General features: G+C 52.9%; 402 protein-coding genes across 402 annotated transcripts in view; 195 read left to right on the top strand and 207 right to left on the bottom strand.

Moving 5' to 3' along the window:
- A1O1_03865 (uncharacterized protein) overlaps positions 1-1113 on the bottom strand; it is a gene marked incomplete at both ends in the record, with an annotated part of 2311 nt that extends 1198 nt beyond the window's left edge. The window contains 2 exons of the mRNA XM_007724765.1: positions 1-605; positions 682-1113. The exon at positions 1-605 is cut by the window's left edge and continues 1198 nt beyond it. Of these exons, the coding sequence (XP_007722955.1) occupies positions 1-605; positions 682-1113 (1037 nt within the window). The remainder of the gene's footprint in view (positions 606-681) is intronic.
- Positions 1114-1888: 775 nt separating this feature from the next.
- A1O1_03864 (uncharacterized protein) lies at positions 1889-2918 on the bottom strand (the record flags this gene model as incomplete). Its single annotated transcript, XM_007724764.1, has 3 exons — positions 1889-2154; positions 2193-2424; positions 2487-2918. 3 exons carry the CDS (start codon positions 2916-2918, stop codon positions 1889-1891), a joined length of 930 nt encoding a protein of 309 aa, XP_007722954.1.
- Positions 2919-3904: 986 nt separating this feature from the next.
- Positions 3905-5698, top strand: A1O1_03863 (uncharacterized protein; the record flags this gene model as incomplete). The annotated part of the gene is made up of 2 exons (XM_007724763.1): positions 3905-4081; positions 4145-5698. The coding sequence occupies 2 exons, from the start codon at positions 3905-3907 to the stop codon at positions 5696-5698; spliced, it is 1731 nt and encodes a 576-aa protein (XP_007722953.1).
- Positions 5699-6056: 358 nt separating this feature from the next.
- Positions 6057-6950, bottom strand: A1O1_03862 (gluconate 5-dehydrogenase; the record flags this gene model as incomplete). Its single annotated transcript, XM_007724762.1, has 1 exon — positions 6057-6950. The coding sequence occupies one exon, from the start codon at positions 6948-6950 to the stop codon at positions 6057-6059; it is 894 nt and encodes a 297-aa protein (XP_007722952.1).
- Positions 6951-7792: 842 nt separating this feature from the next.
- Positions 7793-8305, top strand: A1O1_03861 (uncharacterized protein; the record flags this gene model as incomplete). The annotated part of the gene is made up of 1 exon (XM_007724761.1): positions 7793-8305. The coding sequence occupies one exon, from the start codon at positions 7793-7795 to the stop codon at positions 8303-8305; it is 513 nt and encodes a 170-aa protein (XP_007722951.1).
- A 692-nt stretch (positions 8306-8997) lies between these two features.
- A1O1_03860 (uncharacterized protein) lies at positions 8998-9941 on the bottom strand (the record flags this gene model as incomplete). The annotated part of the gene is made up of 2 exons (XM_007724760.1): positions 8998-9083; positions 9146-9941. 2 exons carry the CDS (start codon positions 9939-9941, stop codon positions 8998-9000), a joined length of 882 nt encoding a protein of 293 aa, XP_007722950.1.
- Positions 9942-11879: 1938 nt separating this feature from the next.
- On the top strand, positions 11880-13848 carry A1O1_03859 (fungal AP-1-like factor; the record flags this gene model as incomplete). Its single annotated transcript, XM_007724759.1, has 3 exons — positions 11880-12299; positions 12346-13643; positions 13698-13848. 3 exons carry the CDS (start codon positions 11880-11882, stop codon positions 13846-13848), a joined length of 1869 nt encoding a protein of 622 aa, XP_007722949.1.
- Positions 13849-14769: 921 nt separating this feature from the next.
- Positions 14770-17135, top strand: A1O1_03858 (uncharacterized protein; the record flags this gene model as incomplete). The annotated part of the gene is made up of 3 exons (XM_007724758.1): positions 14770-14965; positions 15022-15133; positions 15188-17135. 3 exons carry the CDS (start codon positions 14770-14772, stop codon positions 17133-17135), a joined length of 2256 nt encoding a protein of 751 aa, XP_007722948.1.
- A 1313-nt stretch (positions 17136-18448) lies between these two features.
- A1O1_03857 (uncharacterized protein) lies at positions 18449-22319 on the top strand (the record flags this gene model as incomplete). Its single annotated transcript, XM_007724757.1, has 2 exons — positions 18449-22154; positions 22219-22319. The coding sequence occupies 2 exons, from the start codon at positions 18449-18451 to the stop codon at positions 22317-22319; spliced, it is 3807 nt and encodes a 1268-aa protein (XP_007722947.1).
- A 245-nt stretch (positions 22320-22564) lies between these two features.
- A1O1_03856 (uncharacterized protein) lies at positions 22565-24250 on the bottom strand (the record flags this gene model as incomplete). Its single annotated transcript, XM_007724756.1, has 1 exon — positions 22565-24250. One exon carries the CDS (start codon positions 24248-24250, stop codon positions 22565-22567), a length of 1686 nt encoding a protein of 561 aa, XP_007722946.1.
- A 2434-nt stretch (positions 24251-26684) lies between these two features.
- Positions 26685-30954, top strand: A1O1_03855 (uncharacterized protein; the record flags this gene model as incomplete). Its single annotated transcript, XM_007724755.1, has 2 exons — positions 26685-27730; positions 27804-30954. 2 exons carry the CDS (start codon positions 26685-26687, stop codon positions 30952-30954), a joined length of 4197 nt encoding a protein of 1398 aa, XP_007722945.1.
- A 9260-nt stretch (positions 30955-40214) lies between these two features.
- On the top strand, positions 40215-42236 carry A1O1_03854 (uncharacterized protein; the record flags this gene model as incomplete). Its single annotated transcript, XM_007724754.1, has 1 exon — positions 40215-42236. The coding sequence occupies one exon, from the start codon at positions 40215-40217 to the stop codon at positions 42234-42236; it is 2022 nt and encodes a 673-aa protein (XP_007722944.1).
- Positions 42237-47579: 5343 nt separating this feature from the next.
- Positions 47580-50399, top strand: A1O1_03853 (minichromosome maintenance protein 4 (cell division control protein 54); the record flags this gene model as incomplete). The annotated part of the gene is made up of 2 exons (XM_007724753.1): positions 47580-49721; positions 49812-50399. 2 exons carry the CDS (start codon positions 47580-47582, stop codon positions 50397-50399), a joined length of 2730 nt encoding a protein of 909 aa, XP_007722943.1.
- A 643-nt stretch (positions 50400-51042) lies between these two features.
- A1O1_03852 (E3 ubiquitin ligase complex SCF subunit sconB) lies at positions 51043-53106 on the bottom strand (the record flags this gene model as incomplete). Its single annotated transcript, XM_007724752.1, has 1 exon — positions 51043-53106. The coding sequence occupies one exon, from the start codon at positions 53104-53106 to the stop codon at positions 51043-51045; it is 2064 nt and encodes a 687-aa protein (XP_007722942.1).
- A 1147-nt stretch (positions 53107-54253) lies between these two features.
- On the top strand, positions 54254-55744 carry A1O1_03851 (uncharacterized protein; the record flags this gene model as incomplete). The annotated part of the gene is made up of 1 exon (XM_007724751.1): positions 54254-55744. The coding sequence occupies one exon, from the start codon at positions 54254-54256 to the stop codon at positions 55742-55744; it is 1491 nt and encodes a 496-aa protein (XP_007722941.1).
- A 629-nt stretch (positions 55745-56373) lies between these two features.
- On the bottom strand, positions 56374-58182 carry A1O1_03850 (Atypical/RIO/RIO1 protein kinase; the record flags this gene model as incomplete). Its single annotated transcript, XM_007724750.1, has 1 exon — positions 56374-58182. The coding sequence occupies one exon, from the start codon at positions 58180-58182 to the stop codon at positions 56374-56376; it is 1809 nt and encodes a 602-aa protein (XP_007722940.1).
- A 2132-nt stretch (positions 58183-60314) lies between these two features.
- A1O1_03849 (uncharacterized protein) lies at positions 60315-61702 on the bottom strand (the record flags this gene model as incomplete). The annotated part of the gene is made up of 3 exons (XM_007724749.1): positions 60315-60479; positions 60543-60839; positions 60893-61702. The coding sequence occupies 3 exons, from the start codon at positions 61700-61702 to the stop codon at positions 60315-60317; spliced, it is 1272 nt and encodes a 423-aa protein (XP_007722939.1).
- A 594-nt stretch (positions 61703-62296) lies between these two features.
- A1O1_03848 (structural maintenance-chromosome 3 (chondroitin sulfate proteoglycan 6)) lies at positions 62297-66323 on the top strand (the record flags this gene model as incomplete). Its single annotated transcript, XM_007724748.1, has 4 exons — positions 62297-62493; positions 62612-62771; positions 62820-65916; positions 65995-66323. The coding sequence occupies 4 exons, from the start codon at positions 62297-62299 to the stop codon at positions 66321-66323; spliced, it is 3783 nt and encodes a 1260-aa protein (XP_007722938.1).
- Positions 66324-66705: 382 nt separating this feature from the next.
- A1O1_03847 (alkanesulfonate monooxygenase) lies at positions 66706-68034 on the bottom strand (the record flags this gene model as incomplete). The annotated part of the gene is made up of 1 exon (XM_007724747.1): positions 66706-68034. One exon carries the CDS (start codon positions 68032-68034, stop codon positions 66706-66708), a length of 1329 nt encoding a protein of 442 aa, XP_007722937.1.
- A 1339-nt stretch (positions 68035-69373) lies between these two features.
- On the top strand, positions 69374-71139 carry A1O1_03846 (CTP synthase; the record flags this gene model as incomplete). The annotated part of the gene is made up of 3 exons (XM_007724746.1): positions 69374-69387; positions 69438-69909; positions 69961-71139. 3 exons carry the CDS (start codon positions 69374-69376, stop codon positions 71137-71139), a joined length of 1665 nt encoding a protein of 554 aa, XP_007722936.1.
- Positions 71140-71582: 443 nt separating this feature from the next.
- A1O1_03845 (uncharacterized protein) lies at positions 71583-73370 on the bottom strand (the record flags this gene model as incomplete). The annotated part of the gene is made up of 1 exon (XM_007724745.1): positions 71583-73370. The coding sequence occupies one exon, from the start codon at positions 73368-73370 to the stop codon at positions 71583-71585; it is 1788 nt and encodes a 595-aa protein (XP_007722935.1).
- Positions 73371-74109: 739 nt separating this feature from the next.
- On the bottom strand, positions 74110-75897 carry A1O1_03844 (uncharacterized protein; the record flags this gene model as incomplete). The annotated part of the gene is made up of 2 exons (XM_007724744.1): positions 74110-75754; positions 75857-75897. 2 exons carry the CDS (start codon positions 75895-75897, stop codon positions 74110-74112), a joined length of 1686 nt encoding a protein of 561 aa, XP_007722934.1.
- Positions 75898-76685: 788 nt separating this feature from the next.
- A1O1_03843 (uncharacterized protein) lies at positions 76686-77146 on the top strand (the record flags this gene model as incomplete). Its single annotated transcript, XM_007724743.1, has 1 exon — positions 76686-77146. The coding sequence occupies exon 1, from the start codon at positions 76829-76831 to the stop codon at positions 77144-77146; it is 318 nt and encodes a 105-aa protein (XP_007722933.1). The 5' UTR covers positions 76686-76828.
- Positions 77147-77473: 327 nt separating this feature from the next.
- Positions 77474-78841, bottom strand: A1O1_03842 (uncharacterized protein; the record flags this gene model as incomplete). Its single annotated transcript, XM_007724742.1, has 3 exons — positions 77474-77871; positions 78086-78525; positions 78660-78841. The coding sequence occupies 3 exons, from the start codon at positions 78839-78841 to the stop codon at positions 77474-77476; spliced, it is 1020 nt and encodes a 339-aa protein (XP_007722932.1).
- A 2574-nt stretch (positions 78842-81415) lies between these two features.
- Positions 81416-81745, top strand: A1O1_03841 (uncharacterized protein; the record flags this gene model as incomplete). Its single annotated transcript, XM_007724741.1, has 1 exon — positions 81416-81745. The coding sequence occupies one exon, from the start codon at positions 81416-81418 to the stop codon at positions 81743-81745; it is 330 nt and encodes a 109-aa protein (XP_007722931.1).
- Positions 81746-81969: 224 nt separating this feature from the next.
- Positions 81970-83796, bottom strand: A1O1_03840 (uncharacterized protein; the record flags this gene model as incomplete). The annotated part of the gene is made up of 3 exons (XM_007724740.1): positions 81970-82590; positions 82772-83045; positions 83246-83796. The coding sequence occupies 3 exons, from the start codon at positions 83794-83796 to the stop codon at positions 81970-81972; spliced, it is 1446 nt and encodes a 481-aa protein (XP_007722930.1).
- A 1713-nt stretch (positions 83797-85509) lies between these two features.
- Positions 85510-87616, bottom strand: A1O1_03839 (uncharacterized protein; the record flags this gene model as incomplete). Its single annotated transcript, XM_007724739.1, has 3 exons — positions 85510-87177; positions 87229-87288; positions 87599-87616. 3 exons carry the CDS (start codon positions 87614-87616, stop codon positions 85510-85512), a joined length of 1746 nt encoding a protein of 581 aa, XP_007722929.1.
- Positions 87617-87685: 69 nt separating this feature from the next.
- On the bottom strand, positions 87686-89156 carry A1O1_03838 (uncharacterized protein; the record flags this gene model as incomplete). The annotated part of the gene is made up of 4 exons (XM_007724738.1): positions 87686-88487; positions 88535-88643; positions 88696-88834; positions 88887-89156. 4 exons carry the CDS (start codon positions 89154-89156, stop codon positions 87686-87688), a joined length of 1320 nt encoding a protein of 439 aa, XP_007722928.1.
- An 878-nt stretch (positions 89157-90034) lies between these two features.
- Positions 90035-90407, top strand: A1O1_03837 (poly(A) polymerase; the record flags this gene model as incomplete). Its single annotated transcript, XM_007724737.1, has 2 exons — positions 90035-90050; positions 90106-90407. The coding sequence occupies 2 exons, from the start codon at positions 90035-90037 to the stop codon at positions 90405-90407; spliced, it is 318 nt and encodes a 105-aa protein (XP_007722927.1).
- A 1561-nt stretch (positions 90408-91968) lies between these two features.
- A1O1_03836 (tRNA-dihydrouridine synthase 1) lies at positions 91969-93724 on the top strand (the record flags this gene model as incomplete). The annotated part of the gene is made up of 2 exons (XM_007724736.1): positions 91969-92100; positions 92168-93724. 2 exons carry the CDS (start codon positions 91969-91971, stop codon positions 93722-93724), a joined length of 1689 nt encoding a protein of 562 aa, XP_007722926.1.
- A 441-nt stretch (positions 93725-94165) lies between these two features.
- On the bottom strand, positions 94166-96058 carry A1O1_03835 (uncharacterized protein; the record flags this gene model as incomplete). Its single annotated transcript, XM_007724735.1, has 1 exon — positions 94166-96058. The coding sequence occupies one exon, from the start codon at positions 96056-96058 to the stop codon at positions 94166-94168; it is 1893 nt and encodes a 630-aa protein (XP_007722925.1).
- A 1121-nt stretch (positions 96059-97179) lies between these two features.
- On the bottom strand, positions 97180-99399 carry A1O1_03834 (uncharacterized protein; the record flags this gene model as incomplete). Its single annotated transcript, XM_007724734.1, has 1 exon — positions 97180-99399. One exon carries the CDS (start codon positions 99397-99399, stop codon positions 97180-97182), a length of 2220 nt encoding a protein of 739 aa, XP_007722924.1.
- Positions 99400-100748: 1349 nt separating this feature from the next.
- A1O1_03833 (uncharacterized protein) lies at positions 100749-102035 on the bottom strand (the record flags this gene model as incomplete). The annotated part of the gene is made up of 1 exon (XM_007724733.1): positions 100749-102035. One exon carries the CDS (start codon positions 102033-102035, stop codon positions 100749-100751), a length of 1287 nt encoding a protein of 428 aa, XP_007722923.1.
- A 3493-nt stretch (positions 102036-105528) lies between these two features.
- Positions 105529-106149, top strand: A1O1_03832 (uncharacterized protein; the record flags this gene model as incomplete). The annotated part of the gene is made up of 2 exons (XM_007724732.1): positions 105529-105705; positions 105829-106149. 2 exons carry the CDS (start codon positions 105529-105531, stop codon positions 106147-106149), a joined length of 498 nt encoding a protein of 165 aa, XP_007722922.1.
- A 182-nt stretch (positions 106150-106331) lies between these two features.
- A1O1_03831 (uncharacterized protein) lies at positions 106332-106985 on the bottom strand (the record flags this gene model as incomplete). Its single annotated transcript, XM_007724731.1, has 1 exon — positions 106332-106985. The coding sequence occupies one exon, from the start codon at positions 106983-106985 to the stop codon at positions 106332-106334; it is 654 nt and encodes a 217-aa protein (XP_007722921.1).
- Positions 106986-107642: 657 nt separating this feature from the next.
- Positions 107643-109205, bottom strand: A1O1_03830 (uncharacterized protein; the record flags this gene model as incomplete). Its single annotated transcript, XM_007724730.1, has 2 exons — positions 107643-108170; positions 108237-109205. 2 exons carry the CDS (start codon positions 109203-109205, stop codon positions 107643-107645), a joined length of 1497 nt encoding a protein of 498 aa, XP_007722920.1.
- Positions 109206-109734: 529 nt separating this feature from the next.
- On the top strand, positions 109735-110523 carry A1O1_03829 (3-octaprenyl-4-hydroxybenzoate carboxy-lyase UbiX; the record flags this gene model as incomplete). Its single annotated transcript, XM_007724729.1, has 1 exon — positions 109735-110523. One exon carries the CDS (start codon positions 109735-109737, stop codon positions 110521-110523), a length of 789 nt encoding a protein of 262 aa, XP_007722919.1.
- A 176-nt stretch (positions 110524-110699) lies between these two features.
- A1O1_03828 (uncharacterized protein) lies at positions 110700-112992 on the bottom strand (the record flags this gene model as incomplete). The annotated part of the gene is made up of 4 exons (XM_007724728.1): positions 110700-111702; positions 111757-111988; positions 112049-112293; positions 112451-112992. 4 exons carry the CDS (start codon positions 112990-112992, stop codon positions 110700-110702), a joined length of 2022 nt encoding a protein of 673 aa, XP_007722918.1.
- A 749-nt stretch (positions 112993-113741) lies between these two features.
- A1O1_03827 (gluconate 5-dehydrogenase) lies at positions 113742-114683 on the top strand (the record flags this gene model as incomplete). The annotated part of the gene is made up of 1 exon (XM_007724727.1): positions 113742-114683. The coding sequence occupies one exon, from the start codon at positions 113742-113744 to the stop codon at positions 114681-114683; it is 942 nt and encodes a 313-aa protein (XP_007722917.1).
- A 981-nt stretch (positions 114684-115664) lies between these two features.
- On the bottom strand, positions 115665-115847 carry A1O1_03826 (50S ribosomal protein L33; the record flags this gene model as incomplete). The annotated part of the gene is made up of 1 exon (XM_007724726.1): positions 115665-115847. The coding sequence occupies one exon, from the start codon at positions 115845-115847 to the stop codon at positions 115665-115667; it is 183 nt and encodes a 60-aa protein (XP_007722916.1).
- A 1410-nt stretch (positions 115848-117257) lies between these two features.
- On the bottom strand, positions 117258-118865 carry A1O1_03825 (uncharacterized protein; the record flags this gene model as incomplete). Its single annotated transcript, XM_007724725.1, has 2 exons — positions 117258-117275; positions 117333-118865. 2 exons carry the CDS (start codon positions 118863-118865, stop codon positions 117258-117260), a joined length of 1551 nt encoding a protein of 516 aa, XP_007722915.1.
- A 1277-nt stretch (positions 118866-120142) lies between these two features.
- Positions 120143-121337, bottom strand: A1O1_03824 (uncharacterized protein; the record flags this gene model as incomplete). The annotated part of the gene is made up of 3 exons (XM_007724724.1): positions 120143-120207; positions 120265-121179; positions 121232-121337. 3 exons carry the CDS (start codon positions 121335-121337, stop codon positions 120143-120145), a joined length of 1086 nt encoding a protein of 361 aa, XP_007722914.1.
- Positions 121338-122305: 968 nt separating this feature from the next.
- A1O1_03823 (2-oxoisovalerate dehydrogenase E1 component, alpha subunit) lies at positions 122306-123493 on the bottom strand (the record flags this gene model as incomplete). The annotated part of the gene is made up of 1 exon (XM_007724723.1): positions 122306-123493. One exon carries the CDS (start codon positions 123491-123493, stop codon positions 122306-122308), a length of 1188 nt encoding a protein of 395 aa, XP_007722913.1.
- A 525-nt stretch (positions 123494-124018) lies between these two features.
- A1O1_03822 (ubiquinone biosynthesis methyltransferase) lies at positions 124019-124976 on the top strand (the record flags this gene model as incomplete). Its single annotated transcript, XM_007724722.1, has 2 exons — positions 124019-124196; positions 124246-124976. The coding sequence occupies 2 exons, from the start codon at positions 124019-124021 to the stop codon at positions 124974-124976; spliced, it is 909 nt and encodes a 302-aa protein (XP_007722912.1).
- A 1374-nt stretch (positions 124977-126350) lies between these two features.
- Positions 126351-127190, top strand: A1O1_03821 (uncharacterized protein; the record flags this gene model as incomplete). The annotated part of the gene is made up of 1 exon (XM_007724721.1): positions 126351-127190. The coding sequence occupies one exon, from the start codon at positions 126351-126353 to the stop codon at positions 127188-127190; it is 840 nt and encodes a 279-aa protein (XP_007722911.1).
- An 876-nt stretch (positions 127191-128066) lies between these two features.
- Positions 128067-128929, bottom strand: A1O1_03820 (nicotinate (nicotinamide) nucleotide adenylyltransferase; the record flags this gene model as incomplete). Its single annotated transcript, XM_007724720.1, has 2 exons — positions 128067-128634; positions 128691-128929. The coding sequence occupies 2 exons, from the start codon at positions 128927-128929 to the stop codon at positions 128067-128069; spliced, it is 807 nt and encodes a 268-aa protein (XP_007722910.1).
- A 646-nt stretch (positions 128930-129575) lies between these two features.
- On the top strand, positions 129576-131251 carry A1O1_03819 (uncharacterized protein; the record flags this gene model as incomplete). The annotated part of the gene is made up of 2 exons (XM_007724719.1): positions 129576-129581; positions 129659-131251. The coding sequence occupies 2 exons, from the start codon at positions 129576-129578 to the stop codon at positions 131249-131251; spliced, it is 1599 nt and encodes a 532-aa protein (XP_007722909.1).
- Positions 131252-132482: 1231 nt separating this feature from the next.
- A1O1_03818 (uncharacterized protein) lies at positions 132483-133088 on the bottom strand (the record flags this gene model as incomplete). Its single annotated transcript, XM_007724718.1, has 1 exon — positions 132483-133088. The coding sequence occupies one exon, from the start codon at positions 133086-133088 to the stop codon at positions 132483-132485; it is 606 nt and encodes a 201-aa protein (XP_007722908.1).
- Positions 133089-134626: 1538 nt separating this feature from the next.
- Positions 134627-135455, top strand: A1O1_03817 (uncharacterized protein; the record flags this gene model as incomplete). The annotated part of the gene is made up of 2 exons (XM_007724717.1): positions 134627-134785; positions 134841-135455. 2 exons carry the CDS (start codon positions 134627-134629, stop codon positions 135453-135455), a joined length of 774 nt encoding a protein of 257 aa, XP_007722907.1.
- Positions 135456-136321: 866 nt separating this feature from the next.
- A1O1_03816 (uncharacterized protein) lies at positions 136322-137122 on the top strand (the record flags this gene model as incomplete). Its single annotated transcript, XM_007724716.1, has 3 exons — positions 136322-136544; positions 136598-136915; positions 136974-137122. The coding sequence occupies 3 exons, from the start codon at positions 136322-136324 to the stop codon at positions 137120-137122; spliced, it is 690 nt and encodes a 229-aa protein (XP_007722906.1).
- Positions 137123-139766: 2644 nt separating this feature from the next.
- A1O1_03815 (uncharacterized protein) lies at positions 139767-140240 on the top strand (the record flags this gene model as incomplete). The annotated part of the gene is made up of 1 exon (XM_007724715.1): positions 139767-140240. The coding sequence occupies one exon, from the start codon at positions 139767-139769 to the stop codon at positions 140238-140240; it is 474 nt and encodes a 157-aa protein (XP_007722905.1).
- A 567-nt stretch (positions 140241-140807) lies between these two features.
- A1O1_03814 (palmitoyl-protein thioesterase) lies at positions 140808-142085 on the top strand (the record flags this gene model as incomplete). The annotated part of the gene is made up of 1 exon (XM_007724714.1): positions 140808-142085. The coding sequence occupies one exon, from the start codon at positions 140808-140810 to the stop codon at positions 142083-142085; it is 1278 nt and encodes a 425-aa protein (XP_007722904.1).
- A 478-nt stretch (positions 142086-142563) lies between these two features.
- A1O1_03813 (uncharacterized protein) lies at positions 142564-143262 on the top strand (the record flags this gene model as incomplete). The annotated part of the gene is made up of 1 exon (XM_007724713.1): positions 142564-143262. The coding sequence occupies one exon, from the start codon at positions 142564-142566 to the stop codon at positions 143260-143262; it is 699 nt and encodes a 232-aa protein (XP_007722903.1).
- Positions 143263-143565: 303 nt separating this feature from the next.
- A1O1_03812 (uncharacterized protein) lies at positions 143566-143979 on the bottom strand (the record flags this gene model as incomplete). The annotated part of the gene is made up of 1 exon (XM_007724712.1): positions 143566-143979. The coding sequence occupies one exon, from the start codon at positions 143977-143979 to the stop codon at positions 143566-143568; it is 414 nt and encodes a 137-aa protein (XP_007722902.1).
- An 80-nt stretch (positions 143980-144059) lies between these two features.
- On the bottom strand, positions 144060-145005 carry A1O1_03811 (uncharacterized protein; the record flags this gene model as incomplete). The annotated part of the gene is made up of 2 exons (XM_007724711.1): positions 144060-144682; positions 144933-145005. The coding sequence occupies 2 exons, from the start codon at positions 145003-145005 to the stop codon at positions 144060-144062; spliced, it is 696 nt and encodes a 231-aa protein (XP_007722901.1).
- A 2039-nt stretch (positions 145006-147044) lies between these two features.
- A1O1_03810 (uncharacterized protein) lies at positions 147045-148060 on the top strand (the record flags this gene model as incomplete). The annotated part of the gene is made up of 2 exons (XM_007724710.1): positions 147045-147189; positions 147258-148060. 2 exons carry the CDS (start codon positions 147045-147047, stop codon positions 148058-148060), a joined length of 948 nt encoding a protein of 315 aa, XP_007722900.1.
- A 2016-nt stretch (positions 148061-150076) lies between these two features.
- On the bottom strand, positions 150077-150868 carry A1O1_03809 (trans-aconitate 2-methyltransferase; the record flags this gene model as incomplete). The annotated part of the gene is made up of 1 exon (XM_007724709.1): positions 150077-150868. One exon carries the CDS (start codon positions 150866-150868, stop codon positions 150077-150079), a length of 792 nt encoding a protein of 263 aa, XP_007722899.1.
- Positions 150869-152014: 1146 nt separating this feature from the next.
- On the top strand, positions 152015-153567 carry A1O1_03808 (uncharacterized protein; the record flags this gene model as incomplete). Its single annotated transcript, XM_007724708.1, has 3 exons — positions 152015-152280; positions 152383-153001; positions 153052-153567. The coding sequence occupies 3 exons, from the start codon at positions 152015-152017 to the stop codon at positions 153565-153567; spliced, it is 1401 nt and encodes a 466-aa protein (XP_007722898.1).
- A 2301-nt stretch (positions 153568-155868) lies between these two features.
- Positions 155869-156468, top strand: A1O1_03807 (carbonic anhydrase; the record flags this gene model as incomplete). The annotated part of the gene is made up of 2 exons (XM_007724707.1): positions 155869-155893; positions 155933-156468. The coding sequence occupies 2 exons, from the start codon at positions 155869-155871 to the stop codon at positions 156466-156468; spliced, it is 561 nt and encodes a 186-aa protein (XP_007722897.1).
- Positions 156469-157137: 669 nt separating this feature from the next.
- A1O1_03806 (uncharacterized protein) lies at positions 157138-158610 on the bottom strand (the record flags this gene model as incomplete). Its single annotated transcript, XM_007724706.1, has 1 exon — positions 157138-158610. The coding sequence occupies one exon, from the start codon at positions 158608-158610 to the stop codon at positions 157138-157140; it is 1473 nt and encodes a 490-aa protein (XP_007722896.1).
- A 587-nt stretch (positions 158611-159197) lies between these two features.
- Positions 159198-160193, bottom strand: A1O1_03805 (uncharacterized protein; the record flags this gene model as incomplete). Its single annotated transcript, XM_007724705.1, has 5 exons — positions 159198-159368; positions 159439-159537; positions 159632-159945; positions 159996-160071; positions 160119-160193. 5 exons carry the CDS (start codon positions 160191-160193, stop codon positions 159198-159200), a joined length of 735 nt encoding a protein of 244 aa, XP_007722895.1.
- A 765-nt stretch (positions 160194-160958) lies between these two features.
- A1O1_03804 (uncharacterized protein) lies at positions 160959-161421 on the bottom strand (the record flags this gene model as incomplete). The annotated part of the gene is made up of 5 exons (XM_007724704.1): positions 160959-160979; positions 161033-161049; positions 161102-161179; positions 161229-161310; positions 161359-161421. 5 exons carry the CDS (start codon positions 161419-161421, stop codon positions 160959-160961), a joined length of 261 nt encoding a protein of 86 aa, XP_007722894.1.
- Positions 161422-162687: 1266 nt separating this feature from the next.
- A1O1_03803 (uncharacterized protein) lies at positions 162688-165099 on the top strand (the record flags this gene model as incomplete). Its single annotated transcript, XM_007724703.1, has 1 exon — positions 162688-165099. The coding sequence occupies one exon, from the start codon at positions 162688-162690 to the stop codon at positions 165097-165099; it is 2412 nt and encodes an 803-aa protein (XP_007722893.1).
- A 350-nt stretch (positions 165100-165449) lies between these two features.
- Positions 165450-167501, top strand: A1O1_03802 (vanillyl-alcohol oxidase; the record flags this gene model as incomplete). The annotated part of the gene is made up of 4 exons (XM_007724702.1): positions 165450-166109; positions 166193-166400; positions 166493-166677; positions 166776-167501. The coding sequence occupies 4 exons, from the start codon at positions 165450-165452 to the stop codon at positions 167499-167501; spliced, it is 1779 nt and encodes a 592-aa protein (XP_007722892.1).
- A 1254-nt stretch (positions 167502-168755) lies between these two features.
- On the top strand, positions 168756-172400 carry A1O1_03801 (uncharacterized protein; the record flags this gene model as incomplete). Its single annotated transcript, XM_007724701.1, has 1 exon — positions 168756-172400. The coding sequence occupies one exon, from the start codon at positions 168756-168758 to the stop codon at positions 172398-172400; it is 3645 nt and encodes a 1214-aa protein (XP_007722891.1).
- A 1496-nt stretch (positions 172401-173896) lies between these two features.
- On the bottom strand, positions 173897-174859 carry A1O1_03800 (uncharacterized protein; the record flags this gene model as incomplete). Its single annotated transcript, XM_007724700.1, has 3 exons — positions 173897-174444; positions 174500-174738; positions 174789-174859. The coding sequence occupies 3 exons, from the start codon at positions 174857-174859 to the stop codon at positions 173897-173899; spliced, it is 858 nt and encodes a 285-aa protein (XP_007722890.1).
- A 1426-nt stretch (positions 174860-176285) lies between these two features.
- A1O1_03799 (peanut-like protein 1 (cell division control like protein 1)) lies at positions 176286-177794 on the bottom strand (the record flags this gene model as incomplete). The annotated part of the gene is made up of 3 exons (XM_007724699.1): positions 176286-176921; positions 176973-177439; positions 177491-177794. The coding sequence occupies 3 exons, from the start codon at positions 177792-177794 to the stop codon at positions 176286-176288; spliced, it is 1407 nt and encodes a 468-aa protein (XP_007722889.1).
- A 1529-nt stretch (positions 177795-179323) lies between these two features.
- A1O1_03798 (uncharacterized protein) lies at positions 179324-180393 on the bottom strand (the record flags this gene model as incomplete). Its single annotated transcript, XM_007724698.1, has 2 exons — positions 179324-180039; positions 180099-180393. The coding sequence occupies 2 exons, from the start codon at positions 180391-180393 to the stop codon at positions 179324-179326; spliced, it is 1011 nt and encodes a 336-aa protein (XP_007722888.1).
- A 931-nt stretch (positions 180394-181324) lies between these two features.
- Positions 181325-182978, bottom strand: A1O1_03797 (pyruvate dehydrogenase E2 component (dihydrolipoamide acetyltransferase); the record flags this gene model as incomplete). The annotated part of the gene is made up of 4 exons (XM_007724697.1): positions 181325-182428; positions 182476-182699; positions 182757-182809; positions 182869-182978. The coding sequence occupies 4 exons, from the start codon at positions 182976-182978 to the stop codon at positions 181325-181327; spliced, it is 1491 nt and encodes a 496-aa protein (XP_007722887.1).
- Positions 182979-183706: 728 nt separating this feature from the next.
- A1O1_03796 (uncharacterized protein) lies at positions 183707-189922 on the top strand (the record flags this gene model as incomplete). The annotated part of the gene is made up of 2 exons (XM_007724696.1): positions 183707-189384; positions 189496-189922. The coding sequence occupies 2 exons, from the start codon at positions 183707-183709 to the stop codon at positions 189920-189922; spliced, it is 6105 nt and encodes a 2034-aa protein (XP_007722886.1).
- Positions 189923-190924: 1002 nt separating this feature from the next.
- A1O1_03795 (uncharacterized protein) lies at positions 190925-193633 on the bottom strand (the record flags this gene model as incomplete). Its single annotated transcript, XM_007724695.1, has 4 exons — positions 190925-190939; positions 191038-192787; positions 192839-193556; positions 193606-193633. The coding sequence occupies 4 exons, from the start codon at positions 193631-193633 to the stop codon at positions 190925-190927; spliced, it is 2511 nt and encodes an 836-aa protein (XP_007722885.1).
- A 1077-nt stretch (positions 193634-194710) lies between these two features.
- On the bottom strand, positions 194711-195532 carry A1O1_03794 (uncharacterized protein; the record flags this gene model as incomplete). The annotated part of the gene is made up of 2 exons (XM_007724694.1): positions 194711-195385; positions 195437-195532. 2 exons carry the CDS (start codon positions 195530-195532, stop codon positions 194711-194713), a joined length of 771 nt encoding a protein of 256 aa, XP_007722884.1.
- A 340-nt stretch (positions 195533-195872) lies between these two features.
- On the top strand, positions 195873-197486 carry A1O1_03793 (ribose-phosphate pyrophosphokinase; the record flags this gene model as incomplete). The annotated part of the gene is made up of 1 exon (XM_007724693.1): positions 195873-197486. The coding sequence occupies one exon, from the start codon at positions 195873-195875 to the stop codon at positions 197484-197486; it is 1614 nt and encodes a 537-aa protein (XP_007722883.1).
- A 3782-nt stretch (positions 197487-201268) lies between these two features.
- Positions 201269-202714, bottom strand: A1O1_03792 (uncharacterized protein; the record flags this gene model as incomplete). The annotated part of the gene is made up of 1 exon (XM_007724692.1): positions 201269-202714. One exon carries the CDS (start codon positions 202712-202714, stop codon positions 201269-201271), a length of 1446 nt encoding a protein of 481 aa, XP_007722882.1.
- Positions 202715-203305: 591 nt separating this feature from the next.
- A1O1_03791 (uncharacterized protein) lies at positions 203306-205176 on the top strand (the record flags this gene model as incomplete). The annotated part of the gene is made up of 6 exons (XM_007724691.1): positions 203306-203392; positions 203445-203516; positions 203585-203717; positions 203775-203879; positions 203927-204494; positions 204543-205176. 6 exons carry the CDS (start codon positions 203306-203308, stop codon positions 205174-205176), a joined length of 1599 nt encoding a protein of 532 aa, XP_007722881.1.
- Positions 205177-205894: 718 nt separating this feature from the next.
- Positions 205895-206968, bottom strand: A1O1_03790 (uncharacterized protein; the record flags this gene model as incomplete). Its single annotated transcript, XM_007724690.1, has 1 exon — positions 205895-206968. One exon carries the CDS (start codon positions 206966-206968, stop codon positions 205895-205897), a length of 1074 nt encoding a protein of 357 aa, XP_007722880.1.
- Positions 206969-208498: 1530 nt separating this feature from the next.
- Positions 208499-209712, top strand: A1O1_03789 (uncharacterized protein; the record flags this gene model as incomplete). The annotated part of the gene is made up of 3 exons (XM_007724689.1): positions 208499-208575; positions 208667-208903; positions 208974-209712. The coding sequence occupies 3 exons, from the start codon at positions 208499-208501 to the stop codon at positions 209710-209712; spliced, it is 1053 nt and encodes a 350-aa protein (XP_007722879.1).
- Positions 209713-212461: 2749 nt separating this feature from the next.
- On the top strand, positions 212462-213478 carry A1O1_03788 (uncharacterized protein; the record flags this gene model as incomplete). Its single annotated transcript, XM_007724688.1, has 1 exon — positions 212462-213478. One exon carries the CDS (start codon positions 212462-212464, stop codon positions 213476-213478), a length of 1017 nt encoding a protein of 338 aa, XP_007722878.1.
- A 774-nt stretch (positions 213479-214252) lies between these two features.
- A1O1_03787 (uncharacterized protein) lies at positions 214253-217597 on the bottom strand (the record flags this gene model as incomplete). The annotated part of the gene is made up of 4 exons (XM_007724687.1): positions 214253-214815; positions 214993-215231; positions 215382-216711; positions 216802-217597. 4 exons carry the CDS (start codon positions 217595-217597, stop codon positions 214253-214255), a joined length of 2928 nt encoding a protein of 975 aa, XP_007722877.1.
- Positions 217598-218312: 715 nt separating this feature from the next.
- On the bottom strand, positions 218313-219236 carry A1O1_03786 (uncharacterized protein; the record flags this gene model as incomplete). Its single annotated transcript, XM_007724686.1, has 1 exon — positions 218313-219236. The coding sequence occupies one exon, from the start codon at positions 219234-219236 to the stop codon at positions 218313-218315; it is 924 nt and encodes a 307-aa protein (XP_007722876.1).
- Positions 219237-221222: 1986 nt separating this feature from the next.
- Positions 221223-224108, bottom strand: A1O1_03785 (uncharacterized protein; the record flags this gene model as incomplete). Its single annotated transcript, XM_007724685.1, has 3 exons — positions 221223-221905; positions 221959-223663; positions 223719-224108. 3 exons carry the CDS (start codon positions 224106-224108, stop codon positions 221223-221225), a joined length of 2778 nt encoding a protein of 925 aa, XP_007722875.1.
- Positions 224109-225070: 962 nt separating this feature from the next.
- Positions 225071-226108, top strand: A1O1_03784 (uncharacterized protein; the record flags this gene model as incomplete). The annotated part of the gene is made up of 1 exon (XM_007724684.1): positions 225071-226108. The coding sequence occupies one exon, from the start codon at positions 225071-225073 to the stop codon at positions 226106-226108; it is 1038 nt and encodes a 345-aa protein (XP_007722874.1).
- A 311-nt stretch (positions 226109-226419) lies between these two features.
- On the bottom strand, positions 226420-228565 carry A1O1_03783 (endo-1,3(4)-beta-glucanase; the record flags this gene model as incomplete). The annotated part of the gene is made up of 4 exons (XM_007724683.1): positions 226420-226568; positions 226620-226703; positions 226759-226805; positions 226854-228565. The coding sequence occupies 4 exons, from the start codon at positions 228563-228565 to the stop codon at positions 226420-226422; spliced, it is 1992 nt and encodes a 663-aa protein (XP_007722873.1).
- A 2858-nt stretch (positions 228566-231423) lies between these two features.
- A1O1_03782 (uncharacterized protein) lies at positions 231424-234225 on the bottom strand (the record flags this gene model as incomplete). The annotated part of the gene is made up of 1 exon (XM_007724682.1): positions 231424-234225. The coding sequence occupies one exon, from the start codon at positions 234223-234225 to the stop codon at positions 231424-231426; it is 2802 nt and encodes a 933-aa protein (XP_007722872.1).
- Positions 234226-234963: 738 nt separating this feature from the next.
- A1O1_03781 (uncharacterized protein) lies at positions 234964-236805 on the bottom strand (the record flags this gene model as incomplete). The annotated part of the gene is made up of 1 exon (XM_007724681.1): positions 234964-236805. One exon carries the CDS (start codon positions 236803-236805, stop codon positions 234964-234966), a length of 1842 nt encoding a protein of 613 aa, XP_007722871.1.
- A 1681-nt stretch (positions 236806-238486) lies between these two features.
- Positions 238487-239520, top strand: A1O1_03780 (uncharacterized protein; the record flags this gene model as incomplete). The annotated part of the gene is made up of 4 exons (XM_007724680.1): positions 238487-238515; positions 238566-238661; positions 238711-239333; positions 239384-239520. The coding sequence occupies 4 exons, from the start codon at positions 238487-238489 to the stop codon at positions 239518-239520; spliced, it is 885 nt and encodes a 294-aa protein (XP_007722870.1).
- A 1389-nt stretch (positions 239521-240909) lies between these two features.
- A1O1_03779 (uncharacterized protein) lies at positions 240910-242537 on the top strand (the record flags this gene model as incomplete). The annotated part of the gene is made up of 2 exons (XM_007724679.1): positions 240910-241090; positions 241147-242537. The coding sequence occupies 2 exons, from the start codon at positions 240910-240912 to the stop codon at positions 242535-242537; spliced, it is 1572 nt and encodes a 523-aa protein (XP_007722869.1).
- A 347-nt stretch (positions 242538-242884) lies between these two features.
- Positions 242885-244383, bottom strand: A1O1_03778 (26S protease regulatory subunit 4; the record flags this gene model as incomplete). The annotated part of the gene is made up of 3 exons (XM_007724678.1): positions 242885-244207; positions 244260-244328; positions 244381-244383. 3 exons carry the CDS (start codon positions 244381-244383, stop codon positions 242885-242887), a joined length of 1395 nt encoding a protein of 464 aa, XP_007722868.1.
- An 854-nt stretch (positions 244384-245237) lies between these two features.
- On the top strand, positions 245238-246024 carry A1O1_03777 (ubiquitin-conjugating enzyme (huntingtin interacting protein 2); the record flags this gene model as incomplete). The annotated part of the gene is made up of 2 exons (XM_007724677.1): positions 245238-245492; positions 245545-246024. 2 exons carry the CDS (start codon positions 245238-245240, stop codon positions 246022-246024), a joined length of 735 nt encoding a protein of 244 aa, XP_007722867.1.
- Positions 246025-246524: 500 nt separating this feature from the next.
- A1O1_03776 (uncharacterized protein) lies at positions 246525-247763 on the top strand (the record flags this gene model as incomplete). Its single annotated transcript, XM_007724676.1, has 2 exons — positions 246525-246857; positions 246939-247763. The coding sequence occupies 2 exons, from the start codon at positions 246525-246527 to the stop codon at positions 247761-247763; spliced, it is 1158 nt and encodes a 385-aa protein (XP_007722866.1).
- Positions 247764-248382: 619 nt separating this feature from the next.
- On the top strand, positions 248383-249517 carry A1O1_03775 (uncharacterized protein; the record flags this gene model as incomplete). Its single annotated transcript, XM_007724675.1, has 2 exons — positions 248383-248676; positions 248732-249517. 2 exons carry the CDS (start codon positions 248383-248385, stop codon positions 249515-249517), a joined length of 1080 nt encoding a protein of 359 aa, XP_007722865.1.
- A 768-nt stretch (positions 249518-250285) lies between these two features.
- A1O1_03774 (uncharacterized protein) lies at positions 250286-253548 on the top strand (the record flags this gene model as incomplete). The annotated part of the gene is made up of 2 exons (XM_007724674.1): positions 250286-252389; positions 252449-253548. 2 exons carry the CDS (start codon positions 250286-250288, stop codon positions 253546-253548), a joined length of 3204 nt encoding a protein of 1067 aa, XP_007722864.1.
- A 615-nt stretch (positions 253549-254163) lies between these two features.
- Positions 254164-256029, bottom strand: A1O1_03773 (uncharacterized protein; the record flags this gene model as incomplete). Its single annotated transcript, XM_007724673.1, has 1 exon — positions 254164-256029. The coding sequence occupies one exon, from the start codon at positions 256027-256029 to the stop codon at positions 254164-254166; it is 1866 nt and encodes a 621-aa protein (XP_007722863.1).
- A 1619-nt stretch (positions 256030-257648) lies between these two features.
- A1O1_03772 (uncharacterized protein) lies at positions 257649-258437 on the top strand (the record flags this gene model as incomplete). Its single annotated transcript, XM_007724672.1, has 1 exon — positions 257649-258437. One exon carries the CDS (start codon positions 257649-257651, stop codon positions 258435-258437), a length of 789 nt encoding a protein of 262 aa, XP_007722862.1.
- A 1113-nt stretch (positions 258438-259550) lies between these two features.
- On the top strand, positions 259551-260486 carry A1O1_03771 (uncharacterized protein; the record flags this gene model as incomplete). Its single annotated transcript, XM_007724671.1, has 1 exon — positions 259551-260486. The coding sequence occupies one exon, from the start codon at positions 259551-259553 to the stop codon at positions 260484-260486; it is 936 nt and encodes a 311-aa protein (XP_007722861.1).
- A 229-nt stretch (positions 260487-260715) lies between these two features.
- On the bottom strand, positions 260716-262614 carry A1O1_03770 (uncharacterized protein; the record flags this gene model as incomplete). The annotated part of the gene is made up of 4 exons (XM_007724670.1): positions 260716-261057; positions 261120-261841; positions 261912-262481; positions 262539-262614. The coding sequence occupies 4 exons, from the start codon at positions 262612-262614 to the stop codon at positions 260716-260718; spliced, it is 1710 nt and encodes a 569-aa protein (XP_007722860.1).
- Positions 262615-263135: 521 nt separating this feature from the next.
- On the bottom strand, positions 263136-265209 carry A1O1_03769 (uncharacterized protein; the record flags this gene model as incomplete). Its single annotated transcript, XM_007724669.1, has 2 exons — positions 263136-265095; positions 265154-265209. The coding sequence occupies 2 exons, from the start codon at positions 265207-265209 to the stop codon at positions 263136-263138; spliced, it is 2016 nt and encodes a 671-aa protein (XP_007722859.1).
- An 883-nt stretch (positions 265210-266092) lies between these two features.
- On the top strand, positions 266093-267145 carry A1O1_03768 (uncharacterized protein; the record flags this gene model as incomplete). Its single annotated transcript, XM_007724668.1, has 1 exon — positions 266093-267145. One exon carries the CDS (start codon positions 266093-266095, stop codon positions 267143-267145), a length of 1053 nt encoding a protein of 350 aa, XP_007722858.1.
- A 643-nt stretch (positions 267146-267788) lies between these two features.
- On the top strand, positions 267789-268591 carry A1O1_03767 (uncharacterized protein; the record flags this gene model as incomplete). Its single annotated transcript, XM_007724667.1, has 2 exons — positions 267789-267794; positions 267851-268591. 2 exons carry the CDS (start codon positions 267789-267791, stop codon positions 268589-268591), a joined length of 747 nt encoding a protein of 248 aa, XP_007722857.1.
- A 3187-nt stretch (positions 268592-271778) lies between these two features.
- A1O1_03766 (uncharacterized protein) lies at positions 271779-273157 on the top strand (the record flags this gene model as incomplete). Its single annotated transcript, XM_007724666.1, has 2 exons — positions 271779-271850; positions 271913-273157. 2 exons carry the CDS (start codon positions 271779-271781, stop codon positions 273155-273157), a joined length of 1317 nt encoding a protein of 438 aa, XP_007722856.1.
- A 2714-nt stretch (positions 273158-275871) lies between these two features.
- Positions 275872-277200, bottom strand: A1O1_03765 (myo-inositol 2-dehydrogenase; the record flags this gene model as incomplete). The annotated part of the gene is made up of 3 exons (XM_007724665.1): positions 275872-276600; positions 276666-276950; positions 277120-277200. The coding sequence occupies 3 exons, from the start codon at positions 277198-277200 to the stop codon at positions 275872-275874; spliced, it is 1095 nt and encodes a 364-aa protein (XP_007722855.1).
- Positions 277201-278362: 1162 nt separating this feature from the next.
- A1O1_03764 (alcohol dehydrogenase) lies at positions 278363-279332 on the bottom strand (the record flags this gene model as incomplete). The annotated part of the gene is made up of 2 exons (XM_007724664.1): positions 278363-279222; positions 279275-279332. The coding sequence occupies 2 exons, from the start codon at positions 279330-279332 to the stop codon at positions 278363-278365; spliced, it is 918 nt and encodes a 305-aa protein (XP_007722854.1).
- A 1865-nt stretch (positions 279333-281197) lies between these two features.
- A1O1_03763 (inositol oxygenase) lies at positions 281198-282223 on the top strand (the record flags this gene model as incomplete). Its single annotated transcript, XM_007724663.1, has 2 exons — positions 281198-282109; positions 282167-282223. The coding sequence occupies 2 exons, from the start codon at positions 281198-281200 to the stop codon at positions 282221-282223; spliced, it is 969 nt and encodes a 322-aa protein (XP_007722853.1).
- A 3310-nt stretch (positions 282224-285533) lies between these two features.
- On the bottom strand, positions 285534-286100 carry A1O1_03762 (uncharacterized protein; the record flags this gene model as incomplete). Its single annotated transcript, XM_007724662.1, has 1 exon — positions 285534-286100. A coding segment is annotated over one exon (567 nt), but the record flags the coding sequence as incomplete, so codon positions are not given.
- A 1289-nt stretch (positions 286101-287389) lies between these two features.
- A1O1_03761 (vesicle transporter SEC22) lies at positions 287390-288040 on the top strand (the record flags this gene model as incomplete). The annotated part of the gene is made up of 3 exons (XM_007724661.1): positions 287390-287460; positions 287522-287927; positions 287978-288040. The coding sequence occupies 3 exons, from the start codon at positions 287390-287392 to the stop codon at positions 288038-288040; spliced, it is 540 nt and encodes a 179-aa protein (XP_007722851.1).
- A 163-nt stretch (positions 288041-288203) lies between these two features.
- Positions 288204-289343, bottom strand: A1O1_03760 (uncharacterized protein; the record flags this gene model as incomplete). Its single annotated transcript, XM_007724660.1, has 2 exons — positions 288204-288976; positions 289034-289343. 2 exons carry the CDS (start codon positions 289341-289343, stop codon positions 288204-288206), a joined length of 1083 nt encoding a protein of 360 aa, XP_007722850.1.
- A 1077-nt stretch (positions 289344-290420) lies between these two features.
- Positions 290421-291286, bottom strand: A1O1_03759 (uncharacterized protein; the record flags this gene model as incomplete). Its single annotated transcript, XM_007724659.1, has 3 exons — positions 290421-290589; positions 290692-290974; positions 291049-291286. The coding sequence occupies 3 exons, from the start codon at positions 291284-291286 to the stop codon at positions 290421-290423; spliced, it is 690 nt and encodes a 229-aa protein (XP_007722849.1).
- A 1278-nt stretch (positions 291287-292564) lies between these two features.
- Positions 292565-293596, top strand: A1O1_03758 (uncharacterized protein; the record flags this gene model as incomplete). The annotated part of the gene is made up of 1 exon (XM_007724658.1): positions 292565-293596. One exon carries the CDS (start codon positions 292565-292567, stop codon positions 293594-293596), a length of 1032 nt encoding a protein of 343 aa, XP_007722848.1.
- Positions 293597-295187: 1591 nt separating this feature from the next.
- A1O1_03757 (uncharacterized protein) lies at positions 295188-295775 on the bottom strand (the record flags this gene model as incomplete). Its single annotated transcript, XM_007724657.1, has 1 exon — positions 295188-295775. One exon carries the CDS (start codon positions 295773-295775, stop codon positions 295188-295190), a length of 588 nt encoding a protein of 195 aa, XP_007722847.1.
- Positions 295776-297258: 1483 nt separating this feature from the next.
- Positions 297259-297940, top strand: A1O1_03756 (uncharacterized protein; the record flags this gene model as incomplete). The annotated part of the gene is made up of 2 exons (XM_007724656.1): positions 297259-297279; positions 297377-297940. The coding sequence occupies 2 exons, from the start codon at positions 297259-297261 to the stop codon at positions 297938-297940; spliced, it is 585 nt and encodes a 194-aa protein (XP_007722846.1).
- Positions 297941-298791: 851 nt separating this feature from the next.
- A1O1_03755 (uncharacterized protein) lies at positions 298792-299424 on the bottom strand (the record flags this gene model as incomplete). Its single annotated transcript, XM_007724655.1, has 1 exon — positions 298792-299424. The coding sequence occupies one exon, from the start codon at positions 299422-299424 to the stop codon at positions 298792-298794; it is 633 nt and encodes a 210-aa protein (XP_007722845.1).
- Positions 299425-300517: 1093 nt separating this feature from the next.
- Positions 300518-300974, top strand: A1O1_03754 (uncharacterized protein; the record flags this gene model as incomplete). The annotated part of the gene is made up of 3 exons (XM_007724654.1): positions 300518-300654; positions 300716-300781; positions 300848-300974. 3 exons carry the CDS (start codon positions 300518-300520, stop codon positions 300972-300974), a joined length of 330 nt encoding a protein of 109 aa, XP_007722844.1.
- Positions 300975-302544: 1570 nt separating this feature from the next.
- Positions 302545-303249, top strand: A1O1_03753 (uncharacterized protein; the record flags this gene model as incomplete). Its single annotated transcript, XM_007724653.1, has 1 exon — positions 302545-303249. One exon carries the CDS (start codon positions 302545-302547, stop codon positions 303247-303249), a length of 705 nt encoding a protein of 234 aa, XP_007722843.1.
- A 1140-nt stretch (positions 303250-304389) lies between these two features.
- Positions 304390-305494, top strand: A1O1_03752 (uncharacterized protein; the record flags this gene model as incomplete). The annotated part of the gene is made up of 3 exons (XM_007724652.1): positions 304390-304634; positions 304737-304978; positions 305163-305494. 3 exons carry the CDS (start codon positions 304390-304392, stop codon positions 305492-305494), a joined length of 819 nt encoding a protein of 272 aa, XP_007722842.1.
- Positions 305495-306401: 907 nt separating this feature from the next.
- On the bottom strand, positions 306402-308400 carry A1O1_03751 (uncharacterized protein; the record flags this gene model as incomplete). The annotated part of the gene is made up of 3 exons (XM_007724651.1): positions 306402-307454; positions 307506-308075; positions 308164-308400. The coding sequence occupies 3 exons, from the start codon at positions 308398-308400 to the stop codon at positions 306402-306404; spliced, it is 1860 nt and encodes a 619-aa protein (XP_007722841.1).
- A 1051-nt stretch (positions 308401-309451) lies between these two features.
- On the bottom strand, positions 309452-312397 carry A1O1_03750 (uncharacterized protein; the record flags this gene model as incomplete). Its single annotated transcript, XM_007724650.1, has 1 exon — positions 309452-312397. The coding sequence occupies one exon, from the start codon at positions 312395-312397 to the stop codon at positions 309452-309454; it is 2946 nt and encodes a 981-aa protein (XP_007722840.1).
- Positions 312398-315736: 3339 nt separating this feature from the next.
- On the top strand, positions 315737-317694 carry A1O1_03749 (uncharacterized protein; the record flags this gene model as incomplete). The annotated part of the gene is made up of 5 exons (XM_007724649.1): positions 315737-315918; positions 315979-316368; positions 316417-316839; positions 316887-317128; positions 317174-317694. The coding sequence occupies 5 exons, from the start codon at positions 315737-315739 to the stop codon at positions 317692-317694; spliced, it is 1758 nt and encodes a 585-aa protein (XP_007722839.1).
- Positions 317695-317840: 146 nt separating this feature from the next.
- Positions 317841-319007, bottom strand: A1O1_03748 (uncharacterized protein; the record flags this gene model as incomplete). The annotated part of the gene is made up of 2 exons (XM_007724648.1): positions 317841-317965; positions 318023-319007. 2 exons carry the CDS (start codon positions 319005-319007, stop codon positions 317841-317843), a joined length of 1110 nt encoding a protein of 369 aa, XP_007722838.1.
- Positions 319008-319551: 544 nt separating this feature from the next.
- A1O1_03747 (uncharacterized protein) lies at positions 319552-321635 on the top strand (the record flags this gene model as incomplete). The annotated part of the gene is made up of 7 exons (XM_007724647.1): positions 319552-319819; positions 319872-320160; positions 320211-320465; positions 320565-320685; positions 320740-321026; positions 321131-321268; positions 321320-321635. 7 exons carry the CDS (start codon positions 319552-319554, stop codon positions 321633-321635), a joined length of 1674 nt encoding a protein of 557 aa, XP_007722837.1.
- Positions 321636-322479: 844 nt separating this feature from the next.
- Positions 322480-324513, bottom strand: A1O1_03746 (acetyl-CoA hydrolase; the record flags this gene model as incomplete). The annotated part of the gene is made up of 7 exons (XM_007724646.1): positions 322480-322707; positions 322805-323134; positions 323192-323341; positions 323413-323676; positions 323776-323859; positions 323935-324313; positions 324371-324513. The coding sequence occupies 7 exons, from the start codon at positions 324511-324513 to the stop codon at positions 322480-322482; spliced, it is 1578 nt and encodes a 525-aa protein (XP_007722836.1).
- A 1032-nt stretch (positions 324514-325545) lies between these two features.
- On the bottom strand, positions 325546-327321 carry A1O1_03745 (uncharacterized protein; the record flags this gene model as incomplete). Its single annotated transcript, XM_007724645.1, has 1 exon — positions 325546-327321. The coding sequence occupies one exon, from the start codon at positions 327319-327321 to the stop codon at positions 325546-325548; it is 1776 nt and encodes a 591-aa protein (XP_007722835.1).
- Positions 327322-328560: 1239 nt separating this feature from the next.
- A1O1_03743 (uncharacterized protein) lies at positions 328561-329241 on the bottom strand (the record flags this gene model as incomplete). Its single annotated transcript, XM_007724644.1, has 2 exons — positions 328561-328664; positions 328770-329241. 2 exons carry the CDS (start codon positions 329239-329241, stop codon positions 328561-328563), a joined length of 576 nt encoding a protein of 191 aa, XP_007722834.1.
- A 1161-nt stretch (positions 329242-330402) lies between these two features.
- Positions 330403-332331, bottom strand: A1O1_03742 (methylenetetrahydrofolate reductase (NADPH); the record flags this gene model as incomplete). The annotated part of the gene is made up of 1 exon (XM_007724643.1): positions 330403-332331. One exon carries the CDS (start codon positions 332329-332331, stop codon positions 330403-330405), a length of 1929 nt encoding a protein of 642 aa, XP_007722833.1.
- Positions 332332-333137: 806 nt separating this feature from the next.
- On the top strand, positions 333138-333875 carry A1O1_03741 (orotate phosphoribosyltransferase; the record flags this gene model as incomplete). Its single annotated transcript, XM_007724642.1, has 1 exon — positions 333138-333875. The coding sequence occupies one exon, from the start codon at positions 333138-333140 to the stop codon at positions 333873-333875; it is 738 nt and encodes a 245-aa protein (XP_007722832.1).
- A 1537-nt stretch (positions 333876-335412) lies between these two features.
- On the bottom strand, positions 335413-337509 carry A1O1_03740 (uncharacterized protein; the record flags this gene model as incomplete). Its single annotated transcript, XM_007724641.1, has 1 exon — positions 335413-337509. One exon carries the CDS (start codon positions 337507-337509, stop codon positions 335413-335415), a length of 2097 nt encoding a protein of 698 aa, XP_007722831.1.
- A 3941-nt stretch (positions 337510-341450) lies between these two features.
- Positions 341451-343025, top strand: A1O1_03739 (uncharacterized protein; the record flags this gene model as incomplete). Its single annotated transcript, XM_007724640.1, has 1 exon — positions 341451-343025. One exon carries the CDS (start codon positions 341451-341453, stop codon positions 343023-343025), a length of 1575 nt encoding a protein of 524 aa, XP_007722830.1.
- A 1240-nt stretch (positions 343026-344265) lies between these two features.
- On the bottom strand, positions 344266-345927 carry A1O1_03738 (uncharacterized protein; the record flags this gene model as incomplete). The annotated part of the gene is made up of 1 exon (XM_007724639.1): positions 344266-345927. One exon carries the CDS (start codon positions 345925-345927, stop codon positions 344266-344268), a length of 1662 nt encoding a protein of 553 aa, XP_007722829.1.
- A 1561-nt stretch (positions 345928-347488) lies between these two features.
- On the top strand, positions 347489-348279 carry A1O1_03737 (acylpyruvate hydrolase; the record flags this gene model as incomplete). The annotated part of the gene is made up of 2 exons (XM_007724638.1): positions 347489-347544; positions 347628-348279. 2 exons carry the CDS (start codon positions 347489-347491, stop codon positions 348277-348279), a joined length of 708 nt encoding a protein of 235 aa, XP_007722828.1.
- A 205-nt stretch (positions 348280-348484) lies between these two features.
- A1O1_03736 (uncharacterized protein) lies at positions 348485-350431 on the bottom strand (the record flags this gene model as incomplete). The annotated part of the gene is made up of 2 exons (XM_007724637.1): positions 348485-349779; positions 349834-350431. The coding sequence occupies 2 exons, from the start codon at positions 350429-350431 to the stop codon at positions 348485-348487; spliced, it is 1893 nt and encodes a 630-aa protein (XP_007722827.1).
- Positions 350432-351089: 658 nt separating this feature from the next.
- On the bottom strand, positions 351090-352556 carry A1O1_03735 (ATP-dependent RNA helicase eIF4A; the record flags this gene model as incomplete). The annotated part of the gene is made up of 5 exons (XM_007724636.1): positions 351090-351100; positions 351156-352157; positions 352213-352281; positions 352338-352412; positions 352523-352556. The coding sequence occupies 5 exons, from the start codon at positions 352554-352556 to the stop codon at positions 351090-351092; spliced, it is 1191 nt and encodes a 396-aa protein (XP_007722826.1).
- Positions 352557-353224: 668 nt separating this feature from the next.
- On the top strand, positions 353225-354706 carry A1O1_03734 (uncharacterized protein; the record flags this gene model as incomplete). Its single annotated transcript, XM_007724635.1, has 1 exon — positions 353225-354706. One exon carries the CDS (start codon positions 353225-353227, stop codon positions 354704-354706), a length of 1482 nt encoding a protein of 493 aa, XP_007722825.1.
- Positions 354707-354736: 30 nt separating this feature from the next.
- On the bottom strand, positions 354737-355398 carry A1O1_03733 (uncharacterized protein; the record flags this gene model as incomplete). The annotated part of the gene is made up of 4 exons (XM_007724634.1): positions 355332-355398; positions 355088-355283; positions 354901-355036; positions 354737-354854 (listed from the first exon to the last, which is right to left on the bottom strand). The coding sequence occupies exons 2-4, from the start codon at positions 355281-355283 to the stop codon at positions 354737-354739; spliced, it is 450 nt and encodes a 149-aa protein (XP_007722824.1). The 5' UTR covers positions 355332-355398.
- A 285-nt stretch (positions 355399-355683) lies between these two features.
- A1O1_03732 (uncharacterized protein) lies at positions 355684-356311 on the top strand (the record flags this gene model as incomplete). The annotated part of the gene is made up of 2 exons (XM_007724633.1): positions 355684-355821; positions 355871-356311. 2 exons carry the CDS (start codon positions 355684-355686, stop codon positions 356309-356311), a joined length of 579 nt encoding a protein of 192 aa, XP_007722823.1.
- Positions 356312-357414: 1103 nt separating this feature from the next.
- On the top strand, positions 357415-358323 carry A1O1_03731 (uncharacterized protein; the record flags this gene model as incomplete). Its single annotated transcript, XM_007724632.1, has 1 exon — positions 357415-358323. The coding sequence occupies one exon, from the start codon at positions 357415-357417 to the stop codon at positions 358321-358323; it is 909 nt and encodes a 302-aa protein (XP_007722822.1).
- Positions 358324-358730: 407 nt separating this feature from the next.
- A1O1_03730 (uncharacterized protein) lies at positions 358731-360218 on the top strand (the record flags this gene model as incomplete). Its single annotated transcript, XM_007724631.1, has 1 exon — positions 358731-360218. The coding sequence occupies one exon, from the start codon at positions 358731-358733 to the stop codon at positions 360216-360218; it is 1488 nt and encodes a 495-aa protein (XP_007722821.1).
- Positions 360219-360811: 593 nt separating this feature from the next.
- Positions 360812-364186, top strand: A1O1_03729 (alpha-mannosidase; the record flags this gene model as incomplete). Its single annotated transcript, XM_007724630.1, has 3 exons — positions 360812-360960; positions 361018-363516; positions 363568-364186. The coding sequence occupies 3 exons, from the start codon at positions 360812-360814 to the stop codon at positions 364184-364186; spliced, it is 3267 nt and encodes a 1088-aa protein (XP_007722820.1).
- An 819-nt stretch (positions 364187-365005) lies between these two features.
- A1O1_03728 (uncharacterized protein) lies at positions 365006-367621 on the top strand (the record flags this gene model as incomplete). Its single annotated transcript, XM_007724629.1, has 1 exon — positions 365006-367621. One exon carries the CDS (start codon positions 365006-365008, stop codon positions 367619-367621), a length of 2616 nt encoding a protein of 871 aa, XP_007722819.1.
- Positions 367622-369187: 1566 nt separating this feature from the next.
- On the bottom strand, positions 369188-371129 carry A1O1_03727 (uncharacterized protein; the record flags this gene model as incomplete). The annotated part of the gene is made up of 4 exons (XM_007724628.1): positions 369188-369536; positions 369671-370231; positions 370293-370839; positions 370916-371129. The coding sequence occupies 4 exons, from the start codon at positions 371127-371129 to the stop codon at positions 369188-369190; spliced, it is 1671 nt and encodes a 556-aa protein (XP_007722818.1).
- Positions 371130-372765: 1636 nt separating this feature from the next.
- On the bottom strand, positions 372766-373728 carry A1O1_03726 (uncharacterized protein; the record flags this gene model as incomplete). The annotated part of the gene is made up of 1 exon (XM_007724627.1): positions 372766-373728. One exon carries the CDS (start codon positions 373726-373728, stop codon positions 372766-372768), a length of 963 nt encoding a protein of 320 aa, XP_007722817.1.
- A 1535-nt stretch (positions 373729-375263) lies between these two features.
- Positions 375264-376841, top strand: A1O1_03725 (L-lactate dehydrogenase (cytochrome); the record flags this gene model as incomplete). Its single annotated transcript, XM_007724626.1, has 2 exons — positions 375264-375396; positions 375451-376841. 2 exons carry the CDS (start codon positions 375264-375266, stop codon positions 376839-376841), a joined length of 1524 nt encoding a protein of 507 aa, XP_007722816.1.
- A 367-nt stretch (positions 376842-377208) lies between these two features.
- A1O1_03724 (uncharacterized protein) lies at positions 377209-378585 on the top strand (the record flags this gene model as incomplete). The annotated part of the gene is made up of 2 exons (XM_007724625.1): positions 377209-378025; positions 378152-378585. 2 exons carry the CDS (start codon positions 377209-377211, stop codon positions 378583-378585), a joined length of 1251 nt encoding a protein of 416 aa, XP_007722815.1.
- A 709-nt stretch (positions 378586-379294) lies between these two features.
- A1O1_03723 (uncharacterized protein) lies at positions 379295-383166 on the top strand (the record flags this gene model as incomplete). Its single annotated transcript, XM_007724624.1, has 2 exons — positions 379295-379344; positions 379404-383166. 2 exons carry the CDS (start codon positions 379295-379297, stop codon positions 383164-383166), a joined length of 3813 nt encoding a protein of 1270 aa, XP_007722814.1.
- Positions 383167-385072: 1906 nt separating this feature from the next.
- A1O1_03722 (uncharacterized protein) lies at positions 385073-386439 on the top strand (the record flags this gene model as incomplete). Its single annotated transcript, XM_007724623.1, has 2 exons — positions 385073-385134; positions 385335-386439. The coding sequence occupies 2 exons, from the start codon at positions 385073-385075 to the stop codon at positions 386437-386439; spliced, it is 1167 nt and encodes a 388-aa protein (XP_007722813.1).
- A 999-nt stretch (positions 386440-387438) lies between these two features.
- A1O1_03721 (uncharacterized protein) lies at positions 387439-389502 on the bottom strand (the record flags this gene model as incomplete). Its single annotated transcript, XM_007724622.1, has 3 exons — positions 387439-388670; positions 388723-389209; positions 389260-389502. 3 exons carry the CDS (start codon positions 389500-389502, stop codon positions 387439-387441), a joined length of 1962 nt encoding a protein of 653 aa, XP_007722812.1.
- Positions 389503-391146: 1644 nt separating this feature from the next.
- Positions 391147-392163, top strand: A1O1_03720 (uncharacterized protein; the record flags this gene model as incomplete). The annotated part of the gene is made up of 1 exon (XM_007724621.1): positions 391147-392163. One exon carries the CDS (start codon positions 391147-391149, stop codon positions 392161-392163), a length of 1017 nt encoding a protein of 338 aa, XP_007722811.1.
- A 2124-nt stretch (positions 392164-394287) lies between these two features.
- Positions 394288-395892, bottom strand: A1O1_03719 (uncharacterized protein; the record flags this gene model as incomplete). The annotated part of the gene is made up of 2 exons (XM_007724620.1): positions 394288-394618; positions 394676-395892. The coding sequence occupies 2 exons, from the start codon at positions 395890-395892 to the stop codon at positions 394288-394290; spliced, it is 1548 nt and encodes a 515-aa protein (XP_007722810.1).
- A 1739-nt stretch (positions 395893-397631) lies between these two features.
- Positions 397632-399005, top strand: A1O1_03718 (N-acetylglucosamine-6-phosphate deacetylase; the record flags this gene model as incomplete). The annotated part of the gene is made up of 1 exon (XM_007724619.1): positions 397632-399005. The coding sequence occupies one exon, from the start codon at positions 397632-397634 to the stop codon at positions 399003-399005; it is 1374 nt and encodes a 457-aa protein (XP_007722809.1).
- A 768-nt stretch (positions 399006-399773) lies between these two features.
- Positions 399774-402022, top strand: A1O1_03717 (uncharacterized protein; the record flags this gene model as incomplete). Its single annotated transcript, XM_007724618.1, has 2 exons — positions 399774-399802; positions 399853-402022. The coding sequence occupies 2 exons, from the start codon at positions 399774-399776 to the stop codon at positions 402020-402022; spliced, it is 2199 nt and encodes a 732-aa protein (XP_007722808.1).
- Positions 402023-402215: 193 nt separating this feature from the next.
- On the bottom strand, positions 402216-402885 carry A1O1_03716 (uncharacterized protein; the record flags this gene model as incomplete). Its single annotated transcript, XM_007724617.1, has 2 exons — positions 402216-402636; positions 402701-402885. The coding sequence occupies 2 exons, from the start codon at positions 402883-402885 to the stop codon at positions 402216-402218; spliced, it is 606 nt and encodes a 201-aa protein (XP_007722807.1).
- A 555-nt stretch (positions 402886-403440) lies between these two features.
- On the top strand, positions 403441-407535 carry A1O1_03715 (uncharacterized protein; the record flags this gene model as incomplete). Its single annotated transcript, XM_007724616.1, has 1 exon — positions 403441-407535. The coding sequence occupies one exon, from the start codon at positions 403441-403443 to the stop codon at positions 407533-407535; it is 4095 nt and encodes a 1364-aa protein (XP_007722806.1).
- Positions 407536-410633: 3098 nt separating this feature from the next.
- Positions 410634-410786, top strand: A1O1_03714 (uncharacterized protein; the record flags this gene model as incomplete). The annotated part of the gene is made up of 1 exon (XM_007724615.1): positions 410634-410786. A coding segment is annotated over one exon (153 nt), but the record flags the coding sequence as incomplete, so codon positions are not given.
- An 872-nt stretch (positions 410787-411658) lies between these two features.
- A1O1_03713 (uncharacterized protein) lies at positions 411659-412860 on the bottom strand (the record flags this gene model as incomplete). Its single annotated transcript, XM_007724614.1, has 2 exons — positions 411659-412560; positions 412614-412860. 2 exons carry the CDS (start codon positions 412858-412860, stop codon positions 411659-411661), a joined length of 1149 nt encoding a protein of 382 aa, XP_007722804.1.
- Positions 412861-414212: 1352 nt separating this feature from the next.
- A1O1_03712 (uncharacterized protein) lies at positions 414213-416208 on the bottom strand (the record flags this gene model as incomplete). Its single annotated transcript, XM_007724613.1, has 5 exons — positions 414213-414311; positions 414367-415196; positions 415248-415733; positions 415810-416037; positions 416112-416208. The coding sequence occupies 5 exons, from the start codon at positions 416206-416208 to the stop codon at positions 414213-414215; spliced, it is 1740 nt and encodes a 579-aa protein (XP_007722803.1).
- Positions 416209-416679: 471 nt separating this feature from the next.
- A1O1_03711 (uncharacterized protein) lies at positions 416680-417499 on the bottom strand (the record flags this gene model as incomplete). Its single annotated transcript, XM_007724612.1, has 2 exons — positions 416680-417336; positions 417392-417499. 2 exons carry the CDS (start codon positions 417497-417499, stop codon positions 416680-416682), a joined length of 765 nt encoding a protein of 254 aa, XP_007722802.1.
- Positions 417500-418406: 907 nt separating this feature from the next.
- A1O1_03710 (uncharacterized protein) lies at positions 418407-419635 on the top strand (the record flags this gene model as incomplete). Its single annotated transcript, XM_007724611.1, has 5 exons — positions 418407-418449; positions 418503-418843; positions 418921-418985; positions 419049-419229; positions 419288-419635. The coding sequence occupies 5 exons, from the start codon at positions 418407-418409 to the stop codon at positions 419633-419635; spliced, it is 978 nt and encodes a 325-aa protein (XP_007722801.1).
- A 1141-nt stretch (positions 419636-420776) lies between these two features.
- On the top strand, positions 420777-422976 carry A1O1_03709 (uncharacterized protein; the record flags this gene model as incomplete). Its single annotated transcript, XM_007724610.1, has 4 exons — positions 420777-420956; positions 421141-421575; positions 421752-422368; positions 422490-422976. The coding sequence occupies 4 exons, from the start codon at positions 420777-420779 to the stop codon at positions 422974-422976; spliced, it is 1719 nt and encodes a 572-aa protein (XP_007722800.1).
- Positions 422977-423282: 306 nt separating this feature from the next.
- Positions 423283-424244, bottom strand: A1O1_03708 (uncharacterized protein; the record flags this gene model as incomplete). Its single annotated transcript, XM_007724609.1, has 3 exons — positions 423283-423489; positions 423651-423817; positions 423881-424244. The coding sequence occupies 3 exons, from the start codon at positions 424242-424244 to the stop codon at positions 423283-423285; spliced, it is 738 nt and encodes a 245-aa protein (XP_007722799.1).
- Positions 424245-424577: 333 nt separating this feature from the next.
- On the top strand, positions 424578-428292 carry A1O1_03707 (structural maintenance-chromosome 2; the record flags this gene model as incomplete). Its single annotated transcript, XM_007724608.1, has 3 exons — positions 424578-424606; positions 424661-427915; positions 428025-428292. 3 exons carry the CDS (start codon positions 424578-424580, stop codon positions 428290-428292), a joined length of 3552 nt encoding a protein of 1183 aa, XP_007722798.1.
- A 402-nt stretch (positions 428293-428694) lies between these two features.
- A1O1_03706 (triosephosphate isomerase) lies at positions 428695-429726 on the bottom strand (the record flags this gene model as incomplete). Its single annotated transcript, XM_007724607.1, has 2 exons — positions 428695-429370; positions 429500-429726. The coding sequence occupies 2 exons, from the start codon at positions 429724-429726 to the stop codon at positions 428695-428697; spliced, it is 903 nt and encodes a 300-aa protein (XP_007722797.1).
- Positions 429727-430514: 788 nt separating this feature from the next.
- Positions 430515-431358, top strand: A1O1_03705 (ribose 5-phosphate isomerase B; the record flags this gene model as incomplete). The annotated part of the gene is made up of 2 exons (XM_007724606.1): positions 430515-430724; positions 431074-431358. The coding sequence occupies 2 exons, from the start codon at positions 430515-430517 to the stop codon at positions 431356-431358; spliced, it is 495 nt and encodes a 164-aa protein (XP_007722796.1).
- Positions 431359-432146: 788 nt separating this feature from the next.
- A1O1_03704 (uncharacterized protein) lies at positions 432147-434039 on the bottom strand (the record flags this gene model as incomplete). Its single annotated transcript, XM_007724605.1, has 1 exon — positions 432147-434039. The coding sequence occupies one exon, from the start codon at positions 434037-434039 to the stop codon at positions 432147-432149; it is 1893 nt and encodes a 630-aa protein (XP_007722795.1).
- A 343-nt stretch (positions 434040-434382) lies between these two features.
- A1O1_03703 (uncharacterized protein) lies at positions 434383-437821 on the bottom strand (the record flags this gene model as incomplete). The annotated part of the gene is made up of 4 exons (XM_007724604.1): positions 434383-436832; positions 436895-437525; positions 437587-437627; positions 437692-437821. 4 exons carry the CDS (start codon positions 437819-437821, stop codon positions 434383-434385), a joined length of 3252 nt encoding a protein of 1083 aa, XP_007722794.1.
- A 2894-nt stretch (positions 437822-440715) lies between these two features.
- On the top strand, positions 440716-442290 carry A1O1_03702 (uncharacterized protein; the record flags this gene model as incomplete). The annotated part of the gene is made up of 1 exon (XM_007724603.1): positions 440716-442290. The coding sequence occupies one exon, from the start codon at positions 440716-440718 to the stop codon at positions 442288-442290; it is 1575 nt and encodes a 524-aa protein (XP_007722793.1).
- A 400-nt stretch (positions 442291-442690) lies between these two features.
- Positions 442691-445489, bottom strand: A1O1_03701 (uncharacterized protein; the record flags this gene model as incomplete). Its single annotated transcript, XM_007724602.1, has 2 exons — positions 442691-445059; positions 445111-445489. 2 exons carry the CDS (start codon positions 445487-445489, stop codon positions 442691-442693), a joined length of 2748 nt encoding a protein of 915 aa, XP_007722792.1.
- A 684-nt stretch (positions 445490-446173) lies between these two features.
- A1O1_03700 (proteasome component PUP2) lies at positions 446174-447066 on the top strand (the record flags this gene model as incomplete). Its single annotated transcript, XM_007724601.1, has 4 exons — positions 446174-446211; positions 446265-446343; positions 446397-446743; positions 446790-447066. The coding sequence occupies 4 exons, from the start codon at positions 446174-446176 to the stop codon at positions 447064-447066; spliced, it is 741 nt and encodes a 246-aa protein (XP_007722791.1).
- Positions 447067-447364: 298 nt separating this feature from the next.
- On the bottom strand, positions 447365-448804 carry A1O1_03699 (taurine dioxygenase; the record flags this gene model as incomplete). The annotated part of the gene is made up of 6 exons (XM_007724600.1): positions 447365-447450; positions 447503-447717; positions 447774-448106; positions 448160-448453; positions 448565-448600; positions 448653-448804. 6 exons carry the CDS (start codon positions 448802-448804, stop codon positions 447365-447367), a joined length of 1116 nt encoding a protein of 371 aa, XP_007722790.1.
- Positions 448805-449848: 1044 nt separating this feature from the next.
- A1O1_03698 (uncharacterized protein) lies at positions 449849-452063 on the top strand (the record flags this gene model as incomplete). Its single annotated transcript, XM_007724599.1, has 4 exons — positions 449849-450442; positions 450575-451414; positions 451602-451720; positions 451955-452063. The coding sequence occupies 4 exons, from the start codon at positions 449849-449851 to the stop codon at positions 452061-452063; spliced, it is 1662 nt and encodes a 553-aa protein (XP_007722789.1).
- An 801-nt stretch (positions 452064-452864) lies between these two features.
- A1O1_03697 (thimet oligopeptidase) lies at positions 452865-455136 on the bottom strand (the record flags this gene model as incomplete). Its single annotated transcript, XM_007724598.1, has 2 exons — positions 452865-453088; positions 453210-455136. The coding sequence occupies 2 exons, from the start codon at positions 455134-455136 to the stop codon at positions 452865-452867; spliced, it is 2151 nt and encodes a 716-aa protein (XP_007722788.1).
- A 1354-nt stretch (positions 455137-456490) lies between these two features.
- Positions 456491-457222, bottom strand: A1O1_03696 (ADP-ribosylation factor-like protein 1; the record flags this gene model as incomplete). The annotated part of the gene is made up of 5 exons (XM_007724597.1): positions 456491-456625; positions 456678-456906; positions 456958-457004; positions 457052-457090; positions 457145-457222. 5 exons carry the CDS (start codon positions 457220-457222, stop codon positions 456491-456493), a joined length of 528 nt encoding a protein of 175 aa, XP_007722787.1.
- Positions 457223-457731: 509 nt separating this feature from the next.
- A1O1_03695 (uncharacterized protein) lies at positions 457732-459972 on the top strand (the record flags this gene model as incomplete). The annotated part of the gene is made up of 2 exons (XM_007724596.1): positions 457732-457855; positions 457904-459972. 2 exons carry the CDS (start codon positions 457732-457734, stop codon positions 459970-459972), a joined length of 2193 nt encoding a protein of 730 aa, XP_007722786.1.
- A 509-nt stretch (positions 459973-460481) lies between these two features.
- A1O1_03694 (uncharacterized protein) lies at positions 460482-464020 on the top strand (the record flags this gene model as incomplete). Its single annotated transcript, XM_007724595.1, has 2 exons — positions 460482-460505; positions 460601-464020. 2 exons carry the CDS (start codon positions 460482-460484, stop codon positions 464018-464020), a joined length of 3444 nt encoding a protein of 1147 aa, XP_007722785.1.
- A 1058-nt stretch (positions 464021-465078) lies between these two features.
- On the bottom strand, positions 465079-466032 carry A1O1_03693 (uncharacterized protein; the record flags this gene model as incomplete). The annotated part of the gene is made up of 2 exons (XM_007724594.1): positions 465079-465719; positions 465777-466032. The coding sequence occupies 2 exons, from the start codon at positions 466030-466032 to the stop codon at positions 465079-465081; spliced, it is 897 nt and encodes a 298-aa protein (XP_007722784.1).
- Positions 466033-466905: 873 nt separating this feature from the next.
- On the top strand, positions 466906-467697 carry A1O1_03692 (uncharacterized protein; the record flags this gene model as incomplete). The annotated part of the gene is made up of 1 exon (XM_007724593.1): positions 466906-467697. The coding sequence occupies one exon, from the start codon at positions 466906-466908 to the stop codon at positions 467695-467697; it is 792 nt and encodes a 263-aa protein (XP_007722783.1).
- A 102-nt stretch (positions 467698-467799) lies between these two features.
- A1O1_03691 (uncharacterized protein) lies at positions 467800-469620 on the bottom strand (the record flags this gene model as incomplete). Its single annotated transcript, XM_007724592.1, has 1 exon — positions 467800-469620. One exon carries the CDS (start codon positions 469618-469620, stop codon positions 467800-467802), a length of 1821 nt encoding a protein of 606 aa, XP_007722782.1.
- A 529-nt stretch (positions 469621-470149) lies between these two features.
- A1O1_03690 (pyruvate dehydrogenase E1 component subunit beta) lies at positions 470150-471467 on the top strand (the record flags this gene model as incomplete). The annotated part of the gene is made up of 4 exons (XM_007724591.1): positions 470150-470393; positions 470451-470583; positions 470667-470948; positions 470996-471467. The coding sequence occupies 4 exons, from the start codon at positions 470150-470152 to the stop codon at positions 471465-471467; spliced, it is 1131 nt and encodes a 376-aa protein (XP_007722781.1).
- A 501-nt stretch (positions 471468-471968) lies between these two features.
- A1O1_03689 (uncharacterized protein) lies at positions 471969-473009 on the bottom strand (the record flags this gene model as incomplete). The annotated part of the gene is made up of 1 exon (XM_007724590.1): positions 471969-473009. One exon carries the CDS (start codon positions 473007-473009, stop codon positions 471969-471971), a length of 1041 nt encoding a protein of 346 aa, XP_007722780.1.
- A 486-nt stretch (positions 473010-473495) lies between these two features.
- A1O1_03688 (uncharacterized protein) lies at positions 473496-475367 on the bottom strand (the record flags this gene model as incomplete). The annotated part of the gene is made up of 1 exon (XM_007724589.1): positions 473496-475367. The coding sequence occupies one exon, from the start codon at positions 475365-475367 to the stop codon at positions 473496-473498; it is 1872 nt and encodes a 623-aa protein (XP_007722779.1).
- Positions 475368-476056: 689 nt separating this feature from the next.
- A1O1_03687 (uncharacterized protein) lies at positions 476057-476590 on the top strand (the record flags this gene model as incomplete). Its single annotated transcript, XM_007724588.1, has 1 exon — positions 476057-476590. The coding sequence occupies one exon, from the start codon at positions 476057-476059 to the stop codon at positions 476588-476590; it is 534 nt and encodes a 177-aa protein (XP_007722778.1).
- A 516-nt stretch (positions 476591-477106) lies between these two features.
- On the bottom strand, positions 477107-478494 carry A1O1_03686 (uncharacterized protein; the record flags this gene model as incomplete). The annotated part of the gene is made up of 2 exons (XM_007724587.1): positions 477107-478018; positions 478156-478494. 2 exons carry the CDS (start codon positions 478492-478494, stop codon positions 477107-477109), a joined length of 1251 nt encoding a protein of 416 aa, XP_007722777.1.
- Positions 478495-479178: 684 nt separating this feature from the next.
- On the top strand, positions 479179-481596 carry A1O1_03685 (uncharacterized protein; the record flags this gene model as incomplete). The annotated part of the gene is made up of 1 exon (XM_007724586.1): positions 479179-481596. One exon carries the CDS (start codon positions 479179-479181, stop codon positions 481594-481596), a length of 2418 nt encoding a protein of 805 aa, XP_007722776.1.
- Positions 481597-482270: 674 nt separating this feature from the next.
- On the bottom strand, positions 482271-483126 carry A1O1_03684 (uncharacterized protein; the record flags this gene model as incomplete). Its single annotated transcript, XM_007724585.1, has 2 exons — positions 482271-482666; positions 482833-483126. The coding sequence occupies 2 exons, from the start codon at positions 483124-483126 to the stop codon at positions 482271-482273; spliced, it is 690 nt and encodes a 229-aa protein (XP_007722775.1).
- Positions 483127-483728: 602 nt separating this feature from the next.
- Positions 483729-485273, top strand: A1O1_03683 (kynureninase 1; the record flags this gene model as incomplete). The annotated part of the gene is made up of 3 exons (XM_007724584.1): positions 483729-484253; positions 484315-484789; positions 484837-485273. The coding sequence occupies 3 exons, from the start codon at positions 483729-483731 to the stop codon at positions 485271-485273; spliced, it is 1437 nt and encodes a 478-aa protein (XP_007722774.1).
- Positions 485274-485299: 26 nt separating this feature from the next.
- On the bottom strand, positions 485300-487023 carry A1O1_03682 (uncharacterized protein; the record flags this gene model as incomplete). Its single annotated transcript, XM_007724583.1, has 2 exons — positions 485300-486815; positions 486872-487023. The coding sequence occupies 2 exons, from the start codon at positions 487021-487023 to the stop codon at positions 485300-485302; spliced, it is 1668 nt and encodes a 555-aa protein (XP_007722773.1).
- A 473-nt stretch (positions 487024-487496) lies between these two features.
- On the top strand, positions 487497-489099 carry A1O1_03681 (uncharacterized protein; the record flags this gene model as incomplete). Its single annotated transcript, XM_007724582.1, has 4 exons — positions 487497-487610; positions 487662-487823; positions 487904-488258; positions 488330-489099. The coding sequence occupies 4 exons, from the start codon at positions 487497-487499 to the stop codon at positions 489097-489099; spliced, it is 1401 nt and encodes a 466-aa protein (XP_007722772.1).
- A 33-nt stretch (positions 489100-489132) lies between these two features.
- A1O1_03680 (uncharacterized protein) lies at positions 489133-490539 on the bottom strand (the record flags this gene model as incomplete). Its single annotated transcript, XM_007724581.1, has 1 exon — positions 489133-490539. One exon carries the CDS (start codon positions 490537-490539, stop codon positions 489133-489135), a length of 1407 nt encoding a protein of 468 aa, XP_007722771.1.
- Positions 490540-492147: 1608 nt separating this feature from the next.
- On the bottom strand, positions 492148-494770 carry A1O1_03679 (beta-glucosidase; the record flags this gene model as incomplete). Its single annotated transcript, XM_007724580.1, has 3 exons — positions 492148-493963; positions 494011-494488; positions 494548-494770. The coding sequence occupies 3 exons, from the start codon at positions 494768-494770 to the stop codon at positions 492148-492150; spliced, it is 2517 nt and encodes an 838-aa protein (XP_007722770.1).
- Positions 494771-495670: 900 nt separating this feature from the next.
- A1O1_03678 (uncharacterized protein) lies at positions 495671-496759 on the bottom strand (the record flags this gene model as incomplete). Its single annotated transcript, XM_007724579.1, has 2 exons — positions 495671-496459; positions 496628-496759. 2 exons carry the CDS (start codon positions 496757-496759, stop codon positions 495671-495673), a joined length of 921 nt encoding a protein of 306 aa, XP_007722769.1.
- Positions 496760-497648: 889 nt separating this feature from the next.
- A1O1_03677 (uncharacterized protein) lies at positions 497649-498711 on the bottom strand (the record flags this gene model as incomplete). Its single annotated transcript, XM_007724578.1, has 2 exons — positions 497649-498233; positions 498364-498711. The coding sequence occupies 2 exons, from the start codon at positions 498709-498711 to the stop codon at positions 497649-497651; spliced, it is 933 nt and encodes a 310-aa protein (XP_007722768.1).
- A 527-nt stretch (positions 498712-499238) lies between these two features.
- On the bottom strand, positions 499239-500837 carry A1O1_03676 (uncharacterized protein; the record flags this gene model as incomplete). The annotated part of the gene is made up of 2 exons (XM_007724577.1): positions 499239-500452; positions 500504-500837. 2 exons carry the CDS (start codon positions 500835-500837, stop codon positions 499239-499241), a joined length of 1548 nt encoding a protein of 515 aa, XP_007722767.1.
- A 536-nt stretch (positions 500838-501373) lies between these two features.
- On the bottom strand, positions 501374-503279 carry A1O1_03675 (uncharacterized protein; the record flags this gene model as incomplete). Its single annotated transcript, XM_007724576.1, has 2 exons — positions 501374-502467; positions 502556-503279. The coding sequence occupies 2 exons, from the start codon at positions 503277-503279 to the stop codon at positions 501374-501376; spliced, it is 1818 nt and encodes a 605-aa protein (XP_007722766.1).
- A 1578-nt stretch (positions 503280-504857) lies between these two features.
- Positions 504858-505694, top strand: A1O1_03674 (ubiquitin-conjugating enzyme E2 J2; the record flags this gene model as incomplete). The annotated part of the gene is made up of 1 exon (XM_007724575.1): positions 504858-505694. One exon carries the CDS (start codon positions 504858-504860, stop codon positions 505692-505694), a length of 837 nt encoding a protein of 278 aa, XP_007722765.1.
- A 1440-nt stretch (positions 505695-507134) lies between these two features.
- Positions 507135-508933, top strand: A1O1_03673 (uncharacterized protein; the record flags this gene model as incomplete). The annotated part of the gene is made up of 2 exons (XM_007724574.1): positions 507135-507690; positions 507741-508933. The coding sequence occupies 2 exons, from the start codon at positions 507135-507137 to the stop codon at positions 508931-508933; spliced, it is 1749 nt and encodes a 582-aa protein (XP_007722764.1).
- A 395-nt stretch (positions 508934-509328) lies between these two features.
- Positions 509329-510462, bottom strand: A1O1_03672 (cytochrome c heme-lyase; the record flags this gene model as incomplete). Its single annotated transcript, XM_007724573.1, has 2 exons — positions 509329-510312; positions 510376-510462. 2 exons carry the CDS (start codon positions 510460-510462, stop codon positions 509329-509331), a joined length of 1071 nt encoding a protein of 356 aa, XP_007722763.1.
- Positions 510463-511017: 555 nt separating this feature from the next.
- On the top strand, positions 511018-512682 carry A1O1_03671 (uncharacterized protein; the record flags this gene model as incomplete). The annotated part of the gene is made up of 1 exon (XM_007724572.1): positions 511018-512682. One exon carries the CDS (start codon positions 511018-511020, stop codon positions 512680-512682), a length of 1665 nt encoding a protein of 554 aa, XP_007722762.1.
- Positions 512683-513137: 455 nt separating this feature from the next.
- Positions 513138-514511, bottom strand: A1O1_03670 (eukaryotic translation initiation factor 3 subunit L; the record flags this gene model as incomplete). The annotated part of the gene is made up of 1 exon (XM_007724571.1): positions 513138-514511. The coding sequence occupies one exon, from the start codon at positions 514509-514511 to the stop codon at positions 513138-513140; it is 1374 nt and encodes a 457-aa protein (XP_007722761.1).
- Positions 514512-515432: 921 nt separating this feature from the next.
- On the top strand, positions 515433-516374 carry A1O1_03669 (uncharacterized protein; the record flags this gene model as incomplete). Its single annotated transcript, XM_007724570.1, has 1 exon — positions 515433-516374. One exon carries the CDS (start codon positions 515433-515435, stop codon positions 516372-516374), a length of 942 nt encoding a protein of 313 aa, XP_007722760.1.
- A 570-nt stretch (positions 516375-516944) lies between these two features.
- Positions 516945-517754, bottom strand: A1O1_03668 (uncharacterized protein; the record flags this gene model as incomplete). The annotated part of the gene is made up of 2 exons (XM_007724569.1): positions 516945-517226; positions 517287-517754. 2 exons carry the CDS (start codon positions 517752-517754, stop codon positions 516945-516947), a joined length of 750 nt encoding a protein of 249 aa, XP_007722759.1.
- A 1352-nt stretch (positions 517755-519106) lies between these two features.
- Positions 519107-519833, bottom strand: A1O1_03667 (uncharacterized protein; the record flags this gene model as incomplete). Its single annotated transcript, XM_007724568.1, has 2 exons — positions 519107-519507; positions 519590-519833. 2 exons carry the CDS (start codon positions 519831-519833, stop codon positions 519107-519109), a joined length of 645 nt encoding a protein of 214 aa, XP_007722758.1.
- Positions 519834-520987: 1154 nt separating this feature from the next.
- On the bottom strand, positions 520988-521467 carry A1O1_03666 (uncharacterized protein; the record flags this gene model as incomplete). The annotated part of the gene is made up of 1 exon (XM_007724567.1): positions 520988-521467. The coding sequence occupies one exon, from the start codon at positions 521465-521467 to the stop codon at positions 520988-520990; it is 480 nt and encodes a 159-aa protein (XP_007722757.1).
- A 538-nt stretch (positions 521468-522005) lies between these two features.
- On the top strand, positions 522006-522761 carry A1O1_03665 (uncharacterized protein; the record flags this gene model as incomplete). Its single annotated transcript, XM_007724566.1, has 1 exon — positions 522006-522761. One exon carries the CDS (start codon positions 522006-522008, stop codon positions 522759-522761), a length of 756 nt encoding a protein of 251 aa, XP_007722756.1.
- Positions 522762-523722: 961 nt separating this feature from the next.
- Positions 523723-525493, bottom strand: A1O1_03664 (uncharacterized protein; the record flags this gene model as incomplete). The annotated part of the gene is made up of 2 exons (XM_007724565.1): positions 523723-524225; positions 524425-525493. 2 exons carry the CDS (start codon positions 525491-525493, stop codon positions 523723-523725), a joined length of 1572 nt encoding a protein of 523 aa, XP_007722755.1.
- Positions 525494-526519: 1026 nt separating this feature from the next.
- On the bottom strand, positions 526520-528157 carry A1O1_03663 (uncharacterized protein; the record flags this gene model as incomplete). The annotated part of the gene is made up of 1 exon (XM_007724564.1): positions 526520-528157. The coding sequence occupies one exon, from the start codon at positions 528155-528157 to the stop codon at positions 526520-526522; it is 1638 nt and encodes a 545-aa protein (XP_007722754.1).
- A 6914-nt stretch (positions 528158-535071) lies between these two features.
- Positions 535072-538102, top strand: A1O1_03662 (uncharacterized protein; the record flags this gene model as incomplete). The annotated part of the gene is made up of 2 exons (XM_007724563.1): positions 535072-535846; positions 535896-538102. 2 exons carry the CDS (start codon positions 535072-535074, stop codon positions 538100-538102), a joined length of 2982 nt encoding a protein of 993 aa, XP_007722753.1.
- Positions 538103-539345: 1243 nt separating this feature from the next.
- A1O1_03661 (uncharacterized protein) lies at positions 539346-541244 on the bottom strand (the record flags this gene model as incomplete). Its single annotated transcript, XM_007724562.1, has 2 exons — positions 539346-540492; positions 540547-541244. 2 exons carry the CDS (start codon positions 541242-541244, stop codon positions 539346-539348), a joined length of 1845 nt encoding a protein of 614 aa, XP_007722752.1.
- Positions 541245-542878: 1634 nt separating this feature from the next.
- On the bottom strand, positions 542879-543250 carry A1O1_03660 (uncharacterized protein; the record flags this gene model as incomplete). Its single annotated transcript, XM_007724561.1, has 1 exon — positions 542879-543250. The coding sequence occupies one exon, from the start codon at positions 543248-543250 to the stop codon at positions 542879-542881; it is 372 nt and encodes a 123-aa protein (XP_007722751.1).
- Positions 543251-543582: 332 nt separating this feature from the next.
- On the top strand, positions 543583-546319 carry A1O1_03659 (uncharacterized protein; the record flags this gene model as incomplete). The annotated part of the gene is made up of 2 exons (XM_007724560.1): positions 543583-545562; positions 545645-546319. The coding sequence occupies 2 exons, from the start codon at positions 543583-543585 to the stop codon at positions 546317-546319; spliced, it is 2655 nt and encodes an 884-aa protein (XP_007722750.1).
- Positions 546320-551970: 5651 nt separating this feature from the next.
- A1O1_03658 (uncharacterized protein) lies at positions 551971-553677 on the top strand (the record flags this gene model as incomplete). The annotated part of the gene is made up of 1 exon (XM_007724559.1): positions 551971-553677. One exon carries the CDS (start codon positions 551971-551973, stop codon positions 553675-553677), a length of 1707 nt encoding a protein of 568 aa, XP_007722749.1.
- Positions 553678-554237: 560 nt separating this feature from the next.
- A1O1_03657 (uncharacterized protein) lies at positions 554238-555826 on the bottom strand (the record flags this gene model as incomplete). The annotated part of the gene is made up of 2 exons (XM_007724558.1): positions 554238-555275; positions 555371-555826. 2 exons carry the CDS (start codon positions 555824-555826, stop codon positions 554238-554240), a joined length of 1494 nt encoding a protein of 497 aa, XP_007722748.1.
- Positions 555827-556306: 480 nt separating this feature from the next.
- On the bottom strand, positions 556307-557726 carry A1O1_03656 (dihydropteroate synthase; the record flags this gene model as incomplete). The annotated part of the gene is made up of 2 exons (XM_007724557.1): positions 556307-557318; positions 557374-557726. The coding sequence occupies 2 exons, from the start codon at positions 557724-557726 to the stop codon at positions 556307-556309; spliced, it is 1365 nt and encodes a 454-aa protein (XP_007722747.1).
- A 1084-nt stretch (positions 557727-558810) lies between these two features.
- On the top strand, positions 558811-560348 carry A1O1_03655 (uncharacterized protein; the record flags this gene model as incomplete). The annotated part of the gene is made up of 7 exons (XM_007724556.1): positions 558811-558957; positions 559014-559141; positions 559198-559268; positions 559329-559396; positions 559558-559650; positions 559707-560078; positions 560148-560348. 7 exons carry the CDS (start codon positions 558811-558813, stop codon positions 560346-560348), a joined length of 1080 nt encoding a protein of 359 aa, XP_007722746.1.
- A 508-nt stretch (positions 560349-560856) lies between these two features.
- A1O1_03654 (eukaryotic translation initiation factor 3 subunit G) lies at positions 560857-561962 on the top strand (the record flags this gene model as incomplete). Its single annotated transcript, XM_007724555.1, has 3 exons — positions 560857-560873; positions 560967-561627; positions 561741-561962. The coding sequence occupies 3 exons, from the start codon at positions 560857-560859 to the stop codon at positions 561960-561962; spliced, it is 900 nt and encodes a 299-aa protein (XP_007722745.1).
- Positions 561963-568106: 6144 nt separating this feature from the next.
- Positions 568107-569707, top strand: A1O1_03653 (uncharacterized protein; the record flags this gene model as incomplete). Its single annotated transcript, XM_007724554.1, has 2 exons — positions 568107-568132; positions 568207-569707. The coding sequence occupies 2 exons, from the start codon at positions 568107-568109 to the stop codon at positions 569705-569707; spliced, it is 1527 nt and encodes a 508-aa protein (XP_007722744.1).
- Positions 569708-573146: 3439 nt separating this feature from the next.
- On the bottom strand, positions 573147-574646 carry A1O1_03652 (glycine cleavage system T protein; the record flags this gene model as incomplete). Its single annotated transcript, XM_007724553.1, has 1 exon — positions 573147-574646. The coding sequence occupies one exon, from the start codon at positions 574644-574646 to the stop codon at positions 573147-573149; it is 1500 nt and encodes a 499-aa protein (XP_007722743.1).
- A 1605-nt stretch (positions 574647-576251) lies between these two features.
- Positions 576252-577142, bottom strand: A1O1_03651 (uncharacterized protein; the record flags this gene model as incomplete). Its single annotated transcript, XM_007724552.1, has 3 exons — positions 576252-576610; positions 576734-576920; positions 577056-577142. 3 exons carry the CDS (start codon positions 577140-577142, stop codon positions 576252-576254), a joined length of 633 nt encoding a protein of 210 aa, XP_007722742.1.
- A 691-nt stretch (positions 577143-577833) lies between these two features.
- On the bottom strand, positions 577834-580294 carry A1O1_03650 (uncharacterized protein; the record flags this gene model as incomplete). Its single annotated transcript, XM_007724551.1, has 3 exons — positions 577834-579642; positions 579690-579765; positions 579816-580294. 3 exons carry the CDS (start codon positions 580292-580294, stop codon positions 577834-577836), a joined length of 2364 nt encoding a protein of 787 aa, XP_007722741.1.
- A 489-nt stretch (positions 580295-580783) lies between these two features.
- Positions 580784-581432, top strand: A1O1_03649 (uncharacterized protein; the record flags this gene model as incomplete). The annotated part of the gene is made up of 2 exons (XM_007724550.1): positions 580784-581133; positions 581186-581432. The coding sequence occupies 2 exons, from the start codon at positions 580784-580786 to the stop codon at positions 581430-581432; spliced, it is 597 nt and encodes a 198-aa protein (XP_007722740.1).
- A 180-nt stretch (positions 581433-581612) lies between these two features.
- On the bottom strand, positions 581613-582498 carry A1O1_03648 (uncharacterized protein; the record flags this gene model as incomplete). The annotated part of the gene is made up of 2 exons (XM_007724549.1): positions 581613-581861; positions 581974-582498. 2 exons carry the CDS (start codon positions 582496-582498, stop codon positions 581613-581615), a joined length of 774 nt encoding a protein of 257 aa, XP_007722739.1.
- Positions 582499-583016: 518 nt separating this feature from the next.
- Positions 583017-586749, top strand: A1O1_03647 (uncharacterized protein; the record flags this gene model as incomplete). The annotated part of the gene is made up of 3 exons (XM_007724548.1): positions 583017-584715; positions 584768-584869; positions 584918-586749. The coding sequence occupies 3 exons, from the start codon at positions 583017-583019 to the stop codon at positions 586747-586749; spliced, it is 3633 nt and encodes a 1210-aa protein (XP_007722738.1).
- A 734-nt stretch (positions 586750-587483) lies between these two features.
- A1O1_03646 (uncharacterized protein) lies at positions 587484-588196 on the top strand (the record flags this gene model as incomplete). Its single annotated transcript, XM_007724547.1, has 2 exons — positions 587484-587783; positions 587879-588196. 2 exons carry the CDS (start codon positions 587484-587486, stop codon positions 588194-588196), a joined length of 618 nt encoding a protein of 205 aa, XP_007722737.1.
- A 134-nt stretch (positions 588197-588330) lies between these two features.
- Positions 588331-589241, bottom strand: A1O1_03645 (GINS complex subunit 2; the record flags this gene model as incomplete). Its single annotated transcript, XM_007724546.1, has 2 exons — positions 588331-588966; positions 589128-589241. 2 exons carry the CDS (start codon positions 589239-589241, stop codon positions 588331-588333), a joined length of 750 nt encoding a protein of 249 aa, XP_007722736.1.
- A 560-nt stretch (positions 589242-589801) lies between these two features.
- A1O1_03644 (uncharacterized protein) lies at positions 589802-591493 on the top strand (the record flags this gene model as incomplete). The annotated part of the gene is made up of 2 exons (XM_007724545.1): positions 589802-590492; positions 590583-591493. The coding sequence occupies 2 exons, from the start codon at positions 589802-589804 to the stop codon at positions 591491-591493; spliced, it is 1602 nt and encodes a 533-aa protein (XP_007722735.1).
- A 280-nt stretch (positions 591494-591773) lies between these two features.
- Positions 591774-593671, bottom strand: A1O1_03643 (uncharacterized protein; the record flags this gene model as incomplete). Its single annotated transcript, XM_007724544.1, has 3 exons — positions 591774-592597; positions 592694-592909; positions 592978-593671. 3 exons carry the CDS (start codon positions 593669-593671, stop codon positions 591774-591776), a joined length of 1734 nt encoding a protein of 577 aa, XP_007722734.1.
- Positions 593672-595279: 1608 nt separating this feature from the next.
- Positions 595280-596388, top strand: A1O1_03642 (uncharacterized protein; the record flags this gene model as incomplete). Its single annotated transcript, XM_007724543.1, has 3 exons — positions 595280-595356; positions 595416-595502; positions 595563-596388. 3 exons carry the CDS (start codon positions 595280-595282, stop codon positions 596386-596388), a joined length of 990 nt encoding a protein of 329 aa, XP_007722733.1.
- A 256-nt stretch (positions 596389-596644) lies between these two features.
- Positions 596645-599409, bottom strand: A1O1_03641 (uncharacterized protein; the record flags this gene model as incomplete). Its single annotated transcript, XM_007724542.1, has 2 exons — positions 596645-598966; positions 599032-599409. 2 exons carry the CDS (start codon positions 599407-599409, stop codon positions 596645-596647), a joined length of 2700 nt encoding a protein of 899 aa, XP_007722732.1.
- A 910-nt stretch (positions 599410-600319) lies between these two features.
- On the top strand, positions 600320-602554 carry A1O1_03640 (uncharacterized protein; the record flags this gene model as incomplete). The annotated part of the gene is made up of 1 exon (XM_007724541.1): positions 600320-602554. One exon carries the CDS (start codon positions 600320-600322, stop codon positions 602552-602554), a length of 2235 nt encoding a protein of 744 aa, XP_007722731.1.
- Positions 602555-603812: 1258 nt separating this feature from the next.
- A1O1_03639 (uncharacterized protein) lies at positions 603813-604079 on the top strand (the record flags this gene model as incomplete). Its single annotated transcript, XM_007724540.1, has 1 exon — positions 603813-604079. The coding sequence occupies one exon, from the start codon at positions 603813-603815 to the stop codon at positions 604077-604079; it is 267 nt and encodes an 88-aa protein (XP_007722730.1).
- A 777-nt stretch (positions 604080-604856) lies between these two features.
- Positions 604857-605201, top strand: A1O1_03638 (uncharacterized protein; the record flags this gene model as incomplete). Its single annotated transcript, XM_007724539.1, has 2 exons — positions 604857-604946; positions 605085-605201. The coding sequence occupies 2 exons, from the start codon at positions 604857-604859 to the stop codon at positions 605199-605201; spliced, it is 207 nt and encodes a 68-aa protein (XP_007722729.1).
- Positions 605202-606016: 815 nt separating this feature from the next.
- Positions 606017-607165, top strand: A1O1_03637 (uncharacterized protein; the record flags this gene model as incomplete). Its single annotated transcript, XM_007724538.1, has 3 exons — positions 606017-606186; positions 606238-606253; positions 606383-607165. 3 exons carry the CDS (start codon positions 606017-606019, stop codon positions 607163-607165), a joined length of 969 nt encoding a protein of 322 aa, XP_007722728.1.
- A 1120-nt stretch (positions 607166-608285) lies between these two features.
- On the bottom strand, positions 608286-609669 carry A1O1_03636 (uncharacterized protein; the record flags this gene model as incomplete). Its single annotated transcript, XM_007724537.1, has 2 exons — positions 608286-609171; positions 609224-609669. The coding sequence occupies 2 exons, from the start codon at positions 609667-609669 to the stop codon at positions 608286-608288; spliced, it is 1332 nt and encodes a 443-aa protein (XP_007722727.1).
- Positions 609670-610107: 438 nt separating this feature from the next.
- Positions 610108-611561, bottom strand: A1O1_03635 (uncharacterized protein; the record flags this gene model as incomplete). The annotated part of the gene is made up of 2 exons (XM_007724536.1): positions 610108-611367; positions 611421-611561. The coding sequence occupies 2 exons, from the start codon at positions 611559-611561 to the stop codon at positions 610108-610110; spliced, it is 1401 nt and encodes a 466-aa protein (XP_007722726.1).
- Positions 611562-611896: 335 nt separating this feature from the next.
- Positions 611897-612703, bottom strand: A1O1_03634 (uncharacterized protein; the record flags this gene model as incomplete). The annotated part of the gene is made up of 1 exon (XM_007724535.1): positions 611897-612703. One exon carries the CDS (start codon positions 612701-612703, stop codon positions 611897-611899), a length of 807 nt encoding a protein of 268 aa, XP_007722725.1.
- A 3286-nt stretch (positions 612704-615989) lies between these two features.
- Positions 615990-616991, top strand: A1O1_03633 (uncharacterized protein; the record flags this gene model as incomplete). Its single annotated transcript, XM_007724534.1, has 1 exon — positions 615990-616991. One exon carries the CDS (start codon positions 615990-615992, stop codon positions 616989-616991), a length of 1002 nt encoding a protein of 333 aa, XP_007722724.1.
- Positions 616992-617305: 314 nt separating this feature from the next.
- Positions 617306-618181, bottom strand: A1O1_03632 (uncharacterized protein; the record flags this gene model as incomplete). Its single annotated transcript, XM_007724533.1, has 1 exon — positions 617306-618181. One exon carries the CDS (start codon positions 618179-618181, stop codon positions 617306-617308), a length of 876 nt encoding a protein of 291 aa, XP_007722723.1.
- Positions 618182-619149: 968 nt separating this feature from the next.
- A1O1_03631 (phospho-2-dehydro-3-deoxyheptonate aldolase, tyrosine-inhibited) lies at positions 619150-620286 on the top strand (the record flags this gene model as incomplete). Its single annotated transcript, XM_007724532.1, has 1 exon — positions 619150-620286. The coding sequence occupies one exon, from the start codon at positions 619150-619152 to the stop codon at positions 620284-620286; it is 1137 nt and encodes a 378-aa protein (XP_007722722.1).
- Positions 620287-620819: 533 nt separating this feature from the next.
- A1O1_03630 (FKBP12-rapamycin complex-associated protein) lies at positions 620820-628339 on the bottom strand (the record flags this gene model as incomplete). Its single annotated transcript, XM_007724531.1, has 2 exons — positions 620820-628156; positions 628213-628339. 2 exons carry the CDS (start codon positions 628337-628339, stop codon positions 620820-620822), a joined length of 7464 nt encoding a protein of 2487 aa, XP_007722721.1.
- Positions 628340-628818: 479 nt separating this feature from the next.
- A1O1_03629 (alcohol dehydrogenase) lies at positions 628819-630221 on the bottom strand (the record flags this gene model as incomplete). Its single annotated transcript, XM_007724530.1, has 4 exons — positions 628819-628933; positions 629018-629432; positions 629567-629754; positions 629836-630221. The coding sequence occupies 4 exons, from the start codon at positions 630219-630221 to the stop codon at positions 628819-628821; spliced, it is 1104 nt and encodes a 367-aa protein (XP_007722720.1).
- A 2089-nt stretch (positions 630222-632310) lies between these two features.
- On the bottom strand, positions 632311-634607 carry A1O1_03628 (uncharacterized protein; the record flags this gene model as incomplete). Its single annotated transcript, XM_007724529.1, has 4 exons — positions 632311-632550; positions 632601-633023; positions 633071-633758; positions 633808-634607. The coding sequence occupies 4 exons, from the start codon at positions 634605-634607 to the stop codon at positions 632311-632313; spliced, it is 2151 nt and encodes a 716-aa protein (XP_007722719.1).
- A 655-nt stretch (positions 634608-635262) lies between these two features.
- Positions 635263-636120, bottom strand: A1O1_03627 (uncharacterized protein; the record flags this gene model as incomplete). The annotated part of the gene is made up of 1 exon (XM_007724528.1): positions 635263-636120. The coding sequence occupies one exon, from the start codon at positions 636118-636120 to the stop codon at positions 635263-635265; it is 858 nt and encodes a 285-aa protein (XP_007722718.1).
- A 1859-nt stretch (positions 636121-637979) lies between these two features.
- On the top strand, positions 637980-639017 carry A1O1_03626 (uncharacterized protein; the record flags this gene model as incomplete). The annotated part of the gene is made up of 1 exon (XM_007724527.1): positions 637980-639017. One exon carries the CDS (start codon positions 637980-637982, stop codon positions 639015-639017), a length of 1038 nt encoding a protein of 345 aa, XP_007722717.1.
- Positions 639018-639353: 336 nt separating this feature from the next.
- On the top strand, positions 639354-639875 carry A1O1_03625 (uncharacterized protein; the record flags this gene model as incomplete). The annotated part of the gene is made up of 1 exon (XM_007724526.1): positions 639354-639875. One exon carries the CDS (start codon positions 639354-639356, stop codon positions 639873-639875), a length of 522 nt encoding a protein of 173 aa, XP_007722716.1.
- A 407-nt stretch (positions 639876-640282) lies between these two features.
- A1O1_03624 (uncharacterized protein) lies at positions 640283-643141 on the bottom strand (the record flags this gene model as incomplete). Its single annotated transcript, XM_007724525.1, has 6 exons — positions 640283-640397; positions 640480-640682; positions 640760-640898; positions 640976-642031; positions 642202-642842; positions 642887-643141. The coding sequence occupies 6 exons, from the start codon at positions 643139-643141 to the stop codon at positions 640283-640285; spliced, it is 2409 nt and encodes an 802-aa protein (XP_007722715.1).
- A 562-nt stretch (positions 643142-643703) lies between these two features.
- Positions 643704-644855, bottom strand: A1O1_03623 (uncharacterized protein; the record flags this gene model as incomplete). Its single annotated transcript, XM_007724524.1, has 1 exon — positions 643704-644855. The coding sequence occupies one exon, from the start codon at positions 644853-644855 to the stop codon at positions 643704-643706; it is 1152 nt and encodes a 383-aa protein (XP_007722714.1).
- A 1230-nt stretch (positions 644856-646085) lies between these two features.
- A1O1_03622 (uncharacterized protein) lies at positions 646086-648297 on the top strand (the record flags this gene model as incomplete). Its single annotated transcript, XM_007724523.1, has 2 exons — positions 646086-648137; positions 648187-648297. The coding sequence occupies 2 exons, from the start codon at positions 646086-646088 to the stop codon at positions 648295-648297; spliced, it is 2163 nt and encodes a 720-aa protein (XP_007722713.1).
- Positions 648298-653205: 4908 nt separating this feature from the next.
- A1O1_03621 (uncharacterized protein) lies at positions 653206-655588 on the top strand (the record flags this gene model as incomplete). The annotated part of the gene is made up of 3 exons (XM_007724522.1): positions 653206-653460; positions 653514-653541; positions 653595-655588. 3 exons carry the CDS (start codon positions 653206-653208, stop codon positions 655586-655588), a joined length of 2277 nt encoding a protein of 758 aa, XP_007722712.1.
- A 1615-nt stretch (positions 655589-657203) lies between these two features.
- Positions 657204-658694, bottom strand: A1O1_03620 (uncharacterized protein; the record flags this gene model as incomplete). Its single annotated transcript, XM_007724521.1, has 1 exon — positions 657204-658694. The coding sequence occupies one exon, from the start codon at positions 658692-658694 to the stop codon at positions 657204-657206; it is 1491 nt and encodes a 496-aa protein (XP_007722711.1).
- Positions 658695-659338: 644 nt separating this feature from the next.
- A1O1_03619 (uncharacterized protein) lies at positions 659339-660390 on the top strand (the record flags this gene model as incomplete). Its single annotated transcript, XM_007724520.1, has 4 exons — positions 659339-659411; positions 659474-659873; positions 659928-660080; positions 660141-660390. 4 exons carry the CDS (start codon positions 659339-659341, stop codon positions 660388-660390), a joined length of 876 nt encoding a protein of 291 aa, XP_007722710.1.
- An 869-nt stretch (positions 660391-661259) lies between these two features.
- Positions 661260-663126, top strand: A1O1_03618 (uncharacterized protein; the record flags this gene model as incomplete). Its single annotated transcript, XM_007724519.1, has 3 exons — positions 661260-662505; positions 662569-662978; positions 663061-663126. The coding sequence occupies 3 exons, from the start codon at positions 661260-661262 to the stop codon at positions 663124-663126; spliced, it is 1722 nt and encodes a 573-aa protein (XP_007722709.1).
- Positions 663127-663894: 768 nt separating this feature from the next.
- A1O1_03617 (uncharacterized protein) lies at positions 663895-665307 on the top strand (the record flags this gene model as incomplete). Its single annotated transcript, XM_007724518.1, has 1 exon — positions 663895-665307. One exon carries the CDS (start codon positions 663895-663897, stop codon positions 665305-665307), a length of 1413 nt encoding a protein of 470 aa, XP_007722708.1.
- Positions 665308-665335: 28 nt separating this feature from the next.
- Positions 665336-667400, bottom strand: A1O1_03616 (uncharacterized protein; the record flags this gene model as incomplete). Its single annotated transcript, XM_007724517.1, has 2 exons — positions 665336-666729; positions 666815-667400. The coding sequence occupies 2 exons, from the start codon at positions 667398-667400 to the stop codon at positions 665336-665338; spliced, it is 1980 nt and encodes a 659-aa protein (XP_007722707.1).
- A 1279-nt stretch (positions 667401-668679) lies between these two features.
- On the bottom strand, positions 668680-670658 carry A1O1_03615 (bud emergence protein 1; the record flags this gene model as incomplete). Its single annotated transcript, XM_007724516.1, has 3 exons — positions 668680-669627; positions 669687-670544; positions 670653-670658. The coding sequence occupies 3 exons, from the start codon at positions 670656-670658 to the stop codon at positions 668680-668682; spliced, it is 1812 nt and encodes a 603-aa protein (XP_007722706.1).
- Positions 670659-672421: 1763 nt separating this feature from the next.
- Positions 672422-674075, bottom strand: A1O1_03614 (uncharacterized protein; the record flags this gene model as incomplete). Its single annotated transcript, XM_007724515.1, has 2 exons — positions 672422-672644; positions 672697-674075. The coding sequence occupies 2 exons, from the start codon at positions 674073-674075 to the stop codon at positions 672422-672424; spliced, it is 1602 nt and encodes a 533-aa protein (XP_007722705.1).
- Positions 674076-674670: 595 nt separating this feature from the next.
- A1O1_03613 (uncharacterized protein) lies at positions 674671-676602 on the top strand (the record flags this gene model as incomplete). The annotated part of the gene is made up of 3 exons (XM_007724514.1): positions 674671-674771; positions 674823-674958; positions 675010-676602. 3 exons carry the CDS (start codon positions 674671-674673, stop codon positions 676600-676602), a joined length of 1830 nt encoding a protein of 609 aa, XP_007722704.1.
- Positions 676603-676885: 283 nt separating this feature from the next.
- On the top strand, positions 676886-680018 carry A1O1_03612 (phosphatidylinositol glycan, class N; the record flags this gene model as incomplete). The annotated part of the gene is made up of 2 exons (XM_007724513.1): positions 676886-678619; positions 678672-680018. The coding sequence occupies 2 exons, from the start codon at positions 676886-676888 to the stop codon at positions 680016-680018; spliced, it is 3081 nt and encodes a 1026-aa protein (XP_007722703.1).
- Positions 680019-680514: 496 nt separating this feature from the next.
- A1O1_03611 (uncharacterized protein) lies at positions 680515-681228 on the bottom strand (the record flags this gene model as incomplete). Its single annotated transcript, XM_007724512.1, has 2 exons — positions 680515-681021; positions 681139-681228. The coding sequence occupies 2 exons, from the start codon at positions 681226-681228 to the stop codon at positions 680515-680517; spliced, it is 597 nt and encodes a 198-aa protein (XP_007722702.1).
- Positions 681229-682353: 1125 nt separating this feature from the next.
- Positions 682354-682743, top strand: A1O1_03610 (uncharacterized protein; the record flags this gene model as incomplete). The annotated part of the gene is made up of 2 exons (XM_007724511.1): positions 682354-682416; positions 682570-682743. The coding sequence occupies 2 exons, from the start codon at positions 682354-682356 to the stop codon at positions 682741-682743; spliced, it is 237 nt and encodes a 78-aa protein (XP_007722701.1).
- A 798-nt stretch (positions 682744-683541) lies between these two features.
- On the bottom strand, positions 683542-684273 carry A1O1_03609 (uncharacterized protein; the record flags this gene model as incomplete). The annotated part of the gene is made up of 1 exon (XM_007724510.1): positions 683542-684273. The coding sequence occupies one exon, from the start codon at positions 684271-684273 to the stop codon at positions 683542-683544; it is 732 nt and encodes a 243-aa protein (XP_007722700.1).
- A 117-nt stretch (positions 684274-684390) lies between these two features.
- Positions 684391-684918, bottom strand: A1O1_03608 (uncharacterized protein; the record flags this gene model as incomplete). The annotated part of the gene is made up of 1 exon (XM_007724509.1): positions 684391-684918. The coding sequence occupies one exon, from the start codon at positions 684916-684918 to the stop codon at positions 684391-684393; it is 528 nt and encodes a 175-aa protein (XP_007722699.1).
- Positions 684919-685517: 599 nt separating this feature from the next.
- On the top strand, positions 685518-686590 carry A1O1_03607 (uncharacterized protein; the record flags this gene model as incomplete). The annotated part of the gene is made up of 2 exons (XM_007724508.1): positions 685518-685553; positions 685604-686590. The coding sequence occupies 2 exons, from the start codon at positions 685518-685520 to the stop codon at positions 686588-686590; spliced, it is 1023 nt and encodes a 340-aa protein (XP_007722698.1).
- A 160-nt stretch (positions 686591-686750) lies between these two features.
- A1O1_03606 (uncharacterized protein) lies at positions 686751-687128 on the bottom strand (the record flags this gene model as incomplete). Its single annotated transcript, XM_007724507.1, has 3 exons — positions 686751-686817; positions 686878-687002; positions 687081-687128. The coding sequence occupies 3 exons, from the start codon at positions 687126-687128 to the stop codon at positions 686751-686753; spliced, it is 240 nt and encodes a 79-aa protein (XP_007722697.1).
- Positions 687129-687585: 457 nt separating this feature from the next.
- Positions 687586-688454, top strand: A1O1_03605 (uncharacterized protein; the record flags this gene model as incomplete). The annotated part of the gene is made up of 2 exons (XM_007724506.1): positions 687586-688209; positions 688263-688454. The coding sequence occupies 2 exons, from the start codon at positions 687586-687588 to the stop codon at positions 688452-688454; spliced, it is 816 nt and encodes a 271-aa protein (XP_007722696.1).
- Positions 688455-689207: 753 nt separating this feature from the next.
- On the top strand, positions 689208-690446 carry A1O1_03604 (uncharacterized protein; the record flags this gene model as incomplete). Its single annotated transcript, XM_007724505.1, has 3 exons — positions 689208-689428; positions 689626-690307; positions 690375-690446. The coding sequence occupies 3 exons, from the start codon at positions 689208-689210 to the stop codon at positions 690444-690446; spliced, it is 975 nt and encodes a 324-aa protein (XP_007722695.1).
- Positions 690447-691153: 707 nt separating this feature from the next.
- Positions 691154-692324, top strand: A1O1_03603 (uncharacterized protein; the record flags this gene model as incomplete). The annotated part of the gene is made up of 2 exons (XM_007724504.1): positions 691154-691508; positions 691669-692324. The coding sequence occupies 2 exons, from the start codon at positions 691154-691156 to the stop codon at positions 692322-692324; spliced, it is 1011 nt and encodes a 336-aa protein (XP_007722694.1).
- Positions 692325-692663: 339 nt separating this feature from the next.
- Positions 692664-695942, bottom strand: A1O1_03602 (uncharacterized protein; the record flags this gene model as incomplete). The annotated part of the gene is made up of 1 exon (XM_007724503.1): positions 692664-695942. One exon carries the CDS (start codon positions 695940-695942, stop codon positions 692664-692666), a length of 3279 nt encoding a protein of 1092 aa, XP_007722693.1.
- Positions 695943-696960: 1018 nt separating this feature from the next.
- Positions 696961-698997, top strand: A1O1_03601 (amino-acid N-acetyltransferase; the record flags this gene model as incomplete). The annotated part of the gene is made up of 1 exon (XM_007724502.1): positions 696961-698997. One exon carries the CDS (start codon positions 696961-696963, stop codon positions 698995-698997), a length of 2037 nt encoding a protein of 678 aa, XP_007722692.1.
- Positions 698998-699115: 118 nt separating this feature from the next.
- Positions 699116-701309, bottom strand: A1O1_03600 (uncharacterized protein; the record flags this gene model as incomplete). The annotated part of the gene is made up of 3 exons (XM_007724501.1): positions 699116-700590; positions 700644-700961; positions 701015-701309. 3 exons carry the CDS (start codon positions 701307-701309, stop codon positions 699116-699118), a joined length of 2088 nt encoding a protein of 695 aa, XP_007722691.1.
- An 860-nt stretch (positions 701310-702169) lies between these two features.
- Positions 702170-703148, top strand: A1O1_03599 (uncharacterized protein; the record flags this gene model as incomplete). Its single annotated transcript, XM_007724500.1, has 2 exons — positions 702170-702358; positions 702420-703148. The coding sequence occupies 2 exons, from the start codon at positions 702170-702172 to the stop codon at positions 703146-703148; spliced, it is 918 nt and encodes a 305-aa protein (XP_007722690.1).
- Positions 703149-703429: 281 nt separating this feature from the next.
- On the top strand, positions 703430-705120 carry A1O1_03598 (uncharacterized protein; the record flags this gene model as incomplete). The annotated part of the gene is made up of 2 exons (XM_007724499.1): positions 703430-703665; positions 703713-705120. 2 exons carry the CDS (start codon positions 703430-703432, stop codon positions 705118-705120), a joined length of 1644 nt encoding a protein of 547 aa, XP_007722689.1.
- Positions 705121-706324: 1204 nt separating this feature from the next.
- On the top strand, positions 706325-707698 carry A1O1_03597 (uncharacterized protein; the record flags this gene model as incomplete). Its single annotated transcript, XM_007724498.1, has 1 exon — positions 706325-707698. The coding sequence occupies one exon, from the start codon at positions 706325-706327 to the stop codon at positions 707696-707698; it is 1374 nt and encodes a 457-aa protein (XP_007722688.1).
- Positions 707699-708097: 399 nt separating this feature from the next.
- Positions 708098-710349, top strand: A1O1_03596 (uncharacterized protein; the record flags this gene model as incomplete). The annotated part of the gene is made up of 3 exons (XM_007724497.1): positions 708098-708127; positions 708193-709777; positions 709835-710349. The coding sequence occupies 3 exons, from the start codon at positions 708098-708100 to the stop codon at positions 710347-710349; spliced, it is 2130 nt and encodes a 709-aa protein (XP_007722687.1).
- A 665-nt stretch (positions 710350-711014) lies between these two features.
- Positions 711015-712355, top strand: A1O1_03595 (uncharacterized protein; the record flags this gene model as incomplete). The annotated part of the gene is made up of 2 exons (XM_007724496.1): positions 711015-711657; positions 711781-712355. The coding sequence occupies 2 exons, from the start codon at positions 711015-711017 to the stop codon at positions 712353-712355; spliced, it is 1218 nt and encodes a 405-aa protein (XP_007722686.1).
- A 384-nt stretch (positions 712356-712739) lies between these two features.
- On the top strand, positions 712740-714554 carry A1O1_03594 (succinyl-CoA:3-ketoacid-coenzyme A transferase; the record flags this gene model as incomplete). Its single annotated transcript, XM_007724495.1, has 2 exons — positions 712740-713025; positions 713173-714554. 2 exons carry the CDS (start codon positions 712740-712742, stop codon positions 714552-714554), a joined length of 1668 nt encoding a protein of 555 aa, XP_007722685.1.
- A 186-nt stretch (positions 714555-714740) lies between these two features.
- A1O1_03593 (carboxypeptidase D) lies at positions 714741-716756 on the bottom strand (the record flags this gene model as incomplete). The annotated part of the gene is made up of 6 exons (XM_007724494.1): positions 714741-715068; positions 715207-715765; positions 715843-715966; positions 716030-716247; positions 716315-716485; positions 716564-716756. The coding sequence occupies 6 exons, from the start codon at positions 716754-716756 to the stop codon at positions 714741-714743; spliced, it is 1593 nt and encodes a 530-aa protein (XP_007722684.1).
- Positions 716757-718421: 1665 nt separating this feature from the next.
- On the bottom strand, positions 718422-720293 carry A1O1_03592 (uncharacterized protein; the record flags this gene model as incomplete). Its single annotated transcript, XM_007724493.1, has 1 exon — positions 718422-720293. The coding sequence occupies one exon, from the start codon at positions 720291-720293 to the stop codon at positions 718422-718424; it is 1872 nt and encodes a 623-aa protein (XP_007722683.1).
- A 1090-nt stretch (positions 720294-721383) lies between these two features.
- On the bottom strand, positions 721384-724123 carry A1O1_03591 (uncharacterized protein; the record flags this gene model as incomplete). The annotated part of the gene is made up of 8 exons (XM_007724492.1): positions 721384-721716; positions 721775-721960; positions 722011-722142; positions 722199-722537; positions 722593-722809; positions 722944-723685; positions 723748-723890; positions 723960-724123. The coding sequence occupies 8 exons, from the start codon at positions 724121-724123 to the stop codon at positions 721384-721386; spliced, it is 2256 nt and encodes a 751-aa protein (XP_007722682.1).
- A 769-nt stretch (positions 724124-724892) lies between these two features.
- A1O1_03590 (uncharacterized protein) lies at positions 724893-726667 on the bottom strand (the record flags this gene model as incomplete). The annotated part of the gene is made up of 6 exons (XM_007724491.1): positions 724893-724967; positions 725022-725491; positions 725546-725903; positions 725961-726232; positions 726284-726367; positions 726424-726667. 6 exons carry the CDS (start codon positions 726665-726667, stop codon positions 724893-724895), a joined length of 1503 nt encoding a protein of 500 aa, XP_007722681.1.
- Positions 726668-727723: 1056 nt separating this feature from the next.
- A1O1_03589 (uncharacterized protein) lies at positions 727724-731679 on the top strand (the record flags this gene model as incomplete). The annotated part of the gene is made up of 3 exons (XM_007724490.1): positions 727724-729845; positions 729895-730068; positions 730121-731679. The coding sequence occupies 3 exons, from the start codon at positions 727724-727726 to the stop codon at positions 731677-731679; spliced, it is 3855 nt and encodes a 1284-aa protein (XP_007722680.1).
- Positions 731680-732328: 649 nt separating this feature from the next.
- Positions 732329-733796, top strand: A1O1_03588 (branched-chain amino acid aminotransferase; the record flags this gene model as incomplete). The annotated part of the gene is made up of 4 exons (XM_007724489.1): positions 732329-732613; positions 732677-733060; positions 733132-733512; positions 733605-733796. The coding sequence occupies 4 exons, from the start codon at positions 732329-732331 to the stop codon at positions 733794-733796; spliced, it is 1242 nt and encodes a 413-aa protein (XP_007722679.1).
- A 563-nt stretch (positions 733797-734359) lies between these two features.
- On the bottom strand, positions 734360-735229 carry A1O1_03587 (uncharacterized protein; the record flags this gene model as incomplete). The annotated part of the gene is made up of 1 exon (XM_007724488.1): positions 734360-735229. The coding sequence occupies one exon, from the start codon at positions 735227-735229 to the stop codon at positions 734360-734362; it is 870 nt and encodes a 289-aa protein (XP_007722678.1).
- Positions 735230-736331: 1102 nt separating this feature from the next.
- A1O1_03586 (uncharacterized protein) lies at positions 736332-737396 on the bottom strand (the record flags this gene model as incomplete). The annotated part of the gene is made up of 2 exons (XM_007724487.1): positions 736332-737271; positions 737326-737396. The coding sequence occupies 2 exons, from the start codon at positions 737394-737396 to the stop codon at positions 736332-736334; spliced, it is 1011 nt and encodes a 336-aa protein (XP_007722677.1).
- Positions 737397-741169: 3773 nt separating this feature from the next.
- Positions 741170-742195, bottom strand: A1O1_03585 (uracil phosphoribosyltransferase; the record flags this gene model as incomplete). The annotated part of the gene is made up of 5 exons (XM_007724486.1): positions 741170-741227; positions 741300-741504; positions 741598-741698; positions 741797-741944; positions 742018-742195. The coding sequence occupies 5 exons, from the start codon at positions 742193-742195 to the stop codon at positions 741170-741172; spliced, it is 690 nt and encodes a 229-aa protein (XP_007722676.1).
- A 914-nt stretch (positions 742196-743109) lies between these two features.
- A1O1_03584 (ribose-phosphate pyrophosphokinase) lies at positions 743110-744438 on the top strand (the record flags this gene model as incomplete). The annotated part of the gene is made up of 6 exons (XM_007724485.1): positions 743110-743131; positions 743182-743221; positions 743279-743594; positions 743659-743714; positions 743826-743948; positions 744042-744438. The coding sequence occupies 6 exons, from the start codon at positions 743110-743112 to the stop codon at positions 744436-744438; spliced, it is 954 nt and encodes a 317-aa protein (XP_007722675.1).
- A 1162-nt stretch (positions 744439-745600) lies between these two features.
- On the top strand, positions 745601-747359 carry A1O1_03583 (methylmalonate-semialdehyde dehydrogenase (acylating); the record flags this gene model as incomplete). Its single annotated transcript, XM_007724484.1, has 6 exons — positions 745601-745708; positions 745777-745947; positions 746002-746166; positions 746238-747036; positions 747098-747199; positions 747259-747359. The coding sequence occupies 6 exons, from the start codon at positions 745601-745603 to the stop codon at positions 747357-747359; spliced, it is 1446 nt and encodes a 481-aa protein (XP_007722674.1).
- Positions 747360-747872: 513 nt separating this feature from the next.
- On the bottom strand, positions 747873-748574 carry A1O1_03582 (uracil phosphoribosyltransferase; the record flags this gene model as incomplete). Its single annotated transcript, XM_007724483.1, has 2 exons — positions 747873-748065; positions 748144-748574. The coding sequence occupies 2 exons, from the start codon at positions 748572-748574 to the stop codon at positions 747873-747875; spliced, it is 624 nt and encodes a 207-aa protein (XP_007722673.1).
- A 903-nt stretch (positions 748575-749477) lies between these two features.
- A1O1_03581 (uncharacterized protein) lies at positions 749478-751088 on the top strand (the record flags this gene model as incomplete). Its single annotated transcript, XM_007724482.1, has 4 exons — positions 749478-749639; positions 749757-750084; positions 750193-750366; positions 750445-751088. 4 exons carry the CDS (start codon positions 749478-749480, stop codon positions 751086-751088), a joined length of 1308 nt encoding a protein of 435 aa, XP_007722672.1.
- A 1010-nt stretch (positions 751089-752098) lies between these two features.
- Positions 752099-753985, top strand: A1O1_03580 (GTP cyclohydrolase II; the record flags this gene model as incomplete). The annotated part of the gene is made up of 4 exons (XM_007724481.1): positions 752099-752260; positions 752533-753489; positions 753567-753711; positions 753843-753985. 4 exons carry the CDS (start codon positions 752099-752101, stop codon positions 753983-753985), a joined length of 1407 nt encoding a protein of 468 aa, XP_007722671.1.
- A 916-nt stretch (positions 753986-754901) lies between these two features.
- A1O1_03579 (uncharacterized protein) lies at positions 754902-755676 on the top strand (the record flags this gene model as incomplete). The annotated part of the gene is made up of 2 exons (XM_007724480.1): positions 754902-754937; positions 755092-755676. The coding sequence occupies 2 exons, from the start codon at positions 754902-754904 to the stop codon at positions 755674-755676; spliced, it is 621 nt and encodes a 206-aa protein (XP_007722670.1).
- A 585-nt stretch (positions 755677-756261) lies between these two features.
- Positions 756262-757374, bottom strand: A1O1_03578 (uncharacterized protein; the record flags this gene model as incomplete). The annotated part of the gene is made up of 1 exon (XM_007724479.1): positions 756262-757374. One exon carries the CDS (start codon positions 757372-757374, stop codon positions 756262-756264), a length of 1113 nt encoding a protein of 370 aa, XP_007722669.1.
- Positions 757375-758183: 809 nt separating this feature from the next.
- On the top strand, positions 758184-759569 carry A1O1_03577 (uncharacterized protein; the record flags this gene model as incomplete). Its single annotated transcript, XM_007724478.1, has 1 exon — positions 758184-759569. One exon carries the CDS (start codon positions 758184-758186, stop codon positions 759567-759569), a length of 1386 nt encoding a protein of 461 aa, XP_007722668.1.
- Positions 759570-759873: 304 nt separating this feature from the next.
- A1O1_03576 (uncharacterized protein) lies at positions 759874-761672 on the top strand (the record flags this gene model as incomplete). The annotated part of the gene is made up of 3 exons (XM_007724477.1): positions 759874-760081; positions 760136-760633; positions 760681-761672. 3 exons carry the CDS (start codon positions 759874-759876, stop codon positions 761670-761672), a joined length of 1698 nt encoding a protein of 565 aa, XP_007722667.1.
- Positions 761673-763158: 1486 nt separating this feature from the next.
- A1O1_03575 (uncharacterized protein) lies at positions 763159-765056 on the bottom strand (the record flags this gene model as incomplete). Its single annotated transcript, XM_007724476.1, has 2 exons — positions 763159-763585; positions 763645-765056. The coding sequence occupies 2 exons, from the start codon at positions 765054-765056 to the stop codon at positions 763159-763161; spliced, it is 1839 nt and encodes a 612-aa protein (XP_007722666.1).
- A 1884-nt stretch (positions 765057-766940) lies between these two features.
- A1O1_03574 (amidophosphoribosyltransferase) lies at positions 766941-768734 on the top strand (the record flags this gene model as incomplete). Its single annotated transcript, XM_007724475.1, has 1 exon — positions 766941-768734. One exon carries the CDS (start codon positions 766941-766943, stop codon positions 768732-768734), a length of 1794 nt encoding a protein of 597 aa, XP_007722665.1.
- Positions 768735-769219: 485 nt separating this feature from the next.
- A1O1_03573 (uncharacterized protein) lies at positions 769220-769840 on the top strand (the record flags this gene model as incomplete). Its single annotated transcript, XM_007724474.1, has 1 exon — positions 769220-769840. The coding sequence occupies one exon, from the start codon at positions 769220-769222 to the stop codon at positions 769838-769840; it is 621 nt and encodes a 206-aa protein (XP_007722664.1).
- A 727-nt stretch (positions 769841-770567) lies between these two features.
- Positions 770568-772442, top strand: A1O1_03572 (uncharacterized protein; the record flags this gene model as incomplete). The annotated part of the gene is made up of 1 exon (XM_007724473.1): positions 770568-772442. The coding sequence occupies one exon, from the start codon at positions 770568-770570 to the stop codon at positions 772440-772442; it is 1875 nt and encodes a 624-aa protein (XP_007722663.1).
- A 1533-nt stretch (positions 772443-773975) lies between these two features.
- A1O1_03571 (uncharacterized protein) lies at positions 773976-775409 on the bottom strand (the record flags this gene model as incomplete). The annotated part of the gene is made up of 2 exons (XM_007724472.1): positions 773976-775049; positions 775104-775409. 2 exons carry the CDS (start codon positions 775407-775409, stop codon positions 773976-773978), a joined length of 1380 nt encoding a protein of 459 aa, XP_007722662.1.
- Positions 775410-776678: 1269 nt separating this feature from the next.
- Positions 776679-778334, top strand: A1O1_03570 (uncharacterized protein; the record flags this gene model as incomplete). The annotated part of the gene is made up of 1 exon (XM_007724471.1): positions 776679-778334. The coding sequence occupies one exon, from the start codon at positions 776679-776681 to the stop codon at positions 778332-778334; it is 1656 nt and encodes a 551-aa protein (XP_007722661.1).
- A 1249-nt stretch (positions 778335-779583) lies between these two features.
- Positions 779584-781119, top strand: A1O1_03569 (glucokinase; the record flags this gene model as incomplete). Its single annotated transcript, XM_007724470.1, has 2 exons — positions 779584-779760; positions 779809-781119. 2 exons carry the CDS (start codon positions 779584-779586, stop codon positions 781117-781119), a joined length of 1488 nt encoding a protein of 495 aa, XP_007722660.1.
- Positions 781120-781621: 502 nt separating this feature from the next.
- Positions 781622-783307, top strand: A1O1_03568 (uncharacterized protein; the record flags this gene model as incomplete). The annotated part of the gene is made up of 1 exon (XM_007724469.1): positions 781622-783307. The coding sequence occupies one exon, from the start codon at positions 781622-781624 to the stop codon at positions 783305-783307; it is 1686 nt and encodes a 561-aa protein (XP_007722659.1).
- A 1050-nt stretch (positions 783308-784357) lies between these two features.
- A1O1_03567 (uncharacterized protein) lies at positions 784358-787636 on the top strand (the record flags this gene model as incomplete). Its single annotated transcript, XM_007724468.1, has 1 exon — positions 784358-787636. One exon carries the CDS (start codon positions 784358-784360, stop codon positions 787634-787636), a length of 3279 nt encoding a protein of 1092 aa, XP_007722658.1.
- A 2119-nt stretch (positions 787637-789755) lies between these two features.
- Positions 789756-791824, top strand: A1O1_03566 (uncharacterized protein; the record flags this gene model as incomplete). Its single annotated transcript, XM_007724467.1, has 3 exons — positions 789756-790844; positions 790997-791373; positions 791467-791824. 3 exons carry the CDS (start codon positions 789756-789758, stop codon positions 791822-791824), a joined length of 1824 nt encoding a protein of 607 aa, XP_007722657.1.
- Positions 791825-791913: 89 nt separating this feature from the next.
- On the bottom strand, positions 791914-793276 carry A1O1_03565 (uncharacterized protein; the record flags this gene model as incomplete). Its single annotated transcript, XM_007724466.1, has 2 exons — positions 791914-793186; positions 793248-793276. The coding sequence occupies 2 exons, from the start codon at positions 793274-793276 to the stop codon at positions 791914-791916; spliced, it is 1302 nt and encodes a 433-aa protein (XP_007722656.1).
- Positions 793277-794425: 1149 nt separating this feature from the next.
- A1O1_03563 (uncharacterized protein) lies at positions 794426-795295 on the top strand (the record flags this gene model as incomplete). The annotated part of the gene is made up of 1 exon (XM_007724465.1): positions 794426-795295. The coding sequence occupies one exon, from the start codon at positions 794426-794428 to the stop codon at positions 795293-795295; it is 870 nt and encodes a 289-aa protein (XP_007722655.1).
- Positions 795296-795352: 57 nt separating this feature from the next.
- On the bottom strand, positions 795353-797111 carry A1O1_03562 (uncharacterized protein; the record flags this gene model as incomplete). Its single annotated transcript, XM_007724464.1, has 2 exons — positions 795353-795853; positions 795909-797111. 2 exons carry the CDS (start codon positions 797109-797111, stop codon positions 795353-795355), a joined length of 1704 nt encoding a protein of 567 aa, XP_007722654.1.
- Positions 797112-798681: 1570 nt separating this feature from the next.
- A1O1_03561 (uncharacterized protein) lies at positions 798682-799449 on the bottom strand (the record flags this gene model as incomplete). The annotated part of the gene is made up of 1 exon (XM_007724463.1): positions 798682-799449. One exon carries the CDS (start codon positions 799447-799449, stop codon positions 798682-798684), a length of 768 nt encoding a protein of 255 aa, XP_007722653.1.
- Positions 799450-800451: 1002 nt separating this feature from the next.
- On the top strand, positions 800452-801212 carry A1O1_03560 (uncharacterized protein; the record flags this gene model as incomplete). Its single annotated transcript, XM_007724462.1, has 2 exons — positions 800452-800729; positions 800777-801212. 2 exons carry the CDS (start codon positions 800452-800454, stop codon positions 801210-801212), a joined length of 714 nt encoding a protein of 237 aa, XP_007722652.1.
- A 718-nt stretch (positions 801213-801930) lies between these two features.
- On the top strand, positions 801931-803117 carry A1O1_03559 (uncharacterized protein; the record flags this gene model as incomplete). Its single annotated transcript, XM_007724461.1, has 2 exons — positions 801931-802469; positions 802535-803117. 2 exons carry the CDS (start codon positions 801931-801933, stop codon positions 803115-803117), a joined length of 1122 nt encoding a protein of 373 aa, XP_007722651.1.
- Positions 803118-803615: 498 nt separating this feature from the next.
- Positions 803616-804503, bottom strand: A1O1_03558 (uncharacterized protein; the record flags this gene model as incomplete). Its single annotated transcript, XM_007724460.1, has 1 exon — positions 803616-804503. One exon carries the CDS (start codon positions 804501-804503, stop codon positions 803616-803618), a length of 888 nt encoding a protein of 295 aa, XP_007722650.1.
- Positions 804504-805816: 1313 nt separating this feature from the next.
- On the bottom strand, positions 805817-806644 carry A1O1_03557 (uncharacterized protein; the record flags this gene model as incomplete). The annotated part of the gene is made up of 1 exon (XM_007724459.1): positions 805817-806644. The coding sequence occupies one exon, from the start codon at positions 806642-806644 to the stop codon at positions 805817-805819; it is 828 nt and encodes a 275-aa protein (XP_007722649.1).
- Positions 806645-807316: 672 nt separating this feature from the next.
- Positions 807317-809017, bottom strand: A1O1_03556 (uncharacterized protein; the record flags this gene model as incomplete). Its single annotated transcript, XM_007724458.1, has 1 exon — positions 807317-809017. One exon carries the CDS (start codon positions 809015-809017, stop codon positions 807317-807319), a length of 1701 nt encoding a protein of 566 aa, XP_007722648.1.
- Positions 809018-810570: 1553 nt separating this feature from the next.
- A1O1_03555 (uncharacterized protein) lies at positions 810571-811128 on the bottom strand (the record flags this gene model as incomplete). Its single annotated transcript, XM_007724457.1, has 1 exon — positions 810571-811128. A coding segment is annotated over one exon (558 nt), but the record flags the coding sequence as incomplete, so codon positions are not given.
- Positions 811129-811544: 416 nt separating this feature from the next.
- On the bottom strand, positions 811545-812213 carry A1O1_03554 (uncharacterized protein; the record flags this gene model as incomplete). The annotated part of the gene is made up of 1 exon (XM_007724456.1): positions 811545-812213. The coding sequence occupies one exon, from the start codon at positions 812211-812213 to the stop codon at positions 811545-811547; it is 669 nt and encodes a 222-aa protein (XP_007722646.1).
- A 194-nt stretch (positions 812214-812407) lies between these two features.
- A1O1_03553 (uncharacterized protein) lies at positions 812408-813148 on the top strand (the record flags this gene model as incomplete). Its single annotated transcript, XM_007724455.1, has 1 exon — positions 812408-813148. The coding sequence occupies one exon, from the start codon at positions 812408-812410 to the stop codon at positions 813146-813148; it is 741 nt and encodes a 246-aa protein (XP_007722645.1).
- A 1057-nt stretch (positions 813149-814205) lies between these two features.
- On the bottom strand, positions 814206-817022 carry A1O1_03552 (OPT family small oligopeptide transporter; the record flags this gene model as incomplete). The annotated part of the gene is made up of 3 exons (XM_007724454.1): positions 814206-815578; positions 815632-815785; positions 815832-817022. The coding sequence occupies 3 exons, from the start codon at positions 817020-817022 to the stop codon at positions 814206-814208; spliced, it is 2718 nt and encodes a 905-aa protein (XP_007722644.1).
- A 1011-nt stretch (positions 817023-818033) lies between these two features.
- A1O1_03551 (uncharacterized protein) lies at positions 818034-821440 on the bottom strand (the record flags this gene model as incomplete). The annotated part of the gene is made up of 2 exons (XM_007724453.1): positions 818034-819127; positions 819181-821440. 2 exons carry the CDS (start codon positions 821438-821440, stop codon positions 818034-818036), a joined length of 3354 nt encoding a protein of 1117 aa, XP_007722643.1.
- A 262-nt stretch (positions 821441-821702) lies between these two features.
- Positions 821703-822122, top strand: A1O1_03550 (uncharacterized protein; the record flags this gene model as incomplete). Its single annotated transcript, XM_007724452.1, has 1 exon — positions 821703-822122. The coding sequence occupies one exon, from the start codon at positions 821703-821705 to the stop codon at positions 822120-822122; it is 420 nt and encodes a 139-aa protein (XP_007722642.1).
- A 2519-nt stretch (positions 822123-824641) lies between these two features.
- Positions 824642-827230, top strand: A1O1_03549 (uncharacterized protein; the record flags this gene model as incomplete). The annotated part of the gene is made up of 1 exon (XM_007724451.1): positions 824642-827230. The coding sequence occupies one exon, from the start codon at positions 824642-824644 to the stop codon at positions 827228-827230; it is 2589 nt and encodes an 862-aa protein (XP_007722641.1).
- Positions 827231-829244: 2014 nt separating this feature from the next.
- A1O1_03548 (uncharacterized protein) lies at positions 829245-830286 on the top strand (the record flags this gene model as incomplete). The annotated part of the gene is made up of 2 exons (XM_007724450.1): positions 829245-829523; positions 829840-830286. The coding sequence occupies 2 exons, from the start codon at positions 829245-829247 to the stop codon at positions 830284-830286; spliced, it is 726 nt and encodes a 241-aa protein (XP_007722640.1).
- Positions 830287-830558: 272 nt separating this feature from the next.
- Positions 830559-832049, bottom strand: A1O1_03547 (uncharacterized protein; the record flags this gene model as incomplete). Its single annotated transcript, XM_007724449.1, has 1 exon — positions 830559-832049. The coding sequence occupies one exon, from the start codon at positions 832047-832049 to the stop codon at positions 830559-830561; it is 1491 nt and encodes a 496-aa protein (XP_007722639.1).
- Positions 832050-832404: 355 nt separating this feature from the next.
- A1O1_03546 (uncharacterized protein) lies at positions 832405-833209 on the bottom strand (the record flags this gene model as incomplete). Its single annotated transcript, XM_007724448.1, has 3 exons — positions 832405-832671; positions 832730-832863; positions 832924-833209. 3 exons carry the CDS (start codon positions 833207-833209, stop codon positions 832405-832407), a joined length of 687 nt encoding a protein of 228 aa, XP_007722638.1.
- Positions 833210-836171: 2962 nt separating this feature from the next.
- On the top strand, positions 836172-837095 carry A1O1_03545 (uncharacterized protein; the record flags this gene model as incomplete). The annotated part of the gene is made up of 3 exons (XM_007724447.1): positions 836172-836436; positions 836544-836847; positions 836909-837095. The coding sequence occupies 3 exons, from the start codon at positions 836172-836174 to the stop codon at positions 837093-837095; spliced, it is 756 nt and encodes a 251-aa protein (XP_007722637.1).
- A 585-nt stretch (positions 837096-837680) lies between these two features.
- On the bottom strand, positions 837681-839664 carry A1O1_03544 (uncharacterized protein; the record flags this gene model as incomplete). Its single annotated transcript, XM_007724446.1, has 4 exons — positions 837681-838024; positions 838147-838520; positions 838591-839360; positions 839431-839664. The coding sequence occupies 4 exons, from the start codon at positions 839662-839664 to the stop codon at positions 837681-837683; spliced, it is 1722 nt and encodes a 573-aa protein (XP_007722636.1).
- A 650-nt stretch (positions 839665-840314) lies between these two features.
- A1O1_03543 (uncharacterized protein) lies at positions 840315-842821 on the top strand (the record flags this gene model as incomplete). Its single annotated transcript, XM_007724445.1, has 2 exons — positions 840315-840737; positions 840812-842821. The coding sequence occupies 2 exons, from the start codon at positions 840315-840317 to the stop codon at positions 842819-842821; spliced, it is 2433 nt and encodes an 810-aa protein (XP_007722635.1).
- Positions 842822-843107: 286 nt separating this feature from the next.
- A1O1_03542 (uncharacterized protein) lies at positions 843108-843443 on the bottom strand (the record flags this gene model as incomplete). The annotated part of the gene is made up of 1 exon (XM_007724444.1): positions 843108-843443. A coding segment is annotated over one exon (336 nt), but the record flags the coding sequence as incomplete, so codon positions are not given.
- Positions 843444-843965: 522 nt separating this feature from the next.
- A1O1_03541 (uncharacterized protein) lies at positions 843966-846302 on the top strand (the record flags this gene model as incomplete). The annotated part of the gene is made up of 1 exon (XM_007724443.1): positions 843966-846302. One exon carries the CDS (start codon positions 843966-843968, stop codon positions 846300-846302), a length of 2337 nt encoding a protein of 778 aa, XP_007722633.1.
- An 867-nt stretch (positions 846303-847169) lies between these two features.
- On the top strand, positions 847170-848426 carry A1O1_03540 (uncharacterized protein; the record flags this gene model as incomplete). Its single annotated transcript, XM_007724442.1, has 1 exon — positions 847170-848426. One exon carries the CDS (start codon positions 847170-847172, stop codon positions 848424-848426), a length of 1257 nt encoding a protein of 418 aa, XP_007722632.1.
- A 949-nt stretch (positions 848427-849375) lies between these two features.
- On the bottom strand, positions 849376-850782 carry A1O1_03538 (uncharacterized protein; the record flags this gene model as incomplete). The annotated part of the gene is made up of 3 exons (XM_007724441.1): positions 849376-850164; positions 850236-850473; positions 850601-850782. The coding sequence occupies 3 exons, from the start codon at positions 850780-850782 to the stop codon at positions 849376-849378; spliced, it is 1209 nt and encodes a 402-aa protein (XP_007722631.1).
- Positions 850783-852042: 1260 nt separating this feature from the next.
- On the bottom strand, positions 852043-854148 carry A1O1_03537 (uncharacterized protein; the record flags this gene model as incomplete). Its single annotated transcript, XM_007724440.1, has 1 exon — positions 852043-854148. One exon carries the CDS (start codon positions 854146-854148, stop codon positions 852043-852045), a length of 2106 nt encoding a protein of 701 aa, XP_007722630.1.
- A 1028-nt stretch (positions 854149-855176) lies between these two features.
- Positions 855177-856154, bottom strand: A1O1_03536 (uncharacterized protein; the record flags this gene model as incomplete). The annotated part of the gene is made up of 3 exons (XM_007724439.1): positions 855177-855316; positions 855393-855689; positions 855737-856154. 3 exons carry the CDS (start codon positions 856152-856154, stop codon positions 855177-855179), a joined length of 855 nt encoding a protein of 284 aa, XP_007722629.1.
- A 1952-nt stretch (positions 856155-858106) lies between these two features.
- Positions 858107-859072, top strand: A1O1_03535 (uncharacterized protein; the record flags this gene model as incomplete). Its single annotated transcript, XM_007724438.1, has 1 exon — positions 858107-859072. One exon carries the CDS (start codon positions 858107-858109, stop codon positions 859070-859072), a length of 966 nt encoding a protein of 321 aa, XP_007722628.1.
- A 316-nt stretch (positions 859073-859388) lies between these two features.
- Positions 859389-860068, bottom strand: A1O1_03534 (alcohol dehydrogenase; the record flags this gene model as incomplete). The annotated part of the gene is made up of 1 exon (XM_007724437.1): positions 859389-860068. A coding segment is annotated over one exon (405 nt), but the record flags the coding sequence as incomplete, so codon positions are not given.
- Positions 860069-860491: 423 nt separating this feature from the next.
- Positions 860492-862825, top strand: A1O1_03533 (uncharacterized protein; the record flags this gene model as incomplete). Its single annotated transcript, XM_007724436.1, has 2 exons — positions 860492-860607; positions 860746-862825. The coding sequence occupies 2 exons, from the start codon at positions 860492-860494 to the stop codon at positions 862823-862825; spliced, it is 2196 nt and encodes a 731-aa protein (XP_007722626.1).
- Positions 862826-863319: 494 nt separating this feature from the next.
- A1O1_03532 (uncharacterized protein) lies at positions 863320-863649 on the top strand (the record flags this gene model as incomplete). Its single annotated transcript, XM_007724435.1, has 1 exon — positions 863320-863649. The coding sequence occupies one exon, from the start codon at positions 863320-863322 to the stop codon at positions 863647-863649; it is 330 nt and encodes a 109-aa protein (XP_007722625.1).
- Positions 863650-863860: 211 nt separating this feature from the next.
- A1O1_03531 (uncharacterized protein) lies at positions 863861-865876 on the bottom strand (the record flags this gene model as incomplete). Its single annotated transcript, XM_007724434.1, has 1 exon — positions 863861-865876. The coding sequence occupies one exon, from the start codon at positions 865874-865876 to the stop codon at positions 863861-863863; it is 2016 nt and encodes a 671-aa protein (XP_007722624.1).
- Positions 865877-866663: 787 nt separating this feature from the next.
- A1O1_03530 (alkanesulfonate monooxygenase) lies at positions 866664-868254 on the bottom strand (the record flags this gene model as incomplete). The annotated part of the gene is made up of 3 exons (XM_007724433.1): positions 866664-867187; positions 867373-867986; positions 868172-868254. The coding sequence occupies 3 exons, from the start codon at positions 868252-868254 to the stop codon at positions 866664-866666; spliced, it is 1221 nt and encodes a 406-aa protein (XP_007722623.1).
- A 1625-nt stretch (positions 868255-869879) lies between these two features.
- Positions 869880-871169, top strand: A1O1_03529 (uncharacterized protein; the record flags this gene model as incomplete). The annotated part of the gene is made up of 1 exon (XM_007724432.1): positions 869880-871169. One exon carries the CDS (start codon positions 869880-869882, stop codon positions 871167-871169), a length of 1290 nt encoding a protein of 429 aa, XP_007722622.1.
- Positions 871170-871617: 448 nt separating this feature from the next.
- Positions 871618-873024, bottom strand: A1O1_03528 (3-carboxy-cis,cis-muconate cycloisomerase; the record flags this gene model as incomplete). The annotated part of the gene is made up of 1 exon (XM_007724431.1): positions 871618-873024. The coding sequence occupies one exon, from the start codon at positions 873022-873024 to the stop codon at positions 871618-871620; it is 1407 nt and encodes a 468-aa protein (XP_007722621.1).
- Positions 873025-874091: 1067 nt separating this feature from the next.
- On the top strand, positions 874092-874901 carry A1O1_03527 (glutathione S-transferase; the record flags this gene model as incomplete). The annotated part of the gene is made up of 1 exon (XM_007724430.1): positions 874092-874901. The coding sequence occupies one exon, from the start codon at positions 874092-874094 to the stop codon at positions 874899-874901; it is 810 nt and encodes a 269-aa protein (XP_007722620.1).
- Positions 874902-875765: 864 nt separating this feature from the next.
- Positions 875766-877064, bottom strand: A1O1_03526 (uncharacterized protein; the record flags this gene model as incomplete). Its single annotated transcript, XM_007724429.1, has 2 exons — positions 875766-875896; positions 875969-877064. The coding sequence occupies 2 exons, from the start codon at positions 877062-877064 to the stop codon at positions 875766-875768; spliced, it is 1227 nt and encodes a 408-aa protein (XP_007722619.1).
- Positions 877065-878254: 1190 nt separating this feature from the next.
- Positions 878255-880645, bottom strand: A1O1_03525 (uncharacterized protein; the record flags this gene model as incomplete). Its single annotated transcript, XM_007724428.1, has 1 exon — positions 878255-880645. The coding sequence occupies one exon, from the start codon at positions 880643-880645 to the stop codon at positions 878255-878257; it is 2391 nt and encodes a 796-aa protein (XP_007722618.1).
- A 797-nt stretch (positions 880646-881442) lies between these two features.
- Positions 881443-882423, bottom strand: A1O1_03524 (uncharacterized protein; the record flags this gene model as incomplete). The annotated part of the gene is made up of 1 exon (XM_007724427.1): positions 881443-882423. One exon carries the CDS (start codon positions 882421-882423, stop codon positions 881443-881445), a length of 981 nt encoding a protein of 326 aa, XP_007722617.1.
- Positions 882424-883305: 882 nt separating this feature from the next.
- A1O1_03523 (uncharacterized protein) lies at positions 883306-885187 on the bottom strand (the record flags this gene model as incomplete). The annotated part of the gene is made up of 2 exons (XM_007724426.1): positions 883306-884966; positions 885076-885187. 2 exons carry the CDS (start codon positions 885185-885187, stop codon positions 883306-883308), a joined length of 1773 nt encoding a protein of 590 aa, XP_007722616.1.
- A 1917-nt stretch (positions 885188-887104) lies between these two features.
- On the bottom strand, positions 887105-887932 carry A1O1_03522 (uncharacterized protein; the record flags this gene model as incomplete). The annotated part of the gene is made up of 1 exon (XM_007724425.1): positions 887105-887932. One exon carries the CDS (start codon positions 887930-887932, stop codon positions 887105-887107), a length of 828 nt encoding a protein of 275 aa, XP_007722615.1.
- A 929-nt stretch (positions 887933-888861) lies between these two features.
- A1O1_03521 (NADH dehydrogenase) lies at positions 888862-889688 on the bottom strand (the record flags this gene model as incomplete). The annotated part of the gene is made up of 5 exons (XM_007724424.1): positions 888862-888939; positions 888998-889200; positions 889282-889487; positions 889558-889574; positions 889632-889688. 5 exons carry the CDS (start codon positions 889686-889688, stop codon positions 888862-888864), a joined length of 561 nt encoding a protein of 186 aa, XP_007722614.1.
- Positions 889689-890021: 333 nt separating this feature from the next.
- On the top strand, positions 890022-891743 carry A1O1_03520 (uncharacterized protein; the record flags this gene model as incomplete). Its single annotated transcript, XM_007724423.1, has 2 exons — positions 890022-890266; positions 890324-891743. The coding sequence occupies 2 exons, from the start codon at positions 890022-890024 to the stop codon at positions 891741-891743; spliced, it is 1665 nt and encodes a 554-aa protein (XP_007722613.1).
- A 437-nt stretch (positions 891744-892180) lies between these two features.
- On the bottom strand, positions 892181-899194 carry A1O1_03519 (uncharacterized protein; the record flags this gene model as incomplete). Its single annotated transcript, XM_007724422.1, has 3 exons — positions 892181-898222; positions 898271-898569; positions 898624-899194. 3 exons carry the CDS (start codon positions 899192-899194, stop codon positions 892181-892183), a joined length of 6912 nt encoding a protein of 2303 aa, XP_007722612.1.
- A 292-nt stretch (positions 899195-899486) lies between these two features.
- A1O1_03518 (uncharacterized protein) lies at positions 899487-900815 on the bottom strand (the record flags this gene model as incomplete). The annotated part of the gene is made up of 4 exons (XM_007724421.1): positions 899487-900287; positions 900368-900481; positions 900540-900640; positions 900749-900815. 4 exons carry the CDS (start codon positions 900813-900815, stop codon positions 899487-899489), a joined length of 1083 nt encoding a protein of 360 aa, XP_007722611.1.
- Positions 900816-901831: 1016 nt separating this feature from the next.
- Positions 901832-902959, top strand: A1O1_03517 (uncharacterized protein; the record flags this gene model as incomplete). Its single annotated transcript, XM_007724420.1, has 1 exon — positions 901832-902959. One exon carries the CDS (start codon positions 901832-901834, stop codon positions 902957-902959), a length of 1128 nt encoding a protein of 375 aa, XP_007722610.1.
- Positions 902960-904058: 1099 nt separating this feature from the next.
- On the bottom strand, positions 904059-907175 carry A1O1_03516 (uncharacterized protein; the record flags this gene model as incomplete). Its single annotated transcript, XM_007724419.1, has 1 exon — positions 904059-907175. One exon carries the CDS (start codon positions 907173-907175, stop codon positions 904059-904061), a length of 3117 nt encoding a protein of 1038 aa, XP_007722609.1.
- Positions 907176-908996: 1821 nt separating this feature from the next.
- Positions 908997-915125, bottom strand: A1O1_03515 (uncharacterized protein; the record flags this gene model as incomplete). Its single annotated transcript, XM_007724418.1, has 1 exon — positions 908997-915125. One exon carries the CDS (start codon positions 915123-915125, stop codon positions 908997-908999), a length of 6129 nt encoding a protein of 2042 aa, XP_007722608.1.
- A 683-nt stretch (positions 915126-915808) lies between these two features.
- A1O1_03514 (synaptobrevin like YKT6) lies at positions 915809-916468 on the top strand (the record flags this gene model as incomplete). The annotated part of the gene is made up of 2 exons (XM_007724417.1): positions 915809-915921; positions 915976-916468. The coding sequence occupies 2 exons, from the start codon at positions 915809-915811 to the stop codon at positions 916466-916468; spliced, it is 606 nt and encodes a 201-aa protein (XP_007722607.1).
- An 801-nt stretch (positions 916469-917269) lies between these two features.
- On the bottom strand, positions 917270-917860 carry A1O1_03513 (uncharacterized protein; the record flags this gene model as incomplete). Its single annotated transcript, XM_007724416.1, has 1 exon — positions 917270-917860. One exon carries the CDS (start codon positions 917858-917860, stop codon positions 917270-917272), a length of 591 nt encoding a protein of 196 aa, XP_007722606.1.
- Positions 917861-918831: 971 nt separating this feature from the next.
- Positions 918832-920260, bottom strand: A1O1_03512 (uncharacterized protein; the record flags this gene model as incomplete). The annotated part of the gene is made up of 3 exons (XM_007724415.1): positions 918832-919144; positions 919194-920094; positions 920149-920260. The coding sequence occupies 3 exons, from the start codon at positions 920258-920260 to the stop codon at positions 918832-918834; spliced, it is 1326 nt and encodes a 441-aa protein (XP_007722605.1).
- A 362-nt stretch (positions 920261-920622) lies between these two features.
- On the top strand, positions 920623-921069 carry A1O1_03511 (methylated-DNA-protein-cysteine methyltransferase like protein; the record flags this gene model as incomplete). The annotated part of the gene is made up of 1 exon (XM_007724414.1): positions 920623-921069. One exon carries the CDS (start codon positions 920623-920625, stop codon positions 921067-921069), a length of 447 nt encoding a protein of 148 aa, XP_007722604.1.
- Positions 921070-922717: 1648 nt separating this feature from the next.
- On the top strand, positions 922718-923308 carry A1O1_03510 (uncharacterized protein; the record flags this gene model as incomplete). The annotated part of the gene is made up of 1 exon (XM_007724413.1): positions 922718-923308. The coding sequence occupies one exon, from the start codon at positions 922718-922720 to the stop codon at positions 923306-923308; it is 591 nt and encodes a 196-aa protein (XP_007722603.1).
- Positions 923309-924138: 830 nt separating this feature from the next.
- Positions 924139-925491, top strand: A1O1_03509 (uncharacterized protein; the record flags this gene model as incomplete). The annotated part of the gene is made up of 3 exons (XM_007724412.1): positions 924139-924468; positions 924517-925228; positions 925331-925491. 3 exons carry the CDS (start codon positions 924139-924141, stop codon positions 925489-925491), a joined length of 1203 nt encoding a protein of 400 aa, XP_007722602.1.
- A 239-nt stretch (positions 925492-925730) lies between these two features.
- On the bottom strand, positions 925731-928115 carry A1O1_03508 (uncharacterized protein; the record flags this gene model as incomplete). The annotated part of the gene is made up of 2 exons (XM_007724411.1): positions 925731-928036; positions 928088-928115. 2 exons carry the CDS (start codon positions 928113-928115, stop codon positions 925731-925733), a joined length of 2334 nt encoding a protein of 777 aa, XP_007722601.1.
- A 1261-nt stretch (positions 928116-929376) lies between these two features.
- A1O1_03507 (fatty acid synthase subunit beta) lies at positions 929377-935643 on the bottom strand (the record flags this gene model as incomplete). Its single annotated transcript, XM_007724410.1, has 1 exon — positions 929377-935643. The coding sequence occupies one exon, from the start codon at positions 935641-935643 to the stop codon at positions 929377-929379; it is 6267 nt and encodes a 2088-aa protein (XP_007722600.1).
- A 1524-nt stretch (positions 935644-937167) lies between these two features.
- A1O1_03506 (fatty acid synthase subunit alpha) lies at positions 937168-942771 on the top strand (the record flags this gene model as incomplete). Its single annotated transcript, XM_007724409.1, has 1 exon — positions 937168-942771. One exon carries the CDS (start codon positions 937168-937170, stop codon positions 942769-942771), a length of 5604 nt encoding a protein of 1867 aa, XP_007722599.1.
- Positions 942772-943683: 912 nt separating this feature from the next.
- Positions 943684-944694, bottom strand: A1O1_03505 (uncharacterized protein; the record flags this gene model as incomplete). Its single annotated transcript, XM_007724408.1, has 1 exon — positions 943684-944694. One exon carries the CDS (start codon positions 944692-944694, stop codon positions 943684-943686), a length of 1011 nt encoding a protein of 336 aa, XP_007722598.1.
- Positions 944695-946046: 1352 nt separating this feature from the next.
- On the bottom strand, positions 946047-946814 carry A1O1_03504 (uncharacterized protein; the record flags this gene model as incomplete). The annotated part of the gene is made up of 1 exon (XM_007724407.1): positions 946047-946814. The coding sequence occupies one exon, from the start codon at positions 946812-946814 to the stop codon at positions 946047-946049; it is 768 nt and encodes a 255-aa protein (XP_007722597.1).
- A 686-nt stretch (positions 946815-947500) lies between these two features.
- On the bottom strand, positions 947501-948695 carry A1O1_03503 (uncharacterized protein; the record flags this gene model as incomplete). Its single annotated transcript, XM_007724406.1, has 2 exons — positions 947501-948588; positions 948620-948695. The coding sequence occupies 2 exons, from the start codon at positions 948693-948695 to the stop codon at positions 947501-947503; spliced, it is 1164 nt and encodes a 387-aa protein (XP_007722596.1).
- A 2406-nt stretch (positions 948696-951101) lies between these two features.
- A1O1_03502 (uncharacterized protein) lies at positions 951102-951686 on the top strand (the record flags this gene model as incomplete). Its single annotated transcript, XM_007724405.1, has 1 exon — positions 951102-951686. The coding sequence occupies one exon, from the start codon at positions 951102-951104 to the stop codon at positions 951684-951686; it is 585 nt and encodes a 194-aa protein (XP_007722595.1).
- A 512-nt stretch (positions 951687-952198) lies between these two features.
- On the bottom strand, positions 952199-953079 carry A1O1_03501 (hydrolase-HD superfamily protein; the record flags this gene model as incomplete). The annotated part of the gene is made up of 2 exons (XM_007724404.1): positions 952199-953004; positions 953058-953079. 2 exons carry the CDS (start codon positions 953077-953079, stop codon positions 952199-952201), a joined length of 828 nt encoding a protein of 275 aa, XP_007722594.1.
- Positions 953080-953567: 488 nt separating this feature from the next.
- On the top strand, positions 953568-954755 carry A1O1_03500 (uncharacterized protein; the record flags this gene model as incomplete). Its single annotated transcript, XM_007724403.1, has 1 exon — positions 953568-954755. One exon carries the CDS (start codon positions 953568-953570, stop codon positions 954753-954755), a length of 1188 nt encoding a protein of 395 aa, XP_007722593.1.
- A 1399-nt stretch (positions 954756-956154) lies between these two features.
- A1O1_03499 (uncharacterized protein) lies at positions 956155-957873 on the bottom strand (the record flags this gene model as incomplete). The annotated part of the gene is made up of 1 exon (XM_007724402.1): positions 956155-957873. One exon carries the CDS (start codon positions 957871-957873, stop codon positions 956155-956157), a length of 1719 nt encoding a protein of 572 aa, XP_007722592.1.
- Positions 957874-958416: 543 nt separating this feature from the next.
- Positions 958417-960324, bottom strand: A1O1_03498 (uncharacterized protein; the record flags this gene model as incomplete). The annotated part of the gene is made up of 1 exon (XM_007724401.1): positions 958417-960324. One exon carries the CDS (start codon positions 960322-960324, stop codon positions 958417-958419), a length of 1908 nt encoding a protein of 635 aa, XP_007722591.1.
- An 873-nt stretch (positions 960325-961197) lies between these two features.
- Positions 961198-963945, bottom strand: A1O1_03497 (uncharacterized protein; the record flags this gene model as incomplete). The annotated part of the gene is made up of 1 exon (XM_007724400.1): positions 961198-963945. The coding sequence occupies one exon, from the start codon at positions 963943-963945 to the stop codon at positions 961198-961200; it is 2748 nt and encodes a 915-aa protein (XP_007722590.1).
- An 818-nt stretch (positions 963946-964763) lies between these two features.
- A1O1_03496 (uncharacterized protein) lies at positions 964764-965678 on the bottom strand (the record flags this gene model as incomplete). Its single annotated transcript, XM_007724399.1, has 1 exon — positions 964764-965678. The coding sequence occupies one exon, from the start codon at positions 965676-965678 to the stop codon at positions 964764-964766; it is 915 nt and encodes a 304-aa protein (XP_007722589.1).
- Positions 965679-967766: 2088 nt separating this feature from the next.
- Positions 967767-968940, top strand: A1O1_03495 (uncharacterized protein; the record flags this gene model as incomplete). The annotated part of the gene is made up of 4 exons (XM_007724398.1): positions 967767-967864; positions 967923-968130; positions 968189-968746; positions 968809-968940. The coding sequence occupies 4 exons, from the start codon at positions 967767-967769 to the stop codon at positions 968938-968940; spliced, it is 996 nt and encodes a 331-aa protein (XP_007722588.1).
- A 1184-nt stretch (positions 968941-970124) lies between these two features.
- A1O1_03494 (uncharacterized protein) lies at positions 970125-970657 on the top strand (the record flags this gene model as incomplete). The annotated part of the gene is made up of 2 exons (XM_007724397.1): positions 970125-970377; positions 970518-970657. 2 exons carry the CDS (start codon positions 970125-970127, stop codon positions 970655-970657), a joined length of 393 nt encoding a protein of 130 aa, XP_007722587.1.
- An 833-nt stretch (positions 970658-971490) lies between these two features.
- A1O1_03493 (uncharacterized protein) lies at positions 971491-972388 on the bottom strand (the record flags this gene model as incomplete). The annotated part of the gene is made up of 2 exons (XM_007724396.1): positions 971491-971910; positions 972284-972388. 2 exons carry the CDS (start codon positions 972386-972388, stop codon positions 971491-971493), a joined length of 525 nt encoding a protein of 174 aa, XP_007722586.1.
- Positions 972389-973112: 724 nt separating this feature from the next.
- On the bottom strand, positions 973113-975392 carry A1O1_03492 (uncharacterized protein; the record flags this gene model as incomplete). The annotated part of the gene is made up of 1 exon (XM_007724395.1): positions 973113-975392. The coding sequence occupies one exon, from the start codon at positions 975390-975392 to the stop codon at positions 973113-973115; it is 2280 nt and encodes a 759-aa protein (XP_007722585.1).
- A 938-nt stretch (positions 975393-976330) lies between these two features.
- Positions 976331-977860, bottom strand: A1O1_03491 (uncharacterized protein; the record flags this gene model as incomplete). Its single annotated transcript, XM_007724394.1, has 1 exon — positions 976331-977860. One exon carries the CDS (start codon positions 977858-977860, stop codon positions 976331-976333), a length of 1530 nt encoding a protein of 509 aa, XP_007722584.1.
- A 4625-nt stretch (positions 977861-982485) lies between these two features.
- Positions 982486-983269, bottom strand: A1O1_03490 (40S ribosomal protein S5; the record flags this gene model as incomplete). The annotated part of the gene is made up of 3 exons (XM_007724393.1): positions 982486-982803; positions 982880-983063; positions 983124-983269. 3 exons carry the CDS (start codon positions 983267-983269, stop codon positions 982486-982488), a joined length of 648 nt encoding a protein of 215 aa, XP_007722583.1.
- Positions 983270-983598: 329 nt separating this feature from the next.
- A1O1_03489 (uncharacterized protein) lies at positions 983599-985661 on the bottom strand (the record flags this gene model as incomplete). The annotated part of the gene is made up of 9 exons (XM_007724392.1): positions 983599-983935; positions 983996-984064; positions 984114-984512; positions 984574-984636; positions 984697-984789; positions 984841-984956; positions 985038-985117; positions 985165-985232; positions 985291-985661. 9 exons carry the CDS (start codon positions 985659-985661, stop codon positions 983599-983601), a joined length of 1596 nt encoding a protein of 531 aa, XP_007722582.1.
- A 1006-nt stretch (positions 985662-986667) lies between these two features.
- On the bottom strand, positions 986668-987832 carry A1O1_03488 (uncharacterized protein; the record flags this gene model as incomplete). Its single annotated transcript, XM_007724391.1, has 2 exons — positions 986668-987357; positions 987452-987832. The coding sequence occupies 2 exons, from the start codon at positions 987830-987832 to the stop codon at positions 986668-986670; spliced, it is 1071 nt and encodes a 356-aa protein (XP_007722581.1).
- A 1152-nt stretch (positions 987833-988984) lies between these two features.
- On the top strand, positions 988985-991180 carry A1O1_03487 (glucose 1-dehydrogenase; the record flags this gene model as incomplete). The annotated part of the gene is made up of 6 exons (XM_007724390.1): positions 988985-989087; positions 989152-989402; positions 989457-989614; positions 989679-990744; positions 990800-990948; positions 991021-991180. The coding sequence occupies 6 exons, from the start codon at positions 988985-988987 to the stop codon at positions 991178-991180; spliced, it is 1887 nt and encodes a 628-aa protein (XP_007722580.1).
- A 731-nt stretch (positions 991181-991911) lies between these two features.
- On the top strand, positions 991912-996075 carry A1O1_03486 (uncharacterized protein; the record flags this gene model as incomplete). The annotated part of the gene is made up of 1 exon (XM_007724389.1): positions 991912-996075. One exon carries the CDS (start codon positions 991912-991914, stop codon positions 996073-996075), a length of 4164 nt encoding a protein of 1387 aa, XP_007722579.1.
- A 497-nt stretch (positions 996076-996572) lies between these two features.
- A1O1_03485 (uncharacterized protein) lies at positions 996573-998231 on the bottom strand (the record flags this gene model as incomplete). Its single annotated transcript, XM_007724388.1, has 1 exon — positions 996573-998231. The coding sequence occupies one exon, from the start codon at positions 998229-998231 to the stop codon at positions 996573-996575; it is 1659 nt and encodes a 552-aa protein (XP_007722578.1).
- Positions 998232-999545: 1314 nt separating this feature from the next.
- A1O1_03484 (alpha-glucosidase) lies at positions 999546-1002607 on the top strand (the record flags this gene model as incomplete). Its single annotated transcript, XM_007724387.1, has 5 exons — positions 999546-999744; positions 999795-1000866; positions 1000919-1001439; positions 1001490-1001583; positions 1001638-1002607. 5 exons carry the CDS (start codon positions 999546-999548, stop codon positions 1002605-1002607), a joined length of 2856 nt encoding a protein of 951 aa, XP_007722577.1.
- A 1467-nt stretch (positions 1002608-1004074) lies between these two features.
- A1O1_03483 (uncharacterized protein) lies at positions 1004075-1005209 on the top strand (the record flags this gene model as incomplete). Its single annotated transcript, XM_007724386.1, has 4 exons — positions 1004075-1004269; positions 1004329-1004379; positions 1004438-1004495; positions 1004551-1005209. 4 exons carry the CDS (start codon positions 1004075-1004077, stop codon positions 1005207-1005209), a joined length of 963 nt encoding a protein of 320 aa, XP_007722576.1.
- A 1751-nt stretch (positions 1005210-1006960) lies between these two features.
- Positions 1006961-1009531, top strand: A1O1_03482 (uncharacterized protein; the record flags this gene model as incomplete). Its single annotated transcript, XM_007724385.1, has 2 exons — positions 1006961-1007166; positions 1007293-1009531. The coding sequence occupies 2 exons, from the start codon at positions 1006961-1006963 to the stop codon at positions 1009529-1009531; spliced, it is 2445 nt and encodes an 814-aa protein (XP_007722575.1).
- Positions 1009532-1010236: 705 nt separating this feature from the next.
- A1O1_03481 (alcohol dehydrogenase) lies at positions 1010237-1011280 on the bottom strand (the record flags this gene model as incomplete). The annotated part of the gene is made up of 2 exons (XM_007724384.1): positions 1010237-1011118; positions 1011236-1011280. 2 exons carry the CDS (start codon positions 1011278-1011280, stop codon positions 1010237-1010239), a joined length of 927 nt encoding a protein of 308 aa, XP_007722574.1.
- Positions 1011281-1012388: 1108 nt separating this feature from the next.
- A1O1_03480 (uncharacterized protein) lies at positions 1012389-1014340 on the top strand (the record flags this gene model as incomplete). The annotated part of the gene is made up of 3 exons (XM_007724383.1): positions 1012389-1012690; positions 1012768-1013199; positions 1013290-1014340. 3 exons carry the CDS (start codon positions 1012389-1012391, stop codon positions 1014338-1014340), a joined length of 1785 nt encoding a protein of 594 aa, XP_007722573.1.
- A 442-nt stretch (positions 1014341-1014782) lies between these two features.
- On the bottom strand, positions 1014783-1016347 carry A1O1_03479 (uncharacterized protein; the record flags this gene model as incomplete). Its single annotated transcript, XM_007724382.1, has 2 exons — positions 1014783-1015006; positions 1015063-1016347. The coding sequence occupies 2 exons, from the start codon at positions 1016345-1016347 to the stop codon at positions 1014783-1014785; spliced, it is 1509 nt and encodes a 502-aa protein (XP_007722572.1).
- A 384-nt stretch (positions 1016348-1016731) lies between these two features.
- A1O1_03478 (uncharacterized protein) lies at positions 1016732-1018007 on the top strand (the record flags this gene model as incomplete). Its single annotated transcript, XM_007724381.1, has 2 exons — positions 1016732-1016800; positions 1016856-1018007. 2 exons carry the CDS (start codon positions 1016732-1016734, stop codon positions 1018005-1018007), a joined length of 1221 nt encoding a protein of 406 aa, XP_007722571.1.
- Positions 1018008-1018922: 915 nt separating this feature from the next.
- Positions 1018923-1022553, top strand: A1O1_03477 (uncharacterized protein; the record flags this gene model as incomplete). Its single annotated transcript, XM_007724380.1, has 10 exons — positions 1018923-1019053; positions 1019113-1019135; positions 1019472-1019491; positions 1019568-1019593; positions 1019647-1019745; positions 1019839-1020557; positions 1020615-1020687; positions 1020744-1021172; positions 1021224-1021406; positions 1021458-1022553. 10 exons carry the CDS (start codon positions 1018923-1018925, stop codon positions 1022551-1022553), a joined length of 2799 nt encoding a protein of 932 aa, XP_007722570.1.
- Positions 1022554-1023532: 979 nt separating this feature from the next.
- A1O1_03476 (uncharacterized protein) lies at positions 1023533-1025446 on the top strand (the record flags this gene model as incomplete). Its single annotated transcript, XM_007724379.1, has 1 exon — positions 1023533-1025446. One exon carries the CDS (start codon positions 1023533-1023535, stop codon positions 1025444-1025446), a length of 1914 nt encoding a protein of 637 aa, XP_007722569.1.
- A 1018-nt stretch (positions 1025447-1026464) lies between these two features.
- A1O1_03475 (uncharacterized protein) lies at positions 1026465-1028840 on the bottom strand (the record flags this gene model as incomplete). The annotated part of the gene is made up of 1 exon (XM_007724378.1): positions 1026465-1028840. The coding sequence occupies one exon, from the start codon at positions 1028838-1028840 to the stop codon at positions 1026465-1026467; it is 2376 nt and encodes a 791-aa protein (XP_007722568.1).
- A 3300-nt stretch (positions 1028841-1032140) lies between these two features.
- Positions 1032141-1033591, top strand: A1O1_03474 (cystathionine beta-lyase; the record flags this gene model as incomplete). The annotated part of the gene is made up of 2 exons (XM_007724377.1): positions 1032141-1032359; positions 1032416-1033591. The coding sequence occupies 2 exons, from the start codon at positions 1032141-1032143 to the stop codon at positions 1033589-1033591; spliced, it is 1395 nt and encodes a 464-aa protein (XP_007722567.1).
- A 3508-nt stretch (positions 1033592-1037099) lies between these two features.
- On the top strand, positions 1037100-1038101 carry A1O1_03472 (histidinol-phosphatase (PHP family); the record flags this gene model as incomplete). Its single annotated transcript, XM_007724376.1, has 2 exons — positions 1037100-1037795; positions 1037850-1038101. The coding sequence occupies 2 exons, from the start codon at positions 1037100-1037102 to the stop codon at positions 1038099-1038101; spliced, it is 948 nt and encodes a 315-aa protein (XP_007722566.1).
- Positions 1038102-1042098: 3997 nt separating this feature from the next.
- A1O1_03471 (peptidylprolyl isomerase) lies at positions 1042099-1042496 on the top strand (the record flags this gene model as incomplete). The annotated part of the gene is made up of 3 exons (XM_007724375.1): positions 1042099-1042238; positions 1042303-1042367; positions 1042429-1042496. 3 exons carry the CDS (start codon positions 1042099-1042101, stop codon positions 1042494-1042496), a joined length of 273 nt encoding a protein of 90 aa, XP_007722565.1.
- A 4317-nt stretch (positions 1042497-1046813) lies between these two features.
- Positions 1046814-1047764, bottom strand: A1O1_03470 (uncharacterized protein; the record flags this gene model as incomplete). The annotated part of the gene is made up of 1 exon (XM_007724374.1): positions 1046814-1047764. The coding sequence occupies one exon, from the start codon at positions 1047762-1047764 to the stop codon at positions 1046814-1046816; it is 951 nt and encodes a 316-aa protein (XP_007722564.1).
- A 1349-nt stretch (positions 1047765-1049113) lies between these two features.
- On the top strand, positions 1049114-1051982 carry A1O1_03469 (peroxisomal hydratase-dehydrogenase-epimerase; the record flags this gene model as incomplete). The annotated part of the gene is made up of 4 exons (XM_007724373.1): positions 1049114-1049272; positions 1049338-1050152; positions 1050200-1050608; positions 1050657-1051982. The coding sequence occupies 4 exons, from the start codon at positions 1049114-1049116 to the stop codon at positions 1051980-1051982; spliced, it is 2709 nt and encodes a 902-aa protein (XP_007722563.1).
- Positions 1051983-1052816: 834 nt separating this feature from the next.
- A1O1_03467 (uncharacterized protein) lies at positions 1052817-1054778 on the top strand (the record flags this gene model as incomplete). Its single annotated transcript, XM_007724372.1, has 1 exon — positions 1052817-1054778. The coding sequence occupies one exon, from the start codon at positions 1052817-1052819 to the stop codon at positions 1054776-1054778; it is 1962 nt and encodes a 653-aa protein (XP_007722562.1).
- Positions 1054779-1055521: 743 nt separating this feature from the next.
- A1O1_03466 (uncharacterized protein) lies at positions 1055522-1056292 on the bottom strand (the record flags this gene model as incomplete). Its single annotated transcript, XM_007724371.1, has 2 exons — positions 1055522-1056082; positions 1056134-1056292. Coding segments are annotated over 2 exons (282 nt in total), but the record flags the coding sequence as incomplete, so codon positions are not given.
- A 152-nt stretch (positions 1056293-1056444) lies between these two features.
- On the bottom strand, positions 1056445-1057814 carry A1O1_03465 (alcohol dehydrogenase; the record flags this gene model as incomplete). The annotated part of the gene is made up of 2 exons (XM_007724370.1): positions 1056445-1057686; positions 1057740-1057814. 2 exons carry the CDS (start codon positions 1057812-1057814, stop codon positions 1056445-1056447), a joined length of 1317 nt encoding a protein of 438 aa, XP_007722560.1.
- A 1497-nt stretch (positions 1057815-1059311) lies between these two features.
- On the bottom strand, positions 1059312-1059799 carry A1O1_03464 (uncharacterized protein; the record flags this gene model as incomplete). Its single annotated transcript, XM_007724369.1, has 2 exons — positions 1059312-1059731; positions 1059797-1059799. 2 exons carry the CDS (start codon positions 1059797-1059799, stop codon positions 1059312-1059314), a joined length of 423 nt encoding a protein of 140 aa, XP_007722559.1.
- A 598-nt stretch (positions 1059800-1060397) lies between these two features.
- On the top strand, positions 1060398-1062179 carry A1O1_03463 (uncharacterized protein; the record flags this gene model as incomplete). Its single annotated transcript, XM_007724368.1, has 1 exon — positions 1060398-1062179. The coding sequence occupies one exon, from the start codon at positions 1060398-1060400 to the stop codon at positions 1062177-1062179; it is 1782 nt and encodes a 593-aa protein (XP_007722558.1).
- A 1388-nt stretch (positions 1062180-1063567) lies between these two features.
- Positions 1063568-1063858, top strand: A1O1_03462 (uncharacterized protein; the record flags this gene model as incomplete). The annotated part of the gene is made up of 2 exons (XM_007724367.1): positions 1063568-1063639; positions 1063760-1063858. Coding segments are annotated over 2 exons (171 nt in total), but the record flags the coding sequence as incomplete, so codon positions are not given.
- A 1058-nt stretch (positions 1063859-1064916) lies between these two features.
- On the bottom strand, positions 1064917-1066932 carry A1O1_03461 (uncharacterized protein; the record flags this gene model as incomplete). Its single annotated transcript, XM_007724366.1, has 1 exon — positions 1064917-1066932. One exon carries the CDS (start codon positions 1066930-1066932, stop codon positions 1064917-1064919), a length of 2016 nt encoding a protein of 671 aa, XP_007722556.1.
- Positions 1066933-1067490: 558 nt separating this feature from the next.
- A1O1_03460 (uncharacterized protein) lies at positions 1067491-1069860 on the top strand (the record flags this gene model as incomplete). The annotated part of the gene is made up of 1 exon (XM_007724365.1): positions 1067491-1069860. One exon carries the CDS (start codon positions 1067491-1067493, stop codon positions 1069858-1069860), a length of 2370 nt encoding a protein of 789 aa, XP_007722555.1.
- Positions 1069861-1070758: 898 nt separating this feature from the next.
- A1O1_03459 (uncharacterized protein) overlaps positions 1070759-1071215 on the bottom strand; it is a gene marked incomplete at both ends in the record, with an annotated part of 1627 nt that continues 1170 nt past the window's right edge. The window contains one exon of the mRNA XM_007724364.1: positions 1070759-1071215. This exon is cut by the window's right edge and continues 779 nt beyond it. Within this exon, the coding sequence (XP_007722554.1) occupies positions 1070759-1071215 (457 nt within the window).

Raw genomic sequence — 1071215 nt, 5'->3', positions numbered from 1 at the left:
CACAGGCGTCGCCGCATCTCGGTGTCGAACGGCGATACTCCGAGGCGGGTGCCGTCTCGATGAATGCCCATGCCCTGTGCGACACGGCTCGCCACGCCCGCCAGCGTCCAGGTCGTCCTCGAGTCATAGACTTCGCGCATGCTCAGGATGTAGAGCACAAACGCCTGCAGCACCATGATGTCCGACGTGCCCATGAATCTGGCTCTGGCCAGCGCTTTCCGCGTGGCATGTCGGTATCTTGCGAGTAGCGTCTTTCGAGTTTCGCCGAATTTCATTTCGCATTCATCGTCCTCCATGGAGAAGACAGCAGCATTGTAGATGGAGAACAATAGCGCCTCCAGGCCTCGGGGCAGATTGTCTAGGTTGCTGGTTGCTTGAAGGAGCGTCTCCTGAAGCGTGGGCTGATGTACGAACTTGGTCAATGGGTTGATGTTATCCAGGAAGATCTGCCACAGCGAAAAGATCTGATCCGACGACGGATGCAGTTGTTGGATCGAGTTGCCAGACGGGGTGTAGCCGAGCATGAACTCGGACGTCTCTTCGAGAGGAGAGCCAACCTCATCGTCATCCTCCGAGTACTCGGTGATGGCTTCCTTCGGTTGGAACTGTAGGTTGCTCAGGAATTAGCTATATGTGTTCCAGAAGGACAAATAGGCGATCCAGAGAGGGCGCGTCTCTCACCTCAGTAGACACGCTTGTCCACAGATTGTTTTCGATGAAACGCGACTTGCCACGGTCTACGATCAACTGGCCGGAATTGCTGCCTGGCGCCGTAAAGAGCCCGTGACGCGAGTACGTGGGTTCTGCACCAAGTTGAGAAGCGCTCGTCTGGGCGTCATTGGTGGTAGCGGGCGATATGGTTGGAGTGCTGCTGCTGTCGACATCGACGCCCATGGTCTGGAGGAGCTCTTCGCACTTCTTTAGCCGGGCCAGCAGTATCTCTTCTGGAGGGCGTCTCTTCCTCCGACGAGGGGCCGGTGGTACGCGGAAGACACATTCGACCTTGGATTTGACACAGTTGGAGCACGGATTCTGCTTGTCGCATTTCACCTTGCGCTCGAAACATCTGATGCAGGAGAAAGCCTTGGGAGGCCGGTCCCCGGCCACACTCATCGTTGCCGCGCTAGGAGGTTCTCTTGAAGTCTTTCATTGATCATCACTTTCTGTTGGTTGTCATGAGATGCGACGCCGACATCTAGGAAGTCTGCGGCTGGTCGTCCTCCGCTGGTCGTCCCCGGCTATTCTGCAATGGTTCGCAGGCGCGTTCGGTGATTCTTTATGAAGACAGCCCGGGCTTTCGGCTCAAGAATGAAAAGAATGAAAGAAATGGTGATACTTCCTCGGGCTTACCTGGGAGCAACCATCAACAGCAACACACAAGAGCAGAGCCGATTCATTTGCAGTCGTGGGGGACTTTCAGAGTCACTCCCTGAATTTCAGGCAGCAGTCGATCCAGGTCTTGGCACTGTTCGATGGTCTGAAAACAACAACTTTGAACAATACAGTTGACGACTCAAGAGACTGTCCGTTAAAAATGCATTTCTATGGTCATAGTATACATCTCCGACGGTTCGAGGAGAGTTATCAGTTGCTGGACTCAACACTGATCTGCGGACGAGGCTGCAACACAATGATATGCATACTAGGCAGGATGTGATATTATTACTGGAGAGGTGCTCAGGCTCAGGCTGGACGTCAGCAAGGCTGCAGCTTGGCAGATTGATTTGATAATGGATCCGTTATTTGAGACAACTACCAGGTATCATTTGTGAGACCCGATGGGTTTCCACTTATGCATCTGAATCACGTAAATTGACATCAGAGCCTTTCGCCTTTTGGGAAATCATTGAGTCGTTGAAAATCGTCGACCAGGTTCATCCACTTAAGTCTAGCCGTTGACAACAACTCCTCCGTTGGGATGGAGACTCTGCCCACTGATCATGCTGCTGTCTGCACTCGCCAGGAACACAAAGCATGTGGCGATCTCACTTGGCTGTGCAGGTCGTCCGAGAGGAGAGGTGAATTGCTTTTGCGCATCCTCCGTCATGGTAGCAGGGATGAGCGGAGTCCAGACAGGGCCGGGGCAGACTGCGTTGACACGGATGCCTTTGCTCATTTGTTGGTTCGCTAAGCCTCGAGTGAAAGAGACGATGGCTGTTCATCAGGTCAGTAAAAGGTACAGACATGTGGACTGCAAAGAGACTTGCCTCCTTTGGTAGATGTGTAGTCCAAGAGGTCGGGTCGGCCGATGTATGCGTTGATGGAGGCACAGTTGATGATCGTGTCGCCTCTCTTCATGTGCGGGATCGCGAACTTCGACAGGTAGAAGAAGGAATAGATGTTGGTCTCGAATGTCTTCTGCCATTGATCGATCGAGATGTCGGTGATGTCCTGCTGCATCATCTGATAACCGGCATTGTTCACCTGGAGTCCACCTGTCAGTCTTTTTGCCCTGGTCAATGAATACCACGTTCGTGTTCGCGTACCAGGATGTTGATTTTGCCCATCTTCTGCAGAGCTTCATCAATGACCTTCTGACAGTTGTCCGGCTTCCGCAGGTCGGTGCTCAGGAGATAGCACTTTCTGCCATTCTTCTCCACCAACCGCTTCGTCTCTTGCGCATCCTCTTCTTCTTCAGGTAGGTATGCAATCAAGCTGTCGGCGCCCTCCATGGAATAAAGGACTGCTATGGCTCGTCCAATCCCACTATCACCACCCGTAATCAGGGCCTTCTTGCCTTCGAGCTTGCCAGCCGCTTTGTACGTCTGCCATCCACCATCTTCCGTGGGCAGCTTATCATTGAGAGGTTCGAAGGGTAGGTCACCTTGTTTGCCAGGAGGATCCTGGTGGGTTGGCGGCACTTGGAAGCCCTGTTGAAAAGGCGAGTCGTAGTCGGTGGCTTTCTTGACGTCTTCCATGATGGAGGGATCTGTCAGGAAACGGGTTCTCTATGGTCAGTGATAACAAGAGAAGACGAGAGGTAGCAAAGATGAATCTAGGTGAAGAATCAACGCAGCAGTAGGCGACCGAATGCAGAGCGCAGCTTAATATCTTTGGAATTGTTGACGAGCGAACGTCATAACTTCTCGACACTGATGTCACTTGTGCTTTTCGATACAATTGGCGACGGGGCACCTCTCCGGTCGATGGACGGCAAAGCTATTATGGTCCAGCATCATTCATGTAAGGCTAGCTGGCGAGCGTGTGTTGTGTATCACCTCTAGCGTCGTCATGAGGCGGAGCTCGACAACAGCAGAGGACCATGGCTTCATTAAGCATGGTATACGAAATCCTCTACAAGATTGATATTCGCTATGAAGAACAATGCGCAGGCGTGGAGGATACCAGGACCAACCGTAATAGGAAAGGTACATTCATGACGTAAATTGTACGGAGGTGCAGAAGTATCTCCATGGCTACAGCTGCGACAATACTGGTCCCCCGTAATACTGGCGGTGGCTGCCAAGACACTTAGGCCCCGGTCTCCGAGTCCAGGGCGGACTGGATGCGCTGACTTCGGGCCCGAGCCTTACTGCTGCCAACTACAACCTCATTTGATCCCAACTTGAACCTCCCCAACGACCGTCCCTCGTTCACCGCGAAGCCAGTCATGTCTGGAGCCTTGAACATGTTGATTGCGGCTGGTCTTAAGAGAGTGCCCCTTATATCAATCTCGCGCCCGAGGTCTGAGTCCACCCATTGCGACTCGGAGCCCGGTTGAGAATGATGTCGCGTTAAAATGTAGGACTGACTACACAAGTGTACCATTTGAAACCTCCTAGAAAAAGCCCATCGCTGCCCTCCCTCGCTTCAGTCTTTCATGTTGTTCCTTGTTGTCCAAATCTGAGCTTGTTGAAAGAAGTATTCCGCTGCTCTTCAGCCCCAAAATATGCCCATAACAATAATGGCAGGCAAAAACACAGATCCGCCTGCTGACCACAGCGCCTCCTCCGCCCATGATGCAGAAGAAACAGTTGCTAAGCCAGCCCGCCCTGTGGACGACGCAGATGAATATCCTCCACCTGCAAAGGTCTACATTACAATGATGGCACTGATATTGGCGTCCTTTCTTGTTGCTTTGGTACGTCTCCTTTCAACTCTTCCCCTTTATATCAGGAGGATCCCTTACCAACACCACTCCTAGGACCGAACCATCATCGCCACAGCCATTCCAGCCATCACGAACCATTTCAACTCCCTCGATGATGTAGGCTGGTACGCGTCAGCCTACCTCTTGACAATATCCGCCTTCCAGCTCCTCATGGGCCGAATATACACTTTTTACAACCCGAAATGGGTGTATATCGGATGCGTGGGCCTCTTCGAGCTCGGCTCACTAGTCTGCGGCGTGGCACCGAACTCGACGATGCTGATCATCGGCCGGGCTATTGCCGGCATGGGCAGCGCCGGCATTTTCTCTGGGGCCATCACCATGATCGTCTTCCTGGTGCCGCTGCGACAACGACCTGCGTGGACCGGCATGATTGGAGCAGTATTTGCTGTGGCATCCGTGGCAGGCCCGCTCCTAGGCGGTGCTTTCACCGACAAGGTCAGCTGGAGATGGTGTTTCTACATCAATCTTCCAGTCGGCGGGGTGACTATAATCATTCTCACATTTGTGCTCAAACTGCCTGATCGCAAGAGAGAAAAAGTGCCGCTGAAGCAGCAGTTCCTCCAGCTCGACCCGCTGGGCACCGCCATCTTCGTGCCGGCAGTCATCTGTCTCCTGCTCGCCCTGCAATGGGCCGGCACCGAATACGCCTGGTCGAGCGCGCGCATCATCGTGCTGCTCGTGCTGGCGGGTGTCCTGTTCATGGGCTTTGTTGCCATCCAGATCTGGCGGCAGGAAATGGCTACCATTCCGCCGCGAATCATCATGAACCGCTGCGTAGCCGCCGGCGTGACTTACGCGTTCATGTCCGGCGCAGGCATGATGACGCTGGTCTATTTCCTGCCCATCTGGTTCCAGGCCATCAAGGGCGCCTCGGCCGTGCATTCGGGCATCATGAACCTCCCTGCCATCCTGGGCATCACGCTGGCAGGCATGGCCGCCGGCTTTGGCACGCGCAAGTTTGGATACTTCACTTTGTGGATGTACACTTCGTCCGTTCTCACGCCCATCGGCACGGGCCTCATATCCACGTTTTCCACCACCACCGCTCATCCGAAGTGGATCGGCTATCAGGTTGTATGGGGCATTGGTCTCGGACTGGGCATCCAGCAGCCCAGTGTGGCCGCGCAGACGGTGCTCGCAAGGGAAGATGTCCCCATCGGCGCTTCGATGATGTTCTTCGCCCAGACGCTGGGTGGGTCGATCTTCGTCAGCGTCGCCAACAACATCTTCGACAACAAGCTGGCTCAAGGCTTGAAGTCCATTCCTGGCATCGACCCCGATGTCGTGGGTAATGTCGGCGCCACGGACCTGCGAAGCGTCGTCCCGGAACAGTATCTGCACAGTGTGTTGGTGGTGTACAATGAGGCGTTGCGCAATGCATTCTACGTCGGCGTGGCTGTCAGTGCCGCCACTGTCATTGGAAGTCTGGCTATGGAATGGAAGAACCTGAGGAAGATCGCTGCCGAGCAGGAAGCCGCTGCAAAGGCTGCAGCGCTACAGGGAGACAACTCTGGGCAGTCTGCCGGCGTTGAGGGTCCGGTACGACATTCGACGACGGAGGGAAAGAGGGTCGAGGATGTTTGATCTCATCTTGCTCGTCGTTTTCTTCCACTTCTGTTGGCCTCGACACAGATTGCATTTCGATGGTTTGATGTACAGTAGCTATCAAATCCTTGGCTAGATTTCTGATGGCGCGTCCAGATCAACGGATATGGGCAAATTTTTCGAAAATGGGTTGAAGCGAGCTATTCCTCGCGTGTCTGTATTTTTTGAACTACTCAACTACTTTGGTCGTGTGACAAGCTCCACTGACATTGCCATGGCCAGTGCTTTCTGATGGAGCATAAACACCCGGTGTTCATCGTCATCGCCCATCTATGCATGCATCACGTTCATTACACCTGGCAAGACTATCAGGTCATGATCCCTGTCAGGCTATTATTTATGGACCGCTCCCTGCACTCAGGATATAACCACCATCGACAGCCACGGTAGCGCCGTTAAGGTACATGTTCGAGGCTGCGAAGAGAATCGCGTTCGCCATGTCTCGATCCTCACCCGGGCGCTTGGCCGGAACCTTGGACTCGTACTTCTCTCGCGGAATGTGCGACTTTTGCTTGTCGTCACTCTCCGAAGCTGTCATTTCACTCGGGAAAACACCGGGCGCGATGCTGTTGATACGGATCCTCAAGTCATTCTGAGTCACTTCGTTGGCGAGCATCGTGGTCAGATGAATCGCCGCGGCCTTGGAGGCGTTGTAGGCGAAATGGTGCTGGGACGTCTTGACGATACCGCTGATGCTCGAGATGTTGATCACCGTGCCGGAGAAGTTGTCGTTGTGTTTGTGAGCGGCATGCAGCAAGGGCAAGAAAGCCGTGGTCATAAAGTACAGCTGCGGGACGTTGGTGCGGTAGGTGTCGGTCCACATTTCGAAAGTCTCATTAGGGTCATCGAATAGATTCTTCTTCATTTCTTCCGCAGACTTGGCCTCCACCTGCTGGGTGTTCAATGCGATACCGGCGTTGTTGATCAGGATGCACAGGCATTGCTCGCGTTCGGAGATATAATCGACGAGTTTCTTGATGTCCTCCTTCTTGCTCACATCGGCCGTGATGGGAATAATGGAGCCTGGAATGTCCTTGCCGTAGACCTCGGCGACACGCTCGAGTTTTTCTTCGGTACGGCCGCAGATGTAGACTTTGGCACCGTTCGTTGCCAGTGCTTGTGTGGCCATCAGACCAATACCGCTACCGCCACCGGTAATTAGGGCCACTTTGCCCGAGACATCGAACAGCTTGTCAATCTTGAAGGCTTCGTTGTGCGGATTGGCAGACATGGTGTGTGTGAGAGAGAAGTGCTTTTGGAGACCAGAGAGACGAGCCTGAGCCGTGATTGGGGGCACTTGCGGCCGAGAGAAGGGATGGGTTGAGGCTGTTGTGATTAATGTACGCGGATGGACGCGAGTAGGTTTAGTTATTCGAACTTGACTGGGAAGCTTCGGTGGCATTTGGAGGCACGGCTAAGAGGGAGACGAGAGAAGTGAAGGGTACTTAATATACTCCTGAGCTGAAACTCTCCCTCGTCACCTTGAACACGGGAACTCACAGCTCTCAAACTTGATGATGTGAACTGCGGTCGCGCAGTCCTTACGTCAATGGAAGTCACCAACCACAAACCACATCGCATATGACGCTGCGATGATGAAATGAGGCACCGCGACCGGGTTTCCTCTCCGTCACACTGTAAGGGATATACCCATCCTGCAAGAAGACATCAACATTCGAAGCCAGCGAATGGCCATCGGCGAGTTTATATGCCATCAAATGCGACAGCCCTCTGCCTCCGGAGTGTGTTGTATGTGTGGTAAGAAGAACGTGTGTTGAGCTTTGAAGTAAAATCTGGGGAAACACGACCGACCAATCATGAATACCAACCATTCAGATAGTACGTACCTTACTTATCACATGTACTACTACGTTATTAGTAGGTACTACTAGCTAAAGAGAGATTTAGACTGCGGTCAATACAACATCTTGTCGAAACCCTCCACGAGCCTCTTTTTCTCGCTTCCTCATCACTCTCGCGATTCTCTATCCGCCGATGATGTGAACTCCTCTGCTGAAGGATTCCAGTTGGACTCCGAATAGCTCTCAATCGACCTTACAGAGTCCCCCCACGATGTCAACCTACGGCGCCGGCGTTCCTCGCTCCTACCGCACTCCGAAATTCCCTGCCCTATATTGGCCAGTTCGCGCCAAACCAGGCGAGGCACAGTACCTCTATTATCTGTCCGACATCTACCGATACACACTGTACTGGACACTGCTCACTATCGTGGCTGCGCACGCCTGTGTCGCGGCATGGGCCGTTCTCATGCAATTCAACTCGGCCTCACAGCGACGGAAGTATCTTTCCACACCCGCAGGCAAGCGCCTGAGTGCCAAAAATAGAAAACTGCTGGGAGAAAATCCATTCGGCGAGACTTTGAGCTGGGTTTGGCTGGTTCCCGTGACATATATTGTGATTGGAGGCTTGGAGGCATTGCTTGCAGGGAGTATGGTGGGACTGGTTCTAGGGGCAGTCTACAATGCTGGGTATTTCAGAATGAGCACTTGGACGCCGCTGCTCTGGGGCGTCATCAATATGCTGGTATTGGTGGTGAGTAGTTTCAGGATACAAGGCGGTCTTTGAATGAAAGATCAGCGTCGCAAAATTAAAGCGCCTCGCAAAGGCTCCTGTGGTCGAATCTCAATGCCCTGACTTCCCATACGCCGGAGTGGAAAGAGAAACTGGCTTGACAAGGCCAGCTCGAAATGACTCGGTATGTTGCCCAATGAGCAAGCACTCCGTCGACCCTTATTTAGATGAGAGCTACTAGGCGTCTCCCCTGATGGAGATCACATCATGGTGTTCGGAAAGCAAGCTTGCTCGGCTGTACGCCTCGGGCCAAACGCTCGGTCGCATTTCTGACACGCGCCGAACGCTGCTGCGAAGTTGGATGCTTGCGCCAAAAAGCTATAGCGAGCAGTAGGATTACAGCTTCGTTTGAAGCGCATAACTCATTCGCCAGGGATGCGCTCCCATAGCGGTGCGGTCAGAATGGTAGTGAGACATATCGGATGCAGACTTTGCAAGTCCAGTTCTAGAAACAAACCCTGCAGACGAGATTGCAATGTGTCAGAGAGCGCCATCACTAGTTTAGGAAGATACTTGTCTGAACAAAATTCTAGCTTCTTGCGCTGCTGCACACGTTCTTTGATGTGTTGCGGGATCTGCAATGCCCAGGCGGTCAGCGTTGCCTTGTGGTTCCATCAAACTCCAATGCAAAAGGAAAAGCACATGCAAAAAGAAAAGAAGATGAATGGTGGCTTGGTCCCTGGACCTTAGTCGTCCTGACCATCCTGCTGGTAAATATGTCGGGTTCTGTGGGGATCCTTGCGCATCTCATGACCGCTCCCTGTGAAGCCAACTAAAAGACGAATCAGTATACGACCGCCTGCATCAGATACGAGTGATCCAAGAAATGCTTACCTCTCGCCTTGACACCCTCGCCTGTCCTGAACATGCTGTCCTTTTTGGTCATCTTTGCAACCTTCGATTTAGATGCGAAGTCTTGCCATTTCGCTTTGCCCGCTTCCAGCTCTTTGTTGGCCTTCACTTTCCGCGGAATCTTGGCGGGTCGAACGGGGCCATCGCTGACCTTGCTCGGCTCTCGCCGGGCTTGCTGCGCCAAAGTCGGATCGACACTGGCGGCAGCAGAGATCACACTAGGATTTGACGGAGGCGCAACGGGTGTGGACGACCCAGACATGCCATCGGCCTTACGCTTCCTGGCATCATTGGACAAAGGTTTGATATCTTTCGCTTTCAACGTCTCGGTGTTTCCATAATTTTTGAATGTGACAATGTAGACCGGGTCACTGGACGAACCCGTAATAGAAGTGATGCGTGCAGTGTAGAACCCGCCATCTCCCGACTTCCATCTGGCGGATACGGTATCGTTAACCGAGAAGGTTGCTGGAGTGTGGGTTTCTTCTGCGTCGACTTCAGGCTTCCGATAGCCCGCTTGATAGGCGGGATGGTTCTCTTTCGACCATTTCGCTCTTTCCGGCGGTGAGGATGGCGTTGCAGTCGATGCTGTTACTGACGCAGGCTTTAGTTCTGCAATGGCAGCTTCGGTGAGGGAAATAACTTCTTCAACTTCTGATTTGAGACTCTGTAGTTCGCTGTTGTCAGGATCGTTTTGTAGGCTCAGCTGAACAGCCTCGAGTTGTAGCCTGTATTCCTTGATTTCATTTTGCAAAGAAGTCAATTCGGCAGCGCTCATCGCGAAGAGAAGGAGAGCGGCAGAGGATAGCGGGAAGTTCGTGGAGATGAGAACGGGTCAATCACCAGAACGCAGAGTCTAGCAGGAACACCTAGTAATCAGGATGGATGTTAGGTATGTTGTCCAAGTTGTCAATACAGACAATCGTCTTATCGGGAACTGCCTGTAGGTTACCTCAGTTATTATTGCCAGTGGAAGTCAAGCCCTCCGAGTCCGCCTCCGCATGCACCCATGGATGCCAAGGACTGTAACCTGAAGTGCAGCCTGAGTGCTTCAATTTCCAGAAGGCGTCACGTGCACTGAGGAATTACAATGGCATAGTACTAGTACGTAGTACAAAAGGTGAACAAGTTCTACATCCAGTAACCCAGCTGTGCCTGGACGAGAACTCGACCAAGTGCCTTATTGCCCCGCGAGCTTTGAAACACAGCTCTCGCTACGGTCAGCGGTGTCCCGCCTGGGCCGCGCTCTTTTTTGCTGATTAAAAATACTTGGGTAAGTTGCAGGTGAGAATGCGGTGACGTCGTCATGAAAAGTCAACGCTACCAAGCACCTTTGAGTCAGAAGCTGAGGGCGAAAGGTACCTCCGTAACTGGCAAAATCCGTCTCTCCGTCAGCGTCTGGGTCCTGCAAGTGAGATCTTCATTGGAGGCACAGTAGATGACGGCGGGATGGGTGCCTGATTGAGGTTAGACACCTCAGGTCCCATTGGGTGTCCGCCGAGACGATGGACGGGCATGGACCAGTCGCGCCTCCAAATCGCTTAGAAATCAGATTGAAAGAACCTGAAAGCTAGAAGAGCTCAGCGCACCCAGTGCGGGAGCGTCTGCCACAATCTTCCCCTGGGCGCGAGCGGTTTTCCTCCACTCACATCGCGAGATGGTCGCCAGGCTATAGGGCAAAAGCAGTCGCAGGACGTCCTTCGATTTCCTTCGGCGAAAGGATTTCAGGTCCGGCAGAGGCCCGGATGATCTAGCGCCTGGAACTCCAGAATAGGGCATCAAGGGGTCCTTCGATCAGAGGTCAACTTTTCGAGTAAGAGTCATTGAGATTGCGCGGGCACGAAGGCGGGACTGTGCTAGAATGATATTGGTACTACTGCGTAAAGCTAAGGTACATGTAGCCATCAATGTCGAATTGTCAGGCTGCCTGGAGGTGCGTGGCCTCTCTTGAAGTGCTCACCAACTTGAAAGATACTGTGGTCGAAAGATGCCAGCTGGGCTCATGGGCATGGGCGTCACTACCTATAATGTAGGGGCCACGGGCTCCAAAGTTTAAGGTTGCCAACCTCAGTAAGGGTGCTTTTTTCACCTGGAACTTGGACCTTTAAGCGTGACGCTTGGCGGGCAGTGCACCTGCAGACAATAATCCTGAACAGTAAAGTGGTGCCGCCCTACAGTAGCACCACCACTACTACCGCGCCCGTAGGAGCATCCCCTTCTTCCGTGATTTCACCACATTGATTTCATCTTTACTCGTCTCAACTCAATTACTACTACTCCTTCCATCAATTCTGACCGCATCGAGACCTGTTGACTTCCATCCACCTATTGTGCCGACGATTTGTCTGTCCGATCACGCTCTTGATTCCGCTCGCACGGCATCTTCGTCCAGACTGTGTCTCCTTCAGGGTGCGCTCTTTGGAGTCCACCTGTGACCGCTCCGCCTCGCCGAATCCGCATCATTCCAACCATCAAAACTCTGTCATCTTCAATCCCATATCTCTCTCACAGAAATTCATCACCAGCGGTCGACCAGACGCTCCCTTTACTTGCCTCTTGACACTGCTTTAATTCGCAGTAGCAGGGGGCATTGACTGAGACCCCTCACATCAAGCCCCGCCTGGGCGCTGATACAACTCCGATCGGTCAATTTGTTGCTGACTTGATCATTCTCTGATCGCACACCGATCTCCTGACGCTTGAGATATTCCCTTCCATGTCGCATCGTCCCACCGAAGGTCTATTACTCTCCCCTGATCAAGAAGAACTCCTCATGGCGGCGCTCAATTCCAATCAATCTCCCGCTCGGCGATCGGGGTCAGCCACCCGAAAATCAAACCTTCACAATCCCGAATCCACGCCGGCTATGTCAAGTGCACCCGGCTCGGGCAATTTTGATTTTAGTGATGACAGCCCGTTCCTCGACTTCGACCCTGATGTTGATCTTGGCGACGATACTTTTGACTACGATGAGGACAGCCGCATGATCGGCGACATCCCTGGCGAACTACACGAGAAGCGGAAGTCCGTTGAGGGAAAAGAAGAAGACTATGAAGGAGGAGGGAAGCGACGAGAAGGCGAAGATAAGACAGCAAAGAAGCCAGGCAGGAAGCCGTTGACTTCCGAACCCACTTCTGTAAGAGTGTCCAGCACCCTGCATGTATCATTCTAACCCAAATCAGAAACGCAAGGCTCAGAATCGTGCCGCACAGCGGGCATTCCGTGAGCGCAAGGAAAAACATCTTCGAGATCTTGAAACGAAGGTGGAAGACTTGGAGAAGGCCTCGGAGTCAGCCACTCATGAAAATGGTCTTCTAAGAGCGCAGGTCGAGCGCCTGCAAGTCGAACTGAAAGAGTACAGAAAGCGACTCTCCTGGATCAGTAGCAACGGCCTGAAAGGACCACAGCCGACTCTTCCCCAGCAGCCACGAAACTCGGCTGTCAACAACCACAGTGACTTCCAATTTGAATTTCCCAAGTTTGGTGATCTGCAACCCATGTCCGCGACAACCCCGATCAGCACCTCCGCCTCACAGACACAACCGGGCGCCAATGTGAACAGGGCAGCAAGCCTTCCAGGTGCCAAATCCGCTGCTGCAACTCCAAACGGTCCCGCCCGCAGTTCTACCTCTAGCTCGCAAAACCAGCCTGCTCGACTCGGGTCCTTGAGTCAGTCGCCAGTGACTAACACGTTGTCGACATCTCCTCAGCCTCAAAGTCAGCCGAAGAGCCAACAGGGGAGCGTGGATAGTTTGTCTGCGTTGTTCAGTCCTTCTATCCTGGAGGCCAGTCGGCACGCATCATTGGGCGGATATTTTCCGCCAGGCACTCAGAACGCCCCTGTCCCAATCAGTGCGGGCAATCTCGACAAGGGTGCTCACAGCCAGGCGCCCGCTGCTTACTCGAACTCTAGCTTCTCGAATTCCGACTCTCCAAGTTCGTCGACAGAGTCACATAATGCTATTTCATCAATCGGCACATCCCCTGAGCCAAGCCTGAACTCTCCAGCTAATAAGCACCTCGACTACAGCCTCAATCCTATCAGCGAGGAAAGCCAGCTTCCCTTTGGCGGTAAGGACTACCTTTGCAAACAAATTGGGCAGGCCTGTGGCTGCGCGGAGGACCCAATACCTCCGATTCTGAACATATCTAACGTCAAATCGTTAGACTATGCTGCCGACCCAGGCTTTGACGTCAACGGAATCAACTGGTTGGCGCAACAAAACAACGGCAATTTTGATCCGATTCTGTTTGGAGATTATCGCGAAACCCAAGACAATGTCTTGTCGCAGGACTTCGGCTCATTCTTTAATGATGCATACCCTCTTCCGGACTTGGGCAGTCCATTGCACAACTACAATGATCTCTCGGTTGATCAAGTGCCCAAGCATGATCTGATGCAACAGGTCGAGAACAGCATGAATGGCACGGATGAGGTCGTGCCCAATAACGACCAACCCATGACTTGCAATAAGATTTGGTTGGTGGCGACACTTGCAGACAACTTGACACCGGCTAACACTGCTTCCTTTAGGGATCGTCTCCAATCGATGGAGAAATTCCGGAATGGCGAGATTGACATCGACAACCTGTGTAGCGAGTTGCGTGCGAAGGCGAAGTGTTCTGAGGGCGGCGCCGTGGTCGACAAGAAAGATGTTGACTCAATCCTGGGGGTTGCAGTGTGAACGGATTGCCCACGGCCAGGGTCATGCATGGCTCGAAATGCGTTCTCAGTTGGCCTACAGACCGGGCCATTCCAAGATTTTATGATACCACCAAAATGGATTGGACGGGCAAAAGTCTAGGCGATACGTGCCACGAGACTACGAAGGCGGTCACATGGAGTTGAGAGGCTTGCTGGGGCGTCTGAATCTTCTGTCTTTTTCCTTCCCATGTACCAATTTACTGCGCTCACACTCCGTATGTGCGTGAGTGGCGACGCTCATTAAGGATCTCCGGGCAGGGGCTGGTGTAAAAGAGCCACCATGGATGCCAATTAGCATATATCAGATAACTCGAAACTCACCAGATCATTTGGACAGATGCTCTTTGACTGACTTCGAGTTCATCACCACCCGCGAAGTAGTAGTAGAGTAGACGAGTAGCAGCAGCTGAGGCTCAGCCGTTGCCGTTGATTGAGCTCTCAGCCAAATAGAGGGCAGCGAAAGGGGCAAACACGCTAGTCCCAAAAGGGAAAGGCGGTGGCCGGCGCAGCGAGCAGGTTGCTTTCACCTCTCAAGTTCCCCCAGTGAAAGGTGTATGAAATTCACGTACTACTGTGTAGACAATTCATCCCGTCCATTTCGACTTTTGTACGTTCTCAACTTCCTGCCCTATCGCCAGAGTTTCTCTGCGCTTCACACTGCTCTTCAGAGTCGCCGCCAGATCGTCCACTCTGACTGAAGCCGTCCCTAATACTAATACGACCCGGATTGCTGTGTCTTTTGCCTGCGCCTGCCAACCGAGTATTTGCCTGCGCCTTTGTCCACAAGATCAGTCCCGTCACCCGCGCGGAAGTTCTCTCTCACTCATGGCTTCAGTAAGTCTCAGCGTACATGATGCTCATCAGAAAGCCTGTTACCCGTGAGCCGTGGCAGCTCGCACAAATGGCCTCTGTACCCATGAGACAGATCACTCTCCCGCTAACGTACCAGCAGCCACGACCTCAGTTTCCCAGTCAAGGTTACCTACCCAACGGAACAGCCCCTGCACCGGCTCCTGGAGCCCAAGCCCTTCTTCCCAACAATGGCCGCATCATTCAGTCAGGCCCTGTTCGGGTTCTCTGTATTGCTGATGTTCGAGGTGAGTCCGACGGCGCCTGGTCAAATGAACCACAAACCTAACGCATGAACCCAAAGGCAATCTGAAATCTCTGAATGAGCTCGCCAAAACTGCAAAGGCCGATTACATCCTACACACCGGCGACTTCGGTTTCTACGACAACACTTCGTTGGAAAGAATAGCTGAGAAGTAAGGAAATATCCAGTACAAATTCACCCGACACATGGCTTACCTCTGCTTCAGGACTTTGAAACACGTCGCCCAGTATTCTCCTCTCCTCAACGAAAATGTCAAGCGCCAGATTACCCAGCCCGCTCCACCGCGACCGATCAAACAGATGTTCTCCCCCGATCAACTTCCTCTGTCAGAGCTGCCTCTCCTCTTGAACAAGCAGATCACCCTGGACGTCCCAGTCTACACTGTGTGGGGAGCTTGTGAAGATGTCAGAGTCTTGGAGCGTTTCAGATCAGGCGAATACAAAGTCGACAATCTGCACATCATCGACGAAGTCAACTCGCGGTTACTTGACATTGGCGGAGTGAAGCTGCGACTACTGGGATTGGGTGGTGCGGTCGTCATTCACAAGCTCTTCGACAACGGCGAGGGCAAGACGTACATCGCGGGAGGTCAAGGGACGATGTGGACCACATTGCTGCAGATCGGTGCTCTGATTGACACAGCAAATCGCGTTTACGACCCTTCCGAAACACGAATCTTCTTGACGCACGCTTCACCGGCACGGGACGGCATACTGAACCAGCTGTCAGTGACACTGAAAGCGGATTTCTCCATCTCTGCGGGTCTACATTTCCGATACGGCAGTTCGTACAACGAGTTCTCGGTCAATCCATCGTTGGACCACTATCGAGGCAAGCTAGCCGCCTCCAAGGCGTCTTTCCAAGATGTTTGGGAGACGGTCAAGATGGATGTTGAGCAGGCGATTGAATCCAACGCAAGCCACAAGGCTCTGCTCCACAGTGCCCTCGAGATTGTCGACAAGATGCCCAGTACTGCCAACGGAGGAAATCCCTTTGGCGGTCCTGTTGGCGGCGGGCCGGCTGCTGGTCAAGTGGACGAGAGCGCATTCAAGAACATGTGGAACTTCAATCTTGCGGATGCCGCTTTTGGATATCTCGTTCTCGAAATCGAGGGTGGCCGCATCGGGACCGAAATGCGTGCACAAGGCTTCAACTTCGCCCATCGTGGCAAGCCCGGTCCGTCACCGTCGCATCCTCAGCCTTCGGCCGCTCCAGCAGCTGTTGCGCCCGCGTCTGTACCGACTGGGCCCGCTCAGAGCCGCACTCCAGCTTTTGCAGCACCTAATCAGCCATTCCCACAACAGCAAAAGGCTCCGCAACAACCGCCCAGATCTGGATATCCAGCACAAGCTGGACCAGCTTCTACTTCCAAGTCTGCAACTCCCCCTACTGCCAACTCACCGGCGCCCTCGGCAACGCAAGGGAAGCCAATCACCTCACTACCACCCTCTGCCGCTGTCCCGACGACATCCTCCGGATCGGCCAAGGCAGCCGCTCCTGCCACGAATGGAACCGGCGCAGACAAGGTGAGTGATAACGAGGCAGCCAAAGCCAAGGCCGGAACTCCGCCAGTCGACCGCAAACCCCCCAATGCCCTGTACGTCTCCTTCGCGGACAACGAACAGCATGTCAAGGAATGTCTCGCCGAGGAAGATCGAGACAAGGTCAAGTCGGTCTCGAGAATGGGCAACAAATTCCTCAACTGGAAGGTGCAATTCGACAGCCACGACATTGCCCAAGCTGCCTTGAACCGAGCTCAGACCGAAATCCAGAAGTTCAAGGGTCCTGGCAACAAGGGCCCCAAGATCACATGGTTCGAAGATCGCAGCCCAGCATTCCACCATCGCGACAATCACAGCCATGGTGGTGCAGGGACGTGGCAGGCGAGCGGACGTGGTGCATCAGCTACAAGCACCGGTGCGTCTCGCGGAGGATACCAAAGTGGAGGAGCCAGTGACAGCGAAGGTGGACGAGGTCGAGGAGGATTCCGCGGGCGTGGTCGAGGTCGGGGTGATGACCGTGGTGGTCGTGGTGGACGCGGTGGCGGACGAGGCGGTCTTTCAAACAAGGCCGCTGAAGCAGCTTCGGAGGCGAAACCCAGTGAGCCCAAGCCCGCCGAGTCGACACCGGCAGCCACGTCTGGCGACAGTTGAAAAGCTTGCTATTGAGCTCATCATTTTGCGGAGAGCAATTGAACCTTGACAGCGAAGATTTCAGCGACAGGAAATGGTTTGTGCATTATGGGAGGCGCCATAGGATGTCAAAATAGGCTATCTTCGCTGGAGTTGAACAGGCCGAGGCCCAACTGCGACATGGGCGACAGTTGGAGCTTCCGGGATCGAAGGCTTTTTTCCCTTCGACCTTGTTGTATTTTATCCTTTGCTAGAAAAGAAAAAACATGCCTGCTGGTGGACAGAGGAAAGAATGATATGTTGAAGTAAAAACTGTAACAAGATATGCTTCCCCACGTCTTTTCCTGCGCCCGTGATCTCTATACGACAAGCCTGAGTGACCTTGGGGGCTGAATGCTTGTTGCTATACGCGTTCAAGTGTTGTTCCCGTCCGCTCACTGGCCTGCACCCTTGCGCCGGCCTCTGGAATACCGTCAGGCGTTCATATGCGAGTGTGAGACAGATACAATAGATACAGTGCCCAAGGTACCTACTCTTCTGCTTAAGGTACGTAGATAGACTCTACGGATCAGCACAGCTGAGTACGTCCTAGGTAGGTAGGTAGGTAGGTAGGTCGGGGTATGGGGAACCTTAGTAGTAGGATGTTGACGGGGATGAATATGGAGATGAACATGGAGATGAGCAGATGGAGATGTGGGAACGCCATCAAGGTCGTTGGGCAGACGGCTAGGCACTAGGAGCTTGTTATTACAGGGTATCAGGTAGGTTAGGCTCTCTGCTAGCTCCCTAGGTTAGGTGCCTTAGGTACATACATGTGAGTAGTTTAGGCGCCTACCTTAGGTGCCTAGTACTTACTGTGTTATGGTAACACAATGGTAGGCGTGATAGCGTGATAGTGTAGTACTAGTACGTACTAGGGGTAAAGATGGTGACGTGGGAGGATCGATGAACCTCATCCATCCATCTTCCATCATCCATCAACCGCCTCCAGCCACTTGCTTCGCTTTTGCCTGCTTGGGCATTTTGCAAACAAACCCATCGACCACCTACCTCCCTACTAATCTGATTTACTCACTTTCCCACTGAAATTATCCTCTCTTCTCAATCTGTCGGTCTTTTAAAGCTCGTTGTTCTCTGCGCTACCGCTCGCCACCCTCCCCCTCCATCTCTCGACCTGCACCGGTAGCAGTCCGCACCTGGAACCGGTCTTTTGCCGTCTGAAATCATCGCGCATCATGCAACAGATGCAATAAACGACTTGCAGCGTACGGCTAGACACACTCACGACAGGATTCTTCCTTACCGCCGTCGCTCTTCAATCACCGACAAGGTCGATGCGGTTCTCTGTGACAGCCCTTGCGGCCTTGGCTGCTGTCTCCTCCATTCCCCTTGCATCCTCGTCCGGTGCCACTCCTCTCCACGAAGCCGGTCGATGCGCGCTCCGAGGTCATTGCGGCAAACAAGGGTTCTTTGGCTCCGATTTGCCCTGTCCTAACAATGGAAAAGCCACCACTCCCTCGGACGTCGTTCGCGAGAAGTTGGTTGGCCTTTGCGGAGCAAAATGGGCGGACATTGATGTGTGCTGCGAAGAGGAACAAGTCGATGCCTTGAACAAGAACCTGAAGCTTGCCGAGAGGATCATCGCCTCCTGCCCAGCTTGCAAGGAGAACTTCTTCGACATATTCTGTACCTTTACCTGCTCCCCAGACCAGTCCTTGTTCGTCAATGTTACCGCAACCGGCAAGGCTTCCAACGGCAACGAGGTGGTCACGGAACTGGACAATCTATGGTCGCAGAACTACCAAAGCGGCTTCTATGATAGCTGCAAAGAAGTCAAGAACGGAGCCAGTGGAGGCAAGGCAATGGCCTTCATTGGGGGTGGTGCCAAAAATTATACCGAGTTCCTCAAGTTTCTGGGTGATAAGAAGCTCCTGGGGAGTCCATTCCAGATCAATTTCTTGGAACGGCCCAGGTACGATGACAGCCAGGGCATGAAGGCGAGTGATCTTCGAGTCTACGCCTGCAACGACACCGATCCCCAGTTCCGCTGCAGCTGCGTTGATTGTCCAGAAGTTTGTCCTACTCTGGAGCCGGTCAGCTCCGCCCAATACTGCCATGTCGGGAAATTGCCGTGTTTGTCGTTCTCCATAATCATCATCTACTCGATATGCTTATTGCTTCTCATCACGGCGATATCAGGGCATGTGGCATATCGCAGGCACAAACAACGGAAGACCGAAAGACTCCAGCTACTGCAGGATGCGGCACCGAGCGATAGCGAGGACGAGGGGGATCTAGTTCACGATGCTGGACTGTTGGAAAGACCACAAAGAAACTACTACTTGAATCAGATCCTTGATCGGGCATTCAACAAATTGGGCGGGTTCTGCGCTCGCTATCCAGCGTTAACAATTGGCACGAATCTCGTGTTCATCGGCCTGCTCAGTCTCGGCTGGCTCCGGTTCGAGGTCGAAAGGGACCCGGTACGCCTGTGGGTGAGCCCGACCTCAGATGCAGCTCAGGAGAAGGCTTTCTTTGATGCAAACTTTGGTCCTTTCTACAGAACCGAGCAGGCTTTCTTGGTCAATGACTCCGCTGGGACGAACAGTACCGTATTGAGCTATGAGACCCTCGACTGGTGGTTCGACGTTGAGGATCGCATCTCACGAATGATGACACCTGAAAATGGGATCACACTAAAAGACGTATGTTTCGAACCTACCGGGACTGCATGTGTGGTCCAATCCGTCAGTGGTTGGTTCGGAGCCGGATTGACCAGCGACTGGAAAGAGCAGATTGAGCTTTGCGCTGGCCACCCGGGAGATCAGAGATGCCTGCCAGAATTCATGGATCCGCTGCCGCCTGGCCGCATTCTGGGCGGTTACGACAGCGTCAACAACATCGCCAACTCACGAGCATTGATCACAACGTGGGTTATCAACAATGATCAGCCCGGTACACAGGCGGAGGCCAGAGCTGAGGAGTGGGAGCGCTCTCTCAAGCATGATCTACTAATCTATCAAGAAGCTGCCCAAGCTCGAGGTCTGCGGTTGTCCTTCAACACAGAAATCAGTTTGGAAGAGGAGCTGAACAAATCGACGAACACAGACGCTAAGATCGTGGCGATCAGCTACGTCGTCATGTTCATCTATGCGTCGCTGGCATTAGGTTCCGCGAGCCTCTCCATTTCGTCTTTCCTGAGCAACTCTGCGAATGCTTTTGTGCAATCCAAGTTCACCCTGGGCGTGGCTGGCATCCTGATCGTTTTGATGTCCGTCTCTGGCTCCGTTGGGCTTTTCTCGGCCGCTGGAGTCAAAGTCACTTTGATTATTGCCGAAGTCATTCCTTTCTTGGTCCTCGCCGTCGGCGTCGACAACATCTTTCTGATCGTTCATGAATTCGAACGCGTCAACGTCAGCCATCCTGACGAGGAGATCGACGAGCGTGTGGCGAAAGCTCTTGGACGAATGGGCCCCAGCATTCTCTTGTCGGCATCGACCGAGACGATTGCTTTCGCCATGGGAGCATTTGTTGGAATGCCTGCGGTCAAGAATTTTGCAGCATATGCTGCAGGTGCAGTGCTCATTAATGCAATATTGCAGGTGACAATGTTTGTCTCAGTCCTGGCGCTCAACCAACGCCGCGTCGAGAGTCTTCGAGCCGATTGTTTCCCATTTGTCACAGTCAGGGGAGCCAATTCGGTCAGTATGCCTGGCGGTCATTTCTTCGGCAGCGATGAGGAGGGCTGGCTGCAGCGGTTCATTCGCAAGACGTATGCGCCCGGCTTGCTCGACAAGAAGGTCAAGACCTTCGTCATGACTTTCTTCGTCACTCTCCTCGCCGCAGGCATTGCCTTGATGCCCAAGGTTCAGCTTGGCCTTGACCAAAGAATTGCAATCCCGTCCGACTCGTACATGATTCAATATTTCGATGACCTGTACGACTACTTTGGATCCGGTCCGCCAGTCTATTTTGTCACACGCGATGTCAACGTGACCGGAAGAGAGCATCAGCAGCAACTCTGTGGCAGGTTCACCACTTGTGACGAGTATTCGCTGTCCTACATCTTGGAACAAGAATCGAAGCGACCCGACGTGAGCTACATCGATGCAGCGACTGCCAGTTGGCTTGACGACTTCTTCTATTGGCTAAACCCCATCTCCGATTGCTGTCAAAACGAGAACGGAGAGACATGCTTTGGCGAGGGCGAATGGAACATCACCCTCAACGGGATGCCGGAAGGAGAAGAATTCGTCTACTATGCCACAAAGTGGCTCCATGCTCCAACGGACGAGGATTGTCCCAATGGTGGACAAGCCGCATACTCCAACGCTTTGGTTATTGACAAAAACAATACGAACACACCGGCCAGCCATTTCCGGACCTTCCACACGCCTCTACAGGGCCAGGACGACTTCATCCAGTCATATGCTGCGGCCAGAAGAATATCGCACGATATTTCCAAACGCCACAACATCGATGTGTTCCCGTATAGCAAGCACTACATCTTCTTCGATCAGTATAGCAGCATCATTCGCTTGACTGCGACTCTTCTATGTGTCGCCGTCGCAATCATCTTCATTCTCGGCTCATTGCTACTCGGCTCATTGATGACAGGAGCTGTCGTCGCGGTGACAGTTATCATGATTGTGGTGGACATCATTGGCGTTATGGCGGTGGCCAATGTATCTCTCAACGCAGTGTCTCTGGTCAATCTGGTGATATGCGTGGGTATTGGGGTGGAGTTCTGCGCCCACATTGCTCGCGCCTTCATGTTTCCTAGCAAGTCGGTCATGGAGCGAGCGAGGCATAAGTTCCGGGGCAAGGATCTTCGCGCATGGACTGCACTGGTCAACGTCGGGGGGAGTGTCTTCAGCGGCATCACAATTACCAAGCTCCTGGGTGTGGCAGTACTGGCGTTCACCCGGAGCAGAATCTTTGAGATTTACTACTTCCGCATCTGGTTGGCGTTGGTGATCCTCGCAAGCACACATGCGTTGATCTTCCTTCCGGTGGCATTGAGTTTCTTTGGTGGAGACGGTAAGTTTTTGACCTGTCCTTCATGGTGATTGATGATGACGGTTGACTGACTTTGGAGCGACAGGCTACATTGACCCCGAAAGCGAAGGCGGTCTCGAGGAAGACCTGGCCAGTCGGCGGTACCGAAGTCTCTTGCCAGACGATGACTACGATTCGGACGAGTGACAAAAGGGAAGAGCTTGCTCGTTCCTTGATCCAAAAGCAGGAAGTTTGCCTTATAGCTAGCATTCCACAGAGAAAACAGTGTTCTTTCCTCGAACTCTACTTGTTGTCAATTCACCACTCAAACCAGCCCGTAATTGCGATCTCTATTGGTGACTCGCCACAGAGACGCTTTTGAATTTGCCTGGCTGTACTTAATCTCCTAGCCGTACAGACACACATGATATCCGCTATGAGACCCATGATGTTCAACTAAGATCATCCTCTTCCACATCGAGGATATCAGAACGCGATCTCGAGCTTGCTGCTGCCGCCGACAAAGCATTACCCGCTCCCCGTCGAGTCCGTGACGGCGTAGCGCTCTGCGCCATGCCGGAGGTAGACAACTGAGTCTGCGGAATCACGGAAGCAGTCCGCTCACGCTTCAAGGGCCTCAGATTCTTCCTCGCAGTAGCGGCGCCCGCAGAGCCTGCGTCAAGGTCCTCAGCATCATGGTCTTCCTCCACGTCCACCTCCACGTTCACCTCATCATCCTGATCATCCTGATCATCATCCATATCAACATCGCTAGTCGTGGCAATGTCGCCATCCCGTTTCCGTCGTTGCGCCTTCGCCAGAAGTCGCTGGACGCGTCTCTTCAGCGCCGGATTGGGTTTCAAATCCGCCGCCGTCAAGGAGACGTCACACTCGGGACATTTGACCTGTGGAACACGTATTTCGCGCTCCCGCCGGGCCCGGTCGCTGCGTCGATCGATCCGGTCCAACTCGGCCAGCTGGTCGGGGGTGTACGGGGCGTGGTCGTGTGCTGTGCTGAGCATGGACAGGATGGCGGATTTCTCGTACGAGTGGTTGCATTTCAGCGATGTCACGGGGTCGACGTAGGGAAGGAATGTGATGGGGCATTTGATGCGGACGCTTTCCGAGGCGATTTCGATCTCGTCGTCGTCATCGTCTTCTTCCTCGTCATTGTCGGTGTTTTGGCTGTTTCCGTTTCCAATATGTCGTCGTTGCGCATGGCTGGTACTGTTGGAGGTGTGGTGCCGTTGGGGGCGTGCCGCCCGTTGAGTCGAGATCAGTTCGCGTCCTTCTTCGGCTGCGAACCATAGGCGCTCGTCGGGCATCGGGGGCGCAGATTCGCCGGGGTGTTTGGCGTCGTACAGCACGCGGTAGAAGCCCTTGTAGTCGTTGTGGTGGGCGTACCTTTCAGTCAGGGTCCTGGATGTCCATGTCCGGCTCTGCTCTTGTAATGCGGCGGCGAGGAGTATATGTGGTGTTTCGACATCTTGCATGGCGTCCGCTTGGGTGGCTGGTTTCTGTTCTCGTTCTTCGTTGTCGTTGTCGTTGTCGTCATCCTCGCCATCGCCATCGCCATCAACGTTGTCGCCGCTGCTCCGCCGCGCCGATTGCATGGGCGTCGGACCGAGCGTTTGCTGCGTTTGTGTTTGTTGGGTCTGGGACGACGAGTTGCGCGCTGCAGTCACTGTTTGCTGAATCGTTGCTGGAAGATCGTCTAGCCAGGTCTGATCGTCGATGACCGCGCGGATGCTCAGGTCCATTCTTTTAGTCAGGGTGTCGGCTTTCTGCTGGAATTGTTGATGTGCCTGGTCCGCCTCGGCGTTGGCCTCTGCATCGTCGGCCACATTCGACTCTGTTTTCGTGGCGCTTCCATCTCTTCGATCCTGCTGCTGTTCTTGTCGTTGTTGTCGCCGCCGCGCCTGTTCCCGTTCGTGCCGGACTCTGCGTTCGTATGCTCGGTCGTTGAGTCGCCCCGTGAGTTCGGTCAATTGGTCCACGGCCGCGAGGAGATGGTCACGCAGTTTCTTGTCGTGAGTGCCTAGCGTGCTGTCCCCGCTGGCGAGGTTCTCGAGGGCAGCCAAGGCGCGGTCGTTGAGCGGTGCGATGAGAGGTTGTGGCTCGAAAGTGGTGGAGGACATGGTTCTGTAATGGACTGGAAGGTCCAGGAGAACCACTTATTAGAAGTGTTATTGGAAGGTAAAGTACTCCAGGCTCCAAGCTGAGACTATTTGCGAGGCATGGATGGATCGAGCGATGGGTGTTTAACGCTGTGCTTCTCAACTGAAAGGACGACGCGCTTTCTCAACTTAACGCGTCGTGCAGATTGACCGTTATCTTATCAGGTACTAAGAAATATTGGAAGGTCTGCCGAGCCATATTCCTCCCTCGTCAACTTCAACTTCAACGACATACAAGGAGTTAGTATTATTTACTTACCTCCTAGCAATCCATACATCTATACTTGACTTTCATGGGTACTTGATATCGATCTGGTGACTCTAGTGGTACCCAATCAGCTCTTCTGTCCTCGTGGTGTTGGGTGTATTCGTATTAATGGGTTTGTGCGATGCCTCCTTAGCCCATTCTCGACGTCTACTCTGTACACCTCTTGGCCGCGAGATTGTCATCAGGTTGAATGCTGGTGTGCACCTAGGCAGATCTCATCTTCACGATGCCTCCGTCTTCCTAACGACCCCTACCTCCTGCGAGCTATCTCATTCTATGGAGGGGCTTAATCATCGTCTAACAGGCTTCCTCTCGAAATGGCCAGGTTCCTTTTTGCGATCCCGTGCTGTTCGATCGTGTTCGGGCTCGCAACCATGTTCACTTGTGGTTTGGGTTGCCAAGGCCAGTGTTCTGGGATATATATTAGTAGGGAAGTATATGTGGCTTAAGATATCTTGTTTTCGCTGCTTGCAAAGTTGCTTAGGCACTACCGTACTGGCCTCGACAGGACTCACCACTTGAGGACTGGATATCTGACAGACAAGAAGTCTACCTCACTTCCCAACCGGATTTATCTGCCACCTCATGTGAATCGAACGATGACCAACTACTCGAGATCAAAGAAACGAAAGATCTAGGGAACGTCCTTCTGCAACCGCTGTGTGAGAGAGGACATTGTCTACAGCCCATAAACGACCGTTCCCTGACGTTCAAGAGAGACATGACTCGGTCTCCAGTGGTTGGGTGTGGCTCTCTGTAGGAGTTTCAGCGAACGGTCTCTCACTCGATACGTCCATCCAGACCCGTGAATCCACCCCAAGAGTCCGCCATGGAGATGTGCTCAGTTGGGGCTCACGTATTGGCCCCTTTTCGTCCTCAGCCTTGCTTCATTATGTTGACTTTGATGCCCATGCAATATACTTTGTCACTACCACAACCCATTGGCAGCTTCCATATTTCCAACCCTGTGGCACGGAAATCCAATTGAGATATATCACACAAGCAATGTGTCTGGAAACATCGTTGCTGATGTCCAATATACAGCATCGAAAGTCAGGCATGCTACCCCTATTGGGGCTATTGGACCGAAGTTCGCTTTGTCTTCTGGCTCAGAAGACACTGTTTTCATCTTGATATCCTGCAACTTGGCCCTTCCGGGAACAAGACGGACATCATATGGAGGTGGACTGCGGCTGGTACATTCAAGCAAAGCCATCGATTGTGGTTTTCATGGTTGAACATGGTGACTGACAAACAGAAACTGTACTCAAGGATCTTTATCACTTCACCTACTTACCTCAACTCTGCTCCTGTCTCCCCTCAAACCACCCGACTAAAGTATCGTTGCTCGATAAGTTGACTCTGTGCCACTGACAAACCCTCGTTCGAAGCTATCGCAGCCCACCACCGGCCTAGAAGTGGTATCAACTATGTGAGCATAAGCTGTAAGTGGCATTCATTTCTTTCACATCTCATTCTTGCTGTCCAAATGATCACTTTTGCGTCGATGGCAGTTGAAGATCGTTACACTTCACTAGCATGACTCTTGGGTGACAATTCACTGCACTCTTAGCGGCATATCCCCTGCTTATATGTTGACTCTTTTTGTCGCAGTTCACTTTCCGATCAACAACTCCGTCTTCTCCAATATCTCTTCGCTGATGGCCAACCACTTTGGCACAACCTAAGACATCATCCTTTCAAATATCAAGACCGTCAGCTGGTATTGCCTCTCGCCATCACCTCGCCGCCTTGTTGCTCTCGAAATAAGATCATCGGTCTGATCTGAAGCCCGCAGATTCTCAAAACTTTACGGTTACAAAATTTCATAGTCGCGAGACTTTATTATCACGAAACCTCACCGTCGCGTCACCTCCCCGTCTCTCTCCACACTACATCACGCTCTGCTGGGACTTTCTCTTTCTGGGTTCTTCAGTTTTGAGAATACCCCTTGTCTCTCAGGCAACCGATCTTATTACCACACTTCACGTCGCACTCTCCTGAGCTGTTACATTCTGCTCGAAGAAACCCCTTGGCTGCATGCCAACCGTTTGATCACCACGCCTCTTGCCTCACTCTTCCGGATCGGGTTCACAGACTATGAGCTACATTTTCAAGAATACAAATATGGGTGCAAACGTGTCCAAGCCTGACGCTCATGGCGTCGGCATTTCTCAACAAGCAGGGCTGAGGCAGCAAGGTCTACGTCGACCTCCTGGGCCCTCCATTGGATATCAACGCCTTCCACCTGTAGAAAGCAGAGAGACAGTGCGCTTTCAGGTGGCCAACGTCCAAGCCTGGCGACTTGTAGACTCAACTGACAGTCTCTACGAGTCTACCACGGTTCGAAAGTCTTTCGGTTCTGCCCAGATTGTTCCTCGACCTGTTGCAAAGCGTGCTCCTTCTCCAGCTCGGGCATCAGTGAACAAAAAGCGGCGATTAGTTCCAACTCCTCGAGCTCTCCAGATCGCCGAAGAAGTCAGCTCGGCGACAGAGACTGATGACGAACAGAAAGTGAACATGGGAGAACAACCCGCACTTGAAGCTTCTACATCGACGCAAACAGATGCCAGGTTTGCCCGCCCACAACCAAATAATCTCAGCTTTTTCCAGGATGACGAAGACTCATCATGCCTTTTTTTCGATGAAGGCTATGCCTCCTATGTCGTCAGTCCCCCATCCAATGGCAGTGATCTCACAGAAGACCAGAAGGAAGAACAAATGGTCAAAACATTGGCCACACTCCAGCGATCAAACATCGTTCTGGCAAAACCTCTTGCGACAATCGAGGAGTCAATCAGCTCTGCCCAGGTCTCTGATGATGAGAACGATGATCTTCAGGAGGCCAGGGAATGGATGCTTAGAGATCAACAAGAAGCAGCCGAGAGAAGTAAGAAGCTTCGGGAACGAAACCTGGCACGAAGACAGTATGAAGATCACTCAGGCAGCTCTGTGACAGCCAATACAGACAAGCGTCAGGAGGAGCAGCAACAAGAGCAGCAGTTGGCCCCACCGGCATTGAATGGCAACGTTGGTGTTCATGAGAAATTGTCCGACGTGTACTCCGAAGGTGAACAACATGGATCCAACATGGAAAAGCTATTGGATATTGCGAAGCAACACGTCTTCCAGAACTCGCAGTCCTCCAGGGTCAAAGAGAGAGACACATTGAAGTATGTTGTCCATCAGTCAAGTCAGAACGTGAATTCAGCTAACACCGGCCTGTAACAGAATGCACCGTCACAGGTCCGATCCAAATGCCATCAACCCAGCCTCCCAAATTGCGGCTGAACAGTATCGGACACAAAGCCGCCATGTGAACACTCAGCCCCAGCAGGAGCAGCCATTGCACAATCCTCATGGTGTTCCGCAGGAGAACAGAGAAGCGCGACTTCGTGAATTGACAAACACGGATCACGGTGTGAAAAGAGGGATGTATAACAGCGTGAGATCCCCAAGATTGGACAACCAGTTCACTGGGGATGACTTGAGGTCTAGAGAGCCGACTGGTATACAGACAACACCAACAACAATGCCTGATACCACATGTCGCGTCAATTTAGCGCCAAAACCGAGAGTACCCCAGACTGTGAATCAATCAGGCGTCAATGAACACCCATCTGGTAATCGTGCCTCAGGGCTTGAGATGCTATCTGCGAAGCGAAGAGAGAATACCGAACCAGACAAAGACAAGACCATGACCATCTCATGTCCGCGGCCAAATCCACACGCACCAACACCATCCGTCCCCCCTATCAACCGTTTGTCCGAGCTTGACATGCCCCTCGCTCAACAGAAGGTCGATGTCGAACCAGACAAAGACAACGAGACGACTACAGCAGCACCGCAACCATGTCTAAACGCGACAACAATATCGTCCGCCCCTGCAAGACGCATTTCCGGCCTTGAGATGCTCTCTGCGAAACAGAGAGACAACGTTGAGTCGCGCGATGATATGAAGACAGCTGTAACCTCACCACAGCCATCTTCAAGCGAGACACCAATATCATCTGTCGCGGGAAGACATGCGCCAGGGCTCACTACGCTCTCTGCGAAACAGAGACTACAAATTGCCGCTGAAAACAACAAAGTCAGAACTGTCAGATCAGCCCAACGATCTTCAAGCGCGACAACAGCACCGTCAACCCAGAAAAGCGGGCTGACACTCCCAATCAAGTTTGACACATACGATGAAGAGGAGAAAAAAGCCATTGTCGAGCATGAAATCGCAAAGGAAAGAAAGCGAGACTTGGAGATGATCGAGCGAGTCACTCTAGCCATTGCCCAGTTACGATGTCTTGGAGAATTCTCCGATCTCGACCATAAAGAGCTGGATGAAGTCCAGAAGTATCTCTCTGTCGTGATCGAGCAGGGCATGTGCGGCAAGATGAAAAGACCTCGGATCCAACACATCAGAGACAACATGCGAAGAAGAGCTGTCGGATACGAAGAACCGAGCGAGGCTGACGTGGCAGCTTGGACGAACAGAGTCTTCAAAAAGTCTGACCTGGACTTTGTGAAGGAAGAGCTCGTCAAAGTCGAAGAACGGATCAATGAACTTGGCTCATTGCGCACCTCATACTCCACCAAACGGCACAATTCACGAACAAAGAAGGACAAGAGGAGGAACAGAGCCGACAAGCAAACCCGGTCTGTGGTGGGAGATCAATATGCAGACGACACCAGCACGTCCATCAGACAGGTCAGACATTCTCAACGGAGTGTGAATCCCACACAGAATCGACGGCAGGCTCAGCATGCCCACCAAGACCGGCTTCAAGACATGCTCGAGGCCAAGCTGCAACTTTTTGATGATGCCGCTGCCCCTCGGCAGGCAGAGGACAGCCAGGTCATCGATTTGCCCGGCGGGCATGATGCACCACGTTGTTCACAGCCTCAACAGCGCTATCATAGTGATAGCGAGAGCGAGGAAGATGACGGTGCGCAGTATGTCTTTGGCGCTGGAATGGCTGCACCAAAAATGGCAACAGCAAGTACATCGGGGTTCACGGCACCTTCGTCGTTTCCTGTATCGACTCAAGAAGTCCAAATCGACCAGGACATGGAAGAGATCAACCGCCTTGAAGATTCAAGACAGCTTGAGAGCAGAACACATGCGTTGCAGCGCTCCGAACAGAGGCAGCCTCCGCCCGAGCCAACAACTCCATCGGCCAGCACCCAGCGTTTCGACCCGGAACTGTTGAAAAGAATGCAGAACAAGCATGCACAAGCGTCGCAGAAGCCAGCCTCAGCTCCGGGTCTAGAGCAGTCAAGCAACACTGGTACAGTCGGTGTCGAAGACATGGCAGACCACGAAGCCTCTGCCACGGACTCATCAGAAGTATCCTCGTCAGGAGATGAGGCAGATGACGACTCCGAAGACGACGAAACCAGTCGCCAGGTCTTCAAATACACAGTCATGGGCGCGTTCGCTGGCATCGAGATCTACAAAGATGCCGACACATATATCTTCAAAACGACATATAAACCAGCCAGCGCCAAAGCCATGGTAGCCAAGATCATTGAAAGCGTCCTCCGACAATTCCCTCCGGCCGGCGGCATCGATGCCGGCCACTGGTCTTTGGACGTGGCATACCGTGATGGCCTGATCGAGCAGCACCTGATGGTCGGCGAGGATGTGACGGTCGAGGCGAGGGTGTGGATCGAAAAGGAACTTGTCGAACTAGACAAGAAGGCCTATCGATCTGCCAAAGCACGAACGATAGCTCAGCACAAGTTTCTCTATGCCGTCTATTGGGAGAAGACTATCACACCTGTCGGGGCAGTGGGTGATGGATCTGAACATGACAACCACGACGAGCAGCAGCGCTCTGGTGTCCCTTCTCTACCACTACCAGGACTCGGGAACCACCACCAACATCAACAGGACGAAACTGACATCGACTTGTTCGGCGAAGATCCTCCTTCTCCTCGATCTTCTTCTCCGATGAGAGATGTTGTTGTCTCCGATTCTCACGATCATTCTCGCTCTCAAGCTCGTCCTACTACTACCATCAGTACGATCTCACCCCATGAAGTCCAGCACTTCACAACCCCAGTCCTAGCCAACCGCCACGCAAAGGACATCTACATGGCATGGCACGCGACCTTTCTCCCTGGCTTCCGCAACGAAGGCTACCGTCGTCTCGAAGAAGATGCGGTCGAACAGATTTTGAAGATGCTTGGATCTTGGGGTCTCTGGAGCCGTGAGGAGAGCTTCGAACGAGTTGTCACGAAGGAAGACAATCTGGCAGGCCAAGGTGGAGGTGGATGTGGAGGACAAGGCCGAAATGGAAATGGAAATGGAGCTGCACATTCGACGAACGCGCACATCAAAGTCGAAGAGAAATTCAAGGTCTGGGTTCGGAGGATCGAGGTTTATGGGCCGGGAAACTGAATTGTGGTGCTTTTTCTTTGCTTTTTCTTTGCTTTTAGTGTCTCTTTTCTAGCCTCTATTGCCAGGGGTTCGGCTACATCGTCTCGCACGTTTGCACGCACGCACGCACGCACGCATGAATGTATACACACTTGGATGGGGCGTTTCTCTTCAATATGCGGAAGGATGGGAAGGTCCCGGTCTGCTCGGATCAAGAGATCCAAGGCAGGCATCGCGCACGTTCACAGGGGTAGTCTGAGACATAGATAGAATAAAGGAATATGCTCGAAAGCTGACCGCCATGCTCAAAGAAGACATCACAGGCTAGAGACAATATAGTGCGGGCGGGCTACCATACAATATAGGTGGCACCGCCAGATCTTGATAGAGGTGCCCTTCACAACTTCAATAGACATTAGGTATACCTATATTGAAGGGGAACGCCTCTTATATTAACCTTATATGTCACGAATCGTTCCTCGGGGTCACGATATCGATCAGGGTTTCCTGATATGTGGGAAGGCAGGAGGACAGTATTCCAGGGCACAAGGGTAAGTCAGAACGAAAGCTATCAACGCGATGGTAACGTCTAGCTTGTGAACGAAGTTGACTACGAGAGACTATAAACTGCTATAGAATGGAAGACTATATAGATATAAGAGACTCGTAGTACTTAGTCGTACTTAGTACGCTCAGCGTGCTTAGTCACTAATCACGACTAATGAAGGCTAATTATACTAATTATATTACGTAACCTAGCCTTGCCTTGCAAGGTTCTCACGTGCTTCCTCGGCAACCCTGCCTTTCCTGGCCCTTAGCTCCTGTTGGATCTCATGCCCTGCTTGCTTCTGCATGAACCCTAACACTTATCTCCTAGTGTGCCGCCCTCTAGAAGAAGTAGTACTATTAGATCTTAATAGAGGTGCCCTCTATAGCTTTACTCGGCGGTAGGTATACTTATATTATAGGAGGACGTCTATTATATCGTCCTTATTAACTACCTACCTCCTAGGAAGCCACCCTATAGAAGAAGAAGTACTATTAGATCTTGATAGGGGCGTCCTTCACAACTTTAATAGGCGGTAAGTACACTTACGTCGAACGCGAACGCCTGTTGCACCACGTCACGGACTGCTTACCTCCCAGGTATGCACCTATCACTTTTGCGGTGCCACTGTTGTAAGGGATGATGGACGTTGGGTTAAAGATTGGAGCATTAGGTTGCTGGAGGTGTGAACGATTGCAGATCACCGCATTGACGAGCCATGAGAACGGTCCATGTTTCTTGACGGCAACTGTGCCCGATGTGGCCACACGCGGCTTCTAAGGCGTATGATGCATCGAGAATCTTCTTGTTGATCGAGTGCCTGAACCCTGTTCTTTGACGACCAAGGGCGAGCACGATTTGACGGCGCTATGTGCACCCCAAACGCTGAGCCCTATGGGCCACGGGAAGGGCGCCGATCACCTCAAACGGGATGAACCAGTCCGTACCCCCTGAACGAGTCAAGGGTAAGTATCACGCGGGGTTGGGACCTGGAGGGAGGGAAGGGTGTTCTGGGTTCAAGGATACTCTGAAACATACTGTGTACCGTTGGGAGGGTCCCAGCATGGGGTTCTGTAGCGTCTTGAGGAGTCTGCAGTGGTCAATTGGGGTCCAAATATACCCCGAACTTCCATAATGTTTCCTGCTGCGGTTAAGGGTTGTGCTTGGGAGCTGCGCGTCGTGGTGTAGGGAGGACGTTGTTGTTCTGGCTGAACAGCAGAGAACACTTTCACATGTCAAACCCTGACATGCCATATACGCGTGTCCAGTCATCGAACCGGACACGAGTCTCGAGTGCGACCAGGAGCCCAGCGGCGTGGGGCAACGTCTGCACCCCGCCATCTTGAACGCAGCGGTCAGCAAGGAATCCTGTCCCAACACTTTTGTGAGGGACAAGGCGCCTTTAACCGGTCGTTTGTCTCGTCTTACCCCTCTTGTCGTACAGTATGCAAGAGTAGCAGCATGAAGGAAGCTGCGGCCACGGCCAGCTGAGGTCGGCGACAAGCGGCATATTTTCGGATTTTGAACTTACGGGGCTCTCCGGCTCCCAGGGAGGCATGTTCGGCGGTAGTTATGTGGTCGGATCAATTAGTATCAGCGAGCGAGCGATGGTGCGAGTGTGGCGTGCAAGGAGCCCTGCTATCAAGCAAGGAGCACGCGGTGCTTGCATTTGCAGAAGCCCTGGAAGTGGAGTAAAACCAGGGGCCAACTCTTTCCAGCGTTCAAACACTTGGCCTCAAGACCAGGTTGTTTTAGTGAGTCTCGTAAACGAGACACTGTAATGTGCATCTGTTGGGGCCTGCCATTTCCCATCACATCCTCGCACTTTGCGGAGTATTACACCGCCTCTTTGGACTTCATCATGGCTGCATCGGGCACAGAGGTCGAGACTCGCCTCAGTGGAGACATCGCGGTGAGGGTTGCAGCAGAGTTCGCGGTCCGTACAAGATTCTGGAGACTGGAGACTGGAGTAGGGAGGAAGGAGGAAGATGGAGTGCAGGGCAAAAGAACGTTGGGAATGTCTCCAGGGATTGAAAATTGGATATGCCGTAATAGAATGCAATTCGCCACGCAGGACTTGAGATTGTCCTCAGCGCGTGTCTCAGAGTTTGAAGCCACAAGCGACAAGACTCTTCCGTATCGGGCTATTGCTGGAAGAACATACCAGGATTCAAGTGTGCAGTGAGGAAGACTTGATGCCGTTGAAATACAGAGAGTGGATGATTTGGCTGCCTGCGCAGTTTCTTCCTGCGGAGCTCGGAGTTTTAGTTACTCCGCAAGTCATATGACACGGTGCTTTAATGACTAAGATTACATAATGTGGATTGCAGTGCGACATGATTCATCCAGAAACGTTCTCGACATGCGTGAGCGATCTACTTGCGATAGTAACTCCTCGATACCAATTACATCTGCAGTCTGTTACTGCGAGGTGGTTCTATGTCAGGATTGCTGATGATAACGATGTAGCATTGCTATGTTGGCCAGCTTAAGCCAGAAGTCACAATCAGTACCTATGGTGTTTCAATCAAGCGGCGATCGTGTGTATCCTCACCCTTGATTTGCAGGCGAAAAGTATCGACACCTGCAGCCGCAACATGGATGGACAAGCTCTAAATGATTAGGCGAGCAGAACGGACGGCCAACGCCTGCACGCAAGGTTGAACCCTGAACCCTGGGGGGAAAGCGTATAACGACCACGGTTGTCACACCATCTTCAGTCTCCCGGCGCAGGGTCTGCGATAACCTTTCCAATGGCGCAAGGGATTTGCCCCAGGTACAGTCGATCAGTAGACCCTGAACAGGCAAGAATCAATTGCGTAGCTACCAGGCATGGATGACCAATTTTGAAGGTAACTTGCGCAAGGCAAATTACAGGAGTCGGTTTGTGAGTGTGCTTCAGATCGCATGAGAACGATGTTGTGGCGGCTAAAAGGTCAGGCTTGCAGCTGGTCTACGTTCACTCAGCTAGGCCCAGGACCCTAGGCTCCAAATGCAGCTGCAAGACTTCTTGCGGCGCGCGGGGACGTCCACATGTTCGACATGACAGTCGCCATGACTCACTTCTCACTGGGAAGGTCATCGATGCACGCTTCCTGTTGAAGCATGAGAAGGCGTCAGGCCGATGTCGTGCATAATGTTGCATAAACACACAAAGTGTTGTCTTTCACGGCTCCGATAGGAGAGTTACCCAGTCAGCGGCCCTTCGAAGGCCCAAGACCAGGGCCATCCAAGATAGATGCGGTCGAGAACATATCGACCGGCGGTAGTACGTACGTAGTGTCAAAACGTGGGTAGCCAGGCAGTGATTACTCCTAGACATCTTATGACCGACCCATCGGAGTGGTGCCTGCTATTCCAGCGTGGGAGTAGTTAAGTCTCCTCTTTCAAAGCCGGCCCATGCGCTTGGTCACTGATCACCGAGATGAAGGAACTTCCCAGCTCCGGCACAAGCTCTAAAAGGCATAGAGTCTTGCATCAGCCTGGAAACCATCTGATGGCATGCGCCCACACCGGGAGGAGGACGAAACAATGTAATGTTGACTTTCGTCAGAAGAATCTTTCTCAGCAACAACATCGTTCAGGGTAAAGGTACCCGCCAAAAAGGGATAGCCAAGCCCCTGGTTTTCAAGCGAGAACCACCGGACTTGACGCGACGAGGAGATGGGTCAAACGTCAAAGATCATCCACCCTTCAACTATGGCGAAAGAAGGTTTAGCAGCAATTGTGGTCGAACTCCGATTGTGGTCTGAGGATTTACACCTCTATGGATCGGAATGGGTTGCCGGATTAGGTCAGAATCAGACCACTTTCGCAGTAGCTACCGACTCTTGGTGTTTTGAAGATTTTCATATTTTCACCTGCCGGGACGTTGATCAGGCATAATGTCGGCAAATATAGGAACGAATACGCCCTTGTAGTAGGTAGGCAAAGACATTCAACGATTTAGGTACGTATAGGTAGGCTGTCGAAGCGAGCGCCCCAGTAGACCGGTCGCACTGAATTGTGATTCGGAGCGTGCTGGTTCGGGATGTGCAAGACGTGAACTTTGCCACAGTCTTACTAAGAAGTAGTCAGCCATTGCCACGCGTCGGATTGATTAGATTCTGCTGCTATCCTGACCGCTCTCTCGCCGTGGGGGTTGCTGCATACCGATCAGGTCCCTCAACAGCGCAACTCTCTATCAACAGTCAACACTTGAATGACTCACGGGGAGCGTGCTGCCAGCGAAGAAAGTGCTCGGGCAGCAGGGAGAAGGGCAGCAGCTTTTCTACGCCATGTTGGTTGACCATGGCAGAATTGAAAGCGATATTTGCAACGGCTCTATTCTCGTCGTGACAATATACGTGCCACGAGAACCGATCGCCGATGGGCCGCGATAAGGACTGCGACAAGCGGAGTGATCCTTTGGGGGAGACTTGGGACCAAAGAAAAGCATGCCGACAAATTCCAGGAGTGGACAACCTGATAAATTAATCGCGCCGTCCGATGTTGGTGTATGCAGAGAGGGTTCCGATAAGCTACAAGCCCGAGTCGTGATTGGAGCCATGCGTCCTCACCGCCCTAATAGATTGACAGCAGGACGGTCCGCAGGAAGCCGGGGCAATCACTGGTTTGATAGCCAGACCTGGATCTTGTAGAGAGCTGTCATGACTGGGAAAGACGGAGAACCGTGTTTTCGTTGCACCCAGTCCGCATAAAAGTCGACCTGCGGCGTTGCCCATCGTGGCCGCTGAACAAGCCATTGGTTATGCAATTCAACCCACTCCCATGTGGGCCATTGCCCACCATAGTGATTTACAGCTGAGAGGTACGGAGAGCTGCTCTCGATGAATACACTAGCTCTGACGATATCCTGGATGTTGGTAGCGTATAAGTTATATGCTTGACGTATACTTGTTGAGCTGGTCATCGATTGGGAAGTTGTGTACTATGCTGTAATTCATTAGCTGAAACTGACCATCTCCCACTGGTAGTTCGAGAAACCTCCGCAGAAGCAAGCGCGGCCTCTCCTTCGCGATTCGTCACTGGCCTTCGTAGAAGGATCAGCGTTCAAGCGCGTTTTCATACAAACCTAGCCCGATGGCGCAAGCGGTGTTTCACCAGCCATTAGACCATTAAAGTCTCTGACCGACGCGCACCAAACAGCCTGCTGGAGAGAGGGCGAAACAGTTTGTTGTGCTAATTGCAATATAGGGTTGGGTCTTGTAGTGGCGCTCCATCTCACATACGAATAGACTTTCATGGTCCTTTTGTGTTGCCTTTCTTCTTAAACCCAGTTAGATCATCGCTTCCCCCACAGAATGATTGCCAGGAGTCTTGTAGCAGGCCATAGTCGTAATGGTTTCCCAGAGATGCGGTGGATATCCCCTCGGTTTGCGGGGGAACGAGGACGTCAGTGCGTTGTCAGAGACTGAGACTGCGGAGTGGTACAGGCGTCCAGGCATCCGGCTCGTCCGTCCGAGGAAAAGTACGCGTAGATACAGAAAAATCCCTATACGCAGTGTTATTGTTGGGAGGATACGCGCCCAGTGCCAGCTTGCCTTGAGAGGGAGTTCTCTTGTGCTGAGAGATTGGTTACAGGGGGCCGCAGGCGGGGAAGGGCTAAGTACTGGATGACACCTAGTGTGTGGGGGGACTTGACTTTGTGTCGCAGCACTGGCAGGATGATTCAAACGGTGGAAAGCTTACCTCAGGTACGTACCTCAGGCAGGGGGAAAGGAGAAGCGGCAAATGGGGAATATGGGGAAGTTCCTGTCTGCTTGTAGCTTGAAGGAAAGAGCACGGACGGATCGAGGAATCGGGGGGGGCCAGGATGGAAATCTATGACGATGACTTATTGGAATGCACGCTGTGCACGGAGGCCGCAAAGCCACAGATAGAAAACTATAACCAGGACCACCGATGTAAGATACCTATCATAGAATGGGGGCTGAAATAACGGCATTATTGCTGACTGTGCCTGGGGTTTAATGTTTAATTACTGTTGCCAGGACAGGATCCCAGATGGCAGTGTATTTTGGGCAAAAAACACGAGGGCCTGGGATGTAACAGCAGGAACGGTGTTGGTGTTGGTCATTCGACGGGAGCACGGCAGCTCCTGTTGACTCCTGAGCGTCCTTGTCTTTACTCCTTCTGCACCGGACACCAACTACTGTTATTGGACAGTGGACTCCATGCAGCTACAGGACAGGTCCACAGCCTTGCTGATGTTGTGGTACTGGGGTGCCAGTGGGCGGCACATGGGGGTGGCGACCTGCCAGTTGTCTGTCTGTTACGTAGACATACGTATTTACCCAGATATCCAGTAGAACAATGATAATGATCTTCTTCTTCTTCTGCTGTGCAGTGTGATGGTAGAGGCGGAGGGAAGCGATAACAGTAGAACGTACTACGTACTACTATAGTAGTAGTACCTTAGCAAGCAACCTCTGCCTTGGTACCTACCTGGTCGGTAAGATAGGCAGGCACATTAGGGGCTGACCTAGGTAGTACATGTACTAGCGGTGCGTTTAAGCCACGCCCAGTTATATGGCACCTACGAAGGCACCTAAAGGACTAGTACCTGGCACCGAGGAAATCTTGTCCGCACCCAGCAACCGCTGGCACGAAACCTGGAATCGTGCTTTCGTCTTCCAACCACTGCAGCCCGAAGTCGCTCGCTCGCTCGCTCGCTGGCTCCCAGTGTCCTCGCACGCACGCACCAACATTCCCGCGAGCTGCCGCAACCGGCATCCCGTTTCCGGCAAGGATGACTACAGGTACCTAGCCTTACCCAAGATACCTTGTGCTCGCACACAGCTGAGTTCTGACGAAAATCTCAATCAGCGCCAATTCCTAGCTACCTGATGATTGCTGAAATTGACTGCAAGCGGAAACTCATCCAAGTTCAAGTTCCTCCCGATGCGGCCATCTCCAGTGGAGCCAATTCAGTAGGTAGTATCTGCTACTATACTAGTCCTAGTCCTAGTATTGAGCTGCCACTGCCATCATCGATCCCCCAGCACTAATCAGTCCCATCACCGTGCGATACCAATTTCTCCGACTCCCCGCCACATGAATTCCATCCACCTGCTTATGGCATATGCACATTTTGTGTCTGTTCGCTTGCGACAATTCCAACTGCAACTCCCAACTCGAGACATACCCTTTAAGATACAGAACACAAAAGTGGTGTTGTTGGCACTCTGTCTTGTTAATTTGGATTCTCTCTCAGTCTACCTCTCTCTTCACTACTACAGGAGGTACCTCCACGCCTGGGGACCAAGTCTGGGACCAGAACAAACCCCAACAACCTACGCATGAGGATTTCTCTTGTCGAGATAACTCCTGATATCTCCACCCACGCGCCCTCTTCAGGTTGCACAACTCCGCCTCCCGGCTTGACTTCTTTGATCCCATACCTGCCTGCCCGCTGCCCGCCTACCTCGAGGTACCCGCTATCATGCCATTGGCATGAACCCTCTGCCCCAAGTTCACCCGCCATTGCTAGTGCCCGCACCAATTTTTCTAGGTGCAGCATTGGCTTGGACAAGTCCTTGTCCTGTTGCATGCTTCGACGCTTGATCCTTGCGCCACCGACCTGCCCACTTTTCAGGTGCGCTACACCACGACTGCGTGCAGACTGCAGCTTAGCATCCCGCATCCCTGCTCGCTTCTTGTCACTCCTCGCCTCTACGCTCGAGCCGCGCCCTCGCCATCTTTTGCCCACTGGCCATCGATCCCTCCCTCACCCATTTTCCTCGGGTGCCCGTCGTTCACCGTAGATCCGGAGCGGATTGCTCCCTGGGCCACTCGAGACTAGTACTCAACACCTTTGGCGCCCGGCACGCCTGCTCTTCATCTGCCCACCCTCATCTACCCGCCAAACCCGTCCTTCCTCCTTTACACCATCTAGAAATTCACCACCTCTTCTCCCATCGCCTCTACCCATAGGCCGGTGCGAGCCTACATCCACGAAACCGACGACCTCCGGATATACATACGAGTTGGGAACACTCGAAAAGCAGGAAATCATTGGGATATCATCTTGTTGCCTGGTGGTGTGGTTGGTCGCCGATAAGCGAAACAGCCCGGATCTGCCTGGAAATCCCTCACACTTGAACAAAGAAACCACGAGAAGGATTACAACAAGTGCATTGTCATCCCTGTGCACTCTTGTCCCTGTCGACTTTTACGCATACTGTCACGGTTGGCAGTGCGAAAGGAATATCGAAGTTCACGCTGTACGGTTGATCTCTGGTCCCGTGGTGTGATTTGATCTCCTGTGTCCATATCGCGACGGACAGCTTGACGTCCTAGAACTTCGAGCTCGAACGAAGCCTTGTCCGCACTCGCGATCTATACTCGCTCCTGCTTTGATTACTGCATTGGTAAGTGCCTTCCTGTACAGGTCTTTGTCAGCTCACGCAAGGCCGTTGTCCAATTTCGTCCCGCCTGGAGAGGTGCTGGTAGCGTTATCGAACGTGGCTGCGCTCTGACGAAAGTCTGCCAACTTTCCGCCCTCACAATGCACTGCATCCTACACCTGTTCCTCCGTCTACAACGCTCCTACCACTACACTTATTTTTATTGTCACCATGCTTTGACCTTCATACTGACCTTGTTCTTCTATATCAGACTGTCCTCGCCCCGCAATCTTCTTCAGCCCTCCTTGGGCTGCTCTTGATGAGCCTCGTAGCGTGCTCTACCCTGCAGCTCCCGGTTGTGGTGTTTGGACCTCACAACTGACCGAATGCCTTACACACCTCCAGCTCAGCTTTCCCCTGCAGCTTCGAAACAACCTAGTCCTACCCCGAGCCGGTCTCATTCCTACATCAAGGGCCAATTCCTCTCTCCAGAGCTGCTGGCTTCGTCTGGTCGACCAAGTCTCCCCCGTTCAAGCGGGTCATCGTCTTACCTTACCAAACACCGTCGGAGTCCCTCGTTAAACGAGGTCAAGAATGACATCGTTTATAACGGAGAGGCCTTTCAAGAAAACGGGACCTTTGACCCTCACGGTAGCCTCCGCAAGTCGCCTCCGCCTGTGAGCAATGCGTTGATACCCGCAGGAATGACCATCTCTCCTCCCGAATCCTCCCACAACTCCAGCGACGATGAAGAACCAGAACGAGGGCGGCCGAGGAATCTGGAACTGGAAAACCTCGAAGCGTTACATGCAGCCATCCGATCAATAGAACAACGAAAGGAAGGCTCGCCTAATCGAGGCCACAACGACGATCGTACACCTGTGAAGGCCGACTCGGTAACCTTTGCAAGCGAACAGCAAGCTCAGCCGCAAGCTTCGGATATGCAGCGGCCTCCTCTGTCGCAGGAGGCCAGGAAGATCTCACACTCTCGATCATCCACCGAATCCAGCATCGTCTTCGAACCACCCGCTGCCCCGACACTCGCTCCTCTTGAAGCACAACCCGTCCTTGATGAAAGTGACAGTGATGGTCCTCCTACCGATCGCCCTCCAATGGTTCGAAAGAAATCCGGCGAACTGGTTCGCCCAGCTCTACGACCATCTTCCCGGAGGCGCCCGTCGAGCATGCCAGGGACGCCCACGTACTCCAAGGCTGTCCACTTCGACTCACACCTGGAGCACGTCAGACATTTTCTCCAGGTCGATAGACCGCTGGCCGTCAGCGCCGGTTCCTCGCCTGTGGAGAATTATGAAAGTGAAAACGAGTTTCCGTTTGGATCCGATGAGGGCAGTGCCCGGCCACGTGGTTCTCCGTTCGAATGGGAGCTGCGACTCGCAAACTTCCCTGCAGACTTGGAAGCCAGAAAATCACGACCTGTCTTCGTGGAGAGGGTGTTCCTCTCCTCTGACCACAAGAACCTTGTCGGCACTGTTGCCGTGCAGAACTTGGCGTTCAATAAACTCGTCATTGCTCGATTCACCTTTGACTACTGGAAGACCACGTCGGAGGTCGTAGCCGATTACAACAACGATGTGCGGCGCAAGAACAACCCTGACGGCCTTGATCGGTTCAACTTCACCATCAGACTTGCCGATCAAGCCAACCTTGAAAACAAGACCCTTTTCTTTTGTGTCCGCTACACGGTCAATGGTCAGGATTATTGGGACAATAACGACAGCTTCAATTACCAAGTGGACTTTGCAAAGAAGCCAAAGGTTCAACCCAGCAAAAAGAGTATGCCGGGACTTGGCGAGCGGCCCGTTAGTGCCTTGCCGCGTAGTCGACCATCGCCACCTACCTCTTCTGGCCGGCCAAAGTCATTGCCTACCTCGTTTGACGACTTCTCAACTGGGTTTGAGAGCTTTTCAAGTTCTGGCCAGTCCGTCGGCTTCCTGATGGGCGAGCCAAAGCTCAAACTCAGGAGCCCGAGGTCACAGGCCGAACTCGTGTCAGATTCTCCATCTCGCCGCAAACAAGGTGGAGGCAATGCGTTTGGCAACAGATATGACTTCAATTCGTCACTGACGGCTGCCAAGAACAACGCCTTCGCTGTCTTGGGCGATCAATCTGGCTTCCCTTCCAGGGCAGATACAAAGCAGTCTTCCCACGAAGTTCCTGCGGCCACTCCTGCGAAGAGCGTAGCCATTGCTCCTCCCAAACATGACGTTGGCGTCAATGGTTCGGCAGCCGGGGCTTCTTCTGTCGCTCCCGCTGCTCCCATGACATTCATGCCCGCTGCTTTGGTGTCAGAAAAGCCACCCCTCACCTCTCAGTCCTACCAGGAACTAGTGGACAAGTACTGCTTTGTAGGTGCCCAAGGAAGTAGCGAGGAAGTCAAGACACATTGAGTGCTAATTTTTGTTGCAGTTTGGAACGGTCAGGTCGCCTGAGCCTTTGACGAAAACTGCTCTGGGCATGGTGGATGGTGCCGCGGACAATACTTACCCGTCGGATTTGAGTACTGGCGGCAGTCCTCGTTCCACGAACTCGTCTGGTTCCTCCACTCCAACCCCTCTTGGAAGTGTGTCTCCAACCCCGGCCTCTTCATCGGCGAATGCGTCGGTCCCCTATCATGCTCGCTCCTCTTCGCCGACTTCACGGTCGTCCTCATATTTTGGGTCCCGGTCTCCGTCGCCTTCATCCTTCGGATATCCCTATCATTCGTCAGCACAACATACCTTAATGTCCGAATCGCCGACGCCGACAGCCATTCGAGGCTGAAAATCCCTCTCGTCCGTCAACCAAGGCTTGCATCAGCTTAGTTAACAGCCCTAGATGTTGGCCACGATCATGAAGGCAGTCTCACATTCTGACAGTGCTCTCAACACTCCTATTGCACCACTCCGGAAGATGGTACACAGGAGACATTCCGAATTGCGACGAATCCGACGACATTTTCGCCTGCAGGTTTCGTTGAAATCGTGGTTTTTTGCTGTTCTTTGGTAAAGCGTTGCGACAAGTTAGTATGCTGTTCACCCACCTCTTTCAGCATTGTGAGGTTTCGACGGGTCATTTGGGCGGTGTTCTGGAAGATTTTGTTTTTTGCTTCGTTTCCTTACGTATTGTTAATAGACGCGCCTCTTCGCTTTTCGAGGGCGGTCATTTGACCGCTCTGTCCATGCGAGGGACCTTGGTCAACGCCAATCCCAGGAGAACGACTTTGAATGGTTATGATCGGGGAATGCGAGCCACGATCCGTCATGGAGGTGTCATGCGAATGGGACCTACCAAAAAAAGTTTTTGACAGGCATGGAGGTTCTTCTTGTGACTTGGTTTTGCGAAGACTGATGGCTGTTTGAGTCGGACAACTTACGCAGCTGAGTCATGTTGCAATCTGGGACCTTTCGAGTTGTTTCGACGGAGAAGTCGGAGTTGACAAACACTCAACCCTCGCTTCGGTTTGGGGAGACTTGTTCGAGTGGTGGTTTCAGAGACTTCAATAAGCCAAGTGGTTTGAACAGGTATGGACATCGGGCTCTGGCTGAGTTCGGGGGTCACGGGTGTAAGGTCTGAAGATTGATCGGGTACCTTACATGTCCGCCATCCACTTCTTATTCTTTTCACCTTACATTATTCCGTCGGTGTGTGAATGATGGAATGAGACCAGTACATAGATAGCAATTGAAGACTGATGATAGATCGACTGCTGGTACTCTTTTCGTTGACTTGGTCTTGTAGTTGGCCCCGTAGCTTTGTTGCAATGGGCGGTTGTCCTTGAGAGGGCCGAGACGGTATTGAAGTCTGTTGTTGCTTCGAATATGGGCCGCTCGAAGGTCGTATTCCCGGATGTATGCAAAAGCGTAATCTGTGGAGATGATGTTGCGTGACTTTCTCTTGAAAATTGACAAAGTGGTGCCCCTGTGTAAGGCATATCATGCGCGGCGATATGGGAGACCCTGCACTCGGGCACGCTGGAAGGTTTGGAGGCAGACGACAGCGGGCAATGGTTGCGCGAGCGAAGAGTCGTTGAGAGTAGTCGAAGGTCTAATGTTGGCAAGATCTCGCTCACCATAGTGAGATGGATTGTCGCGCATAGGTAGGTAGTTAGGTATGTTTATATCGATCGACCGAAATAGGTCGACAGGTCAACGCTGATGCAGATGTTGTTATCTTGTACTGGCAGTGCGAGAGGCCAGTCGCCAATGGCCCGATTGAGGAAAGCCGCAGTGCGGTACGGAGCGATGCGGGTGGCAGCCTTGTCAAGTCCAAGCGCAGCTCAGTGCGCAGCGGACCGCGGGCACAACATCCTAGTAAGAAGGGAGGTATCATCATCGCCTCGAAGCGCAGAGTGATGGGACGTAAACGCCGTGAATGCGGAAGGTCGAGGATGATGTGCGGTCGTCGTGGAGGTTATATACCTTGGCCCCCTGAAAGGGGCGGCGCGACGCAGTGAGGGAGGCTGGACGAGACAAGGCAGCGCCCCAGCTTGGATCGTGCTGCTACTTGCCGAGCCACATGCTGCTGCATTTTTGTCATCGGGGTCAGACCAAGCCACTGCGCATGTCGTATGGGCTGGATACGAGGTGGTGAAGGTAAGAAAAAAGAGAGAGAGAAAAAGAGATCGGTCGGTTTAAGGGGTTGGTGCTCGAGGCCATGATGAAGAGTACTGAGAGGGAACTCTCGATTGTAGACCCTGGATCGCGAAAAGTAGGCCCAACCTGAGACCCTCTCTCTGTCTCTCTCTCTGCCTCCATCCCTCTCACGGACCCACTGTAAGGGCTGAGAATCTTGCGTTGGCAGATGCCAGCAGCCCAACATTCAAGATGCCAGATGCCAGATGCCAGATGCCAGAGAATGGGAATGGGAATGCCCGATGGATTCCAAAAAGGAGGACGGTGAGTTCGGCTCGGATATGCCCTGGCGGCGGGCGGATCGCGGATGATGGTCGAGGGTCGGATACGACTGAAGGGCATGTCAGTGGCCGGGGAAGTCAGGAAGAGAGCCATTAGTCTCAAAGGAGGATCCTTGAAAGGGATTTTGAGTCCTCATGCGTCCAGAGTGCGATCAAACACAGGGAGGCTAGCTAGCTGTGCGACTTCAGGACTGGCGCCAGACACAGGGGCTGAAGCTGAGTTGGATCAGGTACCTCAGTCACTCATCTGGTAGCTGGTAGTCTGGTAGTAGTGTCCACTGCCCAACTTGAACGTGGCAGACGGGAACGTGCAGGGGTGAGCAGGGGTTTGGGGATGCTCGGAGATGGAGATAGACCCAATTCGCTGGATTGCATGGATGGTGAGCCCCTTGCTGCCCAGCCGGATGGGAGGTTTAGTGCTGAATCCTAATAGCGGCAAAAGGAGAGGAGTTGGCGGACTCACACAGTAAGGGATGGATTGAGATTGGGTGCCTTGTAAATATAGTGGTGGTGGCGGTGGTGAGGGTAGTGGTGTTGAGAGACGTGGACGACTTGAACTTGGGGGGCGCACCCTGGCTTATATTACTATAGCATTCTCTACTATTAGCGACCAGCAACCGCATCTGCGCGTGACCAGAGTATTTGAGGATCCTTTGGACTGGTGGCTGTTCTATGCTACTTACCTTCTTCTACTTTCACCGGCAAATTAAACAAATAACACACCATCTCTGAGCCGAGGGAGTGTGCCTGACGATCTGGAGCTTCTCCGGCATCGCCAATTTTATTAGGCGGCCAAAGCCCTGAATGCCCCAGTCAGGCACCGACCGCACCCCGAAGAGCCTGTGAAATGCGGGTATCGTCCCCGTATCTCCCCGCCTAAACTACGCCCAGATGGTACTTGCAGGTACTTGGAGCCGCCGTCAGCCAATAATCTCTCCCAGCTTTCTACCCGCAAGTCTTCTCCGGTCTCTCCTCCTGCTCCGCCTTTTCAATTGCCCGCGTGATCATCCAGAAAGCAATTTCTCGTCCGGCTGCTACCCACTAGCTATACCATCTCTATCTTGATGAACCCGACCTTGCCGAAACCTTGACCATCGGCCGCCTTTCCGGTCCCCAGTGTCCCGAGGAGACCTCCGGACTGGACTCATCTTGTTCAACTGCCTCTACCGTGCTCTATGCTCCTGGGCAAATGGCCTACAGAATAAGAGAGTCCATATCATGTCTTCACTGTCCCAGAGACACACTGGTTCTGTGCAGACATTTGACCTGGCGCTCAACAGCAAAAAGACACGTGGCTTTATGGTTGAAAGAGTTGTCAGTCAAGACCCGTGAATGAACACAGTAAGCTGGCACCTGCGAAGATGGAAGATGAAAGAAGAGACCGTTGGCAACTCCTGCTTGATCCTCCGATTTGACCAATCTGCTGGAGCAACAACGCAGATGTCGGCATGATGTGGACACCAAGAAGGAGATACAGGCGTGGGAGTGGGCTCTGGTGCTGCCAAATCTCAAGTCCACACCGCTTAGGGTTCGCTGTCAACCTCGCCCAGAGTTGGGCCAGACCGCCCTCAAGGCGGACGCGTGACCTCTCCATCGTTGCTAACCGGCGCCCTTCAATTCGATACCTCCATGGACATGGTGTGTTCGAGGATACTGCAACCGTATTGCGTCCGGAAAGACAACAGAGCAACGGTGGAGGGTGGCCGCACCGTCCTTGGAGGGGAGACGTCGACTTCGTTCGTTTTGCTGCCATTGGCCTACTACAGGGGTACGTACTTCGAGTTGGGTTAGGGTTTTGCTTACCCTCAATCGTTGTTGGCGCGGAGAGATTGTTGAATTGGAAACTGAGGTTACGGCGTATGAAGATGAGGATGCCATCCGTTTCTCGTCACCAGCAGCCGCTATACGACAAGGACTGGCCTTTTTCTGGTCGAAAGGTAAGGAAATAGTCAATTTCGCCGCCCACTCTCAGAGATGTTCTTTGATTCGTGGCATTTGTTGTGCTTGTAGCATCCACGACGGAGACGCCTGATATAAATCATACAGAATCTGACTATAAACTGGACAACGGAGAATAGACAATGAAGGGGTTATGTGCTGCATCTTGGACCTCTCCACGGATGAGTATACCTCGTCGGGAGAGGGCTGACGAGGTGAGGGATGCTGAGTATTCCACAAACAAGGTAATATTTATGAGCATGCCTCCATAATTGAGGTGCTCTGATGATGTCGGTAGTCTTCATGCAGGGCGGCATTTTCCTATCACGAAGTCGACTCCTGGTGGACGCTGTATAGAAAGACCTACAAGTTGATAGACAAAGCCTAAGGAGCCTTTTGTAGCGGCAAGAGATCGTGGCGTCGAAGGTCAAAACAGCGTGGGCTTTACATGCCAAGAAACCACTTTACGCGGTCGTGTTAGGGACGCGTTGACGCGTCGGACACGAAAGTTCTCCCCTCCTTTCTCCTGAATTGAGATGCAGTTCAAGTTGTAGACAACCGCAGTCATATTCACCCTCCAACAATATGTCGTCGACACCTTCTTCACGTCGACGAGGTCATTCCTCACGTAATTCAGAATCCTCAACACCTGCACGGCAGTCTCAAGCCACTCCTCGAAGTTCCAGGCAGGCGCCGAATGGAGGAGCCGCAGCGGCATCTTCATCACCACTCTTTTTCCAATCCTCGCCAGTTCGGTCGACTCCTGCACCTCCTTCACAGCTAGCAAGCGATGGCTTGATCATCAGCTCCCCTCCAAGACATTCGTCAAATGCTGGAGACAGGGAAACTACTCCTCGTGCATCTGCTCGTCCCATTGCAGGTTTGTCCCCCTTTCGCAATCATGTGGCACTCTTCTCACCAGCGGCTAGCAGACTCTTCCCCCGTCAGATACGACCCAAGCTCCAGTCCCGGGAGAACATCCGGCCGTGTCCAGTCTGATTTCCCAAGCAGCAGCAGCGGCCTGTTTGTTCGTCAGGATCGGCATCCTCGCATTTCTACTCGAAGAGGCGACATTCATTCTGACGCGTTCGCTTCCTCGCCTGCTCAACGACGACGCATCTATGTGGGCGAAGATGGCATGCCAGTCCGAGATGGTCAAGATCCGGCCTCAGAAGCTACCTTTTCAAACCTCAATCCGGACACCTCCGAAGCAGATGCCATGGGGGGTGACTCCACAAGAGTCATCTGGGGCACAAACATCTCCATCCAAGACTCTATGTCATCCTTCAAGAACTTTCTCTATAATTTTACGAGGAAGTATCGCATGTGGGCCGATGGTGCGAGCGAGGAGGAGACGCGAGAGCTAGGTCTTGCTGCCGACGAGAAGGAATATCTGGAGATGTTGCAGAACATGCGTAAGCTTGGTGTCCATGGGCTCAATCTGGATGCGCGTAACCTCAAGGCATACCCTGCAACCTTGAAGTTGTGGCATCAACTGCAAGCATACCCCCAAGAAATCATACCGTTGATGGATCAGACGGTGAAGGAGGTGATGGTTGAATTGGCAACGAAAGAAATGCAGGAATTACAGCGATCTCACAATGCCGCAGTCGCCTCGCGAGCGAGAAATGAAGGAAGCGCAGCGACGCCAGTTGCTACACCTGCACCGGCAGCCGACGAGCTCCCCGATCTTGTTGAAGAGGCGCAAGTTCGCCCATGGAAGATCTTGCCTTTCGGACTTGATCAAACAGTCAACCTGCGTGATCTTGATCCGAAGGACATCGACAAGCTGATTGCAGTAAAAGGCCTCGTCATTCGAGCCACCCCCGTCATTCCAGATATGAAGGAAGCATTCTTCAAATGTGCGGTGTGCAATCATACCACCTATGTGTCAATTGACCGTGGCAAGATTGCGGAACCGACACAATGCCCACGCAACGCCTGCAAATCCAAAGACAGTATGCAGATTGTCCACAATCGATGCGTCTTCGCGGATAAACAGGTCATCAAGCTGCAAGAAATGCCGGACTCGGTGCCAGACGGACAAACACCGCACAACGTGTCTCTCTGTGTATACGATGAGCTTGTTGACGTTTGCAAAGCTGGTGATCGGGTTGAAGTGACAGGCATTTTTAGAAGCAATCCTGTCCGAGTCAATCCTCGTCAACGCACCATTAAATCTCTCTTCAAGACCTACGTCGATGTCCTCCACGTTCAGAAGATCGACAAGCGAAAGATGGGCATCGATGTGTCTACCATCGAGCAAGAACTGTCCGAACAGGTAACTGGCGACGTCGAGCAGACGAGAAAAGTCTCAGCCGAGGAGGAAGCCAAGATCAAAGAGACGGCCGCTCGCGATGACATCTACGAACTTCTGGCCAGAAGTTTGGCCCCGAGTATCTACGAGCTAGAAGATGTCAAGAAGGGGATTCTTCTGCAGCTCTTTGGCGGGACGAACAAGTCTTTTGAGAAAGGTGGCAGTCCCAAATACAGAGGCGACATCAACGTCTTACTCTGCGGTGACCCTTCCACCTCCAAGTCTCAGTTGCTGCAATATGTGCACAAGATCGCACCAAGAGGTGTCTATACGTCAGGAAAGGGTTCCTCGGCAGTCGGTCTGACAGCGTACGTGACCCGTGATCCAGAGTCGAAACAACTGGTGCTCGAGTCGGGAGCATTGGTCCTCTCGGACGGCGGCGTATGTTGCATTGACGAGTTCGACAAGATGAACGAATCCACCCGCTCCGTGCTGCACGAAGTCATGGAGCAGCAGACGGTCTCGATCGCCAAAGCAGGCATCATAACCACCCTGAACGCCCGAACAAGCATCCTCGCCTCTGCAAATCCCATCGGGAGCAAATACAACCCCAACCTGCCGGTACCGCAAAACATCGACCTTCCTCCTACCTTATTGTCGAGATTCGACCTCGTCTATCTCGTACTGGACCGCATCGACGAAGTCAACGACAGACGTCTCGCGAAGCACTTGGTCGGGATGTACCTCGAAGATACCCCGGAGAACGCATCTCGTGAAGAAATCTTGGTACGTCTTCCCCCCCTCGGCTCTTCCCCCTCTACTTACATTTCCTGCCATTCTGGATCACAATACTAACAATCCTGACCACGCCTCTAGCCCATCGAGTTCTTGACCGCCTACATCTCGTACGCCCGCTCAAACATCCACCCAGCCTTGACGCCACCGGCCGCGGCAGCCCTAACGGAGGCCTACGTGGCCATGCGGTCGCTAGGCTCGTCGATCCAGGCCTCCGACCGACGCATCACGGCGACAACCCGTCAACTCGAGTCGATGATCCGCCTCGCCGAAGCGCACGCCAAAATGCGTCTATCTACGACTGTCACTGAAGCCGATGTCGCCGAAGCCGTACGGCTCATTAAATCCGCCATCAAGGCATCCGCGACAGACACACGCACCGGGCTCATCGATATGGGGCTCCTTTCCGAAGGAGGCAGTGCCAGCGACAGGCGGAGGAAAGATGATCTCAAGCGCGCCGTGCTGGCTGCCATTGACGAAGACGGTGCGGTCAGGTCCGGCAACGCTGTTCGATATGCAGACCTGTACCGCCGCGTGGCTGAAGGAAGTTCTGTCGAGATCGATGGCGCCGAGGTCCAGGACGCTCTGCGCGCTCTGGAGCAGGAAGGCAAAGTCCAGGTCACGGGTGAGGGTGGTCGGCGTAGCGTGAGACGCATCTCTGGTGTTTGAAGACGTGTACGATATATAGACACAGAACCGGAGATTGTCATGCTGGCTCTGGCTCTGGTTACTATGCGGTGTCACGATTGTTTCGATATGAGGCGTTTTGAGGATGGGTAACTGCGTGTGCGTGTCCTCAGGGTCAACCGCCCTACTACTACTTAGTAGTCTGAAGTGGGTGGATGGATGGATGGATGGATGGATGGATGATATATGGTCAGGATAGCAATGAGATGAATATGATCGAGTCGAACGCAATCATAGAAATAACGATGTAGAGGTGGATCACGTCGATCCATGTCATCGCAAAGTGGTAGGTATTATGGTTGTTTCAGATACAACGGAATGGTATTTTGGCGATCTTGGAACGACAGGTAGGTAGGAAAACAATTCTGACCGAGATTCATTCCACTCGGATCTCCAAACACCGTCCAACAAGCATCAAGAGATCTCTCCGTACAGTGACAAATTTTGACAGGGCCCCAAACACCCGGCGCCACGCTTTTGCATACTAGTTAAACCAACGTCGCGAATCATCACGACGCAAACCCCAAAGATGGTACGCCAGGTCATCATTTCCCGAGTTTTGCGAGTACATTGACGCAGGGGGAAGCCGAAAAGCAAAGAGAAGAATCATACAGAAACAAGAAAATCAGGCCGTGAAGTTGTAAACTCGGACCTCGCCGTCCTCGCCACCACTGCACATGCGGCTATCGCTCAGCCCAATGCAGGTGACAGGGCCGGCATGGCCGGTGAAGGTACGTTCGCACTTTCCAGACCGGGGGTCCCACACTTTGACCATGCGATCTTCGGCGCCGGAGACGATGCGGAGAGTGTCGGCGGCAATGGCCCAGACTCCTTCGACATGGCCGAAGAACTTCCTAATACAGCGGCCGGAATGGACGTCCCACAAGCGTATGGTGGAGTCGAGCGCCGAGGTAAGCATGTATCGAGGCGGCTGGGGCCGGTCGGGTTGCGAACAGAACAGGCCAGAGTGGTCGGTATGGAAGGAGGTGGGAAACGCGCCATTCTCGGAGTCGACCGTCAGGTGACTGTTGGGGCTGCCCGGGTCGGACTCTTCCTGGTCTTCTTCCTCCTCCGCTTCGAATTCCGCGGGCAGTGGGAGGACCTGTTGGACTTGGCCGACATGGCCTTCGAAGGTGTGGATGCACTTCTTGGTGTCAAGATCCCAGAGCTTGACGGTGCAGTCGTCAGAGGCGGTGAAGATGGTGCGAGAAGCAGTGTCGATCTTAACCGAATTGACCCAGTCCGTGTGTCCGCGGAGGGTAAAGACTGAGCGGTCTTGGAAATTCCAGACTCGCGCCGTGTGGTCGATGGAGCCTGACACTAGAATGCTCGAGTCAAAATGGAGGGCGATCACGCCTTCGGTGTGCCCATTGTATGTCGCAATGCATTCGCCAGTCCTCCAGTTCCAGACTTTGAGGGTCTTGTCAAGACTTCCGCTGATGAGCTTGTTGTCGTCGAATTGTAGACAACGAATGCCCATGGCGTGGCCTCTTAGCGTCCTCAGCTCTTCGCCGGTGTCGAGATTCCAGATCTTGATGGTGGCATCGTACGAGCCGGTCGCAAGGATGTTGTCGTAGAACTGTAGCGACATGACGCCATTCGAATGGCCTCTGAGGATCTTGATGCTGCACCGCCCGTACTTCCAGTTGGTGCCGACCCTGAATCTGTCTTTGTACACGTCCTTCCAGGGTCGAGTTTTCCTGCAGAATTCACTGTCGCCAGCAACAGAGGGTGACTTCCTGGCAGCTACCGGTGATAGTCGGCCGTCGGATGACTTCTCAATGTCGGATTGTTCTTGTTGACTGTCATTCTTTGCGGATGCGTAGTCGCCTCGTTCGTCGACTGCATCGAGTAGGGGGAGGACGTCGCGGTTGAGTTGACCGGCGGCTCGAAGTTCGATTTGCCTTTTCGAGGCGCGCAGCATCTTCCTTTCGAGCAGTGGCAAGCCCCATCCACATTTGGTGCACTTGCGGTCGATGTGTTGCTCGCACATTCGATGCCACACGACATCGTCGTCTGCCAGCTGTCTCCATCGGCGCGACACTTGAGCAGCCTTGCACAGTGAGGTTGTGTCCAAAAAGCAGAGAATTCGGAAAGCCACTTCTGGCGGCAGAGCAGAGATGAAGTCGATCCGTATGAGCTCTCGCACGTTCGCGGAAAGGAACGATAGCTGGGGAAAGCAACATTGTGCGAGGATGCCTTGCAGCATGAGGTTTCGGTGTTTGGAGGGAGCCGCTGAAAACAGGGACCACACCTGGACGATGCCTTGTCGGTCTTCTTGCGACAGGGCTTCCAGGCCCTTTTGAAGCTTGTCCATGGACGGTTCGTCTGCTTGTCGGCGACACAGCAAGTCCGGTCTGTGGCGGTAGCAGAATTTCGAGTTGGGATCTTTGGTCTCGTCGAAGGTACCAGCAGATAGGCCCGCCTTACCAAGGGGGGCGTACTGAGAGGGGATGTGTTTGGCCAGGAAAGGGGCTACTGTTCGATGGGCGTGTTTTGCGGTTGAAGCAATCGTAATGCTCTTGTCCTTGGAGGCGTCGGAAGCGTGCTGGGAACGCTGTGGTTGTTCGCAATGATCATGCTCTCCTGCTTCCTGTGGATCGAGACGCAGTCTCTTCCGGACATGTTCTTCCCAGTCTCTTGCAGCCATGTCACCTCTCTGGTGCTTCTCGTGTAGGGTAAAGGACATTGTGAGGTTCAGGAAGGACAGAGGAAGTTTTACATGTCGTGCTCGTCCAGTCGAGTGGTGCTTTTCTGTTCGGCTGTCGGGCTTCGGCTGTCGGGATTGGGGTCTCGACGAGGTCTTTCGTCCCTTTTGCGAGGTTTGGCGAGCGCTGGAAGTGGCCGAAGGAAGACAAGGTGCTAGAAGAAGAGATCGAGGACTGAGATGAGGTAGTACGAGTTATGCAGGCAGGGAGAGTTGAGAAAAGGGAGGATGGCAACAGGATAGAAGAGTAGTCAGAGCGGCGATGGTATGGCGCAAGATGGCAAAATTGCAGTCACTTTCAAGTTTAGTAGAGAGCAACGTATGTAACTAACGAGCCACCCAGTAATTTGGGTCACGGGGAAGAAAGTAGCCAGACCGTGAGAGGAGCACGAGTGGGGATTGGGTCCAACTAGGATGCTGCTAGCAATCTACGTCTGACGCTAGGACTTACTTCCGGATTGCCTAGCGGCTGATTAAATGGGTCAATGTGCAAAGGCAGCCTTACGGTTGGCTTGATCCCTGCTAAGCATGTTTTAGCCACGGCATAGCCCGTGACCGCTGATTGGATTTAGTGGCCCGGCCTCGTTGACTCTTTATTGCGCGATGGCGTGCGAAATGATGCCATTTCCATCATCTCTTCGATCATTCTCCTCTTGTACCAAACACAAACATACGGCCACCAGCAGCCAACAACGCAGACTACTATCACCACTATCACTACTATCACCACTAACGTCGTCAGCTTCACCCTGGTTCCTGCATCTGCCTCCATTTATCATCATTGCAAATACTCCTCTCGTTTGCATTCCCGGCCTGGAGCCCATCACAGCTCACCGGCCTCCGGCTGTCGCTTCCAACCCCGCGTTGTGGTGGGTCGAACCTTGATACTTTGACACCTGGACTGCCGACTATCATTAATACCCTTGACAGGACGGGATGTCTTGGGGACACAACGCGCAAGGCTGACCAATTCCAGCACACGGCACACATACTAGTCTTTCCAATGATTGCGGCGATCTAGGTTGTCGTCCGCGTCAAAGAAGATGGCCGGATGAGCCTGACGCGTCCTGCTTGATTGAACCTGAACTACGACCATTATTGATATCCATCCTCCTCATCCGTCTCCGCCATGGCGCAATCTCCTTATCTACCTCAGCAGACTTCCACTCGCTCCTCTCCCTCGCACTCCCTCCACGTTACTGGCCCTCCTGCTTCGGTCGATACGCTGGTGTCATACTTGGTCGCATCCAAGCGTTCCTTGGGCAGCATCCATCTTGTTCATCGAGCCACAACGATCCTCTCCGAGGCCCGTGCATCTGTCGAAGCCACCACCGCTCTCCTCGCAAAGACAACCTATCTCCGTCGCTCCTTGATCTCGCAGCTGAAACTGTTACGCACTATTCAATTTGAATTGGAGACGGCCGCCCAAGGAATACAACAGGAATTCCAAGCCGTGATCAAAGAGCTGGACGAGACCGGTGCAAGACTTCTGCAGTCAATCGACTTGCTGAGGCAGACCAAGGTTGAGGATGCATTCAAGTCCACTGCCGACTCAGCGAATGCTGACAGCAAGGAGACGCTGCACGACTTTGTCGACGACACGGGTGTGGAAAATATCCGACAGGCGATGGAGGTGGCCATAGATAACGTGCAAAACTCCCAACATGAAATGAACCAGTCCATCCAGACTCTCGAGGAAGATCTACAGTCGATTAACGAAGTGCTCAACAACAGAGTAGAACCGTCCGAGACCGAGAGCGAACTGCGACTGCCAACTATCCCTGACTTGCTACCATTGTTAGAGATCCACGCGCGAGAAATGGCCCAAGGGCTCGAAAGTCTCGTCAGACATTTCGACCTCTGCGTCACAGCGATCAAACACACCGAGGGTGGCGGCGAAGCAGTCGTCCAAAACATGAAAGCAGATGCCGAAGACCTCCCTGAAGCAGTCGGCATGGAAATGGATGAACTCCAAGCCCCGGCACAGCCAATGAACGAAGAGGAACGTGTAGAGATGCTACAAGTACTTGAAAACGATGCCGCCGAGGTGGACGAAGTCGTGATGGAACTCCAGGACCGCCATGCCGAAATGGAAGCGCACCTGGACAAAGTCGTGCAGTGGCGAGAGCGGCAGGAAAATGCACACGCAGATGTCACCACTGCCTTCAAGCTACTGGACAAGATCTCCGGACGCCTGTCGGGCTATGTGGCCGAGATGGCACGACATGCTGCAAGGTGGAACGAGGAAAAGGCCAAAATCGAAGACGGGATCGGTGGCATGGAGGAATTGTGCGATTACTACGCCAACTTCTTGCATGCCTACGACGGACTGATAGTCGAGGTGGCCCGGCGCAGAACCGTCAAGAAGCAGATGGAGCGCGTCGTCGCCGATGCCCATGCTCAGCTTGAGCAACTCTACGAACAGGACTGCAAGTTGAGGTCGGACTTCAAGAGCGACTTGGGAGAATACCTTCCCAGCGACATCTGGGATGGAGTCAATGCTCTGCCGCCCCGGTTCGCCATCAACAGGGCCGATGAGGAAGGGTTTGTGGCTAGCGTGCCCGACCTGCCGAGGAAGACTGTTGAGGATGCCTTGCGAAGACTGAAAGGCGGGAGGTGATCTTGCACCAGATTAATCATGATCTACATACAATAGAATGCGTGTTAGCGAGAATATCTGCTCTGCGAACCTGTGAGAGTAAGATTGCAGCTCTAACGCAGCGTATGTTCAGTGTACTAGTTGGATATCATTGCGACCCATATCGACATGCTAGTGCATAACGACGGCGCATACACCCGGTAGAAGCGAAGAGGTTGTGTTACCACGACCATCATTCCCGTGTCATGCCAGATTGTCTCATCTCAAGTGTATTGTGGTGATTGTCTTCATATTAAGGAAACGCAGTGGTGCAGGAATGGATTGGAGGAAACCAGGTGGTAGGTTGGGCTGCTTACCTGGTACATCTCCCTCTGCGACACCAGGATCGCGTAGATCAGAATGTAAGACTGCCGGAACTTGAGAATCGAAATGTGGAATCTGGAATGGAGCTCGGTCTCGGAAGATGCTTCAATGCAACGCCAATGTCGATTGATATGGTCAAGCAACCCGCTCAGTAAAAGAGCTACAGCGTGATCCCGTTCCCATTAGCTCATGTCGGATTCCGGTCCTCTCCCTGGGGCATCAATGCACTTCCATCATGATGGACCTTGTATTATTGTATAACCACCATAGTCATCATTGATGGCTGTCTACCGTTTCGTCCGGCTCGAATCCTTGACCAGCTTCTTCTTGACGTTCTTGGGGATCTTTGTCGCACGCTTCTCGCGCTTCTCTTCCTTGACCTTGCGTTTGTGGTCGCGTTTCTCGTCTTTGTCCTGGAACCTTTTGCCGCGTGGTGGGCCGTCGTCGCTGGAGAAATAGTCGCTCTCGTCGTCAGACCCATCCTCCGACGCAACAGAGTCATCCTGCGGTAATGGCACACCTTCGTTTCCATCGGGGTCTTGGTCTGAAGTCTGGTTCTGCTTCCGTTCCTCGTCGTTGGCAGAAGGCGTCGCGTCGTTTGCGGTTGAGATTTGTTCGGTGCTTTGCTGTTCGCCTTTCAGTGGTGCCAGAAGGTCTTTGTACACCAGCGCCTGGCGTCCAGTGACTTTGAGATTCTCGGCATCCAGCTCGGCGTCGTACACTTCATCCAATGTCTGTGGAATGTATTGTTTGCGAAAGACCTCTGTCTCGACCTCGTCTTCTTCCTCGTCTGTCCGCTCGGCCAACATCCTCTCGATCTCCACACGTAACGTGTCCAGACGCGCCTCCTCGGCCTCCTCTGCATGTCTGGTGATAAACTGAAACACCTTCTTGTCTGAAAGAACAGCAACGCCCTGTCTCTTGAAGAAGTCGTTCACGTTCTTGATATCCATGCGCAGGAAATCCAGACTTCGCGGGTGATCGGCTTCCACACTCTGACTGACGTCGATGATGTACGGCCGGTCCCTGTGCCAGAGGATGTTGTACTCGCTCAAATCTGCATGAACGAGCTTACAGATCTGAAGCATCATGCGCATGTAGGCCAGTAGTTCGGCGTAGACACTGCGCCATCTCGAGACGGGATCTTCGTCCGTGAACTCGACGTCTTTCAGGCGAGGCGCGGCCTTGCCTTTACTATCGCCGATGAAACTCATGGCGAGAACATGGCGTTTGAGGTAGATCGGTTCCGGAGACGGGATGTCGGCGGCGTGAATGCGTTTGAGATTGCGCATCTCCTTTTCCGCCCACAGCTTCACCATCGACCGGTTGTCGCCTTTGTTGAAGCCCTTCCGGAACCGGAATTCTCCTGTGACGTACTTCTCGCGGTCCTTGAAGACGAGGATGCTGGTCTTGTACACTTTGATGGCCACGTGCTTGTCCGGTGTGTCCGGCTCCTCGGATGCAAGGAGCGCGTGGTACACGTTGGCTTCTTTCCCCGTGGAGATGGTGCCGTTGATCTCGGACACGATCCCGCCGTTGATCATCTGGAACAGGATCCGTCGCGTCTTGGGATCAAGCACCTGCTCGGTAGTCGCTCGGTCGCTCTTGTCCTTGTGCCGCTCGTCGCCGTCGTCGCCGCGTCCGGATCTCTGGTATTCGTCGTAATCTGATATGTTGAGCTTGGCCAGCTTGTGGTGGGCCAATGCGTCGGAGACCGGTTCTGGTGTCCGTTGAGGGTTGGCTTTGGGATACTGCCATGTCGGCACGCCGGGGTCGGCGCGGACTTGGTTGAGTCGTTTTTGTCGGTTGTACGATTTGGTCAGGTCTGCTGGGTTGGATGAGGCGAGGTAGTCTGGGTCGAAGAGGCTGTCGTCTTCTCCCATGTCGTCCAACGAAGATGATGACGAATATTCTTCGTCTTCTTCGTCTTCTGCGTCTTTGTCTTTGTCCATGTCTTCTTGCAACAGATGTCCACCGTCCGGCCTTCGCTGGTTGCTAGGCTGATCCTCTCCCAGGTATCCCCGGTTGGGAACATATGTATGTGAGGGAGCCAGTCCGTCTGCAATGCCTCTCGATGTGGAGGTGCCTTCTGCCATATTTGTGGTTTGTGATATGTGTGGACGGACAGATTACCTAGACTATCCAACGCCACAAATTCAGATTGTTACCGTGTAAATTGGCTTGAGGGACAAATTGAAGACGTTGAGGTCGCCACAGAAAAGTTTCGATGGAACGATATTGAATTATGTAAGATGCCAGGCGTTTCCACATTTCCTGGTGGGAGACTCGTGATTGGTTGCGATTTTCTATTTGATATTATGTCATCTCAGCTGCCAAGCTGTGCAAGGCTGACTTTGACTACGGTGGATCTGAATGCCCTTGATGTACTTTTATTATATGACGGATCACAGCCACGGAAGCGCAACTTCTGCCTCTAATCTGAAAGTCAGCGACTCCTCAATCAGTTGATGGCCACTACATTTCCAGTACTGAGATCAGTCATTCACTCCGCTCTCTGCCTCGGTCACCTGAGGCGGATGAACGCGCTCAGACCTTGGAGTGAAGCAGCCAGCTCTTTGTTCACTCGAGGATCGGTGGAATGTTGGCAGTCATGCTGGTCACCGAGAAACCGCTCTCCATGGACTTCGGCTTCACTCACCATGGCGTTGTGTGTGCGTCTGTTGGTGGTACATGTTCGGTCATACTCCCCACAGGATGACCGTCGAAACGCCTGGGATACATCAAGGTCGGTAGAGGACGTCCTCCACTAATCGGAAGATCAGTTGTCTGCTGGTTGAGGAGTAGGGGGTTCCCCCAAGACTCACCGGCACATGAACCAGTCCAGTATGTGCTCCGATGACCATACGCTTATGCATTAATGCAGAGAAGGAATGAGGCCATGTGGGGAAGGGGTTGGATGGGGTACAGACCTCGACTGCAAGCTGGCCCCGGCCAGATCTCGGTAGGGACGCCCTTCAAAAGCTCAATAGGCGGTAGGTACACCTACGTTGAAGGAGAAACGCCTCTTCAATCAACCTTACGGACTGCTTACCTACCAGGTACGGTGTACATACCGCCTATTGAAATTTTGTAAGGCGGCTCGACCGAGGCATTCATTACCGGGTCATATTCTATGCGCCTTTGAATCACTAACTAAACAAGTATCAAGATGAGCTTCACTTCCACCCTGACGACCTAGATATCCAAATGGGCTCGTTAACCACAGAGCATTGCGAAGTGATCGTGGTTGGAGTTGGTCCAGGAGGGTTGACAACAGCCACCAATCTGGCAATGCTTGGAATCACTCTCTGTTCTAGTGCTCGAAAGATGCCATGAAGTCGACTAATCTCCCCGTGCTGCATAGTGCTGCATAATACCAGCCTTGTGCCCAGGCCGAGCTTCTCGAGACGGGTACCCTCGACGATGTCAAAAGGGCATCCATATCAATGACGTGCTTTCATTCTGGATCAAGGGCAGAAAGTTGCCCACGTTGAGAAAGGAGACATGGAAAATCGGTGACGTTGCCAAAGAGCACCAGGTGGAGCAATGGCTTTCTATGGCAATCCCTGAGAAGAAAGAAGCATATTTCCAGTTCTAGAAGCCCTCGAAGACCCTCAGGCCCACTTGGTCAGTCATACGAAGCAATATGAGATCACCATGGATCCGATGTTGATGGCTCAGTATGAAGACCCGGAGGTCGTTAGGCACCGAATCTCCCTAAGGTCAACGATACTCTCTGTGTCATGATCGGGTGGGCGCCCAATTATCAACAAGATATTAAACAAAGGCCCAGTATTCCTAGGGCATAAAGGGCCTGGAATCCAAGTCTTTTTTTTACCAGGGCGGACCCCTGGGTGACGTGGGCCTGTTCGTGACACTCTGCGCCCAACCTATGATTGCGCTAGGGGAAACCAGGTCGTCACGGATAGAAGGCTGGTCATGAGGAGTGTTCCTTCTTCGCGCCGGCCCAAATTACAGGCCTGGCAGACTAGCAAGGGGCCCTGATTGCTATGGATCCAGCAAGGCCTTGTCCAAGTACCGGGTGGAAGCGCATTCAGGTTTGGTTGGCGCTCGGAAAGACTTGTCTGAACTCTGAGCGGTTGATGGTAGTGATCGAGAGCGGCATCACCGAATTCTTGCAGTGCCGAACCCGGCTCCTCCCTCGACCATCTGGCCGCTCGGCATCATCCATGGTGGTGACCAAAGTGAATGTAGCTCCACCTACTCGTCAAGCACTGGGCTTCAGGGCCGCCGCCTCCTCCTCCGCTGGATCATGGTACGGTTTCATGCCCATGACTTCCCAAGCTCTGGCCGCATGCAGCTCTTCGGTTGTCTTCGAATTGAACGACGTGTCCCTTCTACCGAAGTCGTCAATATACATGACATTCTTTCCCTATTGCGCCGCAACAGGTCGTCAGCACAGCACCTTTGGCGAGTTTGGAGAAGTTCAACTTACCAACCCCAAGGTCAAATCGATGGAGGTGTCTATGAGCGTGGGCTTGTATTCTTTCAAGGGCTTATGCTTGATTGAGCGCACAATATTGTCTGCAACGTGGAATCCCTGGACAGAGGCAGCACGGCCCATCTTTGGCCCAGGCACATCAATAACGTCCCCAAGGGCGAAGACTCTAGGAGACGGAGCGTTCTTCATCTGCAACGTTTTCTCAATCAGGATTGCGCCAGATGGAGCGACGGAGGCCGGCGAGAATTGCTTGATGAGGCTGGACTGTGCTGACTGTCCTGTGCATTTGATCTGATGAAGTGCCACTGTCAGTTCTGAGCCTCAGCCAGCATGGTCTTGCTCACCAAGTGGTCACACTGCAGGGCTTTGCCGCTGCGTAGAGTGACCTGGGTGGGTGGCTCGGAATCTAAGCCTGACACCACCCGTTCACCCAGGTAAAGATGCACACCCATCTCCTCCAGAGCTTTCTTAGCAATATCGTGGAGCCCTTGGCCAAAATTGTTCAGCAGATGATCCCGAGAATGGACCAATGTGACATTCTTGTCGGGGTATTTGGTCTTGATGTCGCCGGCGACCTCGACCCCTGCTGCTCCACCCCCGACGACCACAATGTCCTTGGCGGCTGCAACTCGTCGTTGTTGGTCCTGGAAGAAATGGATACATTCGCCCTTCTCATTCGCATCGAGCTTCGCCGGATATCTAGCCTGCGAACCAGTCGCGATAGCTAGGTACTCGTAGTCGATGGTTGCTCCGTCTGCCAGAGTCACCTTCTGCAGATCAATCGCGATGACATTGGCCTGCCGGAACTGATAGACGCCATCTGGAGCTGTTGAAAGTTGTCTCGGGTAGGGGACAAAGGCTTTGGTATCGTGACCAGGCACAACAGAGATCCGAGGGAAATTCCAGGTGAAATGGTAGTGCGATTTCTTCTCTATCAAAATCACTCTCCAGCCTGTGGGCAGCGACTCAGCAAGGTGCTTGGCAAGGAAGAAGCCCGCAAAGGACCCTCCGACCACGACCACATTCTTGGGGTGGTCAACGGCTTTGTATGTGAGGCGATGGATTTTGGCAGCGATTATGTGTGTTAGTTGTTGACACCTCAGAGAAAGCACGAGGCCGGCGAGTTTGAGGGCGAGATATACTCGTTGGAGCATTTTGTACGGAATGGGTGATGGGCGGGAAAAAAGGCGGACTATGTGACACAAGACGAAGACGGAAAGGGGGCCGCAGGAAGGAAGGGGGAATCAGGACATCTTATCAGATCAGATCTTCCGCGGAGCCTCCGGTTCCGGTGCGCTAAATCGCGCTCTTGGGGGCGGAAAATCCAAGAAGCGACTGTTGCCTGGTCTGCTCGGCCGAGACTGCCATCAATAAAGTGCATGTTCGGAGAAGAACAGTGGTCTGGAGGACGCCTCGACAATCAAGCAATTGCTGGTTTCATGAGTAGTGTCGTGGCGGACCCATACTGTGTTATCGGGCCAGCTTCACAGGCGATCTATAGGTCCCTATACTGCAGCCGCTGGATACCTAATTATTAAGTCAGTCGCCTTGGCCCGTCCTGTGGGCGGCGGCGGATTGAGACCTTCAAGGCGCATATCCTGTCGATTTCATTTCCAGTGCCACGATATCAAGGGAGTAGTAGGTATTGCAAGTAATGCTGGACATGCCCTGTAATCGGCCGCCTTCCACGATTTCTAAAAAGCACCACGTTCAGAGTAGACAAAAAGTCAAGGGTTTCTCATTTCTCCATGACCTGCCGCTTTAAGCATCCTGATAAATCACGTGAAGTCCCCGCCAAGACCCATAAATCCGACGCGAGCGCGTCTCGGGCGGAATCTGCATCTAATGACGATTCGCGTGTTTTGGACGAGAGTCTCAATACCACCACCGCACTGCCGCTCCACCAACTCCATGAGTTGATGCACACGTCTTACTCAGTCCGTGGGTGAGTGATCGCCCGAATCACTGCAAGATGCATATCAAGCAGATAAGCATTCAAGGCTTTAAAAGGTGAGGGCGCGGAACTTCCGAAACTACTGTACCGGCCGTTAATTTGGTGGCAGCTACAAAAACCTGACCGTGGTCAATCCCTTTTCCCCTAAACTCAACGTCATTGTCGGTCGCAATGGATCAGGGAAGAGTAACTTCTTCGCGGCGATTCGCTTCGTCCTCAGCGATGCCTATTCACAGATGGGCCGCGAGGACAGACAGCAACTCATCCACGTGGGTCACATTGGCGAACTGGGACCAGCATAAATTGACAGTAACTAGGAAGGCACTGGGTCGGCGGTGATGTCTGCATATGTCGAGATCGTGTTCGACAACTCAGACGGTCGATTCCCGACTGGGAACGATGAGCTGGTCTTGCGCCGGACCATTGGCCTCAAGAAGGACGAATACTCTCTGGACCGGAAGAATGCCACGAAGCAAGACGTCATGCAACTGCTCGAGAACGCCGGTTTCTCGCGTGCAAACCCATACTACATCGTGCCTCAAGGTCGCATTACCCGCCTGACGAACATGAAGGACGCTGAACGTCTGGACGTGTTGAAGAGCGTGGCTGGGACTCAACAGTTTGTTGCGAAGAAAGAGGAGTCGCTCAAGATTATGAGTGATACCAACAACAAGCTCGCTGCCATTGACCAGACCTTCGAGCAGATCAATGATCGTCTTGCCGAACTGGAAGAAGAACAAGAGGAACTGCGGGATTTCCAAGAAAAGGACCGTGAGAAACGAGCATTGGAATATACCCTTTTTCAGCGGGAACAAGAGGAGATCAACAAGGCCCTTGCAGACCTGGAGGATAGGAGAGCAGGTGGCATTGACGATGCGGACGAAAACCGCGAGCGCTACGCCGAGGTTGAGGACGAGATGGCCCGGATCACTCAGCAAATTCAGTTACTCAACCAACAGATCCACGCTGCACGGCTTGAAAAGAAACAACTTGAGGACGAAAAGCGCGACAAGGCCAAAGCACGAGCGCAGGTCGAATTGGAGGAGAGAGACCTGGCGCACGGGCAAGCGGCCGCAAACCGGGCCAAGGAGACTCATGACCGAGAGCTGAAACAGGTCCGATCACAAATTGAAGAGATCGAAAAGGAGTTGAGCACCATTGTACCACAATTCGAAGCAGAGCGAGCGAAAGAGCAATCAGTCAAAGCTCGACTGGACGAAGCGGTCGCCACACAGCAACGTATCTATGGAAAGCAAGGGAGAAGTGCGCGGTTCAAATCGAAGAAAGACCGAGACAACTGGCTCCAGGCGCAGATCGGTGAAGCGTTTGAAGCCTTATCTCGTTTCAAAGCCACGCGTATGCAGACGACGGAAGGCATCCAGGAAGACCAGAAATTGATTGCCAGTCTCGAAAAAGAGATTGAGAGCCTGCACCAGCAAATGACTGCTTCGGATGAGTCCCTGGACAAGCAAATACGAGCAGCCAATGAACAAAAGGAGACTCTGATGGATGAGCGAAAATTGCTGTGGCGTAGAGAGGCTCAACTGGATTCGGAATACACAACGGCACAAGACGATCTGCGAAGGGCGGAGCGGAGTCTGTCGCATATGATGGATGGAAACACCAGTCGGGGCTTGGATGCAGTACGCCGCATAAAGCAGCAGCACAACCTTGACGGATGCTACGGTACTCTGGCCGAACTAATTGATGTCCCACAACATCATACCGCTGTGGAGGTTACCGCTGGCAATTCTCTATTCCATTATGTTGTGGACAACGATGACACAGCCACCAGAGTGATGGAGATCCTAAACCGAGAACGAGCTGGTCGCATAACCTTTATGCCGCTGAATCGCCTCAGACCCAAGAATGCCAATTTCCCCAACGCTCAAGATGCACGGCCACTGATGTCGCTGATCAAATATGACGCCAAGTTTGAGAAAGCAGTGCAACAGGTATTTGGCAAAGCCATCATTGCTCAGAATCTCAGTATTGCGGCTCAATACGCTAGAACTCATGGCCTGACAGCAGTTACGCCTGAAGGTGATCGATCCGACAAGAAGGGCGCATTGACGGGAGGGTATCATGATGTGCGTGCTTCCAGACTCAAGGCCACCAAAGCGGTACTCGTCGCTCGAGAGAAGTTTGAAGCGGTCAAAGCCGAGAGCAACGAGATCAAAAAGAAGATTGAGAAAATGGACCAGACTATCACAAAAGCCATGGGCGAGGTCCAGAAGCTCGAGCAACGGAAGAACCAATTCCAAGGCAATCAGAGACTGCTCAGACAGGAGATCAAGAACAAGATGGACATGCTTCAACGGACGAGAGAGGACCTGGAGTCCAAGCAGAAACAAGAAGCGGCCATTGCTTCCAACGTCAAGATCCTGACTGATCAGCAAAAGGCCTACGAGGTCGAACTGGCGTCAGACTTTAAGAAAGCACTGACACCAGCCGAAGAGGCGCAACTGGAAACCCTGTCAGCAACTATCCAAAGCTTAAGACGCGAATATAATGATCTCTCTGCGTCTAGAGCGGAGATTGAGACGAGAAAAGCGGATCTAGAGGTGCGACTGAACGCCAGTCTCAAACCTCAACTCGTCGCTCTGGAAGCCGATGAAGTAGAGACTGAAGCAAGTGTCTCTGCCACATTACGCGCCAAGCGAGCCGAATTGAGTCGATTGACTAAAGAATTAAACGCAATCCAAGAGAACCTAAATGACCTCGAGGATCGACTGGAAACCTCTGCCACGCAGGTCGCGGAGCTCGAGGCACAAGCGGCCGAGACGAAGCGGCAACAGGAAGAGCTGGCCAAAGCGATCGAACGGCACCAACGGCGGCTCGAGAAGTCAGTCCAGAAAAAGGCCGCACTGCTCGCTTCCAAACAGGAGACGATAGAGAATATTCGCGAGCTGGGTGCTATCCCGGAAGATTTGCGCAAGAAGTACCAGTCAATGGATTCGAACGCAATTGTGAAGCGGCTTCAAAAAGCGAAGGAAACCTTGAAGAAATACACGTCGGTCAACAAGCACGCCTTTGAACATTATCGGAAATCGGCAAAACAGCGAGAAGAACTAGAGGGGAGGCGGAAAGATCTCGAAGCCGCCCGGGGTTCTATCCAGAATCTGATTGAAGTGCTCGACCAGAGAAAAGATGAAGCAATTGAACGGACTTTCAAGCAAGTCAGCAAAGCGTTTGCCGAGATATTCCAGAAACTCGTTCCCGCCGGGCGAGGCAGATTGGTCATTCAACGCAAAACCGACAAACGGTCCGCCGAGGATGCTGAATCCGAGGACGAGCATGAACCGGCCAACAAGCGCGGCGTGGAGAACTATACCGGCGTCGGGATCAGTGTCAGCTTCAACAGCAAGCACGACGACCAGCAGCGCATCCAGCAACTGAGTGGTGGGCAAAAGAGTAAGTCGAGAGACACCAGCCGTCATAGCAATGGTTGGAAATAAAGAGTGTTTGACTAATCTGTTGATGTGTTTACAGGTCTTTGCAGTCTTGCCCTGATTTTCGCCATCCAAGCCACCGACCCGGCTCCCTTCTACATCTTTGACGAAATCGATGCAAACCTCGACGCTCAGTACCGAACCGCCGTCGCAGATCATCTCCTCTATCTTGCCAACAGGGCGGATGAGGATCCTGGGGATGACGAGGATCGGCCGCAGGGAGGACAGTTCATCTGCACCACGTTCAGACCGGAGATGCTGAGGGTCGCGGATAAATGCTTTGGCGTGCGCTTCGCGAACAATGTCAGCACGATTCGGGAGGAGAGTAAGGAGAATGCGCTTGATTTTGTGGAATCCCAGACTCAATGAGCAGGCGGCGTCAGTTTGCTACGGGTTGCTGTATTATTTTCATCCACTGTGTGCGGCATCTGATGCTCATGACCATTCCAGAGGCGATGGGTTGGGGGCTGTATACGTTCAGGATCTTCAACACAGTAAGGAGCCGAGAGCTTTTATGATGATGCGTAACGTCAATCAATGTTGGACAACATTCCTATTTATTCTGTTCCCATGCACTGCAGTGTCCCTCTTTTTCCAGTGTACAAAAGCCTGCGTGTAGCATTATACCCGGATGGACATCTGCGCAACTACAGAGGCAGGTTGAGGCAGGTTGCAAGCAAGTTCAGAAGGAGAGAAAGCAAGGTGGAATGTTTTGGATGACAAGTATTTCAACAACCCAAGTACCAATCTGTCACGAGAAGAACTGGTTCTTCGGCCGCGGAAGACCAAGATGTTCCCGCAACGTGGTGCCCTCATAGTCGCGCCGGAAGATGCCACGCCGCTGCAATTCCGGCACCAGCTTGTCAACGACATCATTCAAGCCTTGCGGCAGGAAGGGAAACACGACCGTGAAGCCATCCGCGCCCTCCTCCTTGAGCCAAGTACCCATTTCATCCGCGATGGACTCAGGCGTGCCGACAAACGCTAGGCCGGAATACCCACCATACCGCCCTGCCAACTGGCGCACAGTCAACCCTTCCTCCTCGGCGAGCCTGATGACTGAATCGCGACTCGTCTTGCTGGCATTAGTGTCGGGGATGTCTTTCGGCAGTGGACCGTCCGGGTCGAATTGAGACGCATCAGTGCCCAGCGCGACCGACAGCGAAGCAATAGCGCTATCATAGTGGACCAGACTATCCAGCTTCAGTCGTTTGGCTTTCGCCTGCTCGACCGAGTCACCGACGATGATGAGCGCAGCGGGTAGGATCTTGAGATGATCGCGATTGCGCCCAGCAGCAACGGCGCGGCCCTTGATATCGGCGTACAACTGTTTCGCCGCTTCGAGGTTGCGCGGCGAGCAGAAGACCGCCTCGGCCGTCTCGGCGGCCAACTGTCTCCCGGGCTCCGACTGGCCGGCTTGCACGATGACGGGCCACCCTTGGACAGGCCGCGCGATGTTCAAGGGGCCCTTGACCTTGAGCTCGTCGCCGACGTGGTTCAATACGTGCATTTTCTCCGGGTCGAAGAAAATCCCGCTCTCCTGGTCGCGCACGAATGCGTCGTCGGCGAAACTGTCCCACAGGCCCGTCACCACGTCGTAGAACTCGCGCGCCCGCTTATACCGCTCGGCATGCTCGACGTGTTCGTCGCGGTTGAAGTTCTTGGACGACTCCGGGTTCCCCGTCGTCACGATGTTCCATGCCGCCCGGCCGTTGCTGAGATGGTCCAGCGACGCGAAGCGGCGGGCGATGTGGTATGCTTCGTCGTACGTCGTCGACGCCGTCGCCGCGAGCCCGATCTTCTCCGTCACCTGCGACAAAGCTGATAGAAGGGTGAACGGCTCGAACGACGTGATTGTCTGGCTGCGCTTCAGGGCTTCCACCGGCATGTTCAGCACCGCCAGGTGGTCCGCCATGAAGAAGGCGTCGAATTTGCCCTGCTCCAGCTTCTGGATGAATGATTTCAGGTGCGCCAGGTTGAAGTTCGCGTCGGGATATGACCCCGGGTACCGCCATGCTCCGGTGTGCAGACTGACTGGCCGCATGAAGGCCGTCAGGTGCATTTGCTTTGAGTCCGACATGGTTTTGGGGTTGTCACTCTCGGTTGATATGACAATGTTGATTGAGATCAAGGAGAGGGAGGGGGGCCAGAGGGGAATGGCTAGGGATGGGCAGAGATGTCACCGTTGGAGTGTATATATCTTGGGATGGTCATCGGCGTGATTACATTGGAGAGGTCGTCTCAATGCTATGATGACAAATATAATCAATCCGGCACTCCCTCAATTGTACCACTAATGTAGAATGAGATGAGGCGACGCGGCGATCGATGCCTTGGGTCCGGCCCGCGATCACGACATCGAGACATGGCGGGGCAGTTCGGCCTCCATGGCTAGTCGGTTTGTGCTTAATCTGTATAGTAGTGTTTCATAGAGTCAGTTCACTTACCAACAGTTAGGTACCTCAGGCAGGTGTCCGAGTTCTTACCCGACTTTCCTCTCATAACGACAACGGTCCTGTAATCCAGCATAGATACATACAAGGTCATGGCAAGAAGCCAGGCACTCAGCGATTCAACCGTAGGTGGGTTTAAGATTCAAGGTCATACACGTGACTTCACGTGACCATGATATCCTATTCGAGTTGGACCTGTGGTCACCATACAGTGTTTTTTGAATGGATCACGTCAGTTTCACAACACGAGAGATGTAAGAGCTCACCGTCTTCGACAAGTATGAAGTGAACCAGGAGACGGCACTAGTGGACTTCAGCAGACGCGGCCCCTGAATGTCCAACTCCGAGCAGCAAAAGAGAAGCGAGACTATTATGTATCGTGAACGAACAGTGTCATTGTAACAAGGATAAATGAGAGTAACATCAATGCTTTGATTTCGTTGAGGCAAGGCTGCCATCACTCAAAAGCATCCTTTGATACCAGTATCTCTGTCACTTGCAATCAGGTATTTTAGTTGTTTAGTTGTTAGACACTAATTCGCGAACGCGTTCCACTTTACGCGTCTTGCAATAACAAACATGCCAAGCCTGACGTCTGGCGGCGCGAAACTTTTTTTCTGGGGGGCAAAGACTGCAAACTGCAAACTGCGGTGACAGCAGAAAACAGTGCAAACATCGCGCCCCTCGACTTTCTCTTCCTTCCCGCCTGGCGACAGCCAGCGACGGCAACCTACATTTTCCTTGTGCTCCATTCTTCCCGGCTGCAAACATGAAGTACGTTCTTGTGTCAGGAGGTGTCATTTCAGGCATCGGGAAGGGCATCACCGCATCCTCCACTGGGTTGTTGCTGAAGAGTCTGGGGTTGAAGATATGTCAACTGCACCAAATTTTTTACTGCCTGACTGACTCGCCCAGCACATCACCGCCATAAAAATAGATCCCTATCTCAATATCGATGCCGGATTGATGAACCCGACCGAGTATGTCAGGACGTCTGTTTCCGCGGGGATTGTTGTCTAATCTATTCCAGACATGGCGAGTGCTTTGTTCTTAACGATGGCGGAGAAGTCGATCTGGACTTGGGCAATTACGAACGATATCTCAACATCACTTTGACCCGAGAGAACAGCATCACAACGGGGAAAGTGTATCAACACGTCATCGAACGGGAAAGAAGAGGAGACTATCTCGGGAAGACCGTCCAGGTGGTTCCCCATCTCACAAACGCAATCCAGGACTGGATTGAGAGGGTTGCGAGGATTCCCGTCGACGATTCCAATGAAGAGCCGGACGTGTGCATCATTGAGCTTGGTGGCACGGTTGGCGACATCGAGAGCGGGCCTTTCATTGAAGCCATGCGGCAACTTCGAAGGAGAGCGGGTCGAGACAACTTCTGTCAAATCCATGTCTCCCTCGTGCCCGTGATAGGTGGTGAACAGAAGACGAAGCCTACGCAGGCAGCAATCCGAGATGCTCGCTCAGCTGGTCTGGCGCCTGATCTGGTATTGTCTCTGCCCAGCCTTGCCTGCGCATAGCAACTAACAGATATTCAGATTGCCTGCCGTTGCAAGGACCGGCTTATTGATGCAACCATCAACAAGATTGCCATGTTTTGCCAGGTCGAGCCCGCTCAGGTCATCGGCGTCCATGATCTTGAGTCGACATATCACGTTCCGATCCTTCTTGAACAAGAAGGCCTGCTCACGCAGCTTCGAGAGTTCTTCCGTCTTGACGCGTATCCGATCCACCCAACGCTAGTTTCGAAAGGCCAACAGCTATGGCACGATTGGAAAGCCCTTACCACATCTCAGAACCGATTCCTGGAGTCGGAAACAGTCACCATCGCTCTCGTGGGCAAATATACAAATCTTCACGACTCATATTTGTCGGTCATCAAATCCCTGGAACACAGTGCCATGGCTTGCCACCGCAAGCTTGATCTCGTGTGGGTGGAAGCCAGTGATCTGGAGAAGGCGACCATGGAGTCGTCGCCAGAATCTTATCACAAGGCGTGGCACCAACTTTGCACAGCTGACGGCGTTCTGGTTCCCGGTGGTTTCGGCCACCGTGGTACTGAAGGCATGGTTGCTGCTGCGAATTGGGCCCGTACAAAACCCAAACCGTATCTCGGTATTTGCCTGGGCATGCAAATCGCCGTGATCGAATACGCTCGCAATGTGTGCGGACTTGAAGAGGCACATTCAGTCGAGCTAGATGCGCGTACCGCGGACCCTGTGGTCATCTTCATGCCTGAAATCGACAAGACGACTATGGGTGGCAACATGCGATTGGGTCTCCGACCTACACTTTTCCAAGAAGACACCGAATGGTCACGGCTGAGGAAATTATACAACAACGCACCGAGTGTCAACGAGCGACACCGTCACCGATATGAAGTCAACCCCCAGTACATTGAGCGCCTCTCTGAAGCCGGGATGACGTTTATCGGCAAAGACGACAAGGGAGAACGGATGGAGATTGTCGAGCTCAAAGACCATCCGTTCTTCGTGGGTGTCCAGTTCCATCCGGAGTACTTGAGTCGGGTGCTCCAACCGAGTCCTCCTTATTTGGGTTTCGTGGCGGCGAGTGCAGGTCTCCTGGAGCATGCTACTGCCGCTGTGGCTCGGAAAGGTCAACAGGTCAACGGGACTGGCGCTCATGCCGAGATCAACGGTGTTCTGAGCAATGGCATGCGTAAGGTCTCTATTTCTGGATCGGGCTCTGGATTTTAGGACTGGCTGCACGGATGTTGGGTCCTTTTGGGGAATTAGGCTTGGATTGATCGGATGCTAGAATACGTTCTAGCGGGTGATTGCAAGTAGCTTTCAGCCCTGTGCCATGTTTATTCGGTGTACAGAGGTGTTAGCCATATTTCTGATATATCATGATGTTGTGTAACGGTCAATTTGGGTCGAAGGACAACCATCAACTCTCGAACGCATAGACAACGGAGTTCCCTGAGCGCAGTACGCACGGGTGTCTTAAACACTAAGACCGGGTGTCTGGGCTCCGGATATGTATCATATCTAACATATTTCCGCAATCATAAAGATGGTCCAGGAGCTGGGCCTTGTATCTTTCCTTTTGACATCGTTCACCCTCCTCTGAATCTGCGACCAGAAAAGGCTTACACATCATAGCTGGGCCATCAAAATCATGCATGACAAGGCTGTCTTTATGCCTGACCACCAGACCGACTCCCACCAGCTCTAGCCGTCCCACTCTCACCCACATCGTCGTACGCCTTGATGCTGATTCTCTGTACGGTCGACTTCCCGTCAAAGTCAATGAGTTCTGCATCTCCATGGCGCGGGCCAACATCGCCGTCCCTGTCATCACCATCATCATCGTCGTCATCATCATCTTCCACATCATGTTTTCTTCTCGAAGAGCGAGAAACACCCGGCCCAGAGCTCGCGAGTGTGTAAGGGCACGGGTCGTCATCCAACTCGCTTCCGCCGCGCTCTTCTTCCGTCATTCTCAGCCTCTGTCTTTCCTTGTCGACCCATCTCCTCCACGGCTTGTAGCACAACACACTGAGACCGCCGAAGACGAGGAAGCTGGCGCAGATCGACCCGCCAATGACCTCGTAGTAGTCGCCGGCGGTCTCGACGCCGTCCCAGAACCTGCCTGTCGGGGTGGCCACGTTGAGGATCAATGTCAGGAGTTGAATGACGCCGATGACGATGGCGCAGGCCACAGTCAAGGTCGTCAGCACGATGGAATAGTATAGGAAAGTCAATGGGTCCTTGACTGGAGCCGTGGCGACAGGAGGTGTCGTCGAGTGCATGGAATGAGTCTGTCCTTCGATATCGTCGAGAACTGATGGTTCGGTAGTAGTGGTAACAGGGTTAGTAGTAGCGGCGAGACCTTGCTCGCGGTTGGTCTGGTTGGAATGTTGTTGGTTGTCGTTGTCATACCGGTCGAACAATTGTCGGTCCTCGTCACGATGCATGTCCTGGCCTTGGCCATGTTCACCGTCTTCATCTCGATGCTGTATCTGCCTCTGATCAATACCCTCCTCGTCAACACCATCCTCTTTCTTATCATCATCATCATCGCGTCCCCCACCCAATCCCATAGGCGCGACATACAAACTCATCATCAACGCCCCATCGGTCGTGTCAACCAGACACATGCCGGCGGTGAACAAGACGGGGAAAATCAAAATCAGCCACATACTGGTCCCACTCGCACCCTGGATACTACTGATTCCCAGCAGGGCGATCTCGGAACTGGTATCGAAGCCCAACCCGAACATGACGCCCAGGGGATACATTTTCCAGGGCCGGTCGATCAGACGAAACATCTTCTTTAGCGCACGAAACAGACATCCGCCGCCCTCGATCTTCCACGCCTCCGCGGCCTCCTGGTGCGGCTGCAGGCGGATGATCTTGCGGATCTGCACGACCAGTTTATACAAAATGTACGCGTTCATCAGGCCCAGCAGGATCAGGAACGCCGCGGACACGGACGTGCCGATGATGCCGCCGACGGTGCCGAAGCTGTCGAAGCGGCTGGAGATGCCGGCTGCCGTGGCGGCGACCACGATCGACGTCACCACCACGATCGTGCTATGGCCCAGGCTGAAGAAGGTGCCGACCGTGACGGGCCGCTGGCCGGTCGCGATCAGCCGCCGTGTCATCAGGTCGATCGCAGAGATGTGGTCCGCGTCCAGCGCGTGCCGGAGCCCCAGCGTGTACGCCAGCGCCGCCGTCGTCAGGAGGTGCGTGTCCGCCTCGCCCGCCAGGATGAGCCCGCAGATCGCCCACACTACCAGGTTGACCAGGATGAGCAGCGCGATGATCAGGATCGCGGATAACGGTACTTTGCGCAGATACGGGATCCGTGCGTGGACCCGCGATAGATGGCCGTAGGTGCGGCCCCAGAGACGTTTGAGGCGGTCAGACTGGAGGTGAAGACGGAGCTGATGCTGCCATTTCGAAGACGGCCGCTCTGCCATCTCTGTTGTGTCTGTTGCAAAATGTGCCGTTTGATCCATAATCTTGGATGATTGATTACTGGAGCTGGTTGGCGCAGATATTCTCGTGCTGGTCTGTTCCTCACGCGCTTGATCTCTCTTCCTTTTTTGCTCAATCTTCAGCTACATCGACGGTTCTCCTCTCGGTATTCGGTAGCTAGAGCCGAGTAACCCCTCGTTCTCCTTCGGTGATTCCTTTGCGCGCTCTTGCTTTCACTCCCTCCAGTCTCTGACAACTGACTACCTAGTAGCAGAGAGAAATGCTGAGACGCGGAGAGCAAGAAAAGAATCACCTGCCTCTGGAGCTCCACGGGCCGTTGCTGGGCTGGCACTTGGCGGAGATTCCGTGATTTGTGATTTCGTGATTTCACCATCATCGGGCGACTCCGAATTCGTCCAAGAGGGGGACGTCGAAAGCTGGCCAATCACAGCCGCGGGGATTGCGCAGTCAGAAACTAGTTTCGCTAATTGTTTAGTGCGGGCCTGGAAGGCGGGGCGATAAGAGATAAGAGATAAGATAAGAGATGGTGATAAAGCATCAGGGGTCAAAGAGGCGTACCAGAGGCGTACCGCCCAGGAGGACTGTGTATAGTTTGATATGATGCGCGCCTCTTCCAGATCACGCGAGGACAAGACCCTCAAGCTCGCTGTGTAAGAGACTAACCAATAAGCAAGGCCAGTACTTGCCATAGAACCCTTCCAGGCCCGGTCTGGTTCAGGTTCACCATTGGACCCAATCTGACATAAAATCCACCCATACTCGGTCCAAACTCGCAGTCCTTTCGCGAGGCTGGTAATCATCATCATCCGTATATGAATTGACTAGCTCATAGGCCGAACCTCCCCCATCCACCGCTGTGCTTTGCGAAATCTGCAAAGAGGGCGCACCGTTCTGCAAGGCCATCGGAATCGCACGTCGTTCCACCGCAGGCAAGATCTGGTCTAAGACTGCGAAAAACCTGTGCGCGTTCAACATTGTATCAGTCTCAGCGTGGGCCTTGAGTTTAGCAAGCTGAGAACGGAACTGTTCAACCATCTTTAGGGCACAGGACGTTCGATTGTGGCTCCCGTACCGATCTGCTGATGGGGTGACGCCTGATGCTGCTGATGCTGCTGATGCTGTTGTTGTCGTTGAGCCAATCGCGGCCTCCAGTCGAGGCAGGATGAACAGATATGTCATGACAGGCGCCCACTCAAGGACACTGAACTCGACGAGATAGGAGGGATCTTGCTGAGATATATTCGATAGCTGCGCTTGACAGATTGCAATGCAAGTCGCAATATCTTCCAGTGACGCAGGAGTCAACCTACCACCGACACCAATATTGGCCGGTTTGAGAATCCTGTAAGTCGAAATGTAATTGTAGCTTGATCTCAACACACAAGGCGTCCCCTCATGCAAGTACTTTTCTGCCCATGATTTCAGAGCGGTTTCTGAGTCCCAGCAGACTTGCATCTGGGATATAGGTATTTCGCTGTTCTCGAGATTGTTGATTGAAACACGGTGCTGTGCCGCGACGTATAACAATTCCACGAGTGCCGGCGACTCAACGTCGTGTGGTTCGGTTGGTGACTGGGCAAGCAACTGTGCTGCTTGTCTCAAGCTGCGTATGCAATGCATGTTCTCTGGTCTGTCGTAGCCCAGAACAGCAGCTCCACAGTTGAGGTAGTAGCAGAGTAAGAATGCTCGGAGTTCGTTGCGAATCGGATCTTCCACTGTTTGGATTGGGGGGGTCTGGAGAGCATTATTGTCATCTCCGGCGAACTTCTTCGGAAGACCCAGATCTGCAGCCATCGCAGTGGCCAGTTGCAGCAGTTGATAGAACTGCTGGGTCTCCGGGTCGAAGTGGTGGTGGTACCATGTCAGGTACGTGAGGAGACCTTGGAGCAGGTCCAGACTGCGTTGACCCTTGATTATGACTTGGTCAGCGAGGACATGGCGGAAGACTTCGTCTGCCTGATACTGGAAGTCTCGGAAAGAGCTACTTGCCGTGAGAAGGATCGACAGTAGAAGAATTGGATTCTTATCGCCAGGCTGTATGTCCGGTGGAAGCAATGCAAATGGAACCGCTTGCATGAGCCGCCACTTGTAGTGGTCTAGGATTATAAGGTATTGCTGCTCGGTCAACTCCTCGAAGGCGGGCCATCTGGTGGGAGAAGGGTTCTCGACATGCAGCGTATCGAGCAATATCTGACCAAAGGTGCGAATCGGATCGGCCGAGTTGCCAGCTCTATGTCGTGTATCCGGTCCACGGGGGTCAATGATGCTCGCTTCACCTGGCTGAGGCGTCAAGAGATGTTGGCCATTCGTTGAGTTCGGGTCTGCGCCTCCAACAACGTCGTCGACAAACCGGTATCCTTTGCTCCTGTAACAAGGCTTAGTTTGTGGGCTCTCTCGGTAATACTTGTGTGGTGTTTCTGTCCTACCTTTTAGTCGGTGCCTTTCTTTTCAGGGCCTGATGCGGTACGCAATTGAGACCTGATTTTTCACATCTTGCCCCGTCAGCATGGCAGTGTGTAGGAGGAAAGTGGTGGCTGTATACCGTCTGCAGATATCGGATGTTGTGCCTTGCAGGCAGCGCAACTTCCTGGCGCGACAAGCCTCACATGCCTGCCTACATCGACCCCTCATCCCAGACCCATCTGCCTAGGAGCAGATTTAAGGAGCTGGGGCGCAACTTGTGCCGATAGTACCGGTAGCAACGGTAGTAAACAGATCAACAGTGATATATCATATCAGGGGGGAAACATTGCTCGGAACTTCGGAAGATGAAGATATCCAAATGCAGTAATCGTGGCTCCACAAGCACATGTCTCTGATTGGCTGAAGCAGAACGAATGCACTATTCAACCACCTCGGGGGGAGGTATTTCTTGCTCTCCCAGTCTCCATCTTCTGTATCCCAATGATATCGGACATTCTGAGTGAATAAAGGTATACTTGACTCTGCTCAGCCCTCCTGGTTAGGTATAACAGAAGCGTTGCAACCATGGCATCAAAGATATCAAGTCAACCCATCCGAGGAGGAAGTACGTTCTCCATTGTGTAGACAGTCACCGCATGAGATCTCTACATCAGACCAGCTTCGTCTTTGTATGTCTCGCTATTTAACTTCTGGTCTGGCAGTCTGCACACGCCAATTCAGACGGTACCTCTTCAGCCATCATACTTTCAAGCCGATCATGTCTCCTCAAGTAGCAGCACCCATCCAACTCTCCAGGCCAGTTCCTCCTCCTCCTCCTCCTCCTCCGCCTCCGCCCCGAGTCCACCATTGAGATCTAGGGCTAACAAAAAAGCAGACCATCCACGACATCCTCAGTCCCCAGGCCGAAACCACAAATCGAACCCATCACCTCAGCTCAGCATACCGAACTTCTTGCCTCACGACGCCATGATCGACCCGTCAGTCCCCATCTCTCGATCTACGAGCCACAAATCACATGGTACTCGGGCGCGCTGATGCGCAATTGCTCCATGCTGATCGCGGCGCCGGTGTATATCTTCGGGGCGGCGTACCTAGTTTCGCCGCTCATGGGGTGGCATCTGGTATGGTGGAGTGGTTCGGCGCACTGCCTGCTGGCGCAAGGTTCGCGGTCAAGGCGGTGTTCGGGTGGTCGTTTATGTTCCATGTCATCCATGGAAGTAGGCATTTGATTTGGGACACGGGCGCCATGCTTACCAATAGACAAGTGCAGGTGTCGGGATGGGTAGAGTTGGGGCTCAGTGTGGTGGCGACAATGGGGTTGATGTATTTGTGAAAAAGAGTGATGGATATGGGACTTTAGATTGGATGGTTTGCTGCCACACATCCGCCTCAGGAGAAGTTTGAAGAAAGGACAATACCTAATGTACACAAGTCCATAAGCCTCGGCAGAATCAGGCATTGGTGGAAAGCAGAACTGAATGTCTGCCACTGATTTGAAACCATCTGTAAGAGTCAGTCGGGATAGCGAAGTAAGGTGATGACCAGTTTGCAGTCGATGAGAACTCCAAGGCTTGATCTGGTAGACGAAGGGGATGAAAGGGGAGAATCAGTATTCTTGCTTGGATAAATTGCTTTTATCAGCTCGCTGTGGTTGACGGCCCTAGTCGCTGGCCTCCTCTGCACTTGCTTCTTTCTCTTTATCCCCCTGCGCAGCACCCGCCGTGTTGATCTTGTGTTTACGCTCCCTGGCATCACAGCCCAGCCACAGTAGATCTGGCCGGCTGTAGTGACCACAGATATCTAGGAAACTGCGCGCCATGATGGCCATGTCGAAATCGACGTCTGCAATGACCAGACCTTCTGTCGTGGGATCGAGGGGCTTCGAAAGCCGGCGGCCATCAGGGCCAATGATGGCCGAATAACCTCCGTCGGGTTTGTTCATGAGCAGCGACTGGCCGGTCGACATCGCGTCGACTCCTTTCTGGGTGATGATTGTGGTGGCGTGGATCACGAATGTTTGGGTCTCGATGGCGTATGTTTGGGACAGGCTGAGGCAACCTGAAAGAAAACGGATACAGGGATATCCAGTCAGTCAAATTGCCGAAAGAGGGCGATCAACGAAGAAGAGTGCTTCGCATGATTATGACCATGACATGGGGGTTCATCGCCCACGATGAAACGCACCGCACAGCCAAACCACGGCAGTATCATGACATTGACAGTAGCCAGGGGCGTAAGGAGATTTGGGTATAGACAAGACTTGACCACTCACCTTCCGCTGACAGGGACCAAAGCTCCGGCCCAGCATGAGGGGACAGCGGAGGCCATCCGGCGCAATGGATGTCCTCTCTCTGAGTGGCTGTGTGGTACTTGAGCAGTGGTTGGCAATGCTCCCAGCACGCCAGGGACCCCACACGCTTCCCTACGCGGGTTGGCGCCACATTCATCAGACTGTTGCCCGAGGCGTCGCCGAAGATGGTGCGTTCCATGTGCGTCGGCTTGAGCTTGCGCCGCGTCATCAGCAGCTTGCCGTCGGAGTCGATCAGGGCCTGGGCGATGTAAACCGAGTTGTTGTCGTTCTCCGCGAAACCTAGAGACACGACGACGCCGTTCTGGGCGGCGCATTTCTGAATCGTGCGCATCTCATCCGAATCGACGGCGAGTGAGTTTTTGATGTACTGAGTGGACAAGATGGGGTCAAGCGGACGCTGCCTGTGTGGCGGACGCGGATTCGTTAGTTGGGTGGTTGTCCAACCCTCTATAGACAGCGGTAGCCTCTGTCTTTGTCTTTCGTCTCGAGACCATCATGGCCGCTCCGCCGTTGCTTTAAAGGACATTGCACTCACCATATCCAGGCCGGATAGCCTGGAATGAAGGCCTCTGAAAACCCCAAGACCTTCACGCCCTTCTTGCCCGCTTCGTCAATGATGGCACATGCCTTCGCGACTGATGCCTGTAGATCCAGCCATTCGGGCTCGTACTGTGCCGCGGCGATACGCAATGTTGATGGCGGTGCGGTGCTTCCCATGATGCCAGCCGAAAAGCACGGTTGAAGGTGATTCGAGCTCTAGCTTTTGGCCTTGGTGGTGTCTAGAGGACCAACGTCCAGTAGTCCTTATCAGATATCGTAGGGCCACTTGGTGTATTGATTGCTCACGGCTCAACTGAAGCCCTGGATATCTGTAAAGCTAGCCACGGTCCCTAGAAGGGTAGTAAGATGAGGAGATCCAGTGGACGTTGTCGAAGTGATCAGGAGAATATCGGTTGTTCAATCGCCCACCTCATATAACATGTCAAGGCTATATATAGTACCCGTGATATATCAGCCTGGTGATACGGGCTTCAAGCTCAACTCCATGCTTATCATGCCAAGAGCATCGGCGGACGGTCCGAGTCTGCTTATCTCCTGCTCCCTGGTAACGGAGAAAGACTTCTACTTCAAGTCTTTGTCTCCGCCTCGGCGGTACGACTAATCTCCTGTTCTCACAGACTGACTCCCTCGGTGCCATCTATCTTACCCATATTTACTCTGTACTGCGATGTTCAACCGGCTCTACCCGGGGTCCTCGATGACTTGGTGGTGACCTTGGCAGACATCCTAGACGTCCCCGTGTACGTACATGAGGAGATAAGAAGATCCCCTCTATAACGACAGCTAATATTATTACCACAAATTCAGAGATATCCTTACTGGACCGCGGATGATTTCCGCTGTCGCCGTACCGATGGCCTGCGACATGGATATCATGGTGGATAGTGGATCACTGTAATCGACCTCCCGTTGCCGGTGATGTGGTTCCCTATTTCTCTTACCTACCAGTGCTGCGCCGAGAGTCTCCGCTCCGAAGGTGGGTGGGCGGGCCTCGAACAACCAGACAGCGGAATTCGAACGGAAACAGTCCGCCCCCGACTTCAATCCGCCTTCTGCTACGCCTCGCCCGACAAGGGATCTGGAATTGAGTCAGTAGAGGGAAGCCTGATTTTGTTGAGACCGGGTTCGGAGGGGACGATGGGAGGATTCGCTGTAGGGCGGTCGAACAGCCATGTACCGCCAGATCCCCGGAGGAAACCAGAAAGACCACTCCTATTGTTTAGATAACGACCAGCGTGGTATCCAAGTCGCCGAGGCTACGGGTTGCAGTCGCCAAGGAATCTGTAGAAGAGCCGGAGCGGCGAGGGGGCTGATGTGTTCTGCAACTGTACCTTGTGGGCCGAGATATGCATGGTGGAGCAGGCTCCATTGACATTGTCACTGGGACGGGGTTCTTCCTGCATTGGCGTTGATCAGCTCCAGCATCTCCGGTGGTGCTCGAGTAGACCAGTCTGACTCGGTGACATGAGGCATCAAGCCGAGACCCAGTTTCTGACTGACCCGTGCCCACCTATTGGGAGTCGTATCAAGCTGGACAGTACTCTGTAGCCCAGTCGTCGGGAATTCCATGCGTTCCTTTTTCATAGGGCCGTAGCATTCATTAATGGGAGTGGAAACATGTGTCATCACTGGGGTTTGAAGCCGTCAAAATCCGTGTTCATCAAGCCATATAGCGTGCTCCCGAAGGCGAACAAATCAGCTTGGAGGTTGTTGGGCTGGTCCGGACCTCTGAGCATGTAGTGGCTAGATCTCTCCTTCCGAAAGCATCTTGTTCCCCATAGATTGATGCTGCCAAATCTGAGAGTCTCGCGTCATGGTCTTCGTAGAGGAGGAAACGACGAAGAGCTAGATAGGAATGCATGACACCTCGACGGCTGACGAGCCGGCCTGCGTGGTTGATTCGATGCGAGCTGTGCGAAGGCGAAAGCCGCCGGTACTCTTGTGTGTATGTCTCTTCATACAGTCTTCAAGAGTTCCACGGACGGCCCCTTTCAGATCGATAGCTTGGAGGTAATGATCAGACAGGTTGATGGGGTTTAAAGGCTTTAGAGATGCAGGCATAATTTAGTATGATGTCTCCTTAATAGCCGGTGAGTGTAGGTGCGTTGCCTACCTTAGGTTAAGGCCTTATAAGGCACCGAGGTCCCCTTAGGTATTTGCTGAGACTACTAGTCGCCTAAAGAACCCCTAGACCCAGCACCGGCAAGATCATCCGCTCGCTACTAGTACCCCAGTCATGGACCATTTTACCCCAAACCACCGAGTCTGGAGAAAATGGACGACGTCAGTACAATGGATGACTCCCTTCACCTCATGTCATACTGGGTAGTACCATGGTAGTAGGATCTTGAATATCATTGTCGAACCATAACTGCACGGTTGCAGCATGATGAACACCTCGGCTGTCATGGGAATCGACATCACCATTATAGGTACGTACGTGAGCCATGCATAGTATGCTACAAAGATTGCTCCGTATTCTCTAAGCATCCCACATCCTGGATTCCTGGATGCAGATTCAGATTCATAACCTGCTCTGCAAGGACTCGCTCTAGTTCATCTGCTCTGGTCAGCTTGCTACCATACCTGTCACACTGTCAAGTCCACACCTGCATCTCATCCAAAGATCTGAACGGCCCGTCAACGTTGAGAGCATTAGTTATACATTATTCGCCGCAGCGTCCTTGACCTCACAACCGCGTGTTCTACCGTTCAAACCCATCCTTTGCAATGGCCAACGACAAAAAGTCTCTCACAAGCGCAGCCAAATCAAACCCGACAGCCTTAGGCGATCCTGTGTCCCTCAAGGCCGAGCAGTCCGATACATCGCCCACCCAGGACGATCAACCCAACAAGAAAGAAACCAGGGACCAGAACGATTCAGGAAAGAAGAGCCTGAAAGACGTCGCAAATGAGGACCTCAATGAAGCCAAGAAAGGCAACCGGTCGATGCTCGGCGATCCGGTAAGCCTCAAGGCTGAAACGACTGACGAGGACCCGGTCGAGGATGACAAGATGGGTAATATCACGGGGAACAAGGGACGGGATTCAAAGCTGTGAAGAGCAAGAAGACAGGAGGAGGGGATACAATAGCATATGTAGCGGAAACGCGAGAAAGTTGTCTATCCGGTTGGGGAGCAGAGATGATACTTGAGCTGTAACAGAACTGAGCAGTCCATTCAGCAGTCCATTCCTCGATGTTTGCATGTCATGACATGGATTTTTCAGATACTCACTCTCCCGACCAAAGGCTTCCCGTCCTCTTCTCCTTTACACTCTTAAGTTCAAACATCCTTGAAAGTCGTGATGGCCTTGACATTAGCATAAGCCAGAACGCCCATCGTCCCAAACTCGGTGCCAATGCCCGACTCTTTGACGCCGCCAAACTGCGCCTGCGGTCCCGCCGCCGGATAGCTATTGACCCAAACACTCCCAGCCTCCAGCCTGTCCGCCACATACTGCAGCATTTTGGGGTCCTTTCCAAACACAGTCGCCCCGAGCCCGGCCTTGCTATTGTTCGCGCGGCGAATGACCTCCTCGACATCCTCGTATTTCTGCACCGGCACGATCGGCCCAAACGGCTCCTCGGTCACGACCATACTGTCGTCCGGCGGGTTGTCAATGATGGTCGGGTTGATAAAGAAGCCTTGAGACTCCGGCACGTCGCTGGACCCGAGGGCGAATTTGTATCCCTGGGATTTCGCGTCGCGGAAGAACGACTTCACTTTTTCGTATTGCATGCTGTTCTGGATCGGGCCGAGCATCACGCCGTCTTCGTTGGGCGTGCCGACTTTCAGCGATTTGGCCACGTTGGTCAAGGCCTCGAGGAAGGCGTCGTATTGCGAACTGTGGACGTAGATCCGTTTCGAGGCGATACAGACTTGGGAGGTGTTGAAGAAGGCACCCTAGAGAGCAAAAGTAAAGCCGATATTAGCCATGGCCCTTCTACCTCTCGCGAGTTTCGGCCTCTCATTTATAACGACTGGCAAAAGGGAAGGGAATGTTGTGCTTCACACCAACAAACGAACAAACACAAAACTCAAGAAGTCTGAAGACTGAAGGGATGGGTGTAACGTAGTAACGTACCATGGCAACCATCGGCGCCGCTTTGGCAATGTCAGCATCAGGCAGCACAATGGCCGGATCATTGCCGCCCATCTCCAGCGTGACACGCTTGACCGTCTTCGCAGCCGCCGCCATGACTCTCTTGCCTGTGGCGATTGACCCTGTAAAACTGATCTTGTGGATTTCTGGATGATCGACCAGCGCTGGACCCAGCTTGTCGTCGCCGCCCAGCGCCTGCACCAATCCAGGCGGGAAGACTGTGTTGGCAATCTCGACCATTTTCAACGCCGTGTATCTGTTCACGAGACAGTCAGATCAGTCTTCTTCCCACAAACAACAAAGCTTCGATTCTTTTCACTCTCAGAAAGGACTTCTGACAATCAACACTGACAAATTGCAAATTGCAATTTTTTCAGGACACTCCAACGGGTCGGGAAGGGAGGATGCTAAGGTGTTGGATGCTGGGTGTTTGCCACAACCTCACATCTCACTTACGGGGTAAAAGGACTCGGTTTCACAATGATGGCATTCCCCATCTGCACTGCCGGCAACACCTTCCCCAGGCTCAACAACAGCGGAAAGTTCCAGGGACAGATGGCGGCGGCGACGCCCAACGGCACGAACTTGTTGACGATGGACTTGTCTGGGAAATCGTACGATTCGCCCTGCGGCTCCTTCATTCCTAGATGCCAGTCCAGGAAATGCGCGCACGACTTGACTTCCTGGGCGCCGAACTGGCGGGGCTTCCCCGTCTCCTTGAGCAACAGCTCGATCATTTCGTCCTCGTACGCCTCAAGCGCCTCTTTGAACCGCCCGATCCGCTCGGTGCGGTACGCCCAGCTGGTCGTCTTCCAGTCGGCGAAGGCTTTGTTGGCCGCGGCCACGGCGGCTTCGACGTCGTCGGGGCTCGCGACGGGGACGTCCCAGTTGGGTTGTTTGGTCGTGGGGTCGATGCCATGGTATTTGGTCTTGGAGGTGCGAGGCTGGCCGTCGATGATGTTGGAGAAGGTGGTGAACGAGATGGTTTCGAGCTTGGAGGGGGCCATTGTTGGGTTACTTTGCTTTGCTTTGATTGATTGATTGATTGGTCTCTTGTCTCACGCTTGAAACAGGATAGATACACAGTATACTCTTAGGGCCAAAAGTCCAAGTCTTGAAGCTGCAAGTGGAGGGAGCACAGCAGTGAGAAGTGAGAAGGATGAGAAAGACAGAGAGAAACCGATCGAGAGGAGTATTTGCTTCACCTTTTTATCTACCCGACAGACTTGAATCAAATCGACCACTGCTGCTGCTGCTGGGCTTACCTACCGCTTCGGCTCCTTTCTGGCCTCTTAGAGGAAGACAACCATCCTCAACCAGGGGTCAGAGTCGTACCAAATGCACCACTCCATGGTCCAGTCTCCATCCTGGTAACAATACCTGATATCAAGGTCCAACATAGTACATGGAACAACTATCCACCCTGCATTGTCCTGGTCAGCGTGGTCCGTAGGAGATGATGATGAGCGAATCAACGAATCGACCCCTAATCCCCGAGATGTGGGATGTGACACGAACCCACTCGCCGCTTACTTGCCTCGCAGATCCCCGTACATTTAAGGAAATCCTTGCGACAATTTGAATATAACGATCGAGATGGGTGGCCGTAAGTTGTAAGCTCTACGTCGACAATTGAACAACTGCCGGCTATAAGGCGTGATATCGGTGCGGTTGCTGAGCCGGCTGATATGTGACTGGCAGCGTTCCCGGGAGACGCCTTCGTTAACTCCGCCTCCGATTCCATGACCGTTGTTAGGAGGCGACTCCCGCCTCCCTTATCGCCTCCTCGATGTATTTAGTCATCCTAGTTGAACCAATAGGAAAACTACATTTGCTTACTAATAGGAGCGACTATCCTCTTACATACTAGTACGACGAAACAGGAACTTACTCTGAACGCTTCCTTACCAAATCTAGGAGGCGTCTCCCGGGAACGCTGGCACTGACTGGCGGCGTGTAGGGATCGAGACAGTCAGTACACGTGGAGAAGAAACGAGACTTCCACGTTCAAGTTCCTGATGATTTGGAACATGTGAGGATCCGGATGCTGCCTCTGCAAATTGGGGTATTGTTAGGTACCTACCTAAGATAAGATAGGTACTTGTTGCGACCTTCGATACGAGTCGACGAGTGAGAGCAGACACGCGTCAAGTCAGACACCCCCTGTCAGCGCAAATTCGGTAACATATCTAGATAAGACAATGTGGTGTTCTTGGTATGTAGAAAAGGTGGACTTGTCGTCAGCCCGGCGGAAGCCACTGGTGTCAGCACTGTACATACTTAGGTACATTCTTGATCAGCCATCAGCTCCGTGACAAGAGTAACGTTCCAAAGCCGACACCATGTGGAGAGGGAAACGTAGACTCGGCAAGGCTCTGTCTGCCGAAATCGGGTTGTCTCTTGTCCATGACAACTTCTTCGGGGCTGGCGCTTACACGTAGTTGTTTGCAAGGGAGCGGATGTCGGATAGCGATATTTGTCAATACAGATACTCCGCCGCGTGGCGGCAGATACTAACATCAGTAAGAAAGAAACCAGCGTGGTGAGAGCGCACCATCAATGACGTGTTCACGTTTCTGAAGGGTATCTTATTCCGGAAGCAAAGCTACTAGCTGATGACTGCCACACCGAAACTCCACAAGACTGAAGCATAAGAAACCCCGGACGCGTCGTCATCGAATGAAAAGTTCACCTCGGCTCAGACGGCCAATGTCGCAGTATCACTCCTTGGTCAGCAGGACAACAAATGTGGCCTTGCGTCCCTGGACATGTTCGAGGTAGGCATCAAGCTCGTCGTCCTCCTCGATCAGATATGAGATGTCATTCCCTCCAGCATCCTTCTCAACGCCGTCAATGCGAGCCACCTTGGCATCTGGATACTTAATCGAGAGCATTGCATGTAGCTCTTGCACAGTTCGGCCGGACAATGACCCCAGCCACATCTTGGTATTGTTGTACATGGTCGACTTGGCATGCGGTCGAACATACACCGGCGTCATGGTCGACACTGGGTGAGATCCGAGATTGTCCGCCACCTGCAGCAGATTGGGGTCGATCTGAAGATCTGACAAATCATTGTTCTGGATTGCAGCTGAGACGTCGCCGAATGGATTGGCTGGCAGCGACGGCTCGTAGGCATTGCTGGGAGGTGCTTGCGGAGCCGCCTCGACGGCCTGAGCTGCCTGAACTGCCTCAGCCGCCTGGATGGTGTCGACTGCCTCCAATGTCCGAGCAGGACTCTCCGTGGCCTTCTTGCGAAAGGTGCCCTTCTTTTTGGCCCGATCATCCCTGACACGTTTCATGACATCGCGGCAGAGAAGCTCCAGCGCCGCCTTTTTCTTCTCATGGTCAGGATCTGCACTGCCCGGAGCTAAGATCTGCTGCAGAAGAGGTGTTTCTGTAATCCAACGGTCCTTGAACTCCTGCCACTTGTCAGGTCCCATCTCCAACTTGCTAGTGTAGTGTTCTGAATCAAGGATGTTGTAGAAGCCACTGCGGATCTGGCGGCTCTGTTCGGGATTCAGACCAAGGATATTCTTGGACTCCAAGATGGTGAGCCGACGACCCATGGTACGAATGCGCTTGGTGACATCAGTGCAAATAACGTCCAATGCAAGCTCTTTGGACTGCCGGTTCGATGGATCAGTGTAGAAGGCGGCTTGTAGCAAAGGGTTTTCCTGAACAAGTCGATCCTTGACGGCTTGCCACTTTTCTGCACCGGCGACAGTCTTCTGCATGATCTGCTCTTCTTGACAGATGGCTTGGAATTGATCTCGGAGCGCACGATACTGTTTCGTGCTGAGAGATAAAATCTCTCGGCTCTCCTCAAGCGTGGTCTCGGATGGAAAGCGAGGCGGAAGTCCAGCAGGGTCAGCCGGGAGTCCAGCATAACCCTTGGTCCGACGACGACGCTTCTTGGCTCGCCATCTCTCGTCACTGATAGCCTGAAGTCGTTCGAGTCTCTCTCGTTGTTGTTGCACAAACTCTTCTGGGGGCTCTTCGACAGCCGGTGGTGGTGCCTGTTCCTCGAGACTTTCCTCATTCTGCGCGGCGGCCAGTAACTGGGCCTCGAATCGAGCCTCTTCTTCTTCGGCTGGGGTTTGTTTCGCACCATTTGGGATACGCATCAACCATCGATTCTTGGCCCGTAGTCTCATGAGTTCGCGTTCTTTGATGTCATGGCCTTCTTCATGAAGTATTGCAAGCATGTTACGCTGACTGTAGTTGGCTTCCCAGAGCTCTTTCACGCGATCCACCAAGTCTTCATCCCGGAATGCCGGTTTGCGCTTCGACGGGAATCCCCAGCGCTTAAACTGGGTCTGGAAGGCACGTTTCGAGGGGGTGAAGTTGGCAGTGTCTCGCATATACTGCATGATCTCCTCGAGCGACTGGTCGATGTTAGCAGAAGCGCGACTGAGATGACGGGGAGAGATACATACCTTGCGCTCCTCGATGTAGAGTTTGTAGCAGACATCTTTGTGCGGGTCCCAGTTGTAAACCTGTCCAAGTCAGTAACCATGATCATGCCATCCATCGAGGAACCATACCATGATGCCTGTGATGCCTTGACGCGTTGCTCGACCGTACACAAAACGCGCTTCGAGGATGCTGTGACGGAGTTTTGTAAAGCCACGCAGATTGATGGCGAGGTGCAACCTTGGCACGGCTATTACTACTTCGGGTTAGTCCGGTTACTAATTGTTGTTTTGGGAGGGAAGGCGCGCAGTCCGGACCGGAGGAAATTTATTCCGGATATGCCACTACTACTAGTAGTATCATTACGACGAGGCTGAGAACTGCCATTATTACATCCACCTTCTCAGTCATCGGTCACGTCTCATCAGATATCGACGTAGTGATGACTTTGCTATTATAAGGCATACAATCCATGTCACTCTACCGTCTGGGCTGTCTAGGTCCAATCTTGTCCCTCCACTCATCATCTATCCCGACTCTCTCTTGTCGAGGTCTTTCTAACCAGCGCCGTTGCCACTCTCGAGTCTTCTCTTCCCAACGAGCTATCTGCGACACAGTAAACCCGGCCGCAGCATCTGCACACTCCTTCACCTTTTCCATGGGTACCAGGTGACCACAGTCAAGGACAATCTCTTTCACTTGTCCTGCCTGTTGTCCACCATTACCTCCAACTCCACTACCCGTAAATTCCATCTTTTTTCGTCTTAGCTCCGGTGTTGCAAGTTCAGACTTGTTCCCAAATATATACAAGACCGGCGGCTTCAACTCAGGAAGTCTCCGAAACATTTGTGCCGGCTCCGGTCGATAGAATGGATAGTCTTCAACATCGTCCTTATGTATGTCCCCGTATACGGTCCGACCCTTTTCAGGCGGATTAACCGAGGTTCCATAGTATTTCGGCCTCAGGTATGAAAACACTTCTTGCGCCTTTGGAGTACTCAATGTGACCGGCGGGTCTGCGTTGCTCCCTCTTTCGGGATAGAGTGCTGTCGGTAAGTCTCTCAGACCATACTCGATCCACTTTCTAAGCACTCGCGGATCCCAGGCTTGATAGAACTTATTGCCAGCAAAACGTTTGGTAGCGTCTTGCCTTGATGGCCAAAGGTCACGCCGGTACGTTGCGGCTGGGGCGTACGTCCTGCTGGGGTTCTCGATTTGAATGACTGGATCAATCAGGATAAGAGCCTGCAGCAATCGAGGATGAAGGAGTGAAAGTTGCGTCCTACCGAGGATCAGTTGCAAAGTCTCCTCGTTTGTCGTAGACTGTACAGTTGTGTTCCACCCATACTGTGGCCGATGCCCACAAGAGGCTGAGGCATGTCACTTTGCTTCTGGTTGATCAGGTAGAGGAGATCCCTAGCATGGTCCCACCAACTTGCTGTTGTGGTAAGTAAGCTGGGCACGAGAATCCCGGGTATCGGTATCCCTACGGTCATTTCCCACGACAGCTTCATTGAGAACGAAACTTTGACCTTGATGAGCCATGTCGGCGATCCAGATGGCACGGATCCTCCGCCCAAGACCGTGCATCTTCTCCTCGAGGTCATCAAACAAGGGTTCGTACATCTCCTATGCACTTTGAGGATCTGACAAAGCAATCATGGGCAGAAATGGTACCGACCTTGGGAAAGCCATTGCCGTGGGCGGCAATAAAGGTGATGTCTCCAGACCGCGGTTCAGTGTTGGTCTTGGGTATATACTGCTTTACAGCTAGCCTCAAGCTATTCTCACAGCCCACTTCCGTGCCCCTTGGCCAATGCCGAGTATGTTGGGCGGGTATGACATGATCGACAACTCGAAAACCAGATAGGCCTCTGCGCAGGTGGCTCAGTATTGATCCATTGTTGCTTGGTAGCACAGATCGTCTTCTCGAGGGTTGAAACAGCAACATTCTCAGTCAAGGTGGCTACACTCATCGACGCGGAGACGACTTCCCTAGGTCGTCTTAGAAGAGTTGTTGCTTTTCCGCGACACTAATCCCTGACCGAAAGACGGCGGACGAAGCTCGGAGACGGAGTGCTACTTGTTGTAGGTTAAAGATACGGTTCCGCAGAGACCTTCTTCGGGCAGACCGACTGCCCCCAATCCTGTGACTTACTGTATACAAGCAGCACATGCTCAGAAGATCAAGAGTAGGGTGTCATTGTCAACAAGCAATATGCCACTGTCGTCATGTTGGGTCTGCCCATGATGCAAGAAGGCTCTCGATGCACGGAACCCCTGCAAGTCCAAGTCCAGACCTGTTCCGAAGGATGGTGACTCAACCCGGCGGCGCTAACTGCGAAGCAAACAATGCGACGAGATCTCACATGCCTGACTGTCAGGCTTCCGGCGGTGCTATAGTATGATACGACCTTCCAGTCGACACGCGGTGATGCATATATGCGCATCTTGCTCACCCTGTGGGTCATTGCGGCCCAAAGGAGCTGCGCCACGATGTATTTCATGGCATGGTGAATACATATACAGATGTTGTCAAGCCACATCTGGACAGTCTTTCAATATCGCCAGGAAAATCTGTTCAGACTTTGGAGACTGGCAATGGCTAAACCCTGTGACAGGCCAGATCAAGGTCTAAATTCCTCGTCGAACGTTCTTAGTCACTTGAGGAGCGTTGCAGAGAGTCATCTCAGGGAGATCGAGGCACAAAGACAGCAAGAAGAGGTGGAGGTGTCCAGAAGATTGCAGGAAGTAGCGCGCTACACAAAACAACGCCGACAAGTAAAAGGAAGCAGGTTGTTGCCATCATCGGCAACCCCGACAACTAAGATGAGGTCAGCTCAAGGTATGTATGCCGGGGATCCTGCGGCAGCTCGCTTAGGCTCATGTCAGTCGCTCAGATGTTTTGAGTCGTCTGCAATGGGATAGCGACCACGACATGACGAGATACACGATAGGATATCTTGAAAGATTTGACGGCATCAAGGAAATGCCTGCCAGCAGCTGGATCGCCGAATCTACCGAAGAAGACTGGATCCCTCAACATCGCATCAAATACTTCAAACGTACTCTCGACAACGGTGAAAGGGAGATGGTTTGGGATCGCGAAAAGCGGATAGACAAGATATTTGGCAGCGGATTGGGCAGCGCTGACGAGGCTGATGTCCGATCTGAGGATGGCGGAGTGCGCTTGACTTCATGATCTCATGCATAGACAACAGCATCCATCTCATTCTGATGGTGTTCCAGGACACGATTAGTCCGATCACACTTTCAATGCTGCCCAACGTGTTTGCACATTGAGATCTTTGCTGGCAGTAAGACCTAACGTCGGCTTTTGCTGAACTGAACGCCAACAACAGAATTTGTCAGGGGAGCCGACAAGTCCCACTTCCGACAGTCGAGGTTGTCGATGGGTTAGCATCGGACTTTCTAGAGGGGATTCACAAACTGAGAAGGACAAACAGACCTTCTGATCAGGCGTACAAATATCTCTCCCCATTGACCAGCATGATATCTGGGGCAACGAATGATATTCAGAGAATGGTGAAAATCCAGGCATTGCTTACCCTTGTCATCACAACTCCTCTGATCACTGGCAGTCCTTTCTACCCTACTAAGCTTCCTAGAGACATATGCACCGTGGGTGTCTGCCCAGGATATCTCCAAATAGTTGCGATGAAGGCTGACATTGACTGCAGATGTTCTATTGCATGGGTAGAAACTGGCAAGGGCCCTGTGCTCACGACTTTTCACCGGCAGATATGTGTGTCACATTCGCAGGGATATGGGTAAGTGTTCTCAACGCACGAGACAGTGCTGGAACTCAGTTTCCAGTACTCTGGCATATTCCCATCTGACGATCATGGCATGACAGAATCATTCAATCAGTTCGGTTGGCCCAGATCCCGGGACGTACTGCACTTTTTTCAGGTATGCTAGCATCTCACAAATTCGGATAAGCCGGTGCTTCGGACCCAACACTGAAGGTGCATTAGTGATGATGGATGCCGGTTTGCGGTCCGGGAAGCGGGAGATGGCAAACAAGTTGAGCTTTCGTATCCTGGAAAGACCGACTTGTCCATATTGGGGATCGACAATTTGTTTGGAAGCTATGTTTGTAGTAGAACGGCCAACTGTTGAGGCTGATATGCATGTCCCTTGCCTCTTTGACTTGGTCACAGATACTCCATAACAGGAAAGTCGACAGTAGGAAATGAGGAGGATTGACACCAACAATCTTGGAATGCTGATAGCAGGCCACCGTTTCGTGATTTTAGCGGCCGATTTGTCCATATATATCCAGGCACAGACTCATGATTGAAGGTCTCAAAGCGGTGCACGGCCTTGACAGCCACTTACCAGAGTTGTTGGAGCTGTAACAAACAAGCAAGCTGCGCGACAACACGACAGGTTTCAAGATATTTATAAGCCGAGGTCGAATGTCGATGATGACTAAGACTGCGATAAAACAGCATCACGTGCGATAAGACATTTCCAGCGGAGCATACATTCCCCGATGCGAAATCTCAAGAAATATTTCCATCTCGTCGCATTTCGCATATGTCGTTTCACGACCTTGACGCAGTCTACGAATATCCTATCCCCATACCCTCGTTGCACGGTAGCAGTAAAAAGGAATGGAAGTCCAATAAAAAAGTCCCAATCACCCTAGTTCTACTGCACGTATGTCCAGGCATATCGTCAATTGGCTAGGGACAACACTCGAACGACTCCAACGACAGATACTTCCCACGAGAATCATGGCCGAGGCCGCCTCCGCCGTCAATGGCACAAGCCAACCTGTACGGCCCAAGCTGACAGGCAGAGCCTTCTACGAAATTATAGGCAGTCCCAAAATGATCGTCGCCCCCATGGTCGATCGCTCAGAATTCGTCCGTCCCACCCCCCCTCCTCCTCCACGACTTTTTCCCACAATATATATGTTGACTCGTTCTCCAGGCATGGAGGCTCCTGACCCGGTCTTACCTGGATGAAGAGCGGTCGAAATCTCTGCTAGCATATACCCCGATGTTCCATGCCAGACTGTTCGGCGAGTCTGCACGAGTACGCGACGACCACTTCCAGCCTACGAAGAGCAGTTTGGTGTCGACGGAGAAATCCTCCTCGCCACCCTGGTTAGATGGGAACCCGGCCATCGACAGGCCGCTGTTCGTGCAATTCTGCGCCAATAAGCCCGAAGAGCTGCTCGAAGCAGCCCGGTACGTTGCTCCATACTGCGACGCGGTGGACTTGAATCTCGGATGTCCTCAAGGGATCGCTAGGGCAGGACACTACGGTGCATTCCTGCAAGAAGACTGGGACACCATCTACAAGCTGATAAGCACACTACACAAGGAGCTGTCGGTTCCGGTGACGGCGAAGATGAGGATTCTGGAGACTCGAGAGAAGACGCTCGAATATGCAAAGATGATTCTCTCGGCCGGCGCGAGCATTTTGACTGTTCATGGGCGACGGCGCGAGCAGAAGGGCCATAATACAGGCTTGGCCGATTGGTCGACGATCCGCTATCTACGGGACAACCTGCCGCCCGAAACCGTCCTTTTCGCGAACGGCAATATCCTCAACTACGGCGATATTGACGCCTGTCTAGCCGCCACCGGTGCGGACGGTGTCATGAGTGCCGAAGGGAACCTCTCGGATCCCACCATCTTCGCTAAGCCGCCCAAAGAGTACAGTCCGCGGGAGTATTGGTACGGGCGTGACGGCAGAAGCGGATACCGGCTGGACGCAGTGTTCCGACGTTATTTGGACATCATCTACAAATACTGTCTGGAGAGGGACCCACCGGTCCGGACTCCATTGTACATCCCTGGCGATCCCAAGCCCGACGATGATGCCCTTCTCGAATCAGCCACCCTCGACGAGCAGGAGCAGGAAGACGAAGGTCCGAAAAAGAAGAAGAGAAAGTTGAACAGCCAAGACAGGAAAGATCCGAATATCAAATCCTTGCAAGGCCATTTATTCCAGCTTCTCCGGCCCATGCTGGCCGAACATACTCATATTAGAGACGCCCTTGCGCGGACCAGGGTCGGGGACATGGACAGGTTCGAGAAGGTCCTCAGTATGGTAGAAGCAGCGGTGAGGGAAGGTCTTGACGAAGATGCAGCGGCAACCACAACCGTAGCCGCAGCCGCAGCCGCAGACCAGACAACGGTCGAGTCTACACAGATAGCTCCGCCGTCGACGAAAGAAGATATACCCGAGGCCACTTTAACGCCCAAACAGAAAACGGAAGCCAAGTACAAGAGGCCCTGGTGGGTATGTCAGCCACATATCCGGCCGCTGCCCGAGGAAGCCATCCAGAAAGGGTCTTTGCAATTAAGCAGGAAAGAATTGGCTAGGAGAGCTGCCAAAGAGGCCGCCGAGACGAAGAGTGATCCGATCCAAAGGACTGATGAGGTGGCCTCCAATCGAATACCAGAGACCGGGACAAATGCCCCAGAATCTGCTTCTGGTGCCAGTGATCTGCCCAAAGCTGCTCTTGTATGTGGCTGATCATACTGTATTGACACAGAAGGATAAGTATAATGTGCAACGAGAAAACCAGTCGAACACATCCTTTCTTGCTGAAACATATCTATTATTACGATACTGTACAATCTACGCCTTACCTGTATGCATACCTAGATATTTCCATGAGACCCAACCGGGCCCTGCCAGAGTATCCGTTTCTGAATGGCGTCCAGCGCCAATCGCCCTGTTGGAATCTTTCTTCGGCCACAACACTGACTGGACGAGTCTGACGTCTTGAACAAACAATAGTTGCCGAATGACTGCAACCAACCTCCTTGCGAACATAACCGTTTGTGGGGGCCCTTCGGTTCAAAGATCGTGCTCGTCAGATGCGTTGATGGGCACGGCATAGTCGGACTCGTCTTCGCCTTCATCTTGAGCACCATCGGTCCGTACAGCAGAGCCTCCCGCATTAGAACCTTCTTACTCCTCCTCCTCCTCCTCCTCTTCCTCATCATCACCATCAGCGGCGACCCCGGCAGCGGCAGCGGCCTTGGCGGCGGCCCGTCTATTCTGGTCAGCCTTCGCTTTCTTAGCGAAGAACGTCTTGTCCCGCTTGCAAGCGAAATCCTGGATCATCGATTCCAGGCGGCACCTCTGGGTCATCAGGGCGGGCGCCGTGCGGTCCGTTCGTGGGTCCTTTGCGCCCCCGGGCTTGGTGCCGGTGAATTTCTTGTTTAGAGCATCCGCCCATTTCTTCTTGAGGTCGTCTGATACAACCAGAGGGACCACTTCCTTTTGAGTCTTGCCCGTCTCCTTCATCAACCTGTCCACCTCTTTCCTTGTCAGGTCGTACACGAACTTGTTTTCTTCGTCCGACCACGGCTGACTGGCCGCGACTTTGGTTTGCTTGCTGAGCCTATTAATTGCCTGCCGCCGCCATCTAGACAGCATACCAATATGCTTCTTGTTAAACCAGTCAAACTCCTCGTTGCGCTTTTTTGTACTTTTCCTTCCCTTGACGGACTTGTTCAAGCCCGGCCACTTGAAGGGGCCGAGATAGCGTCTGTATAGGTATCGACCGTTCGAGATGCCCTGGAGGACCAATTTGTGCCGCTCCTTCTGACCCACTCTCAGCCGGCTGCGGTCTTCATTGATCACGGGGACAGGGGCGTGGACTGGGGGGTTGCTGATCAGATGTTCGTCATCTGAGCCATAATCAGGCTCCGAGTCGTTCGGATCCGGTTCGAATGTTTGGCTGTCCTTGCCCCATCCTCTCTCCGGCTTTGGCGCCTTCCAAGCTGTCTGCGAAGGCGCTGGGACCTCATCGGCATTCACATTTCTTCTCAGAACTGGAGCTATGGCTATGGCTTTGGCCTTGCCCTTGCCCTTGGTTTGAGTAGTGGTGGTTTGAGTAGTGTCAAGGGGCTTGAGTCCCGCATGAAACCAAGCGGAGATTGCATCAACAAGATCCCATGCGCTGGTCTTAAGGATGTGCCTCAGCGAATGTACATCCGAGCGACCAGTAGCTTCAATCAACAACGCGAGACGCTCGTCCTGTTCCCTGACTTTCAATTTTTTCACGTCCTCTGTGTCGGTCGAGTTGATAACAATGGGCGCTCTCATACGATCATACCGGTGAAAGAGGCGCCATTGCATGTGATAAATCTTGTCGTTTACGTCCACAACCATCTTCCTATCCCATTGGTAGTAGACAAGGAGAAGGATTGCTTCTGTTGGGGTTATAGTCTCCCCGTCGAAGCTTTTCCGTACATCATTCATCAGCTGGGTGGCAACTCTCCGCCGCTGTTTTTCGTTGTTGTATCTGTGACGGATGTGATCCGGCTTATCATCGTCGCTCTCGCTGTCGCTGTCGTCTTCGCTACCACTCCCGTCTGGGTCTTTGTCTTCGTCACTGTTATTGCCGTCTATGGCGCCGCCATCATTGTCCTTGGCGCCGCCATCGACGCCTCCTGAACTGGAAGCTTTCTTGCTGTTGGTGGGGGAGGGGCTCTTGCTCTTTCTTTGGCCATTGCCCTTGGCCTTGTCACCACCAGAAGTAGCTGGCGGTGGCGCAAAGATCGTCTGTCGATGAGCACGGAAGCTGGCAATCGCAGCGGTGACGTCCAGAGTCGCACAATTGAGAAAGTGACTCAACATATGGTCCGGCGCCGCCTCGGGAAGCAGGGCTTGAACCATGGCGGTCCTGGCCGTTGCAAGGTCAGCTGGGGGAGCAGAAGCTGCTGCAGAGTTAGTGGGAACGGCAGCCAAGGTAGCAGGGGCGCTAGGCCCAATATTGCCACCAGGACGTGGGCGGCGACCGTTGTCTTCATCGTCAGATGAAGATCGATGGCGTTTTGTTCCTCTGCCGCTCATGGTGTGTAGATGTATGTATATATAGGGGACCACTCAGAGTACCGAGAAGGGTATACCTATCCTTCGTTTGGTCAGTAGTAGTGTGCCAGACACTGCTAATGGTTGTGAGGGAGTGAGAGATGGGATGCTGGAACCAAAAACTCAGTATATCTGTGCTCGTAGCCAGAAGAGAATAGCGTCTTCTCCAGGAAGATCTGAGTCGAGAGGAGAGAGTCGAGTTGAAGGGCGGCCATGCGCAGAACTATATACACCCTACTGTTTGAGTGCCGCATGTGTGTGCATAATGGAATTCCCTTCAACAATGAATACCCGACCAACAGGCCGTGGCCTTGGACCGACCTGTTTCCGGAGGAGACAATGAGAGCGCCAATCCAGGACGCTTTGGGACAGTCATTGTGCCAGTGCAAGATGGTCATTTTCCAAGTGATTGGCTGTGTTGCAGCGGCCGACCCTCGTTGCGTCCCCTCGAATGTTCTCATTGTTGAAGTCTCGCCAAAGCCCTCGTTTTCCTTTCGCTCTTGGGTTGAGATACCAGAAATCCATCTTCAGTATTTCGGTAGCCGCCATCTATTATCTGTGGTAGCAGCTTTGAAGATCATCCCGGTCGAAACTAGCCAACCGGTCAAGAATGGCGGATGTGTCCTGCGAGTGGATGCCCCAGGGGCTCCCATCTGCAGCGGCGTGGATTTCTTTGTAACGCGCCGGAGAGGGTATCATGGCTAGATTCGCCGGATTTGGCTTCGATCGCGATCGTACTATACCGTACAGGTGAGATCGAACATAGGTAGGCAAGCCGATTGATACGTCGACTGGAGATTGTAAAGTGCAGTGAGGAATGCCAGGGAACTTGAAGGTCAATCAAGGTCCAAATATACTACATGTCTTGGCAAGGCTGCGGGTCTTGGCAGTGAAGCCCCTGGCCCCTTTTTCGACAGCCCCGTCTACGCAGTCACCCATTTACCCATCTACACGAGACATGATAGGCATCAGGATACCAGAGACCAGCAATTTATAAGATTACTCAAAGATATACTATATGCTGACTATGGACTAAAGCGACTGCCTTTGATACCCGAAGGCGCCAGAATCTGGCCAACATGATCATGTTTTCTGTTCTTTTGTCAAGTCGCACGTCCTTTCCCCTTGCCTGAGCTGCCTTTTCCACCTCTTCCACGTCCGCCGTCATCGCCGTCATCGCCATCATCAGGGCTATCGTCATCCGAATCCTGGTCTTTCTCTTCAAAATCCGAGTCCGAATCGCTTTCCAAATCATCCTGGTTCTCGTCAGTCCCGACCATAAGATGCTTGGCGATACCCTTAATCCGACGGCGCTGGGCCTGGATCGCATAGGGAGTGCGCCAGGGCCGAGGCGCCCCCATATACTTAAACTTGTATTTGGTCTTCTGGATCCTGAGTGCGTCAGGCCCGGGCCAGGGCTCCATTCGCAGGTTCCGCTTCATATACCTGCTGGTGCCCGCAAACGTGTAATTGAAGTCTCTAGTCAAGTCATGCAATTCCTGCTGAGTGAGAGGCGTTGGAAGCCTGTGGGTTTCTGGAGCCCAATTGCGGGCGGCGGCATCGAACGCCGCACGCTCTTGTTGGGTAAGTGGGCCCGTATGTCCTGGACTGAGGCCTGCGGCTTCATAGAATCTCCGTTCGTTACGCATGATCTCTTGTTCCAGGAGCCACAGGTTCTCGTATTTGTTGAATGGCGTGTTCGTCCCTCGCAGGTCCTCTCCGGTGATGGTGCGGAAGGCGTCCACCCGCCACTTGTTCAGTTTGGAAACGTGCGCAGAATCATACCAGTCGAACTCGACCGTGCTGGTGTTGAGGCTCGGGTCGCTTGTATCGTCCCATCGGAAGGGAACGCTCCTACTGCCGATGCGGAAGGAGCCCGTGAAATGTCGATGGTGGTATTCGCCCTTCCTGATAAACTCGAAGCGAAGCTTGCTTTCGTCGGGCACGCCCACGTACGCTTGCTCGTAGGTTGGGCCATCAATGAGAAAGCCTCGGCGGACGCCTGTCCTTGGTGGTGCGGCGGGTGTTGAGGGTAGACTTCGGCTTGTATCAGTCTTGTCGGCCGCGGCCTTCTTGTTCCCAAGTGGTGCAGATTTAGGTGCTGCTGTCATCGACCTCAGAGTGCGCGTTGAGGTTCCGGCGCCGCTTGTTTGAGTTGTGTCGGCCGCTGTCCCGCTGGTATTGATAGGCTCGGGCCTGACGCCCGTTCTCGCTGAAGCTGTTGTTGGACTCCCGCGACGAACGCTACTTCTTGCTGATCTCAGCGTGCGTGCCGGGGAGATACTCCGGCTTGTTTCAGTCAGATTGGCTGCTTGGCCCCTGGCGTTGCCGAGCGGTTGAGACCTGGCGTCAGTTCTCGTTGAAGATGATGTCAAACCTCCTCGACGAGGACCGCTTCCCGCTGGATTTGAAGCGCGCGAGCTATTTCGCAATGCGGCAGTCTGATCAGTCACTGGACTCCTATGGCTAAATGGCGGTGACGTTGCGGCACGAGTGAAGTCTCTTGGTCTAGGAAGGGTCGGCCGTGGTTCGAATTCGAACCGACCTCCGAGAACTCGTCGCGGCATGTCAGGGTTGCCGATTCTCATACCATGGTCTTCATATCGGGGAACCTGCTGGCCTGTTCGCTTTCTTTTCTTCGGGACATCAACATAGGCCACATCGCCCAGCCTCATCCACTCATCAATGGCGGCCTCCAGATCCCACTCATGCCTTTCGAGGAGCGCCCGGGCAGAGTACCAGCTGTCAGTTGATGTTATTGTGATCAACAACGCCAGTCGCTCATCTTGTACTTCGGTCCGATTGTCTGGTGTCCGGTACGCCGTGGCGCGCTCCCTCAGGTCAGTGTAATCTCCGTTGCGTCTAGCAATGTCGGCGGCGACCTGTTCAGAACCCCAGCGATGGTCGTTGTGCAGTATGGCCATTTCAATGTATTCCGCTGGCAATGCGCCTGTTCTATGGGTCTCGGCGGTCAATCTGTCTTGCACCATGTTGCGACGCTCGCGCCCAACTGTGGGCGCCCGACGCACGCCATTACGCGGTGGTTGATTTGCTGGAAGGGCATTCGGGTTTTGTTGATCCTCCCAGAACGAACGTGCAGCTAAGTTGACGTTCCAGTCTGTGCGATTGAGATGCCATCGCAAAGTCGAGTCAGCCAGGGCATGTGGATACCGTAGCTGCCGGCGAAGGGCTTCCATGCGCTGTTGTCGCTCTTCTAAGCCTTGAGGAGGGGCCTGCACTTGTTGATTCGGCTGGTAAGCAGCAGACCTTTCTACCGGCAAAGGTCGGTTGGTCCATGGATTCTTGTTCGGATTGTTCGACATGATGCCAAACCTCAAAATCACCAGTGTACTCTGGTACGGAGAGAACACAACAAGTAGCACTCAAGGTTTTGAAAGGATACCGGGCTAGGCCTGGTTGTCGACCGTTGAAGAAGATATACAAAGCGAATCGCAGTGAAGCACCGCAAGAATATTTTGTATCACGGCACCCGCAACGACAGGTTGATTCCTGCCAGACTGCTTTCGGAGATTGAAAATTTGAAATTCCGCTTGCGGTACATTCCCAAAGACGTGGATGATGTTGCTGGGGTCACAACGGCTCATTGTGCCCGTCCCACTTCCGCATTCCTCGAGCATAGGGAATTCCGTTTGCGGCGAAAAGCATAGACAGTTTGAAAGTGGCCAGAGCATTCTCGCCAATGTCGGGTACTCAACCGTCGCCCTCATCGAGACGAAAAGAGCGCAACCTTGTCTTCAGCTTTTTCATGTTACATGTATATTTAGAAAATCTCCTCACCCAGACACCGGGATTTCTGCCGGCTTGAGGTACAGTAGACACTCAGGAAGCCTCTGTACCGGCCTTTGAGGCTAGAAGATAGGTGTAGCAGTCACATTCGACCGTGCTATACAAGCGATCCTGCTCACAACTGCAAACAAAGTCAGATTGGCAAACCATGTTGACTACTAGGAAGCACTACACCTAGACCCTTGGTGTACCATAGCTTCAAAGCGGCCATTCGGCTGCAAACAGCAAAACAAAACATGCTGCTCACAGACTCGATTGACTTCTACCTATTGACTTTTGTCTGTCTTCAGGTTCAAGTTGGGAATGAATGGAATTGAATGGAATGTCAAGCACGGTCTCTACGCCGGGCTTGGCGCCAGCCTTGCCCCTGAAAATGCAGCCGTTCCTCTTCGGGAATTGAGGCCATCGTCACAACAGGTAGGTAACAAGAGACTAGACGCAGAACACAATTCTAAGTATGTGTGTTCATTGAGTCAATCAATGACTTGGACATCGTGTTTTTTTGAGGTGTCGAATATCGGATGCTACCAATTGTGAAATAGTAGATTGGCGGAGATAGGTTATAACGGACCATAGCACAAAGTACAATAAAAGCTTCAGAGGTCAAGCGATGATGATCAGCAGTGGAAATTACGGCATCCCACAGCTTGATAGACCTGAATACGGTAAGGCAGCTCTACAAAGTGTTTGAAAAGTATTTAATGCAATTTCAGCTCCCTAGGAGAGCTTCTGCTGTTCGTCGGTATCCTAGTGGAAAGGATCTCTTCTCTCTGCGAGGCAGGAGACAAGGAACAAGACGAAAATGGAACAACCAGCTCTGCAGGCCTCTTGATGTGACCTTTTTAAGGGCTCACTCTTCAGCCTATCACTCCTTCCTCTGGCGCTTCCGGATCGGTTGTCCATCGGACAGATCCTCCTCCTCCTCCTCCTCCTCCTCACCAGGACCAGGCTCTTCGCTGCTCATGGCCAGCCCATAGGCCTGCTCCGCCATCCGCTGTAGATCGGTAATGTCAAAATCCGAAAAGTCGGGGCGATCTTCGGCCTCGGCAGTTCCTCCCGGTGCAGTCTGCTCAGAGTGTTGCTGCACAAACAGGTCCGACGCGAACTGAAAGTCGTCGGCGGAGGCGAGGGCGGGGGCGACAGTAAGGGGAGGAGCCGGCGCGGCGCGGGAGGCACGTAGTCTGTCGTACGCCTGCTGCTCTTGCAAGCGAGTTTGTCTGATAGTCTCCGCTGCTCGCCGGTTCGAGTCGTTGGTTCGACGACCAGGGGTCTTGTCCAGCCGCCACCTACGGTCGACGAGGTTGGTGATGCTGCCTGACTGCCGAGAGCCACATGGAGTGTGCGCGCCTGGTAGATACCGACCCTGAAAGATCGCGTTGAACTCTGCCACGATCTGAGGGAATCCGGGAGTCTCGCCGTTCGCGTAGTCACGGTCGGCGAAGATGCTGCGGACAAAGTTCTCTTCAAAGACCGTGTACTCTGCGCTTTCGGCCGGGGGTGCGTATGGTGGGCCGTTAAACCGTCGCACAAGGTCTCCTAACCACTGGTTGAGCGCGCGCAGGTGGTCGGGGTTGTTTGGGCTGAATCCATCGCTCCGGGGGAATTGAAATTCCACATCATGACTGCGGCGGCCAACGGTTTCTGTGCCTCGGAATGTAAGATTGCCATGATGGTAGGTCAATCTTGTGACGGCATTCGCATTCTGATTCATGGCACGATGTTGAGCGCTGTTCACTTGCATGCGTGCAGCTTCGTCTTGATGGTATTGCGCCACAGCTGTCCCAACATCCCAGTCAAAATGTTCGAGGTACCACAATGCCTCTTGTATGCTTCCGCGGGCAGTCATCGCCGCTAGAACTTGTTCAACCATATGGATCGCTTCGCCATCAAGAGTGGTCGTGCATAGGTTGAATTCCACGAAGCGTTGTAGCGTTGGGGTCTGTAGAAGTTCGCCTACCCAACCATTTGGCTGCGGGTTACTCGGCAAGGCAGAGCCAGTCTGTGCCGTGGCTGGCGGCTGTCTTTGGCCATGTGGAGGCAGGAAAGAGGAGGCAGTGGGAACAGGAACAGCAGACGAAGAAGAAGGTTGGCTGGTGCCAGTAGGAGGTGCGACAGAAGACGCAGGCGGCTGTCTGGCCCCGGTAGGAGGCATGGCTCGCTGGTCGTTGTCGTTTTGCTCCTCGTTGGTTGATCTGAACAGGTTAGCAACGTTATGATAGCAGGAGACTTGTTGGGTTCTGCGTACCTCTGCATTTTGACTGCCCTGATGCCGATCTGTACTGTCAAGGTACAACAAGCACAAGATTCGGAGAGGAAGGCGAAGGCGAAGACGAGGACGATGACAACGACAAGGACGAGGGCTCGAAAAGACGATCGATCAATGCTTTGGCTTTGCTCTTTCTCTCTTCTCTCCAGTTGCTGAATGATGAAGTTTGTTAGACGGAAGAAGTTCAGGAAAGGTCCAAGCGAGTTTGATTTAATGAAGATATAGATTCAAACGTGCTGTTTGCCAAGCATGAGGCGCGAGAAACAGTGTCGACGACTAAGCAAGTGATGTAGGGTGGTGCGGTGGGTAGAATGATGCGATGGAGAGTTCAGGGGGGCGTACTAACATTACCGCATTCATGGTTGCAGAAAGTAACCATGATGGAGGAGGTCAAGAGACATCGAGCCAGAGGACTGTACCACAGCCACTCTGGATACATTGGCATGCGACAGCACACGCGAGGGCGATGTTGAAGGTCTTTTGTCCGTTTGTATTAGTTAACAATGCCAATTTCAGGGTATGAATTGAGGGACGTGGCAGGGGGTGGTCTCATGAACATACCTTTGTCGGGGGGAGCCTAAATTTATTTATATATAACGATGAACGTTTCTGGGCGGCAGCATCGTGAGGGAAGTCTGTTGGCGAAAGAGAGGACACAGAGCATTTCCTCGAAGAAGGATTGTGTCTATTCTCTTTAACGGGAGCGGTAGAGGTGTTTGATATGTTGTGAGTGGGGAACTTGTTGCTCGAGCTCCAGTGTTGACGAGGCTGTAGAAGATGTTTCCAGCAGAAGAGTATTGTTTCGGGATTGTGCATGCAAGTACCATGTTGAGTGTCGCAATGAATGTTGTCACCCATTCTTTTGTCCTTTTCGCTCGACACAGGATCCCTGTTCTTCAGTGGTTCGGTGGTGCATCGCACCTTGATAATAGCAAGTGTTGTCGCTCTTTTGGCTCATCAGACCGATCATACAAAGGCAGTCTCACTGAAGGTTGAACCAGAGAGGTCTCCGGCTTGGAGTGTCTGGTGTCAATTTCGGCTTGTGTCTTTTTCGCAAGGTTGGATTTCGTTGTAAACGATCTGAGGCGAGGATACGCGACATCATGGTAGCCGGTGCTGCTCATCAATGATATTGGAAGCAGTCTGAACAGGTACGGCGTAGGGTCTTTTGTAAGACAAGAACTTGTCTTCATGGACGTGATAACAGTGGCTCAAAAATCGGTCAGATGGAGGTCGAGGACAGAGCTGTGGCCGACCAGAAGTATGACAAGGATGTCTTGCCTGGACTTCCAACAAGAGTAGGCTCTCATTGTATGAGCCAGATTCGATGACAACGTTCGATCTGCTGACTGTCTTGCGAAGCCGTAACCTGCAGTGTTGCCTCAGATGCTCCCGAGTGCCCAGACATTTTGGACCAGATTAATCTCTTGCCGGATCAAGAGAGCACTCCCAATGTGATTCTGCTCGCCACCTCGGGCTGTCGGTTCAGATAATCTTGGTCGAATAGCGGTCCGACATTTTGAACAATGGAAAGAGCCATTCGTATTGATCAAGGCAACGCGACTCATCGAGCTGGTGTAGAGTCAAAAGTAGCCGTAGCCGAATAATGAATAATGCGTACCCCAGGATGAATCCTGCAGTCTCCTAAGCTGCATCAATTGTGGTGCAAGATGTCGCGACAAAGATGCCGATACAGTCATCAACAAGAATGTTGTATAATGCAGTGCACAGCTGCCGAATTCGTTTTCTTCCTGGGTGGGGATGTCTCTCATCCTTCTCCGAAGCTTCGTTCCAGGTTGGGGAATCACTGCAGTCAGTGCTTGCGACCGCTCTGCGATCATATGGCGTCTGGACAAAGGCATGGCAGTCGTCCCTCCCAGCTCTGGTCTCCGTCGTCCATGGTGATTAAAGAGAATACCATACCACCAGCAAACAGGCTGATTTGATTTCATCAAAGAAGAAACATCTCTTGACCACTTGAAGTTGGTAATGCACTGTCTGATATGCTCCGAGGGATAGGACTGGACATTGTATTGACAGATCGGCAGGCACTCTGTTGTCAGCTCACACCCATGGTTGATGAAGAGTATCTAGAGGACAAGGATTTTTCAAGGAGGACAGAGGGGGTATATATAGCTTTAGTTCAGCATGTGAAGTACTGTCGGGGTGAAGATGGGGAGCTTTCACCCTTGGTGTTGTCGTTCTCTTCACACCCGAAGTGATGATGTTGTTGGTAGTTACTCACCACAGCTCAAAGAGAGAGCACTTCATATTTTGTCGGCCCAGTGACAGGTAGGCTGCACTATACGGAGAGAAGTCATTCAAAGTCATCAACAACGTGAAGTAATAGTGGTATGAATCGTGACATAGAGAGTAGAGACACTATAAAGAGGGATGGGGCATGTGCACACGCGACGCAGTCACGGTGTTGACAAAGGTTACTACGTACTAATAAGTTAGTAACTACCTTTCTAGTACTACTACTACTACTACTACTACTAGTACGTGAAGACAAATGAAGTATAAAGCGGCAAGTTATGATTACCTCACGCGCCCCTGCACTCCCTTTTAGTAATAATATTAGTAACTTATGGAGATAGTATAGACTACCGCTACCGCGCCATGTTGCTGCTATAAGATACTACCACAACGCATATCATATTATGGATAGACCATCTGCGGACTCGAAGTCATTGGATTCAAGGGGAAACGTTTGTGCGCTCCGTGTCCCTGGCGCCAAGTCAAAATCACACATGCACTCTGATGACGCTGATGGCGGCTGCAGCAATCATGCTCATCGCAGACTCCGAGTCTTCGGGGACATACTAGTACTAGTATTGCTCACCATGACGTTTTGAAAACTCTCTGACAAGTCCATCGAGGGCAATTCAATGTTGTAGCCACCACTGCACCACCCATTGCCACGCCATTCCGGCGCGGACATCATGATTGTCATAGCTTCATCAGGACTGGAACAGTTGTCCGAACAGTCAATCCCCGTACTAGTAGTCGTATGAGCCTCCCCTCCTTCGCGAAGTGGCTTGCTAACAGGACCAACCACCACTGCGGGAGTAGCCAAGTCATCACTGCATATAAGAACCGAGGACAAACACCACTTTCGGCACTGCACTGCACTGCATTTCGTCACAAGTACAGCGCGGGTCCCATTTGACCATACCTAGACTTTATTCTTAAGCCGGCTTCACCCTCTCCCATGTCTACCCAGACACTACATCACCGAGCTCATTGCATTTTACATTCGCAGACACGACAGCTTCGACCGAGTACGCGTCTCTTCGCCCGACCACTGCAAGCGTCTGCAGTGAGAGTGTCGTCCAAAGCATCCCTACTTGGCGTGCGGCAGTTCACCGTTTCCAAAATGAACAAGTTCACCCCTCCTTCGCTCGACCCGCCCAAGCATGAGATGGCCTATTTCCCACAGATGACCACTTCGCTACCAAGTGAGTCGGGCGACTTCCGCCGGGTCCTCTGGACGGGGTTGTACAGCCAGCTGGTTCTGATGACGGTACCGGTTGATGGTGAGATTGGTGACGAGGTATGTGGGTGACCGTACTCCCTGACCGAAAAAAGAAAACACCCACTTCCAAGGCGTTCGCCCGCCTACGGGGCTGCCACTTCTCTGGGTTTGCTGCTGACCAGTTTTTGTCGGCATGCGTAGAAGCACACTGTCGATCAGATCCTGACCTTCACATCCGGCCAAGGTAAAGCGACCATCGCAGGCATCGACCAGGATGTCAAGGCAGGCGACCTCATTATCGTCCCGGCTGGCACGCAGCATCAGTTCATCAACACCGGGCCCACGCCGCTCATCTTGTATACCGTCTACTCCCCAGCCGAACACAAGCCCACAAGCGTGCATAAGGACAAGGCGCAGGGCGACCGTGAAGAGGAGGAGGATATCGATGTTCCGCCGGAATGGAGCCAACGAAGCAAGGCAGAGAATGAGAAGCTGGGCCTTGTTGATCCTGAGGGACACTGAGGATCTCCGTCGGTTGAGGCTGGGATCCGGATCGCATCGCACACTAAGAGTGCCGCAAAGCCGTCACCGAGTTGGGCTGCGCACCGTATCTCGTACAGAAAGAATCCTGTAGACTTTGCATGGGGTTGTCATATGGGCTTTGTTTCTCTCAACCGAGCAAGACTTGTCTCCCAAAATTGTCTTCACCTCTTTTTCTTGCTTACAACCTTTGTAAACCCATCTTCGTCGACTTCAGGCTCAGTCTTCTGCCTAGGTCTGCCAGAATCGACAAGCGGCGGTGCTTCGTCCATATCGACGTCCGAGCGGCGGTCTGGTAGTCCATTCCATTCTTCCTCTTCCTCATCGTCTTCATCCCAATCGGTGTCCTCTGCCTCTTTGTCCTCGCCTCTGACGATCATCACGACTTCTTTGCCTCCTTTCTTCTGCTTCTCCTGCCACTTGACGTACATCTCTTGGAGCTCAGTCACATCGCCGCTCTTCAACTTCGGAAGGCCGCTCCAGATGTTCCGCGCCGTCTCTTCGGCGCTGCCGTCGTCCACCACCACCTCGAATTCATCCAGCATCACTTGTAGCAGAACTTCTTCTAGATCGGCCACATCTGCGAGCTGCGGAGGACTCGACGTCAAAAGGTCAGACACGGCGCCGGCGAACCAGTCGCGCTTGTCCTTCGAAATTTCCGCCGAGCCACCCCAGGCGTTCTGGATCGCGAGGGTCAAGGCCGGCCAAGACCACATGTGCAGCGACACGAGTAGGTCGATCTGTGAGGAAAGTTGGGTCGGGATCGGCTGGGGTGGTTGTGCGGCGCCTTGAGCGCCGAACCCAGTGACTTGGGCCATGTCGAGTCACGAGACTCTCTCTCTCTCTCTCACTGACACACACAAGGAGCGTGTGGTACGGTAACAGAGGAGAACGTCTGGACCAGTGTAAGGTAGTCTGTAGATGATTGTTTGCAGAAGTACGGTGGTGTACAGAAGACAGTGTTAAAAAAAAGTCAAGGCCGCCCCGCATCGGGCCACATTTCGCCGACTGGAGAATTATCGCGTCAGACGGAACAATCCACATCTCGATATGAGGAGACGACTAGAACCCCCTTAGCAAATTCCGTAGAACACCTTCGTCGGACACCAGGCAAGGTCATGCTTTCGCTAGTAGTCCTTTAGGAGTGTTGGTCAATTATCAGGAATCCACAAAGATAAGCAGAGTATGGATGCCAATAACACCCAGAAACAAAGTAAGATCATTTAGATCCCTGGGAAAATGCATATTGGGCTTGGTGTGCACGATATAAAGTGGCTTAGGTATGTGACTAGCTAATCATATGGCGGAAGTTTACATGTCGGCTTCGCATCCAAAATAACAACAGTCTTCACCATATGTCGCCAGCGAGGAGGTACTTAAGAATCCGGATGCAATGTCTCGAGCTTCTCACCAGCTCTTCCTCCAAAGTTGAGAGAGAGAGTTGCTAGCGTGCAGTGTGACATCTGACACGAATTCTAGAATCCGTACGCCTGCCACTTCCCCAGAACCTTCTCCTGTAAAGCCTCAGGGTACGAGTGCTTGAAATCGGCAAGCTCCCAATTACGGCCCTCAGTATACTCTACGGGGAGTAGAGCGTCTGACACGACCTTTCCACCTTTCACAGGCGATGCCGATCCATGCGACATGTACGGGATCAAGGGAAAGCCACGACATTCCTGGAAGAAGGTCTCATCAGTGTCGGGGCGGCACCTGGTGCTGAATGCAAAGATGACATCTTTGAAATTGTAAACGTCAAGGTCATCCCCGATGAGGACCAGGCGATGGATGGTGTATCCGACTTTGTGGTTGAAGACCAAGTCGCCGACGGTCTTCCTGAACTGAGCAGGAGTCCACTTTCCGCGTCGCAGGGCGACGGTGTCAACTTGAAGCGCCACCCAGGTCACCTGCGTCTCGAAAGGTGCGAAGGCTTCTTTGATCGGTAGGCCGTTTTCCTGGCAAAGTTGACGGATCTCGGCCGCTGCCAAAGTTCCTATCATCGTGTGCTGGATTCACACGGCGTTAGTGGGCTGACATCTGATGATAATATCTCGGCGGGGCTCAAAACTCACTGTTTCGTCGGTGATTCTCCCACAGTTCGACACTGGCATGATGGCATCGGTGCGATGCGTGATCTTGTTGACCGTGTACACGGGCCACGGGTGTGTGTCTCCTGGAAACACATATCCGTGCATTTCCCCGAAAGGTCCCTCCGGCGCAGTCTCGGTGATAGACAATGTCCCTTCGAAAACGATCTCCGAGGTGGCCGGAACGTACAGATCGTTCGTCTCGCATTTGACGACGTCCAGGGCTGTTCCGGTCATGGCGCCCACGTAGCCACCTTCAGAAACGCCATCGGGGAGCGGCATGCTGGACGCCATGATGGCCGCCGGTGGGACGCCAAAGCACAATGCCCAGGGCACATCCTTGCCTTCTTTCTTCCACATCTGGTGAATCTGCCAGATGTGTTGGGGCTCGATGACCAGACCGACGAGGTGGTTGCCGTCTTTCACCATCGCCCGTGCGATGGACCAGTTGGTCCATTTTCCATCCGGGGACTGCACAATGTGCATGCCATACGTCTGGATGTACTTGCCGCCGTCAGACTGGTGCAGAAATGGCGCCGGGAGTTTGGTCAAATCGAATTCGCCTGGGGACAAGATGTGCTCCTTGCATGGCCCAGTCTTGACAATTCGAGGGGGGATGGCCGACTTCGTTTTGGCAGATAAGACCTTGTCCACCACGTCTTTCATGCTTGCAGTCACCGGGAGCCCAAGGTGCCGAGCGATTCTACCATACGTCTGCTTCGGATCGCTCCGAAGCGAGGCTGGAGCACCGAGGATTCTCCAGAAGCCATTGACGTTGCCTTTGAGGTTGTTGAACAATGGTGCTTTGTCGTTGGTCTCGCAGACCCTCCTGATGATGGCACCAACTTCCAAGTTTGGATCAATCTCCTCGTTTATTTCGACCAGGTCATTGTCCTCCTTGAGGGCTTGCACAAATGTGCGGAACTCCAACGCAATCTGGTCTGGGCTGGGCATGGTTGTAGAAGTGTGCAATATCGATGTCTGAGATTCTGGCTTTCCAAGTTGACTCTCATGCAACAATGAGATCAGCACCATCTGAGTGACCGAGCTGCTTATATATGTATCAAGCGCGCATACCTCAACCCATCGTCACCAAAGGAAATACCTCAGCATATGAAACCGAACTTCCCGATTCGGCCTGCTCGGACCTAGCTGATTGGACAATCCACCATTGAGCCCGCCAAAAAAAGGAGACTGGCGAATTTCCGAGAACGCCGAGATTTGCGAGATTCCCGTAGCAGCCTTTGTCTGGAAGTGAGATTATGCCTCAAACGAGCAATGTTATATACGAGTACATTCCGTCGTTTGCTCCAAGGTCAGTTGCGACCTGTATCTTCAAGTGTTTACAAATCATTGACTTCCAAGATCTTTCATTGTCCCGCAGACGGATTCCCTCCCATTACTCTCAACAAGTATGATTGTTGTGTACTGTGTCACAGCCTCATTATGCGGTTATCTGATCGCGATGCTCGGCTCGTCCGTCATGAACAAATGGTTGCAGTTCCTACCCACAGTCTCACATGCGCAGAAACGTCCGGGGAGAGCACCTTCGTTAAATGAGGGTGCAAACGATTACTCCGAGAAGGAAGGCTCCCAAAGCAACAGCTCGAAAATAGACGAGCAAACAACGAATTCTGCTTCCGAAAGGACTGCTGAGGCAATTCCCGTCACTCCGCGACCTCGCAGGAAACGCGTCATTGTGGCGATGACCGGAGCCACAGGTGCAATCCTCGGCATCCGGCTGCTTGAACAACTGCGACAGCTCGACGTCGAGACACATCTGGTCATGAGCAAATGGGCCGAAGCGACCATCACGTACGAGACAGACTTCAAAATTCCGCAGGTGCGGGCGCTCGCCACCAAGGCGTACTCCAGCCAAGATGTCAGCGCCCCTATCTCGAGCGGATCCTTCCGTATCGACGGAATGTTCGTCGTCCCTTGCAGCATGAAGACGCTCAGCAGTATTGCCTCGGGGTACGGGGACGACCTTATCTCTCGCGCCTGTGACGTGACGCTCAAAGAAAGGCGGAGGCTGATCGTGGTGGCGCGGGAGACACCTTTGACTGGGATTCACCTGGAAAATATGCTAAGAGTGACGAATAACGGTGGCATTATCTTTCCCCCTGTTCCGGCTTTCTACATCAGGCCCAGCTCGGTCGATGACCTCGTCAACCAGAGCGTTGGCCGAATGCTGGACCTCATAGGGATCGATGCCGGCAACTTCGAGAGATGGGATGGTTTCAGAAAGCCCACCCATTCAAAACACATGTAGACCATTACAGCCTTTATAGCCTATTGTACGATTTTACGGTCGAAAGAAGGGAAAGTTGAAGAAAAAGTTCTTGATTCTTTCATCTGCGCATTGATCTCTGAAAAGGAGCCTCTGAATCCCGATGCTGGTCTCAGATGGTGCATGGCAACTGCTGCCTGACCGAGACTAGTCTCTCGTTACAAGCTGGCGTAATCGCCCCAAAGCACAGAGTCAAAAATATCATCGAGAACGAGGTCATTCCCGGGCTCGGAGGCAGGGAGATAGGCGGACAGATCGTTGAAAATTTCCGGGTCAAATGCATAGTTGTCATACCCCTGGTCTTGCGGAGAAATTCCAGAGGTAGAACCAGCCATGGGGCCAGGTAGATTAGTTTCTTGTCTTTCCAAATCCAAGTGTTGGCCAGATTTCAAGGAGGTCGGTACCACATTTGAAATATCATCAGCCGGACGGTATTCCTGTGTTGTTTCTGCGTTGCGACGCAAATCGATCTTTTTCAGGGCGCTTATAGCCCGAGAGTGAGGTCCCCAAAAATGACCTCCTTGCTCATCCTCCGCAGAATAGCGGGTCAGGGTCTCAAACAATCGTGAGTTCAGTCTTGCCACAGATGGCCTTCGCCTTGTTTGCCCGGTGATGGCGAGGACAAGTGCCGATGTCAGGCCGTTGTGGAGCATGGCCCATGATCGACTGGCAGCAATACTCACAGCATGGAGGTCTAGAAACGCCTCCAGAGAGCTGATGTATGACTCAATACATTGCGAGGCAAATACTTGCTTTTGATCTGCGGCAAGGTGCCCCCATCTGCGTGGGCTCAATGAAGGGCGTAATAGAGTCCCAATCGTAAAGGATGAATGCAGCTTGAAGCAGTGATGTTGCACTAGGTGTTGCAACGTGTCACATTTTTCTCGAACCCGTATATTCTCGCAAAGATTGGAGATAATATGTTGTGCTTCGTTCAAATCCGATAAGATGCCTTCCTGTGTTGGCGTCTGTGGCTCTATGGTGTGGTTGCGAGCACAAAGTTTTAGTAAGAGATGGCCGAGTGCGTACATGGCTTCTTCATATTTGAAGCTTTTGTTATCGGCACCAAGAATTGAAAGAGGAGCCACTGACTTGATGGCGGTGACGGGTGCTCTGTCGAAACAAGCAGACAGCAGTGAGTCCTGCCACACAATTGTCCACCTATTGAACATCAAGGTCAGAATCCTTTCGCAAGCAGAAACCGTCTTCACGTACCATAAACGACATTTGGAAAGTTGTAGGTTGCCAGATTGGGAAGAATTATCGGAGGCTCTGTGGAGGCCCAAAGCTTGAGCCTGGCGGCTCAACAGCCCAAGAAGTGTCCACGCCGCCTCCGTTAGTAGCTCATTTTGCAAGACATTGACAATGATTATAAGTGTTTGAATGCTCTGTAAGCTTGGTCTAATGAATCCTTGTGTCAGATTCAGAAACCACAGTGATGCTGAAACTGATAGAGTGGTCAGCGGAAGCCACGGAAGACATATTGTGACGACCGGGGTGGACGTACTGTATTGCCTGCAACATCGTCGCCGTTCGCTTGCAGGTTTCCCGGAAAATTGAGTCCCAGAGGCCAGAATTGCAAGTAACAAAGACCGCCAAGCAAGGTCCTTGACTAATCCTGGCTCTGCGCTCACAGGAGTCGCCAGAGGTGGCTCACTCTGTAAGAAACTGCACAGCTGCATCTCAAAATCATCGATGTATGTCAGATGTGGGTACAACGGATAGACTATGTGCCGGTAATCAGAGAAAATCCTAGAAGCTTGTCAGTCCAGGAAACCACATGGCCACTACGTTCAGCCTGCTCTCATCACGATGAGACTAGCTCCCTTCAAAGCAGCAGCCCATGTTGCTTCTGAGGATTGAACGCAGTGCCATAGACAGAGGAAACAGGAAAGGGTGCAGAACTAACGATAGGATCTCATCCCTTCCTGGAAGTATGTCAAACTGTCCCAATGTGGGCTGGCCACCTGACTGAGATTGCCAGTCCGGAAGGAGCTCCTGGGGTGACGCCTGCAATCCAAGCATGGGCAATACATCACTCCCCAAATCAGCGGTCCGAGGATCTGCTGCATGGCTTTCATCCTGTACTTGCTCTTGGACAAATGAAGGGATTGATTGTTCTCCGAGATAGACCCTGGCTTCTTCATCCTCGGTGGCCCCTTCAGATGCTAGTGTAGGGGAGGGTCGGTGTTTATCCTCGGATTCAATACTCTGAACATTTGATTTTGGTCTGGGTTTTGAGTCTGTCTCAGCGTGTCGGGGAGGCTCGTATAAGCAGAGATCTTCATGCGAACGCTCGATGCATTTTTTGCAAGGTCGTGAGTCGTCACATTTGACCTTCCGTTGACGACACGGGAAGCAGGGTCGTAATTTCCTGCCTTTACGTTTCTCCCTCAAAGTCTGTCGGATGGCTTGCGGCGACAAGTTCGGCTGGCAATCTTGGTTGCTCATGGCTCACAAACAGAGGCAATTCAGGTGAACTGTTGGGAAGATGGTTCACGAGAAAAGCGAGGAAACCCTTCGAGAAGGCGTAGTGAGACGCTGAGACGCCAGAGCCACCTGACTCAACGGTGTAACAATTGGATGTTATGGGCCACTGCACCTCCGGTCGGACGCCCAGACTTCTGCAGACTTCTGCGATCTCGCCATTGGTAGTACAGTCCCTGCCGGAATAGGTTCAGGTACAACTACCTACATAGAGAACAATCAGGATAACACCTTGGTAAATTGGTAAATTGGTAAATTGGTAAATTGGCAAAGAGATGGTGTAATTGGAAAAAGAATACCACTTCAAGTTGTTTGGTGGCAGGACGCGGAAGGTAAAATCACCGCGATCCATGCAGTGAGTGGCCTGGTACTCTATGTACGCTAGAGTCATGACAAGGGGCGACTCGAGCCCGCAGTGACAACTTGAACCTTGAACGTTCCCGTCGTCTTTGGCTTCGACATGGCCCGATCGACTCTTGAGCGTCGGCCAGCCTCCCACGTCCCCCGTTGCTCAAGGTTGTTCGGGTGCTGATCACATTCATTCCAAGTTCCACTTTTCTTCCGTTGATAAAAGACTGTCATGGCATCACCCCCGAGTGAGTCTTCCTGTAACAGGAGTAAACTCACCAGATAAAGACAAGGAAGGATAGAAGAGGACGCCGGCGGCACTTCTCAGACATAAAACCAACGTTGATCAGACCGCATCCACCACAATGGGCGACGCGACCTCTCTCCCAGCGGCTCCTATGGCCTCTGAGGACGAACGAGCAGCGCTCGCATCAAGAACAATTCCTACAATGAGTCTCTCTACAGCCGAGAATCCTCTCACGGCGCCGCTCCCGCCTGTATCATCGACATCCCCGGCCGAACGCGCCGCTGCTCGATTTCGCACGGAAGGAAGTGCCATCCTAACCGGCGGCGCAGGGACTTTGGCACTAGCATCAGCCCGCGCATTACTTGAACACGGCATCTCAGGTCTAACTCTCATGGATCTACCGTCTACCATTGAGAGTTCGAAATCCGAGATTGCCACTCTACGAGCCGAGTTCCCTCAAGTGGGCATCCACACAGTCCCTGTGGACGTCACTTCAGAGAGCGAGGTGGACGTCGCCTTCAACCAGGCCCGGGACCTGATGGGTAGCATCGACATCCTATGCTGTTTCGCCGGCATTGTCGGCTGTGTGCATTCTCTGTCCGCAACGGCGAACCAGTTCCGCAGAGTCGTCGACGTGAATTTGACCGGTTCGTTTCTCTGCGCCCAAGCCGCTGCAAGGCACATGGCCGAAGCGAAGAGCGGCGGCTCTATCCTGTTCACGGCCTCCATCTCCGCTCATTCGACAAACTACCCGCAACCGCAGGCTGCATACAATGTGAGCAAGGCGGGCGTGGCGCATCTGACACGCAACTTGGCTGCGGAATGGGCTGTCCATGGTATCCGTGTGAACTCTGTCTCGCCGGGATATATGGATACGGTGCTCAATGCGGGAGATAATCTGAAGCCTGTCCGCGATATTTGGGCGAGTCGGTGTCCGATGGGGCGAATGGGACATATTGAAGAGATCACAGGGCCGGTAGTGCTCTTGAGCAGTAAGAGGGCGGGGAGGTATATTACCGGAGCTGATTTGATGGTCGATGGCGGTGCATTGTGTTTCTAGAGCGTAGAATAGAACCAGACCTCGCGGTTTTCTAGATTGAACAAGAGCCCAAAAGCAGTTTGCGGCTTCAGAGAGAAGCACCCTTCCTGAAGAACACGATTAGAGGCCCATTAAACGGAAGATCCTCGGCCTGAGGATGCCTAGCATCAGCATCGGCCTGAAGCGGGATCCCGGGTCGGACTGCCTTTGGTTTCACGCAACGGCAGACCGTCACGAACCGATTGTGCGCAGTGATCCGGGCCCCGACCTCTTTGCTTCAGGCCCCGTTACCGATGATCTTTGGATGTCAAGTCAAAGAAGAGAACGTCCAGCTCCCTTCCACAGGAAAGATTAAATTGGATTCGTCCATCCGATAGACAATCATTCGCACGGTCCACTTCAACAGCACGTATATTTCAAATGAACATTTCAAGGCCTGCTGAATTCATAGGAATTGTAATCCATACAAATGGTACCCTGCTGTCCAACAGCTATATCTCAGACCATTCCCGCCATCTTATGTCGATAGCAACGTAGTATAAACTGACTCACGCTCTGGTAACTTTGCCAGCAGTCAAACAATCGAACCAGCTCACGCTCCGCTGGTTTGGTTTGACTTGGGCGGTGCACTTCCAGAATTCGGTAGTTCGATTGCCAGAGGCCGGAACACCAGTACGATATTGCGCATGATCCCGTGCTGGCGTATTGTCTCGTCCAACCAGAATATTCGTGTGGGCTGTCTCCTAGAGAATGGTTCTTGCGTCCAGTGCAGTTCAAGTCTCCTGCTCGCACTCCTCTTCTTTCTGCTCCCGGACGCGTGAATCTGGATGGTTTTCGACCATATATCCGTAGACTTGCGGGACGGCGGAATGCGACTCGTTCCCAAACCCATATTGGTGAATATGCATTCGCGCGCACCATCGAGTTACCGGGGGCTTCCTAACTTGTCGTGGGCTGTCCTTGGTGCGCTTTGCGCTGTTGTTCTTTTGTTCACCTGGAATTTTATTTTCCACCCCTCTTCTGTTCCAGGAACAAGACCTGTCTCTTGACGACGGGATCATACTTCATCATGCTCAAGGGTCGTGATGCGCGAGGGCGTACCAGCGTGCGGTAGTAGCCCGTCATTGCCATGCTGAGGAGCCGGACGGCGATGGTTCGTGATTTTGCTGCAACGAAGATAACCATGTTAGTTGGCTGTCAATCATTTTCCAAACAGAAAGAAATGAAATATAGATGAAAGTGAAGAGAAGCGGACTTTGAAGCAAGTTTCAGATGCATGTTCACGCTCGGGCTCAGTCGTGAATCTGGACGATATGGATGCGGGTTTTATAATGAGGACGTAGGTGAAGAGGTCTGTGTGATCGTCGACACTGGGTGTCTACTGCGCTGTCTTGTATGAGGTGTTCTGCGTACCTTTTTTCGCCATGGGAATGGTAGCCCAAGAAAGAAATGAAACGGACAGGATATCAAGCCAACTCAATCCTCCGAACGCTTGCAGGGCCACTCGCCTGACCGGATAGACTGAGCACCCAAAGCCGTGAGTATCTTTTCGCTTGTGCTCGATGCTTGATGGCAACTCGGCAGAATACAACTAGACTCGAGGCCGGGGGCCTTTGAAGAGAACGCGAAGGTTTGAGCTGGAGGTGTTAAGACCGACGTCGGTAGGGAGGGAACAGAAGCTGTGAGTGCTGGCCCAGGAAGTCCTTGCTGGGTGTACAGATGACAAGCAGGATAGCTGCAGCTTTTTAGCAACGATCAGCGAAGGAACTGGATTGTCGCAGTCCGCTCGTCGGAAGCCGAAGCTCTGCAGTGCAGTCGAGGAAAGGAGCTTGGCGCCAAGAATTGATATCGGGGTCATCGCAGCTGAGTCCGCTGTACTGGGTACGTGGTTACCCCCTTGCGATGCGTCCTTGAGGTAGATACTTTACTCAATTCTGATTTACATTTTGTACCTCTTACCTATTGTTATTGTAGTCTAACCCTTGACCATAAATCGAACGGGAATATCAACTCAAGAGGCACACAGCAACACGTCAAGCGCATGAGTCTTAAGGTAGTTACTGCTCCGTAGGGACGCCGTCGAGCCTGGTTCAGTACGACATACTACATGTAGTAATCAATCACCGTTGGGAGATGGCCATCCGGTTCAAGTTTCGGTCAACCCTATCGATCTCGGAGACATGATGAAGACGGAAGGAGGAAGGAAAATGATGCAGCCAGACATCAGGTGGTCGGGTCAGTCTGAACCAAGTGAACATATCGTTATTGATAAGCCTATGATAACGGTCCTCACCGACTCAACCGTAGGAAGGTAGGTACAAACCAGTGCTGCAGCCCCGACCCATGAAATCGGCTTGCTGACTCGACTAATTGCCGTCTGTGCCGTGCCCTGTAGCAGCCCGCACGCCAGTCAATCTGTTCCTCCTGGCCAACTGCCTATCGTTTTTTGTCTAATAAGCCTCAGGATGCACGCTATGCAGCAAGTCAGACGCCAATACAAAGATGGCTTCGAAGAGCGCGAACGATAGTGTACCCGTGCAAAACGCCAGGGTTGCCCACCCGGTGCGAAGGAGAAAGCGAGCTTGCTCAACGCAATCACTGCAGCAAGGGATCCTGGAATAAAGTCAGCAAAAAGTGGTCAGACACCACATCTGTTTGTTGGGGACTTACCCTGAAATGCTTCTGGAAATTGTTTTGCTTCTCCAACTTGGCTTGATAGCGGTTTTGAGCGCGTTGGGCTTGCGTTCGACCTCGGACCTCCTGGGACCGCACATCTTTGCGCTGTTGGCTGGTCGCACCGAGCATTCCAGCCTCGCTGCGTCTCATCAGACTATTTCGAGGCGGCGTCGCCGGAGGAACTTCCACGTCTTCCATCTCTGCATCCGAACTTCCCTCCTCGATCAATCTTTGAGCCCGTTCCATTCTCTGTGCTGCGCTGGGATATGAATGCAAGTTCTGTCTGTAATACTTCCGTAGACTGCGGTGGCCAGCCACACGACCACTGGGTAGATATATTTCGTGCTCGTCGTAGAAGACTGCGTGGTTGTGCTGATGCGCGTGAGAATGAAAGCCGTCAGTGTTTCGGTGTGGTCTAGGATCGGTGTTTGAATGGTGTCGGTTCATCGGCAGACGCTGGTATGATGATGTGCGGTCATCGTTCGGAACAGAGGCGAGGTCCTCGGTGTCAAGTGACGAAAATGATGAATCGGTCTCCCATCCATCTTCCGCCCCGCCCTCTATGTCACCATTCAGTTGAACACCGCCGTTTCGTGTCGGCTTGGATCTTTCGTCCGACTCGTCTGCGCCATCATCGGAATATGTGCTTGAAAAGTCGTAAAACTGGCCAACTTCGATCATCTCCTCTTCGGCTTCAAAGGCAATCTTGCAATGGCCTTTGTCTCGCATGTGAGTTTGCACGCCTTCGGCACTCCCTCGCAGTTTGTGGCAATACAGACACTCGAAGTTTTCATGAATTTTTGCTTGCATATATCTCAACAGACCCTCCGCATCGACTAGGTAATTCTGCTCCGGAATAAAAAGGCCATGGATTTTTGTCATGTGTGCGACGCTGAGTTTCACGCTAGGGGAGTCGTAGTTGCAGAAAAGACATCTTGACAAAGGCAAAGCGACCTCGACAGGCTTTTCGGGGGACATAGGATGATCTTCTCGTGGTTCTACATCTGGCGGAGGTGCAGACGGTCTTCGCGGAATCGCAGGGTATTCTTGGATCGACGCCTCCTTCATTCCGGCAACCACCTGGTCGAATTCGGCTTCGGCTTCTGGATCTCGTGATTGTAAACCTGCACCGGTCTCAACACCAGACGCTGTCGAGCCGACCGTTGAGTGTGCGTCCCCTCTTGAGCTTCTGTTGCCCGCCGATTCTTTTGCTCTGTGCGATTTGCTAGCAAGATGGTTCTGATACGCATTTTCGCTATAGTACGTCTTCTGGCAAGTCGAACATGATTTGGCAAAGGCTGCCTGAGCGGCGGCGGCTTTGTTTGTTGCTTGTGCGGCAAGGACCTTCTCGTTGTAGTCTTCTGAGGATACTGCAGGTAGTTCGGCCAGTCTTCGTTTCAAATTGTATCTATGCCAATCACTTCGCATATGAGCCCGTTGGGCATCGCTGTTGCGGAAGGCGACTGCGCAAGAATTGCAGGTGTAAGGATGAGTCTGCGCGATGTCATCGGAAGCAACGGTCGCCATGGTGAGGTCTCTCAGTAGGAGACGGTGTAGAGAGACGGAGGATGGAGAGTGAGAAGGGGAACAAAGGAGAGGAACGAGCAGTCGTAGTCGGTGATTTTGGTGGGCACAACTGCACAACTCTGGGAGTGGGATGGACAGTGTTTGAAGGTGCGGGTGTGGCGCTATTCACGGGTAACGAAGGCCGGAGCACACACTTTTTGCGAAGGCTTAAAGGCTTAAAGGCTCGCAAAGTGACAGAGCGTACTAAGTAGGTACGTAGTGGTAGTACTTTACTAGTAGGTAGTGACGTTGAATCGTCTGTCGACTTTTTCAAGCTCCACCAAGCTGCCAGGCGGCCAATCTGTGCAAGGATCAAGCCTGGGATGATCAGCAGGGTCCGAATCTCGTATCGGATCGGATTCAGGGCCTAGTCCTAATAATAAGTTCCAATAGGAGGCATTCAGTTTACAAGTCCTTTCTTCTGGGCTCACAATGAAAATGCTTGATCTGCTACCATGGCCTTCAAATGAAGTAGTAAAACACAATTCCATTCAACGGAGCTCAACAGACAGAAATGGTCGGAACAGGCGCATGTGCAACGCTTTATTAAGTGTAAGAAATTGTCATTCCGAGACTAGGTATACAAAGGCCTCTCACTCTATTGGGGTATCACGGTCATCAATAATCATTATCGGCTTGTCACAGCCTCGTCCCCAGACTCAACCTGAGCCTCTGCCATTTAAATGCCACTCAACGCCACCCGTTCCGCCTGAAAACAATGCTGACAAATGCTATCGGTCGAATCGGGTCAAATAAAGAGCAGCCCGACCACTATTCCCAGAGTAACCCCCAAAAGGCTGAAGCCGCGGTCCCCGTTCGCACGATTCACCGCTGGCGGTGTTCCCCCTGATGCAGAAGGCAACTGGCTTTGCACTCTGCTAGGGCTGCTCGAAATCCTCAGAGTTGTGCTCTGTCCGGAGAACAACACAGTATTAGTGCTTCTGGTCAAGGTGGTTGATGTACCTGAGGCTGAACCCTGTGAAGTTAATGGAGTCGTCAGGGTTGGACTTGCATATCCCCCGGTTGAGTTCGTATGTGAGATCAGTGTCATGTTGGCAGATCCGCCACCTGCAGAACCAATGGACGTTGCGGACTGCGTAATTGATGGTGAAACAAGAGACGCTGCAGACTGTGTGCTGGTGATGGGGAAGCCTTGGCTATCATAGCTTCCTGAAGTCGCTGCCGGGCTAATCGTGACAAGCGTTGGAGAGCCTCGGCCATCGTAAGAGGTGACCACATCAAGAGAAGTCGAGTCCGAGAGCGACGATGACACTTGCGCAGATGACAAGAAAGGGGGTTGGGACTGTGAAAAAGTTAGTCAAGGACAAGACATGACTGAGCTGGAGCAGAGAGAACTGACTTGTCAGCTCAGAGATTGAGGCGCTTACCACAGTAGAAGCCGTGGCACTCGCCGTTCCCGACCATGGCCAACCTGTTCGAGTTGCAGTAACGGACTCGGTGTTGTCATCGTTGCCAAAGGCCAGTGGAGCGCTGCTGGAGACGTGCGAGGTCACTGCCGGTGCTTGGACAGACGACACAGGTGTACCGTTACCATTCGAATTGATGTGACCGCCATCGGATACGATCGACTCCCATGTGCCACTTGTACCCGAGTACGAATACTGGGATCCGGTCGAGTAGTCGGTGGCGTGGACCGATTTGACGTACATGGTGAAGGGGCCAGCTGAATAGTCCGTCACACCGCCGGCCCACTCAATCGTACCTTGAGCGTTGGAGGGGTCTCCCCCAGCCCAAGCACCTAGCTTGACATACATCGGGGTCTGAGGATACTGGCCGGATGCTGCTTGATCCTGGGTCAAGACTCGCACAGTGGTTCCATCAATCGACCATACAATCTGATCAGCGGTCCAGTCAATGCTGTATGTGCGGAAAACATCGTGGTTGTTTTCTGCGCCGTGGAAACCTCCTCGATTGTAGCCGGTCACCGTGATCCCTTTTCCAAAGTAATTGCTCTGAGCTTGGGTATCGTCACCACCCAACCATTCCCAGTCGATTTCATCCAAGCAGTCTGACTGGAGAGTAGCCGCGCTGACAATGCCGGTGCCGGGAGCAGCCTTTACCACGTAATCGACATGGCCGAACATTATGTACCACTTGGAGGAGATGGAGGGAGAGTCGCCCGGCTTAGCGACAGTGAACGCTGCGCCGTTGGAGTCGTAGGTTGGAGCACCGTATGCTGAAAAATCACTTGAAGGACCAGATGTAAAATCAACGGCCACACTTTTGCTCAAAGCAGGGTCCGCCGGACAACCACCTAGGGAAGGTCAGTGAACTATACATCGTAAGTCATGGGCGCAGAGGCTTACTTTGGAGTAGTGGGTTGCATGTTGAGTAAGTCTGTGCCGTAGCCGTACCCAGGAGTGATGAGAGGATCACTACTTTCAATAGTGATTCTGCGAAGAGGGAATACATGTTTGATACAGGACGAAAGGCTTCAAACTCCGGAAAATGCAGGACTGCGGACGGCAAGAATCGATGATAAATACCAGCTGGCAGAAGACCAATTGTGCATCAACCGCAATAACACAACGACCGAGACTGATATTGACGAGTTCGACGAGCAGGTATGGAGGAGTGATGCAACAGACAACTCGAGCGTCACGGCTGAAAAGTACATGTAGTCGTGGTGAGTACGGTACGGAGGAGGCTGGTAAACAAACGCAACGTCAGCGCATGGGCACAAAGCCATGGATCGCAAGATCCCAAAATGAACGAGCAAGGAATAGTTTAGGTGATGAAACAGGGGCTATTGGTGATGAAGACCAGGAGATCACCCTCTTCAAACAAAGTCTTTCAATTCTAGAAGGATATTGGATGAAATGCCGGAGGCTGGACGTCAGTTGTGAGTTGGACTCAGTACAGAGCTGGAAGTCACTGACTTGATCTGGGTGGCTGGTACGGCGCTAGGAGCACTAAGCCACAGCTGCTGATCCATTCAGAGCGATCCAGAGCCCTGCAGTGGCTCTGGATCCATGCAGTGGCTGGGCAACAGTCTAGCCCTAGTACTAGTAGGTACTAGTAGTAGAAGTTATGGCTGTTTGTGGCTGTGGCTACTATGGCTACTGTGGCTGTTACTAGTTGACGATCAGTCAGTCAACTGTCCGCTTTCGAACTACACCTCTCGTGTCTTCAGCGTCTTCATTCAAACAACTGCCAGACGGGCTCTGTCTATAAGGCCCTTACACATGTTACTGTCTCAAAGAGCTAGTGCTGTGGCATTCCCGCAGTGGCAGCTGAATTCAACCATGGAGTAGGTCCACTAGTGTAGGGATCCAATGGGAGCATTTGGTCTCATATTAGTACATCAGGTCTCCTTGCCTGATTCAGGCTTCTGCTTGATATGCAAAGGAACGTCATGGCACAGTACGGCCATCTGCATCTCATTCCAAGCTCTTTACGCCGCCCTCAAATTGGGACACGTCGTACTCGTTCGGGTACTTCTCAATCAGCTCCTTCAACTGCCTCATGTGTGCACGAGCTTCAGGCGTAATATCTTCATAAACGTCTTCGAAGAGAGACCGCAGAGGCGGCTTCTTGACCTTCTCGGCGGCAGAGAACTCTCGGAGAACTTCTTTTCGGATGGATGCTCTGGCTTCCTTCTCCTTGTCGTCGTCCCAGATTCCTTTCTTCTCCATCCACTTCCGTAGACGTGTAATAGGATTATCTCTTCGTTTCCATTCTTCCACCTCCCGTTTAGCTCGATAGGCAAAGCTGTCATCGCTGGTGCTATGGTGACTGACTCGATAGCTCATGGCTTCAACGAGGATGGGCTTGCAGTCTCCCTCCAGAGCTCGTCTCTTTGCCTCTTGCATGACCGCACGAACAGCAAAGATGTCGTTTCCATCTACTCGGATGGTATCAATACCATACCCCAAGCCGCGACTGGCAATCCCGTCGCCTTTGTACTGTTCAATACTTGCCGTGGAAATGGCAAAGCCATTGTTGCGACATACGAACACAATTGGACACGACTTTGTTGCCGCCATGTTCAATGCCGCATGGAAGTCTCCCTCACTTGCGGCCCCTTCGCCGAAATAGCAGGCCACGATCCTGGGTGGCACGTTAGGATTGATCAACCGTTGCATCTTCAAGGCGTATGCAGCTCCAGACGCTTGGGGAATTTGCGTCGCCAGAGGGCTTGAAATGGTGTGCACATTGAGCTTGCCACTGCCGTAATGCACCGGCATGTTGCGTCCCTTGCCGTAGTCGTCTCTATTTGCGAAAAGCTGGCTCATCATTTGCTTCAAAGTAAATCCTCGTTGCACCAGAACACCTTGCTCCCGATATTGTAGAAAACACACATCATCCAGGGATAAGGCGGACGCGGATCCCACAGCAATCCCTTCCTCGCCTGCAGATACCATGTAGAAGCTGGTCCGACCCTGCCGTTGAGCATCAAACATGATCAGATCCATAATGCTGACGGTCAGCATGTTTCGGTACCACTGAATGATTTCTGCGTCAGGAATTGATTCAACGTCTCTCGTTTGATCCACGACATTTCCATCGGCATCCATAATCCTGTACGTAGGCATAGCATTCTCCTCGGCTGGATTCTGAAACTTCATCGTAGCGGTGAATCTACTTTTCAGTGCGCCTGGGAAGTGAACGCTAACGGGGTTGATATCAGCATCAAAAGACCTTTGACAAGATCAGTGGAACTCACGAGTCTGATCCAGCCTTTTGTGCAGGTCCAGAGGCCCAAATATCGCTTGCCCATCGTATCCCAGTCCTCCGTAACGGCACCCCGGGTGTATATCTGCATGTTGCTACCAACGGCCTGAACGCCCTTCGACTGTTCATAATGGGAGCAAAAGAAGCAGTCTAGCCTTGAAACCAGCGGGCTTCACAAAACATGCATTCTAATGAAGGAATGAGAGATGAGGGAAGGCAGAGAGGCGCGAGTTAAGAGCAGTACTAGTATCCCTTCTACAGGAGGCGCGGTTATCCTCGGCCACAATGAAGCCGGGATCTTCAAGAGCTAAACTCTTTAGGGACATCGCCGTGGAGGTGCAAAATGTCCATCGGCGCCGCATTGTTCGACATCGTGCAGTGGGCGACGAGTGTTGCTCTTCAGTTCGTCCGTGACAACTATGCTTCGATCGCTAGTATGGCGTCCGTTGGCCTTGCGCCATTGCAAGGGCGCCACGAAAACCGCACAGAAAGCATTTACAACGAGCACCTTGAGACCACAGCAACTACCTGGCGAAGATGAGCAGACCACGCATTTTGGGTTCTCGACGGTCCCAGCTGCACAAAAGGAGGCCAAGGGTAAACATGGATGTCTCTGCCTGTCCTTCAGAAGCTAACAAAGCTATAGTTGGCGCGGTGTTTTCATCAGTAGCCTCATCCTATGATACCATGAACGATTTGATGTCCCTAGGGATTCACCGGCTTTGGAAGGACTATTTCGTCCGCAGTCTGAACCCGGGCAGCCGTAATAGTGAAAAAGGCTGGAATATCCTAGATGTGGCCGGAGGCACTGGGGACATCGCTTTCGGGATGCTCGACCACGCCACGAATGTCAACTTGGATCTGAAAACGAAAGTCACCATCGCCGACATCAACCCGGACATGCTGGCAGAGGGCCGGAGGAGGGCGCTCGAAACGCCGTATGGAAACTCCAAAAGACTTTCATTCATGCAAGCCAATGCAGAGTCCATGCCCTCGATCGAGTCGAACTCTCTTGACCTCTATACCGTGGCATTCGGCATCCGCAACTTTACGAACAAAGACGCAGCCATTCGCGAGGCATTTCGCGTTCTGAAGCCCGGTGGCGTGTTTGCCTGCCTCGAATTTAGCCATGTTGACAGTGCCTTGTTCAACGCAGTTTACAAAAGGTGGAGCTTCGGTGCCATTCCGTTGATCGGCCAGCTTGTTACAGGAGATCGAGACAGCTATCAGTACCTCGTTGAAAGCATTGAACGATTTCCAACGCAGGAAGAGTTCAAAGCAATGATTGAAGATGCCGGATTCGTCACTCCAGGAGCAGGATACGAGAACCTTACCGGTGGCATCGCCAGCATTCATCGAGGTATTAAGCCCATATAGACTAATCCGCATCCAGCATGGCGGCTACCGAAGGTGGCCGTACAATGATCACTTCAAGTTTCAGTTCTGCCAGCGTGGAGGCGGCCAGTGATTGCAGTGTCGGCGCCCGAAATATCCAGAGCGGCATCACTCAACAGGTATACGGCAGCGCCGGTTGAGCCGTTGCAGTTTCCAGACCTTTTCGAGAGAGGTGCACTGTGCATCAGTCTCACCAGATGTGGGTGTTGGTTCCGGCAAGGATGTGTTCATGTCCGTCTCTGCAATCTGGCGAAATTCTGTTACACCGGATACCCTGGGGTGCTAATCAACACTCAGGGCTGCGCTGAGCATTTCGACACCACTACCGAATGCGTTATATGCCGCAAGGTGGTGGACGGCAATGGCGCAGTGCCCACAGACTGAAGCGTTCGGGACAAGGCTCCCATGGGTGCCGTGAGGTTCATTTGCACGGCCAATTTAGCAGCCATAAAATGTACCAGTAACTTGTACAATACTATCCCCAACCTCACATCAGAATCTTTCATTCCGAGTTTGCTCCACGAATGGGCAGTTCAGCACGATATCCGCCGCCGTGAAAGTCCATATCATGGTCAGCAAAATCCCAAGAAAAGTGAGCATCGCCCTACCAGCCAACGGGAAATCCAAGCTCTTCAACAGGCTGTCCAAGGGCCTGGGTCAAGAAGTGCTCGTCAGTCACATCGGCTTAATCGTATCGGGTCTTGACATCTGACTACATCTCCAGACTGCCACAGTCTTTGACTGGTGGGTCGAGGACATCGAGAACAGTGACGTCTTCTCCCATACGCCGGGTGACCTGCGATGCTTCAGGATTCTTATGAACCCCAGAGCATGCCTCGGCGTAACAGTGCTACCAGCCCCAACTCCACACCCACTACGCGGAGTCGTGGACACCCACCTCAGCTGTCATCATTTGGCCCCCAGAGCCCATCACCAATGCGACCATCGTCCGTTGCACTACGTACCCCCATATCGTGCCCGGCTAACGACTCGGGAGAGTCTATTCTTGGAGGACTATACGGTAGGAGGCTCCCTACGAACCGAGACCACTTTCTTCGTTGGATTTCAATCTCTGCTCACAACGATTTACTAACCATTCCACCGAGAGAGAGAATCCTCATTGGAGTCAGCAATTACGGCCGAGCAGCTTCCGGGAGCAAAGTGGCTCGTAACATCTCATCCAAAGATCCCGATGAACGACAGCTGTCTCGTGACTGCATGGTTTCCTTGCTTGGTACAGACATTTCAAATCCACGGGTTTGAGAGCGAGGTGTCCAAGGACGATTTGACTGGATAAAACCCTAATATCATCATCCTCCTCCTCCTCCTCCTCCTCCTCCTCCTCCTCATCAAACTATGGGCTGTGGATGTTCCAGTCTAAAGGGCGAAGATGTGGCCAGCGTGAACAATGCGCCGGTCGACCCGGCACTCGAGCCCGCGAAGAGGGTGAACACCAATTTTTCCACCATCGACTACGAACAAGATTCGCACGACAGGCGGATGACAGAGTATGCGCCTCACGAAACATTAAAACCAAAAAATAGCCACGACTCAACAGCAGGGCGACATAAGTCACCTCTGGAACCAGGACCTGCGGATGGAGACGGACTTCTACCTGCAGACTCAGCCGCGAGCGACAGCAACACCGTTGTCAATGCTACAAATGGCGATCAGCAAGGCCGGCCCGGGGGCTCTCCTCATGAGGCGACAAGGGCCCATGCGGATGGCGACCTCACATTGAAGCCATACCAGACGTTCGACGGCGGTGACTGGGACACGGGCGCGACCAGGCCCGCACAAACACGCCCACGTGTTGTCGATGATAAGCAGCCCACTACTCAGGATCCTACATCCTCGCTTGCGAAAGATGAGTTCGCAATGTCCAATGATCCTGCGGACCCGTCGAATCAGGAATCTAAGCATCAGGGCCACGGAAAGCATCACTCCAATAACGGCGATGCCGCGGAGCAGCGCAAGAAGTCCTGGCTGGGCCAAAAATATGCCTCGTTCCAGCAGGCCAAGCAGGGCCCCGGTGTCCAGCTCTCGGACGAGGAGCTAAAGAAGTACACTGGCAAAGATGGTGCCGAGCTCCAGGAATGGGCAAGGAACCGTCCTGGTGTCGCTGGTAACCAAAGTGCCGGTAGGATCGGAACGGATTGGGCGATGGCGGGTAGTGCATCGTATGCTGCTGGTTAGGTATCTCGATGATCGCGAGTCAACTTGTGCCACTGCTTCTAGATGCCAGGAAGCTTTCCTGGATGCAATGTTCCTTCCAGGGCGATAAGGGACCAGAAAACAACGTTGACGGAGATACTGGTCACTCTCAGTTTGCGTATCATGCGGAACCGCTATCTCCTGAGTCCATCGCTGGTTTATATGTCACCGCATTTCTTATCAGCATGTATGTAAGAGATTGATTCAATTCTCGCAAGGATGACTCGTGCATTGAAAGCAAACGAGTTGCGGCCGGAATAAATGAGCCGCACGAAGGATGTATTCCATAGTCACCCTGGAACCACGGCTCGGCTTCTGCGTTATCCAACGTCTTGATACAGCGGTACAGCCCAACCTCTGTCTAGTCGCATATGGGCTGTTTTTCCATCCATTCGAGACGTCTCGGGTCTCGATCCTCGCATAATTTCCATCTCGTGAACCTTCTCTTGTCTATTTTCGAGACGCGATTCAAGCACAGTTCGCCTCTCCTTTCATATCTTCCAAGCGCCAAACGAGGCTGCGCAGGGCGCAAACCAAGATAATATCCCACAACTCCGACCACTGTCAAACTGACCTTGCTTCAGGGACAAGGCAGTCTCGAAGTGGTTTACAAGTCCGCCAGAACAGAAGCGTCATGGTGTCACTCGTAGCGCGGCCCCGCACCCGAGAAGAACAGCAGTGCTGATGTTGGTTTTCAGGCAAGTCATTCCAATGCCTCTGACTGGAAACGACGGATGAATCTCGGCAGCTGGGAAGGGGCCTCTTCATCGCCAGCTGCCTGTGACAACATTGTGGGCTACCAAGAAATAGCCAAACAAGGTACAATATGAATTTGTCTCGGTGGCGCAACACGGCAGCTCAAGCGGGTGTTGCAACTTCTTTTTCTTTGCCCTTATCGCTGTCGCGGTGGACAGACGGAGTGATGGACGAGCGACGTTCATCTCGATATAGATGGTTCTGCTCGATATACTCCACCACTGGCGCCGGGATGAGATATTGCACGCTCATGCCCCTTCGTAAAAACAACCTGATCTTGGTGCTGCTGACGTCGTTCTGGATTAATTGCTGAATGACATGAATGTTTTCACGATAGTTATGTAGGCTGGCCAGAGCCTCATCGATATCGGTTCCGGATCGTTCAATAATAAAAACACCGTAGCGTCCAAGGATGTGGTCCAAGTCTTTCTCACTCCACACACCGGGCGTTGACATCGTTTGGATCAAATCCGCTCCGGCCAGCAGAGATATCTTGACCGGCTTTCGCGTCCCGTCGCCAGCATCGATGCCTTTCCTCACGGTGTTTATTTCGTTATCAAAGTGGTCAAGCACTTTGGCCGTGGGCTGATAGTCTTTCTTCTCGGCTTCCCAGCTGTCGACCATCAACCAGTTGGATGCTTTGTCGATTGCCAATTGACACATCGCGACTCTGAATAGCAGGGTTAGCATTGCGAAATGCGCACGATGCAAAGTTCTGGCGCTCACCTGTGTTCCGCTGGGGCCAACCCTTGCTTTTTATACGCGTCAGATACAGGCGATAGATAACCTCCGATGATCTCGAAGTTTGTATTGTGTTTGACATAGTCGGCCGCCATGACGAACATGCGCAGATGTAAGAAAGTGATGGGAGAGAAGGAACCGCAGGCTACAAGGAGAAGCGGCGTCTTGGACGGATCGTCCATCTTCTTCTTGAGCCGGTTATCCGGAAAGCGGTATTCGTCCATCGCGCTGGCGTCGCCGGTTATTGCTTGTAACACGGTCGATCTTTGCTGAGAGAATGTGCTCCCTGCGGTTCGGAGAAGGCGACGTGATAGCGACAACGATAAAAGGATGATCGAGGGGATTGTTGATTTGTGTTTGTCACAAGCGGAGCTGAGGGTCGAGAAAGTGGTTGCGTCGGGGGGCGGGGCTGGCGAATCTCTCAGCAGATGATGTCTTTTCACGACAGAGGGCAGCGCAGCCAGATGCTTTCGAAGAGAGCTGACCCTTATTGAATGATGAAACGGAAGGATAGGAAGCAGAGAAGAGCGACTGAGCATCTCACGGCTTCATCGCCCGAATTGAGTGGATTCTGGTTGACAGTGGACAGTGGACAGGATAGCCGGGTCGGTTGTGTGGAGCGTCGACGAAGCGGCGCAAGCTGGAGTTTTGTTAGCGACCACTGCAGTTGACTAGTTGACCACCCCGTCTTGGAGAGAAATAGAGCTTCTCCGAACGTCGGAACGTGGGAGCCAGCGCAGGCTTTTCCTACATACCTTTTCGTGATGATTAGTTAGCATTAATGACATGATATAGAATTCCCCGCAACAAATTTCCCCCTCAACAGTGGCTGCAGTGTCTTGTATTTCACCTGCCCAACTTGAACCCGTGATGCCAGTAAGTCAGACCAGCCCTTCCGAGAACCCCAAGAACATTTTATTACAGATATTGACCTTGTCCTTTTGTCACTGTAGCTCATCATCATCACGGGCCTCCCCAGCTCAGGCAAGACATTCCGAGCGCAGCAGATCGCCGCCGACCTGAACTCCCTCATCGCATCAGACCCAGCAGCAGCCCGTTCGAAAAGAAGCGTTCAGATCGTGCCCTCGCACCACGCCTCCTCGGACGACGAACCCTACAACAACGACAACCGCGATCCCGACTCCGTCAGACGTTCAACCTCAGAGAATCTCCGCGACCAGATCTACAGCAGCGCCGCGCAGGAAAAGACCGCGCGGGCCGAAGAATTCTCCGCCATCAAGAGAGCGTTGTCGAAGGATACCATCGTGATCGCCGATGGCCTGAACTATATCAAGGGCTACCGGTATCAGCTATGGTGTGAAGCCAAGGCCGCGGGGACGAGGTGTTGCGTCGTCCACGTCGCCGCGCTGGAGGAGCAATGTAAGCAGTGGAACAGAGAGCGGTTGAAAGCCTGTGGACGGCTGAGAGGTGACGACAGTGACAGTGACGAAAAGATTGCGGGGGCCATCGAGAAGCAAGAGCCGGGGAAACAGGGTAAAGATGTGCTCGGCGAGTTGGTCCCGGAGAGTCATACGGCCATATATGGAGATCGGGTGGTTCGATCGCGGTCTTCGTCTCTCGATGTAGGAGAAGAGGGAGTCGGACCAGGATCACAAATAGACGAGCCGTCGAAACCAAAGCTCGACGACACTATGACGCTGAAGTCGCTGTATATCACCGACAAGCAGGGCGTCGACACTCCTGTTTCGGCCAGATCAAGGATCCAGACTTCTTCTGGACAATTATCACCATCACCACCACCATCATCACCAGCCACAGAAACAGAAGCAATACCACCACTACCTTCTGCTCATCTAACCCCACCCCCTCCGACCTCATCACCGCCCTATTCTCCAGCAACGCTCCTCTCTCTAGCCATGCGATATGAGCCCCCTTCGCCCTTTTCGCGCTGGGACACACCGCTGTTCACCATCCCCTCGAGCGACCCGACTCCGCCGACACGGGAGATCTGGACAGCCCTCTTCCCACCGCCCGCCCGACCGACAAGCAAGAAAGCGTTGTCTCAAATTCCAAAATCTCAGATACAATCTCAGACTCAATCTCCATCCAATTCTTCCAAGGCTGTCGGTCGGAACGACCAAACAGACAACCTCAGATCTGACGCCGCCACTGCCTACGTGGTCAAACCCCACGCCGCAACAGTCCTCCCCAAAGCAACGGCTTCAGACGCGCTGCAGATCCTCGAGAGCGCAACCATGGACGTCGCGAGACATGTGCTCGCCCGAGCGCGCGAACAGGGCGAGGCCCTTGCCCAAGGCGACGGCGGAGACATCTCGCTGTCCATCCCGACCGCGACGGCGGGGGATGCGGATACGGATGCCGATCCTGACGCCACGTTCGACACCATGCTGCATGTCCCTGCGGGACTGGTGCTGTCGCAGCCGCTGTTGCAGCGGTTGAGGAGGAAATATACCCAGATCCAGCGCGGAGGGATCGCCCATGGCCAGGGATACGTTCATGGGCGGAGGGCCGTGGTTGAAGGCTTCATTGAGTTCTTGGACAGCGAGTGGAATGATTCGGAGTGATCCGGGCAATGCAAGTGTTATGTTTGACGGACTAACTATATTGCTTGATTGCTTGAATGCCTAATGAAATACGAAAGGGGTCAGCCGGCAAAGAGTGCTTGCAGGTACGGACAGTCTCTTTCGAGATCCTGGCTTGTCGATCAACCAAGACCCTTGAAGGATATAGACAGTGTACCACAAGCTGGAGGTGGAAAGGTGATCCCGCCATCATTCTGAGACCTTGTCATCTGTTCGGAGCAAAACGGGGGAATCATACTGGTTGAGATACACTACCTGAACCCGATACGGATCGAAGAAGCCCTACGAACAAGGCTGCGGCGAATACTCGAGCGCAAGAACGAAATATCATATCTTGTTAGACCTCAGGATTCAATTCATATAATTCATTCAGACCCGTTACAGGTCATGGACTCAAGAACACTATATGCCAAATAGTGTCGGATGTAGGCCCATTCCAACAATTAAGCTCTGGTTCGTTGATGTTAAATCCTCCGTGTCGTGATGTGGAAATCAAGAGAGACAACGCAATGCATTCGCCTTGACAACCCAGTTTTGAAGCCCGCGCAGTTCCACAACAAAATGCTTCATCATCTTCAACCCAAGTCAACACCTGCAATGCTCCAACGAATTATCCTCAGAAACATAGTTCAATCAATGACAACGGCTTTCACCCTGCGAATTTTAAATCCAACCTAGGTCTTTCCAAGTCTAGACAATGAGTCCAACCATGTTCTAGATAAACAGACAAACGGATCATGGCATCTCAACCAAGCAAAAGATCAAAAGCAGCAAGTATCAGCGACGGGGCGAGCCCCAACAACGACAAAAACGCTGAATTGAGCGGGAAAGCGACGTGGAAAACAGTCGCCGGAGAAGGAAATATTAAGTAGAGATGGAGTCGTTAAGAGGCGTTGAGGTGAAGGACCTCTGGTGTGTTCTCGGTACGGTGTGGAGCGATGTGATCGGGCCTTCTCGGCGACTGCCTTGGCAAAGGACATCGTGGATGAGCTAGAGGTACTCCAGATATGTTCGTTGATGGATGATAGCCTTCGACGGATGATTCTGGCATAATAAAGTCTGGTAAAGGTTGCCGTGCTCGATCACATGTCAACGCATTTCTCCTCGGCTGATTCATCCAGGTACACCCGCAGACAGGTTGCTGAGAAGATATAGGAAAGGCATGATTGCTCGCATTCGAATGGTCCTTGCCAATTCCGACCTTGTCATTTTATCATAAAGACACATCCCCCAGATCTCGCATCAGGCAGGCCATCTGGGCACGTTTTGCAGCCTCGGCTAGAAAATTTGGTGGCAATTGGCCCGGATTCATACCAGAGTGGCCGTGAGCAGGATGCTCCTGCGACATGGAGTTTGTATGAGGATGTAACTGATGTTGTTGTGCCATTTGAGGCTGCTGCTGGTTCCCGAAGGGCTGCTGCGGCTGCTGGCGTTGCTGGTTGGCGTAGTTGAAATTCATTTGTTGCGAAAGGTATGGATTAGGTTGGGAGAGAGGACGACCGAAGAAGGGCTCTGTTTCTGCTGCTGAAGGTGAAGGTAACGGTGCGTGGATTTGTGTCTGCTGCTGCTGCTGCTGTTGGTGGTAATAAGGCATAAGGTGCGGTGGTAGTTGAAGGTGAGGATGCGCTGGCTGGGGGGTCGGCGGTGGCGGAGGAGGATGAAGACCGTCGGCAACGGGACTCGGATGAGAACTTGTTGACGCACTCGAGGATTGAGATAAGTTGCTTGCAAACATAGGCGAATGAGTCGCAGTGCTATGCTGGACTTGTTCTTGTTGAAGATGTGATATCCGGGCGCTCCTGCGAGGATAGCTGCTCATTTTGTAACCCGTGCTCTGCGACTGGGATTTGTATGATGAAAGAGGCAGCCGCTGAGCAAGGCGGCTCCTCTAAACGTTTCTTTTCACTGCGTGAGGGTGGCGGCGAGTGATGGCTGCGTTGGGTGCAACGAAGATGGTCGGTAGGAGGGCGATGGCACGGTGAGGCTGGCGGAGAGGATGATTGTGGGCGCCCGCTGCCTGGGGAATGACTGCGTAGTAGTAGGAGATACGAGCTGTCGGAAACAAAGGGAAGGATGACTTCAGATCTCGCCGCAAGCAAGGCCGGGGCGCAGATGGTGCAAAAGTTGGAGAGTATTGACCACTTGCCGGCTTGGGGAAATCCAAGCACCTGTGGGTTGTTGTTTTGAATTCCGAGCAGTGTCTGACCACCCAAGCAGGAAGCCGAGGTGCTTGCAAGAGCAGAAGCGCTTTTACGTTTCGGAAGAGGTGGGCGATGCAAAGCAGGACTGGATCAGTGGCTGCAAGATTCGTGGGGGAGTCCCTGGGCCTGCGAGAGGGAGATGTGGTATGGAAGCCTGGAGGCGCGTGCGGGGCGCATTCGATTGGGTCGAGGGGACGGGATGAGATGAGGCGGTCGGCGGGGTCCCCGTATTCTACGTCTGGGGCTTTTGCTGCACAAAAGAGAGGAAGGATGGATGGATGAAGGTGGTTTGATGGTGAGTATCTCTTGGTGTATAGACGAGGTAGAAGCAGTGTAGTAGTAGTGGAAGAAAGGATGAAGAAATTGGAAACTTCGCAGCAGATGGCGAGGCGCGGCGAAAGCGAGGAAAATGGAGGCACAAAGGAAGGTAAGGTATCATGGCGATACCACAGTACAGAGGTCGGCTGGGAGGTGTTGGCAGTTGATCGGTATGGACATGTACCGCTCGGTATTTGGTACCCACGAAACACGGGTGAAAGCGGAGAGATTTTACCTGCAAAGCCGGTGGTACGCCGACATTATACCGAGTTGGCCCACTCTACTCTGTACACAGGGCTTAGAAGGCCTAGTGGTACCTTTAGATTAGTAACAATCTGGAACTTCTCAAGCCTGACCCGGATGATGCAGGTGGTATTTGTTACACGGAAATACCCCGGCCTACTGGGATAAAATCTGCTAACAACAATCTGCAAACAACAATCTGCACTGCGGCAGAAAAAGTATCGAGACAGCAGACATGGGCTATGACGATGCTGACGATCGCCTCAACCACACCAGCATTAGAGTGTCTGAAGTCATGCGCAATGGGGATGATCTGATGTTCAGGTAATGGCCTAACGATACCAGAAACATCTCCCACCTGTGGCTGGCCGGTAATAACCATCTTCAAAAGTTTGAACAGCGCCTCATCACGTGAGACAATATTTCCTTGTGCCAAGCAATTCAACTCGCCGTGCACACCGTGACCGCGTCTTTGAGTCAGGTCAAAGTGCGCAGAGCTTCCATCTTCACGGTCAGCCAGGAAGATATCGAAGCCAGCAGAGATAGACTGCGTGGTGGACGGCTGATCGGACCTGGTGGGCAAGTTGAGAACATGATGGACCACAGTGATGAGGATGACACACCTCTTTCGCTAGATCTCTTTCAGGAGCCCGCCGATTTCTATCAGCCAGAGAAGCCGGCCACCTTTACCAAGTACACCCTTCAAAGTGGTCAAGTGCTTTCTCTCCGGCTCGTAGGCCATAGTCCTCTTTGGGTGTGCTATAACTGTGGATCGCCGGAATGTCTGCACGATGCTAACAAGTCCCAAGGGCCACCTGCTGTGGAATGCTGGTCAAGTCATCGCGCAATATCTGGAGGACAATGCGCAACTCGTCCAAGGCAAGACTGCTCTTGAATTAGGCGCTGGTGCTGGGCTTCCCAGCCTTGTCGCCGCCATCCTTGGAGCAAAGAAAGTGGTGGTGACTGACTATCCTGATCCGGATTTGATCTTGAACCTCCGCCACAACATCGAGCACTGCTCGGCGCTTGCAGACAAATCCAACATTGTTGCAGCCGGTTTTCTTTGGGGCAGCGCTGCGCAGCCGCTCAAAACCTATCTCAGCCCGGAGGCGGATGGCTTTGACCTTCTGATTCTCGCCGACATCCTCTTCAACCATTCCGAGCACCAGAAACTTCTGGCCACCCTTCGTGATTGCCTGAGGAAGTCTGCGGAGGCTGTCGCACTCGTATTCTTCACACCATATCGGCCTTGGCTGTTCGAAAAGGACTTGAACTTTTTTGAGATTGCTCGTGCTGATGGCTTTGTGGTGAATAAAATCCTTGAACGCACAATGGACAAGGTCATGTTTGAGAACGACCCTGGGGACGAAAGACTTCGAAAGACAGTCTTTGGATATGAGGTGAAATGGCAAATAAATCAGTGAGAGCTGCAGTGTTGTGTGTTAGTGCCTGCAGTGGTATGTTGCTCCTCGGCGCCGATGCCCAGCATGGCACTTTCCGTTACAACTGCCTGTACCTGGTAAGTTGCCAGCGAAGACCAACTCGATTGCGACTCGGACAGTGTGCCAATGTGCACTTTGAAGGCCCCCAAACTCGAGGCTTAAGGGAAACTGCTGGCTTTCTCTTTCGGACGGAAGCCGCCACCAAGTCTCCTGCCCGGATTTCCAGGCTATTTGTCCCACAATCGTCAAATTTACGCTCCTGCGCACCACACCTTGAAGTGGTGCAAGACGCATGGAACAGTGGTCAGCATTGTTACCGAACGCATTTGGGCTTCGGCTGTGCGTATGGCTTATTTCGTTCTTGCCCTCACACTACATCACGACGACTTCATCTCATACTCATCCAACCACCGTCTACCCTAGTATGACAGTAGTTCCAACTGCCGAAATCTATGCCCTTGATGCACTCGGAACATTGTATGCGGGCAATTGTGGGTAAGAATCTCGACCAACTCTTTTTTGACCCTACCTCGCATCAAGCAGTGCACTAGTACATGCTCTGGTGACAAGAACGCCACAGTCTGAACTGATATAGTACAGAGCACCAGCCCTTCGAGTCGAGTCAAGACATGTCATCTCATGAAAACCACCTTCACCTGTGTCGCGAAGTAGCCACTCCACCCGTCCTGTATGCAGCGAAGGTGGGAGCAAGAGATGTGCGGGAAGTTGACGACAGATGGGTAGTAGAAGGAGTTGGCAGCTTTAATAATCGAGCAATATACACCTTTGATCAGGACGATGTACCTGCCGGCTTGGTGAAGAGCAACTACATCTGCAGACATCGAGAGATGAGTGGGCCTGCACCAGTCCCGTACAATGTGCGCTACGACCCCAACAATGTTGCTATCAGGGACGGGGTCCTTACCTTGACGGTTCCGGGACAGCAAGACCCTGATCACGATCCTGACAATGCGGTGAATTGCGCCGAAGTCACCACGGTTGAACAAAACATCCTCTATGCCAGTGTGCGGACCAATGCCATCTTCAGCCAAGTGCCGGGAACATGTCACGGTACGACATCGATCTGGAACCCCCCTTCTGCTGTTGGTGTGTTAAATGGTCAGGTCTTTTCTTTTACAAATCCGACTGTCAGGAGATCGACATCGAATACCTGACCGACCCGAATGCCCTATCGAACAATGGCAAGCTGAACCCGTTGTGGTACTCGAACCAGGCTGCCGACCCAAGCACGGCGCCTACAACGCGAGGAACAGGCCCAGCTCCGTCGAATTGTACGGGTGAGGTGCATGAATATCGCATTGATTGGACCTCGGCCTACACCGCATTCTATGTTGACGGCGAGTTGCAACAGAACTACTCCACGAACGTTCCCAACCAGCCGGGACCTTGGGTATGGAACAACTGGGCAAATGGAGACAGAGGTGCATTTCTATTCACCTATCTGAGCCGATCAAATGAAGCTGATACCGGTGTCACTAGGTTGGTCGGTCGGCCCTCCTCACCAGGACAGCGTCCTCCAGATTCAAAGCATCACCATGTACTACAACATGGGTGACAAACCCGATGACACCAAGAAGGGCGCCAACCAAGATGGCCACGATGGTTGCAATAGTGGCAGAAGACCATAGCAGGGCCTGCCGGTTAGTCAAGCTCCTTGGTCGAATCCGTCGCCGGAGTCTTTGAGGCGACATTCTTGTCGATGTCTAGCACAGTGAATTGAAGAGTCGGTCCTGATAGACGAGACTACCCTTATCAATTATTTGCTCATCGCCGGGTATCATGAGGCTTCCAGAAGGATCGCCAGAAACCGTTGGAGCGGTGCTTGCTTATCAGTTATCAGACTGCAGAAACTACAGAGAAGCGCACCGTCTTGCGAGGCTAGAACCATGCTCGGCGAGATGGAGCACCATCCAGGCTACTCAACTCTCGTATCTGTGTGCGACTGTGAGTAAGACTGGCGACGGAAACATGCCGGATCTTATCTCGGCGAGACCGGCTATACGTATTCGTGAACATGCCGTCATTTCTAATTGGTCATCAGAGCCAAACTGGCGGGTTGTGCTGATGATATCCACCCGAAAGCATGTGGCGGTGGTGGAGATGGCCGTGTTATGCTGCCGACTTGTCCGGGCAAGGTGTCAAGTCGTTTCTTTGCGCATCCAGCTTGCGAGATATGGCCGCTTGTGCCGGCCAAAGCCATCCTCGGTCGTAGGCTTCGTTTCCGTCATGCTGTAGTCCGGCGGCACTCCAGACATGGCAATTCTGGGGTTTAATGCATTCTCTGCAGCAATCGGGAATTAGCGGCGCCCGTTCGAGTAGTGATCAGAGAGTCCGCAGTTTCTGGAAGAGCCAAGATGTGGAAATAATGTTACTATGAGATGACAAGCACACAATCTCTACCCTCGGAGTGGATTGCGTGCAAAGTCGTGGAAATTAACAGTGCCGCAGGGTACTAGTAGTTTGAACGGGTAACGAGTTCGACCGACTGATTGATTGATTGGATCGAGGTCGACAGGGCTACTCTGTAGTAGTAGAGGGACTTTGTTCGGCGGTGTTCGCATCGCATCGCATCGTTCGCTCGCACGGTTCGCAATGCTCTCGGCTCCGTTCTGCTGCTGCGCTTGCCAGCCACCCACGATTGCAGACTCCAGGAGAAGCGGAGTGAAATGACGGAGGGGCAACAGTCAGTCGGAGGAAGGATGTGGATATGACACCGGTAAATGGGAGATCCTCTGAGCTTCCAGTGGAGCGCAGCACGAAGCGAGCTTATCGGCGAAGGGCTCGTTCGCAGCAACCACTACATCGGGGCGGCTGCAAGGATGAGGAGGGCGACGAACTCGTGGGAGGCTCAATAATCATGATGCAGAATGAAAAAAAATATATTGAGGTACTTTATCAAGGGACGAACGGCACTGCAGGTTGCAGGTTGCAGATTGCAGGTGCAGGCCTCAGGCTCCAAACTGCCGTGGATACTAGCGACTTGTACTCTGTACCACTACCGTCCTAGTAGTCGTAGGACGTGCTCTGCTACTGGCCGACAACCACATCCCACTCTTGTCAAGTCCTTCCCTTTTTTAACTCTGCCATACTAGTACAGTGCGTACTTCTCTCCTCCGCCAAACTCAACGCCCTCACTAAGGTAGGTACTACTACGCGCACCTACTACTTGGTACTTAAGTTACTAAGATAGGTTAGTACTAAACTAAAAAATGCGTCGTATCGTGGTACGCAGTATGGCTTTTGTCCTTTGATCATGCCCACTCTCCATCGTCACCCGCATTGCTTGTTTCTGCGCTTTTCCGTCTCTTTGCCCTGGGGTATACATTCGAGCCGAGTTCCTTCGTGTCCTTGTTTCGAGTGATGATACATTGTCCTCCTGGTTCAGCGGCCCTCAACTTGCCACTCTACAGAGTAGTCGCTGCTCAGAATTAATATCCGCCCGATCATTCACGTTGGAGAGCGATGGACCACTCGCTCTCTCCGTGCATCATTTTAGTTCCTGACCAGTGTTCGTCGATGTGGACCCCTTAATCAATCACCGGTCGATAACTGGATGTCCTAAGTACTCGATCCTCCTCCGTCGATGCCTGAACGCCGACTTTCTTGTCCTTCCCTCCTCCAACAGCCACGGTACAACGTCTGTACACGACAGCCTGCGCCGGCACCTGTCCTACGAATCTTGCATCCTCCGCTACTCTGAAGCCTGGGGAACGGCAACCGCTCGCTTCTTCCTTTGCCAGAACACGGCGCCTTGGCTCGCTACCCCGGGCGCACAATCCTCCTCCGTGCCCCACCTCCAGTTTCACGTCGGCCAGTATCACGCGAAAGGGACCTTTGAAGCATTATAGCTGTCTCGCTATACTTCACCGAAAATGGCGCAATAGTCATATGGATTCCGAATCATATTTGTTCTATCCTCGGTCTTACGGTCATCGCGCACGGCAATAGCACTGCTACCCACACCTTTGTCGCAGGGACGGTTGGGAACCCAGTGTACACGTCAAAATGTGCAAGGCTCACGTTCTTCGATTTTGCTGCGGACATGGCGTGCTCATGGGCTTCGACATCTGCAAATCCACCCCGTGCCCGCTAATAAAGACCACTGGAGTGAGATTGCCGCAACAACCATATAAATGCTACAACTGCCAGAGCCGGGTCAGCTCGTCGACAAGACCGGTCCCTCCCAGAGGACCATCATGTTCATCCGCTGGAAGTTTAGATTCCAACTCTTCGACTTCGTCGGTCATCACGCCTCCTTCTCCTGTCTCCAGGATGGAGAAGGTGGCCATGGCCCCTCTCCCTGGCGTTGCGCGCCAACCTCCCGAGTGCGGCGACTTTGGTCGAAATTTCAACCGGACACAGACATCGATGTCAAAGGGATTCTCGTTCTCATGCTCGTCGTCGTCGCACTATCCTACACCCCACTACATGAATCTGCCGAGTTTTCTGCCCCACCAAGATCACCCCTGTCCTCCCTGTCAGCTTGAGGAAGCGCGCGTGAAGGCCGACAAGGCAGCCATGGCGGCCGCTGTCGCCGAATACCCTCACCTGACCGAAGAGATGTTGGTCAAAGATGGAAGGACTTGGGAGGATTGTCAAACGAAGCCAACGCTCGAAGAGTACGTGGAAGAGAAACGGTCCGATGAAAGACAAATGTGGCTCCATGTGACGAGGAAATGGACGCAGGATTTGAAGAAGGCGCGCGTCCTGGTCGCGGAAGAAGATGGTCTAGGCCTGCTGGGGTAGGGATGGTGTTCTGCTGGATTTTTGGTATACCCATCATGAGACATGAGGCGTTTATAAGAAAAACTGGGAGGCAGATGGTCGATTCAAGCGATACCCATGACCGTTGGGGAAGAGAATTCCGGTAGTATTGTTTATAATATGTTTTATGAGAAAGAACAGATTCTTCTTGTCTACTTGCACCCTTCCTATACTGCTAGCGACAGTATCCTTCCCCTGATATGAGGGCCATACTAGTAGTTGGACTCTACCTCGCAGCAATACTAATGAACACTGCAATTAATGACTGGCAATGACGAAATCGAGGGTCTCGTCCCTGCCAAGATCCGGGGACTGCAGCCTTGGCGTTCGGAGTTCGGTTCGACTTTCTCCGGTGGCCTCGGGGGCCTAGGGGCCCTCCTTACTTGTCCAACTCACTCCAGCCGGCGGCATCCGATCGCATCACGTCGCCTTCCAGTTCCAGTTCTAAGCGTGTATCTGATTCGCAGCGAAGCTGGCCTTCGATCAACCGGGATTATATCTAATTGTTGTGTACTCGCAGAAAGTACTCACATTTCCAAATCCACGACCATGCAGCTGAACCAACTTGTGCTGCTGTTGTCGCTTCCAGCCACCATCCTCTCCTTTGTCATCCTTCCCGAAGCCGACGTCTTCGCGAGTCCCCCACAATCTCCAGATTCTTCTATCATTTGCCCCAAACGGATCGACGAAGCCGTTGGAGATGGAGTAACGGGTCCGTCCACATCAGCGGGCTCAAGGCCCTGCATCTGCCACGAGGCTGCGCTGGGGGAAATCGAAGTCTTGGCTGAAGTCGCTGCGGAACATATACCATTCGCAGATCTTGTCGAAGAGGTGGTGGAGGGTCCAACGGTCCAAGTTACAAGGTTGGCCCCCAAGCATGCCAATGCAGCACAGCCGGATGGGGAAGACGCCGATGATCAGCCTCTACCAGTCGTGATCTGGCATGGCCTTGGAGACTCCGCCGACGCGGCGGGACTGCAGGAGATTGCGGAACTGGTGGACATGGTCCATCCTGGTACATATACCTACATTATCTCGGTGACTGGTACGCGCGGGTCGGCGGATCGACAAGCGTCCTTCTTCGGCAATGTCAGCCAGCAGATCGAGACCGTCTGCCACTTGCTGGCCGAGGACAACATCCTGCGCACGGCGCCGGCGATCGACGCCATCGGATTCAGTCAAGGCGGGCAGTTCTTGAGAGGGTATGTGCAGAGATGTGGCAGCTGGGCGCCCAAGATCCGATCTCTGCTCACCTTCGGAAGTCAGCACAACGGCATCGCCGAGTTCCAGAAGTGTAGCGGGACCTCGGATTGGCTCTGTCAGGGGGCCAATGCCCTGTTGAAGAGCAGCACCGTGTGGTCGGATTTCATCCAGTCGAGACTCGTGCCCGCTCAGTACTATCGCGACCTGAACGAATACGACAAGTATCTGGAGCATTCCAATTTCCTCGCCGACATCAACAACGAGCGCAAGGTCAAGAATGCGACATATGCCGAGAACCTGGCGAAACTGGACAAGTTTGTCATGATTGTGTTTGGTGACGACCGGACCGTCATCCCGAAGGACAGTGGCTGGTTCGATGAAGTCAACATGACATCGAACTCGGTCACCAAGCTGAGGGACCGGCCCATCTACAAGGAAGACTGGATTGGATTGAAGAAGTTGGATGAGAAGGGTGCTCTGGACTTCTTGACCCTGGCGGGCGAGCATATGCAATTGGTGGACAAGGATCTGATGAAGTTGTTCAAGTCCTACTTCGGCCCTGCTGGCAAGAAGTTTGGAGGGACGGCGCCACTGGCCCCTGATTCAGGGAAACTTGATTTGTAAATGCCAGCGAGCTGGAGATTGCTTGTTTATTATATAAATTATATAAATTATACCTTGATAGACGCTCGGGTGGATTAATAGGTGGTGTATGAATGTACGATGGTTTAGTAACTGCCACTCCGGGATGGGTCCATCCACGCACTCCGAGTCCTCCAACGGGCTCAATATGGCTTCCGGTATATTGTAACGGTGGTGGGGGGGCGGCGGTGTCCGGTTAGATGCCGTATCGAATGGAATAGGTCTTTATACCAGACAGAGTCAAGGTATCCTCTGTATCTTGACACATATCTTAGGTAGGTAGTTTGTGACTCACAGACGCATGACGTAGGGCGTATCTCGCGGCTGTCTGTCTTCCATATAACCAAACAAGAGGTATCCTACAATTGTGCCTGTGTCCGGTTACTAGAGATCATCTACAAGACAGCTACGCGTCTTACAGGCCAGCGCGATTGATAGTCAATTCATCTACAGCCTTGCAATGTCACAGGGTGCATCTACCACGGCACAGTCCAGAACATGGACCTGGACCCGCGACGGCTTCCTGATCTCCACGGACCCATCACTCATCCCCATCCCGGCTCTGAACAAAGCATTCGCCTCGAAGGAGATGTACTGGGCAAGCCCGCTACCCGAACAAGCCATGGGAGAAATGCTGGCCAACTCGTTAAGCTTTGGCCTGTATTCGCCGACGCCATTGCCGCCTCGGAGTCGCACGACGGACACCGAAGCAGGAGAAGAGGGCGTCTTCTCCACCTCAGGCATCGTCGACCCGGCCGAGACGCTGCATGAGATCGCCACGTCTGTGAGAACAGAATCTTCTGCTCGCCAAAACCAAGGGCCCGATGACAGGCCGTCGTCTTCGAGATCGGATCCGGATCCAGACCCAGAGTCCTCTCTGATAGGCTTTGCACGCGGAGTCACCGACCGCGTCACCTTCTTCTACTTGACCGATGTCTACATCCAGCCTGAATGGCAGGGTCAGGGGCTGGGGAAATGGCTCATCAGCTGCGTCCAGGAATGTGTCGAGGATAGCATGCCGTATCTGCGCAGGACTATGTGTATTATCGGCCACGCGAGGGACAGCGGAGTCCAGTTCTACGGGAAGTTGATGAAGATGGAGCCTCTGCAAGGTGAGGCCATGGTGTTGGCATGGAAAGGGCCGGGATGTTCGTTCTAGATACTAGTACATGGTACACTAGGTAGAGCGAATATTCAAGAGTCGATCAAGGCGTTCGGGTGTCTCTCCTCGTTCAACTTTGAAGATGAGACCATGCGATCGATGCCATAGCATCAAGGGGAAGTGCGTCCGGCCTTCGCAAGATGTTGATAGCTGTGAGAGATGTTCACGCTTGGGTTTCGCGTGTCGAACGAATCGCCTGGTGATCAAAGCTGGCAGGAAACCCAGGCTGGCAACGGGCAACCGGCTGTCGTTGCGAAGAACCGAGATTGCATCCTCTTCTAGGATTGGATGGCAACACGATCAAAGTCTGTCCTCGACGACCGGTGATGAACCTCTCGCTGCGTTCTCACCTAGCCAATTCTCATCTTTATCGTCAATGTCATCCCCTAAACACCCACCGTTACGGCTGGCCAACCACATGATTGATTTGTCGTCCAGATATCCTGCGAAGAAGGTTACGGGAATGGTGCCGACAAAGGGAGCAACGTTCATCAAGCCGACGCCGGCAGCGGAGAAGTTGTAGGGCGGATAGAAGAGATACGTTGCTTGGACCGAAGTCATCAGGGCAAACCCCGCGAGAAGACTGCCATACGTTATGGCGGCATAAGTGATGGCCGGGAAGCTGAACAGGAGGATCACAGGCTGGTAGAAGTCGCGCAGAATGGAGCCTCTTGTTGTGGTGACGAGGGCCAGACGCTCACGGTATGTCTTCATTTTGATGGTGGCGTCAACATGGATCTCAGACCGCTGCTCGACCGAATGGGCACTTTCTGCTTGTTTGGCATCTATGGGCTTCAGTTTTGCCGGTCTTCCGTCAGGCTGTCTTCTGTTGCTTTGTCATCTTCTTTTAGGATATGTTGTGTCGATGCCAGCTGGGTAGAGTGATCTGTCGTTGCATGCCCTTGCAGAACGGCGACGTATTTGGACTCCTCGAAGAAGAAGATGACCAGGACCAGAGTGACGGCGAAGAAGATGACACACCACCAAAACATCCATCGCCATCCTTGGCTGTCGACCACGTATCCGGCAGCCACGGGTCCGAGGAAGGCGCCGATGGAGGTGACGAGCACATACAAGGCGTTCATTGCGGCGTGGTGATGCACGAAGAATAGGTCGGCAATCGTGATCTGCACGATCGTCTCGCTGACGGCGCCGCCGATGCCGGAGATCAAATTGCTCCCGATCAGGTCGCCGCGGGTTTCGGTCTTTGCTGACCAGATGCAGGCGGCAAGGTAAGTTGGAAGGCCGTGCTGAACAGGTACAGCGGCCGCCGGCCGTACTTGTGGACCAGCGGAATCAGGAAGATACAGCCGACGCCCAGAGCCGCATAGTTGACTGCTGCCGCGTCGTTGAGGATGTCGACCGAGAAGCCCAACTCGGTCTCGTAGGCCTCCTAGGCCGTGAAGCCAACGTCCAGCTGGACGAACGTCATCAGCACATAGAACGACACAGCGTGAAGTTGAGGCTCTTCCGCCACGTCGACCAGTTCAGCGGATCGTTGGGATCGCTCGTCGGAACCGGGTGCAGGATAACCGTGTTCCGCGACCGCTGTACTTTGTGAGACAGCCCAGAGGTTAGCCGAAACATCTGTGATACATATATCCTCACAAAACAAAGAACCATGGAGGGGGAATAGGATGGAATGGCTGTCATGTATGGGTTCTTACAGTCTTCCAAGGTGATGGTGCCGGGAGCATAGACGATGTCATCTCCATCGTGGTCGCTGGTGAACTGAGCCATTATGGCAATGTTTGGCCTTGTTTCGTCGTCGTCGTCGTCGCCGTCTTGGCTGTTTGCTTGCTATCCGATCAGGAGTCAGGACGGTCCCGATGACAGACAGACTGACTGGCTGGAAAAGAAGAAGGAAAAGACACGCCTCCAGTCAAATCAGGCCAGACTTTGATTGAAATTGGTAAAGGTCAGGAGAGAAAGGGAGAGAGTGCAAGATCTTCGGCGTGGCTCTCGACCAGTCTTTCTATACTGGCATGACATCTATTATGCAGTATACTAGGAGGGTGCTGCTGTTGAGGTGACCTTTATCGATTTCCACTTTGGAGATAAGCAACCCTTTGACGTGACGGGGATGGACTCACGAGGCTTATCAGGCGACGGGACGACGCCAGACACCAGATAAGAAGGATTGATTGGCCACACAACACCCGCTCCCCTTCTTTATGGACATCTGGCACAATTCCTGATATCGAGGCATCCACGACGTTTAGTGCTATCTGGCCGCTGCAAATCGCGAAAAGCCCAAGGAGTCAGGTGGGACCGTTGAAAACAACTACGGATGTGCGCAAGGCTGGCCAATGAGACACTCCCGCATCGACCGTCTTGGCGAGTCTAATGTGGGGTCATTGCTGGGTATTGCACCTAATCAGGTCAAGCTGCATCGCATCGGGAGATAGCACCTCAAGTACGTAGATCCACTCACCTTTTCCCGGGGGGCCATGGGCTGAGATTCATCACCACAATTCTGAAGGATCACTGTTTCGCACGCCAGTAAAACCTTTTCATTCAATCAAATCGCTTTGCACTCGGAGAGGACAAGATATGAGATATGAGATACAAGATATGAGGTGAGATGAGCGGACGACCATCTATTGCCACACTACGCGACATTGATGACTTGATGTAACTTCAGTCTCTGGGGCCACCCACCACCGGGACCGTGGTCCTATCTCATGATGCCTGAGCGAAGCCTGGGCCAGGTTTCAACAATACCTTCTATATCAAGCGCTTGACCAATCAGCTGCGGAATTTCAGGCCCGTCTGAAGCCTCACTGATTGACGACTCGTTGCCATATCTACAGACTACTTCATCGCAGGAGGTTGCATGTTGGCTGGCTGGGGCGATGGGGAGATGGGGAGATATGGTAGGAGACACATCGGCCTCACCCTGAAGCCTGATGGCAGAGCTACAGCCTACTTACTACAGGTATCGGATGATCCCCAAGTTGCCGTGACCTGGATCCGCGATAATTGAAATCGATGGCTCCTGGTACTACGATGTTAACCGTTGGAATGGGGATTGCTTATAGTGACAGTCAAGTCTCATCCACTCATGCTACGGGGTCCGTAAGCCTCGGGGGAAAAGAGACGTTCAAGTTTTGCCCTGCAGCACATCGAAGAAGATTTTGTGGTACCTGAAACGATGTTCCTACAGGCTTGGATTCCTTTTGGTCTGTGGCCTTGAATCCCTTTGGTTTGTGGCCTTGAATCAAGTACAGCAATGCCTCCTCACAATGGCGATTACGTTGACAACTTGACGCTCGTTGAACCAGATCGTTATTCGGACTTTGGATGGTATCATGTTACGAGATTACTGAATACGTGACTGGCAACGACTATCGTCGTCAGGTGTAATTGTCCAAGAGTACAAACATTGGCTCATAGGTGATGAAAGCATTACCGCAGCATTCTTGTAAGTAGACGGAAATGCAATGTGCAGTGGGACCATCCATGAACATCGGTGATGTTTAGCATGTTCTTCAAGGTCTCGTTGAAATGTATCAAGGGCCAAGGCTGACACTACTATTTGTCTGAAGTTGTTCACGCGGCAGCCGCCATGGGTCGGTCACCTTCTGTTTGTGGTAGATTCATGTCACAATGCCTTGAATGTGGTGCTCACCAATGTTTTACAGTCGTCTCGCCACAAAAGTCTGCTCATAGTATGATAGAATGGCCAGCTCACTCCAAAAGGATTGTGATGACTGACTACCTCGTTCAGAAGACCAACCTCGTCAGAAGACCTACCATTGTGAATCGTCATTTCCACCATGCCGTCTTTCGCAAAGGCCGTTTTTCTGCTCCAGTTACTCTTCTACCTGGGTGAGACTGCTCAAGTGCGGCGGTCCAAGAGCGAATCCATACAAGACGACCATGGAGAACCGTTTGCCACCCATCGTCACAATGGCCAGTACGGTAGGACACACTATCGATCTAAAGATGTGATTGAACCACACCACTGCTGACGCTTTACTTATGAACAGAGAACAATGACCGGAGATTCTTCCTAACGTCTTCTACGCCTGCCTATTCAACAGAAGCGCCAAACACCAGCCTCATATCGTCAATATACACAGCCCAGCGCACTACCATCCCAGAGTCCTCGTCCCCGGCAGAACAGTCAGGCAACCCGAACTCTACGGTCCGATTACAGCGACGCCAATGTGTCTGGGACATCCATACCTTTCAGTGGGACTGCGACCACCGCCTTCCCAGCCTGTACGACCTGGTCGATCGGTACCATGACTCCCTGGACGGAGGAAGAGCCACGGCACAGAACTCGGTGTGGTTCTACAACAACATGCCTGTGGCCACCGTAGCAGAGCGCGACTACACCGCGGGTCTGATCCTGGGCATGTTAGCAGCCAGCGGTGTGAGCGGCTACTCCATCTTCGACGGTGTCAACACATACTGGCGTCTCGCGCAGGATCAGCACATCCTCGAAAACGCCGACCAGGTCAGAGCCGCGAATCCCGCACTCCGACCTACAGACGACCCGATCACAATCCTCCACCTGTGTTACTGCCAGGCCGCTGCCGTCGCGGCCGTCAACCCCGATGCGTATGTTTTCATGCCCGGCGGGACCATTTGGCGGCCGGAGAGCGTGTGGGCAACCACCGAGTTTCCTGCCTTGACGAGGAATCCCAATATCATGAGGATCTGGAGGGTCGATCCTCGTCCGGAGTCGCCCCTTTGCGGCTTCAGGGACTTGATCTGGAGTAGGGACCACGGAGACCCGCCCTGGGCGCTGGGATATCTCTGTCCCCTCCTTTCCCCGTCACCCTAGGGAGCATTCAAGGATCGTTTTAGTCTTTTACGGAGATTGTGCTGCACGGCTGGAAAATATTGTCATGGTGGGACAAGTTCTTTGGGGGGAGGGTGACAGAGCAGAAGAAGGCTGCTACGGAAGCGACAACGCTTCTCTTGAACATGACGCTGAAATCGTCGCCAAACTTCGCTTTGCTGCAGTTCGTCTTCGGCATCCCACCAGCTAAGAGCTATGCTATCAACCAAAAAGCGTGGAGAGAGAAACACGGCTATAATAGGGACGGCAAGGGGAGCATCATCTTAAGTTCAGTCCATTAGTGGCAGACACTTTTCATGGGCGCCGCTCGGTTCGTGAAACTAGCACATGAACTCACTTCACACAAGAAAATGCCCTAGGCTTGATTGTGCCCGTTTCCCAGCAGTCTGTTGATTATCCTCATAGTACTCGCGTTCTCGTTCATGCCCCTGCACACCCCAGGTCGAGAGTTGCGAAGGAATGTCTTCACAACCCGTGTATCGTCCAACCCGAGGACGATGGAGACTGAATAAAGACGGTCACAGAGCCGGATAGTAGTCAGCCTCGTTGACGGGCCGGACCGAATCCCCCGGTTGCCATGCTAAGGACACTATAGTCCCCACAAGTGGATTACTGTAGATACAATTTCCTCTTCAAGTTGCCCGCAACACCCCGGTACTGGTTCTCTTTTGCTCTTTCAAAAGTGGTCAACTTGGACACCTGAAGGTGGGAGGGGGGAGCGGGCGGGGACGAGTGTAGTTTTCGTTTCCCGTGAAGAGAGGGTCGCAATCTCCTGCTTTTACTAAGTCAACAGGTAGTTGTCAGCCTCGAATCACTTCCGTCCAGGGAAGAATCCTGAAACAAATCTATCGGAATTCAGGAAATGTGTTGCGGTGGTCCAGGTATGATCGGTTGTTTCGAAGTAAAAGCAGTATATCGTATAGGAGAAGATGTCCCGTGCGGTATATGATGGAAATGCCCAAGAGCGCAGCGAAACATAAGATCCCAAACGTTACTCTGTTGCATTCTAACCTGTATCCTATCCTGCAACTTTGTCAGGATATGGAAGGGTTTCTTCACTCCTAGTTCCTACGCCTGAGACGAGTGCAGGAAGGTAGTACTAGGACACTCTTATAATTAGTATCTAGGTAGAGTCTGAGAACAGTCGCAAACCGATAGACGGTCATGGTCGAGCAGTCGGCAAGTTCCAAAGAGGTCGTCTCTCAGCAATAGGTGCGGGTATATGTCTCCAACTTGGTCTAAAGCTATCTTCCTTCGATTTCCATCCATCACCAATATCATTTTCGACTGACGGCGCGCAGCCACGGTGGAATTCAGCCGGGAAAAGGCTCCTTGAAGACAGTCGCCCTCGTAGATTCGATTCTCTCTGCTGGCACCCTCCAGCAACAGTGAATGAACGGCTGATGCCAAGGCATGCCGCACCATGACTCCCACATTGAGAGTCGCACAAGACTCAGGCACCCAATATTCGGGATAGGCAAACAACAAAAAGGCAAAAACTTATCCTTAAAGCCCAGCAGTTGATCAGGCTACTGAGGTCCAAGGGAGCGAAACCTCACCCTGTACAGAGATGTTACCCTCCATGGTCTGTGGCTAAGGTTCTTCCGAGCACCCGTTTTCGAGTCCAACCGCTCTCTGATGAGGCATGGACACCAGTTGTGCAGAGCTTATACTAACCACTCCACCCCGGTGGTGGTGTCGACTTGTGGTTAGTTAGAGGCCGAGGCTGGTCAATGCTGACAGGAATTCGGTCTTATAATCAATAACCCTTTAAGGTACCGCATAGTAACACAGTGAATTCACAGCCTCGCCAAGGAACGTATGGTCATGTGATATTGCTGTGTTGGGACTGTGGACGCGCTTTCCTTTCTCTTGGTCACAGTACACGTATCTCTTGAAATCACCGAGGGTCTCTCGCCTGCTAACATTGCTGCTGAAGGTCCAGATTCGATTGGCGACTCCCAGACATTGGGGTTTTGAGATGAAATTTGAATGGCTTCACGCTCGAACAGCGACGACGAAAAGACGCGGAAATCGCAAGCAGACCTTCCCATCATGCAGCGGAGGATACACTTCCTGGATGCGCTTGAGGTAGGCTGCAAGAAACTCCTCCCTTTCGGAGGCCGAGAGAGGGTCAAGGAAGGGTCTCAGACCGGTCGCCTTGACCCATTCCACGATCGCTTCGTGCCCGTCGAGGATATGGTAGTAGGAGGTATGCCAGATATTGACGTCCGAGCAGAGGGGCTTTAGACGGTCATAGATTTCTTGGGGGGATTGAAACGGCTTGCGTGCTGGTGGATGTCGCTTGAACATCTCCGACCAAGGACCTTCCTCAGCGACCGACCGCATGGCAACGTGCGAAGGCTCCAACATGTTATCTGGGACCTGGAAAGCAAAGACACCGCCTGTCTTTTGGCTTTTGATCAGATCGCTGAAGATCTGGAGCCGTTTCTCATACGGCAGCCATTGGTACACCGCGTTTGAAAAGAGCAGGTCCGCGTCCTCGGTGTCTTTGACCGAAGTCAGATCCTCCAGTCGGAATTCAATCCCGGGAAGTGTCTTCTTCGCTTTTCCGATCATATCCGGTGATGAATCTATGCCCGTGATCTGGGCATTTGGGAACCGGCGGAGGAGCACCGCCGTCGAGTTGCCAGGTCCACAGCCCAGGTCGAGAACACGTTTCGGATTCGCGAGCGGCACTTGCGATAGAAGGTCTAATGAGGGCCGTGTACGCTCGCGCTCGAACTTCAGGTACTGCGCCGCGTCCCAGTCTTTGCCGCTAGCGGCCATGGAGGAGGGGACAGAAGTGCAAAAGCTTCGGCGAGACCAGGGACGTCGCTCGAGTGGTTGTTGGTGGTTTCTCGGCAGGCGTTTCATGGGCCCTTTCGGAATGCTTCGCGAATGGATGAGCCTAGGCATGATGTTCATGCCCATGCTCATGCTCGTGGGTTCGATGTCATCTGGCGCCCAAGGAACACATCAGGGATTCGTCAAAGATTGATCCGGAGCAAAAATTGACAATGGGGTATATCGGATTAGTAATCTATCTGTCGCACCTCGTCCGCTATCGGCTGCGCAAGGCTGAAATCTATCTTCACGTGATGATATGCGACCCAGCACGAAGCTGAAGAGCGACGTCGACCGAACGAGCTTTGTCCTTTGTTCGATGCGCCCAGCGAGGCAAGTCGTCACGAGAACGCTCCCTTGGACATGTCTACCAGAAATACACAGGGTGCATGGACTCCAACCCAACCAGCCAGTTCGTCTTGCAGCAGCCTTAAGACTTCCAGTATTGCAAAATAATTAAGCAGAATGAGATGGTGTTCCATATGCCGTAACATCTCTGGGAGCAGGGCGGCAACAATGTGTCTCTTCACTTGGACCTCGGTAACCGTGGTTTGGACGGCAGAGAAAGAGCGTGTTCAGTGAGAGATCTATGGCAGATGGGCGTCAGATTGTTGCTCCAATGTCCATTCCAACTCCGCGGCCATACCAGAAGACGTGGAAGACTGATATCATGACTGAGCGCGCAGAATACGGTCCAACAAGTATCCGGCTACTAAGTAGCCCAACCTACCTAGATTGGACGTCCGCATCTCGACCGGCGCGAGTCAGCCGAGGCTTTTGTCTTCAGCCTTTGTGGATGTCCCAGGCGATCACCATTTCCCCGCATTCGACATTCTTCCCGGGGACGCCGTGCAGAGAAATCATTGGAAGGAGAAGCCGATCATCCATCATCTGGGTGGTTCAAAGATGAGTTGTCAGTCTGGGTCAGACAGAGAGTCTGTTACAGCGAACGCAAGAGGGCTACAAGGTCTTCTTGTTTGTCTGGGTGCATTCTGGTCAAAAAGGCCCTCTTCATCGCCACTTATAGCAGAACCGATTCAAGGCATGAAGGGGCCTCCAAAATTGCACGTCGGGATATGCGGAGGAGGAATGGGTGGCCTGGCTGCGGCCATCGCAATTGTCCGAGCAGGAGCAAGAGTCACCTTGCTGGAGGCTGCCAAAGAGTTGGGTGAGATTGGAGCTGGAATCCAAGTCTTTCCGAACGTCTCTCGTCTCCTTATCCGGTGGGGAGTGGACGAGCTCATTGGGAGGAACCTCGTCCTGGTCGATGAGATCAATACCTGGAGCGCCGACAACCAGTTGATAGCGCGTTTCGATCCAAAAGTGGGCGCAAGACAGGCAGGATTCCCCCACTGGTAGGTCTGAACTCTGGGCTTTCTGGCAACACGTCCAAAAGATATGGGGCTTGGGAAACGCAAGGAGCTTGGGGCAGAAATCTCGCTCACGCCTCGTAACAGGCTCGTCCGAAGAGACCATTTGCATGCAGGACTCACCGAATGCGCCCGCCGCCACGGTGTCGAGTTGATTGTCGGGTCGCGGGTTGAGATACTTAAGCACTCCAATGACTCTGTCACAGTCACAACAACCCAAGGTGTCGAGCATACATTTGACCTGCTAGTTGGATCTGATGGTATCAAGTCCACCATTCGGCATGCATTGTTCCCAGGTGTGGTTCCGCAAGCTGCATCGACAGTTGCTGCATTCCGTGGAATCCTCTCCTACGAAGAAGTCTTTGCCAAGGTACCAGAGGCAAGGCAACTCCTGAGAAACAGCATGGACGGTTGGATCGGTCCGAACGGTTACATCTTGCTGTACCCATTGACGGCAGGCACCGAGTTAAATGTCGTAACACTTTTCCAGATGGACCATATTGTGAAAGTCCCCGAAGTCATGGAGCTCGGCGAATTTCGCAAGCTATACAGGGACTGGAACCCTATCGCTCGTGAGATCCTCGAGCTGGTCAATTACACACAAAAATGGCCGTTGCTTGTGTTACCTCCGATGAAGACATGGTCGAATGAACACAAAAATGTCGTCCTACTTGGCGATGCAGCTCACTGTATGCAGAACCACATGGTATGATCCAGTGAGCCACTTGGATGAACATCATTGACACGTCTCTCTAGGCGCAAGGGGCGGCAACCGCTATGGAAGACGGCGCTTTCCTCGGCACCGTCATCGGCGAAGTCGTTCGTGGTATGATCAGCCTGCCTGAAGCGACTGACCTGTACGAGAAAAAAAGGATTCCACGGGCCTGGGTGAAGCAACAAGCCTCATTCGTGTCCGGCACCATCAATATGGCTGTGAATGAGGCTGCAGAGAGGAGAAACAAGGCCTCTGCTCCGGAGGTCAAATGCTGGGACAGAAACGTCGTCCACCCAAGCGACCTGTTGCCTCCCACTTACCGGTCGTGGCAGATGTATTGTGCTCCTGCAAGTGTGCCAGGAATACTATATTATGACCCGGAGGGGGATGCTGACAATGCGGTCTGTGAGTACTTGCAAAGTAAGACGGAAATGGACCCAACCACTCTAGTTACCAAAGGCCTCTGGGAGAAATGGTGGGGAGTCATTGACAATAACGGGATCGGGGCAGACGAAGAGAGGTCGGCGGAGGCTGATCGGGAGTTGACTCAGATCTGAGTGCCTGCCAGCAGTATTACCAGGATCGAAGAATCTCACGAGCCTACCTCCTTCGGCATGGCTCTTCGAACATGTTTCTGCGCTTTGCCCTCATGTACGACCTTACTCTAGTCTCACCATGGACTAGAGTATCGGTGGGGCAGTGCATCACTGCTCTCCTAGGTCATGGAGCTGTAGGTCATGCGTGTTGTTCTGGACCGTGGGCACGTACTTAAGTACCCTCGGTCATAAAGCCAATACTGGGATGTGGACTGATAATCGCATGCACACTTTCTTTGGCAGATACCACAAGCGCAGGGTGTATCATGCACTCGACCTCGTGGCGACATGGCTTTTGAAGACGATAACGCGTCGTGTGCGCGTGCAGCACTGACCGCAGACATTTCGATCGGTATGAGCTATTGCTAAGAAGGGCCCTTCCCATATTCCTTGATGGGAGCGTGGTACTGGCCAAGGAAGAAGCTTGCTTTCATTGCAGCCGTTGAGCCACAGGCCAGGTCCGTAGTCATCGAGTACTCGGGATAGGAGGGTATGACAGGTCGCCTATAGTACCTACTCTTGTATCGGTAGACTCTTGGAGATGAGATATGTGACCACGAGGTGACCCACAGGTCTCTGCCCTTGCCTGCCATCCTGTTGCCAGACTGCGTTTGGAGTAACATCGAAGCTGGTTGAATATGCACGATCCGAAGGACGGACGCATATTCCACACAGGAGCCAGAAAGCAGAGGCATAAATCCTTGCAGCAGCAGCAGGCTTACAAGCAGTCGTATTAGACTGGAGTGAGAAGGAGGTGGAGGCGTCCGCGAACCGAGGCTTCAGGAGCCATTTGTAGAGTAGGATCAATCGTAGTAGCTAGGACCGTCGTCTTGACTTCAAATTCGTCGCCATGTTCTGTCTGGTCAAGAATAAAGAAGACAACGAGATCGCAATCAAGGGCGATGTTCCTGATGTTCCGCAGGACCCGTAAGGACCGGCAGAAGAAGATCCCACGTCTGCATGATACAGTAGACGTGGACAGAGATGAGGTTGACGAGGACCAATGAACGGTGCCAACGGGATGAAATTTTAGGTGTTTGTCTTGCAATGAGTCGAAGAAGAATGGAGAGCAACGGGGGCTCCCTAGGCTTAGAAGAGCCTAAGGAGGTCCCCAAAAAAGAAACGACGGTGATGGATACCTGGGACCCAGGTAGTAAAGGGTGCCCACCGGTGACGTCTCTGGCGCCCCATGGGCCACCTTCCAAGTCTCCCAAGGCCTAGGGAGCCTACGGAGCCCAGCAATCCAACACTTTCCGGGCGGGGTGCTATGCCTAACACGGTTAAACGTTACCCACAAGACCGACTAGCTCTTAGCCTGCGCCGCGGAAATCTGTGAATCCTGCGCTATCATCTCTCTCTGTGCTCCAATCCCGGATCTTGCATCACCAAAAAAACAACCATGCCGAAAAAAATGTTGTTGAGTCGACACCACGGCCACACGCAGCCATCCTGGCTTCCTCATACATAGAGGCTGTGATGCTCTTTCCCTTCCCCTCGAGGGACATAAGCACGTCATGCCGCCGCCGTTACACATGCGCTGTCCATCCTCGTTGCTGCGACGTCTGAATCTGAATCTCACTCCGACTCCTTCAAGCCTCATCTGTTCGAAACAAACTCTCCTTCAAACTCGAAGCTCATCATCCTCATCTCTACGACTTGGGCGGCCAGGGATCCGGATCTCCCGCCTGCACCACCAAAGATCGTCCCCAGCCAGGATCCTCGTCCCACCACAACCACCTTTATCGTTAGCAATCTCACCTTCTGCTGCCTTCTTAAGCTGTCGACCTTATTGCTCCAAGCACTCCTTGACCTCGCAACGTGAACCTGCCGAAGACGAGTCCTCGAGTCCAGCCGACATAGAAAACAATAGACAGTCAGCAGACATAGACACGATGCCATCAGGTTCGTTCACCGCCATGCAACAGAGCTCTCTTCACTTCCACTGGGGCCACGTGACAGCCACCCAGCCTTGAACCGAGATCTTGGATGGCCACTGGTTGAGATCAGCTCCCACCTGTCGCCCATTTTTCTCCTGGGACGTTGACCGATTATTCGAAAGGGCCCAGGCTAACCAGCGGATCTGACAACTAGCAGCGAATCTACCTCCCGACGATGCTTACGCGCGAGCGTTCAACAACAACAGCTTATGGCGGCGCTCGCTGGCCGAGACGGACCCGGCACTCTTCGAGTCCATGAGCAGAGGTTAGTAGTAGTTTAGTACCTTCTGAAAGGACTTGAACGCCTGAGGACGGATGGATCATGATGCCCTCCTCCGAAACCATTCGAGGTCACTCTCACTGACACCATACTTGTGGTACTCAATTAGGCCAGTCTCCACAGATCCTTTGGGTCGGATGCGCTGATTCGCGATGCCCGGAGACCACCATCCTCGGCCTCAAGCCCGGTGAGATCTTCTGCCACCGCAACATTGCCAACATTCTCGTCAACACCGACATCAACTCGCTGTCCGTCATCCAGTATGCCGTCCAATACTTGCAGGTCAAGCACATCATCATCTGCGGCCATACCATGTGCGGTGGTATTGCCGCCGCTCTCGACAACAAGAGGCTCGGCTTGATCGACACTTGGCTGATGCCGCTGCGGGCCATTCGCCAGGAGAATTTGCAGCTACTGAACAGCCTCGACGAGTTTAACCAGGGCCTGAAAATGGTCGAATTGAATGTCCGTCAGGGCGTCAAACAGCTGCTCGCTAATCCGGTCGTCCTCGACGCCATGCATGAGCGAGGTCTGCAAGTTCACGGGCTGATTTATGATGTCCGCTCCGGCGAACTGAGAGAGTTGGATATCGAGGAAGACGAGGAGGTTGTCAAGAGTCGCGTCGTTGCGTTCAAGACTGTCTAGGGTTATACTGTTGCGCGCGGGCATGCTGTCAGAGCCCCAGGTCATACATAATACATATCTCGGCACACCGTGGTCGGTGGTACGATAGAGCGAGTCGATTCTGCTTATCTCTAGGGTTTGCAAGCGTCGGGAGTTCTATGTTGAAGCCATCGGTGTAAGGCAGAGGTTGTTGGCTGGTATAGATTAGAGCTTATATTGTTAGGGGAACAAGGCAAGCACGCAAGCGTGATGTTGTAGACGACTTGAAGGCTTATGGTCAGCGCTGAGATTTGAGACTCGAATGTCAACTTCAATGACACCAAAGTTTTGGCTGTGAAGGTCTTGAATTGTGACTACTTGTATCACTAGTTCACCGAAGCGCAGCTGGTAGCGAGCATGGCATCTCTTTGCTTCAGCACCTCCACGGAGACCGCCTGCGCGGCCTGCTTCTCGCAAGCTTGCCGTCTACACGGTGGTCGAGATCCAACAACATCTCCACTTTCAGCAATCCAGCCGCACCGTTATCCTCACACCGGCCTTGCGTAACGTCCATAGAGTTGAACCGAGCAGTTATCGCCTGAACGCATCGTTTCGAACACGACCCGACCATTCATTCGAGAAAGGCTGGCATTGGGTCTAAACCCCTTTCCTTGCCGTGCGGTGTTGAGGGTAAGCCTGAAGACAGGGAACTCAGTCGAGCATCGCATTAGGATCGCGATCTGCCCGCTTTCCCTGGTTCGCGTTCTTGCCCGTTGGCGCCGCGCCATCGGAACGACCAAAGTCCCAGATCGAGGCGGAGTCGGAGTCACTCTTTGCAGGCATCTGCGTGGCCGGAGAGAGTGCAGCGGCAGGAATGAATGGCGGAGGTGGCGGAGGAGGAGGTGGTGGTGGTGGTGGAGGAGGAGGCGGGCCGGATAGCTGAGAGCCCCGAGCTGTGGTATTGGAGTTTGAATTCATATTCAAGCGCACAGTGGTCGGTGCTGAGCCGTCCTCGGACTTCTGCCGCTTGTTGGTCTCTACCATCTCCTTTTCGTTCAAGCGGCGCTTGCGAAATTGTTCGGTTCTGTTTCGGTTGCGCTGGCGGCGTTGCTCAAACCCCGGCTTTCGTCGCTCCTCTTCCTGCTGCGCCACTTCTTCCTCGACCGACAGGATCCCAGCTGCGCTGTCCCGCTCGTAGTCGAGACGTACGAGCGCCAGGACTTCGGACAGCGGCAAGATGCGTTGGGTGGGAAGATCTGGGAGTGTGTCTCTTCCTTGCATCATGAGGCCGGCTAGATCATCAGATTCTTTCGAGGACAGTTGGACCCCGACCTGGTCTGTGACAATGGCGTATTGCAGTCCGCGTAGCTGGGAGAACGTGTCCAGTAACTTGCGGCGGTATTGCAAGATCTCTGCTTTCTCCGCCGTCTGCAGTTCCAATTCTTTGCCGGCCCGGCCTCGCTTGGCACGAATATCGTGAATATCGACCCAGCCGGTCAACTCAATGCGGATCGTATTCAGCTGATGTCGAGTTTTCAACCAGCCGAAGAAGCCGTACCACTCTTCCTCGTATGTCAGATCGGTGGCATTGCGCTCGTCGAGGAATGTCTTGAAGCCCGATTTGATGACAACTGTGAGGGAGAGTATGTTGGAGAAGTTCACTGCTCCGATGTATTTGGTCCACCAGGTGCAGAGTACTGGATCATCGAAGAAGAACGTGCGGTCTCGCTTTCCGTAGTACGCCTGACTGCCGACGGCTCGGAAGGCTTTGCTCACTCGTAGGACCTGGAGATTGACGTTGTCGAACAGAGCCTCATTGCCCATGCCAACTCGTATGCTTCCGGCAAGCATTCCCTGGCGGTAGAATGGCAACACGCACGGTGCATCAACCCCTTCGTTGACGAAGACATACTCCAAGATCTTTCGCAGGGCACCACTCTCTTCCAGCTCTTTCCAGGGGATGGCTTTGTTGCTAGATGGACTTGCCGCACCAGTATTCACCACCTGTCTAGTTCCGGTCACACTGCCCATCGCGTTGACAGAAGACGAAAGAGCAGTCATGGACGTAGCACCTCTGTGGCCGCTTCTTGAGCCAATGAAGCCCACCTGCGTTGCGCTAGGACCTTCCGATGCTGGCGTGGGCGGGATACGTGCCGGTGGTGGCGCGCAGCCTTGCGCTGCCATTCTGGATTGTTCTGCACCCATCCAATTGAATAGATCAGCATGATATATGACAGTTTTTTGCACGCGAATGCACAAATGATGGCCTGAAAAAGGGAAATAGAAGTTCGGGATCTATAACTGGCTGCGCTGTTTTCTGAAATGAGGTGGAGGTGAGGGCATCAAGCAATATAGATATAAACATACCTTCAAGCAGTAATAGGAGTCGCGTAGACAGCTAGACTGTGATCCTCTTAAACGCACCTTTGGGGATCACCCTGTTGTCGAAGACCTAACAATGTCAGGCTCAGTATGGCTTTCTTCGCGCTGATCTGGTGCTGTCGTACCTATGATCAGAGGCAAGGAGGGCGCGCTATATCTAATATGTACGTTGCTAGTACCACGCGGAGTAGCGCGAGTGATGATGAGCACGTATTCTGATAGATAGAAGGAGACGCAGAGAAGGCGTTGAAGAGTCAAGCGTTGCTCCTCAAATGGCAGATTGTGCGAGGTCGTGAGGTTGTCGTGAGGTTGTCGCAGGCAGTGGACTGGATTCCCAACTCCCGCACTATGTGTTGTGAGGGTGCGGCATAAAGAAGAGTGCGGACTGGTCAACCTCTGAAAGTCTTGAATGCCTCTGCCACAGACACACCTTTTGCCACAGCTTCTTTGACCTTTTCGTCGGCTGAGACAAGCTTTGGCATCAACGCCAGCGTTTGGTCAAGCAGGTCTTGTGGGATGACTACCACTCCTTCAAGAGGATCGCAGAACACAATATCACCCTGGAAAGTGTCAACGACTCTTCCATCAATCTGTTGCTTCACAGCAGACTAAACCGCAGGCATAACCTACTGGAGATACGCTCACACCAGTAATGGATACTGGCACGTTGCGAGCATACACCATCGACTCTGCATTCGTTCCAACAGTGGATTTGCCCAAAGCAAATATCTGGCAAGTCAGCATGTCATCCAACCATGACTAGTGCGCAAAAGAAAGCATGAATCAGAGAACCTGAGGAACTGGTACACATGGGACGACATACTGGCAGTTCAGAGCTCCTGAGCTCAGTCATGTCTCTTACTCGTCCTCCGACGACGCAGCCTGCGACTCCCCGGACCTTCATTCTCTGGGCCATGATGCCTCCAATCGCTGCACACTTCTGCGCTTCAGGTTGGTCGATGACCACGACAGTGTCAGGCTCAGTCAGATCAACCCAGTGACTCCCCTTTGGCACCGTGTTCTCGGCTGCTGGGGCTGCCTCGACCCGAGAATATTTTGACACCAGTTTCAAGGTGCAGGCCGGAGCGACGATTTTATGGTCTGTCTCCGCGTGCTGCTGTGGTAGAGGGACCGGTCCTTTCCTCATCTCAATGACCCGTTTGGAGAGCAGCTAAATGCAGGCTCACCGATATCTACGAGGAACCCAGCCCGAGGAACCTCTCCTGGCTCCGTCTTCTGCAATTTCAGCAGAGCGTCTGACACCTGATTCTATAAGCAGACTGACAGAGCCGGCGGACAGGAAGCCTCACATCACAAGCAGAATAGTCCTGCAGTTGCCGGAGCTTCTCCTTGAAGGTCTCTGAATGAGGGGAGTCTGTGGCCATGACGGAGAGGCCTTGACCCAGGATGGATGACAGGAGACAACGGGGCCACTGGAACGATGGAGCATCAGACACCAGAAGAGTTTGGTCTATGGACGGTGGTACTGTCTGCTGCACTTCTCGGAGTATTTGGCTGAACTTGAAGGGGAGGATAACAGAGTGTATCACTGCAGTCCATGTTGAGATGCAGTCAGTGGGATGTGGTCATTCTTGGCCTGGTCTCCGAATCCGGAACTTACGCCGGACCCGAGACTGGAAGGCGGCCGTCAAGAGTTGCAGAACTTGAACAAGGTATTCAACGCCAACCAGAGCGTTTTTAACCGCTTCAAATACAGGATCTACTCCTCATGTTATAAACGTCAAATACAACAGACCTTGGGAAGACTATTTGCGATGACTGTTTTGACTTTGGGTTTGATTCAAATGCAGGCAAACCCATCACATTCCCGAGTCTACGACACCAAGGGATGGGCCAATTACTCAGGATAACGCGGTTGTATCCTTCAAGTTTCACAGCACGCATCATTTAGTGATGAACAAATGGAATGCAAGAGGTTGGGTGGCTGCACATCGTTCGGTCTCAAGGGAACGCTGCGTTGCTTCATGGTTGTGATGGTTTGTATTTGTGACTGCTCTGTTGCTTCTGTTTCGATATGACAACCCCGGCTCAGTATGGATTCCAGCTCCTGTTCTGTGGTTCTTGTTTGTCGTTTCACATATATACAAGTTTGTCCTTCAAGAGGTGTGTGGTACGATAGCGGAGCCAATTTAACTGATCCGTGGTTCAGCCTAGAGCATTTGTTAGAGAAATCACATATTTGCCGCATCGCAAAGAGACCAACCTTCCATCTGCTGTTCACTGAGCAAAAGTTAGCATCCGGCAAGTCATGACAAGAACGTAGCGAGCGAACCTTCAAACCCAATGGGGGCTGCCACAGCATCTGACTGTCCTCTCATGCTTCCCGTCAACCGATAGTCTCTGTCCATCACTGCGACTGTAAGCAGATTTCTTCCTTCATCCCAAAGACTCCCACTGACTTTGTCTATCCCAAACATCTGTTTGTCTTCTTGGTCGCTTGTAGTCGTTTGTGTAGTATCGAAGGGATGCAAGGCCGGCACCCTGACAAGACCGATTAGCTACGAGAGTACAAGAGCCTGGCGTACTTACTGTGACTCCAAACAATCCGGTCATGATCACATAAGGGATCAAGGCCTCGAAAGGGACCCCCATAGTGAGAAGTGGTCACAGGTCAACTTGGATTGATAGATCGATCGGAACGTCGAAGTTTCGGGAAATGATGAATGGTAGAGTGAAAGTCAGTGTGGGATAGCAGGAGGGTGGCCTCCGTGTCCTTCCCCCGTTGGTCCTGGCTTGCAATTGTCTGCTGCGATTCACGGGCAGTTGGGAGTATGCCGGCGCAGTCGAGCTTGCAGAAGTTCCAGGTGAAGCTCGCTGCGATCGCGCCAAGGGTAAGTCCCGCCGCTCTATGATTGCCTTTTAGATCGCCCCAGTCACGTGCGGATGTCCGAGAATCACGTGCTAGGATGAATGTCACGTGAAGCTATGTGCCGAATAATGATTTGCTCAAGTGTTACACGTATCCTGCGCTGTATCCAGATCAGAGAAGGACGCCTCCTTGCTTCTCGACTGCCTGATACCTGAGTTATTGATGAGATACTAGGTATACAGGAGAGGTAAAGTATTTCCCGAGTCGGAGTATGAGACTCTATATCTACACAATGTATAAATAATATCACGACTTTTATTGGAGGTTCCTAGTGAGCAAACAGGTCTCTGCTTTTCCTTCTACTCCTCCTATTCCTATTCCTCTCCTGCTTTCTTCAGCCAATGGGCCGAACTATCCAGTTTTACACGACAAATGGCACACGGATCTTATCCAGCTTCAATACCTGTTTGGAAGTCGAGCCTGCTCTTTTGAAGGCCACGCTCGCGGGTCTTAGAGTTGCCAACGTTGACCCTCATTCCAGATTGACGGCCTAGGACGTACTCTTCATGCAGTGTATTGGAGGCTCTTCAGTGAGATGGGAATGTATCTCTGTGACTATGGAGCAATCTGTCTACTGACATCCAGAACCTATTTGTATCTCACCTTTCCCAGGCTTTATCTGTCCGCATTCTCTCAGATTATGGCGCTGGTCCAATCTTGCACGTCACAGGAAATGCGGCCATGCCTACACCACTCAATAAGAAAACAAATCCCATATTTGACCATCGGGCTACGCCCCTCCTGACAACGGAAGTCCCCCACAAACGACAAGAATGGTCCTTTTCCGATGGGCTACGCATGGGCAGTCCTTTGCGGGGAGACTTGACAGGCAGCAATTAGCTCTTGGGGAGTAACGCGTCACTAGTCTGGGGAACGAGGGGTCCCCATGCCCGTGCTGTCTAAACGAACCGGGCATCTGCCCACCCTCACACTTGGCCACTCGTCACTTTCTGCTTGTCATCCGTTCAAAGCCGTTGCCGTATATCAACATGTCGTCCGGGGCGCGAGTCCAGTGTCCGATTTGTCCAAAGACGTACGGTCGCCTGGATCATTTACATCGACACCTGGCAAACCATGTGCCATGGCGTACCTTCGTCTGCGACACCTGCAATAAAGCATTCAAGCGCAAGGATGTCCTGCGTCGACATTCGATCATGTGTCATGCTCACGCTGGCAACGACGACGACCAGACAAGTGCTCCGGCGAGGGCGAGGACTAATCGGACCGCTTGCGACCGGTGTGCCAGGTTGAAGCGAGCTTGCGATTCGAGGCAGCCCTGCAGCAATTGCACTGCGAAAAAGGAACTTTGCTCTTACGCCTGGTTCTGGGGTGGCCTGCCCAAAAGTGGCCCTCAACATGCGCTGGAAGCAGGAAACGGAAGTGAATGTAGCACACCGGCGATTTCGGTTCCTTCTCCCCACACGGGCACACTACAAACCACCTGGTCTGAGAGACGAACACAACCACACTCTTTTCCAAAGAACTGCAGAAAGGAAACTCACCTGTCTCCGGACTCGCTCAATCTTACGCCCGACGGATTGGACCTGTGGTGGGCGGCCACGGATGTATCATTCCAAGACAACGACTTCACAACTCTTGCTGTGGGAAGCGATTGTGTTGGAATCGACTATGGCTATGTGGAGTCCTTCAGCTTCTTCATCCGGGCTACGAGGAATGGCGAAGGCCTGGGCCGGACTTTTGTAGCCGACACCGAGTCATTGAGAGAGACTCTCTCAGAGCCCTCTTTGTCTGGAAAGGATTCGGATGGCTTGAGCGAAATGGAAGAATACGGTGGTTCATTGCCTTACAAAACCCCGTACCGGCCTCAAGGAATGCAAATATTCTCAGAGACATATTGGGATGATTCAGCGGACTCTGCCTCCCCCATCAACCCTGGCTGGTCAGCCGAACTTCCTCCCAAGTTCATTCCCACTCCTCAATGTGTTGTGGATGGTTCCGAATTTCAAGATTCTTCCATTCAGGGAATGCGACCCACAGCTGCCGAAGCTGCACATTCGGGGCGATTCGGCACAGACTGCGAACAGAATCATCGCCACCTGGCAATCAAGTCACACCAGATTTTCACAGCGATCAGAAGGAAGTCACTGAGTGGCGAGGGTGCGGGATGCTTCGAGGGAACCGGAGCGGACGATTGGTCACCATTCGTCGAGCGTGAATGCGTGGACTTCTTCCGTCCGGCGAATCTGCACCGCTTCCTTCAGTATTTCTGGACTCTCTGGTATCCGAACTGTCCAACGATCCACAAGCCAACCTTTGATGCCACAACCGCCCCTCATCAGTTACTCGCTGCAATGGCCCTGATTGGCGCAACCCTGTCGCCACATGCCAATGACAACTTCCGGGCCAAGATGTGGTTCGATATCGTGGAGAAAATCGTCTTTTCCGACGAAACAACCTACAACCTCGAGGAGGGGAGTTGCACTCCCTGTCCCCCGCACAGGCTAGAGGCCAGGCTCCGTGCCCTCCAGGCCTCTTATGCAGTGTGCCTGTATCAGAATTGGGACGGTCGGAATGCCGCCAAAGGGAGGATCCGGAGGCAGAGATACAGCATGGTAATCTCAGTTGCACGCGATTTGATGTGTTATGCCAATCATGCCGAACTGGATCGCTTGGATCTGCACGGCTTCTCCTGGGAGCAATTCCTGTTGAGAGAGGAGGTGATTCGGTCGATTATGTATGTCTTCCTACTCGACACAGCTTTCATCATCTTCAACAACTCCCCCCCAAGGATGGTGCTCCGAGAAATGACGAATGACCTGGCTTGCCCCGAACCTTGCTTTCAAGCGTCAGCCGCAGTTGACTGCTTCCATAAAATTCAGCAATGGATTTCTCATCCGCTATATAAGAAGGGCGTTCCCTTCCATGCGGCCGTCCGCAGTTTGCGGCAAGAGACTCTTGACGAAGGCACCAAAGCGTACCTTTGCCAATGCGGTGTCCTCAATCTTTGGACGATTGTGTCGTCCTTTCACAGTCTTCTTTTCAACATTGACCCAGGCTTTGGCTCGGAAGCACAGTTCGAGACGCTGAGAATCGCCATAAACAACTGGAGGACCGTGTGGAATCTACGCTCTGAAGCTGGCTTCTCGGACTGCTATGGCACCCACGACTCCTGGACCCCTCATTGTATGACAGAACCTGAAATCCCATGGAAGAGGATCGGATTTTACAGGAACGCTTTCGAGTATTGGTTGCTCGCGCGAGTGAAACTGGAAAAGCTGGAGTCCTCTCGACCAAGCACCGAGGCCGAGGAAAGCCTGTTGGGACGTGAAAATTACCTGGGGACAGAGGTCGCTGCGATTCTGTCCAAGTTCGATGAGACTAGCATGGATCAGGTGAACGACTTGGTTACCAGCTTCCAATCGCTAAGAATGCATGAATAAGGTACTCTCGATTGGACCAAAGAGCTCCGCAATCTCGGTTAAGGAGCGTTGGAGGAAGCTCGGGGTGTGTACCAGACAGCGCCGTCCACAACCTCGGGGAGCCGCGAAGACTTGGATTGAGTGGAACTCCCCGCCCCCACAACTAAACTCCGCCGCCACTTTCGACGTTGGCTTGACATGTAAGGGGCGGGGGTTCGGGGTCATGCAAGGATGCTGGACCCTGGATATATAGGAGCCCAGTCCGTACGAGTTGCCTCGTATAATCATGAATATCAGGGTGTCCTGCCCTTTTCCCCCAAGTCACGATTGAATCATCCTTATCACGTCTTCTCGTTTAACACACTTTCAAGATGAGCGAAGCATTCAAGGCCTCAACCAGGCTATCACTGCTCGGAGGCCACGTCGGCGACAAGGTGGCCCCGGACACACTCCGACGACCCAACGTACAGGCCTCAAGGAGTGCTGGAGATCCTCTCATATTGCCTCCAGGTATCAACTCACAGTCATTCAAGGATTTCATTGGAAAGGCTATCGACATCGTTGGCGAAGACAACGTCACCGTGATCAATGATGCGCAACAACTGGGCAAGCAGAGCTACCTTGATCCCAGCAAGGTGCACGACATGTTCTACATCGCCGACGAGGACTATTTCGTCAGCTCAGCCGTTGTCTGTCCTCGAAACGTCCAGGATGTCCAAACCATCTTACGGCTTTCCAACGAATTCGAGGTACCCTTGTGGCCCTTCTCGGTTGGGCGGAATGTCGGCTACGGTGGTGCTGCGCCTCGGGTGCCTGGCAGCGTCGGGCTGGACATGGGCAAGAACATGAACAAGATCCTCGAGGTCAACGTCGACGGTGCCTATGCTCTGGTCGAACCTGGAGTCACCTTCGCCGGCTTGCATGACTATCTGGTCCAGAACAATCTCCGGGACAAGCTGTGGGTCGACGTCCCCGACCTGGGAGGCGGATCAGTCCTGGGAAATACGATTGAAAGGGGTGTTGGATATACGGTACGTGGAGTCTTTCTTCTCTCCTTTCCACGAAATCTGCCAGACCGTTCAGCATTGCTGATGTGTCTCGATTTGCGAATCAGCCCTATGGTGATCACTGGATGATGCACTGTGGTCTGGAAGTCGTCCTCCCAGACGGCACTCTGCTTCGAACCGGCATGGGTGCCTTGCCGGATCCGTCAGCGGACCCCAGCTTACCCGCTGACCAACAACCGGCGAACAAATGTTGGCAGCATTTCAACTATGGGTTTGGTCCTTACAACGATGGAATCTTCACTCAGTCATCGCTAGGTAAGTTCTTTGCCAGTGACTGCCCCTGCTCGATCACCCATCAGCAGAACTCACCATCACTAAGAGTGTTCCTCATTGCTAAACGTACCTAGGCATCGTGGTCAAGATGGGCATCTGGCTGATGCCCAATCCCGGCGGGTATCAATCATACCTTATCACCATCCCACGCGACGAGGACCTCCATCAAGCGGTCGAAATCATCCGACCACTAAGGGCCGCCATGGTGCTACAGAATGTTCCTACTATTCGGCATATCCTACTTGACGCGGCAGTCGTGGTACGTAAACTTGGATGAGGCCCCCCATCTCTCTCTCCGTGTCTCTGTCTTCTCTCACCACCAAATGGCTAACGGAGAACCGTTGTTGTTGTGTTCAGGGAGACAAAAAAGCGTACAGCAACTCCGACAAGCCACTGACCGACGTCGAACTGGACGCCATTGCCAAGAAGCTCAATCTGGGCCGGTGGAACTTCTATGGCGCTCTATACGGACCGCCGCCCGTCCGGGATGCGTTGTGGCAGGTGGTCAAGGCCTCGTTTTCCGCCATCCCCGGAGCCAAATTCTACTTCCCGGAAGACATCCCGGAAAGCAAGGTGCTCCAGATCCGGCACGACACCATGCAGGGCATCCCAAGCATGGACGAGCTCAAATGGGTAGACTGGCTCCCGAACGGGGCGCACCTGTTCTTCAGCCCGATCGCCAAAGTCACGGGCGACGACGCCATGGCCCAGTATAAGGTCACGCGGCAGCGATGCGAGGAGTATGGGTTCGACTTCATTGGCGACTTTGTGGTGGGTATGCGTGAGATTCACCACATCGTCTGTATCGTCTTCGACCGGAAAGACCCAAAGCAGCGCCGTAACGCCCACGAAATGATACGCACGCTCATTGACGACGCCGCGAAGCGCGGCTGGGGCGAGTACCGCACCCATCTGGCGCTGATGGACCAGATCGCCGACACGTACAACTTCAACAATAACGCACAGATGAAGTTGAACGAGACCATCAAGAATGCCCTAGATCCCAAGGGCGTTTTGGCTCCGGGCAAAAATGGCATTTGGCCCAAGACTTACGATGGCAAGGCTTGGAAGGTGCCTTTGTAAGTGTGGTGTAGTGAGAGGAAGAGCATGTTCTGAGACACGAACCACGCACTCGCAGAATACATTCTACTTGCACAGTGAGGTCTCCTGGTATGATTGTGTGGGGCCTGTTTCGCTGCTCTCTTAATACTTTGAACAGCTGTGCTTCTCCTCCCTCGACATGTGGATAAGCGAGGAATTAGTACTGTCCGTACACAAGAAGAAAGGATTGTTCATGAACGCCAAAAGGAGCTGCTAGTTGGATACTCCAAGGTAATGATGCGCATGTACGTCTGGAATTTGGATTTCATAAACAGTCTAGTCATTGAGTTGAGTTGAGTGGCACAGACCTGTATCTCAGTACGCTGTATCTGAGGCCAAGGGGGTAGAGGCTTGAGGCTTGTCTACAGGGCGACATCGTCTTCTGTACCTCCGTGGAAATTGTCTAGTAAGTAATGTGTCCTATCTATTACCGACATATCGGTCGCCTTCGTAGCTGCGACGACTCCGCAAGTAAAAGACATTGAGACAAGTCGCCCGCATCTCCACACGACCGAGGCGGACAAACAGTGGAGGTGGAGGCGGGCGGCGGACCTGGCATGTGGGGGAAGACCGGCTGAAACCCCAGGAGCAGGGGTATTTGCTGATAGTAACACCCCTGTCTGTCATCCAAACATCCATCTTCCCGAATTTTTTGAAGATGAAAGGCCTCATGACTGGGCGTGGTAGAAACGCTCTGTAAAGAGACCTCAGGAGCCCCTTGAGCGAAGGAAGCCTTGTTGATTTAGCCCCTTTTCGGAGTGAAGGCGGAAGGTGCGGCGAGCTTTTCATCACGTGACGTGATATCACGTGGCGACAACCTCAACGTCGATGCTGGTGGGCTTCGAATCTGGGGTGCGACTATTCACATGCAGTAGAAACGTCTTGTACTGGCGCAACATAGTTGTAGATACAATCCTCACGTGTAATCGCGGTATACACGCCCAGATCACGACCGAATTTACGGTTGCCAACGCTGTTGCGCACATCCTCACGCGTCGAATCTACCTACACCCTCCTCCCGAACCGAACGTGTTTCCTTCTGTCGCGAAATAGGCTGCTGTTGTTGTTGTCGACGACGAGATGTCTAGAGATATCGGGATGTCAGTCGCATGAGAAAGGCATACGGCGACTTTCTGGACAACACGCACCGGCATGACCAACCCAACAACGACAATCACGCCTTTACAGTCGAATATCCCAGCATAGCGCCAGAGATTACGATTCGAACCGACCTCCATGCCGCGTCTTGTCTCGGGGAACGTGGACGAACTGTCCGATATTGATGATTTGGGCCCTAAGGGTCAAGCGGTCGCCACAGAAGGAGACGCAGAGGGTTCTAGCGACAGGCCTGCAGATACAGAAACCGCAACGAAACCCGACGAGACGATGACGGATGCGAGTGAATCACCCCCAAATGCGCAGAATCCGGAAGACAGTGCTTTAGGAGAACAACTACAGAGATCAGCTGAGGAAAGCCTGAGCGACCCGGAAGGAGAAACCGTTTCGGTCGCGCACCCCGATGCGACGGAAGACGTCTCTATGATTGATGCGACTTCTGGAGTGGAGAAAGAAGATGGCCACACCGAACAAGAAGCAGAACATGGAGATGTAGGCGCGGAAGAGTCCGAACAAGAGGGCGGGTCCGAAGAGGATACCTCAAACAGCTCAGGAGACGCAGATGCAGATGCAGATGCAGACGATGATGCAGAATCTGATGCTAAGTCGTCAGCATCAGAATCCAGCGAAGCAGATGAAGATGAGGCAAAGGGGCCATGCGTATTCTGCAAACGAGCAGGAACTGCGGCTGAAGGAGACGACAAGCCCGGTCTGACTTGCTCTGAATGCAACAACCGAGCGCATCTGCATTGTGCCCGAGAAAACAAGGCGGTGAAAGAAGAAACTGCCACGCAATGGCAATGTCCGGATTGCCTGAAGAAAGCGACGGCGTCAGAATCCCCAAAGGAGCAGTCTGCGCGGTCCAAGAACTCCGCACCTCGACTGGTTAGAGACCTGTTACCTGTGACGCGGGGCGTGCAGAAGCCGAATTCTCACTCGATCTTCGCCCAACCGTTGATCTCAGAGACTGAAGACGGAGGACGTGCGCTGAGGAAGAGAAAATCACCCACCCAGGAGCCCGCGACTGTCGAGAAAAGACGCCGAAGAGCTACTCCTCGAGTGTCCGGAAGCGCAGCAAGCACCATAGAAGTGGACAGCAAAGTGGAAGCTGAGAGAGCGATTGCGCATTCGACCAGAAGATCGAGCCAGAAGATCTCACGGCCTGTGGCGCGGACGTTGCAACACCGGCCCTTCGAAAAAGCGCCTCCCCATAAGTTCATCCTTGCGTTTCGGCTCGAACAGGCGAAGATTGCAGAGATCCTCAGCAAACCTCCTCGGCCTGGGCGGCGGAAAGAGAAAAGGGAGAGAAAACGACCTCCGAAGATCCCTCCGCCCATTTACCATACTCCGGCCCCCAAGTTCCCTGCGCTGCCGACGCAACATCTCATTTTCCCATCGGCGTTCACTGACCGCGAGGCTGAACTGAATGCCAAACCGTACGGTGGCATTCTCTCGGAAGCAGACGCGGACACGAGTCGGTCGCTCCCGCAACTCAAGGACCGCGAGATTTTCGAGATCGCCAGAAAGGAGGCCGAAGAAGAACGACGGAGAACCTCAGCCGCCGCCGAGGCGGAGATCAACGGAGACACGGCTGCAACGAAGCCCAACCGGACAGTGTCAGGCCCACCTAGCAAGATCAAATGCATCCAGTTCGGAAAGCATGTCATCGACACCTTCTACGCGGCTCCATATCCGGAAGAATACTCGCATGAATCACGGCTGTTCATCTGTGAATTCTGCCTCAAGTACCTCCCTTCGGAGTTCGTCGCGTACCGGCACAAACTGAAATGCCCGGCCAAACACCCTCCCGGCGACGAGATCTATCGGGACGGGACCATTTCGGTGTGGGAGGTCGACGGTCGCAAGAAGACCGAGTACTGCCAGTGTCTATGTCTGATGGCCAAGATGTTCCTCGGGTCCAAAACCCTGTACTACGATGTCGAGCCATTCCTCTTCTACATCCTGACCGAGTACGACGAGTTCGGGTATCATTTTGTGGGATACTTCAGCAAAGAAAAGCGCCCGGCGAGCCAAAACAACGTCAGCTGCATCTTGGTCATGCCCATCCACCAGCGCAAGGGCTACGCGACTTTCTTGATCGACTTCTCGTACTTGTTGACCAGAATAGAGGGCAAAGAAGGATCGCCAGAAAAGCCTCTTTCCGACATGGGCCTGACGGCATATCGGTCGTACTGGGATCTCACGATATCGAAGCATTTGCTCGACCTGGGCCTGAAGCCTTTCAGTACCAAGACTCTGATGGCTAGAACGGGCATGACGGCAGACGATGTGATACATTCACTCGAGCGACTTTATGCGTTCACTCGGGATCCAGTGACCAAAACATACGCCGTCAGATACGACAAGAGGCTGTATGAGCGAATCGTGGAGGATTATGAATCCAAAAAGCACCGAGTCCTGAAACCAGAATTCCTCATCTGGACCCCGTACGTCATGGGAAGAAGCGATCAAGCAGCCCTGGATGGTCAACCGCTCCACTCTCTTGCCCCACGAGATGACGAGGTCGAAAAGGAGGAAGAAGAGCGGCGGCAGGAGGGCGAAGAAGAAGAAGAGGACGAGGCGACCCGTCAAGCGGAAGCGGCCTTGTCCAAAGCAGGAAACTCGAACTCGAACTCGAACTCGAACTCTCTCGACGAAGCTCCAGACATCGAAGGCGAACAGCCCGCTCTCTCCCCGCGGTCACGCTCCAAAGCCCCACCGCGACAAGACTCCCTGGCGCAGAACGACACTACCGTCCAAGACGCGTCTCTCGTAGATGAACATGGCCACATCGCTCCTGGACCTCCACCGACGGATGCCCTTAACGGTACTGTTTCAAGTCATGTCGCGCACCCGGAGATCCAAACCAACGGACTGGTCAATGGCGAGAGCAAAGACGACGAAGAGACTCCAAAACCAACAGCAGTCACGACATCCAACAAACACGACGGCCCTGCCCAAGAGTCCGAGTCGGAACCGCTGACCGGGTACGCACTTGCATATCGCACGCATGCGATCCCTCCCGCACGGTTCCAGATCGACCCGCCCATCCCCCCAGCCATGCTCCGCCGGCAGAACACCAAGAAACGGAACCAATCCGCTGCGTTTGGAAGCCAGAAACCCAACGGCCTAGCCGGTCCCTCCGCGGCACCGGTCGCGGTGCGCAGCTCGCCGCGCAACGCTGCCTTACTGAATGGCGGTGCGCCAAACGGTCGGTCGAGTCCTTTCGCTTGGCCCGACACGGTCCCAGACACGCCTGTCAGGCGTAGCGGACGAGGGCGGAGAAGTGCCCTGGCGACCGTCGAGACCGCTGGGCTGGACGGCACAACTGATGACAAGGATCGTCGGGAAGACCAAGCCCAAATCGGAGTGGGAGCAGGAGCTGAAGCCGGAGCAGATGCCGAGGTTGACGAAAATGAAGATGCAGATGGAAACGAAGATGACAATGGAGTAGAGGAAGGAGAAGGAGAAGAGTCCGACGCCTCATCGTCCAGCCAAGAAGACGCCGACAATGATGATGAAGAGGCTTCTGTCGCCGAAGAAGAAGAAGACGACGACGACGACGATGATGACGATGACCCGGATGTCGAGATTCCGGATGATGACGATGAAGACGACGAAAGTGAGGATGAAGAGGACGCAGATGCTGACGAGGATGAGGTCGAGGCCGAAGTCGAGCTTGACAATGCTGATGCTGACGCTGATGCCGATGCCGACGCCGACGAGGATGAAGACAATGACGAAGACGAAGATGAAGACGGGTGAAACCGATCTGTCTGTCTGTCTACCTCATCGCCGCTCATTGAATAAATGTCTGTCTCTGTGTGAGCCTGCATCACCTCTGCTCTGGTCCCCTCGTCTCGAGGCAAGCATCACTCGGTATGCTTTCCTCTACATAGTAGTGGGTTGTCTCTATCTTCAACGCCTTACGACAAGACAGCCACCGTTGGAAAAAGGGGGACAAACAGAAACCGGCCCTCTCTAGGAATTCATGCCCCTCCTTGGCCGTGCCGTCGTCGTCATTGGCATCGTCGTCGTCGTCGTCGCCTTCTTCCTCCCTCCATCGCAGACAGACCATCTTGTATCTAAACAAATGATACCTAGCTACCTACCTAGTATAGCTAGCTAGTCATAGCTCTTCATAGCTACAGCTTGGTCTCTTTGGCACAAGTCATAGCTAGAACTTGGTTTCTTTTGGCACACCACACCACACCACACCACACCACACCACCCACCCCCTCGTTACCATCCAGGGAGTCCGACTGACTTACCGGTGGTGTTCGATTTCCGGAATCATGAGAGAAGAATATAAAGGTCCCAAGTCTGTTTTGCGTGGGCCCGTCGGACGATACCTACCTACATACCTGTAGCTGTCTTAAGTCGAGCGATATCCGTATCCCATATCACATATCACACACTCCAAAGTCAGTCAGCTGGTAGGTATGTACCTATGAATAAGCCATTCACCTACTGCACTGCATTCCTGAAGAATAGCGATGCTTCTGTTTCGTTCAAGGGCGGATGCAAAAAAAAAAAACCTGTGCTGTTCAATCCCACTCTGCACATTGATGTCTCGGTCCAGGGACACTGGCACCTGGATATCATCTGGATCATATTTACCATCTAGCAGTCTTTGTATATCCTGCTACGTCCCTACGCAAGACATATTTCAATGTCCGCCGCCGTTGACATGGGATTTACTGATGAAGAATGGCCAGTCGAAAGCCATGCCCAAGTGCAATATTACACGGACAGTGAGGAAATCAAATGTCAAGCCAAAGCCATCAATTGCAGTTAAAGTCTCTAATAATCAATCAGGAGAACGCCATCTCGACATCGGCTGTTCTCTTGCCTATCGTGGTTCCTTGCCTTAGCAGAGAATCCAGTCTCACAGCCCACGATCGCGCCCAAGAACATCGCCGCGAGGAAACGACGGGGTGATCTGGTCTCCTCGACTCTCCCTCACTCACCTTTTCCCACGTCCCCTTCAACCGCTCATCCTATCTCTCACCCCAAGATGCACCACGGCCCCGCAACATGGGTTTGTAAAAAGCTGGCTCATTACGTCACACAGATGTGACCCTGGAGCCTTCGTTGGACAACTCATCCGTAGATGCCAGTCTCCTCAGACCATCCCTTGCGGCGCATGTGAAATAGTTCCGATCCAGGGCATTGCTGTCACTGTTTGGCCCAATCCTTTCCAGGCCAAGTAGAGCCCCTCTCGCCAACACCCGTTCGACATTTTGGGAAAACTCCAGTGTCTACTGTGGTTTCTTATGGGCATTGACGCCTCCCATGTACTTGCGCACATCCGTAACCTCCACCAGCTGGCGACCGAGGCCCTTTGTGGTCTCCCACCCTTGTCTGACAACCGGGGGAACATTGGGGTTCTGGATCCGCTGGTCCATGTGTGCAGCGCCCTGGCTAAAGGCATTCTGCACGAATTGGCTTTGATGGAAACGAGCTCTCAGGAAGATGGTGTAGATGCCGAGAAGGATCCAGGAGTTCTTGCTGAACGTCAAGGCGGACAAAAGGAGGCGGAACCACAAGGTGATCTCAAGCCCAGCCACCAAGAACATCGAAGTGTCATAGTACTCTTTGACGAATTTGCCGATCGAGTTGGCCAGAGCAGACTGCGATTTGGCAGCTCCAGGAGATGTGGGGGTGCTTCCCGGAGCGGCTGGGGCAGGCTGAATTGTGGGAATAATGTTGGTACGTGTGTAGGTAGCAACATGGAACACGGAGTAGACGGTGAACGGCAAGAGGGCCAAGGGCACCTGTCTTGAGTATAGCCAGACCAGGGATATGACTGCCTCCACGATTAGTTTCTTGCAGTCTAGAAGGAAATTAACCATGGTACGTACGCAGATATTGGACATTTTCATCTGAGAGCAGGGTGTAGGCTGTTTGGCCGATGGGGGCACCTGGCCTCACGCGGGCTCGATAGGCCTTGAAGACGACAATGCCGTAAGTTGCAACAGCGGAGAGGAAGGCCAGTCGGTAGGTGAATGCGGCCCATTTCGAGTAATAGTTGAATGTCAAGTAGGAGAGAGCGTAGCGAAAGACGGCGAGGAGGAGGGTGAAATGGCCACAGAACCACGCACTGCTCACCAATTAGCCATGGCCACGAGAAAGATTGGAGCTCAACCTCACAATTGTAGGGTAGTGACAAGCTTCGTGAGACGTTCGCCCAAAGGCGCAGTGCCTGGAGGTGGGGGTGCCATTGCTTGAAGCTGGTCGACGAGGCCGGGAAGGGAGGGGCGGTCAAGGACTGAAGCTGGGGTGAGCAGCTTCCTGTAACCGTTGAGGTCGAGAAATAGAGGGAGGACGTGAAAGAGTGTCTGATAGAGGAGGGATTGATGTGTGAGGGAGAGAAGTAGAGGAAAAAGTGAGCAGGGTGGTGCAGCTAGATAAGTAGCGGTAGCGGTAGCAGGAGCAGAGGGCAGAGTGATGGTGGTGGTGGTGATGAGGGAAGACTGAGTAGCTCAGCTGTTGGCTGCCGCTACTAGTAAAATAGGTTGACAAGTAAGAGGAGAGCAGAAGCCTGAAAAGTGGCTTGAACTGGCAGTGTTGGCGATGATGATTGATTGCTGTGAGAGCGATGATGTCAACTCCTCTTCCACCTTTTCCCCCCCTTTGCCAGTGCCACAGTGGCAGCTGCTGTAACCTGCTGCAACCTGTTGTGGCCTGCGCTCTCTCAATGACACTCACTACGACGTACTACCACCTACTTACCACCTACTACTCTCATTCAAGCCACATCTTTCTTCCTGGTGACAGCCGCGTTTACACTTACTGCACACCATGACCCTGATCATCTCAACTTCAAAGTCCAAATGGTTAAAAGTGTCACTCGCCATCTGAATCCCTACTGACCACCTACTGATCATGCATGACGGCGGCCGTCTCAGTGACTGACGAGCTACCAGTACCGCATGCCACTTTCACTTATTACTAGGCTGCCGGGCTTTCTTGCGCGTTTGACATTCCCGTCGACCCCTCATATTACCTCCTTGGCTCCTTGGGCATCTACCTCTTGGGACGATATTGATAGCAAATGGAGATTGGTCAAGTACGGGTTTGTTCGTGGTCAACTCCTTCAATTCCCGCTTTTAGACGATCGTTTAAGTACACAAGGCAGCCGAGACGCGCTCAAGGATGCCAGCTGAGGATCCGTGTTCGGACTGAGTGAAGAGAAGAGCCGTATGGGACAATATCTCCGGTCCATAACTTCCGCCACACCACAACCCACGGCTGCTACTCACAGCTCCCCCCGCCAGAGCAGACACAGCAGTCCAGAAAGGGTTGCAGCTTACTGAGGATCGTCCACCATCCGGTGCCTCACAACGTGAATCGTAGGTTGGAATTGCTGAAAACCCCAGCCTCATTCGGCTTTATGCACAATCCAAGGCTTCCTCGTTTCAACGCCCTTCTCTCCCGCGACAAACGTGTGTGATGTAATTAGGTAGCGACCGGGGCAACAGTGCCAGTCTGTCGCTTGCTCGGTCGATAGCAACAGCAAGGGTCAGGAAATGTAAGGAGGGTGGGTGAAGTAGAAATCGCCTTCGTCGTCTCGTCGCTGAGTGAAACTGGAAACAGTAGATAAGGAAGGAAACAGACCGACAAGGAAGGTCAGGCCGCCGTCGACATTTATCGGAGTGAGAAGCCCTTTCTCTTGCCCTCCTTCTCGACCGGCCTGCCTTGTTCAATGCGTATCTTCTTCTCCTCCAGCTCTGCTCGCTGTCGTTCCAGTTGTTCTTTCATTTCGCGATGACGGGCGAAGAGTTCCTCCTCACTCTGTTGCAGTTTGCTCTCCTTCTCCTGGACCTTCTGCTGGAACACCATCTTCATTTCCGCCTCCATCTTGGCGAGTTTCTGCTCGTGGAGGGTGCGCTCTTCTTCTTGCTTCACGGCCGGGTTCACCTCCTTGAACACGCTGGGGTCCTGTGAAACTCCCATTTGAATGAGCTTGTCGGAGCGGTAGTTCTCATACAGTATGTTGTTTGTATGCTCCTTCAGCTCTTCCATATGTGTTCGAATCAGCATTTGTCGCAATTTCACGAAATCACAGTGTTCCTCGTTGTCCACTTCGATGATACCCCACGGATAGCGGCGACCGCGGACCTTGCGGCCTTCAGGGTTGGTCACCTCGTAGTTGGCACCGACCACGGCAAATGGCACCTTTGACATGATCTCTTGGTTCTCGGCGATGGTTTCTTCGTCGTCCAATTCGTACCGAGGGCCTTCGAAGATTTGGATGGAGTGATGCGCAATGTCGGCAAGAATCTAGGATGATTAGCATATGAAGGTGGGGATAATGGTGAGGTACTCTCTTACCCTCTGTTTGAAAGAGGCCACTTCCTCATCTGTCAACGTGTCGGCCTTCGCGATGACAGGGATCAGGTTGACCTTGGTGTGAAGACGGCGCATGACTTCTATGTCCAACGGCTTCAGAGAGTGGCCGGTGGGTTGAATGAAATAGACGCAAGCGTGCACTCTATTGTCAACAATGTTCATGCGGTTAACCTTGTTCTCCGCCTCTAGATATGCATCATATCGTTGTTCGATGTTCTCCACGATTGGGCGCCATGAGTCGTCGTTGTTGACGAAATCTCCGAATCCGGGGGTATCAACCACGGTCAAACGCAGGCGGACACCATTCTCTTCAATGTCGGCGCTGATCGACTGGATGGCGACCGTCTTTGGGATGATATCCAGACTCGGGCCTTTACGTTCGCGTGGTGGGTAGAGCGATGTGTTGAACAGGGTGTTAACCAGTGTAGACTTGCCCAGCCCAGACTCTCCTGCGTCTTGTGAGCAAATGATCAAATGACAGGAGATCCGTTTTGACATACCGACAATCATTACGTTGAAGTTGAAGCCTTTTCTGACACTCTTTCGGTGCCATTGGTTCGGTAGATTGGCAAAGCCAACATAGCCCGTCAACTTTCGTCTCACCACATTGCGCATGTCATTTGCTGCAGCGGCGGCGGCCTTGGGGTCTTTTGAGCTGACAGTCTGTGCAGGACTTGGGCTTGTTCCGACGGGTGTGGCTTCTTTGAGATAAGGAGACGCAGGTTTTCCATTGGGGATGTTAGGAGAAGGAGAGGACCGAACGCCGTTAGCAACAGCCGCTGCAGTTTGATTCGTGTTAGTCATGTTTAATGAGGCTGAGGATTGAGCTGCGAATAGGCCAGGGCGAGAGGACTGTTCATCTTGAGGAGTAAAACTCCCTGGAATGTGCAAGTCTGCGCTCATGTCAATGTCGCATCTTGAGTCCATCTTCTACCCTTGCTCAATGGTAACGCGGTGAAACCCAAACGTAAAGTCAATAAGAGGGATATGATAAGTGTGAAGGAGAGGAAGGCGTGGCCTGGTGATTGCGCGTTGCAGTGTAGAGGCAGGAACATGGCTGGCTGTAGGTTCAAGGCTCACCCATTTTGTCAGGAGACACGGATCGTGGAGGAAGCACTAAGGATGATGGAAGTGCGGCAACTCGGTTAAGTCTGTCAGTATCAGTATGTCAGCACCATGCGCGACAAGATAGAAGACAACATTCATAGAAAGATAGGGACATGAACTGCCTGCGACAGTTGAGATAGAAGTTGGCAGAGACAGGTGCAGCCAGAGGGGAACATGGTGCATGAGGGATAGGAGGTACGTACTAAGGTGAAACGTCCGGACTCTCGCAAGACGTCCAGAGACTGGTCTGTAGCGAGCGTACAAAGGGAAGTAAAGGCGCTCTCTGTCGACAAGAAATGAAGTGAAGACTGAGCTGAACAACGAATTCAGGGCAACGCGTAGAAAGATACAACGTTCGTGGAGGTGGACGTCGGGGACAGTTTGGGCGGCCAGCACTGCAAGCCCATGCACTGCAGTGGCAGACGGGATGGAAAAAAGGAGACACGCCAAGTCCGTTTAGGCCGACGAGGGAAGGAATCGTGATTGGGTGTGGGATCAACGTTGACTAACCTACTCTAGGGAACACAACGGTGCCTGGGACGCACCTAACCCACCTAGAAAGGCGCCTAAACCACTTGAACCACCGACCCTTAGGCACTACCAGGCAAAGTGCTAGGTACAATTAGCACCAGGAGCCAACTAACGGGGAATTGACCAGGGCTTGGGCTTCCTCTGTAGAAGGTGTTGGTCCTAGCGACGCTCGCTGCTCCACGCTCCATCCGCCCAGAAGATCTTCCAACCCCTACCGACATCTTTACCCCTGATCCTTTCCCCGGCCGGGCTCTAATATTATCGTGAACCTAAAACACTAAACTGATTGATGTGCTGGCTTTCGGCGTTCAATTTTCCACGTGCAGTTATTTATCCTTGCAGTGTCATCGACTAATATGAGAGCAAGCCAAAGAATACCTACTGCCCTATTAGGGGCCATGCGCCCATCTTTGATGTAGACAAGTGCGACTCATAGAGGAATATCAGTCTTCGATAAACTGCTATGCCCTCGTCACCTACGCATGTACTTCACCAATATGATGAGCAGGAATTGTTCTTTACAAATATAGTACAATCTATGGTCCTTCGCCACAGTCACCAACACTGATGCTGTACATCTATCCAGGGTATGCTGATCATGGCACCGCCTGTCATGATGATACATGTCAACGCCGAAAATGCCAATCCATCATCTAGCGTCACCGATTTGGGTGGGATTGTACAAAGAAATTCTTTCAAAACACAGTCGATCCTTCGTCTGCCTCAAGTCTTTCCATCTGCTTCAGCAGATATTGGTACAGCACAAGCATCGTGCCGCTTTGAACGCTTGTCCATACAAAACGAGGGCCCACTCCGCGGAACATGCCGGCAACACCCTCGGTCTTGTAAATGAGCTTCAATGCTGTCAAGACGGAGGAGGTGTCAAGAGTCGGGGTAGAGGGTAGCACAGTTCGGGGCCCTGAATGTATCAACCGCGAATGGGTCTGCGCCGAAGGATGGTGGCTTCTTGCAGCCGGATCCGAGTGTGACGCTTGATTCTGTTTCGCCGACATACTAGGAGTGATCTGAGTCTGTGTCCTCGTCTTGACAACATCCAATGGGCAAGTCATGACTCCAGCGAGACCACCCGCGGACACGGCCGTGAATACTTCCAACCCAAAGCCGATGTCTTGAGTACCGCGCCATTTCTGGGCGAACTTCCTCTCTTGTTCATAGAAGGCGAACTGTAGCGCAGAAAATGGCAAGTCTCGGACGATGGTGGCTTTATATCCAGAGTAGAGAGCGCCGAAGCCTTCCGTGCGGACTATGGTCCGGGCGGCATCCCACGTTGACCGATAGTTGTAACCCGAGTTGAAGAAGGGATTGTTGTATCGACCTTGTAACTGCAGGCGGGTCTTGAGGACCTCGGAGGGCACGTACACGAAGGATGCTGTGAAATCGGCAACGAAACCTGCATGGAGCAATTAGCCACGATTCAGACTCCTGCTCGAAGGCTGGAGGGGTTCGTACCGCTTGCAAGGTATGCCAAGGAAGGGTTGATTCCTCGATCGAGCATGTGTCGCTTGGAGTATTCATATGATCCAAAGAAGATGACAGTCCCGGGAAATGATCCCAGCATGGCCGCAGTAAAGCCTCCATAGAGTCCCCGTCTAATCCCCTCTTGGCGGAAGATCTTCACATAAGAGTCCATTAGGCTGGTATACTTGGGCGGAACGTGAGGATCTCCTTGCTGTCGTGTCTTGACCGTGTCTAGGGAATGCATAAGGATGTCACCGGTCGTTCCACCAATCCCTCCAGCAAGCATTGACTGCGTCTTGTTAGCGAAACTGCAACATGATGGACAAGGGAGTCGACTCTGCACGCACATGGATGTAGGGAGGCCTTTTCAGCTCAATGTCGGTCTCCTCCGACGCCAATCCCTCCATTGTGCGCAGCCGCTGACTCTGTCGTGCGGTCTCAGGTTCGAGGCTAGGCTCCGAACCTCCATTGCGTTGTGCCTCTGAAGAGCCTCTGCCGGAACCGTCCTGGGAAAATAAAGCGGCCAGGCGTGAAGTTAGGCTCATGGCAGGGCCTCTAGCCCTTGACAGCCGAGGCGAAGGACAGACGTGTCCGGGAAGGCGAGGTAGACTGTGGAAAACAAAGGTTTAAATGTCTATCACGCCTCATGCTGCGCCGCAGGCGGAACAATCTACTATATGTACTGTATCGCAGTTCGTACTATCGTCCTACCGTAGAAAAGTTCAGAAGGCTCGGTCTCGGACCTTACATCGGGCGATTCGGGCCTTGGCGTTCCCCAAACCCGGTGCGAGCTCACGTGGGACGTACGTTGTCCTCCTTCACGTTGTACGTACCGTCTCAGCGCCTCAGCCTCGCATGCAGTCCCCAGTATCCGTGTACGATTTTCATGCCTGACTCAAACGTCGCGGAAATCTACAGGTATGTCATCCAGCATCTGCAGCTGTAATACCTACGAGCTTTAGGTCTTCTGGTGTTATAAGGCTGACAGGGCCATGGGATGGTAGGACTGCTCCCGCGGCCATGTTCTTCATGCAGTTTCTTTGATGATCTGAGCCTAAGGCAGAATTCACAAGGCTAGAAGTGCGTGTGTACTCAATTACCAGAAGTTGGAAGACAGCTTGGAGCAGGCAAAACTTTTGCCTCAGAAGCGAGATCTTTTATACATACAACAACCCCTTGCAACCGCCTCGCTAAAGCCAGCCAGACCTGATAAGAACCTACAACATCATCTCCAGAGGATTCTCGATCACTTTCTTCAGCTCCCGGATCCATTCGGCGCCGACTGCTCCATCCACCACTTTGTGGTCGAAGCTGCCGGTGACGACAATCTGGTCGTCCCATTCAGTGACGATGCCCTCTTCCGTCTCGACTGGCACGGCGACCTTGCGGGTCGTACCCACGGCCAGAATAGCTGCTTGAGGAGGATTGATGACTGCGGTGAACCTCTCAACGGCCGCGTTCATGCCCATGTTGCTGATGGTAAATGTGCCACCCTGGTACTCTTCAGGCTTGAGCTTGCCATCTCGCGCCCGCTTGCCAAGGTCCTTGACTGCGGATGAAATCGATGAGAGCCCAATGCTGTCAGCATTCTTGACGATGGGGGTCATTAGACCGACCGGAGTAGCGACGGCGACACTGACGTCGACAGTGTTGTGTTGACGGATGAATACCTGACCACCGTTTTCTCTCCAGCTTGAATTCACAGTGGGAACCTTCTTGCAAGCAATCGCACATGCTTTAATCAAGAAGTCATTGACCGAGAGTTTGTACTTGCCGTCAGCAGCCGCATTGAGCGCTTCTCTGAGCTTGAGCAATTTCGTCACCGAGAGGGTGGCTGAGACATAGTAGTGCGGGTTCTGATTCATCGATTCTTGCAGTCGTGTCGCGATCACCTTTCTCATCGAGCTTGCTGGGATGTCTTCATAGGCCGGGCCGGTCGTGGCTGCAGCGCTAGATGCGGGATTGAATTTCTCGACATCGGAGACCGTGATACGTCCGCCTGGACCAGTGCCTTTAATATCCTTGATCGGGACACCCTTTTCGAGAGCAAGCTTCTTCGCCGCGAAACTGATGTTAGGTTCTCTGTCGAGCACAGGTTGCAGGCGTCCGCCACTAGAGTCGGATTCCACGGCGTCTGATGCCGGTTCCTTTGCTTCGCTTGGAGGCGCTGTTGCAGAACCGGAATCTGGCGCTTCGGAGGCCTCGGATGCCTCCTCTTTGGGCTGCTCTTTGGGAGGTCCTTTGTCACCACCAGCGTCCTCGAGGGTGAACTCTTCGAAAGCTGCGATGTCTGTGCCCTCTTCGACCATCACACCAATTGGCTGATAATGTGTCAGTTTGTTAGACGGGAGGAAGGAGCAAATCTTACATTTCCAACTGGGATATCCTTTTCTCCCGCTTCCTTCAGAATCTTGGCCAGCACACCTTCTTCCTGGTACTCAAAGTCCATCTGAGCTTTGTCCGTTTCGATCTCGACCAACACATCACCCGGCTCCACCTTGTCTCCGACCTTCTTCTGCCATGTTCCAACGTTGCCAGCGGTCATCGTAGGTGAAAGGGCGGGCATCGTAATCACAGTATGGGGAGGGAATGCTAGCACTTCATGTCAGTCTTGATAGGCTTGATTGCGCAGGCTTTGGAGGCGCGCACGTTTGGATGCATAGTAGCGACTGAGGACCGACAAGCAGGGCAGACGTTGAGACCTTTACCACGCTGTTAGCTTTGATCACCATTGCCAATTCCCGGAGTGATGCGAACGTACGCTGCCACATTTTGTAGTCTTTGCAGCGCGTTCCGACTAGTTTTGGAGCTGGGTGCGGCTTGTAGAAACAGACGAGACCCAGAACGGCAGAGAAGGGTTGAGGTCGCCATGGTGAAGACCAGGGGCCACCGGAAGGGAGATGAGAGTCGCAGTCAAGACCTGATACAGGGCAAGGGAGCGACAAAGAGGTATGTGACAGGCCCTGATGGCGAGATTTCCCTTGAACCAAAGCTGTATGGTTTGTTGGACTGTTGGCTACAGCTAAGAAAATGAGTTGAGGGAGCGATGCTGCACACTTGCAGTGCCAGTGGACGACAGACCTGGTCTCCACTCCGGCTTCCGAAATCGAGAGACTGTCCTGTAAGAGGCTGCGAGCGCAAGTTTGGGTCCGGCAAGCTCGGTGCCATTGAGGGACAATCACCGAGCGCACAGAACTCCGCTATACACCTTGTACTAGTAGTGTGCTGCCTATAGGGCGCCTTACTGCCTATTAGATACTTACCTATGCAGGCTGCTTTTAGGTACCTACGGGTATCACCGCAACATACACCACTGTGGAGCATTTGAACATGGTGTACACATCGCTCGGCCGGCATATGCTCCAACCTACTATCGGTCAGCAGCGGCTGGAGTGTCTACACCTCACCCAACAAAACTTATGCCCTCCGCGGTAATGCGCACAGGGACCCTTACGGGAGATCTGTACTATTCATCGGGCTGTCAAGACCTCCTGAACTTCGCGATTGCGACCTACTGCGATGAGTCCGCCTGTCCCACTCCTGCTCAGATGATGCTTGTGCCTTGAACCTCCCGCTCGAATCTCTCATTTGCCAGCCAAATGTCTGGCGTCGAAGGCGAATCGCCGGAGACTCAGTCAAGTCCGCACCCCGAGTTGCATTCGCGGAATGCCTCAGCAGAAGACATCCGCGAAGAAGGCCAGCAAGATCACTCTGAGGAGCTATCTGTCCCCGCCGACCCTACAAGTCATGGAGTAACAATCACAATTGAGGATGCCGATGCGGACGCCGCACGCGAGGGGACACCTACAGACGAGGACGCTGCTGATGCTGCTGATGCTGCCTCCCAAGATGGCACTTCAGTCGTGACCGAGTCACAGGTGGACTCTCGCCAACCTCCCATGCCACAGGGAGATGCAGAAGACACTTCTTTGAACACAGCTCCCCCACAAGGGTCGGAAGAGGCTTCCCAAAATGGGGCTGGGGTCGAGGGAGACCTGCCTCATCAGCAACAGGATGAGGGTATTACAGCTTCAACATCGCATGAAGGCGCGCCTCCAACGCGTCCAGCACGATCCGATTCACGATCTACAACCATGTCGAGACCTTCGCCAGTCAATTCCACGGTTTTCGTGGTGAATGCATTGGAAACTATTGCGGCGGCCAAGGAGGTCCGAAAGAACAAGGAATTCGCAGACGCTGTTCAGGCAGCTTTATCGAATGTCAAGAGCTCGGAGCAGGCAGTCAATCCTGAGATAATATTCCGACCGTTACAGATGGCAACCAGGTCCTTCCACGTTCCGCTGCAGGTGACGGCTTTGGACTGTATCGGGAAGCTCATAAGCTATTCATACTTTGCATTTCCAGTCGTTGCTACCAACCAGCCGGCTGTGGCGGACACTCCTCCTCTGATCGAGCGGGCCATCGAAGCCATCTGTGACTGCTTCGAAAATGAAGCTACTCCGGTCGAGGTTCAACAACAGATAATCAAGTCATTGCTAGCAGCTGTCCTAGATGATAAAATCGTCGTGCATGGTGCTGGTCTTCTCAAAGCGGTCCGACAGATCTACAATATTTTCATCTATTCCAAGTCAAGTCAGAACCAACAAGTCGCACAGGGGTCTCTTCTCCAGATGGTTGCAACGGTATTCGAACGAGTCAGGGTTCGTTTGGACATGAAGGAGGCTCGCCTACGGGAGCATACTGGAGCCAAATCAGACGATGCACTGTCTGGCGAAGCTTCGATGCTTGAGCATGGCGAGCTGAACGGACTCAACGAACAGGCTGAGACACCAGACCAGGAAACTCCTCCTCAGCTATCGGAGGGCTCTCCGAAGACGCAGGAAAAGTTGACTCTGCAGAGCTTCGAGAACAACAAACATCTCGATGATGCTGTCGTAGCTGACAGTGCACCAACGACGGTGACGCGGGCAAGAAGAGAGCGCAAGAACACTCGCTCTTCATCCGGACCCGTGTCTCGCCATGAAGACCATGAAGATAGCGAACTCTCCCCTGAAGATGAGGATGACATCTACATCAAAGACGCCTTCCTAGTCTTTCGCTCCTTATGCAAACTCAGCCAAAAAGTCCTAAACCACGACCAGCAGGACCTGCGGGGCCAAAACATGCGCTCGAAGCTACTCTCTCTCCATCTCATTTATCATGTACTCAACAATTATACCACTGTGTTCACGTCTTCATTCTCCATAATCAAAAGCAGCAACAATGATGAAGGTACACCCTTCTTACAAGTCGCGAAACCACATCTGTGTCTCAGCCTGTCCCGCAACGCCGCCAGTGCGGTGTCACGAGTTTATGAAGTCTGCTGCGAGATTTTCTGGCTCTGTCTGAAGAATTTGCGGGTACTCTTGAAGAAAGAACTCGAGGTTTTCTTAAAGGAGATCTACCTTGCCGTGTTGGAGCGGCGCAGTGCTCCTCCGTTCCAGAAACAAATGTTTCTAGACGTCCTGGAACGACTGGCAGGGGATCCTCGCGCTCTCGTTGAGGTTTACCTCAATTACGACTGCGATCGGACCGCTCTGGATAACATGTATCAAGAAATCATTGAGCACCTTTCCCGCATTTGCAGCACGCCAGTGGTTGTCACTCCGCAGCAACAGCACCAGTATCAAGAGCAACAGGCGAAACAGGCAACGCAAACAGCAGACTGGCATTCCAGGGGTTCATTACTGCCTGCACTCTCCACGACCAGTTTGAGCCACCCGAGCCCCCCTCCATCCCCCGTGCCAATCGAGTACACTTTGAAGCAGCAGGCGCTGCGTTGTTTAGTAGAGACTCTGAGTTCTCTAGACAACTGGTCGAGTCATCCTGTTCCCGATCATAATGATGGGTCACGGTACCCGACCTCAAGAGCATCATTTGAAGACTCCCGAGAATCCCTTGATGACAGCGAAAGACCTCCACCTTCGCCGCGAGTTCATGGGGGAAGTGAATCAGGGTTCTCGACACCGGTGGCGGAAGACGATCCAAACGAGATCGAGAAAGTGAGAAAACGCAAATCGGCGTTGAATGAGGCCATCAGGCAATTCAACTTCAAACCCAAACGAGGCATCAAGACTCTCATAGCCGAGGGATTTATACGCAGCAACGCTCCGCAGGATATTGCTAAATTTCTCTACGGCAATGAACGGCTGGATAAAACAACTCTTGGGGAGTATCTTGGAGAAGGCGACGAACATAATATCGCCGTTATGCATGCCTTTGTCGACATGATGGACTTCAGAAAACGACGGTTCGTTGACGCCCTGAGGCAATTTCTGCAAAGTTTTCGATTACCTGGAGAAGCTCAAAAGATTGATCGCTTTATGCTCAAGTTCGCGGAGCGCTATCTGAGCGGCAATCCTAATGCTTTCGCCAACGCCGACACTGCATACGTCTTGGCATACTCGGCTGTCATGTTGAACACCGACCAGCACAGTACGAAGATGAAAGGGCGAAGAATGACCGTTGACGACTTCATCAAGAACAATCGGGGAATTAATGACGGTCACGACCTGCCTGCAGAGTATCTGGCCAGCATTTACGAGGATATCGCTTCCAATGAGATCGTCCTAGCATCTGAACGCGAGCACGCTGCCGAGCTGGGTATTATTCCCGCAACGCCTTCTGCTGGATTAGCTTCAAGGGCTGGCCAAGTATTTGCCAACGTTGGGAGAGATCTGCAAAAGGAAAAATACGCACAAGCTTCTGAGGAAATGGCAAACAAGACCGAGCAATTATATCGGAGTCTCATCAGGGCGCAGAAACGCTCTGCGGTCCGCGAAGCTCTGTCACGGTTCATTCCAGCCACTTCCGTCAAGCACGTGGGCCCCATGTTCAATGTCACCTGGATGTCATTCCTCTCAGCATTCTCGAGTCAGATGCAAGATGCACAGAACCTGGAACTTATCAAGCAGTGCTTGGAAGGCTTCAGGCTAGCCATCAGAATTGCCTGTAGGTTTGACCTCGAGACGCCTAGAGTTGCCTTCGTGACGGCTCTGGCCAAGTTTACAAATCTAAGCAATCTCAAAGAGATGATGGCCAAGAACTTGGAAGCGCTGAAAGTGCTTATCGAAGTGGCCTTGACTGAGGGCGACGGGCTGAAGAGCTCGTGGCGGGAGGTGCTAATGTGCATCAGCCAGCTCGATCGATTACAGCTGCTGTCCACGGGCATCGATGAGGAGGCAATTCCTGATGTGACCCGGGCAAGTATACCCACGCCTTCTAACCTCAAAGACACACGCCGAAGTCGGCGGTCAATGCAAGCTGTCAAACGTCCTAGGCCCCGGTCTTCTCACAGCTTTCGACCAGAAGTGGCGGACGAGACGAAATCCACGGACATGATCCGTGGAGTCGATCGTATCTTCACCAACTCCTCGAAACTGTCATCCGAAGCAATTATCGACTTTGTGCGGGCCTTGAGCGAGGTCAGCTGGCAAGAGATCCAGTCTTCGGGCAACAGTGATTCTCCACGGACCTACAGTCTTCAGAAACTCGTTGAGATCAGCTACTACAATATGACGAGGGTGAGGATAGAGTGGACGCGTATATGGGAAGTGCTCGGCGAACATTTCAATCAAGTTGGCTGTCACAACAACACGGCCGTGGTCTTCTTTGCCCTCGATTCATTGCGGCAGCTATCAATGAGGTTCATGGAGATTGAGGAACTGCCCGGGTTCAAATTCCAGAAAGACTTCCTCAAGCCTTTCGAACACGTCATGGCGAACAGCAACGCCGTGTCGGTGAAGGACATGATCTTGAGATGCCTGATCCAGATGATCCAAGCTCGTGGGGACAATATCCGATCCGGGTGGAAAACGATGTTTGGGGTCTTCTCTGTTGCTGCCCGCGAACAATACGAGTCGATTGTCAATATTGCATTTGACTACACGACTCAGATCTACAACACCCGGTTTGGCGTTGTGATATCCCAGGGCTCTTTTCCAGACATGATCGTTTGTCTCACTGAGTTCTCGAAGAACCTCAAATTCCAGAAGAAATCACTTCAAGCGATCGAGCTCCTCAAGTCGACGGTTCCAAAGATGCTGAAGACACCCGAATGTCCTCTGTCAAGGCGGCATATTAAAGGGGTCCAGGCAGGAGATTCGGACATTGTCGCTGGGGTCAAACAGCCAACTTCTCAGACCGAGGAGGAACAGTTCTGGTACCCGGTTCTCATAGCCTACCAGGACGTTTTGATGACTGGGGAAGATCTCGAAGTGCGTTCCCGAGCTCTCACCTACCTGTTCGAGACACTGATCCGATACGGCGGCGACTTTCCCATCGATTTTTGGGATGTCCTTTGGCGCCAACTCCTCTATCCGATCTTTGTTGTTCTGCAGTCCAAGTCGGAAATGTCCAAGGCTCCTAACCACGAGGAACTGTCCGTCTGGCTGTCGACGACGATGATCCAAGCCCTTCGAAACATGATTACCCTATTCACGCACTACTTCGAGTCCCTAGAGCACATGCTCGATCGCTTCCTGGATCTTCTTACCCTGTGCATCTGCCAGGAAAATGACACGATTGCCCGGATCGGCAGCAACTGTCTTCAACAGCTCATTCTGCAGAACGTCACGAAATTCACGCCTGAGCACTGGTCAAGGATTGTGATGGCGTTTGTGGAGCTGTTCAACCGAACGACTGCTTATGAGCTGTTTTCCGCCGCCGCAACCATGTCCGATGCGCGACCTACGCCAACCCACGATGGATCCGATGGTCTGTCCATCTCAGGGACAACCATCGTGAACACTGCAACAACGAACGGCGGCGCAAGTGAAGGGCATGCGCTCGCTTCTCCTCCAGAGTCACGCGCAGACCCGATGGCTGCCGCGCCCGAAATCCTCCCAGCTCAGACGACGCCCGAGCTCGAAGACTACCGCCCACATTCGGACATGCAAGTGACGGCACCGGTGGTGACAGCAGCACGCCGTCGGTTCTTCAACAAGATCATCACCAACTGCGTCCTACAGCTCCTTATGATCGAGACTGTGGCCGAACTCTTCTCCAACGACTCGGTGTATGCCCAGATCCCTTCTTCGGAGCTCCTCCGGCTGATGGCGCTCCTGAAGAAATCGTACCAATTCGCCAAAAAATTCAACGGCGACAAGGACCTCCGCATGGCGTTGTGGAGACAAGGCTTTATGCGACAGCCGCCGAACCTGCTGAAGCAAGAATCCGGCTCGGCCAACACCTATGTTAGTATCTTGTTACGCATGTATCACGATGAAGGAGAGGAGCGAAGAGCGAGCCGAGAGCAGACCGAGGGTGCACTGATTCCGTAAGTTTTTTCCTCTCTTCCCTCTGGCGAACTGCCCATCAAGCTGTTGCCATCTTTCGTGTTTGTGGGTCTATGAGAAGGAATGCTAATATGACAATTTCCTTGGTTTAGGCTGTGCGCCGACATCATCCGGTCTTTCGTCCTGCTCGACGAGGAGACGCAACAGCGCAACATCATCGCGTGGCGGCCCGTCGTCATCGACGTGCTGGAAGGCCTCACCAACTTCCCCAAGGACAGCTTCGAGAAGCACGTCGACATCTTCTACCCGCTGGCCGTCGGCCTGCTGGAGAAGGAAGTCAACGCCGACCTGCGCTCGGCGCTGTGGGGCATGTTCCGCCGCGTCGGCGAGGTCAAGTTCAACATGCCCGAGTTGATCATGGCGCGTGGTCGGGACGATAGTGTCAGCTCCACCACGCGGAACGGCAGCATCGGCGGTGCCACTCCGACGAGCCCCGGCACGTCTCAGTCTGGTCGTGGATTCGAGTACGCGGCGAGCAGCAGGAGGGGTAGCAGGGTCAGCAGAACCGGTGCGGTATAGGCGATATCCATGCCTTTGCTCCTGACTATTCAGCCCAACCGGTTTCAAGCGCCAAGATCCTCCCTAACTAGCGGAGACGGATCGAGGACGGAGACAGTAAGACTTGACTGTTCAACCCTGCTCTCAAAGGGAAATCCGACAGCCCGGCCTCCAGAGTTGGCTGACACGCATCGAAGACCGTTGCGTGGTACCGGCGAGTTCCTCTTCAACTGTTCAACTGTTCAACTGTTCATCCGTATTGAGGACTCATCAGACATGGCAATAGTGTCTGGATCGTGGGGCGATGAAACCTGTGTGTGTATGTGTGTGTGTGTGTCTGGCTCAGACAGCCAAAATGACATTCATACCAGCCCACCTCGACTCCCTTACGCCTATTGTATTTACTACAAATCTACTTTGCTCGACATGGGGTACACTGGGCAGCAACAGGGTTATGTTGCGGTTCTCTGGGCCATGAGAGGCGCCATGCCCGAGAATGTGGTTGATTGTAGCGACTTCTGTTGTCCTTGTTCATCAGAGGCGTCAACTCCTGGAGATTGTTGGTGAAGCACAGCTACGTATTTGCTTCTTCACCACAACGCTGCTACTACTCCTCCCTCGCAAGGAGACTGGCTCAGTATATATATGGAAGTGGTTGTTGAGGTTGTCATTAAAACTGCTATGATCGATCACTGCACTGCTTCCTTTTCATTTGTTTCTTTTTGTTTCCCCCTTGAATTCGATCGACCGCATGAGATTCAGCAGCGGCGCGAAAAGACTGAAACGACCGTATCACAAACCCATGATTAAAGCGAATTGTCCATGACCTGTGCAAATCCCAACATGACTCCTCGCAGACCAGAGTCTGCAGCTGCGTGCCCTTCGTGACCTGTGCTATCCACTTCAAAAGGGGGCGCCGACTGCCGTCCAGAAAACAAACCACTCTTCCTGGACAATAACGATCAAGACCTGACTCATGACCACAACCTTCTCCTAATATTGCATGACTTCTGGATGGAAAGATCAGGTGTAGATGCTCTGTAAAAAGGAGATGTTAGTCAAGAAGGACAAGACTGGAAACCAGAAGCGCAAGCGGAAGAATCAGGGCGCGGGTGTGCTAAGCAGTTAAAACTCACCTCGGTATACGCGTTGATCTGGAGACCTTTCTCCGCCATCTCTTCCTCAGACAAGAAGTCCAAGGGCATCCAGACCAAGTGGCCCCGAATCTTGTCAAGTTCCTTCCGAACCGTCTCGACAGGCATGTGCGGGTCGTGGAGGTGGCCCTGCTTGATGGTCTTGCGTGGAGCGAACGCGTCGTAGTCCTCCCAGGTCTTGATGTGGTTGTCCGGGTCGGCGCGGAACAGATATCGGTAGACATCGGTGTTGATGGTCGCCTGGGAGGTCCATTTCTCCCAGACGGCGTCGCCCAGCGGGTCAGCGACGGACTCCCACTCCTCGCCACTATATTCTTCATTCATGCAGACGGTCGGTGGTTGCGCGTTAGGATCTTTCGACGCGTCAACGGGTTGCGCTTCTATGATGCCAAGGTGCTCGCGCCACAGGTGCCGGCGTAGTGTCGCGGCATGGTAGCCCGCCTGATAGGGCTTGCCGTCCATGGTGGATTCGAGTGTCCGAGTGTCGGTCATGACAATGGAGAGTTCCGAGTCGTGCAAGCCCAGCTGCGAACGGTCGTTGAGGTTGCTGGAGCCACAGATGGCAGTCTTGTCGTCCACAATGAGCAGCTTCGCGTGAATGTAAAGCTCCTCTTGCACGAAATTCTCTTTCTCACTTTCTGGATCGCCTTCCCAGACTTCTTCACTGACAAGACCCCCGCGGGCCATGGCGTCTTCTGCAATGGACTCGGCCGAGGTGATTGGGTCCTGCACATCGAGCTCTTTACGTGCAGCCTCGAATTTGCGCTTGCGGTCAATGATGCGGTGCTGTTCGTCTTCGTTAACCGAGTGGCCTCCGCCGCGAGATTCCTCCTCGGTTCTTTCGCCTTTGTAGCCGTGGATACCTGTCCCCATGATTTCTTCCGCCTCGGCGCGTTGCAGCTGCTGATAGGACACGCCGGATTCTTTTTCTTGCTGAATCAACCCCGGAGTCTTGCTGATGCGATCATAGGCGCGGAGGTTGAACACAAAGATGTACTCGTTCGGGTCCAAGCCGGCTGCCTTGATCTGACCCATGATCGAGTGCTCACCCCGGTTGATGCTCTTGTACTGGTAATCCATGATCGCTCTGGTGCCGATGGCGGCATCCTGACGCAAGTCGCCTGCGAACCCAGGGATCGCGGGGATTACAATAATGACTCTGAATTTCCGGCCTTCCTTCCCGGCACGGACGCAGGCATTGACAATGGCTCGGCCGATGGTATTGTGGATTGGCGCCTGTTGATCGCCGGTCGCAGTGATAAAGAACTGGTTCTCAATGTAAACGTAGTGCTGAGCATTTTCGATGACTTCAATGTAGGCATTCTGAATACTATGGTCGGTTAGAATCCCGCTACTCCAGTCATCACTGCTTCGGACAACCTGGGCATGCACGGAGCCGGCGTTCTGTAAGCCCTTGTTTTCGAGAGGACTGAGAGGGTGCTCAAGGTACTCGCCGACGGGATGCGTGGGCCGCTGGATTGCGAGCAAGTCTTCGTCGGGATTGGACCCATCCGCCCGGGCCTTCGTAGTCAGACATAGGTAGTCGATCTTGGGGTCACGTTTGTATTTGTCCCGTTTGATGAAATTCCATCTCAGCACAAAGTGTTCGGCAATGTCTATCACAGACTCTCCGACCAGCGCCATGGCTACATCATGCCAGGGCATCCTACCGTAGTCGGTTTTGTTCAATTCGTTGTTCGACCAATCTTGCACGGTTTGGAAGTCCATGATCCTGGAGGTCGGTCAGCACATTCTCAACGTCCACTGAGGCCAGCTATCATACCTGTTGTTGTTGAAGTCCTGGCCGGGAAAGACTTCGTTGACGACGCCCGACGGATGGACGTCGGCAAGAAGATGCTGACGGACATCCCATCGTCCGTAGCACAGGTCTATGCCTCCAATATAAGCAAGCTCATAATCAACAACGATGAACTTCTCATGATGAGCCCAATAGAAGGTCATGTCGCCAAAGTTTTCGAAAACGTTATGGTCTGGGTGGCGCATTACATGGATATTGCCATGGCCAGGACTTCCGGGCGGACACAAGGCCCTCAAGGCATGCTTGGTGTGAGCGGAGTTGCAGGTCAGGGCTTGCTGGACTTCCTTGTAGACGATCACATAGACTTGTACTCCACGTTCAGCGGCGCGTTTAATGACCTGGTCCAGACGCCATTCCTGGTTGAAGAAGGGTGGGCGGCGCAAGAACAATTCGGGAGAAAGCCACCAGTCCTCGATGTAGATGGTCTCTTTGGCATTCTCCAGGCCAACCGACACAGCCCACATGTAGTCGCGGCCGTCGACATACCATTTAATCTTGTTGTTGTCACGCTCCGGGAAATAGGATTGAAAACGATGCGATTCACAGATGTTAGATCTCTTTTGGTCGGTAGCCTTCTCGTGCTCCTCGTCATGGCGATGATTTCGGTTGACCAGGTTCTTGAGCTTGCCTAACTTACTCTTGAAGTGAAGAGCTTCGATTTTGGCATCGTGCAGCTTGGTATCTGTCGGGTATCATTTATCTGGTCAAATGACTTGGATGGCAAGGCAAACCTCTGAGTTTGTCGCGAAGTGCATGCATCCTGACTTAGATCAGCCACCTGGCTCGTTGACTCCCGCCTAGATTGGCCTCTTCCGACCCCGAGCTCACTCTGAACAGCAGCGTCGATGGACAGGCAAACAAACAGAATTATGGCGAGAGGCCGAGCGCTGAAGATTCGCCTTTAGTTTAAGGTAAGTGAGATGATGGTCTTGCGTATGATAAAATACCAGGCCAGCACCTGGATTTCCCGCGGGGGATGAGGGACAGATACTACGTAGTAGGGCCGAGTAGCGGTAGCGGTTCTCAAGTGTCAAGAGAAGACGGCAGGGAGCTGGATCACGTAGTAGTGCGGGAGGTGATTGCTGTGATTGCTGTGATTGTGCTGCCTTGGTTTCGTGGTGGAACTCGTGGTGGAACTATGGACAACGGACGATCGAGGAGAACGAATGCGACGATAGCAACGGTGGTTGGGTTGATTGGCATGCTGGATGGGATGGTACGACTAATTTAAGAATAAATAACTTGAATCCAGTATTGAATCCAGTTCAAGTTGGTGTTGGGCATCTAAACCTGGTTGGTGATAGAACGAAACTCAGCATCGGGGGCGTTGACAGCAGATTGATGAATCAAAGGCGCAGTTCAGTTCAGCCGCAGGCACTGCACGCACCTACTTACTACAGTACACTACTACTACTCTGTACATCATACTACTACCGGCAGTAGGTGGTTAGGTAGTAGGTGGGTAGTGGGTGGTAGTGGGTAGTACTATACGTCATTTCAGCTCTCGAGGCATCTGGGCATCCAGGCACGAGACACCAGAGACCAAAGACACCAGCCATAATGAATAGTATCACACTCTGGAAACCAAGAGACTCCATTAGTTATTGCTATATCGTGGTCTTCAGCGCAGCCTGGATACGTTGGATTTATCCCTGGGATGCTACAGAGAGCCTGGCCAGATATGTATACACCCCACAATCAAACTGCGCTCACATATCTCGAGTCCTAGTTGAACCATCATTCAATTCCTTGTTGACCATCATGAAACATCTATGCCACAACCACCCCTTGATAGCACAGCAAAATAGCCACTCCTTTCCATTCCCCATGATAGTGTTACATCCATCCAAATGAACCGTCAAACTCCCAGACCACGTCTCCGCGGTTCCCAAGCCGTACCTCCTCAAAACTGGGGACCTTGCCCGACTCATAATAGTCCACCAATGTCTCCATATCTTCGTCGTCCATGGCATTGAAATCCTCCGTACTCCATCGGTCACACACGGCGCTCATCCATCCCATTCTCTTGCTGATGTCCCGCGTGCTCTTACCCGGGGCTGCCCTGCGAAGTCGGCGCCGAAGCTGGCCCACCTTCTCGATGCTGTCTCCTGTTCCCTTGGGCAGCATCCTCCCAATCTGCCGTCGGATCGCCGCCGCCAACCTGGGCCCGTTGCCGTTTGTAGACACCATGATCTGTAGCGGCCCGTCTCGGTGCACACTGCCAAAGTAGAAGTCGCACTCTGAGGGCACGTCCGCGATGTTGGCAGGAATCTTCATTTCCTTGCAGTACTTCCATATCCGAGTGGACGCCTCCGGGTCGTCGACGGCGGTCAAGACCATGGCAACCTTCCGTTCGGGTTCGAGGTCCAGTGGAAGGAAAATTCGGTCGATGTGTCGAACCTGCCCGTGGTCTACTCGATACGCCACCTCTTCATTGAGCCCCTCCCGCGGGCAAACCACTGTCACCTTCGCATCGGCATTGAGAAGATTGACAATCCGGCCGGCGGCAACCTAACACAACCGTCAGAGCGAACATGGTCGAAGGGTGGGCAAAAAACCTACCTCGCCCCCGCCAACCACCAGAACTTCTTTGTTCTTGATCTGCCAGGCGAGAATCAGGGAGCCTCCGCCTTGAATCTCGGGGAATTTTGTAGACATGGTAGGCGCATAACGCCAGGAAAATCCATGAGGCAGACAACGGAAGGAAGAAGAATGGGCAGTGACAAAATGATGATCAGAAGGGATTCAAATATCTTTATTTAGAGGCGGCGGTTTAGCCAGAGCGCGATAAGATAACGGCCAAAACTGCGCCCTCACGTGATGCCATCCGCAGTTGATCAATCAAAGCCTCAACAGTAAAAAAATATCATTTCCCACTTTAAGCCCATTTCAAGACGACAATGACCTGAATACGACTTCTTCCCTGCACAGTGCGTTCCCGTCCTCTGACTTTCCTGTCCTCTGTTTTTTAGCAAGCTCTTTTGTCCAACGCTTCGAAATGAGAGGCGTCCAAGTCTTCTCTGGCCGGTCTCATCCGAGCCTCGTCGAATCCATCTGTCAACGGCTGGGTGCCTCGCCCGCCAAATGTGACTTGGGAAACTTCGCCAATGGCGAGATCAGTGTTCAGATTGGGACGTCGGTCAGGAACGAGGATGTCTTCATCGTCCAGAGCGGCAGTCCTCACATCAACGACAGCGTAATGGAAATGCTCATCATGATCGCGGCGTGCAAAGGAGGCTCGGCCAAGTCAATTACCGCGGTGATGCCCTACTTCCCTTACTCTCGCCAGTCTAAGAAGAAGAGCCACCGAGGCGCCATCACCGCCAAAATGATAGCCAACCTCATGGTCGTCGCGGGTGTGGACCACATCATCACCGTCGATCTACATGCCTCCCAAATGGTAGGCTTCTTTGGCAAGCCGGTAGACAATCTGTACGCCGAGCCGATCATTGCCCGGTGGATCAAGAACAATGTCCCCTGCTGGCAGGAGGCGGTTGTGGTGAGCAAGAATGTCGGCGGCACCAAACGAGTCACCTCTCTTGCCGATGCGCTCAAGTTGAGCTTTGCACTTGTCTCGACGGACAAAGATCGATCCCGAACGTCCCATCATCCAAACAACATGATGGACAGCGTCATCTTCTTCGACGCCATTGAGCCCCAGTCCATCCGCATCCGGGAGCGCCTCGCCGACGCCGAGGTCGATGACGGTCATGACGCTGATACTGAATCCGATAAGCTACAGGAGTTCGAGCGCCGGAGTGAATTTGTTCACCGCGGCCGAAATTCCACCGCGAACGGCGCCAACCGTCCTGGCAGACCCAAGGCGGTCACCATCGTGTCCAGCCCCCTGGTCCAAACCACGAGAGTCGAGTCATCATCCCCTCCTGCGTCTCCAACTCGGTTGAGTCGTATTGACACCACACCGAGCGCACGTCGTCCTTCTGAATATGAAGCTAGCGAAGCACATAATGATGAACGAGCTCGTGAAGTCATTATAGGTCGCCTGGTCCAAGGGCATCTGGTCAACGATGATCATCCGTCTCCAGCACTATCCGGTATATCTGCTTCGAATTCAGGGCTCCCCAGCGATCGAAACTTGCAGGATGACAACCATGCCTACGACCCAATGACCTCTTCGTTTATCTCCAACGCATCGTCGTATCAACCCGAGCATGCCCTTGGCGGAACCTTCGACGCCGTTGCCACGTCTGACGAGGAGGAGGATGGTATCAAGAACCCGGACCTTGAACACACCATTACTCTAGTCGGCAACGTGAGAGGTCGGACCGTCTTGTTGATGGATGACATCTTAGATAGAGCTGGGTCCTGGATTGCAGCTGCAGAAACATGCGTCAAGATTGGACGGGCCAAGAAGGTGTACTGCATTGCCATCCATGCGTTGTTCGGCGACGATTCCCTCGAAGAGCTGGAGGCTTGTGATAGCATCGACCATATCGTCGTGACAAATACCTTCCCAATAAATCCGGAGCGACTCAGGGCGTCCAAGAAGCTGATTGTCATCGATCTGTCGAATCTCCTAGCTGAAGCTATCCGTCGCAATCATCATGGAGGTAAGTGCAAGCCACTGGCCTGCGCCGTGCATTCCACCTAACGTCTATCTTACAGAGGATATGTCGCCATTGTTTTATCTGAATGATTAAGCACTGCCGATGGCAAGCAGTGTTGAATCATCAGCAATGTTTGCTTCACCGCCTGTACGATCCCCCCTGCGACTCCATGGATACTCTCAAAACATCACTTGCTGTGGTCAGTTTGTTGTGGTCATCGACTCCAATCTTGGTGTAGCCCGTGCCGGGATACGAAAATCTTGCTGGATTCTCTTTGGACCGCAGTAGCACTCTGGGAGGCTGCAAACATCTCTTGCTGATCGAAGGGAACTCCAGCAGGCTATTGGTCTGCCCATGCACCTGCCAATCGCCGGTACCCCTGCAGATGTGCATAGCATATCCAGCCTTGTCCCGAAAAGCCGGGGACTCGATCTTCGGGCGACCCAGAAACGGTGTCCTTGTTTTCCGGGTTTGGTACTACCTTGATGCGACACAAGATGCACAATGTCGTCGTTGAGGGTTCGTTCGGACAATATAGGACCTTGACGTGTTTGTGAATGAAGCTATGCATCAGCCGCCGACTGCATGCAATGACCACCTCGACTCGATCACCGTCAGATCTACCATATTCTGTGCCGAGTCCCGACCGGTTGTCGTCGACGCAGGCAACAGGTGAAGATAATTGGCCCTAGTCCCGAACAGCAGCTTTGTACCTCGAGATGGAAAAGGAAGGCCGGCCGCGATCAACGGTCTTATCAGCCATTTTCTCAAAAGGAATGGCCATACGGGAATGCAGGCGGTGTCGATACGCGAGGCAGAAGTCGCATACATCCTATCATGGCCAACCCCTGCAACACTGTACGCTCTAGGGCTAGTAGGCTTCAGCTGACGCCTTGGAAGGCCTTGCATGCGGCCGCGCCTGATGCGAAGAAGCCTCCTGACTCTAGTGGTCCCCGGCTGCCGGATCAGCTTCCTGCGACGACCAGCCTCGCTAAGATGTCTGCCCATGTCGACCATTTTGGGAACTCCCAGGGTATCGTTCTGGCTTTCAGTAGGCTCGATCCGCAACCCAGCGCGCCTCGTCCGGCGATCGGCCGGGGTCGGTTTTCCTGGGATGCATCGACACACGGAATTTGTCTCGCCTCACGATCACGCGTAGTTCAGACTTGGTTCTGCAAATGCTGCCAGGCCCCTGTCCTTCTCGGCATAGGGTCCAGCATCGATGAAAGATGTCTCAACCTTCTCTGGCAATCACTTGCACATACTTGAGGTCTCTCACGCCGCTAGGGCGAGTGATGACCCCACCATATTATCTATCAACGTCTTGTTAGTCGTCTATCACGATCTCCCTTACCCTTCAGCTCCGGCTCTGGCCCCACGCCAGATGGGCTGGCCGGAACTTTTTTGCGCACGACATGAGACGAGACGCACCTCGATACCTTGCTAAGAGGACCCTTAATTAGCAAGCGATGCGCGGTCTTGATCCGAGGATTCCATCAATCACGACGCGCGGGAGGTACATATGTGCAAGACCAAGAGCAAAGTTTGAGCGTCTTAGAGTGCCGGGTGGAACAGGCTTCCGCACGGTCCCTGAACTTCTAAACCGCTTTCTGTAAAGAATTGCGGTTGGCATCTGCCACCGAGACTCGTCTTCCGGCATCCCTTTCGAGCCATCGATGCTTATCCGGCACGGCTTCTCAGCAAAGATGCGCAACGACGGCCCGAGATCCTACAGGATCCCCCACGCAAGATGTCACTAGGGCCTCCTCTCCTCACCAGGAAAAGGTTGTTTGTTTCTTCCTCATCAGACATGTCAATAATACACACTGTGCTTGCAAGGATGACAGCCTTTCGACGACAGTCATAGATGCTGCAGCCTTGACGGGTTCGTTTGGCTTCGTGACAAGAGATCATGGGGAGCGGTGACACTTACATTTCCGTTCCGTTTGCGCCTCTGCCCTTTATATACCGCGGATTTGCGACTGTTTCGGCCTCAAATGACCATCGACATTGCACATCATCTCAAGCGAATCCAGATCTCGGCCTGCACGATCGAAGCGAAACTCAAAAACAACGCACCCGGAAACCCAGACATATCCGGATACTTTCATACCAATACCTACAAATCCATTCAGTATGGCTGGTGTACGTTTTGACCTCAGTGCTGCTTTGCCTTACTCTGTTATGCCTTGCTTGAGACGAAGATGCTCATCTATCTCCCTTCCAGCCGGCCAACAGTGCCCCCAACTACCGATACAACTACCAGAACTGTCCCGGCCATGAATACCAAGGCAAATATAACGAAGGGCACTGTTCGTTGATCTGGAAGTGCGGCAAATGCGGCAACAACACCACCAAGATCTGGCAGTGCAAGAACTGCGGCTTTCTCATGTGCAACATGTGCAAGCAGTACAGTGGCAACGCCACTGGGACCGTCTCCAAGGACCAGCCTCGCTATTACGGTCGCTGATGCCATGCCCACTACACGGCCGGTGCGGAGACCGAGGGAAACAACCTTGGGTCTACGTCTGAGACAGACGCCGGGTTAAGATGTCGGCGGACCAGAAGGTAGTACTCCTTCACGCCAACCCGCGACACCTTCCTGGGCTAACTTCCCGACAGTGCCTCTTTGTCTCAGCCTTGCGCTTCCGTGGCAATCTGCAAGACCCTGAGCTTGCAGTTAACTGCCTTACGCTCCATAATGATATTGCTGATACTGGTCCCCATGCCATGATGCTCTTAACTGTTGCTGCCCACTAGACCTCAGAGTCTAGGTATTCACAGACAGCTTTACGGCATCCTGCATCTTTAGTATCGATTGTTCACTCTCGGCCTTGCTGTGGTGGTTGAATGGGTTATGACAACATACGAGTCTTCTTTCGGATCTGATTTCGGGCGTCTGCGATGTCCTCTTGTGGCGCGGGTTAGACCGATCTTTTCGGGATAGACGGCAAAAGGGGCGGCTTGTTCAACGTGCTACGCTGTCTCTGTTGATGCGTGAACAACAAAGGCACAGGACACCACATCACGCGGAGTCTGGACGGGCTGTATTCCATGGGCATTAGACTACATAGATACATGGACACTTTCGGTTTGACTGGCTGGCTGGCTGGCTTGAGAATCGTTAGGATTATCAGGTAGATCTGAGCCAGCTTCTTTCCTCTATCATCCCCTTGCTGAAGGCAGAGAAGAAACCATAATAGCCATCAACATGCCAACATGCAAACCTTCGTTCTCTATCTCGAAGCGAACCTTCGTCGAAGACACTTGTTCTTTCTCTCTTTGCTCCTTTCCTTCTTCCGACCAATCCGTTCCCCAATTCATGGAATTGCCCATGTGCGGGGACATTGAAGAGAGATAGAAAGAGCAGGTTAGGATAGACATCTGTCCGTGCTGCGATGTTACAATGACAGGTACCTAGTAGGTGTAGACTTCATGATATCGAGTTTATTTGAGTCGACGGTGAAATATAGTGGGCAGTCACGTGCACAGCATCAGGGATCTGGTACTGGTACATAGCAGTGAGTAATTAATGATCGAGTGGTAGGTAATGGGCAGTAGGATAGGGGTCGGAGCCTTGTTGGTCTTCGTTCGGAAGGAGCACAAGTTGACAAACCATGATCCCTCCTCACGCGTCCAGCGGTCATGACGGACAAAGCTATCAGTGGCAAGGGTGCTGATGTAGAACGGAACTCTTTGGATGAGGAGGATGGAAGAGTTGATAGAAGACATCAAGTTCATTCTTTTGCTTTGTAATACTTCTTGAGAGCGTATGTTGAATAGTTGTTATGAAGAGGACCCCATCCTCGGTGGCCGGCGCCTTGCCTCAGGAGAAATCCCTGCCTTCAAGCACCACCGGCGCAACAAGACTCCAACTGTAAATCCCATAGCACACCCAAGCGCTCACAATCTTAATCCAACTTGCCCAGTACGTCCGTCCGACCGGCGTAAAGTCACTCGAATTCTCAGGGTCCATCTTCTGTGTCAAAAGGGTGGCTACCCAGCAAGTTGCCATCAAGAAGATCACGTGGAACAGGCTGTAGTTATACTGGGTGCCCTGCCGTTCGTCGTCCTTGGAACTCACAACCACCTCGTCCTCATCCTCTGAATCTTCATCCAAGGCGGACGCCGGCAGCGCACCACTTTCTACAGCCGCTCTCATAATCTCCCGACGAGATGCGGGTTGTTGAGTGACCAAGCCGTGTTCATACTCGTCCTGGGTGAGTTGTGCATATTTGTTCTTGCCGGCATTCGCTCCAAGTGCGAAGCCTTGCGTGGCTGCTCGAGTCGTGGTGTATGCGATTGTTAGCATGGTGACAACGGCGCCAAGGATGACCGTGGTTGTTCGTGCGCCTCGAGCCCGGATGAGGGGGTTGCAATGTTTGTCGTCGGGCTCCATACAGACGGCTGAAAGCGTGAGGTAGGTGCAATAAGCCGCGACCATGGCCGACTGCGCCAGTCCTGCCTTGGGGTTCGCATCTTGAATCGTGGGGTTGACACTGAGCAGAGTGATGATAAAGATGAACACCAGATTGATGGTGATAGCCGAGATGTTCATGCTGCATCCAGTGCTCGCGAAGAAGATGTACATGACTATTGTCATGGCAAGGGCGGCCAGATACATGCCTAGACTCGACCCCATAAGCAGAGCTTGCCAAAGCCTGTAATGGGGACCATCTCCTTCGTCAATCTTATCCTGACACAGTTCAGCCCAACTATGGGCAAGGTCGACAAGGAGAATAAGTCCCAGAAGAACAAAAAGCATGGCTCCCACATAGGCAACATAATTTCCCCAAAAGAGGAAGAACCCCTCGGGAATGAAGAATGAGAGCACTATGAAGGCGATCCAAGCCAGAATCTTTGGACCCCAAAACCCGTTTTGCAGGCCTGCCCGAGTATCTCTTGTGCTCCTGACGCCAATGAGGAGGATGGCAAGCAGGAGGTGGAATAAAGCAAGGGCGAAATTGATGCGCTGAACTGCGAAATAACCGTAACATCGAGAAGAACCGCATTTGAAGGTCATATAGTCGAGAGTGAGATGTTCAAGCTTCCGGATGGCCCATGGTGTAAGCATGATCCAGGCCAGGATACTGTTCACCAGCAGAATCATCGCATATGCAATTCTCGTAGCGATTGACGACCTGAACTTGGACATGCCGCATGTTCCACATAGCATGGAACATGACGCCGCTCCGCAGCATGATGCACCCACCGACCAGAGAGTCGCGACGGAGGGAACAAGGAGACTGGGGATCGCGAGGACCGCTCCCATGGTGGAGGATCAGGCTTGTCGGAATCGGGTGAGGCGGCAGGACAATGGAGATATCGGACGTAATCGAAAGGCTTGAAGTATGGTGATTGATTGTTGACTCACGTCTCGATCGATGGTTGAGATGTTTCGCTAACGGGTGCTTGATACAACGTTGCAGAATGAGGATTGATGGTGACGAACGTGGTGGAAGCGCAGGCGGCAGTGAGGAGGTTGAGGCTTGAGGCGTCGCTGCAGGCTGCGGAAGGAACATTCCTGATAAGCCGGCTGAACCAATTAAGGCAGGAGGGCAACGGCGGTGGCGGGTTAAGCTGATCATACTAACGCTATATGGTTAGCGGAGGCTCGCGGGAGGAAGCTTATCCGAGAAGAGATGGGCAGCTCCCCCATTGGTCGAGTGTCTCCCCATTCAACTCCCTTCAATCCACCACAGAGGGACCGAGCAGCGACAACTCGGACACGATGCCGACTGACGCTTGTAGCCGTTCCATGCGTTTATCTCTCACGTTTCCCATCCATCTGATCCGGCAGGGCGGCCTCCTATACTTCTGATGATGAGCGAATGACCATAGAACTATTCTGGAGTGTGAAGACATGGCGCTGCTCACCTCTGATCCCCGGAGGACAAGGATCATTACTGTGATCGCTTGTACCGTCACCTCGCTGGCATGCGGCACAAATGTACGCGGGTTTCCCGGAGCATGAGTTCAATCGCTGACCACCGCATTCACAGTACGGATACTCAGTATGGGGACCCAGCTTCGCCGCACGTCTCAGGTTGTCCGCGACAGACAGCAATCTCATCGTACGAAGCCCTGCATCGACCCCTCGAACGACCACGAATGTCAGTCCACTGATACATGAGATACCTAGGGGACTATGGGCAACCTGGGAATGTATGCCTTTGGCATTCCGTTGGGCATTATGGTTGACGCCAGAGGTCCAAGATGGGGGGTTGTCTTGGCCATCATGCTGTTTGCAGCAGGTTACTACCCGATCGCCAAAGGTACCGGCGGATTGTCCTGAGATATCAAATTGAGGAAGGTCGCTGACAAGGTTACAGCATATGAGGCCGGGCCCGGGGTTTACAGTGTGGCGTTGATATGTGTCTTCTCTTTCTTCACTGGCGCGGGAAGTTGTTCAGCATTCACCGCGTCAATCAAGGCTGGTGAGTACCTCGTTCCGGTCAAAGACATGTCGATTGACCCTGGGCAGCCGCCTTGAACTTCCCCGAAACGCGAGGGACGGCAACAGCCTTTCCACTGGCGGCGTACGGTCTGAGTGCACTGTTGTGGGCAGCCATCGCATTGCTACTGCCACCTGGGACATACAATTTCCTCATCCTCCTGGCCACCGGCACTGTTGTATTACCGCTGATCTCTCTCCCTTTCCTCCGGATCTCACCGCCGCAGACCTATCACCATCTTCCGCAACACGAACAGCAAGTCCTCCACAGGACCAGGTCTCCAAATAGCCCAAATCCTCTTCATCCACAAGGACCAGGTGCGCCAAGCCATACCCGCAAGAACCCCTACTCAAGCAGCATCGAATCTCACGAATCCGAAGCAATGCCCGAGTCATCCGACGAAAACTCTTCCCTTCTATCCAAATCCTCTGCTGAAGACGTCCAAGGCTCGGAGAGTTCGAAGCACCATGAATCTGACAGAAATCATGAATCGCCGCATCTAGATATCAGGGGCTTTGCTCTCTTGCGACTGGCCGAATTCTGGCAGCTGTTCTGCATGCTTGGACTCTTGACCGGGATTGGCTTGATGACCATCAAGTACGCTTGTCTCCTCTAACCCACAAAGCAGTCTACTGACGTTGGCAGCAACATTGGCAACGACGCCCAAGCTCTCTGGAAACACTACGATCCATCAGTCACGTCGGCCTTCATCGAAAAGCGCCAAGCGGTGCATGTGTCCATCCTCTCGTTCTGCAGTTTCACAGGCCGTCTCCTTTCTGGCATCGGCTCTGACGTTCTAGTGGCGAAGTTCGACCGTTCCCGCTTTTGGTGTCTGTTTGCATCCGCCGTCACGTTTTGCGTCGCCCAAATCCTTGCCACCGCCATCTCCAACCCGCACCTGTTGGTCCTCCTGTCCGGCTCGACAGGGCTCGCCTATGGCGTTCTGTTCGGCGTCTACCCCAGTCTTGTGGCGCATTGCTTTGGCGTCCACGGGATGAGTCAGAACTGGGGAACGATGACCCTGGCGCCGGTCGTCTCGGGGAACATCTTCAACCTCCTGTACGGCCGCATCTACGATGCCCACTCGGTGAAAAACGACGACGGCAACGTGGAATGCTTGGCTGGCAAGCGCTGTTACAGTTCGGCATACTGGGTTACCTTTGGCGCTGGCGTGCTCGGGGTCGGCTGTTGTCTCTGGAGCATCTGGCACGAGTTCAAGGTGCACCAGATCAAGACGGGTAAGGAGAGACAGAGGAGTGACCATGAAAGAATTGCCTAGGGTGGCTAGTTGGTCTCAGGCGGCATGAACGATTGCAACATTATGGTTGAGCCATGACACGGTATTTCGGCATTTGGCATGGATGAGCACATGGAAGCGAATTTAGAACTTGAATTTAGCCTTTTGGACGCATGGGATAGAGATATACACCAGACATGGTCATTGCAGAGCAGCAACCACTGTCATGAATAGAACATCTACACTGCCACATTTTGAAGAAAAGGAAGGGTTGAGCAAGGATCTCATGTTTCCAGCTGCTGTTCGATGGTATGATGTGGCCCAGGAACCTGCAGCTAGCCCTTGAGCACGTTGGCATCTGTCTGATGAAAACGTTGTATCCAGCTAAACCATTCGTCGCTCGGTTTTCCTGTCGGCAATGACAAGACTCTGGCATAGTCTGAACGCCCCGAAAATGTCCGCTCATTTCGTGGAACGGTATTATATGAACAAGACACACGAGACGCGATCCAGGTCCTTCGAGCGCCAGTCCATGCTCCGATATGCCATCGCTTTTTCCGGTCCGAACCCTGATGAAACTCCGCCGCTCAATACCTTCTGCCCGCTTCCATGGCCTATGAGACCGGATTGTGGCTAGAATTTTAACAACCAAACAATAACACCGATGTCGAAACCGATGTTGAACGCCGCCTCAATGCTTTCGTATCAATTACAGGGGTGCCGAACCCACGGATGGGCCCAGTATCAGGTCTCTTTGGCCTCAAGCCTTATCCGTCTCCGTTGTCATCCTGGCGACTTCCGCTGCAGCAGATGCCTCTCCTTGAGCTTCCACAGACGGGCTTGAGACCAGATTGCTCGGGGTTGAGGGGGTGTTGGCCGGAACAGAGCTCAATTCACTGAGTTGCTTCTCCAACTCTCGGATTCTCATTCGGAGCATTTGGTTCTCGCGGGTGAGGTTGGCGGTTTCGGCTTGGTAGAAGGCACTCTCGTCACGGAAACTGTTTCTTCTCGCAGCCGTTTCGACCGGAGATGGTGGCCATTCACCGCTGGCTCCAAGGCTAGAATCATGGCCTCCTTGCATAGGTCGCAGGGCTGGAGAGCGACTCGCGCTGGACGGACCGCGAGAGAAGCGTCTGGGTTGTGGAATCGAAGGGATCGAGGCAGGGACTGGTGGGAAGGAAATCGAGCGTTCAGATGCAGGAGTGCCGTGCGGAGTGTCGTCGTCAACGACAGCGGTGCCATTGTTACCAGCGGCGGTGGCGGTGGGTTGTGGTGTGCGGTTCGACTGCTGTTCCGACTGACTGTTCCGCAGGGCTTCCAGTTGCAGCTGTTGTTCTCGTATCATTTGCAGCATTCTATTCACCTGGGCTTCCTGCTCTTGCTCCAATTCGTTATGGATGTCGCCGAGGCTGGGTTGTCGCTGGTGATGGGGATCGCCTGTGGCAATTGCAGACCGCCCACCAATGGTGGCAGGACTCGCAGACACAAAGCTGTGACCCAGGTTGATTCGAGGATCGCTGTTGGAGAGTTCGCCAGGACTCGGAAGGGTCGGGTCATTCAGATTGAGGCCCATAGCAACTTGTGAACGACGGCGGTCGGAAGGCATTCGTCCCAGTCTCGGGGAGCCGCGATTACTCAGGGAAGATCTTCTGGATTCGTTCGCCGCATTTGTCATTGCAGCAGTGGCCAGAGATATGGAGGAAGTGCGCGGTGAGGGAGTCTGAGTGTCTTGTCGAACGGGCGGCGAGGCCGCGGTCTGTATCGAACGGGTTTGCATCGGTGAGGACGACATGGATCTTGATGGAGGAAGAGAGTTGAGATCTGGCGGAGCCATCAATGAGAGAAGGTAGAAGAGGTCAGGAGCGGGATTTACAAGCAATGACTTCTGAAAGCGCGATGGTTGTGAGAATGAATACGTGGTGGTGAGGCTACAGTCAGAAAATGCGGCGTACAGTCAGTGAGAGCACTTGATAGTGGGGAAAATGGGCGGCGAGCTGTGGCTAAGGAGGCTTGACGTCGACGCGTCTGGTAAGCACTCAATTGGGGGGATACAATAATTATTAGGTACCATACTACGTAGTGTAGGCCTTATAGTGCCGGAGGACATTATACCTCCGGTACGTACCTCATACGCTCTAGACCTAATGGTAGAGGGCAAAAAATTGAAGGCCAGGTGATCACGCTGACGCTTGGCATAGACGAGGAACGACTCCGGATCATCGATAAAGACACTGACGGGCAACGAGGGTCAGGAGGCATTTATCAGCATTATTGAGTGATATACAAGATGCCTGTTGTTGGTGTCCGAGTCGCTTTCATTAAGTGGTATCCGGCATGCCTGGGAGGAAATAATACAATTCTCTGGTCAAGAGGGAGTTCTGCGTACTACTAGTAGTACTTTATTACACCTTAGAACATTGTGTACAGGATAGGATATGTGATAAGGTGTGGCATGGGCGGCGTCATAGGCGTGGAGGTGCCAGGAGAGCGGGATTTCCTACTGGAGTTATTGGTGAATCAATACCTAAGGAACCCCAACTGCCACTATTCTAGGTACCTAAACAAGCCTAGCAAGTAGGTAGACAGAGGACGCCGAACAGCCACACACGTGAATCTACAGACAGTCAACACCATCATCATCACGACCTGAACAAGACCTTTCCGCAAATCCACACGATAGTAGAGACACTTTGACAGCCCTGGCGTAATTGTTCTATTGTTATTATTTCATTTCCTCCATGTTCCTCAACACGCGTGGATTGTCGACCAATCAACAGGTCAACCCGCTCATCAATCGGTATAGCGAAGACAGCACCTACTAGTACTGGGCAACACTATAGGCGGTCACAGCTCCTCGCACAGGCACCCGTTCGATATTTAGGGCAGCCTCATTAGCATCATAAGCCCATAAGCCCATAAGCCCCCACTGTACCCTCTCTACCCTCTGATCAGGGACTGACTCAAAGCTCCCTGTAGCTGTAGTGACGGACGGGGCAACTTGTTTACTTGTTGGCTTCTCGTAGGGCTCAAGCTTCCCCCTCCAACTGCCACGGGCGCCTAACTAGTCAACAAGCCAACGAGTAACGAGTAACGAGTCTCCCTTTGACTGTTCTCGACTCCCCAGCCACGGCTTTTCTACTCGACCGTTGCATCCCCCACTGGACTGGCAGTAACAACAACAACATCATCATCATCCCCCGTGATCGCTCGCTCTCTCATTCAAGTTGTTGCTTCTCCATCCACACCACTCCGCCGTCGCAGTCCCTCCATTCTCCATCTTTCTCTTCCATTCACCGACATCGCCATTGAGGTGGTCGCCTATTGCAACGATCAAGACAAACACATTCTCTCATTCGCAACCACCATGTCTGGCCTGCCGTACCTACAGAAATTGCGTAAGAGCGATCTTACCGACTTCGCCGAAGCCACCAAGTTGCCAGAGTGAGTCTCCTCCTTCGCGGTGGCGCTCCAGACGCGTGAAGCACGAGTTGCATTTGTCGCCGCATCCGTACTGACACGCGCGCGACCACAGTTATGTTGGTCTGAAAAAGGCCGAACTCGAAGTCGCGTTGGACGAACATCTGCGCGCGAACTCGACCCGATACGGCAAAGAACCTGTTCTGGGCGAATACTACAAGCGCATCGCCAGTAGCACCCGGTCACCAGTCAAGAAACTCGCACAGAAGGTCTCGGACATAGTGAAATCAGATGAAGATGCTGCGCCCGTCAAGAAGAGCAGGCGCAAGACGACCTCTCCTACGGAAGACACGTAAGGATCCCTTTTGCTCTCCTACAAAAACAACAACAACGGGCGTGACCCGCTAACATTCATCATGCAGAACCGACAACGAGTCACCCACTGTTTCCGCCTTGGTCAAGGCTCCTGCAAAAGAGATCGCACGTCGCTCGTCTATCTTGACATCTCAAATACCCATGCCGCCGTCGCCAGCGGTGGTGACAGACGCTATTGATCAACAAACGCGTCGCATTCGCAGCTCAATCGCAGACGCGTATGATCGCACTCAGATCCATGAATTTGCCGATGCCACACGCGATCTTCTCTCGTCGCCTCTGACCATCACTGCCCTGGCCATCCTGCTCGAAGCGTATGGTTTGCGCGCGCAGATCTTACCCAACAAGCTGTTGACGGAAATCCCACCGGTGCCATACATCAAGTCAACCAAGACCCCGATCAATGTCCCTGATCTGTTCTTGCTCCTTGATTCCAAGTTTTGGGCTCCCTTCTCTCTCTGGACGCTTACGTCGTTCATCCTTCCGGCCTTGATCTCATACTTCATCAATCTACCACTCAAGGCTCATCCCATCCACTCGCACGCGACGCGCCGAGCCACTGCTGAAGCCAGCAGTCAGTTGCAGTTTGATCCCTTCATCTTCAGTCTGGCCAAGGGCTTGATTGCCTACTTGGTGTATGCCCAACACTTCAACTTCGGTGGCTTGTATCAACACTTCACTATCGCCACCATTAACGAGAGCATACTGGGTGGATGGTTTGCCCTTCTCATCAGCTCTGGTCTTGGTGCGGCTGTTAGCTTGTATGAAGCTGTGTTGAGAAAATAGATGGTCTTGGTAGGGAGAAGAGGGAGGGACCACGAAGTTGACTTGGTTGCAAGCGTCATACTGCTTTGGGAAGTTGTGCGCATCATGATGCACAATGCTTCGGAAGTTGACACGTTGTGGGACAAACGGGTTGAACGAGTTACGAGTATTTCCGTTGACATCGAAGGCGTTGGGAATGGTATTGCTTGTCATTCGAATTCACTTCCAGAGGGTTGTATTCCGATCGAGTTATACCCAATGCGCGATCTGCTGGAGCGCCTACCGGCTGGCGCCTGCATGGGATTGATGGAGGTTGGGTGGCGGGTGGATGGATAGGTCAGGTCCTTGTCCAGGTACAAATGAAGTTAGTGTTCAAGCTCTTGATCTTTTGTCTCATCTCTGCTCCGATTGTTGTGCCTCTCTTTAACCTCCTTATTGCAATCTCTGCCGCCGGTCATGCCAGTTCTTACAGAGCAACGGCTTGCATTACTAGTCTCACCACCGGGAGAGCGTCATGCAGCTTGAACACAGAGATTCTAGAGCTCTAAGGCCGCCGCATCCACCATGAACCTATTCCAATCAATCCTCAGTCAACATGGCTGCTGGATAGGCACCGATGCGTCTCTTCGATAAAGCCTGGGACTGTCCATTGCGCTGGCCACAGGCTGATTCGCGCCGGCCATTGGAAAGAGATAGTCGGGATGTTGGGCAGAAGTGGCGGTCGTTTGTTCGTGGGTGCGGCAAGTCGACAATGCCTGCAATTTAGTAGGTAACCTACCAACGCTCATGTCCTGCTCGACCTCAGCCTTGTCACACCAGCAGGCTTTTCAGGAGACACGTCGTCGTATCAACTCTTTGCTTCTTCGCCCGCCGAGTCTAGGCGAGTACCAAACTGGAGTGGAGTGTAAAAGCATCTCAACCAACCTACCTATGTAATATATCCTCCACCGATGTCTCGTTGTATACTGCGTACTATAACGGGGTCGAACTTCTAAAGCGGCAGCCATATGTCCCGATACGGAAAGGTGCCCTTGTTTATGCTCATCTCATTGGTCGCCTCACAACCTCGTCCTTTCTCCTCAGCTTGTCGAGACTCACTCTCCAGCGTCGACCACTGCAGTACAGGATCATTTATTGCCGCTTGGCCTGCTGGGAGAGGGAGGTCGGGAATCCAGGGCTTATGCTCGCTTGCGAGACCACTGACCTTGTTTCTCGCCACTTCCTGCTTCTTCAACCCATCCTACAAAATGGACAACATCTATCAAAACGATGTCGACTTCACAACGCTGGCGCTGCAGTATCCCGACTTCGCTAAAAGGTGTGTGCCGTGTACGAGTCGTTCTCTGTCTTTGTGGTGTCGAAGTTGTTGTTTAGCGCCGATTAAGGTACCGAAACGCGAATAGACCCTTTCTCTGGAACGTCTGACTTACAAATGGGATTCATGGATTGAACTTCATATCCCTTACCCCGTTAATCTCGAATCCATTCGGCCAGAGTGTTGTATCAATGCCGGCAAGACTATTAGATGGAGTCAGACTAATTGAAGGTCGTGCAAACAGATTAAAACCTAATGGTCAACTCGACTTCTCAGACCCGGAGAGCGTCAGGTACGAAACGATTGGACCTCTTCACCATACCCACATGATCAATCCTATCGTGTGCTCGAGGAGCCAGACTTCTTCTTTCAGCTCAGTACACGGTTTGATCTATGATGCGTCGCTAATGCTATGGCGCTGATCTGAACAGGCAGGTGACAAAGTCGTTGTTACACCGAGACTTTGATTTGAGAATCGAGTTGCCAGAGGACAGACTGTGTCCGCCTGTAAGTGGCCTTCCTTACTATTAGATCGTTGTCCACTATCTTCAGTCTGTTTGCTTTCACATATGCTTCTAAATTCTCGGAGGGCAAGCCGGCCTTTGGTCGGTTCCGTGGATTTTCATTTGGTCTGATCTTTCTCACTACAGGTTCCGAATCGGTAAGATATTCTCTCTCTGTGACGGACGACGGCCCCTGGATCAATGGTCCCGTGGCGATTGCATCTCTCGGCGCATCAACTACAACAAGAGACCTTGCTTACTTGCTATCTTCCCACAACTTCTAGATTCAACTACATCCTCTTCATACAACGTCTACTTGATGACTCATCTTCTGATTGGCATGAGGGCTACGATCACGATCGTCAAGTAATTGGCCTCGATATGTATGTACAAGTCCCTATTGTGAGGCCGTCACACCCTTTCATCCACACCTTGAGTTTGAGCGTTTGTTTTCTTCGACACCCATACCCAAAACCTGTTGGTATTCCCTCATCAGGCAACACATTGACTGAAATCTATTCGCAAACAGCGGCACAGGGTCGTCAGCAATCTATCCTCTTCTTGCGTGCCGGCAACGACCTTCGTGGCGTTTCCTCGCAACCGAAATCGACCAGAAGAATCGCAGCTATGCACACAAGAACATCGAGGCCAATGATCTCCAGTCGCGGATAAAGATCGTCGACACAGACCTAACAGGCGAAACATTGATTCCCATTCAAGAAATTGCTGAACTCGGTGTGGATCGGTAGGTACCAGATCAGCCCGCAAAGAAACACTTGTTCTCACGCGTTCCCTGTCTGGGTTCGTCAGGAACATTTGCATGCTACTTGTTTCCAAAGCGGTTATCAAGGTGGCAATGCTTCCATAGTGCTGCTGGAATTTCCATCAATCAATTCTTCAGAGTCCTCAGACTGGTAACTAATGTGGCGGTGAACCTAGAGTCGACATCGTCATGACAAACCCTCCATTCTACCCTTCAGAGGCGTCGCTACTTGAATCGGCTCGTCAGAAATCGCGCCCACCCAACTCTTCCTGTACCGGCGCACCCGTGGAGATGATCACCCCGGGCGGCGAAGTATCGTTCGTGTCACGTCTTATCGACGAATCTTCACGCCCTGAGACGAAACCACGAATTCAATGGTTCAGCTCTATGCTCGGCAAGCTCTCCAGCGTCAGCGCCGTGGTGGACAAGCTCAAAGCTGACGGATGCACCAACTTCGCAGTGGCCGAGTTCGTCCAGGGCCAGAAGGCCAAGACGCGCAGGTGGTGTGTCGCCTGGAGCTGGATGGGATACAGACCCGGCGTGCGTGTGGCGAGGGGAGTATCTACCAGTAGTGGCGTAGAGAAGCGATTGTTGCCTGCGCCGTCAGAGTATGATTTCGAGGTCGAGACTGGAGCTGACACAGAAACTAAGAATGTCGTCGGTCGAATCGAGAACAAGTTAAACCAGGAAATGACCAGGCTAGATGTCCTTTGGAAATACCTTCCCCAGAGACATATCGGAATGGTCGTCAGCCGGCATGGTGATGTCTGGAGTCGCAAGGCCAGACGGAAGAAACTGCATCAGGAAGGGCAGCAGAACACATCAAAACAGACTCACACTCGGGAATCAGGAAACAAACGTACAGGAGGAGTGAAGGACTTTGCGAAAAATCGACTCGAGGACCATGACGAAGAAGTGCACGACAGTGTTTCCCAGCGCCCCTCTGGCGGAGTTGATGGTGCCTCAGAAGACGAAGACGAAGACAAGGATGACCAGGAAGAAGAGCCAGCCCTCGTCGCGCGCATCAGCCTCGTAGCTGTCACGGTGACGTCTACACCAGGAACCCAACCACAGGTCCAATCGCCACCGGCTGTCTCGAACAAGCTGACAACGAACATACATATCCGCCATCTCCAAGGCGGTGACTCTGTCTTGTTCGAAAGTTTCTGCGGATGGGTGAAGAGAAAGATGACTACAACAACATGACTATTAACCGCCCTTACGATCGCCCACGGGAGTGAGAGTCTCACATCCAACTGGGAACTGCAATTGCAAGTATCTCAAGAAACCAGACCACAGCCTCGAATTGAGTCAACATAAACAGCATACAAGAGCATCTCCACACCATGTTGACTTTTGAAAGGCCGTATCCCTGGAAATTTCAACTCCTGGAGGCTGGCTCGACTCTCGAGAGAAAAGGATACCGTATCCACGTCGAGAACGACACCGGTTCAACAATGTCGGCAGAATCCATACCCAGCAGACAATGGAAAACAGCATCACAATCTTCGTCTTGATCTTGATGTTGGTCCTCCAGCCCCTCAACTATCCAGCTTCCGGCAACAGTGCAGCGACTCCGCGAATTGAGAAACGAAGCCTGAGAAGGCTCATATTGGGGAGGAATATTGGAGGTTCGAATGCCGAAATTCGAATTACAGTCAACATTTCAATCTCTGAGCGCGAGAAAATCGGTGTTCCGTCTTGATCAACGTTCATCAAGAGTCTTTGCATGATGACCTTCGAGACAGAGAAAGACATGTCCTGATCATCAACAACAATAGAAACCAAAGGAACATGGCACTTCAGGGTACCAAGTTCCAGCCGGGATCCTGTCGCCGGGATTTCGGATGATATTCTATTTCAATGCAAGTAGATATATCATATCCTCAATGCAAGTACGTACGTAGTATCATATCCCTGTGACGAACAACAAGCCCTGACAGAGACAGAGGCAGGAGATCTCTCTGTTGATTTGTTGCTTCATGCATCAATCCCATCCATCTCCTCCTTCAACCTCCCCCAAGCATCCGTCCCCTCCCACTGCCCCTTCCCGCGGCCCAACACCCTCCTCGCCGCACTCTTCGCCTTGAACCTCCACTTCGCCTCGACCGCTCCACCGGTCCTCTCTCTCTCTTGCGGCCCGAGATCGCGATACCGCCGGACCAGCCAGACCGTCTTGTCGACGACACTGGCCCACTGCGCCTCGCTGACCTGGTCGAACGTCTCCGCCGGGGAGATGGACGTCAGGTGCACGCGCCAAGCTTTTTCCGCGTACGTCAGGGCTTGCGCCGGGCGGTGTCGCCATAGGGAGATGGTGCTTAATTGGTCGTAGAGGGCGGGGGAGGAGGTCGCGAGAGGGGTGATTTGGGTGTCGACGAGAGTGAGGAATGAGCGGACGAGATATGGGAGTTTGGGGTTGTTGGCGGTAGAAGATTGAGATGTTGGATTTGGATCGGAAGAGGACGATGTTGTGATTGTGATTGTGGTTGGAGGTGTGAGTGTTGATGTTGATGTCGATGTCGATGTCGATGTGCCATTGTCGACTTCTCCTTTTCCTTTTCCTTTTCCTTTTCCTTTTCCTTTTCCTTTTCCTTTTCCTTTTCCTTCTCCTTTTCCTTCTCCTTCTCCTTCTCCTTCTCCTTCTTCTTCATTCCCAGAGGAGGAAGACGTCGGATAAGTCCACGTCCGAGTAATGTACTCGGTCAACACCCTCAGAATACCCACGTCCACTGCACCTTCACCCTCCTTCTTACTTCGCAAATCAATCACCCGGCCCATGGCTTGGATCACCTCGTTCCACGGCGTGCCTGCGCTCGGAGGGATACTGGCCGCGACGGTGAGATAGTTGTCCCAGACGCGGGCGTCGTCGCGTTTCAGCGTGGCCGCGCGGCGAAGGGCGCGCAGAGCCTCACGCACATGTCTGTAGGGGTCGACGACGTTGGCGCGAGATGACGGCGGACTGGCGATATGTCCTTGCCGATCGCCATCTGGTAGTGCATCATTCTGGTCTTTTGTTTCTGCTGAAGTCGTAGCCGTCGTAGTCGAAGCTGAAGTTGTTGTAGTCGCAGACCTAGCCGTATCAACACTCTTTCCGTTCTCTTGGTCAGACCCTCCCTTCGGTTCTGTCCCTGGTTCAGATTGAATTTGAGAGATATCATCTCCTGCCACCGGCTTAGGCAGTTTCAACAGCGCCACCGCCAGATTCGACCACGCTTCGCCATCCTGGTCTTCGAGCTGGACACAACGCGTAAAGGTCTCGGTGGCGTTCTGGTATTCCTGCATCTCGAGCTGCAGGCAGCCCAGCGCGAACCAGCTGGACCGGTCGAGGCGGGAGATGCCCAGCGCCAGCGTATATGCCTGGGCAGCGGCCTTGTAGTCGCGCTGTTTGGCGAAATGGCGCCCGAGCGAGCGTTGCGCCCGGCCGTATCTGTTCGACGAGGCTTTCCATGCTAGAGCGTAATACGCCGGTACGCCGGTGATGTCGCCCAGAATGCACAGCAGTCGAGGTGTATCGGCGGGTGGCGGAGAGCGGAGATTCAATGTCGTCGAGGAGGAGGACGAGGCAGTTTTTTCTTTTGTCTCTTTTGTCTCTTTTGTCTCTTCTTTTGTCTCTGCCTTCTCAGCCGTGGTTTCATCGTCGAATAACAGCCCTCTGAGTAATTTGATGGCCTCCTGTTCCCGATCCGTCGCTGCAAGACATAACGCAACTTCCGCGTGCATCTGCAGCCGCTCGTAGATCTCCAGAGCGGTTTTCAGTCCGCCCATGTGCGTCCAGCGAGCTGCGAGCTCGGCCTCGAGTTCCCATCGCAGAGGAGGAGATAGTTGGTAGATATATCTCAAGCGTTCGGCGACCGAGGCCGACTCTGAGGCTTTGGGTTTGGGGAGGAATGTGGTTGGAGGCGTGGCTTGTGAGGAAGATGACTCTGGTTGGGAAGTCGATCCTTGAGGCGAAGCATGTGTTTGAAGTGCCGCTTCCGGGTCTGTTGTCTCAGCAATGACTTGGTCGACGAGGGCTTGGAGTTGCAACAGTCCTCGCTCGGCCGTGCGGGCTCGGTAGCCTTCGATGCGGCTCCTGACCAGTAGCGCCTGAGTGTAGACCTGCCAGTTCGACGAGCCGCCACCCAGTACTCGAGTCGCATACGGGAGAGTCTCTTCTCTCACGAGGCCGTCGTCGGGGGATGTGTTGGTGATACTGCTTGCGGTGGCAAGCAAAATGATGCTATCCATTGGCGAGAGTAATGGTTGGTCGGATGGGTCGAGTGACGATAGTTCATGAGACAATGCAGACTCGGTGGCCACATGGGTCATGGTATCTTCGGATACCGATGTCGATACAGAAGCTGATGCTGATGCTGATGCTGATGTGAACTGGATTTGTTCGAGCAGGGTATCGTCGTTGAGAGGGACGTTCGCGGGCCTGCTTGGGACGTTCGAGCCGTCTGAAGGCTTACTAGGCTGACTCGAGGCACCTACAGCTCTGTCGTGGGACTGACTCGAGCCGTTCTCGTGTCCGGCTTCAATGCCAGCACTGTCGTGATCGCTAGACGAGTCTCGTTCTCGTTCTTGCTGTTCACTGCTCCTCGCCAAAACCACCAGCTGACTGGTATCACGGTCCTGGAATTTCGTTCTCTTGCCCAGCACACCCGTCACAGCGAACTGGAACCGGCGCATGGTAGCCGCTCTGGCGAGATCTGCTCTAGCGAGAGCATCGTCTCCGTAATATGTGCGGATGGAGGCGCGTTCGACCAGAAACTCGACAAAGTGGTCCTCGGCCTCTGCACTGTTCGCGGCGACACGCGACGCGAGCAGGCGCTCGAGCATGTCGGCGTCGGAGTAGATCGTGTCACGCAGCGACGGCGACGGCTCGGCCAGCAGTTTCTGGTGCCAGAAGTTGACTCGCATCCGGGCTCGGTAGCCATTGAACCCGGCCTCGGCGAGGGTCGAGTTCGACAGCATGACCTTGGCGAGCCAGAACAGTTCGATGTGCGGAGTCAAGAGATACGGTCGGCTGCCATCGACGGACAGATATGTGAGGAATTCGTCTTTGAGGGAAGAGAGGTCTTCATTGCGATAGGACTCGGGGATGATGGCCTCATTCGGATCGAAGTTCAGTGGAGGACCGGTCACATTCGCCTGGAGGAAGGCTTCGAGGGCGGTATATCCGATCTTGAGAAAGGAGAGATGATTCGCGGCGTCATTGAGCAGGAATTTCAGCCTGGATGTGACGCCGCTGACGAAGGCGGTCTTTTCGGCGTGGACAGCCTCGAACCCAAGGACCTTTCGCGTCAGCGGGTCATGGAGGACCTCGAGGAAGGACGTTCCCATTTTGGGATATGGGAAGAGATGTTCCATTGCCGCGATATATGGCGGGTTCGGGTCTTGGTCGCGGTGGTGGGTGTAGACACTCGAGGATGAATACTCGACGATGAATGTGTAGATTCTCTCGTGCAATAGACAGCAACCAGGAGACACCTAGACTCACCGACAACAGACCTGGATCGAGGGATACTCGCACCCACAGGTCATTGAACGGTATTGTACAAACCTGGCAGACAGAGACACTCAGGGCGCATCACCAGCCACGACATGAACATAAAATGCCCTGCACCTGAGATCAAGATGAGTCAATCAGCATCACAATCATATACCAGGGCCCGGCGGATACAAGTGTGAGTCTGTAATATACAAATTCTCTCTTTACTCAACGTCGTTTTCCCACTCCAAAAATTTCTCTACTGGTCACGTGACTCGAGAATATCTGGTTTGTACAACGGTGATACTGTGGGAAAAGGAGGCAGACAACAGACAACAGACACCTTCAACACAATATATCCAGTATAAGGTATTCAATCGAATTCGGTATTCAGGTCACAAACACCCGCTGATGCCGCTCGCTATACATACATAAGCATCATAACCCAAAATCCAACACTCCAACGATTCAAGCGAGGGTATCGTGCAATGCGTTCAGGGCTCATATTCCAATCCATCAATCCTCCAGATATCTTTATTTTGTTCTTTTCGTGTTGTCGTGCTGGATTCATATTCTCTTCCCAGTTCGACCAGCCTGAGCCGCCTTTCTCTTTCTATAGGCATCTCTATACTTGATGCGACCGAGAGTGCCAAAGCCATACGCCAGAAAGAACAACAGAGTCCAGGCACAAGTGACGATCAATCCAGTGGGGAAAATCCCCAGCGTCACTCCCGGCAGCACAAATGGTGCAGCGGCGGCGATGGCGGCCGTTGCAATGGTCGGACTGACCTGGGCGGCCTTGAACTCGCCGGTGAACTGGCCTACCACGAACCAAGCTCCGTCGGCGGCGGTCACGTTGGCAGTGATCGGGGCTTGCGTCGCATTGACCGCATTCAGCTTGACGTCAGGAAGCATCAATGACATGAGTTGAGTGTCGTTGAGTTTACTGATATCCAGGTTTTTCTGGAACGTGCCGAACAGAGTATACTGCTGCACCTCAGTCGCGGTGGATTGTCGTTCCCCCACGTCTCTCTTCTTCCGCTTGGTCAGTGATTGGAACATGGTGCTCGCGGGATAGGTGACGCTGAGCATGATGTCGTTCACCGCGACTCCCTGGAAATCTCCCGACGGGTCGAACATTTGGTAGAGGCGGAGGTCGGCCTCGAATGCGCCTTGCTGGGAATCGAACTGCAGGATATTGTAGCATGCTGCCAGGCCGGCATCGTTGTCGACCGAGGTGACTTTACTCAGAGAGTCGATGCAGGCGGCAGAAATGGTTTGGTTGGTGGTGTTGGTGGGCGGCGCCACCGACAGGAGCGAGTTGGATTGTGGTTCTCGACGGAGGATCCGACCAGCGCTCTTCCCAAAGTTTTCTAGATGATGATGTCTCCTCCTCAATGCGCCGGGCATATGTGAGATGGCTTTGGCCGAGACGACCGGGACTTCGGCCAACAAAACCAAAGTCGAGGCGATGATGGCGGCTAGCAGCATTTTGTTCGATAGTGACGGTCTGATCTCTTGGGGCTCATATGTTCGACGGAGGTCGTCAAGACCGGCGGTGAGACCAACAAGCACAGCTTGCGCACACAAAGGAATGTCGGCACGGCCAGCGATTGCCTAAGATCGTGAAGCTCGACGAGGAGAGGAGAGAAGGTGACGAAAAAGCTGCCAGCGAGCACGGAAAAGACCGAGTATGATAGTACTCGGTACGTAGGAAAGAAGAGAAGGGGGCAGAGAGAGGCCTGTGCAAGCAAAAGAACGTGGTCTGAGTGTTGCTCGAGGCTCGTGGTCCATAAAGCACGACCCAGGCCGGGTATAAAACACTTACTGTAGCAGAGCTCCGTAGCCAAGGAACGTTTCGACACCGACACCAGACGTGTTTTGTAGGATTGACGGACCAACCGAGACCGCGGAGACTGGACTCGGAGAGACTTCAGTTCAAGGGATGGACTGTGTATGAAACATTCCACCCAGACCCGACGAAACAGCCAAGTGGGATGTCTGCAAGCCGACAAGGTCGCAGGTTTGTCGGACCCAGCAAGCAAAAGGAGATCGAGGGGTGGAGAGGGAGCGAATCGCCGACCGTGGCTGAGGTGGATAGAAAGGAGACTGGGATGGTGTCGCGACTTCAGAGCTCGACAGGTGTCGATCAAGGTGGCTGGGTTGGTTGAATGATGAACACTCAGGACCATCCAGCAGGGTTCTTCTCATCTCTTGGTCATCTCTTCTATGCATCTATCTACCTCTTTCTTCCGCTCTCTTCGTACAGGCCCGTCGTATGATCGATCAGACCGAAGCAGGAGAGGAAGTCGTATTGGAAACGGATTCGCGACACTTGGCGTGCATGTGGCACAACTTCCACACGAACCGGCAGCCAAGGGGAAGAGGAGAGAGACTTGTCCGACTGGTTTACAGAGTATCGAGAGCTCCGCCGACGTAGATGGCTTTGCTTTGGACTCGGTGGCTTGACGCGCTGGGAGGGGGAGGGGGAGAGGGAGGAAACATGACACGGAAAAAAGGAGGCGTCGAGAAATGGCTGGATGTGGATGAAGGTGTCAATTGTGTCAAACTTGATGGGTCAAAGGCAACCAGCCAGCCAGTCATCGGACGTTATTCTCTCTAGGCTGTAGGCTCTAAGCTCTAGGCTCTAGGCTTTAGGGATGCCGCTTAGGGGCATCTCTCGCAGTCAGTCGCAGCGAGTTGGTTGAACCTTTCGCCTATCGTGGCCTAGAACGTGACACCTAAGGAACCCCCAAGCATCGTCCTTTACCTATCCCAGCCAACTCCCCTTATCCCCCAATGCCCCTATGGATTATGCCCTACAGTGATGTCCACGATCCCCCCGGCCGAAGAAGCTGAAACGCCTAGATGCAGGCATTCCTGGTCTACAACTAGCACATGTAGTATTTGTCCAACCGCCCGGCCCGCGGCGCTTTGTCGAACAATCAATGAAGCACTCCTATCCAACCATGCATCAATCGCAATCTGCTCAGGAGATTATTTCTATATCGACTCGGTAGATATCAGCTATATCCCTAGGCGCCGGTCGGTATATCGGCCGAGTCTCGTTAGAGTACTTGGTAGTACTTAGTAGATATCTGTCTCCTGACGAGGCTGAAGGAACTGCAGCGGACCGGAAGACATGCTCACCAATGTTACCGGAGGCAAGCCACAACCATTTCGCATTAGTATGGAATTGAATGCTAGACATACAATCATAAGGATGGACTCTGCATCCCGCTATGCCAGTGAATCCACCCCTTATTCCCGCTCCCTTGGAGGTCGAGAGGGACCAGTCGGCGTCCCGTCCTTCGTAGAAGTCATCAGCTCAGCCGGCAAATAGACAACAGCTCTCTCCCAGATCGCCATCAGTCGTCGACGACCACGTCCCGCGATTACTCCATCACTAACCAGCCAGTTGAGTGAACTGATTCCCCCGACCTCCTAGCCCTCCTAGACCTCCCTCGGGGAGTCAGCTCAATTGCCAGTCCCCTGCACCATTCGTAGGAACTCGCGCACTCGCACTAGCTGTGTGTTGTCATTCATCTCCTTCTGCTCACTGATCACCGCTTGCACCAGGTTGTCCATCAACCCATCCACCTTCTCTTCGTCCGCCCCAGTACACAGGCTCACAATCTTCTTGTACCGCTCCTCCAGTTCCGCGCTCCGCCCCTTGAGCGTCTTGGCCATCTGCTCCAGCTGGCCATTGTGTCGTTGGTAGACTTGCGCTCGCCCGGACAGCACTTCGGCTCGTTCGAGACTGCCCAGGAAATTCAGTTGCTCCTGTGTCAACAACGCCATGTTGCCCGGGTCGATCTCGCCGTCAGGGAACAGCTCTCCCACCAGGGATAGTTGTCCGTCGAGGTCAATTCCTTTGTCGGCTTCTCCCACCATCACGTTATCCCGAACCGTCGTCGACGGATTAGTCGCGCTGAGTTCGGTACGGTATTGGGCCACGGTTTGACGAAGATTCTTAATCTTCTGTTCCAGTTCTTCTTTGGTTCGGACTTTGTCGCGCGCATCTTCGAGTTTCCGTCGCTCTTCCGCCAATGAGTTTCCAGATTCCTTCAAAGCTGCGTTGGTCTTGTCGAGAGTCTCGTTCTTCTCTTTCATCTCCGCCGCAAAGTCGGCCTCGGATTGCGATAAGATTTCACGTATCGCTACCTCACAGTTAGCATTCTCGATCCCAGACCAGCCCGTAGTGTATACTTACATGTCAGCAGTCCTTCCTGGGCCTCTTCAAATGATTTTTGAGGCGACCCGTTCGCCGTCACATTGGAATCGAACATCTGCATGCTTTGATCTGCCACCTGACCGTTGACATTGGTGACCCCGACTCCAAAATCCACGGGCGCCAGACCACCGCGGTTCGTGATGTTAGGGTCGGCGCCGACCTCGATCAGTTGATCGATAATGGTAGTCGTGCTGGTTCGTGCCGCGAGATTGAGGGCCGTATCACCGGCCTTGTCCTGGGCATTGACAATGTTGTCCATGAAACTTCCCAAAGTCAAGGCATAGTTTTGTGCCTGGCTGTGGACCCCGTTCACCCCATCAAACGACATGGATGCCGCATGAGACGGCGTGGGCCCCTGTTGGATGACATATTCGAGCAGTGATTCCAGGTAGTACTTGCCCACGGCTGCTCTTCCTTTCATGGCCGACGACACGGCGATGTGGTGCAGCAGCGTCCGACCGCGTCGGTCTCTGACCTCGATACTGGGCCCGAGAAGCTGCAGAAGAGCCGGGAAGCTGTTGTGGTCGAGGTTGTTTCGTGCTTGACAGGCCGCGATCAATGCCGTCTCTCCGCCACTGTTGGCCCGTCGCATGTTGAAGCCTTTCTCCAGCAATTTGCGCACCAGAGGGATCCGTGCCAGCGTGGCGGCCCAGTGCAACGCCGTGTTGCAGGAGCCGTCAATGGGTAGCTCGAACTCGTCTCCGCTGAGGCGAAGGAATGCTGGGTGGTCATCAAAGTCGGTTCGGCTGGGGTCGATGAAGAGATCGAGCAAGAGTTCCTTCTTCTGTTCCTCCAGTGGTCCTGAAGGGTGGGGAAGAGGTTCGAGTCCATAAAAGAGTGTATCTGGCGGCGCGATCGATTGGCTTGCCTGGGAGAAGAACGAAGCGTTCGGTTCGGTGGAAGTGCCATCGGGAAGTGCCATCTCCATAGGGGCATCGTAAGGACCACCGAGGAAGGACGACTGCGGCGATGGTCGAATGCGTTTTCGTGGAGGTTCCTGAACATCGGTGTTTCCGAAGTCCGCAAAGCTTGCTCCCTGGCTCATGATCCCACCGTTCGTCCCGAAACTATCTTGCGAGGTCATGCTGTGCATACTCTGTTGGCTGGCTCCTTGTCCATACATGGGATCCTGGCTATAGTTGAAGGACTGAGATTGTCGCCGTGGTCCCATGGACCGTCGCCCGTCCATCTGACTGGGTGAATCTAGGCGCGTTCTGTTCAAGGCGTGGATGGCATTGGCGGCTGTGCTGGACATGTTCTTGAAGAACGTGCCTCCCGACGACTGTGCAACTGGCCGACCATCACCGCCGTACAGTCTCTTGCGTTGGGCGGCCATGGCCTGTTCTTTGGTGGGCGTTTCCATCCCTTGGCTCATACCGGTCATTCCATCAGAGCCGATATCGTACTCAAACAGTGGCAGTAGAAGATGCTCTACCCCGTACTGTCTGGCAAACTCGCGGCCACGCTGATAGTTGACCCAGGTACCTTGGTACTTGCCATAACCACCCTGAACCTTTTCATGTTCTCCGGTGATTTCTTTCTCCAGCACTTTTGTTCTCTTGCCCTTGTCTACCCCAGCGACCTTCAATATCTGTGTCGCATTCAACCACGAGTCGGCCCGGCGTCGCATGACGGCAACTCCGTTGACCTCCATTTCAAAGACAGACACATTAGAGTAGACGGCCTATGACTCTATTAGCAAGCTTGTTTCTGTTAGATGCACAGACAGAGGAACTCACAGTGTATATCTGCGGTTTTGCCCCATTTCCGTAAAAGTTTGGCAAGTTCGGCTGTGCATAGGCATTCGGATCTTGATACCCAACAAAGCCGCTGGGAGCAGCCATCATGCCTCCGTTAGCCATGGGTGGGCCACCGTTCATATTGTACGCCATGGATTGCTGCTGCGACTGCGACTGGTGCTGCTGGTGTTGTTGTTGTTGCTGCTCCGCAACATGTCGAGTAGGTGGTGGGGTCGGCGCAGGAGTTGAAGCTACTGAGTGAGCATCGTAAGTGTTTAGTGACGAAGGTACTTGAGAGAACGAGGCGTTTATCGAGTTTGAGTGGCCATGTCGTGGAAATGCCGGGGGTGCTTGTGTATAGACTCCGGTCTCTATGCCGCCCGACGCCATGATGGTTTCTGAATATTTGTCCACGGAAAGGAAAGTAGAGACGACCAGTTTGTGCGATTAAGGAAAGTGTATCCCGAGCCAGGACATGGTCAGGCGCAATGGCGCGGATCGGTGTGGAAGAGGATCAGGGGAAAGAAACCATGTAGTTTCTCCCGATATTTCAACAGGCCCGAAGCTCTTTAGCGGCGACAATCTTCCAGGATAAGACCACTGTGAAAGCGACACGGAATGAATGCGGCCAGAGGTGAATGCCGTCAAGTGTTGTCTGTTAGGAGAGGGAGGTGCACGGCCGAGGATGGTTTGTTCGATATCGCCAAAACTGATTAGGGAAGTTGAACGGCAGAGGTGAGGATGGACAATGATAGGGCTGGCCGGGGTTCTGGCGCGGATTTGGCTCGATCTTGACAAAGACACTGTCGGTGCGATGCGATCAGACGTTGTATTGTTTGGTAAAGGATAATGGCCTGCAGGTGTTCAACAATAGTAGTAGCCCTCCTCGACCAGAGTGTTTGTAGGGTACCTTAGGGGTGTGGAACAGTGCAAATTGATTCGATGGTTAGTTGATCACGTCGTGTCGTGCCGTGGGAAAGCGAGGAACGTGCCAGTTGAGCCAGAGAGCGAGAGCGAGAAGCGGGGACGCAGGCGCAGGCGCAGGCAGGACACGCAGGACAGACACGCCGCAGCGCAGTCACTCACTAACTTCTGTCCTTGTCGCGTCTTTGCCTCTTAACTAGTAATTCTCGTCACTAGCGCGTTTCCCGCCCGGATTTAGGCGACTAGAAACGTTCAACCACTAAACTGAATTAATTGTTCTTCAAGTGACTGCGAACCTGTGAATCTCAACCCTTGGTGCAATCCCCATACACCAGCACACTGCAAGTGTACACTAGGTATCAGGTATACCACACACTGCAACATCCTACTGCACCGTCTCTTCTGCAACTCACGGCGCTGGACATGGAATGACCACAAACCCTATCCATTTGTATCGCGCCCTCCTCAGGGAATGCACCTACCTTCCCCTCCCACGATGTCGCTCGTTCATGAAGTCCTATGTCACCGAGTCCTTCCGACGATGGCTGCCCAAGTACACGGTCGGTCGAACGAACACAGGCAGGGAGATTGACTTCCCGAAGCAAGTCCAGCTCCTGCATCGCGGGCGAAAGGCGCTCTCCACTCTGCACCGGGCCAACGAAGGACACCTGGGACCACTGGAGAAGGTCTTGCGTCTGACCTACGGCCGCACCGGTCCACGGCGGCATCAATTGCTCAACAAGTTCCTGGCTGCCCCTCCTCCGCTGAAGGGTGTAAATGAGGCATCCTGCGTGGACTTATCACCGTCCACCACCGACGGCGACGGCGACGGCGACAATGTCACCAAGTACTCAAGAGCATGGGAACCGCCGCTTCAGATGCAAGCCCTGCTTGCCAGCCAAGCCGAACAGCAACATCAGTTTGGGCGGGCGGGTACAAACCTGAAGGTCAAGGTGCGCTTCTCACCGCCCGAAAAGACGACCTGGGGCAATCCACTGCCTGAGAGGAGATACAAGAATCTGAAGCACGAGTGGTATCTGCAGAACCTCAAGGCTGTGCTGCCCCCTCTTCCCGAACCGGAGTACAGGGAGGTGTACAATCTGACGACGGGCGCCTCCAAATTCCCGGCTCTCAAACCCCGACGGCCCAGAGCTTCGGTGGCCCCGGACGTGGAACAGCGACAGGCGGCCGAGAAACAATCGACGTTGATTCTCAGCGGCCCTCAACCGGGGCCTCGGGCCAAGGATGCCGTCAACGGCCGCCCGCATAAGTTGAGGATTCGCTTACTGCGCCGCATCCTAGCACGCTCCGTGCTGAAGCAAACACCTTTGGCGAGGATCGCCCAATTGGAGAAGGTAAAGAGAGGAATTGTCTTCAAGTGGGATGATGGGCATTGGCAGGATCAAGTCTCGCGCAACATGCCCAAGGAGTCAAGCCAAAAACAAATTGACATGCTGTTTGGCTAACTCTCCACGGTACCGGACCACAACGTTCAGCTACAGAATATGACCGACAAGCTATGCGTCTTGATTGTGAAATTGAGAGTCTCTGCTCATCTTGATGGTGAACGCTATAGGGGTATTGTCATTGATCCAATCCACGCCCAAACTCCTTCCTCTTTCTTCAACGAGCCTTGATCCCGTGATCTTGAGCCCGTAAATGCCCATAACCAGGCGCCAGGCCACGCCGTCAAATACCGGCCAATCCTAACCGTCCGTCGCCATGCTGAAATCAAAACAAAGGTCGTCAGTCGTCAGTCGTCACATTCGTTGGCTGATCACGAAGCCCCTCCAAGCATGGCACTCAGTGCAATGTACCATGTTCGAGTAGCTCCTCCATCAATCCAACTCATGTCGAAGTCTGACTGGGTGAAGAAGTTGTATGCTGCTGTCGGGTTAACTATCGCCAGATTTGCATATACAATACCTGAGAGTTGTCAGTGCCTATCCCACAATCGTTCCCAGGCAGGGGAGTTACCTTTCCAGCCTCCTGTAATGTCAGACGCTTGTCTCACCGCACCATCTGCAAAGTAGGTCGCCCACTCTTCCTCCACGAATTGCTCTGTTCATGTGTTAGCCGAACCCATCCTTAGTAGACGGCGGTGCAATCAACTTACGTGTCCGGGTCAACGTCGAGAAAGGCATGATAGGGATCATGTGAATGCTGCAAAAGTCAGTAGTTGAAGAGAGATCCAATGTGCTGTCAACGAACCCTTGAATGTAGCTGAAATCGGTGCCAAAGTAAGTGGTATGATCGGCCTTGTTTTCAAACAGAATCCCCGTCACTTTGTTGCCAATGAAACCGGCTGGTTGATTGACATTGTCCGAGGTCATCAGGAAATAACTCTGCAAACTGCGTGCAAGAACAGACAGCATCAGATTGCCCCGGGCTTCCATCGAGGCATCGCCAATGGTTTTGCCCCACATCTTGAGACCATAAGCGAACATGGCATCTTCAGATGACGATTCTTCATCCTTGCCGTCGCCGGACTCGAAAAGACCTTTCGCCCAGGAATGACCATGATACCAATCAAAGGACCGAAACACCGGGAAGTATTGATCAAGCGAGCTGGGATTGGACACATCCCGGGCCAGGGCATTGACATAATCCTTGTGCGCATCGAGCCAGGTAGGATCGAGATAACCGATGATGGCGGCCGCGTGCAGGAAGTAGCCATAGTGGAAATGATGGTCGTTGTAGTACGAGTTTCCAAAGTCCACGCCCGAGTCTCCCGTAACGTAGCTTGCTGACGACACCATGCCTTTCCAGTCGGTATCGTAGACCAGAGGATATTCTTGCTGGTTGGCAGAGAAGACTTCAAAGCAACTCTCGAGTTCAAGCAGAGCCGATTTGGCCAGGTCCTGCTGGCCGGCGAGGTCGTGCATGGTATACACAAGCGTCGCGAACTTGCTGAGAGCCTTTCCGCTGTAGTACATACTGTCGAGATTGGTCTGGGCAGACATGTTTTGAGAGGCTTCTGTGGCAGCCACGCTCTGGATGGCCGAAATGGCTGCTGAAGACAACGCGACCAAATTCTCGGTGGAAGTGCCAGGTCTCCAAGGGGCAAAGTCGAGAGTGGTTGGCAGTTCTGCCTCTTCCAATACCCAGTAATCCGCGACCACTGCAGTGGCATTGCCTTTGGTGGTGGTACTCAGTCGCAGGTCTGTGATGGCTGCCTGGGTGATGGCGTCGAATGAGTCAACATGATGAGGCAGAGCGAACATCAAGAGGGTGGCATTGCTGGAGTATGCGCCGCCCTTGCTCCACGACAGACTATATTGAGCTGCAGCTCCGTGTGCGTACCCGGCGATATGTCCCGCTGTCGGATAGGCGCCAACCGCACTGTCGTAAATTGATTCCAGGCTTGCATCAGGGAGCTTTGCGATTTGAATGTCACCATACCAGTTCGAAATCCCCTGGAGCAGGGTGCTGGACACGAGCTGGAAGTTTGGAGAGCCGCCCGTCGTTGGGATTGCATATATGAGCCAAACCTTCCCGTCTTCCAGGGTGGCCCTGTATTTGTAAATGCCAGGCTTGGGTTCCCCAGCGGCCGCGACATTCCGGAAGAAGACACTGCTCTGCAACGCGGGTTGCAGATTGGTGTATCGACCAGTAACAAAGCCCATTCCCTGAACCACGGGCATAGTGAGCATGGAAGAGGAGCCTGCCGAGGGTTGAAGATGGATATTGGCAGAGAATTCCAGTAAGGAATCGGACGTCATCACGGTGCTTGATCCAAACTCGCTCGCAGACATGATAAGTGATTGAATGCCCAGCGGGTTGATATAGTACGAGTAGGGCGAATTGGGAATGGCGCTATTTGCTGGACCAAAAACCTTCTGACTGTCGTCAATGTGAGCGATAGCCATTCCCCAGCTCTGAGCATTGCCACTGCCCTTGCTCCAAGTTAGGGAATAGGGCATGACGAAGCTGGGGTTCCCTTGTGTGCCCAAAACGAAATTCTGGTAGAATTTATTGGTCTCCAAGGGTTCCGTGGTGTTGCTGATACCTAGCCGGGGCACTGGATGGCCGCTTCGTTGCTCAATATTGGACGGAGGTTGCCCAAGTGCGATAGGCTGAAACATGTCTTGACCATAACAACCCATACTCAGCAGGCAAGTGGAGGTGGCAGTGGGCAGATTCGTCAGAGAACCGTCGGTAGTGATTGTTGTTGCCGCAGTGGAGGTGACGGTTAAAGACCCGGAGAGAGTGGTTTCGACCAACGCACTTCCCGTGGTTGTCATAACCGTGGTCCCGGCAGACGAAGTAGTGAAGACCGTTCCATTCGATGAAATGGTCGTGTTGACCACCGTGACAGCCGTGACCACAGCGGTCGTCGCGACAGGTACCGTGGTGATAGTGTGTGTTACGAGCACCGTCTCCCAGGTGGTCAGTGGCAGTGTTATAGTTTCAGTCACAGTACTCCGGGAGCTCGTCGCCGTTGCGTTACCAAAGGGAACAGTACTACCAAGAGGCAGCAAAGTCGCCGAGGATACAGTCGGCACGCTCGTTGGGAATGGCTGGACGGGAGGATTTCCACCGGTCTCCAACGAAGTGATGAGTGACTGAATCTATCAGTAATTGGCTTCCCAATTAGCGGAGGATGACTTACCCCGGTTGTGTCTGGCTCGCTTTGGCTCGCAGAGGTCACCGTCGGGTCCTGCGAGGATGACCAACGCGTCACAGTGACCGTCTGAATACTCAGATGGGGGTCCACGAAAGTGATAGTAGAAATGTATGTTGGGGAGTCTGTACTGTCCGTAGCCACTCCATTGCTTGCGTCCGAAGTGCTCGTGGGAGTTTCGCTGGGTGTTGCAATGCTCTCATAAGACAAGGACGAGGAGGCTCCTGCAGTCGGGGCCGTCGACCTCGGCACCCAGTTCCATTTGATCAGAGTGTTGGTGAAAGGATCTCCATCAGGATACGATGTTGACCAGGGAGGTCCGTCCGTGAAGACGGAACCATGAGCGCCTAGAGTGAGGAACACTGAGGTTAGTGACTAGCCGTGAGAAGGACCACCTTGGTTGTGCCCTCAGCAATCCGGATAGATGGGGTTTAAACTTACTGTATTTCAGAGGGGCTGGTAAAGCTCCGACGAGGAATGCCTGTGAAGCTGTTAGCAAGATCGGTGTCCATCGTGTCTGCATGATAGTAAGTATGAGAAAGGAATTGTAGATTGGCACTTAGCCAATCAGACGAGAGAAGGGGATTGGAGAATGTTTCAAGGGATGAGATTGAAAAGATCCCTTTGGGCTGGGCCCCTTGCAGTTGATTCTTGAATGGGTTGTGGTTTTCACAGGATCAAGGTATCGAGAGTATGAGGAGCAGGATAGAGAGACGGAGGATAGAGAGACGGAGATGTTTTTGGAGTAGCAATCCTGAGGAGCTTCCGCGATGCTTGAAGGTTGCTGATGGCAGATTTTGAATCAAACTTCATGGAGACTGATGATGATACTGGAGAGTATCAAGCGACAACAGACTTCCAAATCGAGATAGCGTGCAGGGCAGAGAGGAGCCTGCAACAGGGCCATCATCAAGCATAGTACCATACCAGAGCGAGACCAGCGGGCTTTGGCGCGAACATGCACGGCGAGTAGCGTGATCCGTGTGTCTGTCGGCCGGAGGCTCGAGCTTGAAGAAAGCAGCGTGGCAGAGGGACGATGGGAGAAACACGAGGAGCGCGGCTATGAATATGAATCCAAAAGGATAGCTCAGGGGCTTAGGGATGATGCTGATGGCATTCAGGAGGAATAACGATAGCGAGAGGAGAAGACGATGAAGGATATTCGGTGTCGAGATCGAGCAAGGAGAATGAACCAGGAGAGTCGAAGGCATTCACATTGTGGTCGATGTGCCCGAACATGTCGTCCATCGCGCCTCCCTGTGATGCGCTTTCTTCTCTCTTGATGACGAGTTCCCTACCTCTTCCTCCCTGAGCATTTTCGCCGCTTCCATCTTCTGTGGTTGCATTGAAGGAACAGCCAGGTACAATTGGCATAGTAGGCAGGTCCGACAATTGGCGAGAAAGAAGATGTGGTGTAGCGCCTGGAACTGCCGGCGATGGCGATGGCGAGGGCAGTGGCAGTGGCAGCAAGTGTCCCCTGCGCCTGTCACCCGGTCCACGTCAATCCGTCGCATTGGCAACGTGAAGAACCAGACTTCGTCGACGAAAGGGCCCTTGAGGCCACGCAGGCGATTGTGCCGGTCGTTGCGTGACGGAAAAGAGTGAAGAGAATTAACTACTCTGTTCTGGAGGAAGATGGATCTGATGATGAGTTCGTTGGATGAGGTGAGAGGTATCTATAATCTTGGAGTGTGGTTGGTGGCTGTTTGCTACCAACTACTACTACGTACTAATGTTGTTTACGAGACCAATCCTATCGTCGATTCAACACGTCAACTTCATCTCATCTCTTCTCTATACTCTTTCCTCGATACCTCTCGCCACGCGAGTTTGACGTACCATCTGCTCCCGTCGTTCACGCAAAACCTCCTGCTTGTATCGCCGTCGTTGAATATGCGGCATCCAGCAATAGTAAAAAACAATGCGAGATTCGGATCGTTACGCAAGAAGAGGGATAGTTTGGGGCTTGAGAGATCTAGAACTGAGGAGAAACAATTCACAAGCTCAGCTCAGCTTGCTCATGAGTAATAACATTGGTCAACCGGCAAGGCTGTGAGTTGACCAAACCACCACTGGCACACATATCACTCCATCGACGCCCAGACCATCACTCTGCATGCTCAGTGGTGCTCGGTGAAGCACAGGAATACTGTCATTCTACACCAACGGTCGGGCCATGGGCCGGATGATGCCCTGTTTCATCAGGACGCGTGGCTTGGTTCCATCCTGGAACGTGCTCTTCGTGGTCCATTCCGGGCCGAGAGGAAGGCGGAGCGACCTCTCGTACTGCTGCCGTGTCTCGAAGGGATGAGGCAGCTCGCTGGCCAGATACTTGCTGTTCTTCTTTACCTTCTTCTCGTTGATGATGACGCGCTCCAACCTGGCATCTTGTCGCTTGTCTTCTGCCACTCCTTTGATCGTGGTCAAGAAGCGGCCCTTGGCCCTCTTCTGAGCCTTTTTACTGACACCCTCGCCGGCCCAACTTCCCCAACCGGGAAGACTGTTGTCAACAACGTGGTCACCCTCTTCCTCCACAGTCTCCTTTTTCTCCTTGGCAAAGTCCTTCTCAACTTCGTCGGGACCGGCGAAGATGGCCCGAGCAAGGGCAGACTTGGTGTCTTGCTCGTCTTCAGACTCTGACGGGCTGGTATAATCATGAAGCTCATGTTCGACCACCCTAGGGCCCCTTTTCGGCAGCTTGCCCGGGGCAGTGGTAGCGGTCGTTTCTGAGGTTGTCTTGTTGGGACCCTTCAACTGAGGTTTCTTATTCTGTGCCTGCGTGTCAGTGCTCGGCCTTGGTGGTTGTGTCGGTTCATTGTTGGCAAATGTCGCCTTGGGAGGTGCGTGGTCGACACCTGAGCGTTGGGCTCCAGCAGGCTCATCCACCATGTCGAGCTCAGTATCCGACTCGCGCTCTTCGAACTCGCTTTTCTGAATGGGTACTTGATGCGCCGGCTCTCCCTTTGTTGCTTGCAGACCAAACTTTTGACGCCCCGCGGGTTCGTCATCCTCAGATTCCCCTTCTTCCAGGTAGTCGCCCTGTTCGTCTCGCAGACTGCGCCTGAGGCTCTTGACTTCTTCGTCATTGGCAGCCTTCCTGGCCGCCTCTGCCTTCTTCATGAAAGCCATTGAGTTGAGGCGTGTCTCGGTGGTGTCAGGCTCATCACGGTCAACGTTGTCAAGCTTGTTCTGTACCCACTCCCTTTCATCGTCCGTCCCTGAGAATTGATCGGAATCCTCTGACTCCGACTCTGACTCATCGGGATCACCGTTGACTTTGCCCTCGATTCGCCTGCGAAGTTCTTCGTCTCGCCGGGCAAGATCGGTCACCCCGTGTCTGGCACCCTCGTCCCATGCAGCCCTTCCTGTAGCCTTGATGCTTTTGGCCCATTTGCTCTCTCTGTGCCGTGCCCCCATGCGCTCTTCCGCTCGACGACGATCGTTCCGCTCTCGTTCTTCGTCCGAGTCGATCATACCCTGTGCTTCCAGCAGAGTCCTGTTCTCAAGGGTTGCCTTTTCACGTTCCTTACGGTGAACGCGACGATATGCCTTGCTCTTGATCTTCTTGATCCGTCGTGCTCGTATCTCCTCCCGGAACATTAGCTCGCGGGCTCGGCGAAGTTCTGCCCTCCTTGCCTGAACTTCTTCCAATGGAATTTGTTTCTCCTGAAGCTCTTCGTAAGCTTGCTCTTGGTCATCGAGAGAACGATTCTCCTTGGACAGCATTCCACTTTCGACCATGATGGACTGAATCGTGGACTCTAGAGAAGTCATCGGCTGTGCCTGAGTTGTTGGACCGAGTTTTTTACGGCCCGGTGCGGCGGCCGCAGCAGGGTCCACAAGTGGAAAAGAGAGGTGTTCTGCTCGTCGATTTTGCTTCACCGTTTCGATCCATTTACCTAGCTCCTTTTTGCTCTCTTCGTACGCAGCCTCTCGGTCAAGACGATCTTGTTGTCTCTTGGCCAAAGGAGGCGCAAGTTTCCCTGGTACGCCGCCTTTGTAAGCCTCGTGCCCTTTCTCTTCATTGTTCTGTAGGACCTTGAGAGATTGTCGCTGACGGGGATCTTTGATGTACTGAAGCAGGTCGGACGCTGAGATTTTGGTCGAGTTCAGACCGAACTGAGACGGCTTGTCAGGCAAGCTCTTGTAGTCCTGTCGCCTGCGCGTTTTCGCCTCCCGGCTATTGGAAAGCCCTTCGACAAAATTCTGTAGTCTCGAATGATCACCCTCATCGTCGGAGATCGACAATTCCGATTCTGCATCATCTTCGATTTCAGAGATATCCTCCTCACCGGAGGTGGGATTCGAGCCTTCATCAGCCTCATCCTCGTCGGTATCGCTTCCTCCTGGTCTTCGACGTTTCTGCTGCTTCTTCTTTGTCTTCTTCTTGGCAGCCTCCTGTTCATCCTCGTCGTCCATGTCCCACGCCGTAGCCAAGTCAACACCTTCCTCCCCGAAATCATCGTCAAGTTCATCTTCATCATCATCTGTACGCCCCTCGGCGGAGCTCTCATCCAGATCAAGGTCCTTTGAAGCTCGATGCTTCTTCGTCACGACGGGGATATCGGCGCTTCCACGGAACGTGAAATCTGCAAACCGCTCTTCGTCACTTTCGCCAAAGGCCTCCTCGCTGTCAATGTCGCTGTCGTCGTCATCGTCGTCCACCCCCACGTGCCACCGTTCCCCATCTGGGTCTGAACCCTCTTCTGCAGAATCATCTTCCTCGATCTTTCTTCTCTTCGACGACCGTTCATCATCAGCGTCCTCATGGCCTCGTGGGTGGTCATCGTCATCGTCATCGATCGTTCCGAGACGGTGTTGCGGAATCTTGAACTCGTCTGGATTTTCCTGCTCCGCAATTTCCAGGGCGTTGAGCCTGCGGTTGTTGGAGGCTCTTTTCTTCGACGGCTTCTTTGGCTTGACGACCTGCACTGGCCTTCCATGAGCCTGACGCGGCATCGTGACTTTGCGCAATATGGCAATGTCTGGATGGCAATGGATGTACGACCGCAGTGACTGTCTAACAGTAGAGAGGCACAAGCGGACGCAGGAAAATGTCTCTCGGAGATAATAAATTTCGTTCACGGAGATAAATATCTTGGCGCTCTAGTCTGTTTTTCCACTTGTAGATTAACTCAGCCTTGTATGCCCCTTGAACCAGCCGAGGCTCTGCAACTACCTACACATATATTTCTTCGCCATATTTACATATCCTGATAATACTGGCATCTCTCCACTTGGGGACTAGCTCTTGATTGTATTACGCTGCTTTCATAGTAGCTGAAACACTTATCTACATGGTCAAGACAGGAGATGCTACTCGACAGTATTCGCCAACGCATGACGGTGAGACCTATAGTTGAAAGGATGAAGCTCCTCAGCGGGCAAGCCCATCTGTGCGATCTACAAGATTCATGGTGTCATCGATATCAATAGAGCTGGTAAACAGTCGGTGTGAGCCAGACACAAGAAGTTCATCACTGGTGAAGGATCCAACACGCAATTGCAGCAAGGCTCTGTGAGCAGGTTCATCAAATAGCATTTTCCAGAGTACAAAAATACATAGTGCTGTATCCCTAACCAAGGCAGTCAAACCCACTTAACAAGACTCACTTGATATCTCATTGAAGAGGCAAACATGTTGCCAGTAGAGAGTGTGCCGCTCCAGTCAGCTAACACTCCTCTTCACACATCCCCCTAAGAGCTGTACATATCATCCGTCTCGGACTCGGAAGTATATCCGGATTCAGTCTCGGCAGTTGTGTCATACTCGAGCTGGGGCTCACCGTAGATCTGTCTCGGCGGGGTCCGTACAGCTTGATGATTTGGGGAACTCTGCGAGGATGGTAGATTAGTATTGGCGGCTGAGGCAGCAGCTGTGGCATGGTAGTGATGGTGGCCTTGATAGGCGAACTCGGCAGGCGCCAATAACAACGAGTTCGAGGAATGAGACTCACCGTTTGCGTCTGCAGCAGTATTGTTCTCCAGGGCCTGAACGCCCTGAATTGAGACAACGATGCTTCGTAACCGAGCAATCTCCGCGTCGCGCTCACGCAGCGCTTCCCATGCTCTCAACAGCTCCGGCTCCAGAACCTGAGTTGTCTTGAATTGGTACTCTGCCGCGATCCGTTCCAAGGCCTTGTTCTCCAGGGTCAAAGCCTGCAAGTCCGTGGCCGCACGGTCGACAGCGTAGCGCAACCCGCGGATCGCTGGGAGTGCGTTTTGGGCGGCGAACAAGCCACGCTCCGTATGCCGTAGGTGTTGCTCACTGGTCATGCTGCTGGGCAGAGACCAGTTGCCGGCCAATGCGCCCGGTTGCACCGGTTGATAGCCCTCAGGGTCATTGATGTTGAAGGCTTCAGGCTGCTGAAGCTCTGTCATGATGGTCTCTGGCTGAAGTTGTGACGGTGTTGCTTGCTGTACTTCAGGCAGTCGATTGTCAGCCTGAAGCTCCCATTGCTGCGGGCCAACCTGGACCAGATGTTTGCCGTCACTGCTCGAAAATTCGTCAGACTCGAAGTCGGACCAACGACGCTGAGACTCATGTCGGAGCTCCCATTGCTTCGAGGTAGCGCGCACGAGACGCTTGCTACCCATGCTAGAAAATTCGTCCGAGTCAAAGTCGGACCAGCGGCCCGCTGGTGACGGCTTCGCGCTAGCAACAACAGGAGCGTCTTGTTGTGGGCTCCCTGCTGCACGTGCTGGAGCTGGTCGCTCGACGAAGGGATCAGGTAGGATGCTCGAATCTCCAACCACGAAACTGTCCCCCGGAGTTGAGGGTGTACGATGGCTCCACGAGGCTGAAGATCTACCACCGGCGCTGGAAAAAGACAGCTTTGGTGCAGATGCAACGTCTGGGTTAGGAGTCGCTGGTGGATCCGAGTCGTCATTGCCTGTCTGTACTGGTCCAAAGATCTGGGCATTGACATCGTCTGATACACTGGGTTTGGATTCATGCTTGGAGACCTGCCGAAGGGAAGAACCAATGTGAATAGACCGACATCGGAGAGTGCGTGCTGATTGACCGACCACCGACGTGGCGGGCTCAGCGTCGGGAAGGCGAGGTTGACTCATCGCCGTCAGTGGGGAGTCGATGGGCCATAGCGCAAAGTTGTCTGCAGCCCGTCGTTCTCCAAGCACCGTGTATTCTCTATAGTATAGACCTGGTCCTGAAGTGGCGCCACCCTCGTTCCCGTTAGGAGCAAAGGGAGAAGAAGCACCCGAGTCAGTCGAAGAAACGTCGGCAATGCTTGAGCCGTCGCTGTAGTTTGTGCTGACGTATCGCAAGATCGACTGTCTCAAAGGTTGGACGGCGGTGGGGTGAGGACCAGTTGTGCGAGGCTCGGGCATTGGAATGGCGGCGTCAGCACCTGAGTTGTCTATTGATGCGGTGTCCTGCACCACACCTGGGCGAGGGGTAGCAGTGCGAGCTCGCGCGTTCTGGCGGTGGAGTAAGTGCGAGGCTGTGGCGCTGACCTTTCTGAAAGCAGAGGTCACCTTCGCCCTGGAACGACTGAGGAGATTCTTAGACACGTCCATCTCGAGAGTCAGTCTGCTTACCTGATGAAGAAAGCGAGGCTGAAGAGTTGTTCAATGGATTGAAGTTGCAGTTGGCTCTTTAGAGTTTGTCTGACTCGTTGCTCTCCTGGATTGCTGATTGAATTGTTTGCTGGTCAATGTACTAGAAGGACGGCAGGACACTGTATATGATGAGAAAGAAAAGAGAAGAGCAAATCTAGCAGAGTAACTGCAGATATTTCAAGTCATCAGATCCCCGCCGGTGAAGCAGTTCAGACTTCGGTCGCCGTGGCAGTCGCCCCAACGATACCTTCACAAGATACACCAGGCAGAAGCGCAGTGTGCAAACTGCCTTCAGGTGTTGTCAAGCCATGTCTCGGGCAGATTGAGCATACCGCCCAGGGGATGAGAATATATACCGTAGCTGTGCAGCAGTCTTGTTTGAAGCAATGGCTTTTGGGGTTGATACAGGACCGGCCAAACAGGGAAAACCCCTCCGTTTCCTCCTTATACGTGAACCTACCATCATGATAAGCTCCAAAGACGTGCGATAGCAGATGTACCAGGTGCGACGCCGGAGCAAGGCATCTGCGGAAGATACCTAAACTGTACCAAACTCTGAGACAAGGCTACAGCGATCAAAGAGGTTGTGAAGAGCAACAAGGGTTGGCAGCGTAGTGCTCTCTTTGTCCCCTAACGCACCCACCGAGACTGTGGAGAGAGTTGGAAACAAAGGAAACAAAGCAACGTCTTAGCAGGTGCCTGTGCTCCTGGACTGGTGTCGACAAGAGTAGAGAAGTACGGCATTAGTGCATGCTTTCTGACTGGCCGCCTGACCAAAGGCAGTGCATGTGGCAGCATTGAGGCGGTAGCAACAATGGTAGCAGGAAGACAAGTCACAGCGAAGCACAAGACAATGAAGATAGGAGAAGAGAGGAGAGTATGAAGAGCTATTCTATTTAGGGCTTAGCCCAGCCTTCTACTGACGGCCATATGGCCTCCAGCCAAATTTTGGCACGTGATCTCGCCAGAGTTTCCAAATTCGTTCCCACCCGCATTTACCTGCTTGTCTGGGACGTGCTCCACCGTATACTGCTTAGTCATGTTCGAGACCTGCTGTGCTGATTGAAGATGAAGTGAAGAGTGAGACAATGGAGTTCAATCACTGAACGTCGCGACACCGATCTTTGCAGAGTTTCAGTCCAAGTCCGCTTCACCTTCTCAACCTTTCCTTGTACCTCGTTTACCCTGGCAGACCCTGGCAGACAGTTTATATTCTTTCACCTAAATCATCAAACCGACTGCCATCACCAACGTTTCTGGCCTGGCTCTAATCACAACGGACATAATTCTCTGCTTCCTCAACGTGTTAACGAAGTGGTCCCACAGCGCATTACGCTGGTGTATTCGATCTAACCTCTCGCGTGACTCTGATCATGTCTGGAGGTAAGGCTAAACCTTCTTCGCGATACTGGTGTTCAGCTGGTTGCGTTCGACATTCGTTTATGTCTCTAACGGGGAATAGATACTCCACGAATTGTACCTCTGACTTGTCATGGTCACTCACGGCCCATAACTCACCTAAGTTTCTCTTCTATGGTGGATGGTGACCAATATTACCTTATCTCCGCCAGCAAAGGTACAATCTTTGTAAGAATTTGGTGGTACCATATGGGTCTGATTCATTTTAGACAACAATCCTATGCTGAGAGATGGCATTACAGGTGACTGGTATGTACGTTGGCTTGCAAACATGAAAACGCAGTTGAAAATTGTCCCAGGATAGGAACCTTCATTGGGCACAAGGGTGCAGTGTGGTCGGCCAGGCTATCTTCAGATGCCAAAATTGCAGCCACTGGCTCAGCAGACTTCTCGGCGTACGATCAATTTCTTGTGTGAGCATGACTAGATGTTAATGGCGAACAGGAGAATCTGGGATCCTCAGACGGGAGAATGTCTACACATCCTCAACCACGACCATATTGTGCGAGCTGTCGCCTTTCCCATCCAGGATAACCCACAATGTGTAGCGACCGGTGGTCAGGACAAGAAGCTGAAGATATTTGACCTTACCCGGGGAGGTAGTGCTGCTTCTCCTGCTCAGGCAAATGGCGGGTCACTCGTCACCCCATCCACCACTTCCGACGGACTCGAGATCGGACCAGGCCAACACGGCGGAAGTGTCAAGTCAATCGTCTGGAATGTTGACTACAACATTCTTACTACTGCGTGCGAGGACAAGACCATACGCTGGTGGGATTTGAGAACTCAAAGCGTTGTTGCCAGCTTCAGAACGGATCGAGATATTGGTTCATGCGAACTCTCCACCAATAGATCGGAGGACAGTGATCCAGGCATCCTCAGTGTGGCCGCTGGACATTCGTGCTTCTTTTTCGACGCTGGAAGACCTGGGGAACTGATCAAGCAGGTCAACTTTGATCATGATGTTGCAAGCGTAGCCATCAACCCTGCCAGTGGCAGATTTGTGACTGGTGGAATCAAAGACACGTGGGTGCGAGTGTGGGATTTCGTCCAGGAGAAGGAATTGGGTAGGGCAATCCCTTCTACGAGCCATGAAATGTGCTAATGCAACCGACAGAGGTTCTCAAGGGTCACCATGGCCCTATCTGGACGACTGCATTCTCCCCTGACGGCAAGCTTTATGCCACTGGAAGCGAAGACGGAACCATCAAACTCTGGAAAGCGTGCAAAGAGGCTTACGGATTGTGGCGCTGAACTTGCAGTGAAGGGCATCACTTTACTACTTCGGCACCCATCACCAGTGTCGAGAGGGGCTTCAAAAGTTCAAACTCAAGCGTAAGCGAGCCGTTGCAGCGGAACTCTGACGCAGTAGACGACGGAAGTCTAGTCGCACGCATCGGCATCGACGACACAAATAAGGCAGGACGGTTAGAGACGACGTGCTCGCCGGACCGAAGTCTGGATGACATAAAGGGGCGCCGCTCATAGGTGGATATGTGCAAGTCCTGCTATTGGTGCTGCAACTCCCTCCTTCTCGCGTACCTGGATCTGAGCGTGCAATCAGCATCCACGAGACAAAATGTCTGATGCAGGGATGAGGAAGCTTGGGGCAGCGGAAGCTGTTGAGCGGCAGCCTGATCAACCCTAGGAGGGATACGGAACAGGCCTGGCACATGCACAAGCACTCGTTGATGAGGCCACACTGACCCCTTTTAAGTACCTAAGCAGTCAAGCCACATCAGGGTCCAAGGAACAAGGCGAGTTCGCAAGGACAACCCGATTGAAGGGAAAAAATAGACCTGACTCCTTGACATGTGTGTAGCAGCTGGGGGGAGAACGGAAGAGTAGAACCAGTCAAGTCCTTCTGCAATAATGTTTCCACCTGCAATTGAGAACCGCCGTCGCCCTTGAACTGCGGTGCTAGTAGTAAAGTTCTTTCTGTACCTGCAGTGCCTAAGGAAATAAATACGTAGTACGTATCTTGCTACGTTGGAGTTTCTGACACGTACACAGCAAATAAAATAGTAAACAGTAAATACATGTATGTACCAGGTAGTTTGTTGAACTTGGCAACTTCCCACACCGCCTTTCAATCTCAAGTCTTTACCTTGTCCACTATCTTCATTTATCTGTGATCTGATTGAAGCGACGCGGATCGACTCGACTCGTTTCCTATCTCAGCCCCGGACGACAGATTCCGCATTTACTACCACTACTACTACTTACTACTACTCGCTAAACGAGCTCCCCCGGACGAACACTCACCCCCTCCTCCTCGTCCTCTTTCCTGCTCCGTACTCACTACCTCTTGACTTTCTGCATCGCTCCACTACTGAATCCCAAACTCCGTTCGATTGCTATGATCATGGTCTAGCAACAAGGCCTGCTGTCAACTGGATCTGTCATTCGCTTGTCCTCTCCTTCCGACTTTCACTTGTCACAAGTCGCTACCGCAACACACATTGGCTGCGCTGGGCGCCCACACAACATCGCCTACATTACAACACGCAGAAGCTCGCCCTTAGACCTTCTCCCTCCTCGACGGCATAGACTTTCCTTTTCGCGTGCGATCAGTCTTGAGGTCCACTACTCTTGCGAATCGCCTCGACATTCTTTCGAACGTTTGAGGGACGTTGCTGTAAAATGGACGGCAGGAATTTGGCGGATCAGGAGAAACTAGAAAGAATATCTCAACCGGCGACCAACCGACGTCCACACAATGATACACCCTCACAAAAGACCGCTTGGCCTAGATGGCAGAAAAGGGGGAAAGAGAAGAGCAGCCTGGCACTCGCTGGCACATGGATCGTGGACCATCAAATCAGTAAGTCATGACAAGAGAGAGGATGACCCCAAATACCGTGCTGAACAGGACCTCAGGTATATCTCTGAATCTCATCTCGATGCTGTTCTTCATACACACATTCTTCCCTCCCGCGCGCCACCATACCCAGAAATTCTTCCGCATTTCCTACTACAACCCGGCCACTGGCACGTTTGCCCTTGGCTGGGACGACATTTTCTTCGTCTTCTACTGGATTGTCGTCTTTAGCGGCCTTCGCTGTGCGGTCATGGACTATTTGCTCGGACCCCTGGCATCCTCCCTGGGCATCAAGAAGAAAAAGCCAAAGGTTCGATTCGCAGAACAAGCGTGGCTTTTGCTCTACTACAGCATTTCCTGGAGTGTTGGCATGTACACCATGTATACCTCGGATTACTGGTTGGACGTGCGGGCATTATGGCGAAATTGGCCGATTCGAGAGATGGAAGGACTGGCGAAATGGTACTACCTGGTCCAATTCGGCTTTTACCTGCAGCAAATCGTGGTGGTCAACATCGAGGAGCGCCGCAAGGACTACATGCAGATGTTTGTGCACCACATCATCACCTGTTGCCTCATATTCACCTCCTATGGCTATCACCAATATCGGGTCGGGACTCTGATCCTCTCCCTGATGGATATTGTGGACGTGATCTTGCCGACGGCCAAGATCCTCAAGTACCTCCACTTCAACACTGCATGCGACGTCGCTTTTGGCGTGTTCATGGTCACCTGGTTTGTCACAAGGCATGTACTGTACACCTGGGTCTTGTACAGCATTTATGCCCACATCCCCCAAGAGATCAGATACGGTTGTTACCAAGGAAGCGTGCTTGACCTGAAGGGGCCGTCACCGACGCCCAATGACTGGAGTCACCTGATACAGCCATTCCGGGATCCTGTGGGGCTCGTGTGTTGGAACAACAGCATCAAATGGGCTTTCCTCCTGTCGCTTGTCGCACTGCAGGTAGTTCTGCTCATCTGGTTTGCCGCAATCATCAGAGTCGCCTACAGAGTCCTGACCGGGCAAGGGGCGGATGATGTCCGCTCGGATGATGAGGATGACGAGGAGGAAGATATCTCGACGGAAAGAATGCATCTGGCGGGCCCTGAAAACAAAGGAAGTAATTACATCGACACCGTCCAACTCTGCGTCGAGCCACAGTCACATCACGAGACCGAGGTCCTAAGCACAGACGCCAACTTCTCTCTGTCCAACTCGTCGAAATCGACGATGAGGTCAAAACCCAAGCACAAGCCAGCTTCCTTTGGATCGGCCCCAGAACGGAGCGCCGGGTCGGACATTACACGTTCTACTTCGAACGGCAGCCGGAGGAAGCACAAGCACGAATCAGCCCACTCGTCGAGCGTCAATCTGCTCGCGGCTAGCAGCGATCGCAAGGAGCTCCTCGGCCGCATTGGCTGTGACAAGGGTACCGCTTCCGAATAGCCTGCGTTGGCCTGTCTCGGAAGCTGGCGCTTCGTGGGGAGGGACATGCGCAGGCGCAGGCGCACGAGCGATCGTGCAGCTTCGGATCCATTTTGGATTGATCGATATAACAAGAATAGACACGAGTTGCCTGCCATGGCAGATGCATAATGGAAGAGTCAAAGACACGTACGTTCGCTCTACAGGCCGAGAGGTCTCTTATGCATTTGGACCAACCTCTGCTCTCAGTATTCTCCATTGCATCCTCGTCTGCTGAAAGTACGTAGTCCGTTCTATGTAAAAGTACACCGGCAAGGTTTGGATACCAGGACCACCAGCTCAGACCCCTCCGTCCCCGCTAGGAATGCCTACAAGTACAGACCTTCGGGCTCGCCTTCGTTCTTGGTCTTCATCACGCTCTCCTTTGCGCTGCGGAAATCCGCCATGTTGACCCGCATTCTTCTCTCCCGAAGCGCTCTCAGTCCAGCCTCGGAGCAGATGGCCTTGATGTCTGCGCCGCTGAGATCGTCCTTCTGAGCAATGAACTCGTCCAGATCCACGTCCTCGGCCAAACTCATCTTGCTCGTATGGAGGGTGAAGATCTTCTTCTTGGTGTTGGTGTCGGGGTTTTCGAACAGGATCTTGCGGTCGATCCGGCCGGGTCGGATCAAGGCCGGATCCAAGGTCTCAATCTTGTTTGTAGCCATGATGACCTTGACATCTCCTCTGTCGTCGAACCCATCCAGCTGGTTCAGCAGTTCAAGCATGGTTCGCTGGATTTCTCGCTCGCCGCCCGACGTCGACTCGTACCGTTTCGTTCCGATGGCATCGATCTCGTCGATGAAGACAATGCTAGGAGCATTCTCGGCAGCAACCTGGAAGAGTTGGCGCACCAGCCGTGGACCATCACCAAGGTATTTCTGGATGAGCTCGGATCCAACAATGCGCAAGAAGGTTGCGGACGTTTGGTTGGCAACAGCCTTGGCCAAAAGAGTCTTTCCTGTTCCTGGAGCACCATATAGAATGACACCCTTCGGAGGCTTGATGCCCATCTCTTCATACAACTCAGGATGCAGCAATGGCAGCTCTACCGCTTCACGGACTTCTTGTATCTGTTGTTCCAACCCTCCGATATCAGCGTAGCTTTCGGTAGGTGCTTTGTCCAATTTCATGACCGACACCAACGGATCGGCATCGTCCGTCAAGACGCCGACGACGGAGACTGACTTGTGATGCAAAAGAATCGAAGCACCCGGTTCGAGGAGATCTTTGTCAACGAAAGACATGATGGAGACGTAATATTCGGGGCCGGTGGCGCTCGAAACGATGGCATGGTCGTCGTCGATGAGTTCCTCCAGGTTCCCGACACCCATGGGACTGCCTCTCATGTCGTCGACCCGACTTCTCTCGTCGGCATTGCGATCCGCAGCGTCACCCTCGGCGGCAGCGGCGCCGGCAGCCGGGGTCTGGGCGGCTTTCGCCTTTCGTAGGCGTTCCTGGTTCTCGACAAATTCTTCCTCCAGGAGTAAATGGTCATGCACTCTTTGCATTCTCAGGTACCTCAATTTGCATCGCGCGGTTGGGTAGATTGTAGGTAGCTTCGCAGCAGCATTCGGTCCGGCTTGCTTACGTTTCCTGCGTCCGATTCGGGTGGTCGGTTGTGGAGGAGGTTCGTACTTGGGCTTATCCTTCTGGAGAGGCTGTCAGTAGATATCAGGATGATATCGTGATGATGACGCGCACCTTCTTGTCTTTATCATCTTTGCCCCCTTGACCTGGAGGGCCGCCTCCCAATTGTGATTGTTGATTCCCCTGTGAAGTTGTCAGTAGAGTATACAGAGAAGAGGATGCGGTTCCATCATACCATGATCAGAAACTCGAAGAGATCGAAGGGGATAGATCAATCAAGGGAGATGTTTGTGGTGAGAAAAGACGAATTGATGTCAGTGAAGATGAATGAAAGCGTGATGGTAACGGTGATTGCGAGGCTTTGGGGTGACGCTGCCCGGTCACGCCTAGTGCTATACTACCTCTAGTACGAGTAGTACAACTAGTACAGCTCGCCTCTGTTGCCTTGGCGCAGGCTCATCGCCCGCAGTGCCAGTGGTGCTAGTCCAGCTTACCTGTATCCTTAGTAAGATCCGCATAGGCATCCTTAAGATACCTCCCACTCCCTAGAACGGCTGAGGACTTCACCCCCACTGGCATCGTGACTGACGCTGGTGAACCCTGCCAGTGCCGCTCCTCCAACTCCGCAGAATACCTGGTAGTGAGGCTGCGCAGAAACAAGCACTCTGCCTTTCGTGAGCCATAGAGTAGGCAACACGTCCACAGGGGCTGTGTGACACGCACGACAAAGCTATCAATTGTAGCATATCACATACTCTACTACTTACCGTTCATCTATTAGTTGACCATCTGGTTGCCTATTGGCACCAATAAACCTCACCCGACTGCGGACTGCGCATCATCCTCCTTCGACGTGATTCTGCTGCGAAGCATACACCTTGGGGTCTTTGACTGCTGACTTCAACCGCTCTTTGACTCCTTAGACACCATCTCTGTTGTTATCATATTCCCTGACACTTACCTACACCTTGGTCGACATCAGCAACCCTGGTGACGTTTCCTGATCCCATTCTGCGCGAGGACCATCTACCTTCCTCTGTCAAAGTGCCGTTGGACAGCGTCCGCAATTGTCGACCACACACCACACACACTATGGCAGGACACAAAGCCCGGCGCATAGCCAAGGACCTTGCAGACATTCGTTCCGATTCCGCGTCTCAAATATTTGCGGAAACAGTCGGCGACAGCATTACCAACCTCCGTGGTTCTTTCAAAGGTCCAGAGGGCACACCATATGAGGGAGGAACCTACGAGGTCTCTATCAACATCCCGAATGAATATCCCTTCAAACCTCCGGTGATGAAGTTCATTACCAAGATCTGGCACCCCAATATCTCCAGTCAGACAGTAAGCTTGGCGAATTCTTCACTGCAAGTCGTGGAAAGCTAACTGTGTCAAGGGTGCGATCTGTCTTGATACCCTGAGCACGGGGTGGTCACCTGTGTTGACCATCAAATCTGCCATGATTTCACTGCAGTCATTGCTCAGTTCCCCCGAGCCCAAAGACCCGCAGGATGCTGTGGTGGCCCAACAACTGATCAAGAACCCGAAGGAGTTTGAAAGACAAGCGAGAGAGTGGGCAGTCAAATATGCTGGAGCGCCCAAAACGAACGTCGGAGAGAGTAGTGGTGGTTCGACCGACCAAACCATTGAGCAGGCCGAGAAGGAGAGTGAAGAGAGAGAAGAGGCTGCCAATCTTGCAGTCTATGATGGATACAACAAGGACTTGATAGACCGCTTTGTCCTGATGGGGTTCGACGTCGAAAGAGTGGTGGAAGCGTTCAATTATGTTGGCATCGACCGGAATGGTGGGCAAGACTACGAGCTTGAGGAGGCGTATATGGGCGATATCACCGCCAGGCTACTGGGCGAGCCGTGAAGAAGATTGCTTTCAAGGATCATCTATGCATAGAAGCGCTGAGTGACGAGCGATATGATTACAAGCAGTGCATAATCTGGCGTTGGAATGTAAATCATGAGAACCACGACCATAGAGGGGAGACTCAACCCATCTAACCTGCAAAAGCCACTTCGACATTTCATGCGGATGAATGTGTGCTGGCTTGTTTCTCGTATGAAGACTACGAGCATCAGAGAGACTAGGTAGAACAGAGATCATAGGTCCATTCTGGACGTCGTAAATCTAGCGATGCTGTGCACCTGTGAATTTGCATACAACCAGAAGTTCACTTTGTGAGATCGGGAGTGACGGCGTCCACCACATCTCAGAGAACTTTGACAATCAACACATCAACAATCAGCCGCCCTGTCTCCTTTGATCCCTTCTAATACCACCGGAGACAACCACATCGTTGCAGCTCTTACTGTACATGCCATGCCGATTAGTGCATATGGTAAAGCTACCGAATGACAACGACCATGGTTGAAGACGACGTCTACAGAGCATCATCGCAGTATCGATATTGGTCATATACAAAAGAGAGCCTTGCCAGGATTCGGCAAAATACCAACGACCTCGCCTCTGAGCGAGTGAGAGCAGCATTCCATCGAGCACACGCTGCGCACTCTGCACAGAATGGAGGTTCTCACGATGGTGCGAGTGGGGGAGATGTCGATGCCATGGACATCGATGTCGAAGTCAATGTTGAAACTCTCACAGTTGCCGAAGAGCTGAAGATTGTGGAATGGGGCTGCTCCAAAATCATGGCCATGGGCGAGGCAATGAACCCCAGGATACCTTCGCATATTGTGGTAGGCATGACTCCCTTCTACCGTTCAGTGAACGATGATTGTTTGCGCGGTCTACTACCAGGTTCTCACTCTACATTCCAGGCTACCGCGATACAATATCTCCGTCGGTTCTACCTCACCAACTCGCCCATGACATATCATCCCAAGCAGATCATGATGTGTGCTCTTTACCTCGCCACGAAAGCAGATCATTTCTACATCTCTCTCTCCAAGTTCGTTGCCGAACTCAACAACGTGAGCGAGGACGATGTCAAAGCCCCTGAGTTCCTGCTTCTACAAGGGCTTCGGTTCACACTCGATGTACGACATCCCATGAAAGGTCTCGCCGGCGGGCACGTTGAGATGAATGTCATGGCAGATGAAGGCCGACTGGGAGGCATCTCGAAGTCTACAGGGTCGGCGAAGAGAATCGGCATTGCCGCGGACCAGGCGAAACGACTACTTGCTACGGCAGCGCAAATGACTGATGCCTACTTCCTCTACACGCCCAGCCAGATCTGGCTGGCGGCAATAATGGTGGCAGATAAAGAACTGGTCCAGGTCTATCTCGACCGTAAACTCGCCGAGTTGCCGTCTAACGAAACCACGCTCCCACTCAAGCAAAAGCTTCTCTCCACCATCTCGGCCTGCGCCTCGCTGCTCGAGTCTTACCGCGCGCCGGAGGACGACGCCACTCAACGTAAGGAGATGGGGCGCATCGGCAAGAAGCTGATTAAATGCCAGAATCCGGAAAAGACAGACATTGTCGCGGTTGCTAAGGCGAAGGTTGCAGAGAAGCGAGGGGGAGAAGGCAGTGATGCGGAAAAGGCACTGAAGAAACGCAAGCTGGAGAAAGAGAGGTTCGAAAAGGATGGAGATGTCTTTGGTCCTGACCTGAGAAGTATTCCCGGTTCAGGGACAGACTGAGGAAGGGGTCTCTGAGTACAAGCGATGCGCCAGAGAGTGGGCGGGTAGAGAGAGATGGTGATGCAGTGGTGTTCATTCATGAAGCTGCCATAACAGCAACCATCCGCTCTGGCCACAATGCAATAGGGAGTGTTCTCTGCATGACCGACTCTCTATCCAATACTCTGTATTACTGTATCCGAACGGTGATCGGCGACTAAGTTACTAGTGCCGACTAATCACACGGTCTTTCTGGATATTTCCACCACCGACATAACAAGGAAGGAGGCTGCGATGCTATTTGCTGGCAATGCTGCAAAAAGAGGAAACGCTCCCGATAGAGTTGTCGATTCCCCACTCTTGTTCGATGCTTGTCTCGTGTGCGTGCAGTTTTAGTACCTCGTGATATTGGTACTACGGTGACAGTAACAACTTCAAATACTGCAGGGGCATACAAAATAGTAGGTAATAATAAACCCTCATAGAACTCGGGCCATATCTCGAGTCATATAAAGGCCTTCTACACATCCATTTGTGCCCAGGACTCCAGTCCGGTTGGTTATTCCGTCCAGAAACTCTTATTGAACATACACCTTAACAAAGAACTACTATATCATACTACTATATCATATATTCCACCATGGCCGGAGGCAAGTACAACGTCGGCATCATCGGATATGGCTTGAGCGCAAAGACATTCCATATCCCCTTCATCACCGCTGTTCCGGAGTTCAACCTGTACGCCATTGTGCAGCGGCATCCAAAACCAGGGGACGATGCAAGCAAAGATCACCCCTCAATCAAGCTATACCATTCCGCGGAGGATCTTGTCAAGGATGACCAGGTCCATGTCGTGGTCATCTCAACGGCTCCAGAATCTCATCTACACCTAGCCAAACTAGCGCTGAACGCGAAGAAAAATGGCACGTTCCTTGTTTCAACTGCCGACGGACGCTTTACTGACTGATTCTATAGTTGTTGTTGAAAAGCCTTTCACGCCGACCGCTGCCGAAGCAAAAGAGCTGACGGATCTGGCAAAAGCCCAAGGCGTTCTTCTCACCGTCTACCAGAATCGGCGGTGGGACTCTGACTTCTTGACTGTCAAGAAGTACATCGAAGACGGTACCCTGGGCAGAATCGCCGAGTTCGAGACTCATTTCGACCGTCACCGGCCTGAGCCGCCCGCGGAAAACTGGAAGGCGTACAACAGCCCTGGCAATGGCGCTGTGTACGATCTAGGCACCCATCTGATCGATCAAGTTGTGTACCTTTTTGGCATGCCTCAGCGTATCACCGGGTTCGTTGGATCGCAAAGGGAGGTCAATCCTCACGGGTTGGAGGATTCTTGCACCGTTCTACTCCACTACGACAATATCAAGATGCTGGCCACCGTCAAGGCAGGCGTCGTCAGTCCTGAAGTCAATCAATTACGATTCTGGGTCCGTGGAGTCAAAGGGTCATTCAAGAAGTTCCACCTTGATCCTCAAGAGGATCAGTTGAGGAAGCTGGGACTGAAGCCGGGAGACAAGGGCTACGGTCTCGAGCCGGAAGAGCACTACGGCACATTGAACCTCGTCAAGGGTGGCGAGATTGTGAGCGAGGTCGCCCCGACCATCACGCCGCCAACATACATAGAGTACTACCGGCGTCTGGCGGCAGCTCTGGCTGGCGATGCCTCGCAAATTCCGGTTCCTCCTGAGCAATCCGTCGGAGTAATTCGGCTTGTAGAACTGGCTCGGGAGAGCTCAAAGCTGGGAAAGACTTTGACTGTATAGAGCGATTAGTTGTCAGATACAACAATGTGCATTACTATTTCACCTGTATAATAGTCATGTGTCAAGCTCGCTGTTCAACTTCAATAATAATGATTGGCAATTGAGCGAGAAGGGGTCCGGGGTTCGCAAGGCAAGGCTGCCATGCACAAGGCTGCCATGCACAAGGCTGCCATGCACAAGGCTGAGTGAAAATACTGCGGAGCACAGATCGGGACATGAAATTGCACCTCGCCTTTCGAAGGCATTTCCTCGGTAGTTCATCGATGGCTTTGAATTCTACAACTCATTCCAGACGGCCATAGAAAGCCTTTCCGCTGCGGCAGTGACCCTTTGTTTCTGTTGCGTGCGATAGTGTCCATGTCAAATGGACACAGCCGGATTCTGCATGGCTCGATTGGCTCTCAGACCATTCCTCGTGCCCTGACCTTCCGCACGACATGTTGCCAGAACGAACTCACGGTTAGCCAACTTCTACGCATCGAACGGAGCCGGGAGCCCATCTCGACATGTTGCAGTACACGAAAGACTCACACAGGGGGAAGGCAACTCCGGGAGTTGTCCTGCATATCTTCCTCTAGGCCGTTGTACACCACTTCACAGCGAACCCTTTTGCCTTCTTCGAATGGAGACCTCGAAACATACCGCCGAAATGGACGTGTGGTCGTGGCCAAACGTTCGTTCCACACGTTCTCGAGGACACCTTTTCACGCAACTCCGACTTGTTGCGGTCCTGCTCCTCATCTCCCAAAGAAACCGCCGGGGTTGACGATGCCCTCGGATCCACCCCGGCTCTCGCAGCCAGGCTTGCCTCTGAAGTTGGGTCATGCCGCTGGTCTGAAGCCTGCACCGCCGTCAGGCAACAAGAGACGTGTGGACAACTCGCGAGATGCAGAACAAGAGCTCCCAAGAAGTCCAGTTGAGGAGTTAAACCGCCAGAAGATGCTAGCTGCGTTGGAGGAGGCAAGACGACAGGAATTTGCCCTGCAGGAGATTGCCAGGCAGGAAGAATACGCACGACAGGAACTCTCAAGGCAACAAGAAATAGTACGCAGAGAGGAGGCAAGAAAAGCGGCGCGTGTGAAGAAGTTTCAACACGCATGGCATATACTCAACAATCTTGAGCGTCATGACAAGCAGACAGTGGCATTGGAGTTGTCGCGAGCCCGGATGGCGGCACGGCAAGAGTACCTGGAACAGTGGACCAAGGATCATTTGCGGGAGCTTGTCGCTCCCATCATGCGAAGATTGAATCAGGTGGCCACCAGGCTGTCTGCTGTGGACAACGGCCTGACGCAGCTTCTTGGTGGAATGCAAGAATTCCGACACAACTTGTTGCAACGAGCCCAGTCGACGGCGCGACAGTTCGAGTTTATCAAGAACGCTGGCAGTGTGGATCCCATTCTGAGAGAAACCGGCTACAAGATGAATGATGTCGCCACTATAGTGCTTCCCATGTCAACTCTACGATCTATCGCGCTGGACCTGAAGCAGCGAGGACTATGGAATACCGACGCTGCTATACCTACAGATACTACTATACCAGACTTCTTCAGGGGATCGAAGACTCCCCGTGTCCGACGTGCGATGATCGGGATCCTGTGGGTGCGTCACGAACTTATTCAGAATGCAGCAGTCATAGCACAGGAACTACATCTGCTTCGCAAAGTCAGAACAACCTACCTTCTGAACTCCGGTGTCCCCGAGGTGTTCGACTTTAACGCTCGCCACACCAGGTTATACATGCTTTCGGTCGAGATAGTTAACAACTCGACCCGGATCAACACCCACTATCACCATTTGCGATTGATGATTTCTCAGGCGTCTCCCTTCTCAAGACGGACTAACTTGGTACACCACCCGAGACATCAGTTCCTCCCGCTCAAAGCGCAAGTGGTCTCTCAAGATGCTCACCAACTCTTCAAAGACACGTTTTCTGCTCCGATGGCGACCGGAATGAGAACGAACCTTGCCTTACAAGAGGCTCAGCTGTCGAATTTCAGACCTGTCACCATCTTCATCAGCAGGATGTCGACAATCGCCGAATTGGCGCATGAGCTCAGCTCTTCCGGCCTTCTGGACCAGTCATCACCTGCTTCTCAAGCTCTCGCGACATTGGCCAACGAGCTGTTTGCTGCCCGACGCGAGCTCTACAATCTACTTGACCTCGCGATGTTGTGGCGCGGGACTGCCGACATGTATCTGGGGATCCTTCACCGTCCACGAGAGAAGAGCCATCTGATGCTGTTTGCTGACCCTCCTCCAGACGCTTCGGCTTTGCCTCGACCCAGCGGTAAATGTCCGCCGGCGGCTCTCGGCTATAGCCCGCCATGGCAGAGGAACGCTCAGCTCTATTCTAAGCCGGAGTCATCGATACCCGTCCACTTTGTGACCGCTCCGGAGGCAGCATATTTAGTCCTGCAACGCTTTGCCCGGTGCAAAGTCCTTGGCGTTGATACCATCACCATGGCAGGGGCGAAGGGTATTCCCACTGGGTCATCGCCAGTCGAGTATCTGATAGTGTCAAGTGATCGCGAAGTGGCTATATTTGCGTTAGGTCTGATGAACCCAGCCGTTGTTCTGCATTCTCGGTGTTTCAGACAGACACTTGGTAACCCTGCTATATTGAAGGTTGGAGTCAACATCGGCTTCCAGAAAAATATCCTGGCGGAACACTTCGGCATTGAGTTAATCGAGACTCACGGCATCAATAAAAGCTACGACCGAATGCATCGCCGTGGCGATCTGAATGATCCCAGCTTCGCTATCCTCTCGTTCATGGCGGCCCAGAGCTTTGGCAGTGCTCTCCCACATCTCGACGTGGCCCGTGCCATCCGCGAACTGGGTACCAAGGATCCCTGTATTTTCTTCACCCGTAAGTATTCAGAGACACTTTTTAACATTTGGAGCCGGAACACTGACGACGAGCCTTAGATCTTGCTTCGCGTGCCTATGCAGCATTGCAAATGTATCATCTTTCCTGCGCCGAGATGCTATCGAGCGATCCTTCGGCGGTAACCCAGACGTCGCCTCCCTCCGCCGAATTTGGCCCGGTTGACTTTCACATGCTAGGACAAGAGAAGAGCTCTAGAGACAGGGTCCTTTTGGCGCGATCCCCGCCTCTGAGACATTCAGGTGCCGCCTATGTGGCACAGCTTGCTCACGCCATGGCTCGGAAGGCCTTTGAGACCAATCCAAACTTCCACGAGCTGAAGCGCATGCCGAGACGGAAGAGACCAGCGCTTGTTGAAGATGTGATATCAAGCCTCCAGGCTTACTTCCTCTTCACATCCTTCCGCCAGGATCTCCGGACCCTCAACAGCTTCGGCATCCGCCACCCGGCCTCAACCATACTCCGGATCGCCGAGAAAGCCGAACTGCCGCTCCATCGGGAAGATCGCATCACTCTGGACATGCTCAGGCGTCGGGAGCCGGTAGGCCCACTCCCTACTGAGTCGGCCTTGCAGTCTGAATCTGAGCCGCAGCCTGAGGATCAGGCTGTGGTGCTCACCGACGGAAAGCTTGTGACGGCCACGTACCCTGCCCCCAGGAGCTCTACGAGTCGTCTTCGGATCCGAGCTACAGAGATCGGCAAAGTGGGAAGCAGAGCGGCTAGGAAGACTCCTCAGGCCACTCCTCGAAAATCCAAAGAGCTCCTTTCTCCTGCAGATCAACCCTCTGTCTCACCCGGTGCTACCACCAGCACGCCCGTGTCCAAGGAACCTGCCACAGCGGCCGAGCATGAGCATGAGCATAACCCCAGATTTGACAAGGTGGAGACCTTCTACCGTAGCCTCAACTCGACCACACCGGCCCCGTCCGATCAGGGCACCTTGGTGATCGACGGAGCCTCTAGTGGTATCGGGGATGTCGTTACCCAGCGAGAGAGTCGCGATGCCGATATAGACGTGCCGAAGGATCCGAAACAGAGATCGGAGACACTCACTGGATCCGGCGGATCGAACACTCCGACCTTGAACGAATCCCGGTCTGCTCGGCCTGCCCGGCGCAGCAGAGGTTGGTGGGCGGGTTGAGCTGCCGGAGACTACTGGGAACGGACTGCTTTTCCACGCAGTTAGTCGGCTGTCTTGTGCTGTTGCTTGATGGGGCGCCCAGATCCTTTCAACGACGAAATGATAGAATGATAGCCTGTACCATACCTGGCCTGCGTTTGGGGTTCTTCTATATACTGGGCCACCCGCGAATGCTACAGGGACGCGTTTTGCGATCTCGCATACCTATTGCGTGTCTATGCAACACAGCCATGCACGCTGTACGAGCATTCGCGTGGCATGGCGGGTTGAAACAGAACACAAGAGGGGAACAACAGCCCAGGCGACTTTGCCCACCTTTCCTTGTTCTTAAGGAACATGGACGATGTCCCCAAACATGGGATTGGGGCGTGATGATCTTTACAGACGGACCATGCACTGGATTTACACTATACCCTGTGTTCGATCCAACTCTGGATAGGTAATCCGGTCCGGTCAACTTGGGGCGTACCCAAGAGATGTAGGGAGATGCCATAAATAAATCTCTGTTTCTGCCCTATTGCTGGCGATACGCAATACGTGAAAACAACGTCAACATACATATATGATTCCTCTATCGTAGTAAGGGTGAAGCCTCGCCCTTGAGCAAGTATCTCATCAAGTCCGCCCCCAGCGTCTCCAGAACTTTCTTTCCCTCCTGCCCGAGCCGGTCGACTGATCCCGGCCGGCCACGCGCCAGAAATAGACGGGGATTCCGCTCACGGCAAAGGCGATGACGATGACAGTCTGCAAGGGCTGGGCGACGACGGCGCGACTGACGAGAAACAGGCTGACGCAGCAGAAGATGATGGGGGTGGTGATCCAGGTGCGGTAAGGGCGCTCGAGATGGGGCTCGCGGATGCGCAGGACAATCAGGCCCAAGACGGTGAGGAAGTAGAACGAGTAGCCTGCGACGCCGTAGAAGGTGATCAAGGTCTTGAACTCGCCCAGGCAGATGTAGATCATGCACATGACCATGTTCAGCAACATGGCGTTGACCGGCGTGCAGCCGAAGCCGATGGACTCGTCGCCGAATATGCGGCCCAGCATCTTGGACAGCCAGGACCGACGGCGCAGCTTGTTCAGCGGCATGCTGCTCAGAGACGTCTCCTGTGGACCCGACGAGTATCCGAACCCGATCTTGCCGAAGACTTCGGGGATATAGCCCTCGCGGCCGGCAACGTAGACGAGGCGGCCGGACGTGAAAGTCGTGGCGTTCAAGGCGCCAAAGCATGACGCCGACACGATCAGCGCCAGCACCAGCCCGCCGATGGGGCCGAATACTTTGCTGCCGAACTGCACGGCCACGGTGTTAGACTTGTCGATCGTCTCCTGCGGCAGGACGAAAATGTACGACACGTTGGCCAGCAGGTAGCACACGATCACTGCGGGCATGCCGGTGTGGATGACGCGGGGGAGATCACGGCTCGGGTTCTTGAACTCGCCTGTCACGTAGTTCGTGTTGTCCCAGCCGTCGTAAGCCCAGAGCCCGGCATACAACGCGACAGCCCAGCTGGAGATGTCGGTCGACGTGCCTTCGAACCAATGGTGATCTCGCCAGTCTCGGTTGGCCGGGCTGTTGTACGAGAGACCCGTGGCCGCGACGATGACGCCGATGACGGTGACGGCAATCAGCGCGATGAATTTGAAGAACATGAACAGATCGCCCAGTCGGGCTGCGAAACGCGTCGACACGCAATTGAACAGCGTGACGAGCATCAGCGCGAGGAGCGCCGGGACCTTGTTGATCCACGGATTGACATCCTCGACCTCGGCGCCAATCGCCGCCCGCACGACATATTCTCCAAAGATGATGGCAATGATGGCTGCGGACCCGGGTTTCATGACAAGAATGGCGCACCAGGTGAAGAGGAAGCCGGCCATTTCGCCGAAGATTTTGGCCAAGTACACCTGAGCACCCCCGTTCAGGGGGATTGCACCGCCCAACTCGGCGTACGATGCCGCACCAGTCCATGCCAGTACTCCTGATATTGTCCATACGATCAATGACGCTCCAGGGGATCCGACCTGGGAGTTTACTTGTGCTGGAGATGAGAAGATCCCCGATCCGATAATCAGTCCCACCACCAACGACAGGCCGTTCATGTATGTCAATGTCTTGTTCTTCTCCAGACTCTGCAGCGCCGCACGTCTATCCAGGGAGACAGTGGACGGGTTTCCAAGCGCAGTGTATCCCCCGCCGGTCGAGGAGAGGGGGAAGAGGGTTGGCGTGAAATCAAAGGCGGACGACACTGAGTAGGACCTGCCATGGAGACGGTCGCGGGATGCTGGGTTGGCGGCGTCTAGGGGGTCCTCGTTCTCAAAGGAGATGCGGCGAGACGACGAGATCCCGGAGCGGGAAGACACCTCGGAATCAGGGAGTTCATCGGGCTCGGAGTCAGCGAGCGACGCCAATTCGAGGGAATCCCGCCCGGAAAGGTGTGAAGGCCTCTGGATTTCCGTGAAGCCAGACGGAGGCGGCATGGTTGTTCAGGAGGAGGAAGAGGGGAGCCGTCGAGATTTAGGAGACGACTGTCATTCCGCGGGTTATCACACGAGATGGCATTCTCAGTCACTGGCAGACATAGCTGCAAGGATCGAAGCCGTGTTTTGGAACATTGACAATTCAAAACTTTGGCCAGCTGTTCTCACGCACTGTATGCGATTGACGGGGCGCGATTGAATAGTCGAACATGGAGACATTGACAGTTGCCAAGGGGCTACAGATGTTAGATGTTTAGAGAAGTTGCGCTAGTACAGCAATCAAGATAGACGACCTGTGATTGGCAGTGAAAGCAGTCGCCGCTTTGCTTCTAGCCATTCTGCTGACTACGTTCTTAGTCATTATTGGCTTCTCCTTTTCGACCCCAGATCTTCATCGGAATCTTGATATACAAAGTCTCAGGATGTCAGATTGGAAGACCATTGGCACTATCGCTTGTGACGTGACTTCTCGGGACCTGGTATCACGGCTCACAATGAACCAATGGCGATTGCCCGCAGACTCTTCCTGCCAGCGAATGATTCTCCTGGGTGGTTGGTTTGAGACGCATCACAGTACACGCAAGGCCAACCAAGAGTATCATCTCAGCTCCTATAGTATAATGGTCGCCTGGGCGGTCTTCCCGTTATGATTTCTGCGGAGAGGATGGTTGATGTGGCAGAAACATTAGCACCAAAGTGGATCATCCGATAGTGAAGGTTTGTCCTCGAATATCAGCGGTACCTTATCCTTTTCCGCGATGGACCTCTGGAGGCAAGGCTGGTCCCGTCCTGGACATTCAGAAGCGATGTTGAGTAGTGGTTTGACTGTGACCATACCTTTGACTGGAACCACCGAGGGCGAGTATCAGGGCAATTGTGCGGCTGCCGCAATCATTTCCAGAGCCAGGGTGGCTACATTGCCTCCTCCCAACCTTGGAGCAAGCTCACAGCCACAGCCGACAGTGGAGCCAATTCTCAGGTCGTGGTAAATAACCCGCACGTGGCTACAGTTGGGTTCACTCTGGCTGAAGCAAGACGACGGGGTATCAAAGCGGAAGTGGGGACTGTCAATTTCGCTTTCCCAGGAGCGTGAGAGGATGTTAAGCTGGATGATGATGGTTTGGCTCAATGGGTCGTCGATACTGAGAAAGACTTTTTCGTAGGAGCGAGCTCTGAGGGACGAGAAACCGGCGCCCTCCTGCATGGAAGCATCCTCGCAATCGTAGGCCAGATTCTATTTAAATGCTTGCGCCACGCTGTGGCGAGCTTTCCTACCAGAAGTGAAGTGTACACATTGATGTCCGAGAAGTGAAGCAGATGCAGAAGTGAACGGCTCACATTGCAGCCTGCTCGAACCCCGACCATACCGCCACTATTTACCATGGAGTTGGGTACTGCCTCGTGTTTGATGCTGTGAATGGCAACACTTAGTCATGTCAGTGGGAGTGAAGTACAACCAGCACATAGTGACACTCAGATTAGCTGCAGTCGGATCTTTCGAAATCAATCATTTCTGCTTTCAGGAGTGCTGAAATCCACCACATTGAGATTGCACGCCGCCGTTGTTGAGATCGTTAGCGCCATACTTCAGCATTGATATCACATACCGGCAACACAACATGGGATCCCTATCACTAAGTCAATCGCTGTTCTTCCTGCTTGTCTTTTTCCTGGGCAGTAATCTCTGCAACGCCAGTCTCCCTGAATTCTCCATCGCAGAGGACGTCACTCTGGAACAGGCGGATCAAAAGTTGCAAGAATCATTCATGGACGCCTTAATACTGGCTAGAGTAACAGCAACAACATTCAGCGCTTGTGATGCAAGTTTCCTTCGATATTTCAGAGCTCTAGAGGCAACATTTGTCCAAGATGTGTTCGAAACAATTGCCAACTTCCCTCTGGATCATCAGATAGACGAAGAGACGGTCATTGAGATCCTTTCCAGCGCCAGTGTGGCCTCGGAGTTGCAGCCAAAATTCGCAAAGCTGGAAATCGCCATTGGAAATCATCCCGCACTGCCCGAGGAAAAGAATCTTTGCGGAACACAGTCGGAGGGAGGAACAGTCTTTGCTTTCACATACCTCGATCCAAGTGCACTTGGTGATGTAGCATTGATCTCCTTGTGCGAGGAGACATTCCAGTACCCTTCGCTACAAGAGATAGAGAATCCACCTGACCATGTACGCGACGCGGAAGGACGCCCCTTACCAGGATACACCTGCGATGGTCTCGGTGATCATGATACCGACTGGATGTCGAGCCCTGGTGGCGTACTTCTGCACGAGCTGCTGCATTGGATCTATCTCCTGGAAGATATCCCCAACTACCATGACCTGATAGAGATGAATGAAATGGGAGATCACCAAATCGGGGATTTTGACGGGCCAAACCCTTCCGACGGATCGTGAGTTGATTTCTTTCATTTTTTATTCAAGGTCACAACGTGCGCTTTCCTCTTTCACTCTCCGGAGTGTCCAAGTGAAATCCCGGAAGCTTTGAAGGGTGGGTAGGCACGCAGCCCCCATGTGCAGATACTATAGTCTTCAAGTCCTATGTAGCGGATGCGCTGACCTGAAGTATCTCTAGGGGGCCATTGAACACCAGACTGGTAAAGAATTTGGGCGTCTATCAGGCCATCCAAAATGCCGAAAATTATCGGTGGTACGCCCAATCGAAGTACTGGTCGTGGAAGTGTCAAAGGTCTTTTGGTGAAGCAACAGATGAGCAGGACGATGCCAGAAGAATGGGAGTGAGATCCTCGCAAGCGCCCCCAAAATTCGGCGAATAATGGGATTCCAGAACCTTGAAGCGCGTGGTTCGTGAGAGTTTGCTGCGTTATGACGCTATCAATCAGGGGCTACCTTGGAAAAGCACGTTGCTAGGTGCCCCTGAAAAGTACGTCTGCATAGAGAATAACAAAGAGATTTTTGGGCTTCCGCCGGAAACGTTACCTAGGATCAGAGAAGCGGCATAATACAATGTCTCCTTGCACATCCCTCCCCGTTTCTGCTTGTTGAAAAGATCGGGTGCGGGCAGGCAATGCTGCAATTCTAAAGAAGTTGAGGTCAAGATGAAGCATCACAATCAAAGCCTGACGTTGAGTTGAGGCAGTTAAAGAAGCAAGATTTATTTCCATATTAGGTAACATGCGTAGCCTCGCTCAAAGCGGCGAGTTGTCTCCTACTCTAACCTCTTCCCCAATTTCAACTGCAATATTCGGATTTTGGCGGCAACTGCAACACATCTGTCCGGCGATTACTTTGAGGGAGCGTTCGATGTTTGCGAGGTGCTCAATTGGAGCATCGCGCAACGTGAAGCGTGTCCCGAAATGGCCTCGTCCAGGGTACCCTACTCGCCACAATTCCTCCGCCTCTGAGGGGACCCGGGAGTCTCCCGATGCTAAACCCTCCTCTCGATCGAAGGCCACCTCGCGTCGGCTCGTCCTAGCAATATGTTCTGGCGCCGGGGTCATAGCAGCCTGGCAGCTGTATAATCTGTACAGCAAGGACAAGTCTTTCGCCATGTATTCCCTAGCCTCCAGAGAACGAGTATCGTCGACGGCCAGCATCTTCCATCTGAAGCCTAAAGGAGATTTGCAAGGCCTCGAGCGGTACACAGACGCCTGGAAGAGGGGTATATGGAACGTCCATTTCATACAACCGCAACTGCAGATTGTGAGAGCCTACACCCCTCTGCCACCTGTGGGCGTCGATAACAACGAGGGCGAGCGGGAGTTGAGGTTCTTGATCAGGAATGACCCTCATGGCGAAGTCTCGAGTTACCTGCACAGACTGCCTATCGGTGCGGAGATCGAACTGAGGGGTCCCAACATCGAGTACAAGTTGACCCCAGATGTTCGCCAGATTGTGTTCCTTGCCGGAGGGACTGGGATTGCTCCGGCTCTCCAGGCCGCTTACGCTCTCTTCGAAGGCAACAAGGGCACAGGCGAGGAGCAGGCAAACAAGAACAAGAAGATACACATTCTCTGGGCCAACAGACTTCGGGAAGACTGCATGGGCGGCGTCAGTGATGCTCCGCCCGCCGAAGCTGTGCCCCCGAAGCCGACCTGGTCCGGATTCTTCACGAAACCCAAGGTCAAGCCTCCGCCTGCGGTGTCCCAGGAACAGGGTCTCATGGTGAAGGAACTGGAAGCGCTCAAGAAGAAGTATCCAGGCCAAGTCACCGTCGAATACTTTGTCAATGCGGAAGATACATGGATTGACGAAGACGCTGTTTTCCGAGCTCTGTCGCGGTTCGACGACAAGGACTTTTTTACCGGGTTCGCCACCTCTCCAGAGCAGCGTCAGATTCTTATCTCAGGGCCCCCAGGCTTTATTGCATACCTTGCTGGTCCTAAAGAATGGAGGAATGGTCGGGAGGAGCAAGGCACCGTCAGCAGGATTATTGCTCATGCGATCTCGCAAAATCCGCACAATGTCAAGGTCTGGAAGATATAATAATTCGAGGGCATTTCATTGGACCCTGTCTCTGGCCCTGGCTTGACTACCAGCACCGCCCTCTTCAAAACTATATTGTCGCCGGAATAGGGCTGAAAGGAAGCCTTGTTTGTAAGATAATGTATGGTATTCTGCTATGTAACAAGCGCTCCACAAGCAAATAGTGAACGTACGAGCTCTCATTCAGTCGGTCTTTCCAAGTCCGCGTGCTAAGATTCAGCCTGTAGCTTCACAGCCTGGCCCCCTGCCTTGCGTGTCTCTCTTTGCTGGCCAGCTCCCTGAGTTCTCTCCTCAAGATCTTGCCTGACGGCGACTTGGGAATGGCGTCAAGAAACACGACACCGCCACGCAACTGTTTATGCTGCGCCAAGTTTTGCTTGACATGGTCTTTGATCTGCTCGGCCGATATCTTGGAGCGGTCGGCCACGACATAGGCACGGGGTAATTCATTGCCGGACCCGGACGGGTCAGAGACGCCGATGACGGCCGCGTCGAGGATCAGATCGTGGGAGAGTAGCAGAGCCTCGAGCTCTGCGGGAGCCACTTGTAGGCCTTTGTATTTTATGAGTTCCTAGAGAAGCCGGCACGAATCAGTAACGGTTAGCGGTAGAATGGAAGACCAATCTTGTTTACCTTCTTCCGATCGACGACGTAGAACATGCCGTCTCTGACAACGCCGACATCGCCTGCCTTGAACCACAACCCGTCCCTGGTGAAACTGTCACGGGTCGCCATCTCATTGTCCCAATACCCCTTGGTGACCATAGGTCCTTGCATGATGAACTCGCCTTCCGTGCCTTCCTCGACGTCCACCTCATCGTCATCGACGACACGCATCCTCGTGTTCGGCAACAGGGGCGACACCGATCCCGTCTTGTCGTGCCGGTCCCACGGCATCGCCGTCACACTGCCCGTCGTCTCGCTCAGGCCCCATGTCTGGCTGATGCTGCAGCCGAGCTTCTGTTCAGCGAGTGCCATCAGCTCCGGCCCCATCGGTGCCGCGCCCGTGATCGCGTGGGTCAGTGTGCGGAATTGGTCGGTCACGAGCGGACTCTTTGCGATCAGCAGGTAGATCGGCGGCACGGTGAAGAATGTCGTGATCTGGAACGTTTTGTTGTACTCGAGGAACTTGGCGAAGTCGAATCGGGGCATCCAGTACACCGTCCCGCCCGCGATGGCTGGATTGACAAGATAGCCCTGGCAGCCTGCGATATGCGCGGCAGGGAGATGGGCCAGGGTTCGGTACTCGAATTGGTATGTTGGGTCACGACGGCGTTGGCGATTGAAGAATTCTCGCACCATATATTGCGGGATCAGGCCTTCAGACACAAGATTCTGGTGTGACAGATTGACTCCTATGATTGTTCCACGGGTCAGTAGCCCACCTCCAAGACCCTTTCGGAGCTGGACTGACAATACACATACCTTTCGGGGCACCGGTGGTGCCACTGCTGTAGAGTAGACAGATCACCCTGTTCGACAAGACTTCCTTGTCCGTGATGACTTCCCAATCCAACCTTTCGTTCAGCTTGCCGTCGCCTTCGATGAGATTCTGGCCCTTGCCCAGGACATCCTGGATGCTCCTGTTACCGCCCATGCTATCCAGCACCAGGACTCTATCTAGAGGAACTCCGCACTTCTGTGCCGCCTTGACCGCGACATTTGTGCAGTCCGGACTGGCCACGATCAATAGACTTTTGCCCTGCTTGATTTGTCTCGCCAGCTCCAGGGGAGTGAAGCTCGAGCTTGCTGCCGAGTAGACGCCTCCAGCTGCAATGACGCCATAGAAGATGTCGGAGAGGAGGATCTGACCTGACGAGATGCAAACCACCACATCCTTACCGGGTCCGTCGGCGCCTATTCCGTACGTATGTCTGAAGTGATAGGCGATTCTCTTGGTATAGTCCCGTGCCTGGGCTTTCGTAACATTGTTGGAGGGCAGAGCCGCTTCAGCGTGGACAATAGTCGACTCTTTGCTCCAAGCCTCTGGAGACTCTATATGACACGTCAGTCCGATTCGCCTCGATGAGACAACCCCATTCTCCTCCTCACCATAGATCAGCGTCAGCAGGTCGAGGCTTGGAAGTTCATAGTCCTTCGTGGGCAGATAAACAGTCTTTCGCGGCATCGTGGCGTCCACTTATGGAAGCAATTCAGGAGAATCAGTGGCCAGGGATACGTGCCATTTCACAGTCAAACTTTGAATCATGTTGCTGCTTTCAGGGGCCGTTGCTTTCTTGTACCACCTCATCCCACCTTGGGACGTCGAATGTCCAATGAAGAGGAGAAGCGCGAAGATACAACCGAAAGGCGGCGCTGCTACCGAGGCGAAAGAGTGATTGGTGTAACTGGTCAAGCCTTGCCTCGGTTCAGATGTCAGCGTCAGTAGACAACTCCAGGATGCAATATGCCGGCATTGCAGGGTTAGATGGCAGATTAGATAGTCGGTGGCCATTAATGTATGTGTATTCAGCCGTTCGCTATTTTCATTGTAGCCGGCGGGCCACAAATGCTGGAATGACAACTGCTCCATACAGTAAGTAGCATACCCAATCGACCGAAGCTCGCTCAATCCAACACCCGCTGCAGTGCAATGTACAAATCCAAACGGTATTCTGCAAAAGCAAAAACGAGGCTGAAAGGAATACCCTACCGTCGGGGAGTAGTGGGCGTCTTATCGCCATTCACCCGACCTCTCTCGTCTCTTTTCACGCTTGAGTCGTCGTCATCATCGTCGCCACCGTCTCCAACCATGCCCTGCATGAAGGAAATATAATCATATTTAGGGACATCTCTGTCCACCTCGAGATCCGGCCCCTTATGCTCCGGCATACTGCTCAGCAGATCTTCAATCAGGTCGTCGGGTATCAAGGAGTGTCTCAGGTCCATCTCTGTGACGTACGGCTTCCCATCTGCCACCTCTCGGAAGGACTGGAATACCTGTTCAGCGCTGTTTTGGTCTTCAGTGACAGATACCATAAACCGGATGAACTGCTCGAAGCCAACTCCACGGCTCTCCCTCTGACGCCGGGAGACAGGTGACATGGTCGGATCGAGCCCACTATGGCAGACCTCCAGGAACCTCTCGTGCATTTCTTGTTCATCGTAGACCAAACCAAGACTGGCCAATGCTGCACTGAACTCCAATTCGTGAAGGGTGTTGGTGCCGTCCCGATCAAAGTGTCGGAAGACTGACTCGAACTCTTCGAGTTGGATCGGAGTGAGGTTGGTCATACTTCTCGCCACCATTTGGTTCTCGAGAAAGGTCAACTTTTTCTGCACGCTGGCCTTGACCAAGCTCAGCTCATACATTAGTTCGTCATATGTGTAAGTGGTGAAATCATTCTCATCGATGTTCGCCTCCTGGCACTTCTCATCGAGGAAAGCTATTCCTTCCAAATATTGTTCGAGGGGGGCCAAGTTGGCGGATAGTCTCTGAGCGTGTTGTAGTTGATCTTCCACATCTCCTTCCAGTCCTGACACTGCTAGAGAAAGCGTGTTGAGAGTCAAGGCAAAGTCATTGGCTTTGTCGGCAAAACTTCGTCTCAGCGCATTCTTGATGTCCCGGATGGTTTCATTAATGAGTCTGCTTCGTGCGTGCTCATCGGTACCCAAAGCGGCCCATTCTTGATCCAGCACTTCGAGTCGAAGCTCTGCCGGGGGCTCATAGGGTCGCAACCGGTAGGTTGACAGTTTGGTCTTGATGTTGCCGAGAAGAGCTGCGAGATCTGATTTCTCTGCCACCCACTTCCTCTTCTGATTTCGTTTATAGCTGGAAAGTTCATTGGCCTGCGCCTTTGCATCGGCATATGTCCCTTCAAACGTAGAGTTATGCCATGTTTGTCGTTGTTGGCGAATTTGTTGGAGCAGAGCACGCATGCGCTTCTCGTAAGCCGACTCCATCTCCCATGCACCTTGCATGTTGCTCACGAACTTTTCTACTCGCCTCCCAGCATTCTCCACTCTCTCCATTGCACTAAATGCGTGGAACCAGTAAGCGATGTATGTCATAAGCGACCGCTCGTCAGGTCTGGGGACGTCGGCTACATCTTCAACGTCGAGCAGATCGGGTATCCCAATCTCTTTGCTGGCAATGTCAAATGCAAGTTGCATATTCCCTTTGTGGTCTGATTTATCCAAAGTGTCGAAGTCAATGAGGTCAGGCCGGTGGATGTCCAGGAGAGCGCAGAAAGCCAGGCCGTCGTTCCAAGAAGTAGAAAAGTCACGCACTTCGACACCTTCGTAGCAAGCAGTCTTTCGCTGGCACCATAGGAGAAGACCCTCCTTGGCCGTCATGCCCTCCTCGTTGATGTCGGAGATTGTAAACCTGAGAATGAGTGTCCATATCAGACCCAGAATGATCTTTCTGTTCCCGTCGACTACATCTTCGGCGCCAATATTCGTCATCTGAATACCCCGGCTCTTGATGAACTCCAGTGACTTGTTAACATTCTCGAACCTCTGCACCCGCAGCCTGGGATTTGACGCATATCGTCCGAGTGATTCATTGCTAAGAACCTCGAGAAGGTGGATGAGAATGATTCCATCGGAGAGGTCGGTCACAAGAGACTTAACCGAGACTTCGCGAGGGGCGATCTTATTGTTCAACCTGCGAATAGTCTGTCAGAGGGCTGGCAGCGCAGAAGCAGGCCGTGATGGTGCATTACCATTTTGTAAATGTTTTCTCTTGAACATTCACCCATTGCTTCTCCAACAGTACCATGTCTGCATGTCAGACAAAGCCTTGGATGGACAGTTGTCGCTTGTTGCAGGAATCGGATGTGGGTAAACAGAGCTATCAATACCGAGTGGACCAAATGCTGGATACAATTGGGGTGCAAAACAGACCCCAGTCTAGCAGTTGACACGTGTAGGAGGATAGAGAGGCCCGAGTGTCAGTCTGATGCGGTAGAAGAGGAAGCCGAGGGAGTGTCCGTGAGATAACGATTAATTCCAGCTTGAGTGTGATGTCTGAGGGGGGTTGATTGTCGTGCACAGATGGTGGTCTTGAAATCGGGGACTACGAGGGAGCACAGCAGCATGTTCGGCTAACATTCCCCGTGGAACGGACATTAGTACCGCAACGACCAATCACAGTAGGGCGGGCAGATTATATCAACAGTCGGACCCCGGCCCGCCGTCGGCAGAGAAACCGGGCTACTCGGCCAATGGGAAGGCTCGTTTGGGTCAAGGGCTGTGAGCACCTACGATTGGTTCGCTCCTCACATCCTTCGTCCAAGAGAGCATCTCAACTCCCCCCCTTTCAACTTTCTCGAAGTTGTTAGCTGGAACAGGTTACAGGGCTACTGTTCTTCCTTCTAGCGCCGTGCATACATAAATCTCCATTGTTCCTCCTCAAGAACCCTGCTATTAGGGGAACCTGGCAGCTGCTGTGGCACTGAGCAGCGCCGTCGATGCGGTTTCATCGGCAATGACGCCATGACTTTGATTTAACTACATGCAGCTATCTGTAGGTTTACGAACCCAACAACGTTGACGGATGGAGAGGTAGGTAGGAAATACTTTATACACTCTCTATGGCTCCATCGCCTTGTGTGCCACACGCACCAAAGCGTTGACATTAGCCCATCTGACTTCGAAGGGATATGGAGGCTACAGTGGGCTGTCCAGAAAGTTCTTGCTGGGTGACCTTGGTCACTAAACCGTCCTATGTGCCTGGCGCCATAATCCTCGCTCACACTTTAGACCAGCACGAATCCAACTATCCACTTCTTGTACAGTACACCGCCTCGCTAGGACACGAAGCTGTGCATGCCTTGGAACAGGAAGGGCGAAACTATCGTCGTATCCAACTACAGCAGCTCGACCTTCTGTTGCCACGGAAGGATCAGGAAAACACTGCCAGTGTTGCCCAGCGTTTCAGGGATACCTTCACCAAGCTACGTGCATTCGAGGTATACAAATTGGGCTACACTAAGGCCGTCTTTCTTGATGCCGACATGGCAGCCTTCCAGAATCCGGACGAGATATTTGACTGCAAGCTCCCCAGCCGCGACTGGCTTGGTGCCAATCATGCCTGCGTATGTAACCTCGATCATGATAGCTGGGCACCTCCAGATTGGATCAAGGGCAACTGTGCGTACACACCGTTGAAGGGTCCAGACGATGTGGCGCCAGAAATCACACCACAATCGCGACCGACCTACCGACTTCTCAATGGTGGGATGCTCTTGTTCCACCCCAGTGAAAGCCTTTGGAACAGCATGCTCGACTACTTCAACACTTCCGATCGGTTAAAGACCTATCAATTCCCCGATCAAGACTTTTTGGCTGACTTCTTCCGCGACAAATGGAAGCCTTTATCGTGGAAATACAACGCTTTGAAAACAATGAGATACTGGCATCCCCAAATCTGGTCGGATGAGAAGCTGGTTGTGTTGCATTACATTGTGGACAAACCTTGGGAGCGAAAAATTGGTCCAAGAGGCATAGCCGGGCATCTGGGAAGGGACGGTGAGACTCACCAATGGTGGTGGAATATCTACTGGTCATGGAGGAAAGAGCGAGCAGACAATCAAGCGAGTAATATGGTCATCGATCTGATGGAGAAGCTCATCAATACCCAACAGCCTTACACTGAGAAGGTGCCTCTTCCACAAGAAATTGGAAAGCCTGAAGATGTCCAACCATACACCTGAGGCCAACTCTGAGAATCTGAGATGAACCAAACAGTGGTTCTTGGTCAGGCTCGTTATCATTGTCTTGGGGCTGAGATGTCTGGACATAAGCAAACTGTTCAAAAACAAGCGGGTCTGTGGCTGACAGATCTGATTTGGAGCTTTGACACTGCCGGATACATGGATGAGTCTTTAAACCTTGGATGAGTTGCTGTCCAGCCTTGTCCAGCCTTGTCCACTCAATTCACAACACTCCTATACTGCACCATCCCAAAGATAACACAAGCCTGTTGGTCCTGCACTGCCTTCTCCAGTGCTGATACAGTAACGTGACTGACCGAGACGCTGTTCTATTGCTGGCTTGGCACCTCCAGGGACTCGTTCATTCCAGCAGTGCACCAGAGGCTACCAAACTCCCGCCTTACTGCTGACTGCCTGCGCTCCTCACCGATCTGTGCAAAGAAGAATCTTCTCTTTTGTGGTTCTCTTTTCCTTTCTCACATCCTACCAAGTCTTCCTTCCAAAGAGTTACTCTAGTCCCTCAATCCCAGACTCTTTTCTTCTCCCAGTCTCTCACTCCAACTCGCTCTATCTCGCCACCGGTTTGGAGAGCCCGTGTCTCTGCCACAACAGACATAGCCGATCTAGTAAGACAAAAGACAAGATGGTGGTATGTCTCCCAGGTTTTTATCCCTGACATTCTATGCTGACTGACGCTCTCTGTAGATCAAATGGATCTTGTTCGACTGCGACAACACTCTTGTTCAATCAGAGAATGTGATCCTCAAAGCCATAGCAACTACTCTCAATGCACAACTGGCATTGAATGGGATCGACCACCGCTACACGCCTGAGGAGCTGAAAGAGCAGCATCGAGACTTGACAGCACGAGGCATGGCTGTGAAGATGATGATGCGTTTTCGCTTTCGACTGAGAAAGTATGAGCTGCGAGACGTGGCTGCCGATGTGGAGGACCAGGTGATCGCCAAGTTGAAGGAGGGTGCAGAGCCTTGCCCGGGTGTCTTGGAAGTCCTGGCCAAGCTCCACGAGGAAGACGAGTACACACTCGCGGCCGTCTCGTGTTCGTCTTCAAAGGCCTGCCTTGAAGCCGCTCTGTCAAACTCTGGCCTCGACCAATTCTTCCTTGCGAAAGACCGATTCTCGGCATTGTCTATCGCAACAACCACCCCAGTGACCAAGCCGGACTCGGCGATCTACCGTCACATCCTGGATAAGTACGACGCAAAGCCCCATGAATGCATGGTCATACAAGACACTGTTGTTGGTGCCTCCGCTGCGGTTCGAGCAAGAATTCCCGTCATGGGCTACGTTGGCGGTTGTGCAACCGATGAAGAAAAGCACGCGGCGATACTAGAGCTCGCTATGGCCGGCTGTAAAAGTGTCATGTGGGATTGGAGTGACTTCGACAAGGAGTTTGAACGCCTGCAGGAGCAGATCAAGAAATAAGCCAATGATTTCTTGAGACTGCCTGCTGAAGCACTCTGCTAGTGACTTGCAAACATTGGGATGGGTATCAGAGAGAGAGGTGTCACAAGGGAATGTGATTGCTGCAAAGGAAGGACAGAGAGAATAGGACCGATAAGGGTTTTCTGGAGGCACCGGTCTGCTATGCCTTCGGGCATGACATGAACTGCTTCCCTTTCTTGCTGTGTCTTTGAGAGATGAGAGACAACATACCCCAATAAAGCTGCTTCAGAACATGGTCTGCTTCCTTAACGTTGATCAGACGACAAGGTCTAGCTGGTCGACATCCTTCCATGCCGTAGCCAAACTGTGTTATGCCTTTGTAGTCTTGACGTAGACCTCGTGAATGCTCTCTGCAGACTTCTCACTGCCTTCCTTTGTTATGCTGCGTAGTCGTAACTGCCAAAGTTGGGTGAAGACTTTTCCTTCACTTGACTGCGACACAGCATTCAAGCCCAACTCGAGGCAAAGCAACCACTCTACAGTTCGCATCCTGAGCCTTGACATTTTATCACTTTATCATTCATTTAAAAGACGTTCCGCTGCCATTTCACATTCCTGTGCTGATCTGTGAAATCAGTCTACTACTAGCAGACGTTGTACTGTTCTCGGCGACTTCCTCTCATCAGCTGAACCTCTCCGGCCCACCTCTTCCCTAGCCCTCACGATGAGAATTTCCAACGCTCCTCCAACCGGAGTACTCGAGCAACATGCCCTCCGACAGTATATTCTAGCAGCAGAGACCATATCAAGCTCTGGCAAAAACACCCAAGCTAGAAAGCCGCTTGACATCAAAATGCCTGTCCCCATTCGTCCTCGGCCAGCCAGCATACTCATTTCATCGTCCTCATTCATTTCAAGGGACTTTTTGGATGATCATGATCGAGGTAATCACAACAACACACCTCCTCTGTCCCAAACGACCAGCTCATCGTCAACATCGTCGTTCCAGGCTACAGTCACACTTGACCCAGCAGAGCTCTCAGCTACACCAGATCCAGTTGCTGTTGCACAGATACAGAACGCAATACCATACTTGCCCTTCCACAATCCTGCGGATGGTGTCATACACAGCAGCCTACCAATATTGATCGAGGCACTCAGTGGAAATGGAATACAATGGTCCGACATGATCGAAAGAGAACGCCATATTCACTCCGCAGACGAAGCAAACCACATATGCTTTGTTAACATTGAGCCCGAGCAATGGGACGCAGCAGCAGAGCCTGATCTAGGTCAGGTTGGTGAGCATCTGCAGACCTGGTCTCTGAACAGTTATGGAACCAAGGAGGAGCCTGGATTGGGTAATTTCTGGTCATCATCTTCAGATTATTGGACAGGAGTTGATTGGCATGGTGCTGAGCATGACCACGGTTGGGAAGGGAGACTTGAGGCACAAAATGGCCTTCCTCTCATTCAGCGATCAAGGGAACTGTACACAGTCTCTCAAATCTGTACATGATTTTCAAGCCAGCCTTCAGAAGATAAAGCATCCATCAGTGCTTAGCAAGTGACCATTCTAGACTTGTACATCCTTCCGCAGGCGAGGAAGATATGTTTCCATGCCATGTCTAGCAGCAAAAGCCAATGATATCTTACTCCACTGTTAGCGGAGACTGCGTGGATATATCTCCGCCTGACTAGTATAAGCCCAGATCACTATAGATAGCGCAAGGCTGAGTTCCTCGGCGTTTTCTCCAGAGTCTGTCTTAGCTTGAAGAGAATCAGTCTCTATAAGATTCACAGAGTCTGGCCCTGTAAACTGTTGATGTAGAGGTCAAGGAAGCGTGAACCGCTATTCCTTGGTTACCGTCCTGTCAGCTAGCTGTGGACACCCTAGGTCAGGCTCGACGGTGAGGCTGAAAAATATGGGTATCACAGTTTTAAAGCCTTGCAGTGTCTGTCAGTGGTTCGGACCGGGCCGACAGACAGGGATTGAGACGGGCCTGTGCTCAATATCTGGACATGATGCATGACTTCTTGAGGGTGGTAGGAAACGCCTGGCTTTAGACCGTCTTGCCTTTCTTGTTTCCTTTCTTTCCTGCATTATCTGGTCAGATATAGGGAGCATAAGAAACCCTTCTGGGTCTTCTCTGGCAGGAGAATAGACGTATATTACAGTCAACAAGGCCAAGGACCTTGCAAGACAAGGATTGCACTGGTCACGTATGATGAGGGTTGTGAAGCAGTTGTCTCTGAACAATTCTTTCCCATAGTCATTCTTGCCACTGCTTCTAGCTTGTAGAGAGATTACCAAAGGTTTCTCTGGAGGTCATAGCATTTCTAGGCGTCGGAAACCCACAGCATTGACAGTGTTGACATGATAAGCTGTCTCTGGGCTGCACCATTTGTTCTTTTGTCATGAATCCACCTCTTTCTGAATATCTCTTGGTGGAAGGACAGGACTTGCTGGCAACGCTGATATACCTGGATGTGTGTAGAGACATTCCCTCTTCGTGATAGGACAAGGCTGAGTAACTCAGTACAGAAGCTGGAGTGATGGAGGTTCTTTTGCTAGATATTCATTCAATTCTTTTAGTCTCGCTCGCTATCAAAGAGATTCTGGGCTGGATCTCCTACCAAAGGCTTGAGGCACAGATGGCCATTGCAGTTCTGTCGATCTAGAGGTCTGCAGCCAGCTTTTCAGCCATGAATGTAAGAGATCTCCCATAGCTGCTTACCACAGTCCAAGATCGGCATTGCTCATCAAGGGCTCTATTGAAGCCAGCACTTGATCAGAGTCAACAATGCAGGCCAGTAGCAGTGTGAATTGTCGTAGAAAGACAATGGAATCGAATGGTGCAGTTGACCACTGCCTCACAACACGTCGCCTCGCCTAGCGTGTAGTCCTGCACAGTTAATAGCATCAACACAGCAGACACCTGCACCCTTCTCCCCGTCCTGCACCCTTCCCACAAATACAATTCTCAAATTATCACTCACAATCAATAGTATCGTCCCGTATCGTCTTGAACGCTTCTTTCCAACATAGTTGAAGGCTCTGATACCGTTCTCATCAACCACGACAAGGCTGAACCCACCACCTCGTTGTCGCCGAGCTGCACTGCCCCGTTCAAAAGCGGATCTCAACTTCGAAAGCGGAACTTTCTTCATCCAGCCTTGTCAAAGAGACCCTCTTCTTTCATCCATCCAGAATCATTCAGACAAGATGGCTTCCAATGGCACCATTGACCCTGCTCTTCTCGCCCTGAACTATGCTGATGACGCCAATCAAACTCAGGTAAGTGGCCAACCTGCGATACTGTCCCAGTTCCTCTGTTTCAAGCCACTAATATCTTCCAGACTGTCAATGCTGCCACCACTGTCGAGGCTGAGCCTTCTGATACCACACCTGCCGTCTCTGGATCTGTTCAACCTGACAATGAAGAGCCTGTTCTTCCAGCTTCCACTGGCAATGATCCTGCTATGCCTGTCAATACCCAGTCTCCGCCTTCTCTGTCCAACAATGCAGCAACGAGCATGGAGGACCAGATTTATGAAATTCTGAGAAGAGAAGATAACAACATGGCTGCTCGTCTCATGGCGAGCGATGAATACCAAGAATACATGTATGGAAGAGTGGATGGAGGAGCAACAAACACTTCAGCCTCGAACACTTACACCTATGCCAATCCGACTGGCTTCGTCGCTGGTGCTTCTTCTCTTGCTGGCCAAGACAGTGTTCCATTCTCTGCGCCTGTGGGTCAAAGTGGGCTTGCCGGTGTTCTCGCTCCCGTTGCCGCCAATCCTGGCACTTACGCTGTCCCTGCTGCCGTTCCTGCTGCTGGTTCTTCCGCTTCTGGTGTCGGTTCCGCTTCCGGTATCCCACGATACCCAAGTGGGCTGGCAATTCCTGCCGGCGCGTTCCCGTCTCCTGCTGTGGGTCCCGGCTCTGTCGCCGCTGGTTCTGTCGCTTCCGGTCCTGTCGCTCCCGGTCCTGGTCCTGGTCCTGGTCTTTTCGCTCCTGGCTCTGGTCCTGTTGTTGCTCGTCGTTCGGGCACTCGTGGCCCTGGCGCTCGTGGTGCCGGCTCTTCTCGCGGTTCTGGTGCTCCTCGGCGCCAAAATGCCCCAATCCCTCCAGCACCGGCCGCTGCGGGTTTCCAGCGACGGATCCCCAGTATCCTGGACCACCCAGACCCGTTCGCCTGCCCGGTCTGCTACCACTGCTGCTGCGCCCCGGGGTCTGTCAAGACGCATCTCTTGGAGAAGCATCCGGAGCTGCGGCTCACCAAGAAGACCCTGGAGGACGATCCGCGGTACGCAGTGGTGCGGCCGCTCTCCTACTACCGCAACCAGGGCCTCGACGTCGCCTATCATGGCAATGATAGGAAACAGGTGAATGCTCGCCGTCGAATGGACGCGGGCATGAAGACAAACGACGCCGGGTACATGGACAACGTGTACAAGGAGACGCCGAACGAGAGGCGGCTGAAGAGGGAGCAGGAGGCTCGAGATGCGGAGGAGGAAGAGGAAGACGACGATGTCGTGGAGGAGGAAGATGGTGGAGAGGAGGAGGGAGACGACGATGTCGTGGCGGAAGAGGAGTAGATGTGGTGGTGTGGTTGCCGTTTTGGGCGGTGGGGCGATGGGGCGGTGGGGCGGCCTGATTGGGCAGTTTGTTTAGATTAGGCAGCAAGGCTGCATGACTCGTGTATACCCCACAATAACAATTGTATGACTCAGCCTCGTTCTCATAAACCTAGGATGTCCTCCCTGCTTGCTTCAGAGCATACCATGAATTGCAATAGTGACCTCCCCGACACTGAAATTATGGCTTTTATGGCTTGGTCTATAGCGTCCTCCCTACGTGGATCAATGTATATTATGAACTGCAATAGTGACCTCCCCGATACTGAAATTGTGGCATTTATAGCTTGGTCTATGATGTCCTCCCTGCTTATATCAGAGTATACTATATACTGTAATGGTGACCTCCCCGTTACTGAAATTATAGCTTTTATAGCTTGGTCTATAGCGTCCTCCCTACTTGTATTAAAGTAGAAAGTAGACTATACTGGTTGCCTCCCCGAGACGAGGATTCTATACTTTATAAGTTGTGATATGGTGTCTTCCCTACGTCTATTAGGGTGAAACCCAGACTAGAATGGTAGTCGCTTAAGTTTCAAACTGATACCCTTAATATATTGATATATGGTGTCTTCCCCACCTCTAGCAAAATATACACTGCAGATTATAACCACGACCTCTCAAATACTATATCCCCACCTACTTTGTATTGACTTATGGCGTCCTCCATATCTGGGACTCCGCCTTGTTGTGGCTTCTGTCGTTCCTGCCTCGAGTGGACAAAACATAACAAGCATCTCCCGGTCCATGATTACGATCCATTCCTACCTACTTCGATGGTAATGGATGCCGGTCGGTGGACCTTTCTCAAGCGGCGACCGATACTCCTAAAATCTTCGGGGATCGATCTCTGGCATACACGATTTGGCCAACCGTCCGAAAAGACCCCGGTTCTTATATTGCACGGCGGAACGGGGAACAGCATTCAAATTTACCGGTAACCAGGCAAACCGCGTCGCTTTGAGCAGAGAGGTCATTCTCCAAGAGTGAAAGTTGTTATTTCCCGGAGAGATACTAGAAAAGTCCCCGTTCCTGACCCGCACTCATAGTACCTGCGGTCAAGGTCGGATCCGATCCTTACCAAGGATCCGAAGAATTCCACTACGACGACTTCGCCTGCGACGCCATCGCGCTTCTCGAGCTATGCCGGGTCGCCGTGCTGGGCTGGAGCGACGGTGCCATGACGGCCTGAACATGGTCGTCGCGGGTGGAGCGCGTCTTTTCCCACGGCGCCCAGGCCAATTTCAACATGAGCATCCCGGCATGGACGCCCCGACCCAATCATCAATTTCGAAATTGGCTCATTCGACGCGGGCTTCACGACGAACGTCCCTAACTTCAAGGTTACTCGGTGCACACCACTGGGCAGTAATGACTCGGTTTGGAGAAGAGGCAAAGTGAGGACGATGACCCCCATATTAGGCCCCTAAGTTACCTAGTAGTACCAACCTAGCATGGTTGAAGCCGTCTACAGGTAAGGTTCCTTCCCATATACAGTCGCGTATAAGTACTTCCTAGGTACCTACCTGGTGGTACCTAAGTACCAGCAGGATACTAGGTATCCTGAATTTGTTGCTGTGAGATTGGCGACCTGTTTGAGCATTTGCTTCAGCAATGACTGAATAAGCGCGGATGATGTTCTCCATGGGAGTCAGACCGATATCCCCAACGCACGAATCGCATACGAAACCAACCTGGACTGGCATAGCATCGGAGCACTAAGGGGTGCCCTCAGTGCTAGTGTTCTGTAGACAACAATCACTCGCTTACTTGTCCTTGCCTCCTTCCTGTTGTTTCATACCTTGTGGGTGGGCTTACCTACCTACTTACTTACTTATTAGTATCTAACATTTTAATGTCTCCCTCCCATCTTCTCTCTCCTCTATCCGTCCCTTGAAATAGCTCCCAGGTCCTCCTAAAGTACGGCCGGGTCTCTCCTCTTCCTCCCAGAAAACCTCCCAGTCCTCTTGCTCTCAAGGGAAACGAAAGCGTACTATCCACATCTTTCCCAGCTCTCGCGATGAGTTGGCTCGGACCTCATAGTAGTAGTAGGTACTAGTACTTAACTGACCTACTAGGTACCTAGTAGTAGGCGTTATAAAAACTGTGTCGAAACTCTATCGAACCCGTATCGAACCCGTATCGAACCTGTATCGAAACAGTGTCGAAACCGTGTCGAAACCGTGTCGAAACCGTACTAAAGCCGTATCAAAGCTATATCGAAACTACCAGGTACTATATAAAAATTAAGGTATAAGTAGTATGAAAACTACGATACCTACTAAATATCTATATTAGAACTACCAGTATTACCTACTACTAAGTAAGTAAGCTTAATTTACTAGCCCCTTTATAAGTACTAGCATAAAGCTACTACTAGTAAGTAGTACTACTACCTACCTAGTAGTAGGTACCTAGTACTAATGTACACACCTAGCTCTACCTAATAATTACTAGTACGCGTGCTAAGTCGGTAAGGTACCTAGATACCTAGGTACTAGGTAGTACTTACTTCCAGCTCTAATAATCTAGGTACCTATATCTAATCTAGCTCTAATCTAGTTCTCATACATGCTCAAGAATCACTACGAGGATGGCTTCAGAAAAGCTACTACCTACTAGTAGTAGTATGCCCTATAATAGGAGTCTCTAACTTCAGTTCTCTCTTGAGACATTCAATCCGTCATCTGGTTTCCTTGTTCATCAAATTTCACGACGCGCCCCATGGTTAGACTTTCCTGCAACGCGCGTCCAATTTTCATGACCATGAAGCCAGCATCCAGTGGTACGGGAACAGGCTTGTCATAGAGCACACTATCGACAAACTCGTTGGCCTCCGTCACAAAGGCTTCCTCGAATCTTTGCCAGTACTCAGGCTGGACTTCGTGGCGCATACCCATCTTGTCAGCAAGGACGACGTTGTTAACTCTGGGGATGACATTGACCATGACCTTCCCCTGAGTACCGGTAACCTCGGTGCAAACGTCGTGGCCATGAGACTGGGTACGACTGGCATAGAAGTAGCCGATCTTGCCGCCGTAGAACTCCACCACAGCCACGCCATTGTCGACGTCCTGTGACTCGGCCAGTTCAGGATGGTGTCTCAACGTGCCGACGGCAAAGCATGATTTGGGCTTGGGATTGCCTAGGAACCACAAAGCCAGGTCGATGTCGTGGATTGTGCAGTCGACGAAGATGCCGCCGTTGCGCTTCGCATACTGGACGAAGAACCCCGTGTCATCCAGCAGGTCGCATGTGTTGCTGCGGATCAAGAACGGTTCACCAATGGCCTTGTCCATGACCTTCTTGTGGGCGTCGCGATATGAGGCATCGAAACGTCGTGAGAATCCGGCCATCACTTTCAGATCCGGACGGGATTCAGCTGCTTGGATCGCCGCCGAGACCTGTGCAGCAACAGGTGGTCAACAGGGTTTACCCTGGACATGAAACTCGCCAACGACTGACTCACCTCATCCAGGTTGATGCTTAACGGCTTCTCGCAAAGAACATGCAGCCCTTTCTCAATAGCCTTGATGGTCTGGACAGCATGGACGTCTGTGCTGGTGGAGATCCAAACCGCTTGCAGACCTGGGTGGTCTAACATGTTTTCATAGTTGTCGTAGACTGATACGTTGAAGTCGATATAGTCCGGATTCTTGCGAGCCCTTTCGACTTCGTGCGGCGCAACACTGCATACTGCGACGACATTGGCTCTGAGGACTCGACCTAGGAGTATGGAGACATGTCGTTTTCCCTGTCATCACCCTTTGTCAGTCTGGCGGACTCTGAGCGGTGCTCATCTGGTAAGGCGAGCACGAGTTCTGGCTTCAAAGTCCTCCGATCTTGCACTGGCATGGCTGACATATCATGCAACCGTTGCTGTCTTGCTATCTGACTGAGTAAGATATGAAGACTTCACGTACCATGCGGCCCAGGCCAGCAACTGCTATATTGAGGACCTTGGTGCCTGTTCCCACATTTTCACCGATGTTGGTATCGCCCATCGTGCTACAATCCTGGATGCAGTGAAGACCCGGTAGTAGACTGATTACCGGGAGAGACTCCGACTGGACAAGGATGAAGTTGGTTGAGACCGATGTACGGCCAAGCGGGATGACTGTGCCACCAGTACTTCGTGGACTCGGAGCTACCTTGAAGGCCCTGTCATTGATAGCAGACGGAGACGAAGCTTGGTACGCTTCAAACTCTCTCTCAAGGGAGCTGCGATGGATCTGTATGGAGATAGATGCGGTACTGTAGCTTGCGAGAGGACTGGTCTCAAGACGACATGTACAGTAAGTAGGTGTCCCTCTGATATATCATGACTGGAGTGTAGAGACGGTCGCGGAGTAGTAGGCATGGACATAATCGCGCATCTTTACCCTCTCCTCGCCATTGGTGATCACAGCATAGGTGCTGCGGACATGGGGCAGGGCCCCCAACTGTTGAGCCCGGTGTAGCACAGCTTTTTCTTTGGAGTTCTCCGTTGGGGTCGGTGTGAATAAACATCTCTTGAAGGCAGATCATCGGTCAGTGTAGAGGTGGGTTTGCGTCTCGCACGTGGGTTGCATCTCCGCATTGCTCGAGGTGTCCGACTCGCTGACATTTCTCAGCGGTGGTAGGCTAAGAAGGACACTGGAGGTCGCGGTGGATGTTGAAGCACCAAAACAGCCGTTCATTGCCGGTGGATCGAGATCAGCAGCGACCGACGGAGTCAGACGGACGTGGAAGATGAATGGCAAGCTCTTTTTTCCGAGGCCGAAGTCAGAAATAGCAAGTATCATATTTCTCGGCTTTGGCAGCAACCAGGTCATTGATTGATGGAAAGGTGCATGATGGTCTCAAAGGTTCTAGAAATCCGAGGTGCAGAAAGAACTTATGGATTTCTCAAGGTTTGATGGGACAGCAGGAGCCTGTGCACTAACCCAGGGTCGTCATTGCCCATTTACGGCTGTCCGACTAGGCAGCTGCAGAACAGGATGGGAATGCAAGAAGTCCTTGTCATCGTGTTTCATGTTATTTACTGTGGTATCATGTCTACGTCTCATGCATCGTGTACCGTCTACCAATCTAGAACTTTTCCTAACCATAATTGGGCCAACACCTGACGATTAGTCAACTGTAGATGCTGAGGGACTTTCTTTGCTCGGTGAAACAGGTCAAATATCATGACCTGTCCGGGAACCCAAAATCGAACCCAAACTCGGGATAGACAAATCGTTTGACACCCTTCTTGGAGATTTCCGCGAGTGAAGCCAAGTCATCCGAGGACAGAGAAACGATCTTCTTGTTTTCATCGATGCGAGAAGGAGTGACAGATTTGGCGAGCACCGAATTGCCTCGGGCGATGTGGTAGCTTAGCAAGATCGAACCTGGACTCACCCCCTTCTGTTCGGCCAGCTTGACGACATGGGGATCCTGCATCAAGGGCGAACCTGTGCTGCCGAGTGGACTGTATGCGGTAACGTGTATTCCCTTCTCTTTGCACAAATCGACGATCTCTTGTTGTGGGAGTAGCGGGTGGTTCTCGATCTGATTGACCGCGGGGACGATGTCGACATGAGGCAACAGCTCTTCAAGGAATTTCTTGGAGTAATTGCACACGCCAATGGCCTTGACCTTGCCGGTCTTGAGCAGCTTCTGCATGTCCTTGTATGTGTCGATGTGGGATCTGTCTCGTAGCAAATCTCTCGATCCATCGGGCAGTTTAGGAAATTTTTCGTGGTTGCCATTTGGATTCATTGCCACGGGCCAGTGCATGAGGTAGAGGTCAACATGATCGAGACCCAACAGGCCCAAGCTGATGTCGAGGTTCTGTTCGACGCGGGTGTGATAGCTGCACCATAATTTGGTGGTGATGAAGAGATCGCTTCGGGATATTCCCGCAGCCGCCAGACCTTCTTTGATTCCTTCTCCGACTTCTTTCTCGTTACCGTAAACATAGGCGCAGTCGATGTGCCGGTAGCCAGATTTAATGGCATGCGCAACGGCGGCGCGGACTTGACCTTCTGGACTCTGCCAGGTTCCTAACGAACAGTCAGACAGGTGGTCGACTGAATAGAATGTATTAGAACCTACCCAAGCCCAAGGCGGGGATGCTTGCGCCGGTGTTAAGCTTGAAAAGGATATCCGTCATCGTCAAGCGAGATTCGCAGAGCAGTGCCGCAGTGTAGGAGTATGGAGGGCTTTCTTGCCTGTGTATCTTTGCTGGAATGGGATCTCTACGAATAAATTCCGAGCAAGAATTGGAACGGGCAAAGAAACTTCGATGAGTGTCTTTGGAAGCGGGTAGTGAGGTCACTGCTACTAGTAGCAATACTAAGGTCGAGTGCGGGGGGCTCAGGGCTAATAAAGTGGTACGGAAAGACACTCTAGGGGATTAGGGCTCCCTAGGTCTATCGTCACAATAACTGTAGTGTTGCTCTAACCCCTATAACGATCACGATGACTGGACTGTGTTAGTAGAGGGCGATAGGTCCTTAAAGGCACCTAAGGCTGTTTCAATCCCCTGGGGCACATTATTATTGGTACCTACAGTATAGCATCTGTGGCAGCTGCTGGCTGCTGGCAGACCCCACGGTCATGGCTCCCTAGGCTTTCTCGCCTTTTCTTCGGGTGAACAGTGCCCGAGATGGGAATATCTGCCAGCCACAGTGGCACCCGTTGTGCCTGTGTTCCGTTAGTGTGACATTTCTCCCCTTCCAAATTCTAAGCTCCATTTCCTCCTCCACCGGCGCCCCATCTCGACTCTCTGATTTTTTCCCTTTTCCTCTTCTCTTATCCTCTCTTTCCCCAGTTTTTCCAGCTCTGCCCTTCCATACTGGCTCTAAAGGGTAATTCTCGCCGGTGCCACTCGAATCTCTATTGCCTTGCGAGTCCGAAATCTCCATCTCGAGCATCGGTCTCTGCTCCATACTTTGTGTTCTCGAAAACCACCGCAACCGCAGGCCACACAGTCTCGAGGTCGCCACGCAAATCAGCTGCAAGCCCGAATGCATGGTGGGATCGATCCCTGTACACTTCGTTCTGTCGAGAAGACCCTTGTTTCGTAATGCGTTCGTCTGTTACACAGCATGGAAAACTACTGCCGCTTCAACAACCCCCGGGGTTGTCACAGGGATTCTAGTTCTCCGTCTTGCATCAGGCCTTGTGTGACCTCAATTCAAGACATAAAAGCAATAGCAATGGGACATTCCTTAGGATCCTTTTTCTCTCACCGACTTTGCTGACCAACCACCGTTCAAGCTGCGGCGCATAATCCCCCTATTCGCTCGAAGCCTGACCGCCGACGGGGCCGCGGTGATGATGGAGGGAGGCTACACAAAAATGGGCGCACAATATCGCACAGTTGATACCACAGTAGCAGGATCTGGCCCTGGGTGCCGCAGGGACAAAACAACAATCAATGCTGTCGATGCGCGGGCCGGTGTCGAAGATCAGCTTAGCGTCCCATCATGGTTCCAGCAAGACTCTTGTCCCTCCACAAGACCAATTCCGAATCCAGTAACTTTTCATCCATCGCGGCTTTCTAGGGTCCCATCTATTCAGGGAACGAGGTGACGTTGAAAGGACACCAGCGGTGCAGGGTCCAGCGAGTTGTGGAGAGTGTCCCATGCTTCAAGATCCATCGGTTTGATTTTTGCGGACCTCAGGACTTTCCTAGTAAGTTGTGAACAGAAAGCAGGTATGTACAAGGGCAGTGCCAAACGACAGTGTTTGCATCCACAGACAATGAATGTAGTGGGAGTGCCTGTATATTAACCCCTGCCCTGCGACGCAGTGGGCTCCTTCATTATTGTCACTGCCTTCACCAAACTCAACTTCACACGCCTGTTGCAATATATTAAATATCACTTGTTTACTTGAGCTTTCAATTACATCTACCCGGCCCTTGACATCCAGAGCAGACGACGTTCTGCTATTCCCAAGCAAGCTCTTCCTCACTCCATTCGCTTGACAACACCCAGTACTATCGGAGCAATTGTCCACATTCTCCTCAAGATGGTTGGCATTCTGCTCGAACAACCCTCCCACGGCCCTGCATTCCGCACTGACCGGGACGGTCTGGCCTTTGAAGAGCTGTGTGACGAGATCGAACGCGCAGATATTATTGCCGACCAAGCTGTGAAACAAAAGAAGATTGAACGGGAAGATGACGACGGCCCATCCAAGTTTGACGCAGACAAAGACAAATCGCAGTTTCGCCAATACGAGACAGCCAGCGATAGAGTCAAGAACTTCTACCTCGAGCAACACACCAAACAGACTGTAGCCTACAACTTGAAAGCTCGCAATGATTTCAAGTCCAAAACACGAGCCGAAATGACCATCTGGGAGGCCATGGAACGTCTCAATACACTTATCGACGAATCGGATCCGGACACCGAGCTCAGCCAGATCGAGCATCTGTTGCAGTCTGCCGAAGCCATGCGTCGTGACGGTCGTCCTCGGTGGATGCAACTGACCGGTTTGATCCACGACCTCGGAAAGCTCCTGTTCTTCTTTGACGCCGAGGGTCAGTGGGATGTCGTCGGTGACACCTTTCCCGTGGGCTGTGCCTTTGACGACCGTATTATTTACGGCAACAAGTCTTTCGCGGCCAACCCGGACTTCAACGATCCGATCTACAGCACCAAGTTCGGTATCTACACCCCCGGGTGCGGTCTGGAAAATGTCATGCTCTCCTGGGGTCACGACGAGTATCTCTACCACGTGGTAAAGCGGCAGAGCACTCTGCCTGATGAAGCGCTGGCCATGATTCGATACCACAGCTTCTACCCCTGGCATCAACAAGGCGCCTATCGTGAGCTGATGAACGAGCACGACGAGAAGATGCTCCAAGCTGTCAAGAAATTCAACCCATATGATCTCTACAGCAAGAGCGATGAGAAGCCATCTGTCGAGAAACTCAAGGTATGTGACCCCTAACTACACTCCTCTTGTTGATCTGCATTGCTGACGTGTTCACAGCCCTACTACATGGACTTGATCGATGAATATTTCCCACAAAAAGTGATCAGATGGTAGCTTCAACTCGAGCTACCCTGGGCGCGCGTACTGGGCGCCCGGTTACGATCCCAAAGAAAGAGACGTGGAACATTGAATTTGAGCGACGGAAGCCCCTTTTGGGTTTGGCCACTACTATGGGACTCTAGACATGATCAAACTGTTATGACGACCTTTTATGTCAATCGGAGAGTGGCATATAGTGATGAATTTTCCTTTATACGATGCGAGCCCGACCTCATACCGTGGCAAAACCATACAGGCGATGGTCGCTGGTGCCGAGATATATACCCCTAATCATACAATCGGCTTCTGAACACCTGCTGTTCTCTGGCAAATGCTGCTGTCGCCGACTTGGACTTGACCTTGACGTTTGGAGATGGAACCTCGACTTGTCATGAATATAATGTTCGTGAATGACGACTTTGCTCTAACGATGGACAGAGAGATGGAATTTTGAAGGCCGCGAGCATTTCACGTCACTCGTAGTCGATGGCCGGTGTGATTTGAGTTCCCATCACGGCAATGTACTTGCTATCAGTTCTAGCATCGCGGGTAGACAGAAATGACAGGACAGGGATCCAGGGCCATGGATTGTGAGGCCAATTGCAGTATAGGATTCCTGGATCCTTGATACCTGCAGTGCTCAGCTACAGCCTAGTGTCAATGCTGTGTGACGGGTGTGATGACAAGGAATCAAGGCAATAGTGCAACAACCCGTCGAGACCAGAGGCGTGTATGCGTATGTGTACCTAGTATGTGTATGCATCTTATGCATACGAAAGAACCATGCATGCATGTAAGTACCGTCGCCATGCTCTTGATCTTCTTCTTTTTCTCCGATTGTCCATTCAACACATGTCAAGACTCAATTCTGACCCGGCCTGGCCGTTGCCAGTCTTCACCATCCGCCCAATTCTGAGGTTGCATGCTCTCCCGAACTCGAAGCTGGTGGACTCGGTGAGTTCGAACTTCTTTGTCTAACGAGCAGATAAAAGTGAACTTGACTCCAATCCAGCACATCCCGAGCACTTGGTACTTGGTACAAGGTAGCTGAGGATTCCTAACGTCCAATCTTTTCATCTTGTCATCTTCTTTCTATCCAACACCCGTCCAGATTGCCTTAGTGTGTAGGTCTATCACGTATGCACCTCCTCGATCCTCGATCTCTCTCATACCCGCCATCGACCCCGGGCACAGTTGGCGTCGCGCTCGACTACGGTACTCTTCGTCCCGTCCGCTCCGGTTACACGAGGGTTCCAACTAGGCATGCAGTCTGCGAGTTGCTAGCCAAGGCAGGGGGTGTCAGTGGCTCATGGCTGCTCAGTGGTCACACCACGGGAACACTGAGTTGTCTGCCAGAAAAAAAGGATGATGCTGGATGCTGGATGCTGGATGCTGCCGAGAACCCATGCCACTGGCACTAGTGATTGTGTCTCCGGTTTCGCTTGCCTTTGATACGAACCTTGCAGATGGCAGGTAGCAGGCCTGTTCAGGAAGGGTCTGTATGGTGCCAGCGAAATGATGGAACAAGAAAGGCAGGCATGCATACATAAGAATCGCCCCCTTCGCAGCAATGCATGGATGGATGGATGTGGGTGCATGTGTGTCTGTGAGAGGTAAGAAGAATCCGAGATAGCTTGTATTCTCCTGCCGGAGGCGCCAGTATGTTCAGAATCACACAACATCCTACGCACGATGTTATACCACTGCTCCATAGGTATTCATACAGCTGTCATTCTTTCTTTGCTCGGAATTCGATGCGGAATAGACCACCACTCTTGCCTGCGCCTTTGACACCGTTTCGTTGCACAGCATATTCCCCTCGAGCATCAATCATCATGCTCATAAGCCGCGACACGAGCGAGCTGCGAGCCTATCCGGGTCCGGTGCCGGAGCCTGTCAAGCATCATCTGCATCTGTAAGCGCTGTGGTTCGGCTACCGCGAGGCTAGGCGATGCATGGTTCTGTCCTCCCCTGCTTCACCCTGTCCTGTCCTGTAGCAAACCCTTGCTGGTGTCCCTATCTGGTGTGAGATAGCGAGCAGACCGGGGTCGAGAAATTGACAGGTCATATTTCAAAGAAGAACGGAGAATTGACTTGATAGCGACGCTCCTGCATATGGCCGTGTTCGGTTCGGCGAGGAGATAGCTTATGCTCTGGTCGTAAGCTTGAGATGATTCCTCGAAGGTGGAAATCCATGCCATGCCATGTCGTGCCATGCCTTTCCAATGTTGACAACCATCTCTGTAGTCTTCCTAGTCAGTCTGCGGCTTGTACTCCTCCTGGTTCAAAACTGACTGCAGGTAATTAAGTTGATGGCCGCAATAAGCTTGTGGCAAGTTCGCGACACCCAAGAGAGCAATTCCGTGTCATCCCATAGTCTGTAATGCCTGTAAAGCAGTTTGGTTGGTGTTAAGGTGCCAGTTGCGACAGCTTTGTAAACGAGAGCAGTTCGATATCGTCTCGTCTGGTGCTCGCTTTTGCTCTTTGCACTCGTCTTTGTAGTATATTGTGAGATACACGAGGATGACGAACCACGGCCCAACTAGGTTGGCTCTCGTGGGTGCCAATGCGCGAGGAAAGGAGAAACGGAAGGGAGAAGAAAAGAGAGAAAGAGAGAGAGTGTGTGTGCGATGATCATCGAGAAAAAACTAAACTAAGCAGACCAGGCCGCAAGGGCAAGCCCAGGAGAAGAGACGACCACAAACCAGCCGAGATGAGAGACACAGCCCGAACCAGCGGAAGAGAAGACACAGCCCAAACCAGCCGAAGAGAGAAACCAGCCCACCGAAGAGACGAAAAGCCCGAACCAGCCGAAGAGAAGAGAAACCCAGCCGACCGAAGAGAGAAACACCACCCAAGCCCGAGAAAACCCAGCAAGACCCAACCCGAGAAAACCGACAACACCCTTCTCCATGCTCGATGTCGTATTGTCACGGCCGTGGCCGGACGCCCATTGGGCTCTTGACACGAGGAAATGAGACCCCGAGGCCCCAGACTCTCCGTCGTTTCAAGGATTGTTTGTCGGAGCCGGAGGAGCCGGATTGGCAGCAGCGGCAGGAGCTGGCGCAGGCGCTGGAGCTGGAGCTGGAGGCGGAGGCGGAGGCGGGACAGCAGCCGGAGCAGCAGCGGCAGGAGGAGGCGGCAGAGGAGCAACGACGACAGGAGCCAGGACAGGAGGCGGCAGAGGAGCAACGACAGCAGGAGCCGGGACAGGCGCCGGAGGCGGACCAGCAGCGGCAGGAGGCGGGCCAAGAGGAGCCAGAGCAGGACCACCAAGAACAAGACCAGCGCCGGGAGGGACCACAGCACCCGGGGCAGCCAGAAGAGGAGCGGGGGGAGCGGCAGGGAGCAAGGCAGGAGGCGGTGGGTTGGCCAGGCGGTAGGCGACTGCGTACTGGTCCCTCATGGCGTTGAGGGAGCTCAGACGCAGCCCGTTGCGCCACACCTCAAATCTACTCCAGCAGTCACGCTGGGATAGCTGAGGCTGGGGGGCCCGACGAGCTCGAAGCAATTGTTCGAGCTGGCCGGGCCCTGTGGCGGCCCCCAGCCGAACCCAACCGGTCGGATCGAGAACATCCCAAAGGAATGACTCCCGAGCAGGGCCTCGAGAAGGCTCGCCACCGACGTAGACGAGCCTGAGCCTCTCCTGCCCCGCTCCGAGCCAGTACCTCAACTCGTCCCCTGGCTGCCAGAGGGAGAGTGGCCCCTGCACCAGCACGTAGAACTTGAACTTGTTCGGGTTGCTGTGAGCCCAAGTTGTTAGCGTTTGATTCGAAAATGAACAACAGTGGCAAGAGGGTTGTGGAAGACAGCGAACGAACAATTCAGTGATTTGGAAAAGGATGATGCATTGGAGCGCAGCTGCGCTTGTTTTGGGAGGCAGAGGAGATGCAGCACATGGCTGAGTGGATGACAATATCGTCTGAGGTTTGAAGGAAGCATTCTTGCGAGAAATCAATAGATCAGTTGACGGGAGAAGATGTAGAAAAAGATGTAGAAAGGGAGAAAAGTAGGGATGTGAGGTGCAAGAAAAGGGCGTCACATGTGGCATGGATCTGAAAATGAAGCGTGCACCGTATCAGTCGAAGGCAGGTGTTGGAGATGCTGATGCACGTCAAGGACCAATCCTGTCAGACACTCATGGTCTTGGAGCGTCCATCCGTCACATCGACAGCAAAATATGAACACCTGTTGTTGACTCGTGGTCGTTCTCCGCTTCAATCAAAGCAACAATAAGGAAGGAAGTGGAACGTTCCGTGAGCCATACACGTCGTCTCTACCATGGTAGAGATCAAGTGCGAACCAGGTATAATAGAGATAGGGTGCTTTGCTTTTTGAACGTTCGTAGTTCAAAGAAGTTGGTAGTATGCCATAGAGACAGCGTACTCCGCCTCCTAGATATGCAGAATCAAAAGATGGGTAACGATGAAAGGGGAGTACGATCAAGACATGTCGGAGGTGAAACAACAATGAAACAACAGTGAACGTCCAAGGTACAACAACGGTAATGACAACGATATCACATAAAAGGGGATGCTGTCGATGTGCAGTGCGGAACGCTTCAGAGACATCGTGATGGATGATGGACGATGGATGAATGAAGTGGTAAAGGGACAAATCACAAGAGAGGGACACTTACGGGGCGGGGCCGGCCATCTCACGTGACTTGGCTGTTGTTGTTGGTGGAAGTGGAGGATGTGGCGGTGCTGAGGAGAAAAGTGAAGCAGCGCTTGTGGCGTCAATTTTTCGCTTAAGTAGCCTGTCAGAAGCCAAGCTTTGCCGCGTCTGTCGCGTGCCCAAAGTAGCTTAGCTCCACCACTATTGGACACCGTATAGACCACGAAGTGCGGGAATCTAGACACGCGACAAGACACGCTCCTCAGTACAGACGCTGGGATGGGACACGCTCCTCAGTAGAGGCACTGAGACAATGGTGAAATCAACCCAAATAGCCAGGCTGGACGGTATGGAATCAGTTAATTGTGCCTTACGAGACAATGGACCAGATCCGCTAATCACTACGGTACTGGACAGGCCTGATGCTGGCGGCTTCGGTGGACGATGAACAGGTATGACCCGAGGCTCTCTCAGACTTGGTGAGATCGATACGAGGGATCAGGGACTGACTTGGGGCTCGCCTAGGTAGAGACAGAGCTCGCCGAGGTCAAATCGCAAGCCAAAATGATCTTTCGACGATTGAACCGCAATTCAGAGCAGCAAGCAAGCATCGAGTCCGGCCAATACACCTTACAGTGAGCGAGATCTTACACCGTTGTTGACCACTTGGAGTAGGTCCTGACTCTGGATCTATAGCTACATCATCAAAGACTCGGTATGCTTTCTCTGCATATGCGATCGATCCTATCCTCGGAAATTGGCCTTTACCTACCTCTCCGACCTGGCCCAGGAGTTTACTACAGTCTACCCCTCGCAGCAGTACCTGTCTGCAACTCTACGACCCTACGCATTTGTCGAGTTTGACACGTTCATTCAGCGGACGAAGAAGACCTACCAGGATAGCCGGGCGAGCGCCAACCTGGATAAATTGAATGATGAGTTGAAAGATGTCACGAAAGTCATGACCAAAAACATTGAGGATCTTCTGTACCGCGGAGACAGCTTGGAGCGCATGGGCGAGATGAGCGGCCGACTGCGAGAAGACAGCAAGAAATACAGAAGAGCTGCTGTACGGATAAACTGGGAGTTGATGTTGAAGCAGGTACGTGAGATTACATTCTGGACGGATCGCAGATCTAACAGTGGTCACAGTATGGACCCTTTGCAGGTCTGGGGTTGATTATGATCTTCTTCCTGTGGTGGAGGTTCTTTTAATGTGTCGATTGCAGCATTTCCAAATGGGTGATGATGGCCTAAAAGCGCACTCGGCTTGCGTATGATACCCCTCTACCTTGGGCCGGGTCTAGAGGCCGATAATACTTTGCTAGGGACGAGACTCGAATCAGTCTGGCTAAAATGACTGATTACAAAAGCATGTTCATATCTCGTCTTCCTCCTCGTCGAAATCGTCCTCGACCCCCATATCGTACAAAATCCTCCCACCTTCTCCGCCGCCTGCTTTTTGGGCGTCGAAGTACGGCAGCACGACTCCCTCACGCTCTAGTCTCTGTCGATCTGTCAAGCCCAGCTCGAACGTCATGCCCGACAAGGCCTGCTCCGGGGTTTCCTCCTCCTTGGATTTGCGGAACAGAGGATGGTCGTCCAGCAAAGTGGCGATCTCCCGGACCGCCTGCGCGCCACTCTGGTGCCTATCCACTGCCGTGGGCAAGAAAATCCATTCGAGCACGCCTCTTCCACTTTTGCGCCGATGCTCCAACTCTAGGACTATGCCTTGCTCTTCAGGCTTCACGGCAACTCCTTTCGGCTTCAGTCCGATGACGACCCCCTCGATTTCTTCGCCCAGGCCGAATACAGGCGCCACCCGCGACTTTGCTTGAGCCAACGTTTCCGAATACAGGACGTATAGCGAGTGCACTGTAATGATGGTGGTGGCGAGGTATGAGAGTAGCGCGAAAGGCGAAGGAGAGTATGGGTATGCAGAACCAGGCGATGCTGATGGGGCGGGGAGTGGGATATCAGTGTGGTAGACTGCAACCACCGAGATTTGAGGTGTCTGTCCTTGTTCAGCCTGTCCGGCCTGTGGTGGCGGCTGGAGTAGTGATGAGAGAAACGCCGTCAGGTTCAGATTCGACGTTGGACTCGTCGACATCGACACCAACGTCGCTAGTGAGTCAATCAAAATCAAACACCCTGTGATCAGGGTTAGTAAAGGGTCTGGCCTCCCTGAAGCATAAGCTCAACACGTACTCTTGTTTCCACTTTTCCGCATCACTTCTGACACTTTCCTTGCAACCGTATCCAGGACTTTGGTTGAGTCGTGGCACTCAAGGAAGAAATCGACATCCCGCGGCTTCACAAAGGTCTCGAAGGCCAAGAGTATCGTTGTCGTTCGTGAAAGCCGGGCTCTGCGCAAATACTCGCGCAACAGAGGCTTTGCGGGCTGCTCGAGCGTGTCGAGGACCAGCGTCAGTGGTGAGGCATGGTCCCGCTGGTTTAACAGCTTGGAGATCAGAAGGAGATTATGGGTCCGGCGATGGGACAGGTTGGCATGTGCCATCCCACCAGCCTCTCCAGAGGAATTCGAATAGGCGTACAAGAGTATTTGTGGTTCCCTTTGACTGGGTTGGATATTTTTCGTTCAGGCTTGTCAACCAGTATACTCCGTCCGGCGTTATCGCATAGTCTTTGAATCTGCAAGCCTGAAAAGTGCGCTCCTGATAACAGAGTTGTATCCGGGCTGTAACATTCGAGCTTTCTTGTCTATGGGCTCCTGTTATGCCTGTTGTCTATAAACAGCAAGAATTGTCGTTATGGCTTCCATTTTCTGCCCTTTTGGGCGCTGTGGTCCTCGGTTGTGGTGTGAAATGGGCTTTGGCGGCCCACCTCGAACATTTTATCTTCTTTACTTCCGCACAGCCTCTCAACGGTACCAGCCCGCATGCAGTATGCTCTGTTACCTGACTACTGGGGCCTTGTGTACCTATCTTCCAACCCGAAACTGTCCATGATCAAGCAGGACGTCAGGGGCGAAATGCGTATCCATGAGAATTGCTCGACCGTACAATATTCCGGGGAGTGTTAATTCCCATGACGTCGTTTCTCCAGACGGCCAAGACATGTTAAATTTGCCCCGATCATTCTTCGAGGACGAAGCGCTACAGATTGACGTTCATTGAAATCCCACGCTATCGGGCACGGAAGCCAGGCCAGAGTCATTCCTCGAGTCCTGCTTCTACAGCTCTCACACTGCAGATTGATATTGCATAAAGATCCTCCGAAGCCTCCAGATGCCAGACCAATCCGAACTGCGGAGTTCACATACCTGAACATGAAGAATGACACAGAGCCGTGAGTAACGCACTTTGTCCTAGCCTGTCCAGTCGTCTTCATCTTTCGAGGCTCAAGAAGCATCGCTCTCGAATGCTTTCTCGGTCAAGGATTACTGGCCCACGAGAGGCCCAAGCAAAGTTGATGTATATGTAAGTAGGGGGGGCCAGAAGCTGGAGGAGACACATGCGACTTCTGCCGAGCCGTTGCAGCAGGCGAGAGATATCCTACACTATGCTGCTGTTGCACATGCCCTAGTATCGACAAGCTGCCTGGCCACAGCACATTGTCAAGTTGCTCATGTGCCTTACAAGCTGGAAGCAAACTTCTGGTATCCCTTACCCGCCACAAACGTCTGATGCCACGGCCCCTGCGTCTTCTCCTCGGCAAGACCCTTGAACAGCTTCGCATGCGCATCTCCATCGACCATGAACTTGGCCGAGCCGTTCGCCTTGCGCTCATCCGCATAGTAAAACCTATCAATCACACAAACCGGTTAGTCTTCCCATTCATTCATCTATTCATTAACTCACTCCACTCCACTGATCATCAACATGCATGGTTTGGCCTTGACTCACTTGTATCCCTTGGATTTATACGCATCCGCAGCAGCCCACATCATGTGTGCGCCCGCGGATTTGCCCGCGCCCTGCGAGATAAAGCCCGGGATGATGTCCACGTTCAGGATATTGCCCGTCATGATGAACGTCCGGGCCGCGCCCGCAGGCAGCTGCGCGAAGCCGGCGACAGCCTGTTGCGCGGCGACGTACAGACTCGTGACATTGATGCTGAGATCTTTGCTGAAATCGGCCAAGGGGAGGGAGAACGGGTCGTCGGGGGGCGGCCGCGTCGAGGCGCTGACTGCGGGAATTGATTAGTACTGGTACTGGGAACGAAGGTAGGGCTGGGCAGGGCAGAGCTGCACGGGGGCTTACCGTTGTAAACGACTACACTAGGGATGCCGAAGACTTTGTTGACTTTGGAGAAGGCGTTGACCACGTCGTCGGATTTGGTGAAGTCGCTGGGGATGTTCAACTGGCTGTCGGTGCTCTCTGCCTCCTTTACTGATCGCGCGGCGACGGCCACTTTGTAGCCGGCCGCGGCGAACGTCTTCGCGACATGGTGGCCGATGTTTGGGCCTGCGCCGAGGATGAGGATGACGGGAGAAGGCATATGATGTTTCTTTTCTTTCCGAGTTTGAGTGTGGGGTGGTAGGTACAGGTTACTAGTAGTGCGGGGGATCGTCTGGGGAGAAAGAAGGGTTAGGTACTTAGTAGTAGATACTAATAACACGTTCGGTCGCGAGCAAGAAATGCTTGCTCGTTATATACCTTATTAGTAGGTACTAGGTAGGCGTATAACTGCTTATCAATGCGGCTAAGCTACAATGACGGGCCATTGATGGCTTATACTTACGGACGCAAACTTTTGGTATATACCGTGGTAAGCCAGATAGGGGTAAGCCACGATAACAGGCCGTAACGGGCCAATACTTACGGACAAAGACTTTTGGCATATACAGTCGTAAGCCAGATCGTGAGCCATAATAACGGGCTATCAAGGGCTAGTATGAGGGCAAGTGTTTCTGGCAGCAGGTCTTGCTTTGTTATCATTATCTGTAGACTCAACAGCCATGGTATATAGAAATAAAGGTATCGAATTCCGTGTTGGGGTAGAGTTAGAGAGGTAATCCTACCGCCGTCTGAAAATTAGGCCTAGAGTTGTAGGATAGGAAGTATGTGCGCGAGGGTGAGTAAGGGTGAGTGCGAAGGCAGGTATAAAGATGAGAGGGATAAGTGCAGAGATGCGATCACGATCACAGCAGGCACAAGTAACGATAATTGATCAGAATGTAGTGAATCACGATGCTGGAGAGAGGGAACAATCGAAGACTCCATCGATTCCCTTGTCGTCCGGCATTCCTTTACTGTCTCCCGTCTCCCGTCGGCTGATTCCGTGGGACTCGGCGACCACAGCGACATCGATATCGACTACCCAGGAAATCCCCGCTCATCATCATTTTGGAGATACGCAATGTTGTTATGCGATACCGATCGTCTGCCCCTCGGCACAGGAGCCGAGCTCTTATCCTACAACCAGGTACGTAGTATGATATGTCCCTGACTCTAGGTTGCTAGATGTACCGTTCAGACGACGACTAGTCAAATATCATGTCCAACTTGAACGTTCCGAGGTAGGTTCCTTGTCTTCTTCCTCTTGCAGCGTCCGAGTCGCGTCCTTGTCTGTCTACCTCTCTCTGCGCACTTGGTTGCTGACAACAGCAACCCCTTTGGTCTCTACAAGGACTTCAACGGCTCAGAGAACTACTCTGGATTCCGACCTCGACCTCTGACCTGCTGCTCCTCCCTCCTTAGCAGCATCTAGACCAGCTATTATCTATACGAGCCTCAGAAGTACCTTTACAAACCCTCCAGAGTGACTACCCCGAAAATGTCAGGTCCTCCCGTCTCATTCAGCTCCCTCCCTCTCAGCAAATCGCCCACCTCAGCCCGCCTCAACGCCTGGGGCGCCTACGGCCCGACGGACGAACTCGGCTTCCTCAACCGGCAAACCCCAACGACGATCGCGGCGGCGGCGGCGTCCGAGATCCGCACCGGGGTGCGAGTGGCCCTGGACGCACCGCTCGACTTCCAGGGCCAGAAGCCGCTGTTCGGCCGCCAGGTGTTCGAGAAACAAGTGTACCAGAAGGCCCCGCGGATCGTGCACGACGACACATGGAGTTTCAACACGCAGAGCGCCACGCAGTGGGACGGGCTGCGGCACTTCGGCTACCAGGCGGCCCAGCGGTTCTACAATGACACCACTTTGGAAGATATCGCGGGCACGAGCGACAAGGGCCAGAAAGAGCCGAATATGTTGGGGATCCACAATGCCGTGAAGCATGGCGGGATTATGGGGAGGGGGATCTTGGTTGATTTCCGCCGGTGGATGGATGAAGGGCCTGGTAGGGAAATTGTGAACAAACACATCGGTGACGATACCTTCTTCGACAATTTCCACACCTCGGCCATCAAATTCGACTGGATCCTCCAAACTCTGGCCTGGCAGGGCAACACGACCCCGCGGTTCGGCGATATCTTGATCGTCCGCTCCGGCTGGTTCAAGTCGTACCGCGACTTGGTCGACTCCAATCCGGCCGAACTGGAGCGGCTGGCCAAACAACAACCCCCTGGTCTGGGCGGCGTCGAACAGTCCGACGAGGTGCTCGCTTGGATCTGGGACCACTTCAGCGCCGTCGCCGCCGATCATCCTTCGTTCGAGCGCTGGCCGAGCCCGCTCGACTGGAGTATGCACGAGGTCCTGCTGGCCGGCTGGGGCTGCAACATTGGCGAGTTGTTGGACCTCGAGGCCTTGAGCAACGAGTGTGTTCGCCAGAATCGCTGGTCGTTCTTCGTCGCTAGTGTGCCGTGTTATGTCCCTGGCGGCGTCGCGAGTCCGGTTAATGGAGTGGCTATCTTTTGAAGAGAAGAGAGAACACAAGGGAGGGTGGCAGAGAAAAGAGAACACACGGGAAATGGCAGGGAAATGGCAGGGAGAGGAGAAGATGTGGGAGGAAGAAGATGCCAGTTGTGGCACAGCACTGGAACGGGCTCGGGGTGGGGGTGGGAATGAGATCTAAAAAAAAAAGAAATGGGAGTAGAAGAAGAGAGCTGGCCTGTCTGTCTGCCATTCAACCAAGCTCAAGCTCAAGCTCACCCAAGGTTTCTATGGCTAGGGTCGTACAACTTCTCGCCCAGCTCAGGGACAGTGATATCTGGACGAACAGAAGGTCTCGAACCCTACCAGTGATTGAAAGCGTCAGTATTCGCCGAGGTCGAAATTGAAAGTCATGCAAGCCTTCATCGGCATATACTAGTATTATACATATGCAGAATACATTCTGAAGACCTCCCCAGGTGAACAAACAAATGGCAAGGCTGACGAGGTAACTGCAGGTGGTTATTTTTTGACGCATTTCGTACGAATACCCGCCAAGTCAGTATAGAACCGATACAGGCCTCAAATTCAAGGGAAAGACCAAGTAACCATACCCGGCACGCCCCAACCAGACCACGTCTGTATTGGATGATACCTATTACTACACAGTGTTTTGTGATTGTATCGAATTGATTCTACGGCGTCATATGCGGCAGCTCTTCAAGGCCTTGGAAATAGGGAATCAGCCTCCGGAAGGAAGAATAAATGGACCATCATTGCATTGCATTGCATTGTATTGCATTTCATGTCACTTTATAAAGAACCCAAATGAGCAATGGCAAGCCATGCCAATGTCATTCTGATGTCGGATGTTCAAACGTCTCAGGTTAACACTTCCCTTGCAACCGGTATCGATAGAGAAGATTTGAAAGTGGAATATAATAGTCGTGGTCGCGCCCTTGGAAATTGCGATAATGAAATAGCTGACCGACGTGGATATCGAGGTATTATGATTGCATACTAGGTATGCATGTGCAAGGAAAGACAAGACTTGCATAAGGTAGGTGGCGCTGTCTGATTAGGTGGGTATGATACCACTTGGGATTTGGTCAGACGATCTATCTGCCCACTGCAGACCACTCCAGGCGATCGAGACAGACAGATGGTGGTAGGACAGGTAGGCGAATAAGGTGACATGACCCTTCAAAGCCTGATGCAAGGTGAAAGAAACCAGGAGGACTCGTTCCAGCGTCCCTTCAGAGTCTCTCGATTAAATCGCAATGGCCAATTTGGGACTCAAAACTGCTTCTGCAGTGAGTGTTAAGTGACATATCGACACGATATATTTGTTTGTTTGTTTGTTTGTGGTTTGTTCATGGGCTTTGCGTTTCTTCGCCCGTCGTAGATGAAATCCAAGGAATATGGAAAGAGTAAGAAAAACGCCTCGCCTTCCAAGGCTATTCATCAACGCCAATTGATTACCCAAGATCATTTCTGCCCCCGGGTGTCGCCGCCGGTCCTTCGCTTCTGCGCCAAAAGTGTGAGTTAGACGCCTACGAATACGCATACAAGGCATCTTGAGCGATTGACTTTGAGTGGTTTTGTGCAAACAACATGATAGTGGTTCTAGTCAGTCCTATCTTCTCCTCTCCACCCAATCCATCAACATGCGGTGTTTCTGATCTTCATAACTGTACGCGCATGTCTGGGGCTTGGACGCCTTCAGGAAATGGTTGACCGAGTGGTGATGATCGAATGTCATTCCGAAATTCGACTCGTCTTGGCCTTTGTAGAGGTCTGCCGCTGGGGTGGTGGACCGTAGAACCGGCTCATTTCCTGGAGAAAGCAAAGTCCGACCTGACGCGTCCACCGACACAGGAGAGTGGAAATGCGAGTGAGGGCTTGCTAGGCGTTGGCGGATGGCTTCGGCCCAGGTGCGAGGTGATGTCCGGGCGCGCGACTGGGACCGGGAATGAGCCGGCGATTGTCGTTTGGGGGAAGTGTGTCTTGAACCCTCCTCTTCCGGGTTCGTCTGGGTGGTGTCGGAAACCATTGCTGGTGAGGTCGCTTCTGCTGCAACAAACACGTTTGTTGCGACAGACGGTTGTTGATCTGCTTGCTGGCCTGTGGTCTGTGATGACTGCGCGAAGGGATATTCGGCTGGCTGAGCTAGTTCGACGGTGTGTTGCCCTGGGGTGCTCACTAAGATTGGAATTTCGACCATGGATGGGTTGTAGTTGTAGTGTTTTGTGTGATTTTGTAGTGTAGTGTTTCCTGTTACTGGTATTGTAGGGTAGTAAAGTAGGATGTAGCTTTGTAGATGTGACTTGTGTCTGTCAATCCGGGGAATGGGAAAGCTTAGTGGCTGCCACCCATGAGCATATGTATTATTTATACGGTTGAGAGATGGGTCATACACCTCATAAGAGGCTGTGTAGAAGGTGGAGATGTTGCTCGATTCTCGGTAATGGGCCCGCCTCCAAACGGAAGGATATGGATACTGCTAGGCTGGTCGGGCCGATGGGGGAAACAGGATTGAGGCACACACAAAGAGAGAGAGAGACATGTGCACGCGACCGACCTCGAAAGTTTTATGTAAGACGTACCTTGTGGCATAATGGACTGGGGGACACAGCATGTCTTCAATCAACAATGCATAATTCATCCAGTCCATGGCTCACGAGGATCCGGCACCTATGAGAGAAGAGCACCCGGGACGGCGGACATCGAGACAGGCCGGAATTCGAACGGATTCGTCACCCATAGAGACCCAATCTCATTTCTGAGAGATGGCCAGACTAGATAACAGTGGGAACTATCATCTGTGCATCAGATGATGGGTGAATCGAGGCGAGCACGAATCGGCCTGCTGGACTGCGCCGGTGGAACGAAGGAGGGACCTGGCTCATGTTCCACCGCAAAACCTGGGGTAACCAGGGACCCTGTGGATGATGGATCAGTGAACAGTGACAGGGAAAATAGCGCAAGACACGAAGAATGATTGGAGTGCGGGTGTGGAAAAGGGAAAAGGGACGGTCGAGATGCAAAGGTGAAGTGGATTCAAAGTTTGGAGAAATGCAAGTGTGGCATGACTGCGGATGACAATACCGTACGGTGAACCCAAGCGAATATCACTCAATACGGGTGAATACGCCTGTCTGACAGTCACCCGGTCCGATATTGGCGGCCAGGCTGGTCTGTCAAGTGGTCAAAAGACAAGTGGCACTGCAGCAGCACTGCAGCAAGCGCGAAATTTCATCGAGAGAATCATGCCACCTGCGACTCTGAGTCTACGACAACACCCGAGACACACACATGCCATACTAGTACACCGAGAAGACACCTCCCTCATGGCTTGGTTGTTGTCGATGCGTGATCTGGGCGTATCGTGCGCATCCCACCAGCCCAGCCACAGGGGTCAGTGGTGAGCTCAAAACCATAACGATCACGAAAACGAAAACGAGAAGGAGAACGAGAACGGAACGAAAACGGAGGAGACCATGACACATACACACACATGTCCTAGGGGTCGTGGCCTTACCTTTCACGACCTACATAAAAAGGGATGAAGGAAACACCAGATGGAGGTTCTCCCATTACACTCCATTGTAAAGGACAACGTCCAACAACCCAACCCACTATATCTACGTGCGATCCAACATCCAATCAAACACATCTAGCACTACAGAGTACTAGCTACAGTCAAGATGATGTCCCAAACAGCACCTGTAAGTTCCCCGAGTCTTGCCTCCATCCCCCCCTCTTAAGGGCGTTCTCCGTTCTGTTCCCATTTGCTGACAATTGTTGCTTCCCGCGCACTGGCAGACTGCGACCCACCCGACAAGCCAGCAAGCCCCGTCCAGCATCAAAGACAACGCGTTCGTGGCCTTCTACAACGACTACGACATCAGCGAATTGCTGTACAAACAACCCGCGTTCGAGTCGGGCTTTTTGCCCCTCGAGCCCGAGGATGACCGACAGGCTCACTCGCACGCCAGAGTCCGGCCTTCAGAACAGACATCCAACACCGCAAGCACAACGCCTCCTCCAGCGGCCGGTGCAGTGGGAGACAGATCCGCCGCCTTGAAGAAGACCGCTCCACAACAGCAACAAGGAGCCGCCAGCAAGGCTAGAGCTGTCGAGCGGAGACCCAGTTTCATCGAAGTGTCGACGCCCAAGCTGTATGACGAGCATGAAGCCGCGCAGAAGAACGGTGGTCGTCAGATGCGCCGGCGACATTCTTCCGAGTCGCATGTGCCGATGAGCTGGTGGCCCGAGGATGAAACCACGGCCCAGCTTCGATGGGAGGAGCGAGATTGCGGCTCGGCCGACGAGGAGGAGGAGATTATGGAAATGGAAATGTGGACCGACTCTTTCTACGATTTATAATGACTTGTCGACAATTACCCAGAAGGGGGGGGGGGGGGGGAAATCTTTCATGGTTTTGAGGACGGCTTTAACGAATTTACGACGACCCTTATAATATCCACGACGACTGGTCCTGTTCGACCAGCACATTTGGATATTGGGAGGGATGGATCGGCAATGGGAATCCGCCGGCGTTGCAAACCTGTGGTGTATCATATATTCCCATCAGCCTTGATTGGAGGCTCAGCCTTGTCAGGGGCTACGATCTGAAAAATAAAAATGCTCACCAAAGACAAAGGTCTTGACCCATTCTTTGCCACCTGAAATTCTAACTCGTACCTTGACGATCCCGACGTACCTGTCTTAGGACTACGATATTCGTCTTGTGAGCAGTTCCATCCTTAGACCGACGAAATATGTTAGAATACACTTCTTGACGTCGGTCTGGAGCCTCGGAAGGGGGTTTACACCTGAGCACGAGATCACCCACGAAGACATTGCATTGCTGGGAGCTGCTTTTATTCAATGGCTGGTGGTCACGGCACGGCCAACAGCATGGTTTTGTGTGTTCTGCTCGGTTTTCCGACAGATGGCTATATTCCCAGAGAAATGATTAATTTTGATGATCCTCCATCACCTAATACCGTTAAATGAGATCGCGGCATTCAGGGCGAGCAAACAATGGTCCAGGCCCTGGTCACGCAAATGAAATGCGTATCATAATGAGATGCGTATCATAATGAGATGTCCCATCTCCTAACCGTTCCGTTCAACCATATCATAAGACTGCTCGACCTCGGCCCGCCGAGTAAAGTGACCTACTACTCAATCCGTAGTCCTGCTTCCTTCCAAAGCCTAGCGTCATTTTCGCTTCAATCCTTGACGTTGACATGCAGGGGCTCGGCGTGATCATGCTTGAGCTTGGGCACCACGATCCTCAACAAGCCGGCCTCGAGTTTGGCATGGGTGTTGTCTCGATCCACGTCAACAGGGAAGTTGAACGCGCGCATCATTTCGCCGATTAGTCTTTCGTGCACGGTGAGATGAGGCTCTTTCTTCATCGTCGTCGCAGTCGCGGTCACACCCGTTTCAGTCGACGTCGCCAACGGCTCTTGTTGTTGCTGCTGGTCGGCGTCTTCTTTCGGTGGTTCAGGCGCGGCAGCGACGACGGGGACATCAAACAGCTCCGACTCTGGGATGTCGGGCCGGCCGATCTTGCTGGTGACGAGCAGAGTGCGCATGGACGTCCAGCGCAGATGGAGCTGCGACTTGTCCGAGATACCCGGCAACTCGACCTCGATGTAGAAGTTGGACATGGTCTCTCTCAGGTCGGCCTTGGGGATGTGGACCTCATGTTCTCTGTCGTGCAGCAGCCGGTGCGCCGCCTTGTGTGCCAGAAAGGGCAGAGGGATGTGGTGCAAATGCTGCCCCTTTTCGGGGTATGTGTGCGTCACATAGGTTGTGGGGTATGGCTCGACCTCTGGGTATGAGTAGAGGAATGCCATTGGTACCGATGTATGGTACTGTAGTGCTTGCCGAGTGTTTTGAATGTTGCTATTGTCTTTCAGTGTGGTGGTTTTGCTTTGAGAAGCTCAATCGCAGACTCGAAGAGAGACCTTCATATTTGTCTTGCACCTTTTCTCTGCTTCCAAGACAATGTCGACTCGAGGCGAGCAGCTGAGTCGGGCAGCCATGGCCGCCATGGCTATTGTCGCCAAAACGAGGTCTGTCGCGTGGCCCTGGTCGTGTTTGTTGACGCCAGAAGCGGCGAGACTCGTCAGAACATATGGTCACGGGGTCGTTTGGTCATCTGCAAATCATGCCATCTCGATACTTTGGTAATGGCGTGGACATGACGCTCGGCAGGCGCCGTGGAGCGGGAGCGGTCGCGGTGGTGGACTAGAGGGTCTCGAGGGTGTGTGAGAGGAGAGGAGAGGTAGGTTGATCGTGGAGTGATATTTGAACGGGTAATTTTCAATACCGTGCAGTGTGGATTGTCACAGACAAGGCTAGCCCGACAGGGGCTAAAGGGCTGGGCTCCCTAGGCGACCTCGGCTGGCTGGGGCATCGCCTAACGCTCTCTCTGTTCAGAGGATGTTCCGGATATCAAGTGCCGGCTCCAGGCTCTGAATGACCTAGAGGACTTACCTGAGCCACATTTTACGGGGCCTCCCGAGTCTCGTTGCTCTACTCTGTACTATTCCCACGCCCTTAAGCGAAGCTTTCCTAGGCCTCGGCCCCTGGAAGCCCCCAGCAATAGTCGCTCAATAATGGGGCTGCGTATCTAGTAGGTCGACGTTCGGGGCGTCATTCCACTGGCAGATCAGGTACCACTGTAGCAGTACTAGGGAACCTCGGGGGAGCCGGTGCCAGCCTCGTTTGCAGCTATAGCAGAGCTTCCTCTTGCTATGTTCCTATCCAGTATAAATGTAGTTGTGATACACCCTCAACAGACGACACTTTTCTTTCCCTCCTCCAGGCAACCAAAGACATAATTGACAAACACATCGAAGAGCTCTTCAAGAGACTCAATCCACCTCATCAACCGCTACATCTACCACTACATTTGTAGTATCTTCACCACCACCACCGCCAAAAATGATGCGAACCACAATCCCAAGAGTCTGCATGAGCAGAATCCGAACCCCAGCATTCTGTCAATCCTTCGTCACTTCACGACCAATGTGGGGTGAAGGAGATACAGGCGCCATCCGGCCAGGCGGTGCTGCCACCAGGTAAGGAATCAGAGCCGTACCCCAGTGATCAAAATACAAATGGCTGACCAGTGTTTTCTAGTGACACATTCAATCGCCGCGAGCAAGCCTTGGAGAACATGTACTTCAAGCAACACGAGATTGAAAAGTAAGCTGATTTCGACAAACGCCATTCAATCCGAATCCAATACTGACTCCTGTGACCTTTTTCTAGCCTCAAGAAAATGAGAGAAAAGCTGGCCATTCAGCGGAAACAGCTTGACGAGGTCGAAAGCCATCTCAACGACTTGGAGCAAGCGGCTTCCCAGAGAGCAGCTGCTGAGACACAGCAATCAAAGTGACTCTCCGCAAGCAAGTTGTGACACGACCTCATGATTCAGCCTTTTTTTGCATCTGCATATGAGCTTTTGGGGGAAATGGGCAGGCATATATTAGACAACAAGCCCGACCCGGATTTTGGGAAGATTGTACACAACAACACCCGCTAATAGTGGGACGTCCGATGGTAGATGGTCTATGGACCTCCCAGGGGTGTTATCCCGACCCTTCTATAGAAGGATACAGCTGCTGGAAGCTGTTTGTTTGTCTGTCTTAGTGAATATCTGGACACATTTGATGTACCGATTCTCGACACCTGCCGCCCGATAGACGGCAGAATAAATGGATACATCCGTTAACAACGTTTATACCCTGGAACTTGTTCCTGCATATTTGATGTACTCACTCTCCTCAAGGCTCGACTGTCTTTTGCCTAGAAGATGTAAGAGGTAAACAAAGACTCCTCCTACCCTGGTCAGGATGCTCCAATGCTTCAATGCTTCAACCAGCCAATCCCAGAGCCTCCTAACAATACTTGATTCAGCACTCCATTTTCCCAGCACCGGCAGAAAAGGGTTGGTTGACAAGAGCTGCTTCGGTTACGTGGAGAGACAACGTTACGCCTACTTCATCGTACCACCCCCCCTTCTTCTGCCCAGAAATGTCAAGCTGTCCAGGCCCAAATTGAAACCCGGAGGACAAGCACCTTCGAACCGAAGGAGGCGAATTTGCGTGGACTGAGAAGAATCCGGGGAAGACAGAGCATGCAGCATGTAGCATCCCTGAACCCGGCCAATTCTGAATATCCATGATCTTGATGGCTCGCTTATGTAAAGATCACACCATGCCGTCTGTGAGGTACTCTGTAAGATACTACTTTGTAAAACGCTCAGAACATCATTACTGTGTTACCACATTACGGTATCTGCCGGGTTATGTCAGCCGTTGGCAGCCGGTCACGCTCTCAATACCGGTTTTCAGACTGTCATTTGACCCACAGCACTGCACGATCTTGTTCTCTTTCCCCATAGAAGCTCCCTCTGACCTCTCCTGTCCCCGGTTAGTGACTTCAAGCCTCTTCACGAACCTCCATCTCCATGCTCGGCCAGCCCTCGTACTAAATGGCGCATTCACGACGCCAAATGAGCCATTTGTCCAGTCCTTCTACTTCATGTCTCTCGATGCTTCCTTCTCTCCGGCGAGCAGGATATGTCTGGTTTGTTCTGGTCTCTAGGTAGGCATGTTAGTCCTGTAAATCCCCCATTCCATATCCTTCCGTGGTCTGGCCGGACCGTATGCTGGCTCGGTTGATGCTCTCCACCCCATCATACGACAGACTAGACCGCCTTTGGCGAGCTTGGGCAAGATGCTTGAAGATCCCGGGCGAGCAGGAAAGATCAATCTCGTAACGTCTGTGCGGATGCGTCGGGTCCAGCTCCCACAGTTGCAGACTCATAAGAAGCAGGCTGTGTCCTACAATTGACCGTCCAAGTCACGAGTAGACAAAACATACCAAACTAAAAGACAACGATCACAGCTAGCTGCTTCTAAGCACAACATCCAATAATCAATCATCACCACCAACATACAGCAATGTCGGCACTAAGCGGTAACGGCCTGCCCGAGGGCGAAAACCTCTACCACGTCGTCTTCACCACATCGCATATCTCCAAAGATGTCAACGGCGAGGTCGAAAGGGTCCGAGTCTGCGGCACATACACGACCCTGCCGGCTGCCAAAGCAGCAGCCCACCGAACGCTGTTCGAAGCCGGCTACGAGAAGGAAATGTTCGACGAATATGAAACCAGCCAGGAACAATTCATCCGCCACCACGTCAAGAGACGGACCGGCCTTTGCGTGCTGGCCAAGTCAGCCGACGGTACCGTCTTCCGCGTCAGTGTGGCCACAACCCCGAACTCCCTGAACCTGAAGGGCGGCAAGGATGACCACAAGATCCACCAGGACCTGTACCATGTGGTCCAGACGAATGTGCTGTATACGGAAGACGACACCGGTGCAGCTCGGGAGACGAACGTCGAGGGCACCTTCACCACGTACGAAGAGGCCAGGAAATACGCGTCTCAAGTTCTCTTGGCCCCGGAGGACGGCGTGACAAAAGAATCTTTCGAAGAATATGACGAAGCCGGTCCAGATGAGAAAGATTGCGGATTTGGCGAGAACGTCGTGGTGCATGCCGTCGGTCAAAATGGCGAGAACTATCTGGTCAGTGTGCTGAGAGGACAGGAGATGGAGTCGGTGAGGTTGGCAGAGGCGGCCGTGAGGATTCGGGCTGCTTAAGCTCATACCGAAACGCATTACCAACCTTGTACCATTATAATGGGCGTCATGAAATGCATAGTTCAGCAGTCCACCAGAGGTAGTTCCATCTGGGCCTCTTGAAAAGGGCGAAAGCAAAACAATATCACGATTCAAAGCATGTCTCTTGAGAGTTCCTCATCGTTCACGTTTCTCGCTGGCTGTATACCCAGAAAACCACTCGCCCAGAATCCAGTCTGACACCCGGTGAATGGCAACAAACCCCAAAAGGCATCTTTCTTGATGCAGTCTGTAGAAGACACTTCTCAGTAGTAGGAGGTGACAGAACCGTGGTAAGTACGGACGTACATACGTAGTTGGAAGAAAGTGTTTCGGAACCGGCGAAACATTCTTCCTGCCGACCGTCAGAAACTCGGTGCCGGTAAATTCCGGAGACGTCCATCATGATTGGTCCTACGTAACTACCTAATCAGTACTCTGTATGACTTCTTCCCTGTTCTTGTTCTCTCTCTCTCTCACTCTTCTTCCTGCACGCCTCACACCACTGAACCACTCAACCACTCACTCCTCTTCTCGATGAGAGTCTAGGCGACTAGGCATGCAGTCCACCCGTTAGACTTAGACGTCTGCGGTCATCATACCCTCTCCTCTGTAGGTCATCCTGTTTGCTCTTTCTCCTTGCTCGTTCCATGCCCATCCGTGCCGGGGTGCCCCGTCTATCACATGGCACGCCTCGTATCCCATTTCGTGATCCGAACCGAAATATCATGTCAATTGCTGGTGATCCGGTGTCTTCCAAGACCTGGTACCACGGCCCTTTTTCTAGACCACCTCTTGGAAGACATGGTCTCTGTAGTGTACCGAAATGCACAGTACACTATGCTTGTGACCAAGAAAGATGCACCGCCGGCCTGGTCAAGGCAATGAAATATACATCCATGTCTCCTATCGTGGAAGTTCCAGTTGTGGATGTGGAGGCTCTCTCCAGCATTGAACGTCCAAATCAGACCAAGTGCAGACTTCTCCCTCTCTCTCCAACTCCAAACATCCAAAAATGATCTCCATGTTCTAGCAGGGGGATGTTACTGCCTCTCATTCACATTGATACACATCTATCTATACACCTTGACCTTGTCATCCATCATTCTTCCCATCGGCACCATGTACATCCCAAAAGAACAAATATCCTTACAGACGCCTTCGCCGGCGAGGTCGTCTCCTCTTCCTCCTCCTCCGGCTGACAGCTTCCCAGGCATCGCGGCGTCAGCACTGTATCGCCATTTCAGCCGTGCAGCGGTGCCCACAAATGAAACTGTCACCACCCACGATTCAGGCCCGGTGATTGCGTCGACAACATTCATCTCCGTGACTGTGACGTGTCTGTGCCTTTTCGTTTTGATTTTCGGGTAAGCATGCACCAAGTACCCTAATTAACCCAGGGCCTGCCCGAATGCAATACATGAAGAACCACGTCGTCAACCACGTCCAATACTGACGAGGCCAAAAAGTTTTTCACTATACAAAAGATGCATTGGCAGAGTCGACCAGTCCGAAACATCGTCCATATCATCCGCTTCAGCACCGTCGGCATGGCACGTCGACGGGACCGATTTTGTGACCGGCGAGGACGTGGCCAAACGACACCGCAAGCGACTGAGGAAACTCGACCACGTCGCCCCCTCCAAGTCACTGCACGACTGGCGCTCCGAGAAGACCACCATGCATGTACAGACGTTTGCCAGCGTGTCGAGTAAACTGATTTGATAAGTCCAACCCAGCCCAACCCAGCCCAACCCTTCCATTGATTTTTTCGATCAACCCCCCGACACGACGACTGAACCCACCCCCATAAAAAGAGAAAAAGAGAAAAAGAAAAAAGAAAAAAAGAACCCAAACTAACATCCACAGCACTGCTATTTGTCTCGACTTGATAGAAGAGAAAGACCTGGTCCGCGAATTACAGTGCGGCCACGTCTACCACACCAATTGTTTAAACTTGTGGGTCGAGAGAGGCCATCACGACTGTCCGCTCTGCAAATTCGACATATTGGGCTTGAAGAAGAACCCGGTGAAGGTTCAGGATGCTGATCTGGAACGGGGCGAGGCTGCCGAGCTGGAACAGGGATCTGAACCAGAACAAGGCCAGAGAACTATACTAGTGCAAGGATCTGTCAGTACGGCCGGCCCCGACGAAGCCACGCCACAACCTGCCCTCCAGCCTGTCAGTTCCCATGATGCTAGTGACGAACCTCCAAGAAACGGGTGATTTATGGGCATTTTAATCATTGAATTGAGCCTCAGGGTACCAGGTACTACACTTGGCGCGATTTGCGGCCAAGGTTGAAGAATCACCCGTTTTGCATACGAAAGACTCACACGCCCGAGGATATTATCATCCGCCTGTGCAGTGCACAGAGAAAAGGGGCATGGCTCTCGATATCACATGCATGGACCCTAGCCTGGCGAACAGGCACGCACCGCGCAGAGACTACAATTGATCCCAACCCCCATTGGTATCGTCTCGCCCGCGAGTTCATGCTCGAGGACGAACTTCCGCTTGAGCCTGCGCTGGAACTTGAGCTTGAGCTTGAGCTTGAGCTTGATCTTGCCTGGATGGACCTCGATTCCTCCACACTAGACTGCAGATATCATGCTCTCATACCCGTTCGAAATGGCCGATCGGTGCAATGCCCAGAGGAGCTCCGGCATATGGCAACGTCAGGCATGGAGACCGTTCGACAGAGTTGATAAGCCTGCCCGACGACAATTTTCGAATTTTCGAATTCTTCCATTCTTCCATTATATGGACTTGGTACCCAAACTAAGAGGGTTCCTACTATCAAGTCTATCACTAGTGCCTCAGAGGTAGACATGACTCCAGTGCAAGGTTCCACTACCTTTTCAGAGTTGGAAATATACCAGCTTACCAGATTGATTGACCACTGTCGAGCGATCAGTCTCTTTTCCTGGTGTGCCTAGTCTGTACCTCCACCGGGCCACAGCTGCACGAGGCTAACGTCACATAAATCGGTTCCAAGGGACGCTCGTGGTCCGAACTCCATTGTTTGTGATTCCCTCAGCGGTGTAAACAAGGCTGTGTGCAATGAACTTTTGGGCCTGTCAAACTCCTACTAGTACGTAGCCAGGCGACTGCTGTTCCAAAAGGATAGACCTCACGAGGAGGCATCAACGACCTCGTCGACCATCCTTCTAAACACCCTTTGCCGTTCACACTGCTCGAGGAAGACTTTGTACTTCACATCCAAAAGTGCCTTGACAGCTTTGTTCTTTGTCGGCCGGACGAGCTTGCCCGGCTTGCTCATGCGGTCCATGATGCTCCACAGATCCTCGGTCTTGCCGGATGGATCGGCGCTGGCGGCTTTGGCGCCCAACATGGCGGCGCCATGACAGACGGCAGCGTGAACGTACCGCGGGATCAGGACCGGCATGTCGCACGCAGTGGCAATCAGGGACATCAAAATCTCATTCTGGCACTGCGAGCCGGACATGAAGATGGATGAGATCTTGTGTCCGGCGTTGTTCATCGTCGTGATGATCTGGTGCGTTTGCAATGCAATGAACTCCATGGTGCCGTAGTAGTAGATCGCCATGCCATCAAGCGACTTGTCGGACGACAGCCCCACGACTGAGCCAGACATGGTCGGGTCGGCAATCGGCGAACGGTTACCGAACAGGTCGCCATAGAAGAAGAAGTGGCGCGCCAGATGGCTGATGCTGGGCGCATTGGCCTTGTACTTCATATCCTCCAAATGCTGATTCAGAAAGTCGTAGATGTTGCTCGAACTCGACTGTGACATGGACAAGGCTTGGTTGTACGCAGGGTGAGTTTCGAGTACGTGTTTCAAAAGCTCGCCGGTCGCGGACTGGCCTCCCTCAGTCATCCAATAACCAGGGATAATGCTATCCCGGTAAGGGCCCCAAACTCCGGGGACGAAGACCGGGTCCTTGGACATGACCAGATGACATGTTGATGTACCTGCCACGGCGGCCAAACGGGTGAAAGCCTGAGACTGGTCATTGGCGGCCATGGACGAGTCAAGCTCGTCCGCCGACAGATTCACTTTGGCTCCTACTGTGCCAATCCAACCGGCATATGCATCAATCACACCACTGCCCACAGCAATGCCAGGCGGCAGGCCGAGCTCCGCCGCCGCTCGCTCGCAGAGGTAGCCTGCCAATTCACCGGCGGACAGGTACTCGCCATTCTGTAAGGGGAAGGTCAGTCACTGTCAACCTAGGCAGGGAATCAGGCTCACCACCCCGTTGACGCCGCCCATGCGCTTGAAATTGTCCTCGGCGAGGTCTTCGAGTCCAATCTCGGCGAGAAAGTCCTCCTGCCAGCCTTTGACGCTGCCATCCACACCCACGGGGACGTAGCCCTGCTTGCAGACGACCGAGCAGAAACTCCTCTTTTCATTGCCCGTGGCCAAGTGTTCAAGGGCATCCGTTAGATCATAAAATTTGCAGCGATCAAAGAGCTCCTTCGGCATGTTGTTCTTGAGCCATAGCACCTTTGGGATTTCCATTTCAATGCTCATCGTACCGCCGACATAGCGGAGCAGATTGTGTTTTGTGTCATTGACCTTCTTCGTCTCCTCCACGGGCCGATGGTCCAGCCACAGAACGACGTTGTGATCGTTCCCGGATCCATCGAAACTTGGGCCTGTCACAGACACTGGTTCGTCGGTATCATGGGTGAAGACTGCCAGAGAACAGGTAGCATCAAAGCCAATGCCGCGGATCGAATGAGGATCTATATTGTTCTGGGTAATGGCGCGCTGGACGGATATACAGATGCACCGCCAGATGTCGGTTGTAGATTGTTCCTGGCGCAAACGAGGCGAAGTCGTTAGTGAAGAGTTCAACCGCCGCGGATGTCTGGTCTCGCAGGAATAGACGGCATGTTCAACATACATAGTATCCTGTCTGAGGCTGCCACAGACCAATGTTTTCCGAGGCCAGGCCAACAATGTCACCAGCCTGGTTAATGATACATGCTCGTGCACTACCGGTGCCTACATCAATTCCAATGTAGTGGTCCATCATTACGTGGACTTCATTTCGGGAGTCCACCGAGTTCTGGCGGACAGGCGTGCGCACGCCGCTGCGCACGCCGCTGGCAGGACCGGGTCGAAAGGGCATGGAAGCCATTGTGATAGGGAACGAGAGATTATACGGATGCACCAGGTCAAAGCCACGCCCGAGTTCAGAAGTCAGACTAATAAAGAGAAGGGTAGATAGAGGTTGGGAAAGACTGAGAGATCACCTCCATGCGACGGACGACAAGTGATGAGAAAGGAGAATACCGTCACGTCTCCGGCGCAGGGACACGGCGGAAGAAAGTCGAGCTACACGGCTATGTCATCTGAGACTTGTAGATCGACGTGGAGCAACAGTAATGGATGTTGAACTTTGGTGTTGAAGTTGTCCCTTTATTGGATGTATGGAACATCTGGGTGGATGGAAATATGGGAACTGCGGTGGGAGAAGAAACCATAGAGCCACTGCAAATTCGCTGCCCGGCGAACAGCATGCGGTGGTGGGGGAAAAGGCGCAGTTGGACTGTGTGAGGGCGAAGTTGGAGGGGCAAAGGGCAAAGGGCAAATCTCACACATTCTACAGGCTACGCGGGCAGCTCTGATCGTCACGTGGCCACCTATTACGACCATGCCAATGGGTGCAAGTGAATATTGTTGAAGTGCAGTCTTTGTTCAGCTCACTAATCGTCGTCGTCGTCGTCGTCGACAGTACGACTGCTGCTTCAACCCTGGCGTAGTTGCCGAACGGTGACTCAGGACCGGCTTGATATCCTCAGCATAGCCATATCCGCGATCAACCCACTCCTCCCTCCACACCACTCTTCGTCAGCATAGCATAATGCCATCTGGGGGCGGTGAGATAGCCATTGCGGCTCAAAGCTAATATTTACACATAGAAAACCTGTCCCGTAAAACCTGTTCGCCAGGCTGCAATACCTCACAAGTCCATCCTGTAACGCCGCGCCGCCCTTTTCCCTCCCAGATTTTGTCCCATCGTGATTCCGCCCATCGAGAGAAGCCTCGTCATCACTGCATGTCCAAGACCCGCGAAAGGTCCAAAACAGTCCTCTATTGTTGTGAGAAAAGCAAAGCCGCAACAGCTCCGTCGATTCGATCATCATGCACGTCCAGTTTCGAATTGGCTCGTCTATTAGATGCTGCTTTCATTTGCCTTGTAATTGCGCAAGCTGCGCAAGAACATTGGACACTGCAGAGGGTACGCTGGATGCCCCATCTGTTGATGATGCAACGTTCTCGCTTGATGAGACAGGCGGCGGATCGGCTTGCCCATCATTTGATATTGCAGGAGGGGGCTGGTACTCGGGTTCTGCATCCTGAGCGGCAGGGTCCTCAACTGCGGCACCGGTGGGTTCTCCTGGACTCGATGCCTGCCGGTCCACATCTTCATGTCGCACGTCCTGGACAGGAGCTTCGAGAGGTACAATAGGCGAAGATTGGCCCTCTTCTGAGTCTTTCGCCCGATCTGAGTCTCCGCTGTCCATCCCAAGTTGCGTTTGAGTCTTCTCGATTGAAGGTGTGGACGCGGCACGTCGACTCATATAGTCGCCCAAGCTGAGTTTCTTTCTCGCTGGACTTGGCGTCACTACGGAAGGCGTAGGTAGCGGGAAGGAGCTGGACGCTGCACTGGTCGGCACAGGCGAGTGTGTGGTAGTCGAAGCGGCTGGACCGGGAGTTGTCACAGCGCCGGCCGACGATGACCCAGGGAATGCAGGTACGGGCGGCAAGGTCGACAATTGCAGACGAGGTGCAGCCGGCGGCGTAAAGGATGGCAGTGTATGGGCTGCTTGCGAAGGCAAAGGATAGGTCGTTGAGCCGACATTGAGTGGACTGCTGCCAGTTGCAACAGCCCCTGTGGATGAACCCAGAGGCTGTCGCTCGGATGTCTCCGAGTCCACATCTTTCATCTTAACATCATCAACGGCCGCGGCTGAGCCTGTCACATCTCCCGCATGATCCTGCGCAGACGACTGGTTTTGGCGCTCTTGTTCATGTCTTGCCCTATCTTCCAACAGCCTTCTGAGCAATCTCTGGGTTGGTGTACAGAACTTCCTCCTCTTGACTGGTGGCATAGGCAACTCGGACTCTTCTGGCTCCGTCTGAACCGCGACGCTGACATAGACAGGCCGTCTACTTCGAGCATCAGACTGGTTCGGCGCGTCTGTAGACTTGGCTCGACTCAAGGATCCTCTCGGCGGAGGTGGAGGAGACTCCAAGGACGGATCAGCCGACTTGGTCTGCCTCGCACTCGGTGTGGTCGGCTGTGAAGGGACTGGGTGGCCCAATTGCTTCGATGCACTCGCGCTCGGAGTGTTCAATGCCGACCCGCCGCTTGTGCGTTTCTTCTTCCTTGGAGGGCCTGGGTCCTTGTGATCTTTCTTTTCTTGTTCTCGCTGCGCAAAAGCCCTCTCAGCCATCTGTATTTTGCGCAATTCGCGGGCGGTAAGGCCAGCACCCAGTACTGGATCAGCGTCTAGAGCCGCCACATTGACTGGAGTGATGTCTCGGCTCTGTCCACCGCTGCGAGAGGACCCAGAAGTGGATCGTCGGTCGAAGTGATCGTCGTCTTCAAGCAACTTCGGTTCGCTTCCTGCTCGACTGTTGGTGGCGTGTCCTGTGCTCAGGGGCGAGATGGCAGGTTTGTTCTTACTTTTCTTCTTTTTCACTGCTTTCTCCTTTTGTAGTGCCTCCACAGATCTGGGCGAAAATCTTCGATCAAACCCAGCAAGCAGACAAGCCGACCCAGCATCGCAGGCACAATCTCCAAAATTGGCGAGAACTCGACTGACCCAGTCCAGGCGTCGATTCTGGGCTTGTTCGGAATCATCCCGCACAGCGTCCACGGAAAACATTCCTGAATCCAGAAACCATGTGGTCGTGAGTTCAGATCCGGCTGGGATGTCTTTGCTGGCAACAAAGCAGTGGTGAGTTTCGTCGTCGTCCGAAACAAAAGTCTTGAGGGTCACGTTGGGTCGGCATGACCTTCGCAGGTAACGAAACCGTGTGCCAGATTTTCTGCTGTCAATGTAGATGTCCATGTGTGGGTGAAAGAACACGAAAGGGTCCGGATGCCTAAGCTCTTGCCACCTGTTTGAGGAAGATTTTTGCTGACAGTATTCCTCCAGCATGCCTACCTGGCCTCGAACTTCGCCCACGATCTCGTCCTTCTTGACAGGAGACTGTAGTCGCAGGAAGCGCCAGGTAGGGAATTTCCCGTCATATTCGATGTCTGTCTTGGTCAGAGTCTCAATCGAGACATCCGGCCAGGTATTCGGGTCAAGCGGCTGATCAGAGTGCACAAAGGGCGATTTGGCTGTGGGTTGTTGCCCAGAGCCAGCAACGACCAAAGTCGGATCGGTTCTCCAGGCAGACAACGCATTGGCAGCTTGAATCGTTTGTTCGTTGTCCTTGGCATTCGTGTTGCCTTGATCGCGATCGTACAGCTCGAGGAATTCGGGGGTGTAGGTAGGAATGGCCGGGAAACGGAAAAGGTCTTGAGGTGATTTGGAAGGGCTAGGGTAGGACTGAGCGGTAGAAGGTGCCCGTTTCCTCGAGTCCCCATTCATCGACACGATAGACCCAGACGCGCGATGATTGGTTTTGGGTTTCTTTGCAGGAGGTCCATCTCTTGCGCTGGCCACAGACTCGGGACGATCAAATGGATGCCAGCCGTTGACCTGGTCGACGGTTGCGCCATTCTCTTTGTGCTTCTTCTTCTGACTCTTCGAACTTGGTCTCTTGACCTTCCGGTCACCGCCATCGAGAGCCTCTCGATGCCTCCTCTGCCGATCAGTCGCTTTCTTCGCATCAAGATCTCGGGGGAAACAATCTGCACAGAAATGCTCCTCGGGCACTTTTTTCCCATGATAGTAGCATTCAATGTGCTGCCAAGTATCACACTTTGGACAGTACACGGTGTTGCCATCATCGTCTGTGTAGATGCATATGCATTTGATGGTGTATTCCTCCTCTTCTTGAAGATTTGTATCTGAAAGCGAACCGTTCGGTAGGGGAGAGGCCAAAGAGGGAGCCGCGGTAACCGGATAGTGGTTCGGTAAGGGATACGTGGTTAAGAGGGAGGACTCTGTCATAATCTGACAGAGTACCTCCTCATCGACCGAGTTAGAGGGATATTGTGTCCAGTAAGCTCATTGAAGTGTCGGTCGCATGTCGCGCATCGCTGGAGCAGAGAAGTCTGCAGTGGCGGTGAGAACGTTCCAAGCACGTCCACTAGGATCGCGTGAGACTAGGAATGAGATGTATGGTCTCGACGACTCTTCGAAGGCGTATCAAGGATTCTTCCCAGCACGTAAAGGGTCGGGTTAAGGAGGTGACGTGGAAGGTCGATAAGACGGCCCTTCGAGCGTCAAGGCCAAAGAGGTGTCGCAAAGAGACAGCAACACCCTCGGAGGTCTGTAGAAAATGCCACGCGCCTTTTGAGACCAATTACAGCCTTCTTGAGGGGATTCAAAGGAGGTTTTTCGATCTCGAGATTCGTTGTCTGGATATGTAGAAGGAGGCGCCGGCGAAAGTTTTCGATGGAGGATCGAGGACAGGCGGCGCGAAATGGATCACGGGAGATAACGAGTAACAGAAAGTAACCGCCAGGCGCAGGTGTAGGAGTTCGAAGCCGGAACGGCAAGAGATGTAATCGTTGAAGAGCAAAACGGATGCGAATGACAATGGCAAGAAAGAGACACAAAGATGGAGGGACGCAGACGATGGATGGACAAGAGGAATCGACAGATTTCGAGCACCCAAGCGGTGCAGTGGCAGTTGCTGCCACCCTAAGCCCCCGAAAGACAGAACGCACCCAAGCAGCAAAGACGCAACAACAGCGCAGGACTGGACAGGACAGGACAGGGACTGGCTCTGTGAACAGGTGAACGGGGACTGCAGCACTGGCAGCCAACCGCAGAATGGCGGCTGCTGGCCAGTGGGCGGCCTGGCAGAAGGGGTGAACAGAGCACGGACAAAGGACGAATAAGCAACAGGCTGGGGGGCAAAAGAGCGAGGTTTTAGCTGCGTACTAGTGAACAGGCCGGAAAAAGAGCATTTTGACATCGACTGCTGCTGAGAGGGAAATGGGCAATCCGGGTCGCTAGGCTGGGAAGAGAAAGGTTTCTGTCACTAGTAGGAGCCTAAGGCCACTCGAGTCCTTGAACAGCCAGTAAGGGGCCATTGTTCCTCCATCAAAAGTGCCACTACCAGCCCCGAGCGCCAGGATGCCCGTTCGCAGGCTTTGCCAGTGAGTGCGTTACCTAGTCCTCTGCAGTGTAGAGACTGATATACCTCCCTAGCCTTCTGAGGTGCCTCATACCAGCATAGCCGTGGGCCCTAAACTTCGATCCTGGGTATGCCTGTACTCTGTCATATAGCGTGCTACTACTGGTGGTTTATTGCTCTCCCCCCAAGTCTAATCAAGCCCGCCACAAATCCATCATCATTTCCCTCGCCGCTGTTGCCTGCGCACAGGCCACGCCCATCGTCTTCTTCCGCATTCCTTTCTCTCTTGCTCGTACAAACAAACCTTCTCTCCTTCTCATCATGCTGATGTACTTTCGTCTTTTATGGTGGTCAATCATACGACAGTCTCTCGAACATGAAGGTCGCCTCGAACCGGTGGGTTCTTGAAGATGGGATCCGATGCCCACCCGCAGGCACCGGCGGCGGCTGCCTGGATCTCGTGTGAACGGGATGAGATTAGAGAGCTGTCGCACCGAGCGGGGTTGAGACATGCAAGAACCTCAACAATTCACTCTTCGGTTTGGCATGCAGGCTCTTCATCGCCTTCACTTCAACTTCCTCTCGTCTGTCTTTGATCTTAATTCGATACGATACGATATACGAAGAAGGCCTACGTAGGCCTCCTACGTGGATTCTACGCCGCTAGTCCTGACTCAATCTTCCCACTTCCTATGTTCACTTGGTCCTATTACTCCCAAACCAGTGCCAGCAATCCATGCCTTACAGTTGAAACTGGGAGGACTGCCCAGGGTGTCATCCCTTTCGCTGCCTCTGATGCTGACCATTTCCAGTTCTTTCACTCAACTATCGAGCAATCCCGCTGCCTCCGAACCATCCCTTCGACGGTCTTATCCCTCGCGTTGAGCCTCCTTCCTCTCCATAACGTCCAGCCTCGATGCTCTAGTTGAACCTGTACCTTTCCTTCAGATACTGTTGTCATTCCGATACTGCAGTGCGTAGAGGCAGACCGGAATGCGTTGAGCGCACTAGTGTTCTCGGTCGTGAACTCCCTCGCATTGTTGTTGGACTGGCCCTTCTAGGAGCGGAATGTTAGACCCAATCCTCTTGATGCAGAACACAAAACTGTTGAAAATGATGCTACGGATCACAAGATGTCGACCGGCGCTTTGGCCAGAAATGGAGACCTCATGGTAAGAGATGTGCATATGTATATTCCAGTGATGCACGCCAAGCGTCGAAATTGGCAACGGCCGGTTGGACTCAGTGCAAGAGCCCGTTCACCCCGGCTTTCCTCGTGCTGTCCAAGCAAGATGTGGGATGATTGCGTTGACCCCATCTGACAATGTTGGTCCTAACCGCGCTTGCAGTTATGAATGTCGGGATCCATGTTTTGGGCTGGTACACGAAATGTTCGCACTTTCGAGTGCTGCCTTCCGCCCGGGCCAGTGAGACCTTATGTGACAATGGGATATATACGTGGTCTCGAAAAGAACGGCGTTGGAGCGAAGGAATATACCCTGGTTCCTTCCGCACGGGATGGTCGCCTTGGATCCCCCAGTATTGGCAGATGGCTGAATAATGAATGCATTTCCCCCGAAGATCCTAGACCATCACTTTTGAGTCTGCGCAATTTGCCAGCTTAACCGTGGGCGCGTTGCAATGGGACTTGAACATGTCTGCAGAACTTTTAAGAGTTGTTGACTACAGTCAATCCCACCATTCAGTGGATCCGACCACCAGGCGAAGGGTTTGATTGGCTGAGTGAGGAACAAAGGAAGCATGTTTAGGACGGAGTCGTAGAGTTGCAAGACAAACCCATATAGCTGAGTATCAAGTGAACTCAACGCCCGTCCTTGGTAGAGCTACCTTACAAAAGAGACTTGGCGAAAGACAATTGGTGCAGTTATGTCTAGCTCTACTTTCCAATAAATGCAATACAGAATGCTAACGCTGTAATCGTTCATGAAGACATAGCGATACTCCAAGGAAAGAAAAGGTGGGACACTATCAAACAGGGAAAACGGGCAAATATGTCTGTGAGCTTAATTGCACCGGTGGTCCGTCGGAGGCCGGCGAACCCTAGATTATAATTAGGTGGGTGATAAGGTAGCCGCCGTTGTTACGCCAGGTATACTTCTTACGTCGGTGAAGTTTACGGTTTTGATTTCTCATGGCCTGGCCCTAGCAATCTTCAAAGTCGAGGCTCTGCCCTGAAGCTACTCATGGACTCGAGTCGAGAGGCTTCTCTGGAGGCCGACACGCCTTATGATGGGGAGGTTGAGCAGAGGCAACCCAAAAGAAAGCGATTGAACCGGCCGTTTACTGCTTGTACCACGTGTCGAAGGCTGAAAACGAAATGTGAGATCGCTTCTCGAGATAGCTGCAGACGGTGTGCAGCCTTGCGGTATGTGATCCAACCCACTGGCATTTGTTGTGCAACGATTTATATTAAATGACGAGATAGGCTTAGATGCGACCTGCCGACACTGGAACAGGATGCTCTACTCTCGGACTCCTCTTCGTCCCTGAGTATCGGGGCTCGTTTGGAGCGTATCGAAGATAGCATCCAAGGGATTTCGACACTTCTAAGGACCCTAACTTCATCGGCCAAGTATGATGACAGCCGGCGCAGGTCGGGGTTTTCGAGTATACCTGACACCAACCCGACATTGCAGCCTTTACGGCCTACATCATCATATCACAATGGGGTTACAAGGCCTGTACCGTTGCTCAAAAATCTACAATTACAACTCTTCGGACCCAAGCGCGAGTTTGGGGATGAAGTCCTGGCAATAGGGAACGTGGTCTCGGCGGGTATTATAGGGGCGTCTCTGGCCAACTATCTCACAAAGGTGTAAGTGTATGCGAACAAGGCCTGGGAGGAGAAAGCTGAGCTTTCCAGATTCGTTCAACGACTGGGAAAATGGATCGCCGTCTACTCGGAAGCCGACCTACCAGATGACCTTGAGCAAAACCATCCCTTGCTGTTCAGTACCGCCTGTCTTCTCGCATCGCCACACGTCCCTAACGTGAGCAAGGACACTATACAGCAAGTGGATGTTCTGGTCCGGCGCCTGACTGCAAGTACTGTTCTCAAGACTCCTAGTTTGAGCCATGAGTCTATCCAAGCTCTCCTGCTGCTCAGCATGTTCAGCCCGACAATTCAAACCGCCATGCCCATGGATAGCTGGATGTTGAGCGGAACAAGTGTTAACCATGCCGTACTATCGTTCAACTTGGCAAATCCGACTCCAGAGGAAGAGGATGAAGACACGCGACTTCGACAACTTCGCATCTGGAATGTCTTGTGTTTGACACACATCCAGTAAGCCTCCTCACATGATTGTGCGAGCTGTATGTTGACATATGTAGATTTTCTGTGGGGAATGCTCGACCAAGCGTGATCTCTCAGCGATTTGTGGACTATTGCGCCGGCATATTGGACTTCCAGTCATCCACCATGGACGACGCAGCTTTATTCGCAGGGGTGTTACTGTATAGCGAGACGGAGAAAATGCTCAATGATTCTCCGATCCCGAGTCAGAAGGACGGCATTCCCGTATACAGAGAGCTTGAAGATTGGCACGCATCCTGGAATCACGTTCTCGGGACTTGTATGTGATTCTTTTGGGCTTGAGAAACTTGGCTGACCATGACAGCCTCATCGCGGAACTCGACGCTAGATTTTAGTTACGACTTCTGCTACCTCCTTCTATATCGGACGGCGTTAAAAGCTCAGTCTGACGCCGCTGCTGTTGAATCAGCCATTACCCGGACGGCTAGTGAAATCCTGAAACGATTTCTCGTTGTGGATTTTTCAACCGCGTTGGAAATGCCCGACTTTTTCTTCTTCATCGTGATATATGCCACTCTCAACTTGTGCAAATTTGCAGTCGGCCATCATCTGATTGCTTCCACACAAGAATATCTCACAGAGCTTGCTCCCAATGACGAACATATTGCTCACCGGTTTGGTGCCATTATTGGTGAGCTCCGGCGGGCAGCGGCCAAAGCAGGCGTGTCGCTGTCGAACAGTGCCGAAAACGAGCAAGCATTCATGGCAGCACAGCTCCCTGCCACCGAAGACGGGTTAACCTGGCAGATGTTGACAACGGTGGATTGGACAAACCTTGATCTCACTCATCTGGAAGACATGAATTTCCCTATGGATGGTCCTTGAACATTGACGCACGACTTCATGAGACACCCGGAGTACGATTCCCTAGCTCTCCCTACTTTTGAAGTTTCCGAATCTAGGATTATTGCTATACGGACCCGGGACAACATGACAAACAGCTTTTAATGCATAATGGCCGTCTGAGACTATTATATATTGGTTGCCTTAAACCGCAAGTGAACCCATTCCTGACACGAGACCGGCTCATACTTTGCAGGATGATCTTCATCGATGCAACTTGGAAGTACTCCACAGGTTTCGTTGAAATTGAAGCCTATCACAACACATTAGTGCCCGGGCTGCGGGAAAAAAGTGTTCTTTAGGTGCTTACCGAAGAAGAATGGCATCGAAAAGCGCTCATTGGTGTTGAAGTTCTTTGCACGATGGACAGTTGATACAAAACGGTCGTTGGTAATGCGCATCAGATAGTCACCGATGTTAACCACGAACGTGCCCTCGATGGGAGTCGCGTTGAGCCATTGACCATCGCGGTTGAGGACCTGGAGTCCACCATTCTGGTCCTGCCAGAGCATGGTGAAGAACTGAAGATCGGTATGCGATCCAATGCTCACTGCCTCTTCCTTCTCCTTCAAGGCCGTCGCTGGGATTGGAGGGTAATAGTTGAGTGCGACCGCAGCATCTGGGTGTGAGGTCATGTTGTCAAAGTGGTCCTCGGGCAAGTCAAGGGCAAGGGCAAAAGCTCTCACAAGCTTTCGGGCTGTGGCAAGGCATGCACGCCAGTATCGGAGCACGTCATCCTTGAAACCGGGCACGTTGGTGGTCTCAGCCCAGCAGTACTCTTCTGCGCGGAAGCCATCCTTGATATTTTGAGGAATTGCTTCGACATCTTCGACGGATGGATCGTACTGGGGATCGTATCGCATACCGAAACTCTCCCGGTAATCGATGCTTTCGACATGGTTGGCACGGTGTGACTTGGGACCGTTCCATCCATTGTGCCACTTGGACCCCGAGACGCTGACCCGTTCCTTGACCTGCTGTGGCTGATGGAAAAAGCGTTTCGAAGACTTCAGTGCCGAAGCGATCGTGTCTTCGGGGATGCCATGGTTCTTCATGTAGAAAAACCCAATGGTGGTGGCGGCCTCGCGAATCTGAGCCGCAACAGCTTTTCGGTCCTCAAGCTTGTCGCTGAAGATTCCGCCAACGTCGATGACAGGAATCTCTTCTCGAGTTGCATCGCGAGGAGGCGCGGTCTTGACCGGACGGAATACCGGGCCATGGGCACTCGTGAGCTGGAGGGTCGTCCAGCCTTCGGGTTCGGCCGGTGAAATCTCCTGCAGTGTAGTAGAGGACATGGCTGAAATATGGGCAGCTGTTGCTTTTGGCGAGACACGGTCGAGTAAGAGTCGGCAAGAGAGATATAAGTTCCTGGCCTAACGCTCCCATTCAAACTGGCAAGCCGAGCATATATCAAGAAAGGCAAAAAAGTGAGCGAACGAGGCGGGCCTCGCCGGGCAGGGGTTCCAGATCGCTCAGAAAGGAGATATCCATCTAGAGACCGTCGGAAATCCGTCCCACCCTGCTGCTGCTCAACACCGTGCTTGCTGTTATCATGTCGACGATGATTTTGAGATACGGTATCACAAAAATGTATCCACTCACAGCCTTGTGGTCGGCTGAACCGTCCGGAAAACCGCCGGACAGCCGATTGAGGTAGGACTCCACCATCAAGATAAGGCATGGCTCGACCGGTCGAAGTTTCTTCTCCCTCAGAAACACCTCGAACGAGAGGCATGGTATACCGTTGTATAAGGGGGTCGGTTGCCACCTGCATCTCATGATGCTCTTCAGAACCGGGAAGTACACAGGTCGGCCTGCTTTCGAAACCACACTCCCAGCATGGGCTCGACATCACTCCTCCATCGGCTCGTAAAACGCATCGAGACCAAGGAGTATCGCACTGCAGGATCGGAGGAGCGTCACCAGTGGCTTGACAACAATGACTTGCGACCAGTCCCTTACGCAGACCGTACGTTTGGTTGGAAATCGTACTTCTGGTTCTGGTTGTCCGCCAATGCAACGCCAGCATCATTCTACGGTGTCTCGGCCGCCCTCACGGCAGGATTGAGCGTCTGGGAAGCGCTTGCCTGTCAGCTAGGCGGGCAAAGTGAGTCTCATGTCCATTTGTGATGTATCACTGCCCTGATCAATATTCGCAGTCATGATTGCAGTGGTGTTTGTCTTCAACGGAAGAGCTGGCGCGGTATACCATATCCCATATCCGACCATTGTGCGAGCCTCATTCGGCATTTGGGGCTCCTACTGGCCTATTGTCAACCGGGTGGTCATGACGCTGGTTTGGACGGGCGTGAATGCAGTCCAAGGAGGTGAATGCGCCTATGTGTTACTACACTCCATCTTCCCTTCGATTGCTAGGATTCCGGACGTCTTCCCATCGGGCGCGTCGGCCTTGAACTCAGGTGGTATGATTGGCTTCTTCGTTTTCTGGTGAGTAGGGATTCCATCTGATGTAGACCGCACTGACTGACCTGATGCAGGGTTTTGACCACGAGTCTTCTACATATCAAAATCCCCAGCCTGAGGCCCTATATGTACACGAAGCTGATCATTTTCTTCATCTGCTCGATATGTCTACTCGGCTGGGCTCTTGCCGAGGCTGGAGGAATTGGACCCGTGGCCCGACAAGGCTCGACAATCCATGGTTCGACCAAATCTTGGACAGTCGCTAGATATGTCTTCATCTACTGTGCCAACGGAGCGACATACGCAACCAATGCCGCCGACTTTCTGAGGTAAGTGACGAGTAATCTTCAGGGAGAGTCCGGTGGCTGTTCATATTCAAACACCGTGTTCCCTATTTCTTATTCCAACTTGCTGACACAACTTGCCAGATATGCAAAGAAGCCCAAGGACGCGTTCTGGCCACAACTGATAGGCTATCCCCTTTCGACCTTCGTGGTGGGCATCATCGGGAACCTGATCGTTTCGAGCTCTACCATTACTTTCGGAGAGGTGAGCATCAAATGCTCATACATTAACTACTATTCTAACGCCCTTGTCAATTAGTTGATCTGGAATCCCATTAATTTCATGGACGCACTACTACAAAGGCACTACAACTCGGCCACCCGGGCCGGCATTTTCTTCCTCTCTCTCGGCTTCCTCTACGCCTCCGTCATCTCGTCTATATTCGAAAACTTCATTCCTGCCGGCAATGACCTTGCCGCGCTGTGGCCTAGGTTCATCACCGTCCGACGGGGCTTCTACATTGCCTCATTGATCTCCTATGCAATGTGCCCCTGGTATATTCTAGGGTCTGCGTCGAGCTTTGTTTCTTGGCTGTCCTCATATCAGTACGCACGAGCCCTCTTTCCCCTCTGCTCAGTTTCCCCTGGGTTCGCGCTTCAACTTGAACTTGGGAGTTGGGGCTAGTCACTAACACGCCTTCTACTACTAGGATATTTCTGTCCTCGATCACCGGTGTCATGCTGTGCCACTACTTTGTCGTGTCCCGTGGGTATTTCAAGGTCTCGGATCTGTTCATCCCCAGCCACGACAGTCTATACTACTACAGTCGTGGCTGGAACTATCGAGCGTATGTCTTCTCTCCTTTCTCGTTTTTCTGATCTTTTCTGATCTTTCGCAGCTATATTGCTTACGTGGTCGGCATTGCGCCCAACTTCTACGGTTTCCTGGGTGTCTTTGGAGTTTCCATCACTCTACCCGCCACAAGGATGTACTACTTTGCCTACCCGATGGGTCTGGCATTGAGTTTTGGCACGTACTGGGCGCTGAACAAGCTCCATCCGCCCGTCTGCTCGAAAATGGGAGAGCACTTTCACGAGGTCCAGGCGGAGGCGGATAGCACAATCATTGGATCGGAGCCGGAAGTCATTGATATCAATCTGCGTGCGGACAAGGGGATGATGGAGTCGAGTGAGAAGGATGCCTCGTTGGTGTAGACAGTAGGAGAATCCTGAGAACCAGGAAACCCTCGAGATGGCAGCACAGTGCACTCGTCACTCTAGATACATCATACAGCAAATGGAGAAAGGATGCTAGATTATAAACCGAGATCATAGTTTCTCGATCTTCAGGAGACGGCTCTCCCATCTGATTGAGAAGGGTTTGGCCGACTAGGATCTTCCCAAAGACACCCTACTCGGTGGAGACGTGGTATTGTTAGTAGATGCCCGCATATTATTGTTTCCTTTCTTGGAAAGCACAACTAGGCGTGAGCACCCCTACCCTGGTGTGTAGATACCGTTGATATTGCGTGACATGGGTTTGCAAGGCGGGAGACAGCATGTAAGGCAGGGTCAGAAATCTTTCTGTGGAATGGGAAGTCGTCAGGAGGACCTTGAAGATCTTCGGGCCCAATCGTCGACAGGATCAATTTCGTTGATGGAGACTTTAGTCTTTGATACTCCAACATTGTGGGACGTGGAGGCGGAGAAGAGAGGAGATGGAGATTGAGGGAAAGGGGATACAAAAAGGCTCTTATGGTAAGTAAAGTACCTTATCTAACTTGGACGTCTGCCCGAAGAGAGACTCTTCGTCACGCATATCGAGAATCGAGAGAACAAGGGATGCTCCGTATTCGAGAACTTGAAGCGGAGGGTGACAGACGATGTTGATACAGCCTTGCCTGTCGACTCGAGCAGACGGACGGACGTCGTGGCAGCAGTCTGGTCTCTTCCCAAGGTGACTGAGGCCTTTCGATCGCAGCGTACCTCTGGAGCTTCAATATAGCAATCGACATGATATATTTTCAAAGGATAAGATACAATCTACGGGCGTAAGGATCTATTTCCAGCCCTTGATCTTCATCGTTCCGTTCTCAGCCAGGTTCCTGTGCATGTCGAAGGCCTGGAACAGCAAATGCGGCTCATGGCCCATACCCTTCTTCAGACACTCATACTCGGCCTTGTCGAAGTATTCCTGCAGAATGGGTCTGTAGTCTGGGTGGGCGCATTTCTTGATGATCTCGCGCGCCCGTTCGCGCGGACACATTCCACGAACATCAGCAAGACCCTGTTCTTGTCAGTTTTTGTTTTGAGACAGACATATTTCGCGGAATTTGAAGGCCAAAGGGGAGAAAAGAAACGACAAGAAAAAGAAAGCCACATACAATCTCAGTCACCACAACATCCAAATCATGTTCGGTCTGGTCGACGTGCGTGCACATGGGCACGATGCAGCTCACGCCCGTAGGGTCGGTCTTGGACGGTCGCGTGCTGGGGGTATGCATGATCGAGTACTTGGCATTACGGAGGAAGTCGGCCGAGCCGCCGAGACCGTTGAGCATGCGCGAGCCCATGACACAGGTGCTGTTGGCGTGGGCGTAGATGTCGACTTCGACGGGCGTGTTCATGCCAATCACGCCCAGCCGGCGGATGATCTCGGGCGAGTTGGAGACTTGTTGCGACCGCAGTAGCAGCTTGGAGTGGTAGTTCTCCCACTAGACACAGAGATGGATCAGTTGGGAGGCCATTTTGAAACGAGTGGCCAGACTTACCCCGTCGTAGAAACGCTGGAACCCGCCGGGCGAGAATCTGATGGACGTGGCGGTCGCGAAGTCCAGGTTGCCGCTGTCGAACAGGTCGAGGAACGAGTCTTGTAACACTTCAGTCCAGACTTTCAGGTTCTTGAAGTCGGCGCCGCCTTTCTGATGTGTGCCACAGGTTGGTTAGACCGATCCGGGACAACCCAAAGTAAAGGGGTCTCTCAGATGCTTACAGCTAGACCGCCGATGACGGCGTTGGCAATGTTTCCAATCCCCGACTGGATCGGTAGCAGGTTCTTAGGCAGGCGGTCGTGCTTGACTTCGTGCTGCAAGAACTCGATCAGGTTGCTGGCGATCGCTTGCGACTTCTCATCTTCGGGCGCGTTCTCGGTCGTCTGGTCGGGATAGTCGGACTCGACAATCGCCACCACCCGTTCTGGGTCGACGGGGATGTGTGGTGTACCGATACGGTCCTCGGGCGCCATGATCAGGTATGGCTTGGACAGAAAGAGTCAGTCAAGCAGAAAGAGTCAAGAGTGTGTCAAGAAGAGGATATCTCGACACCGGAGCGGACCACAGGGAAATCAAACACTCACCTTTCTTCGTGGGGGTAGTTCTGTCATGGTGATATCGTGCAGACCCTCGAAGCTCGGGGCGGCAGTGTTCACCTCGATGATGATCTAGGGAAGGCGGTCAGATCGGTCCAGGCAGCTTTGTAGAAGAAGAAAAGAGTCTGTGGGGTCTGTCAAGCACACCTTGTCGGCCATCTGGATGATTTCCGGCGAGGCTCCCACACTGGCACCGGGGATGATGCCTCCGTCTTCAGTAATGGCGGAGGCCTCGACGATGGCCACGTCCAGCCGGTTGTTGGCCTTGTGCATGGTGTAGAAGCCGTACATCAGGTCGACGGGGAACATGCTGAGATGCTTGTCGAAGAACTTGATGTTGCCATTGTTGATGCCCTTTGCGATCTCCTTGCCGACCTGGTGAGGCGCCCGGCGCTCGATCATGTTCAGTCGAGCCCATCGGTTCTCGGTTTCGGCGCCCGACGACGCTCCCACGAAGAGATTGTACTTGAGCTTCCCCTGTAGCCCGTTCTTCTCGACGTGGTCAGCCAGAGCGGTCGGCACTTTCCTGCCAGCCGATCAGCCATCGGTTGTCTGTGTCCAAGATAGAAGGTGGTTTGGTTACTTTGGATATCCTACACCCGTAAAGCCCGACCAGCCAATGTACGAGCCGTGAGGGAACAGATCGATGAGATCCTCGGCCTTGGCGAGCTTGTTGAGATAGCTGGGTCGCCGGCACCGGCTCTTGAGCAGCGCGGACGCAGCCATCGTTGCAATTCAGTTCAAGGGACGACGGGAAAACAAGAACAAGTCAGGAGAGGCGAGCGACAGCGACACTGCAGCGGCTGAGAGACAACTAACTGCCAGGTAACTATCACAGCTTGCAGCCAGCGCTCAGAAGGTCTCGCAACAGACAGACTTCAGACTTGACCTGCCTGTGAGAAAGCAAAGCTATCCACCTGATTTGGTTTATCTACCACAGAACGGGTTGGTAGACTTGGATGATTGGAATTGACGACAACCAGAAACGAGTCTAGCTCATCCTTCACCCTCCGGGGAGCTCAGACCGGCCACCCAAAGCCTAGGCTGATGAGACGTTGGCTGCTGTCTGTCATTCACAAGGTAATTGGCTGTACAAGGGGCATCCTGAGCCTAAAGAGCCCCTCTCTACCCTCCTCGGACGCGTCGGGAGAAGCAAGGAAGCCTTAGGGCCTCCTAAGCTGACCAGCTCGAATCAACGCCCACCAGCATAACCAGGACCACTGACTGTGGCATCTCAATGGTCGCTTAGTGAGCTTTTGGGGTGGATAAGATGGGCTTCAAGTCCCTATGGGGGCCAATGGTGAGCACTTCGCAGGTCCAGTTCCCCCCAGTATATTATATCTCCAGCTCTCCTGACCTTGGAGCCCCGAGTCATCTCCGGGTCCCCCGGCTATGTGCTACTAGTATGTTGTTCCAATTGTCACTGACGGAGGTTACGGAGTGTGGGTGTCTGTCGTTGGTTTCGACGCTCTACAGAGTACAGAAGAGGTTCACAGCCTGCCCTTGACACGCAGCTCCACGATCGGAGTTTTCTCGATCGTTCCCTTGCCTGGAGACCCCGACTTGTGGTCTGGAGAGACCGTGCTCAGGATCAAGTCAAAGCAAGTGGCCTGATGTAACACACCAGAGCCACAATGGCAGCTTCCGCGATATCCATCAGTTCCCGCGCTGCGCTCCCGATGTCATAGGACTCCCCGGGATAGCTCGTTAAAATCTTGAAGGCCGAGGGCCGGCCTGAACCCCCCGAGAGCTTCCCTATCATTTACAATACAATGTTGTCGCTAAGTGTTCATATGAAATCTCCTCCCATGGATCATCCGGGTCGGCGTCCTCCACAGGTCCAAGACACGCACGATCAAACACCTTCTCGTGGACGTTCATGGCTCCGCTCACGACTCGAATCAGCTGGACCTGCTGCTGCTCTGGGCCTGGCTTGGACGACTTTTCCAGCGCCACGAAGTAAGCACAAGTCCCCTCATGGGAAAGACCGACCAGGTTGTCAGGCACGTCTCGGTCCGGCCTTGAGCCTGCGAATATTTGCACAGCATTGAGCAGCCGACGAGCATCCAGAGCGTTCCACTCGTTGCCATACACGATCTTGAAGTGCTCGTTCCAATGCAAGCCCCGGGCTTCTAGCCTCTTCGACACTTGGCTCACATAGAAACTCAGGATCCCCGATCGTGCTGGATATAACTGTGCTGAGACGGTCATTCTCGAGAGGCACAACCCCAGTGAGATGATGGTTTCCACCAGAACGGCAAGACAGTAGCCGTGAGGCGGCGGGATGCCCTCTTGGTCTTTCTCGAGCTCCTCCCGCGACGTACAGATACCACAGTGGCATGCCTTTCTGATCTGACCCAGATGCTCCACGTACGAGGCTGCAGCATCTTGGTAGGACATCTTCAATGGTCTTTCCATTCGCCCTTGGAAGCGCCTCAGCTCTGGCAACCAGTTAGTGATTGTTTCGACCAGTCCAGCGCCATATGATGCCGTATTGCTTCGATTTTGGGTGGAAACCAAGGCGTTGTGCTCTTCGTCGCCCTTACCAAGAGCCAAGCCCTCAAACATTCTCGCCGCACTTCCGATCATGAGCCCGAAGGCCTTGGATTCCTCGTGATCTAGGTAATGGAAGCTTTTACCGAAAACTCGGGGTAAGAGCGATTGCCATGCGACACGGCCTCCAAACGGTGTTGCGTGAACAGCAGAAGAGTATGTTTGATCAACCAGGGTCAACTTGGCCACGGTCACTTCATGCGGCGCAAAGGGCTTAAAGGAAAATTGTATTCCTGGCTCTTGGACGTACACAAGTGTCAGTTGAGCGTCCTGTTCAGGGTGAGTGATGTGAAGCTGTACTCCGTTAGCTTGGTAGACGGCGATGCGAAGCCCGCACAGCCATTCTGCCACTGCCCCAAACCAGGAGATGACGGCGCTTCCGGTCAAGGTGACGGCCCTTTCGTGCCCTGCTGTGACACGCATCAAAGCCTGGAGTGCGTCGGCAACCAGTTTTGGCGGCAGCAGGGACTCCACGCTCTGCACGTTGCGAATAGGGTAGGGATCAATTCGGAGGTACTCTTCTACTAGCAGCCCAAAGTCTGTCGTAGCAAACCCTCCATTGCACGCGTGAATCGCGGCCTTCCATTGCGAGAAGTGAGGAGTGACATCCTCCGGACTTGCGGCAGCAGAAGCCAATTCGGTCAGAACCTTTGCTCCATAGCTCTCGCGAAAACTCTCCCCAAGCGCGATCATCATGGCGAGATGCTCGTACGACCCTTCGTGGACAGCCTTGTCTCGGATGACACTCGTCAACCCCCACCCAAACGATAATCTGTTGTCCGGTGCGGTCGACTGATAGACCGGTAGGTTGCTCAGGGCATTGTTGATGTTTCTTTGGCCATGGACTGAAATGTTGAGGTCGCGAAACAGAACATAAGCCACGTAGCGGGTGTAGGGATCTACTCGTGCGCCCGTGAACTTCCGCAGAGTAGCAGAAGGTATCGTGATGGACTCGGGGAAATCTTCAGCGACAATGGGCATCTTGACAATCGTCTTTTCCTCGATTAGGGTCTTCGGTCATTACTTCTCCGGCGAAACACTGTAAAAACACTGTAAACAGGGACAGCAAATGTACAAAATGGGAGAAGAAGATGAAGACTCTTTGGCCAGCAGCCAAAGACAAAGTCATCTCGTATCTCACTCTCCTCGTTGAGCTCGACGCAAAGGGTAAGGGGGCTTGCCGTGGACTGACTCAGCGAAACTAGATGGTCTGCATCTGCGTCAACGGCGTATCGAATCCCTGCGATAAAGAGCAAGGACATGACTGGATGTCGTGGCTGATGAGCTGAGGGAGCGGCGCGGGGCAGACTTGTCTTCTGTATCTTTGGGAACTCATAAACAGCCACCAGCGGCAGCGGACGATACCTTCCTTCCTTATACCTTCAACATGAGCAGGACCAAAGCGACACATCAAGCTCAAACGTCTTGCCTATCTGGCAACAGCGAGAGCCGATATTCTCCATCCCGCGGCTTTGTGTAGGTAGGTATCTCGCGAGAAGCCCGAGGCGAATATCCGAGACGCTTAAAAGGTAAAAGGCGGCCACCTGGTCGCAGAGCGCCACGATCGGCCACACCAATGAAACGAACATGCTCGACAGGGATCCAGAGCCTAGTGAATTCCCTCAAAAGGACAATTTGATATATGAACCGGTTGTATACACAGGTAAAGCTCGGATGCAAAAATGCAAAAATGCAAAAACGCAAAAACAATCAACAGTCAGGATTCCCAGATGGTCACCCACTCTAGTACTAACTAACCGGTATCAAGCTTAAGTACCGCTGAGCGAACGGGAAGCGCTGCTTTCTTGATCCTATGGTCGATTGCGAAAGGAATTGTGTGGGACAAATATATCATCTTTAAAAACCATCAACTGCTCACTTGCATGGATTGATTTCTTTGATCATAGGGCTATCAGCAGACTATGAGATACATGGTTCAATTGTTCTAGCTACGGTGCTGAGAATCCGGTGGCCAGTAAGGCGACCTCAAGCACGAGGTTCAAGTTGACTTTTTCCAGTCTTCAAAGAGTGTCCGATCTTCTTGTTCCACAGGCTTCCACTCAACAACGAGGACTGCTCAACTCTTCACCATTTCCTTCCAGTTGAACGGAACAGTCAAACCGAGCGCAGTATAAGTTGCGCTCAGCCGCATCACCACCTGTCCGATCCCGCCGATCGATAGCCAACGCCAGCTGTCCTGCAACGATCATACCAGCCAACCTACAATTCGAACCCCTGCACTTCGAAGCGGTGAGACGACTCACGAGCACCATAAGTGTGGCTAGTCCCACAAGCACCCGTGCCAGGATCATACAATGCGGCGGCTATACGCAGAGTCAGACTTCAATTGCTCGACTGTTTTGTCGGTGTACAGGAACATCTCTCGCAAGCGCAAACTCCAGAAAGGGGGGTTCATCTCAAGCACTCACCATCGACTTCAAGATTGGGATCCGGGTCCCTGATGATCGTCTGCGCCTTGTCCGGCGTCAATGCATTCTCGCACTCGATCTGCTGCTGCCCGCCGTTCTGCGTGCTGCTACCGGTCCACATGTCGATATGTCCTTTCCCGGATTTCCAGTCGTCGATGCACTGCGCACACGTGTCTTCCAAGCGCACGTACTTCTTCAGGTAAGGCACGTAGATGACTTCGCACAGGTTGAACTCGCCCGGCGCGCTGGCCATGGAGAGCGGGCTGTCGTGGGTGCCCTTGCCGCCGGCGATGAAGTTGCGTCCGCCGCAATTGTATGCTGTCGCTGCCCCGGGAGGGTCGTTGTCCGGGAAGCCGTAGAAGGTATGTTCTACCGACGTGACTGATGAAGATGCGGGATTCATGACAATTCCAGCACTGCCTAATCTGGCCAGAGTGAAGGAGGGAAGAAGAGTGGAAATTTGCAGCTTCATCCTCGCCGGGCTTCTTCAACCAAACCGAGAGTACGTATTCCGATCAAGTGGTGGGATGTTGTCTTGTGTGAATGCTGTCCTTGACTGGTAGACCCTGTTGGATGGCTTCTAGATGAATTGAGAAGGCCAGGAGCACGCGACCTGATCCTCGCAATGCTGTTGGAATCATAGCCGCATATATAATTTCTTCTTGCTGCTCCTGATTTGCCTCATCTTGATGTAGTTACCTGCAGTCGTCACAGATTGGAGCAGACCAAAGCCAGCTGAATGCAACACCCAGAAGCTGAACGCTGCGGCTCTGCTGACCAGACTCTGCAGTCTCCGTCATGGTTTCACCGCTTCTCTGACCGGTTTCCTAGGTCAGCATATCCATGGTTATACCAAGTTCAGCTCCTAAGCATGTTCAGCTCCTCACATAACAGGATCGACAGAATAGATCTGCTTCACCTCCACGAATTGTATATGTATAGCTCCGGTCGAGTCTATGCTTTCATAGCCCGCAGAGCCAGACGAGTAAGCAAGGTCTTTGGAACCCACATCGTAGAGTAAGGCTGCAGGGAAGGGGTGAACACGTGACGAGGAAAAGGGGCCCTGACGGCGGCTAAATGAACAAGGCACAGCCATAACCCACTGGGTCGAGGCCTCTCTAAGGACTGGGTTCGTTGCAGCAAGTCCCCCAAGCATGTCTATATGGTTAGCAGGGAGAATGCAGGAGGCCGTTTAGGATAGCTGATGACTGTGTGACCGTGAAAACGGGCAGGTTAAAGCACGCACAAGAATGACTGGCGAAGCCTCCCTTCAAACCATTGAATGCTCAATCATCAATCACCGAGAACAACATCATTTGGTAGACTTGTTGCATTGAGAAAGCGAAGAGTGAAGGTTGTCTTCTCATTCCCGTCTAACATATCACCAGGTGACAAAATCATTGATGGCAGATATGCGTAGGTAGCCAAAACTTGACATTGACCATGTTGAAAGGTTCATAAACGTCATTTCTCATAATTCCTTTTTCCATGCCAGGGGGTATCATGTTGAAGTAAGATACTTTTTCTCCAATGCCATTCCGATCCTCACCCATTACTTTTCTGAATGGAGTATTTGTTGAAAGAGGAACTCCAAACACCTAACTTATTTTGTTGAAAATAGCAGCACCGCTCCTCAGTTTGACAGGACATGCCCGTTCGTCTGGAAGGGCACTTTCTGTTGATTCTCGCTCACGATACTCTTCTCGACTTCAGTGACAGGGGCATCACCTTTGAGAACATCTCGGGTGCCATTTGTCTGATGCTCAGCTGGTGTGTCCTCGAACGTCATGTCGAGATCTTGGACCTCGAGACCATCAAACACCCGGAAGATTTCATGCGTCTGGTGGAAATCATTGTTGACGATGTTGACCAGATAGCATTCGTCCATCATCTTTTCAATCAACTTTCGAGGTCCAGATCCGGCCGGATAGCATTTGGCCCAGTCCTGTCCAAGTCTGAAGGCTTCATCTTTCCAAGCCAAGAATGAGACCGTCTCGACGATGGTGGGCTGCACAATTTCTCGGTTCGGGAAGATGCCCCAAGTGACGGCATTTGGGCCTTCATCCTTGGTATTTGTGTGAAGTTCGCCTTTTCGGTTGACAGCATAGTAGGTTAGGTTCTCGTTTGCATTGAGTCTTTCCAAGACCGTGTTGAAGATGGATGGAAAGACGAGCAACTCGAGATATGCTTTTTGGTAAACCCAGCCACCAGGAGGACCCCATCCGTAGATCGGGTGGGACGATGGCGCACCATCAATTGCTGGCTGCGAGTTGATGGTCAGCAGGCCCCGTTGATTCAGGGCCACGAGGTCCGATTTGATGCTGTCAGCCTCTGCCGAGATACTGCCTTCACTCCATGGCAATCTGTCCAGATCCCCGTGGAGGAAGTGCACAAAGAGAGTTGTAATCTCACGAAGAGATTTTGGCTTTCCCCACAGCTTGATGTTGGCCTCATTTGTTCCTTTGAGCCCGATACCATAGGCGTCAAGCTCGCCGAAAGCAGGACTCCTGCTGTCTCCCCACCGGCCATTGGGAAATTCATCCCAATCGGCGGTCCTTGCAACGTAAGAAGTGTTGCGGTTGCGCCAGAAAATAGGCCGGACTGTTTCGTCTCTTCTGTTGAATCCAAGAGACTGTCGCCATGGCAAAGGTTTCTCCAAGCGCCTTCCAGAGGTTTCTGGGGTCAAAGCGAGTTCGTCCAGTATCATACGAGTGGCTTGTGCCAGGTTCATGGTATAGAAGTGCAGGTGGAGAATGCCAGCATCGAGGATGCGTCGACACATCTGCGCAATGAGGTCTTTGCCAATGTCTCGAACAGCAGCATCGTCGTTCTTCACGGGCTCCAGAGCCTCATACCATTCGGGAGGGACATGGCACTTGGTCCAACTTGCTCTCCTCATGAAGGCCGCGTAGGTCGAGATTGGCATGATCCCCGGGATAATCGGAACCTTGATTCCACGATCCCGACATTTCTGCACCCAATCCAAGAAGATGTCCACATCATAAAACATCTGCGTGACCACAAAGGTTGCTCCGGCATCGACTTTCTCCTTGAGATGCTCGATCAGTAAGTCAACATCCCGGTGATCGTCACAACCTTCTGGATAACCAGCGACGCCGATGTCAAAGTGATCACCATACCTGGCCTTGATATATCTGACCAGGTCTTTTGCATAACGAAACCCGGCGTCTTTGGCCTCCCATTTCTCTTGATCCCGAGGTGGATCACCACGAAGAGCCAAAATATTCGTGCACCCTGCCTTGTAGGCCAGCCGAAGAGCTTCATCCACTTGTGTCCGTTCCATGTCTGTGCAAGTCAAATGCATGCAAGTCTCCAAGCCATAATGACTCTGCGCCGCGTTGACCATTTCGCAGGTGAGTTGTGAATGTCTCCCTCCTGCGCCCCAAGTGATGTCGATGAATGCTGGCCCCAGGTCATGCATGCGGTCCATGCGATCGTAAAGGTTTTGAACGCCCTGGGCAGTCTTGGGCGGGAAGAACTCGAACGAGAAGGTCGGCTTCTTGTTCTCGTGCGCCAGGGCAAGTTTTTGTGAGATATGCATCTTGGATGCGTCGAAGACGAAGCGGGTACAGAGTAATAGTGGTTATTAGGTAGGTAGCGATCGATTCGGATATAGAAGAGAGCGGAGGAGGTAAGACGCGCGACTGTTCACCCCAGCCTCTGTTTGCCTATAGAAACACCCCTGCTGCGTCTCGGTGTAACTATTTGGTTTGGCTTGTGTTGGCCTCCTTCAAATCAACCAAAGTATCGCTTGCGAGCCCACCGATCGGCCTGCTCTCGCTGCATTGGGTAGGGAAGGTTGAGGCAGATCAGGTAGATTCTGGGCAACACTGTAAGCACAATTTAGAAAGAGAACATGGCGAGAACCGAACCTCTCCCAGGTATGTTGTTGATATCCGGTCCTTCTCTACCTCGCGGTACCTTCAGGGAAGATTTTTGGACGAGTCGGTCAAGGGAAACAAATATAGATGAGGACAGCAACTAGCACTTTAGGCGCATCTGGAAGCGATCAATTGCAAAATGCATGACGCACGGACAACACGCTTCTTTTCTCGCTTCAACTTTCACATTGGTGGGATTTTTCGATTTTGGGGTTGAAGTTGGAGGCCGATTTTGGCTGCGGCTTGGCAGGAACAATTGATTGATTGATTTTCCCTCTGCTACCAAAATGCTTCTGGAGGCTTCAATTCTCTGCCACTACAGCCGCGGATTCATTCTCTTCTAGACGACGCTCGCTGCGAGGTTGCGATTGTAGTAGGAAACAGTCAACCGTTATCCTCTTCCTCGGGCCAGAGCAGAGCAGAGCAGAGCAGAGCAGAGCAGAGCAGAGCAGTCCACTTCACGAACATGGCGCCCGTCGATTCACCCAAACAGACTCTTCTCCAGTCGCTCTTGAAGAGTTCTGTATTGTCCTTTGGCTCATACACGCTGAAGTCTGGACGGACCTCGCCCTACTTTGTCACCTCTTCTCTTCTGCACACCTCAAAACTCCTGGGCGCAGTGGCGCGCGCCTATGCCTCAGTCTTGACCGCTCCTCCCTTCTCGCTGCCTCTAGGGACAGAGGAAGCTGGCTCAGAAGCCGATGGCTCCCTTTCTCCTCACTTCGACATCCTCTTTGGGCCGGCATACAAGGGCATTCCCCTGAGCGCAATTGTGGTTAGAGAATTGGAGTTCAGCGGGAAAAACTTCGAAAATGTATCCTATGCATTCAATCGGAAAGAAGCCAAGGACCATGGAGAGGGTGGCATCATAGTGGGTGCACCGCTCAAAGGCAAGCGTGTTGTAGTCATCGACGATGTCATGACTGCCGGGACTGCTCTGCGAGAGGCAATTGCGATTATCAAGGCGCAAGGCGGGATTGTGGTTGGTGTGGTACTCCTGCTGACCCGACAAGAGAGAGTGAGCGACACTGAACCCAGAAGTGCAATGAAGGTCGCGGAAGACGACCTTGGCATCCCAGTCAGGGCCGTACTGAAGTTCGATGACTTGGTCAAAGCCATCGAGGACGGTCAAGTCGAGGGAGCTGGCCCGGAACAGTTGGAGCAGATGAAGGTGTACCGTGACAAGTACGGATCCAAAGATTGAGCCCAATATCTGCCTCAACTTCTGGATTGAAGTTTGCAGTCTAGGACAATATCACGGCACACGCCCGCCGCTCGGGCACCCCTGAACTGTCGTCAGTATCCAATCCCCTGGACCAGGATTGAGCTGTCCGACTTTCGTACGGTGTGAGAATACGACACCGGTGAAATGTATTCCACCAATACTCTACACGATCGACACTTTGCAATATTGCGAAAGTCTCCTTTCTGCAGTTACCTGTACTGTTAAAAGCGGCAGTCCATGATCTTTTTACTACGGCTCTGCAACGATCCTCACCACACGAGCACTGTTGTTTTTCCTCTTATTGACCTACATCCATACCCTCCTCTGCTTGCGCTGCAGAAGGATGTGTCTGACCCACTGGAGGCCATCAACCAACCATGTGAAGTCAGCCTTGCCTGATGGCATGATACAGGGCATCTGTGAAGACGCCAAATTCCTCGACTTCAGGCAATAAAAGCATGAGTCTGAGCAGAACAGTCTACAAGCTGATACATTGAATCCAGAAGCCGCGTGGTTTACTGTTGTCCATCTCGAGCTTACGAGAGCCCAGTGTCGTCAACCTGAAAAAGACTAATTCCCGGGGTCCCTGACGGATTTCAAAATGCAACAGGTGGATAAAGATCTCCTTTGAACAGTCTATGGCGAACTTCATCGTGAACAAGCAATGTTCAGCATTGGTTACTTCCAACCGCGCTGGTCCCTGCGACTTTGTTCAGCTGACGCCGAGTATTCAGCCAGTCCAACCTCCTTGCAATGTCTGACAGCGTCTCTTCAAAAAGTGCGATTCTTTTGCATGTACAGAAATGGTGGTATCATGATGCCAATCTTGACCTCCCAGAGCCCTTGTGGGCAGGCCATAGGGTAGAACAAGGGCTTTCTAGAACGTGTTTGCCTCAAATCACGGCGAGGAGCATATAACAAGCCGCATGTTATCAAAAGGTCAGATTCATCTTATGTTTCTAAATTCCCTCGAGCCGATGCTTCTTGACTTGCCGCCTGTAACACCATCCGCAGATCGTCACCGGAAGCAAACACATAACATCATCATGAATTCGGCACGGCATAGTAGTTGCTTGGTGGAACGACATAAATATATAAACCCGAGAAGGGTCAAAACAGTAAACGTGACATCGTTATAGCCATCGCCGCTGACATGACAAAATCCACGAAAAGTCATTTCGCATCCGCGTGGATGGCTCGTTCCCGAGACCGATGGGGGGTCCAGCATTCCCTTTTCTTTCACCGTTTCTTTTTGGTCGCCATTCTTGAAGACGATGCCATGTTCCGAGGAGACATCAAGTTCGTGACAATGAATAGCGTAACACAATATGAACGTAGCACATTAGACATAAGAAGCAGTCAACTAGACACATGACAAAATGGCACCAGTAGGAGATTGAAGACCGGTGTAATGACAAGTGACAAGCGTGCTTCGGGAGGTGGAAGCAGACGTCGTCGTCGGTGGTGATCGGGTAATAGTGACAATTGACGGCGCGAGGACCAAAGGTCATATTGATCATGGATTTCCAAGACGGCCTGGGTCTGACTGTAGCACCACACGCTCGTTCCTAGTCGGCCGAGAGGGACTGCCCGTGGATATGCTTTCGGGGTTTGCCTTGCCGCTATATGCACGACCTTCGTCGGCGTCCCATGCTCGAAGTATGCCAGGCGATTGCCTTCCGAGACCAGGCGTGTTGAAGAGATCGTCACATAGACTTTCGAAGTCCTCAATCTCTAATGAGAGATCGAGCTCCGACTCGGCGAATAGACGATCGGCCTCCTCCTGCCATGAAGATTTCCGGTCTGCTGTATCATGAGAATGTGCAGATGGTTTGTGGTTCGCAGGAGTACTAGTATGTTGGACCGAAGTGGGAGGTGTTTGGACGGGAGATGGTCTGGAAGATGGAGACAGAGAAAAAGAAGGAGTGTGTGCAGATGTGTCAGGCCCGGACTCAGACTCCGATTCCGAGGAGTTGTAGAATGTCGGCGAAGAGGTCGAGATGTTTTTGGGAGACGGAGACGGGGTCAATCTTTCATCGTCGACTATCGTGAGATTGGCCGCCATTGAGCCCAAAGTCGTGGAGTCGGCTCGTTTCAAGCCGATATCATGATGATGCTCGTCGTTCTCAGCATCGGCTTCAGGCTGTTTCAGCCCCGGTCCGGCTCGGGCTGGACTCGCTTGGATGGCAGGCAGACTCGGCACTAAGAGGTTGGACGTCCGTCGACCTGGCGCCGAACTTGTCCGCCAGTTCGAAGACTTGAGCGATGAAGGATTGACGGATGTCTGTGGCGATGATGACGACGATTGCCATGATTTGGAACGAGAGTTTTTGGACCGTCGGCTGGAAGATCCGAGCCCGCTTTCGACCGAGGCCGGAGAAGTCAGCGAACGAGTCTGCTTTTTCGACCGAGGCTTTCGGACTGCAGGTTCACTCAGAGACGGAGGCGGGGGAGTCTGGGCCTCGATGGCTTGAAGATAGGTCAGTCGCATGTCGTCCACGATTTTGCGGATGTCGTCTCTGCTTGTGACGGGTTCCTCTGCCATACTCGTACGCGTCGTGGTGAATGAGGACGAAGTACCACTGGACGAAAGAAGGGAGTGTCTTTGATTGGAAGATTGTTCGGAATGGTCATCACGGTACGCCAGCTCGAGGTGGGGCACCGGTGTGATGTTTCTGATTTCTAGGCCTCGCCGAGCAGGTTCAACTGGAGGCGGGAGAGAATGCGTCGAAGATAAATGACCGGGGTGACGGGTTGAAGCGATTCTGGGATCAATGTCGGGCAATGGCTTGTTCAGATACTCTTGGTTGAGCTGGTTGATGTTTTGATCTACCCCTGCTTGTCCGTAGATAGAAACGAGGCGGCTATATTCGGCCTTCCATAGAGCCTGGATCGTAGGGGATTTCTCTTCGTGTGGCTCGAGAAGAGAACTTATGGAAGCCGCGTGCCGAGGATATAATTGCTGAGCTGGCGTCGTGATCCCGAGCCCGGTTGTGGAAGATCTTGAACCGGAGTAGTACACGTGGTCGCCGGAGTCTCCGAAGTAATGTCCTTCCGCAGAAGCCCCGAAAACGGCATCATCGCTCATAGAAGAAGGAGGCGCCCACAGGGGGCTTGAGAAGGTTGGTTGTGTTCGCGAAGCATTTGGGCTATTGGACCACACCCTTGAATCCGAAGGTTGATGAGCCGGTTTTGATTGAGTTGTAGCTTGAGATGTCCTCCGATCTTTGCCCCCCAGAATATAGTCGCCCTGGCGGATATCATCCAAAGTGCGATCATAGTCCTGTTGGGTCACAAGCAGTTCCCCCGAACTCAGGCGGCGACTGGTTTGAAGCTTGACAGGGCCATTGCCACGTTGTGGTCTATCACCGAGCTGAGGCGGCCTGCCTGGCACTGTAGATTCATAAGAAAGAGAGTGAAGATCAGGCGCCTCAACAGGTTGGACCTGGATGGTAGAAGGCTTCCCCAGCGGATGTTTGACGAACACAGGCAGCCGGCCTTGGGACGGGGCTGTAGTATATGGCACACTGTGCAAATCCAGCTCGGCGACGTCGTTCGCCTGCTGAGCATGAGCCCTTCGAGGCGAAAGGAGCTTGCGTAGTCGAGATTCCATCTTGGGACCTCAGCTGCACATGTACAAAGAGTTCCTTGCGCATTGACTCCAACAATCCAGCGCGTGCACGGGCGGGATTCCCGTGGCAAGCGGGAACGTCAACGGGAGTCTGACGTGCTTATAAGGAGCGTGCTATGGTGGTACTGAAAGCTGGCATAGGTGAGCTCAGATGTGGTTGGTATAACGAGTGTGGTATGTCAAGTTCACAATCTTCTGGTCGAGAATATGAGAAACAGGCCACAGACGCGAAGAGAGTGAAGGGGTCGGTTTCGCAGAGAAGAAGAAGCTGCACGAACGGTAGCAAATCTCTTGTGATATGACTGAGGGCAAGGATGATGCTGGAAGTTGCGCAAAAAGAGGCGTTTTTCGTTGAACAAAAGCCAGGGAATAGACTGTGAGATGGAGCAGGGATCTGGGGCCCAATAAAGTATAATGAAAAGGGCCAAAGATGCATGAAAGCCGGTGGTTGGTTCTGGAGGTCGACCCACGATAGCCCTGGGGCAAGCGGAAGTGTCATTACTTCACCTCCGCAGTCAATGGGCTGACTTCTTGACTGGAGGAGAGCTTCAGAGGTTCCATGAAGCTGCCGGTAAACACACGGCTCGCAGATGGGACGACTGTGGCACCCTGGACGACCAGATGTCTCTACTACTCCCCTCGTCCACAACAAACAACAACAGCTTGCAGGGATAGCGAGCCTCGAGCGCGTTTGAACTTCTCTGAGCCGAAGGCTGAATGAAGTATATGATCAGCCTGCTGCTTCCCCACGTTGTGTGTGAATGACAGGCATATATGGAGTTTGCAATATGGATGTTATCACTGTCAGGCCAAAGCACAACAGCTGGTCTGCGACACACAAGAAACAGCAATGAAAAATTCCCGGCAGCAGGAACACTGCCTGAGACAAAGCACGTTGTCCGGTGTCCACAAGCCCATGTGGGTTTGGTCGCTCTTTCTGAAGATCCGGTTCCAGGATCCAGGAAACTGACGTGATGCTCAGTAGTGTCATGGCCTGTCCACATCAGCCGAGACAGGAACCGTCTAATTTTAGGCGAATAGAGAAAGCGAATGGAGGCGTTGCTAACGGGACAATCGCTGAAGCCATGGTCTGAAGAGTGCCTGGTTTTCCTTCTCGAGGAGCGGCTGACGAAGCATCTCCAGCCCAAGATCCCGGAAGTACAGGGATCACGCTCAACTGCCGAAACGCCCCAGGCCCATCAGGGCGGGCTGAAGGATCCGTTCTCATTTGTGTACATGCAGCTGAACCACAGTCTTGTCTCACTGTTTGTCAGAGAGTTTTTGGAGCCTTGTACAGCCGTAATGCCATAACCAGAGCAGCAAGGCTAAAGGTTTTGGCTGCATGTATTTCTGTTATTTGTTGTGTGTACGAGTCTCACATACCTTCTGGTTGACCAGATCTCTCAGCATCGACGAACTGTCGCCGAGTATTCCAAAATAGCATTCTGCACGCAGCCTTGATAGAAGCTTGAAGAGATGGTAATCGTCAAATCCAACAGGTCAACAGACTGGCGGTCAGGCTTCATTGTGCAACGGGTTGCGGGCCTTGTCGCTTCCCTACATCTCGACGTTGGACTACATCTGGTCTTGTTCATAACCAACCCGTGTCAGGGCCCAGCCACCGATTGTGGTCTCAGGAGCGCCCAGGGGATCCCAGAACATCAGTAGCCTAAAGATAACGAGATCAGCACAACTTTGATATACAGGGTGCGTTTTGTTTGCTGTGCAAGTGAGACGGCATCAATTCTCGCTCATCAGTAATGAAATGAGTCCAAGCCACATGTCGTAGCTGAAGCCACTGTTCGGCACGGCCCATTGTGTCACGTTGCAATTGACACGGGAGCCGCTGTTGTTTCTGCAGACACCTTGTGTATCTCGTACCTTCGAACACCATGCTTTATCAAAACGAGACCGACTTCCATCCCCGGTTAACTCGAAAGGAGTCGGCTCTGTCATCGTCGAGCGTGACAGTATTCCAAAAGGTTGGATCCTCAACTTACCAGTAGTGACGACTTTTGAGGGCCTCGAGATGTGCGTACCCGTGTGAGATTATCATCGACCTCCCAGCTCGCGGTGTTCTCTAGGAGCAGTATAGTTTTGTCGTCAGCGGAAGATTTTCACTCGCAAACTTCTTCTTAGGATACGAAGTATTTTCAGTTGATACACAGAGTGGTCGCGTCTCTCTACACAACAGGGATCTTACTGCGGCCACTGTCCCTACACCTTTCCACCAACCCAAGTGCCCGACTACTTTGCGACTGACCCTGGCTGCTGCTCTTTAAAGGATGTTTAGGGCAGGATCGGATCTGCATGTGCTTGGCTGCATGCTAGACATCCGCGGGTGTCAGAAAATCGAGCATCTGAAAACGGATCAGTCAGTTCACACCAAAAGAACATGTCTGATGTTTTCATCCGCTACGTGGATAAGCGGAATGATGGTGGCGGCCAGGGGATAGATCTCCTGTCATTGCAACGCCCGATTCTACTGGAGCATGTACAACCACAGTCTCGTGAAGCCCAGGCCAAACGCTCAACGTTCGGTTAAGAATGGGCGTAGCCGACTCTTCTCAGCACCTACATCAGCAGATCAACTGGTGTCAAAGTGCCACATTTTCCCATAGGAGAGTGACTTGCAGGCTGTACCTATATGGTATCTCCTATCTTGAAACTTGCCCAGGCACCAGATCTGTCTTATGAGGTTCGGTTGGAGGGTGGCAGGGCGCAGCGCGCAGGAATCGAGCTGACGATGGGGGAAGACCAAGCAGGTGACCTGGTCACAATCTCGGATCTGTGGGATGGATCTGAAGAGTGGCATCAACTGCGATATGGCAACAGCATACAGGTATCTTGTAAGTACCATAGGTAGTAAGTATGGGTTGAGTGGTGAGAGGGTGAGAGGGTGAGCAATTGGTTCGGTTGAGCAAAGAGAGGATGTAACTCTGGACGGCGCAGAGAATGTTACCACGCCTGTGACTTGGGCGATGGAGGGATGGACGCCTGGATGGCGTACTAGCAGGAGGCAACTCTACAGTGACACTCACCACCGGCAACACACCATCATGTTACATACCTACCTTGGTATTACTACCTACCCACCTAAGGTAGTAGGTCTGTAGGTACCTAATAAAGGTACCTTACTTGCTACTCCAGCAAATGCGTGGCAATGATAGTAACGGTGCAGTGGTGATACCTAGTAGTAGTTGTACCTGCGGTCCTCAGTCGTCGTCTTCCCCTCCCCGCCTGCGCCTGCGCCCTGTCTTCCGACAGATGATTGACTGACTGACTGACTGACTGCCCATCAAACACCCTCGAACCCTCACATCTTGCTGCAATCACCCTTCCACTCCATCAATCATCTTTGTTGTTTATCGGCTGTCACCATAGTCCACCATTTGTACCCATCCATCCATCCATCCATCCATCCATCCATCCATCCATCAGTCATCCACTACTACGTACTGCCATCCTCAAACCGAACCCCTACCGCTATCCCCCTCGGCGAATCCAGAACAATTCCCCCCGGACCACTCTCGTTGTTGCCTGCCATCTCCAAGTTGCACTCACTTCAAAGATCCAATGTCCCACGGCCTCAGATGCCCACAGCAGGATTTCTGTGGTTGAGGAATTCTCCATGAGGAATGCTATGCTGCTACTACAACCTCTTCAACATCTGTTACTCCTCCTTCCGCTACTCACCACTCTGGCTGACTGAGTGACTGACTGCCATGTCACCACGATCCTTTCATTCCATTTTCTGCCCATGACATTTCATGTTCCTCATGGGCACTGGCACAAACAAAACATTCCTCTAGCCCATGATGCTACTGAGACATGCCCTCCTTGTCCTCCTCGACTGAATCATCTACACGAACCTCGAGCCGGGCGACCCTATTAACACCGAGAGCAAGCATCGGCCAACAGCCATGACCCTGCTCGACTTCTTTCGCAGCATCCTGCGCCATTTGGCCGCAATGCTCATCTTCCCTTCCACTCTCAAGCACTTGGGCGTCTCGCCTAAGACCTCCAATGCCGAGGTCACGGTGGTGAAGACGACGGATGACATGGCTTCGTTGGACACTCTCAAGGAGGAGGTCATGCGACTGTTCAGATATCCTTGCACCATGCGTCGAATGCTATCCATGTCTTCAGCCCTCCGTATTCAATACAAAGCGAAACTTCAAGAAAGCGAGGCGTGTATGTTGCCTTCCTATTGTCACACCATGCCTACTGGTCAAGAGAAAGGAACATACATCTCGCTGGATGTTGGTGGTTCTACATTCAGAGTCGCGTTGGTAGAACTTCTCGGGAGAGATACACGACCACATCCCATGGTCATCAAACGGATGACTTCCTCCAAAATTGATGAAAGGATACGCAAGTTGCCTTCAGCACAGTTTTTCGATTGGATGGCTGGTAGGATACAGGATATGCTGGAGCAGGAGGAGACGCCATTGATATCCAACGAACCTCTCCCACTGGGGCTGGCGTGGAGCTTTCCCATTGAGCAGACGAGCCGTCGTGGAGGTAGAATGCAAGGGATGGGAAAAGGGTTCTCATGTCATCAAGACACTATCGGCATGGACTTGGGTACTTTGGTCGAAAAAGCCTGTGCCGGGAGACAATTGAACATTCGGGTCGAAGCCATTGTGAACGATTCTTCTGCCACCCTTCTTTCTCAGGCTTACCTCGATCCCGCCACTTCGATGGGCTTGATCCTCGGGACCGGAACGAACGTCGCTGCATATCTACCAACTTCCTGCATGGGAAAGTCCAAATTTGGAACGCGAGACCCTGCATGGTTTGAAGGCGCGGAGAAAGTCATCACCAACACCGAATTATCCATGTTTGGGAAATCGATACTACCTGAGACGCGATGGGACGAGTTACTGAACTTGCAACATCAACTACCGGACTTCCAACCACTTGAATATATGACCACTGGACGTTATCTCGGCGAGTTGCTAAGACTGATCATTGTCGAGGCAGTGGAGATGGGAGAGTTGTTTCACGGTGTCATGCCTGAACCTCTATTGGAACGCTACTCGCTTGACACCGAAATATTAGCCAGACTCGAAGAGGACAAGTCTAGGAATATGACAGACTCTGTGTCTGTGTCTGTGATTCAACAAGCCTTTGCACTTAAAGTGCCACCTACGCTCCGGGAGATCTCGTTCCTCCGAACTGCAGCCGAATCCATCTCTTACCGCGCCTCAGCGTACATTGCCGTGGCTGTTCATGCACTCTGGGCGCTTCAACGCGATGCCGATATCAACCCAGCGGCGTCAAGGGGCAAATCAAAAACGTCTATTGCATGCAACGGAAGCGTCATTCTCAAATATCCCGGCTTCAAAGATAGGTGTGAAGGATTCCTCCAGCGTATGAGCAAGACTGGCTCTCTGACCCGAGTCTTTGCTTCACCAAAGATTGTCCTACAGGCAACTGATGAGGCAGCCATCCTCGGTGCTGCTGTTGCTGTGGCCCTAGCAGATGTTCCTTGAGCCAAAAGTTATGAAAATGGAGAATCGCCATATTTCACATTCGGAAGGGCTTAGAGCAGCCTTTACTGGTTGGACGCAGCCAAATCTGGTACCACCGTTCAGAGGCAGGATGCCTGTTGTTGATGAAACATGGCCCTACTCCGCATCACGAAAGCTTCTTCAAGCGGTAGTGCTTACCATTTCGTCATACATGCGTATGCAAGACAGTCGATCCTAATCGACCCTGCTCAACCCTGCGGCGAACAGCTTGCCGCACATCTTTCGCCATGGGCAAGATTGCCAGAGATGATACTCAGCCATTGTCTCGATATATGCCGGGATCAGGTCAATGGGTATATCTGTTGGGAGATTCATACTCCTTTCAGGCAACACTTCACCGTCCATTCCCTTCACTGAAGGTGTCCCGATATACAAGTCAGATACAGGCCTAGTCGTGAGCATAGTACTCACCACACTAGCGCTCTATTGACAGACAAACAAAGGTTGAGAACAATCTTTCTCTTCTTCGAGGGCCGCGACCTCTTTGTGACCGGCGACCACAATCCAATGATCCAACGTGACTTTCAAGACCATACCAACAAATAGTCATAACCTGAATCCGGAATTCCCTGTCCTTGGGACGGGAAGCAACTTAACTCAATCAGCAACATTGTGTGCTACACAACGTACTCCAATGATTGGAACTATCTCTTGCACATGGTCTCACAGTCACCACTACAAACCAGCCTCGAACTCGAACTGGGGCGGAGTTTGAGACCTAGCTGACTGGGGAGAAGCTTATCGAAGGGACAAGTAGATACCATGGTTACCCAAGGAATAAACATCTGTGCTGGGTGATCCGTCACACGCCCTTTCTCTACCTCCTGCATAACCTGTGTACCTATTCCTTCCTATACTACCGCCTGGTTCATGATCTAGCCATGATGCAAGTCCCCATATGCACATACAGGTCGTCTCTCGCTCTTCCCTCTCTATTTCTTCAAAGGTTGGCACATTTTGAGGCGAATCAAATCCGGATTTACAAAACATTGGTCCAACCGAAACCAATACAGTCTAGACTTTACGTAGCTTCCTAGGATATCTGGGTAGATCCTAAGGGGAACAGGCGTGAAACAAACAAAGAAACCGACAGTCGGATATTGATGCATTCGATATGTCTCATGACTCGTGTCTTCGTCATCCCTGCCTAGCTCCCAAAAGTCGAATCGTTCGTTGTTCGATGTCTAGTATGTATAATCGATCATGTCTCCAGAATGATTTCTAGTTCCCTTCTATCAGGTCGTCCCGTAGAGTCGCACCGATGCAGGTACCGAACCAGAAATTGGAGCAACTCGTCTGTGGTCGTGACATGTTGTCTCTGTGCTAGGCGAGCGGCGAGACTCGCGAACCAATCTCGGTCGGGATCTCGGTCTCGGCCACGGTCGTGTTGGGTCTCTATTTCTTCTGGTAGTGTGGCTTGCTGTAGACCCAAGCATGTCATCCACAGGACCAGTTCCTCATACTGTTCGGCTTCTGCCATTGTTGGATGGTGATTGGCGATCCGCATCAGTTGGGATCGAAGCCGTGAGACAGTTGACCATGCATGCATTGTTGGATCTCGCAAAGGTTCTGGATTCGCCGTGGCAATACGATTCGTCTTCTGAAAGATGTCGGAGACCACAAGCAGAATAGCTTGTTTGATACCCTCTGAAAGAAGCCGTTGTAGGATCTCATGCTCTGTCGTGGCGCGCGTGTCTGCTGACCAAGACAGGAGACGATGAACTAGGATATAGGCTTGTCGTGTCGCCCATGTTTGCATCGCTGGTTGAGTATAGTTGTGTAGATGTAAGTGCTGCTGGACGTGGAACCATTGAACTGTATCGACGATGAGTCGGGAGAGTGTCGGATGAACCATGCTCGCGTAATGAAGCAAGGCTGAGCCCCCTGGGATGCATCCGCCTCGTTGCAAATCCGAGAGGATTTCATCCGTCATCTGCTCGCGCGGGAGGGTGCCTGGATCTGATTCCCATATCAGAGGCAGCAGAGGAGATTCTCCGAGACCGCCGGCCACAGCCAGGTCTGCTAGCCAGCACAGCGGGCGCATGGGTGGACGGAGCATGGACAGACCGCCCATCGATTCTACCAGATGCTGGACCATGACGAGATGGGCCCGTGCTCCTTCGAAGTTATGCACGTATCTCTCGAACGTTGCAAGTGCTTCAAGGTCGAAGACGAGATGTTCGTCCACTTGGGGGTTGCTCGCCAAGTGATATCGTAGAGATTGGAGAGCCTTGCCCATACAGTATTCCGGGATGCCGTGTTCATCAAGTTGGAGTCGTATGACATATTTCTGGAAAGCCATGCTTGCTGCAAGTAGCGAATACATGTGCATGCGGTCCGCCATGCAGCCTTGGATAATGTAGTCCATCGTGGCCTGTGTAGACCCGGACACTCCGAGTGTTTCGTCCAGGACGTCCACATGGTCAAACACAAAAGGAAGCCAGACCTGCGTAGCATACCGGAAAGCAGTCCGGGACCACCTGGCGTCAGCCGGCGTTTCCAAGTACGCGACCGAAATCGATTCTGGCCGGTCGCCTGTCGTCTGGGCTGTTGGCATTATCGGGGATGGGGAGGCCGATGTTTCGACGGAACTGCTGTCTGAGACAACGATGCTGTGTCTGGGTCGGCCCCAGCCCACGAGGCTTTGGACATGACTAGCTTCGGTCTGCGCGGTGTATAGCCTCTGCTGACGTCTCAAGGAGGCACGCCAATTTCTGGCATGGCTGGTGATGGTTCGTAGCTCGTCTCGCTGGTCTCGACTGGGGTGTAGTCTCTCCGAGTCGGCAGTGCGGTTGATCCAGAGAAAGTCTGGGTTGCTGCTGTCAGCTCTTCTTCCTCTTCCACTTCCACGCCGGGATGACATTGTATGGTGATTATCGCGGTTCGTTTTTTACCGAGGAAACACCATGCTACTCACTCACCTATATATCAACAGACATGAGGACATACATATTCACTCTCCTCTCGCTTTCGAGACACCACCGAACGAACACCGCAAGCCAGGGCTGTGACCATTGTAGATGGAAGGCCAAGGACCGGCCCATGATGGGCTATGTGGACTTCCGATCGGATTCGTGAGAGAGAGAGAATTGTCCTCGACCGTTAGTGCCAGCTACTGCTTACTCAGGGGTAAGGCTCGAAGCTTCATCGTAGGAGATGCTGCAGCGCATGAGGCTAATCTGGTCGATTGGGATGATTTGAGACCGCGACGACATTGATCCAAGTAGTCTGCCCTAGGAGATATTGAGCCAAGTGAAAGGCGTCTTCTTTCATCTTCTTGATACCTAATCATTCAGCCGAAGAGCTCCAACAGTGACTCTCTGTCGGTCTTGCTCGCATATCTGCGGCGTAAGCTCGCTTTATGACGTATCGACGGGAAGCGTCACGATTGCCGATTTGATATCTTCCGTGTTTGGCAACGCGATCGCTCCTTAGGTCCTGAAAATGCCAACATGGATTGCAAATTCGAGAATCGTGGCCAACCAATGATGCCAATCATGGAATCACTAATGCCCCTTGCCTGGACTGAAATCATGTTTGGAAGCCACCAATCGCCTCGTAGATTGGTCGAGATCAGTGCTTGCCGCTGGCTTCTGGCAAGATCGAAGAGGGGCAGCGTTCATATCGTCAACCCAAGAAATGCCGGCATTGATGATACTTGTGCCTTACACATGACACGCCATAGATATTGATTGATCAGAGAACTAGTATTCATTAGCATCGAGTTTGTGCTTCACTTCTAGATTGAGGCAATCGGAGAGTATCCGAACGCTCGCCGAAGACAAATCTATCGAAATATAGACTAGGAGTCTGCTCTTGTCTGTGTTCCTCACTTGCGTCTCCATTCGGGACGTCCAGCCATGAATCTGTTCTTAGACTGCTTCAAGTGCTTGCTCTGGCTTGAGGGGAAGCCGGCGTGTGCAAGTGTCTATGCACCGAAGCCGACAGACGGTGGGCGGAAAAGGGTTACGAGTTGATGCGGTGCTGCTGTTCTCGAGTATTAGCGCAGTGAATTTGAAATACATCATGGCAGCTGTCTAGTTTGCTGCAACGACACTGCATTGTTCTCATATGAGACGAATATAGAACAGGGCGACGGTGAACGGCGGCACATCGTAGTACTGGGCGGGTGAACGTTTGAAGAGAGCAACGAGGAATCGTCGGTGTCGTTCATGTTGGATGGAACGAACGTTGTTGCTGCTCTCACGATATTCCGAACATGCGCCGAACTTGAGAGGGCGAACGACAGAACGGAACGACCCACCAGTTTGAACGATCCCCAGCTGCCAACGAACATCGCCATCCACACCAAAACTTGGTGTCATCCTTCGCCAGCGAGCACCCCAGACGTAGGCCGCCGTTGACTAATTACCAGCAAAAGCGCCGCACGCGGGAAAAAGGGAAAGAGGTCTCTCCTCGCAGTCATGGCAGCCATCAAGTCGAAATGTCGCAAGGTCGTTTGCATTGGGCGGAACTATGCGTGTGCCTCCCTCTCCCTTCCACCCGAAGAATGGGCGCAAAAGGACAAGGACACCTTGACTGACTGACCTTGTGACGATGTAGTGACCACATAGCTGAGCTGTCTTCCGCCCGGCCAGCCCAACCTTTCTTCTTCCTGAAGCCTCCTTCCTCCATCCTGCTACCGAAGGACGGCCCAATCGTCCGACCGAAAGGCGTGACTATGCACCATGAGGTCGAGCTCGGACTGATCATTGGCGAGACCCCAAAGCCGTTGAAGAACCTGCAAGAGTCCGACCCCAAGATGCTCGACTATATCCGGAGCTACTTTCTGGGCATTGACCTGACGGCGCGGAATGTCCAAGACGAGGCAAAGAAGAAAGGTCTCCCATGGTCGATTGCAAAGGGCTTTGATACGTTCTTGCCCATCAGCCATGAGATCCCCTTCGACCGTCTTCCGGATCCTCACAACGTTTTGTTATGGTTGAGCGTCAATGGCCAGATCAAACAGAAAGATAACACAAATCTGATGCTGTTCAGAATACCCAGGATCCTGAGTGATATCAGCAAGGTCATGACTCTGGAAGAGGGAGATATCATCCTGACGGGCACCCCCAAGGGCGTGGGACCGCTGAAGGGCGGAGACCTCGTCGAATGCGGTCTGGAGGCCGATGGTAGGGAAGTGGTCGAGGCTAGAATTGAAGTGGAAGTCGTGGACGATCAGACAGAAGGCGCTTATGAATTCAAAGAGACATGAGCAGTCCAGAGCCGAAAAGAGAAAAGAAAAACTAGACCTCTCGTGGAAGAGTTGTCATATTCTATCTACGGGGCTATGGCCAGGCGGTGCCATCGACAGCACGCACATACTAGACTATTGGAAATGAAAAATGTCCAGCGGTCTTTCGCCAAAACCCGCGAATCGCCTTGTTCCTCATGTGGTCTTGACCTGCGGTATGTGCTCTCTATTCTTCGCTTGTGGTAGAAAGAATAGGAATCTCAGGAGGCGGCGGTAGTGGAAGACGACGTCGTTTGTGCTTCTTCTGCTTCCCATCGCTGGTTCTGTGGACAGGGTGTTTGGATCTCCGGGGTTCAAGTTCCCGAAGGAAGCCTTCATCGTTGCTGCTGTCTTCCGTGGCCTCGACAATACGCCTTTTATGTGGCACCATCTGTGGTATCGGTGGCACAGAAGTTTCCATCCGTGGCCGCAGCTCGGAGGCTACTGGCTTCAATGGTATCCCTCTGACAATGATGGGCGATGGAGGTACCTCTTCGCGGGTATCGCAATCTGCCTCTGGAGTCATGTTCAGCCTTTGTGCGAGCTCCCGGTTCGTGACCTGCCTGGCGCCAGCGAGGCCTCCCTCGAGCCGACCTTCTGCACATCTGGGTGCCAGCTGCAGCGGATCAGGAAGGCCCGATGGACTATCTTGCTGCACTATGCGTTGGTCTTGGACAAGCTCAGATCCTATCTCTGGCTTCGCTGCAGACGTTGCCCCCCTAGGTTTGCGAATTCTTGGTCCAGGAGCCACTGGAGGCCCAGGGTCAGCCGGGAGTTGCGTCGGTTGTGTCTGACTCGGGTTCTCCTCTTCAACCTGACGCTGACTGCGACGTAATGGTCCGGCGCAAGTCCTAGCCTTACTTCCTGAAGCCTTGGTCTTCTGGGACTTCGTTGCCTTCGACTGTGCTTTCAGCCTCCCGACAGCACATAGAGTCTCTTTCAGCTTTTTCGAGGCCCTGATCGCATCATCGAGGTCCAGCATCTCCGCTGTTTCAGTACTGGTGGCTAGTTGGGAACACAACTCCCCGAACAGTGCTATGTTGTCCCATGTCCACCCCTTTTCATCCAGCCAGTGTTGACATTGCCTTCTCTGCACATCGTGGAATATCCCATTGGCAAAGTTTCGTACGATCGTCTCCTCGAAGGCATGCGGGAGAGCCTTGACAAGCGCCAGACCCTCAGAGTAATAGCTCTGCCAATCATCATTTTTTCTTTGTCGAAGCAGATTGACCCGGGCAAGCTGAGAGGCCTGCACATCCGGTGGTCTCAGCAATCGCAGCGTTTCAGTCTCTTCAGGCACAGTTACTCGGTGGCCAGCATAGCTGAAGCTGTTGGCGTTCTCGTCGAGATCGAGGTCATCCGGCAAGGTCTCTTCTCTTCCCTGCTGCTGAGGCGGTCGCTGGTGTTGCTCTCGAGGTACTTCTTCCCGTTGTGGACGTTGGCGGTTTTGGGAATCTCGGACTTGGACTGCAATGTCTCCTGCTGGATGATGTCAGCTATGTCGGATATCCTGAGACCCCTTTCTGGACAAGGTACCTTCCGCACATTGCCTATGTTCAAAGCTATCCTGCACACGACTGACAGAAGGTAAGGAGTGTCCTGTTGCTGGTGGCAGAACAGAAAGCTCGTCGATTCGAACTGCCAGGGCATCAACAGTGGAGACGTCTGCTTTGCCATCGACATTGCGTTGCAATTTCCCAAGAGCAGCTAGGACTTCTTCTTCCTGTTTCTGTTGGATGTCGGCGAGTCGAACACAATCAGCCCTTGCAGCATCAATATCCCTATTCAGGAGCTCCAATCGTGCCTGCGTCTCTTCGCGTGTTTGATCATACACGGCTTGAAAGCGTGAGACTTCGCTTTGAGCTATCCTGCATGCTTGCTGGAGAGTCTCGACGGTACGCCCTTGATCGCTCAATCGTGTATTGTGATCTTCAACAATACAGCGTGTCTGCTCAGAGGCGTCATGGCTGGCTTGGACAGCCGCTGTGGCGCCCTTGACCTCCTCCCGCAGGCCAGCAATCTCTTTACAACATCGCTTCAACTCTTCATGCAGGAATAGGTTCTCGCGGCGTAGCTGGTGGGCCCGAAGCAGGTCAATCGCGTAGTTGACCGTGCCTTTCCGCTCGGAAAGCATTGGGGGGCGAACGGTAGGAAGCAAAGTGCCTGAGGAAAATGGTCAGGCAAAAACGAAGACTAGCAGCCTATCACCTAGGACTGAACCAGATGCCACAATAGTTGCCAGGTATGAAAGAGACGCCTGTACCGCGAGGGACAAGTGGAAACACATCTACACTGAGCACACCGACAAGCGCTGAACAACTTAAGAACTCTTTCAAGAAACCCCAGCGAAAACAAAACATCAAAACGTGGAAACCGGATTCTCAGTCTGAATCAATTTTCTACCTGTCTATTGCAAGAAGCAAATGGTCCTCATCCTTCATATCACGTGAGAATGCTTTGTGATTCCTTTGTGCAGTCTGAGAGAATGATAGCCAACAATTGCTAGCTAGCATGAATGCGCAATGACGCCCGCAAACTCTGCCACACGATGACGATCAATAGGTCGCCCAGTGTAGAATCACCGCGCTCGTATCCTCGTGGAAGAGACAATAGTAACAAGAGTGAAACTTGAAATACATGACTTTTTGTGCGGCGGCGGTTCTGAGCCAAGCAGTCGGAGACGAGCTTCATCCCACTTTTCTCAGGCAGCCACGTACAAGTTGTGCAACCAACGCCATCCACATGCCGAATTTGGAAAAGGACTGGGTTCGTTGCTGAAGTGGGCTGATCGTTTAGATGAGATCTAGCAATTTGTTAGCAAAAGTTTCCTGGAGTTCAAGGGAGATGGGAGGGCTTACCAGCAACGTTCATTGGCATCTCCTCGATTTGAGTGCTGTAGAATTGTTCGATTTCTCTCATCATACGGACGTCGTCAGCGGTGACGAAGTTGATGGCAACACCCTTTCGTCCGAAACGACCACCACGACCGATACGATGAATGTAGTTCTCGCGGTTGGCAGGCAGATCGTAGTTGATAACCAGCGAGACTTGCTGGACATCAATACCACGGGCCAACAGGTCGGTGGCGATGAGCACACGAGAAGATCCAGATCGGAACTCCTTCATGATAACATCGCGCTGAGCCTGCTCCATATCACCGTGCATGGCCGAAACAGTGAAGTCACGCGCAGTGAGTTTGTCAGTGAGCCAGTCAACCTTTCTCCGGGTGTTGCAGAAGATGACAGCCTGTGTAATGGTGACGGTCTCGTAGAGATCCGAGAGAGTGTCCAATTTCCATTCCTCCTTCTCGACGGCAATGTAGAACTGCTTGATACCTTCAAGGGTCAACTCAGCCTTCTTGACGAGAATGCGGACAGGGTCACGCATGAATTTGGTGGTGACTTCGAGGACGTCTTGAGGCATGGTGGCGGAGAGAAGGACGACTTGAGTCGATTGCGGGAGGAGTTGGAAAATGTCGTAGATTTGTTCGGTGAAACCGCGCGAGAGCATCTCATCGGCCTCATCCAGAATGAACATCTTGATGTTGTCGGTCTTCAAAACGCGGCGCTGGATCATGTCCTGAACTCGTCCTGGAGTGCCAACGACGACTTGTGGTCCTTCCTGGAGTGCCTTCATGTCATCCCGAACGTTGGTGCCACCAATACAAGCGTGGCATTCGACGTTCATGAAGTCGCCGATGGCAACAACGACCTTCTGGATCTGTTGAGCAAGCTCACGAGTAGGGGCGAGGATAAGGGCCTGGCACGCCTTGAGGTTGGGGTCGATCTTCTGGAGGGCAGAGATGGAGAAGGTGGCGGTCTTTCCGGTACCAGACTGGGCTTGAGCGATAACATCGTTTCCTTCGAGATATTAGCGATTGTTGCGAAATTTTTTCTTCGAGACTGAAAAACATACCTTTGATGACCGGCATGATAGCGCGCTGCTGAATTGCAGATGGTCGTTCGAAACCATAGGCATAGACACCTACAAAAATGTCAGAAAATGTCTTGCATTTGGCGATTTTTTATTTTTGTACATACCTCGCAGAAGCTCAGGCTTCAGGTTCATCGCATCGAAGGAGTCAATGACTTCATCGTAGTTTGACTCGATTTGGCCTGTTGATTCGAAAGTCAGCAAATTTCATGGTGTTTGGTCAGGCTGCGGTCCGATCTGTCTGCGCAGTCGACAGGATCGAGGCAGCAGCGCCGTGGGAGTTTCAACATACCTTCAGGGACCTCTTCAAGACCTTTGTCCGCCATGATTGCGAAAGAAGAACTGGGTATCACTGGCGATCTCGCCGGTGATTTGAGAGCGGGGGGTGAAAGTGGCGTGTATGTGACCTAGGCGCGTTGCGTGCGTCTAAGTCTGCTGAAGTCGCGGTTGTTGTGTGAAGTCTAGACAAAGGATCCTCTGCAGTGAGAATCCAAGTGATCTAGAGAAGTTGATGTGGTATTCTTGTTGTTTGTAGGTGGTAAGAATGAAGGATCAAAAATTTTGGGATGCTTTGAACTGGCGGCGACGACTACAAGTACTTGACTTTCGCAGAAGTCTTGGCGGAGGCGCTAGAGAAGTTTTGCCTTCACTCCATGTTTTTGCCTTGTTTGGCCTGTTTGGCCCTTTTCTCGCTTCCCTTTTCCAGGCTTTGTAATAATAGTCCCCTACAAAATTACAAAATCCCATCTTGAATCGTCCTTTTGCCAGTCCAGCCTTGTCCATTCTTTTCCATGGTGGCGCAATCCTCATCAAAAGTCCTCTTCCTCACTCGTTTTGCTCGTAAATCAAGCCTATTTTGTTCTAGATATCTCTCGGATGATCTCCTCAGTTCAAAATCAGATCCCGAGACCTGGTCACGTGCCAGCATTTCTTTGCCTTTGGTGTTGTTCTAGGCTTGTTCTCTCTTGATGATACAGAGGTCCTTGTCGGACAAATGAGCTCAATCACTGCCACACACACTGGTCGACTGCCCGAGATACCGATCTATGTGGACCAGGGTTCCCCAGATCTCCTGACCGAAGGCCAAAGGGTTGGTGAAGGGCAGAACGCCACCGAGACTCAGACAGACCAACATCCTTTAGGTGTCCGACCCGCTGGGAATGCTCTCACCTCGCAGGAAAATGCGCAGGATTCTATGGGACTTTTCGCCAATTTGCCAGACGCGCTGTTGCTGACACTGTTGGAATTCCTCGAGCAGCCGAGCCTGGCCAGCTTGGGAAGCACCTGTCGAGGTCTGTACGCCTATTGTTCGTTCGATCAATTATGGAGGGATATTGCGGTCAATCACATGACCAAAGACTTCTCATGGCGTGGGAGTTGGCGCGCTTCCATGAGACGATTACCCTCCGCTAGCCCCGCGACAGTGGATTGCAGGTATCTCTTCTCTGATGCCCTGCATCGGCCCTTCCTATGTTCTCAGGTCTCCCTCTCACCGTATGTCTCCAACATCCCTGTGCAGAATGAAATTCCGCGCTTGGAAGACTTGTCACCTACCGAGTTCGACGAAGCCTGGGTCGACAGACCGTTCATCCTGACAAATCCTGTGAAAAGATGGGAAGTCTTCAACAAATGGAGTGTCAAAGATCTCTTGAGCAGCTATGGAGACGTTTTATTCCGCGCTGAATCGGTCGATTGGCCGCTCACGACGTACATTGAGTACATGAACAACACAAACGATGAGAGCCCGCTGTATCTTTTCGACAGCGGTTTTGTGGAAAAGATGCATCTGGAAGTCGGTAAGCTCGGCGCATACGAGCCACCACAAGCATTCCAAGAGGACATGTTTGCGCTTTTGGGCGATCAGAGACCAGATCATAGGTGGTTGATCATTGGTCCAGAACGGAGTGGAAGTACATTCCACAAGGATCCGAACGCAACAAGTGCTTGGAACGCCGTCATTCGAGGATCGAAATATTGGATCATGTTTCCTGCTTCTATCATACCACCTGGCGTTTACATGAGTGAGGACCAGAGTGAAGTGACGTCCCCCTTGAGCATTGCGGAGTGGCTGATATCCTTTCATGCCGAAGCAAGGCGGACCCCTGGTTGTCTAGAAGGCATCTGTCATGAGGGCGAGGTCTTGCACGTGCCCTCTGGCTGGTGGCATCTGGTCGTAAATCTCGACCCTGCGATCGCAATAACCCAAAACTTTGTGCCCAGATCACATATTGGAGCGACGTACAGATTTCTCAAACACAAGGCCGACCAGGTCTCCGGCTTCAGGGACAGTGTCAAAGATCCTTGTGCGCTGTTTACGGAACGGCTACAGCAGGTGGATCCAGATCTAGCGGCGTCCCTTGATGACTGTAACAACAAGAAGAGGAAATGGGAGGAGGTGGTCTCTAATCGAGAGACTGGTGGAAACCAGCAAGGTTTCAGCTTCGGGTTTGACAGTGATATTGATGTTGAAGTCTGAGCAGTGAGGATTGCCCTCTTCTGGAAGATCTCAATGACAAGCTACCGATTTGCTTGATGAGAGGTCGCGGCCAAAAGCAAGGTAACCCGCGAATGCGCCTACTGCCACCGCCAACATGACCCAGCCGTTATAGGTCATGAACAAAAGCCTGTATAACATCAGTCGCAACCTCACATCCGTTCGAGTCATCATACATGATAAAGAAGCTGTAGAAGACTTGTACAGCATATAACGCAGCTCTTATGATTGTCCCTTGTCGTTCAGCCGCCGCCTTTGAATCTCTCCCTACGACTAGCGATGAGCTTGATTCGTTCAGTTGTGCAGGTTCGCCTTGACAGTCTCAGTGACAACTGCGAGGGGGATTTGACATGGGAAACATACTCGAAGCGCCGGTGCTATAAGCAGCCATGCGCGCGCTCTGACTCTGCTCATATCTCCTGCTGAGTTCACGTATGCCTTCATAGCCTGCGGTCAGGAGGACGATGGCGATCAAGGACAATATGAGCGAGAAGGTGCCTGTGACTCTCCACTGGCGGAAAACAATGCATAGGTTCTTGGACGACCAAGTGAAGAGCATCTGCTGCCATTAGTCAACCAGCATCAATCGAGCGCGCTTATCATAGACTTGCGTTCATGGAGCATTGCCCTTCCCCCATATCCATGTCACCGTGATTCATGCCGCCGTGATCCATGTGTGAATGATCCATCTTGTGCACGAGGCTTAAAGCACAGAAGACAACTTGAAATGCGACGAATCCAAGGAGATGGTCAGTCGTGTTGCGTGACTCGAGACTTGACCGCAGTTCGGAAACGCAGTCTGGATCTCACGCTCACGCTCTCGCGTCATTAGAAGGTGCAAACGCAGCAAACAATCTCCGCGATCCCCGCCGCCAGTCCCCAAGTCTGCAAACTGGACCAATTCCATCTTCCTTCGTCTGCTCAAGGCATCAACCACTGTTGCGAGCACGTCGCTCACTATGGCCGAAAATGTCCCACCGGGCACTGCGCCCAAGGGGTCAGCGATTGCCGACCGACCCGGACTTCCATACTATGAGAAGCTGAGGCGGGACCTGCGCGATACAATCCAGAAGAAGCGTCTGCTTGATCGCAACCTGGTAAGCCAAGCAAGATTTTGAAGCAACGCGTTTTGCTCATGATTTCCAGGCTGCTATAGAAGATCAGATCTACCGGCAGGAGACTGCATACCTTGAAGAAACCTCCATCGCAGGAAATATTGTAAAGGGGTTCGACAACTACATCAAAGCGTCCGCGGTTTCGGCCTCAGCAAGTTCCGCAGGAGGCACAGTTTCTGGAAGCGCGGTTGGTGGCGGGGCTGGAGCAGGGCGGCGAAAAGCTGTTGTCAACGATTCCGATCGCATATTCTCCCGGAGTTCAGTATCCTATCTGAGAGACTCCGATTCACCAAGCAGTGCCACCAGTACGCCTAATCATGCGGGAACGCCAACCGGCAGTTTCACAACCGAGCGAGGAGCGGACAAGAAGAAAAAGAAGAGCACTACAGCCCATGATGACGAAACCGAAGGAAGAGCAAACAAGCGCCAAAAAATCTCTTTTGGAAGCGCGAGGAAAGCTCACGATGGTTGAAGACGACTCATCGGTTAGACGTCACGGTTTGCCTTAAGCCCATATCTGGGCTGGTCTTGAAAGACCTTATCTACAGGGCCGCACTGGATTTGGCTGCTCCAGGATGAGATCCCTCCTCAAAACGGGAAGACGGCTGCTCCTCTCCTCGTGGCGCGTCCGGCCATACTTCGTCCGTCCATGTCAGAAAGGAGATGCGCCATATACTGGAGGGCGAACACTGCATTGTGAGTTGTTACCACCATGAACATCACTATTGAGTAGATGGCTCAAAGCATCTGGACATGTCGGGGCCGTGCAGCTGTGATTTGGGAGTCTGGCTTTCTCCCCAATACATGCTGGAGAACACTCGCCGCTTGAAGGCTGCGACTGGGTCTCTTTGAAAGAAACACGGGTCTTCCGGGTCCGAAATCCTATGTGAACTCGGGCACAACCTAGCTAGGAGTATTCCTCTGTCGAAGACCTATCACCATTTCCCCCCAGAGGTCGCGAATTGGCCAGCCAACAGTGTCCCATGTCCCCATGCCCCCTTGCCATTTGTGTCCATCCAGACTCTGAAGGTGGAAAGGACAAGTCTCTTCGACATGGTCCTAAGTGCCAGGAAATCGAGACCCTAGTGGCGGCGAGGAGCGCTAGGGACTGTACTGAAAACGAGAGACGTTCGAAGCAGTCCACCTGCCAGGTAGAGGCAGGTTGATAGATTCCATTACAAGCTTCAGTGTTAGAAGGTCAACCTTCAACCCTATAACGTATTTCATATTCGTAGGAGCAAGTCTATCCGGTGTGATAAACTGTTCGCCGTTGGTGCTTATTACTATGTACTTACTACCATGGAACCTGTTGCCGAGGCTGTTTTCCACTTTTGTAGCCTGGGGTCATCACGCTCTCCGGGTCAAATGAACAACCATTCCTCCCGTCATCGCCATCTCTCGCAGAACCCAATCTCTATTCTGTCTACGGATCAATGCTTCGCAGGACTCTTCCAGTTTGGAGCCGGCGCGCATCGCACTCTGTAGTTCCGACCTGTCGAAGCATCGCGTCGCGGAGTAACGGGGACAAGATGGCACCTCTATCCGCGGAGTCGCTGGTAGGTGCTAGTACCACTCATGGACATATCGATCCTGAACCTCGAGCAGAAAGCGATCGAGAGATTAAGGGCATATCGTCCGCCAGAGAGCGCATGGGCATCGATGCCGCTGTCACGAAAAGCCGCCGTTTTGATTGTACTGTTTGCGGGTGAACAGGGCGACTTGAGAGTGGTGATTACCATGCGTGCGAGCACACTGAGTTCTTATTCAGGCCACGCAGCGCTGCCAGGAGGCAAAGCCGAGCCCGGCGAGACCGCGTTTGAAGCTGCGAGACGAGAAGCATCTGAAGAGATTGGCCTCCCACGACGCGAGGGGGCTTTGCCACCGCCCTTCAGAGTCGAACACTTGTGTGAGATGCCTACGAATCTGGCGAAAACTGAACTCGTTGTCCGCCCTTGCATTGCTCTGTTACACTCGTATGACCCCAAGACAGGATTGGATGCCAGTGTAGCAGAAAAACTGCTGCCCAGGCTGGATGCAAACGAAGTTGCGGCTGTCTTTTCGGCACCTTTTAAGAACTTCTTGTACCGAGAAGATCTACCTGGACAGGCCAATCTCCCAGGGATACCAAGCGATTGGTACAAAGGAGCTTGGACAGACTGGCACCAGAGCCGATGGCGAATGCACAATTTCTTTGTCCCAGTCACCAATCAGATCGTTTCTAAGCCGAAGAAGAGCGAGGGACAGAAGGCCGCCGCAAGCCATCTGGATCAGTACGAAAGGTACCGAGTCTTTGGTATGACCGCTAGAATCCTTGTCGATGCCGCTCGCTACGCCTACGACCAGGAACCCGAGTTCGAGCATAATAGCCACTTTGGGGATGAGGACATGATCGTCCGCTTGCGCAAGGCTGGACGACTGGGGGAAATACGCCGCCCTGGTGATGAGCTGACTAAAGAAGACTTGATGAGGGCTGCGAAGCTCTGATGAGATGCAGGTTTCAGGGGGCAATGAGACCTTTTTGGCCTGGAATGTCTGTGGAATGCGGGCTTTATTTGCTTCACACTGCTACCACCCAGCCCCTTCGGACGGATGCCATCCTTGAATGACCCCTGTTCCGTCTTCGGCTTTGTCGACACCTTCGATGATAACTTACTGTTGGCGGCGGTCAGCGACAATGGGTCTCAATGAAATGGTCAATGTCAGGTACCTGGTGCCCGAATACGGCATCCTTTGTTCATTGTCGAACATGCTGCCTCCGGGAGTGTATGTTGTGCCTTACAGGACGCTCAGTGGGAGATGTGTTCGTTTGGACTTGGCTTATCTGCTGTTTAGCATGTCCCAAGGCTGCGGTTCGAGTCACTCGATGTCAAGTGGAGGATGTTTGCTGAAAAATGAGCTCTCGTCCCAGCTCTTCTCACCGGATGCGAATGACATCGCCCCCACCCTCGAGAGCTCTTCTGAACCTTCAAAAACAAGGATTGGAACTCGGCCTTTCGCCATCACGGAATACACAGCAAGTCACCAGGAGCCATGCCTCTCCGAGCCCTACCCCATCGGACCGAGACAAGCCATTGCCCCTGGAGCCTTTCGAAAAGAGACGGAGTTCCAGTGTGTATAGCACAGATACCACTATAAGCAACATCATCTACATGTATGGCGGCTACCAGGAGCTGGATGATTCTCCGCCAGTTACTGCGCTTCACCATCCACAGGCCTACCGGGATACAGTGGTCCCGTTGCTCATCAAGCGTCTCAGTATCGGTCCGTCTTCTTCACCGCAGGCAATCCAGATTCTCGATGCCCGAGAGACAGTGTCCAGCATCTCCCTCAACTCTGCAACTCTTCAGACCAGTACACCCACACTCGGCAACAAGGCAGCCCCCAGCTTTCTCGAATTCTCCCGCGCTCTTCAGGACCGCCGGAACGAGCTCTTGTCGCCATCGTCGAGTGCACCGTCTGACTACCATCGACAGGCAGCATACGACCAGTTGGCGCCCCCTTCTCCACAAATCTCTTCTGTCGAACAATCGATATCTGTCTCGCAGACTCCGCCACTTCCCGATGCCATGTCCGGGACCATATCAGACATTGATGACTCAGACCTTCTTCCACCTCCATTGAGGCTAGGCTGTTCAAGCCCACCGAGCCCGCTGGTGAATGACTGGGAAAGTAGCTCCAGTATGCACTGTCCGTCCAGTATCGCCGATCAGAGTCAAGAGCAGATCTCGCACCCTGCTGTTGGTGGAAGCTGGTCCGAGAATTGGTTGCATGTCGACTTTGTGAACCACGGTCCTATATCAGAGCCAAGTAGACATGATGCAAGGAGCAGCTCCAAGATTGGGGATCCCTTGACGGAAAAGGAGCAAGAGCGCATCCTCTCCTATGCAGAAGCGAAGTATCCAGGCATGAGGAAGAGTTCTTACGACATGATAAGATCGCAGCGCAGCAGCACCAGATCCAGTTTCCAACAGGGAGTCAGCAATTTGCTGAGAACTCTCTCCCATTCTAACCGTGCCGACGGCAAACAAGGAAACAATCAAGAAGCGCCACCTCGTGAGAGGCAACTGGCCGTTCCAGCAACCCCGTATCAGGTCTATGGTGCCGAGATATGGTCTAAAAAGATCAAGAAGAAGCAACGGGAGGCACAACGCGACCACGAGCGGGGGAAACCTCTTGACCTTCTGTCCGCTTACCAGAGCGGCCAAAGCCAGTTTGTCGGGGTGTTGGAGGGAGCCAAGCGGAAGCTCGGCCGGAAAACGTCACAAAAAAGACGAAGGAAGCTCAAGCAGAGTATCATCTTTGTTGGTCCGCCAGCTGCACAGGCGAGCGCGAACGCATTGGAACGCTCGGCACAAGACAATGACACTCCTTGGATTTGACGGCGATGCTGGGCACAAAGAGTACGTTGCTGTTGGATTGGAGCATATGGGCACACGATAAGAGATGATATTGGACTCAGAAACTGGGGAACCATTCTATTTATGCCTAGTATACCTGATAAGTTAATGATATGGACATTGGATGTCCCCTTCAAGTTGGGGTTCACCTCTTTCTCTTCTTTTACTCTTTGCAGTGGATGCAGCTCAGCCTTGTCACACGTGACTACAGATGATGACGAGGCTGAGTACGGAGTACTCCGCAGGTGTAAAGACAACCTTCACGTTCCCCAAATTGCGGGTAAATGACGGAGGCTGGAAGGTTACGAGCAGGTAAAGTACAAGTACCAGGTACCTGAGGAGGGCAGTGTAAACTCACCCCGCACCCCCTTATGGATGATTCCAACGTTCGAGCGGCTGTTGTATGAAACATCCGTCGTCTACTACTACCTAGGTATATTACGTCCAACCTCCGCAGTCTTCCATACTCTCTCGAGCTAGGCTTCATCACCCCCTAGGACACCTTGGACTGCCCCCATTGCTAATCTTCAAACTGCTCAACGTATCGGTGGTTCGCTACGCATTGAGCCGCAATCATGGGGGGCGAGACATCCTCTCGCATCATGTCGTCCTATCCCAAATTGGTCTCTACTGGACCCGTTGGAAAGCAAATTGAGAGCATCTATACCGATCGGCTACGCCAGTTCACCTCAGGTGGGCAGTACGAGAAGCAGAACCTCCTCGCGTAAGCCGACCGTCTTTGTTCGGAGTTGTTTGGGCTTCGTTGACCTGATTCATCTAGTAAGCTCTACCACAATATCTGCGACGATGAGGAGCATGTGAAGCTCTCGGTCTACTCCCCACCAAATCTCACCCGGCCGACCTTTGACGACGCGACCTCGCATAGCTTCAGACCAACTCATCGCGGCGAGTCCTTCGGTCCCTCATGGTCTACTCATTGGTTCAAGATACAGCTTACGATCCCCGAGTCCATGCGGGATGGCGAGCACCTGGAGTTCCACTGGGATGCCAACAACGAGGGTATGGTGTGGACACAAGATGGAAATCCTCTGCAGGGCTTGACCGGCGGCGGCGATCGTACAGAATGGATCCTCCCCACGGCCTGGCGTGACGGAAAAGAGCACACTTTCTATATCGAGATGGCTTGCAACGGGATGTTTGGCAATGCTCCTGGAGGTGACAGCATTCAGCCTCCAGATCCAAATAAATACTTTACCCTGTGGAAGGCACAGATTGTGGATGTCAATCTCGCTGCCCGGCAGCTGTATGTTGATTTTTGGATCATCGGAGACGCAGCCAGAGAGTTCCCAGGGGACAGCTGGCAGAGACATGAAGCCCTACAGGTCTGCAATCAAATCATGGACACATTCATCGCGGAGAATGGATCCCTTGACTCCATCAAAAAGGGCCGCGAGATCGCACAGAAATACATTGGTAAAAATGTTGACTCTTCAAAGGTCTATGACTCCGAGGGAAAGAGTATAGTATACGCCATCGGGCACTGCCACATCGATACCTGCTGGCTTTGGCCTTGGGCCGAAACAAAACGCAAAGTGGCAAGGAGCTGGTCAAACCAGTGTGACCTGATGGACCGATATCCGGAACATCGGTTTGCATGCAGTCAAGCACAACAGTACAAATGGCTGAAGATGTACTATCCCTACGTTTTTGACCGGGTCAAGTCGAAGATCAAGGAAGGCAGATTTCAACCAATCGGCGGAAGCTGGGTCGAGCACGACACCAACATGCCGAGTGGCGAATCTCTAGTCAGACAGTTCCTCTATGGCCAACGGTTCTTTGAAAGCAATTTTGGGGAGAGGTGCCAGACCTTTTGGCTTCCGGATACTTTTGGATACTCCGGTCAGCTGCCGCAAATCTGTCGGTTGGCTGGAATGACTCGTTTCTTCACCCAGAAACTCAGTTGGAACAACATCAATAATTTCCCACATACCACGTTCAATTGGGTCAGCCTGGACGGAAGTCAAGTCATCTGCCATATGGCCCCGAGCGAGACATACACGGCGGATGCCCATTTTGGAGATGTCCGGAGGAGCGTGTCCCAACATAAGAGCATGGACCAGGACAACACCTCTCTGCTTGTATTCGGCAAAGGCGACGGTGGTGGAGGCCCCACAAGAGATATGCTGGAAAAGCTGAGGAGATGCCGTGGGCTGGCTGATACTGTCGGGTTACTGCCACGAGTCAAGATGGGCAACTCGGTGGACGATTTCTTCGCCAACCTGGAGAAAAAGGCCGCCGAAGGCACCAAATTCGTCACCTGGTACGGAGAACTCTACTTCGAGCTCCACCGAGGCACATACACGACCCAAGCAAACAACAAGCTCAACAACCGGAAGCAGGAGGTTATGCTGCATGATATCGAGTATCTGGCCACATTGGCCAGCTTGAAAAGCAAGAGCTACAAGTACCCCAAGAAGGAAATCGATGAGATTTGGGAGAACGTGCTGCTATGTCAATTCCATGATTGCCTTCCCGGCAGCTCGATTGAGATGTGCTACGATGACTCCGGTGCTCTCTATGCACACAATGCGAAATTGGGAGAAAAGGTGAAAGAGGAGGCACTCAACGTGCTTGGCGTCTCGGGACACATCAAGGTCAACGCCGAACTTGTGGCCGTGAATACGGCTCCTTGGAAGCGATCCGAGCTGGTTCCGATCCCGAAGGTTCAGGCGAAGTCACAGCAACAAAAGTACACCTTTGTCTCCGGAGGTCCAGGCGTGGTGAAGACCCACGCAGCTTCAGCAGTTCAATCGACAGCCTCCGTGGAGGAGACCAGCAAGGGCGTGTTTGTGCTCAAGAACAGCCTGTACCACGTCGAAGTCGAGGCAGGTTGCATTACGTCGCTGATTGACTTGAAGGCCAACCGTGAAGTCATCGCCAACGGTGGCAAAGGCAACCAGCTGGTTATATTCGACGACAAGCCCCTTTACTGGCAAGCTTGGGATGTGGAAGTCTTCCATCTGGAATCGAGAAAGGAGCTGAGATCGGAACCCTCTGAAATCGTCGAAGATGGGCCGTACCGGGTGAGTGTGGCAACAAAGACCCAAATCAGCCAGGACAGCTGGGTGAAAACGACAATTAGTCTCGAGGCCTCGGCCGGCCAGAATGACTTTGGTTATGTGACAGTCGAAGCCGAAGTCGAATGGCGAGAGAGCATGAAATTCTTGAAGGTGGAATTTCCCGTCGACGTGGTCAACACTGAGGCAAGCTATGAGACGCAATACGGGGTGATTCGACGTCCCACTCATTACAATACCAGGTAAGTGTTGTCTTTCCACTTCCCCAAAGGTCTCGAGGCTGACATTTCTAGCTGGGACATGGCGAAATTCGAAGTGTGCTGCCACAAGTTTGCTGATCTGTCCGAGGCTGACTACGGCGTTTCCATCCTGAATGACTCCAAGTACGGATTCGCGACATGTGGCAACCTGATGCGGTTGTCCTTGTTGCGCGCTCCCAAGGCTCCAGACGCACATGCCGACATGGGACGACATCGCATCAAATGGGCGATCATGCCACATCAGGGCGCGCTGAGCAGCAGTACAGTTCGAGCTGCATACAATTTCAACCACCCGCTCCAACTGGCGTCGTTGGTGGACGACAAACCTGCTAAAGAGCTCTTGAATGCCGTATACCTCACCGGAGCCAAATCACTTGTACTGGATTGTGTCAAGCGTGGAGAAGACGATGAGGATGTTTCCCGTGGAGAATTGACACCACGGCCTGGCCAAAGCGTGATCCTGAGAATCTATGAATCTTTGGGAGGGAAGAGTAGGGGCACAATTGAGACCAGCTTGCCGGTCAAAAAGGTCTTCAAGACCAACATATTGGAGGATGATCTCGAAGAGTTGGCCATGTCTGGAAAGAACAAGATCACTATCGACATTGAGCTGCGACCATTTGAGGTCGCCACGTATCGGTTGCAGTTGTGATCGGGGGAGGAACCGGGGATTTGGATACATAATGAACTGGAATATAGAAACGGCACAAAGCCTGGAAAGGATAAATAAAAGCTGTGTCGCATCCTTGGATGATATCTGAAGTGGAAGTAATGTAGATATAGATATAGATATAGACTCACTCCTGATGCATTCCTAGGGCCGACCATCACCAGCGAGGCTGGATACCCCTGGACATTCTGTAACGACGAAGCGAGTGTAATCAGATGGATTGACAGAGATACTCTGTAGACGTCTCTTGAACTGCAATATAGCCTGATCTCATCTTAAGAGTAGGATCAGACCCCTGTCGACACCCTCCATACTGCACTGATTGTTTCATTCGAGCATCAACTGAGTTGCTCATCCACAGCTCATCGACCCTTCAACCGCTGACGGCCTCGTGGGTTGCGGCTTTCCGAACGCCTCCAATAATAAGCCATGATCGAGTTACGTCTTTTGTTTACCTCTTCTCTCTTGTGCAACCAGCAACCAGGCCACCTTCATCACACACGCACACGCACACGCACACGGCTGATGCCCCTATCTCGCTCGACGTGACCCTGCGGCTGGTTCAACGACGGCCGCCCACTACAAATCCTCCTCCATCCCGTTTGCGCCAGCCGGCTGTGCGCATCAGCGAGCGCAATCCATCGAAGACTCGCCAACAAGCCAGATCCTTTCTTCTGGCTGTTTGTGCCCTCTGCGTAATTGTCGCACCCTTACTCCTCTACATCGTCCACCTCTGATCGAGCGCATCCTCGAATACAAACCGAGTTATAAGAAGTACCGCGACAAAACCCTGCGGACATCATGACCACGATACATATTGGGGACACCGTCACGGTCCCCGGGGATATGCACGGTGTCGTGAAATTTATTGGACCCGTCGCAGGAAAGAAAGGAACATTTGCAGGTGTGCAGCTTGCGCCCGAGTATGCTCCGAGAGGGAAAAACTCTGGCGAAGTCGATGGGAGACACTATTTCAGAACGACTATACCAGGCTCCGGCATTTTCCTCCCACTGGAAAAGGCGGTCAAGAGGTCCGGATTGGGCGTCAGAGCAAGCCCTGGCCCAGGCACGCCGACGAGGTTGAGCAGTTTCAATCAAGGAGGCAGAACGCCAGGCATCGCGAAACCCAATTTCAGTCAGTCCATCGGGCCAGGCGTGAGGTCAGGCGCAGCGAGCCCGGCCCTCAAACCATCTATGAGACGAGAATCTCTCCCTCGACCTTCGAGCCCGCTGCGCAAGGTCCATACACCTACTCCGAAGACATTGGCAACGCCTAAAACCCGAGCCAGTGGTATCGGCTTCGCGAAAAGTACAAATGGAGCCACAGGGCCATATAGGCCAGGACAACGGCCGACCAACAACTTCAGCCGGAGTCTGCGACAGAGCTCATCTACACCGAGCAATTCGGGCGCAAGTCCCTCGTTAGGGCCGGATTCGAGTTTCGACGAAACTCAAGAGCACGAGGCTGACTCTACGCCGACACCGACACCTAGTGTCAATCGACATGCGGAGAATCATGTCACCAAGTACGAGGCCAAGATACGAGAACTGAATGAAGAGCTCAACGAGGCGAGACGCCAAATACGTGAACAGAATGGAAACATCGGAGAAATGGAACGCAACTTCAACGAGCTTCAAAAACTACTGCCAGCATTGGAGGAGGGCCAAGCTGGAACACGAGCTCGCGAAGAGGACGAGGAAGATCTTCCACGAGACGTCGCCTCTCTTCGCGACATTGTGCGGGAAAAGAATGAGAAGATCAAGCTCCTGACTGCCGAGTTCGACGCGCATCGAGCGGATTTCCGCTCCACAATCGACACGCTGGAAATGGCGAGCACGGAAACCGAAAGAGTGTATGAGAAGAGGGTGGACGAGCTGCTGGAAGAGCTTCGGACGCTGCAAGATCGCAGCGAAGACGTCGAGAGCGTCGCCCAACAACTTAAGCAGTTGGAAGACCTGGTCCAAGAGCTTGAAGAAGGCTTGGAAGACGCTCGACGAGGCGAGGCTGAAGCGCGCAGTGAAGTTGAGTTTCTGAGGGGCGAAGTGGAGAGGTCCAGGTCCGAGCTGCGTAGGGAAAAGGAACGCCTGAGGACAGAGGAACAGTTGAACGGCTTTTCGCCGGCGACTCTGCAAGATCTCGAAGCCCAATTGAGCGCCAAAGACGATGAGATCCGAGGCCTGAAAGCGATCATCCAAAGCCTCAGCGAGTCACACGACAAGGACGATTCCAAGAGGAACGGCCCTGGCAGTGCACAGGCAAACGGCAATGGACACATTCGAAACAAAAGCACTGTGTCTGCAGCCGCCGGCAATGACGACGATGGCCGATATACCCTAGAACAGCAGATCCGCAACCTGGAAGCCCTCCTGCAACAAAAGAACGCGCATGAGGAAGAGTTGTCGAACGAAGTCAAACAGCTGCGGAACAGTGTCGCGCTGTCCAAATTTCCTCTGCCCGGATCTGCTTTTGGCATCCACACCGGCATCAGGTCGTCCGGGGGACACTCGCGCGGGAACAGCGAGGAATTGGACCGCAAGCATTTGAGCACAGGCACGACGGGCAGCCAAAGGACCGTTGTTGTCGGGGCTGGTGGTATGTCAAAGGGAGGCGTTCCCGCTGCTAAGCACGAGAGAAAGCAAAGCCACCCAGCACTTCCCCAAACACAACCGCAGGAGTGGCACAACCACCACCACCACAACTCTACCGTGCCCCCGGTCAAACACCACCAATACATCGACACGGACGGCGACCGGGCGCGATCTGACGACGGGGTCACTGACGTTTCTTCCGCCAGCGCGAACGCCGCTCTGTGGTGCGAGATCTGCGAAGAAGGCGGCCACGACATTTTGAGTTGCACCAATATGTTCGGCACCGAAGGTAAAGTGCAAGGACACACACAGCAACATCCAGCCAATGCCAGTTTGGGATCGAGATCGGGGAAAAGAAGCGGCAAGGAAGTCGTCCGCGAAGGTCTCAAACGTAGTGGCGACTACGATGAACAACAGATCCACGACATAGCTGGATCTGGCGCCCGGTCAGCAGGCAGAGTCGAGGAGTTCGACAGACCAGCTTCCCTGATGAGTCGCAAAAACACCGCCAACAGCGCCGTTTCTGCCGTTTCTGCTGTCTCCACACCCTCGCATCCGCCGCCTACCTCGGACCTTCCATCACCTCCTGTCCTCGAGGATACGGCTTCACCGTTATCGCCGTCGCCCAAGAAAATAAATGCGGGGGCAGCGCCTCCTCGACCCCCACCGCCTTCTGCACCGGTGACGACATTGATCGAAGGCACAGGCGCCCAAGCAGGCATGCTGGCAGGCCGCACTTCGGGCGTGATCGATCCGGAGAAATGGTGTGCCTTGTGCGAGCGGGACGGGCATGACTCGGTCGATTGTCCGCTCGAAGACGCTTTCTAGTGACAAAGCACGAGTGCGAGAGCGAGTGTGAGTGAGAGTGCCAGGAAGGTGCTGCGGGTGAGAGTACGAGTGCGAGCACGGCCATGAAGACGTATACAAACACAAACACAAATACGAAGAACAAGGCAACAAGGAACAAATACAGTCAACAGAGATGCAAAACCGCCTGAGCCTGGAGTGTCATTGTCATGGACCTTCAGTCGAATCGAGCCAAGCGAAGCAAGACATGTCTACGGATCCACCTTCTTCGACGACACTGTTGTGTCCCAATCCAGATCGCCGGAAGAGAGGAGAGAAGCCAATGTCCAGTTGTCCATCTGTCTATGATATTGTGACTTGTGACTTGTGACTTTTGGCTGGTCTCTTCACCTCCACTCTTTCCCGTCATCTCTTCTCTTCACTTCTGGTTCTGGTTGTTCTCACCCCCAAGCCTCCCCAAGCCTCCACAATCCACTGGCACTCAACCCACTCAACCCACTCAACCCACTCATGAAGGAAAGGATACGAAGTCGAACCGAATGAAAATTTTGTAGGGATGGATGAAAATTATAATATTTCTAATATGAAGCGCCCTCCTTGGGTTATTTGGAAACTCGGTTGGCTTGGTTCCAGGCTTCGTGTTTTGGGTCTGGGCTCCAAGGTTCGGGTCTGGACTTGGGCAGGAGACCTGGTTAAGATGGCCTTAGGCCGTTCTGTTCTGTTCCGTTCGAATTGGATTGGATTGATTGGATTGATGGGGATGGGCAGGGAGATGGATTGGGACCGACCCCTTTTTTGTGTTCCTTCTGGCTTGGCTGGCTGGCCGACTACTTGGGGAGGAAGGGAGGAAGGGAGGGAGCGAGGGATTGGAGTGGAAAATCGAGTCGGGGATTGGATTGGATTTATATTGAGTCGTCCAGGTCTGGGGTTGGGATTGAGGTTGGGGTTGTGTATATATATATATATATATATATGGGATAATAATTCTCCTAAGCTGAGACTGAGCAGAAGAAAAACAGCACGGCCTTTGGTTCTTTTCCTTCCTCTTGGTTTGTTCTCGTTCTTGATTACTGGTATATATCATAGTACATACCTTACCTTATCACCTATGAGTATACATATACACCTTGCAGTGGATACAAAAACATAATTGTTTCTTCTGGTCAGGGTATATATATATATATATATTTATGTATTAGGAACTCATTGATCATCAACCACAATTGCTTGGAGTCAATAGCCACTTGAGGTTTGATTAACAGATAATGGAAGCTTGACGGGCATTTGCTATTTGGTCACTAGTATCTTGACAAAAAGGCAAGGGAGAGTAAATACAGGTAACTAATGATCTGTGACTGTAAGGTATTTATGCGTTCTCAGCCTCTTCACCTATACTTCTTAAGGCTTACATGTACCAGCTCCCATCACTTCATAGCAAGGAGGGCTGACCCCCTGGATCCTTGTCGAAGTACCTAGATGCCTGATATCAGCTGTATTGCCTGACTCGGTCGACCAGGAAGCCAGAAACCCCAGCAGTCGGACCTTGGCCTATATCAGGTACACTGCCCCATCCGGAACGAAATGTTCTTAGAAGAACACTCGGAGTGCCTTCTTCCATCCGTCACGACCTCTCTCCGCGGCAATCTCCAGACTTCCCCTCCTGACACCAGTAGTCACGTCCATCTCACTGGCGCGGACGAACAGCTTCCAATCCCGAGAGTAGAGTTTCCAGAAGATATACAGGGCTATGACGATAGGAGCGGCCAGAAAGTTCTCGAAGAAGACTTCTGCATCTGGATCCGAACCGACGGGGTACAATGAAGTATAAAACGTGGCGATGATCGCGAGAGCATTCAGCGTGACTCCTATGTAGGAACCCCAGATGCCGAAGGCCGCTCGGTAAGGGAGCTGCTGCTTCGTGAATCCATGGGCGTACCTGAAACAAAATTAGCGATGGAATCTGACGGGCCAGAGCCAGGGAAATCGGGATTGTACCAGCCATGACGAAATCCTTGGGAGTACAGTCAGTCAATCTGGTTCAGTATCAGATGGAAGAGCTAACCCTAAGACTTACGGATATGTGAGAGGTTGATGCTGAGCCATAAGAAGAAGAAGCTCAGACCTGACAAGGCCAACAACCAGGTGAAAATGGTGCCGGAAGCGTGAGCTTCGCCGATGTACGCGAGGCAGCCAAACAGAAGTTGCACCAGGATACACCATAGCGGGCGTCCTTTCTTGTCGACATACATCAAGAACTTGGGGCCCATGCCGCGCGCCGCGAGAGCTTGCATCGTTCGAGACGAACCATACGTGCAGCTGTTGGCGACAGAGATGACCGAAATGGTGATGACTGCGTTGAAGACAGATGGCAGACCCTTGACTCCGGCATACCGGATGGCCAGGACGAAAGGCGAGGCTTTGGTGTTGGCGCCGCTCGCACCGAGCAGGTCTGGGCTATCTGATGGAACGATCAGACCGACAATGAACAGCGACAGCACGTAGAAGGTGGCAATCCGCCAGAACACTTGGCGAGTAGCTTTGGGCAGCGAACGGTGCGGGTCTTCTGCCTCTGCGGCTGCGAGCCCGACAAGCTCAGTCCCGCCAAAAGCGAATGCAGCTGTGACGAAGACACTTTAGAAAACAGGTGTTCATTAGCATGCTTGAACGGGAGACATGTGGTGTTTCAACGTACCTGCAGAAGCCGTGAAATCCGTTCTGGAAGGCTCCCGGGTCATGCCAGTATCGGGCCCCGATATAACCACGATTGTCGGATGACACACCACCACAGTCCACGACAATGCCGAAGATGATGAAGCCAGCGCAGGCCACAATCTTGATCATGGCTAGCACGAACTCCACCTCGCCATATCCTAGAACACCGAATATCTGAACGATGCAGAGGAAGACCAGGAAAATGGTGATCCAGACACTGACGTGAATGTCTGTTCGCCAATATTCAATCGTGATGGAGGCAGCTGTAAGTTCGAACGGCAGGACCGTCAGCCAGCCGATTGCGTAGTCCCAGCCCACGGCGAATCCGAGGGCCGGATCGACGAAACGGACGATGTAGGTATAGAAGGCGCCGTTCACCGGAAACAGGACCGTGAGTTCACCCAGGGCCTGCATAGTGCACAGCAACATGAAGCCAACGATCATGAAGCCGAGCAAAACGCTGGCCGGTCCACCAGTTCGCAAGGCACCGCCTGAACCGACAAATAGACCTGCGCCGATGGAGCCGCCTGTAGGAAATGTGAGCAAATGCTGTAGAGACACGGTCCATCTTTTACAGCTCTCCCGCAAGCCAGAAATGCTTACCGATCGCTATCATTTGCATATGACGGGATCGCAGCTTTTGCGCCAGCGGGTTATGTTGCCTGTTGATCGGATCTTCCTCATCTGTGTACGTGATCTCGCCCGCCAGCTTCTGCATCTTCGGGTCTTGGAGCTTCTCAGGATCGACATCTCGAGAGACTCCATGCGGAGAGCCTTCGTCAGGCGTGATGTTCTTTCCCTCGTCTGGATGCGCCATGTTGGGCGGGACAACGAGAATGGAAAATGGAGGAATGAAAGCGTAGAAGCCAAAGGGTGGCAGGGACGAGCAAGGGCAAGTACCTGTCTACTTATCTGAGGCCAGTCCTAAGGCTGTCCTGTACTCGAAATAGAAAGGTCGCACAGAAGTAGAAAGCACACAGGGGTCGGACAGCGGGGTGGAGAGACAGACGATACTTGTAGACACAGCGTTCGTCCACACTGGCAGAGGGAATGCAAGAGGCACCTGCGCCAACAGAACCCAGATCATGAGATTCCTCCATCGTTAGCGAGGCGTTCTTGGAAGATGGAGGGAGGGAACCTTGTTTGGTTATCATGATCCTGGAGAACTTGAACCCCAAGCCAATTCCCCCGGGGTTGCAGTCTGTGGGGGAGGAGGAGGAGAAGAAGAAGAAGAAGAAGAAGAAGGAGAGCTTGGAGGGAACACGAGGGCGACTTGGCAGAGAGCGGCCAAGGTCGTCGTCCTCAAAAGCCAACCATCATCTCAGGATAACACATTTCAGACATCGTCCCCCCAGTGGTGGATGCGTGGATCTTTCAAATGCATTGCGCCATCACCCTCCCTCCAAGACTTGGCTTGATGGTGGCGACATGCTTGTCAGGTCTTCGCTGTCCCCAGGTTACGTAAATGGACTTGTCAACGTTCGTAAGCTCTAGAGAAGCATTTCAGACTTCTTCTCGGCATTCAGTCCAGCTGGCTAATGAGATGGCAGATAGCAGGTCGGACGGTCCAGAGAGGCCCGGGGACGTCTCTTACTGTCGACATGGTGTATGCCGTCGACCGACCTCCTTATCACTCCTCCGAACCCACCTTGTACTTCCCTTGCGTCCGAGCCTTCGAAGCGAGACCATGCCTTCTGCGCAGCACTGGAAAGAGACAGCGGCTTCAATACACAGGGTACATCATGAGTGGTAGAGACGAATGTACGTCGAGGTGGATCGACTGGAGCGTGCTTCAGCTTTATCAAGATTCTCCAGTCAATAGTACTAGCGGAGATCACAATCAAGATCAAGCTGAGCTACGATAAGATGTGTGGACCTGCTCCAGACCCTTGTCTCCTACCTACATAGGTATACTAGACGAAGCTGGCCATGGCATCAATAACCCCGACGATGCCGTGTACTTCCATGATCTTGATGCTATAGCAGAAGAAAGGAAAGGAGAGAGATATGCACCAGATACCAGACTTCAAGACGACAAATCTAAGCACCAGGTCGAAAACATCCGTACGATTGAAAGACGTTATTGCCCACCAGCTAAACGCCGTCATGTTGAAATTGATACCAAACGCACGCAGTATTAAGAGTTGCACCCGCCCAATCGTCACATACCGAGCATCATATCAAACAAGCCGCTTCAAATCCATCGATGCATGCATGCCCATTCCCAGTCGCAAAAGCAAACCTGAACACCGATCACAGCAATCATAAAGTCTGATGAGGAGCTAGACACTCATTTCCTCCCATGTACCCGGCAAATTCGGGCAGTCAAGGAAACCAGACGCCTGCCCTGATGCTTCTTGTGTGGAATGCCTGCTTTCATCAATGCCATGCCAAATCGTCATTCCTCATTCCAACCCAGACGCCTAACAAAACCAAATCATCACACTTGCAAATCAGCAACATCTTCCTTTCCGTCGTGCCTCTTCAGGGTCTCGCGTTCCAATGCCTGATCCTCCGCCTTCCGACTCGCCAAGTCCAACACTTGGTAACCCGAGCCAGCTTCGTCGTTTGTCACCGTATCCAACTCTGAAACTTCCGGAATGGCCATGGTTGGCGGCGAAATAGTCCTCACCGTGCTCGTTGCGATAGCCTGATGTCTGTTGTAACCGTGACAACTCGGCGGCGTCCCTCTGATGCTTCTGCTCGATTAATTTCCGGGCAATAACCCGGAACACCTCCTCGATTCCTTCTCCGTCCTTAGCACTCACTTCATGGCAGCTGTCCCAGCCAACATCCTGGTTCCAAAACCCCGAGCTGCGCTTTGAGTCTGGGCTCTGAATGGTGAGACTGCCATGCTTCATGGTCAGAGGAGGCGTTGAGGCCGTACTCTGGGCAGCAGTGACGCCTCCGAGTTGTTCGGCCATGTAGGCAATCGTCCTCTCAAAGGTGACCTCTCTGCTGGAGGGATCATCCGCCACGATGTCGCTCTTAGTCCCCACCACATGGATGATGGGCATTGCCTCGCCATCTTCACAGTTTTCTTTCATTTCGGCCAGCCATGTCTTCATTTCTTCCCAGCTCCTCTCGTTCGTGATGTCGTAACAGAGGAGGCCCGCATTTGCCCCTCGATAATACAGCCGAGATATGCTGCGAAACCTCTCTTGTCCCGCAGTGTCCCAAATTTGCAATCGGACGGTGGTTGAGGAATCGGGGTCGGTGATTCGTTTGGTTACAAAGGATGCTCCAATGGTCGACTGTACATTCTTGGCCAACTGTGCACCCGGGTTTATGAAACGTGAAACGAGCGAAGTTTTGCCCACGCCCTGTGCCCCAAGCACAACGAGTTTGGCCTCGATCGAGGTTGCAGGAACGGGCTGTGGACCAGTGGTTGTGATCAACGGAGGAGCGGCGTTCATTGTGTCTAATCTCGAAGGGAACCAAATGAAGAAGCGATCAAAAAGGTTGGAATATGTTCGGAATGCAAACCACTACTTCATGCTGGCAGAAATGCGGCGCAGCATGAGCGGCAGAGTCAGGTTCTGGTCTGTGATGCCCGCGGCTTCCTAATAGAAGTAGTGTTGAGTCACGTCGAGCAAGTACTAGTAGTAGTAGGAAAGATCAGCAGGCGCGGAAGGAGTCTGTCTGCCAACGACTTGAAAGTGAGTCAATCCTTAAGGACAAAATGACAACAGCGAGAACGAAATGAAAATAAAATAAAAAGAAACGACGAAACAAGACACTGGGAAAGCGTCCCGAATTAACGACGGGCTCGACGAGAAGGTAAAGTTAGGTAGGTTTGCAAATGTCTGGATGGAAAGGTGCAGCGGTTTGGTCTCGAAGTCAAGTGCCAGTGGTTTCCTTCTCCTGCGCCCGTGAAGGAGAAATCTTGTACCCCGCCGTCCGTGCAATTTCCACACCTAGAGTGATTGATCACAAAAGGAAACATACACAACAAATGCATATCACGAGGACACTCCCCCGTGTATGTTGTCAGGGGCGCGCCTGGAGAGGACGCGATCCCGAGAGTCACCGAGCAGCGAGTTGCAGGTTGCAGGCTGCAGGCTGACCTTAATCTTTATTGCCTCTCTTTGTACGGATGATTTCTCTGTGAGCGGATCACCTGAAGCGAGGCTGTTTATTCTATGCATCGACGACTTGGAGACTCGTACCCGTCAGCAGGGATCGGAATGAGATGCACTAAAAGGATAGGGGACTTTTGATCGTGCTATTGTGTTCCTTTAAGGTACATGTATCTTAGGCACCGGCATCTCTCCGCCTGTGTGCCCCAGAAGCTGCACCACTGGCACTGGCATGAGTGGGATCCTGCGGTCTGCACTGGACAGTCCAAGACCTGCCTGGTCTGCCTTTAATGCAGTATCTACCTACCTGACCTATTGAACCAAATCCTTGACCAGAGACCCTCCTTCAGACTCTAGGATTCAACGCCGCCGTCGGCCTGAAAGACCGATTGGTGGCACCCCAGTCTACGATACCCCCGTACAAGCGGAGATGGTGTTTGGAGTCTTGGGGATCTCATTCCTTGAAGTCCAACCATATAAGACTCTGGTAGTAGTTTCATCGTGCCGAGGGACGGCAAAGCACCAGCAGTGGGTGCCGGTGCGAACTCCATCGATCTTGTCCCCGCGCCTCCAGAGTCCAAATCGACCGCCTCCAACTTGAACATCGGGTTCTCGGCGAATCCAATCGGCAGCCTATGGATCTACATTACTACACACCCCATATAGTTGCCGTCCCTGGGGATGCTCTGTTTAATAGAGTCGGCCTTGCCCTGCTCATTCTCTTCTGTGTCCTCATAGTCCTCGCCTTTTACCTCGCATTCTTCGCCTCTCCTTTGCCCCGAACGAGGACCGCAGAGCCAGAGCCAGAGCCAGATCCCGAGAGACAAGCCCTTCTGCCCCACAATTGAGTGAGGTCAACTACTATCGTCAAGATGAATAGAGATGAAGGTGAACGACCAGACGTTGGCACTCTTACGGGCGACGATGTCGCGAAACACAACTCCCGAGAGTCTTGCTGGGTGATTGTACACGGCAAAGCATATGATGTGACGGAATTCTTGCCAGGTGCGTATCGTGTGCGAACCAGCTATCTGTATCTTCGTTGACCAGCATGGACAGAGCACCCAGGAGGACCCAAGATTATCCTCAAGTATGCCGGCAAAGATGCGACTGAAGAGTTCGACCCGATCCATCCGCCTGACACTTTGGACAAATTCCTGCCCAAGGAAAAACATCTCGGACCGGTGAACATGGAAACGGTCGCGACGGAAGTGAAAGAAGAGTCTCCGGAAGAAAAGGCCAGACAAGAGCGTATCAAGAACATGCCGCCACTGGAGGCTTGCTATAATCTGATGGATTTTGAATCCGTGGCCAGGGAGGTCATGAAGAAACCCGCCTGGGCGTACTACAGCTCCGGAGCCGACGATGAGATTACCATGAGAGAAAACCATTCTGCCTTTCACAAGATATGGTTCCGACCGAGAATACTCGTCGATGTGGAACATGTCGACATCAGTACCACCATGCTGGGGACGAAGTGCGATATTCCTTTCTACGTTACCGCCACCGCGCTGGGCAAGTTAGGCCATCCGGAGGGAGAAGTGGTATTAACAAGAGGTGCAAAGAAGCACAATGTCATCCAGATGATTCCGACATTGGCCTCATGCAGCTTCGACGAAATCTGTGATGCGAAAGAAGGCGATCAATGCCAGTGGTTGCAGCTCTACGTCAACAAAGACCGGGCGATTACCAAGAAAATTGTTCAGCACGCCGAAGCCCGAGGCTGCAAGGGTCTCTTCATCACGGTGGATGCTCCTCAGCTAGGCCGACGAGAGAAGGATATGCGGAGTAAATTCGAAGATGTCGGTTCCAACGTACAAAACACCAGCGGGTCGAACGTCGACCGGTCACAGGGCGCCGCAAGAGCCATCTCCAGCTTCATCGACCCCAGCCTCAGCTGGAAGGATATCCCATGGTTCTTGAGTATTACAAAAATGCCCATCATCCTCAAGGGCGTGCAACGAGTTGAGGATGTCCTGAAGGCCATCGAAGTAGGAGCTCACGGTGTCGTGCTCTCCAATCACGGAGGCCGCCAGTTGGATTTTGCTCGATCCGGTATTGAGGTTCTGGCCGAGGTGATGCCTATCCTCCGCGAACGCGGCCTTCAAGACAAGATTGAGGTATTCATCGATGGCGGCGTGCGACGGGCGACAGATATCATCAAAGCTCTATGTTTGGGGGCCAAGGGCGTGGGCATCGGGCGGCCTTTCTTGTTCGCTATGTCTGCGTACGGCCTTCCTGGGGTGGATAGGGCAATGCAGCTTCTGAAGGACGAAATGGTCATGAATATGCGACTCATTGGAGCTTCCAAAGTGGAGGATTTGACACCCGATATGGTCGACACCGCGGGACTGAAAGCCCACACTGCAACCGTGCCTCAAGACACGCTCGGGATTCGAGCATACGACCCGCTGATTACGCCACACGACATGTTGAAATCGCGTTTATGATTGAAGAATGAGGAGGAGGGTTTCCCACAATGTGGCGTTGGACTTGGAGTTCACTGGCTCAGACTGCAGACTATGTACCTAGATACATACAGGATTACTACCGATACATGTATAAATGTGAAGGTCGTGTTCTCTGCAGGCTCGTTAGGCGAAACGGTTATACAAAGACTGATGTTGTACCTTTGGGAGGACACTCTGAGGACTCATGGAAGGAGTCTTCCTGCGTCCTGCGTCGCTGAGGTAACCACCGAACTCTACTCAACCCTCAGCCTTTGTCCGTATACCAAGTCCTCGAGACCTACCCGCTCACACAGCAGATGTTCAAGCCAACATTCTAGGCCTTCAACGATGCCGGTGCCTCATGAAGATGTCGGCTATCCTGAATACCAACCCAAACACCCCACGTAGATCTCCAGACATTGACCGAAGCACTCCCACCGCGACCACCAGCAGCACTGCGACCCTGACCACGTTCAGTCTGTCCTCCTTCAGCCTCAACACCACTACATTGACGAAAAAATACCAGTCCGTCGTCCAGGGCGAAGAAGAGTATCACCTGAAGCACCTGACACTGGCTTTGAAGCTCGGTGCTCCGCTGGTCGAGTGCTGTGGAGATGATTTCACAATTCACCAGTGCGAGGCTGCGCAAGAAGGAATCGAGTTCGACAAGATGCAGGACATAGACGACATCCACCGCGATGTGACGGAAGGGCGAATGGGACACGACCTTGGCCTCCATCGTTTGAGGGCCGTGGAGGCGAGGAAGGAGCTCTACTCGACGCCGACTCGAATCATAGCATACGGGATCGCCTGCGTTGCGATCGGCTTATACGCCTTCGACGCTCAACCCAAAGACCTCTTCCCTATCTTTGTCCTCGGCTGCCTCCTGGCATGGATGCAGCTGTTCCTCACTCCCAGGTCGAGGGGTTTCTCCGACCTGTTCCCTTTCCTGGCGGCAGCTCTGCTGACCGTCGTCTCTCTTGGGTTGGGCTCCATTCATCATCATGGAGTTCCGCTCTTTTGCTGGACTGCTATCGCCGAAGGGACAGTCGCCATCATCTTGCCGGCGTACACCATGCTTGTCGCAACCTCAGAGGTTCTGTCCAACCGATCCGTTTGCGGAACCGCTCGGCTTGCTAAGACAATCTTCTATACCATGATGTTGAGCTTGGGGATGGGTTGTGGTAGATTGATATACGACATCCTCGCCTCGTATCCTCCACCTCCGCCCCTGAGCTGCTCCGATGGATAGAGCCCGTTGTTCCAGCTCACCGAAACACGCACTGGGCTCCTGAATGCTCTGGCCATAGCCATCTTCACTCTCAGCAACGCAATCGTCCTCCAAGCTCGTTGGAAGCAGATTCCCGGCATGGTGCTGGTGGCTGTCGCTTTCGTCCTGATTTCGTTCTGGCTCAATCTCAAGGTTGGGCTGAGCAGCCCGGCACTGTTGATGGTCGCCTCTTTCTTTGCAGGCCTCCTCGCACAGAATTACGGGTCTTGGACGAATAACCGGGTCATCATCGTGCTGACGCCCACACTGTTCTTCTCCATTCCGGGGGGCCTGTTGGCCAGGGAGAGCGGTGGGGTGCATCTGTCGGTCGGCAAAGGTCTCTTGATTGACCTGGCGACAGTCCTGGCCGTTCTTGAATCCTCGGTGGGGGTGTGGGTTGGGTTGAAGTTGGCAGCGCTTGTGCACAGCCCTCGGGAAAAGCAAAGGCACTGCATATGTGGGAAAGTCGTCTGATTGTCTCTGCACCTCCCGCGGGTTGTTTTAGTGGCGGGCTTCTTGAGGACTGGATAGCAATTCCTGGAGGATATGTGCTGGATGGACTAATGTATACTTGGGTTTTCACGTCACTACAACGACCAAGAACGAGATTAGCTTGCGATCTAGAGCCCTCGGTAGACTACAAGTCTCAAGCCTTTGTGCCAGGCATAATCTTGTGTGAATTGAGGAATTGAGCGTGGCCGCTGAGTCGTCATTAACCTCTCTCTAAGTCTCTAGTACTCAGTTTGAGTCAACTTGTAGAGACACAACCAAGGAAACCCATAATTCGAAAGAGAAATGGCTGGCTAGCATAAAGGGTGCGTGGGCCATATTTCCGGGTGCCCAACATCCGACGGTTGGTCTGACGAGGCTGAGTGAGTGAGTAAGTGAGTGAGTTGTGACATGCACCGGAAGTTACTGCTGGTAGTATGTCATACTCTCACGACTCATGAACTCGGCCTCTCCACAATATCAATCAATGGTGATCGCCCTACTCCTCGCTCGTTCTTGTCTGTCTTCCATGTGAGAAGCCCTCGACGGCCATTTACTGTTTGCATAGAGGTCTGCTGGACACAATGGGCTGTTTTGTCACCACTTCTCTGCCCTTCTCTAGAATTGCGGTCGCTACCGGTGCGAGGAGCATGTCAGTGGGCTGTTAGCCTGTTCACGCGCGAAGATCAACACAATGCTCCTCCTGCACCAAACAGGATCTGTCAAGGTCGGCGAAGTCGTCAGGTAGGAAGCGATAGACGCGCTTATAACCTGGACTTTCTTGCTGATGAGACTTGCGCTAGATATACATTGACCTACACTCCTAGCCATGACCGCATCCTTCCCCCTCCGGCACATCTGTATGTCAAGATCAAGAACACGGCTGCGATCCCCCTGCGCGCCGCATACCTCCATGGCCCTTATACTCTCTACGTTGCCTGCTATCCTTCGACGTTCAATCCTTACAAAAAGCATGACAGAGTCAAGGAAGAGGGGGCTCCGGACTTCGAACCACAGTTGAAAGCCGGGGGGCATTGGTATGCAAGATTAACCGTCCCGGAGGAAGTACGGAATGACGTCCATCCTCCTGGCGCCGGCCGGAGCGAGGCAAGCAGGTCAGAGCGAAAGAGCTTCACATGGATTATCGAAGTGACTTCGCAAATCATCTTCTCCCGAACAGCCTCAGTGCCGTTTGAAGTCCTGGTCGGGCGTGACGAGAAGTCGATCGAACTCGGCTTCCAGGGAGTCATCGCATCGGGTCAGGGGTCACCAGGAATACTAAAAGATCACCGACAAGGCAAACCCACGCATGCTGCGCAACCTAAGGGCGTGTTCTCCAAAGCAGTTAGGTTGGCGGTTGACGACACCGAGAGTCTTTGGAATACCCCGCCGTTCCCGGAGTGGGAAGACAATGGCGATGTCAGAGTAGAGGAAGGCCCTCAGCATGGAGATAAGCGGGACGCGGCGGCCAAGAGCGGGAACAAGCAGCGGAAACAGAAGAAGATCCATCTCGTTCTGCTCACGCACGGCCTTCACAGCAACCTGGGCGCGGATATGCTCTACTTGAAAGAAAGCATCGATACAGCAGCCAAGCAGGCTAGAGAGGATAGCAAGCATCGACGGGCGGAAAGGAGGAGGATGCGAGCGACTGATTCAAGTCAACTCAAACAACACCAACGCGATGAAAGTGCAAGATCACCACCACAAAATGCGGAGACATCGGCTGACGATGATGCGGAAGTGACCACAGATGACGAGGAGGATGAGGAACAAGTGCTCGTCCGTGGCTTCAACGGCAATACAGTCAGGACGGAACGTGGAATCCAATATCTCGGCAAACGCCTTGCAAAATACGTGCTTTCAGTCACGTATCCAGATCAACCTTACCTACCAGCTAAGAGCGCGAAGGGGAAGGATCTGACAAAGTCTTGGACAGGATCGAAGCTGACACCACAGAGTGGAACAGAACCAGCACACAAGCACAGCAGTATCATCAAGGACGAGAACCACCGTGACCACCATCTACCGTACCGAATCACCAGCATCAGCTTCGTTGCTCACTCACTGGGCGGACTTGTACAGACATATGCCGTTGCGTACATTCAAAAGCATTCGCCGGATTTCTTTGACCTGATCAAACCCATCAGCTTCATTGCACTGGCCACTCCTTTCCTGGGGTTGAGCAACGAGAATCCGGTCTATGTCAAGTTTGCACTCGATTTTGGACTTGTCGGGAGGACTGGGCAAGATCTGGGTCTGACATGGCGCGCACCCACCCTGGCGAAAAGTGGTTGGGGCGCCGTGATAAGTGGCTTGACCAGTGAAGCACAAAAGGCGCATAAAGAGCCCGACCCTGGAGCGAAGCCTTTGCTGCGCGTGCTTCCGACGGGTCCGGCACACGTGGCTCTCAAGAAATTCCGAAATCGAACAGTCTATTCGAATGTCGTCAATGATGGGATAGTGCCCCTAAGGACGTCTTGCCTTCTTTTCCTCGACTGGAGAGGGCTAGGACGAGTCGAGAAAGCCAGACGAGAGAATGGCTTGGTGGGCACGATGGTCAGCTGGGGTTGGGCAGAAATGACCGGCCAAAATGCCGCATCTCCTCGGAAGGCATCAACTTGGAATGATTTGTACAGTGACAGTGGCGACGAGAGCAATCATGACAAATCCCCATCAGATCCGGAGTCAAGTGTTCCCCAAGCAGAGGCAAGTCAAGGGCTTGACGACGATCAGAGAGCTGAACCGAAACCGAGCCAATTTCTGGGAAAGCAGTCTGGGCAGGATACCGCTCAGGAAGGAAATGGGAGTGCTACGGCGACCTCAGGGCCGAACTTGTGGACTGGTTTGTTGAATTTGTTCAAGCCTCAAGCCGGTCATCAGAAGCCTGAGCCAAAAGGTCCTCGAAAGGTGCAAAAGATCTATCGACGCGGCCAGACAACGCATCACGATGATGACGCCTACGAGCAAAGCTCGGGTGACCCTTCTCAAGAAACTCAGGAGGAGGGCTCGGGCAATGAAGGGAATGGCGACAGGAAAGGCTTGGTCCGAGGATCGTCTGTGTACACCGACAATTCGGAGAATGGCGAAGTCGAAGCTCCCCCAAGAACATCTTTCTTTGAATCCGCCGGGGATCTTCTCAACCCGCCATTGCCGACGCGAGAGTTCATCCTTGATCCGGGCGCCCGGCCTAGGACGATCTGGCATGACCGTGTCTACCATCCTGACGACATTCCACCTCCACCAGCCAAACGTCAGCGAACATTTATGATGATACGAACGGGTTCGCGGGATGACACGAACAAATCCTCCGAGTCTTCTAGCGACTCTGTTATACCAGATTCAAATCAGTCAACCGGGTCGAACCAGGCGGTTGGAGCAATGAAAATCGAAGAGAAGATAGCACGGGCATACCACAAGGATCTCTCATGGCGCAAAGTCCTTGTGCGACTGGAGCCGGATGCTCACAACAACATCATCGTGCGCCGTATGTTTGCCAATGCCTACGGATGGCCCGTTGTCAAGCATGTGTGTGATACCCACTTTGCGTATACTGCGGCGGCGAAGACCCGCGATGAAGACGAGCCAAACGTGGAACGAGCGAAGTCGACAGGCTCAGCAATGAAAGAGGATGGAGAGCAGGTTGAAGGGCAAACGGATTTGCCGGCCGAGGAAGACGGAGGGACCCATCGCAAGGAGGGAAGCAAAGAACAAGATGCGAACCGACGGCGAGGTTCCGAGGAGGTCATTGTGACAGCTGCCAGCCCAAGGGAACATGAGCATGGTGCTCAAGATTTGCAAAGGCTACACACCAAATGGGAGGTGCGCCAGCGCTTGGTTCGCACTGAGTCTGAGACACGCGAATCTCGTGATGACATATCCGAGCTTGTGTCCAAAATCAGTGTTGGCGGCGAGAGCAGCTACGACGGCATGAACTCGGGCAAAGCTGCTCTATCGCGGCTGGCTAGGCAGGACAGCGCCAGATGGAGCGATCGCTTTTTCGAGGGTAGTGATGATGGTGAAGATGATGGAGACGACGATTCCGTTCTTGTCAATGAGATAAGGAAAGCTCGAGGCCGGGCCGAGCGGGACAAATTGAACGATGACTATGACGCGGGCGAAGAGTTGGAGCCGAAAGTGGCGTCCGCCTTGACCTCCAGCCCTCAGAGTACGGGGCTCGTCCCGGCCAAGGAGGCAGCCGAAAACCCGCAGCACAATGATCAAGAAGGAAACCTGGTTGTGGAGCCGGACGCGCCGCTGACAGATGAGCCGGCTGAACTGGAGGCTCTGTCGCATTCGTCGGAGAGCAGTACGCCACACCAGGTACAGCGATCCGAGGAAGACTTGCAGCCGGGATCGGCCGCGTCAAGCAGTACGCCAGGGAAGGGAATTGGCTTGGCATTGGCCGACAAGGTGGAAGACAGGATGCACCGTGAGACGGCTGGAGGCAGTACGAATCATGGAAGTGTTGGGAGTGAAGGACGTGGCAGTGTAGGCATCGTTGAACAAGTTGCGTTGGCGCAAAGCAAGGACCACCAAAGGGATGATCAGCAGGAAGGGTCTGGATAGGATAGAGACACGAGGTCGATGCCACCGAGGTGAACATTACATACTATCGCCTTTCAGTACAGTATGGAGGGAGTTTGGAACTCTGAGCCCTTGGCTTCAATTGGACATTGTGATATGTGATATACAACCTTGGAATGCATATCTAGATGCCAGGGTGGACTAAGGTAATAGAGATAATGTTGCTTCGCATGGTTGTAAAGTGCAAATACCAAAGCTTGTCAGGCCTACTCTTCTAGTTCTATTGTGCTGGCTGTTTTGTTATTATCACGGAGCAAGCGACGAGAAACTCTGTATAGACGTAACGTGCTGATATGGAATATCCTGCGCGCGCGCCTCCTCTCTCTTGTTGATAAATCCTATGTCTTAGAATTCATATCATATTTGCACGCTACGTTTGTACAGCTCACGTCGTTTGCTCCGTGATAGTTATACACTAATAGAGTACAACAGATACTAAGGTATGCTATATCTGTAGATGGCAAGGCTGAATCCCCTTTTCCCAAGACGTACCTTACCTTATAATAAGGCACTTGGCATTGTTTTGCTTGGCCGTACACGACTCGATTTCTTAATCGAACAACAACATCTGAAGTGTTTCCCTCATTATATTTATTCAAATTGTTGATAAAAGGACACAGTCTCTGACGAATACTTACAGCCCGATGATACGCTGGAGGGCATCGCTGTCAGATTCATGGCCCTCTATATCAACTGTGAAGCCTTCCCGAATCCTACCTTGACCTGGTGCCATCTTGAAACGACAAGTGACAGTGGCACTAGCACCAGCGTCAGCGTCGCCGATATCGTGTTTCGAGACCGGTGAACATCCGTCACGGATGACACCGCATTATACATGATTCACCAAGAGAACTGCATTGGCTTGGGCACTTCCTCAAACGAAAAAAAAACCGGACAACAAAGCCAACAGGATAATGGGTGAACAGACAGCAAGACAGCAAGACTAGCAAGACTAGCAAGACAGCAAGGACAGCAAGATAGCACGGACACAATCACTACGGTGCTAATAGGTAGGTCGATACCTGAGGTGAGGGAAAGCCTGGAGTATGAGTCTTCTGCCTTCCGCCAACTGTGAACTGCAAACTGCCAACTGCGATACTGCGCTCTGCACATTAACGCTATGGCAACGAGAGTTCTGCCGCACTTTTACTTCACGCACAATCGCACAAGACTGTAACCACTGCCTACTGCCTACTGCCCACCGAGCACAGCCTGCAGCCTCCTCTCTTCCATGGTCACAATCACAGTCAAAGCCTTAACACAGCACTCGCAAAGTTACATTACCTCATCCAAGTCAATACTACTTCACTTCCTTACCTACCTAGACTGTACTGCGCGCGCGTCTCTCTCTTCCTTCATCGTCATCCTTTCCCTTCGCCAAACAGAAAAAAAAACATACGACTGTTTCTTTTTCGACGGCTTCATCCTCATCTGATCCCGCCATATCATCTTCTGCTCTTCTTCTTGACGACTACGACTACGTTGTCTTGACCTACATTCGCAAAGACTGAGGTGATCTGATTGTCTGCAAACTAGGAGCCAGACTCATACAAAGAATAGCAGGGTGCGACGCGACTAGTTTTTATTGACTTGGATATTGCTGACTTGTCTTCTCATCCAGAATTCAACAAGTCTGCACCAGAACAGGCTCTCATAGCTGCTTGATCCTCGAATTTTCAGGTTCAGTTCTCCAGACTCCACTCGTCATCGAATCTTCCCTTGGCTTGCCTTGTCTAGCACCCTCATTCTTTCTATTCTGACCGTCCACGAAGACAAGGCCTGCGACATCGAACGCAGAGACAATTCAAGTTTGGACGTCGCGCAAAAGTGACATCAGGATCGACACTGAACCAAACAAAAGACAATTCCGACATTACCAAGTGTCAAGATGGCGAGCGCGAATAACAACATGTTCATACGCAAGGATAACAAGGCGAACGAGGTCAAGAGGTCAGTCTTTCCGTTTGATTGTTTTGCTCACCGCAGTTGGTGGCTTACCTATTGTCGTCAACCTCTACCACTTCCATTTATTTGTCGACACACCCACCTCGCCTACTGAATGCCTCCACCCTTTCTACATCACCCTGCTTACTTCGTCATTCTACTCTACATCCTTGCCTGGCTTACAGCTAACCCGTGTCGAGCAACAGATCCCGCGACTCACGCAGCCTCACAGTGTCCAACGCAAGCCCCAACGCAAACCCAACCACGAATTTCACCAACAACGAACGAATTCTTCAAGATACCCCCAATGAGCTGGTCGAGAACCTCTTTGGAGCTCTACTGTCCGAAACTCACCCATGGAACGACCCGGAAACCCGTGACACAGTCAACACCTTGCTCAGCGACATCTCCGAGATTCTCAAAGCTACCGTCACAGCTCCTGATGTAGAGAGATTAATTCGCTCCAACGCTGTAGCAGTCCACATTGTTATTGGCCACCCCAGCCTCGTCACTGCCCGTGAAGAACATGAAGCAAAGATGACTCGGTTACACCGCCAACGAGAGCGCAAGCTACAGCTCGAGGAGATGAAGCGGGCGATCACCAAAGCGTTGGTCAATCTCGAAGCAGTTGAAGAGGCAGAAGACGTGCTCAAGGAAGCAGAAGACGCCGAGGAAGCGGAGGTCTTAGGCAACGATCATGACTTCGACCCTGAACGATCTTTTCATCTTCCCCATCATAATCATGGTGTCTATATCGATACCGATGCTGATGTCATGGCTGGAGGACCTGCCGGCGGACTCGGATATGCTGATGCTGTATTGACGCGAAAACGTCTGGCTAGTCATGCCTTCTGCGAGCAGGTTGAGGTTGTCGAGAGACTGAGCAAGCGCTTCAAAGCTACGGCAGACGATACTACTGGTAGTGCTGGAAACGACCATGTACGGGCCTGGGGCCAGGGACACGGACAACACAAGATCGAGAGCGACACGGACAACAAGACGAACCTTGCGACCAACACTGCCAATGCCACTGCCCATGCCAATGCTCATGTCAATGCTCATCCCGGCGCGACTATATCAGGTTATCGTATAGGTCGAGTCAAGAACGAACGCGCCAATTTAAACTCATGGGTTGATTACTGGGCCCCCGTACCCGTCGAAGACGACTTGGAAACCCAGGGTCCTCAGAATCTGAAGAAGACTTATCAAAAGCTTCTGGAGGATGATAAGGCCTACGCAGCTGCTGTGACAAAGCAAGCCAAGGAAGCCGCGAAGTGCGAGTGCATCGACTCATTCCGTTCGAGATTTTGATGAAACGAAGGGTCCGACCAGTAATTGAATTGCACCGCACCACAACCAGGACTTCAAGATGAACAGACACGAAGCTTGGGTGCGGCGGTTCGATGTTCGAGAAGATGCTCATTTTCAGATGTGGGATTCGAGACAGGGCTTTCAAGCATGGTCAGTGCTGATAGGGGATACGTGCATGCGCTGGAGCAGTGAACACCGGACACCGACCACCGAATACTGCAACCGGTGGCATGGCGAACTGAAATTTTTCGTTGATGGAGTTTTGAGCTGGCTGATGGAGTCTTGATTGATATGAAGAAGTACTGGTTTTGTCTTGTTTTTCTCACTAGTGACCACACTGGAAGTTGCATCCTTGCGCGTTAGCAAAGCCAGAGACAGAATCGGTGACCAGCAACTGGCACTCTCAATGTCATGCGTGTGGACACATTACCTGGGCAGAGGGAGAATTGTATGGACTCTGGAGAAATGTATGACTTGCCCGCCTTGCTTGACACAGCCTTGAGTCCTTGACTACTGATGGATGATGGGCTTATTGCTTGAAGCGACCAAACTGGGAACCCCAGGCAAGCATTCTAGCTGACTTCCTGATCCCCTCTTGAGAGATAGGAATCTGAAACTGCTCTGTAGTCTTGACCCAATCCCTACCTGCATTGCTCCCGAGTCCCTTTGTCGGTGTCTACGACCACTAGCCGTGTGCTGACCGACCTATACTACTATGTAGTATCTCCCGAACATGTTTCACTCTTGTTCAACGCCTACCAGGACGTCATATAGTTTCCTTACTCAGCCAAATGGGTGGAAGGTGTTTGTCTTGTTTTGTATGATACGACACCTGAGAAGTTCGGCTTCTGGTGGAGAACACACCAGTCTGCAGGTATTTCGCAGGCAGAGGCATCATCTCAGCCTTATTATCAGGCGTCAATCGCACGGGAGGGAGTTGAGCACACTCCCAATCAGGCCTTCAACCAGTTTTCCAAGGAGCCTCGATAGACAGACTGGCTAATTGTCCAGTTTCTGCCGCACCAAAATCTGGCTGAAATACTGGGTGACCTGCTCAATCTCCTCAAGTTCGCAGAGGTAAGAGACGTGCTGATCTGGTCTGACGACAACGATGCACCCTCTGTTTTTATCCACACCCCATTCTTCATATGCGTCACTGAACCGTCCTTCCTCACCGTGATTGTTGTTGGCAAAACACTTCCAATAGTCATACCCGAGCTTGGGATCAAAAGGCCTCAGGATCTCGGGTAGGCTTGAGAACTCGACCTCCGGACGAGACGCGGCGTGGATGGTCAATACTTCAATAACAGAATCAATCTTCCCGCCGTCGGGTGTGTAGATGTGCACAAAAGACGACGGACTGGCCAGATAATCACAGACGGTTTTCAAGCGAGCCATTTGGTGCGGCTGGCCGATATCTCCCGCCAGAAGCAGGACCCGCCAACGGCCGTCGGACTTGAGCACAGAATGCACGTGCACAATGTTGGCTTCGGCATGATTCATCACCTGGTGCGATGGCAGACGCTGGCCGACAATGATCTTGGTGGCTAGTGACTGTTCCGAGTACAGCTTGGACTGGTCTGTCTCGTAGGAGCCATTTCTCGGTTCGGCGATCGCACCCTCCTTGTCATCACGGACTGGCGGAACCAAGATGTTGGGACCGTATTCCACACCAACACCGCTGAGAAAGGTGCGGAATTCATCGCGGAATTTGCTGTAGTCGTGTGCATCTGATGTCGGTCCTTCACAGTAGAACTTGCTCATCCTCTGATCCATCTCCATCAATTCAGCCGCCACGGCGCGTCTTTCGGCAGTATATGTGCCCAGGATGTGTGGTTGTGCAATGCCCTTAATGACTTGACCCAGTTTCCATCCCAGGTTGTATGTGTCTTGCATCGACACGTTCATGCCGGCGCCCATTGAAGGCGAATGCGTATGGACAGCGTCTCCCGCCAGGAAGATTCGGTTATGTTTGTCGAAGGTGGACGCGTATTGCTGCCCGACCATGTATACCGACCACCAGTCGCAGTAGTCGTAATCAAGCTTGTATGGGCTGAGGATTTGTGACGCTCTTTGCACAATCATGTCGGGAGTGATCTTCGTCTTGTCGAACTCTTCTCCTTCGGTTTCGGCTAGTTGGACGTAGAATCTCACGAGTCGACCTTCTCTAGGGAATGTCATGACGCTGCCATGGTTCGCTGAATGTATAGAACATGAAATTCGTATATCAGCTGTCAGTCGTCAGCATCTCTGCACCGCGACAGATGGTGGTCTCAGCCTTACGGAAGTCTGAAAGGGGAATGATGTCAATGACTCCGAAATGCTTCTCAGTTCTGTCGCCGGTCATGCTCAGTCCAACCTGTCGTCTGGTCCAGCTGTGAGCGCCGTCCGTACCGAGAAGGTACTTGGCTTTGATGATTTCTTCGTGCCAGATGTTGGCTGATCCTTTTAGCTGAGATTCAAGCGAGTTGGAAAGATTCGTACCATTCCCATTTGGTGTTTCTCTATTGCAAGCCTCGTCTGGACGGCGAATGCGAAGAGTGGCTGGATATGCATTCTGGTTGGTCGAGCTGGCCTTGTCTAGATCCAGGGATACTGTCTTTATGTTCCGCTCGACGGAAAGCCGACCTTCAGCTTCCAGTAAGTCGTTGAACTTCTGCTCTATAAACCCTTGATGTATCCCTAGTTGATGGTAACGACCTAGTTCTTCTTCTCGGGATAAGACACGCTGAGTGCGTCGAATCCTATCATCATTTTCAGCGTCAGGGTTCTCGCAAATTGTCAGTTGAAGACTCCTGCTAGGCGAGGAGATGTCATTACCCAGGCACAAATCTCTCGCAGGGTATAGGCTTTCTCCTCGATCGAAGTTGCCAAACCAAAGCTGTCCAGGATTTCCATTGTCCGAACATGCAACCCGTCAGCCCGGCCTTTTTGGACCCTCTCAGCATTGTCGTCTATGATTCGTGCGTTGATACCTTGCCGACTCGCCCAGGCGGCTGCCATCAGGCCGGCAGGACCAGCCCCAATAATGACCAAGTCACTATAGGATGTTTTGCCTTCCATAATTGTCCTGAGGAATACCTTTGAATGTACTCAGAGTCTTGTCTCTGGGCAGACTAGGATAGGGCGTGATCGGTGTCGAGTACTGCAGAGTTTCGACGGTCTTCCTGGAATGGTGCATGTAGCTTGAACTACGCCTTTTGAGCTTCTGAGTTATTGGTGACTGGGGATTTGAGGCTTGTGCACGTCACTAGATTGATGAAGAGACTCGCATATCTGGTGTCAGCAAGTGAAACCGGGCGTCTCTCCACCAACCGGCGGCTTAATAATAAGGCTTGTACTTATGATAGTTCTTAACCCTCGGACAGATGGTTTGTGGTGAAGACCCTGGGCATCTAGATCAATAATAAGGATTGGGATCTGAAGGCACCACGATCTGTTGTGGGTTTAACTTGTCTGAGCTAGAATGTACCTGGGTTCGTGCCCGGATTGAGTCCAATGCCAGGTCGCTTGCCATTTTCGGGGGTCATGATCTTTGTGATGATGTCTCTGGATGACAGGGTCACCAAAATGCATGATCTCATCTCTGTTATGCAAACAGCCGTCGGGTCCTTGCTCCGTGGACGGGCCCATTTCTTGATGCTGTGGCTGTCCGCTAGATACGGCCAGTCCCAATGGCTCGTGGACAAACAGTCGTACAGCTTGAAGTCGTGAACTCACCTCGGTATATCAAACATATGCTGCATCACTAGGTAGCGTGCTGTAGTCGTGACACGTCAATATCCAGTTCCTGACTAGAAGCATTGGACTAGGATCTCACTCAAGTAGATGGTGGTTGGTGGTAGGCGAGAGAGAAGAGCACAACTTGAAATGTCTGGGGTGGACAGGCGTTCAAGTTGAGACTGCACGTCATCGATCTTGGCAGGCGCTGGTGCCTGGCGCCCACGTGACCTCACCTCCGGCCCCACTTCCCCGTTTGCACTCAATTTCCCCTGACTGCCGCTTTTCCCCAGACGTGCCATCTCTTCCACGTTATTTGTCGCCCTCGTCCTTCTCGTCTTCATCCCTGTTTAATAGTTGAAGCGGCTTCATAAGGCTCAGGCACCTATCGGGGCACAATATCCTTCGTTTTCACTGATGATTCACATAAGAAGCTGATCCCGCCCTGCCCTACTACATTATTGATCAATTACAGCTAAAAACACCGTAATCCGAATTGAAACCATGTCGTCATGTCAGCGCCTACTTCAGGTAGGTAGCCGTGCCCCTGACATTGGAAGCATTATTGTCCGGCAGATGTGAAGCCTTGCGGGAGGAATTTCCGCGCCCGGGCCAGCCTGGCCTGCAAATATGAAGAATCCAGGGTCACATTGTGCTGTGGTTGGACGGACCGACTTCCCTTGCACCGACTGGTCGTCCCGGAAGGTCGTGATCGCAAGCCACTTGCCTATAGGTAGGTGGCTAGGGCAATATGGTTACACAGGAACCACGACAAGTATGGCGTCTTCCACAGTCGCCCGAACCTGGGTTGTACAAATCTTCCCTGAAGTTCTTCCAGAAGTATATCATCTTCATTTCCCCAATCGCAGCGTAAGTATCAGATACCTCGGATTGATAGATATTAGCTTACGAGTCGCATCCATTCACGTGCCCTCGCAACATCTTCTCACAACATCGCTCCCCCTCTCACCTACTCTTCTAGATATCATGGGCTCATATGACGAAAGGGGCGAGCTGCCAGCGGTCGATGTTATTGACATCCAATCAGACGCCGAGAAGACATCATTGTCCAAAGACACGGAGGAGTCGTTGAAAGCACAGCCCCCCAGCTTCTCCTCCCTCCTGCTCTGGGATGAACAGGGATTGAAACGCTTCGAAGCCATCACATATATAGACGAGTACTACCCTACCAATTGCGAAATCGAGCTTCTTCAGCAGCACAGTCACGAAATAGCACAGAAGATCGAAGCCAACTCTGTCATTGTTGAATTGGGCAGTGGATGTCTTCGAAAGATCAAGATCCTGCTCCAGGCGCTGGACGACCTCAACAAGCCTGTTGACTATTACGCCCTGGATCTTTCCCGTTCAGAACTGGAGCGAACACTTCAATCTGTATGTCCAGGCACTTTCAAACATGTAAAATGGCACGGCCTCCTCGGCACATATGACGACGGATTGAAGTGGTTACAGAGGCCAGAAAACGCTTCCAGGCCCAGAGCTGTCCTCTCATTGGGCTCGACTCTTGGAAGCTTTACCCGCCCCGAAGCCGCCGACTTCCTGACCGGTTTTGTCGATGCTCTGAACCATGGGACATCCAGAAGCGAGCCTGTGCTCATCATCGGCTTGGATGGTTGTAAGAATGGCGACAAGGTATGGCATGCATACAACGACTCAGGAAATCGAAACGACCAATTCATCAGAAATGTACTAGATTCTGCAAATCGCATTCTCGGCAAGGATATATTTCGTCAGGAGGAATGGGAGAGGCGTGGAGAGTGGAACGACAACTTCGGCAGACACGAACAGTATCTTGTCCCAAGGAGAGATGTTGAGTTCCAAGGTCGTTACTTGAAGGCAGGGGAGAAGATCTTTGTGGTTTCCAGCCATAAATACGACAGCGAAGAGCGACGACAGTTGTGGCAAGGTGCAGACCTCGCCGAACTCAAGGGATGGAGGACACCCGAGCAAGACTATGGTGAGTTCGGTTCCATAATAGATGTCTGATTTGGTGGCCGAGAGCTTACTTCGACTACAGGGCTGTACGTTCTATCTACACGACCTGCGAATTGAGCCATGAGAGCAATGGACAAGCCTGGTGCAGCCTCATAAAACGATGTATGCGGTGAAACGACAAGGGCCTGTTCGTTATGTTCGTTCCTGAGCCCTTGTTGACCTGGGACCTGGAGCATTCGAGGAGTGACGGGCGATGACACCGTCGCCCGTGTAAGACTCCTATCATACATCATCATTGCCACATGGATTGTGAGATGCCAAACAACAGGTTCCCCTAGGTACCTGGTCCTACGACTGTCTGTCCACAGGTTCTGGTGTTTGTCAACGGCAAGGGTCATTTGAGAGATGTTTGTCCGTTACTTCCCGAGGCATCTATACCATCCCTATAAGGATTCTTTCCCTCCACCGATCCGCGTTATGCATGAGGCGTCTTTTTCAAATCCACTTCATCATATTCCCGTGTTTCGCAACAATTTGGTTGCCCCTTGGTGATCTTGCTTACAGCTTTTCGTCTCCTTCCATGATAGTTTCTACCACTACATTGTGGGCTTTGCGTTGTGTCTTCTGCGCCAGCCTAGCCAGCCTAGCCTCTACCCAGATTCAGTGTGACCAGTCCGTCTTATTGCTGGTCAGTGGGGGAGTAGCTTTCGCATGCTGAGCGGCTTTCAAGTACGGTCAGAGTATCAGTGGGAGGATACAACTTCAAGGCTTTGGCCACGGCCCTTGTTGTCAAGCTGGGCGAAGCGAAGAAAGATTTCGATGATTGACAAACGTCCAAGAGGTGACGACCATGCCAATGAAGTATGTAAAAGCATGGAGGACTCTGTACATGTCCAATGTTGTCGCTGCTGCCAGGGCGGTCTCCAGGTGAGAACAAGCTTGATACTGTCCAAGTTCACGTTATAAATAACAACCCATCCACCTAGGAGTGCTTCAATAACACTTCAGTCATTCTGCCTGACCTTTGTGTTAATAGTCGCACATGAAAGTGCGGCAGATCATCACTTAACGAAGTCCGTTGTTTTCACCACTTACTTTCACCTCAGCCTCAACGCGAAGATTCGTATCAAGTTCCTCCTTACCTTCCCTACCTATCAGGCTATTCTTCATCGTGTATTCTACTTCTCCTAAGAAGGATCCATCACTGAAAGCCACAAGATCCTTTGCCGTGAAGACCCGTCGTGCAACAAGTAAGTCCTTCATCGCCTGCACCTTCGATCTCTATTTGCTGATAGACAAAAGGCTCTAAGAAGCGCAATTCAACAACCACTCACCGTCACAATGTCTCTTCAATCCGACGAAGATCTCATCATCACCACTGATCACGAGACACTCTTCCAAATCGTGGAAACCGCCAAAATCGCCGTTCCCAAGCCCGAAGACACAAACAATGCGCCACTCAGAGTCCTTGGCCAGGTGTGATAGGACCCAGGAGTCGATATCGTGGAGCAGGCAAAGCTTCCAGAAGAACAACTCATTTTCATCATGAATCGAAAAAATCCCTCGGTCATTTCTGTGCAGTCACTTTTCCGTCCCTAGAAAAATGCGGAGAGTCATAGTAGTAAGTGGTGGTTGAAGTACTACTTTGAGTCCCCACACCGCGTCGTATACTTTCCACCCCCTGATATGTCAGCCTTGTGCCGTCTTATAAGGGGGCTAGGCCAGGCACGTGACACCCTTCAACTTCAACTTTGTGGTGGACTCGGAGTGCACCGCTCATTCCCTGAAAGACAGGTGTGCCTGTGGAAACGAGGCTCAAGCTTTACGGGGATTGGCGGGATGTCGACCCTATCACAACGTAGCCTGATTATCTAGGGCGGATGGAAGACGGAGCCTGAAGGGTGATCGGGACAGGGAGAGATAGATTCGGATCTGGTCAAGGAGAGAAACAGCATCAATTCTATCCACATCGCACGCTCGAGACGGCAGACAAGTGTCGTATCTCGCAATGCGCCTGCCACCGATATCCCGGCTCCATCGGTCAAGACCTGATCAACCCATCACCGTTCCCGGCGTCCGAGCAGTGCCGGAAATGGAAACGGGCGACAGCAACTCCCACACAAGACCAAGTTTATGTCCACAAGCCATCGTGTTCCCGACTGTTCTCCACCACATCTAGCGAACGACCCCGGCCTCGACCTTCTCGCTCATCATTCCTTCGGCACCGACAATTGCACCTTGAGGGGCAATATCGGCCAAGGTCTCGTCACTGAATTTCAAGTCGTGCTCGACATCAGTCGTGTCTTTCACCTTGAGCCAAATGACAGGTGAAGCGATGACAAGAGAGCCCGCAAGCAGGCCCCAGTTAACAGCAAATTGGGTCATGTAGGCGACGTGGTTCGAGTCCAGGACCGGGGCGATGGCGCCACCAGCAGATTGGATACTTTTGTAGAAGCCGCTGAAGTTGGCGAGTTTGCGCCCGTTGTTCGTCAAGGAGCCCATGAGCCTAAGTAGGAGTTAGTAGGGGTCCGAAAGCACGGTGGTCAAAGACACGGCTGCTTACCAATAAGAAGTGGTCTGCCAGACCGAATCATACATTCCGTAGAACATGTAGAGGAACATCGGTCCAATATAACCCGAATCGGTCCAGTCCATCTTGACATAGTCGGGAGCGGAAACCATCTCACGGGTGTACTGTGTCTGGAAGTCGTAACCACCGCCCCAGATGACAAAGGTGAGCACAAACAAGGCCCCCACCGCCATCTTGGCGCGTGTGCTTCGACGGAAGTACGTAGTATCCAGAGCATAGCCGAAAATCCAGGCTCCGACGATCTGGCAAAGGTAGTACAACACACTGTTGAGGGCACGGGTGCGGATGTTGAACCTGGCCAGGTTGACGTCTTGAAAGTGGTAGGTGTAGAACCAATTGCTGGCGAAGAACATGGGGAACAGGAACACAATGTACCAGTCGGTAATGAAGGTCTGAAAAAGACCCGTAAGCTCAGACTTCCAAGTTGGGTTTTTCATCAAGATGATGCGGGATCCATCTGATCGCTTGACAAGGAGCGGGTTGCACAAGAACCCTGCCAGGACAAATCCAACAGCCATGAGGACGATGAAGGCAATGTAAGTACCATCAGTGACCGAATTGCTCGTGGAGTGGATGTTCTGTCCGAGAGGCACCAAGCCGCCAATAACGGCTCCGAGGTTGAAGATCATCCAGAAGACGGCGATGTATCGACCCTTGGACCTTTCCGGAGGGTAAGACAACATAATGGCGCCTTGCGCGGTCCACAGCAGACCGGCGCAAACACCGAGCAGAGCACCTGCGAAGATGAGAAAGCCGGCATTTTGATTGTGGTTGTATGACAGGATCGAGGCAATGTAGAGACAGTATCCAAACCCTCCGAAACCTAGAGTCAGGCGGAGACCGATTCTGTTGGCGATACTGCCAGCGAAGAACCCGACTCCTGCGAAGGTCGAGTAGAGAGCAGTGTTGGCGTTATTGATATCATGGGCGTCGACCAATCCACCGGCTCCGAGACCATTGACCGCGTTGAACATACCCGGGCATAAGAAGCACACCAGCGCGACGAAGACGATCTGGAACTCGGGGCTGGCATATGGAGGAATCTTGATGAAGCCAAGTTTGAACGACTTGTACATCCAAGGTTTGCCCAGAGGCATGACATCTTCTCGAGCCACCTCTCCTGGCGCTGTGTCGGTATGTGCCGAGCCAGCAGATGTAGCCGCCATCTTCTCGTCTATGCCCTCAGACATCTTGCAAGGCCAAAGTGGGAGGGAGAAAAGGAGTTAAGCTGTGAAGAAGATGAAGGTGAACAGGAAACAGTGAGTCCAGTCTCCGGCGAGAGGTTGGAGTCGCAGTAAGGCTCGGGGTTTGTTTGGTGAAGCGGTGACGGGTGGAGATACTTTGGAGCCCGGGGGTCTACCTCGGGGCAAAGTCCTAGTAGGGTTTGGTGTGACTGTGGTCGCGGAGCCTCGAATGTCGTGTGCGCTCTGGAGCAACTGGAGGATGAAGGACGGGGAGGGAAGATATTGAAGTACTTTGTGGTCACGCAGAAGGTAGGATGGACTCAGAGGCCTGGTGATAGACAACTCAAGTCGCGTCGTGTCGGGCTAGTCAATGGTTACCATCAGTATCAGCAGATGGTTGCGAGACAAGAGATACAGCAGTGACATCGTAGCATACCGATACAGCGACAGCAGCATTTGATTGAGAAGGGGGTTTGATAGCGGCGACACACTTGACAATCCAACCACTATGTTACAGCCCTGTTTGGTCGGCTGCACGGCTGATACTCCAAAGCCTCTGGACCAGACGTTGATTAGAGAGTAGTACTCTGGGCGGTGGTGGAGGGAGTCGAGAGAGAGAGAGTGACTGTGGTTCAAGGACAGAAGTTGATGTCCCCTTTGGGTTCGTTCAGGGATCCGGATAGGATCTCGCTGTATGTTTGGCCATGTCCGGAGGTTGACTGCAGGGCCGGGGACAAGAAGACAGGGTGGAAGTGTCCAGTGTGGAGTGAGAGGGTGGTTGGATGAAGTGAAGCATGGTACTATTGAAGATAGCAAGTGTGCAACCATACAAACGGTGATTCGCATCTTGCATTCGGCGTTGGAGTTGGCAGATGGAGCGCAGGCAGCGACACGTGACCTGATAAGAGAGTAGTATTTTCTCCGCCTCAGGGTTACATGCGATTCTCACACTGGAGGCTTCATCACTGCGACCCTACAACCAGCTACAGACAGAGTACAATCTCTGCCACCACACAAACTGCCACCTGCGCCTTGCATACTATACAGAGTACCACCTCAACTTCTCATCTGCAACTTGAACAACGTCTCATCTCATCTCACTCACTCACTGCATTGACCGAACAAGCAATCATCTACGACGACTAGGAATGACACCCAGTCCTGATCTTTCTGTCTGCTATCGTTGCATCCACATCCACCGACATCCACATCCTCGGCCGCCATCACTGAACCTCTCGAGCTCTGTACGTGCCTCTCGCCTCGGTGAGTGCTTCGACTTAACGTGGACATCTGGTCCAGGAAGCTCTTGAGTAGCAGCATCTCATCATGTCCTGAGAAAGATGCCTGAAACCTCCACAAACCCACCTCATGTTATCGCGGTCGAAGGCAGAACGTGCTGCCACCGTGCAACATGAGTGTGTCGCGCTATTATCCGATTCGCAGCTGTCATTCAACGTTGCCTCAGCCCTCAGCCAGGCCTTCATCTCTACTACCGCGCCCAATTCCGTCAAGAGCCTTTTTCGGACCTCGATGGCCAGTAGAATCTGTGAAAGCGCCCTACAATCCCAAAGCAAATGACGTGACAATCTTGTTGGTCTACAACTTTCTCTTATCATATCATTCATAGCTTCTCTCTTTATCGGATCATTTCCTCCATTCTTGTAGGGCTAACCTACAAGCAGTCGTTCTTCATATTTCCTTCAGGTCTTATTATCATCCAGCCTGGTTGATAAGCTCGGGTCAACATGGCTTCGCCAGGAAAGTTGGTGACCAAATTTACCAACGGTTACCTGCTGAAGAATGGTCAAATCGTCCCCGGAGATCTTTGGATCTCCTCCGAAACAGGACAAATCATCAGTCCACAGTCGGCTTTTTACTCCTCTCACCTAACTCCAGACAAGGTTGTTGATCTCGACGGAAGGATAATATCTCCAGGGTTCATCGATGTGCAGATAAATGGCTGTTACAACTTCGACTTCTCTATGCCTGACGCAGAATACGCACCAAAGTTGGCACATACACATCGGCAAATGATAAAGACCGGACTTACCTCTTATGTTGCCACCGTGATCAGCACCAGGCCAGAATCATATCATTCTGTATTGCCTCATCTGGGTCCCTCTGGGAAGGATCGAGATCCTGGCAAAGGATGCGAGAGTCTGGGTGCGCATGTTGAAGGACCTTTCCTCTCGCCAGTACGGAATGGAATTCACAACCCTGACGTTTTACGTGAGGCTCATTCATGGTCCGATATTGAAGAGTGCTACGGTGCCTCGAATCTCCGGAACATCCGCTACATCACAGCTGCACCCGAGGTTGGCAAAATGATGTCTCTAATTCCCGAATTTGTGTCCCGAGGCATAGTTGTGTCCATAGGTCACTCGGATGCCACATTTGAGCAGGCACAATCTGCTATCGCTGCCGGAGCCTCGATGGTTACACATTTGTTCAATGCCATGCGTCCCTTTGGGCACAGAGAGCCCGGTATCTTTGGGCTGCTAGGTCAATCGGCTCCATCTACGCCTGTCGCGACACCGAAGCATAGTCGCCCGGGCAGCGCATCGACCTCCCCTCGGGGCTCGCCCAGGTCTTCGAGACGGTCCACACCCCGCTCTAGCTTGAGCATCAGCACATCTGCCGCAGACCTGGAGAAGGAGGCTCGATGTGTGCAGCCTTTCTACGGGCTCATTGCTGATGGCGTACATCTATCTCCACAAGCGTTGAAAATTGCTTACTCGGCTCATCCGCAGGGCGCTATCCTGGTGACAGATGCCCAAAAGTTTGCCGGATGCCCCGACGGGGTGTATGATTGGCGGGGAGAGGACCGTTTCGTCAAAGAGGGCAAGGTTCTGAAGCTGGAAAGCAACGGACGCATTGCCGGCAGTGTCGTCGATCTGATCGACTGCGTCAACAACTTCATGCGGTTCACAGGCTGTGGGTTGGCCAAGGCACTGGAATGCGTGACGAGCACGCCAGCGAAGATGTTGGGCAAGGATGTCGAAAAGAGCAAAGGAAGACTTGAGGTCGGCATGGATGCGGATCTTGTGATCCTTGATGAAGCGCCGGATGGAGACTTGTCGGTGCATCAAGTTTGGAAGTTTGGAGTTCAAGTGGTATGATCCGAGACGGCACAAGGAAAAGTGGCTTTGGTTGCGGGCGTTGTGACATTGACGGGGGCTGTTATATTGTCAAGCGGGTGTTTGGGATGGTCAGTGATGATACCTCATAGAGTTATACCTGATGAGCTCAGTCTCATGGATGATATGGTTGCATGACAAGGAGACCTTGAGACCAATGTATGATGTACGATATGATGATACTACGCTGGATGTTGTACTCATGTCTTTTCGAGTGTGTCTGTAGTGTTTGTGTTTGTGTTTGTATTCTCCCTATACATCGAGTACATGTTCGTCAGTCCCGTGACCCTCGAATATGCCGGACGAACACATTTTCGGATCTGCTGGGATTCAGACCCGAAGATTCCTATTTCACCCGCTGTGTCTCTTCTGCCACAATTCGCTCTCCCGTGAACATTTCGCGATCAGAGCCTTGTGAGTCGAGTTGCTTGCCACCTGGCTTTCAACAATTTTCCAGATTCTCGTCGACAAAGCAGAGCTCTGGCAGTGTTCTACAAAGGCATATCACGTGCCAGAGCACGAGCTCATAATTGGTCTAGACGCCTGTAGGTATTTTCCCCCGCGTCCTTATTGAATGTAGCCTTCGCCCCCCGGAGCCTTGAGTCAGACTCAATCACATTCTGCTGGCTCTTTGATGATCATAAAACCAGGTGGGACTTCTTCACTGGCATTCTGGGTGTGCAGCAGAGGAGCGTCGATACTTGCGCGCTGAATCTCACTCAGCTCGAAGTCGTCTCTCCCATTCCAGTCATGACCGTTCGGAAGAATTATGCCCCAGAGTAAGCCCACCGCTCATCTTGTTGATATTGACACGAGTTCACCCTGGCAGGGTCCTCTTAAGTGCTCCGAGGAGGTCTGCAGCTCTTCCCAGTCCTGATGGAAAGCTCGCGCTATACACGCAGTCGTCCTATTCTTTCGACACACACTCCCGAGCCAGTGAAATATGTGTCATAGATCTGGCTACGGGCCAGTCAGTCACAATCAGCAAAGACGCCAAAGCCACGGAGCCGCGATGGACTGGTTCCGGTCATGAGGTAGTCTGGCTGAAGGAATGTGAAAATGGAAACACGAGCTTCGTCATTAGCGATGCCACTCTTCCAGGGAAGTGCTACACCGCCGGCACCGTGGCAGGCACAGTCTCAAACCTCAAGCTCTTCGTCATCGAACCTGGCAAGGTGGCGATTGCTGTTGCCGGACGGGTCAATCCAGATGGAAGCCTTTATAATCCCAAAGACGTCCAGAAGCCGCACAGCTCCGCGCGCCTATACGATTCCCTCTTCGTTCGACATTGGGACACGTATGTCACTGACCAGCGCAACAGCGTGTTCACAGCATTGTTGCAAAAAGCTCAGCCTATGGTCACTTCGCGACAGGGGCGATATAGTCTGCTTGGCTTCAAGAATGCTCTACGAGAGACCAAGCTGGAGTGCCCGATCCCACCTTTTGGAGGGACCGACCACTTCGATATTGGACCGACTGGACTGACTATTGTGGCCAAGGATCCAGACCTCGATCCTGCCACGCATACCAGATGTCACTGCTATTTCATCCCCCAAAAAGACATTTTGGACATGAGCCCACCCATCTTCCGCAGGATCCGCATCCCGGGACTCCTCGGCGCTGCCTCATCCCCCGTTTTCTCCCCCGGTGGCGAATCTTTGGCATATCTTCATATGATGACCGACGGCTATGAAAGCGACAAGAATCGGATTGTCCTTGTTCATGCTCTTGATCAGGCCGAGCCCTCAGCAAGGGAGCTGATGCGGTCCAGTGATACCAAAGGTGGCTGGGACAGATCCCCTTCCGCTTTGAAGTGGTCTGCCGATGGAACGGTTCTGCTTATCGAAGCCGAAGATGTGGGGAGGGGATGCCTCTTCGCCCTCGATCTAGAACTGGAGGCTCCTGGACCAGACTGGCGCCCTCGCCAGTTGACCAAGAGTGGATATATCATCGATGTGGCGCCATTGCCGACCAAGCCCAACCTTCTCCTTGTCTCGAGCAACAGTCTTGTCGACAACAGTGTCTATACAATCGTCGATCCTTCGGGTGTGGCGGAGACTGCGGTGATCTCATCCCTCAGCCGTAATGGCTCGATGTTTGGTCTTTCACCAGAGCAGGTTTCGACAGTGTGGTGGGAAGGGGCCAATGAGCACCCGGTCCATGCTTGGATGATGAAGCCCTCATTCTTTCGAGCCGATCACAAATATCCTCTCGCTTATCTGATCCATGGAGGTCCTCAGGGCGCCTGGAATGACCAGTGGTCGACTCGTTGGAATCCTGCCGTCTTCGCCGAGCAAGGATACGTGGTGATTTGCCCCAATCCGACTGGGTCGACTGGATATGGGCAAAGCTTCACTGACGGAATCCGCAACCAGTGGGGTGGTCTGCCGTACGAGGACCTCGTCAAAGGGTTCGCCTTCATCGAATCGCAGCTCGAGTTCGTGGATACGTCTCGGGCTGTTGCCCTGGGTGCGAGCTACGGCGGCTACATGATGAACTGGTTCCAAGGACATGAGTTAGGCCGCAAGTTCAAAGCCCTTGTCTGCCATGATGGCGTCTTCAGCATGACCGGGCAACTGGCCTCGGAAGAACAATACTTTCCGGTTCATGACCTAGGCGGACCACTCTGGGAGAGACAGGAAATCTACGACAAGTGGGATCCAAGTCGCTTCACCAAGTACTGGGAGACTCCTATGCTGGTGATCCACAATGAACTCGACTACCGACTGACCATTGCCGAGGGCTTGTCCGCGTTCAATGTCCTGCAGATGAAGAACATAGAAAGTCGCTTCCTCAGCTTCCCGGACGAGAACCATTGGGTGTTGAAACCTGAAAACAGTCTTGTCTGGCATCTCGTCGTCATCAACTGGATCAACAAGTTCGTCGGGTTACCGAAGCTGGTCGATCGTCAAGGCCGAGATGGATCTGCGTTCTGTCGGCAGGAGAGGCGTAGAAGGCCGAGCGCGTTGCGCATGGGCTCGGCGCACCTCGAACAGTGAAGCGACAGTGGCAGTAAAGTCGGTTTGAATACCACAGGAACCATAATGGCCCAGCGCAAGACACTTTTATCATGTTGGAGTGGACCAGACCCCTTTTATACACCCATCTCAACCCATGTTGATACAAAATAATAAAACAGCAAGACCCAGGGATCGTGAGCTGTCCATATGAAGGCATGATCGAATCCAAGGGTCAAGGACGGTCCTGTTTGCTTGTGAGTTCTTCTTTTACCAGTTCCGCCAGGACTTTCTTGTCTAGCAGCTGGTCCGCCAATTGCCCGTCCGGCTTCAGCAATTCCTTGAGGACCACGCCGAGCTTCAACTCCCCTGGTGCTGTCCCCTTTAGCGCCTGGATGGTAGATCTCACGATAGTCCTCATCTCCGAGGCGCCCATTATATTCACCGCGCCCACCAGCTCATCAACCACCGCCACTTCCTTCTCTTGTTTCTCCACCAACTCAGGTCTGCCAGCTTCCTGTGCCTCTTTGGCGGCTGCCTCTGACGCCGCTTTACGCTTCCGTAGCAGAGCGAGGATTTGCATGTCGGTCTTTATAGGGTTGGTACCACTGGCCGCTTGATTGATCTCGGATATCGTGCCGCGCAGGACGCTCAAACTGCCCATCACTCAGCACCGTTATGCCCGGGAGAGTTCCGCGCTGTAACTGATCTGTCACTTACCGAGCAGTGTCTTTTGCGCGCATGGCGGCTTTAAGGTCCCCCTTTATTTTCGAAAAGAGAGCAGAGGGAGCCGTAGATGAGGATGAATTCCACCTTAAGCCTTGAGCTGCACCTCTACGCAGACATCGGGCGCAGATGTTTCGCTCGCCGACGAAAAGTGTCCTGGCCATTGGTGCTGTTGCCATCTTACCGTGACAACGAGTGGAGAACCCGGCGAGCAAAAGACAGTCAAACAAGCAAAAGAAGACAAAAAGTTTGGTATTCAGGATTCACGGGGTTCAAGTTGGAGATCTTTTGAGTCTATAATGCGAGATGTTCCTGGTCTAAAATGGCTGCGCTCATCATAGTACTTACTAGTACTTGATGCCGCTTTAGATCGTGGTCAAGCTCTGACCAATAATAGCACAACTTGGCGCGTAGTGCATTGCAACTAACGTAAATGGTAGTAGTACATACCTCACTAGGTACTAACTGCAGTGGTTAGTAGTAACTTGAATTGTAGAGCGCGTTGTGCGGAGCTCGTTGCATTTACTTCACTTTGGTGTTGAAGAACAGACCAGTTCATTTGCACGCTCAAAAACAAAAAGGACGCCCTCTACCCTCAATTCAGATTGTCTGCCAATCAATACTTGTCCTCTCTCACCCACCGGTAGACTGCAAGATCCTCCTGTCGCCGCTTTCAGCGGTTACCGTCGTTGATGTGGTTTTCCTACTAGTTTCACCCGGCGCTGCAACGCGACATGGCCTCCTCTGCTGTTCAACAGACGCCAGCACGGCCTGTACCGGGAATATGGCCTCAAACTCCTGCGACACGGCCTGGGATACCAGCTCCTTCGTTTCAATCTCCAAGAACTCCATTACACAGGGCTGCCTTGGTCCCTCAATCCTCCCTTTCGAATAGCATGACTACCCCCAGACCAAACGACACTCAGGCACAAACCTCTGTTCGAAGGCCTGAATCTCTGGAACCTTTGGAAAGAGCATCGCGCACAATAAACGAGGCTCTGGTGAACGAGACTCGATTCCCAGATGTCGACGGTTATCTCTCGCAGGGCTATTCGGCCGACTACGACATACAGTCCTCTGCAACATGGGCACCTTTTCAGAAGGCAGGGGTTCACAAGATTCCAGACGAGATATTCGAGCAGTACAACAACGCGCAGCTTTCCACGAGCATGGGACTGTTTGCAGAACTGAGGCATGCTTGGATAGCGATTGACAACGCATTGTATATGTGGGATTACACTTCGTCAAAACCTGAGCTACTTGGATTCGAAGGACAGCCTCACTGTATCCTTGCGGTCAAATTGGGAGTGCCACGGCCAGGTGTCTTCCTTCCCAACATCAAGCACATAATTGTTCTGGCGACGACTACGGACATCTCTCTTCTGGGCTTGGGGATAGACCCCAGTCCGGGCGCGTCTGGTGCCTTGTGTCTGTTTCAGACCGGCATGTCTGTTTCGGTCAAGGGTCTTGATATCAGTGTCATAGCCTGCTCAGAAAAGACGGGGAGGATCTTCTTCGGTGGGCGGACAGAGAACGAAATCTATGAACTCACTTACCAGCAAGAAGATCGATGGTTCTCAAGTCGCTGTTCGAAGATCTGCCACACCAGTGGACCGGCAAAATCGTTGGCTCTGACTTTCAGCAGCTTGGCTGGTGGCCCCAAAGAGTACGTGGAGCAGATTGTAGTGGACGACAGCCGAGATCTGTTATACACGCTGTCATCTTCTTCCAACATCCGTGTCTTCCACGTCAAGCCAGGTGGTGGATTGCCGCTACTTATTACCAAGCCAGCAACTGAGATCTATGCCAACATTGGCCATATCATCACACAAAGTGAGTCCCTCAATGTTCGGGTCAAGATTGTATCCATATCAGCCATACCCGCCTCAGAGGCGTCAAGGTATCATCTTATGGCAACGACGGCCACGGGATATCGAATATATCTCAGTGCAACCAGCTCTGGTTACTGGTCGACGACCAAGTCGGGTGCCCCGATCAGCATGCAGGCTCAACACGTCAAGGTTCCTCCGATGAACGCGACCGGCGGCACGTCTTCCATATCCCAGGGGTCGGAGCCGACCTCCAACGTTCATCAACCTATCCGAACCCTAACGATGACTCGGCTCGCCGCAAGATATCCGCCGGGTTTCTTCCTTTGCTTCACCGCGCGAGATGCCAGTTTGCCTACGGATCAGCTGTTCATCTCGGCGCCTGATGCTGGAAGACTGTCGAGACCTGCCGAGCCCGGCCAACCCAGTCGTACCAGCGAATCCGCCATGTGGTTATCATTGGGCAGTCGCGCCGAAGATATTGGTCTGGCTGTTCCTTACTCTGGCCCAACTTCAACACCCGCTGGCTTTGGTAACGACCTGGCTGTGCAATTTGACAAGCCGATTCCAGAAATCGCAATCCTGACGAATACCGGGGTCCATATCCTGAAGCGGCGTCGGTTGGTTGACATTTTCGCCGCGCTCAGTCGTCAAGGTGGTGGCACGGAAGGCTTTCAGACCGAAGTAAACAACCTGATCCGCGCTTATGGAAGAACCGAGACTCTTGCAACCGCGTTGGCGGTTGCCTGCGGCCAGGGGGTTGAGGTGACCAAAGATGCGCATGCAATGCGGGTGAATGATCCCGAGGTTCTCGAGCTTGCTCGAAAGACATTCATCGAATATGGTGGAAAACCAAGCATCAACCAGAATTCCATTACGGATAAATCTGTGCCCTTGATTGACGCAGTGCGTCCATCTCCTCGACATGCAGCCATTGCGCTGTACCTCTCACGTCTGCTGAGATCGACGTGGAGGAATGTGATCGCCGTTGGGTTAACCACTCCTACGGGATACCAGATCAGTCCTGCGGTACCGATACAGAAATTGAGGGACGTCCAAGAGTCTTTGTCCGCACTGCAACGGTTTTTCAAGACCAACAAAAGTTTCATCAAGGGGCTCAGTGGTCCCGATGACCTGTCAAGCACCAGCACCAAGGATGATGAGATTGCCCTTAAGGGGGAGCACCGAGCTCTTCACTCCCTGGTCAAGTTTACCTCAGACACGATCGAAGGTCTCTCTTTCATCCTGGTGCTTTTCGAGGAAAAGGTGGCTGAGATCATCCCGCTTCTTCCAGAGGCATCTCGGCCTCAGATGTTGCAGCTGACTTTTGAGGAACTCTTCACCACGAGAAAAGGTTATGAACTCGCCAAGGAGCTGGTCAAGGCCATTGTTAATCGCAATATTGCTAAGGGCTCCAATGTCGAGACGGTGGCCGAGGCTCTGCGACGGAAATGCGGCAGCTTCTGCAGTGCTGAAGATGTGGTCATCTTCAAAGCACAAGAGCAATTGAAGCGAGCCGCAGAAGCTGGAGCCAATGCTGAGTTGTCGCGCAACTTGCTGAATGAGAGTTTAAGGTTGTTTGAGCAAGTGGCCGACAATCTCCCGAGTGACTACCTGGAGTCAGCGGTGAAGCAATACACAGAGCTGCAGTTCTTTGCTGGCGCCATTCAACTGGCTCTCAAGGTGGCTCACGAGAAAGACAAGGCTAACGAGGCTCTGTCTTGGATGGCCGACGGACGACCTGAACCAGATGCCCGAAAAAGAAAATTCGACGTTCGGAGTCAATGCTACGATCTCATCCATGGCGTGATCGCTGCCGTCGATCGAAGCACCGAACAGAGTCCTGGTTTCATTGACGGTCGCCCTACCGTTGCTGTCACGCGAAGGAATGAAGCTTACGACGTGATTAGCCGGTCAAAAGACGAGGCATTCCTGACAAATCTGTATGACTGGTATGTCCAGCAAGGATGGTATGACCGGCTTCTGGCGACCGAGTCTGCATTCATCGTGACTTATCTGCAACGAAAATCATCCGAGGACATCACGTATGCGGACCTGTTGTGGAAGTATTATGGGCAGACAAGCCAATTCTCCGAGGCAGCCAAGATCCAGCTGCAACTTGCTCGCAGTCCGTTTCCCTTGACATTGGAGAAGAGAATCGAGTACCTGAGCAGAGCTAGAGCCAACGCATCGACATATAGCCAAGGGGGCAACCGCAAGACCAAGCAGCAGTTGCTGCAGGAGATTTCGGATCTGCTGGATATTGCCACCATCCAAGACGAGATCCTCCAACGTCTCCGAGACGACCCGCGACTGGGAGCGGAACGCCGGAAAGAGGTGCTTGACCAGGTCAACGGGGCAATTCTGGACATCAACACTCTATTCAACAACTACGCCGATAACGCCGGCTACTACGATCTCTGCTTGATGATCTATCAGGTCGCCGACCATCGGGATGCCTCGCAAATCAAACAGACGTGGCAACAGCTGCTGCAATCGGTGCATGACAAGACGACGGAGGACGGCCAGATCCAACCGTTCGAAGCTATCGCCGAAGAGGTCAGAAGTTTGGGAAGTAAGCTCCGCACTTCGGAGACCACGTTTCCCGTGCATATCCTGCTCCCGATCCTTGAGAAATATTCGTTCGAGCATCAACGCACCGTCGCCCCCGACCATTGGGTGGTGGACATCTTCCTGGACCTGGAGGTTTCTTATGAGCGGCTTTTTGAGGTTTTGGAGACGATGTTTTTCTCTGGCGACGCGCCGTTCATCGGCTCGAACCGAAAATACATTGCTTCCGAGCTGGTGTATGTGGTCGGCAAATGGTTCCATGACTCCATGAGAGCCGGGACAGTCATCTTTGGCAGTGAAGCTGGAGCGGCGCGCGTCGACGAGACCATTCAAGCTCTTCTACAGCAGAGTAAGCCGGCGGGATTAGACGATGAGATGGTGCAGGTTTGTCGTGCCGTTGTTGAGAAGATAGGCCAACTTTTGAGTTGAATTGGTTGGGTTGGTTGGATTTGGGTGGAAGGAGAAAAGAGAAAAAACTGCAGACTAGAAAGGAGACCGAGTGTGAAGCCAGTTAGGCGTGCGGTGATGTGCTGTTCTGTTCTGTGCTAGGCATATCGTTGCTGGCATTGCTGCATTTAGCGAATGGAAGGCCGATTCACACACAAAACAACCTGATCAATCTTGACGGTCACAAGTTAGGTCAGGGAGTGGTCTGGAAAAGCCGAGCGGTCCCGTTCATCTGATAGCTTTGAATGAGTAGGAGGAAGGGCATGCACACATGGGTTGTCTTGTAAAGGTCAAGCAAGAGTCGTAGGAGCAGGGGAGCGAAATCAACCACGTCCGGCGAGGATTCGTGGTTTGGGGCATTTGGCCTTTGGAAATACCAATACGAATGAGAGAGAGCAAAAGCGAGCAGTCTCGTGGTCTTGTGTAGAATACTAGGTAGGTAGTTGAGAGTGATACTGATCCTGATACCCAAAGATCAATGAGACCACTTACTGACCGGATACTGGATGGAGGAGTCGGATTCAAGGGCATAATGCAGGCGGCCACCTCACTCACAAAAGGGTGTTTGCTCTCCTTTGTTCGTGGGTTGTTTCTTTGATATATGGAGATAGTTCTAGAACATCTCCAGAGGGCTACAAGAACAGATCTGTAGCTCTCTTAGACTTAGAAATGATCATCCTTCATTCTCAGACTGTTAGTTCCAACTAGGGAAGTCTGTTGTATAAGCTTCAGCTTCCGCAATGTCAGTTTCAAGTTGAAGACGATGAGTAGTTTGCCGTGTTGACATTGATTGTTATGGAACATCTCCTTACGACATGGTAATATATCTGGACGTATGGGTACTGGAACAAACTGGCGTATTGCGGGTGCAAGCATTGATGTTGAGAGACGTGGAAATGGAAATGGAAGTGGAAGTGGAAGTGTTGCCGAAGTATGATCAAAAAGTGATAGAATGAGTATAACAAATACCGTGGGGTTGTTGGTATATATATCTATCTGTATATGGATTGCTTTAATTCTCCATCCATTCAACATCTATCTCAGACAGACATCTGGCTCTTCTCCAACTTCCGCCTCTTCTCAACCCAACATCCGACACAAGGCCTCACACTCGCTCATCTTCACGCCTGACTCAGGTCCAAGGGTTCGTTACTCGATCGGATCGAAATGGCGTCTCACCAGCATAGTGTCAACTCACAACGTCAAGCTCTACGGCGTCCTCTGTCGACTAGGAAGCTTGATATCGTCTATCTCATCTTCTTCATCGTCCATGTTCCTGTTATGCTGTGTAAGTCTGGGTCTACTTTTGTTATATCTGTTTTGTCCAGTCTTGCAATGTTTTGTTTCTTCCGAGCCTTTGAGGATTATCTGTTCCTTTGGCTTTGGCTCTGGCTCTGGCTCTGGCTCTGGCTCTGGCTCTGGCTCTGCCTCGGCTATATTCGCATAGCCATCATTCACTGAGGTGTGGCCTGACAGACAACGCGTGATTTGGATTTCTGAGCTTTATCTGTATGATATCGCTGGCTCATGTGTTGACACTGTCTCCAATCGCGCGAGGATACTGGCTGGTTGGCTGGTAGGTAGGTTGGTCTAAGAGACAGTAGGTGAGTGTATTGTTGGCGGACACATCGTTCCATCCTTTTTGGCTATGGTCTGTGTCTAGACGATGGCTATCCAACTAGTCAGCTATCCAACTATTCAACTATCCACCCAGCCAGCTAGCAAGAACCGTTGAAGAGCAGGGTTGCTTCCATTGAGGACCTGAACTGAACAGTGAAGTGATTGTTCCTCCGTCAATGCGGTGCGGAACGGAACGTTGATGAGGGAACATCGATCCCACATTAAACTTCACTCCAGGTCTACGCTTCGAAACGCAGTTCTTCAGTCTCATTTTCTCGACGAGCACAGAGAGAGAGTGAGAGAGAGATATGTTACACCTACACCTGATCGTCGAAAGGCCCCCTTCCCGGTTGTTGTTGCATCCATCACAGATTCATTACCACAATACCACAATACCACAATACCTCAGACCCCGGTATTGCGGTATATTGTCAAGACCTGCTCTCATCCTGCTCTACTCCTGTCTGAAAGCTTCTCATGCCAATGATACCATATTCTGCGCTGTTATGTCCTATGTCCTTTGTCCTACGTTACTCTACGTTGGCGTACATAACATTTATTCCTTGTCCTTTCCTTTCCTTCCTTTCCATTTTACTTCCTGCCAATCTGTCATGATCATAAATCCCCATCCAGTTCCCCTGCTTGACTTCTGATATCTAACTAACCACTCGTCTATCCTCACACAGTAATCGACCTCGCTCCTCTGCAGCCAACCTTCCTCCGTCCTCGAATCTCATATACCCTGCGCGAATACTACCTCGAGCGCTACCGGGATCGATACTTCGAGGCCCCGCCCGCCTGGTTCACGGCTTATATGTACCTTGAGGCAGTGTATCATTTACCATTGAGTTTGTGGATGGTATGGAATATTCCGAAAGGTATGATACCTCGAGCTCTACGTTCTGCGTTCTGCGTTCTACCTCCTACAGCCTACGTTCTGGCATCAAGGTCTACCCACGCCCACGAACGCCTTTGGTGTGGGTTTTGCCTTGCTTTGCTTCCACGGACACCAACGTGGTGTGTCCCGATAAATCGAGGTTCTTTCTGGCACCTTTCCCCGGTCCATCAATACGAGGTTCCTGTATGGTATGGGCTTGCCGTCATGATTTCCTCCTCTGCATCTTTATACTGTATCCCACGCCTACTGTTCTACTTCTATTTCCGTTCAACACCAAACTATTTGAACAGACAGACAGTCCATCGGGCATAGCCAGGCTAGATTATGCCAATCCCCCACGTGTTGTTCTACCCCTGTTGACCTTTCAAACCACCTCAATCGCCGATTATTGGATCCCATCTGTTCCTGATCTACGTTGTTTTTCTTTATGAAGTCTCCTCCAGGACCAAGGCGATGTTATTCAGGTGGTCTACTCCCGGACCAAGAGATGGTCCAAAATCTATTGAAGCCACCAAAATCAAATTGCAATGCTGACTCGACCAATCCTTCTCCATGACAAACAGACCATATCCTCGTCCCTCTCAATCTCCTTCTCTTCGCTGCAGAGACGGCCGTCACGACATTGACTTGCGTTGTCGACGTCGGCGCTTGGGAAGGGTACACTGTCCTGCAACGCAACGATTTATATGCGTTGTATGTCCCGTATTTGGTTGTTGGTAAGTTATAGGAGAAGTGTTTTGTTTCTGCTTCTTCTGTCTCTTTGTCTTCTTCCTCGTCATTACCAATATCCTTGTCCTCTTCCTCGTCGCTTTTTTGTTGAATCCCCCATCACGGCATTGCCAGCACTATACTGGCATTGGCAGACCTCTGATCCCAATGTATTCCCACACTTCTCGCATACCTATCTTGATGTCTACTGCATGCATGTCCTAACAAAGCCCCCTTTTCCCGCCTTGGATCTAGCCTGTATCATGGGCGCCGATGCCTTCTGCAGAGTCAAGCGACAGATTTTGGGTACGAATACAAACGCGAACCTTGACTTGAACTCGAACTCCATCAAGGCTGCGACCAACAAAGGGAAGAGAGCTTAGCTTCAAGAGTCAAGCCTTCCAAGAGCGACGGCGACGGCGACCCGTGGGTGAGAGGTACATAGGGATACAAGAAATGGAAGCATGAAAGACAGGAGAATGTCATAAGTATCCAGAGAGAGCACACCCCTCAGATCGGACCAAACCCACGAACTGACCATCCAGGGCTGGAATGAACTGGCCTGTAGTCAACGAAACGAGACGATCGGAAAATATTACACTCACAACTCTGTCTTGACCTGAACTTTGCTTTGCGGCTGCAACTCCTTGACGCCGTGCATGAGATTAGGGATACGCTACGTCTCCTGTCTTCTTCATCTTAGGTATCCTATGAACTACTCGTGTTTCATCAGGAGAGATCTTTCTTGCTCTCCCTCCCTCCCCGCGCTCTCTCCGGGCATCACCAGAGATTGTTGCTCAGCGACAGACTCGATTGTTGGTCTACATTCCAACACAATGCGCCCTGCAGAACAAAAAATGCCTAGCCTTCAATCACTCCTCATTCTTCGGCCAGAGTCTGCCCTTCCCTTAACCCCTCCACCTTCAACTCTTCACCCATTGCGCGACGATAAATGTCCCTCACGTTCTCGGTCACTGTCTCAAAGTGAGTCGACGCATCGAAGCTGTTGGAGATGAAGATGCGGTCGTTAACGCCACTCTCCAAAGGCTGGTACAGTGGGATAGGCGGGCCCATGAACTTCTCTTCAATACGACCCAATCTCTCCAATCCAGGTTGAAGCTCGAGGTGGTGGTTGGACGAGGTCTCGGCGATGGTGGTGACGATCGCAATGTAGTACCCCTTGGGGCAGACGTTGTGGGCAGACGAGACCATGGCGATGTAGATGTCATGTTTCCGTCCGACCTGCGATTGAGGGATGATCAGCTGTAGAGAATCAGAGTCGTTGGTCTTCTCGAGCGGGTGGTTGAGGATGCAGATGGCTTTGAGCAGGTGGCCGACCACTTGGACTTTGCCAGGAAAGTATGTGGGATCGCCCAGAATCATCTTGGTCTTTGTGCTGAATTTCATGCCTTCTCCTTCCTCACCACGCTCTCGCATTGTCGCTTTGATGCCACTGATCTTACCGCCTTCGTAGAGGAACTCGTCAACCGAGGTGTTGAGCATGTATGTACCGCCGTAGATGGCTGACAATCGAGCAAAACCTTGAGGAAGCTCGCCGAGGCCGTACAGAGGGTAGATGTACGGAGATTTGCCGTAGCGTGCCATCGAGTTGACGTACAGTCGGATTCTCTCCACGGTTTCCTTCGCCATACCGGGGGTATTGATGTACTCGTCGGTCGGGAACAGAGCCATGGCATGGCCGATGAAATCTCGGGTCGTTGCTTCGAGGCCGAATTTGTCGTAGACCTCTCTCATCGTGCATCTGTTCAGATTGAATCCTACTCAAATATGTCGGGTCAGCGTTCAGTCGATATGAGTGTGTCAGGCTACGCACCATTGTGTGTGGACGGATTGCTGTCTTCAAAAGTGCCAACCCATTCCAAGAACTTCTTTGCTCTCCTCTTTTCAAACAAGCCCATCAATGGTGAGCTCAAGGCTTCGCCAGCGGTAGAGGGGACTTTGGCGACCGTGGCTCGCGGACCTGAACCTTGTTGTACAAAGCTGCCTGCGATCTGTTTGAATTCGAGGTATCGAGTGACATCGGTGGAGACGAGGATGTTTGTGAGTTCTCCATTTGCCATGAGGAATTTGGGCACCAGGTCGATGTTCCAGTCGTTGACGCGTCCATATTTCTTCCACGGTTCTTCTCCTTGTCGGAAGTTGCCGTATTGCTTGTATAACTGACGTGACAAAAGTTGTTAGATATGGTTCTGCTCTTGCGTGGTCGTATTTGCGACATTGTATAATGGAGTATTGTCCTACTCACAGCCTCAATATTCAACGACGCTGCCTCTCTGTTTTCATGATCATTGCCAATCAGTATATCTTCTTCCTCTGGCTTAGGGGTGATTATCGGGTCTCGTACCCGCCGTAGTGATCATTTCGGTCGATATGGAGGACTTTCTTTCCCTTGACAGAAAGCACCCTTTATCCCGGATTCTGGTTAGCAATAGGACACGACAACTCAAAACAGTTTCTTCGGGACGGTGGTGGTGAACATACCCAGACAAGACACATTCCGTCAACCCTATAGATCGGTTGTTTCGAGTCAGTCTGTGGGGTAAAGAGAGAGATGGGGACGACTTCGCGGCGGGCAGAGTTGCGCATACCTGTGCCGAGGACGATGACATCGTATTCGGAGGCGATTTCTTCCATTGCGATTAAGTCTCGAGGGGGATGTTGATGTCGGGCCCTTACGCGGTAGTAGACAAAGGAGGGGAGAACAAGAAGAGGGATGTATGTGTAGATGGCGCGACAGTACAGGAGAGTCAAGGGTCGTGAACACGGACTGACTTGACTTGACTGACTGACTGGTGTCTGCACTAAAACGGTCGCGCAGGAGGACGTTGTCAAGTTATCGTATCAATCAGTTGTCGGAAGCGGTGTTGGTGTCAGTGCTGCACTGCGCTGCGCTGCAGTGGTCACTCAACTCACCGCAATGAGGTCATGGGACGCCAAGCGTTGCATAGTTGGAGTTTGTAGTCCACCGTAGCAGATATACAGCCTTGTTCAGCCTCGTGAGATTGGATCTCACAATGAATAGAGGTGAGTGTAGTCAATCTACTTGAACTGCACCATACTAATGATTTAGGGACACCCAGCTGCAAGTTCGCAGTCGAAGCTAACCAGGAATAGCTACCTAACTTCATACAAGCTGCCCATGGGAGACAATTGACGAGTTGCAGCTGGAGCATTCATGAGTCATGAATCGTGTTTTATATCATCTCTACAGCATGTCACTCCTGCAGACCTTGAGAGGGGCCATTGGGATACTCTAGCTGCACAGGCTCTGTGATGATGGCACCAATGTTAAACAGAGAGTGCTGTATCCTTGCCGGAGGGTGATCCGAATGAGTGCATATGGGTGATCCATGTTGGAGTTCCATTTCACTGGGTTCTGCTGGCAACAAGACTCTTTCGACTTGCCCACGGCTTATGAAGAGGCGGCCTTCTTCATACGTTCACCAATAAGCTCAACTTGCTTCGCCAGTCTCCAAGGGTAGTCGAACTTGTCCATGTGGATTTCGCAGAGCTGCAAACGAGGTTAGCTTGTCACAGATGACGCTGAGCCGCTTGTCATGACTGACCTGGATACTGTCGCCACTTGCGAAATCATCATCGCCCAACACCGCTTCCAGCTCCTCCACTGTCTTCACAGCTCGGCTCTTGGCTTTGATTCCATTCTCTTCCCTTGCGCCAAAGAATTCGAGCATCTTCTGATAATCCCACAACAAGCTCACATCATTGTACTCCTGCTGCGGCCCGTGGATGGCCCTTTCAATCGAATAGCCCTTGTTGTTGATCACAAAGATGATAGGTTTGAAGCCGTAGCGAATATAAGTGCCGATCTCCTGGACTGTCATTTGCAGACTTCCTTCGCCCACAATCAATACTACACGTCCGGAATGGTTGAGCTCTTTTGCAGCAACGAGTACTCCCAGACAGGATCCGACGGTGTAACCAATCGATGACCAGAAGATTTGAGTGACGTACTTTGCGTTCGGTGGAAATGTGGCGTCCGGCGTCCCGAACTGCGCCGTTCCAGATTCTGTGAGGATGATGTCGTTCTCCTTGTAAAACCGGCCGAGACGTTGCCAAACATATGACTGCTTGATCTCGCCCGAACTAGCGTTATTCAGCACAGGAGGTTCAAGTCGGGGCTTTTCCTGCGGCCGGGGCAACTTGTATTTCCGAGGCTGGGATTCCAGCTCGCCGACAAGCCGTTGCAAGACGGGTAGGAAATGGACACCATCGAACTTTTCCCCCTTGACTTGACAGAAATCATGACCAAGATGGATCAGGTTGTCGTCTTTGATCGTTCTCGAGAATCCTCCAGTGTTTGAGTCTGACAGGAGAGGACCGAGATTCAAGACTAGATCTGAACCTTCGACTCGTTCGGCGACTCCTGGAAACGACACTTCGATCGGTCAGCCAGAGCCAGAGAGCGGGATATACATTGGAGTCCCACCTTTCCCATTGTACACTCCATTGAAGTATGGGGCATTCTCGTCAATGATCCCTTTGGACAGTGGCGTGGTGTAACTTGGGAACTGGGTGATCTCTGCCAGCTTTCTCGTCAAATCTCGTCCACCGTGACGGATGGCCAGGACATCAGCCAGTATCACAGGGTCCGAGGCCTTTTCGATCTCTGAGAGAACGGAGTGGACGATGCGATCTTCGATCTCGCTATCCGCGTTGCGAATTGCAGTGTCGAGAGGAGTTTCCAACCGCGACGCATCCAGCGGCACAGAGACAACATCAACTGGTACGTATATGTAGACGGGGAGTCTGCTCCGGACGCAGGCGACAATGACGCGATCGATTTCTTCTGCCATGGTCTCGTCGTCCATCAAGTAGGCATGGGTCTTGCGGATGGGTCCAGCCATCTGAATATAAACAGCAGGATCCATATTTGGCTCGAAAGTATGATGCAGCATGGCGCGGCTTTTTTGCACTAAAGGGCGAAAGGAAGGTCTCAGCCATGGTACAGCTCGTCAGAGGTATGGTCAGGCTGATGCGATCTGACTTACGGGTTCTTGCCGGCATGCCCACAATGTGAATCATTCCAGCATGCTCGGCATAGGCACCTGCAACCCCGTTCATGGCAGACAGTTCTCCCACGGCATAAGTTGTCACAAGCACCGCCGGCGACCCTTTTATGCGGGTATAGCCATCAGCGGCGTAGGCACCGTTGAGCTCATTGCAGCAGCCCACCCATTTGAGACCGGGGGTGTTGTAGATCTCATCAAGAAGAGTGACTGGAAGGAGGAGAGTAAGTCAACGATCTCAATGAGACAAGACAAAGTCCTTCGGGCAGACGACTATCACTCACGCTGGAAATCGCCCGGAACCCCAAGAATGTGTTCGGTTCCTAATTGCCGGATCCGTCTGAAGAGGTATTGACCCAAGGGCAGCGTTGCTGGTGACATTGTTGCTTGGAAATTCTGGGGTTTTAAGATGCTCGGTGAAGCCTCTTGATCCACGAGTCTATGACCTGACTATTGGCAAAGGCAGAACAGACACTCAGGCTGTTGTGATGATAAATTGGCCAACAGATACTTACTTGCTGTAAGTACTCGGAATATTTACGGCCTAAGAAGGAAACAACGACGAGGCAACGTCACACAGAGCGACGGGTGATAAATGTGGTCGGTTATCCACGGATGACATGTCACCATACTTACAGGCTAGCCTCACTTGCCTCGGTCCGCGTCTCTCGGCACTGTACGCGTCGATAAGCGTCTGTCAGATCAGATCGATTCAGACCGACAATAGCGGATTATACTCAATGGGGGGCATACATCAAAAATGGAACGAGACGAGACCCTGAGTGGAAGAAATATATGTTTTCCGCTCATCCCCCCAATCTTCATCAACCTGACTGTCTAGCACTGCTGCAATCAAGGGAACCCGATGCCACCATCCACACCAATGACCTGACCGGTGATGTAGCTGCTGCCAGGACTTGCCATGAACAAAACAGTCTCGGCAACCTCTCTGGGTGTTCCTTCTCTCTTGATAGCCTGATTGTTGCTCAGCCTGGTTGCAATGGGCGACCCTTGCATGCTCAGGTCGGTGGAGATCGGTCCCGGCGCTACGACGTTGATGGTGATTCCCTTGGGCCCCAGTTCTTCGGACATGGCCACAGTCAGGGAGTTCAATGCTCCCTTGGAAGCGCCGTACACAAGCAGCATCTTGGAACCGAGGCGGGCGATGATGCTAGAAATGTTGACGATGCGTCCGCCCGCCTTCATGTATGGAAGGGCAGCTTGAATGAGCATGTACGGTGCGCGAACGTTGACGTGGAAGACATTATCCCAATCCTCGAAAGCGGCAGAGGCAATGCCTTCCGGTTGAACAGTCGCGGTTCCGGCATTGTTGACAATGATGTCGATGGTGTCGGTGTTGAATGTTTTCAAGGCAGCATCCACCAGGACCTTCCCAAAGTCCTCCGCAGCAGCGTTGGCTTGGGCAGCAACAGCATGAACACCAAGACTGTTGAGCCTACACACGACCTCCTCTGCCGCGGCTGCTGAGCTGTTGTATTGGATCAAAACCTGGTCTTGGTCAGTGGTGCGCGGAGATGAGAGTGGAAGATACGTCTGGACTCACATTGGCGCCCTGTTCGGCGAGCGCAATGGCCGTTGCTGCACCTATACCGTTCAACTTTCCGGCACCGGTCACGATCGCCGTCTTGCCCTTGAGATACTGCTGAGACATGGCTGTGGTGTGTATATCTTCTGGATTGTCCTTTGAAGGTGAAGTGGCCTTCTTCCAAGTGTTTGTAGGTGAGGTGCTCGAGATGTGGAATGCTTGCGTTGATGATGTTCTGCCAAAACTCATGGCAGGAGGACTCCTTTATATCATCTGGTTCCCAATCAAACTATGACCAGGCTTGGATCCAACGTCCATGGCTGACAAAAGCCGACATGTCATGTTTCTGATCGCTAAGATGTCTTCTGTCGAATTTGAAAGCGGATGCGACGTGAAAGAGCAGCGACGTTGATCTCTACGCTTCCCCATGTGGACCCTGCTGACAGATGTTGCAGATGCCCGATAGGAAGTGAAGAGACAAGAAGAGAAGCCAATACACTGACGGGTGGTTCTCATAGAGGAGGAGAGAGTCCCCGATGGCCAGATCCACTCTCTTGGACCACTTTGATTGGCTCGCTCGCTCGGCGAACACCCAGCTCGGCGAGCGATGCTGACAGTGCTATGTATTATATATCCAACTCCATAGTTCATTCAGAACAGCAACACGCCGGGAATTGAGCGTGTTTCGCTATGACAGCAGACGGTTCCCATCGAAAGAGAGCACCACACGTCATGGGGGCATCCACCTTTCCCGTCTGCGCGTTGTTGTCTCGAGTATTGATCCTGTTCTCGCTATACAACCTTCGCCAGGCTTAGACCCGCCATACTGTTCAGCTTCTTGACGAGCAAGCTGAATAATGACAACAATGGCTAACAGCAGCGAGGCCGGCTGTTGCTTGAGGTGCTAGTATTTACTGATGTGCTATATATATTGGACAGGTTCCGCTATGGTAGCTCTCACCTCCATCGAACCAGTTCTGAAGCATAACAACACCCTAGCAAGAGAAGCAAGAAACCTTAGATACCAGACACAATGCCTTCAGTCCTCCTCTACGGTGCTACAGGTCTGATCGGATGTATGTCCCACTGTGAGACGAATACTGGGAGAGAGACTGACTACTTCTCCAAGCTCGTTTGGCCATTGATATCAAGACAGCACATCCGCAATGGCCGCTGACCGTCTTCCTACGCAACAACAATGCGGATGACTATTTCAAGTCTGCCGGTGCGGACAAGCTCGTCCATGGCTCCTCTACCGATGCCGACCTGGTGCGGTCCCTGAGCAAGGAGCACGACATTGTCATCAACGCGGCGACCTCCTTCGACGGCGACTTTGTCAATCTAGTCATTTCCGGAATGGAGGAGAGGCCAGAACACTCGAAGGGCACCCTCATCCATGTCAGCGGCACAGGCAACTTCATCGACCATGGGACTTCGGGCAACTTCAACCCTGAGAGCAAAGTCTGGAATGTCAGTTTTCCACTATCATCCCAGCCCTTCCTTGGTCGAGACCGAGACAGAGGTAACGGAACTGACAATCACCACAGGACGACAACGAAGAAGACATCAAACTCGTCAACCGCAACATGTTCAACGGACCGACAGATACACCGTAAGCTCTCCGACTTTATTTTTCGTGTCCAACCCGGTGAAACTGACAATTCTGGAAACCCAGGATCCTGGAAGCGGGAGAAAGAGGCAAAATCATCACCTACGTTGTCTGTATCGGAATGACATATGGCCCAAACACCGGGCCATCTTCAAGTCTGGGTATCGCGTATACCATTCTCACCTACAACGCCAAACAACATGGCTTTGTCCCGTATGTGGGTGACGGGACCGCCGTGGCCAGCATGGTAGGCCTCTCTTTTGTTGACACCCCAGGGGGAATCTGCAGCTAATGTTGACAAACAGATCCACGTTGCAGATGCCGTGCCCTTCATTACCAAAATTGTCGGCGTCGCTGGAACAGAGGAGCCGACAGGCAGCGCTTACTCCAGATACTATATCCTCCACGGCGAAAGGGTCGCATGGAAGGACTTGACCACTGTTCTGGCAAAGACCTTGTATGCCAAAGGAGTGGTGTCGTCTCCAGAGCCGAAGAGTGTGCCGTTTGAGCAGGCTGGTCAGGGTGAGGTTGGGAAGTTGTTTGGCGCGAACATGCTTGTCAAGGGAGACAGGGCGGCAAGGCTGGGATTCAAGGCAATACAACCGTCAATACTGATTGCGTTGCAAGAGGATCTTGGAAATCATACTTTCTGAGATGTATATTCTGGCTAGCTTAACACAGTGGCAGCGTCTAGAGGGACTTTTTTGTGACAATTGACCCAGACAGACCTACCATACCCCATTCAAAGCGGCGCAATAGGAACTGACGGCATCGCAATATATGTAAGCGGGACCCTTGGTGAGCTGAAGTAACTCTTTCTAGTCCACAGCCGGCGGCCCTGAGTCCCTGACAGTATCATGAGATCGGGGGACGGATAACCCGGGTCAATGCTAGTAGTAGGACAGTGGGACAAGTTATTTTTGGTCGATGGGGTCGCTTGGACTAGTATCATGCCAACAGCGACAACTTGAACTCGGGACAGGACCTTGTTACCTTAGGTACCTACTCATTAGCCGGCAGCATTGATAAGCTAAGCTCAGACCTTGAAAAACAGCGAGAGATGTCAACGAGGTTAACGAGGTCAACGAGGGTTCTCCCCATTCCGTATGGGACCAGCGCTTAGTCAACTCAGACAAATATGGATCAGTTCCCTCATTTCACCCAATGAAGATACTGCAGCAGTTGCCGAAAGCAGAGTTGAAGTCTCCATAGATATATCTCCACGCCTTTTATCAGACTTGCCTTTCCAAGGTCCATGATGAACGACTAAGGGTCTTTCTTCAATCGAAGCATACAGACCCCGGCGACACTCAATTGTTGTCGCGTGACTCGCGAAGTGACATGCTACAATGGGCGCCCTCAACAACAACAACACCCCGAGCCATAACGATTCACATTCACCGCAGCAGATCCCGTCACCTACCCAAGATCTACCGTGTGGAGTATGCAGGAAACGAAAAGTGCGATGTTCCAAGACCGAACCCTGTACCAACTGTGTCCGGTCCGGCTTTGAGTGCACTTACGAAGGGCCCAGCCGTCTCGTGAACCGACGCACGCCGAAGCCGACGGAGCATCTCGCGAAGAGGGTAGCTGAACTTGAAGAACTTGTGCGAAACCTGAGTCAGCGGCCAAGTCAAGGTGAGGAATGCATCGAGATAGAGACCCAAAGCAGAGCAAGAACACAAATGATGCAGCGTTGCGCCGTTACTCTGCAAAAGGAGAAAAAATAGAAGACCGTTTCCATGAAAAGATTCAATGACTGACCGAGACCGACCAGGCAACCCGATGGAGAACATGACCCAGAATATCCTCGTTCAGAAAGGGATGGATGTCCCTCAGGCGCAGATTCAAGCTCGCAAAACATCACACCCGCAACCGAGGCAAACAGAAGCGCAAACCCAAGGTAAACTCGTCTTCGACCGAGACAGATCACGATACCTGCAAGAAGGATTCTGGGCCGCCATGTACGACGAGGTAAGACGGCAAGAACAGAAAGGGTCCCAACCCCTTCATATCCCTACTCCTTTTTCTTGGTCCTGACTCCTCCATCACCTCCCAGTCGAGTTTCATTCATGGGTCGTATCAATCTATCCCCACTTCCATGGCCTTACATCCAAGCTTGAGTTCTGTGACCTGTCCCTGACCGAATAAAATCAAGATCGGAGACCTGAAATACACTCTCGAATCCGAACCACGACTATCCAAAGATTTCTTCCTCTTTCCCAACATCGACCACGACCGCACGCTCAGTCGAGCCCATCCGCCCATCTTAGAAGGCGACTTCCTAATCCAGACCTACATTGACAAAGTCGACCCTTTTGTCCGCATCCTCCATAAGCCGACGCTGCTTCGCGATCTAAACCATTTCCGCCGCGGCATCCTCCCTGACGCGCACGAATTCGAGTGCGGTCTCTTCGCCGTCTACGCGCTGGCACTGCTCCCACTGTGTTCGACCGTGGTTGAGTACCGGCTCCACGAACCCAAAGCGGCCTTGTTATCCAAGTATCGCAGCTACGTGGAGCACGGGCTGAGTCGGTTGAACCTGACTACCACGCAGTCATTGTCTACGCTGAGGACGTTTGTGTTGTATATTGTAAGTTATGGCTTTCTGTTATATTCTGCTCTCCTCTCCTCTCCTCTCCTCTCCTCCCATGTCTCAAACGGACCTACCTACCTACCTACCTACCTACATGGTCAATCTTAAGCCTATTCAACGCACAAACAACCACACAGCAGCTAACAGTACCATGCGTCTGGTTCCTTTCTTAGACTCTATTGTTCTGGACAGGCGAGATGCTTCACGTGAGCACCCTCTTGGCTGTCGCATTCACCATAGCCCGACGCATGGGCTTCAACCGCGACGGCACGCACTTCCCCATTTCGCATTGGCAGACGGAACTCCGTCGAAGGCTGTGGCACCACCTCGTGCTGCTCGATGCATGGTGTGTCGAGAACCACGGCTTACAACCGACAATCCACTCAGGCGAGTCGGACGTGTGTCTGCCACTGAACTGCAACGATTCTTCCTGGGATACGTCCGAGTTCGCCTCGAGCCGGCCGGATGTCCAGGCTGGAGCGTTTACCGAGATGACGCCGGCGCTCGTGCAGTATGAGTTGTCAGCCCTGGCGACATTCGTGCTCGCCCACCCGTATACACCGGCAACCTCTGTTCGAGACTACCTAGACCTGCAGTCCGAGGTGGTGCGGCAGGCGAGGCAGCGGCTGGAGATCGCATACCTGCGCACTCTGGACGAGGGAAATATTCTCCAGAGATTGACGCGAGATCTTCACGACCATGCTTTCAGACGGATAGCGTTGATGCAGCTGGCGCCCATTATGAGTGCGAAAGGCCTGGACGAACGGGAGAGGGTCGGACTCGAGGCAAAGTAAGTAAGCAAGCATTTCCTTTTCTTTTCTTTCCTGTCGTGTGGCTGGAGCAGTCCATTGTGTTGTAAAAAGAGACCGTATAAGCTATGGACACCAGTACTCACTATCACCCCAAACCAGGCTATATCAACTCGCCATCGACTATTGCAAGATGTCGAACCATCTCACGGAATTTTATACACCGCACAGCCTTGACTGGGTCATTGTACGAGCCTTCTCCTGGCACTCCGTTGCGACCTTGCTGTCTATGGTGCTACGCCATGAAGCATTGAGTAACAGCCTCGAAGCTCGGGCCGCAAGGTACCGTATTGAGCGTCTGTTTCGGAATCGACCGTCCGTTGACTTTCTCGCCGTAAACGATAACTTGTGGCAGCCGTTGCAGAAGCTGAGGGATGAGCTCGCGGCTAGAGAAAGCTCCGTGCTGACACCAGGGAGATACGAGTTGTTTGGCTCCGAAGATGCGGCAGATGCCGTCTCGGTGACTTCAACGACCATCGATCCGTCATTGTTCGGGCCGGTTGATGAAGGTCTTCCCCATATCGAAGGCTGGGGAGATGGTGCGGTGACAGACAGCTTTGTTCTCGACGCCTTTGCCGAGAAATTCTAGCCTTCAAGGTTGCCGCCACCTTTGTAAAATGTATGATATAGTCGTGTTGTGTGTCGTTGTGCAAAACAGGAAACCCCCTTGCGAGCCTCGCTTACGTTGCACAGGGCTCAATGTCCGCTCAGTGGCAGCTGTTTAGGTCTGTAACCGCCGAGAAGTCTATGCAATAGAGCTCGTATCTTTGGCAGGACTGAGTCGCATATGATTGTGGTGTACAGGAAGGCGCCTGAAAAAGGTCGGCACGTATTGTGGTCAAAGAATATAAGCCTAGACATCGCGGCGCTCGAGGCAGTGTTGGGTTCGCTAACCCTATGCAACAGTTGTGGGCGGCGACTGAGAGCTTTGTCCTGCCTCAGAGGGCGGAAGTTGTTCAAAATCAGATGAATCTCCTTCGTGGCTGTCCCCCTCTTCCAATATCTCCTTCACTGGTCGCTGCCGGATGAGTAACTGGGCTTGGTCGTACGAGAGTTGTCGATCAGCAAGAACTTCCCGGATCAGTGTCATGGTCTCTCGAATCTGGCAGAAGCTTAATCAGCATGGCCCAAAGAAACCATAATAGACTCTCCGATAGACCCATCCGGCGCTGCAACGCCTGAGTCATCCCAGAGAGGAATACAGGCGCTGTAGGATGTACTCCGAGCTCAAAAGCAACATGAACATAATCATAATAAACTTACCGCTTCCACTCTCTCCTCACTTTCCAGGGCACCGTAACCCGCTCTGACACGCTTTCTTTCCTTCTCTCTCGTCAGAGCCTGGTTTTGTTCTTTCACACACACCCAGTAAAGCTTGTGTAGGTCATCGAATGATTTCACAGAAAGTTCCTGATATGTCCAAGCCCTGCCTGTGTCGACGTTAGCTACGGTTCATCTCCACGTATTGAATTTAGACTGGGCGTGAATCATACCATGGCTCGACTCCTCATCTGGCGGCATCATCGCTTGTCTCTTCTGGTTGAAAAATCCCCAGAGTCCATGGTCCTCGGAGCCTGCATATTCCGCCGCAGTTGTCCTGTGGTCTCTAGCGACAGGTACCGGGAGGGGATATTGCCATAAACCTCGGGTCGACCTCGGGCCGGTTCGACGGATGGCCGACACTCCTCTCTGCTTGTTCTTGTCCCTCTTCGGTCTTCGATTCAATCGCGCCGCATAATTTCGTGACTGGGAGGCCACAACGGTAACCGGCTGACATCGTGCGAAAGCTGGAGCGAGAAATAGAGAAACGCTTGTAGGGGCTGAGGAAGGGGCGAATATTCGTGCTAGCGACGCCATCTTGAGCTGTAGTACCTGGAGGCCTACACCACCCGCAGATGAAGCAGATAGACTATAGCGCAAGGGTGTTCAGTGATGGTCGTGGAGCTCTTGGAGTGACCCTGAAGTTTTGGAACACGCGCCAAGCCTGCGGAGGAGCATTTAGAGGGAAATGCCTCGCCGCACTTTCCTATCTCGAGTAAGTGTTGATTTCGTCTAACCACATTGAGAAGGATAAACAACTTCCACTTCGAGCAGCGCAGGACCATCCACCTCGACGCATACGATCAATTGAGGCCAGCTTGTACATGAGGGGCAATTGTCCAAGTTAACTAGCAGCGCTCCGCCGGCACAATGAAGATTATAGAACTGGTTATCGATGGGTAAGCGTCGAATCACCAGCCCAGCATGAGATTGCGCGACTGACACACTCGTAGGTTCAAGTCCTACAGCCAGAGGACCGTCATATCCGGCTGGGACCAGAGTTTCAACGCGGTTACTGGTCTCAATGGATCCGGGAAGTCCAACATCCTCGATTCGATATGCTTTGTTCTGGGCATCACGAACATGTCCACAGTGCGAGCACAAAACCTGCAAGATCTGATATACAAACGTGGTCAAGCCGGCGTAACCAAAGCAAGCGTGACGATAGTTTTCGACAACAGCGACAAAAGCACGAGCCCGATAGGATTTGAAGAGTATGATCAGATCAGCATCACGCGACAGATCGTCATGGGTGGGACAAGCAAATACCTCATTAACGGCCACCGAGCGCAACAAACGACAGTTCAGAATTTGTTCCAGAGCGTTGGCCTAAACATCAACAACCCCAACTTCATCATCATGCAAGGCCGGATCACTAAAGTGCTCAACATGAAGCCTGCCGAAATTCTGGCCATGATCGAAGAAGCCGCCGGAACGCGCATGTTTGAGGATAGAAAAGAAAAGGCGACCAAAACCATGGCCAAGAAAGAAACGAAAGTGGTGGAAATCGAAGGCCTGCTGAGAGAGGAAATCGAGCCTAAGCTGGACAAACTACGTGGCGAGAAGAGAGCGTGGCTTGACTACCAAAAGACCCAAAGTGAGCTGGAGCGACTGACGAGGGTCGTGGTAGCAGCGGACTACGTTCGAGCAGGAGAGAAGATGCGAACGTCCTCAGAAGAGCACGAGGCCAAACGTGCCAAAGTCCAGCATTTGGAGGACAACGCTGTCAAGCTGAAACGCGAGATAGAAAATCTAAGCGAAGACGCCCAGAGAGTCCGCGCGGTTCGAGAGAAGGAACTGCGCAAAGGTGGGCGACATCAAGGAATCGAGGCGCAAGTTAAAGAGCTCAGCCACGAGCTTGTGCGACTGGCTACCGTACTCGACCTGAAGCAATCCAGTGTTGCGGAAGAAGAGCAGAGGAAGAAGGAGATCGCCAAAACCGTCAAAGGACTCGAAAAACAAGTCAGTGACAAAAAGGCTAGCCTTGAGAAGCTGCAGTCACGCTGGGACAGTGCGAAATCGGAGCTTGACGCCCAGACAGCGGAAGTGGAGAAGAAAGAAGAACTGCTGTCGACGCTGCAGACAGGTGTGGCCTCACGAGAAGGGCAAGAGAGTGGTTACCAGGGACAGCTACAGGAGGCGCGTGCCCAGCTCACCACGGCCGGCACCGAACAAGAACAAGCCAAGCTGAAAATATCGCATTTGGAACAACGCATCAAAGAAGATGCACCACGCGCCAAAAAGGCTCGCGAACAGAACGCCGACCTCTTGCAAGGTCTCGAACAGCTTCGAAAGCAAGCACAGAAACTGGAGGACAATTTACAGAAACTCGGGTTCGAGCCGGGCCGTGAAGAGAGGATGCGGGAGCAGGAAGTAGCCCTTCAGAAGAATATTCGAGTTTTGACGAAGGAGGCCGATGAACTCAAGCGGAAAGTGGCCAACGTTGATTTTCACTTCAGTGACCCTTCGCCCAGCTTCGACCGGTCGAAAGTCAAAGGACTGGTTGCTCAACTCTTCACGCTTGACAAGGACAAATCTATTGCAGGTACGGCTCTGGAGATATGTGCTGGAGGCCGACTATACAACGTTGTCGTGGATACGGCCGAGACCGGTACTCAGTTGCTACAGAATGGCAAACTGAAGAAGAGGGTGACAATCATTCCTTTGAACAAGATCTCGGCCTTCAAAGCATCGGCGGAAAAGGTTGGAGCAGCCCAACGAATAGCGCCTGGAAAGGTCGATCTTGCACTATCACTCATTGGGTACGATCACGAAGTCTCTGCGGCAATGGACTATGTTTTTGGAACCACGTTGATCTGTGACGATGCAGAGACAGCGAAAAGAGTGACCTTCGATCCGGCTGTGCGGCTGAAGAGTGTGACTCTCGAAGGAGATGTATACGATCCATCGGGCACGCTGTCGGGGGGCAGTTCTCCCAACTCAAGTGGCGTTCTTATCATCCTCCAGAAACTCAACGGAGTAACAAGAGAACTCCAGAAAAACCAAACCGACCTTCAAGAGCTACAACAGACGATGAAGAAGGAGCAGAACAAACTTGCCAACATCAAGGCCGTGAAACAGGAGCTAGATCTCAAAACGCACGAGATCAAACTCTCCGAAGAACAAATCTCTGGAAATTCATCGTCATCCATCATCCAGGCGATTGAAGAAATGAAGGCATCGATTGTGCAACTGAAGCAAGATATGTCAGATGCAAAGACCAGACAAGCAGAGGCCGCCAAAGACGTCAAGCGGATCGAGAAGGACATGGAAGACTTCAGCAAGAATAAGGACAGCAAGCTCAAGGAGCTGGAGAAGTCTTTGGCCGAGCTGAAAAAATCTCTGAGCAAGACCTCGGCGGCCATCAAATCCCTTCAGAAGGAATTGCAAGATGCGCGGATCGATTGTGAACAGGCGGAAGGTGATCTCAGCACCGCTCAAGAACAACTCGCGGAAACCGGCAATGGCATCGAAAGTCAAAAAGAGGAACTGCAGACGCTTCGACAGGAGGAAGCTTCGGTCAAGAGCAAACACGACATTGCTCAGGCCGAGTTGGCGGACGAGCAAGCCAAGCTGACGGGCTTCGATGACGAGCTCCGCGAACTGGAACAAGCCAAGTCGAAGAAATCCAAACAAGTGGCCGAAGAGGCACTGGAGGTGCAAAAACTCGGGCACGCCGTGGAGAAAGCGCAGAAGGACGCGCAAGCCGCGGCACAGATGGTGGCCGCTTTGGAAAAGGAACACGACTGGATCGAAGACAACAAGGACCAATTCGGCCGTCCCGGCACGCCGTACGACTTCCAAGGCAAGAATTTGGCGGAGAGCCGGGCGACGCTGAAGAATGTGACGGAGAGATTCCAAGGCATGAAGAAGAAGATCAACCCCAAGGTGATGCCCATGATCGATAGTGTCGAGAAGAAAGAGGCCAGCCTGAAGAACATGCTGCGGACGGTGGTGCGAGACAAGAAGAAGATCGAGGAGACCATCAGCACGCTGGACGAGTATAAGAAGGAGGCCCTGCTCAAAACATGGCGCAAGGTCACCGAAGACTTTGGCAATATCTTCTCCGACCTCTTGCCTGGCAACAACACGGCCAAGCTGGTGCCGTTGGACGACAATCTCGACCGGATCCAAGAGGGATTGGAGGTCAAAGTGTGTTTGGGGAAAGTGTGGAAACAGAGTCTCACCGAGCTTTCGGGTGGTCAAAGGTATGTTACATACACATGTTGCAGCAACCTTCTTCTTTTGTCTCCCCTCTGTGGTTCTTTTTCTTGTTGTCTTGAGAGATCCACAACGACTAACTGGCTCGTCTGATAGATCGCTGATCGCGTTATCCCTCATTCTCGCTCTGCTGCAATTCAAGCCTGCCCCCATGTATATCCTGGACGAGGTGGATGCGGCCTTGGATCTTTCTCATACGCAAAACATTGGCCGGATCATCAAGGCTCGGTTCCAGGGGTCACAGTTCATCGTCGTCAGTCTCAAGGACGGTATGTTCCAGAATGCCAACCGGGTGTTCAGGACCAGGTTTAGTGAAGGCACGAGTATGGTTTCGGTCATGACTCCGGGAGAGCTGAAGGGGTGAGTGAGGCTAAGCATGGGATTTAAGTATTTGTGAACTGCTGCATGGCGTTTCTGGTCCTTGTGGATATCTGCATCGGTGGCATTTGGGCAGGTGGCAATGTGAATTGGATGAGTGCATGACTTGACGAGCATGTTTATGGTGTTAATTGTCCCGATATGGCGTTGGTATCATCTCCATGTCAGGTAGCCAGCGCTCTTGGACGGCGTACAGTGTCCATCCAAGCTCATCAGATGATGTTTTCCTTCTTAGAGATGACTCCAATAACGGGCCTGTGGATTGGGTTCTCAGGTTCGGTAGACAGTAGACAGTAGACATTGGCTCCGGGTACATGGTCCAAAGCAATGTCGTTGTTGATGGGTAGTGGCATGTATGTCCTTCGCCCACACGTACCGAATCCACTTTTCAGCTCTTGTCCAAACTCTCCACGACTTCCTCCACAACAGCTCTGATGCCCGAGATCTCATGCGCAAACCGGCCCAGGAACAACCCATCCACCCACTTCCCAAGCCCATTCCCACCGTTCGTCTTCCCGCTCCACAACCCGGGCCCCGCGCTCCCACCATAGACGACTTTCACCTCTGCGGCTTTGCTCGTTCCAGCACGCGCACGTCCAGCGACCTCCCGGATCGCCTGGACCACAGGACCGACATAGTCAACGCCCGCGGGCTCGGCGGCGCCGATAGCCCAGACAGGTTCATATGCGAAGATGACCGGCGCATCGGGCGGCACGGCACGCAGCACAGCCTCGATCTGCGGCGTCAACTGGCTCATGGCCAGACCGACAGCCTGGCTCAGGGGTCCGTGGGTGTTCTTCGGCTTGTCAAGCTCGCCGATACAGACCAAGGGAATCATTCCCAGGGCGCAGACCGCGGCGGCTTTGGCGGCGGCAGACTCGTCGGACTCGCCTAGCAGACGGCGCCGCTCGGCGTGGTTCAGCTCGACGACGGTACAGCCGAGTTCTTTGAGTGCGGCAGGCACGATCTCGCCCGTGTAGGCGCCGTAGGTGGATGACTGGAATGCATTCTGGGCGCCGAGATGGATGGGCCACGACGAGGGATTCGGAGAGGTGAGATTGTTGCTAGGGGTTGTGGAAGATGCAGAGGAGGAGGGAAAGGGTTGTCCTGGTTTAATTGCTGCAGTTGGGTCTTCTGGGGTTAGGGTTGTGGCTGTGGTTGGGGTTGGGGTTGCTGTTGATGAGGGTGGAAACCTTGCAGTCAACGTCTGCGCGCAAGGATAGATGGTGAGGAAATCTGGGATGAGGACGAAACAAACTTGGTCACGATGGGAGGTCAGGAGAGGCAGGATGTTGTTCTTCGTGTCGAGGATCGAGCCGAGGTAGCTGATGGTCCGGGAGGGCGGGAAGTAGGCTTTGGTCGAGGTGAGGATGAGTTTGGGTGGGAGAGTGGGATACGTGATGGGTGATGAACTCGACATGGTGCGAGGGAGATTCGAAGTTGGTGTTGAGAAGTCAGTGTATCTGTCGTCCGCCTCGTTGTTGTTGGTGTGTGTACTTGGTAGAATATCAGTATCCCTTACCAGGTAGCAACGTGTAGTAGTAGTGGTACGATATTTGGTGTGTTTGGTATGTTTGCTCTGTTTTCACGCTGCCACATTTTCCCCGCAGTCCCCTACTCTCCCCGCCAGCGCCCTCTTTTTCCTCACTCTCCGTCAAATCTCCTCATTCTTGAGCAGACCCCCAATTCAAGCCTGTGATCACAACAAGCCACAAGGAGCGGAATGCCTGGATCAAGCAATCCGCAACCCTCGGCGTTTCACCGAGGAGCATCGGCGAGTTGGTCTCTATCGACTCCAGTGTCTCTTGTCCAGATCCTTGTTGCGGAGACTGGAGAAAGATGGACTCCAGTCGCACTGACACCTGTCGATCCAATACGCCCCCAGCCCTCTGAGGGTCACGGCTTGATCGCCGTCAACGCCGTCCCCAACTTAAGGTACTTACCAAGTACCTTCCTTGCCGGGGTACCTTGTAGGTACAGACCAGGGTCGTCCCATCTGCTCCCTAGAGATGGAAACCGTCATCATGGGCGGCGAGAGACTAGGACCTGGATACCTTTTCACCGTTCCCTTCCCTTTCACCTGACCATAGCCATATCCCCGCTGGTTTTGTTTGAGAGACAACAAATATCCCTTCAAATCACAGCACTCTCTTCCCTTCTATTCCATCTCTACGTTTTCCATTAGGACCACAGCAACCCGTACCAAAAATGACTACCAACGGCACAGCCAACGCGCCTCTCCGCATCGTCGTGGGCAGCGACAACGCCGGACACGCCTACAAGACGGCCTTGAAAGAGACGCTCAAGAAACACAGGGGCGTCACCCACGTCCTGGATGTCGGTGTGGTGGACGCCGACGATGGCACTGCGTACCCGCACCTCGCGGTCGACGCTTGCAAGAAGATCAAGTCTGGAGAGGTAAGATGAAGCCAACGCTCTACTTTGAAGCGAAGGCAGCGAACAACACACACGAAACTCGAAACACGAAACACAACAGAAGAACCCTGTTGCTCATATGTCATAATTCATCCTTCGTTACTCTTTTTGTCGTCGTCAGAAGTCCAGCCATTGCTATTGTCATTGTCATGAGATTTCCTCCCCCAGCCCGATCACTCAGTAACAGTTCAGTCTATAACCTCCCTCCTCACTTAACACTCAACGCCAACAAATCCAGAAATCTACCACAATCTACCACTCTCCCAATCTAATCACCATCCCCTGATACTTCTACTACTACATTCCTTTACTGACTTTCAACATCTTTCAGGCGGATCGCGCCCTCCTCATCTGCGGCACAGGTCTCGGCGTCGCCATCTCCGCCAACAAAGTCGAAGGCATCCGCGCCGTGACCGCCCACGACCCATACAGCGTCGAGCGCAGCGTGCTGTCGAATAACGCCCAGGTGCTGTGTTTCGGCCAGCGCGTGATCGGGCTCGAATTGGCCAAGAAGCTGGTCGACGAGTGGGTCGAGTTGCGCTTCGACGAGCAGAGCTCGAGTGCCGAGAAGGTCGCTCATATTACAAAGTATGAGGAGAAGTTTGGGGAATTGTAAAAAGAAACCCATTGATAAGGACAACTGAAAAGTCACACCAGTCCAAACCCAGCCCCAAAGCCAGACTCAAAAAACAGGAAAGACCAAAAAAGAGAGACAGAGTAGTGTACCCTGTATACACTGTATAAGGAGTACCGTGGTGGGGTGGGGATGAGGAATAACAGAAAAACGAAGACCAATGTGCTATGCGATGACGACGGGAATGGATGAAAAAAGATAAGAGTGTGCCGGACAGTGGCAAAGCTAGGCGAAACACATGATAAGATGACGACGCGTTCGGCGCATTGCGGTATTCGAACGAGTTACAATGGGCAAGAGTGTGTCCGAAAGAAGGGTTGTGGCCAGCCTCTGCAAAGCGATATTGGTCGAGAGGGAGCGAAGCAGTCAAAAAGGGGGGAAGAATTGCCCTCTCCCTCTCCATCCCTCAAATTATGGAGTATGGATATAGGGAGAGCTCGGCTGGTGGCCATCAATCATTGAGCGGTTCCCTGTCAATGTCCCAAAACGAGAAAAATGGCGGATTGGATTAGCAGGAAGCCAGAGACTGTGTCGGAGGGCACCCCGGTTGAATGAACAAACAGACATTGGAGAGAGAGATGACAAAGGAGAAAGGAGAACAAACTCCACAGGGTTTCCGGTCATACAATTCATCTTAAAAGAAGAAGCGAAACAATGTTAAGAATACCTTGTATCTTCCGGAGCCTCGTTACAGTCTGTCACCAGCCACCCCAGGCTGCCCCCTTGAATGGACTCCCTTCAAGCAAGTCAATGCAATGCATTATGTCTTCTCAAGAGCCCTCTTCTTTGTCTTCGTCGTCTTTCTGCTCCACCTCCCTCTTCTCTTCGTCCTCCTCCTTCTTGCCCTTAGCCTTATCATTACCATGCTCATTATGCACGCCGACTCCATGCATCCAACAGCCCCTGAATTGACTACCCCTTCCCTTGACCACTCGCCAATATCTAGGATTTCTGGGACACAATGGACTGCTCGGCAGATGCTCCGGTATGGTCAGATCAAAGTGGTCCTCTTGCCTTCTCCATCCGCCTTTGGACAAAACTTCCAACGTGTCCATGTTGACTCGTTTCTCACCTTCTTTGGCACAGACAGTCTGACTCCAATCCGAGGCACTTCCCAGGCCCAGTTCGGCCAGTTTGACATCGTACCAGTCGCCTCCCCCAATCCTTCTGGTCTTTTTGCTCTTGCAGTATCCTCCACTCTTGACCTTGGCCAGAGGAGTCGAAGTGCTCTGTGATTCACTGACGACACTCTCAGGGCTCGTACTGCCGCTTGCTAGAGCTATGTTGCTGAGCCGTTTGGGGGCGTTGTAGTCGAAGAAGAATCCTCGCCACTTTCCATCTGCACCTTCTTCAGGCAGTGGTGGAGTGTGAATTCGACGTGCCTCGCTCGGCAGATAGCTGGTCCCTCCTCGTATACTGATGTCTACCTTGAGGAACTCCTCGGTCTCGGCACTGGCACTTCTCTTTACCTTGTATGTTGCTTGTTCAGCAGGGCTATTGCTCGGCTGCTGCCCCATCAACAGATTCCTTACACTCGACGTGTACGATCGGGCGCCGGAGAGTTGATCAAGGCTCTTTTTCGGCGGTGGCATGAACAGATCATTGCCCCCTGGCACGACAAGATGGTCCTTGTCCGCTCGCTTCGCACCCCACTTGTCGGAAAAGGTCCTCCACTTCAGTGACTGTATGACTCCCGTCGTCGTCCGCAAGGAGCTCTGCGGTGACTGCTTCATCTCTTGCAGTATCGCGCTGACGCGACTAAGGGCTTCAGCGGTGTGGTTCCTCTTGAGTAATGTACGATGGTCCTCGAGAAGCTGATCTTTGAGTCCCGGAAGAATATCCTTTGCTTCCTCGGTTCTTGTTTTGCTCTGCTTCCTCGAAGCACTTGCTCGCTGCATCAGTAGGAGAGGAGCTGAAAAGAGATGTAGAGGGTTAAAAGAGTTCTTCCGACCCTTTGGCGTGTGCTGCTTTGCATTGGTAGCCGCGAAGTCCGTCTCAACCTTGATAGAACTTGCCGTGGAAGGACCAATATCCGCGTCGCTCTTCAACGCGGGCGGTGGGCTGAGTGGCGTCTGATCTGTACGGATGACAAGAATTTCCGAGTCGCGTTGACTCAGCACTGATCGACTAATCGATGGCACACCCCCAACGTCGCTAGATGACTTTTTCATTTGGAACCAGACACTTCCTGAAGTCGACCTTGCCCATCCATGGCCCATAGTTGGACGACTCGGGGTGCGGGAAGGGTTCTCCCCTTTGGTATTTGAGCCGCTGGTTGGAACAACCTTGCCAGGACTGATAGGGGCACTCGCAGCAGATTCGGCAAGTGAGGCCTCGGCAACCCGAGGAGACTGCTGAGTTCGATATCTGCCTATGGCCACATGTGGGCCAAGCTCGCTCTCCGGGAGCAAACCCAGGCCTTGGGCAGTCATCGAGTGGCTGACTTGGACCTCCAGGACAGCCTGAACCTGGATTCTTCTATGCATTGCCTCATAATCCGAATGAGACCGTACAAATCCACGTCGAGGCCTGGGCCCCGGTGATGCTCTGCGAGGACTTCCCGGACTAATATGATCTGACGGGGGCGTCTCAGCCTCAGAAGATGCATGTCTTCGAGGGGTGTAGTCAAAGTAAGATGGCCCATCTTGGACAAACCCTTGCATGATGAGATGCGTTCAATATTTCTGTCAGCACTATCTGTGTGACCGTGAGCATCACATATAAGGTGATATTGATGCTCCTTCGACGTGGTAGGATGGTAGACGCCCTGTCACAGGACGGCGATATTTGCGACATTGTTTTGAGCTTGTGCAGGAGCGACCGCTGGCGTTGAACAGCAAATCTTGGATTGATCGGGGCAAGAGTGACACCATTGTTGATGCCAGCAGCCATCTCGGCCTCCTGATAGTTGTCGAGGTGCAGCGACGAACGAGATACTTGTTTGAGCGGTAACTTAGACCGTCCAAGTTCAAACCGATCGTCCATAGTGACGACCAAATTGTTCAATCATCCATTTTCCAGATTCATTCTCTTGATATCTTCCTCGACAGAGAGTAAGCCTAGTGCCCAGTGCACTCTGGTGGAACCGGATCGGTCGATCAAGCTGCGATCGTGATGGACAAATTCGGACTCATGTGCGGCCTCAGCAGCCGACTTCTGCTGTCCACCATCATCTTGGCCTGCAGCGGGAGCCCCTCTCAACCTTGCACCGTTGACGCGGGCGTCTTTGTCATGTCTACTGAGCGTACGATGGTAAGGAGGAGCCTTTCCCGCCTGACCCATCTTTTCCCAGGCTATCTCGCAAGCAGCGGCAATGGCAGCGGACGTTCGCCAGCCGCACCTCGTTGCAACGTCTTGGAGCTTGCTGATGGTCCACCCACGCTGGCCAGCATCGGTGTATTGCACACCAGCAAAGAGAAGTGGAAATGTACTCTCCATCAATTCACCGCCGAAGGCAGGGTCCAGGGCTCCGCTTTGACCATATCTTTGTGTTGAATAGAGCCCTGCACAGATCTTGCCCACGTTCTGAGCATAGTCGCGCGTAAGATGTGCCGTGACGCCAGCCGATATCATCGCGGCAGGATGCATTTCTGGATGCAAACGCTGCAATAAAATGCGCCCAACGTTGTAGAACGCCATTGTGCAAGCTATTGCTGCATTCCTGTATACCAGAGCCGGCCCGAATGGTGTTGCTATGGGTGACTCAGGAGCTGGCAAGGGATCGAATTCAGGACCTAGAGTCCTTTTGAAGATCTCGAATGCTTTAGCGATTTCAGCATGTTCAGCAAACGCTTTAGAAGTCTCGTCTTCGAGATCTCGTGGCGGCGACGCCCCTTTTGGCTCTTGGCTCACTGCATAAGCTGGATCCCGAATGCTGGCCTGCATGGCTCGCAATGCGGAATTCATCTGGACAGGCTCGCTGGGCGGAGGCATCATACCAAACATAGGCGGACTGCTTGTCGGCCCGGCGCCCGGCCCCTGGCTTGGACCTGGCCTAGTTTGTCTGACTCTGCCCTCATTAGCACTGGGAGCTGGCGAGGGCTTCGTAGCGGTTTGGCCGGCGAACTTCACTGAAGCACCACTCATCCCAGAGTCTGGGCCAGAGGACTTGTGGCTTGACCCAGATTTCGCTTTACCTTTGCCCACGGGGGCTCCAGGGGCACCCGGAGCCCCCGACGGCCCGAATAACCACTTGGGTGGTGTCCATTGGCCTCCTCGAGCGGCAACTGCGCGTTGCTTGCGGGATCGATCTTTGCCTCCAAAGTCGGCCAGCCGGGCCATGACCAGAAGCAAATGATCAAAGGTGGCGTAGGGATTGTCGGCCCTCCCAATCTGACCTCTCGGAGGGCAGTATCTCCAGTGTTCATATGGCATCAAGAGCGGATCACCACTGACCAAACTTTGAAACACGTCTTGCTTACAGTACCACCACCTCAGATCCATTTTCGTCTTGAGGTCTTCGACATCCTTCTCAGAGAGATCAACTAGGCACGTTCCTGATTCGAAGTTTGGCTGGGCCTGATGATCATAGTCCACAGTAAACCCTGTCAACCGACTGATTAAAGTGGCATCGACCTCCCAGTCGATGTCGTCCAGAAGCGCAAGAGGTATCGCCGCCACCCGTCCATAGTTCTCCTGTGTCAAGGAGAATTTAGCAGTCCACTGATTCACTCTTGCTTTCGCTCCCTGTCGCATGCGCCTTGCCTGACGGATCATACCAGCATAATCATGTTCCAACACTAGCTTAGTGGCACCGGACAAATGCAAGTTCCAACGCGAGTGGTCTCCGCTCAGAACCTCATAGAAGCCGAGCACGAGAATCGTCGCCAGTGTCGCAATCTCATGACGTCGCCTGGGAAGACTAAGAAGCTTTCCTACTCTTCGAACTGCGTACGTGAAGTGTTTGACGGCTGGGTCTTCAGATGAATTGGATAACTTGGCCAGATGCAGTCCACCCGTCGCCAGAATTGCGTGTGCAAGTGCAGCATGCGACAAGGCCATGGCTGGGATCGTGAAATTCCAGAGAGTCCTTGCCGGGGCGGCTATAGGGCTGAAGTGATGCCTCTCGTATATGGAAACGCATTGACTTGTAATCTCGACAAAATGCCGGAAAGTGCGCTCGTTTTTCTCATCCCGCAACGGTGACATGGTCATCGCAGGGCGCGATTCTGCCAGAGTCCCGGATTGCACTCTTCGTGAGGTTCCTGGCCTCTGGTTCCACCAACTATGCTGTCCGGACTGATCAAGTATCTGTGTAAGGTTGTCCGTAGCATCTTGGAAAGACATCTCACTTTCGTCCATCTCCACGTCGAAAGGGTCGTCGGGGTCGTTGAGGTCATCATCAACCGTTGCAAGCTCGGTGTCTGCAGCTGTCATAGAAGTTGGAGGCAGTATTGATCGTACAGAATATGGATGCTGGATAAAGCCATGAACACTGTATTGCCTAGCCACGTTATCTATCGAGGTCTTAGCAGCGGACAAATGCCTCATTGAATTAGCTCCGTTATTCCCTACATACCATCTATACTTCCATGAGTAACAGCTTGTACATGCGGCGGAGGTGGTTGGTGGAAAAGAACTGGAGTCTGGTGTCCCTGCGCAAATCTCGGGTAGGCAGGGAAAGCAGAAGGCAATCTCTGATATGGTACTGGAAACCCCTGAGAGCCTGGAATTGCCACTTGGCCCACTGACTGGGGATCAGTTGGAAAGGAAGAAGTCGGGAATGCTATTTCATGACCATATGCCGCAGGTGGTCCAGATACACTCTGTCCCATTGATTCAGATGTCCCATGGTACATTGGCCCGACAGAGTGTCGCCATGCATCAACTGCTTCCGCCTGAGGATCCGGATAAGGCACGACGCTAGAGGGTAGCTGAGGCAGCGCATGATAACTGGCATCGAAAGGTCGTGATTGGGAAGGAGGCGGGACCGAAGGGTTGAGGCTGTGATAGCCTCCCAGATACTGCTGCTCGGATGGCAGGCGTAGATTCAGGAAACCGCTGGGTGGGATGCCTTCGCCCTGAAGCGACAGAAAGCGCTCTGTAGGGATAGGAAACGCGGTCAGGGGAGCTTGGGCTTGTTGTTTATAGATGAGTGGTTGCACATAACCGGCGCATTCGCGTTTTGCTTTGACGCAGTTCTTGCACACCTAGGGAAAGTAATAAGAATTGGCTAGAGATTGAAGGATGTGTCCAACAGTTCAGACTCACCGGCTTCTCCTCGCCACATTTTATTCGCCTTTTGCGACATGCTGAAATACTACTGTCAGGATCGACCCGAGCGGATTGCCTCGCGCGGTGAATGGTAAGACTTACTTAGACAGCCAGTCTTGGTCCTCCTCTTAGCAGCCTGCCTCTTGCTTGCTTCGGAAGCGGGAGTATCCTCCGCCTTGATGCTTGAATCCTTTACAACGACGGGATCCCCCTCTTCAGGTGTTGGAGACATTGAATACTAGCCTCCAGGCATCGGGGACCGCTCATCAAAGCTGGGGCCCTGTCGCGCTATTTGAACTGTGGGTGAATCCGTAACTCATCATAAGACGGCTGTGTTTCTCGGACAGGTGCGAATGTCGATTGAATTAAGAGAGGCACAGTGTGGAAAGACAAGAGCCCCTTGAAAGAGATCTGGGTTGACAACACTGCTGGCACCTGTCGAGGATATGAAAGCCGATGTACTGGTTGCTATCAACGAAGCCCGTGCATGTTTTCGGAACAGTGCATAAGATCGAACCACCCTTGTCTGCCGCGATTCCGATTACTATCCGAGGAGAGGAGGAGGAGGCTGACCAGGAGTTCACCCTAAACTGTTGCCGAGGGGCTGCGTGCCTCAGTGGGATACTTACTCGGTGGTAAGACGACTTCTGCTCTTCTTAAGCAAGGACTTGTGAGACTGGCTTTTTGTAGCCGCATATGCAGAGTGATGCAGTTGCTGGTGGTGATTGGCGGCTCTGTTATAGACAGACCAGGCCCCTCAAGCTGCTCAGTAGTGGTAATGGGATAGCGCAATAGAACCTTACATAGGTGCCGGCCATATCCTCGCTGGATATGCCATATGGCGCTTAGTAGCACTTGTGGATCCACAAAGCAGAAGAAGCAAAAAAAGAGCGGAGGTGCCCAAGTGTAATTGACAACTCCCAGAAAGCCAGGAGTTGGCGGCTGTCAAAAGGAAGTGCTAGTAGTGGCTTCAGGGCCGTGTAAACGACAAGCATGCCAGCTTTCAGTAGGGCTGACTCTACCCACAGCTGCTTCGAGCGTCGAGGCCAGACGGTGGGCTTCGGCGTAGCGGAAGGGTAACACGTAGGTCATTCGTCCTGTGTGTTGGCTTCGGGGGCTAAACAGGAGGAGACCTGTTGGATCGCCGTGGGGCGTTGACCTTGCCCTTTCTGGTATGAGGTTTATTGAACGCCCGAGGTGTTTCGACGGAGGTAATAGAGGCACAAGGCACGGTTTTGGCACTCTGAAAGTACCGACTTGGTGTTCCTCATCGATCTGACCACGTCCAACGTTACGATTCTTTTGTCATGGCAGCATGAACTTCACCGAGGTTACATTGAGGTACGTTGGATTGCGCGAGGGATGAGGTATCATCGCCGGTTGTTGGAAGGAATACTGAATGCCTGGGAAGGAACTCGTTAATCTGAAGATTCGCGCACCGTAACCTCCCAAGGAGCCCGTGTCATATGTGGCGCCCACACCACAAACATGGGTCTCCAGCAGCCCCGCCGTATTCCAGCCGGATCCACGGTACGAGGCTTCGGGGGTGTCACTCTTGAGAAAATGGGGACGGGCGATCCTGTGACAGGCGGTGACCGGAAGGTATTTTGGGTGTGTAACAGTGCTTTGGTGGACTGGCAATACATGCGCTAGAGGCATCTGAGGGTCAATGTAAGTGGATGGTCCTTGAGACAACGCTCTTCTTTCGGGCGTGATCCCGGACGACACATGGCCACTGATGTAGCATATCTTGCATGATCTTCTGTTGATCTTCTGTTGATCATACAATCTGTGATCAGTCGGCGCAAGATGTGAACGTTTTTATTCTACAGGTACCGAGTACCTACCTGGTCGGACCTTCGGGCAACATTGGAAACTGCCAAAAGAAACATCGGTCTTATGCACTGGTACACAGTCTCCTCTTCTTGAAGCGGTCCAACGTCGGGTTGCTTGCCCCCAGCAGCTCGAGTCTGTTACCACGCATGGTGTCGGGAGGGTTGGTGTCATTTGCCGTTCACACCGCTAATGGACCCGATGCAGTTAGCTACATACTGCAGAATCCATATGGCTACCAACCTTGTCTAGGTAGGAAACCAGGTCCATCCAGCACGGGCTGATCAGAGAGCAACGCTATGGCGGCAGCTCGGGGAAGCAGCAGGTGCTGCCGACTGCAACGGCCGAGTCAGTACACTACTGTAAGTAGTAGTGCTAAGGATGGTGGTTGGCTGCCAGGAAGACGCCGACAGGAACAGAACAAAGCCAGGTTGAGGACATCATGTTGTTGGTGCGTTGTAGTAACACAGTAGTGCGAGGGATTGAAAGATGGAGAGAGGGTTTAGGAGGCTGGCGAGTGAAGCCATCACCGGCGAAATAACTCGGTCATTGGAGGGAGCTTGAAAGCGCAACAAACGTCAGGACAAGCGTGAACAGGGAACCTGCCAAACCCCCCGCAATCAGGTGACAAGCCCAACTACTAATTTTGTCCCCAGGCTTGTCGTCATACTACTAGTAGTACTCAGGTGTCAACAAAATTGGTCAAAGGACCTCAAACCCGACAGGTGGCATATCTATCACTGTAGTTGGGATCTAGGGATAAGGAGAAGTCCCTGAAGATACCTAGATCGACTGCTTAGACAGCTGTCAAAGGTTCCTCACGGGCAACCAGAGACCTAAGGAATCCTACTTCCGAGGGTCCTTAGGGGGGTTCCCTAGGAGTCTGGACCCAACTAGCATATCAGGGTGGCTCTTTAGTCTCTTTAGCCTCTTAGCTCTCCCTAATTTACCCCCCATCACCACACTGCACTACTACACTAAACTAGTCCTGGCCAGACATCGGCCCGCAACTAAAATCCTTGGGAGAGAATTTCGGATTGACTCTTTACGTACATCCTGCCACCACCACTACACAGTACACACGAGTTGCACAATAGCACAGACTGTCTGGACGCACAGAGCAGAGTATTCAGCTGCAATCTACATGTTACCAATCTGTCAGCTCCGCCATTTTGAACCTTGCTTCTGTTGAAAGGTCGGGACTAGTTAAAACCTGCATACCGGACCAATACTGCCTAACCACGTCTGGTGTTCCCACGACTGCTCTCTTCTTCTTGTCTCTCGGCAACTGGCATGTTCGCCGTTCCAGGTTGGGCAGTCTCGCCGGCCTCCCTAGTACAGGAATCACGGTCATCGGATACCGGCAAGCGGTCTTCGTCGAAGTCCGCCTCAGATGGAACGAAGAGGAGAAAAATCACACATACAAATGACGAAGACGCTTCCAAGATCACGGGAAGCGAGCTCGAGAAGTTATGGAATCAACACAATGGCTCTAAGGCGTCCGACGGCAGCGGCCAAAAGCGCGGACGGCCCAACAATGAGTCCTTGAAACCCAAACAGAAAGAGCCTGGCGCAGGCCGGGGTAGTGGCGAGGGCGAGCACGAGAAACCAGACGCTGCGGTCAAGACCAAAAAAGAGAAAAAGCAGCATAACGAAAAGTCGGAGAGGAAAGAACAGGCCAAGCAGTCCTACCACGCTCAAAACAATGACACGCAGAAGCCGAGCAAGGCCGACCGCAACGGCGGAAATGATGGCAAAACGCCAACATCTCCGGCTGCCTCGTCCAAGGCCATCATCGAAGCCCTCCCTCCCGTACCGACGCCGGCGAAGTTGACACCACTGCAAGCGAAAATGCGCAGCAAACTGACCTCTGCGCGATTCCGTCATCTTAACGAGACATTGTACACGACCTCCTCTTCCGCGGCGATGGACCTGTTCACCAGCTCACCGGACCTCTTCGCCGAATATCACGCCGGCTTCTCCCAGCAAGTGAAAGATTCATGGCCACAAAATCCAGTCAACCAGTACATCTCCACGATAAAAAGCCGAGGACAACTTGACCTGCAACCCAACACCGCAAAGCCAGGACTGACACCACTGCCACGCCGTAAGACGGGGATCTGCACCATTGCCGACCTAGGATGCGGAGACGCACCACTCGCACGAGGCTGCCAATCGCAGATCAAGAATCTGAAGCTCAAATTCCACAATTTCGACCTGCACGCGCCCAACACTCACGTCACGAAGGCCGACATTGCGAACCTGCCGCTGCGCGACGGCGAAGTCGATGTGGCCGTCTTCTGCTTGAGCCTGATGGGCACCAACTGGCTGGCCTTCGTCGAGGAAGCATGGCGCATCCTCCGCGGAGACGGGAAAGGCGAAGTGTGGGTCTCCGAAGTCAAGTCTCGCTTTGGACGGCCCAAAAAGGGCCCGGGCCATGTCGTGGAGAACAGTGTCGGCAAGAGACGCAAGAAGCCTAAACAAAATGGGAAGCCCGACGACGCGGACGATGATCGCTTGGTGGGAGAGGAGGTCTTTGTGGAGGACTCCGAGTCGGCCGCTACAGATGAGACAGACATCAGCGCCTTCGTCAAGGTGTTCTCGCGCCGTGGCTTTGTCCTGCGTGAAGAGTCGGTCGACAAAAGCAACAAAATGTTTGTGAGTATGGTGTTTGTCAAGGCTGGCGTGCCGAGTGCTGGCAAGTATAAATGGCTGAAGTGGAATGGGCGAGACTATGTCAAAGTCCACGATGGCAAGATGAGATTCATCAGTGGCCAAGGCGGAAAGAAGGCTGTGGACAATGACGACGATGTGTCGCCTGAAGAGGAGGCCAAAGTCTTGAAGCCTTGCGTGTATAAGACTAGATAAGAACATCATATCGGAATGGAAAACACGCCATCGACACCAATTTGATTGAGGTGCTAGTGCTAGTTCTTTTCCCCTAATCACGAGGCTGTCGGCTCCTGTCGACAGCTCTGACTAGCCTCTACTCGTATTCGCAACGCTTAATCCTGCTAGAAACGACCAAGCCACTGGAGAGCTTATAATCTCGGCCTGACAGAAGCAAGACTCTTCAGACACGTAACTGTCACGTGTGAATAGGAGAGAGGCATATCCATGCATTGGGTCTGGGTATCATTTCGGTCACCGTCATCTTTTCATACAATTCATCAACATCATGAAGCCCCTAGCCAACTGCGCTTCATCTCCTTCACGGTGGACATCACGCCCTCCAACACCATGCGCAAAGCCCCATACATATCAAACGTCAAAGAAACAGATCGTCCCGCCTCTGGACTTCCGCATAAGTCAAGCGGCCGCAGAGACTGAGCAAAGACACGGTCTCCGTAGTCGCGAACCAGTTGAGCGCATCAATCAAGATCTTCAGATGCCGATTGAAATGCTCCTCATACTTCCGAATCGACTCTTCGATCCTCTTCATCCGGGCCGGGTCGGTAGGAGGCGGCAGTTGTGGAGGCGCCGTCCCCGCAGATTTTCCTGTTGTCCCTTGGGCCTGGAGGCTGGTGTCTGCCTCATACAGGGTTTTCGTGATGTGCTCGACGTAAGAGGCAAACATTCCACAGCCCGTCATCAGCTTGGCGTGCAATCGCAGCAACTTGGCTTGAGTGAGGCCGAGGTCTTTCATGCACGAGTCCAGCATGTCGACATGATCCTGCATCAACTCATCCACGGTGGGCTTTGACTTGGGCCGGAGGCCGCCGGTATTCGACTCTTCTTCCGTCTCTTCGTCGCGCTCTGCGTCGTCGACGTGAAGCATGAGCTTTTGCCAATTTGGCTCAATCACCTCGGCCGTGGCGAAGAAGAGCATTTGCTGGACAAAGACGAGCATGCGCGAGCGCAGCGTCCACACTCGCCGTTTCCATAGCTCGAATCTCCTGTCCGAGGACTTGTGGATCCAGGCCTTCTCTTTCGCGTGGATAGACCAGCATCCGACAAGTTGAGTCTCGAGGTGACGCAAGGCCAGCGTGTATCGGAAGATGAGCTGGTATCGCATCACCGTCTTCCGACTTATGATCAATGACAACGGGAACGGAACGGTATAGTCGAGTTCAAGGGCATCGAATCCGATGATTTCTTTCTCTTCGTCTTCTTTTTTGTCCCTTCGATTCTTTTCCGCCGACGCAGCCTGCGCAGCTGCCGGCGTCTTGTACTGATCCATCATGGATTCTGGATTGTCCTGGTCCATTCCTTGCACGTTGACAACCTTGATCAGCCACTGCGTCAACCCCACAGAGTTCATTTTGACCTTGACATCTTCTTTGAATGGATCCGCAACTGCTATACTCCCGGGCTGATGGAGCACTAAATCAAGCAGCGATTGCAGTTTGCCGATGTTCACATCCTTGTGCTTTTTCCGAAGCTCTGATTCGCTCAGTTCAAGGAAATACAAGAAGAATTCGGCGCGATCTTGGAAAAAGTAATGCTTCATGGATCGTAGGCGACTGCGAAGCGAGTTCTTCGTAAGAAGGAGATGGAGCAACTCCTTGTTTGCGAATGAGTAAGCGTTGTTGACATTGTCGAGAAAACGGGGATCGTCAAAGGTTGCGGGAGTGTCGACTATCTTGCTGGAGACATTGACACCGCCACACTCCCGGACGACGTTGAGATATTTCCCGGCCAGCAGAACCTTGTCTTTGACCGCTTCAAGCTGCGGAGGGATCTCCTTCTCACGCATGTAATAGCGTTTCTCCCAATATTCGTCGGTGTAGTCCTCGTCCAGCCGCTCTCGCTTGATACTCGCCCTCTCCCCAACCAGGAATTCCGAGTGCGGGTCATTAATGCCACCATGGTGGAGCCATTCGTTGAGCATGACCATGTACGGTCTGCTAGATTCTCGCAATAACATCTCTAGTATTCGTCGGGCAGCGGGGTCCCCAGAGAAGGTCGACAGTCGATGCGTTAACAGGCCCAAGACGTTACCACCAATGCACTTTTTATGGCTGAGACTCCCGGGTAATAGATCGCCACCCTCCTTCAGCCGCTCAATGATGTTGTCCGGGTCGAAGTCATCAATAGAATCATCAATATCTTCATCCAGAAGGGAGTTCTTCTTGAGCAGTTCTTGCGCCAACGAGTATAACTGTGCCAGACATTGCATCGTCGGAATGACTGCGATGTGCATTTGGTGTAACGTGAAGGTTGGATCGTTCAGCACCTTCATTTCCAACTGAGCAACGAGGATGAGAAAGTCCTTTAGGAGATTGCGAATGGCTGCGCAGAGCGCATGGTTGACAGAACCAAACTCTTCTCTGCTCTGGACCTCGACAAAGGCCTCCAAGGCACAATGATGGGTTGCCATGGACAGCATTGAGCTCGTCAGGTCCTTCAGGCTCGGGTCCAAGCCCGGTAATGGCTCGAATGGAGGTCCATTCAGACGCTCTTTCTCGTCGGCCGGATTGTAACTGTCCCGAAAGCGGATATACTGTCCCTCAAATCCCAGAAAGACATAAAGCAGGTCGTCCAAGATTGCTCGTTCTTGCTCTTGCATGGACATGGTCTCTAGCGCAACCGGATCCAGACTCGAGGGCGCATTGCGCGATAATGGTGGTGCCGTCACTCTGGTGGCTAAAGGCGCAGAAGAATGTGGGATTATTGACACAGAAGGAGCCCATGGTCCTAAAGAGATGTTCAGTCCTTATCCCGGTCCTCCAAAACAGATTCACAAACCTATGTTCTCGTTGTTGGAGGCTCTTTTGGGAACTGGACTACCAGCACTCCGTCTCCGATCAGCATTGTTCTTCCTACTCTCAGCATTCGAAGTCTCCTTCCTTGGACTCCTCCGCGTCAACAGCGTCTCAGTTGTGGTCACAGTCGACTTCTCCCGCCGCCTTTCCAGTCCGCTGAACCTATTTTCGCTCTTGGAATGCTTGTGTGTGCCCTCGCCGACCTCGCTATAGGCGGTAGGGTATATTGGAGAATCTGCGTCGCGAGCAAATGGTCGTTCGTAGTTCTGGGTCCGAGTCGAGTTCACGCGAGATGTACCGTCGGGGTGGTGAGTGCTTCGTCGTTCAGTGGCTGATGCACTCCTGTAATGTAGGGACGCCATGGTTGCAAGGCCTCATCGTTCCCGCGGCCTGGAGAGCGGCTGAAGTCGTGTGCAATGTGTCTGTTGTGTGTTTACTGGACGTCGACCGGGGCTGCTGGTAGTATGGGTGGGCGCATCTATGATTGTTATACTGCACAGTAGATACGTAGGTCCCTAGGTACACAGCAGTGCGGACGAGGCGCGTCAGCGATTAACGCGACTTTAGACTTCGGTATTTTGAGTTAGAGGCACGATCGATATAGAAGCGGCATGATATTTTTTTCCGATCCGTATATTTAAGCCACGCTGCTTGAATATTTCCAAGGATATTGACACCTAAGTGATTTATGAATATGAATACATCTCGTCTCTCCTCTCAAAGGACTCTTGCCTTGCTGTGATGAGAGAAGAATGCCTCTGTAGATGCAGGTCACTATCATTAAGGTGCGGGCGAGGTGCTAGTGCCTAAGGCATTGAGTAGCGCAAGGCTGTCAAAGCGGCAAGGCTTGGCAGGCTGCGTGCTACGGCGTGAGGATGCAACTTGAATCCGTGTTGCGTATCCTGCGGTGCCTGGTTCAGTTGTTTCAGACCACGACGTGCTGAGCATCGTCGTAACCTGCCAGAGCTTCGACGTTACAAAATAAACACAATTCTCCTGCAATACATTTGATCCTTTCAAGTGACTTTACCACATCCGCTTTCAAGATGTTCATCGCTCGGAGCGAGTATGATCGAGGGATCAAGTGAGCCAGAGTGTATCTTTATTGCGGTATTGTATCATACTGATATGCCATAGCACTTTCTCGCCCGAAGGCCGTCTCTTCCAGGTTGAGTACTCGCTAGAAGCCATCAAACTTGGTTCCACAGCAATCGGGGTATGAGACCTCACCTGCCTCGTTCAGGAAGAGCACTTATTCACACTTGCCAGGTCGCTACGTCTCATGGCGTTCTGCTCGGAGTCGAGAAGCGTGTCACCTCGCCGCTACTGGTCTCATCCAGCATCGAGAAGATAGTCGAGATTGACAGACATATTGGCTGCGCCATGTCCGGTCTTCAAGCAGATGCACGGAGTATGATTGAGCACGCTCGAGTGGAATCACAAAATCATGCCTTCAACTTCAACGAGAGACTGAAAGTCGAGAGCTGCACGCAAGCCATTTGCGATCTGGCGCTGAGATTCGGCGAGGGAGCTCAAGGAGAGGAGTCAATAATGAGTCGACCTTTTGGTGTTGCCTTACTGATAGCTGGCTGGGATGAGGACAATGGTCCACAACTGTGAGCTCTTCCGTGGCAAAGCATGGACTTCCACTGATTCCTATAGGTATCATGCTGAACCCTCCGGCACTTTCTACCGCTACGATGCAAAAGCGATCGGGTCCGGCAGCGAAGGCGCACAAGCCGAACTACAGTCAGAATACCACAGATCTCTGACACTCGAAGAAGCCGAGACTTTGGTTTTGAAGACGCTGAAGCAGGTCATGGAAGAGAAACTGGACTCGAAGAATGTCCAGTTAGCAAGCGTCACTAAAGAAAAGGGTTTTCAAATCTACAGCGATGAGCAGATGAGCACTGTGGTTGCGAGACTCGAAGGCGATTAAACAATACGAGCAGCAGTCTGTTGGCAATATGGTTCAAGGCACAAGCATGGTAACGGAGTCGAGGCGCGACAAAGGGCATCTGCTTCGAAGGGCAGGCTTTTGAGTTTCAGAAAGAAAAATGGACCAATCTGACACAGTGCCAACAACCATTTCTCTTGCGGATTTATCGTTTTATATGCTACTGATGCGGCGTAGGTCTAATTTTGATTGCGACAACGGAGCGTCATTCAACACACAGCTCGCCGCTCACTTGACTTCGTCCCCGATCGTGGCAGTCTCAAGCATAACTGGGAGCACTCTACTCCCTGGGGCGCTCGGCCTGTGGTGTGATGCGGGCAATGTGACGTCGCTGGCCGTCCTCCCAGTCGATCAGGGCAGAGTGTGCTGTCCACAGGTCAGCAGAAGTTTCATTCTGGGAACGGCTTTGGAGACTCACCTGTAACCCGGTTGTCCCAGACGACAACAGTGTTGGGCTGCCATTTAACTCGGCATTGCAAATCTTGACTCATGGCGATATGGTCATATAAGAACTTGAGGAGGTAGTCGCTCTCTTCTTGTTTATAGCCGACAATGTATCGGGTGAACTGGGGGTTGACAAACAAAGCCTTCTCTCCGGTGGCTGGGTGAGTTCTCACGAGAGGATGGATGGATCTGCTCCAAGTCAGTCACCCGCACCTCAACACTCGGCCCTGACCGTGAAGACTTACGAGACGGGGTTTCGTCGCACAATGCTGCCCCTGTTCCGGGCGCTGGTCGCTTGTTCGTATCCCGAATGAACCGCCTGAAGACCAGCTAAACGCTCGCGGAAAGCGGGAGAAAGTCTCTCATATGCCTTTGCCTGGTTGACGAACAGCGTGTCGCCACCAGCACCCGGCACGTCGAGGGCGTACAGAAATGTGGTCCCGGGAGGTTGATTCTCGTAGGTGACATCGCTGTGCCAGGCGACAGAGTTGGTTCGGCTGTTCAAGAATTCCAAGAAGGATCGGTCGTCTGCGCCTCGATGGACAAGGTGGACTTCAGGATATCCCGCTGGTGCTCCACTGGAGCGAGTCAGCATGGCTACGCGCCCAGCGTGAACGGATGGCGTGTTTACCTGATGGGGTGAATGTGCAGTCTGCCAAAGTATCGTGCGAAGTCCAACGCTTTCTCGATGGGGAGGGAAGCGAAGTCCTGGTCTCTGAAGGCGACGACCTTTCTCTGCGCCACCAACAGAGCCAACTCATCCTTGCCCTTGTCGTCTAATTGGGAAAGTTGGATACCAGTGACCTCGGCACCAATCGACGCGGTGATGTGCTCAATATGGCTTCCCTCCTTCAACAGGTTTTTAAAGGAAGGGTCGGCATCTTTTCCGTGCTCGTAGTGCTCAAAGGGTTCGAGAGGAGGGTAACTGGAGACCACGATTGGACGTCAGCAAATGCTGGACAGAGTATACGAGGCCAAGCCAGTGGCAGGGCCATCATATGCAGTGGCTGAATGTCACAGAGGAGGTTGAACTCACACTTCACCCTTCTCGTTGTCCCACACTGGCAGATAACTACCGAATCGTCAATAAATGCGCCACCAACAGTCTTGGTTTGCACGCTTACTGAGGGTATGTCGCTGCAGCGAACTTGTCGGTGCCCTTCAATTCGTTCTCGAGCAAATAGCCAGTCGTGTTCAGCTCCTTATAAGGGCCCACGCCGCCCCCGGGCGCTGGGGGTGGAACGGACGGGGTAGTGGTTGAAGAGAGGGCAGCCATGGTTACAGAAATCACGTACACGTATGGCAAGGTAAATAACGACCGGGAATCTCCTCAGGAAAGAATGAACGGCTCTTTGGCTGGTTACAATATATACTGCGCGGATGGATGTACGGCACGAACTGAGTGAGATGTCTCCCCTGATTTAGCAGCCAGTTGTCCATGCTGCCATCACCATCATCGATGCTTGCGCAACTCGATCTCATATCACGCAAACCCCATACACCCCATACACAGTACAGCAGCAGCAGGATCCTAACCAGGGAACGGATAGCACAGAGCCAGTCTGGATGAGAGGGAGCTGGGGGTGGCCATTGACAACGGCCACAGCGCACGTCTTCTGGCTCGGGATTGCGTGATCAGCCCAAGATGGTAGGTGTGTACCACTACTCGCTGTCGCCGGTGGAACCGCCTCCTCGACCTGGATCGCGCCATAGCCTCGTCTCATCACGCTCTGGAGAATGGATGGTGGACAGGCCATCTGATAAGCATGTGTGCCAATAACAATCCGAAGTCTTGATCTATCTGATGTCGCTTGGCTGGTCTCGACCCATATGGGATCAACTCGACTTATTTCCATAAGGGGATTCATTCCTACTACAACACTTGATGATCAGGTAACGTGCTATCTCAAGCAGACGAATGAGCTGGTCCTACAGAATACAGCAGTATTGCGAACATTGGCGGCTGGTCGATCATTGGGCAATACCGTTGAAACTCACCACCCTCCCCTGGCAGATCTGCATGCTGTCCCTTTGCCTCGCTTCTCGTCCCTGGCTCGAGCGACAGCGCGCCATGAATGAATGCATTGCAATGCACATGCTGCCTCTGTCTCGACTGCAACGTCGACGGAGCACGTCATCACGACATACCATGGCCCTGGCAAAAGGTATTCGCGAACAAAAGCCCAGGTGCGAGGGGGTACAATATAAAATGGAAAGGTAGGGTCGAAGGTGAGGAAGTGAAGACATTATTGCCCCTCGACTTTGACGCAAGCCACACTGCATTCAGCCATCGCTTTGGCACCGTTCCTGAACTAAGGCGATGAAGGCCGTAACCAAGTCATCGGGAAGCTCGCGGGAGCTAGAGCTTGATCTCAAAGGAACCGGAGACGGTGCGCTGCTAGTGAGATCTGAGGATGGACTCGCGTCCGGCAGCAGCAACGCCAGCTCCATCGTCGCCGAGGACGAGACGTTCTTGAAAGTTCCTGGCGAAGACAACTACGTGCCCATCGACAAGTACGAAGGGCGACACCGCTGGGACCCCCAGTTCCAATGGGACCCGGTGGAAGAGAAACAGCTCGTTCGAAAGATAGACCTCCGGATCTGTTCGTGGGTGTGCTTGACCTTCTTCGCCCTGCAGCTCGACAGGGCGAACATCGTGCAAGCCTTGACCGATGACATGTTGGAGGATCTCGGCCTGACCACCAACGACTACAACTACGGGCAGACGATATTCTATCTCTGTTTCTTGGCGGCCGAGCTGCCGTCGCAGCTGATATCCAAGAAACTGGGCCCCGACCGATGGATCCCGATCCAAATGATCTGCTGGAGCCTCGTGGCCAGCTTCCAGGCTCTCCTGAACGGAAGGTCTTCGTTCTATACGTGTCGAGCCCTGCTAGGGCTGATTGAAGGCGGCGTAAGTTTGACAGGACTCCATTTTTCTATTCCATCGCCACCATTCCATACCGATATCCCTCTTCGTACTATCCTCTCGTCTCGCTGCTTTCACGTGCCATATGGCGGTCGTCAACTGACGTGCAAACACCAGTTCATTCCCGACACCATTCTCTACCTCTCATACTGGTACAAGGGAAAAGAACTACCCGCGCGGCTGGCCTGGTTCTGGACATCCTACCAAGCGACCAGCATCGTCGGTGCGTTTCTGGCGGCCGCCATCCTGACCATGCGCGGAATCAACGGCATGGCAGGCTGGCAATGGCTGTTCGCCCTGGAGGGCACGGTGACCGGCCTCATCGGCGTCGCCACGTACTTCTACATGCCCCCGAGCCCAACGCAGACGGCATCACGGTTCCGCGGCAAGAACGGCTGGTTCAGCGAACGGCAGGAGAAGATCATGGTGAACCGGATCCTGCGCGACGACCCGTCCAAGGGCGACATGCACAACCGACAGGCCGTCACGCCGAAACTGCTGTATTACGCCCTGTGCGATTGGGAGATGTGGCCCATCTACCTGATCGGCCTGTCGTTCCTCATCCCCAACTACCCGATCACGCAGTATCTGACGTTGATCCTGAAGGAATCGTTCGGCCGCTTCGAGGTCAACATGCTGTCCATCCCGTCGTATGTGCTGTTCATCATCAACCTGCTCTTCTTCACCTGGGTCTCGGAGAAGACGAACCAGCGCTTCCTCACCGGCCTGGTCAGTCAGATCTGGGCCATGCCCTTGCTCATTGCTTCGGAATATCTTCCCGGCCATGCGTCCAGATGGGTCAAATATACTCTGGCGACTCTGCTTGTCGGGACGCCCTACGTACATGCGATCCATGTCGCTATCACGAGTCGCAATGCTGGTTCGGTTCGCACTCGGACTGTTGCGTCGGCATTGTATAACATGTTTGTGCAAGCGAGCAATATCATCGGATCAAATGTGAGTGACATCCTTGTTTTGCTCTATATTTGGAAGAGCAGACCCTGCTTTATTACTTCCTCGCCACACCTGATCTTCAAGGGGGCGGTATGCTGTCGCCCCAAACTTCGTCATGCAATCATGCAGTCATCCTCTACACCAGCGTCAAAATGATCTATACTAACCTTCCGATGTCTTTCTGCTATAGATCTTTCGAACCGACGACAAACCACTCTACAGAACAGGCTACAAAGTCCTAATCGCCATCTGCGCCTACAACATCCTCCTATTTATATTCGCCAAATGGTTCTACGTATGGCGAAACAGGTACGTCGATACTTGTTCTCTCTTGCTCTGTGCTTGTACCGATACCTTCGGCATCAATCTTTCCTTATGGATTTAACTACACCTCTATGTCCTGACTTCCACTCAACTATTCGATCTATCCGCCCCTGCTACTACTACTCCTCCTCCTTTCCCAAAGGCTTAGGACCACTTCTCTTCCTTTCTGGCTGTCTAGCAATCAAAGCTAACTCTCTCCTCTTCCGTCTTGGTATTTAGGGTGCGCGACCGAAAATGGAACTCAATGACTCCAGATCAGCAGCGGACGTATCTAGCCACCACTAAAGATAAAGGGAACAAATTACTCACCTTCCGCTTTGCGCATTAATTGATGGGTATAGAGAGACGGAGACAGAGTCAGACACATGGGAAATATATACAGATTAGTATCCGATCTTACCCGTTGCCTTAAGGACTGGTTCACTTTTCTGTACAACTCTCGCTCAGTCCTCTCGAGCTTTGCTTGGCTGTGCTATGCATACAAGACATATGGGATGCAAAAAATATAGACTACACTTACTATACCACAGAACAGCGCAGCATGATACACGAAGCAGACCTCACTGGATTTCTCCATTCTCTGCAAACAGATATAGTTAAAGAGGATGGCATAAGAGCTAGCTAGGTACCCGGGCATGGGATTGAACTTGGGCATCGTGGCACTTGTGTTTCCTGGGTCCTTGTTGGTAGCTGAAGATGTCTGGGTAAGTATCTAGGGAGGTTCTCATTGCAGGAGACCACGTACGTATATCACGTTTGGAGATGCCACTCCTGAAAGGAAGGCCATCTGGAGCGGATCTTTGTTCGTGTTCTAACATACACTATTCGTTCTTTTATTACTATTTTTTGCCTAACAGACATGATCCAAGGGCACTTGCACCATCGTCAATGCGCTTTTTTCTAGGGCCAGAAGAAGCCATTCTCCATCAAAAGGATGATACCTATACACTGTGGTGTCTGTCCGGTATTGCTGTGCCCCAGAGATACAGCCGCGTAGACATCCCAGTCTACTCGCCGGCCAAGTCTATAGATGCAGCCCGCTCTGTGCAAAGCTGTCGACTCTTGTTCCAATGACTGTCTGCGGTCCCTGGATTCAATGACCGGTCTCGCATCTAAGTGGTGGTAGCGCCTACTGAGTTCCTTTGGTAATGCCAAGTTCCTCGTAAAAGGCATCGGTCTTGGGCTCTCGGCCGAGGAAATCGATCAGCGTGGTCATTTCGTCCTGGCTGCCTCCCTTTTCGAGCACTGTGTGGCGGTATCGTCGGCCTTCCTTGGGATCCATGGGGTTCTTCTTGAAAACCGAGTAGAACATGTCGGTGGAGTAGACTTGAGAGCTGAGGTAGCCGTAGTAGCCTGCCAACGAAAAAGAAAAAAGTCATATTAGCCTTGCCTTGCCTAAACACCATGATATTACAGTTGCAGTAAAAGGGGTCCTGTCAGAATGGGCAAAGCTGCAAGCTGCACTGGAACTTACCGGCATCGTAACCACCCATCAGATGACCAAAAGTGGCTTGTCCGTTGCCCCAGCCGTGCCCTTCTCCGAGCACCTCAGGACCCTCGATCTTGCTAATATCCTTCCTTAGGAAATTGTACGTCTCGGAAATGTTCATGGCCTCGAGGCTGTCGTGGTCCTTGGGCTCGTGGATGGCCATGTCGAAAATACCAAAGTGTAGCTGGCGAAGGTTGAACAGTGCGCCGTTCAGGTTCTTGGTCTTGATCAACTTCTCAATGAGATCGTCTGGGATGCGCTCCTCAGGTTTCCCCTCCGCGCCCGCCGCTTCTTTCCAGGCGGCATAGTAGTCCGACGACAACGTCGAGTAGTGTTTGCTCAATGCTTTCAATTGGGATGGAGTCCAACACCAATTCTCGAGCATTTGACTTGGTGCCTCCACAAAGTCCCGGACGGTGTTGGTGCCGTGGAAGCGGGAGTATGTCGTTCGTGACACCAGATCGTGGATACCATGGCCCAGTTCGTGGAAGAGTGTAGTGACCTCGTCGTGTTTTAACAAACTCGGCTTCTTAGCCGTTGGCTTGGAAAAGTTGCACACAAGTGCTGTGGCAGGATATCTTCTCGTGCCGTTCTCGGTGATGAATCCAGGTTGAAGATTGAAGTTGGCGGCGTGTCCGTACTTGCCGGTCCGGGGGAACAGGTCAAGATACAGGTATCCCACAAAGCCGGCACCTTCGCCCTCGTCGTCCCAGACACTGAATACTTGGACCTCCTCGTGCCATACAATATCCGAACCCTTCCCTGAGCTGGCGATGGCGTCACGGTCCGCACCCACGATCTCGACAAATGCCAGCCCAAACAATTGTTCAAAGATCTCAAGCATCCCTTGGATTGTCGTCTGCAGAGGGAAGTACTCGGAGATCAACTGCTGGTCGAGCTGATAGTCCTTTTCCTCCATCATTCGATCATAGAAACGATGGTCCCACAGGAAGTAGTGCCCATCGAACTTCTCACCCCGAGACTCCACGTCTGCCTGTTTCAGCGCCTTCAGCGTCTCAATCTCGTCCAAGCCGCCCTGGCTGAGTCTGCTGCGCAAGTCTCCGAGGAAGTCGTCCACAGTCTTGGGCGTTTTGGCCATCTTGTCTTCGATCCTGAAGGCGGCGTGATTTGGATATCCCAACAAGCGAGCGGCTTCATCTCGCAAAAGAATGGCTTCCCTGAAGAGCGGGACATTCTGGTTGCACTTGTTTTCGTTTGCGACAAAAACCTTCTGCCGAGTGGCAGTGTTGGTGGCGTACTTGAGAGTAGGAAAGAGATCGGGGTACTTGAATGTCAGCCAGTACTTGCCGTCTTCCTTCTTCAGTAAGGAGATGACATCTTCGGGGACGCCGTCCAATTCTTCAGCGGTAAACCACAAACCACCCTTCTCTTCGTTCAGGTTTTTGGAAAACGCAATGCTGAGTTGACTGAGTCTCTTCTTGATTTCCTTGAACCGGTCTCGCTTTGGCCCTGCAGGAATATTCAGGCCGTTCCGCACATAGCTCTTGTGTTCCTTCTCGAGCAGCCGCTGCGATTCGGCGTCCAGCTTGTCTCCTCTCTTCAGCGCAGCATCCACCAGTTGGAAGACATCTTCCCGCATGGCAGCCTCGATGCTGAAATCATCCATCAGCTTTTCAGCCTCGGTCGATGCATCGCGCAATGCTTGGTCCGTAGACACAGATTGATAGAAGCCAAGGATATGTGTCTTCAGTGACTGCTGGTTCTCATCGTGCGCCATGGGCAGGAGCACGTTATGGAAATTGGCATCCTTCGCCCGTATGGACGCGACGATATCGTCTGTGATCTTCTTCGAACTGGCGAGCAACTTCTTGGTATCTTCCACTACCGAGTCGGGGGTGGCCGTGAAACTCGGCGGGGCCTGGGGAGGCTTGCGAAAGTGTCCAGGCGCCATGCTTGAAGTGGTCACCGGTCTGAAGGAGCTGATGGATGAAGTCGCCGGCTTGAAAGGTCGGATCTGGTTCAGGATGGAGCCTAACCGGCTAGAAGCTCGGAACGGAGCCAGAATGACGAGGCACACGACGGAGAAGAGGGCGGCGGAGGAGAGGAGGACGAGGAGGGATTTTGGGCGAGCCAGGATGACAGAGCTGACGGGGATGTCACTTCAAGGCATGAACGAACGTAGCTGCGTAGAGGTCAATGACCGAGTTCAAGCAGATAGAAGATGTGAGAGTTGTTGACGGGGATATGAACGTTGTTTCAACTGCGTCTGTGGTTGTTGAGGGTTTGTTTCCAATCAGAGAGGCGAACATCCACTATTAAGCAATATACATTATACAGAGTACACCACACACTGCCGCTTCAAGTCATATAGCACGCCCTCGCCGTCCCTGCACCACTGCCCTCCGAAATTCTGTTCCCAGTCTCTCGTTCAGCTTGATGTGTCCACCATAGCGAACTCCGCGCAGATCACGATCGCGCATGATCACCTCGACTGAGACCATATTGCAGTCCCGAACGCCTGAAGATACTCTCTCTCTACAATTCACGAGTTTGGGAACTTTCTGCGCTTCAACCAATCTATTCAGCTGATCCGGTGACGAGAGGCACCAGAACAAGGAGTGCTGGGCTTTCGCTGATTGTAATGCCGGATCGTCTCATACGTTGGTGTCTCGAACCGGGAAGCCTGACAAGAGAAAGGGCTGCCCAAGGGGGAAACCTCTGACATTGTTTCTATATGATAGGACCCCAAGACAGCATACACAACCTCGTCGGTTCTCTGAGAACGACATGGAGCCAAAGCTATCCCAGTCGCTGGCCACTCCGGCTTCTTGCCGGCAAGCTCTGCCTAAACCGTGCCTGATCATGCGCTCAGCCAGCTCCGGCGTATGGGCTCGACACCAGATGACAGTCCCGACGGTGCTCTGACAGAACGATATCTACCACGAATCTTGGAGGTAGTGGCAAATATCCGCGCGTATCCTTGCCGTCTTCTGGCATCTCAAATGTGCACATGAGACGTGGACAAGTCAGACCAAGTACGGCGAGATGGGCACGGAGCACGCCCGTGGTATATTTGGCGAAAAGCCGATACCTGAGCTCCCAGGCAGACGACGACAAGCTTGGATGCCGAATTGGTCCAGATGAATGGATGCACCCAATAAGCACACGAGGTGTGCAGTGGGATTACTTGCTCGATGGAGGTCGAATAGATGCATTGTATAATCATAGCGGACTTCATGATTCCGATTGAACCGTTTGTCTATTGCTCATTAGCCGATGTCACCGGTGCATGATCACCAATAGACTCACGAAAGCCAATCCATGCCTTCGTTGATGCCTTTACCATCAATCACCGAGCAGGCGACAATGCTCCAATTTCGATCTCTTAGCTCACCCAATTTCAAGGCTTCCGAGATCTCCCCTGCACCTTGTGCCCCTGGCTGTTCACCCTCGGTCAGCCAGGAAGACGATGAGCACTGTGACCGGCCTTACCTGATCTTGTTTGTTGGCAAAGACTAACAAAGCCGCGTCTTTCAGCTCGTCCTCGTTCAACATAGACCGCAACTCATCGGCAGCGATCTCTAATCGTTCAATATCAGTCGAATCGATGACGAATATAACAGCTGCTGTGTTGGCATAGTATGACCGCCAGTACGGTCGTATAGACGTCTGTCCACCGAGGTCCCAGACGTCGAAGTTGAGATTGCCATATTGGACAGATCTTCAAGTGTTCCATTAGCCTTGCTTCGGTGGATGAACTAGGAAGACTCACTCGACGTTGAATCCGATGGTCGGTATTGTTGTTACCACTTCGCCAATCTGCATTGATCAGAATGGCATTACCTCCGTTGTTGATGTCGGCCTACCTTCAATCTGTATAGGAGTGTTGTTTTGCCAGCATTGTCCTGCATGTATCGTCAGTCCACCATGGCTTAGGCGTGATATGCGGGAAAACATACGAGGCCTAGAATCAAAATTCGGATATCCTTCTTGCCCCAGATCAGGCTGGAGAGATATTTCGATACAGAGCCGCCCATTTCGGCTGGTTAAAGTCGATGAGAGAGAAGAAAGATCAGTTAAAAACAAAACGGTCAGCAAATCATGCCGCCAACTCTTGAGGTTGCCCTTCTTCTTGTGACTTGTACAATCGGGTTCCGAGCGCGCGGTATGTCCGATCTGATCCGACTGCCAGTATTCATCAACTCATAAAAGAAAGACACAGTATTTGTTATGAGCGATGTTGAAGACATGGCCACGCAACGTTGAAATCCCCGATATTTGCCGCCGCTTTAACGCGCCGACGTCGCGAGTTCAACTCCAACTCTTCGCGCGTTCCGCAAGTGACGAGCTGAGGTGTCTTTGAGTTCATATTTCACAGGCAGACAGCTGGATATTGCCGGAGAGTATTGCTGCGCTCGCAGCCTGTCACCTAACGTCACCTTTCAACCGCCGCCTGATGAGACGACTGGTCCACGGCCCTCCTTCGCATTTCGTACTCGACTCCTCCCGACTGGACAGACAGTCCTGAACAAACGAGGCCAGCAGAATGGTCGGAAAGAAGAGTGGAAAGGCTCTCCTCAGGGAGGAGGGCCTAGAGAGAACCGACAACAACATGGAGTTGACATCCTGGCCCCAGATCACGGCTATAAACCAGAAGAATTATTACACAGGTGTGATGACAGTATTCAGGCGCAGTGGCTAGGCTAACGCATCCCTAGAATATCTCAAAAGAGATGAGCAGATTCTGGCTTTCCGATCCCAGCAGGAGGAGGCCCGCCTCAAAATGATCAAACAGGCCAAGGACAGGGACAGAGCATTGGCGCAGGGCAAGACTGTCGGTCCAGACGGGGACATTGAAATGGAGGAAGACGAGGAAGAGGCGGAAGATGAAGGGGCCAGCGGCGCTAAGACCATTGTCATTCATATCGGATCGCAAAACCTGCGGGTTGGCCTTGCCAGCGATGCTCTTCCAAAGACAGTCCCAATGGTCATAGCACGGCGCGCCCCAAAGTCGGAAAGCGAAGAAGGAGACGGTGAACCGGCTCCGAAACGGGCGAAGCTGGACAATGGATTGCCTCCACCAGAACCAGAAAAGCGCTTTGGGGAGGACTTCGCGAAAAAGTTCTCCGGCATGTCTCATGACCTAAAAGTAAGGATGAGAATGAACAAGAGGAAGGTGTTGCCACAGTCGAGGGATATGGTGACCAGTTACAATCGAAGAAGCACCTATGAGACCATCACAGAACATAACGACACCATGCGCATCGACTGGACGGACACGGCTGGTGACGGAAAAGGTGCACCAGACTACATCACCGGTAAGGCTGCTCTTCGCATCCCCGATCACTCGACACCTCGGTACAAATTGTTCTGGCCCATTCGCTTGGGATGGGTCAATGAGCGCGACTACGACTCGAAACGCTTGCTGTGGGAGGATATCCGGATCATTGTCGAAGATGCCATCAAAACCCAGCTCGAGCTCAAGGTCCGCACGCGCGCCGACTGGGGTCAATATAGCTGTGTCATCGTCATCCCAGACTATTACGAAAGGACCTACGTCTCGAGTCTGCTTGACATGGCGATATCAGACTTTGGTTTCGCACGTGTTTGTTTCATCCAAGAAAGTCTGGCTGCTTCGTTTGGAGCAGGCTTCACCACGTGTTGCATTATCGACATTGGCGCACAGAAGACCTCGATCTCCTGCGTCGAGGATGGGATGGTCCTAGACAATTCGCGGGTCAACTTGAAGTATGGAGGCAGGGACATCACCGAAGCGTTTGTGAAGATGATTATCTATAATCATTTTCCTTATTCGGAGATCAACCTAAATCGCCGCTACGATTTCCAGCTCGCAGAAGAGTTGAAGCAAAAGTTCTGTACCATGAACGAGTCCGACATATCTGTGCAGTTGTATGACTTTTACCTCCGAGCACCCGATCAGGACACCAGAAAGTACACATTCAAGATCTACGACGAGGTGATCCTTGCTCCGATGGGACTGTTCAAACCTCACATTTTCGACGACACGGGTAAATTGGACGGACGCCGCAAGTTGGTTGACAAATCTTACGACATTTATGACGGCAAGCCGAACGACCCAAGCTCATCTGCACAAGCAGAGATCTTGACCTCCATTGCGCCTGAGGAGGTGCTGTCTTCCACCATCAAATCCAGCGCCAAAGCCAACGGGGTCACCAACGGCACCACCAACGGTACGAAAGAGGAGCCATTCAGTGGCTCACGCCGCCCCTCATTCAGTAATATCAAAGAAATGGATGCTACGCCGCAGCCGTCAATCGCGAGCTCTCCGGCCCGCAACCTCGACGGGACGCCGCAACCCGACGATCCTGACGTCGCTCGTCAGCGGGACGAGAAACCAAAAGTTGAAGAGGAGGAAGAAGAACCTGTCAGCATTGAGAGACGTGACGACTTGCTGCCAATATACCCACTTCCCAATGCCGTCGTGACGTCCATAACACATGCGGCGCGTGGCTCCGCCCAGAGAACAAGTGATCTTCTTGGAGGCATCATGCTGACAGGTGGCACAAGCATTATTCCCGGGTTAGCGTCACATCTTGAAGAGTCGCTCAAGGGTATCCTACCTGGCTACAGCAAAGACATCATGATCGGACGTCCACCAAGAGAGCTTGATCCGCAGGTCGTGGTGTGGAAAGGCGGGGCAGTATTTGGGCGAATGAGTCGGACGAATGACAGCTGGGTCAATGGCTTCTTGTATGAGAGGCTGGGAGATCGCGTCCTTGCGCATAAACTGATGTGGGCTTGGTGAGCACATTGCTGGCGCGGCCCTTGGGGTGAAGTTGTCTCGCCCAGACGGTGTCATGACCTTCACACGACCGCTTCAAGGAGCATACTTGAAGAGCTACCTGTCGCTGTAGAGATGACATCCCTAGCTACTGCCTCGATCAGACGTACTCCAAACATGCAAAGTACCTAGATATGTAATACTATTGCGGCCTTTTGCCCAGTCTTCGCCGGCAGCCTTGCTGTATGCAAGGCTGTGATCACGTGTCGTAGTCTTCGTGGCTGTGATTGGCCCCGAATGAACTTCCCCAGAAAATGCAGATGATTCTCCAACTGCGTCAATAGAGTTGCAACTTTTTTGTTCGGCGGCCTCACTCGAGTAGAAGACGAGCACCTTTGCATTGTCACCCCATTGGATTTACGTCGCCGTCGTTCGTTCACTGTCGCTACGTGTATTGTTATATTCGAGGCACTGGTAATTTTCAGTTTTACAAGCCGCATATGTTGCGAAGATGAATGGCTCAACCGTCCAGCATGCGGGCCCGGTCTTTCACACAAGTATGTTTGGGTCTCTGTTCAAACCAAACAAGATCGCTGACCATAGTTCGCAATTATAGAGACTACCGCACCATCCATGGTCCCCTATTCTTCAGTGTGGTCGTCTCAACAGCCCAATTTCGTGTGAAAGCAGCAGAGTGGCACGACATCTCCGTCTGCGTGGACAAGTGCAAACTTCTCCCTGCACCCGGCCTTTACACTCTAAGTGTGCTATATTCTATAACGCCTCACGGGATGGGAATATACATTCACGGAAAGAGATTGACTCCTCGCCCAGCGGGTTGAATGCGCCCAAGGCCAACCTTGCCTATTCACACAATGTCCCTGCAGCAGGGGATGGATCGAACTCCCACCTTGGTGATGAGGACTCGAAGCAGGAAGCTGGGAGCACTGCATCTGAAACCCAGGCCCCCGATGAAGACGGCAGCACATCAGCTACATCACCTACCAAAAGGCGAAAACCATTTGACGTCACTGTGCCTGCAGTAAACCTGCTCACTGCCATCGACACAATCAAACTGGCTCGCCAACATGGGCTAACAGACGAGGAAGTTGTACCAACACCTTATGCTAAGGAATCTGCACGTGGGTGGATGGGGGATATCTTGCGCAACAATCGAATTCTTGCAGCAAAGATGAAATCAAATCTGGAAGACAGCAGACGGAAAGGACGAATGCCAGACATACTAGCCGCCAGGCACAAATTGCCTTTGATGTCCGGTACAATTCGACCCAAATTGTTGGAGCTCATCAATAACTGCGATGTGACCATAATCTTGTCCAAGACGGGTTCCGGAAAGACGACTCAAATTCCCCAAATAATCCTTGACAAAAGGGTCATGGATGGGCTTGGACCGTCAACGAGCATTCTCTGCACACAACCCCGTCGAATTGCAGCCACTTCCACCGCCAGAAGGGTAGCCTATGAGCGAGGCGAAACCCTGCAGGATTCTGTCGGCTACCACATTCGCAACGACAAGTGGTCTGCACGACAACAGGCGAGCATAACCTATTGTACCACGGGGATTCTTCTGAATCGTCTGGTTGCGGACGAGGCGGGCACACTGCAGTCACACTCACACATCATCATCGATGAAGTTCACGAGAGGAATGTACAAATCGATCTGGTACTGGCAATCCTTCGAAGAGCCGCCCAAACCAGGAAGGCTGCGGGCCAGAAGTTTCCCAAAATAATTCTCATGAGTGCCACCATTGATCCGAGCATGTTCCTCGAGTATTTCAGGCAGCCCGCGAACACGGGGATATCGCTTCTGGCGGAGAGCTTCGAAGTCGAGGGATCTCCACACCATATCGAAACACATTATCTGCCGGAAATTCTGTCGGACCTCACAAAAGACAAAGCGTCACACCACACAATGTACACCCTCCTGCAGGGGAAGAATACTGATATATCCAGCGCGAACTATATCCGGAACGAGATGCATTTTGCTACGAAATACTCTCGGAGTCTTCAGCCGCACAGCAGTGATCAGACGGTGCAATTGACGGAGAACGACGCGGCGGACTCAGCTGCCCAAGCTGTAGACCGTGGGTACATCGGGCTGGCAACGGCTGTGATAGCTCATCTGGCACAGCGTAAACCCGAAGGCGATATACTGGTCTTCCTACCTGGAAAGGCAGATATCGACGAGATATTCAACCATCTGATCGAACTCAGACCACTTGGCGTGGACTTCAATGACAAGGCCAAGTTCAAGCTGTTCAAGCTGCATTCTCAGTTACGGGACTCGAACGACGAAGTATTCAAGCCGGTGGCTCCAGGATGCAGACGGATCATTCTCGCAACGAACATCGCCGAAACTTCGGTGACACTGCCAGAAGTGGTGTACGTTGTGGATAGCGGACTGCTACGGAGTAACGCTTTCGATCCTTTCACGCGCATGAGGAGCTTGCCCTACGACTGGATCAGCAAGACGAGCTTGATCCAAAGACGGGGCCGCGCCGGCCGTGTTCGCAACGGCCATTACTACGCGCTCTTCACGAAACAACGGCATGACTCACTCATAGCCATGCGTCGTCCTGAGATTGCTGTGGCCGACCTGGTGAACGTCGTTCTGCAACTCAAAGCCCATCCCCAGCGAGTTGACGTCAAGGAATTCCTGCGCGAGACCATCGAACCGCCGCCCGCCCAAGCCATCGAGAGTGCGATCAAGGACTTGCAGAGTCTGCACGCATTGACCGAAACCCAAGAAATCACCAGTCTAGGTCGGCTCCTCTCTCGATTTGCTCTCCATCCGGCAGCGGCGAAGGGCATCTTGTTAGGGGCCCTCTTTGGGTGTCTCGAACCAATGCTCATCCTGGCGTGCCATAACTCCACCGACTCGTTGATTTCGCATCCCGAACTGACTTCCAGACAGCTTTCGGAGATGAAGCAGCAGTACGCAACGGAGAATGAAAGCGATCTGGTAGCAGTGATTGAAGCCTTCCGAGAATACCATGCAGCCCATCGCGCAGGCAACATGGATCTGGTGAAGGAATTACGGGAAAGAAGACCTATCAGACACCATGTCTATGTGGACATGATGCTCGCAAGCACCGCCATTCATGACATCCTGACCGACGTTGGTTTCCTGCCCGCCGCCGAACCAGGACGCAGCGTTTTTGAAATCCTACCGTCCACTATGAATGCGAACCGCGACAATAAGGTTCTCGTGAAAGCACTGGGTGTGAACACTATTACTCCGGAACTAGCCGCATGGCGGGAGAAACGCCCTCTCAAGAAAAGCTGGAGTCTAGACGACGCGAACGCAACCGGTATAATCTCGCGAGACAGCGTGAACGAAAAGCCGACGAAAAGAAAATATGTGTTTTCCCGCAAATACCGCTCCGACGGCCGCTTGCTGGCCTATTCGTGGAAACACGATATCCCGGACTCGAATCCAAAGGCCGTCTGGCTGGACCAGACGTCCATGGTGACGCCCCTGATGGTCGTGCTCTTCAGCCGGCGCGTCTCGTTGAGGAGTCCGCGAATGGTCAAGATCAATGATTGGCCTCGACTGCGACTCATCGCTGAAGAGGAGACCCCGCCGGTCCTGGCGGAGCAGACGGCGCGGATCCTAATGGAGCTCCGAAAAACCGTTGATCGCTTCGTCGGCTCCGCGTGGGAGGAGCTCGGCATGCTCGACCTGTCTGGAGACAGAAGGCCGAGTAGTAGTCGCTCGGCCAAGGAGATTGATCGATCACGACGTCGCGATCGACCTCTGCTCAGCGACGAGCTGCGGAAGGTCATGGTTGACTCGGTCGTCAAGATCCTCGAAGAAGATGATGCCTTTTGGAAGGCGTTCCGAGACAGAAAGCGGGTCGAAAACCTCGAAGCCGAGGCCAAGTACGTTGAAGAGATGAATCGAATGAAGTCCAACGACCCTGTTGATGACGGCATCGAAGAGCGTTCGAACACTCTGGAATCACATGGCGGTGCGGTGTCGCTCGTCAACGAGTTGGACGAGGACGCTGACGATGAGCCAGAACCGCGCACGACTGCAGCCGCGGTATGAGGTGTGGTCTATCTGCATCCAGACGTGCCTGGGCCAGCTCGTCAATCATGGACTTGGTATTGATATACCTGTACTGTATATATTTGTATAGAGCTAGACACTTGAAAAATGATATCACGACACATCTAGTTGGCTTAGGAAAACGCATGAGTTACACCTACCAAACAGCTAGCCAGCCTATGACTCCTCGTGGGCGTTCCCAATGATTGCACGATCAAGACAACACAACAAGCCCATGCCTAATTCGCGCGCGTCACTTGCAATGTAGCTGACCTCAAGGGGCACCCCGGCCACTCACTTGGTTGCACTCCTAGCCAGTAAGACATGCAGACCGTCATGATTCGGTATAATAAGTCCCGGCTGCCATCTGCCAGCGACGCAAACGACTCTAGGACTGGAAGAGGAGGTGAAGACCGTTGTAGCAGCGAGGGCGGAATGAAGAAGAGAAGTAGTTGTGTCACCGCAGATACGGGTGAGGAGAGCGTCTCCACGGCGACCGCTTCTAGTATGAGGCTGCACCCGACTCGGCGGGCCATATCACATGCGGTGAATTTCCACGCAGCCAGATTCAACTCCGATTATGGACCAAAAAGTGCAAAAACTTTGCTCACAAGGCCGGTTCAAACCTGGCGTTGTGAGTAAGTGAAACTTCCCTTGCGGGTGTTTTTTCGTGTCGTGTCATTGGCCTTCGTGGATGGGTTCTCTTCGAGCAGAGAGAGGATAAACGATTGGTCTCGCCATCGTAGGAATCTCTTCGAGCAGAGAAAGGAGGAAGCGATCGGGCTCGCAATGGTAGGAATCTCTTCGAGCAGAGAGGAGCGATCGGTCGCGGTGATTTGTCGTCGGGTTGTTGGCGACAATCGTCACAGTCACGCCTTCTGACCCGGTGTCAGTTTGACCAGAGCCTGCGAGGATTGTTGACCAGAATTTGGAAACTGCAGACCACTTTTTGCAATTTCCCGGCTCATCAGTGAATACCGTGTCTTGGCGAATTGGGAGTAGCATCCCGCAACTCGCATCCCGCAACTCGCAGTAAAGTTCATCTGCAGATAGACATCTCAGGTCGTCTTTTCTTTGGCCTTAATCCTCCACAGTTGGAAAACTCGTGTGAAATACCAATCGAAGACGCCGGACCAGGTATAGCCGCCAGCCAGGAAATAGACCAGCCAGCTCTTATTGCCTTCCCAGATCCACTTCTTCCTAGCATCTCTCAACAGCCACCTCCACGGCCACGGACCCGCGCCTGGGAGGACCTGCTTGACGACGCTCTGGGCGTACGCCTCATTCGACATCGCGCCCTCCTGGGAATGGGTCTGGCGTCGGAGGTAGCTCTGTTCCGCAGCACTATAGATGCTGTTTTCAGGTAAGACGCGGGTCACGTGTGCTGCGATCCTGGATTGCACACCACCCGTGACGATGGTGATGACCTTGACGCCCAGCGGAGCCATCTCGACTCGCAGCGTGTTCGCATACGCATGCAGCGCGGCCTTGGAAGCATTGTACACGCTCCCAAAGACGTACGGAATCACAGCAGATAAGCTGCCGATCATGACAATCGTTCCCTTTGCTTGGATCAGAAGAGGAGAGAAGACTTGACAAATCCGCATCACGGCGAAGAAGTTGACGTCGAAGATCTTTTTGGCATCGTCCAGGTTGATGTCAATGGCTGGCATGACATAGGAGACGCCCGCGTTGTTGACTAGGTGGTCGGCTGTCAGCAGAGGAACAAGACTTCCTTTTCTGATCTGTGACTTACCCAGATAATCGAGGCCACGCCCACCGGTCAGTTGCTCAATGCTGGCTGCACAGGACAGGATTGACTTGTCGTCGTCAACTACCAAGGGTAAAGTCTCGATGCCCTTCTCCGACAAACTGATAAGTTGCTCTGTTGAGCGGGCGGTGGCGAAGACGCGCAGTCCCTTTGCGTGGAAGGCAAGACAGAGGGCATGGCCAATTCCGCCGGGAGCACAGCCTGTGATCAGGACTGTTTTCTTTTCGTCGGTCGTCGTCATGTTCGGGTTGAGGACAGGACAAGGACGAAACGAAGTAGGGACAGGAAGACTTCTGCCGGCGACGCCGTCGATGTGGAATGACTCTCGTATTCGTCTGTCTGGCCAACGGCAGACCGGTTTGTGAAGCTGCAGGGAACCAGAGCAGAATCAAAGCTGTCTCAGGACTCTTGTGACGACGGAGCTGGAGAGCTCTTACACGCTACACCAAGATAACGGGATGGATGCAGGATGGAGTACGAACTGCGATATGCTGACATGTTAAAGCGGCGGCCATCAATTCCAACGCAGGCAACACTGACTGCACTACTGCATTTCTGCCCCGCCTGTCATCGCCTGTAAAGAACAATGATCAACAGGAACGTTAGTCTGTAGACACCGAACCTCCGACTCCTTCGACGGGGAACCAACAGGAACTTCGTTCTCATCGACCAGTGACGCAGCACTGGCATCTCACCTGCTCGCTGATCAATGGATTGGATGATGGGATGACACGACTGACTGCGCCGCGGTTGATGCCACTGCAGGCCTATAACCTTGATGAACGAATGAACCGATAAGTACGGCGTGCCTTGTCTCCTCGACTTCAGCCGCTGCCCTCCATCTGACACAAGATCCCATCGTGCTTTGTTTTGCGGCATATCACCAGATAGACCTGATCTTTTGTCAATTGAGAACTGCTACTACATTTCACTGCTCCCCCTCCCCCCATTCTGCTCGTCACACATCGTAGCCTGGGTCCATCTCCCGAGAAGGCAGCCTCTTGCATAGTCTGCCAGGATATACCGATACCTCTCCGCCTAGGCGACGTGACCTCCTTCTGCGCTCATCTCTTGACACCTAAGCCAAGTCAGCTGAAACCGTCCTCCGTCCATCATGTCTGCTCCAACGACCACGACCACGACGGCGCCTGACAAGGCCTTCCTGGACACCTTCATCTCCCTCCTCTCACGATCCTATCTCGCCACCCCACTGACCACCGCCTTCATCACCGAAATCGACCAGACCCCTCCTACAGCCAACCCAGCCGAGGTGGTTACCCCCGAGCGCCTGAAGAAGCATTTCTCACTAGGCATCACGGCCGCTGCGCAAAGCAACGTCGTGCTGATCGAAGCGGGCAACTTCACAGCCGCGGCGCTCTGGGAACCACCTGATTTCTGCGGGATCCCCCCGGCTCAGGCGCGGCGGAACCCAGGCCCCATCTTGCAGGAATTCAGAAGTAGCGCGCGAAAGTTGAAGGCCAAGTACCTCTCTGTGCCAGACCAGGGGCCTCGAAGCTACGACCAGCCTGCAGCGCCGAGCCAGTCGTCAGGGGCACCCTCTGAAGACCCCTACCCGGCGGATTTCAATAAAGATGTGGACTTTGAGACACGTCCGTTCTACCATCTTGCCATGCTCGCCAGAGACCCCGACGCCGAGACGGACAAGGGATTGGAGGTGATCAAGGCCTGCATGGAGCCGTTCTTGAAGAAAGCGAAGCAAGACGACGTGCCGGTGTGGTTGGAGACGGCTAGTCAAGCCTCGAAGAGGGAATATGAGGATATGGGCTTCAGAGTATGTGAAGAAGTGGTCATTGGTCGAGGAAGGGTGAATGCTAAGGGTTGGCCGCAGGAGGGTGGTGAAGGAGTCAAGACTTGGGCTATGATGTATGATGACCATCTGAATTGATGGAAGAGGGACATATTATATTATATTGGGGTGGATTGACCACGAATGCTGGCGGAGAATCTAGAGAGACTGAGGTTATGTAGCAAGAGCGTACCGGAGCTATCAGCAATTGTCCGCCCAATTCATGCTCACCCACTTCGCTATAATGGTTGTCATTGTATCGTCGGGCATGTATTTGTCCACGTCTTCATCGGAATAATCAAGACCGAGAAACTTCAAGCCTAGAAGAACCCAGGGCTGAATGAACTCGTTGAATACGACATCCACGACCTCGTCCTCCAAGTCGACGTTTCCCGGGTTGATCACTGACTGGATGCAGTTTGGAACACGGTAGAAGGAGATCGGCGAATGAACGGTGTCGTCCCCGTCATCGCCCGTATCGTCGACCGTGGTGTAGCCTGGAATCAAAGGCCTGTCGGTAGATTCTGATATGGGAGTTTGCTCGTGGTTGAATAGATGCTCCGACATTCGCTCCTCCAAGACAACGATGTCTTCTGGAATTCCCAACTGGTCGGGAGGAGACATCTTCCAGACTGCCAGCGAGGGGTCAAAGGTCTCAAAGATCTCGCCGCCGCTGTTCAAGAGAGGGAGGAGTTTCTTCGCCTGATTGTATGGCACGTCTTTCAAATAGTGGAAGCCACTGGTGAACGGACACACGATAAACGTGGAATCCTTGGTAAAGGGGCCCTTGAAAATGTCGAAGCGGATGGCTCCAGTGTTGGAAATGACCAGTCTAGGTCGATCGCCACGGTGGGTATCGTTGACGATGCCGGGGAATACTTGCTCTTCAAGCCAGCTGAAGATGCTGTTCTTGCTGGGGTATTTGGCGCGGTTCATCCACAGATCTCTCTGCGCGCATCCGAATGTTTCGTCGAGGTCCAACGCGTTGCGGGCCTCCTCGATGGCTTTTGTGATGTTTTGTCCCCGTGCGGAATGAAAGGTCGAAGCATTTTGATCTGAGTGATGATACAGGGAATAGAGGTTGTTGTCGATATATCGCCGAAAGAAAGTCGGCGAGGCTTTGGCGCTGCTTTTCGAGGAAAGGCCATCGATGGACTGGAAGCCAATCGTTTCCATGAAGCGACCGCTTGCCAGACCGTATGATTTCCTGTCAAACTTGCGGTAGTCACGAATATGGTAGTGGCCGCCGAAGAACTGGATAGGTGTGTCCCATTGGACCGAGCGGATGGCTCTAAAGATCATGTCAAACTCTTCGGAACGCACTGCGGCATGTCCGATGACCACGAACAAGTCAACCTCCCGGTCGCGGATGGCCTGTTGGAACCATTCCTCTTTGATGGTCTGCTCCACCCTCTGCACAATCGTGTTGTTGTCGTTTCGGTTGAAGTTGTATAGGAACCCGAATGCCATTATTCGCACTCCTTGCTTTTTGGTGGTAAATTTCTTGTACCTGGGTGCCAGTGGCACCACCTCTCCAGTGGTAGGGTCGACGATATCGATATTCGAAGACACGTAGCTGTCTGCGTAGGCCGGGGCGGTGATCAGGTATTCGTTATCGGACGAGTTCTTTTTGTACAGCTCATGGTTGCCTGAGCAGATGATGTCCATGTGTTGTTCGCGGAAGATATCGAAGGTGAACAGCCCTTTCGGGTCGGACGCATCGTAGAGTCCATTGCCTTCCACACGGTCGCCAGTGTCAATCAACAGTAGATCTCGTCCTTCTCCTTCTAGCTTCTCCCGTAACCGATCGGCGAAGTCGACGTAGTCGCCCCAGTCAGCGCTGAACGACGGCTCCAGCAGATGCCCGGCATGCCATCCATGTGTGTCAGTGGTGTGTAGGAAGTTGACCTGGCCGAACTTCAGATCCCGCAAAGGTGCCTCGAGTGGTTCGGCGGCGTTCGGCTGGGCCGCGAAGCCTTGCGATGCCAGCAGCGCAAAAGCTAGCCATGTTGTTGAGAACATGATACGTGAAAGTGACCTCAGAGACGTAAAGACTGCACCGGAGATAGCATCGGAAATGTGAAGCCCATTTCCACCTACAACACAATGCCCGCTTGTGATGGCCCAAGCGACGACCTCGTAGTAGCATCTGCCTGCCGTCGTCCCATGACGGTGCTTTGGTCCTGACGCATCTGGCAAAACGCCAACACAGCAAACATGCCAAGGACTGCGTCGGAGTTTATATGCCGCCGTTTCCAAGCCCTCGCGCTAGCAATCTCCTTATCGTCCACTTCGTACGGTTAGAGTGGCACCAATGCTCCCAATCCGGTTAGAGTTCTGATAGGTAGACTCGGATAGGATTACTTTATTAGCGCGAAATCAGCTTCCCAACGGGACTGCAAAGACTCGACAGATCCACGATCGGCCTTCCCTCCTCGGACCTCCAGTGGTGCAAGCAGAGTTGTGATTTTATTGAGCCAGCTCGTTTTCCGATTGCTCGCTCAGCTCGACTCTTTCCAATCCCGTGAATCAAGTCAAACACTCTGTCGCCATGTCGGTCTCTCGATTGATCAGACCTGCCTCGAGGCTTCTGTCGCAGCGCTCAGCAATTCCGTCCTCAATACGCCCATCTCTCCGCCGAGTCGCGCCAGTCTCTGTACCTGTGATCAGAGGATATGCTTCGGAGGCGAAGCAAACGTTCACGGTTCGAGATGCTCTGCACGAGGCTCTCTCCGAAGAGCTTGAAGCCAACGAGAAGGTGTTCATCTTGGGAGAAGAGGTTGCTCAATACAATGGTGGGTGCTCCTGATCGTGAGGAGGTTTGAAACATACATTAAACCCTGCTTCCACAGGCGCATACAAGGTCACGAAGGGACTTCTGGATCGTTTCGGACCCAAGAGAGTGATTGATACCCCTATCACCGAGTCAGGCTTCTGCGGGTTGGCCGTCGGTGCGGCATTGGCTGGTCTGAATCCTGTTTGCGAGTAAGTGCAGCATGCCTTGATTGTGCCGGGTCACAGACCTTGTGCATCCAACATTTCGCAGCATTGCTGACCACCGCTGTTAGGTTTATGACGTGGAACTTTGCTATGCAGGCAATCGATCAAATCATCAACTCGGCAGCAAAAACACATTATATGTCTGGCGGTATTCAGCCATGCCCAATCGTCTTCCGAGGTCCCAACGGTTTCGCTGCCGGTGTTGCAGCCCAGCACTCGCAAGACTACTCAGCCTGGTACGGAAGTATCCCAGGCTTGAAGGTGGTCGCGCCCTACAGCGCGGAGGACGCCAAAGGTCTCCTGAAAGCTGCTATTCGCGACCCCAACCCGGTGGTGGTATTGGAGAATGAGTACGTTTATATCCCGGGACTCAGGTGAATACAGCTAACCTGGACAGGCTGCTTTATGGCCAAGCATTCCCCATGAGTGCGGAGGCGCAGAGGAACGATTTCGTCATTCCCTTCGGCAAGGCCAAGATTGAACGACCAGGAAAGGATTTGACCATCGTCACACTCTCTCGCTGTGTCGGTCTGTCGCTCGATGCTGCCGAACAGCTGAAAAAGAAATACGGCGTGGAGGCCGAGGTGATCAATCTGCGCTCGATCAAGCCCATGGACGTGGAGGCCATCATCAAGTCAGTCAAGAAGACCGGTCATCTCCTGGCGGTGGAGTCGGGATTCCCATCCTTCGGGGTCTCGTCAGAGATTCTTGCCTTGGGTTGCGAATATGCTTTCGACTATTTCCAGGCTCCTCCCGCGCGTGTGACTGGTGCTGAGGTGCCCACACCGTACGCCGCGAAGCTGGAAGAGATGGCCTTCCCTCAAGTGGAAACCATCACCAACTACGCAGCGAAGCTACTGAGAGTGTAGGAGGAAAGAAAGACTAGGCTGCCCAAAAAGCATTCTGTACGTGTATTAGCGCCAGCGTTTCTTCGAATCTGGGGACTGGATCCGGTGAATTGGGGGTTTACGAATGGCTGCCACATGGTCACCAGCATATATACTAGTTACAGCTTCAAATGCTTGACACCTTGCGTCAACCATGATGGTATCACCATTGTACATGTTTTGGTGTTCTCATCAACGGAGACGACCTCGCTTACGGGACCGAGGACACTTGACATGCAGTATGAACAATCTCTAATCATTATTCCATCAGTTATACTGTTCCAAGCATTGAGTAGAGCTGGCACCGACCTCAAAACGCCCGAATCAATAGAACGCCTGTCTCTTGTTCGTACTCGCACGAGGCAATCTATGTAGTGTCAAGAGGCCAGTCTTCCTCCCCAGCCATCTCCGTATTCCGGTAAAACCCGTATTCAGGCTCCAAGCCATAAAAGTGATCACTGTCCGACCTCGAGACAGAACAGTCTATGATCTGAACATTGCGCCAATAAGCGGCACAGCACCGTAGATCTTGTCCCAACTCTTCGCTTCCCACCCGGTCGCCATTCCAGCACGCCCAACCACACCGAGCCCACCAGCAATCCAGACAGCCGCGACAGATGCCGCGACACCATTGATGATCCGCGACCTCCACTTCCTTCTCAGACTGCCGGAGAGGCCTCCTTCGGTGATATACTCGCGCGAGAGCTTCAGGTACTTGGCCGCGCCCGTGACGAAATGCCAGCTCGCGATCGTCACGAACGTCGCATACCCCAGATGGCCTATCAGGGGGTTATGTGCGATCCCATGGGCGAAATACCGCAACCCGACGCCCGCCGAACTGCCCTCGACTTCTTTCGGCGTGATGCGCATCACCAGCACATGACCCACCAGCAGCGGATACATGATATAACCCAGCGCCGAAGTCAGCGAGACTTTAGGCCACGGTATAGATTTGCGCTGGGCGTGGGTTTCGGCGCCGTGCCGTTTCGCTACGACCCGCCGCCGATGGATGCGGAGCGCAATCCCCGTTGCAACATGCAGGGCGACCGGCGCGAAGACCATCAGCGGCTCGAGCGGGAAGGACTGGTAATAGGGTCGTGTGAGCAGGAGGTAGGTGTCGGCTTCGCGCACGTTGCGTGTCACCAGTGGGATCAGGGCCGTGTTGGTGTAGTGCATGGCGAGAAAGAGGGTCGGAGGAAATGTTGCATATTTCTGCACGGCGGAGAGGATGTGGAGTGTTCGAGCGGGCGTCAGGCCGAGGAAATTCGTGCTTCTTCGTGCTGAGGCCGAGAGTTTCTCAATGTCAATGTCGGATGGGTTGGTTGGGTAGTCGGGTGGTGAGATGCCATTGTGATCGCTGGACTTGTTGGTGCCGTTGGAGCCCCATGGGTAAGAGTCGCCGTTGTTGTAGTCCTCGTCGTCTTCGACTGGGCTTGGCTCGACTTCGTGTAGCGGGATCGCGGAGATCGAGCTTCTCGTGTCACTGGTGGTTAAGGGCGGGAGGTCTGGTGTCGGACCTGACATCTTGAGATATGGAAATGGAGGACTGGAAGGTAGAAGAGGAACTCGGAGGAGGATTGACTCGCTAGTGGAGTGATCAGGTCTTTGAGGTTATCGAAGCATCTTTGCGCGTGAGGGAGGGATTCTTCGGGCGATGGGTATAAGGGAGGAGTGGCCGCTCTGGCTTGTCCGAAGTGTGAAAGTACAAGTTCGTGACCGTGACTGCAACTGCAACTGCGTAGAGTCGCGTTGAGTTGAGACCAGGAACATGAACAGGACGATATGGAGAGCAACGTGCCCGAGCGACCAATGGGGATCGAGCTGATTACCGGGTGGAATCCGGGGAATGATTGCGTCATAAGTAATCTGTATAAACGACATTTACTTTGAATTGTCTCTCTGGAAAGGACTGAGTCTGTAATCATCATCTCATTTTTGAATCAACCTTCAGAAAGATGAGCATCGACAAACGGGGAAACGCCACTTTTCACGAGATCTCGCTATATCGCATCATTCGTCCAACATATCCAAAGACTTGAGTAGAAACTCCGCGCCGCCAAATGCCGATTTCATGGCTTCATTCTGCTTGCGATCCTTCCACGAGCTCACATTGATGGTCCAGATATTCATACCAGGCAACAGGGTGGCCGGCTTGCCGTACGGAGCATACCATTCCGGGACCGAATGCAGACGTATTGAGATGTGAAGTCTCAGAAACGATATTCTGGCCTCTAACCCTCTGTCCCGGTGACCGCGGAGGATGCAGAAATTACGCTGTTGCCAAAGCGCGGCCATGTCCACTGCATCGATACAGTCATCGTTCTGTACAATCCAATCATTCCGAAAAAGCAGCGCATGCTCTCCGTAATCATACTCGGCCGCCAAAAATGACTCGGCATCAACAGCAAGGTGTGCAGATGTCCCGCCCCAGAGCGAGCGTCGCCTGCCGAAGATGCACATCGGAGCGAATTCTTCGTCAAACCCGAACTTCATCCAGCAGATTCGCTCTCCGTGCTTGTCCTGTTTCTGCGGCGGGATATAAATTACTGCTACCGTTCCACGACCTTGAGGTATTGAAGAAAATATCGGCTTGCGAGGCAGGTCTGACACGCCGTGTTGAGCGTAGTCAATCGCAAAGCGCACTTCATCCGAGCTATACCGTGTGGTAGCACGCAACCCATCTCTGAAATGGTATCTGACCTGGAGAAGTTCTTCTACATCGTACCCGGGCAGGTCCAAGTCATGAAATCGAAACCCAGGCCACCGACGAAGCGGAGCATCAATGATGATCTGTCGAACGTGTACCGACCGTGTCCGACGCATAGAGTCCTTCATGACCTCCTTGATCTCCACGGGCTGAACGGTGGCTCCGACATACTGGACTCGGGCGAACTGTTCCTCAACTCGAGCTGAAGATAGCCGCTCGAGAAAAATGCCGAGCCTACTGTCTGGATAATCCCTCAGGCTACAGTTGAGAATGGCAAGATAAGTCTCCATGCCCCAGGGGATGGTGGTCAACAGAATAGACAGGCCGACGTTGGTGATGGAGAACCCCCCGGTACTGAGGAGTGTCTTTGTCGAGCGGACAACGTTTTGACACATGACGAATTGAGAAGGCGAGGTAGCTAACAGACCACTGTGGCCACCGAAGTAACCCTTGTGGCCCCGATCCCAAGCAAAGATCGAATGATCATCCGAATGTTTGATGATTTCTTCTTGCAGCCGGATGAACGATCTCTCGCCTTCTCCGTACAACATCGGCATGCTGACGTCGAAAAGACCCAACAGACTGTAGGCCCGATCTTCGACACGTTGTGTTACTCGCTTCGCAGCCCACGACATACGTTGAGCGACAGAACAACCTGCCGGGCCACGGCGGCCAACCAGGACATCGGTATCGATGCCAGTGACCCTGGAAAGGTAGGTTGCTAGTTTGTCTTTGGTCCCCAGGAACACCCAGTTCCGGTCATGAAAACTGACATGTTTGGGAGCGATAAGTTCTTGCAGTGTCCAACCCCTGGTGAACCACACACTGGCTGCAATATCTTGTTTGTGGATCTCAATGTCGCTGAGAAATGCAAAGCATATCTCGGCGTCTTTGTACCATCGGTACATGGAATTGATGGCTTCGGTCAACTCGGAAGAGCTGGTCTTATCGATGCAACAGGTGTCAACCCAGAGATATGATAGCCCTTTATTCCGCGTCATCCAGCATGCCGATTGGATTTTGCCGTAGCCCTTCTTCCCAAAGATCTTCGGCGCCCCCATTTCCTGAAATGAAACTTCTTCCAGTTCCCATCTGTGTGATAGGATTGCATAGTTGGGGATGTGGCCGCTGTGGAACTCCTCCAATTGCATGGTGCGTACGTTGATCAGACGCATGGCGACCGTGGCGCGCAATCATGAGCAACATGAGATATATCCTGACCCTTCGCAGCGTTGGATAGGCAGTCAGGCTTTTGGCAGCTAGCCCGCAGCCTTGTGAGCTTGGTCAATGCGGCGGCCACTGTTGAGATGCGAGACGCAACTCAGCGAGGACAATATATATGCACCTCACTTTGGAGACATGCCTTCCGCTCAACTACAGTTGGCGACGCATCATACCTACACACCGGCGCATAAACATTGGGACCAGCCTCAATCCTTCAAGCGAGTGACTCGAAATCCGAGGCTGGAGCTGGAGGGGCTGATTCGGCTTTGTTGGCGGAACTGTCCAACGAGTAGATAATGAATTTGACATAAAGCATATTTGCTCGACCGTACAAACTCTTCGGTAGATCACAAAGCGTCTTCCTGTCCCATACCAAACATTCTCACCGCAACGCCTGACGCCCTCTCCAGTCCCTGGCTTCTACGAGCCTTCCACTATACTAGTAGGTGGGTTGAATCGTCGTAAGGCACAGAGTCGCCGGACACTTGACCAACTCACATCTTCCAACAAACTCCTGCATCTAGCAGTTCGCTCTTCCATCATGGCCCCGGTAAGTCATAACTGGCACTCAAGAGCGAGTTCGCCGCGAAACAATACACGTCTTGTTCGAGTCTCGCCGCGACCTGCTTCTATTCCCTGTATGAGCATTATTGACTTAGTCCCTTATCTTCTGCAGCGAGGATTCACGCTTCCTCCCGCAAACACCCAATCTGCCAAGCAGGCCCGTAGTGCGTTCTTCTGCTCGCTATGTCAAAAAGGCTACAGCCGCATGAACGAGTTCGAGGCCCATGAGTCGTCCTATGACCACCAGCACAAGAAGAGATTGAAGGAGATGAAAGAAATGCAGAGACAGGTACAACCGAAGAAAGAAGAGAAGGGGCCCCTCATGCAGATCAAGTTGGGCACTGGTACGAAGAGTGCAACGGCGGCGGCGGGAGGTGGCGGCGGCTTCAAAAAGGGCGGTTTCAAGAATGCTTTCGCACCGGTCGAGGGCGAAGTCGCTGTCAAGGCTGAAAGGAAGGATGACGGTGATGGGACTACTCTCGAGAAGAAGGAGGAAGAGAAAGTGGACGACCAGGACAGCGATATGACTGATGAAGATGATTATTACGATCCACGCAGACCGACTGGATGTATGCCGGGCTGCGGGAGCTATGTTGCGGCTGGAGCTTGATCAGACACGAGGCCAACCTTCTCTGTTGATTGATGAACACTCGACCACTACACAGATCTCAGAGCCATGAGACTACCAGCGACAACAAACCTCTCTGGCCCCTGTGGCCCGCAGAAGTCTATCCGCATGCCAGATCGTTCACCCGCACCACCAGACTGTGTGAGATCGCCCCGGCGCAGTTGATGTGGCGAGCGAACGCCACTTGGCCCTGCAGCCCACTACTGGCCATAGTTCAACGGTGCAGGGCCTGTTTTCGTGGGGAAACTCAAATGCGCAGCTGCCAGACCAAACTGGCTGATTTGGACGAGTGCTCCGCTGGCAACCGGCCGCAGAATCTTCACATGGGAGGCTTGCGGCGGCAGCTTCGATGCGGCATATGACAATGTGTGCCTCTTGATTCTGGCGGTCGATGCTGCATGTCGTACTTTCTCTGCCGCTGCTACGTCTGGCGGACGTACTGTGGTCCTTGCAGAGCACTCCCTTTTCAAATGCATATCCAGCAGGGCCTTCAAGAACTCAATAAGGGTCCCATTCAAGTCTTCGCTCCAACAAGAACGACTCTACTGGCAATCCCCTCCAGACCTTCTGGCCGTCCACCACCTCAAAGAACTCTGGTTCAAAGCTGACCTGGGACCAACCATGAAACAATTTTCGCCAATAACATACTTCAGCCGCGGGAGTCAGGTATCGCTCACGGAACAGCTTGACGCTGTTTGAAGCGATGCGTTCCGCGTCCCTGTCATGACTTTGAAGCCACGAGATCTTCTCCGCAAGGTCGTCGTAGCTGCGCTCCACTTCGACAAAGTTCTGCTGGGGCCCGCTGGACTTCATCAGAGGGTGGTGATGCTGGATCCAGTCCATTTTGTGCGCGACCACGACTGACTTGCAGCTCTGGAGGTATTTCAGTCGTCCCGAGTACGAGTTTCCTTCCGTGTGAGCCAAATATTTGTACTGGCAATGCTCAGACATGGATTTGAGATCCTTGGTCATGGAGTCGCTGTCCTTCCACGTCAGAGCCTTTACATCTGCCCAAGGTTGATCTGCGGTGATCTCGAGGAGTTTCTCTCGCAACTCCAACCCCATGGTCGCGCCTCGCCAGAGAAGCTTGGGTATCTTCTTCGACCACGACCACCCTCCGTGGTCGGCTTGCTGTTCAGTTAATTCGGCTTTCATCTGGACTTCTCGCATAGTCCCGACTTTGGTTTCTGGCCATGACCAGAAGCCGAAATCAGGGATGAGCCAGATGTCGGTATCCTCAGCACGTCGCGCGTAACCCCACAATGGGACCGATGGAATGCGATCATCGGTGTTGAAAGCGAATTCAATGTTTGGAATAGGTTCGGGAGAGCTGAGAATAGCTCGGTGTAGAGCGTGGAGTGTAGCCAATTCGCGGGAATAGATTCGGCCTTCTGTTGCGATGACATAGAGCTATAAGATCGAACAGACAATATATGTTAGCCATCTATCAAGACACAGACGTACAGGAACAGGGCAGCTAGCGGCAATTTGTTCCAGAAATCGGTGTTGGACGTTAAAATTGGGTTGTTTCCATTCCACAGACATACCTGTTGATCGTAAATCATTGCACGCACATAGCCATTCCGCCTCGGGATTGAATCGATGTCGTCGAGAGTGATACGTGGACCATGCAACCTGGCATTCACGGGTCTTTGCACTTCCTCAAACAGCCCTGGGAAAGCTTGGTCGCATTGTTGCGAATCAAGCATCAGGTTGTTGGCATCTCTGTTGTAATGCCATGTTCCATCAAATCTACCCTTGCCCGCACCAAAGCCTTGTGCCGAGTGCGAGAAGGGCGTGGCATGCACCAAAAGGTACCAGGTAAGCAGGGCACAAGTCACCAATCCGAAAGGGAGGAGGACGAATGGAGCTCGATGAAGGAGCATGACTGTGGTTGTCGAAAGGACAGGGACAGGGACAAGGAGAGGCTTCGGGCGCGTGGCTCGATCATAGGATTCCCTTCTTGGAGTCGACTTCTTCTCATCTTATAATTCACCTGGACAATTGATATCTTGTAGTATGAGTTGCGATGATTGCCATCGGGTCGACTAGTACACGAGCGACAACTAGTAGTGATGGTGATCCCTCTGTACTGCTTGGTTGTTTCGGCAGAACTTCCTACACGCGTGCACCATTATTGGGGCCGCCGGATGTGACGTTTTGGGCGGCCCTTCAAATTCCCTGTTTTTGATGATTGCGGCTCCTGGAACTGAACTGCAGTGCCACTTGGTGCCTGACTGGTACATTGAGGGTACTCATTGATAAAGCGGCAGTAGCCATCGCCTAATCTGGGTGCGTCACGGAGCAGTTTTTCCCCGGTCTTGGCGCCCGATACATCATTTGAACTGAACCTGAAGGTCCGTCCAGATGTGATGAAGTGAAGCTCTTTCAACTCGTGTAATCTTGTCTTGATATTCGAGGAGGCGCAGGGGAAGGGGATGAGGTTGTTGTGTTCTTTCCATGTAATCCCGAAAGTGTGCGGCTTCACGGTCACCGGTATCTCAACGAACCCAGCCGGATTTGCATTCATTCCCCGGCGAGGGTTTTCCACAACCATATCTCGGTCAAATATGGCTTCTCGAGGACCTTCAGAAGCCCTTGTCATTGATGGGAGGAAGTACCGCCATGTTCGAGAAGGCCTAGCTACAATTCTCGCGCCATATGCCGACGACAAACCGGCAACTGGAAAACACGTCCGAAACAACGCAGAGGGCAATCAGGTCGTTTTTTACAATCCCATCCAACAATTCAACCGAGATCTAAGTGTTCTTGCCATCACAGTCTATGGTGAAGGCGCCGTCTTGGAGAAAGAGAAACGGTTCCGCCTGAAGAACCAGCATGGAAAGGCCAGACACCATAAAGGTAGTACGCGACAGCAAAAGTCTTCGGTCACGGCAATCGAGAGCAGCACCCCGGAACAGGTCAACGCGCTCAAACGTAAAGCCGACGACTTGGAGCAAGATGGTTCGAATGCAGACCCCAGCGAGACCGCCTCTACCGCTGCCAAAAAACCAAAGACAACTGACGGGCTTCTGGACGAGGATGAGGATGTAGTCGTTATGGAACTAAGTGCAGACCCTGCCGTTGGTGAAAACAGTAAACACGAAACAGTCTCAACCAACGGAATGACAGACAGCAATGCGCAAGAAGCCCAGACGACAGATCCAGCGACCACTGCGAAGAAACAACTGCCCTTCACCATCCTAGATGCACTATCTGCGACCGGCCTTCGAGCACTGCGATACGCCAAAGAGATACCCTTCAGTACAAATATTGTCGCAAATGACCTCTCGGCGGATTCTGTCCAGAACATCAACCTCAACATCCAGCACAACGAAGTCAAGGACAAAGTGCACTCCAATCTCGCCGACGCTAGAATGTTCATGTACAGTAAAGTCGGCAACGAAAAGCCCAAACAGGGACCCGATTATGTCCATCGATTCGACGTGATCGACCTCGACCCTTACGGCACCGCTGCACCATTCTTAGATGCCAGCGTGCAGGCCCTCCAGGATGGAGGATTGTTATGCGTCACCTGTACCGACGCAGGCGTGTTTGCTTCTACAGGCTATCCCGAAAAGACGTACGCACTGTATGGAGGCATGCCTGTCAAGGGCCCGCATTCGCATGAAGGTGGATTGAGATTGATTCTCAACGCTGTCGCTCTTTCCGCCGCCAAGTACGGTCTTGCCATTGAACCGCTGTTGTCTCTGTACATTGACTACTACGCTCGACTGTTTATCCGGGTTCATCGGAAACCACAAGATGTCAAACTTCTGGCTGGAACAACCATGACGTTGTACAACTGCGGACATGGCTGTGGGGCGTGGAAGACGCAACCATTGTTGCGGAACCAGCCACAAGTCTCGAGGAGTGGTGAAACTTTCTTCAAATTCTCTTTTGCCCAGGCGCCGGTGACAACGCCGAATTGTGAACACTGCGGCTCGAGACAGCACCTTTGCGGGCCGATGTGGGCGGGGCCTCTGCATAATCCGTACTTTGTACAGAGGATGCTGGATAGGGTGCCGTCTCTGGATAAGAAGATCTACGGCACAACAGATCGGATTCAAGGGATGCTCACGCTCGCTCTCGAAGAGGATCTCACGCTCCAGAGTTGGCCATCTGAGCCCTCGACACCATTGGAGACCAAAGATACGGAGAAGGGCAAGGACAAGAACAGCGACAAGCAAGCCGACAAGGACAAAGATGTATCAGGCCCAGACCCCCGAATCATCCCACGTCTCCCACCCAAGACCATCGACAGCAGTCCATTCTTCATAATGCCCACCCAACTAGCCAGGACCATTCACTGTGCCACACCCTCGGAAGACATGTTCCGTGGTGCTCTGCTCGGCCTCGGTTACCGCGTGTCCCGCTCACACTGTAAGCCCGGCAGTATCAAGACGAATGCGCCGTGGAGCGTGCTTTGGGAAATCATCCGAGAATTCATGCGCACCAAGGCGCCCATCAAAGAAGGTGCAGTGAAGAAAGGATCGGCTGGGTGGAATATTCTCGCACGGGTCAGGGGCACAGAAAGAGCGCAGGTCTCGGAACTGAAGGATAGTGCCAAAGACCAATTTCTGAGGTGTGAGACCAAAGATGATATGAAGACTGTATTGCAGGGGATGTTGTGGAGATTGGAGAATGAGAAGGCGTCGACCGTTGACTCGCAGGCCAAAGAAACCACAGCGGCGCAGTCGTCAACATCAACTGATCAACCGAAAGAAGGCAAGGACGAGGTTGGTGCTAACGGCGGTGTCAATGGAGAGAACAAATCTGATGCCGACAAATCAAATCCACCACAGCAACAACGTCGCCAATCACGCTCGCAAAGTCCTCCCGCCCCAGTGCCGAGTGAGCTCAACATTGTCTTTGACGAGAAACTGGGCAAAGAGAAACATCGTGGCAAGCTGGTCCGATATCAAATGAACCCAAGGGAGAACTGGGGTCCAATGAGCCGAGCCGGGAGGAGCAAGGTTGATGGCTGAGCGGTTGATCGTCCAAATTTGTTGACGGAAAAGCTGGATCATGCTCAATGTAAGGGTAACTATGGGCGTCCTTGTTCACTTTCGCGAATTTGAGCGAGAGATACTCCTGTTTTGTTTGCCCGAATGTACAAATGATACTTGCTACCCACCTCAGTCAAGGTGAGGGCTGGTAGGTACTAGGTAGGCATTTCTGTCAAGCGTATGGTCTCCATCACTACAACCTTGACAAGTGGCTCTGCGGCTATGTGCTCAATGACATCTGAAATAGCACCCGGGAAAGTTAAGATCGGGCTTCAGGACAATTTGTGCTATGGATGGTCAGCCCCTTCTCCAAATCTCAACCATGATATCCCGAGTGACATGGGATCAAATACGAGAGAGAATGGCGTACTCTATTGCCACAACAACCTGCACAACAGGACAAAGGCATGCACACCGTTAGCTACCTTGAACAGAATGCACACGCCATGGCGCCCAGCGACTCCGAGATTTCCGTTCTATGAGGAAGACGGAAAGGAAGTGCCTTCAGCAGGAGAATCCATGACTGAGGAGAAGGGGTTCGTCGTATAATTGCCAACCCATATAAGTGATACTTGTTCGACATGGAGTCATATAGTAGTAGTATAGAGAACCTCAGACTCTCCCATCACACCAGTCACACAGGGTCAGGGTCATCACTCAATATCGAAACTCGTGCCACACCCACAACTACTCGTGGCGCGAGGATTGCCCACAATCTTGAACTGACTACCGATCAACTCAGTCGTGAAGTCGACGGTACTCCCCTTCAACAATTCCAACGACGCCTGATCCATGACGACCTTGGCCTGTCCAGGCTGACCGGAGTCCGTCGCCGTCTCGTCCTCCCCCTTTACAGCAAACACTGTATCTTCCTCCGGATCGATCTTGGACCCATCTTCCAGCGCCATCAGATATTGGAAGCCATGACATCCGCCGGAAGTCACGGTGACTCTGAGATGGGAATCTTGTTGAGAATTCGACGATGATGACGAGGAAGACGACACTAGAGTGTTCTTTTGAGGAGGCGCGCTGGTGATTTGTTTCAGGCGCTGTAGAAGAGACAGAGTCATGGTTAGCCCGGTCTCAGCTAGCTGGTATCATTGAAAGGGAGGTGATCTCCTGTTTTTGTACGAACGGACGGACGGACACGCAAACAGACAGGAGGCAGATAAATGGGTATAACAGATTGTCATTCATTGTCAGTAGTTTACGTACCTTGGCTGCTCGCTCGGAGATCTCAATGCTCATATCATTCCCGTCATCGTCTGTTCGGGGATTTTGTACAGCAACAGTTGCCTGCCGGACGGTGCTGGTGGAGAATTGTCTCGTAGACAGTCTCGTGGAGGGCCTCCTTGAGTATGATTCGGATGCGACGAATGGCTGTCGCTTCGTCCGCGGGATCGGAGCGCATGAGATGGTTCGACATGCTTGGAAATACGATCGCGGGTCGTGGTGCAGCTGCAGCGGTCGCGCAGCTCGGAATGCGAGGCGGAGGGGACTCTGAGACATGGCTTTTTCAGTTGTAATATAGCAATGTAGGTGACTGTCTCTTTGGAACGCACTGAGAGTTAATAGAACGTAATGAATCAAGTTCTTGGTGGCACGAAGGTCGAAGCGGCGGAAGAAGATGGAGATGGAGATGGAGACGCAGTTGGAGGCAATTCAGTTCGGTGGAGATTCTGTCAGTCGCTGACAATTGCAATCGACATCATTTCACAGGTTCAATTGTGAATCATTCATTCATTCATTAATCATCCTCAACTACTACAGAGGCTCTTCCAATTCTGCCACCAGGTTGAATCCAGTATATCGTACCCTGGTCTGTACCGAGACAAATCACCAGAGCGGTCACCGAAGAACCTGTGAGCGCTGCAGACGAAGCACAGGCAACACTATACGCCCTTCCAACTCCGAATCTCTCGTCCACTTGTCTCTATTTTATTCTGTTGTGCCGAATATCGGCCTCGTCGGCTCTGCAGCTTCGAGCCAAAAATTGCCAAAGCAGGGAACTTGTGTCTTCCTTGTCGAATCACAGAGATCCTGATATCCCTATCTGTATACTCAGACCGTCTGTCCTACTAGAACAAGATTGCATAGGTGAACCAGGCACAATGGCACAAGAAGTTGCGGCGTCCAATGGTATACCAGCAGACAAAACCCTTGATCCTTTCAGCAAAGACTATGCAACCTCGCTAGACGCCACCGATCCGTTGTCACATTTCCGATCCAACTTTTATATTCCAACCCTAGCAGACCTAAAGAGACCGACGCTGGCCAAGTTTCCTGAAGAAGAACCTTCACCACCAAGCACATATCTGTGCGGGAATTCTCTCGGCCTGCAGCCCATCCGAACAGCAGACTTCATCCAAGCGTTTTTGACCCAATGGCGCACCAAAGCCGTGACCGGCCACTTCGTCGAGCATGTCGACTCTCCGCTAGTCCCGTTTCTGCATATCGACGACCATGCGGCAAAGCTGATGGCTCCGGTCGTGGGGGCACGGGAAGACGAAGTTGCCGTCATGGGTTCCTTGACCGCGAACTTGCATGTGCTGCTGTCGAGCTTCTACCGTCCATCTAAGACGGGAGGAGGCCGATGGAAGATCCTTCTCGAGGGCAAGGCTTTCCCAAGCGATCACGTAAGGATCTCTTTCAGCAGTCGGTTTCCGTATTGAACGATTGTGACTGACTCGAGCACAGTATGCAGTAGAGTCGCAAATCATTCTACATGGGCTGGATCCTGCGGAGGCCATGGTCCTGCTGGAACCAGCGAATCCCCGATTTCCAATCTTGTTTACCGAACAGATCATCAAGACCATCGACGAGCATGCATCAGAACTTGCTTTGATTCTCCTTCCTGGCGTACAGTTCTACACGGGCCAATACTTCGACATTCAAACCATCACGGCTCATGCTCATGCGAAGGGAGTCCTAATTGGTTGGGACTGTGCCCATGCTGTCGGGAATGTAGACCTCAAACTCCATGACTGGGATGTCGACTTTGCTACTTGGTGTAGTTACAAATATCTCAACGCTGGACCAGGAGCAATGGCCGGCATCTTTGTTAACCAAAGGTTTGGGACGGTCGACATGGAAAATCCCACACAGAAATTCTGGCCTCGCTTGTCTGGCTGGTGGGGAGATGACAAGTCGAGCAGATTCCAGATGACGAATAGTATGTGTGCCGTCATGCTTTGCTGTCCTCCATACTGACTGTACCAGAATTCGTCCCTAGACCCGGAGCGGCCGGTTACCAGCTTTCCAATCCCAGTGCGCTGGACCTTGCCGCAGTTGTGGCCTCACTACAAATCTTCAATGAGACGTCGATGGAGCAGTTACGAGAGAAGTCTTTGAGGATAACCACTTATCTGGAGCAGCTGTTGGATGCAATGGCATTGAGAAAGCCTGGGGTCTTCGATATCATCACCCCAAGAAACTCCGCAGAGCGAGGAGCACAGCTGAGCGTTCGCTTGTCACCAGGCCTGCTTGACCATGTATTGGAACATCTCGAGCAGGAGGGTGTGGTGGTGGATGAGAGAAAGCCCGATGTTATCAGGGTGGCGCCAGCACCGTTGTACAACACCTTTGCAGAAGTTTTCCACTTCTGCCAGGTTTTGGAGGTTGCCTTAGACAAGGCCTCTGACCGGCTGAAGCCCTGATTCATGTGCTCTCAAGACGACATTTTTCAATCGTCTTCGCTGTCGCTCGGGTCGGCTTCTCGCCACAACACAAAATCAAAACGTCCGTCAAGGTTGGTCCGGATATATTCACGGATTATCTCCTGCTCCGTCTCGCCGAGGTCATACTCAGGATCTGCTGCCATCAGAGACAAGTTGAATCCTTTCTGAGTGTCAGGATCAAGGCTCGTCAAGAAGTCCAAGATTTCATCCGAGGTGAATTGCGTCATCGCATACAGCGTCAGATTCTTGAGATGTTTCAAGTTCGCAAGAGCGGGCAGTATCTGGGCCGACACCTCCCCACCGCTCGTCCAGAAATCTTCGAGTAGCGGAAGATTCAGCGCAAGCGCGACAATGTGGTCCTCAGAGAATTCGTCCGACACATCTTTCAGTACAAGCTCTTTCAGATTCGTCAGGTTGCACAGTCCTTCCACCATGATCTGGAGGTCGTCTGGAGTGGTGTCTTCGCCGTTTCCTTTCAGCCAGACCGACTCCAACGCCTTTTGCTCGGCCAGTGAGCTGTGAAACAACTGCGCGCTGGTATGTCGCACCGTGTAACCTTCGAGAAATAGCTTCGTCAACTTGACCTTGGGCGAGTACAAGACCCGCGAGAGGATGGCCGGTCCGTCGACAAACTTCTTTAGACTGAGATCGCGGAGGTTCGTACAGGAACTCAACCATTCCACCACCTCGAGAAAGACATCGTTGTTAAGCGTCTCCAGTTGCACCGTGCCAAAGTTGTCATCCAATTTAAGCGTGTGGATCTCAGTACAGTCCTTGAGCGCGTTCAAGTTCTGCATGGCCTCTTGGTTCAGATTGCCTAGATCGAGCTGTCGCAACGTCTTGTGACGGCCCAAAGCTTCAAACGAGCGTTTGCCCAGGTTGTTGTAGCTGATCATCTCGAAATAGCTGAGTGTATGTGGTTTCAATTGGTCCAGGAATGTTGCAAAAGCTTCGTCGGCGTCGGGAGACAGCCACTCATGGATGGTCAGATTCTGGAATTTCTCGCAGTGCTCTGCGATCGTGGCCCCGGCACCGTTCGCCAGAGCATCGCCCTTCCAAAGCACCATTGTCTCGAGTTTTGGCGATCGAGCAATCCATCTAGGCAAGAAACCTGGGCTGATATGCCCATCGATTTCTTCCAGTAACGTCGTCTTCGCCGTGACTGCTTCTCCAATGGCATTGACGGTGGCCACGACATCGATACCTTGCCTGTTATATTCCCTCTTTGGGAAGTGGAATTCTTGCAGTCCGTCGGCGAAGAAGGCCTTGCGTACATTGCCGGTGAACTTGGGGTCTTCCAACATGGCCGAGAGGTTGCGGAAGTCCAGAGTCTTGATGTAGCGACAGTACGGCTTGTAGGTATTCCCATTATCGAGACTCGACAAGACGATGGACCGCCATAACAGGGTCCATTTCCGGTAAAATTGAGCCTGTTCGGCAGCTTTGGTGGCGTAGTTCATGGGTCGTTGGCGGACGTCCACTTCGTCTCTCTGCTCAAAGACCGGCGAATGTTGGTGCAGCCTGGGATACGTTAGTGATGCAATGTCAACGTAGGGCTCCTCGGTGGCATTACTGACTGGTACATTGTCCGTAATGCCGGATCCGCGAATGATCTGGAGCTCAGCGCGCATCGGTAAAGAGATCCAAACTCTCCATCCTTTCCAAGCTCCTGACAGATCAGGGACAATATCTCTTCGGGAAGAGTCGCGCCATGATATGAAGACGACATCTTTGATCCCTGGTAGGCCTGATATGGCAACGAGCGAGGGAAAAGTGGTCAGCGGCACGTCGAGGCTGCAACAAGAGCCAATGTCCGCTCAACACAAATGGGGATTGATAGGCCCAATTGGATATGAACGACTATCTCAACGATGCAGATCAGATGGATGTCAGAGGCCAAGTCTGTCAGAGCCACCGAACGCGCCCGATGTCGTTGTCGTCGTCGACTTGACTTGCAACTCAAATGTCGAGTTCATTAATGTTCATGTTCATGTTCGTGTCTTTGCTGCGTCTCCGAACCGACCAATGACATCATTCCACTTTACGCGTCGAGCGCGTCCACGAAAGACAGAAATGACAGAATGACAAGAACTCTTCCAGCACTGCACAGCAACAACTTGAAGACACCGCAGTCCAGCACAAAACACACCGCCATTGAGACGAGACCGTCGAACATCACTACTTCATAATGTTAACAGTACAATGCCGACTCTGCTATTCACTGTCGGCCCTCCTGGAGTCTCCGCCATCCACGACCTGTTGACGTGTCTGGCCAAATTCGACGAAGACGTCTCCCTCGAAGCAACACCTCAATCTGTAAGTGTGGTGACCGTAGGCTGCAGCATAGACATCTGCTCACCAACCCAGCTTCGCATCTCTAGTCTGAATATCTCCAAGACTGCCCATGCCGCCTTCACGCTCGACTCCACGTCGTTCTTCAACAAATACCATTTCTCCCCTGGACCAAGGAACACATCTATATCTGGCCCGCCTCAGCCGAAGATTTGGGCCTGCAAGATCCAGAATCGGGTCCGTAACCACCACATTAGATCTCTGTCTTATCTGGTTTGACCGGCTGATCGTATGTCCCATGTTTCTGACATTCACAGGCTTTACTGGCCATTTTCAAGCGGAGGCTAGGCGACCAGCGAGACCGAGACACCGGCCTCGAGTCATGCGACTGCGAGCTCCAGGCGAATCCAGACCAGGCTGAATGTCGACTGATATTCCGACTCAACTGCCGTCAGGGCGTGGTCAAGACGTATCGTCTATTCTACGAGTCTGCGGACATCCTCCACGCGGCATTCGACCGTGTCGGCTCGACCAATTACTGGACGGTGTCGTCACGCACCTTGCGGGATGTCGTGGAGTACTTTGGTCCCAAGACTGACCAGCTGGACTGGTATTTCCAGAACGGCAAGGTCACCTTTACAAGCTATACGGAGAAGATCCAAAGCGGACGAGGTAAGTTCTAGTAGTAGATGCGCCCTTCACTGTCCCTACATTGTGCAAGCCAAGTTGATGATTTGGCTCAGAGATCCTCAAGCAGCCAATGCACACCTCTGTGGCCTTGGAGAGAAAAGATTTCGACGACTTCAATGTCCAGGAAGGCCTACATATCGGCACCATGGTCAAGGACTTTCGGGCCATTGTAGCCCACGCGGAAGCCATGCGGGTCCACGTCACGGCAAGATACTCGCGAGGCAATCGGCCTCTACAGATCACTTACGAAGAGAATGGACTGCTGGCGGAATTCACCCTGATGACTAGAGGAAGCGCGAATGTCCCCACCACTTTCAATGCGAGCACGCCCGCACGGGATCTTTCCATGCGTCCTGTGTCCCGCCCGCCCGAGAGCGAAGCTAGCGCAATGGCAGGAGGAGCAGACTCTGCTTCCGCGACGGCCGCACCTTCAGCGCAGGATGCGACAATGCCTCCTCCCGCCAGAACCACCCTGCGCGACCGCGATTCCGTTGCCCCAGCGCTTGCGCAGTCCAACTCCGGAGACTCCACATTGGCCCCTTCCGGAAGCATCAATCCAAACAGCCTCTTTATCCCGGCTGACGATGACGACCAGCAGTGGGACGCCCCCAACTTCGAGGAAGAGCCTGACATTGTAACATGGGATAACACCACCGACGAGGTGTCTGCATCGAGCTCTACACGACGCATCCGCGATTCGGCACTGCACTCTTTTGCTTCAGTGCATGAGAGAGAGCAGCGTGCTCCGCTGACGAGGTCGAGGTTCCCACATGAGATCGCGCCGACGCAGCGTCTGTCTCAGGTTCGTGGAATCTTTGATTGACTTGGAATCGGGAGTATCCCGTGGGTGTGGGCATTATCCGTCCTTGATGCCGCAAATCACGAAACTCGTGGCACAGCCCGCCGCTACACCTTTCGCCATCAATCTCTCGTCGTCGAGTCGCGGCATCTGTATGGCATTCCACCGCTCGGCGACATTGCCCTTCTCGTCCAGCTCTTCACCGCAATTACCGTGCTCGCCCCATCCCCAGGCGATGACTTGATTGTTTGCCGTCAGCGCGACGCAGTGTTCACTACCTGCAGCCAGCGCTTGGATAGCAGGGAGTCCAGCGGGCACCAATTGACCGCGGTCGTTTCTGCCGGTACTTTGCACCGATCCTTGCTGCGGCGAATAGAGGTGAATTGAAGACCAGGCAGAGAACAATTGATCACCGACCCCGAGTGGTCGTCTCAGCAACTTTGATCCTTGGTCAATGAACTTCATGTCTCCCCAGATGACTGGCTTTTCGCCTGTCTTTAGGAAAACGGTGTAATCCCGACCCATCACCACGCTCTCTGGGTTCCATGGCAAGCGCTCAGTGCCATGGGCGTCCTGGTCAACGGCCGTGTGTGCTAGACAGCTTTCGAGGGGCACGATGGGTGTGCCGTACCCCGGCGCAATCGTCGTGGGCGTCCACAGTGCTTTTCGGTCCTTGACGCGCTCCCCTAGTTGTCCCTTGCGACAATTTCCCCAACCAACGACATGGCCATTCGACAAGAGCAGCACGGCGTGAGCCATACACGCTGCAATGGCGAGGATTTGGATTGGAGTTTCGCCGCCACACACATGCCCCTTTTTATCACCTTTCCCATCATCATCGGCTACGCCGGCCGTAGCGTCACGACCGGGCTCTGGCTGGAAGTCGGCGACATCGAATAGTTTGGTCATGGACTCTGCGCGCTCAACACCTTCACCGAGTCCCAGTTCGCCCTTCGAGCCAGTTCCACAGACAAACACAGTTCTGTGGTCGACAACGATGAAAGACGCATCCCATGTCGCTGCGATGTCTGTGATCCTTCCAACACCAGTGGGGAATTGGGTGTCTTCTGTTCGTACAGACTGAGGAGTCGACGGTGTTGAAGCTGAAGGCGGGACCGCTTGAACGCTAGTCGTCCCTAACTGAGCGGAACCAAAACGGCGCTGCACAAAAATAGAAGTCGACTCCTTGTCGCCCAGTCTGCATCCGAATTTCCCTGCACTGAAAAGTCGACCGTCGTTCGTCAGGAGAAGAGTATGATTTCCCCCGGCGACCATCTTGTTCACATTTACATTTGCATACCTTTGAGCCATTGTCACGGCGGCCTCGGTGGCGTGCTGGTCGTCGTCGACTTGCCTTGTAGAGGACGGTTGGAAAACACATTTTTCCGGCCTCGCAGTATCTTCTGTATGACCTATACCCAACTGTCCCGATCCATTCGATCCGAAGGCGTAGACAACCGGCATATCGACGGATGAGGGATGAGACACGTCATTCGACGCTTCTCTCCCGTCCACTAGTCCCTTCGAACGGGATTCTGTGTTTTTCGCCTTCTCCTCCATGTTGGTTTCCATAGGTGAATGGAGACTGCGTTGCTGTCATATGAATCCAATTCTTGAACCCAAATCAAGCGGAGTGACGGAACTCCAGAGTAAATACGCGGCCGTTGCCGCACCGTACAGTCCAGTCCAGTCCAGTCACACCCAGAGTAGATGTAGTCCACAAATAAATAGAACTAAAGGCTTCAATTGTCGTTCATTGTCGACAACTTGAACGAGAAATGCTGGGCTTTACGAATGACATGCAGTGGTTTGTTATACTGGCTGCACTTGCCCCTCTACTCCACCGTACTGTCCTGTCCACTCTCTGCTCTTGGCAATGGTTGTTTACCTAACCTAAGCGTGTAAGGTACATAGGTACATAACTTGGTACCTTAGGTAAGCTGTTTCTGCTAACTCTGCAGTGTAACACTGTGACTCTGTGACTCTGTACCTCAGTTAGAGAGAGATGCGCGAGAGGTCGCGAAATACTTAGGTACGTACTACTTACCTTGGTTAGTACACCAAGTCCAACCAAGAAATGTAGGTACTTTATGGCGCTAACCACAGTCAAACAGACATACCACCGGATATGGTCAAGTTCAGCCTTGATATACCGATTTGGGTACTACGTGCGTATTCACAGGGGAGAGAGAACCAAATACCTCAGACCCAATCAATCACACAGTCTGATGAGCCAAAGCAGGGGGGTGGGTATCCTATCCTATTGCATACATGTATGTACCTAAAGATCCATACCTTGGGTACCTAGGGAGTACTCTGTATGCGGCAAAGCAAAAGTCATTCATGGGTTTACGGATGGATATACATACATGGCCACCTCCCTCGATATAACAATGGGCGACCGGACCGCAGTACTAGTTGTTTGCACAGATGTAGGTAGGTAGGTATACAAATCCATCACACAGAGGACACAGTTCCAAGAGACGAATTCAAGTGGCCAACGCAGAAAGAAAAAGAATGTCCGTTGCCGAAGAGAATCGTGATGGCCAGCCAGTCAGGTTTCGTACCCATACATCTGAGATACATCATGCCTATTTTCATATGGATTGGTCGAACAATAGTCTCTCTCTCTGCCTCTGAAATACTATATTGGTCAACCTAGTCGAGACGAAACATATTCGGGGGGTGGGTATACTATTGTACAAGATCTATACCTACCTGGGTACTCAGTGAACGGCAAAAGTCATTGAGATCCATCATGAAGATTCTCGAATAGATTGGTCTAATATTGATCTCTCTCTTCCTCAGAGGTGCTATATTGGTCAACCTAGTCGAGACGAAACATACTCCGTGGTCCACTTCTCTTGAGGTTCTTGTTATGGTCAACGGCCAAGAGCAACATCGAGTCCCACCTTCCTATCAGATACAGATACTGCAACCTCAGGGTTATTCATTGACCATAGCGTCCTCACCAGTGCCTTGACAGCTTGTTGGAAGCAACTCAAGAGACCTTCAGAAACACTGCGGAAGGCAGAGTCGCCCGTGGCATCGTGGGTCCTAGGTAGGTTGCACTCACAACCCTTTCCACCATGAAGTCGTTTGCACGTGGAACTTGGCCTTCAACGGCGTCGAAGCACTCGAATTACCAACCAAGACATCGTAAACGTCCTTCTCCATGATCCAAGAATCCCTGGCCTCGTCCCAGAAACTGGCAGCGTACTTCTTGGAAATGACCATCTCGACCTTCTCCGTGCTGCCAGCTTTGACAAACACTTTGGAGAAACCCTTCAATTCCTTCTTGGGCCGATTGATGCTTGGATGGTGTTGCGAGACGTAGACTTGAACGACCTGCGCGCCATCGACATTGCCAGTGTTTGACACCGTCGCAGATACCACGATGTCGTTACCCTTGTCGGTGACCGAAAGGTCTTTGATGTCGAAAGAAGTGTAACTAAGGCCATGGCCGAAAGGGAAGGTAACCTCTTTGTTAGTCTTTTCATAGAACCGATACCCGATATACACGTCTTCTCCATAAAGGGCCCGATTCCGCTCTGACCTGTAGTTCAAAAACGCCGGATTGTCCTCATTCCTGACAGGAAAACTCAACGGTAATTTTCCGCTCGGGTTCGCATCACCGAAGACGACATCTGCAATGGCATTTCCGGTTTCGTTGCCGCCATACCATGCTTGTAGTACGGCGGGTGCTTCTTTGGCCCAGGGCATAGTGACAGGAGTTCCAGATTGGATGACGATAGCGGTGTTTGGGTTGGCTGCGAGAACAGCTTTGATCAAGGCATCGCTTCCGGGTGGAAGATCCATGTGGCCACGATCGTATCCTTCCGACTCCCAGTCCTTGTTAAGACCGGCGCAGAGGACGACTTGATCCACCTCTTTGGCAAGCTTGACAGCTCTCTCGATCTCCGTCTCGATCGATACTTTGCGCTCAAGTCCAATTGTGAGTCCACCGCCCCCAAAGCTAGTGACGCCCGGGGTTGTAAATTTCATGGTTGGGAAAGTGCCAAAGGTGACCTTGATATCATAAGTGACACCTTTGTCCAATTTCAGAGTTCCACGCTCCTCCGCAGTGCCGGCACCGAAGAAAGAGTTACCCGGTCGTTGATGCGTCTCATTGTCGACCACGCATTCGCCATTGACAAAAACCTTGGCGGTTCCTGCACAGGAGAGGCTGAAGTCGTACTCGCTCGACTCCTCAGGGGTGAAACTTCCATCCAGCTCAAGCCAGTAGAGATTGGTCTTGATGAGCGGATGTTTGTAGTCAATAAGTGCGATATCAGAGTAGGGCACGTGGATCTCATCGATGGGCTTTCGATCGCCCACGGAAGGGGGATCCAAAAAGACCTTCATGGTCAACCCGTTCTTGTTGTCTGATGTCTTCGTCAAGCGAGACATGAGTGGAAGAGCCTTCCATCCAGGAGCCCCGAGGGCGTATTTGGCGTGCGGAACCTGAGCCCGAATACCATCCAGTGGACTCACGGCATAGTACGGTAAAAGTGAGGCAGAACCGCCGCCACAGTAGGCAGCATACGCGGCGTTGGGCCCAATCACGGCAGTCGTCTTCTCCTTGCTGAACGGCAGGATGCTGCCATCATTCTTCATCAAGACGATACCACTGGACGACAACTCTCGAAGCAGAGCCGAGGTCTCGGGGGTGTCAACGGTGCCTTCGGGGGCGTTCTCCGGAATACCAAGGGGCTCGGCTTTCTTGACGAGCTTAAGAACTTCCCTGGCTCTGTCATCTACCTCATGTTCGCCTAGCTTACCACATCCTAGGGCCATGCCGACAAGTTTGCCGCGGATGTACGAAGGGCCAGGCATTTCCAGGTCCAGGCCTGCTTTGATCGACTCGCTCGTCGAGTAAGTACCGAACCTGGTCTTGTCAGTAGTCATCACTAGAGCAGTCATGATATGACATACCAGTCGCTCATTACCAGACCATCAAAGCCCCATTCGCCACGAAGGATATCCCTGATAAGCCTGGGATCCTCGCTGGCATGCGTTCCATTGACTTTATTGTAAGAGGTCATGAAGCACCAAGGTCTGGAATCTCGCTGGGCAATCATGAACGGCATGAGGTAAATTTCGCGTAGTGCTCGTTCCGTCAGGATGCTGTCGACTGATTGTCTCTGATCCTCCTGATCATTGCAGACGTAATGCTTGATAGTGGCGCCAACGCCGGTGGACTGGATGCCATTAATGGTGGCTGCGCTCATAGCCCCGGCGAGATACGGGTCCTCGCTGAAGCTCTCGAATCCGCGACCACCCAGAGGGGATCTTTGCATGTTCGTGGTGGGCCCTAGAATTACCGAAGCACCTTTGGCAATGGCTTCAGTTCCTTGCAAGGTACCTCCTCTCTTGATGAGGTCGGTATCCCAGGTTGCCGCGAGAGCCGTTCCTGCCTCGTGTCAGAAAGAGACATTTCGGCTCATACATGTAGAATTCTCAAAAACTCACCACAAGGAAGGCAGGCAGCCGGGACACCATTGAAGAAGCGAGTTCCTCGGACACCATTGGGCCCATCAGACAACCGTATGGATGGGATAGCGAGTCTGTGAACCGGAGCCGTGTGCCAAAAGTCGATACCGGACAGTAAGGAGATTTTCTCGTCAATGTTGAGCTTGGAAAGAACGTCTTCAACATCCAGGCTGGCCTGTTTCTGCATAGGCATAGACCCCATGACGGAAAGTAGATCACAGGACTCCCGGCAGTGAGAGAAGAGAATGAAGTGTAAGCGAAATGTAAATAGCCTAGAAAATGGATGTTATGATAAACAGTAGTTACAGAACCAAGCTCCAATATGAGGAGGGATTCGAGATGATATAGAGGACGGTATACATTTGCTGATCGTCTGGGAATATTCAAGGGGACGGATAGCTGGGAGAACCTCGGGACATCCCCACTGGGAGAGATGAAGATGATGGTTACTAGTAGTAGTATACTACTAGGACTGTGAGAAACATTGGGTTAGCATCTTTGGTTGCAGAAGCAGAAGTGGCGATTGGCAGCCGACGCGCAAGAGCATCCGGGATATGACAAGGTCAGTACTGGCATGTGACCCACTCTCTCGATCACATTCGGCAGGCATTTTCAACCCCGTATCATGCCGACCTGTAAGGTCGATGTTGAGGCTAGGCGGAACGAACGGATTTTGGAGAGGGCAGATAACATCAAACAATCCATTTCTTGACTACTACTGATCATGCTCCTGCAACCTCGACACACCGCATGATTGTTGATAGACTGAGAGAGCAAAATGGAGGAAGATCCGGGATCATGATCATGATGGACGTTGAGAGGTGTCCAATGGGAGCATGGGGCATCATGGGCCGCTTTTAGCCGAGAACCGAGCTTCACCTTTGATTCGATTTCCGGCTAAATATCGGGACACTACCGCTCATTTAACGCAGCCCCGGCAAATCCGAATTCTGATTTATATCTCGCTGCTTGAAGGTCTCCGTACCAGTACCTTACATTACTCTGTGTCCTGTACCCTGAAACCACCAGAACCCAGTATCATGATGTTTGAAAGGAGAAGGCCTGCCCCAGCTTCCATTCCGTTTCAGATACGACCTTATAGTCATAGTACCATTTCCACAACCCTCCAAGCAATACCGTGTATCACGACTTCGTCTCCAAGCCTCCTGTTGTGCTCGCAGATCCATAGACAGGGCATTAACGTCTCCCCTTCTGGAGTGTTGCTGCGCTGGTCCTTAACCCAGTCTGTGTGGTTTGCAGTGCTATCCCGGGCGCCCAGGGTGTCAGAAGAGAGAAGGGGATTTCGCTCCACCGGCACTTTCTGCCACCGCTCAACCAGCACTCCTCGAAACGATCCATCCTCGCCACATTGCTCAACTATACCTTGACAGTAGTCACCGATACGAATGACAACCCCTTTCCCGTTCCCAGTTCCTTTTGCCCCTCCGTGACCTCCCTTACTCTCTACCGTCTGCGCCACAACGCAAGGCGTCCGGGGGATAACACTTCCAGACCCCAGTTCCGCGGCCGGCGCGGTCCAGTATTCCTTGTACATTTCGACCCGTTTCGTCTGCGGACTCTCCATCATGCCGACCTCGATACAGTCGTCATTAGGGAGGAGAAACATGTCCCCTTCGTCGCTGATGCCCGGCCCTTTCGAATCGATCTCGTGTTTCCACGCGGAATGGGCCGAGTAGGGCATAGAGACCTCGGCCGAGGACTCGGGATGAAATGTGGTGCTGGACGTGCCTGAGAAGGCCCAGAATGCAGGGTCCGAGGTCACCGGTTTGGAAGGATCCGTCGGCTGAAGCGGGAATCTGACGTCGATGAAGACGGCGTTGGGAGATGTGAGAACCAGGGTAGATGTGTCTTCGTATGGAGGAGAGTAGCCCTGTACATATAGCACCAAAATGGTCAGAAGGAGTGATCCTCACCTCGGTTCCAACGTAGTAGAGCTTCAGTCGTAGTCATGGTGGGCAAACAGCCCTTGTCCCGTTCAGACACATCACCGTTGAAGATAGGTAGGCTAAACACCAGATAATGTATGGATTTGACTCACCCAAGCGATCCCTTTGCGTATTGATATCGAAGGCTTTTCCAGGAATGCCTTCTTCCATCGAGGCAGCTCCGTCATCGTTCCTACCTGTCCTATCGTCCCCAGCTTTTCACCCGTCATGCCGTAGAACTCCATTGTCGAAGACTGGACACAAAACTTTATCTGTGCACCAAGGTACACTTGGCTCTTGGTGCACAGGTAGACCTCGTAGTTAAGTGATGGGCGATACTATATGTACTGGCGGTGGCTGGTAGCGGATTGGCGTATAGCTTGGCAAGGATCTGGTGCTAAAGGACATATAACTACTACCTATGTATATATGTCTATCTCACTCTTCCCCCCTTCGATATCATCATCCCCCTGATCGTAATCTGGAAGACATATTCACAAGAGGAATTGAAGGAGAATGTGGACTGTGGTAGGCCCCGGATCAGCCTCGAAGGGTATCAGAGTCGGATATAGTTGTGGAAATGGTACTATTTATTGCCCAAGAGACCTCAATTGTGCACCTTCGAAGCCCCTGGCGATGGTGACGGAAGTTCAGCTCGAATTCAACAGCAGGCAGATGACATGAACTGGAGACGTCCAGCAGACAAAATAAGGCTTAATAGAGGCACCAGCGTGGTCTTCACAATGGTAGGTTAAGGAGAGGAGAGATAGCTAGCTGACTTTACAGATCTTCGTTACTACGTACCTCACGACAACTATTCATCTTAGCAGCTACGAATCCCCCTTCCGCTTCTCATCATCCCAGATGGCCTTCACGGCGATTGACCGGCTTTGCAAGAACCGAGGAGGATTCCCCCGAAGTCGGTCTTTTCATAGGTATATTTTCCTCACGACGAGCATGTCTCCTTTTTTGCCTTCCCTGCTTATCCCGTGCTCGAAAGTGAGTGCTCCGCCTGGACGACTGCTCTAGGTGCCATTAGCCATGAACCTGAGCAGCCTAACGGGCTGGGTTCGTAGAAAGCCCAGCCCTGGTCGTTTTCTTCATATTTTGACTGGTCCGGCAGGCATCTTGCGCTCACATGACCTTGCCTTCCAGCATACCGCTCCCCCTAGACGAGAAGATGCCCATGATGCCAAAGCCAACATAGAACAATGCCAGAGGATAGGCGACCAAGCCGCGCATGCCCTTCATCCTGCCCACGCTAACAAACATTCCCGAGCTGCTGTAAGTGCACCACCCCACCGCCGCGGCGGTCAAGACATACCCCATCGCGGTGTCCATGGGCAGCAACACACCAAACAGAGCCGTAAAGACCAGCGGTAGGAAACAGTACCCAAGCACGCTCGCGCTGCGCGAGTAAGTCAGCGTGCTCGAGAAGTGACCGCCACCGTGTCCCGAACTGTCCTGTCCATGGTCCCGTTGCGCCTGCGACATCTGGTCCGTGTCGTTGGGGTCCATAGGTGGCGTCATCAGCGCAAACATCCAGTGCAGCGCGATCGACCCGAACAACGCGATGCCGTAGATGTATCCGTAGAAGAACTTGCCGGACAGGGCGAGAAACGTGCCGTACAGGATGAGGAAGAGAAGACCTCCATATAGATCGCTGTCGTCCATGATATGCGGCGACGGCCGGGTCAATGGATTGAGTACTGTGAGTGTCTGTAGACTCCGCCAGGGTATGTCAGTCAACTTTCTTACAAGCTTTTTTTCTTTCAATCCCTTGAACAACAACGCCTTTCTGTATCGTCGTGTGTCTTGCATGGATGGCGCCCCCAGAAACAGCACTCACCTTGGTCTTGATATGTGAAAAGTTCACCCCAAGCTCCTCCATCAATCCTGGTTCTCCTTCGTACCCTTCTGTCCCGAAGGCAGCCAGCCAGCCAGTCCTTAACCCTCCAGAGTCTCCCATGCGGCCACTGACTCCTGAAATTCCCGCTCCTGCACTGAAGCCGCCGGACGCGCTTGCACCGTACCCAGGATATGCGGGCGCCGTGCTGCCTGCGCCATAGCCGCCAAACGATGCTTGAGATGGTGTCGTGTGGCCCGAGACGTTTGTGTAGGAGGAAGGGTAGAATTGTAGGTTAGACGAGGCCGGCGCATTGTTGCTCTGCCCGTATGGCTGGTTGTAGTAGGACATTTTCTATAGAAACAAAGGCCGTGAGCGGCCGCGCAGTTATGTTGTGCACAGGTTTCGAACGGCGTCGAGTTCGCTTTCGTTCTCAGAAGATGCTGAGGTTAGGCACGTTGGGAGCAGCTAAGCAGTAGTTTCGTGGAGGTTGATCACAGTCTAGCCGAGGAATGTCGATGTCGGAGTTGTCGTACCGTAAGCTGTTGTGAGAAGATGCTGAAGTGTCGTGAACCTTACAGACTTGTGCCTGGCGAAGTGTCAGGAGTCGATTGTTTCTCCAACTGTCGTGTGGCTGCGGATACGGATGCGGATGCGGAGGGCGTTTTGACAGGTCACCTTGATCTTGGAATACTAAGGTACTACAAAGGCAGGTACCTAAGGTAGTATATCTTTCATTGCGGTCCATTTGACCTTTACGGTGAAAGTTAGAAGCGAATTTTGCCATCAGTTAACATGGCACTTTTTTGGCAGCCGTAACAAACGTTTTCCGGGCCTGTAGCTACTATTTACAAGTCTTCAGCCGTCTATCGCCATCACTACAGGAAATTGATCCCGATGCCAAAGGACACTCCTTTCCGGGCCTCTTCATGCTTCCGAACCACGAGAGGTAAGGAGAAATTGAGTTCAAAGCGTGCCACAGGGTGAGCATAGACCAGGCCAACACCGGCCGACATGGTGGGCAGACCATTGGCGAGGTCGCTGATGGCATCGGCTACACTCTGCTTGACTTCCTCGCCTGTCATAGGGCCCTCTTTCTCCGGATTTCGTACTGACAGTAATCTTCCACCATTGACAAAGGCCTGAAACCGGAGTGGCTTATCCTTTCCAACCCTTGGGAGTGGTAGCAGGAGATTTGCACTGCCCGCGGCATAAAGATCACCGCCCACGGCATCTGGACCGTCATGAGGTCCAAGGCCTGACAGCCGGAAACCTCGAACGTCATTCGGTCCACCGAGCTGGAATCGATCGTTGATACGGGACATCTCGGGATAGGGGTTCGAGCCCAAAGCCAAGGGGTAGAGCAGCCCTGCACGGAGTCCGGTCGTCAGACTGATCCCGCTGTCGCCTTTCACGCCTGGGAGAGGCACTGGTAGGGCTGACTGGGTCTCGACTTCGCCTTTGAAAAATGCAACATCTCCTCGGAGCGGGCCCCATCCAGCCAACTCGGACGTCGTTTTGGCATAGTATCCTCGCGAGGGAAGCATGGGGTTGTCTCTTCGATCGGCCATCCACGTATGTGATATACTGCTCTTGAAAGAATCGCCCGCCTCGTTCTTGACTGTCGTGGAAGCGTTCTGAGCAAGTCCTGTAACTTGCCGCCACAAGCCATCGTATCCTACCTCGTGAGATGAACCGGTTGATGTCGCCCAGCGGAGTTTGCTCCACCCGCCCTTAAGCACTTCTTCATGGCTGGCAAAAGCCTTTTGAGTTGCACTTTGAACTCCGGCAAATTGGAGGTGTATGTCAGGGTTGCTGAGCACGGGCGTATCGAACAGAGCTTGATATGATGACCGTGTCCGTGTTCCAATAGATGCGTTCACGTCGAGAGTCTCCGCGCCGCCGAACAGGTTCCTCCATTGCACGTTGGCATAGGCTGAACCCTCCGCATTGCCGAGGTCTGTCCCAGTCTTTGCAAATATCCGACTTCTTTCCTTTACTGAGTAGTAGACAGCAACGTCCGTCGGGGTCGTTGTTGGGTCGGTCTTTGCAGACTTGTCGAGGTACACCGAAACGGGTTCGTGAAAGATCCCTGCACACCGATGAGACCAAGATACATGCTGAGTTCAGCCGAGGAACATACCAAATCTCCTAAGCTTCTGCGCTGCTCGGGATACTTCATGTATCAACTCTGATTGCGTATACGGCCGGTCGCGGTTGGCACTCAACAAGGGATCGACCACCCGCTTTAAGAAACCATCCCGTGTGTAAGGGGCACCTAGGACAGTGACTGAGGAAACAGTGGTCGGGAGTGTCGAATTCTGGTCGATGATTTCGGCGAGCCGCTGCTGGGTCAGCTGGAAGGTCTTGTGTCTTCTCTCGTTGATAGCTTGTTGGCGTTGCTCAAGCTCTTTTGGGTCCGCCTTTTTAAGCAGTTGGAAGATGGTCTCCTCGGAGTCGACGCCCGAGTCGGCCATTGAGGCCAGTGCAGTCGCGCAAGCTGTACAAAGGTGTACAAGTGGGTAAAGGTGGTCAAGCTCTCAGGTTGTCAAAGCAGTTTGGCTGAAGCTGCACTGTTCAGCAGCCCCGGCTGGTTGTCGGCGAACAGGAAAACTGCCCTCCGGGTCAGAACCCCGATTGGGAGAATGCTGCCGCCGCCCTGTGTTTCTCTACTCTTGTCTGTATTAGGTACTCAGTAAAGTGTATAGCAACCACAGGAACGAGCAACCACAGGAACGAAAGGACGTATTAAAATTGTCAACCAAGGGTACGTCTGGGTATATCAGAGCCAAAACAATGGTTCACGTGTCCATATTCTCTTATTATTACTACACTGCAATGTTCAAATTGCAATATTCACTATAAGCACACTGACTTCGGACCTCCATCTACACGTTCGTCCAACATGGATCGCCCCGGTCAAAGTTTCCATGAACCCAACTGGGGCCCTTGATGCCATAATATTGGCTTCGGTGGCCGACCTGCAACCCCACAAGAGGCAAAGGTGCCCCTTTCAAAGAATGTTACCCTTGTTCTGCTTCTTGTCGACATTGTGGTTCTTCCAGATGGCGATTGCCGGGATGGCCAGAACGAGGATGCAGGTGGCGGAGATGGCGCCGTACTTCTGACTTTCTCCCCAAGCATGGTTAATCGCGTTTCTGACCGGACTGCCGGGCGGGTATGTCATCTGGGTCACGTAACCACCATTGTAGATGGCCATCCAGTCACCCTTGGCGTCGTCGGGTAAATTGTCCCGCAAGGTCTGGGGGAAGGTGTTGTCGTAGATGGCCGACGCCACTGCCTGACCAATGGCACCACCGACGCTGGACATCAGGCCGATGAGGGACAGCATCATGGGCACACCATCACGATCGGCCGAAGCCATGACGGCCATGTCTTCGCCAATGACCAGAGTACCGCCAGAGAATGCAATGAAGATCTGGCACATGATCAGATAGCCTATGCCATGGTCCGATCCTCGGAAGTAGATCATAAGGCCCGCACCCAGCATCATGAGAGGGAGGCCGAAGAACAGGCAGGCGTATTTGAACCTTTTAGTGGCGCGGATGTAGACGCCGAAAACCACTCCCCAGAAAGTTGAACCAACGTTGTAGATTTGAGTCATGTAGCCCGCATTGCTGATGCTGAGGTTGTACACAACCAGGACGAAGTTGTAGTAGTACAGATCCCATGAGTAGAAGGAGAAATAGAGGATCGCTGACAAGCTGCAGGCACCGAGAACAGTTCGTTGCCTGAACAACTCCCATCGAATGAAATGAGTGCGGGCAAACCATTTCTCCCATACAGCGAAGGCTGGGAAGAGAAGGACGCCTATGACAACCATGGCGATGAAGCTGGCAGAGTCATACTGGGTTTTGCCATAGCTCTTCAGCGTGAAAGGCAGCAGGAAGAGAACAAATGCGGCGATGAGCAGGCAAGCCCCGATGATGTCGAATTCGTGGAAATAATGGACAAGCGATCCGAAGGTGTTGCGTCCACTGGCAGCCCGTTTCTGAAGGACACCCAGCTTTTCCGCTTTGAGTTGATAGAATTTGAAGACGACCACCAGCGGCATGAAGATGAAGAACATGATGATGATGAAGGCACCTATTTTGTGGTCAGTGACTGCTCTTCACGTGGGGAATGCCTCACAGCCTGATCAGGGAGGCGGGAATCAGGACAAGGGGTAACTAACCATAACCCCATCTCCAAGTCGTCGCTGACAGAAACGCCTGGCCTAACCTCGACGCGGTAAAAGCGGTGCAGATGAAGGGAGTGCCAACGAATGCAAAAGCGAACGCTCGGTTCCGGAGGCCAGAAGTATCTGCCACAAAGACGTCCAAGATCAAATAAATTGCATCATAACCGATCCAGTAGAGGACGTATCCAGCTGCGTATGAACTCGGACCATTGGATGCTGCTAGGACGATCATGCCGATAAGATAGACACACACAAAGACAAAGAAGCCCTCTGCACGTCCCCAGATGTTGAGCACCTTTGCAATAGGAAGTTTGATCACACCACCGATGATGCTGGCAAGAACGTTCGCCGTGGTGATTTGGGGGGCAGTCACAAACTCGGCATATGCAGCAGCGTTGAAGATCGAAGTTGTTCCTTGCTGGAGAGCAAGCATGAAGAAGCTGACCCAGATCCAGAAGTAGGTCGCGTAGACAGCGGTCTTAGACCAGACCAGAGCCACCGCCTCGACCTTCTTGACACCATCCTGAGCGTCGGCAGTGATCTGGTCGGGGTGCAGCTGGATCTCTTTCTCGTTCTGCGCTGCTGGGTCCAGGTCTGAATCGGTGTCAATTTGCGCGCCGGTTTCCGCGCCGGCATTTTTGTCTTGTACAGCCGACTCGGAAGCCCTGCGGACTATGGGATGGGTTGGGAGCCCTTTGAACTTAGCAAAGAAGCTCATGTTGGAGGAGAGGGAGGATGTATGCCGGACCGATAAGAGATACGGCTAATAAGTGCCAAACAAACTAGGAGCCCTGGCTGTATAGGGGAGCCTTGGTGTATACGGAAAGAAGAATTGAGACAGCCACATGGAGGGCGAGGACCTTTCTTTATAAGCTTCATGGCTTTGGTTCCGCGCCGGCTTCTTGGAAAGAAGCTCACCACGACAATGCTTGCCTTGGGAGTAGCGAGATGTGACACCGCGACGAGCAAGAAAATTCTCTGGTAGGCCCGCTATGGATAGCCAGTGTCGCATCTGATTAGATCGGAATTTTGCCAGGGTGTCATAGTATCTGATTAGATTGACCCGAACTAGTGGCTTTTGGCGTGGCGGTGGATGCCAGGCATACGCAATGGGGCACCGTTGTGGTCTGGTGTACAGAGTAGGTCCCGGGTCTGTACTGTCCCTGTGGAGTGTGTGGTCTGCAAGATGGTGCCGATGGTGGTTGATACTCTGTAGATGGGGTTCAAGAGCCCGCTAGGATTGATTCCTCCAACGGCGTCAAACGCTGTGTCCAGGGCCAAGCAACCGGCTTCGGCACTCATCAGTAGTAGTATAGTAGCCAAACTTGCTCGCAATTTCGATCCTATCATGTGCGCACTGTGTACATCGTGGCTCTACCGTGGCATCGTACTTTGTACTCTGTAGTTGTATATGATTCTCGATCATAGTCAACTGGTAGTCGACTGGTAGATGATCGATCATCGCATCGTCTACCACAAGGAGCATAATGATGCACAAGGCTATTATCCTCCGGTACCGGTCCGAGTTCGCTGCACTTTAGACCCTCGACGGGTGTGATTGAGAAGGGAGCGAAGCATGGCGCAAAAGAGGCCGACCTCTCGGTTCGTTCTGCTACCCTGGACGCCTCATCGTATGATGGCACGATCTCATCGATCGTTGCTCAGTCCGTCCTTTGGCAGAGACGATCGTAGAATTGACGTCCAAGGGGGCCTGCTGCTAGTGCCGCGATATGATGATATTCATATCTAGATAGCTGTGATAGCTAAATGATCATGCAAGGTTCATCATGTGGTGCATGCAGTGGCAGAGGGTTGGGGAGGTGCTCGATTGTCGTTTGCAAGTTCAACGACATACAGAATCCAGTTATCGCCTGCGCAGCTATAATGCAGGTTAGTTGAATCCTTCCTTCTGGCACGTGACGGGGGTCTTCCTTTCCGCCGCCAAGCTCCGTCGCTTTATCACCGCAGCCTGCAGTGCAGTGGCAGACGGTTGTAAGTGATGTACGGAGTTACTAGCTGTGCTAGTCGTTCATACTATTGCAGTGCCAGTGCGTGAGATCGCAGTGTTGTTACTAATAACCTCTTTCCATATTGTATCCTACTACCTAATTACCCTGGAGGCGACATCGGGATCAAAGAACGACCTAGCAACATATCGCGTGCACCACTTTCATCCCAATCTCGTCACGTCATCCGCTTGCTCTTCCAAACACCCGGCCTCTTGACCGATCTACTTCAGTCCCCTCCAGAAAGGGACAGTCCTCACTGCGGCTTGCCTTCTGGGCGCGGAGCGTCCATGGCCACCAAGGCAGCGCACAAGCGGTTGACAAGAGAATATCAGAATATCCAGGCGAACCCTCCCCCGTACATTGTGGCACATCCTTCCGAGGCGAATATCCTAGAATGGCACTACATCCTCACCGGCCCTCCTAACACTCCATATGAAGGCGGCCAATATTGGGGGTCGCTGGTGTTCCCACCAGATTACCCTTTCGCACCACCCGCAATCCGGATGCATACCCCGAGTGGACGATTCCAACCTTCGAGTAGACTATGTTTGAGCATCAGTGACTTCCACCCCAAGTCCTTCAATCCGGCATGGTCGGTGTCCACCATCTTGATTGGCCTGATGTCATTCATGAACAGCGAAGAGATGACAGCCGGGAGCATTGGGGGAACACCTGCGGAGCGGAAGTGGTACGCTGCGAGGTCGAGATGGTGGAATTCTACAGGCGGCGGATCAGCTTCCAGGCCGGTCCCGGGGGTGCAGGCCACTACCAAAGGAGTAGGAAACATAAAGGCCGGAGACGGAGGCGTCAAATTCAGGGCAGAATGGCCAGATGAGGACCGAGAAAATTGGGCATGGATGGCGCAGCACCATATTGATCCTGCAACCGGACGGATGGCTCCCGACGCAGAGGGCGAGAATGTCAACTGTGCCCCGGAAACTAAAGCGTTGCGTCGAATATTGGGAGGCAGTACTACAGGTGTTGGAGCGGTGGTTTCAGGAGGACAGGCTGCGCGGACCGCAGGACAAGGTTGGGTTTGGCGGAACAAACTCTGGTTAGTAGCCGGTTGCCTGGCCGTGTATTTCATGGTGGCAAGGGTGTTCGGCGAGGAAGATGGCGTCTAGTGGTTCAGATGCAAAAGTCTAGAGATACGCACGCTTATGATGTGGTATCCCAGCGGTGAACTTCAGATTAAGGTACACTGCCCATGGATTTGTCAATACAATGGGTTACCTACCTAGTTAGGGAATTCTCAATACACAAGCTTATTCACAATAAGAGCTCTCCCCGAGCCATTCCAGTAGATTCCAACTAGAAGTCGAAACAGCACCCGAGTTATTGGGAAGGACTCGAGTTTAGACGGTCTGGCCATGCGGCATCCACTCGTGGAGCTGTAAGACCACGAGACTATGCACGCTACTACGCTCTGTGTAGTATGTACAAAGTACATTGACGGGTATCTGACAAAGATCGTCGTAGTAATGGAAACCGAAATAATATGCTCAGCGGAGCAGTACTAGGTCCCTTCTGTAGTAGTCGTACTCTGCTTGTGCATTTGGCTTCTACAAGGGGCTAGGGAGGCGGGGGCTTCGGGGGCCTCGGGGGCCTCTAGGCCTGTGGGACACTGGGACCCAGTCGCCCAGGCTTAACGAGCCTGAGGCACCCTAGGCCCTACACCGGGGACGTGGGTATGAGGGTGCACGGCTGCAGCCAGGCAGGCTCGGTGCCTACAACCGACTTCTACCGTCTACTGTGTGGAGGTAGAACAACAACAGGGGTCAGATGCCTGCCGCAGTCACCACCGTACCCAGACTTGAAGGACCAGGGAGGATTCCGGTAATGGATGAATGAATTTCGGTTTCTCGCTTTCCTCTGTAGGCGTCCCTGCTGGTGATCGACCGCCGGGGAGCGAGATAGCGATAACGACATGATGCGGTGGCCATTCCTCTAACTACTGGCAACATTCAGTTGACGCCTCCCAATTGGCATCATTGCCTTGGTCGGCCAGCACCATGAACGACAGACAATTCGTCCAGGCGACCATCTCGTCATGCTGCAAGGCGCATATTCCTCCTACCTCAGACTAACTCCCTCCTCCCGCGAAAAGCCAAAGTCGATCCCCAGCATCTCACAATGTCATGATCTCGTCTGTGCTCGCTAGAGTCAACCCCAATCCCAGGTTGACCCTTGTTGACAGACCTGTGCTAGCTTTACTTGCCTCCTCGCCTCCTCGCCTCTTACCGCTTATTGAAGGCCTCCTGCATGGCCGTGGATCGTCAGAACGCTCCCCCACAGGCATGGGTTGTTGGCTCAAAACAAAAAGTCTTCTCTAGGGAGCACATCAGGAGGAACCTGACATATAATCTGGTCATGAGAAAGGCACCATGCACTAAGTCACTCTTTACTTCGTTTCTTGGCTAGAGGAATCACCAACCGCTGCTACCCCGATCGAGTACATTTGAAAGAGATATCAAGCGCAGGTTCTCGTCCTTCAGTAGTGATGGAATGGGAAGATGCGCCGCAATCCCCGTGATCCAGGTGCGAGACTCCTTCTGATACTCTTCATGGTCTTCGGAGGACTTACAATCAAACTACCTCACGCAGACACGACTCATGACTCTAAGCCTCCAGGCGCAAGCCCAGCTGCTGCCGCTTCCCCCGCTGTCAATTTTACCTTTGTGAATCAGGCCGAAGATTTGGATTCTCTGACCACACGGAAGATCACCAATCAGCAGCAGCGCCATGTCATTCGGTCCCATGTGATGAAAAGCGTCCGTCAGGAGGAGCTGGCAAGAGGCAAGAAAAGGACCATAGGTCGGGCCCGTTCCAAGAGAACCGACTCAGACAAGTCGCAGGGCACATCTAGCGATTCTGATTATTCTCACAAGAATACTTCGCCTTTGCCATCATCCGTCACCATTGAAGAAGGGCTCCAGAAACCCCAGCCCCAGTCCCATGGATTGGAATGTGACAACCAGAGCAGAAATTCCCACACTCTCGGGACGCCTTGTGCGACCACGGCCATGACCTACACGCCTGGCGTCCATGAGTTCGACCCTTTGGACACCTTGCCATGTACTTCACTCTCGCATAAGCCTTTGCAGAGGCTGCTGGAACACTGTACGTACCTGGACTACCCGTGCAGGACGAGGCATTGACTGTCGGCGCAGGCTTTGATGTCCTTCTCCCGTTGACGTTTACTGCGGAAATCAACCCTCGCGATCGACTTGCTCGACTAGGTGTGGTTCTACAGAGCAAGATCTCTAGTCCTCCCACCTTCTTGGGATTCATGGCCACGGCCGCCGCTCATAGGGCCATCTTCCATGGCCGTCACAAAGACCTGGCGCCCTCTAGTGAGAATCATGATGATCTAATCACTGACTGTGACTACAAAAAAGTCAAACATGAAGCGCTCGTGGCCGTTCGTAGAAAAGTTGAGCAGCCCGAAACGATTGACCAATTCATGGTCGATGCATGCTTCGGCCTCATTTCCGCTGCCACCGTCGTGGGCAATTTCGAAGAAGCGAGGCTGCATTTGAAAGGGGTTGCGCAGTTGATGTCGGTGGTTGGCGTGTCCCAAGATTCCATGCTATGGCTTCCGCTCGCAAACGTCAAAGTGTCGGTGGGATTGTTATCCCGGCCGCTTTTACAACTCCCTTGGTCTCGACAGCCAATATCGCATGAGATACTGCAGCGGATTTCGCCATCTCCTAGCTCTGGCATGGCACGGTTAGGGTCCGGCTTCGAACAGCTGGACGAGCTCAGCAAGCCGTTGAAGGACCTGGTAGAAGCCGGCCGAGATGTTTGCAACTTTTGTGAGTTGGTTGTCGCAAATCCCCAAGGGCTGTCTTCCGCGGAGAATGCCACTCTTCGGCAGAAGGCAACTGAGCTTGAGTTCGACTTGCTAGCCTACCCATATGAAACGGAGGACTTCTATCTTGAGCACTCAGCCGAGCCGCAACTGCCGGCCCTCGAGGCGGTTGTCCGGCTGGCAGCACTAGGATCTTCTTCTATCGCTCCGCACACCGTTATGCCCTCCACGGGATTGGGCAGAGCTCTCACTCATCACCAGAAACGCGCAATCCAACAATGGCTTCGGGAGACAAATACCAACTGTGGTGTCTCGGAAATGAAAGCCGTCACTTGGGCACTCTTCATGTTCACACAAAATGCATTGAACCAGCCAGAGGAAGGCTTCTTCAGTGACCTCCTATTACAGTATACTCACGAGTTACGGTTACTCAGTTGGCAAGACATCGAAAACACCGTCTGCGGGTATCTCTACGTCCCGAGCCTCCAATCGTCTATTTGGCAGGCTATCTGGATGGCCAGCTCTCAAGCCCGAATCCAACGCGGCCGCTGACCGCCCGACATCTGACAGTTGTGAAGAGACAAATCAACTAGATCTCCGAAGATGGCATGGTTCCTTCTAGACAGGAGACCGGGGCCCCCAATAAAAGGATGTTCTGTTGTTAGACACGGATTGAGCATGCGGGAACGCATCAGAACATACATATATAGTCCACACATGATTCGTAGAGGAGAGACAGGCCGAATTCAGAATGATCAAAAAGATCAACCTTGATGCAATATCACTATACAGTACAGCCATTTCACGCAAAGGTATCCATGGGACTTGATCTCCCTGCTGCGCCTCCACCGAAACCTTGGATGCACCCAGTACGCTCAACACCGAGAACACACAACTAAAAACTTGGTCTCGTGTATTCTCCACGCTGCAATGCAGAAACCACAATTCTATGAGCTGGCGTTCCCGTTCGAACCCTTCCTCCGGGCGCCTTCCTCCCTAGCAACACCGCCGCTTGCCCGATGCCAGAGGTCGCCGCCCCATCTCATCGCCCGCTCGACTGCGGCCGTCGGCGTGTCCAGAGCGGGTCTGATGTCCAAGTAGAAGACAGGCTCGCCGGTGTCCTGGACACCGCCACTGTAATAGTCGATCACATAGCGGACCTGCTTGACAGAGCCATCGGGCATTTTGCGCGCAACATACCAATCATGACGATCAAAGGGAGGCTCGCCGCCGAACTTCTCGGGCATCACGTACCCCAAAGCCGAGAGAATGCGGGCTTTGGGCGTCGGTTCGCCCGGACGGCCCATGAACCGAACAAGTTTGGGACGAGACTCCTCCTCCGGGTCGGGCAGCCCCAGCGCCTCCCTGTGCTGGGCGAGATATTCACGCTTTGCGCGTTCCATCGCAATGCCGCGTTCGCCGCGACTGCATATCTGCCAGGCATTCAGGAGGCCCTTGCCAAAGACTTGCTCCCACTCCTCGATCTCCCTCCAGGCGCCTTCATTGAGGAAGTTGTGTACGGCGACCATGGACTCGACGGCGTCCGCGGGAGTGTCGGTGTATCCTTTGCGCAGCATCGCATTGTACATCTGCTGCGGAGACGGGTATTCCCAGTTCGCGTCGGCGTCGCCACGCGGGATGGACGAGACTTCTCGCTCCAGTGGCAGAGTTATTTCTTGCGGCGAGTCGGATGGGCGGGCATTCGATAGCGAGGGCATGTAGTTCAACGGATTCAGTTTCGCAAGTGTGAGAGATGTCCGGGACGGTTGCTCGTTTCCCTTTTGTGGTTCTGAGGATTGTGACTTATCGGATACGGGTTGATGGAGAAGCGGGTAGTTGGGGGATTTTACAGGGCATGAGGATTGATCCGCGCGTGGAAGGAATGGTGTACTGGTCACTTTTGAGTCTGGCTTGTGCATGGGACATGCTGCCTACATAGGACTGTTAGACATCGTCGGATCGAACAACAACTTTCATGACGAGGAGAGGGTTACCGGAGGAGTGGCCGCAGGATGTGGTATTGGATGCGGCGCAACCAGTGGCGCACTGGGTTTCGGTTGGTCTGCCCAGAACCAACCCATGATTGTTGGTCACAGAATGGAGAGTGGTTTAAGAAAAAGGACGAGCTGTGAAGGGTGGTAGTGATGGGAAGTAAAGTCGGAGGCAAGAAGCAGATGGATGGCTGACGGATGGGGTGAAGTGATCGATCGCCTGCAGCCGGCAATCACTATCTAGACTTTTTGCTCCGCTCCGCCTGCGGTCATTTCAAGTCGTTAGTCGCATTCAAGTTTCTGCCTCGCTCGCTTAACTTTCCCAAAACACACTCTCCAAAAGTTCGCGATCCTGAACTACTACAGCGTGCAGTGACAGGCGTCTGTTAATGCTCGACGACAACAACGACGAACATCTCATGCTGTGGACTTAGAGGGCCGACACTCGGTGTTTTGCTGAACGACACAACGAAGCTCTCTCCTCTTGCCGACAGAAATGTCGTTCTGTCGTCGTTAGTCCACGCGGCTGTCGTCCACACTGTCCACACTCGCATCGGCCACCTTCCCCTGCGCTCGACTTGATTCACAGCAAGCTGACAGACCCTTTTAAAACTACATATCGTCTTGAAACGATCACTGGCCAGGATGGCCGCCCCCGGCGATGCAAAAGGGTTCAAGCAGGACATGGTGGTGTCGATACGATATCGAAATGACCTGCCTCCACCACCAATGCCCCCCAAGCTCCTTGACATCGACACCGGCGGTTTGGCGCAATACCTGACGACGAGCTATGCGTCTGGATTGGCGAAGCGTGAAGAGCCGAACATCGAAGTGGATGCGGAGGGAGGAATGCCCATCGACATGATCGGTGTACCTGGATACTTTCTCGGCGACGAGAGCGCGATCATGGCCCCTGAGGTGCAACCGGTGCTCGACCCAGCGGACCACGCCCTCATGATGACTGTGGAGCAATTGAAGAGTCAGGGTGCTAAGAGCAACGTCTCATTCTTGCGCAAAACACAGTACATGACATCGACGCAGATGGCGCGGGCAACCACCGACCCATTCGTGCGAGCGACCCCGAAAGCGCGAAAGATATCGGAAACCAACAAAATGGTCCCTCCGCCTGTGTCTCGCGACGACCCGGAAAACATCAAGAGACACATCCAGAAAGGCTTCGACCTTGCTTATCCAGACAGTGTCCCCTTCAATCCTCCCGAAGCTAGAGCGAACCCAATCACTCCGCAAGAGCGCGATGCTTGGAGAAACCCCGTGCACCCTGACAACCCACGGCTCCAACCGGTCGAGTTCTATCCCGTTCTCCCAGACCTTGACGCAGTCACTGACATGGCTGGGAACTGGCAAGCGCTGAAATTCGAAAAGCCGCCTCTGCCGCCGCACCACGGCAGAAGAGATGAACGCATCGACGTGGGTCTGATGATGGCGTCGGAAAATGCGGCCGAGATGGCCCGATACCAAGCCAAGAAAAAGGCGTTTGAAGAGCATCCTCAACTGTATGAAGACCCTGGTCCCGAGCCTTACGTCTGGTCGCTCCTGGTGCCCAAGCAAGTCGACTCGGTTCCGCGGCTCCGCAAGATCTTCAACGATTCAGACCCTCACAAAGACGACCCGGCGTTGTACGCTCCACTGCTCGAGGAATCTGCCGACGGATCTCAACGCCTGCCCTTCGAGCGGGTCCGTGTCTACCAATCCGCCACGCAGATCGCCGTCGACCCGCGCCGCGTCATGGGTCTTTCGCTCGTCGACGCCGACAAGCTGCCTGCCGAATCTCGGTTCCGCAAACAAGGCTCCGCCGCCTACTTCTACCCGATCCTCGAGCGCGTGCGTATGAAGGCCGACCGAGGCAACCTCAGCAAAGGCCAGCAGGTTCGCAACGGCCCCGCCGCCGAGGACGATGCCGCCGCCAACATTCCCGATCAATTGATGGTGCTGTTCCGAGACGCTGCCGCCACCGAGAAGCAGTCCCGCTTCCAGTTCCGCGGCGAGTACGACGATGCTTTTGCCGACGAGTTCCAGGAGATCATGCGCGCCGCCGAGGCGGAGCAGGAGGAGCAGCGCGCGCAGGAGATCTTGGAGGAGCAGGGTGAGCTGCACCAGGGCGCGCAGGATGTTTCTATGCAAGAGGTCGCGGATGGCGAGGAGGCCGATGTGGCTATGAACGGAGCGGCACATAAGGATCGAGACGAGGATCAAAATACACCGCCGGTCGATGGCAACAATGGCAACGATGTCCGAGGCGAGGCGGAGCACGATCAAGAAGATGATGATGATGGGATGCGAGACGATTAGCCTTGACTATCACCATTCCATTCTAGCTCGGGTGCTGGCCGGCATTAAGCGTGTTTCTGATTAAAAAAAGACTTGGGTTTACTTTGGGGTGCTCCCGGAGGGCAAAGGATTGCATGCTCACAAAAAAGTCGATACTGAAAACTTGGACAAGGTCAAGTCCATGCATAATCTTGGTCTCCTTCGAGATGTAATCTCTCTACCTATGGATTGATTCATGGGAAGATTTCCTTCTTCGGCGTGACCGTCCACTTTCTCCCACGTGCAATGCTAGAGCAAAGTTCGAGTTCGTATCGTGAAATATGCCATTTTGGCGAGACCCACGAGTCCTGATTTTCTGCTGCACAACGCTTGATGGCGAGATAAAGTCTCCCCAGCGCTTGTAACTCCTAGCACCGTTTACATTTGGGCCTCCGCTCAGCATCCCAGCCTCCTCCATTGCGTCTTCGTTGAATGGATCAGTAAGCTCTGGCCAGATTCCTCAGGTACCAATCTACCAGTCTCCGTCCCTGCTTGGCCTCGCTGATGTGGATCAGGTCGCCTTCGATGGCGTAGTCGAGTTCGCTGCTATTGACAGTCTCGCCCTCCAACAGGCCGCCTTCCGACCACCGGATCTGCCTGCTGCGCTGTTTGTTGACGAGCAGCCAACTGCGCAGTTTCTCAGGCTCGACGTCGAGGAAGCTGGACAGCTTCTTCAGATCCATCGTGGTGTAGAGCTTCAAGTATGACTTGACCGTAGGGTTGTAGAGGGTGTTCTTGACCTCGTCCATGAAGATGTCGGTGTGGTGTTCGACCGGGTCGATGTTGAGGGCCGGGTTGTCAAAGTCCGGTGGGGTCGGGTTAATGAATTTCGGGCAGGCAGACTGGAAGAGCTCCTTGTAGACAGGCAGCGACTCGGGGCCGCCGCGCTGCAGGCGGGCGAACTTCTCGCCGTACTTCTCGCGCAGGGCAGTGTGGATGGTGTCGTCCAGACGGGTGGGTGCGAAAGACACGCAGATGGCAATCAAGGCATACATCTGTTCGGTCTTCTTGGCGATGGCGTCGAACTGCTGGTTGCCCTTCTGGAAGTTCTTGGTCCGCGACACGTAGACCAGGATGTGGCTGAACATGCGCACGGCGTCGGCATAGCGGCGGAGCATCATGTACGAGAAGCCGACGTAGTAGTAGGTGTTGAGGTGGGCGGCCATGACGCGGGCAAACATGGCTTTCTTGTTCATCTCAATGTCGTCCAGCGTCTTGAGCGCCAGGCTGAAATCCCCCAACAGGCAGTGCACGCGCAGCAGGCCGATGATGGAGAAGTAGCCGAGCATGCGGTACAAGGGGCGAGAGCCATATTCGCCGGCGACGGCGTTGGCGTCTTCGCCTCTCTTGGTGGCCGCCAGTTGCTCGTTGATCTGCGAGCGTTGGATGAGCGAGTACAGCACGTTCAACACCGAATAGCAGCCCCAGACGTTCGGGTTCTCCCGCAGCACTGTGGCCTCCTCTTCATTGGGCGCGGTTCGGGCCACCCGGTTTCTGTATCTGCAGAACGATTCAAACTGGTAGATGAATTCATCGATCAAATCCCAACAGAATCCCAGGCCGGGCTGGTCAACGTCGACCGGACCGTCGGAGTTCAGGATGTAGTGGAAGAGACTGCAGTAGTTGTCGTAACTCGCGATTTTGGCTTCGATGCTCGCTTGGTACTCCAGCGGCTGGGCAGCAGCCTCGAGCTGGCCTTTCAAGTCCCCGGGGCCACTGAGTGTATCAATCCTGTCAAGATCTGCTCCATCCTCCGCAACTTGTTCTTGGTAGTCCGCCACAAGCTCTTCCTCGTCCACGAGGTCATCCATGATTGCGATCGGCTGAGAAGGAACGGGGACACTTCAATGGGCCACTGGCACAGGTACCGTATCAGGAGGAGGAGGAAAGAGGGTGCAACAGCGTGGTTGTCGACTCGCGCAGTTTCCGCATCACCAGGAGAATAATAGACAGTCGTAGAGGTGGTTCTTTTTCGGCCTCGCTCGGCCAACCTTCCTCGCCCACCACTTGCATTTTCATCGTGATCACGTGCCACGATTGTGGGCTTGGCGCCTCTTACCCTCCGACGGACAAGGCTGCGGCTGGTTTGCACGAGGCTCTCTTGATTCTCGTACTCCTATGTCCTACAAAGAGTCAGTCGCGCTGTGGGTGGAGCTATACCACCTCTGATGAGTACAGTGAAGCTCATACAGGTCATCTGCAGCTCACCATCAGGTGTGGGCGTGGTATACAGAGTCGTTGCCAAATGCCATCTGCGAATCCTTCAGCCTCGTCGCCCTCAGCCTTGCCCCACTCTATAGATAAGAATAAGTGGGAAACCACCCTCCCGGGCTCCTCCAGAGCTCTCCCAGACTCCATATCCGTCAATTGAACCAAGTCCGAAAACACCGCCGACGGCATCCCACGACGAGGTAAAAATTCTACTCTGTATATATAGTATCCAAGCACTCTGTACCCTTCGTTGTCGCTATCGAAATCAACATAGTCTATCTATCTGTATTGTAACGTACTGCAGTGGTACATCATGGCAACGTCCTACAAAACCTCCTCACAGACATTCAAAGTCGCTCTGATCCAGCTCCATCCCAAGGGACGACATCCCCTATGTTCTCCTTCTCCCATTTTTTTTCCTGGTCACCCTTTCACCTCTGCTGCTTCCTTTAGGACCTCAATTCCATGTCTCCCTTTCCATTTGTTTTGTCTTTCCCCTCGTCATCGCTTGACTAACATGTATGCCTACACAGCCTCTGGACCCGGAGCACAATTTCTCCACGGCAGCAGCGCATATCCGCGACGCAGCAGCCCAAGGGGCCTCTCTGGCCGTCTTGCCCGAGTACCATCTTTTCGGCTGGGCCCCAGAAGACCCTCAATTCAACGTCATAGCCCAGACCGCATACCAATATGTAGGCAAATACCAGGATCTGGCCAAAGAACTGAAAATCAACATCGTTCCTGGCACCATTGTGACGGTCGATCCAAACTCGAAGAAGACAGCTAGCTCAGAGTCTCCTGCTCTTCTTCACAACATTGCCTATTTCATCGCCTACACGGGCGAGATCCTGGGCAGCTACTCGAAAGCCAACCTGTGGCTTCCCGAGCGCGCCGTCTTGATCTCAGGACCCGACTCTAGAAGAGCGGCGGCAAGCCAGAATGGCGATGACAAGAGCCACGATCATGCGCCCGCCCCGGTCTCCGGCGAAGGGCCACCGCCACCGCATTCGGTGATTGAGACACCCCTGGGTCCTGTCGGCATTGTCATCTGCTGGGACATCGCATTCCCTGAAGCTTTCCGCACACTAGTCCGACAGGGCGCACGGCTGATCATCGTCCCCACCTTCTGGACGACGGATGATCTGAGTTCAGAGGCGCGCAAGTACGGTCCGGATGTGGATATCACTTTCTTAAAGTCGGCGCTTATTACCCGTGCCTTTGAGAATACGTGCGCCATTATCTTCTGTAACGTTGGAGGCCCGGCGGAGGAAGGATACTCCGGATTGAGTCGGGTGGTTCTGCCCTTGGTGGGCAACGTCGAGGGCGGTTTTGAGGATGCCCAACCGGGGATGAAGATCGTCGAAGTCGATATGAGGACTGTGGATGTTGCGGAGGAGAATTACAAGATCAGAGAGGATCTAGCGAGGAAGGACTGGCATTATGGGTACAATCTTGAGAAGTAGGTCAATCACTGATGTGGCGGTTACACGAGGATTCGGAAACAATATCGCGTCGCCGGGTGCATATAAAGAGGCTGTATATCAGGTACCAAAAAGCATAACGGATGTACTTGTACAATAGGAGGGAAAAATCACCGATAAAATCATGAGGCAAGTTCTGTATTGCTGTGGAATCACATACACATTCGCTATGACCGCGTCTCTTAGTAGTGTTGCAACCCTAGTGAGGTCTGCTTCTTGTCTTGAATTGCCTCTAAACCAGCAAGCTTAAGAAAGAACATCTCTTTCTTTGATATCAGGCAGTTCATTGGGGATCTGACAATTCAGTCATCAGTTACTATCCTCACAACTTTTCACCGGCGTTTGTCGGAACTGCCAGCCCACTGGAGGATTTTCGAAACGACAACATTCTCCCGAAACCAAACTTCACAAGTCACTCTCGTCCATGTCACCGGAGAGGATGTCGAAACGATTGTGTGACACGACTTTGGCCGGCTGGCCAGGCAGATACTTCTTCAATCCCGCATTTGTGGTGACAGTCGGCAAACGCTGGGCGCACTCATCAGGATAAAATTAAATTGTCATCTTCCTGTACCTGCGACGAGACCGCATACAGTTTCTGGCAGTGAGAGCGAGGATGGTTCTGTTCAGTGACAGGTAGGCGTCACCGTCCTTGAATGTTATGTCGACAATCCACAGGTTGAAGATATGCTCCAAGTCAAGCTTGATAGCCTCGGCTGTCATCTCTGGTCGGACGGAGCGAATGACCAAGTTTCGAGTTGCGCCAAACTTGTCAATGCGAAAGGCAAGATCGTTGTTGAGGTAGGCTTGTTGAAGCTCCCACTCCACAGTGGCCTGTCATTGAGTTAGCACTCTGAATGTACATTCGATGGTGAAACATCAGCTCCGTCATACCGATCGGTTCTTGATAGAAAGGCCAGTCATCTTTGCGTGCTCGAAGAACTTCTTGGCCGCAACGGGTTCGACAAACGAGACATGAGCCGTCCCATTCCAGGGCCGCACGAACATCTGGAGGATTATGCCTCCACGGACAACCCTCGTGATGTCAAGAAGGGTTGTGGACGGTGCCAGTCCGCCCAGCTTGAGCGAGCGACTCTCTTCAGCACCAGTGGCAGGAGCTTCTTCCTCACCAAAGCCGTCTTCTAGTGCTTCTCCTGTCTCCTCGTTGTCCATGAAGTCGGTGTCCGCCGCAACTGGGCCCTCGACTGTTGCTGCATTCTCTGCAGCAGGAGAGAGCACTTCGCGGCCATCGCCAACGGCCTCTGTCGACTTCTGTAGCCAGTCCCAGAGTCGTGACCGCTTGACAGGCGGCTCCTGGGGGGGCTCCTTCGCCGCTGTGCAGCTTGCCTCGAACCGGCCCATCGGGCTCAATGCTCTCGCCGCAAGGAACCGAGCGACATTGCTGTCGCCGACGTGATCCAGCGAGTCAACGTTGAGGCCATGGTTGGCAACGGTGCGCCGAAGGGAAAGGAGCTCTCTGTGCGATTGGAGCTACGTTTGTCATCAGAACGATATGAGCAAAAGACTCCAGGATGTAGAATTTTACCAGGAACTCGTACTCGGAGACCGTAATGGTCACCAGACCTCCTTGTCCAGGTTTAGGCTCGCCTTGTTGCAACGGGAGTGCCGCTTTGGCTTTTGAGGGGATGGTCCTGTGGAGGTCCCGTTAGATTGGACGCCGCATGGTTAGCAGCAGTAGACTCACAAGGCACGCGAATTGTCCATTGTATCTCTCGGTACTTTGCAAAGGGAGTCCGTCGTGATGGGAGCACAGGGAGGCTTGATGAACGAATCTGACAGAATTTGCGGGAAGGACGTGCGAGAACGAGGAGAGGAATTCGCAAGCGAGGCGGCTGACTTGATCTTCATACGTGTGTCCAGCACAGTTGAACTGCCTCGTGTGTTGAGTCCGTCGACCAAAACGGCAGTAGATGCGAGATACTAGCTCGCGTTTTGTGTCTTCCGTCTCGAGGAAGACTCCATGACAGCAGATAAATGTCTCCCGGCACACAATATCAAGCAGCGCAGTAGGGCAGCTCAGTCGAGTTTCTTGTTGACCAAATCGTATATTCTGAGATCCTCACATTGCCCAACTCCACATAGCGGGTTCCCAATCCTTAAGGCCCCTGCATTTCTCTTTGGTCATCACCGGTTCGCTTCCAGGGTCCTGTTGTTTGCAGCCATCGCTGTTCACCCTTGCCACAGGCAGACGAATTTGCAACCACAAGATCTAGTGATGAGCACACCAAATGTATTCGATATGTGTTTCTTATCCTTTGCAATCAATCTTCATTCTGGATATGTTTCCTCCGAAAGATAGCACAGAATGCTTCGACGGTCGGGAGCTGTGAGACAAAACACACTCAACCAAGCTCGTGTCATGGAACGACATAAGCTCCCCACTGTACAGACTCGCACCAGCTTTGACTTGCTGGTTCCCTCGGTCTGAATAATGAGACTTATTCGGTTGATGCTGATACTGTACTCTGGTGGGAGGGATCGAGAAAGGGAGCGAACGGGATGTCGGCATCAAAGAGTGAGCATCGCAGCAGCATGCTTGTCGTCTGTCATGCGGTTCCCACACTTCAAGGTCACAAGGACATGGGCCGGGAAAAGGCCTGCTGAACATTCTCCGTCCCAGCAGCAGCCCACAGTCTCCCAGGGTATGTTCGTCCCGTGTGAAGCAGAAAATTGTCGAGCTGTTGAGCAGCCGATCAATTGGGAGCCTCGGTGGAAGTAGCTTGGAAGTCATCTCCATACTCCTTCATGATCTGCTCTGCCATGTCGACACTCGGTTTGATCAAACGAGCTCTCTCTTCTGGATGGAGATCCAGAAACTCTTGGAATTCTCGGAACCAGGTATCATCCTTGGCCGGACCTTTACCGTCATAGCCCACAACCATCTCAGCAATGGTGGCGAGTGCAACACGGATGGACGTATCCCCACCATACCGTGTGGGAATCTCTGATTGATTGATTGGTTTGAAGATTGACTCGGGACTGTCCTTGTCAATGGCCATCATTAGGCACTCCATTCGATCTTCAAATTTCCACCACTTGGGCAAGATCTCGGTGCCTTCGATGAGATCAAGGAATCGCTGGAAGTCATCAATGGCTATGGTTCCACGGTGATCAGTATGGGATGTACCGGAAGACCGGTCATACATAAGTCAAGGATACAGCTTGGGAAGACTCACCATCGCCTTTGACCCAGACCAACCCGTCGATGGGGTTTCCTGGGTAATATATGCCATGATCCTCATCCCGGGACGCATGGTCAGTCTCCACTCTCAGACGGTAAGCATCAATGATGATTCGAAGCACTTCATCATGCTCCTTGGATGAGAGATATGCGTCCGGAGAGCCTTTGCCCTGTGCAAGGTTGCAGAAGGGTTTATGCTTGGACCAGTGAGCTTTCTGGCACCTGTCTCCCGTCAGCATGGAGGTAAGCAGTGGAGAATGGAAAGCTGAACATACTCCTTCGAGCAGTAGTCAACTAGCAAGCAGCCATTGCATCGTCTCAGGGGCTTCTGAAATCCTAAAGCCAAGCAGTTTGCACACACCGAAAGCTTCTTGCTGTGGAGATACTCGTGCTCGATCTGGCTCACATATGTCACGCCACAAATTGGGAAAGTCTTCTTTGTTGTCATCTTGATGATATAGTCCGGTGTTCACAGTCTTGCAGTTTTTCACGATATCAAGAGAGAGAAGAGAGCGACCTTTTTAAAGGGACAAATGGAAGGAGAGTTATTTTGGAACCTGATCGAAGGCAGGCTTCATTGGGGTGAGCTAGGTGAGGTGCATTCACACATTAGTACTTGTTAACTTAGCAAATGTTCTGGTTGTTGTTATGGCAGGTTTGCCGACGTCCGGAGAGACCCTGAAAACTCAGCCTTGTCGGCCCGGTGTAGACAGTCCGGCGTGAACAGGACCAGAGGCAGGAAAAAAGAGCTCAGTAATGCTTGTCCAAGCAAGGTTGACAGAGTGTTCATCTTATAGCCTGTCTATGTGCTTGTAAGATGTTACAGTGCTGCCATGGCCCTCCATGCACATGCCCACGCCCACCAGCCCAGACCATGATTGACTGTCTGATTTCTGTGCAAGTCTGTCCAGTAATTCATTCATGAGAAGAGGGCCACCTGACTCATAATTATTCTGACTGTGCTGCCCACCCGCCTCTGCTAGCTCAGTGACTGGGAGAAGGACTGTCGATCCTGGCAAGCAAAGCATCGCCCGGACAGTTCTTCAACCACATCGACGTTGTGGGCGGCATGAGGGATTGTTGGACCCAATCCTGCCGAGGGCCCGTCTTCAGAGCGTTGAGTCTGCCTCGGTGCTGCTTGCTGACGATCACTTCCTCAGGTCATATGAGACAGCCATCAATGCATCGTTCGTTGAGTTCTTGTAGAGTCAGGGGCCGGTATCTTTTGCAGCAATGCCATGTAGACACATATAGAGGCCTGATCAAGCCTTCAGCTTTCGAGCCCCTGGAGCCTTTGGAGTCTTTGGTGGGACTCGATAAACAAGCAATCCGACAGCCCCTGTTGATGTCTGCCGTAGTATAAACAACAATACTGATTCTCTCAGGCACATTTTCACACCCATAGATCCGGCTGATAATCGGCCGTCAATCGCGGATCCTCACCATAGAGCGCCTGCCACGAACCAAAGCCTCCCTCGAGAACATATATTTCCTGTGCAGCGACCGATTCATTTCCATCAGTTTGAGCTTCCGATTCCTTATTCCGGGATCTCTGCTCTTCCGCTTCAGCCCGCTGCTTTGCCCGGGCATACATCAACGCAGCTTTGGGCCCCCTCTGCTGACTCAACATGCAGTGAAAGACGACCTTTTCTTTGTCTTTCAGGGTCCTGACCAGTTCAGGCATGCGCGCATCCAGCTGGTGCAACGGGACCCAAGTACTGTGTTTGATATTGCCGCCAATGTGATCTGAGTCTCGGACGTCGATGACAGCAATCTTGGATCGTTCTGCGGAGCCAAGGAGAAGAGGAGCTAGCTTGTTCGGATGCAGAAACGTCAGGGAGGAAAGGGTAATCGGGGTAGAATCGGTAGCCATTCTCCTAATTCGAGATGCCGATGCGTAGTACGATGAGGCCGCAGGACGAAGGGGCTGGGTTTGCTGTCCGAACTGGCGAAATATCAGGGCCGGACTACTTGGAGCGCGCATCAACCTCCAACCTCGACCCGATGATACTCTGGACACGACGATTAGAATTCCAGAGGAGGTAGGATAATCGCAATGACTTCAGCACAGATGTAAACACTGTACTGTAGTTACTACCTTACTGCAGTGCGTACTTCCTGGTGGTAGTAGTAGTACGTAGTACAACAAGCTGTTTGTACTGTTGTACTACAAGACTCCTGATTGGTGGAAATCAGTCACCGCCGAGCTCGAGAATTACTCTGTGACATCCACAGCAGAGCAATTGAATTGGACCTCGACGACACCACAAATACCTATACATCAACTTCGATCACCACTCCTTCTTCACAACCACCACCACCACCAACCTGGTCACTTCTCGCCTGTCGTGCCCGGCAGAGCGCACAAATCCAGGCACTGTATCTCCGGATACATCCTCCCACCGCCAACCATGGACACCGCTCCATCGATACAGAGATGCGCGCGGTCTCTGCTTTCCCAATCCTCAAGACGCATCCTCACCTCGACGTCTACCTCTACCTCTACCTCTACCATCCCATCTCTACGACTACCACTACGCCCACGAAACACAGCATTCGCAGCAACCCGCCAATTCTCGTCATCCTCGAGCCGCAGACAGGGCAGTGACGCTCCATCTCCATCTCCATCTCCGGCTCCTTCCAAGCCCGCAGCTCAAGCAAGCACGCCAACGCCGCCACAACGGCCGTCGATCAAAGACCTGCTCCGCGACCTCCGAGCGCGCGAGGAGCCCCGGAGCGACCAAAGTGTGAGCGAGCGCATGGACGCCCTGATGGGCACTAAGAGAGGAGGAGGTGGTGGACGAGCGAATTTCAGCGACATCATGGGCCGCGGCACTGCAGCTGCGGGAAGAGGAATCGACCAGAACAAAATGCTAGACGAGCTGAGCCAGGAGCTGCACGAGACGTCGTCGATCTCGCTGCGCCTGAAACCCTCGCTGGGGAGGACGATCGATGGCCTCAACGGCGACCCTTCCAAGGGGTTTCGGCTTCTGGAGCGCAAATGCTCCGATAACAGGATCAAGCAGGATGCGAGGAAACAGTTGTTTCATGTCCGGAGGGGCCAGGCTAGAAAGGACATCAGGCGCGTCAGGTGGAGGAAATTGTTTCTGGAGGGGTTCATTGCTGAGTGTGGGAGAGTTCGGCGAATGAGGAAGCAGGGCTGGTAGGAAAAGAAATCTATTCAACAGGATAAGATCGGATCGATGCTGGATGCGTGGCTGACTGAGTGTCAGTCTGGTGGACGGAAGGTCCAGAAGATCTTTCGTTCAACGGATCATCATCAGTCAACCGTGGTGCTGTACAAGGGTGAGATCTCATGTTTCACATCAGGTGGCAGTGCTTTGGGAGGCATGCAAAGTATAGAGGCTACGTCTGTCTTGAACAAGATATCGAGAGAGGAAAAAGACTTGTGTTGGTCTTCCCGTTGTCAGAAGTGTATATACATGTAGGACTAGCAATGAAGTATCGTCACTACCTGAGACGTCGAACTCAAGCATTAGGCCCAGCTTCAGGTGCTCAGGTCCATTGACTGAAGTGTCTCTATGATGCCAGTGTAAATCACAGGTGCAAGTCGGATCGTCTCTTTGTCTGAAGCTGAAGCTTCCGCTTACATGGATACTATTAGTATTGTCGACATCACCAGGCAACTTCAATAGTCAACGCAAAGACAAGGAAAGGAAGATATTTATGCCATCTGAAATTTTATTCACTAGGACTAGAACTCGTAGTACATGAACGCTATTGTGTGCCTGAGAACGCTCGATGTTCGCTGATGGTCTCCTTTTCTCTGTAACAAACCATCAAGACTGTCCTTTGGTCGCTTTTCTGCAGAAAATCAAGGATGGCCGTAGCAAAACCTTCTCTCTGACTCTCACTGAATAACTCACAACAGGAAAAAGCAAGCAATCTCTGACCCCTTTTTGTGAGATCTCTGTGCAGCTCAATTCTCTGCTCTCTCTGAAAGACCACTCGTCACCCACTGCATCCCATCAGTCATCACCATGCGTCTCCGTTCAATCCATGCTCGGGTATCATCTTATTCAGTGTGGGCACAGAGTCAACCCTCCTCAGCGGCATCTGGCCCTTGTCCCACCATCACTGACTGACACCTCTGATCGGCAAGGCAGGCTAGTACGGCTTTCTGGCCAACTTGACCAGCTGCAGCAAATCCGCGGGCGCATCTGCCTGGTTTGTACGCTTCAGGTGTTTGGCCTGGGCCTGCACGACGCTCAACTTGCGCTGGATCTCATGTTCGTCCGGGAAATCTTCAAGCGCGCCGTTCAGGATATGCAACTGTGCCGCAGTGGAGGTCAGGCAGGCGGGCTGGTCGTCGTACCATTTCAAGAAGGACATTGCTTCGCTCTCGACAACCGACGTCTTTCCACTGACTTCGGCGTCGCAGTCGGGTTTGACGCAGAAGGCGCGGAAGCCCGTGACTGCGTTGCCCTTTTCGGCTTCGGTTCGTAGGGCCAGGACACATTTGTGGCAGTACAGATGGAGACAGCTGAGGATGCGGCATTTGGACTTGATGTGTTGGCAGCGCGGGCATCGGATCAGACTGGCGATGCTGCCGCCTTGTCGATGGATGGATTCGAGACGTTTGATGAAGGTTGCGAAGTTGGGGGTGTATGCTGTTATGGAAGAATATGTAATGATTAGCACAAGCTGTCTCGTGAGCTTCTTGGGGAGAGTGTATATCGAGCAGTAAGAGAGGGGAGAGGAAGATTTGGTGGGTAAAGGTACAAAGAGGTGGATGTTTTGATGGATGGTGTGGGTGATGTGGAAGAAGAAGGGCAAGAGGAAGAGAAATTGGAAGTATCTCTTGCTTACCTGGCTCTTTCTCAAGCTTCGGCTTCTTGACTTGCTTGCCATGGGTTCCATGGGTGCCGGTTGCAGTGGCAGTGCCGCTGGCATCGCTTTCCACAGACTCACGAGCACGTTTCGTCTTGGCAGCTGGGGTATTCTTGGGATTGAGCAGCTCTTGACCCACGCGCAGGGAGTCCAAAAGACCAGGAAAGTTCTTTTCGAGACGAGTCAAGCCTGCAGGGTCCGGTTCCTGCGATTGACTTGGGCGTGCTGGTGCTGCTGGACGACGCTGAGCCTGAAGAAGTGGACGCGCGAGTGGTTCGACGCTGGAGGCAAGATGAGAGTAAGGTTGGGTTCGGGATATGCGTTCTAGCGATGCACGTGCTGCAGAGGCGTTGATCATGGTTGAAAAGGGACGAGTGATACTGGGAACGGCCTGGACTGAGCTGGCTTCAGACTTGACGCTGGGCGATCGCATGGGAGGCATGGTGGGCAGCTGATCGGGCTCTTCGGCTGGCGCAGGCATGTCAAACTCGTCTTCGTCGACGGTTTGGACTTCCATCAAGGCAGGGTCGTTGTCATTGTCGCACTCCAGAATACGAGCGGCCACGTCGTGCAGGAAGGGCAAGACGTCTCCAGACATTTCGGTCAACAGGGCCGCCCCGACCTTGTTGTTGTCATCAGCTGTGGCGCGGTTGGTGACAATTGCCAGGAGCGCGCTCTTCAACTCGCCATCTTCTCTCGCCTTGTGACGAAGGGCCTCGATGACGTTGTCGGTACCAAGGACAGTGCCCCGGAAGGCAGATTGGCGCTCGGCGCGCTGGTCCTCGAGAACTTGTTGGTCAAGTTGCTCCATCATGACTTGAACCACGCTGTCGTTGGCGGCGATTCTGGTGCGAAGGGACTCAAGTTGCGCTTCGAGTTGCGCTTGGTTGGCTCGGAGGTTCTGGGACTCTGAGTCGAGGGTCTTGAGTTGTTGGCGAAGGTCCTCTGTGTTGAGGATGGGTGGTTGTTGTTGTGTTGAGAGAAGAGGAGCAGGAAGAGAAAGACGAAGTTGAGGTTCAAATGAACCTGAGATTGAAACTGACGACATCTCAATAACAAAAACGACAAGAGACGTGAATGAAAAGGCCGCTAAACCAAAAAGAAAAGCAGGACAACATCAGACAGAGAGGGTAGGTCAAGCGAAGTTGCAGTGAATAGCCTCGAGCTGTTAACCTCTGAACAGTTCTAAGAGCATGAGGCGGAGGAAGGTGGTGCGAGCATGGTGAAGCAGAGAAAGAAAGAGAAGAAAAATGAGAAAGGCAGCTCCCCTTGGCTGGTTTAAAGACTGTCTTTTCATCACAGGAAGGCATCATCTCAACTGTGCTCATATTGACTGCGGCGTGAGTGATATCAAGGGTCTACCTCATGGTTTTGCCCGCTCAACGACATACTACCAGTTCTCTGGCGTGCTCTTCATGCGGTGATCCAGGCCAAGGTAGTGGTGGTATCAACATTGAGGCGCGAACCCGACGCCTTGATGCCAGTTTGATGGACCCGAAGCCCGAACGGTGACTTTGAGAGCCAGGAAGGATTGACATCAAGGTATAGTTGTGATGGCCCCCGTTACCAGGTAGGTTTCGGCAATATGAGTGTTTGGATTGTTCTGCGAGTCAAAAGTGAGGTTGTCGATCCTGACTGCTGTTGACATGATTCTGTCAACGAAGCCTACCAGACCTATCCAGAAATCATCAGGATCCCGGATTTCGGCCACCAGGTGGGCAGATTGGTATACTCAACGGCAATTCGTGTGAGCCCGAAGGCGAAACACCCATGATAGGCGATAAAGTCAGGGACCTCCAGGAGGAAGAGGGAATGAAGACAGACATGACTTCAGCCGTATGTTGGAAAGCAAGAGTGGTGCCCTCAGATCCACATGGCACTCTCCAAATTCAACGGTGTTTGTCGTCTTGATGCTTCGAAAGTTCTCAACATGGTTTTACTAGGTGATCACCTAGTAAAGACGCAACTCTCAACCACAAGCTCAGACGAACAAGCTTGAGCAAGGAAGGGGCCAGAGCAACGAGAAGGGACAACCCATGGGATACAAGGGGTGCGCCTGGGACCGGACTCCAGTTCAAGGCTCGGCATCCTTCATATTGCTCTTGAATCTCTCCAAAGCTCGCTGTTTTGTCTCGTGCCAATCGACATAAGGCTCGGGGTACCCCAGCTTGTCGAACTCTTTTTTGTCCAAACGATGGTATGGGTCGAAAACAGCCTTACCCTTGACGTTCCTCAGCTCTGGGATCCATTGGCGAATGTATTCGCCGCCAGGATCGTTCTTTTCGGCCTGACTAACGGGGTTGAAGACGGTATAACTGGGCTCCCAGCCCTGGGTGTTATTGTTCAAGTCCCAGTCGATGAGCGTCTCTGCAAAATACCGCTCGCCACGGCGATAGTCAACCAACAGGTTGCAATAGAGATAAGACGATACATTCATGCGCAACCGATTATGCATATATGCCTCGGCTTTGATCTGGCGCATGCCAGCGTCGACAAAGGGGACGCCCAACGTCCCGTTTTCCCATCGGTCGTAGCCTTCTTCGTCGTTCTCCCATTGGACAAAGTCGAACTTCAAGTTCTGCGGCAGATTCATGGCTGTGTGTGGTGTGGTCATTGTCGTTTGCCGATAGAGTTCCCGAAACACCAGTTCGCGCACCCAGCCGGATAGCCCGGCGTCGGCACCCCTCGACGAAAAGTCCGCCGATCCCGAGTTGTGCTTTCGCACTTCACTCAACACCTCCCGTACAGATATCACTCCGGCGCTGAGATATGCGGACAGACGTGACGTTGAGTTCTTGGCCGGGTTGGAGCGCGTCACGGCGTAGTCAGCAAGCTTGTCGTTTAAGAACTCGTTCAGACGCTGAATCGCCGCGTGGTGGCCTGGAGGCCAGAGTTTACGAATCTGAGATCTCTCTTGTTCACAGGAAAATTGTGTCTCCTCCGGTGGAGTTGGGACCTGACTACCGAAGAAGGATTGCAGCGCCTTCTTAGCCTTGGGTGAATTCTTGGAAGGAGGTGGCACAGTGTCGAGCAGACCAGGATTGGCCTTCACCTCGGCCAGCCAGGCCTTGTGATAGGGGGTAAATATTTTCATGGGTTTTCCAGCACCTGTGAGCATGGTGCCAGGTTCCATGACTGTCTGATCATGATGAAGAGAGACATGGAAGCCAGCACAATGGGAGTCGGAGTCGGAGCTGGCGTTGTTGACTTCCTCCAAGATTCTGATGTCACGGCGAAGCTCGTCGACCTCGTATTCATAGTTCGCAAATACGTGGGAAATGTTGTTTCCACGGATAAATTTGACGATGGTTGGCACCAGGTCGGCCCGTTCGCTTGCCTCGAGGAACACCAGTGGAATATCAAGATCCTCCAGTTCGGATTTCGTCAGCCCTAAGTTCTCACAGATGAAGTCCGTTCGGGCAGGTGAGGTGCCGTGGTTTCGAAATTCGGCAGGACAATTCAGATAGGCACAGAGCAAAGGGGCGTGGGATTCTTTGGCGAAGGTTGCTGCAGCGTTCAGCCCCCGGTTGTCATGGATGCGAAGGTCTTTGCTACGGAACCAATGGAGAATATTCCTGGTTTCTCCAGGCGATTGCTGTGAGGCCAGACAAGTGGCAAGTTGGTCATAGGGAGTGTGGGCATCGACATCTTTGGCTCGTTTGGTGCTTGGATGGTGGAGCTCAGGGTGTGAAGGCTCCTTTCTTTTGGACATTTTGTTCCTGGTGATTAGGTGGTGTTCAGATTCCAAGGGTGGACAATGGCTATTTGTGAAAAAGGAATGAAAACGAGGCAGGGCTGGGGTGATGGCCCATTGATACTTGAAGGCAGCTGTTCTCGGAAGCCACATACCTCTCTAACCTACCATTTGCTTACATTAATGACAGAATCCTGGGATGCAGGGGGGATTGGATCGTCAATAGAGCACGGGCAAGATCTTGCTCGAAATGATGGTCTCTGGGAGTTGATCTGCCGTTGCCTCGATCTCCGTCTGTCGTTGTTGTTGATGTGATGCGTGATGGGCTTGAAGTCATGACGTCGATGACAGCAAATACTAGTACTAAGGGGCGTGCCCTGCCAAGACGCAGCCTGAGAGAGAAAGAACACAAACTGCCAGTTGAAGAAAGTGGGAGAAGAGTCAGGCTGGCAGACATGTCACCTATTGACTTGCGTTGACAATGTTGCCGTAACTTCGTTGGTACTGACTGTGGTTAACAGCAGCACGGCCTGTCCAAAGAGTCTACCTGGTTATTGATACGTGGTTTAGGCCGACCCAGGAGCTCATATCACGTCCTACTTGGCTCACATCGTGAACAATACTACGGGTATGTAGGTAGGTATACTGGTGCATTGTCCTCTGATACATTCTTCTTGCGAGTGGTCCCCTGATAGTACCGCTGTGCATGTACAGGTCTCACCCAACAGCCAAGTACGATCACATTGCACGCATGCTCGAAGCGGTCGTCTAGCACACTGCTCCTATACAACACTATACCAAGAACTAGCATCTCGTAGGCACTTCGACGCTTACCTAGGCACCCGGCCTCCTCGGCTGGCGGGTGGACTACGACGTAGCACAGCGGGCCTTAAGAGAGAGGAGCATGCACACGGCAGAGCAAGCATGAGAGAAGTCTCCTCTGACGAACCGACGCTTACAAACGAGCAAATCCGACACAATGGATAGATCAATCGGAAAGCAACAGGTGGGCAGGCATGCATGCGCTGAGGGTCACGACCAGCGTGAAGGGTATCCCCCCATCCACTCTTGTGTGCTTCTGGTTTGAGGCCGACCAAGAAGCGCACTTCTGGAAAACAAAATGGGTCCAAATCGATGGGTCAAACCATCAAAAGTGTCCGAGCGAACTCGGTTACAGTAGTGCGGTGCCACTTGACCCTTGATGGAAATCTCTCCGTAGCTTCGGGTTATTGAAAAAGTGGCTCAACTGCCGCTTCCGCGAGTGGGAACCTTGGACAGAGGGGTCGCGGGTTATCTGGCCGAGGAGAGCAAGGGGACTCTCGAGGCTGATGTTGTCAGGTTGATGATAACAATTTGAAGGACGCACAATCAAAACTCAGGAGACAAGAATCCTGAACAAACAGTCGTGACCCGACTTCGGAGATTAGTTGTCATGTCTTGTAGATAAGTTCCATGTTAGTGAGCGAGCCGTTTAGCAGAAGAGTTTTGATGAGACAGACGGCTTGGTGGTATGACGGGAGATATTCCTCATTCGCACCTGTCCGGAACCTTGACCGGCGGTAGCATCTTCTAAGGATGCGTTGAACCAGTGAATTACTGGCCCACAACTGCTGCATACAGAGCACGAACAGCAAGCCAGAAGCGCACAGGAGATCAGAATTGCCGTTAGGGGTTAATCTGTACTTGCTTCGCTAAGTGCCTTTTATTTAGAGGTAGTAACTGAGGGACACAGTAAACTTCCAAAGTGGTTCGCCGATTATGGTTTCTTTCCTGGCATCTTGACTGTGTTTGGTCCGCAGTTTCTGAACCGGAACCAGCCGAGTCCTGGGTCCATCATCAAAAGAGAAAACAGGGGTAGGATATCGGCAGTCCTCCGCGAGAGAGTTACAGTAGTTTGACGACGTCGTCGACGTCGACACGCCCCAGCGTGCGGTCCCGCCAATATAGTAGATACCACTTCAGGACATAGTAGGCGCACACCCACCTCGGCATGCTTTTTCACTCAGCGTATTTGTCTGTGTGTTCTCAATTATTGCATCGCTGATGAGATTTTCACTCGAGGCCAACTCTGTCTGCCTCGGAAGCAAGCCGACTATCCGCATTTCCGGCGACATGGATTGTACATGCTTAACATGCACGGTTGTTCTCTTCAATAAAAATGACGTGGTTCATGCCGGCTCTCTGCTTGCTCATTCGAACTGATCAATCTCGCCGTGCAGGACAAGCGCAGAAGTCTCTCATCGGCCGGCTTCAAGTTGGTGGTTGGCCCTCGATTCGGGCACGGTCGTGAACTTGAATACCTGAAGCTTGATTCGAGGATGGCGCCATCTGAACATCCACACAGCCATCCACACGACTGTACTGTCGAAATTGGAGACAAATCTAAACTCTGCACCATGATTCCGCCTCGTATTCTCTGGCGACGTCATGGCGGGTCTGACACCCAGATGGCAGAAGCCACCCATTGCCTTGCAGTTGTGTGCGCCTCTAACACGTGGATAGCGGAGCTTCCAAAGCCTGGTGGATGTGCGGCAAGGGTCACACAAAGAAGCCCAGTTTCGTTCCTACCTGTAACTTATGACTGGGGGCGCAAAGGCATCGATCGAGCATCAACGTCTCTGGGCGACGTGGCTTGAGCAAGGCCTGCAAGAACTCGAAGCGCCAGGTCTAAGAAGTCTAAAGGGGTCAATTTTGGTGGTCGGCAGATCACCGACTCTTGGCTGGGAACTGATATCCTGCGCCTTCTACCCGGCGGGAAGTCTCGAATGCTGCATTGCAGCTGAGAACGCCCGACGCCGACACCCCTGTCGGGTGGTCTGGTTCGAAATATGGCCTGACCCCCGAATAATGATCATCATTATTCGCGGTTTCATTTCGGTGCAGCAGGTGACCATATGTTCAGTCAGAATCACGGACGATAATTTTGTAGTATTGATTCTTAATCACACATTCGGGTGACCAATTAGTTGGGGATGGTCGAGCTCAACCGTGCCCAGGGTCTCGCGTCGGCGTGGCAAGAAGCCATCTCAAGAAGCCAAAAAGGGTTGTTAAATGCGTGGAACGCCACAACATTATTTAACAGCACTTTTTGGATGATGATGATGATGTCAAAGTCCAGCATGTCTAGGTATACCCGAGAGCTTCCGAGACACGGCAGGGCAACAACCTCAAGGCTCAGCTCGACCCTCGCGATATTACCGCCGGGCTCGGCATATGGTTCTCTAGCCCTTGCGGCCAGGAAATAGCTTCAGATAGTAGATCACAATATGTGTTATTATTGAACCATAGACCAAGACGATCAAGGCTGGTTTTGAGACAGGAAGTACGACTGCTGATTGGACGGTGAAGGTGGAAGGCTCAAACTCAAGAGGTCGTGTCACTGTGTAGCCGAATCTCGCTTGGAGGAGGGATGAACCAAGTTGCGACGATCGTACGGATGATCTCCTCTTGAGGAGTGCGTCCACATGTTGACTGTTCAGAAGCGCCGTGTTGAAATTAGCAGAGTATGTACTGTGTACATACAGTGAGTGTAGATGTTGAAACACGGCACTTGGGCCCATGTCAGCGCACCTTCATAATAGGCTACGCGCAGTCTATCGAGGTTGCATCAGTTTTGTAAGTCTGACGAGAAGACAAGGTTGGTGTCTGACAGCGATGCAACCAAAGCAGATCACGGCAAAGGCTAGACAGAAACTGAGGTTGGTATGGACGAATGAAGCAAGACAGGATGGTGTGGTAGTGGCTGCAGAGAGAAGCAAGGAAGAGAGAAAGCCTCTGTCATGCAAGAAGCACGATAGCAACTGCGTTCCTTCTCTGTTTGGATCTTGAAAGGCTCCTGCAGGCTCAAAAGACGTTCTCTTTGCATTCGTTCACTACAATTTGAAGTCATATAACCACCTCCGCTACCTACGGTAACTTCCATCTGTACCATTATTTATTGTTTAATTGCTGTTGATGGCGGCCCACAATCAACACATTCAGTAGTATTTGGCCGTCATTATTCACTTGAATTGACAACAATTCTCCATCGGCCGGACAAGGGCGCCGCGTGGCGCTTGTGCAGCCTTCCAGCGTCGTATCCTAGACACACCGCAGCGAACCCTTCTCCAAGCCCGACACGACGCCCAATTCCAACTTTAAAACGATCAGGCGAATCAGCATTACAGTCGCTTTGGTCGACTGTCCTAATTGCCTAAATGAGCAACCGATGCCGGACAGTCAGATCACTCGTTCGAGTCCTACAGGGAATACCGACGTTGCATCTTCTCTTCAACGAAGGGGGAGGATCTCTGGTGGCAGATCCCTTATTACAACCACTATTCAGGTAGTCAGGAAGGCTGGTAACTGAACACCATTGTTGTATCCATCCGGATTGTGGGCTTGCAGCCAGTAAAGAGCGTTGTCTAGACATCTCATACCTACCTACCTGCCCAAGGTGCTACGTAGCCTTAGGTCAGGTAGCGAGGGAGACAGCCAACCTCCTGTCAAAAGCGTGTACGTGCCGCGGATCTCACACGACCTTGGAACTTGCTCTGTGCGGCCACCTAGAACTGTGTACACACAGGACGTGTGCCCGACTTGTCTCCTGTCGTTCGCCGGCTTCACCGGCCTGACTCGAGAGATACCGAGAATTCGAGTCGTGGCTGCCGCATACTACGCGGTATGAGCTCCGAGAAGGCTGCGTTCTGGTCGCGCTACTCCGCCACCTAACTAGTAGCTTTATTATTGTTATACTACTAGTGGTAGTATATGAGATTATTGTTGTCCAAGTAAACCCTATGTTTCAGACGCGATTTCCTCGGGATGATTCTCTCAACGCTGCAGAGTTTTCACTCGCTCGCCGTCACTCCTGACAAGTTTGATAATATAAAATCCTCCCAATGAACCATAGCGTAATTCTCTTACTGCTATGCTCAGGGATTGCTCCATCGGGTTCGTCCGTAATTACCTGCAATGATGCTGATTTGTCTGGATGAAAGAATAGGCTAGGATAGCAACAACTGGCACTCGGGGTCCATAGCCGAACTCAGACTTCTTGCATACCTACATGGCCGTTTGCCGGTCTTGACGCCTGACTTTCCCCCACGGATGCCATATGGACGTCGAAATAGTGTACTGGGTATTCTTGCACAGAAGTCCTTTTTTGGTGGTGGTGGTGTCTCCAGTTCTGTGTTATGGCAGTCCACACTCTGGGATCCCACCCTGTATTTCCAGTGCGTGGAAACCCACACCATAACAGAGCATAGCAGTCTAGGTAACAACCCTTCCAACAGGCCGGGTCATGGTGGGAAGGTGGTGACCCGTTTTACGGGCAGGGGTTGGAGGGTGGTTGCGTAACGAAGGGCTCGTTTGGACCGCAGGGTACGTGTTCATCCACGCTATCGAGTGAAGGCTTGGTCGTCGGTCGGACCTTGACCCCTGATGCCGCCACCAAGACTCCCTGCTGGGAGCTGTTCCCGATCTGCAGAGAGTGGACCGGCGGAAGAGGATAGAGTAATTGGGTGGTCGGGCAAAATGGGAACGGGGGGTGGCAGAGAGTGGCAGAGAAATGGCAGTAGAGAGGGTGAATCCACCGTCGCAGCGGCGGCTCCTTAGGCTGTGCACTGACACCACTAAGGCGCTATTGCCGAACGCTGCCCATGCTTTGCTGGTGTTGGTGCTGCTGCGACGTAGGGAAATCCCGATCAGATTAATTCCTCGCCTGCTGACCACCGACGATGAATCAATTAATCAATGCATTACCAGAGCCTATGTACCTAGGGAGGTTGTCAGTGGAAGATGAGTCTCACCATGAGCAAATTAGTACGTAGCAGCACCGTGTCCCTCATCCGGGCCTCCTGAACTAGAATCGATCTAATTCTAGCGTAAACCGCTGGACGGACACTGGACAGTAAGGTACCTTAGGTACGTACCTAGGTACTGCTGCTCTACTACGTACTAGTATTGCCCAAACTGAACGGCGCTGCATAATTTTTGTTCGCGCTCGCTCTTAACTCCCCGAAAGAATAATCTCTCACATTTTTTTCCCACCTGACCACCACCACCATCAACCTCTCTTCGCCTCTCCCACCCAACTACATCCATCCCATTTCTCTTCCAATCTCTGATCACTGATCACTGACCACTTTCCTCGTCCTCCATTATCTTCCGCCTCCTACCTAGTGCTATTATCGTTCGTCTCGGGAAAACATCCTGGACGCCACGCCAATCCTCGTTTTCGGCAACCGATCCAGCGCACAACCGCACCGCACAGGCATATCCACCGCGGCTCCGGCAGCACAAATCCTTGAGGCCTAAAATCATCCACCCCCAACTCAATCCAACCCAACCCAAGACAAAAGCTTCCCACCTCCCTCCCACGCCCGCCGCGCCAGACCCAGCAAAGCAGCCATCCTCCTGCGAGTCAATCATCCTACCCGAGAAGCTAGATCAAGGGACCCAGCGACCCTCATCTATACTCGCTCGTCCTCCTCTTCGCGCGTCGCACACAATAACAACATTACGCCCCTTCCCCTCCACTCTTGACTGCACCGCACCCTGCCTGCGAACCCTGCGAAAGCCTCCATCACAACATCCCTCACCTGCACACTCCCTGTCGCGCGTCCGGGACACTCAAGGAGAAGCACCGTAACGACCCCGTTGAGATACTCTACCAGACCAGGGCCTGTGTCGACTGCGCTGTCTCGACGTACCTTGCAGACATTATTGTGTGCTCGTCATTCACCATTATTCCTCGAAAATTTTCAACCTGTCCTGTCCTTACTGACAACACCACCACCACCACCGCAACTACCAGATCGACCCGCTTCTCATCGATACTCGAGTCTCCATCACGCAGTATTGTCCTCATATCCATCATCACTGAATCTCGACTCCGTCGTCCAATGGTCGATTGAGTTCCTCACTCTCCACCTGCATCTTTCATTCCGGTGATGGACCCTAGACAATCACTATCGAGGACAACGTCGTCCAACGTTGGAACACCTCAGAACACCTACCAAGCGAACACGATGGCTTCTGCGTACGCTATGCCTCCATACCAGAACAACACCCATCTTCCGCCGATCAACTACTCTCAGCTGCCCCCTGCAAACCAGGGCTACATGCAACAGCAGTACCGCAATGACCTGCCGCGTTACACGTCTGCCCCGAACACTGCGCCCGTTGCTTCACCTGCTCCGGACAGCAGATACCATTCCCACATGAATCCGCAGGGTCCCATGGGCGGGCTGCCTCCTTCTTCTGTGCTACCGCAACCTCAATCTCAACAGGCGCAGGCGCAGCAGCCACAACAACAGCAGCAGCAGCACCAGCCGCCTCAGCACCAGGGTTATCAGGGACAACCACAAGCGCGTCAATCATACCCGCAACCTCTTGCTCCTGCACCTCCTCGTCCCAACCTCGACTCTCTCGGTCCTGCATACGGTCAACCCGACAACCGCCAGCAGGCATGGTCCGGCGCCGAATCCATGCCCGGCATGGCCACTGATGTTGGTCGAGACCCCACGAGAACACATGTCGTGGGATCGCAAGGAAGAAGAGGCATCTTGCCCAGTGCGCCAGGACGTCCTCCTGTCATGGCCAATGGTGTTAACGGATCCCCGAAGAGCGCCGTGCCGCAGAAGGATGCCGACGGCAAATTTCCTTGCCCGAATTGCACAAAGACCTATCTCCATGCAAAACATCTGAAGCGACACATGTTGAGACGTATGCCTGACTTCCCCGTTGTGTGGTGACGAGCTAACCTGTGGTACAGACACCGGTGATCGACCGTACATGTGTGTGCTTTGTAACGATACGTTCTCCAGGAGTGATATCCTGAAGCGTCACTTTCAGAAATGCTCGGTTCGACGTGGCAACCCAACAGGAGCGAGCCATTTGTCAAACCCGGCAGCTCACATCAAGAAATCCCAGCAAGCCGCTGCTAAAGCAGCCACGGCGTCCCCCGCCAGCGCGAACACGCCGTCCAGCGCGGTCATGACCAATCCCCCATACACCTCTGCCCCCATGAGCAGCACGTCCGCACCTACCACGAGTGCCCCGGCGCCGGGAATGGGCTACGCCATGCAATCCAACAGCCAGGCAGACATGCAACGCCAAGCTCAGTCGATGCAACCAGGTTCAGGCCCGGGGTCCATGGATCCCAACGCTAACAACTCTTGGTCGATGCACAACCCAAGAAACAGTCAGTTGATGTACCATTCGACTTCGACTCCTCCAGACCACTACGGCATGCAGCCCGGCGGGGGGGAAGACAAGCGCAATGTCATGCCTCAGCCTCATCATATGGGGGATGAATGGAACCACATGTTCCAGCCTGGCGGATCCGAAGGATACATGAACCCCATGTTTGGAGGTTATGACCAATCCCAGAACGATGTGAAGAAGGAGTTTGAGACTCATGAAGGTGGATCGAATGGCTATTACATTCCCTCTACGAGCCTTGGAGCTGATGGTACGCTTGGACCCCCTCTCTGGAATCTGCATGCATCTCAGCAAGACTTGTTCCAAGCCAAGGTGAACTCACTGTTAACGTTTGTTTTCCCTGGTGGACTACAGGAATCGCTCCAAGAGCAACAAAATAACCTCAACATTCAATCCTGCCTGACCGTCGATGCCATCCAACATTTCCTCGAACTGTTCCCGAACTATCAAGGCCATTTCCCTTGGCTTCATCTGCCGACCTTCAATCTCTTGACCGCCCATGACGGCCTCGTTCTTGTGATGATTTGTAGTGGGGCGGTTTACTCTGACCGCGTCTCTCAAACTGTGGTGCGAGCTCTCATGCAGTTGGTGAAGCGCGCCATCGAACGCAACTCACAAGTCCTCAAAGTCCTCGAACTGGGATCTGCTCAGACCCAGTTCTCCCCATCAGGAGTGGAGTTCGAAGAACTTCTTGCGCTGCAGATTCTACAGACCTTGTTTGTATGGCATGGGGGTCCGGAAGAGCGAGCTCTGGCGCGTGCGGAAAGTCGGCGAGTGTTGTACTTGGTCCGCCAGTTCAACATGTTGACTTTGGCCGGCCCGGGCGATCCTTTTGCCTACAGCTATCTCCACAGCCTTCAACCAGGCGAGGAAGCCGATCCGTCTTTGTGGGAATGGCGCTCCTGGGTGGAACAAGAAAAACGATCGAGACTGATGTTCATGGTCTATCTGTGGGATGCAGCCATGTGCATCTACTTCAATATGCCACCCCAGTTCTCCTCGGCCGAGATCAAATTGCCACTTCCTTGCGATGATGCGGCATGGGAAGCTCCGGACGCCGAGACTTGTGCGCAAGCACTGGGGCTACGAGGTCCGGCGGCCCAGTCGAGGATCAATACCAGCGGCTCACTCAGACTCAAACAGCTGGAGATGCATCATGCAATGAGTGCACTCCATAGCACGTCGGTACTCATGCAGCCACGCACCACCAATGTCTACTCGAAGTTCATCCTGATCCATGCACTTCATGTGGAGATATGGCAAATTCAGCGTCAAAGATCTTTTGCCAGTCCGTCGGCTTCTACCGAACGTGCTGGTGCTGGCGATTCCACGTTTGACGAGACCAACAGCATGTACAACTCGGTCGACCTTGCTCTCGCTCGATGGAAACAAGCCTGGGATCAAGACTATGCTTTACAGTACCCACCAGACAACGGTCACCACTCCATGCCAAAGCGTCTTGGCTTTTGTCGAGATGGCGTTCTGTTCTACTGGCTTGCCCGTGCTTTGATGCAAACCAACCGGATGCTTGATTGGCAGTTGCCTGCTGACGAACGGCTCCGACAAGTCCTCCATGGACTGAAAAAGGCACGAGAATGGAGCAGCACTGATTCGGCCCGCCGAGGCGAAGAACCCGGCAGTGTGGCCTACATTGACGATGATTATGCTTCTACCGCCCTGGAGCTGGACATGAGGAAGCTTTTCCGTCCTCTGCAAGCGATTCCTGACAACTCCGATTCGTCCGTCCTAGCGTCCTAGCACCGACAGGGACAATAAACTTTCTACGATCCTATTCCGGCCTCTGCTGAGCAGCGGGTTGGGGCCGTGGGCTGTAACCATGCGCATGGACATGAAGATGGCATGAACATCGGTGGCGTCCTTTCAACTATTTCAATACGAAAAAGCAATGCACATAGACGGTTTGTGGTTTGAATGCTTGATATGGATTGCAAAGCCTCGATTTTTGCGACCAATCGGCGATAGACATATGGGCCAAATTTCCCCCATTTTTGCATGGAACGGCGCGGTTGATTTGCATTTCTCGAGCGAGGAGGGATCGGTTGCATCATCTTTGTATTCCTGATTACCTGGTCTGGACGCACAAGCATATAGATGGTTGGTTTGGTCACAAATGCTCGGTTTCACAGACATTGGGCCCCCTTCCTGTCGGTGCTCTTGGCCAAGGACGGCAAATGGAACGACTCGTATGGCGGCAATTGCCAATCAAAGGGGCAAGATTATCCATCGATAATGGACTTTTGAAGAAGCCACAGGCTCTTTTTCAACAGGCGAGGGAATGTTCGGATGGCTTCGACGGGATGGCAGAGGAATGTTGTGTTTTATGGTTTGTACATGGGCGTTTGCGATGGCTTCCACTGGGGGTCAACTTTGGTTCTGCGCCACGTTATGGCTTGAATGGCTTTTTCTTTTCGCATTGCCGGTTGTTGCTTTTCACCACTGCATTTAGCATCGAAGCACCGGAGGCACACTCTTTTCCCATGGACAAAATCGACGTTCAGGGCTGGAAGCATGGAGGTTTTAACATGTGGTATGGACTGTTTCGACCAGGTTGAAGCTGGATCTTGTGTTGCAAATCCCCGTCAATCAAGACCTAGGACACGAGAAGGTCAGGCCGCGGGACACCTACCGTCATCAAGCGGCAAGGAAACCAAGAACAGCACCGGAGAAAATGGAAGAAAAAAATGGAGGAAAAAAGAACCAAAAAAGACCGGAGTTTTGTCACTTTTCAAGCACATAGATAGAAGGGAAAACGCGAACGCAATGAATGAAGAACCTTACCACTTTACCACATTCTTACTCTGTACAGTCTTGAGCATTGCTTGTTTCGCGTCAGTAGCATCGTCCTTCACGCGTCTGCAGTAGGCTCATCTAATGTTGACTCGTTTGGAAACAAGGTGCCGGGATATGGATTGTATACGACTTCTACCAAGTCCGTACCGGTACCTCCGATACAGCGGCGGCGGCCAAGACCAAAGGTGCGCTATCGATATCCTCTCCACATACTGTCGGACCTGGCAGGGGTGAGACTAAAGTAGCCGGTGCTTGCCAGGTTGACCTGGAACTGCCTGAACTTGGTGGCTTTTGCCTTCTTCTCGAACAGGATGTCCAGCTCCATGTAAGTCAAGCCAAACGGGTCGGGCAGGCGGAACCAGCACCAGACCAGACAGACCAGGGTTGTGGCGGCGAACAGGAAACACGATTTCCCCTTCCAGTCCCAGGCGGAGGGATTCAACATGCGCGGCGTGACGACGTTGGTGACGATGCTGACGAGATTGTACGCGACCCTGGCGAGGACGACGGTCTTGACTCGCAGGCGCGAGGACGGGATCTCGGCCACGAGCACGTAGCAGACAGGACCTACGGTGAAGTCGTAGACGGCGGTCAAGACGATCAACAGCGACCCCGAGGCCCAAGAAGTGCCGGCGGTCGCTTTCGGTATGCCGACGCTGCCGGTCACGATCAGCAGAAGCAGAGAAACCGACAGGCCTCCCAGGTATAGCGTCCGGCGGCCGATCTTGCGCATGCCCACCCAAGCCAGGACGCCCGCGCAGATTGCTCCGGCGTACATGCCGACCGCGAGGTTGAAGCTGTTGGCAGTGTTGAAGCCGGCCTGTTCGTAGAAATAGGCGGCGTACCCGGTCATGGCATTGCCGCATAATGCTTGCGTGCACCATACCATGCAGCAAATCTCGGTGCGACGGAGGTCGTTCCCTTTGAGGCAGTCTAGATATGAGACGCCGCCGCCGTTCAGGTACTTCTCCACTTCGTTGGTATGCTGCATCATCGCGACTGTCTCGTCAGCGTTGAAGTCGGGATCTGCGCGTTCGGTGGTCAGCCGCAACAATGATCTTTTCGCGTCACTGATCTTCTCATGTCGAACTAGCCACCAGGGGCTCTCTGGGGCAAACAGTACCCCGATGAGGATGGGTACACTGAACGCCCATTGCAGACCAAATGGGATTCGGTACGACCATTCGGAGTTGTTGTGGATCAGACCTCGGATGACGCCTACGCCGCATAGCTGGCCGATAAGCCAGCACATGTTCACGTTGCTGGTCAGATAGGCTCGTAAAGCCATTGGCATGACTTCCGCAGCGTAGGTAGTGCTGAGGGTTTGAAACACGCCCCTACAAGCAACTCTTGTTAAGCCTCTTGTCACACCGTTGGTAAAGGCGGCTTACCACGGCAAGCCGCAGAGAACCTGGGCAGCAGCGAGCATCTTGATGTTGACCGCGAAGAACGCCAGGAACACGAACAAGGACATCCAAAGCAGAGTGCCCACCATCGTCTTGTGGTATCCGAAGCGGTCCGTTAGGAAGCCGTTCAGCATGAGACCAAGGATCTCGCCAGCCACCGCTGCATTTGTGAGCCCCGTTTGCCATGCCGGTGATATCTGGAAATCCTTTTGGCCTGGAGGAGCCTCGGGCTTCAATGGTACACCATAAGAGCGGCGGAAGATGGGAAAGGCATAGAAGCTATTGATCAAGGTGGTATCGTAGCCTTCCATGACGATGGTCATACTCAACAGCGCAGACCAAGCCATGGCTTTCGGATATAACTTGCAAGCTTTTACAAAGGTCATGGCATGTTCGGCTTTTGTGGCGGCTCGAGCCTCGACAGACAAGCGCCGCAGGCCTGGAATGGCAGCGGAGAGGCCGTGGAAGAGGTCATCGTTGGACCGAGTGATATTGATTCGACTTTCATTGGGATCTTTCGCGACACTGACCTCAGGATGTATCCTTAGAGGCTCCAGCCGAGTTGGAATGGGGTCGGCAGCGTTGACAAATTCGAGGAATTCAGAAGGATGGGGTTTGTCCACTGAGGGTCGCGATCTTTCAGCGCCTCTTGGCTCGCGGCTGGCGCTGCTTGCATCATTCATGGCCGAGGCCGGTGCTGGTACTTTGGGGACATGAAGAGCTTCAAGATTGCTGTCTGTTCATTTGGTTCCTCTTTCTCTGAGGGACCTGATGGTCAACCGGGGACAGCGAGGGAATAGAAGCAATGACATGGCGTCATGGTCAGAAGGTGCACATTGACAAGCAGCCGAGAGGACGGGACGATGGGAGGGACCCGGATAGCAGGCGGCAGACAGTTGGGATCTCGTGTCTGGTATGCTATGAGGGCCGTTCAGCTGAGACGAGTCGACGGCGTCTGTTTGAGGAGTTGGACCAATTGTGCAGTATATCGATGACCGAAAAGCTAGGGAACGGGAGATCTCAAATGGCCCAAGAAGGATCATCATGCTGGGGTCAGATGGCAGACAGATCGGCCCGATTGTACAGAAGCATGGAGCTGAGAGTCAGAAGAGGGAGGAGGAGATGGAGGATCAGAGGTTTGTCGACGGGATTTACTTGAGCTGGTGCAAGACCCTGACGAACCCCAGCTGACCTTAGGACGGGTTCCAGGGCTAGGGAGGCTTATTCTCCCAGTTTAGGCGAAGGTGCGGGGGAAAGGTAGTGACTTCCCAGGGGCTCTCCCAGGCATGGCAGCTTAGAGTAGCCCCTGTAGGCTGTAGGTGGGCAGTGGGTACTATTTACTACTTACTACTACTAGTAGTAAGCGTTATCTCTATTTCTACCCCGGAATCCCAGAATCCCAGAATCCCAGAATAATGCCAGGTCCCATAATCTATTGTCTCCATCTGTTCCCAGTAGACAGGCCGGAGACTGGAGAGTCCTACTGCTCTCCACTGCGATGCGCGATTCCTCTAACTTAGCTTCTTGTGGAGTATGACCATATGCGATAGATACCTTACTATCTAATTAGTATGGGCACCACCTTCATCCCCGCTTGGTATCATAAATGGAACCACCATCTGGCACTGCTAGTATCATCCTGACATCCACCTCCGCTATCATCCATCCATCCCCTGCACGTCTGAACCGCCGATAGCGATGGTCCACTCCTCCTGCCCACACTGCCAGATACCCTCTGTATCCCGATATCCGATACCCGGTCCAGGCCCATTCGGCCCAGTCGGCCACGAGTAGGCGGATAAAGCCTCCATCCTCGTCTGAGCCGTCATCTAGAGTGGCCTAACCTGGGCGACACCATGTTCGAGGAGCCTAAGGAGCCCCTTGTCCAAGAGGCTTCCACGGCTCCCCCCTTTCTAGAATTAGCCACGATGTTTCCTCCTCCGATATCTTTTGCCTCCGTTTTGCCAACATGTCGCCACAGACTGGAGCTCAAGACTGCGACTCCAAATCACATAACCAGCAAGTCCCAGTTTCCAGCAGCCACCAACTCACATATTCATGCAACCACTTGATCGCCCTCCTTTCGAGTGGCAGCATGACTTGCACGCCCTGCCGCTTCCACTGCAATGTCTGCGTGACGAAGAGCGTCTGATCACCTTGCTGCTGAAAGCTGGTCACCAATCTGCCGTCAATGGGAGGCAGTCCTTCCAGGGACACCATCGCAAATTCAACCTTGTTGGCTGTCCGAACTTCAACCCGGTAAGCCCCACACACATCATCTCCCGGGACGAATTCGAGGCCCTGTATAAACGAAGCGTCAAATGTCCTCCTCGCTTGAGGGCTTTTGAAGACGAGCCGTAACAGCCACGCCGTTGGGGTCCTGGAAAAAGCAAGTCATGTTTCTCCGCAAATACTTTGTCAACAGCAGGTTGGGATCGGTAAAGGTCGGGAGCTTTGCGGAGGGGACACGTTTGGAAGCGATATCGTGGATAACATGGTATTTGGAGGGATCGTCGAGATCAGGAGGTAGAGACGCGATTTTTGTCTCGCTGTCATCGTCCGCTGTGGGCAGTCCAATCCCGCTGCGATGACTGATCTTGCGAGAAAGAGTCTGATGAAGATAGATGGTGTAGACCACAGCAGAACTACTCACCAGCGCCATAGCAGTCAAGATGACTCCACCCGCCATTATAATGTGCGGGAACGCAAGGTACACGCTGCCCAACCTCGTAGGGGGATCATGAAACACTTTATATGGCAGATCCCAAAGTTCTGCATCGCTGCGATCAGCTTGACCTCTGCGATCCGAATACGAGCACCCAAGGCTCTAGTTCCGTAGTACTAGTACTGGCAAGGCTCCCGTATCTAGGTATCACACCCAGAACCGGCAAGTCTGCCGACGCGTTCTACCCGCGTCGCGCGTTAAGTGTTTGCATTGACAGCACTTTTCTTGAACACCATTACAACATCCTGGCAGTTATGTGTTACTTGGAACGCACAATCATGCTCGCCTAACGCGATATGGATTCCTTAGACCCCTCCCCTCGTGCGTCCAAACGTAGACGGACAGGAACCTATGCAACTAGACGGACGACATTGAACTCAATCCCAGCGGACCAGACCGAGGACTCGACGAGGACTACTCAGAATCAAGAACATGAAGGAGAGAATGATACACTGGTCGCTCCGACTGCCACCACGGAGGGACGCAATGAGAACGATGGCAGCGGAGGCCTCGAAACGTCTGTTGAACCGCAACTACCAGTGCTAGAAAATCAGGAAGCGGACGATTCGACCAACAGTATCCCATCTCGACGGATATCAAGAAAAATAAGAACATCGGATCGTCCACCGCATGATGTGAACAATGGTGGACTATCCAAGAGTACAGCAAACACTCGGAAGAGGCGCAGTGCGCCGGAAACATATGTCGGTGCAACCCAACACCTGGGACGGACCTCCGATCTTGCTGAAGTCGAAGACAAGGACGGGGTCGGTGAGATGGAGGATGAAACACCCACGAAAGGAATAGTGGACGCCGAAAGCGAAGGCCAACCTCGTTCCAGCGGACGCGCAAGACGACCTCCTCAACGATTCTCATCTCCGCAAGCGTCCAAGGAAGTCTCGGGGTCCAGGAAGCAATCGTCACAGAGTGTGCGAGCGAAAGCCAAGCCCATTGCAGCCTCTGGAGTGGACAATGTCGGAGGTGACGTTGGCTCGCCTCAGCCTAAGGGAATCCTTACACCCTCGAGACGTGGGCGCGACAAGAGGACTGGGCCTCGCAAATCCGTGGCATTTGAACAAGACGAGAGGCGCATCGGGGAACAATTCGGATTCAAGGACATTGACAGCTCGACAAAGCCGACGAGGAAAGGCAAGGCTACATCCGTCGCGAAACAGATGCTATCTGACAGACCAGGAAAGGGCGAAGGATCAGACGCTGCATCACGAGGTATCGCAGCAGGACACGAGGTTGAGGACGGCGACAACAGAGACCTCGACAACCAAGAAGAAGAAGGCAGCAAAGGGGAAGGCGATGCCGAAGAGGATTACGATGAGACGACGTTCGACACGGAGCCAGACGTGACTGAAGTTCTTGCTCCCCCTACAGGCTCAGCGATTCAATTAGACGTGGACACGCAAAAATCGTTCGAGCAACTCGACAATATCAATGTCGCCAACATCAAGATGGACATCTTGCAACGAATGAACAACCACACCCTCTGCCCCATATCACATCTACAGTCACAATACAGCACTCTGCACTCGCTACTCAGCGCAACAGTCACTGCCGGCGAATCCAATTCTCTTCTCCTGCTCGGCTCCCGAGGCAGCGGAAAATCCCTGCTCATTTCGCACGCCATTGGCGACTTGAGAAGATCCCACCACGAAGAGTTTCACGTCGTCCGGCTGAATGGCTTCTTTCAGACCGACGATAAATTGGCTCTCCGCGAGATCTGGCGGCAACTGGGTCGCGAGATGGCTGTGCCTGAAGCCGAGACGGGCGAAGTCTCCAGCTACGCCGACACCATGGCAAGTCTGCTGAGTCTCCTCTCGCACCCGGAAGAGTTTGCCGATCCCGACACCATGATGCTTGATGTAGACGACAACAACGACACTACCACTTCCACAGTCAATGGTCGCGGGCAGCTAGGGAACAGAACAGCTACAAGTGTTATTTTCATCCTTGACGAGTTTGACCTCTTCACCACACATCCGCGCCAGACGCTGCTGTACAACTTATTCGATATTGCCCAGGCTAAGAAAGCCCCCATCGCGGTCATCGGAAGCTCTTGTCGTATGGACGTCGTCGACTGTCTGGAAAAACGTGTCAAAAGCCGCTTCAGCCATCGCTGGCTTCATATCCCAACTGCGAAGAGTTTTGGTGCGTTCGAAGACACCGTTGCAAGCATTCTGTCTCTCCCTGTCGAGGGGAAAGAGGCTGTCGGCCTGCCAGGGGTCCAGCTCGAGTGGAGGACAAGGTGGAACCAAGCCATCAAGGTAAGTCATGAGGCTTGACTTCTCGCTGGCAGTAACGTCATGTTGGAACTCATTGAAATCATGCTGACGGAGGACATTGTAGAATCGTCTCATCCATGCGCCGATATACCAGGCTTTGCTGAAGAAGACCTTCTACAGCACCAAATCCATTCCGGACGTCCTTGCAGCTCTGTATATCCCCATCGCAATGCTCACCGTATCCGAGAGCGAAGAACCCCAAGTCAGCGATCAGCAGACTTCGAATATCCCAGTTCCGGGCTTCATCAAGGACATATCATCATTGTCCTCTCCGACGTCATTATTGGAACTGCTGCCGCACTTACCTACACTGCATCTCACCCTGCTTATCTGCGCCGCTCGTCTTGAGACCATCCATGAACTCTCGGCGCTGAACTTCGCCCTCGTTCACTCCCACTACGCCGAGCTTCTCGCGCGATCGAGGATGCATCGCTCCGTCTTGTCTTCGCTGACGAAGGGTGGTGCCGTCACTGGCGCCGCTCATAGGTCCTGGGGCAAGGACACTGTGCGTGCGGCCTGGGAGGAGCTGATTCAGTGGGAACTCCTCGTCCCGCTCTCTGGTCTGAGCGGTGGGGTTCCGGGTGGCAGATTGGGCGATGAAGGTTTGGGCGGTGATGGAGTTGCAGCCAGGATGTTCCGAGTCGATGTCACGCTTGACGAGGTCGCATGGGCTGTCAAAGAAAAACTGGGAAACGTAGGCATTGGAGAAGTGCTGGAAAAGTGGTGCAAAGAAATGTAAAAGCAGGCCTTTGTAAAACAGCCAGCCACGCGAGGAGCTCCGGAGGGATGAATTGCTCTCATGGACTCCTCACTTCTGCTGTGACCTGACACAAAGTCGATCACAAGCCAGTTAGGCGCAGACAAAATATTAGTCCCAAGGAGTCGGGCGACTGAAAGTTTGGTCTTATGTAGGTCTAGCGATATCATCGCCATCAACTCTGGGCCACCTCTCTAGCCTAACCCCGTGTGGTGATGCGAGCAGAACTTGTGTCGAAATGAGACCAAGTGCAAGCTGTACTTGCACGTTTCTCGACTGTGCAGAGAACCCCGTCCAGGCGTTCGAAAGAGAGCAATGTCCGTACATAGTGACCGACTTACATGCTCGAAGGAACTGGTTCAGGTCACCTGGACGGCAGCAACATTGAGGTGTGCTCTGACTCGTGGCAGACCGAGATATTCATGTGATGGCTCATCAAACCTGTAGTTGCACGGTGTAAGTATCTGTAGACTTGGTAGCACGATAAGATCACATCTGGCCGCAGTCGGTTGCGAGGGAGTCGGGCTAACTTTCCTATCTACAACCAGTATTTTTGCTTGAAGCAGGGAACGTGGCTGCTGCGAGGCGTATCCTTCAAGACAACAGTCCATGTGCAAATTGCTCCATTGCCAAGTGGACCTGAGCGAGACCAGTGCTTCACCTTTGAATCACAAGTACGTAAATGAGCTCGGCTTTGGCGCTGCACAAGCATGCGATCCTGCTTGCGTGTGTATTATAGCCGACAATGGTATGCCAGGGAAACAAGGTCACAAGGACGCTATAGCATGGAGGGCGGCAGCGACCACGGGGAGGGAGGCCAATAGTGTTCTTGTTGTACAACGCATCGCCCGTGTCACGCAGGGAGCGTGACTCGTGCTCCATGCATGCCTAAACTAGTCTCTTGCCGTCCCTCAGACACACAACTCGTCAATGAGGGGCGCTTTTGGCGTCAAGGCCAGAGTGTTCCATGTGATGAGGCAGATGTCGGAGTATCATGGTCCGGTCGGGTTCGTGCGTTCTCGGATTGCTGGAGTAGAGTTTCTCGCAATCACTAAGTTCTGTAGGATGTAGGAGGTAAAGTCCGTGACCGACCGCTCGCGCTAAATGTCTCCAGGATGCTTGTGGCAAAGGCGGGTAGGGTGTTGCTTCGTGCGACATTATGCGTACGCTGTGGAGAAAGGGCAGGGTAATCAAAAGAGCTGATCTCGCTCTCATGAAAAGGTCACCTAGCTGCAGAGTATCAGCTAGCACCGTTGGCAGCAGTCCATTCTTTGCAGAGGCTTGTAGACCGGGCCCAACAGATCAGGATCTGTAGCCAACTGCCAGTGGCAGTGGTAAGGCAGTGGTGTCGCAGTTGGACAATGCGAACTGGACCGACTGACTGCAAGGATGGTCCTGCCATTCCAAGAAGGCAACTGCCTTCCGTTGGCCGTCGATTTGAGTTTCACCAACTTGCTCTTTCCCTTGGTGCCGTTCCGTGCTGGTGCCGCTTTAGCTTCAACCTGCGTTCAACTTTATTCTGGCTTCATCTGACTTGGACTCCTTCTTGTTGTCCCTTCCGTTTCGTTGTTCCAAAAGACTTGTAACGAGCCTGCGGCCGTTTTTGGCCATTTTGCTCCCTTCGATCTCAACGAGAAGTCTCGGATATCGGTATCACGCCGACGGCAAGAATTTCACATGATAAGCCCATGCGAGGACTCCGTCAGTCCGCTAATGATGCACACAAATCAATGCGTTGAGATGCCATGACCACGACGGCAGCCGGGTTGTCCTGAGGTATATCCGGGTATGCCAGTGCTGAATGGTCCCGTCTGAGCAAGTTGCATGGTCTGGCCACAAGGTTTGTTCATCGGATACTCAAGAATTTGGGACAACATCAACCAGCCGGGTTCCAAACTCTGCTTTAAACCAAATGTACTCTGGCAAAAATGCAGAAGGGCGGTCTTCATGTTGTTCTCGGAAAGCTCGGTTGCTTTGCACTTGGCTGCCAGACCATGCACACACTTTCCCAGAATCTGTGGTGTTGGGCTGCAGACGGGACCAGGCAAGCTTCCTGTCATGCTGGAGATCAAGGGGCAACGACTACCAACAGGATATCCAAAGTCGTTGACATGGCCCAGAGATGACTGTCGAGCTTCCCCATCGCATCACCGTTGTTCGTGTCAACAACACCAAAACACACACACCTGGGTGATTAGGCCACCGCAGAGCCGCATCTGGTTGTCGACTGTGACAGCTGGACGTCCCTCATCTGCATGAAGATCTGTCGCTGGATAACATGTCATTACTGTGATCAAAATGCCTCGAACCATGCGTGGTCCACATGGTGTCAATGCACTGCAATCAGCCAATGATTAGGAGTGTGGTGTCCCCTGGTACCCATATCTGCGCTGAGTTATTGAAGAAGATGCGAATCGGTGCATCATCACAGAAAGCCCGACTCCCTTCCGCTTGCCCCGGCCAATCCAGAGGCCCTTAAGGACATGCAAAACCACTGGTACAATAGTCAGGGTTCTCAATCCTCCAAGACTCGCCAAAACTTCACCTTGTCAACTAAGGATTTGCTGTCGAGGCGCCTTCAAGCAAGCCACGAAACGGAGTGTGATGCTTACTACCGTGTCTTCACGCTCAATCATGAAAAGCTAGCAGCTGGACTGGCTATGGCTTGTTCGGCGAGGATTGTGGGAGCTGACTTGGACGGCCAGAATGTGCTCTTAAAGCCTCCCATCCCCATTTCCAAAGCTGCGGTTCCAACTCCGGTCTCTATCTGTTGAGGACATTGAACTGTGTCTCTGCGCTCGAACAAGTCACATATAGAGATTCCAAGCTGCGACGACGAAGGAGACTTCGAGCGTGACCCAACTCAAAAGTGTTTCCACCGTGAAATACAGTTTTCGGCTAATCATGGCCACAGGTTTGTGCAACCAGATCCATGCACAGGACCTTTTGGTCTTTGCTGCTTTAGTTGTACCACATAGACTCTCTGACCATCTTTTTTAGTGACCGGAAGCTCGACTACATCCATGGTCTCGCCTGCTACTGGCAGCTACAGCTCGCTTTCTTCGGTTGCCGGTATGCGCTGAGCTTTGGCCCCTTTTGCTATATGCAATGGTTTCTAATGCGAAGCAGATTGTGAATTGATAGTGGCATATGGACAGCGTCACCAACGACGACCTTCATCTGCACCATCTTCCCTCTATCATGGGCAATCTTGGAAGGGCAAATGCAAAGGTAACGGCAAGCCTCCACCCCCTCGGCCACCAAAGCCTCAAGAACCGCCACCATTACCAGGAGTATCATGAGGTTCGCCCGGCAATGTCGATAAGCTGCCTCTGCGTGCCGATCCTTTTCGCGCTCTGGAGATGATTGCCCGCTCGGATACTGCTTTCGACATCTCTTCGCCTATCGGCATGGATCGGCAGATCAATCGGAAAGTCAGCGCCATAACATTCGTGCATCACTTCTGGGCTTGGAGAAAGAGGGACATTGCATTCCACTATACACGGGTGAAACAAGATGTGCAGTCCATCCCGAGCTTACCTTGGATGTTAACTCGTCAAGGCAACATGTCTTAGTGTCTGGTCTCTCCAAGTCTCAGTCGCAGGGTTGCCTGGAACGATATGATAGAATCATCCTCAGCGAAAGAGTCCCTCCATGCTCTGAATCTACGACATCGAGGACCTGATACTAAACAATAGTTGTCTCGTTGTGAAGCCTGTCAGTAGGTGGATATCGCGTACGCCAGAAGCCTTGTCAATGGCACTTCTGAGACTTTACCTATACTAGGTAAGGTAGGTAGTATTCTCATCTGACGACGTCATAAGGATTTTGAGACGCCATCTTCCCCATGCTCAAAATGCGACGTGGAGGTCAGAAGGCGGTCAGTCATTGGCACAGTAAAGGCCTTGGTCTGCTTCAGGCTGCGAAATCGATCACCCTGTTCCATTCTCCATGTCCAAGGCATCAAGGCACCAGACAGAAGGATATCCTGGGTGGATGGCCAGTCTACGCGGGCAAAGTCCGGGGGCATGCCTACGGGAGAAATGATTCGCTCACTAAGGGCACAGAACGACCAGGGTGCTGTTCTTTGCCCTGACAGATTGTCAGATTATCGTTGGTGATGGCCATTTGGTGTTTTTCAGGTGGGCATGCAGGGCAAGTGGCTAGGGGCTTGTGTCCATGAGTAGAACAGGGTGTGACCGTGTCCATGGTTGAGATGTCCAACCCCTGTCTTGGTCCTAGGTCCGGCCCTTTCGAGCTTCCGAGGGTGCGTCTAGTCTTGCAGAGCGTCCACCAAGCACAGAGCGCCACGAGACAAGACTGGGGCTGGATACAGAGACATGGTATTCGGAGGAAAAATGGTGCACAACCGTGAGCTTCAACAGGATGGCTGGGAGTCCGGGGCGGCACAGGGTCGAGAGGGCCTGAAGGGTCCGCAGTTCAGATTCACAATTGCCTAGGAAGTCGAGAAGAGGCATCTTGACTGAACACGCATGAGAGAGTCCTGGTCGATATTGATATTGAGATAGAAGGATACGAGCGAATGATGATGATAACAATGATGGAACAGGGTGTGTAGTTGCTGGATTATGAGCACCAGTATTGCGGTGACGGCGCAGCGCAGTTTGAGAGCGGGGCAGCAACGGGCGCAGTTTACTACTACTGCAGGCATCACATCACCGCCAGTCACCTTTTAACTTTCCTTCCAGCTTCATGATCCCTTCTACTACTACTGCGTCTCCTTCGCTACGCCGCGGGCCTCAACACGATCAGACCAGACCAGACCAGAGGACTGACGACTGACGACTGACGATTGACGACTCAACTCCTGTACCCGCCCCCTGTTGACTGCTCGACTGATCCTATCTCCTTTCGCCTAGGTACAGGTCGAGGAGGTATTCCCCGTTGTCACAATCCCTTGCCCCCGTCACAAACCAGACATATCACATTATATCCCTGGGCGTCAGCCCACAGCTCATGCCCACTACAGCTCTACGCTGCTCTGTCACCGTCACATTTGTTGTTACACAAACGTGTCGCTATCTTCGCCGTCCTTTTCTCCATTCTTTCAGCCTTCCTGTCTTGATCCAAGCCCCAAATGCCGGATGTCATGCAGTCATGAGAAAGAAGCACGATGCTGGTTTGACCTCCACCCCAGCTCGTAGACTTCTCCTGCTTCGTTGTATGCTATCAACAACCCGTGCTTCCTCCGGTATCCACCGTCTGACAGGTCACTCTACCATCAATATCCGAGATACAACAACGAGGGGGGGTTTTTTTTGCACCATTCCTGTCCCTGTCTCTCCTCCGCCCTACAACCCTTTCTCGTTCCACGTTTGCTCGGACAATACCGACGTGATCAAATCATGCTCGGCTTCAGCCCATCTTGAGTCCGGCTTGGATAAGAGGTCTGTCTCGTTGATATGGAACAAATCATGCGATCTCACAAAAGGGGCTTTGAACGCTATACATCGCTGTTTTCTGCACGCTCTTGGAAGCCGACCGCGCTTTACAGTCTGGGCACGTGCCTTATCGTCTACTAATTGTTTCGTTATGCCAGAGATCGTGGTACAGAAATCCGCTCAACAAGATTTGCCTTATAGCAACGACTGGGTTTCTTTCGGGCGTGTCTAATGGCTGGCCCTCGGGCCCACCACCCCTCAAAAGAGGCGTGGGAAGAGAAGAAGGCGGTCATCCGTGAAATGTACTTACGCAAGAATTGCACATGTGCCCAAGTTCAAGAATATCTCGAACAACATCACTTCCACGTGAACACGCGCCAGATCAAGAACAAGCTGAGTGAATGGGAGTTTGAGCGCAAGAAGACGCGGGCAGAACAATATCTGGCCATGCTGTATGTGGCCGACTCTTTCGCTGCCGAAGGTTACGATGTCATTTTTAATGTGCCCAAGCGCGACGGAAGGGAAGACTACACCACCCGGAAGATCAGAAAAGAATGTGACCGCATTAGGAAGAAGCGTGATGGAGATGGAACCCTATCCGATCCCAGAACTCTGGAAGAGGCCGAAAATATCTTGTCTGAGGCGGATATCAGGTGGAGGAGAACATCCGGCCCAGATATCGCTCGGCGCTTCCGGCAGCCGATTTCGGTCAGTCAAGAGTCTTCTCCGCAGACCACCAACCTGGACGTGACGGGGACTACCGCCTCGAACTACACTTGCTCTCAAGCACACTCGAACTCGGACACTGCTGCTACTGATCTGGCCACTTGTCTCCCGGTCGACTCTGCAGATCACCAGGCGAGGCTGGCTTCATGCGGGCTCGGTCCTCGGCAGCGTTCCAGCCATAGGCAGCATAAACTGAATGCAAACAGATGGATCGAGCCTTATTATAAACGATGTTTTGAAGGTCCTGTCAGTAAAGCCGCGTTTGAGCGCCACAGACGTCGGGCAATGCAGGTCTTGGAGTCCATTCTCAAGCAAGACAATCAATATATCTTCCCAGCCCTGGCTGAGATTGTGATGATCTTTGGCTCAAATCAACGGACATCAGAGCTGACCGAGTTCTTGTCTGACAGCTGTACTGTCATCGATTCTTGCCCTGGCCTACGAGGAAGCTTCACGTACGACGCACCGTTTCGTTATGCACTGGCCTTCTCTGAAAACAACCTCGATCGCATGAGGGAATATGGGGCACATCTGACACGATCAATGGTGGAGGTGCGACAGATATGGGGTGAAGATCATCCCAATTTCCTGGTCAATGCCAACTTCTGCGCATGGCACGCCATGCACAACCGCGACTACCATATAGCTATCCCTCTGCTGAGACGCTGTCTACCAATCTGTGAGCGTGTTATGGGCCCGTCTAGTCTGGTGACCATCAACTGTCTCGTTATAACATCTCGTGCTCACGCGGAAATACGCAATCATGTCTGGGCCAGAAATTGTCTCGAAATTGCCATGACGCGACTCGACGATCAACGCCAGGATCTCAAACAATTTCGTCTCGTGATGCTGCATAGGTTGGGAGAATTGAATCTCGAGACAGGTGAATACCAGACGACAGAAATGCAGTTCTGGAAAGTCCTTCAAGATCGGACAGAGATATGCGGTATGGATGCCGGGGCAACGTGGTCCACCGCACAAAGCCTTTACGAACTGTTCTGTGCAACAGGGCGAGAGGATCATGCCGAAGAATTGATGGATTATATGAGGTCTCGCCTCGACTGGGAGCGCGACCGGCCATGGTATGTGGAAACTGGCGAGAAGGATAAGCCACCTCCCGAAACGCCCTGGTGGTGGCCATATGGAGCCGAGGAGGAATGGGGCCCCGATCGCCTTTCTGGATTTTCTCATTCTCGCAACAATCTTACCTAGTGTCAGCACTAGCTTTCCAGCAACATTGCTGGAGTGGTTGTTTTCCTTTCCAGACAGGGTTCACCATCGAATTTTTGCCAGGCTGTCTGAATATGTTGTTGGATTTTGCCCAGGTCTCTTACTGACAGAGACCTCGGAGTCATGCCTCGGCATACTTCCTGCCACTAAGTTGAGCCTCAAATGTGGTTGGTGGTGCTGCCACTGCCCATGTTTCGGAGGGTCAGTCACGAAGCGGTGCTGTGCGACCAATACCTGTGTTGATTGGCGGTTTTATTTGGACTGGTCTCTTCGGCTTTCTGGCTCCTTATTCTTTTTGTAGACGCAGCTCAAAAAGAAGACTTGAGGACGAGAAGCCATCTAGCGGGGACAAGTTCTCAGGGCTATTTGGGACGCTATTATGAGGAATGAAGTTAGCCGCAGATTTTATCGAAGAATAAGATTCATCTAAGGCGACTGGGTCTATCACAGCGGGGGGAACATGCTTCTCTATGCGGACAGTCGGGCTAGTCAAGACAGACCATGTTCAGCTTTGGCTCTTTGGCGTCCACACTGACCAGACCCTATCCGGTCATCCTAGTCCATCTGGGTGGTCCTCCCACAAACAGGAAAGACAACAGTGCTGTGAGGGCGGAGATGGCGGCAACGACAATGTTCATATTGGCATAACCGACGGAGTCCCTCAAAGCCCCAGTGATGACGGGACCTACAGTCAAACCGGCGCTGAAGACCAGAGAATTGAATCCGTAGAGTTGAGCGTACGGGCCATCCTCGCCGAAGAGGCCGGGGTTGGCCTTGTCGTATTTCTGCACCACATCACTGGCCTCGACGATGCTGGGAGATCCAATGACCGCGAGACCGACGCCGTTCAGTGCCAGCAAGGCACAGTACAGGACAATGTTCCCGGTCTGGCTGGATGCGACGTGCTGCGTGGGGAGGCGGAGCAGAATGAGCGCAGGTACCAGATAGCCGAAGCCGAGAACAGCGGCGGGTTTCGTGCCGTATTTGTCGACCGCCCACCCGGCCAGTGGTCCGAGGAGGAGGTATGGAATGTCAAGAGCGATGAAGAGGAGCCCGGCTTGCAGCGAATCAAAGTCGAACAGACTCTGCGCCTCGGTCGGGATGGTCGCGTCGAAAGTCGCCAGCAGGAATGCTTGCACAAAGGCCAGCAGCAAGGCCACGAGGAGGCGTGGATTGCACAGGCAATAAAGGATAGGCAGCGTTCGGAATAGTCTGTTTCGGCCCTCGGGAATGCGATGGTAGTCGTCCTCGTTCTTGGGCAACAGACGTTCTTGTTCGCCGCCGTTTCCGTTTCCGTTTCCGTTTTCGTGTCCGTCGGATCGCGAGTCAACTCGAATGGTCTCGTGTTGTCCTCGGCCTCCATGTTCACGTGGGTTGCTGGCCTCTTGAGCCAAGGCCAACGACTTGTCCTTGTCATACTTGAGTGCCACCTTCTTCTCGATCACCAGGACTCGGAGAATGAAGTCGACGGCGAGCAATGCTGCGCCCAAGCCGAAGACTCCCGCGTAGCCTGTTTTGCGATAGAGCACTCCACCCAGCACGGGTGCTGCCAGTTCACCAACCGAGATAAAGGAGAAGATCTTTGGATCTTTGTCAGCCTCGTCGGGGTGTGGCTGTAGAAAATGGAAATGGAAAGGAAAAGGGACATCGTGGGTTGGTTGTACCTTGTACTTACCGATCCGATGACTTTCCCAAGATGGCTTGGCCCGACAGTGTCAAGCACCATAGCCAATCCCACGGTCCAAACCACGGCGGCGCTGGTCCCCTGGAGCACCCGTGCCACGATGAGCATAGCCAGATTCCGCCCAAAGGCTAGCATCAAAGTCGCCGCCAGCAGTGCAGTCAGGCCACAGAGGAACGGCGTCCGCCGCGCATTGGTCTTGTCGGCAATGATGCCAATCGGGATGGAGAAGATGACACTAGCACCGGCGTAGGCGGCGAGAAGACCAGACACGTACGATTGCACTTTGTCCTCGGGCAGATCCATGCGCTCTTTGAGCATGAATGGCAGTACGGGCACGACGAGGCCGTAGAGGAATAGGTCGGTGAACATACCGACCGCGACGGTGGTCAGGATGAATAATGTGTTGGCCCGCCATCGTAGGCCTGTGGGAGGCTTGTGGTAGGACATGATGTTTGCTGGGCTATACCTTGTACTAGTAGTCCATGGAGGGAAGCGAATGGATTGGTGTCCGATTGGGAACGAACGAGTCAACAATTCAATGAAACAGGAGCAGACAGAGATACTGATGAGACTAATGATAATAATCCCCCTTAATTCGTAGTAGAAGTACTTGAAAAGGTGGTTTGCCAATATCAATATCAATATCAGTATGATGTTGAAAGGTGTTGTTGCGTCGAATCTGCATTGAGAAAATATATAAATATTGCATCATGACCTCATCGGGTCACAGCCTCGCACAGCCTTGCGCAGCCTTGCGCAGCCTTGCGCAGCCTCGTCGAACAAACATGGTATAATATCACATTTCACAACGCCAACGTTGAAATGGCCCTTGGAAACTGCCAACCCAGCCAGGACCATTGGCAAATGGATGCACAACATCTACCATTTCCCACGGAACACGTACTGTACAGAGGTCGGAGGCGATTTTCAACACAATCGAGGCCGACGATAGATGGCATCGGCCATCTTTGTGACCTGCACCATTTCTTCCACATCATGAATCCGTATAATCTCAGCTCCACCTTCAATGCTGGCTGTCACTGCTGCAGCAGTGCCGTAGCTTCGGTCAGACGGTTCTTTGACACCGGTAATCTTGCCAACAAACCCCTTCCGGCTTGGTCCCATCAGCCATGGGAAGTCCTTCAAGGGAACTGGTACGTCCGGATAATCTCGAAGCTCTGCCACGCTCCGTAGAACCTCGAGATTCTGCTCTTGATCTTTGGCAAAACCCAGCCCTGGATCCAGGATGATGCGCCATGGAGGAATTCCGGCGGCCAGGGCGACTTCAACGCGTCCACTGAGCTCGTGGGCCACACCTTTGATGACACCCTCGGGGTAGTCGGTCAGCTTTGTCATTGTATGAAAATCGCCCCTCATGTGCATGAGGACAATTGACTTCCCCAGACTAGCAACAGTGGGCAGCATTCGCTCGTCTAGAAGCCCGGCAGAAACGTCGTTAATGATATCAGCTCCGGCAAGAATGGTCTCCCGAGCAACGTCGGAGTGGAAGGTGTCAATGCTGATTGCGATCCCGTCGGCCTCTTTCACTTCGCGGATGGCGCGGACAATGGGCAAAATCCGCTTAAGCTCCTCTTCTGGACCAAGGAATTCCGCTCTCGGGCGTGTGCTCTGTCCGCCGATGTCAAGAATGGTGGCGCCTGAAGCAACAAAGCTCCGCACAGTGGATTTAAGCGTCTCGATATCCTTGGCGGCATGGAGCCCTCCATCCGAGAAGGAGTCTGGGGTGAGGTTCATGATGGCCATCACGTGAGTCTTGCGTGTTGCGTCTCGCGTGCGGATCAGCGGTGACTGAGGATGCAAGACGAACACGGGGGACATGCTGGTGTCCTGTTCGGAAATGGCCTGTAGAAAGTGTCGAATTGGGCGACTAGAAGCTGCAGGAGAGAAGCTGGAGGGTAGGTGAGCATCAGGGAGTATACTGGACAAAGTCAGTCAGCACACAGGACAGGCTGCAAGGGGCGGCGGCGGCTTACTCGGCAAGAGGTCTCAGCACAAATTCTCGCTCCAGCATCAGTCTGTGAGGTACCTCGAGCCGAGGGTGTTTGATGTGCTCCTGATTGAAGAGTATAATATCCAGGTCGATGGTCCTCGGCCCTTTGTCAACTACACGCTTTCGGCCAAGGTCATTTTCAATGGCTTGCAACAGGTCCAGGAGCGGGAGTGGTTCCAAAGTCGTCTCGATCTGGCAAGCGCCGTTCAAAAAGGCATCTTGGTCGTCGTAATACATCGGCTTCGTCTCATATAGATGGCTTAACTTGAGGAGCTTGAGCCCTTCCTGTTGCATTCTGGTCAACGCGGCTTCAATGGTGCCCACTCTGTCCCCCATGTTGCTACCGAACGCCACGGCCACTTTATTAACCCCATTTGGAGCCTGACCAGAAATCTCCAATTCCAGGGATGATTGATGAAAAGATCTTGCTGAAGAGGCCATGTTCCTTAGGTCCCTTGGTCGGGCTCCAGCCCCCTTCCGACCTGTGTACAAGAAGAGCCCAGATCGGGGGCTATGGATGAATCGGACCCCTACCCATTGGCGCGGAAGATGCTGGATCCAGACTCTGTGATTGACGATTAGACGAGGACTCGAAGCCGCTGTTGGCTGAGTGCGAATGCTTCGAACCAGCCGGGGAAAAGTCATCAAGCTGTCTTGAACGCGCCTCAAGCTCCAGCCTCCAGCGTTTTCTTTGACTCCTGGCTAGTACATCAACAGCAGAAAGTATAGAATGAAATATGAAGCCCCGACACTAAGGATTCGTTACACGAAAAACCAAGACCGCAATGCAATAAAGAGTGCTCCAGTGCAAGCGAAAAGAAATCGCTTGCATCGTTCATTAGCGAACAAAGTCTAGTCTAACTGCTTTCGTCCTGTTTGTTCCACATTAACCAACTCAGAATTTTAGCCGAGAAGATCTTTAGAGCAGATATACTCTATTAACAAGCGATACTCTCTACAACCGTGATGGTTGCGGGAGCGCAGACTGCTGTATTTCAACAATGACTGAGACATGTACATCAGGCTATGCAGGCAGTGGGGAAGAATTCTCACCCATGATGGACAAATTTAGCATGTCTGCCGTCTGGTATCCGCGGCCCGCGTTCATGTGGCATTCCCCAGATTTGTCTCGACATGGGGTCCGCCAGTCTGAGATGCCTCGGTACTTTGCCAAAACAACAGGAGGCCAGACTCTCCTCACCTGCCATCCCCGTCTTTCAGTCCAAAGTCTGACAACTCGCGTCCCCGGACTCCTCGGACTCTGCTGATTCTTTCTGACCATCTTTCGCAGTTCCATAAGACCTTCCCTTCCCACCGCATTCAAGTTCTTTGATGCTTCTACATTGCTTACTGACAGCCGCCTGATACCGCTCGAACTTGTCGGCTTTCCAATCCACCTACACCCAAATACCTAAACAAGATGTCGTCTCCTCAGAAACTCAAGACGACCGCTACCGACCTTCTCCATATCAAGCACCCGGTGCTTCTTGCTGGTATGAATGTGGCGGCCGGTCCCAGATTGGCTGCCGCTGTCACCAATGCCGGAGGGTTGGGTGTTATTGGAGGTGTAAGGATCTTGAAAAGATATACATATATTCCGATCATATTCTGATCTGTGAAAAGGTCGGCTATACTCCAGACATGCTCAGAGAACAGATCGCCGAACTCAAGAGTTATCTGAATGACAAGAGCGCCCCTTTCGGGGTGGATCTCCTCCTTCCGCAGGTCGGAGGCAGCGCGAGGAAGACCAAGTGAGATTCTGAACCCAATCCGCATGTCGACGTCCCTCCCTAACACGCTACTCCAGCTATGATTACACCAAGGGCAAACTCAACGAGTTGGTCGACATCATTATCGACTCCGGCGCGAGACTCTTCGGTGAGCCTCCTTGCGAAACCCAATTCATTACCGAGATACTAACTAATTGCCTTACTACAGTGTCTGCTGTCGGTGTACCCCCGCGGGCTGTGGTTGATAAACTGCACAAACATGGCATACTCTATATGGTAAGACACTCAATACCTTTAGCGTTCCACTATTCCGGTGATATTGAACATCGTCTGGGGCAAACGGAGGCCCGAGGCCTTCATTGCACGAGTGATTCCGGCTTCGTTGCTTGTGTCTGGAATTTGCCATGGGTGATTGAGCTGACCCGGATCAAATCTAGAACATGATCGGCCATGTCAAACATGTGCGGAAGTGCCTCGACCTCGATGTCGATATGATATGTGCCCAAGGTGGCGAAGGTGGTGGCCATACCGTACGTGTTCAACCTCCCGACCAGTCCGCTCTTCCACCTAGCTTACATCTCAACAGGGTGACATTCCAACGAGTATTCTTATTCCTGCCGTGGCCAAAGTTTTGGCGGATGCTCCACCCTCGAAACTTACCGGCAAGCCTGTCCAGCTCATCGCGGCCGGGGGAATGTTCAACGGACAATCTCTCGCCGCCGCGCTCATGCTGGGTGCCTCCGCAGTCTGGGTTGGCACTCGGTTTGTCCTTTCCGAGGAAGCCGGTGCACCTAAGGCACACCAAGAGGCGGTGCAGACTGCAGGTTTCGACGACAATGTCCGCACCATTATTTTCACAGGGCGCCCACTCCGTGTTCGTAACAACGAATACATCCGTAACTGGGAAGAAAACCGACAATCGGAGATTAAGGCGCTGACAGACAAGGGTGTCATCCCAGTACGTAGTGTCCCTTAACTCTTATGGGAGCGTCTCAATGTTCGCGAGCTAACCACGTTATATCTGCAGGTGGAGCACGACTTCGAAGAGAAAGGCGATGATCTGACTGACGAAGACATGGAGAACGCTCGCCCGTTCCTCATGGGCAAAGCTGCTGCTGTTGTCAACGAAAGGAAATCCGCTCGGGAGATTGTCGACGAATTCGTCAACCAGGCCGTCGAGTGCCTGCAAAAGGGGAATGCCATGGTGATCTCGCAGAGCAAGCTATAGGCGTCATATAGGATGAACCTAGCCGCAGCAAGCGAGCTTAGCTGACCTTTGATCCGAATTGCATGACATGCCACTGATTAGTTCTATTCGCTCATTTTGCTCCTCGTCACTGATTCGAGGTCCGTAGCAGGCGATGCTGTGGTATAATTCACTCGTTCCTGGGTGTGGATGGAGTAGGATGTGCAGTTCTCAGTATCTAGGCGTGTTTGAGCAGTAGTAGTCAAGTTGCTTCATGGACTATACGGTAGGATATTAAGGGGGCAGCCTTGCTGCCTGCCAGGGGTGCTTAGTAAGAAGTGCTGGAGCCTTCTTGGCAGCGAGTGAGGCTAAACCATTTTGGGACGGCCATGGCGAACTCGAAATGTGCGAATTGCTGCGGACCATGGCACGACTTTGCCGTCTGATTCCCTTCATTCTATCAACACCGTCCATCTACCATAGTTTGTGAGGCTCGTCTGCGAGACTGAAGAAACCGTCACCAGAAGAGATTGCAGAAAAACAGCACATTATGTCCAAAACAGCAAGGTATGTTACCTTTTCCGCACGCACAGTCTCTGATCTGTGAGCGCTCAAAACGAGGAAGCCATTTCGCTGACTGGGGACTGTCTCAATTCACAGCCGCCCCGACTGGGCCGACGATGTCTCGGATTCCGAGCAAATCAACGATCCCACGGCGCTGCCACCGCCAGTGACGACGGTGAACAAGGACGGGACGAAAACGACGATATTATACCGCCTCGACGACCAGGGCCGCAAGGTCAAGGTGACCCGCAAGACCCGGACCACTGTGCACAAGGAACGAGTGAACCCGGTGGTGGCGGAGCGCAGGGAGTGGACGAAATTCGGTCTCGAGAAGGGCAAGCCCAAAGGACCGCAGTCGGACACGACGTCGGTGGGCGAAAACATCATCTTCCGACCCAGCAGGGACTGGAAAAACGTGCAAGCCGAAGAAGCAAAGACCGGCGGCGGCAAGGCCGAGGAGAAGAGTCTCAAGGAACAGCTGCGCGACAAGAAGGTCAAGTGCCGGATCTGCTCGGGCGAACATTTCACAGCCAGGTGTCCCTTCAAGGACACCATGGCCCCGGCGGACGAGGGCGCAGGTCCTGTCGCGGACCCCCTGGCCGACGACGACGAGTCCAAGGCCCCTGGTGGCCTCGGGATCGGTGGCTCTAGCTATGTCCCGCCGCATCTCAGAAAGGGCGCCACCGGCGCTGGCGCTGGCGAGAGAATGGGTGGCAAATACGAGAGAGACGATCTGGCTACACTGCGCGTCACGAATGTGAGTCTTACTTTCCCAAAGAATGCCTCTGCCTTGCAGGTCGAGGCTCGCAAAGTTCGCTTTTACGTCTGTTGTGATCATCGTTGGCTGACTGTTTCTTTTCTTCCGCACAGGTGTCGGAAATGGCTGAAGAGAACGAGCTCCGTGACCTCTTTGAGCGCTTTGGCCGCGTCACTCGTGTCTTCCTTGCCAAAGATAGAGACACTGGGCGGGCCAAGGGTTTCGCTTTCATTTCGTTCGTCGACAGGGCTGATGCTGCCAGAGCATGCGAGAAGATGGACGGCTTCGGTTATAGGCATTTGATTCTAAGGGTCGAGTTCGCAAAGCGGACTTGAAGCGACCACTATGGAGCGGAGTGAGAAGGCTTCTCAATCATGTCTGTTGCTGCTACAGCGACGGGCCAATTGGCACGAAGAACAAATGCAGGAGTGGGCTGGCCTGATGAATTTCCTATGCCCTCTGTATGACCTTTAAAACGCCGGACACAGTGTCGATGAGGACACAATGCATTTTATGGCGTTTAGTAGAGGTCTCAGTCGGTCTCTAACCCCCGAGACAAATGGTACATTATGTGGAAAAATCTCGCGTGCTTCAATACGAATGCAAGGCCATGTTCTCTTACCTATTTTTGCTGTTTAGTCGGAACCCGCTCGCTGCCACGTCAGAGAGCTTAGACGAGCGTATCCGTGTCGCGAAGAACCGAACAGGGTCCCGTAGCGGACCCGATTGCTTTGGTCTCCGTCTGAAACATAGTCTCAATACTGCTGCTCATGGTGCAGCCATAGCGCTGTCATGGGACGGGTTCTTGAGCGTGACGGAAAAAGCCCAATCGTCCACAATGATGTGATGCTCCTAGTCATGCTTTGGTAGGATGGATCGTCTGCTGCTTCGAACAAAATCTTGGGTCTGAGGCCCCTCCAAGTGACGAAGGCGAGGTGGCAGTATAATGGCCGGAGGATCCGCCCGCACAACCAACAATGGCGGTCATGAGCAGACCGGTCAGGCCTATCCACGCACTCAGTGATTGAGCGATCAAGGTCTGCAAAGTAGACCCTGTTGATTGCGAAGAAGGGAAGCAAGAAGTGGCCTGGGAGCTCGAAACAACGCCAATAAGAGCTCTGGAAGAAGGGAATGATACGGGAGCGCGCTGGACGACTGGACGTGAGATAAGAGTTGCAGCATGGGAAGGCTGCACCGACGTGTCAGGTTTGCATTCCGGCACAGGTTGCCAGTGCAAGTCGACTTTGTGAACGGTTCAAGTCTAGGAGCCTGACAGGTCTGACGCTCAGCGGAGCCGCGAGCGACGAGGCCTGACGTCTAGGGGATTGTGGCGACCATGTCTGCCATAGGTAAACATAGCAGGCGGATTCAAAATCGCCAGAATGGGAAAAGGAATCCAGTACTGCTGGCGCCCAGAGAGTCATGACCAAGGCGGCCGTCCTCGTCATCAGGGGCCAAAGATTTTGCAAGATCCCAGTCGTGTCTTTGGACCTGCGTCGGGGAAACACAAGCCGTCGGAAACTGTTTCTGCGGCGCAGAAGCAATGGAACGATCGCTCTGGCGGTGCATGATGGCGATACCCGGCCTTGCTCGGCGAGGTGTCTCAGAGATCACAATGTAAGTCAATATGCAAGAACCAGAAGCAAGACTTCATCCCTGCGTCTAGAACAATTCCAAATCGAATATGTCGTAGGAAATCCGCTGGACGAAGAATAGTGATCGCAGGAGCGTGGTTGTCTTCCGGATCATTGTCAACGCCGTTGGCGGAAGCGTAACAGCCACTAGCAACTTGGTTGCACCGGTGTCAAGATCAGAGATGAACCGGTGGTCCAAGTTGTGGAATAACGGGCGGTCACGGTGCAACATGTCAAGGTCGCAGGATTTGTCAGGCCAACAACATTCTCAACCCCAGACCGCTTGCACGCCATGAATGCCAGGTCACAGAGCGGGTTGTGAGAAAGCCCCTGTCCTGGAATCTGAGGGTCGGGATATTTTCTGCACCGACTGCAATGCCCCAGCAGCCTTCCTGTTGCGCATCACTACGATACCTGTCTTGGGCTTCCGCAGAAGTCTAGCAATTGGCGGTGGCTGACTGGAATGGGCGTATGGAATTGGATCCGAGGATCAGGCTTTAGGAGGCGGTTAGGAGGGTGGCAGAGGCGTCCTGGAGGATAGCATTCGTACGCTTGACGTGCGACAGCCTTCGACCACAGCATGGGTCCTGTCAGGAGGACATCAACAGCCGAGGAGACCGTGGACAGGTGATAATGAAGCAATAAGGCAGTTAAACTCCGGAAGGGATGCGGAGGGTGTTGGACGCAGCTGCAGTGGAGAGCCTCAGTGGTAGGAAATGGCCGTCGAAGAAGGGACGCGGTAAGAGGCCTAAGTTCGTCTGCGCTCTCGAGGAAAGTCAGATGTTGGGAACATGAGTAGGCACCTAAGATACTTAGGTAGACATGTAGTAAGGATCCTCGATCGAAAGGTGGTTGTGTACCTTGGTACTACTAGTAGTCCAGAGGAGAGTATTGACATGCTGGCATGAATGGGTGGTGGGTGTTTTGAGGGGCAAGTCGAGCCTGTGTGTTCACCGCCTGAGGGTCACATAGTAGATGCTGTCTTCGAAGAGAGTGACATTGCTCTCGCGCAACCGCAAGTACAAGGTCGGGAGTGTCGTGAGGACTGACGTTGATGTCGACATTGACATTGACGGTGACCTTGTGTTAGACTCCCTCTCCAACACCTCTTCCTCCTGGAGGTTCCGACAACACTCACTATTTGCAACCTCTAACGACATCACACCACCAGCATAATCACCACCACCACCGCCTCCTCCTCCTCATTCTCATCAAGTGACCGCCATCCAGCAGCAATCCCTGGTAATCGGCGCCAGTATAACCCTGTTTTCGCTGGCCTTGGACCACGCGGCTCCGTCCCCAGACCCTGCTACCTACTCGATTCAAAACGCTCTCGCCGCCTCTCCCGCAAGTGTGCACGACATACTTGCAGGTGACAGAAGGATGCGGCCCGCTGCCTAGTCTGGGCATATCGTCCCAGGACCCAATCGCTGGTCGATTGCTGCTACATTCTTCCTATTGTGGTCAGATCAAATCGGGGACTCGTTTCGTCTTGTCGGCAACAGCCTGCAGATGTCGCCGTTGGTCTGCTCAAATATGATTGGTGGCTCTGACATATTCCGGCCCGCTTGAGCCTTGGATGGCTGAGAGAATGATTGCCCTGAGAAGAAGAAGGTCAATGAGACAACAAAGCGGCATCTCTCTTCCTCTTCTGCTTGGACCGAACAGATCTCTTGCCAAAGCCACAGTCTCCTAGCCCCAATCTCCGGACCCTTGTCAAATGCCTTACCAGTCGGCGCTTTGCCTTTCTCGCTTGAAGCGTTTCCGTGGATCGAAGGGAGAGGAAGCTCCAGAACCCTGACCAGCATGATCCTGGCCTTTGATCTGTAGCCATTGGTTGATTCGCAAGTCGGCCGATGACCAGTCCGCCAGCAGACGGCTTCTCGCGCTCGACTCTCTCTTTCGGTCTTCTCTGGCTCAGACACCCAGCGTGGCTGGGTTTCTATTGTCGAATCCAGTGCCTTATGGTTGTCTCAGTGATGGCTAGGCCTACGAGGTGCTGAACCCGGCTCAACTTCGCTTCATCCCGAGCATTATGGGTGTGCTCGGCAACGCCACATGGCTCTCGCCCAGGGCTGATCTGATGTTGCAAACAAAGGCTCTCTAGGCTGGACTGTATGCCGGAGGCATCCTCCTACCGTCGTTGCTGGCAGTCGGCCTCTCCGTCTACCCACGTGCGAATGAGAAACCTCAAGTATGAGCTCTGGACAGTTATTTCGGATTGTGGTGGGCCTCAGCTGAAACAGCGCTTTCGTAAGGCCGGTGCTTGAATGCATTCTTTGTTCCTGCATCCGGCCCTCCGATATGATTCGTGTCTTCCAAATCTTCTTTACTCTCGAGCGCTGGGCAACGATACGATGGCCAAGTCCATGATGTGGCAATTTTTAGTCCCAAGCCGGGGCATATCAAGAAGGCCGCCTGCAGTCACAGTCGGGCGGTCTCAAGGCTCAGAGGCTAGGTCTTGCACATTCATTGGCTTTTGGATATGCAGGCTTCCTTTGAATGGCCCTTGCCAACAACGTCTGGTTAATCCACAATCCTCACCGAATACTGGCAGTCAAGTGTCAGATCTTTGAGACCGCCCCGATGGCTGAGCTAGTGTCTTCTACAGTCAAGGAGGACATTCGGACTTGCGATGCTAACCTGGGAAACCGGGCCAGGAAAAGGTCTAAGGATGGTGCGGGACCCCCCCAAAATCCCTGATGTTAACTGCTGGACGCGCGCACATCTGAAGACTTCTTCAACCCTCCGAACGCTCAGAACGTTGCTCATCAGTCTGAAGGCACTTTTGTTTCCTGCGAGAAGCAAGTCCTACTTCGACGCAATCTTAAGTCTTCCACTCACTCCCAAGTCGCTTTACCCACGACTATAATACCGCACGGTGTCAGTGCGCCCATTTTTGCGACCGGTATTGAAGAGTGCAGAGATATGTGGGCGGTGCTCCAGAGAGCCATCGACGGTGACCATCCGCTCTCCGTTTCGTGGCGCATATAGCACTGACACAGTCTAGCGGCCTGACCAAACGGGCGGCGAAGGAATCCCCCGATAACCAGCTGTACCCACATTGTGCCCGACAAGAGATCAAGCGGAAGGAGTCAGGATATATACGCTTGGTGATTTGACAGATCACGGTGAGTGTCTTTTCCGCCGTGTTGTTGGAATATCCAAAGACTCACACTATCTGCATTACAGCGCGAATCCATTGAGAGAAGCCCCCTATATGGAAGCAGCAGTGTTTTTCTCTTCGGTAAGTTTACCACACTGCCGCGTTGATTCTTTTCGCAGGAACTTGAATGCCCTTGTGCTCGAAGAATATCGAGCCGTGCCAGCTCACAGCCTCTTTGGTGCTGACTGACTGTCTTCAACAGGTGTGACATCCCAACTGAATTCGCGGATTCCCCTGCCCATACTCGGCGGCCTTGCTATTGGCAAGTATCCCCTGCAAATCGCAAGTCTTTGCAGGACCAGGGCCCAGCAACACGAATCCACACCGCTCCAAGCCTATCAATCACGTTGAAGAGCTCGTTGACCAGCGGACCAGCCTACATCTGGGTAGAGCCACGGCGCCCGCAGTACCGCCGACCGTCGACAAGGACAAGCTTCAGATCCGTTCTGAACCGTGTGGCTTAAGCCAACTCTAAAACACATCCACCCCCGTGCTGATTCAGCCTTGTCATTTGCTCAACTACGAGCAGTGGGTGACAGCATGGACCCGAGTACGTACTTTGTCGAGCATGTACATCTACCCGCCTTGCTTCTTCGTTCCTGTTCTGGCTCTGATCCCAAATGGCTCAAATCAGAGCAACATACCGCACCGCACAGCACTTCGGCAATCTGGCATTGGTATGCTGTGTCCACGTCAGGCTGCCAACCTCTCGCGGTCGCAGTGCATTCGCCTCGTGCCGTGATTGCCACATACGTTGGCTTAACCAGGATGCCCCGCTCGTCCTACGTTGCTTGCCAAATTGGCGCCCGTTTGGCAATTTTTTACGATGGCCCCCTCTCTCAGCCCAGCCGAAATGCATGGCTTTTGTGCCAGGCTCTGTGCTTTTATCAAATCCTACCCTCGAACGCACTTTCATCACTTCTGGCTAATTACCTTGCTTTCCAGCATTGCTTCAGCACTCTTCGCCGTTCGACTTTCCAATCTCTTCCGAATCCAAATATCTCGGCCAGGAGCGTCCCTTCTCAAATCCCTCCTACTCTACCAATGACTTTGCGTTTTCCAGCCGGAGGCCCCAGGGTGCCCTGACGAATGGTGCTCCTGGGCCCGGAGTGGCGCTGTCCTCGAGTTCCAGTCTCGACTTCAATGCTAGCTCGCTACTGAACGATACACCGTGAGTATCCGAATGCAATACTTTCCCCGCTGGTTCATGCATCATGCTGTGGTCCAATGATTTGCTCTAGACCAGCTGAAAGGAGGTCTGAGAGCAATGGAGATTGGGCATCGGCAGGCAACTTTGTCCACTCCGGAAATCTTGGAGGCGGCCAAAAGACAAGGTCGTGGAAAGACCGGCTTTCCCTTGGAAATGTGCTGGCTTTCCTCGTCTTTCGCCCTTAATGGTAGCACTTGCAAGGTTTCACATATAACCCGATTGCGAGCGCCGTCGATTTCTTCGTCTTACTGATACTTGAGGTGGCTTTCGCAGGTATCACTCAAATTCACATCTGCTGCTGAGTCCGCCTGACTCCACCACTGGCACGGCCAGTGCCAGCGGCAATTCAACAAGTTCCTCTCTCGTCTTCACCACACTCCCCAAGCCGTTTCCTAGCCATGCAGGCTCAACAGACCATTATTCGAGTGCACCTCCTTCGGTTCTCTCGTCCAACTGGACTGGATCCTCAATGACGGTCATGGACCGTCCTCGGTTGTAAGCCTTCATTCCCATCTTCCAAGCCCTTCTACTCTGTATCATCTTGATTGGTGCTGAGTTGCGTGGTACAGCCCTCCGCCTTTGTCACCTCCCTTGAACTACAACGCGGCAAACGGCATTGGGACTGCGCTGCTGAGCAATAGACCTATGGTGGACAGGCTGGCGCCCACCTATCAACCCAATGGACATTCCTCAATAAGTCCAGGTTTATTCCAACACCCGGGGCCCAGGTATCCACCTGGCACTTACCATCGCAACAGTATCGGCCACTCTTACATCCCTGACGGACTCTACTCCGGACAAAACATGTCAGCTTCTATACATGAGAGCTCAGGCCCTGCTAAACAAGACGGTCCGCCTTTCGGCGACACGGTTGTCCTCTACCCTGTACTCACCGTGCGCACGCAGCAATTGATCCCCGAGATCTCGGCCAGCATACAGAAGGGCTTCTTTCAGGTGGACCGCAAGTGGACATGTTATCGAAGGAATTATTTTGCAGTTTCCTGCTCCTTCGCATTCAAAAACCACGGGACTGATGGGCCATTCTATCTCCAAAGGAATGGTCACGAAGAACAGATCCAGCAATTTGCGGTTTCCATTTCCGCCAAAACGGCGCTGACCGGAAGTGGCGAAAGCGAAAGCCGTGGTTTGGTTCAGCATACCCCCAAGAGAGACAAGGCAACGGAGTCTGTGCCTGGACGGCATTTGATTTCACCAACCCCGAACCAGGCCATGGGCCCAAACGGCGTATTTCTGGGCGCGGGCTCTTTATACGGTGGTTCGCAGCATTTGCCACCCTCCATGATGGGAGGTTATGGCGCTTTCGAAAACCCTGGCACAAATTCGATTCCAACAACACATACTTTCGAGAGGATTCAGTTCCAGAAGGCCACTGCCAATAATGGCAAACGCCGAGCGCAACAACAGTACTTCTTGGTGGTGGTCGAGCTGTCCGCCAATATAGCTCGCAGCCCTGGTGATGAGAACTGGGTTGTGATCGCTACCAAAGAATCCGACCCAATGGTGGTCCGGGGGAGATCTCCTGGACATTACAAGGACAATGGACGACGCGACAGTCAGACAAGCATGGATCCCGATCGAGGAGCTGGCCAGGGGGGAGATGGGCCGGCGGGCTCACTTCCTCCAGGTAGCTACGGCCACCCTTCGATGGACTGGATGACCACCCATCGGCATAGCAACCATTTTGGTGGGTCCACCTATCGGCAGGCGCTGAAAGCTGGATCATCGCCAGCAAGCATTGCTTCATCAAGCACCTTGACCGGTACGCCAATGGAGATGGAAATCAATGTTTCCGATATACTCTCGAAAAAGTCGTCCTGCACTTTCTCGTCGGAGCAGTCTGTATCGAGTCCAATGTCGGGAGCTACCGAGGACCTGGTGTTCGATTTCGACCGACAGCACTACAACATGACACGGAAGAGGACCCATGAGGATGATGATGATGCCGATGAACACTTCCGCTTCAATGTGCCAGCCCCATTCACGGACAATGTTTCGTCACTGAATGACTTCTCCACAATGCCATACTCGAAACTTCTGTGTGCCTCATGACGCAGATGACGGGACACGCAACAGCATCCGGCAAGGGGCCAACCCCGCTGACACAAACTAGCTTTCTGTTCATGGTTGCTGACCTTCCAGTTTCGTGTCGGTGATTTCCTTTGTTAACATTTCCGGAAGCATTCTATACGAGGCGAAAGTAACTGCATTGATCGAGACAAGAAGGAGCATAAGATCTAGAGATACCCCCATTCCGTTTCAGAGATGGTGCAAGGCGCAACGACCGGGGTTTGGACAGGAAGACGGAAAATGACGGGTTTCGTTCATTTGAGAACCACTCACAAGCATGTGCAGGATGGCGTTACTGGACTACGTACGTGGCAAGACATCAACAGGGGAAGAATGTCACCAGGATATCACCAGGGGGGCGTTACGAGCAAAGCGGTCGCTGTCAGGCATCAATCGGACAGGGTCTAACAGGAGCCGATCGGAGCACATCATGGAAGGTTACAGGGCAACGCATGTGCACAGCACACGCAGGGAGTGCATTCGGTTGAAAGGGAGAAGGACACAAGCCAAAGATGGTACGACACGATGATATGACAGGGACATAACCGACACTTCGTTCTTTTGCATGGTATTACTTGTATGGAGGCCCTCGGACAAAGGCCACGGTCATGACTCCTACGGATTGAAGAGGGGAGGCATGGATGGGGGATCATCGAGAGGAGAGAGGCCGCGTCGTGAAGCCTGCTCGCCTTAGACGAGGCTTGCCAGGGCACGGAAGATGGAAGGAGGATTCAGTGCAATGGGGAACCGTGGATATGGACATGGACATGGACATGGACTTTGCCTTTCCCTTCTCATATTTTCAGGTAGTTCTAGCAAGCCACCGGGGGCCCATCACATTCGTTGTGCCTTGGTCAGGGCCTTCACCATATCCTCCTCCCTACGAGGCCCCCTTCTGACAATTTCCTTTCCGAGGCATGCACGAACGTACTTTCTTTCCGCCATGCCTTGGGGAACATTGGCGTGTGCTGTCTGGGTCACTGCATTCTCCTCCTCCTACTACTACTACTACTAGTGTACCTGAGGCGCCCTCGAAGGTTGCTGCCCGAACAATAACCTCGAACCGACCGCAGTCGCGTCTCTTGCTGATCCTCTGATAGGTGCCTCGACCTACCGTTCTGCACACGTTGAAAAGAGAGGGCTCGCGTGTGTGTCTCGGGTACAAGCGGCGACTTAGGAACAATAGAAGATGTATAGGAGGAGACACGGTCACCTGGACTATTCCTCGCAACTACTCGCAGCACACCATGGAAACAAGGCACGCTGTCCACCCTTCGTCCAGAAGAGAGAGAGAGAGGGTGTGCATAGCCACCGGCCCTGGACACAAATGACGACAATAGAAAATCATCCTCGGTCAAGACATAGCTCCATGACAGGGCGTGAGAACGAAAAGACCGAGGTGAGCTGCAAGTCAGCGTTAGCAAGAAGATCGCACCTGTAAGGAGGAGGTGGACTGACAAAGTACCATGCCTGCTTGCCTTCCTCTGCTAATGCCAGGGAGACAGATAGCCTGCCTGCCAACCACCCTTGTCAGATGTCCGCCGTCTTTCGAGCCAGCCTCCAACGTGTGTCTCTTCGGCTAGCCATGGCTAGGGAAAACGCGGGTCGTGACCACGCTTCAGTCACAATCAGATGACATCGGCACTTTGATATACGTTCCTCATTTGCTCGTTCGCGAACCGGCGACCAATGTCCTCCTAACCTTTCCAATCTTCAAACAGGGGCGGAACGCCCGTCGACGTCACGACCAAAGCCACCAAGTCTTCCTTCCGTACCAGGTCGAGACACGTCAAGCCCCTCATAGACGGCTGAAAAGAAACACAGACAGCCTGACTGACAAGCGGAAGAAGAGAGACTCATGGGAAGAGGAGGAGGAGGAGGAGGAGGAGGAGGAGGAGGAGGAGGATTAATCCACAACGTCACCGCTGCACACTAGGAACACAGAGGATGCTCAACGTACTGTCGTGACCGGCATTGGTGCGAATATGGCTTGCCTTACCAGGTGACGCACAGCAGCCGACAATCTGCACAGTATTGGGACCTGCTGCAGGAGATGCTGGCCAGAATGCCGGCCATTGGCATGGTGGTAAGTCACACTATAGATTGCACATTGTCACAAAGGACTGTCGATGGATCAAGGTTCAAGAACTAAAATGATCGTCTGTCAGTGACAGTCAGTCTACTATCCCGATCTACCAGATACCGGCCGCCCCAGAGTGCAGCACGCTCTGTGGGTCTGGGGGCTGAGGATTGTCCATTATCGGTGCTTTTCCGGCTTCTTGTCCTCGAGAAGCAGCTTTTCCGTCCTCGAATCTTCAACTACTGTTTGGCAAGCCTCTCCTAGTCTGCCGCTGAATGGTGCCATTTCAAAGCCTAACATGACGGTGCTCTGGGCCTCTGCCGAGGGAATCGAGGACAACAGGCTATCGAAATCCGGATAACCACACCCAGACATCATCCTCACCAACGGCAGTACCCGTTCCCAAGTCTTGGAGAAGTGGTGGTCTCCAGTCAGTCCGCAACTGCGGAAGCGGTAGAAACATCGGATCGCCTCTCTTGTTTGACGAAGCCTGTTACCATGGCAGGCATTTGAGCTCGACCTGCCCCCAACCATCCCAGGGATTAGGGCTGCAGGGGCCGAGCGAACTCAATCTGCGCATCACTGGCCTGGCGACACGCATGTCAAAAGTTAATCGAACTCCTTGCTTGCATTTTCGGAACGCAGTCTTTACCTGCCACGACGATCCAGCCGTCTCATCGAGCAGCAGCCAAATTCAGCGACTCAATGCCGGGATCTGGCCTTAGTTGACCGATGGGAATACAACAGAATCCACTCTCGACGCCAGGGCGTAGCTGAAGCGTGTATCCTCTCATGAGCGAGAAGAGATTCGCTCACTGGCCAAGTTAAGTGGTACATGTTTGTTAACGCCTCGATATTATTTCCGTACTTGATATTTGGACAACTTTCAGGAACCGAAGCTGCACCTCGGACATGATGGCTGCATTGGAGAGCGTGCAACTGATCAAACGCCACCTGGTCCGTTGCAGTCGGGGCTGTCAGCCTGGTGAAGGCGATCTGCCTTCTCACAATCCAACCCGGCCCCCTCATGCTGATGTTTTTGCTTATTGGAATCTTCATATGATGCGTTGAGCTCAACAAACGAAGATCCCTAGCGGTGCTGAACCATCACCACCACAACAAAAGTGCTCTTGGCAACTGAGTGAAAGAGTAATGCCAGGTTTGATTCCACTGGTCCTGTAGACCTTTTTTCCCAGTTGTCATCTTTCGACCAGAGGGCCGACCAACTACAAACCAGCACCATTCCTCCATTATTGATATGCAAGCCTCTGCCACCCCTCGCTCCTAGGTCGTAGCTGACCAAGCTGGATTGACCTCGGCTTCAAGCATTCTGCACTGAATTCACGGTCGATAGAACTTGGACTCCACAAACGGCATCTTGGCCACCTCAGCCTTCCTCACGTTCTTCCTGACCTTGATTCCAACCTTTGTACCCTTCTTGTGGAAGCCATTCTTCACGTAACCCATGGCAATGTTCTGCCCGTCCATGCTGGGACTAGGGAGACCCGAGGTAACGTGCCCGATCACCTCGTTGTCATGTTCGAGATCAACGATTTCTGCCCCCTCCCGTGCCGCCGGGCCCTTCTCCACGAGAAACCCGACACGGCGCTCAGGCATGGTTTTGGGGGACGCCAGTTGCTTATTAATGATTTCATGGCCATTGAACGGCGGCGTGGGGTTCTCGACTCGGCGGGACTTGCCCACCAGCCAGCCCAGGGAGGCCACGGGCGGAGTGATTGTGTCATTGAGATCGTGGCCGTAGAGACACATGCCGGCCTCCAAGCGGAGGGAATCGCGGGCGCCCAGACCCGCCCAGCGAACCTTGGAAGAATCGGCGGTGAGGGCCTTTGCGATTGAAGTGGCCAGTTCCGTGGCGTCGCCATTCTCGGGTGGGATCGAGATCTCGAACCCGTCCTCGCCCGTGTAGCCCGTGCGGCTGATGAGCAGGGACGGGGTGTTCATGCCTGACTCGGGCAGCGTCAACTGCAACCAGCGATTGGTGCCAAAGTAGAGCGTGTCGAGCGAGGTGTCGTAGTTCTCGTCCTCGGTGTCGTTGTAGACCAAAGATTGAAGCACCGACGCGGCCGCGGGCCCTTGCAGGGCGACCAGCGCGTGATGGTCCAGAATGTGCCAGTTGATCTTGTCCATGGGGTTGCCCTTTGATTTCAGGAACTCGTCCATCTCGGATTCAATGAAGGCCAGGTCTCCCTCGCGACAGCCGGCGTTGGTCACGAAGTAGAAGCTGTCCTTGCCGATCCGCGTGATGACGGTGTCGTCGACGATGCCGCCGTTCTTGTTCAGCAGGCACGACAGGGTCGAGTGGTGCTTCTCGATTTCGTCGATCGCGCTGGGCGTGATGGTCATCAGGAATTCCTCGGCCAGTTCGCCGGACAGTCTGTGCTGGACCATGTGCGACACATCGAAGATGGATGCGTTCGTCCGCGTCCACAGGTGCGATTCCCGGTGCGATAGGTCGGGATATTCCAGTGGCATGGCGTAGTTGGCAAACGGCACCATTTTCGCGCCGAGCGACGTGTGCAAGTCGTACAGCGGCGTGCGCTTGAGTTCTTTCTCAGATGCCGAAGTGGACGACGAGGCAGCTCGACGTGGAGAGACGGTTGTCGATTGTCCCGAGCATCTCACCAGACCTGACAAGGGTGTTGAGCGACATTGGTGCTGTGGCTGGGCATATCGCTGCTGTGTCGACAGACGTGAACTTTGGGGTGCTTGTGCCGCAGAATTAATGAGACTGCTCAATTCTCTTCTTGGTGCGCACGAGGTAGCTTTGCATGCTCGAGAGCTCACTGCCAGTAGCGGCCTAAAGCCTCGATATGGAGGCATGGCAACTCGAATGACTCAGATGGTCGACTTCCCTGATATAAACAAACAGATTTCCGGATCTCGACCTTGATCTTGACCGGGTGGGATTGCTTCGCTTTAGTTATCCTCCTCCACACAGCCTTTGACAAACCCAGGGCATTCACAACAGTCTGGTTTTGTGACGAAGACCCAATTCGATGCCGTCAAGATTCTTTGGTATCTGGAATTTCTGTCTACAAGCAGCGGAAAATCAGGTGTAGTTGAATGATAGTAGCGCGAGCAAGACGGAGACTGGGCCGCGAGGTCGGAGACATGCGCGGATCAAGTTGGAGGTGCAAGTTAGACAGCGACTAACTGTGTTCGTCTTAACTCCTTAGCGCTGTGTCTGTTAGTGAATTAGTCTGCCTGTCACGAAAAGTTCATGTCTAACACCTCCAAGACGTTTTCCTTTTCTCTCTTCTCTTCTTTCCCTTTTCCTACAAGGTCTCCGCGTTCAAAGGATCGCATTTCAAAGCTTACGCACATCAGAGGACAGCTTCTGTCTTCTGCACACCCTCGATGCTTTCTCTTCTCTGATGGAGAGAAAGCCAGCTTTGGGAGAAAGTCCCCGGACCACCCTACCCTTGAGACGAGAGTCTCGAGGAACGTTAGGACCTGCCGAAAGGCGCCGCCATAAAAGCATTTTCACTGCGGCTCTCAATTCTTTTCTCTGCCTCCCGCTCTCCTCCACAGACCCTATCCTGCCGCACTCCGACCTCATCGTCGCCTGTACTCCGTGCAGGTCCCCGATCTGTTGTCCCATGCTCGAAAGCCGATGGGCGTCTGGATGGATGAAGATACGAGTCCGTCCCTCGGGTTTCGGCTAGACGCTCTGACGTGGATGGCTGGGACTTGGTCGTGGCGATCTGCCGGAAGAGAGGGTGAGGGTTTTGACACTGGGAGTCGGGTTCAGGGTAGTGCGTCTTGGAGGGTCCAAGAGTCGAATCTATCTGGAGGTTGCGCAATTCGTCACATGCACATAGTTATGCGATTGCTCGCGCCCGCGCACTTTCTGCTTCCTTGCTTCGGTGGGGAAGGAGAAGCTGCTGCTGCTGCTGCCGAGTAACTCGACGGGGCTTATTCTTGAGGCGCGGAGCACCACTACATTCTTTTTGGGTCTGTAGCTTATGGCAAAGCGGCGGCTGAACTCTCCAGGGAGCTAGGCTTGCAGATGTCCTTTCGAAGGGACTAGACCCCGTCTATGGTGAGGAGCTCAATATGGAAACCCCCAAGAAAAAAGAAACAAGAAAAGAAGACGGGCATGCATACCAGCATCGTCCAGAAGAAGCATTTTGGGGAGAAGCGCAACAGAGAACAAGATCGAGGGCGTTGTGGTTTCAAGTGATGACATTCCAATCAATAGAGTCAAGCACTTAGACCTCCATGACCTCGAAATGAGCATGGCTGGTCAGTGACGAGAAATGATTGCATATCTCTGATGAAGCAGACACAAGCCCTCCTTCTTGCTGTTGTCGAGGGAGTCTACCTTTTGGTGAAGAATATGAAGAGTGTGCACACAGGAGCTATGCCATGTCGCTTCTCATCATGACCATATGATTATCGTTCTGTTTTCCAGCTCTCTCGTCTTCATCTATTCTTTTCCTCCGCCGGCACTGGCACTGGCACTCTGGCCTTTTGTTTCTCCACGCCCGCGCCCATTTTCGTCCCACGCACGTATTGTACCATGTAGACCGCCACCTCCCAGACCAAAGCGATGACCGTTCCGCAAGCGACGCTCCAGACATTGATGCTGACCCCGCCGTACGGACACCTGGGAAACCCGAGCACCCATTCAATATACCAAGGGAACCAGCCGCGCGGATAAGTAAAGACCGGCGTCTTCGCATGCCAGAACTGCAACGCGAACCGCAGCCCGCTCGTACATGTCCACCGGATCGCCGTGGCTTTGGTATCGAAGGACGCTCGAGATGATGACACGGCGGCCGCTAAATGGAAATAATTGTATGTCAGTTTCTGCTGCTCACTTGTGTTTTGCCATATAGGAAGACTAGTCTCTGCTGTCTGAGTCGCAAGCTTTGCTCCTCTGTCTCTCTCTTTCCTCTTCTTACCTTGTTTATCATACAGTTCCAGAGCTTTGTCATGCTGCCTCCGCAGTTTCGCCCATTTCGAGAACTCGTCCTGCGCACTGACTGCGTTCATCTCTCTCTTCAGGCGCACCACTTCACGGCGCAGGCGGATCTGTTCTTGGATGGCACGCGACGATCCGAACGGTAGGCTGCAGTAGATTTGCCATAACTTTTCGTTACGAAATACACGAGACAACGTTAGCAAACCAGAACAAGAACGAAAAAGGAGGGGCTGAAACACAGGGATTCCTCCATAGGTGCTGCGCTGCGATGCGCTGCAATGCAGTGGCAAACAAAGACGTACCAGGTCGTTGATGGGTTTGGATCCGATTGTCAAGACGAGGTGGCAGAATAGCTGGATGATGAAGACGGTGACGAGGAGGGAGACCATGATGGCGAGGAAACTCTGGAGGGTGTCGACAACGAGAAGATCATGGAGGTTGTTTCTTCTGTTGCAAGTGGTAAGATAGAGAATAGTAGGCCGTTCAGTCAAAGGGGTTCAAGATATAAGGTATGTTGTTCTGGCCTCGAGTTGAGGACCTACTACGCACTGCAGGCCGCTGAACACAAAAACCGCTGCAAAACGCAGTGAGGGCAGTTGTCACACTTTTGACCTTGCATGTACTTTGTGTGAGTCAGTAATGACGTCACAGTGCTTCGAGCTGACTCGATGGTAAAGTGTTACTGACTGCTCACAGCACTGCAATATTAATACATACCTGACTGAGGCTCTACAGTGAGATTCTTGATGGATGAAGTCGCTCTACATGTCGTGCGGGATTCTACTGAAACCGTCGAACAAATCCATACCATCTGACTCGGTAAATTGACTTGTACGTACATTTACGCGCCCGGGAAGGTACCTAAGGGAAGAAACAACAATGGACATTCTACAACCTTAGCACTGACGGGACCAGACTGGTTGTGTAGGAGAAACATGTACAGGAAAGGCGGCCGGACACTGCGCGACCAGCTCGTCTCTCGTGCCCAGTGTTCAATTTGGAATAGATGTCCTATGGATCTGCTGTTCGGGCACGTACCAGACGCCCACGCTGAAGAGGCAGATACCCTAAACTGGCGACCTACAATAAGAGGTCTCCATTGCCGGCCACGCCTGCTTGAGGATGGTAAATCTGCTGCGGCGCACTCTGGCTGACCACATACGCATTACCAGCCACGCCACCCGCAGTAGGACTGGTGAGAATGTCGCCACCGCTGTTGTCGCTCAGGCTCAAATTCTTGAAGTATTCATCTGCTGCCTCGATTGCAGACTGATGGCCTGCGACCGGCGTGCCACCTGGCGTCGTGACCGCATTCATCAGCGACGGATACGCCAGGTTCATGCCAGGAGACCCGAGTGCACGGTTGAGATCCTCTTTCTTGCGCTGCAGCGCAGGCGAGTCTTGCAGTCGACGAGGCCGCGCGGCGCGGAACACCTGCTGCACGGGCTTCAAATAGATGGTCGCGAGCGTGCCAATGCCGAGACAGAGTTCTTCCAGTGTCACGGGGTCAAGCTTCTCGCTCTCCGCTGTGATAGGTGGCTTGGGGCCCATGACAACCTTCTTAGCCGTCACCGGGTCGGTGGACAAGAGGCGCCAGTACATGAATCCTCGATCGCGGAGGTCTGGGTCGTCCGTCTCTTCGGTGCACCATTTGAGGACTCCAGGCACGATGGACGAGCCTTTAGTGGGCCGGTGCAGGAAGAGCTTGACCGTGGCGGTCAACAGGGCCAGTTGGACCTCGATCGGCTCCTCGTGAAATGTGGAGAGGTAGTCCTGAAGCAGGGCATCGGCATTATCAATCCGATCTGCGTATTCTCCAATGATCCAGATGATGGCTGCTTTCGCTTCTGGCTCGTCGAGCTCGTCGATCTGCCCGATGACGGTGGAGATGATGGATTCGTATTGGTTGGGATATTTCCGGAAAATGTTCTTGATGACCACAGTCGCTTCTTGCACGATGTACGGAATCTTCGCATTCACAAGCTCGAGGAGCGTGTCGATGCATTGCCGAGCTGCCGACTCGATCTTGATCGCCAGTTTTCCGATCGCACGGACAGCTTTCCGCACAAATTGGACGTCGATCTCGGTCGCATATTCTCGTAGCTCGTTGAGCACCACCGCGATATTGCTCTTGTTCGCCAGCATGAAAATCAGCTCGAGTTTCGTGACTTTCACATATATGGGGTCGTTGTATTTGCAGAAAAAAACCCGGATGTCGTTCTGGAGAGCCTCGGGGCGCTGCTGCAGGATTAGAATGGCATTTCTTAAAGCGAGATATTGAATCTCCGGTGGCTTGGACAGAAGCGTGATCAGTGGCGGCGACAACTTCCGCGACAGTTCCTCCACCTTCCTTTGATCCGAGATGTAGTTCATCAAATACATCATGACGCGGATGCAGGTCAGCACGACGGCGGAGTTGGAATGCGCAAGTCGGGAGGCTATGCGCTCCGCCAACAAAAGTGCTTCTCCTGAATCTTGAGGGACGTAGGAGGTCAGAGCTTCAAGGACATATGTCTGTGACCACTCATTGCAGTCCGGGAGAATGGAGACGATCTTGGACGCGCTCGCATAGTCGATTGTCAATTTGATGTTTTCGTTTCTCTCCCAGATATCTTGCAACGATGCGAGTGCACTTGCAACCACCGTCGGATTGTCGTCCTTCAGCATCCTGTTGAGCCTATCAATGAGATCTGACACTTCAATCAGACGTTTATCATGGTCGTAGACTTTGGCGACCGTGAACGCGGCCGTCTTCCTCACGTATGGATCTTGATCTACCATCAACCTCTTCAACGGTTCGATGGTGCCCTCGACGAACTCTCGGACATGAATATATGACAATGTCCGTAATGCGAGTGCACGAATCAAAGGGTTTGAATCTTGCATATCCTACAGAATTAGTGAATCCTCAGAGCACGAAGAAGAGGATTTCTCACCTCCTGCAAGACAGGCAAGGCTCGGAGCGCAATATCGGGCTTTAAGCGGGCGTAGTGCTGAAGGTAAAGGAAGCACCTAGACGTTGTTCAGTGGCAGACATCAACTAGATTGAGCTCCTGACGTACATTTTCTTGATCTCGAGCACTGGAATCTGCATACAGGCTATAATGTCGGGGAACAGTGCAACCATATCGTTGTTGCTCATCGTCATGTTGGCGACAATCTTTTTCAGAGCGTTCTTCTTCGCCGCATGGTTCTTGTCTTTCTTTCCCGGGTTGGTCAGTTCTTGCCGCAATTCGGCCACTTTCCCCTGTTCATCGATGTAAGCATGGAGTCCAAAGCATTTAGAACAGTCATCAGCAGTGACCAACGGGTATCTATTATGGGCATGATTCTGGTCTAAGATTGTGCCGCCCCGCTTGAGAAGCCACTTCTTGAGATACGGCGTTGTCCCGAAGAGCTCTCGTGTAAGAGCAAGGGGAAGGTGGTTCAGGCCCGGGAGATGAAAGACTGTAGAGGTACCCGAATCGAGGAAAAGGATGATAACATAACACATGGAACTTACCCGAGCGAAAAGTTTTGCGTCTCCATGCCCGGAAGACATGTTCGGGGATGTGTTGAGTCAAGTCAACAACAATATGTATCCTGGGTCGTAGTGGGCTCGTGGCGATGGCCGGGGTTGTCGGATGGAGAGGACTCGACACTCAGTCACAGGTTGTTCAACAACGTTGGCAGTGTTGGATTCATCCTGATCGCTCTGACAGGATCAAAGACATCCACGGGTGTTCAAGAGGTAGCAAATGAATATGTCAAGAGGTGTATCTCTTATGGCGGAAACAAGTATGAAGCAGGCCGCGACAACATCGCAAATTGTAGGTCGGAATAGGAGTTGTATCTGCTGACTAAGGTACTATGGCCCGGGTGTATGATGTTCCGTCCCCGAAGTCACCACCCAACCACCTCTATTGTACCTATCGTACTAGTGATCGTGGACTGCGGTGTAACTCCAGCGAGGTGTTTCTACTCTCTAGATACGAGAGACGGACAATCAACGAATCGTCACTCCATCATCCCAACGATACTTTACAACAAGATGGTCGCTCCATCGCCAAAATGGGTTGCTGAACTGAACAATGGTCTCCCCGCCAAACCGAAAAATGCAAGCAGCATCCCCGACCCGCCCGGTCTTTCTGCCGCGAAGTCGATTACGGGGAAACAGGTTGGTCATACCCATAGTCTGAGGACGACGTGTACTGACCAGACAAAGAAATCACAAGTCGCAGGCAGGAAAGTGCCAACTACAGAAGAGACCGAGACCTTGAAACTCAAGAAAGCGTGGGAGGTTGCCCTTGCGCCTGCGAAGCAGGTGCCGATGCAGGCTATCATGGCATATATGTCTGGCAATTCGCTCCAAATATTCTCCATCATGATGGTCTTCATGCTGTGAGTCGCCTGGTCTGAAGCCCTGTGCACCTCCAGTACTGACTAAAAGCAGTTTCAAGAATCCCATCCAAGCTATCTCGCAGACCAACATGGCCTTTTCCAGGTTCGAAAGCCCAGGCACTCGTTCGCAAATGCTGGGAATCAAGGCAGCTTACATACTGATGCAATGCCTCCTACTTGGTCTGGGTGTCTACAAAGTGAACAGCATGGGCTTATTGCCGACAACGAGAAGTGACTGGTTGGCTTGGGAATATGAGAGACAGCCTCTGGAAAGAGCATATTTTGCATTTGGTCAATGATATGGGATAGATTCCAAACTTCCCAATTACCAGCCGTCTGCATCTGTCCATCTTAATTTCAATAGAGACATATCAGGATAACTGGTGCTCATCGTGCCATCATTGCCTCCAAGAGTTGCCCGCATGGAGGGAACCAAGGCAGAAATTAGCCGTTGGACGGGTTACGACTTCTTCGCCGTCCTAGCTCTTGTTCGGTGCTCGAGATCCAGTCATTGAAGGCTTGGAAGGACGGATATTCCGTGGGTGGTGTCCTTCAACTGTATCGTCCTGCGACTGAGGCCTCGGAGCTTTCGGAATGGCGTCGCTGAACTTTTCGACAATGGCAACCGGTTCGGGATCTCCGGCAACATTGTGCTCACCGCGTTCGAGCGCGAGTTCTTGCATTTTACTAGCCAGGCCTTCGTCGGCGCTCTTGGAAAGGGAGAGGGCCTGCAGACGTCAGCTGTGTCGTGGTAGACTCACGCCACAAAACAGGATGGACGATGTGCTGGGAAGAGGGATCTTGCGTGATGCCGGACAACCCTTAGGTGGCAATACTTACATGGAATGAGTCGGACAGACTTTCTGGATTGAACTCCTCTAGCAATCTGATATCAACGGCTTTGATTTCTCGAAGCCAGGCTGGCTCTGTTCCCAGCTGACCTCGAATAAACATTGTCCTGTCCCGACAAGATCTCGAGCACCATTTTTCCAACTCGGCCTTATCGACAAGAGCAAACTCCTTTCCTCCCTTTCTGTTCCAGACCTTCTGGCCGTTATGTGCCAACTTCTGGTTTGGCTTCGGACACAAAGCATAGCCGCAGCGATTGTCTACATTTCGTTCATAGATCAGATCGTCGAGATCTGAAGCTTGAAAAAGACCCAGGCATTCTTTAAATAACGATGCATCAGAGGCTTGCGGGCGTGCCGGGTCAGCATCTGGCTTCGATGGCAAGTCAAAAGCCTCGACTACGAGGTCTGCGATTCGAGCTTGTAGTTTCTTTCTTGCCTCGATATCCAAGGCATGTGTGAGGGCTGTGGCACGAATGCGGCTTTCGGCGTCATCCTTCGGCGTCTTGTCTGCCATCACCTGCCATTCGCAAGGCTCTCGTTGTGAGGAATCTCACCGCCGTGGTAGAAAGGGAGGCAGTTGCGAGTAGAGTAACCGTCAGTCAAATCTTGCCAGCTTCGAGTTGCGATCGATTTCGGGACCGAAGGCGAGAGAAATACTATTTTGTAGCAAGTGACAGATAAACTGCCACTGTGCTGCCCCACGTCGACTGCGCGCCGTCAATGCTACTACTACTACAACACCCCTAACGCCCGCGGCACCGTAGCCAGCTCCGCCCAACTCTGTCCCTCTCTCTTCACTCTTTCATTCAAGGAAACCTCCTCTTATAGATTCGGGTTTCCTGGAGGCTTACGATTACTTGCTACCTAAGGGCCCTCTTTTTGCGGTATTACGCTCACCTTGGCACAGTCTTCCGCGTAAGGTGGCGCAGATACTGCGTCACCGCTGGGTTGAGTAAGATCAATTGACCTTCAACTTGCCAGTACCACACCGCATAGATCTCCCTAGCGATCGAAGTTTTGTCGTCAACCAACATGCCTACACCACCCTTCAAGGTCAAGGCGGTCTTCGAATACAAGTCCGAGGAGCCGGATGATCTGAACTTCGAGAATGGCCAGATAATCACTGTGACGGCCGAGGAAGATGCGGAGTGGTACGCCGGGGAATACGTGAATGCCGCTGGGGAGAAACTGGAAGGCATATTTCCGAAGAATTTCGTCGAGAAATACGAACCGGCCATTCCTTCACGGCCAGCGCGAGCACCGAGACGTGCGCCGGTTGTTCCAGAAGCCTCCGATCAGGCCCAAGAGCTTCCAGTGTCGCAGCCTGCCCCTCCGCTCAACGAGCACACTGAAGGTCCTCAGCCCGCCGAGTCTACGGAAGGCCACAGTCAAGAGGGAACAGAGACGAACAAGGAGAAAGAGACGCTCTCTAGAGAGGACGGGGGCGCGGTGGCAGCTGTGAGCAGACAGGCAGAACCCGAGAGCGCGGCGCCTCATTCCCCAGCATCAGGCTCCAAGGCTCCCCCTCCCGTTGCAGAGAAGCCAGTGTCGAGTTCGTTCAGAGATCGGATCGCTGCATTCAACAAGCCCGCTGCTGCGCCAATAACCCCATACAAGCCAGCCGGGAGTTCGCCTTCCGGGTTTATCAAGAAGCCCTTCGTTGCTCCTCCGCCTAGCAGAAATGCCTATGTTCCTCCGCCGAGGGATGCTCCTGTCTCAAAATCAACCCAGCGTGAGGAGGATCCGAGTCATGCTGAGGCGGAACAGAGGGAGGCCCTCGATGTTCCCAGTCCTCAACAAGATACCCAGGCGGACGATCAACCCAAGCCGCAAAGCCTGAAAGACAGGATAGCTCTACTACAAAAGCAGCAACTTGAACAAGCTGCCCGGAATGCTGAAAAGAAGGAGAAGCCAAAGAAGCCGCTGAAAAGACGGGTGGAACCCACAGAGTCTGCCGAACAAACCCCACAAGCAGAAGCAGCCCTCTTGAAAACTGAGACCAACGAGACGGTCGGACGCTCATCTGCGGATTTTGAAGAGCAGCATCAAGACTTGACACATGAACCTCCGCCTCGCCGTCCATCTAATCTGGCCAGCCTCACACCGCAACCCCAGCCGTTGCGTGAGTTGGTGAGTGATACCAACGATGCCGATGATTCAGGAGCTGCAGATGAGGAAGATGCTCCGGAGACCTCTACTGAAGAAGAAAGACCAAGATCCCAGGGCGCTGGTCAACCTCCATCAGAGGTCGCCCAGCATGACTCCGTCCTGGATGAACCTGAGGCTGCAAACGAAGATGAAGGGGAAGACGATGCGGATGAGGATGAAGATCCCGAGATCCGCCGCAGACGTGAACTCAGAGACCGCATGGCCAAGATGAGCGGAGGTATGGGGATGATGGGCATGTTTGGGAGTCCAGGTCCCATGGGGCATCCAGGAGCCGGCAGGAAACCCAAGCCGGCAGACTCCAACAGGCAAACCACGGACCCGCATGACCAGGAAGACCCCCAAGAGAGAGCTGCACCGGTGCGCATGATGGCATTACCAGGTCTGTCAAGCGTTGGACCAAAGCGGCCTGAAGAGCCTGCCGCGGCGGACGACAGTGAGGAGGACGAGACCGCGGAGCCCACACCTCAAGGAATTGGGCCTCAATCGGAAGCAGACGACTATGTTTCCCGACCACCGCAGCGGCGTTCCACGGAACGCGCTGCTCCGCCACCACTACCTCAAGGTACGTCGGTAACTTAACACCCGGGTGAGAAAGACATACTGAGCATGTACAGACCGAGCGCCTCCTCCTGCGCCGCCGCGCGACACAGGTGCTGCACCACCACCTCCACCACCTGGCCCAAGAGCTGTGCCTCCATCACCTCAATCGCCCACGTGTATGTAGCATTCGAAGTTCTCATCGAGCATTTGACTGATTTTACCAGCCCGACCACCGCCGCCGATCCCTACAGGAGGGCTGTCAGCCCCAGGGGAGTCATCCGATGGCGAAGATGAGGATGGCCAAGGCACTACCGTGGACAGTGTTCCAGAAAAGTCTACCGGTCCTGAACCCCCGACCAGCCCTTCCGGTCTTCCGCCTCCTCCGCCAACGAGGGTACCAGAGCCTCCCAGACTGGAGATTGGTGAATCCGCCAATCATCCCGCAGGTGAGAAGCGAACCAGTCGCCCTCCGCCTCCGATCCCAATAAGCCCAACAAACGCATCTCCTCTATCTAGAGCTCCTCCACCTCCGCCACCGGGACTACCTCCTGGCCGCCGATCAACAAGCGACTCACGACCATTTACAACAGTTCAGCCACAGAGCGCCGATGCCAGTGACGAGGACGAGGTTACGGAGTATGACGGAGATTATGACACCGACATTGCTTCAAGCGCAAAACACAAGGATGCCTTGAAATCTCATAACAGAGAGTCGAGTCTGGATGAGGGAATGCTTACGGACGATGCGACAAAACCACCAAAGAGCCCGCCCGTCCGGGCCGCGCCTCCATTGCCTCCGGTTGCTGCACACCGCGATGTTCCTCCTCCACCCCCTCCTCAGCCCGCCCCAAAAGCGAAAAAGTCCCTTGACGCTCCTCGCTCCGCCCCTCCACCAATCCCTGGCCCGAGAGGGGACGATGACGATGACTACGACCCGTACAGATATTCTGCACCTCAACACGCCCCTCCATCTACCCATAGCAAGGGTCAGTACACACCATTGCTGCAATCGCCGAAAGAGGAGCTTGAAGAGGACGACATGTATGGTGCTACACCTGTGCAAAGTTCCATACCGCCTCCACCGGCCGATAGAAACCCTCCTCCTCCACCACCGCCGCCAGCCGAAAGAGGTGATTATTTGTCGACTATGCCCCAGGCTGCGCCTCCACCGCCGGCAATATCACCACGCCAATCTTTAGATGCGAAAAGATCTGCCCCCGGCTCTCGCCGTTCGGTGGACCAGTCGAGGGCCAGTATTGAGCAAGGCTTCATCGCTCATGATATTGACTTAGGAAGGGATTCGATGTGGTGGGCCCAAGAGAACATCCCTCCACCGTCTTTGCAGGGTAGATCCGACATTCTGTATGAGATGGAGACTACTTCTTCATCCAAGCGTGGTGGTAGAACGACCATTTCGCGAGACATCTACGTCTTGTACATGGACTATTCCCAGACAACCATCAACGCTAGTTTCGATGCGGCAGATCCATCCCACGCTACACTGGAGCAAAATCACGAGCGGCCACCGCAGCCGCCACGGCGCGACCAGCTCGAAGCGGCATCGAGCCAGTATGGCGCGCAGATAGCTAGGGCCGCAGGGGCCCGCCTTGGTGCCACCGTTGGCGACGGTTCCCCTCGATCTCTGGTCCTTGAACTGCTCCGACCACATCCTACAGCCCTACTGCCAGTTGGCACAAGAGCTTATGGCGCTCTCGTATATGCCAACTTGGGCAACGCCTCGACGCAGCAATACGATGAAATTCGACCTGGTGACATTGTGACTTTCCGGAATGCAAGGTTCTCTGGGCATAAAGGGGGCCTGCACGCCAAGTATAGCGTTGACGTGGGCAAACCGGAACATGTTGCTGTGGTGATTGACTGGGACGGGACGAAGAAGAAGATCCGGGCGTGGGAACAAGGCCGGGATTTGGAGAAGGGAAAGCGATCCAAGGTCAGGGAGGAGAGCTTCAAGGTTGGAGACTTGAGGAGTGGGGAGGTGATGGTCTGGAGAGTAATGCCCAGGACTTGGGTTGGTTGGGATAGCGGCAAGTCGTGATGCACAGGTCCTGGTTATTTCTGATATCCTTCCCCAATGGGTATGGGAGCAGCATGCTTCAAGAAGACAAAGAGCACGATACATTTCCCCTAGAGTGCCCGAATGGAGCTACTGCCCTGGAAGAGATCCTCACACTGTCTGGCGTGCCATGCAAGTACATCGTTTTCGGAAGGTTGTGTAGACGTGTTAAAGTGCAATCTCCTCGATATGGCCATCCCATGTGGGTGAATGAAGAGTAGCTGACAAACTAGTACGCAGCACCTAAACCGGCGATAGGGGCTGTATAGGTCTGGACACAGCTGTTGAACACACCTCTAGAACTTTGGATACTGATAGTAGGCGTCGAGTTAAGCGTCTCGATCGATGAAGGCTGAGGGTTGAGAGCGATCGTAGACGAGGCTGCAAAAAGACACCCCGTGCTTAGGGCGGCATGACTTCCACATAGCAGCAGTGCCGCGGCAGCCACTTGGCGGGCGCCGCTATATCCATCGTTTGACTCCCGCCGCCGCCGCCGCCGCCATCTACCTATATAAGTGTGTGACGACAATTACTTGTCGAGGACGCCATTAATCTTGGACGTAAGAGGCCTACTACGTTATCTACATCATTGACAGACTTTCGACAGTCCTCCTGACGATTCATCGACTACCATTACCGCATCAGGACTGCTGTACGGCCATTCACTCCCGCCGCCTTCGCAGGGTTCGGCCCCGACCACGCAATCTCACCAGATCATGTCTTCTGCCCTGGACGAAGAAGCCAGCATCTCTATCCCCAGCCTTGCCTTCGTGGCCGTTCTGGGATATTTCATCTATCGATACTTCTTCTCGTCAAGTCCCGGGTCCGGCACCGATGGCAGCCAGACCTTCTCCTCGCGCAGCGCAGGCCTGCGTTTCACGCCGGCGCAAGTCGACCAGATAGCGCAGATGTTTCCGCAACTAAACCGGCGCGATATCATGTGGGACCTACATCGGAACAGAGGGAGTGTGCAAGCCACTACGGAACGTGTGCTTATGGGACGAGGGTTGGATCCGGTAAGTCCACCGTCGCAAGCAGCAGGTCGAGAATGGATCAAGTTGGAATTGGAAGAGAGACAGACGCTAATGACTTTCGGGTCCTTTGTATCTAGGCGCCGCCCTCTTTTCAGCCTCCGATCTCATTCATGACCACGACGACATCGTCCCTGCCATCCTCCCCTCTTACCTTGGCGGCATCCAAACCGTCGCCTCCAGATCTTATCACGCGATATAACCTACAGTCCAAAGTGAACTCGAAAGGCAAGGAAAGAGAGGAAGAGACGCCGCCTCCGGGGTGGGCCAGCAGCAAAGAAGCACGGCAAAGGATGCTCCAGCGACGCAGAGAGGAGATGATATTGGCCGCCAGGCGGAAACTGGAGGAGAAAGATGCAGCCGGGACTCCTGCCACTGCTCCTCCATCCACCTCGTGACCGAGGTCTTCTCTGGAGTGTGAATCACGAACAGCCGTATTTGGGAAGCAAGGTGATGGAGGAGTGTGGTCCATGCATGATGCTGCTCTTAACGAACATAACCCATTTTTTGAACGTGTTTATGAATGGTCATCTCATGTCATTTCGTTGTCCTCCTCGTCGTCATCATCTTCGTCGTTATACCTTCGGTTTTCTCTTTCCTCATCCTCCCGATCCCGTCTCGCCTGTTCTCGGCTAGCATCGATCTTACGAAGCCCATCTATCACCCCAGTAAGGAAGCCTCGGGACTCGGCCAATTCCATGGCCCCCACGCCGTCTAGGCGCGTGCCTTCGCCGTCGCCCGACAACAGTTCCACCTCTTTGCGCATCTTGGCCAGTCTGACTTCCCTCACATCTCTCAGCAGTTGCCGTACCCTGTCGGGATCGGAAATATCGTCACTCGCGGCGTCCAGCAACATCTCTGACATTTCGAACCAGTGATATGGCAGCGCGTTCGGGACGGCGGACGCCGTGCAGGATTCCACGAACGGAGTCGATGCGTAGAAGGACTTGCCCGTGAAGTCGGTTTGTCTGGCCACCGAGGAGGGCGCGGGAGGCAAGGAGAACGAGGTTTGGAAATGCTTGGTCTCTAGTTCCAGGATCTCTTCGAGACTTTCCACGTACAGCCATGGAGGAGGCACGATATTCGCTCGACGTTGGCGCTTCAACAGAATGGCAAGCCATAAGGGTAAATTTGTTCGTTGTGGAGGTATAAGGGGTCGTGTGGTACCCTGTGCAATCAAGCAAGCCATTCAGACGTTAGTTCTTCTCTTTATTTTGTTCTCGCAACTGCAGCGGGGAACTGATTGGGACCGGGGCTATGGCAGGGGAGGTTGCATCCGCACCTCTATGTGTTGCAGAGGTCGTAGGCGTGGAATTGGACTAGACTTACGCCCAGTAAGTCGAGGCGCTCAAGCCGCTGGCGCGGGACAATGGTCACTTGTTCCATTTCGCAGAGAAATGCCACTTCGGTGGGGAGGAGGCCTGGAGGGTTCGAGAAGGCCATGGTCACAGCTGTTATTGCTCCGTATGCCTGGCTGCTCTGTACGGGAGCGCGGACTCAGTCATGAGCAAACACGCAGTGGCATCTATCGTATCCAGAGGTCATTGCCAGAGGTAGAGCCAGAGCCAGAACCCCAATTCGGCGTGTTGCACTTTAACGAGACGTGACGCGCCGAGCAGAGTGTCATGCCGCTTTAGTACGGCGGCCCCGACAAGGCTGAGGAGCGAGATATGTGTCTTCAAGACAAACAATTCTCCGGAGCCTCGTCACGAGTTTCATGATGTACCTGAAAACAGTATCACAGTATATCTGCGTCTCTCCTTCGATGTCAATTACAGCATCAATGCTTGGCTGACTGGACACCACAATGGAATCGGCAATATAGAACACTTCCGTGGCAACATTCAACCAGACCACTTCTGGGCATTCTCTCGCTTGTTCTTAGTGTATTCCCAACCACTCTTCAACCACTACTCTTATGCGGAGATAGGCAATCGGAAAAAGGACTACATTACTGCTGCGCGCCTCTGGCTAATGTCCCTTCTGTCCCTACTCCTACGCCAATGTCATATTTCACCAGCCCAGAGTTCCTCCGAGTCCTCGTTCTCGGCCTGATCACCAGTCTACACATGACATGGCGACGGCTCGTCAACCAACTCGTCCCGGTTCCCTACCTGGATGAGTTCTTCCATGTGCCTCAAGCCCAGGCCTACTGGCTAGGCAAGTGGACACAATGGGATCCGAAAATCACCACTCCGCCCGGCCTCTACATCTTCTCCTACATGGTCAACTCCGTGCGAGACTTCGTCTCCCTCGATTTCAAACCATCCCTGAACGAATGGAGATCCACCAACGTCCTGCTGCTCTACATGTTACTTGTCGCACTGTACATTCTTACGGCCGTGGAAAGGAAGACAGTCAGCCACGAAAGCATCCTACAGCGCGAGTTCAGCATCATTCTGTTTCCCTTGATCTTCTTCTTCTCTGCTCTGTATTACACCGACCTGTTCAGCGTCTTCACGGTCGTTCTGGCTCAAATCTTCTGGTCTGCTGGCACCTCCGCAAAAGGAAGCAGCAAGTTTCTGTACCAAGCACTTCATCTGGCTGCTGGCCTGGTGAGCCTTGCGACCAGGCAGACCAATATCTTCTGGGTCGCGGTCTACCTGGGAGGACTACAGGTGCTTGAAAGCGTCAGACGAGAGATTGGAGTCGAAAAGCTCCATGATCCTCCTGTGTCTGAAGCATACTTTGAAGGTTAGAATGAGCAATCTCTCCGCCGACCCGTGATCTAACAGCGGCTTTTCCTTTCTAATTTTCTTTGGGCTCTCTAACAGTTGTCTGCAGATGTCCCTACCACGAGTATCTCCCTAGGTCAGTCCGCATTCATACTGGTCCCGCGACTGCTTCTGGACTTATGGCCGCAACTGTCCCTTCTCGGCGCGTTCGCGGGTTTCGTCGCCTGGAATGGCGGAGTCGTCCTCGGTGACAAAGACAACCACATCGCAACGCTGCACCTCCCTCAAATGCTCTACATCTGGCCGTTGATCGTCTTCTTCTCCTGGCCTGTCTTGCTCCCGCAATTTGTTCACCTTCCGACCTTCCGCCAGCGTCTGCCTAGATTGAGCACGACTCTGGTCATTCTCACCCTTATGCTCGTCACCGTCAACTTAAACACCATCATTCACCCATTCACTCTCGCTGATAATAGACACTACACGTTCTACGTCTTCCGGATCCTGCGACAACACTGGCTTCTGAAATACGTCGCCGTGCCTGTCTATTATGTCTGCGCTTGTCTGGTCCTTGGAGCTCTTGGTGGACCTACGACGGAACCACGACGGCCACATCAATCACCAAGTCGCGTCTTGTATGGAGACGAAACCGTGCGGGTGAGTTGGGTGCTGGTCTGGTTTGTTACTACGTCGTTGTCGCTGGTCAGCGCCCCGCTTGTCGAGCCTCGATATTTTCTTATTCCCTGGCTCACATGGCGCATGGCCGTGCCGGAATATATCCCCCAATCGTCCAACGAGGAAAGCAAAGCTGTGTCAGAGAAGAAAAGCTCTTCTGGCCATGGTCCTCTAGCGCCTCGCTCCCCAACCAGCCTGCAGGCCATCTTACGAGTCGCGGCCTCGTACTCGAATGCTATCGAATTGACATGGTACGCCATGATCAATCTCGTCACCTGCTACGTGTTCTTGTATAGAGGCTTCGAATGGCCACAGGAGCCGGGGAGCGTGCAACGGTTCATGTGGTAGTTGATTGTACACGTTTTCATACTTTTTGAGTCCTGCTGACCCGCACCTGGAGCGGGTCTCCTCCTCAATATGTACATATTGCTGTGAACCAGAGTTTAGACCTCGGAAGAAAGCCTAGCAGCTAGACGCCCAAAGGGTGGTAGAGTTTGCTTCATGTGGATAGTGGTACATCCCGGATTGCCATAACTCTGTTGTGTCACACGATCCTTTGTTTTCTTTTATCTAACTCCTCAACAAGAGACACGGCTACTTCATGGTCATGTCGCTGTCAAGGAGACGCTCAGACATGAACAACGCTACCCAGCCTCAACACGGCGGCGACCTCGTCATCGATCAACGGTCCTTTGTACTCCTTCCGCCCACGAACAAAGTACCAGATGATGCTGAAGATGACCACTCCTCCAGTCACGACGATGGAATAGTTCATGGTCTGGTAGTCCACGGGCGTCGAAGGTGGCCACACGCTCCAGAAAATCACAAAGATCATGTACACGCAGGCATAGGCGTTGTTGATGATGCCGAAAATCCCCGGGATATGCCATGGGCCCCAAATCAGTTGGGCCTGCACCACCGAGTGGTGGCGGCTCTGTTCCAGGGGAGGCTCTATCGCGGGAAGCTCCACGTCCCTGTCCGCGAGCGATGTCGACTTGGCGCCCGGATCGTCCTTGGGCACGTCGCTTTTCTCGAACGGCCCGGAGGCGGCGTCGACAGTGTCGTCGCCGATCGGGATTCCGGGGGTGTCCTGCTGGTGGGGGAGCACGTGGCCCTTGATTCGATGGTAGAGCAGGAAAGCTGCGGGCAGGAAATACGAGCAGTAGAAGCCCGTGATGGTGAGGGATATGACGTCGTTGAAGGCGGTGGGTGAGCCGATGTAGATCAGGGTGAGAAGCGCAGCCAGACCGGTGACGACGAAGACCCCGACGATGGGAATCTTGCGCCGCGGCGAAACATAGCTGATGGTTTTGCCGAAAGGCGTGCCGCGGTCGCGTGCGAAGGACCACGCCATCCGGCTGGCGGTCGTGATGATGCCCGTGGCGCAAGCCCATGTCAGTACGAGCACGAGGGCAGCCATCACTGTGGCACCTGCAACAGATTGGACGCTATCTAGGTCATGTCAGCGTTTTGCGTGACAATCTGTATACGAAGGCGAATGCATAATTTGGGTTGAAATAATGTCCTGGAGCTGGTAGAGAGACTTACCGTAGAAGACCTGCATAAACGGATATCCAGTGGCCGAGTCCAGCACGGTGTCGACGTCGCCGAGGCAGAATAGCACGGTCAACATCATGGCGAAGCCTACTATGCCGTTGATGATCATGCTGCCACAGATGGCGCGTGGGATGTTCTTAGCGGCGTGCGCCACTTCTTCGGCCATATGGACAGAAGCATCTGCGCCGACGAACGTGGCGACATTGCCTTTTTCCCCAAATCATGTCAGCAACGATATACATATAGCTAGTATTGGAGTTCGAAGAGGCATTTACCAAGGAAGCCGACGCAGTAAGACAAGCCTTGAGTCGGCCAGCCGCCCTCGTTAAGAGAGGTGGTGAAGACGAACGAGGCCGAATTGTGGGGAGCATAGACCCAAAGGAGTGTCAGAATCGTGATGAACCCAGCAATGTGGAGGACGATGATGAAGATCTCGAATTTGGGAAGCATGCCCGGGATGACAATGTTGATGAAGATAGCCACCGCAATCACCAGCCAGGCAAACAGCGTCCCCTGCCATGCCTTTGCGTCGTAGTCGGGGTGATCCATAATGATGAGACCCTGAAGCATGGACCCGGCGAAGATGGTTTCGGTTGCAACAGTCGCTACCCATGCAAGAGTTGTGAGCCAACCAATGATGTAGCTGCAGAACACTTTGTATCGCTGTGGAGCAAGCATGTAGACCCAGTAGTACTGGCCTCCGGCGATAGGAGCCATAGACGCCAGCTCCGAGATGACCGAGTACACGGAGAAAGTGGACGACCAGGCTATGATGAAGCCATATACCAAGCCTGCCGGACCGCCATTGTCGAAGCCCTGGCTGAACAAGGCCAGAACAGTTTCCCAGGTGATCAATTCACACACGGCGAATCCAAACAGGGACCAGAAGCCGAATCGTCGCTTGAGGACTTGCTTTTTGCCCAACAGGGCCAACGTGTTGCTATCGGTGTCTTGGATGGCGACAGACATGTTGGGCGCTTCTGGGCGCTGCACAAGCCGTGCAGTGGCGGAAAAGGTGATCGTTGAGTACTGTCGTGGGCAAAATGAGCTGACAGCGAGTGCAGAGCCTCAAATTGCAGATGGTGAATTCAAAAGAAGAATTCAACAAAGTCCAGGTAATCCTCTGCCAGATATCATATCCCAAGGCTCAGATTTCGGATCCGAACGATTCTAACCCAAGGGGGACACCGAGTCCTCTTCAGATCTCCCTGATAAAGCTGACGTAGAAGAGAGTGCAGAGCCTCGAATTGCTGATACTAAGTTCCAAAGGAGAAGCAACAGAATGCAAGTAGTCGTCTGCCAGATACCAGATCCCAAGGCTATGATTTCGGATCCGAAAGATTCTAACCCAAGGGGGACACAAAGTCCTCTTCAGACGTCCCTGATAAAGCTGACGTAGAAGAGAGCGATAGGAAATGTGCACTGTGTGGTACATTGTACAAGTAAGAATCAAGGGTGGGTGGGGCTTGGGCGAGATTGAGGATGAGCCATGATACGGGGGATTGGCAATAGCTTTCCTTGACTGACCCTTGTTCCATTCTGGTGCCTAGTAACCTACCTAGGTACGAACCCCATGATATGGGGTCAGAGATGGGAGGAACCTGTTTGGACCGCGACCATTGGGAGCGGAGGACCACAAGACAGTGAGACGGCGGGAGTTTAGTGATGACACTGGATACAGAGGAGGATTTCGTGCGGCCGTCGTTCACAGACATCCAATCACCGCCCTCAATAAAAGCTTTTTCGCCCAGCCGCGTCGCTTGGCGCCTCCCGCTTATCCGCTCATGTTTCATTGGTTGGTCATAGCCATCGAAAGCTTGTTGAGGCTTGTCCTGAAATGGATTTTCTTTCCACGCCCGAGATAACGGTATCGTCGGTGTCTATTCTGGAGTACCTTCGATATCAGTTTGCCATCGGCAGGGTCCCTGATGGTGGAAGCGCGCTGTGGACTTCTTCATTCATATAACGAGACCCCCCTAGATAACGCGGAAATGGTAGATAACTGGAGAGCAGCCGTCGCTTCCAAGAGCGTATTGCTGTTGCCTGCGTTGTCGAGGAGTTCAGAGGTAAGCAGCATCGCCAAGTGTCGGGCTAGTACGGTATCTCGTCAACACCGGCGACATGCGTCAACAGCAGCAAAGATGTTGTACCTGGAGAGCGAAGCGGCGGTACCAGTATCCGGCTTATGGTGGTCGTCAGGGAGGCCGCAGCCTTGAGGTCGGGCGGAACATGCGCAGTACGCGCGCATTCGTATCTCGTATACTACTGCATACGCGAGCCGCACACGTATGGCGCGTACTCGGTGCAGTGTGGCGCAGTGCCAAGTGGCGCAGGCAGCTTCGAGGGTTTTCGTGAAACTTGAGGTGGGGGAAATTCCAAGCAAAACAGGTGACGTATTCGTCGCCTCCCTCATCACCTGCGTCGTTCCTGCTGCGTCCCTTGATTTGGGCCAAAATTGCATTGCCTTCCTCCTTGTTATAAAATACCAAAGACAAGCAACTCATCTCAGTATAGTCTCAAGACTTCTACACACCATCCTACACATTCCCAACTCACATTTCAAGCACAAGTTTCAACATGTCGACCACTGTCCACGTCAAGAACATCTCGCCGGAGACCAGCGAAAAGGAGGTCAAGGACTTCTTCAGCTTCTGGTAAGCACGATATAACAGTTCACTCGCTTTTTCGATGAGTCAAGCTAACATTTTCTCAGCGGCAAGATCACTTCGATCTCTGTTACTCCTGAGTCCTCCGCCCCCGATGCACCCAAGTCAGCCACCGTAACTTTCGAGAAGGAAAGGTAAGCTAGAACCCCGCAACCAGAACTCCTCCTGAAGCCATAATTCTAACAATCTCACAGTGCCGCTAAGACCGCGCTCCTTCTTGACAATACCCAACTCGGAAAATCACAAGTGAACGTTACCACCGCGAGTACCATTGATGACGTTGCCTCCAAAGCCGGTGCGGCCGTGTCATCGTCAGTTGGAGACGACCACATTGCACAGGAAGACAAGCCTCGATCGAGAATCGTTGCCGAATATCTCGCTCACGGCTACGTACTCTCCGACAATGTCATCAAGAAGGCTATAGACATGGACAATAAACATGGCTTCAGCTCCCGATTCACCGAGGCCCTCCACAAGTTCGACGACAAATACAAAGCGACCGACACCGCAAAGTCGGTAGACAACAAATACGGTGTTACGGATAAGGCTATGAGTGCTTGGGCTGGTCTGAACTCATACTTCGAAAAAGCCTTGGGCACTCCTACTGGCAATAAGGTCCGAGAGTTCTACAAGCAGACGGACAAGCAGGTCAGAGACGTGCATTCGGAAGCCAGAAGACTTGCAGATCTCAAGGCTGGCAAGACCAGTGAGCCAGAGCAGGTCCCGGGTAGCGACAAGACGGTGTGCAAGTGCGGTGGCTCCGAGGGCGCCTGTGGCTGTGCTCCTGGCCACTGCAACTGTGCCAATTGCGCAAAGAGTGACACGGATGCCAATCAGCCAGAATCTGTCCAGGGCACCGACAAGACAGTCTGCAAATGTGGTGGATCTGAGGGAACATGTGGTTGTCCGCCTGGCCACTGTGCATGTGCCAATTGCGCAAAGAGCAGCGACTCCGCAACTAGCGAAGTCAAGGAAGCTGCTCAAGCCAGCGGGCAACAGTTGCCAGCCGGAAGCGTTTGAACGACGCGGCCCCGCGACATGGCCGGCATTCATTAGTTATGATGTGCATGAGGTGATCAATCAAGCTCAACGGAGCTACGGCAGCGTTTCATTAGGTAGTCTCAAAGCGAGTATTGAGCAAATCCATGAATGACATGTTCCAAAAGTCTTCTCTTGCCTTCCCAAAGTTAGATGCCTCACGCCCGCTTGCTAAACCATCCTGTATTATACCCCAGCAGAAAGGTGCCCATGTCCGCGCACTGATTGCGAACCCCAGCTAGAAAGTAAATTGCATCAAACCCGGATTCAACACGAGCGGCAGCAAAAAATGAAACGCCACCAAGATTGCGAGTGGGAAAATGGCCGTAAACGTGGTGATCCTCCAATCGTGCGGCACGAGGGCTCCTAACGGGCCGACTCCAGCCATAACAATCATGACGATGATCATGACGATACAATAACAAAAGGTGAACTTGAACTTTTTGAGGATAACAGGGACCTCCCGGAAGAAGGACGTCCTCTCGGCCTCTTTGGCCGTGGCGCCCCAGGTCATGTTGATGCTGAAGAGGTAGCAGAGGATAGCCTGGGAGATATGCATAGAGATCCCGCCGAGATAGACGGTGAGCAGGAGCAGCCAGGTGAAGTTTTCCAGTAACGAGCCGACCAGTGAGCGATTCTCCACGCGGTACCGCAGCACGGCCAGACTGACGGTGCCGAGGCCCTGAAAGACAACGACGATGCCGAAATAGATCTCGAACGACGTGACGTACGCGTGATCCAAATAGCCGTTAAACCAGCCGATGAGGAAATAGTTCATCAAGGTCAACGGCCAGGCGGAGGCGATGGCGAAATAGGTGCCCACGTAGGCCAGGATGGTCAGTTTCGCCATCAGGCTCATCCGGCTGGTTATAAAGCGGCGGAACAGCGGTGTGATGGGGCCCCGTGTGACCCAGTAGCGGAACGGATTGAATAGCAGCTCGGCACAGCCGTACGAGTACTTCTCCCAGCGGGACAACTCGTCGTAGACCGTCAGCGACACACCCTCCTTGAAGCCGTCGCCGTAGTAGGTGCAAAAGCGCATGATATAGCCCATGGCTTGCAGCCGGAGAGCCATATCGAAGTCTTCCGAGACCGTGTTTTCCGACCAGAACTTCTCGATGCCGTCCTTATCGTCAATATACCCGACATCTTGCACTGCAGACCATCGCAACATTGCGTTGTGCCCGACAAAAGCGGCCACGTCCCCATTGGCCACGGCGAACCGGATCGCTGTATAGACCAAGTTGGTGAAAAAGGTGATGGCGCGCTCGAAAAAGCTCGTAGTCACGTTCAGCACGCCCGAGGAGAACTGGATAATGGCCACCTCGGGCGCCGATTCCATCTCGGAAACAGCATCTAGTAGACAATCCTGCGGTACGCGGGTATCGGAATCCACGAGGAGGATGTAGTCTCCGACCCGGATGTCACCACCGGCCCAGGTGCGGCCGCTGTCTTCGGCGAGGACTTGGTCGAAGCACGAATGGTACAGGCGGTATTCGTCCTCTTGGTTCCAGGTCGGGGCCCGTACGACTTCCGCCATCTTGTCCTCGATCCGATTGCTCACGGCTAGGCAGAAATTCATATTGGAAGCTTTCTTGAACTTGCCGGCTCGGATGAAGACGTTTTTGCCGTCCGCGTCGCCCTTGGGTGCGTGTTTTGGCCGGGCAACCCAGCCGATGCTGTTGTCTTCATAATACTGAATCCGCCTGCGCGCGTCGTCCTCAGAAATGATTTGCATGCCATCGTCGTTGACGAAGATGTTGGCACTGCCGCCTTGCAATTCATAGGTCGATATGGCTTTGTTGAGAGACACCACCGTCGGGTGAATGACAGTGTCCAACCCCTCCTTGTACACCGGGCACTGAATCGTAACGTGGGGTAGAGTGGCGCCCACACCTGTCAAACGTACCGGCGGCATTGCCGAATAGAATCGTGAATTCTCCGTCAACTGTTTGACAGGGCCGATTATCTGAGAGACGCCGTTGACCAAGGTCGTGAAGAAAAACCAGCCCAACCACAACTGCAAAGGCGCCGGGACTAGGATAGCCAGTCTAGAATAGCTTTTGTCGATCTTGATCTCGGTAGCGATTTGCCTCCAGCCGATAGCAAGACAGAAGATCGTTATGATGGACACGCATGCGACGAGGAAGGCCTGGTAGATGACTGTCTTGCGAGGCTTGTCCCAGACTTCTTCCTCGTCGGTTTCGCTGGCATCCGTCAACCTGTCTGGTGCCCCGGTCCCCCTGGAGGGATCAAGGGCCTTCTTTTCGACATCGATCGGGTCCAATTCGTCATCCGAGCTATCCATGCTCCACAGCATATTTACAAGGAGTCTCTCGATCCGTTCTGCGCGGCTAACGACTTCAGTCGGGTCTTCGTCCCAAACAACAAGCATGCCTTGACTTCGCACAAACGCGGCATAATGATGCCTTTTGCAAAAGGACAGCGCGCTGATGTTGTCAATGATATGGAGCTGTTGCCCGTGGCTGAAGGGCACAAAGGGGTGTTGATACTCCTCGAGAAACATTCTGATGGCGCTCGTTCTCACGGTCATGGCAACCTGAAACGTTGTCAATACACTTGAAGCGGAGGTCGTGATACCAAGATTTGCGCCAGAGAACATACTTTGACGTTCAATTTTTTGGTCTCGTCGAAGAACCCATTGACATGTCTGGGCAGATCTGCGGGTTGACAGATGAAGTCGTCCTTACCCCGTTTCAAGATGACGCCCTCGGTAGAGTTGTCATCCGCCCACCTTTTCTCCAGCTGCTGCTGCCGCAGATATAGTAGCATGACTTCAAACTTGACATTGCTACTGTGGTGGACTTTGCGCCCCGCCCGCGGACTCGGCACCTGCACCTCGGGAACATCTCTCTGCTCACTGCTCGATGAGCTGCCACTGTCTGTTTCCTGGGGAATTGTTTCCACGGCGGGAGCCTTTGCCTTTGTGACTGCCTTGGATCGACGTGATGGCCACGATATGGGCTGTTGTGGTACCAGCATGGCAGTGCCAGGCTAGCGAAGACGAGCAGTATCGCCAGTCAGTTGTGAATTGAGGCCGATGCAGAAAGTCCATGACGCCCTGTACAATTTGTACAGTGCTGCATCTCCCCACCGCCCAGTCTGCAGGACCAGAAAATGCCTCCATTGGCCCCAGATTTGTGCCGGCTGCAAACCTACTCTCCGCCGCCATGGAATAAGCTGCAGTGGGTGGACTCTCGACGACAAGCAGCGTCATGAAGCAGGAGAAGATTCTTCACTGGGGCAACCGCTTGCAGCCGATTTGACATCATTGTAGTGATCCAGCCTGGTAGGCGTTGCCTAGCCTGGCAGCTGCACGCTGAACGGTTGGCAGAAGCAGTCTTTGGGGTGGAAGGACTGGGCGTGAGTTCGTGTGGCGTCGACGATTCCAAAACTGTCGACCTCTTTTGAGAAAGATTGTGCGCCTGCTGATGCCGGGACATTTGAGTGAGATCAATATTGTGGTGAAAGACCAGCACGCAATGACCTGTCGGTGGCCCGAGCGGCTTGTCCCATGCCAGATCGTATCTAGATCTCCAGGGCACGACAAGATGCCCAAGATGATGTGGAAATCGACACCATCAGGCCGGATCCAGAAGATTTGTTTCTTTCGGCTATCGCTCGGCACGTGTCCTTTTTGCTGATCCGTGCTGATTCTCTTGGTCCCTCGTCGGATGTCTCCCGACTATCGACCTGCACTGCCTCTACTACTGAACTCAATCCTGGGTCTGGATGGCCGTCGCAATCACTGGGACGTTTCGCAGACTCGAGAACGAGTATGCCTGCCACAGAAGAACAAGGCGGCCGATAGGCTTCGTATCGGGCTCTGCCATATTTCCGTTGCTCACCATCCTCGACTTGTCCATCACGTAGTTCCCTCATCTCCGCCATAATGCCATACCGATCGGGTGCAATCAACAGCGCCGTCATTAAGGAGACGGTCAGAGAAGAATCCCAGGACAGTGCTATTACCGAACACCCTTCTCCAACAGGCACCGTACCGATCACAGCCGTTTCCACGAATTCGGAAGTTGGCCATCAACCAATACGGTGGGCGACGGGCTATAATGACGGTCAATATCCTGTCGAACCGGCAGCCTACTTCCCGTCCGCCGTCGACACAGAAGCCTTTGATGAAGTCGCGACTCGGACTCAGCCGTCAAGCCGAAAGACCTCAAGCTCTGCGCAAGACTCGAGCCAGCCCAGCTCCAGGCGTCCATCACAAAATCTATGGACGAGATCAAGATCCTTTGCCGGTTCTTACATCAAGCCGCGGGCCCCCTCAGATCCAGGTCGAATAGGCACTTTTGCGAAAGCCAGAAATGGCTCCAACGTAGCACAGTCATCAAATGTTGTAGTAGGTCAAGACAATCCGGGACAGGAAGTTGGGGACAGGTTGCAGTCGTCCAGGCGAAGTAGCGCCGTAAACAAGGCACCATCCAGCAGATCTGCCAGTCAAGCTGGGAGCCGAGCTGGTTCGTTCTCCAACAATCTGACAAAGGGGCTCAGCCACCAGGAGGGATTGTATCGTCACCCAGAGAGCCTGAACAAGAACCGCTGGGATCAACGCGCGTCGATATCCGAATATATCAGGCCAAATACCGGCCCCGAGAAAGGGCGGAGGCGATCCTCGGGGAACAAATCAGGCACTGTCCCATCAGAAAATGCGTCGGTGGCTGCAAACAGCACCCAGCCGTCGCTGGAGAGGATACATTCAGCTCCTGCTCCTGCCCACTATTTATTCAAGAACCCTGTCGCTTGGACGCCAGCTTTTAGGACTGCGGAAGCATTCCCGTACGGAAAATTCGGTCGTCACGCTTCAATAGCAGAAGACCCCTTGGGAGATCCAGTCAACAAAATACAATCCTCGGTATCGGTCCACGAAAAAGTCGTTCCTCAGGCTGGGGTATATTTCCGGTCTCGTCGTATCAAAGACCGCGATACCGACCATGCCTGGCTGAGGCAACAGAAAGATCCTCGTCAAAAATGGCTAACCATCATTCCCCTCATCGGAATTCTCCTGGGATTCGGGATCGCAGGAGCATATATCTTCCTTGGCATTCACAACGTGCCAATGCATAAGTATTGCATGGTGTATGAAGATGCTTTCACGTCCGGAAGTTTGGATCCTCGGATCTGGACCAAGGACGTCCAAGTCGGAGGGTTTGGCAACGGTCAATTTGAGGAGACAACCGGGACCGACGAGAACGTCTTCGTGAAGGATAACCTGCTTCAAATCAAACCCACGCTTCAGGACGTCACCCTCCTGACCGGTAACCACACTCTCAACCTTACCAGACTAGGGACGTGTACCAGTGACAAGTGGTACGATTGTGTTGCCACGACCAACAGCACAAATGGCACGATAATCAATCCGGTTAAGTCCGGGCGCATCCACACCAAGAAGGGCGCCAATATCAAGTATGGACGGGTAGAAGTCGAAGCGAAAATGCCCCAGGGCGACTGGATCTGGCCTGCTATCTGGATGCTGCCCAAAGATTCGGCCTATGGTACATGGCCTCGGAGTGGAGAAATCGATATTGCAGAGTCTCGTGGGAACAACTGGACATACCCTACCGGTGGAAACGACATTATGTCCTCGTCCCTGCACTGGGGTCCTGATGCTTCCAACGATGCTTGGTGGAGGACATACAGGAAACAGAACGCTCTGCACTCAACATTCTCGGAGGGATTCCACACATATGGTCTTGAATGGAGTGAGAAGTACCTGTACACGTACCTCAACGGTCGATTGCTGCAAGTGGTGTATAACAAGTTCAGCACTCCTTTTTGGCAAAGAGGCCATTTCCCTCTGATGTATGCCAACGGAACTGCCATTGTCAACCCTTGGGGCCAAACGGGGAATGCCGCCACACCTTTTGATCAGGATTTTTATTTGTTGCTCAATGTTGCTGTCGGCGGAACCAACGGCTGGTTCAGGGACGGCGAGGCTGGTAAACCGTGGGTGGACGCCAGTCCGACTGCGAAGAGAGATTTTTGGGCCGCGAGGGACCAGTGGTACCCGACGTGGCAGACTAAAACGGGAGCCGCCTTGCAGGTGAGAGCCGTCAGAATGTGGCAGCAGCAAGGCTACAATGGCTGTGGAAGTGATGCAAAAGGTATTTGATCCGATGATGTATACGATAGCAGAGATGAGTAGGACCGTTGCCCTTCCGGTATGATGTTTTCATAGCTTCCTTTCTACGTACCATATTCAGATGATTCCGAAAATCATAATTTCTTGCTTGAGATCCTGCGCTCTCGGATTGCCAGACAGGGAAAGCTAATGGAGCAGAACCGATGTATTTTGTTCGTGTTCGGCCGGTCAGAAAGCAACCTGTACGCCTTATCTGATCGGGAGACGACTGTACCCGGAGGGCATCTCGATTTGGTTACTGTGGAGGTATAGGCCTGGACTGTGTCTTAACGACGACAACGGTTATCTGAGAGCCCTGTTCGTCAGTGACGGTGTATGCAGACGAATATGCTACCTGGGATGTATATTTAGCAAATTCTTGCTGCCGAATATCAGCATATACTCCAGGAATTGGCAGTTCGTCCGTGCCTCAACGAAGACTCCAGCACTGCTGTCAGAATGGACGGCTAGACAGATGCGGAGGGTCAGATCACACACAACCCACCAGTATGGCCGACGTAGGCAGGCTGGCCACCCTGGGGATTCGCAGTTGGGGAGCAAACAACGCCGTAGGTGTCATGTCAATTGAAGGAGTACAAGGAGTATAAGGAGACAGTTCTGGTCACGAGAGATCAGATGGCAACGATCAAGGATATGGTGCTGTATAGTAGCTCGTTAGGTAGTACACAGCGTGGCACCTATTAGTTCTGTCAAGAGGCAAACCTCATATCGGTCTGCAGGCGTGATACAGCATGACGAACGTGCTGGGGAAGGAAGTGTGGAAGCAAGAGAGAGACAGAGAGACCTGGGGCTGAACTCTGCAAGTTGGGGTGATGGCGCAGTCGCCAGCCGGAGTCACGCCCCAATTTCGTTGCTGCAACCGGCAAAAGGCAAGTCCCCAAGAGACCAAAACTCTACCTGCGCCTCGCAACCCAAACATCCATCCCACCCCTTTGGTGACTCTCACCGACACTCTGTTAAATCATCGCATCGCAGTCGTTCTGGACGATTGCTCTACTTTGCATTGCTGATTTTGATCGACTCGCCTTCTGCCAGAGTATGAACAAGCCCTCCACCATCTCCACGGACCGCTTCTGTGAGGCCTGCGACGAGCCTGGGTAACTGCGCCGGCCGTGAGCACTGGGGCCCAGTGTACAGACAGCGACTGCAAACAGATAAAAGGCGGCAAATCTGGACTGAGAATCCCTTACGAACAATAAACAATGTGTGTCTTGTGTGCGCGCCATCAATGGACTTCATTGTGCTGAAACTTGTCACAGCTACGGAAAACCGAAAATCCCTCACAATGTGCTTCGAGCGCTTGATCAGCCTGAAGTGTGGCCACTATGAATCATACCAGATGGACAAGCAGGGCTGCAAATATCAGGCTGGTCGTCAATGCCCCAATTACGTCCAGCTCAAGATTCGCGAGGAGAAAAACAGAAGCTGCCTTAACTGCAAGGCGCATGGTCTGGCCGTGTTCGGAATCGCCAGTCCAAGTCTGAGGGGAAAGTAGGACAACAATTGGTGTTGCAGATTGTCGGTTCCGTGGCTACATGATGGAGGTTTGGATATGAGGATCAGGATGAACTTGAAGGGGGATGCATCGTTTGCAGCTCGGGCACGTGGAAACTACACTGACAGAGTTGAGTGGATGAGCTTTCTGTGTGGCGTTCTCGAAGATTGGCGGAGATTTCAGATTTCGATGTAGAAATGCATTGCATTGGACATCAAGCAGAAAACTGCAACCTGTCCAAAGCAGCAAGACGCCTGCAGCATAAAGGCCAGTGTCAAATCACGTTCACATGCATTTTACTAGTAGTAGGTAGGTAGGTACTCATTGTGGAAGTCTACTACTGTGTAGTACCTTAAGGTACCTACATGTACATACCTACTCTTCATTTGGTTTGCGATTGGCGAAAACGGAGCGCAGGCCGCCTGTGCTGATACGCAGGTTTCAAGTCTTCGTAATCCACCAACTTGAAGGTAACGTCATCGCCAAAGGCCTCAATGCATCATCCCTCCTCCCCACTTCATGTTGTCACGTAGTACTAGTAGTATATCCTCCTCCTGCTTCTACTTCCCATGACTTTTGTCTTCTATCTTTCTCTAACCTCCCAAGAATCAACGCTCAACCAAATCATCCAGCTTCGACCTTTGTGAGACCAACTGAAACACCTGAAGAGATACCTGCACAAGTCGGTTTATCCCTCTTCTTCCTTCTCCGTCGGTCCTTTTTCTGATGCACTGCTGACCGGTTTAAGAAGCTCCTCACGAACAAAACTCAGCCACCATGTCTGCACCAAACGCAGGTCGTCAGTCCCCAGAGCCTGAGACCCAGACCAACGCTCAGCACGGACAGCCTCAACCCGGCAGTGGAAAGGTATGATTATATCACGTCGATAGCACAGCCCTCCCAACTGCAAGCCATCGCTGGCAATACTAGTCGTACCAGCACTTCCTCGCATCACCGCCACCCATCTCATTTTTCGTTTTCAAGATACTAACTTTCCGTACTCAGATCGATGAATCCAGCGGCAAGGACGAAGGCAAAGATAACCAGGCCGAAGGCTTGTCCAGCAACCCCACCCACATCCTCGAGAAACACTCTCAAGCAACAACGAGCAAGACAACATGATCATTGTCTCTTCTGAATGCTGGGTGTAGCAGTGTACGGACAATGCCGGGTCTGGGACATAGAAAAAAGAGCAACTGTGACACTGAAGCCTGCAATGGGATGATTGGAGGCTATGTCATACTATGAGACACAATACAATGGCTAAAGGTTGATCAACTCTCCCGCTACAAACTCCTACTATTTCATCCCACTTACGGCCTTTCTGACTCTTTCGTTTCCAATCTTCGTGCATGGATGTAGTGTTCGACCAGCAGATCTGCCTCATATCCCAATTGAGTCATTTATTCATGGACGCTTAGCCCTGGGCGTCCTGCCCGAAACCTCCGATGACTGAAACACTGCACACCATTACAGTGCTCAACCTAGCTGCACTATCGCGACTTTGACTTGATTTTGTGTTGTCAAGCATTTCGTCTATCCGAAAACTAATACCACGGTCGAATTGCACTGATAACGAAGTTGAGGTAGCAACTGCCCACAATATGCTAGCAATGAAAATGTATCCAAATGATCAGAGTATCTGTTCGCCCCGCCACCATACTCCCTCTCAACGACTTGCCGGCACCAGCGCAGAAAGGATTACTGCTATGACGTATGGCAGAAGCTCTAGGCGCAACGGGTCGGCCCGTGTTTAGCGTTGCATATCAGTTCTCAAAGTTGCCAGGTTGCAGCAACATTGAACCCCAAGCCTGGAACTGGAACTGGAACTGCGCCCATGATTATTTTCCCACACCAAAAAGATACCTAGTACATTCATTACCTGCGCCCCAGGGGAACATGTGCCAGTGTACCATTTCCATGTCTTGAGTCCCGCCATGCTCTGGTGCCTTCCATTGCCTTTCAATGCCCTGGTGGTGTTCTATCTGTCGCTAGCCACCTCTGTGAGCGCCGCCAGCGACCAGACGAGTCTCGTCGACGGCGCGTCCAGAAAAAGAGGGTATCTCAATGGTGACCTGATCCCCGTCAGCTGCCTAAATCGGACCATGTGAGTTCCGAACAAGACTTGATTAGTATGGATATACACTGACACCAGTAGTGATACCGGCGAACATGTACGTTGAAAGTCACCCTGCATTCTGCACTTTACGAGAACGGAGCGCGGGCATGAGGTCCCATCGCGAGCGAAGCTTGTATAGTATTGCTGTGTCTCCGAATACTAGTACTCATGACTCCATAACCAGATCACCGATGCCCATGGCAATCTGCAATATATTCCATTTCCGACATGTAACGAGACGAACCAGCCGCTGTCCTTCCTCTACAACACTCCTCAGACGCGGACCTGCACCATCGATGCCCTCCCCGACGAACTCTACCATCTATTCGAATTCTTCGTCCACAGCGATGTTCCCTTGACATGTCGCGTCCCATCGTACCCCTTATCTCAGGAAGAGCTGGGCATCACTTCGTCCCTCCCAGACGTCGACGGCACGGGCGCTGATAAAACTCTTTGGACACCGTTCACAATTGCGCTGCAGGGGACGCTGCAATTGTCTCACCTCCACCTCCACACCAACATCAACGTCCTTTTTCATATGTCGCAAGAGCCGGAGTCGTCCAAGGCCGATGCTGGATCGCACTTGATTGCATCCGCCGCATATTCTCTTCCCAACACCACCTCTTCAGCGCCGGTCGAAGGGACCAAGATCATCCGCAACGAGCCTATGATGCTTACCTTCAATGTTGGCTGGATCGACGGTGCTGTCTTACCTGGGATGGTCGGCCGGCCTGTGTTGGGAGTTAGAGACCACAGCATTGGGTTTTCATTGTTGAGTTTCTTCGCGCTGGCCGCCAGTGCTGGGATTGGCGCAATGTCCATGCTGATATACGAAAGGCGGAAGAGTGGTAGGAGCGGAATCTATGGCAACGGATTACTTGGTGGCAATGTTGGAAATGGTGTGGCGAGAGGGTCAGGCTATGGCGGATATGGCGGTTATAGCAGCAGTTTCGGCAAAAGAGACTGATACAGCTGCATGAGGGCGTTCCTGAATATGCTCCAATCCGGCCGTCACAGCTGTTGGGGCATACAAGCAGCGCTATTGCCTATTGCTTGAGTAGCGGCATTCAACAGACTGACACGAGGCATCCTTCTCGACTTGTCGCAGGAAATGACAAATATGCATCTAGCCGATGGAAGAAATCGAAAACGCATGCAGATCACACCGGATGGAGTGCTCACTGCGGCTGGTCGAGTCACGAGACGATACAGCACAGCATATCAACCGTTGGCACGGAACGATGTCCGCAGGAAGAGTAAGATATCATCAATAGGGATGGTCCTACCGTTTGGCATTTTGAAGTGAGGTCTTACGGATAGCAGCATGCCTCACTCGCACTTCTCGCAAGGGCCCCTTTTTTTGTCCCCGACGCTACTCACATCTTCTCTGCAAGCGTTTCTTAGGATAGGACACCACACAGCCGTCACGTCTAGGCGGTTCATGGAATGCTTGCCTAGATTTTGATATCTATGGAGACCCAAGGGTAGATCTTGCGTGGCACATTCGTTAGACTGGATAGAATCTGTTACAAATGTACAGACTGCCCGGCTGTGAGATTTTAGCCAGCCTTTCTCGCTGGATGCTTATCCTTTCAGCAAGAGGTTTAGAGCTTTGTATTCGTCTGCTGCAGTGGGATGAACTGTCTGATACGGTTCAAGGAGTGGACCTCATGGGTGGTACACTGCATTTTATACTTAGGTACATACCTAATGTTCAACTTGAAGTTGTCTTCTCCCCTGAATGCTTGGCAGGGGGTGCCAGCCTTGTCAGCCTCGATAATGCTCTGTCTCCACATACTAGACACTAGACCTGCTTGTGGCAGAGTTCCTCTTGTGCAGTTTGATTGATAATATTCTTGAAGCTTACTCATTTGATGCGTGGCTGTCTGTTCCACGGTTTGCGAACCTATAATCTGCAATTCACATATACATTGTTTGCTCGGATATGACACCACCACTCTTCCGAGAGCGCTGGGGCCGGACGCCCACCTTCCTGGGCGGAAGTTCGCTAGCCGTGGCCAGTGGCGTATACGCTTGGTGATCCTCACAAGTATTTACCACTAACAAATGTGGTGTTTTGTGAACCTCTAACGTAGAGCCATGTTTTCGACATCTTTGTTGAAGTCAGGTGTGGTTAGCTCGGGCTCGACGAACGGCTTCGAAAGACGGTACGACCAGCCACTTTTGTCTTCATCATGCTTTTCCATGGCTTCATTCTTGCCTTCTCCAGCCTCGATCTTTGCATTTTCGTCTTTTCGGTCGCTACTGAGCGTGATGTTGGATAGTCGTGTAATTGCCCTGCCCAACGATTTGCCGAAAGGCGATTCCATAAGAGTGAGGCTTCGCTTTTTGGCTTTCGAGGGTTCGCCATGGACTTCCTTCTTTGACGCATAATGCTCCTCCGAGTTTCGGCGGCTGGGATCCTCCGGTGTGCTTGTACTTCGTTGAAGATTCGGTTCCTCTGAAATGATTTCAGTAACAAAGTTTGAGTTCACCTCGGATATCCGACTCAGCTGCGCAATCGAACGATCTTGCACAAAATCGCCGTCACCACTGCTTCTCGCACGGCCTTGGTGAAACCATCTCTTCTTCAGGGACATTGGGACCTGATGGGCGTTGGAATCTAGGATCGAGCTGTGAACTGCAAGCCGCACTCCGCGGCGGGAGAATCTTCTCGTCAGAGGATCATCACTCCTCTTTTTGCGGACCGTATTGCTGGTCGGGAGGACATCTTCGACAGTGGGTGTATCGACTCCAGTTGCGGACGATAGGTTACGCCCATGCGCACCAGGTTTGAAGGAGGGTCCCATGTCTGCTGTTGTGGTTGACGAGCTGGATGCACTATGCTCATGGGATCTGTTCGTGAGATCATGCAGATCCGAAATCGCCCTCCTGCTCGCAAAGATGGACTCGAGTATGGCTCGATCCTCTTGCATAACATGAGGTGAAGACTCCGCAAGACGTCCAGATGAGCTGTGAAGGGTTAGATGCTACACTTTTCTCAGTCCCATCAAAGTATCCTTACTTTTGTGTACCATAGACTTTTCCGTGGTGAAGGACCGTCCGCATGACGACAAGGGCGGTTTTGTTGGCCTCGAGATGCTTTTGTAGCTTGCTCACATATCTCTTCTTTTGCAACCAGCCAACAGTACTCTTTCCTGGTCCGTCGGCCTTTTGCATTTCCCTGCAGCAGTCTGCTATATCTTCAAAGATCCCAGTCAGGTGAGCGCGGATTTCCTCGAGATCTTCGTCAAAGGCTTGGGTATATTGCTCTTTGTGAGCATTGACGGCCCTATCGAGGGTTCTGAGCTCAGTGGCCAGAAGCATGAGCTCCCCAGCGACATTCGCAATGTCTATAGAGGTGCTTTCATGACCACAGTCGTGGCGAAGCTTGCGAAGACCTCTGCAGAGGGTTTCTGCGTGATCTGCTAGGTCATGATGGTCCGCAGTTTCGTCGGGGGCTTCTTCCATGGGAGCGATGCACCAATGCAGTGGGCAGTATACTGAAGGGTAATCCCAGCTGGAAGCCTTTCAACAGGTTATCAGAAAATGGTATGCACAGAGTGGAAGAAGACGACGAATGTTTGTTTTCTCTGACTCGTGAATGTAAAGAACTACAGCAGTTGCGTTGCACCTTCTCGACAGCAGCCAACGAGTCCGCAGGATACAATGGCACCTGAAATTGCAGGAACCGGTACGTTTGCGCAGTGAAGACACTACAAAAAGCGACATGGGATAGCTCCTTGCTCACAATCCACTGTCACCCTCCTGACAGCTATCTAGTAGCACACCCCAGAAGCTGCTCGGGCATCCGTTTCCACCAACTTCCTCATCACATACTGTCCCGATAACTCCCCTGGATACCTCGACACTAGACTTTGGTTGCAGTAGAAGCAATGCAATCGTCGCTCATCTGTCCTCGTAATACCAGACCTCCTCATGGCACAACTTGCAGGCGATTTTGATGGAATCATAGTGGTCCTGATCGATGGTGAAATTCCACTGCCGTTTGCAGCCAGCACAGCGGCCTGACTTATTGACATCATCCATGAACATTTTGAAAGCATCTTTGAGATCATCCAACTGTTCTTTCAGCAACTGCTTCTCCCTCTTCAGATCATTCTTTACCTTTTTATGGCCAGCCTTATGTTGCTGCAGAGCCTGCTGGGTGTCTGTGATTTGTCTCTTGAGCTTCTCTGCATCTTCAGTAGCGGTGTCCTTCTTGGGTCTTGGGTCGGCTCTCGGTGGGTGGTTTTCGTTCGAATGTAAGTTTGAAACTCTAGTCATGAGCAAGTCCATCTGCAGAGTTTTGTTCAGGTTCTCAAACAACTCCGCCTTGGTTGCGGATACGATTTCCTTGGCCTGAGATATTTTCAGAGCTTCCTTCAAGTTTTCCAGGTCCTTCTGTTGAGTCTCGGAACTAGCCTTTTGGGCCTTGAGCAGGTTGACTTCGACTTCGAGATCGGCGGCTTTCCGTGTAGTCTGCTCCAGTGCCTCGTCCAGTCGGCTGCGTTCAGTCGTCCATTGGGAATGAAGCTCGGCGAGCATATCAAAGGTGTCTCGATCCAGCTCCCTCATCAGCCTAGAGAACGTGAGGTTCATTCCTACCGTAGGAAAGAACTTTGCGTAAAGACGGAAGAATGGCTTGACAAATGATTTCTCCTTACGCAACACGAGTTCCGCTACTTTGTTCAGCTCCTCAGAGAGAGGAGTTCCCAGTCGTAGCTCTTTCTCGAACCATGCGAAAACCTTCTTCATTGCCAATTCTTTCAGAGCGGCCATGTCGAGCTGCTGAGCTGCGGCGAAGATGTCCATCTCTTTGGAAACCTCAGCAAGATTAGTGCAGGTCTTCTCTTCATAGAGATTACCCATCACACGCTGCTTGCCAATCAAAACAGCCCATTTGTCACGGTTGCCGATCATGTCGGGTCCCGCCGAGGGAATACTGACGCTGGACTTTGGGACAGGCTTGCCAACCACAGTTGTCAAGAATTTATCAGTGTTTGGAAAGGTGTTGGCGAAATATTCCAGTGTTGGCGGCACACATTTGAATGCAGTTTGATGGAGTGGTGGAAAGTCAGAGGTATCGCCGCGATAGAGGAATGTCAGGACCTTGCGGAAGACCATCGCGGAGATGTCGGCCACAATGTAAGCCTCGCCATTGAGAAACTGCGAGTGCCTGTTAGCAGAGACGCTTAAAAAAAGGACGCAGAGGGCGTCACCTGAGAATTGGAAGTCTCGGTTTTCAACACGGTTGATTGAGGACCGATGACTGCCTTGTGAACGAAGAAAAACTCCCCTTGACAGACGATGATGAGATCGCAGCCTTCGGCGGTGGTCAGCAGTTCTCGCAGGCCAACCATCTTGATGAAATATCTCAGCAGTGGCGATGATAGGGAACTTAGTAGACGACGTGGGATTGATGGTGTGGTAGGATTGATGGAGGGCGGAAGAGGAAATGTAAGGTAGTAGACGCGTGAAAGGTGTTGTGCTTGAGCGCGAAGTCTCCTGCGGTGTTGCCAGACTCGCTTCGCAGGAGCACCACTGCACCCTCAGCCTCAACAATTACTTCGCAGCTCTCCGGACAGCAGAAACACGACTGCGCGTGACATGTTTGAGCCTTCTTGAAAACATGGAAATAGATAATGTCTGCACTTAGGCAGGCAGCATCGACTCAATCAATATCCACACACACCTCTCAGTCTTCAACATCACCGAACAAGTCTTCCAGAGTTTGCAACATCCTCTTCTGGAGCTCTCTTAACTCGCCCTTATCGATCCTTCCAAATGGTGCCCCAGTCTTTGCAGGCCCTTCTTCAAGGATCACCAGCTCATGTTTGATGGCAAAAAAAGGTACACCAAGAGTTCTGAGCTGCCTGTCAAAGTCCGACGCCATCGCCGTGAGTCCCGCATAGACTTTCTTGTCATAAGCATCCAACTCAGCTTGATTTGCCGCAGGGTCCGAAGGAGTCGCTGCTACTTCCTTGCCGCCCAGGGACTTCAATAACGCTGCCACCTGCTGCGAAGTACCAGTCCTTCCCTGCTGCCTGGCCACGATGGCCTCTCGGCCAGCCCACCACTGACGCTCATGCTTATGCTGTTCGGAGATGAGATGCTTGATGCGTCCGGCACCTTTCTCGTTGGGGACCAGATGGCGAGTGACGTGCTTCAGTGCTGCGGGCCAAGTCGTGATGGTTGATGCGTCTGGTATTGTAGGAGTCGAGGGCTTGCTTGGAACATCTTCTGGTTGAACAGCAGACTTTATCTGTGCAGGAGCTCTTACTTGCTGTCGAATGATAGGAGGAGGAGTGATAGGTCTCTCGTGGGTTTCTGGGGTGGCTAGCAGATCCAGCCCAGGCAAGATGGAAGCGTGAATGGTCTCACTCGGGTGCAAATACTGTGACCTACTGAAGGCTCTGAGTTCGGGAATGTTTGACGGTGGTGGAGTATAACTATTCAAGGTCTCAAGCACTCTCTGAAGATCCGGGTTGCGCGGGCCTTCCATTCTGAGCAGATCGCAACAGAATGAATGGTCAACTTGACATCTTCTAAGAACCACAGCAGACGCTATTAGTAGTTGCTGGTAGCAATTCGAGGTTTTGTCAACTAATATCCCGCTAGGCCATGCAGCATCTCCAGCAACTGTTGCAACTGGAGATTGCTGCAAAATCCGTCAGCACCAGTTGGGGTCTGATGCAGTGGTGAACTTGAATGTCTAGAGTGAAGTCTGACAACTTCAAGTTGAAGTTGTCAAATGGAGCTTCTTGGCATTGCCCCCTGCCGCTTCCATGTTCGAGTCCGTGCCACTACTTCAAGTTTTAAGATACGAATACATGTAGTATATGATTTATCTAGGTAGGTAGGTAGGCCTTGGTGGGTTGTCTGCTAGGTATCTAGGTACTCTGTAGATAGTCTGGAAATGTGCAGTACATGACCTCTAGACTGTATCTCTCTCCTGTCTACGACTATTGATTCTGCATGTGATGCATACCTAGAACGGGTACAACACCACGTCTGTATCGCCATGTATCTACTCAACTGGGTATGCCAGAAGAGCATCCACTCTGACTTCCTCCAGATATCGAACTCAGTGTAGAGCCAAAAGGCTGACACCGAGTCACAGAGGGACTTCACTTGCGGGGAGATATCTCAAGAGAGCAGCCACGCAGCGGGTCCATTTGAGAGCTGGTAACAACAAATTCGAGATAGGTGGTCATTCCACCCAAAGTGCTGAAAATCAAAAGGCCTGAGAACCAAGGCTTCCTCACATCTTCACCTGGCTGGGAGAGGCGCCTGTGTGCAGTGGTACATGGAGAACAGCTTCAGCTGCCGATGAGAAATAGTGTCGGATCCGAATATACAGTTCTTCAAGATCGCGGGTGGGGAAGGGGTTCATCACACTGCAGTCCATCGAGCACTTGATAACTCACCCTGTATTATGATTTGCTCTCATCGATCGAAACGATCGAGGACTCAGGCAAAGTCTAGACCAAACAAAGAGTTCACTTGCATCGGCAGGAGCATGGAGTGAAGAAACATCTTGACATGTTGTATATGAAAAAGTCTTTAGGATGGTGAGACTGTGCTGCGGTAGACGTAGGATTTCGCGTCAGTAAATTGGATGAACGAGTTGCAGTAACGTCAGACTCGAAAGTGCCGCTCGATACCAGCCAACAAGTTGCAGTGAGCTTGAGAGCCATTTGCGTTGATGCGAAGTCATTCACGTGTAAGAGACTTTTGGTACTGCAACAAGAATGAAAGCACAAAAAAGAATCATCGTCCTCTGCGAGGTTCGAACCCCAAGCCAGCAAAAACTCAGACTCTCCGAAGCCCAACTACTCGGTAGTAGCTGAGGTTCGAAGGTTGAGAAACCTCTCAGTCGTGTAGAGATGTTTTTTGTTCCGATCGTGTTCGCTAGGTTGCCTCCTACCATAAGTACTCCGGTGAGCCCATGAACGGTAGGGACCTTCATCCTTCCTCCGCAGTCTCACTACTGCTACACCAGCAAGGTGTAGGAGCAATGCTTTACTCAGAGTCAGTCCAGTCTGGGGTCGGCCTCTAGGATTCGCGGCTTCGCCCAAGTGCAAACTGTCTCATATCTGGTGGCCACACCCTCACGCCCCAGCTAGTCCAACTCCCCTAGAGGAGCTGGGGCCGGGACCCGGGATAGATATGAGATTGTTAAATGGAATCCTGCGACAATAAAACATATACACTGAATTTCGGGTGCAGTGTGTGGTTGGCCAATCACAGTCGACGGCCGACAAGGTTAGCGAGGTTAGTAGTACTAGTAGTACTAGCAACCATTCACTGCACCTGCACCTGCACACCTCTTCTCATACTGGTAGGCATCTTGACTTGCATTTGATCATTCTCTTTCACAGCTGGAGTTGATCATCGCCCTCAACCGATACCATCGCAAGCATGCTGCGGCGGTTCGTGGGAGCCCGAGTCGACACAGAGAAGGTACGTTCCCTTTCAAGAAACCGTGTCCACGGCCAACTTGAAGTGGGCATGCTTCCGTCAATGCCACACACCTTCCTGATAGTCGGTATGCCGGAACATCCCCAGCGCTGCATCTCATGAGCCAGAGTCGCACCGAGTTTTTGAGGAAGTATTGCCAGACATGTCGAGGAGCTCTGGGCGGTTCCCAATGCAGCGCAATGATTGATGCTTCGTATCTCTGAGGAGAGGAGCTATTGGCACTGCATCCTCGAGCTATGCTTTTCTGTGGTGTTGTTCGTGACATGGGCTTTTGCGCGATAGCATGCTGGGCATCTCGATAAGGCGGACAACGAAGGTGTGGTCGAAAGCAAATCCTGCGAGCAGCCTTACGTTCTCCGCCTCTCATTCTGGCTCTGGCACATCAGAACGACCTGCACAACAGCTATCGGTCCTGGTATGGCTGGAGCGATTCCGACTGTGGCCGTTCACATTAGGCGCTTGCCTGGACAGCGCTGCCATGACATCTGCAGGAAAGACACTCAACGCCCATCGGCGGGACGTCATTGAAGTATATGTCACCTTGGACAATCTCAGCCCAGTGATGTCTCTGCATTCCAGCGTTCCGCAGCAATCAAGGAGCATTGCCGATGATCGAGCATATCAGAACGGATGTGGTGCGACCATCGTTCTCATCATGCACTCACGTCGGCTTCTGCAGGGCCGCCTCAATGCTAAATGCCTCTCAGACAAGACACCAGCTCAATCAGGGAGGAAGCTATGGGAAGCTATCAGCATCAAAGACGTCAGCTCGTCTGCGTGAAGCTTGTCGTTGAAGCCGAAGATAGTTCAGGGGTAAAACGCTGAATATTTTCACGAAACTGGCTTTACGTCCTCATCAATGGACGTCTGTCTGCCAACAAGAACTGAAGCTGCATGAAGGTAGCTTGGATCGAGCGAGAGATGCACGTCGGTCTATACACCCAGTTATGATGCCTTTGGGCCTCCTGATATGATGGTTCTGGTGGTGGTGTGATAAAACTGATAAAACACAGTGTGCGTATCGCGGCCCAATACCGCACCGTACTGCTCTCTAGCTGTCGTCCTCAACTTTCCCGAAATCTTCAATTGTAACTTCAAGTCGAACATCACCACCTCATTTAAGACCGGCCACCTGGTACATTGTCGGGGAACTGCTTGTACCTCAGTCTCGCACACACAGTTCTTCGTTTCTTGTAAATCTACATTCGAACTTCTCCAATGCCAGTCGTACAGCATCACTCCTGAACTCCCGGATTCCCCAAAGATTGACGCCGCCCATGAAAGCAATCCCATCATTAACCAGAACCATGTCCCGTCGACCGCCATCCGACGCCTTCACCCGCTTCACCTCGACCACACCTCACGCCATGCAGCGGCCCGCGACGACATTCACCTACCAGCCCGCCTCGCGCCCGGCCGCTGACGCTCGGCCGTCCCCAAATTCTTCATCTTCGTCCCCATCTTCACCTCCAAACTCTCAACAACCTCCACGCTCACAAGGACCGCCCGGCGAAACACCGCAAGAAAGAGTAGCACGTCTACGAGCGGCCGCACGAGCGGCGAAGGAACAAGCGGCCTATTCGCCCGTAGAGCGCGTGATCGAGGTCGGCCGACGCTGGGCCGACCGTGCCCACCGGTTCACGACGTACGGCCTGCTCCTATTTGCAGGTGTGTCGACCGTGGTCGCGGCCTACGGCACTACGAGTCTGATCGCCCACAATCGGAGGCAGAAACGGGCCTGGATTGAGCGCGAACTGGACCGGCTGGACGCGGCCCGCCAGGCCTTCCTACGTGGTGAGGCGAATGCCGAACAGCTGCATCTGCTCGAGCAGGAGCGGGCCGGTCATGAGATGGAGTCGGCGAGGAACATCGCGGCCGAGAAGAAGAAGAACGAGAGTTATTGGAGCAAGATCAAGGGTATGCTTGGCGGGCAGATGGCCAAGGGCGAGATGGGCCAGGAGACCGAGGCGGAGAGGCTGGAGAGAGAGGCGAGACAGGCTAGACGGCAGCAGCAACAGATCGCCGGAGAAGGGTTTGTCGAAGGCGAGGTGCGGCCTGTTGCCGTGGCGGAGAGCGGCATCAAAGGCGTCGGCGTCGACTCCAAGGGTCGACCGGTGCCGGCGAATAAAGTGGAATATCTCGCTACCAAGATCGAAGAGGAGAGGAGAGCGGGCGAGAAGGAAGTCACTGCACATACAAGGTCCAAAGGTGGTCCCCTGGACGCCCTCGCCAGCAATGTGGCAGATGCTGTCAAACCCTCGACTGAAAGCCAAGGATGGCTGAGTTGGATCAGAGGCAGTAAATCTTAGATCCACGGGTTCGGGAAAGACATGGATTTCATGGCAAGGGCATGGTTTATGCCTTTGTGCCTGTATCATACTATGGGCACATGTATTTATGGGTCGCGCCGATGGTGCGGAAAATCAAATCGACTCCTGTAATAAGACAGACCCTCTGAACTCTCACCGGTGTATGGATGACACCCGCAAAGGAAAGTGCTCCCGGCTATGTAGTCCCGTCGCCCGTTCTTCTCTCATGTTATAGCGTGTCATCATGCTCTCGTAATCATTCATCAACGTCGTCGCATCATCGTGATTCTACGCACTGCAGTGCGAGTGCCATATCAAGGGCGTAGAATGTGACTGTAATGGCCCGGGACTTTCTGCATACACTTTTCGCAACCGTTGAGAAACCCCATGTGGAGCTTGGCCGTCCTTAAACGTTCATGACTGGACCTTCCATTGGATTGATCTTCATACCTCTCCATCAGTTGAATGCCGTCGACCCCATTGTCGACCACGTGTAGCCCGCTGGTGCTGTTGGTGTGGTCAAGCATCATCACGGTATCCATGTCCTGGTCTTCCGTCGGACTAGGCAGCCCGTCTCGGCTGATCCAAGTTTCCTGCTCAAACATCGGACTAAGATTTGTGCGTAATGGAGGAAAATGATGCCGTGGAACGTTGGGCAAGTCGTTTACACGATTGTCGAAATGGCTATTGATTGGAGTAGGGACCCTTTCCCTGCTGGAGTTGTCCACAGCGTTCAGAAAGATCGAGTCACGATGCGGCGCGATGATATCGTTGGACCGGGCCCGTCTAATTCTGGGCTGAGAAGCCGAGCCCAAGTTGAGGTCCATGTCGACATCAAGGGAGTCCCCATATTCCGCGTTCGTGAAGGACATGCTACTGTCGCTGTTGAGCCGATGATCATGGGTTGACGACGGCTTGCTAGTGGAGCGATGTTCGTCCCTCGAGTGGCTCGAACTCTCCTCGTCGGAGGTGTCGACTGGTGTCGGGGGTTGTTGGTATATCGAGGTGAACATGGGAAATGCCGGAGGGATGGAGACTTGTGAGCGGGATGGTGACAATCGGATTGGCAAACAATGACTCGACCTCCTTTTCGCATGTGGATTGAGGAATTCATCATCCACATCCTCCGGTCTCCGTTTCCGCTTGCAAGGAACACTGTTGAACTCGAAAGCAGAATGGACGTCGGCCATGGCTGGATCGGTGGGGTCAAATGGACTAGGAGCGGACATGATGACTCCTAGTGATATGGGGTGAAGCTTTGTGGCCTCTTTTATCTCTCCAAGGACATGTCAAAGCCCCGGAGAAAAGGGGAGGCGATCAAACGGTGGCAGTGTCGCGAGTTGACGAGAAGGGTTGATGAAACATAGACAATCTCGATGAGGACCAACCAGGGCGCGTTCCTCGAGGACAGGCGAATGACCGCTTGTATGCCTTGATGTTCGGGATGTGAGTGTTCCGGGGGATTAGGACTGCAAAGCCTCAACGGGATATCATATCATGAAGCATTAAAGGGATGTGAAATACTTGGGGAATTGATAGAAGGGAGAACGACGAAGTAGTTGTAGTGCAGTTCTATGCGGTAGTAGTAGTGGTGGTGATTGAAACTTGCAGGAGGGAGAGGGCGAGGGATCTTTTTGGAGAAGCCGCAGAGACAAAAAGCGCAGCGAGGCAGGCACACATTACATACATATCATGGCGTGAGGGGAGCCACTTCCTTGTCTGTCCACTGCCACTGCCGCCGCCACACATTACTAGCCACATCTCGTCAGCCACACTTTACACACTTCGCAGCAGTCATATCACGTGATACATCATAACCCGTACGTATCAATGGCCCGCTCTCACGTGTTTAGCCTTATGATCTGGGCCCTTTTTCGCCTCACCGCCTTGACCTCCATTTTTTTTTGCCGCAATAATGGAATCCGAACTGCAATGAGTCCTAAGTTCCAATCCGTTGGTGTGAATCATTCTTCCACTCAAACTGAAGCTATTTCTCACCACGTTGCCCTGGATCTTTTCCAGTGTTCTCCTCCCTCTGGTCTCTTGTCATCTCTCAGCCTCGCCTCATTGTCTTCACTCCTCGAACGCAACGAGAGCATTAGCCTTTTTTTCACCACCCAAGCCAGACGTTGTTAGACCTCAAAATCCCTCAGCCAGCATGCCCGCCATCGACGCAGCCGCGCCCGTCGAGGTGTCGGAGGACGTCCGAGTCCTAGGCTACGACCCCTTGATTCCTCCGGCCCTCCTACAGAGCGAGATTCCAGCTTCACAGGCGTCTCTCGAGACAGTGGCCCGCGGCCGAAGAGAATGTAAAGAAATCATCCACCAACGCGACGACCGGCTCCTGGTCATGGTCGGCCCCTGCTCGATCCACGATCCGGCCACGGCCCTCGAATACGCCGAGCGACTGAAGAAGCTGGCTGAAAAGCTCTCGTCAGACCTGTGCATTATTATGCGTGCATACCTCGAGAAGCCGCGCACGACGGTCGGCTGGAAAGGCCTGATCAACGACCCAGACATTGACGAGTCCTACAAAATTAACAAGGGCCTGCGGGTGTCGAGACAACTCTACTCTGACCTAACCAACATGGGCATGCCGATTGCCAGCGAAATGCTGGACACCATCTCCCCCCAGTTCCTAGCAGACCTGATCTCCCTGGGTGCTATTGGCGCCCGGACCACCGAGTCCCAACTGCACCGCGAGCTTGCCTCCGGTCTGTCCTTCCCCATAGGCTTCAAGAACGGCACGGACGGCTCGCTCAGTGTTGCCATTGACGCTGTGGGCGCCGCTGCTGCCAAACATCATTTCATGGGTGTCACCAAACAGGGCCTGGCTGCCATTACGAAGACGAGTGGCAACGAAGACGGCTTCGTCATCCTGCGTGGTGGATCCAAGGGTACCAACTACGACGCCGAGAGTGTCAAGGCTGCTCGAGAAGCGCTCCGGAAAAAGGGTCAACGCGAAGTCATGATGATTGACTGCTCGCACGGCAACTCTAAGAAGGACCACAAGAACCAGCCCATCGTTGCACTGACGATTGGCGACCAACTAAGACAGGGCGAGGACGCCATTGTTGCTGTGATGATCGAGTCGAACATCAATGAGGGCAGCCAGAAGGTCCCTCCGCAGGGTGGCCTCGCGAACCTCCAGAAGGGTGTCAGCATCACTGACGCCTGCATTGACTGGGACACCACGGTTGAGGTGCTGGAGCAGCTTGCCGATGCTGTCCGCACGAGACGACAAGTCAAGGCGAAGCAGCAGAACGGTACGAATGGTGTGAATGGGCACCACTGAGTTGTTCAAACGTAGAATTCTTCCGGCTTTTTCTGTTTTTATGACTTCGGACATCTGCAATCCTGGCGTTCTCCTGCCGGCTCAGCTTTGCTGCCGGCCGGACTTGGTTTTTGGAGACAACTCCAGCATACAATAGAGCGGAGAGATCAAAAGCTAAAGGGAAAATCTTTCGTCCCAGTTTTTATCGCAGCTTTGCCGGAACAGGGACCTTCCCCGGGGAGTTGGTCGTAAGGGAACCTGACCAGCATGGAAAGATGCAGACGGGATCGCATACAGGCATTGATGGAAAATGGTTCAGGTCATTATATCATGATTTTTCTAAAATATCGATACCGCTCACTCACTTGTTGAGAACGACTTCAGAGAACCTTTGTGCTGACGCTCCGAGACATTGCCCACGCTGCCAATACCATGCTATGCTACCTTCTTGCCCATTCCCTTGCCTGATGATAACATATCTATTGTGACAGGATTTGATTTTTTGCTGCATCACTTCCGTGCCCGTGCCCGTATCCGGTCCATGACTTCCAGCATCACCAGAATGAACACCAACCGATATAGTGCTGGCACAGATTCTCCACGTTAGTAGCTTGAAGAATCAGTCGGTCCACCTGTTCTGCAACGCCGAGCCCTCCGACGCCCGCCATGGTCGTCTCAGGCGCTGTACCAGCGATGGAAACCTGCTTGTTGAGGTCGGGGCCGATGCCGGGCACGTTGTTCATGGTGCCGCCATTGACGTTCATCAAAGCCTCAAGACCCAGGCCGTGCAGATCAGCGGCCAAGCGAGCGACGGTGGTTCCAGGAGCCGCGGGCTTGAAGTCGCGACCAGTCAGCTTCTCCTTGACGCGTGCAAGCACCTGCAGAGCACGGGCATTTTGCACTTCTTTTGCATCTTGCGCCGGAGGGTTGTTGTCCACCCCTTTCGCCGCATCCAGGATGCTGCCGCCGCCCATGGCCGGGTCGAGGATGCTACTGCGACGATGTCTGCGACCCGGTGGCGCACCCACATGGCTTTCCGATGTGGCGCCGATCATGGCCGCCGGGTTGTTGGTCGTCTCCATCGGGCTGCGCTCCAGTTCGGGATCTTGAGCTCCAGGCGCGTCGATGATACTCTGTCTACGTTCGGATCGGAAGTGTGGCCGAGGGGGAGATTCGCGCGTGTTGAGCCGCCAGTTAAGCAAGGGATCGTGAATAAATGCCTCCAGTACGGCCAGAACAGACTCCTTGTTCTCACGAATCACTCTCATGACGTTTTCACACGTGATTCTGAATGAGCCTTCGATATTGCTGACCTCCATGGCGAAGGTAAGCATTCGTGTAAGTCGGAATGGGACTCGTTCCGGATATTTCTCACGGTGCATGGCAACTTCAAAGCAGTCGCCGAAATCGATGTGGATGATCTTGCCAGTGATCCGATCGAGCATGAGATTTGAAGGATGGCGATCGCCCAGACCCAGGATATAGCCGACCATTGACATGACAGCCAACGAGCGGGTGTAGTTAGTTCGTCGATCCAACCAGGCCTCCGAACTCTTGGATTTGAGCCATAGCACACGGTACAGGTCTTTGCCCGTCGTGTTGTCCATTGCATATCCGAAGACTTCAACCTTTTGCATGAGCGTGAGATTGTCGTAATCGGGAGCCATCTGCAACATGATCCGGTGCTCAATGTTAAGCAAAATGCGGCGCGACTCTCGGTATTCCTTCACAAGATTGTGGAGAGTGTCAGAGTTGGGGACCCAACCCAACAAGCCAGAGTTCTGTGAGAGGGGGATGGCTGGGAAACGCTGGATGTTGAGATGACGTTTGAAGCTTTCGGTGTCGTTGTTGAGAAGCGTGTTGACGAGACCGAAGAGCTGCATCACCCGTTCGTCTTGACGAATATCTTCATGACCCTTTAGGACAAAGGCATATGATATACCATCCGACCCCTTCAGAGTCATCTTCCGTGGTCGCTGCTTGGACGGTATGACGGTGAGGACATGATCGAAGCTGATAATCCTGATGATTGGCTTGCCAGACTGGTAGGTGCCGGGAACAGCGAGGTCGAGGTCGTGCGCATCCTTCAAGCGTGGCGAGACATATTTGAGATCGAGGCTCATCAATTGGGGCAGTTGTCGAGCAATCTTACGGAAGACCGCATAGTACAAATCCCACGCTTGGTTGAGATCACCAATCTCCTTTGACCGACGGAATGCGTTGCAGAAGGCTCTAGCTTCGGCAAGATCGTGGCCAAATGCTTGGGCGAAAGATATCTCTCGCAGGGTTTCAGGGCCACGATCAAGGAGCTCATGTAGAGGAGCAAGCGTAGCAAGCATGCCCTCCACGTCGTGGTCGCCAAAGTAGAGCCGGGAAGCTTCCTCAAGACCTTCATGCCAAAGCTCATGCCACAGGACAGCCACCCGAATGAGTTCATGGCTGACGACATCAGCTTGCTCGACAAGTCTCGGACTATGCACTCTCATGCTGTCCATAATCTGAGTTGCAGAATTCGCACGACGCGCAACAGAGGATTTCATTGCCACGGTCAGAGGATATACGAGTGCTTGTGGGTGAGCCTTGCCGACTTCTGCCAGTAGCCGGTGCACAGCTGCCCGTACCCTCGTATTGGGCTGATTGATTCTGGCAATCAGTTGTGGAATCACTTCCAACCATGTGTCGATGCTGACCGACGCGAACCCTTCGGTGACGACTTGGTTGACCTCGGTATGGCCGCCATGTGCGAACCATAGCGTCAGCAATCGTAGTGTGTCTTGTAGAGAGCTTGTTTTGGACAGCGCAATCGATCTGAAGAAGCCTCCTATGGCTGGGACAACATGATTCTGGATCACTTGCTCGGGGATCGTGCGGACCTTCTCCTGGTCGGTATGTGACGCCATTGAAGTCACCACTTCGAAGTTGGCCAGGGCATAAGCATGCCACGCCTTATACCAAGATTCGTTGTACTGTGTGGCAGCGTGGTATGAGTTCAGGATGTCTTGCACAGCGTCTTGGGCTTGCGGACTGGTCCAGTCACCTCTGAGGAGGTAAGACTGCCATTCTCCTTGCCGCAAATAGCACTTGGCCAGAAGCTTTGCGCATCTGTCCAGCTCTTCATGTTTCCGCCTCTGAGCGATTGTGTCATGACCGTTCATGTCAAGCCCGTTCATACCATTCATCCTCTCCGTATGCATGCTGCCAGTGGCCACAACAGCATTGGCCTGCTGGAAATCATCGGCAAGACGCATCGTGAATTCACGGAGATACGACAACGCTTGCTGTTGGTTTCCCGTCGCCCAGTTGAACTTGAGGCGAGCATACGCCACGGGAGGTGGTGCTGCACCCGCACCAGCAGCAAGATCACTAACGCCTCCAAGAGAAGCCAGAGATCTTTCGGCCAGCCCGATGCGGTCCGACTTGCGACACAGGTTGGCAAATTTGATCCAGATGTCGGGATTGTCGGTTGGGGTCAGCACCAGCGCTCGAACCTTGAGCATTCGCTGCCATACCTCCACATTGGCCTGACAGCCCAGCAGTCTCTTGTTCCATAACATCTTCAGGGAATTCTGCTTCTGCGGCAGGCCCTCGCTTTGCTTGTACACGATGATTTCCTCTAGCTCGGCAAGCATCTGTGTTCGGACCACCACACTATAAGCTCGATTGTAGGACTCGCCAATCGTAGCAGTAATCTCGGAATTGACACCGTCCCGCGCGCGGACAATGAAATTGTGAGCTTCGCCGAAGTTGTTGCGTTGGATGGCGAGAATGGCGCCAAAGAACGCTCGATCAGGCGAGCTTTCCTTCATAACGCTGATGTAGTTGTCCATTAGATCCCATTCACCACGGCCCCATGCCGCAGCTGCAGCCAGAGCGGACATGTTCTTCCGGTTTTCTTGCGTCGCACTGTTCCAGTGTTCTTGAGCAATTTCCGACAGCATCTTCCATTCACCCAAGGCGTGCAGACAGCGCATCTTGCCCATGACAATGTCAAAATTGTCCGGTTCGATTTTCTCACGTTTCTGGTATGCGGCCAATGCTTCTTCCCATCGCTGCAGTTTCTCGAACCACGCCTCTTTGAGCTCAACTTCGCCAAAGACTTGCGCTCTACGCAAAATACCAATGGCTGCGTCTGACTGCTGCAGCTGGTTGTTGATGCTGATCAGAGCCTCAACACTTTGACTGTTCTGGTCCTGTTCAAACTCGAGCTCCTTGTAGTGCAATGCTTTGGCAAATGCATGGCACTTGGCAGCAAATCTTCCTAGTGTCCGGATATCAATTGGCAGCGATTTGTCATCGTGCTCCATGAATTCGGCCAGGTTGAGCAGTGTCTGTAGAATGTCAGGGGGGATATTCGTGGATGTGAGGGCTTTCTCGATTGATCGGATAAGCTCTTCCTGATACTGATCGTAAAGTTCTGTCCAACACGAGACGAATGCGGAATTGAACAAGTCTTTCGCTAACGGCTGATAGACGGTAGCGAGACTTGCGCATGCGCGCAAAGCATGTGACGGAGACTCCTTGAGGAGTTCAACGCTGAACCTCCTCATCCATTCCTGCCAGTCCTCCTTGGTCGACTTCTGAGAAGTGTCCCAAGCACTCTTGAGATGCTGTTGGTTGACTGGGAGTCGCATGGACGTTATATTCGAGTACGAAGTGTCCTCAGCAGGTATGCCATATTGCTCTTCAGGGTAGAAATCAACTGGCAGTGCCTTGCCCGTCTTGAAATTTTCAACCAGCTTCTGAAACCGTTCCGAGTTGATCTGGCCAGCCTTGGTAGCTCTCTCGACAAGAGGCAGATAGTGTGCGAAATCTTGTCCGAGGTGGTATATGAGGGCGCAGACGCAGTCCAGAGCCGCGGCCTTCAGTGAACGCTCCTGAGAGTTTGTGACGACCTTCTCCGGTGAGGCCAATATCTTCGCCAGGGGATGGATCATGAGCGAGGCAAAGTCGGTCACGTTGGCAGTCCTGGACAGTTTCCCCAGAGTATCTATGGCAGCCCGCCGAGCATTCGGAGGAGCAGCTGGGTTTTCGAAGATGCCAACAATTGCGGGGACGATCATATGCATGTATTCCTCGCCGCTGGATCCGAACACCAGGAAGGTTTGAAGGATCCGAATGGAAGCTTCTCTTCTTAGGTCTGAATCATTCTCGATCACGGCAAGCATGAGCGGCAAGAGACCTGCCAGGTATCTGCGGAATTCTCCCTCCAGGGACTTGGAGATGGCCTCGATCAATGACAAAATGGTCGATTGAACCTGTCTCGATGTGTTCCAGAACTCTCTAATTACCTCGATGATTTCGGGCAGGAAAGCTCGGATGTGCTGGCGCACAATGTTGACAAGGACCGCAAGTTGGTTGAAGTAAGACTCCAAGCGCGTTGGATGGGAGCTGCGAATAACGCTGAGGAAGCCTGGGATGATCTGGCCTAAGAAGGGTACACATTTCATGCCAATGGTTTTGAAGATGGTCACGACAGCGTCGATAACAGCGCTGTGGTACTGGACTAGCGTATGGTCCGCGAGAATTGTTTGCATCAAGGTGTTGATGACGACCGTCGGGTAGTACTCCTCGTTCGAGGGCGTCAAGCCTTGCATGATCAAGGCAACATCTGAGACAGGCTGGGCCTCAGTCAAGCTCTGCTTTTCTGCGACTGATTCGCTTAGTTGCTGATACTTGTAGGGATCGAGAGCGCCCAAAACGCCGACCAATTTGATTGCATCGGTCCGCAGCTTTTCATGAGCCTCAGTCTTGATCGCGTTGATGAGAATACCGAGCAATTCCGGATAATCCAAATACGGATCTATCACGTATTGAGAGTTGACGGCAAGGGAAGCCAGGGTTTTCATGGCTGCCTCGCGCTTGTCGTGTGACCCAAGATCTTGTAGAGCCTCGATGATGATCGGCATCAGTTCGGGGATATGCTTGACCATAGCTTCGCCACCCACTGATGTTAAGTCTCCAAGAGCCTCGATTGTTGTCGAGGCCACACCCGGATTAGGGTCCGTGGCTTTTGGCAAGAGGGCCGAGACCATGGCCTCCACATACGTCTTCACCAGAGAAGTTGCGTTCGAAACGAACAGGCTAATCAGCCGGGCACTTTCTTCCTTCTGTTTTGCAGTATTGGAGTAACCTAGCCCAGTAAGCAGGTTGACCAGGAGCTTCCGCAGAGGTGGGAACACATAGGCAGGATTGACAGTCGTCAGTCTCCCGATGATCTCAATTGCTGCTTCACGGACGGCGAAAACCTCGTCGTTAACGGCCAAGAACAGACATCTGATGTTCTCTGGTCTCGCCAAGTGCTTGTCGAACTTCTTGTCCAGAGCCCGCAGGACCGTCATCCGGATATCAGGGTCGGGGTCACCAACAGCCACCGTCAACAGCTTGTCAACAACCTCACTGACAACTTGTATGGCATTGTTGCTGGTCTGGTGCAAGATCGGATCCTGCATGAACAGCTGACAACACGTCAGGGCGGCTGCGCGTCGGATCTCCGGGTTATCATGTGTAGCGTAGCGGATAGTGACGTCCCGCACGAACTCATTGAGGATATGACCGGAGAAATCAAACTTCCCGAGAGTCACAAGGGCAAGAGTGATTTCAGAGTCCTTGTGCTCGGCAGGAAAACCACCATAGTCCTTAGCAAATGATGGAAGTGGGGGTGTTGCGTTGGTAGGGCATCCCAGAGGTCGATAAGGAGAGCGGACCAGGATCAGACTGAGCAGATCCAATAACTTGTCTTGTATTGTGGATCGGATCGGTGGTATGTTGTGTGCCATGTCTTCCAGAGCGACTTCCATTGGCTCAGTAAGGCCGCAGGCGAAGATCGGATCGAGGAGGGCCTCCATGTACTTGCTGAGAGTCTGTCCCACTGCACCAGCAAGCATGCTGATGCACTTGAACATTGGACCTTCATCCACGGCAGCCCTGTTCTTGGTCTTCGCACTCAGCGATTCTCGGATGTAGAGGATGATTCCATCGAGGTATTGCGCGATGGCACTCCCAACAGCCTTGGCTATCTGGCCAATAGCCAGAAATGCTTGGTTGCGCTCCTTCTCGCGTTTGAGCTGCGCTTGAAGATAGATCATGAACTTGTGCAGGTAATTGTTGATGAACTCGAGCGGCGCGTATTCGGCAAGCACAGGAATGATCTGGACGATTTGCGTTCGGATCCTTGGGTCACGATGGTCCTTGAGCCGCAAAACAATCTCGCACGTATTCCGGTAGAAGTCATGCATAAACATGTTTCCCTGTTGGAGCAGTTCCATCAAAATCAGGAGTGAACCCAGCGTTTCGTCGACCGTCGTGTTTGGCCGAAACCCTTCTAAAGCCTTGGAGTATATCTTCGCAAACCAGTGAGCCTGGAACTGAGGATCTCTGGCAACCATGACCCCAAAGCACGCACTGACAGCCTCGGCAGATGCCTTTCGTATCAGATCTTTTGGGTCCCGCAGAGCGTGCCAAATCAACTCGAAGATCTGGGGGATGAAGCCGTAGACCAGAGTAGGGGAATTCCTTGCCATCTCGCGGATCAGCAGCACCGCGGCGAGTTTGCGACTTTCCTGTTTGCTGTCCGGTTGAAGCCATTCGAACGCAGATGTCATTTCAGCCTCGACCAATTCCGCGGTATAGGCCCCTCCCGGCCGCGCCAGATGGCCCAATGCCCGACTGGCGGCATCCAAAACCGTGTAGTCATTGCTCTTCAATGCCGCGCGCAGGTAGTTGGAGTATTTCGAGGCCTTCTGCGCCGCATCGACTGCTTCACAATCGATCAAGCGGTCTAGAGCCAGGATTCCGCCCACTTTATCATTTGCATCCGGAGCCTGGACGATGAGGTTACTGATGCGATGGGTGACTCGATCGTAGAATGCACTGAATCGTTCAGGAGGCCATTCTGGGGGAACATTTGTGTCAGCAGTGGTACGGATGAAGTCGCTAGGGCAGTCTCACCTCTCGACAGCAGGGTGATGAGGTCCCGCAGCTCGGTGGCAGCCTTGTTCTTGATTTCGTCGTTCTTGCTGCGTAGTTCGACGAAGATGCGTTCACTTGGGTCTGGACCCTGACCTTGCAACGCCATCATGCAAGACCATGGTCCTCACACAAGTCCCCAAGCGCGGAATCAAGGGTTGGAGGTGTGGAGGATGTGCTGAAAGAGTTGCCGCGCCTCATACACTGGCAGGGAAATGCGGGAAATGCTGCGTATGGACTTTTGAGGTGGAGGTTGGTGTCTGCGGTTGAACTGCCACTACTGCACAGTACTCCGCATTAGCGCTAGTACCTACTAGTCCGGCTACGGCGTGGAATTCGGACTTGGAGGGCGCTATATGACGTCGCCCAATAAATGGAATGTAGAGAGGAGCATTGGGACATATAATGCAAGTATAGGCGTAAGACGGTAAACAGAACATGCCTTAAGCTGAACTGCAGTTAATCCTTCATCATTGTTCAAACTCGCTTGTGTGCACGCTGACCCGAACCCGTACCATCACAGAACCACATCGAGGCTATCTTATTCCAGCCCCTGTGTCCAACTTAGACCAAGATCGCTAACCATGCTCAATTCTGCAGATCAAAGACCACCCGGCCCTGCAGCGCGTTCTGTCTCATCAGCTCAAACAGCTCAGTCGCATTTTCCAATTTCTCCAGCCTCAAGCGCGTCTTGACAACTCCTCTACAGCAGCAGTCAGCTAAGTGGACAATTGCGGAGGGATTCTCGGGACAGGCATCCCGCAATGGCCCTGCCCGGTCTGCTTACCTTGCAGCCATGTCCAGGAGTTGTATAGCCTCGAGCCTGTTTCCGACCGAGCTCCCCACCATCCGGCCAGAACTCAAGATTACCCTGGTCGGTGTGGCATTGGGGATCGGGACCTCTTCGCCTTCGGGAATGCCCACGCAGACGACGGTCCCGCCGATTCTGATGAAGTTCAATGCTTGGGCGTAAGCAGCATTGCTAGCCGTACAGACGACAACGGCTGAGGCGCCTCTTCCCCCCGTCACTCTCTTCACATCGTCCGCCAGGCTGGCGGTGCTGTCTCCACCATATTTGGAGACGTCGAAGAACTCTTCAGCGCCGCATTCGCGAGAAAACTGCTCTTTGTCGCCCATATCTATCCCCATCATGCGGAATCCCATCCCTTTCCCGCCGATTTGAAGCGCCAGGTGACCCAATCCTGTTCGAGCCGTGGCATACGAAATTAGCTTCCGGAACTGAGCCATTTGTTACAGGTGACCTTGAAAGCCAGGGACAGTTGTGTTGCATTGCATCATCGAGACTAAACCACTGGGAGATGTCATGGGGACTTACCACCACCGGATCCGGGGATAACCACCCAGTCACCAGGCTCACAGCCCGTCTTCCTCAGAGCCGCATAGACAGTCAACCCAGCGCAGAGTAACGGCGCGGCCATCTCACTCGGCACCGCATCAGGAATGGGCGTGACATAATGTGCCGGTGCAATGGCGTATTGCTGGAAAGTTCCAGGATAGAGATACCTGGACAGTCATCCAGTGAGTAAGCGTGCTTCCAAATCGTCGTTATCACCGTCTTCACTGAGTCCACGACACCACACTCACCCCGAGACCTTTCCCGTTTCGCACCAAGAATCCAGACCCGCCAAACACAAGACACAGTTGCCACAGGTATACGCCATCCACTTGATCCCAACGCGACTCCCCAGTTTCAGATTCGAGATCTCGGCAGCGCCAGGCCCAAAAGCCACGATCTCACCCACGCCCTCGTGGCCACCAATCTGCCCCTTGGGCGTCGGCGCCATATGGTGCCACTGGTTTGTCATCACAGACATGTCGCTGGCACACATGCCGGAATGAGTGAGCTTGACCAACAATTCGCCCACGCCGGGTGTGAGGGTGTCGACATATTCCACCTTTGTCGAGATATGGCCAGGGTTGTCATAGACGAGAGCCTTGTGTTGTGTTGGTGTGGTAGTCGAGTCCGACATATCTCTCGCGTCGACGTTGGAGTATTGATCTACCTGTGGAGAAGGATGTCTGAAGGTATTGATTGACAGTCTAGCAAGTCCAGCGGCGGCTGTCCTCAGCAGCAACCAACAAGCCAATGTCTCTCCGGCAATGGTCGAAGTAAATGACCGGCGAATGATTCAACGACTGCAGGAAATATCCTTAACGTCTCAGGCCGGCCTGCTGGAATGACAATCCAACAGTCTAGAGGTTATCGGCTTATTGTCGAAGCAACCTTCAAAACCACCGGACAACTTAGAGAGCAGTAATTAGATCCCACCGAATAAGTGAACCAATATACATGCACCTGGCGAATACATACACCTGGCGACCTCCTCCCAAGTCTTGACCGGCGTGCAGTTAGGACATAGTTGTATTCAGGATGATCTTGCAAACAGATACAGATATCTCAAGTCTCCAATCGATCTGTTTTCCGACGACCTCAAACTTGAACAGCAGTTATCACATCCACTAAAGGTGTGTGCAGCGGGATATGTATTTATATATATATATATATAAATATACATTCTACACAACACACAGTACACCAATAGCCTTCATCAGCCATGCTATCGAAACGAGGTAGAGAAGCTATCCTTCCTACCCACTACTCCTAGTGGACTCTATGAAACAGGCATTTTGATAAGAAGACCCCTCGAACTCCATCCAATCTTGCGCAATTGCCGTTGTTTGGTCCGTCGCTGTTACAGTACGACGGAGTTGCACGCCCCCGGGCCAAGGAGGCCACCACCTACCTGTATGCCACGCTCACAAGTGACACGACGCGGGACACAAGAAACTAAGATACCACTACGTACTGCTTACTACGGAGGTAGGAGTACCTTATTCCCCGCCAGTAGGTACATGATAGCCAAATCGGGAAGGAGATGTCTAGATCCGGTTAGTGTAAGCCTTGTCCCGGCCACACCCACGATCGCGGTACTCGGTTATATCAGATACATAGGTATATCAGATAGGTGTGGGCTACTGAATAGGTAAGTGTGAAGCTTCCGTCCGCTCGTGGTCTGTAGAACAACATTGTCTGTTCGGTCAGGTACATACCACACTAGCAGTGAGTGAGAGATGCAGAGTCGGCTTTGACCGTGGCAACCCGTGCCATGCCATCCATGCCATGACTGAGCTGTCTGTGGTTTGTGGTTCTCTTCTTTAGGTACTTGTCCTGGAGGACTCCTTGAAACCCCACGTAGGAAAATGAGAGCCAAGGACATTCCGTCCGCTTCCTCATGCGACCCAGCATCGACCATGACCGAAGTCGATCAACCCTGCAATGCCTCACTCTCAATTCCTCTCTGCTGAAGTGCGTCAAGCACCGCAGCAATGAGAAAAGGGTAGTGGCAGCAGCAAAAGACAGGCTCCAGGAAAACACCGCACATAGCTTGATTACTCAAGCCGAGGTTTGGATATTCCGAAGCCCACCTTTTGCTACTAAGGTTGAGGATCTCCGTTGTGCAGAGCGTGCGGAGTTGAAGGAGAAACATGCCTAGGTACATCTCTTGCGCATTCCAAATCTTCCAGCTTGGAACTTCTCGCACCGTCCGCTGCCACAGAGCGTCACAAGGAGGGATCCAACGACGACGGGATCTCGCACTCTGGGAGTTTGCGGTCAATTAGTGAAAACCAAAAGGTTGAGCAGCAGAGGCATTCGGCGTTGCAAGTAGGGAGCTTGGAATATGTCAGTGCAATCAATATTGAAGCCCCCAGATTAGTAGCAAGGATTTTACGTAACCATGAGGTTGCCTAAGGCATTGTCAGCTTGACTTGAACTCAACGTGGGTGAGGAAGCCAGCGAATTAATTTCCTCCACCTGTGAAGGAATCGACGCGGCTTCCAGGAGCCCATCGCCGAACGTCGATCTCGAAGTCTTCGGTGTTCAAGTGCAATTGTTCAACGGAGGGAGCTCTGAATTTTGTTTGCCTGTTCATAATCTCATGTGAAGTAAGCAGACGAAGAGGTCCGGTTGGCTCTGGAAGGAGCAGTCGCTCAATAGTCATAGCTAGCCCGCACGGTGTTTGTTCGTTTGATTCGTGACCATTTCTCATACAATAACCATCATTTCGCCTTCGCCTTCTGCATGGCAGCTTCCCTTGCTTGGAGGTCCCGTTCCATGGCGTCCTGAGAGGTATAACCTCCTAGTCTGACTGCTTCGGGTTTGGTGATGGTTCGGCGGATCAACGGCGCCAGGTCAGGTCTCAATCGCTTCAGACGATTTGCTCGTTTTTCACTCTTGTTGGCCTTCTTGGTTCGCGGTGCTGAGTTCTCTTCAGAGGTACTGGAGTCACTATTCTTCATCTACAAGTTGTCAAGCTGTGGCGATATTGCAGCAGCCAATGTCAACGTACCTTCGTATCGGTCTTCTCCTTTGTAGCAACGGATGGCTTGGTCTTTTGCTTCTTGGAGGGACCCGCGACTGTCGTAGGCTCACCTTTGACGGTGGCGATGGGGCGTGGGGGCAGATTAGAACCATCAGAGGGCGGTATGAGTGAACCAGCCGGAGAGAGGTTGAACATTATCTGTCTCTGGGTCTCATACATGGTGAAATTGCCGCCGATGAGACATTCCAACAAGCTTTGGGCCCGTCCCTGGCTACTTTGGTCTCCATAGGATTCGAGTCGGCTTAAGAGAGTCTGATGAGCTAGGGAAAAGCAATTGATGATATCGTCGATCAACCGAGTGCCGCCTGAAATATTGTTGTCCGGGCGATTCGGATCAACAATAGTCAATCGACCATCTTTATCTCTGAAGGCGGTAGGCATATAAGTCCTCTGCGTAGGCATGTTAGTGCATTCAAATGAATGAGGAAGCGAAATACCTTGTCGACATATCCAGGCGGTTCCAGTCGGATGATCACTGAGTCTTTGTCGAAGACATTGCCATATAGATTAAAGAATTCTAACAGGACTTCGCCGAGGTTCATTCGTTGTTTTATGGGCGGCATATGCTGAAGGAGGCTTGTCACGAGACATATTGTCGAAAACCCGCCCAAGCCGCCCGTAGCCACATCATTCAGTCCTCGAATCATGAGAAACTGCTTGATAATGGCCACAATAACTGGCATCGCAGGATATTCTTTCTTCCACTTCTGAAATGTGTCGATAGCAACAATGCCAGAATCGTTGTCGAAGGACAGATCCACCTTGAGACCACTGACTCTATCAACGAACTTGATAATGGGCACCTTTGCGCCGCTAATAACGACAATTGAATTGGGCTTTGCAATCTGGTTCATCCGAAGGTGTCTGGAAAAATGCGGCAAAACTCTTCGGCCATCTTCACGTGTTGGCAATCGTCCAGGTCTGTAGTTACTTGTGAGGTAGACAAGGTCCATGTCGGCTGTCGGTAGATAAAGCCCAGCGGCATAAGATCCAAAAGCCTTGAGTTCGCCTTTCATGCATTTGGCGAAACTCTCACCGAGGCGCCGGAAGACACTGGCGCGAACTTGCTGCTCAAAGTCCTTCGGCTTAACCCAATCATAGAAGTCGATGATCTCCTTGTGTAAGCTGGAATAGTCAGCTCACAAATCGAATTCAAGGAACTGGAGAAACTTACGCGATGCCAGGAATATCAGTACCATAAGACTCGGTCAACCAGGGTGCCAAAGCTATGCCTTCAACCACTGCCCACCGCTTTTGCACCCTCGAGTCTCCATAAATTTTGTTGTGTGAGGATTGTCTAGGCGGTTGACTGCCAATGGTCTGTCCCCTCTTTCGTTTTCCAAGAACCTTGCCTTCAGTGGCCGAACCCTCCTCTCTCGACGATTGCACACCCATGGCTCCGTCCAACTGTGGAGGAGTAGATGAGGCTGCTGGTGGTGCAGCGTCTTCAGCATCTGATCCCTCCCTACTAAAGGAAATGAAGTCATCGGCGCTAGAGGCAGTCTGGCTGCGAGAGGAGTCAATACGCGCCTTCCGAATAAGTTTTAGCACGTCGGTGTGCTTCGCAGTCGACTCTCCTGCCGTGAGCGGAGGCAGGGACGTGTAAGGATCTGGATTTGACCATTTAGGCACGGTCGCGACTGCCGCAGTGTCAGGCTCAATTACTCGAGCACGCTTTGTATCTCTCTCCGGCTCCTCATCATCGGACAGAGCCATCGCCTCCTCATCACTGTCAGTCAACTCCTCGAGGTTGCGGAATTTAGAGTCTGCGTGGGGATCTAAAAACGAAGCATTCTCGACTTCTTCATGCCTCAGACGAAATAGTGGTCGCTCGGCTGCGGTCCTGGGTGGGGGAGGTCTGCGGAACCGATCTCTGCGCGTTGCCTCATGTCGCGCATTGAAGTTTCTCGGGCGCCGTCGGTCGGCGCTATCATTCCGGGTATCGTGATCGCGATTGCCCTGGAAGTGATACATTCCGTTGCTTGAATTGTTTCCCGGCCACGGCGAAGAGGCATTATCGTCGCGATGGACAGGGCGATAGGAGTCGAATTCATTGTGCGTGCGACGGCTGTCGCCGCCCGGCCGATACGAATCCATCAGTCCAGGCAAGCAATACTAAGCGTGATATCTTCAAAAGAAGAGTACGCCGCGTGGGACTGAACCTGGAACTGAATTGCAGTAGAATGTCGATGAGCAGTTCCAGTCGAACTTGAAGACGGAATCAAAAAATTGACCCGCGCAGCGCAGGACTAGTCCGTATCGGGAAAGATAGCCGATCACTCGTTGAGCCAGATCCTAGCAAATCTGTTCTTCAACGCATGAATGTGAGATCCTTCTGAACGCAGCAATAGTATAGAAGAAGTGGTGCTAATAGTTGATGTCAAATCCATCCGGAGGGGAAGTAATTACTCTCAGAGCCCGTCAGCTTCTGCTCGGGTGAAGCTATCCCGATCACGCTATATCATTATGGCCATTCATCCTTCTCTTCCAGCTTGGTTCTTACCCAAACGCGATGCCTCCGATGCTGGTATCTGCCTCAAGACTGATCGAGGCAGTTCATATAGATACCGGCGGCTTCGTCTCCAATGCTAAATCGCCCACAAGACCTGCCACAGCAGCCAAGCTCCTCTCAGCCTTCCATCCTGATCCTACTTAGCCCTCTTTGTAGATCACCAACCAGTGCTTGGTCTAGCGCGTCCTCCATGAAGCTGACCCTTTCGGTCCACCATTGGAGCCATCTTTCTGCCCTCGAACCCTCTTCCGCACGCAACAAGCCCACACTCACATCCACCAGCCCGGGTCGCGTCCGGCAGTGCCAGAAGACTGTAGCACCGCACGTGCCGCAGAAGCTGCGGAAGCAGTTCTTAGAACTCTCTATTTCCTTCAGCGATCCCATCTCGTAATCTAGTTGTTTGCCATCAGCCTGCAGAATATTGGCCCTGGGGATGAAAGCCCAGGTCTGAATTGGGAATCCAGATCCAAGTCTGCAAGACCTGCATGCACAAGTGCCGGCGAGATATTTCGAGTTGTCCGCCCGAAGCCACCACTTTGCATCTGTTGGGTTTTCCGAGCTTGACGAATGATATGGGACAAGTAGGTCAGGATAGTTTGAGGAACATGCCTCTGATGCAGCATTGGGGGGAGTAATTCGGAAGGCCACCCCTCCGCAGTGGCAGCTTGCATCAAGCTCGCCTCTTTGCTCTGTGGCCGATGCGCCCAGAGCACCCGACCGCTCGAATAATTCTCGACGAAAATTGATGGCGTTTTCAGTGGACGCTCCGCAAGACGCCTGTATGAAGAGAGGGACCGAGTGGTCATGGAGATCAGCTAAACAGAGTGCAAGTCCGCCGTCTTTGGTGTCGCCCACGAACTCGTGCTGCATGATCTTCTCCAGGCTAAGGCAAGAAACTTGCTCACGGCCCACGACCTGATCGATCACCCCTGAGCAGACAGACCAAGAGTCGTCTTTGGTGACATTGACAAACATGTGTGATCCGCATGTTGGACAAAAATACCTGGTCACTTTCGTGGAAGAGCGATATCCGGTCAACTCAATAACAGTTTTTGGTTGGGATGGAAGGGGTAGGCAGGAGAAATACAGCACGCCGCTTGAATATCGGCAGGTGTTGCAAGAGCATGGAGTCACAGGAACTGGGAGCTGGGAGACCAAACGCAACGTCTCGATGGTATTTCCACACAAACAAGTGACGCGAACGGTGGCCATATTCCTTGAGCGGCCCTGGCACAGCCCTGGGCCACAGACGAGTGTTCAAGAACGCAAATACTTGGCTCCAGTCTCAGGTGTCCAGGACAGGCTTGATAGAAGAGGGTCCCGTAAGAGGAGAGCGTGCAGGTGCAGTGGAAGAGGGGGGTTCATCGGGCAGGATAGGTTACCGAGAGGTTCAGACAACGCAGGATGCAGAACATGGCGGACTGACACTCGCGTCTCTTGACCTTTGCAAGTGAGTGACTGCCGGAATGCATGGATGACAGGGCAAACAAGGTCAAGCCAAGTAGGAAGAGACCTTTGAAACCGACGCAGCTGTATCTACCTAGCATACGAGCTGCGCAGATCGAGTAGACCGAATACTAGTAGTATGTAGTAGGGAGAAGAAGCAGGTATGAATGGCTAGATGGAGTGAGGAGGAGGAGGGGCGCATGGCAGGGGCGCAGGTGCGCAGGTCCGTCGGGTCTGTGGCCTGAGTCGCTGCCAACTCGCGACTAACAGACTAACACCGACTGGGCACCTGATTATCCCCTTCAAGCTCGCGCACTGGCTGGCATTATTGTAGGGATCCTTAGGACTAACTGCAGCGGTCAATCCAGCTGCGCTCCGGCCCCGTCGATAAAAACGTGCTCACTTCCATTCTCCTGTTCTGTTTCTTCTCCTTTCACAATCAGCAACAAGAAATCGCACTACTCTCCGCATTTCGCAACACACGCAGTCAAGCCTTCGCACAAACAACACTTAATTCAGCACACAAGCACTCTCGACCAGTACAAGATGGGTATGCCGCTGCCGATATAGATATCAATGGGCACTTCCGGCGGCTGACTTCAAGTTCCAGGTCCTTGCAGTTGTAGCTGTGGTCCTAACTGTGAGCCCTCTTCCTCACTTGCCCGAGAAGAAGGTAGCTGATCTTTTTTCACCAGGCTCCTGCCCAGCCGGCAAATGCACATGCGTACGTGGAGAGCCGGGAGACCTCCTCCGATGACTCGATACTAACATTGGCGCCCCAGAAATAAACGCCTTTCCTACCATTGGTGCTTCCTGCGACACTCTCTATCTTGCAAAACATACCTGTCAATGGTGCAAAAGAAACCGATGCTACCACTCGACTACTCGGGATGAGGTGAAGATGGACACTCATTGAAAAACTCCGATGGACAACACGTGCTGGCAGAGTGGAAAAGCGCATGATCACATAGCTTCCTAGCTTTCACAGAAAAGAAAATGAATCCATGAAACGAGCAATCACTGAAGAGACCCTCCATTGCGCCACCTAATTTGACCCTATAGATCATGCATAGAAACCCGCCAAATCGCGCTTCGCAAATCAGGAAGCCTTGGTGTTGATGGATACAGGTAGGTACTAGTAAGTTGTGTTCTCATCCAGCTCCTGATTATGTGTGGACTTCGAGTTGTTTGTGCTGGACGCAGCAACAATCAAGGGCCGCGGGGTTGCTTTGCTTATCGGCTTATCGATTGTCGGTCTGTGATACAATACGCGTGCCGATTGGCTCATTTCCTCCTTACGAGGCTCTACGCACCACTGAGCATTAACCTGACCATCTTTCGGTGTCGATCGAATCAATTGCAGTGCGACACTGAAGATCACCGGCGTGATGCCAGAAAACCCGTCCCTCTCCTCTCGAGTCCGAGGCTCCTTCGTCGGCCTCGCAGTCTGCGACGCATTAGGAGGGCCTGTCGAATTCAAGAAGCGTGGTGAATTCCCCAAGGTGACTACCATGTTACCGAATGAGAGTTGTGGCATCGGGCCGGGCTATTTCACAGACGACACATCAATGGCGTTATGCCTCGCTCACTCCTTGGTCGACTGCCACGGGAGGTCCAACCTGGTCGACCAGGTTCGAAGGTACATTGACTGGTGGAAGAAAGGGTATATGTCATCCACCGGCACTTCGTTCGGCATCGGAGTGTCCACAGCCAGCACACTGGAGCAATGGTCGAGCGAGCTCGAAGCAAGATACAACCAACTGCAAGCCGACTCGATGGAGGCACAGGAAGCGGTTCGTGCCATTCAGAAGAATATCAGGGACGCCTTTTTGGAAGAGAAGTTCTGCGGAAACGGCAGCTTGATGAGAGTGCTGCCAGCTGCACTTGTTGCCCGGAGCGAGCCAGAAGCTGTCGAACTCGCGCGAGAAAGTTCATTGCCTACCCACCCTCACCTGCGATGTGTGCATGCATGCATGATCTACGCTAGTCTGGTCTACCAAGCTCTCAACGGGGCCACCAAGTCCGAACTGGCCGTCAGCCTGGGCGAGACCATGAACGATGCATCAGGCAACATCTCCGATTACCCTTTGGAACCGGCCCTCAAGCAACGTCTCGAAAGGTACCGGACACTGGGCGATTGGGAGGCGACAGCGTCGGAAGATATTCGTAGCACGGGCTATGTCGTCGACAGTCTGGAGGCGTCTCTCTGGTCTTTCTTCAAGACAGATGGTTTCGAAGACGGCGCCATACTTGCAGTCAACTTGGGCGACGATGCGGACACTGTGGGTGCAATCTATGGAGGACTCGCTGGAGCATTCTACGGCGTTGATGCAATCCCTGACCGATGGCGACAAGATTTGCAGAGAATGGATCTGGTTGACGAGGCTGTGGAGAAAATCCTCGCATTCAGAACTCATACTGTGTAAATGCAGCCTTGTTAGTAGGTACCTAGTAAGACACGACGCTGCCCGTGCTCTTGGTGCAGCAATGCAATGAATCTACGTCATCAGCGTTTGCTAAAGACATTCCCCATCTTCGAGTTCTATTTCCCCCGCATTCTCTTCCCTGCAGCGTGAACGAGGCGGCGCATGAACAGGCCACGCTTTAGTACTACGTACCTACCTACGTAACTATTTATTGGATAACACTATACTGCCACAAAATACATACCATACACCTTAACCATCAAGTCGACCTAAACCCCTCCGACACAGTCGCACTTTCATCTAACAAAATTTGACCGAAAAGTGAACAACTACAAAATGTCAAATCGTCAAAACACCGCCTCGTCTTCATCATCATATTTCTCCTCAAGCTTCACCCAGTCCAGCTCGTCTGCCTCCAATTTCAATTCCAATTCCTCATCTTCGTCCAACAACCCACCAGCCACGACGCACCGATACACAGAGACCCAGACCGCAACCGGCAACGACCGCGACGGAACCACGATCCGCCGCACCCAAGAAGAATCCGGTCGTCCTGCAATCCACGAAGAGACGCATATTCCTCCAACCCAGAGTGGTGGTGGTGGGAGGGTATATGTCTTGGAAACGAGAACTGGGTCCGGAACGGGATGGGCAGCAGGGTCGGGATCCGCGTTTGCCGAACTAGAAGAAGATGATGACGATGAAGGGCAAAGCACGGGACACGGACGGAGGAGGATCGAAGATGTCACGGACGACAAAGAGGACGCTGATCTTGATGCGGAAGGGCAGGCCGAGAGGGATAGATTATATGAGGAGAGGATGGAGGATGAGTATGCGAAGCGGGAGGGAGGGGCGTGAGATACTAGTAGAAGAACCATTTACATTTATTATATCAATGAAATGCCATGCAATGCAATGTGGTCCAACGTTGGGTGTACCTGATTGTGGCATTGAGGCAGTACGTATGGATATCTCGGCAATCAAGCATAGACGGATGTTCTCTCGTCTCTTTCTTTACTTCTCTACATCTTCATATTGACACGATTCTTCACCTTGCGAGGACAATGCGGAAGGAGTTGAACCTGATATAATGACGATGATATTACCAGTAAGACTGTCCCATCCATGGCGGTGTATCATTTAACCGGTTTCTTATCATATAGGTCTTGTCCAAGTATGGCGCTTAGTTGCTTCGATCGCAGGCGAGGGACGAAGCAGGGCATGGAGGTAGTTACACTTCCTGCATCTGCCCAACACTCCCACAATCAGATCTGCAGCTCCTCAAGAGCCCCGACAGTGCCGACCTTCAATCCACCTGCTGGACTCATCAAAAGATCGAATCTCTTCGTGCAGATCCAGGTTGAAGCATACATGTTCACACTAGAGGACAAAAAAGGTCAGTGGGCACTTGGTCTCGCTCTCCGGGCAATTGATGTAGTGTTTGCTGTCTCATGCAACGTACCGATCAATACACTTCCCAGAATCTCTTCTGCCGACGCATTTGGCCTCGAACCCATTCTTCTCGAAAATCTGCGTGTACCAAGGACGCAGCGCTGCCGATCGGAAGAGGACGCGCCCGCCGACTTTGAGTACTTTGTTCAGGGCGACGATCTGCTCATGCGCCACCGTCTCGCCGGGGTTAAACCAGTCCATGGAGTCCATGAGCTATGTGTGTGTGTGTCAAACATTAGCTTGTCCGTCCCGAATGAGTCACACGGCGCATGGGTGTCAAGAACACTAACAATGGCAATGGTCAACGTTGACGGGCTGATCCGTGCGATTACTTCCATAATCTCGTCGGTGTGGATGCGTAACCCGTCAAACGTGTCAGGCTTTGACAGAGTCGCATGGGCTTTGACTCCGAGATACCGCGGGTGACATCTGGTTGCCGTGGTTAGCAAGTTGAAGCACGTCTCCGTCGATAGACAAGTCAACAGAGGGTAGAGGAGCCAACTTACTTCCTCGAATATCTTCCTTGGAGGCAGAGGTAGTAGAAGTAATTGTCCCGACTGATCTGTGTTGTCTCGACCACCGGATCCAAAGTGTCAACGACGTACTGCCAGATGGCTTCGCCGCATCTCGACTTGGGAAGTTCCGTCCGCTGGGAATAGTCCTCCAGGATGAGTGCATGTTGTGCAGGAGGAACACCGGCGGCCTTCCATGCCCACCATTCTGTTGACACCACTGCACGATGAAGGGGCCAGCTCAGCAGGATCTTCCTGATACTCGGCCAGAGTTCTTTCTGCTCATTCAGGGTTTCCACTCGACACATTGTATGTACCTTGGCCATCAGACCAAACGCCTTGAAGAGTCGGCGAATGAGTCTGATTGCGTGCCTCGAACCACCGCTTTGGTAAAGTCCGCCCGGTGAGCCGAAGACGTGAGCACTGTGGAGCCAGTACTGAAATGCTTGACTGGACATGTGAGGACTCAACTTAGAAAGAAGGAGGTTGCGAAAGTCAGGATGCTGCCCTTCGCCAAACATTTGCCAGACATCGCTATATGGCAATGCTGTGAATGCCGCCACCTTCAGCTCAAGGAGATGATTCTGGTTGGGATTGAGGTCAACTGCATGGATTCGTCGGGGCTTTTCGAGGAGGTAGTCGAGGATGTTGTCTCCAGCACTGGTGATGGTGAGAATGACGTCGTCTTTATTGATGTTTAGAATTTGGCGGTCGACTTTGGGATCCTCCCAGTTGAAGGCATAAATGTATTCGTCACCGAACTGTTGATGCTTGCTAAGAAGATCATTGTAGTGTATTCTCCAGTGATGTTGTTGGTAGAAGGCCGCAGGAAGAGGTAGGTCGGAACTGAGGTTGACAATAGCTGACTCGTATGATTTCGACCGAGGAACATTATGCTGAGCATCCTGCGCCCGTTGCTCCTGGAATCTGGTGGGCGACAAGTAGGGAGACTCGGTAAGAGCAGCATCAAGTTTCGCAAGAACATCCTCGCCTTGCTCTGCAAAGATATCGGCGTCGCGTCTGCACCCGACGAAGATGTAATACGGAATACTGTAATGGATAAAATTAGAACATGATGAACAATAGGAACACCTCCCTAGCTTTTGCCGCTGCAGGTAGGTTGTGCAATGGTAAAGGCTCTTGATGTGGGCTGAGTGATTGCTGGGTGGACCGAAAGAGTGTGCATATAACTTGACTTCTTGAGAATGACCATGACTTACCCGCCCAGAAGATAATTCCGCTCGCTGGCCGAGAGAATGGTGCCAAAGCGATACTCGATGTAGTCTCGCCGACCGCCGTCAAGATTGACTCGATCAGCATCGAACCATGTCCGCCAGAACATCCGCCCAAACCAGTTGACATGGCGATTGAAAGTTCCACCCACGTAATTTCTTGAAGAGACGTCGACAATGCTTTGGACGTAGAAGTCACAAATTCCAATCAAGCCACTCGGAGACAGGAAGCTTGAAACCATGTCGACCACGCTATAGAAGTCGGGAATCATTGACAAACTGTAGCTCATGGTGATCAAATCGGCCGACGAGGGAGTACATGCGATTTCCCGGGCATCCTGACACAGCACAGTGACATTCTTCCAGCCATGCACGCGGATCCGTTCGTTCGCGACTTCGCACAAGGAGGTGGACAAATCGACGAGGAAAACGTGCTCAAAGAACGTCTCAATGCCCACCAACCTGTCCATGACCTCGATGTTGTGACCAGTCCCGCCGCCTATATCGTACCAGACCGGCTTGCGGCCTCTGTTGGAGAGAGCCCTCGACTGTAGCTTTGCGGCAATAATCGCCAACATATCTTCTCTGCCCTGGAGGAGACGTTTTCTCGTGGCATCATATACACTTGCCTGGAACGAATGAGTCGACGAAAGAAAGAAATTTGTAGACCTACCTGAGTGGAGTAGAAGTTTTCTAAAGCTGACTGTTGGCCCCCGTCACTTCTTCTTCCATGAGGTTTGAGCATGCACGCATATGCAAACAGCACGTAGGGATGTGCAGTGATTTTCTTGATGCTGGATGACCCGCTAACTCTGTATAAAACGGCGCAGAAGACAGCCACGAGGACAAAGGAAGCCATTCCTAGTAGCCCGACCCCGAGTTGAAAGTCACTGCGACGTTGCCATTCTGCGAAACTCGAGCTGGCCATCGTTGCGCGTCGAGCACAGAGCATGCTGGGGACGAGAAAGAAAAGGGAGTTTTGCGGTGGACTGGTTCATTCTTTCCTCACTTTAAGAATAGTCTACCAAAAATAGACGCGTCTCGAGGAACACCATACTTGGATGGGGTTTCAACGAATCAAGGCCATGGCTTCAGCCATATGCCAGATTGAGTGGCGAGATCGACAAGCTCGAAGGTGAGAGACAGAGGATCAATGAGCAAGCAAGAGCAGCATCGTGCGCCTATGCAGCTCGGAAGTCACTGCGCTGAGTGATAAAATGGCGTTCGAGCAACCATGGTTGAGACGGCGGAGCATTCCAGATGCGAAGTAGGCCAATAGGCGATGGGAATCCGGCCATGCGACGTCTGGATTTGGCTGCGAGACTTCCCCTGTCGTGCCAGTCACAGCTACTTGATCTCGAACAACATGAGGCCTCTAGCACACGTGCTGCTGTCTCCGTTTCAACACGACCAAGCAGCCCATTATCCTACCAGCTAGGCTTTCGAGAGTCATCTCAGGAGAAGGTCGTCGCATCCACTGCCAGTGCACATCATTCATCGCTTCTCGGGTCACCTTCCAATCGCGCCAGCAACTCACGTGCAAGGTCACGTGCAAGGTCAGCCTCGCGGGCGTGTTCGCGCCTGGAGGTGGCATCGTCAGGTTCGCCCGCGAGATCTGAGAAAACTTGCTGCTCCGGGTCTCGTTGGTCATCACTTATATAGTCATGTAGATCTGCAGTCCACAGTGCAACCATGGCCCGGAGTCGAATCAGTTCAGGCTCGTCCATGTATGGCAGGGTCGCCATGCAAGTATCCATTCTGATTGCGATCTCATTAGCTTGTTCAAGTTCCCTCACCTTGGCTCGAGCATGGGAATACGTTCTATCAATGCGCGGGGAACGCGCGGATGCGTCGAGATTCTCGTCTTCTTGACGCAGGTCTGAGGGAGCGGCATTGTTCTCTGCGTGGGTAACGTAGATCCATAGATTGAACATCGCGAGGTAGAAATCCACAGCATTAACGGACGTTGGCCAAGATTTATGATAGGGATGCTTGATGATAAGCCTCTCATAAAATCGTTTAGCATTTTCGAACCCTTCGCGAGTGAATGGCAGCGTTGCTTGTGGAATATCACCCGCCGCTTCTCTTGAACAACCTTGCCGTAACAAGACCTCTGCAGCAATGCCCGTATAGCCGTGATTGCGGGTGGCGGCGTTGCGCCTGACACTGTCTTCCCGGAACATCAAGCCAAGGGCTCTTGATGCCCTGGTGAATTCTTCTGTTAGCAGACTTCGATGCACTATGGCCGTCAGTGCAGCAAGATGTTGGAGGTGCAAACTCCTTGAAACATTGTCAACGCTTGCAGAACCACTGGTAGCCGAATCGTCGGTACCAGGCAGTTCGTCAACCGTCCAACTTATCGTCGAAGCTCTTCCAGCGTGAGGAAACGGCAACGGCGGAGGAGGCTGATCCAGCGGCTGGCCAGCAACACGTCGTTGTAACCTCTCCAGAGGAGATACGACAGCAGTGTATTCAAGTTCAATGTTGCTCTTGACTTGGTTCTGTGATGCGTCGTGTCCCTGCTCTTGCATTCCATCTTGTGTTGCTTGCAACCTTTTTCGCTTTTTCCTGGCGGATTGCAGTTGTGCGTCGAGGCCAGCAGTACGCTGGGTACCGAGAGCCAAAGAGAATATTGTAGGCATCGATGGCAACTAATGCCCTTTTCCTCCGCTGAGCATGGGCAGGTCGAGCGGTGGAATCGTTGGTCGCATGCGCAGGACGCTCGGGTAGGGGAAATCTCAGCAAAAGCCAAGGTGATATCATCGAAGCTGCACCACTTTGGCACGGTATACACGCAGAGTAGACTGTGATGGCGGCGAGGGTGGAACCGATGGAACAATCAATGGTTATGGAAGAAGGGCGTGACTATTGGTTGTTGCTGGCTTGTTTCGGCAGCAATGTCCATGGGCTTAGGAGGCATTTGAGCAATCAGGCGGCCGTCGCTGCAATATTACCTTTAGGTACTAGTAGTAGTAATATATAAATTGTTGGCAGGCTTGTGTCCGTGCTTGCAAGTAGCATCTTGGGGTCCGGGGGCCGCTTTGTCATTTCAGCCTTTCACCTCCAACAGAAACAGAACAGCACATACTCTACTACAGGACCCTTCCTCTTACCTAACCGACTGCAACTTCACCATAACTCTTCAACTTCAGGTGACGGCCGTACTTCTTATGATTCACTCTGAATTGCTTCGTCAATAGCATTCTACTGCCTACATATTGCAGTGAAGTCTACACGCGTGCTGGCACCCGCCTTCATCTTCGAACCGCCTCGATGGTTCGGCCTACTTTCTGACATCAAAACACCTCGCCCGTTCATGCCGACCTTGTCCATCCCTCACCCTTACCCTCAGCCTCGAAATCATCTTCCTCTCACCATACGATTGCCATCGGGTCCTTCCTGGCGGGTCGACTACGAAGCTATTCTGCCCGAATCTTCTCGATCATGACACCGTATCAGCCTGCCTATTGACCAGCCAGCGAACCTCCGATGAGATGGGAAACACACCTTCTGTACCCCATGCGCCGGGCGATGACGGACAGCTGGAAGAACTGGGACGTACACGGACCGGCACACAGAGACAACGCAGCGATATTGCTGACGACGGGAGGAGTTCGCGGCTAGGGAGAAGAAATACTCAGTCGTTGAGGATGGCTGGGCAAAGAGCAAGCTCTCTTTATGATAACTTCCGACGACATAGATCTGCAGAGTCAATAAATTCGCGACCGAATGCGGGACATCCGGCGATCTCTGCTGATGATGTTGGCTACGAGCAAGAACATAGGCCTCTGGTCGATCAAGGAGATGTTGAGATGTTGGACACAAGCCTGACGCCACCCACGCCCCAGCCTGCTTTTCGAAGAAGAACAGCAATGTCACGACTCGGATCGCGACTGCTGCCTGAATCCGTTGCTCGAGGCATATTAAACAGTGGGTTCGAGTCATCGCAGGAAGGTCGTGCGCCACGAAATGAGAATTTGGAAGGCTCACGCCCATCTATCTACGAGAGGCCACCAAACTCAGATTCCAACAGTCGAATATCGCTCACTGGCTCTATCAGAAGACGAGGCGAATATCGTTCCAATCTCAGACGGCGCGCAATCCGAGGACCCTTCCCCGTCCCACAAGGTACCCAGGGATCTTTCGACTCCACTACCTCACGGGGTGAATCTTCCGACGGTATTCGACATTTGTCACCTCCTATCATGAGCTCGATTCGTCAAAGAAACCGATTTAGTCGGATCCGCAGCTCGGCTTCTATCTCCTCCAGGATTTCTAGTCTATTTGGACAATCCACAGAGCAATTCGACATAGAGCGAGCGGCTCACGAGACTCCTACAGAGTCAGCGAGAGATGCTCTTGCCAATTATTCCGATCATTCACTTCCCTCACTCGGGTCCGTCGACCGCCAGCATGACCATGATGAAGCTCCACATGAATTGGATGCAGTCGAACCAGAAGCTCGAACACTCCTATCTGGGACACGGGCTACTTCAGGCATGAGCACTATCCGACGTTTTCAGCCTGGTCTGCGCTCACGTTCGACCCGTCTTATCCGACGTGGCGAACACCCGCCGCTATCCCAGGTCTTGCAACTTGCGGCAGCGGCCATTGCAGCCCAGCTTTCCGGTCATACCACGCCGGGCCGTTCTGGGGCACGTCATCAAGGTGGTGACACCTTCGATGGCAGTATCCAGAATTTCGTTCAAACGCTACAAGATGCGGCGACTGCTCAGGCTGGAGAAAACATCGATATGAATGCAGCCGATGGTGACCTTCCACCAGTCAATTTCATGAGAGTATTCCAGTTTCCCAACGACGAGAATGGCTCCCCTATCGCATCCCAGGCACAATCCAGAGATGCGGATCAGATGGATTTGGACTCTATTGCAGGACCCGGTGAGAGTGACCGGTCAGTGACATTGGTCTTGGTCGGGGTCCGATCTCTGCCCCACGGCCATGACAGTCCTGGCGGAGAAAGCGGTGCATTGGGTCCAAGTCTTGACACCCTCTTGAGCCTACCCTTCTTGCCGCCGGCAAATGTTATGCGCAATGGCAGCTCCGGGGCATTGTTTCGCCGGTCTGACGGAAGAGCACGGTCTAGCCCTCGAAGACACTCCATGACTAACTTCAGCTTTCCCGCACAATACGAGACCCAGAGGCATCAACGCACGAGAACACAGGGAAGTCGATCGTCCAACAACTTGGATCCGAATATACCCGCCACCCCCGAGGCGGGCGGCGCGTCCCATCTGCTTTCGGAAAGTCCACCAGGGCCTCATCCTCCTCCATCCACCCCCGCCGACATTAGGAGCGGCCAAGCGACTCCGATACGGCGACCATCATCGGCATCAGCCGTGCAGAATCCAAATCTCCCAGACCTTGTGGAGGACCGTTCTCAACAAGATCTGGAGACTTCTACACCACCTGAACCTTCCTTCAGCGCCGCTCGGCAGAGGAGGCGAAGCGACTCGGAATTTGCTCGTCGTCCAGAACTCGGATCAGGTGCAGCACGGCGGAATGGCGTCGTGGAGCCCGATCATCCTCCGGCAGTAGTGGGACGCAGCTGGTTGATCTATGTTGTCGGCACAAACGTCTCACCAGATCATCCCGCCTTTACAATGCCCAGCTTGTTTACCGACAATCCCTCATACGAGGACATGCAGATGTTGTCCACACTACTTGGACCAGTCAAGCCTCCGGTGGCCACACAGGAGGATGTGACGTCCGCTGGTGGGCTCTTCCGCTTGAAGATCCAGGGCACCGGCTACCTTGGAGAGGCACTCTCCGATGAAGACACCTCCACGATTGAGGTCAGTGCGGGAGAGCGATGCCTTATCTGCTTGTCAGACTATGCTGAACTGGAGGAAGTACGGCGCCTGGACAAGTGCCAGCATTTGTATCACCGCGATTGCATTGACGAGGTTTGTGTGCTTCTTGGTATCCCGCCGAACAATACTGACTTTTCTCTAGTGGCTGACAACCGGCCGGAATAGCTGTCCCATGTGTCGCGGCCAAGGTGTGCCGGAGAAATCCAATGCTTCAAGTGTCAATACTAGTACTCCACCGCCAACCACGGCATGATTGATACTGCACGGGTCAGTCTTCTGGGTTCAGCAACACCCTCTCTTGGGCGTCCCTCCTGACGCTCATGACACTTTACGAATTCCCTTCCCGCATATTCCGGAAAGGCTTTACAGGCTATCGATTTGGCGCTGGTTGGGTAGCCATGGCTCTGTTTTTAATGAGGTGCATAATTGATTGAGGCGTGCACCAGGGAGAGGACTATTCGGCCGGGCGGATGCTGGTTGTCTTTCGTCCGACCTAGGAATGGAAGCTATGGACGGATCTGGGATGCCCCGGATCAGGCAACGAATTTGTTTGTGTCTTTACATACCCCAGTGCTAGTGCTTGGAAACGGGATTGATTGAGGCGATTATCTTGCAATTGGGTTGTATGTATGAGCTTCATGGTGCTCAGGTCGTGGCATCCTAGACGTTTGTGGAGGTAGGGAATCCCCTGCTTGGAGATAACCCCTGACATGCACTCGGATCAGTCCTTTTCATTCTGCGTACCTGGTACGTATTGCATCACCGCTTTTTCTTCGATCGACATCTAGCAGAGACGCAACGGAAGCCCAATGCATCAGAACTTGTGTCATGTATACCTACGTCAACCCCCGTCAGTATTGCCGCCATGCACAAGGCCGCCAGGTCCTAGATACTAGGACTTGGTACTTCCCATCCTCGTAGAAACGCAGCCACTGGCTACGCTATCATTGGCAAGTCGTTTGCTGACCATGTAGCCATGGGCGACTGTTCGTCCGAGCCAGAATGAAGACCCGCAGCTCTTTCAAAGTGGCACTGTGACAGCCCTCGGTCGGAGTGAACGAAGCGTAGCACGTTGCTGATAGAACAGATCGACCACAGAAACCAATATTGTGACAGCAGCGCGGGCCTTGCCTCCCCCTGAACTCTGCTAGAAATGCAGGGGTGAATGCACGCAGATGGATGCTTGCCGTGTTACATTTGCATCGCTTTGAGCCAGCTTAACGAGCGAGGATCGATTCGAGCCTTACCGCGATTGTGGGACACGAGCTGATTTGCGATGGTGGTTGGAAAGTGCAACCGTGGTGGCTCTGTGCGATACGAGAAGAGGAGACCACTGTGTTAGGCACGTAGTAGGTAGCCGGAGGATTGTAAGGAGACAATAGCCACTGAACAGCAGGAAATTCAGGCCGCACTGCATGTGGCAGATGGATGAAAGGATGATGATGCTGATGCTGATGCTGATGATGTTGTTGGCGTTGATTGATCAATTAATTGCAGCGAGTGCATGCTCACTGCTCAGGCTTTGGTGGTGGTACGTAGTAGTAGTAAGAGGCTTCTGATTGACCGACCCCTCGTCGGTGCTGCCTGCGCCCTCCCACTACGTACCTAACTGACTGCATGCTGCCTGCAGATGAACATCCGTCGTAGCAACCATGCTATCCGCAATGTCTTCAGTCTCCAACCCATCAACGATCCATCCCTTTCATCTCGTTCTTCTTCAAGCCTTCTGCCGTACTTGCAAGAGCAGACCGGCACACTTTGACGAAACGAAAAAGCCTCGTTGACCTGCGCTCCTCAGTCCTGCCCTGCCACTTCATGCCATACTATGGGGCGTGAAGACCTATCTTTAGACACGCGCTCCATACGTACTCAACGGTCCAGCGAGCTAGATTGTCTGCTCATTTCCAAACCGACACTAGACGTCCCCACGGTCTGAAGATCATCACGAACCTGTCAAAGCATTTTATGGGTTAGGGAAGCCTAAGGAGCCTCCTTAGCCTCCGAGCGCCCTCAATCCACGTTCCCCAAATGGCCGCACTCCGGGCGGTGGCAGTGGACGGTGGAGTTCTCCCATCTCGAGCGTCGTGTTTTCCAGACCCTGGCGAGGGTTGCTGCAATCCAAATTGTCAACCTAGAGAAGACTGCAAGGTTCAATACAAGACTACTGCGAGCCACGCCCTCTAGCAAGCTGCAGACTTTGTTTCGGGTCCCATGGCTGGGTGCCGTTCAGGATATGATGGGTATTGGTTCAACAAAGTAACCATGGTACCAACCTCCTCCCGCACCACCCGCTTGAGGCCTATGTCCAAGACTCTGCAGTGGAGGTGCCCGTTTCGACAAAGTGAAGAGGGGATGTCCCGGGCACTGGGCAGCAATAATGGGGTCTGCAAGGCCTTACAAGGGTTCACGAATGGAGACTGAAGACTGAAGACTGAAGACTGCAGACTGAAATCATCCGCCAACACTTGTCCGAGAACGGGCTCACACTCGTCCAACCACTGCCGCTGTCATTGGGCAAGAAAGGCATCCTGTCTGAACGTGCTGACGCCTATGTGCACTAAAATGTCAACCTTTGATACAATAGTTCATCTGAGGCTTGACCGTCCTGACTCGTTGGGGTTTTTACGACCTTTTTGAGTTTCCACCTGGCTGGATAACCTTGTGCAGGAAGTGAATGCATTTGGCTATCTTTGCTGCACAGTCTGCCTTCATGACAACAAGTGTGCATCTCGATCGCCTTTCATTACTTGCGGTCAACAACCACAGATGCCACAGATGCCACAAACCAATCGGTCAAGTGGCTTAGTTGGTCCTCTTTCAGGGTTCAACTTCATCACAAACAACCACATACACTGCTATGCTTTGTAGAGAACATGATCCGTACTCAAGTGTCGAAGACGGCCCTCCAATTTGGCGCCACTTATGCAGAGCGGTTCGGGGTGTGCCTTGGGCCAACAGCCAAACCATGCGGTCCGAGAAACGTGGCTTTGGCTTTGGCTGCAACCATGTACTAAGACTAGGACTGAGGACTCGAAGGCCCTTCAGAAAGGACAACTTTTCTGGGGTCATCTTGTGTGAGTGTACCCTCAACAATGCCTGTCCGGAGGCACCCGTTGGACCACTTATGCAAAGGCCCGATATTGCTACCTCCTCTGGCGGTGCAAGTCTACGCCATTATGCGCTGAAAGTCAAGCGCCGTTCCCCTGGTTAGCAGATACCATTGTTGGCCAGCCCGCAACACATTGCACTTCGGCCGTCTGAACAATTTGCGACGAGTTGTGGAAAACGTGAAGACTCTGGCACAACACCAGCATTCTAAGGTGTGGCAGAGACACTGTTCTTCCAGGGTAATGGTTGCAGGCCCACCGCAGTTGACAGGGAGGTCACCAGAGTCGCCTTAACCGGTATACCAGCGGCTTCTGCATCCCAAAAAGACATCGATGTTTCCGGCGTTGGTGTGGGCACTGGAGCTCCTGTGCGAGCCAATTTCCACTGCACCGTGATTCAGGTCCGGACCGAGATGTCTAAAAAAATATTGCAACCCCCTGTGGGCGAGAGCAGGCATCCCATCTTAGGCTGTTTATCTCCTGCACTGTGAAAGGATTCCAGACCAGGCCAGCAAGCAAGCCAATATCAATGCGCGATAGATATGTTCAAGAGTATCAGGGTTGACAAAGATCCGCTCTGCCAGGCGTCATGAGTGAAGAGTCCATCCAGATCGATGAAAGCATTATTCTGGAGAACGACAGTCAGATCTTACAACTGTAGGCTTAGCTTGCCGCATGGGCTGCCACTCAACACCCCATTGTGCAACGTCTAGTGCAGGATATCTGGAGCGATTACAGCCGTGCGGCTCTGGTTCCGTAAAGAGGATGCCACAATACTCGAAAATCTCTAGCAGATGCAACGAAAATCATCTGGGCGAGGACTCGGCCGGCTGCTAGGCTCTTAGGCTACTGTCGGAGCTCCAGGTGGTGTCCTTCTCTGCCGGTGCTCGATCGACAGGTGGGATCGACCTCCAATGGGCCCCCAGGTCGAGTCTTCATCCAGGTCTGACGACACTGCGACTAAAAAGCTGGCCGGGGGGTTAGAGCACCCTGGTCGTGCCCACGCACGGCCGCCACGGGATAGCGTTGTGCATTCCACTGGGTTTTGGCATCGGTACTAACGAGGCCTAAGAGGGAACACCCCCTCCAACTTTCGACTTTTGTTTCTTTGACATCTTCCACATTTGTCCCAGAGCCGGCAGACTCTGTGGTACAATTTGCGGTTTGTGTCGCATTGTAGAAGGTACTCATCCACGCCCTTCCGCAGACGTCCGTCCACCTTCGATGAACCGGCGCCTACGAATCCCAGATTATTCCGTCAGTCGACAATGTGTTTTGGCGGATTCGGTCGCCTTCTTGATAAGCCCTCGAACGGTACTTGCTAGATTTGACAAGTGAATGTCATCCTCGAGAGACGTCTGCTGTTGTCCCCACCAGCTCGCGCCTTTTACGCGGACGACAATCGCGGTTCAGGAAACCATCAGGTTCACTGACGACTTGGCTGTGGGAGTTGATTCAGCCTTGCCCGGGCGGCGCATTTGGCCGAGGGGTCTCTGGCATCTTGGATCGCAGCCCTATCAAGCTGTAAAGCCTTGCTTCCACGACCAGAACCAAGCATCGTCGTTCTTCATCAGCACGGAAGATTCGCATTTATCTGCCATCATATCACTTCACGATCGTCACCAGAGTTTTGTCCGACGTTCATGCGACACGCCCCGAGCACTTGCCATCAGTCTGATCTTATCAGCTCTCTGACAAGCAGATCGCAGATTGTTCTCTCTCACAAGGTACATATCGGCGGAAGCCGTGTCTACGCAGCCGCAACTCTTGTTCCACGAGACTGTCAGCCACTGCGGGCTCTCGGTGAGTATCACAGAGTCCTCAGTGCGCTGGCGGGACGCCTTCCAATACCCGGCAGTACTGGCCTGGCACGCAGTCATCTGGTCACCAATCACGCTCAAAAACCATCCCATTGGACAGTGCGACCTCGAATCTATCGTGCTTGCTTTTCGTCTTGTGCCACGGGAGCGTTTTAGGTATAACTTGTGCGACTCAGTCATCACGGGATGAGCGGCCCCTTTGACCATGGCATGAATATGCCGCTGTCGAGCATAATGGATCCCGGCTTCCCTGTCTACAATGGCAACTTTCCTACAGCATATCCCAGGCTCACGGGGCCTCCGACTACGCATTTTGATGGCAGCGCATTCTGGTATAATCCCAACAATGCCGAGCAACTGTACGATCGAGAGGCAAGCATCTTCGGTGGTCGAGGAGTGCCCCTTCCATCAGCGGGTATGGAAGCTTCAAATGTCAAACACCGCCGGACTCGCAGTGGATGCTTCACCTGTCGTAGTAGAAGAGTCAAGGTAATACATTGGCCTCTTGTCGGCTTATTTCTTCCTGCTGACGATGGCTCTAGTGTGATGAAACACGACCTATATGTGACAGTACGCTAGCGGATCAAGATCATATGCAAGAAAACCTACTGATTGATGTCTAGGATGCAAGAAAGGGAATCGTGAGTGCGAATTCCCGCAGCCGCCATCTGCCTCGAAACGATCCAAGCACAGCGACAGCCGGAGTCCAAAGGACACGGTGACAAAGCAGGAGAGTAAGCACGACACCATGTCGGGGCTCGCGACTATCAAGGACGAGGATGAGGACGACAACGAGGCCTTGAAATCACCTACACAACGACCAGCCCTTGGCCGCCTGAGGACCGACAGCGCTCAATCAGTGAGTCACTCGAGCAAGTCCAAAGAGGTTTCCGAAACACCCCCGACGAGCAAGGAACATACAAGCCCCTTGTCCACGGACGTCTCGGACACCCGATCAAGGGATGAAACACCAGCGTCGTCCCTGCGGACGGTCGCCAACTCGGCCGAGATGCAAGCGCGACACGCGAAAATAAGAACACTCAGGCCCGATTTGCAAAAGTACCTACAGTTTCAGCAGGAGTATATGACATATTACCACTATTTCTTCAAGCTGGATCCGACCGACTTTGTCCACAGCGAGTTCATTGACCTCGCGTTGACTTATGAGCCGCTGTTGTATGCGGCCGTTGGGTTTGCTGCTTATCACTATGAACTGCAGCAGCCTGATCCCAAGCTAGCGCACTTCCTCGGATACCACAGCAAATCGCTATCCATGCTCAGGAAGGCCTTGGAAAGGAATGTTAAGATTACGGAAGCTACACTTCTCACGGTTTTGCAGTTGGCAACCTTCGAAGAATACATTGGAGACTGGGTGAACCTAGTGGGACACCACCGCGCTGCTTGTACCATGATCATGGAACTGTACACTTGCGAGTCGATGATGGAAACCGATCTTGGAAGACGTATCTTCAGCTGGTATGCTCGACTCGATGTAACTGTCGGTCTGATGGCGGGCAAACAAACCCGACTCGACCGACAGTGGTTCGAAGCGAATTCCACTTGGTATTTCAATCAAATCAACAATGACCCCGAAGGCGACCTGGATATCGAAAATACCCTGGCATACTTCGTGGCTGCTAATCGACTGATCGGTATGGATTTGGCCTTCTTGTTTGCCAAATTCGAAGAACGAAAATTCACCGAGGAGACGTTCCGCATGGAGGTGGCCAAGGTCGTCGAGAGATTGGATTCTATGAAGCGTGAGATCGAGTTGTTCAACGACGAGTACTACCGGGTGCAAGATTTTCCGGTTGAGCGGATTCGGCCGTTGACCTCCGATGACATTGTCAATCCCTATGCGCCAGGTGGACTGTTCAAGGACGCGCTGTGGCCATTGAACTTTATGTGGATTGACTGGTATAGTATCGAGCAAATGCAGAAGTATCAAACTGCGAAACTTCTCAAAGAACCACTGCCGGCAGACTTGGAACAGCTAAGTCTGGAGCAATGCCGCATCATCGAAACGATAGAACGGTGGCCTGAAGCGCCGGATGGAGCCATTCTTGGGGCACATGCGAGTTTAGGTCTCGCCTCGGTATTCCTGAAGAAGGACGCGACTCATATTATGTGGGCTCGCAAGAAGTTCGCGACTGTGGAACGACTGGGCTACATCTACCCGCCAACATTCCGCCTCAACATGGCAGTCCTATGGAATTTGACACGCGACGAAGTTGGAGAAAATGAAGCCGTGGAAAATTGGTGGCTCCCCAACGATGCAGGAAATCTTAGGATGCTGAAAGAACTTCGCAAAGTTGTGAGCGAAAGGCATGAGAATGACAAGGTGTCCGGCACGGAATCCCTGGCCAATGTGAGAGACTTGAAGGCCATCTTCGCCAAGTTAGACATCCGGACACAAGGCGGAACCTCGTCTGGGTCGACGGTGGAGAACTCTAGCCTTGCCAGCGACGCAACCGGCGGGATGAGTGATCGAGGAAGCAATGTCAGTTTCAGCCCGACAAATGTGAGCTTTGGCGAAGGTCGGGGCGACAATTCTCTTGTTCAGATGCAAGAGGGTGGTCATGTGCGAAGGCCCAGACGAACAAATACAAAACCATGAAGGTAATGATTGTGACGGTGGATATCATGTCCTATTGGGCCCTACTGTCATGGCCTGAGGCCTTATCATTTCGGCCTTCATGAGACACGGCTCCTTATGTTATGAGGGTGACCCGGGTCAGTGCTGGCTGCGTGGACATGACTCTCATAAGAAGAGACCGGGGGGAGACACCGGAGTCAAGGACTTGCGGGTTGTGGCAGCGAATGTTGCCCTGTCATCTGTTTTCACACCAACGGCCTGGTTTCTATTTGTGATCCGGTTCGTTTCCCCACGCCTCATCATCGCTCCCCGATGAGATACCTGACTTGGCGCGACCTTGATCAATCAGAACTCAACAGTGACACAATGGTCTTGGTGGTACACGTATATCTGAGGGAGGCATGTCATTTCGCGAACGGAGGTTGACCAGCGAAGTTTACGGTCGAGGTCTGGGACAGTGTAGCACCCATTCCTCTTGAAGTATCGATGGTTGTGGGGGTTCGATTCGAAACATCCAAACTTGACTGAGAAGACTACACAGATCCAATACGATCAAGTGTACACTAACTGCTGTGGGCCGTTGCAAGTGACAAGAGGTCTACCCTTTTCTTCGCATGACACGGACTTGTTTCTCTGCAGACGGTGGTCTGCTTATGGAGGGAGGATCCAGAAAGTCTTACGGTCAAAATAGGACAGATCTACGAGGATTCGGTGGGTATCAGGTCACACTGAGTATTGCTGGCCCTGGGTCGGTAGCGATGCTAGGCAGAGAAAATCGCGATCTTTCTTGTCAAGACGAGAAGATAGATACGTACCTTTCCCTGGGTGGCGTGACACCTATGAGCGACAAAACATATATTTCTAATCAAAGAACATTCACCATTCACCATTCACCATTGATTGACCCCTCTACAGAGTATTCCGGTGAACCCAACCTACCTTGCTATTAATTGTACATTCAGCGGTTTTCAGGCAATGCACCTTTCGCGCTGCTACAGCAGCGTGGTATCTAGGGTGGCTCCAGAGCAGCTAACATCAGCTTGGTGCATGATGATGGATAATGACCAGCCTGAGCGAGGAGGGGCATCCGGTGAGGACACATTTTTGGTGTCCTCACTTTAGTACACAGGAGCACAACTTTCCTTGCCCATTGGGTTTGTGGATTGGGGGATGTGAGATGGGGAACGTACCGCTTTATCCGCTCTCCTGGGATTTGAAAGGCCAAAGTCGGGCTGGCGGCACTGGTGGGCGAGTCTCTATGGGGGAAGGCTCCATATGATGGATGGGTCAATTTTGATCCTTGAAGACCCCTCAAACAAATGCCGAATACGGGTCAATTGGAGAGATGCAACGACAGGCTTCAAGTGCTTAGCTATCTTAGGTATAGGTATAAACGGAGTACGTACGTCGTACAGAGTGGTAACGTTGTAATCATGGTGATGTCTAGCTTTGCCGGACTCCCTTGGTAGCTCGTCCTAGCGGCCGACTTTCTCGAGACATGACTGGGGACTGACACAGTAGGTTGCCCATAGTGGCCGAGGCCATCACGGCGTGGTCAAAGCCAACCATGCTCCAAATGGTTGTCCCATGAACAACAGCCGGGAATGGGATATTCCTGATCTCCTACTAAATCGAACTAACTCACCCCCGGTCCCGCCGTGACCAGTTGGTATGCGTGATGACCCCTGTCCCGAACGGGTTTGAGACACGAGGGCATGTGCAACAGATGGCCACGTCGGTCGCGGACGAATTTGGCATAGAGTGCAGCAGAGAGATACAGGGCTCCTAGCGATACCAGGGCCGGGTATCGGAACTGGTCCGGCCGAGGGAATACGATGGTCGTCGTGAAAGCGCAAAGTTCGAAGAGGTTCTGCAGCGACATCTCGACGGCTGAGAACGAGCCACGGTACGCAGGCAGGATGGATTCTTGGATGATCAGTTGGGCGCACAGATCGAAGGACCACAATCCAACCCGTGAGAGGATGACGCCGCCGATGAACAGTGGAAGGCTGATTCGAGGCGACGACGATGTCGATGTCGAGAAATCCGTCCATAGAAGCCCAACGGCGGCACTGGAACACACGGTCTGCCATGATAAAAACCAGATGCCGGCACGGACTGGGCCGATTTTCGACATGACTTTCGGAGCGATGAAGGTCGATGAGATCTCCGACACGGTGGAAATGGTGCGTAATATTCCCACCGTCGTCGATGTTATCCTTGGTTCTGGTATGCTTAGGAGGAATGTAGTCATCTGGCCGGAAAAGGATAGGACCGTCAAATAGAGCACTGACAGGGCGAGCGAGGGAAGAAAAGCAGGCTGTCGAACATAGGTGCTGAGAGGAGTCAAGAGTGGCTCCATGTATTGAGTAACGAAGGGTGACTGTGAACGAGGCTGTTGCCCCGGGGTGTTAATATATATGTCGGTTTCGTCAATACCGCTACTAGACACTCGATCATCGCTTGGTTGTTGTCGTGGTCGACAACCACGATCACCCAGTGCCGGGACTTGATGGAACACCCTCGCGATCAGCAGATACTCGATCCCTACCGACAGAGCGTTGGTGGCTAGAGTGATCCACACAGCAACGATCGGGGCCCAGCCATGGAGGAGAGCAATGGCCAAGGGAGAGGCCAGTTTGCAGAACAAATCGATCCGACGCATCTGCGCGTTCAAGGTCTGAAGTAATGCATCGTGGTCGGCGGCAATGACTACCACCCAGTCTCGCTCCACGGCCACGGTGTTCATGATTGAGCCGAGCTTCTCCATGCAGGCCAGTAAGACCAAGATGCCCAGGAGCAGCATGACGAAAAGGGAAGGAAGTGTCTGCTTCCACTTGAAGAGCAGCGCGAAGGTGAGGCATGACGCTGCAACGCCCAGACGTTGACCGATGATAGACAGTCGCACGGTGCGGAGACGGTCGCCGGAGTCGATCAGCCGGCCAACGGACGGTGAGAGGCATATGGCTGCCAGAGAGCGCAGCAAGGCGTAGATAGACATCGGGAGTAACGTGCCCGGATAGACGGTCGCGAGGAACAGGATTGCCCCGAATTCAAAGCCTCGTGCATTCCACGTCGACAGGAAGTGAGAGATATAGAAGGCCGGTACTACATTGCTTGACTCCATGGCTACCCCGACTTATGTCAAGCAGATGGATATGGCCTGGACGTGGAGAATCATCGCTGGGAGCGGAGCTGATTCCTGCTTTGGGATTCAGACATCCGTATGCTGCAATGATGAGGAGTGGTTTGAGGTTGTGAGTCCAGACAAGATTGACATTGCGTGTGATGTGCGCCCTCAGTCAGGGCCTATCAAGCAAGTGAGCGGAAGACAATACCTGTTGTAACATGAGGGAGAGAGTGTGAAAGGAGACGGACAGCAAGAATGGGTTCCTGATATCTAGGTATGTCCCAATCCGGATATAGACCGCTACAAAGTAAATCCGGGTCCGGATTACATAATATGCCCAACGCGTCGAGTTCAGCTGCGGCTCATTTTGTATGGTGAACTGACACTCACCCACCATTGACATACTTGTGATAGTAACACGGTAGACCGTTCAATTGACGGCTGTCAAGACTCGTCCCCTGGATTTATCTTTCAACCGTGTTCGTTCAGTGAAACTCTGCTTATCCGCCTGTGCCTGTGCCTGTCCCTTGGGCATCTGAGACTCTGCGACAGACCGGCCACCAAGCTCCTTTACCACACGCTACACAACTAGGCGTCCCTCCTGTGCATGTGGACAGCTCTGAGCACAGCTCTGAGCAACCATGTCCGGCGGATTAGCTGACCATTCCTACGATGACGACCACGCGGTGCTCGACGACGACTTCCTCAATGATGGTACGAAGCAATGCGTGCGCTCTCCTTTCCGTGGCAGAATGGGTCTAACCAACCAGCAACAGAAGTCGAACCCGATGAACCGTCCTACAACAGCTCTGACCGCGCTCCCCTGACCGGCAACATCCAGTCCTCGGGCTCGTCCTCGAGTGCCCCCCTGAACCAGAGTTATCTGACCTCGAGGATACCCGGGGAAGACAGACGCGCGCCGCAAAACACCTTGGACGAAAGTGTGTGGGACACCGTCTCTCGGGATTTGTTCGCCGTGTGGGAAAAGATGAAACAAGTCCTCTACCCGAAGTACCTGCTCGGTGGGATGCTGCAGAGACAAGGCTCCGGAATGGGTGACGAAGAGGGCGGTCAAGGGTTCGGTCGAGATCTCCGAGGTCTGATCGGAAGATGGCCCGATGCAGATGGAATCCTGCAGGGAGGTCTGAGTGAGGGTCTACGAGACTGGGATCTCTGGTAAGTGGTGCAAAAAGCATAAGAGTCGGTTTCCATGGTCTGACTGATTCGCAGGGGTCCTCTCATATTCTGTCTGCTTCTGAGTGTGTTTCTGTCGATGCGAGCCAGCAAGGATCAGACCGATCTGGTCTTCTCGGGCGTCTTCTCCGTCGTTTGGATCGGTGAAGCCGCGGTGACGCTCCAGATTAAATTGCTGGGAGGGAACATGTAAGAACCTCACTCCGGGTCTGCGCAATGAGCCCCCCTTGATAACTGACTGCGCCTTAGTTCCTTCATGCAATCGGTCTCGATCATCGGCTACACATTGTTTCCTCTGACAATCGCTGCCTTGCTGAGTGCACTGGGCCTGCCGATGATTGCGCGTGTTCCTGTCTATCTTGTTCTTGTGGCATGGGCTATGGCCGCCGGGGTTAGCATTCTCGGAGGATCAGGAGTCGTCAAGAACCGGGTCGCGCTCAGTGTCTATCCTCTATTTGTCTTCTACCTGGGCTTGGGCTGTCTGTGTTTTATCAGTTAGATATGGGAGATGGCATGGGGTGTTTCTATCCGAGAGACTCGATCGTCCCTGGACTCGACATAAAAAAGTGTACAGTAATGAATGGACGTGGAATTGGAAGACGTAGCGACAACCGTCGACTCCATTTCTATTCGCATCTGCTATCGATCGAGTTCAAGTTGTGTATTCTTGAGAATTGATCAAATGATGGTGGGGCACATATCATGATTGTCATAGTAGTAGTGATTGATTGTGCGGAGCCCAATTCCCAAGGCCGCAGCCTCATTATTGTCCCTTCAAGTTGTGACTTGTTGACCTGTTGAGTCCCTGATTGTCGCTATTGTCACTACCAACTACTACTAGTATTGCTTTGTCCCTCGACCTACCATCACATCGTCTTAACGAACAACCGCGAGTCCTTCTCATCACACCTCACTGAGAGTCTGTCAGCCACTGCAGCACTCGGTGCAAGTGACGTCGCACGCCACGTTGGCTCTGATCGGATTCCCTTCACGCATCCTTCCACGCTGCCTCACATTGGTCTCGAGTCCTTACAGATCTGCAGACCACGTCCAGCCATCACTCGTTCTCCCATCGACAGAGCCACAGAAGAGGCTCTAGCAGATCGAAATACGCGGTGGCCGTGCAAAAGGAACAAGACTCTGTTGCCGCATCCTTCACAACACGCCAGCCTATCTCCACGCTCGGTCGAATCGATCAAGCCTACCCCTCCCACCACGAGGAGCCGAATTCTTGACAGACAAAAGCCCTTGGATGAGCAGCGTCTTCCACTCTACTCAGGAGTTCCACAATTCATAGGGAATTCTCTGATCAGCCGTTAGAGGACCACAACCACTACGCAGGCCTCGGCGGCTACGCTCCCAGACACAATGTCCTCAGATATCGGGGCTGAGAGGTCAGTCCAGGACTTAGAACACTCGGAAGACATTCACGACCAAACACCTCCAGAAGGTAGTTCCGATGGTGAGGGCGGGGAACGAACTGCGAGAGAAAAATTGAAGAAAACCTCCATTGCCGGCCTGGCACAATCATCCAAGAGTAAGTCTGGTGAGGCCGACACGACCACTGCGCACCCTTTGAGCGAATCAACCAACGCAGATGCTCTGCCAGAAATGCATACCGAAGATGGATTCCGAGGCCGACCATCCAAAAAGCGATCCTTTGAGGATCTGCAAACTGAAGATCCCGCCGCCGGCGTAGAGAACGGAGGTCCTCCCTTACCAAAGAAGGGGCTACATAAGAGAATGAGGTCGAGAGAAATCTCCGGCGATGATCCTGTCCAAGGACTGGAGAAGCTGGAGGATATTGCAAGTCCAGTTCAGGAGGAGAGCGATACGGATGCACAAAAATCTCCTGGTGGACCGGGAGTCTTGGTCGCGGCACCGCAGAAGGAAGAAGAGGACAGTGCAGCTGACGACACTAACACCAAGGATACAAAAGTCGGATCAGATCATGAAACCGATGGTAGCGCCGTGGCTGCGAAGGATGAGACTTCCAGCACTACGAAGACCACCACCACATCTGAGGAACCACAGTCCAAGCCAGCAGTCCCCCCGTCATCCGGGTTTGCCAACTTTGCCGCTGCATCCCCGTTCAGCAATTTCAAACCAACCCAATCGCCAGCTAAGGAGACGGCGACCTTTTCATCAACGGGAAAATCCACCTCCACCTCGGCATTCGCTTCATCTGGCCTGTCAGCCTTCGCTTCGTCGGAAAAGTCACCATTTGGCACGGTTGGGTCCACAGCCAAATCCTCGGGAGGCTTTGGCGGAGTAAGTGGAGGGCAGAGTGCTTTTGGGTCGTCTTCCGCCGGCCTTGGGGGCGCCTCACCTTTTGCAACCAAGCCCGTATCTGGGTTCGGCTCCGCCGGCGGCTTTGGTTCTGCCAGCGTTTTTGGAAGTGGAGGATCTGGATTCGGAGCCCCAAAACCCTTTGGTGGCGGGTTGTCGTCCTTTGCAGGTCCAGCCGGAGCGGCCAGCTCATTCGGTAAAGCAAAGCCATTCGGAACCGCGAACCAGGATGAGGAAGAAGGAAGTGAAGATGGTGGAGACGATGAGGAGAAGAAAGAAGGCGACGAAGATGCACAACAAGATCCCCGGTTCAAGCAGCAAGAGGGTGAGTTTATTTTTGGATCTTGGTATGTGTAGATGTCCAGCAAGGAAACTGACACTGTCACAGTGGAAACGGGTGAAGAAGGAGAGCAAACCATCTATCAATGCCGAGCGAAGTTGTACCACTTTGACAAGGAGTGGAAGGAACGTGGGGTTGGAGTGTTCAAGGTCAACATCCGTTACGAAAGCAAGGCGATTGGCGACGAGGCCGACAGCAACAGTGATAGCGAGGATTCCGAGGACGAAGCCAAGGAAAAGGAAGAAGGGGATGTTGAGGCCGGTGGCCAGTCGGCATTTTCTCCGGTCGAGCGGAGAGCTCGTCTGATCATGCGCACGGATGGAGTGCATCGAGTGGTTCTCAACACCCCTGTTTTCAAGGACATGAACGTCGGCACCTCTGATGGTAAAGAACCGAGTGGGAAGACGATGCTTTTCACAGGACTGGAGGAGGGAAACCCGTCACTTTTCCAGATCAAGGTAAGCATTTGGCCGAAACTTGCCCGTGCTGTTTTCTCCCGGTCATAACGTGAGAACTTATCTGACGTGAGTTCCACTACAGGTTGGCAAAGAGGATGCGGTCAAAGAGATCTACTACAAGATCCGAGAATTGATTGACGACTTGTAGGTATGCTTCGTAGGGCGTGCCGTGCCACTTGCATCTTCAGACAGACAAACGCCTACAGGAGATGAAGCATTGGGGTCAGCCGCCAACGCAACCGTGAGACTCTCCTCGACACGATCCGAGGTTGAGTGCTATGAGCGACAACATCGGCACCGGTCACGGTCTTGTCTTTTGCTCTTCACACGAGACGATGGATTGGAAGCAGATCAAACGGAATGGGTCGGAGTGAAACGGGTTGGCGATAGCGATCCTGGAAACATGCTGTAACCGACCGCCCTTGGGAGAATCTCCGGCCACTCAAGATGGAAATGAGGCAAGACTTTGTTGGAGTCATGCAACTCTGATATACTAGTCGATGAATCGAGTATTTTACTGCTTTTTTAACTTTTGATGGACCTTAAACCCCCATGTTGTACGAACATGGGCTGGTGGTATTGATAAGGTGGGACGTGTTCCAAGTGGTAGTCTTTCGCAATGATGGCCATACGGTAGTATGGGTTGGTACGTTGGTCCAGGAACCAATGAAAAGACGCAAGGCTGACATCACCCCTTACCCTATATTACTAACTGAATCAAAGACGTAGTAGACGTTAACAAGAGTTCCCCAGTTCACTCGCTGCCACTCTACGCACTGCCACTCACACAAAACACAAGACCACAGTCTACTACCTCTCCCAAGGTTGGATACTGTCAGTGACCAGAACAACCCTTGGTACCAGAAAGAAGAAGGGCTAAGGGTCTCTACTACTACTACTACTACTACTACTACTAATGTCATCATCATCATCGTCATCCCTCACCGACCGTCTCGAGACAGAACTCTCCCTGCTGCAGGCAATGTATCCCACAACACTGTCTTACATTCCCCAGAGTCGTGAACTGCATTATACATCGTATACATCGACCAATTCGACCAGTTCGGTCCTGACGATCAGATTGCCGGATCTGTATCCCACCAGAGGTGTTCCTGAGATCATTGCCGCGCGGGACGGGGCGAAGAACGATATTCGTGACGTGACCAAACGGAGTGTTTTGGAGGTGTTGGGCTTGGCGGATGAACGTAGTCATGGCAATGGCAATGGCAATGGCAAGAGCAATGAGAGCGACGAGAGTATTGACGGCGACATCGACATCGACAATGGATATCAAGATAACTCTGGACCAGGGGAAGTTCTTGACCAAATCATTGAGGTTTTTGAGGATATTGTGGCTTCGAATTTGCAGACTGGCACAGGTACAGGTACAGGTACAGGCACCTCTGCAAGTACTGGTGCTAGCATACATGATGGGGCGAAGGACAATCACGGACGCCCTAGAAAGAGAGGCAGTCAACCGCGGAGGAATGATGGCCATGGTGACGACGACACTACTGACAGTCACATTGGCACTGAGATTGACATTGAAATTGAAATTGAAATTGAAAATGATATCAAGAACAACGATCCTCAACACAAGATACGACGCGGACATCATGAACTACAGCAACGATGTCCCAAAACAGTCATCATCTGGCTCCATCATCTTCTAGCCCTGTCGAAGCGGAAACTGGCAGTCACTCCTACAACAACGACAACGACAATCTCCACCACCGGCACTACAATGTCCTCATCCTCCTCCTCTTCACCATCATCATCAAACTCAATCTCAATCTCAGGCCTGACTAAACCAGGATACCCAGGGATCATGGTCTTCTCTGGTCCCAAAGATCTGGTCGATGCTCATGTCCGTGAACTTAGGGGCCTGAATTGGCAGGCGTTCCAGGTGCGGTATGATTCAGACGACGAGAAGGAAGATGGGATGGGTTGGTCTATGGCTAGGGCTGGCACCACTTCTGGAAATACCAACACCAATACCAACACCAGTGCCACCACCACCACTGCGGATCGGGCGGCGGAAGCAGCGTCGGATCATGTTTCTGCTGCTACTGCTACTACTGCTACCGGGAAGAAAAAGGCAGACGGTCGAAAAGACAAGCACAAGCATAAGCACAATCACGAGCACAGCAATGGAAACAAGTACAGCGGAGGGAGCAAGACCAACAACAATAGACATGAACCAGGAGAATGGCGGTTCTCTCATGGTCAAGGCAAGATCGTCGAGGTGGAAACCATGGCGGACGTGGTCAAAGGGATTGTGGAGGAAGAGAATAGAAAAGTATTCTTGAGAGCAGTGGGCGTCAAGTGATCAGACAGAAAACAGAAGATTGTCCTGACTACAAACTATCCTCCCTCCATCTCGACCTGACTCTCTGCCAACCCTCCCTCTCCTCGAGGCCGCCCTTCTTCTCCAGGCCCAATCCTCTCTCGATCCACTCCTGACTACCCATCTCACTCAGACGACTGAGGGCTCTGGCAAAGGCGAAGCGCTCCTCGTCGCCGCTGAACAGACTGCTCTGTTTCAGCATGCTCATGCTCATGCCCAGATCGTCCATCAGATTGCGCATGACATCGTCGACGTCAGCGCCCTCGCCGTCGGTGTCGACCGAGTTGGCATGGTCGGCGACCTTCTTGTCACTGCGGTCCGACGAGACCTTGGGGTCTGCCACGTTCTTGGTCACGTTGTCCAGCGACTCTTCCAGCTCGGCCTTGGACATGAACAGCTGCGACAGCGGCAGTTCGGTGGTCAGCACCAGCTTGGCGTGCGACTCGTACACGGCGTCGATGAAGGTGATGAAGCGGCGCGCCCAGTCGCGTTCGCGGTACGTCATGGCCGGCACGTCCGTCACCACAAACGCGTCGAAATGCCGCATCATCTCAATGTAGTCGGCCGCTCCGGTCGCGCGGCCGATCAGGTCGTGGAATGTGAATCTCGCGCAGCGTCCCGAGACCAGCGGCACCTCGACTTCTCGGCCCCAGACCGTGATTTTCTCGGGATGGGGTGGATCGTGTTCGGGATCGCCCAGGAACTGGAACCATTTGTTGGCATGCGACACGGCCGCTCGGTCCAGTGGGTGGTGGTAGACTCCCGACGGTGGCCGCGGGAGTTTGCGATAGTCGGTCGACGAGTCGAGGTTGATCACTTTCAATTGTTTCTTCAGAAGGTTGATGCATGGGATGAAGGATTGCCGCTGGATGCCGTTCTTGTACAGGTCATCGGGATGCCGGTTCGACGTGGTGACCAGCACGACCCCGTGCGACATGAGCGCCTCCAAAAGCCGCCGCAGGATCATGGCGTCGGCCACGTCGGTACATTGGAACTCGTCGAAACAGAGCACCGTCGCCTTCTCCGCAATGTCGGCGGCCACAAATGGCACCGCGTCGAAGTCGTTGCCATATTGCATCCGCACCTGGTGTGATCGTTTGTGCACGTCTTGCATGAAGTTGTTGAAATGGATGCGTGTCTTGGCCGTGATGTTGGGCGGAAGTGTGTCGTAGAACAGGTCCATGAGCATCGTCTTGCCCGACCCCACGTCGCCATACATGTATAACCCCTTGGGTAGGTTCTCGGGTAGTTCATTGATCACTTTCTTCTTTTTGCTGCTGCCGAATAGGTTCCCGAATAGCGACTTCTTGGGCGGGTGTAGATCGTTGATATCTGGGTGTATCACTTTTGGAGGGTTGTAGTCTCGAAGAGTTTCGTGAAGGTCCTGCAGATGTTCCACGAGGCCTGTTTCCGTTCGGGATTAGAACCTGATAAAGACCATCGCCTGAAGCTACCAATCCTGGCTGGCTGGCTATTTGTACGTACTCACCTCTTTGATGTTGGTCATCCCTCAATTTCCCCGCTTGTACTCTCTCATCATATTCTTCCAGAGGCCCATGAACCGGAACATCGCTCACAGTCGCAAGGTATCTTCTCTGTCCTCGCCGAACGGGAACACGAATCCGCACCTGTCTCAGGCTGCTGCCTGTAGTACCGCTGCCACTGCTGCTGCCAACGGCGGGTGGCCAAACTGCTGCTGCTTCTCCTCCTCCCCTGCGCCTTGTATTTGCCTCTCCGTCTGCTTCTCCGTCTGCGCCGAGCCCGCTCTCATCTATCCGATTCAAACGATCTGGCTGCCGTCGGTGGAGAGTATGCAGGCTTCGGCCTCGCCCGCCAAGATCGATTTCCACTGTCCCAGCTGTCTGTGGTTGTGGTTGTGGATGTGGCCGTGTCAGGGCTTGTGTCCGCTGCCGTCGATTGCGACTCCGAGATCGAGATGTCCGTATGCAGTCGGTGCACAGCGTATGTCGGGGGCTCTGTTGTATTTGTCGAATGGCGCAGTAATCAGGGACAACAGCCGCCCGGAGATATGCCTGGAAGGCATTGTGCACGGGACGCATAGAGGAGGTCTTCATGGTGCGATGCGCTGTGTATTGTTCAAACTTAGGTTGCTAAAGGGAAAGAGACAACGCTGCAGACGGGATCACACAAAAGAGAGGCAGGGGGGCTACAACGCGACAACAGAGTCAACAGGAGCAAGGTGTTCGAGGAAGGACCTCGAGCATGGTAGAAAGTGGGCAGCTCATGAAGCTGGGGTTTTGAGATACCGATCTGACCGACCTATCCTCCACCTACGTAAGGTGTAGCCTGTACAGGGACCGGGGACCTCGCCAGAAGGCCAAAGACCAGGACTTGCAGGGTATCAGGTACTAACTAGTACGTACCAGATATTGTCCACCCGAGTAATAATACAGGCCCTAATTGGTGGGGATTCATCGCCGCTTTTTCGCGCTCGGCGATAGAAATACTACAGAGTACGGAGAACGTACCTACGTAGGTATAGAGGGATATTGCCGACGACGGACCCCTAAGGCCATGGACTGACTTCCCTCTTACTCCTGACTACCTACTAACTCTCCATCTATCTCTTCCTGTTACACTCTCTACGGCAATTCGACGATACAAACACTACAACAATGCTCCTAAACACCTGGACAGGTGGCCGATGCGGTGCACTATCACGTAGCAATGCCTACTTCTCCACAACACCTTATATCCAGGAAAGTCAAGTCGATGAACTCCAAGCTGGTTGATTGCATTTGTAGCCATTGATCGATCGGAAAGCGCAAGTTCTACAGCCCTCGCTCGCTTCCTCCTGCTGGCTTTCCGAGTCATGACTCAAAAGCCATTGCTAAGCCATGTCATGCCCAATGATGCCAATAACCACCCACTGTCAACAGCCCAACCCGTCCTTTTCCTGACCCTGACCCTGACCCTGATCTGAGCAAATCATCCAGCAAAATAGCTCCTCGGAGAACAAAGGAAAGAACCTCCAATGATATGACATGGCCCAAGCAAAGTATTCGATTTCGATTCCGATTTCCCATCCTCCCTTTCCCCTACGTCGTAATGCGACGGCGTTCTCCTTTTGCTTTGGGAGAAAAGGGCGTTGGGAGCGTCAAAGAAGAATCCTGTCTTCCCCAGCTCCGGAACCCCTGATGCGCCAAACGTCGCCCGCGTAAAGAAAAAACATACATAGCTCATGGTCCACGCTGTGTTGTCGTGTACGTGTGATTGTTGTGTCGTGCCGAATTGGCCCCCCAGCCAGCCTTTGCAAGGACGATCAGTATCGCCAACTTGTCGAGCAGCCCGTGTCACCTTGGCTTGCTGCAAGTCGAACGAGTCGTTGTCCGCTCATTCGGCAGCAAAGTTGACGTGCAAGGTCAACTTGGGATTCCTCTGTAACGCCACGTCCAGATTGTCGTCATTCTCCAGGTTGAGGAGGCTGTTCGTGGCTTCGTCCTTGTACTGGATCACAATACCGTCATTCACCTTCAACCGTTCCATGAGCTTCTCCTTCAGTTGCAAAAACATGATGTCTTGCGGCACTCGGATGGCAATGATGTCGTCCTGGAAAAACACCTTCACCTTCATCGGCGTACCGGCGTTGCCGCCCTTGATGCTGGACGATGTGGATGCCTGCGTCAAGTTACTGGCCTGAGAGTGTAGATATGGTGGCCCTCCCATCCCCATCCCCGCTCCAGCCGGCATAGGCACTTGGAATCGTTGCTGTGACGACCGGCTCCCAGGAGGGGGCATCCCCCCATACCCTGCACCTGCACCAGCACCAGCACCGGGCTGCTGTGGGTTGAGTGACGACCGCGAAGCCGGCTGCAACGATTGCTGCGATCCTCCAGACAGTCGATAGTCCTCGCCCAGCGCATTCGGATCGATTTCATAGTCATGGCCTGGCCTCGGCTTGAACAAGTTTCGTACCAGCATGCTCTTGGAGATGTGATGTGGCATGGCTATGATCTTGCGAATATACTCGTCCAGATTCTGTCGGCGTCCGTTCGAGATCGCATCCGTCACATGCGCCACTGGTCCCGGCATGAAAGGCAGCGTGCGAGCCTTGCCCTTGTTTCCGGCTTCTTCAGGGAACATTTCCAACAGTGCGATCTGAAAGTCGTAGAAGTCGGCATAGAACCGTGCCAGCTCCCACCAGCGGCCATCTTCCATCTGGCACTCAATGATGTACCAATACATGTCATTGTCAAAGCAATACCTCGGAACGGATGCGCTGATCGGTGCAAGGGGGATCTGCGGTTGCTGTGACGTTCGTGCGCCGCTCTGTCGCGAGTCCTGGAATCAGCCCATGAGCTCATCTTCCACGCCACAAACCCCTCCTGGATGTCACTTACATAGTTGTTGCTGGAAAGCGAATGCTGCGACCCACCATGTTGCAAACTCATTCGAGCCATATCCGCAGACAGTTGCGCTTGAGGGCTGTCGAACTTGCCCAGACTGATACTGCTGTTCTTGTATTCAGCCGCGAACTTCTTCCACTCCTCCACTCGGGGAACCCCGGCCTTCCGAACAGCCTCGAGAGGGTCTGGGACCGACTGCATAGTAGCAGTATCTTTGATGTCGACAAACGACACAGGGATCAACCCGGGTCCTCCTAACCGTCCGATCGGCTTCGCAACAAACCACTCTGGATTGGACTGAGCCACCACGATGATCGCTTCTCCGGCTTTGGCATCAAGCTCGTCGGCCCTTTCAGCATTGAAATCATACTGCACCACCCCGTACACCATGGCTCCTGGGCCCTTGGCCGTCATACTAGATCCTCTCTGATGTGCAGTGGGTCGGGTGGTAGCGGCTGACTCGGATCGCGTATGGCCGGAATTGGTCGAGCCTTGCTCAGAGAAGCCGGAATCATGAGCATCCAATTTCTCGCCTGGAGATGAAAGAGAGTTCCCGCTTTGTCGCTGTTGTTTGCCCACAACCTCGAAAAAGGCCACCGGCACCAGTCCCCTCGCGGATGGGATGAGCGGGTTGCACGCCTCGTACCACTCCGTGTCATCTTCCCGGCTCAAGACGTGAAAGAAGTCCCCCTTGTGAAACGCCAGCTCTTGTCCATTTCCGTTCTGCGGCTGGTAGTCGTAGAGCGCCTTGATCACTTTCTTGGGTGGGAGGGCTTGGATCGTCTTGGGTGTGATGGATAAACTCGGCGCATGCTTCGACTCTTTGTCGCCTTTGAGAGATCGGCGAATGGCCTAGACAGATCGGCTGAAGTCAGTGACCCGACGACGACGACATCTGTAGAATCTGCACGCGCCCACAGACGCGCGATGAGATGGCAGTGGATAGTAATGTCGACGTACCTTCATTGTCGCATTTGAGGGGCCCCGCAGTGGCCTGAGAGGTAGCTTCGACGATGAGGGCTTTTTGTTGGTTCTAGATGGGTATGGGGCGCATATACAGTTGCAGAATGAAACAAGTCTTCTCGATGGTTGGCGCGGCGGTCGTCAGTTCCGACGAGACAGGCGTTGTTGGGGTGGACGTTGTTTCGCGGCCACGACAGGGTTGGGGAAGGTGTCTAGGTCTAGGGTTGTGCCGTTTTGCTCAATGCAGGAGGGAGATTGTGAACAAAGCGTGAGGTGTAAGGCGTGTGTGTCGAAAGTCCGGACCCAACTTCAAGGGCGGCAAAGAAAGAGAAACAAGGGACAATGACAGGGACAAGGGTCTCCAGGTCGGACACGAGATCGACTAGACGACTGCAACTGGAGATGTAGAAGCGTTGAATGAAGAGGCCCCCAAGTACCGTCAGATCGACTGTCAGCTGCAAATCACACTTACTACAAGTCGTTATATCTACACATTGCTCTCATCTTCATCTTTCTCTTTCTCTCAACGCAGCTGCGCAGGTTAGTCCTGACAAGTCGCACTTCGACCTCTGTCTCTCCTCACCACTCACTCACTGTCTCCTACTATACTCCCGCTTGTCAATGTCTCTGCCGTGAGACTTCACTACACGACGGCCAGCTCCGACCCGGCATTGAATGTTCCAAAGTCTCTGTCCAATCCCTGTTGAACCTTCGTCCTCACCTCGTTCACGTTCACGCGTCACTCTCTGTTTACACGGACCATCATCATCATTGCCACAACATTGCCATGTGCTCAAGCCAGACGGCATCATCGCTCGGATCCCTGCACACTGCACAGAGCACAGGGCACTTTGGCAGATTTGAAGCACAATATACTACGTACACCAGCCCTTGACGCCCAGACAGTTTTCTCTTGCAGACCACTGGGCTCCTAGTCGCCAGCAGCCAGCAGCGGAAATCGCACCCTGTCAAACATGAGAGTTACAAGCTGAGCCTTATAGCGTACATGTTTCCTGCCCAGATCATGATCCCGGTCAGTGGCATGGCCAGCCCTTGTTGACTTGACCAAGATACATCCCAGGAAAGGTGAGGTGTAGGCGATAAAATGCTATCAGATCATCGTCCATGCTTCGGGCAATACTCACAACCTGCACCAAGTATGCTGGTGTGCTTGTGGTATTCTAGATTGCATCTGTTACGTTCTCCACCCCTGAGGGTCAGCCTTCCGTCTCGAATCGTATCATGGACTGGGACGCGATGGCTGAACAGTGGCTGTTGATAGCTCAATTTGTGCTGACACTCGGCCTCGAATCTGATTGCATTGGATCATCAATTGGCAACCATGTTCACAGAAGTGGCCGAACCTGGGAAGCTTTTGATATCCACTGTCCCATCTATCTCATAGCCTCCGTTAAACCCATCGATGTCGTAGGTGCCACAGACTGCTATCGTCGACCTGGCAAAAGTGTAGCCTGCATCGTTTTCGTCGTGCCACCATCCTGTACCATGTGGCACGTCTCTTTCAATCCGCTCTCGCGCGCTAGGAAATCAAACAACTGAAATTGCGCCTTCCATTCCCGCTGTTCCCATGGCCAAACAGAAGACACTTGGCTAAACCCCGATGGTGCAGAATGAAACGAAATGTCCAACACGCTGAAATAACTCGACACAAAGAGGAGCAGAAGGACGCTTGCAGCAGGGCCGCTACCGTCGACACGCAGCGTCCCAGTAGAAGGGAGCCTGGACAGGGTAGCAGCAGAGGGACCTCAAATCTGACCTTTGATATCAACCTGCCCAAATGCTCTCGCTTTGGCGACTTGGAAGATTGACCCGACCTTGCCAGTCAAGAAGCGAACGTCCCCATCACGCTCTTCGAGCAGAGGCGGTGACTCTTCAGGAACATGATCGATGATGAATTGGCAAGCTTCTTCATCCGACTCAAACCCAAGTTCTTCGGTCACGAAACGCAATCGTACATCTGGTTTGTACCTATGCCAAAATTAGTTACAACCATGCCCAGATGAGACTAGGGCCAACTCACGCTCTGCACAAACACGCCAGTGCCGCTAATCTCTCGCGTTCTACAAACATGTCCATCAAGTACGCTCCCATGTCCGGGACTGTGAGGTACAGCTTGAAGAATTTGTGATAGTTCCCCAAAGCGAGGGCAGAGCGTACTTCCAAGGCATGCCTGATCGCGGGTTCTTTCTTGTCTGCTAGGGTTAGATCAGAGAGCACGTCATTCATGTCAGTCTGGTTGCATGTGTGGATGAAGTAGAGAATACGATAGGCCTTGAATTCCACGGGATGACCACCAAGATTTTGTTTGTACAGCTCCCGAAGCTGTGTCTGGCATTGGTTATACTCACCCAGGTCCCCCTTTTCCAAGGCGATTCGAGCGTGGTATTCGTAGACACTGGTGGTGAAGTCGTTCTTGATATGCTGCACAGTCAAATCTTGCCGCAGCGACTTGAATTGATCGCAAATGTAGACGTAGTTCCCATCGCTGCGCCACTTCTTCTTGAGCAGTTCGAGTGTCTTACGCAAGACCTCCAGAGGCCGGACATCGTCGGGATTAGGTGCCGAGGTCAATCTGAAGTAGTTTTTTTCGAGCTTCTGGCAGCGGCCCACGATCGGTCCTATCATGTTTGCCTCTGGTGAAGCCCCCCGAGATGATTCTTGTGTGCGTGGAGAATTGGAGCCGGCACGTGCGTCTTCAAACCGGCGTCTGCGAGATTCTAGGCTTGCTTTTGATTTACTTACGGATGAGCTCATGTCGAGCTTGGGTCGCTTCTCAGTGGGGACGAAGGAAACCCGGTCTGCCAGTGGTCCAGCGTTTGTTCTCCAAGGCGGTGTAACAATGGTATATCCAGGTTCTTTGGCCAGTTCGGCGGATTTACGCTTACGTGGAGCGTCAGGATGAGACTGATATGTGACCGGAGACGAAGTCGTGGTGGGTAGAGAGGGAACGTAGGATGGATGGGGAACGGGAGCAAGAAGACCACGCTTTCGTTCCTCCTGGATCATCTCTTGTGGTAACGGCAGCTCTTTCCAATTCATTGTATCCAGTCTTCCCGTTTGTGTGGCATCGGTGATTATTTCCTTGAGCTTTGCTTCAATTTGCTCTTTGGTGACTCCAGGGATTGATGTGGTCTGCGCAAATGACCGATTGACGTAGTCACGCACGTCCGGGGACCAGTTCATTTTCTTCTTAGCAGGCGGAGCTGGTTGCGCGATGGGTGTATCTGTAGAAGGATGATGCATATACTGGGGAGGCACGTAGTAATTTGGTTGCGCGACAGGTGGTTGTGCACCAAAGGTTTGACGGGCTGGGACTTGTATGTAAGCATTCTGGTTGGGCGCGTAAGAAGATTGAGCCTGCCACGGAGGGTGACCAGCAGCAGAAGAGCTGGAATACATGAGAGACGAAGCCGCTGTGAATCTGAGAACGCAATGCGCAGAAGAAAGACGGTCTGGTTGGTGGTGATGGTTTGCTGAGAGGCGGTTCACGCAAGACTCGAACTTCGAGTTCAAGTTCAAGATCGGAAGAGAAGCGCTGCGCCAAGAGGATACGGTGCAGTGCACACTAACCATCCGCTCACCGCTTTGGTATTGCTGGTCACGCCGCTTTATTATTCTCTAGTGCAAGAGAGCAATGGCCTCAGCTGGTTGTTGTATTGATGGCTTGCTTGCATTGCTCGGTCCCGGATAGTATGCGCTCTCAAGCTACAGTGATCACGACGGAAAAGAGTGAGACTTGTTCTGCACATGATGCAAAGCAAGTGTGTGCTCCACCGTATATTATCCAATGACTACGGAAGCACATTTCTCCCCAGGCGCAATATCGTTGCCAAGTTGGATATTAAGTTGAACTCGACTTCGAACGCTATCGAGGCTCGTCCTCCCTCAAGCGTTGTTCATCGTCGACTAGACCACGCGGTCCACTTTTTCAGCAATCATATTGATGGTTAAGGCGCCCGGTCAAAGATGATATCCAGCCCACACCAAAGGCCGGATGTTCCTCAAGAAGCCAGATCTGACTGCTGGCTGTCGCCCAACCCTCGCCCCAGATGAGACGCTGCTCGTTGTGCAAGACGGGGTGGGCCTCTATGAAGGGTTAGCATTGTCTGAACAAGTACAAGGAAACTCAACCTGATTGTCCGCCAGGAAATACAAGATTGCCTCTTGTCAAAAAGGCCATGCCTACCTGACCTCTCACCGAGCTTGTTATGTTGATGATGCCGACCCACGTGCCAACTCGTGGGCCATTGACCTGAAGGACGTGGAGCGACATGAATATCAGGTAGTTTCTGCTTTTCCGTCGGTCGGACTCCCATTGACAACGCGTGTTCAGGCGGGCTTCCTCAAATCATCGCCTAAAATAACATTGTATTCCAAACCCGTCAAGCGTGGCTTCGGTTCTGCAAGTCGGTCAGCCGTCACTCAATCACCGGCTTTCCAAAGGATCACCTCTGCGTCTTCTCCTTCATCTCGCTCTACGAGCCCATTCAGACCGTCTCGAGATTCTCCAGCGGAGCTGCCTGTAGTGGTTGGGACTTGGGTTTGTCCTATATGCTCCTTTTCCAACCCTGTGCCGTCCAATTTCGATCCTACGATTGCCACTGAGGCTTTCCCTCTGCCGCCATGTCTAGCTTGCGGCATCAAGCCACCCTTTGCTACTGTGCTCAAAGCGGCCATCGCGGCGAATGCTAAGCACGTACCTGAGAGCATACCCCCTTCTGAGGTGGCTTCAGATCAAGGCTCACAGCCCAGGGTAAATCGATCTTATGACGATGGCAATACTTCCAACACCATTCCTTGTCCTCGTTGTACGTTCCATAACCATCCAGGGATGCGTGCTTGTGAGATCTGTTCTGCACCGCTTCCTAAGCCGATTCACCTCCAGAGAGTCGAATTGGAGGAGTCACTCGCACGATCTGGATCCCCAGGACCCGAAATATCCGGGCTTACCTTGGAAGAAGGACAACAGCCCTCAAGTGTGAAATTCTCCTTCCGCACTGGCGGGGACAAAGTCTTCTATGACCGGTTAAAGAATGCAATGATACAGCGCAAATGGCTGCTGCAGATTGCCCCTCCGATTCCTCGGACGGATATCGACCCTGTCTCAAGACCTTTCAATAGCGAAAGCAGTACACCACCTGCATCACGACCAGTCTCCGTTGGGATAGCTGGACTGGAACAACGTGGCCTACAAACAAGGAAGATCAACGAAACAGTTCTGGGTAATGCATTCGAGGATCTGGAGGCTCTAATGGCATCCGCAAAGGACGTTGTAGCTCTTGCCGAGCGCTTTGCAGTGGAATCAGGCACTGGTCTGGGCCTTTCCAGCCCCACCTCTGATCCTGTTCTTTCTCAGTCAGCGGCTGCCCTAGGGATGGTCACAACAAAAGACGTCCTCGGAGACAGTTCGAATTCGCTTTACGTGTCTGAATTGGCCCGAAATCTTGCCGAGTATGCAACTGATGATCGACGGGGAATTCTTCGAGGCCAGGGAGGCACCATGAGTCTCGTTGATCTATGGGCCATGTTCAACAGGAGTCAAAATGGCGTGGAACTGGTCAGCCCCTCTGACTTTCGCAAGGCCGCCGAAGCCTGGGTGAAGCTTGGCCTTCCGGTTAAGCTGCGAAGATTCAAGAGTGGCCTCCTCGTCGTGCAGCGACGCGATGCGAGCGACGAGAAGACAATCAGCCAGATCAAGGAGTGGCTGAACTACTTGAAGGCAACCGAAGTAGAGCAAGTGCTTCCATGGGACTGGAAAACCTACGGTTTTGGGGTGACGGCTCAACAGGCGGCCTCCCGGTTTGGATGGAGTCTTGGAGTGGCCACCGAGGAGCTCGAGATGGCGGAGGAACGGGGAGCGCTGTGTCGAGAAGAGGGTGTTGAAGGACTGAAGTTCTGGCTGAACTTCTTGCTTGAAGATGAATAGAGACTTGCAATTGTTGCAGCCGTCGTTACATTGATTCATTTTGCTTGCATTGGCTGTCAACCTTCTCTTTCCCACAGTAGAGTCAGTGACAAGGCTGCCGACCCCCTGGCCCGCAAGGCTGAGACCTCGGCGCACTTGCCATCTATGGACTTGAGAACTCCTGAACATCAACTCGTCGAGGACTCGCGCCGAGTGTCGCGACAATATATCGTACTCTGGCTGTGCAACTGACATGATGGAATTGTCCGACCCAAGTCACTCCTTCAACTGATACTTCGCAAATATGGCCAGACTGGGGCGGGGTGGGTTCCTCGGCCTCGCCATCGTCTTCCATCTGGTCTATGTTTATTCCATCTTCGACATCTACTTCGTCAGTCCCATCGTCCATGGCATGAAACCGTATAAGGTCGAACAGGACCGGGCACCCTCGAGAAGACTTGTGCTATTCGTCGGCGACGGACTGCGCGCAGACAAAGCCTTCCAATCTTTCCCAGACCCGTCTCCTGCGGACCCAGCCAACGCCGACTTGATCCTTCGACCTCTCGCTCCTTTCTTGCGCTCCCGAGTGCTGGAGCACGGTACATTCGGAGTCTCTCATACCCGGGTGCCAACAGAGTCACGGCCTGGGCATGTTGCTCTCATAGCGGGACTGTACGAGGATGTCTCGGCGGTGACGACAGGCTGGAAACTGAACCCGGTGGATTTCGACAGTGTCTTCAATCGCAGTCGCCATACGTGGAGCTGGGGCAGTCCTGATATCTTGCCTATGTTCAAAGAAGGAGCCGTCCCAGGCCGTGTGGATGCGGATCAATATGGTGAAGAGTTTGAAGACTTTACACAAGATGCCACGAAGTTGGACACCTGGGTTTTTGACAGGGTGAAAGCACTGTTTGAGGCCGCGAGCAGCAATTCCACTCTAAACGCCATGCTACGGGAGGACAAGCTCGTCTTCTTTCTACACTTACTTGGGCTGGACACGACTGGTCATGCTTACCGGCCCTATTCGAAAGAGTATTTGCATAACATCAAGGTCGTGGATCAGGGTGTTGAGGCCATCACCAATCTGATTGACAACTTCTACGCCGACGGAAAAACATCATACGTCTTCACGGCAGACCACGGCATGAGTGATTGGGGTAGCCACGGCGACGGTCATCCGGATAATACGAGGACTCCTTTGATTGCCTGGGGCGCTGGTGTCGCCCAGCCTGACATCTATCCTGACACAATAGCGCCTGGCCACGAAGATGGCTTTTCTGCCGACTGGGGCTTGGATCACATTCGACGACACGATGTCGACCAAGCCGACGTCGCTGCACTGATGGCCTATCTTGCAGGATTGGAATTCCCGGTCAACTCGGTGGGAAAGCTCCCGTTGTCGTATCTTGCAGCCACTGTGCAGGAGAAGGCCAGTGCAGCTCTCGTCAACGTCAGGGAGGTGCTGGAGATGTACAATGTCAAGGAAGAGCAGAAGAAGTCGACCTCTCTGCGCTATCAGCCATATCCGCCATTCTCGAACGTCAACGGCTCCGTTGTTGACCGGATATCGACCATCGAAGCTGCGATTGACAGCAATCATCACGAACACGCCATCGAACTGTCCTTGGAACTTTTCCATCACGCTCTCCAGGGCTTACGCTACTTACAGACTTATGACTGGCTTTTCCTCCGGGCTTTGATCACGATAGGATATCTGGGTTGGATCACGTTTGCTGTTACTACCGTCATTGATCTTCACGTCCTCGATGGGGCAGTGCCTGATAGAAGGAGTCTGGGGTCAACCATGACATTCGCATCGATTTTGGTCGCTCTATATTCCTTCTTCTTCATTGAAAAGTCACCCTTGACATATTACGCGTATGCCTTTTTCCCCGTCTTCTTCTGGGAGGAGGTATTCGCCCGCAGGAATGCGTTGGTGTCTGGATTCAGTGTTTTGTTCGGCCATGTCAAACGACCTTCGGATTGGATTCTTCTTCTCATCCAAGCAATTGTCTTTCTCGGCGTTATTGAAGCTCTGGTAAGTTCGAGCCTGGGTGAGTTTGAGAACACGGGTTGACCAAGTACTTCAGGTTCAATCATATTTCCACCGCACGATATTCACGGTTTGTTACGTCCTCGGCGCCTTCTATCCTGTGTTTCATGGAGCGGATTTTGTCAAAAAGCACTTGTTTCTGGTGTTGGCTTGGGCGTCTGGCTGCCTGGTGCTGAGCACTTTCACCCTCTTGCCGGTGATCAAGGTGGAAGACGCCGACACCATTACCGCAGGGGGACTGTTGATGTTCGGAGCCGGTCTCGGCTATCTGTTGTTCGAGCACGACATCACTGCGCGGTCAATGTCGAATTCCGCACAATCGCAACCCAACGTTGTTTCCCGAGTTCTGATGGGCCTCCAGTGCGGCATCATCTTGCTCACCATTATTGTCACGCGTTCAAGCGTTGCATCTCTACAGGCGAAGCAGGGACTTCCACTCGGCAATCAAGTCGTCGGCTGGTTCGTGCTGGTAGCGTCACTCATCTTGCCTTTTGTCCACCGAAGCGCACCCAACAGACACTACCTTCACCGACTGGTCATCATCTTCCTCACCTTCTCGCCGTCGTTTATTATCTTGACGATCTCCTACGAAGGACTGTTTTATGTTGCATTCTGCTCTACTCTTCTTGCCTGGGTGCGCCTGGAACATGCCATCCAGCTACACACCGTCTCTCATCCCACATCCGCTCCGTCCTCCTCGGGCTCTAGGCTCCGCCCAAACGGAGTGACCATAACATCGACATCAGCGCAGTCGGTCACGAATCTTCATCCCGCAACAACTTTCCGCACTCTGGCCCTACCGGATCTCCGACGCGCCCTGTTCTTTCTGTTCTTCTTGCAATCGGCCTTCTTCTCGACCGGCAACATCGCCTCCATCTCCAGCTTCAGTCTCGACGCCGTCTACCGACTCCTCCCGATCTTCGACCCCTTCTCCCAGGGAGCACTGCTTCTGTTCAAGATCATGGTGCCGTTCGCCATCATTTCCGCGGCGCTGGGCATTCTCAATCGGCGGCTCGGTCTACAGTCGTCCGCGTTGTTCATGACCGTCATGGCCGTCAGCGACGTCATGACGCTGAATTTCTTCTGGATGGTCAAGGACGAGGGCAGTTGGTTGGACATTGGCACGACCATCAGCCACTTTGTCATTGGGAGTCTGTTGTGTGTGTTTGTCGCGGGGCTGGAGGGTGTTAGTCATGCCCTGATCAGTGGGGTGGAGGTCGATGATGCATTTGAAGATAGGGTCAGGTCAGCTGGAGGGGTGGATGTCGTGGAGGGCACGGCCAAAGCCAACGGCCACGGCAATGGCAACAACGGCATGGTGAAAGAGGTTGAAGCCCATGACGAGGTCAATCGAAATGTGCAAGAGGCGGCGGCTGGGCGGTAAAGCAGACCGGAGCCCAGTTGTTGAATCGGCTGATTGTCTCTGTCCCGAGATATGTGTCCGCATACTTGGGAGGCAGTACAAATCCCATCTTCTCTGAACAAATTTGATTAAGTCTCGAAGCATTGGACAAAAAGCGATTAACACCAGATGAAAAGCAACACAAAAGATAACATTGACAGGATCGGATTTCTTTCTTAGTCACCACCAAGCTGGACGGCTATCCTGGACAGATTTGGATTCCATTTTATTTTTTTCCGTGTCCGTGACTGCTCAAAAGCCACGGCTTTTTAAACATGGAATATACCACCACATCAACCCATCAGTGATGGTTGTGATGGTGATGGTGATGCTAATTTCTCAAGGACAAATCTCATGCATGCTTGCATGCAGCATCCGGCCTCTTTCATTCTCATTCTTTTGTTGATGTGAATTTTAAGCAGCCTTTCGATCCGTCCCAGCACCCCGATCAGCCAACCCACTCGTCCCTTTGGAGTGGTCATGCACTGTTCCCCTCGGCGGCCAACTCGACATCACTCACAGGCTGCTTGGACTCAGCACCAGCCAACGTGGCATTATGGCCGGCGAGCGGTCCTCTCGGGTGGTCCCCATCCTGCTGCAATCGGCGGAACTCGGGGCTGACGTCGTTGGGATCGCTCAGGCCGCTCCCGCCCGTGGCACCCGCGCCTTCGGGGCCCGAAGTGTGCTTCTTGCTCGTGTGGTGTCCCTCATGTCGGATCTCGGTCGACGTCTGGCCCTGGCCGGGGTGGCCGAGACCGGTGTGTACGTCTGCCGAGGTGGCGCCGGGCAGGGTGCTCAGCGGGTCTGTTCGGACGCCTTCCTTGCCGTGGCTTCGCAGGACGTCGTCGTTGTTCGCTTGGCCCGGCACCTCGGACACCGGGTTGGGTTGGTAGGTCGATTCCGAGGGCGCTGTGCCGGCAGGGAGCGTTTTGGCGGAGAATTCGGGCGCGTGGTCGGCTGGACTGGTTTTGACGCCGACTTGGTGCTATTTTGAGTCAATGTTAGTTGGACTGTTTCATACTTCTGCTTTGGAGTGTGGATGCTGGACGAGGAGAGAGGAGGAGCTGAAGGGGTATACGGTAAAGGCAGTATGGCTACTTACTCCGCTGGTCTCGAGAGGTTCGGAGCGTGGTTTGGATGGTTTGAATTCGCCCTGGGCGTTGGTCATCGAGTCTGCGTTGCGTGCTGCCATGGTGTATGGATTTGTATTTGAGCCGCTGTGGTTGTGGTTGTGGTTGTGGTTGTGGTTCGTGTCTTTTCAGATGTGTCTGTTTCTGGTTGTTGAGGTTTGAGGTTTGTGATTTGTTGCAAATGGGAATGAGGAACTTGAAGTCTACAATACTACAGTGAGGGGGAAATGGTTCTATTAAAAGGTCTCTGGTGCCTGAATTGAATTGAAAAATTGCCATCAAGAGACTGCGACTGTCATCATCATCGAGAGTTGCAGGGGACATGCGTGACGTCAGGCTGGAGGAGTGATCTCATGCTGTGACGGCGACGGCGAGCATGACATTACTGTATAGCAGTTACTGTGTACTGACTGACTGTATCTTCTAGATTCTTCGTTCTCACGTCGTAACCTGTAGTAAGCTTCCAGTAGTATGGATCGTCAAGGGCATGAAAAAAGAGTGTGATACGGCCGTGTGTACGATACGTTATTTACCATACTAGAAGGATGATGCAAGATCGACGTCATCCCAGCCAATCACGTCGTCTATACCAGAGCCTGACGACAAGGGCAGCAACACTTCTACACCAATCATGTATTGTGACCTCCTCTCTGTGGGAGATCCCTACCATGGATCTAGTATCTACCTATACTAGGCAGGTAGTAAGGAGACCTCATACACAGGTAATTATACTCACTACTGTTTTCCGGCTGCAGACTATCCGTAGAAAACAACAGGCTCGACAACACGATTCCTCCTACAGTCCGGTCACAACCAACGAGGCTGAAAGTAATACCAAAGACCAGGCATGATACTATTGGAAACTATCTCGCTACCGAATCGGACGCTGATCAAACAATGGGAATTACATCAGAGAGATCGGAGCAGACAGTATATCAACCCCCTCCTGGTAGAGGTAGACAAATCATCGAACGCTCCTTGAACCTCCACCTTAAACCTCCACTGTACCCGGCAATATTCATCCAAGTTGCTAAAGGCTTGGATAGCCTCAGCAAGGACACAATCTACTGACACCCTCAAGAAAGTCTAATATACTCTCCACACACTCTTGAAACACCTATCTCTCTAGAGGTGCTTGACACTTGCCCTCACCTAAAGACACCTACCTTCCTTGGAGAATAAACAATATGTCCGATCTCAAATCTAAAGGCGGCGCAACCATAGAAAATGGCGACACAGTCAGCACACCGGTAAGTCTCGAAGGGAGGACAAGAACTTATCACGATACCGGGGAGTTGAAGGGCGTCGAAAGATAATGGTCGTGACCTGTTATCATGATGACAATCACAAGACTTCCTTTTGTCTTGCAACACACATCCAGCTGACGATATCTATCATTCTAGTATCGTGGAGGTAAACGTGAAGGCAAAGTCGAACAACTCGTGACCGACGAAGAGCAAGCGCGCAATCTCAACGCCAAAGGCGCCAGTCATGCCCCGGCAGTGGTGTTTACGGACCAGAACAACAAGAAGGTCGCGCATAAGCCGGAAACGGTGACCGATTTGGACAAGGAGTGAAAGTCAACTCTGTTAAAATGATACTCTTAAGACGAAGTATACGATGTTCACCTAGGAACAGCAAAGACTCTCAGAATAGTGAGTCTAGAAAGTGAGACACGTGTGTGAGTGAGTGAGTGAGTGTGTGTGTGTGTGTGTGTTCGAATCCGAATTTGGTTGGGAACCCTCGTCCCCTTTGTTCAATGTACTCTGCTGGATGCTATTGAGGACGAAACCCAGGGGGAGCGCTTGTTCTGTGCTGAAGACTTTTCGTCGTGAGAGGTGCAGAAGAGCACTGTTCTCCCAAGCGTTGTATTGTTGATTTCAGAGCTCTCATTGAACTCCATGGAACTGAGCACAGGAAAGATCTCCCGTGTCCCTCGACGGTCCACCAAGGCTGAGAATCCAGGGTATGGTCCACGAAAGTGACTTTTCCACCTAGCGACACCAGGGAATGAGACAGTAGGACGACATTTGGAAAAAATTGGTCAAGACTGCTGTGAACGGGACAGGATAAGGATGTACTCCCACCTCTGTCAGGCGTGGATACCTCTGCTGGTATGTATCCATATTAACGTCTCGATCAATGGAAACGCTCGATAGGTGTCAGACTAGTAAGGCTCTGGGAGATATCACTTCTCATGTTTGTCAAATAGTAGACAATCTAGTAATGGTATACTGCTAACCTCTATTCTTCACGCGTGACTCTCGTGAGGGTACACTCTGATTTCCGTCTGGCACATATTCCTCAGAAAGGGCATGAGCTCCAGATCCACCATCTGACATATCTCAATTCCATGCTGTAGAACACCTTGTATCCTACTTGGCGACCGCCAGCATGAAGCCGTCGTAATTTTTCTCAGAGACCGTCTGAATGACAACAGCGTCCACCTTGTCATTCTGTCCCACCGCCTCTACCAGTTTCCTCGAGCCAGCTATCCGTGTGTCATGCTGTGCGGCAGCCTCGTCGGCAAGCGTGCCCCGCCGGACGACATTGTCGACATAGATGCAGGTCTTTGGCTTCACCATCTGCAGGGCCAATTCAAGATATGCCAGGTTGTTCTCCTTGTCTGCATCGATGAAGACAAAATCAAACGGCTCCCGCTTACCGGCTGTGACTTCCTTGATCAGTTCCGGCAGGACGTCCAGTCCAGAGCCGAGCAAGATGTCGATTTGCCCGCTAAGTCCAGCATTGGCAATGCTCTCTTCGGCGACCTGTTTATGCTTCGGATCGACCTCCACCGTGGTGACTCGGGCATCTTCGCCTGCCCCTGATGCCATCCAGATGGCCGAATATCCTCCAAGCGTGCCGACTTCCAGGATATTCTTGGCCCGCGCAACCTGCACTTGGATGGATAACAGCTTCCCCTGGGCTGGGAATGACGCGATATCCGGGAGCCCCTTGGCCAGCGCGTTGGCATAAGCAAACTCAAGAGCATCGTTGTATTTGTTCCGTGAGGGGGCCATTAGATGGGCTGACGTAAAGGCATCGACGGCACTCCATCGCGGATCTTGCTCGAATGAGACTTTGTCGACGAACTTGGGAGCCATGGCGGGTGAGGTTTGCTTGGTAAAGGTTCCAGTTGTCCAGTATTCTTCCTGGCTGGACTGACGCCTGTCTTCGCGAACGTCCAACGTCTCGCTCTGGATCTTGTAATACGATCAACTCTACTTATCTGCCAGTCTTGCTTCGGCCTCGGACTTCCGCTGAGCGAGCTCGGCCGAGATGTCATGGTGGAGAGGTGTCGCCATCACGGTCGCGATAGTGTATTCGCCGTCGTGACTGATGCTCAGCTGTGCTGCCTGTTCGGTAATCCGGTTATCAGTTTGGAGAGGGTCTCGCGCAAGGCGAGTACTAGTATCGCAGATGATTTGCACCCTCCCTCCGGTTTCGGCCTCGACTCTCAGATCCCGGAAACTGAGTAAGGTGGCATCCCATGCCTTTTTGGCCGCTTCTTTGGCAGCCCATCGACCAGCGAGCCACGTGCTAAGCTGCTGTCTCTTCAGCCCATCGTACGATTGCCCGTCCTCCCAGTTGGGAAATCGATGGTTCAGATCATCGAGCTCTCTAGGATGCAGAAAGCGCGCGGCTAGTCTGGATAGTCGCTTGTAGTTTGGTCTCGAGGGACATAAGATACGATTGGTGGCAACAATATCGGTGCCAATGCGTAAAGACAGAGGGAACGGTGCTCGCATCGAGATGGTAGTCTTGCAGCTGGCCACCGACGCCCTGGCTCTGTCGGAAACAGGACGACCAGCGAGAGAGACTAAAGAGGCGAGCAATCGGTGGTGTGGAGTCAACTAGATTCTCCTGATTATAGTAGTGATAGTGGAAGAAAGGAAGAAAAGATGGACTGATGGTTGGTTGATTCAAGGCGTCAAGGTGTTATGTGGTTGGTTACACACTGCAGTTGGAGATAGCTGAGATGCACGGGCAAACTGCGTGCCAACAAGAGCAGCGGCCACACACCGACATCCATTCATTATCGCCGAGTTCGCCTACAGAGTATATTTCTACCGATGATTCGTTCGGCAACTCACAATCGACAACACCCTTGCTATCGAAGAGTCAAGTCCTCCTTGGGTAACTTTCTCGCTTCTACAATCCCATCTATTCTCACGATTGATTCACGTTTCAGAAGAACCAAAACCAAGGCAGCAACGGCGTGCTCAAGTCCGAGTGGAATGTATCTCAGCAGCTGGGGATCGATAAGAAGAACCATTACTTTGTCGACGTGGTTCGTCCCATACTCATCGTGTCAAATACCTCAGTCGAGTCAGTCGAGTCAGTCAAGATGAAGCACGTTACGTGTTCGGGCAGCCCCTATCAAGTAAGAGAAGCACTACGTGAGTATCAATATAGCCCTCTGACGTTGTCAAGATAGGGCAACAGCACGGCCAGGCCGCCAAAACCGAGATCGATGGAAGTATCGCATTCTACACCGAGTTTTTCGAGCAAAGAGCCAAACTGTCGTGGCCGCAGGTGCGCGACGTCGCACGGGGGTTTCTCCCATGGCTGGAAGCCTCGTTTCCAGAATACGTCGACGAGATGAAAGGCGTGGCCGATGGTGCTGGACTGGAATTGGAGTCTATTGTCGCTCTCAATGTCCGCACCGAAATCGCATTCGGCTTGATGAGTGATGGGTGTACAGCTCTGTCCTGGAAGACGTCGGACGCAAGTTTTCTGGCTCAGAATTGGGACTGGAGGTTTGAACAAACTCCGAACATGGTCGCACTCAGGATCGAGCAACCGCCCAAGCCAACAATACACATGATGACCGAAGGCGGGATCATTGGCAAGATTGGCCTCAACTCGGCCGGTGTCGGGGTCACACTCAACGCCATCATGGCGCCTGGCGTCTCTTACGACAAGCTCCCATGCCATCTGGCGCTCAGGACCGTGCTCAACAGTACGTCCAGAGAAGAAGCCGAGACTATTCTGCGACGAGTGGGAGTCGCGTCAGCGTGTCATATCACCATCGCCGATGCGTCAACGGGTGGCATAGGTCTTGAATGTACTGCTCTCGATATCGTGGAAATGCCTATGGATCAGAATGGAACTTGCACACACTCGAATCACCTGGTCAAACAGCACAAGGTAGAGGACAAGTTGTTTCTCCAAGACTCTCCTTTCAGACTGAACCGGATCCAGGAGTTGATGAACGGAATTGACAAGCCGTCTGTGGAGAAATTGAGCGAGATCTTGAAGGACGAGAAAAACTATCCCACTGCCATTTGCCGAGCACTTGGTGAGAAAAGTACCAGCGAAACGCTGTTCTCGATCGTGATGGACTTGACACAGGGCTTCGCACAGGTGAAGATGGGACGACCAACGGAAGACGGAGAAGTGTTTGAGTTGAAGCCATAAATAGGACAAGGACAATGCCATGCACCATCAAGCGCGGGAATGCATGTTCCAAGCACGGAGGCAGGGCCAATGTAGCTCTTTTCTCTTTCCTCTATCTTATGTACAAGATGCGAATTCCTCGATCGTGATGTCGCCATTTAGGCCCAATCTTTGTTCTTGCTTAGTGAGCCTCCTTGCCGGAGATCTTGTTGGCCTTTTCTTCTTGCTCAACCGATTGCAGGAATTCTCTGTCGCAGGGTCAGTGTTGTCTGGGGAAGTCGAGTCTGCCGGAGCGGAGCGGTCCTTACTGGATAAACTTCTCCTCGTCCTTGCTTGAGGCGTTGATAGGTGGTGTGGGTGATTGCTTGGAGGATCCGCCTCTCGTCAATAACCAGGGGGCACCGAATGTGACGCCTAGGGTGGCCATGGCCAGCTACGTGTGGTCAGCTTCTTGAAGTCGAATTGTGCCGGTGTCCAGTGAAGATTGAACGGCCGCTCCGGACAAACTTACCCAATGTGACCCGACCTGGCGGCCTGCGATATTGTACATAACAACCATCTTGACGGATATAGCAGGGGATGCAGTGGCGACTTGGTAGGATGCGGGACGTGGGTGTTGGCTGCAGAAGAGACGGTTTTGTATGTTCGGTCTGCGATTTCGTCGTCGCAGCTCGAAGTCGAGCTCTTTGGGCCAATGTGGCGCTAGTCTAGGAAAGGATAGCATTTAGTACGGTGAATCAGTGATATCAGAATGCAAGTCTCCTCCAACAGCTACGGTGCGTCATACGACCCAGGGGTACTCTGTAATACTGGCAGTGGCAGTGGCAGTGGCAGCCGGCAAAGGCACTTCGTCATGGACCCCCCGAACATTTCCCGATGTTCCCCGGATTGAGGCCTTAATATAAGGTAGAGCTGCGCCCATCGTTCCCGCACGTCGCAGATGTGGCGGCAGGATCAAAGGCAACAGGCAGCTTCAATCAAGCCTGTACGCACAATACTTACCTTCTCGCAACAAGATGGCTGGCGACAAGTCGAGCACGTCCACCGGCTCTCGCGCGAATGATGCCTTTCCGCGAGCGACGCTTCCAGCGGATCTCCAGAAGCTCGTCGACAAGCAAGATGACTACTGGGAGGACGTGTACGACGGCGCGGGCCCAGATACCACCGAAACGAATATGCGATATGCTGCTTATGCAAATCGTCTGCGGACCATTATGCTGAGCGCCCAACGTTACGTTGCATACACATCCGACATTGGCGAGTCTTTTCGTCCTGTTGCGCACCCCTACCTGGTCAGAGGGGCGTACGCCGTATCATGGGCATATATACTTGGCGATGTCGGCCATGAAGGCTACAAAGCCTACAAGAGGAACCAAAGACTTCTATACCCGCAATCTGAGGAGTATCATGATGCGACAACGAAGGGCCCAGCAGAGGCAGCTCAGTCGCCGGCACCGACGAAACCGGTCCAGCTACCTGCCATTGAAGACTACCGAAGTGTGATGGTCCAACGGGCGGTCTTCCAGAGTCTTGCATCTATGGGGTTACCGGCATTCACTATCCACAGTATTGTCAAGTACTCTGGAAAGGCACTGAAGAATGCAAAGAACACCACCATCCGGACATGGGGTCCCATCGGGGTAGGCTAAGTTTCTCCCGTTGCGTGTGGTCAGCAGCACTAATTCGGTCGCAGCTTGGTCTGGCGGCAGTGCCTGCACTTCCATATCTGTTCGACAAACCTGTTGAGGAGGCTGTTGAGTGGACTTTCTACCAAGCCTTCCGCGCGATAGGTGGCGAGAGCGCTGTCGGCGATAGACATGCTACTGGGAGGGAAAAGACATTACAGTCCGATGCGAAAGCGGCTAAAGCGAAGAAAGAACTATAACCTACGTCAAAACACGAGATTACAGAGGACACTCTTCCGCCGTGGCTTTCTGCGGCCGTCCCGTCCGAGAGGATCATCCGTTGCATGTGACTGGAGCTTCTGGAGTGGTTCAAGGGTTAAAGCCCAAAGGATGTCTTGTGTATGGCGGCTATTCGACCAGCCCATCTCAATCGATGACAAAATGTTAGATACCACCTTACTCAATTGTGCATTGCAATATCAACGCCTTACAGAAGTTGAGAGGCACACTTTTCTCGCAGGAGCTCGTGGGTATACATGGGGTCAGGTCTGCATTGTTCTCCCTCGCACGCACGACTGCTCATTGTCATTCCTGGCAAGCGGGCAAGTGATTCTGTTTCAACCAATGAGCCGAGGGGGTATCCAGGGCAGAGTGTTGTAGTAAAGCACTACTTCACTGTATACCAGATACCTCATAAGATGTACCACTTACTGGCCTCGACAGCCTCGACAAGCGCAGTTAAAACAGCGAGTTTCCCACAAGCGCAGCCTTACTCCAATAATGGAGAAATAACTTGCCGCTTAGTGAACCATGACATGCTACGACTGTTCTGCGAAATCAACAAAACACCAAGTTGATCTATCCCAATATTAATACAACCGCATCTTCCTCTGGATTCGTAGCGTGTGGGCATCCGACACCATAGCCATGGCCCTCAGCATCAAGCGATCCTCTTCGTCCTACCTATGAAACTCATCCTAGACGATATCCATTCCTTATAAACATCTCCTGCCATGCCCAGCCTTGGGCCCAGACAATGCGATGAGCCTTCGAGGCCGGTTTCTAGTGTACCTAGACCACAGATCCACGTCCCTGCCGGAGATTCAAGACACTCAACGCCAGAGAAGGTGTTGCCATGGAACACCACCAACCTAATGCCGCGATTCGGCGCCGACCTCGCCTCTGCTGCCAGTGCTTCGGCCATGGTGGCCCCTGTGATCTGTGTAATAGACCGGTAAGTACCACTGGTTATGTCCTGGGACTGGAACGGACTACACTTGCGTCTTCTTCGACTGGACTGCCTGATTCTTTCTGCGCGGACCTGGAGGTTCATGACAGTTGAAGCCGCTCCACCAGAATGACACTCGAAGTCAATTTCAAGCGGCCGTGTCAGTCAAAGCGACAAGAGCAATGACTAACGGCAAGGTCTAGATCAATTGTTGAAAAGGCGGCGAAAGGTGCTTCATTCTCGTCGTGTCTACGTCGATCACTCCGTCCTGCAATCACTCGTCCACACGCCTTCGTTTTCTCCCGACCATTTCTCCTCGTATTCACCCTATATCTCAGCACCTACACAACGGCAAATACGGTCGATACGCTCTCGTCGACTATCTCATCAAAGCCGGCCTCCAGCGTCACGTCAGGGCCGGCAAAGTTCGTCGCCACGTCTCTGGTAAACATGAGCATGTGCGTGTACAAAGACTCGTGCTTTGCTAGGATGTTTGGGGCGCCCGTTCTCTCTGCCTCTGCCTCTGCTTCACCTGGCGCAGTGGCGGCGACGGCCGTCCCCAAGTTATCCTACGCCCTCTTTGCCATTCGGGACAGTCTGACTATATTCGCTTCGTTCAACTTACCTCCTCTCATTGCACCACAACTCGACAATCTACCTGCGGCCATCAAGTCGCGATTCTCGACCCTCCTTAACACTGAAACCGGACGCACGAACACGGCCCAGTTCCTGGCGCCCGCGGCGATCCAGGTGATATCTACTCCCCTCCATCTGCTCGGGTTGGACTTTTACAACCGGCACGGCCATCTGGGATTTCGCCAACGATATATCCGGATCCTCAGAGATTGGGGAATCAGTGCTCTTGCCAGGATGGGACGCATCATTGTATGTCCATGCTTCCTACTCGATCTGTGCCTGGTGTTGTGGCCTGTTACTGACTTGTGGTGCATAGCCCGCCTTTGGTGTTGGTGGGGTTGTGAATTCCAATATGAGACGACGTTTCATGACCAGACTCGAGGCATGACGAACGTCATCACCACGATGGCGATGATCGAGTGACTGATACAGTTGAACAATATACACTTAGAAGCCACCCCAGATCTTCGGTGTATTTCTCCGCCACGAAACTTGAAAAAGATGGCCAGACTTACAATGCTCACGAAACGAGTACCTTTATACGGTGGAGTCACCCATGATCTCCTGAGGATTAAAGGCGGTGGCATTGGCCACTATATATATGTATCACGTCCACTTCCGGCTTATCTGCATGCGAGCGTGAAGTCGACACTACAGTACGTGAACTATATACCTAGGTACGTACCGACAAGAGTAACATCAACGGACTCAGGAGGGCCATATCAGTACCTCTAGACACGGCAAGAAATAAATGCACTTCGCTTTTGGATTCTTGACCAGATATTTCATGTTATAGATCCATCTTATATCATGATATCACCCTACTTGCTCCTCCTGCCAATCACAGATCAGGCTGACTGGCTTTTTGTCTCATATGCATTGTACATCTCCATCCCTGATACAACTGCCCTGCTGCATACTCTCACAGGTTCGATTCAAACTAAAAAAATCAATACCCTGTGTGTGCGTGGGTGACTGTTATATACTCCTCGGACAAAACTATATACGTACATACCTATTAACGCATACACACCTCTACAGACACAAGACCGCTACTCTGATACAACGGCGTAAACAAGCATTCCGATCCCCAGAATGGCTTCCAGCAAGACCCAACATAAACCCACCGTGCTAATCACCGGCTGTTCGCAACACAGCCTAGGCTACGCATTAGCAGTGGCCTTCCACGATGCTGGATTCCGCGTCTTCGCCACCGCAAGGAATCCCGCACGAATGGGTGGATTGACAGACACTCGGCCGGACATTGTATGTTTGACGATGGATGTGTGTGTCGAAACGTCGATCCTGGAATGTGTTGCGAAAGTAAGAGAGATGACGAGATCGTCACACCAAGGAGGTGTCGATGCCGACCACGTTGAAGGAGGAGAAGAAGGAGAAGAAGGAGAAGAAGAAGGGAGATTGAACTGTCTAGTGAACAATGCTGGCGGAGGTATGTCTTTTGTCAATGTCTTGCTCATTCATCCATTCCATCCATCTGCCTTTTTCTCTCCCTCTTTCGGTGCTCCTCAATACTTGGATCTCCTACTTCTACTCCCATAGTATCTAGTACTATCTACCCAGGCAGCTAATCCCCTCATCGTGGCTTACAGGCTACAACATGCCCGTCTCCGACATTTCCATCCCAGAAGCCAAAGCCCTCTTCGACCTCAACGTATGGTCCTACATCAGCGTCACGCAAGCTTTCCTCCCTCTACTCCTTAACGCGGCGAAGGTACAAGGAAAGACAATTTCTCCTAGCTCCAGCTCCGGCTCAAACGTTAGGCCACCTCCCAGTCTCATCATCAACAACACATCAGTTTCCAGCGTCGAACCCACCCCTTACAATTCGGCCTACCACGCCTCCAAAGCCGCCGCCGCAATGTTCAGCACGCACATGCGCATCGAACTGGGCCCGTTCAACGTGCGCGTTGTAGACCTCAAGACCGGATGCGTGCACTCGCACTTCCACGCAAACCATCAAGACGGCCAGGCCAGTTTACCCCCGGGATCGATCTACGCGCCTGTCAGGCTGCAGACGGAGAAGGCGATGCGCAATGCTTTCCCGCGCCGCGAGGATCCGGCGAAATGGGCCCGCGATGTCGTGGCGGATCTGGTGTCCGGGTCCAGGTGGGATGCTCCGCCGAAAGAGGTCTGGAGGGGCACCGGGGCGTGGAGGACCTGGTTCGCCAATACCTTCTTTCCGGTCGGGTGGTGGGATCAAAGTTGGAGGAGGGCGGTTGGGTTGGATCGGATCGGATCGGTTTGACGTAGGAAGAAACTGAATTGAGAGAAGGAGAGGGGAGGTCATGAAGCAGGGAAAGGCTGGCATCAGCAGCGGCAGCATCATACAAAAAGCGAGCTCATTTCAATACAAAGGGAAGACCAGACCGAAGACACATGTATATCATAGGTATAATGAGTGGTGATGACCAACCCCTTGCTACAAACAGTACAACTCCTACAAACCTAAGTTATATTGCGCCCCTTTCGCGCCAGCTTGCTCATCGACGATAGATTGACCTAAAAGGCACGCTTCGTTCGCCAGTCTGATGCTCATTCCTTCATAGGGTCCATCTCGTGAAACAGTCCCCCATTGTCGTATATATCATCTGGAGCTTTCGGTACTGTATATTCCGGGTCTCTGCCCAGTCATCACAATCCTCTTTCTCGGCCCTTGAGCTTGACTGTCCTCGACACCGTTCTGCTTCTGTGTCTCGGCACCCATGCCCTCGGCAACAAAGCCGATGACATAGGCGGTGCCAGTGAGAGCTGCAACAATCATCGCTGTCCGTTTTAGGCTGCGCGTGAACCGTTTCCATAGGCCGCCACCGTGTTCATTCGACGGGTTGACGCGTGGTTCTGGCGGGGACGAATCATTACCACCGGCCTGAGATGCTGCATTTGGACGAATGGTGCCGGAAAACACGTCTTCTTGCCTCTTCACCTTGGTTTGACCTAGGTTGCCATAAGTGCGAGATGGAGGCGCTGTCGGCGCCGCTGGTCCCGCTGTCGGTTCAGCCTCTGCTGGAACATCTTCAAGGACCGTGGCCATAGATATAGTTGACTCCTCCCCGGCATTGGTCTTTCCGGAAACAGAAGTAGATGAAGCGATGACAATGGTGGTCTTGGACTCTTCCACTGCTTTCGCCCCTGATACAACGGAAGCCTGCTCGGGCTGCTTCTTCTTGAAGATGAGCATGTTCTCATTGCCGTTGAAGAGGGAATACCCGGCTCTTTTCATCGTTGCAAAGTGCTTCAAGAATTCAGGAGCATTCTTGAGCTTACCCAAGATCCCCACCGCATCGGCCGGTTTTGGTGATGCTCTCGTCGGTGCGTTCATGGGGGAGAACTCGACCTTACCCGTGGATGGATCAAAAGCGAGGATGATGAATTGTGAGTCAAACTTGATCTTCCTCAGATCCTCGATCGAAGGCGGTTGTTCATCATTCCAGGCTGGTGAGCCATCAGGAGTGATGAATGGCTCTGGCACCTTCTTAGGCACCTTCTTTGGCTCTTTCGTGGGAGGTTCTGACATGGATGAAACCTGGCCTTCCATAGGCTCGACCGAATTCTTCTCATTCGCGGCCGATTCGTGTTCATCGTTTGCAGAGACCCCTTCTGCCTTCCAGTCAACTCGCTTCTGGCCAAAGTTCGAGCAAGCCCTATGAGGAGCATTCCAAACGGTTTCAGGTCTTCCACTCTCAATCGCTCGAAGGGCCAGATGAGCTTCGTGTAATTCTCGCCTGATTTCTTTCATACCATCGATAACTGTGCTCAAGTCCGGAGAAGATGAGAGAGAAGGCCGGACCTGCTGCAATTCTTCATCAGCCTGCCAAAGTTGAGTGCGAATCTCTTTGGCACCGTCCACAAGTTCGGCAAACCTGGGCTCGAATTCGCTGACGTGTTGATCAATGACTGGGTTGGTGGTAACGCCGGGTTTGACACTGGCGGTGGTCAGAGGGTGAGGCTTTGAGGGAGGTGCCGGGCCCGTGTGCTCGGCTTCTGCAGTAGTAGCGTCTGGCTGCCGGTGGTGGACATCGATAGGGCCATACTCATGCTCGTAGGCAGCTCGTATATTATTAGCCAGTTGGGACAATTGCACGTTGCGCGTTTCTGCCTCTTCTTTCGCCTTGACGGTAGCACGCTTCAGGTTGGCAGTCCGTTCGGACCTTTCTCTTTCGGCCTCCAGAACCTCCTTGGATGGTGTGAACTGGTCCAATGTTTGCTGCTGTTTAACGTCCTTATATATTGAAGGTGACCTGCTTAATGTTTCATCTTGGAACACAAGCTTGTCGGTCAAGCCTTTGATCCCGTCGGGCCGTACATATTTCTTATAGTTCTCATTGAAGGCGTTCACAGACTGCATGGTTTTCGCCACTATACCTTGCGGGTAGTCACGAACATGATCCCAAACGTGATTGATCTTCTTCGTGAGGGTGCTAGTCATATCATCGTTCCCTTCACCATCAACCGCTGCTTTGCCCGACTGTCGAGCAGCGAAATCCGCTTCGAGTGTCGCTCGGGTCTCATTCTTGAGCGTGTCCGTCTCTTGCTTCGTCACTCTTGCGGATCTCACAGCAGCACGTACATCGCTGGCTCGTAGGAGGTCTATGTCCTCTTCTGTGGTCGCAGCGGGAATTTTCAGGGATTTCGGTGTGTCAGTGTCAGCACCGGCCTTCTGAATCTCTTTCTTGGACTTGGAGACGTGGCGATCTACTGCCGTCTGAAGCGTAAAGTGTCCCTCCTCTGTCTTCTTAACTGGTTCCGCCTGGATACGGTTCAAGGCAGGCTCAAGCCGACTGCTGGATTCCTTGACATTGATCTCGACAGTACTTTCGGTGATATTCCTCTGGTCTTCAGATGCTGCATGACGCTCTGCATTTTCGGACGGGGTTGCTTCGATTGGATTGGAGGCTTCGTTGTTAAACCTGTCGGCATAAGTAGTACCTGAAAACAATGGTGCGCTCTCGTCTGGCTCCAATGGCTCACTAGCGTCTTCTGAGACAATCGGTTTCTCGGGGCTTTCTTTAGCCTTCATTTCGGAGCCTGCTTCAGTAAATCGAGCAGTGGTGTCAAGGCTATTGCCTTTGGATCTAGCCAGGAGATCCCTTATTTCCTGCTTCTTGGAACTATCGAAGCTGCGATGGAAGTTCGGCTGCCGTACTTCAGGGCTATAGTCCTCAGATTCCTGTGTGGGAGCACCATACCCATGCACCTTGTGAGGCTTATAGGTCTTGATTGGGATATCGACACCGTGCTCTGAGAACAGGGTCTCTAAGAGGGGCTTCTTTTCCTCCGGTGCCGTTTCAGCTGTCGCGTCGGGCTTTTTGATGGGCACCTTTCGCATAGAGATCGGATCATATTGATAGTCTTGCTCGTCGAACGACGTAGTCGTTTCCTCGCCTTGTGATGGCTTCGAAGGCCTGAGCGTGGCAGTATGTTGCTCCTCTGGAGAAGCCTTTCCATTCTCTGCCGGCTTTGGCTTGCTAGGTTGTACACCCTCATGCTCGGCCAGGTTTTCTCGTTGAGATAACCAAGACAAAGGAGTCCACGCGGGATTGGTGATCCAAGGATGTCTTGCCATTCTCCTGCCAAAGAGGGTTCCATAAGGATCTCTTGCAATGGCTCTATCAATCGCCGCTCGGAAAGCCTCAAAATCCTTGTCGAAGCCGTAGCGGTCCTGCACTTCTGGTGCTGGCTTTGCCTTTTGTGAGTTTGTCACCTGAGATGGCTTCTGCCCGCAGTATCTTCTAGACCCGAGATGGTCCGACAAACGCCCGTGCCGGTGTGTACAATCGTGATCTTCCCACAGGGACCGTCTGCGAAGAAACTTCGAATATCTTGATCTCATGATCTTCTGGTGCCGCCTGATGCGATCTTCCATGTTCTCATCAATAGAAGTCGATGGCCATTCAGTCGACTGACGCCCCCACCACCACAACGTTCGCATCTGGAGGGCATGGCTGCGGCTCGTCCGATGTATAGCCGTACGTAGACATAAAGGTGTCTGGCGGGTGAGGGAGGGCAGATGGCTCTGCGGCAGGGACGGTACCAGCATATCGATCGATGAGTGTGCACGAGATTGGAAGTAGGCTGGGTCAGTACTCTCTGAGCATTCAAACAGCTTTCAAGGCGATTGTCGATGCACCACTGGTCACGACCACCAAAGATCTAGGATGGCTTCCAAGTGTAAATTGCCAGGATAGACAAGGATGTATAGAGAGGGGGGGTCACCATACAGAGGGCGCCCTCAAAATGGCAGACATGCGCATCTGATGCCAGGAGGTGCGAGCTGTATACTATCCTCCCGTCTTCTGAACGTCCAGGAAGAATGGGAGACGAGATGCAGCGTCTAGTGATGACCAATTGGCTGCTCTACGCTTACATTGTTAAGACGAGATGGACGAGGAGGGAGGAGGGAGGAGGGGTAGCGATAGTGACTCGGAGAGTAAGTAGCACGCCTGCCTGGCGTTGGTTCTTATCGCAGGCAACAATCCGATAACGGATAACGAATAACGGATAATGGATAACGATGGACGCGGGATGCGGAGAAACGCCGAATCCGACGCGTCATGATTGGGGTTCATGGTTAGTACGAGATACTAAGCCTCAAAAGATAGTAATCCAGCTCTAATTGCAGCACCTTATATACAGTGGGAAACTTTGCCGACTTACTCAAAATTTGACGGGGAGCGTCGAGATCGAGATGTGTGACTCCAACCTTGCAGGCGGTGAATCTATTTTGGCCAGCATGCTGGATCATTTGCAGTGGACTTTTTTCTGCTGCTGATGTTGCCCAGTCTTCCCATATCAGCATAAACGTTGTTTCGAAAAAAGCTGCAATCCTCTCTCATGCATCGATTCCCCTGTTATCCTTCCGCATTGTTTGTCCATGATGAAACATGACACAGACCGCCTTGACCCGGTCAACTGTTTCTCTCAAGGGATATGGCTCCCTCATTCCTAATACAAACATCGCCGCAGATGTCCTGAGGGCCCACCTCCTCTCGGTTTCCAGACCGGCGGTGTGCTCGCAGCGGTTGTCTCGTCCTCGACCCTATTCTGCCCAGACTGTTGTTCTTCGTCCAGACCGACCAGACCCTGCCCCTCCGGTCGACGTCGAAACGCTGTCCCAGAATGAACGGCATAACTCCCTACCAAGTCGTGCAAGGCAAAGATTGGCAAACAAGGAGTTCTTCACGAGCTTGCTCAGCTCTGCGGCTACGAAACGAGATGCGAAAGCCTTCATAACGCGGCTGAAAAATCCTATCAAGACTTCGACTTCGACGAAGCCCCCTGCGTCTGTTGTCCCCACGGAGGACCAGAGTGATGTCAACTTGGGAGATTTGTTCGGGCGAAGTCGAGCCATGGAAGACAGTCCTGTCTTCACTCAGTTCGAGAAGGAGTCGGAACAGTCGATCGAAGAGCAAGAAACCTTACACGTTGCTCTAGTCAAGATCAGCAATGTCAGTGCCATGTCCGAGGATATTCTCAGGGGTATAGCCAAAACTCTGTCGTCTCTTACTCGCTTGAGCATGGTGCCTTGTGTCGTGCTCGAGGAGCCGGAGCAGCTGGATGGGACGACAAGACGCCAACGTCTACGGCAGACTGCGGATCGACTGGTCGGAGCCATTGACTATGTCAGCGAGTTTGGAGGTAGAAGGCTCGACAATGTGCTGAGCTTCGGTGCAGATGGGAGGGCACGAGTGTTCCTCCGCAAGCTGTTGACGCGGCCTCTACGCAGGAGCAGAATTCCAGTGGTCGTGCCAATTGCTTATTCCGAGGAGAGCCAACACGCTGTCTCTATCGCTGCTGATGAAGCCGTCCTCGCACTGACCAGAGAACTTGTTGGTCTTGACATCAAGCCGAGGATGGACGTGCCTTCTGAGCATGCGGTCGAGGAAGTGAAGTCCATGCGCAAACAGATTTCTGTGGACAGAATTATCGTTATTGACGAGACTGGAGCCATTCCCAGCACCAAATCTATTGATCGAAAACACGTCTTCGTCAACCTCGAGCAAGAATACTCGGCAATGCAGGAAGAATTGCGGAGCTCTACAGACGGGAGTGTTTCTCCCAAACATGCCTCGAACTTGAAGTTGTTCCGGGATGCTTTGAAATTGCTACCCCATTCTGCGTCAGGCCTCTTGACCACTCCGCTCGAAGCCGCAAACAGCTCAAGGACGTCGGACGAGGACGTATCTAACGTCGGAACGAGACGGCAGAAAAATCCACTGATTCACAACCTCTTGACCGATAAGCCTGCATATTCCTCGTCTTTGCCTACAAGGCGACTGGGACAAGATCGCCCCTTAAGTTCGGCAACAAACTCGACCTTTATCAAGCGAGGCATGCCCTTGGTCATGTTGCCTCATCCGGACGTGCAGCCCTGGAAAGCTGCGGGGAAGCCTCGTTTGAAGCTGACCGACCCGGAGATCGACCTCGATCGACTCACTTATCTGATCGAAGACTCGTTCAACAGAAAGTTGGATGTACCAGCATATCTGAAACGAGTCAACGATCGAATAGCTGGAGTGATCATAGCCGGAGACTACGAAGGCGGTGCCATTCTGACCTGGGAGACCCCACAGGGCGCGTCCGACAGCGACACCTCTCGGCTGGTGCCATATCTGGACAAGTTTGCCGTGCTTAAGAAAAGCCAAGGCGCAGGTGGAGTGGCCGACATCGTCTTCAATGCCATGGTGAGGACATGTTTCCCCAACGGCGTGTGCTGGCGTAGTAGGAAAGATAATCCTGTAAACAAGTGGTACTTTGAACGTTCGCGGGGGACTTGGAAGATCCCGGGTACCAACTGGACCATGTTTTGGACCACTCCTGGACTTTCAGACCCGGACAAGAGTCAGACCTTCCTCGATTACGAGAGCGTCTGTCGAAATATACAGCCAACCTGGGCCGATGGAAAGAAAATCGCCGATTAGACATTGGATGTGCAAAAGCAATCGATTATTTTCTCTGAGTCACTCTATCCGACCAAATTATGATATATAGTAGACAAGGCCACAATAAACAAGAACCACAACGCTAGAATATCCTCCTTCAGACGATAGAATCCTTCTCCGTGGTCCTAGTTGAGACTGTTCCGCCGAACTCTTTGGGCTCAACTTCGGCAGGAGACCCGTCGGTCATGGCGCTCGCATCCAGTTCTCTACGCTGGTGAGCGCTCGGGCCGGTGGCTGCGTTCTCGTTGACACCCGCCCGCTTCAATTGCTGGACGTTGCCACGGAATAAAGCCAGCAAGTATCTCGAGCTGATATATTCAACCTCATTGGGCGTCTCTGCAGCGCTGCCAGTGTCGGTGAGGCTGTTGGCGTGTCTCCGACACATGCCATCCTCTCGCCTCTCGCCCGTTTCGCTGTCGTTCTTTTGGGACGGGCTCTTCGCGATCCAAACATTCCCGAGCCCGGCGCTGGCGAGTAATCCGAGACCCAAGATCGGTAGGATTGAAATGAATGCCCACATCGTCGCGGTGGCGCCCTGTGATCGAATCACCGCTTGCTCGGCGTCCGGCAGTTGCGCGATAGCGTCGAGTGAATCTTGGTCGTGCAAGTTGAATGAGATCCCGTTGTTGCCCGAGTTGAGTGTATCGGATCCGAAATAGTCGCTCATCTGATTCTGGAAAACCGAACCCATGATTATCAACGCCAGCGTACCGCCGAATGGCAGGGCAAACCGTAGAAGACTGTACACGGGAGCCAGGCGGTCACGAAACATGCCCGCCAAATGCAGGTTCGATGGCATGAAGCGTAGTCCTGTGCCCGCGCCGGCAACCGCCATCATCACGTTGACCAGGGTCGCGTCCCGCGCCTTGACAGCATATGCAAGGGTGGCGATGCCCGCGGTCTCAACAATGGTGCCGACGAGAAGAGGCCAGAAAGTCTGCCGCGGCCACACGTTGCAGATGAGTATGGCGCTGTAGACGCCCACCCCGAGTCCTGGCACGTAGTACAGCAGCTGGACTCCGGCGTCGCTAGCCTCGTACGCCTCCACAAGTGTGAAGTAGATGCCGATGAAATAGAAGACCGAATACAAAGCGGCGCCTGCGGAGGCGGCGATGCAGCAGACCAGACTCACGTCTTTGGCACTCAGAATTGAGCCTGGGATCATTGGGACGGTCTTCGGGAACAGCCTGTTCAAGAGGCGTGACGGAGAAAGGAGAGCTTCGTAGGCCAAGAAGACAAGGATCAGAATTGCTCCGATCACAAGGCTCGATAACACGGCACCAGAACTCCATGCGTAGGTTGATCCACCCCAGGCTGTACCAAGAATGACCAGGCCGACGCCGAATATGAAGATGGCAATACCACCGAAATCGACGGTGGAAATGCCAGTCAGGAACGCCCGAAGGCGAGTTTGACCCCTGGGTGGCCGGGACAGTGAGACGTGACCTCCCTTCAACTCCTTCCGGAGCAGGAAGACTGTCAAAAGGCTGACGGCCGAGATGCCCGCGCCCAACACGAAGCAGTAACGCCAATTGGCATTCGTGATGTAACCGCCAATGACTGGTCCGACGCCTTTATCATTGTCAGCGAAGGATGCTGGCGCCAAAGGGGGTTGAGCGACTTACTGTACCCCACCCCATTCATCAATTGGAAGATACTGGTATTGACTGCTTGCTCTTTTAACGATACCGAGTCTGCAAGGATGATCAGGACCACGTTAGAGACGCCTGCTGTCCCCACGCCCTGTAGAGCTCGACCGAGCAACAACACGGCCCAGTCAGGTGCGGCTGCGCAGAGGATGCTGCCGATGGTAAGGAACACAACAGCGCACTGAAGAGTGGCATGTCGACCAAATATGTCGGCCAATTGGCCCCATACTGGAATGAAAGCGGTCGAGGTCAACGTGAAGGCTGTCACGATCCAGTTCAGTTGATTGAATCTATCTATAAAGTCATCAGCTCAATTCCACTTTGGTTAACCTGAGGTTGAGACGTACCAAAATGTGAGGCGATTCGAGGGAGGGCTGTAGCAACAATGGTCAAGTCAAGACTGGAAACAAAAAAGGCTGGTACGAGGCAGAACAAGAGCTTCCACCGGTATTTTCGAGCAGCGCTCTTCTCTTGTGCGCACTTTGGGCATGGCTTCTTGGACACAGTAAATACAGTTGGAATAGGAGGGTTGAGGGTTGGGCTTTGGACCATTGGATCGCGAGGAGGTGCAATAGCAGCAGCAACCTCCTCGGCTTTGCGCGCCCTGTGGGCTTTGACTTTGCGATACGCGTACCTGATCATGACTGGGATGGAAATAATCCGGAGAGTTTTGGGAAAGCCAGAGCAGGGCGAGCAAGCATTTTTAAATGACTTGACCTGAATGTTGGCAAGGAGAGACAACCCATTATCATTTCCTTTTGAGATACCATGTAGCCTTGGAGCGTCTGTGCGTGAACTCAAGTTCAGCTGAACCACAGCCCTCTGCAGTTGTGGGAGCGTGCAACGTTGTGGTGAGGCAGAAGGACAATTTGTTTCGCGAATTGAACCGTAACAGGAATGGCGTCTCTGTGGTCCCAAGCCCCGGACAGGTCTTTTCGCGAAGGCCTCTATTCATAGTCTTCAACTATTGGGCCGTTGGATAGGCTGCAGCATTTCTCCATCCTCGAGGAGTTTTCCCCGATATGAGGTCTGCGAAAGGCGAGATTGTCGGCCGATGCATGAGGTGCAAGGTATCCGACATCTGTGCCATTTCAGTATATTTCACGAAGAGGTCAGCACGGAGGATGAGCATTTAGTGGATGAGACGAGACATGAAGGTGAAGAAGAGCGGCGAGGGACTTCCTTCGACATGGTGTCAACAATAGGAGTACACTCTATACGTACCTAGGTAGGTACATGGTAGAGGTACGTAGATAGACAGCAAGCAGTTGTCCTTGGTGGATTTTGCATCCTTGCGCTTGTTCGTTGAATGGTCCGCTGTACTCGACGGGCCTAGAGTGCGGTGAAACATTCTTTTGCATAGCGCATATATCAGCAACCCCCAAGGCTCCATTCCGCGCCTCATTTTCACCCATCATTGCATCCCATCCCTTGCAGTTCGACAACGACCTGCAGGTCTCTTAACTTCAAGAAGTGATCCTGGCTGCATTCACAAGACAGGTATGCCGATATGCATCACATGCAGCACTCCCGTCAAAAACCTGTACACCGTTTACAGCAAAGCCGACGATAGGACCCTTGGGAAAGGCGTTCGGCTCACTCAATGTCCCAACTGCAAACGCTTTGCCGACAAATATGTCGAGCACGATTTTGTCGTGCTGTTTATTGATCTGGTCTTGATCAAACCTCAAGTACGTGTTGCAGCTATGTGCGGTCTGGCCTGGGGAAGGCGTGGATCTGATAGCAGTCCAGGTCTACCGTCACCTATTGTTCAATAGACTTGGCCGTTCCGACGACAAATTTGATCCCAGCATTCTACGCTTGGGAATCTTGCTAGTGCTATTTGATGTCTATATCACTTGGGCCAGGATCGAGAGAACAAGTGCCGCAGCAGGTGGTGCCGAATGTGCCTCCAAGCTCAGCGAAATGCCTATCCTTACGCAATATCTATTCTTCCTCACCATGAATGTTCTTGCGACACTCGCCCAGCATGGGACCATCCGCATGCTCGTACGAGCCCTGCTAGCTCATACACGAGAACAGGGTGACCGCAACGACAATAAATCACCCGTCTCGGCTTCGACAGCAGAGACCACACCATATTCGCCCGGCTTGACAGCAAATTATGCCAGCCCTAGTGCAATTAGCACAGCACTGCTGGTGTCAAGCTGCACAAAGCTGTTTCCTATCTTACTCGTCATATGGCCCACTGAAGCGAGGGGAGGCGACTCGTTTGGGTTCGCATTCAGGGCCACCAATTACGTTGGCTGGGCAGTTCTCCTCAACAACATCGAGGCTTTGCTGGTTTTGCTCAATTGTGGCTACATCGTTGCAACGGGAATTGCAGTGTCTGGCGTGCTGGCAAGGTGGCTTGTGGAAGGTTGGGTATTGAGCTTGCTAGGCTTGGGTAGAGAAACTGGTCCCGTGGGTGACATTGTGGCGGCTTGCAGACTCCTTCGAGGCTGGCTGACCGGGGGATAAGAGCAGCCTGGCGGAGTGATCGTTCGGTGCTGTCGAATTGGATGTGTCCGACGAGTTGGGTGAATACAAGAAGCAATGTCTCTTCTGAATACATGTCATGTCTTGAATCTGTAGACCTAACCACAGCCTTGTCGTCGAACACGCATCCGGGAATAATAATCATCCGAACTTTTGCCGGTGCCGCGATCGCGCATTTTCCTGCGCGTCTCTTGTAACTTTCACTTTCTTTGACGCAAGGAAATAGACGTGGCGACTTCGCTTCATGTCATCCAAAGCCCGGCATGGACGAGACATCTGGCCGTGGGCACCGAGAGAAGAAGCCCAGCGAAAAGGTCAAAGAACAAGTATCGGCCAAGATAGACAGATACGAGGACGAGAAGACGGTTATACTACCAACCTACATTGCGCCCAACGATCCGAAATTCTTTCAAGACCAGAAGGAGGTGCCCAAAATCTATGATCACACGAAAGTAGCACCTAATGGTGACAAGATCGATTTCTACTCCCTGGGAACACAGTATGCATGATTCATCGTTGGGTAGGAAGTCGAGCTAATCCGGCCAGTGTCGAGAGCAAAGAAAAGCGATACTATGTACGCGCGAAACGAGATCCCGACACCTACTACTTCCATGCCGATGAGGCTCCTCCTCGATATGCCCGCCTCAGCGACGAGAACCATCCCCAATGTGGAGTGGAGGGTCTAAAGAACACCTTCACCAAAGACATGCTAGGCAAGAGTGGAGAGTTCGGCAGTTACACTACAAGAGCAAATGTCTTTGCGAGAGAAGGCAAGTTCTTTTTCGAGGCAAAGGTCATCAGCATAGCACCCCCGGGCAGAGAGCCTCCAACTCGTGCTCTTGCGGATACTCAAAACCCCGACCGGACCGCCACGAATCGAGGTGGGCTACGAGTTGGATTCTGCAGGCGGGAACATCACTGGAGTGAGAATATGGGAGGGAACGCATACAGCTATGCCGTCGTCCTTCGAAGCGGCAGGTCGAGGGAGTATGGCAGTGTTCGATTCAACACCCTGATGTACCACGTGCAGGGCGAAGGTGCCACCGATCCCGAAGACCTTTCACCGGGAGATGTTGTCGGATTGATGATCACTCTCCCGTCGCTAGAGGTGCACAAGAAAGTCGTCGAGGGCACGTTCAATCCCGCAGAATACCCAGATCTCAAATGCGGCCCTGCCATCGTCAAAAAGAAGTCAGGGGTGGGCAAGAAGGCCGCTAAGAGCGGGCCCAAATCGAAAGACGGCGAACTTGGGAAAGGCAAGGAAGAGACAAGCAAGAAGTTACATACTCGCAGCGCCATCCGGAGCGAATTACAGCCCGTTGCTGGCTGTGCTGTTCCGTCGGACCATGACATTATCCGCGATCGCAACCCGTTCCTTCACAGGGGGATGACTTATTTTGAAAGTCCAGAGTACACTCCCAACCACGACCTGAGTCGGCCAACACTAAACTCAAAGAACAAATCCGTCAACCCGGAGACTGGTAAGAAATATGATCTTCTTACTGACCCCCACCCCAACCACGAACTGCCGCATCTGCGTACGCTACCAGGAAGCAAGATCGAACTTTGGGTGAACGGGAAATACCACGGAGTCATTTGGGAACATCTGTTTGCTTTCCTACCACCAGCATCATCCATCGAGAAAGGCAGTCGCGCTGTCACCGGTCACGGCGACGTGGATGATGGCTTGCTGGGGTACTACCCTGCGATTAGTCATTACACAGGCGGTGCGGTTGAGTGCAAATTTGACGGGCCATGGTGGTACGGATACAGTCAGGACGGGCCCCAACATCCGGATGCTCGCCCTATTGGCATACGGTATCAAGAGCAGATTGTCGAGGACATGGTGAATGACCTGGTGGACGAGATTTACCAAGAAAAGTTGTACAATGATCCAGAGTGGATGAAGAAGCGAGTGTTGAATGCCGCCCAGGTCAATCCCCAGCACGGCTAACTCAAGTGGCACCACCGGGTGCAGCTCTTGCGTCGTGCAAGGTATTGAGAGACCGCACTTTACGGGGAGCCAACGTGATACAGCCATGGGCGGAATGTGAAGCCCCGAAAATAGCAGGACATGGCGCTGGCACAACGGGCAATGTCACCGGCATGGCTACGACTAGATGAGCAGGGCTGACATGGCGCGTCAAAAAATTGTTTGTAGCATAGCGAGATACCCCTTCTACAATGCATGTAGGAATAGTAACGGACAACTCATCATGTATCTTATCAGCAGGACATCGCCGTTGTAGCTGTCCATCCTTAAACCTACAGCTGCTGCTGCGCGTAAGACTGCAGTGCAGTCAGCTTCTACTACGAACAGACAGAATCTGAGCTGCTGGATCGATCGCGACTTGCGGGTATCGGGGTCCTCGATCTCTTCCAGACCTGACAGCACCGGTATCATTCAACCACTGCACTGCTCTGCTCTTTCTTGTAAGGAGCCACCCCCTGCATCATTGGCAGGTTGATGTGCTACAAGTGTACGTCGCCACGGCACAAAAGGGTATCTCATCGGCAAGGAACAGTGGAACCAGTGGAGATACACAAATGCAGCTGACGAGTGTGAGGCTGAGCTGAATGCGGAGGAGAGAAGCGCAGCGAAGCCGGAAGCAAGGGGTGGTATGGGTTGGACGCGATGGCGACAGTGGGACAGGCTGCCTGAGGACACCTGAGGATACCAGAGGTGATGGAGATTGGTGGGCAGAGATAGGAGCTGATGGATAAGCGTGGGTCAGAATGTGAGACTCTATTGCCTTGTCACCATCAAGCGCAGGGGCGGCACGTCGTCGATGGCGAGAGACTTGGACTCGGACTGCGCAGTTGGTGGATTCCTTGGCCTGGACTTCCCCCTGAATCGGACACTCTGGCCTTTATTTAATTCCATCTGCCTGCCACCCCCCTTCCACTCCACGCTCGACTTGCTGCTCACACTTCTCTCATTTCACACAGACATCTTGAGTTGTCCTCTTCTCTGCCCGCGTATGATTGATATCCACTTTCCATCCAACGGTGCTGCCTGATCACCATGCGTCCGCCTTGAGGATACGTGGTCAATTTGACCTCCCATAAATCCAACCACACTCCCACTCACGCCTACACTCTTGTCATCTATTCCATCCGCTTCCATCCCATCAGACAGCTACCTGCCACGGGCCACCATGGCTTCTTCACCCAACGTTGTCGATCCTGCGTCTCTGAGCATGTCCGGCTACGAGGAAACCTACCCGACTCCCCCTCCCATGTCCGATGATATGGAGTCTAGCCAACCACCCGCAGACCAACCCTCCAAGAAGAAGCGGAAGGCCTGGGGTCAGCCTGTGCCGGAGATCAAACAGATCCTTCCTCCACGAAAGCGAGCCAAGACAGCCGAGGAGAAGGAACAGAGGAAGAACGAACGAATCCTCCGAAATAGAAGAGCCGCCGACAAGTCTCGACAGCGTCAAAAAGCAGCTGTGGCCGAACTCGAACAGCGGCAGATTCGGATTGAGAGAGAGAATGCCGCGCTTCGAGAACTCCTGGGGCGGTATCAGTCAAGGTTCGGCGTCCAAGAGGACTTCCCTCCTCCAGTGGCCGCCGAGCCGGCCGCCACGAATTTTGATGCCGTGTCATCTCTATTCGATCAAAAGGTCGACTCAGCACCTTCGCCATTTACTCCATCTTCCTACGACACCACTGACCTCGAGTCCAACCACCCCACACTTGTTCAATCCGACATGACCACTCCTGTCAAACATGAGTCACCAGTCCTGGCACCCCAACTCAACCTGATCAACGAACATTCCGAGGCTGAACCATCTGACTCGATGGCAACCTTCCAAAGCTTCCCAGCCGTCTCCGGCTTGGCACAATATCCTGCTGCGATATTGTGTGACCTGCAGTGTCAACCGGAGACCTGGGCTATCAAGCTGCCGGAAGTTCCATCCAGTCAGAAGGCCAACCTTGGTCTCAATTACCTCCTACAAGTCTTCCAGACCTTGACGATATTTCAAACCTTCTCAGCGACAACGCTCTTGCCACTCTGCAACCTCTTCCAGATCTTGGCTCAGCGATTGTCAATGACCTCGACGGAACAGGATTTCTCCTCCATCCTGACCAACTTCCCACTAATTCATTCTTTGATTTCGATGCCTTCGACATCGACCAGGCCAGCGGTCTTCCGCATGAAACTCCTGAGCCGACTACTCGCATGCAGCCCACACATGGCGCGCCTATTGCTGGCAGCGACAGACCGGGCTTTGCAGCAAGTGGTTAGCGAAGATGGTTTCGCCGAAGATCCTGACCGTCGATGGACTTGGTCGAGTCTGATGACCATTAAGTGGGTGATCTTGAGGCTGGAAAGAGAGCACCGGAAGATCCGACGCCAGGTCTGGACAAGCCGGGAGGGAGTCTCGGAAGGGGAGGTTATGGCTGGCGTTGACTATGGCGCCGTGGCCAGGAGCTCTCAGCTCTGGCAAGGACAAGGCATGGACGGGAAATCCAATTGTAAAATTACTAGAACGGAGGGTTGGGTGCCAGCACAGGAAGTGCACTAAATTGGCCATACTTTTGATAGATGAACAATCCAAAAGGGGTTTGATGACGACCATTTTTTCCTCATTTCTTTTTAATCCTACGCGGCGAATTAGACGGAAGGCCTCGTGGTTTGATATTCTGACGGCCGACAGCACTGCCAGTTGCCCACCGCGCACCGGTGTCGATTCCATACCAGAGGGGTTGGAGCGTATGTACCACAGAGTTAGTAGGTATCTACTGGTCACATGATCTAGATTATGTAACAATATCACGTGAGGACCATCTTGGCCAGAATTTGTATCGCGCGTGCAATCGAGTTGAACGTGAAACGCGACGCCGAAGCATCAATGTCGCAGTGAAGGGAAACGCAAGTGCAAGATCGATTCCCGCAGCGCTGAGCATTGCGCGACCACGCATCAATGCCACCTTTCAAGGATGAGCATGTGCTCGTAAGTAATACCCGCACCCCATGCTCTCTGACTGCGCAATCTGTATTAACCGCGCAACTTCTCAGATCATTGCGCCCGGTTCGCAGATCACTGCTGCGCAACTGGGGCTTCCCGAGTCCTTCACTCCTCCTCGATTTCGCTTTCCCACTCGCATGTTCCCAGGACCTAAGCCTGACGAATGGGACCCTGTCAGAATTCGCTCCAAATCAACCTTGATCACTAAGCCTACTGAGCCTACGAGTAACGGAGACCCTGTCACCGCCGACCAACCAAATGGACAACAAGCCACCGGCGAACTGCCCGGCACCGAACCCGAACAAGCCGATGCGAAGCCGGCTGCCTCTGAAGATGTTGAGATGAAAGAAGCTCCAGCAGCAGAGGAGACTACGACGGCAACAGCGACGGCAACCGCAACCGCAACAGAAACAGCAACAGCAACAGCAACAGATACAGTCTCAGAAGCCCCGCCTACGGATGTGTCTCAACCAGAACCAGCACAGCAAGATGCGCCGCAAGATGCTCCACAAGATGCAGAAGATGAGACAACGGCAACGTTCGAGGACGATCTATGGTCCACCGAGGGTGCTGTTTATCCCATCCGAGAAGGTCGAATAGAGAACTGGTCCTGTTTCTTCGCTCTCCTGTCACACATCTACAACATGATGTCTCCCCCCTTCCACATGCCGGTGCTGTTCGTGGCACAGCCGTGCTGGACTAGTCGAGACCAGGAGAGGATTACTCAGTTTGTCTTCGAGACCTGGAAGGTTCCTGCCTTTTGTCTCATGGATGCCGCCTTGACGGCCTGTTATGCCTACGGTGTTCCCACCGCATTGGTGGTCGACGTCGGCCACGGCAAGTGCGACGTGACGGCAGTAACAGAATTCCAAGTGAACGACATAGGTCGTGGCATTGCCATACCTGACTGTGGAGGTCATGCAATGACCAAGCGACTGCAGCAAGTACTGGAGGGTGAGGGGTTTACTGAGGAAATGGCCGAGCAACTGAAGAGGAGCCAAATTTGCGAGATCCTCCCCGCTGGAGTGGAATTTCCCCGGGGCACTGCTAATGGTGTGGCGCCTAACCCTGCCGCTGCCGCTTCTACCGGTGCATTGGATTCAGGAGTCAATGCCAAGGATGGTGATGGCCTGAGACCTGGCCAGGCGCCGAGAGGCCCTGGTGTAGACACCATGGTCGGTGAAGAGGGTGTCAACGGCAACGAAGAAGAGAACGATGGCGTCCTTGACGTCGCCGCCATCGTTGCCCGAGACAACGCGGCTGAACTGCTGGCCAAGCGTGAAAAGGAGAAGGCGGAGAAGGCGGCAGCCAAAAAGAGTGCAGCTGACGGCCCCAAGGCACTCAGGCTTAGAAATTCGGATAAGGAGCGTGCGTCGTTTACGTATGTGGAACTCCTTCCCGAGGAGGATTCGGACCCCGCCGAAGGAGAGCAGAAAAGCCGAAAGCGAAAACGCGAGATCGAGGTGGGCGTGGAGCGATTCATGGCGGCGACACCACTTCCCGGCGTCGGCGAGGGGATCATTGATACGATAGCGGAGGCGATGCATCACACTGTTCTGAGCGTGCCCGACATGGCGCAGAGGTCGACGTTGTGGGAGAACGTGATCATCTTGGGCAACGGCAGTCGCATCAGAGGTATGTCCGAAGTCTACGTGTGTTACGTGTGGAGTGCCTTGTGCTCATTTATTCTAGGGTTCACTCCAGCTTTACTGTCCGTTCTCCATGCCAGATACGTCCTCTCGCCTTCGACGGCCACCATTTTCACGTCCGAGCTACCGTCGAATTTCACTACACCCATCGCCACGCCTGGCACGAACACCCCCATTCCCGGACAAGGCGGCCACTCTCTACACCAGCCGGGCGGCCACGGCGTCAATCCTCTCTTGGTAGCGGCGACAAAGAACATGATGCAGCCTAATCAGCATCTGCAAGTCCCTCAGCCTGGGTCCGTCATGGATCCTGGCATGCATCATACACATCGAGGTTTCAGCCAAACCCCAACTTCCATCAAGATGGTCAAGGCTCCCGATTACTTCCCCGAATGGAAGGACCCGAGCGTGCATGGCATGGAAGAGGCGGGTTTCTTGGGAGCGCAGGTGGCGGCGAAGGTGGTGTTCATTGTCGACCAAGGAAATAGCAAGGGATTCCTCACCAGGAGTGAGTATAACGAATTGGGACCGACGGGGATCCATGACTGTTCTATTTAGGGAGGCCTTTAGGGACAATGTGTATATCTATCTGCTTCTGGGCGTGCAACACGATTGTGGTTGTGATTGACTGATGGATGCGATCTGTGGCACACCCACGGGCGACTAAAAGGAGGCATTGCATTTGTTCAGCCGCATTGCAATAGATGGACGTCTCGACTGCGGCGTCGCAGTATTCTAGAATGTTACTGAGAATGGTCGTCGACCTGGAGACACGGAAGTGAAAGGAAGCATGTTTTGACGGCCCACAAATCAAATGAGAGAAGGATTTGCTGGAATCGAACTCTACCGCCGTACAAGAATCCATTTCATGCATTCAATGATGTGGCGAGGGCTTTCACTGTCCAGGCGAGTCTTCTGGGCGATGCTGTGATGAGACCGTGCGTTCTGACGTTCTGACGTTCAACTTGACGGCGATAGACGCCTTAACGGTCGATAGTCGACCGCACTGACCAAGAGTTCAACTCTTACATCAATATTGTCCCCAGATGCAGTCAATGTACCTGAGACCTGGATGAGTCCGTGAGCCTGATGATGACGACGACGATGAAAAGCGATCATGTCCAGAATTTTGAACTTGAACAATAGAAAAGCGAAGTCAATTGTACCATGGTTTCTCACCGCGCTCATTCCGACTCTGACCAACCATGGCATGTTCGACAAATATGGTTGCGCTGTTCTCTTTGATTCTGTGTCTGCTCTCGGCACTGCCTGCGCGCTGCGATGGGAGCATTGGCACCATCAAGGACTCATCCGCGTCTCTCGAGGATGGCCGTGAAGGAGCACTGATTCACCACGAGGGACAGTCTCCCTCCAGCATCAATCGCAGAGCCTCGTACCACTTCGATGCTCTTGCGAGCGACCTCAACATCGTCTACTACGGCCAGAGCAACATCACGGCCAACGTGTCGCTCACCCAGGTCTGCAGTGACGACTCGATAGACGTGGTGCTGCTGGGCTTCATCAAGAGCTTCTACAACTCGACCGACGACACCAAAGACATCAGCATAACCATGGACTTCAACACCATCTGCTTCGAGGCGTCTGCCGCCCAGGTGGACGCCGGACAACCGGATCTGTTGGACTGTGTGAGCGGTGGGTTCGCCGACGAGATTGCCAGTTGCCAAAAGCAGGGCAAGAAAGTCCTGATCAGTGCCGGATCGGCCAGCGGCGACCTCTACATCCCGAGTTCCAAGGCGGCATCCAAGGTGGCCAAGATGCTATGGAACATGTTTCTGGGCGGGACGGATTCCAAAGTCAAGCCTCTGCGGCCGTTTGGGAACGTGGTCCTCGACGGCTTCGACTTGGGTAAGTCGTTCCCCTTCCCCCGTCTGCTGGGATGAAGTGGTCTTCCGCTCCTGCTTAGCATGGACTAGTTGTCCCTGGGATGTTCCTGTTTGGAGACAGAGTGCTAACACAATCTCTCACTAGACAACGAGAACGCAACCAACGCCAAATACCTGCCGAAAATGGTCTCGTCGCTCCGCAAACAGCTGAAGAAGGACAAGTCCAAGTCGTACTACATCAGCGCCGCGCCCATCTGTGCCCTACCCGATCCAGAGACTCCAGTGGCCAAACTGATCAACGACGTCGACTTCTGGAACGTCCAGTTCTACAACGCCCAGGCATGCCAACTCGGCAGTGGCCAGGGGTTCCTCGACGCTCTGCAGGCCTGGTCGAAGCTGTTGTTGGACGGCCGAAAGCTCAAATGTACCGGCTCCGGCGATGCCCAGAGATGTACCGTGCCCAAAGGCAAATTCCAGACCATCAACAACGACATCACGTATCCCCGACTCCTCATTGGCACGCGCGCCTTCTACTCGGCCCCGAAGGCCGGCTATGTCGATCCGCAGACTTACAAGTCCTTGCTCGAGCAGGCCAAGAAGCTGGATCTGCCGAATTTGGCGGGCGCCATGTTCTGGGACGGCACGTACCAGTCTCGCTCGGCCGAAGACGTCGATGGCAAGAACATGACTTTTGCACAGGTGGTCAGGAATGTTCTTTGAAGGACGTGTACCGAGGACATATCTTGGTTCTCGCTGCACGAGAATCCTTTAAGTAAATACTAATAGACAAAAGTCACATTTTCTTCACCTATAAAATCTCCAGTGGGGATATCGTTCACATCAAACCATCCTTGTTGGAATCGAGGTAGTAGTAGATATAAGGTACCTTAGGTACGTGGTAAGTATCGTCTCTCCGGTCGGCGTCCAAACAAACCACCGACGCCTCCCGGTAAAGGGCCGGTCCACCAATCACATCGCCGTAGCGGGGACTCCGTCGGCGTCCTACCGGCGTCCTACCGAGGCCACTACATATGAACTCATTTGCCCTTCGATCACGTATATATAGGATGGATAAGATCAAACATACATAGACATCTAGGCGCCATGTCCGTTGTACTGCTGGAGACGTGCTCTCAGAGGGCACCTTTCGTCAGGCCTCGGGGTAAGCTCCCCTGCAATGGATTCGTCGGTGTTGCGACAGCATTGTCGTGGCCCAGGAGACGGACAGCCAACAAACGGGAGTTCAGTGTCAGCTCAGGATTGAGGGAAGCGCCTGAGGCCAGGCAGCGAAGTGCGTCCAAGGTCTTCAGCAGCGCCGACGAAGCTATTGCGGATCTGAAGGATGGCACCACCATTCTGAGTTCCGGGTTTGGGCTCTGCGGAGTAGCAGGTGAGTTTTGAATATATCTCTGTCTGGACAAGCATCAAGTCAATCAGATTCCCTTCAAGAGCATCACCAAAAGCAACCTATCCCTTTGCCACTGGCAACTAGCCAGTGGGATTCATTACAATATTGACCAGTCCTCACGCAAAACAGAAACACTCATCGACGCGATCCGCAAGAAAGGGACACGCGATCTGACAGTTGTCTCGAACAATGCCGGGGCGGGAGAGTGGGGGCTAGCGAAATTGACGTCGACAGGCCAGGTGTCGCGCATGATCGTCTCCTTCATCGGCAACAACAAGCCTCTCGGGAAACAGTACCACGACGGCCAAGTCGCCATCGAGCTCTGTCCACAAGGCACGATTGCCGAACGGCTGCGCGCGGCTGGGGCAGGGATCCCGGCCTTCTTCACGGCCACGGGGGCCCGGACGCTCATCGAGACCGGCGGGATCCCGATCAAACTCGGACCCAAGGACCCGCAGACGGGCAAGCACGAAGTGGTGGAGCCGGGGCGGCCGCGCGAAACACGCATCTTCGACGGGCGCACGTATCTCATGGAAACGGCGCTCAAGGGCGACGTGGCGATCGTGCGGGCGTGGAAGGCCGACGAGGCCGGCAACTGCATCTTCCGCACCACGACCAAGGCGTACGGCGTGCTCATGCCCAAGGCGGCCAACCTGGCCATCGTCGAGGCCGAGAACATCGTCCCCGTCGGCGCCCTGGACCCAGACCACATCGACCTGCCGGGCATCTACATCGATCGCATCTGTCCCGCGACGTCGGAGAAACATATCGAAAAACTGGTCCTCGCGCCATCCGCTTCACAAGACGGTGCCGACTCCAATGCTTCTGACAACAACCAAGAAGCCGTCAAGCGGAACCGCATCGCCAAGCGGGCCGCAAAGGAGCTCAAGGACGGATACTACGTCAATCTGGGCGTGGGGATTCCGACCCTAGCAGCCTCGTTCCTCCCGCCTGCCACCAAGGTCTGGCTGCAGTCTGAAAACGGCATCATTGGCATGGGTGCGTACCCTGAGTCCCGCGAGGCTGCCGATCCGGACACCGTCAACGCAGGCAAAGAGACCGTCACGTTGATTCCGGGTGCGTCGACCTTCGACTCGGCCGAGTCGTTCGGCATGATTCGCGGCGGCCACGTCGATGTCTCGCTCCTCGGTGCTCTACAAGTTTCCGCCACTGGTGATCTGGCCAATTACATCATCCCGGGGAAGGCGTTTAACGGCATGGGCGGCGCCATGGATCTCGTCAGCAATCCGGATAAGACCAAGATCATCGTCTGCACCTACCATACCGATAGGGATGGGCGGAGCAAGATTGTGGATGAGTGCGATCTTCCCTTGACCGGCAAGGCTGTCGTTTCTACTATTATAACGGAACTCGCCGTGTTTCAGGTCGATCGGACCGGTGGGAAGGGCCTGCTGTTGACTGAGACCGCAGAGGGCGTTTCGGTCGATATGGTCAGGGAGAAGACTAGTGCCAAGTTCATCGTTGCAGAGGATCTGGGAACCATGGACTAGAAAAAGGGTCACTGCTCCAAACAAAACGGCCACGGTGGATTTGAAAACGAAGCACTCCTGTCGAAACGAAGGGGGGTTGGTTGTCAGGCTCTAAGCGTAGGAGATTAAATCTACAGCCAGCCAGTGCGGTCTAGCAGCTGCATTATGTTTCTCTCGGGCTTGCTTAGAGTAGTATATAAGACCGCTTCACAATGCATCAGTCCTCCCCAGAAGCCATTGCATGTGACGGAAACTGCTTCGAGGCTGGAACTGTGGCTGCATGTGTCCGCTCAGATATGTCTCGGCCCACATTAGCCCACGTTCAAAGTGCTGCACGCCCATCACGCCCTGGTAGCTATCGAGCCCGCCCAGGCCACTGCTCTCAAAGACTTCCTCGTACTGAATGTCGCCGATCTTGATCACGATCGGCTTGGACGGCGCCTTCTGGAACCCTTGCTTGCCGTTCCACGTCATGTTCTGGATCGCAAGCATCGTGCCGTTGGTGAGGATCTCGAGATCGAGAGCGCCGTTGGAACTGAACGACCAACCGAAATGTCAGCCTGAGCTCGGTCTGCGCAAATAGTCGAGAGCAGAGTCGAGAGCAGATATGCAGACAAACCGGGACAGACCCGAAAAGCAAAGAGAAGAAAAGAAAAGAACGAAAACAACTTACATCAAAACTCGGTTCGTGGCTTCAATGACCCGAGGAAGCACACCCTGCAATGGATCCGCGCTCAGATCGCCGTAATCCTCCGGTCCACCATCAGCAACGAAGACAGGGCCAGTGCAGAGTTCCCAATCGGTCGTCACTGGTGCATGCATTGCCTTCTTGACATCGGTGCGGTTGAAATACGGTGGAAGCCCGGGATACGAGTAGATCAGGTCGCTCGGGAATCCGAGGGGATCAGATAACAGCGGACACTGCAGGTTGGGCTCGTAGACGTTGAAACACGGGTTCACTCCGTACGCGTTGTCGTAGACCTCGTTCCAGAGGTCGCAGTCCGGATCGGCCGTGCTGTTGAGGTACAGAGGCGGCTGCGTCGCATTGGGCGGGAAGTGCATGTACTCTTTGCGGTACTCCGCATAGCCGCACTTCTTGTCTCGGTCGGCAAGTGACGAGACGTATGAGTGGTTGAAGCCGAGAATGTTGTTGTACTGCTCGATGAACGGATACACCGAGAGGGCGTTTGCGTAGTCGAAGGACCCAATGCAGGGATCGTACACCAGCGCGCCTGCAGTCAAGGCAAAAGGATGCTGGTGAGCTTGCTGAATTCCTGCAAGATTACATTCTCGCCTGGGGTCAGCTTACCTGAGAGATTGAAGTGCGTTGTGTCATTCTGGTCGAGCATGGCATTGGCGACATATGGCACATATCTGCCTGCATAACTTTCCCCGGTCACGTAGATTTTGTAGTCGCTGATGTTGAATATGGTCTGTACGCCACGTGTTAGTTCGTGGACATGCCGATGGAGAAGACCCCTTTTAGCCACACGTACCTGGAAGTTCTTGAAGAACTGGATAAACTCGGCCGCTGGCTCTTCTTCGTTGATCGCGGTCGCGTTCCCAGGAGAGAAACCAACGCCAATCGGGTATTCCACCCAGAGCATGTTGGTCAGGTTGACCCAGGAATACGGATTGATCTGCGGTGAATATTGACCCCAGCTCCATTGGATCCGGCCGTTCTCTTGGAAGAAGCCTTCGAGCGAGCTACAGCCTGTATTGGAAGAGAATCAGTAAAGGAACTTACTCCATCACAAAATCTTTGTTGGTTTCCTTCTTACCCGGTCCGCCATTAAACCAGATGGTAATCTCCTTGACCGGCGGGCCAACACGTGGTTGGAAAACATAGAAGAAGCCACGGCTGTCATCAGACATGTTCACAGGTATGATGCCGCTGTACATCTCGGTCATGAAGCTTTTGGGGATATCCGGTAGTGACTCCACAAAGTATTCTGATATGGACCCTCGTCAGCTTTCAACGATGAGTCTAGCAGCGCCCGCATGGAGGTGAGAGCGTTGTTGACACTCACCTTTGGTGGCATTTGTGTAATACAGGCGGTCAGCAACCGGAGTGTCTCGGCCATAGAGAGATCTGGCTCGGAGATCTTCCAGTGCCTGTGGAGTGAAGCCTCTCCTATGGGAGACATCACGGTGATTGCCTGATGCGACAGTCAACAGAAGACTGGCGACAAGCGTGAGCCAATTCCAAGTTGGCAGCTTCATCTTGGCCTTGATGGTAGCTCGAATTTGGATAGGAAGAAGTGCAGTCCAGGTAGAGTTGCAACTCTAAGCTGCCTAGATATACGGCTGAGCCAGATGCACAATGACATCGTCTCCAGGTCACCGTCCCACAATCCACGGAAGCGATAGCATGAAGACGGGATCCAGTTGGCTAGCCAAATACTGCTTGGCCGTGCGTGTGGCCTGGCGCAGGTGGGCATGGAGTCGATGCAGGATTGCGGGTCTTTCTAGATCAAATAGTTGAGATGCTGGCAAGGGTTTCATGCCTCAAGGAACCGGCTCAATGGGAGGCCCAATTGACACCGACTTCCATGTTGAACCGCAGTTGATAGGCAGGGGCCATACACATCAAGATCTAATGAAAGCCATGTGGCGGGAACGGACATATGGTGCCCGGAACTATTGAAGCTGCGATGCTACCCAGCTGTCGTCGGAGGCTTACCTAGAAAGCTTCTCGATCTTGTCCCAGTGTCCGAAACAGTTAGTTCTTCGGATATCGCCAGGAACTGTACCAAGTGATCAGTTGACGGAGGCATGATAACGGCTTTACGTTGCCGCGACTCTCCGACAATCCCAATCGGAAGTGACAAGCAGGCGTACACATTGCGGGGTAGAGTCTGATGTGAGTACTAATGAAAACCGCGCAGGCAGCCAGCCGTCCAGTCCAACAGCTCTATTTCTTCGAGTCGTCACCGATGGCTTTATTCTTGAACTGGCAACTGAGCTTTATGTGGCAGTTGGGGACTTTGAGCCGTGTCCGCGCCGAGTTGGAAGAGGATTCCATCGTAGGCTTCGGGTTATGGGATGATTCAGATGTTTCCCTCCAGGCACACGCAGTAAAGCTGGACGAGAGAGGCAGCTTCCCGTTCCCGTCGAAGGCAATGCTTATCGGACCGATCATGCGTTACGTTACATCGTCAGGGTGGGGATGTTGAGCTTTCTGCAGCAAGATAAGGACAATGTCGATTGGCACAGTACGTAGTAAGTTGTGTAGTATCATGATGACATTGAAAGCATAAGGCAGGTCAAGATAAGCAATAGCGTAAAGCTTGGTTCGCGAGTCAGTTGTGACCCACATATTCAGCCTTGCGCGTCAAGATGCACCTTCAGCCTCGCGCGCGAACCCCTTTATCTCTACTTCAGGTCTGGGAGTTTAGCACCCTGAGCGAGCGTGGACCTGTTCGTGATACGTAGTAGGGTCGATTTATCTTACGTTGGTGGAACGAGAAGATGTGAGATACGGGTAGGAGGAGAGTAGACTTGTCTGCCTATATAGTAGTAGGTAACTTGAAGACGTCCTCGGCAAAGTTAGCTTACACTCAAGCAACCAAGGCGACTTCGCCCTGCAGTGGCAGGGAACTCGGTGGTTGGGATCGTGGAACGCAAGGCCTCCGAGGACTTATAGTGCAGACAGTACTATACCATAGATCTCCGTGACTCGACCGTTTTACACCATAAGGAGCCAGTGCCTGTGAACCTTGGAGAACAACTTTTTCGGTCAAACTATTCTCCTTTCTCGCCGTTCGTAGGATCTGAGCAAGTCTCGCCACTCTCTTTAGAGAAATGTGGATGTATCTAGTCTCTAGAGCTGTTTAGATACTGTCTCTAAACAGATTTCCAATCTGTCAGAGGACCACCATAGTACTGTTACTCAACAATGGCAAAGTCGGTGCTCCAACCCTCTGGGGTCCGCGAGTGGATGACGACGCGGAACGGCTTCTCCACGGGCTCTGCATCGGTATCGTCGTCCCCAGCCTCATCGTCCTGCTCCTCCTCGAGTTCCTCGAGGATCTTGAACATGATGACATTAGACTCGGAGATGGACCGTTGGGCCAAAATGACGTCCGAGACAGCCAGACACCGGCGCGATTTCTCCACATCCCAGATGCCCTCGCGCCGCGTGCGGTAGCCGGACCACCAAGTCGAAATCCATTCGCGCAACTGGTCGTTCATCGTCCACACGTACGCCCCGTACAACGCGGGCAGCATGCCCTGGCCGTAGATGTTTGCCCGCGCGCACGCCGCAGGCGACAGGCCTGCAGCGATCCGACAGATGGTGAAGGAGGTCTGCTCGGCGTCGTCCGGGAACACTCGTCCTTTCCCAAGCACAAACTTGGTCTTGGCCCGCATGCGCGTGCACAGGAAAGTGGCGTAGTTGATGGCCGAGGTACACGGGTCGGCAGACTTGGGGAACAACAACGGGGAGATGACGATGCCCTTGTCCGAGTTGGCCCTTGCGCTGCTCGTCGGAACCTGGATACCCGTGTCGACGGGGAGTTCGGTGGCGGGCAGGCCATGCTGCCATTTGTCCAACGCTGCGAGGAGTTTCGACAGTTTCCTCGCCCACTTCTCCTCCAGCTCCGGTTGCCGGCGGATGTTGATCTCCAGTTTCCCAATCTCCTTGACCAGAGGCAACAGTCGGTCCTGTGGCTCGGGCGACTCGCTGAGCACCTTGCTCAGGTGGTCGACTAGGCCTGGATTCATGAGCGACGTCATCGTCACCGACAAGTCGTCGTTGTAGATGGCCAACAGCAGCGACATCCTGGCATACGCCCGGATCAGGAGCTTCCCCGCCGGTCTCTTCTCCAGTGCGCGGAAGTAAATGCTGAGGAACGAGCCGGCCGTACGCAATCTCGAATGCCATTGCCGCACCACCCCTCGCTGCAGCTCGAAATTCGCCAGCAGCATCATCGTGCCCAGCCACGACACCAACGTCTCGGGCGTTGGCACTTCGATCTCGAACCCTCTGTCGCCGTCTCCGGCTCTCTCGCCATTTTGGATGGAGAACTCTTGGTTGGCTCCCTCCATCGCACGCGCCATGTGATTCATGGCATGTTCCTTGCACCTGGCGTGGCGGTATTCTTTGGACTTGGACAGACTCAACGCCGACAGCGCCAACACCGCATTGTAAAAGTATGGTGACACATGATCGATCTTGACGATTTCCAGCACCGGGATGATCTTCGACAGGCTCGAGGACCCGCTGTCCATCAAGAACTGGTAGTAGAGTATGTCTTCGGGATATTGGAAGGCTTGGCTGAGAGACACAAAAGTGTGTGACAAGGTTGGAGGTCCCAGGCTCTCCTGTGGCTGTTCCAACGTGCCAAGGACTTGGGTTGTGCACTCGTCGGTGCCTCTGCTGCTTGGTGTAGAGGTCTGACTGATCATCAAATCCGCGCCCGGGGACTGTGGGAATGTGAAAGCATCCCACATCTCGGCTGAGAAGTCGGGCATGTCGTCGAGTGAAAATGTCCACGGAACCGCGCCTTCGGGATCTAATTGGGTCCTGTCGGGCTCGAAACCAGACATGTAGTTCGCCTGAGGCATCGGATCCAACATTTCGGGAATGAATGGAACGGCAACAGGTGCACGAGCTTCGATCGAGATTGAGTCAAACTTGGAACGAGGGCGCTGATCGATCATCGACACCTCTTGTATTCGGCTTTCGTCTTCGGTATTGGTGTTGGCTTCGGTGAGGATCTGCGTGTAAGCCGGGGCCTGAGGTGTCGGTCGATCCATGGCAGGCGACTTACTACCAGTTTGTCGTCGTTTGCGTTTCGTATCTCGACCATTTGCCCGATTGGCTACAAGAGTGGTCTGGTCCTTGAAGGAGATCTTTTGTGCGTATCCTTCGCAAGTCAGATGTGATCGAGAACACTAGTCGAGCGTTAGGAAGAGTTCTCTACAAGGAGGACTGCGAGATGATGAGTACGTTGAAACAATGAGGCTTCTGCTCGTCACACTTGAGCCTTCGTCTTCTGCAGGTGACGCATCCTGTCCGGTTTCGAGATACCACGGTCCGGACTCGGCGAGGCTTCTCTGACATTGATGTAATTATCTGTAGATAATGTCTTCCGGCGGTCAATTATCCGGCGAATGGAGTAGCTAGTCAGCGGTGGCTATTGTCGACAGGGACATTTCCGAGCCTGGTCGGGGGGGAAAGCAGAGCAGTACCTGGGGTGAGGTGGATTATATATCATTATGGCGTCAAGTTGCCCTTCACTAGTATACTAGTATCTTGAACCCACAAAACCAGTCCACGTCCGGCACAAGTGAAGATAAGAAGTCCGAGACAAAACTGTAAGCCAATCGCACCGGGCAAATGCTCTCGTGTGCCTGCAATGGGGAATAAGCGGCACCACGACCGTCCAAATGCAGACTAGCCTATATAATCAACCCCATCGTGTCTTTTTTTATTGGGTGATACGGAGCCAATCATATCTACTGAGCGTGTTCCGTGGAGATTGATCGCAGAACGTTCTGTACCACGCATACAAGAACTATACTACACCTGAGTCAGGTGGATGAGTATTCTCTCTGGAATACTTATGCTTCACGGAACCCTGAAATGGCATCGTGTTCGAGCTTTGTAATTGACAAGTCTAGGCATGCGGAGGAAAGGTTGGCGTGTCTAAGCGAGATCAAGTCTACCCAAATGTATCCATCTCATGGAGTTCTTCGACAGTACTACATCCATCATTCGGGACCACGGCGATTTTGTTTGACACACCAAGTCCCAGGCATTGAGAGTTGATAGCCCAAAGATTGACGGACCAACCCAAGCCCAGGACTTTGCACCCACTAATAAAGCACCACATCGATCTCACTCTCATTTCCAGGTGTCGGGGCCAAAATGACCGCCCTCCGGAACCGTCTTCAGTGGCGTTCCCAATGCATCGGCAGTGGTAGAGCCGATGGTGTTTCCCCACCAGTTCAAAACCACTCCCGGGTAAGTCAGGCAGAAAAATATGAAGAAAGTGGCAACCGCCAGAGCCGAGTCCAGCGCGGCGGACAGGATGAAATTGTACTTGGTCCACCATGCACGGTACTTTTGCTTGATGTATCCTTGGAAAATGAGACCGATGATGCCCCAGAGCATGTAGTTGGAAGCTGTAGCAGGCGGGATAGACGATGTGGACGCGAAGATAAGGGGCACATGAACCTGAGGGTACGGAGTCAGCATGCTTTAGGCTGCATGGTAAGGAACTCACAGGACTGACCTTCTTCATGATAGTGTTGGGGAATCGGCGATTGAAATACCAGACAAAGACTGGAAGGAGGGCGCCGATGAAAAGAAACCACAGGATTGACTTATACATGGACCCGTCGCCAAAGAGCCTTTTGGGACCGATCAAAGCCCAGAACGTGGCATTTGTCGCATATCCAGCTGCCAATGGGCATCCAAACTGTGAACAACCTCATTAGAACCTTGTGCCACCAAGGCATCACTAGAAACACTTACGTCTGAGTAGTCTGTACAAATTCCCTCGACATTGCCAATGGCCCAAAGATTGACTGCGACTTGAGTCAACCACGAAACAATGATGCCGCAGCACTGAGCCGCGAATGTGGTTCTAGGAGGAATTTTCTGTCACACAAGTCAGCGTTTCTTGTCTTCGCCCGCATTCACCGGTCCAGTCGTACCATATAGTGCGCAATCTTCATGTCCCGAATATACCCCAGGCCTTGGAACGTAGACACAAGAAGGAAAATCTTGAAGACGACGTTGTTCATCAATTTACCGGGCCAGATATAACCGGCAATCAGCGAAGCCAGGGACCCGGTGTCGATAGAGACGTTACACAGGGCTTGCATGAGACCGATAGGGACCAGAAGTACGGCGTTAACCACAAGCGCCAGGATCACTCCGTACCAAGGCAGCCCAGTGTTGTAGACATAGCAGAATGCCACCGAGATGCCATACATTCCCAACAGAATTATCAAATACCACCATCCAGGGACTTGTTTGTAGTGTTCCATGAGCTGGCAGTTAAGTCAGATGAACGATCTATTCCACCAAGAGAGCATTGAATCGTACCTTGTTGTGCACATCACGCCTAGGGACCTCTCCTCGTCCGATAGTGTATCTGAACGACTCCCATATAGTGTCGCGATACTCAAGGAAGGTGTGGACAAGAATGGCAGTGATGGATCCAAAGCCCAGCCCATACGATAGCACCGAGGTTGTTGATAGAAAGACTGGAGAGTATTCGTGGTAAGCCTGTTCATTCAGGCTATAATCGGGGTTCATGACCCTTGTAGTGTTGTAAGACAGTCCTGCGCGCAATGGACGTCAACAAAATGTCAGCCAAAGACGCCCCGGGGCCATGCATCCATACCTGTGTTATCGAATGTATCAGAAGACGAGAATGGCATGTACATCCCTTACCAGACGTTTTTCCAATGGAGGATGGGAGACAGAATCCACAAGAAGAACACCGCACCCCCCAGGACATTGCAGATGGCCCAATATGGGATTGCCAGTGGAGACGTTAGATATCCGGTGATCTGGTTCCAGTCAAAGGTGAGTGGAATTAGATCCATTCCCGTCGTGGCACCAAAGACCTGGTTGATCACGACATTGTTTGGTCGGATCCAAGTGACAAAAGCAAAAGTAGAGAGGGACGTGAACAGGTATCCGGGGACAAACTGGTACAGCCCGGCGATACCGAAGACGATCCAGAAGAATCGCATTCGAGACACCTTCCAGCCATTGGCGACCATGTTTTGGAATTTTCCGTCGTGGAAGCCATGAAGAATCGCGCAGGTAGGCAGCGCCGATGGCCAGACGCAAAAGGATGGTTCGACCAAGAATGTATGGAAGGCACCAGCCATTCCGAAGCTGAGTGCCTGAGAGGTCAGGAGAAACATGAACTTGTAACCAACCGAGATGGGAATGCCCAGGAAATTCTGCAGCCCTACCCAGACATCGGAGGCGAGAGAGCCATTGTCGAAGGCAGTGACCAACATTGCCATGATACCTATCAGCGTGTGTTCCTTGCGGTTGAAGGGACCCGGATTCAAGGTGAAGATCCAACCAAAGACATTGAATTGCTTTTCCGGCAGGACACGGGCCATGAAATGTCCAACCGGCAACGAGAGCAGAATCGCAAGGTAAGCGGATAAGAAGACTGAGGTTCAGATACATTAACCATGTCCCTGTGCGCGGGAACGAGGCGAGTCCGGAACATACTAGGGGGCGAGTGCAGCTGGAAGAACTGGTTCAAGGCCGTCAGGATCATGGTCGTGATCACCCCGAGGAACCAAGCCCGAAAGGTGTTGACAGGAATGTCCTCGTCGATGGGAGGGACACTGGCTCGGACTTCGGGGTAGGGGCTTTGCCAATGTCAGCCTTGTTATAGACTTGCACTTGAACCAGGCGACAGAAGCAGAAGGGGGGCATACGAGTCTTCCGACCATCCGTTCTCCACGTCTTGGGTCACATCCCTTGCTTCCTTGTCATCGAGGTTGTAATCCTTCATGTCCTCTGATTCTCGGGCATCCGTGGTCAACTGGGGCTGACCGACAGCCTTGCTATCGATCATCTGCCCTTCGGTTTTCTCGGCCATTGCAACGTAGCCACACGAGCTTGCCTCGAATGGGACAGAAGATAAAATTTGTTGGTGGTAGAGTTAGGCATGGGCATTGACTGTAATAGCTCTCACTGAGAAGCGAACTCTTTGTATATGCAATCGAACAACAGGCGACAGCTGCTGGATGAGAAGATCCGTCTATGATTTCCCTGTTGGGTATGTTCGTACGATTGATATGGTATGCTGGGCTGGTTTGCTGTTAGCGACAGATAATGGTACAGCAAGATAAGGGCGCGAAATGTCCTTGATCCCAGCCGTCATTAACCCCCCAAAACCCGAGGTTCACATGCCGGACGAAGATAAGGAGATGAACTTGGGAGGCTCTCAGTGGGCTGACCTGGGCACGACAAGATACGTAATAGATCTAGACCATGCCGGGTGAGTTCTGAGCTCAGGAGGCTCTAGTACTTAACAGTGGTCCTAATAGGCTCCGGAGCGGTGGGGCGGAGGCTCCTTATGTCTCCTTTAGGCTACCACCGCCCTATCAGACCGTGTTCAGGTGGGTGCAAATAACGGGTATACGGCGTGACAATGAGTGAGTCCATGCACTATGATACAGCCTAGGGAGCCCTTAACCCCCTGCAACAGCGCCTGGTAAGCCTAAGAAGCCTCGCAGAGCCTGCTCTGGTCTTTGGTGCGGGCTTACAAGTACAATCAAGGACGGAGGTCTCATCTAGACGTTGTCTTTAATTCTTCCAAGTCAGGCCAATTCATCAAGCCAGACCCTTCTACCAACGATCGGAATCTACAGGTCAATCGGCTTCCCAAAGATCCAGCGATTATACAACTCCAAACTGACCGCTGGTTGTTGCAGAGGAACCTAACGCATCCGAATCAGTACGCGACCCAGATTGAAGGTAGCCGAACCACTTACCATATGACCAGATTTGTCTACTGTCACAAATGCAAACCGTCTCTTGGTCGATGCTTCTGGGGTAGCGTAGGCAAGCACCTCCTTGAACGAGCCTGCTTGGGCCTTGTTGCCTTTTTCATCGGCGGTGTACCAAGGCTTGAGGTCCTGAGCGCTAAAAGGTGCCTGTCCGTTCCACGACAATGCATTTGTCCATCGCAGATTCCCAGCAGTGTTGCATGCCAGATCCAGATTCCCATTGTAGATCAACACGTCGACACCGTTCTCCAAGGTGTATTTGACCTGTTCCATGGTGTTGGCATAGAGGTCATTGCCCTTTTTGAAGTTGTCCACAATCTGGGGAGATTCGATGCTGAAGTTGCCCAGAACATCGGGTATCCCCAGGCTCTCGAGAATATGAGGCTGGTTGAGATAGGTTTCCACTTCGACGGCGCCATCGTAACACAGATGCTCGACTTCACATTTTCTTGTAACTGACGCGGGCCAGGTTAGAGATGGAGATCCGACAGGCATTTGTTTCAACTCACTGTCGTATGGATCCCTTGATCCAGCCCCTGCCTCCTGGTCATAGAGGTCGCGGATACTGATGCATATCTCATCTGCAGCCTTGCACAACTTCTCGTCGGGGTATTTGTAGCACGCCTCGTGGACATAGAGGCAGCGCGGCAACGTCTCGGCAATAATGGTACACCTTGTTTCGTTGAATACAGGTGCTTCAACGCCGGGCTTCGTGGTGCATAGAGTCTCGTAATAACCAAACGTAGTGTCCATCGGTGACACAAAGCCATTGCCGATCAATACGGACTGCAGAGGTATCTGTGGTCGGTGGGGGTGTATCTTGTTTTGCTTGAGGATTTCAGCAGAGAGGGCTGGTATATAATGACCCTGTTCAGTGTCGATTAGCCACGATCAAGGGCACCTCGTGACATAGGTGATGCTCACCCCATAGCTTTCTCCCGAGATGTGGAAAGGGACCTCCATCTTCTCCGGGAATACCTTGGTGAGAAAGGTATACAGAAAGATATAAAGATCCTCGGCAGACATGAACGAGTCCGATGGTAGCTCAACACCGTCGTCTGCGTAGGAGAAACCAGTGCCGGTAGGCTGATCAATGAAGATCATAGAAGTGTTCTTTGTCCATGCATATGGGTGGTAGTCGACACCGGTGCCATTTTCCTTGATGCGACAAGGCCCGAGTTCGAGGAACAACCCTGCTTCGTCAGTCACTGAGTATAGCATAAAGGCATAGTGGACACATCACTCACCGATCATGCTACTGACTCCAGGTCCTCCGGTCAACCATAAGGTTAATGGATCATTCACCGGATCATTCTGGCTGTCGAAGTACCCTGGGACGGATGCATTCAGCAAAGACACGTCTATATCGAGAGTGGCTTCTGCTTACAGAAGAACATATGTTTCCCTTCAAAATCTAGCCATCCGGTGTATTGACGCGAATGCGCTTCACATACATCGTCGTGCTGCTCTCGGATTCTTACCGAGTATGTAGGGTACTCATCGTGTGTGAGAATAGTATACTGCGACGAGTCTCTGCTCACACCGCCGACAAAGCCAGGCTTAGCATTGGCCTCGAGGCCGAGAAATAGCTGGAAGGCCAGGGGCCAAAGTGTAGTGGAAAAGAACTTCATTCTCGATTACAAGACCAACTGTACCTCCCAGACAATCCTCGCCGATGAAAGTGACTGCAGACCTTTCTTTCTTTTTGCTTTATGATTTACTCCCATCCCCTTGGGTGATTTCTCTCATCCGAGCCGCATAGTCTGTACACCATCATGCAGCATCCGTGGGTCTCGAATACGCGCTAGGTCCAGTCGTACCCAATTTCCCGATTGGGAATATCAGAACGACATCTTCTTCCTCCCTGCAGCTATAACGACTAACCACAAATCATGATTGTCCCGAAAAGGGCTCACCTCGTAATGGGTGACTGCATCGTTTTTTTCCTCGGAGGTGTCCACATCGTCCACATGGCCATGAGGGTCCGATTGCGGGCTTCGGGAGTAGTGTGGCCAGGCTATAGCCTTGCGGGACTCCACCGGAGGGAAAAATATATGTTACAAAAACTACTTTCCCATGTCCTGGGCCTTGCTGGTTGCGATTTTGGTGATGTCGAAAGGCTACATGTAAGTCTACCACCGAATGAAGATCAACGTGCAACATGGTGCGCAAGCACATGGGCAATATTCTGTCCCGAATCAAATTGTATCGTTCGCACCGCTTTTGATTCTTGTGTGCGTGTTCACGTACCGATACATCCACCCTTACAAGGCAGAGAGACCTGGCGCCTTGAGCAAAAATCGCGCTTTATGGGGTCTTGTGTCCCTTGGGCTGTCGGTAGCATGTGTTGCGATTGCTGTACTGAGAGCCTGGAGCCGGGATGGCATCCAGCAAGAGCAAATCGTCAACGCTGTTTCTTGGGTTTGTCAAGCTCTGCTCGGAGAAAGAGGAAACCGCTGACATGACACTTTTAGTGTACAGTCTGTCTCTGTAGAATCTACTATCTCATCTCACGGAGATATCGACACTTTCTATACCGAACAGCCACTCTCGTGGCGGTCTCGATATTTGTGGTTTCAACTCTTCCACGGCAAATTTATCCCCTCATACTACTCAAGGAGGCTTCTTGGGGCGAGCAGTCTCGACTAGAACAGGCTCAAATTGTGTCAGCAACCATCAGCTCCGTCATGGTTGCAGCTTTGACTCCATTTCACTCCGAAACCACTGGTCGACGAAAGCATCCCTATGAGAGATGTTCTCCCATTTCCAGATGGTGGTTCTACTCATACATGAGCCCATTTGTGTCAGAGGGTTATAGACGCAACGGTGACCTTCGACTTGATGGCCTCCCACTGACCAAACCGCACAGCGAACCGAGCCTCTGGCTTGAAGCTTTTATTGCTGCGAGGAGCCAGGGCCGTTCGACTGGTCATGCATTGTGGAAGCTCCTCCGTGGGCGGCTCATCCTCATGGCTCTGATGATGGTGCTCTGTGGAATCACAGAGTATATGGGCGCTATGGGGCTTCGATGGCTGCTTTTGTACCTCCAAGACCCGGAAAGAGCTTTGTTTCGGCCATGGTTCGCGATCCTCTTGTTTGGAATTGGTCCGATTGTCAGAGGCCTGTGTATGCAGACTTTCGAGTATCTGTCCACTCACAGCATCGGCAATTTAAAGGCGATGATCATCTCAGCCGTGTACGAGCGGCTGCTAGCCAGCCCATTGAGCAAGACGCTTGACATTGGCCGGATTCAAAACCATGTCTTGGTGGACATCGACAAGCTGGCGACCCTTCGATATACGGTGATGGCGCTGTTCATGGTCCCTGTCCAGCTCCTTGTGGCATCGCTCATGCTCTACGATGCCGTTGGATGGGCATATCTGCCAGGACTCGCTCTCTTGCTGTGCACCCGATATCCTCTCTCCAAGCTTATCAGCACCTCCCTTGGCGCCGTTCAATCTTGCATATTGAATAACTCCGATGGTCGAATTGCAAAGATTACCGAGAGTATTCGAGCCATCACAACAATCACCATGCTGGGACAGGCGAAACCTTTCATCGACCAAATCTCGAAGATCAGAAACCAGGAGCTACAGGCAATTTGGAACAAGGCCCAGATTCTAGCTGCAGCAGAAAGTACGTCGGAAGGATTGGTTGTTGTGTCTCTGGCACTATGTCTTGGTTTGCACACCCTCGTGCGTGGGAAGAAATTGGATGCTGATATCGCATTTGTCATGGTGGCTGTTTTCAATCTCATCAAAAATATGCTGAACCTGGCTGTGGTGGGAGCCAGTCAATACACTCAAGCAATTACGAGCTTGCAGAGGATCTCGAGCTTTCTCGATTCGGGCGAATTGGTATACGATGCCGAGAATGAGGGAGGTGAGACTTTGCCCAAGGAAAATCTGTTACATGCAGACGGCAACAAGCGCTTCGACAACCGATCCGGAGAGTCAGCAGCGTCTTTGCTCACAAAAGGAGGCTTGAATATAATATCCGGCGAGACAGGGTATCATATGTCGTCCTCCGTAGCCCTGACTTTGCTAAGTATTCACAGGTCCGGAAAGAGCACACTGCTCCAAAATTTACTGTCCCGGGAGTCTGGCGACATGGAAGATCTCGCGATTGATATCAGCTCCTTCAGCTCCATTTCATATGTGCCACAAAGACCTTGGCTCCACAGTGGAACGATTCGGGACAATATCATTTTCAACTCTCCATGGATGCCAGACCGTTATGCGGAGACACTTCGTGTTTGCGGTCTCGACGTGGATCTGGCGATCATGGAGGACGGTGACATGACCGATGTGGGCGAGGGAGGCACTGGCATTTCCGGTGGACAGCGTCAAAGAGTCAATCTGGCGCGGGCCGTGTACGCCAACACTGAAACGATCATTCTCGACGATGTTTTGTCAGCTTTGGATGCTATCACGGCCCGATGGGTGACTGACAAGTGCATCCTAGGCCAGATTCTCAAAGACAGAACAGTGATTCTGGTCACAGATTCACCTATGTGTCTTGAGGTGGCTGATACGATAGTATACACAGAGCATGGACGGATTCGAGAGATCTGGCATCGAAAAGTGCAAGACGAGTCAGGCCATGCACCGACTGTCAGCATCCGCGCAAAAGCAATGTCCGAGCCTGAGAGTTCAGTACCCGGCTCGCTGGAAGACGTGGATGCCTCTCTCCTCGACGTCGATCCATCAGAAGAGGCATTCCTGATTGGAGAAGGTACTAATGCAAACATGATACGGGGTGCAGACAAGTCAGAACAGATCCGTGATGGGCTTATCGGGCAAGCCTATGGTAAGCAAGACCGAATAGATACGAAGGGCGATAGCTCACACTTCAGAAGTATTCAGGTACATTCGGATGTTCGGCCACTGGCTCTATATCCTGGTCACAGCTGTGGTTATCATAGCTGCCCAAGCCATCGACATTGGTCTCCCATTCTGTATTTCCCTCTGGTCTCAGTCGTACAACAAGACCACAAAGGTCCGAGATGGTGTCTATCTTGGAATTTACAGCGGTGCGTCAATGAACTAGAGGTGATATGCTAAGCATGACTGACGTGTATTTAGGGCTGGGGACTTGCCGAGTGTTCATTACCGCAGCCTCGCTACTTTTGGTGTATAGAGGAGCCTGGAAGGTTGGTCGCCGCGAGCACACCCAGCTTCTCAATACCATATTTGGAGCAACATATGGATGGCTCGTGACAACACCTGCCGGGCAGATTATCAACAGATTCGTGTCAGACATGGTTTCTCTTGACGATACATTGATCTCGGCTCTCCGCCCGGTTCTCGAAACATACTTGTCAATTGGGTTCCGCATTCTGACGGTATCATTCCTGATCCCATCGTTTCTTATACCATCTGTTACATTTGTCTCGCTGGCAATTTTCATCGGGAAGCGGTATATGTACGCATTCACGGCGTCCAAAAGACTCTACGCCATAAGCCTGTCGGCTCTCTTTCACAACATCACCGAGACTGCTTCTGGATTGACCACAGTACGTGCGTTTCGGGCAGAATTGGCCTCGAGGGTGCGCTTTCAAAAACAAGTCGAGCAGCATGTCCGAGCATGGCAGGCAGTCAGTGACTGTCAGCGATGGCTAGCCGTGCGGATGGACATGTGCACGTCGTTGACCGCATTCTCCGCGGCTATCCTGGCATACTCACACGCCGGATCCGACCCATCCATCGTTGGTTTCAGCTTGACGACCTCAACGTCCCTTTGCACGGCGCTCCTCTACTTGACATATCTCTCGACTCTTTTGGAGGTGGAAATGAACAGTCTTCAGCGCATCGAAGACTACATCCACGACGTGCTCCAAGAAGATAGAAGGGGAAACCCCGATCACCCTGTCGGGAAAGGATGGCCTCATCGAGGCAAGGTCAGCATACAAGATCTTACCGTCGGCTACGCGCTTGATGGACAAGCAGTGCTGAAGGGGGCTAGTCTTGAAGTCGAGGCTGGTGAGTGTGTCGCTCTTGTGGGGAGGACGGGAAGCGGGAAAAGCTCCCTCGCTCTCAGCATGTTGCGGCTCACCACCAAATATTCGGGCTCGATCAAGATTGACGGTGTGGGCATCGAGCATATCGAGGCCGACCTGCTGCGGCGACGCATCAGCCTGATTCCTCAGAACCCGGCAATCTTTGAGGGTACGTTGAGGTTCAACATGGATCTGTGCGGCCAACAAGACGACGCCACCCTGAATTCCATCCTCCAGCAAGTCAAGGTGCAGTCGGCATCGGACGTTAGTACTCCACTCACCCTTGACTATCACGTCACGTCCGGGGGCGAGAACTTCTCTCAGGGTCAACGACAACTTATCTCTCTCGCTCGTGCAATGGCAGCGCAGTCAAAGGTTGTGGTTATCGATGAAGCCACAGCCAACCTCGATCCTATTTCCGAAGAACGCATACAAGCACTCATCCGCCAGAATCTGCGTGACTGCACCATCATAGCCATTGCCCACAGACTCAAAACGGTATTGGACTTTGACAAGGTGGTTGTGCTAAAAGAAGGAAGAATAGTTGAAGCTGGGGTTCCAAGAGACTTGGTCGAGTCCAGAAGAGGTGAATTCTACAGTATGCTTTGCCAGCAGACTGTCAAGGCAAATGATCTGGTGGGATAGTCATCGGGCAATCCGAGTGAATACAGAAAATATGCATTGATTAGACACAATTGGATTTTCTGGGTCGAGCCCTCAAAGTCCCAGGAAACACCGAGACACAGTTTCTGGCTGATCTAGTCTCTTCTGCATCCTGCGTGTCTGTATCTTGGTTCCTCGTGTGACCGCCATATTAGCTCACTCGGTGTGAAAGGTCATACATGGCTCCAAGCCCATAGTGTACGCAGACGCCGTATCTCATCCGTAAATGGTAGGATCCCGAATTCCCAAGATGATTGCAGTGGCCTGATCCAACCCAATGGCAATATCGGCTACTAAATCACAGAATCCAAAGAACACGTGGACTAGAACAGGGCTCAGAAGTTTACCAGCCTCGGACGAGTGGATTGGTTCGCCTCGTACTGAGTTTCCCAATCAGGCGATACTGCATCTCTTCCTGGCAAAAGCTAGTGAGGAGCCTGGTCTCACCTGAAGTGGAGAGAGCTGTAGGCCAAGTGTTGTGTCTCGAGCCATCTCTATACACACTGGGGACCAATTTTCAGGGTTTGAACTATATTTGGAAGCGCTATACCCTGATTGAAAGTTTGGAAGCATCAAGGAATCAGTGTACACTGTTCAGTCCTCCCAGTCCCGTCCAGCCGCAACAAAGACAATGGCAACCGAAGTCAAAAACTCCCAATCCACGATCCTGAGAACCGCAGGGCCACGAGGACTCGATGCCTCAGTCATGATCAAAAATCTCGTGCCAGAGTCTGAACAACAACGAGTTCCAGGACCTCAGGATCCTGTGCGGCTCTCCCAGAATGCAACGACCGCTCATATCTTGACAATTCGATGGACGGCCGACTCGGGATGGGAAGCACCTCAGATCAGCCCCTACAGCAAGATTGCCCTTGAACCCACGGCGAGCGTGTTGCACTATGCCACCGAGTCATTTGTACGTCCGCTTAGCGATAGAACATGCATATTCTAGAAAAGCTGATTCTCTCTTGTTTCGTAGGAAGGCATGAAAGCGTACCGAGGCTACGATGGTAAACTGCGTCTCTTTCGACCCCGACTCAACTGTGAACGCATGAGGATCTCGAACGACCGAGTATGCCTCCCGGATTTCGACTCAGTCGAGCTATTGAGCGTCATCACCACATTTCTGGCTCTTGAATGTCCGCGCTGGCTCCCCGATCCGGGGTCGAATCTTTATGTTCGACCGACAATGATCGGAAGTGGATCCGCCCTTGGAATCCAGAGACCAAGGGAGGCCCTGTTCTTCCTGTTCGCGGCTTTATTTCCTCAGAGCAGCAGTGCGAAGGTCTCTCCAGGAATCAAGTTGCTTGCCAGCGATCCTGAACAGATCCGAGCGTGGCCCGGTGGGTTTGGATATGCAAAGGTGTGTGTGTTATAGAATGTGTTCCGGGTAATTATGGGTTTTCTGTCCATTAACATGACTTGTGTCTATAGGTCGGTGCAAACTACGGTCCGGCCATGACCGCCCAAGCCCAAGCTCGTGAAGCAGGCTGTAGTCAGACATTATGGCTGTTCGGGGAAGACAAGCTGGTCACCGAAGCTGGAGCCAGCAACTTCTTCGTGATCTGGCGAGCCAAAACATCTAACGAGATTGAACTTGTCACGAGCTCCCTCGATACGAAAGTCATATTGGATGGAATCACTCGAAGGAGCGTCTTGGCGCTGGCGAGGGAGAGATTGACAGCCAGTGCTGACCCGGACGTGCTGGGGGACCTCAAACCTCTGAAAGTGGTCGAAAGAGCATTCACCGTGGCGGAGATGCTCGATGTGAGTGTCGAGGGAAGACTTATCGAGGCGTTTGTTTCTGGTACAGCGGTCTGTCTCGCCTCTTCTTTCATGTGCACCTTCCTTGGACATCTTTTGTGGACTATATTGGTGGCATTGCTGACTCGGTATCTTTCACACAGATGTTCATCTCTCCAGTGGCCATGATTCGCCATAAACAGCAAGACATTGAGTTTCCCATGCAGGTGACAGAAACAGGGCTGGAGGCTCCCGTGTCCCATTACTCGTCACGTCTCAAAGGCTGGTTGGAGGATATCATATATGGAAAAGTCGACCACCCCTGGGCGTATGTAATCGAGGAGAAGGTCAGTTAGGAAGACCTGCTGAAGGAGACGAGAAAGTTAGCCTTGTTGGTGCTTCTTACCAGGAACAGAAAGGAGAATGCATGTTGATGGGCTCTAACAGACAAACGTCTGTTTCTACCGCGCTGGTGTAGGTTCACCTCGATCCTCTTTTCCATGTGCTGCAGAGCGAACGAAACGACAGGGCTATTCAAGTAGACATACGCACGGTAATGCAAGAGGATATCATCATGACTCGGTGCATCTCCAATATTTTTAGGTCCTGGAGGCTAGACCGCCTTATCGGTGTTAAAAAACTCATCTATCTTGTTCATACATATCAATGCATGCTTCTGCAGGAGGCACTCATTAGCACACCGTCTTCAAACATTGATACGGCTGTCAATTTGGCTAAAGGCACAACTCACCCTCATTGAATCGAAAGTCAACCCTCCCACATGCGGTAGTAAAGTGACCTGGTCGTATTGTAATAACTTTGGATTAATGTAAGGTCTGGATCCATGATCATCTCACGTTAGCCGGGGGATATTGACGCTGTATGCGACAGTCTGAGGAAGTTCACAAAGACAGGAGACTTACTCATTCTCATATACATCCAGTCCCGCAGCAGAAACAACTCCGGTCTCCAATGCTCTGCACAACGCCTCCTCGTCGATACATTTGCCTCTGGCGATGTTGACCACTACCATACCCGGTTTCATCTTGAAGAAGGCTTCATTGCCGAGCAGATGATGAGTGGATTTCGAGTAGCTGCATGTCAAGATGACACAGTCCACCACCTGCAATAGCGACTCAAGGGTGTCGTGTAGAGTCATCGGCGGTAGTTGGGTTTTGCTGTCGTTCAAGGTTTCTCTCGAGCTTTTCCTGTTGAGACAATGGATTTGCATGTTCAACGCAGCGACCTGCTTCGCCACCACTTGTCCGATGACGCCCATTCCCACTATCCCCAGACTCTTACCACATGGATCTCGGGAGCTGTGGGCCGAATCCCTCAGAGCCGGAAGGAACTCGTTGTTGCGAACCATTCGTTCGTAGATACTGAGTTTGCGAAACGCCGAGATGATCAAGTAGATTCCTATCGTCGCGGTGGCCTCGGCGCCACCAGTGGTGTTGTAGAATTTAATTGATCTCGAAGCAAGACCCTCGATGTCCTCCTGCTCAAAGCCATGTCCGAAGTTGACAATGACTCTCAGTGAAGGCGGGAAACAATCCAGGAACTTCCTCGTCCAGCCTTGGCCAATCTTTACTGCTCCGGATGGCAGGTTGATGCCGACTCTCATGATACCGTCGATGGTAAAGCATTCACCACTTTTCATTGAGCTGATGAAATCATCATGAGTCGCAAAAGCGTATTCAATTACCTCGTATCGAGAAGAAAACAAAACCCATTCAGCCTGTGAGATGACTGCCAGTGGTGAGCCAATGACCAGGATTTTCGGTTTCATCATCGTCGAGGAGGCCAGCCTGGTGGTCTGGATTCGGGGACAACAATGACCATCTATGTGTAAGTATACATACATATTGACAGCTCATCAACAGTTGATGTGTTTGCCATTGCACTATGGAACGAGTGGAGTCTCGAGGCTCTGCTTGGTCGTTCAGAATTACCACTTCTGGTGAAGCGCGAGACATAACACGTATAAGTAGCACCCACTACAGCGGTGGGAGGATGGTCTACACATTTTCAACGTTGTTGGAGGTTCTGCAACCCTGTGCAGTTGACGCCTTGACAAGCACGAGGCTGAGCAGGTGCAGGATTGGCTCAAAAGTTGACCATTGTCGTCCTTGTATACAACAGTATTGTATGGAGGTTCGGGGAATTAGTCGGAAGTGAAGTGGCATACGGCTTCACGCTAGGAGTCGGGCCTCCGACTCCTTATCTAAAGTCTAGGAGCAACTGATCCCGATGCCTTATCTACATGTAAACAGTCCAGACCTCACGAGACCCGAAATAACACTCGCCGGGATGGCCTTGTTGGAACCGGCTCATGAGACGTTTCGAGGATCTGAACACAGGGTTACCGACAGGTGCATACGATCACTGTCAGACCATAACGGTGACCGGCGCTCTGACGGGAGTCATCAGTCATGCATACACTTGTGATGAGCCATTTCTACATGTTGCGTCTTGGGTAACGCTGATTTGGATATTGCATTGGCCATCCAAATCGTATTGGAAGAGAGACAAGCGAGCAAACAGGCTCTAGCCTTGTCCTCTGGCATAGTATACTGCTGGTCGGTTCTACCCCTGCGTGACGTGACACGAGCCATTCGGTCATTGGCCAGGCCTCTCTCTAACTCCTCGTTCAGCACTCTTGTAATGTCAAAGTTATGTTGAATGAGAACGGCTTGCAAACATTGTAATGGTGGAGTATAACGTTGCTAACCAAGGATAACGATCGTCAAATTCATACTACTACTATGTACGTACACAACTCATATCTACCTTCTCGGCTGTCTTCAGTTAGTATCTCTGAGATCTGGGAGATTGGACCAACAAGCGGCAGGCGCGCTCGCCGTGTGCCAGATTCCATCTACAGCCGATATCTAGTATGGCTTGACACCAGCCAACTTCAACAGCTTGTCCGTCTTTTCCGGAAGTTCAAGTGGTGCATCCCGGTCGCGAGGGTCTCTGGTACCGTCCTCCAGGTATGACTGTGTATCTCTTTCGACAATGTTGTCGTGTGGCCAGTGTGTAGTGCCTGCGTACTTGGAGAAGCACTGGGCCTTCAGTCTCAACTGGTCCTCGCTTGCCATTCTTGCGGGTGTGTATGCGGCATATATGGCGGTGCGGATCTGGTTGCTCTTCTCGGTGGGCTCGGAGCCGTAGTGGATTGTCCGACTATCCCAGAGAATTAGGTCGCCGACGTCTGCGCACACCTTACGTGGTTCGATCCCCTTGGCCTTGAACCACGCGAGTTGCTCCTTGTTAAACCCGTACCAATCCTTTGCGGTCCATGTGGACTTATCAGTCGTTGTGTCGAAGAACTCGTCATTGAGGGCATGGGACCCGGGGTACACAACCAGCCCTCCATCCTCGGGGCCGGATGGCGACAGGACGATGATACCTTGCACACAATGTATGCCTCGTCGCAGGGGGCTCTGGTCGATGTGCTCCCATGCCGCTTTTCTCGGGACATCTTTCCTGTTAGGAAATGTGATGTTCAAGGAGTCAAAGCTGACCAGCAACTCTTTGGTACCCCAGAGCAGTTCAAAGGCTTCCAGGACGCCGGGCTCCATACGAGCGTCCCACATGAATTTCTCATGGGCGACCCCGTACCCGGTAAAGGTGTTGATCTTGCTCTGCACTGGCAAATTCTTGCCAATCCATGTGTCGGGGTTTTCAAAGTCGAGATCGGTCCCAAATGACTTTAGCCAGTCATATGCTTTTTCCTGAATTGCGACCGCTCTATCACGAGGAACTACCCCTTTGAGCACGACATATCCATCCTTCTGAAGGTTGGCCCTCCAATCTTGATATTTGGGACTATCAATCTGTGAGTCTGATGACTAAACAAGCAAGGGACGGGAAACAACGCACCTGATGATATCGGGGATGGCCGCCGGCTTGATCTTTGGTGAGGTCTGCGGACTGATGGCGATAGGAGCCATGGTTGCGATGTGGATTTCGGGAGGGTTGTAGACTGACGAGGAGTCGAGATGTACTAGAGACAAGTTGTAGTAGGTAGGTAGTAGTACTGTTTCTTGTCCTGGCAGCAGAAGTGCAGATGGTGGGAGCCAAAGGGCGGTCCTTCAGCTAATATACCTACAGTACTTACTAAGTACCTACTTAGGTATGTAGTCTTATCTGACAGAAAGGACTTGGCCGAATGGGCTCCTTTCGCCAGTACCCAACGACCTCCACCGAGGGGTTTAATGGGGTAGAGGAGGCCGGTGTTTAGCCGACTCGGACGGAGGACTGTTTACTTATCTATATCCGTCGGACTTCCGAAGACACAGCAGGTACATATGGCTCGTGGACATTTGGCCGGCAGACCGTAAGTGGGATTTGGGGATGATTCTTATAGTGTAAGTACTGTAATAAAGAGAAGCACATCTCGCCACACACCCGGTCAGCTCTGATCAACCGCAGTCCATACAGGCTCCACGCTCCACGCTCCACGCTCCACGCTCGAAATGAGTACTTCAATCACTGATACAAGTACGTCCGTAGTATAGTGCTACCTACAGCATTGCAATGCACCAGGTTATGACAGCCCAGAACAGTCTGTTCACAAAGAAAAGACTGCTGAGATACCAAGTACTTACTTGGTAAGTACGTACTAGTAGTACTCACTACAGTACTAAGTAGTAGTAGCGCTTACTGCACTACTAAAGTGAGCTGTTCTTGCCTATCCTGTCCCTGCCCTTTTCCATTACAGTGCCTCTGCAGTGAGTAAGTACTAAGTGAGTACTTACTTAGTAAGTAGTACTCCCCAACGCAGAATCACAGCGTGTCCTACTTAGTACGCTCTGCCGACCTCAGGTGCCTGGCTACTGTGATTCGAGTTAAGACCGTTTGCATCACGGAGCCAGGTACCTACTAGGTAGTACTTACTTACCGGGCACTGTCCGAGTAGAAGAAGGAGCCTCGTGCCACCAGAGGCTGTGCCAAATACTAAGTAGGTATTGGCCACGAGTGAAGACCACGGTACTACAAGTACTATTACCTACTTGTTAGTAAGTACCTACTAACATACGTGCATGCCATGAATCGGGTGGACTCCCGGGTACTTACTATATGTCAAGATATTAACTCTAAGTAGTACAGGTCCAGAATCTCTAGGCACTGCACAATGTATGCATAGGATTGAAGTCTTTTTACCAGGGTGCTCCCCTGGGCGACAGTGCACCGGATCTGCAAATTTCCCGCCGATGATATGAGTTAGCGATATCGTGGCCCAACCGTCCACTACTTACTAATTAAGTACTACTTAGTAAGTACTTGTTTTGTCCTAGTGAGACGCTGAAGCTGGAGATACTACTAGTGCACAGAGTGGATGGGAAATATTTACTCTTGTTATCGACAATGACAACATGGCAGCTTGCAACTCCCAATTCCTCGCCGGAACCCGCGACAGCACTGCACCAAACCAACTATCTTTGGGATCAGGCTGGCAGTCATAGCAGTCAAACGAAGCTACTAGTACAAAGTCTTGGAAGAACCGCACACTCACAGCCGCGCAAGAGTGGGTGAGCCGATATCTCGAGCTGCCTGAAAACACGGATCTCCTTGCCGTCACCCAATGCAAGCAATTCAAGGCTCTGTTACAGGAAAGGCTGCAACTACATTGGCTGTTTGAGCTGCCCGGCGACTCGGATCGGTTCACTTTCTGCCATTTCAAATGCCTGGTCGGATGTTTTTGAGAAATACGACCTCGAATACGTGATCACACATAGAAGACTTCCGAGCCATTATGACACGAGCGGGCGTCGTGATCTCTAGAAATCTCACCGAATTCTCTTTGGCTTCCTCCTCTTCACTTTATTGTCGTCGTGGGCGGCAACTCGCACCACGACTGCATCGGTGGCGCAGGAGGACAGAAAACTTGGATGTGGACGGAATACCTACTACTACTAGTACTACTTAGTAGCCTGAACCAAATATCCCAAACCGGATGTTGTGAACCAAACATCGCGTTATATACTTATCGAGGCACCACAAATAGCGCAGTGGAAGCGTCCACAAACTTACCAGTCATGCTGCAAGTTTTAGGGACGGACTGATTGTTTGCCAGTGCAAGAGTCATGTAGACTACTAGTACTTAGTACTACCTACTTATACCAGGTAGTATTCTAAGTAGTACTACCCAGACGTCTCGATAGTACTTAGTACCGTAGATTTAGTGTTATAAGTATACTAGTACCTACTAGGTAAGGAGGCCTAGGTAGCTCAAGAGGTGCCCAAGATAGTAGTGTAAATACGGTGTTCTTCCTGCACAGGACATAGAAAATACGACTTTGCCGGTGTAATCCTCTTTGTTCGATATTGATAATCCCGGTTTAGCAGCTAAGTAGGTACTAACTATGCCCACCCCCTAGACTAGGATCTATACCTACCTATAGATCCTACGTAGTAGGTACTACCTAGTATATAGGAAGCTTCTTAGAGAAGCTTCTATCCTATAAATTACCTAAGAATTCTCTAGTCTTAAATCGGTTTCGAGACGGTTTCGAGACGAGTTCGATACGAGTTCGATACGAGTTTAATTTAGCTTCGATTTAGCTTCGATACGGTTTCGAGACGGGTTCGAGACGGGTTCGATTTAGCTTCGATTGAGCTTCGATACGGCATTAAGACGGGTTTAAGACGGGTTTAATACGAGGTCGATACGAGTACGATTTAGCTTCGATACGAGTTTGATTCGGCTTTAATACTACCGCTTCGAGACGGCTTTAAGACGGCTCCGATACGGATTTAATACGGTTTCGACATCTACCTAGCTATAGGTTTAATTACTTTATAGGGAGGTATTTAATATCTAGGTACTATCTAGTACCTACCTATAGTTTTAATCTAGTTTTAATCTAGTTTTAATCTAGTTCTAATAGATTAAACTATAGTACTAGTTAATAGGTACTAGGTACCTACTAGGTAAGTACCTAGTATAAGAAGATAGATCCTAAAAATTCTATCTGAAAACTAGGTAGGTACAGTACTTGACTAAATAGGTACTTAGTAGTAGGTATCTATTAATCTATCTATCTCAATCGCTCTCTACTAGTAATCCTATACTTACTATTTAGTACTACTTAGTAGCAAGTACTAACTATTTAGGTAAGAGTATTATATAGTAAAATCCTCGATCTAGTAGGTTCGATAAGGCTTCGATCTGGGTTCGATTAGGCCGAATTTCGATCTAGGATCAATCTAGGATCGACTAGGTGTGGATAAGGAAAATGTTTCGATCTTTGAAGGGTGGAAATAAGTAGATTTTCCGTAGTATAAGTAGTACTTAGTACCTCAAAAGAACCGGGGAGCTTAGGTAGACGTTCCGGGAAGTCGAACTCGTAGTATAACACGTGGAGGAGTCCAGCCAGCTCTCTATTGCGTGGGAACTCTTCGATATGCCCATTTCAGAGTCCAAAAGGGTTGTTTGATGGTAGGAGGTAAATTCCGGGTACTGCTCTTAGAGTCGACAGGGGCTTTTTCTGCGGCCCTTTGAGTTGCCAGACGACAGAGAACCTCTCAACCCAGTTCTAAAGGTGTATTTTCGGGTGGTTGAGCCAGATATGTCCATTTGCCGGAAACTGAATACAGACAGTAAGACGTGTCTTGAACACTGGCAATATTGGGTCCAGTTCTGTTCTCTGCCAAAGCAACAGGTCGAGCCTAGGCACTGGCAGTATAAGAGGTGCCAGAGACGAGAAAACGCCAACGGTTCTCAGTCTGCTGTTCCATAATATCGGTCTCCAAAATCCCCTAACCCAGGAGCGATATGCCTGTAAACGTTCGATCAGCAAATCCATACTCAGTTTCCTAGCTGTCTGGCAGGATTTGAATTAGGCACGTACCCAGATGCTGTAAGATCATCGTCCACGGCGGCGGTGACGATTTTTAATCTGGGAAACTGCCGAGTGAGGACTTCGATGCCTTTTCGAGACGCCATGACGTTGACAAAGACGATGTCTTGTTCTGGAACTCCCGCTTCAAGGATCAGGTCGATTGCCTTGCTCGCCGAGCCTCCAGTGGCTAGCATTGGCTCCAATATCAGAACAACTAAGTAGCCAAAAATAACGGATCTCACAGTCAGCAATTGACTCGAACACATCCACGAAGGGTACCTCGATCAGGCGTTTCCCATGGACTTACATCGATTGGCTATGTCCTTGGGGAATTTGGAGTAGAGATGAGTTGGCAGACACGTCTCCTCATCGCGCTGGATCAAGATCTTGCCAAAGCTGAGCGGTCCGCTATATTTGGGTGTCATGTTAGTGCTGGGTAGTACGTAGCGGCGAGGTGTGTCTCTCCTTTTCCGCAGGGCTTTGTTCAATAAGAAGGGGCCACACACCTATACGACTGCCGAAGCGAGTCTTCCATGCTCGCTCCTGCGCGAAGAATGCTGATTCCGCACACCCGTCGCGTCGGCCTCATTCCACGGTAAACACTTTTGGTCGGCGTAATGACGACCAGGCTTTCGGTGGGAACCAAGTCGAGGGCTGAAGACAACAACGACTCGGTCAGATATATACTAGGTAGTAGTGACCGGGATTTGGGGCTGAAAGTCCATACCTGCAGTCATGAGCTGATGAGCCACTAGCTGAAATGCTGATACGAATGCAGGCGTTTCAGTTTCTTGGTCTCTCAGCACTGTCATGGCACACAGCAGCTGCTTGTTGGGTGACAGCACAACGACCTGAGCATTTTGCGTAGGAAGAACGACGTTCTTCGTTCCGTTGAGGGAACCCATGGTGTTCGAGGGCCAGTGAAGGATGTGTACTGTCCACAAATGCCAGCTGGTGCCGGGAATGTTGTTTGCCGGCAGTAGAAACTCGGTGGCAGACTGAGAGCAAAGGGTAAGCAACTGAGCTTCTTTCCGTGTCCTTCTCTTAGACCACGAGGGTGTGAAGAGACGGAGACATAGTTTGAATGGTCAAGCAGTCAAGCCGTATTGGTGAGGTGATTGAGGTCTCATCTCCATCTGGCGTTCAATTGACGTTGCCAAGGTCGAAGCGGCGGCGCCGACCTCCATCTTCGTCGCAAATCCCCGGAGACGTTAGACCATGGTGGCGGATTCGCATATCTGATGGCAGCAGGCCTTCCGATCTCCACAGGCAAGCCACGATAGTAGGTAGCAAGGGTTTAGATACCACTACCACACGAGTGGGGACTGGTACTTGGGGCATGAGAGGACTCCGTGATTATCGATCATCGTTGTGGGGGCACAAGGGCTCAGCCGCTTCAGCACCCAAGACGCCTGTTATCGGATAAGACAGATAACAGATAACGAGGATAATGGTTGATACTCCCCCACATGATTCCAGGCCCTAGCCTGATGCCGCCTTTGTTGCTGCATCTTCACCTACTGGGGCTCACCAGGCATAGCGCGACATTCCCAATAAAGCCCCATCATCGCGAGGTTTGGCTGCAATCCGTAGCAGCCGGTCCATAGTTTCTGTGAAAATCGCCAGATTGCCACGATATATCTGCGCGGCAAGGACATAGCGGCCATGGCCTCCGACAGAAAGGTTCCCTGCAACGGGGCCGGATCGAGTTCACTCTTTTCCGTTCAATTTGAGGATCAATAGTCGCCAGGCCAAACGAAAGGTGCCATCGAAAGAGACGCAGTCGAAGTGTATTGAGAGCCGGTAGACTCTGCAAAGCATGGCGCTCCAGATTCTGGCAGGTGAGTTCGTTCCATCCTCCAGCGTTCATGCATAACCGGCTGTTGAACAGGGTCAAGCTGCCCTGAGTTCGCCGATACCATTGCGAAGAAGTAGGTGAAGCATGCTCGGTCACTCTACATCAACTCCCACTGACCGTGGTGTTCCAGAATCGGCTGTCCTATCAACCGAAATCACCTCTCGACATCTCGATTTTCCAACGGTGAGACACGTGCCGTCATCCAGAATTCCGTTCGGGATGCCCATGTTTTCATTTTGCAAACCGCGGCGGAGCCGGTCAATGACATGCTCATGGAGCTTTTGATCACGGTCCATGCCTGCAAGATCGCTTCGGCGCGGAGAATCACAGTGGTGTTACCCTGCTTCCCGTACGCTCGTCAAGACAAGAAAGACCGCAGTCGCGCGCCTATCACCGCAAAGCTCGTGGCCAACATCTTGGAAAGTGCAGGCTGCCATCACATCATTGTTAGTACAGCTGCCGAGCAAACGCGTCCGGTTGGTTCCACATACTAATGTGTAGGATGGCTAGACGATGGATCTGCATGCGTCTCAGATACAGGGATTCTTTGATATCCCAGTTGACAAGTAAGTAATCCTGTTGTCACTTGTCCGAGGATTTTCTGTTTGGACCGCATGGCGCTAACGCAGTCTTATCCAGTGTAAGTCGGGCATCTCCCAGAATGGGATCGTCGAGAGACTTCTTCTGACAGCGTCTCCTGTTCAGCTGTATGCGGAAACGACCATGACCGAATACCTGAGGCAGGAATACGCCCAGGAGGACATGGTAATTGTGTCGCCCGACGCTGGCGGTGCTCGGCGGTATGTCCAGACCAGCGCGCGCTTCGGACTCATAAACTCCCTCGTCTGACGCCAGTTGGCTGGGGAAATCGGCTGACCCGAAATCTGCTCCAGGGCGGCCGCAATCGCAGACCGACTACGGGTCGACCTGGCACTGATCCACAAGGAAAGAAAAGTCGTCAATCAGGTCAGTCGAATGATTTTGGTGGGCGGAGTGGCAGGCAAGACGGCAATCATTGTCGATGACATTGCCGACACCTGCGGTACCCTCGCCCTCGCTGCGCAGGTGCTCATCGACAATGGTGCCCAACGATGCATAGCCATCGTCACCCACGGGTTTCTCAGTGGTCAAGCTCTCCAAGTGATCGAGAAGAGTGCTCTTGAACGACTAGTCGTGACAAACACGCTGCCACTGCCCGAGAAGGCCAAGTCTTGCTCCAAGATACACACAATCGACGTGGGTTCGACCATCGCTGAGGCGATTCGGAGGACACACAATGGAGAATCGTAGGTTTCTTGTTGCCCGGGACACGTTCTCGAGCTAATGTGGCACAGCATCTCGCTTCTCTTCTCCTGACATTGTTCAGTATGGATGCTCGACATCCTTGGGGCAGGAGACTATCATGAGGTCAGATTTTGTCCGGGTGAAATAGTGCATGGAGTGTCAGGACTCAGGCTTCAGAAATCGAAGTCGAAGTCGGCGATGGCTTGGCTTGCGGCTGGCATTCATTCACGTTGAAGTTGCTTGGTTACCGATCAGGTCTTGTTCAAGAGACATAGGACCAGTCGACGTCGGCAGGCATTCCAACTGCACATATGGAAAGTGTCATGGATGGGATGAAACTGGGTGGGAGTTTGAACATCATGTGTTCAAACATCAAGCAGGCAGGCACGACACGGCAGGAACAGCGTTACAGCCCACCTTCAAGTTGCGGGCTGCTTGCTTGAGGAGCATTGGGTCCTTCCTAATTGATTACACAGGTAAATACCTTGAATTAGTAGTAGGTGGTAGGTAATAGTGGCTGGCTCTGTAGATGCCTCTACTACCTATTATTACTAGTAACTACTACTACCGCCGGCCAACATCTTAGTACTGTAGTAACTCATCAGGCACTACTAGTAATTGTAGCAAAGTGCTGCGCTATAGACGCCTAGGTTGTAGTAACAAGGCCACCACCAATCTATGCAGTTCACCTAGACTCTAGGGCGATAATTAAGGGCAGCCGGCGCCTGGAGGGGTCGCCAAGTGCCTAAAGAGCCTTACTACCAGTCAGAGCTCCCCCGTGCTTGGCAGGCTGAAATTAGCTCTACTGGTAGTAGACAATGAGACCTTTCACCTTCATCACTTGCCCGGTTTATGCGTGCTATGCCTCAATTTACGGATCGTCTTCATGCTTCATGATCGCATCAACAGCCTCCGGGGCTTTGCGACACCGCCGCGGCAGTGATACCACGGCAGACCCTGGTCCAGACGAAGGTATAAGAGTCTCGCTCCAGGCCCTAGCCCTGTCTTTTGAGCCTTACGGGACGTCGCTGATTGATCCCGTGTCTATCCATATAGGCCCGGCTCGCAAACGCATCAGGCTCGAGGTGAGACTTTATACGGCTTCGTGTTGGCAAGAGTATCGACTGACATGAAGAGGCAACAGAAAACGCCGTCAACCACCACCAGGATGGAAATCGACAATGACTCTATGGCTACGCCCGCCGTTACATGCAATCTCGTCAACAACGAGCTCAGCTTCTCGCGCACGCGGGCGTGGTTCAAAGTCCATGATCCAGTAGCACTCGCCTCTCCTCTCCCTTCCCGTCCTCAACCGCCCTTCTTGGTCTAACATGGATTTTGTAGGCCACCCAGAATTTGATCACGAGAGTGCCCAATTCGACCATCTTGGAGGTGCAGAAAGCGGTTGCAGCGGCGGAAGCGGCACAACCGGCCTGGGCTCTGCTTTCCTTCTCCAAACGGAGGCACAAGATGCTGACTCTGCTTGATATCATACGGGAGAATACGGCCAAGATTGTAAGTCGGCCGAACCCCGGGTTTAGAGACCTCTGCTGACATGACGGGAATCAGAGACATTGCCTCTGTAGCGAGGTCGGTAAAACTCTCGCAGATGCTGATGCTGAGATCGAGCGTGGCTTGGACGCCATCGAGACGGCTTGCGCCATCAGCAATGAAATGTTTGGAATTCACATGTCCACCGGAGCAACTGAGGTTCACACGCTCCATGAGCCGCTGGTACGTATGAGATGTCCCTACTCCTAATGTTCTCACAATCATGTAGCACAGCAACGCTGATGCTTGCTCAGGGGGTGTGTGTCGCCATCACGCCGTTTAATTTTCCCCTGCTCATACCGTTGTGGTCCATCCCGTATGCGCTTCTGACTGGAAACACGTTCGTATTGAAGCCCTCGGAAAAGACGCCAACTGCGGCCATGCTCCTGGCAAACTATTTCGTGCAGGCGGGGTTTCCGCCTGGAGTGTTCAACGTCGTCCATGGGAGCTCTTCCGTCGTGGATGTCCTTCTATCTCAGCCGGCAGTGAAGGCTATCACGTTTGTGGGTTCGGATGTGGCAGGTGAGCGGGTTTACGAACATGCAAGGGCGACCAGGAAACGCGTCCAAGTCGAATGCGGGGGCAAGAATCACGGCGTTGTCCTCGAGGACGCGTCAAAGACCCAGACGCTCTATGCTATCGCCGGGAGTGCCTTTGGGGCGGCAGGGCAGAGATGTATGGCTCTAAGCGTTATTTTGTTTGTCGGCTCCACCAAGGACTGGATTGCCGACTTGGTGGAGGTGGCCCGATCACTCGTTATCGGTCGTGGCCTCGAAGAGGGAGTCGATGTCGGCCCATTGATCACACCAGCTGCAAAGGAACGAGTGGAAGAGATCGTCAATTCGGCTGAGGCAGAAGGCGCGCAAGTGTTACTGGACGGCAGGAACCTTTCCGTCGACCGTTACGCCGACGGTAATTTCTTCGGTCCGACGATCCTCTCTAAAGTCCGTACATACATGCAATGCTACCAAGAAGAGATCTTTGGGCCCGTCCTGGCGTGTATGGAGGTGGCCTCGCTGGACGAGGCCGTTGAGATTGTCAACGAAAACAGATGTGAGTGGCCTGTCTCCTTCACCTTTGCCCACTCAGCTCCCTAACAGAAAGCCCATGACAGATGGGAACGGCTGTACGCTGTTCACTGCTAGTCCGGTCAGCGCGCGAGCATTCCAGCAGTCGGTGAACATTGGTCAAATTGGAATCAATGTCCCAGTCTTGGGTAGGTCAACTGGCTATCTGACCCGAGCAGACCCTAAGATACTGACGAAACCATTTCAGCCACGTCAGGCCCTGTTCTCCGAACGAGCAACAAGGATTCTTTTCTCGGTGGTAGGTCCATGATTGTCCTCAAACCGCTCTTCGATTGTTTACGATGCTGAAAATCCTTTGGGACGCAGACCTGAATGTCAACGGAAGGAGTCGCTGGCAATTCTTTACCTTGACCAAGACTGTGACATCGCTATGGCGGTAGTCGACCAGTCTTGTGGCTTCGGCTTTTACAGAAGGATATGTCGTTCTTCGAGACTACCTGCGTTGACTGAATGGACACTACCTGGCGCGCACTTTTGGCTTGCCCGCAATCGGGAAGAGCGTTGTCACACAAGTATAGGACGATCCTTTTCGGACCCTAGCTTCCGAACACCACGATCAGACGTTCAAGACTGCAAGGGATGGCGGTGCTAGAAGCGATTTGCTACAACCGTCCAACGTCCGCATCGTCAACGCGATGATTCCAAAACCCAGAACATGTCGTCTGCGCTGGTTCTTGGAGAGATATCAACAAAAATTCATTTCAATCTTTTATATGACGCTGTCATATCTGGCTGGTTGGGCTACCTGTCTGTCGTCAGGAGTGCCCCCAGGCATGCGGCCTCATCTCGACTCCACACCCTTTAGTTGGTTGTACCAAACAGTCGATCGCCGATATCCCCCAGTCCTGGTTGAATAAATCCCTTGCTGTCCAGTCCCTGGTCGACCGCGCCGACGATAAACTCGACCCCCTCGGACCAGGTGCCTGCCACGGCATCCAACCCAGAATTACTGGCCAGAAGGGAAACAAAGGTGATTTTCTCCAGACCCCAGTCTCTGTTTTTTGGTCATACTCTTTTAGCAGATGGACTTGATGGACATCACGAGAGGACAGCGGGAAGGGGAGATACTGACTTGAGAATCTGGATGCTGGCAGTGGCAGTGCCGCCGGTGGCGATCAAAGGATCCAGGACATATCCGTGCTTGATTCGGGGGCTCTTGCGGGGGAGCTTGTTGTAGTACTCGACGGGTTGAAGGGTCTCCTTCTCTCGGAACAGGCCCAGGTGGTAGATGACATTGTCGGTGTCACTGGGGAGTTGGGAGACGAAAGGCTCCATCATGGCCATGCCCGAGCGGAGGATGACGATGATGGCAATCTGCTCATTCGGCGACGGCGGCGTGATGACGCTCTTGGCCAGGATCTGAGTGATTTGCCCGACCAGATTCCGAACCTGTGACGAGCGAAGCGACCGATCCCGCAGTTGCTCCAGTAGGGCCGAGGCAGAGTCGTCTTGCAGGATCCTGGTGTTGGGCGGCATCGTGGTCAATTTCAGGGCGGCAACCATGGTCAGCAAACCCCAATTGGGCCGGCTGGGAAACTGGTGTTGGACGAGGGAGCAAAGATGAAGAGACTGACGTCTGTATGATGGAGGGCGTAATGTTATGCGGTAGACTGGAGTGAAGGGGAGGATGGGACAGGTTGGACTAAGTAGATACTTTGCAACCACAGTTTCGTTTATTCCGGGAGACTGCTTGCTTGTATGGATAATGGGTCACCGGTGGATTGACACGCTTCGATGCTCATTAAAAAGAGCCCTTGCAGGCAGTGGGCATACTTGGGCATACGAGAGATAGGGCGGGGACGTAGGAGGTTCTTGTGGGATTCCCTAGGCACTAGAATCTCAAGGGCAGGATGCTAATTAGATCTTTGTATAGCATTGCAGTGTTCAGATAGTAGATAGTAACATTATAGTAAGTATCGATAAGGTAAGCTGCAATACCTTCGAGGGCTGATAACAGATAAGAGATAAGAGATAACAGCGACTCCCCACAGCGGCCACGACGCAGTCAGTGGAGATGGACAACAGCGACACGGTTGCATCGCTTATCACCATTTTATTGCATACTTCTCCATGCTGCGACCAGCTTACGATACATCCGCTACCAGCCTGAAATCAGATAAACTCGATCCTCCATTCTCCTGTGTGGGGCATCTCGTCGCCGGCATTGTGGATAACGCAATAAATATCAAGCGAAGGTGGCATCGAATCACGGGTGGGCTCTTGAAAATTGCATAGCTGATCGAAAAGAATGTCCTGAGTCACGGATGCAGCATACTGGCTATTACCGACGGGAAGAGGCTGTTTAATGAATTCCCTTTTGTGATACGAGGGAGGGTTCAGTTCTCTCGGCCGAAATACGGACAGCAACGACGAACAGCAACGACGACAACCACCACTACAACGACAATGCAAGTCACACCAGAAGTAAAAGAGCTGCTCAGCCTCCAAGCCGTGCGAAGGCAAGCTCAAAAAGTCCTGGCCGCCGCCGAAAGGGGAGAACTGCTCCATTTTGATTATGACGCCGACGAGATGTCCAGCGTTGCCGATTTCGTGTCGGGCGTGATCGCGGTACGTATGAACCGAGCCTCTCCTAATTCCCCTCCAACATGACCATTGCATTGTCCCGCTGTCGCGAGGCTTTACATCGACAAGGATCCAACTTCTGACGTGCTGGGTTGCGGACAGCGCGACTTTGGGCCGGATCGATATCACGAAATCCCACCTCATGGCCGCTGGCAGCATTTCGATGTCGGCGGCGTTCCGCGGGTCGCGCCACTGCTCGCCCGCTGGAAAGACAACGGCTGTACCGACGAGATGGAACTCACCCGTCGCTTGATCGACCTGTTCTCCGTCTCGGTTTTGCTGGACGCGGGCGCCGGGAATGTTTGGCGATTCAACGAGCCCGGCCATGACCGCGTGTATTCGAGAAGTGAAGGCATCGCGGTCGCCTCTCTCTACATGTTCACCGCAGGTGCCTTTACGACGGATCAATCCAATCCGGAGAGTGTGAATGGTATGTTTGCTGTTCCCCCCTCCCATTCCCGCCCCATCCTCATGTCCCACACCGCCTTTCATATGTGAAAGTCATCAGTGATATGTTTCCTAACCGTCAAAACCATAGGCCAAGGGCTGTCACAGTTGGACGAAGCCACTTTCAGTCGACATTTCCAATTGTCACCACAGAACCCCATGGTGGGCGTCTCGTCCCGCGTCCAGCTCCTCAACCGCGTGGGACAAGAGTTACGGAAACTCCCGGCCATTTTCGGCCCGGAGGGTCGTCCTGGCAATCTCGTCGGTAAGAGCGTCGCATCCCTTTCCACTGCTCACTTTATCCGGACATGACTAACCTTTGAACGCTTGTCCCTCTCGACAGACCACCTGGTCAAATCGGCAGGATCTAGCAAGGTTCTTGACGTGGAGCTACTCTGGTCATGCTTGCAACAGCTGCTGATTCCTTCCTGGCCCGAAGGCCGCACCCGCATCAACGGACAGCCCATCGGCGATGCATGGCCGCTGCAAGTGCTGGCTCACGAGGCCGAGAAGCAGGGAGAACCACAAACCCCAACAACGTCGATCCAACCATTCCACAAGTTGACGCAGTGGTTGGCGTACTCGCTCATGGTGCCGTTCGTGAGGATCCTCGGCCTCGCGTGGACTAACCAAGGCCTGTTGACCGGACTGCCCGAGTACCGCAACGGAGGCCTGTTTGTCGACATGAAGGCTTTGCGTCTCAAGCCCGAGGCCCTGGCCGAGGGGTTGCGAGCGTCCGGGGAGGAATTGCCCGGGTTCAGCGCGTCCGGCGATGTCATTGTCGAATGGCGGGCCATGACGGTGGCGCTGCTCGACAAGCTCTACGCCATCATCTCCTCACGGTTAGCGGCTCAAGGCGTCCAGTTGAGCATGGCGCAGATGCTCGAGGCTGGGTCCTGGAAGGCCGGACGCGAACTTGCGGCCAAGTATCGCCCGGCTACCGGTTCGAGCCCCATCCTCATCGAAGGCGACGGGACGCTGTTTTGAGAGGACTACTATAGGAGACATGGAACAAAGCAAGCTGTTGCTTGCCCATCTACTCGAGGTCGGAGCAAAGCATAGGGTACGAAACAAAAGTCAAAGTTTCCCTGCCATCTTCGCTCTCCATGGAGGTTTCCTAGGAATCACCCTAGTCATTGCTGTAGGGTAGATTCCCGACGTGCTTGAGCTTCAAGCCAACATCCCACAGTTCTGGTGAGCCTCGGGATAGCTCTGGTATGATGCTGCATGGCCAATAACTAGTAGTCGGTGGTATTGGATGGGTCACAAAACCTACCTACTGGACAACGGTTCCTTGGCCCGGTCGCATCGTCACGCCCTGCTCTCAGCTACAAGTTATGATACCTAGGCAAAGTAGTAATACTGAAGACGTATGCCTTACCGTGAGGCTCATCACCAATCTCACCAAACCTCAACTTGAAGTCGACGAGAACTCAGTACAAATTGTCCGCAGCCTTGGGATCCACCTCTGGAGCCTGATTGGACAGATCAGTATTCCCCCTTTTCCCCCTACCCCCCCTTGAAACCATCTCTGATTGGTCTCTCCCAGTCCCCATTGCGACTCCTCGAGATCCTTCTTTATCTCGTTATCGTCACTCCACAGATTGGACATATTCTTCCCTTCCGCGCTGACCCTCCACACCTTGGTATATCTTATCTCGCCTTCCTCCACAGTATAATTGAGTCACAATCACAATCAACCACGGTTCGAACAACGTAGCAGTCATCACAGCAAACCTGGACTGTGGAGCTACGTCCAGCCGTTCCGATCAGCAGCTCTTTGTTCAGTCAGATCAGCTCTACCGACAGTAACCTTTGCCTGCAGGCCAACGCTGGCCACTCCCTATCGAGCTGCCCCTCTAAAAAGAATGCCCACTCTGGGTTGAGCACGGCGAAGATTCTCAATCTTGTATCTCCTGCCAGGTACACTGTTCGGTCTGTCCACAACATAAATTACTTGGTACAAATAGGCCTTCAGGGAGAAAAGGTCCTCCAAGATGAACACCACATACTCTCTGGATTTAGTCGAGCCCGAAGCGCCCTTGCCCAAACGCCGCAAAACCAACGACATGGCCAAAACCATGGTGCAGGGAAACGCCGAACAACAGCAGCAGCCTTGGTCCAATTCGATCAACAATCGCTACAAGGGCCGCATTATTGTATGTGCCTGGCCTGTGCCTCCCCCCTTGCCTTGGCCTCTAGCCTTGCTGTGCTCTCCTTCATGCATCTCTCCCACTTACTCTTTCCTTTCTGTGGCGTTCCATGTCGTCCACATGGTGCTGCTACTATTACGGGGCTGTTGATTGTCTATCATGTCTGTTACTGTTGCTGCTCTGCTGCTGCTCCGAGCGGGCTCGATCGTTCAACACCTCCCGGAAGTGTCAATAAAAACCAAGAGATCTTTCTTTGCTGACTTCATCTTCCCAACCAGTTAACAACATACCCCGGACAAAGTGTGGTTGACCCAGTCAGCCTGAACTGGGGAGCAGCCGATCCACAGGAAAGAGGACCCGTCCTGGTATCGCGACATGGCGAGACGCTGAAGAAGCGCAACGCCATCGGCGCCCATGGAGGCAGCTACGGGATCTACGCGGCGCTGGCCATAGCGATCGGGGACCTGCCGACGGACTTCCGGCCCAACTTCCAGAATACGCAGCCGACGTTCAGCCCGCCGCAACAACCGGCGTGGGGGGACGCGAACAAGATCGTGTCCATGGACCCGTTCGGCCACGAGGTGGTCAAGAACTACCAGAGCTACCTAGACGCGGGGCTGGACGTGCGGCCGACCATCGCCATCACGCGCGCCAATATGCGGCTGTCCGAGGTCACGGAGGCCGTGCGCGAGAACCGGCTGCAAGTGGACGGCAGCGTAGTGGTGAACGCGTCCGGCGATGTACGCGTGACCAAAGTCGCCGTCGAGCCCGTCTGGTACCTGCCGGGCGTGTCTAAGCGGTTTGGCGTCGACGAAGGCGTACTCCGCCGCGCCCTATTCGAGCACACCGGCGGCAGCTACCCGGAACTTATCACGCGGCCGGACATTAAGGTGTTCTTGCCCCCGATCGGCGGCCTGACCGTCTATATCTTCGGCCCGCCGGAGCGCGTATCCGACCCGAACGTCAAACTAGCCCTGCGCATCCACGACGAGTGTAACGGCTCCGACGTCTTCCAGTCCGATATCTGCACCTGTCGCCCGTACCTAGCCTTCGGTATAGAGGAGGCTATTAAGGAGGCCCAGAACGGCGGGTCCGGCGTCGTCATCTACTTCCGTAAGGAAGGTCGCGCGTTAGGCGAGGTCGTCAAGTACTTGGTCTACAACTCGCGCAAGCGAGGGGGGGACACTGCGGACAAGTACTTTACCAGAACTGAGAACATTGCCGGCGTCAGAGATGTAAGTCTTTCTTCTTCGGGGTCGGGGGTTTTAGCTACCATCTACCACACACAAAAAGAGACTAATCAGCCTTTTAGATGCGTTTCCAGGCTCTGATGCCAGACATCCTTCACTGGCTCGGCATCACCAAGATCGACCGGATGTTGTCAATGTCCAACATGAAACACGACGCTATTGTGGAACAGGGCATTCCTATCTACGAGCGCGTTCCTATACCTGATCGTAAGTCTAGAACTCTTTCTGTTCACCTTCTCAAAAACCCTTTCCCTTCTCCGTCCTCTTTAACCCACAAGGAAATCATATGCATACACATATATACACACAGATTTCTAACTATCTTTGTCTTTTTATAGACATGATCCCAGAAGATTCGCGGGTCGAAATCGACGCAAAGATCAACGCCGGCTACTTCACCACCGGCAAGCAATATACCGAGGAAGAGCTCAAACACGTCAAAGGCCGAGGATGGCAAGGCTGGGAGGATGTGACGCATTAGAGAGCGCGTTCTTTTGCTCTTGCTCTTGCTCTTGCTTTTTTTGGATCTTCGGCATCAATATTGAAAATGCATTGCGCGGGTAATGAAGGTACTAGTAAAAGAAAGAGAAGACAAAAATCTCATGGATGCATAGGAGGTATGATTACGGGTGTTATGTGTACAGTATAGTACTACTACTACCAAGGTAGTCAACTCTGGCTGCCTTTGAGATCAATCAAGAGGAACCCGGTCCACAAACAAAGGGAACGAGTTTAATCTCGTATGTTTGTATGATTATGCATTCCTCCTACTTCAAGGACCGTATGTAGAGAGGTATGCGTTCAAACTCTGCTTCTCAGAGCTTTACAGTACTCTGTCTCCCAGACCTATCGCTTTGGAGCACAAGGAACAGTAGCAAAGGCCATGTCGAGAGTAGATATCAGCTTACAACGGACCTGCCCTGCCACAAGAGATGCAGTACGAGGCTGAGGCTGATGTCGGATGAACATCGGGCTATACAGGTATGGCTCTCGGCAAAGTTGCTCCATGTAGTGCAGTGCAACTTGGTCCTTATGCTCCGCGTTAGTGCAGTTTCCTGCGGCGCCGTTCGTCGTCATCGGGCAGTTGGCAGTCACTCACTGGCAGCCGAGACTCCAGATACAGACGGTACCATCGAACGGCATCGAATACACACACACCTCCAGGCTACTGACTACACATATAACATCAAGCAACTTGAACGACAGACGTCGGATCTCACGCCGCCAACAACGTGCTGACTCTCTCCTCCTTGACAATTCTCCATCGACTCCAGTGCCCGAATCATCACATCTGTGCATCAGCCTTCTCCATAATCCCCTCGCAACGGAAGTTAGATAGGCAAGACAGCAGCCATCTGCGATCAACCTACCATTCAATCCCGAGCAGTACTCCAAACATGTCTGGCCTCGAGAAGGCGCTGTTCAATCTGAAGGTATGTTTTCTTCTTCTTCACAACTGCGGCGGTGCCAGCTTCCCGCTACCCAGGACAATAACAACTCGCTTGTGGCACTACCCTCCCGCTGCAACTGTTACCTGTCTACCTGGAGATCCAACGTCTACTGACGTCCCTCCCTGTCTGTCTGCAGTTTACTTCGAAACAACTCAACCGACAAGCCGCCAAAGCCGACCGCGATGCCCGCGCCGAGCAGGCCAAACTCAAGAAAGCCCTGACCCAGACCCCTCCTCAACCGCAAATCGCCCGCCTGTATGCCACCAACTCAATCCGCAACTCCCAGCAAAGGATCCAACTACTCACCCTGGCCGCCCGGATCGACGCCGTCGCGGCGCGAGTGCAAACGGCCATCACGATGCGGACCGTGACTGCGTCGATGGCACAGACTGTCAAAGGAATGGACGTGGCCTTGAAGAGCATGGACCTGGAAAAGATCGGTGCCGTCATGGAGAAGTTCGAGTCGCAGTTCGAGGACCTCGACGTTGTCTCGGGCTATTATGAAGGCGTGGCGGGCGGCGTCGAGAGCCAGCAGATCGGAGTCGAGGGCCAGGGCGAGGTCGAGGCTCTGATAAATCGCGTCGCGGACGAGGCGGGCGTCGAGCTGTCGCAGGAAATCCAGCAGAAAGTGCCCGAGCACGAGCTGGCTGCGGCGGAATCTGCGGACAGGGCCAAACTTGAAGAAGGGTTGGGTGATAGGTTGCGGGCGCTGAGGAATTGATGTGCTTATGGTTATGGGGTTGGTTCTGAAGGCTATGCAGAACTCAAGATGCTCTTTATCACGACTCTTTTGCGCGGAGCACAATTGTTACAAATCCAACACAGGAAACATGAGACGTATGTATCCAAGGATCTCTGTTCCGTTCGTCTGAATTGATCTATTCCAACTTACGTTGGGCTCTATGATTACAGATATGCTTCCCTTTTGACCGGTCAAGACATTCCCTGATATAGCAGTCCCTTGCATGTAGGGAGTGCTGTTATTCCAGGCGGATGGAACACGTCCCGGTGGAAAACTAACGTAGGCCATCCAAGTGATACCGCCCAGGGGATGTTGTGAAAGCAACCTCGGACCATGCAAGGTTCTATCAGGCTTCTCAGCGAGCATGGCTAACCGTGGAGTTGGAAAAGGTGTCATGATTATTTTCAGGCCGGCATTGGAAGCTAGACAAGGTGATAATATGATGCCTTTGCCATCACATACTTTGATTTCCATTTCCACAGTAGAATCCATACTCCTTTCAAATACAGGGTATCAAATCTCATTTTCGATAGCTTTGCTTCTGCCTGCCAGTTTGCTTCCACGTTAGCTGTTCGACAATGCGGCGTCCAGCACGGTTTTCCATTGCTGCCACCTCCGCTCAGCCAACGTGACCATGTTGACCATTTCCTCCACGCCAACATTAGATCCACCGTTCTTCTCAATGCGTAATATTAACGATGATCCCTTCCCACCGCCAGCATCGACAGTGATACATCCGGTCTCGGCACACGCCTCCTCCTCAAATCCATCCGTGTCCATGAGCACCCAATATGGATCCTGGTGGCCGTCTTGACCAAGCACCCTCTTCTCGGGGACAAAGACGCCAAAACTGCTCGGCACAGGGATCCCTCTCAGACTGAGTTTCCGCGCATCTGCCACTTCAGCCGAGCAGAGCACTTGTTCCAAATCGGCGTCCCACCATGATTTCGGGATGATTGTGTCTTTGAGGGCAGCATAGAGCGCCAGCCACGCGGCATCGAAGACCGACCCGCCATGGCTGATGCACATCATGTCGACGTAGAGTGTCCAATAGGCTTTCAGTTGCGGATCGGTGTCGATGCCGAGCTCCAGATCCTCGGCCTGCGCGGGCGGCGTGTAGATGATCTCGAGATCGGAAGACCGGACCAGCTGCGACGTGTGCAGTAGCGACAGCAGCCGTTGCGAGATGGACTGGGCTTCGGTCGAAGGTGCTGCGTTTGCAGGGTGTCTCGGTGAGCAGCCGGTGGCTAGCTCGATGTTTGGGACAACCAAGTTGTAAAGCGAAATGGGCGAGTACTCCCCCTCATCCTCTTCTTTATTATCTTTCTCGGTGTCGCCTTGATACCGAGTATCCCGCACTACAGGAGCCGTCGGTGTATATGAAGCGCCGGCCTTTGTGATTCTGAAGCTGGGGATCTCGGTGACGGGCAGAATCTCGGCGCGGACTCCACAGACAATTGTGGTGGCGCCGATCTTGACCAGCGAGGACCCATTGCAGTGTGCCAGGGAGCCTACGTTGAGCTGGATCGGTCGAGGTTCAGAGGGTGTTCTGCTCGAGGGGCGTCTCGGCGGACTCTGTTTGAGGTGCGCGTAGAGGAGGGCATTGGGAGAGATCAAAGGCATGGCGGAGGCCGGCACCGACGGGTCGGGGGACAGAGGTGAGATGATGGAAGGCATTCCTGGCCTTGGAACCGCAACGATCTATTTGTCATGCATATTCCAATCAATTGTCTCTAGTTCGGGGAGTAGGGTTGGAGAGTGTAGTGTTGCGGTCAACTGGAGTCGTGCTTCAATTGATGTTTGTTCTCTTGAACGCAACTGGAAGCGAATTTGGTGTTTTTCTGCCCGGCAATACAAAAGGCGGTGGTTCAGCCTTGGCATACAGAGTATAAGGGCGAGAAGCGGTGATTATGGCATGCGATGGACACACCCGCTTACAGATGGGAATACAGTGATTCCCGTATTGCAAAGACACCTATCAGTCCATCTACGCCTTCCTGTCCTTCATGGTCCAGACTGCCATCTATCCGCGCGGATTAGTGGGCTTTGCGGCACGGTGCAGAGTTTCTGGGCCGCCGCTGGATCTAATGAAGCATATTTGCTTCGGAAAGAGGGAGGCTGAATGCTTTAGCAAGGGAGCATCATACCACCAACATTGTCGACTGGCACGAATGACATCTGGGTGAACGCCCTGTTTGAACATCACAACTCGGTGTTGTAGCCTTGATGCAGTCGGATAGGTATGCGCAACGGTCAACGAAACACCGAGTCGGCGTTCGGGGCGAAGAGCGGAGAGGCAGCGGAGAACGGCGATTGATTGTGTCGATCGCCAAAGGGCGCCACTCCAGGGTAGACATCAGGCACAGGGAATACGTATGTAGGTACTTATATGTGTTATCGACACCTCTGGCTTTGACGGATGTCCCTTCAAGTCCTCGACGAACAAGTGAGAAATCTTCCTGGCATTCATCTATCTCTAGGCCAGTATGTCGACTGTCATCTTGGGCGGAGGCATTATCGGGGTCTCGACCGCCTATTACCTCGCGCAGCAGAAGAATACATCCTCATCTCCCCAATCCATCCATATCATTGAATCTTCACCAGCGCTGTTCGAATCCGCCAGTGGATATGCTGGAGGCTTCCTCGCCCTCGATTGGTTCGTCCCGGAAGTGTCAGACCTCGGGGCGCTCTCTTACAGGCTGCACCGTGAGTTGGCCGAGAAGCACAACGGTCCCAGGAGATGGGGATATAGTGGGAGCCATGTCTACAGCCTCACTCTGGAGGAGACGGGCGTCGATGGGAAACGCAAGAAGACCAGAGGCGAAGACTGGTTAATCGAGGGCACAAGCCGGGCCGGACTGGTGGGGGTCAATTCCGAAGCGACCAGACCCCGTCATGTTCCGGGCGCGGGCACTCTCATGAATGCCGATGGCACCCCGGCTGTCTTCGCGCCACATGTGGGAGGAACCCTGGAGACGATTGCCGGCGCGGAAGAATGTGCGCAGGTCGAACCGAGAGAGTTGTGCCAGTTCTTGCTGGATGAGTGCAAAAAGATGGGCGTCCAGGTGCACCTGTCTACAAGAGCTTCAGCCGTGTTGACCGACGAGAAGGGTGTCTTGACCGGACTGAAGTTACAATCGACCAACCCAGAGACCCCGTCGGTGAGGGAAATCGATTGCAAAAACGTCGTGATAGCGGCCGGGGTGTGGACGCCGAGAGTGTTCAAGACATTGTTCCCGGAGAGTGGCTTGAGTGTCCCCGTCCAAGCCCTGGCTGGACACAGCATCACCGTGAGGTCGCCTCGGTACACAAAACCGTTCATTGACCCTCTCAAACGGAAACTCGGCGGCGGAGACGACAACTGGCTATGCTACTCCATCTACTGCCCTCCTGGTCCGCATTTCTCGTACGCCCCTGAAGCATACGCACGTCTAGCCCGCAATGGAGAAGCCGAGGTTTGGCTCGGTGGCTTGAACCATAACGACCTGCCGTTGCCGGAACTGGCGGTCGACGTGAAGAAGATGATCGACCCGGAAGCAATCAAAGATCTTCGCAAGACCACGGTGCAGCTCGTAGGATTGGCCAAGAAAGGCGCTGATTTGAACCAAGATGACCTCGAGACTATTCGGGAATCACTTTGCTTCCGGCCGGTGAGCTCGACCGGAAAGCCAATCCTAGGAAAAGTGCCCGAGAAGTATCTCGGCGGTGTCCATACTGGCAACGGCGGGGTCTGGATTGCATCAGGCCATGGCCCGTGGGGAATCAGCTTATCCTTGGGGACTGGTTTGGTTATGACTGAGATGTTACTGGGAAAGAAGACCAGTGCTGATGTTGGACCGTTCCAGGTCCCTTACCTTAGCGCAAAGTTGTAGGGATCTCGTACCGTATATATATGTATATATCGAGAATGAGAAGCAGAAGAACCAGTCTGTTACCTGCAACATGTTCCTGGAGAGATAGATGTTGCTTAGATGTATGTCGTTGTCGCCGGAGAAATCATTCTTCCGAACCCCGTGCCAAGCAGTTCACGCTCCGCGGCCAGACCTTCATTGAACATCAAGTTCAATTGAACATGGTAGCAACATGCAAGTTGGTGTGAGACCCAGAAGAGATCCGACCCTGATATCGCAGTGCACAAGAGCCGGAGACTGTGGCTGCATGTCCAGCTAGAGGCTGATGCGCTTAGATCGGGGCCATCGTGACTGGAGGGACATATACCTGAAGAAGTCTGCGAAGGCCATCCTACGGCGCTCGCAGTTCTCCCCTCACTATGGAAACCCGTACATCTCGGTCAACAACTCCTTGCTGCGGCCGGAGTATTTGCTGGGACGACTGAAGCATGCCGAAAGGCTGCACAGGAGTACGGCCAACTGGAACAACTACAGTGAGTGAATCTGTCTGCGTTCCGTCTGTGGCTTGACTGACTTCTTCTGGACAGATGCGCTGAAGTCTGCCAACGATGGTTACACGGCCGCGATCAAGGACAATATCCTCACGAAGCAGTTGCCAACAACATGTGCCTCCAGAGTGCTCAAGGGGTTCTGTCCTCCTCAAAATGCCACGGTCACAAAGCTGCTGGAAAAAGCAGGCATGATCGTCTTAGGGAAGACCAATATGGATGAGTTTGGCATGGGCTCGCATTCAATCAACTCTGCTTATGGGGCTGTGACCAACGGTGACCCGCGGCGCGCAAGTGCCCTCTCAGTCGGTGGGAGCTCCGGCGGCAGTGCGCTTGCCGTGGCCCAAGATCTCGCCCACATTGCAATCGGCACCGATACTGGAGGCTCAATTCGACTGCCTGCGGCCTACATGAGCCTGGTTGGCTTTAAGCCATCTTATGGTATGATATCGCGATATGGCGTGGTGCCGTACGCCAACTCCCTAGACACCGTGGGAATCATCGCGAAGTCCGCCGCGGATATCAGACTCACATTCGGTCAGTATTATCCGCAAAAGTCATATCTCCCAAGTTAATCGATACAGATATTCTCCGGAGACCGGATGCAAGCGATCCCACTTGTCTGACTGCTCAGTCTCGAAAGCGAATACAGACGGCCAAGAACCGGCGCAGGGTGTCCGTACTGGAGTCCAACATTCTCTTCACCCCGGCCTTTACTCCTCGAGAAATAGCTCCCCCTGCACAGCGAGCTAGGGCACGGAACATGTTTCTTTTCCAACGGAGCTTTGCCCGACGTATTGGTGTTCCGTTAGAGTACAATATCGCCGAGATGCATCCCTTGGTTCGCTGGGCCTGGACGGCAACATTGAGCCATTTGCAGATGTACGGGTTCGAGATTGTTCCCATTTCGCTACCATCCACCAAGCATGCGCTGTCATCATATTATGTTCTTGCTCCCGCCGAGGCCTCCTCCAACCTAGCCAAATACGATGGTGTTCGATACGGCACTCCGCGCACTCGTCCCTCCGACGACGATGCTGGCCGCCTTTTTTCGGGTTATCGTCATGACAACCTGGGGCCCGAGGTTCAGAGGAGAATCCTGCTAGGCACATACAGCTTGAGCGCCGGGGCGATGGACAACTACTTTATCCAGGCCCAGAAGGTCCGGCGCATGGTCCAGAAAGACTTTGATGCTGTTTTCAGAATGCCGCATCCTTTCCACGAAGAAGCTCCTGTCAACAAGGACGGCGTGGATGTGATCATCGTGCCCACCGCACCGACGCCTCCGCCTCATGTTCGATTTCTGAAGGATGCCGGTCCCGTCGAATCATATATGAATGATGTCTTCACAGTCCCCGCCAGTCTGGCAGGACTTCCAGCAATATCAGTGCCTGGACCTCGACATCCTGATTTTCCATGGAAAGCAGAGCGGGCGGTTGGTATACAAGTAATCGGGCAATATGGCGATGACTTCTCTGTAATCTATTTCGCACAGAACTTCCTCACCAACTTTCATAACATGAAGACCTTGGATCGGCTACAACATGACAAAATGTTCCAGGAATCCGCCTACTAGTGCGAATACGTGGATTTGTGCCGGGCACCCTCCTGGTACACAAGTGTACACGCCAACACCAGGGTTGGGCGGATGTCTATGTGCCAACACAGGGGAACGTGATCGTCGTCTCTCTGATCAGACCTAGTCGTCGATACGCTAATGGCAGAATGCAAGACTTGGCGACTTCCTGCGCAAGTCGCACATTCAAATACTGCGTACTACTGCTCAGTGTCTCTCTCCATCGACTCACGCGACTCATCAACACGCCTCATCTTCATCAAAGCGAACCTTCCTCATCAGTTCATTAACTGTTAGTTACGAGACCCGCTTGTGAGACGCGCCTGTTAGACCACGTCTGTCAAGATGATGGCCATTACGACCCCGTATCTGTTCACGCTGGTGCTGCTGGGAAGCCTTGTCTCCGTGCTCCTGGCCTTCTTGATCGTCGAATACGTGATCAAGCGCGCCTCACCAGTCACCAGACAGACTAATCCAGTCTGACCGCGACAAGGACCCGAATGAACAAGATGACCGTAAGTATTGACTGCCAGGCTTTTCTTTCCAATCCCGCTGACAGTAGTTCACAGGACTGAGATTCGGCCTCTGAGCTTGACCCGCGACAATGAGCTGATAAAGAGAACCACCCATCAAATCAGAACTATGGAGCTGGAACCACGCAAGACACCAACGAGTCAGCGCGACATAGCTTTGTGGAACTTGCCGAGCAGACCACTTTATCGCCCTACCGACCAGCAGCACCGTTTACCTTGTCATGGTTTCACTCTCCCCTCACTCAGCTCTCAGCTCTCAGCTTTCACACATCCTCCTCCACTATCGACAATCTCCAGCTACAGCTACGGCCCAGGGCCACTCATATGTCAGGGACAGTGGGTGTCTAGGCACGTTTGTAACCAACAACGGGAAGAAGCGTGTGGACTGGACAGAATGAAGGGTGAATGGACTGGTGGAAGATGAAAATGGAATTCACCATTCGGGATGTGTGATACCAAAGTCAGGTTGTGGCATTGAGTCCTCCACAATGACCCAAGGCTCTCGAGGATGCGATTCATGTTGTATTCGACAATGTTGTTACTCTAGCTCACATAATGATAATTCCCTCCTGTCTGCACTCGGAGCACTCGCACTGCTTGGAGAAAGTCTCTTCAGCTCGAAACTGCGCAATCCGTCCTACGATTTGCCAGAGGCGAGTCTGGCAGAAAAGGCTTTGGGGAAACTTTGATCAACCCGCTCTCTTCGTTCGTATTCATGCAGCCCGTACGTCGGTGGTCGACGTCTCACGATGTGTAGCATGCCTTCTACAGTGTCATCACCACCCATATCCATATGCGCACACACCAACGAGCACGGCATCGGAAAGTACCCATGGCAACTTTTTCTGACCATTCCCCAATGCAATGTGTGTCACTGACCGTTCTGTTCTGCGACAAGACTTTCACGAGTTTCTCATTCAATCTTCTGACCTCGCTGACTTCTTCCACCGTCACTAGCCCAGCCTACTCTGCCTCATCTCCTCCAGATCTGCCTGTTCCAGACATGTGCGCAGATGCCCAAACAAAGCGGCAGCAAACACCGGGGGCACTGCATTGCCGATTTGACGCCGCTGCTGCGTGGGCGTGCCAGCGAAAAGGAACTCGGGCGGAAACGTCTGCAAGCAAGCATGCTCTCGGACGGTATACGATCGCAGGCCACTCGGGTGGTAGACATTGTCCCCTCCACCGCCGGTGGTGATTGTGCCCGCGAGTCCGGCTGCATCGATTGCGCGCTTAGGCGCATCAAAGGAGCGCGGTATGTCATGGTCTACCGCCAAAGGGTCGATGTCATAGATCGCCGAGGCAATGGATGGGAATGGCTTCAGACCAGCCTCGAGACCGTGGGTAGGCAAGATGAACGGCGGCAATTTCTCCCCTGGGCTTAGAAGGTAGGTCAGTACATTTACTTTGACTCCACGAAGTGTATCATCACATCTTACCCGGAAGCAATGACAATCAATCGGTCTCGAGTCTGCGGCACCCCAAAGCGTTTGAGATCCACAATCTTCCAGCGCACACTGTATCCGTTGTCGATGAACATGGTCACCAGCTTGCGAAGCCAACCTTGATGCTTGGGATGCTCCATGCCGGCTGCCTCCTCCAATGTCGCCAGTCTTGGTTTGCATAGTCGCAGTATATCGTCTACGCTTGTCAGAGCAGCCCGGTTCTTCTCATTCAGTTGCTCGTTGGGTGTCGTATTCGCCGGCGAAAACGGTTGGCATGGAGGGCTGAGATGTGCGATGTCGACAATGAACCTTCGTAGCCATCGCTTGGCTGCTGCGAGGAAGTCTGAGACGTGCTCTCGTCGTGCTTGGACCCCGGTCTCCTCAAAGTTGAACGAGTACGTACGTATGGCGGTTTCGTCCAGATCAAACGCCCATTTCGGTACCAGGCCAGCCTTGACTGCTCCACAGGTCGTGCCACCAGCTCCACAGAACGAATCTCCGAAGGTGTACTTCCTCCGAACGTCAAAATCCCCATCTTCATTGATCTGATATGTTTTGTGGCTTCCTAGCCAGTCCTGGGCGAACTCAGCACCGCGCCATCTCTTGCGGATTTCGGAGTCCGGGATACGAAGTTGAACATGCTTTCTGAGAGTGCGAGAGATTATGGTCAGGCTGTCTGCCTCGTGTTCTCGCAAATGCTCAATCTTGCCTATCTTATGCCGGTAAGGCTCGTTGTGCTTTCTCTTCAAGTCAACAGGTGGGAGACTGCATTTCCAGCGACAGAAATATACTGGCACGTTATGAAATGTCTCAATACTGTGGCCAACATTGAGGTCCGCATACAGCTGGTTTGTAAACAATACCTTACAGTTCCGGAGAACGTGTGAAGGGCTAAACCCGACCTTGTTCTGGTACTCCTCGGTGCCAGTATTTTCGTCAAACCGCATAACCCAGGTTAGCTCACCCTCCATTTCTGGCATGAGCAGCTCCTCAGCAGTGTGAGGGAGTAGTCTCTTTCCCTGAATAAAGGGTTGGTTGAAAAAGTCAATGCCAGTGGACTCGATACGGAGAAACGACCCGTCCTGCAATTCCACATCATTGCCTGGATTGAGATTGATGTGTGCGGCTGTTGGCTGTCTGGTAGGTAAGGTGGTTCTATTAGACTGGCATGATATCCCCTGAACTTGTCGGATATGTCTGATCTTCTGAACTCTCGTAATCTCAATCTCATCTTGCATGATGACATCGTCGTCGATGTCATCGCCATCCTCGATCTCGACTTGGTAAGACTGGATGATTGACGTTCTCCGGGGGCCATGGTTGGTGGTTCTTTGGGTGTGAGTTTGTCGTTGAATGAGGTGGGTGGCTGAGGACTGCACCCTCGACACAGTGGTCTCGGTTCCCATGTCTCTCAATCTAGTCTCACTGTCCAAACACAAGTTGGAAGAGAATACCGCTGTAGACTCGGGCAGAGGTTAATCAGTTGTTGCTGCAGCTCTAGAAAAGAGAGGAGCCAAGCCTAAGGCAAGAGATGACTGAAAAGCTCAGGACAGTCAGAGGTGAGAGAGTTGGACTGCAGGACAGTGTGAAAGACCTGGCTGAAGAGGTGTCTGGTAGAGACAAAAATCTGGAATCTCTGAAGAACAGGATGACACTGGAAACAGAAAGAAGTTGACCAGTTTTCATCAGAACAGGTTGATGAAGCACCAACAAGTCGTTCTGACAAAGAATGAAGAGGATGAACAAACCAACCTTGATCAATGAAGAGTGGAATTGATCTTGGAGAGTCATAGGTCGAAGAAGCGAGAACGGGACTGTCAACAAAGAAGAGAGAGAATGAGGGTACTGGAAGACAGACCAAGGTAGAGATGACGGGTTGACCAAGGTATATCTCAGAGAAGCACGTTCTCCATCTCATATTCACTCATGCGCAGGGTCTTCCAAACAGCAGCAGCCTGGGGTCCTAGTAAAGCAGTTCCGTGGTGGACCAGCCACGCATCTGTCGCCATGGTTGACCGAGAGGCAAAGCCAAAGGATGAGGGCTGAGATAGGCCAACCCAACGCCTGGAGAGATGTCGGGAGTCTTGGTCATTTTGCTGGTGAATCAGATCATGAGAAACAGAGACTCCCGCAAAAGGCCATTGTAGGTCCGGAGATCGTGTCAGCCATGCTTCTGAGGAATCCACGCAACTCTTTCATGTTTGCTCTTGCCAAACCCACACAGGGTTTGCATTGTGCCAGACACAACAGGGCATCGAATATTGTGCCCCATACTCCTTTCTTGTAAAGGAATGCGCAGATATAGGAATATTCCATCAGGATGTATTGTGCAACTGTTTGTGTGGTACTGATCGGTCGTTGATTAGGTACTGCGAACAGAGATGCTGGCACGTCCAGCTGCACGAGGCTGAGAAAAGGGGTCAGGGGCGCGGAATGGAGATAATCCGGTCCGTAAGTCTCGTTGTCGCTATACCTTCCTCTCAATTGTCACTCAAGCACCCACTAGTACGCCAAAGCACTCTAAATGAGGGGCTGTGGAGGCTAAAGACCCTCGGGAGCTTGCTAAAAAGAATTTCCTTATCCGAATTACCGACTAACTCTGGACTACGCCTGTTTGGGACTAGCTGCTCACTAAGGTCGCGTCAAGATTCAACCCACCAACGAAATGCGGGCGAAAACAGGAGCCAAAGGTAAAACGCCTCACTCACTGCAGTTCGAGTTCCCCGAGTCCCAAAACTTTTGCAAGCCCAAGCGTTCCTCCGCTCTCCTGTCGCCGCCGCCGCCGCCCTTCAGAAGAAATACTAGTACTCCATCGCATCCTGAACTGCTGCTTTCCTTTCTAAAACTTTCCAACATGTCGTCTGTCCGGATATTCCAGCAGTCACCGCCCTCTCAGTGCTCGAGCACGTTGACCTCCACCGGTCCCTCAGAATTTTCTCATCCGCTTCACATCCCCCACCCTCTCTCGGTCCGAAGCGGCCTGGTCCTCGAGTCTTCGCCAGCTTGAGACGCTCTTCACGCGACCTTGACCATATCACCACTTCGAATGAGGCTTTGTCCCTCTGATTCTTTTAGACTAGGTGAGTTACGCGCCACCGGGCCCTCTGTACCATAGGATGATCCTACGATATTTGTTTTTAGATGTTAGACTTCATAAAAATTGTTGCTGAGAAAAATCGGGTCTGATTGGGTTGCATTTGGAACACATCAATATACAAGAGAACGGCAGAGAACTGTGTTGGGCTGACCTGAGTGAGTGCAGAACACTCCCCCCTTGACTCCGACTCAAGATGTGCGGTATTCTTGCTTTGATCCTTGCCAACACGGCTTCCACCTCCGCCGCCATCGAGCTCCATGAAGCCCTGTATCTCCTGCAACACCGCGGGCAAGACGCGTGTGGAATCGCGACATGTGCAACAGGAGGAAGAATATACCAGTGCAAGGGGAATGGCATGGCTGCCAGGGTGTTCCATGATGGCGCAAGAGTCGTCGACCTTCCTGGCTTCATGGGCCTCGGTCATCTGAGATATCCCACCGCGGGCAGCAGCGCAAACGCCGAAGCCCAGCCATTCTATGTCAACAGTCCCTACGGGATCTGTCTGGCACACAATGGCAACCTGATCAATGCACCCGAGTTGAAACGTCACTTGGATCTGGAGGGGCACAGACACATCAACACCGACAGCGACAGTGAGCTCATGCTGAATATCTTCGCCAATGAGCTGAATGAAACCGGCAAGGCTCGCGTCAACGATGACGACGTGTTTGCTGCCCTGAGCAGAATGTATGAACGGTGCAAGGGCGGCTGGGCATGCACCGCCATGATTGCTGGCTACGGCTTGATCGGATTCCGAGATGCTTTTGGCATTCGTCCCTTGGTCCTGGGATCCCGCGACTCTGCTGATGGTCCGGGGAAGGACTATATGATGGCGTCCGAGTCTGTGGCACTGGCACAGCTCGGATTCAGCGTCATTCGTGATGTGATGCCGGGCGAGGCAGTCATAATCCAGAAAGGTCATGAACCGCACTTTCGCCAAGTTCAGGCGCGCAAGGCATATGCACCCGACATTTTTGAGTACGTGTACTTCGCCCGTCCAGACTCCGTCATGGATGGAATCAGCGTCCACCGGAGTCGTCAGCATATGGGGGCAAGACTGGCCGCCCAGGTCAAACGCGTGCTCAGTCCCCAGGAACTGGAGGAGATCGATGTGGTGATTCCAATTCCAGAGACTTCAGTCACTTCGGCATCCGTTGTGGCCAAAGCACTGGACAAAGAGTACTGTCAAGGATTTGTCAAGAACCGATACGTTTTCCGAACTTTTATCATGCCTGAGCAGAAAGCCCGACAGAGGGGTGTCCGGCGGAAGCTGAATGCGATGGCCATGGAGTTCAAAGATCGAAACGTTCTATTGGTGGACGACAGTATCGTCAGAGGCACCACCAGTCGGGAGATTGTGACCATGGCCCGAGAGGCTGGTGCCAAAAAAGTCCACTTTGCCAGTTGTGCTCCTCCAATTGCCCACGCGCACATCTACGGCATTGATTTGGCATCGCCTCTCGAGTTGGTTGCACACAAATATCACGGGGCTGAGGCCGTGGCCAAGCACATCGGAGCCGACAGTGTGGTCTACCAGACATTGGACGATTTGAAAGGCGCCTGTCTTGATGCTGCGAGAGAGGCCAACAGCCGGGACGCCCCTCAAGACTTCGAGGTTGGCGTGTTCTGTGGCAAATATATCACACCAGTGGATGACGACTATTTTGAACATCTGGAGCGGGTCAGAGGACTGACGCGCAAGATGAAAGTTATGGATCAGGCCAGGCAGGCTGTTGCTCAAGGCGTGGCAGGCGAAGACCAGATCCGGCTTGCCACCAGCGGAGCCGTGGTCAACCGCGCCGGTCAAGTGGTCCCCGCCGTCAATGGCAATGGCAACACGCAGAAACCGTCTTTCCATGGTGACGGCGTGGACGTGTCACAGCAAAAGCCTGCGGCTTCGCATGAGCATGAACAACACCAGAGCCCCGCTCCTCGAGATCGAATGGACATCAGTCTGCACAATCTGGGTGATTTTCCTGGGGCGTGATTCGGGTCAGCGGTTCTATTTACTGTAAAACGAATGGCTTCGTGCATGGGAACACGGCGCATTGAAAAAGAAGGTGAGGCGGCGTGGCATGACTTATCATGAACTGAATATCATTGATCTTGACAGCATTGCGATGGAATATGTCTCCTTCTGGCCATCGTCCAGGGGTGCTCCTTGTTCTATTGAACCCATCCTTTGCGAAGTAGCAGCAATGAAGGCATCACTTCCAAATTGTCGAACGGGGCGCGCTCTTGCGTGGGTTGTTTGTGCAACAACAGCTCTTGCTTTGCGTTTGCGTTTGGCTCGACATCCAGCATTGCGCTTGCCTTCCTCGACCAGCGGTTTATTCAAAAGCTTCCCTCCGCTCTGTCACGTCTTGTCTTCCGCCTTGCCCAGATTGTCCTTTTTCAAAACCTGCAGCTCATGCTGAACCGTTTTGGAGTCGTTCATTGACATCAGCACACTCGTTGCCTTCATGAACAAACATGCTTCCATCCATCATCTTCTTGATAGCCGTTCTCCTCCCTGCACTGTCTGCTCTTCCAACTCAGGACGCCGGCGATGTTGCCGACAACCCCATGTATTCCGAGCCACCATCATGCCCTGGAACTCTCCCATCGATGCCCGACTTTGAATTTCCCCATCTGATCATCCCCATCTCGTCCAGTAACCCGGATACTGCATACTCAAACACCCTGACTCCTTTCGTCACCGCCGGAGATATATCTGAGATCTTCAACTTTGACATTCCCGAAAGCCGCAACGGGCAGCGCTGTTTGATTCAGTTCTTCTTCCCACACCTGGACCAGCTGAGCACATCCTTTTTCCAGCTCCGTGGCTTTGGAACCTATAGCTTCTCCGAGTCACCTCTTGGAGACGGCGCAATCGAGGGCAACACCACGTTCAATGCTCGACCGTTGGCGGCGTACGTTCACGGCTTCCCCAAGGCAGTCAGCATGCAACCGGGAAATGCGTACACGATTGGGACCACTCTGTGCGTGCCGGGCAGGATCAGCCTGACGATGAGTAGCTCCGACAGCAATCTGGCGTGGTTTCAAGACTTCAACCCGTGTCCTATTGGGCTGTTCATTACATACTCGCCATAAAGAGACGGACTCGAAGACAGCAGACGCAGGAGGATAAGCAGCTGCCCTAGTGGGCCAAACTGTGAGGGATGCCATCTCTTGACGCGATGATGCGAATCTCGGCCGACGTCGGTTGAGGGTTGACTGAAGGGATTGGTAGGCGGGGAGGATGAGCGGCCGGGATAAATGGATGTGATGGTTCGAGTTCGGTGGTTCCGGTGGTTCCATCAGATTACTAGCAGACTGTTAGCGAGACCAGCCATCTTGTATGAACGAACGGGTGTCCAGGCTTACACTTAATTACCTTCCATACTACTACCATTGATTGATTGACTGCGCTGGTGATGAGGAGGCTGGTTGTTTGATCTGGTGGGGCGCCGCAGTCTCAAAGATGCGTTGCTCTGTTATGATTGCATCTCAACGCCCGTCCTCCTTCCAATGAATCCTGCTATTACCTCTTGTCCGTTACATATTGCGCCCTGTTCATGCTCGTGTCCTTTTTTCTCTCGCTTCATTCTCTTGCCTGCAGCGTGTTGCATTGTTTCGCGCATCTTCGCCGTCCGCATCACACACTTGAGTCGATGGAAGTTCTGTTGCGACAGCGACAGCGGATTTCCTTACGAAGGCGGCCTTGCCTAATGACATTGACCTTGACCTTGACCTTGAGCTGACGGGTGGCATGCTGAGGACATAAGACAGTTACTCCTTTGATGCAACGCACGGACCGACGTCGACATTCAATTCCACAATGTCGCATACTCCCGTACCGCGATCGTCTGTCGCCAGCGGCCTCGTGCCTCCCGCTCCACCCCCAGGTTATCCTCACAGTATGCACGGATCAGGCGTATTCCCCCCACCTCACAGCGCCGTCCCCAGTCGGCCTCAGTCGCGCATTGAGCCTCCTCCACTGAGCTCGACCATTGGACCGATGCCGGGCACGCTGGAGCGGCCCATTGCCGGACCGCGAAAGAGACTCATTGTCACCTGCGACGGCACGTGGCTCGACGCGGACAATGGGCTGATGAACGGCCAGAAACAGCCTCCGTCCAATGTGTCGCGAATCGGCTGGGCGATCAAAGACACCTCAAGAGACGGGATCCCCCAGATCGTCAACTACCAGGCAGGGGTGGGCACGTCAGGGGGCCCGGCGGCGCGGGTCGTGGGAGGAGCCACAGGGATGGGGTTGAAAGAGAACATGCGCGAAGCATACACGTACCTGGCCATCAACTGGAGGGCGGGCGACGAGATCTTCCTGATCGGGTTCAGTCGCGGCGCGTTCACGGCACGAAGCATCGGCGGCATGATCGGGGCGTTGGGCCTGCTCACGCGGGAGGGACTGCCCAGCTTCAACGAGGTCTTCGAAGACTGGCAACACCGGTACGACGAGCGGTACGAGTCCAAGTTCCCCAACACGCCGTTTCCCGGGAAGGGCCCGTTCGACCAACACTACGTGCACGAGCTCGCGCGGCGCGGCCTGACGACGCTCAACGTGCCCATCAAGGCCATCTGCTGCTGGGACACGGTCGGCAGTCTGGGGATCCCGCGCCTCGGCTGGATGGAGGCTCTGCACCTGTCCAACCCGAACATGCACGACTACGACTTCTACGACACCCGACTGCACCCGTGCATCGAGAATGCGTTTCAGGCCCTGGCGCTGGACGAGCGACGGGGTCCGTTCTCGCCCGCGCTGTGGGAGAAGCGCGACAACGACCGCACGAATCTCGTGCAGGTGTGGTTCCCCGGCGTGCACAGCAACGTGGGCGGCGGGTATGAAGACCAGGAACTGGCCAACATCACGCTCGCATGGATGATCTCCAAGATGGAGCCGTTTCTGGATTTCCGGCCCAACTTCCTCATGAGTCTCTGGGAGGAGAACCGTGCGTATTACAAAAGCACCGGCCAGAAGACGAGGTGGTGGAGTTTCGGCGAGCTGTACAACTCGTTCAAGGGCTTCTACAGTCTGGCCGGCTCCAAGACCAGAACCCCGGGCAACTACTACCGCACCGATCCGTATACCGGCCGGCCGACAGGCAAGAGGCTGAAAAACACCAACGAATACATCCACGCCAGTGTCCGGAGTCGTTCAGGTCTTCAAGGTCCTGGCTCTCAGGATCGAGGCGTCTACGATCCCCCCGCTCTGCGGGACTGGACGTTCGACACCGAGTTCGTGCCTCCCGGCCAAGGGGGAAACGCGGATGGACTGCTCGTCGTGTGGACCGATCGAAGCACCAAGCGCGGCAACAACAACACCACCACCGGCAAAGGTGGCGGGCAGGACAAGATTCCCGAGGCACGTCTGTCAGAGACCGAGCTGGTCCTTCTGAGACAAAGTCCCCGCGTCTACGAGTACATCTCGGATCTGAGGCCGCCGTCGGCGCCCAAGGAGAAGAGGAGGTCGCGCCGACACGACGGCATGCCGCCCGAAATGGCCGGGGCGGCTGTCGGTCCAGGTCCAGGTCCAGGCGCCGGATTCCCTCCGCAGGCCGGGCGGCGGAGTAGTGGGAAACTGAACCCAGATGGCTTGCCGGATACAGATGAGGATCGACGCCGGAGGAGACGGAGAGAGAGTCGCGATCCAGATCGGCAGCGCCATCGCCGCAGTCGACGCTACGATGACGACTGAGTTGAGGTTTGTCAAAGGGAATATCAGCTCGGGATCAACAGATTCCTTGCGTAGATATGGAAGAAGTATACACATCAATGTCGCAGACAGCCACCGACCTGATCGACCTTGTTCGAGGAGCACCCCCTGAGCCCAGTCCATGTCAGCTGCACTGATTGGTTAGCTGCGCCATGGGCCACGAATCCTACAAAACCTCAAACCCGAACTCGACCCAGTCGACAAATACCGGCCAATGCTCCAAGGTACTAGAGAAGATGTCAGACGGTTGCTGAGGCTGACTGCTACCACTGCCACGAAGGAGCTATGGAGTGATTCGAGGCACACAACCATGCTTCTCACCTCTCAGCCATTACGTGGTTGACTGTGACCCGAAGCGGTCGTCAGCCCACAGCATCATGACCGCAAGGCAAGCCGCGGAGGGAGAAGGGGAGGAATGAACTAAGGAGGAAGAGGGACAGGGAATTTGGTCAGCTGAAAAGCAATATAAATGTACCGGCGGAGTGCGCAATTGGACCTGTGTGACAAGAGACTTCATCTCACGGACCTGTTGCTCTGTCTTTCATCTAAGCTGCGTGTGTTTTGGGTAGCTGACACCTCGACTCGCAGGCCGCGGTGGAAATGATAGCTCATGCGCGCCACTGTTGTGGTCATTCTCATCATGGATATGCACCAGCGCAGATCAATGAATTAGGGGGGTGTACCGCATTTGCGCCACTGAAAGGCGGACGGTTATGCCAGTTTGAGAGAGCAACATGAAGATGCCTGGGTCGGAGAAGGATGGATCCGTTTGGACAAGCCATGCATCGACATGAATTGCAGAGCTAGCTGGACTTCAGAGAACCAGAATCTAGATCTTGAACATAAAGCACTGTTGTGATTTCCAATGTGTGTGATTGACATCAGCTGAGTTACTCCTTCTCATAAACGACCTATCTATTGACAATAGCAGAGTCGCTGCTGGCCCTCTGGCTATCTTCTGTAAGAGGGTGAATTCGGATAGGTGACAGCATATATCGGTGATAAACCCTTCTTGTTCTAAGATGACCGTGCCAGAGGTAGATATGCACCATCTGAGCACGGCACTCCGTCATGCACGTGTGGCGAGACAAACACAGTCCGGTCCACGTCCGTGGCAGCCCAGCGGGAGCTCTCTGCTCCTCATTGTGACAGGGACAAGCCAGTGCTTCCAAGTCGGCCGAGATCTGAAGTCGCTGCGATGACGTTCGAGGTCTTTTGCGTCCTGTGCCTTGCCTCGATGATGTACGCACCCGAGCGATCCTACGGGGATGCAGGAGTTGTCAAACCAAGTGCAGCTGTTGTTCGTTCGACTCGATCGAATATACGTACAGGGAGGCTTCGTCTCCGACACGAGCCCACAGGGAAGTCTAGATTCTGGGTGGTTCAAGAGGGATCGGAGACACTTCGACCAACGACTTGGAGAATGTTTCCAAAAGCGTGAGTCTCAGTCATGAGGGCTGCAGCATGCAATACCCATCCGAAAGGATAGCAAGCCACAGTTTAAATCCCACAGAATCACTCGTTCATAGCCTCGGTGTGCAAGCTCGCAAGCAGAGGATGCTGATCGGCCTCGAGCGTGGCGGCGAGGTCCTGGGCCCTCCTTCTTCCGGCAACCCATTCCATGAACTCACCGTACGTCTGAGGCAGGACACTGACGTTGTCGGGCGAGAAAAAGGTATAGAAGAATGTCCCCGTGGACTTCCTCTCCTTGTCTTGATGCTCAACAGGTCTCACGTGCGTGCGGACCATGACTTGAATGCGGGTGCCGCCCGACGGGTCCGGTTCGGTGTATGACACGCTAGCCGAAACATACAGGACAGAGCCCACCGGAACTGGCTCTTCGAATGTGCTCGGGTCGAGATTTAGAAATCGAGGGCGGGTGTGGGAGAACGAAGCGGCACAAGTGAAGGCGAGCTCAAAGGTGGTTTTCAGCAGGAAGCCTCCAAAGATCATAAAGTCGTGTCGATTTCTGTTTTGCGGTTGCATGATCTGAGTGCTGTGGATCATCGACTTGGACATGGCCTGGACGTTGGGCGGCTGATGCTTTGGATTGGTAGAATCCAGGTACGCCATGGACTCGGTCCACATCTTGTGGATGAGTGCGGACTCGTCGGCATCAGGAGGTTTGGCCAGAATGTGCGAAGACTTGTTCTTCTTCTTCTTCTGGTAATTCTCCTCTCCTTTGGCGAACAGAGCCTTTTCGGCCGGTGTGGTGACTTCCAAGGGGGCAATGTTCACCGGCTTTTTGGTCGTCGGGTCCAACGCGACCATAGTGAAAGCGCATGTCATGAAGACATCCTCCGGTGCCGGCTTCTGACCTTCCTTGGGTGCTTTGGAAATCTGCAGTGTCACCTCCATACTACTCCTGCCGGTCGCGAATGAGACCTGTCCACTCAATTCCAAGTCACAGATTTCTCGAATGGGATTCTTGATGGTGATCCGGTCCACTGCGGCGGTGACATTGCTCACACCCTCACCGGTATGCTTGTATGCCACAACTCCAGCCAACGCATCCAAGTCCATAAGTAAACTGCCGGTGCGGATCTGGCCGGTATAATTCGCATATGCATCCAGCAGCCACGGGTCTTGCTACGAGACACGTCAGCCAACATAGCCACCGCCTGTAGCATGGGGGATACGAACAGCCAAGGGCAGAACCATCTTGACGTAACTATCTGACATCTTCTTTGGAGTCAGGTCGGGCTTGACAGGTTCAACATCGGATATGGTAGGGTTGTTTTCCTGCTCTCTTTTCCTGCGCAGCGCCTCAATCCAAGGCATCCGGACTCGCATTTCAGTGAGTTCCTTGTATACGCCATCGGTAAGGTTGTCGTGGGTTGAGTGGAAAGGGCGCGGGGGTCCGTTTCTCGCAACGGTGACGGGAAGGCATTGCAGCGCTCTGGACAGAGTCCTTGCCCGCAACAGGCGAGGCAGTGGGCTCAGGGACATGGTTGGGACAAAACTGGGGGGGTAGGCTGCGAACGCTCACGGCAAGTGTTGCATAGTATTGTTCGTTATATGAAGATCCAGGCCCACTATGAGGCTCACAATCCTAGTAGAGCTGGAAAAGCAATGCGGTAAATAACAGCAACTTGAATGGTAGAAAAAGATTGTTTCCATTGTTTCTCGGGGTGCAGTTGCCGGGTGGAGGAAAGTAAATCCGTGCCGGGTGTGGCACTTCCGAGGGAGGTACGTAACGAGTACTCTACCGTATAATCTGCCGTATGCTCTGCCGTATACTCTGCCGTATACTCTGTCTACATCTACCTGGAGCTAGAGACGAACGTATATAAACAAATGTACACAACGCGTACTAACCTGATAGCCTCTCGAGTAACCATGCCTGTCAACCACTACCATTGTATGCTTCAATCTGAGGATGCAAGAGATCTCCTTCCAGCTGGGGGAAAGCTCATTCGTACATGGAAAATCCGGCATCTGTCTCCGGACAAGAGCCAACATACAGGTACTGTGTAGGGATGACTGTCCAGCCGCTGCTGCACGGGAACCTCTCCATTTGCTTCAGTCCTTTGATTCATGGTTTCCGCGTGCCACGAACATCCGCCTCTCGCTTCGTCTCGCCTTTACGGACGACATAGATCTGACACTACCCACTAACGACGATGTCAAGAGCATTATCGCGACACATCTGGAGGGTGCTGATGTAAGCCTGCCAGAGTTCTTACGTGGCTTGTCCTGATGAGGCCAGTTGTGGAAACAGCTTGGATACGAGGCCTCTCTGGACCTGTCGGTGAGAGAGCACAACAGAATAGAGTTGGACCTCTGCGTACGGTATACGCTCCGTGTCTGACTGTTACTGACCACCCTTAGTCCCGAGAACACAACGGTTCGTCCACATTGTGCCCTGAGGGTGTCTCTCTCAGCATGCTACGGTCGGTGCAGCTGCATCTGTGCTTCGTTGGCTCTTTTGGGTCATCTCAGGAGCTTGGTGCGGCATTTGATGATCTTGAGGATCAGCAACAGTCCAGCGGCACCGCTTGGGCTTTGCCTGTCTAGGAGACGCACCCTCGGAGCTTTACGCCAACTTGGACTGAACATCCTGTGATGACCACCGGTCAAAGTCAGCATGCACCAACTCGAAAGAAGGCATCTTCACTGGACAAGCCGATCCTCATGCGATTGCTTGATGCCTCGATTCGTAACAGCCTTGGTCCGGGAGCGACTCGATTTGCAGCAGGTGTTAGTCGATCTTCTGAGATGGACGTGGTTCGATTGTGTGACATTGCGCCGGGGAGTTTCATTCCTAACTATACGGCAAAGTTCGAGGGGCAAACCAAATTCATCCCAGGCATCTCAGGATTTCTGAGAGCCTTCCTTCCATTTTCGAGCGATCACGACCCTGACATGCGCAAAGGCTCAGAACAATCCTCATCGACAGGCGTCTCCGAAACTGATGGTGCACACCAATCGATACTGGACTTGGAAAAGGACCTCTGGATGACCGTCATAACGGGTCTGCGGCATCACAAACATGCTCGAAAACTGCCACCTTTGTGGTCGTCGGAGAAGGGCGGGAATTCTGGCTCAACAGCGGAGACTAGGCATTATACAGATCATGGTGCAGGATTGCAAGACCAAGATCTCTTGTGCGAGATATCAGACCTTGCCTTGAACAACCAATCGAGCCATGACGACGGTGACGACGGTGACGAGGAGGACCTTGTTGACTTCACAGACATAATCGATGTGTGGACTAAATGCTCTACAAGATACACCCCCCTTGTCATATCTGATGGTCTTAGCAGAGGGTATCATGGTTGCGACGTCGAAATGACTGCTTTGGGGCCGACAACGGCAAATAGCAACAATTTCCCCTGTGATGGCGACGACTCGGGTGATGCACATGGCAGAAACAGAGGTCGGACGAGTAGCATGTCACAACAGAGTGATGTGTCAATGCTGATGCCCTTAGAAGGACCTGTGGAAGAGGCTCGCATAATCAGGCTCACGGGAGTCATTGGTCAACCATGTGAGCTTACTCAGAATGTCCTCCGTATGCATCCGCTGAGACAGCATGAACAAGGGGTGTCTTTGGTGCGGCAAGGTGACTCCAACAAAAGTGGCCGCAGCCTATATGAGAGGGACGACCTGGGTTGGTCGGAGGAGAGTCTGTCAAGCGGAGACCTACTCGAATCACAAGTGTTCGGGCCTCAACATACAACACACGAAGCAGGCAGCACCTCCTCTTCTCCTTCTCACATTTGCGAACGATCCTCGACCGCAGAGCTCCTCCGAAACGCCCAGGACTATTCACCTGTGTCTGTCAATTGCGCACGTACGTCCACACACATATCGACACGGCAGAACGCTTCCATTCCAACCAACACTTTGGCCGACTTACTTGGGAACGACCATCTGTTGTGGCATATGTGGAAACGACGAGGCAGCGTCAGACCCCGTGGGGAAGACGACTTTCATGAAATGAGGGCCATGTATGAGACAGACCCCGACATGAAGCTCCTCGGGACAGGATGGAATATCGACCCCAGCAACATCAGTCCCGGTAGCACCAATGAATCTATGCTTCACGACACAATGCAGAAACCATCCCCCCATGAGAAGCACATGCAGCCAGCATCGCCGACTTCTGAAAGACGGTCGTATTTTTCGCAGAGGCAGTCCACTTCCTCCTCTTCCGTTGGTGGACAATCCAATTCAGACTCGAAGTTTCAGCGCCGAAGCAGCATCCTGAAACGACTGTCCTGGGGCGGTCGGGTCCAGACTGCTGCAGAGGTCGACATGACTGACTTCGGCGGCCGGACCGTCGAGGTGAAACGAAGGAAGACTCTGGACGACTACGATATGACGGAGAGGGAGACCATGAATGATGATTCGGATGACATGCTTTTTTGACTTGGGTGTTGTCGGCAAAATAAGGCGTTTGTAGGGGTTCAAGAGACTACGGCCGTCCCTCACCTCCAGCTCTGAGGATTTCTGTTACTGCAGGGGAGGCACTTGAAATAAACATAGCCAGGTAGGCGTGGAATGTGAATTTGGCGCAGGCGGCGGAACTGTATGAGTGCAATGTGCGTAGGCTTCGGTAGCCACCTGCAAAGTGTCCTGGCGATTTCTTTTGTTGTCGTGCCTGCGAGTGAGTAATGCGAAGTCGGCACGGCAAACGAGAAGAGACCACTACTCTCCACTGCAGTGCTCTCTGCAAGTGATGGGGGATGGTTGATGGCAGTGACTTGGGATGGCAGAGATGGTGTATGGTGTCAATAGTAGCAGCCTGCGCTGCGAGAACAATGCGGTAGTACCACATTCCGCCTGCGCTTTGCTTGGGTATGATAAACATGAAAGTCCGAGACCTTCCATCTGCGACACGGCTGAATGATAGAGGGACTGGTAGCAGCAAGCTTCGAGTTCATGGTGTGACACAGTAGGTAGTAGGTAGTAGGTAGTACAATCAGTAAAGTGACTGGCCCACCAACAAGCCACCGAGGTCACAGACATCAAGCCCTCGATACGACATCATCATCAGATCCAGCTTCCTGTGCTCCTCTTCCCTCCCCATGTCATGTCTCTGCAGAGCTGCCTTCTACGAACCCACAAACCAACCACGAACCACACGAACCTCCTACTGTTACCCTAACCTGGTCTGTTCCCACCGAGGACAGCGACAGCCCCTCTCCTACGATCCTAACAACTTCTCTTACGAATTTATGACTACGTATTTCCTTACTGTGTGAAGAGCTGCACCCCTCTTTACCTGCAGCTTGTCCCGCACAAAGCAAAGCTGGCTTCTCAGCAACCTCTCCGTCAAGAAGCCCGACAGTATCCTTTATGGCAGAGACTCCTTGGTGGAATCTCTGGTACTGAACAATATAGAGCACGAGCAAAACTGTCGCCGCGACCGCCAGTCCCTCTCTTATACCTCGCTTCGGCTGTGATCCTCCTCCTCGTCCTACTTGCACAGTTCTTCGGATCCCAAAAAGACGTCCAGCCGCATTCCCAGCCGGCCGTGCAGCATCACGCGCATCATTTGAGCCCATTCGGAGACAGTGTTTACAGACAAGAAGCGTACTTCGAACAATTGGAACCCGGCACACAGTGCAAGCCCAAATCTCTCTTCGCACTTCCCGTCACTCGCGTCTTGACCAACATGGCGCTTGAAGCAGAGACCAAGCGTATGGTGGCACAGTTTGAATATACTGCCGAAGATGTGAACAAGGGCGTGAAGGAATTTATGCGGGAAATGGAAGAAGGCTTAGCGAAGCAGGGAACAACGCTGAGCCAAATCCCAACCTATGTCACCTCGGTTCCCAATGGCACAGAAAAGGTAGGGACAACAGCGCCATCTGGCGGACGGCATAGCTGACACCTCTAGGGTGTGTATCTAGCGGTCGACCTCGGTGGCACCAACTTCCGGGTTTGCTCGATCACGCTGCACGGGAACCACTCCTTCTCGCTACAACAGTCCAAGGTCCCTGTCCCAAGGTCTTTGATGGAGGCGGAGACAGCCCACGAGTTGTTTTCCTTCCTTGCCAAACAGATCGAGAGCTTTATCAAAACACACCACAACGAGCATTTCGAGAAGCACAAGAACGTTCCTGCGGCCGAGGACTTTTTCGACTTGGGCTTTACCTTCAGCTTCCCCGTCAACCAGATTGGTATCAACAAGGGCAGATTGATGCGGTGGACCAAGGGCTATGATATCGATGAAGCCGTGGGAAAGGACGTCTGCGAGCTCCTGCAAACCGAAATCGATGCTTTGGGACTTCATGTGCGCGTGGCAGCTCTGGTCAACGACACTGTGGGGACCCTGATGGCTCGGTCGTACACTTCTCCCGGCAAGACCAAGACATTAATTGGGGCCATTTTCGGTACCGGCACCAACGGGGCGTACGTGGAGAAATTGGACAGGGTCAAGAAGATGAAGGCAATTGAGGAGGCGGAGGGCGGCGTCACCAACTACGACGAGTCTACGGGCCTCATGGTCATCAACACAGAATGGGGCAGCTTTGACAATGGGTTGAGCGTTCTGCCAAGTACTCAATATGACATCGACCTGGATCGAGAGTCGGTCAACCCCGGCTTGCAGATGTTTGAGAAGCGGGTATCGGGGATGTTCCTGGGAGAGATCCTCCGCCGAGCCTTGCTTAGTTTGCATACGCATCCTGATGCGGGTGTGGCGTTGTTCAAGGACGCATCGTCGCTCGACAATGATATTAGAAGTACCACCACGGTGGGCGAGGACAGTCCGCTTTACCAGCAGTGGGGCATCGACACCTCTTTCCTCTCTATCGTCGAGGAAGACCAGTCCGACCATCTCCGAATCACGAAGCAGACCCTGGAAAAGGAGCTGAAGATTGAAGCCGCCTCCACCGAGGACTGCGTGGCGGTCAAGATGTTGGTCCACGCTATCGGCAAACGAGCGGCCAGGCTCAGTGCAGTGGCCCTAGGAGGTGTTATTCTCTCGACGAACAAGCTGGAGGAGGACGAGATTGTGGACATTGGTGTTGACGGCAGCTTGGTCGAGTACTACCCGGGCTTCGAGGACTATATCCGGGAGGCATTCCGTGAGATTGAAGGAATTGGGGAGAATGAGAAGAAGATACGGATTGGCCTGGCAAAGGATGGCAGTGGCCTCGGAGCTGCTCTGATCGCCTTGGTCGCCCACAATGCTGAACCTCGGTGAGGGAGCTAGTCCTAGTCAATGGCTATGGAAGGTATCATAATGATACCCCGGCTGCCGTCGACTTCAGCACCTTGTATTGTTACGAGAGACGCCATAAAAATAATTTCAGAATTTGAGCACATTTAATGCCTGATTCTGGTGTGCTAATATTGCTAGATGCGTAGAAGAGACATACAGGAGTCATGCTGGTTGATGAATCTATGACTTTAATGTGGTCTGCAACGACAGTTCGTACACTGCGGTGCAGTGTGTAGAATGCTGGACCACTTTTTTGAGAAGCACCTCCAATTAATGAATTGACTCGACTGCCCTTCTACGTACCACACCACTGACAAACACCAACGTCTGCTGCCTTCAGCACCACAAGCCGACAATTCACTGATCGCCCATCGTCCAGAAAACCCTCTATTCAGTTCGACGTCGGTCACATCCCAGCAAAGAACCTTGCAAACGTGCTTGACAGCGCTCGTGTACCGACAATTGCTGGCTCATCCTACCCAGCATGAGTGGCGACGTACAGTCATGGGCACTGCCGCGGCTGCAACGTCTGCTTCCCATCGACGACGGCTCGCTGAAAGAAATCGTCACTTATACATGCAGTCTCTCAAAGCCCGCGGCTGCAGACCATTTGAAGAACCTACTGGGAGACTCACCGCAAGCACTTGAATTTATCTCATCATTCAACGCCCGACGATCAAACGTCCCGCCCGAGCAGGCTTCCTCACTGGCCACCGGCACTTCAGATGGAGCTGCATCTCCAAGGAAGAAGGCAACGAAGAAATCAAAGCCTCCACTTCACTCTACGGGCCCTGCTCGCCGCCCCGAAGGTTACGGAAACGTGACGGGCGGCTACAAGAAACACTATGACGATGAAAACTACTCGTCTTCAACACCGAGACCGTCCTCACAAGATCGGAATATTCCTTTTCTCTCTAGTGCCCCCGAAGCGCGACAAGCACCTCATACTACTGCAGGCATAGTCTCAGGCTCAACCTCTCGTGACGCCTCGCCAGCCAAATCGTCACATAAGCTGCCTCCGTCGGCTTCTGGCCAGCTAATATCCGACTTTGGATTTGCCAATGTGCGGGCAAAGCAGTCTAAAAAGCCCGCGCACCCTACCCACTCGCAGGCACAGTCGCAGTCTGGCGCTTCTACACCAAATAAGGGTGGTGTCACGATGACAACAACGACAAGCGTGGCTGACTTGACCTCAGCCATTGCCGCTCTGGAGCTGGCTACAAATCCGACCTTGTCCACGAAGAGGAGAAGATGTGATTGCAACGCTTCGATACACCCTCTGTTCACCACCGCACCGAACTGCATAAACTGTGGAAAGATCATCTGTGCTTTCGAAGGGCTCCAGCCCTGTTCGTTTTGCGACTCGCCCCTCCTGAGCAAAGACCAAGTCAACGATATGATCAAGGCGTTGAAAGAGGAACGAGGAATCGAGAAAATGGCGGCCCACAATGCTGCCCAATCTCAATCGGGCAAGGGCACCCCAGTCTTCGGTGGCTCGACACCAGACAGCGCTTCTGGGGATGAGCTGTCCTCTGCAGCATCGCGAGCACGTGCGCATCGAGACAAGCTGCTGGCGTTTCAACGAGAAAACGCACAACGAACTCGGGTGTATGACGAAGCGGCGGACTACGATATGAGCTTGACACCAGGCGCCACGCAGTGGATGAGTCCCGTCCAGCGGGCAGCGGCACTGAAGAAACAGCAGAAGTATCTGCGGGAGCTGGAGGAGGCCAACCGTCCGGAATGGGAAAAGAAGAGGACGGTGATGAGCATGAGTATCCGGAATGGAAAACTAGTCAGAACATACGGGCGCGAAAAGGCCCCGTCGTCAGAGGACAAGGAAGATTCCGTGCATGCCGATGAGGATGACGGCGACGAGCATGAGGGTGACGACGAGCATCAACACCTCAGTATAGGAGGCAAAGGCGCCTTCAGCAACAATCCTCTGTTGGCGACTGGGAAGCTCATCCGTCCTATATGGAAGGCACCGGAACAAACCAGCGAAGGCAAGAGTGCCGAGTCGGACGGGCATGTCCCTAGGAAGAGCGTGTGGCGGAGAGTGCAAGATGATAATGAAGATAATGAGCAATGGATTCTGGACGGAGGGCTACACGGATACGGGACGGAGAGCAGGTTGATGGAGGACGGAAGTCAACAGGAGTGTGGGTGAAATCTTCGACAGGCCATCTTCCTCCTCGGTGTCTGAGAGACGAACCCCTGTCGAAGCACATGGACTGCAGTGTGGTAGAGAGGGCAGAGATATGCGGTGCAGTGTTCGATAGTAGACAGCCTCGTTCGGTGGCATAACGACGGGCCAATCAAATTGGATTTCAATCACGTGCCATTCAGTACTAGTACTTAGTAGTACTACTAAAGCAGTGACCGTTGCCAAGCCTCTAATGACGATAAACCGCGCTGTTAGTGTTAAGTTTGGATTCTCTGCAAGGCACCAGGAACCGATCACGTGGCAGAAGAGATAGTCGGCAACTTTGAAGAACGCTAGACGTGTCTTAGCCAGACCAGTCTATCCCAATCAAGTATAGTAGTATCACTAGGAACGTCTGATTGCCTCCTTCCGCCACGGCGTCGCGCCATCACAGCGGGTGAACGCACGCCAGCCCAGTGTTGGGCCAGCTACTACTAGTACTAGTCGTGGTAAATACTAATAAGTAGTAGCACTACCACTACTATCCGTCATCTCTCGCTTCCACCCCCATGGCTCCTGGATGTGATGCCCGCAGAATACCCTGTCACGCCTGCGCTCCAACGTTATTTCTGCTAACAGGTCGTTGAAGAGAAGAGAGAACCTCTGTTGGCCCGTTCAGCAATCGCCTGTGCTCTTGTCAAGAATATCAATCGTCCATACACCCGCCCGACTTCGTCGAGCTTCTGCTACCCCTTAAACCACGACTGATCGATCCACTGGCTGCGGTCATCCCTCTGCACGAGCCCTGTGCGCGATCCTAGTGCGAGATACGACACGAGGTACAACACGAACCGTTTATTCGGAGACCTCGTCGGTTCTGCCATGGTCTAACGAACACTGACCCTCGACGTTCGCATCCTCCTCCTTCCTCTCCCCTTCCCACTTGGGCTGCAACGCCGATTATGCTGTGGATGCGCAGGCCACTCCACCGCGTGATTCTCCCTTTCGATGCTGGCCATTGACACCATACCCATATCTGTCCTGGGGTTCAGGGATACGAGCGTGTCCGACATCATGGAGCCAGACATTGGCCAACTGGCAACCCCTCGTCCCATGCTTCGACCCGAAGATGCTACACGCCTGGGTCGGCCGTTTCGTCATGAAGACGACGAAAGACCTCGAGCCTTAAGCGAGAATGCCAGAGCAAATGACGAGCGTGCCAATCCAGCCCAAGCCGTGAACACTTCTCCTCGAGCGGCAGACCGACCGGCGGTACAAAACGTGAAGAACGAGCAGGCCTTGTTGTCTCTAGAAGAGACCACAGAGCTATTCAGGAAAAAGATGGCCGATGCCAGACAAGATACCGAGCATGCACTTGCTGGCAGTGAAGCAGTCAGTGACGCGGTGAAACCCAAGCTCACACTGGATATGGGCCACTCGAACATTGCTAGACTCCCGGAAAGTGTGGTGGACCTGATCAAAGCCGAGGTGGAACGACTATCTTTGTCACATAATCAGATCTGGCATATTCCTCTACGCTTTGCGGAATGTACGCATCTACGATATCTCAACATACGCTCCAATGTATTCCGGGAAATACCTCGAGGGGTGTACAAACTCAGTCAGTTGGAAATCCTGGATATCAGTCGCAACAAGGTCCGCAGGATCTCGAGCGACATCCGGAATCTCAAGTCTTTGCGGGTGTTTTCGATCGTGCACAACCGGATCGAAGACCTGCCCACGGAGCTGTGCGAGTTGACCAAATTGCAGATACTGAAGATCGCAGAGAACCCTCTCCGGTTCAAGCTGAAAAAGATCGTGGAAGCGAAGGAGTCGGAGGTATCCTTCTCAGAAATGACCGACCATGAACGGGAAACGGCCATCACCACCGAGATCAAGCGATACCTGAAAGAAACGCACCCTGTGGTCGCCGACACCGAAGCATCGCCCGAGATCGAGGAGGGCCCAATGGAAACGCCAAAGCCTCTCAAGCGAGCCCTGAGCAGCCGATTCCCCGTCATACCAAGTACGGGCAGTATCGACTTTGGCTCAGATGGCAACAGATCATCCCCGCTTCAGCCGAATGCTCCTCCCATACCCACACGTTCACATTATAGGGTCATTTCTGGAACCCAGAACATCCTTCGGAGGCCCGGCGTAGCGCCTCTGATCAGCCAGAACAGCAGTGAGAGGAATCGGAGCAACAGCGAGAGTGTGTTGCAAGCGTCAGCCGCCGCCCGCCATAAGAGAATGGGCATGCTCAGGAAGGACAAGCCGGACTTGGACAGCATTGACGAACTGCGGGCCAATCGAAACAGCCATCTTCGGGGGTTCAGTCATGGTTCCGTTCTCAAGCGTAACGGCGTTCTGTCGTCCCCTGGTGGGGCCAGCGCTTCGAGTCCCAACAGTCCCCGGGATGCGAGGAGACATAGGCTGGCTTTTGTGAAACGATTGTCCAGCCTACCCGAACACAAGGTTGAGCACGACTGGAACAGCCCTGTCATCGAGGGTGCCAAAGGAATTCTCTATGCACTGTATCAGATCCACCCGCATATATCCGGGCTGATCGCCGCGATCAGAGGAAAGGAATTCCGACGGAACACGTTGGAGTTCACCTTCTTCAACGCGTCGACTCACGTGGACCGCTTAAATGAGGCATTGGAACAAGTGGACATGGTTGATCCCGCGGATGGAGATGCCGTGGAGAACCTCGAGTCAACGATCCGGCGGGACTGTGCTACATGTATCATGGCATATGCGCATGTGACGGCTCAACTGCAAGATAATGTGAAGAAGATCGTCGCCGGGGTTGATCCTCGTTACGTCCGAACCCTCATGCTTCTTTTGTATGGAAGCATGGTGGAGGTCAGGAATGCGATCCAGAGCTTCGGGGCGGATGTGAGGGTTACACAGGGCATGGGTCATAGAAGACAGATGTCCAGTGGGAACACCCATCCTATCCAGACCATTCCTGAAGAATACAGCACTCCTTCGCAACCGGTTCGAGCCAGCACGCCGACCCGAGACCGAAATTGGCCTTCCAGGCCGGGTGCGAGATTGCGCAGTGACACGACCATTCAACATCCAGTGGTAGGGACCAACCCGGGATATCAACCGAACTCTGTAGCACCTGTGGACACGGGTGCCCTCCCGACTCCTATGTACCTGACCGGCACCACCCTCAATGGTGGTAACTTGACCGGAACTTCATCGACTTTTTCGAATAGTGGTACCATGACCTCGACGTCCACCACCGGCTTAAGGTCGAGGTCGAGTTCCCGCACCGCGCAGATCATGAATGGAATCAATTCTTCATCCGTTGCCGGCACTCCCCGCTCGGGTGAAGGGTTCAGTCTCCCACCGTCTGCGTCGTACGCAGTTCGAGTGAACCCGACCACCGGTCTCACCGATACTCAGGAGGAGGCCATTTTCGAACAAATCTTCCTTGCTCTGACCCGTGCCTATGATGCGGCATTGCATACCATCCCGATTGCCAAACAACAATTCCTACGATGTCTGGAAGTAGCCGAGGAGAATCACCAGCCGAAGTCGGTCCATGAACTATGGTCTACTCTTGTGTATCGATGCAAACTGTGCATCGAGGTCAGTGAGGCTCTCCAGATCAGGCTAGTCAACATGCGCTTGAAGGATCCTAGTCAATATGTCGCGCCCAATGCCAGTGGCCGGAACGATCCGTCGTTATGGCTATTGTGCAAGAATTTCTTGATGAGCTTTATCGATCTACTTACCGATATGCGCGAAGCGAAATCTCTCCGTTTGCTGTCCCAGGAACTCATCACCATGTTACGACCAGTGCAAAAGGCGAGTCGGGAAGCTGGTCGTCTGATCGAGACCAGCCCGTGGAGATACCTGACCGACAGTGCGGCCGCGGCGATGCCTCCTCCGGGCGTATTTCATCAATCTTTGGGTCAACAGGCTTCCGTGAATGGGAGCGGTTATTCCAATGGCATCAATAACATGTCGGGATACGGAGGCCCGGGTCAAATGGGTGACCCCTCGCTTCCCAGTCCCTTCCCTCCTCCCATGGCCCCTGTGCCGGCGGCGCCCGGTTCATCGTCGGGTGCAATGACGAATAATCTGGCCATGAGACAAATGGTCAATGGCAATAATGGTCCAGGCAACTTTGGCCCCAATGGAATCGGTCCGGTCTCTGCGCCCTTACCTGCCACGCCGTTGTCTGCAGCCCTGGGTCCAGCCGCGCAGGCGACGGTGCCGAGTACGCCGGCCAGTGCATATGGGGACCAATTCTTCAAAGGCGACGTGTTCCAGCGCGCGGATAGTCTGCTGAACATGCAGCAGGCAGGAACTATGAACTTCCTGAACCGGCGGTGATGGTCACAGGGTATCGACATGGAGTCGCCTCCGACTGTAAATTTTGGATACGGCTGTGGCAGGTATGAGATGGTGACTACGCGTTGATCAGACCATTGTCGAGGTTGACGTATCGCATGACTCGCTAGAAGGAGGGCCCGACATATCTCGAGACGACCGCAACCGACAATACGAATTCGATCGTTGCATGGACCATACCACCATACAACCCCATGTTTTTATTATATTGTTACCACCATCGGATGTGAAACCAGGCGGCAAAGTCACTGTGATTGGAATTTGCTGTGTCAAAAAGAAAGGCGCCCGCTTGCTTTTGGATTCGTTTTGGATCGATTGCGCGGTCACGAATGCGAAATGATACGACATATACGTTTAGCAATGTTCTCTATTATCGACATTTGTATGATGATGTCGGCGGAGTACGTGCACGTGCATGCTGATACGGCTGGAAAAGTTGGGATGACGAGGGCACCCATGACAAGAGATGAAGAGTGAATAACTTCACAGTATATTTGACGGCTGCAGTGGTGGAAGGCTCCATCGTCGATCGATGCAGGGGCGAATCCGGGCTCAGAGAACCGACAACAGGCAAGGGAGAAGGGACAAGGGGCTTGGATGAACGGCACGATCGATCGATGCATGGATTGCTGCACACAGGGGGCTGGAAAGGCGAACAGCTGCCATGGAGACCTAGTAGCTACCTACATAGCTAAACAGCGTTGAGCTGCAACTTGACAGCTACCTAACGTTGCTGAATTAGCTGCCATTCGAAGATGGTTGACCTCTTGTACTGCCGGTGTACAGCACGTAATGATCCTTGGTACCTATGCATGACCTTGAATATGACGGACTTGTACCTAAGGTAGGTAGGTACCTTATGCCTTGGGTGTACTGTGTGTGTACTGTGTCCTTTGTAGTACTACGTACCATAGCATATGTGTCTTGGTGTCCTCGATACCCCGGTCTACAGAGTTTCGTGGACCCAGGAGCCTCGGCTGGGGAGGCAGGCTTCCGGCTTATCGCAAGCGGTGTATCATTTCTCCTTCTTTTTTTTTAACACTCGGCACCAGACAGACAGACAGATAGACAGGAGGTTCCCTCTCCTCCGGCCCGGCATCATGTATCTGTCTGTCTGTTCTGTCGTGTCTTGTCGTGTCCGCAGAGACAATTACCGATTACTCATCGACCCCCGTGGGGGCAGGGCACAGTGGGGGGGTTCAACTTATTATGTAGGTACGTACTCTGTACAATTTGGCACAAAATACGAAGCTGGAGAAGGGAGGAAGTGAGCAGGGGAAGCGGGGCGACGGGCGCCAGTAGTAGACAGACACTGAACGGACAACTTGAATGTGATACCTAGTGTTCTCTTATCATTGTTGTTCAATTTCTTACCCCTGTGCTGATACCTCGTTACTTACATACCTACTACTAGGTACCTTACTAACTTAGTAAGTCAGGCAGGCAGCCTGTTAGTTGTCGGGCGCGGAACCCATCCAACCAACTGACTGTCGCATACCATACCATGCAGTACTCAGTCCGTACTTGTAAGTGCTTCGCATCGGAGCAGCTCCCGCCCCTCGCTCCACTTGCACCCTCCCTACCCCCATGCCAGCCTGAAATTGAATGGAAATAAACACCCCAGACTCAGCTAGTAGGCTGCTGAAAAAGATACTAAGTACTAGCTAGTGGTAGTGGTAGGCTACTCACCCGGCAAGCAGGTAGTAACTAGGACTGACTCTACAACTACTAGTACCTAAATTCCGAAGGGCGGGAGCCTGGCCCGATATCTCCGACATGAGTGATAGAGAGGGAAGAGAGAGAACCGACACCAATGGTTCAACAAGGCAGTACCTATGCAGTCTAGTCACACTACCACACTGCAGGGCTAGAGCTAGAGCTTGTATGTCCTAAGCCGAACTGAAGGGACCTTATATACTATGGCATACCCTTACCGAACCGAGGCTAAGGGCGACCTTGTCCTTTTCTCCTTGCCTTGCCAGTCTGAAAGACCTTGACGCCGTGTCGCCGTTGCGCGTACTTTCTTGTCTCTTTCCACCAACGATCGGAGTTCTTGGGGACGGACGCGGGTTATAAGAGAGAGAACACACCACCCTTAATCATGACAGAGACTAGTCGAGCTCGGCCTGATTTTGCTTTTTCTTCTTCAACCCCAAGCCGGTCGTTGAGCGATGACTCTGAGAAACAGGTAGACTTGGATTCTCTGCCCGTAGAGAAAAGGGGAAAACACGCCGACATCGACATCGACGATGGCCATAGCCATAGCCAGTCACCACAGACGATCGAGCAAGCCCCGGCTCCGATTGACTGGTCACAACATACTCTGCGCAAGAGACCATGGCGGCCACGGGTGACGGAGTTCGCGAAGATTGCCGACCACAAATATCGCGGCAGTGGCACTCCCGCGGACCCTTATATCGTGCAATGGCTGGACGACGACCCCGAGAACCCGATCAGCTACAACGTCGGGCTGAAAGTCGGCATCACGGGCCTGGTCGCGTTCATGACGCTGTGCGTGTCGCTGGCCTCGAGCGCGTACACGGGCGCGGCGAAGCACGTCATCCACGACTTCCACTGCAGCGAAGAGGTGTTTCTGCTCGGCCTGAGTTTCATGGTGCTCGGCTTCGCCGTGGGCCCGCTGGTGTGGGCGCCGCTGTCCGAGGCCGTGGGGAGACGGCACATCGTGCTGGTCAGCTTGTTGTTCTACATCCTCTGGACGGCCGTGTGTGCGGCGGCCCAGAACATCGCCACCTTGATCGTCTTCCGCTTCTTCTGCGGCACCATCGGCTCCGCCGTCTTCGTCATTCCCGGCGGCCAGATCGCCGATCTGTGGGAGGCCGACCAGCGAGGCGTCGCCATGGCTGCGTTTTCCGCCGCGCCGTTCCTGGGCCCGTCGCTGGGGCCCGTCGTGGGAGGCTTCTTGAGCGACGCCGCCGGCTGGCGCTGGGTGTTTGGTCTGCTGGCCCTGTATGCTGCGGCGCTGACTGTTTTGGGCATGGTCTTCGTGCCGGAAACATATGCCCCCGTGTTGCTGCGCAAACGCGCGCAGCTGTTGTCCAAAGTCACCGGCAAATCCTACATGACTCGCATCGACCTGGAACATCCGCTGGACTTGCACGAGGTCGTGCGGAAATCGTTGGCTCTTCCTTGGGCCTTGCTGTTTCGGGAACCCGTGGTCTTGCTTCTCACTGTAAGTTGATGGAGGAGGACCCCAGTCGCTGTTTGGCTCCAACATGACTGGCCAAGGACGTCGGCCCTCGAATGAAAAAGAAAAGAAACAGAGCCCACGCGGAAGTCGCACATGCATGGAATGAAAGGCTGACTTTTGCTTCTTCCCGACAGATCTATATGGCCGTCATCTACGGCACTCTGTACCTCTGCTTTGCCGCCTTCCCCATCGTCTTTCAAGAAGGTCGCGGCTGGAATGCCGGCGTAGGCGGCCTGGCCTTTCTCGGAATGATGGTCGGGCTGTTCATCGGCATCGCCATCATCGTCTACGACAACAAACGCTACCTCCGGCTGCACAAGGCAACCGGCGGCTTCGCGCCGCCAGAGTCTCGGCTGCCTCCGGTCATCCTGGGCGGAGTGTTCGCCATCGTCGGGCTCGCCTGGTTCGCCGCAACCACGTCCCCGAGCGTGCATTGGATCGTGCCGATTTTGGCGGGCGTGCCTTTTGGGACGGGCTTCCTGCTGATTTTCATGGCCTGTGCGAATTACCTGTGAGTTGACACTTCTTTGACTTTGTGTTTTTCTTCTCCCCCTGGGTAATGATTCTCGAGAGACATTGACGCATTTTCTCTTCTCGTCGGCAGCATTGATTCGTACGTCATCTACGCCGCCTCTGTCATGGCCGCAAACTCGATCCTGCGGTCAGCGTTTGGCGCCATCTTCCCTCTCTTCACCACTTACATGTACCGCAATCTCGGCATCCATTGGGCCTCCGCCGTCCCAGGCTTCATCGCCCTCGCCTGTTTCCCGTTTCCCATCTTCTTCTACAAGTATGGCGAGGCCATCCGGCGGAAATGCAAGTACTCGGCCCAGGCGGCCCGGTTTCTGGACAGTCTCCGGAGCGACCTCGAGAGGCAGCGGTCACGGGCGGAATCGGGCGCAGCTGATGAAGATAAAGAAGGAACCCGGTCCCGGAATCTGAAGATCGAGCTGGAGGAATGAGCAAAGTAACAGAGGAAATAGAGGGTCAGAGCTTCGTGGTAGATGGCAGGAATTCTGAATTGGACTTCCAGCATTGACCGTCTGATACCTTATTCTTGTTGGAACATCCCATGCAGCCAGTTGACGGCAGTTGACCGTAGATCTGGAGCCACCTCTTTCCTTGGATCCAAGTTGCCCAGCACGGACAATTTTGCCCACTCGGTACTATCGTGTGGGAGGTCACTGTTCGTGGCGTCTTTCTCTTCATGTAGTGAGACCCTCTCCTCCGCAAAACCTCGCTCTCGCCCGAGAAAACACGCTCTGCGCATCAGCTCCGCGAGCTCGATGCCTTGCGCATGCTTCAACGCCGCCAGGCCGAGGCCAATGCTTACTGCCTTGCGATCAGACGGAAGAGGAGTAGTAACAGGAGTAGCGGTTAACTGGCCTCGCACAATCACCTTAACGTGAGGGAGGAGCACCGAGTCCGGATTGCCGATGGCCGGCCAGCGGCGGAGGACTTTACGTCTCCGTGGTGATGACTCTGTGTCCTTTGAGGAAATTGCTTGATTGTCGGTCACTAAAGCCGCTTCAACCGTTTCACTGCTTGTGGTGGAGGCGGTCGACGAAGCATATGGCTGTGACATGGTGTCACTGGACTGATTCCCATTGCTCTCATTGTCAGAGCCGCCGTCGTTCTCGTCGAGTCCCATCTCGCTTACCAGGCGGTCACCTACTGTCGTGCTCCACGGTGTATCCCGTCCTGGTGCTCGTAAAAACAACGTCGGACTTGCAAACGGATCGAAATAAGACGATGGGGTGCCGAACAGTTTCGCCCGTAGTTTGATCAGCTCCTCCGCCGCGGCGAGCACGGAAGGATTGTCCACCCCATACCGTGCTGCCGTTTTCTGGATATGCCTCTTCCGAGACTCCGCGGCAAGCAATTGTTCCACCAACTCGTCCAGTCCGACCCAATCGACCATGGGCTCAATTGCAGCAAGGGCATGGACACTGTTTGGCTCCGTCAGTGCCAGCATGGTCGCCAGAGCTCCGCCAATGTGGCTCCCAACAAGGCATATTCGGGGCGCACGGTCTTGACCGCGGTTGAAGGGCGATGTTGAGGAGGTTAAAAACTCAAACGCGGTCGACACGTCGTGGATAGGGACGGGGAAACGTGTGATTTCGCTCGAATCCTCGTTTAGCCCCAGCCGGTAGTTTATGACAACATGCGAGGTTGTGGGAGGAAGGAAGGCCTGGAAACATGCCAGTCTCTGTACTGAGGGCGTGCTTGTACTGTCATGGCCAATTGAAGGTCCGGGTGGGAGGTAGACCAGTAAGTTCCGTGGCTCCTCTGGCTTAATCGTGGACGGATGAGGAGAGATCACACTGTTCACCTCATACAATCAGCCCACTGGACTCGACAACCAGCTAGTCATTTTGCGCATACTCAAGCCTGATGTGGCCGCTGACACCCATCGGCAGCTCAATGGTCTCATGTTGTAAAGCATGTCTTGGTGCGACCGAGGCGATGGATCTGTTGCCGAGACGAAAGCATGCCTTTCTGACATGCGACCAAGTAGCGGATCTAGACTGCTGGAGGCCCCTGGGGCCACAGATCTGAAGCATCAAATGGTGGTACGATTGCATGGAGTTCTGGTCGGAATCATTCGCACGGCTGCGTTTTACAATCGTGGCGGCATCCGGGGGCTCTTCGGCGCCAGGCTCGTGCTGGAAATGGCTTTTCTTTAGCTTTAGCTTAGCTACCTAGTCCTTTGCAGCTGACCTGTATGATTTAGATATAAATCGTATCAGACATGACGGGCAAGGGCACCAATCGACTTACGGTGCCATTCTCGGCCATTGAAGGAGAGAGACGAAGCGTCACATCACCGCATCGTGCTCGACAACTTCGGTGGTCGTCCCCCACTGTACTCCACGAGCGTTGCTCGGCACTTACTAAGCCTTCAGCCACAGAACTTCAACAACCAAACGCACAAAAACAAAGACGGGTCCCCATCCCGGCTCGTAAGGACCACCTAAAAAACCAAAAAGGCAAACAGTGAAGGTAATTCTGAAAGTATATCTGTCCAGAGCGAGATTCGAACTCGCGGCCCTCGGATAACTTCTTACGTTTAACGCGCAAGATCATAGTAGAGTCTATGAGACCGATGTCATAACCAACTAGACCATCCAGACGGGTCGAGCGCCGGAAGGACGGCTCGTTTTTGGGACAAATTTTGGAGGTTTTCTATATATTGTGGTATTAGAGTCGTGTGGAGTGGATATAGATAGCGGTAGTACACCTTGCCCAATTCGGCATTCAGTACTGTCACTAAATATCTTGGCGAAACTGTTCGCTGTCCTAGACAACTCTGCTCATACTGCAATTGATAGTAGATGCCAACACTTTTGACTATACAAGATTTAACATTAATCACGTTATTCTACCATCTCATAGATGGAAGAACAGAAGTTTGACAACCTCTTGTGCCACCAGTATATAGATATGGCAGATTGTCTTACTGCAGGTTGTAAACTCTTGGAGAATTTGCGATCGAGATCTGAGCAGATTTTGGCGCCTTAGCAATAATATGCCCATAAGGTCTACTGTCTATCTCGCGAACCATGTCATCATCCACTCCATCCGACACCTTCATCTCTGAAACTATCAAACAATACACACCACGAGCCGCGAACTACGACGCGGCCAATGGTGGCTGGCATGCCGAACTGGCCCATGACTTCGTGGCCTGGCTTCCTCCCCCAAAAGGTGGTGCAGTGCTGGATCTGGCATGCGGAACTGGGCTGGTGACTCTTGCCCAGGCCGAAGCCGTCGGCCCCGATGGAGTTGTCGTGGGAATGGACGTCACAGCGGCGATGCTCGACGAAGCAAGACGCAAGACACGTCCACGGGACGGCGGGCAAGTGCAATGGGTACTGGCCGACATCACAGACTTGTCTGGACTTGCCGCCATCCAAGAAGTTGTCACCCACCGAGGTGGATTCGATGTCATCTCATGCTGTTCCGCCCTCGTTCTGCTCCCAGACCCAGGCCAAAACATCCAACGCTGGGCGAATTATCTCAAACCTGGCACGGGGAAGATCATCATCGATGTGCCCACTGAGGACCATACCCTCCAGTATCTTTCCACTGGCCCATTGCGACGTGCAATGGGCAAGCCATTCATCTTCGACCGGGAGTGGGTGCGCAATGTCCATTCCCTGGAGGAGCTGTATGAGAATGCAGGATTGGAGGTGGCCAAGTCGTTCCGGACGAGGAGTTACGTTCCCCAACGCTGGTGGGAGGCGGACGAGGCGATGAAAGCTTTCGAGGAGCAATCACGGACTACCTTTGAATGGGTCATGGAGGATGATGCCCTCCTGGAGAAGGCCAGACAGGTGTGGCCGACGATCTGGGAACAGCATCTCACTCAAGACGGGAAGCTGTGGGATGGTCATGCGTTGTACGTGTCGATTGGTAGGAGGAGGCAATGAGGACTCCTTCTTCGCTTGCACACCCGAAGACGGGGTTCAATGCGCTTGCGGGGCGTGTCACCGCTTGATGAACACGACTCCCGCGTCTCCAGGTCGTCTCATCTTAGGAGTGATGACGTTGTGCGAATCCTCCACCACGTCCAGGAGTGCTTGTCTTGCCTGCTCTTTCGTCTGCATCCTGCCCCAGATCACCAATGGCTCAAGTCGGTAGTCCTGCAGCAATGACGAGATCACCGCGACAAACTCCACCTGGCTGAATTTGCGGCCGGGACAGACGCGAGGCCCCGTGCTCCACGGCATGAAGGCGGCGCCTGGAGGAGGCGGGGCGATAGACTCCTTGCCGGTCTTGCGGTCGGTCTGGATCCAGCGTTGAGGCCGCCATTCGAGACTGTCAGCTCCCCACCAGCGCGGGTCACTGTGCAGGCCATAGAAGTTCGTCGACACGTACGTCTCGGCCGGGATGATCATTTCGTGGTCTTTGACCCGTAGAGTCTGGAAGTCTCCGGCACACCAGCGAGTGCTGTCTGGCACGGGTCCCCAGAGGCGTAGAGTTTCGTACTGCAGGAGGCGTTAATCGGAGGATACGTGGTCAAAGTTCCGAGATTGAACCTACCATCAGCGCAAGACATCTGACCAGCGACGGGAAGACCCGTTCATAATCCGGAGCATCGGTCCCTTGCAGCACCGCATCGACCTCCTGGCCTGCCCAATCCTGCACTTCTCGATTGGCAGCGAGAAAGGGGAAGGTATAGGTCAAGGCGTTCGCGGTGGTTTCGAACCCGGCCAGGTTGAAAACATACAGATTGCCCAAGAGCTCCTCGTCGCTGAGATACATTGGTTTGGCACCCATGCCCAACCCGGCAGTCTTTTCTTCTCGCTTCGCAGCCTCATCAGCCTCGACCAAGGCACTGACGATATCGGCGGCCTTGCCACCACCGCCGCCCTGCGTTGTGGCGCGATTGTAAGCGACAATCTCTCTCATATACTGGCGGAATTCCTGCACAACTTCTGTGACCTCCTTGTGTTTGCGTGGCATGATCCAACCAAAGACGCGGAATTTCGTGCTCAACAGCACGAGCAGGATCTTCTGGAGCAGGAACATCAACGCCTCGGCCAAGCTCCTGGTATGACCCGGCGGGATGACACGCAAGCCACCGTCAAAGTCATGGGCATGCCCGAAGCCAGCCGCGGAAAGGACATGCAGGGCGATGAGAACGCAGTCGTGACGCACGTCGAGAAGGGTCTGCGACGCACCTGGCCGACCGCTGGCCACCTGTAGCATCTGTCTGGCCTGCTTGAGCGACTCCTCCCAGACCAGTCTGTTGTTCTGTTCGCGAAAGGCCGGGTTGACGATCTTGCGGTGGCGCTGCCAGTCCTCGCCGTTGACGCTGAGCACGTTCTTGCCGAATGTCTCGAAGATGCTGTATAGTGGCTGCGGCTTGATCCAGGCCTTGTAGTGCGTCTGCAGCTCCACGCCGGCCGTCGGGTCGTTGATCATGATCTCGTTCTTCTTGGGCGACACGACGACAAACGCGTCGCCGTAGGTTCGGTGAGGTCGCCAGCGCAATTCCTGCGCCCAGTTATGATGCCCGAAATCTATCCAGTGCCCGATCAGGGGTGCATGTCGCAGCCAGCGGAAGTTTCCCCAGATCAAAACCCACCACGTGTCTTGCCATGAGACTGGGATGACCACGGTGGGAATGCCCAACTTGCGTGCGGCCAGGTAGTTGACGATCAGGTGGTAGGTACGGCTGGTCCAGACGAAGACCACCGGCACAAGAAGGAGCAGCAGGACGTTGGAAGTTGTCAAAGGCATCGTCGTCGGGATATAGTAGAGGTGGTTGTGGAGGTGCAGGAGACCTTGAAGAGTGATAGTGGTCAGTAATCACCACCGTGTAGGTATATGTTGACGGCCTGACCATCATGTGTGGCATGGTTGGTTTCCTGATCGTATATGTAGATTTCCCAGTTGAGGGGAATGCTTTGGTCTACTACTAAGGCCACGGTGTTTGTCTCATACCAAATTGAGGCCACGGTAGTTCTACCATCTCTCAAATTTCGGGTCTTCTCCTGTCAGGTCGACTACTTCCCTCTTACCGGCGTTTGGTCCTTAGCTAATTCACTACCCACGTATTGTATACTGGGTATACTATGCTCCATACCACCATCACGCTCCTTGATGAGGCTAGCGGGTTCTCCCAGCAATCATATTTGCTGGGGCAAGAGGTGAGAAGCGGACGTCGAGAGGGCACTGGAGAAGCGTGCTCCTACTGAAGATCATGCAAGATTGTGATTTGAATATTGAGAGATGTTCAATTTGATTCATCTCTCAACCCTGATTCAAGATTAATGTCTTCTGTCTCGATTTGCTGGGATGTGCCAATATATCTGAGGCGGGCTGCTTCTTGACCTCTGCATGGCACAAGCTCCCGTCTGAATTTCTTTGTTGATATGAAGTAAATTCTGCCCCAATCTCGAAGATTGCTTTCCCAATTGTTGGAACATGTCCACCATGACCAACCACTTTCGCTGTTTTGCGACGAGAAATTCGCACCTCAGACGCGGCGACAACTTGCGGCGGAGGTGCAGAAGGAATAATACTTGGTCGCCCGCAAGACGGATAACGAGTTGATGAAAAACAGAGCCCGTCGTGGTCTCTGACCGTCCAAGTCGAGTGTTTAGGGCTCTTGTGATCAGTTTCGACCTTCGTGTTCCCATCAATCGAAGGAAGGGTCGGCTCGTCGTCTGTGTACGTTCATGTGATGTTGTTCTTGGTCAATTCAATCGCAGATGGTTGGGGCAGACATCTGCCTCACCTTCGAAGAGTCAACCTCCTCTTCGGCAAGTGGGCGGGCCTTTCAAGCGGCTCCGAGGAATGTAACGAATATGCAACCAGGATAGCCATTGCTAGTGCAAGTAGAGGGCGGCCACCATGGACGCGACGCTTCAACCGTGGCCATGAGGTTTCGAGGCGAGCTTGCGGATGGATCTCCACATCCAGTTTCCGAACGTTGAGCCCAGACTGGGGCATTTGTTTTTGCTTGATCCTTTTCGCATGGCCGTGTTCATCACCCAGTGGTGCAAACCCAAATGCGACATTTACGCCTGCATTGTCCGCGCTCACGCCAGAGTATCTGCTGCTGGTCGAAGAACCGGGATGTCAATGCGAATTGTCCTTTGGTTGTTGGAATCTCCTTGGCCAGGGTAGGGGAAGCTGCTGTCCGCCATTCCTCGCGCCTAGTGAAAAGGCTGATTGTGCAGTCAAACAGTATCGAATCCGTTGATTTTCTGGTCCTTGTCGACCAAAGGTGCATTCTGGGTATTCCCTGGAAGGATTTTCGAGAACCAGCTGGTTGACTAGTAATTCAAAAGCAGAGCCGCCACAATCACCTCGAAGGGCTCAAGGGTCTGTTGAAGCCTCCAACACGATTCATGTACTGTCGGTACTCGATCTTCTTCTCCCTTCTGACACCGTAAATCTGGTTCCCGGGGACTTTCGTATTTTGTGTAGTCTTGAATGTGGTGAACCCCATCAGCTTCCGCAAAAGTGCTTCTTCGTCTTCCTCATCGACCGCCATACGGTCACCGTTGACGTCTGGGGTTTCTTTGTCGGCGGCTTCAGCTCTGGGTTTTGGCTGCGCAGAGTCTCCTCCCAGACCAGTTCGTTCTCTTGACCGTGGCCGATTGTGGTCTGCCCGCCGAGGGGGAGAGCGCGTCCGCACAGAGGTGTTACCACCGTTCTTGTATGGAGAGCGTGAGCGTGACCGCCGATTCGAGCGTTCATTGCGAGAATCTGTGCCGCGTGAGTCCATGACCTTGTCTCTTGCAGATTCCCACGTACCTCGTGGCGCCCTCTGTCTATTGCGGCTCCGGCTTCTGTCACGCCGAATGCCTCCATTGGCGTCACGGTCTCTCGGACCCCTCTCTCTGTCACGATCACGCTCATTTCTCCTCTCATGATTATCGCGAGACCTGGATCGTTTCCGGCGACCATCATCATGTCTAGAGAGTCGGCCACCTTCTCTGTCTTCGCCATACTGCGCCCGAGGCTTGTCTCTGCCGCTTGAACTCAGACGTGGATCCGGCTTTTCGTCCTTGTCCCACATTGCAGCACTGTCGGCTCGTCTGGGCCGTTTCATAGGAGGTTCGTCCATGGTTGCCGGATGACAAGTCTTGCAGATAGTCTCGACTTTTGCTTGGTCGGAGAACCCGCTGGAGCGTCCTATGGATTTGCCGTTCTCGCGTTGCGGCCAGCGATCTTCGGGCCTGCAACTAAAGTTCAAAATTGCACCTGGACGATGCCAAGAGATATTCTGGTTCACCGTACTCGACGGTCATCGCCGAAACGGCGGAGTATTGAAACCGTCATAGTCGCGTTAATGCGAGGACACAAACAGCAAGCCCTGCGAGGCTGACGGCGCTATATGGGTCTGAAACAAAACGGCGCGTCCGCAAGAGCAGCGACGGGTGGCCTGAAGCATCGAGCTGTCCTCTACAGCCAGAGGGAAAACCTTTCGCACAAGGTAGAGTTTGCGCCGCCTACCTTCGCCGGTGCGCTTCCCTCCTGGACAACTAATTCTCAAGTCTCGTCGCGGCTGACTACATGTGGAAAAGAGAGTGCTACGAAGAATGCGATAATGCAAGGGACACCACCAGACCACCTTGATCGCATAAAACTAGTGAGTCGTTGCAGAGTGATCACGTTTAGGTGTACAGAAATACATATGGAGACACCTCCAAATCCTAGGAGCTATATATGGAGTCATTCATAAGCACAGCACCACTTGTACAGAGTACCTATCCACATCCCGTTACAAAAATGACCATCCTATGTTGCGACAAGTCGACCCAGCCCTTCTCCAAGCAGCAAGACCGTTCCTTCGGGCCCGGCAAATCTTGTTCGACCGTGAATATCTCTATGGGTCTCACATGGTCTCGTTAGGCGCCTCATCCTAACGATGTCCACCCTACGGCCCCAGACTGCAAAGTCTGCAATAATGATGGCATTGGCTCCTCAACCAGCGGGCGCCTTAAGCGTGGAGCTTATCATATAGACCCCGACGGCCTTCTCCCTACAAAAGAAGGCATCTTTCTCCATACTTGGATCGACGTCCTCACTTCTTCTGTTGGAATGCTCCTCCCACACCACACCTCAGATGGACGGGCTTCAGATTGACGACAGACCTCATGAGAAGTCATATTTCTCTGGCGGTCATGATAAGATGGTCGCTCCGGACAAGGTTATGACGGCTGCATACCCCTATGAACCTGTCGATTCTCAACCAGGCGAACCCCAGCCTTCTGCTTCCCGCTTGCCGTGGCGACTGTCGGTCCTGGCATATACCTTGGTTGTGGCCGGGGTGACCTTGTTGATATGTGGTGCAGCCTTTGGAGGTGCCCTCGGCGGGGTTGTTACAAGCCACAAGCACTCCGAGTAAGTCTGTCGAGGTGGGAGCATGAAGCGTCTCTGATCGAAGCTAGTTCGAATACACCGGCGACTACCACAGTCACCGCGACAGTGACCAACACCGTCTCATCAGCCCCCACGACCCAAACTGGCTTGGTCAACAATTACTCTCCTCTACTGCCGGATCAGGTCAACACTACCGCCCTTGATTGCGCTGAACAAGCCACGATTACTTCCAGGTCCGACGAACAGTACCAGCTCAATTGCAATATCAACTATCCTGACAACGACTTGCTCAACTTTATTGCTTACAGCCTCGACGATTGTATTGACGCGTGCTCCAGTATCAACACAGTTTCCGGGGATACACAGTGTCATGGAGTTGTGTTCAATGCCAACCTTGAGAAGTCGGACCAGCAGGGCCACGGGAATTGCTGGTTGAAATCAATCATGGCCAATCCCACAACCGACCCTCAGCCTCCGTCTGTTGGCGCCGTGTTGCTGTCATGAACTATGGAGGATCGCAAAGTGGCTGCTCCCGGCGTTCGTTTACTGGATCGTTGTTTCTGATTTCTGGGATATCAGATGACGAGTAGTGTGGACTGACTGGGCGCGTTTTATCCAAGCACCTAGATAGAGTGTTGAATTGTGCATCTAACATCTCCATCTTGCGGTATCAAGAGTGATAGGTGAGGAGTACAGATCCCACTCCGAAAAGCAGAATACGCATATCATACATCTTGAACAGGCTGCAAGTTCAACCTGATCCCATCTTTCATCCCGTGCTTCAACCAGTAGTACAGAGTTCGTGTGTCAAGTCAGTCCGATGAGGCTGTGAGTACGGCGAAGCAGGTGGAATACTATAGCAGACCGATAAGGACAAGGCTGACATGCCAGGCAGCGGCGGGGGCGTACAAACGCTGCAAACAGTCGTCATCTCTCGCCTGCAGTGCCGTGTCGCTGCCCGCAGCCTCGAGTCACGCCGTGTACTCTGTACAAACAACTCGAGTGCAGCCTGCACTCAAGTCTCCCGTGACTTCAACAATCCTCTTCGAGAACATCACTACGTACCTAGGTACATATTTCCCACCGACTAGAAGCCCAACAGCCTGTGCGGCAAGAAACCTCACATCTGCCTCTGCCGGGAATACAGCCGTTACACCTTCCAACCTCCCAACACTCACTTCCAAGTCTATCCCGACCCCACCCGGCTCTATTGTATTGCAAGATGAACCTCCTACATTCCGCCCTTGATAAAGTTCGTGACAGATACGCGCCTATCACACACACGTCGACCTTTCGATCTACCGGCCAAATCACCCCTGAAGAGTTCCTGCTCGCGGGAGACTACCTCGTCTACAAGTTTCCCTCCTGGTCCTGGTCGGACGCATCCAGCCCAGCGCGACGCGTGAACTACCTACCAGCCGGTAAACAGTTCCTCGTCACGCGTGGCGTCCCTTGTCACCGACGTCTAGATGAGAACTTTGCCGGCGGGAACGGTGCAGCGGACGATCTCGTCAGGGATGGATTCCTGGGCGGTCCGGAGAACGAGACCGCTGGAGACGACGAGGGCTGGCTGAGGACAGGAGGAACGACAGAGAAGGAGCAGGAAGGGCTGAGAGGAGAGGTTCGCACGATGAGTGAGAGCGGGCAGTTGGGCAAGAAGGCCATTGAAGACGAAGAAGACGAAGAAGAGATTCCAGACATGGAGGATGAGGATGATGACAACGAGGCCATTATCCGAGACAAAAGCGAAGGCACTTCGGCGTGAGTTTCACATATTTCATGACCCCATCTACTACCCTCGAAGTTACTGACGGAGATTTGCATAGGCCTCTGCGAACTTACACCCTCTATATCACGTACACGCCCTACTACCGCACGCCTCGAATGTATCTTTCCGGATACCTCTCGGCCTCGGAACCACTTCCTCCAGTCCTGATGATGGAAGATATCGTTGGCGACTACAAAGACAAGACCGTGACGTTAGAAGATTTCCCCTTCTTCGACACCAGTGTCAAAATGGCCTCGATCCATCCTTGCAAGCACGCCAGTGTCATGAAGATCCTGCTTGACCGTGCCGACGCAGCGTTGAAACTGCGTCTGCAGAAACAGTCAGCCGGCGAAGCCACAACCGACACTGTCTCTGGCATGGAAGGTCTCATCGACGACACGGCCAAATTGAGTGTCGGAGACAAACGAAAAGAAGAGAAGCGTGGTCATGAGGCAGGCGTCAAAGCTGCCACTGGCGGTGCTGGTGGTGACGAGTGGGAAGTGTTGGACGAGCAAGATGCTGGTAAAGACGACGAGACTGACAAGGTGGCCATCCGAGTCGACCAGTACTTGGTTGTGTTCTTGAAGTTTATGGCCAGTGTCACGCCCGGCATCGAGCATGACTTCACCATGGGTGTCTGATTCCTTGTGGCACAGGCTTTGCTTTACTGCAGATGGTGGATACGCAGGCAGAGCATCCGTTTTCAAGAACGAAGTATGGCTTATGACGGCACATGAAGACGCAGAACGATATGCGGGGTTTACTGGGCGTTTGAATTTTGTGAACAGCCGGTGGTCCGTTGGAAGAGGTCACATAGGTGAACGTCCTTCCACATGGCCATGGTACAAATATAGCATCCAACCTCGAATGCGCAGTTTCTCGTCTTCCACGCTTGCCATGCTTTGCAAAAATCAGACCCACGCAAGCTTCGCAATAGACAGTTTGGTGATGATACAAATTGCTGTGATGCCACAGGTCGTGATGCTCATGCTTTGAACTCCCTCAAGCCTTCAGGTTGCTTCTCCCTTTGCCCCATCGTCCGTGGACTTCGCTCTTTTTGAGCATATATGAACGCTCATGTCTCATGACGTCTGGTGTCAATCTCCAGGATCGCCGGAACCGCAGTTTGCCCTCCCATCTCAGATACCAACGACCTTCCTTGCATCTCCAACAGTCCCATTAGCTGTCTTTCCAGCGCCATCGACAGTGTCCGTCACTTTAGACGCAGGACCGGTCGAGGAAGGGCGATTCACCTGCTTCCTCTGATGTGCATTGGTGTGCGAGTTCGGTTCTTTTGCGTCATGATGATGCTGCTGAGCTCCGGTAGTAGTTCCGGTACCGGTACCTTTCTTGTCCAACTTAGCCGGTGTACGTTGGCCCTTGGAATTGGAGTTGTTCGCGTGTTGCTGGTGCTGGGAAGGATGTGCCTCGTCTCCGCTGGCACTGGCGCTGGTGCTACCATTCTCTCCTCCACCGCCCAAGGGAGTCCCATTGATGCCAGGCAAATCGCTCAGGCCGGTCGCCTTAGCCAGTCCACCCGCAGCATCGGTATGAATCCCCGGGACGTCCTTCTGGTTGAACCATTTGACGATATAATACGCGCCGACGCCCCACAGCCAGATGAACACGGCCGCACCCGTCGTGAAGAACAGGATGGGTAGGAGAATCAACAGCGCGAAGCCCACCGCGGCGACGACGAACAGTAGCGCACCCAGTACGCCGATCAGGATACCCGCGAGCAGCGCGAAGATGAACACCGTGACCGTCATGAAGGCGAACAATGCCAGCGGCAGCCCGCTCAATGCGATCTGTGACAGTAGGAACGATGCGAGATACGGCTTCTCCGTGGCGAATTTCGTCAACCATGCTTTCCACTCCTCACGCTTTTCCGGCGGGAAGAACTTGTCGAGCCATCCGCTGCCCATGTTGACCAGGTTGTTGACGCCGCCTTGGAGAGCACCTGTCAGGCTGCCCAGTCCCGACCCGCTCAGGCCGCCGGCGAGCGAGGTTACTTTGTCTGCGCTCATCTTTGAGGGTCTTAGTCGTCAGGTCAGGCACACGCAATGGTTCTGGTGTACTTGGTGGCTTGGTTGTGGAACAGGACGTTATATGTGTTTCGATTCGGGAGGTGGCAAGTGAACCAAATGGGCGCAGAGGCGTGCTTGAACAGGAGCGGCAACTTGAAGCCACTCGTCCTCAAAAAGCGTAGATGAATCTACGGAGTCGGAGTTAGATGAGGCGATAGTTAAGCCTGTAAAGCCTGTTCGTCTGATCGTGTTGTTGGTCTCTCGCTGAGGCTGTGTCGGTCTCAATCGTCCGTTGCATTCTTCGCAACTATTCGCGCGCGCTTGTTCCTTTTCAATTGGGGGCAGACAATATAAAAGCTGGAGATGCAGACTGCACAGTTGATGTCGAGAAGCACACAATAGAAATCCTCGTGTTTGGCTGATGGACGGTGTGCATGTTGGGAAACCTGTTTTGATGACGTTTGGTGGCAGGGATTCGGGATTCTGCTTCGACTCGTTTATCGGTTGCATGGATGCTTCGTGTGGCGGTGCAACTCAACTCAACCAGTTGGTCTTCTCGATACGAGATATCTTGATTTTACATCGAGTACACGACTACAAGACTACAAATGCTCCTGTGTCTCACGCCTTCGAAATACTGCCCTCCTCGACTTGCCGCATCTACACCCAGTTAGTCCCACGGTTCAACAGCAGCGAACAGGCAGAACTTGAAGATCGGGACACAGGCACAATCAAGGGTCGGTCCATAGGATGGATTCTTGCAACGGATTCAAGAGTTGCAACGGGTTCAAGAGCCGGGAGCTGCAACGATCACTCGAACAGCTATGATGGTAGCTGGGAATACCATTGAGCGCACAAGTACGACCACGGGCTGTTCGAGACACACGCATCCATCCATGCGACGAGGCAGTTGAGGGTCGAGGATTGCCTATTCCCTCGCCCCTGCGCAACATCGTACAACATTCTTGAAGCTCTCGGCTTGCAGATGTGATCATGACCACGATATGCTGCGAGCAGCCACGCTCCTAATCAGCGATTGACTATCGAGATTCTCACCGTAGCTGATGGGACAGTACTCAACCACCCAGCAGAACAAATTCATGCACACGCCGCCAGGGCCAGGCTCAGGCCCGGTGAGCATAGACTGATGGTGCTGGGAGTCGATCTTCGTTTGCTCAATATGTCCAACCCAGCAGCCCGTATCAGAGAGTAGATGCTGCTCGTTGCTGGGAGATACTGATCCGGAAGCTGTTCGGCGACAACTGCATGTGGTTATCGCGCCATGTTGTAGCGATAACGTCAGGCCGGCGTTCTCAACCTAACGACAAAGCCGTGGCTTTCCACTTCTTCAATTCGGCCTCTGCAAAATTCGCGAGACTTCCATATGCCAGCACGAGGAAGCCAAGGTCCTCTCGGTCGACGTCAAAGACTTCCCACCAGTTCTGTTCGACGAGCTTGACGCCTATCTCCCTTGCTGCCAGGTAGATGGCTGCCACGGCCAGAGCGTTAGGTTGGTGGCTAAGGTACAGCAGTTGAGGGGAGAGCAACCCTGCATTGAGATGTTCAATGACCCTCCTCGCCAGCTCCGTAGACGATACGCCCAACGCCTGAATGTATGTGAGAGCCAGACTGTAAGGTAAAGCGACCCGAGTATCAAACCCTATGCCGGCCAGTACCACGCTCTCACAAACAAACAATCTTTGTCTTTCTCTTTCATATGTCCCTTCCGTGACGAAGTAGTCTTGCGGATCGGGATTTGTACGCACTCCGTGGGGATTGATGAATTGGAGAGGCGACGCTTTCGAGGTCAAATAGGCGTACACATTGACCACAGATCGAGGAGAGACTGGAGTCGCGGAGAGCTTGGCAGCGAGATAGATCGATGCCGCAGAGAGAGTCTTGGGCTTGAACGCGTCGCGGTCTTGGGGTCTGCTCGACACAGAGAAGCGCTGGAGAAGGACTATGGCTTGCGCAATCACTTCTTGCGACAGACGCAGCAGTATGCCCGCCGCCGAGGTGAGTTGAGCTTGCGCAAATCGGACGGACTGGCCATTGTCGTCTTCGGAGTTTTTGAGGTTGATGAGTTGCTTGGAGGTCACCAATGGGTTTGCAATGTGTTCAATGGCAGATATCGGGGCCATCTTACGACAAAGGTATCAATAAGGTAGTTCGAGTTTGGCAGAAGAAGACAGTAAAGTCGGCCTCGAGCTCACGTGCGACTCACCTCTGACGGTGCCGCTTTAAGCACTCCCCAGTCAGACTGTGACTCCGTCTCTATTCCTTTGCAATGCCAGTGTCTCGCAAGCCTTCTGAGTATGGCGGGCGGGATAAACGCATCTCAGCCTCATTGACTACCAGAACTGCAGTGCTGCAGCTTTGCTTAAGATACAAATCCAACCGAGCCATCCTGCCATCCTGCCATCCATCCCTGCATCAACCTGGCATGAGCATCGCAAGATCATCGCATCCCCAAAACCCACGGTCTGAACGTCCCTTTCCCTCCCACAGCTCCAGGACAGCTAGCTATTCGACTCAACCGGGTCCCGTCTGCAACTCCCTTGTTGTCGACACCCAATGCCAGCCAAACTCAAAGATGAACCGTTTACCCCCATCAAGAATTATGGTTGTACAGATTGTAATCCTTGCTCAAACAAAGCTTTTGCAACTCGTCGGCTCCTGGAAGGGAAGCACGCAAGTCTAGACTTTTTCGCTTTTCCAGAATAATGGTTGAAGTCGGTCTCCAGCCCTGCACTCCCCTTTTCGTCTCGCACGTTCTCCCCTTCCATCTAAAGAACCGTTCCTGTGCGCCTGACTTACGCATGTCCATTGACACCATTGACCACCGGGGTCGGAAGTCCCGCAATCACGCTGAATTGGCCACCTGCTCCGGCCCAAACAAGCTTCTTGTCTCTGACCGCCGTGTTGTCAATAAGGGTTGCAACCTCGATATCTTCGTCTGTCCCTTGACCAGTCTGGTAGGTGGTGCTGAAGCCCCACGAATATGCCTTGCCATTCTTGTCAATGGCAATGCAGTGGTCGGATCCAGCCGCAGCATGGACGGCATTGATGTCAGGGATTTGCGTCGGCACCGTAAGGATGCGAGGATGACCGGCCGAGTCGCGTACGACATCGTCCGGCGGCAGATCCGAGACTTTCAGGCCGAGTTGGTTGCCATCAAGTCGGCCCCAGACCAAAAGCTCGCCTTTGTCGGTCACGGCGACAGTATGATGGGCTCCACCTTGGATACAGATGACCTGACCTTTGCCCTTCAGTGTCTCAATGACAATAGGATGATGGACATCGGCACTCTTGCTGGCTCCGGTCTCATCAAATTCTTTAGGTATACCAGTTTGACCAAAGTTGTTCAGACCCCAGGAATAGACATCACCGTTCTCACGAACCGCGAACGAATTGTAGGCACCAGCTCCAATGTGGGCAATCTTTTTGGGTAGACCAATAGGCATCGGGATCAAACTGTTGGCTGCTCTCCGTTCCAGAATTCTTCGCCCCAGTTGATTCTGTTGCCCAGAACCCCATCCGTAGACGATACCGTTACTTTGGAGCGCAAGAACATGGTTGGCTCCAGCCGCCAGTTTGGTGATGTTCCTGAGTCCCTTGATCAGCTTCGGGCGCAGTTGAATCAGTGTCGAAGGGTCGAAACCAAAGATGCCCTCATTCGACCGGAAGGTACCCCATCCATAAACTTCCCCTTCGCTGGTCAACGCAAAGGTGGCGCTGTCGGTGCAGGCAAGTTGAGTAAAGACAGCTCCTTCAGGCACGCCAGCGAGGTCGACTTCACCAGGCGTCGATTCCTTGGGGTTGACTGCAGTTTCGGAGCCACTGTCAGAGTCGCTGTCGCTGTCACTGCCAGCGTCATCGAGATCGCGCAAGCCACCATCCCAGGTCGTGTCTCGGCCAAGAGCGCCTTGATCGTTGACGCCCCAGGTCAAGATCCGGTTGCCGTGCGTCAGAGCAGCTGTATGCATACCACCAACTGACAGGCTCACCACGCCGACAGTGTCCGGGCTGAGATTGGGATTGTAGCGTGGTCTTTTCACTTCAGTCTGGCCCTTGGCACTTCCCAGCCCAAGTTCTCCAGAAGAACCCTCTCCAAACACGTAGACGTTCAGCTTTTCACTTGGAGCATGATTGATTTCTGCCTTCGGTTTGGTCTTCCTGACAGTGGCAGTCTTTTCCGCAGCTGCCTTTGGCTTCGGCGGGTCTGGTGCAGTGGCCGCAGTCTGAGACTTGACCTTTTTAGTGCCGTTGACTTTGGGTTTGTCCTCGACATCGTCTTCGGCTTTGCGCTTGAGTGGTCGGACCGGGTTCTTCGAAGGGGGTGGGGGCTTCATGACTGCTACCCCTTGGTACGGTTTTGGAGCAGCAGCCGATTTGGTGGGTTTCTTCGCTTGGGTCGTTTTGCTCGTGGTGGTCGCTTTGGTAGCTTTGGTAGCCGTGGTAGTCTTCGTTGTTTTCTTAGTCGCCGTAGCAGCAGCGGCCTTTCGAGGAGGCATTGTGGTGTAAGTAAGGGCGAAGGACTCGAGAAGGGAGATCTTGTCACTGTGTTGACGGAGGTATTGTGTTCGACACGAAGATTCGGCGAACAGAGGAGCAAAATATGGATGGAGATGAGTTGCTCCGAGTCTTCGCAGGACAGTGGGATGATTTTGAGACAAGGACAGGGACTGTGTCACAAGGCAGTAAGGTCTAAGCGCGGTACCGCGTTTGAGGAGGAAGATGAAGAGAGGGCAGTGTAGTTTCTGGAGAGGAAGAGAAAGCAGATACTCTGTAGATGCTCTGATGCTGTGCTCTGCCAGTGTTGTGATGACCTTGAGTGGACTCGAAAACGCGCCCAATTATTCACAGCCTCCAACGCACTGAACGCAGGAGGTCAAAGCTGCGCAGTTGCGCAGTGAATAAGGGGAATTAGCAGCGTATTTAGGCCAGAGATGGTTAGTGCAGGAGGTATTAGTGACTCGGGTATCTCTGTAGTGCCGCTGCCTGGGACACCGACATTCCGACTGACTAAGCAGCCCCTTAGCCCCTTTTTTTACCGCCTTGTGCGAAGACGAAGGAAAGGGAGTGAGAGAGTGAGAGAGTGAGAGAGTGAGAGAGTGAGAGAGCGAAAGAGTGTTGCATACAAACTGAGGTCCCTAGAATACTAGATCTGATGCCCGTCATTGGCAATACACTGCCTTCACCCTGCCGTAATGCTCGCTGCGACCCTAGCTTGATGCCCTCACTTGATCTCCTCTGCGGCCTTGTCGTCTTCTTCCAGGCGGGGAAGAATCATCGAGAGGGAGCGAAGCCGGATCGAATCTAAATATGTAGTGGCCGTTGTCATCAACTTGAAGCCACGGTACGGTGACTCGCTTCTATTGAGTCCCTTCTCCGGGCTCGAGCCCCCAGCTGCCGTTGACCGGATAGACCTCGTCCAACCAATGTTCCACTGTTGATCCGTAGGGGTGGAACCCACCATTGCTGAGAGCATTGATGACCTGAACGTTTCGATGCGTCAGGCACCAGCCTAATCGCTTCCGTTTTCTGAAATAGCCGTCCTCGGCCAGGAGAAAACCCGCTCCTCTCTTCAGGAAGCTTGCCACGTTTATTCGACTGTGATGTTCAATCCAGTGCGTAATGCCGTCAAGATTGAAGGCACCCTTCGCTTTTTCCGCCCGACTCATACGAGCAGGTAGCAGTGCACTCAGGCCGGTCAAAGTATAAGGGTCACTTGGTACGCTGTACGGTGCCGTGTCAACGGGGCTTTCTCCGCCAGGGCTGCTTTCGGGAGTATAAGTGGGCTCTTCGGAGGAGTTGGAAGACGTCGACCGGACTCCTGACTGTTGCGGCTTCAAGTGCTGTAGAGGAGTGTCGACAGTGACTCTGCGTCTGCGACGCCTCCTCTTCCGCTTCGGAGTCCCCCACATATCAGCGAGCGCATCTTTGAGATATCCAGATCCTATCACAGGGTAGCGTAAGACGGTGCCATTCTCCTAGTTCCACCAAGTCGAACAAAACAAACCTTTCTTTGTCAGCTGACGGTTAATCACAAGCTGGACACCCCGAACTTACAAACACCCGTATCGCAATGCTCCGGTTTCAACGCTCGTACATGACACTCCGGACATCGTTTTGTGTTCTTGTCCAGGAACAGCTGAGACATCTTTTCCTCGGCCGGCATTTGGATGTCATATTGACGGCAAGTCATGGACGTGTGCCAGAGGTCCTGATGATTGAAGCAGCTTTCCGCGCCGCACTTGGGACATTTCAGCCTAGCTTTGGATCCCTTGCGGACCTTGCCCGAGAACTTGCAGTTGATCTCAGGACAACCTTGCCAGGTACCTTGCCGCCAGCTGCCTGAATACTTGATCCAATTGTCAATATACCCAGACACTCTTTCTCCTAACGCCACCTTCAACTCAGGCACAGATGTAAGAAGTCCACAGGATGGACAAGTGAATGTTCTCCAATCCCGAAACGACATCAAGCGCCATCGCAAATGCTTGAGAATGCACAATCGGCAGGAGGCCGGTGGGTGTTTGCATCGAGAAAACGCGGGAAAGTCGTTCAGCTGGGGCTTCGCCTCAAAGCAGATCTCACAGGTACGGGTGACAATGTCGGGTTCTGGCTCGACCGTGTCGCTGGCCATCCGTACAACCTGCGCGGCTCCAATAGCGGACGAAGGTTATGACGTCTCGCAATATATCTGGAAAACCACAACAGCAGCAAAAGAGATACACATATAGATCCCGTGGAATAATGCAAATACTGTATGGCAAGTAGACATCAGAGAACGCAAGTCGCAGTCTGGATGATTTGATATCATAGCAAGACTGTGACTGCCTCCATTGAATGGTTTTGTAAGTTGAGGAAGTAGCATTTGGCCAGAATGAGCACAAGCAGGCGCCAACCATGGCTGGTGGGCCCCCAGCAACGTATGATGCAATAAGCGTCTATCTTGCTCCTTCCGTGAACCTGCAAGGTCAAAGGCCGTTCGCCATGCACACCACATACTGGCAGCCATTGTTTCCCAAGCGACGGCTAGACCACGGGCTTCAACTCTCGATTACCCTTTGCTCGAGGATTTGGTGCGTTCTCGTTCTCTTGGATGTAGAACCTACGGAGCAACATGATGGCTTCCTTCCTGAAGATCCCTCCATAACTTGGGTAGCCCTCCTCCAGACCCTTGTCAGAATTGACTGCCAGAACACTGCCATTTCCGCCGAATCGATCGTTTCCACATCCATAGTAAACACATCGAATGCCGTACTGTCTCAGCGCCGAGGCACACATGATGCAAGGTTCGACCGTGACGTAGAGATCAGTCTCCTTGAGCTTAGCCGCCGGGAACTTGGACAGAAACACCGCTATGGCGAGGAACTCTGCGTGTCGAGTGCCGTTGAGTGATCGGTTGGTGTCATTCATTCCTCGAGCGACGACTTCGCCTTTGTAAACCAGGACGCATGCGACAGGGGTTTCTCCTCCGGCGAGGGCCTCCTCGGCAACATTGATTGCTTGACGCATGAAACCCTGGTGAACTTCCAGGTCCTTGAGGACGTCGGGGTGGAGTTTATCCTTGTCGATCTTGCTTTCTGGCTCTCTGATCCTCGCCATGTCGTCCGAGTCAGACGAGTAGTCGTATTCTGTGAGGTCCTTGTGTGTGGGTGTGGGAGAGGAAGAATCCCCAGGAGAATCCTGGAGGAAGTCCATAACTTCTACATCTTGCCTGGCAGTGAAGGAAAGAACCAACTTGCAAGGCAGGTGCGACTTGAGGTGGTTACAACTTCGCCTCGGTTGACTTTCCCTTTACGACATGAACTGCGACGACGTACGAAGTTCACTATCGATGGACTGCCTCTACTGTCTTCATCGGACACCAAAGCAGACAGACAGACAATCCAGCCATGGTCATCTCCCCTTTCCGCAGTCTGTTGCTGCTGGCAGCTTCGGCCTGTGTCGCTGTGGCAGGCAGCGATGCCGGCAAACTGCCCAACTCAGTGACTCTCTCCTATCAGCTGGTAGGAGTTCCGTCCATCGAGCCCTTAGCTACGTTCTCCTACGACCCGCGATCCAAGAAACATGCTCTATCGTCCTGGACGCCTCCGAGCCTCGATTCGGAAAAATCCACGACTCCAGAACCCACCTCGTCACGACTTCTACGAATCCTACTTCCCAATGGCAGCGCAACCGTCACGACCCTGGACACGTTCAGCGCGGATGTCTACCAAAAGATCGACCTGTGGGTTTCACCGGATGACGGCTCGGTCTTCTCTGCTTCGGTGTCCAGTGTCTCGCCACCGCCGCTGACTCCAGACGAGGAGCGCTACCAGAAAAAGGTGGCACGAGCAAAGGCGAAAGGAAAACCTATCCCACCTCCGCCGCCCATTCCTAATACAAAGAAGGCAAGAGAAGAAGCCGCCGCAAGAGCCGCTCTCCACGAGCCGATCAAGGTCAACCTTCTCGCGGCTGGGCCTGGCCCTGCACCGGCATTGACGACTCGCAAACCGCCGCAAGTGGATACTGAGGGGAGAGAAATTGCGCAAGAGGAGCAACAAGAAAAGAGTTTCTTCCAGAAGTACTGGTGGGTTTTCGTGATTGTTGCTGTGCTTTCTATGGGAGGCGGCGGCGGCGGCGGGGAGAAATGATTGCAAGAGCTGGTACACTGCTTCAGAGGAATCTGTCTACCTGCCATATCTAAACTGAGAAACAACCGAGACCTTTCATCCGTCTGTCTGTACGCATGTTAACCTCGCGCGTTGGTCAAGAAAATCCGCGGAGAGGAAAATGAGCATGTGCGCAGATTTCCCTTACCCTGACACCACCATGGCAACTGGAATTGTTCGATAGGGCTTGTGTCCAACGTGCGGCTGTTACAACACACCATCGCCCTTCTGCCCACACAGTACACTTGCCATCTGTCTCGCACGCTTAGAAGCAAAATCTGGACTCCTCGACCTGTTTCTACAATCAACTCCTCCTCAGCAGGCCGCTTTCTCTCTTCTCTTCCATGTTGCTGGGCAACTATCAGCCCCTGCCTTCCTGTCGGCTGTCGGGTGTTGCACATAGGATCTGGGGTGGGCTAGATTGGGGGATCTGGAAGGGGCATGGTTTCGACTAGGTCGGATATGTTGGTCTGACGTCCTTGTCTCATTGCTGCGGTTGAACCTTGATGCACGAGTGCCTCTGGCCGGCGCCGCTTGTGTCGAGACTCGACTGTTCCTTCGACCTTCTCTGACAGGAGGAATGAGTAATAGCGTCTCACCGCTCATTCATAGGCGTTCCAGGTTCGACGCGTCTAGAAATGGCGGCGTTTGGGCTGGCCGTTCAGCGCGCTGTCCGAAGATGACTTTATTGGCAGTGACAACATCTCTGAAGCGCGTGGTGAGCTTGTAAGACTACATCGCTCTCTTCAGATAGTGGAATGAATGATGGGGCACGAGTCACTTGTACCCAAGGGTATGGATAGACCTCAGGCGCGTCTCGCAACACAGAAGTTCTTGCGTATACAGACTAGACTGCGGCTTACTCCTCATCCAAGTTTTATCAAGATAGCCAGTAATCAGCAGTATCATGCCCCAATGTTGCGTTCGTGTCTCATCATGCTCATTCATTTCTTTCTTTCTTTCTATGCACACACACCCTAATGGCGATTCTCTATTCAAGACTTGTCGACAACCAACTCGATGCCCAATGTCGACCTCCTTATTGATCAAACTTCTCGCCGGGATTCAGACTGATCCAAGGACAGGCGCGCCAGTCGCAGCCTTGCTTGTAGATCTCCGTCCCCCACCACTTGAAGTTGTCCATCCAGCCTGGGTATACAAAGCCGAAGAAGACGACGACGAGCGAGAACGCCAGGCCCGAGTCCAGGGCCGCCGACATGGTCATGGTGTATTTGCCCCACCACGCCGATGCGCGTCGCTTCACCACGTGATTGAAGGCAAAGCACACCACACCCCAGATGGAAAAGTTGAGCCCCGTCGCCGGAGGAATCCAGCTGAGACTGCCGAACAGAACGGGCAGGTTGACCTTCCTCCAGATGGTCTTCTTTTTACCACGTGCCATGAGCCAGATCAGGATGGGCGCGACGAACCCGATCAAGAAGGCCCAGACCAGGTGTCGATATAATGCTCCCGGGCCGAAAAACCGTTGCGGTCCGACCACGCCCCAGAGAATGCTGCCGTTAAAGTGGACTCGGGCTATGGGGCAATTGAACCCATTGATGGCTTGGGGAGTACAGATGCCCGGGATGTTGTCGAACATCCAGTTGAGAACGCCGATCTGGACCAAGCTGGACACCACGGTGGCGACCATCTGCACTTTGAACAGCAGCCTCGGAGGGATTTTCATATAATGCCCCAGTTTGAGATCGGACGAGAATTTGATCCCTTGCGCCGAACTGATGTAGCAGTAGGTGACAAACACCATATTGGCCACTGGGCGGCCGGGAAAGACGACACCACATATGAGCTGACAGATCAGGTACAGGCTGCTGTGCTGGTTGGTGATAGCCATGACGATGCCCACTGGGATGAACAGGACCGTCGTGATCCCGAGGGCCATCAGGAGCCCATACCATGGCAGATGTACGGGATAATACTCCACCACGAAGATCCCGACGGCCAACATGGTGACAAAAGTGCCCGCGTACCACCACATTGGCACGTCTTCATACCTCCTCATCAAGCGATTATGGACATCGTCACCTCCGGCACGCAAAGTCGAACTGTCGATTCTGTGCAGGTCGTAATCGTTATCCGAGGTTGGGAGGGCCTCGTAGGCAACGGAAGGTTTTTCTTGTCTCTCGTTGAAAGCCTGCCTAGACTGTCGCCAGATATCGCGGCCATGCCAGCAGGTAGTATGACTCAGCAGTGCCGCAAGCGCCGCAAATTGTACTCCATAGGAGAGGACGTAGGTGATAGGAAGGTAGACCTTGGAATACCCATCATACGCTTCTTTATCGAACAAGAAATCTGGTGTCAGAATCTTGCTGACATCGTACGGCTTTCCAGTGTTGTCAAAGACCGCCGACGACAGAATGGGCAGATATGCCGAAAAGAGGACATTTTTGTAGTCTGTAGGGGCAGTAAGCACAAGAACACACATGTTCGCCAGGATCGAAACATACATAAGATGGGCGCAATGATCCACATCACCAGAACAAGCCCACCGACGACATTCGCAGCGGCCCACCACGGTGTCAACAATGGTGAGCCTATATAGGCGATTTGGGCCCAGTCGAAAGTCATGGGAAACAACCCCAATCCTGAAGCGACTCCGAACTACACCAGTCAGACTCGAACTCACAGCACAGAGAGAAGTCCTTACCAGATTGGAGACGACAACATTTTTTGGCGCAAACCAGGTAATCACGTTGAAATAACTCAATGCTGGGGCGAGGAGTCCAGGAACGAAGTACCAGACGAAAGCGGCGGCCCAAACGTAGATGAAAAACCGGTACCGTGTGATCGTCCATCCACCGGCCGGTTTGTTTTCGTTCTGATGCATTGTCGTAAACATGGCCGTTGACATGAGGGTGCCGGGCCAGATCATCGCAGCAGGGCGAACCAGATATCGCCTTGTTAGACCGGCAAAGGCATAACCCAGAATCTGCGTCGAAAGGGTCAGCAGGAGCTGATATAATATCGGCACTGCCTGCTTGTAGAACTTGTGTTGTTCCACGATCACGTCGGTGGCAAATGCAAAGCCAAACGAGACATTACTACTGATGTACACACAGGCGTGCTCCTTCTCGTTCCACTGTCCTTGGGCCAACCATAAACGGAGCCTTTCGGTCAGCGTGCGAGGAGGTTGTTGCTCCTCAGGCTGGAGCGAACCATCGACAAACAAGCCTTCTGAGTCGCCCTGCCTCTTGAACACCAGGTCCCAGAGTTTGCCCAATGGCTGAACCAGTACCAGAGCAATGACGGGTGTGATGGCAACACTGGGGTATCTCAAGGAGAAGAAAAGATTGGTCGCAGATCCTGCTATTGCAAAAAGCAACGACAGCGTCCACATGCGAGGCGTGTTTATAGACAAAGTGGTATTGTCCGTCGCCGGGACGGAAGCTCGAACCTCGGGGTACGGAGAATTGTCTGGGGGATCGTCCGCCGTAGGAGTATATTCTTGCTCAACATCGTCACCGCTGCCTGTTCTCGTGCTCGCGTTGGACGACTCGGCCTTGTGCTCAGCAATGGCCGGATTGACGGCGAAGGAGGTTTTGGCATCGAGGCCCATTCCAATGTCGCTGGCAGCAGACGATGACCTACCGCGCAGCCATTCTGTACTGCGATACCGCCGCCGAGGATCGGAAGACTGTCCCCTGTCATCTCGTAGATTATGTGCAGATTGTACTCTCTTCCCACGGCTCTTGTGACTTCTCCGTTGACTCCTCACCCCCCCTTCGTCTTCAGAGCTCGATTCGGATGCAGACTGGGCGTTGAGCATCGGCACCGCGCCATAGGAGCCGGTCCCCAGGGCGGGGGACGACCGCATAAGCAAGAGAGGATTTCGGGACATGATGAAACCCCAAACGCGAGATGCTATCCCAGGACTCGGTCGGCGTTGTGGTAGAGGGGTTATTGGGTGCCGGGGAAACGAGTCGAGCGCTTCGCGACCATGTAATGAGGCACCCAGACTGATCTCGGGCTCCAAGTCCGACAATCCAGTGTCATCTTGCACTGCAATCGATCGTGTTGAAGAAGACGCGACGTGGGAAAGCTCCAATTCAATGTCGGTGGACTGGGAGAGGGATGTAGCCTGACTGGACCCCGGAAGCATAGCCTGACCCAGGCATGAGCGAGAACGTAGGATGGTTATGCCAGAATAATGGGACCGGATCGGAGGGTGACCGGCGGGTTTCAAGGGTGGGCAAACGCTGGAATGAGGATGCGTCACAGACTGGGACGGAAATGAAGTAAGTGATGGCGGTAAAGGGGAGTGCAAGTGGTTCGCTGCAGTGGTTACAGGTTACAGGTTGCAGGTTCCAAGTGGGCGAGAACAGCGAGTTGGAAGTGGCCGTGGCGGCGAGGCGGGTTCCTCAACCTCCTTCGCACGCCCCTTACGCCCCGATGCGAGGCAGGCAACGGATGTGATTAGCTGATTAGATTGATAAGATTACCATTAGTATCAGATAGCATCAGCCGCCATCAGATACCATCCACCTTGCGCAGCCAATCACATCAGAACACGCCATCAGAGCTGGGAAAAGTGCCGCAGACACCGCATCGAGGCCCCCATGTCGAGCAACGCATCAGAAGATCATACAATTTTGTTTGTTGCTGCCCAATCAAGTGGATACGTGTGCCGCTTCAACACCGAACCTCGGAGACGAGCTGGGCGATCTGATGCCTACCCACCGTAAGGCCGTCCCTTTTACCATTATGGCACTCGAAGCAACCAACATCTGGGCACAGAACGACATCTCTCGGTACTGGCACATAGTAAATAGTCCTCATAACTCATTCATTATTGTTGTGGTGTGCTCTCCTTGCAATACCACTGCTGGGCATGTCGTAGACTGGTCACTCCTCAGAAGGCTCCGACCTCGCCCCCCGCGCGGGTCAACATGTCATACACGCGGCTGGGCAACTTGTATTTCACCAGTCCGGCAAACACCATCAAGTCTTTGGCCATGTCACTCAATTGATCTTTCATGCCCTCTGTATCACCTCCGTTTCCTGCCTCCCAACTTCCGTTCCTCATGATGTTGTCTCGTTCTCCTCCGATGGCTCGGACTGCCCAAACGACACTAATGCCCGCACAACGAGCCAGAATCTGTGGAAGCGTCCCAAAGGCGGTAGCTGCAGCCCGAATGACGGGTATAGATCCATTGGCTCGTAGTGGGAGGATGTTGAGGTCGTTCAATTCTTCCAAGGCTGTCATGAATTGAGGGGGGTTGGCTTCCAGGCGCGATCGCACCGACAGCAGGCGAAGTAGAGCACCACAGACTTCTCGATTCGTGGCTGATATCACATTGTAGTACGCCGCATTGCTGTTGTACAACGAGATCATGTTCCTGGCCAGCTCGATCGGCGATGTTGTTGATTGTGTCAGGGACAGAGACGACTGGGGCCCGGCGCCCTGACTGCTGGTCGATGATCCATTCTGACCATCGAATCGTCGAGGTTTCAGAGGTTGCAATTGCATGGGAGATTCCCCTAGATCCAATGTCACCGCATCGGCAAGCGCTCGGTTCAGCACACTGACCACGTTGTCGTAGTCCTCGCACAAATGATACAACAGGACTGCATCCGCGATTTGGCCACGTTGATCAGCGACGGCAGCCGACTGGCTTGTGATGGATTTGAGGAAATCTTCGCGGCTGTCCAGCTTGATCAAGTTGGCTCGAATTTCAATGGCACCTGGTATCCGGGTCCCGTCGCTGCGAATGTCCCCAAGGAGTTTGGCAAATTCACGGGTCTCAAGACACAGCTCCCGAAGACACTCGTGACATGCATTCGTATGGACCAGACCAAGGCTGGCGGGTTGGAGGTCGGAGTTCAAGCAGATCAAGGAGAGATAGTCCACCGCTGCTACCGGGAGTGCTGATCTAAACGTGGCCGTGTAGTGTGCTATTAGCGGTACAAAGTTGATCATTGGCAACTGGGTGGTCGAATATGTCACTGGATAGGTGAGTTAGCATGGGTCAGGATGTCGTGGGGCAGTAACAACTTACGAAGCTCGTTGCCCGCGACAGTAAAGTCAGATACTCTCAACAGACCATAGTATGCCAGCGCAATTGCAAAATGCACTGCGCTGACGGGGTTGAAGGTATGCAAGTAGTCGACCGCTTGTTCGAACATGCCGGCAAGGACCTGCATCGAGAGAAATGTGCCATAGGCACTCGAACCCTCCATCTGGCTTTTCTGGAAATGCTTCTCGCCAATCTCCGTAACCGTCTCCCGGATCTGATCGAGACCGAAGATCTCGCCCGAGATCTCCTCTGATCTATCCGTCTCGCGGGCAAGCGTAAATTGGAGCCACAGCCAGTCTTCGACTCCTTGACCGACGGCCTCCAAATTCCGAGAATTCAAATCGCATCGCCCCAACACCTTGTAGCAAGCAATCTTGTATGGATCGACAGCGCTCTTCTGAGCCACTTTGGTCATTTTCGCGTATTCATTGTCGATCATATCTTGCAGCTTTCGGCTGAGGCGTCGGTCTGGACTGTTGGTGTAGGCTAGAAGGTAGGAGAGGAGCTTCCGGTCGGTAGATTGAAAAGACGGGGTGTTATTGACGTAGTCTGCCGCTTCTTTGGCAAACCCACATCTCAGTAGGTAGAAGATGACCACCCAAAGGTAATCGCCTTTTTCGTCCTTGTCCTGCTGCAACTCTGCGCCATCGGGTACCAGGTCACGCCGGACGGCACGCAAGCGAATATAAGCGCGAACAATATTGACGACACTCGGCTGTCCGCCCAGGGCCGCCTCTCGTGCATTTCTCTCAATGAGTGACCTCAGTTCTCGCCAGAATGACTTCTCCAAGTAAGTCCGAGAGCCTTCCAAGATTTGCTTCTTGAGCTTTGTAGCTTCGACGCTGCCGGATTCATCCAGATACGCCTGTGCATATTGTCTTTCTCTGACAGGAGGTCTGCCTTCCCTGGTGATCTCGCGGAGAGCGTGGTATGCGTCAATGAGTTGTCGAGGAGTGTCCCCAATATATCCCTCTTCGGCTTCAGCGAAAGCCTGGAGAAGTGGGTATGGTGCGTCTTGTAGTCGCGCTCGGTTCAATTCCTCAACCTTTGCGATCATCGCCTTTTCTTTCTCGCGGAGATCGCGAGAGCTCTGGCCTCTCGAAAAGGCCGATGATGCGGGGGCTGATCCGTCGCTCTTAAAGAAGGATGCTGACCCAGCGCCAGTGCCAGGAGTGCCAATAATGGACTTCTCAATTGCGGAACGACCGAATACACTCCGAGGCCCACGAGACGTGGAGGAGAACCCTTCCTTGCCTCGCATCGAAGATTTACCGAAGGGTGTCCGGCCATCCTCACCCCCATCCTCACCCCCATCCTCAGTGGGCGGCACCAAGCCAAAGTGCTCCATAATCCTCAATTTCTGCTCCTCCAAATCGAACCCCAGGCTCTCGTCGATTATTTTGTCGACTTCTCGATATACACGATCCATACCCTCTCTCATCATAGCTTCACGGCCTTTGGTTCGCAGGTCTCTGAGGTAGGCACTGGACTCGTCGGCAAAAGTGTCTGCAGCAGTCCTGGATATCGTGGCACGATCATCAGGCCCAAGAGCCTGAAAATCCTTATAAGCCTGTCCCGGGGCAATGCCAGAGCCAGCGAGCAGATAATGTGCTCGACTGTCAGTGTGAGGCTCTGTGGGCTTGGATCCTCGCTGTCTGATTTCTTGTGCACGCCGAGCCAGATCCCCCAGATCGAGATTCAGTCCAGGCAATTGAGGCAGTCGACCATTGTTTTCCGATTTCATTCTAGGCTTTTTTTTCTGTCGCTCCAGCAGACTGCTGAAATACGCCGCATCCCTAGCTTGTGAAGGAGCAGCATCGTTCTGCTGTGCGCCTGTCGCAGCAGCAGTGCTCGTGGAGAGGGTATTCCCAAAAGTCGAGGTGTTATTTGCCGACTGTTGCGTCCCGGGAGCGCCAAAGAGTGACGTCGTTGAAGTGGGCTGCTGTGAGGTTGAAGTTGGGGCTCCAAAGAGACCTGTCGAAGGGGCTGAGGTGGTAGGAGCGGTTCCGAAAGATAGTGTAGGAGCGGATGTTTTGGGGGCGCCACCCAGGTTGAAGAGTGAGCCAGAGGAGCTTGTTGTGTTCAGTGTGGGAAAGGCCGTGGAAGTTGTTTGTTGAGGTGCGGCGCTGTCGAAGATAGACTTTCGGTTGCCTTGTGCATCTGTGTTGGTATTGAGGTTCAAGCCTGAGAAAGGGCCACTGGAGCTCCCTTGGCCAGAGGCGGGTTGGCCGAAGAGCGACATCTCGTATGGCGAGGTTGTTGAACCTCCTTGACAAGACGGCTCTCGTCGTCCACACAATGGGGAAGATGTGTCGCGTCTACAATTTTTGGAACCGCGTTACTCAGGATCGGGCTTGGCGAGGCCCAACGCCGCTTTAAACTGCATACAGGTTCGGTGCCTCCAGTCTACAATTCAACCTTCATGTTCCTCATAACTTGGATCTGGGAATTGGCAGAATCGCTCTTCGCCTTACCTTGAACACGCAGGGCATGATACACACGTGATGCCTACCTTCCAGTCAAAGCCCTTCCGTAGCACCCGTGCCCATGCGCAGGACTTCGGGGAACGAATCGCTGCACTTTATCGCCAGAAGATTACCAAGAACCCATTCCTCTTTTTCGGACTTCCCTTTATGACTATAATAGTCGGGGCATCCTTCCTCCTCACCCCAGCCGCAGCCCTGAGGTATGAGAAGCACGATCGCAAACATCGGCAATTGACCGATCAAGAAAAGCTGGAGCTTGGATTAAAAGGTGGTGTTATGGGTGAAGGGAATCTCTCATACAACCCTCGGCGCAGGAAGGTCTTGAAGGGAGAGCTGAACGAGCGAGACGAATACTACAAGCTTATGGCCAAAGATTTGGACAACTGGGAGCAGAAGCGAGTTGAGCGACTTAAGGGTGAACCGGACGGGAGGCTTTGACTTGCTATTGAGCCTTCGATCCATTCTCTTCGATCGACACTTGATGGAGATGTCACGGGCGATACTGATGCTACTGCTCGCCGGATTGAAAGCAGCAAGTCCGGGGTAGAAACGCAATTCTCGATGCAGACAGCGTCCCATCTGACGACAACGCTGTTAAATGCCTCATAAGCTGCTGTGGCCAGCAGTGGTTGAAATCAAATCATGCTGAGGCGATTGTCAGGAAGAACAAGCACATTGCTTAATGTCGCCCGCTTTGGCACCCTTGAGCGCTCTGTTGGCCATGGTGGAAGACCCAACGATTCCACAGAAACATAGTACTTGCATGTGTCCTCAAGCAGGCACGAAGCTGCGGTGCAGGAGCAAGGCAGTGAGTCAATTTGGGGAGCTACAGGACTGCTTCCGGGACGGTCATGTACCCTGTACAAGGGGCGACTCGGTGTTCTTGAACGCACACACCTGTAACGATACCAAGCATGCATAGGCACGAAAAATGGCGGGCTGCAGCTAAGCATGACTTGGACAGTGGCTGTCGACTTGCATGCAGTGAGGGTCTGTTTGGGGTCTGGCCCAAGTCCAAAGACTTCTGTCGTTCCAGCAGTACCGAAATAGAAGGGCGATGACGCATTGCCGACGCTGGAGGAGCACTCTCATCTCCAAGGTTAATATTGACCGGCTTTACAGGTCGGAAAAGAGAATTCTCCGGGCGCCATGTATCGAAGCACTGGGCAACGAAGCGAAAAACTCCCTATTGCTACAGCACCTGCGTTGCCCTTGCACACTTAAGTCCGGTGTGTAAAGTGCCAGGGAGAAGGTACCTCGCCACCAGTAGTACGAAGGAACTCCTGAATCATCTCCACCCGCTCAATGCCGTGGGCTTTTCGACCAGACGGTAATGGTGATTATCGATCGATCATAAGCGATTCACGAGAATGGCGTACATCATGGTCATGCGGATTGCAGTTACTCTGTAGGGAGATGTTGCCATCCGGAGCTGATCAGGAGACAATGCGATTATGGGGGAGGTGGAAGGGGCGAGTTGCAAGCGAGTTGGGCCATGCTCCATGCTCTCTAGTTCCACTCGCTTGGGAGGAGGGTGGGCGGCACCGGGCTACCGCAGCCTGTGGAAATGGGCAGAAATAATTGAGGCAGGTGGCATGATGTGCTTGCTGGCTCTGCCTGTTGCGTATGGTCGCTTGACTGGGGGATGCGCCGTAGGGATAAGGGGACACACTGCATAACAGGACCACAAGAGATCCTTGTTGACTCGTTAGGTTATGTTGGGTGCATGTCTACAAGTCCTGAGTATACTATTGTGCGAGTGCAGACTCGGGAGTATGGCATCCTAGTTGGGTACAGGTAGATAACCTCCAGGCACATGGTCTCACCATTCTAGAAGGTCGAAGATTCCAGGCACTGGGAAAGGCACATCGGACCCTGAGAGCCTGAGACCCTTAACTAGAAGACCCTGACTTCTTGGGAGTTTGGGGGCTTGGGGGCTCGAGAGACGCCCAACTTAGGTTCAGTAGGGATCCATTTGGGGCATCTAGGCATCTAGGCAGGGGGCAGGTGGGAAGTTCCCGCCCCCAACCCGCTATTGTTGTCCACATATCATTATTGTCAGTGTGATTGATCAATTCCGCCGCCGGTCTTTACCGACCACCACCGCGGACGCCACTGTTCTCCCCTGACGACGTCATTCTGCTGCGCCAATTTCACTTCTCGGAGACACTAACTCCGTACGACTTAGTGGAGTACTAACAGCTCCAGTACACCCATATCTTTTGCAGTTATACCGCAGTCAATTTGCCACTAACAACTAGCTCAGCTCTAACACCAGGCACTACGTAGTGGGCATGTCTGTGCAGCTATGCCGACTCGGAGTGTTAGCCCTTCGCCTACAGAGCACAGAGACAGAGGCAGAGGCAGAGGCAAAGGCAGAGGTCTCCCGCAAACTGAACTTCGTCTTCTCTGCCCTGCAACCGGTGCATTAATAATAATCAGATAGACTGGGCCGCCATTGTCATACATACTAACCTTAACCCTGCCCTTTCTTTTTTCCTCACCTCAGTCCTTTGACATTCAAGTTCAACGACCACAATCACCGCTTACTCTCTTTGTGTTACTTCTACAGAGTCACAGACAAATGAGGCCACATTCCACCGCCCTGTGCACCTTGTCGCGTGCGCAGTCTAGACCACAATGACGTAGCCCGCGGAAATCTCCCAGACTACTTCCTGACCTACTCTTCGACGAACCGACTCTATTACTGTGTACTCAACACATCGATCCACCTGCTACTACGCTATTATTGCTCCTGCGGCCTTCTCTAAGCTGCAATCTCGACTCTTGATTACAAGAATCACAGTTTACAGCTCCCCAGCGACAAACACTGCGGCCTTTGAGCGTCCATTTCTATAGGCATCGTCTGGTCGACGTACTACGGCGTGAAGGCGACCTCTCCTCCAACTCTAGGCCCACCGGCCGCCGCCTCCTCCTTCCTCTCCTCTTCCTCTGCCATGTCAGCCACTACGACAGCGTCCCTTAAGTCGCCTTCTCGGTCGCACCCTCACTCCCACTCTTCTCATCCCAAAGGACACTCGCAATCCCATACTCGTTCATACTCACGGTCCTCACGGCCTTCTACCACTCCACGCGCCCAGCCAGCCGTCGCATCGGTCGGGCAGCCCATGCCGCCTCTCCTCTCCACGAACCCTCGATCCCCTCATCAATCGAAAGATCCCAAGAGTCCCAGTCCCAGTTATTTTGGCTTCGTCGTTGCTGGCGATGAGTCAATACCTCCAGACTCCAATCCCGGCGTCCATACCCGCCAAAACTGGACATTCCCTCATTCGACGGCGCAAAATCAAGTCCCGACGCCGCGTCATATTCCCGTCGAGGCCAACCCAGACTTTGAGGCATTCCGGAAACAATCAGAACACAATCATCGTTTTGCCCTGAATACGTCGTTCGGTCGACCGTCGCAATCGAGGACGAATTCCTCCAATACTCCGACTGCTTCTGACACGGCGTTTCCATTTTTCATCCAGTCGAAAGCAGAAGCAGAGTCAAGAGACGAGAGAAACAGGACACAAGATGACCGGATGAATGATGTTTCCTTTTTGGACATCCCAAGACAACAATCGCCTGCGCAGCTCGATTCCAAGCATAGTGTTGCAGACCATCAGCATGCGCGGCTCTCGTTACCGGGCAGTGAACTACGGACCCCACCCATCCGAACATTTAGACCGAGCCCACGATCCGAGACGCTCCCGTCGTCGAGCGAGAAGGATTCCCCTCCGATCGTTTCGCCGGTTCGTGTCGCAGAGCTTATCAAACACAATCCGAAATGCCTTCTCATCCTCGATCTTAGGGTATACCAGCAGTACGCCACGGCGAGGATACGGGGCGCCCTGAATCTGTGTATTCCCACGACGTTGTTAAAAAGACCAGCATATAATGTTCAAAGACTTGCAGAAACATTTTCTTCGACCGAAGACCAAGACACCTTTGCCAAATGGCGAGAGTGTACTCACATCGTCGTGTACGACGCCAATTCCAGCATCACAAAAGAGGCGGTGACTCCCTTGAACGTTCTCAAGAAGTTCGCAACGGAAGGATGGGCAGGGACTGGCCTGGTGATCAAAGGAGGGTTTCTTGCATTTCAAAAGATGGTCCCCGAACTGGTTGACTCAGGGCCACCTCATTCAGGGACAGGGGTGTCTTCACAATTACTGTCCATTTCAGCTTCCGGCAAGGATGCTGTTCCGGTTGCTGGAGGCTGTGCCATGCCCACCGAAAAGTCGGCGGCGAACCCATTCTTTGGCAATATTCGACAAAACATGGACCTTCTGGACGGCGTGGGACAGATGCCGATCAAGATACCCAGCAACATGTCCACGGAGGCAGAACATTCCATGCCACAATGGTTGCAACGGGCCTCGTCCCAGTCCAACGCGGGTAAGTTGGTGTCGGACCAGTTTTTGAACCTCGAACGATCGGAGCAGGAGCGCATGCAAGAAGCACTCAGCGGTAAAGTATCATACGGCAGTCCAAGAGGTGAGACACCGAATAAAATCCAGGTCGCGGGCATTGAGAAAGGGTCCAAGAACCGGTACAACAACATCTTCCCGTACGACCATGCACGTGTACGATTGCAGAATGTCCCAAGTGGTAGTTGCGACTACATCAACGCTAGCCACATCAAGGCCGAGTTCTCCAATCGCCATTACATTGCCACACAAGCGCCCATCCCTGCCACGTTCAACGACTTCTGGCGTGTTGTTTGGGAACAGGATGTTCGGGTCATTGTAATGCTGACCGCCGAAGCGGAAGGCGGACAGGTGAAAAGCCATGTGTACTGGAATGCTGGTGAATATGGATTCCTCAAGCTCAAACAGCTTTCCGAACGTGAGGTCAGCTTGGAATCGAAGAAATACTCCAGCAACGCTCCAGTGCCGAGCAGACCTACCCTGGGCGCACGCAGATCCACCGCCGCCAATATCCCTGGAGAACGCAAGCAGCAGGACGAGGCGAAACCTACGTCTCCCAAATCACCGTCCGCCACGGTACGACATTTCAGCCTTAGTCATGCTGCCTATCCTTTCGAACCGATGCGGCAAATCACTCAAATCCAATACAAGGATTGGCCGGATTTTGGTGCTCCAGCCAGCCCTGCGGAGCTTCTGGGGTTGGTTGATCAGGTCAACAAGTATGTTCGAGGATCCTCCAGCCCGTCTAGCGTGGTAGGACCGGATGAGGCCACTCCCGAGGGCTCCCGACCTATCGTAGTACACTGCAGTGCGGGCTGTGGAAGGACGGGAACCTTTTGCACGATTGATTCTGTCATCGACATGTTGAAGCGGCAGAAGATATCTCACGAAAACAGTCCGAATAGAATGGACGTGGATGGTGGTGACTGGTTGTCCCGAGACGATATTGATCTGGTGGCGAAGACGGTGGATGACTTTCGACGTCAACGACTCAGCATGGTGCAGAATTTACGACAATTCGTTCTGTGTTATGAAAGTGTGCTGCAGTGGCTTGTGGTTCAAGATGCGGAGCGGCAGGACAGACCTGGCCTGTCTGATCCTAGACGGAGTTATTAGAATTGGTTAGTGGGTACGCACTTCAGCCTTGTTGCATTCGGCGTCAGGATCGGTCTCAGACGGGCACAGATTCCAGAGGAGAACGTGTCTGACGCTACGTCTATACAAGTGGTTTCGGTAACCCTCACCAGGATGTGTGGGCCGGGCATCAACGGGTGTTGGCCTCATGGTAGAAGGAGCATAGCGAGGATGTATTTATGATATGTTCAATGCAGATGCATAGTCGCTCTACTTTTTTTCCATGACCATCATTAAATGGTGGATACAACATGAGAGTCTCCCGGTCTATATCCCTCGCTGCCGTGGTTTGCTAGGCAGATGGAAAGAAACAATCTCAGCCTCGTTGAAGGAGAGAGGTTCTTATTGGTGGACCAAATACTTGCCGGATTTGGAATGTGGTGGGGCCATATATGACCTTCATCACCCCGGCGGACTGTCAGCACTAGCCACGTCCATCAGGTCTATATCCCTGCATCCCTGCCTTCTAATCGAAGCCCGCTGACCGTCGTCCCTGTCAGCAGTGGTGTCTGGTGTCTGGTGTCTGGTGTCCGACAGTCATTCGCCGTCTTCGCTGTCTCCATGTGGATGGGACGGACGCACTGCCATCAGCTCGAGCCATCGATTTGAAATTCGTTTTCTCTCAGTCAGGCTTTTCTGGCTGGGATCAATCAGCTGAAGGCCCAAACCAACACGAGTTACAACCCCAAAATTGGATTGACTACGCCACGGGCACTGGTAGGTCGCTGTGTTCGCTGATCAGCTGAGCTGGGGTTGTGGTCCTCTGGCACCCAGAAGTGCATGATGCCGTCATAATATATTGATATGTCAAGCTGAAGACCTCTCGTCCGTCTCGACACGCTCAAAAGAAACGGAATAGCTTTATCGGTGTCGCCGCTGGCCGTTGATCAGTGAACACCACACCACTGCTGCAGCTCTGCAGTCTTGACTCTTCACGAGGCAAAGTCGAGTTGATGGAATTTGCCATCTTTCTCAGCCGCCCCCTTCTAACCGTAAGTGGCCTTGTGGCTGATACTGGTAAGCAAACATCCATCCCATCCTCTTGGCCTGCGGACTAGTATTTCCAAGCACTGCAGACGAAGCCTCCCAACCCGGGTTCAGGATCTGCCATGCCTCGTATCTACTTTCAGGAAGTCAGGTCCAAGTCTTGGAATCTATCTGCACGGCCCTCAGCTCTCGACGCAGGCATTATTGTGCACTGCAATGCTTGAACAAACTCTTGTCCTCCTGTGATGATGCTTGGAGCTACGAATCTCGTGCCTCGTGCCAGGGTGCTGGATACGTTCGTCTCCTTTTCAGGCCATCCAACACCTCGGGAACGGGTCAGGGTCAGGGATAGATACGTACTAGGTAGGTGAGATTGACTCCATCCCACCCTGACCTGCCCACCCCTCTGAGAGCTGAACAGGTTCCTCTTGGTGGAAGGATCTTTATCAGGCAAATCAATCATCAACAACGCCCCTAGTCCAAGTCCAAGCCCACTCGCTACCACTACTACTACTGCTAAACCAGAGATAGACAAACCAGTCTTTGGGGTCGATTTCAGCCCAACTGACTAAACCAGGAACCTGATGAATGCTATAACATATATCAGGCCAGCACTTTAGGATCCTACCGTGACTGTCTTTTCTGCTGGGTGGCCAACGTGTTCGTTATAAGGCAGCCCGTTTGTTGTCGCTGTTGAGATATATCCTATTTTGGGAATCTTGGTCACTTGTTGTGTCGCTGCTTGTCACTTTTCTCCATTGTTGGGTCGAGGTCACCTCCTCTCACTGACTTCGTTTCTTCTTTTTGGACTCGTGGAGTAGTCCGAACGAATACTCTAGGAGATTACTTAGGACTTTGGAGTTGGAGATCGAGCAGAGTTCCTGAACGGCCTCTATCGACTGCACCGACGACTGCAAGACCAGCTTCAAACGAGCGTTGGGCAAGAAAGTGTGACCCGGTCTGAACGATTGATTGGTCGATCGATCGCACAAGCACAAGCACAAGCACAATGTCGTATCTACCACTTCTCATCTCCTTGCCGGTATTGATGATCGACGGCCTCATCGAAGTCGGCTTCGTCGGCTCGATGGTCGGCTTCCTCCACGACCGAGCAGGGAAATCCTTCACCGTCGACGCTCCCTCCGGGCCATTCAACCTACACGGCAAACCCGCCGGCCTGCTCGTCGACCAGGGACACACGAGCAACGGAGCAGCAGGCACGGCGGTCATCTTGGTTGGGATATTGGGGTTCTTGACAATATGGCACGAAAGACGGAGGACTCGCAAGGTACGTTACATATACATATACATACACAAACACAAACACATGCACATGCACATACATGAGAATGTCATGACACACAAGCCTTTACCACTTCAGTCCACACACAAGCCTTTACCACTTCACCACTTCGGCCCTGGATACTCTTTTTTCTCTATCAATTTCTCTTCAATGTCCGAAGAACACTCGAGTCTGAAGGCTGAAGTCTGGACTCTTTGACCCAGCCAGAGGAGAGGAGAGACCGATCCCAAGAACTGAAAGTGCCGGAAGACCCCATACAATGCTAAGATGCTAACACATGTCTTGTTCATTACCTGTATAGACCTCCCCAACCACAACCATCCATCCCCATTCCGGCCTCTTCACATTCTGGACCATCCTCACCATCCTCTCCGCCATGCTGACCCTCGCCGCACTGATCTACACGTTCGTCCTGACCGCCCAGACCGACAACCAAACGATCGATCTCGCCGTGGCAGCCGCCAACTCCGACCCACTCATGTACCCAGACGACAAGTGGACGCCGGAGAACTGGTTCGTCGCCGTCCTGGCCCTGCCGCTCGCCCACGATTCGGACCGTCGCGACATCCGCAACAACCTCCGTCTCATGCGCGGTTGGCGCTGGAATCTGATTCCCTTGTTCATCTTTGGTGTTGGGATTGCTGGGTTGGCGGTCTGGGAGTTGTTTCGTGGTCGGAAGTGGATGAGGACGAGGACGACGGAGGGCGAATCGGTAGAGAAATTCCGTCACTCTGGGAACCAGAGCTGAATACTAGCACTTGTTTACCTTTCCGGGGGGGGAGGATATTTTGATGATCTGGACGGTGACGGGACAATTATCAAGCAAGACTGGGCGCTTTTCTTCTTGGCTACGGGTTGTGATGAGGGTTCGAAATACCCATGGCTCAGATGACATCTTCTGATTGCTCGCGCGCCGGCGAGGCCTTATTGCCGGGGAGTGAAACGGTACCTCTTTTTGCCGCTCAAGTGCTGTCGCTTGGAGGCGTAGATTGCACCGGCTTTCCGCCGGACCCTGCATATTCAACCCTTCTTCTTGATTCTCGTCAGCCACGACTGCTTCATGCCCTCCACATCAAAGCCCGCGTCCAACAAGGTCTTTTCGTCGTTGACGAACCAGTCTTGATTGTCGACATCGTCATGGTCCTCGTTTGATTTATTTCCGAAACTGCCATACTTGTTCAGGATCACATCGTCCTGGTATCGCTGCATCACCACGCCCCTGAGTAATGCCACAGTGCCGACCTTAGGCGCGAAATTCTGGGCATCGATGAAGACAGCAAGTGTGATTCCCGCCTGCCGATGCAAGATGCTTGGATCATGGACCTTGACATGCCGTTTCGGTGGATATGGTGTATTTAGTCTGTGGATCAAGGAGGTCGACACCCAGGTTATCATGCCAAAGATGGTGCAAGCATAGTTGCGCGGTGGTAGAGAGGATGTTGGGTCAAGGAGAGAGGCCAGCGTGTGAAGCGGTGCACCAGCAGGGATGAGAGACGATGGAGGTCGAGAATGTTTGATAGCCGACGGCTCATTGTCGTTTTGGTCGGGTCTGCTCTGACTGCCAATGGGATCGAGGTCATTCAATCTGTCGGTTGGATGTGTGTTGAGGTTGTTATTTCGACTCGCTTCTGAGAGGGGCGATGCAGCAGTGGAGAGTCCATCTGTATCTGCCGCACTGACCGCTTCCACTTCAGCGCCGTTGGGATCTTGGGCAGGGTCGGGCTGATTGATTTGACGAAGCATTTCTCGACGTTCATCAGCCTGTTTCTGAGATACGACAATCGTCTCGAAATAGTCGTCCTCCGAGTCGTCACTGTGCACGGTCTGATTGTAATTGGAGTGAGATGATGCAGTTCGATCACCAGACAGTAGTCTCTTTGAAACACATTGATCATCATTCTCGGCAGAGAAACCCCTTTTACCCAAAGTGCTGAGATCCGAGGGACTTCTCTTCGAAAGAGATCTGCCCTTCCGATCTGTCTTTTGCCTCTTTCTTGCCATCTCGTCGTCCCCGTCCTCGTCCTCGTCACGGACGAAGCCCCCTTCAAACTCGAGTTGCGGGGCACTTATGTGGTCTCTTCCGACCCATGCACACTGCTGGATCCCGAGGTAGACAACCTCACCGTGACCGCTACGCCGAGTGGCACGTCGGAGCTGAAAGTCCCCTATCTCGACAAGATCGCCTCTTTGTAGCCCCAGTAGCTCTTTCGAGTGCAGCCGCTTTGCTAGGACAGCTTGGATTTGCAGGATACTATCGGAGAGTGCCAGACGAAGACTCCACGGACGGTGACTCTCTCGATCCCTGTCCTCAAGGTGTTCATGCGGATGTCCGCCGTCGTGAGGCAGATTTGCAACAAGACCGACTGCAGCGTTCCCGTGGCTACCGGCTGGCGCTTTGCCGAATACGTGCTCGACTCGGAGGAGGAGCGTGGGCGGGTGAATGCAGGTGCGAAGAAGTTCGGCAAGACATGGCTTCAGCTCGACCTGGAGGGTGCCAGCAGTATCTTGCATGCTCCATGTCCATCATTGCGGAAGTTGGGGGTGGTGATACGTGTGTAGACTCATCGCAGCCTCATTGTATTAATGTGATGATGCGCAGTCTCTCAGCTTGACGCGACGCGACGCGTTTCGACACTCAACGCGAAAACGTGACCCAGTCTTGCTTATTAAGCGAAAAAGGCTCCTTTCGCTCCCCTTTTCTGGACAGCCTCGTTCTTGACTCGTTTATCCGTTATACTTCTCTATGGTGAGATGTCTCTCATATGTTGACGGCGTGAGATATGGCAACATGCAATCTACGCATTAATGTACTTTTTTTAGCCTTGTCCCCGCCATCAGTCTCCCAACATCTCTTCCTGTTCTTTGGTTATTCTGCTGTACAAGAACCCGACGACCCACGGTGACAGCCTGACGGGCATGGATAACTTGGGTTGTACTGCCACAGAAAGTAAGGATCGGTCTCATTTGTGAGAAGCTCTCCGATAAGCCTCGTCGGGTAAGTCAGGTCGAAGCTCTGGGAGAACACGTCCACACTGGACACCCGGATCTGACCCCAACCTTGGGCGATCAACGTTTCGATAGACGTGCCATATATGTATTCTTTGAACCCGGCCCATCGGATAGCCGAAGCACACTTAGCAGAAAATGGTCAGCAAGGAGTAGTCATGTGGAGGTTGACAACATCTACTCACCATCGGACAACTCTCCGCGTTCGTGTACAGCGACAAGCTGGTAAAGGCTTGTTGCGCTTCCGAAGGAGTCATGTTGTATGGACCCGACGGGTCGGTCAAGACCTCGGAACAGTTCTTGATGGCTGCTATCTCTCCTGTAATGCACCATCAGATACACAGATCAACGTTGAAAGACTGCCATCAGATTGACTTACCATGCATGGAGGGGTTGCCAGTCAACGAAATGTTATTCGCGCCCATGCAGACCAGCTCGCCTAGCCCGCCTGCCGTGTGGTTCACGATCACTGTCCCGAATGCACCAAACGGACAGGGAGACACCAGTTCACCGAGGGCGGCATTTGCTTGTCTCATCCAATAGGCGCGAGTGCTGAAATTGACGCCGTTGATGCTGAGGGATTGGTCGCTGATGACAGCTTGCAGAGAGCCGGTGGTGTGTGCAGCTGCCAGAGGCAAGAGCAGGGAGAGAAGCTGGAGACGCATTATGCTGATAGGTCTGGCGATCTCATTAAAGGTCGTCACAAAGATACTGTCCGAACCTGTCAATTCGCGAATGGCCTTTGAGCAATGTGGCAGAATTTGACGTAAGGGTAGAATTCGATACTAGAATCTCACCAACGAACGGTCTTTCAAGCTGAATGCTTGCCTTATTTATCATAAGGGAGCCATGAGAATCCCCCGATAGGCCGGCCGACAGCGCTTGATAGGGAAACTCCGTACGAAGGAGGCGCAGCGAGACATCTCACGGCGGCCGCCGCCAACATTTTCTGCGAACCATAACTCCAAAACAGAGTTCGTGCTAGGTAAGTCTCTATCGCGACCCACCGAAGATTGTCGAGCTCGCTCTGAGATCAGCCTCGGTTCGCACCAAGATACCTCATGCAATATCCAACTCTAGTTCCTGGCGACCTACTCATAACCTTGGAAGAAGTGTAGGCAAGAACAGAATGGGTCAATGAAAAGCTGCTTAGATCAGAGCCTGATCTTCTGAAAAGACAAGCAGCGGCTTCAGGGGCTAGTGTATGGGCCTGTCGTTCAAATGTCTGGCGAAGGTGATTCGGACGAAGCTGGCGCAATCATCTGGTGAAAACGTGCGCTTCTGGCTGCGTAACAGCACGCCTCTGACATTGCTGTATAGAGGAGGGTGCCGATGCTCCATTCCGCCTTCCTATCGCAGCAGGAGCAGTCGTCTGGCTCTATGTTGGCCCTACCTGGTATCAAGAGCGATCAATGGCGTTCGATTGAGTTACTTTGTCATTTTGTCAGAGCCCTTGGCGAAGTCCTGGCGAAAGGTTCGCGTTGTATCCAATCCACAATTGTGGATTGGATGTATATGGTGCCGGCTGCAATCAGCTACTCTGTGGTCTTCTCTGGCCACCATTTTTCAATATTGAATACTGGGCGGCTTGGGGATGCCCCACACAGATGACGCTACTGAACTTTCTGTAAGTCTGTCCAGAACTGGCAACCGATGCTCTTTGACCGTGAGAAGCAAGATCAGCCGGTATCGGCTTTCTGACTGTATACAATAAGTGCGATTTGTCGTTTCGATGTCATCTGTGAGAACGAGCTTTCAGCATATCCGTGAATGAATGTATACTTCTAAGACGGTGACTTGGAGCTGGTCAGTCAGATGAGTGAGAGATATGTAAGTGAAGCCCGCGCCCATGTGAAGAACCTTGAAGTGAAGCCCTCCCGGTCACATGTGACCTGGCGCGCATTCACTGCCTAACACAAGGAAATCCATGGAGTTATGTCTATATATGTTTGAGTCACGAAATTCCTGCCAACACGCAGTGTGGTGTGGTGTACTTGGGGATTCAACATCCACCAACTCCCACGGCACTATGGCTCTGGGGTACTCTGATACGTTGGACTCCTTAGGGCCAGACTGCAAGCCACCAGTATAGTGTCAACCAAAAAAACCTTGCTATCATCCGAAGGCCTGAGAGGGTTCGAGGGAGGCCTAGTTTGCAGATGAAAGTCTGCAGGCGCTGGATGGTGGTGAGCTTTTCTCATCCCCTTGAGTTTTTTGCATTTTTGGTTGGCGGCTTCGAATCACGGTTCGACTGCTCCGGATGTTTTTGTTTTTTGATATCGTCCCGAATCGCATGTCATTGTGGGACATGTGATCGTGGTGCTTTGATGAATCGAGGAGGGCACCGGGAACACAGCAGTGAATGAGAGTGCAGTGTCGAAGTCAACGGCGGTCACCCCAGGGGTATCATATGCAAGGGCCTAGAGGCTGACCAGAACTAGCTATCCATGCAGTGCACGTTAGCACCATTCGTGTCGTTTCCGCGAGTTTCAATTGAGTGTGTCGGGACATGTGGCTGGCGCTGTGAGGACGGATATCAGCCTGACGGGTTCGACAGGGTGGCCACCATCGCCAATAACCAGCCAAGAAGAATTGATTGCTCGAGGCGATCGAATGAGATGGGAGTTGTTCATGCACAGTTCTCGGTGATGACGACTTGGGTGTTGCAAATCCAAAGAGCTTCATATAAAATGCTTGCGCGCCTGGTTGTGACAAGGCTGTACTAAAGTATGTATACAAGGCTGTATGCAATCATTCCCAGGCAATCAGCCTCGTGAATCAACCTCCACTGTGACTTACCGGGGAGCAGGTGCCCTATCTCCCCCATTTCGAACGGTGTTTCCAGTCTTTCATGAAACACAGATACTTCGGCCGAGGATAGTCCACTGTCAGAGGCTACAGTCGGCCGAGGACAGTCCGCTATCAGTATAGTCGGCCGAGGGCAGTCCATTCACGACAGCGAGACACCTTGTTTCTTCATTATCCTGACAAGGCTCTACGGTAGTCACTCACGATGTCCACCGTCATCACACTAGCCACATTTGCGCAACCGAGTCATGTATCGAACGGGACGACTGCGTGCGTGATCCCGAAAAACTGATCTAGAAGCCAGCAAACGTGCCGCACCTCGATGAACGGACATTTCCACCTAAACTGCCATAGTGTGAGAGACTTCAGGGACAGCCCCCGAGGATGTCTAGCGTACTAGTACCTTGAACAAGGACAATAATACTAATACTATGTGGCTAGAAATTTGAAAACTTCGCTGCCTGTACTGGGGACTGCAGCACAGATCGACTCCGGTCGTCCTTGTTGTTGTAACACACGTCCAGCTTTCAAAGCTGCAGTTGATGCAGCTTAAAATGATGGACATAGTCCATACCAGTTGATGCCGCGGAGTGCGAAAGAACTGAAGTTTCAATCAAACGAGGCTGCGCTGCGTGGGCGTTGCCGACCAACGAATGAGAGCGAAGATGCAGTGACGAATTAGGAACGTCAAGTTTCCGGGCCAATCCGACTGTGAGGTAGCACCTACCTTAGTAAGTATCTGGGTTCGAATCAACCAACTTACTGAGTACTTGAGTACTCGCGAATCTCTTTCATTATTCATGAGCATCAATGATAACAATGTCTCCTACGGCTCCATCAAAAGTCTTGTTCATCTTAGGCGGAGGCCCTCGCATCGGCCATGCCGTGGCCAAAAGGTTTCTGCAGGACGGCTACCGAATCGCAGTTGGACGACGGAACCCCGGCGACGGGAACGACACAGCGGAAGCGGAAGCGCAAGGCGTTTTCCTCGTCAGTGTAGACGTGGCAAGCCGGCAGTCGGTCAAGGCTGCCTTCCACGCGGTCAAGTCCCAACTAGGGGTGCCGAATGTGGTTGTTTACAATGGTAAGGACGATTTGATTTGCTTTATGTCTCCTCGAAAGTGAGGAACGTTCAAGTTGCATTTTCGCTAACCCGATCAATGCCTGCCATACTTATTTGATGTCAAACAGCCGCCGATCTCACCTTCCCCTCTCATATGGATGATCCTTTCGCAATCTCTCCTGCCGAGTTCGAGCACAACCTGGCGGTCAATGCGACCGGGGCCTATTCTGCTCTTCACCACGCCAGTCGTGGATTTCTGCACCTGAAGAAAGCATTTGGAGACTCGGATGACGTCCACTGTGTTTTCATCGCCACAGGGGATGTCAGCCCGTTTCATCCCGATGCTGCGGCCACGACGCTGGGTCCGGGGAAGGCTGCACTCGCGTATCTGATCCAGGTGGGCATGAAAGCCTACGAACAGGCAGGGATCCGGTAAGCTTCTATCAAATAAGATGCTCCCAGCCTTGTTTCGGAGGCTGACGAGTCTGCACAGCTTCTATTTTGCCTCACAGGTCACCGCCGAGGGCAAGGTCGTTCCCGAATCTGAAGTCAGCGCCGTCGCTCATGGAGAAGTGTATGTGAACCTCGTCAACCGCGATCTGGTTCGAGACGTCTGGCATGTCAAATTCTCGGCGAACAAGGAGGGCACAAAGGTGAAAGTCGAGTGGGAGTCGGAATAAAGCCCTTACTCCTTGGTAGCATGACCTCTAGAAACGATTTATCTCGGATTGGATCATCGGACACTGTTTGGACACGGTTTGACACGGTTTCGATCCATACTAGTATTAGTAAGTACTAGGTAGGACCTATATCACAAATTAGAACTAGATTGAAACTAGATTAAAAGTTTTAATCTAGTTTCAATCTAGTTTCGAATCGGCTTCGAATCGGCTTCGATCTAGTTTCGAACCGGTTTCGGAATCGTGTTCAAACTTTATTACTTATACTAGAATTACCTGTAGTACTAAGTAGCTATTTTAGGTATACTAGTATCTAAACTTAAGTTTTGAGCTTATTAGTGTAGCCAGTTAAAGAGCTAGGTAAGTTCTAATTAACTTTAGTAGTAGTCGAGCTATCCACTTTTAGTGTTTTTAGCGTAAACCGTAAATTTCAAATTTAGGTTGGTAGAAAGTACTTAGTAGGTACTAAATAAATCTCTAGAAGCTTAGTACTATGACTTCGTTGTATCTAGGTATAAAGCTGGCCAGCACCACCTTGTCAGCTCATACATTCCTCTTGTCGTCGGCAAGTACTTACTTGTAGCTCTAACCGACTGCCACCTTCTCGTCCGTCGAACCTGCCTCTGAACCCGAATTCGCCTGGTCAGGAAGAGGCATCTTCTTGAAAGGCACCACAAGAGACAGAGCCGCCGTAAACGCCGCACCCGCCATGGAGAAGGCAAAGACATCCTTGATGCCGACCATGTAAGCATGAAGCACGGCGGCCAGGTCTGCACCGCTGAAGACGCGGTGGATTTCCGAGGCCCCAATGCCGAGGACCATGCCCGCGTCGATATGGGGGGCGTCCTTGGCAAGCGTCTTCAGAAGACGGTTGGCAAAGACCGATTGCGCTGCTGTGACGAAGTAGGCACCGCTGATGGAATTGCACACTGTAGTGGTTATGGAGTTAGTACTTAACTTGTCAAGAAGGAGAAGAAGTTAGAGAGAGTGTGTGTATGTGTGGGTGGGTGGGTGGGTGGATTTCCAGGCAAAGTCACTTCACTTCACTTACTGAGCAAGATGCCGGTGACGGATGCCACGTCTTCAGGCTTGCTGAAACTCTGGACTGCCATCATCGGAACCTGGCATCCCAGACCAATACCAAAGCCGACGAGGACCTGGGGCCCGATGTAGCGAGCCTTGCCAGAGTTGACGTCCAAGGTGTAGAGCAGGGCGGCGCCAGCAGTGGCCAGCAAACCACCTGCGAGGAGGAAGGGTTGGAAGACGCGGGTTTTACCAATAATGGCGCCGCTCATCATAGAGCCCAAAGCAAAGAAAGCCATGAACGGAAGACTGTTGACGCCACTCGTAATGGCTGACTGGCCGTGGATGGATTGGAAGTAGATGGGGAGGTAGAACAGAATCTGGAAATCGCCGAGATTGACGCTTGATGAGGGGATTGTTGGTTAGCAGAGAAGAAGGAATGAAATGACACGACTTCTAAGGCGGCACTCACATGAAGCCGTACAACGCGTTGGTCCAGGCGACGCGAGGTTTTAGGAGGTGTAGGGGCATCATGGCGTACGCGCCCTGAAACCATTCCGTGATGAAGAAGGCAATGGTCAAGACCACCCACACGACCAACGTGGCGATAATAGAGCCGTTGTGCCATGATTTCGTCTGACCACCCCATTGGAGGGCCAGGGTGAAGCAAACGAGCGAACTCAGCAGCAAGCTGAACCCCGGAAGATCCAGCTGTCGCACAATCTCCTGCCACGTGGCAGGGACGGGCTTGATATGCTTTGGCACGTGGAAGAACAGCAACACCATGCCGACGACGGGACCTCCGACCGGCAGATTGATCCAGAAACACCACCGCCAGCTGACGTCGGAGGTGAAGGCGCCGCCGATGAGGGGCCCGATGATGGTCGAGGCCATGAAGACGCTCATCCAGAGGCCGATCAACATGGGCTGTTTCTTGGGGTGTGCCACGTAGTTGATCATGAGTACGGAGCCGCCGAGACTGCCAGAACATCCCCAGCCCTGGATTGCTCGCGCCACAATCAGGGCGGTACCGTTGGGTGCGGTGGCGGCCACGAGGCTCCCGATCAAGAACAACAAGACAGAAGCCAGATATACCCATCGGGCCGACAGGTATTTGTACATTTTGCCCCATACGGGCGAGGTCGTGCCGACGAGGAGGAAACATGCCCCTCCATACCACCCGACATCGTCGAGTCGGTGGAAATCGTCTGTGATTCCGGGGATGGCGGTCGCGACGATGCCCTGGCACACGAGCATGTGAGCAGTGATCGGCCAAACGAGGGAACGGGAAGGGAGGTAGTTGAATACTGACAATATCCAAGGCCGCCAGCAGGCTGGTTAGAAAGATCGTAGTCATGACTGCCCACAGACGCCAACCTGTCTCGTATACAGGCTCATCAGTATCGCCTTTGTGCTTGAGTACCTCGTCACTGCCATCTGGCGCTTCTTCAACGTTGTGCGAATCGGATGCGAGGTGGTCGCTGTGGGCGCTTGAATCGGGAGTCTCGATCGCTTCTCCTTGTCCCGTTTCTGTCCTGGCTGCCATTGTGCTCTTTGTCGCCTGAACCGAGAACCTTGTACCGAAATGCTAGAATACTAATACCGTCGAAAAGCAAAAGGAATGAATATACAGTGAATAGAGAACAGAGTTTCGCACTGGCTGCGAACAGGCCCCCTCTAAGTACCACAACCGCATACCTTGGGTACCGACCGTTAAGGGTCTCGACTTCTGAGCATCATCCGCCGAGTTCGACGCTCTTCTTAGAAATGCGTTGCAAGGGCCGACGCGGCGGAAAGAGTGGTAATGGTGATAGGGGTCGGCGCCACATACCGGGGAAATTGGAAAGATCATACCGTTTCCCTCCTGGGCGTAGAATATGTTTGGTCTCGGTGCCAATCAATTCCCGAGCAACTAGCTGACAAGCAGGGTACTGAAGTCTCTATTGCTTGCTTGTTGATGAACAAGTCGTGGTGTTTCGTCCGCCGAATGTTCGGGCGAAGGGCCCCTCTTGTTAGTCAGCGAACTGTTCCCTTTCAAAAGTGCTCGATTTCCTTCCACCGCGGCATTGCTCATACGTATCATGTCGTCTCCTTGTCCTCAATCGCCAGATATCTATCTATGTCCACCGAAGAGAGACATCGTTTCCGCCGCACTGAACGGGCTTTCCAGTGCTGTGGCACTGGGCAAGAATACCAATGTCCGCCGAACGCTCCGGCGCATCGCGCAAGACTCCTGCCGACGATGACGAGACTATGGCTGAATCCGTGACGAAGCGGAAAAGAATCAGAAAGGGAACTCGGAGCTGCTGGGAGTGCAAGCGGCGGAAGATGAAGTGTATTTTCGATTCGTCCACCGACGCCATCTGCATCCGCTGTCAGCGACGGAGTACCAAATGTGTCAGCCAGGAGTTCCCCGAGGAGATTTCCCAGCCGGTAGACAACAACCGCAAGATGGGCGACCGCATTGTCAGGGTGGAGAACCTGATTGAGCAGTTGATTCAGAAAGTTGCCAACGACGGTCCAGGGCCGTATGCTGGGAACCCGGACCGGGGCATCCCCATGCCTGCATCGATTGACTCGGATTCTTCCCGGATTCTGGCTCTGTACAAACCCTCACAGGTTCGTATTCCATGACCATGGGTTCTGAAAACCCAATCCATGGTGGTGTGGCCATTGATGATTCCCTCTGCTAGGACAATGACACGGTCGAAACCGAGATTCACCATGACCTCCCCAAATCTGATCGGCTTCCAGTCGCCACAGAGACGACTGCTGGGCCGGGAGGATATGAAGCGCTCTCTCGCTCTCTGCACCAATCGCTGCCCTCGCCCGAAGATACACAGAGGACATGCAAAGCCAGCCGTCACTTCTCTGTTCTGTTCAACGAAATGTTGACCATGCCATACTCTGCTCTTCAAGACCGGCTCGATTCGCCAGAGATCTTGCTTGAGCCGCCGGGACCGAACGTACACCCTGTTCTGATAGCGAGACATATGTTGCTCCTGGCGACTTTCCTGCAGCCTCTCCATCCTGATCTTCACCCGGAGATAAGAGGGCTTTCGACATCACCACGAGCGATGATGAAAAAACTGGCAGATACTGCCATCAGTCTTGTCACGACAAACGACGAGCTCCTCGGTAGCATCGAAGGTTTGGAATGTGTCATGATGGAGAGTCTGTATCAAGCCAACGTTGGGAACCTACGGCGAAGCTGGATAGCAGTCCGGAGGGCGATGCTCATTGCACAGTTGATGGGTCTGCATCGAGTCGACTCCGAGGGCCGGGCCCAATACAAGGTGCTTGACCCGAAGACGAGGGCTCAGCCACAGTTCATGTGGTTTCGAATCGTTTTCTATGACCGCCATCTCTGCCTCTTGTTAGGTCTCCCTCAAGGATCCAACGATCTTAGCATGGCTGCCGACGCGGTGCTCGCCAATGACACACCCATGGGCCGTCTTGAGCGGACGCACTGCGTCATCGCCGCTCGCATTCTGGAGCGCAACGAATCGAACCCGAGCCGCCGTGACTTTGGCTTGACGCAGATCCTCGACGGGGAGCTGCAGAGGGCGGCCAGGTGTTTGTCCAGCAAGTGGTGGCTGACCCCGAACTTGGGCAGCGATGTGAACGACTCGCAGACTCTGTTTTGGGGCATGCGGCGCCTGATTAACCAGTTGCTTCACTATGACCTGCTCAACCAGCTCCATCTGCCTTACATGCTTCGTTCCTCAGCGGAGCGCAGATTCGAGTATTCCAGAATGACTTGCGTCAATGCTTCGAGGGAGGTGCTTTCGCGCTTTATCGTGTTACGCAGCTTCAACCGCAGTGCCTTCAGCTGCCGTACCGTGGACTTCCTCGCCCTTATGGCCGCCATGACACTGCTGCTGGCGCACTTAGACAGTCACCGCCGTTCGCAGGCCGACAATCTTCTAGCCCACCAATACCTCAGTGACCGTGCCATGATCGAACAGACACAGGAGAACATGAAAGAAGTCATGCGCCTCAATGCGGATTCGCTGAGTGCACAGAGTGCCGACCTGCTAAGCCGACTACTGGCAATCGATGCCAAAGCCGCGGAAGGCAATATGCACAGTGCCATGAGCGTGAGCGTGCAGAGACCCGATATAGGAACCACGCAGCCGGACCAAGGAGACGACACAGGTGGCATTATGCGTGTGCACATCCCTTACTTCGGCATCATCAAGATTGCCCATGAGGGTGTGATCTCCAAGGAGACACCCAACGCCCGAAGCGACGTCAGCAACAGAAACCCGGCCATTTTTGCAGGCAGCTCCAGCGCAACAACAGCGCCAACCTTGCAGACAGACGCTGCAATGAGTTCCGCCTACGCCACTGGGTCTGGCATGACACTTGGTGCCGACGAAGCGGGTAATGATGGAATGAGGGAGTTTCCCTCATGGCCACGAGCAGCATCTGGCCCTCGTACTGGGCCACAGGTGCCACATGAAGAGCCTTCAGTGCCTTTCACTAGCAGTGATGAAGAGATCAGCACACAGTTTGCACCACAACCAAGTGCAGTGGCTGACGAGCTCCTGCAGCAGTACCCGTATCCTGGGCCAACCGATGGCGCGGACGACTGGGCTTTACAGGGCGTTGATATGGCTTTCTTTGATAGCCTGATGAGAGGCGCTGGGAATGCAGGAAATGGCGACGCAGTGTGGCCGACTTGGGAAACCGGTCTTTGAATCACAACAGTTCCACACAGTAAGTAATCTGCAGGGCGTTGTTCTACCCTCAGGCTTTCCATGCAACGGCTTCCATCGTGCCTTCCAAATCTGAGTTCGTCAGACGCTCCTACCGCTGACTCATGCACGCCGTGCTTCATACTGGCAAGAAGGATCTGTGAGCTACTGGGTAGCAGATGATGGAGGGTGTATCAGTCTGTCTCGAGCCAGAAGTCGTCCAAGCCAGAAAACGCGACTGGCAGTCACAACTTGACTCTGGCCTGGATCACCTGCCCTGCACGTCTGTCAAAGCTATTGAGGCCGCCTCAGCTGCATACAAGCCGGCTCTTCTTCCGAAAACTGTACCAGCAGTCGAACCGCTACCGCCATGATAGTTTTCAAAAAACAAGCCGCCCAACATCTCACCACAGCAGAAGAGGCCCGGAACAGGCTTCTCAGTGACGGCTGACATGACCTGTGTGGTATGAGGCTCCACGCCTAGACCACCGAACGTGAATGTTATGCCGCACGTAACATGGACTGCCAGGAATGGGCCCCTTTCGAGAGGAAGCGCCCAATTTGATTTGGCCAGAGGTAAATGCGAGGCTCTGGACTGGGTAGAGATACCGTCTCGAACGGAAGGATATGATTTCCTTCTCGAGCAACTTAACTTACCTTCCTCCTTGGTCTTATTCTAGCGACCCCTCAGTCAGTGTCACAGCCTCCCCTCATGTACGTACCCCTGGCGATCGAACAAACACTGAGGTTAACTGACGCCGAATGCCTCGGTATGTGTAGTGTGCCGTCAGCGCCTCAATCTAGATGACTTGAAAGCAGGCCGCCTGCACCAGGGGACAATTGCAAGACCGCGACTACCTCTGTATACAAGCAATGAGCGGTCACATCTTAGGCGCCCTGCTGTTGCGCCCGGCCTAGATGCTCGTTCAAGCACATATATAGAGCCTGAGAGACGACACCGGCATTCCCTGTTAGCTGTCTCATTACACACACAGTCTAAGGCCGGCTCCTAGCCTTGTCTCTCCCTCTCTCGATTGCAAATCCATCAGACTCCATCTCACCATACGGTATTCATGACGCATCACATCGCAGACTCCCCTGACTTGATCCAGAGCAACGGGGCCAACTCCAAGATCTACCTGTCCCAATGGAGCATCTGATCTATAGTCCGTCGCCCCGAGCCTTGCGGGCCGAGACCCGCCAGATCTCCACGGACCGAAGGCCGCTTCAAGTCCCAGACTGGACGTTGCATGATAGGCTGCACGGAGAGTGCCAGGCCGTCGAGCCGAGGGTTCCTTGGCTAGGCCACGACCATTGTGGATCATCCTATCTCCAGAGAAGCGACTACCAGCCGTTGGCGATGCAGACGGTGTTCGAAGACTGCTACGGTGCGGACTGGGAGGTCGAAGCCATGCTAGACCAGGGCGATGTCTACGCCGCCCATCCATCGCTGAAAGGGCAGACAGTGCCGCAGGCCGTGGCATCCATCGCAGCGTTCATCCAGGCATGGCTCTATCTCGGTCTTCTCGAGGCTATATGCGCGACTGCCATCATGCCATCGTACTTTGTGCGAGCCAGTGGCAGCGCGGACGGCGATCGTCAATGGCTGTACTCGCGCAATCTGGCGGTCCTGCTGGAGTCCTGGCATCGAGGCCTCGCCGCGGTGGAGGACGACTTTCGAGAATCGACACTCACAGCGGCCCGTGATTGTGCCACTACAGCAAGTACAATCTTGTATGAAATCTATGGCAGACTGACGGCCGCCGCCCGTACCACGGCGCATCAAGGATTCCCACAGCTTGCTGAAATGGTGGTCGGGTTCGAGCCTGCTGTGTCCGCCCTCCATGAAGCTATCGTCGCATATGCTGAAAGACAACTTGGTCTAGAAATCCGATCGTTCGGAGCAGGCACGGCACATTTCCCACGGAGACACTCGGAGAGGCTTATCGCGAAAGGCTGGTGTCGCTTCGTGCTTGCCACTGCTGAAGAAACCATGCCCCCCTCGCTTTTGCGGTACGTAGACGCCGTGGGGTTTGGCACGACCACAGGAGGTCATGGAAAGTGTAGCCCTGACCGGTGCGAACGCAACAATGTGGATATGTCCACGTACAGACAAGAACACGATGCAGTAAACTGCCGGTGCCAGCTCCTGAAGCCGAAGCTCAGGGAGGTATTTGAGATTCTCGACGCCGGAAAGATACCGCTCGTTCAGTTCGTTGAAGAAGACATCTCTCTTCAACTGCTAGCTGTCGACCCCGATGATTCCGCAGCAGATTACATTGCCTTCTCCCACGTCTGGGCTGACGGACTGGGCAGTACCAGCGAAGTAGGCCTCCCACAGTGCCAGATTTCCCGGCTGCACCTTCTTGCGCGCCAACGACTGAAGTACGGAGCTTCGTTTTGGATTGACGGGCTGTGTGTGCCCAAAAGAGAGCCCTATCGAGGCAAAGCGATCGAGATGATGAAATCGACTTACCAGAACGCCACCGGGGTGATTGTTTTGGATCAAGGCATGCGACGTCTGCATAGCTCTGGCCCGATCCTGGAAATGGCCTGGGCGGTGTTCGCCTCGGGCTGGTTTGGCCGACTGTGGACTTACCAGGAGGGCTTCCTCCCTCGCTGGGTAGATCTGGAGTTGGCCGACGGGCTGTATGATTTGTACGGCCTGATTCAAGCGTTGTATAAGGCTTACTATGAATCCGCCGGGAGCCCTTTCCCGTCCGTCCTCGTACGTGACTTGCTTGCCGTCTTACAGAAAGTTCGGCCACTGGACCGCCAGGCCAAGAGCCGGCCGACCCAAAGAAAGCTTGTCGACACATTCAATGCCCTGACGCGGAGAAGGACCAGTCGACCTGATGATCAGCTTCTGGTGATGGGACTGCTGCTGGACGTAGACACCCGAGACCTTATGAGGCTGACAGGAGAAGATCGCTGGAGGCGATTTTATCTGAGTCTGGGGCAGATTCCCTGGACCGTGCTATTCGATCGCCGACCGAAAATGAAGTCCCGACCCTTCAGATGGGCGCCTGCCAGCTGGATCAGTCCGGGCCAGATTGTCTGGCTTCACTACGACGAGGCAGTGGGTGTCATTTCAGATCTGGGCCTCACGGTGCAGTTGATGATCCTGGTCATGGCTGAGCCAAAGCGTACCGGCAGTACCAGGACGTTTATCCTGCAGGTTGATGGGGTCCGGTACGAGCTGAGTCGTCCAGCCACATGCACTTCACCCACGATCAGTCGGCTCAACAGTATTTTCGTGCGCCATTTCTCCCACGAGACACCCCATGGTATTCTCCAAGGCAATAGCCGACTGCTCATGGCCGCTGGCATTGGACTACTCGGCGAAGTGGACGACCAAGTGCTGGAGTATGACTTTTCTTCGGGGTGGGAGATTCGATTGTTGGTCGAGGACGACGAAGAGTCTCCCCCGGACGCCGAAACCGTCGACGCACAGTGGAAGCAGCGCAGTGTATGCTTCACCTGAGGTTGATGGAGATCCAGAATGCCGTTTCCATGCATGGATGATAGAAAAGCCACGGCTTTCCAATATCATGACGGCGTTTCCTGAAACATAGCATCCAAACTGACAGTATATGGTATGCTCTGGGATATAATGCATCACCTCGTAGCATCCCCGCGCGACTCGTAGTGCTCGACAAAAAGTCACTGCTTGGACGAGTCCAGACAGAAAGTGTCGGCAAGTTGCCCGGAGACAGCCCAGCCCCTCAGCGTGCGACGATCATCCCTTTTGCGGTCAACTTACTTTTCTTTTGTCCTCGGGGCATTGTTTCTGCGTTATGGACAGTTTCCAGTCACAACGATGTTACTCGTTGACGGTTCATGTGGCGTTGGAACTTGTACGTCGATCTTACCGCCCCGTCATAGCCAATGCCTGGTCTTGTTCCTGGCTAGCAATCTCACGGCAATTGCTGTTGACCAACCAACAGTCAAGGAGTATAGCCCGGTTGTCACAAGGTTGTCAAGAGTGGGTGCTCGGAGTATCATAAGAGGGCGGGATGTTGTTGTGGCGGACCCGAGCTGTAGATAAGGGGCAAAGACCGATAACAGTAAGATGCCGTTTTGGGAAGTCGGCTCCATCGCCAGCTCGGCCCCGAGACGTGATTGTGGTCGCGCCTTGCCTGTATTGCGTGCATCTAGTACTTTGTAGTTGGACATTTAGCTTTAGCATCGTCTGATGATAGAGTTTCAGCGGCCCTGGGTAGTAACGTACTGACTAGTCCATCCCCTGTCTATCACTGCATCCCACCCTCGCCAGGGGGGTGGATTGGGTATATAAAATGTCGACGGGCGCCGTGCTCAAGTTGATCAGAAACCCAGACCAAACACAACCATGCTTACCAAAATCACCAACGTTCGTGTCTTCGACGGCGAAAGGGTAGTTCCCTCGACTACGGTCATCTTTGACCACCCTTATATCATCTCCATTGGGGAGAACGACGACGTTCCCGATGGCGGACAAGTCATCGATGGAAGTGGGATGACACTACTGCCCGGCCTGATTGACTCCCATGTGCACACCAAAATCGAGAACCTCCAGCTGGCGCTACAGTTCGGAATCACCACCGAGCTGGAGATGATGGGACACTGGACTCCCGAGCAGCGACGCGAGATCGAGGAACGAAACGACGTGGCCGACTTGCGAACGGCCGAGTTTGGACTCACAGCTCCCGGAGGGCATCCCAGCGAGCTGCACAGCAAAGTCGGCCCTCCACCAGGCAAGCCCCGGGGCCCGCCTCCCTCTGCAGGTCCAGGCCACAAACATCCTCCTGCTCGATTTGTTGCCCCAACAGCCTCGACACCTCAAGAGGCGGTCCAGTTCGTCAAGGACAGAGTCGCGGACGGGGCCGACTACATCAAGATCATGATCGAAGAAGGCTCGGTGCTCGAATCGCCGGGGCTTCCACTTCTCCCCAAAGAGACCCTGGCCGGAGCTGTCACCGAAGCCCACCGCAACGGCAAACTTGTGGTCGCCCACGTCTTGACGGCAGATGCCACCCTTCAAGCAATCGAAGTGGGCGCGGACGGGCTGGCTCACCTGTTTCTCGACCAACCCCATACCACGACGGTCGTGGAAAGCATCGCCTCTGCCGGAGCGTTCGTCACCCCATGCCTGGTCCTCAATTCATCCATCATGGGCAAGGCCCCGACGGCCTTTGCTTCCGACGAGCGCGTCCGCGCCAAGTTGAGTCCTCCGTGGATCAAAACCTTGAACAGCAGCTTCAACACATTCCCCGAGGGCAAGTTTCAAGACTGCCTCGACACGGTCCTCGCTCTTCACAAGGCGGGTGTGGACATTCTGGCTGGAACGGATGTGTCGGTTCCCGTCCCGGAGCTTGGCGGCCTTGCTCACGGCGCAAGTGTTCACCATGAATTACAGTTACTCGTCGAAGCCGGCTTGTCTGCCACTGAAGCGCTGCGTGCAGCGACGAGTGTCCCAGCTAGGCGGTTTGGCCTGAATGATCGTGGTAAAGTCGGGAAGGGACTGTTGGCAGACTTGGTGCTGGTGGATGGAGATCCAACTACAACCATTACGGATTCGTTAAATGTCCGAGGTGTCTGGAGGCGGGGTGTGAAGCTGGAGGTCTGATCTGTGATTGGAGAGTGGTAGCAACGATGCCCTAGGGCGCCAGGGAAATGAAGCAAGTCCTTCGTCCTGTTGCGATGTCTCCATGGGCGACAACGAATACTAGAGTCGGATTAAAGACAACATCTTATTAGTGGCTTGTCTATCTAGGCGGTCACATCTCGATTCTGAAAGTTTCGAGGTCGACTTCCGTCTTGAACTGAGTAGGCAGATAGTAGATATCAATCATACATACTTGACCATGTAAAGCACTGAGTCAAGGCTCACTGCACTGCAGTAGCATTAATAACAAGTCAACATTTTCTCATTTGTAGAGCTCAGCGACATTCCAAATTAGCCTGCCAGTACTACTACTACTGGTACTATAGTAGTAGATTGGATGTTTAGGCAGGCTTGGCGGCAAGGGCTAGTCCTAGCGCCCTCCAATAAGATCAGTCTCCACACATTGAAAAATTATGGTTCTTAAATTAAACTGTTGGAATTGCTCCCAACAAGTTCTCAGATCATCAGATCTCCAGAGCTCACCTTAACAGCCTTCATAGCTCAGGGGTAGAGCGCGTCACTAGTAATGACGAGGCCTCTGGTTCAAATCCAGATGGAGGCAACCCAAGCAACTTACTTTTTTCGATATGCTTTCAGTTTCCACTGAACATGTTCGAGTCAACTTTTTGGGACTTTTTGGCTGAGCTTACTTGAAATGTTCATACCACATCGTAGTAGTACGTAGTAGTGTACTTCTGCAAACCATATACATATACGTACCTAACTCGGCGAATATATATCCAGCTTATCAGACCTTGGCAGCTATGGTAGACACTCCAACCGGTACACAAATACTACGTATAACATGTATACTGGATATCTGACAAAAGATGTCTCCAGCTCTATACCATGGTCTAATTAATACTTTAGTCGCCATATTTCCACTCCCTCGTAGAACAAGATCTTCCTTTCACGCCTGCTTACCAACCTCCCAAAGCGGGACAACTTTCTCCAAGTACTTCATAAACTTCCACATACCGACGGCATGCTCGACATTACCAGCCGGATCGACGACCTTTTCCGGAAAAGCAATACCAGCGCCATGCAGACCTGGCACATACTGGCCCTGCTCATTCTGAAACGAGCCCGTCGATCCGTCATACGCTAGCTTCTCCAGAGGTCGATCGTCGACGAACAGCGACGGGAGAGGGTTGCGATTATATCCAATCGCCTGGACCAAGTGCGAGCATTTGGGAAGCTGTGTCTGGTACACGTCCGCGTCGTTCCCAGAGCAGTCGACCTTCTCGAGGTAGCGGGCGACAGGCGAGGTCTTCAAAGCCTCGTCTTCGAGATGTGCACGGGCGAAGTCGGCCGAAGCGCCTTTGAGCCCGGTGTTGTCGCGCAGGATCCAGCCGTCCATGTATTCAGCATAGACCAGCGTGCGACGGGTGAACCATTTGATCCGAAGGCGCGGGTGGCTCGTGGTGGCCAGCTCGTACAGGTTCATGAGCACCACGATCGCGCTGTGAGAAGACCCGACCACGCCTATCGTCACACCTTCGTCAGACGGTAGTTCCCGTCGAAGACCATCTCGCGAAAGGGCGTCATCGAGGTGGATGTGTTTCAATGTCAGCCCGGCCGGAAGAGAAGGATTTTCGGTGGCAGGTGCCGACCCGGTACATAAGATCAAAGCTCGCGACTGGAAGGTGGTGGGTGCTTGCGATTCCGTCTCTTTCGCCGTCACAGACCACAATGAAGCCTAGTACACAGGTATAAGCACACTACATGAGAGTATTGAGGGGAATCGGGATGAGTGACCAATGCACATACTTCGTTTTGAAGAGTGGCTGACAACACCTCCCCGACGACAGTCTTGACATTGGGATGGCGTTTCAGCCCTTCTGTCAGCATCAGCAACATGTCTGAAGCATAGTGAAGGCGACAGCCGGCGTCGGCGTCTAGTTCTTCCAGAGCGGTAATCGCATTAGGCGGCGGTGTGGAGCGGATGACCTCGCGAAACGACTCCAATGCATAGGCATACGCCAGAAATAGCGACACTTTGGTGTTGCTGATGCCTCGAACATACGCGCATACATGGTTAGCCTCTGATATGTCAAATCTGGGTCTGGGGGGAAGGGAGGATGGAGATTGAATTCCTTGCCAACATGCCATTGCCATCCACAGTAATAACATACCTAGACACGTCCCCGTACTTCTGGCCAACTCTGCCTCCCCGGAAATCCGGGTCGACCCAAAGTACCTGCGCCGACTTCTGGACATCGAGCATCTTGCCCACCGTCGCAATGCCCGCCGCGCCACTCCCAACCACCACCGCATCAAAGGGTTTCCTGCGGTCTGCATGGCTGGAGAAGCACATCTTCCTGCCCAAGCCCAGGGAATAGACGCTCGAAGACCTCACGCTTCCCTTCACGCAAGACGATGGTCTCGCTGCATAGGTCGCGAGGCGGTTCATCCGGCTGGCACATCTGTAAACCAGCAAGCCGTGAGTAATTGCATGACTCTTTCTCGTCGGACCGGACAGGACCAGGGGATCGATCAATCACCTTAGCAACTCCATCTTATCTCTCTCCCTTGTCAACCAAGGGCAACGGCCCCTGCATGTAGGTCGCCGAAAGGACAGACTTAAGTTAAGCTTCAAGACAACTGTGTCACCTTGTCACCCAGATAGACGTGCGTACGCCGGTGGATACGCGATGTGAGTTTAGTCTTCGGAATGGCTGACGCGTTACCAGAGGCGTTGTGAGTGTAAACGTGGCCGTGGTTTATGTACGTAGATGTACTGTTCAAAGGGCTGCTGAGTGCTGTCTGGAATTTGTCTTGTGTGAAGAGGCTCAGCGTCCACCACTGCAGTTCAGACTAGGGGGTGAAGCCCATGGCGAGGAGAATTAGTCCGTGACTCACGGTACATCTTGGTCTCTGTCTCACTACCGTGCACTACTACTTGTCGTACTACTGACTCTGACTCGGCCCCTGGTCGTTGACAGCAAAGTGCGGAGATTGGAGAACGACTCTGCCGTAGTAGATTACGGCGGGGCACAACGAGTCTTGCTCACGCGGCGGAGTTCAACTTTTGTGGAGGACGAAGAGAGAGAGAGGCAAGCCACGTATGGAAAAGAACTTTGAATGCCTCTTCCTTCGAACGCTTTCAGTTACTGATACTCTGCTTAGGCGTTGCTGATCTAATCTTATCAAATCCGACCGAACGACGCATCAAGGTAAATTGGGTATTGTTCATAGAAGCTCTGCATCCTTGCGCACCTCGCTCCGAGCCGGCAATGGGATATCAGCAGCTGCCACGGGCCCCTGATTGCAAGTTGAAATAAGCACTCCGACACGGCCCAAGTTCCTTGAGCCGCATACTCCGCAATGAGTCCAGTGCCCGATCCCCGGCGTTGTTTCCATCGTCAAATTCATAGCTCGTTGCGTTACGAGGAGAATCTCTAAACGGCCGCACCAGGCCGTGTCCAGCCATACCATGCCGTACGCGCGACGTCTGTCCCATCAAAGCACAATGTCTCGAGCGTCGCTTTTACCAACCCCCGCCACCTTCAATCATGCAGGAAAGCTCTGTTCATGCTCCTAGCTATTGCTCGTTCGTTTCGGATGGTACGCCAGGTCAACTTGGGCCGGGAACCGTGGTAGGTACTGTTGCTGATTCTGCAAGGGACGGTTGTGAGGGCGCAGAGGGCGCAGAGGGCGCAGCGGATTGCTGGGGCATAGGTTGCAGGGATGGAGAGGCCGTGGTTGCCGCCGATGGAGGTTGCTGTTGCCCTGGTGGTGGGACCGATGGCTGGCCTGGAACATGTGGCGCTGCTCGAGGTGCCTGTGCCTGCTGCTTGGACTGCTGGGTCGGTGTCTCCGTTGCGGTACGAGAGAATTCCTCGATGCCAGGTAAGATTCCATTCGTAGGACGGTCAAACGTCATATGACCACAAAGGACGACATCAGAATCGCCCATCGGCTGCCACCGGACGTTTCTTAGTCTGGTCGCGATCGGTCGGCCGGCGGCGTCGAACGTCGGATCGGGTGAGACTGGAACACCAGCTTTGCCGAAGAACGTGGGTGCAATGGTCATGATGACCGAGTCAATCATGTAGGCATGTCGCAGTCTCAGCAATTCGGAGAGAACAGTGCCACCTCCTTCCACCATGACGCTCTTGATGCCTTCCCGGAACAGCACGTTGAAAATGCCGGCCCAGTTCAGACCTCCCGCTTGAGGATGATAGTCGTTGATCATCAGATACTCACCGCCGTGGGCTTTGAGGGTGCTGACCGCCAGAGGGTGCAGCATGGCGCCCGGTGCGACCACAACCCAGGGTGCTTTCCCACGACCTTCTGCCGCGGTTCTGAGTATCTTCAACTCTGGACGGATGTGGAGCCGGGCATGTGGATCGATGATGATTGGTCGGGGTTGTTGTTCTACCGGTAGTCCACCGTAACCGGAGGGATTTGCAAGTCGGCAGTTCAACGCTGGGTCATCCGCGATGGCAGTGGTGACACCGATTACAACGGCCTCGTGTCGACTTCGAAGATAATGTGTCATGGCCTTTGTTTCCGGCCCGGAAATGGCGACCTGGACACCGGGCACTTGAGTGAGCCGGCTATCCAAGCTGCTGGCCCAGGTAAGAGTGACATGAGGACGGGTTCGGGCAGCAGAGAGACTGGGGTCGGGCAGGTATGGTTCGAGGAAAGCTCTTGCGTGTTGAGGGTATTGGAGCGTATCCAGGGACACCGTTGGTCGATCAGGAGTCGATGCCTGCTGTTTGACCGGTTCCAATCGACCGAAGACTCCTGCCTGCATCGCCGGCGGGAAAGGCTGGGGCGGCGTCGGTGGTCGGTGACGAGGAGCGCGGGTCTGGTTGAAGCCTCGGTGGGCCTTCAATACAGCCTGCTGATTACCCTGCCTCCAAGCGTATTGAACATTGCGCACGTCGGATACCTTCATGAATTTCCCGCCTGCTGCCAGCATCTTGTCAGGCTCCTCCCACATCTTCCAGAAAATAGAGGCCGGCAGGAACCCTTTGGTTGCCTCTCGGCGCGCGGTGTCCATGATGCCCGAGTTGCGTTTGGTCGAATCAATGTAGTCGAGGTCATGCGAGTGTTTCTGAAACTTGTCGACCGCGCGTGAAACAGTACAACTCTCGACTGGCCCGGCGTTGTAGACGACTTTCATGGTCATGCCGCATGTTTTGTCATCACGTGCTCTCTTCTTCCGTGTCTGTTTGCCTTCTGGGGTAGGGCGTGGTACGTGGGGCTTTTGATTGGCACCTCTGCGTAGTCTGCAGGCATAGTAGTCCGTTCTTACATTGCTTTCTGGCTGGGCCTCTCCTGCCCGCAGTTTGCGCCAGATGTTGTCGACGAATGGAAAGTATGCGTCAAAGTCTGCCACTGCGAGCTCGATCGGTTCTTCCAGGTCGAAGAATCGTTGGCGCATCTGCGCGAGGTCTGGAGGGTTCACGAAGACACTGTAGTTGGTGTCTTCTTCGGCCACCGCGTAGGGTTTTCCATTCTGTAAGGTCCGCTCCCCTCCACCTTGTTCGTCCTCTTGCATCGCGCTGTCGTTACCACCATCTTCATCTTGCATCATGGTATCATTGCCAGTTGCGTCGTCGTGCATTGTGGTGTCATTGCCCCCATCGTCTTCGGCATCAGTGTCGAGCTGGTCATCGCCTTGATGATCCGGCCCATCAGGAGCATCAGGAGTCTCAGGATCGCTACTCATGGTGAGGGACGCGAAAATGAGCTGTGAATGAGGTAGCCTAGTGGTTTTAAGATCGAGAACCGCGTCAATGCGATTAGAGAGACACTGTAGAGGACAAAGTTTTTAGCTGCAGACGCGCTATCACTAGGCGGAGCGTGCAAGCTACTATTGTGACAGCGACGCGCTGACACGCGCTGGGAGACTGAAGGGCGTGACCAGCCCACAGCGCTGACGAGTACGCCAGTGAGTTGGTGTCTGCGCCTCTGAGGTTTGTGGTGAGAAGATTCAGTGGTGAGCGTGAGAGGAAGCTGATCTGCGACGAATTCACACGCGAAGTTGATCGGCAGGTTGAAGTTGGGCACTGCAGTTCGCGCTCTCCACGCCAAGCAATTGTTCTCCTGCAAGGGACTCGGACTCCAACTCCAAGTCGGGCAATAAATGTCAGGCTGAGCACCACTTCAGCTAGAGTGAGTGGCTGGCAAGTGACATCGAGGTCACAGGTAGGGTGGTCTCGAGTCTAGAGCCTCAAGTTTATTGACTACAAAGTGGAAGGACAAGAAAATGAGGCAGTTGTCAGGCTCTATCTTTCAGACACATACAAGCTGTAGCTAGTCGCAACCTCATGTGCGGCACTGGCTTGAGAGGTCAGGTCTATCTAAGTCAAACCTGTCACCAAAGTACCCCGTAGCTACATTCACCCATGTTCTTCTGCATTCATCAGTCCATCCCGTTCCTTTGGATCGTGCTGCAGCTCTCAAATACCCGGCTTGGGCCCTCGCCCACAAGTACTCAATTGATACATCACCAATGGTGACATCTCCGTGAATACAATGATCGTTACAGATGCTGCAAGGTTGGGCCATTGGAGATACTGCACATGTGACATGTCTCCTCACATGCCATCCATTCCACCGACAACAGACCTTCCCGTGGCAGTTTGGTTGAAGACGAAGCAATTCAGTGCTGAGGTGTTCAGGTGGAATTGTTTGAAATAACATCAACTCATCTCCTGCTCCCATATCGGCCTCTGCTTCTTGAACGGCTTCGGCTCAAGCTTCGGCTGCGACTGCGGCTGTAGCTGCTCTGGGAAGTATAACTTGGGCTTCGTCTCCTCCGTCGTGGGGGACTCCGACCTCGTCCTCCTCCTCCTGGTGCTGCTGCTGCTGCTCCTCGTCGTCTTGGGGGAGTTCTGGAAGGTGAGCGCGAATAAGACAGAGATCTTCGACGTCGTGTCGGTGGTGATGGTGATCTAGAATGATGCGCACGTGGAACGTATGAGTTGTCATCGCCGCGTCTTCCACCTCCGTAGCCACCTCTTCTTGGTGGTGGACTGCGGTATCTCGGCGGAGGAGGCCCTCTGGGAGGTGGACCGTATCGTGGAGGAAGACCTTGTCGCATGGGTTTGGCCGGAGGCGGCGAGCGCGAAAATGCGCGACGTGGTAGAACAATGCTGACTGAAATGACCATGCCGTCAAGTTGTGCCTCGTGCATATGTGCGATGGCAGCCTCCGAACCGGACGGATGGTCGTAAAGAATGTATGCCGTTCCACGATTTGTCATGACTGTTCAACGTTAGAGACCATCATCCCTCGCATGGGGTTGTACATACATTGTCTGTTGAGGGGAAGGTCAATCGACTCGATGCGACCGTACGACCCGAAGATCTCGCGGAGGTGTGCTTCCGTAACATTCTTCGTGAGTTTCTCCACCACAATCTTGGAGCTCTGGACTCGTCTGCTGTCTCTGCTCGGGCTTCGGGTGTAGCTGCGCTCTCGATATGATCTGCGGTCGCCGCGACTGGGACTTCTGCTGCGGCTCGGGCTCCGGCTGAGACTTCGTCCTCGCCCACGACCGTTGCGCGAGTCACGTCGAGGAGACCCGGTGTATGATCTTGTGCGCGATCTTGGTGAAGGTGAACGACGGGGAGAAAGGGAGTGATTGTAAGGGGGTGTAGGCGCGCGGCGTACAGATGTCGGGGTGTGAGAGCGTGTGGGTGACCTGCCCCGGGATGGCGACCGAGAAGGCATATTGGCAAGAGATGTGTGTATCGGAGTGGAACAATCAGACCATAGTAGTTTCAACAAAACAGCTGTGACTCCCGTTACTGATCCGGTTTGTTAGGGCGTGGACAACTGTTATGATTTTGTTCTAACGAAGATACACTGCAAAAGCACGAGGTTTGTCGCAGCCGCCAAAAAGATGCGGTGCCAATTGTTTGAATTATCCAAGCGCGTCATCCAGCATGGCACCTTTTTGCAACGGTGAAGCAAACGCGTCTGTTCGCGCAGGTGCTGATGCCTGGCTGCTACTCATCAATGCTGCCACGAGCTGGCTTTGTGCTACAAATTCTCCCACTTCATTGATTGAGGCAACATTTCGTGCTCACCATCTCTAGCTTGGGCATTGCCCCCTTCTCGACGGCCTCTACTATTTCGTTCACGACATCCATTGTCCATGTGGAAGTCGGAACCACTGACCCGACCTCGGTTCTCCCCCATTCTGTCTTCGCTTGCAAAATAGTCATTGTGATAGGCATCCTTCTCCTCAGATCTATCCGGTATACCTCTCAACACCATGGGCACGGCCGCGCACTCTCGGACTCAAGAGATGGCTTTTGCGTCCAGCTCGCTTTCAGCATGTCACTGTTCGTAACACAAGTATACCTGGATCATGATGCAATGGCGTTCGGGTAATATTCAAGTGATGAGTTGTTTTGGAGTGGGCCTCAATTCGTATTACTGCTCCCTGCATTGACTGAACCGACATGTTGCTGTTGCTGGCTCGAAAATCATGTCAGATTCGACCGTTAGGCGCAGTTTATGTGGAGAACCGATTTGAACTCCTGACTTGTGAAACGTCAATTCGTTGAAGGCACTTGAGATGTCTGTCTTGACGCCCTCTTGTGCAAATATTGTATTGTAAAAAGAATGCGGACACTGTTGGAAGATCGATCATACTGTGAGTCTGGCTGAGGCGAAGACTCCCACTCCCATATCACAGTGTTTCGTCAATTCTTCAATGCGTTGCAGTTCCGCGAGGGCTCCCTTTGATGCGTCACGAAAGTCAGAAACCGACGGTCCATACGTCTGGCATAATCTGGTCTGAGCCTTTGCGTTTCAATATCATTCCAATGGACCCGCACTACGGGCCGAATCGAATCTGCAGGGACTATAGTCCAATGAGCATATCAGCAACAGCTGCGAATGTGTTTAGCCTTCTTCGTCATGTCGCCCATGGGAATCACATCGTGGCCAAAGCGGCAGATACCCGTGGGCGAGCATGCAAACATCACAAGGCTGCTGGATGTCGGTTCAATCAGGCACCGTTGCGGATGGGGGTCACGCCCAGGCGGCCATTCGTGGTACCACGGCGACTGAAAATAGAGAATGTCGAACCAGGATACAGAAAACTGCCGGATTTTTACTTCCTCGGGTCTCGAACGACGGAAAAGTTAGCATCAGAGGCCAGGTTGGCAATATGACGATATGTTCTGCTGGCTGACAGCAAGCACATTGAAGCTATCGCAGACATATCCATCATAGGTCGTATTCCCGTTCAGCATGGAGTGTAGAATGATGGTACAATCCAAGCGGACCTCAACAGACGCCAATTTCGAGTTCGGACTCAAGTTCGGTGATTCTACGGTGTTCGCCGGATGGCCGGCACCCATGGCCGAAGTCAACGTCCGCTTCTGAACAAATCTGGTATCGTTGGACCCTTGTACCCTCGATCTGCAGATTAGCATATTTATTATCAGCAGCTTCAGCGACATCCCAACGAACCTCCTCGACCTCGCAAAAACTTCAACAGTTTTGTGCACAAACTCCCCAACAGGCTCTGGTGGCAGCGGCGCTACTGGCCCAGGGCCTCGTTGCATACTACAAAGCGACCACTGAGTCCAAGAATCCTAGTCACTACCTCGATCCAGCCTCGTGGCTTTTTCCGGCAATAATTTGGGTTTATTGGTCGCGATTATAACATGTCTTTTATTCTGACATATCGAAACCCCAAAGCCAAGTTGGCAAGGGCACGCCATCCCAGCAACGACACAAACAACCATGAAGAGCAACTTTCCAAATTTCGGTCACAGCAGGTACCACTCCTGAACTACGAGGACATCCCGGAATGGCACAGAGACAACCACTTTCTGCAATCTGGTTATCGCCCTGTGTCAAACTCCTGCCTTAGTTGCGCGCAGTCGCTAGGCTATTTACACAATGAGTCTCTCAACATCTACACTCACCTGATCCCGGCCATCTGTCTCATATTTGGCCATGCCATTGTGCATCAGGGCATCAACTCTTTCTATCCCGAGGCGTCAATGTTGGACCACATTGTATTCCACTGTAACGTGGGCGCTGCCATCGTCACCATGGCCCTTTCGTCCGCTTACCATACTCTGATGAACCACTCCATGCATGTTTCCCACCTGATGTTGAGAGTGGACTATGTTGGTATCCTCATCCTCATCGTGGGCAGCTTTTTCTCCGGGATATATGTTGCATTCTACTGTGAACCCACGATCCGTTGGTCATACTGGGCGATGATACTCAGTCTTAGCATTGCCACATCTGCGCTGGTCCTGCACCCGAAACTGCAGGGATTGAGTTATCGGCACCATCGCACATGGGCGTTTATTCTCACATCCCTCTCGGGACTTGCACCCATAGTCCATGGATTGCTATTATATGGCTGGAAGGAGATGTGGATAAGGTCAGGAATGCCTTATTTCTTTCTGGAAGGCCTGGTGTACGGGATCGGTGCCTTCTTCTTCGTCACTCGTATACCAGAGTCGATATGGCCGGGATCCTTCGACATTTGGTTCTCCTCGCACCAATTGTTCCATATCTTTGTGGTTTTGGCAAGCCTTGTGCACTTATACGGGGTCTGGGCGGCATTTGACTGGAACTACGAGAATCAGAGAGTCTGTCCGATAAATCACTAATGGACACCAGAAATAAAGCCGTACCCACGAGAGCGATTCCCAGGAGAGCCGAGTCGCGGTCGGCCACATCACCGGCGCACAGAGAAATTGATCTACTAAGATCAGGTACACGACAGACGGTGGCTTCCTATGGGTGTCATGCTTCTATAAACGATGGCCCTGACTGAATATTACCAAACCACGTTCACGACACACTGTCAAGATACGCGAACGGCCGAGGAATGTAACGCTCTTTGCAAGGTCCCCGACCTGATCAAAGAACTTCTATTGAAGGAATACGGATGTTGCCCAAGGGCTAGCGACTGTGCTCATGCCATCAGACGGTGAACTTTTGGAGATTTCCAGCAGCAGCCTCCTGTGCTAATTTGCGTGCTTCTTCCTCTCCGATCTCGTCGAAGATATCTTGGCCCCATCTTCCCGGGAAGTTGAATCTCTTATTTCTTTCGAGAGCGTTCGGTCTTTTCATCACTTCGTCGGGAAGAGTCACATCTTGAAAATTACTCCGGATCCTCTTCTCCGTCACACTCTTTGGCAGGGCAACAGTTCCACGCTGGACCGCAAAGCTCACAAGCAGTTGACCAGGGTCGAAACTCAGCGATTTTGCGATCTCGTGAACTTTTGGGTCATCAACCACCTTGTTCTCCTGTGGTGTTGTTGCAGGGGCCAATGTATTAGGTATAGGTCTACGTAATCGACGCCGATATCCTTCAGAGACTGGTCCAGTGCACCCTCGACATCCTTCGGATCATGCTTGGTGTTCCATAGCTTCGTCGTGATGAAGATATCCTTCCGGTCCACGCCACTCTTTTTTATGCCGTGGCCGACTTCGGTCTCATTCCGATAGATCGCGGCACAGTCGAGATGTCTATCTATACCCAGCCTTGAGCGCGATCTCCATAGCGTCCTCGACCTCGTGAGGAGCTGCCTGCCAGGTCCCAACCCGACGGCAGAAATCTTAGCACCAGTATTCAATGTGAAAGTTCCTATCAAGGGCCATGACTGTCGAGATCTAAAGGGTTCAAAATCTATACTTGACCAAGCCAATTGGTGAAGTGTGAAATGGTCTACTGGTTTTCTCGAAAGCGGTGGAAGAGAGTGCAATTCTTCCAGCAAACCCACTCTCTATGGCGAGACGATGAGGCACGTAATTACTTCGCTTGAAGACATGCCGACGATGTTCAACCGGTGAGGTCGGCCATTTACCCGATGCAGGGATGCCATCTCCTTTTTAGGCAAATGCTGTTTACCAAGTTGCCGACGGATCCGGCTCGGAAGAGATGGGGGGAAACGGCTTGATGAACACTTCCCCGCGGCCCAGGGGACCAACGAGCCGTCTTCCTTCCGATCAACGGCAACTCTTGTCACGTCGTCCATGATCCTACAGAGCCTTGTTGACTTGCAAGGCCACCGTCACAACCGATGGACTCTTCGAAGTCAACAGTGGTGCCGGCGAACGACGACCTGCCATTAGCCCCGCCAAAGAAACGGAAGTTGAAGCATCCACGCACTGCTCGAGCTTGTTTATTCTGCCGGAGGTGCGTTGCTGCATTTATTGTCGCCCAAGGCTTGCAAGGGTCTTTGCGCCGTATACCACGCAGAGAAATTTCCTTCCATTCCTTGCGAATATACCGGCCTCGAGATATTGGACCTCTGCGCTAATGTCTCTCTTCTAGACGTAAAGTCAGATGCACCGGTACGCAACCTTGCGACTACTGCCGCGCTGAAGGGGTACGATGCGAGTATGATGATGGTGTTGAAAGGGTTCGACCCGGGGCGCCAGCGAACTCGGCGTCACTGTCTCCTACAACGACAAGCCCGATAGTTCACCACAGTTCGGGATACCTCCCACGCACGGGAGACTACAGCGCTCTGACTCCTACGGGACATCAACCTCTCCAGCGCACAGTTCTCTCAACAGAGAGTGCGCCTCGATTGACGAGGAACATATCAACGGAGCCGCCTCAAACCTTTGCTGCAGGTCAACATATTGGCCCTACTGCCGGAGTGTCATTTCTCTACCATGTTTGGAATCGAAGTGAGATCAATGAAGGAGAAGTCTTGCCGGCGGCTCCATTGACCTGCTATGGAGACATGCCTCAGCCGGTAATCCGGCAAGACCAACCTTTCCCTACCCAAGAAGAGGCAACCGCACTTTTGGAACGATATTTTCGATTTGCAACACCCACGTATCGCTTCCTCCATCAGCCCACCCTCGAACGATGGATGTCACAAATGATCGCTGGCGCTCGTTTGCCGGTGGCGGAAGCTGCATGCGCTTTGATCGTATGTGCACAGTCGCTACTGTACTCAGCCGATGGTGATAGATACAAGGATGGTGGTGACGAGGAGTTGGTCCGAAGCAGATTCTACTTTGAAAAGGCCAAGTCCCTGCTCAACCAGGAACCTGGACCAGCCACGGTTGTCAGCGTACAGGCTCGACTTGCAATGTGCTTATACCTCCTGAGTTCTTTCCGCATCAACGAATCCCGCTTCTGTTTCAGTCTGGCCTGCACAATCTTGACATCCATTGGGCTGCATAGAAAGACTTTGGCGGCGCACAAGCTCGACCTGGTCACCTTGGAGTCACGTAAGCGAACGTTCTGGTGTGCTTATGTGCTGGATGATTATTTGAGCGTCATGCTCGGCCGACCACGCACCCTCCGCGATGAAGAGATCGACCAGCCATACCCTCGGAACATTGACGATCAAGATCTCCTATCGTCCGAGTCCCCGGAGGAATTGCCCCAACATGGGAACCTTGAGGGCTTTATTGCTCATGCGAATCTGGCCAAATTGATGGCGCGAAATAGCGACCTGCTCTACCCACTCCAGCCTTTGTCCGAGGATCAGGTGTATGAACGGACGGTGCTGATGCTGGAGGCTCTGTACAGCTGGAGGGATGGTCTACCTGACTTCCTCAAACCTCGGGAGAAGACGCTGGTAGGTCAACGTACATTTGAGCGACAAAACACCATTCTGAAGCTGGCATATGCTCACTTGCGTATCCTGGTCACCCGACGTTGCTTGTTGATGGATTTCAGCCGGCTGGGTCGCAGTTCGCCAACGAGCGAGGATGACAGAGCGCTCAAGCCGATCCAGGAATGTGCGAGCGCCATCTGTGCCATCCTCGATACGATTTACCAACTTAGTCATAGAGGATCGATGTATCAAGCATTCTGGTTCACTCATTATGTTGCGCTCGTGGCCCTCTCAACCTTGTATGTCTTCATGATCCAGAATAGCCGCTCTTCGATCCCGCAAGGCCTGTTTCCTGACATCGACTCCTGTTTTGACAAAGCAAAATACTGTCAGGCGCAGCTGGCTGCTCTGTCGCCGAATGGAAGCCAGGCGCGTCGGCATTATATTCTTCTCGACCGTCTCCGAAAGCGGGCAGAAAAGGACGCCGGTCGGTTGCAGCGAGACGGACACGGTCCTGCTAGCATGGCACCTCCACCTCTGGCAACCAGTATCTACGAGCAAACACCAGCAGTCTCTTCGGCCATGGCCGATCCCGAGAGGCCGACAAGATACTCAGAACAGACAGACGAATCAATCGGCCGTCCTTTGCATGGGCTTGACCAGTGGGCAACGACCAACCCTGAAGTCCCTGGTCGGGATATGAACGGTACAATGGGACAGTTCACTCCGCTGAAGGATGACTACATGTCACAAAATCTGCTTGGTTGGGGATGGGAGAACCTTGATACTGTCGGGTTCCCGGGCGAAGAAGACATCTTTGGTTTCCAAGCTTGAGTGCCGGCAGACCTTTAATGGTCGGCGTATGATGTGCCTGAGCAGTAATGACGTCTTCCGTCGGCTCACGGAAACATGTCGGACGGAACGAGGAGCATCCTCACATATTGTCATACATCCGTCTTTCCAGCAGATGGCTGCTGTGTTGCAAAGTCCAAGTTCATGACGGAACAACTTGTCTGCAATGCCGCGCAACAGACAGGAATGCAGACGCGTTCTTCGTATGGGCCAGAACGTCGCGGATACTCGGTACGGCATCTGTAATGATACGGGAGCGATCCCGCTGTTGTTGCGGTCCGCCGTGACGATCGGGCGTTGCCTGCTCTGGACGAGTCGCCGCGCTGGCTGCCGGTTGATACGGTGGCGAGAGTGGTCACCGATCTCTGGCTGTCGTTGTCGTCTGGGGCCTCTAGTGAGTGGCAAGACAGGGCCAGAGTTAGAGTCAGACGCAGGTCGAGATCTTCAATGTTCTCAACCCTCGTGTCTTCCACTGGATGCGTGATCTCCTACCAGCTCTTCGTGCGGCGGGTCTGCCAAAGTTTAAAGAGGTCGGTCAGAGAGAATGGATCCGAAGATTGCGCGATTCGAATCCAGATCCCGAAGCTAATCTGACCGTCAAACTCGTCGAGTTCTTCACGAGCAAATATGACACTGAAGTGACGATGCGGAGGAATTTGGACTATGTCACCTCTGCGGCGGTGGAGTTGTCCCCAGTATTGGCGACTGTTCCAGACTGGTCGACTGAGTTGGTGGAGAAGTTTGTGGATAACTTCCTCAAGACGAGCTGGGCTACAAAATGCCGGGGAGTGGTGGAAACTCACTGATGGCCTTGCTGGAGACGGGATAAGCCAAGCCGAGGCGGACTGAGTCAAGATATGACGGGACAGGTCAGGGATAGGATTTTTGGCGCATGAGCGGCTCATTTCAGATGCCGCGGTGTCCTTTGACCATCCGACGAACCGGTCTCGCATTGTCAGTGCAGCATGCAAGGGTCAGCCAGACTGATAGGTTGATGAAAAGGACATGTGAGAGTACTCAGTCTTCCATTAGCAAGTCGAAGGGATTAGCGCGTCGTGTTGACGGTGTCGCTGCATTGGATTCCTGTCCAAATTTCCTCTTTTTCTTCTTCGGTTTGGCCGTGACCCAGTCCTGATCTATGTCACCGGCTTCGTGGAACCTGGGTACATGATCCGAGCCGAGACCCTCGTCTGTTTGTGATGAAGGGCTCTGTTCTGTTTCGTCCAGAAAACCGGTTATGCCCTTCAGCTGTGTAATGGCATAGTTCCGAGTTTCCAGGTCCAACTGTCTAATCTGGCGACGAAGATGAGGAACGTCCAGGAAGAGCGCTTCGATGTTCGGCATCAGCTCGAATCTCTCATACAGTTGATCCATGGGTTCGGCAAGATCGTCATCCCACCCCGGCGAGAGGCTATGATCCTCTGAGACAGCAGGACTGCCTTGATCGTAGAAGGGTGTTCCTGACGTCTGTTTTCGGTGGTCTAGAACGTACCTCATGATTTGTTTGAGCATGCGACACGAATATAGGACAGCATGGGCGTTGGCGAGAAGATGGATCTCATCCCATGAAACAGGAATTTTCGACGAAGCTGTCAGGCCCAAGAGATGTAGCGTCTGTGAGAGTGTAGGGACATTTTTACCTGCGTCAACCTTCTGCTGGTAGATGATGCGGATTGCTAGAATGTACCAGCTCAGAATGGACTTGTTGTCTGTCGAAGACGAGACGCAGTTTTGCAGGAGCCCGAGCGTTTCCCTGACCCGATCATGATTCTTGGCTATACTTAAGGCTGTGACTTTCGTTGCAGCAATCCTTTGTCCCTTCCTGGCATATTCGGTCACGATTTGAGACTTCGTAACCCCTTCCGTCTTCGCATTGACGGTCGCGAGCAACGAGTATGCCAGTTGTCGTATCTCCACGCCGTACGACCAGGATGAGTCCCGTGAAGGATCCTCGACCAGTGGAGTCAGGTAGATATGCGGCGTGTCTGCGATATCCACTATCAACTCGGCGGTTCGCGGGTCGATGCAGGTCGCATTCAAGGCTGCAGGGGACACGCGAACTGGCCCAGCAGCAGCTGGAGAAGCGAGGTATTGTTCTGCAAAGAGTGCATATTCGGCACGATACTTCTCCAATCGGGAATCGTCCCGCGCTCGCTCTCTGACCATAGATACAGACAGGCTGTGGTCGATGGACCTCTCGAACCCGAACCTGAGGAGGGAAGTCACGTCCAGCCTTTCCGCCATATGGCTCGGATTTAGCGCCAATGCAGTGACGATGGTCTCTTTCGGTGAAGTCGGCGTCGGCGTCACCACTATCGACTGTTTCTCGATAGATTGTAAGAGAACGATACGTCCTTCAGAGCCCAGATCGTGGACTGCCAGGTCGGAGTCGTTGGTGAGGATCGCGGCGCCGGATTCCTTTGCAGCGAGGGCGCAAAACAGGTCCGCCTCGCCGGGGACGAGCTGGACTTTATCACCCCATTGAGGACTCCCTCGTAGAGACTCAATGACACTTGCCACCATGAACGGCGGCGCTGGTAGACTCGCCTTCCTCGTCGCCATGACTGATGTGTTCCATAGCGCTTTGTCGAGATCGACATGTTGATGTTGCAGTAGTCGAGAACTCACGATGGGGAAGGATTCCGGGTGCGCTTTTCGGTAGGCGTCGAGCTGCTGTCGAAGCCGTTCCATGCGGGTGAGTCGGGTGTCCCGCTTCGCCTGAGGTAGCCCGCCGTCGAAGAATATGTTTTCAATCTCCAGGCCATGGCTGGTGAGTTGGTCCAGGAAACGGTGAGAGGCTTGGTTGATCTCCTCGTACGTCGGCACCGGTACGGCCGCTGCTGTGCTTGTGGACGAGCCAACCGTCTTGTAGGCTAGTAGTTTGTTGTATACATAGTAGACGATTGACGGACCGTCGAGGATCAGGGAGTGTATGTTAGTAGCATCATGTGGCGGGCTTGTTTGTACAGTCTTGCCTAGGATGACTCGCTCCATATAAGGCTGGAGGTCCTGCGACAGGCGTGGGATTCCCATGACTGCAGACCAAACATGGCATGTCTGCAACAGCACATTCGACTCACTCTAGAAATTCTCTAGGTCCATCAATGTCCACAGGCAGCGAGCGTTTCAGTTACAAACTAATCGACGTCGATGTCGCGAGGGAGAATTGCTCCTTTTTCTACGGCGGATCTTTACATACTTGCGCGTCTGGTCTCAAGGCTTCGCTGGTCAACCCTAACCCTGAACCCCTTTTCTTGATGATCAAGATTGAAGAGGCAGGCGGCTGAGAGGCTGTGGCGGTTGAGTGAGGACATTGCTGGACAGAAATCTGATTTGAACAACTTGAGCCGGCTGTGATGGCGTTAGAATTAGAGCTTTTATTCTGATTTCTACAACCCTTTCGCGTGGAGATGGTAGTCTTGGACGTACGAAGCATATCCGCCCAGGTTCAGTCATCTGGCTGGACAGACAGACAGACAGACAGACAGGATATGCGGTTCAAGCCGGGTCTTTCTGTCCTGTTAGTCTTGAACGGAATGAACTCCCTTAGTATCCCCAAATATGGACACCCGGGGTGTCCATCTCTTCCTCGAGAGTTGAGTGGCTCTTTGGGAAAGGAGCTCCTTCTCAAGTAAAACTTTTCGAGGCTGTTACCGAAGTAAAAGACGTTTCTTTCTTTCACGAGGCAATCATTCAATCATACCTACTTTTGTTTCTCTGTCCCGATATTGAATATATCGAACCCTCAATCCTGATTTCTCATATCTCTCCTCGCCGGTCTCCCTATCTCAACTCCCGGGATCCGAAAAATGAAGACTTTTCAAGTAGTCTTGTTTCCCCTACTCCGATAAACATCGCCAGTCAACTTAATCTCAAACTCGACGTCCCTCCCCCGTCCCTCGGCCTCCAACTTCCTCACCAGCGGCAACACCTCGTTGCCAAACTTCTCGATCTCTTCATCGTAATGCAGAAACGCCGTCAACAAAATACTCACGCCTAGACTCTTCAACAGCAGGATGCGGTCGGCGATCTGCTGCGGCGTGCCGATCAGTTTGGTCTTGAATCCGTCGTTGTACTGCACCAGATCCTCGAACTTGCTGTCGGCCCACATGCCGGTCTTGTCGGCGGTCGCGGCGCCGGCGTTGTTGTGCACCTGATTGCTGAAGGCCAGGACGGCTTCTTTGTCGGCTTTGCCCTGGATCTCCTGGAGGACTTGGATGGCTTCGGCCTCGGTGGGTCGCGAGATGACGAACGCGTTGAGCGCGAATTTGACTTGGTCGGCTCGGTTTTCGCGGGCTGCGCGGGCTTTGACGTCGGCGATTTGGGTTTGGAAACCTTCGAGAGCTGAAACGAGAAAAAGAAGATTGTTAAAGACCAAACCAGACCAGACCAGACGAGACCCAGGGAAAGGGAGAGTGTGAAGAAAAGGAGAAAGACGGACAGGGAGGGAGAGGCAGTGGCAGAGGCAGAGAAGAAGAAGACAAGAGACAGCAGGAAAGAAAAACAAAGGAAAGGGGACGACAACTCACTATTCCCATTCATGAAATAATAATCCGACACCGTCGCCGCATTCTCTCTCGCATCGATCGAATTCCCGCCCTGGAAAATCTCCGGATGCGGTCTGCCCTCCCACTTCAACGGCTTCGGCTGCAAATTATAGTCGTGGAACTGGTAGAAGTCGCCGTGAAACGAGAATTTGTCCTGCGTCCAGATACCCTTCAGACAGGCAATAAACTCGCGCGACCGCCGGTACCGTTCGCCATGGTCGAGCCACCACTGACCAATGCTGGTGAACTCGGCCTTGAACCAGCCCGATACCACGTTGACCGCGACCCGGCCGTCCGTGTAGTTGTCGATGCTGGCGATCTGTTTGGCCGCGACGGCCGGGTTCCAGGGGCCCGGCAACAGCGCGACGATCAGCTTCAGGGTCTTGGTCTGGTGCAGCAGCGCCTGCGAGAACGTGACGGGCTCGTGCTGTGACTCGGCCCCGTAGCCGGCCATGAAGCGGATCTGGGACAGCGCGTATTCGAAGCCCACCTTCTCCGCGGTCTGGGCGTATTGGACGTTGGACGGGAGATCCCAGTTCGTGCGTTGTGGGATCTTGGAGATCACTAGACCGCCCGAGACGTTGGGGACCCAGTATCTGTTTTGTAGGGGGGTTGGTGGTTAGGATGAGGATCATCATGTAAGTACTGGAGTTGGGGTTGGGGGATTGAGAAGCGTAAAAACAGTGACAATAACAATGGACTGGGGTTGGAGTTTTGAGAAGTAATAGCTACGAAAAGGGACGATGAATGAATGATTGATTGAATGAATGAATGGTCTTACGCGAACTTGATCCGGTTTGGGTCTGCGTTGATGTCGCTGGCGAAGGAGGAGCCATTGCTCTGAAGGCCGGCGTTGGTTGACATGATGATATTGATATTGATATTGATGATGTTGATATTGATGGTCGAGGAGTGTGCGTCTCTCTATCGGAGCTGGAGCGGACTCGTTGAGACCAGATGCTTCCCAAAAGACAAGCTCTCGAGCACACTCGATGAGAATGGAGTGATCGTTGTTTGGGTGTGTTAAGATAGAGGATGTCGTTCACTTCTGTAGCCGCAACAAGTACTGTCACAGGATCAATGTCAATAGCTTCCTTTCACAGCATTCCCCGACAATAATCAAATGATAAAGACACAGTTCTGGATCTCCGGCCTCTTTCAGCATGGACCTGGACCATTGGCATCATCTTTGCGAAGAAAGAGCCCCCCTCCAAATCTTCGAAATACTAGTACTGTCTGTAGCATGTCTACATCCGAACCCCGCCTCTGGCCCGGCGAGGAACTGGCTCTATCCTGGCGCCCGATCAGCAGTGGTAGGTAGTATGGAGAATATGGTTTCCTGAGTCGACTGATTGCCCAGACAAACACTCCCCTGTGTGCGTGTCAACCCGATTAATTGGCTGGGAATCGCAAGAGTCTCAGGGGAACAAGTCTGGGTCCAAGAGGGCTGAGCGTTGACGACATACGCTGGAGAAATGGCGTCGTCGGCGGAGGTTGTTAGTGGTGGGATGGGATGGGAGACGATCGATACAGATCCGAAATCCGGAGAATTCCATGACAGCCCTGGAAACACTGCAAGTCTGCAACTGGAACAGCTCTCTCTGTACGTACTGTGGTGGTACTGTAAGTTCATGTCAAACTGACCTCGGTCTGGGATCCATAGAAGCTCGTCATCTCAATGACACCAGATGATTGGTTGATGGCAGACATCACCTCATCTCATCTCATGCCATGGTTTTGTTTCTCCCATGATCTTGATCTTGATCTTGCACCGCCTACCAATACCATCCCAGAGTACTGACTGATTCGACCTCGCCGACATCGTAACTCACAATCGTGAGCTGGTGAGACTGTGGGTTTTGGGGGGTTGCGTGTGGACACCGACAACCGGTCTCCAGAAAAAAGCTGAGACTTGTTGTGGCCCTGCTGGTCACGGCTTCTGGTCTTTCTTTGTATGACAAGAACTCGTGGCAGATGACGCCTTCTGGGCTCGAGATGATGAGCGAGCGGATGTCTATTATCCTCTTGTCGGCGACAAACCACCGTACACGGCATTCGTGGGTCGTTATTGGCCTGTCCCAAAGCACGTCAAACAGCCCGACCATATCGTTTGCGATCGGATCATTGAGTGAGGAGCAAGTTACACGCCAGAGTCGATTGTGTTAGGCCATGGCTGGAACAAAAGGAAGTCATAAGTACCGAAATACTCCCTAGTCTTCCTTTCCAAGCGGATTCCAAGACAGCCACATCCATCTCCATCTCCATCTTGGTTGCTGTCCCCATCTTTGTCCACCGTCGTGTGGTCCGTTGACACCTTCAGGCCTGAGCAGGTAGGGCAGATATATATTGATCCTGATAATACCTCAGATAGAGCACACCCCCAGACCCTTGGGGGCAGTTCTCGTATCCGTATTTTCATCCATCCATCTCAGCATCCTTACTCATTTATCATCTTGACTCTATCCTGTCTTAGTGCTCACTACATCACCATGTCCTCAGCAACCGTCCCTGGGACAGTATCAGACGAATCAGTCCACACCAAATTCCAAGAAGCTGGTCTCCCCAATACCCCTGAAGCATGGCTCGCCCGAGCCCAACAAGTCTCCGACATTCTCTCACTGGACGCAGCGAAGCGCGATTTTGAAGGCAAAACTCCGACTGCCGAAGTCCAACTGCTCAAATCGTCCGGACTGACCAAGCTGCTGGGTCCCCGCGAATATAGAGGCGGCGGTCAAGACTGGTCGATCGCCTACAAGGCGATACGCATCGTAGCCCGCGGCGACGGCTCGATTGGGATGCTGTTAGCATACCACCTGGTCTGGTTCTACACCGTGAAGATTGTCGGCACCCAGGAACAGGCGCAGCGGATCCAGAAACATGTTCTGGAAAAGAACTGGTTTCTAGGTGGTGCAGTGAATCCGCGTAGTGCGGATCTCAAAGTCGTCGAGGACGGTCATGGCAACCTTGTGTTCAGTGGATTCAAGTTTTTCAATACCGGGGGTGTCGTTTCTGACGCCACCATTCTAGAAGGTGTGCTCCAAGGAAGGGAAACGGACAACCACATCTTTACTATCGTGCCGACTCGGCAGCCCGGCATCCAATTTAGCCACGACTGGGACAACATCGGCATGCGGCTGAGCGAGTCCGGGAGCGTCAAGATCGACAAGGTTCAAGTTCCCTGGACAGACGCTTTCGGCTGGGACAGCCAGACGAAACAGCCCATCGCAGAGATCCTCAAAGTCCCATTCGCTTCGTCGTTGCTGCCTACCATCCAACTGGTCTTTTCCAACTTCTACCTCGGTATCGCTCTAGGGGCGCTCGATGAGGCCAAGAAGTGGACGACTACCAAGACCCGTGCGTGGCCGTATGGCGGCGAGAACAAGGAAAAGGCGACAGACGAACATTACATTCTGGCCAAGTATGGACAGTTCCATGCCGAGTTGAGGGCCGCCGAGGCGTTGGCCGATCGAGCCGGAGAGCAGATTCGCGACCTGTTTGCTGACCACGGCGAGAAAAGAGATGTCAGTGCGCGTAGGAGGGGTGAGGTTGCCGAATGGGTGGCCAGTGTTAAGGTCGTGACGACGCATACGGGGCTGCGTGTCGCGAATGGCGTTTTTGAAGTCACTGGAGCGAGCTCGACGAGCAGGAAAGTCGGCTTGGATCGGTTCTGGAGAGATCTGAGAGTTCATACCCTGCATGACCCGGTCGCGTATAAGGAGCGAGAGCTTGGGAGGTTCTTTTTGTTGGATGAGGTGCCGGAACCGACGTGGTACACTTAGGTGGTATTGTCAGACAACAGACTGACCTACTAGACTTTGTTAGATCTGGTCAATATGAGTATTCGCGCACACACACCTTGGCCTAAGAGAAGCCTCGTCGTATTTGATGAAATGACGCCTGCGCAGGGATGGCACTGTGTATATCCGGGTGGTAGACAATGCCGTCTGGGCGTTTTTGGCCCAGCACCAATAGAGGATGGAAGGGCTGTACTCCTGAAGATATCAACAAGGAGCGATAGCCTTGCGTTGGATGCACGGTGCCCGCCCGGCTTGCTGTTCCACTCAAGAGAATTGCCAGAATACGTCCGTCTCCGCTGGATTCGTGAATGGCATGTGTTGTGTCGTCTGGGTATCATCGCATTCTCCTTACCTCTCCGGATATATGATGATGTCCGAATTTGCAAACACAATCCCTGGTTTGTCAAGAACTCTGCTTCTCCAGCGTCTTTTATACCAAGCTCGGCGTCCTTTCCGGTTGAGGCTCGCTTGAGATCTTCAGTACCTTATCCACCATCACCTCACTGTAACCCAGGTAGTTCGCCGGGTCACATAACTTGGCCAACTCATCTCGACTCAACTCCTTACTGATCGCGTCATCCTCACACAGTAGATCGAGCAGCGGCCGGTCTTCCTGCTGCGCTCGGTGACAAAAATCATAAACCACGTCGTGCGCATGTTGTCGACCCAACGTCTTGGCTAGACCCATCATGACAGCCTCGGAGACGATGGCGCCCTTGGAGAGGGTGAGATTCTTCGCCATGGCCGATTCATGCACTTCAAGTCCGGAGACCAGCTCGGCGGTGTGTTTAAGCGTGGCATGCGTCAATGTGGACAGCTGTGGCAGCACGATCCATTCGATCTCCCACGGTCCCGTGCTGCGCTCGTGGTCCTCCACCATTGCCTCGAACAGACTCGTGCTGAGTTGTCTCACCGTTCCCGCCATGGCGGTAATGTATGCACACGAGATCGGGTTGCGCTTCTGTGGCATCGTGCTGCTCGAGCCTCGGTGCGGGACGTATGGTTCCGATAGCTCGCCGACCTCTGTCTGCATCATGAGCTTGACATCGAGGGCGAACTTGGCACACGTGCTTGTCAACATGGCGCACAGTGTCCCGAATTCGGCGATCCGGTCACGTTCTGTGTGCCATGCAATCTCGGGCACTTTGAGGTTGAGATCTTTGGCCAGCTCCCGCTGGCATTCGAGGCCTAGCAGCGGATGGTCGTCAGAAGGTGGTAGTGTCGCCAGTGTTCCTGCAGCCCCGGAAAACTCGAGCACGGTCAGCCGCCTTTCGACGTCTTTTAATCGGTCATGATGGCGCAGGAATGTGGCCAGCAGCCGTGCCATCTTGAAGCCAAACGATATGGGAACCGCCTGTTGCAGGTTCGAGCGAGCTGCCATGGGCGTAGTCTTGTGCTTCTCCGCCAACGCCGTCAGTCCAACGACGATAGCATCGAGACTTTTTTCGAATAGGCCCAAGGTATCCCAAAGCTGGATCACCGTCGCTGTGTCCGTGACATCCTGTGTCGTGGCGCCCCAGTGAGCCCATTCGCCCAAGCCCGGCTCAATACTGTTAACATAGCGCACCAGCTGCTGCACCACCCCCAGAACCGGGTAGCCTATGACTTCGGTCGACCTGCGCAGTTCCTCGAAGTCTATGAGGTGGACGTCGATACAGAACTTGATGATCTCGTCGGCCGCCCGTTGCGGGATGATTCCCAGCCGAGCCTGGGCCTTGGCCAACGCCCCTTCGAATGCCAGGTAACACTGGGTCCGCGTGCTGTCCGACCAGATTGCAGCGGACTCGCGCGTTGACAAGATATTCCCGAAAATGAGTGAGTCTTGGACCGATGTCATGGCGCTGTAAACTTGTTGAGGCCAGCCAGTTCACAGTTCAGCGCATACACTGCAGTATATCAGCTGTCTCCTCGTCCGACTTTTTGGCCTTCTCATAAATCTGTGTCTAGTATGTTTCTTGCACTTTGCGGTTAGAACTCGACCCAGGTCCCCAGGTGGCGATCCGGATCTGACAAGCGGAGGAAGAGGTCAGCCCTACTCTACTACTATTGTTAGCTAGCACAGATATACAGGTACACAGTAGACATCATCAGACATGAGTCCCCCGCGGCGGTCTCGGTCACCTGCTGACAGGCGTGCCAGGGTTGCAGACCAGGTACCGTGCCCGTGAATTAAGGCATGTTCTTCCAATCATGACGAATAGAGTGGTTGGTGCCACAGGTGCGAGATGTTCGGGCCAATGGCGGCCATGAGATGTCAGCCACAAATCGGCCATTGACTGAAGCGTCGATTGTACCGCCGATAGTCCCTGCCACTGGACTCGGGTCATTTCTGACTGGAGGAGGCCTCACCACCCTGTCTGAAGGGAGGTACTTCCCGCACCGTGTCATCTCAACGGGCAAAATAAATGGACCGTTGGCGATGGAGGAATGAAGAGAGTCAGGAGAGTCAATCGTGGAGATGGAGAAGAGAGATTCGAGCGCAGTCGGTCGCTTTCTCTCGGGAGCGAATCGGCGGCCGGACCCGAAACGGACATGAGCTGCTCCACTGCTAACAATATCACGTGTTGGCGTCTGCTCGGTATAAAGGCGGCAGTGAGCTACGATACCAGACAAGCTACATTCATTCATCGATCCCATTTGTTGACTGATTCCTCGTCTCATCTCTTCTCTGTGAACCCGGACACACAAAGGTCGGAGGATCGAATGAGGCATTGTACCACCCTCGCATCCCGGATAGTAGGACACATCTCCCCCATTCAACAATCAGCTCGACAGTTTGCGACCAAGCAGCTCTCCACCCGATCATCTTTCCTTGTAACCCCAACCACGTCCATCTCCCCACACCACTGCTATCACCAGCACCGTCACCACCACCAGCAGTATCCTCGCTCCCAACTCACCAATATGTCTACATCCACCCGCTCAAGCAAACGCCAGAAGACCGAGACCGACGACAAACCTTTCCGTCTGGTCTACTGGCCCGGCATTCCCGGCCGCGGCGAGCACATCCGACTGGCCTTCGAAGCCACAGGCACGCCGTACACCGATGTATCGAACCAGACCGAGGAGGGGGTCGGAGCCGTGATCAAGCAGGTCAGCGAAGACAACACGGGCGACGAAAGCAACCCACCACCGCTGGCCCCACCGATCCTCCAGCACGGGGACGACATCACCATTTCCCAAACACCCAACATCCTCTTGTATCTCGGTCCCAAGCTCGGGTTGGTGCCAGACCCGAAAGACGATCCCGTGGGACTGTATCATGTCAATGCACTAACATTGACCGCACTGGATGGCCTGTCCAATGAACCCCACGACGTCCACCATCCCATTGCCACCACCTTGTATTACGAGGACCAGAAACCCGAAGCTCTGAAAAAGGCAAAGGACTATCGGGAGAACCGTCTCCCCAAGTTCTTGGGCTATTTCGAACGCGTGCTCTCCGGCAAGGCGAGCGGTGGCGGCGAGTACCTATACGGCGGCAAGCTCACTTATGCCGATCTCGTCCTGTTCCAGACCCTTGACGGCGTCAGTTTCGCCTTTCCAAACTGTATCAGCAAACTCCGGAAGAGCGGCAAATACGACAAGGTCTGGGCCTTGTATGAGCGTGTCAAGGGGCTAGAGCCGATCAAGGCGTATCTCGCCAGTGACCGACGCTTGAAGTACAGTATGGGCATCTATCGTCATTATCCGGAATTGGACGACCAAGAATGAGCCAGACGTCGTAGGAGTGACTAGCAAGTTCGGGGAGCTGGGGACACGACAGACGAAAAACAGAAATAAGACAGTCCTAGACCAGGAGCAAAGTACAGTCGAGGTGAATATGGTGAAAAGAAAATCAAGAAAAGAAAATGGCGGAAAAAGAGTGTAGCTTGAATGGAAAGCTTCGCTCCCTTATTCAACACCCTGTGTCTTGCCGAGGGCCTCTCCTAGAAGAGTAATCAAAAAAAGGGAGGGTCGTTGAAGACAGACACCAACAACGAATTTCAACACCACTTGCACAGGGATTACTGATCAGATGGCAGGTCATTCTATCAGAAATAGAAATAGATGCCCCTGACCAGTATACTTCACAGGTATTCTTCTGTTCTCCGTCTTTTCATCCATCGAACAGGTGCCACCAAGGTAGGAAGTTGACAAAAAGCAAATAAGCCTGTCAAGACATGTAGCCAAAAGGAATGCTTGCAATATGTGAGTGGTTCGCTTCCCGATAAGAATCTCTTGGGAAAGGTGCAGGATACTTCTGTATGGGCAACGCGTTCGTACAGTATACTCCTTGTCTGCCATTTTATGTACTCTGTAAAATGAGCCGGGGGTCATGTCCTAACTTGCGTTCTGACACAAATTCCATCGGTGTATTGGACATGAAGCACGGCAATCGTGCAAGAGTATGAGGACCAAGATCATGAAGGGGCAGCTGATGTGACTTTGTGTCATGGGAAACGGTATATATATATATACAGCGAAGGAACCCGGAATAATCATCCCGCTTCAATGCGCAGGGACAATACCTTTGCGCTCCCCTGTACCCTACTTCAAGATAGAGTTATCATCTGGCTGTTGCTCCGGAAGAGGCAGCTAGAACCCCAATGCGGCGTTGAAAGCATCCGCAGCTGCCTGCCCAGTCTGACCCTGTGCCGCAGCTGCGCCGGTGTTACATGCGTCAATAGCTTCCTGGGATGCTTTGCATTTAACATCAAGTTGTTGACCTGTGGGAATAGATAATCAGTCAATCAGAAACGCAAGCGGGGCAGTATACATATTGGCTCGCGCACACTTACAAATGAAGTCGGTGATGACCTTGATGTTCAGGGCGGAGCCATGCGTGAAAGCCGTTGTGTCGTTTGGCTCGAAGGATTTCTCCTTCCGCCCGTCGAAGCCGTCGGCAAACACGATAGTGGGATCAGGACATGAGCCCAGATCTAGGTTCGAGGATCCTGACATAGCAGCCGCGGTCGCCGTCGCAGTTACAGCCGCAGTAGTGCTGGCAGCGGCCATGGCGGTGGTAGTGGTAGCTGCGCTCGAGTTGGACGCAGCAGCAGAAGGGACTGTACATTCAGCCACAGCGGAGACCGTCGCAGACGCTGGAGCCGTGACCGAGGCAGAAGCAGCCACTACAGAGGCGATCTCATCCTCCGTGGCGTCTTCTACCAGGAGGTTCTGAGTGAAAATGCAACCTTCAGGGTCATTTTGGTCGTCGCAGCTGTTTCCCTTTGCGGTAGGGTCGCCGATCTGGCCGGCAGCAAATGTGCCAGACTGAAGAGCTTCGACGGGGTTTCCGCCGATATTCGCAATCTGTACTGCAAGGTTGAGAGCAATGTTCTTATTGGTATCGGCTGCACCGGCGGAAGCCGGGTCCTGGTGTTGAGAAATAGCAGCAATCTCCGGGTTGACGGCCTGGATGGCCGTGCAAGCAACAGAAGCCTGTCCCACGGCTCCGGTGTTGCGCTCGAGAGCTCGGTAGATCAAGGCGGCCGTCATGCCATCCACATTGCCGGCTGCTTTGGCATTGGTAAATGCACGATCAGCTGTGGCTTGTTGAAGACAATCCGTGTTGGATATTTTGCCTTGGCCTGCAGATGCGGCAGCATTTCCCAATAGCCCAAAGACAGGATCGACAATGCCGTCCGGGTTGTCCATCTGCAGGAACGTTCGGACGGTGGTGAGGAATTTCTCGTGCGAGTGTTCTTGTGGCACTTCTCGACGACCTAGATGGGCATTCCAGACGGGAGCAGAGCGTGCCTGCTTGCTGGACACTTGAACCGAGGGGAGCGAATCCCGACCATGCTTTTGTCTAGTCTCGAGGTTGGCCGGTCGGGCAAACGCGAGGTCGCCCAGCGCCACGAGAAGGAGGGAAAAGTAGATGACTGGCTTCATTGTGCCGTTGGTATACTATGGTCTCTTTTTTGGTCAAATTGCCGTGAATTCGTAGAGAGCGTGATGGTCTTCGAAGAAGGACAAACGTGGAAGTATCAGAAAATGGCCCAGGCCGGAAATCAGTTCTCCAGGAACGATTGGAATAGAACAAAAAGAGTGAGGGAAAAAGCAAGCTGCTGAAAGAATGACGGAGCTGGATCCAGGCTGAACTGTTGATATCGAAAGAAAGAGGTATGCGATGAGGATCGAGCATGAGGGTGGCATATATACTCAACTCTTCCTGTCTCTTCCCTGGCTCATCCACCTCGACACTACGTTGCAGCTGGACGGTGCTCCATACCGCCAGAGGTTACAGATCCCATCGGCCGGCAGCAATTCCCTCGAGGGGGCCACGTCAGGAGTAGGCTGTCTCACAAGCACGATGTCGGGTGGTTTGACCAAGGATTTGTTTACCGCTGTGTTTCGTCCGAAGGCCAGGCCTAAGCGATGGTAGAGGTAGGGGATGGACCTCGGAGGGGACTGGGAAAAACGTGACTTGGAGACGTCATGGCCGCCAGCTGCGCAGTATACGAGAGAAAATCAGCTCCCATAAGGTACCTAGAGCTCCGAGCTGAAAGGGGTGGAGGGGAGTGGTGGCTTCAATGAGATTGAATCAGTGTGTGAAGGGGCTGAAGGGGGTGAAGGTTGGAGGTTGGAGGTTGAGAAGGTTGAAATGTGGTTGACCAGCGAGCGACTCGTGCCGCATCATCGCCGACTTGAAACATCACACACCTTGACCACCACGACCGCAACAACAGCTACAACCACCACCTCAACGGCCCTCATCGTCGTGAAAAGAATATCGTCTCCAAGTTCTGCTCTCTACCCACTAGTACTACATACCGCACTGCATACCCCGACATCTACAGCTGCCTCACTGCCTCCGCCATTCTCTAGCCTGATCCTCTCCGATCGAAGTTGTCCAATTTAAGCACACCGCACACCGCACACCGCGTCGCACCCATGCTTCGATCATATCAACTCCTTCCTTTCGCCATCAAGATCTCAAACACAAACGCCGGCACCATGGCTTTCATTTTCATCAGATTCGTACAAGGGGCCAGTCATGCGAGTCAATTTTAGAGTCTGACCTGCACGGCCTGGACAGCCAGCCTCGTGGCATCGCTCCACAACTCTTCAAGATTACATTCTCATCGACCCCCGGCACCCATGCGTGCAATGCCTTCCATAATCCGGCCTCCGCCATAACCAGCCGCCTTGCTTGACGGCGCCTTCAGCCCAGATCCAGGGGCAGGAATACCAGAGTATCTGCCCGCGGTGGGCTTCTGCAACATAGTCATCGGCCGGGCGCGACCTCCTGTCCCTCCAGACCCTGCTGCCATCATTCCGCCATTCATGCTGTTGCGAAATTTGTTTGGGCTGGCGACTGCAGCTGCCGAGTTTGGGCGGCCATGGCCATCCTCACTCCTTGGTGGGCTCACAGGTCGATGCACTTGCTGCACCACCCGTTGTTCTTCTTGTTGAGCACTCATGGCGAGGAAAAGATCGACTTGGGCCACCAGTTCTCCCTTTTCCACACGTTCCTGCTCCAGGTCTTTCCGGAGATAATCAGTCTCGGCGGCCAGAGACTCAACCTGGCTTCTGAGTCCGGCCGCTTCGGCTTCGATCATCTTCTTGTCGGCCGAGATCTCCTCGTTCCACCGCCGTAACTCTTCGATTTGCCCCTCCATTCGGGAAAGAGCCTCGCTCTGGCCTGGGATGACTCCAGTCATGGTTGCCTCCTTCTCGGTTTGCAGCTTGACCACTTCATCCTGGGATGCCTTGAGGTCCGTTCGAAGCTGTTCCACCTGCTTGATCCATCGCTTCTCGTAGCTGACCTTGAGGTCGGCCACTTTACGCTCATGTTTGCTCTTGTACAAGGCATGTAATTCGCGAGCCACCTTCTCTGTGGCATCTTTGACCGCGAAGTCAATGTCAGAGTTCACCCCTGGGGTGGCTGGAGCATTCCCCTTTTCCGGACTCGGGGTGGCCCTAATACGTTCCGATCGTAGCGTGTCGAGGGAGGCTTGAAGTTCCAGAATGCGGACTTCCTGTTCCTCGGCTCTATTTTCTGCTTCTTCTGCTTGCCGCCGTAGCTTCTCTTTCTCCCGCTCCTCCAGAAAGATATTTTGCTTGACTTCACGCAGGACCTCTTCCATCTCTCGGCTTCGGCGCTCCCAGTCGTCCTTTGCCTGTTCCAGTTCCTCGCGGGAGGCACGCTCTGTCCGAAGCTCTTCACTGGTCTTGCCCACCCGCACCTCGGCGTCGGTAATGGAGCGTTTCAATGACATGACTTCTGCCTCTTTGCCTGACAAAGTGGCTTCCAATCCCGAAATGCGTGATTGCAGCTCAGACCGCAACGTCTCCAGCTCGCGTGGTGTGATGGTTGGGATTGATCGCGGTGTGGCCATGGGCTCGAGGTCAATGTCCAGCAGATCCAGCCCCGAAGCACCCGCCAGCGAGTACATACTCTGTCTTTGTCCGGCAGGAGTGGCAGGGACAGTTCTATCTCCGGATAGAGTTTGGAATTGTTTCTGAGGGGATCGGCCCGAAGCTCTTTCTCGTTCTACCGAAGCCTGTGACCGGTGGACTGGACTGGGGTTGACCTTGATGGGAAACGCTCCTCTCCCAGACGGGCTTCGTCTCATGCTTCGAGGTGCCGAATTGGGAGGTGGAATCACAATGTTGGTCTGGCCGGTAAAATTCAACAGATCTTGGGTGTCGTTGGAGTTACGAGGTCTCCGAGGGGTCATCTCGTCGTCCTCGTTTGAAGAGTTGCTTCGTCCCGAAATAGACAGTAATCGCAAGGGTCGTTGAGCGGTGCCAGGAGTACTGGAGATGATCGAGGTACGCATGTGCTTCGAAGGCGACCATGGTTCGCGCGGCGGTTTGGAAGGAGAATTGCGTATGTTGGCGAAGCGCGTTGTGTCTGTAGCTATGGCCGAGATTGTGCTTAAATCACCAACGGTGGTGTCGTCATGAACGTTAACGGTCTTATCGTCAAGACTGAGCGTCAAAGTCATGTCGTCGAAATCGTCTTTGTCTGGACTGGTTCCATTTGAAATGCGATCGGGCGAGGGAGTAGCTCTGTCGTCTATGGTGTGGTGTATAACCGACTCATCCAAACAGTCAGGCTGCGCCTCCTTTTGCATTGTCATGGTATCAATCGCCTGTGTCAGGCCTTCGTTGAATCGCACCGTGGGTTCGGCGGGAGACCCAGGCGGTGAGCTCTCCACCTTCGCGTCATCCTGTAGACGGTACTTTATGGGCGAGAATGCTTTTCTGGGACTTGATTGTTGGCTAGAAGGCGCAGAAGGAGAGATGGGGTAGTCCATGGCCGGCGGGGAATCAGTCATTGTGTCTACCGGACCGGGGTACGTGACTGCAACCGCGACGGCGGACATCGCAGAAGGAGAAGGAGAAGGCGACTTGAGCGTGTCCGTCGATAACGAGAGGTCTGGTTTCTGTGCGAAGTCGAGCCTAACCGGCGACGATCTGGAGTTCTGCTTCGCAGGAGACAGGGTCGACAGTGGCTCAGGCATGGTGTCGGAGTCGCAGTTGGTGAGCAGCAGAGTCTAGTGGGATAGATGTTGAGACGGAGGTGTAGGAATGAAAGATGTGTAGAGCCATAGAAGCACAATGATTGTTTCTTTCGCTGCGGGGAATGTATGGTTGGTTGAATGACAGTGAGTGCCAGTGGGCAGCAATGTTCTACGGCAACATGCGCTGTCACCTGGCTGTCATGCAGAGCGGGTTGCGGGTTGCGCGGTGACAGTGACGGCGACGGCGACAGTGAATGCCAGTCTGCGAACTCTCCTGATACAGTGCAATGTGGATGGCGGCGCCCCCTGTTGAACTCCTCAGCTGTCAATAGTGGTGTATTACTAGTGCTGCACTATCCTGAAAACGTGATTGATATAAACAATGCCCAGGCTGACTATTCCAGAAATGTCATTAGCGCGCGGGTACCTAAAGCTTGTTATTTCCATCCCTGCATCTTGCATTCAAACCATTCAGCGCCTTTCTTGTCCAACTTGCAAGGCTATCGTCCCTGAGCAGGTACATACAGTCGTATACTATTACTACGTACCCAGGTACACATATATGTTCTTTGATTGTCCTACTACTAGATCATTACGTCCATGTCGATGTCCAATGATACGGCGACACATGGCTTGCCCCTGCATTGTCTACCCTACTACATATATCGTATTTGATTCAAGCAGTGTAGCTGAGGTGAGTGAATCCTTGGAGACACCCAACAGCAAACGGGATCCGAGATCCGACCACTGGCAGGAGTTCAACAGCAAGAATGAAATGAGATTTACCTTTCCACAAGCTACATATCTCCCGACGATCCACGCCACAGAGCCGGATCAACTCTCATTTCCATCATGGTCCCTCGCTCCCTGGACAAATTCGCTCTATTCTCGATCTTCTGTTGTCTCTCCTGCCACAAGAGCCGAGCAACTCCGTTCGCTGCCAATCGAGCTCCTTCCTCTCGCTGACCGTTCCAGACGCCCTTGTCAACCAGCATGGTATCAAGCCGTCCTGGTTGAACACTGTTCCTCTCCCGCCCCTCACCCGAGGCTCGTTGACCCAGACTATAATTGACCAACATTGCAGACACCCATTCCGGGCCTTTCCAGATGACATGTTCAGTGAGAATCGCCTGGTCGGTGTTGAACGAAACGCCACTCAAGCTGCCGAAAGTACTGACTGTCAAATCGTTTGGACGGAAAATGAAAACCGTGCTCCACAGCCGGGTCACAGATATGTTGATGGCTGCAATTACCGACTCCAGCTCTTCCAGCGTGAGATCACGTTTGAAGAATTGAACAAACTCTTCCGCCAGGACTTTGGAGAGAACATGTTTTGCGTCGTCGGACGGCGTGAGCACATCTCCCCTGCCATACTCCACCGTTTGGGATGTCTTGAGCAATCGACTGGTCACCGCGAAGAGCATGAAGGAAGTGCTGTTGATCAATGGTGACGGAGCCAACCCAATCCCGCTCAATCGTGTTGGTATTTGGTGTCTATCTGGCGCCACGGTTTCGATGTTCCGCAAGAAACGACCTAATGCCATGACCTGCACGATCGTGGTCTTCTCTCTCTCTCCTCTGACCATGTGAAGAAGGAACAGATCCCAGACGCGGGCGCTGATGTCGTTGACCGAACACAGATCCGTGAGCAACGAGTGTGCTTCTTGCACGATAACGTCCAGAAACTGGGAACAGCACAGCCTCAAATTCGGAATGATATTGCCATGGCGGATGATCTGGACATGGATCTCGACTGGTAGGTCTGTGAACAAGACCATGCTGCCCCTCGATTAAGAGCATGGATGGTACACCAGAAGGTGAAGCGCCGGATCTGTGTTGATATGTATCCCGGAATACTATAAGAGCGTTCACTTGTCGCCGTGGACTTGGTCAGAAATAGAGAAATGTCAATACAAACATTCTCCACTGCATGGACTTCGAACTCACAAGGAACACGAAAGGAAGATATTGTTCGATCAGAGAGGATGGAAATACCTACGTGGGCTACATCATGCCCTGATTTCTTTCGTCAGTCTTTTAGGGTCCTCAATTAGGACTGCAACTCTACCACTACGCGATGCATGTCGGATACGGGTCACCTACTAATCGGCACCAACAGCCATCTCCAGGTGCTGGTTGCACCGAGAAAGCTCACGTAACGGCAGAAGTGTATATCATTAGGTTGCCATGTGGTTGATAGTAATCACTCAAAAGTCTACGTGGCGCAATCGTTGACCCAGTCGGGACCACGGGACGACGAAGCGTCTTTCTTTGAAGAGTAATCAGATATTCCTCTCCCCCCCCATCACTGACCGGATACTAGTCGAAGACTGAGGCAGCAAGATAGACCACCTAATGGATAGTCCTGACACCCTCATTACCTGAAGTCCATTACCTTATCTAGGAGTATACTTCTCGCTTCACAATACATCAAACAACAATTTGGGCGAGGAAGTCGACTTTCCATGTCCAAAGGGTTGGTTGATCGAACTCCGGCCAGGCGAAGCAACGCACCTTGGAGCGAGCAGCCAGGAGCAACAGCAGGCCTCCTACCGCTCACTACTAGTCAAAACAGCTGGATACTTTGACCACTTGTCATTTTAGGAACGTTGGCTAGCTTGAGTTGCCTACATCTTGATTGACGAGAGCAAATCATACTCCTACAGTTCGTCCTTATGCTCTGCTTGGGCCTTGGACGAACTCCCACTCGCGCTCCCATTTGGCTGTTGCTGCTCGCAAACGGCCGCGCTTCCCACTTCCATTCGATACACACACTTCTCACTCTCGCTGACTTTCCAGATCTCCTCCTTCTCCGCACACGCGAGGTAGACCTTCGTCGAGCGAGCCGGGCCATTCCAGCACCCCTGGCCGTTCTCATACTTCATGATCAGCCGATCGCCCGTGCCGAGGCCCTTGCCATCCAAGCCAACCCCTTCGTCGACATACTCGGTGTCAAAGCCGACGAAATTGCCCATGTTCGTGTTGGCCCCGCCCTTCTTGGGCTTCTGTTTCGTCTGACCCATGAAGCACAGCTCGTACTCATATTCGCCGCTGTCGCGGGATATGCAGGTATCTCTGAATGCGCGGAAGATGCCGTCCGGACCATAGTCCTTGTCGAGGTCTTCGCGATGGCGTTTAAGGTCGTTCTCGGTGTTGCGGAGATCGCGTTCCGCATCGGCAAGGACTTTCTTGGCGTCCTGGACGGCTTTGCTCTCTGTAGCTGTGGCCGTGGGATCTGAAGGGCCGGCTAGCACGCCGCTCTCGACGAGGAACTGACGCAGCGCCGCGACTTTCTCGTCCAGCCACAGCTTGACCCCGTCTGGGAGGTACGCACTGAACTGGTACAGCGCCGCGACGTCTGACTCGGGCTCCTCGGGGACATTCTCGAATTCTGCCCAGTTGATGCCGCTGCTTTCAGTATCCTCCTGCAGGACGGCCGCGAGGTCCCGATCCTCCGCATCGGACCATTGGTCGTCAGTCTCGCGGGAGGCATAGTCCTCCCACCCACGCACAGCTCGTTTGACGCCTTCGTCATTGAAGTTGGGGTTGCGTTCTTCCTTCAATGCGGCAAGCAGGCCTTCCAGTTCCGTCACTCTCTGCAGCATGGCATCTCTCTGCTTCTTCGTTTTCTCCAGCTGTGCACGCAGCTCGTTGACCCGAGATTTGGCCAAGCCGACCAATACACCGAGCTTCCCAGCACCTTTGCCTGCTGCTTCTCCTCGGACCACTTTCAGCTTTTCTCTCCGCTCGACATCTTTCAGGTTCTCCGCGGCGGCTTCGACCTTGACTTGGTATGCTTTCAGGTTCGTCTCCAAATCGTGCACTTGTAGCTCCACTTCGCGCCGTAGTCTTGCAGCTTCTGTTGCCAACGACTTCTTCCGCTTCAATGCTGCCTGATAAGCCTTCTGCCGGACCTCCTCATGCTTTCGGTATTCTTTTCCGATCTCCTTGCATCTGTCCTCGCATTTTGTCCCTCCGACATGCTCCCACTCGTCCGAGCCGTCGCAACATACATCGTAGTCACACTTCCCATCGTTGACACTCTCAAAACGCAGGTACGCGGGGATATGGCCTTTGTTCTTGCAGTAGAAGCCCGGCAGTGCTAGAGTGGTGTTGATGGCCGCTGCCACAGTATCTGGTCCGGGATGGTACTGAGGGGGAGAGAGCAGGGAGAGATAGGAACATGCGGCGGTACCAGGCTCATCTGAGCCGTCGGGACAATCGCAGAAGTCGTCGTTGACCCGTGAGAAGGGTATGATTATGGAGGGGTTCGAGATGCATGTGAAGGTGTCTGAAGGTGTCTTTTTGTAGAATTTCGCAACTATTCCCAGAACTAAGTGTCAGCTTCCCAAGGGTCTCAATTCCAAGTAATGGAGTTTAACGCAGCTCCCTGTCTGTAACCAGAGATCTGGGGACTTCTTCTGACATACATTCAGGCGCAACGCCTCGGGGCCGTGACGACTCGCCGGATCTTGTCTCTACTGCCCAAGCAGGAAACACAACAGCGTGCCACAGCAAGAGCAGTTCTGCTCTGAGGATCATGTTGGAACACCAGGCAGCACAACTCCTACTGTACCACCACTGCAATGCTTCCTCTGCATGATACATGAAAGTTGTCCGCAAGAGCGCTCGGGAAACCTTCCTGCGATCATGTCGATTCAGGGGGCATAGACGTCATGTGACTCGACCTTCCCCTTTTCGGGTGACGACAAGGCTGTGATGCTCAGCCTTGCCAGCTTGAACTCCACACATCACAACATCTGGACATCAACGTCGACTTCACTTACTGACTTTCATCATGGTATCTGCCGTCTATCATGGCCCTCGTTGACTCGGCGGTCGCTCACACCTTTCTCTCCTTCATCACGGTGTCGACCTCCAACAAGTCCCGGACATCCTTAAGGCTCGGGCTGATCGCCTGGTCCACGGGTTTTCGCTTTCCTCCTACCGAGGACTATCTACCGTTAAACACCTGGCTCGGCCAAGAGAACAGATGGCACCCGAGGGCTTGCCGCAAGCTTGTATGGCTGGTTTTGCGAGGTAGCAAATCCAACGTCGACCTTCCTTTGCCTAGCTTCCAAAGGTACGGTTCCCAGGCTATTTCACCGACACTATCGAACTCTCGTAGGGCCGATGAAAAGGTCCGCTGCACACTTCCCGTCCACGATAGAAACCCGTTTGTCCATGGTTGCCGCTCGCTATGCTCTTCAACATCCTTTCCGTCATCAATCCTGTTACCCAGTTCTTCAACCTCCATCATCACTTCTATTACTCTCTTCTTCAACCTCCAGCGCCTCTTCTACAACGCTCCTGCTCTGCTTGTTTATCTGCTAATAACGCACCCCCCAAACCCAACAAGCACCTCTCCTTCTCCCATCTCTACCTCCCGAACACACTCGCTCACGACTTAACGACTTAACGACTTAACGACTTAACGACTTAACGACTTAACGACTTAACGACTTAACGACTCACGACCTACGTTTTGTCTACCGGATTACACACGCCATTGCTATCCTGCCCTCTGCTATCGTTTCCATCCTGTCTTTCTGCATCATGTCTCAAAACGTTGTTGCCCACAATGCAGCAATCATGAGAATGCTCCTCAGCGAACACGAATTTATGACCCCTGACGACCTCCTTGCCATTATATTCTACCTATCCCGACTCCAGCTCGGCGACGAGGTCAGCCGGGTCTGGACATACAGCATCCCGCCGCCGCGATGCCTCGACAACTTCCCCGTCTGTCGCACGATCACAAGAATCGTCGCGAGTATCAGACCCACCACCCTGGTCGACATCGGCCCCATCGTCCGAGCGGTCAAGCAGGCTATTAGCTTGGACACGATCGACAAAGGACCCCGAGGCATTAAGCGGTCTCATGGCGGAGCCTTTGGTTGTGAATACGGTGGAAGCCAGGAGGATACACCCGAGATACGGAGGGTGAGCGTTCCGGACTTCGTCTCGTGGGAGGAATACCACCATCGGCAATATGAACAGCACCTTGGTCAGAAGCAGCAGGCACCTCAAAATCAAGCGCACGAACAGCAGCAACAGCAACAGCAGCAACAACAACAGCAACAACAACAGCAACCATCTTATCAACAACAAACATCCCATCAACAACAATATCATCAGCATCGTCCTCTTCGGGGGTGCCTCCGTCACCGTGGACCTAATCGAGAGGATAGGGATAGAAGGACCGTCCTCTTCAGTCCCTTTGTACAGGTAGTCAAGTTCGAGGCCGACTCCGCACCTCAACGGTAATTAAGATAAAATTTGTATATAGGAGGCAACAGGAACATAACAATGCTTGATTAATTTACGGCCCAGGCGCCTGTCATATACCTGTAATTAGCAAATTTTACAGTGACAGGCACTCTGTCTTAATCATAACTTGCTTTCAGCTCACTTGAATCTCAGTTCATTCTCTTTATCGTCACTATGTCTGCGGCAAGTCTAAGCCGCCTCCTCATCCTCCTCGTAGACTGTCTGCAGACAGCGCACAGGGAACAGCACACCCTCTCCACCTCCCAACAAGGCAGAATTGGTCTGCAACAAGCCCTGTTCCGGGACCGTAGTAGCAGTAGTAGCAGTAGTAGTGTCCGAAACAGAGACTTCCTCTTCTTCCTCCTGCTCAGCAATAGCAGCATCATCATCCTCCTCCTCCTCGCTATTGCTGACAGCACCACTGCCACTGTCATTCTCGTTCTCAGCCTGCGTGATGCCGTCATCTTCCTCAAGCTCCTGAACACTTGGTCCAGGCTCGCCCTCGCCCATGAGAGCACCAATCACTTCGGTCTTCTCCAGCTCGTCCACAGCCAGCTTCAGTCGCGCAAAAGAGGTTGTGATGTCCAACCAAACCGTGTCGATGCATTTGATGCCGATCGTGAGCTTCTTGACCCCTTCTTCCGTCTGCGTCAACTGTTCGCCCATCTCTTCCTGCGCAGCCAGAACGGTGCCAGCAAGTTTCTGGAGCTGCACGAATTTGTCGATGACGCGCTGAGCCAGGTCGCAGCATTGCTTGTAGTTGTGTGCTTGCATTTCGTAGGGGCGGAACACCTGAGAGGCGTGGGTTTGTGCGCTGTCCTCGTCGAACGTAGAGCCTAGCTGGCCACGCATGACCATGAGATACGCTAGCCATTGCATCCGAACTTCGACGTAGATGCGCTCTGTGACGGCAGCAGTCTTCTTCATGTCGTCGCCGAGACTGGTCAGATCGGTGATGCCCTTTTCAGTGATCTCAAGGAGGAGACGGGTTCCCTGGCCGGTGTGCACGGTTGGCATGATGAAGACCTCGCTGGCTTGGAGATCTACGACAGCAACATCGACATCGTGTTAGTGTTATGTGTGTGCGACAAGATGGAAAAAGAAGAGGAGACTCACGCTCTTCCCAGATCTTAGAAGTGTAGTTGACGTCCATGTCAGCCCACTTGTCCTCCGTGGCTTTGGTTATGTCTGCCCTCATCTTGAGTCGATCTGAAGACCAAGATGTAGCGCGGGAGAGAAGGAGTGTCGATCAGCTGCGGATGTGGAAGTAGAAGCGTATAGCTGGTCGGCGACGCGGATGATAAAGTAGGAGATCCCGTCAGAGTAGGAGAGAGGTTTCAGCTGTAGAAGGAAGAGAAGAGGAGTATGTGCGCGAACGAGCTGTGACAGTAGAAGGGTGAGGCGGGTTGAGTGAGGTCGTGGTGAGGGTAGAGTAGAGGCAGTAGATTGGCCGTCGCGTCGTGGGACTGTCTTTCATGGCTGGTCGTGTGAATTGACACAGGCATAGTCAGTATGAGGTGGTCAACACAGGGACATTCAGAACAAGGCAGCCCGTTATGAGGCGGGTTGACACCAGGGCTGTCCTTCTGGTAAGATTCTGACATGCTCTCCTATGGTTCAGAGGAGCAGATAAATGGTAGCCACATAGATCATGGACGAAATGGCCAAACAACAGATAGGCAGAAGCAGATGTTGGTCTGGGTAGACTCTTTAGCATCATCAACACAAAGCCGGGGAGTTGGAGAGAGACAAGGGTTGGTTTAGAGATCAGAATTCGAAGTACAGTAGGTATGTATGCCATCTCATTTTGATGACAAGGCTCGGTTTCTCTCTTCTCCCCTCCATCAGGATATGTACAACCGTCAAACCACCAGCACAACGATGGTGTATTTGTGTTTTCATCATTCAACCTTGCAGTGTAGCTTGCTGTGGTACTGAAGCTTCCTTCATCGACCACCTGTTAATTTCTCGGCTTCCAGTTCTCGTTCTGCCTGTTGATAGTATTTGGCGGTATCGACGCCATGCTGGACATGCACAATCAGCCTACCGACCGTGGTTCCAGCCACTGTACTCTCGACTCACCTGGTTGTGGTTGGCAAAGTTGGCCCATGGCACAATGTTAGCCATCAGGGCACTGTATCTGCTGTTCCGCGCAGCAACACCCTGCATGTAGGGCGTGAGTTCGGTGTGTCCGTATAAAGGCTCTCCCTTTTTCACTTTATCCACCATCTCCCTCATATCCATCTTGACTTCTCGGTCGTTCTCCGTCCATCCGTAGAACCTCACTGTGAACGCAAAAGATCGAGGTTAGTTCCGCTGTTTCCGTTGTTTGGCACAATATGCTCCCAGTAGTGGATTCGACATACGGCAGCTCCTCTGGTATACCAAGGCGGCTCCTGCTATTAACCCAATGGCGCAACTGAGTCTGAAAACAGGGCCAAAAGCACCTTTGCCGGAGAATGATGGCGCGTATCGTTCGGTCGTGAGCATGAACGCCGGTCCTACAGCAGCCATGCCGGCTCCGTATGCCCAGTCGTCTGGTCGTGCATATCTGAAAGCCCGCCTCCAGTGGCTATAGCAGTCACAATGTCTGTCAGTCTCTGTCTGTCCAAAGCTGTGATGTTGGACAAGTAGGAACGTACGGGTCGGTGTCGATAACCTTTTCGGAGTAGCCTGTTAGCTTGTATATCTAGTTTTGTAGGACGCCGGAACTCACTGGATAGTCGGTATTGATCCGCTTGGGCGGGATGAAGACCTTCTGCTCGTCCGTCATGGCTGCAACTGACGAGGCTCAAGTGCAAACACTCTGCGACATTGAAACATGAGGTTCATTCCACTCGCTGCACTTGCAACTGGGCTCCTGCGGAGCTTCAATGCCAAGCTCAAACTTACAGCACTAAATCATATTGGGACTAGTCTGCCAAGGGGCCCATGACGTAGCAGCCAGTCGGAGAGATTCAATTAAACATTCACCAAACGCGTCTCCCAGACGCGTCTACAATGGGTAGTAGTAACATACATATCGACACTACCAGTACATGAGACACAGCGAACCACCCTTCTTCTCAGCACCCTTGGTAACTATACGGAACAGAAAGTGTACACCATGGCAGCCGACCCTCTAACTTCTGCAACCGTCGATGGGCTCTTCAACTTCGATTCGACCGACGACGAAGATCCCTTCAAGGACAAGCAGACGCGCAAGGCTCGCGACGATAATACAACCCTAAACCCTCGTCCAGCGAAGCGCAAAGCCGGAGAAGATGGCGGCTTCGGTGCCGACCTTGGTTTGGACGAGGAAGTGAAAATCACCAAGAAAAGAAAGCCCATTGCCAAACTGGATGAAGCGAGGTGAGCATAGTCCAGTTTCTCTTGACCGACCGAACACATCTCACACATGTATGGCAGACTCCTTTCCGCAAATGGAATCCCGAAACTCCGCGCGCTCGCGCTTTCAGGCAAGTTCGCGAAGAAACTGCATCTCAAAGGCAAAGGACACGAGTTCTCAGACGTGGCTCGGCTACTGAATTACTACCAACTGTGGCTGGACGAATTATACCCGCGGGCCAAGTTCGCAGATGGCCTCCAATTGATCGAGAAGGTCGGGCATAGTAAGCGAATGCAGACTATGAGGAAGGAGTGGATCGACCAAGGCAAGCCCGGTTATGCCAGGGACAAGGGACGGCAGAAGCAGGACGAGGAGCGAGAAACGGACGATCTGTATGGCGACAACCCCCCCGCCGACAAGAATATCCCAGGCGCTGCAGTGGATGGTGACGACTCGTTGTTCATTCCTGACACTGGAGCAAGCCATGAACCGGCTGCCATATTCGACGACATGCCTGAGGACGACGACCTCGATGCGCTGTTGGCCGAGCAGGACACCTCTATGACACACACTGCTCCGTCTAGACTACGGACTGCAATGGATATGGACTCTGAAGGCGAAGATGATCTTGATGCCTTACTAGCAGAGCAAGAGACTCGAAAAGCCCCGACGTCGACCACATCGGCATCTAAGCCCGTTTCTAAGGTCAAAACGTCTCCCTTTGATGATGACGACGACGACGATGAAGACATGGATGATTTGGATGCTCTACTGGCGGAGCAGGAAACACGTGCGAATCTAAACACTGCCATTACAGACCCGGCGACAGAGGCGCCGAACAGTTCTGCCACAACACTGAAGAAGAGTACGACAACTCAGGACGAAGATCTGATCGTCGATGACATTGACGATGACCTCGACGCAGTTCTCGCCGATCAAGAGGCACTTCAGCAGGCCAGCACCAGACCGCAATCTTCTGCGCCTCCAGGAACGACGACCGGCCACTCGATCACGGATGAAACACCAGGAGACAACGCCGAGGTCGAGGTTGAGGCCGAGGCCGACGGCGACGACATGTTTTCTTCATCACCGGTACAAGGCACTGCGAATCCCACGCAAGACTTCCAACAGACTCAAAGTTCAACACGTGCAGCCGCATCGGTATCGACATCCACTCAGGCTCGCGCTGGCGCCGATGACACAATTCAAAGATCTCCACATGCAGAAGCGGATGAGGCTAAGCATGGAGCGGAAGAGCAAGGTGTCATGTCTGCAGACATGCATACTGAGGAACAAGAAGGCGGAAGAGAACAAGAGAACCAACTCCAACCACAAGCAGAAGTAGAAGTCCAATTGCAGCAGCATGAGCACGAGGAGGAGCAAGACCAACGGCAAGAGGACTTAAAAGAACAGGAACCCAAAGACCATATCGAAGCCGAGGTCGAAGAAGATCTCGAGGCAGACGACATGTTCTCATCTTCCCCAGTGCAGAATGATTGAGTGAATGGTACCTATTCCATGTGCCTGTCGCGACTCAGAACAGGAGCCTGCTGGTGAGGGATCTGGCGTTGTAATTTGGTTACTTTCGATACAATCCCATTCCTACTTGACTTCAGACATCTCATCTCATGCACGCCTTCTTCTCTGAAGGCTGTTCTCTCTGTGATTAATGTATTCAGTCCCGACACTCTGTGTGTCTTATGCATGAGAATGCACACACTTCTATCTTTCCTAAACCTCGGAAATCATACAAAAAGAAGCCGGACCATCCGGCATAATAATCCCAAGAGACGACTCGTAATAGTATTAGTTTGTTCCTTTCGCAGACCATCGACTATCGACTATTGAGTACTTGTATTGTGTACTTAAGTGTATTGGTCACTCAGCCATAATCAATACTACCACTAACGACCACACCAACACTCAATGACAATCAATCAAAAGAAAGCACACCAGCCAATATACATCCTGGCCAGGTTCGCCATATCGGTCGCCCTCCTGATCTGTTCATCGACATAACCCCCCACGCTCAACGGCACACTTTCACCGGGCAACATGCCCCTGACCTTTGCTCTGACGCCCTCGAGGACCTCGACGGGCGTATTCGGCACGCCGTTGACCTGTTTCTTCTTCCTGCCGCCAGAGTTAATGAAGTCGGTGGTGGGGTCGTGCAGGAAGGTTTCGAGAATGGTCATCAATGCGTCCTCGTTGGAGCGGAGCAGCGTCAGGGTGATTTCGCAGCAGCGCCGGAACGGGCCTTCGTAGCCATACACGCCCATGGCGTCGACCATGTTGTGCGTGAGGCGGAAGGGCACCATTTCGGGCTTCTCAAAGGTCAGGCCCTTGTCGAACAGGCAGTTGAAGTCGACGTGCAGCGTGCCGCCGTTGTCTTCTTCGAACAAGATGTTTTCGCCGTGTCGGTCGCCCAGCCCCAAGACGTGGCCGACGATCGACATGACGGCCGCGGAGCGCGTGTAGCGCAGGCGTGCGTTGAACCACGCAGACGGGTCGGGGAAGCTTTCGACAAACCATTCGTGGAACACGGGCGGGAATTTGCTGAGCACGCGCGTCGGGAAGATCTGGATCTTGTCCGGGTCGCCGGAGCACGCCTCGTCCAGCAGGTTGCGGATCTCGATGTAGTTCGGCTGGATGGATTTGTCTTTGTACAGTTTGAGGATGATGTCGCGGAACGTCTTGAGGTTGTCGACCCATTCGATGAGCCCGCATTCCTCGTTGAGCGGCACCACCGCGTACGTGCGGATGTAGAGGCGGCGCTTGGCCGCTTCGACGTCGCGCTTGAGCACCCGGTTGATCATCGTGTTGAATTCCATGAGTCGCTGGTCTTTGCGGAGGTCATCTTTGGGCTTGGCCAGCACGTTGTACAGGGCGCCGTCGGACCCGCGGATCGTCAGTCTTCGTGGCTTCTGCAGAGACGAGAGCACGAGCGCCTCGTCCAGGAATCCCGAGATCGTCACCGGCTCTTTGGCAAATGGCCGGAACGCCTTGAGCTGGGCTGCCTCGAAGTTGGTCGGCATGCTGGGTATCAAGGAGGCTTGATTCGGCACGACCAGTTTCGGTGGTGCGATTTCGTGCTTGAAGCCCAACTTGGCGGACAGGCTGATGCGGGACACCTTCTCGTTGATCGGCTCTTCGGAGATTCGGATCAACTCTGTGATGAAAGTCTGCCCCTTGGTCGACAGGTTTCTCAGCTCTACAGCACTGGCCGTTCCGCCTTTCGACGACTTCTTCTCCGTCTCATATATCTGTCTGAGAAGCTCTATTCCTCTCTTTGCTCGGTCCTTTTGTTTCGACTGCACAACGGCCAGAAGTGTCCACATCGCCTGCTGAGGGAACGCCCGCACGACTTTGACGATGATGCTCCCCAGCATTCCGGAGATTGTATGGTCTCGATGGCAAATCCGAGCAACGACTTGGGGCAGAATTGTGTAAAACAGGACTGGTTGAAGGCGGTCAATGTATCTCTTGATCAGGTTGTTTGTATCCTCAATAACTCGCTTTCGTTGTGCCGAATTGTGCATGTGGAAACTGTCGTTGCCGCGTCGTGGGTCTTTCGGCAAGTCCGCCATCTCTGCGAGTTCCAGCCACAGTGTCAGAATCTTGGGCAATGTCTGGAAGATGTATTTGCTCCCGCTGGTGAGTGATTTCAGATAGTTGTCAATCACCAGTTTCGCCGTTTCTCCAGTCAGATATGTCTGGCTTTCTTTGCCAGGAGGCATCGTTTTCTCCAAGTCCAGGATCTTGTTGTAGTAACGCCCAACGTTATACCAACCCTTCTCCCATCTGCGAAAGCTTTCCGTGGCCTTGCGGAATGTCTTGAGGATCGCATCCGACTGGGTCTGGCCGGCTTGATCAAGCCATTTGCCGAGCAAGACGTGGGCTTTGGCAATGAGTTCGTTCTGGGAATGACGCTGTTCGACTGTCATGGTGACCGGCCCATTCTCGGCAATATAGTCGTGGGCTATAAAAGCACCAGACTCGATCGCTCCTTCTAGGATCTGGATTGCCTTTCGATGGTGTCCCTCGAGCCACATGAGTTTGGCCTGTTCAATCGCCGCAGACTTGTCGCCCAGAGCCGACGCTTTGAGAACGGCATTGAAAGCTTGAGTGGTGGATCGAGCCTTTCGTGCCAGCCTGGCACTCGAAAGCCACGCTGCTGCAACATCGTCCGAGGTGAAGGTGTCTTGTCGCAAAGACATCAGAGCGCGTCGGACTCCAAGGACATACTGCTTATCAGCTACATTCGACCCCAGGACATCGAGGCGGCCTCTCAAAGTCTCCAGAACAGACGATCGGTCATCTTTACCACTCGACGTTATCAGCTGCACATCGCTGAGGACGTGCATTTTCAGCAAGGTATCATGACTGGCTTGGAATGAAGATATGGTCGCTGGGGTCAGTTCCGATACTGCAGTGCCGTACAACTCCTCGAAAAGCTGTGTCACCTTTGCGGTATCGTTGTTCTTGACAGCAAGCATCAACTCTGCCAGATGAGAAGCAAAATCATACCCGCCGCTTTTCGGGACGTAGCTGGACAGACGATCCCATTGACCAGTGGCCCAAGCAGCCTCCAGTGCATAGGGTGCAAGAAGAGTCCCAGAGGTTGTGCCTCGGCGTTTGATTCCCTCAAAGTGATGGAGCAACACATCATATTGTCCAGATTCCTTGAGGCAATCCATCAAGTTCTTTTGCACGTCGTTATTGTCTGGATCAGCCAGCAGTTTCATTTCGTACCAGTTTTGAGCCGCCGTCCATCGACCAGCTTTCTTATGTTCGAGGACTTGTTGCTCGATGTCGAGGACATACATCCGGGATGAGATGCCTTCGATACCGTCCGGTTCATCGATCTGAGCATATATATCCTGCATTCTTTGCAGCTCCGTTTCCATATCGTCAGCCTTTGACTTGCGGATGTGTTGTTCCCAGTGAAAGAGCGCTCTGGAATAAGACTTGCATTCGAGTGCCCGTTTTGCTAGTATGTCCGGGGGGATTCGTTCCAGCACTCGCTCAATGCTCCGTATCTGTGCTGCAGCATTCTCCAGAAGGGGATCGTTGTGTCCGCGGTCTGATCTGGCCACGCCCATGGCATATTGCTTCCGCTTCTGTTGATGCCAGGTAGACACATAGTCTAGGATTTCAAATACCGTCTGACTGCACAGTTTGATGTCATCCTGAACTCGACGCTCCTGACCGTCTAATGACAAGCTGAGAATGCATGTGATCTCCTCCAGGATATCTTCACTATCACGCTCGATGCCGCTGACGATGAGATTGACCACGGTGTAGGGAAGGAGAAAGGCAGGTATGGAAGAGTCTTGACCGTGGATGATACGACAAGCGATTCCAAACATAATGTCCACGTTGTCCCCAGATCCTCGGTGGAGAAAGTCCAGAGTCACGGTCCGAAGCCAGTCTCGGTGTCTCATGCCGGGCCGGTAAACTGGGTATTGACTTTTCTCCGGCGGTCTGATTTCTTGTACGGTGTATTTCGAGCTCAAGAACGGCGTTAGTGTGTTCTGGATGCTGTCCGGTAGCTTCGCCCACAGCCGTGAAGCGAGATTACCTTCGCCATGTCGAGAAGGGTTGTCCTGCTCGCAGGTCTTGAGATATTCCTGCATGGCCCAGGCAAGGAACCCCTGCGCTCTGGTCGTTGTTGCAGACAAAAATGCGTTGACTAGGACATGTTGGAGGAAGAAGAAGACCCATTCGATCACCTCGTCTGCCTTTCCGAAGTTTGATAGGACCACCATGGTCTTCCGCTCTTTCACGCTTTCGATCTTGCTAGAGTCCAGACAACCTATCTGACCCAGGCACTGGCCACATAGAGTACCGATTTCGATGCTTGTATTGAACCGGACGCAACACTCAAGTAAAGCGCGCGTCAAATTTGCCACGAACTCGTCTGGCTGTTCTCGCAGGATCGAGCGCTGTAGTAGATCTTGCTTCTGAGCCAAAAGTGGTGGAAGTTCGTTCAAGGCCTGTTGGACGACAACCAGGTTCTCGTCCTGTAGTCTGGGGATAAATGCAGCGAGTTGACGCCGCTCGTCCATCTGGCGTTTCAGGGCGCTGATTTCAGCCTCGTACTTGGCCAGAAGTGGGATCGAAGCAAGCGACGGCATGGTGCTGAATTGCTCTCGAATCAGTGCAGTATGATTGCGCAACAACTCGCCGACCACATCGTGAGCCAGCTGCTGTGAAGGACTGTCCAGCACGTCCCAGGTCCGGACGATGATTGCTAAGGTCTGGTCAATAAGGGGTGCCAAGTCGTCTTTCTTGAGTGACCTAATCATGGCCACCCAGGAGCTGAACGCTGCGTTGCACAGTTCTTTATCATCAAGGCCTGATCTTAGGCAGGCGCAAATTTGAGGCAAGGCTCGGACCACACGACTCTTGCCTAGTTTGACCACTTCTCCTAGCGCTGCGAGGCATCTGCGCTTCTCCACCTTGGGCTCTTTCGCTTCTAGGTCATTCAAAAGAACAGTGAAATGGGTGACGATTGCGAGAACGTTATTCTCCAAAAAGGACCCCATGCTGTCACTGCGCTTGGACCCAGAAGACTGCCCGCGCTGACGAGCCACCAACTGTGCAAGAAGTTGGAGAGCTTGATAGACGCGCGATGACTTCCCCTGTCCACTGTCGCCGATGACTTTGAGCAATTCGCAGGTGATGTGGATTGGATCCAGGGCAACCCAACTGGCGAGATCATTTTTCCCAAAATCTTCCGAGACTTCGGATAACAGAGAGATGATTGACTGTTCGGCATCGGAGAAGGGCTGTACCAGTAGGAATGAAAGTATTGCAATGAGATTCTTTCCCTGGGTGCAGAGGTCAAACGGGGTGGTGGACGAACCATTTGCCTCTGCAAAGCGTCTGATGGTGTCTAGCTCCTTGTGGAGGACAAGGTAGGGGAGGGCGTATTCAGCGGTATGTCCCATCAGTCCAGTCATGTCCATGCCCAGAAGATCACATAACTGGTCGGCCACGTTCGGGCGGTTCGTTAGTGATTTTGCCAGGACAACACCCAGAGTCCGCCAGAACGGACGAAAAAGGAGCCAGACAGACATATGCATAGCCACCGCCAGGTGTTGAATCTCCGCATATACCACACCGCTAAGGTAAGGATTGCTGTGGCCGAGATACTCGATCAATCTGACGAGAATGATGTTCAATTCTTCATCACCAACCACTTGAGCCATTTGTACCAGAGCCATCACAGAGGTCTCCTGTACGGCAACCTCGGCCTTTTCCCAGAGGATATGCAGAAGGTCCAATGCGGTGATTCTGTTTTCCCGGATTAGAGAAACGTCGACGCTCCTCCTCCTCATCACATAGGCTTGCAAAGTTCTAGTTGCGGTGATGCGAAGATCTCTAGATGAACTCTTGAGCGACTGAAGGCACCAGTCACCGGCAGGTGTCTGACTCAGTTTCAAATCCGAGGCCGAGTCCGTATGCATGAGAACACGACGCAGTGCCGACATGGCTGCCACTCGAGCCCTCGACTGCCGCGAAATGCTTTGAACAAGGGCTACCAAGGTCTTGAGTAGCTCTTCACTCGTGGCTGCAACAGGGATTTCAGAAGTGTTTGCAGAATCGCTTCCTTCGTCACATATTTGACAATGACTTTCCTGCGATTGTAGGGCCAGTTGGCAGGCGGCTGTCCCCAATGCTTCAAGGGCAGCGCACTGCTTGTCTTCGGATAGACGACGGAAATTCGCCGACGCTGCCTGACTGAGTCCATCGAGGTCAGGGACGGCGCGGCCTGTGAGCTCCATGGTAATTCGACGGCAGACCTTTTGTTGCGAACTCTGGTTTGGGAGGCCATCTTCAGTGTCGGTGGAGAGGCGCAGACGTTTGCGAGCCCTGTCGCTCTCAGGCCACGTTTCGGCGATGTTGCTAGTGGCCGGCTTTGAACGGGGCCGACGCGGTGTATTGTTCAAGCTGCGAATCTCATGGGATAATTCCTAAGCAGACATCAGCGCTGAGAAATGTAGGAGGTCTGTAAAATCTACCTCGGATGGATCCTTCTCGATTGTCAAATCACTGTAATCGTCCACAAACTGACGGAACCGCGTGAAGACTTTCCAAAATTGCAATTTGTCCTGAGCAGTTTCGGAATGCTTGGAAACGACCTTCAACGAACGAGCGAGGGTCATGAACAGCAGGCGGAGCGAAGGGAACTTGAGGGCTGGTATGGTGACAGGAGTACCACGGGTGACATCCGACACTGCAGTGGCAAAGTCCTCGGGATCGATGATGATGGCTTTTCGGGGATGTCGGATGTGGAGAGAGGCTGTGATCTTGACAAGACCTGGGTAGAGTTAGCATCATCCGGTCGCAGGATCTTGGACTTCAGTTGCCGCACCTGATATGCACCTTCTCAAGAACTCTAAGACATTGCCACATGAATATGCAGTTGCACACTTTTTGTCAACTTCAAGCATGGCATTGAAGACATCCAGCACGGCATCTCGAGCCTCGACCTCCTGGCACAGGGGGATAACCGGTAGAAGTCTAGGGATCAGCCAGTAGTATAGTGGACATGGTGGACCAGTCACGTCTTTGCCAGGAGGATCCGATATCATAAAAAGAACTTGGGGCGATCTCTCGATAGCGACCTGCAGCACGGCGAGGCATCGTCTCAGCTGAGCATCGACCTTACCTGAAGCAGCCGCGGCTCTAAAGGGATTTTCTTCAAGGGCTGGTTCGATGCCGACTTGAAATATGATACAGATGAGCTTGTGATTGACGGAGACATCATCACCCAGGTTAGGCTGGCCCTCGTCGTTGGAGCCGAGCACTTCAGTCAACAACTGGTTGAAATGGTGTCGATCCAGATCTGGGACACCCTGTCCCCGGACGACATGAGTGGCCAAGATAGACGATGGCGGAGGCTCAAATCCATGTGGCTGTCTTGCCCCAGGCGCCAGAGCCATAGTCTGTTAGATTGACATTGAGGGATTATCTTTTTGTTATGAGCAAGGACAAAACAAACGACGCGTTGTCCAGAGAAAAAGATGAAGTTACAATTGATGTCACGTCACGACATACACTTCACCGTACAGCTCACGAACGACTTCCGTACTTCACCGTACCATTAACTGACGGGGATGGTAAATAAAGTGGGAGTCTATTTCACCCGATGACATTGCTGCCACAGTCCTTCATGAATTCTTGTTGTGCTATGTCTGTCTGTACTTGCATTATTGATCTATGGTCATGTGTCGTCTAGAAGATCTCTTCAATTCTCTTATCCTCATCGATCTCCTCTACACGCACAGTTTCTTCTTCATCTCTCATCAAGACTTGGACCAACCGGTCACAAGCCTCCCTCACCCCTTCGTCGTCCACATGTAAATGGGTCTCCCGAACCAGTGGATAAACCTGGACGGCCCTCAGCTTGTCTCTTCCTGGCCTTGTCGTACTAAGCAAGAGAAGTGTTTCCAAATGTGTAGTCAGGATGTCATTGTCACTTTCTCTCGCCTTGTCTGGTGGTAGAAGTTGTAAGTCGGGAAGCATGTTTGCAGATTCCTCTTCTGGGTACTCCTCGGAGCCTGCCAGAGGTAGTAAAATGTAGGGTAACACATTGACACCGGGGGTATCGTCAATAGTCTCGGTGTCGTCGGCCAGAAGTAATGGATGCTTCTCGACCTCGAAAGCCACGTTCTTAATCGTACTGGCGACTCCTCTTCTTCGGATGTGGCTTTTGTGCTCCGTAAACACCATTAACTTGCTGATGGGTACGACGCCATCGTATTCTCGCTTGCTTAAGAAGTGATCCCGACCAGCCTTGTGTTTAGACATGTCGGCCAGAAGATAGGCAAGGTAGTCGAAGTCCGCGTGTTTGTTTAAGCTGCCGTCAGCGCCCTTGACGAACAGGTCGAATAGTTGATCGAGGGCGTATGGAGATGTGGAGACAGATTTATCGGGTACAGAGCGTTTGAGGGTGATCAGCTTCTCCATACGGTCGGACTTGGCCAGATTTGAGAGAAGCATGGCAATCTCGTTGGCGGCTGTTTCTTTTGGATTCTGGGAGTCATGTCAGACAATGGCATCCCACCTCAGAGGACCACCCCGACCGAGGTAGAACAGATTTGTGGTCGACATACAGTGATCTTCTTCAACAGCGTCTCAATGAACGAATCGTCGGCGGCCAGGTTGTCTAGGATCTCGGCATCATGACTGAGGTTGACGAGGATGGTGAGAACATTTTGCGCAATAGGCTAGCGCCAGGCATCTGTCAATAGTGTGTCTGTGGAATGTGGCTCAGGCTGTACTCACGGCGTAGTCTCTCACGAGTAACTTCAGGTCTTGGATGGGGAGTAGTTGGTGTATCTTGAAGATGGCCGGGTCCGAGGAATAGCCGACCAGGTGCTCGCAAGCTACAGACAGTGAGTGTCAGTATTGGGTATATAACAAACAGTCTCGATGATACTGCTCGAGTCTCCCGGTCAAAGGCTTTGAACAACAAGACAAACGACTGTACTTACCGATTTGCCTGATCTGAGTATTTCCATGATGTAGGAATTCGACGAGCTGGCAGATATCAGCGTCCATTCACAGTTCAACACTTTCGCAGAGCCATTCACATACATCTTCTAACTCCGTCGGCATTTTGGCTCTACCATTCCACGACTAGCTGCTGCATACCGCGGAGGATATATCATGCATTGCGATGCCAGAAAATATCGTGAAGTCTGATACCCCAAAAGAGTTTAGCGTTGAATGCCATAAAATGGCGAGATATATCGCCTGAAGCAGTTAGAGCAGTGTTAATTGGAACCACCATCTTCTCCCCCTGACCACCCCCCCCCCTCCCTCCTCATCTCTCATCTCCTATCTCTCCCTCGACATCCCCGTCTTCTCTCTCGCTCTCCTCTATCTCCAACAATCGACTCTACCACTCTCCCATCCCACCCGCTACCATCCATAACCAATCATAGCCTGCCACCGTGGCAGAGCTGCAGCTACAGCCAATGTACACTCTCGCTGGCGTGCGAACCAGCTCGACCTCAGGGCTCTCATGCATAAGCTGGCATGAACGCTGCTGGCAAATGCAATGACAGCGGTCCAGCATGGCCAAGCGAGGCCTATGGTGAGCCTTTCTGATGACCTTCTTGGTGTGCAAAACTCTCGAAATCTGCCTTAGCCCAACGGCCGGCATGGAAGGCATCTAGCCTCGTGACCACCATCAACGAACATCCATGAGAGGTAGGATGCCCTCCTCGGGCTGTGAACAAGATTCTGTGTCTGCCTCCGTCTGTTCTCGTCTTCTCTCCTCCTTCGTCTTGTGTCGCAAACGGGCTGTCTCGTCTTGGAATTGATTCAACATCTTCCTTATCTTGACATACGCAGCCGTACTTTCAAAACATGATGTGCCACCCGGATCACATTTCAAGCGCCTTCATACCGCTCGACTACCACACTGCGTCCCACACCCTTCCATCACCAGACCAGACTCACCAGCATCAGGCTGTGACGGAACCCATGCACCAAAGTCATTGACACAGCCCTTTCATCCCATCCGCTCATCGTAGTAGCATCACTCCAATTCCACAACCCAATTCGCAACCATGGCTTTCCCCGCCGACGCTTCTGGTTTCGGACTATCAGGAGCTGGAGCAGAAGGGGCCGCAGCCGCAGCAGCAGCACCGCTCCCGCCACCGGAGCCAATCACGATCCCACAAGCCATCAACGACCTCCTCTTAATTCTGCTACAGGTCCGCCATCGGCTCAAGACGCTGATCGACTGGTACATCTACCCGGAGATCGTGCCGAACGAGATCCAAGCGTACGACCCACGACTGGTGATTCTACAATCGCGCCTCAAATCGCTCGCCACGTTATCCTACACGCAGCTGCCGTACCTGATCGACGACTCGGACGGTCTAGCAGCACAGTATCTGATGGGGATCGTCGGACAACTGCTCAACGCGATCCACGGGATCCAGAGCATCTTCGTGAACCACTACGACCGCGACCTCGAGGAGCGCCGCCCGTTCGCGAGCATCTGGGAGACGCTGAACTATCGCGAGGACCAGCTGAAACAGGTGCCGGGTCTGTCGCCCAGCAACCCGCGCCGGCTGCGGCCCGAAGACCTCCGCGCCAGCGACGGTACCAGCACGCACGAGCTGGGCCGGGCCTTCTGCCGCGGCGCCCTGCAGATCAGCAACAACCGCGACCGCGGCCGCATCTCGTTCGTCGACCGCAAGGACCTGGCCGGCGAGAAGTACGAGCAGCAGAAACTCAAGGCGTTCGGCGGCGCCTTTCTCCACTGGGAGTGTCGCGACGGCCAGTGTGCGTATCGAGTGCGCTATCATGTCGCCAGCAGCGTCACGTCCAACATCCACACCACGGACGAGATTCGCGAACATGACCGCCTCGCCGTGCAGTATCGCTCTTCGTTCCTGGCCAAGTCCCATCTCTACCTGCCTGCTGCTGTCGGTCATAAGCAGCAGCAGCAACAACAGAAAACGTCGCTCAAGTATGGCTGTGTTTTCTGTTTCGCTACTACTCGACATCATCAATTGGTCCGGGGTTACAGCGCGTTCGCCACAGCGCGTGACCTGATCGCACATATCGCTCTGGAACACCGCAACCCTCTGCCGCCGAGTCTGATGCTGCATCGATTTCTGGTCGCCGTGAATGGGAAGGCGCTTGATGATCGGAAAAGATGGGATTTGAATCTCCTCAAGGATTGAGGATAAAGGTCTGTCACAGGTGTAAAGTGTATGATGCCATATCCATATCAAGGCTCTTGTGGTGAACTGATGGCTCGACATTCAATGACCAGCAAACGCCGGGCTGTGAGTTGTTATCTATGAAGGCTACTAATATAGGGAGAAGGAGATGTCGGCCCCTAAGCGGTCTTTCGCAGTTTATCTCTGAGGAACGGGAGAAAAGGTCAGCCCCCAAGGGGTCTTCTAGAACTTGATCCTGAGGAATGGGGGAGTGGTTTGGCCTTGATCCTAGTATCGTCTCCTTCTTCAGGAGATCCTTTTGGGAAATCAACGCCGAAGATTGGCAAAGCATGTTGGGCCTGACCCATTCAAAGTACACTATCTCCGTCTCACTTTCCAAGAAGTCTTCCCATTCTCCCAATTAAATTTTTTTTAACAATCTCGCTCTGCAGCACAATGTTCATGGATATCAGACCTCACCATCTATTCAGATTCCAGAATGCATCCATAGCCCTGGGTTTGGGTCTTGTCTCTGGGTCTTGTCAAGGCTTGACACTATCTCGCAGGTCTTTTTCATGTTGTCTCTCCCTGCCAACGGGAAATTCCCCATCCTACATGATTCGAGACGATAGAAAACCTGTGCAGCGGGCCTACTACCCCCTTTCTATTTATCCCGTCTGTTCGTCCGTCGAGACGTCCTCTACCTAAAAGACAATATTAACACCTTAGAAGATATATGTTACAACGCAGCCAGATGATCTGACCGCCACATTTCTGCCGCTGGGTCCGTTATAAACCGATCAAAAGGACCAAGGTTAAATGTCATATGTCGGCCATCATCGTGTTAGCCATCCAAGCCATCCAAGGCCTTCCAGTCAGAGACGCCAGAGACGCCAGACAGCAGACGGCAGACACTATTGGCTCACCAGATCAGATCAAAACCAAGCGAGCCCCGTTCCCACGCCAGATGGAGCAGGAGTGTATGTACAATAAACCAAGACCTGCTCGCTCTTTAAGTACAAGCTGAATTTCCACACTCCCATATACATATCGCAACAAACAAACAAAGAAACCCAGACTTCGAACCTCGAACCTCATAAATGAAACAAAAGATCAAAAATCATACATCCTCCACGACCACGCCGACACTCAAGCCAGGCCGGTGTCCGCGCTGGGCCTGCACCACGACGGGGGAATATGCCTTCTTCTCCAGAATCTCCCACTTGCTTTTATCGATCATCTCCCACTTTCGAGTTTGCGGCGAAAGATCGTTGCTGTCGTCATCATCGTTGTCGTGAATGCGGGTCACGACGGGCGTTTCTCTTGATCGGTCCTTCTCTTTCTCTCGCTCTTTCTCCCTTTCTTTCTCTTTGGCTTTCTCCCTAATGGCCACCTGCTTCTCGATCTGCAGTCTGGCCCTCTCCTTCTCTCTCTCCCTTTCCCTCTGACGTTCCTTCTCCTTATCCGAGTCAGACTGTTCGCCGCGGATAAAAGACATGATTTTGTCCTTAGACACAGACCTAGACCCTGTGCGGCGGTGGCGATGACCCCCCATCATCGACGGCTTCGGTGGTTCTGACTCACTTCGCTTTTGTTGGTGCGAATGTCGTCGCTGTTGACGCGCGGCAGCCTCGGCGCGGCGAACACCAAGTTTGGGTCCAGGAACATGGACACGGGCGCTCTGTTTGCGAGACAAGGAAATGGTGCGGGCAACGGCCACTTCTGCTTTGATTGGTGCCGGTTGAGCGGAGCGAGGATTAGAACGTGAAGATGGCGGTGGCGGAACGGTCTTCTCAAGACCTCGGAGGGCCGAGGACGGCGACGATGCCTCAGCAGGCGGACGGGGAGGGCGTAGAGATGAAGGGAGAGTCGCGGATCGTTCCTTGTTTCCTGGCGTCGCAGCCTGTGGAGGATGGCTGACATTAAAGCTACTGTCGGTGTTGGTCCGGAGTGGTCTGGTGGGTGTGATACCCGCTTGCTCGATCTTGAAGACAGTGTTCTTTGCGGCATATTTCGACAGAGGGATGTATTTCGCATCCTTCGTCGGCACTGGCGGTGGCTTGTCATCGGCTGACGCTGGTGATGACGTCCCAGTGGGCGTATGTCGTAGACTGGGAGGACCTTGGGGAATGGTCGGCGAGTCGTCAATCGGTCGATCGACTCGTTTCGCAGCCGCAATCTGGGGAGATACGAGAGCCCTGATCTTCGCTTCGGGTTGAGTATGTGGCGGCACTGGTGTGGAGCTCGGCGTGACTGTGTATTCAGAGGCACTGTACTGTGAGAGATCCTCCCTGACTTCGGTAACGGGCGAAGGAATCAGCTGGCCGACTTCTTCCCGAGTAAGGTTTGCATGGCTCGTTAAAGGATCGGTCGATTGATTTCTGGCACTAGGCGACGACGTATCCGTCGATGGGGCGGCACCAGATGGTTCCTTGTGAGCAAAAATGCCAGGCCGAGGGGAGGCGAAGGTGATGGGGAGAATCCTCTCGGACTCGGCTGTGGCGGTGGGCGATGTGAGCAATTCAACCGCGGCAATGGCTTCATCGAAATATGCCGTGTTGACAGAGGTATGTTTGGTGGTGCCAGCCGAAATAACGGACAAGGTCGCTGATGGCATAGGTGGAGGAAGTGGCGTCGAGGGTTCGTCAACTTCGTCAGAGGGCGCATCTTCCGGGCGTCGAATCCGATATGTAGGACCGGCACGCTTTGATCGGGTTCGAGCCAAGTGTATGGCGGCCGACGCTGGCCTGGTCATGACAAACTGACCATCCTCAACCCCTTTTGAATCCCGAAAGGATTTGATGTCGAAGAAGATCTCGTCAACGGTAGTAGCAGACGAGAGGGATGATTGGAATGAATGAGTCGAACTCCATGGAGCCTCTCGGTCCGTCGAAGCCGTGTTATCCTCAGGACTGCTGACAATTTGCTCGTTAGAGATCCTTCCGTTGACGCCTGATTTAGTATCCACATGTTCACTGGATGATGTCCTTTTCAGGAGGTTGAGAGGTTTTGGCTTTGCCGCCGCGAAGTGATCTTGCATGGGAGACAGACGGGCCGGCGAGGTCATTGATCTTTTCAATTGAGATCTGCCACGGCCACCATTTTCCAAGGTCGCGCCGTGCCCAGGGTTCTTCACTGGCGTAGAAGATGTGGTGGGAAACAACGAATATTTGCAACCTGCTGGTGATCTCGCCCTCGTTGGTGTTGTTAAGAGTCTCGGTGGCATGAGGGGCGTCAGCGACTCGGTGGTTGAATGAGGCATGTAATTGTCTTTGTCTGGACCAGTCATGGGTGCAATGTCTTCAAAGGACTTCAGACTCCTCAGGGTCTTGCTCCGTCTGGCTAGCAGAGACGAAGAGCGGGTGGCGGCTGGTAGATTGCGGAACATGACACTAAACCGATCGAGAGGCTCCGTTGGGATCTCCAGTTCAAGTTTCGGCAAAGGAGGTCTCCTGTGCAGCTCACTTTGTATATTGGCATCGGTGGCTGTCGACGGCCTTGATATCATATCATCTCCCGACTTGATTCCCATCTTCTCAGGAACTTCAAGGTTCGCGGCTGGTTTCTTGTCGAGCGATGATGGAGTATCACCTTGACGTGAATCCGACTGTATTGGTTGTAGTTTATGCGCGTCCAGAATTCTACTCTGACTTGTCGGACTCTTATCCAGCATCACCAATCCGGTCGGCAACCCGATCGTTGGACCTGGAGGGACCTCATCCCGTCGAACCACAGCTTCCCGGGACTTGAACAGACTCCCCAGCTTCCTCCACTTCCTCGACTGCATTTGTGCTGATTTGTCGGGGGACGGATGGTTGTGTCGGAGGGTGGGATTGAGTTCCAGCGGGACGGATTCCATGCTAGGAGTACAAAAGGACTGAGGAGGATGGGACGGGCTGCCGAAGGCGAGGCCGATCAGACCATCGTCTGACCTTAACATGACATTGCTGACCTGCATAGGCATAGGTTTGTGGTTGTCAGATGTCTCTGGTCGGGTGGCAGGCACTGGAGCACGCTGCCTTCGCCTTCCTGTGGGCGCTCCGGCCGTTGTTGGACGGATGTCGACCGGCCTTGAGGTCACGACAGCTCGATTTCTGCCTGGACCGCTGAAGACGCTGGATGACTGTTCCTGGAAAGGAAAATCAAAGTCCTGCCTGTAGTTCGGCGCTGAGTATGAGTTGGAATGGTTGTGGGAAGCAGGATGTCTGTGCCGACGCGATAACCATTTGGTGGGCATGATTCAACATGGGGCGGGCCAGCCAACAACAAGAAAAATGGAAGGGGTGCCGAATTAAAAGGGTGGCAAATGAAGGACAAGAAAGCAAGCAGAATGGTGATAAGGAGTGAAACTTGAATCGCGAGGTCCATGGGTGAGAGAGTGAAACAGTTACAGGACGAACATGGCGGAACAGCCATGTGTATGTTCTGGCGGGAGCGTGAAAGGTCCAAGAAGGGCATGGAGGCTAGGGAACAGAGAGAGCATCCATGCTCGAAGCACAATGTGCAACAAAAATCAAACTCGATGCAACTGTGTGCTAACAGACGACCCCGAGGCGACATGACTTGCATGGGACCGGGTTGATGAGGCTCCTGAGATCTGGCATGGCTGTCAAGACGACCATATCAAGGAGAGTCGAATAGGCACTGGGCGTTCGACGATGACCAGCCACGAGGTCGGACCATTGTAGAAAAAGAGAAAGAACCCGAGCATGACTGAGACTAATCCTCGAACATTGTCATCAGTCAGAGAATGAAAAGGATGGGAACCGTCGAACAAGGGAACCGTTGCTGAAATCTGGAGAAGGGAGGTTTGGCTTAGCCACTCACCGGGCCAGATGTCTCCCAGGGTCGATGGCCTGGCGTGCTTCAGATTTCGTCTAGTCATTCGCGTGGCGTCCTCTCGCATCGCTGACATGGCTTCGAAATGTTCCGAGAGGATGACAACGTCAATGACGAAGAACGACCGACTTGACAGGGAGACAAAAGGAAAAATCTCGTCTTTGATGAGCTGCGGTTCTTCTGTTGCTTAACATCCATCACAACAGTCAGCTTGTTGATGAACGCAACAGTTCTCGACGGTGTTTCGTCGTTGCCGCCAGGAGTCAATCTCTTGCCTTGTCTTGCCTCTCTCATCGTGTGACCCTGTAATCTTATCATCCATGTCGACTTCGGAGCTTTCGGTCGACCCCTGAAACAAACCGGCCTGCAGACGCCACATCAAAGTCTGAACAGCTGTTGAGGGGCATTCTCTCGACTCTCTTGTGGTTGACGGAAGATTGACTTGACACCGTCCTGTCTATGTCTGGACGCTGACTGGACCACCAATCGGCCTACTTGAGGTATGAGAGGACGCCATCCTGAAGGGCGGCGAGGAATCGAATCGTCGGGGGCCGGTTTGGTTCTACGGGTGCAAATGACTGATTTAGGGGTCGGTTTTTTCATGGCGGGCTTACAGCTCGCGATTGGCAGGTTGGAATTCGGGGATCGTTTCGATCACCGTCGCTTCGTCTTCCCTTGAAGGACGAACCCGAGGATTTGCACGAAGATGTGGACTGAACACTGCAAGAGAGTGATGCTCCGGTGAGATGTAGTGGCTGCTGTCGTCTTGTGTGCCTGCGTCGTTGCCTGGTCATCCGTTGACTCGAGGTGCGTCGCCACTGCTTATTACTAGTAAGTAGAGCATGGATGATGGTATGGGAGATGCCGGCCACGAGGAAGATGTACCACTGACAGCAAAACAAATCGATCAACGTTGATGTTGCTACTCAGATAGTTCTGGGATAAAAGAAAAAGGTATGTTTTCCATCACTGTCAGCTCGCAGGGTGGTGGGCAGGCGCAGGCGCAGGCGCAGGTCAAGGAGGACGTCCAGACTTTGCTGCCTGCTCAATCTGTTACCAGCGAACGTACTCCTACTAGACACGACACGACTCGACTGGAATCCCATGAGACGGAAAAGGAACAGAAAAGCACGACTGCGTTTTGACGGATCATTCGTGCATTTCTTTCTACTCTGTCTGCTTCGTCCACTAAATCAGTCATGAAGTAAACCTCTGAGCTCTATGCTGCCTGCTTCATCTTCTTCTTCTCCAAACTCTCATCAACCTCGACTTGGACCGTGTCTACGGCTTTCGGCTTCGTAACCGGCACCCTGACATTGTCCAGTCGCCATTCCATCCCGGGATACGCATCGCTCATGACAACAATGTCCACTCCAACCTCTCCTGCCCCGACCACCGCAGATTGATCTGGACCACCGACATTGACAGTCTCCGACACTGGAATCTTGAGCTTGACATTGCTGACCTGTAACGCTCTACTCTGATGAGATGAACCCGCGCCTTGCCTCCTATTCTTGGTCGTAGTCCAATTGGCCCGCTTCAGCGCCAGGATATCAGACTGTCCACCCGCAGGAAGAACAAGGACAAAATAGCCCTCAGTCTGCGGCTTGGGGAACTTAGGCGCATAGATCCTCGCCTCCGGGTCGACGAGTCGATTCCCACGCTTCATGGTCAAATGTAGGACTTCCGTGTCTCCGTTGGCGGTCAGGGTGATGTCAGGCAGTGCATTGACAGCCTTGACGAATTGCGTGCGGACATTGGGCGATCTGAGTCCGAACACATTCAACAGCCCGTCTATCGTCTTCATTCCATGCCTGCTAGCCAGGACCGCGGTGGTGTTGAGGTCTTTGGGCACCTTACCCTCCAGCTTAGCGTCCAGGATCTCATGGATGCCCGGTAGGATGCTCAGGGGATAATCCTCGGGCCAGCGTGCGCTCTTGATGCATTGCAGCAGTCGGACCATCTGAACCACGGCGTCGAACTTGTTGAGTTCGGTCATGACGTCGATGCCGGCTTGAATGATACGGATGCCTTGATCCAGCACAGAAGTCTGGTCACCGACATAGTCGCTGATGGGAAGGTCAACTCGAGACATGAAGGCTTGAATGAGAAGGAACGCTTTCACGTGCGGATCCCAAAGCGGTAACCCGTCGAGCAGACCTGGTGTATCGAGGGGAAGGTTCTTGGCCAGCTCGGCATTGATCAGATCTTCGTTGTGTCGCACAGGAAGGTCGTCGAACTCGGTGGCAAGGCTGATCCAAGCCAACGCGTCCGCGAAGGTAGTGGTTGGCGCCTTGCGAGCCTTGGACAAGAATTTGCGGATGGTCAGGTGGCTGAGATAGTAGTATGACATGATCTTGCCAAACGGAGTGCTGTCGACATCCCCGTTGCTGTGCACAAGAACACATTCACTTTCGGCAAGGTCATCTAGCGACTTGTCCACCAGAGTCACCATGTAATCTGCAGCCTGTTGCCTTGCCTCGAGCTGGTTTTCTTTGTGCTCCTCGGCCGAAATCTCCAGACCATAGTAGGTGGGGTTCTTGTGTAGACGGCGGAAGAAGAACGTCCACGTCAGATAGTCCAACGCGTCTTGTTTCGTGGTGATGACGCCGGCAGATACTTCGGCGCCCAGATGGTTGTCCAGCACTTTGTGGAGAGAACTTTCGACAGGAAATCCAGTATGCAGAAAGTGCTTGTAGAACGCCTTCTTGGAATCCTGGGTGAAGATGCGAGCAATACCCGACGTGTCGAATTGTGGTCTTCCAGCTCGGCCCAGCATCTGCAGGACATCAGTCAGATCCATGTCCTTATAGCCCTCGATCTTGGCGTCGAAATATTGTGTGCCCTTGACCACGACGAGATGGGCCGGGAGATTGACTCCCCATGCTAGGGTCGAAGTGGCGACGAGGATCTGGATCTTGTTCGCCGCGAAGAGTTGTTCGGCCATGGTCCGATCAGATTCAACCAACCCAGCATGATGCAGACCAATACCGAAACTCAAGGCTTCCTTGAGCGCGGAGTCTTTGACAGCAGCGAGCGTATGTTGCAGGTCATCTTCCGAGTCGAAATGCAAAAATCTCCTGGGGTCTTCTTCCATACCACAAAAGTTGATCAAATCCTTAGCAGTCAGACGGGTCTGCCTTCTGGAAGCCACAAAGACAATGACGGGCTTTTCAGGGCTGTGATTCTTGATGGCCAGATACGTTGGTCGATTCATGCTCTGCATCAGAGGACAGAACCCACGCTGTTCAGGAAAACCGTCGATGTATATCTCCAACGGAACAGGTCGAACACTGTGACGGAAATTGAAGAGACCTTGATTGTTCCCAGGCTTCACCCCCAACCAATTGCCCAGGTCGGTGGCATTGGCACAGGCGGTGGACATTCCAACCAACCGAATCGAGCCCGCCTCGGCTTGGGTTGCAATGTAGTTCATTCGAGACACAATGATCTCCAGAATTGGTCCACGATCACCACCCAGAAGATGGATTTCGTCGATGATCACCAGGGAGACCTGTCGGACGTAAGATCTGGTCTGCCACGATCTGGAGATACCATCCCACTTTTCAGGCGTAGTGATGATAATATCCGCATCTCGGATCGTCCTAGTGTCCGGAGTGTTGTCACCCGTCAGCTCGACAAGCTTCAAGCCAAGGGGCAGAGCCAGTCGTTTGCGCCAGTCTTGGACTCTCTCCCGAACCAGGGCTTTCATCGGAGCAATATAGACCACTTTGCTTCCTGGGTGATCACGGAATGCCCACCACATTGCCAACTCGGCCGCCACGGTCTTGCCAGAACCAGTTGGTGAGCCCAGAAGGACATTGTTGGAGGTGTGGTAGAGAGTATGGAAGATCTGAGTTTGCATGGGGTTGAAGAACTGAAATCGTTGGCCATACAATTCCTCAAGCTGCGGATTCTTCAGAGCAGTGATAGGAAGTGGTTGCAGATCGAGCAGGTCAGTGTAAACGCTTTCAGTATCTGGGCGGATAAGGTGTTGGAAGGAAACTGGCTGAACCGTCTCTGCACCGACCCATCGGTCAGATATGACTCTAACATAGATCTGTGATGGTAGCGGGTCGGCCAAAGGTATCGTGAAATTGAGCTCATGGCTATCATGCATCTTTCGGCGACTGAGAATGAAGTACTCGTGATGATAAATTTCAGCCGTGTCCGAGTTTTCCACCCAAACCCAATACGACTCAGAGGTACCATGATGGCGGTCATTCCACACAAACTCCGGGTATAGATACAGTCTCATTCGGAGCACATCTCGGTTGAGCGGAGCTATTTCAGCCTCAACAGACAGAGTGGGAAAGTTGTCGAGAAGTTTCGATATCGTGTTGCCCATCTTATGGTTATGTACGAGACTTCCAATTTCGGCCGGCTCCATCTCCCGTAGACTCTCGATGTTTGAGGACGGGGTTTTCTCATCCAAGTTCTTCAGTACCGACAAAGGCAGATCGAATTGGTGAAAAGGATGTTGGAAAGGCCATATTTGCTTCTCAATGGCTTTACACATGGCGAGCAACACCTGACATTGGTAGCCCCAGCCGCGGTTGAGGGCAATCATAAACAATGCTCGACAGATTCTGGCCGCGTTTTGCGCGACGTATGCCAAATCCGAAGCGAGAGCAAAGTCCTCGAGCTTCGCTCTAGAGATGTGCGATTGGAGCAGAATATTGGTTTTGGCATGGTTCTCAATGACTCTCTGCTCTTTTTCGTCCTTTGAACCCTGAGTGGCAGGATTTCTTTCCTCTACCTCGCACGGCACGGATTCTTGACGCAATCGATGCAACTCCTGGGCTTCATTCTCTCTCGCTTGGATATTGTCAAACTCGCCGCTCATACTGATCATCTTCAAGACATCCGCCTCACTGGCCTGCGGTCGCATCATGGTATTGAAAACCTCGATACTGGTCTGCAGGACGTAGTACTGGCTGGCGATGCGGCCGACATCCTTGGCTCGAAGCTCGTCGGTGCGTTCGTTGAAAATGATCATTTGACTCCGGTGCAGAGTTCGGGCGGCTTCGACAATGAGTTTGCGTCGACGTTGGAAGAGTTGGGGATCGTCTTGATATTCGTTCCAGTCGATCCCATAGGCTTCTGGCTTTTGTCGCATTCGAACAAAAAGGTACGAGTAACCCAACCAGGTGACGCCCTCTTGCACGGAAGTTACGGTACCCAGACTGACCTCCGCGTTGAGGTTGTCGACCAGCTTCCGGGCGAATCTCGACTCTATGGGTCGCTGCTGGGTGACCGCAGATAGATAGTGCTGCAATTTGTCTTGTGTGGTGCAGATATACCCGATACCACTGTCCTGGAACTGAGGACGGCCTGCTCGACCGAAAATCTGCAGCACATCCAGGATGCCGAGATCAACAAACTTGCCGGCCTCGGCACTATACAGCTGAGTTCCTCTGATGATCACCGCAGCGGCTGGAAGGTTGACACCCCACGCCAGTGTGGCAGTACAACAAAGCACTCTGATAGCACCGTCGGCGAAGATTCTCTCGACGAAATTTCTATCGGATCGTGCCATACCAGCATTGTGGCAACCAAATCCTTTCGGAACGATGTCACGAAGCTCGCGTCCGCGTGTCGTTTTCAAGTCCGTCATGGCTCTGGAATATGCGGGATCGTCGGGACTGGGGACGAATAGCTCGACACAACCGTCGTCAACGGCCATGGTGTAGAGTGTTCGAGCGGCCAGGACCGTATCTTTTCTTGAATGGACAAAAACCATGACCTGTTTGTCTTCTTTGAGAAGCTCCTTGATCTTCTCGAAAGTCACATGGTCAAGATTCTCTCTTTGGGTCTTGCTTCCCACTTTGCCCTTGACACCAATGAAGTGCTGTTCAAGCGGGACGGGTCGAAAGGAAGCGTCAAAGTAGAACAAGCCGGCATTGAGATTGACCTTGAGGAATTTTGCGACGTCAACATAGTTAGGAAGGGTGGCGGACAAACCAACAATCCTGATCAATGACTGCGTACTCTCGACTTGTCGTTCAGTCCTTGCCACCAATGACTCAATGACCGCGCCGCGATCATCGTGCAGCATGTGCACTTCATCGATGATGAGAAGTCGAACCTTCTGTACCAGCTCAGTATCACCTGTGCTCTTTCGAGTCACAACATCCCATTTCTCAGGAGTGGTGACAATAATCTGAGTGGCGGCAATTTCACGCTTGGTGAGTTGCATGTCGCCCGTCAACTCTCGCACCTGAATGCCCAACCATGCCAGACGCTTGCCCAATTTTCCCGTCACTTCAGCTGCGAGAGCTTTCATTGGGGCGACGTATATGATTTTGAAATCGTCAGCCATGACTGTGAAGTCGGTAGCAGTGGGTTCTTCGATAGGGTTTGGAACGATGTTCTTGGAGATGGTTTGCAGGATGGTCAGCATGGCAGCATCTGTCTTACCAGCACCAGTCGGAGCACAGATCAACATGTTTTCTGAAGTTGTGTATGCTACTTGATAAAGCAGGCTCTGCATGCGGTTGAGACTCTTGTATCCCTTGAATGTTCGTTGGCAGAGGCCATCCATTTCGTCGATATTCACTAGTTTGCGGCCCGCAGCTAAAGTACCAACCTTTGCGGCCGGAATGGTGAATTCTTCGTACTTTGGATAGTCGTTCCTGGTGGTGCCCACAGGGAAACCGTACTTCTTTCCAGAGATATCGACCATATTTCCAGTTGCGGCCGTCTCAGACTTGTAAACATGAGGATATTTTCGTTCGGTGCGATCATAAGCAGGAAGAAGAGTCGCATGTTTATGTTCATGATCCTGTCGTTTTAAAGCGGCTTCCCGCTCCTGACGAGTCTCGAGCTCAGCAAATAGTCCATCCGTTTGATGGCTGGCGCCTGTAGGAGCAGCTAGGATCTCTTTGCGATGAGAAATGAGCTCGATGACAAAATCGAGGGCGTCGTATCCGACAATATCGGCAAGAGACATTTGTAGTTCGTCGTCGGAGCTGTCTGACGCGAGGAGAGCAACGATCTGTCCTTCGAGATCAGTAGCGTCAAGCCCAGATCTTGCGCGCGCAAATGTATCACATTTGCTGCGTAACCAGGATCTATTGAAAGAGCCATCAACGACATCCGAGGTCTTGAACCCGTTTACGGGCTCGTCGAAGACATCGCTAGCAGGACTCTCATCCACAGCACTTTCCACGTCCCAGATATCATCGTCCAGACCTTCACTCAAGTCCTCATCATCGAGATCAATGTCAGATCCGTACATCTGCGAGGCGTCGTTCAAGGGAGGCAATTTCAGGTCGGCGATGGCCTGCCTCATGGCAGCCACTTGAGACAACCATTGTGACTCGGACTGAAAAGCTGATTCCACCATGATGAGAAGTGCAAACCAAACAACCAATCGAGCAAGTCAAACAATCAGTCCTGGCCTGTGGTATAGACTGGCGGAGGCGGCGTGACTCCGAACTTGAAGTGAAAGTGGTGAAAACTCGACTATTGACTCGCACGATGCCTGGGCATAGGCGACGGAATCGACAGGCTAAAGAGGCAGGAAAGAATCTCGTTTGATGATCGTACAGTAAGTATTGAGGTAACAACAGCCTCACGGGCAGTTGCGTTTCCTGAGTCTTTCGTCTGTCAGAAAAGCAGACGTCCGGTCAGAAGAGACCAATAAAGACTCGGACTGTGAGAAACAAAGCAGCTTGATGAGAGGCCAGACTTGCGTCTCCAATTCCGACTGCGGACGTGACTTTGACTGCCACATGTGACGTCCTACTACGCTTCCAGGCACTACAATTGGATTCCATCTTCACCCCCGTCTCTAGATCAACAGCAACTCTGTCAATTCTTGCAGCCCTCCACATAAGACCTCTGGTACAAACCGACGACCAACGACTAGATTTCTGACCCCTCTTCGCCGCACAGTCAAGTCTCCTCTGCCTTGACCGACGACAACCTCCCCAGTCCATTGACCCCCCACACCGCCATCATGAAGATCTACTACATCGGAGTAAGCAAGAAGCACATCCTACATAGACTGATTCCCCTGTCGAGTCCATGATCGCACTGACACGACCACTCATTCAGATCCTCCGAAATGACCCCGTCCCCGCCGTCGAACTGGCTGTCGAACGCGACCTATCGTCCTTCTCACGCTTCACTCGAGACAGGTGTGTTCCGCGCAGTAGTCAGTAGTACTGGCGTTGCTAATGGCGTTGGCATAGCTATGGCGAGTTCATGACCATGTTCGCAAAGACAGTCGCCGAACGCACCCGGCCCGGCGTGCGGCAGGACATTGAAGAGAAGTCATACACATTCCACGCATACGGGTCAAGCCAGGGCGTGGCAGGCATCATCATCAGCGACGCCGAGTATCCTGCACTCGTGGCTCACCAAGTACTGTCCAAGATCATCGACGAGTTCACGTCGCAAAACCCACGGTCGAGCTACGCCAGCCCCGGCGTCACGAGCCGGCCGTTTCCCCAGCTCAAGGACTACCTGGTCAAATACCAGGACCCGCATCAAGCGGACAGCATCATGAAGGTGCAGCGAGAGTTGGACGAGACCAAGATCGTGTTGCACAAGACCATCGAGAGCGTGCTGGAACGGGGCGAGAAGATTGACAGTCTGGTGGCCAAGAGTGATGGGTTGAGCGCGCAGAGCAAGATGTTTTACCAGCAGGCCAAAAAGCAGAATTCTTGTTGTGTGGTCATGTAAGGCTTTATTCAAGTCGGTGCCACTGCCATGTTTGGGCTATTGATTTGTGTTTGAGAGCGGACTTCAGCAGGCGGGTACTAGTACGAGTGGTCGAGAATGGCGGGATATCAGAATCACCGGACACGACATTATCATATGCAGAGACATGGAGGTATAGCCATGAGCAAGCACCTAGAGAGAGGAAGTTCCAGTGCGCATAATGGGACTCAGCAGCGACTCTACGTCGATCCCTGGGACAAGCTGTTTCAGACATGTCAGGGTATACCGTGCGAAGCAGGGCGCTGACCGGCACTGTTCCATCCCATGCGAAGCAAATGCTTGTATGTTGAAGTCGAGTTATGCGGGGCCAAAGATCAGGAGTCGAGGCGTTGGTTTACAGAGTACAGCGCAGAGAACAGAGAACAGAGAACAGACACATGGGTCCGCACAGTTCCTTGCCAGCCAGACACTGCATTTTCCATCAAACTTGCACCCAATCCAGGACCACACTCCCAGGATAAAGTATTCATGTTCCATTCCGGTAGTATCTATCCAGATACGTATCTTACATACTAGGAGTATCTACAGCAGGTCAAACCCCCTCCATGTTCCCAGTACAGAGTAGTCCGCAAACCAACCCTTTCCCCCCTGCATATCGAAGCCAACCTCGTCATCCATCCATCCGTTTATTGCCCATGCTCCAACCACCATGTCAATCGATCACGGCAGTACCAGTACCAGTATCGCAACCCCAGATCCATTGCTGGAATTCCAGTCCCACCGCCATATCTATCCATCTATCTGTCTTTGTTTTTCACGCACTCAATTCCTCCCAGCAAGTTTCGCCAACTTCTCCCCGTCAACCCTCATCCCAACCCACTCCTCCATCCTCGTGGCCCCAATCACCTCACTCACATAGAAGTCAATACTCGGCTTGTTCCACTTCAACACGCTCCAATCGAGCCGCTTGCACCCGAGCCGCAAACACTCGCGCGCCAGCGCCTGGATGAGGGCCTTCCCGAACCCCGTGCCGCGGTACTGTGGCCGGACAAACAGATCTTCCAGATAGATTCCCGGGGCGGCCGTCCAGGTGCTGTAGTTGTGGAAGTAGAGTGCCATTCCGGCCACCGCTGGTGATGATTCTTCTGTTGATTGTTGTGGTTGTTGTACAGTACCAGCACTACCACTATTGTTGGGCACAATAAGCAATGTCTTCGCATAGCCTGGAGTGAACCCCGTCTCGCTCTCTGGATCAGGAAACGATAAAGTCTTGAGCAACGATTCCTCGGTCGCCAGGACCTCGTGGAGGGCTTTTTCGTAGTCTGCCAGTTCTTGGATCATTTGGAGGATGGTGGGGACGTCGGATTGTCGCGCGTAGCGGATGGTGTAGGTTGGAGTGGTGATTTCGGCCATGATTGATGGAATTGAGATTCTTTCTTTTCTTTTCCTCTTCCTTTTCGATTTTTTCTCTCTTCTTGCTGGGAAGAGTTCAAACCACTGAGAGGGATTGTGGAGAAAGATATTTAAAGAGGGAAGAGAGTCAACCTGAGTCGAGTCGAGATAAGTCAAGACCGTACTCTGTATATGAGGCCACAAGTGTTGTGATGGAAAGTGGAGAATCACTATATTATAGTATAGTATAATAGTCTGGAGATCTTGTAGCCTTGCACGAAGAAGAAAGGAAGGTCAGATCTGGAGTTTAAGTTATTCAGACGTCGAGAAAGTGAAGTGGATATAGAAAAATCAGATGAGGTACAGTATGGAAGAAGAGACATGGGTCTATTATAGCACTGGCAGTCAAAGCATAAGCAGAAATTTAACATCTATTACGTACAGACCGAAGGTATTGCTGGAAAAAAGTGAATGCTTTTGGGTGGTACGTACACGTACTTGACCATGTCAGTTTTCAATTGTGGAGGTGATGAAGGGCGTAGAAAGTACATTGACAATTCAATATAGGTCCAAGAAGAGTATAGGTTAGGTAGTAAGGTAGTATAGACTATGGATACAGTTACAGAGAACCTTGTTGCCACTGCAATGGTGGATCGATATCCATTATTCAAACAAGTATACAGGTACCTGGTGTTTACAGAGAGATGGAATGATCGGATGGAGATGACCGCTTGAAAGATTTCAAAGATTTCACATCAGAGAATGAATCCAGTTCAAGTTTACAGAGTACAGCCTCGACAGAGAGGGTCAGTTCGCAATCGAACATGTCCATGTATCCAGACTTTTGCTTTTGTTTTCATTTCTTATATACAAGACTCATGACATCTGCAGTATTGGCCAAGTCTCCCATCCCAACACCATGCTATCCAGTGTCCAGCCAACCCCAATCATTGACGCCGTCAATTGTAAACTTGCCACCAACATCATCGTCATCACGCAAGAACCCTCTTCTCCGGGCTGCGACTCCGTGCTCGATGTTCCTTGCTCGGACTTCGCTGGTATTCGAGCTGTTGCTGACCGGCATAACCCTGATCCGTGTGCCAGCCCACGTAAGGCTGACCGTATGGCGTCCCGGGAGGCAAAGCAAAATGACCCATTTGTCCGTCCTGCGGTCCTGGATGCATGTATGAGCCTGAAGGTGGTCGGTACATGCCCGCGTGGTGCTGCTCTTGTTGTCGTCGGTATAGCGTGAATGTCGCGTTGTTGACGACCAACCCAACCACGACCAACGTAATGGTGAAAATCCTGTCGGCCTGTTAGCGTCTACGCCATGGGAAAACATGGTCGTACTTACATTGTCTTCAAGCTGATCGGCTCCACGAAACTATTGAAGATCTCTGCAAAGGTATGCGCACTCAATCTTGCCCGCTTCACCGCGCTGGGATCCCGATTCATACATAACTCCCAGTTGCTGCAGATGCTCTCGAGAGCGGGCAGTCGGGTGTCGGCGCCACATCGATTCTCGACATAGTTCTTGGAACATATTGCCATCTCGGCCAGCACTTCGGCCATTGCGTCGTCACTGGCACGGTCCACATCGGCGCGGATGGTGGCGTAGAAGGACCAAAACATGTAGAGACATCCTCCGAGAATGGCGGCATTGAAGAAGACCTGTAGATACTTGGCTATGATGGAAGGCGCATCAGGATATGTGTGAATGAACGTGAACAGACCCGTAATCCAGCCCACTTCTTCGACTTGAGGTCCTTTCGGCTTGGATGGGCTGGGGGGAGTATCGTCTTCGCTGTCGTCGGTCTGGTCTACTTTGCCCAAGACCAATTGTTTGTCAAACTTTTGTGCTCGTCGGCGTTTCTTCTGGATGCGCCGGGCAATGGCGTCGCTATGAGGCTTTCGGATCTCTCCTCGTCCTGGGCTCGCCGCAAACCTGCCGTAGAGACCGAACAACGAGCTTCGTTTGTTCTCTGCCTTTCGGGGACTGCTTTTAAATTCAATCGGGAGGGGTTTGGCGTCGGGCGTATCGTCGTTATCCGTCTGATCGAGTGGGGAGGAGTTCTCTGGTCCAGAAGAAAAATCGATGTCGAACGGCTTGCGAGGAGTGGTGAACGAAGGCGCGCGGAAAGGTGATGCCGGCGAGGGAGAGGCGGGAGGATTGGAAAAGAAGAAAGGTTGGTTGTTGGGTTCGCGCAAGGCGGGAAGGGCAGGTTTCTTGGGAGAATCGTATTCGCTGTGTGTACCTGGTGCCAGTTAGAATAGACAGCCTCGCACGCGAAGGCAGACCGTAGACATACGCTTCTTCGCTTGTGCATCCATGATGTGTTTATGGAAAGGAGAGGTGGGATCCATAGGGCCGTGGCCTTGCCATTCAAAATCCATGGGGCTTTCTGTGCCGCGAAATGCCATGGTTCCAGGAAGAGGAATCGAAGGACAGGTAAAAAAGACACTGGCAAGGTTTGAACGTCGAACCCTGGTCTGGCCAGATGAAGATGGAGGACTCCCAAGGGCCAGAATTGAGAGTCGCCCAGGAAAAATAAACAATGCACTTTTGGCGGGAGGCCTGCCCGACAACGCCCGTGGCCCCTGCACTGCTTTGTAACTTAGGCGGCTAGGGTCTCTTAGGGAGGCTCTAAGCCCCGGATTTCGGATTTGATTCCCCGGGTGCCTCTGAAGAGTGATTTCGATCTTTTCAGGTTCAAGTTTCTTCTGCGACACCTGCTCCGTCTCCCATACCTGTGTTTCACGCACTACCTAATGCACAATACAATATGCCACGAGAGCAATCAGAAGAGGCCCAATGGTGGTTTGAAGCAGTCTACTCTGCCGTCCAACAGATCCCCCATGGTAAATGCACCAGTTATGGTCATGTCGCCTTACTACTGGGCTTCCCTCGTCGAGCTCGTCAAGTCGGAGTTTGTCTCAAGCATTTGCCGACCTTCGACCCTGCCGCTCCCGAGCAATTCTTCTTTCACGACCAGAACGTCCCATGGCAACGGGTGGTCAATTCTAAAGGGGGAATTAGTCCACGTGGGGACAATGGGGCTGCAGCGACCCGACAAGCTGAGAAACTACGAGCGGAAGGGGTGGACGTGAACGATGCCAGAGGGATTGAAGAAATGACTGTTGACTTTGGAAGATATGGTTGGTTTCCTCAAAGGCTTCCTGGAGAAGAGAGTGAAGATGGCGACGAGGCTGAGGGAACAGATGCCGGCTGAGCTGGTCTCTTACTATGCCGTGAATAGCCAATTCCTTTGAACGACCTTTCCTCTACGAAGTACGCATGTTCGATTCATTTGGGCTGGAAATGGTTACCAATGTCACCGGTATGGCGGTCCATGATCTTGTTATCCGAGACGGCTCGACGGCCACGCTTGGAGATGGGTGCACGGAGTGCCGGCCTGACTGGTTCATGAGTGAGGGCACTTGGGCATGAGGCCTCCGCGACCAATGCAGCTTATTCGAGTCACCAGTTAACACGGGGCCTTTGTCCACGAAACGATGACAGACCGTGAGTCATGGGTGGCACAAAGACTCGGTCAAACCAAGCAACATGGGTGTACAGAACGTCATGAGGAGGAGAGAGACTGGACCTTGGGGTGCAGGTATTTTTGGCAAGGCTGCGAACAAGTGGTTTACTGAAGCTTGGAAGATGGTGGCCTAGTGAGCCTAGGTCTGTGGTCCCTTGATGACGCGCAAGATGAGAACGAGGACAGTGATCGGGGCATACTAGGTAGTAAGTGACCTTCGAGATGTTGGCTGCATGCGGACTGAACGCGTGTGAAGCTACGAGTGGCATTTCAAGCAGACGTAGGTACTCATGTACGTACCTGAAAGTGGCTGAATGCGGTTCATCACAAGGCCAGCCTGAGCACAGCCGACCATCAGGATATGAGGTCACGTTCTCTACATGGAAAGGAGCAACAGCAACATCTTGAAGCAGAAGACATCAACACAATACACTGATGGAACAAAGCAAGGCACGATGCTGGCCAGGCTGTGTGTACTACGTAACCACAGTACCGTTTCTGTTGCTCTTATCGTCAAGCCTGAGCCCCGTGGCCCGAGGCTAAGGCTGCCTAATCGTGTAATCTCCCCATCGGCTTAATTACGTGTTGTTTCAATCTCATCTCGTCCCCGTTTCGTGCCTATCGCACCCATTAATAACTGCTGCACTGCATCTGGCGCTCTCGTAGCGTGGGTGATGCCGCAGCCGTGACTCAAGCGTGCAGCCAATCCTCATCCTGTTCCTTGCCGTGTGCCAGTGCCTAACATCAGCTTCTCACTCACACTGCCATGGCAGGCGCCTCCATCCTCCATCCTCCATCCTGCCTGCGCCCCTCGATCATCATCTCCCCCTCCTGCTCCTCGCTCTCCTCCACACTAAGGTACGTACTAGTAGACAACCTTAACTCTGATAGCGATGTTTGGTCCCGCGACCCATAAACATCCATATCAGTACCAGTACTATCAAGATCCAGTATCATCTCCCGACTGAATCACGTACCCCTCGAATCCGCGGCCACATGCGCGTGTGACTCGACCCAGTCATTCAAGTCCCTCGATTGACCAGCTATATACAACGACTAACCAAGCCTACCTGTTCCTTTCTCCTTCTGTCTCCCACTCTTTGAGTTGGTGGTCTCCTCTCTTTGTCTGGGACCAACCCACCTGCCACCAATTACACTTGCCTCAGTACCTGTCTGTCTTTGTTGTTTCACCTTACAACACCCTCTCTCCTGATCCGAACGCGTCATTCTCCTAGACCTAGCACCAGCTCCCGAAGCTCCCAGTTCCATCACCACTATAGCTTCCTTCCCAATCGTGCAATCGACCTCCTTCGACCTATACCTAATGTCTTCTACCATGTCGACCTATAACTCCAACGATCTCCGCAGCGCAGCCAAACCATACCAACGAGAGAAGAACCATAATACCAAATGGGCACGAGGAGCCTGTGCTGAACACTGCCATCAACACGAATACCCCGTCAGCGGCTGCCACAAATGCATTGGCCGGCCAAATCGTCGAGACCTGGATCGACGAGTGGGCCGGGGAGTTGCACGACATAGGCATAGCACCCAGAACAAGCTCAGCGGCCAGGCTGCAACTCTTGCACGCAAGGCTTTCCGCAATGAAGTCGGCGATGCATTTGACGGACCTCTGGCGAATGTCTCGGACACTTCGGAGGAAGAAGATGTCGTTGACGCGTGTACTGCTCCCGTCCCTGCCGAGGCCGACTTCATGTACAGCTATGACGCCCAAGCCGGTCCTCGCAATGGCGTCGACATCTTGAGCCATGCCATCACCCAGGCCGTGCAACGCTTCGAGAACAAGGAAACCGAGAACCTCGTCAACAAAGAATACGATGTCGTCGATGGCAAGGAAATGGCCGAACTCTCCACCGATGAGGACGAGCTGGACTTTGAGATGATTGACCACTCTCACTTGAACTGAGCAACAGGCTGCCCCTCTTTTCCGTTCTCTACACTGTCAGTTCCCGTTATTGGTTGTTCTACTCGCATCTTTTAATCTACCACCGCAGTACGGAGACTGCATTCATACAGAGTGGAGTGGTGTTATTTCCATTCATCAATATACCCAAGAACTCATTAGGGAAGCGGGAACCACAATGAGGAATCATGAAACCACCATTAGAAATGGTCATGGGAACCGGCGCTTCTTGAGGATATGAAGGACCTTGGAGAGGTGGACCCCGGTTATCATCACGGGTGTCCTTGACTTGACTTTGCTGGCGTTGATGGATTAGGGTATCGCAGACACGGAGCTGGCATAGGTATATGCTGGTACAGAGTAGTTATGATTGTACAATCGATGCCTCGACCGGCATTATCACTGATACAAACTGCATGAGACGGCACCGTGTCTCAGAACCGAGTCTTGTAGCATGTGACGCGTGCAGTGGGGGACTCGAACGCCTGTCAACAATGACGACTGCCAAGTGATGCTACTAGACTGCCGACAAACTGGCGACAAACTGTGCAAACGCGACAAACATTTCTCAAGAACTTGTCAGTGGGAAACTGAACTTTGAGCACTCGACACATCTCGATCGCATCAACTGTGAAGCACTACAACTCTACCGTACGAACGAGATTCAACCTACCGCCTCTGCCGTCTAGTCCATGTCTCGGTATTGACCGATCACCGACCCAGATGTCATGTGAATAGAAGGACAACCCTCTCAGCGACGGTCTTACGACCAACTTGAACGACCGTTCTCACCACTGCAGTCCTGATTCCATTCCATTTATTTCGTTGCAAACATGCCGAACTCCAATCTCGCCGCCTATCTCGCAAAGAACTACCTCACCGCGTCGACCCCTTCTTCCCGTCCAGACGCAGACGCAGACGCAGCCGCAGACTTTGCAGACTCGACACGCCCGAAGAAGAAGCGGAAGAAGACGAACAAAGACGTCGGCGCCGGCGGCCTCATCATCGCAGACGACGACGAAGATCTGTCTCTTTCCGTACAACACGGTGATGGCGACGATGCCAACGATGTCCCGGTCTTCGAAACAGGCGTCAGGTCGGCCGAGTTCCGCAAGAAGAAGAGCGGAAGTGGTTGGAAAGTAGTGTCCGCTCCCACTCCTGAAGTGGCCGACACTACAATTGAGACTTCAAAGTCCCAACTAGACCACAAGACTACTGCTACGACACGACAAGGACACTCTCATGCACATGCACATGCACATGCACATACGCGCACCGGTTCTGACGCCGAAGCAGCCGCCGAAGCAGACCGCATCCTCGCCGAAGCCGAAGAAGAAGCAACCTTCCGTCGCCGCGCACTTGAAGACGAAGACGCCCCCGCCGTAGTAGACGGGATTGATGACGAAACCGGGGTCGGGAGATCTTCTCATCCTCATCCTCATGTTCCGGTGATGGCAATGGCGTCTGGAGTCCGAGCAGGCCTACAAACGGCCGCAGACACAGCAGCCCTGATGGAACGTGAGAAAGAAAAAGAACGAGAAGAACAAGAACAACGTCAACTGCGCAAGAAATCCAAACACTCCAGACATAAAGAGACACCGGAAGAAGAAGAAACAATCTATCGCGATGCCACGGGCCGTCGTATCGATATTAGCATGAAACGCGCCGAGGCGCGGGCGGCGGAACAAGAGAAGCTCCGCGCAGAACGGAAGGCGCGCGAAGAGGCCATGGGCGACGTGCAGCGGCGCGAGAAGGAGGCGCGGAAACAGCAGCTCGAAGAGGCCAAGTTCATGACCCTCGCCAGGGGCGCGGATGATGAGGAAATGAACGATATGTTGCGCAAGCAGAGACGGTGGGATGATCCCATGGCCGGATATATTGCGCAAAGGGAAGCCGAGGAAGAAGAAGAAACAGAAAAAGGAGGTCAATTGGCGACGACGACGAAACATTCGTCAAGATCCAAGGGCAAGGAGAAACAAATGGCAATTGGTGCCACGACCAAGACCAAGACCAAGGCATCAAAAGTCTATACAGGCCACGCCCCGCCGAATCGCTACGGTATAGCACCCGGGTGGAGGTGGGATGGCGTCGATCGCAGCACCGGGTTCGAGAAGGAATGGTTCCAGGCTCGCTCGAAGAGTGCTAGGGTCGAGGAATTGAAGTATCAATGGCAGATGGATGAATAAAGATAGTCTATCAGGGAAAGAAAACAGAAAAGGAAAAAGAAGAAAAGGGTAGGATGTTGGATTCTTTGTATGGGATTGAGAGTACCAGGCAACCCTGTGGCCAATGTGGTCAACATGACTCTCGAAATGTCTGCAAGACACATACATTCCCGAGACCGGGTGAAGAGGCTTCTTGATGACAATCTCGAACTATATGATGTTCTCTTTACTTCCTACATGCTCTCTCCTCTCCTGTGATTTCAATACGGCACTAAGTTGACCTCCCAATCATGGTCATCTGCCGGAGCGACTCGTGCAACAACCACTCTGAACCGCCCGACCATCTCGGCATTAGGCCAGCCGTCTTGTCCACGATGCACGGTTTCGAGATGCTGCATGAAACTGGCGACATTGCCGAAAATCGGGGTGGGCGACGCCGTCGTGGTCAGCATTGAAGTCTCTTCTCCTCTTCCTTTTCCTTTACCCAACCCGTGCCCATTTGGGTTGAAAAGTCCATTACTTCCGCCACTACTGACCATCTTGATCGCCGTGTTGGCCGTATGTCCTGATCTGACACTACCACTGCGACTGGCGATTGACCGTCCATTCGCACCGGCACTACCACTGCACGTCGAAAGCGCGTCGCCCGCATCCAACCAGCCCCGACTCTTCCCCTCCGCACAGCAGAAGATACAGCCGAAACTGCCAAAAGCACCTTCCCGCCCCAGCGCCGTGTTGCTGGGGACCATGGCCTTCAATGTGACGTGGCATCGGGCCAGAAAGGCCCATCGATACCGGACACCGCCGCCTTGGGAGGTGCGGACTTTGGGATCGAACGATCGTTCCGCTTTGCCCTTTTTCTTCCCCTCGCGCACCACAATGGTCTCGTGGATGGGTCCTTCGAAATTGCACTTCTCGCATTTCCACGACGTGGTCATCCCCACCAACCCGGCTGGACGGTTCACCAGACTGAACGCCTTCCGCTCCAGGCCCGCTTGCAGACGAAACGCACCTTTACAGAACCCCAGCAGGTTTTTGTCGGTCGGTAGGGTCACGGGCCCAGTAGTGATGATGGAAAGGGTGACCGATGGCGTGGACGAAGCTTCTGTATGTGTGGATGTGGTTCGCGTGTATGAACTCATGGATGTGGGTGGAAGATGTCGTGAAGCGGTTGATGCATGATGCTGATGTTGATGTGATGGAGGCTGAGGCAGAGGGTACAGTGGAGGGCCGCTAATTTCGTGGTGGACCGAGTCAACTGGAATCGGGGCGGCATGGGATGGTCGGCTGTCAAACTGTCGTGAGGGAGGCTGTTGGACATCCTTCTCCAGACGGACCGGATGGTTGTAAAGTTCGTGGAGGTGATGCATTCTTTTGGATGCATTCAGTGAGTCCGATCGGGGTTGTGGTCGAGGTGGTCTGCTGTTTTCCTGTAGATACCGTACGTGTTCGTAGGGCGCATGACTGATGGCTTGAGCCCTCTGAGAATACGAAGTTGAAGAAGCAGGAGCAGACGGATGCTGCTCTGATGTCGAAGGATGATACATATCGTAGATTGTACTGTGGCTATACTGTCGCCCATCTGTCCGAATAGTGTGTTCGTGTTCATCATAATCGTCGGGACCGAATCGATCTCGCGACTTTCGACTTCGATGACCGCTTGAGGCTCGTGAGATGTCCGGAGATGAGTACGCATGACTGCTTCTGCCCGAAGACCCGAAATATTCTCGTTCTGCTTGTTTGCCAATGGGGGCGGGGTGACCCGGTTGAGGAAACAGTAGCAGAATATTGTCCTCTGGCGCAAGTGCTTGGGATGACCTCCGCCGCAAACTCCGTGCATCCGTATCGTTAATCCTGTGCACAGCACTTGACGGCACCTCGATCTGGAGCCCGGCGGTCGGGCGGGACAATGGAATACGCTCGCATTTGTCCCGCTCGCATTTGTCCTGTAAGCCCTCGGAGTTCATCGATATCTTTCCATCTACAAGCGGTGGATGTCCCGGTGGTGAAACGGCCAGATTGCCGAACTGTTCCACGCTCGGATCTGGAGTTCGAGGGGTTGGAAAGGCTGCCGACGATTGGGTACTCCGACTACTGGAATATCCCAGCGACGGAGATGATGGCGGCATCAGACTCGCACGAGAGCCATAGGGTATGTTTTGAGGATAATACGCTTGAACTTTCGCTGCGTCGGAAAGACGTTGAGACAACTGCCCGAGACAGACACTGGCATTGACGCGACAGTCATCCGAGGCTGTCCGGACGGTGTTGAAGTCAAGATCCATCTCGTCCATATACACATTCCTCAGGGTGACGATGAGGGTCATTTGCAGATTGATCAGGACATCTTTCATCTGCTCCCGGGCTTGTATATCCCCACAGGCATATGATTCTCCGAAGCGCTTCAGGTCATGCTCGTAGTGGCCACGGACAATGGCAGGCCCAAGGGTGAGGGATTCCAATAGCTCCCGAGTAGGATCTTCGGGAAGGCATGCGCCGCTTCCCCTTTCTCTTTGGTCGTGAATGCGCCGTACCAGCTTGGAGGCATCTTCGAATGCTGCGATCACTGTAGACGTTGGTTAGACAACGACCTTCACCGCGGAGGGCACTCACGTACCAGCCCGCACAAGAGTCGATATGTCCATCTCAGCCTGCTGCTGACGGTGGATACTCGAGTAGACTGCTGTACTGGTCAATCTGGAGGGTAGGGGCGCATATCCTCATTCAGGCAGACAACGCTCAATCAAAACGGATGCGATCACAGATAGATGAAAGAATGATAGCATATGGGAAAAGGGGCCATCGTAGAGACAGAAGAGAAATCATATGTCATGGCTTCGATCAGCCCCAGGTCCAACAGGAGGCTCAGAAGGCATCCGTTGGCCATGGTAGCCTTACTCCTCAAGTGCCCTCTCACAAAAGGGCCTGACGACTGGACGGACTGCAACAGTAGCACAGCCAGGTCAAAGGCGGACAGGCGGACAGGCAGACCTGTTGGTTGGACCCATGACAGCGAAAACGTGGAGCAAGGGAAGTGATACGCCTTGACCTGCGTTAGTGGGACGGAGAACTGGAGCACGAGAAACCAGGGGTGGTTGAAATGTATGGGAGAAGATGTGTGAGGATGATGAGAACTTGAAGAGTGGTTGTTTCGAGGTTCCTCTATCAACACTTTGGGCGCAGGCGATCCTGGTGGCTTTTCTACTACCACCAGGCACCTGGTAAGGACCGCTTTCTTTTCTCCTCCACGCTGCGAGCACTTGAATGCTGTTGGACAACAAGATCACTGACATCCTTCGAGAAGACCTCGGAGAACATTCTACCCCTTCTGAGCCCCGGCAGTCATCTGGGAGCTTCGGGCCTAGACGCCGTCCAGCTTCAGCCACCAGGCGTCAATATGCGACCTTAACCATGGCATCTCCCTGTCGCTGTCGTTGCTAGCGACAACTTTACTTCAGCAGCCCCAGTGCCGCCCGTCGTCGACCTCGCCTGGTACCGGGTCTGGTCGCCTGTGACCTCCATCCTCTTCGGCTCCCTCTCTTTCACCCAGCCAGATCCGCAATTCATCTTATCCTCGCTACACAGAACCCCCTTGGGCATGGCGCAAGCGGGAGAGAGTTACATGGCACAAGAATGAGAACATATTAAGCGTCGGGGTGGAGGTTATGGATTTGCCGCTATCCATCACTATCTCTCGACAAGTGGGACTGTCGTCGCCGCCACGATCTTTGTACATGGGAGGAGGAAAGGAAATCTACATACGTATTACCTATTGAACCAGACAGGGTGTATCAACCGTTGCCCAACGCCATCTTTGCACCACCAACCCCTTGTTTTGGATGGACCGCAAAGAAAAGAAACAACTGATCCACGCTCGCAATCGCTCAATCGCCCACGGTCCCAAGTTTATGCCACGGTAGATAGGCGTCTAGTTCCGGCCTCACTCGCATTTTCGTATTTGTCCCAGTCTTCCAGTATCTTTGCCAGTCGAGGCGAGTTGGTCAGTCGATAAACCTCCTCGAAATACTCCTTGGTGATCTCAAACGGTCGGGCTGTGACGTTCGGGATGTATTTGCCAATCAACTTGGCGGGATCGATGCTGGTCTTGTTGATCTTCTTCAACAAGAACGAGCGGAATGGCTTGACGCCTGATCGCAAGAACGTGCTGTGGAATGGCACGTCGATGCCCTTGAGAGGGATCACCGCAAACCCTCTTTCCAGCTCGATAGGTTGAGGTTTGGCATCGGTCTTCTTGCGGCATTCACCGATGATGTCAACCAGATGCGCCTTGACGTCCTCCAAAGACATTTGTTGCATCAAGGCTTGGATATCAATCTTTTGCAATTTGAGCACATTGAGCACGTTGGTCATGCAGTCCAATGCACGAAGGTCACCCGCACAAACGTACTGCATGTTGGCGACGTTGTAGTTGACAATTTCAATCAGCCAGCCAGTGGTCTCGGCAATGTTCTCCACGACATATTGTAGAGCTTGCTCGTTGAACGTCTTGGAGATGCGGCTGGGGTTGACGGCGCACATGGAGTAGTTGCTTCGACCCTGTTCATCACGTTCCACCGCCACTTGCATGGTCAATCCACGATAAAACACCACCGACACCAAACTCTCAATGGGCATGACTTCGGCAATGGAGGCCAAAGCAGAGTATTCACCCAAGGAGTGGCCGGCAAAGCTGCTGTCCCGCTGGATGAGGCCCTTGGAGCGCATGTCCTCGAAACTGGCTTTCTCCATCAAGGTCAAGGCTGGCTGGGTGAATTGGGTGGCCGAGAGCAGGCCAGTCGGGGATCGGTAAGTATACGAGGTAGTCTTTTCGTTGATCTCCTTGAAAATCTTCTCAGACTTGATGGAGCCATCTGCGTTGACGGTCTCAAAGGTCATGGCCATATAGTTCTGCCGGATGGCCTTTCCACGAGGGCCTCCAAAGTGGACGGTAAGCTCCTTGGGGTTGTTCTTAACAATGTTGATGATGGAGAGGCCGTAGTTGTCCAAGAAATGGCGGTCTGCACGATCCCAGACTTCTTTGGCCACAGCACTCCGAGCGTACAGGTCCATGCCCATACCTTGTTCTTGCGAACCTTGACCAGTGAAGACGTACGACGACACCGGTTGCTCCACCTCGGCTTCAGCGAGGAGGACCTTGTCGCCAGTCTCCTTGTTGCTGGTCTCGATCTTGATGATCTTGCGACCAGCAATCATGCCCACGTGCTCGAGTTTCACCTCCAAGTCATCGTTGGGGAGGACCATACCGACCAAAGAAACATGGTAACTTCGGACACGGCCAATGTTGTTTTCGGCAGCCCACGTCTCCACCAAGCTTCGAACGGCAGCGCTGGAGTACATGCCGTGCGTGATGGTTCCAGGTAGGTTGGCATAGCTGGCGAAGAGACGAGAGACGTGGATGGGGTTGTAGTCACCAGAGACGCGTGCATAAGTCTCGTTGGATGCGGGAGCCTTCAGAGATAGAGGGGTCTTGCCGCTCAGTGGGATAGGGTTCTCAAAGTTGACCGGTTGCTCGATTGACTGGCCATGTCGCTGAAGGTAATCGACGACCGGGTTGCCATGAGAGGCGCCCGCGTCGTACTCCACGGAAGCGACTTGGATTACTTCCCTGCTTGGAAGCTCCAGAAGAACCTGGCCAACCGTCTCGACGTTTTCGAAAACGGTCTTGTTCTTGAATCGAATCAAGCTTGAGAGACGGAAAGTCAGCGTCTGGCCTAGGAGGTCGATATCAGGTTCATCGAGATGGAACCACTCCTTGGACCGCAGAACAGACACATCTTTGCTGGTCGCAAGGGTGACCTGCATAGGGGTTTCATCTTTGCGTTGGAAGGTGTTCTCGTAGTCGGTGTAGTTCCCGCGATACAAGAACTGGCTCGTCACCTCCATAACAGGGTGCCCTTGGCGGGTGATTGTGCCGCAAACCTCAACCATTTTACCGGATTCCTGGTTGATGACTGCATTGATTCGAGCAGTGGTGTGAAGGTCATCCCCAACCTTCAAGGGCTCGGCTCCAGGAAGCATGCGGAAGCCGTTCGATAGATGGACGAGTTTCAACAGATCGCCATCAATTAATCGCGGGAAGATAGGCTTGGTGATAGCCTTCCATCCCACAACAATGGCGAAGTCCATGGGAGCGAAAACCTCCTTGCCCGGACGGTCGACGAAAGCTTCCGCTGTATTACCGACAGCATGAACGAAGTCAGCAATGCCCTGAGCATTGACGGTAGCTTTTCCACCATCAAAGGTGTTCGTGGTCGGAATGTCGAACGGCACGTCCTTTTCACCGAACCAAATTCGGTAGTAAAATTCCTTGATTCGGTCATTGCGTCCTTCCATCACTTCGTGGATGGGTGCATATCCAGTTTCGGGGTGATAGATGAATCTCAAAGGCAATGCCACAGGCTCGCCCTCTGCAGTGTCCTCTTTCCACATATTCATGAGTATCTCGTTCTTCCCAACCAGACCAATGTCAAGCGTCTTTGCCATCTGTCCGGATTGATTGGGCTCCTTGACAACGATGGTCGTTTTGGAAGGGTCTTTAGGATGGGCAATCTCAACAGTCATACCGCGGATAGGGGCCAAGATGCGTTTCAGGGGGTTGTTTTGATATCTCGCACCTTGGACAAAAACGTCGGTGGTGAAAAGGGCATGACGCCACGAGTAGGTCTTGCCGGCGAGCAATTGAGTCCAAGAGTCAGCATCTGGCAGAGGTGCCGAAGGAGATTGGGACAATCTGTAGGTAGTGCGAGAGCCATCCGGGATGACAGTGACTCCGTCAAGCTCGACGACGCTCTCTGGTGAGTTAATGATCTTGCCACCAAAGTATTCAACCACCGGGACTGCAGATTCACGGCCACCGTAAACATCTTGCACGAGACCCTTGATGTGAGCATTGTGGATGCCATCCAAAATGTCTTTGACGGGTTCGTCAATCTTGGTGGAGTATTTGGCGGCCATGGGGCCTTGCAAGATACAAGTTCTGCCAACATCTTGGTCTACCACAGCGTCCAAATCCTCAGCCTGCCATAATGAATCCTTCTTGAACCAGAACTCGAAGTTCTCGTCCAGAGAAGGAACGAATGGCACAGGCTTCTGGCCACGGCGCTGGCAGAGCAGCAAGAAATGCTGGACATCTTGGGCGCTGATTAGTTGAGTCTCGGCCGTAGGGTAGGCAGCGAGAACCTTCTCGACGACTACGAACGGGGTTTCCAGCTCAGCATAGCTCTGAATGAGAGAGGGTTTGCCAGAGCCAACAGTGAAGCGCTCTTCGACTCGGCGGATAAAGTCGACAGTGAGATTTCGCAGACTCGTGTCGATCCATCGCGATTGATGCTTGACGTACATGAGCTCAACCATACGACGAACGACTTCGGCGTAGGTCATATCTTCGAGGTCAACAGTCTCGCCAGCGGCGTTCCGGCCGAACCAGACCTTCTGGAAGTCGTCGTTGAGTTTCTTGATGATGTAATCGCGTTGCTTTTTTAGCTCCGCGACTCTCTTCTTCTTATCCAAGCTGAATATCTTCTGGTCCATTTCCGCCCAGAACTTGACTCCGCGAGTGGCCAGCTTGTGGATCGGCTCACCCATCTCAGATCGCACGGTGATGACACCACCAGCAGGGCCTTTGTAGGTCTTCTCCCACTCAGTGTCATCTACGCCTGGGGCCTCGACAATGGCCTTCTTTGCATTGTAGGAGGTGTGAGCTTCCTTCGCAGTCATCATTCGACTGCCAAAAAGAAAGCCGTCGTATGGCATTGGCGGATATCCGAATTTGCGAGACCAAGCACCCGTAAGATATGGGTATGTGTCTTCAGAGCCACCAAATCCGCTTCCTGCCACCAGAATAATGTTCTGGCATTTCCGAATACGGCCGTACATTAGTAGGATTGGTTGATGGAAATCCTCAAACGAGTGGTGACCACCACCACGGCCGCCAGTCCACTGGAGTATGACGGGAAATGTTGGGTTGGCCTTTGCGATGTTGATCACTGCTTGGATTGCGTCCATCGAACCAGGCTTGAAGGAAATATGCTTGATCCCCAGAGTGTCGATGTATTCTTGCGCGACTTCAATGGATGGCACACCGGCACCAATGGTCAGCCCCTCGATAGGCACACCGTCTGCACGTAGTTGCCCCAGTAGCGGAATTTGCCAGCCCATGGCACGAGGATTGACATATATCAGATTGACAGTAATGCCACGACCGGGAGGGATGGACTTCTCGATTTTGGTCAGGGCTTCAGTCATAGTTTTGGCGTTATAATAGCCACCACCTGCCAATTCAATATGATAGCCGGCATTCATGGTAGCAGCAACGAAATCCCATGGCACGGTAGTTGGGGTCATGCCAGCAACCATCAATGGGGGCACACCGAGCAAGCGTGACATCTTGGTGTCGACATATGTTTGACCAACAGACGTCTTGACCAACTTCGGGCCATGTTCTTTGACCCAGTTGGTTGCGTACTTGACCGCGTGTTCTTCATCGCGGTCGAAGAGCTCTGGCTTGTATCCAACTTCGGCGTTGGTGCCGTCCATTGCACCTGCCAGAATAACGCGAACACCGGTGCCATCCTTGTTCCGGTTGGTGAGTACTCCCAGACCGGAAATGCCTCCAGGTCCGAAGTCGAGTATATGCGTAGCATTCTCAAATACTGTGGCTTGCTCCCAGTGGACGGGGTCCTGTGTGATCATACGCACAAGAGACGGCACAATGTCCTTGTCATGCTGTGCGCGGAGATCCTCGCCGGTGTTGGTGTCAAACACAGGTATATTCAACCGGGAGGCTGGAACCCGGATCTCGCTGAGGTCTTCTTTGATGGTCTTGAAGGCTTCACTCAGGAGGGGGCTGTGGAAAGGAGCCGTGATTGGCAGGAACCGGTTGACAAAGCGTACTTTGCGCTCTGTGTAGGGGATGCGATTCTGGTCCAGCCCAGTGGGAGCCTTGACCTTCCGAAGTCGCAGGTTCAGACCATGGAGAGAGATGGGTGCTCCAGTGACAACAAAGTTACGAGCGCTGTTGATCAGGGAGATGGCGATATGTCGATCGGGAGGCAAGTGCTCGTTGGTAGCATCGATGTGCTCCTGGAGCTGCTTCAAAGAAAGATCTCGTACTGACAGCATGGGTGTCGGAACGCCCTCGCCCGCCTCGAGCGAATCTTGCAAGATGGATGGCGCAATACTCGTGCGAGGGTAAGCTTGCTGGCTTCGCATACCGATCCAAAAAAGCATTGTGATTGCATCTCTCGCCACCTTGGAGAAACTCTCCCAGGACGTCGCAGTTGCAATTGCGGCTGCCGTGACCACGCCTTGCGAGTGACCGGTGGTTCCATTGAAATGTTCATTGATCTCGCCAGGAGTCCTACCAAGGACTTTGCAGGTAACTTGGTAGTGAGCGAGCTGAACCAGACCGATCAAAGGCAAGCTAACAGGTGCAGAAACCAAATAATCAGTGTCGGGCTGAGTTTCTCGATCTTCCAGCCAGCGGAGAATATCAAGGCCTTTCGAATAGAACTTGTCTGCCTTTGGACTTCTGGCTAGATTTTGCAGCAGCTCCGCGGAAGCCTCGATCAAGTCTTTTGTGAAGGAAGGATATGTGTTATAAATCTCCCTGAGCTCATCGAAGTACTCCTCGATGTTGCCCTGACCGCCAAAAACTGTATAGATGCTAGCCTCCTCATCGTCCGCGGCTCTAAAAAGAGCAGAATCGTGGGGTTTGATCGGCCTTGCAACTGCGGCGCGGCCAGCATAGTAGCATTTAACGACCTCCAGCTTCTTCGCAGTTATTCCGGGAAGAGTCGCAGCCAAAGCATGGACGTCGTTTGCGTGCATGAATGACCTTTCAAACTCGTTGAGAACGACTTTCAGCACCTCGACAAAGCCAGAAGCCTCCTCGTCCTCGTCGAGTTCAGCGGCAATGAAGCCAATGAAACGAGCCACAAGCTCCGCTCTCGACGATGGCTCCTCATCTTGAGCCAATTCATCTGTAGGTTCGGGTAGAGATGCCTTGAAGGTGTCGTGGAGTTGTGCAGCTTGGAAATGGAGGGCGGTTGGTATCAGGAAGGAATATTCGAGGGAGCCATGGGTGAGGCTTAGAGGTCGCAGATTCTGTGACGATCGAGGGGTGTGTGTGCCCGTTGCACCGCCGGAATACATGATCGCGGAACGGGACAAGACGACGGCTGGAAAAGTAGCTGAATGCAGTTAAAGTGAGCAAGCTAATGCCACTTCAGTGTGTAGAAGAATGAGTGAGGAAGCTCTCTTGATGCGGCGAACGGCTGCTATACGAAATCGAAAAAACAGCCCACTCAATGGGGAGATGTGTGAGGTAGTAGTAGAGAAGGAATGTGGGCTGGAAAAGAGGTGAGGAAGACACTGATGAAGTGATCAGTTATTGAGGACAGCAACACGCCCGCTGGAGCAACGGAAGTTGAGTTTGAAACGGGGTGAGTTTGAAGTATGCAACGACGACTTCAAGTTGAATGTTGGACTTGGAATGGATCGGACGAGGCCCTGCACCGTCAGAATTATGCGCCCCGGCTTCAAGATGGTTGAGGGCAGCGACGAGCTTTTCCCGGCGTCGCTGAATTAACCATGTTCACCAATCAGGGCACCGAGATTCACGGCGGGGAGAAGGCTAAAAATTGGTGGGCAACGCTGCTGCAGGGGACAAGGCCCAGAGGCGTCACCATTTCGCTCCATTCTCCCAACCGCAATGCAAAAAAAGGAACAGTCTGTCCTTTGAGATGATTAATATCTGATGAATACTAATCGATTGATTCATTTGTTATCCTGATGCCTAGTATGCCAGGCAACAGTGATTCCAAGATGGCTGATGGAGTTCTAGCATACGAGGCCGTCGTATATCGTACCTCTTTCTGTGGTGTTCTCGTGTACTAGCAGACAGCCCTGCATTGCGTAGAAGACGCCTATAAGGAGGCAGCCTCGGGGGTTTCTCTCGGCGGCTCATCAGCTAAACTTCCAATTGATCCCTAGCACAAATTTTGGCGGGGCGACGCTCGGTGGCCAGACAATTGATCAATGCACTCCACTTCTTTTCTCAACCTTCATTGAGCTCTCCAACCGGCCAACGGCTGGGGAAGAGATCACACTTGTCAACCAGTACGAGAACGGCCCGTAACATGTACTGAACCCTGAAAGGGCTCGCCTAGTCTCTACCTGCAGTGCGCTTCAGCCTCACCATCGGCCACCACCACACTATTACTGCTAGCTTAACACAGCTACCCGGTTTCTTGTTAGGCATTCTGACGCCGGTGTGGGCGAATTTTCCCTTACTACGATCCCAACCAACTCCTTCCAGATTCCACCAAATCCTCAAACTCAACCCTCTTGTCCGACCTTACGGCGAGAGCAGCGGAGGCCTGGTCATTGATTACTTTTGTTCTTGAAACTCGTCACCTTTTGATTGATCGGTCCTCCATCCTAAATTCCAATCCACCATTTCTCTCAATTCACCTCGACCACCAACTACAGCCGTCGCAGTTGGTCTAGCACAGTTCTTTCTTTCCCTCACCTGTGCGGCCTTCTGTCTATTTGCCCTGCCAGTGCTCTGATTCACTTCATCCAGCACTGGGCATAAGACGACGCAGACTTTTCACATCGAACATTCACTTTCTTCTCTACCTCTCGAATCACTCTACCACGACCGCATCCGCTACAATGCATCCCGAAATCGAGCAAGAGCTCGCCCATACGCTCCTTGTGGAGCTGCTAGCATATCAGTTTGCCTCACCCGTCCGGTGGATCGAGACTCAAGATGTTATCCTCGAGAAGAATCGAACAGAGCGGATTGTGGAGATTGGTCCTGCGGATACACTCGGTGGAATGGCAAAGAGGACTTTGGCCTCGAAATATGAAGCATACGATGCAGCTACATCTGTACAGAGACAGGTCTTGGCCTACAACAAAGATTTAAAAGAAATCTACTACGATGTCGACCCCATCGAAGAAGAGCCTGCTCCGGCCGCCTCATCCTCCGCTGCCCCAGCACCCTCTGGCCCAACTTCTGCGGCTGCCGCACCGGTCGCGGCCGCTCCTCCACCGGCTGCCAGCGCCGGGCCTGCTGCAGCTGTTCCTGATGCACCAGTCGGAGCTGTCGATATAGTACGAGCCCTGATCGCTCAGAAGCTCAAGAAGCCTCTGGCAGATATCCCGCTGAACAAAGCCATCAAAGACCTGGTCGGTGGAAAGTCTACCCTGCAAAACGAGATTCTAGGTGACTTGGGCAAAGAATTTGGTTCTACGCCCGAGAAGCCGGAAGATACACCGCTTGATGAGTTGGGTGCTTCAATGCAGTCCACTTTCAATGGCCAGCTGGGCAAACAGTCACAATCATTGATTGCTCGGTTGGTTTCATCCAAAATGCCGGGTGGTTTCAACATCACAGCTGTGAGAAAATACCTGGAGAGCACCTTTGGCCTGGGTCCTGGCAGACAGGATGGGACACTTTTGCTCGCGTTGACCATGGAGCCTCCGTCTCGTCTAGGGTCCGAGTCTGATGCCAAAGCTTATCTCTCTGATGTCGCCCAGAAATACGCCTCGATAGCAGGGGTTAGCCTGTCCTCCGCCTCGGCTGCTGGCCCAGCAGCGGGCGGTGCAGGCGCAGGTATGATGATGGATCCTGCCGCAATCGATGCCCTGACAAAAGACCAACGGGCGCTTTTCAAGCAACAACTCGAGCTGTTTGCCCGTTATCTCAAAATGGACTTACGTTCCGGTGACAAGGCATTCCTCGGCTCTCAGGAGACCAACAAGGCTCTCCAGGCTCAGCTCGATCTGTGGAACACCGAGCATGGCGAATTCTATGCTTCCGGCATCGAGCCTTCTTTCAGCTCATTGAAGGCCAGAGTTTATGATTCCTCATGGAATTGGGCTCGCCAGGATGCTCTGAGCATGTACTATGACATCATCTTCGGTCGTCTCAGGGTCGTGGACCGAGAAATTGTCAGCCAGTGCATTCGTATCATGAACCGCTCGAATCCCACATTGATCGAGTACATGCAATACCACATAGACAACTGCCCCACCGACCGAGGCGAGACTTACCAGTTGGCTAAAGAACTGGGCCAGCAGTTGATCGAGAATTGCAAGGACGTGCTCCACGAGGCACCAGTTTACAAAGATGTGTCAGTCCCCACAGGCCCGCAGACAACGATCGACGCTCGCGGCAACCTCGATTATAAGGAAGTGCCGAGGCAGAGTGCTCGCAAACTTGAGCACTATGTTCGTGAGATGGCTGAAGGTGGAAAGATTACTGAGTACAGCAACCGCACGAAGGTGCAGAATGATCTTCGCCAGGTCTACAAGTTGATCCGGAAGCAACATAAGCTGTCAAAAACAGCTCAGTTGCAGTTCAACACCTTGTACAAGGACGTCATTCGCGCCCTGGCTATGAATGAATCTCAAATTATGCCGCAAGAAAATGGAGACGTCAAGAAGCCTGGTCGAAACGGATCCGTCACCCGAGCGACAGTGACTGGCACGGTCAAGCAAGGCAAAACGGAAACGATTCCATTCCTGCACCTCAAGAAGAAGGACCAGCATGGCTGGGAGTATAGTAAGAAGCTCACCGGCACCTATCTTGAGTGCATGGAGAACGCTGCGAGATCTGGTCTGAGTTTCCAAGGCAAGATGGCCCTCATGACTGGTGCTGGCGCCGGATCCATCGGTGCTGAGGTTCTTCAAGGACTGATTAGTGGTGGTGCCAAAGTTGTGGTCACTACCAGCCGCTATTCTCGTGAGGTCACAGAGTACTACCAATCTATGTATGCTCGCTATGGCGGTCGTGGATCTCAACTCGTGGTTGTCCCATTCAACCAAGGTAGCAAGCAGGATGTTGATGCACTTATCGACTACATCTATGACACCAAGAAAGGGTTGGGATGGGATTTAGACTTCATCATACCATTTGCGGCCATTCCGGAGAACGGTCGTGAAATCGACAGCATTGACTCCAAGTCAGAGCTCGCGCACCGTATCATGTTGACCAACCTGATCCGCCTTCTGGGTGCTGTCAAGGCCAAGAAGTTCGAGAATGCGTTCAACACCCGACCAGCACAAGTTATGCTGCCGCTCTCCCCCAACCACGGTACCTTTGGCAATGATGGGTTGTACTCAGAGTCCAAGCTGGCCTTGGAGACTCTCTTCAACCGTTGGCACTCGGAGAGCTGGGGTGATTACCTTACGATCTGTGGCGCTGTCATTGGCTGGACTCGTGGAACTGGCTTAATGAGCGGCAACAACATCGTCGCAGATGGCGTGGAGAAGTACGGTGTCAGGACTTTCTCGCAGCAAGAGATGGCTTTCAACCTGCTTGGGCTTATGTCTCCGGCTATCGTTGACTTGTGCCAGACCGAACCGGTCTTTGCCGATTTGAACGGCGGCCTGCAATTCTTGCCGGACTTGAAAGATCTCATGACTAAACTGCGAGCCGAAATCATGGAGACGAGCGCAATCCGACAAGCTGTCACCAAAGAGACGGCCCTGGAGAACAAGGTCGTCAACGGAGAAGACAGTGAAGCTCTCTACAAGAAAGTCACCATCGAACCAAGAGCGAACCTCAAGTTTCCTTTCCCTGAGCTACCCAGGTGGAAGGAGGACATTGAGCCACTCAACTCGAAACTCAAAGGCATGGTCGACCTCGACAAGGTTGTTGTGGTCACCGGCTTTGCTGAGATCGGTCCGTGGGGTAACTCCAGAACCCGTTGGGATATGGAGGCTTATGGCGAGTTCTCATTGGAAGGCTGCGTTGAGATGGCCTGGATGATGGGCTTCATTAAGAATCACAACGGACCTCTCAAGGGCAAATCCTACTCCGGCTGGGTTGACGCGAAAACCAACGAGCCTGTAGATGACAAGGACGTCAAAACCAAGTACGAGAAGCTTATCCTCGAGCATTCCGGCATTCGTTTGATTGAACCTGAACTATTCAATGGATACGACCCCAAGAAGAAGCAGCTTCTACAGGAAATCCAGATTGAGGAAGACCTTGACCAGTTCGAAGCCTCCAAGGAGAATGCCGAAGAGTTCAAGCGACAACATGGCGACAAGGTCGAGGTGTTTGAGTTGGAGTCAGGAGAGTATACCGTCCGCCTGAAGAAGGGGGCCACTCTGCTCATTCCCAAGGCTCTCAGATTTGATCGTCTCGTTGCTGGTCAAATTCCTACCGGCTGGAGCGCGAAGACTTATGGCGTCCCTGACGACATCATTTCGCAAGTCGACCAGGTTACACTGTTTGTGCTTGTGTGCACAGTCGAGGCGCTGCTGTGCTCTGGTATCACCGATCCTTACGAGTTCTACAAGTATGTCCACCTTTCCGAAGTGGGCAACTGCGTTGGCTCTGGTATTGGTGGTACTACAGCTCTTCGTGGTATGTACAAGGATCGATTCATGGACAAGCCTGTTCAGAAGGACATCTTGCAGGAATCGTTCATCAACACTATGGCTGCCTGGGTTAATATGCTGCTTTTGTCTTCAACTGGCCCTATCAAGACACCCGTTGGTGCTTGCGCCACCGCCGTTGAGTCCATTGACATCGGTTATGAGACCATTGTTGAAGGAAAGGCGCGTGTCTGTTTCGTCGGTGGTTTCGATGACTTCCAAGAGGAAGGCTCCTACGAGTTCGCCAACATGAAAGCCACTAGTAACGCTGAGGACGAATTCGCCCACGGCCGTACGCCTAGGGAGATGTCTCGGCCCACCACCACAACCCGAAACGGCTTCATGGAGTCCCAGGGTTGCGGTATGCAAGTTATCATGTCCGCCCGGTTGGCCCTGGATATGGGAACCCCCATCTATGGTATCTTGGGTCTGACCACCACCGCCACCGACAAGATTGGCCGCTCCGTCCCTGCTCCTGGCCAAGGTGTGTTGACCACTGCTCGAGAGAACCCTGGCAAGTATCCGTCGCCTCTGCTCGACATCAATTACCGAAAGAGGCAGCTGGATCTTCGAAGACGAGCCATCAAGAACTGGCAAGAGTCGGAACTCTTGTACCTCCACGAAGAGGTGGCCGCTATGAAGAGTCAGACCGGCTTCGGCTTTGATGAAACCGAATACATGGAAGAGCGTGCCGCACATATCGAACGTGAGGCCATCCGACAAGAGAAGGAAGCCCAATATAGCTTGGGCAATGCATTCTGGAAACAAGATCCTACCATTGCTCCTTTGCGCGGGGCCCTTGCCACCTGGGGTCTTACAATTGATGACCTCGATGTTGCATCCTTCCACGGTACCTCTACGGTTGCAAATGACAAGAACGAGTCCGATGTCATCTGCCAACAGATGAAGCACCTGGGCCGTAAGAAGGGCAATGCCCTGCTCGGTATCTTCCAGAAGTACTTGACCGGTCACCCCAAGGGTGCTGCTGGAGCCTGGATGTTCAATGGCTGCCTGCAAGTCTTGAACAGTGGCCTTGTCCCGGGGAACCGAAATGCCGACAATGTCGATCAAGTCATGGAGAAGTTTGATTACATTGTCTATCCGAATCGGACTTTGCAAACTGACGGCATCAAGGCCTTCTCCGTCACCTCGTTCGGTTTCGGCCAGAAGGGTGCTCAGGCAATTGGCATTCACCCCAAATATCTCTATGCCGCCTTGGAACAAGGCGAGTTTGAGCGGTACAAGGCGAAGGTGGAAGCCCGACAGAAGCGGGCCTACAGATACTTCCACAACGGCATGATCAACAACTCCTTGTTTGTGGCCAAGTCCAAGGCACCTTATCCAGACGAGTTGATGCAGAAGGTGTTCCTCAACCCCGAACAACGGGTTACCGCCGACAAGAAGACCGGCGAATTTGTCTTCCCGGCTACACCGGCGAAGAGTCCATCTAGTCCGAAAGCCGTGGAGACAAAGACTTTGCTCGAATCTCTGGCCAAGGCAAGCGCGGCCGAAGGATCGAAAGTTGGAGTTGATGTTGAGGACATCCGAGCCATCAACATTGACAACGAGACCTTCCTCGAGAGAAATTTCACCGAAAAGGAACGCGCCTACTGTGACAAAGCACCTTCTCCCCAAGCTTCTTATGCTGGGCGATGGAGTGCCAAGGAAGCTGTGTTCAAGTCGTTGGGAGTTTCCGGCAAAGGAGCCGGGGCTTCGCTGCGCGACATTGAGATCCTGAATGACGAGAATGGAGCCCCGAAAGTCGAGCTTCACGGAGCTGCTCTCGAAGCCGCAAAGTCTGTCCGTGTCAAGACGGTCAACGTCAGCATCAGCCACAGTGACAGCCAAGCCGTTGCTGTCGCCGTGTCCGCCTTCCAGGAGTAGAGAGCAGAAGTGGCAGAGCTCGTATCTGGAACAAATGTATGATTTGATCTGAACGGTCTGGGCGAGGGATAATCGCAGGATGGGAAGCGCCTTTTTTCTCTTTTGTATTTCAATTGCGGTTGCTCTGACAGGAGCAACAGGAAACGGACGGCGCTCTGTTGATGATTCGGTATCAAAATGAAGGGTCCTTCATTAGTACTAGGTAGCAACGACTGAGCAGAGCCCATGAAATTGCATAAGCCTGAATAGAACACAGATACAGATACAACAACTTCTTACAACTACTGATTATTGTGTCCATCTCCTTGTAGCAAGCAATATTTCACTCGTGAGTCGGGATACCCTCGGCGACATGGCTGCTGGAGGATGGCGGGCTTCATTTCGTGCGCTGTGTGGTTTCCACGAGAGACTGATTCCCAGACGTGAAACACTCGACGTTATCTTCAGAGGGGATTTATTAGTGTGGTATTTATGGGATAGACTCGACAAAGGAAGAAGGGACCATTTAAATCGAAATACATGATAACTAACTAGGTATTCAAGGGTGTCGAGTGTGAAGCACTTGGGGTTGATACGCTGGGTGCATATAAATCAAAACTATGTCAAAACTGTGTCATCACGACCAAACAATGCGTTTTCATCAATTGGTCTGTTTCCTTGTTCAGATGAGAGATGCTGTTGGCTGGTCGTCAATCTTCCCTTCCCTTTGAATGTTGTTTCTGTCTCAGAAGTTCGTCGGTGAAGAGTTGGCCGCCGAACTCTTGTCTGGTCTCGATGCCGCCATCTTCGCTAGGCGGAAGGCGGAAGACATCTCAGGATCCCAGAATACAACTCTGACGACTATACGTGGTACCCAGGTGAACGGCGAATCAGCATCAGATGACGGAGGAGACTGCTTTGTAGGTATCTCGACTAGTAATTCTCGAGAAAGCGACCACCTTCGCCAACGATTTCGTGGATTGGACTTTCGTGGTCGATCTTGGCGGAAGAGACGTAATGCAGCAACTCCTTGGTACAAGCCGCGGCCGAGGCAGCAGCGTACTTATGCCAGAGATCACTCCGGTGCGAGTCGGCATAGTCGCAGATGCCCTTGATGACCAGACCGGGAAAGTTGTGCATGAGGCCGGCGGATTCCATGTCGACGCACAAAGCACCGTATTTGGTCCGCAGGAACTCCCTGACTCCGGGATCCTTAACGACCTGGTCGCCCGAGGCGATGAGTCCGTAGTGGACTTCCGGAGTGCTAGTGCCTCGCTGGGCACGAGGTACCTCCGCACCGGGGACGCAGGATTGGCAGGTGGGCTGGTTTTTGGGATGGACGTAGTCCGGCCTGAAGAAGCGATCGCACATGGCGCCGGGGTAGGCGAAGTCGTTCTTGAGGTTGGGATGGCGGTTGATCATGTCGGTGAGAAAGGCAGACATCTGCTGACTGCCGTGGAGTTGATGTTCGGCTCTCTGGGCCGTCAGGGCCGTCAACAGCACGTTCGACGGCGCATTGACGGATCCCTTTCTCTCGAATGCCCCGCCGTGGTAATTCTTGCCGCGGTTGTATTGGATGACTCCGCCATTGGTGCCGTTCGGCTGGCTAACGACGACGTCTCCGAGCCGGATATCTAAGGCCGGAAGGTTGGGGATGCCGCCGCCAATGCCCACCAGCAACATGAAACGGAGGTCGTGGAATGCCCGGATCATGTCTTTGACCACGCTGGCCGCGGACACCGGACCATCAATGCCCGCTGGAAGCCCGGCTATCACCACGTTGTGGTCGTGGATCCGGCCGACAGCGTATGTGTTTGCGTCCTGGCCGTGGCCGCGGATCATGCCGTGGTCTTCGTCTAGCATCGCTCGGGCGGCGAGCAAGTCGGTGTGCAATGCACATATCCAACCTACTCGGTAGGCTTCCAACGAGGACGGCGGAGGCATTCTGGCTTTGCTGGTAGTATGATTGTTGGGCGGAGCGGGAGATTGGTATCAAGGCGACGGAGCAATGATAGGTTGAGTGTGAGGATGGTAGGCGGAGGATAATAGACTTCGGCGTCGCAAGGCTGAAAAGTGTAATTGATCTGGCGGGAGTCGGGTCGTCTTTGACTTTCTACCCAAGGGGTCAATAATGATTGACAACAAGATCTGTGGAGTGACTCAACAATCAAACGTCTGCTGCTGCTGCGCTCATATCCATCACGCGCCAGAAGCCAAAGACTGAGGGTGGTGGGTCTATAAAGAGCAAGATAAACCGGGAGGTCTGCGAGGAGGAGTCAAAAGCACAGCGATCGACGGAAAAGAAACGATTCTTCACAATAGATCTGATCGCCCGCCCGCCATATCTGTCTCCGGGGTGCAATAGCCAGATTCCTGTTCGAGATGTACACTGGCACGTTGGGGAATGAAGGACCTTGGGAGCATTTCTTCGCGAATGGTGTTGCTCTCGCTAAGCGAGGGCTGGAGCTGTGTTGTCTATGAAGCATGCGTGAGGCTAGCTGAGAAGGGGGTACTTTTCTTGTGTTTGATTCGTTGGGCTGCTGTATCAATGGCCGGCGCGATATGGGCAGTATCGAGCGCAAGGGTGAGCAAATCAGTGGCCAGCATTGTTGCAGGGATCTTGATGGGTGGACCACGACGCGCCTTGCTTACTGGTATGGATAGTGGCCTTCCAGGCTGTTGCCAAAGTCGGATTGCCCGCTCCCGGGGAGCTTGCCTTTTCCTCAAACGTAGATTTCCCTGTGATCCGAGAGTCATTGTTGTTAGGACGCTGTCAGGACAGACTCGTTCCGGCTCACCCGCTGTCGAAGCCGTGTCGAGTGTGTGGTGGGTGACATCGTTAGCGAGCTCTATGAACAAACTGACCTGTTGCAACTAGCTCATCGATCCCGGTCGATTCGGCCGTCTGACCAACCAGACGCTATATCACATCCAGCACCCAATGACTTGCTGTCTATGGAGTGAAGGGATCTGTATTTGACAGCTCTGCTGGCGATCAGGCGGCGCATCAGAGCTTGGACGCAACCGCCGAATGTACACGTCTGCGCAAGACAACCCGGAAGGCGCCCTCATGAAAGACTTCCAATGGAGGAGAGTCGGATATGCATGAACCGGGGTCAGTGCATTCCTCATTTCTCCTCTTGTTCGACGTCGAAAAGAAACGACGATTGGATATCGACTCAAGGAAGTCCTCTGCCGTCGAATCGGTTCTAACTCAATAGAAAACAACTGGAATGGATATTCGGGGTTGGTGCTGGTCGGTCTACCCAGTTCATCTCGCAATGGCTGGACCCATGTCAGTTCCGCTCCCTTACTGTGGCCTCCGTGACATGTTCGCTAGCCTCCGTTGCTTCAGCCTCCACGTAGCCATCCTCTGTCCCGACATAACCATGGTCGTCCACATAGATGCCCTCGGGAATGAACTTGCGCATGACATTGTCAGCCCAAGCTTGTGGCAACCCCAGCTGTACGGATTCGTCTATCGCCCTGTTCATCCTGCCGATATATTCCTGTGCTATTTTCCCAGGCTTGGTGCGGAATTCATCAACATATACGAGAGCACGGATCGTCGTGTTCTGAGGACCAGGACGCTCCCAGTCCGGCACACCGACTCCATACTGGTTGGGATCTTGCAGCCACTTGGTGACCGTCACGGGCAGGTAATGCTTGTTATAATCCCAGCCTCCCTGCAGATACTGTTTGATATGCTGCGTGGCAGGGTCGGGGTTGACCTGCGGGTCGGGGTTCCTTGCTTCGTTGTGTCCTTCAAACATGTCCAGTCGGGCTTCATCGACAGGATCCATGTTGTATATGATCCCCCATACAGTATTGTCGTCAGTGGCTGCATTAGACGGAGGCAGTGCTACCACATTCGCATACCCTCGTTGGCAGATGATCCAAGCATGACTATCGAGCCGAGCGATGGCGACCGGGACGCTCGAGGAAGGATTGTGTCGCAGCCGAATGGACATTTGATATGGTGACAGGTTACTTCCAAAAGCGAAATAGAATGTGCCGGTTTTCGAAGAGGTAGCAGGGTGGATGACGGATTGTTCTTGAGACATGTTGCGGGAGAATATACAAGGTGTATTGCTCTCTATGAAGTACTGTTTCGCGGTCATGCAGAGACCGCTCGTTCTATTTCCCAGTCGGCAGGCACCACCTTGAGTCTAAGTGATGGGGACACTTCGCGCGGCGGGTCGAGGAGAATGCTGGCTCGCTTGCTGATTGATGAGACGTGGAGAAACGAGCAGCAGATCTGACCCAATTATACTGTAGCTAGAAACAAAGAGCCGATGCAATTGGGGGGACCAACCCAGACAGATGGAGCAAACAAACAGTCTAGAAGAGATGTATGGTCGAGTCTGCGGCGACAAAGATTGATCTACTGGTAAGGTAGGTAGTACTATGTCGAAGAGTGCGCGAGTGGACGAAGGAGAGATGCTGCAGTGCCAGTGCCAGTGGCGGCCTCCTTGTCAGCCTCCCAGAGAGATGCCAAGAGAAGTAACGACTGCCCCGACTCGGACTCGGAGCTCACCCCCGGCCGGGCCTCCTTAGCCTACTAAGGTAGGTAGTCACTACAGCGATTAATGAGTGATAATATGAGTTATAGCATGGGCTTCAACTGAATGCATGTCGATGCCAGGAGTATCCAGCAGAATCCTCTGCCATCCTACTTCACTACCCAAGAACTGGGGTTCCAATCATCGTGCGCTTTGAGCGTCCAACGCTAGACTCTGTCTTGTCGACCTCATTGAAGAGGAGGCAGTGTGAGACCCGCGTCTTCGCCCTTTCGTCGGGTTGCGAACTTGACAGTGTTCCATGCATCCCTGGTTTGAGTGTAGGATTTCCAGACCGGATCCAGCTCCTGAAACGTGAAGGCACCTTTGGCAATCGACCTCGCGGTCATGGCTTGCTCTTCTGAATAGCCACCCCAGATACTTCTTCCATGGTCGTAATAGTAATAGCTTACCGGGAAACGGGGAATGTGTACACGTATAACTGGGAGCGGAAAAGCAAGATCCAGAGTCACTCTCCCATCTTTTTCCGCTCCCGCTGTCGCATCAAACGCGCTTTCGATATGGGAGAGAATGTTGAGAAGTTCACCATTGTCCCCAAACGCTGTGTAACGTTCTTGAAGGACCGTCAGCCTGACTGTGGCGGCAAGAAGGTATGATGGAAGCCCTGCCCATTTAAACGTAGCCAGTTCCGTGACCGAGTCAAGCGACTGGTTGGTAGCAAAGGCTAGCCGGTCCAGACTAGTCGTAGGAGAGTTGTTGTATTCCAGGATATTGGTTTGTATCGCATCAAGACGAGTTTTGGCATCTTGGAGTCTCTGGGCTTCAAGGATTTGTTGGAAGGCTGCAGCGATCTGCTGGATCGACTCTTGGGACAAAGTTCCTGCTGATTTACTGCCTCCCCCAAAGAGGCGGTCCATGATTTTCGACCCAACCCACGCAATTGCCCCGTCCGCGATCTTTACCAAGACCCACGACATAGTGAAGGGTTCGATCAAACGCACAATTGCATCTCCATCAACATGAGACTTGGCCTCCGAAGGGCTAATCAAGGGCTTATCTTCGACTGAGATCGCAGGTGGCTGGGTCGTAGCCATGGGTTCTTCTGTTATTGAGGCGTCGATCACGATATCCTCCAGTCGAACTTTAGCCCACCCAAGATTGTGGAGCTCGGCTCTCGCTCTTGTGTTGCTGGCGCGGAAGCTGTAAAGGTCGACAATGTATGCCAGGTTGCGCTGGAATGACAGTCCGATGTCCGAGAGCTCTTGTTTCTGCAAGGCCGAAAGTCTCGCCAATGTTAAGATCTGCACATATTGGAATTCTGGCACGAGTAGATCATTGCATCCAACGACCTTGAATATTCCAGGGGTAACAGCCAGGATCTAAGACGCTCCCAATGATGAGCATTGGAGATGTCTGTGCCTGCATGGTGGTGGTAAAGAGTCTCAAGCTTGGTCGAGCTTTATAGCCTGGAATCAGCTGTCTCATGACGAAGCACAGCTCTCTCATAAATTTCGGACGACGAACGATACAGGTCGAGTTCCTATTACCTTGTAGAGAGTCGCTCCAAGTGACGCCTAGTCCGTAGCCTGCAGTGTGCAACATGGAGTGAGCAACACGAGGTCTCGAGACGCATGTCCGCCAGATTCAAGGCCACTGAGGTCACAGAACTTTTTCAGCTCCTTGTTCGTCTCGAAAGACTCTCTTTCCGTGTTAACTCAGACTCCTGCAGCGTAGACATCATACCAGAAATCAGGTATAAGTTACACAAGGATTCCTTAGTATCTCGAGGATCACAAAGACTGCTGACACAGCTGAAGTGCGCCTAGAACATCTTGCAGGCGAGTATGCAGCCACAGTCGTGTCTTCTGCAGCCTCATCACTTCTTTGTTGGCAGCCAAGGCTTGGCTCGTATTGAAGGCACATGACTGTGAGAAGCTGTACAGCCTGCTTTATAAACGACCTCGTCTCTTCAGCTGGCTCGAATTTTGACTGAAAACACTCGCGTCCTTTTCGAGCTCAGCGAAGCCACGCCCACTTACCACTGTGTGTGTATTTACACCTCAGCCCAGTAACTCACACCGAACCACGTGAAAGGTCATTCGAGACAGCCATGACTCCTGAAGAGTGGTTGGAATGGTACTCGCAGCTTTTTGGTGCAGTCGTTGGAATCGCGTCACTCGGCGCAGGTTTCGTTTTCACGATCATCTTCTCCGGCATTGAAGCGCCAGTCCACTGCAAGGATTCGAACACGTGTACAGAGTATATACGCACGTGTCTAGCTGCAGCCTGGTTGATGTTTGTGGCTGCTATTGGCTGGACCACATTCGTTGCGATGCTGGTGAGTGTAAATAAGACCTCAATAATCAACAGGATCAATGCAGCCAATGCCGAAAACCGGAAATGGGGGTCATACCGGCTGCTGGTCTTTCTGAGTTGGTCAATACTCATAACTCAACTGTTACCCATTGGAGGGTTCTTGGCCATTGCAGAAGCATTGAGGAAGTACCATGACGCGATTGGCATAATGTCGCTGGCGCTTGCCTCCCTTGCAGGTGGCATAGTCATTTTCGCCTGGTTCTGGCAGACTGTGTACGTCAAAAGGTTCGCTCACTCAGTCCAGTGATTTGCTAATATGCATACAGGGGCAATTTCCGAAGCGTATTCTCTTTTATACCAACCCCGAGATTGTATCAAGTATCAGCAAAGGCAGCATCGGGTGCATCGCAACGAGCTGTACCGGACTCGCCTCAGCAAGCAGCGCCAGATCGCCTTCAACCAGCAACCCGGTAGCGTCATTCCCGGTCACGTCATCTGGATATTGTTCGATCTGACGGCGAGAACCTCAGACAACAGCTCGGAGACCAGCCTGCACTGGTCGTTGCAGGTACCTGCAGCTCGACTTGCCTGTATGCTTGTTGCAGTAAAGATCTTGAGACACCAGCGTTTCTACAATCGGTCACCTTGTACTGTGTTCGATACTCATTGAGGAGAAAGCGGAATACTGCATTTGATGCGGAAGTCAGAAGACTTCATCAACCGACAGCGACCAGCTCAACGATGAAGCAAGAATCGGTGATAACATTCCAGTGTGTAAGGTATATGTAGTTTTCCTGTCAGAAGTTCAACTGCCTGGGAATTCATACGATCCTGCGACCTTTCTCGGCATTTTTACATTGATGTCTCAGCCATAATGACGTCATCATATGGGAACTTTGTGAGGAGGAGGCCGAAGAGGAAGAAAAGAAAACGAAAGATCAAACTATAGGTCTCTAGGGAGAAAGCGGCCTGTGCTAACTTTTATAGACGGGCGACCTTGCGAAGGGATTAGGTCGACAAATTCTAACAGGAGTATTGGACCGGGTAACTAGAGGGGGCCCTATCCTATATCCTAGCCTCGCGCTAGGTCGAGTCCGTCGGGTATTCACGACGAGAGGGCTCGCCGTATAGAGTAGGTAAGTAGAGGGTGATTAAGCGGCACGCGGAGGCTGAGCAAGGGGGCGAGCTCGGGGTACTAGCTGCGACTGTTCTTGTGGCGCCAAGACCCTTGATTCGGATGTTTACAGACGCAACCTCAAGTTGAACGGCTCCTCAAGTTGGGCATCTATTGCCAGTGAAGGAGTCACTCCTTGTTGTACTAGTAGTGACTGTGGTGACTGTACCAGGTCCAAATATCCCATCCATCTGCCGCTCCTTTAGACCGAGCTGCCAGATCATCATCCCCAGCAGCCTCGCAGCCTCGCAGCCAGCCATTCATATTCAAGTTGACGGCAGATCATGTCAATCAACGCGGAACACGACACACCTGTACCAACGGACAAACAGACATCTACCATGCCGCCTCTCCAATTACCGCCTAACCTCAAGTTCGGTCCCTTCCCTGTCCCCCATCAAGTCTTCCATCTCTCCCGCTCCAGCCTATCATATGGCTTGGTGAACCTCAAACCCTTGCTGCCAGGACATGTCCTCGTCTGTCCAGTCAGATGTGTGCCACGCTTATCACAGCTCAGCCCTGCAGAGACAGCCGACCTGTTCCAAACGGTGCAACGTGTCTCGCGGACCCTAGAACGGGTGTATTCGGCTAGTGCTTTCAACATTGCCGTCCAGGACGGCGTGGAGGCCGGTCAGTCTGTTCCGCACGTTCATGTTCATGTCATTCCGCGACGGAAAGGAGACTACGACCATAAAGGGGGAGGGGATCAGATTTACAACGACATGGATGGCGAGGAGGGAGACGTGGGAAAAGCGTTCCTCGAGATGCAGCGGCGGAGGAGTGAGTTGGCCCAGGAGAGGAAAGACTTCTCCAATGGTCCCGACAGCGACAGGAAACCGAGGACGGCGGATGAGATGAGGAAAGAAGCTGAATGGCTGAGGGAGGAGATGGAGCATGATCGCGTGAATGGTGGAGAAGACAGTTGAGCTTTGGAATGAGAGCGTCTGGCCACTACTGACAATGGCCGACGTAAGGAGACCAGCAAAACGCCTTCGTCAGTCGCCTTGGGACATGGACCGAGCTGACCACAGGTCCGGCACATCTTGCGGTTATGATATGCAAGAAGCAGCCCATACAAGGAGACAGCGTTCGAGGATGGTTGCCTGGACTGACTTGCCCACGAGAGCCGATACCTTCTACGATCTCCTGGCTTCGCTCGCGGACTGAATTCGGACCAACAAAGCTGCGGCGGCCTCCGCCCTGAAGCAGCTTCACGAAGGCTGCACCGCAAGACCACCGAATAGAGGAGAGAAATAGGTGTCACAGTTCAATGACACCGGAAAGGACCGAGGACCGAAGTCGGCAACACAACGAGAACGGCCGCAGTCATAGACATCTATTGCTCCCTGGGTATCACTGGTTTACAAAGCCATTCCACCACGTCTATCATGACCATCCAGTCCATGTCCTGCAATGCAATGCAATGCGTTTCACGATTTCACGATTCCACGTGTCCGTTCGTGACTTGTGACCCATTGATCTCCGTCTTCCCGTTGCCATAGTACTGATTCTGTTGCTCCTTGATTGTCGCCGCCGCCGTAGGCTCCCGCGGCTTCAAGTCCTTGCTCTGCCACAGGTTGGACCGCTCATCCAGAATCTCCTGCGCCCAAGCCTTCATCTCCGCAAGAAATATCTTCCTCGCGACCCAACTGAACTCGCTGAGGTCGATAGTGCAGTTGCTGGCCCGCTCATACTCGACCATCTGCAGGATCAGCTCGACCTTGTCGACATCATGGACGAACTTGGACTCCTCGGTCTCGCTGTCCTCGTATTCCTGCCAAATGGCGCGGATCTCTTTCCCGGGGACCCCGCCGTGGACTTTACCGAGCAACGACTCCGCAACCCAATCCATGGTCTCACCCTCGCGTCTGCTCTTCTCGACCTTGGGCACGCCGTCCACAGGAGTCAAGTCACCCACCAGGCCTTCAGCCATGTCATGGATCAAAGCCATCTTCGTACATCGAGGGATATCCAGTCGGGAACTCAATGCCGGCGGGGCAAGCATCGTGATCAACGACATGCGGTACATGTGATCTGCGATCGATTCTCCGTGGGCAATGCCGAATCGGCGCCAGCCTTCGCGCTTTTCAACCTTCAGTCGCTCGACATAGTGAAAGAACGACACGGGGGAGGAGGTGTTTTCTGCTGGCGGGTTCGGGAGATCCTTGAGCACGGCGCGAACGGACCACGGGTTGGGTTTGGGGAGGAGAGAGGTGTGAGATGTCCGAACAATGCCTGCAGGTACTGTATACGGTTAGCAGGTGCTTTTTATCAATATCATGCGTCAACTGCCGTACCTTGAGGCTGGTCTGAAGACATAGTGGTTGCGATAGTAGGTCGACTTGTATGGACAGAACGAGGCAGAGAGTTAAATGCAGATAGCAGAGAAAAGAAGAAGAAGAGTATCTAAGCCTCCAGGATAGCTTTTATACACGCCGCACCCTAGGGGATATGTACAGCGACAAACATATAAGACAAAGAACAAGAGAGGAGTAGACGTGTATTGCCGGTGTTGAATGCAACTTGAATGGTTGGTGTCTCATGGCATCGCAGCAAACAGAAAATCGCTGATTTCTCCTTTTCTGTAGTGGTTCAAGTTGTTTACCAACTGACGTCGCGTTCCGTCCCGCCGCCGCCTCTCATTGACCTACTATTTCCAATCGTTTCCTACCTAACACACCTATTGTCATCGCAACAAGAGTGACAAAGCCGTGGATACAACCGGACAAAAGACTTGCCAGCCCATCATGGATATCGAAAGAGGCCGATGGATCGAGCAACATTGAGCTCCAACAGTCGGCACTGTGATGGCTAATCCTCAAACCCAATGGCGTCCCCGAAACGATATTGCCATCTTTGTCAGAACCCTCCATCTCCTGGATCTCGACCTCTTGCCAGATTTCCCTGGCATTACGGAATCGACTTTTGGAAGCAGCACAAGCACATCTGTTACTGCAGCGGCGGTGAGGACCATATCTAGCCATAGCCAGCCTCAGAATCTCCAATCGCGCATCAAAGCCGTGGAGTGGAGTCTGTACCGGCTCTTCGAAGTCTACGATGTCGAAGCAACACGCGCGAAACTGGCGGGCTTTTTCCCTCCCAGTGCACCAATTCAATCGTTGAACCTCCGCACCGCGATATACAAGTGGCTGACAGAGTTGAAGAGGGATGGTGTCCTCCCTCGCGAGACGGTGTTGCGGAAGACCATGCTGGATGAATGCAAAGGCGAGAAGTTTGAAGAGTTGCTGGCCGCGTTCGCCATGGTTGTCTTGCGCAAGAGACTGGCCAGGAAGTCAGGGCGTGTTAAGGGTATCCAAGCGTTGGCGATGATGGAAGCAAAGACGCGGCAAATGTCCGATCGAGAAACTACGGTTGCTTTGATCCTCGCCCATCGGGTCTCCCTACGGCAATCCCTTCAGAGGCGTCAGCACTTACAGTCAGAGGCACATACCCAGATTCAGAGCCTGGGTGTGCTCCGAGATAACATCAGCAGAAGGCTAGAGATTGCTTCGCAGCCAGAAAATATCGAGGAGCTGTCGACACCGCAATACGAAACGTTGAAGGACCAAGTCAACCAGGCATTCGCAGCTGATCGGCAATGGGCGGCTTATATCCTCGAGGGAAACCCTGCAGCCACGTCTTTGCCGGTCACAACAGCGGAGGCCGTTCAGCAGCTATTTGCGAGCCCAGCCCGCCTTGCCTCCAACGACAAGAGTTTGTTCGAAGAAACATCGGGAAACCCGCAAGTCAACCAAGCAATGATTGAACTACAGCAGTCCGTACTAGACCACCAAGCGCGAGCTCAGCGCTTGAGTCGCCTTCGTGAGAGTCTGCTCGATGAAACGCATCAGCTACCACCCCAGCCGTCGTCTACCGGCACACCAGGGTCCGAGCAAGCTCGGCCCCCCCTTTGGAAGACAGCTCAGAAGGAAAGCTCCAACGGACCACGATTCAACAGACACCAAGCACTCACGCTGGCCAGCCTACCAGTGTGACTGGGCCACTTTGCCGTTCTATACTGCACGGCAGTTAGTGGAATCCATCTTTTGATCGCAAAGCATATCTCATACGAGCAACACAATCATCAGACTTACCTGCATCATGTTCTGTCCAACCGATGATTCATGGTCTAAGAAAAGATATGGCTGATAACCCAACTCGAGATGAGAGACCATATCAATCCATAGCGCTTATTCACCAGCTCACGCCAGGCCTCACTCTGCACGACCATCTCCATCACTTCATGCAGGATCAGATATTTGGCTCCGAATGAGAAATAACCGGCAATGGTCGCGAGGACAAGTCTTTTGAGGGTGGAGTGCGAGCAAGTGTCCTCCGGGTAAACCCTGACGTAAAGTAGGCAGGCAAGAGGGAAAAGGGCGTAGAATGTGACACGAGCGAACATGTCAACATATCGGATAGTGAGGTTGGGTGACGAAAGTTGGGTGCTTGTGTGTCTTGAGGTGTGCCTTGAGGGGTTTTGGTAGTCTAAGGTGTGTTAGTGATCAGTGAGAGAGAATGAATAGAGAACATGCCTCAGGCGACTCCATGATGCTGTTCTTTTCGAGATCGATGTCGGTAGTTGGTATGGGCGCGTACAAGTAGTTGTATGTGTTGGTACTCATTGTGTTTTAGGTCGAAGAAGGGTGATGATAGTAGTTGAAGAGGGATGTAGGTTGGTAGGTTGGTTGGTGAGGGAGGAGGAAGGTTGGTTACTAGGTACGTACATAGGTGCCTTATGTAGTCAGGAACAACCATACGGTTAGCATCTGCATAGTGCAGGAGCGATATTAGGGTTGCCTTATGCTTGCTTGTATGACGGTGACCATGAAACCCCCAGCTACCCAAAGTGAATACAGTCAGTTTCATGCCGTTGCTCCAGGACGTGGCGGATCAGGAACTGGCACAGGCACAAGTAGACAGGAAGAATCAACTGGCACAAACATCGGGAACTCAAAGGCCATCTAAATAGTCATGTTCGAAAGAAGTCTTTACAGAAGAAGTAGAGTGTAATCGATCAACTCTCCTCATCTCCTCAGCTCAGGTAGTCAGCTAGTTCTCCCTATGTCTCAATCCGCTTCCCGGTATCCCTGGCTCCCTACCGTGGTAGACACATGGGTTACCGGTAGACTTCTGTGCCCGTACCCGTCCTTGCGTCCACTCTTGTCCACGCACCGGGACTGAGACTTGGGAAGTGCACCTTTTCAGCTCATCTGCCTGATCGTCGCTAGTAGAGAAAGTGATTTGAGCACGGGCAGTCGGAAATGCTGTCAACCAATCTCGTGGTGACTTTTGTACTTCACACAGAGAACCACGCTCCCTGTCGTGTTGCTGTTGCTGTCGAGAGACCCGTCTCCGTGTCAATATGAGCCGTGTTTCAGAGACGAGTTTCCATCAAGCCCATACTCCAGGCCTGACATAGCCTCTCTCATGTCTCTTGCCCATGCCACCGACTTTGTTGTAACGGAGCACATTGTCTTCCCCATATCCATAACCTTCATCTTCATCTTTCTCGTCAACCACGACGATACCGTCCGCTTCCGTTCCGCCTTCCAGGTCCACCTCAATAGTCGATCCCAAAGCCTGCTGTCCTTCACGAATCATAGCCTCGAGCTGCGCATTGAACCGACTCATAGTTTGATCCTGCTTGGCCTCTTTACGGCGCAGTTTCTGCTCGAACTTGCGCACTTCCGGCGACGCTTTGGGAGACTGCGACACGGCCGAGCACATGGCAGCTGGTTGACTAGCATATCGACGCGGGGAAGCTAGTGATGCTCTACTGCCGGTGATAGATGGACGTTTTGAGAGTGATGGAGGCGTACACCCATGTGCTGGCAAGTTGGCATTCCCGGCGCCGCCAGAGGCGGAGAGTGGCTGACGTGGCTGCATAGACGAAGAAAAAGTGTTTGACGTGTTGAGAGACGATATGCGAGGAGAAGCGAAAGACGCCGTTGATTTGTGATTGTGAGGGGTTGATCGTGAAACCAGGCGTGGACGAGCCGAGGCGCTGGCGTGTCTTGCCGGTGCTGGACGAGCGTAGTAGAGATTCGCCGTGCTTGCTCGGGACTTCTTTCGTACCGGGCTGTCCTCTCGCGAAGTGCTTTCTCCGGAACGATCTATGACGACCCAGTCGTTGTGTGAGATGGAAGACGATGCACCCTGTACGTTCATCGTGGGAGTGGAATCAGGGTTGTGCATTCTCGGTCCTGATGGATTCGACATGTAATCTTCGATGAAGGTGGGCTGTTCTTCAGGGAAACCTCCTGGAACGGGAGTAAGTTCTCGCCGTTGTCGCCGATCAGAAAGGCCATCGTAGTCGGCGTGAAACACATCCTGGTGGGCGTCGACTTCTGTCCATGCGTTACCGGCGGCGACATCCGGTGTCCCAATGTCGAATCGGTATCCGTTCCCTCCACCAGCGTGGAATCCTGCGAAGGTGGTGTTCCAGCAGAAATTGATCACTTTTCCGGCAATACCGCCAGTCAAGGCCCAGACGGTCTTGCCCCAGCCTTTTGGTGGACTTGAGGGTTGTTTTCTTTTATTTTGCCCCGTTCCATTGACTCCAGGCGTGTATGGAAGGTGGAACTCTGGTGGCAAGTTCTCCGAAGCGGAAGCTGGGAAATAAGAGTCGTTTTCAGAGGCATCCGGAAAGTAGGAGTCGGTCGGCTGAGAAGACTTTTGTGTAAATCGGTTGGGTCTGCAGTCCACTTCATAATCGTATTCACGTTCATCTTCCTCTTGTTGCGACATTGACAGAACTTGGGCATCAAGGCCTCCAGCCATACGGTAGTTCGTGCTTACGAACGGTGGTGGACTTAGAGCGTCGCGACATAGAGACTGTTTTGAGATATAAGAGTCACGTCGCAGTGCACTGGGATTGCGACCACGACTACTGGTGGCTCCGAGGCGAGGTCGCTTGCGGCCATTGTTGTGCTCGGTGAAGTTTGAGAAGTTTGAGATCGGCTGCGAGGAGAAAGAATTTGACGTGGGAGTGGACGCATGGGGACTGTCATCGGTAGGAGAGATGAATATGGACGTCCGGCAGCGCGTCGCCTGTGAGTTGGTGTCGTGTTCAGCCATGAAAGAGCCTGGTATGAGGACAGGCGATTCCATGACTGCAGTCATTGGCGCGGATATCGTAGATCACAGATCGGTAGTTATGCCGCGGTAAGATGAGGATGGATGGATAGCATCACTCTACCCAGAAGAATGGTAGTGGTAGTGGGAGAAAGAAGATACTCGTCCAGGGTGCGTGAGTAGAGATATCAGGACAGATGGTGATGGTGCCTGGCCTCTGTGTCTGGCTGCGGCGTGGAAATTCACGGGTTAGTCGCACACGCTCAAGGCTCCAGCACAACTTGAAGGTGAAGTTGGAACAACGGACAATTGAAGTCGCAGTGAATCGTAAATGGCGGGGCAAACTTTGCCCGTAACCCAGCAACTGGCTGACAGGCGGGTCGGAATCCACTTGCAGTCACCTGACATCACGTGCTGATAGTTGGTGCACGTGATGCCTATTACCCCTGAAGCACTCATACACGTACAGGTAAACATCAACCTCCATCCATTTCTTTCAGGGTGATGAATTCAAGCAACCCTCCATACCTAAGTACCCATTGCACCGTATTGCACTATCTCATTCATGATACTAAATGTCTAATATCTCAACCACAAGAACTGATACGGTCTCAGCTCAATCCCTGCATCCCTCAGATTGATCATATATCTGGAAACCAAGTCCATGGCTTCGACCGGCATCCTCATGAACCGATCTCGACCGATCCATTGTGCACTGTCCGCGAAGTTGCACAGACACAGCACCGTCGAGTGAGGCCCTGGCCGCTGATATCCAAGGATGGCCGGACTGCCCGTATAGAACCCTACAGCTCTCCCACCGGCCAGCTCTCCTGTGGTTTTTCTCAGGTGTATGAGATGTCTGATCCCCGCATAGATCTTACCAGGAATGGTATGAGGATCATGTCTTTCCGCATACCTCGACTCCGGATAATGCGCTCGATTGACCCATCTGCTATCATCTGTTTTCGCCGCATCATTGATATAGCTGTAGTCGTTGAGCTGTCCGACCTCGTCACCTAGATAGATCAGTGGAATGCCTCCCGTGCTCATGGCGATCGAGTACAACAGCAGGATCCGCTCAATGGCATGGTCTTGCATTGATTCCAGTCCCGCCAGTGAAGCAGTCGTACCTGAGATCCGACAATCCCCGTTTTTCGGATTATCCTGGAAGGGGACACCGCGGGCGAAACTCCCCGGGTATCGGTTCACGAAAAAGGCGTTGAGGAATTTGCGGTGGTTTGTCCCGTTCCTACCTAGTTCTTGCGCGTCTTCGTCCGAGAAGGTCCAGCCGATGTCGTCGTGAGACCTCACGTAGTTGACCCAGGCACAGTCTCGGGCGATATTGTGTCTGCGTTCGATGGCTTGCGAGAGCATCGATGCATCGCGAGTGGCCAGGGCTTCCCATGCCAATGCCATCTGCAGGGGATTGTACGACAGTTGACACTCCGACCGGTCGATGTACTGGACCACATAGTCCGGATGCACAATGGCTTCGGATTTGAACAGGACCGACGGGGCGGCTATGCGACACAAAGCATTGAATGCGCGCAGGAGCTTATGGACTTCGGGCAAGTTCTCGCAGTCGGTGTTCATCTGTTTCCACATGAAAGCCACGGCGTCCATGCGGAAAAAGTCCACGCCGACATTGGCCAGGTATAGCATCTCTGCGGCCATGGCTCTGAAGACGGCAGGATTGGAGTAGTTCAGATCCCATTGGAAGTGGTGGAAGGTCGACCAGACAAATCGTCCATCGGGCAGTTGGATGAACGATCCCGAATGGTCGTCTGGGAAGATCTCCCTCGTCGTTTGCTCGAAGGCTGACGGCACACTCCGGTCCGGGAAGATCCAATACATGGCGGAATGTTCTGGGTCACCCTCTGCAGCCTTTCTTGCCCATCGATGCTCGTTTGAAGTGTGGTTGAAGACCAGATCCAATACCAGACTGATACCCGCTTTTCGCAATTCGCTCGCAAGCTCTCTTAGTTGCTCCATACTGCCCAGCGTTGGTTGGACTTCTCGATAGCTGGAGACTGCGTAGCCGCCATCGTTGAGAGGTTGTGGAGAAAGGAACAGAGGCATGAGATGGAGATACGTCAGTCCCAGGTCTTGGAAGTATGGTATGCGTTCCTTGATGCCAGTCAAGTTCTTTGCATAGCGGTCAACGTAGCAGACGCCTCCCAACATCTGGTTTGACATGTACCACTGAGGGTCGGATTCACGCTGTTGATCGATCTTTTGCAGTTCCGGGGACCTTTCCAGCCAACTCTTTCCACAAATTGTCACCAAATCGACAAGCTGATCAAGACAATCATGTCGATAGCCGTACAGTTCGGCGAAGATGGCAAAGATCTTGATGAAATGGATGTCCAACCGCCCGACAAAGTCTTTGTCCTGCAGGATTTCCAGTCCCTGCTTCGACTTTGCGAGTTCTTGGAACACGTATGCTTTGGCAGCCCTCGCCTGCTGGTCGACGGAAAGGCTGTTCATAACCATTGAAGGAGAAAATTGCAGGACAGCCACCTTGAGCTTGAATAAGTGAACAATTGAAACGGGCTGGGAGGACTCCCTTCGCTATTTGTGGGTGCTACCGCTTGCATCTCACCGTCAAGGACACATACTTACGGTGGGAATTTGGGACATCGGGTACTATGCACATTCAGTAATTTCAAGTTGGGACAAATGTGAAGGAACCCTGACAGCACTTCGGCTTCATCATTCGATGCGTCTCAAGGGCTAGAGCTTATTCTCTCAGGGTTGTTGACATATCCAGCCGGCTCTTTTCTCGGTCAAATGAACCTTGCAAGAAGCGCCGAGAGGAGGAGAGCCGCGCTTGGCCACTTGTGCCTGAACATGTACTCTGATGGGGGCTGTCACAGCGGATGTACCCAACCTGATGAATGCCCTGAGGTGTTTCGTGTTTGATCAGATAACAAGTAGACAAGGGGAGAGTAGAAGCCGGACGTTGGAGCCGAAAGTGAAAAATACTCTATCCTTCTCTCCAAGCCTCAGATTGGAACGGCATGCCAGTGGTCACCACCATCGCTGCCTGAGATCCCAACTACTATAGTGTTAAGACCTTTGTTCTCTGGAGTCCATATGCCATGCAAAGGCCTCACGACTAACAATCGAGCAGGGAAAAAAGAACACCAGGACACAGACAGCACAATACCTCTCAAGCTTTGTTTCTGATCGATTATTAATTATCCTCTCGTTCATGTCTGCTTCGCTTCCTACAGGACACATCCAGGACTTCCTACCCAAAGCCCGGACCTCAATACATGTTGAAACCATCTGTCCTGTCTCCAAGGTCAGAACACTCCTTCAGCACTTCAACGAGCCCACTTTTCTTTCCCCAGGTCATCAACCGGCGAACCGGCCCGGCGCGCTCGCCTGGCTGATCTCTCTCTTCCCGTACGCGTTTTCCTTGTCTCTAGCAAACAGCCCGCCCATCACTAAAGCATTCATGGCCTTAGGCTTGGTCGGGCTCTTCATTGCACCCTTCCCCAAGTTACCAGTGCCATTGCTGTTGCCATCCGTAGACCGTTTCAGATTGATGCTTCGCGCACGATCCCGTCGTGCCCGGATCTGGGCCAAGGCCGCTTCTCGCGAGATAGGCGTGCCGGGGATATTGCCGAGTATGGACGTGGAGGAGTTCTGCAATGGGCGAATGGGGTTTGTGAAGCTGTGGTCTATGGTCATCGTGCTCATGTCCATGTTCACATTCAAGACTTCGGTGTGGGCGTGCTCGTAGCCGTATCTGTGTGTGTTGAGAATGCCATCGCGTTCAGGACTCGACGGCTCGTCTGCATCCTCGAACCCTCTCAAGGGAACTCTTATTGTGGTGGTGGTGGTTGCAATGGTTTGCGGTGGACTCTGATTCCAGCTACGACTCTCGTTGTTCGGCTGAGTCTGTTGCAGAGACTGATGGCCATGTGTGAAGTTGTGCATCGATCTCGAGTGTTTGTGGAGTGGTGTCACAGGAAACAATGTATTAGGTGCGGGAGAGGCAGATGTTTCTTTTGTGAATCTTCCCTCGTCCTCAACGTGAGACATGACTGACGACACTAGTGGTGAAGGACTTGGTAGGATTGGGCGAGATTGTGCTCGTCTGTGCTGACTCTCCCGAGAAGGACTGCCTTTCAAGGCTACCTTCGTAGTTGTGGTCATCGACTGTGTATCATTATGATGGTCTCGACGGGACGCCCGAACAGAACGAGGCGAATCTGGAACCAAACGAATGGGAGAGTCAACAGCCAATATGCCCATAGCAGTGGAGGGGCGTCGAGGAGGGGCGTGTTTCGGGGGTGAGAGGTCGAATAGTTCTTGTTCCATAGTTTCTGATGCAGTTTCCGTGTGTCGAGGAGATTGGGTTGTCGCTCTCAAAGCTGGATTGCTTGTTGTGGAGGTTGAAAAGGAGAAGGGTTTCGAGGATGTCCCCGGTTCGACCAGAACTTGTGTAATTTCTTCCAACTGAGCGGTGGGCTCCGGTGTCTCATCCCTTGTAGCGAGTTCCATAGGCTGTGCCTCAGGAAGAGGAATTTCGCTGGCTTCCTCAAGAAGCAATGGCAGCTCTTCTCGTGCTCTTTCCAGCACTTCAGGTGTTGGGTCTGGAGGTAGCTCGACGCCCTGTCTCTCCGCGGTTTCGGGCTGGGGCGAGTCTGCAGCAGATCTATCTCCCTTGTCTAATGAATGCATATTCGGTTCCTCTGCAGGGTTTCGGGCTGGCATCGCTGTCTGGGCCGGCTCCATCGAGATCTTCCGCTTTTTAGATGATCTCTCCTGCTGCAAGCTCGCTTCGTATGCATGATCATGGATAAAGCGCTCGCCCTTCTTCTCTGCCAGCCGACACGGGCAAGCCTTGAACTGACATTGCATATGCATGAAATGGATCATGTCTGCGTCTTCCGCGTGTTGTCTCCGTGCCCACCCTAATTCTTGTTTTAGGAACTGTATCTGTTCTTGTGGCGTCACAGGAACCCCTTCCACCTTCTTGTCGAAGTAATCCAGATGGAACCTGATTGATTCGAAGCTGGGGAAGACGGGTGCATGCAAGCGGAGGGGTTTGTTGGACTGCGTCGGTTCGTCCAGATCATACGGAGTCTCGTTTCCATCGTCCTCCCAGGGAGCCCAAGAAGTTGCCCCATCCATCTGGCTCAATTCCGGCTCTGTTGCTTCACGACTGTTCACAATAGCAGGTTTGTCCATCGCAATTGTCTTGGCCTCGAGCAGGGCAGCATCCCTCTCCTGCTCGATCGCCTTCAGACGGTCCTTGAGCTGATCCACCTCCCCAACCGTGCCGGCAAGGGCATATGCTCTCTCAAAACTCTCCTGGCGGCTTTTCTCCTTCTCCGCTTTCTCATGCTGAACTTCGGCCTGGCAGCGCTTGAGCTCAGCCCTAACCTCTTGCAGATCTTGTCTAGATTCGACCACAGCCAGCTCTGCTCGGTAACCTTCCTTGCGACAGCGCTTGATTTCCTTGGAGTATGATTCTTGGTCGCGAGCTCTCTTCTGCTTTTCTGCCTGCAACTCCTCCAGCAAGTCCTCCACTCGTTGTGACAGCAACCTCTCTCTTTTTTTTCGCGAGGTCAGTTCTTCTCGCGCCCGCTCCAACTCTGCAGTAATGGAAGCCAAACTGGCCTGCGCCTCTTCATATCCCATCACTGCTTGTTGCAGGGCACTGTTGTCGTTAACATTGGTCGTCGCACCATTTCCGCCGAGTACAGCTCCTCCACCACCGGCTGAGTTTCCGTTCAGTCCTAATCCGCCAACGCCTCTGGGCGCTCTTGTCGGCGAAGCTTGTGCACCGGGATTGGCAGCGAGACTGTTGAGGAGCGCGATCTTAGTCTGGACATCCGATGTCATGGAATCGCGGTTGCGTGGCCGATCATTCTCCGCAAGGTAGCTGTGCAGGGACGGCGACAGCGGGATACGTTGTTGGTTCAGCCGCTCCGGTGAAATCTGACCCAGCGGAGGCGCAAGGGGATAATTCAGCTCGACTGAAGGCTGATATTGAGGGGGCGGACATCTCAACGGATTCGGACTGACAGCGGTAGCATCGTGGTTGTTGGATTGAATGGGGTTATCCTCTGCAATCATGGGTGATTCCATGCTGATGTCCCTGTGGTATCTAAAGCAAAGCAAAATTTAGTAGAGCAGTAAAGCTGTCATGTTTCGGAAAATTGATACTACAACTGTACTGCAGGTTGACTTGCAGTGTGCTGTGTGCGTGCTGCAATACAGACTGTAATAATCCAGAATGCAGTGCAATGCGCTCCAGTCTTTGTTTACATGGACACCCAAATGGGGAAATCCCGTAACGCAGGGCTTGGCATAGCGAGATCACGTGCCGCTCCCGTTGTCCTACCTAGCAGTACGGCAGAGCATGAAGCCCTCCCTGGCCAATCTCATAATAGAATGTTGGGGCGGTTTGGTGGTGAATGAAGTGCAATGCTTTGTATCTATTGTTTTTGTGAAGCTAAGGTAACTCTTTCATGCGTTTCTGATCAATCTTTCTTGATCCAACTCATGAGCTTTCTAGATACACAGATGAGGAGCACTATACGCCAACTCCTGTAAAATCACTCTCTCGGTCCCTTGGTTTCGGGGGCCTTCCCCTGATCCTGGAGCTGCTGAGATACTCCTGTCTTCTGCACAATGCCGAGTCCCCGTTTCCGAGGGCTGTTCTAATCCTTCATATCCTACAAACAGACCCTAGACTGAGTCGTCTCACCCAGCTAGATCGTCCCACTTTCGCTTTTGCAGCGTTTGCCGTCTCGAATCGCACATCCAACCCTTTTCAGGTACCTGCGCGACGCAGCTAAACGGCTCCACCGCGAGCATCATTGAACTCCTGTTAAATAATCTCACACCACAATGTGATGCATGAACCAAAACAATTCCAAACTGGATTTCACAAAGACCGCCTTTCAGGAGCAGTCCATTTCAACGTCCTCTCGTCGTTGCAGAAAAGGAGCCTCACCAAAATCCATGGCTTCCATACCGCAGCTCATCATTCGATTGTGACCAGTGTGAGGCCCAGGCTGCTCAACGGCCATGTTGGAGAATGGATTCAACACTGAAGTCGGCGGCAGCTGCGGTTCGGCTGCTAGAGCGAAACGACTGCGACTCTTGGGCATGGCCATTCTTCGACCATGGAATTGTTGCCTCATATGGTCTCCAATCTGCGTCATTGGGCTAACCTGGCTCATAGTATCCATATCAATGGCGAAATAGTCCACAGGCATGGCCATCCCCGCATCGGCGACTAGGCTGGGTGTTTGGGGCTGCCAGTCCTGGCTTTCCTCGCTGTCCGAGTCAGCTTCATAACCGCGCTTGTGGCTGGTAGAATATGACCACAGGGATTGCTCCGAAACAGAGGCGCTTGAGTGATCGTCGCTATAATGGGACAAGAAGGCCAGATTGATGCCGCAGAAGGTCGCAGTGCTCAAAGGTTGGATTTGGGATGCGGAATATGGGGCCAACTCGTTGGTAGCGGCCGCGTTTCCTCCACAAAGGGCCGCCTGGGTCTCGGGAGAAAGTCCGTTGACATTGAAGAATGGCCGAGGAGTGAACTTCTTCACTTGTGTCTTGTACCCTTCAGCGACGGCCTTCCTCACGCGCATCCCGACCTGAAGCAGACCAGCTTCGATTTCCGCCTGATCAGGAGCTTGTTCGCATAGCTGCAGCAGCAATGGCGAGTCGAAGGTATGATATTCAATGTCCGTGTTATCCGAAACAGGAATGATGGGGAGAGAGTGTGGTGCGAAGCGACGACGCTTGGAAAGATGTGATTCCACTTCAACGGAGGGGTTCGTGAAGGATGAACCTTGCGGCTGGTCCATTGCGAAGATCTCTATGGGATGGCGGAACCAGTGGTGAGCTGGAGTCGAACTGGTTATGGTCGCACGCGAGAGACGTCACAGGAAGAGTGAGCAAGTGTTCTTGCTTGAGCTCAAACCTCAGAGGGGGAGTAAGCGAAGTTGCATAGGATAGCCTCTGGACAATGAAGTCGGGGGCAGAACTGGCGGCGCTGGGAGCTGGCAGAGCGAAAGTGTGATGCCAAAGTGGTCCTGCTAAGTGAATAGCAAGATGAAAGACGAGGTATATTGTAGCGACCGGAATTGGAGGGCTCGTTGAACAAGTCAAACGATGAGAAGGATAGGAGTAGAGGGAAGAAGGATTAATTGAAGAATGGATAGTAAGCAAGGTAGGTAGGTAGGTAGGTAGGTAGGTAGGTAGGTAGGTAGGTAGGTAGGAAGCGTAGGCAAGGAGGGAGTTGGTCAGAAAAGGGTCCCCAGCGCAAGTTTAAAAAAGAGGCTGAGATGTTGAGATGAGACAAGCTGCACTGCACTGCGCGACTCCGACGTCCGGCAAAGAAGCCGTGACTAGCAGATTTGGGCTGTTCCCTTCAAGTTCCCCAATGGATGAATGGTGTTTATTGTTCAAATAACATGGAATCCTATCCTTGCCGGCTCCTAGTCTCTCACGATCTTACGACTTCCACCTACAGCCAGTAAAGGTCACTCTCTATCCCGCCTGCTCAATCCCCAACGACACGATCGAAGTTATCGATTACTATCTGCCCCCATGAACCCCTGGACAGCAGGTGGATGAGCCCAAGGCCCGGCGGAGCAGAATTGCCAGGGCCAAGCGAGGAAGAATACCAATAATGCTGGATTGAGGGCTGGATCCCAGCATAGGAGCGAAATGGCTGGATGCCATTTACCAACTGGTGGGCACTTTCCCGTGGGCTTGAAGGTGTCAATTGTGGACTGCGGTGCAAAATGATGCTATTTTTCCCCTTCGCTTGTAAGTGCTTGCAGCACGATGCCCTGGAAATTACGTGCCGCTGGGGCTTTAGGGCCCTTGTACCTGAACGCTAAGCCGCAAAGGGGTTGCAAGTGTCGTCCCAGCCCCCTAAATTTACGCCTGAGCCCGTCGTATTACAGTATAAATAGTGCCCTCTCGCCTCCGCCGCTAGGGCTGCTGTAGGCTGCTATAGGCTTTGCCCACCTGGGTTTGGTTGGTCAGGTAGCCTCCGGACTGCCAGTGCCAGTGGGGGCTGCTCTCGGCTTCAAAGTCTGTCTGCCTCAAACTTTGCAAAAGTCCGGGCTGGCAGGTCCACCCCTGGCGAATTGTTGTCAGCGGTCGACTGGGGCTCAAGAAGTTCGTCGTTCCCGGATCTAAAGTCGCCCCTAAAACCCTCAGCAGACACGAAACCCACGCGTGTTTGGAAAGTGGTTGCAGATGCGCGTCGCGGGCAAGCCGGGGCAAGTACCGTACCTTTTCGTGTCTCCACAGCCTCTAAGAGGGTTTGACGAGCACCAGAACTGGCGGGGAACTGGTTGCCATATTTTATTCAACAGAGTCGTCTACTGACAGCTATGGCGACTAAAGTTGAGGCCGGCAGCCGTGCAGGCAATGGGTGTCCACCTCCTGCAATGGTGGTGTTGGAAACGGTGCTACAACACTGCATGCCCAAACGAGATACCCCCGCCATCGTTGGGTCCGGAACTCATACATCAGGCAGAGCCAAGCAACATCGAGTCCAAGTCCCTGGACAGGGCACACAGCTTCCACGAGGCTTCGTTGACGATCATGTCAAGAGGCCTACAGCCCTGATGCGCAATGAAACGACATGGTTGGCCAGTAAGTCGCTTCCGGCGTGAGTATGACAACATAGCAGACACACAGCAGTAAGTGGTCGATGTCATGGCTTCAACTCCTACTTTTTCAGCGCCGCGGCTTCTTCTTCCGACGCATGCTGTGATCTCATCTAAACAACATGAAATTAATATAACGGTCAAGAAGTTGTTCACAAGTGATTTCCAGCGAGTCCTTTATATTCAAGTTTCCCTCAAGTCTAAACGAACCTTTGCATCCAGCTTTGGCAATATAACGTCTAAAATTATTACACTCACAGAATCAACATGCAGTCAGCACTCCATTCCGTCATCGGCCCCAAGAAAGAACTCCATGACCTTTCTGGTCGGACTGCAATAGTTACAGGTGGTGCTAATGGCATCGGGTGGGTTTGAAGCTTGCCACAACCATACCGTTGGCGTTCATTCTGATGGAGTTGTTAGGTTTCAGATCTCGCGCCAATTCGCGCAAGCCAAAGCCAAGGTGATCATGGTGAACCGGAAAGAGGACCAGGGAGATGAAGCCATCAAGCAAATCCGAGAAGAAACACCAGGTGCGGACGTCGACTGGGTCGGCTGTGATCTCGGGAGCCTCAAAGAGGTGAAGCAAGTCTTCAGCGATCTGCGCGAGAAGCTCGACCGACTGGATCTGGTACGCAATAGAGACGTGCAACAACCTTGAGTGAGCGGTGACTGACCATCCCTCCCAGCTCATCTTGTCAGCCGGCATCAACACGGACAAATTCGATCTCGACGCAGATGGCATTGATCGGCACTTCGGAGTCAACTACCTCGGACAGTTCTACGCACTCAACCTTCTCTACCCTCTTATTCGCAAGACCTCCAAGCTGCCCGACACCCCACCACCACGCATTGTGTTCGAGGCGTCCGAAGTCCATCGGATGGCCCCGTCAGATGTCCACTTTGGATCACTGGAAGAAATCAACAACAAAGACTTTGGACCCACACATCTTTACGCCCGCTCAAAGCTGGCCCTGATACTGCTTTCGAAGTTCCTGCTCCCGGAAAAGGTGTTCAAGAAGAATGGCGACAAGGTATACTCCCTCAGCGTGCATCCTGGAACGGTCAACACCAACATGCAGCAGCAGTGGAAGTCTGCATATCCAGGGATTTTCGGCAAGATGCTCACCTGGGCCATGACCACGGTGGGAAGAGATATCGAGCAAGGCTCATACAGTGCTCTGTGGGCGGCCACGAGTCCCGAAATCGAGGAGAAGGATCTCCAAGGATATTACTTTGCTGACCCTGTACGTTCTTCCAGCAGCTGTGTTTCGCCTGCCGACGTTTCACATGACTAACTGATATCTAGGGACAACCGGGCAAGGAAACGTCGCAAGCGTCCGATCGAGCGTTGGCCGAAGCACTGTGGAACTTGAGCATCAATCTGATCACGGAGAAGGTGGGTGAGGATGCTCTTGTCCTATGGGATCAGGAGGTGTAAGCAGCGTCATTCGCCGGTGACGGAGGACAGCATGCAGCAGTGGAAGCATAGCATGACTTGACGATTCATGATTCATAGACAGCACGTCTGCATTTACATGCAATGAGACGAGAATGAGCACAATTGAGACAAGACATTCTAAGCAGAATGATATGATGATGCCTTCAGTACGGTGGTGGTGGTCGAGAACAGATATCTAGTAGCTTATCGATCGCTATTGTGATCGTTATCGTCGTTATTTCATCGCAGTGTACGTCATAGTAGCACCTCAGCTGTGGGCCGCTAGGAGATTAGCATATCCTACTAGTATGTTAGTGGTTAGTCTATAGATGAATCGTTGTTGTACCCAGTTTATTGAATCTCCAGTCCTTATAGATTCCCTTTCCCGTGACTTCAGTTTGAGGTCTGAATAGTAGGCGAGAGATGATGAAAGCGTACACGATGCTAACTCGAGATAGGTACCTTATGCCATTCATGCTATCACATCTGAATGTTTCAATAAGTAACAGCTCGACCTGCCAATCAAAAGTGAACTGACGGTCGTAAACCACAAAATGACGAAGTTATACAAGTCACGTTTTCGTCCAACCAACGTCGTCATGACTTCTGCTCTTCAAGGCGCCGGGCTCAACTTCCATCAAGCGAGTGAAATGGTCGCACGGAAATTCAATCCAGCCCTTCGCCCCCATGCACGCTCAATCGCAACACCTTCCTCCCCTTCTCTCTCTCTCACACGCTTCTCGCCAAGTGAACCAGCCTCTGACGTCTACTACATGACATACCTTAGCATTGTACTGTTGAACTCCTAGAAAACAGTCTGGCACCACCAAGTACCTACCTCAAGCTAACAGTTTGAACCTTTCGACCACTACCGTTCAACATATATTGCAGCCAAGTCGACCAAGTCGCTTTACCCTGAGTTATTCAGATCCTCATCATGTCTCTTCTACGTCTTCCACGAACCTCAATCATGGGTCTTGCGCAGTTGACGGGACTCCGAAGCACGAGAGCATTCTCCGTTGCCACCACAAGTAAGCTATACCTTACCTGCTCTCCCTCGTCTCAGCATAACTGCTCTCCACGGTCTAGACCGGTATACCAGAGATTTGGTTTACAGTGTCTGTCTGTTCTGCTTTCATCTTGAGCTATGAGGTTCAGACTCTAATCTCAGCTACTATACAGGAATGGCTTCGAACAAAGACACCTCGTCGCTCGACGCCAACAAAGGCTCCGTCGGCTCCGAGTTCACCGAGAAGGGCTCCGTGGGCGGCACGGCACAACAGGTCGGCGGACCATTTGACAAAGAGGGCGCCGTGGGAAAGCAATTCAAGCCTGACGGCAGTGTGGGCAGCACGGCGCAGTCTGCGGCGGAGCATATGCAGGGAGAGAAGCCGAATCTGTTTGACAAAGATGGAGCAATCGGAAAGCAGTTCAAGGGTAAGCCGTTACCTAGTAGTCCTGCGTTTACTTCCCAGATCTCACCTCACCCTCCCCATCACGACTCCTTGATCCCATCCCCTGTCGAAGACTTGGACAGACCAAAATAACTTTATACTGATGTTTCGATTGAAAAATAGCCGACGGAAACATTGGTCAAGTCGGAGAGGCCGTGGGTGGTCCATTCTCCAGCAAGGGCGCTGTTGGCAAACACTTCAACCCTGAGGGTTCTGTTGGCGGATCCGTGCAGGAGAACTTGGGTGATGGCAAGAAGAAATGAACTGCATATTTCAGGGTGAATTGCAGTTGCATCTACAACTACGGTCAACATGGGGTCACCATCGGTCTGAAGCACGACGATACATGAATGCCGGAAAGACCGCCCAGAACGTGCTATCCTACGGCAGACTCGGAGGAGTCTACTGCATTAGATTGCTCATCTCGGCATGCATTGAGATACCAATTCAATCGATACCGAAGGCTCAGCTTAATTGAGTAGAGTTCAAAGATCTTTGCTGTCCACCGTTGTTGCTCTCAGTAGATCATTCGACTGTTCATATGTATCAACTTTGTCATTGACAGCACTGCAGCAATGCCACAGGCTTAGGTCCAGGGATGATGTTGCCTACCAGATCCTGTCATCATGTCATCCTGGACTACATGGATGAATCGATATGTGACTAATGACCAAGTATGGAATCACAGGGTATCTATTCCACGACTATTGTTCTTGTTCCGCCTGTCCATCTCTGACTCATATCTCTGTGGTAGTGGTCGCGAAGGCTGTCAAATCATCACTGGCAAGCCATCGTAGAAGTTTGTTCAGTTCTGTTCAAGCATTCAGTGAACTCCCCAGAATCAACCGGTCCGCCACATATCCCGTGACGGCGGCGTAGATTGCCTTGTGGAGGAGATCGACGATCTGTTCATTGACAGGCCATGTCCTAGGGGTGTGTCATGAGATGCTAGCTTACGCATCATGCGATATTGATATTGATGGCGGGAAAGAGAAAGACAAAGAGAGAACGAGAACGAGATTTGAACCATTGGATATCCCGGTATCAGGGCTGGGGTGGAATTACTAAAACCAAAAGGTGAACCAACCCCGAACCGTTAGAACTCCTCCGTTGGAGGGATGAACAGAGTGAACGTTTGAATCTTGACACAAATGACAACGAGAACGACAACAAGAACGACAACAAGAACGACAACAAGAACGACAACAAGAACGACAACAAGAACGAGGACGAGAATGAGAACAAGAATTTGAACAACATACCACGGCAACGCCCCGACTCCCGTATAATTCTCCAACGTCTGATCGACCAACAACCGCACCCCCATGAACAAATAGCTCCCAAACGGGCCGACGATGCCGTAATAGCTCATCAAGCCGCGCACTCCAGCAGCGAGCATCCCCTGGCCCCAGTGCATCGCGAGGTTGATGGTGTCCGGTAACTTGGAGAAGTCGAGATTGAACAGGCGCGCGAGCGTCTTCCCCGGCACGTAGGAGTTGGGACGGTGGGTTATGGACTGTTCTAGTTGAATAACAACACGGGGGAGAATAATATGGGTTGATTGAGGGACTTCTTTCACGATGAGAGAGAGACAGGCAAGTATGGTGGCATTTCTGCTTCGTTTCCACTCCCTTAGAAGAGAAAAACCGTACAGCCTGGTAGGCTAGTAGTGGCTGTCAGATTGAAACTGAGGATCGATCCAATTCCGATTGACGTGGGGATATGAGAGCATGGATTTCAGTAGAGTCGAAATTCTGTCGAATGAATGCGATGTTTGGCCTGAAAAGGGGTACTAAGGTGGAAGGATAGTAGGGTGAAGGGTTTAGAAGTAGAATATTAGAATAGTAGGGTAGTAGGGTATAGGGTATAGGGTATAGTAGTGGAATAACATACGCTGCAACACCCACTCTGCCGGCTCCTAGGCCGATGGTAATACATTCGATCAGGGAGAACCGAATCTTGGGCCGGGCTGGGTTGATGTAGTTCTCAGGCATGGTTTAGATTGAGGTTTCAAGTTGATATTGCAGATTCGTTATGGTGTTTCTTGTTGTCTTGCTGGCCGACTTGAAGTTGGATGCGTGGGTGTCTAGAGAGTCAGAATATCTCTTCGTATATAGTTTTGGTCGAACGAACATGAACTCGCAGGAACGGTATGGCAACTGCGTGTGAAAGAGACTGAAATATGGATCAAGAGAAGTCAACAGTAGTAGTAGTGAGAAGGTAGACTGGTAGTGGTGAATGAATGTATGTTATCACTGTGGTGGTCTGGTATATCATGACGTTGTGGTTGTCGGATTCTACACCCGAAGCGAAGCAAAGCGAAGGATTCACCTTGGTGGAAGTCACTTGTAGTGTACTGGTATCGTGTAGCATGAAGTAGAAATGTTGGTCACCTGGAAGCGTGATGGACTTTCAAATGTTCACTGGCTTCTCAAGGTTCATTATCGTCTTGGTATAACTATGGTCGGATAGGATTGATATGATGAAGGATGAAGGGAGTTGGGAGATGGAGATGGGAGATGAAGTATCGTATCAGACCCCTGCAAGCGGCAGCCTCGTCCATTTAGAGTCATGTGACACGCAAGGCTGCCTTGGGCAGGGAGAGATTCCACCATCCTCATCCACCATGTGGTCATCACTCCCTTCTCGAAATCATAATCATACTCTCCCCGAGAATTGTGATGGTGGTCGGAAAGAGGAAAGGGGAAAGGGTCATCTTCAACCCCTGTTTCCTCTCTTTCCGCCCCTCTTTGACCTGTCCGCGTGAGCTTTCAAAATCCGGCGATGTTCCACCAAACTCCTCTTCCCCTTCGACTTGGCTTTGCCCAAAGTCATGAGGAAATTCTTTTTCCGCGCCTTTTCCTTGTTGGTGGTGCTCTTGCCTTCACTTTCCTTGCGGTCCTTCTTCCTGGCGGCTTTGGATTTATGATCTTCCCGCTCATCCCTGTGTTCCTGGAGCAATGCCAGTTTCTGGGCTCGCGTCGACTTGCCCTGTGACAGCGAAGCCAGACCCTCGATCTCGGCAGCCGTCAGAGGGTCGTCGATATGTCGTTGCGCGTTAGTCTGTGCCGTCCGTGCTGTGTGGTGAGCTTTGTGGTTCTTCATCAGCGACGACACCGAAGCGGTAGTCCGAAGTTCCTGCAATTTGGCGAGGTCGGCCGGGGTCAGAATGCGCGTAGTGGCCAGACTTGATTTCGACTGTGTAGTGGTCGCCTCTGCGTCAGGGTCATCTTTCGTGGTGGATTGGTTCTCCTTGTCGTCGCTTTTCGATCCTTGAGCCTCGAACCTGACTTTCTTCGTGGATGGCTTGTCGTCGTCGCTATCGCTGATCTCGATTTCGTCATCGCTTTCCACGTTGATCCAACCGCCGGAATCGTCGCTGTCGTCTTCTTCCACATCCCAAGCATTCCAATCTTCTTCGTCATCTTCGCCTTCTTGGTCGGAAGCTTCTGGATCAAGTCCCTTTTCGAGTCTTCTCCTCTGTTTCTCCTCTTGTTTCCATTTCTCCAGTAGGTCAAGACCTTCGATTTCTCCTACCGCCTCCTCGCCAAACCTCTGCTGCTTCTGATCGCCAGAACGCAGACCAAGTGCGGCGTCTTTGCCACGGTCGCGCTTTTTCAACATCTCCGCTCCAACTTGTCTGTACAACCCCAAAAGACCTTTGGCGGCCATCATGACTCCCTTGTCTTTGCTTTTTCTGTACATGACCAAATCTTGCAGTAAGGTATCATTCATGGCCAACGGCTGCCGCACGCATATTTCTCGAATCGCGTTCAAGCCTGCCGCGGCCACCTCTCCGGCCGCAGCTTCTGAAACAAACTCGTTTGCAATCTTTTGAATCAGTGGTTCCAAGTCGTCTGGCGGTACCAGATTATGCGTCGCTTGTGCTAGTGAGGCGAGGAAAGATGTCACGGACGGTTGTCGAGGCGTCAGATACTTCAAGAAGTAGGAGTAGAAGCTGATCACCGTCAGCTTGTGCAAGCCAATCAGCCTCGACACCAGCTGTAAGACGAGCAGCTTCTGCTCCAAGTTCAACTTCGATTTGCTGCTCTGCAGGTGTTTTGAGAACAACGTCTCCGCGAACCCCTGCGGGTCATGCAAGAGATGCAGGGCCGAGAAGTTCAATGGATGCGGCTGTCCCTTTTTCTTCTCTTTCCGGCGGATTGTGGCGGCCGCCTTTTCCAGTCTCCGTTCGGCCTTTTTGCTCTTCTTGTTCACCCCGATCTGATGCCGCAGCTTGCCCATATCGACCGTCTCTTCGTCGGAACTTTCGTCCTCCAACTCTTCACGCTCCTTGTCACCTCCAAGAAAGAAACGCACTCCTCCAACGACACATTTCTCATTGTCACTCAGCGCCGCCTCTTTCATGATCTCGACGGCCTTCGCGTCCGTCCAGATCTGCCGTTTCCACATCTCGCGGGTGATTTTGACGGCCCATAGCGCCTTCGGCGAGGACCGATCATCCGTCACCAAATTGTGTAGTGTCGTCTGCACAGTCCGGTTCAGCTTGTGGTTGATGCTTTTGGTATTCGCCGTGCGCAGATCGCTGATGATCTTCTGGAAAAGCAGCGCGCGTAGGGACTTGCTCGGCGTCGAGATCAAGATGGGAAACAGGCATTGATGGAGCGTGTTCGAGTCGATGATGTCTTTTCTCCTCAGCAGCACTAGACTGCCCACAATCTTTTCACGTAGTTCCGGCTCCAGGGTAGCGTGGTGTGCGGACAGAATCTCAATCAATTGCCGCGGGAACTCTTTCGTCTCTTCCTTATAGCAGTCTGACACGTGGGCCACGAACTCGATCAGTTCGCGGAACGAGATGACGCCGCTGTCTGACGCCGACGTCGGCGCCTGCATGAAAATCTGCCGTTGGTTTTCATATTGGACGTGCTGGTAGAGGAAGTCGGTCTGGTACGATTTCGGGTCGCGTTTGATTTTGTTCTGGAGGTTCGCGAGATCTGCGTCCACTTTTTCAAGTGCGCCGAGCTTGCGTTTGACCATTGTCGGTAGTTATCGTTGGGGGTTTCGTCCTCGTGGGGAGAGTGGTTGCTGTTAGAGACGACGACGGTAGGAAAAGTTCACCGCATGCGAGGCAACTTTTTTAGATGAGATTCTTTATCTTATCGCTGAGCGGGTCGATCTTATCTGAATTTTTCGTGTCTGACAGATGTGGGCTGCGACATCGACGACATCTAATAGTCCTCCTGCTTGTCTGACAAAATGAATTATGTAGGGCTACTTACTACTAGGTATTCAAGTTGTGAACGACCGGGTCGTCCACTGCGTCTATTACAAGTATGGTCTTACTACTGGGTACATATGAGATAACTCGTACAATCTCACTATCCTTGTGTTGAGACTTGTCTGGGGTGCACGACTGACGGTGTACCACCAAGGCAACCACATAACAATCTGAATTTGATTGCCAGAGCACGCCCCATATCATCGTTGGGCATCATATGATTCCTTGCAGTCCCATAGTCCTGGCCAAAGCGGCCAGCCATGAACGGACTGTGCTGATTCTTTCGTTGCCATAGGTCATTCAAATAGTATGATGCCTATAGTTGATGCGGATGCATGCTTGTCGACGAGGCTCTGTCAGGTCAAGAAAGCTCCCCCATGTTCCCGACCAAGTTGACGATGAGGCTTCCTGGCAAGCCGACCCACACTGAAATTGCTCCGGTCAGCCAGGTATATCGTTCTCATGTCACCGCGGATGGATTGTCTGGTGCATCCATCTCAGTGTGCCGGAAAGTGAGCGGGTAGTAGGATATGCTCTTTCAGAATCTGCATTCGGCCTGCGGAAACTCCTGTCGCAGACTTGACCATGACAATGCATCCAGTCGTCGCCTTGAAGCCTGCATCGATCGGAACATCCATGCACATCGTCAATGCGTTGAATGTATGCAGGTCGTACAGGCTGCGAGCGTTGACTTGGATCATGTTTGCTCAGCTGCAGCCTCTTCCAGCCAGACTGTTTCGCTGACCATCCTCCTCACTCCATCAGGGCCCGTAACGTATTTGCTCAACTCAAGGGCAAACCGCTGGGTGCCTCCGAGGACATCTTTCCCGACCACAGCGACGTTATGGATGCGATTCTCTTCCGGCGGCAATGGCAGAGGCCCGGTCAGGTCGGATTGGGAGGCATCGTAAGGTTTGCCTTCTTCCATGGCGATGACATTCTCAATCATCGTCTCTGTCGCCACAGAAGACCAGAGGCTCTCCTTCTCAGGTGCTTGCATCATCATGGCCAACGCTCTCCGGCGAAGCATCGGGTCGCGACACTTTATGGCACAGAAGTATAACGGCGGGATCAGCCCTATCTCGAATCTAAAAATCGGTTGGCCCGTCGTAGATCCGATACTGTATTTGAGGACTTTCTCGGCATGGTCGAGAATTGTTGAGAACTGGTCTCTGTAATCGTCGAATGTGGTCTGCAGCTGACTCGTGCATGTCGACAGCCAAATATAACAGACAACCCAGTGCATCAGGAGATTCGATACTGCCCATAACATCTCGTTTCTCGTTTCATGGCGCCATGTCCTGACAAAGGAACTTTCCCACTGTCTCAGATCTTGGAGTAGTAGTGTCTGCTTCACGCGCTGCATCTTCACGATGCGGTCTTCCGTGGGCTGGATGTTCTCCACCCGAATGATCTCGTATGCTTGATATGTGAGACTGTACAGTCGCGCCCTCGATTCGTCAAGCTCAGATAACGACGCAAGCACCGCCGGCTTCAGAACGTTCTCTTCCACTTGGCAGCTCCAATCCGGGGGAAGGGGAGTTCCGAGAGTTGCCATGAGGACGGCATGGCGCGAAACAAAGGGTGTGACGACCTCATGGATTGAGAGACTGTCTGCTGACAAGCGTGACACCGACGTCGAAAGACTCTGGCACAAGAGCTTGTAGGCGGTCTCCACCAGACTCAAAGCGTTTCCGATGTTCCTTTGCTGGGACTCGACGCTGATGAATAGAATACAACTCAGAAGCGCAACGGGGGTGTCGATTTCGCCGCGCTCCATATGTCGACGGAGACCGGCAATCGCGCGACCGTACCATTTGACAGCCTTTCTGTGATCCGAGCTCACGATGCAAGTCGGCTGGGTTTCGAACCTCCTGACCAGGATATCATAGGGCACGCGCTCGAACAGCCAGCTGATCGAGACCACGGCGTCCCATATGAACGGACTGGATTGAGCCAGCCGGGGAATCAAGTCAAGCCAGAACCTGGCATTGAGTCCCCCAGCGAACACGGGTGCGGCGCGATTCAGGAAAAAGTAAAATGCTCGTCGTTCCTCGTTGTTGTGTTGCGGCGCCACAAGTGATACATCGCGGTGCAAGCCCGGCGTTGTGGTCTTCGACTTTGCATGGGACACGACGGCCTGGTCATGCATGAAGCGAATCTCATGCGCGACAGGGCCCTCACACTTTCGACCCGACTCAATGCATCGGCGGCAATGAGGACGCATTTCGTCGCATTTGACTCTCCTGATCCTGGATATGGTTGAACCATGTCAGCGGTGATCTCTCGTTTGAGAGCAACAACTGTAGAGACACGTACCTGCAAGTTAGGCAACCATTTTTAGACCTCGTGGTGACACCGCGCGACGGCCTGTTCGTATCATTTGCAGTGGCGGCCATAGATGCATAATGGGTTCCACATCTCACCAATGTCGATCAGTGAAGACAGTATGGAGGAGATCCCAGTTTCGCCAGTTGTCTTTTAGAAGTACGAAAAAGATGGAGAAATGCCGAAGACTGGAAACAACGATTCAGGGATGCTGTCAAACTCATAATATGGATGTCTGACAGGCTGGCCATTCTCCGCTACTTAAGATAATACAAGCAATCCAGGAGCAAAGTATTCTGTCTGACAGCGTGGGCGGGGCCATTCCATAGTATCCAGCCATTGACGTCCGCATTGGGTAGAAGCATTCCGCCGCCAGTCAAGCAGGGCTGCTCTGCTCTCTGATATGTAGGCTTGGGGGCTTCCCGTTGGGCGGAAGCACTTTCTGAAATGAAGCTGGGGCTGGATTACTATCTAATATATGTGTATATATGCATGTATACAATGACTGCGAACATTCTGCGCCCATCTTGCTGTGGTGACCACAGAAGACATCTTTAACATAATTTTTAACATGGACCCTCTCGACATACAAGACCCTGTATCAGTACCTGACACCTGAGGCTGGTTGGGAGTCACCAGAGCGGCAGAGCCATACTGTTCAGGCAGGATAACAAACGCCAGGCAACTTCGGACCAAACACCAGTGACCCAGGTGAGAACTTTCAGGCTGGGACGAAACAAGGTTGTCCCCACGTTGCGCCTATGGGCAAACAGACCAGAGTGCCACAGCACTGACGAGTGAGGACCAACGGCAAACCTGGCCAGCACCGTTTGATTCGACAAAACCAATGACTGGTGTCCATCCTTTCAAACAGAGATGCAAACAGAAGAGACTTCTGCTCACATATATAAACCCCCTTTCCCGCAAGCACAGCTAACATGTCTTCGTTGACTAACACAACATACCCGATACTCGACTTCCCAGGAATCACAAGTCCACTCAATCACCCACAACCCCAAACCTCAACATCCGGGTATATTATTAGACTAAACATCGCGAAAACTCGACTTCGTTGGACATGGCACCTCTGAACATGGGCCAAAAGCCGAAAGGCTTGAATGCACAATTTATAGTCGGGTGCGACACCCTGAACTGTCCAGGATTTGGTGAATGGGGAACGAAATGTTCGGTATGTGGCTGGATGCTCCGGTAAAAAGACCTTAGCATATCGAGCCACAGTATATCGACGGCTTTGACGCTTCGCGCCTGGACGGGCAATTCAACACGTTGGTATCATGTGTAGGACACGAGACATTTTGGAGATATGCGGCGGATTCCGAGGTTTCTGTATCTCTGGATAAATCCTTTAGACGAATTCTGGGGATGCACGGCGACGACGGACTGAGTATTGATTGTTTCGGGTGGGCGGCAAAGCTCTATCGACGGAGGTTAGCGAAGGCTGAGACGATAAACAGCATCAAGCATCCAAGGATGTTTGTTCTCCAATAGCATCACCATCTTGCAAAGTCCGGCTAATACAGACACATACATGATACCACCTCCTGAGCCGATGAATGTATGTATTTTTGCACGTCGTTTTGCTTGGTGCGACCCGAATTGTACCTACTCTATTGCCATCAGTGCGTGCGTTTAGATCATCTGCGCGGAAAATCCAAAACCTCCTCTTTCAGTGATATGACATCGAAGCGGGTGGTCCCTTATGCATCCTGGGGTCCAAGAAAGTCTGGATATCTGATGGGAGAAAGTACCAGCAGAGATCATCAAGTCTTCTCTTTGCCATGTGCAGGTTGATACTTGGGACAGCGAAGCAAGGCTAGGGGAAATGGGCCATCAGATATGAGCCGACCGACTCGATCCCGACACATTCACCCGAAACTGTAGATTGTAATTTATCCTCTGTTGGATAGTTGCTGTATATCGAATGCGCCAGAACACTGCCAGGTCAGCGCAGCCAGATCAAATATCATGCCAGCATCGATGTGTGCTGTAAAGAGCATGCCGCATGCGCCTTTCACGCGTAAGCCTGTCATGATTTCAAGCAGGGTGTGCCCTCTTCCAAGGCGGCATGGAAGCATATGTGAAGAGACTGCTACCGCAGCACAGGGCTGTGCATGGCAAACAAAATGAATTGCAAGATCTGGGGAGATAGCAACTTCGGTCTGTATGGGATGACCTTGGTCCTTACATGGGCACTGACATACCACTTAGTACCTGACGGAAGACACTCCCAAGCAATGCTTGTTACTGACTAGTCCCTTCGTTTTCGTATTGAGCCGCCTCCGCCCCACCTGGCTTCGTTAGGACGTATCTTACTTTGGACCTCTCCAAGCAATAGAGATGGAGACGCATTATCGCGGGGCTTGTCCGCGGAACATTCTCTGGGCAGAACCCCAACCCACACAGCAGGACAAAGGCTGTAACCGAGATAACGGGTGAGCTGCGCCACGTTGATATCTGCCTGAACGCCGCACAAGACACTGGACAAACTTCGATGATTTCCCGGACAAAGATGCAACTATTATTGGGTTGGTGTCAGAATGCCATACAGAGGTAGAGATTAAAAGAAACGACCAAGGCAAATCTCATGGCCAGGGGGTGGAGCCTTGTGTCTTTCCCGTGGAGGATGCTGATTGGCGACCTCGCGTATGTGGCCGAATTGGGACTAGAAGGGCTTGATATCGCCCTCCTCAGTCAACAGTGTTTTCCAACCATTCACTACTCTCCTCACCTTAGGGGCCCTACCACTCGCACTTGCGACTTGGCTCCCTGAATATCAATGCTGAAACCTTGTCTAGAGTGCTCAGTCTCTCCCCAGACCTCATACTCGTGAAGCGCTAGTTCCCAGAAATAGCAGCCAAGTGGCATTGACAGCCATACTCGGTTCCACTCCAAGGCGGGCCACGCAATGTTGCACAGCTAAGTAGCAAGTCGGCCTCAGACAGTGCTTGGTGAATTGATGTGTGATGTGTGATGTGTGTCGCGTGTTATCTACAAGCCCCCTGTCTCTAGGGTGTATAAATGCGACAACAGACGGTAATAGTGCGCTACAGGCTGACGGGCTAACGGGATACTTCTCTCAGCCTTCTTTACAAACTTCTCACATTTCCTTTACCTTCGTGAGCTTTACCTTAACTTCCTCCTACTTGCTTTCGCTGCCCTCCTTTGCATCAAAAGACCTTGACCAAGTCCAACACTCTTCGCCGGCCATCCATCAGAGTTGCGGGGCACGCCCTTCTCAAAAAAACCCTACTTGAACAAATCCTCAGACAGATTGGGCCTGGCATCACTCGATACTCATTCAACTCTCTCAATCGCCAGTCTTCACTCAACATGGCCATCCCAGACACGGTAGTAGTCCTCCTCTGCATCGTCGGAGCGGGTGCTTCTGTTTGCGTTGGCTTCGCTTTTCAGAGACTCTGGGGCAGGCAAGATCCTGAAGACGAGGGTTTCAAAGAGAGATCAGCCTTCCAGACACAATTTATGAGAGAAGTGCGCCAGAGAAATCAGCAGGAGTCTTTCGGAGAGGCCATGTACCACCGTGCGGGTCCCGTTGGTGCCTGAAGAGATGCCTTAGATCGACAGAGGCGCATTTTTCCTACCTGGTGTCGTGCGGCTTTCCGAATCAAGTCTACACCGACATTGGCGAAACAGCAGGGATGCGCGAAAAAGAGCAACACCATCAGCATGGGACCGGAGCAATTGTCATCATCCAAAAGCGAATACCCAGATCGAGATGAGATAGTCCTGTCAAGTTCTCCCTGCAAACGACATTCCACGCCAAACCAAGACGGATGAGAAATGAGGCAGCCGACATGATAGACAGCACTGGGGGACGGGCGTTCTTGACGAGCTGGCTCGTTGGCAGCATCTCAAAGGCCCCATCGAACGTGCTACATGATACACAAACATGACCGCCGTCTGTACATAAGGAACCCTTCCATGGGAGAGTGTCACAGAGAGCGGCGCGGGCTTGGAACATCAGGGGAACGTCTTCGAGCGAGCAATCGCATAGCAGAGCAGCTGTGTTAAAGCAATGAGCACCATGCCTCCACAATCATTTCCAGTAAAAGCACGCATACAAGGCCAGGACGAGCGAGATTGTCAGTACCGCCGCAAGAGTGAGGCAGAAATAGTACAGGCTGTGACCGCAGAAAACGCGTTCGGCACAGTAGATCTCCTACCCAACTACTGACAACCGTAGACGGAATCCTCATTCCTATGGGTCGAGCTTTCGATTTTGAAAGTCAAAGGTGGCATAACAGACAACACTTCGCCAACAAGAACAGACACGTTTGTGAGGAATTTTGAATTTTGGTGGACATCAGCGTAATCTAAGCCTTGAATCTGCAAACCTGCCGGTTCGATGACCAAGCGGTATGCGGCTCCGCTCCATGCCTCATGACAGAGATGGTATTTTTCACCATCCACATGCTCGCAGCGACTGCCAGAAAGGCACGTCGCACCATGCTTGATCCCGCAAAACACCTGAACCCAGTAACCACTTTACCGATTGCTCTTGGCCACACGCTCCAACTCATCCTTCTTCTTGATGGCGTAGGAGTTGCTGCTTCCCTTGGCGGCGTTGATCAGCTCCTCAGCGAGGCATTCGGCGATGGACTTGACGTTTCGGAAAGCGGCCTCACGGGCACCGATGGTCAGGAGAGCGATGGCTTGGTTGACACGGCGGAGAGGAGACACATCGACGGCCTGTCTTCGCACGGTACCGGCGCTTCCGATTCTGGTGCTGTCTTCGCGCGGGCCGCAGTTGACGATGGCATCAACGGCGACTTGAATGGGGTTCTGGTCGGTCATGATGTGAATCTGCGGATGTGGGCGTAAAAGTCAGAATTTATTCTCCAAAGTACAACCATCCCCCACCACACTTTTCTCAACCTACAATTTCGAAAGAGTGAGCCACAATTCGGATGGCCATCAGCTTCTTGCCGTTGTTGCGACCGTTCATCATCAAAGAGTTGGTCAGGCGTTCAATGATCGGGCACTGCGCCTTTCGGAATCGCTTCGCGGCATATCGTCCTGCGGAATGAGGGAGGTAGACGGGGGTTCTGATTTGGATGTAATCGCTAAACAAGTCTTGTCAGTCTCGTTCCCTTCCTCTCTTCTCGTGGCGGTCGGTATCGTACGTCAAAGAAATATCTCTGATCTCAACATCCTCGTAGCTCCATTTGTTGAAGAGCTTGATGGTGCCAATCTCGGAGGTGACCTCCTTGGGCAGGACAGTGTAACCCGTGACGGGCACTTCGACTTCGACCTCGCCGTTGTCCGACATGTTGACGACTTGCTGGTATGGTATGTCGAAAGGGAGATGGTCCGCAGTGCTGCGATCGTGTGTAGTGACTCGCGAAATAACTTCAGTGTCTGTGTGGGATCAATCTTGTGCCAAGTCTTGCAGCCGCCAAGACATGCTGTCACGTGGAGATAAGATAAGCTCTAGAGGTTCCACAGATATTTCCACAGCATCTACCACTGGCACCGTGTACCTATAAAACTTAATTTGAGAGTCTCGCAAAGATGATACTGTGTACATAGGAGATGTTGGACACCAACCGCCTCAGAGCGCTTTGCTAGTCGAAATTACGCCAAAGGTACGAACCATGTCTACACAGCTGCTCGTTTCTCCACACTGGCTCTTCGGACGTGCTCAACCTCTGCATCGATGCCTCCCGTGCTCTTCGGGCCAACGTAGCCTTTTCTGGCTCCCACAAACCACCAGACAGTGACGAAAATGGTCAACCCTCCCCAAATCACGCATGAATAGTTCATACTTTGGGCGTCGGTGGGAAGACTATAAGGGAAGCAATAGATGACAAACCAGACAATGATGTACCCACACGCAATCAGGTTGATCGGAAGTCCAAGCTTTCCCAGACGGAAAGGCCCATAGGTGATGTTCTTCCGGCCAGTCAGGACGTGGGGAAGGATGGCTGCAACGTAACTGTTGACTGGTCAGCAGTGCTCTACATCGACAAACCCTTCCATCTCGGAAAGTACTTACGAGGCTGAGGACATGAGAACGAAGCTTCCAACAAAGGCATTGAAGGCTGTGGTACTACCCACATAGATGCTGTAACCCGGTCAGTGAGAGTGCAGACAGCAGGCTGGGAAATGCGAACCAGCCTAGTACGGTAACAATGCAGCCACAGACAAGCGTGGCAACGAGTGGCATTCCAAATTTTGTCGAGACTTTGCCAATATGATGGGGAAATGGAGTTGCACCATCTCGCGCCAACGCCCAGAGCGCGCGACCTGCGGTGATGTACCCTCCAACCATGCAGGCCGCCACGCAAAACAGCAACAAGCAAAGAAGACCAATAGCTCCTCCGGATGAGCCGGTGGCTTGTCTGTATATTTCGGCGACTGGAAATGCCGAATCGAACAAGGCGTCGTAATCGCTGATTGCGTACATTAGCGCGATGAGATAAAAAAGGCCCGTGAAGAAGCCAATTGCCATCTGAGTTGCAATTGCAAGAGGAACATTTTTCCCTGGGTAAGGAATCTCCTCAGCGATATGGCTGATAAGACAAGACTCCTTGTCAGCAGGCGCTTCTGATTTGATTGCATAGACTTGCTCACCTGACAGCGTCCGGAGTCCCTACGGCGTACGCGCCGTTAAGCATGCCTGCCACGAACACGAATCTGGTCGGACGGCGCCGTTAGCATCGATCGCACAAAGCGGAGCAATTGATCAGAGCTAACCCGTTTGGATACCCAATATCTGCTGTCCAGTCGCTCCAGACAAAACTGGACGAAGCATGAGGAGGGCGCCCATCTGAGCCCGGCATCGCGGCTCTGGATATTGTCAGCAAAACCTTCTCTTCGGTGGATAGAGGCCCAACTTACAGGACGATGACGGTGACAAGGAAGCCGCACAAAATCAGGAATATACCAACGGTGTTCAGGTGCGGCATTGCACTGTTGAACAGACAAACACAGGCGCACGCTATCCATGTGGCGATCTGAACATCATGTGAGTGTGGCCCCCCAAAGGTATCGAACACCCTCCTGTCGCATTGAGTGGCTCTCGTGAAGGTACTTACAAGATATGTCACGAAGACGTGCCACTGCTTGGCCTCAAAGTCGGGATGCGTGACACCATACATTTGGACGACGGTGTTGGCTATTCAAGGTCAGTGGTCGTTACCGACACGACGGCAAGACACGAACCAAAGATGAAGCTCATGGACGCTGCACCAAACACCCATGCCAGCCAATTCCAATAACCAGCATAGAACCTGAGCGGCGACATCATTAGCCTGAGACCACCCACGGTGTCTTGTGCAGAGGACCTACCCGACCACACGACCCCATGCCTTTCCAGGGGTCACAGAGGCCCAGTGGTAGACACCGCCACTGGAGGGGATGGCGGAAGCCAATTCAGCAATGGAAGCCGCAATTATCCAGTAGAAGACCGAAACTACAATGAACTCGTAAATGACGCCGGGCGGACCTCCATTGAAAATGGCGACGAGGATCGAGCCCCCGAGAGCTGGCCAGACATTGCCGACGACGAGCCCGACGCCTGCTGCTGCTAGCAAGCTGAAGTTGCGATCGAGCTCTTGGACGTGACCGGACGCATTCACAAGATCTGCGATTTCTCCTTCATGTGTCTGGGTGCTGGTGTCGTTGGGAACGATGTCCGTCTTCTCCTTGGTGGAAGCCATCGTGTGATGCAGGCTGGATCAAAAGGATGAAGCAAGAAGAAAGAACATCTAGGATATCAGACAGACGAGGGTGATATCTGATAAGGTAAAAAGGGACCGGGCTGACATGTCCGTGATACGATCGTGCCATCCAAGCACAATGGTGTACTACTACTACGTACTACCGTCTAGGTACTAGTAATTCATGAATCCGCCGGAGGGATGGTCCAAATAGGACCAGATCCCAGATATCTGGAGAGACTTTCGATGGTCGTTCGCGGGCCTACCCAATTTCATGGTCGGAGTTTTCGGAATCCAAGACAACGGAACCCTCCCACGGCCTTGGTGTTTGCGGATGTTGACACAAAAGATGATGTTGATAGAACGATTACCGTGATTAGAAGAGATAACTGACATGAAACGACGAGTCAGGGGAAAAGAATGCCAGTTATCAGTAGATGACGAGCGGGCTTGTGCTTTTCCGCCAGCTAGTATCAATTAGGCAGGCCGAATGTGCTTTGCAATCTACTAGTACTCTCTATCTCTCTATCTCTCCATCAGCTCTTCTCGGCGTGAGGAACCCGTTTCCACCTCTCATGCCACACCACCACGTGTTGTGCACATGGTCGAGCCGTAGAACAGGGTTTCCCGTTCCCTCAAATCAGGCGGTGTGCACAGCCTCAGTGTTTCTGCCGGTATTTTCTCCATTGTGTCCGGACTTGCCCGCGCCGAGGAGGCGGGCGATCTACCGCCACAACGTCGAGAGGGTGGCGAGCCAGCTTACAAAATAAGAGGCACCGCAAAAATGATATGGGTGCCTACCTGGTAGGTAAGCAGTCCAGAAGGTTGATACAATAGGCGTTCTCCTTCGACGTCGGGTAGGTGTACCTTAGTACCGTCTCTTGAATTTTTGAAGGGCGCCCCTACCAAGATCTGGCGGTGCCATTTTATCTTGTAGGGTGGCTCGCCAGATAGACCAATAATGAAATCAAAGGTTTCAACCTCCAGCAAGACTTCTACTTGAAGGTCAGGTCGGCACGCCCTCTAGAAATCTCTGTTCCATCTGAATCTGCTGCAACGAGATAGACCGAATGACCTGGCTTGAAAGCATGAGACAGAGAATTGCATCACCGTGAGACTTGATAGCAGCTTCATCCAGCCGTTCCTGAACCAGATTGAGTCTGTAACCATCATACCGAGATATAACGGCTTCCCAAGCCCGGATTATCGATGATTCCATAGTCAATTCCCATGTACCTCTCCAAGTGATTGTAGCTTCCTGTATATCGTGGAACACCTGATACTTGAAGAGCGCCGCCAACCCCTGTCTCCCGTTCCAAATCTCCATTGTTTCCAGTTGTGGCATCTTTCTGGCCGCTGCCGCCGCTGCCTGAAGCATAACTCCAATCTCAACGGGATCCTTGTCGGGCGTAAGTAGGGTTGAGGTAAGCGCAATCGAGGTTAGATTTGGCCACTGCCAAGAGGGTTCGATCTCAAAGAAATGGCTAGCATCTACGATGAAGGATGCTGCGAGATGCTCAAGCTTGAGGCTGGCGAGTGCAACCATCCGACTTACAGCTGAGGCTGGGTTGCGGATACTGTCACAGCCGCTTAATTCCTCCCCAAACTGGAATCGCTGCATGATAGCCGGATACTGTTGATTGAAATTCTCGAAGACCACAAGTCTCTTGAGATTATGGTTGAGTCGTGGGATAGACTGGAAAATATATTGGAAATCAAGATAACGGATGCGGATTAGTAGCAATGGAGTACCCATACCAATGAGAGCGAGCAAGAAATTGGGCAGGTACTAGTATGCAACAATACTCACTTCTATCTGTATAGCCCTGTAGCATGTCCCATTCCCTCCAGGGCTCGTAGTGGACTTCCTGGAGTCTGGGAAAACGCGCGAACATATGTGCCAGCGAGCCCGGCTTCCATCTCCGGCGGTTCTGTTGCCGGAGAAGTAAACTGGTTACAGCCGGGACCGATGGAAGCTGATCCCACCATTGGAGCTCCAACTGCTCACTATCAAACGGTCCCTCCTCCATAATGGAATGGAAAACTTTGCGGATAGCATAGGTGGGAGGGGCGGACTCTCGAAAACCAGCAAACCAGCCATGTTGAGGATCATTGTAGACTTTGTTTGATATCGTCTGCTCTAGACCACAACCCAGTATGTCTGAAGCCATATCGGGCATAAAGGTCAGATATTTGAACCAATGTTTCGAGTCACTGGGCGAGTAGATACTAATGTCGAGTACCAAGTCGCTGTGAAGATCCCATGTGCTTAGAATCGAGAACAGATTCTGAAATGCCGTGGTGATAGGACAGCCACCTGCATCGTTGATACTGAATGCCTCTTCCCACTCCAGCTCTGTGAGTATTCCAGGGGTAGGCGCGCACCTGGTGCAATCATAGTCATCAAGCTCCAAGCAGAACCAGATATACTTGACGAGAGCCCGATTGCGATGAATCTTCAAAGTTAAATCGACGAGACGCGATGGTGTCACTTTGATTCGGGCGAAATTATACCTCTCGAGCTCTGTTTGCCACTCTCGAGACACTGCCGGCCAAGCGACCCAGTGAGCAGCCGTCTTGCATCAGGGCTTGTAGAATAAGAATCCGGACTTCTTGGGGCAACTCAGCCCATCGTGGATCCATTGCTTCTTGCCAAGGGATTTTGAACATATAGTTGATAAACCGAGACGGGCGAAACTTCGGTGATGGAGCGATGGAGGTATAGAGGAGAGCGTGTGCGGTTGTTGCGAGAAGGAATGAAATTCAGCGAATATTGGATGTTTATATCTTGCTCCTGGCACACGCCCCGCGCCGAGGATCTTGGCACTAGGCAGATCATGCAATGCCAGTGATGTCCTTCGAGTTCAAGTTTCTCTCTTTCGGTCAGTCCTTAGAGAATCTTAAGCAAATGCACACCGCCAAACAGAGGTCGACGTGGAAGTACAGGGCTGTTTTCCACTCTCTAGTAGGCATCTCTACCAAGATACAATGAATGTGCTAGTGGCCGCAGAACCGGGGCAAGGCTCACGTCTATCTAGCCCCGTAGCCCCTATCACCCCCAGAACGGCCTCAAGGGTCTCGCTGAGACGCATACCATTGGTGGGCGGCAAGACTTGATTGCGGAAATCACTTGCTCCCCCCAATTGCTGGAGGATACAGGAATCGGACCTACAGGGTCCACTACTCGCTGAGCGGACATGCCCACCAATTCCAACGACATCACGAATGATATAAATGAGTCTCGAAACCTTGGTTCGACTGCTTTACGGTATCGGACGACGTAGGCCACGCGTGCTTGTACTGGACTCTTCAGCTTCAACACCATGGCAGGAGAACCGAAGTCATTCCTTGGACTTGAAGGACTGCACGTCTTTCTCACGGGCGCTGCGGGAGGAATTGGAAGTGCTGCAGTGAAAGAATTCCTGGGTGAGCAAAAGAACAGTGGTTGCCACGACCGGAGGTGAACAATCTGTCTGAACGGGTAATCTAGATCTGGGATGCCGCGTTACGACGTTTGATCGCCGACCATTGGATGCGTCCAAGATATGCTCCACACCGGAGCAGTCATCTAGGCTCTTTTCCACCCAGGGCGACCTTACAATCGAGTCTTCCATTAGCGAAGCATTCGATGCAGCGACAAAGAAATTTGGCCCCGCAAATATCCTGATTGCCAATGCTGGGATCACCGACGAGAGTGCGCATCCTCCAATCTGGGAGATAGAAACAAGTCTGTGGGACAAAGTACGAGAGCATTTCTTGGTTCCGCACGGGTGGAGGGCTGCTGACATGTCGAAGGTCAATGGCAATAATGTCAGAGGCACGTTTCTGACCGTGAAGCACTTCCTGCTGTCTGTGAAAAAGGCACAGGAAGCTCAAGGTGCCGAGCTCGATAATGTGGCTCTTGTCATCACGGGTTCCGAGACGGGGAAGTTTGGCCAGGAAGGACACGCAGAGTCAGTTAAATCTCAATCTTGTGACCATCTTCGACCAAGGGCCGGCCTGACCTGATGGCAATAGGTACGCCTCTGGCAAAGCAGGTTTGCAATATGGCCTCGTGCGCACGGTCAAGAACGAGATCGTGCGGTTGAACTCTAAGGCTCGGATCAATGCAGTTGCTCCTGGATGGGTGAACACGGCCTTGATTGGCGACCGTCTGGATGATCCCAAGGAGATGTGGGCAGAATGCCAGGCCACAGTGGCCCTGAAGAAGATTGCACAACCCGAAGACGTCGCGCGGGCAATGGCGTTTCTAGCGAGCCACCGAGCTGCCGGTCACATCTCTGGAGAATGTATCTCAGTCGATGGTGGTATGGAAGGCCGAATCATCTGGAGAGAAGACCAGATTCTAGGGACCGCGTCAAAGCCCAGCACCACCGAAGGTGTCTCACGCAGTACAGTGATCCCTGCATCTCTCAGCCCTCCCAGAAGGAAGAGGCGCCTAAGAATCTGCCTGTCTGTCGACTTCGATGCGATCTCGGGGTATCTAGGAACTGGACACGACCCGGCCAATACCTTGTCAGACTACTCCGCTGGCATCTTCAGCGCAAACGTGGGAGTAGGCAGATTGCTGCGGTTGTTCAAAAAGCACGGAATCGCCGACAAGTTGACTTGGTTCATCCCTGGCCACAGTCTGGAAACATTTCCTGCGCAAGCGCGCGACGTCGTTGACAGTGGTGCAGAGATTGGACTCCACGGATACAGCCATGAAGGCGCCTATGCAATGACTGTGCAGCAAGAGAAGGACGTCCTGGAGAAGTGCATCGACCTGGTCACCAAGTTGAAGGGTGGGAAGACGCCTACAGGATACAGGGCTCCCTTGTATCAAATCCGCGAAACCACCGTCCAGCTTCTACAGGACCACGGCTTTCTGTACGATAGCAGCATGAACGCACACGATTCGCTCCCTTACTTCCTGCCGAATCCCTTCCCAGGACAGCCACCGCATGTGCCGGACTACTCCAAGGATGCTGGCAGCTGGATGATCCCGACACCCATACCGGAGCAGCCAGCACTCGGTACTGCGGAAGCTGAGAAGGCTCTTGTGGAAATTCCGGGAAGCTGGTATACCGAAGACATGACCCCTGTAAGTCGTTCAGACGATGCACTCTTGACCCGCACAACTAACAGACTGTTTTCAGCTCGGATTCTATCCCTACTCGGCTAACACGCAAGGTTACGTCGGCGTGGATCTTGTGGAGAAGATGTGGATGGATCGATTTGAATGGCTGTGGGAGAATGAAAGCTGGCTTGATGAAGAGCCTGGTAAAGGCTATGGTTCTGTCTACCCGTGAGTGACTTTCCCCCCATGCTCTACAAACGTTAGCAAGCGGATTTCGCGCTGACACGGGAGCGTGACTAGGATGATCTGGCATCCGGAAAGCTCAGGCAGGGCGCATATTGTCGGGATGATAGATCGATTTATCGCTAGGCTGGTCGCTAGAAGGGATGCGGCGGAAGAGGGCGAGATCACGTTCGAAACAATGGATAGCGTGGCTAGAAGCTGGAAAGACCATCGATGAATACACCGATGCCGCTCGATTCAGATTATCTCATCTGTGATCTAATCAAGGCGGCGCAGGGTCGGTCGTTTGTAGCACTACAGGACGAACGCGGAGGAACTGATCAACAAAATTGAGTCTTCGTGTATGTGTGTTGCTGACTGTAGCATCTGTAGCCTGTCATGCCTGCGGTTGGGAGCTGATTCATCGAGATGTCAGAAAGCAAGATGCACGAATCAGGGGAGAAGTGGAGGTTTTGAATCGAGGAACTTGGGCAAAACCGGGAATGGGCTTTTCATTTCTGTTGTGCTATGACATCGCAGTGGCGCAGGCTGCGATGCGTTTTTGGCGCGCCTCATCGATGTCGTCGTTCGAGTTGTCGACCGCCACGATGGCCTGTTAATACCTACGCACTTCCTGTAGCCATATAGGTATCCCCAGGAGTATCATATTACTATGTGAACCTCTTGATATTGCAGCAATATTGTTCCAGACATGTTGCCTCGTCATCGCTCCCACGACCATCCTTCTCGGTCATGACAATCGTCATACCATTATCAGTGATCAATTGACTTCGTGGTGACCCTCTGTCACATACTAGTATCGTCACACATTGTGCCGCGGCCTGGCAACTCTCGTATTCATACATCGCTCCTTACTCACTACCGCTCAGCTGGTCTTCGCTCCTACATGACCTGGTCAGCCTACTACTACCTAACCATTCTCACTCTGATGTTGTAGGAGCCACAAGAATGTCTTCCCCAGATCCTCCCTCCGCCCAACTCGAAGAGTTGCCCGCGATCCCTCCCATCCTCATCCAAGAAGCTGGAGCAGCCGCTGCTGCTGCCTTGGAAGACGAGGAGAACACACATCCCGCCACATCGACGCCGGAGGGCCATGTCCGGCATCATAGTGGTGTTTCTCCTCGCCTAGAGGAGGTGCCTCCCCCGGCCTACAATAGTGCAGAGTATGGACAATTGGATATTAGCCAGAATGGTCTGGACACCGGAGCACGAGTCGGTAGCGATGGCAGAGTGAACATCAAGATCAATCAGCGCAGTCGCAAGCTCACGAACCTTCTTATACCTGCCCTTCGTCACCAGCTCGAACTCCAGAGACAGAAAGCTGCTGGGGAGCCTCCCGTTCCAGAAGGTCTGGGAGAGACAGAGGGGCTCCCCCCACCTCCCATGAACATTGTCATTCAGATTGTGGGTAGCAGGGGAGATGTCCAGCCGTTTGTGGCATTGGGTCAAGTGCTGAAGAACAAATACAACCACCGAGTCAGGATTGCCACTCATCCTACATTCAAAGAGTTTGTCATTGAAAACGGTTTGGAATTCTTCAGCATTGGAGGAGATCCCGCCGAGCTGATGGCGTTTATGGTCAAGAACCCGGGCCTTATGCCAGGCTGGGACTCGCTAAAGAGTGGCGACGTCGGAAAGAGAAGGAGGGGTATTTACGAAATCATCACAGGTTGCTGGAGATCATGCATTGAAGCTGGCGATGGCACTGGCGTCCAGATTACGGACGACAACATGGATACTCGCAGTTTCGACAGTGCCATTTCCTTGAGTACTGATCCTTCACAGAAGCCTTTCGTGGCAGACGCTATCATTGCCAATCCACCCAGCTTTGCCCACGTCCACATCGCAGAGAAATTGGGCATACCTCTGCATCTGATGTTCACCATGCCCTGGTCGCCTACCCAGTCTTTTCCCCATCCACTTGCTAACATCATCTCCTCAAACACCGACCCCAACATGGCCAACTTCATTACCTACGCCTTGGTAGACATGCTCACCTGGCAAGGACTGGGCGATGTCATAAACCGATTTCGTGAGCACAGCCTTGGCTTGGAGCCAGTCAGTATCATGTGGGCTCCAGGCATGATAAGTCGACTGAGGATACCTTGGACTTATTGTTGGTCGCCAGCTCTGATCCCGAAACCGGCGGACTGGGGCGACCACATAGATATCTCGGGCTTCTTTTTCCTGAACCTATCTACAAGCTACACCCCGCCGCAGGAATTGGCGGATTATCTGGCCGCTGGCCCTCCTCCTGTGTACATTGGATTTGGGTCAATCGTGGTTGACGACCCAAATGCTATGACCAAGATGATCTTCGAGGCTGTCAAGAAGACAGGACAGCGAGCAATCATCTCCAAAGGGTGGGGTGGCTTGGGAGCTGACGAAGTGGGCATCCCGGAAGGTGTCTTTATGTTGGGCAATTGCCCTCACGACTGGCTGTTCAAGCACGTTTCGTGTGTTGTTCACCACGGGGGTGCTGGTACCACTGCCGCCGGTATCCTGGCCGGTAGACCCACCGTTGTGGTCCCCTTTTTCGGCGATCAGCCATTCTGGGGCGCTATGGTAGCCAGAGCTGGAGCAGGCCCTGCGCCCATTGCATACAAGAATCTGACGGCCGAAAAACTTGCCGCCTCGATCACGGAAGCATTGAAGCCGGAGTCGTTTGAGCGTGCGCAAGAGTTGAGCTTGAAAATCCAAGCAGATGACGGTACAGGTGCTGGAGCCGCCTCGTTTCATAAGCAAATTCACCTGTCGGATATCAGATGTTCTTTGGCTCCTACTCGCACAGCTGTTTGGCGTGTCAAGCGAACAGACATCCGTTTGTCGCCTCTTGCAGCCACGGTGCTGGGCACCGAGGGTCTGTTAGACTTCTCCGACTTGAAGCTCTACCGCCCCCGAGAATATGAGACCGAGGAGGGTCCTTGGGAACCAATATCCGGTGGCGCCGCAGCACTAATTGGTACAATAGGCAATCTCTCCATGGGTGTCGCAGATTTTCCTGTGGAGCTTTTGAGATCTCTCAAGAGCGCTTCTGGTGAGGTCAAGGACATCCACGAGAAGAGAAAGGTGTCCGACGAAACTTCGACCCCTGTACTTTCTTCAGGGCCTGACGCTGTTCAGGACGAGCAGTCAACTGCAGAGACGTCGACACCGGCACAGAGTCCCGCTACAACCCCTGACCCATCCGCCACAGGAGCCCAGGATGCAGGCGCGTCTACTTCGAGAGTGTCCTCCATCTCAACAGTACTGTCACCAGATGGGTCAACACGGAGCGACGGGCAACACCATCGCACGTGGTCACAACAATCTGGGTCAGCGTCACAGCAATCTCGGCCAGGGTCGCCTTTACCGCATGCCGGAGGTGATCGCACTCCTTGTCCAGGCGAGGAGGTGGGACAAGTCTCACTGGAGACAGCATTGCAAGGCGCCAAAGCCGTAGGAACCATAGTTTCGGCTGGCATGAAATCGCCTTTGGACTTTACATTGTCTTTGGCCAAGGGCTTTCACAACGCACCGAAGCTATATGGCGATGAGACAGTCCGGCGAAATGAGAAAATCGTCGATCTCCGCTCAGGCTTGAAGGTCGCAGGGAGGGAATTTGGATATGGATTCTACGATGGCATTACTGGACTAGTCACTCATCCCCTGGCTGGTGCCAAGAAGGAGGGCCCTGCCGGGTTCTTCAAGGGCGCTGCCAAAGGCTTTGGGGGCCTGATTCTCAAGCCTGGTGCAGGTATCTGGGGACTTCCAGGTTACACAGCGAAGGGTATCTACGCCGAGGTGGCCAAGTATTTTGGCAGCTCAGTGCAGAACTATATTATTGCTGCCCGAGTTGCACAAGGCTATGATGAATGGAAGAGCAGCACCCCGGAGGAGAGGGCCCAGATCGTGTCTGCTTGGAAGGACAGTAAACTTGAAATACGCAAAGGAGGAAAGCTCTATGGGAATGAGCGTAAGGAAGCCACCAGCAGTCAGGTTCCGACGGAGACTCAGAGTGATTCCCCCGAATTGCTCAGTGGCTTCAAACATACGAGGCATCTGAGCTGGGACCAACGGAAAGCCCTTTCTGAGCAAAGGGACCGACTCCGAAAAGAGCAGAAAGACCTGCAACAGCGTGAGAAGGAGATCAAGAGGACGGAGGCAAATCGCTCGGGCAAGGTCAAGAGTCGGTGCAAGTTCTGTCCCTTTGACCATGACAGCAGTCACCACGCCGAGTACAGCAACTCTGTTTTGAGCATGCCCTCGGCACCCACCTCTACCCAGTCTCGATCTGGAGGAGATCTTGGGACCGCGACTCATGACTATGAGCAAGCTATCCAGACCTCGATTGGGGCAACGAGCAAGGGCAACCCAGACGAGGACGCCGTCATCGAAAGAGCTCTACGTGCAAGCCTGCGTGAGTTGCATGCAGCGGGTCAAAGTGCCGAAACGGACGAGGATGCAGCCTACAACTCCGCGATCAAAGCGAGTATGCAGGAGTTCAAGAAGGCACAAACCGAACAAGCGGAGGAAGCCCAAGAGACTGGTGTGGTGCCGACGTCCACCGCACCGCAAGAACTGACAGAGGATGACCACGAACTCGAAAGAGTGCTGAGACAGAGCTTGAAAGAGTTCAAAGCTGCACAGTTCGCACGGCAAAAGAGTGTGACTGCCAGGGCTGCTGGTGGTGGCGGCGGCAGCGGCAGCGACTCCGGTGTCGACACGGATTATGATGAGGACTTCAAACGCGTGATCGAGGAGAGTAAACGACTCCACACCGAGAACGAGCAGAAGAAGAAAGACCTGACAGGACAAGGGTTGGTCTTGACGCCGACGACGACCGCCACCACCGCATCCACCGGGAGTGGTCGTGGGGATGGCGATCTCAATGAAAAGGCTGATGAGGAAGCCGTTGAGAGTGATACGGATGAAGAGCTAAGACGAGCCATTACTGCATCCAAACAAGATGAGCTGATCCGCCAGGAAAGTGCGAGTAAGCAGAAGACCGAGGAGGAAATCGTGATGGAATATGTCAAAAAGCAGAGCTTGCTGGAGGAGCAGTTGAAGGCCAAGAGGGCGGCATCTTCCACAAATGTTGAAACATCACCCTCGGGGCCCTCTGCGTCGTGACAGCAAATGTGGATATACAGATGAATGATTGAATGAGATATACCTATGATTGAATGAACTAAAAATACCTGATGATGACGCGATCTACCAAAATATCCTTGCGAGCAGTGTTGACAGGCGATCGAACAGGCGTGCTCTATCAAGTATAGGTATGGGATTGTGGAATGAGGCTAGACTTGCCAGGATATGATCTTCTGATATGTGAAAAGGATCTCGCCTATATATATCCTTTCCGGCTCGGCCTTGACCACTTGGATGCGGGATTGATCACTCAGGTACCAAAGAGACGACTGAAGAGGTAATGACTACCTTATGCATGTGAAAAGATCGAGGGAGGATGTGTACTTCACGATTGTCTGGGTAATTTCATGCCTAAGCAAGGGTCTGTTCTGTATAGCACCGTGCATGGTAGGACTAGCAGGATGCACTCGTCAACCTGTAATGAATGGTATACACTTTTTCTCCCGCAAATTCTACATGTTCGACCGTGGTTGAGCTCAGTACACGCCCAAAGGATAAGCACTGGGGATGTTCCTCAACGGCGTGATGCGCGGAACCTGGGTATACGCTGCCGTGACCTCGACAGTCTCATTCATTCCGTTGGTCACGGGCATCTTCCGTGCGTGTAAGCGGTCATCAATACCCTTGGCTATGCGGAGCAAGGGCCCCTCGGTCCACGGCAGACCGAGAATCTCCATTCCGATGGGAATCCCGATCGGGGCCGATGCAGTGGATGGCGAGAACCCGATGGGCATTGTGATGACGGGGCTGCCGGTCAGGGCTGCGAGGATGCCGTTTCGGCCGGACTGCGACGCCGAGCCGACGGGGACGACCAGGTTCTTCTGTTCCGGATAGACGAGACAGTCGAGATTGTTGGAGACGATGGTGGCGTACAGGGCGCGAGTCAAGTTCGCGATCAGAGTCTGTTTGCTGCTGTAGCTGCTGTTGGAAGTGGACGAGCGGACGGCGGTTTCGACGTACGAGTACTGGGCGGGGATGACGAGGAATTCGTCGGGCGTGCTGTACAGCTCGGGCATGGTCTGCGGTCGGGCGCCCGTCAGGTTCGGCGAGGAGAGATAGCCGCTGAGCAGTTCGCGGTATTCGAGTTGCTGGACGTCCATCTGCGCGCTGATCGCCGTCGCGTTGTACGTGGCTGTGTCGGTGATGGTGACCACGGTGGCGCCCTGCGCGCGGAGCACGGAGACGACATTGTTCATGGCCTCGTTCACAGGGTCGGTCTCGTTGGTGCTGGTGCGGTTGAAGAAGCCCTCGAGCACGCCGACGCGTGTGCCGACGAGACTGGTTGTACCCGCGGGCGTCACGTACGTCGTATAGTCTGTGCCCGCGACCGTGGGCGGTTGCGCGGACGTCGCGTTGTCGGCTGCGTCGTAGCCGATACCGGCCATGACGGTCAGCGCGGTCGCGAGGTCCGCCAGACATCTTGCGATCGCACCGACCGTGTCCTGCGTATATGAGATGGGGATGACGCCGGCGCGCGAAATCAGGCCCCGTGTCGGCCGGAAGCTGAACAGGCTGTTGGCGCTCGCCGGGCTGCGCAGCGAATTGACCGTGTCGGTGCCCGTGCCGAACACGGCGAACGACGACGCAACCGCCGCGCCCGTCCCGCCGGAACTGCCGCCCGGTGTGCGTGAATGGTCGTACGGGTTCAACGTCTGGCCGCCTAGGCTGGACACCGATATGCCCTCGAGCGCCAGTTCGTGCAGGTTCGATTTCCCCAAAATCACGGCCCCCGCGCGCCGCAGCGCCAGCGCGGCCGGGCTGTCGTGCGTCGGCGTGGAGCCGTTCAGTGCCAGACACCCGCCCGTCGTCGGCATGGGCACGGCATCGTAGTTGTCTTTCAGCAGGATCGGGATGCAGAATAACGGACCGGTGGCATTGCCCTGGGACAGAGCCTCGTCCAGGCTGTTGGCGATGTCGAGCGCTTCGGGATTCAGAGTGATGATTGCGTTCACGTCGGGATTGAAGCGCTCAACCCGGGCTATGAATGCGCTCACGATCTCCCGACATGTCGTGAGTCCGGAGTATAGTGGGCCGTGGAGACTTGAGATGGTCGCTTCCCGCACATCTATCGGCGCTTGTTGTGTATATGCTATCGCTGGGAGGAGCGACAGCGATAGGAGCCTTGCGAAGTGCATGGTTTCCTTTCTCTCTCTCTCTCTCTCTCTCTCACTGAAGGACAATGTCTCCGGCTATGGTGTTCACAGTTGTAGTGTCGTGTGAGGTGTACTTGAGATCTATTCCAGCGCCGAACCGTTCGCTTACCGTTGCTGCCGACGGTTCGAAGTCATGCTCTAGATGTATATCCCGAGGACTGGCTCACAGTACGTATATATCCATCAGTGTGGCCTTCGTTATGACGAGAGGGTCCAAGAGTGGAAGCCTTCACCGAACACCCGTCACCGGAATGCTGGGCGGGGAGATGCCCACCTCACCTTATCAATTTCTGACCTTCCTCATTCAGAAGGCGGGCTGGAGTTGAAGCTATTTGACCAGTGCGAGAGTTGCCCAGAGTCTTAGCATTCGATAGGACGCGGGCGAAGAGGTCGCGATGGAGCTCAGGCTGTCCGAATGTTCTTGGCGTCATACATGCTTGCGAGGCAAGCTGATATATTGATCAACTTGAAGCGGGCGGCAGCTCGGGAACTTGGAAATGGAAGATGTGTGTTGAATGGTGGAAGTATCAAGGAGGGTGAAGTTATCGGAGTGGTCACGTGCAAAATATCAATCACGTGCAAGAGATTAGATATTACAAGTCACGTGCGAGCCCAGCTTCTCCTTTTCCCGATCAATCATGCCAGGCCATCCATTCATTCCCCTATTCACTTTCTCAATATCAAGTCTGCCATTGACCACCATCAGAGCCGATGATAATTCTGGTGTATACACTCCGGATTATGTTTGCAGACAAGCCCAGCAGAGCTCCCAGCCCATCTACCAGGTTCCTAGTATCAAGCTGTGCGTGAATGTGGCAGCTAGGCAACAACTCCAACGTCACTCCGTCACAGCTTCTCCTCATTTCTTCCCCTGTCTCGAAGCTTTGCTCACGGCAGAACAAGGATCGCTGGTATAGAAGTGGTCAGGGGCCGATTCGTTGTTATTGGGTTTGCGCCACAACGCCTGACATGCCCTGCTCCGGTGACTTGGCCTCCGCCCGCAGATTCGCCAGTTGAATACTGCATATAAAACCCATGTTGCGGGGAAAGTATCGCTTACTCCAGTTCCGATGACTTGGTTGGGTTGCTCTTCACCGTCCGCAAAGTCATTTGTCGATGCGTACGACGCGTCACCTGGTGACACAACATGTAAGTCAATGTTACTATGGTATACTACATGTTCCGGATCTGAATGCACTCCTTGATGCCCTCAGCCTTTCTTCGTTTTCTAATCGTCTTCTTTTCCACTGCTTCTGGCTGCGTCCTTGCGGTCGACGCCTGTTGTCTTTTTGCATCATGTTTCTGAACTCACTTTTCGTCTGTCTCTGGGCCGCCAGACTGGTCATCGCTCGGACCCGTTGTCCAGGTTATGCTGCAAGCAATGTCGAGCAAACCGAGCATGGCTTGACGGCTGATCTATATCTGGCCGGGCCGGCGTGTAACATATACGGCATGGATTTGCCCAACTTGACACTTACAGTCGAATATCAGTCGGGTATTATAGGCCAAGGACCGTAGATGCTGCCTATCCACTGACTCTTCTAGAAACAAGACTACATGTTATTGTTCAGGATCAAAACAAAACTGTCTATCAAGTCCCCGAATCCGTTGTTCCACGACCTAATGCCACAAACACGGTCTCAGTATCACACTCACAATTGCAGTTCAATTACACAGAGAACCCTTTCGGGTTTGCCGTGTCACGCCTGGGAGGAGAGGTCTTGTTCAATACATCGGGCTCGCCGATGATCTTTGAGTCACAATATCTCCGCCTCAGAACTTCTTTGCCCGATCAGCCAAACCTTTATGGTCTTGGTGAACATTCGGATCACTTTCGGTTGAACACATCAAATTACACCAGAACCCTATGGTCTCGAGACGCGTATAGCATTCCGCAGGGCACGAATCTGTACGGGAATCATCCTGTCTACATTGAACATCGAGGCGGAAATGGCACCCATGGCGTCCTCTTTCTCAACTCCAACGGGATGGATATCAAAATCAACGACACTGATGGCCAATACCTTGAGTATAACACCTTGGGCGGAGTTCTCGACTTTTACTTCTTGGCCGGACCCTCGCCTATTGAGGTCTCTCAGCAAATCTCGGAAGTCGTTGGTAAGCCTGCGATGATGGCTTACTGGGCTTTCGGATTTCACAACTGCAGATATGGCTATCGAGATGTGTATGAAGTGGCTGAGGTGGTCTACAATTACAGCCAGGCTAACATCCCTCTTGAGACCATGTGGACTGACATTGATTACATGGACGCCCGCAAGGTCTTCACCTTGGATCCGGACCGGTTCCCCCTGCCTAAAGTGCGGGAGTTGGTGGCGTATCTGCAAGCACACCAACAACACTACATCGTGATGGTGGATCCAGCAGTGGCGTACCAAGATTATCCTGCCTTTAACATTGGCAGAGACCGGGACATTTTCATGAAGAATCCTGATGGCTCTCTCTTTCAAGGGGTCGTCTGGCCGGGGACGACCGTCTTCCCAGACTGGTTTCACCCTGCCGTTCAGGAGTATTGGAATATCGAATTCGAAACCTTTTTCAGTCCGCAGAGGGGCGCTGACATTTCAGGTCTGTGGATTGACATGAATGAGGCATCAAAGTATCATCCATGTGTCCCTCTCGTCTGCTCCCAGAAGCTAATTTTCACGAAGCTTTTGCAACTATCCGTGCTCCAACGCGAGCGCATATGCCGAGGAAAATGGCTTCCCTCCCGAGGCACCGCCCGTGAGAAACGACTCTACAATCACTCTTCCAGGATTTCCCCCAGACTTCCAACCAACTGCAAACGCTAAGCGGCAAGATACGGCCACTGGCAGCATGTTGGGCCTCTCTGGTCGAGAGCTGATCGACCCTCCATACCAAATCCGCAACGCTGCAGGGAGCCTGTCGAACAAGACCTTGAACACGGACCTTGTCCATTACAATGGTCTCGTGGAGTATGATACGCACAACATGTATGGAACGTTGATGTCGACGGCTTCCCGCAACGCACTCCTCAACCGTCGGCCGGGCGAGCGCCCATTGGTCATAACGCGAAGCACATATCTCGGTGCAGGTGCCCATGTTGGCCATTGGACTGGAGACAACGTTGCCAACTGGGCCAAATATGAGATCAGTATCTCCGACATGTTGAATTTTGCATCCATTTTCCAGGTGCCAATGGTGGGCTCCGGTATGTATAATCTCGAACCCTCCTACTCCTTGGTTGACCACTTCCTCCAGATGTTTGTGGGTTTTCTGGAAACACCACCGAGACTCTCTGTGCCAGATGGATGATGCTTGGGGCATTCCAAAGCTTTTATCGCAACCACAACGAGTATGTGCTTCATGATGCTCCCGCGACTAGTGGATGATCTGAACTCCTTCACAGACTCGGCAGTATCTCTCAAGAGGCCTACCGGTGGCCGACAGTTGCAGAGGCTTCGCGCAAGGCCATTGACATCAGATATCGAACGCTAGACTATCTCTACACGGCCTTCTACATTCAGACACAGACTGGCAAGCCTCTTCTCAACCCCATGTTCTACATCTACCCTCACGACACCAGAACCTTTGGCATTGATGCACAATACTTTTATGGCGACTCGATCTTGGTATCTCCAGTCACCAAAGAGAACAGCACCTCGGTGGACATCTACCTACCCGACGACGTTTTCTATGATTGGAATAATGGCTGTGCTCCCGTAAGAGGGAATGCCTCCGTGGTCACACTTTCCGACGTCAACTTCACCACCATCCCTCTACATATACGGGGAGGGAGTATTCTGCCTTTGAGGGTCGAGAGCGCCAACACGACCACGGAGCTGCGCAACAAGGGTTTCCACATCGTGATTGCCCCCGGAATCGACGGAAAAGCCCATGGCTCGCTGTACCTTGACGACGGATTGAGCATTGAGCAGCCAAGCATAACGGTCATCAACTTCACCTACAACAATGGATTGTTTACAATAACAGGAGAGTACTGCTATGCCGCAAATGTCAGCATCGAGAGGATCAGTCTGTGCGGTGTGACTACAGCGCCGACTGGAATCAGCCCTTATGCGGTGTACAGCTATGACAATAACACTCAGGTTGTCACGATCGAGACGGATTTCCCACTGACTCGGAACATTATCTTCCAGTTGCCCACCTCACAGGCAGACAGTATTGCTCCAGGAACTGGTATCGAAGACGGTGGCATAATAAGAGGATCTGGTGGCCGTGGCCGTGGCGAAGGCGAAGGCGAAGGCGGAGAGTCGGAAGGTCACAAGTCGGCAGCTTCCTCCTGGTTGCCCAACTCCGTAGGCTGGAAAGTTCTTGCGGCTGTGATCGTGGTGTCACTAGCCCAAACGATTCTGTGACCAAGCCATCTGTGATCCCATCGCCATGTACATATCTGTAGTTGCTGCATCGAATCCAGATTATCCAGCAGATTGCTAAGGGTTGGCCGTGAGCAGGCAAGGGAATTGACATGGAGTTGTGGACAGTCTCCAGTTCTTGCTAACGTGTTTGACATCGGTCAAGATAAAGATTTAGTTCCCTGGCGGGCCGATGGGATGGAGACAACCTTGTTTCGACGCGACGACGACGACAAGCACCGTTCAAGTTCGAATTCAAGTCACTGTCTCACTCTCACTCTTCTGCTGCGCTCGATCATTCTGCTGCTGCTGCGTGGCATGTGCAATAGATGACCCTCTCTCAGGGGTTTGACATTCCAAGTGGCCGAGGGGAGCGAGGATCACATCCTTTATATCTCAAACATATCGATGATGGCTTGCTGGATGGTCACCCCGATGCGCGCTTTGACTGGCCAACGAACCCGAGCATCTGCCCCCTGGCGCTGCAGAAGAACGAGCCAAGGCAGACTCAGCCCTTCGGGGACATTGGATGTGAGCCATTCTGACTGCGCCTCCTGCCTGGAGAACGCCCTGCTTTGGTTGCCTTTTGACGCCTTTTTTGCTGCCAACAAACAACAAAACAAATCCGACACTGGCACTGGCGCTGGCACCCGGCGCCTGCCCAACGTTCCTCGATATACGGAGCAACTCTGGTATCTCGAGTTGGAGGAATCTATCAGATCTTGGGGGCCTCTCCACGATCCTCCCTCTATTCCAGTGGACGGATTGGTCGTACACTTTGTGCTTCTTCCTGGCGCCAACCTCCAATCTTTCGACTCGACAGGTCTTGATTTCTATCGAACAACGCCCCATCGGACGCAAGTTAGGCTGTGAAATAAGGTCAGTAGGCTCGTTGGGAGGTCGCGGGGTAGACAACACAGTGTGCCCGCGGTAAGAACACAATCATGTGTTCGCATCCCTTCACTTCCCTCTCCCTCCAGCTCGCTCGCTACCTGACTGTACTGACCGGCTTCAAGTGGCCTCCTCCTTCTGTCGTCGGTTGACGCCCACTAACGCGAACTTCGCCTGATTTTCGCCTGAACTACTCCAACTTGAGAGCTCGCCATCTCACCTACCATTTACCTATTACTGTACATGCCTAGGTGTCGCCCGTTACGGCCCAATTCTGCCTACGTGGCTACCTACACCGCAATGCATCGGTCACTGGCGCAGTTGGTATTCTGACTGATCGAGTGATCCTGACTGCCATCTGTCCGTTCTCGTGACCTGAATTGATGCCCACTCTGGTTCCATCAGGTCTGGATCTGCGTCATCCTTTCAAGCATGCTCATTCGATCTAGCCTTACCCTATTCTTCGAATCGACAGTCTGCGGTGCGGCCAAGGCCATTCACCAGCTGGATCACCGCTGCCTGCAACAGCCTTTCTCGTGATTGTTGCTTCGAATCTCACGCTGTCGTCCCACCACAACCATGGTCGGGCAAGGCTCTCGCTCGGGGAAGAAACAAAAGCGGGACGAACCAAGTGACTCCGACGAGAGCGAGGAAGAGCTCCAATCGATCCATTTCTTCATCCCCGGCGAGGGAATTAATGCTGAGGTGCTTGTGGAATACATCATCCAATATGTCGACAGGACGGCGAAGATTACATCGAGCCATCATCCAACTGTGAGTGAGTTTCGGCGGGGCATTGTGATAAAAAAGAGAGGTAATTGATGGCTTGCTAGGACAAAACACGGACGGGCTTTAATGTTCTCGCAAAGAAAACCCTCAATGCCGTGAGCTCCACCCCAACATAGTCGTCCGGATTGCACCGAGAACTGATCTGTGCTCCAGGTCAGCCTCCGCGATATTATCAATGACTCAAAAGATTGGGACTTGGAAACACAGAGCAGTATGAACCATTCTCTCGGGGGATGGACGGATATACCTTGTTGACGCCGGTTCAGAAATATTCCGCAAGCATCCGTATCGATATTCAGAGTCAGATACAGCGAAGCGACGCGCCCGTCAAGGAGCATCCGAGGGCGGGACGACTCGACCAGCAGCAAGACAGCAACAACGGACATCCTCGGGCGAGCCAACTCAGGGTTATCGAGGGGAAAGACCCTCCGGTCCGCAGCCGAGCGTGCGTGGCGTCTCTGCTCAGTATGGGACATATCAGTCTTCTCAGCCTCATCCATATCAGAGGCCCCCGGTTGCCTACTACCCGAATTCGTCGAGGCCGGGCTCGGCGCAGGAAACTTACAACATTTACAACACAATGGCATCGACGTCTTACACCGCGAATTCACCTATGGCTGGCATAGCAACATACATGCCCAACCCTTATGGCAGTCTTACTTATTCTACAGCGTCCAGACCAACAGCCCTCGACTATCCTCCTCCACCGTACGAGCAATCCAATACAAAGGGGCCGCCGCGACCTCATGCGCCAGAGCAGCCCGATCCTGATACGTTTGACCAGGATAGCAAGCCAAGCACAATCGAGCATACGGACATGACCTCACTACCTCCTGGAGAAGAGCCTGACCGATCGTACCGTTCTCAGACTCGAAGGCGTTCAAGTTATGAAGATATGAAGCGACGGCCAAGTCATAGAGAGTAGTAGTTCTGGATGGAAGGAGGACAACCTAGTTTCTCCGGATGGTCTACTTTGTGCAGGGACATCAGCGCCCAAGGGCAAGACGGTCATATGTGGAAGGGCTCAACAACCTAGCCCAGGCTCGCTTCCTGATATGGACATCCATTCTCCACGCCGGTACGGGCCCTTTATATCCTCGAGGCCGTTAGTCCTACCACTGTTTGACAGATACCGACTCCCAGTAACCCTGTTCCCACCCGACTCTCACGATCTACGCTTTCGTGTACTCATGTCGAGGGCATGATCATTCCCACCGTCGCGGGAATGTCTCTATAGCGGTCCTGGAGATCCTGCGCGGCCGTCATATCTGGGTCTTTGGAGGGATGACAGAGTGCTCAGCAGAAGCGTGGGAAATAGTCTTCCTGGTAAAATGTCTGACTATATCAATCATGTCAGTCCAAGTCCGATGAGGTTGGTGTTGACTTTAGTTGGACGGGCCGGAAACCTTGTTGATAGAGGGGACGATTGCTGGATGTATGTTGGCGACAATACATTGTGATTCACGCCTTCGTGTGCTGTACAATCCAAGAGGGACTGGTATATGGCTGAGATCAAAAAGGAGGCGTGTCAGGTCACTGTTTGAACTGGACAAGCAGGGAGAGTTATGATATATATATATATATACCTCAGCTGCAGATTGAGGCACCGCTCTAGACATGTCGTTACAGTGCAGCATTTCTCTCTCCATCGCACCTTCTCCTGGATCAACGGACATAGTGTCTCTTTCCACTTTTGGAGGTCATTCAGCATCACTGCATTGATTACGAAAACCTACTTATACTGCCTTGTTGTGGTCAGAGGATTGACACGCGGCACACTCCCATTCACCATTCGGTGTCCAATGGTCGATGGCTTGTGTCGGCCCAACGAACCATCGACTAGGCGTGTGGCGCCTTGTGAGCTGGCTGGACAGCAGTACTGGGTACGTGAACTAGTATCATATGATAAGCAGAGAAGGAGAAAGGTTGAGCCAGCCGTGAACCAGGGTCTCGGGTGAACAAGGCATTCTCTGATCTCCCTCCCAGCTGTTCTCGGGTCCACGATAATGGATAGTGATGGAGCGAGAGTGGACGCAACAAAGATGGTCGTCTAGGGCATGCCAGATATACATTGCCTTGACTATCCGATCCCTGAAAGCCCGGGACCATGCTCTTGGACCGTGACCGGTTCCAGAAGGCGGAGGGGCCTGAACCTGAACCTGAACCTGAGCCCTTGACGGCCGCAATCTTACCTCTTGGAGTCGTTGTCGACCAGGCCTTGAGGCCAGCGCCACAGAGTCTAGGCCATGGGAATGATTGGACAACATAAGGGACTTTGCATATGCACCAAGCTAATAGACCACACCTGTCACGCAGAGATGCATGTCTCACGAGGGCCACGACACAGTGGGAAACGAGCCTACTATGATGACCACGACCCAACCATCGTCCATCGGCCAACATCGCCCATCACCCATCGCCCAGAGAGGTTCACACACCCCTCCTCTCCCTACAAGGGGGTCCTAGGGGCTTTCAGGTGATGAGCCGGCTCTCGCCAGGCAAACAATATTACTTCGTCCGCCTTGTCAGACCCTTAGGTTGCCGCCAGGCAAGGCGAGTGTCGGCCGAGCCTACTGCTTCAGAGCTGGGACAGGCAGCTACAGGTGCTCTTCCATCCCGCCCTTCACTTTAGGCAGTGATGATCGTTGAAACAGAGAGCATTCCAACCTCGAGTCAATGTCCTCGAGCCCGGCGACCTCGACATCGGAGCAATGGAGGGCCAAGCCAACTCCCGCGCCTACTCCTTCTCACCTTGAGGCGCGCGAAGGCCCCGCTGCCGCTCAGTGGCAAGCGGTGAAGGAGGTGATCCGGGTCCTGTACGAGAAGAAGCCGTTGAGAGATGTGAAGAGGATCTTGGAGCAACAGTACGGCTTTCGCGCGACGTACGTTGGCCATGTCCGCACCCGAAGTCCCCTCGGATCCCTTTGTTGATTCCCCTTCCACGGACGTGCTACCGCGTTGTGAATGCTGGGCTGACTTGACTTTCCTTCTGCTGTTTGATGACACAGTGAGCGCATGTTCAAAGCCCGGCTATCGCAGTGGGGAATCAGCAAGAACTATTCCGACCGAGACTATCAAATATGCGCGGTGTTGAGCCACCACCGCTACAAGAAGGGTAAAGCAAGCACCGCCTTCATGATCCATGGCCACAAGCGAACGCTCCGGGACTTGCACAAGTACATCAAAGGCCGGAAGATGTCCGAAGAAGACTTCCTAGCATCGGCGCTCAAAACCGTCGACTACAGGGACCAGCAGCAACCACCGGTCCAGTATGCTCACGTCCGAGCATATACGCCGGAGCCTGAGCTCGACACCCTCAGTTACGACGACCTGTTGACACCCACGGATCTGACATCGTGGACAGAGTCGGTGCCGTCCGGGTCATCAGCGTCGGGCTCATCTTGCGTCTTGTCCCATACACATACATATACACCTTCGCCTAATCACCCATCACCCAGCGATCATGCCTCGCCGGGCTCCATCTTCGTATCCTCCTCTTCGATGATGCACTTGACACCGTCAGCAACCCAATCCCATTGTTCCTACCTTTCACCAGCCAAAGACAGTGCCATGTCGAAAGCTATTCCTGCCATTGCGTGGTCGTCTCGACCGACGCCGTTCGAGTCATCCCCGCTCCTCAATCCGCCCAAGCTGACGTTGCGAGATGAGGACCAACCTGCTTCGAGCGACCAAGATATCAGTCCCAGTATCACTTGCCAGCGACTCGGCCGAGATGTTGAATACATGGCACTTCAAGTGGTCGATGCACCCCCGCTAAAGTCGCTCTGCGGACACGACGACATTCGATCCTGGCGGTTGATGAGTGACACGTCTTCGACCGACATGGAAGACTACGAGGTGATTTGTCCGACGTGTCATGATCTCACCCGAGACCATTTCATCAGCCTGCCGAACCTCGAACTCCCTGCCCGCCAGCCACGAAACATTCTCAACGAAACCAGCGGGGCCATCCTTTCGGTACCAGCATCGTCTCGTGGACACGAGCACTCCTGGAGATGGGTGGCGCGATGTTTCGCGGCGTGCATCTACCTGAGTCGTGGCAATGACGCCTTATCGCGAATCAGCCTGGCCGACGCCGACGCCGAATTCGAGAAAATGCTGACTCCGCACCAAGATCCCAAGGTCTTACTCGCCCTCACCCAGACGCTGCAGATTCTACACATCCACGACCAGGGCGTCATATCCAGAACCATCATCTGCTCGGCATATAACGTGGCGGAGCGCGTGCTCGGGCCTGACGATCCCTTGACCACCATTGTTCGGTGGATGGTGTACGTGGCCGACCTGAACATGCGAGACCGCGACATCACGAGTTCGACGTTGGACCACTTACATACTCAATTTGTGCAACGGCACGGAACCACGGATCCACGATCCATAGCGTCGCTGTATTGTTACGGGTATATGCTGAATGTGGAACGGCAGGTCGAGCAAGCCGAACTGGTCTTGCGCAAGGTCTATGAGTTGTCCTGCGTCAATCTCGGTGCGCGGCATCTTCAGTCCATCTCGGCATTGACCAACCTCCACCGTGCACTCGAACGACAAGGCCGGATCGACGAAGCCATTCACGTCTTGGAGCAAGCCATCGCCAATGCGCGCGAGACGTTGGGCCATAACCATCCACGCCGGCTGGAGAGCATTCGTCTGTTGGCGATCATGCATGAAGGACGTGGGCAGATGGATGTCGCCGAGTCCCTGTACTGGCGCGTCTTGGAAGGCCGGGTCCGAATGCTTGGTCGCAACCACCAGTATACTCAAGGCATGAAGTCCGATCTGGAGACTTTCTTGAAGAGGAGGGGCAAATGGATCGTGAGGAGACAGAAGGTGGGAAAGCCAGGGGCGGGCGGCGGAGGGATGTCGCTGAAGGACAACGACAAACCCAACCAGAATAAGAACAACAAGGACGACAGGAACGACAGCAACCACAACAGCACCAGCAGAAACAACAATACTGATACACCAGACATTCGAACGGGACCGCCCCGATTCTGTTTCAACGAGGTTATCACCGCAGAGATGACGGAGACCGAATTCGTCGAAAGCGAAGCACAGCTCCGCATGCAAGATCTTTTCGAATGGGATCCGGATGAGAAATGGGACAACCAGCCCCTCTCCCGAGGAACCGATTTTGGTGGAGGGGCTAGCAGTAGCGGTGTCGGCGTCGGCAGTGCTCGTACCAGCATGGATCTGGGAGATGATACGGGCAGCCAGACCCAGGCTTTTTGATTAGTGAGAGATTGGAAGGGGAATAGGAGTAGCCAAGAGGAGACAGAACGGGACTGTGCTGTTGGTCGAGAGGAAGGGAGTGCGCACTCCGACTTCCAGCTTTCATCTGAAGGACTCAGATTTCGACAATTTCATGATTGATCAGTCCGACAGCGGAGTGGAACAGATGGACTGGCTGACTGGCTGGAAGGAATGACTGAAAGAAGGTGGATAGAGCCAGAGAGAAAGAGAGTACAGAAAGAAGAGAGCTGTCAGCTCCGCACCACATTTACTACTGTATATTACAGGTAGTATTTTCTAGTGGTGTGTATACATTGGTAGAAGGAGTTCTACTTCTGGAAATCATGTTGACGAATGAATTGATGATTGAACTGAATGAAATTGGATAACGAATGGAATGGCGATTCGGGTTGGTGGACACACAGAGTATAGGGGGAAGACACCTGTTTATACCTCCCTGTTGAACGATTGACCATTCAGCCTCGTCGGGCTACCGAGACTCTGCGCTCATCAGCTAAAATCTGACCTACAACACCTTCTTCCATGGTAGACAGTTTGTAAATGATCTGGCTATTCTATTATATCTTATATAGGTCGTATTCGTCCGGCATTTGTCGATATACATGGGGATGATTCCCGACTTCTTTTCTTGAGGAGAACAATTCAGATGCTTCTTGTTGTAAAAAGAGGTCCATTCTCTTTCTCTCACGATGCATTCTCAAAAGGCAAGCCACTCTCCAGTCTCTTGGCGCCATAGATCCCAGCAATGTCCCCCTTCTGGCCCTGGGTCTCCTTGACGACTTTGAGATAGGAATCGGCCAACTCGACATTCTTCATACGACAGCCAGTCTTCTCGGCGAGCGCCATGGCATGTCGGGCATCCTTGCGGGCCAGATCGACAGCGAACAGCGGTTCGGCACGGTTATAGTAGTCGCCGGTGCGCAAGCGGTTCGAATAAGCAGTGTAGGGCCCGGGGAACATGAGTTCGATGAACTGGTGCAGAGTGTCGACGCCCAAGCCGGACTTTTCGGCGACGACGTGGCCCTCGGCCAGCGCCTCGACCATGCTCAGGACGAAGGTATTGCCGATCAACTTCAAAAGAGTGGCCCTGCTCGGCTCCTGGCCGGAGAATTCGAGGTTCGCGCGGCCCATGACGCCCTTGCAGTACGGCTTGACTTTGTCGACCGCCTCGCTCGCGCCGGCCAGTACGCAGATCAGCTGGCCCGACTCGGCCATCGCGGGGGCTCCGAACACGGGACACGCGACGAACGTGCCGCCCCTGGCCTCGACCAGTTGTGTCTCCTGCGCCGTCGTGTCTGGGTGCACCGTGCTGCAGTCGACCAGGATCTTGCCGGCCAGGTTGTTGTTGTCGTCGCGTAGGATCTCGTCCAGCGTCGACAGCACCGCTGCGTCGTCGCCTAGGCAGTAGAAGATGATGTCGGCTTTGCGGGCGGCTTCGGCGATCGAGGGGGAGACGGTGGAATGGCCGATCTTCGAGGATAGCTCTTGCGCGCGCGCCGTCGTGCGGTTGTAGATGATCAGTGGGTGGGTTAGGTTGCCTTTTTCAACGAGGTTCTTACACATGCCCTGTTCGTGGATGTTTGTTAGACGAAGCAGCAGAAGGAGAGACGCTCGGGTTTAGGGCTGGATGGGTGGGTGTTCGTTCTGTCGGTGCGGTGCGGTGCCGTGCGGTGTTTGGCTTACCCTGCCCATGTTCCCGAGTCCGAGCCATGCTATTTGAGGTGCCATCTTTCTATAGGAGGGAGCGTAGAGAGTTGCAGACTGTGTGCTGTTCGAATGGATGGAAAGAGGTAATAGTCTAGAAGATCAGCGCAACACCACTGGCCGAAGGGTCTATACGCAGTCGAATTCCTGTTGTCGAGGATGAGGGAGAGACGGTGGCAGTAGTAGTGTAGTAGCAGTAGGAGGAGGAGGTCGATGATTCTTTCACCACAAACTATCTACAGATAGATGGGGAGGGGAGTGTTGAAGATATATCCGTGAGCCTACCGTGTGTGTGCACACGTACTCAGTCACAATCACAGTCACAGTACATCATCCTGTGGGACGTCATGGCCGCCGTGGAGAAGCTGATGGAGAAGAGAAGCTGATGGAGAAAGCCATCCGAGACTCTTTGAGCCTCAGTTGCGACATCAGTATCAACAACACTACTCTATATTATTGGCGGTGCAAGTCTCCCGTTCCCGTATCTCTCCGTGTTGCTTCCTTCGATCAATAGTAACGCGCTCGATTCACAGGCCCGAGGTGCGGAGTCACGGTCTTGCTGTCCCTGATACAGGATAAAGCGGCGATATGGTGGGTGGGATGACTAGCACAGCTAGCGCCATAGCATTAGTACGACGAGGCTCCGGGCACTTTCCCAAGTGTCACATGTTGAGCTCATGTCACGTGACAAATTAAGCTAAGCTACTTTTGTGTTGGTAGCCTCCACATGAAAGTTGGCCAATCATGAGCCAAGCCAGCGCTGAGTGGTGGTCCTTCAGCCTCGCGAGGCGAATACAGTATGATGATTGGTGCACTCCCGACATCCTACAGTACTTTCCTTACTTTCCTCTCCCGCCCCAACATCTATTTCCAATGCCAACGGGCACAATCCGATGGTGCGTGGGAGAAAGTCGAATCTCGTGGCCTGCATTCCCTGCAGGCAGGCCAAAGTAAGTCCATTGCGGAGCAGGGCGTCCTTCAGAAAACTAAGATCGAGAAGCGGGCGTGCAATAGGCATGAGACGTTCCCGGCATCATGCACGAGGTGCAATGTGTTCGGCAAAGTCTGCACGGTCGACCCGGCATTCAGACGCGAAAGAAAGAGAGAGTACGTCGCCCGTCCTTGGCCTGACATGGTCGTCGCCATCCGATGTCTGATCCTGATGGCCAGACGGCTCACGCAAGTCGAGAAAGAGTTGCGAGAGATCCGCCAGAGCATGAGAACCGTCAACGACAACGAGCGCCAGCAGATACGCAATGTCGCCGATAATGGAAATCCGACTTCTACGACCGTACCGTCGGTCGGTCATCCCATAAAGCCATCGCAGCCAATGCCTGCAGCGGAGGGAGAGAACAACACAACCTCGTCTTTGCCAGTTGGGACGATCCAAGGAGTCGAACTCGCTTCCCAGCGCATCAACGAGTTACTGAACGAGTACGTCCTTCCGAGTCCTCCTCTGGATAACATTGTCTGGCCCATCTGATCGCGCGACTAACAGGCTGTCGTGCCAGGTTCTTCACAGGGTATCATCCATATTGTCCCATTCTACCGCCCCAACAAAAGTTCCTGGACTATTCGAAACCATGTCCGCTTCTCTTCTGGACGGTGCTGGTCACCGCGCTGCGAGGCAAGGACGAGGACCGAGACCTCTACTCGACCATCGCCGACGCGGTCCGGTCGATGGCGTACGACACCATCAAACCGGCATCTGCGTCCTTCCATGCCATGCAAGCCCTGGTGCTGCTGTGCCAGTGGCCTCTGCCTTTCCAACGAGCCCACGACCCCTCTCTTTCCTTCGTCACGCTGGCCACCAACATCGGGCTCCGGATGGGTCTTCACCGACCACGTCACGGCAACGAATATGCCAATGGGACTTGTCTTGACTCCGAGACAGAGATCCTCCGACGCAAGACGTGGGTGGTTTGCTTCATCACGAATCTCAGGTATGCAATCTCACGGAGTTTGATTATTGTTTTTCTCTTACACAGCCCGTCCATGTACTCTGTACTGACGGAGCGTCAATTCGACTGCAGTGTGAACAACGGCCTTGGACTCCCGGCTACAGTCAAGTTAGACCAAGGCCTCCTGGAATGTCTGGCGGCCAAACCAGCCTGGCTGCCGACTAGGTTGCACCAGCAGCTCCATCTGTCGCGGCACGCTCTCAACATCTCTTCCACCCTTGGTAACTGCGAATCCTCTAGCACAGGACTACTCCCCTGTGCCACGCCGGTGATTCGCACTTTCGAAACCGAGTTGCGAGCCCTGGAATGCCAGTTCTACACGTCGTGGTTCGCCACCGAATACATCCTCTTCCTCGGTTGTCGGATGACTCTGTACACTTTCGCCCTTTCTGCAGATAACAACCACAACCAAGGCATTCCTGGCTCAGCATCGTCACCATCCAGACCAAAGGGGTTAGATGTTGGAGTCGAATTCCAATCACACTGGCTGAGTCAAGCGTACGTCACAGCAACCGCCACCATCCAGACCTCATCGGGGATCCATGACCAGATGTTCCACGCCCCTTCGCGCGTCCAGAAAACACTCGTCAATGCGGTCTGTTTCTTGCTCCTGCTGAAGTACTCGCGACACCATACTCTGGTCGAACACAGCACGCTCTGCGACTCCATCACCCAAGGCTATCTAGCTCTGAAAGGTCTGTCCATCACCCCGGCAGACTATATCTCGCGTGCTTGTCAGCTTGTCGACCGCTTCGGGAAAGTCTCGTACGATGAAAGACTGGGGCGAGAGCTCGGTGGAGACGGAGACAACTCGGACAGATTCCTGCCTGTTGTGTCGAGGATGGGCACGAATCTCACGCTGAGCGCCGTCTTTCGTGCGAGACATTGGCTGGCGAAGACGCAGGAAATGGCAGTAGTAGTAGCAGCAACATCAGCAGCAGCAACAACAACAACGACTGCGACTTCGTCAACGACGACTTTTCCGATAGTCCATTCGCTTGACCGGGTCCAGACCACGGAACCCGATACATTGGTTGCAAGTGGGGACGGCGAGATCGTGTCCTTCGACGATATTAATTGGGATGAATTGTTTTCTGAGATGGCCGGATACGCGGATGTTTGAAGATCACTCACTCGTGTCTACTGTCCCGTTCGTCCTGCCCTTGTTGGGGCCTAAGGCTTCCGCCAGAATTGCTCCGTGCAGGATGGGCATGATGAGCACGTCGCTGCGCAGACGGCGGGAAGAGAAACATGACACCCATTCTGCCTGGAATGGATGCAGGCGGTGGCAGTATCAGGGCACTGAAAAGCCACAATATTGTGCGCCATTCCGGCATTCGGAAGACGCCATATTCATATCCTGTTCTTCAGCTTGAGCTTACAGACAAGAAACCAGAACGATTTTGACGACGCTACAAATCCCCCCGCTTCCTATGCCCGTACCATATCATGCGATCCGCCGTGTGCCACAAGGCAAGCATATGTCCAACATGCAAACGCCAGTCTTGTCCTGTCGACCGCAGAAATCATGATCCATAACGCACACATCATAATACAAACATCTCTCAATCTTCAGCTCGCCGCTTGGTCAGGGTGTCGACCACCCGTCCATAGAATTTGGCCGCGTTCTGTCTGGCAAAGGTGATGTCCTCGGTGAGATAACTGGGCATCAACTCTATCATGTCACGGTCCCGATTGGCATCCAGAAGAGGCGTGTAGAGGAACTCGGTCTCTTCGAAACTGGCCGTCCTCGCGTCCTCTTGATCAACATATAGCTTGAAATGCAATGCTGGGAGGTTTGTCAGTTTTTTGCCCAAGCATGAGGAAGGGGAAAGCAACACTTACTACCATTTCGGCCGGTTTGGATGCAGTCATAGGTATCACCCTCGTCAGTCCTCTTTACGCTGCGGATGATGAGACCCGTCAAATCACTGTACAGGTCTTCCTTCATCTGCGCCACCTGCGCGGCTTGAGCAGCTTCGGCGCTTCCAATCATGAGTGGCCGTTGCGCCGTGGCTTTGATCGCACTCCCTGGCGTTTTGGCTCTGGCATTGTCGACTGAGGGGGCTCTGGCTGCTGCTAGTTTCGCCTGTAGTGCTTTGTTCTCATTTTGCGCATGGCTTAGAGAATTCTCCAGGTCTGAAAGAGCTTTGCGCATAGTACCCATCTCTTCCTCCTGGGTTTGCATCTGTTTCTTCAGCTTCCGAGCTTCTTGGGCGAGAGGCGCCTGAGCTGCCAGCTCTTTCTTCAACGAAGCGACCAGGTTGTTGGACGCTTGCATGGCGGCATCGCATTGCTTGCGGAGTTTCTCCATGTTCACGTTCGCCTCGTGGATCCCGACTTCTCGCAGATTGTGGTACTTCAGGTCGACGTTCTCGAGTTTGCGCGTAATGTCGCCCAGTCTGCGTCGAAGATTGGGATCTCCTCGCTCCGTGTCAGACGCGCTTCCTGCGCATCGCCTGTAGCCCGGTTCTTGTCGTGCTTTGGACGCATCTCTCGTCGTGGTTTTCTGTTTCGGTATGGCTACCGTGACGACGGGTTGCGAATCTTCATCCATCTCATCCACCGCGTCTTCTTGCACTACTACTTCTGGATCCGCCGCCTTGGCCGTCTTGACGGCTTTCGCTTTTGGCGCGGACCTGGGTTTGCTTGTAACCTTGGGCGCGTCTTTCGTGTTTCGACTCGCGGCGTGTTTTGAGCGTGCGACGACAGGCGATCCCTCGACCTCCATCATGTCTTCGGTGGGATCGCTGGTCTCTGGTATCCTTTTAGTTGCATTCGCAGTCGCCTTAGCCTTCGCGCGTGGAGCTTTCTTCGGTTTGGGAGCAACATCCTCTTGCGCGACCTCAGAGACCTCCGGGTCCTCCTCTCCAATGGCGTCCATCTCTTCTGCGTGCTCTTCGAATGCTTTCCGTTTCGTTGCGGGCATTCGTTTTGCGGCAGTCTTTTTGGCCGGCGCAGCTGTAGACGCAGGCTTCTGGACTTTCGATCTCGATTTGGAAGGCATGGTCACGCGATGTCGCTTCTTCCCTTTCTTTGCCAGGCCGGGTTTAGACGCACTTGCGGCGGTCGCGTCCGATGCGGACGAGAGGATCGAGTTCTCGTCGATGAAGTTGGTCGAGTCCTCCATTGCGGATTCAACGAGATCAGCAATACCTCTCATGTTTGCGGTCGTACGTAAAGTGAAGTCAAAAGAATTACAGCGTCGGTTTAGAGGAACACAAAATCTTCAATGCTTCCTGGGTGCGCTGTAGTGCACGAGATGTTTGGGGGACGTAAACAGTGGTCCCGATGCGGGATAGTTCGATTTGGGCTTAGTGAGCCCTCGCTTATCGTCACATGCCATGCCACTAATTGGCTCCTCAACTTGAAGGCGGCAATCCCGAGACTGGCTTGGGACTCCAAGTTGCGCATCGCCATCAACTTGAAGACGGTCTTTTTGTCTTCAAAGACTCTTCTCAGATCTCACGCTATATGTTTCCTTGTACCAGCTCATCTTGTTAGCGTCTCAGCTATGTCGCCAGATAGAGGAGGTGCCTGGTGGCACCGCCTCCTCGAGGAAATTGCTCTCACAGCCCCTCTGGTACGAATGTCCATTCTCTGTTCTCCGTCCTGCCAGCCAGACTAATCTTCCTTAGGCCATCGGGGGCTACTATATCGTCAGATATGTGCTGAGACAGATGAACTATGACCCGGAGGCGGAGCAAAAGGAACAAAACCGTTTACAGTCGTCGGCGATTCTACGAAGACTAGATGATCCCCAACGCAGCCAACAGCCGCAGGCTCGAGACGACCGACGCGCTCTCCGCGGAGAGTTGAAGCTGTCGCCGTACGAACAGACCATCTTACAAGACTTGGTGTTCCCAGAAGATATACCCGTCACGTTTGACGACATTGGAGGATTGTCCGACATAATAGAGGAACTGAAAGAGTCGGTCATATACCCGTTGACCATGCCGGAACTCTACTCGACCTCATCTTCCCTACTGACGGCACCGTCCGGAGTACTACTATACGGACAACCCGGATGTGGAAAGACAATGCTGGCGAAAGCGCTGGCGCACGAGAGTGGCGCATGTTTCATCAACCTGCATATCTCGACGTTGACCGAGAAATGGTTTGGCGACTCGAACAAGCTTGTCAATGCAGTTTTCAGTCTTGCTCGGAAACTGGAACCGGCGATTGTCTTCATCGACGAAATCGATGCGGTCCTAGGCACGCGGCGTAGCGGCGAGCATGAGGCAAGCGGGATGGTGAAAGCAGAGTTCATGACACATTGGGATGGGTTGGCCTCTGCCTCTTCGTCCGGCCGGCCTCAACGGATAATGGTTCTTGGTGCCACGAACCGCATTCAGGATATCGACGACGCGATTCTGCGGAGAATGCCGAAGAAGTTTCCCGTGTCGCTGCCCAACAAGTCGCAGCGGTTGAAGATCTTGCAAATCATCCTCCGAGACACCAAGCTCGACAAGGAACAGTTCGACATGGAATATCTGGCGCGCGTCATGTCCGGCATGTCCGGCAGCGATATCAAGGAGGCTTGTCGAGAGGCGGCCATGACTCCGGTGCGCGAGATGATACAGCGTCAGAGACAGAGTGGCCAACGGATCGATCAGATGAAGGCTGGCGATGTGCGAGGACTGCGTACCACCGATTTCTTTAAGCAAGGAACTGAGATCCGACGGCCCAGCAAGGCCAAAGAAGACGGCGACGATAAAGCATGGAGTACTGCCTCGTCGTCAGGTGTCAGTTCGCCCATGCAAGAGACGCTGGAGCAGCAGGAACAATAATAGCATGTGCTTCACATCCTCGGCTCTACTCTGGCGCTGTTAGACTAAGGTCTTCTCACCAGCCCTGGGTTTGGTCAATCTACAGTACAATCCGCTCCGTTCTTGACTGTGGGCCCGATAACTCACACTTAGCGCTCTGTTATATATCGAGTTCGAGTCTCGAATTGTTTATCGGGCGTGAGATGGCCAGTCGCCTCGCAGTCGCAACCTGGCATGGGAGATGTCTCCATGAGAACCCAAGCCGTTGTAGGAGCATGTGGAAATCGGAGCAAATCGCGGAATCAGTACCGGAATAGGTGGTGATGGGACAAGCATGTATACAACTAATTGAGCGCGTGATGGATGATGGACAGTCCGGGTGGTTGCTCAGGCTCATGAGGCTTACCCCACACTCTTTTGACCAAGATCCCCAAGCAGCTAAGACCTAGACGTGGCCTGGTAGGACATGATGGTGTGTCGGTGGAAGTCTGGACAGGGTAGGCCTAGGGTGCCCCTTAGCCACAAGATGGGCTGCTAGGCTTGCTAGTCATGGGCAGATAGAGGGAAAGACCCCTCTGTAGTGTACTGGCAGTGTGGGCTCCTTAGGCGAGTTAGGCGCCTAACAAAGCTTTGGTCTCCTCAAATCTAGGTGGTCCCAGGCTAAACCCCAGACCCCAACTTGAGCCGAACACACACAGCGTAGAGTCTGACACTGGCACCAAACGGTTCCCTCCAGACACTCCAAATCTGGTCAGTCGATTCTGCCACTGCGCCCGCCCACTGCATCATCAATCTCTGTTACAACCCTCCACCTCGTTGTCGCCTCGTTTCTGTCTGCTCTTGGTTCCGACCGCAATGCTGGTTTGCCCCAGCGCTGGTTGACAACAAACTTTTTTAAACCCTCTTGCTGCATCAGAAGCCCTCCCCGTTGCCGTCATGAGCGATCCAAGCCCAGCATCCGAATCGCAGTCAACGCCTGCGGAAGCTCCGTCGCAGGCTTCCAACGACCAGTCTGGAACCAAGAAGGCACCGGCAAACCAGACTCCTGGCCATCCCAGCTTCAGAAGGTATGTTCTATGCGGACCAACCTTTCTTTGCGCATCATGTTTGCTAACACGCCAGACAGGCAGCGCGCATCTCGGGCCTGTGGTAAGCTTGTTCCTCGGTTTTCCTTTGCACTCTTCGTTCTCCTACACGATCGGACCGGGCGGAAAGGTTGGAGACTGGATTAAACAGGAGGAACATATCTGCTTTCATTGCACGTCGCACAATCGTCAGGAATGTCGCCGGCGGACAGCGTCTATTATTACGTTTGTTCGTCTGGAGGACGCGACAAACCGAGAACCTCGGTTCAGATGTTTCTCGATTCTGCGGTATTGGAGGCCACCGCTTCCAACGTCCAGGACCAATGAGCATACACAACACCCACGTTCTCAATGCGTATTTGATCTTTGCAATGGAGTGGCTAACGTAAGGTCTTTGCAGAAACATGCCACGCCCGCAAAGTATGTTGCGATGTCGTCGCCGGACTGCTTAATCGCTGTCACTTGACACAAGATCTAACCACCTTCTCTCGCATAGGTCCGCTGTGATGCCGCCTCTCTTGGGTAAGCCACCGAAATTCCCGTCCAGACTGGACGACACGATTGACAACGTCTAGTGTCCCCTGCACCAACTGTGTGGCCTTCTCAATCGAATGCCGAATCCCCGTCCCGAAGAGGAAGAGAGCCGGTACTGCTCGGACCAAAGAAGAGGGGAGGTATGTGATCGTCTTCGTGTATCAGTAGCATGGGCCACCCCAAAGCCACATGCATGATATTGTGTTGTCCAAGATCTGACATGAATGCATCAGTGAGACCGGCGAGTCCCAACTACCAGCTACGCCAACCGATCCCAGGCTCACCCGCCCTTCGCAAGCGAAACCAACGGTTGGATACAACTCTCCAGATGGCATCCCCTCAACTCAGATATCCAACGCGGAAGCCGCCCAGCAAGCCGCCAATAATGGCACCATGGCCCAGTTCATGAAGCCCAAATTCGCACGGGCACCTATAAAAGAGGCCGGTCGAGTAGCTTACCTGGGCGAGTCATCAAATCTGTCATTGCTGGTCCATGACCGGCATGGCACGACAGATGTGGTTCACTATCCTCTACCAGAAAACATCAGAGGTGCTCGAGCCCGGTTGACCGAGCCAGATCAGATGGAGATAGAGATCCTTCAACAGCGAGGGGCATTTTTACTTCCGCCTCGCGCATTGTGTGATGAACTTGTCGACGCCTACTTCAAATGGGTCGCTCCTATTGTGCCAGTCATCAACAAAAGTCGATTCATGAAACGGTATAAAGACACCAAGAACCCGCCATCTTTGCTGCTTCTTCAGGCCATCTTGCTCGCTGGCTCAAGAGTCTGTCAAAATCCGCAGCTGATGGATGCGACTGGTTCGACAACTCCTGCGGCAATGACATTCTACAAACGCGCCAAAGCCCTCTACGACGCCAACTACGAAGATGACCGCATAACCATCGTACAGGCTCTGGTCCTGATGGGGTGGTATTGGGAGGGGCCCGAAGGTAAGGGCCAGGCGTCAACCGAATATGCCGACTCTGCTCGGTCTAACATTGCGGCAGATGTCACCAAAAACGTGTTCTATTGGACGAGGGTCGCGATTGTGGTCGCTCAAGGTGCCGGTATGCACCGCAGGTATGCTCGAGTCTGCTGAGTTGTCGAACATCATTGCTAACAGCGCTGCTCTCCAGTGTCGAAAGCTCTCAGTTGAGTAGACAAGACAAGCGCCTCTGGAAAAGAGTATGGTGGTCTCTATTCACAAGAGATCGGTCGGTCGCCGTTGCCCTCGGCCGCCCTGTCTCCATCAATACGGACGATTCGGACGTTGAGATGATCACCGAAGAGGATTTTATCGAAGATGAAGGAGACCCGAACAATGACTTCCAGGCCGATCCGGTACATGTCCAGTTCTTTTTGCAGTACGTTAAGCTCTGCGAGATTATGGGTCTTGTCCTCTCTCAGCAATATTCGGTTGCGTCTAAAGCTCGGCGAACAAATGCCATCGATCTGACTCACAGCGACATGGCCCTCGCTGACTGGCTCCAAAATTGCCCTCGAGAGGTGTATTGGGAGCGCTCCCGACACCATTTCTGGTCGGCCTTGTTACACTCCAATTACTAGTAAGCATGACCCTGATGGGATGGCCGGAGTCTGAGCTGATTCGAGACCAGTACCACGTTGTGTTTGCTTCACCGCGCTCACATGCCGCCTGCCACTACAAAACCGAATGACTACGACAGTGTTGATATGTCTTACCCTTCCAGAACGATAGCGTTCCAAGCCGCTGGGATGATCACGTCGATCGTGGAAAACCTTCTGGCTCATGATCAAGTCAAGTATGCCCCTGCGTTCATGTAAGTCGTTGACCACCGCATCCTGTCGCCCCTATCTGACTCGTCACGCAGTGTATACAGTTTGTTCTCCGCGCTCATCATGCACGTATATCAAATGCGGTCTTCGGTGCCATCAGTAGTGGCGGCCAGCCAGGAACGTATCAACGTATGTATGAACGCTTTGAAGGAAGTCTCTAAAGTATGGTTGGTCGCAAAGATGGTGCACACTCTGTTCGAATCTATCCTCGGCAACAAGGTACTGGAGGAGAGATTGCAAAAGGCAACCGGCAAGAAAGCTCAACGTGCCAGGACTCAACCTTCCGGGGCCCATTTCCACGCAAACGGGAATGCCAACGGCACGGGACACTCCTCATCAGGACCGTCTTCCACTCCAGCACCACCAGCTAACCCTACCAAGCGAAAATTCGATGACATCGACCTGGGATTCAACGTAGGACCGCCGGCTCCTCAGATGTCGTATGAGCGGTCGAGGCCTCAGACACCTGCCGCAACGCCTTCCCGTGATCTACCACAACAACCGCAACAACAACAACAACAACCACAGCAGCAGCAGCAGCAGCAACACCAACACCATCAACAGCAACACAACTTCCTCGGCTCTCCTCCACTCCACAATGAGCAATATCTACCAACCTCCAGGTCTCGCGGACCGTCTCGTTTCCCATCCCGGGCACCGACCAGAGCCAACTCTCCCTTCAACGGATACTCGATCCCCGCCACTCCGCCGGATCTGTTTCTGGTCACGAGAGACTCGCCCAACATCTCCCAGCAGCTATGGGAGAATTTCCAACCCGACCAACTGTTCCCCGACGGGACCATTGGCGATGCCGCCAACTTCGCCAGCCCCATCATGAACCACGCGGTGGACCCTCAGCTCCAGATGCAGACGCCCGGGATGGGCGGCGGTCAGCAAATGCCGCAGCAGATGGACATGTCGGGGCAACCGCAGGCCTGGCCCTCGGGGCTACAAGGGGTCATGGGCTCGGGGCTGGAGATGCCCGATAGCGACGGCTGGTCCACCAGCTCGATCGGCAATGCTCCTGTGGCGCCCACGACGCTGAATGTGGAGGACTGGTTCCAGTTCTTTGGGATTAATGGCGAATTGGCCGGGATGGGTGGTGACGGGAAGATGACGGGGGATGGATGAAGCTAGCTCGACATCTAAGTTGGTATACAGAAGGTACATGACGGTTCCCGCAAAAAAGAGCTCCAGAAAACAGGAAATGAATGTGAACGTTTTTCAAAATCATTCAGGGCTTCAAATATCTTCGTTGTCGTTCATGGACAGTGTTTCTTCAATATCTTGCATACTACTGACTATACTGTCGACGAACAGAGATAGGGGTCACTATCGTGCTGGTTCAGGCTAGAGTCGAAGTGGAACCAACAAAGTAAACAGGATATCGTGGATTCTTTGGTGTTGGGAGGCTTGTGGCTGTAGAAAAGACGAAGAGGTCTCGAGCGAAAGAGGTAGTGGAGGGGATTCCTTTGACTGGACATGAGCAGCATACACATATCAACCATGCCAGGCTTGTTCCCCTTGGATGGAGAACTCGACCTGATATTACAAGATGAATGGCGGCATGGAGAGCTGCGTAAGGTATTGAGTGCAGTGATAGAGAGACGCGTGGCGGGCGCAGTCAGGACCCATCTCATCAGGAGTCGGTGAAGGGAATCAGAAGACACCTTCTATGGGGCCCCAAGGGAAGCGGAAGAGGATAAACAGATACATAGGTCCATCAGTCGGTTGTAACTAGACACGAAAGACCTCCTTAGCCGTCGCTGGCTGTCATTCAATTCTCCGTCTGTCTGGTACAGTAAGGACACACCACGGACTGCGGACTGCGCTGGACACATACCACATCACACATCTAGCCAACTAACTCACTTTCCACCAAACCGTCTACTTGTGATTGTTACCATCCTCGCTTCACTGTACCTCCATCGACCGTGTCCAATTGCCATCTTGTATCAAACCATAAGTCACTGGCATCCAACAACATATCCCCTGGGTAACGTCTCCCCTCGTCGCAGGGACGGACCGCGCTTCCTATCTCTCCGCTCTTTGACTCACGGCTCTCCATGTCTTCAACCCCCAATGTCGCGAGTTGGCACCCTGGCCAACCATGAACACCAGTTCCCACCCTGCTGGGCCCTACCAACCGTCCACCCTGAACAGCAGCACCTCCAACCTCCGGCCGCGTGCTTCCCGCCTGATATCGTATGTCGAAGATGACACCGCGATCGAGGCAACGGCTGTCTCCACATCCTCCTTGTCCACCCCGCCGCGATTCCCCAGCAGAGGTGTCTCCCCGAACACGACCGGAAATCGAGCCAAGTCTACGGAGGGCAAACGAGAGGGTGCCAGGACAAAGATTCCTCACATCAGATCTCCGTCGGATATTCCCAAGACCACTGCAGGAGCGGGAAACCAAGGACTATGGGAACCATGGTCGTCACTACAAGAACTGGCATCAACACTATTGGGAGACGTCCCTGGATCGTCCAAGGACAAGCCTGACAGGCCATTCAAGACGCCGGTCTGGATGAAGCAGGATAGACGGAACGGTCCCAAACCACCTCCTCCGAAATGGGGGCCTAGCTCCAACCCACCGACGGTGACTGCGGCCGACGCAGCTCAGGGGGCGCTCGAAGAGAGACAGGCTCTGGTACAAGCAAAGAGACGGGAAGCGTTATTACTTGCCAGCACGACGGAAAGTCGCGATGGCTCTGGACGGTACAAACGGAGAGACTCGAACGCGGGTCTATCCCCTACGAACCCCACTGCTCACAATGACCTGGACGCCGACGCTCTGGTATATCTTCACAAAGTGCAGAAAGAAGATACCCTGGCGGGCGTCATCATCAAATACAACTGTCAAACCGAGGCGTTCCGAAAGGTCAATCGATTCTGGCCCAACGACAATATCCAAACACGATCCCACGTCGTCATTCCGCTGGAAGGGTGTTCGGTCAGGGGCAGAAAGGTGGACAGCCCTTACTTGTCCAAAGAGTTGTTTGATTCTGGGTTCGGGCTGGACCAGTCGAGCTCTCAAACAAACCCCAACCCTTCTCCATCACTCTCACAGCCTGGTTCATCCACTGCCGTCAGTGGCACCCAGACACCTTTGCAAAGCAATCCCACCAATCCCACATCACTCATCACTTCCATGTCTGAAGAGACGGAATTCCGACACGACTCCTGGGTCATGTTGCCCAATTTCAAGGAGGCCGTCGAGATCGTGCGCGTCCCCCGCCGCGCTCTGGGCTACTTTCCCCGGCCGCGGCGGAAATCCAACGCCACATTCACCGATGCTTCCACATCCTCGACACCAAAGACATCCTTCGACATGCTCCGTCATCCACCCAGCCACGCAGCGCAGACCACAGCGTCCCTGAATAACTCCCCCGTCCGCCCGCCGGGCATCTCTTCTCGCGTCAATTCCGCCTCGAGCAGCCGGCACCGCTCGTCCAGCACCGCAGGCGGCTCCTTCGCCGACGCGCTGCGAGGCCCCGGCGGCGTGGGAAGCCTCCGCGGTTTACGCACCGAAGTCGCCCGCCCCGGTCCCGCGGACGACCCGCTGAACCGCAACTTCGCCCAGTATCTGCCCGACCTGCTCCCGCCGGCGCAAGAATCGACGACTCCACCGCGGCACGGGTTCAGTCTGCGTCTCCCGACTCCACACATCACGACGCCCCGCGCAAGCACGGACTCGATGCGAAGCACCCGGTCAAACTCGAACAGCTCTGGCCTGGGTGACGTCGGAGGGGCCATCGAAGGCTGGATGAGGAAGATGACGGGCGGAAAGCGGGACAGAGGCGCCGCTGTCGACAAGATGGGCGATCTCATCGAGTTGGAGACCAATACTGAAGACGGCCCTGGTTCAAGCAGCGGGGTGACGCCAGTCTCGGCCACCACTTCGGCGTCGGCGTCGGCGACCGAAGAAGCGCTCTTGAATGAACGCTTTCCTCTGCGCGGGAGGGTCAGGACGGCGTATGCCCGGACGGATTCGTCCTCGGCCAAAGATAAAGACGCCTGATCTTGGACATTTCGTCTACCAACTGCTTCCCGCAGATCTTTGGATTTTAAGGGGCTCGGTCCGAGCATGAACGTGAAATGCCACATGGACGGAGTGGGGAGTAAGGACTAAGGCGTAGGGAGTATAGGGAGTTTGTGTGCATGAGTGCATGTCATGTTTGGGTTCAATATGCACGTCCTGTACTGCTGGACAGAAGCGGGTTTGGGATTGTTCTGGGTGGTGTCGGGATTGACATAGATGGAATGGCTCTTATACATACGGTTGGCTCTGACTACCCTGGTATAGTATCTGAGGAGTTGAGAGCTAGGGTCTGTCTCATCGTGGTATACGTGTGTGAGCATCTACATCAAGGTATACATAATATCTGTGGTTATAACGCATCTGGATTTGAGATCCCCCGTGTCCCGTACGTTTGCCCTTCTCTATCATCAAGGTCCAATTGAGTCCAACATGCATCGAGATTCGACGTTCACAAGCCTGTATACAGCATCTGGCGTGCTACTATAGCAGTCAGTGTGCACAGGCATCACGGCCGGAGCAAGATGCTCCAGCAACTTTACAGAGGTGTAGGGTATCAAGTCTCTCAACAACTAGAAATCGTGACGGCAGGATGCGTGATTGGCTCTGAACATTTCTCTTTCTTTCTCTCTCTCTAAATACTCGGTAGTAGCTCGCTCTTCCACATATGCAACTATCTCCCGCGCAGCTTGTCCTTTTTCTTTGGCAAGAGCGGGCCTTCACACATAAAGCTCCAAGCCTGCTCATCTTCCCTTCCTGATTGCCTGCTCCAACAGGGCAACCACTTCTTCAACTCACTCCCAGGTTCTGCCTCTTAAAACAATGCAAACCTCCCGGCAGATGGATTTGACCTCTGCGTCTCTCAAAAGCAAAGCAACGGTGAAAGAAAAATAAACTGGGTATGGCTGACTCCTCATGAACGGGCATGGATGTTGGATGGGATGAGTGACGACACGCTCTTTGTACAGAATTCATCGACTCGTTTCGGCACCCAATTCAATCAGTTCCAGCCCAAGCTGTTCTCTGCCATGACTGGCGGGCTGATATACGTCCGACCGCTCCGGCTTGAATGGCTGCGGTCGCTGTTCCGAGAAGTCCGTCCACCGAACCGTGTGCCGTAGCTACCTCGGCCTCCTGCAGCCATCAGGTTGGATTGTTCCGCCGGGCCATTGGGCTGACCTGATTGCATGCTGCTAGCCCTTCGATGGCCGGCCTTCTTCCTTCGGTACCGTCGCGCCACCAGGAACATTGCGGCCCCGTAGACCGCAGCTCCGGCGACAGCCCCGACGGCAATACCAACTGATGAAGGCCGGACGGGGGAACTATCAGAGTCTGACGAGCCGGGAGAGCCGTCATCGGCCTTGTTGCTCTCCGTCGTGGTAGCCGCAGTATTTGCCGAATTGACGGGGGTACCTGCACCCGCAATGGCAGACCCCGGCAGCACAGGAATAGACGGATCAATCATGCCCATCAGCGTGACCACCGACGGATTTGAATTCTGGTAGAGCTGCGAGTTTGGATTCAACAACTCCATGGAGAGTGTATCGACTTTGCTAGCGGGAATAAAAGCCATTGCCAAGGTGGTAATGTAGTCAACCGTATCCAAAGTGTTGTATGGCTGTAGATACTGCATGACGACTCCATCCAAATCGAGACCAAGCCCATTTGCGACACCAACGGGGAGGTACGCGAAGATCTGTGAGACCGCAGTGGAAGAGGAGACGACGAAGGCGTAATTCAGCGCATAAGTGAATCCGATTTGAATCAAGGTGGAGTTCTCCGGAGCGTCAGGGACACCACCCTGAGGTTGAATGACTCGAGGAAGTGTGGTTGGGATCACAGCCTGGCTTGTTGATGTAGAGTCAGGAGGCGCCACAGTCGAGCTGGCCGAGATGATGCTCGACTGTGGTGTGAGAGCCGTAGCCGAGTCTGTTCCCGTCGGTTGGATCGTGTTGACAGGTACAGATGACTCAGTTGTGATGCCGCTTGTCGCGATCGCGGGAGTGGTAACGTTACCAACAATCGATGGCGTCACCGACGGGGTTTCCGTGGGTGTGATCGTAGGGACATCACTTGTAGTGACTGTAGGTGTGTCAGTTACGGTATCCAGCGGTGTGAAAGTCGTGGTATCTGTCGGAGTTGTGATAGGAGGGGTGGCAGTGGTAGCGTTGGTGGCCACAACAGGAGGGAGAGTAGGCGTGACCGTGCTCGTGTCGGTGGGTGCCAAGGTGTCGGTGTCTGTCGCTGTGGCGCTGCCCGTGTCGGTAGGAATGACCATGCTGCTATCGGTCGAACTGACTGTGTCTGTTGGAGTCACTGTTGCGGTATCAGTAGGAGAGAAGGTTGCGGTGTCCGTTGGAGACGTAATTGTCTCCGTCGGCAATGTAGTGTCGTTGGGCGTCACAGTCACCGAGTCCGTGGGAATTGTCGTAAACGAGTCAGTCGGTGTGAACGTGGGCGAGGAGTCTGTGATAGTCGGAGTGGGGCTCGAGATAAACGAGGCAAGTTCGGATGTCAAGGCAGCGATGTCCGACGTCGTGGTGGCTGCGCTTCCTGGATCTGAAGAGGTGATGTCCGAGTCGGCCGAGCTCACCTCGGACGCGATTGAAGATGCAACAGAAGCAGCAGAGGACAAGGCTGAGGAGATTGAAGCCATGTCTGAACTAGCCGCTGTGGCAGCAACCGATTGCAATGAGCTCGCAACGGAGAGGATCGACGTTGCAGCATCGCTTGCAGAGGAAAGCACAGACGAGGCGTCATCTGTTACCGACGCAGACGAGGCAGAAGCGGCCTCCGTTCCTGTGCTCGTCGCTGCAGCGGTCTCGGTGGCAGTGTCACTTCCAAAGATAGAACTGAGACCAAGCGTGATACCATCCTCGCTATCAGTTGTGCTGCTACTAGCGGCGTCGGTGATGGTGCCAGAAAGATCGGTGCTCGTGGGCGTGGTGTCGGTGCTGTCGGTTGTGGACGTGGATGCGGACGCGTCCGTCACAGACGCTATAGCGGACTCTGTAGAGGTGGGAATGAAGATGGGAGTCGTCTCCTGTGCCGATTGGGTAGCAGCTGAATCAGTCACTGATGCATCAGTGCTGGCGGGTATCGAAGTGGTAGTATCATCCGAGAGAGCTGATGATACCCCGGAGAGAACATTCCCTAGCGTGGAGAGAAGGCTCCCGACTCCCGAGTCATCGCTGACAGAACTGCTGGGATCTGTAGTGGTTGTTGTGTTGGCGAAGGAAGTCACTTGTCTCTTCACAGCCTTGGGGAAATAATACCGGGGCTTCAAGTCTGGTCGTCGTGGGTGAGATGCAGGAACGGCTTCAGCGAAAGATACCGCGACCACGGCAGAAAACAGAGTAACGACTGAGACCTTCATGTCCGCAGATATCCTTTGTCCAAGACTTTGCTGCCGAGATTGTCAGCACAGGATCGCCAATCTGGACACCGGGGTACCAACTGGGTGGTGTTTCGGAAAACGAGCGTATGGTTTGAACGTCTACTTCAAAAGAATGGCTAGGATCAACCGATCCTGAGTGCACGAGTAAAATCGACTCGACGAAGTTGCAAGCTGGCCGTCTTTTGGCACACGATAGATTCGAAGGGATGACTGCAGTATTGGTGACAAGTCGGTGCGAATATGGTCGAGACTTCCTTTGTTCCCAAAACGTCTTCCAATCAAGGAACTCAATGCATATACTTTTGAACGTTCTTTGACCTAATATTATCCGAGTGCGTTCAACAACAAAGAAGCCGTAGTAGCTTGCACGCTCTCTCGAGTGGTTGGTCCAGCCAATTGATTGAAGAGACAAAGTTGCAATTCAAAAGTAGTGTTGTATACTCGTCCGTCGTCGCGAGGGAGCGGCAAGGGGGCCGTGGACCAGGAGGTTTCGCAACACGAAATGCCGTAGTTGTCGAAAGGAGAAAGAATACGACCCAAACAGCGCGGTCGAGTATGTCGAACAAGACGTTGAAGATAGTTGATTGAAAGAGTGAACGCGAGCACCGGGTTTTCTGTGCTGGCAATGTGAGCGAAACGCAGGAGATGGGCGTGGCCGTCGAGGCGCAAGTTGACAGTCGAGGGAGGAGGTTATCGGTCGCAGAACGAGAGACAGCGACCACGGCGACGTTGGCGGATCATCGAGGCTCAACGGGAAGGACCTAGAGTGCCGAGTGGTGAGTATAGAGTGGAAAGAGAACAGGTGAGAAAGGAAAGCATCTGGTCCTCAATCAACTGAATTGGCAGACGTTGTTAGGGCAGAGGCCATGGGAAAGGAGGAGGACGTGGCGTGCACCAGGGCTTCCCGCTACAGAAGCCTGAGGCCTTAGCCTCCCGCTGTTACTAACTGCTGCTACTCGAGGCGCAGGGTGCTCCCCGTGAAGAAAAAGGGTGGTATTGGTGTGGTCAGGATGCGTTCGGTACAGTACCAGACTAGCCCTTCTGGGGAATGATCCAACCTCTGTCGCGACCCCCAAGCAGCCGGAGATGAGATTGCTAACCTGTAAAGGCATGAACAGAATACTGTCAAACCGTAATTTTACGTGACACGCCCTGGCTGCGCCCCATCACCCTGGCTGGTCGGGCTCCAGCCAATTTCAACGCGCAATTTCGTTCCCACCTCCGTTATGACTTTGGTATCATTGGCATGCCTCTCCATCCTTTAAGCGTTCAGTGTCGAAGCCGACGCGAGCAAGACCCTCTTTGTGCCTCATGAATAATAACAGTTCCTTTGCACCAAACGGCAGCACATCGCTCGGTCGTGGGTACTACAACAGCGACGCTGTGAGTTCGGAACTCGCTTCTTGGGACGAGACATTCTTGTTCGAGACCGTTTGTGCTTCCGAGGGGCTGCCAGGGCCTGACCGCGCTTGAGCTCGCAACTACAGTACTGTTCACCTTGGAGTCCACCACCGTGTTCCTGATCCAAGTGTCCGACGCCGGACAGCATGCGTAGCCCCGTGGCACAGAGCCGGCGAGGAGAACTACAAGGCGTGGCAATTTTAGGGTCAGGTACCAGGAGCCTGCGGCGTGTCAGCCAGACGCCGCGACTCACTTGGCGGCACCGATGGCCTCGAATGGTCTATTTGGATTGGACCAAATTCTCCATCTTCCGCCTTGTTCGCAATCTCACGGCCAGCCTCCACATTTCAGTGGTCGATGTTTACACCAGGGCCTGTCATTTTTGCCCTGGCACTGCAGATGCAGTCTGTAAAGAGAGGGGTACAAAACAACATTGCATTCTATCAGCTATGCTCTTGTTTTGCATGATGATGAGCTCACATTCCACCAGACAACGCAATGCATACCAATAATCAGAAGTCGGTCTGGCCAGCGCGTAATACAAGCAAGGAAAGGACATTGTTTCTCAGATATCCGCCTGGCAGGCCTCAGCCCCACCGGCCGACATACCGGTTTGTTTCACTCAGGGGTAAACCAAATCCATGGAAGAATCACGCTTCCCAGGTCGAGGATTTATCCCTGTAATGTGGCTCGAACTTGACCGCAAGCTGTCTAGGTAGGATGCTCACCGTGCACACATTTCATACTCAGAAATACCCCAGGGAAGAAAGGTTTTACACATACTGGGATACCCGTCGTAGGTTAGCTATGTCTATCTCTGGGTATGTATCCTTCAAGCGTTTCATATCGGCACAGACTCCATCGCACTGGCCATGGTTGACGTACGTCTCGGGGTTTTGGATCAAGGGCGACCATACGTGTGTGTATACGACCGTGCTTTGATCTTGAGTTCGCCAGAAAGACCCGGTAACGAACTGTCGGCCAGCTGATTCTGTGTCCTCGTCGCCCTGAGCGGCCATGGTTATAGAAGAGGGAAGAAGGGACTTCGCAGCTTTAATGCGCTGAAGCGTAGATCAGTGTTCGCATATCATGAGGGAGCATTGCTCCTGGTATATCCTTGCTGTTGGGGTAGTGGCGAAATGCTCGAGTCAGATCTCTGGGTTATACGTGTAGTATGAAGCACTCCATCACCTTGACAAACTTCTGGCTAAGGTCACGACGCGAGGAGTGTTCAGAATGAGACAACAGCCAACCCCGAAGAATACCATAGCATGCCTTGACAAAGTATATTGTGTAACCTGTCTCCTGGAGGTCAATGGCAGTTCAGCAGACATCCCGTTGGCATAATAATCGTTGCTGTTCCTTTTGGGAGCGATCTCAGTATACGCACCATGGCTTGAAATGAAAGGGCTCGCCAGTGAGAGGATATCTCAGTCGATATATACATGATTTGCCTTATACTAGTATCTCATGAAGTCGGTATTCATCTCATCTTGCACCAAGATCGTTCCTGGTGTTTGGCTTGAAGATGGAAGAAAAGAACACGGGGATTTTCTGCTCGGAGAAGTGCGAGCACGTCATTCGCTTTCTGCGCCTGCGCCTTTGAACTGCCGGCGCCTTGACTCCACACTCCAGATCGTTCTGCGAGGGGTCCTAAAGATGCCTAGTCGGGGCATAATTGGTGAGCTTTTTCCCGCCGCCATCAGACAGTCATTATTTTGTCCCGCATGGTCTTCACATTTCCTGCTTTCCTCACCATCCGTTCTCGAGTATTGACCAGTCGCTCGATACTTGCTTGAATTCACATGTCACTGTGCATCCTCATATCCAATCTCCAGGTCGTCGAGCTCATCCCTCCATTTCCCCGCCACCGCCACGATGTCTGAGTCAGGTGCTTCCTCCACACCGCCGTTGAAAGACCCAAAGCTCAGCGCCATGAGCAAAGCCTTCGCGCGAGTCGACTTGGACGGTCACGACCTGCCGCCGTCTCCGGCACCCTCCAGCCCAAGAAGTGGGCGTCAATATTCGATCGCAACGCAACTGGTCTATTCCGAAGGGAATGACCAGTACAATGCAAGCAGCGTACCCATCTACCAGGTCAGTTTGGATGCCCTCCGTCTGGAGCTGATGAGCATGTACTGACCGTCCAATAGTCCGCTACCTTCAAGCAAACCTCTGCCACCGGAGGCGCCTCCGAATACGACTACACCCGCAGTGGCAACCCCACCCGGACGCACCTGGAAAATCACCTGGCGAAGATTATGCGCGCGAAGCGAGCCCTGGTCGTCTCCTCCGGAATGGGAGCACTTGATGTGCTCTCGCGCCAGCTTCGGCCTGGTGACGAAGTTGTGACGGGCGACGATCTGTACGGTGGGAGCCACAGATTGTTGAAATATCTATCCACGCATGGCGGCATTGTTGTGCACCACGTGGATACCACAACACCTGAAAAGGTGCAGGATGTTCTCGGTGCGAAGACGGCCATGGTCTTGCTCGAGACGCCCACGAATCCTCTGATCAAGATTGTGGACATTCCCACGATCGCCAGCATGGCGCATGCGGCCAACCCATCATGCATTGTGAGCGTGGATAACACCATGCTCTCTCCTTTGCTACAAAACCCTTTGGAACTTGGTGCGGACGTCGTCTACGAATCGGGCACCAAATATCTGTCGGGCCATCACGATCTCATGGCCGGAGTGTTGGCCGTCAACGACGAAGCCCTCGGCGAGAAGCTCTACTTTACCATCAACGCTTCAGGCTGTGGACTAGCACCCTTTGACTGCTGGCTGTTGATGCGCGGTATCAAGACCCTGAAGGTCCGCATGGATGCGCAACAGAACAATGCCATGATGATCGCCCACTTCCTCGAGTCTGCTGGCTTCAAAGTTCGCTACCCAGGACTGAAGAGTCATCCGCAGTACGACCTCTTCAACTCCATGGCTCGGGGACCGGGAGCTGTTTTGTCCTTTGAGACCGGTGATATCCAGCTGTCCGAGCGCATTGTGGAATCGGCGAAGCTGTGGGCCATCAGCGTCAGTTTCGGCTGCGTCAACTCTCTCATCAGCATGCCTTGCCGCATGAGCCACGCCAGTATTGATGCCAAAACTCGCCAAGAGCGCGGCGTCCCGGAGGATCTGATCCGTCTTTGCGTCGGCATCGAAGATGGCGAGGATTTGTTGGATGATCTGCGCAGCGCGCTGGTCCAGGCTGGTGCCCTGAATGTCACCCTTGACGGGGTTCATGCAAAGAACGCCACTGTCGGCGACCAACACCCACAAGAAGGCGAACTTTTGGCCGCAAAGGCCGCCGCCATCAACGAGCCATAAGAGGCCATGTGTCTCGTTTCTCTCTCTCTCTCTCTAGTGCGATTACTAAACAATCTGAAGAGTTAAGACCTTGAAAGAATGATCAACAAAGCTGCATTGGGATCTTGTATCACCGAGAGGAATCAAAACGTTTGCATTGCCTTGACGGAACGAGAGAATAGAGGCGAAAAGAAAAGTGACTATCAAAGGAGTCCTTTGGTGGAGACATCCGGAAAACACATTTTGATTTATTCTAAGCGCAAATTCGGCCGCATGAGGCGGCCGAGGGGAGTCTTCTTTATATCGTTCACTGGGATTATATGATGTGAAGGGTTTGGTCGAGAAATGAAATGTATTTCTCAAACGGCCCGGATTTTTGTAGTCAGTCGTAGAAGTAATCCCTTTTGCTGTTAGCATCACGGGCAAGAGTCCAAGCCCTGCGAATAGTCTTTGTTCCATAAAAGTCGGCAAGCATATGATCAGAGCCATGAAAAAGTGGTAGGTGGCCAGGTGTAGCAGGTAATGTCAGGTTATGACAACCTTGGAAGTTACTTGGTAGCCCAGAGCCACATCAATTTAGTCTGATCACGTGTCTACGCTGATAGTGATATAATTTAAACATGCGCAAAAAGTCTCCGAAACCATGTTGAAAATCGACAGAGATTTAATATAGGTTTATTGATGCCTGCGAGGGGGATTGGCGCAATGGTAGCGCGTGGCTCTCCTAAACTTGTTCATCTTAAAAGATTTATGAGTGCTAAGCCAAGGTTGTGGGTTCGAGTCCCATGTTCCTCGTTTGGTTTTTTTTTTCTTTTTATCCGTGATCCTGTAGACCAAGGTCATTTTTTATCTATGTCGTAGGCAGTGGCTCAAGTACGATCGTTTTCTCAAATTTCAGCACATATTCTGTGACGCGCTCGCGACCAAGTTCGAGATCGATGACTGTACGTTGTCAAAACACCGGACATACCTTGCGATCTAAACTGGTGGTAACGGCAAAAACAAAAACACCCCCTTTCTCGACACCCATTAACGACATTGCGATGACGCCAGGTTGGATTCAAGCCATATGCACACCCCGAGGATCTGCTTTCAAGGGGAATGAGAAGGTTAAGTGTGAAGCTGTCGGCAAGTTCGCGACTGGTGAGAAACCCTACTGTGTATTGGAATGATCCTTTTTCGGTCCAGACTTCCCAATAGCGGGACTGAAGTGCAATGCTATCCACATGTAGAAGTTGGCTTGACTGTGGGCCAGATAGTGATGCCAGGCTAGAGCGTCATGGCGGTCGGACTTTCCTTCCATGATGTCGCGACCAACCTCCCTGTGTACTTACTGCGTGGAATGGGAACGGGTGCTCACTGATCATGGATCCGAGCCTGATGAAGCCTCCACCTGGAGTTGTCCTTGGAGCTGACAGGCATATGGGGACATGGCACCCATCGTCATTGCCAGGCCCAGAACAATCTGTTGTACCCTCCTGGCACATGACGGGTTCCTCTTTTCATACTTCAGCCGAAGACTTTTTGCTCGGCGGAAAACCTTGTTGTCGTGCAATAGACCTACTGTCTGGGCCAGCTGGGTGAACCCTTTGCCCCGGTTGTAGTAAGTAGGAGGGGAGGAAAGCGTATTTTGCTACCCCAACATCCCGAGCTTACTTCCCAACCGTAGCCAGTCTCATTTGCAATGCCAGAGCCTGGGGAGTGGGCAATGCCGTGGCAAGGGAAAGGGGGAGCTAGGGAAGACATGCTTCTTCAACTCTGAAGCCTCGGGTGCCCACTAGTATCAGAAAGCCCAGACTGTGGACGTCCCATCATCTGGTGACCGAGAAGGATGCAGGTACCGATGTCTCTGACCTCATGGATTCTCCAGGCGATGGTACCGGAACGGCGCCATGTCATCGAATCAAGGAAGGTGTGAGTTCGCCAAGTGAAGAGCAAGGGTAAGGAGTAACAGATCGCTGTTAGTGCATGGGCTCTAGATCGATGGTGCTGGCGGCAGCGGCAGCGGCAGTGATGCCGAGCACGATCGAGGCGACGAGCAGCCGCGGCTGCAAATATTGAGGAAGGGAGAGAATCATCAGCTTGCACACAACTTTATCTTGCCATGTATTTCCCGAAAAACCTTAATTCGGCGACGCGGCATGCGGGCCTTTGGCGGCGGCGTTCGAAGCCTTCTTCTCTTCTGTTCGTGAAAGTTACAAAGACGCAAGCTTTCGAGTTAGCCTCCTTTCATTCTTCCACTTTTGCGCAACCTTTCCCCCACAGGGTTTAAGTTAGCCGCGCGACCTGACCGCCGGGGTGGCGAATGAGGGTCTTCCTTACCGTGCCGGAACATTGTTCCTAAATGTGACTTCAGCTGGACTCTAGAGCAGTCTCAAGAGGGAAAGAGGCCTAGAACTGATGTCGTGCATTGCATCAACAAACCGTCCCGCTTCTGTAGCTTCAGGAGCCTTCAAACTGTCAGTCTTCTTGTGCTGTAGCATCGTGGCGCCTTCACCCCGAAAAGTAAGATCGGATTCAAAGTTTCGGGAGACAGATGCCATGTGGATGACTATTGTTGGGCCCTGTCACTAAGATCAAGAATCATAGCAGGCATATGCCAGGGAACATTCTGGTGGTTGTTTCTCCTTTGTACGACTCGGTTGGTTGACTTCATCCGGGCAAATCTGCTTTTGACCAAGAAGATCTTGGATCTAGTCCGACTTGCATAGTAAGGCTCGACAAGCAGTGGTCGGGACCGAGGATGTTCCTGGCGGCACCATTTGCTTGATCTCAAACTTTGTGGGTCGAGTCCTACCTCTTCCCGATATCTGTCGACATGTTTGAGACTGGGAGCGTTGTTTACCGTCCAATGCAATGGTTGAGGCATGAAGGCGAGGTAGTGTGCCAACCCATCAAACCTCACAAAACCAACCATATGGTTGAACCGAACGGCAATGAGTGCACTGTTTCATCATGGCAGTGTTCCAAGATGCTTTGCTGCTGCTGTCCTTCGTACTCTTGATAAGGTTCCTGACAACAAGGACTGCGTGTCCGCCCGTCTCCGCATCAAAGACAGAGGTCAAACCACGAGGGGTCTCAAGGCACATGCACACCATGTTGCGGTCTGTCGCACTGTGGCTCGAGGCGACAGCATGATTATGCAGGACGACCGTAGCAGCACCGGTGAGGCTCCTATAACGTTGAAAGTAGCAGCCTCGTGGGATAGCTAGCATAGTAGGATCGGTTGCGGTCGAGGGAGGAGTGTGCAGCCTCGAGACCAGCCATTCACATCCCTCGGCTCTACTTCGGCGCTGTGCATTTCGTCAATAATAATGTACGTTTTATCCAGCTGTTAGGGCGTACTGCGAACGTCGCACTCCATGCGAACCCTATCTCAACTAGGCACCCTTTTCACGCAGCGAGGTGTGTTAATCGCCCCTAACGTTTTGCCTTACGGCCCTCACCAAAGAACAACCGTTAGGACCGTCCAAGTAGCGGTAAGATTGGAACATTGGAACATTGCGACGGGAAAGAGTCGACGGACAGCATGCCCTTCTCTCATCACAGCCACTCCGGACAGTTTTGTCCTGGCCATGCCCGGGACTCTCTTGAAGATATCATCCTAACAGCAATCTCAAAGAGGATGCAAGTCTTTGCACTGACGGAGCATATGCCTCGTCATGACCAAGACAGATATCCGGAGGAAATTGAGGCGGGCGGGACGCTTGCCTCGCTGTTGGACAATGAGCGCGCATATGTCGCCGAGGCCAGCCGGCTGCGACAGAAATATGAATCTCAGATTGGGCTTCCGCTTGGTTTCGAATGCGAATGGATCCGACCTGAAACTCTTGATCTCATCAACCACAGCATCAAGACGTACCAATATGACTTTTTCATCGGCTCCGTCCACCACGTTCACACTATCCCGATCGATTATGACCAACCAATGTATGAACAGGCGCGTGACATAGCTGGCGGAACAGATGAGCTGCTCTTTGCAGACTACTTCGATGCGCAATTGACCATGTTACAAGCGGTGAAGCCACCAGTGGTGGGCCACTTCGATCTCATTCGCCTCAAAAGCGATCATCCCAACGCAAGATTCGAAAGTATGGAGGATGTTTGGCAACGCATTCTCCGCAATCTCGATTTTATCGCTTCCTATGGAGGCATCATGGAGGTGAACACGGCCGCGCTCCGCAAAGGATTGAATGAACCGTATCCCACCATGGAAATATGCCGGGTATGTTGGCAAATGCCGGTTCCTGCCGGGTCCAACCGTGACTGACTAGTACAGGCTGCAATGAAAAGAGGAATACGGTTCTGCCTGTCTGACGACAGCCACGGCATCGATCACTTGGCTTCGAATTATGCACGTGCGTTGTCCTTTCTCGACGAGGTTGGGATAACATCTCTCACTTTCCTGCGGCATGCTGCAACCGCAGAGGTCAGTCACGACGATCGCTTCCCTAGCCTAAAAGTAGATTCGATGGAGCTCGGCGAGGTGCGCGCGCAAGCATTCTGCAGAAGCGATCTGGAGCAAACGTAAAGACCGCCCTTGCGTGCAGTGGATCGCCAATATACAATCTCTGAACCCCGACGAGAGGAAAACCTGGTAACCTTGCTCATGTTTGTTACTTCTCTTCTGACGCGGTCTGAGACCAGAGTCCTCATCGGTCTATGACATGGCCCTACAGTGGGACAAACGCATGTCCGAAAGCCGACTTCTTGCGTCAAGTAGCTCTCAAGAGTAACCCCACGCTTATTGGTGGTGAGATGGGTATCTCGCATGTCTAGCTGCTTGAAGCATGAACACCGATATTGGTTGTACTGGGACCACGCAGATCAGCAATCCCATGTCGATCTGGGTATCCCTCGACCGTTGTTTGATCTTCCCAAGATGTGGTGTGATCGGCCCGTTGCAGGGCACCAAGGTAGCCGGCCAGAGTGAAACCCGAATCTAAGATATATTATGAGTGTACATGAGGCGCATTACCTTGTCCTAGAAGTGCGTCTGCTGATACCCACTTGTCCTTGCCGATCGTGTTACCTTTTGTACCATAGTAACGACAAGTTTTGTGCTGGAAACCACACTGGCCGAGGACAGAATGCACGTTGAAGCGGGTGGAATCACGACCCGAGAGAATCATCTCAAAGATCGCTGCGTGCCCAACGATGACTGTGGCCAGGGGGCTCATTCAATGACAGGCTTGAGGACGGGAGGGGCGCGGAGGAGGCAAGACTGATTACGAGCAAACATATGGAGCATGCTTGCTGTAAGGGAGGTCCACCAGATGGTAATAATGAGCGTCGATCCGAAGAGGGATGGGTCCGTGTGCAGGTTTGCACTGTGACTGGATACCAGCGAACACTTAGTGTGACGGAAGCATCCTGGCCTGCTTTTCTTGGGTCCTGCATTATGACGCTCATCCGATGCCGTTTCGCGCGACTCCCAAGTCTTTCCGCATATAGTTAGGTCATCTCGGGGGTTTCTGCAACCCGAACAAGCGGAGGATCTCGGTCGTGAAGGAGCAACATTTGCAATATGCAACTTTCTCGAGTACCTCATACCAGATGTAGAGGTCGATATCTTTGGGGTTTGTGCGGTGTCCGCCTTGCGCCACGTAGTGCCATGCTGTAGCAAGAGCGTGGTAGGGCTCCGGATGCCCAGAGAAATGCGGAACACCTCGCTTGACGATCAGAACCCACGGGCGAAAGATAACCGAGACATAACGAGCGATCCCGAATCTGGGGCGACCGGCAAACTTAGTGACCGTTTGTCCTGGCGTCAACAAGAAATAATGCAGAATACGTTACCAGGATAGGTTAGGATCAAAGGTGTCCTTGACATGGTGCAATTCGCAGGTAAGGGGTCTCGCCTAGACCTGTCAGATGGCGTCAACAATCATAATGGACACAACTTTGATTCTCCAACAGCTCAAGAACGGGTTGGGCGCAGAGTGGCATAAGGCAACATATTAGGGAGTGAGGAGATGCTCGCCAACTACCGAACAAATCTTATCCACTGTACGTATATCCCGGGCTCCGGTCTCCATTCTCTTTCCGGGCAATAGCTCGTGGGAGGTGCAGCATGAAGTGCGGTACGGTATGCTTTCTTTTTCGAAGACATGGACAGGCGGTGACTGGCGCGTCCCTGGCGCGGTTGAACAGCGGGTCGCGTACAGAGTTCAGGATTGGCAAAGCGGCAGTGGTCTGAATTGAGGTTCTCCTTATCCTGTGTACAGCTTCAGCTGCTCCGTCAGCGCCCTGTAGAATGGCCATTTTTGAACTGTTCGGCCTGGTACGTACCTACCATGCCCACTGCACAGCGAGTCCAGGATTAAGCTTCCGATGTGGTGATATTGCAACCGATAAATCTCTGCGCGCGGAAAGGGCTGTGGGACTCGGAAGAGGGTTCAAGGGACAGCACTTGGGGCCTCCTAAGCCCAGCTGACAGGAGTTAACTTAGCCTTGGTTCTGTTTGGTTGGGACTTGGTGACATGTCAACCAGCGCACTGGCGACTGGCTCCCGCAGCTGGACGCGATCACGCCAAAAACTACCTCGTTAGTTGACCGATGCAGTACCCACCACCTTGATTGGGTGTACTCATCCTTTGCAGAAGGCAAGGATCGGTGTTGTACCATCTGTTGCAGCAGGGGAAGCAGCATCCTGCAGTGGAGGATGCAGGCAGCGCGGGCTGGCATGGTGACTTGTTCATTTCCAGGCAGACTGCCCAGGGAAATCTAAGATCGAACAGAAAGACAGAGGACTCGCTCCTTACTGTCCAGGGTGGTAGTGGCTGACGCAAGTTTATTTCCAAGTCAGCGACTACTGCGTACGTAGTACTACGTACTTACCTGTAGTGAAGGTCGCGTTGAAAACACCATCTACAGTAAGGCATGCGTCAACCAGCTCGCTCTTAAGGTATGCGGTAGGGGGCTTTGGTAGTAGTTGCCGATCCGTGTCGTTCTGAAGCCAACAGAAAGGTTGTAGACACAGACGTACTACTAGTAGTAGTAAGTGCAGACGCAGCTTACCTTACAGAGGACAGCCACCTGCATACTGTGGTACATACACAGCAGCTGCCAGTGCTGTGACCGCTCCCAACACCCTAATCCCGCTGCGTGTTAGCTGGCAAGAAAGGCTCAATGATGCCCCGCTATTTGTTGAGAATAATTTGTTTCTTTTTTGTTTTTAGCATGCTAGTGCCTGCGCTGCGCTGCGCTGCACCTGCCTGCGGTCAGGTTGGAGTGCCCCTCACCGAAGTTAGTACGTAGTAGGTAACCACCTCTCGCTTTCCCTCTCGAAATTTCTCAGCTCCCCCAACTGCACCCCACCATCCATGCTGCGCCTGCGCCTGCACCCTCGATCGCGCGTTCCACTCAGCTTTCGCACTGTCATCTCCCTTTTTCCTGCCACCTGTACGGCCGCCCTCGAGTCATTCCTGTCCTCAACTATCTCTGTGTACTAGTGTGGTCGCTGCTTGCGTATGTCGCAAGTGTCTAGTTACAGTTCAATCGAGGGAGAGCGAGCGCGAGCAATCGTTGATGAGCATTTGCAGCGGCCCCCATTCGGCGTTAATTAGGCTGGCTGTGCCTGTGCCTGCGCATCGCTGCCAGTGCGTTATACCGACCGTGCTGGCTAGTAGCACATAATTGGTTTATTATTGCACTTGTCAGGTTGTCACTACTGTCCCGCGCCTGCATTTCTCCATCTCATGATCGCTGATCGCCTGCCATCACGGAATTCCATTTTCTCTGTCCAATCATCTGTACCTGTTAGCCGTCCCGCCCCTGATCCCTGCAGGCAATGGGCACGCTCATGGCTTTTCGGAAACTGATCCCTGTTCGCGCGCTGTCAGAGCCTGACGTCGCCCAACACGGCCTGTCACTCGTGTAAAACACGTTACACGTTGATGGTACACGCACGGTAACACCACCACCGTCACCAGCAGGAGTGTCAAAACGCTATCCGTACTTCCCCATCAACCCGGCCGTCTTTCCTCCGTTTAGCCTTCTCTATCCGCATTCCCAGGTTCTTTCTTTCAGTGGCTTGCTTCCCTTCTCCGATCTGGCCCCGTCCGTCTCTCCTTTAGGCCAGCCCTTCCCTGTAAGGAATCTGCGGCTCGTACCTGTCATATCCATTTGCGAACGAATCCTCTCCGCCTTCATCCTGATCGATCGTCCTCCGGCCTGGCCTCTATTGCGCTAGACACAACACCCACTACTAGTACCGACGACTTCCGTCCGTCTGTCCTGTCGCATACCTAATCTCGTTGGTCGAATCAAGGAGAAGAGCTTCCTTTGCCAAGGGGCTCTGGTGGACTTAAAAGCACATCCCTACCTCCAGATTCTCAGATGGTCTTGCGGTGAAAGACTCCTACAGCATTCTCTAAACTCTCACATCACAGATTGCTCCTGCTCCAACGCTTTCTATTCCTTTTTCACCTTGACACGCTGCCACTCCCACGAGGCTCATCTCTTCCCACTCAAGGTCCTGCCGGTACGCTCTACAAAGTTCACTCGCGACATTTAAAGTCACCACAATGGCTACTCGCTTTGAAAAGAGGCTCATCTCTCCCGGCAACGGAGTTGATTATCCCAAAGTCGGCGATGAAGTGACGATTGAATACACTGGCTGGCTCTATGATCCCACCAACCCCGGCAACGGAAACAAAGGCACACAGTATGTCCACCTGTGGCAATGTCAAGGCGCGCGCATCCTCGGATATCTGACTTCTTTGGCTCAGATTCGATTCTTCCGTCGGACGTGGTGATTTCAAGACTCAAATCGGCGTCGGCAGGGTCATTCCAGGTAGATTCCCCCAGGGAATACTCGCTTTGGTAGTGTATTTTCTGATTTTCCGTTTGCCGAGCAGGTTGGGATACTGGCGTGCCGCAAATGTCTTTGGGCGAGAAAGCTACTTTGATCATTCCAGGGTGAGTCTCTCCGCATATCACCTTTAGCCGTGGTATCATGCGCAACGTGGGGGTGATCCGCAGGTCTCGCAACCCTCGACAGGGTCCTTATCAGATCGAGAAAACTCAATCTGCTTGCATTCCCAAGATTGCCCCGCCGTTCTATTCGAAATCAAGCAACATTCGCTGACTGTTATCTAGGCACATGGCATATGGAGAGCGGTTAGTGCTTCACAACCCCTACCAAGCGATTGTCCACACACTCAGCGTGCCGTATCCCCGAGCAGTCGTTGAGGCAGAGTCACTTGATTTGACTGTGTCGGCGAGAACACTTTCAACACACGAATCTCCTTTCTTGACATCTTCTGACAAGGTCGCTGACATGTTGATTGTTTAGTGGCTTTCCTGGTCTCATTCCCAAAAATGCCACGCTGATCTTGTAAGTCACATCATTTCATTCCAACCATTACATATGTTCCTTCCTACTCATTCTTTTACCTCACACGACCGTGCGCTGATCAACATTCGTCTCTACACTGTGGCCCGGGGTTGGCATTGATCTGCATCCACATCGCTGCCATCTGTCCCCGTGAACATTCCCGTGCCCCAAGAAACCTCTGTATCACTTCCCAGCACGGCTGTTTTGCTGACACTTCTTCTGAACCTCAGTGACGTACATCTCAAAGGTATCAACAACAAGAGGATCTGAGATCCAACCTGGGTTCATTTGGCCAGCTGGGACAGTAACGGCATAGCACATCATTAGGACGGCGGCATTCTGTTTATTATGGCACGACATGACGGATGGGAGGCTATCTTTTGCAAGGTTTAACGTCTGGCGTCAACAGATAGCAGGTGTTTTCTCTAGCTCGTCTTTTACTCATGAGGGACAATGAGATTCCAATGCCCGGTGGCCGCCGGCTTTGGTCAGATGCACGAGCAGGTTTCAAATTACTCGATCAAGATGCAGTGAGCATCGTTCACTCCTTCTCATGCATTTTAGCCAATGTGTTTGGCCGTTGTGTTTCTTGCATACTACATGTTCTGCGACGATTCTTGGCTTCGTTGAATTGCCCTTCTCCATTCGTCAAGATCGTGACGAATCTGCCGCCTACAAGGGATCTTACCCAGGCAGCTGCCGGACACCCGAGTTGGGCTTGCAGGCAACTGCCACCGTCAGCTCAGCGAAACCGGTCTGAGACCCAGATCTGGAATACACCATCATCGACGCCGCCAACCCTGCAGCAAAACTTGCTCTTCGGTGCGTCTAACCGCATCTAGTTGCTGCTGGTTCTATCGGACAAGGTCAGGCAGCCCAGGTGCAGGTAAGCCTGCTGGTGATGTAGACAGCCCTTTATCCGTCACACATCCTGCCAATAACATTGAGAGTTGGTCTTCTGGGACGGATGGTCCAGCTTGTCCATGACAAGGGGCGAGGCGAGGCGAGGGGAGGCGAATGAATACCCATTCGAAGAGGTCACCCAATGCTTAGGCACCCAGCCTTTGCTTCGCTTCTATACTGCCCTAATGTGGTGTGACCAGGTACGTGCAGGTGTGGCATCGAAGCATGTCACTGGACAAGGTCAAGATCAAATCCAATCTCGACGACTCAGCAGCTCGGTTGGGCCTACATTCGTCACCGGGTCTCCCGCAGAATCTTTCAATTGCCAATTGTAAGTATCGACCTCCATGACTCCGTGATTCTGCGCGTGGCCTCTTTTTGGCGGCTCTCTATAAAGCGCGCGTCGTGGGTGGCTCTGGACCCCACCAGCAAACGCGGGTACACCATCATTGGCGCTCGCTCATCCCTCACTACATTCTAGGGCGGTTTAGCACGGCACTAGATACCGAGTAACAAAGAGGCAGGGATGTCTCTCTCTTCTTGTGCTGTGTCTGATGTAAAGGAGTCCAGTCTCAAATGACCACGACAGACTGGTATCTAGCAACGGAAGGACAGTCCGGAGATCTTTCACCTCATACCACGATCTACACAAACAGCCCTTGTCATGGTTAGTCCTCCCTTCGATGCCCCTTGAGCAACTCCCGTCCGAGTTTGAACCCGCTATCGGCCGGCCAGGGTGGACATCTCCAGGTCTGCGACTCACTACGGCGGACAGGGGAAGACCTAGTCTGACAAGCCACTCTTTTGCTCTGATCCGACCGGTCGGTTGTGCAGGAGATGAGAATGTTGAAACGGTGAGGAGCAAAAGCAAGGGCATTGGGAGGGACATCGCACACATTCAAGGCCTTAGTGGCTCGCAAGCACAACTTGAAATCTGTGAATGCAAGGGGCGAAACTGCAGTGTTTCACTCCGACAATGTCGTGATCTGCGCAGCGGAGCACTGCATGCTGGGGCAATATGCTGCTGTCCCCGTATTATGGGTACAATTTTGATCTTTGTTCCTAAGGCACCTAAGCTACCTAAGATAGGTAGGTTCCATCTGACTCGTGTTCTTGGACTCGGGATTCGCAGATATTGTGGGGGCAATTTTGGCGAGGGGTTGAGGATAAGCGATGCTGTGGACAGAATGATTCAAGCCTGTTCTAGACACCCACTGCCCAAAGGACACCACCACACTGGCGGTCTCAGTAAGATGCGGGACCCAAGGATGTTTGCGAGCCACGGTTGGCCACTCTCCACTAGTACGCCGTTGAACACCACACACTCGGCTTGATAGCAGTACCTACCTAGTTAAGCGAGATGGGGTCAACGCCAAACTTGCACTGGGTACGTTACTAGGTACGTCCTTTGAACTGACCTACCTAGGTAGCAGTGAGTGCCTAGTCGTACTAGTAGACGTTCTGTAATATATATCTCGTGACACGGTCGATATGTGAGCGCGGGTTCCCATATTGAGGGTGCCGGGAAGGGACAGGAAATAATACCATCAATCAATGTCAAGACCAGCTCCTAGGTCCATGCACTATCACAAATTTTGGCATGCTCGATTGCCAGGGTAGCGGTGCGAGAACCAAGGGAAGAAGGATGGGGAATGCGCGTTGTGATATCAGGCCACGACATACTAGCCCATCATTTCGTGGGCACAACAAAGTCGGAAGGAATCCACGTCAGGGCGTAGCGAGTTATTTTGGCTGGTCAAAAGCTCGCTTCCGGATGTCATGGCCGTTAGAGTGTTAGAGAATAGCTCTGGCCATCGACGAAGCGAGAAGAAAGCCTAAAAGAGCAGAGCCTCGTGCCCACGGAGGTGGAGGCGTTGACTGGTGCGGCAATCCTGTATATCAAACTCTAAACTGACTGACGCTGCCAGTGTCCCTTGCTTCAAGTTCACGAGTAGTAGACGTCGCAAACGTCGCATGATCTGCCTTCAATTTCTTCTCGCTCTTTTCTTTTTCGGGTTTCGGACGATTCCTGCAATAATGCCATGTAACGCAAGCGTCGGTCAAAGCGTTCGAGGTTTTTACGGGCATTTTTCGGATACCCATTGATGCATGCCGCGCTGGAGTTGACAGAGTGGTACATAGTCGCCACTGGCAAAACCATCATTCTATCATCATTGACTGGTTCGGCCATGGCGTGAAAAGGCCATACACGAAAAGAAGAAATCTTGAAAGGTAAGCAAGGCCCATACGGCTGGCGGGTTCGAGGCTCGAGCGTCTGGGCCTGGAGCGAGTACTCCGCTACTAGTATATCCATCCATTATTTGTCGACGTACATACATACCTACCTATACATACCAGTATCGTACTCTGTATGGAAAACTTGCCAATGAGTCATGTAGGTATCTTCATAGGTGCATAGGTGGTACCACTACTGTGCACATCCCGACCGTAGTAGGCCTACTGCGTGTCGGCACTTATGACCTCGAGTGATGGTGATGAACTTGCAAATCTCACTCAGCCTGGAGCCTGACCAGGTGGGTACCAGATTGCAGTGGTGCAGTTTCCCTTGCTCTTCTCAGGTCGCAAAGAACTAGAACTCGAAGACACCGTCCTGTCTGTGAACGCAAAGAAAACCCGGGCACCCCTAGCTTTTGAGATTCTATGTTCGAGCGTTGTGGCGGCTGAGCTCTCGCCTTCTATTCTGGCATGGAGAAGGGATCGGTCTCAATGGTATGGTAGCCGAATTACTTGCCTACCTGGTGTTCGCGTCATCATAACCATGTATTTCGTTTTTGTAGGTTGAAGTTCTCTATGTAATCGCAGGAAAACATCGATGCGTATGTTGCTGTCTGCATGGTTCAGGGTTGGACGTTGTCTGATGCGTTGAGATTCCCGGCCGGGATCTCATTTTAGGTCCAACTGCAGAGAGACAACCTCTGGTATTAGCTGTGAAAAGTATATGTGATGCCTTGAACGGTTAGTTGCTTATGACATTGTCTCTTAGATCCTCACCACCTCCTTGACCTTCCTGTCCTCACCGACCACCAGACGCAGCTGCCTGCCCTTCCAATCCTCCCTGATGCCCTTGAACAATCCTTCGCGCAGCGTGTCCGTGTACAGTTCGTACGCCGGATAGTAGCCGTCGACGAACTCCCTGACCTGGTCGTCCGTCATACCACTGCCTCGAGACGCGCGCAGGCCGGCCTCTTGTTCCAGCCGCCACTTGTACACGTACTGCGGGTCCTCGGCGTCGATGTGGATGAAGGCATCGAGTTGCGAGGTCAAAGCGTCGTAAGACTTCAACGCCTCGTTGATGGCGATGACGCTCTTCAGGGTATTGTGGCCCAGACGCCCCTTGTATGGGTTCGAAGGCGTGGAATTGTCCAGCGCCTGCACCGCGGCGGCGTGTTTCGCTGCAAGCGCCTCGTCGGAGAGCGGGCGGAATCCAACACACCAGCCTTCAAACAAAACCACGCGGACAGGTGACGACGGGTCGGCGTTGACATATTCCCATTCATTCTCCGGCACGCGGTCGCCTTGGCCCGAAAAAGCGGCCTTGTTGTACTGTGGGATCTTGGTCGGTTTGTTCTGCTTCAGACTGGCAAACACCGACAGAGCCAGCGGGATGTCGTGCGTCGATGGCTGCCCTCGATGCTGCAGCAGTGGGTTGTCCGGGTGACTCTGGGCCAGAGCGACCTGGTCCGCGTGTGTCAGGTAGAAGTCGTCGAGCGAAAAGACGACGGTCGATAAGTTGTGTGGTGGAGAAGTCAACGTCTTCTTCAAAATGGAAACAAGCACCGATTTCCCGGCGCCTTGCACGCCGTTCAGGCCAATGAAGAATGGCGGTGCTGCTGGATTGGCGGCTGGGGAATGTCGTGCGTGGTGGTCGGATAATAGCGACAGGATGAAGGGCACTACATACTGCGCTTTATCGTCTTGGATCTCGGGCATTTTGGAGTCTTGCTTGAAGGTCGGGTCATCACATGCCCTTTATCCTTTATGAGACTGGTGATATAGGATGATAATATGAGAAAAGCCTGGTCAGTATATCATTGATCTTATTTTCTCAATGGTGAGATTGGGGTTGGGGTTGGAATCTCCTAAAAGAAATGGGCCGATGTTGAATTGCGGAGAGCAGCCCGGTTGACGATAAAAAATGTCATATCAGTTATCTGATTGCGCGGCCTCGACTCCGGTTGCAGTGGTCCTGTCCAAACCAATCATTCACCTCATTAATGAATGTTGCCACACATCAATATTCAATATCAACGTGGCTTCAGGGAACTCTACCTTATGGTGAATTCTATAGAGTGAAAGTTCACTTTGTCTACACATGGCGGAATGGGCGAGGTTGCATTTGATATACAGTGTACGGGTGACCTCCAGGAATTGCGACACAATTGGCTGATATATTGGCTATCGGGACACGAGTAGCCAACAATAGTCCACAGTCCAGGCACTTGCAGCTACGTACTGAGGTCTGTCTGTACTATAGTAGTATGGATCTGTCGTTTGTAGTAAGTCGCTAAGGGCATGGCTCGGTACGTACCTCTATACTCCATGCAGTGGTGATAGGGCGAAGGCGCAACATTCCGCCTCCCACGTCTGAATCTCGTTCCACATGCCATAAGTTGCTTCGTTGCAGGACTGAAACGGGGAAAAAATGCCCCCGGATGTTATTGCTTTATAAGAATCACGAACTCTCCGTCTTCTTCAAATTGTTGTAGCTGGCCGATGGTATGGACGGCCGATAGCATCTATTGCTTAGCACCTACAGTAGTGATCAGCCCTTATATCCTCGGGCTTCCCAGGCTCCCCTTGGCATGTGGTACGGTGTTCAGTTGGGGTTTTGGGTAGCTGTCCGTGACCCCGTATTTGGGGCAGAATAATTAATGATAAGGAAAGAGAAGCTCGAAAAGTCGAAGGCGGAGGTGGCACTGGCGGCGGAGGATGAGCATGCGGGCGCGTCACATGATCATGAGCCGAGGTTCCCCGGGCCTCGGCCCCAAATCATCAAAATGCCGGCCACAACTCGAAGTTGCATCGCAGGCGGAAGGCAGGCACGGCTGACAGTGACGTCCAAAACATGGGGCATTCAGCGACATTCTGAAGTTCAGAACTGTACGTCCAAATCATCAAGCAAGCATCAACTCCTTCCATCATTGACCATTCCTTTGTTGCTGCCATCATCGCATCTTTCTCTTGAGTCTCTGCTGGATCCTCCACTGTCTCCCTTGGTGTAATTCGTCCACACCTGATTCTGACCCTTTTTCCCGAATCCGCATGAATTACCGGTGAAGATGGTCCAAGAACTGCGTTTCGACAACCAGACCGTGGTGGTCACTGGTGCCGGCGGTGGCCTAGGCAAGGCTTACGCCGTCTTCTTTGCATCCAGAGGTGCCAATGTCGTCGTCAACGACTTGGGTGGCTCGTTCAAAGGCGAGGGTGCGGACACAAAGGTGCGTGTTACATTGTCACATGCTCCGAACCACACGAGGTGGCATTTTCTGACATGACCATCCAGGCGGCCGACGTGGTGGTGAACCAGATCAAGAGTGCCGGTGGTAAAGCCGTGGCCAACTATGACAGTGTCGAGAACGGTGACAAGATCATCCAGACCGCCATTGATAACTTTGGTCGCGTCGATGTTCTCATCAACAACGCCGGGATCTTGAGGGATGTCAGCTTCAAGAACATGAAAGATTCTGATTGGGATCTGGTCAACGCGGTACATATCAAGGGCGCATACAAGTGCGCAAGAGCTGCGTGGACACACTTCAGAAAACAAAAGTACGGCCGAGTAATCAACACGGCCTCCGCGGCGGGCTTGTTCGGCAGTTTCGGTCAATGCAATTACTCGGCAGCGAAGCTCGCCCAGGTCGGGTTCACCGAGACCTTGGCCAAGGAGGGCGCCAAATACAACATCATTTGCAATGTCATTGCACCCATTGCCGCCAGTCGAATGACTGCGACGGTCATGCCCCCCGATGTCCTGAACAACCTCAAACCTGAATGGGTGGTTCCCCTTGTTGCAGCATTGGTTCATCCTTCCAACACTCACGAGAGCGGCTCGATCTTTGAGGTAGGCGGCGGCCACATTGCGAAACTGCGGTGGGAGCGTGCAAAGGGACTCCTTCTCAAAGCCGACACCACCTACACGCCAGGTGCTATCTTGAAGAGATGGGATGCCGTCAACGATTTTTCCGAGCCTGAATACCCTACTGGTCCGGCAGACATGGTCTCAAAACTGGAAGATTCGCTCAAGATGGGAAGCAATGATCCCGGTGAGGAGATCAGATTTGACGGCAAAGTGGTCTTGGTGACCGGAGGCGGTGCTGGGTATGTTCCGTATGCCTCCTAGCATGGTTTGATACTGACATCACCAGTCTCGGTCGTGCATACTGTCTGGCATTTGCCAAACTGGGCGCTTCCGTTGTGGTCAATGATCTAGTGAACCCTGACACCGTTGTCCAGGAAATCCAGAAGCTCGGTGGAAAGGCGGTGGGAAACAAGGCCTCCGTCGAAGATGGAGAGGCCGTCGTCAAAACCGCCATCGATGCATACGGAAGAATCGATATCCTCGTCAACAACGCCGGCATACTTAGAGATAAGGCTTTCGCCAACATGTCAGACGAGCAATGGGATATCATCCTGGCTGTCCACCTCCGCGGTACCTACAAAGTGACCAAGGCCGCTTACCCCTATATGCTCAAGCAGAAGTATGGCAGAATTGTCAACACCACCAGCACCAGCGGGATTTATGGCAACTTTGGCCAGGCCAACTACGCGGCCGCGGTAAGTCGACCATCCTATGTCAGTTGTGCTGGGTGCTAATAAAGGTAGAAACTCGGCATTCTAGGTTTCTCCCGTGCTCTGGCACTGGAAGGCCGGAAGAACAACATCTTCGTCAACACGATCGCACCAAATGCCGGCACAGCGCTCACTCGAACAATTCTTCCTGATGAGCTGGTGCAAGCATTCAAACCCGAGTATGTCGCGCCGCTTGTGCTATTGCTGTGCTCCGACAAGACTCCCGACCCACCTACTGGTCTGCTCTTCGAGGTCGGCAGTGGCTGGCAAGCCCGGACAAGATGGCAGAGGTCTGGAGGTGTGGGTTTCCCCATCGACGTCCCACTGGCTCCTGAGCACGTGGTTGGGAAATGGGCGAAGATCGTCGACTTCGATGATGGTCGTGCGGATCACCCCGAGTCCCCTCAAGACGGCCTCAAGGCTATTATGGCCAACATGGAGAACAAGAGTGAGCAATCTGCAGGCTCCAGTGACGACAAAGATTACCTTGCAGCAATTGAGAAGGCGAAGAAGGCCGAGTCGAAAGGTACGGTATACAGCTACGACGACCGCGACGTCATTCTCTACAACTTGTCCTTGAACGCCCGCAGGACCCAGTTGCCGTTGGTGTATGAGAACGATGACCACTTCCAAGTGCTGCCGACATTTGGCGTCATCCCATTTTTCAATGCAGAATCGCCATTCAACATGGATGATGTTGTGCCCAACTTCTCACCAATGATGTTACTCCATGGCGAACAGTACCTGGAAATACGGAAGTATCCGATCCCGACAAAGGCGAAGACTGTCTCCTTTCCCAAGCTCATTGAAGTCGTCGACAAGGGCAATGCTGGCATCGTCGTCACTGGTGTCACCACCAAGGATGCAAATACCGGGGAAGATTTGTTCTATAACGAATCCACGGTTTTCATCCGCGGATCTGGCGGATTCGGAGGCCCAAAGAAGGGTGGCAACCGTGGAAACGCCACCGCGGTCTACTCACCGCCAAAGCGCGCCCCGGATGCCGTTGTCGAGGAGGCAACCTCGCCAGACCAGGCCGCTTTGTATAGACTCAACGGCGACCGGAATCCTCTTCACATCGACCCCGAGTTTAGCAAGGTGGGTGGCTTCAAGGAGCCCATCCTTCATGGACTTTGCTTCTTCGGCTTCAGCGGCAAGCACATTGTTCAGACCTATGGTCTGTTCAAGAACATCAAGGTTCGCTTTGCGGGCACTGTCATCCCCGGACAGACCTTGATCACGGAGATGTGGAAGGAGGGTAACAAGGTCATCTTCCAGACAAAGGTGAAGGAGACAGGCAAGCTGTGCATAGCTGCCGCTGGTGCAGAGCTGCTTGAGGGTCCCAAACCGAAATTGTAGGTTTAGTGAAAATATCTTCTTGAGGTAGCGTGATCGGTTTGGAAATTGGACTTCGTGAGATATATCGATCTATTCCTCCAAGGCACCTCATTTCTGTAAAACATTCGTCTATCCGCGAACACATATTGAGCTTCTCAGTGCGTGATCGGCTACTAGCAGCATCGAGCCGTGCTCTGTAGGCTTCCGGCGGACCATATGGGCTGCGAAGAGTTGAGAAAGAACGCTGAGCGGAGGTTACCGGAGCCTCCAGATTTTAGGGTTCTTATAATATGCGGCCCAAAAAAACGCAGATTTCTCGATCACAAATTCGACGGTGGCTCAATGGTCTAGTGGTATGATTGTCGCTTCGGGTGCCTCTTGGTTGAAAAAGCCATGAACTGTGACAGGCCTCGGGTTCGAATCCCGATTGAGCCCCATTTTCTTTTTTGGACTATTTACATTCTTTTTCTTTGACTGCTATTTTCATCCTGAATCAATAGTGGGAGGTGCTTGCTGAATGATTGTATTATTGAGCGATTTTTTGTTGATGTGATTCTAGGTGGATGTGGGGGGGCAACACTATTGAGAGAATAATAGAGGATAATAGGGTGCTCTGCGGCACTCTCGGGGCTCAGCAGCACGTCCCGGGTGACCTGAGACAAGTTTCTGGTGGGGGCAGCAGCGTTTCCTCGTCAGCCTTATACGCACGCCTGCGCTTGCATGACGACGAGTCTAGAGTAGGTATATAGTCAGCACTGGCAGAAAGGTGCTTGTTTGCTTGATTTCCTCTCTTACCTCCGATGTCGAGTCTGTGACCATGTCGGGAAGTCTCCTGTGACGGCGATGTGGCTGTACATGAGTTCATCCAAACGTGCCGCCAAACCTCCATCCTTGACCTCAACTCCGGCTCGTCGATCCTCTTCCTCTTCATCATCCTCTACCACCCGCACAACATCTCCTGGTTCGACCCTTACCGAAGTGCTGCGCAAGAATCCGTTCCGAGCAGGCTCCAAGGAGTCTCTCATCCGTGCAGCAGAGCAAGATGCGTCCGTATCCTTGAATAAGGACTTGTTGATTCTCGCCGAGTTCTTCCCCGATGTCAAAGTCGAAGTCCTTCGCGAGCTGCTGCTGCGGTTCGACGGCGACAGCAGGCTGCCAATATGTACCGAACAGCTTCACAAGTACAAGGCGGAATGGGCTAAGGGCCGCTTGAACGTGCCGCCACGAGGCATGGACGATCCGATTCCTACAGAGGAAATGTTCCGAACGAAAGACTACATCGACGGGGTCAAGTGGGCGGTCGGGCGTGAGTTCAGCGGACTGAGCAAGAGTGCAGTGGACGCAGTCCTTGCGGAAGCGAATTTCTCGTACACCAATGCTCGACCGATCCTACAAGGGCTGGCAAACAAATCGTGGAAAGTGGCGCTGACGAGCATATTCAAGAAGAAGAGGGCTCAGGATGAGACGCCATCTTCGCTGTTGGATAGGACGAAGGCGGACCCAGGAGGACCCAGGCTACTTGCTTCTGGCTCCGAAGAACTTGACCACGAACTGGCGGCGCTTTTCGTGCACCCCGCGCAGTCGCAGCGATCGAAGGACCAGCAGACCGTTGACCTCGAATTTGCTCAGGCACTCAATTTGCAAGAAGCCCAGGAAGCCAGTGCTTTGTTCGAATGCCAGGTCTGTTACAACGACGTGCCGTTCGAAGATGCATCAATATGTACTCAATCGGACCATATCATCTGTTTAGACTGTGTCCGGCGAGCGCTGCACGAGGCCATCTTCGGACAAGGCTGGGCGAAGTCCGTCGACGTGGAACACGGCGCCTTGAAATGCCTGGCCAGTGATACCTGCGATGGCCGGATCCCTCAATCTCTCGTGCGACGGGCCGTCCTTCGTGAGAAATCCGGGTCTGGGACATGGTCACGATTCGAGGACCGTCTGGCGCAACACAACCTGCAACAGTCCGGCCTACCGATCCTGCGATGCCCGTTTTGCTCGTACGCCGAAGCGGAGCAGATCTACGACCGCAACTCGGTCGCAAGTACATTGACGTGGCGCATACGCAGACCCACGGGCATCAATACACTCACGCTGATCCTCCTACTGGAACTCATCCCCGCCTTAATGTTCCTCTTGATTCCATTCCTGGTTCTCTTCCCCCACTACTTCATCGCGATCTTCTACACGGCGCTGGCCAATCTGGCTCTCCAGAAACGCACGACGCGCTTCGTCTGCCGCCGACCAGGCTGCTCGCGCAAATCGTGCCTCAAGTGCCTGAAAGCATGGCACGACCCGCACGTCTGCCACGAGCCGCTGATCGTATCGCTGCGCACGACGGTGGAAGCGGCGCGCACGGCGGCCATCAAACGCACCTGTCCGCGCTGCGGCACCAGCTTCGTCAAGTCGTCCGGCTGCAACAAACTCACCTGCGTGTGTGGTTACAGCATGTGCTACCTGTGCCGCAAGAACATCGGCAAGGCCGGCTCTTCGTCCCACTTCGAGGGCGGCGGCGAAGGCTACCGTCATTTCTGCGAGCATTTCCGCCCCACCCCGGGCGTCAAGTGCACCGAGTGTGACAAGTGCGATCTCTATCGTGCTGAAGACGAGGATCTTGAAGTCCGCCGCGCTGGCGAAGAGGCCGAACGCCTCTGGAGGGAGAGGGAGGGCATGGTCGGCGTCAAGGGCCTCGAGGATGCCGTCGGTAATGTCGCCGGCGAAGATACTCTCTGGAAACGCTTTTGGGATGGCAGGTGGACGGTCCAGGGCGTCGTGGATGCCGTTGTCGAACGATGTGTTGTGGTCGACATTGACTGAAGGCATGAGAGACTGCAAAAAAAACCCATACCAAACCAAACCAAACCAGCACTTTTGTACTCGAGGAGATGGGATATTTGCTACTGTTTGTTTAGACTGCAGCATGAAGGGGTTTACACCCTTTTACGGGGAAGTCGAGAGGTGAACCAAGGAGAGAGAGAAGCGCGCTATGATACCCGGCCAGGCGTTGGGAGTTCTGCTACGAAATAGGCACTTAGATATTATGCTCTTAAATTAATTCATTAATGTCATGCAATATGAAGTTGTCTGATTTGTCTCCCTCTTCGGAGGACTTGCTGGACAACTACCATGAGTCTGAAGCTGCAGCTGAACGTGAATCTCGATTGGTATGGCTGTCAGCCCCTAGCACCCTGGCTGCGCCATGGCTTTCTCTCTTGGAAACCGTGAGAACCTAGCTGCTGAAGCTACAGCATCGCCATGTAAGATCTGAAGCGGCAGTCAGATCTGCGCCCGAGTACTAACCCCCAACGGTTCCTTCCCTTCCTCTGTCTCTCCTTGGTCCGGGTTTCCTCTCCCTCCCTAACCTGCCTGGCCACGCTCTTTGGACTCTCTGTCTGGGACCCAGCCCATCAAACACCATGTAGGAGGTTGTGACATTGTCGGCACTCGACAGTCGGGACTCCCCGGTCATCGACAGCCATTCGAACGTAGTTCGCGAAGAACCCGGAGTGGCCGCATGGAGGGAGGGGTCTGGCCTCTGCGTTGAACTTGGTGACCGCCTTGTTCACTGCGTCTTTCGCGATCTTCTCCTGCAGGACCGGCGGAGGAGCGACCAGCCAACTCTTCAGAACGTCGACGGAGACGGCCCAGACGGTCGGTTCGTGCTCTTGGATGACCTGGAGCGTATCCGGCCTGGACTGCAGTTGTTCATGGTGCTCGACGCACAGGCGGGTGACGGCGAGTCGCAGTTGCCGGTCGTCGACCTTGGTGTTCTCATATACTAGGCGTAGACTCGTCGAACCCTTCCATCGCCACTGCAGCCTCGGCATCCTCCCGGAACGTCTCCGAGACCAGAGTCTTCAATTCTGCCATTCCTAGCATGTCGGCACACCCATAGAGGAGGGCGTTAACCTTGAGAGGATACCGCAATCCACCTTCTTCAAGCTCAGTGAGTTGACCGGGAAGGTCGTCCACGATGTCATCAGGATCGTGTTGTGTGGTCATCTTTGCATAGAAGAGAGGGAGATCCTCATCACTGTATTTCCCGGCAACATGTATTCAATGGCTCGTGCCATGATATGTGGCTGTTGTTCAGGTAATGTGATCCGCCCGCTCTGAGCCTCCTGGATGGTTGTCAATGGTGATTGAATGGGTCAGGAGTTTCATGGCAATACCTGGAATTGTCCGCCGCATGCTGCGTCCAGCATTGGAGAGTGCGCACACACAACAACGCGATGGACTTTGAATTCAACTCCTTGACATTCGATCACAAGGTCGGAGTATTTGCCAGTCTCCAGGAATTGAAGATATGCCGCTTGTGCGATGAGATATATCTTTGCTGACAGGAACGAACGGTGGTGGAGTCAACGAGGCTGTCTGCACTGCGGTGAAATGAGGAGCAGATCTCAAAAGGCTGCTGCGCGACGCGCACAAAGGAGTCAATACAGGCAAAGACACTGCCTCACAAAATCCTGAACCTTGGCGATCAAGATTCACCGCACAATGCAGGCACATCCGTCGCATTTCCATCATCGTCTGCATCTGCAGGCGGTGTCAACATGGTAGCCTCTTGCGCATCAGTCGTTTCCGTGTTTTCGGGCTCGTCGTCGACAACACGCTGAGCTTTCAGTCGATTCACGAACCCAGGATCAGGGGAGGGCCAGGCATAGTCCACCCATTGAGACCCAATGACTGCTCGAATGCCTTTTGCAAGCATGCGAATGGTCTGACGCCGCGAGAGAGACCACTCGTGATCGCTGACAGCGTCTGACGGAGTCATGGTACCTGGTTCAGCATCGAGGTCGTCGGCCAACCCATCGAGGACGCTCCTCCACACTCGCAATGTCTCGTCCAGTTCTTCCATATTGCTGACACCCATGACGGAGACCCCAAGCTTCTCTCGAGGCAGATTTAGGACATGACCATAAGTGGTGTCATTGTCGCCCAGGGGACTTCCTAGCGCACCGACCTTTGAGCCCTCGCGGAGCCAATTCTCAAGAGCAAAGCGAACAGCGACCACTTCCAGCTTTTCCCCCTTGCTATTGGCCCATTTTCCGGCATCGATACAAGCCTGTCGCAGATCATCAGGTGCTGGATGCCAGTTGCCCATACCCCCAACCGGAGGTCCGTTTCTTCTCAGCAACCCCATGCCCAGTGGACTGGCATTGGTCACGATGCCGACGCCGGCGGCAACCAGACGTTGAAGACCTTCCGACAGCAGCCTCGTGTTTTGGAGTGTGAAGTTGGCGTACGACTGGACGATGTCAATGGGCTCGCCGGTCTCCTGCAGAATCATCTCGGCCAATTCACACAGAACGTGGACTGGGTAGCCGGAAATGCCGACATATTTAAGGGTGCCGTCTTCGTCCCGGATACGACGCAGTTCGCGTACGGCGCCAAGTACCTCCTGAGGCGAGACAAACTCGCAATCGTGGCAATAAACCACGTCGAGGTAATTGGTTTTCAAGCGTTTGCAACTCCGTTGGACACTCTCCCGGACCCAGGCAGGAGAGTAGTCAAAGCCATCAGAAGCAACTCGACCGACTTTTGTGAGGATGAAATACTGGTCTCGCGGATAGTGGTTTCGCACTATGTCAGAGTCCAGCGCCGCCCCAAGAATTTCTTCGGCGGGTCCATAGTAAGGAGAAGTGTCAAAGGCGCGGATACCTTGAGCAAGAGCTTTCTGGACGAGAGAGGTGCTGCTCAGGGCATAAGGATCGACGTTATACTTGACACAACATCAGCTGCTACTCTTTCTTGCCATGGACGGCTGCTCAATACCTGGTAATTGAAGGTGGCGGTACCAAAGATCAAGGGAGGGAGTGAGTCAGACAGCGGAGCCGTTGGCCTAAACATGGCTTTGTCAGTCATCGCCAGGGATGATGTTTGGGCCTGCAGACGTATATTATGTGTATATATGTATAAAGGACGGAAAAGGAGTGAACAGAAGCGAATTGGATTTTAAAGGAGCGTTGGATTTGTTTTACTTTTTTAATCACGGCGGCGGTCAGGTTTGATATGTGGCCGTGATCGGGAAGGCTGTCTATCGATGGCCGGCACGGTCTTTTTCCCTAGATGGATCGAAGGGGCAGGATTGCGAGATTCTGGTGGGGGCGTTGGTACCTGCGCAAAGCCGACGGACTGCCAACTAGAGAGGGAGGCTACACTGAGCTAGGGAGAGGGAGGAGTGCGATTGGCCTGCAGTATGCCTAGATGCTTCTGTCAGAAGGCGATGCGAATGCGAAGAGCGCAAGAGACGGAGGAGATCTTAGGAGGAGGACATGAAGGGCATGTCGAGATAGAGCGACATTTCACTTACCATCTCAGGCATTCTGGCAATTCAGGCATCTACGCGCTACAAACAGCAAACGCAGCTGAATGATGAATGGTCACACAAGATATTGCAGCCTTGACGGCGATGGCGAAGCAGAATCAAGCACGACGCCACCCAGATCCATGATGCGGTGAGATTGGTGCCTGCCATCTGCCCATCTGCCTTCTGGCCATCTGGAAACCGGCACGAGTGCACACCCCTCCGTCCTTACCCTTCCGCCTGGACCCTTCTTCATCTTGCGTACACTACACCGTGCTGTCCATGCACCCGGGAGATCCTCCAGGCATACTAGCAACCCCGGGCCGAGATACGTTCCCTGCATTATTATAAGGACTGCCTTCAAGGCAGATGCGGCTTATGAGAGCCTGCACTGCTATACCCGTCTATACCCGCGCCTGAAAGCTGTCCATGTCACTCACACACGCTGTGCACTGAATGCTGGTTGCCCTCTGACATGCTCAACGGGAGTCCGTTGTGGAGAAAAGAGAATCAACATTCGCTCCTTACTGTCGGCAGCAGACAGCAGGTATATTTGACGCACTGCAGGTGGTTACAGCAATGCCCTCCAATCCCAATGAAACAAATCATATGGTTGGTTGTGGTGGCCATTCATCTTCCATTATCTCATCTCGCGGCTGCCCTCGACCTGAGTGGAGAGCGTTCTATTGCTGACTCTCCCCGTCAACACCTATATCTCCAGGCTGACTCCGAACATTGATGACTATCCACTTGAACCAGCTTTTGCTCTCGACTGAACCGTGGCCTCTCCGGGCCCAACATTCGAATGCAAGATCTGCACATCATCTCGCCTATCAAAAGCATATGTCTGAACGCTTTCCATCCGCCTGTTATTGTACACCCCACAATGTGATATTTACGCTCCAACGCCGTCCGCTATGCATGAATGAATCTCGAAGATCGGAAAGGAGAAAGTCTGGGAAGTTGCTGAAGGGTCCGTCCAGATCCGGCGTGCATCCAGTAAGGTCACCGTCCTTCGCAGACGGTTAGCACAGGGAATTTCAATCTCTGTACATTTTGGGCTTCCAACCTTCTTTGATTTCTCTTTCCAGAGCGGCCTTCCGTTCGGCGGCCTGCGCTTCCATCTCTATTCGTTCCCGTGCGCGGAGGATCTTGCTTTGCAGGTAGAATGAGCCGCCACCACCTTTCTTGGGTTCATTAAGGTCGTATAATTTCTTGAATCGTTCCAGAACCTGCTCCATGTTGGCCACGCCACCCTGGGGAGGTTTCACATTGAGGATTCTGCAGGCTTCGTCGAGGCTCATGCCAGAGGCCGCAGAGTTGTTGGCCGCGGCCGATCCGCTTCCGGCGGCAGATTTCGCATATTGAGAGGATGCTTGTGCTTGCTTGTATGCCTCTGCAAAGGCTTTGCCGAAAACACGGCCGCCGGTGAGGACGATTTGCGTGATGATTCGATGCGCCTGAAAATGTTAGCTGCATGAAAGAATGAAATGCAAGCAGATGTTGTCTCGAGCGGGACACTCACCATCTACTCTTGTAAGAAGCGCGAGAACAGTCTAGGAGGTTATACGAGTAAAGGGATTGCGACACCTTATGGGTTGGTTGATGAACAGAGAAATCTTTTGGATAGCAACATGCTGGTTCAGTCCAAGTTGTTAGCAGCATCTAATTTTCCCCAATTTGGTGTCGGAGAAAGATCTAGGTTCACGTGATGTGTCATTTCCTCGCCCGCGCCGGCTCCAGATTCTGACGTCGGCACCCGTCTTGTGTCGCTCTCTCGGCCCTGCTGTCTGCCTGCGTTCGGTGTGTGCTGTGCAGTGTTCACATGCCTCGTCGTCCGCTCGTCTGTCAAACCATCTCATGAGGCCAAAAAGGGTCATTTTGATCCCTGTTCGACCGCTGACAATGCCTACAACGACACTCCGGGCATCTCATCCACTTCTACTCCCAAATGACCAGAGACATTCATTGTCTACATAGGCCGTGTAGTGTTCTCAGTTGTCTCTCGCTCTTCAGATGATCCAGCAATATTTGTATGGCAGCATTTGGTAATGCATTCGATTCTAGCTGCTAGCCATGGGCGAGACTGACGGTTCAACTCATTAGAAACACCCTGGATGTCATCAATGTCCAAACCGGCCTCGTATGCGTCTGCGACTGACCCGTCGAGCTCCCAGCCGACCTGGGATCCGAACACTCCTACATATGCCGCCTTCTCTCCCTCGTCTGCCTCAGGGTATTCGGCTGCATCGAAACAGCGGTCCACCATCATAGTACACAAGAAATCTCCGTTGTTGGTGGCTACCCCTCCTGAGATCACTCGAGCATTGGCACACTCGCATCCATTCTTGCTGCCCTTGAACAAAGTCGCCGGACTACTGTCATGGAGTACACCAGACCCTTGGGAGTCTTACCTTCTGGTGGCCCTTTTTTGGGCCATCACTCTGTACGGTAGCGAAGTCATCCGCTTTGGCAGTCCAATCCTCGTGGTAGTCGGGCTCATCTTGGCCATGTACTCGAGACGATACTCGCCTCTGTCGTCGACCAGCAAAACCGGCGACAAACGTCCGGCCAGCACCCATAAAAGAGAATCTTCGGAAGCCACTTCTCAACACAAGACGTTGGATGAGATCGTCGATACTCTTCAAGAGTTTACTGCGCGATGCAATATCCTGCTCGATCCATTCCTCAACTTGACCGATTTCCTCTCTACCCAAACCACTCCCACCTCTGCTACCACCCGGCCGGCATTAACAACGCTTTTCATCCGGGTCCTCCTGATCACCCCTTTTTGGATCCTACTGACCCTCCCGCCTTTCTACATCCTGACTCCCCGACGGGTCATCCTCACATTTGGCACTATACTGCTAACTTGGCACTCCAAGCCGGCTCGAGTATCGCGGGTTATCCTTTGGCGATCAGTGTTCCTGCGCAGAACAGCAGCAATTATCACCGGCCTAAATTTCGCCATCTCGTCTAACGGGAAGCCCGATCTTCCAGCACGATCCACGCGCTCTAAATCTCAGGCTGGGCTTGCTTCGGAGGTTGCCACTAAACGAAGACCGAATTCGTCGGGTGTACGATTTACATTCATCCTCTACGAGAACCAGCGTCGTTGGTTGGGTCTCGGCTGGACCACGTCTCTATTCGCATATGAGCGCGCTCCATGGACCGATGAGCATCTCAATCCTGCGCCATCCAAGGACGAGTTCGAATTGCCAGAAGTGGAAGGAGGACACTCCCGATGGAGGTGGGTCGAAGGTTCTGAATGGAGAATAGAACATGGAGATGCAAAGCAGCACCAGAGAGCCGCTAGCGCAGCCGGGGCCGCTGGTAAAGACGCAGCCAGTGATGGCGGCGGCTGGATATACTACGACAACAAGTGGGACGACGGAAGAACCGAGGATGGATGGGGCAGGTATACCAGGAGACGCAAATGGTGTAGAGATGCCGAGTTGGTCGAAGTTACCCCTAGCATGGAGGTGAGTCGCAGTGCAACACCGGTACCACCGTCTTCCGATCCAGAAGAAGACAAAGTGAAGAAGGCCAAGGAGTTTGCCAAAGGACTTGGTGGTTCCAAGGATACGGGTACTGCGACGCCGACTGGCACATCTGCCGCGGACTCGGCTCCTGCGAGGGACGAAGGAGAAAAGCCCAAAGACAGCGATACCGCAAGCCTCTCCAAATCATCGATGACCAAAAAGAGCGGCGGCTGGTTCTCCACGTCCTCGAGGCGAGAGCGGAGTGACAGTAAGAGCAGCAGCGGGAAGAATACGGGACGTTACAGTGCTCGAAGTGACCGAAGTCGCGATGGGCCGGAAGATGATGTGCATGATCAATGGCGAGATACTACTACGGCACCCAGGCCGTTTGGCGTCCAGGAGGATATTGCTATGAGTTTAGGGTAGTAAGGAGAAATGGGAGTCTGCATGGATTGTTGTCTCGCTCGTGACCGTTCCAACCCATTCGCCAGAGCTGTACTAGTATGCTTGCCTGGACCGACGGAGGGATGTATGTCTTAAGGCCAACGAACCGATGACTCTGCAGCCTCTGCAACCCCGGATATGTCTTGTTCTTTTTTTTCCATGCCTCGTTCTCATCATCCAACTACGTAATTCCTACCAGGGATATCCCACCCGGCATCCCAGTCTTGACTCTTTATGAACTCAACAACCTTGGAACCTCCCACCCATCCTTTCAAGACTCAACTCACCTAAACAGGGCCCCCTCAACCTGTACTCTGGTTCTCCTACTAAAGTGATCTCGCCTAGCGATCTTGTCTGCAGCCCCGGGATCTTATAATGCTAAGCCACTACTAGTACACGCTCGCGAGTCGCCAACCGCCTGAAGGCACCTACCTAAGTACTACCTGGTGGCCATGGCCCGAGTAGTGAGACCCTGATCCCTGTTGATCCCGTTGATCCTGCAGGGCTCTTACGGTCCTGTCGCATATCCTCTGGTCATCATTCCCCCGTCATATCCAACGCCGTGTCGCCCGCTGAGGGGTCAAGCGGTTATCAACTGTCTGATTGACGTCAAGCCACAGCTGTGGATGATGCGATGGTTTGGTTTGCCAACTTGAACCTGTCTCTGAGTCTGCGAGTACCGGTTGTCCTACAGCATGATTTACCCACCTGCACTCAAGAGGGGTTGGGAGTCAAGGTGTATATATATGTATATATATGAGGCAGATTGACAAGGCAGACTCGTATGATCTTCAAAAAGGATTCTGAAATAGCCATCCGACTGATTGATTACTTTGCTATCAAATCCATCTTTCTTGATATATTAAACCCCACATCCCTGAAGATATACTGAGTACATCTCACACATCCTTTCCAATATGGCTGAACAGCAGCAGCAGAAGAAGCAGGGCGGTACGTACCACTCTTCATTGTCATATGCTCTCACGCTCTGCATGCAGCTGCGTGCCGGGCAGGGGGAGACCTGATGTCTCGCACTCTTGTTCAAGACAAAAACTCCAGACGGACTGCGTCCCATCAAGAATGACAATGAGAATGAGAATCGAAGAAATGCTGATATATTTCTCTCTCCAGGTCCAGGAGCCATCTTGGGCGGATTGGCTAGTACTGTGGGCAGCACTGTTGGCGGAGTCACTGTACGTTTTATTATACCATACCTGCCTTCTTACCGTACCTTGTCTTTCACTTTTCTTTTCTTTGCTTTCGTCCTATCCTGTCCTGTCCTGGCACGTCGAGTAGGATACGAGTCTATCAATCTCGAACGGGGTTTGAATCATGCTTGCTGACCATTGACACACTTGCCTCTCTTCTAGGATACTGTCGGCAACACCATCTCAGGCGTGGGCCAGGGCGTGGGCAAGACCGTGGGTGGCGCGACTGAAGGTGTATGTTTCTTCTAGAATGATCGCCCTCTCATTTTCGTTTTCATTCCTGTCATCCAAGATCAGATCTAGGTCTGTCGAACCATTACTTCGGTGCTGACTGTACTTCTTTGACCGAAACAGCTCGGAAACACCACCAAAGCCGTAGGCGATACTGCCAGAGGTGCGACCGATTCGGTTGGAGGCAAGAAACAGTCAGGGGATAATCCGCTTGGATTGTGAGCTGAGCACCAGGTTGTTGTATATGCCGATCTTGGGTGTGAGGTTGTTCTCGGAACCTCTCCCTTAGTGTTTCAGGATAATGGCTCTCAATGCCAGTAGTTTGACGATGTAAGAATAGGAATGATGATGATGTTTACATTTGATGTTTGAAGAAAAGGGGGAAAAGAGAAGAAATATGAGCCGGATCTGGGTTAGGGTTACTACTTACTAGTGTACCACCTACCTATACACGACTGTTTCTTTGATTGACCCAACATTCGCAATCTAGGTTTTATAATGATGATATTCAAGTTCCTGAATGTTGAAGATATCATATGTCATGTCATAGCAGGTACTTGTGGTTTGTATGTTTGATCTAACGCTGCAGTTGTTTCATGAATCGTGTGAAACCAAATGATGAGAGTCGCCATCTCCTTCGGGGATGTGGACAAATCCACCCAGAGAAAAATGACTGTTGATCTTCAGTAAAGACAAGTCAGCACTCGGAAATGGGGTTGAAGACGTTTGGATGGCCGACAGCCGCGAGGTGCAGTGATAGAGGAAATCTTGGTCTCTTGATGGAAGGCGTCTTCTCTGACAAGGCTGCGTGGGAATAGGAGACTCTCATATCTTGATTGCGACGTAATGATACCTGACCGTACCTCAAGGATAGGAGAGTGGTTGGATCAAGCTGCCTTAGAGACGGGACAATTGTCGTGCGCCTGATATGTCATGTTGACGGTGGGCACACTATAGTACCAGAAGGAAGTCCTCGGTTTCACTTACGGTCAAATTGTAGCAAATATGATTGGATTGCTATGCAGATGCGACATCAAAACAGGAGACCATCCAGGAGCAAGGTATTGATTGAGCTTCCACATTTGAAGCGAGACCTCCTTGACTCCAACATAGTGACACTACCCGTATATGTAGAATCGACTTGCGCCTGTCACCAACCATCGTCCCGGTTATACCCTCCTAAATGCTCACGCCCAGAACTCCCGCCCCTCAGCCAATTGTCAATGCTGTGCTCATATGCATTCGTGTTCCATGTCCATAAAATCGTCCCTGACCTGCTCTCACAGTTCCTGTGCATCCAGCTCCAGCTCCACGTCCTCGTACTCGTCAAGGCATATCAGCCCAAAGAATGCGCGATGCTTGCACTTCTTATGCCTCCTACCTCCGTCGTCCGCCACGGTGCTGCTAGGCTGGGCACTAGAGATACTCGGAGCTGACGAGTGACTGGTCAATGCTGTCGTTCCGGGGGTGGTGGAAATATGGTCTGAACCTGTGTGCGGGTGACGATCGCGGCAACCGAAGAACAATCCCGGAGTTTCACACTTATCCGGATCCGCCGTCTTGGTTGCTCTTATTTGCGACGTAGTAGGGGAAGGAGACGCAAGCTTGGTACTTGTTGGATCCCGACAACCCAACCAACCGGGATGATCGCACGTGGAAGACGCGGAGGTGGAAGTGGTAGTCAATGGGATGGAACTTGTTGTTGCAGCTGTTGTTGTGGTGATTGTGACGTTGACCGTCTCCTTGCATCCAAACCAACCGGGCGTGGCACAACTGGTAGTGGTGTAGGTGGTGGTGACGACTGGTGTAGTGGTTGTGCCCGTTGTGGAGGATTCATCTAAGCAGCCCCACCAGCCTGGTGTTTTGCAAGTCGTCGTCCGAGTGCGTGTGGAAGAGCTGGCTGTGGTGGTCGTACTGGTCGTGGGATCTGATCCGTTGCTTTCGAAAAATTTCCAGTTGTAGCAATCGACACATTCATCGTCAGGGATACATTCAGGCACAGTTGGGTAGACTTTGATCACGCTCTCGATGACGTTCCGGATTTTGTGATTGCCAATCCCTACACGCCAGCCATAGTCGCTCACCGTATCGTAGACGCACTGCTTTCCTGTATGGCATTGGGATTCCATTGCGTAACCACCCAGCGTGCATGTTGCCGTAGCCCCATTGCACGTGCCCATGAACACAGGATCGGCAGTGTTGCCGAAGTGGTAGGCTCCGGTATATTTGGTGCGCGGCCTGTGAGGATCTGACGACGGAGGTGCTGGAAGGCCGAGCCGTTTCGCTGGTAAGTCCTCACCGGGTGCCTCGAAAGTCACAGTAGGAAGGCCAAAGGTGAGCCCGAGTAAACTGGTCACCGCCCCGCCCAAGGAATGGCCAACAAGCCAAACATTCGAGTCGGGGTATAGTTCGGTGACGTTCGTATACAGATCGATAGACGCACGATAGTATCGGTTTTCTTGCCGCAAAGCCTTGATAAGGCATGTTTGGTTGCATGTATAAGTGCTGCTATAGCAGTCACAGACTTGTCGCCAGAAATATTGCCCGCCTTGAGCGCAACAGCAGCTGAAAAAGAGATTGTCGTTGAGCTTGTCGCTTGTCGTCGTTCCGTCTCCGTCAAAAACTGCGGGTGAAGTGCCCTTCAAACTGATGATGATGGTCTCGTTCTCTTTGTCGGCAAAGATGTGACCCCTCAAGCCATCACCTTCCCAGCCAAAGTCTTTCGACCGATTGTAGGGATGAGACACATCCAGCCAGTCTCCCTCACCAGGCACAGGTGAATATGCATCTGCCGCCATAATGGCAAGGTTGATGACAGTGTCTCTATCCGTCACATTCGGGCCTTTTACTTCATCCATTGTCCATGCCGAAGCGCCGAGCACCGCTGGAGCCCCCGTAAGTCGAGCATATCGTAGATGTTCCTCGATGCTGTTCGGCTGCCGGTCGACCAATCTTTCAATTTCCACAGGGCTGGATCGAGCTGTGAAGTGTGGCGGCTTCTCGATGGAGGCCACCAACTCATCGTCATCTGTCGTCACTAACACCGGGGCCTGAGGGCGGAAATCGTAGCGCTTGTGCAGTTCTGGGTCTCGGTATGTGCCTCGGTGAAAAACATGTCTTAAAGTGAAGTCGTGGGTGTCCTGCCTGGGAAGAGGTACAGGATTCCACGGGTCGACGATGGCGGGAACACTGTTGGCTGCATTCGGGGTTGCGAGTGCGAGGAAGGACAGTAGGAGGGCGGCGGAGATCCTACGGCTGGATGGACAGGGCTGATCTCGAGGTTTCCGTGTCTTCATATCGACAGTTGTTATTGTGAACAGAAGCAAAGAGCATCAGAAGAGGAATGACGCTGGAGGGGAGGAGTGCTGGAGACTGATAAGAACAGGCAGGTAGTTGAGTAGTGAGTGAATGAGTGATGCCTTGGATTGCGGAGGTGGCAACCAGCCCCAATAATGGGCATCATAACAATACTAATACAGAGTACGTCGAAGTACTACGTAGTAATCGATGCCGGTCGCCTCCACCCCGTGCATGGAATCTACGAAGACAGATGCACGAGAACGCAATCAATCCATCACATGTCCTGCGCCGGCAACTCCTTCACACACAGCAACAATACATTTTTGAGCGGATGAGTTGGGTCAGGTCTCTGTGGTCACTTGCTGGAGCACATTCGATGTCCTGGTGATCGATCGACTGGCTGCCTGCGGACTTGCTGTTGGACAGATGATGTTGGATGCTCGGATCGGGATGCTCCTCAGTCAATGTCTCATATGTTGACTTCTGCATGTACACAATCCAACAAATCTGACCCCGACTCTTGATGACTGCTTCTACGCAGCTCTCTTTGCAGTATGTCGAGAACCGTGTCTACCGGGTCTACCAAGTCGAGACCAGCTGCGATATCGACTCGTTCCTTCACTCGATACGAGCCGGAAAGTACGTCACCCTCCCTTGGACGAAGCAGAGCCAGCACAATTCAATCCGTCACCCCTTCGACATCCCCACAGAAAATGAGTACTGATAAGGAGGATGTATTCGAGAAAACGATCCATGAAGAGAATGAACCCGCTTCACCAGATTTGGGCCGGTCCCCGCCTCTACCAGACCGGCTTGACGAGCTTCCAGTCGAACTGGCCAGCTTTTCCGACCGATTTGTAGACTCTTTAAGTGCCAAAGTATACAATGAGCCACCTTCAATTGACCAACTATCCGAGCTCTTTCAGGAATTCTATGCCAGGGCCTCGGCAGCCATTTCAATACACATCTCTGCCCTCAAGTCGCGGCTCAATCGGGATCAAGCACCGTCCCCCTCGAAGGCCCCCCTGAGATCGAAGACCTTACAGAGTGCATCCTCCAGCGATTCGCTAGCACCTCCAGACAAGGCAGGAAGTTTCCAACAGATGCTGACGCCTTCAGAGGTGACTGAGCGTCGGAGACAGAGAAAGCTGCTAGAACACAAGAGAATATTGCTGGAAGAGGCAGTGGAAAAGAGAGTCTGCGAGAGAATATACGACAAGATTTGGAGGCATAAAAGCACGCTGGACGAGGTGAGAGATGAGAAACTGCGGTCGAAGACGGCTGCATTATCACTCGTCGGCATCGGGTTGAAAGATCTAGGCATTGAATGGAGTTCAGACACCGAAAAGACGCCGGAGGATGTTCAAGCGTCTCTTATACCAGCAAGAGAAGGTCTTGCAAGAATGAACGAGGAGCACTATCCTCTGGGAAAATTGCAACATCTGACTGCAGCCCATAAGGCTATTGTCGACACTCTTTCTTCCATTCACACCTCCTCCTCCTCTGCCGACGAGATCCTGCCTACCTTGATCTATACGTTGATCACGTCTCCGATGGAGGGAATCAATATCATCAGCAATCTTTACTTTATCCAGCGGTTCCGGGGGGCGGCCAAAATCGACGGTGAAGCGGCGTACTGTTTGACGAACTTGGAGGCTGCAATCAGTTTTCTCGAAACCGTCGATCTGGCGAGTCTCAGAGCCGACGAGCTCCCGGAAGGTCCTAGAAAGGCCTCATCGCTGGCCGAAACGGAGAGTACAGACAAGCTGGAAGCCTTTCCTCCCCTTCCCGGTACAGCACCGACACCATCCACGCCAACAACGGCCACCTCAGTGTCCAATGCAACTGGCACCAGTGCAGAGTTCAGTCCGGCGACATCCACTCTGAATGCACTTCCCGAAAAGTCGACTTCTGTTCCAGCAACTCGTCAACGCACATTTTCCGACCTCCTGCAGCCCATCAGCAGCGCGAACGAGGCGATGCGTTCCACAGCCGAGGAAGGTTTCAAGAACATTTCAAGTACGCTGGACAACAGTTTCAAGTTCCTGCTCGGCAAGTTAAACGAGCGCGGCACTGTGGACTCCAACGTGGAAGTTGTTGTGCCCAAGACGCTGGACGAGGCCAGACAATTGGTCAGTCGACCTCTAACACCAGACGAGGATGACCACGCCCTTAGCGAATCGAGCTCTTTCCTGGATGGCCATCATACGCCGGTGCCTTCGAATCTCACCAAGACAGAAGACAAGATACTCAGCCTCCTCGGAGGACGCAAGACGGCAGTGCGTGAACGGAGTGTGGATAGTGTCAAAAGCAATGGAAGTGGGAAAAAGGTGGCCTTCGTGGCGGGTAACACGTACTCGACTTCGCCGCCAACGGGAGCTGCTTCAGTATCCGCCTCAAACCCGCCAACAAAGCCCCCGCCACCTGCCTCTCAGGCAGCGAGCAGCAATCCGCTCGAGTCAGTGAAGAATTTCGGGACCAGCTTAAACCCGATGAACCATATTGGTTCTGCACTTGGTGGTGCATTTGGACGCTTTGGAAGCAGAGCGACCGCGTCCGTCTCTCCTCCGGCAAGCACGCCGCCTACTCCGACAACCTTGGTCGGTGCGGACACCAAGCCTGCCGCAGTGGAGAGTGATGATAAGAAGAGCGATCCGGATGGCAATGAGGCCAAGAACGTTCCTCTCCGAAGCCCGGACAAGGCCGAGTTGTCCAGCATCAAAGCGGCTCCGCCGGTATCACGCTTCATGAAACTCACAGACGCAAACGACCTGAAGGTCGGTGAAGTCAACGATCTACTCCTGGACTATCAGCGTCTGGCAAGGGTTCTTGGCATGCTTGTCCAGCGTGCAGGAGCCGAGATCGAGGAGGCTGAAGGCGACGCTGTGGGTTCTGCTGCAGGAACTGATGGGGAGAAGACCTGAAAAAGGGGAGCAGCGGTTCCGTCCCTCACGCCTTGGTGACGATGACTTTTGGCCCTCTAGGGACTGAGAACCCCCTGGTTAATCTTCCCACGAACATGCATTTTGTTCATGCAGCGGTGGTTCCCGAAGATAAAACCCGGACCCAGCAAGAGAATGTCGCGAACGCAGAGCCCTTCGAAGCTGCATTGCATATCACAGCCAGGGTTCAGAGATTCACATCTGCTTTGAGGCATCGTGTAATGGCCTCAACAGCTCGGAATGTTTCCCAGGGAGGCATGACCAAGCCATTAGACCACAAGGCGCTCTGGATTGGTCCACCAGCTGCTGGAGTCCCGACAAGTTCAGGGGATTTCTCCTCCCCACCTTGCTTCCTGGCGGGTTTTCTCTGGCATTGTCGAGATGTTCGCGTCACTGAAACGAAGGCGCCTGAATAGATGGGAGGGATAAGGCAAGAACACCATAATATTTGAACATCCGTCCTACTTCCTGGATTAGAATGTTCGTCCATAGAGTCTGCATACTAGACAGCATAGATCTCTCAAAGTTTCCCGTCCTCCTGCTTTCCTCTTCTGGTAAGGCAGACTACACACTCTAGCTTACAAACTCTAGCATCTCCAGGATCATGTTATTCGTAGCATACAGCTGGTGGTTAGGAATGGTAGGATCCTTGGCTCTGAGGCTCGTCTAAGCGCTTTGATATCTATCTATGGACATTAAACATGCGAACAGTATATGGGTATCATGGAATCAGTCTTCGTGACATCGTAAACCGTTTCTGGACTCCCGTGCATTTGAGTCATCCATATTTACAGCACACTTCTCTGCAACAACAGACTGTTCTTCCTGCCCAGCATACCTGGAGAACTGGCATGCGCCGGCACCAGAAAACCCACTTGGTTCACTTGGCTGGTGCTTTCCCTCCGATCAATTCCACCCCGCCCCTCCTCAGGCCCTCCAGCTCGCGATCCACATCAGCTCGCTTGACCTGGACTCTTCTCTCGCGCTTCTTGACCTCCAGCTCGAACTTGAGGGCGATTTTCCTGCGCTCCAGTCTCACAGCCATCAGTTTCTGCATATCGGACTGGAATTTCTCCAGGAACCAGGTGGCGGTCTGCTCACGCTCTTCATCTGTTTGGGACTTGAAGAGTTGGCGCTGGTCCTCGGGCCGCATTTTGGTGAGGTTCGTGAGTTTTGCCGATAACGTCATTGGGTTGCCGTTCGCGTCGAGGGCAGGCTGTGGCGGGGGCGCCGATGGGTCGACTGTGAAAGGAATGGCATCTAGGTCTGCCAAGGTTTTGGTCGGAAGAGTTTCTGGGTCGAAGTCTAGATCGCGACTGTGATGGGATCGTTTGAGG

This window comes from Capronia coronata, assembly GCF_000585585.1.
Source record: "Capronia coronata CBS 617.96 chromosome Unknown acBCG-supercont1.3, whole genome shotgun sequence".
NCBI classification, from domain to species: domain Eukaryota; kingdom Fungi; phylum Ascomycota; class Eurotiomycetes; order Chaetothyriales; family Herpotrichiellaceae; genus Capronia; species Capronia coronata.
This window is presented reverse-complemented; position numbering and strand designations above follow the sequence as displayed.